Here is a 1,153,433-nt window from a genome sequence, read left to right as displayed (position 1 = left end):
TGTAATTGTAATTGCTCAGTCCACACCCAGGCCGACAACTGTCAGCCCATCTGCTTGTAGGCAGGTGTGGACCTACTAAGCCTCCCCCGTTAACATGTCCTACACCGAATTAGCACACCGGGATCTTCCACAGGCAGGCGCTGGCGTTACCAGTCCCAACAAGTGTCAGATACATTAAATAGATGGGTAGAGGATATAGGAAGATGTGGGAATAGGATGGGAAGAGGCAGAAAATGAAGAGATAGTAGAGAGGATTCGATTTTGTTGCTGAAACGAGAAAAAGAAAGAATGATAAAGAACATTAGCGATGTTCATAGATTATGATTTGGTCGATAATTTCTCATCTATTTTGTTTCCATTTCGTTGCATCGGTGACCATTTTCATCGCCTTTCTAGTTTTTGTTAGGGCCATCTCGCGTTTTTTCGTCATGTCCTCTTTGCCGGTTGGCGACGTTCGGGATGTAAGTAGAAAAGCATGCATTTAATATGATTAGTACGCCAGTAATTGTGATTGCTCAGTACGTCCAGCCCATTTGTCCGCAGTACATATCAGGCATCCCGTTTTACCAAGTCCTACACAAAATTAGAAACCTGGATCTTCCACAGACAGTCCTAACTAGTGTCAGATAAGTTCAATTGAGGATAGGAAGCGGCAAAATGAGAAGACAGTAGAGAAGGTTTGGTTCATTGGTAGCTGTGTTCAGTTGATGTTTGTCTGACATTGTAAAACTATTTTCCGTAAGTGTTTAACTCTCCACCCCAAATTTAATACCGGAAAAATATCTGATCAGATGTATAGTTTGGCAATTCTATGTCCACATTGAAATGCTTTTGTTAATACATCTTTTATTAAGAAGGAATAATGTTGTTTACTGTTATAAAATAATTCAGTTAAAGCGCAGCTAATGTATTGTAATCCAGAATAAACCTACAGAAAATGTCTCAATAAAAAGTTAACTCTAGTTTTTTTTTTTTTTTTTTTTTTATTTTTTTTTTTTTTATTTTTTTTATTTTTTTTATTTTTTTTTTTTTATTTATTTTTTTTTTTTTATTTTTTTTTTTTTTATTTTTTTTTTTTTTTATTTTTTTTTTATTTTTTTTTTTTTATTTTTTTTTTTTTTTTTTTTATTTTTTTTTTTTTTTTTTTTTTTTTTTTTCTTTTTTTTTTTTTTTTATTTTTTTTTTTTTTTTTTTTTATTTTTATTTTTTTTTTTTTTTATTTTTTTTATATTTTTTTTTTTTTACTCTAGTTCAACTAACTACACAAACTAAAAAGTGTTATTATATTTACCAATGATTTCATCCTAATCTTGACCCTAACATAGTTATGCGCTTAGTGTAAGTGGACGCCGCTTATGATTTTGGTTGGACAATGACCAAAAATAGTGTTGTTTCGACAATAGTCACATACTATGCCCTACGACATTGATGATTCTATTGTCTATGGCTCACCTATTTAGCGCCACCCAGCAGGGACTTGGTCTGGTACCCAATTCAGTATATCCGCTCCACGTAATGTACCGTACCTCTTTTGATTTGTGATATATTACGGAGAATATTACTCTTTTCATTCTGATAGCGGCTATGTAACCCATTGGATTAAAAACCTCCATCAAACATGAAGCGATTAATCGGAGACTGAAGACTCTATACCAAATTTGGCTCAGAGACAGGTAATCAGTGAGGTCAGTTCTTCTCGTTTGTCAGAGACGATTGATACGTATTAAGGCAAACTTTCCGCTGCATCTGCCAGCAATAATCGGTGATCGATCAACATTTCGAGTACCCCAATTCACACAAGAATGCCAAGGATCACCGCTCATGCTTTACAATACAGTTGGAAAAACTAGAACAACACCTGGCCACAATGATGCATAAAGCACTAAAGCGGACCGGAAGTGTTGGTGAGCCAGCCCCACCCTCCAGAAATTCTAACTGTAGTTCTTCAGAAATTCTGCAAGGGGTTCCTCTAGAGCTTTCTTGCTGTGATCCTTCCGGGCAATCTTTCTGGAATTCTTCTAAAAATTGCTTCGGTTGTTCAGCCAGGGATTTCTTCAAAGACTCATCCAGGAAATCGTCCAGAGATTTTATCCAAGAATTCCATCAATTATTTATTCTAACTACCGTACCTCTAAGAATGATTTTAGTAATTGCATTTATCCTGGCATTCTTGCTGGGATTTTCCCGGGAAATCTTCCTGAGATTTTTTCAGAAACTTCTCCTGTGATTCCATCAGGGCCTTGGGTCTTCTCTGTGGATTCTTTCAGAACACCTCTACCAGTTCTTTCAGGGACTTCTCGAGATATTTTTGTAAGTATTTCTTTAAGAAATTTTTCTTTTGATTTTCCAGACATCCCTGATGGGGTTTCTTTAGAAATTTCAGAATGGTTTCCTCCAGTAATCCCTAGGATTTCTGTTGAAATTTCTACAATGGTACATTCCAGAATCCTTCAAGATTTCCTACAGTGATTTTTCCATAGATTCTTCCGGTGATTTCTCCAGAATTTTTATCCAATAGATTTTATCCAAAGACTTTCCCATAAATTTCTCATGATATTCCTCCACGAACTCCTCTTGGCCTTTCACAAGAAATTTCTGCTGTGGTTCTTCCAGCAATTCTTCCCATGACTCATCCAGAAACCCTTACTATAATACCTTGCGGCATTATTTTAGGGATTCTCCTGGCATTTATCCCTAAAATCTCTTGCTGGGATGATTTTACGCAATCATTATAGAATTCTGAAATCTCTAGAAGAAGTATTTCGGGAGATAATAAGTTTCTGAAATCCCATCCTCCCATAGCTGGAGGAATGCTAAAAGAAGTTCCTTGAATATATGCCTAGAGGATTGCCCTACTGGAGGAATCGGTAGAGGTGTGCTGGAGAAATCCATGGAAGAGTCCCTGAAGGAATCGTTGGAGAATTTTTTGGAGGAATTGCAGAAAGATTGCTCGAAATAATCCAGCAAGAATTCTAGCCTTCTATGTCAGGATGGGAATTCCATACACCAGTATAGTGACAGCATTGAATCATTTTCAAAACATGGCCCTGGAAACATGATTCCGGAAAATCGGTAAATGGATTACAAAATACCCAAATATATTCATATGCTACAAGTTTCAAAATCATATGTGTTTATTCATCTTCGAAAAATGGACCGCGGAACCACCGGTACCGATTTCCGTGAAATCCGCATATGGATTCCAAAATGGACGAATTATTTCGAATATAATAAAAATAGCTCAGAATGATATATCATAAAAAATCAAGAAATTTGAGGTGTCGTATGAGGTATTGAATTATATTCAAAAATTGACCCCGGAAGCGGTTCCTCGAAACATCCGTAAAACTGGTTCCAAGGCACGTAAGTGACCGGGATGAAATTTAAGACATATTTTTCTATCATTCTAGTTCAACGTCTGAAAACTAAAGTTTTCTCATATCGAAATTCACTTTTCCCAATATGGACAATTTCAATGACCCATTTTTATTCCGGAATAACTCCGGAGTCAGATGTTCAATCCAAAAATCCCTATCAAATCCCTAAATATGAAGGATATGCACTTCTTGTGTTAAAATTTGGTTGAAAAATATTGAAAAACAAAAAGTGTTTTTTCGAACTTTTCTTAGGGGGTTTTTATTCAAGTCCAATGAAAATTTGACAGATTTTTCAGAGATTTCAAAAGAATTTTTCCAGGGATGTTTAATGGAAATCCATCGATGATTCCCTCAGCAATCCTTTCAGGGATCCCTAGGTACTCCTTTGGAAATTTGTCCAGAGACTTTTCCGAGAATTACTCTAGAAATTCCGTTGGAAATTATTGTAAGCAATCCTGTGGGAATTCCTCAAACGACTCAATCAGGTCTTTCATCAAGGTTTTCCTATGAACTTCCTCCATGCATTCTTTTGAAATACTAAACATTATTCCGGGAATTCCTCCAGAATTATTGAAATTTTCTCCAGAACGATAATTTAAGGCATTCTTTGGGGAAATTCTCCAACTTTGTTTTGGGGAATTGCTATCAGGATTCCTTATTTTATTTTTCAAGGGATTCGTTAAAATTATTTTTCCGAAGTTGCTTAAGGACTTCGTCACGAAATTTCTTTTGGGAATTTCCCAAGGTAGGGTCTTGTACCATTTGAGCAGGACTTTTTTTACGAATTTGTTCACGAGTTTCTTTGATGAATTCTTTCAGGAATCATTGGAAAACTACTGCAGGAGTTTATAATAGAATTCTTGCAGACGTTATTTCAGGAGCACATCTTGGTTTCTCAAAATACCCACCAAAAGACTTTATTTAGGGATTTTCGATGATTTTTTTGCAGGAAATGTCAAAAAAGCTCCAGATATTCTCATGGGAATTCTTCTAAGGATTCTTTCGGGAGTTTCCTCGAAGCATTATTTTGTAAATCCTATCAGAAAATCATAGTAAAATTCTCCAGAGATTGGAACTTTCTCAACAAGTTGCTCAAGCAAGTGAGATTCCATAGTGATTCCGGCTCTGTTGTGCCCATACAGTGAAGAGAATTGCCAGACAAAAGATGCACAAAACAAGCAACAAAGAAAGCGTGGGGATTACTCTTTATCCCAACTGGTTACAGATAATGACATGATCTCTATTTTTTGTTGCAGACAAAACGGAAGCTGTCTTTGTTGCGTACTTTTCAACTTGTGAATAATCAATTACTACTAGGGTAGGTAGTCAAAAGTTGAACCAAATTGCGGCTTCCCGAAGTAGCGTAAATTTTGAGTGATTTTTTCTTCCACATGGAAATAATTTACTACGGGAAAATCTTATGTACATGAAAGCTACGGGTATAAGCTTTCTGTTAAGTGGTAAAAAGTTTGTATTTGCAACGAATTTCATTGAAAAATTCGATTATTCGTCAACAATGATTTTAATCTTAAATTGAACCAATTTCAATTTTAATTTGAACTACTGGCGGCAGCAGCTCGAGCATCTCCCATAACAGCCAATTTCGTGCTGAACAATAGAAAAACACATGGATCTGCTAATTCTCATAACTATTTTTCATTAGGCAGTGGAATTTCAGAATGTTCTAAACTCTTCAGGAACTTGGAAACTAAATTTGGAATTTTTCATCCCCCAAGAGTAAACAAAATAACCACTAGCGCAGTCTGCAGGCCAACACTGGAAGCTCGCCCCCGTTTATTAGTTCAAATTTAGATTACAAATGGTTCATGTTAAGATAACATTCTCCAAGTAAGAATAACATAAATTTGATAAATTTATGACAAATAATGCGGAATATTATTCGGTTGGTCGATTCTACGATAAATAAGCTTTCATTTGATGTTTTCACATATTGCGTGTGATACAATGCATGAGCTGTACGAGTGCACCAAAATGTGCTTTCTCTGGGGGGGGGGGAAGGGTAAAACCACAGTGAATTTTAAATAGACTGTTTTCCATGACAAAAACGCTTTTTCTTCAATGCTTTTAAAGTCCATGTTATCAGGTTATATTACGCAAGGAAAACTGTTTACATTTTTTTTCTGATAATATTTGCGTCGTTTTAATAAATTTCGAAATGGTTCAAATTAAGATTACAATTTGACTAGTTCAATGTTTGATTTCTTACCCAATCCAAATTCGGAACTGTTTAATGGTAGATCTTCAACAGCGTTGTAGTGTTCATCGACTCGTAGTTACCACCCGAAAAATCGCAATGCAAGGCTTAAAATCTCTAAACTCGTGATGCACGATCTTTATCTTGTTATGTTCAAGTTGGGATAAACTTATGTCGCGTTGGGTGGATTGTCGCAACAAATGCCGGTTGCAACATTGTCATTAGTGTTGCGCGATGGTTGAATTTTGATTCAGTGTGCCCGTATGGCGCCGAAGCCTCCCAAATAAATGAACAAGTAAAAAAATTGGGACTCCAGCAGGGATTAACATACGGATTCTTTGGCGAAACTACTGCAGAGATTTCTTGAAGAACTTCTCAAAAGAATCGTTTAAGAATCCTTCCAGAGATTTCTTCATAAATTTATCTGAGGGTTCCATTAATAGCAAATTCCTGCAGGTGCTTATACGAGAATTTCACCTGGAATTCTTTAAGAAACTAACTTTGGGAAATTCGTTGCAAAATTCCTAGAATGATTTTTCTAGGAATTCTGCGATTAATACTCTCAGCTTATAGCAATATAATTTATTTCATTGTAATTTTTTAGAAATTCTCTGACAAATTTCTTAAGTAATTTTCAGAATAAATTCTTCTTAAGATTTGTTCAAAAATTCATCCAATAGTTTTTTTTATGAACTTGTCTAGGTATTCCACCGATTTTTTCAAGTATTCTTTGCTGAAGTTTTACAGTAATTACACGTTTTTTAAGCAATTCGTAGGAGAATACATCAAAAGATTTTTTTGGGCAGCCATTCAGTCATTTTTTCGGTATATTGATTTAAAAAATCATTAGAAATCTCTACAGGGATATTTTGGGTAACTTATCTAGATACAGGGGATAGACAAAATGATCAGCAGAAGCAAAATTTTCACTTTTCAAAAAATGTTCAGTTAGCTGTAACTTTTCGAAAAACGCATCAAATATTCTCAAACTTTTACTGTAAGTTGATCAACTAGTTGTGTATCAGTGGTCAAAATTTGGAAAAGACCGGGCTATTCTGCATGAAGCTATAATGATTCTAGGTATTATTATCAGATAGCCAACTTTGAGCTGTTATATGTCCGGATTCATTGAACCGAATGCAATGAAATTTTGACCATTTATGACTTATTATAATGAGCTATGGAAAACGTTTGACTCAACTTAAAATTATTAACAAGAGAAAAAGTTATAGAAATTTCATTTATTTTTTGATTTTTCAGTAAATTGATCAATTTCTAATATGCATCCCATTACTTTTTCAATTTACTGCCGATTATGTCATTACTTTCCTTCAAAACATATTTATATTCAATACAATTAGAGGGAATTTAAATGAACTATAATAAGCATCTTGAATTTTGAAACGATGTTGAAATTTAAGAAAATTTGATGTTTATTAGAAATATAATCTAATCGTTATAGTTTTCTTCCATTCCATTAAGTCAAAAGTTTTTCAAAGCTCATTATATGAGTTTATTTATTGCATACGATTCATTGGATCCGGAGATATAACAGCTCAAAGTTGGCTGTCGGATAATTATACCTTTTTCTAGAATCTTTATATCTTCGGGCAGAATAGCCCGATCGTTTTCAAATTTTGACCACTGACACAACTAGTTGATCAACTCACAGTAAAAATTAATATTTGATGCGCTTTTCGAAAAGTTACAGCTAATTGAACATTTTTTGAAAAGTGAAAATTTTGCTTCTGCTGATCATTTAGTCTATCCCCTGTACATTATTACTGAATTACCCCATTGATTCTAGCATATTCCGAACATATTCCGAAGAATAAGCATCAGTTGAAATTTACGAACAAAAATAAAAAAATACATTTTCTAGAAATTATTTTGGTATTTTTGAAAACTACCTCCAGGAAATCCTATAAGAATTTCTCAGGGGTGTCAGTATGAATTCTTACAGAATTTCTATCGGTAGTTTTTTTTTATTCAAAGTACTACAACAAGAAGTTCTGCAGGGATTTGTTGAAACATTTTTAGATAAAATTTCCTGGAAATTGAGGAATCTTAGGAGAATTTCCCCTGAGATTCAACGGATTTGTTGTAGAATTGCAGCAGAGATTCCTTGAGGATCTTTTTTTTTATGAATTCTATCGGGAGTTCCCCGAGTAATTGCATCGTGAATTTCTTCAGAGATTTTTCAATGAATTTCTCCATGCGTCCGAGGGAATTAAACAATGGATTTTTTTCAGAGATTCAGAAATGCACCTAATAATTGAATCGGTTACATATCTATTTATCTCATTGCATGTTTCTGTAGGGATTGCATAGGCCATTTCCCCTGGAATACCTCAGTGAATTTCTTGAGGTATTCGTTTGGGGATACCATCATGAGGAATTCTTCCAGGCAGTCTTTGAGAAATCTCTCCATCAAGTCATGGGACATTTCTCAAAAAAGTCCATCTTAAAATGTTCGAGAGGTTCTTGAGAGATCCTTCTTACCGAATATCTCCTGGCATATTATCGAATTTTTTTTTTAAGATTGTTTGAGCCATTTCTCCTAGTGGAATTTTGTAAAGGATTTCTTGGAGAATTCTTTTAGTGATTTCTTCAGGATTTCATCCACGGATTTCATTAGCAATTTATTCCTACTATTATTCCTAGCTCCGCCTATGTATTGTATTTTGTTTTTCCATATAAAGTTCATCGTCTCATGATGCTTATCGTGAAAGAAAGACATTAACCTGCAAAGTGGCAACTTTTAAGAAATATTTAAAGTCACCTTCTCTCCCCCCTTTTATTATTTCCTTACTACGACTATGCCTTATCCTTTCAAGGTGGGTTCTGGTGACTTACAGTGGTAAAAAAGAAAGAATAAATTTAGATTTGATGACTGAGAAATTAGTATGGAATATTGATTATATGTACTGATTTGAGAACTCAATTTCTGTGCCCCTTGCGAGCCCATATCACTGGCTACGCCTATGTATAACATTTTTCTCGATAGTGCAAGATTCTTAGCTTCTAATTGGCGCAAGAAAATTTATTATTTGTTACTTTATGGTCAAGTTATGATTTTTTGAAATTTTTGAACGATTTTGAAAGAATTGCCCCTTATTACTGTTTTTCCTAGCTCCGCCCATGATTTGCATTTTTTCTTGGAAGTACCTCACCTGAAGATTCTGACCGTGAAAGAAAATCATGATTTGCTTGCAAAACGGAGCTGATATATTTTTTTATATGTTTGGCGAATACATAAATGGGGTGCCCCCCATTTGCCCTTATCCTTGCTACGACTATGTTCGATATTTTTTCTAGCAAGGTGAGTGTTGGTGGTTTCCAATTATGGAAGAAAATTGTATTTATGTGGATTAACAGCAAAGATATAAGCATTTGAATTAGTGTAACGCTGTTTTTAAGGAGATGCCCCTCGTTGAAGAGCCCCTTTTTATCGTTTTTCCTCGCTACGACTATGTATGAAAAATTATTATGAAAGCTGAGGCCCCAAGGTTTTCGGCAATATAAAAATTTTTACATTTGGGTTTAAAACGAAGAAGATATGATGCTTCGAAAATTAGTGTAACGCTAATTTTAAGCACCGCCGCCTGAGAGTTAATGGCTTGCAGTCAAAAAAGCCCAAAATCGCATATTTTGCCGTATAAATTGAGGTATAACTCAAAATTGTAACGTGCTGGAGCAAATCTGAGCCCGGATTTGGATTCAGCGGCCCAAAATCTGTCAGAGACACATAAGTTTGCTCTTGAGACAAAAAAAGTGTTGCGCTGTGTAACTTGCCATGAAGCGTTAGGCGAGGTGCATGAATAAATTCGATCATAATTGATCAGTGCTTAGATAGACGAGTATTAGATAAAAACTTTGCTTAACCCTTTAAAAGGCCGAGAAAACTAGAAGCGTTGTCCACGCATACTATTATGGAAATGATTATACACATGATTACATGTACAAAACATCGAAACGGAACTATCAAAAATCTAGGTGGCAATATAGTTTCCACTGCCCGTTTTGCGTACTTTTCTTCTTTTGACTTCGACAAAAAGCCGGAAAAGAGATTTTAGAGTGGTTTAGGGCTTAACCCATAGTATAAACTGGGAGCGGACCTGGTCCCAAGTAGCAACTAAAATGGAAATGATCATCGTTGCAAACATGTTGCAACTGAGTTTTCATGAAACAAACAAAATTAAAACCTATTAAAATCCTGGTGTTAATGCCAAACTGAGGTGTAACAGTTTTATAACAACTAGCAAAATGAAAACAAACGTCATCATTAGTCGAAACTTGCGAAACCAATTTGTAACTGAAGTAGGTATAATCTGATTGTTTCAACGAATCTTAGTTACAACCGTTTACAAACTAAATTAACCAAAACATTGATTCTGATTGTTATAAACATGTTGCACCTGGAACTTATTTAGAACATAACAAACTGTTTTGACAGGAGAGGTAGATGTTCCAAAAGGTGCGGCAAAATGTTTTTGTGATCATGAAAAATATAAAATGCACTATAAAAAACCAAAATGTTTCAAAAATGTCGAAATCATGTACAAGTAAAATGTAACTTTTTCTTCATAAATTTATCGACATATTCCAAATTTTATAAAATTAAAGTGGTAAAATAGAAAAAAAAATCTGATTTGAAGCATAATATTACCCCAAAAAAAAAATCTGCCTCATTTTCGCAGTACTGAACGACTGGTACCTACCACTGGGAAGATTTGAATACATGGGGTTTTGAGCAATATTACGTAACGTACAAAAATATAAGGAGTTTCCCACGAAAAAATTTACAATGGGTTTACATTTTTTACAAAAAAACGTGAAATTTTCGTTACGTAATAAATGGACAGCCTCTTGTCGACGTAAATGGGAAGTACACGTCGAAGTGTGGCAGCATCCATTTATTACGAAACGTTAAATTTGACATTTTTTAACCCCCACCCCCTCCCCACACCGTAACGCTTTTTTGTATGAAAAACTGATTTTTTTTGTATGGGCAGTAACGCTTGGCCATACTCCCCCCTCCCCCTAGAGCGTTACGTAATTTGTGGACGGCGCATGTCTGCTGTTTTGGTTGTTTATGTCCTGCACGGAAAATTCAAACTACCTTATTTTGGGTCAATTTTACCCTAAAATGAGTATATCAAATGGATTAGTTACCCAAAATTAGGTTGTTTTTCCTCTCTTCCCCACAGATGTTGTCGTAAATAAACAGAGATGCGTCTATCCAACGGGGGTCCTTGAGGCCAATAAGCCAATAGGAGGCAATCAGTGAAGTACTAGATTGAAAGTAGTGAGCTGGATTTTTGTATGGTGAGATGATCGATTCTCCATTTCTGCAATGAAATGGTGCAAACAGCGTGGGTTATATGATTTCTTGCCTAATTTGATACTGATTGAGCAAAACTTTGGATAACTTTGTTGTTGTATTATTTATTTCTTGCAAGTTCAACAACACAGTTAGCCCAGCTTTTGCTCAAACAGCATCAAATTAGACGAGAAATCATATAACCCACGCTGTTTGCACCATTTCATTGCAGAAATGGAGAAGCGATCATCTCACCATACAAAAATCCAGCTCACTACTTTCAATCCAGTACTTCACTGATTGCCTCCTATAGGACAGATCGGTGAAGTACTAGATTTGTAGTAATGAGCAGAATTTTAGTATGGTGAGAAGGTCAATTCTCCGTTTCTGCAATAAAATGGTGCAAAAAGCGTGGGTATTATGATTCCATGCCTAATTTAATGCTGTTTGAGAAAAACTTTGGGCAACAGTGTTGTTGTTTTCTCCATTTCTTGCAACATAAACAACATAGTTATTCAAAGTTTTGCTCAAACAGCATCAAATTAGGCAAGGAATCATAATACCCACGCTTTTTGCACCATTTCATTGCAGAAATGGAGAATTGACCTTCTCACCATCCAAAAATACAGCTCATTACTACAAATCTAGTACTACACCGAACGTGCCCCATTGTGCGTAAATGTAGATTTACCCAAATTTGGGTTGAATGGAGGGGGTCTTGGATTAAATTTACCTACTCTTGAGTATATTTTAAGCTGGAGGTAAAGGCAATTTGCCTTGCGTGAGTTTAATCGATTCACTCAAATGTTGACTTATTGGGCCGAACTATGGGATTGAGTCAAAAGCATCCAATTTTGGGCAGTTTGGCGGTTCCGTGTTCCGCGTGCAGCATTTTTGTACTTTGTCAATACGTATTCCCATAAACATGATTTAGCAAATAGTATCTTTCTAAATTCTAAAATTAATTTTTAGCACTTTACGGGTGCATTAAATAAGCTGCTGAAATACACTCCGTCGAAGCAATATGGCGAGTTAATTTTTACCACAAATGCCCAAATTTTCACTTGCAAAATGATGGGTAGACTGAGACGCGTTGAGAATACGGAGCTAAAATGCGAAACTTACCGATAAATCTGGAACGGCACACGAATTGACGTTCTCGGTCAGCCTTATTTGCGGCATATTTATGCACACAATTTATTAATTACATGAACGAAACTGTTGATGCATAATAACTGGCAGTGACGAATGTGGTGACTAGCTGACTAGTTGTCGAATCGGTTACCATTTTTTAAGTCGACTATAAGTTGTATCTTGGTTATAATTCGATTGCGTATTGAAACCGTTTATATCACGAATGGATGTTTTATATTGGCTCCACCTCTTGCGCTTTTTTGGTTGCAATTTAGTCGTTAATAAGACGATTGGTTCAAATGGCATAACTTTCATTATAGTTGCATACAAATTACAGGAACTTTTTAATGTCCAAGTGTGTTGCTTGGGGGTCCGCTCCACAAGGAAATTAAAGCTTTTTTACAATATTTTATGAATGATATGGTAGCTTTACTATAAATTAGTAATTGATACTAAACTGGTCATAAGATGTTAGATGAGGTGCATGAATAAATTCGATCATAATTGATTGGCGGCTAAAACCTCTTTTTATGTAGGTTATTTTTAGTATGTACCCTATTTCTACACTACACCGTCTTTGGCCAGAGGCCGCACAAACTGAACATAACTAACATTAGACAACGGACAACACATGAAAGTGTTTCCAGTGGCCCAGTGAAGAATTTTCCGTTTGACGAAAAGTTTTCCCCGACTGGAGCGGGAATCGAACCCACACTCCGAGGCTTACGAGACACCTAAACGACTGACGCCACTAACCACTCGGCCACGAAGCCCACCCTAATTCCCTAATCTAATCTAATACAAACGCAGCCAGTACGAGAAAGCATCCTGGAAAGTAATCGGGTTAGATCATGCCCGATTACTTTTCTTGTCAATATTGAGGCTTGCAGCATATCTAAGACATGACACAAGCGTCAAAGCGGCCAGGTCTAGTGCGTTGTATTTGCCGCAAAGATGATTCTTTGAAGTACCTCGAGTTTTGAATGATTGTTCTTTCGTCGAAGTAATTCTCGAATCTACAGGGGAGAAAGGATGTGTGGACATACCGTACCAAATGCTCCAGATTGTATTTATAATATGGTAGAAATATATGTAAATGTGTCATATTGGATGTTATATAATGTTAATTGGAAAGGTCTCACCCATTTATTGAGTAGCTTTGTAGTACAACATCGATCCTACAATACGTTGAATCAAGAATCCGCTGTAACACTGCTATCACTAGAGAAACTGTAACCGTTAAGTTACAATTATCCCAATATTATTTTTAATTTATGCATTTGTTAAGGAACTGTAGTGTTTTTATAGATTGTGTTTCATGTTGGGTTTGTAGGATTAGATAGATATTGTATAGTTGGTGTTAAATGTATGAGATCAACGGGCTTATAAGGGCAGAATAAATCAACTGTGGGAATAATGAAAAAGGATTGAAAATGGATGGGTGGTGATATTTAACAAGGAAGGAAAATGAAGGGAGGATGGAACAAATGGAAAAATAATGGATTGGCTATATAGAATATTGGGGAGTCGGCCATAGATCAGAAGTAAATCGGCGTTTATTCAAGACAGTTGAGTCAAGTTCATACTGTGCCTATAGTGCCTAAAGTGCCGTATGCAATCCTGAAGTGAACCACAGCGCGAGGCCAATAGTTCAGCCAGGTAACAGATTTTGGATGCTATTTCTGAAGGCCGTTAGTTAAACATGCCTTGGTCCCCAGGACCTTTGTTTGGATAATATAATCCTCAGATTACCCCAGCCAACTGTGCACGTTCGGCCAAACCAATGAGTTCGTTGCTATTGGTCTAAACGACAAGGACCACCTCTCAGGCTCCGTAACCGCCGTAGAGAGAGAAGTCTCGGACCGTGAAACCCTAAAAGTCTAGCAGAACCCTTCTCGGCGTGGCCAATACGGTCTCGTCCGTGGCCCGTCGATTGCATCAACGAAGGGAACGTCGTAGACCCCAGGCTCAAGGGTCGGGGTAGGTGAGACCCTGCTGTCTGCAACCTACGGATGCATCTGATAGGGCCTGAAGGGTAGCAATACCCTTCCTTTGCGGGCAGGTCAGATCGGGTTGCATGTGGGCATCAGTTCTTGATGTCCGCTCAGCAGTAGGGCGCGGGCGGGGTTGACCCTGCCCGCCTTCCGAGGACAAAGGGAGTGGCGAGGACCACTCGGGAAACTGGCTAAGCGCCAGCACGCTACCGTGATGGACTCTCCAGAGCGAGTCATCGATGTTCGTTGCTGCTAGGCTACGGCAGCTAACCTTGAGGGTGCGATATGCACTAGCCCCTCTCTGAAGCAATACCTTCTTGGTGGTTCCGGAGAGACGTAGGGTTTGGCGACCATAGGAATGTGTTTTAGTGGGTCGAGGAGAGAGTAGTCCTGGCTTCTACCGGCATTGTAGAAGACGGCCTTAACCCCACACTACCCTAACCTTCCTGTTAGGGTGTCTGATGAGCAGATTTATCCCCCTATGGTTTAGAAGGAAAAAAAAAAAAGACCCCCAGGCTACCTTCGTAGCCATCCGCCATTGCCTTTGGCCCAATCAAGCGGCGCCGCCGCCATTCATATGCGCGAAGATCAAGCCACCAAGTCGCCATCTTCCAACTCACCACCGCCGAAGCAAACCTCACCTGCAGCAGCGAGCGCTCGCCAACGTCCATCAACGCCCCGGTACGTACCAGAACAACAATCCTTACCACAAACCAGCCCATATTAGTAGCAATAGCCCAATAAAGTTCAAACACCCAATCTCAATATTAAATTCAATAAATCCCACATAGACTTTGTAAAACACTGTTTCAATCAACCAATCATTAAGAATTCCACAGTTTCAGCACCCGTTGTTCCGCGTAGCCCCTCCGAATTACCCAGTAGCATGCCGACCCTGTAGACCCAGCTCTAGGGGTCTCATGCTACTGAGCTAGCTATCCGGGAGTCTTGGTTTAGCCACTGGGTCGATTGAGCAGTTTGTAAGTCTCAGTAAGTCTCAAAACATTCAAACAGTAACTACAACTCACACAATTTGTCATCGCCATACCATATGCCGGGTGCGTACACTTTCAAACTTAACTAATTTGAATGCAAGAATTCCTTTATTCAAAATACGCGAACTTTTCATCTAGTTCACATTAGGAAAGACACCTGCCTTGGCGCAATATGTGCCAATAGGAAAACAAATTGTGCGGCATCACCGCAGGTGGAAACTGATTATTTTCAGCCGAAACAGTTATAGCTCGAGATCCACGAAATAGAAGCGTCAGTCAAACGCAAAAAAACACAACATCTTCACAGCATATCTTCTGAGGCGCTAAACAAGATTTCTTCTTAAATTTAAGATTCCTTCTTAATTTTTTTTAAATTTTTAAGATTTCTTCTTAAATTTTGATATATTTTTTTTTATAAGAACTTGCACTTTCTACCATTTTACCAAAGGAATACAAACTCAAACATATTCTTGCACGTTCTTGCACACAAAAACTTCCCGACTGCACCCAGATAATGACGACGCACTAACAAACCGACGGTAGCGCGATCAAACCGACACGAAAAAGATGGCCTTCGGCTACTGACTGGCAGCATCGTCTCTGCAAATCACACTCCAATTACTTTGCAAGCGCTTCTCAATGGAAAACAATCCGGAAGGCATAGCGCCACTAATATCGATTCGGCCGGCTAATTAAAAACAACGCGGAGACGAAAAAATGCGTGACAGAAAGAAAATTTTAAAACAGCCGCTTGCGCGCACGGCTTACTGCGATCGTCAATTAGTATGTACCCTATTTCCCTGCATGAAAAGAGGGAATTCTACTCTTAAACCAATGTTGCGCATAATGCTAGGTATGCACTTCAAACGGAATCGCTCAAGTAATTCTCGTTCAGTGCATTATTTTTCCGTGACCGGAATGGTCAAAAAAATTAACACAGCAAGCCCCATTTGATTTGACGTTTCGTTTCAGCTCCGTACTAGGATCCGGAATAAAGCGACGCTTTCTCATTTCTTGAGCAATTCCTTGCCTGAATTTTCCACGCATTCTCTTGCAATTTCTTGCGATCTCCGTATTACCCATAAGAGAATGTGATGATGGAGGTAAAGGTGGCTAGATGGCGAGTACCTGAAAGTCTCAGAGGCATTTCACGAGGCTGGGGTGTTCCAGGAGGTCTTATGGGCATTATGGGGGATCAATACCCCTGAACACCCTTAAACTCCTGAGATCCATTCAGAAAATAAAACTTGTAACCCGTTTAAATGCCACTATAGAGTCTAAAACGCCCCTAAACATTCATATCCCCATTGAAATACCCTTAAAATCCCTGTAATCCATTTGAATTGCCCCTGAAACCCGTTGGTACACCCTTACAAGGTTCCTGAGGTTCCTCCTGAAACGACCCTGGAAACCCCTTGAAGCTTCCTTGAAATGCCATCAAACGCCCAAAAGACCTCTGCACACATCATTAAAATGCTCCTGAAACCCTCTAAAACTCTCTGAAATTCCTTGAAACTCCCCTGAAACCCTTGTAACGGCCTTAAAACTTCTTGAAGCGTACCTGAAACTCTCATAACTATTGAAACCTCCCTGAAATCCCCGTAATTCCATTGAAACGCCAACGAAACCTGTCGGAACGCCTTAAAAAATCCCCATGACCCCCCTGAAGCCCTTTGAAACCCTTGTTTTTGGACTCTCTGGGAACTTTCTTTCGGCCCTCTGCACCACTGGGAATGCTCAAGATTGAAAGTTAGTGGGGACTTTATAGAAACTTCCTTGGCCTCATCTCAAATGGCCAGGTACAAGACCTGTTTTCACCAACTCAGTTTCCTCAGTAAAACCCAAAAATACAAAAAAAAAAAGCTGAAACTGAGAATATGGTATATGGAAAACTTGTGCGGCTAGACCAGCTTTGTAACAAAGTCATGGAAAAACCGCGATTTCTCGAATATTTAAGGTAATTATCACGGACTACCTTCGAAAAATGCCAATGATATTCATGGTGAATATCAATTGGCATTTTTTCAAAGGTAGTCCGTGACATTTACCTTAAATTTTCGAAAAATAGTAGTTTTCCTGTGACTTTCTTGCAGAACTGATCTAGCTGCCCAAGTTTTCCATATACAATATTCTCAGGTTCAGCTTCTAAAGTAGGTGGTTGAGTTTGGATATGACGAAATGAAATTTTCAGTACTGCCCCAACCCTTGGCATAAAAAGAGGTTTCAGAAGATTACTCTTTTTGATCCAATATGCAATGCCATTAAATCTTATCATTGAACGAGCCTTGGTACCGTAAATCGGGGTCAAATTAATCTCCGGGTTGAAATTGATCAGTCGTTTTAAGTAGATAAAGTATGTTTTGAATAGTATCCTTACAAATAGCGTCAAGTATCACATTTCAACAGCACGATACTTAAAAGGAAACGATTAAAAATATGCTTTTTCTTACGGAAAAACGTCTGATCAATTTCGACCCGAAGATCAATTTGACCCCGGTTTACGGTACTATTTTTTACCAAATATTGAGCACCTAGGGATGATAGAATAAGATCCGTTAGTTGGCAATAGACGGTCAAACTTATCAGTTCCTTGTACACAGCTTTGTAATTCCGGAGCAAATAGTAAACAAAATGTGATAACTGCTTTGTTTCTCTTTGAAAAAAAAAATCCCTCCTAAAATATTTGAATGAATCATTGGAGAACCAAAAGAGTCCCTGAAGATATTTCTGAAAAAATCTGCATTTTTTGTCAGAGTTTCTAGAATAAATTCCTGACAAAATGGCGTAATGAATCCCTGAAGGATTTCACTAGACATTTTCCTGTAGAAAATCTGATGAAATCCTCTTCAAAAATATTTGAAGAATGTAGTGGAGCAATTCCACGAACAAGTGGGAAATTTTTCCAGTTTTTATTTTTTGTATTTTTTGATTTGCATGGAACCTTGCATACAAGTTTTTGGGGAACAAAAACGCCGTTTTGCATACTTGGTTCGCCATTTTGAATCTAGCCTTACTTATGAGAAGGGCCTATGAAAAATGCACATGATATCTTCAAAAAATTGTATCTCGAAAACGGTTTGTCCGATCGGTTTGGTGTCTTCGGCGAAGTTTTAGACAATTGTTGGTGCTATATGGAGAAAATATGCACGGTAAAAAAATATGTTTGGTTTTTGTGATTTGAACTAAAATATAGATTTTCCCTCAAAAGTGACATGTCAATATTTTTTTTATTATCCTTATGTTATAGCTGAGGGGCCCATATAGCCGAGGCGGTAAACGCACGGGTATTCAGCATGACCATGCTGAGGGTGACGGGTTCGATTCCCGGTCGGTCCAGGATCTTTTCGTAAAGGAAATTTCCTTGACTTCCTTGGGCATAGAGTATCTTCGTGCCTGCCACACGATATACACATGCAAAATGGTCATTGGCAGAGGAAGCTCTCAGTTAAAAACTGTGGAAGTGCTCATAGAACACTAAGCTGAGAAGCAGGCTTTGTCCCAGTGAGGACGTTACGCCAAAAAGAGAAGAGGAGGATGTTATAGCTGACTGAAAATGCTACCTAGTGCACAGTGGGTTGTTCTGGAGAAAAATAGGTTACAATGAAAAAAAAAAAATGTTTTAAAAAATTACGGCTTTCAAAAAAAGCTATTAAGTAAAGTCAAAAAAGTTTGTCGCCCTAATTTTATGAAAGTACATCAAATTTGCAAGAAAAAAGTACTTCGGTAACATTTTTCTAAGATGCACCGTTTAGAAGACTTAATAAGTTTTAGCCCTTTTCGGATGTACTCCGTGTTTCTCTAGTTTCAAAAGTATTTTTTTCGGAAAGATTGGAAAATTTTGAGTTAAAATGACACTGACAGCTTAAAGATTTGAGTGAAATTCTCTGCCTTAAAAGTATTTTGAAAAACAAGTTACAAAATCCCACTATCTGGAACAATGATTTCTTCCAGTGGTATTGTGTTGAAAATTTGCATTCAACTCTTGCATATCGCAAGCTCCTCAATTAGCAAGATTCAAAAGAGCGAATAAGGCTTATTTTTCAGGGGTGGTATTTGTGCGCAATAAAAAATAACATTATACTTTGTACATCAGTTTATTTTTATTCCTGTATTTTTATCAAATTATTGTTTACACAACTTTCTTAACAATATCGAATATTTTGGCATCATTGTCAGGGCAGTTTGAATAAAGCTTTGCCTTTATTGTATTTTCTGATAGAGGAAGAAATGAGTGGAATTTTTGAGTTCCTTGAATTGTTTTTGCATTATTATATTGATTATTTAGCTGCAAAGACATATTTTCGTATTCTTCTGTAGTAGAATAACAAAATGACAACTTTGTAAGTTCTTCTTCTTTTCGTTTGTTTGCCCAATTAAACAACTCTCTTGCAGTCTTTATCGGGTGTTCGCGTTCTTTGGCTAAACTTGCTCTGGTGGCCATGCGTTTTATCGTACCTCCAATAGCATCGCATGGACCTTTTCCGTGCGATGTTGCGAAGAAATGCCATTCAGCGTCAATACCATACTTTGACTTAAACTTACAAAGACTAGAAAAGTTTTTTCGGTTTTTATACTGTGAAGCAGCACCATCTGACATAAAATAATTTTTTTTCATGTTTTTATTTTGATCAATTTGTAAAAAGTTCATCATTTTATCAATAAACAAATTAACAGCGACTGAATCATGTCTTAGTTCTTCTGAAATTATAATGAAGCTAAAATGTTTAATTTGCCTATTTTCAGTATAATATATTAAGAAAGGATGGATTGTGGCCTGTTGCACGTTCCAATGGTGTGATTAAACTTCATCCTGCAAAACGAAGCTGTAATTTTCAGAAAAGTCACAAATAGCCAAAAATTCACCATCTTGCAAGTTCTGTTTTGTAGTTTTCAAAAAATTGGATTGTTCGGTTTTTACAAAATCATGCGGAATCAAATTTTCTAATTTTGAGCTGAAAAATGTAACAAAGTCATTGCGGTTTGCTTTACAATAGTTTCTAAATCACATCTGTCAGTGGTAACCCATTGTTCGAATGAAAGCTTTTCAACAAAGTTTTTTTTCCAGTTGTTTCAATAAACTGTCTTCTAAAACTGAGGTATCTGGGCAGTTTTTACATCTTCGTAGATGGCAATGAGTTGTCTTATTTTCGCAAAGTAATCTATTCGTTAATGTTTTTAGATCATTCAAGACATTGTATTTTTTTAAGCTATGTAGAATTAACTTGACATTTTCATGCGTAGTGCAAACGCAAACATTATGTGTTCCTGTGATAGCCAATAGTTTACATTTCCTTGGCCGGAGGCTTGCAAATGATGAAAACCCTATTTTTACATTGACGTACACTTCATTAAAGCGATTAAAAGCTTCTCTTAATGTCATCATTAACAATCTTTTCTGAACAGCTAATCTCTTATTTCCTGTCTTTACGCTAACACAATCTCTTTGGCCTGGCATTGCACGGCTTATATCATCGTCCTCAAAAAAATTCAAAACCAGTTCTTTTGTTTCATTACTCAAAGCTTTTCCAGAGCTTGAACCTTGAGATGAATCTAATACATTATTTTTTTCCTTTCTTGCATCTGATGCCATATTTCTACTAGTTTTAAATTCGTCTACAATTTTTTGTACTGACCATGATTTTGGTAACAATGATAAAATTGATAGTTTTTCTTGCCTTGTGGCTGAATTTAAAAATTTAATTTTCATATTTTCTATGACTTCATTAAACTCGTTTGCTTTTTCTGTTTTAGCGTCTAATTTAAAAAGATTTCTTCGTACACCTTCGACGATTTCAGCGCACTTTTTTTCAGGATAGTGAACATTTTTAACCTTACCTAAATCTATAGGCGAAACACGAATAGCTGCTATTCCTCGGTTGAATATTTCGACGTCTACAGGCATCGTGAAGTCTTCATTTGATTGAATTGTGCTTAGCGTTGACGCTGATGGTATCGCGACCAAACTTTCATAGCTTTGCGAATCAGGTACAACAGGTATGATCTGAACAGTTGGCATCCTTGAGCCACCGGCTACGCTTTGTTCTTCGTTTTGGGTGAGGTGAGCTCTTGAATCAATATGTAGACGGCAAGACGAACAAATACGAAAATCCTTGGTGTTCAGTGTGGATACCTTGGAAAATCCAATTGACTTTAGTTTTTGGATGATACCATCCGTGAGATATCGCAGCTCTTTCGAACACTGAATGTCTTTGAATGGACGAATACATCTGATTTTACTCATTTTGTAATCTGTAACATAGAAAATATTTTCCAATTGTTAGTTTTGAACGAAAATATCACAACACATATAATTAAAATGTGTATTTAAAACTTACCTTTGCACCAAAACGTGTTACACTTTCCTTTACAATTATTATGTTATCAAACAACACTGGATTATTAGCTGAAATTACTATGAAATCACTATGCTTCTAGCAACCTTTCTGCATTTACTGTTTGGTTTTCCCTAGTAGATACTGGATGAATGCAGAACCGAGTCAGACATTATTATACAGCTCACGGGTATAAATCATAGAATGCTGGGTAAAGACTGCTGGAAGATAGGTAGAGTTGAACGCTCAGGTATCGTCAGGTACGAGTTTGGAGAGTTGGAGCGAGGTAGATTTTCTGGCGTAGGTATATTGTTATTGAAGAAGATTGTAAATTGTATATACCTGGAATGAATAAAGAGTGCGGCGGTTGTTGATTGAGGTATCAGTCGGCAGCCGTCTAGTTTGATGGAAGGTGACTAATATTATACTAATATTATACCAATTTTAATCAAAATTGGCTGAAATCTTGCGAAAAGCTGGAATTATACTAATGTCATCGTGTCAGACTACGTTGATTTGATCCACTTTTTTGTTTATTGATCTTTGTTCTGCCGCTTGTGTTGTGTGTAAGAGGTAGCAGTCGCGTTCGAATGAAATAAAGCAAGATGACACCCGACCGCGACAACGAAACGAAGGCAGTGAAAAGTGTCGAATGTTTACAAGCCTGGGCCAGCGTGGCCATGGTGGACTAGTTCCAACAAAGACCATGTTTACAATCACCAACTGTACGTAGTACAGCTAACTGGTATCTAATTACCTGTATCTAATACTTATTAGCACGTTTTCAGCAGAAGGCACCAAAAACCACTGGAAGAAATCATTGTTCTTGATAGTGGGATTTTGTAACTTGTTTCAAAATACTTTTAAGGCAGAGAATTTCACTCAAATCTTTAAGCTGTCAGTGTCATTTTAACTCAAAATTTTCCAATCTTTCCGAAAAAAATACTTTTGAAACTGGAGAAACACGGAGTACATCCGAAAAAGGCTAAAACTTATTAAGTTATCAAAAAAATCAATATTAAATTAGTAATATCTTCTAAACGGTGCATCTTAGAAAAATGTTACCGAAGTACTTTTTTTCTTGCAAATTTGATGTACTTTCATAAAATTAGTGCGACAAACTTTTTTGACTTTACTTAATAGATTTTTTTGAAAACCGTAAATTTTTTAAATCATTTTTTTTTCATTGTAACCTATTTTTCTTCAGAACAACCCACTGTGCACTAGGTAGCATTTTCAGTCAGCTATAACATAAGGATAATAAAAAAAATATTGACATGTCACTTTTGAGGGAAAATCTATATTTTAGTTCAAATCACAAAAACCAAACATATTTTTTTACCGTGCATATTTTCTCCATATAGCACCAACAATTGTCTAAAACTTCGCCGAAGACACCAAACCGATCGGACATCGGTTTTCGAGATACAATTTTTTGAAGATATCATGTGCATTTTTCATAGGCCCTTCTCATAAGTAAGGCTAGATTCAAAATGGCGAACCAAGTATGCAAAACGGCGTTTTTTCTCCCCCAAAGACTTGTATGCAAGGTTTCATCCAAATAAAGATATATGAAAATTACTCGTTGTTGAAATGATATGGAACCGCTCAGATTATGAAAAAATCAATGGAACATTCTCTGAAGACGTTCATGGAGGAATACCCCTGATGGAAACCCCTGGTGGAATACCTAGAAGCATCTTCTGAGAAAATATGGAAGAATTTCTTATTCCTAATTTCCAAAGGAATCCCTGGAGGAAAACCTATTTAAAAAAAAACGAATGGATCTGTATACGGGTCTCCAGTTAGCCTAGTGGTTAAGGCTATGGATCGCCAATCCGGAGACGGCGGGTTCGATTCCCGTTCCGGTCGGGAACATTTTCTCGACTCCCTGGGCATAGTGTATCATTGTACTTGACTCACAATATACAAATTCATGCAATGGTAGGCAAAGAAAGCCCTTCAATTAATAACTGTGGAAGTGCTCAAAAAGATCAGTAAGTTGAAGCGAGGCAGGCCAAGTCCTAGTGCGGACGTAGAGCCATAAAGCAGAAGAAGAAGAAGGATCTGTATACTCCAATATATTTAATATTCCAAGAAAAATCTAAAAAAATTGAAGGTTTTCATGTAGAAATTCGAGAAAATGTTTCCAGGAAAATTTCAAAATGAAATCCTGAATAAATCTGAGAAAAAACTTCAAAAACTATCTTGGAGAAAACTCTGAATGAATTTCTGGAAAATTTGCATTAAAGAATATCAAGAGGAATCCATAAGGGGATCTCTATATGAATTTTTGGAGGAACTCCAGTTTGAACAACTAAAAAATAATAATGCATAAGATCTATGGAGAAATCCCTGAAGAAATTTTCTGTGGGGATTTCCAATGAAACTCAAATGGAATATTTAAAGAAATGTTTGAGGTAGTTCTTGGAGGGCTTCTTGATGGAAAATCTTCAGGAATTTTTTGATGATTTTGTAAAGACATCGTTAGAAAATCTTTAGAAAAATTTCAAGAAAAAAATGGAGAAAATTTTGAAGAAATCTCTGATAATATTCACACAGGTTTTCCCTTCTCATAAATAAACAAATAAAAAAATGTAAGCCAATCTCCAGAAGATTTTCTGAACGAATTCGTGAAAAAAGTTCTGAAGAAATCTATTTATGACTTTCATATAAAATCCCTGAAAAAATTGCGCATAACAAGTTTTTGAAACAAATTCTGAAGCAACTACCAGGTCAATTTAAAAAAAAAAACCAAAGGAGATTTCATATTTGAATCCCTTGTTTTTTTTTAAGGAATTGGTGGCAATCTTTTTGTTAGAATTCCTGGTGGAACTTCCACAGAAATCCATAGTGTAATTTGGGAGAATTATTTTGAAAAAAAAAAATCGAAGGAATCTTTTGAGGTTCTATGCAGACATCTTTGGAAGAATTTATTAAGAAACAGTAGAGACATTTCCGAAGAATTCCTGAATTCCTGATTTTATGAAGGTATCGCTGGAGAAATTTCTTAAGAAGTTTGTGAAGAAATCCATTGAATTCTTTTATAGATAACCCCTAAAAAATTGCGGAGAAGAAATTTCTGAAAAAAAGTAACAAATGACGTACAACCATGTCCATCTATGGTTCTCTGAAATCAAGGCATGACTTCGCTTAGATCATCAAATTTTCCTAGGAATAGTTTCGAGAGACCTTGTTATTGATACATGATAAAATATGAGTTTATGTAGTGCACAGAGGTAATTACAGCTCATCCACAGCTCAATGAACTCAATGCCTGAGTTCAACCAGGCCATCCCGGGTACTCAGAAATCTATTCGAGGAATTTACTTACTCCTGTTCGGTGTAGTATTGGTTTATGGAGCTAACCGCTATTTTCTGTGTGCAAATAACTGTCATTGTAATCATTCTACGGTTCTCTGAAGTCAAGGCATGACTTCAATCAGATCGTCCAAATCGTCTGCAGTACGTTGGCATAACAAACATTTTACAGATGTTCAAGTATTGGTGCAATTAAGAGCGATAAAACAATTGAAAATCATCCGTGGTGATTATTTCGAGTAATCATATATTGTAAGGACGGATTAGGACAATCCATCGAGAGATTCAGAAAATATAAACAGTAGTACAAGGGCAACACATGTTCTTAAGATGTGTTTAATATCATTTGAAAACAAAACACGTAAATGTAGACTTGGATGGTTCAGGAATGTACAATATTCCAAGAACTCGAAGGAGACCTAACGAAGAATCTCGAATCGAACCTGTAGCAACTTCAACTATTATTAGGCAACAGAATATGAGACTCCCATTGAAATGCTTCGCTAAGAGGAAAGTTATGGTGGTGCAAATCGTACTTGGCCTTATTTTTACCCGACTTGATCCAGTGACCCATCGGCCTTACTCCGTCCAGAAGTCCAAGTAAATTTTGTCTCCGTATATATTCCAGAACCAGAGTGTTTTGCGAGTTTGTATTCAAAATTTGGTCAAATTCTGCTAAGAAATGGACTGTTGGCGATTTCCTGAACTTTTATTTCGCAGCCTGGAACAAACTTAACTAAATTTGTTATCATCCAGTTATTATCAATTTCAAAAGATGATAAAAAAACAAAACAATAACAGCGGTAGCACAGATGATTATCAAAGTGATACAGTGTTTCTCCGGTTTTATCATGCCACTTTTCAAAAATGCTTTTAAATTTTCAACAAAATCCATACGCATTTTCAATATTGTTAACGTTGCAAAACGCGCCTTCAACATTCATCTTGAAGAAGAGGGGAAACACTTTTTCTCAAATGAAACAGCAAATGAATGATGCGCGGAGGGCGTGATAAAATCGGAACGTTACTGTATCACTTTGTTATCCGCCTTAGCCATCTAAGCCATAAATTTTTAAAAATTCATTACTTCAAAATAAAGTTTAAGATGTAAATAGTATGTTAGCGAGAAAATAGCCCTGATAAAACTTTGAATGTTGACAAAAACGGAATCAATATATGACAACATCGGATGCGTGACAAAAACGGAAGATACCAGTAGTTTTTGAGTATGTTGATGAATGTAACATGTTATACATACAGGGAATGGCCAAAATGTTTGGGATGGACAGCTTTTGGGCCTTGTAAAACTCATTAGTTAAAGCTGGTGCCATACTGATTTCGCAAGAACAGAAAGTTCGAGGAGAAGTTGTGAATGATTTTAAGATTCCGAATCTCAAGTAGTACAAACTGTACTGGTGTTGTAAACCTCAGGGGTTTCCAATCTGGGGTCACGAGCCGTGCAAACTTCTCAAGAATCTTAAGTGCGATGAAAAAGCAAAAGGGGTTTTCAGATTATGCGATCAGTGGTCCCCAATGTGGGGTCATGGGCCATGCTAATTTCTCAAAAGCTGAAAGTCCTCAAGGAGTACTTCTTACAATAAAGGGGTGTTACAAAGCTTAGTGGTTCCCAAGCTGACATAACTATTTTGCGCACAGTATTCTAATATCGGTCTGTTTATAAGCCACGTAGACCAAATTTTGGCCATACAGATTTCTCTCGTCCTCTTGAAGCGCCCATGGAGCCTTTTGAGATCTCCCTCAAATCTTCGGAGAACCTTAAACACCCCTGAGAGCCCCTGAAACGTCCTGAAATGAATCTGGCCTTCCTGGAACTTCGCTTAGAACCCCCTGAGACACTTAGACCTCCTGAAAGTGAGATCCCTAGTAATCGCAATTTTAACCGCATTCGGTAATTTGAGAGTACTTTGATATTTTCGATTTGATTCCTGTCAGCACCCTGTAGACTACAAGAGTTTGACAGTTAAATATTCAATTATTGTATAAATGAGAAATCTCATTTTATAAGCTTGGTTCGAAAGGGTTAACAGCAGCGAAAAAGAACATATCCTTATTTCCTCATTTTACACATTTGTTCTTTGCATATGTTCCCATTATGCTGCAATATTGGAAACATTTGAGCATCAAAAACTCTGTCCGAAAAAAAAACACAATATCCTATCAATCCTCCAACATTTTCGATGCAGCCCACTTCACAACAATCCAGAACACTTGTCAAATCAAAGCTGGGAGAAAAGATGTTGAACCAGCTACCACAAAAAGAAAGCAAATCCCGGAACCATATTAAAATCCCGCCAAGTGCAAATCTTGGCAGCACCACTCTCTAGTGTGCTGGTCCTTCCATGTTGGCTGGCCGGGTTACAAACTGTCGTTCGTTGACTGTCGCAATCCAAAGACGGTGAAAGCTACGACAAAAGCCTTGTTCCGTGTTGGTGGAACATCCAATCCTACAACAAGCTGCTTGCCGCGGGGAAGCTGCACTTTCTTACTTCGCCAGTCAAATCACGTTTTTTGCGTGATTGTGGTTGATCGAAATAAGAAATGAACCCGTAGTAGCAGTGGGTGGAGAGAGAGAGGCGAGGTTGATTCGGTTGAGCAACAGGGTCGCCAGGAGGAAGGTCTGTGTCCTCTCGAATCGAATGGTTCAACCGAACGTCGCCGTCGCCATTTCCATTGTCTTGAAGCCACAGGATTTTGCAGGACTTTTCCGGCGGTTTTGTGGCCACTTTTGTGGGGCGTTACGTAATTCAATTTTATGGCTCTACACTCGATTTTTTGTGGTCGCACAGTTTTATTCCAATCAAACGATGGCTACTGGCTTCCACTGATTCAAATCCATGAATAATGGAGAGTGGTAAGATTTATGCGGCGGGAAGGAACGTTTCCGAGCTGTTTGAAGAACTGATGTGGAATTTGAGGGACCCAATTGATTTATTGATTAGCTTAAATTTCGTAGGAAAAACTGGGACTGCTTCAACTGTTATTGCTGTGTGCGTTCAAGATGCAAACGGTGCCCAAATGCGCTTCAAACGCGGTAACACATGTTACCATAAGCAACGTAGCAACCATAGCCAATATCACCGCCAACCTAGGATTCGAAAGCTCCCACTGACATCGGGTTACTTGTTAGAAAATCTTACCGCATTTGGTGCTCCCGCATTTGATATTTGCATTTTGAATGCACACAGCAATATTAAAATTGGAGCATAAACGTATGTAAGACACTTTTCTGGATGAACATTTGTGTTCGAAATGAAAGTTTAAATCTTTCCTTCTGGGATTCCTCCAAGAATTCCCAGTGGGATTCCTCCAGGAATTCCCTCCGGGATTCCTCCAGGAATTTCCTCTGGGATTCCTCCAGGAATTCCCTCTGGGATTCCTCCAGGAATTCCCTCTGGGATTCCTCCAGGAATTCCCTCTGGGATTCCTCCAGGAATTCCCTATGGGATTCCTCCAGGAATTCCCTATGGGATTCCTCCAGGAATTCCCCCTGGGATTTGCTCCAGGAATTCCCCCTGGGATTCCTCCAGGAATTCCCCCTGGGATTCCTCCAGGAATTCCCCCTGGGATTCCTCCAGGAATTCCCCCTGGGATTCCTCCAGGAATTCCCCCTGGGATTCCTCCAGGAATTCCCCCTGGGATTCCTCCAGGAATTCCCCCTGGGATTCCTCCAGGAATTCCCCCTGGGATTCCTCCAGGAATTCCCCCTGGGATTCCTCCAGGAATTCCCCCTGGGATTCCTCCAGGAATTCCCCCTGGGATTCCTCCAGGAATTCCCCCTGGGATTCCTCCAGGAATTCCCCCTGGGATTCCTCCAGGAATTCCCCCTGGGATTCCTCCAGGAATTCCCCCTGGGATTCCTCCAGGAATTCCCCCTGGGATTCCTCCAGGAATTCCCCCTGGGATTCCTCCAGGAATTCCCCCTGGGATTCCTCCAGGAATTCCCCCTGGGATTCCTCCAGGAATTCCCCCTGGGATTCCTCCAGGAATTCCCCCTGGGATTCCTCCAGGAATTCCCCCTGGGATTCCTCCAGGAATTCCCCCTGGGATTCCTCCAGGAATTCCCCCTGGGATTCCTCCAGGAATTCCCCCTGGGATTCCTCCAGGAATCCCCTCTGGGATTCCTCCAGGAATTCCCTCTGGGATTCCTCCAGGAATTCCCTCTGGGATTCCTCCAGGAATTCCCTCTGGGATTCCTCCAGGAATTCCCTCTGGGATTCCTCCAGGAATTCCCTCTGGGATTCCTCCAGGAATTCCCTCTGGGATTCCTCCAGGAATTCCCTCTGGGATTCCTCCAGAAATTCCCTCTGGGATTCCTCCAGGAATTCCCTCTGGGATTCCTCCAGGAATTCCCTCTGGGATTCCTCCAGGAATTCCCTCTGGGATTCCTCCAGGAATTCCCTCTGGGATTCCTCCAGGAATTCCCTCTGGGATTCCTCCAGGAATTCCCTCTGGGATTCCTCCAGGAATTCCCTCTGGGATTCCTCCAGGAATTCCCTCTGGGATTCCTCCAGGAATTCCCTCTGGGATTCCTCCAGGAATTCCCTCTGGGATTCCTCCAGGAATTCCCTCTGGGATTCCTCCAGGAATTCCCTCTGGGATTCCTCCAGGAATTCCCTCTGGGATTCCTCCAGGAATTCCCTCTGGGATTCCTCCAGGAATTCCCTCTGGGATTCCTCCAGGAATTCCCTCTGGGATTCCTCCAGGAATTCCCTCTGGGATTCCTCCAGGAATTCCCTCTGGGATTCCTCCAGGAATTCCCTCTGGGATTCCTCCAGGAATTCCCTCTGGGATTCCTCCAGGAATTCCCTCTGGGATTCCTCCAGGAATTCCCTCTGGGATTCCTCCAGGAATTCCCTCTGGGATTCCTCCAGGAATTCCCTCTGGGATTCCTCCAGGAATTCCCTCTGGGATTCCTCCAGGAATTCCCTCTGGGATTCCTCAAGGAATTCCCTCTGGGATTCCTCCAGGAATTCCCTCTGGGATTCCTCCAGGAATTCCCTCTGGGATTCCTCCAGGAATTCCCTCTGGGATTCCTCCAGGAATTCCCTCTGGGATTCCTCCAGGAATTCCCTCTGGGATTCCTCCAGGAATTCCCTCTGGGATTCCTCCAGGAATTCCCTCTGGGATTCCTCCAGGAATTCCCTCTGTGATTCCTCCAGAAATTCCCTCTGGGATTCCTCCAGGAATGCCCTCTGGGATTCCTCCTGGAATTTCCTCTGGCATTCCTCCAGAAATTCCCTCTGGGATTCCTTCAGGAATGCCCTCTGGGATTCCTCCAGGAATGCCCTCTGGGATTCCTCCAGCAATTCCCTCTGGGATTCCTCCAGCAATTCCCTCTGGGATTCCTCCAGCAATTCCCTCTGGGATTCCTCCAGGAATGCCCTCTGGGATTCCTCCAGGAATTCCCTCTGGGATTCCTCCAGGAATGCCCTCTGGGATTCCTCCTGGAATTCCCTCTGGGATTCCTCCAGCAATTCCCTCTGGGATTCCTCCAGCAATTCCCTCTGGGATTCCTCCAGGAATGCCCTCTGGGATTCCTCCAGCAATTCCCTCTGGGATTCCTCCAGGAATGCCCTCTGGGATTCCTCCAGGAATTCCCTCTGGGATTCCTCCAGGAATTCCCTCTGGGATTCCTCCAGGAATTCCCTCTGGGATTCCTCCAGGAATGCCCTCTGGGATTCCTCCAGGAATGCCCTCTGGGATTCCTCCTGGAATTCCCTCTGGGATTCCTCCAGGAATTCCCTCTGGGATTCCTCCAGGAATTCCCTCTGGGATTCCTCCAGGAATGCCCTCTGGGATTCCTCCAGGAATGCCCTCTGGGATTCCTCCAGGAATGCCCTCTGGGATTCCTCCAGGAATGCCCTCTGGGATTCCTCCAGGAATGCCCTCTGGGATTCCTCCAGGAATGCCCTCTGGGATTCCTCCAGGAATGCCCTCTGGGATTCCTCCAGGAATGCCCTCTGGGATTCCTCCAGGAATGCCCTCTGGGATTCCTCCAGGAATGCCCTCTGGGATTCCTCCAGGAATGCCCTCTGGGATTCCTCCAGGAATGCCCTCTGGGATTCCTCCAGGAATGCCCTCTGGGATTCCTCCAGGAATGCCCTCTGGGATTCCTCCAGGAATGCCCTCTGGGATTCCTCCAGGAATGCCCTCTGGGATTCCTCCAGGAATGCCCTCTGGGATTCCTCCAGGAATGCCCTCTGGGATTCCTCCAGGAATGCCCTCTGGGATTCCTCCAGGAATGCCCTCTGGGATTCCTCCAGGAATGCCCTCTGGGATTCCTCCAGGAATTCCCTCTGGGATTCCTCCAGGAATGCCCTCTGGGATTCCTCCAGGAATGCCCTCTGGGATTCCTCCTGGAATTCCCTCTGGGATTCCTCCAGGAATTCCCTCTGGGATTCCTCCAGGAATTCCCTCTGGGATTCCTCCAGGAATTCCCTCTGGGATTCCTCCAGGAATTCCCTCTGGGATTCCTCCAGGAATTCCCTCTGGGATTCCTCCAGGAATTCCCTCTGGGATTCCTCCAGGAATTCCCTCTGGGATTCCTCCAGGAATTCCCTCTGGGATTCCTCCAGGAATTCCCTCTGGGATTCCTCCAGGAATTCCCTCTGGGATTCCTCCAGGAATTCCCTCTGGGATTCCTCCAGGAATTCCCTCTGGGATTCCTCCAGGAATTCCCTCTGGGATTCCTCCAGGAATTCCCTCTGGGATTCCTCCAGGAATTCCCTCTGGGATTCCTCCAGGAATTCCCTCTGGGATTCCTCCAGGAATTCCCTCTGGGATTCCTCCAGGAATTCCCTCTGGGATTCCTCCAGGAATTCCCTCTGGAAAAGCCTAAGGAAACGCCTTGAAGACCTTTTAGCCCTCTAAACCCCTCTGGAATCTACTGTAACACCCTGAAACGCTTTTAAACGCATTAAAACTATTCTAAAATCCCACATAAAATCTGGGAGCCTGTGCCCACTAAACCCCTCTGAAACACCTTGAAACGCTTCTAAAACTACCCTCAATCCCTTCATGTTCCAGCTGCAAAACTCACCTTGAAAACTCCGTGAAGCTCATCTGTAACTGAGAGCCTGTGAAACTCCCTAAAACAATCTGAAACTTCTTGAAACTTCTAGGCTTCATACCGAACATGCCACAATGAACATCCATGAGAGGTTCTGAATAATCTCAATGAAACTCATCGTCTCCAGATTCCAGAACGAATACCATCGCCTATATTTGTTGAGGCCACCGCTTTCCGAATTTATATTACTTGCACAATACATGTTTCTCTATTTATGATCATGACCAATGACCAATCAAACAACTTTAACGGTCGACTGGCTTTCAATGGCATTTACAATAGAGCCCCGAATGCACGCGCTACGTCATCTGGCCGTTTTGTTGATCTAGCACAAGGTAAACAGTTCTCCAATAATGATAACACTGTGACTGTGTCATGTTCCGGGAGGTTGTCGCCAGCCTGTTGTGCCAAGTGTCGACAAAGGCAATTCTGCCGAGAGGCTCTTCATCCCAGCGGAACAGCAAATCGCAATTGATGGAAACGGCTGCTCACATAACAAGCATGAATTCATTGAGCTTGGGACCCAATAATGGGAGGAGTTTGGTCAAAAGGCACTTTCAGATTAAAACTTATTGGGATTCTTGGTGGGCTTAAAGTTGGCTTCGTTTGGGTCAATCGTTTTAAGCCTCCCTAAACTCCCTGTATCAGCTCCACTAAGAACATTTTTATCCTTGTCAGATGCAGAGAGCAAATGAGGCCCTTCACTCAGTTAGAAGGTAGTTTTTCTAAATGATGATAACTATACAAAACTTTCATTACAAAAGAATGTGATAAGAATTCGAATGCTCTTTTTAACATCGCTTTCTCCAATGGCATTTGTGAGTGTTTGCGTACGGCCGCCGTTCGCCGAGAAGGCTACGCTCCCAATTCAGGCAATTTGAATATTAATTATCCACTGACAAGCTGCTAATCACCGGCGGTAGCCCACTCGGAGGAAACATTATCAAACATGACAAGTAATTTGTCAATAAGCTCATTACGGATGCTTCGCGAGTATGGGTTGGTGCGCTGTGCGCGCGTGCTCATTTTTCAATTATGCACGACGACCGCATGGCGACCAAGCTTTGCACTACGACGGCCGATAATGCAACCCAACCGTCCGTCCATCGTCGCCAAATCGCTTAAAGTTTGAAACATTGAACCCATTTTCCTGGATTGGATGTAGCTCAGGCACGGCTGCCTATGTAGTTGCGAATGGCATAACTTTTCACCCAGCATGCCACAATACCTACCGAGGAGGCTGGTTTTGGTTTCACAGCCGAAAAGTTCATAAAACTGTTATAAATTGTAAAGCATGAATACAAAAGGGCGATTAGAAAAGTTTGCTGGGCCCATATTGGGACAACGACGTCGACAGCTGCCGTTGATTATCTTTCGGTTTGGCTAAGCGGGTGCTAAAGCTGGGTGATTGGGCTAATATAAGGATTTACTCTTGAGTCTGGATTCGATTGGATTATGTTCTTGAACTGCAGGACAATTTTCAAACGTTTATATTTTAACATGTACGAAAATTAAAGTGGTCTGAGATTTGTGATGAAATTTACGTCAAACGATCGACAACTCTCTTTGAATTTCAATTTGTTTATTTTTATGGTGGCTCCAGAGAGGTAATGTGTTGTACAAAGTGAGTTCGTTCAGAAATTCCTTCTGAAATAACCACCAAAAAACCTTCCGGGAAAGAAAAAGTTTCTCGAGGAATCTCAAAAGAATTCCTGGAAAAATCCCAAAAGAAATTCCCGTAGGAATCCCAGAGGGAATTCCTGGAAGTATTTTAGAGGGAATACCCAAAGGAATCTCAGAGGAAATTCTCAAAGGAATCCCAGAGGGAAGCCCTGGAGGAAACCCAGAGGGAATCCCTGGAGGAATCCCAGAGGGAATCCCAGAGGGAATCCCTGGGGATATCCCAGAGGGAAACCCTGGAGGAATCCCAGAGGGAATCCCTGGAGGAATTCCAGAAGAATTCCCCGAAAGAATGGCAGAGGGAATCCCTGGGGGAATCCCAGAGGGAATCCCTGGAGGAATCCCAGAGGAAATCCCTGGAGGAAACCCAGAGGGAATACCTGGAGGAATCCCAGAGGGAATCCCTGGAGGAATCCCAGAGGGAATCCCTGGAGGAATCCCAGAAGGAATCCCTGGAGGAATCCCAGAGGGAATCCCTGGAAGAATCCTAGAGGGAATCCCTGGAGGAATCCCAGAGGGAATCCCTGGGGGAATCCCAGAGGGAATCCCTGGAGGAATCCCAGAGGGAATCCCTGGAGGAATCGCAGAGGGAATCCCTGGAGAAATCCCAGAGGAAATCCCTGGAGATATCCCAGAGGGATTCCCTGGAGGAATCCCAGAGGGAATCCCTGGAGGAATCCCAGAGGGAATCCCTGGAGGAATCCCAGAGATAATCCCTGAAGGAATCCCAGAGGCTATCCCTGGAGAAAACCCAGAGGGAATACCTGGAGGAATCGCAGAGGGAATCCCTGGAGTAATCGCAGAGGGAATCCCTGGAGGAATCCCAGAGGAAATTCCTGGAGATATCCCAGAGGGATTCCCTGGAGGAATCCCGGAGGGAATCCCTGGAGGAATTCCAGAAGAATTCCCCGAAAGAATGGCAGAGGGAATCCCTGGGGGAATCCCAGAGGGAATCCCTGGAGGAATCCCAGAGGAAATCCCTGGAGGAAACCCAGAGGGAATACCTGGAGGAATCCCAGAGGGAATCCCTGGAGGAATCCCAGAGGGAATCCCTGGAGGAATCCCTGGAGGAATCCTGGAGATTTGTGACGAAATTTTCGTCAAACAGTCGACATCGCTCTTTGAATTTGAATTTAATTATTTTAATGGTGGCACCAAAGAGGCACTATGTTGTACCGGATAATTTCTTCTGAGAACACTACAAAAATCATTCCAGGAGGAAGACGTTTCCAACGGAAGCCCTGAGGGAATTCCTTTGGGAATCCCATAGGGAATTCATGAAAGAATTCCAGAGGGAATTCACGGTGAAATCCCAGAGAGAATCCCTGGAGGAATCCCAGAGGGAATCCCTGGAGGAATCCCAGAGAAAATCCCTGAAGGAATCCCAGAGGGAATCCCAGAGGGAATCCCTGGAGGAATCCCAGAGGGAATCCCTGAAAAAATCCCAGAGGGAATCCTGGGAGAACTCCCAGAGGGAATCCCTGGAGGAATCCCAGAGGGAATCCCTGGAAGGATCCCAGAGGGAATCCCTGGAGGAATCCCAGAGGGAATCCCTGGAGGACTCCCAGAGGGAATCCCTGGAGGAATCCCAGAGGGAATCCCTGGAAGGATCCCAGAGTGAATCCCTGGAGGAATCCCAGAGGGAATCCCTGGAGGAATCCCAGAGGAAATCCCTGGAGGAATCCCAGAGGGAATTTCTGGAGGAATCCCAGAGGGAATCCCTGGAGGAATCCCAGAAAGAATCCCTGGAGGAATCCCAGAGGAAATCTCTGGAGGAATCCCAGAGGGAATCTCTGGAGGAATCCCAGAGAGAATCCCTGCAGGAATCCCTGAGGGTATCCCTGGAGGAATCCCTGAGGGTATGAGGGTATCCCTGGAGGAATTCCTGAGGGTATCCCTGGAGGAATCCCAGAGGAAATCCCTGGAGGAATCCCAGAGGTAATTCCTGGATAAATCCCAGAGTGGATCCCTGTTGAAATCCCAGAGGGAATCCCTGGAGGAATCTCATAAGGAATCTCTGGAGAAATCCCAGAGGAAATCCCTGGAGGGATTCCTGAGGGAACTCACGGAGGAATCCCAGAGGGAATTCCTGGAGGGATCTTGGAGATTTGGGACGAAGTTTTCGTCAAACAGTCGACATTGCTCTTTGAATTTGAATTTAATTATTTTAATGGTGGCTCCAAAGAGGCACTATGTTGCACCGGATAATTTCTTCTGAGATTACTACAAAAATCATTCCAGGTAGGAAGACGTTTCTGGAGTAAGCCCTGAGGGAATCCCTGGAGGGATCCCAGAAAGAATCCCTGGAGGGATCCCAGAGGGAATCCCTGGAGGGATCCCAGAGGGAATCCCTGGAGGGATCCCAGAGGGAATCCCTGGAGGGATCCCAGAGGGAATCCCTGGAGGGATCCCAGAGGGAATCCCTGGAGGGATCCCAGAGGGAATCCCTGGAGGGATCCCAGAGGGAATCCCTGGAGGGAATCCCTGGAGGGAATCCCTGGAGGGAATCCCTGGAGGGATCCCAGAGGGAATCCCTGGAGGGATCCCAGAGGGAATCCCTGGAGGGATCCCAGAGGGAATCCCTGGAGGGATCCCAGAGGGAATCCCTGGAGGGATCCCAGAGGGAATCCCTGGAGTGATCCCAGAGGGAATCCCTGTGAGGGATCCCAGAGGGAATCCCTGGAGGGATCCTAGAGGGAATCCCTGGAGGGATCCCAGAGGGAATCCCTGTGAGGGATCCCAGAGGGAATCCCTGGAGGGATCCCAGAGGGAATCCCTGGAGAGATCCCAGAGGGAATCCCTGGAGGGATCCCAGAGGGAATCCCTGGAGGGATCCCAGAGGGAATCCCTGGAGGGATCCCAGAGGGAATCCCTGGAGGGATCCTAGAGGGAATCCCTGGAGGGATCCCAGAGGGAATCCCTGGAGGGATCCCAGAGGGAATCCCTGGAGGGATCCCAGAGGGAATCCCTGGAGGGATCCCAGAGGGAATCCCTGGAGGGATCCCAGAGGGAATCCCTGGAGGGATCCCAGAGGGAATCCCTGGAGGGATCCCAGAGGGAATCCCTGGAGGGATTTCAGAGGGAATCCCTGGAGGGATCCCAGAGGGAATCCCTGGAGGGATCCCAGAGGGAATCCCTGGAGGGATCCCAGAGAGAATCCCTGGAGGGATCCCAGAGGGAATCCCTGGAGGGATCCCAGAGGGAATCCCTGGAGGGATCCCAGAGGGAATCCCTGGAGGGATCCCAGAGGGAATCCCTGGAGGGATCCCAGAGGGAATCCCTGGAGGGATCCCAGAGGGAATCCCTGGAGGGATCCCAGAGGGAATCCCTGGAGGGATCCCAGAGGGAATCCCTGGAGGGATCCCAGAGGGAATCCCTGGAGGGATCCCAGAGGGAATCCCTGGAGGGATCCCAGAGGGAATCCCTGGAGGGATCCCAGAGGGAATCCCTGGAGGGATCCCAGAGGGAATCCCTGGAGGGATCCCAGAGGGAATCCCTGGAGGGATCCCAGAGGGAATCCCTGGAGGGATCCCAGAGGGAATCCCTGGAGGGATCCCAGAGGGAATCCCTGGAGGGATCCCAGAGGGAATCCCTGGAGGGATCCCAGAGGGAATCCCTGGAGGGATCCCAGAGGGAATCCCTGGAGGGATCCCAGAGGGAATCCCTGGAGGGATCCCAGAGGGAATCCCTGGAGGGATCCCAGAGGGAATCCCTGGAGGGATCCCAGAGGGAATCCCTGGAGGGATCCCAGAGGGAATCCCTGGAGGGATCCCAGAGGGAATCCCTGGAGGGATCCCAGAGGGAATCCCTGGAGGGATCCCAGAGGGAATCCCTGGAGGGATCCCAGAGGGAATCCCTGGAGGGATCCCAGAGGGAATCCCTGGAGGGATCCCAGAGGGAATCCCTGGAGGGATCCCAGAGGGAATCCCTGGAGGGATCCCAGAGGGAATCCCTGGAGGGATCCCAGAGGGAATCCCTGGAGGGATCCCAGAGGGAATCCCTGGAGGGATCCCAGAGGGAATCCCTGGAGGGATCCCAGAGGGAATCCCTGGAGGGATCCCAGAGGGAATCCCTGGAGGGATCCCAGAGGGAATCCCTGGAGGGATCCCAGAGGGAATCCCTGGAGGGATCCCAGAGGGAATCCCTGGAGGGATCCCAGAGGGAATCCCTGGAGGGATCCCAGAGGGAATCCCTGGAGGGATCCCAGAGGGAATCCCTGGAGGGATCCCAGAGGGAATCCCTGGAGGGATCCCAGAGGGAATCCCTGGAGGGATCCCAGAGGGAATCCCTGGAGGGATCCCAGAGGGAATCCCTGGAGGGATCCCAGAGGGAATCCCTGGAGGGATCCCAGAGGGAATCCCTGGAGGGATCCCAGAGGGAATCCCTGGAGGGATCCCAGAGGGAATCCCTGGAGGGATCCCAGAGGGAATCCCTGGAGGGATCCCAGAGGGAATCCCTGGAGGGATCCCAGAGGGAATCCCTGGAGGGATCCCAGAGGGAATCCCTGGAGGAATCCCAGATGGATTCCCTGGAGGAATCCCAGAGGGAATTCCTGGAGGAACCCCAGAGGGAATTCCTGGAGGAACCCCAGAGGGAATCCCTGGAGGAATCTCAGAAGAGAATCCCTAGAGGAATCGCAGAATGAATCCCTGGAGGAATCCCAGAGGGAATCCCTGGAGGAATCCCAGAGGGAATCCCTGGAGGAATCCCAGAGGGAGTCCCGGGAGGAATCCCAGAGGGAATTCCTGGAAAAATCCCAGCGGGAATCCCTGGAGGAATCCCAGCGGGAATCCCTGGAGGAATCCCAGAGGGAATCCCTGGAGGAATCCCATAGGAAATTCTTGGAGGAATTCCAGAGGGAATTTCTGGAGGAATCCCAGAGGGAATCCCTGAAGGGATCCGAGAGGGAATCCGTGGAGGAATCCCAGAGGGAATCCCTGGAGGAATCCCAGAGGGAATTTTTGGAGGAATCCCAGAGGGAATCCCTGGAGGAATCCCAGAGGGAATCCCTGGAGGAATCCCAGAGGGAATCCCTGGAGGAATCCCAGAGGCAATCCCTGGAGGAATCCCAGAGGGAATCCCTGGAGGAATCCCAGAGGGAATCCCTGGAGGAATCCCAGAGGGAATCCCTGGAGGAATCCCAGAGGGAAACCCCGGAGGAATCCCAGAGGGAATCCCTGGAGGAATCCCAGAGGGAATTCCTGGAAGGATCTTGGAGATTTGTGTCGAAATTTTCGTCAAACAGTCGACATCGCTCTTTGAATTTGAATTTAATTATTTTTATGGTGGCTCCAAAGAGGCACTATGTTGTACCGGATAATTTCTTCTGAGATTACTACAAAAATCATTCCAGGAAGGAAGACGTTTCTGGAACAAGCTCTGAGGAATTCACGAAGGAATTCCAGAGGGAATTCACGGAGGAATCCCAGATAGAATCCCTGGAGGAATCCCAGAGAGAATCTCTAGGGGAATGAAACCATGTGACAGGTTTTTGTTAAACAATTTTTAACTTTGAGTAAAATAACTCCCCCAGAAAGTCTTTGTGGTTTATGATTATGAGTAACATAAGTAGGAATTATTGAAGAAATTCCCGCAAATATTTCTGGATACATAATTAGTGGAATTCATATAGAAATTCCTGGGAAAATTCCTGCAGGAATAATAGCAAAAAGTTCTGGAGAAATCCCAGCAGGGGTTTCTAAAGGATTCCTCAGAAAGACTTCTGGAGGTTCCACAGGAGGAATTCCTGCAAAAATTCAAATTGGTATATCTGAATGGATTTTTATATAAAACGAGTGGGAATTCCCCGAGAAATTCTTGGAAAAGTATCAGCAGCATTTTCTGGAAGAAGCACACATTTCTGGAGGAATCCCAATGATTTCTGGAAGGGTTTCCGATAGATGTTTTGGAGAAGTTTCAGGAAGAATCCCAGCAGCAACTCCTGAAGCAATCCCAACAGGAAATCAACCGCATAAACCTCAGCAATCTTCTACTCCTTCGTAGACTATTGATCATAAAAAAAACATGGAAAAATCGTATGGTGCGTAGATTTTGGTCGAATTGGAAGTCTTTGGTTCGATTCCCACCGGTGTACGTGGCTTCATTGCCACAATTTGTTCATCAAACACGTATTTTGTTCTAAACATGCCTTATACATGCCTTAAAGCCTAACAACATGTCGCTTCAAAGTTTGAAGTTCAAATTTAATTTTCTATTTTATGAGTTTTACCTTCAAATCTTGCTGATTTACGTTATCCAACGTCTAGAGACAAAGGGAGACATTGAAATAGGCATAATACAATATCTGAAAAAAAGGGAGAACATGATTCGTACGCTAAAATATGATTACCCGTTGCAACGAAATTTCGTGCTGAGTATGCAAGTCTTACAATATAATTAGTCCGAAATAAACTCTGCAATCATTGAACCATTCGCACGTTCCAGTCATTCATTTCCACCTCTCAACATCCTTTCAGTCCACCCATTATTGCATTCACCGCGCTTCAAAAACGCAGAATGAGTGTTTAATTACTTCTTGTTTCCTCCATGTCTCCTTTCCTCCGCACCAAGCATCCATTTTCACGTTACGGCATCCGCTACGTAAACCTCCCGATGAACGAAAGTGACGGTCGTCGTGGTGGGATTGAAACCATTTCATCGAGATCCGCCGGAAAACTGAAACAGCTATAGGGTCCATCGTCACGATGCAGAGCGGTGGTGCGGCGATGTTACATCTCCCACAGAGTTCGAAATTGGGATTTGCGCGGGGCAGGAGAAGTGCCACAAGAGAAAGGGCAAAAGTAATTTTCCCGGGCGAATGCTGCACGTTTAATTGCATCTTTTGTAGTTGGTTGGCTCATTTGCATTATTGGGAAGCGTAATTGCTTGGACGAGTTGCGGTTCGGGAAAGTGTAGCTCTCCATCGGGATGACGAAGTCCTGGGGGTTGCTTGAGAGTTTTGGATGGTATGTGTATATGCATGTGTGAAGTCTTATTGCGACACTATGTAGTTACTCGCGGAAGTAGTAATTTGGAAACAACTGCCAGTCCTCGGGAGATTGGTACGTAAGGCATTTAATGAGAAACTCACGTCTCGTGTGCATGGCGGTTCAGTACGTTAGGGAAAGTTACAGAACGGAATGAGGAAAGTTTCAACAAATTGCTAACCGGTGAAAGAAACACCACCCCGAACTCTGTAACACTGTGTGCAACAAGATTACACCAAAACTATTTCCTGACTGAACCGACCATGATTACGTAATTAAAATACTGAAAATGAATTGATACATAACCTAACTGGTCTACACAGCCATAGTGGTAGGTGCGCGAGAATACAGCAAGACCATATCATGGGTGTCAGGGTTCGATGCCCGGTCGCGTCGGTTCAGAAACTTCTCTTTGTGAATGTTTGTTTGACTTCCTTGGACATATAACAAATTCGTGATTGCTTCACGTTATACGAATGCAAAATGGTAAATTGGCAAACAAAGCTCTCATCTAACAACTATGGAAGTGATTACAGGATACGCAGTAGATTAGCAGGCTCTACCCTAGTTGGTGTGGGACATTCGTTGAGAAGAAGCAGACGTGGATGGTGTCATGTTAATTTGATCGCCACTAAAAAACAAAAATAAACAGCATAGCAATCTGTGTCATAGAAAATAGAATTTCCATGATTCAATTTAAGAAAATTCAGGAAACTAGCGTTGTGTTAATATCGCAAAAAAAACTCACAAGTTCCAACCATCCTGAGCGATTCCAAGCAACAGCATCAAAATTAAGGAAAATTTTTAATTCATGATTTTCTATTGAACTGAAACTTTGCACAGTTTTTCAGTTCCATCTAAATCGCCATTTTTCGATATCAAATTTTTATTTAGAGCCACGACTAACTTTTCAAAAGGGTGTATGTGAAAATGGTTCAAAAATATTCAAAAATATGCACAGCAAAAACGGATTGTTCGATTGTTATGAATTTTTCAGCAAAGTTAGATAGCTAAATGGTGATTTCTAAGAAAATATACACTGTGAAAAAAAATCTATTTTATCATTGAAAAACATCATTTTTGTCACAAAAACTCAAATATCTCAAAACCCTATCTTTTTACCAACTTGAATTTTTTAGGGAAAACGGTCCATTGTATTAGCAATCTACCATAAAAATTTGGTGATGGTAAACTAATAAACAAAAAAGTTATAACATTTCAAAAATTTCACAATTTTTACATTTAGTAAAAAAAAATTTTCTGTGTAAATTATTTCGGCCGGGAATCGCGATTTGATGCTGATTTTATTGTTCAGCAAAGTTAGATAACTAAATGGCGATTCCTAAGAAAATATACACTGTGAAAAAAATCTTTTTTAACATTAAAAAATATCATTTTTGTCACAAAAACTCAAATATCTCAAAACCCTATCTTTTTACCAACGTAATTTTTTAGAGAAAACGGTCCATTGTATTAGCAATCTACCATGAAAATAAACAAAAAAGTTATGACAATTCAAACATTTCACAATTTTCACATTTAGTAATAATTTTTTTTAGTGTAAATTATTTCGGCCGGAAATTGAAGTTTGATGCTGATTTTATTGTTAATGGCCTTGCGTGAGTAAAACAAGTTGTTTTTATTATATATTATATATACATATAATATAATATACTATGTACCGTAATGTTCCGATTTTATCACGCCCTCCGCGCATTAGTCGTTTATTCATTAATTTGCTGTTAGATTTGAGGACAAGTGTTTTCCCTCTTCTTCAAGATGAATGTTGAAAGCGTGTTTTGCAACGTTAAAAATATTGAAATGGGTATAGATGTTGAAGAATATTACAGGGCATTTTTGAAAAGGGGCGTAATTAAATTGTTTAAACAGATGTCGCTGATGGCAATTTCTCAGTTGTTGTCGTTTTCGAACTTCCTGCGCCCTGCTTTACCGATGATATACAGATGGCTCGTTTGTCAAATTCTAGACGGCAGGACGTGCAAATGCGTAATTTTGTACACAATGTGGACATTTGGGCATAACCAGTCTCTTTCAGTTTATCTATGGTGCTTTCGGTGAGATTTCGTAACTCTTTTGAACATTTTTTTTTCATCAAACGGTCTACAAGAGAGCGTTAAGTTGAAGACCTTTGAGAAAGCGACTGTTCATCTTGTTCGTTAGATTATAATAAACAAAATCACTTATTAATTTTAACTTACTTGTTTGGTGTTGGTGGCTGAAGAAAAAAAATACTATACAATTTTTAATATTCATAGCGGTAGTATTTTTTTGTTTTTTTCGTGAGCATTGTCAGGTATGTATACAGACAAACAAACGTAACACTGGCGAAATTTTCATTGACCACGCCTTCAACGATCATTTTGAATCTTGGTTGTGGCTTTCATAACAAGAAGAGCGCCCATCGTTTTTCTTTGCGTTTGACGTTTCACACTAGCGCCTTCTGATGACGATATTGCACAACGCAGTGTTTCGTGAAACATTTCCACCAGGTGGTGATAGTGTGAACTGGGCGATGAATTTTCACTAAAATTGTTCTAGGCGTTTCGTCTGTTTGTCTGTGGTATGTACCTCTTATGCATTTGTTGTTGTTGAAGTTACTCGCATTCTTCCGATCATAAAGTCTGTTCTCTACACACTTAATTTTGATTACCGAGTTCGGTAATTTTTTGACGAGATTAAAACTGCTGAGCACCGAACTCGTTCAGCAAAAATGCATTGTTTACCTTTTCCATACGATTTTGACAGTTGTTTTACTGAGCCTCAGTAAAATCGATTACCGAAACTACCGAGATCGTACTGCTGTTATAATCTCGTCAAAAAAGTACCGAACAGGCAATTCAGAAATAAGTGTGTAAGAGGGATTTTTTTTGCGGATAAACTAGACGTATACGCGTATAAAAAACTTTTATTATACAGCTTTTGTCTTAAAAATAAATTCAATTCCATTTTTCTTATAATTAACAGCTTTTCAACACTATCAAGGGATTTTTTCACCAGTCACGTACAATAAAAAGTATGACAATCTCAATATTTTTGATCACAACACTGGATCGCGTCTAAGTTTCAAATAGATACTATAGTAATTACGAATAATCAAACTAAAGTATCATGAAAACAACTTGTTTAATTCAGGCGGTAGCCTTTACAATAAAATCAGCAACAAAATATAATTCTCGAAATAATTTACACAGAAAAAATTTTTTTTTTTGTTACTAAATGTAAAAATTGTGAAATGTTTGAAATGTCATAACTTTTTTGTTTATCAGTTTACCATCACCAAAATTTTATGGTAGATAGCTGATATAATGGGCCATTTCCCCTAAAAAATTGAAGTTGGTTAAAAGATAGGGTTTTGAGATATTTGAGTTTTTGTGACAAATATCATATTTTTTCAAAGTAGAAAAAGAAATTTTTTACAGTGTATATTTTCTAAGGAATCATCATTTAGTTATCTAACTTTGCTGAAAAATTTATAACAATCGAACAATTCGTTTTTGCTGTACAGCTTTTAGAATATTTTAGAACTATTTTCGCATACACCCTTTTGAAAAGTTAGTCGTGAGTGAATATGAAGGTTTAATATCAAAAAATGGCGATTTATATGAAATTGAAAAACTGTGCAAAGTTTCAGATATTTTTGAAATGGTCGCTCAGGATCGACTGACATGACTCCGTGGAATTCCTCTCCTGTAAAAGAATTCACTAATTTCATCGCAAACAAGCAGTTCAGTTAAGGCAAGTCGTATCAAAAGAAACGCAATCAAAGCGACTGCCACATAAATGCCACCCAATCCGACCGACCACCCCCTTTTCCCACAAACTTGTGTGTGAAAAACAAATTTATCCTCGCCATCAGTACCATGCACTATGGGCCAGAAATCAAAATTTCGCGACAAAATTCAAAAAAGTTGTTTTTTTTTTAGATAAATCTATTTTTATATATGTATGATTGTTTGGGCTATGTTTGATTGTTTGCCGACTGATTTTTTTGATTTGTAACAAAATTGCATCGTTTTTTGTATGGAGAAACTTCTTGTATGCGAAAATTCTCAATTTTAACCAATATTAAGAAAAATGTTATTTGTGGTGAACAATGTGCCCAACAAATATAACGCGTACATTTCCCGACAGCGGATCTCCAGTTAGCCTAGTGGTTAGGGCTATGGATCGCCAATCTGGAATCGGCGGGTTTGATACCCGGTTCCGGTCGGGAAAAATTTCTCGACTCCCTGGGCATAGTGTATCATTGTACTTGCCTCACAATATACAAATTCATGCAATGGCAGGCAAAGAAACCCCTTCAATTTATAACTGTGGAAGTGCTCAAAGAACACAAAGTTGAAGCGAGGCAGGCCAATTCCCAGTGGAGATGTCGAGCCATAAAGAAAAAGATAAAGAGTTCCAGTAAATTTAGTATATTTTGCATATTTGATGCACAAATTGCGATATCTTTGAGTTTAAATTAAAATTTTACAATATTTACTCAAATTTTATGGTTTATTTGCCAATTTGTTCAAAAAGTAGTAGTATTCGACCGTGTTCGACATGCAACCGGTCTAGGAAGCTAGTTGACACTCTTCTTTTTCGGATGCTACCGGACTTTGTTTGCGGGAATTTGCGGGGAACCAAGATAGAGTGATTTTAGTGCATGCGTTAATTTTACATAACTATGTTTTACGCTGTGCTTCAATAACCATTAACACTAAGATCCATTTTTGCCATTACGACGCTATCTTTTTATGGCTTGCGAAACAATACGCAACAAAGGTTTCGTTTCAGGTGAGACTGTAATTGTAGGTGTTTAAATCAATACCACACACTTACTCAAAGTGCAAAGTTTCGGTACATCAATTGACCACACGAATTTATGATTTTTAATAAGCTCAATTTATGTATACAGGGATAAGTTTTCGTAGAAAAAATCCGCTGCTCAAGTGTTTCAGATGTCCGACATTTGGCCGAATGTCGCTTGGCCGATTTATGTTCAAAATAATTCAGAGACCCCTTTTCACATTCTAGCTTCCAATTTGATCATCATTAATTGTTCCTTTTTCCTTCCTCCAATCATTGATTATTCTTTCTAGTTTTACAATTCAAGGGTTAGTTGGCGTTAAAACTGTCAATATTTTATCAGAGAATTTTCCTCCTTTTAATCATAGGCGATTATTTTGAGTTATATTGACGTGGAGAACAGTGGCACGATCGTTTCTTCTTCAGCCAAACGGCATTCAGCCAGATGGCGTTCGGCCAAATGACCCTTTCGGCCAAATGGCGTTCGGCCAAGCGGCAATCATCCAAATAACAGTCGGCTAAATGACTCGGAGCCGGTATTTGTACAATAAATAAATTACGCTCGCTCTTCGTACATATGTGCGAGTGGGATGGGTATATTTGCGATAAATAAAAATATTTGATTTTCCTTGAAATATTCAAAATGCCGTGTCATTCATTGGCTCGGTAGCTAAGTCGGTAAAGCACTTGTGTAGCATATCAGGGTCGTGAGTTAAAATTTCACTTGAGCTGTGGATTTGGCTCTAATTTCATTAATAATGTATCCATCGTACATAAGTATGTACGTAGGATTAATTTTAATTTTTTATTGATCACACGGATTGATATACTTTGCACATTGAGTAAGTGTGTGGTCTTGATTTAAAAGCTTATAATCACATTTATATCTGAAACAAAATCTTCCAGAATGGTAGTTGTTTGTTGCTATGTATATTGTTTCGCAAGTCATATAGTCATTGCGTCGTAATGGCAAGATTAGATGATTATTGAAGCCCAGCGTGAAATATTGAAAAATTAAAGAAAGCACTAAAATCACTCTAACTTGGTTTCCCGCAAACTCCCGCAAAAAAGTCCGGAAGCATTCGAAAAAGGAGATTCCAAACTAGCATCCTAGACCGGTTGTATGTCGAATACGGTCGAATACTTCTACTTTTGGAACACATTGTCAAATAAACCGTAAAATTTGAGTAAATATTGTAAAATTTTCTTTTTAAACTTAAAAGCATCGCTATTTGTGCACCAAATATGCAAAATATACTATATTTGCTTTTCGGAAATGTATGCGTTTTACTTGTTGGGCACATTTTTCACCAAAAACAACATTTTTCTAAATATTGGTTAAAATCGAGAATTTCCGCTTATAAGAAGTTTCTCCATACAAAAAACGATACAATTTTGTTACAAATCGAAAAAATCAGTCGGTATATAATCAAACATAGCCCAAATAATCATACAAATATGAAAATTGATTGATCTTAGAAAAACAACTTTTTTGACTTTTGTCGCGAAATTTTGATTTCTGGCCCATAGTGCCATGACCACAGTCGTCACCTATTTTGCCTGACAGCTGCATCAAAGCGAGCCAACCGGGGCCCGGGCTCGGCCAACCCCCAACGAACAGTCAAACAATAACCAACCAATCCGTGTACTGCTGCAATTGCAGTTGAACCTAGGTAGTGTGTCGTGCTTATTCATTCATGTTAAACAAATGATTTAAATGCATTTTAATTATTTATTTGCGCAAGGCAGGTGGTTTTTCATAGTTGGTTGTTTTTTGTGCGCTTTTCCTTTTTATGCAAAATCAACAAGGTGTATGGTTGGTTCTTCGGTGGCCCGGTGGCAGTGGTTACCAAATCTGTTTTCATAAAGGCTCTGGACCCCTTTCCAATATATGAATAGCGTTGCCTCCATCCATCCTTCTTCAGTGGCTAGAATAAGGTCTGATGTACACAGAGTCAAACATTTGACAAGGAATGAACTAAAGATTCAACATCTGTTTGACACTAATGAAAATTCGATCGAGTCAAACAAGATGTTTGCGCATTGGTTTCTTTTTGGACAAATAGAAAGATTTTTTTTTTCATTTTTTTTTCTTATTGAAAAAATACATTTCCTCATATTTTTTTTTTGGAAATTTTGCTAAAATTTAAGGAGATCGTCCCTAAAACTCGTCTATATCTTGAATTTCATCAAACTGACGCAAAACCTGCATTCAGATGATCGAATGTTATTGTATTCAGCTTTTAATTTATGAAAAAAAAAACAACAAAAAAAAACAAAATGCAAGATAATTGAATTTCAGTAAATTCCTTATTTTAAAAGTTGTAAAACTCGATATTGAGTCAAAACTCAAAAAACTGCTCTACTTAAATTTTTTTGAAGCACGGTTTCGAAATCAGCGCTAAATTGTACTTCAAAAACTTTGGTCGTTGACAGAAGTTTACGACTTTCGCTTTATTTTGTAAACTAATGTTACCAAACCGTAAATTTGAAATAGGACGTCAACCACATAGTATGATACTCAAAACAAACGTTTGTCATAGGACCTTGCAACAACGAACCATGTACAACACGATCTGCTGAATGTTTTTGGACAGCTATGAATTATTCTTTGTAAGTTTATGTTATACATATGTAAAACATCTATATTTATAATTAACTTTCTATGCCTCTGTATGTATATCAAATAACATAACATCCCTGAACAAGATCCAACATACATACATACATTTATTTGTTCAACATCATTAAGACAAGACATAATCAACAATAGTACGCCACAATACTCGGTTCGTGGCTGCCGCTCTCCATCCTCGGTCGCGCCCAATGCTCGCCAAGTCACGCCAAGTCAGCCGTCAGTAAGGATCCGAGGTAGACGAATTCCTCCATCATCTCGAAAGTATCCTCGTATATCGTAACATTACTACCCAGACGGATCCGGTCGTGTTCGGTTCCGCCTACCAGCATGTACTTTGTTTTTGAGGCATTCACCACCAGTCCGACCTTTGCTGCTTCGCGTTTCAGGCGGGTGTACAGCTCTGCCACCGTTCCAAATGTTCTAGCGATAATGTCCATGTCGTCCGCAAAGCACACTAATTGTCCGGATTTTGTGAAAATCGTTCCCCGGCTGTTGAGCCCGGCTCGTCGCATCACACCTTCCAGAGCGATGTTGAAGAGTAGACATGAGAGTCCGTCACCTTGTCGCAGTCCCCGGCGAGATTCGAATGAGCTGGATAGTTCACCCGAAACCCTTACGCAGTTTTGCACACCGTCCATCGTTGCTTTAATCCAGTGGTGCTCAACCTGCGGCCCGCGGGCCGCATGCGGCCCTCCATGCCTTAAGATGCGGCCCGCGGAGTACTTTAAGGCGAATCAAAATTTTTGAACGATTATTTGAAATAACTTAAATGTATTAAGAATCAAACATCAAACATCAATCAAACAAAAAAAAAATGCTGATCATTTTTCACAGTGTTGAACACAAATTAAATGATAAATAAACAAAAATAACAATCCGTTCTGGTAAGATTCGAAATCGCAACTCCGAAATATTTCGGCATTTCAGCTTAGTCGCGAAGCCAGCTAATAGTTATTTATAAGTGGTACGAATCAAATAAAAGTTTGTTAAAAATGCAATCTTGAAGTTTTTGACAAAATTCTCAACAAATCTCAACTTAGTTGCCAATATTGTTTAATTTTCACTGCTTGTTTAAATTTCTATTATTAAGACTCACACATTTTTCGAAACTAAACTTACGAATCCAATTTGAATTGTCCAAGCGAAACTTCTGAACGAACTTAAGAAAAAAAATCTCAGGCGAGATTCATAAAGCGTCTCCTGTGCCCTTTTGGAGAAACTTTTGGATACATTTTTGGAGAAACTCTAGGAAACATTATTGGAGAAAAATTTTAAGGAACTCTAAGCGAAATATATGGAGAAACTCAAATCATTCTGGAGAAAATAAACCTGAAGAAACTCAAGGAGAAAGTTGTGGCGATACTGCATGGAAATTATAGGAGCATCTCTTAGAAAAATGTTCTGGTGTCACTCTAACAGGAATTTCTTTAACAACTTTAGACTAAATTCCTCAAACAACAAAAAGAGAATTTTCAGGAGCAACTACAAACAAGATTCCAGGACCAACTGCATCAAGACACAAAGATGCCTAGAACGCCTGAGGAAAATTTGAACAATAAATTTGAAGCAACTTATGCAGCAAATTTAGAAGATAATGTTGAAGAAACTTCCAGAAACAATTGTTAAAAATCTAGTTTTTGGAGAAATTTAATGATGAAGTATTTCATCAACTTTAGAAGAGGCTTATGGAAAGAATTTACTAAAATCTTCAAGCAACTCCTGGAAAATTTTCGGAAAAATCCGGAAGCTATTCTAGGAGAAATTCTGAGGTGTTCCAAGAAAATTCTAGAAAAACTAAAAGAAACTTGAAGAAATTTCTCGAAAACCTTCTGGAGCAACTCTACAAGGAATTTCAGGTGAAAATCCAGCAAACCTTTTAGGAGCGATTCAAAAAAAAAAATTCTTGTAAAAGTTGCTTAACAAGTTCTAGAAGTGGCTTCAAGGCAATTCTAGGGGCAACTACTAAATTATTTGTTTGAATTTCAATTTGAAGCTCAAACGTTTTTCTCAACCAAACTTAGAATCTAAATGGAACTTCACAAAGGGCAATAGATTATAAAGTTTGACCCTTACACAAGTTCTGAACAGTTCAGATTTTTAATAAATATGCTTTAGAATTGTTCTTTTTGTTGTTTTTGTGCATCGATGTTTTATGCGGCCCGCAGGTCGATCCCGAATTGCAAATTTGGCCCGCGGTATCCTCCAGCCCGAGCACCACTGCTTTAATCAGTCTAGTCAGCTTCCCAGGACTCGTCCATGATTCTCCATAGCTCTGCGCGGTCGATACTGTCGTATGCCGCTTTGAAGTCGATGAACAGGTGATGCGTTGGGACCTGGTATTCACGGCATTTCTGGAGGATTTGCCGTACGGTAAAGATCTGATCCGTTGTCGACCGGCTGTCGATGAAGCCGGCTTGATAACTTCCCACGAACTCATTTGTTTTAGGTGACAGACGACGGAAGATGATCTGGGATAGCACTTTGTAGGCAGCATTCAAAATAGTGATCGCCCTGAAGTTCTCACATTCCAAATGATCGCCTTTCTTGTGAATGGGGCAGATTACCCCTTCCTTCCACTCCTCCGGTAGCTGTTCGGTTTCCCAGATCCTGACTATCAGCCGATGCAGACAGGTGGCCAACTTTTCTGGGCCCATCTTGATGAGTTCAGCTGCGATACCATCCTTACCAGCTGCTTTGTTGGTTTTGAGCTGGTGAATGGCATCCTTAACTCCTAAACTACCAAGGGTCCAAAAAAAGTCGGAAGTCCAACTTTGACAAGGCATTTCTCGGCCGTTTTTCAACCGATTTCAAAACTTTTTTTTGCGATGGAACCGGACAGGTTTCAAGATTATCTTCCATTTAAACAAATATAAAATAGATGCGTCTACCCAAAGTTATTAAGCAAAAGGCACTTCCTAGTTTTTTTGAAGAGCACATTTTTTGCGCACATTGATCAATAAAACAAAATTTAAAGCGATGACATATGGTTTTTTCGACTCTAAATCATGCGCACAGCTGAAGTGAACATGTTTATGCAAAATTATTTATTTTTCAGTACACTGATAATTTACTTTACTCAAAAAACGGCTAAAATACCCTATTTTTCACATAAAATAAGCAATAAATCAAAATTCAAAGCGATGACATATAGTTTTTTTGGTCTTAAATTGTTCGTAGGATTGTATTCGACATTTTTGATGAACAATGAAAATGTTCTAATTACACTTTTATTTTGTTTTACCCGGAAAACTACGAAAATTCCATACTTTTTACACAAAGTAGTCAACAAAACTAAATTTAAAACGATAACATATAGTTTTTTAGCCTTGAAATGTTCGTAGCAGTTTGGGGGACATACTTGAAGAATAATAGTGATGTTTTCATTACACTCAAATTTTGATTCACTCAAAAATCATCGAAAGTACCACATTTTTCACGCAAAGTGGTTAACAGAAATGATGGCTTACAATGCAAAGTAGTATTTTACCTTTAAATTACTCGTGAAAGCGTACTGATGAGTAATAGTGATGTTTTCCTGACACACTTAATTTATTTTACTCGAAAAGCTACAAAAATACCATAATGTTCATACAAAACAGTCCATAAAACAAAATTTAAAGCCATAACATGTAGTTGTATTGCCTCAAATTTTCCGTTACAATGTTCTGGACCTGTTTTTGATAAAATGTTGATGTTTACATTACACTTATATTTTGTTTTATAAAAAAAAAGTACGAAAATACCACAAAAAAGCGAATAAGCCAAAATTTAAAGTAATGATGTGTGGTTATTCAGCTTTGAATTTATCGTAGTAGTTTAGTGGATTTATTTGAACAATCCTTTTGAATTTTTTTATTACATTCATATTTTATTTCACTCGGAATACTAGGAAAATACCACATTTTTCACACAAAGTAGTCAACAAACAAAAATATAAGGCAATGCATTCTGGTTTTTTGGCTTGTATTTTTTCGTGAAATGATGAACGTTGAACAATAATACCGCCTTCATGACACTCTTAATTCGTTTTACCATACAAGTTTTTAAAATACTATAACTTTCTTACAAAATAGTCAATAAAACAAAATTTAAAGCAATGACATGTAGTTGTTAGTCTTAAAATTTTCCGTTGGATGTACTAGACATGTATTTGATAACATTTTGATGTTCACATCACATCCACGTTTTGTTTTACTAAAAAATCACGAATGTGCCATATTTTTCACACAAAATAGCCAATAACACAAAATTCAAAACAAACACATGCAGATTTCTATTACTGACTTTTTTTTGTACCAGTTTCAGGTTATTTACTACCTGAAAAAATACAAGGCAAACCGAAAATTCACCAGGGATTTTTTTATTTGTTTTTATTTGAGCCCATTTGCGACTCCTGAACATGCAGTAGCAATCACCAAAAAATAAAAGTAAATCCCGTGAAAATAAAAAAAAATACGAACTCAATTGGTTTCCAAAGCTAAGGTTTGGTTATGTGTCTTTATTAGAGAGATTTTCAGCCTTCTTTCATTCCTGTTCCTTGTGATTCCTTTTCAAATTCCTCTCGGAGATTCTTTCGTATTCCTATCCACGTTTTTACTCTAGATTCAAACATTTCTTTCCGGAAAAATTCCTGGAGAATATTGCAGGATTTCTGAAATCCAAATATTGTCTCCTGAAGGTTTTTATGATAATCCCATAGATTTTTTCCAGAGGTTTTCCCATATTTGCTCTCAGAGTCTCTCGTTGGATTTTTCCTCTTGCGTTTTGCCCAAACAAATTTTCTTAGAATTTATTATCTTTTCTCCGGGAATATACATCAGATGTTGTCGTAGAATTTCTCTTAGAGTTTCTCTCGGAAATTTCTTCCGGTATTCATCTTGGTACTTCTCCATGAGATTTTTCCGGGATTTCTAAGGTTATTACAGAAACTATTGCTGGGATTTCAACTGACGCTCCTCCCGGATTTTAGAGGTGTTTTTCACGAGTTTTCTGAAGGAATTGCTTCTGGGATTTCTCTCGAAGCTTTAAGAAATTTCAATGATTTTATATTTTTTTTTGAATTTCTTCCAGGATTTCTACAGAAGTTAGGGATGAATCCAAGTGATTTTTGCAATTATGCAATAAGGAACGCGAGAGAAATTTCGGAAGAAAACCTGAGAAGAACTGGGAAATCTGGTAGGGAATATTTAGAAAATTCATGGAAGAACTCTGAAAATTTCTAAGAGAAATCCCGGGAGAAACTCCAGATGAAAACCAGCAAAGAAATTCAGGAGAAATATCGGAAAACTCTTTGGCAGAAATTCCAGAAGTAATTATCGGAAATCTCTAAAAATATCGAAAAAACCACGGAAGGAACTATTAATGGGAGCAAATAAAAGAAAAACGCTTTGCATGGGAACTAGGATGGAAACTTGAGAGAACTGGAGAAAGCCAGAAAAAAAAACTTCGAAAATGCTCCTGGAAAAAAATAAGAGTTTCCTGAAAAATATGATAATATTCTAAATGAGTCCTTGGAGAAGTTTATCAAGCAATCGCTAGAGGAATTTCTGATGAAAACCCAAAGGAATAATACACGGAAACATTTCAAAAGTTTTCTAAAAGAGTTCCTCGAGAAATAGAACCCCTAAATAAATTCCGCATGAATCCTTGATGTTTTTGAAAATATCCCTGAAGGAATCTCTGGAATATTTTTGAAAGATTTTCGGAAAGAACCCACGACAAAATATTTTGAAAGATATCATAAAATATAAATGCACCTTTTGGAAAATTTCTGATAAACAAATGTACATAGAAGAGTTTCTGATGCGATACCGTAAAACTGGGTAGCTTTGTTAGTTTTTCAGCAAATTTCCCTAATATTATTCCATGTATTTTTCCTGATTATTAATTTTAAAACAAGTACTGGTGTCTCAGTTATAATTGCAATGTAAGGATTGGACAGTTTTAATTGTTTTGGGTGATCAATATTATTTTTTTCATATGAGCGAGAATCACATTTTCATTTTTGGGAAACTTTGATAGTGCTCTGACAAACATATGAAATCCAAAAAAATATTACAGATTGCAACGCAAAGAGTATCAGCATGATAGGAAAAGCCGCATGAAACATGTTAGGTTAATTTATTGTATCAAAACATGAAGAACTTTATAAAATTATAAATAACAAATTGAGTCAGTACTCCACCTGAGTGAGAATCTCAGTGCTTTTAGCTATCAAAAATAATTATCTGTGTAAAAATATATTTTTTTACGGTACATCAACATGTGACTATATGCTGCGCATAGTAAGTTCTCTTAATTTAAGTTGTTTTTGATTTTTTATAAACAAATTCAGAAAACAACGAGTGTAATTGAAAGATCACTATTGTTTATCAAACAAGTCAAGTACTTTTTTTACAAATAATTTCATGGCAAAAAAACTATAATGCATTGACTCCAATTTTTATTTTGTCACTACTTTGTGTGCAAATGTGATATTTTCCTAGTATTTTGAGTGATATAAAATATGAGTGTAATGAAAGCATCACTAAGGTTGTTCAAATGAATCCACTAAACTACTACAATGTATTCAAAGTTGAAAAACTACATATCCTTGCTTTAAATTTTGGCTTATTCGCGTTTTTGTGGTATTTTCGTACTTTTTTTTATAAAACAAAATATTAGTGTTATGTAAACATCAACATTTTATCAAAAACAGGTTCAGTACATTGTAACGGAAAAATTAAGGCTATACAACTACATGTTATGGCTTAAAATTTTGTTTTATTGACAGTTTTGCATAAAAATTATAATATTTTTGTAGCTTTTCGAGTAAAATAAATTAAGTGTGTCATAAAAACATCACTATTACTCATCAAGAACTCCAGTACGCTTTCACGAATAATTTAAAGGTAAAAAACTACTTTGCATTGTAAGCCATTGTTTTTGTTAAGCAATTTGCGTGAAAAATGTGGTACTTTCGTTGATTTTTGAGTGAATCAAAATTTGAGTGTAATGAAAACATCACTATTATTCTTCAAGTATGTCCCCCAAACTGCTATGAACATTTTAAGGCTAAAAAACTACATGTTATCGTTTTAAATTTAGTTTTGTTGACTACTTTGTGTAAAAAGTATGGAATTTTCGTAGTTTTCCGGGTAAAACAAAAAAAGTGGGAGTGTAATAAGAACATTTTCATTGTTCATCAAAAATGTCGAGTACAATCCTACGAACAATTTAAGACCAAAAAAACTATATGTCATCGCTTTGAATTTTGATTTATTGCTTATTTTATGTGAAAAATAGGGTATTTTAGCCGTTTTTTGAGTAAAGTAAATTATCAGTGTACTGAAAAATAAATAATTTTGCATAAACATGTTCACTTCAGCTGTGCGCATGATTTAGAGTCGAAAAAACCATATGTCATCGCTTTAAATTTTGTTTTATTGATCAATGTGCGCAAAAAATGTGCTCTTCAAAAAAACTAGGAAGTGCCTTTTGCTTAATAACTTTGGGTAGACGCATCTATTTTATATTTGTTTAAATGGAAGATAATCTTGAAACCTGTCCGGTTCCATCGCAAAAAAAAAGTTTTGAAATCGGTTGAAAAACGGCCGAGAAATGCCTTGTCAAAGTTGGACTTCCGACTTTTTTTGGACCCTTGGTAGTTCGCGGGAGTTTTTACCCCCTCGGTAGTTTAAGTGTTAACTTCCCTCAGCGTGGGAGTTGGTTCATTTCCGTCCTCCGCTGCACTGGCGTCGTCGTTTCTTCCGTTGCCGTGGGCTCCCGTGCCTACGTTCTCCACGCCGTTCAGGTGCTGATCGAAGTGCTGCTTCCACCTTTCGATCACCTCACGTCCGTCCGTCAAGAGGCCTCCGTCTTTATCCCTGCATATTTCGGCTCGCGGCACGAAGCCGTTGCGGAATGCGTTGAGCTTCTGATAGAACTTCCGTGTTTCTTGGGAACGGCACAGCAGTTCCATTTCTTCACACTCCGCTTCTTCCAGGCGGCGCTTTTTCTCCCGAAAGAGGCGGGTCTGCTATTTCCGCTTCTGTTTGTAACGTTCCACGTTCTGTCGAGTCCCTTGCTGCAGCATTACCGCCCTCGCTGCGTTCTTCTCCTCCAAAACCGTTCTGCACTCTTCGTCGAACCATTCGTTCCGTCGATTCCGTTCCATGTACCCGATGGTGCTCTCGGCTGCGTCGTTGATGGCTGCTTTCACTGTACTCCAGCAGTAAACAAGTGACGTCATTTTTATCGTCCTATATGGGAACGTTTATAAATTACGTCATGCAAAAATCGACCATTTTCAACCCCCCCCTCCCCCCTATTTCACACTTTTTGTATGGGACCTCTGAAATTTTTGTATGGGTCGTCACACTTTGCTGAACCCCCCCTCCCCCATTAAAGCGTGACGTAATTAATGGACGTTCCCTATGTTGATCACAATGATAGGAACTAATAGAACGTTTTATTCATGTCTTTGAACGATTAGAACAACACCATTGAACAATAAAATCAGCATATTTTGCGGAATGTATCACCTTCTAAATGGTATAGAAAATGTGCCGTGCGCTTGATTGTGTATTATGCTCGTATAAACCATTGTCAGTACATAACCATTAAAAATGCCATGGCCTACTGAGGAATCTCAAAATGGTACCGAATGATAAAGTTTCTCGCTAGTAGGTACCTTTCTGTATAAAAAAAAAATGGATTTGTCAACGGAAACGAAAATTCAATAAATGATGCCACCATAATTCCTAAACATAATCAAAACAAAAACTTGTTGAGCATACGTGATTTTTTACTTTGTATGTGTTTTTGGGTAGTTCTTTTGTGATTTTTTTTAAATACCTCAAAATCCCAATTTCACTAAATAGTAAATCGTGAATAACTCTAAAACGGTTAGAAAAAACGCAATGCTGTCTTCGGCAAAGTTTTTCCTCATAAAATTTCCGATTTTTTTATAGAAATTGTTTTAAATTAGCATAAGGTTCAGATACTTTTTATGATGGGTAAAATGCACAGTATATCAAAAAATGACAAATTTTAGTAAATTCAAAAAATCAGTATCAAAAAGTTACCTGCAAAACATGTCATTAATTATTTTTCCCAAGTAGTTTGTATCCATGTCAAGCTGCAAAAAATATAAAAATAGTGGGTATTGCCAATTTTTGAACGGAAAAAAAATATTTGTATGAAATTTATTATGAAAAATGGCCATTTTTCATAAATCTCGCCGGGGCGACCACTAAACGTCATTTCTGAAAGTTGCCGTCATACAAAAGTTTGTTTCTAACACCCTTAGCTATCATTTGCAGGGTGAGCCCCCAAACTTTTTGACCATGTGCAATTTTTGGGACAACCTAATGCGGGTGCTCCCAATGAAGTTGAGAGATCGGCAGTTCCACGTACCGAGTTTCCAATCGCAAGTCCTTTTTGTTCGCTGGGGTCGTTGCCGTTGGTCTCGGTTCATATTATTCTGTTGCTGATTTTCCGTTACAATGGTTTTTACGGATGGCTCGTAGGGTCTGACACCAACCCCCTACTTTCCGGAGGACCATAGTGCACAGTTGAGCTTAGAGTCCTTCCCTGGCACTCGGACGTAGATCAGCCGCCCCTAACATGGGGATCAGACGCTGTTGTGAGCCGCTTCTCCTGGAGAACAGACGCTCAGGTTTGCCGAAGCAAACCCCCTCTTCCCTGTCAGCCCACGACCAAAGTTCCCACCGGGGTTGGTTACCCGATCTTCACTAAGGTTGCTCATAGTTTCCGGCCGGTACCGCGTGGAGGTAGGGATAGGAGTTGCTGGGCAGAGGCTAGTGGATCACAATGGGATCTGAATTGCGCAGCATACCCAGCCTTTACCGTGCCGAACAAGATCCAAATTGGGATCGAAACGTTGGAGCCAAGATAATACATTCGTAGGTCAACTTATTAAGACTGCAAGCCAGAATAAAGTAATTCCAAAGTACCCATGTCAGTCGAAGATCGCTAGATATCCTAGGTACAGATTGTCGTAACGAAAGATGATATTAGAAACCACATCTTGTCGCTACTACAATATTAACCAGAATGACGCTGTTCGTTTTCATCCGAGCTCCGCTGCTATTTCTCTTCACATCGACTCGGTTCAAATCTGAGCTCCTTTGTCTAAGCCACCGAACTACCGTCGCCATTCTCGCATTATTGGGCTCGGCTCAATGTGCTGTCATGACCTCGCTTCAGACAGCTGCAGCAAACCTTCGTTTTGCTATTTTATGCCGTTTCCACGCTGATTCGCTCAGGGATGTCTCAAATAGTGAGTATGTATCTTTTTCGATATTAAAATACACATAAATAAAAACTAAAAAAAAAATATTTTTTTTTTCCGATACACTACTACACAGTTAGAAAATGTTACATCATATAACCTGTAACAAAAGGACCCCGTTATATGGCATACATTTTCCCATCAGTTTTGAAATTTACAGCTTGCTCTCAGTATGAAGTTTGCGTCCAACCTAGCGTCCAACATTCCATGCAAGAAAGTGTTCAATGTAAAATTCAGTGAAATGGAACAGAAATTTATATGACAAATTTGTTTACGTTGGGTGTAATTTTCAGAAATTTTTGCTGTGTACTTACGTTCAGTCCTAGGCACCCACGGTGGTGCAAAGGACGGAATTGAAAGATTTCCATCCTGGGCGATTTCCAGCCGTCGACTTGACCTGTGGTTAGGTCAAATTTCTGTCGACTTGCTTGATTTCGTTATAAAGGCTGCGCCGCCATTAGCAACTGGGTGTGCCTCTGCAGCGATGTTCTGGTGGGTTCCAATTTAACGCTTGCTTGCAGATTTCGTTTCAACCCCTGCGTGGAGTGTGGCCGACCAACCTCCACTTTCGCTCCCAAATTTCTGTCACTATCGGCTTTTGATGACATCGACGATGGAGTTCCACGTAGGAGATCCAATTGTGAGGCCACCATGCACGAATTATATACCACAGGCATCTATTGATGAAGACCTGCAGCCGTTGAGTGTTCTCCACTGATACACACCAGGTTGCACTGGCGTATAGCAGCACAGATTTCATGTTCGAGTTGAAAATTCTGATTTTGGTACGTTGACTGATCTGGTTGTTTTTCCATGCAGTTCTTAATCTCGCAAAACCAGCCCTCGCCATCTTGATCCGTGCACCTATGTCGATCTTGGCGATGCCATCGGTTGCCATTTGGCTACCAAGATATTGGAAGCTTTCAACATTCTCCACTGATTGCCCAGCTACCGTGAAGCTGCACAGTGTTCGAAATCGATGATTTTACGATCAAAATTAAATAACTTTTTTTAGGTTGTTTCTAGAGGTTTGGCGTGTTCTACAAAGTTTTTCTGCATGTTAAAAGGCGTCTTTTGAAAAAATGTAAAAAATGATTAATCCCCCTAGAAGTGAGATAAAAAAATTATTTTTTCGAAATATTTTTTAAGAGGTTTGACGTCTTCGACAAAGTTGTAGCCCATGATAAGAGAACAAAAATCGTAGAACATGTCAAAGCTCCACCTCTTACGGTTTTCGAGATATGGAGCGTTTTGTGCGAAGTACCCCTAAAACTAGTTTTTTCAGTGTAGCTTCAACAGATAAAATCCTACAGTTTTGTGACCTTCTACAAACTTGTTCAGAACGTCAAAATACACATTTTTTCCGAAGATGTCAAGTCATTATATCTTAAAACAAAAAAATTATAGGCACATTTATCATATTTTAAGGTGTACTTTCACCTTAAGTAACTATTTCCGGCGCAAAATGGCGCAGATGGCTCAGTCGGTAGTTGAAAGATTAGACTTTTTACTACCACTTGGGGGTGGAAACCCTCGTGGGCAATAGTGGGAAAAGTGGTTTAAATACATGACAAAAACTAGTTATTTTGCCTGTAATACAAGAAAAATAAATGAAAATTAATAATTTAGGATCCCGCAGTAATTTTTACTGCATTGCGTAATTTCCAGCAATATTTTACAACATTTTTAGCATGATTTATTTATTGAATTACTTAAATTAGCGAAATTTTACACCAAGGTGCATTCGTGCCGTTTTTGACGATTGTTTTTACCAAACACAATATTTAATTCATGCTTTTGAATTCATATTGTTTACTATCAGGCAATTTCTGATAAAGTTACTATAAAATTACCTATTTGAAGTTTTTTTTTGAGCAATATTCAAGTTCTGTGGCGCTAGAAATAGGAAGAAGGAAATATTAAACAGTTCAAGATGTGCATCAAAACACATAGTAGATTTTTTTCATGTATTTATATTTATATTTGTTGTTTGACTTTTCAACTACGGAATCAGTATCCGAAAATATCAGGAGAAGTTTTGATTCGTCCGATAGCAGATTAACAGCTTTTTCGGTAATCCACGAGTTTGACTTACATGCACCTGGGAAGCAATTGAAATTATCAGATATAAATCAATAAAATACAGGTGTGCCGAGAAATAATGCGATGGTTTTTTTTTATTTCATACATTATTTTTAATCTCTTGACGTTAGCCAATTACATGTTTTGACGTCCCATCGTCTGCATCATGAGTTAATTGTAGTATTTTTCATATTTTTAACAGTACTTTTCACAAAAACCGTACTGAAAATATTTTTTTTTTATCAAATTGATCATTTGATATAAAAGATCTACTTTATTTTCACGAGGAAATCGTCAAAATATGTATTGAAGAATGTAAAATTACAACTACCTTAATAAGAGCTGCGAAGGACGAAGGTATTTATCAAAACGCATTTGATATTCTAACCACCGTAGCCATTCAATTTTATGACTATTGGGTAGGTAGTCATTCATTTGGGCATAGATATGTTGTCATAAATTTGAAGATAATCAATACTTTTATTTAGAACTAGCTTTAGTTATAACTCTCGGGAACAATATTTTCTCCTGATGTTTTAATTTTCAGTAATAAAAACTCACTGGTTTTTGCAAAAACGTTGTAAAATATTGCCGAAAGAAACACAGTGCAGTGAAAATTACTGTGGGCTTCTTAATTATTTTTTTTAAATTTATTTTTCTTGTATTACAGGCAAAATAATTAGTTTTTGTCATGTATTTAAACCACCTTTCCCACTATTGCCCACGAGAGTTTCCACCCCCAAGTGATAGTAAAAAGTCTAATCTTTCAACTACCGACTGAGCCATCTGCGCCATTTTGCGCCGGAAATAGTTACTTAAGGTGAAAGTACACCTTAAAATATGTTAAATTTGCCTATAACTTTTTTGTTTTAAGATATAATGACTTGACATCTTCGGAAGAAATGTGTATTTTGACGTCCTGAACAAGGTTGTAGAAGGTCACAAAACTGTAGGATTTTATCTGTTGAAGCTACACTGAAAAAACTAGTTTTAGGGGTACTTCGCACAAAACGCTCCATATCTCGAAACCCGTAAGAGGTAGAGCTTTGACATGTTCTACGATTTTTGTTCTCTTATTATGGGCTACAACTTTGCCGAAGACGTCAAACCTCTAAAAAAATATTTCGAAAAAATAAAATTTTTATCTCACTTCTAGGGGGATTAATCATTTATTACATTTTATCAAAAGACGCCTTTTAACATGTAGAAAAACTTTGTAGAACACGCCAAACCTCTAGAACCAACCTAAAAAAAGTTATTTGATTTTGATCGCAAAATCATCGATTTCGAACACTGTGAGCTGGAAGGGTTGGCCGTGTTTACATCCAACAATTTGGTCATGTTGAAGTTAAGACCTGCCGCTACGGAGCGATTGGCAAGATCATCGAGCTTGCTCTGCATATCAGAGCGCCTTTGAGCTAGGAGAGCAACGTCATCAGCCAATTCGAAGTCATTTAGGTGCTCCATGGTAATGGGCTGCCAAAGCAATCCACGATTTGGTCCACGGTCAATCGCACTTACCTCGTCGATTACGATGAGGAACAGTAGCGGTGATAGTATACATCCTTGCCTCACTCCAGCAAAGACCCGGATGGGATCGGACAAAACACCGTTGTGCAGTACTTTGCACGAAAATGCTCTGTACTGTGCTTCAATGAGGCCGATGATTTTCTCAGAGAGACACTTACGCCTGAGGGCTTCCCACATGTTTCGGTGATTGAGACGGTCGAAAGCTTTTTTGTAATCAATGAACACCAGCTAGAGAGACTCTTGGAATTCATTGATTTGCTCCAGAATGATACGGAGCGTGACAATATGGTGCACACTGGATCGTCTGGCATGGAATCCTGCTTGCTGCCGTCGGAGAGTTGCGTCAATCTTCTCCTGTATCCGGTTAAGGATCACTTTGCAGAGGACTTTGAGACCGATACACAGTAACATGATGCCCCGCCAATTATCGCATACAGTCAGGTCTCCCTTTTTGGGTACCTTTACTACGACACCTTGCATCCAGTCGGCCAGAAATGTCGCGGTTTTCCATATGTTGCGGAATAATTGATGCAGTAGTTGTGCGGATACTACGGGGTCAGCTTTGAGCATCTCAGCTGATATGGCCCTGTTCGATTTCATGCTACGGATGGCAGTTTCTATCTCCTGCACTGACGGAGCTTCGGTGTTGACACGGGTAATGCGTCGAACCCTTGACGGATCATGCTGAGGTGTTGATGGCGTGACCGATACTTGAAAAAGGTTTCCAAAGTACTCGAACCAGCGCAGCGTTTTAACTGGTCAGCCGGGTCGGTCACTGTCCAGACGTGTCTTTCATGATCATCGGTCTTTCATTCATCTTGTTCCCACTAAAACGACGTGAGACATTGTAGGGGAGACGCATGACGCCGGCGTTTGCGGCTTTCTCGCCTTCGTCGGCTAGGTAGTCTGCCCACGCTCTTTTGTCCAGTCTACATGAGCGTTTCATTTCCTTCTCGAGAGAAAAATAGCGCTGACGGGCTACGGCTTTGGCTGCTCGTGTTTTCGCTCGCTCTATCGCGGCTTTGGCGTTCCTTCGCTCCTCTATCTTCCTCCAGGTATCATCTGTGATCTACTGCTTTCTTCGGGTGCGTAGCTCACCCAAATTGTTCTCGCCGGTGGCGATGAAGGCGTTTTTGATGGCGCTCCATTGATCTTATACGCTTCCACCTTCTGGAACATTCGCAGCACGGTTCTCTAGCTCCTCGACGAAGGACATTTTCACCGCAGCGTCTTCCAGTTGGCGTGTGTTGAACTGGCGCCCGATTTTCTCCTTCTGTCGCTGGATACTGGCAATGCGCAGTCGGATCTCGTCGATTAGGAGATGACGGTCCGACGCAATGTCGGCGCTACGTTTGTTCCGCACATCAAGGAGCACTCCGTCGCCATTTTCGGCTGATGCAGATGTGGTCGATATGATTTTCCGTGACACCATCACGGGAAACCCTTTGTCACTTTGTGCACTGGTCGACGGGGAAAGAGCGATCCCCCAATCACCATGTCATTGTTGCCACAAAACTCTGCAAACAGATCTCCGTTTTCGCTTATTTCTCCGAGACCATGGCGTCCCATGATGTGCTCATAGTCCGAGTTGTCGGAACCAACCTTCGCGTTGAAGTCGCCCATGAGGATCTTGGTAACACCTTTCGGAATCTTGTCCACGACAGCATTCAGTTCACTGTAAAAGTTCTCTTTATCTTGCAATTCGGCAGCATGGGTTGGCGCGTAACATTGGATCATGGTAAGGTTTCGAACCCGTGTTTTGAATCTGGCTACAATTATCCTCTCGAATCTATGACAAAAAGTCGACAGACATAAGGTCGAAAGACTAGAGGTCGACGGACAAAAGCTCGAATGGACAAAAGGTCGAATGGGACAAAAGATTGAATGGTCAAAAGGTCGAATGGGACAAAAGGTTAAATAGACAAAAGACAAATTTGAAGACATAAATAAGTGATCAAAATTTGACAGAAAATTCCGATAAAAATAGCAGAACCAGTGATTCCAAAATTCTAGAGCAACATTTGAAAAGGGCCCAAGAGGTCTAGTGTCTTTTTCGAAAACGCTCCGTAGGGCATAACAGCAGCCCGCCCACGCAAATGAACACCGTTATCCGAAAGATCGATGTTTGCTCTAACTGATAACGGTCTTAGTTTTTGTGAATAAGCTGATGGGGGCTCAGGAGGGACGTATGAAGTCATTGTTTACCAATGCTTGTATGCCCCTTTCAAATGTTGCTCCAGAATTATTCAACAACTTCATCAAAAAACATTATTGAAAGATATGATAGGAAAGATAGGATGTCCATAAATGATAGAAAGTAATGTTATTCTTTGAAGTTAAATGTGGACAACAATATTCCTTGAAAGAGCAGCCAACGGGTAGAAGAAGGATGAATCATTGATTGAAATATTGTCATTTGAAACTTCAATCATTACAGCGATTTAACCCCCCAAGATGCTAGATTTTTCACACCACGGTGGCGTTGTACACTTTCAGCGTGCCTGTCTGGGCTGGGTTATATTGGCATTCTACTAGGGTTAATAAAGCCAAACAGTCTATAAATTAGGGAAGGACAATTCTCTGGGTATTTTATGAACGAACAAAATGGAATTATTTACTTATACAGTGCAATTCATAGGAACTACCTATCATTCCAAGAGAGGATGATCACTGAGCACAAATAGTCAAAAATGTTTCTGCAGTAAAGCTAGGAACAACAGCTATTGAATAAAAGAAGGCAAAGTGTCTGATTGAAATATAAGCACCTAAAGAGTCAATAATTATTTCAGTAGCTGATTTTCATGGAAAATTTCGGCTTGCAGTCTAACAATTTGCGTTGATTAATTACTGATCATCGCCGAAGTTTCGGTCCGACTTTTGGACCATCTTCAGGGCTCGATACACAAATCAACAAGTCACACAAATTTGTTCAATTTTGAAACCGTCGGGTTGAAAAGGGTCACGCCGTCTGGTACACTTCTGGGTCATTCGTTCCGGTTGGGTTTGGGAAATCCCTAGCTGGTGCACAGGTACTATTTCAGTAGCAAAACTTAAAAGAAAAGCCTATAAATTAAGAAGGAAAAATCCTAACCAAAAAAATCTGACTAAATTGCCATTAAATACTACATCAACACAACTTGAAAGAACAGCCTAAAGGGGAGACTGGGGAGACTTGATCCCTTTTTCTTAATTTACCTGAAACTTTGAGAAAAACACAAAACTAGATCCGATTTCCGTATAAAATGGCAGGTAAACATCCATTGCAAGTTTATTCACAACAGAAAGCCTTTAAATTATTGTTAAAGTTTTCAAAACTGTGTTTTTATGGAGGCATGTTTTATGATGTATTTTTCAAAAATGGGTGACACTTGATCCCCCTTTGTGAACATGGTTTATTTGAAGGGAAAATAATTCCAGAGTCTTCCTATTCATTTTATTTTCGAGTTTTCTTGTATTTTCGATGAATATGGAGTGTTTTAAATTGTAAGATTTCCTTAATTTTTTAAGGATATGCCGTATTTTCAAAATGGGGAGACTTGATCCCCCTTTTATTGGTTTGTACTAAAGTTATAATTATCTGACACATTTTATCGTTGAATAGACTAGAATTCCAAGTAAATAGAGGCTTCCGAATAGAATTTTATTTTTCACATGTATAATGTGTGTGTAATCCTCGAGGGATCAAGTCTCCCCATGTCACTGTTGTGTATACTAAGCTGAATTAATTAAAATATGTTAACAATAGCCTTATTTGGATAAATAAGTTTGAAAGTATTTTATTCAAACTATGTGCTGTGAAATTTTGACACGATTTGGTTCAATTTTCACAAAGTTATTGAGATTTTTCGGAATCGCCTTAAAGATTTCTGAAGGACTGAAAACAAACCGTCAGCCGTTAAAAAATAATGCAATGTACAATCGAAATCACTTGTAGCCAAAACATAGTCGTTTGTCCAGGAGTAGTTTTGAAAAAATTATGCTAGAAGAAAAATGTTTTTGATTCCGAGCAAATATGGGGGGAACAAGTCTCCCCAGGGATCAAGTCTCCTCAGTCTCCCCTAAACGAAATAAGGAAAAATTTCCTGTTAGTGGCTGCAATGAATATGATTTCTTCAACAGCACTACATATAAAGTTCTTTCAATGAGTAACAACGAAGACTCATCATTTTTTTTATTCTTAAAAGGCCGAAACAAATCTCATTTTCGTCTTTTGTCACTTTCCTCGTTGACTCGTCAAGGGGGTATTTGATGAAACACTACCCAAATAATTAGGCAAAATCGTCAAACTCATCGGATTTGTTAAGAAATAATTTCGACGACTATAATTTAGCTTTAAAATTTTTAAATTTCTTAAATATTGTTTTTTTTGTGTTCCCTCTCAAAATGTCGAATTCCGAGGGGGGGGGGGGGTTGGGGGGGGTGACATAAGAGAAAATCGAAATTTGTGTCAGCCTAAGTGAGACATACTGCCTGGTAGCTTGGTCTACTAAAATTTTTGTTCATTCGACCTTTTGTCCCATTCGACCTTTTGTCCATGCGACTTTTTGTCCGTTTGATCTTTTGTCCTTCGACCATTTGTCCTTCGACCTTCTGTCTTAAAGCCGGCGAGGAGCGTGTTCACCTCGTAGGCCAGAGTATAGCAGAATTTGACCCAACGCCAATCTGTTTTCTCCAAAGTTCGGCCAACGGACTTCACTCAGTCGTAGGATCTTAAGATTCATTCGGTATGCCTCATTGACTAGTTAAGCCAGTTTGCCCTGCTGGACTAGGGTTAATTCATTCCAAGCTCCAATTCATGTCCGTTGCTTCGCGCTAAAAGTCGTTGCCGTTGAATCAGTTCGTAATCTTTCATTTTCGGTTTTTGTAACGTTTTATTTTTGGTATCGGAAACAGTAGGTTGTTGGCCTAAGGTCCCCTATCCACCGTGGTGGGGCTGCCACTTTAGGTATAGCTTCCGGTGGAGGAGCATTTCAAGATCGTAGCAGTCCGTGGGCGAGTTCGGACGTGTAATAATTTCGACTGTCATTTTTTTGCGCTCAAATATCAGCTTTTTTAACAAATATTTCGGACTATAACGGTTTTGAAAATCCGCCGAAGGTGTACTGTGCCGCCGCGCGTCCGCGCTCCGTTGAAAGTGTCAACGCGCAAAGATTCGACCTTCTGACCGTGAAAACCACCTCTACAGAAGGAAGAGTGGGTTTGTTCCCGTACTCCTGCTACTCGGTGTAGCCTCTTGCTGGTCTGCAGCTGCTGCTTGCTTTAATGTGGACCTTAAGAAGATTGATTGTCGTTTTTCGATAAAGGTGAACGAGGTACATGTTGTGATTCCGGATAGTTTTTGGACGTATCGCGGTGTTTTGTATCTTGGTGCCCTAATCTTGGCCCTAAGACCAAAAGGGGAAAGAAAAAAAGTGAAGATAAGAAGCTTCTGTGCATTCTAGAATCTGTGTTAACCCTTATGAATGCTGTCAATTCCGGAAGCAAATTTGAACTAAATTTCTGATCATTCAGTTCACTCACAAAGAAGAATCGATATTTCGATTACCAAGATAGTGTAGAGGTATGGGCGAACTTGCTGTTTTTTTGTGAAGTTTTATCACGAAATGACATTCCCTGCGGATACATCCGGAATGGTAACAGTGATGCTGCTGCGTATGGAAGACACAATCTTACACAAGCTAACGCCGCTCAGCACTAAAATGCATAATTTCCAGAGTACACCAAAAATGTGTAACCCTTGCACATTCACAAAATCAGCTCCTGTGTCCGCAAAATCGTTAAATTCGCAAAAAAAATTGTACAGCAATCTAGCTAGGTTTACTAGTGACCTTGGAAAACAAAAAATATCGACATTTCGCATCTAGATGAGTGTACGAGCTGTTTTTGAAAATGTGTAACTGTGACACATATTTGTGTGGTCTGGAAATTATGCACTTATGAGTAGGGCTTACACATTTTAGTGCTGAACGGTTTTACTGTACAGTGTCCCGGTATTCAAGTGAATGCTGCGTTTAATCACAGTTCAAGTGGAAAAAAACTTTGAACTGCGAATCACCTGGTTTTGTGTAAGGACATGATGGTAATATTTGGGTAACTTGATTTGGCACTGTAATTTGAATGTTAAATTTTTTGATAATTTTGAAATATGTATTCCTGTAATAGTAGGAGGGATTAGTATTTTCTTTTCGTTTCAAAGAGCGAGTAAAGGCGCTTAAGCCTAGGCATAAGGGCCAGGGCATAAGGGGTAAATACCTTTGTCCCATTCCAGGATTCCAAGGACCAAGGAGTAACCTTCTTAGCAACGTCACTCCCACCGTTAATATTTCATATTCATGATTCGTATACGGAACGGTTGGTACGAGATGTCCCCGTTCTTTGGTTTCAATAACAATAACAACGCTGCACGGTAGGCCTGGCCGCTTTAATGTTTGTAATACATCTCAGATGTGCTGCAAGGATTAATAATGACAAGAAAAATGATGGAATTAGTCGATTTCATCATTTTCCAGGATTCTTTCAATGAATGGCTGTGTATGTGTAGACTAGACTAGACTAGAGTAGCTTCCGGTGGAGGAGCATTTCATACTCAGCCGCTGGATGTCAGAACAGACGCAATTTCAGCCACACATTTTTGGTGAACAGACGCTTGTGACGTACCTCCTTAATCTAACTGATGCCAGAAGGATAACAATGGTCTGGATGCACTACCAGCTAAGCACACAACTTTTAGCTGGTGGTCTTTGTCGTCGCTTGACCCGTGGAAGCATGAGGTGCCAGAGCTATGTTGAACGCTCTCTTTATCGACTCACCGTTTTGCAGCCCAACTAACTAGCAACTAATGTAGGGATTTTATCATAAGCATTGTATGCTCCCAGTTGTAGAACCACTGACCCACACTGGATTAACATGCCTTTGCGTTGTGGTCGGACAAATCAGGCCAAACATTTCAAAAGGTCCTATCTGCGTTTGAGAGGCTCTTTTTGTTCACTTTCTCTTTCAATTATTGCAATCTAATGGTACACTTTTGAACTACTTTTGAAGTACAAATCAAAAGACGATTGTTTTGACCATCGTTCAATGCAAGGAGACAATCATAAAACAAATAAACAGCTGAGATATTAACGAAAGAGAGGGAAACCAAAGAGAGCCTCTCTTCTGCAGATAGGACCTTTAGACATGTTTGGCCTGAAATACTTATGTCATTCATTTTGCGGATGTGTCAGTATAGTGCCACCAGGCACTGTTGAATAATGACCCGGTGGAAGTGCTTTGTTTGGATTGTTATTTCTAAGCACTACCCGAAGAACTCCGGTAGACGATAAATTGGATTACTGACTGTGGCTCTATGTAGGTAGAGTGGTTCTTACAGAAGTGCGAAAAACCGGATCAGACTCACACATTCAGACACAACTGGACCCCCGACGTAGAGGTTATGGGTTACTGGGAGGGGTTCTAGTGCAGTGAAAGCGTAATCATTTGCTGGGAATTTCTGGGGGCAGCTCAACTCTAACGACGAGCGGCATGCCGAAAAAGACGAAACCCACTTTCAAGTGGTGCTCGGTTTCTTGTTGGTTGAAATGGATCTGGGTATGGTTACCAGATCTGTGTAAGCTAGAAGAATAGTTTTGCAAAACTCCGGAAGGAAAACAAACTTTGGAATTATTTTTTCTAAAGTTCACGTTAAGTATTCTTTAAGCATTCATTCAACTATTTTGATGATTTTTTCAATCATATTTTGAGATTCTACTGAAGCATCTGTCTACGTTTGTACATGTACTGAGACTTTTTAGCATTCCGTCATTAACATCGACACTAAAAATCTTCTGAAACACTCTTGAAAAAGTCGTGGAAGAGTATGAGCTCAAAACTCAACTTGTCATCGATGGTAACCCCAGATCTGGCCCGGTTATCCACCGGACGACAACACCCCGAAAGCGGTGAGAATAAGGACAAATGCAAATTACATTTGCACCCGAAAATTATCTGCACTATTTCATCGTTGGTGACTAATGTTTTCCCAGGCAATTGAGGCAAACTGAAATATGTAGGTACCTATTCTCCAGAGCCGAGTCCGAGAGAAAGAGCTATTGTAGTAAAGTTTTTCCGTTTCCAGCAGCGGAACTTGGAGTTGGTGTCGGGCGATGAGATGGTCGTTCGTGTTGTGGTGTATGGGCAAACAACGAACAGCCGTAAATTCACGAAGAACAGGCCCCCTTTTTTGCATTCGGAGATTGTTGAGAGGTGGTTGGTTGAGAGAGTAGCCTGCTTGACCCCTCATGGGAGGAGGGAAACCAGAGGAGAATTGCAGAGTGCATACCACAGAATGTGGTGTAATTGATAACGCTTAATGTGTTCATCTATTTTTCATGAAACGGATTTAATAAATCACAGCCTGATTTATGTAATGTCATTACGAAAAAATGTTCCTTTGTGGGAAATTATGCCACTGGTGCATGGTGCATCCGTCCGCGTGATTCGATCCAAGGCCACCCGGGAGGATGCTGTGCGTGTGGAGCGCTTTAAAAAAAGTGGATGATGACGAATTTTTTTTATATCCTCGACAGCCGACAGTGTGGATTATGGGAAAAGATTATGCACGAATTGAATATTTTATAGTGCTTTAAGCTGAACGTCCCCACATGGAAATAAATTAAGTTTGCAATCAATCAAGCTGTCAACCAAAACATCCAAACAATGTGACCTTTTTTGAAAATTTGTCATCTACACTACTATCAAAATTGTGGTGAATATTCAAGTTCAAGAAAATTTTTTTTTTGTTGGGGAACTGTGAAGACTGGGTGTTTTGCGTAATTCAGATCTCATTGAGATCATTAGCCTCTGCCCAGCAACTCCTATCCCTTCCTTCACGTGGCACCGGCCGGACTACGAGCAACCTTCGAGTTACCGACCCCGGTGGGAACTTGGTTTGAATGTTGACAGAAAAGGGGGGTTTTCTTCTGCGAACCTCAAGGTCTGTTCTCCAGGAGGGACGACTTACAACAGCATTTGATTCCCATGTTAGGGACGGCTGATCGATGTAGATAGGACTCTATAAGCTCAACTACACAGTATGGTCCTCTGAAAAGTAAGGATTGGTGCCCGGTCCGGCGAACCAGCCGTAAAAAAGAATAGCAACGGAAAATCAGCAAAAGTATAATTTGAACCAAGACCAACGGCGAGGACTCCAGCGATGAAGCAGGATTTGTGATTGAATGCTCGATACGTGGAGCCGCTCATGCCTTAACTTCATCGGGATCACCCGCGTACTCACCGATCTACTGAAGAACTACAGGTTCGGCACTGTAACTCTGTAGGAGGTGTGTTGGAATGGATCCAAGGTGCGAATGTTTAGAAGTTATCATTCCATCGTTCAGAACTGCGACAAAATACGTGAACTAGGAACAGCATTCATTGTGATGAACGATGTGTAGAAGCGCGTGATTGATTCTTCAACTTCAGCATAATCAACGTACACAGCCAGATCTGTGGCATAGTCCACATAGATAATAGAGAGAATATTTATTTATTTATTTATTTATTTATTGACGTCAATCAGAAGTAGACCGTTTCGTTACATTTTAAACCTAAGCTTATTATATATTGTTTTTACTTAAACTAATTTATATTACGATTTAACATAAATTGTTTTTTCAGTTCTGTTTTTGTCATTATAAAGTCTATGGTTTGGCAATGTTTATTGTATATAGACATAATTCGGTTTAAAGGGCCAAATTTTGCGTAATCATTATGATGATGGTTGGTGGAAAAAATGCTACGTTTCCGTAGTGGTCTAGAAGAAGCATAAAAGTTTAATTTTGATAAAAGTTCCATCGAGTCGATACGCTGCGAAACCATATCATTAACAAACGATAACATTGCAAATTCTCGGCGTTGCTGTGTTTGAATATTAATGAGCATACATCGTGCTTCATAGGATGGGAGAGGCAACCTTGTCCAGCCTAGTTTGCGGAGTGCAAAAAGTAAAAACTGTTTTTGAATTGATTCTATGCGTGTTTCATGTGTTACTGAAAATGGTGACCAAACTAAACTACAGTATTCTAAAATTGAACGCACATAGGCGATATATAACGTTTTTATAGTATATGGATCATAAAAATTATAACTAAACCGTTTAATAAAACCCAACATGTTGTTTGCTCTATTGATAATTGTATTATAGTGGTCTATGAATGTTAGTTTGGAATCTAAAAACACTCGAAAAACTCTTATTCTTGTACATCTTTCCACAGATTGATTTCCTAGAAAAATTGTCCTATTGGATGTACTACGTTTTCTGCTTAACTCTATAGAGTTGCATTTTTTTTTACATTTAGTTGTAGTAGACTCTTGATGCACCAACCATAGAATATATTAATTTCATTTTGGAAAATGTTCGCATCTTCATCGTTTAATATTTCTAAGTAGAGTTTCATGTCATCGGCATATATGAGGACTTTTACATGTTTAAGGATAAAGCAAATGTCGTTAACGTACAAAATGAACAGTAAAGGGCCTAAATGAGATCCTTGAGGAACTCCTGAACTACGGTGCCGTCTTCTTTTTATTAAAGGTATTTCATCGTGTATTATTTCAAAAAGTATTTTGTAAAACCTTAATTAATCCACCTAGCGGTGATGGTGCCTTTCTCGTGCTTTAAAATATCCTTTCAACAAAACTCGAGCGACATGTTGATGACATTGACATAAATACAAAATGAAAACTGCTTGCTAAATCTACTCAATATGGATACATTTTATATTAGCATAACATCCAAAATATAAGACAACGATCCAAAACTCAAACCAAACAAGTGTCATGAAGCCGCAAAATTTTGAAACGTCATTTTAGATTTTCCGGTCATCATTTTATGACTCCGGATATCTACCCCAACTAAACTAACCGCCATTTTGAACATTGAGACACCATCTTGGATGTTCTGGTATGCATTTTTGGACTCTGCACCTACAATTACATAAAATAGTCGCCGTATTGAATTTTGGCATGCCGTTTATGATTTTCTGGTTACCAGTTTTGGACGAAGACCGGCATTCTTCCCCATGAGCGATTCCAAGCAACAGCATCAAAATTAAGGAAATTTTTTAATTCATGATTTTCTATTGAACTGAAACTTTGCACAGTTTTTCAGTTCCATCTAAATCGCCATTTTTCGATATCAAATTTTTATTTTGAATCACGACTAACTTTTCAAAAGGGTGTATGTGAAAATGGTTGGAAGCTCAGGTAAAATATTATCTCCTGGGCGCCCATTAAATACACCACCCCCGGCGAAGACTGGCGCTCGAGCCTAGCTATTTAGCACTGTAGTTGGAGGAAATGCCAATGCAGAACCCGTAGCTTCCGGGAAGGTAAGCCCAGCTCCCTGGGTTAGTGGGTTGGTGTCAGGCCCTGCGAGCCAGCCGTAAAAAAGACTAGCACCGGAAAATCAACAAGAGAAGAATGCGAACCGATACCAATGGCGACGACCACAGCGACGAAAAGGGACTTGCGATTAGAAGCTCGGTACGTGGAACTGCAGATCTCTCAACTTCATCGGGAGCACCCGCATACTCGCCGATATACTGAAGGACCGCGGGTTCGGAATCGTAGCGCTGCAGGAGGTGTGTTGGACAGGATCTATGGTGCGAACGTTTAGAGGTAATCATACCATCTACCAGAGTTGCGGCAACACACGTGAGCTGGGAACAGCTTTTATAGTGATGGGCGACATGCAGAGGCGCGTGATCGGTTGGTGGCCGATCGACGAAAGAATGTGCAGGTTGAGGATCAAGGGCCGATTCTTCAACATTAGCATAATAAACGTGCACAGCCCTCACTCCGGAAGCACTGATGATGACAAAGACGCATTTTACGCGCAGCTCGAACGCGAGTACGACCGCTGCCCAAACCACGACGTCAAGATCATCATAGGGGATCTAAACGCTCAGGTAGGCCAGGAGGAGGAATTCAGACCGACGATTGGAAAGTTCAGCGCCCACCAGCTGACGAACGAAAATGGCCTACGCCTCATCGATTTCGCCGCCTCCAAGAACATGGCCATTCGTAGCACCTACTTCCAGCACAGCCTCCCTTATCGTTACACCTGGAGATCACCACAACAAACGGAATCGCAAATCGACCACGTTCTGATTGATGGACGGCACTTCTCCGACATTATCGACGTCAGGACCTATCGTGGCGCTAATATCGACTCCGATCACTACCTAGTGATGGTTAAACTGCGCCCAAAACTCTCCGTTATTAACAACGTACATTACCGGCGGCCGCCCCGGTACGATCTAGAGCGACTGAAGCAACCGAATGTCGCCACCGCATACGCGCAGAATCTCGAGGCAGCGTTGCCGGACGAGGGTGTGCTCGATGTGGCCCCTCTAGAGGACTGCTGGAGTACAATCAAAGCAGCCATCAACAACGCAGCTGAGAGCACTATCGGGTACGTAGAACGGAGTCGACGAAACGATTGGTTCGACGAGGAGTGCAGAGCGGTTCTGGAGGAGAAGGATGCAGCGCGGGCGGTAATGCTGCAGCATGGAACCCGACAGAATGTGGAGCGATACAGACAGAAGCGGAAGCAGCAGACCCGTCTCTTCCGGGAGAAAAAGCGCCGCCTGGAAGAAGCGGAGTGCGAGGAAATGGAACTGCTGTGCCGTTCACAGGAAACACGCAAGTTCTACCAGAAGCTCAACGCATCCCGCAAAGGCTACGTGCCGCAAGCCGAAATCTGCAGGGATAAGGACGGGAGCCTCCTGACGGACAAACGTGAGGTGATCGAAAGGTGGAATCAGCACTTCGACGAGCACCTGAATGGCGAAGAGAATGTAGGTACGGAGGACCAAGGCAGCGGAGGAAACGACTATGTTGGTGCAGCAGAGGACGGGAACGAACCAACTCCCACGCTGAGGGAAGTTAAGGATGCCATCCACCAGCTCAAAAACAACAAAGCGGCTGGTAAGGACGGTATCGCAGCAGAACTCATCAAGATGGGCCCGGAAAAGTTGGCCACCTGTCTGCACCAGTTAGTTGTCAAGATCTGGGAAACCGAACAGCTACCGGAGGAGTGGAAGGAAGGGATAATCTGTCCCATCCACAAGAAAGGCGACAAGCTAATGTGTGAGAACTTTCGAGCGATCACCATTTTGAATGCCGCCTACAAAGTGCTATCCCAGATCATCTTCCGTCGTCTTTCACCTAAAGTAAATGAGTTCGTGGGAAGTTACCAAGCCGGTTTCATCGACGGCCGGTCGACAACGGACCAGATCTTCACCGTACGGCAAATCCTCCAGAAATGCCGTGAATACCAGGTCCCAACGCATCACCTGTTCATCGACTTCAAAGCGGCATACGACAGTATCGACCGCACAGAGCTATGGAAAATTATGGACGAGAACAGCTTTCCCGGGAAGCTGACTAGACTGATAAGAGCAACGATGGACGGTGTGCAGAACAGCGTAAGGATTTCGGGTGAACTATCCAGTTCATTTGAATCTCGACGGGGACTACGACAAGGTGATGGACTTTCCTGCCTACTATTCAACATCGCCCTGGAAGGTGTTATGCGACGAGCCGGGCTCAACAGCCGGGGTACGATCTTCACGAAATCCAGCCAATTTGTATGTTTTGCGGATGACATGGATATTATTGCTAGGACATTTGGAACGGTGGCAGAACAGTACACCCGCCTGAAACGTGAAGCAGCAAAGGTTGGACTGGTGGAGAATGCGGCTAAGACAAAGTACATGCTGGTAGGTGGGACTGAGCGAGACAGGACAAGCCTTGGCAGCAATGTTACGATAGACGGGGATACTTTCGAGGTGGTAGAAGAATTCGTCTACCTCGGTTCCTTGCTAACGGCTGACAATAACGTGAGCCGTGAAATACGAAGGCGCATCATCAGTGGAAGTCGTGCCTATTATGGGCTCCAGAAGAAACTGCGGTCAAAAAAGATTCACCCCCGCACCAAATGTACCATGTACAAGACGTTAATAAGACCGGTGGTTCTCTACGGGCACGAGACGTGGACGATGCTCGAGGAGGACATGCAAGCACTCGGAGTTTTCGAGCGACGGGTGCTAAGGACGATCTTCGGCGGCGTACAGGAAAACGGTGTGTGGCGGAGAAGGATGAACCACGAGCTCGCTGCACTTTATGGCGAACCCAGCATCCAGAAGGTAGCCAAAGCCGGAAGGATACGGTGGGCAGGGCATGTTGCAAGAATGCCGGACAACAACCCTGCAAAGTTGGTGTTTGCTAACCATCCGGTTGGTACAAGAAGGCGTGGAGCGCAGAGAGCACGATGGGCGGACCAGGTGGAGCGTGATCTGGCGAGTGTTGGGCGTGACCGACGTTGGAGAGCTGCAGCTGCAAATCGAGTATTATGGCGGCAAATTGTTGATTCAGTATTAGCCTGTGCATGCCGGCAAAATCGGCATACGAATGACACTAATGAGTGGAGCTTTTTTGTCGATCATTTAAAGCTTTCAACAGCGTTCGACATTCGATAAGAAAATCTTATTGGAATCTAATTGGAATCGTAAACAACAGCTTTTCCCATTGAACCCTCATTGACTGAAATTCAATTTAACCGTTATTTTAATTTTCAGGTTATAATATCTCACAAATCGCAAAAATCGCAACCTGAAATTTTTAGCAAATACACATCAAGAGGTATATTTTGGTGTTTTTTGAAATATTTGAACTTTTGTAATAGTATTATTAACCCTAAAAGGGATACCTGGGGTCCATTGGACCCCAGGCGCCTTTCAGAGCTCGTCTTTGATGGAACACACTCAGCGAGGTGACGAAACTGAGGCCATGAAGGTATCCCTTTTAGGGTTAAAGGTGGTGCCTCTACAAATTTTCGACAGTATGTTCACAGACGAATTTATGGTTTACAAAACGGCAGATAGGGTAATTGTTCCCATCGTTGTGGTAGTACCAAATGTTGCGGTATTGGCACTTGAGCACTTTTTCGACTGAAATGTTACCAAAAGGTATTTTTAATAGATGTATAGTGCTTTAATTATGAGATTCCACCATTTCTTTGCTTAAGATTTGCCCAAAAATCTATTTAAAAAATATTTTCCTTAATGTGTTTGCTACAGTGTTCCTATTGTTGCGATAGTGTTCCTAATGTTGCGGTATCCCATATGATTTCAATAGGATACCGCAACAATAGGAACAAATACCGCAACATTAGGAACACAATGTTCTTTCAGATAAAAACAAATAAAATGCTCATAACAACATCAAAGTGGCAATATTTCGTTATTTTTTCCGTAGATTAAGGATGGATTTCATTATTTTCAATTCAATCCATGCAAAAAGTTTGCTTGGCGCGATACAATTGTGGTTTAAGCATGAACCCAGTGCTTAACTCCTCCATGATCGGATCAATTACCCTAACTTTTGAAAGAAGAAAAAGACATCTCTAATTTTTTAATATGTTATGTATAAATGTCTCAGTTTTCAATTGATGCAAATTTAGAAAATCGGTGGTTGTGGTATAAAAATCCAAGATGGCAGCCAAAATCAATATGGCCGACCCAACTTTTTATCATCGTAAATAGTAACTGTATCTTTCCTCTTTTCAACAACAATTCGTTTTGAGGTGGTTTTTGGAGAAATTTTCGAGTTATAACGGTTTAAATAAGTCACCATTTGGCCAAAATCGAGGGGTCCGCAAAATTTTTGTGTCTCTAACTAACGGGGGTCCATCAAGTTGAGTAACCAAACGCATTTTACTTACCTTTTTGGCAAGGACATTCAGAAAATCGCCACTAAAACATTTTTGAAGACAAGGTGTAAATAGTGAGCCGGTCTCAGCGAGAATTACCCATATTCTGAATCTGTACACCAAACTGGGCTGAGATCCAAATTTTCATGAATTTTGGTTCTCGGGAACCTATTTAAAAATCAATTTGAAGTTTGTATGGAAGCGATTTGATGACTCACCCCTCGTCGAATTTTGTACTGGGCGGAGCTGTCAAGCAGTTGCCGAGCTGTCAAAAGGTGATTTTGAAAAATCGCATTGAAATTGAAAAATAAAGTTCTAAAAATTTGAAAAAGTCATACTGGTTTAGAAAAAGTGGTATTTCATATAAAATTGAAAAATCAATATTTTTTCTTAATTAATGCTCCTCATTATTACAAAAAAAAGTTGTCGAAGACACTATGTGCCAGAAATGCTTCTTTTCGGAGTAATTACTTTTGTCCCGCTAGATTGCTATCCTGGCCTTCAGTGCATTTTGACAACAGTCGAGTTATGTCAAACACACAAGGCTACGGTGGTGCTATCTGTTCATTTCATAGCGACCGTTTTAGTATTTTAATGATCCATTAAAAGGTTAAAAATGGAATACACTCATTCGAAAAGGGTATTCTGCTTAGAGGAGATGCTGAGGAAGAATACAAGTGGTACGCGTATCAGTCAAAGGTTAAGCATTAGATCGCGGAATCAAAATATACAGTACAAAACTAATTAATATTTTAATTAATTTGAGACAATTTGTTAGATGGAGGTCGTTACAATGAATAAATAATTAAATTAAACTTCCAACCGTTGAAAAAATCACCTTTCTAGTTTGTAGTTTTGCATCAATTTAACGAAAGAAGGATTGAATTTCCAGCTGTTGTTATACTTGCAGTAACTGTTTCTAATTAATTTTGTTAGTTCTAAGCTAATTTGATCTTCCATTATTTTTTCATTTAACGAATAATAATCTTTGAAGTTTTACTTACCTTCACGTAAGTCTATTATCGTCGCGGTTGAAACATTTTTTTTTCAGATAAGTATGTGAAACATATTGCGCTGGACAGCAAATCTGGCCCTCTATCCAGCGCAATATTTTCGAAGTACGTCCAACATAAGGTTAACGAAAAAACCGAATTTCGCGTCACAAAAAATCAAATTTTTAACTTCAAAATAACGGTTGAATTGAATCTCAGTCAATGAGGGTTCAATGAAAAAATCTTATTGGAATCTTATTGGAATCGTAAGCAACACACGATTCCAATAAGATTTTCTCATCGAATGTCGAACACTGTTGAAAGCTTTGATGGTCGACAAAAAAGCTCCACTCATTAGTGTCATTCGTATGTCGATCCTGCCGGCATGCACAGGCTAATTATCATGAATTTGATGTTAACTAAATAAATGAAATGTGAAAATGGTTCAAAAATATTCAAAAATCTGCCCAGCCAAAATGATTCGTTCGATTGCTATGAATTTTTCAGCAAAGTTAGATAACTAAATGGTGATTCCTAAGAAAATATACACTGTGAAAAAACATCGTTTTTAACATTAAAAAATATCATTTTTGTCACAAAAACTCAAATATCTCAAAACCCTATTTTTTTACCAACGTAATTTTTTTAGGAAAGACGGTCCATTGTATAAGCAATCTACCATAAAAATTTGGTGATGGTAAACTAATAAACAAAAAAGTTATAACATATCAAACATTTCACAATTTTCACATTTGGTAAATATTTTTTTCTGTGTAAATTATTTGGTCAGAAATCGCAGTTTGATGCTGATTTTATTGTTCAGCAAAGTTGGATAACTAAATGATGATTTCTAAGAAAATATACACTGTGAAAAAAAATCTTTTTTTAACATTAAAAAATATCATTTTTGTCACAAAAACTCAAATATCTCAAAACCCTATCTTTTTACCAACGTCAATTTTTTAGGGAAAACAGTCCATTGTATTAGCAATCTACTATAAAAATTTGGTGATGATAAACTAATAAACAAAAAAGTTATGACAATTCAAAAATTTCACAATTTTCACATTTAGTAATAATTTTTTTTCTGTGTAAATTATTTCGGCCGGAAATCGAAGTTTGATGCTGATTTTATTGTTAATGGCCTTGCGTGAGTTAAACAAGCTGTTTTTATTATGTATTATGTATATTATATGTACAGTAATGTTCCGATTTTATCACGCCCTCCGCGCATTAGTCGTTTATTCATTAATTTGCTGTTACATTTGAGGACAAGTGTTTTCCCTCTTCTTCAAGATGAATGTTGAAAGCGTGTTTTGCAACCTTTAAAAATATTGAAATGGGTATAGATGTTGAAGTATATTTCAAAGCATTTTTGAAAAGGGGCATGATTAAATTGTTTAAACAGATGTCGCTGATGGTATGGTGGCATTGAAGGAAATGAAATGGCAGACGAGCTTGCTAAAAGTGGTTCCAATTTACAGTTTGCTGGCCCAGAACCATTCTGTGGTATATCAAACTGTACAATTAAAATGGACCTGAAACGCTGGGCTGAGCAGAGGGTGATATCCAATTGGATGGATGTCAAAAATTGCAATCAGTCAAAACGATTTATAACACCAAATGCTTATAAAACCAAAAAGCTCTTAGAGCTCAACAAGAGAGCTCTATGTACATACACTGGCCCGAGCAGGTATCACTTGAAAAATATTGGCCATATTCAGAGTGATATCTGTCGTTTCTGTAATACGGAACGTGAAACCTCGGAACATCTGCTTTGCAGTTGTGGTGCTTTATACACGCGCAGGCAAAGATTTCTAAATAGTGGTTGCTTGCAACCCAGTGAGATCTGGTCTGCAAAACCTGGAAAGGTCTTGGAGTTTATCAATTCCATTGCACCTGACTGGGAAACGACGCGTCGTGGCAGTAGCTGATTACTTGACACATGGTAATTAGCTGGCTAGATGCGAATATCAAAACGGGACATGCCACAAAAGTTCAGCCTATTGGACGCGGTGGCTTAATTTCCTTAACAGGGGAGGAAAAAAAATGGTGGCATGACTCTCTGCATTTAGCACTTCTGGCAGTTTCTCAGTTGTTGTCGTTTTCGAACTTCCTGCGCCCTGCTTTACCGATGATGGCTCGTTTGTCAAAGTCTAGACGGCAGGACGTCATTTTAGATTTTCCGGTCATCATTTTATGACTCCGGATATCTACCCCAACTAAACTAACCGCCATCTTGAACATTGAGACACCATCTTGGATGTTCTGGTATGCATTTTTGGACTCTGCACCTACAATTACATAAAATAGTCGCCGTATTGAATTTTGGCATGCCGTTTATGATTTTCTGGTTACCAGTTTTGGACGAAGACCGGCATTCTTCCCCATGAGCGATTCCAAGCAACAGCATCAAAATTAAGGAAATTTTTTAATTCATGATTTTCTATTGAACTGAAACTTTGCACAGTTTTTCACAGTGCTGAAAAATTCATTTCGTCATATCAAAATTCAACCACCAACAGCTCATTTTAGAAGCAGAACCTGGGAATATGGTATATGAATAACTTGTGCGGCTAGACCAATTCTGCAAGAAAGTCACGGAAAAACTGCTATTTTTCGAATATTTAAGGCAAATGTCACGAACTACCTTCGAAAAATGCCAAATGATATTCACCGTGAATATCATTGGGGTTTTTCGAAGGTAGTCCGTGACATTTACCTTAGATATTCGAAAAATAGCAGTTTTTCCGTGACTTTCTTGCAGAACTGGTCTAGCTGCACAAGTTTTTCATATACCATATTCTCAGATTCAGCTTCTAAAATGAGCTGTAGGTGATTGAATTTAGATGTGACGAAATGAATTTTTCAACACTGGTTTTTCAGTTCCATCTAAATCGCCATTTTTCGAACTTCCTGCGCCCTGCTTTACCGATGATGGCTCGTTTGTCAAAGTCTAGACGGCAGGACGTGCAAATGCGTAAATTTGTATTCAATTTGGGCATAACCAGTCTCTTTCAGTTTATCTATGGTGCTTTCGGTGAGATTTCGTAACTCTTTTGAACATTTTTTTTTTTCATCAAACGGTCTCAAATCAAATATCCATAGCGGTAGTATTTTTTTGCATTTTCGTGAGCATTGTCATGGTATGTATACAGACAAACAAACGTAACACTGACGAAATTTTCATTGACCACGCCTTTAACGATCATTTTGAATCTTGGTTGTGGCTTTCATAACCAGAAGAGTGCCCATCGTTTTTCTTTGCGTTTGACGTTTCACACTAGCGCCTTCTGATGAAGATATTGCACAACGCAGTGTTTCGTGAAACATTTCCACCAGGCAGAGATGACATAGATACACTGATAAACAGCTCTGCGTACACATCTTCAATAAAATGAGCGCCGCTCTCTTTGCTACGAATGTGGACCGGCAACAAACACACATCGCTCAGCCGCAAAATTTTGCGTGAGAGTGCGAATGTGTAAGTTGCCACACCAGCTGCGCGAAACGTCGCAGAGCTCAAACTTTTTCTGCGTGAGCTTTGCTCATTTCTAGGAATGTGCTACACATCTGCGCTGACTGAGCTGCAAGTTGTAGGCTCTCGGCAGTACAGAGGAGCGCAGCGCTGTGATGTGAGCTGTGTGTTGGACTGTACTTTCTCTTGCTTTCCTGCGCTCACCGTCGTGCGCGATGCAACAACGATGCCGAGCGCGTGCAGTCGGACCACGCAGAAGATAATTCTTTACGCGCACTCTTTCTCATCAAGCAGGCTGTGTGTAATGTGTATTTTTTATCTTCTCACTTAGCGCTCTGAGGTGTATGCCATCTCTGCCACCAGGTGGTGGTAGTGTAAAATGGGCGATGGATTTTCACGAAAATTGTTCTAGGCATTTCGTCTGTTTGTCTGTGGTATGTACCTCTCATGCATTTGTTGTTGTTGAAGTTACTCGCATTCTTCCGATCATAAAGTCTGTTCTCTAAGAGGTATTTTTTTTTTGCAGATCAACTAGACGTATACGCGTATATATAAAACTTTTATTATGCAGCTTTCGTCTTAAAAATAAGTTTAATTCCATTTTTCTTATGATCAACAGCTTTTCAACACTATCAAGGGATTTTTCCACCAGTCACGCACAATAAAAAGTATAACACTCTCAATATTTTTGATCACAACACTGGATCGCGTCTAAGTTTCAAATAGATACTATAGTAATTATGAATAATCAAACAAAAATATCATGAAAACAACTTGTTTAATTCAGACGGTAGCCTTTACAATAAAATCAGCATCAAAATATAATTCTCGAAATAATTTACACAGAAAAAATTTTTTTTTGTTACTAAATGTAAAAATTGTAAAATGTTTGAAATGTCATAACTTTTTTGTTCATCAGTTTACCATCACCAAAATTTTATGGTAGATAGCTGATATAATGGGCCATTTTCCCTAAAAAATTGACGTTGGTAAAAAGATAGGGTTTTGAGATATTTGAGTTTTTGTGACAAAGATCATATTTTTTAAGGTAAAAAAAGATTTTTTTTGCAGTGTATATTTTCTAAGGAATCATCATTTAGTTATCTAACTTTGCTGAAAAATTCATAACAATCGAACAATCCGTTTTTGCTGTACAGCTTTTAGAATATTTTTGAACTATTTTCGCATGCACCCTTTTGAAAAGTTAGTCGTGAGTGAATATGAAGGTTTGATATCGAAAAATGGCGATTTAGATGAAATTGAAAAACTGTGCAAAGTTTCAGATATTTTTGAAATGGTCGCTCAGGATCGACTGACATGACTCCGTGGAATTCCTCTCCATTCAAACTATAGTCATATTGCAGACCTTGTAAAACAGCGCACAGCTTGGGTTTTCTGGTTACAAATTTGGAATTCTGGACATATTTTCATACAAAATATGCCCATAATGCAAGAATTAGAAATCCTATAAAATAGGCACTAACTTGAACACTGGGCCATTATCTTGGATTTTGGACCGCTATCTTGGATACTCTGGTGGACTCCGAACATATTTCCCATACCAAATACACTTATTTTACGTAGTTTTAGAGCTCAAAATTCCTTAAAACAGCCACCATCTTCTTTTGACGCGATCAAATTCTTATTTTTCCATTCAACGTTGACCCATCCTGCTATAAATTTGCACCTTAGGAATCTGAAATGGTACGATTTGATGAGATCGCTATAGTTTTGTCTATGTTTTGTTCGCATATATGAGAACTTAGACCTATTCGTCACTGTTTGTCATACCTAATGTTTATCAGGCCAATAAACAAAGCCACTATTTATTTTTTCACATGAACGTTGGTTCTGCTACACAAAAGCTAGTCTCTAATGTGATCTAAGGCTATTTTCTTGATAACCGTTCATTAGATTATCAAAAAATCTGCGATCTGATGTGTCGTATGTGTCGTACCTAATCACCGCGATTTGATATATCGCATGAATGCTTCACTTTGACTTCTAACCACTTTCGAAGCCACAGCTGAACCCGCAACACTACCGGGAATCTAATGTGGTCTGACCCTATTTTTCCATCAGGTTGTCGATAAGTCGTGATCAGTCTTGTTAGAGATCACAGTCATTTGAACCTTTTCGTCGATATTCGGCCTCCTTTGTCTCCGACATTCGCAACACAAGCAATCAAACTACTGTTCGAAACAAAAATGTCAAACGAATGCACTTCACCACGATAGCGGCTTCGGGAGACGGTTCGGCTTTTGTTATTCCTGTCTTCTTCCATAATAAGAGCTATGTTGCCCATCTGTGTGTCGTATTCAATGCAACATGCAATAATAAACTAAAATTAACGATCATAATCGGAATTGGCTGAAAATCTATGCGTAAAGCTAGAATTAGACACATGTCATCGTGTCAGATGACATTGATTTGACCCTTTCTTATGTTTATTGATCTTCGTTCTACTGCTCGTGTTGTGTATAGGTAAGAGGTAACGATAGCGCAGGAATGTAACAAAGCCGACTGACACCCGACTGCGGCAACGAAATGAAGGTAGTGAAAAATGACGAATGTTTACAAGACTGTTCGTGATTTGATATACCGCATCCATGGGTTTGGTTAAATTTTACATTTTACTACCCGGATCTGATTCCGGGTAACTACCGGCTGAACCAAATATGGCCTAACATTATTGTCTTGTCAACTGCTCATCGGTTAACTAAAAATGCTGCAAATTGAAGGTGTCACATGCAGGGTTTGACGATTTCGATGGGACGCTCAGAACCAATTCCGGAACACTACCAGTTGTCTTTAGTGTGACGTAAGGCTATTTTCTAGCTAACTGTTTATCAGGTTATCGCAAAAGCCACGATTTGATGAGTCACATGCCTGGCTTTGGTTTACTTTTACATTTGGTCTCTTCTGGCCACTTAAAACCGATTCCGAAACACTTGCTGGCCGATCATTAGGTAATCTTAAAAGCCGCTATTTGATGTGACGCATGTACGGGTTTGTTTCTCTTTCAGATTTAACCACTTCGGCGGGAACCCCGGAACGGGTTCCGGAACACTACTGGTTCAGATATGGTCTGAGATGGTTTTCCTGATTGTTGTCCATCAGGTCATCGAAAATGCCGTGGTTTGATGTGCCGCATGCATGGGTTTGGTTCAATTGTATATTTGGCCACTTCCAGCGGGACGACTAGAACCGGTTCCGGAACACTACCGGTTCATATATGGTCTGAGATGATTTTCCTGCTCATTATCCATCAGGTCATCGAAAATGCCGTGGTGTGATGTGGCGCATGCATGGGTTTGGTTCAATTGTATATTTGGCCACTTCCAGCGAGACGACTAGAACCGGTTCCGGAACACTACCGGTTCAGATATGGTTTGAGATGGTTTTCCTGCTCATTGTCCATCAGGTCATCGAAAATGCCGTGGTTTGATGTGTCGCATGCATGGGTTTGGTTCAATTGTATTTTTGACCACTTCCAGTGGAACGCCTAAAACCGGTTCCGGAACACTACCGGTTCAGATATGGTCTGAGATGATTTTCCTGCTCATTGTCCATCAGGTCATCTAAAATGCCGTGGTTTGATGTGTCGCTTGCATGGGTTTGGTACAATTGTATATTTGGCCACTTCCAGCGGGACGCCCAGAACCGGTTCGGGAACACTACCGGTTCAGATATGGTCTGATACAATTTTCCTGCTTACCGCTCATCAGGTTATCGAACATGCCGTGGTTTGATGTGTCGCATGCATAGGTTTGATGCATTTTCATATCTGGTCCCTTCCTGGGGTACCGTTCCGGAACACCTAAATGGCCATAACTCCGGAACGGCTGGACCGATCCGAACCATTTTCAATAGGAAACAATGGGATCAGATTCCGCGTCGAATAAACCGTCGGTCATTAAAATCGGTTGAAGTTTACTGCCAAAAAGTGATGTGAGTTTTTTTGTACACACACACACATACACACACACATACATACACACATACATACACACATACAGACATCACCTCAATTCGTCGAGCTGAGTTGATTGGTATATGTGACTCGACCCTCCGAGCCTCCTATCAAAAAGTCATTTTTGGAGTGAACATATAGCCTTTCCAGTACACTTGGTGTACGAGAAAGGCAAAAAGTGTCAACGGCAGTTTCAACATTTTCTTCATTCCTCAAAATATGCTGCCAGTCTACTTGACTCATTTTTCTACTTATATTTTCGTAATTAGCTGATTGATAATCATGAACCTCTTCAAAATCACAATTTTCGGGTCTGTTGTGTTCATGGATGAATAAAGAATATTCAATTGCGGTATGATGAGATTCATTTTTCCATAAAGGTGTGAGTGATTCTACTACGCAAAAGTCTTCATCAGTGTTCGTCATTAAAAGATCCAAATAACAATTATTCTGGTTTTTCACATGGTTAATATAATTTAGACCCAAGCTTGCTGATGTATCACATATGAATTGCAAAGTTTCGTTTTCACCAACAATTGGAAGCAGGATACTCTCATTGTCAATATCTGGGAAGAAATCAATATCACGTTGATTGAAGTCCCCATAAATGTGTACTTTAATTTCGGGAGGAAAAGTGCTAATGATGTGTTGAGCAGTTTGATAAAACTTTTCAAATATGATTTTACGAGCATTTTCTGGGGGGAAGTACACAGAAACAAAAACATGTGTTTCGTCAGCTATGCGAACTTTAACCCATACATGCTCGAACTCTTTAAATTTTGTGATTTTTATAATATCTGCATTTAAGTCTGCTGATACAGCGACTAAGACACCACCACCTGACTTCTTCTCAGACATTTGACAATCACGGTCATCTCTAAAAACATTGTAGTTGTTTGCAAATAGTTCTTCGCTCTTAATAGTTGCATCCCAACTGGTTTCCGTTCCCAGAATTATTGAGAAAGGACATGTTAGAATTCTATTGTGGATCTCTTTAATCTTAGACGCACTTTTCATGCGGTTGAAGTTTTGGCAATATACTAAAATTTCTGTTTTCTTTTGTAGAAGTTGTGAACATATTCTTGGAAAATTGAAATTACTTGAAAAAGATACCTCCTCTTGTTCTTGAGATGTGCGATTTGTCTCATCTTCGTCATTTACTTCATCTAGGGATAGCGTCAGTTGCGTTGAAAACTCGAGTTCCTTGTACACCCGCACGATTCACACGATGCGTTTGAAGTCGACGGGTACCCCCAATTGCTTGAGTTAACAGGAACGCAGCTTTTATGACAATGGATGTCCGAATAGGGATTTAAAGTTTCCCCCTTTCGAAATTCTATAACCGGATAGTTGGTTGGCAGTCTGGAGGTTGTATGTCGCGAATTAGTGGGACGTTCCAGGTGATGAAAGTTCAAAGTGTCCCGTGAAAATTGATGCTTGGCCGCTGCGAGCAGTTCTCGATCAGGTGGAAGATAATTTTGCTTGGTATGATTCATAACACAGTTGCGGTGTTGAATTTCCTCCCTGTTGTTGTGTTCACGTTTACGATTGCCGAAGACCGTGCGACGTGGTTCATTTGCTCGTGTCACATTCCGCTTACGTCGCCTTCTCGCCTTTTCTGCCTGTTTTTGCTGTTCCAAGCGCCGGCGTTGGCGTGCGTCGTACTCAACCCAACTTGCCTTCCATACATCTTTTAGGCCTAATTTTCTCCATCCGGAAGAATCAGTGTTGGCGGTATCAGTTTTTTGAACTACCTTCTTATGAACTACTTTTTTTTCGTTTATTTTGTCATTCTGATTTTGAAGTACACTATTAAGCTCGGCTTCTAAACTAGAGCATGACTCGATTGATGACGGTGAATTATGTTCAGCACTTATAGGGGCCATATATCTAGCTGACCAAGCTTTTAATTCGTCCACAATATCAACAAACAGATTTGGGTTTGTGGACATTGAACTTGTGGCCGCCATATCCAATTGCAGTTGATTTATTTCGCATATGCTATTACAAATACTGCGTAGCTCCGTTGATAATTCAGTCGTTACGGATTGTAACGATTTTGTCAAACACTCGTTGGATTTTAGTGTCATTAGGTCAAGCACTGTAGTGACATGATTTTTTATTGCTGATACGCTACCAGGTAGACTGCTGGCCTTGTTAATAGCAGACAGTTCATTCCTTATGGAGGACATTAAAATCTCAAGCCCTTCAAATGCTTCAGTAACCATGTTCTGTTGTTCTTAGATAGAATAGAGAGAATAGAGAGAATAGAGTGAATAGAAAGAATAGAGAGAATAGAGAGAATAGAGAGAATAGAGAGAATAGTGAGAATATGACATTGATTTGACCCTTTCTTATGTTTATTGATCTTCGTTCTACTGCTCGTGTTGTGTATAGGTAAGAGGTAACGATAGCGCAGGAATGTAACAAAGCCGACTGACACCCGACTGCGGCAACGAAATGAAGGTAGTGAAAAATGACGAATGTTTACAAGACTGTTCGTGATTTGATATACCGCATCCATGGGTTTGGTTAAATTTTACATTTTACTACCCGGATCTGATTCCGGGTAACTACCGGCTGAACCAAATATGGCCTAACATTATTGTCTTGTCAACTGCTCATCGGTTAACTAAAAATGCTGCAAATTGAAGGTGTCACATGCAGGGTTTGACGATTTCGATGGGACGCTCAGAACCAATTCCGGAACACTACCAGTTGTCTTTAGTGTGACGTAAGGCTATTTTCTAGCTAACTGTTTATCAGGTTATCGCAAAAGCCACGATTTGATGAGTCACATGCCTGGCTTTGGTTTACTTTTACATTTGGTCTCTTCTGGCCACTTAAAACCGATTCCGAAACACTTGCTGGCCGATCATTAGGTAATCTTAAAAGCCGCTATTTGATGTGACGCATGTACGGGTTTGTTTCTCTTTCAGATTTAACCACTTCGGCGGGAACCCCGGAACGGGTTCCGGAACACTACTGGTTCAGATATGGTCTGAGATGGTTTTCCTGATTGTTGTCCATCAGGTCATCGAAAATGCCGTGGTTTGATGTGCCGCATGCATGGGTTTGGTTCAATTGTATATTTGGCCACTTCCAGCGGGACGACTAGAACCGGTTCCGGAACACTACCGGTTCATATATGGTCTGAGATGATTTTCCTGCTCATTATCCATCAGGTCATCGAAAATGCCGTGGTGTGATGTGGCGCATGCATGGGTTTGGTTCAATTGTATATTTGGCCACTTCCAGCGAGACGACTAGAACCGGTTCCGGAACACTACCGGTTCAGATATGGTTTGAGATGGTTTTCCTGCTCATTGTCCATCAGGTCATCGAAAATGCCGTGGTTTGATGTGTCGCATGCATGGGTTTGGTTCAATTGTATTTTTGACCACTTCCAGTGGAACGCCTAAAACCGGTTCCGGAACACTACCGGTTCAGATATGGTCTGAGATGATTTTCCTGCTCATTGTCCATCAGGTCATCTAAAATGCCGTGGTTTGATGTGTCGCTTGCATGGGTTTGGTACAATTGTATATTTGGCCACTTCCAGCGGGACGCCCAGAACCGGTTCGGGAACACTACCGGTTCAGATATGGTCTGATACAATTTTCCTGCTTACCGCTCATCAGGTTATCGAACATGCCGTGGTTTGATGTGTCGCATGCATAGGTTTGATGCATTTTCATATCTGGTCCCTTCCTGGGGTACCGTTCCGGAACACCTAAATGGCCATAACTCCGGAACGGCTGGACCGATCCGAACCATTTTCAATAGGAAACAATGGGATCAGATTCCGCGTCGAATAAACCGTCGGTCATTAAAATCGGTTGAAGTTTACTGCCAAAAAGTGATGTGAGTTTTTTTGTACACACACACACATACACACACACATACATACACACATACATACACACATACAGACATCACCTCAATTCGTCGAGCTGAGTTGATTGGTATATGTGACTCGACCCTCCGAGCCTCCTATCAAAAAGTCATTTTTGGAGTGAACATATAGCCTTTCCAGTACACTTGGTGTACGAGAAAGGCAAAAAGTGTCAACGGCAGTTTCAACATTTTCTTCATTCCTCAAAATATGCTGCCAGTCTACTTGACTCATTTTTCTACTTATATTTTCGTAATTAGCTGATTGATAATCATGAACCTCTTCAAAATCACAATTTTCGGGTCTGTTGTGTTCATGGATGAATAAAGAATATTCAATTGCGGTATGATGAGATTCATTTTTCCATAAAGGTGTGAGTGATTCTACTACGCAAAAGTCTTCATCAGTGTTCGTCATTAAAAGATCCAAATAACAATTATTCTGGTTTTTCACATGGTTAATATAATTTAGATGGTTAAGATAATTTAGAGAATAGTGAGAATAGAGAGAATAGAGAGAATAGAGAGAATAGAGAGAATAGAGAGAATAAAGAGAATAGAGAGAATAGAGTGAATAGAGAGAATAGAGAGAATAGAGAGAATAGAGAGAATAGAGAGAATAGAGAGAATAGAGAGAATAGAGAGAATAGAGAGAATAGAGAGAATAGAGAGAATAGAGAGAATAGAGAGAATAGAGAGAATAGAGAGAATAGAGAGAATACACCCTTAAATGAAACAACACAGCGCACGAGTAACTTTCACGCAGCGAGCAAAAAGACAAAAGAATTTTCACGCAGATTTGTGTAACACCGGATCAGCACATTTTTTGTGTTGATCCGGTGTTACACAAATCTGCGTGAAAATTCTTTTGTCTTTTCGGTCGCTGCGTGAAAGTTACTCGTTGCGCTGTGTACATCGAGTTCTGCGTGTAGAGAGAATAGAGAGAATAGAGAGAATAGAGAGAATAGAGAGAATAGAGAGAATAGAGAGAATAGAGAGAATAGAGAGAATAGAGAGAATAGAGAGAATAGAGAGAATAGAGAGAATAGAGAGAATAGAGAGAATAGAGAGAATAGAGAGAATAGAGAGAATAGAGAGAATAGAGAGAATAGAGAGAATAGAGAGAATAGAGAGAATAGAGAGAATAGAGAGAATAGAGAGAATAGAGAGAATAGAGAGAATAGAGAGAATAGAGAGAATAGAGAGAATAGAGAGAATAGAGAGAATAGAGAGAATTGAGAAAATAGAGGGAATAGAGATAATAGAGAGAATAGAGAGAATAGAGAGAACAGATAGAATAGATAGAATAGAGAGAATATAGAGAATAGAGAGAATAGAATGAATAGAGAAAATAGAGAGAATAGAGAGAATAGAGAGAACAGAGAGAACAGAGAGAGCAGAGAGAATAGAGAGAATAGAGAGAATAGAGAGAATAGAGAGAATAGAGAGAATAGAGAGAATAGAGAGAATAGAGAGAATAGAGAGAATAGAGAGAACAGAGAGAACAGAGAGAATAGAGAGAATAGAGAAAATAGAGAAAATAGAAAGAATAGAGAGAATAGAGAGAATAGGGAAAATAGAGAGAATAGAGAGAATAGAGAGAATAGAGAGAATAGAGAGAATAGAGAGAATAGAGAGAATAGAGAGAATAGAGAGAATAGAGAGAATAGAGAGAAAAGAGATAATAGAGAGAATAGAGAGAATAGAGAGAATAGAGAGAATAGAGAGAATGGAGAGAATAGAGAGAATAGAGGGAATAGAGAGAATAGAAAGAATAGAGAGAATATAGAGAATAGAGAGAATATAGAGAATAGAGAGAATAGAGGGAATAGAGAGAATAGAGAGAATAGAGAGAATAGAGAGAATAGAGAGAATAGAGAGAATAGAGAGAATAGAGAGAATAGAGAGAATAGAGAAAATAGAGATAATCAAAATAATAGAGAGAATAGAGGGAATAGAGAGAATAACAAGATTTAACTATAGAGATCAGTTTTTAAACCGTTTATGCATGCTGAACATTAACGTTATTGTTCAAAAACAGAGAACAAATTTTTTGCTCATCACATTTGAACCTCCACATTCGCTCCGCCTCCGGGCCCCCTCAATCCTTAATCCGGGCATGAATGCAGGTTAGCACCGATACAAAGTAAACTGATCGAAGTAGGGTAAATCGTCAATTATTGCACACTTCATGGTTTTCTTATGGGGTGTGCAACAATTGACGATTTACCCTACTGATAGGGGGATTAGGGGCATAATGGACACCCTAAGCAAATGAGTATGTTAGGCCTGTATAACAGACAAAAACTTAACATATTATCAGTTGGCTTACAACTTTAACTTGTTTCCTACGTATTTCAATCATTTACAGCAGGTAGAATGTCATTATTGCGAAGAAATATTGAATTGTAAACCGTGTGTTTTTTGGGGCTGGCAGGAAAGGTGCGGGGCGAAATGGACACCCATCGGGGCATAATGGACACCCCTGCATATTTTATGCTGTATCTTTGATAATATCGACCAGTTAAGTAATTTGCTTACGGAGATCAATACCACAGATATAATATTCCATTTTAGACGAGTTTACATAACATCAAAGTAAATTAAATGAATTTTAGGCTAAAATAATCGGATTGATTTTTTCCACACTCTATAAAACGCCTAACAGTATGCAACGCACATACAGCGGCCATTCGCTCGTTGCAAAATGTTTACTTTGCAACGAGCGAATGCCATTCGCTAATTGCAACGTCACTTTGACACTAAAGTGCATCGAAATGCACTGACAGCATGACTGACAGCCCAAATTTGACACTTGATTGCTTTTTAATTGCAAAAGCTTGTCAAATTTTGCAATTAGTGGACTTGCAACTAAAAAGCGTTGCAACGAGCGGATTTGCAACGAGCGAACGGGCGCTGTACATCCATTCAGAATTGCCAGTGTTCATTTCGCCCCGAATCGACTACAAAATTGAAATTGCTATTTTGAGTAAGTTCTGATAAAAAATATAATACTTCAACCATTGCTAAATCAGCGTGTACATGTAGATATGCTAACATTTTATTTGTTTTATGGTGGACACTCTCAAACACGCGTAGTACCTTATTTACTGCTGCTTCGAAATTATAAGAAATCCACCATATGAAAAACATACTTCAATTTCAGTGATATTTTGATTATTTTGAAGGAATATAAATGATACTTTTGAAAAATAGAACAATGACTTGTTCCTTTACACTTGTGCATTAAAAGTTTTCCATAAAAGTCAACGGTTCCGACAAAAACAGGGGTGTCCATTTCGCCCCGGGTGTCCATTATGCCCCTAATCCCCCTACCAGTATTTGTTGACGTGTAACTGCGAAATGTTAAAATTTTCTACTGTTTTTGTATTTTCTAACATGCAGTACGACTCATCACTGCAGGCTAACAACAAATCACGAAACAACGATACTTAGTCTACAGGACGAAGAAAAAATTGAACTTTAAACAGTATTGAGCTTCTATTTGAAATTCATCATCCTATATCTTTACTCGATACCTTACTGGTAAAAATCCTACCAAATAAAATGAAACAAACATATCATTTGTAAACATCTCCCATCTCAACCAATCGACTACATTATTTTGCCATGTACGACAATCGACAGAACTCGGCCGAAATTGAATTATTCTCGTGCGTACTAATAAATTGATTATTTCAATATTTGCCAACGTGATCTGCACACACATGAGCATATATTTGGTACACCCTCTCCTGAGGCATTGGCACTGTACCCTCATGTGGGGTATCACCTATATATGTGGCGTGGCGTGGTACGCACATCACATCTCCAAATAACTAGCTACATGCCGTCACCAAACGCACCGCCGCGTCACCCAACCACCATCGATAATATCCCGCGTTCAAACAGTGTTGTTTCACCGCGAGGCCAATGTGCACACCGGTGGATGAGCATGTCCTCGCATAAATGGCGAACGGTGGCAGATCGCTGGAAAAAAAAAATGGAAAAGCTTCCAGCCAGACAGGTACCTACTCTACCCACCTAGTGCCTAGACGCATTGTGCCAGTCGAGAGGTGATGATGAACGTTGTGCGGGAAAAAAGTCTCGTCCTGTCGTCCGTTTGGCGGATAGGGTAGGTTATCAGACAGAGGTGCGTTGAAGTGGGTGGCATGAAACCACAGTCGCGTGAAAAGCCTACCCAAGCATAAAGCCAGGCACGTTCGAATGAATTATTCAGACGGTAGTTGGTGCAGTTTTTGGAGTGGTAGTTGTTGTTGTTCTTGGACAGTGGATGAGAGATAGGCGTTTTTAAAACTTCGCTGAGATTTTTGACGTTCAAGGGCAGAGTGATATCCTCGATAACTGGGAGATTTTCGGCCATGGTTTTCGACCAAAGCCACCCGAAAAAAAAAAATGAATTTTGTTGTTTTTGTCGTAGTTCCGTCTAGGTTCCAGATAATAAGTGTGAGGGCAAACCCGCACCTAATTGATTGTTTTGTCTTTATTAAAGAGACTTTCAGCCCTTGGCTGGTTCGTTCGGCCCGCACCTAAGGGGGCTGTCCATAAACCATGTGGTCATTTTTCTGGGGATTTAGAATCCCCCCTCCGTGGTTTTTTGTTCATACATTTTTTTTTTAATTTGTGTATGGACCATGGTCTTAGCCCATGTCACAATAGATCTATCAACTGGTCGCAGTGACTTAGATACCCAACAAGGAATAAAAAAAAAAAAATGGTCTTAGCCCCCCCCCCCCACAATGACCACGTGGTTTATGGACGGCTCCTTAGTGACGGGCTTTAGTGGTTAAACGCCTCCCCTTGCCCATTTCTTTTTCCCAACTTAATGTACTAGATACTCTTCCACCTTCTACTGAGAATGCACTAAACCCAGTATTTTCTGTGCACTGCACAGCACAGCTGTGAGACTGCACAAGCCCTTCAAAGTTTGTATGGGAATTACTATGGGAAAATGATGTTTTCATTCAATCGACCGTAGCATTTCTCCAAGTGCCCTAGAGGGTTAGTTGACTCTTGGTACTCCTAGGCTACTCTATCAGCTACAACTTTGCCGAAGACTGCATTCAAATCGGACGCCTTAATATTTAGTTATCGGTTTGTATCAAACTGGACAAACTTTAACAGTGATCCACCAGCTTCCCAGCAGGCAACATTGCAGCATATGGCGCCAAAGATAGCACACTGAAATCATGGATACTATGTTCCACTACAAAATGCAATGATGCCCTTCGAATAGTTTAACCATCGGTAAAGTTGTAGCTGATAGAGTAGCCAAGGGTCAACTAACACTCTAGGGCAATTAGGGAAATGCTACGATCGATTGAATGAAACACATCGTTTTCCCATAGTAATTCTCATACAAACTTTGAAGGGCTTGTGCAGTCTCAATTATCAAAATGAGCTCAAATTTTGGGAGAAGGCATAGAATCTGGCTACGAATTGAATAAGCGGTGTGGAGCAAAAACGATTTTTTGAACCACGCTACTGCACAGGCTTGGTGATTGATTGATTGTATTGATTTCAAAATGAAATTCAGTTGAATTTAGCATTTATTTGAAACATTGTAAAGGTTTCGTCCCAAAATAATGTAATAATCTAGGGGGAGTGAGAAGTATGGTCGAGCGTTACGGCTCATACGAATATAGGATTTTCTCGTTACGGAAGGGAGTAAAAATAACTCTGATTTTAGCGTCGCGTTTTTAATGGGCGCTGCCAAATGTTTGAAATGTTGCGCAAAAACTTTATTTAAAATTCAACCGTAAATAAGGAGACGATCTTGTTCAGTAATTCGGCACGATGTGAAAACTTACGACCACTTATTAGCGCCGAGGTATTTCCTTCTGCACACCTCTTCATAAAGAAATTAATTCTCACAAGAAGCAAAGACCACGCCACCACAAGTGAATGTTGAGAAATGCTACACATTCCAGCGATTAAGTTGCTTCTGTTTTTTTTTGTTTCTGTTCTTGGTAGTTTCCTCACACCTCCGCCAACTGCATTCGATCTAACAAATGGAGCTCGAGTTCTTGAGCTCGAAAAATAGAGTATGGTGGGGTAGAAGTGTGACTTGATCTCGTTATTAACAAAAAAAAAACATATTAATCCACCTAGCGGTGATGGCACCTTTCTTGTGCCTTCGAAAACCCATTTCTACAAAACTCAAGTGATATGTTGATGAATATCACACTTTCATCCATTTAGCAAAAAATCATTTCATGGCACCAGAAATAATACCGTTTATCCGATTTTTTATGTTTCAGCCTTATTTTTTTATAAAATAGGTATCCGCCATTAGACCAAGTGGAGGACGATCTGCGGACCCTACGCAGAGTGCGGAACTGGAAACAAACAGCCATGAACCGAGTGGAATGGAGGCGGCTACTATGTACAGCAGAGGCGATCCCGGCCTTAGCCTGACCGGTAAGGTAAGTATCCGCCATTTCACAGGCGCCGTCTTAAATGTTGGGACGTCATCTTAGATTTTAGGCCGCTATATTAAATAACATAAACCCATTTCACGGCACCAGAAAACATATATTAGGGGCTGTTCATAAATCACGTAGACCGAAATTTGGCCATCTCAGACCACCCCCTCCCCCCTCGTAGACATTTGTCCATACAAAAATTTTGAAATTTGTATGGAGCGTAGACTTTGGTCAGACCTCCCCTTCCCCCCAAAAAGTCTACGTGGTTTATGAACGGCCTCTTATCTGACTTTTTATTTTTAAGCCCTAATTTCTATAAAACACATTTTTGAACTCCAGACATCTTTCCCATACTGCACGATTTTAGAGCCCAAAACCTCATTAAACAGCCGCTATATTGAATTTTGGATCGCCATACTGGGTTTATTATCGCCATCTTATCTATCGGTTGCTATTTTTGGACTCCAGACATCTACTACAGGGGATAGACAAAATGATCGGGCAAAATTTTCACTTTTCAAAAAATGTTCAACTAGCTGTAGCTTTTCGAAAAGTGTATCAAAAAAGGATTCTCAAATTTTTACTGTAAGTTGATCAACTAGTAATGCATCAGTGGTCAAAATTTGGAAAATTTTGGGCCATTTTGCACGAAGTTATGAAGATTCTAGAAAAAGGTATAATTATCCGATAGCCAACTTTCAGTTGTAATATCTCCGGATTCAATGAACCGAATGAAATGAATTTTGGATAATTTATGACTTACGAACTCTTAAAAACAATTGACTTAAGGACAGACTTGTTAGAAGCCCAAAATGGCCGCCACAATGGCCGACTTAGGCACCTACTCACGATTTTGAGCGCACAAATCTCTTCGTAAACAAAACCAGCGTACCTGATCTTCTTATTTTAGGCTTATTACAAGTGAGCAAGAACAGAATAATAAAATGCACTGTTGCATGAAGCTTGTTTCTTGAGATTTGTGCGTCTGAAGTTCTTAGGCAATGTTTAGGCGGGATTTTAAGACGTTTGTCCTTAACTTAAAATTATTAACAAGAAAAAAAGTTATAACGATTTATTTCATTAAATGAATTTTTAATAAATTGGTCAATTTTCAACATGCATCGTATTACTTTTTCAATTTATTGCTGGCTATGTTGTTACTTTCCTTCAAACCATATTTATATTCAAGTCAATTTGGGGAAATTTGAATGAACCATAATTAGCATCTTAAATTTTGAAATGATGTGTTGATGGGACGAGCGCCGGTTGTTATCGGCGGGGACCGCTTGAGCGGTGGAGTGGCGAAGCAGGTTGATCACCGCAAGAGGTTACAGTCTACTGGAAGCTTTAGCGAAGCTTAATGTGAAAGTGTGCTACGAAGACGGACGAGAATCCATTATTGACGTGATGTTCTGCAGTCCGTCGCTGATGTACAACATGAACAGGAGAGTGCCCGAGCAGTTCACGCACAGTGATCATAAGTTCATCCAAGAAAAGAGGAAATTAGTAACGTAATTCATAAGATTCCTTGCAATGACTGTAATAGTTGTTACGTTGGAATGACTAGGAATAATCTGAGCACAGAGTAATGTAAATAAACTAGACAAATTGATGAACGATAATCAGACTAATACAGAAGCAGCCAAAGAAACACTAATAGAAACAACCACAGCTCTAATTGGACACTGCATACAACACAGCCATAGTTTTAACCTAGACCTAACAGAGATTATAGACCACAGCTACAAACCAATAACACTACCATTCCTCGAAATGTGCCACATCACAAACACAGACCACACGGTCAATAAACGGAGAGACATTGATAGGCTAACCTACCACATACGCAGCAGTGCTGCACAGCATTAAGAATCTAACCAAACGGTACACTAGCCTGGTACACGGTTTATATGGGAAAATATAAAAAATGGAAAAACTCAAACTCCTGTATACTTTTTGAATACCATTTTGGTCCCATATCAACTGTGCAAAATTTCAGATCGATCGAAGAAACTATATTTTAGCGCCCACCATTCTTAGTTTTTCATACGATTTACTATGGGGAACATTTACTTCTTCGAAGAAATATCGCTTGAGGTCACCCATTGATCCCTAAAAATAAGTCGTTAAATGATTTCTGTAGATAACTTCAAATGGAATCAGACCTCCGAAGACCGCAAAGCGATACGACAGTTGTGGAAAAAGTTATTAAGCCTTTCCCGATCGATAAAATGACGAGATTTTATTATTTATTGTTATTCCTTACGTGTTAAACAGCGTTGGCATGCCATTCGGTTTTCAGTTAATAACTTTTTCCACATGCCTTAGATCGTTTTGCGGTTTTCAGAGGGTTTGTTCCTCGTAAAATTTCCAACAGAAATCATTCATCGATATATTTTTAGGGGTTAAGGGGCAACCTGTGGCGATTTTTCTTTGAAAAAGTGATTTTCCCCATAGTAAATCGTATGAAAACTCAAAACGGCTGGCGCTAAAATATAGTTTCTCCGATCGAGCAGAAATTTTGCACAGTTGATATGGGGCCAAAATGGAACTCAAAAAGTGTACAGGAGTAAAACGTCTTTTTGTGTCCCACGCTAACGGTACACACTGAGCAAACAAGACCATACCGTAGACGAAACGTAGTTATTAAAATAGGGCAGTTTTTACTCAATTTTCAAACAAAATGGAGGGGATGATAATAACAAAATTGCGCCATTGCCAATAGTCCGTTGGAAGTTATAACAAGCCAACTAAGTGTAAGATAAATGTTTTCCATAACAACAATAATTTTACAGCATGTACCATCAAACAAAAAACAGGACAGTTACAGTAAGACGAAACATAAGACCAAAAACGACCAAATTAGTGTAAGTTACCTACCTTGATACCTTGTTGGCTACAAAGTAACTTTACTCCAATGCCGAGCGTATAGTAGAGCACCATCTTCGTCGGTCTTGGGCGATGTTCCTCCAGTTTCCCCGAACGTGTAGGGATCGTAGATCTTCTTCAACCGCGTGCAGCCAGCGAGTTCGCGGCCGCCCACGAAGTCGCCTACCTCTACCGGGTTCTCTGCTGAATATTGTTTTCGCTATTCTTTCTTCCGACATTCGCACTACGTGTCCAGCCCACTGAAGTCTGCCGTATTTTATACGTTTCACAATATTCGCATCTTCGTACACTTGGTACAACTCGTGATTCATGCGTCTGCGCCACACTCCATATTCTTGTTTCCCACCGAGAATTGTCCGCAGCACTTTGCGCTCAAAAACTCCAAAAGCTTTTCGGTCTACCTCCTTTAACGTCCACGCTTCGTGACCGTAGAGGGCAACCGGAACAATCAGCGTCTTATACAGAGCGAATTTTGTTTGCGTTTGCAAGTTACAGGACCTAAGCTGGCTACGCAATCCGTAAAAGGCCCTATTCGCAGCTGCAATACGCCTTTTCACTTCACGGGAAACGTCATTGTCACATGTCACAAGTGTTCCAAGATAAACAAATTCTTCAACAACTTCAAACACTTCCCCATCAATCACTACCTCAGCACTAACACCACTAGGCCTGCTTCTGTCTCTACCCGCTATCATGTACTTCGTCTTGGTAGAGTTAATCGTCAAGCCTATCCTCGCTGTCTCTCTCTTCAGAGGAGCATAAGCTTCCTCCACTGCCCTACGATCGATGCCGATGAGATCAATATCCGCAAAACCGAGGAGCATGTGCGACCGTGTGATGATAGAGCCATTCCTCTGCACGCCTGACCTCCTAATCGCTCCTTCGAGTGCAATGTTGAACAATAAATTTGAAAGAGCATCTCCCTGCTTCAATCCATCCAAGGTCACAAACGACGTAGACACTTCGTCCGCGATCCGAATACTTGATTTTGATCCATCCAGCGTTGCGCGTATCAGCCTAATTAGTTTCGCCGGAAAACCATGTTCTGACATTATCTCATTTCTTTTCACTGAATCGTACGCTGCTTTAAAATCAATGAACAGATGGTGAGTCTGCAAGTTATATTCCCGAAATTTATCTAGGATCATCCGCAGGGTAAACATTTGATCCGTCGTTGATCGGCCCTCACGAAAACCAGCCTGGTATTCGCCGACGAAGGACTCCTCAAGAGGTCGCAGTCTGTTGAACAGGACACGCGACAGTATCTTATACGCCGAATTTAAAAGGGTAATCCCTCTGTAATTGGCACACTCCAGTCTGTGCCCTTTCTTGTAGATTGGGCATATGAGGCCATCCAACCAACTAAAGGGCAATTCTTCATCCTCCCAAATCTTTATAATAATCTGATGGATTGATTGATGTAGCTGCTCGCTTCCGTGCTTAAGAAGTTCGACCGGGATCTCGTCCTTCCCAGCAGCCTTGCTGTTTTTCAGCTCCTTAAGGGCCTTTTTAACCTCATCCAGTGTTGGTGGTTCCACTGCTTGACTGTCATCCATTATGTTAATCCTGTTCCTGGGTGCTCCTTCGCTGCTACCATTCAACAAATCTTCGAAGTGCTCCTTCCACCTGGCTGCCACCATTGTTTTGTCTGTCAGCAAATTTCCTTCCCGGTCATTGCACATGGCGGGCACTGGCGCAGTCTTGTACCGCGCGCCATTGACAGTTGCATAAAATCTCCGCATATCGTTCCTGTCCATACTTTCCTGCGCTTCAGCAATAACACTCTCTTCGTGTTGCCGTTTTTTCCTGCGGTGGATTCGTTTCTCTTCTGCTCTTGCAACCCTGTACCGCTCTCTGTTCTGCCGGGTACCGGCCACTAGCATTCGACTTCTGGCGGCATTCTTTTCGTTCGTCGCTCGTAGGCAGTCCTCGTCAAACCAACCATTACGTTGGCGTCGCTGAGCGGTACCAATCACCTCTTGCGCTGTTGTTGTCACTGCTTCGTGGATACTTCCCCATAAGCTGTTGACATCTCCAGATCCGTTGATCTCTCCTATCCTCTCGTCTAGCTTCTGATGGTACTGTGCAGCAACCCCTTCGGCTGACAAGCGCTGGATATTGAAACGCATCGTCCTGTTGTTTCTTGAACTCGTGACGCTGGATAATCGCGCCCGAATTTTAGCGGCTACAAGATAATGATCCGAGTCGATGTTCGGGCCTCTGTAGGACCTCACATCTATGACGTCCGAGAAATGTCGCCCGTCGACCAGCACGTGGTCTATCTGGGAGCAAGTGTCACCACTCGGGTGTCGCCAGGTGTGTTTTCGGATATTCTTACGTGCGAAGTAGGTACTGCTGATTGCCATCCCTCTAGCAGCAGCGAATGTCACAAGGCGCAGACCATTATCGTTGGTAACAGAATGAAGGCTTTCCGTTCCAATGACAGGCCGAAAGAAACTTTCTCTGCCGATCTGCGCATTTGCATCTCCGATGACTATTTTGACATCTTGTTTTGGGCACTCTCCGTAGGCCTTATCAAGGCTCTCATAGAACTCATCCTTCATGTCATCGGGTTTGTCGTTCGTTGGCGCGTAGATGCTGATCAGGCTGTAGTTGAAGAACTTGCCCTTCATCCTCAACACACAGATTCGGTCGCTTATCGGCTTCCACCGAATAACTCGCTTCATCTGCTTCCCGATCACTATAAAGCCAACTCCGCGTTCTGCCTTATCGCCGCCGCTGTAGTAGATGTGGTACTTGAATGAAGTGTTGGCGATGGGATCCACCGCTCGGAATTCGCGTTCTCCAGTTTTGGGCCAGCGTATCTCCTGGATGGCGGCCACATTAACGCCGACATTCTGCAGTTCACGAGCCAGGAGCCCAACACGTGCGGGTTCATTCAAAGTTCTCACGTTCCAAGATCCGACTTTCCAATCGTTGTCCTTTATTCGTTGCCGGGTCTGTTGCCGTTGAATCAATCCGTTTACTCTACTATTGCTTTTCTGGGTGTTTGAAGGTTTTCAGCAGGCTACCTTACCGGGGCCGCGCTGCCTACATTGCGTTGAAGGGGCTGCCTTCTTAGGTATAGCTGACGCAATACAGCATTTCATACTCAGCCGCTGGATGCCAGAACAGACGCTGTTTGAGCCGCACTTCCTTGGTGAACAGACGCTCGGGACGTACCTCCTCAATCTAGCTGAAGTCAGAAGGACAACAGTGCCCAGGCTGCGCTACCAGCTAAGCACACAACTCTTAGCTGGCGGTCTTTGTCATCGTTTGACCCGTGGAAGCATGAGGTAGGAACTTGTGAGGACCAGAGCTATGTTGGACGCTCTCCTTATCGACTCACTGTTTTGCAGCCCATTAGTGTAAGTTACCGTGACAAAATTAGGGTCTTGTACTATTTGGGCAGGTGTACTTATTTTGGGCACTGCCGCTATAACTAAGTCAATTTAAAACCGATTGATTTGAATTGAGACACTGTGCGTGCCCAACTCTGTACAAAAATTCAAATCAATCGGTTTTAAATTGACTTAGTTATAGCGGCAGTGCCCAAAATAGGTACACCTGCCCAAATGGTACAAGACCCTACGTAACATACCAATTAGTATATGTATTAAATTCTAGTTCCCCTGAAGAAGACACCAACCCCGTGTCGAAACGTTGGGCAAGAAATAAACATCGTTTGTTGGTTCAAGACTGAGTAGCCGGTTTTAATTGAAATTTTTCAAATTTGTATCGGCCGAGGTCTTTGGCCGATCCCTCCAACATCACTACGTGGTTTATGGATGGCCCCCTACAGCATCGGTCGGCGGATCTCCTCTTTGTCGAGCACCAGGAGGACTTTCGAAAGAAAGTGAAAAACGAAGGAGTTCGGCAAGGCCTTTTTTGTCGAGGCACTTAGGACAGAAAGCGACACTCCCGCTGTGGCAGCTGTAGAGCTAACGGAAGCAGTAGCGATGGCATGTGATGCTACTATGCCAAGGAAACTTGAGCTGAATACCGCCGGCGTCCAGCATACTGGTGGAATGAAACGCTCAACATCCTGTGTACTGCCAGTCTTAGAGCCAGAAGACGACTTCAAAGAGCTAGGTCTGAGGTGATTAAAGAGGCACGCAAGGTGATTTTCCACGAGGCCAGGACGACTTTCAAGAGGGAGATTGCATTGAACAAGGCCAATTGCTACAAGGAGCTGTGTAGAGAAGTAAACGCCAATACATGGGGACAAGCCTATCACGTCGTGATGCTCAAGATCACAGGCCAAACGACACCAGCTGAAATGGCTCCTGACAAGCTCCTGGAAGTAATTGTGGACAGGCTCTTTCCGAGGCACAGTTTTACCATGTGGCCACCTACACCGTGTCTAACGTGGAGCTCCTTACAATAGCCAAAGGACTCAAAGCAAAGAATGCCCCTGGTCCGGATGGTATCTCCAACATGGCATTGAAGGCGGCGATCATGGCCTTTCCGGACATGCGATGCAGGAATGTCTGGCGGACAGCTACTTTCCAGACATTTGGAAGATCCAGAAGCTGGTGTTGCTTTCAAAATTAGGCAAGCCGCCAGGAGACCCAGTGCCCTTTCAACCGATAGGTTTGCTGGATACGCTTGGCAAACTACTGGAGAAAATCATCCTGAACAGGCTGGTTAAGTGCACAGAAAGCGATATCAGACTGTCTAATAAGCAGTACGGGTTCCGGAGAGGGTAGTCCACAGTGGATGCAATCCAGGCAGTCGTTGCGAAGGCGGAGAAAGCCTCAAAGCAAAAGAGAAGAGGTAATTGATATTGAGCCGTGGTAGCTATAAACGTGAAGAACGCATTCAACAGCGTCAGCTGGGAAGCCACTGCCACAGAACTGTACAATATGCGGATCCCTAACTATCTGTGCAAGTTTCTGAAAAGCTAATTCAAGAACTGAGTCTTGGTCTACGAGACAAACCAGGGTCAGAGGTCGGTTGGAATCACCGGTGAGATCCAGGAAGAAGTAGAGATGCTGACGGCGGAGACGATCGGTTCCATCAAGGCGTGGACGAATGAAGTGAAGTTGCTGTTGGCTCACCATAAGCCAGAGGTAGTGTTGGTTAGAAACTGTAAAGCGAGGTCGAAATTAGCGTCGGCGGACACGTTATCCCGTAAAGCGTGCGTCAAAACACCTGGGTGTGATGGTGTACGACCGATTAAATTTCAACTGCCAGGTCGACTATGACTGTGAGAAGGCAGCGAAAGTGGGTAATGCTGTATCAAGGGTTATGCCGAACATCGGTGGACAGAGTTGTAGCAAGAGATGTCTTTTGGTGGCAGTATCCTCTTCCATACCTAGGTATGGAGTTCCGGGCTGGACTGCAGCGTTGAAGCTGAAATGGAATCGAACAAAACTTTCGAGCACGTTCCGGCTCATGGCCTTTCGTATGGCCAGTGCGTACATGACGATATCGTTGGAAGCAGCCTGCATTATCGCCAGAATGATCCTCATTAACAGCACCCTGGTTGAGGATGTGAAATGCTATCAGAGAAGAGGTATTTCAAACGCGAGAAAGACTATCAGAGCGGGCTCGTTGGCAAAGTGGAAGCAAGTGGAATAACGCGGAGAAAGGGAGGTCAGCCCATCGGCTCATCCCGAATGTATCTGATTCCAGTCTGGGTACGGCTACTCCCGGAAATATCTGCTTCAAATTCAACAAATTCACAACAAGAGCCGAAGGGCTAAGCATGGAGGTAGCCAAAGAGCTTAGGAAACTATGAAATTAACAAACTAACGTAGGAGCCAAAGGGCTCAGGACGATATAGAATAACAAATTTATGATGGTGCACAAGGCACATAACGCCTCCCCTCCGATGAAATACTGTATGGGGCTACCGGAGGGGAATTTAAGGTGAAGGTGAGTTAGGAGAGTGTTTTAGTGGGTAGGGCGTACATTCGAATCCCACACAGCGTCTCTAGAAGATTTTTGAACTTCTAGATTAAATAATAAATAAAAATAAATAAAATAAAAACATACAGACATCATCTCAATTTGTCGAACTAAGTGCATTGGTGTATGTGACCTAATTCTCCGAGCCTTTTATCGACTGTCGAATAGGAATTTTCCAAAAACTTTTACTTGTGCAGACGCAGTACTAAATACGGCCTGCCGTGGGCATGCGATTGCATCCCTGCCCCATCCCTGCCTTGACCCGATGTGACAGGCATAATTTTCGCCTAAAAACAAGAGATCACCAAAATTCACACACTGGAGAGCGTTGCTGATCGCTAGTAGTTATCTCATTGATTCCTTGGGTAAGCATAATTTATCTGACAAAACTGGATTAGCAACTACGGCCTTAGGAAAGTGTAAAATTTAACATAACCTGAATAACTGTTTTTTTATGAGGCACATTTGGTTTAGTACTAGATTTGTAGTAATGAGCTGAATTTTTGTGTGGTGAGAAGGTGAATTCTCCGTTTCTGCAAGGATAGAACAAAAAGCGTGGGTATTATAATTCCTTGCCTAATTTAATCGTGTATGAGCAAAACTTTGGGTAGCTGTGAAAACCGTGATAAAACCTAATATGTTTTGTAATGGTTTTAAGGGTGGTTTAAGAACCACTTCTAGTCTATTTGATCATAAAATGAAACTTGGATAGGCAAAGAATCATAATACCCACGCTTTTGTACCATGTTATTACAGAAACGGAGAATTGACCTTCTCACCATACAAAAATTCAGCTCATTACTACAAATCTAGTACTTCATCGATAGTGTTCTATTGTGACTTCAGTTCAAATTTGTTTTTTTTATTGTCATACTAATCATCGGAACAGTTTTATCTAGACAAAATAAATAATAATAGTAGAAAATACCACATTTTAGCGACCATATAGCAATAACTGAACGTTTCGCCCTATCTCACCCTAACACGTAGGTGATTTCGAAGGAAGCGGAAGGTTACCTGACGCCAGCTTACATCTTCTTCCTGTCTACCTCCGGTCGACGTTCGCATGCTTTGGCTGGCGGTACCACTCTCGACTGGTGCGGCGTAGGTAGGTACCTAGTTTTTCTCGACAACGAACAACGAACGACTCGCACAGCAGACAAGCCTCCAAAATGGACAGCCAGGTGGCACCGCAGCCGGAACAAGATTGGAGATAATTGTTTGCAGAACAGGTGTAATTTATTATTTTTATGAACTGCTATTTTTATATCTCTCCCTGCGGAATGGAAGGCTGGCATTGCTGGTGGACTGGCTGCTGGTGTCGGGCGTCGGCTTTCGGCTGTAAGTGATCCAGATAATGATGGCAGACACCGGCGGCACTCGTACCTACTCGGTGTGTATCCTGAGTAGAGACACACCATGTATTATGTCTTGTGAGGGTGTTGTAGTGACATAGAAGCTGAGGGATATGGTTAAGGGCGGACGGGACGGTCGGGGAAATATCCGCCATTGCTCTGTTGCTACTAAGATGGTAATCTCAGATTCTACTTCATATTTTGCAACAAAAACCTATCACTGTGTATGCTCACTTGGAGTGCATATGCTGATTGTTTTCAGCATCTTCAGATCGATAGAACTCGAGATTACCATCTTCAAAATCGCGAGGCAAATTGTTAGAAAGAGAGGCAAGATAGGAAAAATAACACGGCGTCCCGTTTCACCTTAACAGTCGTGGTATGACAGAAAGTTGGAATCAGTGCTGGAACTTTCAAATGAACTTGAAATATGAGATGTAATGTTGTGGAACACAGTTTAGAAGACGAGGTTTGACACGTACAACAGGCCCGTGCACAGAAGTGGCGCCAAGGGAGGGGTTTTTCCCAATTTCGCTAAAGGCGGAGGGGCGCCTAGTGTATGGAGCGTCGGTAGTGGGGGCTTGACGTATATACATAAATGGAAATTGCTGCGCAGTTGTGCGCACAAGATACAATGATGAGAAGCACCTTGAAATACTTTTAAAGTTAAATTTCTGATGACTTCAGTGTTTCTTGGTTCTTCTTCATTGACGCTTGGTGTATTTTGATCGAGGTTTCATGAAAGCTGCAAATACTATACGACACATTTAATTGAATATTTGAACAAGGCTGAAAACACCTTATTGGTGTCTTGGTCTCTAACGACCAGTGCAGCAACCGAGCATTTCAAGGAATTCCTATTACATAATATCTACTTGAAATATTCGATTCACCGTCCACTCCTCGGTCCATTCCACCTCACCAGCATCCAATTATGATCCACTGCTGTTCCAACCGGTAACAATCCAACAAATCGTTTTTAATAATTGAAACCGTCTGCATATAAGCAAAGCATGCTGCAGCTGCTTACCTACTCGCCGTAAAATCCTATTTGTATGCGCACCGATTCCCCTTTTCCACGGCGTTTGCCCAAGTTCTTGGAAGAACGATAACGGAGAACTCAACGCCACTGAAAAGGAATGCAATTACACGATTCTGCTCCTCACTTCCGTCGTCATCGTCGTCGTCGTCGTCGAGGTCGTCGTTTGCCAAGTTCCGTTCCAGGCTCTCGAGCCTCGCTAGCTGGCTGACAGTGGCGCAAGAGGTGTGAATTTGTAGTACCTCTACAACTGCCTCTTCGGCAGAGCAGCGTCAGTGCTGTCGGTCGTCGGATCGGAATCTGCATGTTCGGATTCAGCCGACAGGATACCTGCAGCACTGCACACAGGAACAACAGGTTCCTGTGCAGCAGCCAGAGGCCGGAGCTTTGCGCGGATAAAAGATGCATGTGAAATTGCGAATGAGTTTTCAACGCCAAGCAAGATGGTTTCTGCCTGGAGTGAAGCAACAGTAGCGAGCGCGGTGGCATGTAGCTGCAAATCCGACCATCCGTATCATTAAATTATGCAAATGAGTCGCATTAATTTCGCTTCGTCTTCAAACTAATTTGTGGTAGTCAGTTATCCTTTGCTTTCATCGAGATGTGGGGAGCAAGGTATCCCAATCTGACGGGATGCAGCTAGCTGCTGCAGCAGCAGCAGCAACATCATGCGCACGCTAATCTACGGAGCCATTAATTCTAAATGAGTGTTTTTCTAATGAATCGTTAATAATTTACCCCTCGGCGTCATGCGCTGACTTCAGTTACTGGCAATGAAGTGCACCGAAAACTCTCCAAGATGGAACAGCATCTGTGTGCTGCACATCGTCATCGTCCGTTGCATGCTGGATTAGATTTAGCTCAATTTGCAGAACGCTGCGTAGTAATCATCAATGATTCAAACTGCCATATGGCATAAAGCTCGAAGGATAATGTTTTCTTGTGCCGTAAGCTGGAGTAATGTTGGCTATTCAATTTTCTTAGTTTTATAGTAAGTGCTCTGAAATTATTTGAAGTTCGTCGAACGATCATTTATCGTAGGTGCATTACTCCGTGATTTTTTCCAACGAGAAAATCTCCATCCTGGACAGCTGCTCGCTTTAGCCTTGACCTGGGCCCAGGTCAGATTCCTATAAACTTCTTTGATTTCCTTGTTGACGCTTCGACACCCGATCCCGATGGTCTGCATCTGCTACGATGTCCTGTCAGATTCCAATCCAGCGTTTGTTGCAGTGTTGTGACTGACCCCGTTTACGATCTCGAATTCCTGTTGATATTGTTTTCTGATGACATCGTTGATGGAATTGAATTTGGAGCTGCCATCTTGGATTTTAGACCGCCATCTTGGATATTCTGGTTTCCATTTTTGGACTCATGGCATCCTCCTCATTCCAAACATACCCATGGATTACTGCACGAATTTATACTGGCCTGCTTACTCTCATACGAAATTTGACGTTTGAGCGGTGTCGGCGTGCAGTGGACCATATTGCATGGTTTCAGGGACTAAAACTCAGCCATCTTGAATTTTGAGCCGCCATCTTGAATATTAGGCTGCCATTATAAATTTCGGACCGACATCATGAAATTTTTGGTCTCCAGTGTTGATTTCCGAACAAAAATCGTCAACAATGCGGTAAAATTCCGGTTTTATTTCAGCTAAAATTCGTAAAATCGGCCTATGGGAAGTGCCTTAAAAGTTCGTGAGCTTATTTATTTTGCGCACAGACTTACATACATACACACATACAGACATCATCTCAATTCGTCGAACTGAGTTGATTGGTCTATACGACTTGATCCTCCGAGCTTATTTTCAAAAACTCGTTTTGAGTGAATATCCATTCCAGTACACTTAGTGTACTAGAAAGGCAATAATGTAAAATCTTTTCAGTTTTACTAGAAGTATTTTTTAACCTAATTTTACTTAAAATTACAGCCAATAATCTTCAACATACCTCGGGGTTGAATCAGCCTCGGGCGGAATTTCCCCATCATGATAAAGAGTTAATAATAATTTCAGGTGATTTTCGACCGGAATACTACTAGTGTACAGATGTTGGCTTTCTCGGTCTAAGGTCAATCTAAACGGCTAGTTTTGGATTACCCGAGACCGAGAAAGCCAACATCTGGACGTTAATAATAATAATAACCTTCAGCATATTGGTAACCCAAGGTTCGATTTTCGGCGGTTTAAATTTTTGAAACTGCGACCCCATACTTACAAAAAAAATCTTTCAGCGTGCAATTTTTTGCAGAATTTCTCCAACAATTCCTCCAGATAATATCCCAAAAACTCACATTAGATTGCTTCAGAAATTTCCTTCGTTGTATTTTTAACATTTTCTTTAAGGTTTCCTTGAGAAAATATTCCTTTTTTTAAATCTTCAGAAAATTTCTTCGGAAATTTCTCCAACAATCCCTCTCGGATCCCATCGGAAATTCTCTAGTATTTTCTCAGAGTTTTCTTTTTAGAAAATCCAGCATCGACTACTTAAGGAATTTATCCAATCATTTCTATAAGGATTCATTTAGAAAATCTCACATTTTTTTACCAAATTTTCCAGAAATTTCAACACTTCGATTTTTTTTTCTAAAAATGCGTCAAGGATTTATTTTGATTTTTTTCCAGAGATTGATAAAAATCCATTCACGAATTTCACTGGCGATTCTTCCAGAAATCTCTAAAAATATTAACTCAAAATTAGGCCAGTGTTTCTCAGTCTATTTTTATCGGAAATTTCTAATGAGAATCCTTTAGAGAATTCTTCAGAGATTTCTGCAGAAATTATTTAAGTTTTTTTTGGAAAATCTTTCAAAATACATTTGAAAATGCCTGCAGCGACTAATTTGGAAACTTTCACAAGATTTCATCAGAAATTTGAACAATAAATTATTCACGGGTTATTTAAAGGCATCCTTCAATGATTGATTTAAAAATTTTCTCGCAGAATAGCTATGTAAACTCCTTCAGAGAATTTATCACTTACTCAGGAAATTCCTCCAAAGATTTCTTTTGAACATTATCTAAGACAAAAGTTCTCAAACTTTTTGAACTTGCGACCCACTTTCGATTCGACCCACCAGCAAGTATTTTCATAAAATACATCTTTTTTTTTTTCAAAATTGAACTGAAAATACATTTTATTACTTTCTCTAACTCATTCTATAAATTGTAAAAATCATACAATTATTACAAAGTCTTTAAATATTAGTGACAAATGTATGCTTCAGCAGAACTTCAAAATTTACTTTGAAATGAAAGATCGTGTTGAAAATGTCATAAACATCAATTATAGTTCTTAGAATTATAATACTGCTGGATAGTCAAATGAATCTACTTGAAATTTTCGGTCATAGCCTTCATACACACTTATTTTATTTTTATTTTTATGAAAACCTCTTTTCAGTTGTTCTCCATTCTGTAAAATTTTAGATGATCGACATTTAGAAGAATTTTACCGATATTTAGCATTACTGAAGCTCGGTAAAGGTAAGGTTTTTTTTTGTCGAAGTTTGGCGATTTTTTTCTTATTTTTGGTATTTATTTTTATTTTTTATTTCAACTGTTGAACCTGGCGGGTAAATCTAACGAAAAATGCAAACTGTAAACAACACCTTAGCTCATTTTTATGGAAACACAAGGAAAATCCAAAATATCACCCTAATCTTAAACCTTCAGATTGAAAACTCATAGTTTCAGTATCGATTTCAGAACGCAGATAGTAGTTGCAATATTCAATACACTCCAGGCTAAGACTTATTATGCAAAATTTTGAATAAAATTAAGGAGAAACAGAATTTCCACAAATAACTCAGCCGATTCTCCAAGAGAATAGGTATTTTTAAATAAGAAAATGGCAAATATTGCCCAAGCTTTCGTGACCCACCAAAAATCAGCCCGCGACCCACCAGTGGGTCGCGACCCATAGTTTGAGACATGCTGATCTAAGAATTACTTTTCAAGACATTCTTCTAGGAAAACTGCCACAGATTGTTTTATTATATTCAATATAGCTTCAAAAGTTTCACAAAGGAATCTTAAAAAAATGTATGAATTGCTTCGGCAATTCTTCCATGAACTCATTTACAATATCTTTCAGGCGTTCTTTGCGGAATTCCGGATAACTTCAGTTCAAGAATTCTGTAAGTAAATGTTGCTTAGATCACTCCAGATATCACGAATTTTTTCAAAACATTTTCAATTGCCCAGAGAACATCCTAAAAATATTCCGCCAGTATTTTTTTTTACAAAGATTCCTCTTGAAAACTTTATTATGAACTGCATGGATTATTTTAGAAATATCTTTCGAAAAATCTTACATTGAATTCTATCAGAGTTTTCTACAGGAACTTCTATAGAAATTCTTTCAAAGATTCCAAAGACCCTTAATTTTCCAGTGGTTTCTTTATACAATATTCTCTTCAGGTAGTCCACCAGAAGTTTGTTCAAAAATTGCTCAAGAGATTCCATCGCAAATTCCCACATGAATATGTTTCACAAGTTCATCCAAAAAATCATAGATTAACTTCTTCAGAGATTCTTGCATTACTGCTATCAGTGATTCAGGTAGGAATTCTTTCAGAGATGCTTGTTCATATTGAGATAACTCCAGGATTTACCCCAGATATTCCTCCATGTATTTCCCAAGAAATCCATTCGGCATTTTCTTCAAGAATAACATTCAATATTGCTCCATGGATTTTTAAAAAATATTAGGAAATATTTCCTAGGAATTTCCTCTTGAGAAATTTTAGTTTTTATTTTCAAGGAATCTTTGCTCATCTAGGAATTTCTCTAGATGTTTATATTTATTATTTTTTTTTTTCAAGAAGTGATTCATAGATTGCTCCCGATAGCTTTCAGAAAACCCTCCAAGAATTTTGTTAGAAAACTATGTGTAGAAAAATCCCTTTAAAACTTCTGGAAATTTCTAGAAAAAGTTCTTGAATGTTTCTTATAAAATTCCTGGACAAAAATTTCAGAAGCAATTTCTCAAGTTATCTCTGGAACAATTCCTGGGTGAATGCCTAGGAGATTACCTGCATAACTCCTTAAGATATCCTTTATTTCCTAGAAAACAAAAATACAAGAGACTACTGGAGGAACTCTACATTAGCAATTGCAAGGAAACATGGCTTGAAAAGTCTCTAGAGAGATTTCTGGAAAAAATCCGTGAAGTAATTTCTTAAGAATTCTCTCAAAAAGAATGTGGTGGATTTTTAGAAGTAATCTCTTGATAAATTTCTGGGGTATCACTGGCGGATTTTTGGAAGGAATTTTTGAAAGAACTCTGGAAAATGTTTCTGAAGGAATTTCAAAAGAAAACTCTCAAAAAGAATCTGGTGAATGTTTCTGAAGAAATCTCTTGATAAATTTCTAAAGTATCACTGGCGGATTTTTGGAAAGAATTTTTGAAAGAACTCTGGAAAATGTTTCTGAAGGAGGGATTAAGTATTTAGAGAACCACTGAAGGAATAAAAGAAAACAAATGAATTATTAAATTAATCTTTGGATGAATATCAGAAAGAACTGGAGGTATTTGTAGAACAGTTTCTTAAAATCTTCATTGAAAAATACTAATGAATAGATTTCGGAGTAATTTCTGCAGATTTTTTTTAGAGAATATCTGAAAAACTAACAAACAAACTAGAAGGTAGGTTTAAATAGTTCCAAAGCAATATATGGACGAAAAATTTTAGTTAACCATTAGAAAAACTTACAAAATTTCAAAAAAAAATCTGAATTTCTTAAAAATCTTTGAAAGAATTTCTGTGTCGCTTTAAACAAAATGCTCCTCGAATTGCACTATTTGAGAAAACGTTTGGAGGAGTTTCTGGGAAAATCCTTTGGTTAAAAACTTTTGGAGAAAACTCTGCCAAAATTTCGGAAGGAACTCATGCAAGAATTTTTGAAAAACTTGAAGGAATACAAGCATGATCTTATGTGGCAATCTTTGTGGGAATTTTCTGCAGGATCCTTTGAGAAATTTCAGGAAAAAATTCTCGAAAAAAATATTAAAAAGTCCCAAAACAATTTCTGTCGAAATTCCTGCAAAAATCTGTTGAGGAAACCTTGAAGAAATTTGAGAATTAATGCGTGGAGTTTGGACAGGATGTATTCTGAAGCGATACCATTGGGAACCTTTGAAGAAATTCTAATTCAAATTGTTCTTGGAAATCAAGCACGAATCTTTTTTCTGTAAAATTCCAGATTTTATCTACTAACAAAAGTAGCTGCATAACAGATTATGGAGCAAACTCTCTTGGAAGAAAGCTCGCATAAACTCTTATACAGCAAAAATGTTAGTAGGAAAATCCAGAGTCCTCAAAGGAATTTCTGGTAGTGACCCAGGAATCAATCGTGGAGAATTTTCTAGGAATTTTAAGAAGAATTATTGTTGAACCCATAAAAGGAATGCTAGTAAGAATGTCTTCTGATAATTCCAGGAAAATTCGTGGAACATTATCGAGGATTTCCTCGTTGTTTGTTTATTAGTGATACTTTACACCATTCCGGTGGTGCATTCGTGTCAGAAGGGAGAAGATTTCCTCATAATCGAGAATCAGAAGATTTCCTCGTAATAATTCTTAATTAGGGGCAATTTCCTTGGGGGCTTACCATTGTAGGAGGCGCTGGAATTTGAAAACCTTGAGTAACCAGCTCTGATTTTACCATGGCAGCACTGCTCGCTGAACTAGCGTTAAAAGGTTCCATGTTCATGTTCTTGTCCGTATGTATGGCATGTCTGTAAGCCAGTATAGAGACTGTTTGAGACGTTCCTTCTTGGTGAACAGACGCTCTAGACAGTATAGACATACACCTTTTTCAATTTAGTTAAAGTCAGAAGAACAACATTGCCCAAACTGATCTACCAGCTATGCGCTCAGGTATCAGAAGGCCGGCTTCTGAGGCACGTTATCCTTCATTTGGGACATTTCCTTAGTTACATTTTGATGACCAATTAATCTTGAAGAGGTTTTGAGAACCGTCATAAAACCTCACCTTTTTTTCTGATCTTATGACGGTTTTAGGAACCTCTTATAGACTATTTGACTAGAAAATGTTTGTTGGGTTGTGTCACCGCCATATATGCGACTCTATTTCATCATCTGCTTGGATAATGGATTGGATTGAGATGAGGACAGGTGATGAAATTGGAAGGGGTACCGTAGAAGAAGGAATCAACGCATAAGGGTAACGAGAGCTCATAACCCACACCACAACTGGTCAGTGCTAGCTTATGATACCACACGACTTTCAATACGACATTGAAAGGGACGTTATAGGAAGCCTTGGTGGTCTAGTGGCTACTGCTTCTGATTTATACGCAGAAGGTCATGGGTTCAATCCCTGACCCGTCCCTTTCATCCTACTTTGTATGTTTCTATCCACTTCCTCTCTCTCTCTCTCTTCTCTATATAAACAACTCATGTATATTCATATGTTCATAGCCATCGCTAGAACCAGAAACGAATTGGAAAAAAGTCGTTTCCGTCCCTTCCAATTTCCACTCACAGCACAGTGTATATAACGCCTACAAGTTATGCAACCAAAGCGTGCTGTGCCGCTTGACCTTACACACCTCATTCACCACACAATCTATCACCTTACGAACACTATAAATAACCCTATATCCAAGGATCGCATCACCGACCCAACGGTGACTCCCAGATCTCCCATCCTTTCCGTCTAACAAATACGCCAGTCCGTGCTGGTTGTGGGGATGCAGAGGTGATCTCGGTCTTTAGTAGCAACAACCAGTACACTCTAACATTCCTTTCCCTTCCCAACTGACTATAAGGACGTGGCCGGCGCCGTTATTGATCCAAAATGTATGAGCTGCTAGAATTGCACTTTGAGAATAAGTGGAGTGTCCCAGCCCTTATTCATTTGGATCTCAGTGCAATTGGTACCAGCTCAGATCAATCACGGAGTAAGCAACCATTGACATGTATAGTCAGATTTGATCGATCGTTGATCGACATTAAAAGGGACGTTATCGGAAGCATCCTAAAAACACTTTAACTACTTTTGAGTGAATGCTTTCCTGAAATCTAATAAATTTATGTGTAGAAGAATCACTGTGGATATCCAAAACTGAGAGGCATGTGAGTTCACATGAAAAGGCATGATAGCCCGACGAACATAACAGATGTGATAATCAACAGTGCGTTGAAGTATTCTAGAAGAAACGAAGTCAACCAGATAAATCTGGAACTGTTTCCTTCTTCATACAACGGGCGCACACTTTGGGATAAAACTTTAGAGTTATTTTACCTCTGGAAAAAATAGGAGGAACTCCATTTTCTCCTGGGGAACTGTCATGTCTTGGAAATCAGTAAACCGAATTTAGTGAAATTTTGAACGTTTATCAACAATATATTAATGCTTCACAAATTATCAAAACTAAGGTTTGTTTTGAACGTTGAAAAAATATGATGTCAATCCATCTTTCTGAAAAAATAAATGTGATTTTTTTTAGTTAAATGTTAGTTTCCATATCCAAAGATTTTCTACTTCTGTTCTCAAGATATCTCCAATAAGATATATTAGAGCTTATTTTGATTAACGAAAGAACACATTTAGTAAGTTTTGTGGGGTATTGTAAATTTGACTTATTTTTCTCTAAATGGGTGAAAATGTCAATCCAGCATAACTTTATTCGTCGTGCGAAAATATTACATTTAATAACGTTGTATGAAGTATCAATATATTGTTGATAAATGTTCAAAATTTCATTCAATTTGCTTCACTAGTTTCCGAGATATGACAGTTTAAAAATTAGTTGTCTTAAAAAAAGGGTTTTACCAAAACGGTTCTAGCTTCGCGAAAGATTAACCAATTGTATCAATGATGCACATATAATAGGTTGACCAACAGTCAAAATTTGGGAATTTTTGTTGCACTCTAGGGAAAGTTATAGCATGTGAACTTTTTTGTGAGAGAAAAAAAAGTTGCCTATGCCAAACATTTTGGCCACCCCTTGTATTTTGATCTTCCCCATATCAGAATTCCATTAGGTCCTCACAGATCGCAGAGGACAAGTTAGAGCAATAGTTATTGTATTTTTTTTGTATTTGTATTTATTAGATTTGACGTAAGCCTGGCAGTTATAAACTATTTTTCAGGTAATTATTGTATAATAAATGGCTTTGTAATAAAAAAAAAAACATACTGAAACTCATTTGGAATGCAGGACAACTTCATGAAATGTGGTCGCAACAAATTAGTTCAGGTACCCCACTCTATTAATCAGGGATGCCTGAATACGTAAAGTTTGCGAAAAAGTACTCAAATAAGCAAACAAGCTCAAATAGAGGCTCATATGACACATGCCAATCATTCAACTCATGACAAATCTGCACAAGCAGAGCTAGGTTATTTGCAATTTAATGTAAAGTTATCCATGAACACTTGTATTTCATAAAATTGATGCTTCTTAAAATAATATTTGATTCGTCGTTGATCGTTCCATATGAAAACCAGCCTGGTATTTGCCACCCTCATTGTGACTAATCAACAAATCTTTGCAGTACTTTTTCCACCTGACTGCAACTTTTTTGTCTGTCCGAAAACAACCTTTCCAATTATTGCATACAGCAAGTACAGGCGCAGTCTTGTGCCACGCATCATTGACAGGTGCATAAATTCTCTGCATATCGTTCCGATTCATGCTGTTCCGCTATTGAGCATTTACATTCACTTCGCGATACCGGTTCTTGTTGCAGTTTTTTCGTCTTTTTGCTGCTCTTGTAATCGCCCTCTGTTCAGTTGATAGCAGCAGTCACTAGCAATCTTTTCCAGGCAGCATTACGTGGACGTTGCTTAGCGGTAGCAATCACCAATTGCGCAGTGCTTTTAACTGGTTTAAGGATATACTGCAGCTGATAAGGGCTGTTCATTGAAACGTTCGTTATGCTGGACAAACGCTTTCAAATGTACTTTAAAACAAAACAATGATCGGTATTTAAACTTCGAACCGCACCTACAAATTATAAAAAAAAATCGCCTATGATCAGCACACGTGGTCTATCAGGGTGAAAATCCACTTAGTTAACTCACAATGCCAGGAAGATAAACAACAATACCCCGGCATACGGTACCGGGATCGGGATCAACCCACCCGAAGGACCCGCATAGGGTCGGTCCAATGCACCTAGATTCTTATCTAATATCACCGACCGATGCGTTTCAATAGTCAGTCGTCCGGTCTCGTGTGGATGTGGGTTTGGGTTCGGTTTGGGTTGGTGCTAGTGTGATATCCAGTCTAATTAATTCCGCTCTGTCGGTTCGGTTCTCGCCAGTTTTCGAAACTTTCTCCCATTGCATTGCTTCAGTGCTGGTGGTGGTGATGGTGGGTTGCGTGTTCATTGGGTCAGAACGTTGACAGGCGGGAAAGTTTTCGTCCGATGCTGATCTCTCGGATGGTTTGAAAGTTGTTATGTGGCAACCGGATAGAAAATACATTTGCATAATAAATCAATTTAAAGTTAATATCTATAGCAAATAGACGTGCTGAAACCGAGCCTCCGAGTTAAAATAGGGTCAGGGGGATGTGGGTGGTGGTGGTCTACTGGTGGATATGCTCGGTAAGTGTTCAGTTCAAGTTGGATCAAGTTTTGAGTAATGAATGTAGGTAGGGGCTTTGTCTCTCCAGTTTGGTTACAACTTTATCCATTGGGCAACGTAGTATATTCTCATGAGGAAATTGAAAGTCATTACCAATTGCGGTGGTGGATCCAAAGTTTGTTTTCTGTCTAACGTAAAGTAGATTTAAATGAATATCAATTTCAATTACAGTCAGTCTTTCAAATAGCATTAATCAATTGGTTAGAATGGAGAGATCCATATGAGAATTTGGAGTGATGGATTATAATCAATTCCTAGCATTGGATAATATTCATACTAGTATAGATAAAGATTCATTATCGCAGCTTTTTGCTGCTTCAAGTTGACTGCATACATTTTGTCAGAATTATAATACATTCATACACTTCATCCACACATCGGAAAACAAGACAACCCACTCACAAAACATGCAGCATTCAGAGTCAAATGCAAACACACTCCGGCTACCCGAAAATTTCCCTCCGATCCAGTTCCGTAATGTAGGTATCCATCACCTGTTACCGAAGTGCATGTGCATATTTAGCAACTAGTTTTATCAAAGCCGTTTCACCGGAAAGCTATAATGTGCATCATGTGGGTACCATACTTATGTTTGTATCGCAATCGGGGGTGAGTTCAAAGCCGCCAACGCTCGCCTAGTTCGGATGCAAATCAAATATTTACGCTGCACTCGTGTTGGCTTGCCCGGTTGTGTTTCAAAATCAAACGCAACGGCAAATTTGTCGGTTCCATATTGGATTTCTGCGAAACAATCAACAACTCTGTTTCGGCAGGATTCCGAGAACAAAACACAACGTCATTTTGGAACTTCATTCAGTATGCTATTTTTGAAATGTCCGAGATTTGATCAAAGATTGATGGGGGACAGGAATAGTTGTTTGATTTGGGGAAAATATCTTTGCAATAAATGAGGAGAGACTACAAGGGTTAATCTCAAAATGTCGAATTTGTTAAGGAATATTAGTGAAAATGAAAGCCAAATTCTTAACCACACCAAAGTTTGAAATAGTTTATGATAACACTGATTACACTCATTCGAAGTCTTTTATAATTTGTTTAACGCTATCCTAAACGCCTTTGTTTACAATGCTCAAAATTATGATCAATCCCAAAAGACATTCTTCACATTGAATCCACAAAAAGCGAGATGAATCATCCAACAAGTTTCACGCAAATAATTGTTTTCAAAATGTAATGTAACCAGCTCACGCACAACCATAAACATGATTAAGAATCTTTCCAAAAAGCACAGATCCGGGTACTTCTGTGTAAAACAGATGGCAAAAGTATGCAAAATTTATTAATAATACCTCAACCCAATCCATTTCAGTACACCTATGGAAGTCTCCAGTGATGCAAATATGTAGGTTCTTTATATGTAGGATGCTAGGTTGCTGTTATTGCTATCATCGTTGCCGCCATGATAAGGGGTAACATTGATTTAGCACTGGAGCGTGATGCCAAATCAGAATGTGAATGAAGGAAGACACATGGGTTGCATAAATTTGCAGTGTTACGAATAATGTATATGTTACTGCTACAGCCATAACTACACAGCAACATTTTCTGAAAATTACACCCGCCGTAAACAAATTTGACACATAAATCTCTATTACGTCGCGCTGAATTTAACATTAAACAATTTCTTGTATGGAATGTTGAACGCAAGCTTCATATGGAGGGCAAGCTGTAAATCTAAAAACTCATGGAAAAATGTATGCGATATGACGGGGTCCTTTTGTTACAGCTATATGATGGAACATTTTATTTTGCTGTGTACAGTTGACCTCTCTTTCTGAACAACAACAGTAATTTCACCAAGAAAATATTTGCACATTTTAGGATCTGCACAAAACAAAAAAACGCAAAACTATTTGGAATGTGCTGGAAAATAAATCTAGCTTAGCTCCATTCCCAGGAAACATGTTTTAGTCAAATATACTAGAAGAGGTTCCTAGAACCATCATTAAACGAAAATAAAAGATGTTAGGCTTTAAGACGGTTCTAAAAACCTCTACAAGAATAATTGGTCATCAAAATGTTACTTGGGTTCAAACTGAATCATTACACTAGATTACAGCATTTTTGAACTCGGCGAAGGAAAAAAATTACAGTAGAGCGGATTTTTTTTTGATTTTCCATACAAGGTTGATGATTTTAAATCGATTTTTGTTCTATTTATTGCTGACTGCACCCCAAATTGGACTGACACAATAGTGTGCACACACCTTCAAAGTGTGATTACAGCGCAGGAATACGTCGGATCGAATTGAGGTCTTCGGTGCACTTATTCCTTGTAAATGGAGGAATAAGTGCCCCGAAGACGTCGAGACGATCCGAGGCAAATGTGCACTTTTATCACACTTTTTAGGCGTACCATAAAAAGTGTAATAGTCCAATTTGGGATGTAGTCTGCAATATAAGTGAAGTCGCTAACTTCATACATCTCATTCTCCGTAATCAATGCTCCGACTGAGCTGATTTTTTTTTACTGTAACTCGCCTACATATGATATGTCAAATAAACGGTGAGAAAGAATTTTAAGATTGTTTTTTTCATCAATCTGACGCAAAACCTGCATTCAGATGATCGAATGGTATTGTATTCAGCTTTTAATTTATAGAAAAAGATTTGAAATTGGTTGAACAAAACGCAAGATATTTGGAATTTAGTAAATTCCATATTTTAAAAAACTGTAAAACTCGATATTGAGCTAAAACTCAAAAACTGCTCTAGTTTAAATTTTTTGAAGCGCGGATTCGGAATCAGCACTAAATTGTACTAAAAATTTTGATCGTTGACAGAAGTTCACAACTTTCCTTTTATTATGTAAACTAGTGTTATTTGTCTCAATTTCATTTGCAATGGTGTTTGTAATGATTTTATACTTCTACCAGGTTTTTTTTTATCTGTACACAGCAAAAATTTCTGAAGATTACACCCGACGTAAACAAATTTGACACATAAAATTCTATTACATCGCACATAATTTTACATTTAACAATTTCTTGTATGGAATGTTGAACGCAAGCTTCATACTGAGAACAAGCTGCAAATTTGAAAACTGATGGAAAAATGTGTGCGATACGACGGGGTCCTTTTGTTACAGGCTATATGATGTAACATTTTTTAACTGTGTATTAACGAGATTTTTAGCCCTAGGCTAGTTCATCTTGGGACCCACGCTTTACTTCCTCACATTTTGTGAGTTTGTCGGGAGTGGGATTCGATCCGAGGTCCTCAGCGTGATAGTCAAGTGTTCTAACCATCACACCAGATCCGCTGTGTTGGTGCAAGTATGAAGATTTACTCACACTATAATAAATGGCTCCACCTTCATTCATTGAGGGTGCTACCAACTCATATTTTCAGCAGGGCTGTTAGTCTTTGTGATAAATTGTTCTTCGGTTTTGTGTGCATAATGTTCAAAATAAAAAAAAACTTGTATTTTTCTCACTATTTGTTTTTTACGTTTAGCGACAACTCTGGGCTTTCCGCATCCTTCACGGTTAGTACGGCCGCTTCTGCATAGTATCGCCTACGTTCCCGTTCACGCCAAACATCCAACTTATGCAGTCTACTTGTATGGTGTCCGACAACCATTACTTATTCTTCTCCGTTTTCACTTGCGTGGAAACGTTGGGAATCACGCGCAACTCGATAATCTCTGCGATCTCTCGGTGGGAAAAATCATGTTCATTTCAATGCCTGGAGATGGGACTGAAAAGGCCGGCCTGTCTCGAATCGAAGGGAACGGAGAGCTGCGGCCACTACTGATTGGTCTTCAACAACTTCAAGATAAGGCTGGTCAAGGAATGGACGCCTTATCGACCAAAGTAAAGGAAGAAACCGCAAGCGGTGCAGCGGTGCGTAGGGACACAAGGCATAGAAAACGTAGGAGAGCTGGTGGCAAGCGCGAGAAGGACAAATCGTTCGTCGTCAAGATTGTACAGTATAAGTACCTCGAAGTATTGAAGGCGATGGGAAGCGGACGCCAACCTTGTGGATCTGGGAACCGATGTGCACTGTATTAGACGTAATCCTACAGGTAAAACAATCATAGAGCTCAAGCGCGATAAAGAACGCAAGTAACAGTTGAAAAACTAGAACAATGGGCGAGAACACTGCAACAGCGTACGAGGGTGAATGAGGCACGTTATAGACAGCTGCAGAACGAGATCGCAAAGCGATAGAAGAACTTTTACGAGAAGCTGAACAGCTAGCACATTGTGCCGAGACAATCAGGTGACGGCACCATTACGATGAGCTCCTCGATGGCGACGTTTCAAGCACAGAAGGTGGCGTGGTAACAGATCTAGGAGTACGTACGCTGGACGAAAGATTTCCAGCCCCTAACCTCCTAGAGATTGAGGAGGAGGTTGGCCGGTTGAAAAACAAACAAAAAAACGCTGGAAAAGATCAACTACCAAGCGAGCTTCTAAAATACGGTGGAGAAGCACTGGTCATTACCAAAATTTGAGAGGAGGAAGTATTACCGGAGGAATGGATGGAAGCTATCGTGTGTCCTATCTACAAAAAGGGCGACAAGTAGGATTGCGAGAGCTATCGCGCGATCACACAACTGAGCGCTGCTTACAAGATACTCTCTGAAATGTCATGCCGCCATCTATCACCGAATGCAAACGAGTTCGTGGGGCTTGGATTCATGGGCGAACGCGCTACAACGGACCAGATGTTAGCCATTCGGAGTGGCAAAAAGGCCGCGAATACAATGAGCCCACACATCACTCGGCGAATAATACAATCGATCGAGACCAGCTATGGCAGATTATGCACGAATACGGATTCGCGGACAAACTGATATGACTCATCAAGGCGAGTATTGATGGAGTAATGAGCGTAGTCCGAGTATCGGGGACACTCTCGAGTCGCTTCGAAGTTTTTACACAAAAGTACTATGCAAACATAGTTTGATTTGGATTTTCGATTTTCGAATACACAACTACGGTTGATTCATGATTTCTGACCATCCTACACGGAATAAAATATTATTGTAAAATTCAGCGAAAAATCATGCACATAAAGGGAATGCTAGAGTTAGTACATATTTACATGCGATATCATGTAAAATTACGTTACGTTCGTGTAAATTTTGCTAATAGTCGCGTAACCAGTTGGAGTTCATGATGGTTGGCGAAAATTTACACGATGGTACTGTGATTTTACATTTTATCTCATGTAAAAGTGCATTAACTCTAGCATTCCCTTTATGTGCATGATTTCTCGCTGAATTTTAATTACATATTTTTTTCTGTGTACCATTGTGTCACGTAGAAGGTGTGACGGAAACTAAAATGATATTGCGATCGAAATATACATGGAGTAGACGGAAAAAGAACTCGAGAAACACTTCTCTCTCTCTTCTTGGCGTAACGTCCTCACTGGGACAAAGCCTGCTTCTCAGCGTAGTGTTCTATGAGCACTTTCACAGTTATTAACTGAGAGCTTCCTCTGCCAATAACCATTTTGCATGTGTATATCGTGTGGCAGGCACGAAGATACTCTATGCCCAAGGAAGTCAAGGAAATTTCCTTTACGAAAAGATCCTGAACCGACCGGGAATCGAACCCGTCACCCTCAGCATGGTCATGCTGACTACCCGTGCGTTTACCGCCTCGGCTATATGGGCCCTCGAGAAACACTTACCGTCCAACGGGGTTACTTGCAACAGTGGTGTAACTTGCAACACGATGACCTACACTAAATGTGAAGCATTTTCTAATAATAATAAAAAACTAGTATGCCCTACTATTTCGGTTATAGAGATTATGTGTATCAAAGATCGATTTAGTATAAAAATGAGCTTTGTTTCTTTGTTTTTGGTTTAGCTACACTGTTAAAACGGATTGCTCATTGTATGCCATAAAAACAAGTATGAAAATCGTGCTTGACCTCTCCCTTATGGTAAGTGCGATAAGTCTGATGACCTTGCTTGCAGTTAGGGTACCTAATAGTAAGCTTAGCTAAACGATAAAAGTTTGATAAACTTATCGACTAAGTAATGCAAAAAATCATTATTATTTTCGACAACCACTATGGGGTAACTTGCAACAGTTGAATTTGACGAAACCTTCTATTATTTATCTTCATTTCACGATATACTTGACAGAAATAATCGAAATGGATTATTTATTGATTACGTAACGCGTTCATTTCCAAATGAAAATTCATTTTTTACATTTTTTGCACGTGACCTTCAAACATTGTTAGGAAATACCACATTTTGAAGTTTCATTCATGTTTCATCATGTTAAAAGTTCAATTTTTGTTTATGAACGCTGTAAAGCAATCACCAATATCAATTCTGAACCTAGATGGAGCAAATTATTTCAGTTTAATACCCAAATTGGCGAGTTTGAAATTTACAAAGTAGAAAAGGTGTGTTTCAATCATGTTAATTTAGCTGAAATTGCCACACCACTTCAAACTGAAAACTACTTGAAGATAACTCACTCTACCTTTTCAAGAAATGACAATAATCATTGTTGACATTTTGTAATGAGTGTTAAGTCAAGAGAATCATATATATTTTGTGTTTGAGGGACGTGAGACCTGTTGCTAAACGATATACTCTCGCTTGCAATAACTATCAATCCTTTCATGAAAAAATATATGTCAATTAGTTAGTGTACATCTTTTCATGGTATGTTCCATGCATAACATCAAAATTTTACAATACGACTAAATGCTAGAATGTTAGTGCTGTTTAATGATAGTTAACTTAGCTTCATGTCCTATGTTGCAAGTTACCCCACAGATGGGGAAACATGCAACAAGCATGTATTTCGCACCTCCTGATTAGGTGGCAACGTATTTTGGTAAACCAAGTGCTGCATAGTATTCTACTCGGGGTAATTAGCGTACACGATGCTTCACAGGATGTTTCAAATGTTTAGACTTTCAATGATATTGCTTCAAAGTCGAAAAGTGTTGCAAGTTACCCCATTTGACGGTATGTAATCTTATTATTTTAAGAAAATACTACATAGTTGTTTTACATTTTTTTTTGCATGAAAAGCAAGCTAATTTTAGAATTAATAATTTGGTACCACATTGATCATTAGGGATTAGGCGAGGTGCAAGCTCGATCATTATTGGATGCTGCTTAGTATGACGGGAATTAGATAACAGCCACACTCTTAAAAATTAGAAATTTACGCGTGACGTACACAGATCGAAAAAAGAGTGTAAAATTCTGTGACATATGATGCACATGAATGGAGCGTGGGATAAGAAGTTTACATGACGTATCATGTAAAAGTCATAAAATATCATGTAAACTTCCATTGAATGTCATGCAATTCAGCATGGCTCTGTGTATTTACATGACATGTAACACATATTTAGATGATGTATCATGTAAATTATCATAACACTAGGTTTACATGACTAAACTGAAGTTTACGTGACGTGTAAATGTCATTTTTTTTATCTGTGTAAACCATCAATGTACGTAAACATCTCATGACTGAATGGCAAATTTGACTAAATTTTACATCCATCATGCAAGTTCGAGTTGGTTGCACAAGATGTCAACAAACCTATCTGACCAGATAGGTATACAGCCGATGATACAGGCGAGAGGTATAATACGTATTGCTTGCTCGACTTTATTATTAGAGTGATAGGAGATGCCAAAAACTTAAATTTACATGATTTTTTCCAAGAGTGCATGATTGAAACAATAAACTCTGCAACAATTAAAACACTGTTCAATCTAGTGCTTTCAGAATAAAGCTAAAGATTAATTAATTACGTTGAATTTTCTAATATGTTCCTTCTAATCTTCCATCAATGGATCACGACCATAAAGCATTAGTTTTAAAGAAATCACGTTCCCCTCAGATAGCTTCACAACGATATGATTCGAGTTAGCAGAGCTTAAAATTGCAAGTAAAATAAATTACCAACACTTTATTACAGCTGTAGCAAGCTTCCAAGAAGGTGCTGGATGGTATTGCTACAACTCTGGGCGTGGCAAACAGCACCTAAAACACTACCAAACTGCTGGAAGGTCAAAGAGAATATTATCTGTCATTCCACTTACGGTACGCGACGACCGTTGGACGACGGAGTGGCAAATGACTGTCGCAGTCAGCAGCAGTTCAAAGAAATGGAAACACATGTGCGACGACGACTATGACGACGACGACGCCTGCCGGAGACAAATCGGGGGCCATATTTTCCGCTCCTTGAACAAGGGACACCCCCTGCCGTGTCTGAAGTACGATGGCATCTGTTGCAGGCCAGCCATGGACCCGAAATCCAAGGGAAGGACTTTTCTAGAAATCACTAGTCAGAGTTAGTGTATGAAAAATTCATCTTAGTCAGAACTACGATTGCGACTTAGGGGAGTCGGTATAAAATGCATATTTTTGGTAAATAATCCACTCTTATGGTGAATGAACACTACAACTCATTCCATCGTCCACTAAATATCACGTTTGCTGTACTGCTAAATGCAAATGTCAAGAGAGAATTGTAGTAAGCATATGAGTCCTATCTCCCCCCAAACTTGTAACAGTGTACCGACAATTCCACCGAGCAAATGTTCGATTGTTCATGCGTAACGCTTCACTAACAGGATTGTCGCCGGATAAGCTGGCAATAGAACCGGAATAATGCTTCGGTTGAGCTAATGTTGTCTGATTCAACAATGGATACTAGGTGTTTCTTAGAAAAACACACTTGGACTTTGGCAAAGCGGTCCTTATCTTACCAATTCCAAAAACTGAATCGTCGTCGTCGTTCGTTCGTTATGGTCGTTGGCAAAGTTGTTGGTTTCGATTCAAACGCGGTGATTTGAAAACAGAAAGCCTCTTCTTTACGCGTCCTCGTCCTCGTTCAATTTCATGCAACATTAAATCGAGCCAACCATAGCGCAGCAGCGACTTGGGCAAACACAATTCGACTCGCAATGCTAATATTTGATCACAATCATAAGCATGTTTGTTTGCGCTGTCGTCGTCTGTAGTGTGATGGTGGCGAAGGCGGTTCTTGTGTTTAGAATTTCAAAAGAATAGTGGAACGCATTCTGGGAAGGCTTTTTGATTGCATTACAGTATCACGTTTCTGTTGTACCTCGATCTAATAGAAAAGCATTGGAAAAGCAGTTGAGGTGATCGTGAACGTGTCGATGGCCACATAATACAGTTTTTTTTATTGTATTAAATGTGTTGGTAGGGTAATGTATAACATGCAGAAACGGCAATATCACAGAAAATAGTGCCTTACTCCACCCATTGTCCACTGCGAATAGTTGTTCCTAAAATCAGTGAAGCGTTACATGCAAACTTTGCCTTTGAAGGGGTGGCTATGGAAGCTTTAAAACGTTTTTCAAAATCGTTTCAAAACAACCTATTGCCCCGTCCCCATCAAGGCAAAACCGACCAGCCCCGTGATAAAACTGTCTCGGGGGGTAATTCCACCACATGCTTATCATAAGAGGGTCCTTCAACAACTGTTTAACGGCATTTAAGTTGCAAAATAGCATAAGGAAACAGAACTAGGTTCGCTTACAATGAAATCCGCTTACGAGAGTCCGCATTGATATTTTTATTGCTTTTCTGTAACGATTGTACGACATTTCTCCGAAAACTAGTTCCCCGAATGCACTTTTCCCGACAGTTATTTCCCCGAATGTACCGTTTCCCTAAAAAGGGTATTGCATCTGCCATTCAACATTATTCGTGCCTCAGCTGATACTCACCACGTTGACGTAGTACACGTGAACCCTGATGGCTTCAATGCACAACTAGGGGGATCTGGTCATTAGGCCTAAAGTACGTCAGGCCAAAGTACGTAAAGCCGAATGGGTTATCTAGCTGTCTTCCTTATTTTCTTTATAAAAGATGTTCAAATTTGTTTTCGTAGAATATGTTTTGAGTCCCTTGAGTTTTCTAGCATTCTTTGAATCTAGTGCATTCTATGGATACTGGAGTTAAGGGCAATTTAGCCAAATGCCATTTGGCCAAACGCCGTTTGGTTGAATGCCGTTTTGCCGAAATGCCACTGGGTAACTCTCGCTGAGACCGTCCCACTATTTACACCATGTCTTCAAAAATGTTTTAGGTGGTGATTTTCTGAAAGTCCTCGACAATAAAGTAAGAAAAATGCATTTGGTTACTCAAATTGATGGACCCCCCGTTAGTTAGAGCCACAACAATTTTTGCAGACCCCTCGATTTTGGTCAATTGTTGGCTCATTTAAACCGTTATAACTCGAAAGTTTCTCCAAAAACCACCTCAAAACGAAATGTTGTTTGGAAGAGGAATGATAGAGCTGGGGCATTTATACACAACATATCAAAAAATTAGAGATGTATGTTTTTCCTATCAAAAGTTATCTGCATTTTTGTAAATCATGTCACTTTTGCACACTGCAGTGAACTGTTCCCACATTACTATAACTCGAAAGAACAGCCTATGTTCCAAAGAAGGATAAATCTCTGATAAAATAATGGCCGTTTCAGTGTCAATTAATCTCTAAATGAAAAACTAGAAAGAATAACCCACAAATAAAAGAAGGATGTCAAAAAGTTCTTCTAAATTCCTTTGATTTTAATTTGACCAAACGGCATTTGGCCAAATGACCGGATACCTATACTGGGATAAACTCCCATGATTTTATAAACAAATATTGTACTGTTACGGAAATATTGATGATCAATCTATCAACATTTAATCTGAGATTTTACCTTCTTTTTATAACACGCAGATATTTGGGGTTGTACTGCTGCATAGTTTATTGGACAGTTATTAATCTACTGACTGCCCCATAACAGAATTACCTTCTTTTAGAAGTCGGCTATTCTTTTAAGTATTGTTTTTTTTTGTCGGTCAATCTGGTTTATTAATTTATTTTCTTGACAGCTATTTCATCACGGATGTTACCTTCTTATAAAAATAGGTAGTTCTTATGACGTTTATGCATATAAAACATACGAAAAAACGAACTATACAACTAGATTGCCTGTAGATGGCTGTAAACTCATTCGGATTGATGACCCATCCGACCTAACGACACTTTCGGCCTAATGAGCATCGACCCAACGTTCTTCAGTCTCACATTCTTCTGCTTAATGACCGTCTTTTTGGCCCAAGTTTTAGCCTAATTGATAACGTTTTTATAATAAAATTGAAAATAAATGAAATTCGGAGGCGCATCATCAGCGGAAGCCGGGCCTACTACGGGCTCCAGAAGAAACTGCGGTCGAAAAAGATTCACCCATGCACCAAATGTACCATGTACTTACCTTACCAATCAGGCTAAGGCCGGGGTGGCCTCTGCTGTACTTAGTAGCCGTCTCCATTACACTCGGTCCATGGCAGTTTGTCTCCAGTTCCGCACTCTGCGTAGGGTCCGCAGATCGTCCTCCACTTGGACGACCCACCTAGCTCGCTGCGCTCCACGTCTTCTTGTACCGGTCGGATGACTCTTGAGAACCATTTTAGTCGGGTTGCTATCCGACATCCTGATGACGTGACCCGCCCACAGTAGCTTCCCGATTTTCGCGGTATGGACGATGGTTGGTTCTCTCAGCAGCTGATGCAGTTCGTGGTTCATTCGCCTTCTCCAAGTCCCGTCTTCCATCTGCACTCCGCCGTAGATGGTACGCAACACCTTCCGTTCGAAAACTCCAAGGGCGCGTTGGTCCTCTGCACGTAGGGTCCATGATTCGTGCCCATAGAGGACGACCGGTCTAATCAGCGTTTCATAGATGGTTAACTTCGTGTTACGGCGGAGTCCAAAGTAAGCACGATTTCCTGCTACAATGCGCCTCAGAATCTCTCTGCTGATGTCGTTGTCGGCGGTCACCAGTGAGCCCAAGTACACGAATTCTTCAACCACCTCGATTTCATCACCGTCGATATAAATTCAGGGTGGCGGGCGTGGTGATTCCTCCCTGGAGCCCTATGCCATCATGTACTTTGTCTTCGACACATTAATGACTAATCCGATTCGCCTGGCTTCACTTTTTCGGCGGATGTACGTTTCGGCCATCGTCTCAAATTTACGAGCAATAATATCAATATCATCAGCGAAACCAAGCAGCTGAACGGACTTCGTGAAAATCGTTCCACTCGTGTTAATCCCCGCTCTCCTTATTACACCTTCTAACGCAATGTTGAACAGCAAGCACGAAAGACCATCACCTTGCCGTAACCCTCTGCGAGATTCGAAGGGACTCGAGAGTGTCCCTGATACACGAACTACGCACATCACTCGATCCATCGTCGCTTTGAACAATCGTATCAGTTTATCCGGGAATCCGTATTCGTGCATAATCTGCCATAGCTGTTCTCGATCGATTGTATCATACGCCGATTTGAAATCGATGAACAAGTGATGTGTGGGCACGTTGTATTCGCGGCATTTCTGCAACATCTGGCGGATGGCGAACATCTGATCCGTTGTAGCGCGTTCACCCATAAATCCAGCCTGATATTGCCCCACGAACTCTCTTGCAATCGGTGATAGACGGCGGCATTAAATTTGGGAGAGTACCTTGTAGGCAGCGCTCAGTAGTGTGATCGCGCGATAGTTCCCGCAATCCAACTTGTCGCCCTTTTTGTAGATGGGACACACTATACCTTCCATCCATTCCTCCGGTAATACTTCCTACTCCCAAATCTTGGTAACCCAGTGTAGTGCTCTCACCAGTGCTTCTCCACCGTATTTTAGAAGCTCGCTTGGTAGTTGATCTGCCCCAGCGGCTTTGTTGTTTTTCAACCGGCCAACCTTCTCCTTAATCTCTTGAAGGTCAGGGGCCGGAAGTCTTTCGTCCAGTGCACATACTCCTAAATCTGTTATCACGCCACCTTCGGTACTTGCAACGTCGCCATTGAGGTACTCATCGTGATGCTGCCGCCTCCTGTTACCACCTCACGCTCGCTCGTGAGAATTATCTCGGCACATGTCGGCTTGTGGCACGAAGCCTCTGCACGAGCAGTTCAGCTTCTCCTAGAACTTTCGTGTGTCCTTAGCGCGATACAGCTCTTCCATCGCTTCGCGATCTCGTTCTTCCTGCTGGCGCTTCTTCATCCGGAAGACTGAGTTCTGCCTGTTCCGCGCCTGTTTGTAAAGTGCCTCATTCGCTCTCGTACGGTGTTGCAGCATTCTCGCCCATGCTGCATTCTTCTCGTTTTTCAACTGTTCACATTCGCCGTCGTACCAGTCGTTTCTGTGATTCGGAGTCGCGAAGCCTAGTGCTGTAGCCGAGGTACTACCTATGGCGGATCGAATGTCACTCCAGCCATCTTCAAGTGTAGCTGCGCCAAGCTGCTCTTCCGTTGGTGGGGCCACTGCTAACTGCTGCGCGTAGCCTTGAGCAACTTCTGCGTTTCGCAGCTGCTCGATGTTGAGCCGCGGCGCTCGATTTCGACGCATCCCGAGTAGAGGAAAAGAGCTCAATAATAGCATATTTTGATATGGAGATCACAGTGATATGGGTTTGATTGACATAAGAGATAAAAGATCTAAAAATAAAATCAAAAATTTACTCCTGGAGCATCATCATCAAATCATATTTAGATTTTGTAAGATCTAACCAATAGCAGCGAGCTATTCATATGATCTTGAAATATCAAATTTTGATATTGTTCAGATGTTCCAGGAACATTTTTCAGATATTATTCTCAGATCTTTTATCTCTTATATCAATCAAACCAATATCATGTTTTGATCGTCAGTATTTTACCTCTACCCGGAGTGGTGGTAACTGTCGAAAGTTTTGAGCGCATGCATACAGCGACTAAGTAGTGATCCGAATCTATATTCGCACTGCGGTATGTGCGAACATTGGTTATATCCGAGAAGAATTTACCGTCGATTAGGACGTAGTCGATTTGATTCTCTGTTTGTTGGTCGGGTGATCTCCAGGTGGCTTTGTGGATATCTTTGCAGGGGAATACAAAAATGTACCATGTACAAAACGCTAATAAGACAGGTGGTCCTCTACGGGCACGTGACATGGACCATGAGGAGGACCTGCAAGCACTCGGAGTTTTCGAGCGACGCGTGCTAAGGACGATATTCGGCGGCGTGCAAGAGAACGGTGTGTGGCGGAGAAGAATGAATCACGAGCTCGCTGCACTTGACGGCGAACCCAGCATCCAGAAGGTGGCCAAAGCCGGAAGGATACGTTGGGCAGGGCATGTTGCAAGAATGCCGGACAACAACCCTGCAAAGCTGGTGTTTGCAACGGATCCGGTTGGCACAAGAAGGCGTGGAGCGCAGAGAGCACGATGGGCGGACCAGGTGGAGCGTGACCTGGCGAGCATTGGGCGCGACCGAGGATGGAGAACGGCAGCCATAAACCGAGTATTGTGGCGTACATACTATTGTTGATTATGTCTTATCTTAAATGTGATGTTGAACAAATAATTGTATGTATAATAAAATTTCCCTTCTTTCAAACTGCTCTTTTAAAATAAACAGTTCAATTAATCATCAGTAAATTTTCTGCTGCTATATTTATTATTGATTTTTTGATCTTTGTGTCCAACTGTTATAGTACTTACACTCTCGATCAAAAGTTTTGGGTCATCCCTCAAAAACATGTCATTTTTTAAGACCCATATGGAATTTGGCAACACTGCTGCTTGTTGCAAAAGTGCGGTTTATATCGTCTCGAAGAAGTTATAAAAATCACAGTGAAAGTGGCTATTATAATTCTCGAGTGGTTGGTGCATTGAATTATCAAGCGCCAAGAATTGCATTTTTGCATGTAGTGAGGTGAATAGCTGTGAAAATTAATTATTTTATTAGTTTTTAACTCCCAGTGATAGTCTGTGAACTAGGGAGAAACAATAAAAGATCTCAGTGAGTGAGAATGTGAGATCAATTTTCGCATGGAGATTGTCTTGCATGCAAGTTATGTTCCTCATCAGCATAGAAGGAACGAAAAAAACGGTGTAACGTGCTGAATATTTATGTGGTGTTTACTTGTTTTATTCGCATTCGCGTGTGAGACAAATAAAACAGACATCCACAATCTACTGCCCTTGTGGCTTCTTATGTGTTCAACAAATCACCGGAGCACAAATTCATAGCAAACGGTATTATTTTGAGTACAGTAAAATCCTCTTCATTTTGTTTGCAAACTGTTGAGTGATCATTATTATGTGCAAGTGAGATGACAACAATCACAACGTTTCTGGCGTTTCTACACCGCCAAGATAATGGATATTAATTACAGTGGGGGAGACTGGTGATAAATGCTCCTACTACAATAAAAAATATATTGTTATTTATTTTTTTTTTAAATTCTGTGTGTGTGTTTTATACATTTTTATTTATACCTATTTATTAATTTTAAACCATATAGTTTTAAACTATCCGTTTCGTGTGTTTTTGAACTTTATTTTTTTTTGTATTGTTTTTTTTTCTCTTTTCTCTGGTTTGTTTGTGTTGTTTTGTATTTTGTTTATTTCCTTTCAGTGTTGATAAGTAGTAGAAGACCAAAGCATACGTAGGGCTACAGTGACTCTATGAACCTACAAGAATACTGGCGATATTGTAATGATCATAGATCACTACGTAAGAATCCCAGGATTATGTAGAGCGAAAGAGAACGATAAAACCCTATTAAGCCTGGCCATACTACAAATTCTGTTGATGCAATAAACGGAAAGAAATCAACCAATTTTGGGTCCTAGCTAGGATCAAAATGCAAAATAAAAATAGTATAAGGTTCATTCAAGAAAATGTGCATCACGCAAAGGGAGCAACAGCTGTACTTTGCAAAACATTTTCTGAGTGCAAACTGGATATAGCACTTATCCAGGAGCCATGGACAAATAATGGTAGGATATGCGGAATAACTACAAATTTTTCTAAGTTAATATATAGTAAAGGGCAGTATCCACCGCGAGCTGCGATTCTCGTAAATGGAAGAGTAAATTCAATTCCTATTACACAATTTATAACTCGTGACATAGCTGCAATCATGGTGGAGGTACCTACGATCCATGGAAAAACGGAAATTTGTATTGCTTCGGCATATTTTCCGGGAGATATGGATGATATACCTCCTCCAGAAGTAGCAGCTTTTGTCTCATACTGCAGAAAGCACAATAAAGCTTTCGTTATTGGATGCGATGCAAATGCTCATCACACAATATGGGCAAGCACAAACATCAATACTAGAGGCGAACACCTCTTAGATTTCATCTCAAAAAATGAAATCGACATATGTAACAGAGGCGATAAACCTACTTTTACAAACGCAATTAGGCAAGAAGTTCTTGATTTAACGTTGTGTAGTCTCACACTTTCAGAAAGAATCAGTAATTGGCATGTGTCAGACGAAATTTCTTTGTCTGATCACAAGCAAATATTGTTTGAATATGAGGCTGGTAATCAACTCATAGAAATCACAAGAAATCCCAGGAAAACAAACTGGGAGCTTTACACATCAAAATTGCTAAACGGTATGGGTATATTGAATAACCATCCAAATTTTCGTCATGAACTTGAAGAAAGCGCTTCGACACTTTCTAGCTTGATCAAACAAGCATTTCATGACAGTTGCACTGCCAAAGAACGCTCTTCAAATAGAGATGTTCCTTGGTGGAACGCTAAATTAAAAAAACTTCGAAGGAAAAGCCGGAAACTTTTCAACCGGGCTAAAAGAACGCAACAGTGGGATCAATACAGAGAATCCCTCACTCTTTATAACAAAGAAATTAGAAGGTCAAAGAGGATAAATTGATTGGAGGCACACGTGTGAAAACATTGAAAGTACTCCAATTGCTGCTAGACTGCAAAAAGTCCTCGCCAAAGATCATTCAATAGGTTTAGGAACTCTTAGGAAAGAAGATGGTTCTTTAACTAAGAGTGCAGACGAAATTTTAGAAACCATGATAAGCACACATTTCCCGTGTTCTATTCTTGTTTCAACTGAAGACCAAAATACATTTGCATCACATACTGTTAGTAATGAAACCAGGAGATATAATCAAAATAATGATGATTCAACTGGGACAGAAAGCATCAGGAGTGATGAATGTATTTTGTCCAATGAAATTTTTACAGAACAAAAAGTCAAATGGGCGATTGATTCTTTTGAACCCTTCAAAGCGCCTGGTAGGGATGGAATTTTTCCTGTACTACTGCAGAAGGGAAAAGAAATTGTAACACCTGTTTTAACTAAAATGTTCCAATCTAGCTTATCATTAGGCTACATTCCTACAGCTTGGCGAGAAGTGCGGGTCACTTTTATTCCCAAAGCAAATAAGAAGGATAAATTATCACCAAAATCCTTCAGACCTATTAGTTTATCGTCCATTATGTTGAAAATAATGGAAAAACTACTAGACGAGTATATCAAATCGTCATATTTAGCAAAAAGCCCATTGAGCCAAAATCAATTTGCATATCAAGAGGGCAAATCATCAGTAACTGCACTTCATAAGTTGGTTACAAAATTAGAAAGATCCTTTGAGGCAAAGGAGATCTCACTTGCTGCGTTCCTTGATATTGAAGGAGCGTTCGATAACACATCTTACGATTCAATGAGGAATGCTATGTCAAGACGTGGTTTTGACAGATGCATTATTGATTGGATCGGAGAAATGTTATCAAAAAGAGAGATATCATCTAACCTGTGCAGCTCATTTATTACTGTTAGAGCTGTTAAAGGGTGCCCACAAGGAGGCGTGCTATCACCTCTATTGTGGTCTTTGATAGTCGATGATCTCCTCAAAAAACTGGAAGCGCAGGGCTTCGAAATAATTGGCTTCGCTGATGACATAGTCATATTAGTTCGTGGTAAATATGACAACGTTATCACTAACAGAATGCAGACTGCTTTAAATTTAGTCTCCTCGTGGTGCGATAAGGAAGGATTGAGCATACATCCTTCTAAAACCACGATCGTACCGTTTACACGACGGAGAAAATTATCAATTACTAATTTGAAATTGAAAGGAACCTTTTTGGAACTTTCAAATACAGTCAAGTATCTTGGAGTATATCTAGACAGCAAACTTAATTGGAGTTTACATCTTGAGTAGGTAGTTGGTAAAGCTACAAGTGCTCTATGGATCAGTAAAAAAACTTTTGGTAAAAAATGGGGAATGAAACCGAAAATGATCCACTGAATTTACTCGGCAATTGTGAGACCCAGAGTTACCTATGCGTCACTGGTCTGGTGGCCTAAAACAAATGAAAGATTAGCACAAAAAAAGCTTGAAAAACTTCAAAGATTAGCTACTCTTTCAATTACTGGTGCAATGCGAAGTACACCGTCTAAAGCGCTTGACACTTTACTTCACCTCCTTCCACTGCATCAATTTGTACAATTAGAAGCTGCAAAGAGTGTATTGAAGCTCAAAAGAACTACACAAGTCTTTGATGGTGACCTGAGAGGGCATCTCAGTATTCTTAAAACAATCAGTATCGACTCTCTAATCGTTAATAATAGTGATTGGATGAGCAAAAGATACAATTTTGATCGCTCTTTTGAAGTGATTAATCCAGGGCGAAATCTGTGGACAAATGGTGGCCCAGAACTACACCCAGGATCAATCGTATTTTATACTGATGGTTCGAAATTGAACGATCAAGTAGGCGCAGGAGTGACTGGCCCCGGGATCAACATATCAATTCCTATGGGCAAATGGCCTACAGTTTTTCAGGCAGAAATTCAGGCGATTTTAGAATGCAGTAATATTTGCTTACGCAGAAACTACAGACATTCAACCATTTGCATGATGTCTGATAGCCAAGCAGCTCTCAATGCTTTGAAATCAGCAACATGCACTTCTAAACATGTTTGGGAGTGTATTCAATCACTTCAACAATTAGCTTGTCGCAATCAGGTAAAGCTATTTTGGGTTCCAGGGCACTGTGGAATTGAAGGAAACGAAAAAGCCGATATGTTAGCAAGACTTGGATCGTCTCATCAATTCATAGGACCAGAACCATTTTGTGGTGTGTCTGGTTGTTCTCTCAGAATGGAGTTTAAAACATGGGAACATGAGAAAATAAAATCCAACTGGGAAAACACCACTTCTGCGAGGCAGTCGAAACGTTTCATAAAGCCGAACGTTTCAAACACTCGCAAAATTTTAGAACTTTCTAAAAAAGATTTCAGTTCCTTTACTGGCCTATTAACAGGTCATTGTCCGAGCCGGTATCATCTGAAGCTGATTGGAAAGCTTCAAGATGATAGGTGTCGCTTTTGCGGCATAGATACAGAAGACTCGGAACATTTGTTGTGCCGTTGCCCGGCAATTGCAGCTAAAAGAATTAGGTTCTTCCACAGGGGGCTGATAGAACCCTTTGATGTCTGGAGAACAAACCCCAATGCGGTGGTGCATTTCATTCGAACTGTAGCACCGTGTTGGGATCACGCTAACAGTCAAGGTTCGATTATTGCTACTACCAATGGCGATACGTCAACTTGACATAGCCAAATAAAACTGGGGCATTTGTCACAATAGATCTAAAAGCTGGTCGCAGTGACTTATATACCCAACAAGGAATAATAAAAAAAAAAAAAAAGACCCATATGGCCGCCAATTTGCGTCCGATTTCAAAACCCTAGGTTCCATTCAAAAGATAAAAAGTCAAATAAACTATGAACATGATTTAAAAGAAACTTTTTCAAAAAATGTTGTATGTAAACTTAACCCAAAGTTGCCAAATTTTCTAAAAAATGAATATAAACTTACGGCAGTGTCGCTAAAAATTGGGTCAACCAAATGTTAACCTTCCGAAGGTGTTCAAAAAAAGTTACGTTTAAGGTGTTCGGGTCATATTGACCCGGATTTGGTACAACGATTTCGCAGTCATTTCTCAATAAAATAATAAAGTTTTTGTACTCAAAATTATCGTTAGGGCTTAAATTTTGTGGATCTAGCTCAAAACTAAGGTTCGGTTGGATGTGGCCACTTGGAACCGACGCCAGAGGGGCCATGGTTTGGCCATTTTCGCAGGAGAGTATTTTTCGCAATAAGTAATGCGAAATGCAGCTGATTTGAATGTTTGGAGAGCTAAATGCACCGGAAAAAACTGCAAACTGCCCCAGCTACTTAGCTAACTGACCAGATGAGTTTTGGCTATCAGGTGGCCATGGGACTAAATCTTGAGGCCTCGGAACGGCTTCCCGGAGATCCCCGATAGTTGACCATTTTACAAATATGGTGAATCCGTGCCGTGGGACATATCAATAGCTGCAGAATTTTTTGGAGAATACATCAGTGACCATATCAGAAGCCAGAAGCAAGATTGGCCACTTGGTGGTCCCGGAACCGATTCCCGGGACCCCGGAAATGTGGTCAATTGTCGCAGTTTGTATTACCTTACCGTATGGCACATCAAAATTCGCAGAATTTTATATATAATTCATCAGTCATCAAACCAGCAACTGAAGACAACATTGTCCGATTGGTGGTCCCGGAACCGGTTCCCAGGGTCGCACACTGTTGCGGATGGCCCAAAAACGTGATCGAAATTGTTTTGACCATGAAAACATGATTTTTGATCTTTGGTGTCTTCGGCAAAGTTTTTCTATAAAATAAGCCCTAATTTATGGAAATATCAGTTTTGTGATCAATCCCCCTAAAAGTGAGAAACGGTTTCTAACTTTTTTATTTGTAAACTAAAAAAATATGTTTGTTCAGAGAAGCTGTAGGCAATTTTACTAGAAACAACTTTGCCGAATATACAAAATTTCTATCTTTTGATTTGTATGTACATTTGAGGCGTTTTTTATGAAGCACCCCCAAAAATCAGTTTTTTGCTTATAACTTTTTCTATGAATTTTTCACGATTTCCAAATGTTCTAGCAATTGTTTTGCCTTATTAAAACGCGTAACTTTTGCGAAGAAAGTATATATCTATCTCTCATATTTATCATGTTATTGGAAATTTCACTTTAAAAAATGCTTATGTTTGACATACCCATTTGTTAACTTTCGCACGTTTTCGCAGACCAGGATTTTCACATGATTTGAAAATATGGAACGAGTTTTATCTATTGCAAATATAACCAGTTTTAGCCTGATTTCGCCTGCATATTTAAATTTACATACTAGAAATGACTATCATTATAAAATGTGTTATTGTAAAATGATCAAGATGTCAAAAAAATGTACTTAGTGCTTTTCTTACATGATTTTCCCACATGAACACGCAAAAACGTTTTCACAGAATCACTTGGAACTGCATCAGATGACTTTCCCATAAAATTTAAGTTTTTTTTTAAGATAAACAGTGGCTCTTATAGTAGTACGATAAGTCTCTTCCACAAAATAATCGATATTTTAAATGCTCTTGCTAATGCTCATAAAATTTTTCGTGTTCATGTACACTTTGCGAAAATGTTAATTTGCAGAAGGTTCAAATAACAACAACTGATGTTTCGATTAATATTGATTTTTAATTTGTTTACCTGAAAAATGAAACTTATCTGTTAATATTAACACATATCATTGATTACTGTCATCATTAAATGTATTGCTTCCAGTTACTGTATGTATGTTTTTCTGTCCGAGGAAGCACAAGAGTCACGCAACAAAGACACCAGGAATTACAGAGAGGATCATAGACGTAAGTTTCCAAAAATCTAAACTAACACAGATCTCCTACATCGTCCGCTTGAAACATCTGATCCCATAATAAGGAATATTCAACTATTTCCTAAAAAAAACTAGAACATCATAATCGTAGGATGCGAACAACCTTTTGCTCTAAACATATGACGAGATAGTAACTGGAAGCAATGAAATAAGTGATGACGTTAATCAATGACATGCGTTAATAATAACAGATATGTAATAATTTTCAAGTAAACAAATTGAAACCCAATTTTAATCGAATCATTAGATGCTGTTATTTAAACATTCTGAAAATTTACATTTCTGCAAAGTGTACATGAACACGAAAAATTTTATGAGCATTAGCAAGATCATTCAACAATATCGTTTATTTTGTGGAAGAGACTTATCGTACTACTATGAGAGCCACTGTTTATCTGAAAAAAAAAACTTAAATTTTATGAGAAAGTCATCTGATTCAGTTCCAAGTGATTCTGTGAAAACGTTTTTGCGTGTTCATGTGGAAAAATAATGTAAGAAAAGCACTGAGTACATTTTTTGACATGTTGATCATTTTACAATAACACATTTTATAATGATAGTCATTTCTAGTATGTGAATTTAAATATGCAGGCGAAATCAGGCTAAAACTGGCAATAGATAAAACTCGTTCCATATTTTCAAATGTGAAAATCCTGGTCTGCGAAAACGTGCGAAAGTTAACAATTGGGTATGTCAAACATAAGCATTTTTTAAAGTGAAATTTCCAATAACATGATAAATATGAGAGATAGATATATACTTTCTTCGCAAAAGTTATGCGTTTTAATAAGGCAAAACATTTGCTAGAACATTTGAAAATCGTGAGAAATTCATAGAAAAAGTTATAAGCAAAAAACTGATTTTTAGGGGTGCTTCATAAAAAACGCCACAAATGTACATACAAATCAAAAGATAGAAATTTTGTATATTCGGCAAAGTTGTTTCTAGTGAAATTGTCTACAACTTCTCTGAACAAACACATTTTTTTGGTTTACAAATGAAAAAGATAGAAATCGTTTCTCACTTTTAGGGGGTGTAACCGCGGCGGAGTTTGGGAGACCGACGGAGTGTTTGGAATCGTTCTTTCACTGCACTTAAACCGACACGACACGTTTTACTTGGGACGGACTACTGCGGAACGAAGTTTATTGCGGGCGAACGAAATACGTTACAGAGATGTGTTCTGTTCTGCGGTTTATTTCAACTGATTCGATTCGTTACTGGTTTGCTTATTTAACTATAGGGAAATTCAGTATAAAGAGGATCGAAAAGGCCTATCCGAATGTAAATCGGGATCGTTTTTCTCTCACTAGCCGAGTGCTAGTGACAAGGAAGAATGATTATAAATTTATCTGGCGAATGAACGAGATCGATATTGTTACTTATTCTAGAACAGGAGATATTGAGAGAAAATTATGCACTTATCTTTAGGGTGGCTCCAACATATGCCGGCCCCTGTTGAAAGGTCGGACCTTTCAACCGACTTTCCTGACTCGGATGCTGAGAGAGAGCTGATCGTTGACCTCAATCGTCTTCGGGTTTTCTCGTCGCAACTCGGGAGACTCGCCGGTCTGTTTTGGTTCCGCTGCTTCTAAACACCGCAGGTCAGCGACCTCAATGTTGATAAACACCTCGTGCGTCGTCTGGGTCAACGACCATCGGTGGTGGTGGTATTGTTCACTTCGGACGATATCTTGTTGGTTGGTGTGACGTCATCGGGAGTTCTTTCGTTGCGGCGTACTCGAGGGTCGACTGGGTTTTTTTCGTGGTTCATCTCGCAGTCATCGGGTTGGGCGTACTCAATGGTTACCCATCGGAGCAGCCATCGAAGCCGCAGCACATGCCGGAGTACAAACATTCCATTAATTTTTTGAAAATTCGTTATACTACAATACTTACAGGGTACGGAGGCCCTAAGGCCTCCGATCGTTGCGCAGCACTAGTGTACTGCGATCGGTGATTCGTCTGGGTTGGTCCCAGCTGTGCCAGCTGGTTCGGTTGTGGGTTGACGGATGGGAAGCACGCAGATCTTGGCGATTCCACGTCGATATTCTCCATCGGCTGTCCGGACGTCTACGACCCGGATGTTGCCATCGTCCCCACGAAAAATGTTGGAGATCCTTCCGTACTTCCACTTCAGGGGCGGAAGGTCGTCTTCTTTCAGGAGAACCATCGTTCCTTCAGCGACGTTGTCCCGCACGCGAGTCCACCTAGTGCGCGGGTGGAGGCCAGAGAGGTAGTCGGTTGACCACCGCTTCCAGATTCGCCGGAGGAGCTCTTGGTTCTCTTGGTAGCGATCTAGTCGAGTTCGGGGTACCTCAGAGAGGTCGGGTTCGGGGAAGCAAGTAAGCGGACGGTGAACGAGGAAGTGGCCTGGTGTTAGCACCTCCAAATCGTTCGGATCGGTCGATAGCGGCGTCAAAGGCCGCGAATTTAGGCACGCTTCGATGCGGGTCAGCAGAGTGACGAATTCGTCCTGAGAGAGGACGGAGTTCCCGACGGTCCGACGAAAGTGCTGTTTGAAGGACTTCACAGCTGCCTCCCACAACCCGCCAAAGTTTGGGCTGCGTGGCGGAATGAACTTGAAGATGATGCCTTCATCTGCGCAGCGGTCGACTACTTCACCTTGGTGTTGCTGAGAGCGAAACTGCTTGGCCAGTTCCTTCAACTCCCGTGCTGCTCCTCTGAAGTTTGTGGCATTGTCGCACTCTATGAGGCTCGGCTTTCCTCTTCGAGCAATAAACCGATGCAACGCTGCTATGAACGCCGCAGTGGAGAGGTCGTAGACTAGCTCTACATGAACTGCCTTGGTTACAAGGCACACGAAGATGGCTACGAAACACTTTATGGGAGGTGCCTTCCTGGTTTTACGGTACTGGAACGGTCCACAGAGGTCTACCCCGGTATTGATGAAGGGCAATGTCGGAGTAACTCTCTCTGGCGGCAAATCTCCCATGAGCTGCTCGAGATTGCGAGGGCGGCATCGAAAGCAACTTACGCAGGAGTGGACTACACTTCTGGCTAGATCTCGCAGACGAAGTGGCCAAAACTTCTCCCGGACGCATGACGCAAGTAGCTGAGGTCCGGCGTGTAGATTCTTGAGGTGGTAGTACGATACGATAGACGTTGTTAGAGGATGTCGTGCGGGCAGAATGATGGGATGCTTTCGACATTCGGAGATGGCCGCATTCCTGAGCCGGCCACGAAGTCGGAGGATGCCGTCGACGAGAATTGGAGCGAGAGTACGTAGATCAGAGTTTGAATCAACCTGACCGTGGTTTGCTACAGCTGCGAGGTCCTTGGCAAAGGTTTCGTGTTGCGCTAGTCGAACTAGGTTGTCGGTGGCTTCCGCGAGCTCCGACGTCTGGAGGAACCCGGTCCGCCGGTTAGAGCGATTGCAAGGCTTGCTGTTATGGTAGAAGCGACGAAGAAGAGCAACGATACGAACGACCGCTGGAAATGACGATCGGATGGAGAAGATTTCGTTTGGAGGGTGCACCTGCACCGGAAGCGATACTGCTCTTTCTTCTAGGAGTTCAGGCGGTATGTCGACGGAGAGTTGCGGAGTTAAGGGCGGCCAGAACCTTGACGGTTGGCTTAACCATGGCGGGCCATTCCACCACGATGCGGTTTCTTGCAGCTGTGCAGGATACATGCCGCGGGAAATTATATCCGCAGGATTTTCGATGCCAGGAACATGCGCCCAAATGCCGCTGGTGGTGAGATGCTGCACTTCAGACACTCGATTCGCAATGAAAGTCTTCCACCGCGAAGGTGTCGAACGCAGCCAGTGCAAGGTGATCATCGAGTCTGTCCAAAAGATCGATTTGGCGTTCAGCGCTGTACTGCTTTGGACCTTGTGATAGAGGTGACTTAGCAGAAGTGCCGACGAGAGTTCCAACCTAGGCAAACAGATGCGCTTCTGCTTCTTCGAGTCGCCGAGGGGTGCCACCTTGGATTTGGCGGCTAGCAGGCGAACGGCGATCGATCCGTCAGTCGAAACGGTTCTCAAATAGAGGCAGGCTCCGTATGCCTTCTCAGAGGCGTCGCAGAACCCGTGCACTTCAATTGATACGAGAACGGAGGCAGGCACCGCCCATCTTGGAATGCTGATTGTAGCTAATCCATCGAGACTGTTACGAAACTCCAACCAATGTTGTTGCTCGGATTCGCCTAACGGGTCGTCCCAGTTCTTGGAGGAGCGCCAGAGTGTTTGAACGAAGAGTTTGGCGAGCACCACGACCGGCCCGATCAATCCAAGAGGGTCGTAGAGTCGCGCCGTGTCCGATAGAACGATTCGTCGAGATATTGGTCCATCCTGAGACCACGTGGGAACGGAATAACGGAATTCGTCATCCATTGGCTGCCATTGCAACCCTAGCGTCTTGATCGGAGCAGAAGGAGATTCCAGCGAAAGTGTGGTTCGTTCATCGCGAAGTTCTGACGGTATTTTTGAGAGAATCGCTGGCGAATTCGACGTCCATTTCCGCAAGCTCATACCGGCAGAATTCAGCAACTGCAGAAGCTGCTGACAGGTTTCTTCACCTTCGTCCTCGTCGTCAACACCGGTCAGCATGTCGTCCATGTAGAAATCCTTGGCTAGGATCAACGAGGCGAGAGGAAATTCGTCGGAACCATCCTTGGACAATTGCTGAAGGCACTTCGTTGCCAAATAGGGGGCGGATGCTGTGCCATACGTCACTGTTGTGAGTTCGAAGGTGCGTAGAGGTTGTGAGGGTGAATCACGCCACAGGATTCGCTGCAAAGGGTAGTCCGCAGGGTTTATACGGATCTGGCGGAACATTTTTTCGATGTCCGCAATAATGACAAATCGGTGCATCCGAAAGCGCAAAATGATTGCCAGCAGGTCGTCTTGGATGACTGGGCCAACCATCAGCGCTTGGTTCAGGGAGATTCCGCTATCTGTGGGGCAGGAAGCATCGAATACTACCCGCAATTTCGTGGTGGTACTGTCAGCCTTTTCAACGCCGTGGTGCGGTAGATAGTACGACGTACAGTTCGCCAAAGCTGCATCGTCGCACACTTCCCGCATGTGGTTAAGCTGGTGGTATTCATCGATGAAGGCTGAGTACGAGGTCATCAACTTGGGATTGGCTAGCAGCCGACGTTCGAGAGCGAGGAATCTTCGAGCAGCAATCTCTTTCGAGTTTCCTATCTGGTTGAGAACCAGTGGGCGCTTGGGAAGGGTGACTACAAAACGACCCGATTGGTCGCGAAAGACAGTGGCGGCGAAGTGCTCTTCACACTTGGATTCCTCCACCGAATGAGTGCTGTTGGTCCAGCAGGATTCGATTTCCCAGAAACGAGAAAGCTGTTCGTCGAGAGATTCTACACTGGTGACATGAGCGAGTTTCGGAGTACCTTCGGATGCTTGATCGGAACCGACCTTCCCGGATGCTACCCAGCCAAGGACGGTGTTCTGCAGGATCGGCCTTTCAGGTCCCAGTTTGATGAAACCTTCAAGCAGCAGGTCGTAGTACATCTCCATTCCTATCAGGAGATCGATGGGTCCGGGTTCATGGAACTGAGGGTCAGCTAAGGTGAGATTCGAGGGGATGTTCCATGGCGACGTGTCGACGCATCTGACCGGCAGCTCTCTGGTAATTTTCTTCAGGACGTGACACCGAGCATCAGCGACGAAATCCGAGCAGCGAGATCCCATTCGAACGAGAACAGCGTGGTATGAAACGACGATAGAATTACCCACACCTCCGATTTCTTGGCGATCGGAGTGGCGAGGTAACTGGAGTTTCTGGACGAGATTTTCAGTAACCAGGCTGAGTTGAGAAGCGGAGTCTAAGAGCGCTCGGGCCCAATGATGGTGTCCGTGATTGTCGAAGATCTTGATGACAGCAGTCTGCAGCAACACAGTGGCAGGAACAGTACGGGAACTTCCGACGAGAGTGGTGGAGACGAGAGTAGAGGCGTTGGCTGATGGCGATTGTGCTTCCGCTGACAGCGGAGTTCGAGAGTGTGAGGGTTGGTTCGATGGGCACGGTTGATTGCCCGAGGGTGACGACAACGATTGCGAACTGACAGCGGAAGTGGGTGGTTTTGTCGGGGTGGACGAACGATCTTGCGATTGTTGATGGAGCATGGTGTGGTGCTTCTGGCTACATACTCTGCATGCACTGGAAGAGCAATTTCTAAGTAGGTGGGAGGAGGAGAAACAGTTGATGCAGAGGTTTTTCTTCTTGACCTGCTCGAAACGTTGGGCGACTGACAACTTCTGGAACACTTCGCACTTGAAGGGAGAGTGGGACGGTTTCGAACAGAACGGGCACGCACCAGCTGACGGACTAACTGTAGTAACGGTGTGGACTGTATTTATTTTGGATTTCTGTGACCGGAACGATTCCGGTTTAGCGGGTTCGAACGAGCGAGACTTCGACGGTTGCAGCGATTGCAGCACCGTAAGATGAGTACGAAGAAACTGGATTAGATCTTCGTATTTGGGAACCTCTGTTGATCGGTGGTGAGCTTCCCACTGCTTAAGTGTGGACGGATCCAGTCGGCTACAGACCATGTGTGCCAGCAACACACTCCATCCTTTCGTTTGAATGCCCATCTTGTCAATCATGCACAGGTTTCGCTCGAAATCATCAACCAGGTGCATAAGAGACTCGTAGCACTCTCTCTTCATAGGCTCGATCGCGAATAGGGAATCAATGTAGGTTTTCACGACTAACTTCTTGTTGTCGAATCGCCTTTCCAACAAGGTCCAAGCGACAGAATAATTGGCAGCAGTGTGCTCGACGGATTCGATAACCCTTTTGGCGTCTTTGGAAAGGGAAGCAACAAGATATGATAACTTATCGATAGGCGATAGCTGGGGGTTCGAGTCTATGAGAGATTTGAAAGTATCTCGGAACGTAATCCATTCCGAAACGCACCCAGAGAATGTTGGGAGTTTAACTTCTGGGAGCTTGATACGAGAGAAGGCGTTATCGGGAACATTTACACTGCCTCTAGAGGTAGAAGGGACAATTGCTTGCGTTCCTGCGGAAAATTTGCGAAGTTCTCTAGTGAGAAAACTGTGGACCCGTACAAAATCGTTTTCGAACCCCTGTCGAATGACGCGATTGGCTTCTTCCGTAACTCTCATGCCTTCTTCATCCGTTTCGAGCCTATCGCTTTCATCGCCGTACAGCTCAATTTTTAATCGATTGGCCTGAAAGTCACTGTACAAAGCCTCCGCTCGTTGCTTCCATCCTTCGAGCTGTCCTCTATCGCGCTCAGCCGTAAAATTCTCCACAAAATGCTTCAAATTGGTCATGGTGTCCAAGTAGAACCGCTCTTGGCGGGAAAGTGTCCTCAAGCTCGGCGACATTTTCCACACCTGGACGATCGAAATCAATCGCTCAACTCCTCACCTATGCTCAAAACGAAACCACCGACCAATTTGAAAGCCAGAGCACCTAGCTACCAACCAAAAACGCTCACCCAGGATGAAAGCAACGAAGCAATTAGCCACTATCAGTTTTCTCGCAAATAAAATATCAATTCGTCAACCAAAGAACCCTTCTACTCACAGTAGCGTGGCGATCTGACGCCGTTGACCGACGTCCTATTGTCCGGTGCAGCACAATGCAGACCCAAGCCAAGCCGGCGTGGTTTGTTCGCACAATGGGGACCACGCTGGAAGCACGTTGGATTGCAGCACCTCGGGAATCGCAGCTTATCCTCGAACGACACTAACGAGATCGATGTTAATTAACGATCGATCTTACGCGCACTGTAATTATGCTGCTCTGGGGCAGGCAATCTTCGCAATCTCACTTGCAATAGTCACTTGTAGTCACTGTAGGACGTCACGTGACGTGCCGCGAATGTTCACAGGCTAATGTTCACTCCTCGATAGAGCACCGAACCGCGAATCGAAATGTCCGAATCGATTACCGTTTTCGTGGGTTTAAACGGTTGATCCGGCTCGAAGGACCAAAAATGTAACCGCGGCGGAGTTTGGGAGACCGACGGAGTGTTTGGAATCGTTCTTTCACTGCACTTAAACCGACACGACACGTTTTACTTGGGACGGACTACTGCGGAACGAAGTTTATTGCGGGCGAACGAAATACGTTACAGAGATGTGTTCTGTTCTGCGGTTTATTTCAACTGATTCGATTCGTTACTGGTTTGCTTATTTAACTATAGGGAAATTCAGTATAAAGAGGATCGAAAAGGCCTATCCGAATGTAAATCGGGATCGTTTTTCTCTCACTAGCCGAGTGCTAGTGACAAGGAAGAATGATTATAAATTTATCTGGCGAATGAACGAGATCGATATTGTTACTTATTCTAGAACAGGAGATATTGAGAGAAAATTATGCACTTATCTTTAGGGTGGCTCCAACAGGGGGATTGATCACAAAACTGATTTTTCTATAAATTAGGGCTTATTTTATAGAAAAACTTTGCCGAAGACACCAAAGATCAAAAATCATGTTTTCATGGTCAAAACAATTTCGATCACGTTTTTGGGCCATCCGCAACAGTGTGGGTCGGTTCCGAGGACCCCGGAAATGAGGTCAATTCTCGATTTTTTTACTATTACCGTGCGATATATCTACATTTGCAGAATTTTGTTGCGAATATATCAGTGGCCACATCAGATACGAAAAGCAGGATTGGTTACTTGTAGGTCCCGGACCTGGTTCCGGAGGCCCCGGAAATGGTGCCCATTCTCACGTTTTGTATGACCGTCCCATGTGGCATATCAAAATTCGCAGAATTTCATAGATAATTCATCAGTTATCCAACCAGCAACTGTAGACAACATTGTCCACCTGGTGGTTCCAGAACAGGTTCCCGGGACCGGTTTTCAAAACCCCGGAAATGTGGTCAATTCATGCATTTTCTATGATCATGTTGTCTGATGTATCGAAATTTGCAGACTTGATGTTCACATCAGATATCAGAGACAGGATTAGCCACTTGGTGGTCCCAGAACGGGTTCCGAGGACCCCGGGAATGTGGCCAATTTTCGTATTTTGTATGACCATCTCGAGCGGCATAACAAAATTCGCAGAATTTCATAGATTATTCATCAGTCATCAAACCAGCAACTGGAATCAACATTGCCTACTTGGTGGTCCCGGAACCGGTTTCGAGGACCCCGGAAATGTGATCAATTCTTGAATTGTTTGTGAACATACCGTGCGGTATATCGAAATTTGCAGAATATTGATGGGAATATATCAGTGATGATCATGTCGAATATCAAAAGCACGTTCCGGGCACTCGGTTCCGGAGGCCCCGAAAATGTGACCAATTTTGGCATTTTATATGACCATCTCGTGTGGCACATCAAAATTTGCAGAATTTCATAAAAAAAATCATCAGTTCTAAAACCTACTTAGGGAAGCAACATTATCCACCTAGTGGTCATGGGACCGGTTCCCCGAACCCCGGAAAAGATCAATTTCCACATTTTCTAAGAGCCATGATCCGCTCGATTTATAAAAAGTTGCAGAAATTTTATGTGAATACATCATTGCTCACATCAGATATTACAGGTAGGATTAGCCACTTGGTGGTCCTGGAACCGATTCCCGAGGCCCCGGAAATGTGACCAAATCCCTGATTTTGTATGACCCTACCATGTGGTGCATCAAAATTCGTTGAATTTCATGGATGATTTTCCAGTTATCAAACCAGCTACTAACATTGTTCTCCAAGTAGTCCCTGAACTGGTTCCCTGGCCTTCTAGCATTATGCCAGTTCTCGCATTTTCAATACATAACCATGCCGTCCGATATACCACAATTTCCAGGTTCTTTGGAGAATGCACAAGTTTTCGAGCCAGCTACGGGAAGCAACATTGTTCACCTGGTAGTCCCAGAATATGAGGACCCCGGATATGTAGTAAATTATTTTATTGACTATGGTAATACCATGCAACATATCGAAATTTGTAGAAATATTGAGCGAATACATTAGTAACCATGTCAATTGTCAAAAACAGGTTTGGTCACGGTTCCGGAAGCAGTTCCCTAGACCCCTAGAATGCGAGTCCCCGGAAGCGCGGTAAATTTTCATATTTCGTATGACTGCATATGGTAAATTTTCACATACCGTATGGTAGGATATATCAGTTAGCAAGCTATTGGAAACAACATTGTCCACCTGGTTCGAGGAACCAGTTTCTCAGCGATTGCAATCATCACTTCCCTCTCCATGGGCGAAACTACGGATTTTTGCCAGGGGGTGCACTACAAACAAATATTTATTAGTTCATCCATTCATCATTCATCGCCTCATTTCTTACTGCAATGCATTAAAATTCTAGGGGGTGCACGGTAGTTTCGCGTATGTTCCCCTCGTTCTCCACATTGACCTGCAACCTGAGGCGCCATTCACGCCAAAAATAGGACACTACCAACACTGAATATCCCGAGCAGCTATCTCATTGGCTCCTTGTGTGAGTGAAGCTGATTTGGCGATACTGGTGTAGCAACTGCGGGCGGTTAATCAAGTTAAAGCTCAAGGCACATCAAAATTTTCAGACTTTCATCAATATTCAGAATTGTGAAGAATTAGCCTAAGTTAAAATTCACGAATAAAAAGAATATAAAAAAATCAATATTCACAATGTAAAAGAAAGTTAGCTTGACAGTACTACATGAAAATATTCGCCACCTAGCGGCGTAGGACCCAGTTTTCGGAAAGTTGGAAAGGCAGCAAATTTACACATTACACATAAATGTGGGTTCCAGGTGAACTATCCAGATCATCCAAATTTCGCTGGGAACTGCGACAAGGCGACGGACATTCGCCTGAAAAACGAAGCAGCAAAGGTCGCAGTGGTAGTGAATGCGGCACAAACAAAGTACATGCTGTTAGGCAGAACGGAACACGACCGGATCCGTCTAGACAGTAATGTAACGAAATACGGGGATACCTTCGCGGAGGTGGAGAAATTCGTCTTCATCGGATACTTACTGACGGCTGACAACAAATTAGTCGTATAATTCGAAGGCGTATCATCAGTGTAAGTAGCTGCTGTCTAAAAGGTTCACCAAAGCACCAAATGGCGTTTTGTAGCCAATAAGACCGGTGGTCCGCTATGGACACGAGACACGGACCATGGAACCTGCAAGCATTTGGAGTATCGACATTTGCGTGCTAATCTTCGGCGGTGTGAAGGAGAAGGGTGAGTGGCGGTAAAGGGTGAAACACGAGCTCGTTGCACTCTACGGCGAACCCATCATTCAGAAGGTGGGCAAAGCCGGAAGTATACGATGAGCAGGACATATTGCAAGAATGCCGGACAACAACCCTGCAAATTTGGTGATCAGGTTGACACAAAAATTAACAACTTTTCCCTGGGAACCGGTTCCGGGACTATCAGGTGGACAATGATGTTTCCAGTTGTTTACTTGATAATTGATGAACTATCTATGAAATTCATGAAATTCTATGAATTTTGATAAGCGTCACGGCACATTCCAGGTGTCCAGGGAACCGGGTTTCGAACCATCTAGTGACCAATCCTGTTTTTAGCATTTGACTTGACCACTGATGTATTCGCATCAAAATTCTGCAACACTTGATAGATCGGACGGCGTGATCAAAGACATTGTGGGAATTGAGCACTTTTTCGGGGTCCTGGTAATCGCTTCCGCGACTACTAGGTGGACAATGTTGTTTTCCGTAGTTGGCTTGACAACTGATGAACATCATTCTGAGAATTTTGATGTGCCGCACGAGATGGTCATACAAATGGCCACATTCTCGGGGTCCTGGGAACCGGTTCCGGGATCACCACGTGGCTAATCCTGCCTCTGATACCTGATGTGAGCATCAAAATTCTGCACATTTCGATACATCGGACAGCTTGATCATAGAAATACGAGAATTGACCACATTGCCGAGGTCTTGAAAACCGGTCCCGGGATCCTGTTCCGGAACCACCAGGTGGATAATGCTGTTTCCCGTAGTTGGCTTGAAAACTGATGAATTCATTACAAAATTCTACGAATTTTGATGTGCCACATGAGATGGTCAAACACAATGCGAGAATGGCCAATCCTGATTTTCGTATCTGACGTGGCCACTGATATATTCGCATAAAAATTCTGCTAAGGCTAGGGTGGGCGCTAGCGGAGGCGATATTTACGAGCGATTGCCTTCGACGATTTTTTTTGCATTGGCCCGTCAGGAGACCTTGATCAGCTGGCAACACAAATGGAGAGATGGAGAGATGGGTAGATGGTTGCACTCCATCATTCCACAGGTTTCGAAGAAGCCATGGTTCAAAGGGTTGGATTTAGGCCGCGATTTCATTCGAGTAATGTGTCGGCTGATGTCCAACCACTATTTGTTGAATGCACATACCTTCCGTATTGGGCTCTCAGAAAGCAATCTCTGTGTCTGTGGCGTAGCTTTTTTTTTTTCCTCCTCTGTTGGGGAAATTAAGCCACTGCGTCCAATAGACTGAACTTTTGTGGCGTAGCTTACCAGGATATCGAACATGTCGTGTGGGGATGCAATGAGTATCGTGAGGTCAGATCTGATCTGCATGAAATTCTCCGGGTCCGAGGAAAACAACAGAAACCCGTTAGAGAAGTGTTGGCAGGACTTGATTTGGAATACATGAACCTGATTTACCAGTTTTTGAAACGTGTTGATGTCAGAGTTTGATGTAGTACGTTCCTTGTTTTCGTTGTCTGCCTTTTGGTTTTGTTGTTCGACCCTATCTGTCGTCGCCCCCCTTCCGTTTGCCCTCTTCTTGTCGTTGTCTACCAATAAAGTCCTTTCTTTTTGGCTCCGTTACAGATATGGACAATTTGTCCCATCAATGTTTTTAGTATAAGTTAGCAAATAATATAGTTTTAAACCCATAAACCCGTCCTTCCCATTTTTTTTTCAATCCTTAACCTCGAAACAGCCGCGAGTACTTCGGCTTCCCAAACTAACATAGTCTTAAGGCAGTAATAAATTGTAAACTGTATAATCAATGTAAAAACAAAAGATTTCGGCTCAGTTATTCCCATGTGGCGCCCGAGCCTTCCAAATAAACGAATAAGTAAAAAAAAAATAAAAAAAATTCTGCATATTTCGATACATCGCACGGCATGGTAAAAAAAAAATCGAGAATTGATCACATTTAGGGGATCCTTGGAATCGGTTCTGAGAACCGGCTCCGGGACCACCAAATCGACATCGTTGTTTCCTGTTGTTGGTTCGATGACTGAAATTCTGATCTATGAAATTCTGCGAATTTTGATGTGCCATACGGCAAGGTCATACGAACTGTGAGAATTGACCACATTTCTGGGGTCCCAGGAATCGGTTCCTGGACCACCAAGTGGCCAATCTTGCTTCTGACTTCTGACATGGTCACTGATGTATTCTTCACAAAATTCTGCAGCTTTTGATATGTCGCACGGCATGGATTCACCATATTTGTAAAATGGTCAACTATCAGGGGTCTCCGGGAAGCCGTTCCGAGGCCTCAAGATTGAGGCCCGTGGCCACCTGATAGCCAAAACTCATCTGGTCAGTTAGCTTAGTGGTTGGGGCAGTTTGATGCTGCTTTTTCCGGTGCATTTAGCTCTCCAAACATTCAAATCAGCTGCATTTCGCATTACTTATTGCGAAAAATACTCTCCTGCGAAAACGGCCAAACCATGGCCCCTCTGGCGTCGGTTCCAAGTGGCCACATCCAACCGAACCTTAGTTTTGAGCCGGATCCACAAAATTTAAGCCCTAACGATAATTTTGAGTACAAAAACTTTATTTTTTTTATTGAGAAATGACTGTGAAATCGTTGTACCAATTCCGGGTCAATATGACCCGAACACCTTAAACGTAACTTTTTTTGTCCAGCCCTTCAGAAACGGCCAATATTATCGGTCAAAATTTTAAAAATAAGTTTTTTGCAAAAGGTTTAAAGTCACAAAGTTTCAAAGCTATAGCAAATCAGGATCAAAAGATATTGCGCCTGAAAAGTGCGATCCGGGTCATATTGACCCGAACACCGTAGGAAGGTTAAGATGAGAACGGTAATGTAACCCATTTTCTATTAGCTTTCAACTGATTTTTACAGAACTTCGCTAAAAAATCTAGAAAAAAAAGTTATTAAATAAATTAACTCTTCATGTCATCGGCCAAAAGTTTGGGCTTGGACAGTGGAATAAATAAAAAAAATCATAATAAACTAGTATTAAAGTAGTATAATAAATATTTCAGAGAAACGGTCCGTTCGGGGAATCGTTTTTCGGGGAAAAAACTTTCGGGGAGACTTCATTCGGGGAACTGGTTTTCGGGGAAATGTACAATCTCTGTAACAATCAACGAACGGACTATCTTAATGGCAATTATTATTCAATTTTTAGATTTGTAATCGACACCGTATGCGAAAAGCGCTTAAATCGCTAGAAAATTAAGGGGAGCGTGTTATACCCATTTACCATAAGTTAATTTGCGAACCATATTTTCAAACGTAATTTCTTTTATTTGTTCAATCAAAAGAACATTCGAGATAATTAACAATAGTACGCCACAATACTCGGTTTACGTCAGCGACTCTCCATCATCGGCCACTCCTATCTAGACGTATTCTGTCGTGTTCGGTTCCTTTTACATCCATTTACATGTACTAGCGTGATCCTTGTTTTTATTGCATTCATCACCAGTCCGAGATTTGCTTTTTCAAATTTCAAGCAGGTGTAAAGCTTTGTCACCATTTCAAATAGTTAAGGCGATAACGTCCTTGACATCCACAAAGTACAAAAATTGATCAAATTTCGTGAAAACCATTCCCTGGCTGTTGATCCGAATCGTCACATTACACCCTCGAGCGATGTTAAAGTGGCCGTCACCTTTTCACAGTCTCCGGCGAAATCCAAACGCACTGTATAGTTCAACCGAAACACAGAAACTCGAAATACAGTTTTGCGCAACTTTAATGGGCCCATCTTGATGAGTGCGGCTACGATACTATTCTTACCAGCTATCGCCTTGACCTGTGGCCAGGTCAAATTTCTGTCGATTTGCTCAATTCCGTTGTTGAGGCTGCGCCGCCATGAGCCTCTGGGTCTGCCTCTGTTGCGATGCCCTGCTGGGTTCCAATCTAACGCTTGCTTGCAGATTTCGTTTCCGCCCCTGCGTAGAGTGTGGCCGACCCTCCTCCACTTTCGCTCCCGAATTTCTGTCGCTATCGGCTTTTAATGACATCGACGATGGAGCTCCACGTTGGCCACCATTGTGAGGCCACCATGCACGAATTATATACCACAGGAAACTATTGATTAAGACCTGCAGCCGTTGCGTGTCCTCCACTGATACACACCAGGTTTCACTGGAGTATAGCAGCACACATTTCACGTTCGAGGTAAAATTGGGATTTTGGTGCGTCGACTAATCTGGTTGTTTTTCCATACATTTCTTAAACTCGCAAAAGCAGCCCTCGCCTTCTTGATCCGTGCACCTATGTCGATCTTGGTGCCGTCATCGGTCGTCATTTGGCTACCAAGATATTGAAAGCTTTCAACATTCTTCACTGATTACCCAGCTACCGTAAAGCTGGAAGGGGTGACCGTGTTTACATCCAACGATTTAGTCTTATTGACGTTGATGGTACCTAAGACCTGCCACTGAAGAGCGGTTGGCAAGATCATCGAGCTTGCTCTGCATATCAGAGCGCCGTTGAGCTAGGAGAGCAACGTCATCAGCCAATTCGAAGTCATTTAGGTGCTCCATGGTAATGGGTTGCCACAGTAATCCACGATTTGGTTCACGGTCAATCGCACCTATCAGGATCTAGTCGATTACGATGAGGAACAGTAGCGGTGATGGTATACATCCTTGCCTCACTCCAGCAACGACCCGGATGGGATCGGACAAAACACCGTTGTGCAGTACTCTGCACGAAAATGCCCTGTACTGTGCTTCAATGAAGCCGATGATTACCTCAGGGAGATCATTGCGCCTGAAGGCTTCCCACATGTTTTCGTGATTGAGACGGTCGAAAGCTTTTTCGTTATCATTGAACACCAGGTAGAGAGACTCTTCCCGAGTAGAGGAAAAGAGCTCAATAATAGCATATTCTGATATGAAGATCAAAAAGTGATGTGGGATTGATTGACATAAGAGATAAAAGATCTAAAAATAAAATCAAAATTTTACTCCTGGAACATCATCATCAAATCATATTTAGATTTTGTAAGATCTAACCAATAGCAACTTTGCGTATGATCTTTAAATATCAAATTTTGATATTGTTCAGATGTTCCAGGAACATTTTTCAGATATTATTTTCAGATCTTTTATCTCTTATATCATTCAAACCAATATCATGTTTTGATCGTCAGTATTTTACCTCTACCCGGGTTGGAATTCATTGATTTGCTCCAGGATGATACGGAGCGTGACAATACGGTCTACACAGGATCGTTCGGCCAGGCTGATAAGAACAACGATGGACGGTGTGCTGAACAGCGTAAGGATTTCGGGTGAACTATCCAGTTAATTCGAATCTTGACGGGGACTACGACAAGGTGATGAACTTTCCTGCCTACTATTTAACATCGCCCTGGAAGGTGCTCTGCGACGAGCCGGGCTCAACATCCGGGGTACAATCTTCTCAAATTCCGGCCAATTCATCTGTTTTGCGGATGATATGTATATTAATGCTAGAACATTTGGAACGGTGACAGTTTAAATTTAAAAAATGTTTAAAATTCAAAGCTCCCATATATTTGTTACAACTCTTGGTGCAAAACTAGAGTCCTGTCAAATTATCAGCCATTTCGGTGATGATTTAATGGTGGCTTAAAAGCAAAATAGGTTTATAGCATGACCATGAGCATGAGCATGAGCATAGATGACCGCACAATTCGTAGTTGCTACTCCGTGATTGACCAGAGCAATCGAAATTGCACAGGGAACCAATGAATAGGGCTTGGGACTAGCTTACTTTTCTCAATGTACACAGTTCGAGAGCTCTCAACTTTAATAGGGTCAATAACGGCGCCGGCCACGTCCTTACGGTCATCGAGGATGGGAGGGAATGTTAGTAAGACAAACGTTGTTATAAAGACCGCGAATCGCTGCATCTCCACGTTTGTCTCAGGAAGTCCGGGAGTCACCTATGGTTGGTGATATGATTTGACAATGGATCAATATACACAAACCGCCGAAAAGAAAATGCTATCGCGCGTCTCCATTCCACTAGGGAGCAGAAACCTTTAGTCTATTCCACACAGAAATACACTGAACGCGACTCACTTGTCGGCGCCCGGATTTTTTCTCGACCGGCGTGCCCGAACTAACACTTTTCACTCTTTTGTGTTAATGCAAAAAATGAAAGAAAATATTTATTATCAACTAAAAGTGTACTGGGAACTAGCGCCGACGGGAAGCGAAAAATTCGGAACCGACTCGATCCACGACGCATCCACCGCACACTGAATTCAACCGCGTCGAAATGCTCACTTCGGAATAGAAAAAAAAATCGAACCACCGAAGCAACCGCGCGCGAAACTGGCACCCGGACGAAATCCTACTACACACTGATGCACGCTGGGTCCGCCGCCGTCGAAATGCTAACTTCGGACTACAAATTAGAAAGAGAAAAAATCGAACTGAAGCAAACGCGCGCGACACTGGCACCCGGATGAAATCTTGCCACACACTCCGACTGGTAATCATACGACCGAATTCCCGCTTTTTTTTTCGACGACGACGACGACAAATCGACTCGAGTTGGGCAGCTTATGCCAGCGACTCCTCAAAAGCAAAATAGGTTTATATGGGAATTACTATGGAGAATTTCCAAAAAAGTTTCTCCGCGTTGTAGAGCATTCACACATGGGTTAAAGTCAAATTGAATGGAATGGATACGAAATTAAGTTTATTTTTTTTCTAGCTAATTGTGTTAATATGTCCATAAAAGCATAGATATTGTTCCATTCACAATCAGTTGTTCGATATTCCTGAAAATGAACGAAATTGTTAATCCAAAAGCAGAACAAAATTCCAACGAGATACGCTAGAATCTCTTGAAGCACATGAAGCACATGAGCGAAACGTATGTTGCTCCACATTGAACGAGCACAGAGCAGCCTTCACTTCACATGTATTTCCGCAATACAAAGCCCCATCCATCTTGCTTGTGGTGAAACATTACTAGACCGTCCACCTCAGCCGGCTCTTGAGACAAACAAACCATAGAAAAGACGACAATTGCACCCCACTAAGCATCTCCTTCGGTGCCAATCCATCTCGATCCTATCCTTGTGATGGCTGCAGAATGAAGCGGCGGTGCATCGTCAAGGGTTCTCCAACTCCTGCATTGGCAAACAGTGTGCTCCCGAACGATTTCGGTGCAAAACGAAAACGGAACAAAATATAACATAAATCCCCCCGAGCAGCAGTAGAAGCAGCGTGCAGAGAAGCAGGATGGGCCACACGGAGGGAGCTCTGAAATAAATGTGTACAAATAAAAATCCTTTATAAACTGGTCACATTCTTCACAATCCTGGATTGCTTGCAGCTGCGAAGGTGCCTGAACAAGATAGACGCGAACACTGGGAGTGATGGAATCCAGCAGAGTCCCATCAATTCAGCAGCTCCCTACCACCAGCCACTCCTTTCCGGCTTCCATTCGTTCTTGGTGAAACTTAAACATCCAATGTTTGGTGTTGAAACCAATAACACAAAGTCCCTGCAGGGTGTTGGAAGCAACATAATAAAATTTATTTTACCTTCTTCCGGCCCGGCGCCCATCTGTTATTCTTCAGAACCCAACCGAAGAATGTCAACTCTTCAGATCAGAACACTACTCATTCACTCATTCACTCGCATAGTCAGGATGCTTTCAAAAGTTTGAAATGAGTTTTCTTGGGGGGTCCTTTCGGAGCCATCGGACTGGCGAAAATTAGAATCACTGAAAATGACTGAATAAACACCGAAGCAGATGGGAGAATGCTTTCAAGATTTCTCACCTTTTAGTTAATTTAGCAAAACTATTAGGAGTCCTCGGGTTTGGGCCTTGGGAGAGTTTCTGGGAAAACAGCTCTTCGATATCTCTCTACCATTAGGTCGTCTCTAATGGTGATGAAACCGGAAAATTACGGTTCGAAACTAAATGACTCGGCCGCCGCCCGTTGCTAATGTGTTTGCACTCTCGGTTGCCAGGCCTGTGTCTGAACGGAATCAATTTCGATACAGATAGGTACGTGTCCATCCTTTTGCTGAAATATAGTTGAACTGATTGTGTAGAAAACTACATCGCACGCACGTGCGGATGTGTGATGGTACATGGTTGGAACGAAATGTAGATACAATCGAAGTGCTATGGAATGGGATTATCACTAGGGATCAAATTTTCTGCTGAGTCAGAGTCTGAGTAGTCGACATTATTATTAGGTTCATTCTAAGAATTGGATGATTGCTCTAGCAATCTGTTCTTGGGACGTCAAAATACTCTACTTACTCTCCATCGTACATAGAGTTCGGGACCATTTGGGCATGAGGTCTTATTTAGGGCATGTTTAGCGAATCATTCATTTGGGTATTTACGGTATCTAGCCGTGTACAAAACTTTTTCAATTGGTATAAAATTAAGTGAGTTATAAGTTAAAAGGGGTTCAAAATAGGAGCCCTGCCCAAAAGGTGTTATTACTCTAATAGGCAGGTCATGTCAAAAAGATGAGATTCCTGCCTCTGACGTACACCAATCCTCGAGGAATAACGCTGTTCAATCCGGCGTTTTGTCACGTTCTCTGTTCAATAGATTGATTAAGGCCACTGTCGGATTCCATTGTCGGCTAAACCAAGCTGGTTTTAAGAGGACTGATCAACGATGGATCAAATGTTAGGCGAACTCCGGGTGTACTACTCGCAACCCCTATATTTGTTTTTTTTTTGTTTTTAAAGCGACGTCCGATTTGTTAAAAAAAAAGTAGGTAATGGCAAATAATGGAAGAAGACGGTTTCCCGACGAAACTGATTAGGCTGATTCGTGCAAGGCTTGATGAATCGAAGTTCACTGAAATACTTCATTTAGTTAGGCAACATTATAAAAAATGAATTTAATTTTGTTCAGTAAAGTTGGAGTGCTTAAGATTAGTGAAATGGATGGTTTCTTCTATTCTTCTTTATGGCTCCACGTTCCAATTGGGACTTGGCCAGCCTTGCTTCATTTTTGTGTTTTTGGGGCATTTCCACAGTAATTCATTAAAGGGCTTTCTTTGCTTGCGATAACATAAATTTGTACATCGTGAGGCAAGTACAATGAAGTACAATGATGCTTTTAGGGATCAAAATGCAGCACTAATTTTACAGAGTCGATTCACATCCGATGACCGGCATCGAAGCCGTCCCATGTGAGGTGACTATCCGAGGTAAAACCTTCAGTGTTGCCTCCATATATCTTCCACCGACAACTGCGATATCTCGCAGGGATCTCGCCCACATCGGCTCGGTTATGCCTGAGCCACGGCTGCTAATGGGAGATTTCAACTCCCATGGTACAGGCTGGGGGGAACTGTACGATGACAGCCGTTCATCGTTGATATATGACCTGTGCGATGACTTCAAAATGACAATTTTGAACACCGGAGAAGTTACACGAGTGGCACCCTCAGCTAAAGATGGCAGTCCTAGAGACAGCCGATTAGACCTCTCAATCTGTTCGAGCTCACTATCGCTGGAGTGCACATGGAGGGTTTTCCAAGATCCCCACGGTAATGATCACCTTCCGATCGTTGTTTCTACTTCCAATGGTTCACGTCAACCTCCATCTATCGACATTTCCTACGACCACACATTCACTGGGGGAAGTACGTAAGCAGCTGGTAAGGATGGTATCGCAGCTGAACTCATCAAGATGGGCCCAGAAAAGTTGGCCACCTGTCTGCATCGGCTGATAGTCAGGATCTGGGAAACCGAACAGCTACCGGAGGAGTGGAAGGAAGGGGTAATCTGCCCCATTCACAAGAAAGGCAACCATTTGGAATGTGAGAACTTCAGGGCGATCAATATTTTGAATGCTGCCTACAAAGTGCTATCCCAGATCATCTTCCGTCGTCTGTCACCTAAAACAAATGAGTTCGTGGGAAGTTATCAAGCCGGCTTCATCGACGGCCGGTCGACAACGGACCAGATCTTTACCGTACGGCAAATCCTCCAGAAATGCCGTGAATACCAGGTCCCAAGGCACCACCTGTTCATCGACTTTAAAGCGGCATACGATAGTATCGACCGCGCAGAGCTATGGAGAATCATGGACGAAAACGGCTTTCCTGGGAAGCTGACTAGACTGATTAAAGCAACGATGGACGGTGTGCAAAACTGCGTAAGGGTTTCGGGTGAACTATCCAGTTCATTCGTATCTCGCCGGGGACTGCGACAAGGTGACGGACTCTCATGTCTACTCTTCAACACCGCGCTGGAAGGTGTGATGCGACGAGCCGGGCTCAACAGCCGGGGAACGATTTTCACAAAATCCGGTCAATTTGTGTGCTTCGCGGACGACATGGACATTATCGCTACAACATTTGGAACGGTGGCAGAACTGTACACCCGCCTGAAACGCGAAGCAGCAAAGGTCGGACTGGTGGTGAATGCCTCAAAAACAAAGTACATGCTGGTAGGCGGAACCGAAAACGACCGGATCCGTCTGGGTAGTAATGTTACGATAGACGGGGATACTTTCGAGGTGGTGGAGGAATTCGTCTACCTCGGATCCTTACTGACGGCTGACAACAACGTGAGCCGAGAAATTCGGAGGCGCATCATCAGCGGAAGTCGGGCCTACTACGGGCTCCAGAAGAAACTGCGGTCGAAAAAGATTCACCCACGCACCAAATGCACCATGTACAAAACGCTAATAAGACCGGTGATCCTCTACGGGCACGAGACATGGACCATGCTCGAGGAGGACCTACAAGCACTCGGAGTTTTCGAGCGACGCGTGCTAAGAACGATCTTCGGCGGTGTGCATGAGAACGGTGTATGGCGGAGAAGGATGAACCACGAGCTCGCTGAATTTCCCGGCGAACCCAGCATCCAGAAGGTTGGTGTTCGCGACAGACCCGGTTGGCACAAAAAGGCGTGGAGTACAGAGAGCAAGATGGGTGGATCAGGTGGAGCGCGACTTGGAGAGCATCGGGCGTGACCGAGGATGAAGAACGGCAGCGACGAACCGTGTATCATAGAGAAATGTGGTTGATTCTGTTTTATCTTGAATTTGATGTAATACTAAATAAATGACTGCCATCGGGATTTTTCCTAGGATTTTTTTTTTTTCATAAACCATTTGAGAAATTGTTTCTTTTGTTCTTATACCCAGGTAACCAATAAGCATTTAAAAAAGCAGTATTTCAGTCTCAAAACTGCATTCCACCCAAGGAGAATACATTTTACTAAGGTGGCGCAGATAAACATTGCAAACCACTGGTTGTCTCTTCCATTCCTCTGGTGTTCTTATGGAACTGAAATAGTGACGTCACTATTTTAGTTGCATAAGAACACCAGAAGAGTGGAAGAGACAACCAGTGGTTTGCAATGTTTATCTGCGCCACCTTAGTAAAATGTATTCTCCTTGCATTCCACCTGCTTACTGCTATATAATAGCAGTTCGACTGCTAAGCTGCCCTAAATAAGCAATCGAACTGCTGCTTAACATCTGACAGCTGCTGCGTAGCATTTGAAATGCTCGATATATTTTGGATAATAAGCATGTGAACTGCTACTTTAATGCCACAGAACTGCTAGGAGAGACGAATGATGCGAAAAGTACTACACACCAACACGACAACAACGTTCTAATGTGACATGGCTGTAGGACCGGCATCTTTCGGGTATTCTTTTAGTCATAGGTAACAAACGAAAGTAAAAAATGAAAGTAAAGAGGCCTTTTTTTTTATTCCGTGTTGGGTATTAGCATCACTGCGACCATTGTTTCGATCTATTGTGACATATTCCCCATTTTTGTTTAGCTTTGTCTGGATAACGTACCACTATTAGGAGTGGTCGTCATCACTTGACATAAAGCATTTCCCCAGCACGGTACTACACATCGGATGAAGTGCAATACCGTACTAGGATTTGTTCTCCAGATTTCAAAGGGTTCAAGTAGCCCCTTATCGAAGAACCTAATTCTTTGATTAAAAATTGCCGGACAATGGCATAACAAATGTTCTGAGTCTTCCTTTTCTGTGTTACAAAAACGACACAGATCATTTTGAAGTTTTCCGATTAGCTTCAAATGATATTGACTCGGACAATGACCTGTCATAAGACCAGTATACACACTAATATCTTTCTTGGAGAGTTCCAATATTTTGCGAGTCATTTTTACATTCGGATCAATGAAACGTTTCGCCTGCCTCGCTATTGAAGTGTTTTTCCAATTGGCATCCACTTTTGATAATTCCCATACCTTCAGCTCCATTTTAAGAGATGCAGTAGAAAGCCCGCAAAAAGGTTCTGGTCCTATAAATTGGTGTGACGATCCGAGCCTAGCTAACATATCTGCTCTTTCGTTACCTTCAATTCCGCAGTGACCAGGAACCCAGTATAGATTGACTTGATTACGACAAGACAATTTTTGAAGTGATTGGACACATTCCCAAACATGTTTAGATGTACATGTCGCCGAATTTAGAGCATTCAGGGCTGCTTGACTGTCCGACATAATACAAATATTTGAATGCCTGTAATTTCTGCGCAAGCAAATAACAACACATTCCAGAATTGCTTGAATTTCCGCTTGGAAAACAGTTGGCCACTTGCCCATCGGAATCGATAAATCTACACCCGGGCCAGTCACTCCTGCTCCAACTTGATCGTTCAATCTTGAACCATCTGTATAGAAAACTATTGATCCGGATCGAAGGTTCGGACCACCCGATCCCCATAGTTCACGTTCAACGTTAATCACTTGATATGAACGATTGAAGTTGTATTTTTTCGCCATCCAATCTTCATTATTCAGTATCAAGGGATTAACATTAAATTTTCTTAAGATGCTGAGATGACCTATAAGATCACCTGCAAAGAGGTTCACAGATCTTTCAATCCTTAGAGCACTCTTTTCAGCTTCTAATTGCACGAATTGATGTAATGGAAGCAAGTGAAGCAAAGCATCGAGTGCTTTCGACGGCGTACTCCTCATTGCACCAGTAATTGAAAAAGTTGCTAATCTCTGTAGCTTTTCTAGCTTTTTTTTGTGCACCTTTTTCCCTAGTCTTAGGCCACCATACCAACGAAGCGTAGGTAATCCTGGGTCTTACAATTGCCAAATAAATCCATCGGATCATTTTTGGCTTTAGTCCCCATTGCCTACCAAAAGTTCTTTTACTTATCCATAGAGCATTTGTCGCTTTTTTAATTGCATACTCCAAATAATTATTCCAGTTAAGTTTGCTGTCAAGTAATACACCTAGGTATTTGACCGTATCTGAAAGTTCCAAAATTGTTCCTTTCAATCTTAAAGTTCCAATCGAGTAGTTTCTCTTTCGTGTAAATGGCACAATAGTAGTTTTAGAAGGGTTTATATTTAGCCCTTCCCTATTACACCACAAAGAGACTAAATTTAAAGCACTTTGCATTCTGCAGGTGATGATAGAATCATATTTACCACGAACTAGTATGACTATATCATCAGCGAAGCCAATTACCTCGAATCCTTGAGATTCCAAATTTTTGAGAAGATCATCAACTATTAATGACCACAATAGAGGTGATAGCACGCCTCCCTGTGGACACCCTTTTACTGCTCTGACACTAATGGAAGAGCTTCCAAGGTTTGCCGATATTTCTCTGTTTGATAACATCTCGCTAATCCAATCAATAATGCAATTGTCGAAGTTACGTTTCCTCATTGCAGATATCATTGAATTATGAGATGAATTGTCAAATGCTCCTTCAATGTCAAGGAAAGCTGCAAGTGAAATTTCTTTTGATTCCAAAGACCTTTCTAATTTTGTAACAACTGCATGTAGTGCTGTTACTGATGATTTGCCTTCCTGATACGCAAACTGAAATTTGCTTAAAGGAACTTTGGCTGTATATGATGATTTAATATGCTCATCGATAATTTTTTCCATCGTTTTTAGTAAGACTGACGATAAGCTAATCGGCCTGAAGGATTTTGGTGATGTCCTATCCTTTTTATTAGCCTTCGGGATGAAAGTAACCCTAACTTGTCGCCACTCTTCTGGAATATAGCGTAATGATAAACTTGCTTGAAATAGTTCCGTTAAAATGGGTATTAATATCGCCTTTCCCTTCTGCAGTAGTACAGGATAAATTCCGTCCCTACCAGGAGATTTGAAGGGATCAAAGGTGCTAATCGCCCATTCCACTTTCTTTTCAGTAAAAGTTTGTTTGGCCAAAGTGCAGGCATCTGTCCTGGACCTTTCTAACACAGTTGAATCATTTATTGCATTATGATTATTAGTCCTGGTTTCACAGCTACCAGTCCCTGATGCAGATGTACTTTGGTCATCATTTGAATTGATAATAGAACAAGGAAAGTGCGTCTTCATCATCAACTCCAATGTTTCATTAGCCGAAGTAGTGAAAGAACCATCTTCTTTCTTCAATGTTCCTAAACCATTGGAATGATCTTTAGCAAGGATTTTTTGCAACCTTGCGGTCGCAGGAGTATTTTCAATGTTTTCACACGTATGCCTCCAGTGTACCCTTTTTGATCTCCTTATTTCTTTATTGTAGGTAGTGAGGGATTCTTTGTACTGATCCCACTGTTGTGTTCGCTTAGCCCAGTTGAAAAGCTTTCTGGTCTTTTTACGAAGTTTCTGTAACTTGTTGTTCCACCACGGCACATCTCTAATTGTAGACCATTCCTTAGTGGCGCAACTTTGATTAAAAGCATATCTAATTATATTCGAAAGTTGTTTAGAACTCTCTTCGAGTTCTTCACGAGTATTTGTATTAATTGCTAACGTGTTTACTTTTTCCGCTAGCTGTGTATTATACAACTCCCAGTTTGTTTTCCTGGGATCTGTAATGGTTTGTATGAGTTGTTGACCAGCCTCATATTCAAACAATATCTGCTTGTGATCAGACAAAGATATTTCGTCTGATACATGCCAATTTTTGATTTTATCTGAGATAGTTGGACTACACAGTGTTAAGTCGAGAACTTCCTCTCTAATTGCATTTATAAATGTTGGGACGTCACCTCTATTGCATATATCTATTTCATTATCTGTAATATATTCAAGAAGGCACTCACCTCTGCTATTGATGTCCTTGCTGGCCCATACAGTATGATGAGCGTTTGCGTCGCATCCAATTATAAATGCTTTATTTTGCGTTTTGCAGTACTTGACAAACGCCGCGACCTCTGGTGGTGGAACTTCTCCCAGGTCTCCTGGAAAATATGCTGATGCAACACACATTTCAGTTTTCCCGTGAGTTGTTGGCACCTCCAACACTACTGCGACGATGTCCTTTGTTATGAATTCTGTAATTGGAATTATTTTTACCTTTCCACTTACTAAAATTGCAGTTCTCGGTACTGCCTGCGCTTCATCGTAAATCAACTTACCACAATTTGTAGGAATACCAAGTATCCTACTATTATTCGCCCATGGCTCCTGGATGAAAGCAACATCCAGTTTGCTCTCCGTGAACCTTTTACAAAGTATGGCAGTTGCTCCCTTTGCATGGTGAAGGTTCACTTGTACGAATTTTATTTGTTTACTGTTGAATTTGGGTTTTTTCACCGCTTTCCTGGGGATTTAACTCTGCCCCAACGTTGGTTACACGGTTCCCTTTATTTGATTTTTTTGCTCCTTGGATTTTCAGGTTTCTGTATCCTAGTGCTATTTCTTTATTTGTCGACGTGTTATTATTCTTCAAACCGTCGACTGTACTTGTAGTGTGGCCAGAGTTTTTGATGTTTGTTTTCGTGCTCTTAACACCACTCGGACCTGGGATTTGTTCAATTTGATCTACGATCATCTTGCTATCACCAGTGCTTTTGTGGGTCTTTAGAGGACCACAATCATCCTTTCGCTCTGGTCTTTCACTACCATCTTCTTCGTTCTTCTTTTGGTATTTTTTCCTTAAGCTGGCATATCCAAATTTGAAGTCTAAGTTGAAGCAGTTTTTTATTATGGAGTTCAATGACCCTCCATCAACAGTAAAAACTAGTTCTACGTGTTGGTGTTTTATGCTGCGTTGGAGTATCCTCCACGCATCAACAGCCAACCCTTCGTTCTGGCTTTCCAAAAGAGTGAGAATTTCTTCGTTGCTATCTTCTGCACTCCATGGGAAAAAGCCAATAAGTATTTCCGGACGAGGAATGTCTTTTTCATCCACCGCCAAAAGTTCTGCCCCTGCCCAGGGAGTTATAGAAGGAATAATGCCTTTTAACCAGTCTGCTGTTTCTGGATTTTTGCAGACTATGATTAAATAGCCAGATTTGAGCACACAATTGCCAAACTTTGGCTTGAGTGACTCTTTTCGTTGTCCTGCCACCTTCATCAATATTTCCTTTTGAATGGCAGTCAATTGGTCTGTTGAGAGCTCTATTTTGGGGTATCCTTTTGAGAGCACCCCCAGCTTCACATAGTTTGCAACATCCCGGTATGATGGGTTGATCCTTCCCTCAGTCCCTTTTTGAGGTATTGGGAGTTTTGAACGAACCGCATCAATCCGATGTTGCACAGAGCTGCTTTTCACCTGGGGTTTATGAGCACCCCCGTTGTTACGCGCAATTTTAGCGGGTGTAGGATTCCCGCTTGTACTTGATCCATTCAAATCCACGTTTCTTTGACGTTTTGCTGAATCCTTGGGTGAAGGTGGAATCACTGCCAAGCGACGAGCTTCCTGTCGGCTATGTCCACTCTCTACTAGCTTTTTGAAGCGTTTTTGAGCCGCTCCACTTAGTTTTATACGAGTTGTCTCCTTAGTTTCACGTGAGGGGGCATTTGAATGCCCTCCAGACTTTTGGGAGACCAGTGTTGATGGCGGAGATGATAACAAGGTCACATTGATTCCGTCTTCATAGTCGTCGTCGTCGTCGTAGTAATCATCGTTATCAGCGCCATCGTTATCGGTGTTTAAGATTGAAGACGAAACGGAAAGGTTGTCGATAGATTTGCTTTCAAGTTGCGAATCATCTTCTTCCCTTTCTCTTTCAATTTCCATCTTCATTCCACTCATGTTGTTTGCTAGAACATATAAAGAAGGGGACAATTGTACGATAAAAGCTTTAAGGAGATTTAACACTAAAATACAAAGGAAAAGTAAATATACAAAATCAATATAAAAAGAGAAATATATATCAATAAAAAAAAAAAAAGAAAAATAATATGATAATGATAAAAATAATAATTAAAATATGTCAATTACTTGTTTTTAAATTTACTGCATTCACTACAGCAAATTATGGACAAATGAGTTTTTTTTGTTTTTTTTTTATTAATTAATTAATTTATTTTGTAGGAAGCTTTTATCCCCAGTCTCCCCCAAAACTGCATTATTGCTCTGTTTGCGGCGTATACGAGCATCGCCACCGTTGTGAGTGTGTTGTTCTCACTTATTCTAATCTCAACTCACTCATCAAGTCTTGCTCACTTTCGGATGATTTGTGAAGCATAAAGGCCAAGCAAATTAAATGACGCTCGGCCGTTAGGTTGATTATATAGGTTTTAGCCGTATCGAAACCGGTAACCCAAACAATCAGTTCGAACTATAATGGTGATGTTGATTTTGTTTACACCACCAGTATCACTAAACACTTTTTCAATTGCACAACCTCACTGTTTATACAGGCGGTAGCATAACTTGTATGCAAGTTTGGCTTTGTTATTCCACACACTGCACACTTTTTTGTTCTTCCTTATAGGTAACCATTAGCAACCGAGTGAGGAACTAAAAATCTGCTTATTAAGCAATATGTTTGCAATTCTGTTGTTACTCACGTACAAATAGTAATCCTTAGCACTTTCCGAAATACACGCACTTGCACTTGAAAATAAACAATGCAGTTTAACCGTTTAATTCGATAAAAGTTTGGAGCTTATCGGAATCCACTTGCGAACAGAGCGAACAGAGTTGCCAGTCCCTGGCCTTTTGCAAATAAATCTCCCCTGATGCGTTTCCCAGGATGCATGTTAATTATCAGCACATGCCCGAGCACGGGGTTAAACGAAACAACTGCTGGTGTTGAGCTTCATATAGATCAAAAAATCAACGCACATTATCTGACCATCTATAGCTTATACTGTAGCGCGGTTCTGTTACATCATCAACCCGAAGATAGAGGGTTCGAATCCAGGTTTCCGAGAAATTAGCAAAAAAAAACTTTCAATAACGTAAAAAAGTATCAAAAGTTGCACAAGAGAGCGAGAGAAAAAAAAGAAGAGAAAGGGAGGAGAATAGGTATGAAGCGGGGAAAATGAGCAGGGAAAAATTTTTGTTTTTATTTTTGACAATCTGAGGGACAGGAAAGTTAAGCATTTAATCAGCCGTATATTGGGCCAAAACCTGCATTTAAGGAGCACTAATGGTGCATATACGGCAGATTGGCACTAAATAACCTGCTGTAAAGGCGCATATAATGCTAAATAAATGCCACTTTAACTGCTTATTGGTTACCTGGGTAGAATAGAGGTTTCCTTAAATGAAACTTTCTAAAATTGTCTATGAGGACATCATTCAAGATTTTTTCGATGAATTTTCCAGAAATTTTATCGGGAATTGTTTCACAGATTTCGTGGGGAATTTCTTGAGAAGTTCGTTACATCCAGGGATCCCATCATGAGTCTCTCCTAATATGTTAGACGAAAATTTCTTCACAAAATCGGACCGATGATAAGATCAGTCAGTAAAATCTCGAGTGTTGCTATGATTATTCCCGAGAAAATCGTGCACGACTGATGGTGTATTGCTTGGTGCGGATAATATCCACCCTCTCGATTCCAGTTGTATCTTTGCTGTCGCTGTCTAGAGCCCAGTCGAGTTCTCGCCAGTCGAAGTTGGGTTCAAGATTCGGCAAGGATTTCTCCGGCGATTACCAGGGAATTTCTCAGGGTATACCTCCATGAAACCATTGGAACTCTTCTAGAATTTCATCGAGAAATTCTTCAAGAAATTCTTAGAGGTTATCACTAGGAAATCCTCCCAAAATATTGTCAAAGATTTTATCTGACATTTTCTTAGATATGCTTACCGATGTCTTCCGGATATTTCAACGAGGATTCCTTTATGTATTGCTTTAAGAATTCCATTGAGAGTTCCTCCAATTATTCATTCGCAAATTCTTCTTGAAAACTTCCAGGGAAATGCATTAAAGAGCTCAATTTAAAATTTATTTTTTTATTATTTTTTACAGATGTTGTTTGGAATTCACTTTGGGAATATGCTTGAGATTCTTAGAATCACCATTACTTTTTCCCTAAAAATCCTAAAATAATTTCCATAATCAATACGTAGAAGATATTTTAAGAGATTCTTAAGGAGCCTTTCAAGTTGAATTCCGGGAATTTTTTTAAAGAAAAAATTCTGGTAAAATTCTCAATCGGTTCCCGGAAGAATTTCTGAGGAAATCCACGCAGAGATCGTCAAAACAATCCTAGTAACTCTAGGAGTTTTTCCAAAACAATCTATGAAAGTATTCTTAACGAACTTCTTATGGAATCTCTGCACATATTATTGAAAATATTTCTGAAAATATCACATTCTATGCTTTGAAAGAGAAACGATGAATGTATTTCTGGAACAATTATTTTGGAGAGAAACTTGGAGGAGGTCTTGTGAAACAGACCTGATAAGCAGGCTTTGTCCCAATGTGGACGTTACGACAAGAAGATGAGGATTGTCCTATTTTTGGAACTTTTTGATATAGTTTCATCAATTTTATGCGAATCTATGACGTAAATGACAAATGGTTGAAAGAACAAGAAGTGAAAAAATCGGCTGGAAAAAGATTGATTACTTTTTTTTAAATGCCGAATAAATGCCACAAGAATATTTTATATCAATATTGATACGGACATAATCTAAGGGGCCGTCCATATACCACGTGGACAAAAAAATCATGGTTTTTTACCCCCTCCCCCCTCCCCGTGGATAAGCGTGGATTTTTCATTGACCCCTACCCCCCTCCCCCATTGTCCACGTGGACATAAGAAAAAAAGTTTTTTTTTTCACAATTCTAAGAAAATAGATAAGTGATTTTGAAAAGTTTTTTTTTAAATTGTTTTTTTCGTATATCATGTCTTAAATATTATTGAAAACTTCATAAAATACAAATATTCTATAGCTTTACATAGACTACAAACAAGTAGCACAAAATAAGTGCCTACAAGTTTTCAACATTGTTTTTAATTAAGCTTAATATTTGTGAGAATGTGGATTCGATTCTTGCTCCAGTTGGTGAAAAATTTCCGTCAAACGGAAATTCTTCAATGGGTGTTTTTCGTGTATTGTCTATCGCCCAATATTAGTGATTGTTCAATGTTTAGTCTGTACAGCCTCTGGTTGAAGATGGTATTTTTTAGAATATTTATTCAATCTATGATTGTCCGATTGTTTTGTTGAGATAAGGTAATTTTAAATCTTAGATTTTTGTTGAGATAAGATTATATTTCTTAGATTCTTACAAAAACCAAAATTTACAGCAACTAAATTGTATTGGTGAGGCTTAGACTTCAATATCCATAAGACACATCTTAAATTTTAAAGGAACCTACAAAAAAAGTTTTTGAGATAAGCCTGCCAATCCGTACATGTATTTTGAAACTTTGAAGTAGCTTAAAAAATTGATATGAAACTTAGAAAAATTCATGCAGATCTTCAAAGAAAATTTTCTGACTGAAACACCAACATTTGCATGGCCCACACTCCATTTTAAATCTCCAGTATATTCCTCGATGAAGAAAACTAAGTAACTAGAAAGTCTGATAATTTAAAACAAATTAGTCTGTGAATCAGTACCATATTCTTTTTTATAATAAAATAAAATGTATGAAAGAACTGTTGAAGAGAATCTCATCATAATGTGACATAATTTGTTTCGTTTGTTGATTCTTGTTTCCTAATTTATATGTTAATGTTGTCCACGTGGACATTTGACGAACCCCCACCCCCCTCTCCATGGACAAGCGTGGACTTTTCGCTAACCCCCTCCCCCCTCCAAGCTGTCCACGTGGTATATGGACGGCCCCTAAGTGTACGAAATAATCTATTTCGCAACCAGTTTTTCATAAAAATTGAAGACCCTTGGTAAAAATTGTATGGTATTTTAAAAATCCCTCGAATCAAGGTTCGAACCAAAACACCCTCAGCATGATTTTCTTTTGAATAGGTTTGTTCTCATTTTTTGAATGAGTGCAATCAGTTTTGTACCTTTTAATTCCGTCTACTTATCCTTTAACTGATACACGTATTTCGACTAGTATGTGACGGTTTGTTTATATTTTGTAAATTAGTCTGTAAATATTTAAGTATGATAGATTGTAAGAGAATACAACCTATATAAGATGGTTCAAATTTGAAAATGTCCCTTAACTTAGGCAAGAAGGCATTTATTGACAAACGCTTCTCGAGGTCGAGGCCATTTCGGGATAAGGTGGGAAAGAGAAAGCAGCACGACTATCGGTCAAGTTAGCGGTGTAGTCACAATTGAACACGAAGGGTTTCGGGAACTGACGTACTTCCGGGTACGTCCGAGATCATTCACTTTCCCATATCTGAGGCTACAAAGACTCGATCATTTCGTCCGTGATAGCTCAAAAAGTTGGAAGTGTCCGCGTTTGCTTGTTAGTTCTTCGTGTGCCTAAAGTAGGTGTTCTAAGTGATGTTAGGTATAGTTAAATAGTTTAATTTTGTGTTTCGTTCCATAGTATAGGCCAAAAGTGTGCGTAAAGAGCTGTGTGCGATTGTGAGGTGGTAGAGATCTCAAGATCAAGGTGAGAAATTGTGCTCTTTGTGCCAGTGCTTATGCTTTTTGTCCCCCCAGTTGGCTCCAATCTCAATCCCGCAGATCAGCGCACCCAAGCGTAATAGCTTCCTTCCCCAACGGATGGAGAATACCCGGCAGCCGCCAGAGAGCCGGAAGCGGACGGATACGTAACCACATCGGTCCGAGAAGGCCCGGGAACCTTCAGGTGGACGAAGTCCACGAGCTGGCACGCCAATTGACCAGTAGGGCGCTGTCAACAGCCGAAAAAGCGCCACTGCGATTCGGCAACCGCCATTGCGGTCACCGAGCTGACGAACTGATCAACGAACGCCGTCATCAATCAGCCAAGCCGGAGAGATCAACGACCCGGCCTACAGGTCATCGACTGCTGAGGTTAAGTAAGCAGAACGAATCAGTGAGTCAACCATCCTTTTTTTGTTGAGAAGTGCGGCGTCCGCTGAAGGCGCCGCGGAGGATCTTTTTTGCCGGTCGAAGACTGAGAAATAAAGTACCTTTAGACCCAACCAACTACAAAACAGGTTTGTCACAGGAGCGCAGACAAATACGAAGCTGAGCTTCCATCAAGTGACGTCACGTAGAGCGTAGAGCACTGAGCACAGGTTAGGAGATAGGGAGAGGCTTAAATCGCACACAAGCTAGGAAGATGGAAATAGAGAACGAACACAACACACTATGAGTAAAGCTAAATTGTAATAAACTTGTATGTTACCCTAGTAATTGAACTCATATAAATCGTGTTGTCTCGTTAATGCTCCAATATTTGTCCTGAGTTTCCTTCGTAGAAATTTGATTGTTTAATTGTATTTTAACATCACTGCGCGGTTTGTTGTAGCTTCGTTTCCCGTCCTCCACATGTCGAGTTTGATTGGGTTGTCTTATGAGTGTCTTCCAGCTCAGTGAGGGATCTAGTGGCGAGAGGAGAGAGTCTGCCAGTGATGAGAACTTCTCTTTAGTGAGATCGTAGGGGTTCAGATGAGATCTCTCACCGTCGTCTCTGAGTGTCGTTGTGATTGTGATCGGCCAGCAGCGGCTACAACCACCTTCAGTCTTCGAGTGGCATTTATCCACAATAATGTGTACGCATTTCCCTGACTGTAAGATCTTCATGACGGCAAAACTTATAGAACTTAACTATAAATGGCCAATAAAAAGCATCTATGTTTTGCCCGCCTAAAAAAAACATAAAAAAAACTTTCCGAACGTCTTATTCGAAAAGGAACTCATAATGTTTCCGATGCCTTGTTTACGCTTCAGTTAAGGAGGAAGAAAAAGTGATTGGATTAACAACTTGTTTATGATATTTCCATATATTTCCATCCATATTACCACCACAGCATTTCATCGCCATAACGTGCGCTATCTGTCACGTCGGGTCGTGTCGTAGCACCACCGCACCGGGAAAGAAGTAGGCACGTGATGCGTAAGAAGTGTACCACCGAATGATTGATGAGTCCAATGGAGCTTCCAGCCAGCGACGGGAAGCTACACTCTCAAAAAATCTCAGCCAAAATCGATCACCACACGCACCACACGGCGAACGAAAACGATTCTTTTCGCGCCGGCTGTAATCGTGTTCGGACGCATTAAGCTCCCGGTGATGAGCCTTTAGCTTCTAATTTGTGAAAATTTAAGGACTTTGCGTCTCATCGTGTTCCGGAAAGTGGTTGTTCCCAGGCAAAACAGCAACAGCAGCAAGCAACGAGCAGCGGAAGCTTTCTTGGTTAGATGCAAATTAGAGAATTTACGATACCAGCTGGTAAGATTTATGACAGGGCTTTGGCCGTCATCATCATCATCGACCTCCGCTGGGAAATGCGAAACATCCTGCCAATTTTGGGCGGCGAATGTGCCAAAAGCTGGAAGATGTATTGCGGCTTCAGATGTTACCAGCATGCAGGCCTAGAAGATATCGGTTCGCTCGCTGAATGGGAATATGGTTCGGGAAGAAGTCTGTTTGCTAATGATCGGAATTTTCGGCAACGAGTGTTCTATAATGTAGTTACCTTCTCTAATATCATGATCACGAAAAACCGGCGATGGAGCAGTTTCCGGTAACATCCGAAATGCAAATTTTTCGTTGTTATAGCCCAGTGCAACCGTTCGTTGGCGTTGTCTTTTACGGTTTTCCATTTCACGCATGACCTGCACACTGTCACTTGCAGCTCTCTAGAGCCTTTTGTGCCTTCTGTCTGTCGTTTACGCAGAATGTATGTAGACTATGAGCCACAAAGATCGAAACTGACAATTCCATTATGAGCGCCTTGCAGCAGCCCATGACACGAAAATTTCCATGATTTGATGGTAGCGGAAAGTTCACTGATTCGGGTTCGTTCCGGGCCTGTCTTCCATCGTTCCGTTGAGAGTGGTGTGAAGTTTTGGGATTCGATTTGAATATGGACACATTTTTTTTTTGTTATTGTTCATGTGAGCGAATAGGAACGTATGGCATCTGAAAAATGCAATTTGAGGGTAGCACAATGTGTTACACTTGACATATGAATCCATCAAGTTTCTTCGAAGACTAGCTATACCATCGAAAGAAAACCTATGTCAGGTAACATGCACCGGAATTTGAAATAACTTACTGGAAAATAAGTACTAAGTACTAAGAGCATTGACAGGGAAAAAGATCTTGGCTGAGGTTGTGATGCTCACTAATGGCGCTCTGTTAATCTCAACTTTTGTTTAATCGCTCTCGTTGTAAGCTGGTAATTCTTACCACCGTTTCATTCATTACCGTCAAACGGGGTTACTTGCAACAGCGGTGTAACTTGCAACACAATGACATACACTAAATGTGAAGTATTTTCTAATAATAATGAAAACTAGTATGCCCTTCTATTTCGGTTATAGAGATTATGCATACCAAAGATCGATTTAGTGGAAAAATAAGTTTTGTTTCTTTGTTTATTGTTTAGCTACACTGTTAAAACGGTTTGCTCATTTTATGCCATAAAAACAAGTATGAAAAACGTGTTTCACCTCTCTTCTATGGTAAGTGCGATAAGCCTGATGACCTTTGTTGCAGTTAGGGTACCTAATAGTAAGCTTAGCTAAACGATAAAAGTTCAATAAACTTACCTACTAAGTATTGTAAAAAATCATTATTATATTCGTCAACCACTATGGGGTAACTTGCAACAGCTAAATTTGACAAAACCTTCTATTATTTATCTTCATTTCACGATAGGGTCTGGGACCATTTGGGCAGGAGCACCTATTTTGGGCACTTGCTGCTATAACTGAGTCAATTTTGAACCGATTGAATTGATTTTTGAAACACGATCAGATACCCACAGTATCTAGCAATGTACAAAAATCCAAGTCAATCGGTTCAAAATTGACTGAGTTATAGCAGCAAGTGCTCAAAATAGGTGCTCCTGCCCAAATGGTCCCAGACCCTATATTTGACAGAAATAACCGAGACGGATCATTTCTGGATTACGTATCGAGTTCATTTTCAAATGACAACTCATTTTTGACATTTTTTTGAACGTGATTTTCAAACATTAGGAAATACCATATTATGGAGTTTTATTTATGTCACATATTTTTAAAAGTTTAATTTAGTTTATGGGCGCTTTAAAACTATCACCAACATCAATTCTGAACCTAGATGGACTAAATAATTTCAGCTGAGTACCCAAATTAATGACTTTGATATTTACAAAGTTCAATAGATGTGTTTCAATCATGTTATTTTATCTGAAATTGTCAAACACCACTTCAAACTGAATACTACTTAAAGATGACTCACTCTACCTTTTCAAGAAATGATAATTGTAATTTTTTGGCATTTTGTTACGAGTACTATGTCACGAAATCCATATATATTCTATATTTGAGGGACACGAGACCTGTTGTTTAACGATTTACTCTCACTTGCAATTACTATCAACCCTTTTATGAAAAATTTTATGACAATTTGTTAGTGTACATCTTAACAATGCATTTTTCATGCATTACATCAAAAATTTACTATACGACTAAACACGAGAATGTTCGTGCTGTTTAATGATAGCTAACTTAACTTCATGTCCTGTGTTGCAAGTTACCCCACAGATGGGGAAACTTGCAACAAGCATGTATTTCGCACCTCCTGATTAGGTGACAACATATTTTGATAAATCAATTGCTGCTTAGTATTCTACTCTGGGTAATTAGCGTACACGATGCTTTACAGGATGGTTCAAATGTTTAGATTTTCAATGATATTGCTTCAAAGTCGAAAAGTGTTGCAAGTTACCCCATTTGACGGTACTTCCTTCTTCTCTGAATAGGATTTTATTCAACAATAACAGGCAACAAAAGTTTATTATGATATGGTTTATTGTTATTTTTGATATGCATATAGATTTTTTAAATTGCCAGCAATCATTGGAACACACTATATCCTGATCTCCTTTTTGGATTCAGAACAACACTTTCATGAATTCATGTCTAGCCTTCATCACCAATTGAACTAAGACACGAACTCCATTACAAGAAAATTAGCGCACTTTTCTGCTTTTTGAAGTTTTCCGGCATGGCTTTATTTGCAAACTTCCAGAAAATTACATTCCATCGAAGGCGAGCTCCACATGAGGTGAACGAACTACTCGGGATTCAATTGCCTTTTCCCGTACTTTTGTGTTTTCCTAGAATGATATACCACAGCCAAACAGTCGTTCACTTGAACCAATTTTCTTGAAGATGCATTGAAACGGTCCGCACTACCAACAGCTGGTAAGTACGTTTCAAGTAAAAGAAAAGCGGGTTAAGTGCTGTTCCTTATAATTCCACTAAGAATTTTCAAAATCATTAGATTGTAACGTCGCGTCTGTTTATCTGTGTCTGTGTAAAAGTCTTCAGCGTTTTAAAAGAAATAAGCGATTATTGCCTTGATTTTCGGTACTTCTACTAGCACCCATGAAGCGAAGCGAATGCAACTCATCAACGGAATATATGAGAGAACGAAGAAGTAACACGGCCGAGTGGGTATGACGGCTTCCCACTCTACATCCGTGGAGCATTCTCCGGCTGGTTCAGTCTGCTTAGACTGGTTGAGAAAACTTCTTCGGATGTTTTTTGTGAATAATTCGCTGATTTCATGTATTCACTAGAAAAGATGTTTATTTGCTCTGAAATGTAGTAAATATACAATTTGGAAATTTAATATGTTGTACTCCAAAAACCCTAATAAGTTCACCTAGCCGTGATGGCACCGCTCTCATGCCTTCGAAAACCCATTTCAACAAAACTCAAGTGACATGTTGATGAATACCGCACTTAAATCATATCGTTTATCTGGCTTTTGATCTTCAATCCTTCAACTTTTTTAGAATGAGCCGCAATCTTGAATTTTGAGCCACGATTTTGGATTTAAGTCCGCCATTTTGGAAATTCTGGTCGCTAGTTTTGGGCTCCAGGCATCTTCTCCATCTGATATAGCAAGGTTTGAGAGAATGAAACAGCCTCCATTTCGAATATTGGCCCACCTTCTTGATAACTTTGGTGGCTCTTTGCGGACTCCGGAAGTCCTCCCTGTACCAAATATACCCATATTGCATAGTTTATCAGCCTAAAACAGCATTGAACAGCCGCTAGCTTAAATTTTAGGACGCCATGTTCGATTTTAGATCGCCTTCTTGAATATTGTGGCCGCCAATTTTGAACTCTGGACATATTCTCCATACTATATAAACCCATATTTTATGGTTTTAGAGCCTAGAACTCCATTTAACAAACACCATTTTGAATTTGGAGCCGCCATTTTGGATTTTGGACTGCCATCTTGGATATTTTGGTCGTCATTTTTGGACTCCGGAAATTTTCTACATATTAAATATACCAATATTGCATGATTTTAGAGCCTAAACCTCTATTATACAGCCGCCATATTGAATTTTGATACGGTATCTAGGATATTCTGGTCGCCATTTTTGGAATTCCGTTCATCTTCTCCATACCAAATATATCCATATTGGATGGTTTTGGAGCCTGAAATACCATTAAACATACGCCATTTTGAATTTGGAGCCGTCATCTTGGATTTCAGACCGCCATCTTGGATATTATGGTCATCATTGATATACTCCAGACATCTTCGTCATACCAAATATACCCATATTGAATGTTCTGTTAGCCTGACACACCATAAAAAAACGCCATCATGAAGTTGAAGCCGCCATCTTGGATTTTAGACGGCCATCTTGGAAATTATAGTCGCCAATTTTGGACTCCGGACATCTTCCTCATATCAAATATACCCATATTGTATGGCTTTAGGGCCTAAAACTCTATTGAACAGCCGCCATATTGAGTTCGAAGCCGCCATCTTAGATTTTAGACCGTCACCTTGTATATTCTGTTGGCCAATTACTCCAAGAATTCTCATTTATATTATACAGAATTGCTCCAGGAATTCCTCCAGAAATTCTTTAAGTAAATTCTCCAGGGACTTCTGCAGAAAAAACCTCTAGGAATTTACACCAGAATGCCTCCACAGAGGAATTTCTCCAGAGGTTCATCCATGATTTTTTTTAGAAATTTATAAAAAAAAAACACCAGAAATTCTTCCAGGAATTCCTTCAGAAATTCCTCGAGGATTTACTCCAGGAAGTTTCAAAAATGTCTCCACAAATTCCTCAGAGAGTTCTCCAGGGATTTCTCCAGAAATTCCTCCATAAATTCCTCCAAAAAATCCAAAAATACCACTAGAAATTTCTAAAGCGATTCCTCAAGGAATACCTCCAGCCATTATTTCAGAAATTAACTCAGGTACTCCTCCTGGAAACTCTCAAGGATTTCTGTAGGAATTTTTCCAGGAGTTCCTCCGAACATTCCTCCAGAATTCCTAAAGGAAAGCCCTAAAAATTCATCCTGAAATTCCTTCAAGAATTCCACCAGAAATACCTCCAGAAAATTTGACAAAGATTCATCCAGGAATTTCTCCAGGGATTCCTCCTTAAATCCCTCCGCATATTTTTTCAGGAGTTCCTCCACGAATTCCTCCAGGAAGTCTTCCGCGGATTGCTTTGGGAACACCTCCAAGGGTTTCTCCAGAAATCCCTTCCGGGATACCTCCTGAAATTCTTCCAGGCATTCATTCTTTAATTTTATCACGGATTCATTCAGGAATTCCTCAAAGGATTCCATCAGGGTTTTCTCCAGGAATTTTCCTTAGCTTCCTCCAGGAGTTCTTCAAGCGATCTCTTTATGAATGCCTACAGGAATTTCTCCGAGATAAACTCGCAAAATTCCTCCAAAAATTCCTTCAAAAATTCCTTCAGGAGTTCTTCCAGAAATATCTCCGGGAATTCTTTCAAAAAGTCTTTCATGATTTTTTTTAAACGCCTTCAGGGAATTTATCCTGAAATAGCTCAAAGCATTCCAACACGAATATATTTAGGAGCTTTTCGGAGCTTCCTCCAGAAGTTTTTCCAAGGATTTGTTTTGGAATGCCTCCAGGGATTTCTTCCAGAACTTCTTTAAGAGATTCTTCCTGCAATTCTCCCAGCAATTCTTTCAGGCAGGGATTCCTTCTGAAAATCCTCCAGGCATTCATCATTGAATTTTATCACGGATTCCTTCAGGAATTCCTCAAAGGATTCCACCAGGGATTTCTCCAGAAATTTTCCTAAGCTTCCTCCGGGAGTTCTTCAAGTGATCTCTTAAGGAATGTCTACAGGAATTTCTCCAAAATAAACTCCAAAATTCCTCCAAAAATTCCTTCAGGAGTTCTTCCAGAAATTTCTCCACGAATTCCTCCAAGAAGTCTTCCATTTTTTTTTTAAACGCCTTCAGGGAATTTATCTTGGAGTTCCTCAAATAGAATACACGAATATATTTAGGAGTTTTTAAGGATTTGTTTGGGAATGCCTCCAGGGATTTCTACCAGAACTTTTTTAAGAAATTCTTCCTGCAATACTTCCAGCAATTCTTTCAGGGATTCCTTCTGAAAATCCTCCAGCAATTCCTCGTGGATTGCTTCAATTTTCAATCTTTCAATTTGGCTCTCTGCACCACCGTGAGTGCTGAGTAGGCCGCCCCTTATTTTGGAAAATTTTGAAATGTTATAAGTTCGTTGCTGGAAGATGATCGTTTTAGTTAAGGGGTTATATGTTTAGGTCGAGCACAAAATCAATTTATTTTTTATTTTTTAATCTTAAAGTATGGATTCTTAAGAATGCTGTGTCAAATTTTCATAGAGATCCAAGCAGTAAAAGCAAAGATATAGCGTATTGCGCCTCGCTCCCTTACGGGCGCGTAGTGCAAACTTGAAACCTTATACGCGATTATCTCGAAAGTATGTTTTCCAAAAACGTCGATGCGGTGACTACGATTGCGGAAACAGTTCTCAACCGATTTCAACCAATTTTTGCCTTTCTCGTACACTAAGTGTACTGGAAAGGCTATATGTTCACTCCAAAAATGACTTTTTGATAGAAGGCCCGGAGGGTCGAGTCACATATACCAATCGACTCAGCTCGACGAATTGAGGTGATGTCTGTGTGTATGTATGTGTGTATGTGTGTGTGTGTGTATGTGTGTATGTGTGTGGACAAAAAAACTCACATCACTTTTTGGCAGTAAACCTCAACCGATTCTAATGACCGACGGTTCATTCGACGCGGCATATAGTCCCATTGTTTCCTATTGAAAATGGTTCGGATCGGTCCAGCCGTTCCGGAGTTATGGCCATTTAGGTGTTCCGGACCGGTAACCCTGGGAGAGGCCAGACATGAACATGCAACAAACCCATGCATGCGACACATCAAACCACGGCATTTTCGATCATCTGATGGACGGTAAGCAAGAAAACAGTCTCAGACCATATCAGAACCGGTAGTGTTCCGGAACCGGTTCTGGGTGTTCCGCTGGAAGTGGCCAAATATAAAATTGAACACAACTCATTCATGCGACACATCAAACAGCGGAATTTTTGGTAACCTGATGAACGGTTAGCAGGAAAATAGTATCAGACCATATCTGAACCAGTAGTGTTCCGGAACCAGTTCCGGATGTCCCGCCGGAAGTGGCCAAATATAAAAGAGAACCAAACCCATGCATGCGACACATCAAACAGCGACATTTTCGACAGCCTGATGAACGGTACGCAGGCAAATAGTCTCAGATTATATCTGAACTGGTAGTGTTCCGGAACCGGTTCTGGGTGTCCCGCCGGAAGTGACCAAATTTAAAATTGAACATAACTCATTCATGCGACACATCAAACAGCGGCATTTTCGGTAGCCCACTGAACGGTTAGCAGGAAAACAGTATCTGACCATATCTGAACCGGTAGTGTTCCGGAACCGGTTCCGGGGGGTCCCGATGGGCGAATGTCAACTTTTTAAGGAGTGATAGAGGATCATAAATGGTGAAAAAAATGTGTACGCATATGATTAAGTTTCAACCATTACGTAGTAATTGAACTTAACATGTTTTTGACTTTGCTTGCTTCAAACTGGCTATTACTTGAAAATGGTCAAACTTATCGCAGCTTTTTAACCCTAATTCGAAAGTTTATTAAATTTTCTGTTAAAGAAGATCTTTCAATCTATTGGTTTAGTCAAATAACTTTTATGAAATTTCAAATAACTCAACGTACATATGTACAGATGGGTGAATTATTGGTTAAATTGGGAAAAAATCCACAGCTCAGGTGAGATTTGAACTCACGACCCTTGTTCGAGAGACAAGTGCTTTACCAACTAAGCTACCGAGCCAATTAATGACCCGGCAACCTAGTTGTCATAAGGTTCAATTCTAATCTCATCAATCTCACCTGAGCTGTGGATTTTTTCCCAATTTAACCAATAATTTACCCATCTGTACATATGTACGTTGAGTTATTTGAAATTTCATAATTGACCACACGGATTGGTATTACCGAAAATTTGCACTTTGAGTGAGTCAAATAACTTTGTTTTCTAAAACAAATAAGCTCGAAAGTATTGTTTTGCCTTTCTCGTACATTGAAGTGTATTGAAAGGCTAGATGTTCACTCAAAAAAACAATTTTCGATAGAAGGCTCGGAGGGTCAAGTCACATATACCAATCAACTCAGTTCGACGAATTGAAATGATGTCTTTATGTGCGTCCGTGCGCAAAGAAAGTTCACTTATTTTTAGGGCACTTCCCATTGACGGATTTTTACCGCATTGTTTGCTATTAAAAATGGTTTGCATAAGTCGAGGCGTTCCGGAGTTATGGCCATTTCAGTGATTCGGACCAGCATCGGTGGGACTGGCCGTATATAAAACTGAACCAAGCCCCATCATGCGACACATCAAACTGCGGCGATTTTTGTAACCTTTACGAATTTTATGCGGAAATGAACACTGGAAACCAGAAATTCAACGATTTTGGTCCAAAATTCAAGATGGCTGCCTAATATTCAAGATGGTGGCTCCAAATTCAAGATGGCGAATGTTTAATTGAGACACCATGCAATATGGGTATATTTGGTATGGGGAAGAAGTCTGGACTCCAAAAATGACGACCAGAATATCCAAGATGGTGGTCTAAAATCCAAGATGGCTTTTCAACATTCAACATGGCTGCTGTTTAATGGAATATTAGGATCCAAAACCAAGCAATATGGGTATATTTGGTATGGTGAAGATGTCCAGGGTCCAAAAATGGTGACCAGAATATTCAAGATGGCGGTTCAACATTCAATATGGCGGCTGTTTAATGGAGTTTCAGGCTCTAAAACCATGCAATATATGTATATTTGGCATTGGGAAGATGTCTGGAGTCCAAAAATGACGATTAAAATATCAAAGATGGATACCAAAATATCCCAGATCGCGTCTCAAAGTTCAAGATGGCTACTTATTAATGTAGTTTTAGGACTTGAAACAATGCAATATGGGTATATTTGATATGGGGAAGAAATCTGGACTCCAAAAATGACAAACAGAGTATCCAGAATGGTGGTCTAAAATCCAAGATGGCAGCTCAAAACGCAACATGACTTCTGTTTAATGGAGTTTTAGGCTCTAAAACCATGCAATATGGGTATATCTTGTATTTGGACGAAGTCTGAAGCCCAAAAATGATGATTAAAATATCCAAGATGGAGACCAAAATATCCAAGATTGTGTCTCAAAATTCAAAATGGTGGCATAAACTTCAATATGGCAGCTGTTTAATGAAGGTTTAGGCTCTAAAACCGTTCAATATGGATATATTTGGTATGGGGAAGACAACCGGAGCTCAAAAATAGCTACCAGAATATCCAAGAAGGTGTCATTCAAAATGGCGGCTGTTTAATGGAGGATTGGGCTCTAAAACCATTCAATATGGGTGTATCTGATATGAAGAAGAAGTCTGGAGTCCAAAAATAGCGACCAGAATTTCCAAGCTGCCGGACTTTAATCCTAAATGGCAGCTCAAACTTCAAGATTGCGGCTCAAATATCAAAAACCAGATAAACAGTATGATCTCTGATGCCATGAGATGGATTTCTGTTAAACGTATGAAAGTGTGATATTCATCAACATGTCACTTGAGTTGTGTTGAAATGTGTTTTCGAAGGCACGAGAAAGGCGCCATCACCGCTAGGTGGATTAATTAGGGTTTTTTTTTGAGTGTTCGCTATTCATTTTCAAAAAAATCGTATCAGTGTTATGATTTTTTCATACATTTTTTGCATGAAAAAAGTGTTTTTTTTTTTAATATTGTTTTAATATTCCGATCGCTTAAGGACACGACACATGAATAGCGAACACTAAAAAAAAATTAGCTGAATTCGGTTGAGAACTGTTTCCGCAATCGTAGTCACGCGTCGACATTTTTGGAAAACATATATTGCGGGAGATAGGGAGCAAATAAAGGGCAAACCGGGTTGGACAGCAATCATATATTATGGTGCTTCAACTACAAATAAAATATAACGGTTAAGTACAAATTCGCATTTTGATTACGAATTATCTTACAATTCAGTAGGCCTCTTAGCCCGTACTCCCTGCAAATAGAGTATAACCTTCACGCAACGTGAGACCTGATAGATTACTTCAATTAGTTAACTTATTTGTAACTTTATAATTCAACACTTTATGTTATAAATGTTGTTTGATAACTCATTTTATTATAATTTAGTTTTGAGTCTTCGACATTTGAAAAATAATGTTACAAAATTGTATCAAATTTTGATAGAAACTAGTAATACTGAGACTATGAATTTTAAATTCATATCTCATTATGTTATGATTTTATACTGATTATAACAAAATATGTTATTATCTTGATTAGACCAGTGTCGTTTTTGTTACAATTTTAGTTATTTTAACATCATCCTGCATCTACTTTATAACATAATAAGTTATAGAAAAAAATTATAAAATTCAGCTGGCAGTCCCGAAAGGCCACTATACGGGGGCCTCGGTCAGCACTCACCTGAACTGCTCAAGATGATACCACGAGATTTCCAGTAGTAAAACTACCAATTAAACACTTTTTCTATAATAATTTCTAATATTAATTTATTTAATCTAACAATTTAACTCTATAATTTAGTTTTTACAATAAGCACTAGCAGAAAGCATGCGTCTGGTTCGGTTGAAAATTTTCACATATTTGAATTTCTGCTCGCATGCTTTGCTCGCGAGTCGCACGTTGGCATGGTAACCGTGGACGACGTCGCCGCGCCAAGATACCCGAGCAAAACATCTAGTTGCAGCTACTGTTGGCAACAAAAATATAACATCATAACACAATATGATATAAACTTGATATAATTTTCTAGTCGGGTACCTTACATAATTCACGTTTAATACTACATTTTTTTTTTGCCTGTCAAATCAAAAACAAAATATCATTTATTGAACACACGGGACATGCTACGAATCAGTTCGTGTTTACCATGATTAGTCATAGCTGAAGAAAGACGTACAAATGAGTGTGTTCGAAGATTCCGGCGTCGTGCGTTGATGTTCAACATACTCAAGAGTGATGGGCAGTCTATATTATTGCCCTGCAGGAGGTCTCTGACAAAACATGCTAGAGCAACATTTCGCCTTGCAGCGAGAGGTTCCAAATGTATAAGTAGGCAACGGCTCTCATTACTTGGAAGGTCGTGTTGATTCCTCCACCTGAGGTGGCGTAAGGCAAAACGAATAAACATTCGCTGGATACGCTCAATTCGTTGTACGCTGTTTTCATAGTAGGGGGCCCAAACAACTGCCGAATATTCCAGGATAGGACGTACAATTGAGCAGTATAGCGATTTCAAACAGTAAACGTACCGTCTACCCCCGTTGGTTTGAACGACACCTCATGTAAACCAACGGGGTTCATTTTTAATTTGAACTTCTAGTAACCCTGTGGGCATCGAAAAACACACTGATGGTAACCCTTTTTGCTGTTTTGTTTTGATTCTGTGTTCCGTTTCACCCCGTTCCATGAGCAGGATGACGTTTGAACCATGTTTAGTTTGAACGATGTGCAGATTAGCGGGGGTCAAATTAAAAAGTGTTCAGATTAGATGCGGTCAAACCAACGAGGGTAGACGGTACACAGTTCGAAAAAATCGTGTACAATTACATCATATATCATGCACATAATTGGAGCGTGGAAAATGATGTATTGTTACGTGTGCATTCACTTTTACATTCATTGTAAATATCATCATGTAAACTTCTAGGCGGGGATGTAAATCTACAATGACGTGCTGCTTGCCAATCCATGCCAAAAAAATGTTTTTCCTCCGTTTTTCAGAATAATTAGGCGTTATTGAACAGGTTTTCCGTCGTTTTATTGAGTTTTTTTTGGTTTCCACACTTAAATTATTAAGAAATCACAAGATCAGCTATATTTGATACAGCACCAGCCGGTCAGATTCCATTGCAACCAGGGAGTATTCCACGCTTCAATGTTGTGCGGCAGCACACAACTTCACCGGCATCAGCTGATTTGGATTCACCTTTGAACGTTTGCTCTCGGCTATCTGTCGATGAAAACAATCTGGATACAGGAACCACCAATGTATATTTTCAAAAATTTACCTTTTTTGGAATCCTCGCTAGAATTAGTTGTCGAGAACGCAAAAGGAACTATTTTTCGGAATGACGGATAATCTTCACGCACAGATGGGAGCCATCTTTGTTTACGTTTGGTTCAGCTTGAATGACATCCACATCATAGACATGTAAAGTTCAATGATTATTAATGGAAAAGTCTGTTCATCGAATGTTTTGCTGGAATAAACGGAAAGCTCGCGCAACATGGTAAAGTTGATGCAAATGTAATAGAACACACAAAACCGTCCTCTGAAATATTCATGTGTATTGAATATCACAGAATGTTACATTCTAATTTCGTTTACATGAACACTATTTACATTGAAATACTGATTGCAATTCATGTAATGTTCATATTTTTTTGCTGTGTACACTCAAACCTCCATTTAGGTAGGATCCATTTAGGTAAAATCTATTTAGGTCCCTCCATTTAGGTAACGTTACCTAAATGGAATTTGATTGTGTTCAAATCTGTTGGAGTACTTAAGATTAGGTATAAGACTGGTTTATGGGAAAGAAGTAGTGAGTGGTGTTAGGGGGGTGGGTATGGGGGGAGGAAGTTGCAATGTTGCCCCCTAAACACCCCCCCCCCCCATGCAGTGTTGAAAAGTGCCAGTATCCAGCGTCATTTCCAGCTGAAATTGAGATAATCAACCATCCTTCCATCATTCCATTGATATCAGCTCCAGCATTGATGACGTCAAACCCGACATCAACCTATCATTCACCTGTTTTTATTTTGGCCACCAAACCCAATATAGACTCAACAGTTGTTCGATGTTGGTCCAACAATGGCCCAACATACGATAAAAATTGACCCGACTTTGACCCGACATTCAATATTTTTTCTGTCTGGCGGAATTTTGCAGGGTTTTTCGCAAGGTTTTTCGTGTTTCGTGCCCAGCTAGTCATTTGGATGGCAATTCTGATATAAGACCCCCCAAAACCCCCGAAAACGCCCCTGAAGCCCCTCCTCTCCTGAAACCCATCCCCTCCTGAAAGTCATTGAAAGCCATCTGAAACTCCGCATGATCTCCTTCAAATCTCCTAGTAATTCTCCCTTGTTGAACGTCCTTGCAACCTTGTAATCCATTTAGATAATAAACTGAATCCATTTAGGTAATGAATCCATTTAGGTAAAAATTCTATTTAGGCAGTCCCGACTCATTACCTAAATGGAGGTTTTAGTGTACTTGAACTTCTTGGAAAAGCGGAAGAGGAAGCCGAGCTGCGTCGAAGCTTTCCCTACGACACAAGCAACGTGGTCCTTGAATGTCATTTTGGAGTCAAGGAGAATCTCCAGGTCCCTCACTGTCGACACACGATGTAATTGAACTCCTGACAAAGCGTAATCGTAGCGGAAGGTTGTTTTCTTGCGGCTAAACGAAATGACAGAGGACTTCGACACATTCAGGGACATTCGGTTAACAGAACACCAAGCAGCAAAGGCTTCCAATTGTTGCTGAAGAAAAACGGCATCACGAGGTTCCCTAATCGTGGAATACAGCTTCAAATCGTCGGCGTATGACAGCTTCATGCAGTTGAGGATCGAGTGGGCTTCGTGGCCGTGCGGTTAGCGGCGTCAGTCGTCTAGGCGTTTCGTAAGCCTCGGAGAGCGGGTTCGATTCCCGCTCCAGTCGGGGAAAACTTTTCGTCGAACGGAAAATTCTCCATTGGGCCACTGGGTGTTCAGTGTGTTGTCCGTTGTCTCGTGTATGTGTAATGTTCAGTCTGTGCAGCCTTTGGCTGAAGACCGGTGTAGTGTCTTTTTTTTTTTAATGGACCGAGACGACAGCCTTGCGGTTCGCCAGATAGTACTGGGAACGGGGAAGAAACATGATCGCCAACCTGCATACTACGACCGATTAAATAGGAACGAAGCCAGATAAGCAAGCTGCTGTTCATTCCCAATTTCTCGTATTTGGCGAGTGCGATTTGGTGGTTCATTTTGTCGAAACGGCGGATACATCTGTGTAGATTGCGTTCACTTGATGGCCATTTTCTATTTGACGTATCAAATACGAAGTGAAACACGTTAAGTTTGTGGTCGTCGATCGTTTGGGCATGAATCCGTGCTGGTCCAGAGAGATATGATGGGAAAAACACTGAACCAACTTTTGAAGAACTATCTTCTCCATGAGCTTAGAGAAGACACTCAAGTAAGCAATTCCCCGGTAGTTTGAGACGGTCCTCTTGCAGCCTTTCTTAAAAACTGGAAAAACGAATGACTGCTTTCAGCAATCCGGAAAAACGCCAGTAGAGATGGAAAGATTGAACACGCAGGTCAATGGAGTGGCAAGCGAGTCCACACAACGTTTGATGACTATCGGAGGAATACCATCCGGACCGCATCCCGTAGATGATTTCAGCTCTTTACCAGCAATAATGACCGCATCTTTAGTGATATCAAAACGCAGTGCGGCTGAAGGAAGGCTTGGAACGTTTCGGGTGGCATTGTCTATGTCCTACAGGTCAAGCTGTTCATCAACGAACACACTACTGAATTGGGAGCGGAACAAATCGGCAATTGCGGCGGTAGTATCGGCTTCATGTAATCCATTAGTCATCGCAGAGGGCAATCCGGTTTCCTTCCGTTGATCGTTTATGTGCCGCCAAAAACTCTTAGAATTCGATTTGAGGTTGTTTTGTAGGCGACCTAGGTGAGCGTTGTAGAGGCGATCATTAAGTTGCTTGTAAGCCCCATCTAGATAACATGATCTACTAGAATCCGTGCGATATTTGCTGTGACGTCTCAGGGCTGCCTGCTTCACTCTTTTCAGGTTTTTGCGGTCGGCATTTGACCAAGCGGGCTTTGTCGGTTCACGTTTAGACCTTTTGGGAACAAACTGGTCAATAGCATATAGCTAGACAATGTGCTAGCAGCGAAGTTTTTCGTCCGAATTACTCAAAATTCCGTTCCAATCGACACGAGCAAGGAAACCATCCATTTCGTCGAAGTTTGCTCGTTTGAAATCATACGTGATGCTTTCCGAAGTTAGGCGACGTTAGGGGAAGCAGTTACCACATTTGCTTCACGGGGCGAGGACCTACGAATCGAAGAATCTTCAGGACGAGAATTGCTACTACGGATGTTATAAATGCCTTGGTTGGCAGATTGGAAGACCCCATCTCCAGCACTAGACTCAGGGTCGGGGCGACTTGGATGGCAGGAACGAGCAGACAGCGGTGTGTTATCGTCAACAGCGCGACTGAGCTAGGCGGATCCGGGGCTTCCGATATAAAAAGGCTGCGACGAGGAGCGGTCATCACCAAGTGTAACACTTACTGAAGCTCTCTCATCGTTGGCTTGGAACAACTGTGAACATACGTTATTTTTATCATTATTTATCGCATTTGAGCTTCCAAAACGTAACATACAATTTGATTTAATTGTATTCATGATGTTACAGGTTGCGATGCCATAAAAATCAAGATTTAGGACACTATTCTGACAAAACACATTGTTGCCGAATGCTTCGCTTTCATTAACGTGACCGAGTATTCTCTCTCTTGATTGCGCTCTCGTATCGAACCGGGAAAAGAATGAGTACACGCAGAACTCGATGTACACAGCGCAACGAGTAACTTTCACGCAGCGACCGAAAAGACAAAAGAATTTTCACGCAGATTTGTGTAACACTGCACATTGGGCAAAATCAAGCCCAAAGGTGGAAAAAATTAATAACTTTCTTAATACAAGACACTATGTGACCATCAATGGCTTATTCGAAAGCAAATTTTCTCAAGAATTGATTGGTGGATGATTCATGTACGGGCAACTTCTCTGAAGTTAGTTATAGAGCCCGTTTTACCCCAGTTCCCCCTAAAATTTGTGAATTTCTGTTATTTTACGGCACTCGTTATGATTTTAATGATTATTTCGCTGGGATACCATCGCCCCACTCCCATTGAGTAACGTTACATACAAAAAGTTATTAAAATGTTGGAATTTCAGGGTGTTGTGGGGTCAATTAGGCAATAGTATATTTTCAAGGTAGAGTTTGATCTCAAATTATCGGTTATATTTAAGTTTTCCCGCATACAAATATGAGTAGTACGCACGAATTACAAAAAGTGGTGCATTAAATTCAATGGTTGCGTATAAGATGGTTTGATGCTACACTGAACACCAAGAAGTGCATACAATTTTAAAAAGAGGTGTAATATGGGTATGGCACATTATATACCTTAATTATAAATGGGACGTCGAGATAGTGCATGCGTTTCTGGCAAGTAATTGCAATTTGATATATACAATGCTAGATTAGTGCAGGGGATTCGAAGATATTGCTGAAGTTAATTGGTACATAGAATGCAAAATGCGTGCGGTCATTAAGGTGCATGATGTCAGCGTGGTGGGGTCTCCAGGTAGCCTAGTGGTTAAGACTATGGATCGCCAATCCGGAGACGGCGGGTTCGATTCCCGTTCCTGTCGGGAAAATTTTCTCGACTCCTTGGGCATAGAGTATCATTGTGCTTGCCTCACAATATATGAATTCATGCAATGGCAGGCAAAGAAAGCCCTTCAATGGGGCACGTTCGGTGTAGTACTAGATTTGTAGTACTGAGCTGAATTTTAGTATGGTGAGAAGGTTAATTCTTCGTTTCTGCAATGAAATGGTGCAAAAAGCGTGGGTATTATGATTCCTTACCTAATTTGATGCTGTTTGAGCAAAACTTTGGATAACTATGTTGTTTATGTTGCAAGAAATGGAGAAAATAACAACACTGTTGCCCAAAGTTTTACTCAAACAGCATTAAATTAGGCCAGGAATCATAATACCCACGCTTTTTTCACTATTTTATTGCAGAAACGGAGAATTGACCTTCTCACCATACTAAAATTCAGCTCATTACTACAAATCTAGTACTTCACCGATCTGTCCTATTAATAACTGTGGAAGTGCTCAAAGAACACTAAGTTGAAGTGAGGCAGGCCAAGTCCCAGTGCGGACGTAGAGCCATAAAGAAGAAGAAGAAGAAGAAGATGTCAGCGTGGTGTATGGGATCCCTACTCACCTTACCACTGAGATCATTAGGATGATGCATGGAATGCTGATATACAGCATAGCATTCAAAGATAATGCATGATGTCAGTATGATGCATTAGAGTCGATATGGATCATGATACATGAAATGCTATTTTGATGCACGAAAATTCTAATAATAGTAATGGTGCAATAGATGCCTTGATGATACAGAGAACACCATTATTACGCTTGAAAAGCTTGGGTAGTGCATGAAATTTATCGATGGTGCATGATTTCGCATTAGACACATAATTGATACAATGACGGTACGTGAGATGTATTGGCCAAGTGGAAGCAAACGATATTCGGAAACTAGTTTACTGAAAACGACGAAATACATATAATAATCGAACGAAAAAACCGCGTGTGCTTTATTTTGATTGAAAATACTTAACAGAACGTTTTGTCTCTAGCGCAAGGCACCACACCGAGTGTGCAGTGCTGCCAAAATATCAAGGATGCCCGTCGGCCCAAAGTAAATTATATTCCAACACTCCTCCTTAATTTGAATTAGGCCGACGGTGAGTGGCTTCAGACGATTCCCATCTTCTCTGCAAACTTGGTAACCTTCACCGTTCCGAGGGATTTGGTGAGGGCGTCAGCGGTCATGTCTTCAGAACACAGATACTCCAGCTTGATCAGACCTTTCTTACAGATATCCTGGACGAACCTCTCCTTGGTCTCAATGTGCTTGGACCGTTTCGTTGTTCTCTCGGACCTGACGAACGCAAGACAGGCCTGATTGTCCTCGAAAATAGTTGTAGGTCCAATCTGCTTCACCCCGAAGTCCTTTAGAACGCGCCGTAGCCAAATCGCCTCCTGAACTGCATCGCAGAGTGCGATGTATTCGGACTCCATCGATGAGAGTGATACAGAGCTTTGCTTGGCACTTCTCCACGAAACGGCTGCTCCTCCTATCATGAAGACATAACCGGACGTCGACTTTCTGGTCTTGCAGTCGCCCGCCCAGTCCGCATCAGCGAAGCCCGTCAACTCTTCAGACGTTCCGTTGAAACATAGCTTCTTGTTCAAAGTACCGCGCAAATATCGAATAACCCGCTTAGCAGCTACCCAGTCAGCTTCAGTCGGTTGATTGACTTTGCGACCGAGCACCGCGGTTGCATGTGCTATATCCGGTCTAGCATGAACGGCGATGTAGAGGAGGGACCCAACAAGGCTTCGATAAAGAGAAGAATCTGCTAACGGTGGACTTTCAATTTCACCCCGAGCGTAGTTCTCTTCCATCGGCGTGCGCGCCGACTTGCAGTCACCGAGTCCAAATTTCTGTGCCGTTCGCTGAATGTATCCTGCCAGGTTCACGCTGTAATTTCCGGCAACACGGTTTACCTCGAGCCCGAGAAAGTATTTCATATTTCCCAGCGAAACTATGTCGAAGTGCTTCTTCAATTCAGCGTGTACTTCGTCGATCAGGCATTCATCCTCGCATCCAACCACCACGTCATCAACGTAAATCAAAACGTACACCTTCTTACCTTTAATCTCCGAGCTGTACAGACAGGGGTCAGCCAAACTCTGTTTGAACCCCATCTTCTTAAGCACTTCATCGAGGCGGCTATTCCAACATCTGGCGGATTGCCGGAGTCCATATACGCTCTTGTGTAGGTGACAAACCATTCGTTCTCGACCTGGTACAGCGAACCCCGGAGGTTGACGCATGAAAACTTCCTCGGTGAGGTCGCCGTGAAGATATGCAGTCCGTACGTCCAAATGTTTGAGATGCAGTTTACGATGGCTTGCAACAGCTAACAGGGCTCTAAGCGTGGCCTGCTTGGCAACAGGTGCATAAACCTCCTGGAAGTCAACACCGGGTCGTTGGCCACAACCCTGCGCGACCAAGCGCGCTTTGTGCCGAACAATGTCACCCTTCTCGTTCCGCTTAATGGAATACACCCATTTGCTGCCAATGACCTTCTTCCCTGGTGGCAACTCCACCAGCGTCCATGATCCAAGCTCTCGGTGTGAAGCAAGTTCTTCCTCCATAGCCTTCAACCAAATCTTCTTCTGTGGACAGGTCACCGCTTCCTGATATGATGACGGCTCGGACTCCTCCTGCGCACAGACGGCATTCACTTCCTCGATGAGTCGCACCGGCGGCTTTCCCTTATTGCGTTGGTGGGAACGGCGACGAATTTCATCATCCCGAAAACCTTCAAAGTCCGACTCTTCACTTCCATGCTCTACCGAGAGAAACTCTTCGTCGGATGCACTGTTCCGATCTTCTTGTTCTTCTTCGCTGAGATTTGATTCCGGATAATCCACAATGACTGCTGGATCGATTTCGGTGTCCTTACTGCGCATGACCTCTTTGATGGTTTCGTTTCCCGCCAGCTCTTCGACGAACCTTGCGTCCCGACTAATCACCACCGTGTCCGTATCGGGGTTGAGGAAACGGTACGCTTTCCTCCCTTCAGCATAACCAACGAAAATCATACGCACGGCCTTTTGGTCCAACTTCTTTCTGCGCTCTTTCGGCACGTGCACGAAGGCCGGGGAGCCAAACACCTTCATGTGACGGTAGCTCGGCTTGTCCCCATACCACAGTTCATGTGGCGTCCTTCCGGTGGCCGAAGCTGGAACACGATTCAGGATGTAGTTGGCCGTACATACCGCTTCACCCCAATATTTCTGATTCAGGCCGGCCTCCGACAGCAAGCAGCGCGTCATCTCAATAAGCGACCGATTCTTTCTCTCTGCCTTCCCGTTCTGCTGTGGGCAGTACGGGGCAGTCAGCTGCTGGATGATCCCGTTCTTGCGAAGCAATGCCTTCACTGACTCGCCCGTGTATTCACCGCCACCGTCGCTTCGGATGACCTTCGGAACCTTCCCAAACTGTGTGCGGACCATATCGATGTATTCCTGGATCTTTTCTACAGCCTGCGACTTCCGCTGCAACAGATAGACCACACAAAAACGGCTGTGATCGTCAATCATGGTCATGATATAACGATTGCCGCTTGGAGTCGGAACTTCCATCTGGCCACACAGATCTGTGTGAACAAGATCCAGCACTTCCTTTGTTTTCACCTGGGACTGCTTCGGAAAGGGCAAGCATGATAGCTTTCCTTGACAGCAGGTGGAGCAGACCGATCGAATCCCGCAGTCGACGAGCTTCAATCCGCTTCCCAGTGTGGTAACCGAAAATCAAAAACATTTTTTTTTTTTTAAATCCACTTTGAATCCCAACAGCATCCGTATGCCGCAAAAGTAGTTACAAGACTGAAGCATTATTTCCATTCAACCGTCTCCTCTTCGTTCAAGATTTTCCATCTCACTCACACTCATGCAACCAAGTCTTCCACGCAAGCTAAGTCGCGCGCCAATTTAACGCCTCCTTTTCCATTCTTCCATCCACCGTTCATGACAATGCATGGCATACGTGCATGTGTGCAGCTTTCCATTCTCGTTTGCACCAACACAATCATACGCTTCCACTGAAGGACGTCGAGTGTGAGCTTTCGGTAGCACAAACGTCAAAAGGAAAGCTCGCCAAGAATATGCACGGAGAGAAGTGATTGGCTCATTTTTTATGGTTTTTATTGTACTCACTTTATCCACCACATTCGCCCCCTTCTCTACTCTCCAACTTGATAAACAATTCCAATTCAAATAGAATACAATCCAAACGAACAATCCCATTTGAATTGTTTGAATCCCAATCCAAATCCAACAAAAACTTATTCCAAATCCAATCAAAATCCAACTCAAATCCAATACTCATCCAATCCAAATCCAATTCAAATCCAATCAAAATCCACTCGAAATCCAATCCAAATCCAATAGAAATCCAAAATCAAATCCAAATCCACTCCAAATCTAATCCAAAACCAATCCAAATCCAATCCAAATCCAATCCAAATCCAATCCAAATCCAATCCAAATCCAATCCAAATCCAATCCAAATCCAATCCAAATCCAATTCAAATCCAATCCAAATCCAATCCAAATCCAATCCAAATCCAATCTAAATCCAATCCAAATTCAATTCAAATCCAATCGAAATCCAATCCAAATCCAATCCAAATCCAATCCAAACCCAATCCAAATCCAATCCAACTCTAATTCAAATCCAATCCAAATCCAATCCAAATCCAATCTAAATCAATCCAAATCCAATCCAAATCCAATTCAAATCCAATCTAAATCCAATCCAAATTCAATTCAAATCCAATCGAAATCCAATCCAAATCCAATCCAAATCCAATCCAAACCCAATCCAAATCCAATCCAACTCTAATTCAAATCCAATCCAAATCCAATCCAATTATAATCAAAATCCACTCGAAATCGAATTCCAATTCAATAGAAATCCAAATCAAATCCAAATCCCATCCAATCCAAATCCAATCCAAATCTAATCCAAATCCAATCCAAACCCAATCCAAATCGAATCGAAATCCAATCCAAATCCAATCCAAATCCAATCCAAATCCAATCCAAATCCAATCCAAATCCAATCCAAATCCAATCCAAATCCAATCCAAATCCAATCCAAATCCAATCCAAATCCAATCCAAATCCAATCCAAATCCAATCCAAATCCAATCCAAATCCAATCCAAATCCAATCCAAATCCAATCCAAATCCAATCCAAATCCAATCCAAATCCAATCCAAATCCAATCCAAATCCAATCCAATCCAAATCCAATCCAAATCCAATCCAAATCCAATCTAAATCCAGCTTGAACTTCCGCAAGCATTTTTGACGAAGCTTGATCTTTCGCAAGCAAATTTTTGATTCAGCTTGACCTTTCGCAAGCGTTTTTTTTTCATTTAGCTTGACCTTTCGCAAGCATTTTTTTTGTACGAAGCTTGATCTTCCGCAAGCAAATTTTCAATCAGCTTGACCTTTCGCAAGCATTTTTTCCATGGTGCTTGAACTTTCGCAAGCATTTTTTTTTTGCACGAAGCTTGATCTTCCGCAAGCAAATTTTCAATCAGCTTGATCTTTCGCAAGCATTTTTTTCTCCAATTGCAACACAATAACTATACTTACTATTCAGGAGCATTTGCTGCGCCATTGTGGTAACCGAAAATCAAAAACATTTTTTTTTTTTCAAAATCCACTTTGAATCCCAACAGCATCCGTATGCCGCAAAAGTAGTTACAAGACTGAAGCATTATTTCCATTCAACCGTCTCCTCTTCGTTCAAGATTTTCCATCTCACTCACACTCATGCAACCAAGTCTTCCACGCAAGCTAAGTCGCGCGCCAATTTAACGCCTCCTTTTCCATTCTTCCATCCACCGTTCATGACAATGCATGGCATACGCGCATGTGTGCAGCTTTCCATTCTCGTTTGCACCAACACAATCATACGCTTCCACTGAAGGACGTCGAGTGTGAGCTTTCGGTAGCACAAACGTCAAAAGGAAAGCTCGCCAAGAATATGCACGGAGAGAAGTGATTGGCTCATTTTTTATGGTTTTTATTGTACTCACTTTATCCACCACACCCAGGTCCTCGCGCACGATCTTGCTGATGTCATCTGGGTTGCGGTGCCCCAAGCGACGGTGCCACAAATGTTGACAATCTTTTCGGTGGCGAGCGGTTACTTGCAGCGAATGTTCACTCCGAAGCTTCAGCTGATACAAGTTCCCGTTCCGGATTCCAGCGACGACGACGTCCTCATTCTTCTTGATCCGACATCCCTCTTGGTCAAACACCACCTCGTACCCTTCATCAGCTATTTTGCTGACGGACAGCAGGTTGTTCGTCAAAACCGGTACGTGCAAAACCTTCCGCAGCTTCAAATCCACAGATCCACCTTTTCCGTCATCCGCTTGAAGCTGTCTATCACCTATGCCTTCGGAGAAGACCTTGTTCCCATCCGCCAGGCATATTTGTTCCCGGTGCGAAGAATCAACGACGTCCATCTTCGAGATGTCTCCGGTCATATGCGATGTGCAGCCGGAGTCGAGAAACCAAACGTCACCAGCCGCAACTGAACGCACACCAAAACAAATTTGTCCATCCGACTCCGCTTTGTTTAGCTTCTGCGGTTTTCCGCTCGTATCAACCCGGCCTGAATCCCGACCGCTGCCACCTTGCTTTCCGGAACCTGGATTCTGTTTCCGCTGCTGGTCCTGCTTGAGCTTCCGGCAATCCCGCTTGTAGTGGCCTTCCTTTCCGCAATAATGGCATTTGAATTTCGTCTTGGCGGCTGCTTTAGTCGCCTGCAGGACAGACTCGTCGTCGTGAACCGATGGGTGCTGTCCATGTTCGCATCGGCGTCTCCATTCCTCCAACAAACGCCCCTTGACAAAATCCAACGTCAATTCATCTTCCGCCCGCGATTCCAGGGACATGATGAGCACATTGTAGGTTTCCGGGAGGCTCGAAAGGATGATGGCGATCAACCACTGGTCCGACAGCTTCTCGCCGATTCCAACGAGCCGGTTAACGAGCATGGTGATCTGCGACAGGTGATCCGCCATGTTGCCCTTGTCCGACAAACGCAACGAAATCAGCCGACGGAGCAGGTAAACTTTCCCCGACATCGACTTCCGCTCGTGATATTGTTGGAGGGAATCCCACATCTCCTTGGCGGTCGATTTTTCCATCACATGGCACAACTGGGAGTCTTCCAGTGCCAGGCCGATGACCGATTGGGCAATTCCATCCCGCGACAACCAATCCTTCGACGGAACAGCAGGTGCATCCGTCTTCACGATGTCCGCTAGGCCTTTTTCACCGAGCAGCAACATAACCTTGTACTTCCACAGGGGCCAGTTATGATCCCCCAGTTTTTCCAAGGCTACACGCTCGGTTATTTTTCCCGGCAAATTCCGACGGACCGACACGATATTCCCGCGAACCGACTAGTTCCCGACAGTGCCTGGGCTCAAAACCTATTGGCCAAGTGGAAGCAAACGATATTCGGAAACTAGTTTACTGAAAACGACGAAATACATATAATAATCGAACGAAAAAACCGCGTGTGCTTTATTTTGATTGAAAATACTTAACAGAACGTTTTGTCTCTAGCGCAAGGCACCACACCGAGTGTGCAGTGCTGCCAAAATATCAAGGATGCCCGTCGGCCCAAAGTAAATTATATTCCAACAAGATGGTGCCTAGATGATTCTATGAATATCATGGTGGTGCATGGAATGCAAGGAAGTTGCATGATATCAGTATGGTGCATTAGTTTCACCAACATCAACCGGTTTCATGTTTACGTGCACGAATTGCAGGAAAGCCAATGGTCAGGTACATAGAATGTTATTTTGTATGCGAAATGCCAAAATGGTGCATGGTAATAATGATGCATATAGGGCCCATATAGCCGAGGCGGTAAACGCACGGGTATTCAGCATGACCATGCTGAGGGTGACGGGTTCGATTCCCGGTCGGTCCAGGATCTTTTCGTAAAGGAAATTTCCTTGACTTCCTTGGGCATAGAGTATCTTCGTGCCTGCCACACGATATACACATGTAAAATGGTCATTGGCAGAGGAAGCTCTCAGTTAATAACTGTGGAAGTGCTCATAGAACACTAAGCTGAGAAGCAGGCTTTGTCCCAATGAGGACGTTACGCCAAGAAGAGAGAGAATAATGATGCATAAGATGCCTTGATGATACATATTATAAATTTTATGCAGCTATTCTTTCAGAAAATCTGTCAAGGACTCCTTTTGAAATTTCTCCGAACATTTTTTGGAGTAAATCGAATCGATTACAGAGTTGCTTCGTAATTTAACCTTCAAGGCTTTTGTATGAAATTCCTCCAGAGTTTCTTCCAGCCAAAAGCTTCCACATAGATTTTTTAGAAAACATTTCATGGATTTCCTGAACAATTTCTCCATGCAATCGCTCAGAAATTTCTGCAGGGTTATTCTATAGGGTTCCTTCAGATTTTTTTCCTAGATATTTCTTTGAATACGCCTTGGAAAAGTGGAATGTCTCTAGAAATTTCTTCAACGATTCCATTAGAGATTCTTACATGATTTGTTAGTTACTGTTACTACAGTAGTACCAGCAGGAATTTCTTCAAAGATTCAATCATACATTTGTCCACAATATTTCTGGGCTATTTTTACAGGAACCCCACAGAAACTTCACAAGAGATTTTCATATGTGTAGTGGTTTATTAATTTATTTCTCCTGGTATTCCTGAGAGGATCATTTATTTGGATCTGAATTAAAATTAGAGATTAGAGATACATCTAGAACTTTTTAGGAGTTCCCTCAGGAATTCTACAAAAATAGTTCGAGAGTTTTTTTTTAAGAATTTCGTCATGGGTTTCAAAGAGATTTTTTCATTTCGGTGGGAATTTCTACAAAAACTAATCAAGTAATGTTCCTAGGACGCAATACTAAAGCCTTTTCAATGGGAGTGCGACTAAATTTTAAAACTTTGAGTAACCAGCACCGATACTGATTGATTGATCAGTGGAAGGCAGAACTATGCTGGACGCGCTCCAGATTGTCGGCTTAACATTTTGCAGCCTGTTCTTCAGTAGTATCGAACACTAAATCGCGCCACATAAACCAGCCTAACCTTACCTCGCTTCGCCAAAGGGATTAGTTGATTTCTTGTCTTGCAGAATGAACGTTCTTCTTCGCGGTACGATGTTGTTACGATTGGAAACTTTGAAACAGAGTTACGAGTAAATACAGCACAAAAGTACACGCTGCCCGTTCAGGGTGGGTGGATGTAAAGAAGACCCAATCTGTCTGAAACATTTGCTCATTAAAAATTTTCCGTGTGTTTGCGGTGAATGAAGCGAGGTTTGGCTTCATCGTCGCCGCCGCACAAAAGCTTTTCCTTTTCCTTGGGTGGATGATGGGGGCGTTTGTTTGTTTGCTTTATGGGGAACATGGGGTTAAAAACGTTATCAGAAACTGTGAGACTGTGAATACTTTGCCGTTTGCGTTCGTCAAAATTCAAAATAACACCTTGTCCTCTGATGCTCCATTGTACCCGCATATCCCCCACCCAAAAGATTCATCGCAGTAGTGTGGCAACCGGTGAGGTGGCGTGGCGCAACGCAACGGTCGGAAGCTAACGTGTCGTCGCCAGCAGGGCGAAAAGATAATGACGCTGAAGGATTGTTAGCGTCTTTTAAATTTTCCGGTAAACAGGGGTTCGTTCGGAGGTATATTTGGAGGCTAAATGAGATGAGTAATGAGATTCGAGCAGACTTGAAACTTTGCTCGGCGACAGACTGACGACTTCCTGTTGGGATTTATTTATAATTGCTTCAAAAAGGTGACACCGAACTGTATGGGCTTTCTTTCAAATTCATTAGCTTTTGAAAACGTGGGGTTGACATTTTTGTATTTGTTTATTATGTTGGCTTTTTCCTTTGAGCCAATCGGATCTGCTTTCATGGCAATGATACGCATTTTTGCGGTTGTTGCGTCCTGTTTGATTTCGTTTGACAAATACAATCATTTTCGGTTGAGTTGTTTTTCCCGCCTTATTTTCGTATTTTCGGCTTTATTGATGTTGTGCTTTTTGAAGACTGAATAATTACCCTTTTTACAACGTTCTCATTTCGTTTCTATACAAATGGTGCTATTTATTATTTACAAAGGTTTTCCAACGTGGTCTTCTGTTCGACAGTTTTTGTTTTTAGCTAATTGAAATACAGGTGGATGCCCCCATAATTTCGCAGTTCACCTGTGGCCTTTGGGGCGTGAGCTGTTGAAACAAACTTACATCATCAATTAAACAGCGGTTAAGCAATACAAAGAACCCACGCGGCTTGAGGGAAATATATTTGGTGTGGCTTGTAGGGTGTATCTCTGCAGAGCATGATTGATTATGAAAATTTAAAATTGATATGTCACTGATTGAAAAAGTCCGCGAAAAAGAAAACAATTTTGAGATAAATTGATTTTCACCATTGAGTTTGCCGTCCGAAACCAGACCCAATCAGATTTGATTTATTATTTTCAACTGTATTTGATTCACAATAAAAAATAATTGTTGAAAATTCAAATGAAACATCGGCGCTAGAGGGTGTACACATGGTATTTAGGGTAGTTGACGTATTTTGACCCGGGGCAGGTATTTTGGCCCACCATGGGAATTTTATTACATTTGTCATATAATCGCTACAAAAACTTGGCAAATTATTATTATAACTTCCAATAAACAATGCCAAGATTTTGTAGAGATTATATGATAAATGTAATAAAATTCCCAAGGTGGGTTGAAATACCTGCCCCGGACCAAAATTCGTCCAGTACCCTATCGGTTTCTGGATTTAAGTTGTTTCGCATAGCTAATACATATACCAAAACAAATGTGGAAGATAAAGATAGAGACAAGTCTGATGCTTCCAGTGATCCTTTTCGCTCTTAATACAAAACCATGATAGTAGGCAACAGAGTAACATGCAATGTCCAGAGGCATTGCCCACCATTTTCCTGGAATTCTGGGTGAATATTAAGTGAATTCTTGCTATTGTTAGTGTAGCACGACCAGAAAATTATTATAATTTATATTTTTTCTCATTTTCAACCCAAGATTGGTTTTCCTAGCAGATATGTCACAAGAGTTCAGCTTATTGGACTTGTTGAATAACCAACTATTTCGGTTCGGTAGTGTTTTACGCACGGTGGCGAGTATCTCTCGCAGTTTCGGTATGAGTAATGCAGCAAACGCGGCTGCGACCAACCCGCTCAAACGCGCAACGAGCGACGAAAACACAAACCCACGCAACGAGGGGTCATCAAGAAAATCTCCACTAGCAACTCCCAGTACGGTCTGACGGATGGTACGAAGCAGAGTCGTTTTCCAAAACGGCAATTGGAACCAACGGATGGAAACGGTGTTCTCCCAACCAACCAACTGAACCAGAAGATGAACCTCCTGGAAAACAACACCTTCTCTGTGCTGAACGACGGCGAAACCGGCAATCCGCTGGTGAATCAAAACAGGAAGCGAAAACAGCAGCAACCAACTACGTCGGACGCGGAGCGCAAGCAAAAGTGCCCATCAATCTACATCAAGGGTGACCCCCCGGAACTTCGCTCGGTTCTTCGGGACCGTATTGCAAAGGGATTGCTCAAATGCCCCCTGCGATTGTCCGCCGAAGGACTGAAGGTAATGAAGGATCCAAGCCGCAATACTACCGGGTAATAGACATCCTGAAGAAAGTGGATCTTGAATATTTTACTCATGACATCCCCAGTGACAAGCCTCTCAAGGTTGTGCTACACGGTCTCGAGGATATGGACCTAAAGGGACTCGAGAACGAACTCAACAAGTGCGGTCTGAAGGTGACAAACCTGTACAAGATCGCCCGACGTGACACAACCCGAAAATATCGGGATCAATTATACCTGGTTCATCTCGAAAACGGCTCGATCTCGATGAAGGAGTTAAAAGGTATCAATCACGTCTACTACACCGACGTTGAGTGGGATTGCTATAAGCCCAAGCACCGCGAAGTTACGCAGTGTATGAACTGCTGCGGCTTCGGTCACGGCACTAGAAATTGCCACATGGCTCCTCGATGCAACAGATGTGGCGCCGAAGACCGCAATGTCGAAGGTTGCGTCAAGGCGCTAGTCGAACAACGATACCCGGAAAAGAAGCTGGAATCAAAATGCTACAACTGTGGCGATAAACACCAAGCATCCTCCAAGGATTGCCCGAAGCGGAAGGAGTTCATCGAAATCCGGAAGAAGACCACGATGAGACACCATCCAAAGAAAAATCAACCTCCGGTATTGACGTCCCAGAACTATCCGGAACTAATGCCAATCAAGAACCAGCCAACCGAAGGCGTTGCAGCATCCAACAATCAACAACCATTCGGTCAACCCAGTCTACAGTGGCCGGCGCCTCACCCAGGGTTCCGGAAACAACATGATGGCGAACCTCTTCCAACGGAAGACTCCTCGCCACTCTACACGATGGAGCAATTGGCGCCCATCTTTCAACAACTGGCAGAACGGCTGCGCAGCTGTAAGACACGATTCGACCAGATTTACACGCTAGGCCTTTTCATTATTGAAAACGGTTGTTAGGGTATATATGGTCGACTCAAATCTAAATGCCTGCCTCCCAAAGCTGGCCTTCTTAGTGTAGTTAGGTAGGTTATAAAATTTTCAAATTCTAAAACCAAAACAGAGTTCAGGAAGCCGAACATAAATTGTTTGTTATAACTACTAGAATAAAAACGGACTCAAAAGCAACGAAATGTTAACAAAGATGAAGTACTGAAAAGTAGACCACTTGAAATGTAACATTTATTGTAAAACTCAAAAATAATGAAAAATAAAACGAATTTTAAGTAAAGTAAGTAAGGAATTCCTCTTAAGATTTGAAAAGAGGTAGAAGTAGGAATTTTTTCATGCACTTATTTGGGAATTTCACATGGAATTCATTCAAGTTCACCCAAGAACTTTTTCAGGAACTTTGCTAGAGTTTCCAAAGTTTGCCAGATCTTTCCTTGAATTTCTCGATAAATCTTTCCGGGTGTTCATCCAAAACTTTGTTCAGGAATTTATCTTAGAATTTCTCAAAGTTTTTCGGGTAAGAATTCTACTAGAGAGTCCTTCTGAAATTCCACCAGGGATATACCCCGGACTTTTTCTAGGGATTTTCCATAAATTTTCCTGGAAATAACTGCATAGATTCGAGATTTCACTAAGGATTTATATTAAGCTTTATCCAGAGATTCTTCCGAAATGTATTAAAATCCTCTTTAAGTTCTTCTAGGGATCTCTCCAGGTAATATTTCGAGATTGTCCTCGGTATTCTTGAGGAGGATCCTCCCAGCATTTTTCTTGGAATTTTTGAAAATTTTCCTTCATGAATCTTTAAGATATCCCTCCAGGAATTCTTGCGGGAACCAGTCCAGACGTTCCTTCCGGAAATCTTCGTTTGATTCCTCCCGGAATTCTCCTGAGGGAACTTTTCGGATATCTTCATTAGTTTCATACTTGTTTTTGTTCCAGAAAAAATCCTTTGAAATTTCTTGAAAAAGTTTAGGAAAAAATCCTAAAGAAATTCTTGAAAGAGTCCAGGATAAAATTTGTGCAACAAAATTCGGAAATTCTTCCAAATTTTGTTCTACAGATTTTATCCTGCACGTTTTCAAGAATTTCCTCAGGATTTTTCTAGGATCTCCTATCGGAATTCTTCTAGGAATGATATTCGAGATTGCCGAAGATTCCATTTGTATTTCTCAAAAGAATTTCGTCCGAAAATCTACAATTCTTTATTTTTAGAGATTGTCCTTATCCCCATCCACATCCTTATTTCCTTGCTTTTCCTTCAGGTAGATGATGAAATAGGCTATTAATTTGGCGATGGCACAAATGTCCCAAATGGAGGATAACGTGCCTCTGGAGCCGGCCTTCTGATACCTGATACCCTATCGGTTTCTGAATTTAAATTGTTTCGCATAGCTAATGAATATATTAAAACAAACGTGGAAGTAAAAGACAGAGACACGTTTGATGCTTCCTGTGATCTCTTTCACTCTTTATTGAAGCCATGATAGTAGGCAACGGACTAACATGCAATGTCCAGAGGCATTGCCTACAATTTTCCTGCAAACTTCAGTGGGAATCGTACCCGCGCTCTCCAGCGCAATCCGAGAGATATTGAGTGAATTCTTGCTGTTGTTCAGCACGAACAAAATATTATTATAATTTATATTTTTTTACTCGTTTTGATCTTAACTCTCGAGCAGTCGCGTTTTTGACTACCTGCAACGAGGCCACGCTCACGCTATGTACCACAAGCGTGCATTTTTCATAGTGCGTGTACTCAGTACACGACGCGACCGCTCCCCGGTTAAGAACCCAAGATTGGTTATCCTAGCAGATATGCCACAAGAGTTCAGCTTATTGGACGCTGCGGCGAAACTGGAAGCATTTCTTCACTTTTTGGTTTTTTTTTTTTTTTTTTTTTTTTTTTTTTTTTTTTTTTTTTTTTTTTTTTTTTTTTTTTTTTGAAAGGTTCCTAGCGGCACGCCGAGGGACGTAGAAACCTCTCCCATCACTGTGTGCACAATCGTCTCGTGTCTATATGGAAGAGCACGATGCGTTTGCGCGGACAACGACAGTTCACTAGGCCTTTGGATAGGATAGAGAACGTATTCCTTCAGAAGCAGTTCACCAGCCGTGCACGGACATGTCGTCCAGTAAGACACTGTTGCGTACTGATTCAGAAGGTTACGGTAGAAGGTGTGAAAGTTTCGGTTTATTGTCATTTGGTCGATTTTGTATTTGTGTTTTTTTTGTCATGTCTAGGTTTAAATAATGTCATTGTTCAAATTTATGGTCTGCCATATAGATCAGTAATCTTTGGTGTGCCTATGATCTGTTAGATGGTCGATGTGTTTCTTATGTCCATTTTTGTTGATCCTTATTTAAGTAATGTTTTTTTATCTTTGCAAGTTGTATTTCGTCCACATCTCTAGCACTATCAGAAAGGTCCAAATAGGTCAAAATTAAAGAAAACCTTCCATACAGCCGGAAAATGTAAAAAAAATCTAATTTGTCATAAATAGTCTACGTTAGTCAAAGTCGAAGTAGTCAGTTTTTGTCGATTTCGTCTTGATCACACGTTAGCTTCGAATCTATAAGCATGCACTATTAAATGCTGCACTTCCCACTATTAGTTTTTTAGTTATTTTGAATTGATGTCGCAAGAAAATATCATTAAGTACTATGAAACATATTAGGGTTTACTCACAAAACTATCAGATATAAAAATAATTAAAGAGAAAATTAAATCACGAAAGCACATCAAATGTTGAGACCTATGTATTAGCAAATTGAATACACGAGATACTACTAATTATTTCATATTTGAATTGAATTTTTTTAGTGTATTTGTTAAAATTAACCAAATAGTGGGAAGCCCATGCAACAGTTCAAAGTCTGCTGACTCAAAAAAGATTCCGAGACCCGTCACAAAACACAAATATTTTCATTATGATTCACAACGACTCTCGGTACCCTCCTAGACTCAATCGACCGGAACTGTTTCCTGGGTATAGAAACTACTAGGCCCCAGCAGGTTCCTCCTGTATATCGAGCATTTCTGATAAATCAGCCATACTCCATCTGTAGCAGCCGGTTCGCAATGAACCGTTGGAGGCGCATTAAAGTGTTAAAGGTGATATTTTCATTACAAGAATTACAATTAACATCCTTCACTTTAATACCGTCAAACCCTGTGATCTTGGCCAGGGCATTTCTTCACTTTTTGGTTTTTGATTTTTTTTTATTAAATAACGAAGCAATATTTCTAAATTGGTTTTGTACACATGTAGAGTATGGATCAAGGTATCTCCTGATTTTTTTTTTGTGGTGGAAAATGTTTTTCGTTTTTGCGGAAACAATTTTTAAATAAAATTTCACAAAAAATGGTTCCTGAAAAAAATTAAAACAATTTGCAGCACAAAAAAATTCGGAAGATACCTTGATTCATACTCTACATGTGCACGAAAACCGATTTTGAAAATATCGTTATTTGATGAAAAATCAAAAACCAAAAAAATGAGGAAATGCTCCCAGTTTCGCTTTAATTTCCCCAACAGAGGAGGACAAAAAATTCTAGCAGATCTAGCAAAACTGCAATAAAATCCAATGAAGCCCGAGAGGGCCCACGTTCATCCATGTTTTTCCAAGAACTCTTACAAGAATTTTGCCAGAGTTTCCAAAGTTTGCCAGATCTTTCCATGAATTTCTCGAGAGGTCTTTCCGGGCGCTCCTCCAGAAGTTTATTCCGGAATTTATCATAGAATTTCTCAAATTTCTTTTGCTATGAATTCTACTAGAGGTCCTTCTGAAATACCACTAGGGATATACCCAGAACTTCCGGTAGCGATTTTTGCATGGATTTTCCTGGTAATTACTGCATAGATTTTTCTTGAGATTCCACCAAGGATTTATTTTGAAATCCCACTAAGCTTTATCCAGGGATTCTTCCGGGAGTTCCTCTCAAAATCTCTCCAGGATGTCCTTCGGCATTGTTCTCGAAATCATTGAGAGGGATCCTTTTTCTAGTCATGTTTGCAAATTTTCCTTCCAGATATCTTTAAGATGTTCCTCCAGGAATACTTGCGTGAACCAGTCCCTACATTTCTTCCGGAAATCTTCATCAGATTCAAAAACAACTCAGATATTCTTTCAAAATTCTTTGAAATAGTCTTTTGAAAATGTCATCCGGAATTCTTCTCGGGGACGGATTTTACTTCGGAGATTCTATCCCGCTCTACATCCAAATACTCCTCTCGGTTATCTCAAAGGATTTTTCTCTGATTTTTTTTTCTAGCAATTATTTTTAAGGGGTTTTAATAAAAACTTTTCCAAGTATTTCACCTGGAAGTCTCATAGAGAAACTTTTCGGAAATCTGCATAAGATTCATACTTGCATTTTTTCAAAAAAAAAAGTTAAAAAAAAATCTTGAAAAAGTCCGGGAAAAAATCCTTAATAAATTCTTGAAAAAGTCCAGCATAATATCAGTGTAACAAAATTCCGAAATTCTTCCAATTTTGGTTCTACAGATTTTATCCTGCACTTTTTCAAGAATTTCTTAAGGATTTTTTTTCTAGGATATCCCACCGGAATTTTTTTGGAATTATATTCGAGATTCCCAAGGATTCCGTTTGTATTTATCCTCGGAACATCATCCGCAAATCTTTTATTAATTTTCTTACATTTCAGAGATTGTTTCTTGATTTTTACAGTGATATTTACAATAATAGTACTTATATGTTCTGGATTTTTTTCTAAGAATTTTTCATGGAAACCCTTCAGACATTTTTCATGAATTAATTTCATCAAATCCCTTCGGATTTTTTTAATGATTTTCTTCCGGATTTTCCTAGAAATTTAAACTCAGAAAATTTCCAGGAATTCTTCTAGGAATTCTTCCTGATATTTCTTTCTGATTTTTCCAAAGATTTCCTTCGAAATTTCCTAGAACTTTTGTCAGAAAATCTTCTTAGATTTATTTTGAAATGCATCTTAATATTTATGCCAGGAATAGTCCAATCATCATAAAAATTCCTCCTGGAATTCTTCCAAGGATTCCTTCTGGTATTTTTCCTTGGATCACCACACACTGGAATTTTTCCAAGAATTCCTTCACCTATTTCTTTCGTAAATTTGAGAAGCGATTTCTTGTGAAAATCTTTATGAAATACTTGTTGGAACTAATAAGCCAGCTTCACCTTTCTTCCGATGGAAGAATTTACACTTCATCAGGATGTCGGGAGTGGTACTCGATCCCAGGTCCTCGGCGTGATAGTTTTAACCATCATAGCAGTTTCGCTCCGTCTTAAAAATCTTGCAGAGACTTCTCAAGCACTTCCTCCGTAGTCTTGGCTAAAAAGTTCCACTGGAATTACTCTAGAGATTCTTTATTCTGGAATTTTTTCAAAGAGTCATCTTGGATTTTTTTTAAGAAACTTATGAAACATTTCCTGCAGAAAATCTCCAACGATTTCATCCAGAAATTTACCGGATTAATTCTCCAGAGATTGATCAACAGATTTTTGCGCATCCGCAAAGAAACATTTGGAGGTATCTCTGCATGAAGTAAAAGAGGAAAACAGTAGTTGACTAGCTACTAGAATACCTTAAGAGAACCATCTTGATGAAATCTTAAGAACCTCCTGACTTCAAGACAGAGAAATCTCTGGAAGAATTCCTTTGGAAATCTTCGGAATAACTCCAATTGAAGTCGAAACCCTTAAATTCTCCGAAATGGTTCCTGAAGGAGTGTCTGGGATAGTTCCTATTCCTCAAGGAATTGGGACGATTCCTGAAAGAATCACTTGAGTATTTTTTAGTGGAATCTTTGCAAAAAGAAACTAGTGGAATTCGCTTCCAAAAAAAATCTGGAAAAATTCTTACAAAAAACTTCACAGAAATGTCAAGCGAAAATACTTGTGGAATTTGTGAATAATTTTCTTATGAAATCATTGGAAGATTGTTTGGTGAAAGTATTGAAGCAAGACTTGGAGAAATTTTAGATGAATCTTTAGAAAATTCTTAAAGGACGCTCTAGAGCAAAAACAGCAGGCACTCTTAGAGGAATTGCTAGAGCAAGCTTCCGAAAATTTCTGAGGCAAATAACTGGGAAAAAAAAACTTTGGATGAATCTTTTGTGAGAATCCTGAAATACCTACGGACGAGCTTTTGGATGAACCTCCTCAAGAATTCTGGGATAAGTCTCTTAATGAACTGCTGAATAAATCTCAGGAGAAATCCCTGGGAGAAAGCCCTGAGAAATTTACGAAGAAATCGGTTGCGAAATCTCTGGAAGAGTTCCTGGATTCTGAGAGAACTCCAGCAGTAATATCTGAACAAAATTCTGCAGCAACTGATTACGATTTACGATAATGGTTCAAACTTATGGGGAATGTTCTGAAAGAACCTCTAGTGAGAATTTTTGAAAGATCTCAAGCAATATCGGAAGGATTTAAAAAAAAAACAGATTAATCCACCTAGTGGTGATAGTGCCTTTCTCGTCGAATATGTACTCAACATTTTTTCCGTCGCCATAAGCCGAAGTGTTTCTGAATCCTGAGAATACTTTAGAACGGAATAAATCGCATTTTCTTCTTTTGTCACAGTGCTCGTTGACTCGTCAATGGGGGTGGAGTTGATAAATAATACATGTATTTGATGAACAAATTCTCAAATAATTAAGCAAAATCGCTTAACTCATCGGATTTGATAAGAAATTTTCTGAAAGACTCTAATTTAACCTTTAAATTGAAAAAAATATTGGTTTATTTATTTGTGCCTTTCCTTAAAATATTGAATTCCGACCAAAATTTCCAAGGGGGGACCCGTCTGGACTAAAAAGAAAATCGAAATTTGTGTAAGCCTTATTCAGAAATGCAAGAATTTTATCAAAGCCATAATCGAATTTGGAAACTTATTGATGGCTCATATTCCGACGCTATGTTTATACGGCAGAGCTGAAAAATATCAAACCTCTCAGTTGATTGCTTGACCACCTTCACTAGCACTGGATGCCGATCATTATCAAGATAATTCGGCAATTTTTTTCTGCAAGCTTTAGCCTGTATTTTATTAGCATTAGTTATAAGATTCATGTAAAATTTAACAAAAAAAATGCAGCCGAGGACCTGGGATCGAATCCCACTCCCGACAAACTCGCAAAACGTGAGTTCTTCTTTCGGAAGGGAAGTAAAGTATGGGTCTCGAGATGAACTAGCCTAGGGCTAAGAATCTCGTTCATACAGTTAAAAAAATGCAAGTGAAATTTCCCATAATAAAACCCATTCAAATTTCAACCGAGTTGCAGAACGCGAGGGCTCAAGCAGTTGCATTGCAAATTGTTCGCAGTAATTTTAGACGCTATAGGTGCTATAAAATTAAAATTTTTCCATACATCGTTGTTCCATCCTACTGTATAATGACGCCTCAGGAATCTAAAATGGTGTAAATTGACAAGATCGCTTAAATTTTTATCAAGATTTTGTTCTTTTACACATATTAATCGCTTGCATCAATTTTGTTGACCTGCGTAATATCAGCAATGCATCCAATCCTGATTCTGCAACACTGCCGGTAATCTTAAGTGTGGTCAGAGACTATTTTCTTGCTGCCCGTTTATCTGGTTAACGAACATTTTTGATGAGTTGATGCTTCGCATGCATGGGTTTGATTTAGTTTTTTAATTGGTCACTTCCGACGGGACACCTGGAACCGGTTCCGGAACACAACTGGTTTAGATACGGTATGAAACTATTTTCCTGCCTACCATTCATCTGGTTATCGAAAAAACCGCTCTTTGATGTGCCACATGCCTGGGTTTGGTTCACCTTTTTGATTGGCCACTTCCGGTAGGGCATCCGGAACCGGTTCCGGAATACAAATAGTTCAGATATGGTCTGAAACTATTTTCCTGCTTACCGTTCATCTGATTATCGAAAAAGCCGATCTTTGATGTGTCACATGCCCGGGTTTGGTTCACTTTTTTAATTAGCCACTTCCGACAGGACATCCGGAATACAATTAGTTCAGATATGGTCTGAAACTATTTCCTTGCTTACCGTTCATCTGGTTATCGAAAAAGCCGCTCTTCGATGTGTCGCATGCATGAGTTTGGTTCACTTTTTTAATTGACCACTTCCAGCGGGACATCCGGAACCAGTTCCGGAACACAACCGGTTCAGATATAGTCTGAAACTGTTTTCCTGCTTACCGTTCATCTGATTATCGAAAAAGCCGCTCTTTGGTGTGTCGCATGCCTGGGTTTGGTTCACTTTTTTTAATTGACCATTTCCGGCAAGACACCAGGAACCGGTTACGGATCACAATCGGTTCAGTTACGGTCTGGAACTATTTTCCTGCTTACCATTCATCTGGTTATCAAAAAAGCCGCTCTTTGATGTGTCGCATGCCTGGGTTTGATTCACTTTTTTAATTGGCCACTTCCGACAGGACATCCGGAACCGGTTCCGGAATACAATTAGTTCAGATATGGTCTGAAACTATTTTCTTGCTTACCGTTTATCTGGTTATCGAAAATGCCGCTCTTTGATGTGTCGCATGCATGAATTTGGTTCACTTTTTTAATTGACCACTTCCAGCGGGACATCCGGAACCAGTTCCGGAACACAACCGGTTCAGATATAGTCTGAAACTGTTTTCCTGCTCACCGTTCATCTGATTATCGAAAAAGCCGCTCTTTGATGTGTCGGTTGCCTGGGTTTGGTTCACTTTTTTAATTGGCCACTTCCGACAGGACATCTGGAACCGGTTCCGGAACACTACCGGTTCAAACATGATCTGAAACTATTTTTCTGCTTACCATTCATCTGGATATCGAAAAAGCCGCTCTTCGATGTGTCGCATACCTGGGTTTGGTTCACTTTTTTAATTGGCCACTTCCGACAGGACATCTGGAACCGGTTCCGGAACACTACCGGTTCAAACATGGTCTGAAACTGTTTTTCTGCTTACCATTCATCTGGTTATCAAAAAAAGCCGCTCTTCGATGTGTCGCATGCCTGGGTTTGGTGCACTTTTTTAATTGGCCACTTCCGGCGGGACACCCGGAACCGGTTCCGGAACACTACCGGTTCAGATATAGTCAGAGACTGTTTTCCTACTTCCCATTCATCATATAATCGAAAATGCCGTGGTTTGATGGGTCGCATGCATGGGTTTGTTGCATTTTCATATCTGGCCCCTTCCTGAGGTACCGGTCCGGAACACCTAAATGGCCATAACTCCGGAACGGCTGGACCGATCTGAACCATTTTCAATAGGAAACAATGGGACAATGTACCCCGTCGAATGAACCATCGGTCGATGAAATCGGTTCATATTTACTATCTAAAATACACACACATACATACACACAGACATCATCTCAACTCGTCGAGCTGAGTCGATTGGTATATAACACTTGACCCCTCCGGGGGCTCTATCAAATTTTCGTTTTTGGAGTGAACATATAGCCTTTCGGTACACCTTGGTGTACGAGAAAGGCAAAAAAGAAAAAAAAGCAATTACTAGTTGAGCCTCAAAAATAATTTTCTAAAAAATCCTTTTCTTTCCTAAGCATATATTTCCTAATAATTCCTCAAACAATCTCTCTGAGAGTTGTTGGAGAAAACTGCGAGAATTTTCTGGATGGAATTCCTGGCAATTGTTTCAAGAACTCTCTACTTATATTCAAAAATGTTGTGCCTCTCTCGTATACCAAAGTGCACAAGAAAAGTGAAAATATAACCTTTCAATAAAAAACCTAATTAATCCACCTTGCGGTGATGGTGCCTTTCTCGTGCTTTAAAATATCCTTTCAACTCGAGCGACATGTGACTCGGTGACATTGACATAAATACAAAATGAAAACTGCTTGCTAAATCTACTCAATATGGATACATTTTATATTAGCATAACATCCAATATTCAGAAAATATAAGACAACGATCCAAAACTCAAACCAAACAAGTGTCATGAAGCCGCAAAATTTTGAAACGTCATTTTAGATTTTCCGGTCATCATTTTATGACTTCGGATATCTACCCCAACTAAACTAACCGCCATCTTGAACATTGAGACACCATCTTTGATGTTCTGGTATTCATTTTTGGACTCTGCACCTGAAATTACATAAAATAGTCGCCGTATTGATTTTTGGCATGGTGTTTATGATTTTCTGGTTACCAGTTTAGGGCTGTCCATAAACCACGTGGTCATTGGGGGGGAGGGGGGGTTTGGGTTCGGCCAATGACCATTTTGTATGGACAAATAAAAATTTTTGTATGGACTAATGGCCACCGGGGGGGGGGGGGGGGGGGGGTTGAAAAGTCCCAAAATAATGACCACGTGGTTTATGGACAGCCCCTTTTGGACGAAGACCGGCATTCTTCCCCATTCAAACTATAGTCATATTGCAGACCTTGTGAAACAGCGCACAGCTTTAGTTTTCTGATTACAAATTTTGAATTCTGGACATATTTTCATACAAAATATGCCTTGCATTATGGGCATATTAAAAATGCTATAAAATAGGCACTAACTTGAATACTGGGCCATTATCTTGGACGACTTTGGACCGCTATCTTGGATACTCTGGTGGACTCCAAACATATTTCCCATACCAAATACACTTATTTTACAAAGTTTTAGAGCTCAAAATTCCTTAAAACAGCCACCATCTTCTGTTGACGCGACCAAATTCTTATTTTTCCATTCAACGTTGACCCATCCTGCTATAAATTTACACCTTAGGAACCTGAAATGGTACGATTTGATGAGATCGCTTTAGTTTTGTCTATATTTTGTTCTCATATATGAGAACTTAGACCTATTCGTCACTGTTGTTCATGCCTAATGTTTATCAGGCCATTAAACAAAGCCACGATTTAATTTTTCACATGAACGTTGGTTCTGCTACACAACAGCTAGTTTCTAATGTGATCTAAGGCTATTTTCTTGCTAACCGTTCATTAGATTATCAAAAAATCTGCGATCTGATGTGTCGTATGTATGGGTTTGGTTCATTTTTATAGACTGTTTCAGAAATTATAAATACACTAACGATAACCTGCCATTTCAATTTGAGAAGTTTCTTATAGCTCTAATAGTAAATATTCCAATGAAGCAAATAATACCAATTGTGTTGATGTTTTTGGTAAAAGTTAAAAAATAGGGCTCTGTAAACAAGATGATCAAAATTTGAAGTTGCACAAAGTAGTAAAAAAATGTAGCATAGTAGAATAGAAAACAATCTCACAGATAAAATATTTAATTTCCAAACATAATAAAAATGGCTGTATCGATAATAAAAGATATTTCTCGATTGCATAGAGTAATTTTTACTGGAATATTTGATCAAGAACCACCATTACGAGCCTTCTCAAAACAAAAAATTGTGTTTTAAATTTCTCAACAACGCCAGTAGCAACAAACGTTAAGCAAACGAATGTCTTAATTACTGCTTACTGCATTCGTTTTTATGGTATGGCAAGCTTTGCCATCTGAAGGATCGAATGAGCTGAAAAAATGAGTTTGTTTAGATTGAATGCGTTCAGGAAACCTAAGAAACTGTGTGGTAGTTCTTATGTTCCGTAGAAAACCTTAAAAAATGAGAAACTTGATCTCCGAAAAAAATGTGTGGAAATGCCTTGATCGATTTTTCCCAAACTTTTATCAAGGCATTTCTTAGACAACTTGTTGAGCAAGCGAATGTGATAAAAATTTAGATAATTTTTGGTATTTAGTGATAAATAATGTTGAAATTATTAAAAAACACCTTTGTGCAAATGCAAATTTGAAAAATTAAGTTATTTGTTAGAGAACTCGACAGTTCTTTAATAGTTATTTATGTAACGAATTGCAAAAAGTTGATTTTTTCAGCACGAGTTGTACATTTATCCAATGAGGCCTGCCGAGTTGGATAAATACGAAGAGTGCTGAAAAAATCGAGTTTTGCGACGAGTTTCATACAAAATTTTATGCAATGATTTTTTTCATTATACAACTCATTTTAGTTGCATAATGTTCATAATGCAACTCAAATGAGTTGCATAATGAGCATTTCACAACTATTTTTCATTATGCAACTCATTTCAGTTGCATAATGAACCAGTGCGGAAAAGTCGTCCATTATGATACTCAAATGAGTTGTATAAAATTGAAATTATGATACTGAATTGCATAAAATATCAATACAATGGAAATGAAATATAAAAATATGGAGTACAATGTGCTATACTCTGAAAGTAGTTGGTAAAAATCATTAGAACAGTTCATTTAATTTAATAAACAAAGTGTATTTATAATTTCTGAAATAGTCTATATATTTGGTAATTTCCGGTGGGATCTATTGTGGTCTGACCCTATTTTTCCATCTGGTTGTCGATAAGTCGTGATCAGTCTTGTTAGAGATCACAGTCATTTGAACCTTTTCGTCGATATTCGGCCTCCTTTGACTCCGACTTTCTCAACACAAGCAATCAAACTACTGTTCGAAACAAAAATGTCAAACAAATGCACTTCACCACGATAGCGGCTTCGGGAGACGGTTCGGCTTTTGTTATTCCTGTCTTCTTCCATAATAAGAGCTATATTGCCCATCTATGTGTCGTATTCAATGCAACATGCAAGAATAAACTAATATTAAGGGTCTGTGTCAATTGGGAAATTAAAATTAATTTTCACTTAAATTTGACAGTTAGTTAATTATTTCCTTAGGAGAACTGTCAAGTTTGAGTGTCGAACTGTCAAATTTAAGTAAAAATTAATTTTAATTTCCCAATTGACACAGACCCTAACATTCATAATCGGATTTGGCTGGGGTCTCCAGTTAGCCTAGTGGTTATGGCTATGGATCGCCAATCCGGAGACGGCGGGTTCGATTCCCGTTCCGGTCGTGAAAATTTCCTCGACTCCCTGGGCATAGTGTATCATTGCCCTTGCCTCACAATGTACAAATTCATGCAGTGGCAGGCAAAAAAAGCCCTTCAATTAATAACTGTGGAAGTGCTGAAAGAACTCTAAGTTGAAGCGAGGCAGGCCAAGTCCCAGTGGGGACGTCGAGCCATTAAGAAGAAGAAGAAGAATAGGATTTGGCTGAAAATCTATGCGTAAAGCTAGAATTAGACACATGTCATCGTGTCAGATGACTTTGATTTGACCCTTTCTTATGTTTATTGATCTTCGTTCTACTGCTCGTGTTGTGTGTAGGTAAGAGGTAACGATAGCGCACGAATGTAACAAAGCCGACTGACACCGACTGCGGCAACGAAATGAAGGTAGTAAAAAGTGTCGAATGTTTACAAGACTGGTCGCGATTTGATGTACCGCATCCATGGGTTTGGTTAAATTTTACATTTTATTACCCGGATCTGATTCCGGGTAACTACCGGCTGAACCAAATATGGTCTAACATTATTGTCTTGTTAACTGCTCATCGGTTAACCAAAAACGCTGCAAATTGAAGGTGTCACATGTAGGGTTTGACAATTTCGACGGGACTCTCGGAACCAATTCCGGAACACTACCAGTTGTCTTTAGTGTGACGTAAGGTATTTTCTAGCTAACTGTTCATCAGATTATCGCAAAAGCCACGATTTGATGTGTCACATGTCTGGATCTGGTTTACTTTTACATTTGGCCTCTTCCGGCCACTCAAAACCGATTCCGAAACACTTGCTGGCCGTTCATTAGGTAATCTAAAAAGCCGCTATTTGGTGTGACGCATGTACGGGCTTGTTTCTCTTTCAGATTTAACCACTTCGGCGGGAACCCCGGAACGGGTTCCGGAACACTACTGGTTCAGATATGGTCTGAGATGGTTTTCCTGCTCATTGTCCATCAGGTCATCTAAAATGCCGTGGTTTGATGTGTCGCATGAATAGGTTTGGTTCAATTGTATATTTGACCACTTCCAGCGGGACGCCTAGAATCGGTTCCGGAACACTACCGGTTCAGATATGGTCTGAGACTATTTTCCTGCTTACCGCTCATCAGGTTATCGAAAATGCCGTGGTTTGATGTGTCGCATGCATGGGTTTGGTTCACTTGTATATTTGGCCACTTCCAGCGGGACGACTAGAACCGGTTCCGGAACACTACCGGTTCAGATATGGTCTTAGACTATTTTTCTGCTTACCGCTCATCAGGTTATCGAAAATGCCGTGGTTTGATGTGTCGCATGCATAGGTTTGATGCATTTTCATATCTGGTCCCTTCCTGGGGTACCGTTCCGGAACACCTAAATGGCCATAACTCCGGAACGGCTGGACCGATCCGAACCATTTTCAATAGGAAACAATGGGACCAGATTCCGCGTCGAATGAACCGTCGGTCATTAAAATCGGTTGAGGTTTACTGCCAAAAAGTGATGTGAGTTTTTTTGTACACACACATACACACACACACACACATACACACACACACACATACACACACACAGACATCACCTCAATTCGTCGAGCTGAGTCGATTGGTATATAACACTTGACCCCTCCGGGGGCTCTATCAAATTTTCGTTTTTGGAGTGAACATATAGCCTTTCGGTACACCTTGGTGTACGAGAAAGGCAAAAAACGTATTGTCAAAATAAAACCATCCAATTTTATTTTCCTATACACTAAAATCTCTTTTTATGCATGTTATTTTTATGCACATTTAATTTATGCACCTTTTTTATGCCCTGCATAAAAAGAGGGAAAGCTACTCAGAACCAATACTGTGCATGAGAACATTCAATAATGATGGGAGCTATCGCAACGGCGGCCAGGGGATGTTTACAGAGGAGAGCAAAAAAGGTTACAGGCTCGTTTTTGGGTGTTTCCGAAGGTCTCATGTGCGTTACATGGGGCCCGAGTGGGTCTTAAGGGGGTTTCGGAGTCATTTCAGGAAGTCTCATAGCATTTAAGGCGGGTTTCAGAGGCATTACGGAGGCGTTTTTAGGGGTTTTGGTTTAGGAGGATTTTTTGTGGCATTTCAGGATGTTTCAGACCATTTTCAGCGTGATTCAGAGGCGTTACGGAAGCGTTGCGGAGGAGTCTTCGGGGTGTTCGGAGCTTCTCAGATGCGTTACATGGGGTTTGATGAGGTTTAAGCGGGATATTGGAGGCATTTCAAGGCGTTTCAGAGCATTTTTGGCGGGTTGCAAAGGCGTTACTTAAGCGTTACAAGGAGTATTGTGGGGTTCGGAGCACCGCAGGTGCGTTACATGGGATCCGAGGGGGTCTAAGGGGGATTTTGGAGGCATTTAAGGACGTTTCAGAGCCTCTTCAGTGGGATTCAGAGGCGTTACGGAAGCGTTACGGAGGAGTTTTCAAGGGGTTCGGAGCTTCTGAGGTGCGTTACATGGGGTCCGAGGGGGTTCAAAGGGGATTTTGAAGGCATTTAAGGACGTTTCAGAGCTTTTTATGCGGAATTAAGAGGCGTTATGAAAGCGTTACGGAGGAGTTTTAGGGGGGTTTGGAGCCTCTAAGGTGCATTACATGGAGTCCGAGGGGGTCTAAGAGGGATTTTGGAGGCATTTCAGGACGTTTCAGAGCCTTTTCGGTGGGATGCAGAGGCGTTACGGAAGCTCCGAAGCTTCTGAGGTGCGTTACATGGGGTCCGAGGGGGTCTGAAGGGGATTTTGGAGGCATTTCAGGATGTTTCAGAGTCTCTTCGGTGGCATTCAGAGGCGTTACAGAAGCGTTACGGAGGAGTTCTCAGGGTTTTCGAAGCCTCTCAGGTGCGTTATATGGGGTCCCCGGGATTTTAAGGGGGATATTTGAGGCATTTCAGGACGTTTCAGAGCAGATTCTGAAAAACCTTAAAACGCCCCTTAAACCTCTTGTAACGCCCTTTAAAGGCTCTTGAGATCCCTTGAATTGCCCCTAAAGCCCATTTGAACGCCCCTGAAACCCACTCAATACTTTTGAAATACCCCAGAATTCCCCGTAATCCCATGAAAACACCAAAAAATCTTGTCAGAACACCCTTAAAAGGCTCATCAAATCCCCCGAAACAATCCCTTAAAACGACCCTGAAGCCCCTTGGAATCCCCTTTTTGGGCTCTCTGGGATCTTTCTGGAAACCCCCTAAGCCCCTGCTCAACTGCCCAGGAGCAAAACCTATTCTCGCGAACTAGATTCTCTAATTGAAGCCCGAACTTAATTTATGCATAAATTTCCCTCTTTTTATGCATTTTTTAATTTATGCAGTCCCAGCTATGTGCATAAAAAGAGGTTCCAGTGTATTTTGTATGGGGCCCAAAAACTAAGACCAGAATATCCAAGATGGTGGCATAAATTCCCAGATGGCAGCTCTAAATTCAAGATGGCGTCTGTTGATGTTTTAGGTTCTAAAACCATGCAATATGAGTATACATATTTGGTATGGGAAAGATGCCTGGAGTTCAAAAATGGCGATCAGAATATTCAAGATGGCGGCCTAAAGCCCAAGATGGCTGCCTCAAATTCAGTATTCCGTCTGTTGATGGGATTTGGTGTGAAGAAGATGTCTGGATTCCAAAAATTAGCGACCAAAATATCCAATATGGCGGTCTAAAATCCAAGATGGCGACTCCACATTTAGGATGGCGGCTGCTAATGGGGTTTTTGGTTTTAAAATCATGTAATATGGGTATATTTGGTATTGGGAGGATTTCTGGACTCCAAAAATAGCAACCAGCATTATCAAGATGGCGGTCCAATATCCAAAATCCAAAATAAGCATAGGTATAATGGCGACCAGAATTTCCAAGATGGCTGATTTAAATCCAAAATTGCGGCTCAAAATTTAAGATTACGCCAATTTTTGTAAATGCATTTGTAAATGCATCCCGTTTCACCTGACTATTTTTTACCCAAATTTCTATAAAAATGGTGTTTGGAAAACTGATAAACAGAAGATACCTTGATATTTTCTTTAACTATGTACACGCTCAGAAAACCGTTCTGATAAACGTGAACAAACAAACGCAAATATGAGAACAAGCAAATATACACCGTGAACTGGAACTAGTTCCAGCTGTCAATATGGGCAATCTAGAAAACGTGAAATCTAGTTCACGGTGTACATTTCTTATTGTTGTTATCGTTGCTATGCATAGTTCTCGTTTGTTCCCGTTGCCGTGATTAGGAGTGCACGTATATCGGCACGGATTTTTTTGCGTGTATGGAAATCGAATTGAAAAATATTGCTTCATTATTAAAAAAAATGGGGAAATGCACTTAGTTTTGTCACTTACGTCTTGGTGGAAAGCAAGATATCAAATCCCACCGCAATCATCATGAACAATTTTCTGATATTGGGTGTTGCATGCTACATATTCAGTTCAAGTCTCCAGATAAACCTATCTACAATCGGTTTATCACGAATGCTGATTCAAAAAAAAAATCGGAGGCCTTCAGCAATTTTATCACTCTTGCTCCAAACAGTACAGAGGCATCATCACTTCCTGACGCAACTGAAGCAAACAAATCGATCGGTGCAATTCAATTTCCGCTTGCGAACCAATTTTAAGCCGATAAATCCCGTTTAAGCGCGACCCAAAATCATGAGACAAATAATAATGTGGGGGCATCGACGGGATGACGACGACCGTGACGTGGCGGATGAGATGAGATAATGATGATGGGTGGAAATGTGTGGAACTTTTATTTCCTGCTTGATTAAAATCCATTATAAGGCATCATAGCACCACACCATCAGCCGATCGGTATCGACTGGGTATACACTGAACACTGACTGTTTTGTGCTTGCTGAGTTTGCACAAGTTTGATTGAGCATAAAAATTTGCGTGATACCGATGTCGGTAAACAATGATTGGGGGCGCTTTTTGCCTGATCAAGACTGATTAAAAAGTACGTGGTTTATGGCGTATAAAACGAAATGGGGTGAAATTTACGGTTTTGTGGATTTTTGAATGGGATTGGAGCTCAGCTGAGGGTCTTCGGGGGGTGAGGAATTGAGAAGAAAGTGATGGAAAAGTATGCATGGCAGGATGTTTCTTTTATCTACCGTGTCAATATCACATTTATGTTTGACGAGTTTTGGTTTAACCAAATTATTTTAAACATTTCGGCACCTACATTTCAAAAGGGCGTAACTGCATTTCAAAACAGTACCTTCTTTTGAAGCTGTGGATCGTATTTCATATTTCCCATGAAATCCATCCCCACTATCAGAAAGAGGGGGATTTTAGCTTTCTTTTAGTGCTTATAGATTGTCCAAAAGATTGAACATACGATCCACAGCTTTGAGAGAAGGCATTATTTCAAAAAGCAGTTACGCCCTTTTGAAATGTAGGTACCGATTTTGTCAAGTACGATGAAATGATGCTTAAATGTTCGGAAGAAATATGGTATGCAGATAATGAGAATCGATGTGTCAGCATTTTTAAAGCTTTACTTGTCCAGCATAATAAAGCAAATCATTTTCATACTTCAAATAAATCTTTTCTCGTTAATTAACTAAATTGCCCAGTTCAGCAATGCATAACACACTAACCACGACAGCCAAAGCGCTTTCTAAGGTTTCGAAGGTTAATTGCAAATCGCTCGTGCGCCCCTCGACTTCATGGTAATTAATCCCTCCAAATTAATTTATATCGCGACCCGTTTGACCTTTTCACGTGGCTTGTTTTTTCCTGTCTTCCTCTATAAAACAATTCAGCATGCAAATATTTACGATCAAAACCCACGCCCAAGGCAGCACCGACCATCCATCGGTTATTTTCGCATTCATAGCCCTTAAAATAAGCCACACGAGCTGCCGACCAAAGAGAGAGAAGAGGAGAAAAAAAAATGGGGCATTGTTACTCATTAGATGGAACTTCAAGCGGAGCCCATTCAGAATGAAACGGTCCAAAAATACTGTTTAAGCATCCCGTGGCAACCTTTCGGCACGAGGGCGTCATTTTAATTAGCTTGTAAGTGCGCCCCGTTGTTGCTGTGCACATTGTTTCTAGCTGGTGTCGCGTTGATGGTTGTATCCACGACGACGACAGGAGGTGAAAGTGTGAGAGCGAAGACTTTTACGAGGCTTCTAGACTGTCGAACATTTATGATTTATTGTGTGCTAGTAATTAGGATTTATAGCCCCGAAATATAATTGTCGCCATGGATGGTTAGGACTTTCAGGTGATGCGGAGATGGTGTGACAATATGATCCAGTTTCGGTTACGGTCGATGAAAGACGTTGATAAGTATTATATTTGAAGCTTAGAAAAAAAAACCCAATTAATCCACCGAGCGGTGATAGCGCCTTTTCCGTGGCTTCGAAACTCATTTCAACAAACCCAAGTGACATTTTGATGAATACCGCACGTTCATACGTTTAACAAACATCCATTTCATGACATTTTTTGAAACCAATATTTTTCCCCATACCAAATATACCCATATTGAATGGTAATATATCTTTAAACTGCATTCAACAGCCGCCATCTTGGATATTCGGATCGTTATTTCCGGACTCCAGACAACCTCCCCATACAAAATACTGCCATATTGCATGGTATCAGAGCCTAACACTCCGTTAAACAGCTGCCTTCTAGGAATAAGAGCCGCCATCTTGAATTTTGGACCTCCATCTCGGATATTCTGGTTCCCAATTTTGGACTACGGACATCTTCTCCATAACAAGTATACCCATTTTGCATGGTTTAGGGCCTAAAACTTCCTATACAGCTGCCATATTGAATTTGGAGTCGCCATATTGGATTTAAGACTGCCATCTTGGATATTCCCGTCGTCATTTTCGGACTCAAGACATCATCCGCATACAAAATATAGCCATATTGCATGGTTTTAGAGCCTAAAACTCCGTTAAACATCCGCCATCTTGAACATTAGGCTGCCATCTTGGAATTTTGAGCCGACAACGTGGAATTTTGGTCTCCAGTATCGATTTCCGCACAACATTCGTCAACCATACTAAAGGTTACAGAAATCGGCGTAGTTTGATGTTTCGCATTGATGGGGCTTCGTTCAGTTTTATATACGGCCAGTTCTACCGGTTCTGGTCCGGATCACTGAAATGGCCATCACTCCGAAAATAATGCGGTTAAATTCTGGTTCGATTCGTGATAAAATCCGAAATATCGACCAATGGGAAGTGCTTGAAAAGTGAGTGACCTTTTTTGTGCACAGACATACATACACACAAGCCCGTGCACAAGGAAGGGGGGGGGGGTTTGGGTGATTTTCGGTGGACAAGAAGTAAACTCATTTCCCAAGTAACCAAAAGTTCAGATAAAAGGGTACTTTATAAGCTAAGCAGCTTGTTCAAGGTTCCTCATCAGCCTTCTATGCAGCTTCATTTTCAAGTAATTTTGAAACTTGACAAAATTCATGCAGAAAACAAAAATATGTTTTTCAGATCACAACTCTGTTGGTGGGTTTGTGATTCACGTCTGGAAATTGTTTCTGATAATCATATTTTTACAAATGTCGCAGCTATGTAGATTTGAACTGAATCCTCCTGCGTGATTGCCTGCCGACTTACCGCTGCGCTGCTGAAGACACTTGACAAAGTCAAGCTAACTTCACTACCGTACAAATGTGCAAAATCGATTCAAGTCAGACTTTACCTGCTGTCCACTCAATCGCAGCTGTAGTACTGTGGTAGAGCGTAGGGTTCTCTCGCAGCGACTATCGGTTCGCATCCGATGGGCGGCATTTTTTTTTAGCTTAAGCCTAGTATTCATTGATTTGATAAATTCATATTTGTCTTTTATTCGTGTATTCATAAACAGTTATTTTCAGTAAAAGAAATAAATTTAATCTTCATTGAAACACAATGCTACTGAACTGAACTTCTATGAACTTGAAAGTTCCGACAAAGTTCCGAGTAGCATCGTAAGCAGCTCTAAAGTTCCGCGAAGTTCAGATAGAGTTCCGAATGGAACTTTCTGGTTGCTTAAGAGGCTAACAATGAGCCTTGCCGGGACTTGTGACCGAAGTTCCAGCAAGGCTCATCGTTAGCCTCTTAAGCAGCCAAAAAGTTCCATTTGGAACTTTATCTGAACTTCGCGGAACTTGAAAGTGAATTTTGTCATGGGAAGCGGAACTTTTGGTTACTTGGGTTATTCATATGTTGGAACAATTTGTCGTCCATGTTGTACACAAAAAGAACATGGGATCGGCAGAAAATTTTAAATTGAAATTACTAAAAAGTTACAGCTTTCAGTGGAAATTCGCTAGATGAGCACTATTTCACCTCCAGTTGTCCAAATAATCTTTTTTACGTAAACTTTCAAAACCCGCTCCTGATATGTATAAATACTGTGTTCAGAACCTCTTTGAAAACTACATCAATAAAATTTGTCCTATTATCATTTTTGTTTTTCACTATAACTGTGACATGTGCAATTTATAGCATTGAAAACTGTCTTACGAATGATAAGGGGTGAGAAGTGAGCAGTGTAGAATGTGGAGTGAATAGTAGAGAGTGAGAAGTAGGAGTATGTTATGATGAGTAACCAGTGAAGAGTGGAGAATGTGAAGCAGTAAGCATTGAGAAATGAGCAGTGTGAAGTAGTAAGTGAGGAACTGTTAGTGACATAGATGAGGAGTTAGGTTTGGTAAGTGAGCAGTGAGCAATGAATAGTGAAGAGTGGGCAGTGGGGAGTTACGAATTGATGCATCCATTAGAGATTCCTCCAGACAATTCTTCGAAAGTTCCTCCTAAAATTCATTTACAGATTCCTCAATATATTTCTTCAGAATTACTTTAACCCGTTAACGCCCAAGGTGTCTCACAATTTAAAACTTTAAATAAATGTGTTATCAAAAGTTAAGTTCTAATAAAATAAGCATGATTTGACGAAAAAAATGGAAATCTATGGTGTAGTTCCGAAAAAATTCTTCATTGAAGGTCCTCAATATGTGATAATTTTCTCGAGATCTATTTCAGCACAATTTCTACGCTATCGTTATATTCTGATCCGTATAGATACAATACAGCTCTAAACAAGTGAGAAAGATGATAACCACTCAAAAAGAATAGAAAACGGACTAATAAATTGAGGCAGAAATATAATCCGATAAACGCCTAAAAGTATGCAATGCATGGTCCTTGTAATTTCATGTAGTCTCGACAGCAGTGTTAAACATTTCTCAATTTTTTTTAACAAATCAAATAAAGAGTGCTCACTATGTGTAGCATAACCGAACGTTAAAAAACTGTAGAAGTAAGATTTTACTCAGATAATGATTTCTAATAAAGTAATTGAGTTTTTCCTTCAGTACCCCACAAACTCTCTTTACGTTATCATCATACGTAAACTTTTCAGAAATGTTGCATGTTAAAAAAAAATGTGTTAAGTGCTGTTCCTTTTAACTTGTATTCTATGACAGATACGTATTCCGACCTCAACTATAAGGTCGTCTTCAGTGTCTCGTCCTTACAGGTATCCCACTAACACGCCCAGTTTCATCATCATTCCATGTATTGTTATAAAATTTCAACCAGATATACTCTACACGGCTTCTCCACTTATATTTGTACTACTCCATGATTTTTCATTCGTGAACAATATGTGGGTTTCATGGTGTTATTCTGGGCGCTATCAAAGTTACATGGAAAAGATAATGTTTTTTTCGGCCACATGAAAAATGATAAACCACCCAAAAACTCAATTTTATTAGATCTACCAATTGCAAATTAGAATTACGTGCAAAATTCTGGAAACATAACGCTGAAAGGAAGAACAAACACACGGTACAAACCCCTGAAAGAATCCTGGAAGGATTTACTGAAGGAATTCAGAGAGATATATCTGGTAGAATTCTAAGGGAATCTCAGCTGAAAGCGTGATAGGAATCACTGGAATAATCGCAGAAGAAATCCCGGTAGGAATTGCTGTATAAATCCCGAGCAAGGATCCCGGCTCGTAGAAAGAATTCCATTAGGATTATTTGAATATCTTTCGACAGAACACTTTGAAAGGATACTAAAATGAATCTGTAAACTAATTCCAGCACCATGAAAGAATGGTGGTTAAAATTTCTGAAAGAATCCTTTCAGGATTTTCTGAAGCAATTCTGGCAGAAATCTCTGAAGTTATTCCTTAAGGAATTCCGCAAAGAATACCTGATGGAATCCTGAGAGAGATCATGACAACAATGCCGGCCAGAAGCTGAGCAGGTATTCTTGTAAGAACCTTAGAAGATGTATCTAAGATCTAGGATTACCTGAAAAAATCGCGGAAGAAATCTATATTTTTCAATTTTTTTTCGGGAGGAATCCCTGGAAGGAATCTTTAAAGGAATTTCAGCACAAATCCCTGAAGGAATATAGAAAAGAATAACTAAAAGAATCTTTTCCGGATTTTCCAAAGCAACCCCTGCAAAAATCCCTGAAGAGAACTCCAGAGCAATCCGTACAGCAATCTCGGAAGTAATATCTAAAGGAATTCCGGAAATAATTCTAGGAAAATTCTCGAAAGGAATGCCTGAAGAAATCCTGGAAAGAATTCCTGAAGGTATCTTGAAGAAAACCTCAGCTCATCTAATCTCAACTCAATTCTTCACCCTACTATCTAGCCTTTACCTTACTTTCTTCTTTGCCTTCTATTTCAACCCTCTGTCCTACGCTCTATCATAACCTTCAACCCTACTACGTACCCTACTTTCTACCCAATACTCTACAATAGCCACTGCCCTATCCTTTACCGTACCCTTTAGTCTATATTGTTCTTAATCGTACCGTCTGCCCTACTCTCTACCCTAACCTTTTTCCTACTCTCAACCCCACTCTCTATCGTACCCTCTTCCCTAACGTCTACCCTATCCTCTACTCTAACCTTCTACTCCACTCCCTCTACTCTATCATTCACCCAAACCCTCTACCCGACCGTCTGCTTCACGGTTTACTCTACCCACAACCCTACCATATACCATGACCCTTACCCTTTTTCTCATAAAGCCCGATCGATAGATAAGATACACCGGGGCAAGTTGAAACGGGTGGGGCAAGATGAAACAGTGGGTTAATATGACGTTTTCTAACGATGATAAACAATTTTATTTCCATAACACATAGTTTTTGATTCAAACAATCTTTTAGCGAAGGATAAATTTCCAAATTGTATTGAATTCTATTTCAAAACTTCGCGTTTCATCTTGCCCCACCCGTTTCAACTTGCCCCGGTGTACCTTACCCATTTTGCATGCTTTCATAGCTCAAACTACCATTCCGTGGCCGTCATCTTAGATATGATCCGCCATCTTGGAATTCAAAATGGCGTCGGATATTTATTTTTGAGTCTTACTCATGAAGCTCGATCGATAGATACCCGTGTTGCATGGTATCATAGCTCAATCTACCATTCCGTGGCCGCCATCTTGGATATGGTCCACCATCTTGGATTTCATAATGGCGTCGGGTATTAATTTTTGAGTTCTACTCATGAAGCCCGATCGATGGATACCCTTATTGCATGGTATCATAACTCAAACTCATTCCCTGGATATGGTCCACCATCTTGGATTTCAAAATGGCGTCAAATATCGATTTTTGACTTCTACTCATGAAGCCCGATTGATAGATACCCATATTGCATGGTATCATAGCTCAATCTACCATTCCGTGGCCGCCATCTTTGATATGGTCCGCCATCTTGGATTATTCATTTTTGAGTTCTACTCATGAAGCCCGATCGATAGATACCCATATTGCATGGTATAATAGCTCGAACTCTCATTCTATGGTCGCCATCTTGGATATGATCCGGCATCTTGGATTTCAAAATGGCGTTAAATATCGATTTTTGACATCTACTCATCAAATCCGATCGATAGATACCCATATTGCATGTTTTCATAGATCAAACTACCATCCCATGGCCGTCAGCTTGGATATGGTCCGCCATCTTGGATATGGTCCTCAATCTTGAATTCCAAAATGGCGTCAGATATTCATTTTTGAGTTCTACTTATAAAGCCCGATCGATAGATACAAACATTGCATAGTATCCGAAACAGCATTGCCGTTAAGAAGCATATATTCAGGAATTTTGGCCGCCATCTTGGAACCTAAGCCGCCATCTTGAATTCCATTACCCCTACTATCACCTCCACATCCTAAGGAATGTGTATGATTGAAATTTCTTGACACATTCCACAGTTATGCCGGAACATTCATACATATATACATACGTACATACATATCAACATACAAATAGGCAAACATACAAACATATAAACATACAAGCATATAAAGAAACAATAATACATACATCGACTTTTGTATGTATTGATAACCAACTCTGCCGATGAAATGAACTATAAATTATTAACCATTGTCAAGATTCTAGGGAAATATTGTTTTTATTCACATTGGAAATGAAGCTCATAGATCATGGCAATATGTAATCTTTGCAGCATCGTTCACGCCACCTAGTGAACCAGTCACAAACTAAATTGTCTACTATGACCAAGATATGGGTGTGGAGAATATCTTCTCTGAAGGAAGCATTCTAAAATTTTGCCTAATTCTGAAGATATTCACATCAAAAGGACTGTCCTAATTATAGGACGCTGGGCGTTCGGGGCATCTGTCCTATAAATAGGACGCTGGGCGGATATGGGTTAAGAGATCTCTTCAGGAGTTCCTTCAGAAAGTCTCCAAAAGGATTCAGAGATGCATCTAGGAGTTTAATCATGAATTCCTTCAGAAGATCTCTCAGGTACTCCGACAGTAGTTCCTTTAGTAATTTCTGGAGCAATTCATTCAATGATTCCTCCAGGAATTCTTTCAAAAATTTCTCCTGGAGTTCATTGTGGGATCCCTCCTGCAATTTCTTCAAGTATCCATACTGGAATACCTTCGGAGGTTCCTTTTGGAATTCTTACGAGATGCCTCATGAAGATTTTTCAGTGATTCTTTCAGGAGTTCTTTTAAATATTTCTCTATTTCTACAGAAGTTCCTGCAGTGCTTAATTCAGGTTATCCTTCGTGGATATCCGCACTATAGAAGTTTATTCAGGGATTGCTCCAAGAGTTCTTTCAGGAATCTTCCCGGTTGTTAGAAGCAGCATTCAGAGATGCCTACAGGAGTTTCATCGGGTTTATTGCTTTAGAAGTTTCCTCAGCTATTTCAACAGGAGTTCCTCCAGGTATTTGTTCAAAAGTTTGTTCAAAGATTCTTCCAGGAGGATTGAGGGATTCCTCCAGCAGATCCATCAGGAATTCCTCTAGCAGTGTATTTAGGAAGTCCTACAGAAAGTCCTTTAGAGGTTAATCTAGAAGTACTCCAGGGATGTCTTCAGGAATTGTTGAAGAAATTCCTACAGGGACTCCAGGAGGTCCTTTAGAAATTCAGGAATTCGTGCAGATGTTTCTTCAGAGATACTTTATAGAGTTTCTTCAGGAACTCCTCCAGAAATTCTTTCAAAGATCTTTAAATGATTCCCTTCAGAGACTCTTATAGAATGATCCAAGGATACCTCCAAGAGAATTCAGGGAATCCCTTCTGCAGAGATTTCTACAGAAGTTCCTTCAGAGATTAGTTCGGACGTACCTTCTTAGATTCCTCTTTTAGTTACTTTATTGATTCCTCCAGAAGTTCCTTTTCGGATTCTTCAAGAAGTTTTTCCAGGGATCGCTCCAGGTGCTCTTTCAGAGAATTTCCCTGTGAGATTCTGGAATGGCTCCAGGAGATACATACATAAGAGATTATTCCAGACTTTCAAGAATTCCTACATATCAGTGATACTTCTAGGAGTTCCTTTAAGAATTTCTTTGAGACTATAGTCAGGCGTATCTTAAAGATTTCCTTGAAGTATCTCCCATGGAGTTTCTGCAAGAACTCCTCCAAGATTTTTCCAGCGAATCATTCAGGATGTCCACCAGAAGTTCTTGTGGGGATTCCTCCTGAAAAGTCTTCTGAGATTCATCCTAGAAATCGTTCGGGGATTCCTCTTGAATTTCTTCCGTGGAACTCTCCTGGAAATTCTTCAGGGATTCCTCATGAACTTCTTTTGGGGATTCTTCCTGGGAATCTTTCGGAGGTTCCTCCAGAACTTCCTTCAGAGATTCTTTCTGGAATTCCATCGGGGATTCTTCGTGGACTTCCTTGGAGGGTTTTGGTCGGAAATCCTTCGGGAATTCCTTCTGAACTTCCTTCGGGGATTCTTCCAAGAATTCTTTAGGGGATTCCTTCAGAACTTTCTTCGGGGACTCTAAATGGAATTGTTTCGGAGAAATCTCTTAAAATACCGTTGAGATTTCCGCTGGAATTCCTTCGGGGTTTCTTGCTAAAACTTCTTTGAGGATCTCCGCTGAATTTTTTGGGAAATCCTGCTGGAATTCCTTTGGAGTTTCCAACCGGAATTCTCCTTCTTCAATTCCTTCAGAATTGAATTGGAATTTTTTCGGAGATTGCCCATGAAAATCCTTCTGTGATTTTTTTTGGATTTCCTTCTGGGACTTCTCTTTGAATTCCTTCGGGGAACCATCCTCAAATTCCTTCGGGATTCCTTTTGAGGTTACCGCTAGAATTTCTCATGGAATATCCACGAAAATTCCTCCTGGACATCCTTAAGGGATTCCTTCTCGAATTTCTTTGGGGATCGCTGCTGGAATTCCTTCGGAAATTTCTCCTGGGCAGTTTAGAGTGAAGATTAAGAAGTAAAATTCGGGAATGAGTAGGTAGTAAGAAGTGTGAAACAATGAGAAATGAATAGTGAGGAGTGAGCAACGAAAAGGTACGTAAAGCCACAGCTAGCTGTAACAGCGTGGGTATTCAGCATGACCATGCTGAGTGAAAAGTGGAAATGAGTTAGAAATGAGCACTGAAGTAGTGAGAGCTGAGGAATGAGGAGAGATCAGTGAAGTATGAGGGGTGAGGAGTAAGTGAGAAGCAAGCAGTGAGGAGTGAGCATTGAAAAGTTAAGAGTGAGGAATGTGAATCATTCTGGATTGAGGACTGAGAAGTGAGCAGACAAGAGTCAGAAGTGAATAGTAAGTAGTACGAATAGAAAGTAGAAAACGAAGAGTATGGATCAGGTTGGGGTAAAATGTGAGAAGAAAGCGATCATAAACTCGGGTGGATGTTTCACGTGAGAAGAACCAGCAATTAGGTTCAAATTGTTTTGCTGAATTTCAGTTTGCGAATACGTGTTTCTGATGTGTAAATGGACGTCAAGGTATGCACATAGTTTCCTCTTGACTTGGTTAGCCTAAGGGTGCTATTACACTCTTTGCCCAGACGCCAAATATTTGACCACTTTTGACAGATAAATTTTGCAAGGTTGTTTGGCTCTGTTTGTCCCTATTCGTTTTTCGAGAGTGACAAATACTTTTGTTTGCTAGGTACACCTTGGTCAAAATTTAACTGTCAAAAGTGGTCAAATATTTGGCATTGGTCAAAGAGTGTCATACTAGCTTAAGAAGGTATAACAAGAAATGTGCATTCACAGCAAAAAAAAATCTTGTGATTTCACATCATTTTCCCTGCACATCAGTCACGTCGTAAAAGCGATGTACAAATTATACCACTTCCATGCAGCAAATTAGCCGCCGTAGCTTCAAAATGGGTCTAGCAATCGCTGGGTAAATCATATATAAGTAAAATATTGGCATGGATTCGTTCAGTGATTCCTTGATTATGAGGCATATTCCTTACCTCTTGGCTATTTCGCCGAGTTATAAGGTAGATGATAATTATGATGCGATGCTACTTCTAGGTATTAGCTGTAACGGGTTTGTTGATACTTTCCGGTGCCAACTAGGATGTACATGGTGAGAGTGATAATTGTTGGAGAACGATGCCACCGAGTAAAATTACGTTAAAAAATGGACACATTGCTAGAAGTTGCCCGCATGGATATTACAAAATTATTTGCTGTGTTCGTTCGCTTCAACATTTCCCAAACAGCTCACACCCCAAACCAAGCCTCTGTCGTTACAAAATCCGGAGCACTTGTAGACACTCCTAGTTCGGGTTTATTCGGTATGTAACATGTCAATAATTTCTACACAGTTATCGTTTGATTAAATTTCATTGGTATCGTTCACTGGTTTAATGCTTTTATACACAATTAGCCTAAAGGTTTTCTTTTTATCCTTATCTGTTTGTCATTTAGAATTTTTTTCCCATCTCTTAACATTCGAATTTCGTAACTTCGTTAGTCCATCTGTTAGTTTGCCCTAAATAGTTTAACTTTCTGTCTTCAAATTTTTACATCTTTTCCTCTCTCGAGCAGTTTCTCTCTTTCGGATTATAACGCTATCGTTGCACTTTTATTTTACAAATAGAAAAATATACGAAAATTTGGTTTTCTTGGAAAAAATTCGGTAGTGATGAGTTCTGCTTCTTGTTTGCCGCCCACCTTTTATGCGGGCTGCCGCTTCTGTATGATATGCGAACTTTTTCTTTTGTTTTCTTAAAATCATCCTTTTTTACGTGTGAGTTGGTTGTTTGATTGTTGGCTTGTTGTAGTTTTGGTTTAAGATTTTTATCTACGCGCAGAATGAGTTGTCTCCTATTCAGCTTTTGCCACTGGCAAAAACATGACCTTTTACCGGTGAATTTGAATATCCTACAGTCAGGTAGTGTGAATGTGTACAAAGTGAGTTCTTTTTTTTTGTTGTGGTTGTGAATGTGCTAGTTTGATTTCGTTTTTTCCCTTCTGTAAGGATGAACTTAATACGATTGTACTTTTACCGGATTCTTTCGAAGATCAATCCTATCGGTAGCATGATTCTGTTTTGGTTCAAGGGAATACCTTATAGTAGTAGCTTACGGGAAGATTTCGTTTACGTCACGTTCGTGGCCCCGAGTAGCGGCAGTAGGACCTCCCGAGGATGTCCTCCGGTGGGATCGATTGGTCGATCGGCAGCATGCCCTGGGCCTCCAGTTGGTCTCGCACCTGGTTGGAAAAGAGCAGAAAAAATATGATGATGTAGATATATCCCAGAGAAATGAAGTAAACTTTTATGTCGAATTTAGTGAACCCCATATTTTCTACTGTCAAGATAAAGGTTTCTTACAAACCCCCCTGAGTATATTCCACATACTGCGGGCAGAATCTCGAGGTAACGTTGCCAGACGAGGGCGACGCCGATGTGGCCGCTCTAGAGTACTCTACTGTGTGCAGCATAATTGTCCCATGTTAGTTTTTATGATTTTGACTTCTTATCATCAAAAGGTTTATTTTTGCGTATAATTTTAGAATCTACTTTCGGTTAGCACTTTGTTCCGAAACTCCATGTAAATAACATCAAGTAAATTTTTCCCATGTTCAGTTTGGCATCGTAAGTTGTCCCATGTTTAATTTTTTCAGCATAAGCTGTCCCATGTTCATTTACTTTTTTCTCAAAAGCTATCAAACGTTTAATATATACGCATAAAAAGCTACCCAAGCATCTTGAGGGAATCCTGATATCATTTGTAAAATTCAACATGGGACAGCTTATGCTGCAAAAATCGAGATGAGACAGCTTATGATGAAAATTACAACATGGGACAGCTTATGCTGAACATCTCACATGACATGGGACAGCTTATGCCAAGAAAATCCCGAAAATTGCTAGATTTATCCCATCACAGTTTTTAGCATTAGCATTAGCATTAGCATTAGCATTAAGCGAATCGCACAAATTCGTAGGTGGTACAGTCCTAGACCGCTGCTATGAGGGTTGCCTCCTTCCCGTCCGAACCAAAGCACAAAGATTTGGGACTAATCTCTGACTCTTAGACAAGACTGACGCAATCCTCCAATGGTCGAGCACTGTCCTGGCCACGTCCTTGCGACTGCTGAGGAATGGGAAAGGATGGTTAGTTTTGAACACCTATGAAAAATGTAGACAACTCTACGATCTCTCAGGCCTAGGTGTCACGGGAATTTGGGTGTTGTTAGTGGAAGGGTAAACTCCAAAGGATATGCTTGGTTAACGTTCAGGCACACCATTGTTAGACTGCTTCGAATCAGTTGTCTGGCCAATTCATCATCGTCATCTTGTTGGCATTTGGTTGAATTACTAGATTCTTCGGTTGATAATCTGAAATATAAAATAATATTAACATCGTACGTCAAATAAGCTACATATTAGTGATACGCTCGCCACAGTTACATATTTTTAAAATATTATTTATATAGTACGATACATTTACCTGAATCCTGCTGAAATAAAATGTTAATTAGCAGTTCATTGAAACACAAATACTACAAAACACAAGGAAAAGAGCATCAAACTTTGATCTTGGAATATTGCCAGGAACAACTTGGGACAAAAAGTATATATTGCCTAGAGTTTATCACTTGTTTTTTTTTTGCAAGCAGCATTTTCTATTAACTTTCCGAAAATATACAAATACCCGTTTAAATAAATAAAATTTATTGAAATTTTCCGAATTTGCAAGGTTTTCCAGGAAGCAGAAATCCTGAGAGATTTTATTTTATATTTTTTGGGGACTCTTCTGTACTTCTATATTGTAGCTTACATTTTTATATTTTTTTATTCACGATAGTATTCGTACACTTCGTCACAAAAGATGATGATGATGATGATGATGATTGAATACCCACCATCAGCGCAAGGATTACCTATGGCTGTTGAACTCAGAGTTGACCACAAATCCTTTCCAAACATGCTGAATTAAATGGCTAAATTTCAGGAAATTTAGCAAAAACCATCTCCTCCTGACGAATAGAACCCCGATAATTAGCTAAGTTACCCTATTTCATCTGGGCTGGATCAGAAAATATGTTTTCTTAAGGTCCCATTAGACATGGCAAATATTTGACCAAACAAGCTCAACAAATGACCAACACATCGTGAATCATAGCAACCTTGGATGAATGTCGGACTTCAATGGCCAATATTTGGCATAATGACGTAATGGCATAATGACATAAACAGTCTAATATGGCACCTTTATAATTATCAGAAAGATAAAAAATACAGAAGATTTTTATGGAATTCCTCTAGTAGTTCTATATGGGATTTTCATAAGGAATTCCTTCAGGGATGCCTTTAGGAAGTTCTTTTCGAATTCTTCAAGAAGTCCTTTTGAGATTCTTCATGAATTTCTAACTGCATTGCATTAGTTTGCTAATGTTTATAACTTTGGAACTATTTTTTTTTCCATGACGGTATGTCATTTATAAAATAATAAATGGCAAGTTAAAACAGCCTACACGGGATAGACAAAACGATAGGCACTGCCAAAATTTTCACTTTAAAAAAAATGTTCAATTGGGTTTTTAAATTAAGAAAAATGTATCGATTTTTTGATTTTATACGAAAGAGCACCTTCTTCTGAGCCACTATGATTTTTTTCAGATTTTTAGAACTTTATTTTGATACCTAAAATCAATTTCAAAGAGATTTTTTGAAATCACCTTTTGACAGCTGGGTAACTGTTTGACAGCTCAACCCAGTACAAAATGCGACGAGGGGTGATTCGACAAATCGCTCCCATACAAACTTCAAATTGATTTTTAAATAGGTTCCCGGGCACCAAAATTCATGAAAATTTGGATTTCGGCTCAGTTTTGCACGCAGATTCAGAAAATGGAATTATCTCAACATCGCTAAAGAAGCCTATTAGCTGTTACTTTTCGTGAAGTGCATCAAATATTCTCAAATTTTCGTTGAGGGTTGTTCAACTAGTTGTGTATCAGTGGACAAAATTTGGAAAAGATCGAGGTATTCTGCACGAAGTTATAAAGATTTTAGAAAAAGGTATAATTATCCGATAGACAACTTTGAGCTGTTATATCTCCGGATTCAATGAACCGAATGCAATGACATTTTGGCCCTTTTTCTATAATTGGAAAACTTACACTGGAAATTTGAAAATATTTGATGCACTTTTCGAAATGTTACAGCTATTTGATTTTTTTTTTCTTGAAAAGGGAAAATTTTGCCTGTTCCGATCATTTTGTCTATCTCCTGTATTATCTGGAAGTATTACAAATGTTATTTTTTCTGCAATTCCCTCTTAGATTGGTTCAGAAATTCCTTTGTTTTTTTTTTTCGGGGATTCCCCCACAAGTTCCTTTTTAGACTCCACAAAGAGGTCCTTTTTTTCTTTATTAACGAGATTTTTAGTCCTAGGCTAGTTCATCTCGGAACCCACGCTTTACTTCCCTTCTGAAGGAAAAACTCACATTTTGCGAGTTTTTCGGGAGTGGGATTCGATTCCAGGTCCTCGACGTGATACCCAAGTAACACACTTGTCATAGAAGAGTCACAGCGGCGCAAGTTTTTGTTGCGCAGAAGTCACTGTGACTTTTTTCTAGCAAGTTAGAGTTAAGTCACAGTGACTTCTGCGCAACAAAAACCTGCGCCGCCGTAACTCTTCTGTGACAAGTGTGTTACTTAGGTAGTCACATGCTTTAACCAAATCCGCTCCTCAAAAGAGGTCCAGAATCCTTCAGGAAATTCATTCTGGAACTTCTCCTGGAGTTATCCTTCTAAAATGTTTAAAGGAACTTGTATATCAATCCTGGATCTGATGGAATTATGAAGGGATTTCTGAAATAAATAACAAAAGGAATAAGCACACATGTCACAGAACAGTCACTGTAAGATTCACTAAGAAAATTTCTGGAAAGGTTTTCAGAGAAACCTTTAGAAGAATGTACAGGGATTTGTCCCTTGTGGAACCCTTTCAGCCTCTATTTATTCTGGGTTTCTACACGAAGTTTCTCTGAGGGATTTTTTCTAGGCTTTCTAGTGCTACCCCTTCTAGAGTTTCTTCTAGAAAATTTCCGGAAATCTTCTAAGATTCTGGGATATCTTCAAACTGTATTTTGAATTTCATCGCGGAAGTCCTCCTTGGCAGATTCTTCAAGGGATTCATGCTGGAATCCCTTAGAAAGTTAAATCTTTTATTTTGACAAAACTTGAGAAATATCAGGAAAACATTTTAGAAGAAATGAATTAATAAAAAAGTCCAGACCAATTATTTGAACGAATTCCTTGAAAATTCTCAGAAGGTATTTCTGGAGGAACCCAAATTAAAAATCGAAAAGAATACCAGAAGTGATCATAAAAGAAACTCCAAAAAACACCAGAAGATGCTACGGAAGGAAATGCAGAAGGATCTCCTCGGAAAATCCTGAAGTGAACTAATTGAGCAATCCCTGAAGAAACTTTTTCTGCCTCGCTTCAACTTAGTGTTCTTTGAGCACTTCCACAGTAATTAATTGAAGGGCTTTCTTTGCCTGCCATTGCGTGATTTTTTATATTGTGAGGCAAGTGCAATGATACACTATGCCCAGGGAGTCGAGAAAATTTTCCCGACCGGAACGAGAATCAAACCCGCCGTCTCCGGATTGGCGATCCATACATAGCCTTAACCACTAGGCTAACTGGAGCCCCCTTTTGGAGAAACCTTTTGGATAAATCACTACAGAATTATCAATAGGAATGCTGGGATGAATTCTCAAAAGAAACTGCGTAGGGACTTCCAGATGAATCTCTAAGAGTAGTCATTGGAGAAATTCCTTGAGGCATCACAGAGGAAACTATTTGATGATGAAAGTGAAAGGGATTCGAACTTTTGCAGGAATCCTATAAGAAATTACTGGAAAACTTATCGTAACAAATCACAAGCAGAATACCAGGAGAAATTCTTCTTGAAATATCTTCGAAGAATCTTTTAGAGGCATCGGCATCGCAGAAGATTTTATAGATATTTGGAAGAAGTTTCTGAACAAAATAAAACAGAAACGATCCAGGAGGAATACCTGGATGAATTTCTGAAGCAATTCCAGGAGGATGTCACAAGCCTGGCTCTAACTCTGATTAAAATCTGGTCAAGTTTCTATGGTACCACACTTCAGAAGATCAGAAATGTGGCCAAAGTAATAAAAATAATGTCGAAATATCCTCCCATCGCCTTATTGCATAAATTATTAAGATATGAAAATTCACAAACCTGGATTTAAACCAATTGAAATCAAGTCGCTTTTCCGGGGAAGCCAGGTGACGAAAACCCAGGAATGTGGTCAATTTGACCAATAATGCTAAAAATAACCCTCATTGACTGTGTTTTCTAAATTCACGAAGTCATGTCGCAAGGCAGGTTCTAAATTTAATTAAAAAACTGACAACTTTCAAATGGATAGGAGATCCCATAATGTGCCCGATTTGCCCAAAAAATGCGCGAAATACCCTTCCATGATTTTGATTTGCAAGCTCATGAAATTTTACATGTTGCAAAGCAGGATCAAAAGATGTCAATTTCTCGATTTTTGCTTAGGCTAACCAGATCAAGTGAAAATAACAACGTTTGATTGCTCTGACATTAACACACGCAGCAGAAACGCGTGTTTTATGATCAGTGATATGAGTAAAATGAGTAAATGCTTTAACTTTGCTAAAATGCATGCGTCAAACCTTTTACTTGAGCATTTGCTCAGGTTGGTATGATAAAACTGAAAGGATGAGCATTTACTTTTCGAACATCGTATTCCATATGAATAAAGTTGGGAAAGCTGAGTAAATGCTCACAAAAGCTTGAGTCACCTACGGACCATGCTCAGTTGACAGTGAAGACATTTATATGTTGCAAAAACGTCAAATTATGATGACCGGATGTTGTTCGGAAGACAATTACTACCCTCAGGGCAGCTCTGATAATCCTTCGGGGTCACAAGTGTCAACTTCTATGAAAAGTGCATGACCTATATTGGGAACTCCAGGAGGAACTTCTAATAGAATCTCAGGAAAAACTCCTGGAGGAAATTCAGGAGGAATCTCAGGAACTCCCGGAGAAATCCTAGGAGTAACTCCTGGAGGAATCACAGCAAGAACTTCTAGAAAAATCCCAGTAAGAACTCCTGGAGAAATTCGAGGAGGAACTTCAAGAGGAATCTTAGTACTTCCTGGAGGAATCCCAGAAGAAACTTCTGGGGGAATCCCAGGAGGAACTCCAGGAGGAATCCCAAGAGGAACTCCTGTAGGACTCCTAAGAGGAATTCCTGTAGGACTCCTAAGAGGAACTCCCGTAGGACTCCTAAGAGGAACTTCTGGAGGTTCCCCAGGAGGAACTCCTGAAGAAATCCCAGGAGGAACTCCTGGAAGAGTCCCAGTAAGAACTTCTGGAGGGATTCGAGGAGGAACTTCAGGAGGAATCCCAGGACTTCCTGGAGGAATTCCATACGGAACTTCTGGATGAATTCTTGGTGGAATCCCAGGAGGAATTCCTAGAGGAGAGCGAGGATGAACTTCAGGAGGACTCTCAGGACTTCCTGGAGGAATTCCTGGTCGAATCCTAGGAGGAACTCTTGCAGGAGTCCCAGGAGAAATTTCTGGAGGAGTCCCAGGAGGAACTGCTAGAGGAATCCCAGGAGGAACTACAGGAGGTATCCCAGGAGGAACTCCTGGAGGAATCCCAGGAGGAACTATAGGAGAAATCCCAGGAGGTACTCCTGGAGGAATCCCAGGAGGAACTCCTGGAGGAATCCCAGGAGGAACTCCTGGAGGAATCCGAGGAATTTCCTGGAGAAATCATAGGAAGAACTCCTGGAGAAATCCCAGGAGGGTTATCCCATCACAGTTTTTCTTTAAAAATTCAAAGTAATTTGAATGTTTACGAAACTTTTTTCTCATACCAATTCTAACGCTATGCTGATGAATTCACTTTGTGTTTTTATTACAGTTGTATATAGAGAAGGAAACAAGGCTGAAACTTAAAACGCGTTTGTCTCAGTTTGCTGTTTTGCAACATGGGACAACTATGCTGCACTGCTGGAGTACAGTAAAAAATTCCATCAACGGCGATACCGAGAGAACCATTCGGTACGTGGAACGGAGTCCAACGAAACGAATGGTTAGACGTGGAATGCAGAGTGATTTTTGAGAAGAACGTAGTGTGGACGGTAAAGCTGCAGCATGGAACCCGGCATAACGTGTAACTTTATAAACAACTTAACAAGAAGCTGAAATGCGGAAACGGAACTGCTGTGCCGTTTCCAAGAAACACGGATGCTCTACCAGAGGCTTAACGCATACCGCAACGGTTTGGTATTGCAATTCAAAATCTGCAGGGACATTGAAGGAAGCCTTTTGACGGATGGACGTGAGGTTATTGAATGGTAGAAGCAGCAGTTCGATGAACACCTGCATGGCGTGAAGAAAGTATGCACAGGAGATCGAGGCAACGGAGGAGAAGACTACATCAGTGCAACAGAGAACGGTAATGATCCACGCTGTCCGATAAATTATAAAAAAGGCCTTCTCTGCTACCAGTGCAATGCAAATAATCTGAGACTAGCGAGTTTTATTGCAGCTAAATGAATAACCATCACACTCTGGACGCAAACACATCCGTATTCTCTCGCAACCATAGAGACCTTGTCCCTGGTGGACGGTCGGCACTTTTCGCGTATCACTGAGGATCTTCAGAGGGCTAAACATGTTGATTTGTGGCCTTGTTGTTTACGGTTCGGAATTTGGGCGAAATTGGTTCGCGTGCAAATGTATGACTTGCTGGTGGCACCCCTCCAGGAGTTCCTTCCGTGGTTGTGAGAATGCTCCAAGAGTACCTCGATTCCTCCAGCAATGTATCTAGTAATTCGCTCCGAGATTCCTTCAGGAGTTCCTCCAGCAATTCCTTCTGAGAATACCCTAGCAATGACTCCTCTAGGAGTTCCTTCTGTCATTCCTCAGAGAGCTCCATTTGAGATTCTCCGAGGACTCTTCAATTCCTTTTGTGTCTTTAAGGGTTTTTTTTTCGAGATTTCTTCAGAAGTTGTAGGGCTCCTCCAGGAATTCTTGAAGCTTTTTTCAGTGATTTCTTGAAAGAAGAATGAAATCCTAGAGGAAATTGATTAAAGTAGTTCCCGGATGAATCCTGGAAGGAATTTCCGAAAGAATCGCAAAAGGAGTTCCTAGTGTAATCCCAGAAGAGGTTCGTGGAAGAGCTCCCGGACGAATTACAGAAGTAATTTCCGAAGGAACCCCGCAAAGATTTTTTGATGGAATTCCAGAAAAAATTCTTGGAAAAATAGAGAGAGAAGTTTTTGAAAGATTCCCGGAATGAGTCCGTAAAGGAATTCAGGAACGAGTTTATTTATTTAAAGGAATTCAGAAAGCAGATCAGGACAGAATCCCAGAAGCATTTCTTGGAGGAATTTTGGAAGAAGTTCTAAAGGTGTCTGCAAAAAATCCTGGAAAAAGTTTCTGGAGGAATTCCGAAAAAGAATCATGGAGGAACCCCAGAAGAAACTCCTTGAAGAATTCCGGAAAAAGTTCATGTACGAATCCCGAAAGGAGTTCCTGGAGCGATCCCGGAATAAGTTCTTAGAGAAATACCGGAAGAAGCTAATGGAGGATTCCTGGAAGGATTTCATAAGTGTGTCTCAGATTTTCTAATGAAATTCCCGAAAAATCTCATAAAGAACTCCCGGCTGAATCTCCCATGTAACTCCTGCAGTAGCGCTGAAGGAGTCCCTGCAGGAATTTTGGAAGGAGCTCCTGAAGAATTCCCGGAATGAAGCAACCCAAGATCCCAGGTGGAACTTTTGGCGTAATCTCAATAGAAAATTTTTGACGAATCCCAAAAAGATCAATGAAAGAAAACCGTTAGCAAACTCCTGGTTGAATCTTAGGAGGCACTTCTGAAGGTATCTCAGAAGAAATTACTTAAGAAATCCCGGAAGAAATCTCTAGAGAAACAAGTGCTGGTAACCTGGGAGGACTTTCCCGAGGAATCCCAGATGGAACATGTTTAGAAATCTCAGAAGAAAGCCCTTGTACAGACTAAGATGCGATCCCAATTAATACCTCAGAAGAATCTCATAAGAAACTTAGCCAAAGAAGAAACTTTTGGATGAGTCCTAGAAAAAGTTTGTCGAGAAACCGCGGAAGAAATTCCTGGAGGAATTCCGGATGAAGCTTCTGTGGAATTCCAGAAGGAATGACAGCAGCAAACCGCCCATGGAGAATCGACGAGCTGAAATATGGACTTATGTAGGGCAAATTTTGATTATCAGTTAGTCAAAATTTCAGCTTCGTACAGCATTTCATTTGCAAAACATATGTTTTGGGAAGTTCCGAAACTCGCCTCCGGATAATCGAGAAAATTGTGTTTTCGGCAATTCCTCAGGAGAAATTTGTTTGTCAATTTGGATTTCTTTTGGAAATTCCTTTGGAATTGGCAAATTTTTTCGGCAGTTTCTTTGAGAACTTCTTCGGTAATATGTTTGAAATTTGTTCTTAAGGAGTTTATTTGTCATCTTCTTCAATCGGCAAATCCTTCGGATTTTTTTTGCACCCCATTTGGTTTGGTAGTCTCTTAAGGTTATTTTTAATATGTCAGCAATTCTTTTGGTATTTGTTTTTTTTTCGTTCTCCATTTTTTTTAGGAATTCCTTTAGTGAAACCTTCGGTACTACCTTCGGCAAATCGTTCAACAATGGCTTTGGGAACTCCTCGCAAATTTCTTTGAAAATTATTTTCTTTATCTATACAATTCGGAATTGTTTGGGCAATTCTTTTGAAAACTTCTTCGTAAATTATTTTCTATAACTCCTATGAAAATTCTTGGAACAACTTCTTCGAGATTTCTGTAGTAGTTATTCAACGTTTGGCAGTTCCGTTGTAACTTGCATGTAACGATGTAATCTATGTAACGACAAATTATGGGGAAATTAAATCAGCAATTTGTTTGAAAATCTCTTAGGTAAATCTTTTAATGACCTCTTCGATTATTACTTTGGGAACATCTTAGGCAATTTCATAGGAAGTTTCTTTGAAAAAAATCTTCGGTAAAAGTTTTGAATTTTTTTGTACATTCCTTTTGAATTTGCTTGAAAATTCCTTCGTCAACTCTTTTCGGAATTCTTCTTGAAATTTCTTCAGAAATTCCTTGGATAATTTGTTCAATAATTCCTTGAATAATTTCACCAGCATAGTCTTTGGAAAATCGTTCGGTCATTCCTTAGGAAACTCATAGCAATTCTTTGGGGAATTCTTTTAGAAACTTCTTCGGTATATACTTTGAAAATCTATTCGAAAATGTATTTGTGAAAGCTTGCGGAAATTTTTATGGAAATTTCTTCGGCAATTCCTTTGGAATATATTCCGTCAAATTATTATAAGATTGGATTTGACCAATTTCTTTGAAAAACTTTCATAATTTATTCAGGAATTCCTTTGGCAATTCTTCTAGTTATCCTTTGGCAACTCATTTGTAAACTTCTTAGGTAATTTTTCTGGAAATACCTTGAGCAAGCCCAATTGAGAATGCCAGAGTTTCCAAAGTAATGGCAAAAGAAATAACCAAAAGAATTCCCAAAAATATACCAAAGGAATTGTGGAATGAATTTTAAGAATAATTGTCTAAGAAATTTTCAAATTTATGATCGAAGGAGTTTCCAGAGGAATCGCCGAAAATGATTGCTCCGAAATTGGGAATTACTTGAGGATTTTATAAGGAGATTGCCGAAGAAATTTTCACAAAAAGTGCTTAGCATCAAAGTAATTCACAAAAGTATCGCCGAAGAAATTATCAATGGAACAGTCAAACATATTCTTAAATTTTCGACTAAATTATCAAAAAAAAAAAAAAGCTGGCAAAATTTATGAAGAAATGGCCGAAGCAATTTTCGGATGCAATAAATATGTATACAATCAAATAATTAACGGATAACAAAAGGAATGCAAGGAATCCTCGACCCAACTTTTCCACTTCATTTTATACAAAATTCGTGTTCTTAGGGATGCTCATTTTTCCTCCAGAATAGCGTTAGGTTTTAAAAAAATATTTTTTTTTATTTGCATGTCAAATTTAAGTCCTGACAACTTAAAATGACTGCAAAACGTGATTTCTTCTTATAAGTCATAGTTCAGAGGCAATACAAAATGTTCGCAACTATCTTGAACTTCCCTAGCTACGATCGAATAAAAATTTTCGTAGATTTGTCTATGAAAAACACTTGACTCAACTAAAATGTGTTTGGATTTTATTCCTCCATTGTGCCGCATTGTGAAAACAATCAGAGAAATTTAAAATTATGCGCCCAGGTGCGACATTTCACATCAAATAACCCATTAACTGTAAGCCATCGACCTACCAAACAACTTTGCCGAAGAAACTAACTTTCCAAGTAATCAGGATCCTAAGATACACAAGTTATAAAATTAGCGTTCTCTCTAGCGCCGTCTAGTGCAAAACCGTGAAAGGAACGGCCCATCAACTGTAAACCCTTTAAAATACTTTGCCACAGAAACCATCTTTCTAAATACTTTCATGTTTCTGGTACACATAAAGCACAAGAGAATCGAAAGATAAAACTTCTGAAGACTACAACCCTCCAAGATGAATATTCTGAGCTTTAGAGTGAGATAAAACTGATCTAGATCACTTAAGCAGAGCAAGATCAGAAGCGAAGACGTGAGAATGTAGTACCAACTAATCCGAAGCACTTTGGCAAAGACTGCCTCCCAACAAGATACATATCTAGAGATCTGGAGAGGTATATCGAAATAAAAAAAACTTATCTAGATCAGTTACAGCACATCTTTACCAAATCCGAAGATGTAAAATGTAGCAACTATCAACCTAAAGCACTTTGCCGAAGATTGTAACCCTTTAGGATACAAGTTTTAGTGTTCTGGAGAGTCATGTAAAACAATGTGTAGAGCAATTACAGCCAATCTAGATTAAAGGCTTGTAAATGTTGTACCAATAATTCCAAGACACTTCTTCAAAGACTCCAACCCTTTAGGATTTTATATCTAGAATACTACCTAATCATATAAAAAGATACAGCTAATCTAGATCAGTTTCAGCAGAACTATACCAAAACCAAAAACGTAGGAATGTAGTACCAATCAATTCAAAGCACTTTGCTAAAGACCCCAAGAATGACAAAGGGATATTCCAGGTCAGCCAAACTACTTTGAAGTTCAGAACTTCAGGTCTACACTCGTAACAGTAGCCATATCTGTTATACTGAGTAACGTTGCATAATCAACCGCAGTTACTGGAGCAATCTGAAGATTACTTTTTCATCATAAACCTTTGGGACATTCAGGGCCGTTCAAACTGTTCTATAAAAAAGTCCTCTAAATCTGCAAGAAAAACTATGTGTTTTAACCATGAATAATAGTATTGCATAATCTACAGGGATCCGCGAAGCTCTTGAAATCTCAAATGTCTTTTCAAGACACTACAGGGATATTCCAGGTCAGTCAAACTACCTTAGAGTTCAGGACTTCAGGTCCAAACTCGTAACGACAGCCTTATCTGCTATACTGAGTAACGTTGCATATTTATCCGTTATTACCGGACCATTCTGAAGCCTACTTTTTAATTATAAACTTTCGAGACGTTCAGGTTCGTTAAACATTTCTATTATGAATTCTTTCAAATCTACAAGAAAAACTTTATGTGTTATCACCATAAATGATCGGCGTTCAGTCAGAGTGGTTTACGCGATTTTTTGGATACTTAAAGATATGCGAAGGAATTCGAAAACTCTGAACTTTTCGTCATTATTGATGCAGATGTTTCGCTACATAAAGGAACTATAGTATTTCCGACAAAAATGCACCACATTTAACATCACAAGTTTTTGCAGTGCATTTTCCCGAAATCGATGAAAAACAGATGGTCCGGTCTGATTTAACGCCGACCAAATAATAGCATAGCATAATCTGCTGAGATCCGTGAAGCTCTTTAAACTGTTATCTGTAATGCCCCAGGCATTTTATTTTTAAAATTTTTTTTGAGGGTTTGAATTTATTAATTTTAATTCATTCGCCTCCAGAGCATGGCATATCATGAGTCACTTTAAGATAGTTTTGAGATATTACAGATCAACAACACTTCTCCGGAGACCATAGCTTCAGGTCTGCATTTGTGATAATGGTTATTGCCTCTGTACTTACCAAAACAGTTTGAGGAACAATAAGCGTTGTTATATATTTTTGGGATATAATGGGCTTGCTTACTGTTATGAAGTTGATAAAAACAACCACCATAGCTTTCATAAGTCTTACTGGACATGATAGATTACAAATCGTAGATTTGTATAATGAAAGAATTTATCGTTATACCCATAGACTTTAGGATCTAAACTCAACAACCGTTTGGATGATCTAGGATATCCCGACTGCTCTGATGTTGTCTATAAACCTTTCAAAAGACTAACTGGACATAATAGATTACAAATCGTAGCTTTGTATGATGAAAGAAGTTACCGGTACACTCGTAGACTTTAGTATCTAAACTCAAGAACAGTTTGGATGACCTAAGATATCCAGAAAAAAATATTCTGCATAATATTCTACCGTGTATATGCTTTTTGATGCTACAGTGGTCAGTACTACAGAAAAACGTAGAAAAAACTCCATAATAACGTTTGGAAAAATTCCGGCTCCACAAGGATATTAGATAATTTGAATAAAGCTGAGTGAATACTCTTTACTAAGTATTTGTAAAGCCCTGAAGTAAATCACAGGAAATCTTTATAGAGATCTGAGTGAAGAATATTTACTCAGTTTCATTCATATAATCTAATGTAAAGCTAAGAAATTACAACAGACTGAGTTGAGCTGGTCACGTCGTTTGGAGGCCGCGTATAAGATGGCTGTTTGCGGTTGAGTAGGAAGACGTAAAACGTTCAACGTCCACGGGTACTGGAAGCGATTTGCCTTCCTCATCAACTGAATATACACACCGGGTTCAGTGTCCTTCTCTGTCACTCGGCGTAGATTCAACTGAGCAAATTATTGCTCGTCAATGCTGAAAAATGCTTTCCGATTGAAATTAAAACTGGAAAATTTAATTCAACACCATCGGGAATCATTTTAATAACGTTGCTTAAAAAATCCAACTAAATAACGCCTCAAGTTGAAATTCTGTTTTTCGATTCCCTGTCGGTATAGCCTATTGATATCAATAGCCAATTAATAATGTAAACCTAATTACGCGACTCATTCAAAATTGAAACCATTTCCGCGCTGAACATAATAATATTCGATCGAAACCTCACTTCTATTCACCCAGATCCCCCTCCTCGCCCCCCCCCCCCCTCTCATGAACTCACCTGTTCTACTTGTTTGAAAACTCTAATTAAATTTTTCCCCGCCAGCTTGGCGATGTCCTCCTCGGTCCACTTCTCCGACTCCAGCAGCTCGGCGAACAGATACGGATACCGCGAGACATCCTCCAGCCCTTGGGGCACTCTGTGATGCGGTTGTTTTGATGTAGCCGGGAAGAGAGCAAAGCAAGAATGAGAAAAATAAGCTCGCGTGTAAATTTGTGGGATCAGAATTAAAACTTGTGACGTGGCCGCAAAGCTATTTTCGGGCCCCACTTACAGATTAACACCGTCGTAGCCGGCTCCGATGCCCACGTGGTCCACACCGGCCACGTCCCGGATGTGATTGATGTGCGCTGGGGGAGTGGGATGGCGTCGTTGTCGTCGTCGTCGTCGTCGAGAAAAACGGTTTTGCATCGGAGGGTGGAGCGGGTCACCGAATTTTACAACCACACGGTAGATGAGTTATCGTAATCCGTCGTCGAGCGGAAAGAAAGATAGAACAGGTAATTTAATTAAAAATTGAGTCCTTAATTAAAACAATTTGTTAATAATGTAGCAATGTTGCTTGTGCTCAAATCCGGACCAAGGACAAGTGTGAGATGGGGGTCATTTTTTGTTTGATCCAGGTGGCCAGGAAATTGAGGGAAATGAAAAGCCACTACAAGGCACAACGCATCCGGAATGAGTTGGTTTGTTATACCTGGGTTGGAAGCTCGGCTCAGCGTGGCAGGCAGTTGGAGGGAAGTGCTAATTAAAAGTTTTACCTTGGTTTACGAGAACAACGGCAATGGTGATGGCTTTTTTGGTTTTGGATGGAGGCTTTGAGATTGTGTTCGAAGCATCATTGTGAGCCCATCAGCAGACTGCTATTGTTGGAGAACAAGTACCGTAGTTGGATAGAACTGTTTTAATTTATTAGATTTCCGATTAAGTTTGAGAGAAGGAATACTTTAACTTTACAATTAAAGTTTTACTGAGCATTTGTTCTATTAATGGACAAGAGTTTAGTTTTTTGAATATTGCTTTTTGGGATTTAGGAAAGTTTTCAATGTTTGGTAATTATCAATGAATGGATTTATAATTTTACGGTGCTAAGTCAACAGTATTTCACTATGCCAATTGAACAGTTTCTCCAGTTAGCCTAGTGGTTTGGGCTGTCCCGAGCAGAGGAGAATAGCAAGTTAATAACTACGAAATCATATTTCCTGTTTTTATATCTTGTTTTGTTATTATCCTTTTGTTATAATCAAGCTATTGATATACATTAACTAAATTACATTTAAATAACATGTTTTGTTGAAGTACAAGTTTAGTTATTGTTGTAGTATTGATCCACTTATCAGCAATAGCACAACAGTAACAAGTTTTGAAATCACAACAACAATTCGACAATTAGCCGGGGCCCGTGGCGTAGTTGGTCACACGTTCGCTTCATATGCGGATGGTCATGGGTTTGATTCCCAGCCCCGGCACTTGCCATTTTTCGTCAGTTGCTTTTCCCCCGAGAGCAACTGACACTGACCCTCTTCTGAGCCCCATGGCTCAAACGGATCCGGATACCTGGACATCGGCGAACTGCTTCTCATAATGGACCCCCAATCGGACTGGAAAGGAACAACGACCATCCATCATCATCCCTGTGCTCATCATTCTACTAGGTAAAAAGTAGAAAAAGTGAAAGCAGCAGAAAGACCAGTTCGATAAAGTAGAATAGAATCTGGGCGCTGTACAAAAATGTAAGTGCAGCTGTCAATTGAAATTGCTCACGTAGTGCCCCAGTGGACAATAGAGCTGTAAATTAGGTTAAGTGATTAAGAATAAAAAAAAATTCGACAATTATGACCTGTCCCTTTGTGTTGTTCAATTTTTGTATTCAGTTAAGAAGGAAATTTCTGAACGACTCCTTTTAAGAATTCCATAAATAATTTTCGGATAAGCACTTGGAAGTTCTGAAGGAACTTTCGATAATTCCCTGGAGAAGTCTTCAAGAGAACGCCTCGCGTAATTTTCTTAGAAATTTCGATGGTAATTCTTCTGAGCAATTATTAGAATTCTTGGCAGAATCTTTTGGAAAACTCCTGGAGAATCTTTCGGAAAAACTCCTGGTGAAATCCTCAAAGAAGTTTTCAGAGAAATCTTAAGATGAATTTCAGGACTAATGATCACAGGAAATTCTGAAGAAATCCTTGAAGGGATTCTATGTAGTATTCTTGAAGAATTTCTAGAGGATTCATTGAAAATCCATGAAAGATTCCGTAGCGGAACTCCCGGAGAAATTTCTGGAAGATTTTTGGAGTCATTTATGGAAAAGTTTATGACCAAATCTGTCGACGAATTTCTAGAAGAATTTTATGACAAAGTCACTTGATTAACACATAAGGAGTTTTTAACGGAATCCGGAAAGAGGAATTTTAGAAAAAATATTGCCAAAAATTCTGGTGAAAGTCCCTGGCCAAGTTCGCAGGGGTTGACGGTATTAAAGTGAAGGAGTTTCATTTTGATTATTGTAATGTAGTGTTCTTTAGTGAAAGATATCACCTTTTTAACACTTTAATGCGCCTCCAACGGTTCATCACGAACCGGCTGCTGCAGATGGAATATGGCTGATCATATGCATCAGACATGCTCGATAAACATGGAGGATCCGCCGGGGCTCATTAGAGTCTATTCCCAAGCAATAGTTCCAAGTCGGTTGGATTTGAGAAGGTTTTGATGATCGTTACAAATCCTAATAAAAGCATTATCGGATTTGTGCCAGTGCCAAGTTTTAAAACCTTTTACAGCCAGCTGACTTTAAAATGTTGTTTGGGATCTATTTCTCACGTTTCTCGGTTGATTTTGATTAGTAATTTATTGATGTCATAGTCGCTTTTTCGAATTTTCACAATGGTTGGTCGTATTTTCTTTAACCCTTCAGCGCGCGCGCCGTTGTAAAAAGTACAACACTACCAAAAAACCTCGCTCGTCGTATTCAGCGCGAACGCGGTGCAGTTTTAGCTGCTTGATGGCGCGCGTCCTGGAAGGTTAAATGAAGCAATTAAAATCGACCGAAGAATCAATAGTGGGAAGAAGATTTGCAGCACTTAATTGTGCTGATAGATTCGAAGCTAACGTGCGAACACTTAAACACATTGTTGACATCAATGCGTTCGACGTGACATTTTGGAATAAAAAAACTGGTTGCTTTTTATTACTCTTATTTACACAAGTAGTGTATGACTAGGTTGACATTTCTGGGCCACGCTTGAGAAAATGACATAGTTTATCGAGGTAGGACCGATAGGACAATTGAACGAATTTGAATATTTTTCATAGTATTTGTAGGGGAATGAATACATAATAGTTGACAAGCAATCTTTGTTATTTTAAAATTTTATTGCAATCAACTTATTGACTGGCTTATTTTGTTTATCTCTAAAATGGTATTATGACACCAACAGAAAAATATCAGTAATTCAGTTACATGGTTTCTGTGGGTTTTGAACCGATGCCAATTTAAGCACACAAGAGATGGACACAGAGAAGTAGAAAACGATTAGCGAAATCGATTATATTTTAACACACGGAGTTCGACTGATTCGATGAAAAAAAAACAAACATACGACAACTGACTGAACGAGGAGAAAAAACATATTGAACCATACCACAAAATCAAACAAGAAGACAAATACAAACCGTGTGACCATAACACTACATAGGCAAATCCTGACTGACTGACCAATTGAAAACTTTCCAATCTTCTACCGTAACTTTCTGAGCCAGTTTGCAACAGTGTCTTAATGGATGTCATTTTCCGCGTACGTCTGGCAAACTGCTTCTGAAAGATTACGTCCTCTTTCCTATCTTCAGGTCTAGTGTAGAGGTTTCAACTCTATTCAGGGTGCAGCTAGAAACCTAGCAAAAAAAAATCTGGTGAAAGTCCTGTAGGAATCATCAGAGGAAGTTCAGGAGAAATTATAGAAAATTTTTTGGTGGAATCCTTGTAGAATCCAGGAGGAATATTCGACATAATTCTTGAATCCAGGGAAAAATCGGAGGAATTAAAACAAAGTTTCCAGAAAAATTGTAATAATCTGCACAAAATTTCCAATATCCCAAAAATTTTCAGCAAAACTGTTGAGCATTCTAAAAGTTCTTCAGTTTCTATGCTGAAAAAAAAAACAAAACAAAAGTCACAAATTGCTATCGACGATCAAACTTTTTCAAGTACACGTGTTGATTTCAAAACCGTGCTCCGAAAACAATTAAAGTAGAACAGTTTATAAATTACAGGTGGAAATCGAAGCTCGTCGTATTTGATAATATAGAAATAACTAAAGTTCGATTATCTTGGCACTTCAAATCTCTTAGAATGAATTAAAAGCTGAATATAGTATTTTTCGATCATTTGAAAATATTGCTTACGTCAGAGTGATGAACCTCATGTTATTGGCAGGCTTGTGAGACAAAGCGAATAATTTTATATAATAAGTATTATAACTTATTTAGTAACGAGTTTGATATCATAGCAAATTCTGCTCTTCCATTATTATCAATAACATATTAATATCAAAATTTGTTATTGAAATATTTTCCGAATCCACTGTTATTAAGTTTTTATTGAAACTAACAAAACAAGTTATTGAAATGGTTTCCCAGGAACATTTTTTTTTGTTATGGAATTTGTTATTTTGCCGCTTATGACAGACAAGTTTATAACACAATATGTTATGGTAATAACTTAGAAATTATCGATTTTATTATTCAGTTATTTTGCCCAAATAACACAGCTACTTATGCTGTTGTTATTCCCTTCTGCTCGGGGATAATCACCAATCCGGAGACGGCAGGTTCGAAAATTTTCTCGTGTATCATAGTGCTTGCCTCACAATGTACAAATTCATGCAATGGCAGGCAAAGAAAGCCCTTCAATTAATAACTGTGGAAGTGCTCAAAGAACACTAAGCTGCAGCGAGACTGGCCCAGTCCCAGTGGGGACATAGAGCCATAAAAGAAAAAGAAAAAGAATAATTGAACAGTTTCCAACGCGAAGCACTATACTTTAAATAACTGCACATTTTCCCTTTTATTCTCCCCGTCCTAATCTTCCTTCCCGGCCTTTCTTCTTCACCACTTCACACTACCTCTACTACTGTCAAAAGCATATTAGACCCTCTGCTGAGCGAAAAGACAGACAACAATTTACAGAGACGGTTCTACCAGACCCTACAATATTGAGACTTAATCAAGGGATTCCAACAAGTATTCCAACAGTAATTCCTTCTAATAAAAAAAAATATTATGTAGTTTCTTCCAGAAATCTCAATAGGCATTCCTCCAAAATTTACTAAAATATTATTTTAGACAACATTGCATTGACTATTTCGAAATAACCTCCATGGATTTCTTAACATGAGCTGCAAAACGGTGAGTCGATAAGGAGAGCGTCCAACATAAGCTCTGGTATTCACAAGATCCTACCTCATGCTTCCACGGGTCAAGCGATGACAAAGACCGCCCGGTAAGAGTTGTGTGCTTAGCTGGTAGTGCAGCCTGGACAATGTTGTCCTTCTGACTTCAGCTAGATTGAGAAGGTACGTCTGTTCACCAAGGAGGTGCGGCTCAAATAACGTCTGTTCTGGCATCCAGCGGCTGAGTAAGAAACGCTGCACCACGCCCAGCTAGATCCAAGGTAGTAGCCCCATCAGGGTGGTCGTTCCAGTGTTGGTTGGGACGTTAAACAGAACTGGCACGGTGACCCTCCGGCGTAGCTCCGAGTGGCTCCGAGTGTTGGCGTAGGCCCAATAAGCCACCCGTAAAAATCCCCATTGCGAATAACAAAGAAGAAAATACAACTCGATACAATCGGCAAAGACCCACGCGATGAAATAAGGACTACGATTGGAAACTTGGAACATGGAATTGCAAGTCACAGGTTTCGCAGGATGTGACAGGATAATTTACGACAAACTACATCCCCGCAACTTCGACATCGTGGCGTTGCAGGAACTTTGTTGGACTGGACAGAGAGTGTGGAGAAGCGGGCATCGAGCGGCTACCTTCTACCAAAGCTGTGGCACCAGCAATGAACTGGGAACAGGATTTATAGTGTTGGGTAAGATGCGACAACGTGTGATCGGGTGGCAGCCGATCAACGCAATGATGTGCATGTTGAGAGTTAAGGGCCGTTTCTTCACTACTTAGTAGCTGTATGCATGCGCTTAAAACTTTCGACAGGTGAACGCCGCGACTGAACATCGAGCAGCTGCGTAACGTATGTAGAAGTGGCTCAAGACTACGCGCAGCAGCTAGCAGTGGCCCTACTAACGGAAGAGCCGCTTGGTGCAGCTACACTTGAAGATGGCTGGAGGGACATCCGATCCGCCATAGGTAGTACATACCTCGGCTACAGCACTGGGCTTCGCGACTCCGAATCAGAGAAACGACTGGTACGACAGCGAATGTGCACAATTGAAAAACGAGAATAATGCAGCATGGGCGAGGATGCTGCCACACCGTACGAGAGCGAATGAAGCACGTTACAGACAGTCGCGGAACAGACAGAGCTCAGTCTTACGGATGAAGCAGCGCCAGCAGGAAGAACGAGATCACGAATCGATGAAAGAGCTGTACCGCGCTAGGGGACACACGAAAGTTCTATGAGAAGCTGAACCGCTTGCGCAGAGGCTTTGCGCCACAAGCCGACATGTGCCGAGATAATCACGGAAATATTCTCACGAGCGAGCGTGAGGTGGTCGAGAGGTAGCGGCAGCATTACGATGAGCACCTCAATAGCGACGTTGCAAATACCGAAGGTGGCGTAGTAACAGATCTAGGAGTATGTGCACTGGACGAAAGACTTCCGGCCCCTGACCTCCCAGAGATTGAGGAGGTGGTTGGCTGGTTGAAAACAATAAAGCCGCTGGAGCAGATCAGTTACAAAGCGAGCTTCTAATATACGGTGGAGAAACACTGGTGAGAGCACTACACTGGGTCATTACCTAGATTTGGGAGGAGGAAGTATTAGTGGAGACATGGATGGAAGGTTTCGTGTGTCCCATCTACAAAAAGGGCAACAAGTTGGATTGCGGGAACTACCGTGCGATCACACTATTGAGCGCTGCCTACAAGATACTCTCTCAAATTATATGCCGCCGTCTATCACCCATTGCAAGAGGGTTCTTGGGGCAATATCAGGCTGGATTTATGGGTGAACGTGCTACAACGGATACAGATGTTCGCCATCCGCCAGGTGTTGCAGAAATGTCGCGAATACAACGTGCCCACACATCACTTGTTCATCGATTTCAAATCGGCGTATGATTCAATCGATCGAGAACAGTTATGGCAAATTATGGACGAATACGGATTCCCGTATAAACCCATACGATTGATCAAGGCCACGATGGATCGAGTGATGTGCGTAATTCGACTATCATGGACACCCTCGAGTCCCTTCGAATCCCGCAGAGGGTTACGGCAAGGTGATGGTCTCTCCTCATTATTAAACCCGATATCTCCAAAAACAATATTAAAACTTCCATATCCAAACTACTTATGTTAGTCAAGTGGTTTAAAACACCACTGTCATTATCGACCCGACCTTCCTTGTCTAAAGTAAAGACACATCTTCGCTATTCCGAAGCAGAATATCAGGAACGGTTCTGTTCATGGTACTGTTTATTTTCATTAAAGTTGAACAAGGCAAAGGAATTTAATATTGTGTTGCAGTCTTACCGGTGGAACTGCCATCAACAGTGAAATGTTGTCCACTGGCCGTTATGATCGTACCGTAGGATTTTTCCACTCTATCATCGACTTGAGATGATGGTAGAAAGAGTAGACAAGTTACGAAGAAAATATAAGAATAGCACAAAGGGCCTGGGTAAAGTTGACAACAACGCACCTCTATACTTGTTTACGGATAGGTGCATTGCATTATGTCGTTATTGAACATTCATGAAGAACATGCACTCATGGAATATCTTTGATAGATTTTCACGTTGGTCGACGTTGTTGAAAACAGTTTAGTAATGAACGATGATGATGGATGGACTTTCTTATATAAATGTAGAAAGAAGTCGTACAATACTACAAATCTTCTTCTTCTTTTGTGACTCTACGTCCCCACTGGGACTTGGCCTGCCTCGCTTCAACTTAGTGTTCTATGAGCACTTCCACAGTTATTAATTGAAGGGCTTTATTTGCCTGCCATTGCATGAATTTGTATATTGTGAGGCAAGTACAATGATGCACTATGCCCAGGGAGTCGTGAAAATTTTCCCGACTGGAACGGGAATCAAACCCGGCGTCTCCGGATCCATAGCCTTAACCACCAGGCTAACTGGCGACCCGCAATACTACAAATAGAAACAATTAATCAATCAATCGACAACGTTTATACGAAAATAATTACTGATCAAAACAAGATTAAAAGGAAACCCCCCTCACTTAACCAAAATTGCAATTTCCCATCAAATCATCCATTTCCAATGAAGGCTTGTCAAGTTCCAGAGTTCAACCAGTAATAGTGCACTTTCATCTGTCAGGGGCCCAAAAAAACGAACACTTTTAGCACCCGATGACCCACCCGTCAAGCTCAGCCCCACCCGCCGAGTTGGTGCCAAGTTCAAACGAAGAATTTACTCTTCTCAAATAAATTATCGTGATTGGCAGTTTTTGGCGCACGCTTGTTCTTCCGTGGTGATGTGACCCGAACCCCGAACTGGCTGGGCCTTGAACGCGTGTCAACGGGTGAACCGTTCGTCTTTCATCGACCGTCGTCGTCGCCGTCGTTCATCAGCGTTTTTCGGCCAGCTTTTTTGATCTAATGGAAAGCATCGATTCGATCGAACGGAAGCCAAATGGCAGCATGATGAAAGGCAAAAAGGAGCGTTTTTTCGAATACGCTTTTATCCGGCAGCGACCCGCATGGAAATGAGCCGCCAAAGGCATTGAGCGAAGATTAATTGCTATCTTCGCCCGTTGAGCGAGAGTTAGTGCTTGTTGCCATAATGTGATTCTTGATATCAGTGCACTTCGTTGTAACGCCATCAATATACTTCGTTCTTTTGTGTTTGAAGATTGCACGAACCGGAGAGTTATTGCATGATCATTCTAAATTCTACAGGATCCAATACTGCTTACATATATGATTTTACAAAACTGATGTTTTCCGTTTTGTACATCACTGAAGAAAGTTTTTCCTACATTATTAATACTTATAGTGTTTAATTTTTGAAAGTATTATTGGCAATAATGATTTTAAAAGTTTAAAACTAACACATTTCTTTATTTTTTTAATGTGTGTCAGCTGCGATGAAAAGTTTTTCGATTCTCTTGTTGCAAGCGTATAAGAGGCAGCACAGGCCAAATACGAATACAGCGAGCAAAACTGATTACTATCGTGACTATGCAATTACTTATACTTACTCGACGAGGATACCTCTTCCGTGAGCCTTCGAATCGGATTTCATCGGCGAACGAGGCTGCATTCAATCCCGGAGGAAATCCGATCAATCGCAGACTCTTACACACAGAATTTCAGAACGATGACGACGAAGGAATCGAGCTCACCCTGTTATATAAACTTTCCTTTAAACCCCCGAGCGATCGCGCTGTTGTATTTTGTATAACTCGGTGAAAAAAATCTCGCCTTTTTGTACTCAGCATTAGCGTGGTGCTGACGGTGGTGGCCAACAGCGCGAGTTACGGAAGGTTAACCCTTTAGAGCCATATATGACCCCAGCATTGAAACGGCTGTATAAATTCACACATTGAATTAAACAGAATACTTTCTTGGGTAAAGTTGTTTCAAATTGAGTCCTTTATTCAGGAAAAATGGGAATACATATGTGTACTTGTGAATAAACTTACAACCTATAACAACCTGACATCATGAGTATTGTATAAAAGAAATAATTGACCTACCAGTTATTCTAAAATCTGAATTTTGGTATGGCTTACATTCATATGTATTCATTCAATCTTCGTCAGGAATATTAAAAGGTGATTTATATTCTAGGATATTTTTCTTATACTTCTTCTTCTTCTTCTTCTTTATGGCTCTACGTCCCCACTCGTACTTGGCCTGCCTCGCTTCAACTTAGTGTTCCTTTAGCACTTCCACAGTTATTAATTGAAGGGCTTTCTTTGCCTGCCATTGCATGAAATGGTATATTGTGAGGGTGTCCGTCCATTTGGCCGAATGCCGTTTGGCCGAACGCCATTTGGCCGAATGCCGTCTGGCCGAAAGAGTCGTATGGCCGAATGCCGTTTGGCCGAATCATGATCAAAAGAATTCAGAGGAAGTTTTTGACATTCTAACTGCCAATATGATTATAAGAAGTATTTCCTTCTTTTAATCATAGGCTGTTCTTTCTAGTTTTAATATTCAGGGATTAGTTGGCATTGAAACTGCCAGAATATCATCAAAGATTTTTCCTTCTTTGAATCATAGGCTGTTCTTTCGAATTATAATGAGACGGGGAACAGTGGTATGGTCACTTGGCTTCATCATTCATTTTCGGCCAAACGGCATTCGGCCAAATGACCCGGAACCTATTGTGAGGCAAGTACAATAATACACTATGCCCAGGGAATCAAGAAAATTTTCCCGACCGGATCGGGAATCGAACCCTAGGATCCTCTAGGTGTTCCAAACTGTTCTTCAAATCTACAAAAATAATGTTAGGTGTTTTCGCCATAAATAATAGCATTGCATAATCTACTGACATCCGTGAAGTTCTTGAAATCTACTTTGTCATTGATAGGCACTATAGGGATATTTCAGGTCAGCCAAACTACTTTTGAGTTCAGAACTTCAGGTCTACCCGTAACAGTACCAGTATCTGTTATACTGAGTAACGTTGCATAATGAACCACGAATATTGCACCAACCTGAGATCCACATGATATTTTTTTAAACATTTGGGACATTCAGGGCCTTGATGGCCCGAAAATAAAGTCCTTCAGATCTACAAGAATAACTTTATGCGTTTTCGCCATAAATAATATCATTTCATAATCTGCTGGGATTCGTGAAGCTCTTGAAATCTCAAATGTCATTAAGAGACACTATATGGATATTCTAGGTCAGCCAAACTACCTTGGAGTTCAGAACTTCAGGTCTACATATACATACAGGGGATGGCCAAAATGTTTGGGATAGGCAACTTTTTTCTCTCACAAAAAAGTTCAACAAGCTATAACTTTTCATAGAGCGCATCAAAAAATCTCAAATTTTGACTGTTTGTCAACCTTATATGTGTGCATCATTGGTACAAATTTGGGTTCGATTGATTAATTTTTCACAAAGTTAGAACCGTTCGCATAAAACACTATTTTTCAGACAACTCATTTTTGAGGTGTCATATCTCGGAAACCTGTGAACCGAAGTGAATGAAATTTTGAACGTACACAAACAATATGTAAATGCTTTACAAACTAATAAAACAAAATTTAAAAAAACTAGTTAAACATAAAGTACCTAAATGTTGAAAAAAGTTATCATGGATTGACACTTTTTGGATTTTTCTCGAAAAAATTTAATTTTTTTACATCAATGTCAATAAATTTAAGTGTTGATATCCAAAGACTTTCCAAAGTTATCTCTAATCAGATATATTAGAGCCTATTTAGATTGAAGGAAAAATACATTTAGTAATTTTTGTGTGGTATTGTAAATTTGACTTATTTTCCTCTATATGGGTAAAAATTTCAACCCGGTATAACTTAATTCGCCGTGACAAAATATTACTTTTTATTACGTCGTATTAAGTATCAATATATTGTTGATAAACGTTTAAACATTCATTCAATTCGGTTTACTGGTTTCCGAGATATGACAGTTCAAAAATTAGTTGTCTAAATAATAGTGTTTTACCCGAACGATTCTAACTTCGCGAAAAATTAATCAATCGAGCCCAAATTTGTATCAATGATGCACATATAATAGGTTGACAAACAGTCGAAATTTGAGACTTTTTGATGCAGTCTATGAAAAGTTACAGCTTGTTGAATTTTTTTGTGGGAGAAAAAAACTTGCCCATCCCAAACATTTTGGCCATCCCCTGTATCTGCTATACTGAGTAACGTTGCATATTCAACTGCAATTAAAGGATCAACCTGAAGCTACTGGAAATTGTTATAAACCTTCGGGACATTAAGGACAGACTTGTTGGAATCCCAAAATGGCCGCCACAATGGCCAACTTTGGCACCTACTCATGATTTCGAGCGCACAAATCTCTTCGTAAACAAAACCAGCGAACCTGATCTTCTTATTTGAAACTAATTACAAGTGAGCAAGAACAGAATGCACTGCTTTTTGAAGCTTGCTTCTTGAGATGTTTGCGTATGAAATTCTGATGCACTGTTGAAGCGGGATTTCAAGTCGTTTGTCCTTATGCCGTTCAAGATATAAGAGCTATAAGGGTCTGTCCATAAACTACGTAGACTCTTAGGGGGGGACGGGGGGGTCTGGCCAAAGTCTACGCTCCATATAAATTTCGAAAATTTTGTATGAACAAAAGTCTACGAGGGGGGGGGGGGGGTCTGAGATGGCCGAAAAAAAGTCTACGTAGTTTATGGACAGCGCCTAAGTTGAAAAGATTTCCAGTTCGAAATTATCGCAGTTTGATGTAATTAAGGTCACAGTTGATCTTAATAACGTCTAAGGTCACCCGCAGGCATTTATCTATGAAAATATTCAGCAATCCTTCCCGAAGATTCTCCATGGATTTTTTAGGATTCCTGCCACGTCTAATTTAACAATCTCCCGAGATTCCTGTAGGGAATCCATCCAAGATTTCTCCAGAGATTCTCTCAGGATTCTTCCTCGTATTTCTTCAAGTGTTCTTCTAAGGACTCCAATGTGATTCTCCCACAGATTCCACCAAGGATTCATCCAGTGGTGTCTTCGAGGTTACTCCAAGTAACTCACTGAATAACTGACTCTTGAGATAAATCAAAACTAAATTAATTTACTACCAGTATGAGCGCTCATTGCTAACTCCACAAAATTCACCGGAAATAGTTTTCCTTAAGGGAATTCTACAGTTTCATACAGGAATATATTCAGATATTTCATGAGCTATTTTTCCAAAAAAATTCAAAAGTTTATTTATTTAGGAAAATTTTTCAATGATTGCTTCAGAAATTTATTACTCATAACTGCACGGATTCCTGTGGAAAATCCTTCAGAAATTCCCAAAGAGATTCCATCAGAAAATTTTCTAGAGAATAAAAAAAAATCTGCCAGTAATGCCCTTGGAAATTTCTCCATGGATTTCTTCCAAAATTGCTCCTGGATGTCTTAAGAAAATCTTCAAAAAAATCCTTTCAGAAAGTCGTTTACAAATTCATTTTTAAATTTTGATAGAACTTGTGCTATGGAATTATTCAGAAATTGTCCTAGAATTTCAATAAGAACTACCTCTAGAGGATCCTTCATTAATTTCTACAAGAACTCCTCTAGAAAACCTTCCATGGGATTTTTTTTAGAAATTCTTCCATCAATTCTTTGAAAATTCCAGACAAGAATTCTTCCAGGAAATCATCCTCGGATTTCTTAATAAAAATCTATTCCCTCAGAAAATCAAAAGTTCGGAATTCCTCCAGAAATTTCTCCACTCTCTAGAAAATCTGCTTTCAAAATTGCTCTGTTTTTTCAGAAGGTTGCTTTCAAAAACTTTATTGAGATTTTTTGTAGAAATTTATTTTTTTTTATGTAGAATTCTACAGTGCGAGAAATAAGTATAAAGACAGAGCCGTTTTCCATACAAAATAATCATGTTTAGGGATCAAAACCTCGTTTTCTAGCGATTCGATTGTTATGGAATTGTGGCTGCAACCTTAAAATAACTATATTTTTGGCTAGAAATATAAATCATCATCCATGAAAACGTTTATATCGACTTTTAAGATTCAAATAAATATAAAGACACATTTTTATATGGAAATAGTGTCTTTATATTTATTTGAATCTGAAAAGCCGATATAAACGTTTTCATAGATGATGATTTATACTTCTAGCCAAAATTCTAGTTATTTTAAGGTTGCAGCCAAAATTCCATAACAATCGAATCGCTAGAAAAAGAGATTTTGATCCCTAAAGATGATTATTTTGTATGGAAAACGGCTCTGTCTTTATACTTATTTCTCGCACTGTATGAGTTCCTCCTGAAACTTCGCCGAGAAGTACTTTAAGGCTTTTCCGGGGAATTTCTCTAGGAAAAATTTCACAGATTGTTTGGAGATTCATTCGAAAGTTCTTTCTGATTTTTTTACAAAAAAGATACTGGAGTTTTTTTTTTAAACATTCCATTCTTCGAGACACTTTTCGCTCGGATTCCTGCCGATATTCGGTCAGGGATACATTTAAACATATCTGCAGAGGCATTTTCTGAGTTTAAGTTATTTCTTCAAGAATTTTAGTGCGAGATATTTTTTTCAAATATATTTCATGGAGTTTTAAAGAAATTTATCAAAAAATTGCTTTAAAAATCCTACAGAGACTCTTACGGGAATTCTTCCAAAGGTTCCTTCAAGAATCCCATGAGAAATTTCTTCTCGGAGTCTTGCAGAAATTCCTACACGATTTTATATTGGAAATTGCTCCTGTGGCTCCGTCAGAAATATCTCCTGGGATTCCTTGAAAAAATCACGTAGGAATTGTTCTTCCAGAGATCTTTTTCAGCAATTGTTTCACATATTACGCGAAAATGCCTAGATCAATTCGGAAAAAATCTCTATTGGAAATTCTTGAGTAATACCTGGATGGTTGTCTGAATCTAAATCCCTTCTCAAAAAACTCCTTATTATAGCTCTTCCTTATTATACAGGGATGGCCAAAATGTTTGGGATAGGCAACTTTTTTTTCTCTCACAAAAAAGTTCAACATGCTATAACTTTTCATATAGTGCTTAAAAAAATCTCAAATTTTGACTGTTTGTCAACCTATTATATGTGCATTATTGGTACAAATTTGGGCTCGATTGATTAATCTTTCGCAAAGTTAGAACCGTTCGGGTAAAACACTATTTTTTAGACAACTCATTTTTGAGCTGTCATATCTCGGAAACCATTAAACCGAATTGAATGAAATTTTGAACGTACACTAACAATATACAAGTGCTTCACAAACTATTAAAACATAGATACTTTTTGAACGTTGGAAAAAGTTATCATGGATTGACACTTTTTGGATTTTTTCTCGAAAAAATGTAATTTTTTTACGTCAATGTCAATAAATTTAAGTGTTGATCTCCAAAGATTTTCCATTTCTGTTCTCAAGTTATCTTGAATCAGATATATTAGAGCCTATTTAGATTAAAGGAAGAACACTTTTAGTAATTTTTGTGTGGTATTGTAAATTTGACTTATTTTCCTCTATATGGGTAAAAATTTCAACCCGGTATAACTTAATTTGCCGTGAGAAAATATTACAGTTTATAACGTTGTTGTTGATAAACGTTAGAAAATTCATTCAATTCGGTTCACTGGTTTCCGAGATATGACAGCTCAAAAATGAGTTGTCTAAAAAATAGTGTTTTACCCGAACGGTTCTAACTTCGCGAAAAATTATTCAATCGAGCCCAAATTTGTATCAATGATGCACATATAATAGGTTGATAAACAGTCAAAAATTGAGATTTTTTAATGCACTCTATGAAAAGTTACAACATGTTGAATTTTTTTGTGAGAGAAAAAAAATTGCCTATCCCAAACATTTTGGCCATCCCCTGTAGGTTCCTAGAAATTTTTTAAAATTTCTGGAGCAATTCTTGGGGAAAACTCCTGGCAAAGTACCTGAAGAATTTCCTTTCAGATACCTCCCTAATTCTTAGAAAAAAAATCACGAGAAACTTTCTGAGAAACTCTAACTAAATGTTATTTCAAGGAAAAAATGCTGAAGATATTTCTGAGAGAAGTCCAGCAGGTATCTGTAAATTTTTGCAGATTTTTGCAGAAATTGCCAGTGAAGATACTGGTGAATTTCCTGTATAAATCCATCAATATACTTGCAAAAGATCCCTGGAGGAATTGCTGAAGAATTCATAAAAAGAACTTCTGGAGATATTCATAGCAGAACTTCTTAAACAATTTCTTCAGGGATTATTCCATAAGGAGAAATTTCTGTAAGAAATCCTGAAAGGAATTTCCTAAATTTATGTCTTGGATTTTCTTTGGATGCATTTTTCTAGGAACTCCTTCCGAGTTTATTTCCAGAAGTCTTTCATTGATCCTTCCCGATTGTATTTTAGGAAATTCTCCTGAAATTCCTGCGTGGATTCTGACAATGATTTTTTTCTGGAATTTAATTTGGACTTGTTCCTACGATTGATTTTACTTCCTTTCCTTTTAATTCCATGCGTGATTCTTTTAAGAATTTCTGACAGGATTCAGAAATATTCACCGAAATTCCATCAACGATTCTTACCGGATGTCTTTTATTGATTTATCCCAGTATTCCTTCATTGGTTTCTCTTGGGATTTATTTAAGATTTGTCTCTCAGGTTTCTTTCACGGATTTTTCCAGAAAGTTCATCAGGGATTTCTCCTGGATTCTTACTGGGTTTTCTCCCGAGATTTCATAAGGGAATGCTTCCTGGATTTCTTCAGAAATTCCTCCGAAGATTCCCACATTGAGACATCCCGGGATTTCTTTATTGATTTCTCCTGAAAATTTTCAATAAATTTCTCCCGGATTTTGTCCGGGATTTCTTCAGCGATTATACCCGGGATTCGTCACGAGTTTTTCTTATACTTAATACATTGCTTGTCACACTTTCACAACAGCCTCCCCCCCCCCCCCCCCTCTAAGCGTGACGTAATTTTTGGATCACCCCTTTCGGGATTACTTCATGGATCCTTTCCGTATTTTCTTAAAGATTTTTTTGTCAGGGGTTCCGCCAGGATTCTGTCAAAGATTCGCACCAGAAATCTTTCTGGAATTCCGTTCGTTATTCCTCCTTGGATTACTTTATTGATACCTCCCAGGATTCCTGCAGGAATCATTCCTCCTTGATTCACGGATTACTTCCGAAATTACATCAGGGATTTTTGAGGAATCTTTTGATAATTTTTCTAGTAATCCTGTCGGAATTCCTTCAGGGAATGCTTCATTATTCTTTTCTGGAATTCCTTCAAGAATTCGTTCAAGATTCTCGCTGGGACTTCTCTTATGATTTTTCAAGGTTCTTTTACGGGTAATGGAATTCCTCCAAGGTTTTTTTCAGATGTTATCCTGAAACTAGACTCCTTCAATTATTTTTTTGGGATACCTGGAAAAATGTTTCAGGTGGAGAGGAATGGTATTCTTCGAAATTGTAACGAGTAATTTATCTTGTATGGGAGAACAAGTTATAATTGACAATCATGGTTACTTGGGTCATTCAAGATTTTTTTTAGAACTCCACCATTGAATACTATATTTTATGGAATCAAGTTTCTTTTATTGGAACTGTACTTTCGACAAAAGTTTTGATAACAAATTTATTCAAGGATTAGAATTGCAAGCCTCCTTGAACGTTGAGAAAAATCAAACAGCGCCTTCAGAATCCTAATGGGACAGACTCTTTAAAGATAGGTCTTCCAAATATTTAAAAAGAATGAATTTCTCCAATTCAGCTATTGCTCCATCCAAAGTCAAACTCCTCAACAGATGAGTCCCCACTCAAGTCGTACAAAGGTAAATGACTTGAACAATTCCTTCGACTGCCATTTAGCTTGCACCAGCATCCAACCAACCAAACCAAGCCATTTCACGTTCTCGTTCCAACAATAACGGTCAACATTTGCTCATCATCGGGTGTGGTAGCTAGGTAGGGTATTGTACCATTTGGGCAGGTGTACCTATTTTTGGCACTTGCCGCTATGACTAAGTCAATTTCAAACCGATTGATTTGAATTTTTTGTAGGGTTAGGCACGTACAGTATCTAACTCTATACAAAAATTCAAATCAATCGGTTTGAAATTGACTTAGTTATAGCGACAAGTGCCCAAAATAGGTACACCTGCCCAAATGGTACAAGACCCTACCTAGGTACTCTTCAGAAGGAGAACTTCAGTGATGATGGTACAACACACCAGCCCAGCACAGATGTGACGAAGAAAACTATCCGAAGAAAATTTAATATAAATTAAACTTACCGACAACATCCTTGAGGGTTGCCTTCTCGCCACAACTAACGAAATGTGGATAGAATGCAACCATCACCAGGCCACCGTTGGCAGACTATTGTGTGTCGCACAGTTGGGTTGGACGTCGTCGTGTTGCAGATGTGGGTCCCGGTGCGACCGGTCATCGAAAGTCAGCAACAGCAGCAGCAGCACACACATATGGTGACGGGTGCGAGATGTCCATTGACCGTTGTCCATCCGAAGGGCCATTGTGAACAAGATGTCGACGATGTCCACGTAGGAAGCAGCATTCGGTGTTGTTGTTGTCATCGTTTTTGTGTTGTGGTGTTCAAGGTTCGTTTGCATGCAGCAGCCGAGTTGGGAAACAAGATAGGAGAAAAGTTGCGCATTAATTCCTTCGGTAAACCACAAACTAGCTGTGGGAAAGCAAAAGCTGCTTGACGCTAAAGGGGAGGAGGTTATAAGATGATCAAATTGATAATATGGTAGCCTTACGATAACACCCCCCAGCAACCCATTTTCAAAATGCTGGCTTTACTTTAATTTACATCCGATTTTATTTCGAAACAATCCTCCGACGATCATCAATTGGTAAAAGTGCAATATGATTATTCCCATACGAAGCCAAGCACGGTACTTTGGGCAGGGCATGTCGCAAGGTTGCCGGACCAAAAAAGGTGTTGTTGGCCACAGACCCGGTACGTACACGAAAGTGAGGAGCACAACAAGCACGATGAGTGAACCAACTATGTAAAAAGTTGTCTGCCAAGTACTGGGCATGCCAACTGTAAACCGAGTATTGCGACGCACTATCTTTCAACATGTGATAAAGGTGATAAAGTGCAAATATCTGTAAGTATTTATAAGTTTGTACTTGTTGTCCTGTATATTGAAAAGTATACTTTCAAAAACACTCAATGTGCTCATTTAACCTCACCTCCCCTCTACACCGTAAAAGTGGCCATTAGAGAACACCATTTGCCAGTCAGCCAGCCAACCAGCCAAAGGATGTCCCTCGAGCAGCCCGCAAAGTTGCCTATTCTGCGGTGGAGGAAAAAATATTCCAACCGATTTTAATTAATTTCTTGTTTTTCTTTAATCATCTAACTTCGACTCCGGACCGGCGGCGGCGCGGGCGGGCAGCTGTCAGCGCTAGGAGTCGTCCGGTGGCTACTGAGGCTGGCTGGCTGGTGAGAAGAGCAACATAGAATTTCATCAAATTATGCTAATTCTGCGCACTCTATCAGGCACTCCGGATCAGGCAGCATGTTGTGGGGGGTTTTGGACGGATGTTTACAGCGAGTGCAGGTGGTGGGGGAAGGGGTGTTATTTGACCACGCCCCCGTTAGCCTCGATGATCGAGGAATTATAATAACAGCAACTTGTTTATGGAATATAAATTAGCTGATGAATGCGGGATGATTCAAACACAGACCTTAATTATGGAAACAAATAGTTTGATGAGTTTAGTTTGAGATGGGTGGAATGATAATAGTTTATATGGTGTTTATTTTTGAAGTGATGGATGTTTTTTGTATAGATGAATATTTTCCCACTGAGCAGAGCTCCTTAGATTACCGGTCAGACAAAGGCCTGAGTGTCCTTTGCTGTACGTAGGAGTCGTCTCCAGTCCAGTGCGGTCCATGGCTGTGTGTATCCAGTTCCGCACTCTGTACAGGGTCCGCAAATCATCCTCCACTTGATCGACCCACCTAGCTCGCTGCGCATCACGTCTTCTTGAATCGGTCGGATGACTCTCAAGAACCATTTTAGTCGGGTTGCTATCCGACATCTTGATGACGTAACCCGCCCACCATAGCCTCCCGATTTTCGCGGTGTGGACGATGATTGATTCTCTCAGCAGCTGATGCAGCTCGTGGTTCATTCGCCTTCTCCCATCGTCCATCTGCACTCCGCCGTAGATGGTACCCAACACCTTCCGTTCGAAAACTCCAAGGGCGCGTAGGTTCTCTGCACGTACAGTATCGGACAATAAAAATGCACCAAAGCCGTTTTCCCATACAAACTAGTCAACTTTGGATTGCCATATCTCAGTTATGTCTCAACCGATTGTTTTCATTTTTCTGTGACGAACTACAAAACATTTCAATTTTCAAAAACTATTGAAAAAGTTCAGTGATAACTATTGATACAAAAGTTACAGATAGGTTGAATTATGACAATAAAAATGCACCAAGACAAAAAAATGTGTAGCCCAAAATGCTGAAGTCAGATAGCTATGGTGTCTTCAGCAAATTTATTGGTCATCACACAAGAAACAATTTTGCCGAAGACACCATAGTGATTTGACTTCAGCATTTTTGGCTACACATTTTTTTGTCTTGGTGCATTTTTATTGTCAAAATTCAACCTATCTTTAACTTTTGTATCAATAGTTATCACTGACCTTTTTCAATAGTTTTTGAAAATTGAAATGTTTTGTAGTTCGTCACAGAAAAATGAAAACAATCGGTTGAGACATAACTGAGATATGGCAATTCAAAGTTGACTAGTTTGTATGGGAAAACGGCTTTGGTGCATTTTTATTGTCCGATACTGTAGAGTCCAATTTTCGTGCCCATAGAGGACTACCGGTCTGATCAGCATTTTGTAGGTATTTAACTTCGTGTCACGGCGAACTTTGTTCGATCGTAGAGTTCTGCAGAGTGCAAAGTAAACTCGATTCTGCCACAATGCGTCTCTGAATTTGTCTGCTGGTGTCGTTGTCGGCAGTCACCTCACAAGTCTAAGTACACGATTCCTTAAACCGCCTCGATTTCATCACCGTTGATAGAAATTCTGGATGGTGGACGCGGTGATTCCTCTCTGCAGCCCTTTGCCATCATGTACTTTGTCTTCGACACGTTTTTTTTTCGTCCCCTGTTGGGGACTGCCACACACGTTAATGACGAATCCGATTCGCCTGGTTTCACTCTTTAGTCGGATGTACGTTTCCGCTATCGTCTCAAATTTACGAGTAATAATATCGATATCATCAGCGAAACCAAGCAGCTGAACGGACTTCATGAAAATCGTTCCACTCGTGTATATCCCCGCTCTCCTAATTACACCCTCTAAAGCAATGTTGAATAGCACATGAATGAGCATCACCTTGCCTTAACCTTCTGCGAGATTTGAAGGGACTCGAGAGTGTCCCTGATACTCGAACTACGCACATCACTCGATCCATCGTCGCCTAGATCAATCGTATGGGGCTGTCCATAAACCACGTGGTCATTTTTTTGGGACTTTCAAACCCCCCGCGTGGTCATTTGTCCATACAAAATTTTTAATTTGTCCATACAAAATGATCATCGGCCGAACCCCCCCCCCCCCTGACCACGTGGTTTATGGACAGCCCCTATCAGTTTATCCGGGAATCCGTATTCGTACATAATGAGGCTTTCCACGAAGCAGCACGAAAAAAAATCAATTTTTTTAAATTTTGCATTTTTGATTTGCATAAAATTTTGCACAGCTGTTCTAATCAATATAAATAACCATTTTTTCATATTAAAACTTTTTATTGAGTCTCGACTTACTTTCAAATAGGGCCTATGAAAAAATGGAACACATGCAAATGAAAAATCATATCTCTGAAACTGCTTATTTGATCGGAAAACTGTCTTCGGCAAAGTTGTAGATTAATAAATGGTGCTCTCAGAAAAATACACATTGAAAAAATTATTTAGTTTTTCTTCTAAAAAAACTGAATTTTGTTACTAAAAATTAAATATCTCAAAAAGCCATTTTTTTACCTGCGTGATATTTTGTGAGAATAAAGTTCATTCTGTTAGCTACCATCTGTAGAAATTTCATATTGGTAAAAAAATGTACAAAAAAGTTATGGCACTTTGAACATTTTCGGTTGTGTGTTTTTAGAGTGTATGACGAATTCACGCAAACTCGCCGTAGGGGTTTGGCAAAACTGTCTCAGAATCCGATGGAATTTCTTAGGTTTAATGACTATGTATTTTAAGGCAAGATTGCACACGTTGTTTTTTTTTATTTATCTAGACTAATATTTGAAATGGGCTAAAGTATTTGACCGTTTTTTACTCAATATAACTTAAAAACCGACATTACCTACAAAAACCCAAATTAATCCACCTAGAGGTGATAGTGCCTTTCTCGTCGTATATGTTCTCACGATCTTTCCGTCGACGTTAGTCAAAGTGTTTCTGAATCCTGATATTTTTTAAGAAAAGCAAGCATTTTATCAAAGCCATCATTGAATTGACTTAGAACTTATTGATGGCACATACTCCGACGTTGTGTTCAGCGTAAAAGCAGAGCTGAATAAGGCCGGAACAAACCTCATTTTCTTCTTTTGTCAAAATACTCGTTGGCTCGCTAAGGGGGAGGAAAATAAATAATAAATGTATTTGACGAAGAAATACCCAAACAATTTGGCAAAATCTATAAACTCATCGGATTTGTTAAGGAATTTTCTGTGCAACTCTAATTTCACCATGAAATTTTAAATTTTTTTGAATTTATTGTTGTCCCCCCTCAAAATGTTGAATTTTGACCAAAATTTTCCGAGGGGGCGGTGACATAAGAGAAAATCGAAATTTGTGTCAGCCTAATATCAGATTTCTCAGTTGACTGCTTGAGTACCTTCACTAACATTGGGAGCTGATCAATATCAAGACGATACTAACAAGCTAAGATATAACTTTTTACACATTCACAGATCACTTTGCGGTCTTCGATAAAGTTTTTTTTGCACATTCTAGGTTATATTTTATTGACCGTTAAAAACAAGAACGTAGTGAGTATAGTGAGACGTCTGTTTGTATGTGGGTTCAATATGTCAAGATTTTGTTCTCTTACACATATTTATCGCTTGTATTGATTTTATTTACTTTCGTAGTTCCGGCGAAGCATCAAACGCTGGTTGTGCAACCCTACCAGTAGTCTCTAATGTGGTATGAGCCTATTTTCAGGTTATTAAAAAAGCCGTGATGTGATGTGTCGCATGGTACATTTGGTTACTTTCCGGAACAGGTTCCGGAGCACCACCGGGTCTCCCAAATATAGTCTGAGGCAATATCATTGCTAACGTACATCAGGTTACCTAAAAAAACCACGATTTGATTTATCTTATGCATGGGTACAAATCACTTTTACATTTGACCACTTCCAGTGGGACACCCAGAACTAGTTTCGAGACACTACCGGTTGTCTAAAATATGGTCTTACGAATCGATCATCTTGTTATCAAAAAAGGGTCTCCAGTTGGCCTAGTGGTTAAGGCTATGAATCGCCAATCCGGAAACGGCGGGTTTGATTCCCGTTCCGGTCGGGAACATTTTCTCGACTTCCTGAGCATAGTGTATCATTGAACTTGCCTCACAATATACAAATTCATGCAATGGCGGGCAAAGAAAACCCTTCAATTATTAACTGTGGAAGTGCTCTAAAGAACACTAAGTAGAAGAGAGGCAGGCCAAGTTCCAATGCGAACGTCGAGCTATAAAGAAGAAGAAGAAGAAGTTACAAAAAAGCTGCTATTTGATGTACTGTCAAACCCCGCGTATTCATCACTCTTTAATAAGACACTTTTTAACTTGTACCCCGCTCATTCGAAATTTGTTGAATTAAAAAAATGATCAAATGTCTCAGTGTAATACACTGTAAATACGAATGATACGATATTGTGATGTTACTTACACCCGCAGTGGCTCCTCGTGCAGCTGCTACTTCCGAAAGTTCTAATTTGGTGCATTCCGACACCTGATCCGTTTGGTGATCAACCGCAGTGAACCTCGGAAGCCAACAATCGTAAAATGTACAAGCTATCAATTCGTACCCCCACAATATCTGTAAGATTTGTGTTCAAAAACAAATCATACAAACTAAACAAAACTAAAATAGAGTTAGTTTATCGAATTGAAAGTTTACACAGGTAATTTGACAGCAATCATTGTCGAATCAGCGTGATTTTATGGTACGACACGCATGGATTTGATTCAATTTCACATTTACAACTTTCGGTTCACATTTTACCACTTACCGATTGTCCTGATGTGGTCTTAGACTAGTTTCATGCAAATTAATAATCAGTTCTCCTAAAAAGTCGCAGATTGATGTAATGCATGTATGGGTTTGGTTCATTCGTGCATTTCGCCAGTTCCGGCGAGGCACTCGCATCTGGTTCCGGAACACTACTGACCTGAGACTATTTTATTGCTGACCGTTCTTCGCGTTATCGAAGAAGCTGTTATTTAGTGTGCTGCGTGTATGCGTTTGGTTTTTTTTCTATATTTGACCACTTCCGTCGGGGCACCTGGAACCGGTTTCGGCACACTATTGGTTTTCCAAAGTATGGTCTATGATTTTTTTTGTTAACCGTTCATCAGCTTACCTAAAAAGTCATTAAATGTGTCGAATTAATGGGTTTGGTTCTCCTTTACATTTGACCACTTCCGATGGGGCAACCGTAATCGGTTGCGGAACACTACCGGTTGTCCCCATGGGTTTGGTTCCCTTTTATATTTGGCCATTTCCGGCAGGACACCCGGAACCGGTTCTGGATCACAACCGATTCAGATATGTTCTGAAAATATTTTCCTGCTTACTGTTTATCATGATATCAAAAAAGCCACGATTTGATATGTCCCTTGCATGGGTTTAATTAACTTTTATACTATGCCACCTCCGCCGGAACATCTGGAACCGGTTCCGATATGGTCTGAGAATGCTTTCCTGCTAACTGTTCATCAGGTTATCGAAAAAGTTGTGGTTTGATATGTCACATGCATGGTTTTATTTCAATTTTATATTTGGCCACTTCCGACGGGACACCCAGAACCGGTTCCGGGACACAACCGGTTCAGATATGGTCTGAGAATATTATCCTGCTTACTGTTCATCAGGATATCAAAAAAGACACTATTTGTTATGTCGCATGCATGGGTTTGGTTAACTTTAACACTTGGTCACTTCCGGCGGGACATTTGAAACCGGTTCCGGAACACTACCGGTTCCGATATGGTCTGAGAATGTTTTCCTGCTTACTGTTCACCACGTTATCGAAAAAGCCGCGGTTTGATATGTCGCATGCATGGGTTTAGTTCACTTTTATGTTTGGTCACTTCCGGCGGGACACCCGGAACCGGTTCCGGGACACTACCGGTTCAGATATGGTCTGAGACTATTTTTCTGCTTACCATTCATCAAGTTATCGAAAATGCCGTAGTTTGATGTGCCGCATGGATGGGTTTGTAGCGTTTTCATATCTGGCCCCTTCCTGGGGTACCGGTCCGGAACACCTAAATGGCCATAACTCCGGAACGGCTGGACCGATCTGAACCATTTTCAATAGGAAACAATGGGACCAGATTCCGCGTCGAATGAACCGTCGGTCAATAAAATCGGTTGAGGTTTACTGCCAAAAAGTGATGTGAGTTTTTTTGTACACACACATACACACACACACACATACACACACACACAGACATCACCTCTATTCGTCGAGCTGAGTCGATTGGTATATAAGACTTGACCCCTCCGGAGGCTCTATCAAATTTTCGTTTTTGGAGCATTTTAAGACTTACTTGAAGCGTGCGAGTTTGGTGATGTACATTAAGTTACAGGCAAACCATTTCCATTATCGATAGATATAATGTCAATAAAAGACAGTGCACTGAACGCCTGATCGAAATCGACTGAGAGGCGATACGTTCGCGCCCCAGTTCGACATTCAGGTATCAGAAGGCCGGCTCCTAGACACGTTATCCTCCATTTGGGACAATTATGCCCTTTTTCCAAAAATTGGCGAGCCTCAAATAATACATGCAATCAAATCTTGTCAACTTCGCGAGTGGAATGATCAAGGAACTGGGTACGCTATCGATGGCTGTATTTGATGAAAGTTTCGTCACGAATGAGATGATCGTCATTCGATTTTAGGACGACTGCCGTACGACTGATTCGTCATTCCAAAACACGATTTTGACAATTTGGGGCGGGCTGGATGATCTCCCCAAATGGTTCCCTTGTTCAGAGGGAAACTTTAAAACGTCAGGACATGTTGCCATTATCATACTCATACATGGTTCGTTAGTGATGGGTGACAACTTCACGCTTTTTTTTGCATATATGCATAGCACGTTAACGCCGCTCTTTCGTCGTCGTCATTTTCTCTCACATTCTCTCTTACTTTCGTTCTCGTGGTGTGCTGCGCTGCGGCGACCGTCGTCGCGGTCGTCACGCACCAACAGCCTGCTTAATCAAATTACACCTGTCGCTCGGGTGAAAAATGCTGGTCCGGAACACTAAATTGGCCATAATTCCGAAACGCCTTGACAGATCCGAACCATTTTCAATAACAAACAATGCGGTAAAATTCCGGTTCGATTCGAGCTATAATCCGAAAAATCGGCCAATGGGAAGTGCCTTAAAAGTGAGTGAACTTATCTTGTTCACAGACACACATACATACACACATACAGACATCATATCAATTCGTCGAACTGAGTTGATTGGTATATGTGACTTGACCCTCCAAGCCTCCTATCGAAAATTTTTTTTTGAGTGAACATATAGCCTTTCAGTTCACTTAGGTGAACGAGAAAGGCAAAAAGTTATGTGTTATGTGACTGTTGCCGCAACCACTGTGTGGTAGGTCAGTCGATTCACTTGTGAAACAACCGGCTCAACTTTGCGCGCGAATAAAGCACCCCATATACAATATATGTCACACAAAGGAAGATCCATCCGTATTGTAACAAATTGATCAGTTGTAGTCACGCAGTAAGTGGCAGTGGTTTGTTAGTTTCAGCAATCTGTTAGCAGTTCTATCAGTAGGAGTCCGTCAGTATTGTTTATGGGGGAATTTGATTGAGTAGGAAGAATACAGAAATGTAAGTTTGTAACATATTTGTAAAAGATACTGAATTAATTTGAATAAATTTATAGCTTTGAAGCTGCCTAGTCCAGCAGCTGCAAAAACTGTTTTCGCCCCTAAAATTACGCCAACAGGTGACTTTTAGATAATCATGTGAACTTTCATAACATTGAAAAATGTCAATACGCTCTAACCGTTATGTGTCCGACAAACTTTTTGCTTTTTTCTACACCATGCTTTTTAAATGGGCGCTGGGTACCCGGGTACCCTGTCGGCCACATAAGGGTTAAAAGTAAAAAAAAAATGCAAATAAGAAAAATTATTTCAATTTGCAAAACATGACATTTTTGTAATTATTGAAAATTTTACCATATATCGCAAGATGGGCACTTTTGAAGAAAAGCATTTCTGAGGTACCGTGATTTCGGATAAATTGATCAGTGAGGTGAAATTGATCGACGTGATGGTCATTTTCATTTGTTAAAAATATTGCTTTAAACTTAAAAGAATTTGTAGAAAATGACCATCATCCGGCTAAAGAATTATTGAATGATGTGTTACATGTTTTACAGTCAATTAGTCACATATTTCCGTAATTGCGTGTTTGGCGAATCTCAAATACACTTCCAAACTTTTGTTACCGTGGATGTATCGCACATGTAATGAATATTCGAATGGATGCTTTTAGCTGCCAAGTATTTGCTAAACACGATTTCATAATCAAAAATTTTATGAATATTCAAATTTATACATAAAATTGCACTTTTCCGGAAGTAATCACATTTTCAGTATGAAAAGTGCATACTTTAAGGCGTTTTCATGAAATTGATTAAATATAAAACTTGAATAATTAAAAATTGAGAAAACTCGTTAAAGTTTTGCGCAGCATTTCGCATTCTGGGATTGTTAATTCAGGTGGAAAACATATTTTTGGCACATGCAAAGGTATTTCATTCACTGATCAATTTCATCCCGAAAGCAAAATTATTGATTTTTTATTTTAAATGATATTTAATTATTGCTATAAAATTATTTGTAGTAAAAGTTTCAATCTCGTGACTGATGAGAATCGTGGTCGTACTTGTTTATTGCTTTGAGTTTGACTTTCCTTGGGTGATCGACTGTACGTTAGATGATATCTTTAATTGGCATTTCAGTCTGATTTGGCCAATCAAAAAGAACTATATGTTTTCTTAACCCGACGTTTCGGTCCTTATTGGACCTTTTTCAAGGATTCTGTAATGTTTGAGTTTGACCATATCGCTGCATTCGAAATCACGGTAGCATCAGTAGAACATTTTTGACAGTTCCTCCCCTCTTAAAGTATATTCTTCCATACCTAATTGAAGGCTCCTAGCAATATCATAAACTTCCCCTAAAATGCTACGTCATTAATGGACGGTTCCTAACAACAAATACTTCATGTCATCATTTTTCCGTGTTTCTCTTCGGTAGAAAACAAAAGTTTTTATCCAGGGCGTTTTTTACAGATATTTTCATATATTAAATTAAACATAGCTCCATATGTTTGATTCACAAGTCCATCTAATGCAAAGTATTTATTTTATTCTCTTATGAATAAGAAAACTTTTAAGTTGAAATTCGACTTCTGGTTGATGTTCTGAATTTCTGTGTAACAGATCTGGTGTTCTGGTTCAAAAGAGAATCCTGAATCATATTCTTTGTATTGGATAGATTTATAATTGAAACATGTAAAGCTATGTTTAATATCAATATGTGAAAATCCACGTATAAAAATACCCAAAAGTTGGTTTGACCCAAAAAAAAAAAACATTTTGTGTTGGGTTAGATTTAGATAATAGCAATTTAATTACTTTGATCCATTTTGAATTCTATTCTTAATGGTTGGTGTGGGGTTTGGTTCTCCGAAATAGGATTAATTTAATTTCGCAAATGGGCATGTATTCCAAATTGACTTCAATTTATTTTTTAACTTTTTTTAGCGTGATCGTTTTTTTCAATATTTCAATTTTTTACTTGAAAATTCACACAAATTCCTTAAAGTCACACATACCACACTTTTTTGTAGGTCATGTTATTATTAAGTTATATTAGTATATAAAAATAGTCAAAAACTTAAGCCCTTTTCAAATATTAGTGTAGATAAATTAAAAAAAAAACAAAGTATGCAACGTTGCTTTAAAGTACATAGTCTTCATACCTACACAATTCCATTGAAATCTGAGAGGGTGCTGCCAACCCCAAAATCTAGTTTGCGGGAAATTCGTCATGCACTCTAAAAAAACACGCAACCAAAAATGTTCAAAGTGCCGTAACTTTCTTGTACATTTTTTTACCACTATAAAAACTTTACAGATGATAGCTAACAGAATGAACTTTATTCTCACAAAAAACACGAAGGTAAAAAAATAGCTTTTTGAGATATTTAATTTTTAAAAACAAAATTCAGTTTTTTTCAGAAGAAAAACTAAATAAATTTTTCAATGTGTATTTTTCTGAGAGCCGCCATACAACTTTGCTGAAGACACCTTTCCGATCGAACAAGCCGTTTCCGTGTTATAATTTTTTATTTGCTTGTGTTACATTTTTTCATAGGCCCTAATTGAAAGTTAGTCGAGACAAAATATGAACTTTTGATATAAAAATATGGTTTCTCACATGAAAAGGAATAGTATACAAAAATATCAAGTAGATTAAAAACGTCGGTTAAAATGGATTCGTGCTGGTCCGTGGAAAGCCTCTAATGTGCCATAGCTGTTCTCGATGGATTGTATCATACGGCGATTTGAAATCAATGAACAAGTGATGTGTGGGCACGTTGCATTCGCGGCATTTCTGCAACACCTGGTGGATGACAAACATCTAGTCCGTTGTAGCGCGTTCACCCATGAATCCAGCCTGGTATTGCCCGACGAACTCTCTTTCAATCGGTGATAGACGGCGGTTTAAAATTTGTGAGAGAGTACCTTGTAGGCAGCACTCAGAAGTGTGATCGCGAGGTAGTTCCCGCAATCCAATTTGTCCATGCCTCCGGTAATAGTTCCTCCTCCCAAATCTTGGTAATGACCCAGTGTAGTGCTCTCACCAGTGTTTCTCCACCGTATTTTAGAAGCTCGCTTGGTAGTTGATGTGCTCCAGCGGCTTTGTGGTTTTTCAACCAGCCAACCTCCTCCTAAATTTCTTGGAGGTCAGGAGCCGGAAGTTTTTCGTAGTGTGCACATACTCAGGGTCGTGCAATTTCGAAAGGAAAACATGACGTACGACGACTGTAGCAAATCGTTTCCCATGCGAACGGACTGCTGTGATGCTTCATCTCTCACACAGCAACACACTCGTTCGTTGCTGCTACAGAAACAAGTGTGTATGAAACATGGGATGATACACTTGGATTTTCGTTTCATTTATGAGTCATTGAAATACTTCAACATGCTAAAAACACTATTTAAACCACATTTTTAAATAGTGGTGCACGCCAATAGAATGATAATTATGTTTTATGAAAGAGGATAACAAATTCGACCACTTAAATCCAATTAACCGGCGCCTGTAACCATTGAGAGACTAGCGCGCACCAGTGAGACACTAATGCTCTGACGGGTGAAGCACAAGCAATGCGACCGGGTGGGAGACTACCGAGTGCTACGATGAGTGGAAAAGTTTTTTTTAACGACCGAGTCATTAGAAAAATGTATGAAACACTTGAAGTGACTCATTCAAATGTTGCATGAAAGTGTATCATTGAAACGAAATTGTACGCCCCTGCACATACTCCTAGATATGTTACCACGCCACCTTCAGTACTTGCAACGTCGCCATTGAGGTGCTCATCGTAATGCTGCCGCCACCTCTCGACCACCTCACGCTCGCTCGTGATAATATTCCCTCGGCACATGTCGGCTAGTGGCAAAAAGCCTCTGCGTAAGCGGTTCAGCTTCTCGTAGAACTTCCGTGTGTCCTTATCGCGGTACAATTCTACCATCGCTTCGTGATCTCGTTCTTCCTACTGAGGCTTCTTCCTCCGGAAGACTGAGTTCTGTCTGTTCCACGCCTGTCTGTAACGTGCCTCATTCGCTCTCGTACGGTGTTGCAGCATTCTCGCCCATGCTGCATTCTTCTCGTTTTTCAACTGTTCACACTCGCCGCCGTACCAGTCGTTTCTGTGATTCGGAGTCACGAAGCCTAGTGCTGTAGCCGAGGTACTACCTATGACGGATCCCTCCAGTCATCTTCAAGTGTAGCTGCGCTACGCTGCTGTTCCGTTATTGGTAGGGTCACTGCCTGCTGCTCCGCCTAGTCTTGAGCCAGTTTTACGTTATGCAGCTGCTCGATGTTGAGCCGCAGCTTTCGACTTCGATGCGTGGTAATAACTGTCCAAAGTTTTGAGCGCATGCATACAGCGACTAAGTAGTCATCCGAATCTATATTCTCACTGCGCTATGTGCGAACATTGGTTATATCCGAGAAGAATTCACCGTCAATAAGAACGTGGTCGATTAAGTTCTCTGTTTGATGGTCGGGTCTCCAGGTGGTTTTGAGGATATCTTTGCGGGGGAACAAAATACTTCGAACTACCATACCACGAGAGGTTACAAAGTTTACGATTACCGGTCTATACATTTCCTCCCTTGCTACCTGCGTGTTCATGTCACCAACAACGATTTTCACGTCACGCGGCGAGCAACCATCGTATGTTTGCTCTAACTGCGCGTAGAACGCTTCTTTCTCGTCATCAGGTCTCCCATCATGTGGGCAGTGGACTTTGATGATGCTGTAGTTGAAGAAACGCCCCACAACTCTCAACATGCACATCCTTGTGTTGATCGGCTGCCACTCGATCACACATTGTCGCATCTTGCCCAGCACTATAAATCCTGTTCCCATTTCATTGGTGGTGCCACAGCTTCGGTAGAAGGTAGCCGCTCGATGCCCGCTTTTCCACACTTTCTGTCCAGCAACGCCACGATGTCGAAGTTGCGGGGTTGTAATTTGTCGGAGATTATCCTGTCACACCCTCCAAAACAAGTGACTTACAATTCCATGTTCCAAGTTTCCAATCGTAGTCCAATTTTCGTCGCTTGGATCTTTGCCGATTGTATCGAGTCGTATTTTTTTTTTCAATGTTATTCGCAATGAGGATTTTTACGGTTGGCTTATCGGGCCTATGCTAACACTCCTGTTTTGCTGGAGGGCCGTCGTGCCAGTTCTGTTCAACGTCCCAACCAACACTGGGACGACCACGCTGATGAGGCTACTACCTTAGATCTAGCTGGGCTTGATGCAGCATTTCTCACTCAGCCGCTGGACGCCATAACAGACACTCGGGTCATACTTCCTCAATCTAGCTCAAGTCAAAAGGACAACAGTGCCCAGGCTGCACTACCAGCTAAGCACACAACTCTTAGCTGGCGGTCATCGTGTCATCGCTTGATCCGTGGAAGTATGAGGTAGGAACTTGTGAGGACCAGAGCTGTTTTGAACGCTCTCCTTATCGACTCACCGGTTTTCAGCCCTGGAATTCTCCCAGATGTTGGGGAAATCCTGGAAGAATAACTTGGATAAATGTCTGAAAAATTCCTGGAAAAATCCCAGGAATAGCTTATAAAGGAATCTTGGATAGAGTTTCTGGAAAACCTTAGATGGATTCCGGAAAAAGTATCTCGAAGAAATCCTAGAAGGAAAAGTATCGTAAAGAAATCCATAAAAGAACTTCTGAAAGAGAACTTCCCTGAATAAAAAATCTGATATAATCTTAGTAGAAAATATTGGATGTTTCCGAAAAAAAAAACATCAGAGTAAATAGTCAAGTAATCCTTGAAGAAGGTTCCGGAATCCCGGTCACATTTAATGGAGGATCTTGAAGAAAGTTCATGCTCGAATTTCAGAAAGACTGCCTGGATGAATCCCAGAAAGCAATCTTGGAAAAATCCATACAAAAACACCTTGATAAATACCAGAAGGATTTCTTGGAGAAGTTCTACGAGTTGAAACAAGAGGACTCCCAGAAGAATTGAAAGGTTTTTTGGGCTGTCATTGCACAATGGTCCACCAACCAGATTTACGAGGAAAGATTCATGCAGCGCCTTCAAATGAATTTTAAGACAAATATAGTCTTCTACGCGAAAATGTGCGTTTTCGAAAGCTATAAAAGTGGTTCTTTGACGACTTTGATGAGAAAATTGAAACACAAAAGTTAGAGCGATAAAACCATTTGTTCTAGCGTCACCCTATGAAAACTATGGGAAAATGCTCAAAATTTGGGCAAAGTTTTTTCGCTTTATCTGTTTTATTTCAATTTTTTCATCAAAGTCGTCAAACAACCACTTTTAGAGCTTCCAAAAACGCACATTTTCGTGCGCTGAGAATATTGCTACGTCATCCCGTTCAAAAGATATTGATGATTTTCTAGAAAAAATAGGCACTTTTCAAGTATTTTTTACTTGAATTACAAAAATAACACCTCTCTAATTTTTTTATATGTTTTATAACAATATTTCTTCTTTTGAATTTCGGAGAAAGATAGTTTTTATCTTTGCCCCAACCCGTAATATCACCTTTTGAATTAACTATGATTTTTAAAGAAAAACATTCATAACTTTTGAACCAAAAGAGATAACGATCGTCTCAGCGCACGAAACGACGCGTTTTCAAATGCTCTACAAGTGTTTCTTGGGCGACTTTGATGAGAAATTGAAACTGAAAAAGTTAAAGCCAGAAAACCTGTTTTTCTTGAATCACCCTAAGCTAATTCAGAAATATATCTCTAGATCGGTCAATTTGAAAGCTACAAAAAACTGTCCTCAGCAAACTTGCTCAAAATTGATAGGTCTCCAACTTTTCCGAAGAATGTATATAGTTATTCTTGCAAATAACAAAGGTTGGTTTCCAATTTCTGTGAAAACATGGACCACCCTAATTTTCATGTACATTGGAAAGAGGGCCTTATTATTTTTTTTTATTCTTAATCACTTAACCTAATTTACAGCTCTTTTGTCCACTCGGGTACTACGTGAGCGATTCCAATTGGACGCTGCACTTCTACTTTGTACAGCGCCTAAATGTATTCTATTATATTCTACTGTATTGAACTGGTTGCCTTTGTGCTTCTTTCATTCTTCCTGTCCATGGTAGAATGATGAGCACGATGATGCTGATGTGTGGCTGCTGTTCCTTTTCCAGTCCGATTGGGGGTCCATTATGAGTTGCGGTTCGCCGATATCCAAATTCCGGGTCCGTTAGAGCTATATGCTCCGAAGAGGGTCAGGTGCCAGCTGCTCTCGGGGGGAAGAGCAGCTGACGAAAAATTGCAAGTGCCGGGGCTGGGTTCGAACCCATGACCATCCGCTTATGAAGCGAACGTGTGGACCACTACGCCACGGGCCCCGACATAGCCTTATTATTAGCAACAACTTTGTAGAAGACCATATTTGTCTACGCGCGTGGGACAGTTCCACCAAAGGAAGGTGGACCCATAGGTTGACACCGAGGGTAGATAGTTGGATTAATAGGCGCCATGGGGAAGTTACATTCCACCTGACACAGGTCCTTACAGGTCATGGTTGCTTCCGACAGTATCTACACCGTTTCGGGCATGCGGATTCTCCCGAATGCCCAGTGTGCAATGGTTTAGAGGAAACGGCGGAACACGTTTTGTTCGTGTGCCCGCGTTTTCGCACAATGCGTGACCGCATGCTTGCCACATGCGGGGAGGACACAACTCCGGACAACTTGGTCCAGAGAATGTGTAGGGATGAGATTAGCTGGAATGCCGTTTCAACGGCTATCACCCATATCGTCTGGGAGCTACAGAGGAGGTGGCGCGTGGACTCGGAGAATGGCTAGTCCAGATGCAGTACAAGAGGTGGTCCAGGGGTTCGAAGTCGGCTTCGTAGGTCATACCGGTGCCCTGCGGTCGAGATCGACCCTTACAGCGATTAAGTGGCCGCGGAGAGGAAGTCCCGGTAGCGGTGCTGTCGTGGCGTCAGTCTACTGGGTTGGATCTGAGCCCGCGGTTGGAAAGGGGTCCCCGGCAAGGGTCGGGGTAGGTGAGACCCTGCTGTCTGCAACCTACGGGTGCATCTGATAGGGCCTGAAGGGAAGTGATACCCTTCCTTACGGGCAGGTCAGATCGGGTTGCACGTGGGCATCAGTTCTTGATGTCCGCTCAGCAGTAGGGCGCGGGCGGGGTTGACCCTGCCCGCCTTCCGAGGACAAAGGGAGTGGCGAGGACCACTCGGGAAACTGGCTAAGCGCCAGCATGCTATCGTGATGGACTCTCCAGAGCGAGTCATCGATGTTCGTTGCTGCTAGGCTACGGCAGCTAACCTTGAGGGTGCGATATGCACTAGCCCCTCTCTGAAGCAATACCTTCTTGGTGGTTCCGGAGAGACGTAGGGTTTGGCGACCATAGGAATGTGTTTTAGTGGGTCGAGGAGAGAGTAGTCCTGGCTTCTACCGGCAATGTAGAAGACGGCCTTAACCCCACACTACCCTAACCTTCCTGTTAGGGTGTCTGATGAGCAGATTTATCCCCCTATGGTTTAGAAGGAAAAAAAAAAAAGACCATATTTGTCTAAAAATTCATTTGAAGGCGCTGCATGCATCTTTCCTCGTAAATCTGGTTCGTGGACCACTGTGCTTTGCATGAATGTGTATATTGTGAGCCCCTGGGAAATCGAGAAAAGTTTTCGACCAGAACGGGAATCGAACCCGTCTTCTCCGGATCCAAAGAATTATCCACAATGTTAACCGGAGACCCTTCCTCTTCTCTTGGCGCTTGCTTCTCACCTGCTCTATGAGCACTTCTACAGCTATTGACTGAGAGCTTCCTCTGTTAATGACCGATATTGTGTGGCAGGTACGAAGATACTATATACCCAAGGAATTCAAGGAAATTTCTATTATGAAAAGTTCTTGGACAGACTGGGAATCGAGCCCGTCGTACTCAGCATCGCCATGCTGTTTACGCCTTTACAGCAGTGGCTATATAGACCCCCTGTTAGCGACGTCCCATACACTAGACGCCCCTCCGCCTTTTTCAAAATAGAGAAAAACCCCTCCCTTGCCGCCTTTTCTGTGCACGGGCTTGACCCACTCTACCGATATACCCCCCGGATAAAAACTAACCATAAGGTGTTAGAGAAAACCATTCCTGAACCATACAGTGTACCAGCTACAATGAAATGAATTGTAATGGAATGGATCGCTAAAAGCTTTGTATATTGTAGCTACTATACATTTACATCCGATCTTTATGTAACAATATATTATACTGTTTTTTCTTACGTTTGAACCATCATTTTCCAAAATATTATTTTTCCGTGCATTTTTAATTTTTTATTCAGTTTTAGATTTTTTCGTGCTTTGTTTTGTTGATGTTCGTGACTTTTTCGATGCAAAGGAAAGGAAAGAGAAAAAAGTGAATGAGTTGAAACATCAATTTAAAATCAATAAAATGTTTAAATAAGTAGTAAACCAGGTGTTCTAAGGACTGCAGATCCAAGAGATATGGCGGGCAAGGTAGGTAGAGTGCGATGAGAGGAATACGTATGTAGGTTAACCCGGAAAGACGCAGGTCAGATTATTGTAAATCAGTGGATGAGTTCAATACTATTCTTTCTGTATTTGCATTTAGGGGAGTTTTCTCCCCTTCTCTCATGTGAACTTGCCTTTTTCCACAACCGAATCAAATGCGATTGACGAAATTTATCTTTGACGAAGAATCATCTTTAACTTATGGACGGGACACTGAAATGACTTCTAATATAGGTTCGCCTGCGGGTTTGCTTTTTAACCTAACTTAAATTTGAATTGAACTTCACAGTTTTCTCATGAATTGTAATGCATTTAAAACTTTAGTCAAACTCGAGCCTCAATATTGCAATAATGAGTAAGCACGCTGTAATGACACTTATGTATGTACCTCGTCACCCACTTCATGCAATAACATTAGTGGTCTAATAACACAGCGCAACATTTTTTTGTCTCAAGAGCAAACTTATGTGTCTCCGAAGGATTTTGGGCCGCTGAATCCGAATCCGGGCTCAGATTTGCTCCAACACGTCACAATTTTGAGCTATACCTCAATTTATAGGGCAAAATATGCGATTTTGGGCTTTTTTGACTGCAAACCATTAAGCTTGGAAATATTTTTTTTTAAGCAATCAAAAGGTTAGTTGGTCAATTAACATCTAAATTAACGACTCATGCAAAATATTTCGTTTTACTTAATCAAATTTTATAGATTTAAGCATTTTATTGTAGTATGAAAACTTGCATGCAACTTTTGGAGGGTGACTTGTATGGGAAATATCGTACCTAACATAAATCGCTTAAAACTATCAAATTCGATTTGGTAAAACGAAATATTTGGAATGAGTCGTTAATTTAGGTGTTAATTGATCAACTAGCCTTTTGATTGCTCAAACAAATATTTCCAAGCTTAATAGCTTGCAGTCAAAAAAGCCCAAAATCCGCATATTTTGCCCTATAAATTGAGGTATAGCTCAAAATTGTGACGTGTTAGAGCAAATCTGAGCCCGGATTCGGATTCAGCGGCCCAAAATCCTTCGGAGACACATAAGTTTGCTCTTGAGACAGACAAAAAGTTTTTTTTTGTTACGCTGTGTAACACTTAGCGCGCTCGGCATAGTTCCATCATGCCGCTCAAAGTGTTGCCACAAATAATGCTTAGTTTGCAAAACCCGGTTATCTGGCAGGTGGGGCATGGGAGCCTAAGCTTCAACTGTTAATGCAATTAGAGACTACTCAGACTTAGACGTGGGCGATCCTATATATGAAGGGTTGTCCAAGACGCTCTGGAGAATTACCAAAGCGCATTCTAATAATGTTGAACTTGATAGGTTCTAATCCGCACTATCAAAGATAGTTCTATTTAACATTATTTTCAAGTCAGTTTGGCTAGAAAGCCTAAGATGCCATTAACAGGAGGAAAATGACAAGACAATATAACATGATATGGTATATGTAATGTAAAACAATACAACATAAAAAAGAACCATTTCAAAACCATTTGATTAAATGTATAGCCAGTAATGAAATTACAATTAATAACAACATATTTACGGTTCATTTTATTGTTTGAAATCATATATGTACCATATACGTGGGCTTCGTGGCCGTGCGGTTAGCGATGGCAGTCGTCTAGGCGTATCGTAAGCCTCGGAGTGAGGGCTCGATTCCCACTCCAGTCGGTGGAAACTTTTCGTCAAACGAAAAATACATCACTGGGCCACTGGGTGTTCTGTGTTGTCCGTTGTCTAGTGTAAGTAATGGGCAGCCTATTTATTGCACCCATAAACAAACAGAAACGCTCCATAGAAAATCAAAAAGCGCTCCATAGACAAAAAACATATGTTCCATGAAAATGTACAATGTTACCCATAAATAATTGAAAACGTCCCATACTTTATAGAAAATGTACCGGTAAAACATAAAATTTTCTCATTAAAAGTGCAATTTTGTACCAATAAATAATACTGAAATGCTCCATACTAAAACACAAATGCTCCATAATAAAATGCAAATGTTCCATGGAAAATAATATTGTACCCATAGTAAATTGATATATTGCTCCATAGAAAAATTAAATTGCTCCATAAAAAGTTGAAATTGCACCATAGAAAATAGATAAATGCTCCATAAGTATTATCAAATTGCACCATACAAAATATGAATTGCTCCATGAAAAATTGAAAATTCTCCATAGATAGCATATTGTCGTAATTTAAATTCGGCAGTGGTGAACTGCTTTACGTAGCACTACTTTAGTGGTGCAGATGTTTAAAGTTATGGAGAATTTTCAATTTTTTATGGAGCAAATCATATTTTATATGGTGCGTTTGTTGATACTTATGGAGCATTAATCTATTTTCTATGGTGCAATTTCAATTTTTTATGGTGCAATTTAATTTTTCTATGGAGCAATATTCAATTTACTATGGGTACAATTTTAATTTTCTATGGAGCATTTGCATTTTATTATGGAGCATTTGTGTTTTAGTATGGAGCATTTCAGTATTATTTATTGGTACAAAATTGCACTTTTAATGAGAAAATTTCATGTTTCACCGATACACTTTCTATAAAGTATGGAACGTTTTCAATTATGTATGGGTAACATTGCACATTTTCATGGAACATATGTTCATTCTTTAGGGAGCGCTTTTTGATTTTCTATGGAGCATTTGTAATTTGTTATGGTCGCAATAACATTGTGTCGTAAGTAATGTGTTCAGTCTGTGCAGCCTCTGGCTGAAGACGGTGTAAATTGTATTTTTTTACAATGAACGGTATATGAAAACCCATGTAGAACAATTCATTTACAATAAAATGTATGGTTTTGCAAAAACATATACATGGAGAAAAACTTTTTTTTTGTATTGTTACGATACTTAACAACCCGTATAATATATTGTAAAAATCCTATTTACTATTCACTGTATGGTGTCTACATTACATCTTATTGTTTATGTATTTTTATTTTTACAGTGGTGTCTATTGTAAAAATATGGTTCTAAATAGTACTGTTACAATACAACGTTCGGTTTTTGTACTTTATTTTTTATTCGAGCCTTAGCACCCATGATTCCACTTATGAAATGGTTTCTATTTGTGCATCCCCAACCCAGTACTTAATTGGTGATTTGGGTGTTGATTAAGGTTTTCTAATAATAAAAGTCCAATCAAGAGAGGAAGAGAAGACATTACCCCCCAATGTGTTCATGTTTACAATACTCACCAATCGTTTCAGCACGTGGTCCGGCACGTTTCGGGAGCTATTGCAAATAGCGTGGGCCGACGAGTGGGAAAAGATGACCGGTGCCTTCGAGGTGGCCAGTGCGTCCAGCATCGTCGGAACGGAAACGTGCGACAAATCGACGATCATCCCCAGCCGATTCATCTCAGTGACCACCAGGGTACCGAAGTGCGACAGGCCCCCAATGTGGGGGACCTGACCCGGTTCATCAACTTTGCAGCAATCGGCCCACGGTGTGTTGCAAGTGTGCGTTAGAGTCAGATAACGTGCACCCAACTGGTAGAAGGTTCGCAGCACCCCCAGACTGGTCCCTATCGAATGGCCGCCCTCGATGCCTATCAGGCTGGCCAACTTGCCGGAACGATGGCTCTCCTCGATGCCTGCGGGAAACAGATTTGTTTGATGTCGGTGTGTGTGTGCCGTCCGGAGTCGGACAAAGAAAATTTAATTAAATTTTCGGAAAACTCACCGTCTGCTGTCGTCACCAGAGCCATGTGCTGCGGGTAGAGATTCACTAATCTGCGTATTAAGTCTATCTGTTCTAATGTTAATTGCACCGCATCGAGATGCTGCGAGGAGCAAGGCGCATATGCTGACCAAAACTGAAATGAGAAATCAGAAGCAGACGGAAGACATTATAAGTTGCGTAACGAGGGCAAGTTATCTCTGGCGTACGACGGTCGGTGGTGCTATTGAAATCACGGACCACTCGTAAATACCGCATTGCACCGTTGCGTTGCGACCGCCGTACCGTCAACGAGACCCCACTGACTGGATATAAAAGAGATGATGGTGTGATTTACGCGCCATCAGTTGGACGCTGGATGTCCCTTTTGTTCCCCGGGGTATCCTAGCAGACGGCACGGCGTGGCGTTGACGATTCAGATGAACACATCACAAGGAAGGACAAACGTCGACGTGGCCGGTTGGCCTCCAGCGGTGAAGATTTTATTCAAAGAGCATCATAAAACAAATAAAGTGGCAATAACAAAGTGATTCGCTGCGCACCATGGATCGTTGGATAGTGTCCCTATTGTAGACAAGGTGCGAGAGAAGCATCAATTCTCGCTAATGTTCCGTGGGAGAAACACAAAACAACAGGATAGGGAAAATGGAGATGGTTCAAGTGTTAGACTGGACACCCTTGATGTGGTTTTCTATGTTGTGGAGCTTCTTCTTCCTGCTATTTTTCAGTCAAGTCCTTCCAGTCAGTTAGGAAGTACAAGAAAGATTAGGGCACAGAGAAACATACGTAACACAACAGAGAAACAGACGAAACACTTAGAACAAATTTCATTGAAAAACATCGTTACGAAATCACAACCGCTCAATGCTAGTCGTCCTGTAAACTAGGTGGCTCTAGTGAGCAAACGTCAAACAGGAGCAAAAACAATACCAGCGCCGCGAGTGGTCAATTGACCAACTACCGAATATTTAAATCAACCGTTAAAAAGGTAATCGTTGGGAAGCGAGTAGAATGTGACGTTTGTTTCTCTGTGATTGTTGTTGCTACTGGAGACCAGGAGCATTCTGCGTTTCCACAACCAGGACTGACGTGAGTCGATGATGCGATCCTTGGAGAGTGGATATATGTAGGTAGAGGACTGTAGGTGATAGACTGTGTGTTGATTAGTGGGGTCTCCTATTAGACGCTGCCATCCACTTTACGCTTACTGCGATTTCCAGGCTGTCTTCTAACCAATTTACTCTGAAGGAGGAGCAGCACAGTTCGCTTGGTTGCATAACTTGTAGGCGTTATATGATAGATTGACACTGTGCTGTGAAAGTAGTAAGGAAGGAAAACGGCTTTTCTAACCCATGGTTATGAACTTATGATTATTCATGAGTAGTGTATGTAGAGAAGAGAAGGAGAGAAAGTGGATAGATATATAGATATAATCTTGGAGGAAATACACGGAACAGCGATTGAATCCATGAAACAACCCAGGACTTCTACATACGAATCAGAAACGATAGCCACTAGACCACCAAGCCCGTGAGTCGAATCTATATGCGTAACTTGGAGTTTGTCCATAAACTACGGGGGAGCGGGTCTTGCTAAAGTCTACGGCCCAAACAAATTTCAACATGTTGTATGGGCGAAAGTTTTTGAGAGGGGGGGGGGGTCTGAAAATGCCAAAATTAAGTTTACATACTTAATTCATGGACAGTAGGCCGTTCCTTATTTTGCAAAAAATGGAAATGTAAGAAGTTCCTTATTGGAAAATGGTTCGTATCTCAAAGCTAAGTACAATTTTAGACAACTTTGGGCCCCTTTAGGGACCACTTATCCTTGAGATACGGACTTCAAATTTTGACACAAGCATTCCTTAGCTAAAACGACCATTTTTCAACAACAAACTTTTAACATTTCAATTGTTTTTTTTTTTTTTAATAAGGTACGGCCTAAAGGACAATGCCCCGTGTGTTTGAATGAATGAGCTTCATGCTTGCTCAGCTTCATGTAACTGTGTACTGTCAAGTGGCCTTGAACACCAATGTTCAATGTTTTTGAAAGAATCTCCAAGAACTCCTTTGAGTATAGGTTTCAGTTTCAGGCATTCATTTAAACATTTCATTAATTTTTTTCTGGAATTTTCTGAAATAATATTTCGGGAAATTTAACTTGGATTAGTTAAGAAATTCCTGCATAAACTTCTTCGAAATTCCTTTTTGACCCCTTTGGAAATTCTTTGAGAGATGCCTCCAAAAGTTATTCGAAAGATTTATTTAGAAAGCCATCCATGAATACATTCAGAAATTTCTACATGGGTTCCAGTAACGAAATCTCCATGAATTTCTTAAGAAACTTTTCCGGCGATTTCTATAGAAATCTACCATGGAGGTTATAAGAAATTTCGCCAGGAATGCCTTCGGAGATTTCTCTAAGAATTCTTTCTGGAACTTTTTCAGGGTTTCGTTTAGTAAGGTAATAGTTTGTTTCTAAACATTTTTTCAAAGTTATGTAGAGATTTTTCCTGAAATTAATTTAAGAACTCTACTATAAAGTCTTTCTTGGATTTCTCCTGAAATTCCTCCATGGATCTCTGAGAAACTTCTCAGAGATTTCCATTCAGGAAGTCTTACATGGAATCCTTTTGAAGTTCTTTTGAAATATTCCATGGATTCCTTAAGAAATACCAAAAAAAAATCTACAAGAATTTCACTAGAAAAGCGTCTGTGAGTTTCTTCAGAAGATCCTTCATAGATTTTTTTTTTCAGAAATCCGTACAAGAATTCGTGCAGGAAATCATCCTCGGATTTCTTCAGAAAATCTTAAGTTCAGAATTTCTGAAAAAATTGCTTTCAGTATTAATTTTGAGAATTAGAAATTTCTCTGGAGATTCCTTCGCAAATTATTTTAGAGATAATTCAATAAATTTGTCCAAAGATTCCTTTAAGACACGTTCTATATTTTTTTTTCAAAATTGTTTCATGGATTCCCTCAGAAATTTAGTCTTAAAATCCAACAAGGTTTCTTTCAGAAAAGCCTTCAGTGGTTTCTTAAGAAGTAATTTTCGAGAAACTTCTCCAGCACTTTCTTCAAATCATCTTTAACGAATTTCCAAAAAAAAAAATCTATTGAGAACTTTTTTGGGAAGATTTCCATTTGTTCCTCCTAAAATTCCACTAGAGATTACTGTTGAAACTCTACTAGAAATTCGTCTAAAAATCTTCCTAAGTTTCACCAAGATTCCTTCATTAACGCTTTCGAAGAAAATCTTCCTGAGACTTTTTTAAAAATTCTTACTAGTATTTCTTCAATAAATCCACCAAAGATTTATTCAGAAATTACTTTACAAATTCTAATAAAAAATGCTTGGAATCATCCATAAAATACTGCAGAATTTCCTCCAGAGATTCTTGGATTATTACTTTCACTGATTCAGGCAGGAATTCCTTCCAGGATCCTCCATGTAATTCCCCAGTAATTTCTTCGATATTTCTTCTTCAAATTCCTTCCGAATTTTTCAAGGATTTTTTTTCGGAAATAGTTCCCTTGAATTCCCTTGAACATCTCAAGAGTTTTTTAGGAATATTTAATGAAGCTAAATCCAGGTTTTTCCAGGAATCTCTGTAGGAACTCTTTTAGAAATACGAACATAGATTTCACATTAGAATATATTCAGGATATTCTCCTCAAGTTTTATCAATAGATTATTTCTTCAGGATTTTTTCTCAAAATTCGTCAATAAACTTTTGTAGAAATGCCACCAACAGTTTTTCACCAAGTGTCTACATGAAGTTCTATAGAAATTCCTCCTGGAATTCCTTCAAGAATTTGCCTGGTTTTTTAAGATATTTCTCCAGAGATTCATTCAAAAGTAATTCCTGAAATATCAATGAGTATTTCACTTGGGATTTCTTATGAATTTCCCTCAGAGATTTAAATCATAAATTCCTGCTCAGACTCGTTCTAAAACATTTCCAAACATTTCAGAAATTTCTTTACAGTTTTTCATAAGTTTTTCCAAGTAGTTTTTCTTTTTGAGAAATATCACTGTAGTGGAAAAAAAATTTATGAGGTTCCAACGGAAGTTCATCCAAGAGATCCAAGGGATTCTTTTTACAAATAGCTCACTAGGGGTTTCTTAAGAAATTCCTTCAGAGATTTTTATCGGAAATTCCTGCTTAGACTCGTTCTAAAACATTTCCGGGACTTTTTCAGAATTTCAGAAATTTCTTCAGATTTTTCATTAGTTTTTTCAAGGATTTTTTTTTTTAGAAAGATCTTTCAACTTGAAAACAATTGATGAGGTTCCAACGCCAATTCATCCAAGAGTACAAAGGGATTTTTTTTTAGAAATAGCTCATGCGGTTCCGTCAGAAATATCTTCTGGGATTCCATTAGGGGTTCCTGCAATAAATGTTTCAGATATACCTCCAGGATTTTTATCAGCAATTTTCCACAAATTGCGGAAATGATAATTGACAGAAATCCTGAATGAATCCATTCAGAGATATGACTTTAGAGCTTCCCAGAAACAGTTCTTGTAAATTTTATGGTGAGGTCCTTCAACAAAAGTCTCAAAAAAATTTAAGTAAGCTGTGGTTTAATGCCTGAGAGAATACCTGTAGAAAGTTTTAAGGAAGCCTCCTGAATTCCAAGAAAAAATGCTTGAAAAGATTCCTAAGTAATTCCTGAAGATAGTCGTAGATGAATTTCTGTAGATATCAATTTTTAATTTGTCTTCAAAAATTGCCGACAAAGGTACTTTTGAAAATTCTGAGGATTTTTTGATCTCATGAGATAATTATGGAGGATTTTTAGTTGGAAATTTCTAATACAATTTCCACACAAATATCTAGTACACAAAAATCTTCAAACTACTACCTGGAGAAATTTCTATAGGAAATCCAGCAGAATAAAATGCAGAGAACTACTGAAGAAGTTTCTGAAAATACGTTTAATGAATCATTGAAGAATACCAAGAACTGGAGAACCTTTTGCAAATTTTCATAGAAGATTTTTCTGACATTTTTTTCAATGCCAAGAAATGCATTGTTTTTTTTTGCAGGAATTGCTAAGAGAATCTTCGGAGTAATTTCCGAAGCATTACCGAAAAAATAACTTTGAAAGCTGTAGGAATACCTGAAGGGAACTTCTAGGGAAACCCTTGAACGACTTTCAGAAGAATTTGCAGAGCATTTTTTATTTTTAAAGAATTTCTGAATAAAAGTCTGAGAGAATTTTTGATTATAACCAAGATACACACTTAATACAGAAGAGTCACAGCAGTTCATATTTTTTTTGCGCAAAAGTCACTGAAGCAGTCACTGAGAAGTGCGCGGAACCTCTGGGAAAATCCCAACAATGAATTCTGAAAGAGTTCCTTGAAAAAATTCTGAATGTCAAATGGAAAACTCTTAAAGGTTTTCATAAGGACTGTTCAATTTATAAAACGGACAACTTTATAAGGCTATAAAAAGAAGACGCATAGTTCAAATTTAACCAACCTTGCTTCGTTATTCAGTACATCATCTGTCATTATAGTGATAATTTTTGAATCGAATAAAAATAGTTTTATTTTATAGAAAATCGGCCAGGTGTTAAATAGGGTGAATTTTTCGATTGCTGAAAATTGAAAATATATATAAAATTACTGTTCACATATGGTATATCGTTTTTAATACCTGAAAAGTATGTGCCATGCTGCAGCAGCATGAGTAATAAACATTCTGGCAAAATTTAAACTCAATCGGGAAATTCAGAGTTGAGATATTAAAGTCTCAAGTGAGATTCGATTTTTTCAATTAAATTCAATTGTAAAGCAAAAAGGGCATGAAAATATTAAATAATATTTTTTTTTATGCATCCAGTCGAAAGTGTGAATAATATGGTTTTAAATGCAGAAAACTGCTTCTTAATAGCATTGCTGGTTTGGTTACTGTGCGCTATTGCAGACACAGTAATCAAAACAGTTTCGTTCTTTGAAGGTTCTTACAAATAACAATGCAACCTAATGCAAATTTTGCATAACAATAATGTTGGAAATGAAAACTCCGATTATTATTAAATAAGGTGTACAATAACATAGGATCAACTTTGCTGAAAAAAAAATAATAACAAGATTCGCTAGAGTCGAAAATCTGCATCAATGGAGCAAAAAGTATGCAGTTTTTTAATATGGCCATCTTTATAAATTAAATTTTTGATGAAAAATGCAATAATAAGTAAATTTTTCTTCTGTATCATTCAGAGAGCAATAGTCTGCTACTCTGGACAAATTTTTAGCCGAATCCGTGATGCTATTGTAACACAGGACTTAAATAGCATAGCATAGCATAGCATGAATACTTGCACAAATCTTGGATGGAGCTGCAAAGTTGAATATTTCCATTGACATTGCTGATGTCGCTACTATCTACAATGTCATAGATTCACTCAGCTCCACACACCTGGCCAAGTCCTTGCAAGCATTTATAAATCCCTTCATCAACTTAGAAAGAGCCCAGAACTGAAGCATCTTCCAATAGATGAAAGGATGTTGAAAATAGCGAATTTTCAACTTATATGCAGTTATAAAGTAAATATACTGAAGTAGAATTATTTATAAATAAATAATATTGGAAAGATCTCACCAATTGTTGTGGGGTTTTTGTGTGGTTCAATGCCGATCATCTAATTGTCTTGATTAATGTTCTTCTCTGTAAAGAACAACACAATACTCAGCAAAGAACAACACAATACTGAACACTAAACACCCGCGCATCTATTGTTTTGATTTTCACTCGAGACAATAGCGAACGCGATCGATTATGCTGCCATACTCACCCCTACAGGAGTGATGCATGCACAGCAAAGAACAACACAATACTCATTTGTAACACAGGACTTAAATGAACATTTTTTCATAATTTCTATGAAAATAAGGCAACTCACCATATCAAACCGGAGAGCGCTTGGTGCATTATTACTGACCAACTATTAAGCTTTACCTTCAGTAGAATAGTATAAGATTCCAATACATTTAAAACTTCATGAAAATGTGCATATTAAGTATGTGGAAAGATATGTCGAATTTTGAGAAATGGGTTTTTATAGATGTTTTACGAAAACCGCTTCAGTTACACAATAAAGAACATTTTGCTTAATGTTATATTTTTCCTACATTTGAGAATAGCTATTGAAAGTTATGCAAAAAACTGCTAATGGTTTTATTGAAAAATAAAAAAGATATCGCACAAGCAAGCTGTCCGTTTTATGAATTGAACAGTCCTTAAAAAAGAAATCTCCTAATCTGTATAACAAAAATTCTCCAAGAATTGCATCGTTAGAAAAAAACCTTTGGAGAAATTCATGATAGACGTGCTTCAGAATGTTTTAGAAGAAATCCGGCAGAATTCCCAAAAAAATAACACTTGGAGGAAATTATGATAATATCACCACCTTCAGAAATGTTTGAAGAAATGCATGCATGAAATCTTATAGCTATCCTTGAAGTAATTTTCTAAAGAATCACTGAAGAAACTCTAGGAGGATTTCTTTTTTAGAAACCCGTGGACTAGTTTCAAAATAATCTTTTGAGAAATTTCTTCGAAAACTCCTGAAGAAAACCCAATGAATATTTTTGGAGGAATTCCTCAAGGAATTTCAGGAGGAATATCTGGAGAAATTTAAAAAAAGACCTATTTTGGGTAAATTCCTGCAGGAATTCATGGCGGATTTCCTGAAAATATTATAAGAGAAATTCCTAGAGGACTACCAGAAGGAATTTCCGGAGATATTTCTTGGCGAATAGCTGGAGGATTTGTTGATGGAATTCCAAGAAGAATTTATTAAGGAATTCGTCAAGGAGTTTCTGGAGTAATTTCAGGAGGAATTTTTTGGCGTAATTGTTTAAGAATTTCTGTAGGAATTTCTAAAGGAATTGTCAAAAAAAATCTTAAAAATGCTTGCTTGAATTCCTGGAAGAATTCTTCTAGGGATTCTTGAAGAAGCTCCTGGAGCAATTCCTTATATTATATCTGTGGAAATCCTTGAAAAATTTCTTAACAAATTACTGGTGGAATTTCTTGAAATATTTCTGAAGGTAATCTCGGATGGATAACTGCAGCAAATTTTGGACGAATTTCTGGAGGATTCCTTTCAGGTTTCTGGAGAAATTCTTTGGGGATTTGCTGGAGAAATTCTTTGAGGAATTCTGGAGAATTTCCTAGAGGGATTCTTAGAAAAATCCCAAGAGGAATTGTTGTAGGAATTCCTGGAGGAATGCTTTAGAATTTCTTGGCAAAATTCCTTGAGGAATTTTGAAGAAATACCTAGAGGGATTCTTTTAGAAACCCTTGGCACAATTTTTGGAGGAATATCTGAAGTAATTATTGGTGAAGTTCCTGATGGAAACTATGAAGGAATTCTTGGAGAAATTCCTGGAGGAATTCTTGTGGGAATTTCTGATAGAATTCTTGTAGTAACTCCTGGAACAATTTTCGAGTAATTTCTTGAAAAAATCCTGGAGGAATTCATGAAGGAATTATTGGCAGAAATTCTGTGAGGAATAACTGGAAGGGTTCTTTGAGGAATTCTTGGTGAAAGTAAAGAGCTACAAGAGTAGAGCTTGTATAACTTGAAGGTCCTAATTCCAGAATTGTTTGGATGACCTTGATCTCCAAATGAATGTTGCTGAGTTATCGAATTGCACTTTGAGATACCCGTAATATGTGAGGTGTTACAGGCACAATTGTGAAATAATCATGCCAATAGAATAAAGAGAAACAATAGCAGAGCCTGTAGACCTTGAAGGTCCTGATTCCAGAATAGTTCGGAATGCCTGGAATATCCCATGAATGTATCAAAAGCATTATAGTTGTGCACTGAGGCTCTATAGTAGTATAGACTACATTCCACGATTTTTTTTTACAACTAAAGCATGATACCGTATGTAGATATTGTATCCCAAACTTCAAAGTGTATTGGAGGCCATTTGTATTTCACGGAATGACCAACTACCACAATATCGAGTTGATCGTAGCATTGAGATGGTCTAATGGACATCAACGTGACTAATTTTTTTGAACAGAGTGACCACAAACGATGCGGGTGTTTACGGGTTAATCAAAAATCATTTTTACATTTTTTTCTTTTTTTACCCTGAATACTCTTTCGACCTGTCACTCAACTGCGTTGGAAAGAAGACTTCATTGCTTTTGAGGACCCGTCTCTGGGGCTATCCACCTCCACCAAGAAGGGCAAATAAAGAGATATGATTTAACGTCAAATGATGAGCAGAGCACTCCAAACGAGGGTCCCAAGTTTTGCCCTCGTACAAGCGGTCTTTCCCGGGCCAAAACCTAGAGAAGGAAGCCTCTCGGTGGGACAACCATTTTCACTTTTTATTTCGTCTTACGCTTTCCACCGAACCGCACCGGAATGGGACCGGAAATGCTCGTGCCGGTAAGCTGCAACCGACCGCACCGCACTCGAGGCAACGAAATTCCAGCTACCTACTTCTAAGTGGAAGGAAAAGGCTCTTCATAACTGTAGCGAAATTTTGGGCATACCGTTTAAGTACTTTCGCAGAAGACGACGATGGCGACGACGACCGTCGCGTCGGTTGGAGGTAGAAACATTCTTCGGCACTCAGTGAATTTCTGAGTGTTTTTTTTTTTCAACTCGGGTTTGAGTTTTTGCTCATTTTTGCGGAAAGAGGAACGTGAAGCGTCCAAGATAATGGTGGAAAAATAAGATTTAGTGACGGACATGATGACGATGGAGGTGGGGGTGTTATAACAATATTTACTTCTGGATACTGAAACAGGGTCAGCGGGAATGGAACCAAGCTGTAACACTGCTCTATGGTCGAGATTCTTGTAGGTGCATCTGATGGGCTTCGCTGTCGGTAAAATAAGTTCCTCAAAGTGTACTATAGGAGCGCTTCCAAAGGCATTCTTGATTGATGCCCAATATGATTTAGTATCGAGAATGTTATCAAGAAATAATTGAGTCGAATAACAATTGCTTAAATTTTCAGCTAACAGCAATCTAACTCTTTTACTATCATCAGTGAACTAAATTAGTCGAATAAACTGAGTTATTCAATGTTGAGCTCTGGTCGATGTGTGAAGAATTAGCATTAAGTTAAAATTCACAAATACAAAAAAAAACTAAAAAAAAAAGCTCTGGTCGATGCAGTTCCTAAGAACAAGACGTAGACATAGAATGTGAAATGTGGGACGGAATTGGAAGCATCAGACCTGCATTCTTAAGAAGAGAAACTTCGCGCAGGAATAATCTAAATGAACGAAAGTGAGGCGATTGAAAGGTAAAATCTGCATTTTGATGAGCACCTAAACAACGCGGAGAAAGTAGGCACAACGACATCGTCAGAGAATGGTGGAGCTATCATCAAAGAGAAAACTGTTGAAGTTGTTATGCATTCAGATGTCGATAACCATCGATAATTTATCAATAATTGTAATTCTATAATTGAGAAAACCAGAGCAGAATGGCATTTGTTTCAGTTAAAAGAACATTAAAAGAATTTAACTATCAAAACCTCACCTGTGCCGCTACCATCCCTTCCTTCAACCGACGCAAGTCGGTGTGGCTCCAAGCACTGGTCGACCACGGTGTAATATCGCGTAGATCTTCGCCAAAGCGAAACTCCCTCAGTTGATTCTTGAGAAACTTTCGGATGTTCCACGGCAGGTCGTTGTGGCTGTTGGGAAGAAGCATTAAATAACCATTACATAATCAAATCCAAACAATGTCCAAACCATACCCATCGATCAAAGGCACTTCTTTGAGCACTTTCCGCACGATTTCCATCCGTTCCTCCAGCTGGATGGCCAGGCATGTCGAGATCAGATGCACCAGTAGCGTCCAGAAGAAGAGACCGCACAGGAGGAAGCCCTCGGTCGGCTTCCGGCGACGCATGGCCCCCACCCGGTGCCACCCACCCCGTCTGCCGGTGGTGGTGAGGCTCCCTGATGGTGGAGGCGAACCGGGTGACGGTTGGGGCGGTGGCTCCCTGGGATTTATCAAAGTCGAACAACACCTGCAAGGAACTCGTTTTGATCTCTGTCCGCAACAACGTGGTGATGGGGGCGACACTTTGCGGTCACTCCGGAAACGGGCCCCGAGGTATGATGACACTTTCCGACCCGACGAAACCAATCAGACGTTAACAGTTGGACCGACTACGGTCGAGATTATGTTGATGATGGTGATGATGCAGATGGGATGCAGATTTTAATTGCAATCTGTGGAATCAAAGAGTGGAGAACGAGAAAATGATATTAATACGTGGAAACTGGTGGATCGCACGGATATGTGGAATATCGATTTGGATCCGATCCAAAGCGCATAATCTTGTTTGAACTTCATTATGCGCTTGATGGTTGGATATATTGATGGTATCACACAGCCCACACTTGTGTGATTCATTCGCCAGCAGGACATAAAAGATGGAAAATAATCAGCTTTCATCCTAATTGGAACGTACCGAGATGGTGTTGTGAAAAGTTGCTGATTAAAATCTGATTTCTGATTGCTTCTGAGCTGGACGCATTTCAACTGCGGTCCCTTTGTACATGCAATGTTCGCAATGTGGTAATAACGACATCAGAATAGTGCTGCACGAAGCAATATGTTTTCCTCATTAGAAATTTCAATCAGGCTACATAAAAAGTGACATAGCATTACCACTGTTTCAGTTAATTTTAAAGCTCTTGGATTGCATTTTTTAACTTATTCGTTTATTTGGAAGGCTCGGGCCCCACATGGGCATAACTGAGCCAAAATCATTTGTTTTTACAGTGATTTAACATTTTACAATTTATTACTGCCTTAATATTATGTAGGTTTGGGAAGCCGAAATACTCGCGGCTGTTTCGAGGTTAGGGAAAAAAATGAAAATGGGAAGGAGGGATTTATGGGTTTTGTGGTAGAGTATCAATTAATATTCGTTTCCCTTCGTATGCCTCGTGCGCACCCGATGAATGTTCGTCGGTGTGCTTTGTGGCGCATGCGGTCATTCTATCTCCGGCCATACGAACGTACAGTTCATTCCACTTCGCAGCGCGTGTGTTATTGTACTTGACCCTCCAGGATCGTTACCACAAGATGGCGTTACCACAAGATACCACAAGATGGCGAATCCTGCGATAATTTGTCCTTGTGTATAGTGTGGTAGATAAATCAATACGAAAGAAAAAATTGAATAAGTATCGGCAGAAAAAAAAACGTGTGAATCTATGCTGTGCGTGGGGGATGGGTGGAAAATTGAACGATGTGATGCGCTGATGTGATAAAGTGATGAAATTATTATTTGAAAGAAGAAGTTTTTGAAGAATTGTGGTGTCGAAAAGATGGAATACGGCCGCCAGCCGATGCAAATCAGTGCCGAGTTAATGTAAAAGAAATGAGTTTCGCAGCGCATTAGTTTTTCCTCCGCTTCTTTTGTCATGTTTCTGTTGCTGCTGGAGGTGAAAGCAGCATCCAAGGTCACGCTTGTGAATAGGCGCGGGGAATCATATCGTTCGATTTTATTGTTGTAGCTTTGAGGGAGTGCGAAATTATTTCCACAACCGGAGTTCAAGTGTGAGGGAGGAAAGGAAAAATGTTTGATGCTGGGTGCGTGAATGATGTGCGCAGGCGTGTCGACTTCGGTCACTTGTTGCTGCTTCTGCAGGTGATGACTGTTGCCGCAAAAGAAATGAGATTGCAGTGTGTTTAAACATTTGATTTAAACATTCCAGTAAATCGCGCAGGTATCATATGCTGTAAAATAAAGGTAAGTCTTTCTGAAAGCATTGTGTTGAAGCCAGAGCAGTTACCACATGTTTCATTGACTTGTACATTAATTTACGACTATCACAATCTATCAGTTGTCATATATGAACGATATATAGACCAAAAAAAAAAAAAAAGTTCTCCATAATACACTGAAACAAATTTGTCTTTTGTTGATTTGTAACAGAATGGAGATAAATAATAAATGCTGAAAAGCTATAATGATATAATTTTTGGTCACCCATGATTTTAACAAATAAAAAGTTTGAATGATGGAGTTTCCAGTTAGCCTAGTGAGTAGAGCTTTGGGTCGCCAATCCGGAAACGGCACGATCGGTTCCCGTTTTAGTTGGGACTTCTCGACTTCCTAGACACAGTACATCATTGTATTAGTTACACCTATTTATCCATGGAATTGAGCTCTTTTTGCGCAGTCACACGAATACTAACGCAAATATACTGGTTGAAAATGTGCTCGTTTGGTTTTGCGGAGAACAGTTGATATTTGTTTACCATTTCCCTCCAACAATTCAGACGGTGTTCGTGTTATGCCACATGTATGTACTAAAGCAACACTACTAAAGACAAACACCACTATGGCCGGCATGGAGGTTCAAGGAAGTGTTCAATGAATGTTAATTTGAACAGATGCAAACCCGATCCCAGTAGTAATGTAGAGTCTGAAAGAAGAAGAAAGTGCGAAAGATGCAGTGATATGGAATTAACATAAATCAAAAGCCGCACTTTTAATGGAGCATATGTGTATATCACAGAGGACCTTTCAAAATATAGATTCTGCTTTTAGACAATGAAACAAAATCGTACGAGTAATCGATGAAACGATACGAAAGTCTGAATGAAAAAAAATATGTGAAATGTTGCGAGAATGATCACTCTTAAATGATGCGAGGAAATAGTCTTATGGGCAATTGATCAGAATATAACAATAATATGTCTTACAAGTTGTCGCTCTTGGATGATGCGAAAATGTAGTTTCATGCATTTGCTCTTAAATGTTGTGAGAATGTTCCCACGAACTGTTGCTCTTAAATGTCGCTCTTGGATGATACGAGGATGTTCGCTGTTTAATGATCCGAGAAGGTTGACTCATATGCAATCGCTCTTGAATGTTGCGACAATGTAACTCATGAGTTGTCGCTCTTGGATGATGCGAGAATGTAGTCTCATGAGCTATCGCTCTTAAATGTTGCGAGAATGTAGCTCATAAACTGTCGCTCTTGGATGATGCGAGCATGTTCTCTTAAATGATGCGAAAGATTGGTCTTATGAATTATCGCTCTTAAATGCTGAGAGATTGTGACTCATTGACTGTCGCTCTTGGATGATGTGAGAATATAGTCTCATGAGTTATCGCTCATATATGACGCAAAAAAAAAAATGTATCTCATAAACAGTCGCTCTTGGATGATGCGAGGATGTCCGCTCTTAAATGATGCGAGAAGGTGGTCTTATGAGATATCGCTCCTAAATTCTGCGAGAATGTAACTTATTAACTGTCGCTCTTGGATGATGCGAGCATGTAGACTCATGAGTTATCGCTCTTAAATGTTGTGAAAATGTAACTCAAGAATGATCGCTCTTGGATGATGCGAGGACGTTCGCTCTTAAATGATGCGAGAAGGTGGTCTCATGAGTTATCGTACTTAAATGCTAAGAGAATGTAACACACTAGTGAGAATGAGTCTCATAAATTCCGTAAATTATTGCTCCCGAATGACACAACAATGTTCGCTCTTAAATGATGCAAGGATGTGTTCTCTTGAAACATTGTTTTTGAGATATAGCAAATTCAATTAACGATAATTTCAATCTCCTGACCGATTGCTTCTAAATGATGAAAAATGATATATTGGATAAACGGGCGATTATGTTGATTGGAACAGGATTATTTTTTTTTAATGGTAAATGATTCCTAAACGGATTACCTTGGATTATGGAAAGGAGAAAAGTTTTGTGTTTGTTCTATAGTATTAAATAGGTTTTGCAGTAAACAAAATGGACGATGAGAAGCTACGTATTTCAGTATGATAATCCAGCGAAGTAAAAGAGTTGATTAATACCTCACATAGAAGTAGAACGTATGTATGTGGATACCGTGAAATTGGAGCATGTTATAGGAATAATGCGATCATTGTTAAATCATACATCATGAATGAATTCTGTTTGTTACTGCTTTTCACAACACTATTCTACTTTATTTATTAACTGCGGCGCTAAACAGTGCATAAAAAAATTGTTCGGTAGCAGTGAAGTTGCCAAATTAGTGGAACAAAACTCCAAGGGGTAAAAAAGCACTTGTTCATAGATTGTGAAACCCAAGATCTTAGAATGAAAGTATCAAAGTACGGATAAAACATATCTTTGACCGATATACTGATTTTCATACATAAATCACTGCGTTATCACTCATGACTAAGATATGGTTGCTCTGTCAAAAAGTACACTATTTTCTAATGACATCGTTAATTGCGAATTGTTATAAGTGCTGAACATTCATGAAGGGAACTGAAGACGGTTTTGGCTGTATTTTTATGGGCTGTATGACCCAGTCAGACACGATCAGCGTGCACCATGTCCTCGTGGTGAGCGCCAGCTAATGCACGAAGGAGGTTAATAGGAATACAGCATTGCCAGCGTATCGCTGTTGTACACTTCCTACTTTGAAAGTTTATCTGAGTAAATAGTACAAAGGGAGAAGGAGAAAGCAGTATATTTTGTGAAGAGCGTGGATCACAATTGTATCCAGAACTAGAATTGATAAACGAAAATACATATTAGTAAAAGATGTGATTTTTCATCCATTGAGATACGACTATTTAAGCAGGCTCTCTCGTTAAGAAAACATGCATCATACTCCTGTTCTATTAGCTAAGTAATGCGTCCCCTTCGGAATTAAAAAAAGAAAAACCTAGCTTATACTCCATGGAAAAAAAAACTTCCTGTGTCGTGCAATTTTACTCGGAGTGCAGTGGTTGGTTAGTATGTAGCAGAGCATCACTGAGTGGAACATCAATATTCTCGACAGTACTGACAAATATAAATTTCAGTGCCAGGATGTCAAGTAGTACAGAACGGCTGTGATAGTCCAGTTCGTGGATCAGAAGACATGCAAGGGATGCTAAGTATGTTATTCATTGACGCTGGCAATCAACTTATCAAGAAATGATGGAATGAGTAAGCTGAAAAATATTAGCGTAGCAAAGTGCAGTTAATATTCTTCCTCGTTATGACATGGTCGGTATGAAACTGCACTTTTGAAAATAAGCTTATTGTTCTCATCATGATGCAACTTCAACAGCATGGACCCATATTGATGAAGTTTGTTGAAACATTTGAATCAATAGTGCACAATATTTTAAATTGTGCAAACAAAACAAAAATCCATCATCAACAAGGGGTGTTTCATTGTTGCAATTGCAACTATGGGTTGTCAAACAAACAGAAAAAAATAGAATAAATGATAAAGTAAAGACGCAATCTTCATCGTAAATATTCTCAAAATACGCGATGAATTACCCATAAAAGGTTAAAATCCCTGTTAACCGTTATGTGTCCGACAAACTTTTTGCTTTTTTTCTACACCGTACATTTCAAATGAGCGCTGGGTACCCGGGTACCCTGTCGGCCACAAAAGGGTTAATAAACAATCAACAATAACAACATTCTGTAATTAATCGCGTACTGTTCGCGAACTGTGAAAAATGGGCAAGAATCTGCTCAAGAGTGGATGGTGTGCGTAAACAATTGCAAAGTATTAACTAATCGATGAAGGGCGTAAAAATAATGTATGATGTCGAATATCATTATCAAACCTATCATCAAGTATAGTAAACCTCTAGTCTTTTTTAGATAACAATTTACGAGACTATGATGTTCAAACAATTGGTATTTAAACGCCTTATTGTATCACTAGTTATTCAGAAATAGGTAAGAGAAAACGTGGCATAATTTAAATTTAATTCAAATTCACCAATATTTGTCTAGCTGGAAATATAATGCCAACATTTCAAATGCCAAGTGTTTCTTTCAGATGTCACCTAAGTATGCGATCCGTATCATAACTATGAATGTACCCAAACCCTCGGTAATAAGTTTCATCAGTACTATAAAAATACAATTATTTAGAGCTCTAAAACTTTTACGCTTGAATAAGAGTTTATGTCATATAAATCAACATACAGGGTGCGGCAGGAAAAAATGCGAAAAGTTCAAGGCTCTATTACACGCTAAATATGACATATATATGACTATTTTTTCAAGACAGTGTATCAGTCAATGTCTATATTCTAGCACTGCAAAATAAAAATGAACATATTTGATGTTTAACATGTGATAATGTAAGCCTAATTTGCGAGTATCAATAAACTGCGCGCCCAATGGTCATCAAACAAAATGACCATAACAGTATCAAAATTAGCTTAAATTCGATGAACAACAAGACCACACTGATCAGAGCCATGTAGCTTCACATACTAGAAGAAATAAGTACATACATTTGATGATATCGTAGAGAAAATTAAAAAAAAATGTTTTATCAGATACGAAATTTAGCGACCTGTGTACTTTTCTGCGGTTTGAAATATCTGATTGTCTTTAGCTTCAGGCACCGCCCTGTAAAGGTTAGTGATGAAAATGGGAAAATTTTTAATTAACTTTTCAGAAAACTTGCCTGTTAGAGATCATGGAACGTTGAAACATAGATTGGTTAACGTCAAATGGCCGAAAACGAGGTTTGAAGTTGAAAAACACTTTCGCATTTTTTCCTGCCGCATACTGTAGTAGTGTAGCAAACCAATAATAGTTTGATTCTGTTCAGCTTTGCATGAAAGATGCGAGAGAATTGGTCAGTGTTAAATTATAAACTGTTAATTTAGATTCGGTGAACTTGATTTCTAATAATTCAATGAAAAAAGAAGGGATAGAGCTGTGTGTTTATGCTCCTCCATGAAAAAAAATGCGTTGATGTAATCGGTATTCAAGTAGTCAATGGCGAGCGTAATAACCTATATAATAAAGTAGGTTTAAAACTTTAACAGGTCTTTCAAATTATGTAAATAGTGAAGAATTCAAAATAGTTCAAATGAGTATGTATTAAATGTTTTATTTTAGCTGATTCCCAAGCGAATCAATAAAATAAGTGATACTTATTTGACTATCACTAAATACTATAAAGTAAAACTCAAATGACGGAAAACATCTTTTTATAGGGAAAAGGGGATGTGGTAGAGTATCAATTAATATTCGTTTCCCTTCGTATGCCTCGTGCGCACCCGATGAATGTTCGTCGGTGTGCTTTGTGGCGCATGCGGTCAGTCTATCTCCGGCCATACGAACGTACAGTTCATTCCACTTCGCAGCGCGTGTGTTATTGTACTTGACCCTCCAGGATCGTTACCACAGGTTTTAAACTTAATTATTTGCTAACTTATACTAAAACATTGATGGGACAATTGATCGGTAGACAACGACAAGAAGAGGACAAAAGAAAGGGGAGCGACGACAGACAGGGGCGAACAACAAAACCAAATGGCGGACAACGTAAACAGGAACGGACTATAAACTCTCACATCAACATGTTTCAAAAACTGATAAATGAGATTCATGTATTCCAAATCAAGGACTGCCAACACTTCTCTAACGGGTTTCTGTTGTTTTCCTCAGAGCCGGAGAATTTCATGCAGCTCAGATCTGACCTCACGATACTCATTGCATCCCCACAGGATATGTTCGATATCCTGGTAAGCCACGCCGCAGACACAGAGATTGCTTTCCGAGAGCCCAATACAGAAGGTATGTGCGTTCAACAAATAGTGGTTGGACATCAGGTGACACATCATACGAATGAAATCGCGGCTTAAATCCAATCCTCTGAATCATGCTTTCTTGTGTTGCCAGCTGATCAAGGTCTCTTGACGGGCCAATGCAAAAAAAATCGTCGAAGGCGATTTGACGCTTGTAAATATCGCCTTCGCTAGCGCCCACCTTAGCCAGAGAGTCCGCTTTCTCATTGCCCGGAATCGAGCAATGTGAAGGGACCCAATCTATGGTGTATGAGCGTTTGGACAAAGCACTCAAGACTTGGCATATTCTATTCAGGAAGTACGCTGAGTGGTTCATCAGTTTCATTGACCGAACAACCTCCAGAGAGCTTAGACTGTCGGTAAAAATGAAGTAGTGCTCAGGTGGAAGAGTGCGAGTGTACTCTAAGGTGTAGTATATGGCCGCTAGCTCAGCAACGTATACAAAACATGGTTTTTGAATCGTAAAGGTGGCGCTATGAAATTTATTGTAGACACCGAAACCAGTCGAGTCATTGGTTTTTGAACCATCTGTGAAGAACTGTCTGTCCCCGCTGACATGCCCGAACTTACTTGCAAAAATTTGTGGAATACCTACGGAACGAATAGATTCTGGTATGCCGGTGATCTCATCCTTCATGGATAGATCAAAATCCACAGAAGAACTGTCGAAGTCTCTGAAGTTATCACAGTTGGTGTGAATCGAAGATGGGCTTACCTCCAGCATCATGTACCTGTAGTACACACTCATAAAACAAGTTTGGGGGTTCTGTTCGAGCAGCTTCTCGAAGTTTTCTATGACCAATGGATTTACAATCTCACATCGGATGAGAAACCGGAACGACAACTCCGCAAAGCGGTCTGTCAGAGGCTGTACACCAGCAAGTCTAGTCTACCCAAGTAACAAAATTAATTATATAATGCTTTTGAAGTATTCTTCAACACCTGTTCTTTAAAACCATGCATAAACCAAACTGCTCTGCAACACGACATCAACTCAACCATAAACCCGCCATAAGACCAAAGAGGCCCATCCTAAGATGCTCTTGGAGAGTTGTTTTTAAATTTCTCTTAAAACTTGGTGTACTTCCCAAGTTGTCCTCAAGGCGAATTGCTCTCTCCTTGTAAAATTCTTCAAGTGTACGATAAAACGATAATAAATTTGTCAGTCTTGTTGCTGATGCAGCTTTTATGTCGACAGACAAGTTTGGTGAATTAAATTGAAATTAAAAACACAATGAAAATGACACATTATTGTAATCGGGATTAATTTATTACACAAATTAGAAATATTTCCGTGGTGTAACAAGGATGCCAAATGCCAAGCGAAATTCATCGTATATATGTTGCAAGATACTTCCAAAAATTGCAACGCGCTTCCATTATAACGCACTAATAAAATATTTAAAAATATTATTCCTGGTCATGCAAACATTGCTCATGAGTTTTCTCAACATGGCTTCCATTGAAATCTAGGCCGGTGGTCGGTCCATCATCGATGGTTTTAATCAACATCACCATAAGATCGTCTTAAATTTCTTTCAACTCATGCCAGAGCTAAAAGCATAACTCAAGAATACTAGGATTTATAACGTTCTCAATGCAGCCTAGTTGGCCTCCATCCAGAACGCCTTAAATTTGTTTCATCTTATGCAAGGGTAAGAAGTATTACTCAAGAGTACTCTGGTTTATAACGTTCTTGATATAGGTTTATGCAAACTCCGCCAAGAACGTCATAAAACATGTACGCCAAATTGTAAACAAACAATAAATTATCGCACCGCGGTGGATTTTGTGAATCTCGTCCGATGAATTTATTTATCAGTCCGGTACCGTTGCCAACCAGGCAGACCTTTTTCGATAACCGGCCTTGATGCGGTGCAGTGCCTCATTCCGCCGGTCAGCACTTCCAACAGGTAAGTAGTTGTTGATTTCGAAGATCGATGATTGGAACCCCGATTGCACGGGAAACGACGTCCTAGATGACCATACCCACCTCATTTCGAATGCTGCAACCGGAGGAACTTGGCACTGCACCGCGTTGCGGTTGGGTTTCCGGGTAGGTGTTCTTGATTGGCAGCAATAATGGAACGATGAGAATCAAAATCTGATGCTTGATTTTTTTTTCTTGTATTTTTCATGTACCAAACTATTCTTATGCGAGAACAGTTACTCTTGATCAAGAACGGATGATTGAAGATAACTACAAGAACCTTATAAAACTGAAAATAAGTTCAACAGTTCTTGTTGTGTTTATGGTTTTATGAACTGAACCTCAAGTATTCTTGGATGTGTTTTTAAAACCACATATTGACGAAGAATAGTTGTGCTCAGCTGAGACTCCGATAAGATCAACTAGAATATGCAATGTTCCGATAAAACTATCATAAAAACAAATAAAACCAAATAGAATTAAGATTGTTACTTGGGTAGTCTAGTCTAGTCTACACATACACAGTAGTATGGGACACGCTTGTATGGAAAAAATGAATCCTCGCTCCAGTCGACTTTTTAGATCCCATTTAGGTCCCATATGAACTGTACAAAATTTCAGCGCAATCGGTGAAACTATAATTTAGCGCAAGCGGTTCAAAGTTTTCATAGGATTTACTATGGGAAAAGTTACACTTTCAAACAAAAAATCTCAGAGGTCGCCCTATGTCTTCTTAGTTCAAATCGATTAACGCTTTATGTAGAAAAATCATTTATGTAACTTTCCTTCGAAGACCGCAAAACAATTAGATGCTTGTGAAAAAAGTTATTGATTTATTACCGATTAGTGATCCAACGAACGGCTTTTTGTTTTGTTTTATCAGCAGCACTGCTGCTGCCGTTGCTGCATGGGATGGCGGGTGGCATCACCACCCCCAGAAACAGCAGCAACCAAGGTAGCAGCTACAGTGCTGCTGATAAAACAAAACAAAAAGCCGTTCGTTGGATCACTAATCGGTAATAAATCAAAAACTTTTTTCACAAGCATCCAATTGTTTTGCGGTCTTCGAAGAAAAGTTTCATAAATGATTTTTCTACAAGAAGCGTTGATCGATTTGAATTAACGAGACAAGGGGTGACCTCTGGGATTTTTTGTCTGAAAGTGTAACTTTTCCCATAGTAAATCCTATGAAAACTTTGAACCGCTTGCGCTAAATTATAGTTTCACCGATTGCGTTGAAATTTTGCACAGTTCATATGTGACCCAAATGGAATCGAAAAAGTCGACTGGAGCGAGAATTTGATATTTGTCCCATACTAATACACAGCCATCCATTGGAAGAATCCTGGAAAATGATGGAATTGACTTCTTCTATCATTTTTCTTGTCATTATCAATACTTGCAGTACATCGGAGATGTATTACAAGTATTGAAGCGGCTAGGCCACGGTACTGAATCCGTCGAAGCTTCAGCAAGTGTGTTTTTGCCGCGGATTGAAAACAAAAGCTACCGTATTTCAAACCCGACAGAATGGTTGTTTGTTTGTTCCCCACCATGTTCCGGTAATAGTTCGCATAAAGTTTTTTTTTTTTTTTAAGACACTACACCGTCTTCAGCCAAAGGCTGCACAGACTGAACATTACATACACGAGACAACGGACAACACACTGAACACCCAGTGGCCCAATGGAGAATTTTCCGTGCGACAAAAAGTTTTCCTCGACTGGAGCGGGAATCGAGCCCGCACTCCGAGGCTTAAAAAACGCCTAGACGACTGACGCCGCTAACCGCGCGGCCACGCAGCCCGCGTTGATTCGCTTTTGGCATTTCTGTGTCAGATACACAATGTGCTTCCCCCAGGTGCATTTGGAGTCGAACCAGACGCCGATATATTGAGAAGACATGCTATGAGTGATTGTCTTACCAATCAGATGGAGCGGAAACTTTGCCGGTTTGTGTTTTTTAGAAAAGACAACTATCTCAGTTTTCTCCGGAGATAAGGTACCCCGGGGCAAGTTAGACCTACAGCTAGAATTGTTTTTATTTTTTTTTAAGGCAAACATTGTTCATGGAAAACATAGGTATCACACCAACGGATACTTTGAATTCAAAAATTGTTATTGTTCTAAACATAAAGAGATCATATATGCTACTGTTATTCATATGTAATTTTTAATGCATAAAGTGAGATTAACATACCCTACTACAATCGTCGTTTTAAAATAGAATAAAAATTAAAGTAAAACTTTTTCAGTTCCAGGGTAATATTTGGAGTGCTTGTAAATTATTTTGAGCGAAAAAGGTGTAATTTATTTTCATTTATTACCTTTACTTAACTGCTCTCACTTGCCCCAGTGCATTTCAGCATCTGGGGAAAGTGAGACCTATGGGAGTAACAAACACAATTTCATAGTTTGATCTCGCTTTCTTTAGCCTAAATCGAAATTTACACAAACGTGAAATAAAAATCGGCGCCTTAAGTAATCAATCGTTGGATTATACTTAATTACTTCTATTCTGATCATAAAACTATTGTTTAAAATGGTAAAGTCTTGGGTAGAACATATTTTTTTCGAAACCAATTATTTTTCATATTTTCGCTGCATAATGAGTTTTTCTGAGTGTTAAGGAACCGACCATAAAGTATGAAAAAAATGGAAAACGACGTATTCAAAGGTCACGATTTAAAAATATTTATTTAATGATCGTAAAATTATGTAAGGGTAAACATAACATCTAGAAATCTTGAAAATCTTTTGGAACGTTTCATCAACTACGTTATATGAAAAGCAAGTTTGTAAATCTTTTGGCGTTTAACTTTATGGCGATTTTTGTATAAAAAAATCAATTTGTTTTGCACGAGCTGCTAGAGTTAAATCATTTTTTTTCTCAGTGCTTCGTTATTATACGTGTTACGTAATTTATGTACGATACCACAAAACTCTTCCAACATAAATCGCTAAACATAGTTATTTGTATAAGATATTTATAATTTATGCTACCCAACACATATGCAGCAACTATTAAACCATTTGAATAAACATTCCGAATAGGTCCCACTTGCCCCGTGATACGGAGTAAATGAAGATCTGCTCCACTTTTCATTATATGATTATTATTAGCTTTATTAGGGAGATTTTCAGCCCGAGGCTGGTTCATCTCCTTCATTATATGAATAATATACAGAAGGTAAAAAAATTGAAACAGTTTTAATGCCCGTTAATAAGAAGAAATATACCAACAATGTCTTTTAGAACCATTGGAATTTTAAAATTATTTATGTTTAGAATTTTTTGGCTTGATAAAACCAAACTAGCATTTTTTTAGGTCCCACTTGCCCCGGGGTACCTTAATTCGATACCCAGCTTGAGAGCCCAAGTAGACAAATTGTCCAAAGTATCCTGTTACCCGAGCAAAGCCGGATAACAAAATGATAACAAGTTTTGTTACCTGGTTATCATTCGTTTGATAATTGAGTTTGTTATCATTTAGATTGAATTAAAAGCCAACATAACAAAAATAATAACATAAATTTACTTCGCGAATACCAAAATGATAAGAAGTTAAATTATCATTGAGTTCAAGTTGATAACCAACTGTGTTATACAATATTTTGTTCAACATTACATTTAGTTATCAACATGAAAAAATACAGTTGATTGGTAACTGATTTGTTATCTATTAGTTATCATTCAGAGCTATTTTATCGATCAAAATAGTAAAAATCTAATTCACCGACATCATTAGCAATTGAAAAAAAGTTCCTTATGATTTACAACAAATGATTTCAACTATTGCGCCCAGGCGGGTCTCGAACCCTGATCGAGTGATTGCCGGTCACAGCTGATAGCCCCTATACCAAAGGGACTCAGTGAGAGTGAGCGTAATTAAAGGCTACACATTCGTACTAAATACAGTCGCATTGAAGGTGGAAAGCGGAATCTATTTTTAGATTAGAGGTTCATCAGACTCTCAGTTTTGGGAAAGCTTTGACGTATGTGTTTGGAAGCTGATTAAATATTTTGTTATTATTTAGAGTTTTTATGTTATCGCGATAGACTAAAATGATCGATAACTCAATTTGTTATCATTTGGTTATCATCTTCATGATACCACAAAAATAACAAAATGATAACACCGATAACATAGTTTGTTATCAAAGTGATATCACTTTGTTATCCGCCTTTGCTCGGGTAGTGGTCCTTGCAGATCGACTGGCATTGATCCCGTTACAAAAACAACACAGTCTTCCGCAAGCTGTCTTAACGTGCAATTTTCTATGAGACAATCATCTATGTCTCTAACATAAAAATTTAAACAAGGGGGCTTAATCATGAACCCTGGGGGTGACCCATGTAGCTAATTCGTGAAACTGTCAAGTCACCATGAGCAAAACTCATCTGCTTCTCAAACAGCAAATTATACAAAAACTTGTTCAAAATTGGAGAAAGGCCACTTTCGTGTAGTTTGTCGTAAAGAACACTGACACAAACTGAATCAAAAGCTCCTGGATTGCCTTATGAATTCTAACTAAAAACTGGACTCGAACAAAATGATACACAAAGAATAATGTATAACTTTTCATTGCGTGCACAAAAATAGCTGATTTTTTTTACCACGAATAGTACATTATGTGTAGCTGATACCATAAAAATTTCATCAAAATCGGTTGAGTGTTGGCAGAGATATCGTCGAAACAAGAGTCTTACCATTTGAGAATCTTGGGCCAAACAAACACTTTAAAAATATCACATTTTTTACCTAAAACTGTGGAGCCAAAAATACTGAACCGATTATAATGAAAATTTTTCTGTACAAAAAGTATGTATGTAGATGTATTGTGTCAAAATTTTATTCAATTTGATTTGGTCTTTAAAAAGTTATAGCCATATATGTAGCACTATGTCACAATAATTAGATGTGGTTTTTGGTATAGTGACATTCAAACTGCTCTAACTTTTAAAATGTTCAATCAAAATGGCTGAAATTTTCACTGAGAACAGATTAACACAACGATTTTACACTGTCAAAGTTTCAAAAAAAAAATCGAGGCAGTGTTGCCAATACTACAGTCGGAATAATGCACACTGATTTTAAAATGTTAAAAAGTGCCCAAAATTTGAAAACCCCGTTTTGTTTTTGTTTGAATTGTTAAAAAAAGTACTGAACCGATTATTATGAAATTTTCACCACTTATTATGACTTACTTGAAGAACTTACAGTCAAATTATCAGATGTTTTGATGAGCTAACAACCAAGTTATAGCCTAAACAATTTTTAAAATGGAAGCCCAAAATTTCCAAAATCACATTTTATTGTATTGACAATATTTGCGCCAATACTGAACCGATTTTGATGAAATTTTTAGGGCATTAACTACACATAACATGCTATTTCTGGTTAAAAAATCAGCTATTTTTGTGAACGCAATCAAAAGTTATAGGGGAACTTACGTATTCTCGGCAGTTTTGTTCTCTTCGTCATGGGGGTTTTTTTGAAACCTGTTGGTCTCAGAGTTGGCCTTAAATCTTTCTCAACCAAGCTGAGTTATATGCCAAAATTTCAGGCAATTCGGCCCACAAAAACCCCCCATGACGAAGAGAACAAACCTGCCGATAATACCCTTCGTCACCCTACATTATTTTGAGTGTCTCATTTTTGTCGAGTCCAGTCTTTATTCAAATTCCATAGACATTGTATATTTCAGGTTTTCAGATAGGATCTAAATCTTCCTATTGCATCACGTTGGAAACAGCTCGCCTACGTAGTGTACGGTTCGGGTCAGGAAATTGCTATAATGTAAAAAAAACCTAATTAATCCACATAGCGGTGGTGGTGCCTTTCTCGTTTCTTCGAAACCCTATTTCAACAAAACTCAAGCGACATGTTCATTCGTTTAGCAAAATTCCAATTCATGGCACCAGAAATCCAATCGTTTATCTGGCTTTTGATGCTTGAGCCTGAAACTCTTTAAGAAAAGCCGCAATCTTGAATTTTGAGTCACCACTTTGGATTTAAGCCCGCCATTTTGGAAATTCTGGTCACCATTTATGGACTCCAGACTTCTTCCCTATGCCAGATATACCCATATTGTACGGTTTTAAAGCCTAAAACTCCATTAAACAGCTTCCATCTTGGATATTGGACCGCTATCTTGATTATTCTGGTTGCTATTTTTGGACTCCGGAAATCCTCCCTATATCAATAAACCCATATTGAATGATTTGTTAGCCTAAAACACCATTGAACAGCCGCCATCTTGAATTTTGAGACACCATTTTAGATTTTAGACACCTTTCTGGGATATTCTGGTCACCAGGTTTAGACTCCGGAATCCGGACATCTTCTCCATACCAAATATATCTATATTTCATGGTTTTAGGGCTTCGAGGCCGAGCGGTAAGCGGTGTCAGTCGTTTAAGTGTCTCGTAAACCTCGGAGTGTGGGTTGGATTCCCGCTCCAGGCGGGGAAAATTTTTCGTCAAACGGAAAAATTTTCACAGGGCCACTTGGTGTAATATGTGTTGTCCGTTGTCGAATGTTTGTGATGTTCAGTCTGTAGAGGCCGCAAGGTCGAAGACGGTGTAATTATCCTTAAAAAAAACAACATTAAACCGCCGCCATCTTGGATTTAAGATCACCATCTTGGATGTTTGCCATTTTTGGACTCCGGACATCTTCCCCATACCTAATATACATATTTTGCATGGTTTTAAAGCCTTACTACAATAAACAGCCGCTATCTTGGATTGTAAACCGCCATCTTGGATATTTTGGACGTCATTTTTGGACTCTAGACATCTTCCCCATACCTAATATACTCATATTGCATGGTTTTGGGGCCTAAAACTTCAATAAACAGACGCCATCTTGAATGTTTACCCACCATCTTGAATATTAGGCGGATCACTGAAATGACTTCGAAAAAGTGTTAAGGCATCAATCCATAGATGGCTACCTTAACTTCCATTCCAGGATCTGTTCGCAATTGAAATTTGCTTGACTTGCTAGCATACAGTTTATCTTCGTGACTGCCACACGACGTAGGGAAACATTGTATGGGTCGCATTTCACGGAGGAAGTGCTAGGGACACAAATGAAGGAGAAGGCTATTTTCGCTGACAAAGTACAGCCATGAAGCCTGATCATCGAGTGAAGAACTGCTCCATTTTTGCAAAGAAGATGTTGGAAGAGCACTGAAAGTTAACAGTACAGCTTGTATTGTGCCGTATCTGACTGGGTCTGCATGGCAAGCGTCCTTGTAGGATTCGAGAAAATTGTGAAATAGACGGATGTCAACTCCGAAATCACCCTCTGCCTCTGATACATTCAAATCAAGAATCAAGCGACTGCTGGAAAAAACCGGTGCAAAATTAACTGCTGTTCCGTATCATCCCAATAAAACTATACGATAAAAATCGGTCTGTAGTAGCCTACGTCTTCTTGAACGAAGATTCTACGAAGACGTTGGTGAACGAAGAATTGCTGGGTAAACTGTACTGCCTTGCCTTGCTTGAAGTGGCCAGCAACGTGCAGCAGGGTCTTAGCTAGTAGCTCTGGATGTCAGGAGAAACTGGGCAGACAAGGTTCACACTGCAGAATGTGCGTACAGTACGCTAACTGAATCTGCCACGCCAGTCGCTAACATACGCGGTACTGGCTCAGGACCCATATGTGAAAGGGCTACCTATCGATAAAGGACTACAAAGACGCTCTCTTTGGATTCTTATCGGAAACAACCATATTGATGATGCAAGAAGGACAGTGCGGAGAAGTCACGGCTCGGATGGACAGTGTACGGAGTACAGAGCGAGTACAATGACCACGTGCACAGCTTTCACATTTGCGAAGGTCAGAATGACCAGAAACTGCAAGATCCAGTTCCTTATCGTGAATAGTCTAGGACTCGATGACATGCCATGGCCTGAGTCATCAGAGATACAGCAAGCGTGGCAGACTCTGTAGTATTTTTTTTCTCATCTGTAGAGCCTTTTAACCACTGCGTCCATTATTTAGGAATATTGTGGTATGACCCATTATCCTGCCACAATTGAGCTGTGATGGACATTGGTTGATATAGCACTCGATCCCAACTAGGCACAACTCGTTTTATAAAGTCTATTACCCTGTTAGGATTACTTTGCCAAACTTCCAAGGGCTCTAATAACCCTTTTCCAAATATTGACAACCTTTGATTGGATAGCTCTCCACAGCTGCAGAGTAAATGTTCAGCGGTTTCGTTTTCACCTTGACAAAAACGACACTCAGATGATTGGATTTTTCCAATCTTGTGTAGGTGGTACCTACTGGGGCAGTGACCGGTCATCAGGCTCGTTATTACCCTCAGGTCTCTCTTGTTTAAATTAAGTATGGTCCTGGCTTTTGCTGCACTAGGTCTTATAAATCTTTTTGCTTGTCTGGATGTATCCGTGGCATTCCAATTGGTTTCTACCATAGACATTTCCCATATTTTTAGTTTCGTCCTAAGAGTACACTCAGGAACTCCACAAAATGGTTCAGGGCCTACGAAGCTCGATGCTGCACCCTGTCTGGCTAGATTGTCGGCGTTTTCATTTCCCTGAATTCCGCAATGGCCGGGCACCCAGTATAATGTTACTTCGTTCCTACTGGCCAACTGCTTCAGAGAAAGAATGCATTCCTACACTAGCTTGGACTGGCACGTGAATGCCCTTAGCGCATTTAGAGCAGCTTGACTGTCTGAGAAGATGCAGATTTTTGCAAATCTGTAATTTCTCCTCAGGCAAGTATTAGCACACTCTAATATGGCTTGAATCTCTGCTTGAAACACAGTGGGACTACATCCCATTGGTATGGCTTTACTTATACCTGGGCCAAAAACTCCAGCACCAGTATTTTCCCCCATCTTAGACCCATCAGTATAAAATACGATAGAACCTGGACGTAAGCTTGGCCCACCAGAATCCCAAATATTGCGGCTTGGTTTAACCACATTAAAGGGAACATCATAGTTGGTCTTCGTTATCATCCAATCCTTTTTCATTTATTTAGTTAACATCAAATTCATGATAATACTGAATCAACAATTTGCCGCCATAATACTCGATTTGCAGCTGCAGCTCTCCAACGTCGGTCACGTCCAACACTCGCCAGATCACGCTCTACCTGGTCCGCCCATCGTGCTCTCTGCGCTCCACGCCTTCTTGTACCAACCGGATGGTTAGCAAACACCAACTTTGCAGGGTTGTTGTCCGGCATTCTTGCAACATGCCCTGCCCATCGTATCCTTCCGGTTTTGACCACTTTCTGGATGCTGGGTTCGCCGTAAAGTGCAGCGAGCTCGTGGTTCATCCTTCTCCGCTACACACCGTTCTCCTGCACGCCGCCGAAGATCGTCCTTAGCACGCGTCGCTCGAAAACTCCGAGTGCTTGCAGGGCCTCCTCGAGCATCGTCCATGTCTAGTGTCCGTAGAGAACCACCGGTCTTATTAACGTCTTGTACATGGTACATTTGGTGCGGGGGTGTATCTTTTTTGACCGCAGTTTCTTCTGGAGCCCATAGTAGGCACGACTTCCACTGATGATGCGCCTTCGTATTTCACGGCTCACGTTATTGTCAGCCGTTAGCAAGGAACCGAGGTAGACGAATTCTTTTGTACCACCTCGAAAGTATCCCCGTCTATCGTAACATTGCTGCCAAGGCTTGTCCTGTCTCGCTCAGTCCCACCTACCAGCATGTACTTTGTCTTAGTCGCATTCACCACCAGTACGACCTTTGCTGCTTCACGTTTTAGGCGGGTGTACTGTTCTGCCACCGTTCCAAATGTTCTAGCAATAATATCCATGTCATCCGCAAAACAGACAAATTGGCTGGATTTCGTGAAGATCGTACCCCGGCTGTTGAGCCCGGCTCGTCGCATAACACCTTCCAGGGCGATGTTGAATAGTAGGCAGGAAAGTCCATCACCTTGTCGTAGTCCCCGTCGAGATTCAAATGAACTGGATAACTCACCCGAAATCCTTACGCTGTTCTGCACACCGTCCATCGTTGCTCTTATCAGTCTATCGTTGGTGTGTTCGACTGTTTTACGAAACTGTTTCGTGGTGGCTTGTCAGTCTTGACAAAAATAAAACACTATTTATGTTATTTTTGTCAAGACTGACAAGCCACCACGAAACACTTATCAGTCTAGTCAGCTTCCCGGGAAAGCTGTTCTCGTCCATAATTTTCCATAGCTCTGTGCGGTCGATACTGTCGTATGCCGCTTTGAAGTCGATGAACAGGTGATGCGTTGGGACCCGGTATTCACGGCATTTCTGGAGGATTTGCCGTACGGTGAAAATCTGGTCCGTTGTCGACCGGCCGTCGATGAAACCGGCTTGGTAACTTCCCACGAACTCATTTACTTTAGGTGAAAGACGACGGAAGATGATCTGGGATAGCACTTTATAGGCGGCATTCAAAATGGTGATCGCTCGAAAGTTCTCACACATTAACTTGTCGCCATTCTTGTGGATGGGACAGATTATCCCTTCCTTCCACTCCTCCGGTAGCTGTTCGGTTTCCCAGATCTTCACTACTAACTGGTGCAGACAGGTGGCCAACTTTTCCGGGCCCATCTTGATGAGTTCTGCTGCGATACCGTCCTTACCAGCCGCTTTGTTGTTTTTGAGCTGGTGGATGGCATCCTTAACTTCCCTCAGCGTGGGAGTTGGTTCGTTCCCGTCCTCTGCTGCACCAACATAGTCATTTTCTCCATTGCCTTGGTCCTCCGTGCCTACATTCTCTTCGCCATTCAGGTGCTCGTCAAAGTGCTGCTTCCACCTTTCGATCACCTCACGTTTGTCCGTCAGGAAGCTCCCTTCCTTATCCCTGCAGATTTCGGCTTGCGGCACGTAGCCTTTGCGGGATGCGTTGAGCTTCTGGTAGAACTTGCATGTTTCCTGTGAACGGCACAGCAGTTCCATTTCCTCGCACTCCGCTTCTTCCAGGCGGCGCTTTTTCTCCCGGAAGAGACGGGTCTGCTGCTTCCGCTTCTGTCTGTATCGCTCCACATTCTGTCGGGTTCCATGCTGCAGCATTACCGCCCGCGCTGCATCCTTCTCCTCCAGAAGCGCTCTGCACTCCTCGTCGAACCAATCGTTTCTTCGACTCCGTTCTACGTACCCGATAGTGCTCTCGGCTGCGTTGTTGATGGCTGCTTTGACTGTACTCCAGCAGTCCTCTAGAGGGGCCACATCGAGCACACCCTCGTCCGGCAACGCTGCCTCGAGATTCTGCGCGTATGCGGTGGCGACATCCGGTTGCTTCAGTCGCTCTAGATCGTACCGGGGCGGCCACCGGTAATGTACGTTGTTAATAACGGAGAGTTTTGGGCGCAGTTTAACCATCACCAGGTAGTGATCAGAGTCGATATTAGCGCCACGATAGGTCCTGACGTCGATAATGTCGGAGAAGTGCCGTCCATCAATCAGAACGTGATCGATTTGCGATTCCGTTTGTTGTGGTGATCTCCAGGTGTAACGATACGGGAGGCTGTGCTGGAAGAAGGTGCTACGAATGGCCATGTTCTTGGAGGCGGCGAAATCGATGAGGCGTAGGCCATTTTCGTTCGTCAGCTGGTGGGCGATGAACTTTCCAATCATCCAATCTTCTACTGTTTTAATATCTGAGTTTAAATTGAAGTCTTTGATGATCTTCAAATGTCCTACTAGATCACCTTCTAGCAGTTTGTTGTGACGCAGAAACTGCAGGGCACTTTTTGCCGCTTGCAGTTGAACAAATTGGTGAAATGGTAACATATTGAGAAGGGCATCTAATGCAACCGATGGTGTGCTTTTCATTGCCCCTGTAATTGATATACATGCAAGTCTTTGAAGCTTGCTTAGCTTCTTTTGAGCGGTTACCTCGATTGTGTTAGGCCACCATACAAGTGAAGCATATGTAACTTTTGGCCGGACCATTGCTGCATAAATCCAGTTTGTCATGTTTGGTCTTAGCCCCCAGGTTTTCCCCAAGGCTTTATTGCAAACCCAAAAGGCATTTGTACCCTTAGTTAATACCTTGTTTAGATGAGAATTCCAATTCAATCTTTTGTCCAAAGTTACACCGAGATGTTTAACTTCTTCCGAGAACTAAATTTGAACTCCATCTAAAGAAGGTTGGGTAAGATGTAATTTCTTCCTTCTAGTAAAAGGAACGATAACAGTTTTAGAAGGGTTTACGCTTAACCCCTCTTTCCTACACCATTTGAGAGTAACATTCAGCGCATGTTGAAGCCGATTTGAAATCGTAGTATCATATTTCCCACGTACCAAAATGGCCACATCATCTGCGTATCCTATCACCTCAAAACCTTGATTTATTAGCTTTTTAAGGAGTTCGTCCACTACCAAAGACCACAGTAAGGGCGATAGTACTCCTCCTTGAGGACAGCCCTTTATAGATCTAACAGATAGCTGCGCACCTCCTAGATCAGTAGAAATTTCCCGATCTTCTAGCATAGATATTATCCATTCAATAATGCGTTTATCCAAGCCCCTTGCTTCCATTGCTGAACGCATGGAGCTGTAGGATGCATTGTCGAATGCTCCCTCAATGTCGAGAAAAGCAACCACGGCTACTTCCTTGGCTTGAAGCGATTTCTCAACTTTGCTAACTAACGACTGTAGCGCCGTTATCGTAGATTTACCCGATTGATAAACATATTGAAATTTGCAAAGAGGCATTTCTACTAAACTTGTTGACTTAATAAAGTCATCCACGATTTTTTCCATAGTCTTTAACAGAACACAAGAAAGGCTTATTGGTCTGAAGGCTTTTGGAGTTGTTTTGTCCCGTTTGTCAGCTTTTGGGATAAACACAACACGAACCTTACGCCACGCCTTAGGTTTGTGAGTTAACGTAATACTGGCTCTGAATATTTCGGTTAAGAGCGGACAAAGCGCCTCTTTTCCCTGTTGAAGTAAAGCTGGGAAAATTCCATCTTTCCCGGCAGATTTGAAAGGTTGAAAAGAACTCAGTGCCCATTCGATCCTCGACGGCGTGAAGATTTCACAAGCTTTTTGATAGGCATTGGTCGACCATGCATGTCTTACCTTATCTGAGTCCTGTTCTTCATCCGAACAAGGAATCGACCCTGGGAAGTGAGTTCTCATCATGATTTCCAATGTTTCAGAAGAGTCAACAGTAAAACTGCCATCTTCCTTTTTAAGACTGCCAAGACCATTTGAATGGTCTTTCGAAAGGACTTTATGAAGTCTTGCAGCTGTAGGAGCGTTATTGATGTCTTCACATACCCGTCCCCAATCCTTTCGTTTGGCTAGACTCTGTAGTATACTGCATAGTGGGTTGATCAACGATTCGAAACGGGGCTTCTATGGAGATACGATTGTTTTGAGCTCCCGGATAGTTATAAAATGGATGTTTGGCGTCTTCAGTGCCTTGAGCTCGAAAGATCGATAGAAGAGAGTGTGAAAAAGCAGATGTCCGAGTACCAAACGAAGGGATACATGCATAAGGCTACGCAGGAGGAACTTGATGAAACAGACCTGAAACAGATGTGTTGTTTGCTTGTGAGTAACTATCAATCCCGAGAAACGAATGAAAATCCGTATCTTTCGTGATGCGGCGACTGCTGTTGATGGCGTTTCCATGAATACGATGCTTCTGAAGTGTCTGAACCTTCTGAATACGTACTTTAATTCTTGTTTGGATTTTGGGAAAAGCGAATTAGATTCAGCACAGACTTGAAGGAAATGTTCCATCAAATACGAATTTGGCCAGACGTCTGCGCAATGGATGTCGCTACATTCGCAGCGACCTGCTTACCGTGTTTGGTGCAATCTGCGAACAATCAAATCGCCGAAGTATATTCAGCAGAGTTTCCAGAAGGGGCCAATGCAATCGTGAAAAAAAAATCTCGATAGCGCAGACAGTGTCGGTGAAGCAATCAAGATAGCATCGAAGGTAAACCACGTGCTTTCTTTTGGTGGGTTCTGTCTGCACAATTGGTTGTCGAACGTCAAAGAGGACGGGAGATAACTCCAACGCATGATCGAGAACGTCAAGGAGGTCCTGGAACGGGTCACAGTCGGGATTGCGATGCAGTGGCAAATAAAAGTTTCCAGTTGAACAAGAACAGATCAACGGAACGATTGTTCGGGATGTACTGAGAACCGGACGTAGAAGTGTTCACCTTTTCGACAACGCTGGCAATCAGTCTTCAAAGATCATCATTGCGAGCGCGAGTTTTGAAAAGCATGCTTTGAAAAACATCCTTTCTTTGGGATCAATTCAAATCTTCGCATTTTATTGCTCCTGTGCTCACTTGATCGAAAATAGTACATCATTGATTCAAATCATTTGACCTTTATTGAACGCGTAGGTATGTGTGGTATGTGAATTACTGCTCAATGTTTGGATCAAACAGGATAAATGTATGTACCGTCAAATGGGGTAACTTGCAACACTTTTCGACTTTGAAGCAATATCATTGAAAATCTAAACATTTGAACCATCCTGTAAAGCATCGTGTACGCTAATTACCCAGAGTAGAATGCTATGTAGCAATTGATTTATCAAAATATGTTGTCACCTAATCAGGAGGTGCGAAATAAATGCTTGTTGCAAGTTCCCCCATCTGTGGGGTAACTTGCAACACAGGACATGAAGTTAAGTTAGCTATCATTAAACAGCACGAACATTCTAGTGCTTAGTCGTATTGTAAATTTTTGATGTAATGCATGAAAAATGCATTGTTAAGATGTACACTAACCAATTGACATATATTTTTTCATGAAAGGGTTGATAGTTATTGCAAGTGAGAGTATATCGTTTAACAACAGGTCTCACGTCCCTCAAATATAAAATATATATGGATTTCGTGACATAGTACTCGTAACAAAATGTTAACAATGATAATTGTCTTTTCTTGAAAAGGTAGAGTGAGTCATCTTTAAGTAGTTTCCAGTTTGAAGTGGTGTTTTATAATTTCTGCTAAAATAACATGATTGAAACACATCTATTGAACTTTGTAAATATCAAAGTCGTCAATTTGGGTACTCAGCTGAAATAATTTAGTCCATCTACGTTCAGAACTGATGTTGGTGATTGTTTTAAAGCGCCCATAAACTAAATTAAACTTTTAACAAGATGTAACATGAATAAAACTCCATATTATGATATTTCCTAACAATGTTTGAAAATCACGTTCAAAAAAATGTAAAAAATGAGTTGTCATTTGAAAATGAACTCGTTACGTAATCAAGAAATGATCCGTTTTGGTTATTTCTGTCAAAAATATCGTGAATTGAAGATAAACAATTGAAGGTTTTGTCAAACTTAACTGTTGCAAGTTACCCCATAGTGGTTGACGAATATAATAATGATTTTTTACATGACTTAGTCGATAAGTTTATTAAACTTTTATCGTTTAGTTAAGCTTACTATTAGGTACCCTAACTGCAACCAAGGTCATCAGACTTATCGCACTTACCATAGGGGAGAGGTGAAACACGATTTTCATACTTGTTTTTATGGCATAAAATGAGCAAACCGTTTTAACAGTGTAGCTAAACAATAAACAAAGAAACAAAACTAATTTTTCCACTAAATCGATCTTTGGTATACATAATCTCAATAACCGAAATAGAAGGGCATACTAGTTTTCATTATTATTAGAAAATACTTCACATTTAGTGTATGTCATCGTGTTGCAAGTTACACCGCTGTTGCAAGTAACCCCGTTTGACGGTACTATTTTTGACACCAAGATAACTGAATGAATGAATGAATGTGTTTTTCAACTCATTTGACCTCGGTTGCATCAGTTGACCCAAAATTAATGCTGGGAATCCCTAAAAAGGCTCTGGACAAAATGCAGGTAAATGGAATGCCCCGCTAACACGCCATTCCTTGGAACGGCACTAGTCCCCGTTTCAGAAAGATAGTTTATTTTGTCATTGATGATTTGGAGAACTTCACGCCGATTCCACACCGAGTTGGCGCGGCAATATTTGAATCACGGACCCTGAATCTGGTCTAAACCCAAAAAATGGTACACACATGAACGACGTATTTTGAGTAACGTGATGAAAGCTGACAAATTTACTAAACTTATGTTACTTGTTTGGAATGTAAAGTTGAATTTGGGTTCAAAGGAGCAATGTTAACAAGCTAAACTATGTTTAGCTCAAGACCAATTTTAACATAGACTTTAGTAGGAGAGTACCTTATCAGGAAGACCTATGTGAGTACATTGGGTGTTGGAAGAAGCAATCATCAGACAAGTTAAAGTGGAAGGGTTCCGGTTATATTTTGGATCGTTCTAAAGTTTATTCTTCGTTCGAGTACATAATTGCAGGACAAGTTACGTGATTTATTGTCTAAGTGAGGAAACTGATACCATAATGTGGAGTTTCATTACAATTTCTCAGGTTTCAACTAGGCCAAGTCGGCCATTGAGCACTGTCGGTGAAAGTGATTATCACCGTGACATCTTTTCTAACCTTCATGCAACGTCCGCTGTGAAATGCAAATTCTAAAAATGATAAGAAATTTAGCGTGTATCTTTACATTAAATATTATAATTTAACAAGAAATTGAACCCAAAGTTCGACTACCACCGTTGCGACTGACAGACAGATGACGACAAATATTTTCGGTCACGGCAACCCTGTGTGAACTCGCCATGGAATGTGAGCCGTTGCTAGGCCTACCTTGCATGTTTGTTAGCGCTCGTCGCGAGCCCTCCCAGTAGAAGGAGTCAACGAATGATTTAGATCAATTCTTTATTACACCAACGAACCTAACCTCAAAATGACTGACAATTCTCAGGTCATTTTGACAGATGGAACATGAGCATGAAAAGGACGGCAACTAAATCGATAAAGTAGAATATATGACCCGTCCTTTTCGTGCATGTGTGTGGTCTGTCATAATGACCTGAGAAATGTCAAACATGTTCATGGCTAGCTTTGTTGGTGTAATGAAGAATGATGCAGAATTTTCACGAAATGATAGGAGAATAGACATATATTAGACTTCTGATGGCGCAACAAATCTTGTGACTAACATCTAGTAGGTGTGTGTCTTGGATGTGGTACTTAAAGTGTCAAATTTTAATGATTTTGATCATAGCAATCTTAAATGAATACCAAAACAAATCCTTCCATGTTCCTTGTGAAAAGTCAATCGTTACGATTTTCATTCGTAATACATATTTTGGGTTTTGTGTCGCCGACGGCTCTCTGTACTAATGGGTGTGCAGAAATGAAAATTGTAAGAAACTGTTAGATGGTTTTACTTCAACAACCGCCAAGATTCAGCTTGGCTACCTTGTGAAGGACCTGAAAAGTGCCATCGTTCGCACTTCTTGCTCTTTGACTGAATACGGGTGACCCGAAACTACTTTTGATACACAGGAAATTGCGAATGAATCTGAAATGGAGCATCTAACTGCATTTAAAAGTAGAATAGTGTGTATCGGCAACTTTTTTTGCTTGCTGCAGTGGTCATCCAAACTAGTATCCGAGACTCTCGTAAAAGATAATGTATCGGGGAAGTTGATTTGGCACCTTAAAATACCAATAACAGTAAGGTCTAAATGCCTACAGTAGCCTGAATTACTAAGGAATTTTTGCCCAGAAGGGAGAGTCTGGCCATTATAGTCTTGGTGGTTCTGACTAAATTTTCTAAAATGACAAAGCCAGACTCTTCAAAGATCTATAGATTTGTTCACTCTAGAATAAATTGGATCCTTTTAAGGTGAAACGGGACGCCGTGTTATTTTTCCTATCTTGCCTCTCTTTCTAACAATTTGCCTCGCAATTTTGAAGATGGTAATCTCGAGATCTATCGCACTGAAGATGCTGAAAAACAATCAGCATATGTACTCCAAGTGAGCATACACAGTGATAGGTTTTTGTTGCAAAATATGAAGTAGAATCTGAGATTACCATCTTAGTAGCAACAGAGCAATGGCGGATATTTCCCCGATCGTCCCGTCCGCCCTTAATAGTATTTCAATTAAATTCTCACGGGGCGGTGCGGGGAGAGGGTCCTGGTTGATAGATAAATTTATTGAATTGGCACAGGTAAACGCAAATTGACCGGACGCATTTTGGGCTTCAGCTCAACTTCTAATAAATGCTGTGTCGGACTGCTTGTCTGCAAGAGTCCGCATTGTCATCGGTATAAGTGGTATGTCTCGTATATGCCAGATCCTAGGCCAGATCAGTCTCCAAACGGTTCGCTCCACAGACTGTTTATCTAAAAATAGAAAAATAAATAAATACTATTTGACACATTAAGTACCACCGAAGCACGCCTTTCGAAAATCAGGACTACTATGGTTGAATCATCCTAGCCACAACCACAGTATGGGGAAATAGCGCCTCTAGCGTTCTATACTTGTACTTCTATTGATAGGAGCAAATCAATGCATTGTTGATTTGAGAAAGTGGGAGCATGCATTCTCCTGCTCCTGGTTTTTTTGAATTAAAGCAACGCAATGCAAAGGAAATTTTGAAGACTGCTGGCAATTGATACGGACCATAATACGAAGCGACCAACGCTACGAGTTGTCATGCGTTCATTCGATCCTATTGCATTGCTAAGCTTTTTCGCGGAAAGATTTTTATCTAAGATCTTTGGAACACGGGATAGGATCAGTAGATACTGGTAGAGTTGTAGGAGAAGTGCGTTGAACGTATCTGTTCCAACACCTGGATGAAGTGCGTATTTCCTGCTGTTTATTTCGCACAAAAGGATCTCATCGATCGGCGACTACATATCTTTGTAGATGCCTGCGAGCAAGCATACGCTTGTGTAGCGTATTTTCGAGCGGATATCGCAGATGGTGTAGAGTCATTGGACTGCTGCTAGAATGGTATCATCGAAGGTTTCTGGATCCCAATATGGAAACGATTGGCAATGAAGTAAGCCAGCGGTTCCATATCTCGGCCCTGCACGCAGCAGTTTGCAACAATGCTAAGCTGTGACTGTTGTGCAAGGTGAAGAAGGCGAACCCGGCAGTTACCCGTGACTACGTGGAGCCCCCTGAGGCCATCTTCTGAAATCTCCTGAAACCCCCAGAAATTCCCTGAGACTCCCGTGAAACGCCCCGGAGATATCCTGGTACTCTATGTACTGAAACCTCATGGGATCCCCTGAAATGCCACTTGGCCGCCGTTGCATACAATACATTTTATTGTATAGCATAGAAAAGGTGCATGAATTAGAAGTGCATAAAAAGAGGTTCCAGTGTACCTTTCCTGTCCTCCAAAAAATCATCAAATATTTTCGATAAAATTCGTTTATGCCACGCATTCAAATAAAATTTCACCATAATCTGACATTTATTAGAAACATGACAATTCAGTTTCAAAAAAGTTACTATTTCCTGCCGCCTCCCTTTCCAAACGATATGAATAAATTCTGAATTTTGCCAGCTTTGATCAACCCGAAACCCAAACCGCAACATCAATCAAACTATTTGAACATCGCCCGATTTGTCGCGTTAAGTTTGACCCATCAATCAGTCGAAAAATGGTTTCCGGCAACCAGAGAGCAAAGTTCCGACTGCCCATTACTGAACGCGTTTTCTTTTCCTTCACCCCGATCCAACCCATCATCGCATCGTGGAGTGCAATTTGCTTACAAATCACATCCGGCCAGCCTCCCGAAAGTGTCAAAATTGAAACTTTGATGATGGGACGTCAACGTCGAAGTGCGGACGTTTTCGCTCCTTGCAAGGTTAGGTACAATCAATTGGACGGCTAGAAACTTTTCCACTTGGGGTGTTCCCCTTCTTGGTTGGACGTGGTGGAATGGAAAAAAAAATCTTGAGGAACAGAACGATTTGCATAGTGAAATTGCTTTGCGAGGGGGAAATCGAAAGTTGACGAAAAATTGGCGCTATTTTGTATCCGCAATTTATTTTTCGATTACAGATTTAGTATTCTGGTCGTGCCGGGTTGGTCAACAATCAGATCAGGGAGGGAACGGTACAAATTGCGTTAGAAGTTTTGAGCTTTACATAAACCGAATGAACCGAAGAATATTTAACTGTGATGTAAAATTTAGAGTATTCAAAATAATTGAAACAATCCTGGGCAACAAAAAGTAAAGTAAGACTGTGTACGGTCCACAAGGTTGCGATTACATGACCTTCCTAAATCCATACTTCAAGTTGGTTGCAGACAGCTTTTATGATTATATGCTCTAGTTTTACAATGCTCCAGCTAGTTTCTACACCCACAATTCCTAGTATCAAAATTGCTTCAAAACTTTTAGATGGCTTAACATTCAGCATCCAAAACAAAGTAGCTGTAAGCGAACTAATCGGCACTTCCTAGAATTTGCTTAGTACCAAATTGCTAAAAAATGCATAAAACAATCCCAACCTAGATCCCAACCCTAAATCAAAGAAACAACAGCTTCCGGCGACTGTGTCTGATCTTTCAGTCTTTTTCTCACTCGCTTGATTCCAGAAGCGCATTGAAACAGAATAGCAAAACACTTTCCCGTATATCACTCCTTTTTTAAAAACCCGAAACCGAAAAAAGTGAAACATCCTGTAGACAGAAGGTAGAGGAGGACGGTGCCGGAGGTTGCCTGCAGCAATGCAAACATACCGTACCGCATACATATCGGTATTATTGCAGACACTACAAACAACCGCTTGCAGTCCTATTGGTAAGGTACTGGTGTGGTACATACAAACGAGAGACGAAATGATACATGCTTCCGAGAGGGTGGATGCTTTGGACGTACACTTTTCTAGCGGCAGCAGAACCCTCGTCTGGAAGAAAAGACGAACGAATGAATTGTGGGTTTCTAGACCTGGAACTCGGAAGTGGTTTCCAACTTATCCGAAAGTTAAGACCATAAAAATACAAATTTCAGTTTTTAATTCATTGGAAATGTGTGATGTTGCGGAAGTCGCAAAATCCGCGAGATTTGGCATCAACTACCAAATTCAGGAAAATACGCAAAATCACGCGAAGTTTGACAAATTTGGCAAGTCTGGCAGCCCTGTCAGTAAACTCAAACTTGCATGCAAGATGCAAAGTGCCAAGTTTCGTCGATATTTTGATTTATTGTCGTTGTTTTCGCTGCATGTGTTTGCTATCATTTTTGTAGTGCATACAGTAACAAAGTAACACTAACAGTTCAAAGTTTGGCTAAATCGAGATCATCTGCCTTCTAGTAAGAAATTGAAATTGGTCGAAAATTTTTAAATAACGTGTATTTTATTTACTACAGGAAAAGAAACTAGTGAAGTGTTTCATTGAACCAGTGAAAAAAAAGCTGCGAACATATCGTGCGAAGATCGTGTAAAGCAGTATCCGAAGGGAGTGTTGCACGCTTATGCTGGTCAACTGTTCTGCTCGTGCTGTAATGTAACCCTCGACAACTCTCGTAAAAACACAATCGATAAGCATTTGCTCTCCCAGAGTCACATCAAGAACCGTAAGTTGTCGGAAAAAGCGGAAGTTCACAGAGCGAAAAAGCAAACCAGTATCGTAGGAGCATTTCAGCGGCAAACGACAGCTCGTGATGCCAGAAACATGGTCCAATTTTAGTTGGTCATGGCATTCAGTAGTGCGAATATTCTTCTGCAAAAATTGGACCATAGTAAACAACGGGTGTACTTGCAAACAAATCATCCAACTCGACTCGACATGCATTCCTGATGTTTTCGTTTTCGGTCCGGTGCCGTGCAAACGATCACGACTTTATGCCACCTTAGGATCTGTCAGTTTTTCTGGGTTCTGGGTTCTCCCAAGATTTTTTTTTATTAAAATGCTGGGAGATTCCTTGAAGACCTTTTGCAGGAAAGATTCCTCAAAGTAGAAATTTACAAAGTCACATGCCTGTATTTCCAAAACTCATTATAAATAAGTGTTGTTATGGCGCCGGGGCCCGTGGCGCAATTGGTCACACGTTTGCTTCATAAGCAGATGGTTATGGGTTCGATCTTAGACTCGGCTCTTTCGTCAGTAACTGCAACTGTCAGCAACTGTTGCTCTTCCCCCCTGAGAGCAGCTGACACTGACCCTCTTCTGAGCCCACCAACCACAACCATCAACCACACATCAGTATTCTCGTGCTCATCATTCTGCTATGGACAGGGTAGAAAAAAGAACAGCAGCGCAACGGCAACCAATTCTATATGGTAGAATAAGAATAGAATTCATTTAGGCGCTGTACAACGTGTAAGCAAAACGTGGCTGCAAAACGGTGAGTCGATAAGGAGAGCGTCCAATATAGCTTTGGTCCTCACAAGTTCCTACCTCATGCTTCCACGGGTCAAGCAATGACAAAGACCGCCAGCTAAGAGTTGTGTGCTTAGCTGGTAGCGCAGCCTGGGCACTGTTGTCCTTCTGACTTCAGCTAGATTGAGGAGGTACGATCCGAGTGTCTGTTCACCAAGGAGGTGCGGCTCAAACAGCGTCTGTTCTGGCATCCAGCGGCTGAGTAAGAAACGCTGCACCACGCCCAGCTAGATCCAAGATGGTAGCCCCACCAATGTGGTCGTCCTAGTGTTGGTTGGGTCGTTAAACAGAACTGACACGATGGCCCTCGGGCGAGACAGGAGTGTTGGCGTAGGCCCAATAAGCCACCCGTAAAAATCCCCATTGCGAATAACATAGGAGAAAATACGACTCGATACAATCGGCAAAGACCCACGCGACGAAATAAGGACTACGATTGGAAACTTGGAACATGGAATTGCAAGTCACTAGGTTTCACAGGATGTGACAGGATAATCTACGACGAACTACATCCCCGCAACTTCGACATCGTGGCGTTGCAGGAACTTTGTTGGACTGGACAGAAAGTGTGGAAAAGCGGGCATCGAGCGGCTACCTTCTACCAAAGCTGTGGCACCACCAATGAACTGGGAACAGGATTTATAGTTTTGGGCAAGATGCGACAACTTGTGATCGGGTGGCAGCCGATCAACGCAAGGATGTGCATGTTGAGAGTTAAGGGCCGTTTCTTCAACTACAGCATCATCAACGTCCACTGCCCACACGAAGGGAGACCCGATGACGAGAAAGAAGCGTTCTACGCGCAGTTAAAGCAAACATACGATGGTTGCTCGCCGCGTGACGTGAAAATCGTTGTCGGTGACATGAACGCGCAGGTAGGAAGGGAGGAAATGTACAGACCGGTAATCGGGCGAAACAGCCTGCACGCCGTATCGAATGATAACGGCCAGCGATGCGTAAACTTTGCAGCCTCCCGTGGTATGGTAGTCCGAAGCACCTTCTTCCCCCGCAAAGATATCCACAAAGCCAAGGTTGTTAACCGATAAATTATCGACAGTTAACTCATCGCAAACTCGATAACGATAAAGGTTGCTCGATAATCTCTCGATAACGATAATCGAACGATAAATCAACGCGGAGATCAACGTACCTTCGATAATTTTGCGATAAATCTAGTTACCCTAGTGACGGCATCAACAACGGTTCAGATCTCGAAAAAAATTTTTGGAGACGTTATCGAGTCGATAATTTTCACAGTTAACTGTATCGCCGATGACGTTTCCGCATGAAGACGTTATCGTTATCGACGATAAACGATAACAGACGTTAACTTTATCGCCGATAACGATAATTTATCGATTAACAACCTTGCACAAAGCCACCTGGAGATCACCCGACCATCAAACAGAAAACCAAATCGACCACGTTCTAATCGACGGCAACGTCCGCACATACCGCAGTGCGAATATAGATTCGGATCACTACTTAGTCGCTGTATGCATGCGCTCAAAACTTTCGACAGTTATCACCACGCGTCGAAGTCGAACGCCGCAGCTCAACATCGAGCAGCTGCGTAACGTAGAAGTGGCTCAAGACTACGCGCAGCAGTTAGCAGTGGCCCTACCAACGGAAGAGCAGCTTGGCGCAGCTACACTTAAAGATGGCTGGAGGGACATCCGATCTGCCATAGGTAGTACCTCGGCTACAGCACTAGGCTTCGCGACTCCGAATCACAGAAACGACTGGTACGACGGCGAATGTGAACAGTTGAAAAACGAGAAGAATGCAGCATGGGCGAGAATGCTGTAACACCGTACGAGAGCGAAAAAGGCACGTTACAGACAGGCGTGGAACAGGCAGAACTCAGTCTTCCAGATGAAGAAGCGCTAGCAGAAAGAACGAGATCGCGAAGCGATGGAAGAGCTGTACCGCGCTAAGGACACACGAAAGTTCTACGAGAAGCTGAACCGCTCGCGCAGAGGCTTTGTGCCACAAGCCGACATGTGCCGAGATAATCACGGGAATATTCTCACGAGCGAGCGTGAGGTGGTCGCGCCCGCCACCCCGAATTCATATCGACGGTGATGAAATCGAGGCGGTTGAAGAATTCGTGTACTTGGGCTCACTGGTGACCGACGACAACGACACCAGCAGAGAAATTCAGAGACGCATTGTGGCAGGAAATCGTGCCTACTTTGGACTCCTCAGAACTCTACGATCGAATAAAGTTCGCTGTAACACGAAGTTAAGCATCTACAAAACGCTGATTAGACCGGTCGTCCTCTATGGGCACGAAACATGGACCCTACGTGCAGAGGACCAACGCGCCCTTGGAGTTTTCGAACGGAAGGTGTTGCGTACCATCTACGGCGGAGTGCAGATGGAAGACGGGGTTGGAGAAGGCGAATGAACCACGAGCTGCATCAGCTGCTGAGAGAACCAACCAACGTCCATACCACGAAAATCGGGAGGCTACGGTGGGCGGGTCACGTCATCAGGATGTCGGATAGCATCCCGACTAAAATGGTTCTCGAGAGTCAAACGACTGGTACATGAAGAAGTGGAGCGCAGCGAGCTAGGTGGGTCGACCAAGTGGAGGACGATCTGCGGACCCTACGCAGAGTGCGGAACTGGAGACAAACAGCCATGGACCGAGTGGAATGGAGGCGGCTACTATGTACAGCAGAGGCCACCCCGGCCTTAGCCTGACCGGTAAGGTAATATGCAACGTGTAAGTACAGCTTCCAATTGGAATCGCTCACGCAGTGCAGACAAAACCCGAGTAGGTGGGTAAATCGGATTAATAGCATATTCCGTTATTATTGATTGAATTACTGAAGAGCAAAAGCTGGTATTGGTTTGATTGGTATAAGAGGTAAAAGATCAGAAATAATAGCAAAATCGAATATGGTGAACTACTCAATAATAGCTTAATAAGATATCACAAGATCAAAACAATAGCACACAAGATTTGTCGCCTTTTTTTTCTCAAAAAAATTATAAAAAATGTCAACATCCAGCATCGAACCTACAACCTTAGGATTCACAGGCGGTGATGCTTACCACTCAAATCCGGCACGCTGTTGTAAATAAAATGGTAATAAAAGCATGAGGTTTTTCGTTTCCACAGCTCAGAAAGGGGCACATTGCATTCCACTAACATTGAGCCATCTCTATGGGTGTATGTGTTCCATTTCATGCAGAAGAGCTAAACTTGTTCTTATGTAGAAATTTTCAGCTATTTCGACAAGAACAAAAACTGATATCATATCACTTTGAGCTGTTCGTGCGAAATTCATTAGATTTTCTAATAAGACTCAAAATCACATCGAGCTATGACAGCCAAAATTGTCGATTTGTGATATGGTGTAGATATTTCCGTCTACCCGGGAAGAGCTGTAAATTAAGTTAAGTGATTAAGGAATGAAAAAAAAGTTTTGTCATGGTAACATCGGAGCTGGTAACCCAAGGTTTCAAAATTCAAACGCTCGATATATTGGTAAGCCCCCAAGGAAATAACTTAAATATTGAACCTTATGCACATCATTTGGATGACTTTTCTTTATCAGGATGACGTTCTTTAGATATTAAGTAAAATATCAATCCAAGGACCCGCAAGTGTATTGTGACAATAAGAATGATTTGTAATAGATTGATTTCTCGATAAAGATACAATTATACTTAATATAATGAGCGTGAATACGAAAGGCGAACGAACAAGCGACGATTCAGTCCTGCACTGGGTTCAGCGAAGGAGGTACAAAAAGTCGTGTAACAGTACACTGAGGCAAAAATTTCTTAAGAAATTCATTACAGTGCCAGTGGTCTTATGAAAAATTTCATAAAAAGGCTCTTGTGAAAATCATCATTTATCTTATGGAACGTTGATCCCGAAAAACCAAACTTATAATTGCACTCCAACCATTCCAACTTTCGGAGCATCGATGGGCGCATGAGTAAAGCACGCGTTTTCCGATCTCGTCGTCCCTGGTTGGATCCAGGTTGCGATTTTGGTTTATATTGCGCAAAAATATTTCATAAGACGTCTTATGAAATGATATCATAAGAATTTCTTATGGAAATCAAAACTTTTTCTTATGTTGAAATTTCATAAGACAACCTTATGACCTTCTTAAGATCAGTTTTCTCAGTGTATGTTTTTTTTATCTGTATTAATGAGATTTTTTGCCCTAGGCTAGTTCATCTCGGCACCCACGTTAAAATTCCCTTCCGAAGGAAGAACTCACATTTTCTGTGAGTTTGCCGGGAGTGGGATACGATACCAGGTCCTCGGCGTGATAGTCACGTACTTTTACCACCACAACAGGTCCGATCCACGGCAGTGTTACAGTATGTAAATAAAGTACAGTCAATAAAATATACCTCTAGATATTGCTTCTGGAATTTCTGAAATTTCAGAAACCCTTTTTATGATTTCAACAAGAATTCATCCAAAGATTCCTTCGAGAATACCTTAGGGATTTGCTTCAGGATTGTTTTTTTTTAGATTTTTTCTTTAGAAATTCCTTTACAAATACCTCCAGAAGTTCATTGGCATATTGTAGGGGAGTTCTCCCTTCAAACATTTTCTAGTTAACCACATTTGAATGGGTTGTTGTAACCGCCATAAAACTAAATAAACACCTTATGGTTTTATGACGGTTTTCAAACTCTCTACAAGACTAATTGGTCTTAAAATTTACTCTAGCGTATCCTTCTGAAGTATCATTAAAGGCTACTCAAGTTATTTTTTCAGTAATTCCCCATGAAATTATTGCAGGAAATTCACCAGAGGTTCCTCCGAGCATTCGTTCTGATATTTCTCCACCAAATGTCTTATGAATCTCATGTTTATCATAAATGCTTTCTGAAGTTTTTGAAGAGGTTTCTTTCTGGAATTTCTCCGAAGATGCTCTCAGACATCATTTCAGAAATTCCTCAAGAAAATTCGTCTCATCAGATCCGTAAATATTTCTCCGGGGATTGCACCATAAACTTTTCTTGGGATTCATTGGGGAATTGTATTATATAATTTCTGTTGGGTTTCCTCCGAAAATTTACCTAGCGATTGTTTAAGAAAATGCTTCAAGACACTTTGCAAGAAATTAATTTAAGATCTCCTTCAGAAGTATCTGCAGCAGTTTTTCCATGTTTGCTTCAGTACCCCAGGTAACAATTTGATGCAGTATAAACGTTTTTCCAACAATTTTAAAGCAGCCTTTATTTAGACAAAAGCTGAGCACAAGAGGTGCAATGCTTTATTCAACCTTTAAACATCTAATTTTGGTGATTTTATTTAACCATTAGCTGGTTTGAGATTCATTAACAGGGTGATTTAGGGCTTAAATGCTCTTAATCAGTAATCAATAAAATCTTTTTATTATGTTGATAAAAAAGACTTTTTAAGTCTATTTTTACCATTTGCTGCCTTCTATTTCCAGAAGAGAAGTTTGGGAATGTATAAATGCATTTTCTTATAGATACGACTGTGATATGTTGATTCGGGGTAATGGCTTTCAGTCTGTGGCAATTCAAAACAGATTCTTATGTTTTCATCCGATGTTTCGGACACATTTATTGTGCCTTCTTCTTAGGAATTAACAAAGTCCCGTTTTGTCGTAAAGGGCCTGCAACATAGGCACCTTTGTCAACTTATGTTCCAACAAATCGCCTTGTTACAAGTGTGAAAGTGGCGCGAAACGAACTGCACCTCATTTCTGCGAGCCGGATCGATTTTCGAAAAATCAGCTCATCACCGAAAATAAGCCCACAGCTTGAACGAAGTGGGCGAATTGTTGGAACATAAGTTGCTGCAAGCCCTTAACGACAAAACAGAACTTTGTTAATTCCTAAGAAGAAGGCACAATAAATGTGTCCGAAACGTCGAATAAAAACATAAGAATCCGTTTTGAATTGCCACAGACTGAAATCAATGTATAAATGCATCTATGGGAAAACTGGGAATTGAATTCGAACCTTTTGATTTATAATCACTCACCTTAGCACCTAAACCACACACAATTGTATACATATTCTCGAAAACGAGAACATTACTTGTTGTGTTTGAATAATCAAAAACATAAGTTTAATTAAGCCTGTATTGAGACTGAAGAAGCGATGTGCACTCTACGAAAACTTGCTTAGATCAGCTGTCAAACATTATTTGATTATACGTGTTGAACAACAGATGATTGATTCTGCATGTTGGTATATGTTTCAAAGCTGGGTACACCGATTAAAAATATTCTATTCAACTTGACATTCAGCCATCTCTATATTGCTGATTAAAGAGGTTGAACAAACCATAAATCAGACCTATATTCAGCAGACATTTTATTCACCCATTGACACCATTAATCAGTCAATATTCAGCTAATATTTTTCACTATTCATCATCCACTGATCTTGGGACATCCTCGAAGAGATCTTTCAGATATGTTTTAAGGTATTTATTCAAGAACTCCTCCAATACTAACAGTTTTTGCTGGAATCAGAGAAAGAAGTTTACTAAAGAAATTCCTCAAGAGTGTCTTCTGCTCTCCTCAGGGTTTTTTTTTTCAGAAACTCCTCCAAGATTTTTTCCTTGAATTCCTCCAAATGATTTTCATAAAGTTCTTCTAGGAATTCCTCCAGAGCTTTCGCAAAAGGTTTCTCCAGGTATCCTTCAGGGGTTTCTCGAAAAGTTTTCCAAGGATTTCTCCAGATTGTTTTTCTCATAAAATTCTTCTTGGAATTTCTCCGAAGCCATCTCAAGAAGATCTTCCAGACATTTCTTGGAGATTCCTGCAGAAATGCCTCCAAAGATAACTTAAGAATTTGCTTCAGAGTTTTTATTCAGCAATTCATTCTGGAAATTGAGAAAAAAAAACTTGGAATCTCCAGAAGTATCTCCAGGAATAACATTAGAAATTCCTTCAGGAAATCTTCCAAAAATGTCTCCAGTACTTGTAATTTATTGAAAAACTTCTGTAAAATCTATAAAGGAATATCTGAAAGAATTCCTGGAGGAATCTCTGAAGAAATAGCAGGAGAGTAGCTATTGATAAAATTTCCCAAGGGATTGCTGGAAGTGATTGGAAAAGTTTCCGAAAGAATCGCTGAAGATTTTTTGGAAAAGCTTTATATAAGTTTTCGAAATAATACATGGAAGAACTTCTGATGAAATCCCGTGCTGACATACGTGAAAACCTTCTTAAACTACTGATCTTCCTGAAAAAGTTTCAGAAAGAACCCGCGGAGGAACTTCCAAAAGTATCCTTGAAGGATTTTTTCTAATGAACCTTCTGTCTAGAATTTGTCTAGCATCTCTGGAGATATTTTTTTAACAAATCACTGGAGGAATGTCTGAAAGAATGCCGGGAAATTCCTAGAAGAAATTCTGAAGAAATTTCTTGAGTAATATAGCGCATTTAGTTCACCACTGGACTATTCAGACACGAATGCCACATAAGTGGTAAAGTGTTTTTAATAAATATTAATAATAATAACTGGACTATCGCACTAGTTTTCATAAGTGCGAAAACTCTAATAAAAGTGCGCGATTGCATCAAATCAACTCGGTGTCTTCAGAGCACTTGTTCTCCATAGATTGAAGAAATAGTGCGCCGAAGACATCAACCTGATTTGATGCAATAGCGCACTTTTATTTACGTTTTCGCACTTATAATGTCGCAGTTCGCAGTCCAGTGGTGAACTAAATGCGGTATACTTAAAAAATGTTGAAAGATCCATGGTAGAATTTATTGAGAAATTTTTTGAGGAATGTTAAGCGGAATTCCTGGAGAAGTCCCTTATGAAAATTCATGGATTGTATGTAAGAATACCCTGAGAAAGCCGTGAAAGTTTTTATAAAGGATTGCTGGAAAATGTCGGATGAATTTGACTGGCGGCGGTGGCGGCACGGCTTTATTGTTTCGGCTCACCCTCTCGGGGGAATTAGCTTTTTTCGTTTTGGCTTACCCTCTCGGTGGAATTATCTATTTTTTGTGGCTTACTTTTAGGGGAATTCGTTTTTAATTTTGGCTTACCCTCTGGGGGGAATTCACCATTTGCTTACCCTCTGGGGCGGATTTTTCGGGAATTTTTTCTTCTAAATTGTTTCCGGGATTCCTCTATTGATTGTTCCCGGGTTTTCTCCGAGAATTTCTTCAGGGATTCCTTCAGGGATTCTGACAAGGTTTTTTTCGGGACTTTTTTCTGGAATTCCATTAGAAATTATGCCTGGGATTTTTTTCATCGATGCCTGTCGGGATTCTTTCCAGGATTGTTTAAGGGATTTTTACCAAGATTTCTTTAAATACATTTTCTAGTATTTCATCAGGGATTCTTCATGGAATTTTTTTCCGAAATTTCTTTATAGAGCCTTTCCAGAGCTACTCCAGAAATTCCTTCCAGGATTGAAGCATCCCGGGATTTCTTAATTTATCTCTCTTGAGATATCTTTTGGTTTTTTTCCGGAGTTCCTTTAGTGATTCTCCTCGGGATTGCTTTCGAGGTTCTTTCGGAAATTCCTTCATGGATCCTTTCCGAGTTTTTTTTTGCGGATTTCTCCTGGGATTCCATAAGAGAATCCTCCTGGATTCTGTCAGGGATTCCTCTAGGAAATCAGTGATTATTTGATTGGCTAACGCTATGTTTTCACGAAGATCTTATGAATGATGTATATAGTTTAAGTTATCTAATAATTTTTAGAAATGAAAGTCGTCAGGGCTTTATTAAGTGATAGTAGTGTAGGCTCACGGGGATTGAAGAACTGAATTGAGAAGCTTGGAAGATATTTAAAGTTATCCACGAACTAAGTATCTGAGGTAGTCCCTTGATGGATATTTTGTAACCGCGCTTGTGAATCTTAGAGCGACGATCTTACCATTCTCAATTGTCATCGATAACTTCCAAAAGTAAAAAATGTCAATAACGACACCAGCCACCATCCTTAAGGCTATCGAAGACAGGGAATACTCAAAATAACTGGAACAGGTGAAATATTCACTTTTAAAAAAATGTTCAACTAGCTGTAACTTTTCGAAAAGGGCATCAAATATTCTCAAATTTATAATGTAAGTTTGTCAACTAGTTGTGTATCAGTGAACAAAATTTAGAAAAGATCGGGCTATTCTACACGAAGTTAGAAAGATTCTAGAAAAAGGTATAATTATCCGATAGCCGACTATGAGCCGTTATATCTCCGGATTCAACAAACCGAATGCAATGAAATTTTGATCATTTATGATTAATATAATAAACTTTGAAAAAAATTTGACTAAATTTGAAATTATTAATAAGAAAAAAAGTTATAGCGATTTCATTTATTCCATGTGTTTTAGTAAATTTATCTATTTTTCATGTGCATCCCATTACTTTTTCAATGCCGGGCATTTGGTTACTTTCCTTCGAAACTTAAATAGATTCAAGTCAATTATAGGGTTGATTGATTGATTTGTCTTTATTTAAGAGATTTTCAGCCCTTGGCTGGCTCTATTATAGGGAATTCGAATGAACTATAATTACCATCTCGAATTTTGAAACGATGATGATGTTTTGGATGAATTGGTGCTATATTAGAAAAATAATCTAATCGTTATAATTTTTATTCGTGTAAAGCATTTTAAGTTTGGTCAAAAATTTTTGATAGCTCATTATATTAGTCACAAACGATCAAAATTTCATTGCATTCAGTTTGTTCAATCCGGAGATATAACAGCTCAAAGTTGGCTATCGGATAATTATACCTTTTTCTAGAATCTTTCCAACTTCGTTTAGAATAGCCCGATCTTTTCCAAAATTAGACCACTAATACACAACTAGTTGATAATCTTACAGTAAAAATTTGAAAATATTTGATGCCCTTTTCGAAATGTTACAGTGAGTTGAACATTTTTTGAAAAGTAAAAATTGTACCTTTTGAGTATCTTTGAGCAAAGAAATGTTGGATCAAGAATCGATAATCTCTGCATCTCTGGTCTTGGGTAGCGTTGATCAAGTAGAACAGCATAAAGTAAAGCCGACAAATTTACAACAGAGTAAAGTATCGTTATACAACTGCAAGAGCAAAGTAGCTATTTTGCAAAGACATTTTACCATTTTATCGACTTCTTAGTACCCTGCGCCGGAAACACGTGGTGAACATCTGTTTCAGCTAGGAAACTCTAGACTCTTGCGCTCTGAAACCAACCGATTCAAGAAGAATGGATTTCTACTCCACAAACAAGCACACAAGAAAACGATACACATTAGCCCATTGCATTGCATGACTTTGATCCTGAGCTGGATACGGATTGTTCCGCTTGCTTTCACCCCTTGCCCAACCAGCTGCCTCCGGGATTTTTCCCAGCAGATAGGAAAAACTGATAGCCTCGAGCAATACGAACTGCACTCCTTGACCCTCAGGAAGCAAACCAACACCCACCTGAGCACAATCAAATCGTTCACCAGAGGGGTTTGCTGCTGGCCCCGTCCACCAGATAAATGGTCTCCGACCGGAGGCCATTTGAGAATCTTATGCGGTCGTGCCGATAAGGATCAAAGAAAGAAACGGACCACATTATCCATAAATAAGGGTAAAGTTATACCGCCCTCAGCCCTCGTTCCGGGCCCCGCACAATCCAAGGATTCAAGTCCTCTTAATCAGTTGGCTTGCTGGTTCTTGGTTTGTTGTTTGTCCCATCATCCGAGTGAGGTGGGTTGTGTTTCAAAAATATACTCTACCCTCCATTAATTCCACCAAAGCTAGTCCGGGTCACATCTTTGAATAAGTCATAAGTTGTGTGACTCCGGCGTTCGAGCGAACGATAAGGTGTGGGGGGATACCATCTCTCCGTACCGCACCACCGTCGATAAATAGAAGCTAGTTTGTGTGCCGGCAGATTATCATCTGTGTGACTTTTCCTCTTCGACGAGCGCTGGTTGAATGACGATGTTTCTTGCCCCTTAATCGGTTTAGTAGACGAGGGGGTTCACGGTTGGTTGGACGGAAGTTCAGATGAGGAATAGGGTTCATAAAGCGTGTGGCAGGATCAAAGGTTGAATCGTATCGAGCAGATGCTTTGGATTGGATTAGGACAAGCTTTGCGGTAGGTACGGAATTAGGTATAGGTAATATAAATCCAAACCGGGATGGAAATAGATATATCACTGGCATGAAGATGCTTTTCTTAGATCCTTTTCAGTGAAGTGGTGAAAAATGACAATATGTAATTGGAATACATTTTGTATTCGATTAAGATGACTATTGCAATTGGTAGGCCATTCGAAGACAAGCATTTCTGGATTCATTTTGTGTACACACCCAAGTAACATTTTAAATCATATTTACATGTGATGCCATGTAAAATTAATTTAACTTCAGCCAATAGTCGCAAAACCGGTTGGAACCATAAACTCCATTATATTATTTTTATTACGTGATGGTCGGCGTTAATTTACACGATCATAATGAAAGTTTACATGATGTCTCATATGAATGAAACCAGGTCTCTAGATAAAAATACCCTAAAATATCTTATTAACATAAACATTACCTTTATGAGTTCTGTGGAGCGGATATGGTGTGATGGTTAGAACACTTGACTATCACGCCAAGGACCTGGGATCGAATCCCACTCCCGACAAACTCGCAAAATGTGAGTTCTTCCTTCGGAAGGAAAGTAAAGCGTGGGTCCCGAGATGAACTAGCCTAGGGCTAAAAATCTCGTTAATACATATATAAAATAGTTATTTATGAAACGAGTTGCAAAAAGTTGATTTTTTCAGCACGAGTCGTACAGGCTTGCCGAGTTGGATAAATACGAAGAGTGCTGAAAAAATCGAGTTTTGCAACGAGTTCCATACAAAATTTTATGCGATGATTTTTTCATAATGCAACCCATTTGAGTTGCATAATGTTCATAATGCAACTCAAATGAGTTGCATTATGAACTTTATACAACGATTTTTCATTATGCAACTCATTTCAGTTGCATAATGAACCAGTTCGGAAAAAATGAACATTATGATACCAAAATGAGTTATATAAAATATAAATTATGATACTGAATTGCATAAAAACCCATATGAGTTTTTTAAGGAAAAGCTCGTTAGAATCCACAAGATGGCCACCAAAATGACCGGCTTTTGAACCTAATCACGATTTTAAGTGAACATAAACCAGTGCACCAGATCTTCTTATTTAAGGATCGTGATAAGTGAACAAGAATAAAATGAAAATTACACTTATTTAGTTGTTCACATCCTGAGATTTGTGCATTTGAAGTTCTGACGCAATGTTGAACTGGGATTATACACATACGTTTGTCCCTTATTTTGTTGTATGGCACATGTAAAAACGCACACTTTGGATATTATTAATTCTTCTTACACTCTGCCAAACAAAACAAAAATTGTATTTGCAAATAAAAAATTTTTTGGCTACTCATAAATTTTAGTTCCTCCCTTTTGAAATCTAGGAATTTAATTCAAGGAATGCTTCAAAACCTCCTCAAGAGATTTCGAGAATTCCTCCATAAAATAAAGAATTCTTCTAGAATTTGTCTGATTTTTTTCAAATTATTTCGAAGCTTCTTTAAGGATGTTTTCTAGAGATTTTTTCATATATTGGTCAAAACTTTCCTACAAAAGTTTCTCCAAGTACTCCATTGTAAAAAAAAACATGATTTCCTTAACAATTTCGTTCAGGAATTCATTCGGGAACTTTCTCTAAAACTTTCTTCAAAAATGAGTTTAGGAGTTTCTTCAGAATTTTTTTGAAGATTTCTTCAGAAAATCTCCAACCGGTTTTTCAGATTTTTACGTTGAAATAACTTAAGAAATTTCTATAAATGTTTCTTTAGAAATTTCCACATTGATTACTTGTACTTGAGAAACCTCTCCAAAAATTGCTTCGGAATCCCTGCACTAACTCTTTTGAAAAATCTTCCACGAATTTCTTAAAAAAATACTTCAGCTATTCATTAAAAAAAAACTCTGAAGAGCTTTTTGAGAAGCTTTTCCTCTACAAATGTTTCCAGCAATTCTTTTTAAAAAATCTTGACCTTGAGAAATTTGTAATTCTCTAAAATTTTAATAAAAGGTTTTCTTCAAGATTATTAAGAAAATTCTTTAGGGATTCTTTCCTAAAATTTCTCGCGGATTTCTTTAGAAATTATTGAATAAACTCTTCCAAAAAATCTTCCATAGACTGCTTCCAGAAATTTTAAAAAATCTTTAGGGGTTATTTTAGGAAAATCTTCAACGAATAACTTTAAAAATTTCTCCAGAGATTCTGCATTGATTGCTTCAAACATTCCCAAACATTCCAAGAATTCCAAAACATGGCATGGTTTTTCAAGGAAATTCTTGCTTGAGGTCTTTCAGAAATCTAATTGGGGATTATGTCTGAATATCTTCTACGAATTCCTTCAGAAGTTTCTCAGGCGATCACTTCAGAAAGTTATATATTCTATATATAGTTAAAAATGTTTTCAAAGCATTCTTCATTAATTCTTTCAGACGTTCCTTCAGAAAACTCCCATGGATTGCTTCTGAATTTTCTGCAAGAGCTTCTCCGAGGAATCCTTAACAGAATCTTCCATTATTTTTATGAATTCTTTTAGAAATTCCACCAGTGGTTACTTTAGAAATTCTTTTTCATTTATTTCTCTATGGATATATTGAGTTATTCTTCAGTGGATTCCTTAAGAAATTTCTCTAGTGATTCCTTCTCAAAATGTTCTAGGGAACAATTTTTAAAATTATCCAGCAGAAAGGCCTTTAGAAATTTCTACAAGGATTTTTAATTTTTTCCAAGGATTGTTTTGGAATTTGATCTGGTTCTGGCTCTGGCAGAAGCTCTTCAAGAAACGCATAAGGATGTTGGATTCCTTTGGAGATTTCTGAAGGTATGTCTCCAGAAATTTCTTCAAGGAATACAATGGAGATTCTTGCACTTTTTTCAGTAGTTTTAGCAAAAACCCCTCCAAAATTTCCGCAGGAATTTCTACAGAGACTTCCTTATGAATTCCTTCGGGTATTCCTCTATTCCTTTTTTTATTGCAAAAAATCCTTTTTAGGATACATTTAAACATTCCTCTTCACATTCGCTTAAAATTCATCCAGAAATCTCTCCAAAAATATTTCCTAAGAATTTCTCCCTTTTTTTAGAAAATTTACTCGGAATATTTTCAGATATTCATCTATATATTTATTTAAATATTCGGCCAGGGCTTTCTTAGAGGATTTCTTTCAAAAACTTCTCAAGTGATAAAAAATCTTTCAGGCGGTCCTTCAGAAAACTCCCATGGATTGCTTCTGCAATTCCTCCAAAAGGTACTCCGAGGAATCCTCAACGGAATCTTCCATAAATTTCTTCCAAAATTCCTTTAGAAATTTCTCTAGTTATTCCTTCTCAAACTGTTCTAGGGATTCATTATCAAAATCCTTCAGCAGAAAGACCTCCGGAAATTTCAATAGGGATTTTTAGATTTTTCCAACGATTGTTTTGGAATTTGCTCTAGCGATTTTGCCAGAAGTTCTTTAAGAAAATCATAAGTATCCTCGAAGAATTACCCCTGACATTCTATGTTGGATTCCATTGGAAATTTCTGAAGGCATATCTCCAGAAATTTCTTCAATGAATCCAATGGATATCCTTGCAAAGTGTCTTTCAGTGGCTCAAGCATGAATTCTTCAAAAAATTTTTATAAAATTTACTCGGAATACACATTTTCAGATGTTTATCTATTTATTCATTTTAATATGCCGCCATGGCTTGCTTAGAGGATTTATTCCAAAAACCTCTCAAGTGATACTTTTAAGAAATTCCAGCATCCCAAGGATTCGTTTCATGAACGATTTCAGAAAATCCTTCCATTTCTTCATGGATTTTTTTGGATATTCCTTTAGAGATTTTTTGAAGAAATCCTCCAAAGATTTCTATAGGAATTCGACCAAAATTATTTGTATGATTCCTTCAGGGAGTCATTCAGAGATTCTTTCAGCAATTCATTTAGAAATCCCGCCAAGTATTGCTTCTGGAATTTCTTCAGAAATATGCAGATCCCATTATGACATAGATCTACAGAGACTTCTTCAGTATTCCAAGGATGTTTTGGAAATTTTAGCAGGGTTTTCTTAATTTTTTTCCATTGATTTCTTTTTCAAAAATTCATCTACGAATTCCTTAAATAATATCCCAGAAAAAATAAATGCCTTATTTCCAAATTCCCATATTCCCGGGTACAATAGCGCGAATTTTTTCATTGTTTATTGTTAATAATATTGTTTTGAATGCGCAATACTGAAGTCCTTTACATGGAGTCGTACCAGTAAGGAACGCCAAAAATACAAAAGCTTGAGTAACCAGCATTGATTTTATTCCAATGTTTTTAACCCTATTTTAAAATTTCATAAATATGGCACCGCATGAATAAAATCTGTTTGTGTTCAATAGTGATTCATATAATTCTTCGATATTTTTGCGTACTCATAAATTCAAAAATATACTTTATTATTGCCCAATTATCACAGATAATTGTGACCCAAAACGTGTTAAATATCTTTTTAATATTAATCTGGGTGTAAAATGTTCGCTCATGTGATATTTTTGCAACCAAAATAAAAAAAATCTTTTTTTCTCTTCTTCACTTGTAAGAAGATAATCTCCTTTGAAATATTGAAAATATATTTTTCAAAAATACTTGCTTTTTTTTAATTTTGCTATGCTCCCATGTAGATTATACTGGTCAACTAAATAGCACACCCTAGTGGCAAAATCATCAATTAACTGTTGAATAATCAGAGCAATCTTGCCTTTCTGAAGAACTTTGCCGAAGACGGCACTTTTCTATCTGCTATGGTTCCTTAGATGGAGAAGTTTGATAACTTGTTAACTAGCACCATCTAGCAGGGAAATCGCAAACTCATTGGTAAATTACTCTCTTTTTTAAATTTCTTCAATAATTCCTTAAAGAATCTTCTTCAGATTTCTTCCAAAATTTTTCCATGATTTCCTTCAAAAATATTTATTTGTCTGAGAGGATACTTTTTGGAATTCTTCCACGGATTACCTTAAAATTACTCTATAAATTCTATCATAAAACCTTCTAAGGGTTCATAGAAATTTCTCCAGAGAAATTATTTTTTCTGGTAATCTCTTTAGCGATTTTTATATAATATTCAAGAGTTCCTTCAGAAAATCTTTCAGAGATTTAAAAGACAAAAGAAAAGACAATTACACCGTCTTCGACCTTGCGGCCTCTACAGACTGAACAATACTAACATTTGACAATGGACAACACATATAACACCCAGTGGCCCAGTGGAGAATTTTTCGTTTGACGAAAAGTTTTCCCCGACTGGAGCGGGAATCGAACCCACACTCCGAACAGTGGCGTAGCAAGGGGGGGTGCGGAGGTGCGGTCCGCACCGGGCCCCCGAATTCAAGGGGCATCCAAATCAGTGAAGGTTTCTTACACTAGTTTGAATAAAGTTTTTTAAATAGCGAAAGTTTGCTACAATTATAAGTTCAATACTTGCAGATCTGCTGAAGGGTTTGTAGGGGCCCCTTCGTGAGATTTTGAAATGGGCACACAGATGACTTATTTGAAGTCCTTTTTTTCGATAATTGCTCTTTGTATCTACAGGGGTCCCGAAATACAAGAAAAAATGTGCTAGAAATCAAAATATAATTTTACGAAATTCAGTACCGATATGGAAGTAAAATTCATGAGCATAATGAAAATGTACCTGATACTTATCCCAACCACAGGACCAAACATAGTTATTTACTTAGCTTAGGATAGCAATTGAAATTCAGAGGTCTCATTTATTAAAGTTAAGATCTGAACACATGTCACGTCAAAACTGTAATAACAAAAGTTTGTGGATAAGTTTTACTCTCGTATAAAAAATGCAATCAACTTATTCCAACTATTTCATCAAGTCTCGCGTTTAGTATCATACAGGCGTAGACAATGATCGATTTCTCTTCACCGATTTTCTCTTCGGAGTATTCCGGAAAATACGACCAATACTCGGATGATCTCTCGGTGTATTTCGGTGAAGGACGACTAGGACTAGCATCTAAAACAACAAAAATAATCGAAAATGATTTACCGGCAAAGTTATTAATGAAAAAGAAAATCGATGAAGAGAAATCGATCATTGCAGATACGCCCGTATGATACTAAGCGCGAGAAGTATTTCTTTCTACATATTCTTTGAAGGGTTTCTGCGGGAATTCCTTCAGTTAAGGTCCTTGTCTCTGGGGATATCTTTTACGATTTATCAGGAGTTACATGAGGAGTTCTACAAAAAATCCTCTAGGATTAACTTCAGAACTTTTTTCAAGGATTACTTCAGAAATTCCTCTAAGCATTGATTTAGGAAAGCTTACAATGATGCATTTCTACAGGAACTTCTCAAGAAATCCATCAGGAATTCCTTCAAGGATTTTTTTCAAAAATTTCTTCAAACATTCGTTCAGGAATATCTCTTCGAATTCCTTCATTAAATCCTACAAGGATTATGTCATGAAATCCTTCAAGGAATCCCTCAGATGAGCCTTAAGAAATAATCTTGTAGGAGTTCCTCATGGAAAATATTTTTCATGAATTTCGGAGATCAGGCTTGGAGCCATACCTGAATGGATCCATGGAAGATTTTCTAACGAAATTGTGGAGGTATTCCCGAAGGAATTCTTGTAGAAATGTTTGCAAGAATTTTTGAAGCACTTTCTAATAGAATCTTTGTTTTGATGAATTCCAAGACGTATTCGGAAAGAATCATTGGGTTGATTTTGCAGGTATCTTTGATGACATTCTTGAAGGATTACTACAGTACAAGGAGTTGCTTGAGGATTTGGGTAAAGAATTCCTGAAGAAATTTTGAAGGCAAAGAGATTTTTGGAAGAACTAATGATAACATGACTATTATTTCTCAAAGAAATCAATGGCGGAAACCTCAATGAATTCCTCTCAAATTCTTTAGAGCAAATCGAAAAATAAAAGAGATCCTGTATATTTGGAGGAATTTATGAAGGAGGCCTTGGGGGAAATTCTGTATAAATCCTTTAAGGATAAATGTGTTCATACTTGTTGGATTATCTGAAGGAAAACTTAAAAAAATCCTTGAACAAATCTTTGTATTGTAGCTTGAAAAAAAATCCTTGGAGAAAAAGATTAAATTTTCACTGAACTTCCTTAAAAGATTATTGAACGAATTGTGAAAAAGGACTTGAAAAAATCGCATAAGCAATCTTTGGTTGATTTTCTACAGCAACTATTGAACAAATTCTTAAGAAATCCCTTGAAGGACTTCAAGAAAAACCATTTGAGGCATTGCAAAAAGAAATTCTTGGAGAAATTTCTTAAAAAAGAATTCCTGAAGGATTCTTCTCCAAAATTGCTGAAGGGATTATGTGAGGTAGCCCCAAAAGAATCATTTGTGGAAATCTTAAAAAACTTTTTTTAGAATTAATGGGAATACATACATAGGGCCCATATAGCCGAGGCGGTAAACGCACGGGAATTCAGCATGACCATGCTGAGGGTGACGGGTTCGATTCCCGGTCGGTCCAGGATCTTTTCGTAAAGGAAATTTCCTTGACTTCCTTGGGCATAGAGTATCTTCGTGCCTGCCACACGATATACACATGCAAAATGGTCATTGGCAGAGGAAGCTCTCAGTTAAAAACTGTGGAAGTGCTCATAGAACACTAAACTGAGAAGCAGGCTTTGCCCCAGTGAGGACGTTACGCCAAGAAGAGGAGAGAGAGGAGGGAATACATACATATAATTGAAGAAATTGCTTCAGAAACGCATGGAGGAGTTTGTAGCAACTTTCGAAGGAAATCTTAGAGAAATTTGTAAAAAGTCTTTGAAGTAATTCCTAGATAAATCGTAAAATATATTCAAGAAAAAGTTCTTGGAGTTCCTCACTTGGAACAAATGCATCATGAAATCGTAAGAATCATTTTTAAAAGTTTCGTGAAGGGAATCTGGACGAAACTGGTGTTCCTGATGGAAACCTTGTAAGAATACCTGAAGGATTCATTGAAAGAATCACAATAGAATTTTCTGGAGGAATTTCTGTGAGAATTCTGGAAGGAAATTAATTTTTTTTATTAGAATTTCTGATGCATTTCTTCGGAAATTTCTTTTGGATTTTTTTCACCAATTACTTTGAAAATCCGTGCAGCAATTCGTTAAGGAATATCTTTATCTCTACAGCAAATACTCTAAAAATTTTCTTCGGAAATTCCTTCGGGAATTCCCTAAGGATTTTTTTTCTGATTTCATTCTGCATTATTTCTAGAAAATTTCGGTGGCTATTATTTTGGAAACTGTTTCAGCTATTGTGTCGAAAATTGAGTGCGCTATCCCTTTGGTAAAAATTCTCAAGCTTTTTTTTAGGATCTCTGTTAGAAGTATAATTGAAAATTTCTGCGGCAAATCTGTTGAGAAATTGTTAGGCAATTCCTTTGAAAAGTTCTTTAATGAACTCTCGGCAATGCTTCAGCAATGACTTTACGAACTTCAGATTCTCATTTCTACGGAAATTTCTTTAAAAATTTTGTCTGCAACCTTTTGCTGTTCTTTACTATTCATTTGAAAAATCATCTGATAATTACTTTGGGAATTACTTTAACACTCTTTTGGAAACTTCTTCGCCAATTCATATGGAAATTGATTGGTTAATTCATTTGGCATTTTTTTTTCAGCAATTCCTTTGGAATTTGTTTTGGTAGCTCTTTTGATAATGTTTTGGCAATAATATTCGAAATTGAGTTTAGATATTATTTTTGAAGTTTCGATATTCTTTGGGCAATTGCTTTGGAAATTTATCAGGAAACTCCTACGGGATTTCAGCAATTTCATTGAAAGTTTCGCCGGCTGTTCCTTTGCTAATATGCCTGAAATTTACGTTTATTTTTATTTCAATAGTTCCTTTAGAAATGCAATTTGAAAATTTCTTAGTCAATTCGGTTGTCTGACTCCGGTAATTTCTCAGAAAATTCCTTTGGTAATTCCTCTGGATTTTTTTCATAATTCTTTACGGAATTGCGTCTGTTATGCAGCTGGTTTTTGTCGGGTTTTGCTGTTCTTTGAGATACACTTTTGCGAATTTAAAAAAATTAAAATCCAAGAATTTAAAACGGAACGGCCGAAGAAAATCGCAAAGGAATTACCTAAGGAATTTCCAAAAAAAAACAGAGAAATTTACAAACAATTTCCTAAGAAAATCACCAAGCAATTTCTAAAAATGTTTTTTTTTAATTTTATTTCTTGAAAAAAAAATCTAATGGTTTTTTTAATTTCTAATGAGGAGTTCTTGAAACCTTGAATAAATTATTGGAGGAATTTTTTAAAAATCTTCGAAAAAAATCTTGCTGAAGTAGTTATATAAATACATGAAGAAATCCTTGCATGAAAGAATGCCCGAAAGATTTTTTGTAAAAAAATTATTTGTGAAATACTTGGGGACATCAGTTTAACCCTTCAGGACGCGCGTCGTTGTAAAAAGTACATCAATGCCAAAAAAACCTCGCTCGTCGTATACAGCGCATGCACAGTGTATTTTTAGGCTCGAACAGGCGCGCGTCCTGAAAGTTTAAGTAAGAATGAATTAAATCAATTGAGGAAATTCTAAGAGAATACTTTAATAAATTTTGAACGAATCTTTGGAGAAATCGTAAGAGCATTTATTGGATGAACTACTAAAGACATCTTTAGAAAAATTCCCGAAGAAAGTTTGGGAGGGATTTCTAAAGGCCTCTTTGAAGGAATTTCTTTAAAATTTTGAATAAAACCTTGGAAGAATTCCTAAAGCGAGTCCTGGAAAAGTCCCAAGAGTAATCCTCGGTAGAATTCTTGGAGAAACTGTTAAATAAATTAAACAAGGAAAGCTTTATCCGATTGATGAAACCCTTGCAGTAGTTTCTAACAAGATCCTTGAATGAATTCTGAAAGATATTTTTGATAATTTTCGAAAGTTTTGTTTTGCAGAAATATTTAAGAAATCCTTGGAAAAATTCCCATAGGAATTCTAAAAGCGATTCCTGAAGAATTCCCTATGGATATCCTCTATGAAATCTTAATCTTGCAATAATCACTTAAAAGATGCTTCTAGGCATTCTTAAAGAATTCCTGAATAAAGTAGCAAAACAGTCTTAGGAAGAATCCTTGGAGTAACATGAGATTCTTTTAATTTGATAAGATAGGGCATCTGTTCCATTACTATTTAAGCATATACCGTGATTTCGGGTGTAATTGATCGATGTGAGGGGCATTTTTAATTGTCAAAAATAACGCTCTAAACTTAAAACAATATGTGGGAAATGTCCATCATCTGGCTCAAGGGTTATTGAATGATAAGTTAACATGTTTTGTAGCCAATTAGTCACATATTTCTGTATTAAATCCAATATTTTCCAATACTGTGTGTTAGGCAAACTTCAAAGACACTTTCAAACTTTTGCTACCGCAGCAGTATCACACTTGTAATGAATATCCGAATTAATGCTTCTAGCTTCCAAGCATTCGCTAAATCCGATTTCGTCATAAAAAATTCTATAAATATTCAAATTTATTTCGGAAGTTCAGTAGTGTAATTACATATTTAGTATGGAAATTACATACTTTCTGGCGTTTTCTTGGGAATTATTAAACTTTGAACTTAGATAATTCAAAATTTAGTAAAGTTGTAAAAGTGTTGCAAAGCTTTTCACAATCTGGGGTAGTTATTTAGGTAGAAAAAAAGTTTTCAGGACTTACAAAGGCATTTCACTGACTGATCAATTTCACCTCTAAAGTAAAATTCTTGATTTTTTATTTCAAATGACATTTATTGTGATAAAATGATTTGTAACAAAAGTTTCAACTTCGTTGACTTATGAAAACCGTGGTCCTACTTGTTTTAAAACTTTGAGTTCAACCATATGAATATTCAAACATTAGGCGGGAAAAACTGCGAAAAGTGATCAATTTCACCCGAAATCACGGTACGCTCCAATTTTCATCCGTCTCAAATCAAAGGAATGAAGCGCTTTTTGTCTTGTTTCTTTTTTGGTTTTTTTGTTAGAAGTGAGCACGAATGGTAACAAAAATTACGTAGTCATCGGTTCCGTAATAGCTTTGTTTTCGAATAGAATTCATTTGCGATTGTAGGACTATTAAGGGCTTGTTGACCCAACCAGGAATTCTCAGAGATTTTTTTAAACGATTTTTTCGGAGGAATTTCTAGCGGAATCGTTAATAACCTGGTAAAAGAAGGTCTCGAAAGAACTTTGAAAAATCACAATAGATTTTTTTTAATAGTGCCCAGAGAAATGTTAGCAAAAATTCCTGTAGGAATCCTTGGAAAATGTCCTTGAGTTGATGAATATTAAAGAATTCGTTGGAGGAATTCCAGAAGGATTTTTCGAAAGAATTTCTGCAAAACTCCTACGAAGTTCCTCTGAGAATTTTCTTAGAGGAACATCTGTAGGAATCCTTGGATATTTAAAAAAATATCCAACGGATTCTTTGGGACTTGAAGAACCCTTGCAGATTTTTATCGAAACAAGCGTTCTTTAAGAAATCATTGGAGGAATTTCTGAGGAAATCCTTGGAATCCTTGTGAGCATAACGTGATTTTATTGCGTTTCAATTCCTTTGTGTTCCCGGTTAAATTAACTAAACAGTTTTAAGTTCCTTGGGTAGAATGACAATTCAATCGATAAAATGACAGTTCACCCCGAACAAAAAAAAATCCCCGTACAAACTTTAAATGGATTTTAAAAATAGTTCCCGGGCACCAAAAATGATGAAATTTTGGATTTCGACTATTTTTTGGACGGAGATTCCGATTATGAAATAATCGAGATACTCCTACAGAACCCGATTCCGATTTTATTTTTTCGGAAAAATATGTGGTTCCAAAAAAATCTTTGAAGAATTTTTGAAAACATCCTCGGAGACAACACTGTAAGAACTCCTGAAGGAGTGCTTATAGAAATACTGAATGATATCCTTGCATTAACGACTTGAAAGATTCTTGAAGACAAATTGTTTTTCAAGAAAGATTTTTTTTAAAGAAAACGGTAAAGCAATCTTTGAAGGAATTCCTTAAAGATTACTTGGTACAATTCCCAAATAGTTTGGTAATAAAAATCGACATAATTCTTAGAAAAAATCTTACGTTCATTGATGAATTTCATTGGTTTTTTTTCATCGTTGTGTATAAAATACAACAGTGCGATCAGTAATTTTCATGGGGGCCGACGAATTTTGTTCCGCACCGGGCCCCCAAATTCCTAGCTACGCCACTGACTCCGAAGCTTACGAGACACCTAAACGACTGACGCCGCTAACCGCTCGGCCACGAAGCCCACGATTTCGTAAGAAAATCCACCAGAGATCGCTTCAAAAATGTATCTGGCAACTTATCCAGAAATTTCTTCAGTGGTGTCCTTGGAAATTCTTTCAAGTATGCCTTTTATAATTTGTACAGATATTCCAGCATGAACTACTTCAGTGATTCCTTCAGAAGTTTCTCCTAAGAATCCATTGGAGATCCCAACAGAAATGTATTCATGATTTTTTAAGAATATTTAAAGAAATTCTCGCTATTTATTTGCCCTTGTATTATTCTTGATTCTTGTATTATTTTTCCAGTGATCAAATTTCAAAAATATTGAGAAAAGTCCATAAAATGAAGTAGTTCAAACCCGATTTATCTAACTGAGCGATTTAACGCATAAAGCTTTAAACGAATTTACTTTATAACAAAATCCTATTCCTTCAACCTTCGACTGCATTGCCACCTCGGTTCCACTTTCCCCTCCCCACCTGAAACCCCTCGCCATAATTTCGACATCTGATGCAGCAGCAGCAGCACCGATCATATCCACATTGAAATGCACGTTCACGAGATGTCACGTTCGCAAGCACAGCACACATTCCCAATCCACGACCCCCATAACGCCCAAAAAGCCATGTTTACCATCTGCTCCCAGGGCTTAGCCTTAGTCAGAATACGAGCGACGGTGGAGACGATGCAGCCACCAGCTCGCAGCAGAACTCTCCGGAAATAGAATCACTTCAACAAATGGAGCTTTGATAGAGATGGGTGATAAAAATATCAATTTTGGTCCATAAATTTGCAGGTGACATTCGTTGTGCTGCGGCATAAGGGAGGTGCTGATTTTCTGCGGGATTTGAGCTGAATGTGCTGTGGGAGTTAGTTTGCTGGATGAATTTGTAAAGAATGCATATCAAATGCATTGCTTCATTGTTGCCCCTTAGACTAGGATGTACGATGAAGATGGCTTCCTGATTTTTTTATGAAACTTGCCTTATAAAAGTGGGAAAAATATGTGAACAACTCAAGTTTGTTTAAAGCGTAAATTAAGTAGACTCTTTATTTTCTTCTTCTTGTTATAACATCCCATCTGATACAAGGCCTGCATCTCAGATTAGTATTCTATGAACACTTCCACAGAGCGCTTTCTCTACTGATGATAACTTTACTTGTGTATATTGTTTGGCAAGCACGAAGATACTCTACATACCCAATGAAGTCAAGAAAATATCTATAGCGAAAAGATCCTGTACCGACCGGGAATCGAGCCCATCGGAGTCATTATAGTAATGCTGAAACCCGTGTGTTTATCGCATCGGCTATACTGTCGTGTGCAGTATGGTTGTCCCATGTTAATAGGGATTCCCATAAAACATGGGACAATTATGCCGCACACGGCAGTATATCCCTTTCGTGACGAACCAGCACAATTGTGCTGTTGAGCGGTAACAGTTTTGCATATTTTTTTCATCTGTTTATACTTTGTTTTATGTGATGTAAACTGTTCCAATAATTCAGCCATTACTTTACTTGTTTGTGTGTAAACAAACTTTTGTTTACATTGCCTGTGAAATTTACCACAACCAGGTAAACAAAAAGTGGGCAAAAACTGTAAACATGAAAAAGTTTTATCTGTCGCATATTTTTTATTTCCGATTTATCTAGGTAATCAAAGCTAGAAATCGAAAGATAAAGAGTAGTTCTTTCGAATGAGGGAAAATAATTGTTGCTTTTTTGGGAAATCTAATAGTTCTGGAGAGCCAAATTTGAGCAATTTGTATGGAAATTTCACTTTTTTGCGCTCCGTCACGAAAGGGATATGGGTCCTATATATGCTGATTCTATTTGATTACCTTTGTTAGAATAACATTATCTCTGTAGAGATTCCACGAAAAATTTAATGATAGATTTATTTAGAAAGCCATCCATGTACATTTTCAGAAATTCTTCTATGGATTCCTGTAAAAAATATCCTCCACGTATTTCCTCAAAAATTCCACCAGTTATTTATTTAAAAAATCTTCCAAGATTTTTTTGAGAATTTCTGACAAGAGTGCTCCCTGGGTTTCTCTGAGAGTCCCTCCAGAAGTCTTTAAGTTATTTCCTTAGAAAATTCATAGTTTCTTTTAGAATTGTTTTTTTTTTCTATACTTGCACAAGGCTTGGATGGAGAAGTAATGTCGAATATATCCATAGACGTTGCTGGTGTTGCTACTGTCTACAACATCATAGACCCTTTTTTATTCCTTCCAAAATTGCTGCATGGATACCTTTAAAAAATCCTCCAGGAATTCCCTTAAGAATGTTTTCCATCGATTCATTTGCAATTTTTTGTAGGTTTTTCCATCGATTGCTTCAGATTTTGATTGATGAACAATTTCCTGCGAATTTCCTCTTGAGGATTCTCCAGAAAATCTCCAATTCCTCCAAAAAAAGCTTCCTTGAGTATCGTTTAGAAAATCCTTCAGAAATGTCTCTAGGGATTCATACAGAATTTTCTTCAGAAATTCACTTTTTGTTGCACACTTGTTGCATAAATTCTTCCAGTGATCTCTTCAGGAAATCTTCCAGAGCATTCTTTGAAAATTTAAACAAGTATTCCTTGAAGAAGTTCAGCAGATACTGGTTGAATTACTCTAGGGATTCCAATAAAAATGCCTACAGAAATGTGTTCAGGTTTTTTTTTTCAGGAATTCATCCAGAAAGTTCAGCAGGAACTCCTTCGAAGATTTCTGCGGGAGTTTATACAGAGACTTCTTCAGGATTTCCTTCAGATGTTCCTTCATGTATTCCCTCAGAAATCACTCAGCATATCCTATAGTGATTACTATATTTCTACACGGAATCTTAAAATCATTTATTCAGATATAATTCCCAGGAATTTCTACAGGAATTCCTTTAGATATAAAGAACAGTTTTTTTTTCGAGGGATCTTTATAGAAGCTTATGGACGCGTTTCTCCAGGTATTTCTTCAGGATTTTTTTTTTCAGAAATTAGTTCACAGCTTGTTTTTTTTAGAAAATCATCAAAAATTAACATTCGAGGATATTTTCAATAATTTTCTTAAAAACTTCTCCATAATCCAAAGTCCCGAGGAATCTCTCCAGGGGCTTCGTCAAAAATTCATCCTGCAATTTCTCCAAGAATTTCTCTGGGGTTTCTTCAGATGATCTTCCAGAGATTCCTAATCGGATTGCATATGAAAGTTCTTAAAGAACTCCTTCAAAAGTATCTCCAGAGACTTCTTCAAAATTATAAATATTTCTCAAGGAATATTAACAAGAGATTTGTTCAAAGTTCTTCCATAGAGTTTTTCATAAATTCCTCTTTTATAATTTTTTAGGTGATTCCTTCGGTTTTTCTTCCGAGTGTTCCCCGAAGACTTCCTTAAGAGATTCCTGCATAAATTCCGTCAAAGATTATATTTGGGAATTGCTGCAGCGGTTTCGTCTGAAATATTGCCTGGGATTATTTCAGAGATTCATGCAGGAACTGTTTCAGATATTCCTCCAGGGATTTTTGTTCAGAAGTTATTCCAGCAAAAGGAAGATTTTGTCAAAGAACCTCTGAAGAAATTTCTGAAGAAACCCTTATGAAATTGAATGTAGGAATCCCTTTAAAAACTACTTAAAATTTTCTAGAAGATATTCTTGAAACTTTTCTGGATAAAAATCCTGAGTTAACCCTTGGGAGAACACCTATAAATACTCCTGGAGGTATTCTTAGAAGCACCAGAAGAGATAAACTTCTGAAGAAAATCCTGCTGAAACAGAATAAAACTGGAGGAATCTTTAAGAGAATCACTGAAGCAATTTTTGAAAAAAAAACCCAATTTAATCCACCTATGGTGAACAGAACCCTTCTTACACTTATTAAAATTATTGTAGTATTATTTGTATTAAACATATTTATTTTGTGTAATTGACCAAAAGTGCTAGAAAATATTGTGGATTTGGCATCTAGTGGATTGGTTTCCAAAATAGCATCATTGACCATGGACCAAATTACCAGAAATGTCAGACACCTCCTATAATCTTGTATGGAATGTTTAAAAAATAGCTTTCATATTCTGAAATATTGTATCTTTTGTTAACTTCCAAAAAATCTTGAATCGATTAACAAATGGGTACGAAAATCAGCGAGATACACTTTGTCTAACATCTCTTAATCAGTCGATCAAATTAGCTCCGAAGTACTTGTTATGGTTATGGTGTAAAAAGGACAAAAATGATATGTCTACTAAGTTAATCAGTTTTGGCATATTAGCTAGTTATTTTGGCTGTCCGGTTCTTGCATTTTTCCCACAATATATAAATTCAAAGCTTTCATTTAACATATTGTTAGTTTTCATAGAATTCCTGTGTAATTGTAATTTGTTATTTCTAATTTTGTTGAAAATAATAACCTGCTAGTATACACTTTGTATGAGGTCAGCATTATTTATTGAAAAATAATTTCCCATAGACTGGTCAAAAACTCATGCAAGATAACAAGTGAATATAATAATAAAAAAAAAGAATTTATTGAAATACTCTTCGTAAGATATCTCAGTAATCAAATGTCGAATCGAAATTAAATTTTAGGGCCTTTTACAAGGATATTGTAGCTTTCATCTGGTGCTTAGAGAACCCAAATCGGTTGACAGATGGCTGAGATATTTATTATGATACACTTGGTCAAAAATCTCAAAAAGTTTAGTTGTATAAATCCTAAGTACTCTTCGAAAGATATCTCTGTAACCAAATGTCCAATCGAAATAAAATTTCTGGGCGATCTACTAGTGTGCTGTAGCTTTCATTTGGTGCCAAGAGAATCCAAATCGATTGACAAACGGCCGAAATATTTATTATGATACACTTGGTCAAAAATCTTAAAAAGTTTAGATGTATGACTCATAAGTACTCTTCGAGAGATATCTCGGTAACCAAACGTCCAATCGAAAAAAAAAATCAATAGCGTTCTACTAGGATGTAGTAGCTTTCATTTGCTTCCAAGAGAACTCGAATCGGTTGACAGACGGCTGAGAAACGTGCGTGACTTTTTTTTGTAACGCACATACACACACACACACATACACACATACACACATTGGGGCAGCAGGGACGGATGTCCTGGGGCCTGACGCACCCCCCCGCTTGCGAGTCAGCCGCGTAGTTGCCGGCTAAGAATAGGACTACTAACCCCAATTCAAGGTGTCAAGCGACCCGTGCCGAGGAATGAGTGATCGAGGGGGTGAAAAAGATGCTCGATCTTTAACGGAGCCTGTGGGGTACCTGGGCACCCCCCACAGTATGCTGTCCCTTACCGCGTTAATGCAGAGCTCTGGCGTGGTGGACATTATTTCTCGTGCAACTCGTGGGAATCAAATATGAGTAAAAATCTTAAAAATCCAAATACAGGTGGAAGTAGCGGTGCGATCAACCCCTTCGCAAGAAGCGGGTTGATGAGGTCTCCTACAAGGAGAAGCGAGGAGTCAGGTGCTGGAAGCTGCTTACGCAGCTCAAGCGTGGGAGCTCCTGTCCACTCCACGGCAAGCCAGCCGGCGGAGGTCATGGACGGAGCATGGTTGCTGAGGGCCATCAGCCAAGTTGCAGAAAAAGGACGGCCCGCATTTGAGGTGGCTGAGCAGCAGCTCGGCAAAATTATCGACTTTGCGACAACTAAGTCGAATATAAGCAAGGACCTGAAAACGGCCTTGCTTCGGCTTAGGGCGTCTGTCGATAATGCCAAGCAGGAGCACGCGGTTGCGTTGCTGGCTGCAGCAGCGGCGGAACCCGCAAAGGAGAAAGCGTCTAAGTTTACGCAAACGGAGGCCTTCTCCTTCGCGGGTAGTCCGAAGAGAGTGGAAGCGAATGCTCGCGACAAAAGCGACAAGCATTCGCAGAAGCGGGCGAGGCAGCCGTCAGGTGAGGAGCTGTCTGGCGGCGCCCGCAAGGCCAGGCGTATAATAACCCCGAAAGCCGGTGGTAACGCTGGAAAGTCGGACCCCAGCCAGGGTTCCCGGAAAGCTGGGAAGGGTGGGCCTGAAAAGGCCGGCCCGTCCCGGAATGATGGGAACAAGGGGTTGCGACCAATGGTGGGCCCTCAGCAGCCACAGAGCAGGGTGATCCAAGGAGAGGACCCTCCTTGGACAAAGGTAGAGCAGAAGAGGAAGAAGAAGGGGAATCCGCAGGTAGAAGTGCAGGTCGCCAAGCCAAGGCGTAGGAAGGCAGGTGCCAGGCGCGAAAAAGGTGACGCTATCGTCATCAAGACCGAACAGTCGAAATACTCGGACGTCTTGAAGGCGATGAGGTGCGACGCCAAGCTCGAGGGTCTGGGAGCAGACGAACGCAGTATCAGACGTACTCGTACGGGCGAAATGATCCTGGAGCTTAAGCGCCAGAAGGATCACAAGGGCGCCGCCTACAAGAGGCTGGCAGAAGAGGTCCTTGGAGATGGAGTGGAGGTGAGGGCTCTTACGCATGAGGCGACTCTGATGGTCAAAGACCTAGACGAGATCACCGAAGCGGAAGAGCTCGTCACGGCACTGCGGCAACAGTGCGATGTTCAGGTGGCCGCCACAGCCGTCAGGCTGCGGAAGGGGCCAGCAGGGACACAGATAGCTCTGGTTCAGCTACCTGTGGCGGATGTTAAAAAGTCCGTTAAAGTAGGGAGTATTAAGGTGGGCTGGTGTGTTTGTCACCTGACATTCCACGAGCCACCTGAGGTTTGCTTCAGGTGTCTGGAACCAGGACACAAGTCGTGGGACTGCAAAGGCCCCGACAGGCGCAAACTGTGTAGGCGATGCGGCGCTGAAGGTCATAAGGCCCAAAGCTGCACGAGTCCGCCCATCTGCATGATCTGTACCGGGAAAACCTCGAAAAACAGACATGCGATGGGTGGTCCAGGGTGCCCGGCCTTTAAGAAAGCCGCAGTGAGCAACAAATCACAGTGCAGGTAACGCAGCTGAACCTGAACCACTGTGATGCGGCTCAGCAACTGCTTTGTCAGGCGGTTTCTGAGTGGGAGACGGATATCGCCATCATTTCGGACCCATACCGAGTACCCGCCGGCAACGGCAACTGGGCCTCGGATGGGACCAGGAAAATGGCGGCGATATGGACGACGGGTAAATACCCCGTGCAGGAGTTGGTGTCTACTACCTATGAGAGCTTCGTGGTCGCCAAAGTAAACGGGGTCTTCTTCTGTAGCTGTTATGCGCCTCCGCGGTGGCCGATCGAGCGGTTCACGCAAATGCTGGACCGCTTAACGACCGTGCTAACAGGGCGAAGGCCGATGGTAATAGCGGGTGACTTTAATGCCTGGGCTGTGGAATGGGGAAGCCGTTTCACGAACCAGCGGGGTCAGATCCTGCTAGAAACACTGGCCATCTTAGATGTCGACTTGGCTAACGTCGGTACCAAGAGTACCTATAGTCGAAACGGAGCGGAGTCAATTATTGACGTGACCTTTTGTAGTCCTGGCCTAACAAGTAGTTCGAACTGGAGAGTAGATGATGGCTACACTCACAGCGACCACCTGGCGGTTCGCTACAGTATCGACTACAACAACAGCAGACAGCGGATAGAAGAAGAGGCGGCTAGGCCAAGGCCAAGCCCTCGTAGGTGGAAGACATCATACTTCGACGAAGAGGTATTTAGGGAAGCGCTCCGCCGTGAGCGAAACTTACTCGGTTTAGACGGCGACGAGCTGGTAGCGGTGCTCTCACGTGCGTGTGATGCGACCATGCCTAGGAGAGTCCACCCTAGTAATGGGAGGCCACCGGCTTACTGGTGGACCGACGCGATTGCGGACCTGCGCCGCGCCTGCCTACGGGCTAGGCGGCGGATGCAGCGAGCACGATCAGAGGAAGAGCGAAACGAACGGCGGGTGGTGTTCGCCGCTGCAAAAGCCGCGCTCAAGACCGAGATAAGAGCAAGCAAAAAGGCCTGCTTTGAGGGTCTCTGTCAGAGTGCCAATACGAACCCGTGGGGTGATGCCTACAGGATCGTTATGGCCAAGACGAGAGGTGTGATGGCTCCTACAGAGCAATCTCCAGAGATGTTGGAGGGGATCATTGGAGGACTTTTTCCGCGTCATGATCCTAGTCCTTGGCCTCCTTTCGTAGGACAGCCGGGGGCTGGGGCTGGCGATGAGGAAATGGTCACCGATGTGGAACTTGCGGGGATAGCTAAGTCCCTTAGCGTAGGTAAGGCCCCAGGTCCGGACGGAGTTCCGAACCTGGCCTTAAAAGTAGCTATTGCAGAAGCTCCCGAGATGTTCAGGTCTGCTATGCAGAAATGCCTGGACGAGGGAGTTTTCCCAGAAGCTTGGAAGAGGCAGAGCCTGGTACTATTGCCAAAGGCGGGGAAACCACCCGGAGACCCGTCGGCATATAGACCAATATGCTTGATTGACACGGCGGGGAAGGTGCTCGAAAAGATCATCCTCAATAGAATGTTGCGGTTCACCGAGGGCGAAAATGGTCTTTCGAGTAACCAGTACGGCTTCCGGAAGGGGAGGTCCACCGTAGACGCTATCTTGTCGGTTACAAAAACCACCGAGAAAGCACTCGAGCCTAAGAGGAGGGGAATTCGCTTCTGCGGGGTAGTGACTCTGGATGTAAGGAATGCATTTAATAGCGCCAGTTGGGCTGCTATTGCCGATGCGCGTCGGAAGTGCTTTCACATAACCTCAGGAGTCCCGCAAGGTTCCATCCTGGGTCCGGTGTTATGGAATGTCATGTACGACGAGGTGTTGAGGTTAGAGTACCCAGTGGGAGTGGTGATCGTTGGATTTGCCGACGATATTACGCTCGAAGTCTACGGTGAAACGATCGAGGAGGTGAAGTTGACTACCGACCACTCGATCAAGGTTGTGGAGGCGTGGATGCGGTCCAGAAAACTGGAGCTGGCTCACCACAAGACAGAGGTGACGGTTGTTAACAACATGCAGTCGGCGCAGCAGACGGAGATCAGTGTAGGAGAATGCACTATCCTGTCGAAGCGCTCTGTCAAGCACTTGGGCGTGATGATCGACGATAAGCTTACCTTCGGTAGCCACGTCGATTATGCCTGTAAAAGAGCCTCCACAGCTATTGCGGCACTGTCCCGGATGATGTCCAATAGCTCAGCGGTGTACGCCAGTAAGCGCAAGCTTCTGGCTAGTGTTGCTACGTCCATACTTAGGTATGGCGGCCCGGCGTGGGGTACCGCGCTAAGTACTGAATGCTACCGACGGAAGCTGGAAAGTACTTACAGGCTTATGTGTCTGAGGGTTGCAAGCGCGTACCGTACCGTGTCACACGACGCTCTCTGTGTCATTACTGGTATGGTGCCTATCAGCATTCTTATCAGTGAGGACATGGAGTGCTTCGAAATGCGCGGCACAAGATGCATACGCAGGACTGCCAGGATAGCCGCTATGGTCAAATGGCAGCGCGCGTGGGACAGTTCCACCAAAGGAAGGTGGACCCATAGGTTGATACCGAGGGTAGATAGTTGGATTAATAGGCGCCATGGGGAAGTTTCATTCCACCTGACACAGGTCCTTACAGGTCATGGTTGCTTCCGACAGTATCTACACCGTTTCGGGCATGCGCATTCTCCCGAATGCCCAGTGTGCAATGGTTTAGAGGAAACGGCGGAACACGTTTTGTTCGTGTGCCCGCGTTTTCGCACAATGCGTGACCGCATGCTTGCCACATGCGGGGAGGACACAACTCCGGACAACTTGGTCCAGAGAATGTGTAGGGATGAGATTAGCTGGAATGCCGTTTCAACGGCTATCACCCATATCGTCTGGGAGCTACAGAGGAGGTGACGCGTGGACTCGGAGAATGGCTAGTCCAGATGCAGTACAAGAGGTGGTCCAGGGGTTCGAAGTCGGCTTCGTAGGTCATACCGGTGCCCTGCGGTCGAGATCGACCCTTACAGCGATTAAGTGGCCGCGGAGAGGAAGTCCCGGTAGCGGTGCTGTCGTGGCGTCGGTCTACTGGGTTGGATCTGAGCCCGCGGTTGGAAAGGGGTCCCCGGCAAGGGTCGGGGTAGGTGAGATCCTGCTGTCTGAAACCTACGGGTGCATCTGATAGGGCCTGAAGGGTAGTGATACCCTTCCTTTGCGGGCAGGTCAGATCGGGTTGCACGTGGGCATCAGTTCTTGATGTCCGCTCAGCAGTAGGGCGCGGGCGGGGTTGACCCTGCCCGCCTTCCGAGGACAAAGGGAGTGGCGAGGACCACTCGGGAAACTGGCTAAGCATGCTATCGTGATGGACTCTCCAGAGCGAGTCATCGATGTTCGTTGCTGCTAGGCTACGGCAGCTAACCTTGAGGGTGCGATATGCACTAGCCCCTCTCTGAAGCAATACCTTCTTGGTGGTTCCGGAGAGACGTAGGGTTTGGCGACCATAGGAATGTGTTTTAGTGGGTCGAGGAGAGAGTAGTCCTGGCTTCTACCAGCATTGTAGAAGACGGCCTCATCCCCACACTACCCTAACCTTCCTGTTAGGGTGTCTGATGAGCAGATTTATCCCCCTATGGTTTAGAAGGAAAAAAAAAAAAGACATTTGCTCAGTTCGTCGAGCTGAGTTTATTGGTATATGAGACTCGGCCCTCCGGGCCTCGGATCGAAAGTCGGTTTTTCGAGCGATATTTATACCCTTCTTATGGGTGTAAGAAGGGTAAAAAGAATTTATTGAAATACTCTTCGTAAGATATCTCAGTAATCAAATGTCGAATCGAAATAAAATTTTGGGGCCTTTTACAAGGATATTGTAGCTTTCATCTGGTGCTTAGAGAACCCAAAACGGTTGACAGATGGCTGAGATATTTATTATGATACACTTGGTCGAAAATCTCAAAAAGTTTAGTTGTATAAATCCTAAGTACTCTTCGAAAGATATCTCTGTAACCAAATGTCCAATCGAAATAAAATTTCTGGGCGATCTACTAGTGTGCTGTAGCTTTCATTTGGTGCCAAGAGAATCCAAATCGATTGACAAACGGCCGAAATATTTATTATGATACACTTGGTCAAAAATCTTAAAAAGTTTAGATGTATGACTCATAAGTACTCTTCGAGAGATATCTCGGTAACCAAACGTCCAATCGAAAAAAAATCAATAGCGTTCTACTAGGATGTAGTAGCTTTCATTTGCTTCCAAGAGAACTCAAATCGGTTGACAGACGGCTGAGAAACGTGCGTGACTTTTTTTTGTAACGCACATACACACACACATACACACATACACACATACACACACACACACACACACACACACACACACACACACACACACACACACACACACACACACACACACACACACACACACACACACACACACACACACACACACACACACACACACACACACACACACACACACACACACACACACACACACACACACACACACACACACACATACAGACATTTGCTCAGTTCGTCGAGCTGAGTTCATTGGTATATGAGACTCGGCCCTCCGGGCCTCGGATCGAAAGTCGGTTTTTCGAGCGATATTTATACCCTTCTTATGGGTGTAAGAAGGGTAAAAAGATTTTTCTTTAGGAATTTCTGGAAGAATATCAAGGTGGATTAGAAAACCCACTGTAGATCATCATAGACGAGTTTCTTAAAAAAAATCTTTGAAAAATTCCAAGTTTTGGATTCTTTAGGCTTTTACAGGCTTATACCAATTTGCCGATTTATCTTAACGTACTGGGAGAAACATAAAAATTAAAAGACAAAGATTGTTGATTGATTGGCAAATTAAGAGAAAAAAAAACCGTTCTAGTGGGATTCGAACCTACGACTCCGTATTCGCTTGAACGGCGCTTTAATCAACTAGGGCTATATAATTAGTAGGTACAACTGCGAGCGTGTTGACAGGTTGGCATCTAAGCCGAAAGAGAGATGAAATTGCAAGTGTTTATGGCTCGGGCTTGGAGTCAGTCTGCCTTTTTATTACGCAAAACTATTTCCTATTCTGTGGCTTAGTTGGTTAAAGCGCCGTTTTAGCGAATATGGAGTTGTGGATTCGAACCCCCAGAAAGCGATTTTTTTTTTCAATTTCAACGCCAAATTAGACAATCAATCAACATTCTGTGTCTCCTTATTTTCAAGTTTTTCCTAGTGTATCAGCAAGAGTTACTGAGAGGTTCTTCGGAGAAGTTCTTGAAGCATCACCAGTAAAATTTCTTGAGAAATCCTTGAAGAATGGTTTAAATAAACTTTGAATAATACCAGGTTAAATACATGGAGGAACTTCCCTTAAATATATCCATAACTTGATCAATAATACCTTCAAGGAATCTCGACAAGATATTCCTCGATAACTCCAATAAGAACTTGTTCAGAAGTTCCGTCCATAAAGATTACTCGAGATATTTCGATATGTGTACTTCTAGGAAAAAAAATCATACGAAGATTTAACCACCTTCAAACAAACTCATTACAAATCATTGACCAATTTAAAAATAAGGTCTTCAATAAATGCTCACGGATACTTTGTTTTCTTAGACCAGAAAATTTTCCATTATTATTATCATTATTAAGAGTTCTCATTTTATGTATTACTTCATATATATGATAGATAGGGCCCATATAGCCGAGGCGGTAAACGCACAGGTATTCAGCATGACCACGCTGAGGGTGACGGGTTCGATTCCCGGTCGGTCCAGGATCTTTTCGTAAAGGAAATTTCCTTGACTTCCTTGGGCATAGAGTATCTTCGTGCCTGCCACACGATATACACATGCAAAATGGTCATTGGCAGAGGAAGCTCTCAGTTAATAACTGTGGAAGTGCTCATAGAACACTAAGCTGCGAAGCAGGTTTTGTCCCAGTGAGGACGTTACGCCAAGAAGAGGAGAGAGAGAGAGAGAGAGGAGATGAAAAGATGTAAATCGAGTGATATAGGAGTCGGTGACACAGACCACTACCTGGTGATGGTCAAACTGCACCCAAAACTTCCGCCATCATCAAGGTATGGTCCGGCAACCACCACGGTACATCTTAGAGCGACTGATGCAGCAGATAGATGACACCTCAGAATACGTGCAGAAACTCGAGGCAGCGTTGCCAGACGAGGGCGAGTTCGATGTGGCCCCTCTAGAGGACTGCTGTAAAACAGTAAAAGCAGCCATCAACGACGCAGCCAAGAGCACCATCGGGTACGTGGAACGGAGTCCATTGTCGAGAAGGAGAACGCAACATAAGCGGTAATGCTGCAGCAAGGAACCCGGCAGAACGTAGAACCTTACAAACCTTACCGTTCCTATAAAGCATGGAAGTTCCCAGCCAACAAATTGATTCACATAACTCTGCTACAACTCTGCTAAGTAAACTCTTATCCGTCCAAAACACATTGTATAAGATGCACCAAATATGCTCTATTCGCACAAATTTGGAGGCCATATACGTACATTTTGAGAAAACCACTTTGAGTTATACAATTTCAGGCGAATTCATTTGGCATGTAATATAACTTCTTTGTATAACTTTGCTTGGCAATATATACGATTTCATTTTCACATGTTCAAATATAAAAAAGGAAGTTTCCAAGCTTAGATTTTCCGATCTGCCGCTCATTAATCAGATACCCTACCATTCTGTCAATCACTAACTGTTGTAGGATGTGGAATTTAAGCAAATATAAATAATTAGATGACCGGTCTGAATAGCCACAAGGGCCAGTATTGGGTGATAAAACTGTGCACCAAAACCCATCCAACAATGTTGTTGGCATTACTCAGTCGCAAGTCAGCTATGTGAATATTTATTTGTTCAAAAAGGATTGCTTAACATACTCAGATTTGATCTATCCGTACACCTTTTGGAGTTCATATGCATGTACTGACAATATCATTTTGACACAATTCTAGACAAATTCATTCGGCGTTTTATATAATTTCATATATAACTTAGTTTGATGCTTTATATGATCTCTTTTACACAAACAATAAAATATCAACAAGTCGTGTCAGCCTATTGATTAAAAGTATGAATGTTAGCAAACTTGGTGGTGAAAATGCGTGCAAAGTGTAAAACAGATTTTGGTGGTCTCGTAAAAATGTATAATTATGCTGATACCAGGCTGTGCAGCAGATTCAGAATGCATAAATCGTTCGGGGATCGGGATAAACATCTAACTAGAACAGCGCAGCTGCTGATCCGCGATACGGCTGGGCTGGGACTTGTACAGAGCTGTCCTTGGAGCTGCTAGTAGGAAATTCAGGTAGGTGAATGGGAAAACTCGCCTGCATCTGTATTTATTCGAGTTAAACGATGTGCCTAGCGAAATATTTTCAGAAATACTTAATTTGTATCATTCAGTGCCGCTCCCACCTGGTTTCGGCCCCGTATAACTTTTTTTTTTTACAAATATGACCTCATATGTAATCTCGCATTTAAGATTACAATGGAGTCGCAACAAGTGCATTTGAAGTTGTTGAAGAATGTCAACTTAAAGTTGTATAATTGTTAACGCGTAGTTACAATTACTAATACTGCCAAATTAAATCGGAAGAAATTGCGGACTTCATATATGATTTCACACAATCTGCTATTGCACCTAATATAATTCTAACTTAATTTGTTCATCAATATAACTTTAGACTTACATGCTTATATGACTTCTGGTTTGCTGGGTTCTGGTTCAGGGCACGAAGCCGAAATATGCAGGGATATGGATGGAAGCCTCTTGACGGATGGACGTGAGGTGATCGAAAGGTGGAAGCAGCACTTTGATGAACACTTGAATGGCGTGGAGAACAAGGACACGGTGGACCACGGCAACGAACGAAACGACTGCACCAGTGAAAGGAAATGATCCAACTCCTACGCTGAGTTAAGGATGTCATTCAGCAGCTCAAAACCAGCAAAGCAGTTGATAAGGGTGGTATCGCAGCTGAACTCGTCTTACATATACGAGACCAGAAAAGTTGGCCACCTGTCTGCATCGGTTGATAGACAGGATCTGGGAAACCGAACAGCTACCGTAGGAGTTGACACAAGGGGTAATCTGCCCCGTTTACAAGAAAGACAGTCGACTATTTGTACTGTGAGAACTTCAAAGCGACCATCATTCTGAATGCTGCCTACGAAGTCCTATTCCAGATAACCTTCCGTCGTCTGTCACCTAAAATTAATGTGGTCATGGTAAGTTATCGAGCCGGCTTCATCGAAGGCCGGTCGACGATGGACCAGATCTTCACGAAAATGGCTTTCCTGGTAAATTGCATAGACTACTCAAAGAAACGAAGGACGATTTGCAAAACTGCGTAAGGATTCCGGGAGTACTATTTGAATCTCGCCGGGGACTGCGACAAGGTGACGGACACTCATGCCTGCTCTTCAGCATCACTATGGAAGGTGTATTGCGACGAACCGGGCTCAACCACCGTGGTACGACTTTCACAAAATCCGATCGAGTGCTTGGCGGACGACATGGACGTTATCGCCACAACATTTGGAATGCAAACCAGCAAAGGTTGGACTGGTGCTGAATGCGTCAAAAACAAAGTACATGCTGGTAGGCGGAACCGAACACGACCGGAACCCTCTAGGTAGTAATGTCACGATAGACTGGGATACTGACGGGTGACAGCAATGCGAGTCGTGAAATTCGAAGGTGGAATTCGGGCCTATCATGGGCTCCAGAAGAAGCTGCGGTCTAAAAAGATTTACCTCCGCACCACACGCTTATAAGACCGGTGGTCCTCTAAGGACACGAGACATGGACCATGCTCGAGGAGCACCTAAAAGCACACGGAGCTTTCGAGGGACGCGTGTTAAGGACAATATTCGGCAGTGTGCAGGAAAACGGTGTGTGGTGGTGAAGGATGTACCACGAGTACGCTGCGCTTCAAGGTGAATTCAGCATCCAAAAGGTGACCAAAACCGGAAGAATACGACAGGCAGAGTATATTGCAAGGATGCCGTACAACAGCGCCGCAAAGTTGATGTTCGCTACCGATCCGGTTGACAAAAAAGGCGTGGAGTGCAGAGAGCACGATGAGTAGACCAGATGGAGCTTGGCCTGGCTAGCGTTGGGCGTGACCGAGGACCACAAACCGACTATTGTGTCGTACTCTTGTTAATTTAGTGTTATCCTCATGTACATGTGGACCACCCTGATACCGAATCTCATTTGAGTTTCCTGGGATTGGATCAGAGTTACTGGTAGCAGGAACCCTACCCATCAAGTAAATTTCCATTCATAATATCAACCCAATTTGAAAAGCTTTCGCCCTTCCATCGGATGAAGAGCCTGTTAGGAAATTCTTTTGAATCCCGCTCCCGCTCCGGTGAAATCCTACCCCGTCTTCCAAGTATCAAGCAATTCTTTGGCAAACTTCATGAACAGTACAGCAAGAAAAAAAAGTGTACCACTGATCCCGGAGAGTAGAGCATCAGCTGCTCGTGTTGGTAAGCCTTCGTTTTCAATTTCATAAACAATTTACTGCTCTGAAAGAAGGACTCTTTATATTTTTGAGAACAAAATTCTTCTATTGAGATAGGAGGAGACCGAGTGCTTCCATCCGCCAGCCTGGCGAGTGCTAAAGCGAGTAGGTTACCTATCGGAGCAAAAAAAGAAAAGAAAAATATAACCGAAGAAAGGAAATTGCAATAAAATCGAAGAAAATGCTCCGGAACGAAAGCATCCCAGCCAGCACATAAAAAGTGGAAACATATTTTCCCAATGAAAAGTGCTACTACTAGCCAGCCGGCTAGCGACGAACAGTAAAGCTCTCATGCTCAGCCGAGTAGAGGAAGACCACGTAGAGGATAGTTCACAGAAGAATGTGGTAAATCTGTTCGGAAATAGCAAAAAAAAAAACTCATGTAGGTATTTGCTCGCTGCTGACGGATCACATGCATTTGGAACTTTGGGCCTCTTGCATCAATAGAGCATTTTGTAGGTTGAAGGGGAAGAGTGTATATCATGATTGACAGTAAGTGAACGCCTGAACGGAATGCGATTTCAAGTGAACCAACAGTTGCTTGATGAAACATAGATAAGATATCCATCCGGTTCTGTTCTTGGGAGATGGAGATGGTGTGGTGATGAGGCACCAAATAGGATTTAGAATTGCAGTAAGAAGATTTACATACAGGGGATGGCCAAAATGTTTGGGATAGGCAACTTTTTTTTCTCTCACAAAAAAGTTCAACATGCTATAGCTTTTCATAGAGTGCATCAAAAAATCTCAAATTTTGACTGTTTGTCAACCTATTATATGTGCATCATTGGTACAAATTTGGGCTCGATTGATCAATCTTTCGCAAAGTTAGAACCGTTCGAGTAAAACACTATTTTTTAGTCAACTCATTTTTGAGCTGTCATATCTCGGAAACCAGTGAACCGAATTGAATGAAATTTTGAACGTACACTAACAATATACAAATGCTTCACAAACTATTAAAACATAGATACTTTTCGAACGCCGAAAAAAGTTATCATGGATAGACACTTTTAGGATTTTTCTCGAAAAAAATGTATTTTTTTTACGTCAATGTCAATAAATTTTAGTGTTGATGTCCAAAGTTTTTCCACTTCTGTTCTCAAGTTATCTTTAACCAGATATTTTAGAGCCAATTTAGCTTAAAGGAAGAACACATTTAGTAATTTTTGTGTGGTATTGTAAATTTGACTTATTTTCCTCTATATGGGTAAAAGTTTCAACTCGGTATAACTTAATTCGCCTTGAAAAAATATTACATTTTAAAACGTTTTATTAAGTATCAATATATTGTTGATAAACGTTAAAAAATTCATTCAATTCGGTTCACTGGTTTCCGAGATATGACAGCTCAAAAATGAGTTGTTTAAAAAAATAGTGTTTTACCCAAACGGTTCTAACTTCGTGAAAAACTATTCAATCGAGCCCAAATTTGTACCAATGATGCACATATAACAGATTGATAAACAGTCAAAATTTGAGATTTTTTGATGCACTCTATGAAAAGTTATAGCATGTTGATTTTTTTCGTGGAAGAAAAAAAGTTGCCTATCCCAAATATTTTGGCCACCCCCTGTAAATCATATGCACTGCATGAAAGAAAACCTTTCGCATAATGGGATGGTTTTAAAAAGATGGAAGTAATGGGAATGTAATCTTCTTAAGCAAGGTAAAATTTAAATTTATCAGTCAACCCTTTATAGCACCTTATACTAAACGGTTGGATGTCCAATGCAGAGCTCCATCGTCGATGTCATCAAAAGCCGATAGCGACAGAAATTCGGGAGAGAAAGTGGAGGTGGGTCGGCCACACTTTACGCAGGGGCGAAAACAAAATCTGCAAACAAGCGTTAGATTGGAACCCTGCAGGACATTGACAGCAGAGGCAGACTCCGAGGCTCATGGAGGCGAAGCCTCAACAAGGACATAAAGGAAATCAATAGAAGTTTGACCTGGTCATAGGTCAAGGCGATGGCTGGCAATTGCCCAGGATGGAGAATTTTAAATTTAAAAATTACCTTCTCAAAAATCTGTTTTTGAAAATTTTCCGCGCGTTTGGGCATAATTTTTCCGGCTTTTCGTTATGAAATTTTTTAACTGTGGAAAACTTTTTCCAGTTCATATTCTTTTGGATTCCTGAGAAAATTTGCTTTCATTTCCAGTAAAAAAAACTTTTGATTGATTGATTTGTCTTTATTAAAGATACTTTCAGCCCTAGGCTGAGTAAAAAACTTTGTTTCTACGATGCTTCGTTCTTGAGTTATAGTTTTTCAAAATATTTATATTTGGACATTTTTCAACATTGGTCATAACTCAAAAACGAAAAAAAAAGTGCATTCCAAAAATGTCAGCGATTAAAGCTTAAGAAATAACTTTCTCAAAAATGTCTTTTTTTTTTTAATTTTCCATGAGTTCGGGCATAGGTTTTCTGGCTTTTCTTTACGAATTTTCTCAACTGTGGAAAATAGTGTAAAAAACTTTTTCCAGTTCATATTTTTTTCCGATTTCTGGGAAAATTTGCTTCCATTATCTAAAAAAACTTTGTTTCTATGATGCTTCGTTCTTGAGTTATGATTTTTCAAAGTTAGTAGTGTCAGGGGAAAACAAAAAAAATCCACCTGAGTTTTCCGGGAAAATAGGCAACCCCGAATTTTTCTCATTTTTTTTTTTTTTTTTTGTTCATGTATCTATGAGCCCTGCCTGTGGAATACGTTTTATGAAAATCTGATACCCTTCGGCCCAATTTGTACGATAATAAAAAAAAGTCCCCACCAACGAACACACATGAAATGAACATTTCTTGAAGCAATTTAAAAAGTCTCTCAGAATGCATTCACTTCAAGAGCTTCAAGCAATCACCCAGCTTCCAATGTCACCACAATCCCATTCAATCACTGCAGCTTTAGTCAGCAAGCCAGCCACCAAAAGGTAACATATTTGTAACTTTGTCACCTTCTGCATTGTGCAGCCTTGGCTGCAGCAGCCGTTGATGCCAGTGCAATGTAGGATGCCGATGATGGCCCCCATGGCTGGCTGTTGTTACAACTCTTTGAATGAAGCAATCTAGTGTAAATTTTACGACCTCTCGTGGCCTCCGGGACCTACACTGCACCGGTGGTCACCGACCTCGTACGTACCATTCCGGGACCGACCGAGATTGGCCAAGATTCGCTTGGTTGGCTTCTTCTCGCCGCCACTGACTGCTGCAGCGCAGCGCAGGCAATAATGCATGCTCTGAATGGCACCCGAAGCCGAAGTGGAAGAGCCCTCTAGAATCAGGAGGTACCACCGATGAATGCAAGAACCACTTGCCTCTCTTCAAGTCGCGCGCAAAGCCATAAAAGCGAAGCGAAAATAAATCCGAATGACGACGAACGGAACGACGATGAACGTTGCAGAAAAAACCGGCACCGTATAAATAGACATTGGAAAACAATTCGTGATAAATTACCATTTGTTATCATTGTCGCGGCGCGGAAGGAAATTTATTTGTTTGTTTGCAACACGAGGCGAGGACGTTCCCTCCGTTGAGTTCGACTGAGCTGGTGCACACTGGAGCTGATGCTGATGCTCAATATTGGTGGTCCAGAATAGAAGGTGGTCCAGAATGGGGTGGAACATTGTGGCAGTGCAATTGTGCACTACTGAACACTGCACTATGACTGGACCGGGGAAGACTTTCTTGAACAAGGAATGGAAGCTTGTAGTTTTGTTGTTTGTGGTCATCGGAGAAAAGCTTGTGGTTCAGAAGATTTCTGAATTGAGATTGTATGGTTGATATTATTTTACTACGAAATGGAATACATGTTAGGGGCTGTCCATAAACCACGTGGTCATTTTTTTGGGACTTTTCAACACGATTATAGTTGCTCCGTTGCGCTGCCGTTTAATATCTGCTGCTTTTGGTGAAAATAGACTGTTTAATTCGAAATTTGTCAGTACTGTATTGGATAAAGCTTATCCGCATCAGTTAAAAGCAACCAGGTTTATTACAATATTATTCTACGTGTAACTGGATAAAAAATAGAATCGATTCGATTATCATCGCCCAACCGCCATCTATTGTGTTCGTCATCGTCGTCGTCGTCGTCGTCATCGTAAATACCAGTGGCATCAAAATCAGAATGGAAAAGGAGAAAGAAAAGGTTTGTGTGCGTTGCTCTCTTCCGATTAAAGCCGAACAACTCTACACAATCTGCCACGGCTTTTGTACAGATGTGTACCACGCAAAGTGTGCAAATCTGTTTCCCGCTGATGTGATGAGCTTCAAACGAAATAGTGGCTTTTTGTGGATGTGTGAAAGTTGTAGGAAGCTACTGCACCAAATCCGGAATGATGGAACGTTTCTCACTAAACAATCTTTACCAGCACCGAATCCCATTAACAAGCCCTTGGTGAGCCCTTCGGTGAGCCCGCTAAATATTTCGGAACACGATTTGAAGGAAGAAATTCGAGAGCTGAGAGAGCAATTTCAAGTGATGCAACAATCAATAGCAGATTTAAGTTTGTCTCGTGCTGTTTGTTCGTCCGTTCAGGAGAATGTGCCGCTTGCACGGTCTTCGCCAAAATGCAACACGGAACTTTTGCATGGATCAAAGTTATCAGCGGAGGTCAACGCCGTGAAACATTCGGATGCACAACAAGGAAAATTTTGGATGTTTTTTACTCGCATCAAGAATACCGTCAGCGAGGACCAAATTCTTCAAATGGCGTCGCAAGTCGTTGGATCGAAAGACATCATAGTAAAACGTTTGGTTTCCGATTGGAAGGATATTTCACTGCTGCCATATGTCTCTTTCAAAGTCGGGATGGACGCCAAGTATAGAGATGTTGCAATGATTTCTTCAAATTGGCCCGACGGCATCTGCTATAGGGAGTTTTATAATGATTATAAATTATGGGAGCCGTTATAATAAGAAAACATGTTTTTAATTTGTCCTTCTAACTGATTATATATATTCTCATGTGTTCTTTTGCAATGTGTATTATTTGTTAGTAATGCTTGCGTTGAAGTTAGTGTAGTAGTATTCATCATTGTTATCGCTATTGAAATCTTGTATCTGTACAAATTAGATATAAGCCAAATTCAATTAGATCCACAAGAGATCCGTTGAATTGAAATAAATAAATAAATAAATAAATAAACACCGCCCCCCCCCCCCCCCCCCCCGTGGGGACATCAGTCCACACAAAATTTTTTATTTGTCCATACAAAATGATCATTGGCCGACTCACTTTTCATAATACGGGATATTCACTTTTCATAATACGATAGGACACGATCGGTGAAGTACTAAATTTGCAATAATGAGCTGAATTTTTATATGATGAGAAGGTAAATTATCAATTTCTGCAATGATTCATGAAAAAAGCGTGGGAATTATAATTTCCCATTCCCATTTTATAGACATTATAATAATGTCTTATTTGGTGCTGCTTAAGCAAAACATTGGAAAACTGTGTTGTTGTTTTTTTTCCATTTCTTGTCTCTTCAACAGCACGGTTTTGCTCGAACAGCAACAAATTAGTCAAGGAATCATCATACCCACGCTTTTTGTACCATTTTCTTGCAAAAACCAAAAATTCACCTTCTTACCATACAAAAAATCAGCTCATTACTACAAATCAAGATCTACTCCGAACGCGCCCCATTGATTATCTACATTTCGTCTCGATATTTCAAAAGACACGGACACCGTCTTCAGCCAGAGGCTGTACAGACTGAACGAAATTTAACACTAGACAACGGACACGACACACATTACGAGCACCAGTGGATACGAGGAAGAAACATTTCTTGCGAAAAGTTTCATCGCTCGGAGCTGGAATCGAACCCTCACCCCATGGTATGGTACGTTTATACGCTTGGTGACGCTGACCGCGCAACATAGCACTGGAAGGAGCGATAAGGAGAGCTGGTCTGCACAGGAGCGGAACCATTGTCACGAAGTCGCATATGCTCCTGGGCTTCGCGTACGATATTGACATCATCGGAATCGACCGTCGGGCCGTGGAAGAGGCGTTCGTACCTTTTAAGAGGAAGACTGCGCGGATTGGACTTACGATTAACACTACAAAGACTAAGTACATGATTGCTGGTGTTCAACGTCGGTCCGGCCGTGGTAGTGGTGACGAAGTTGTGCTAGGTGGGGAAAAGTTTGAAGTTGTGGATGAATTTGTTTATCTTGGTACTCTAGTAACGTGCGATAATGATGTTACCCGCGAGGTGAAAAGACGGATTGCGGCTGCAAATCGGGCCCTTTTCGGTCTGCAAAACCAGCTGAGGTCCCGCAGGCTGCAAACGAAGACAAAACTCGCGTTGTACAAGTCTCTGATTCTCCCGGTCGCTTTATACGGTCATGAAACGTGGACGTTGAAAGAAGTTGATCGTAGAGCTTTTGGAGTCTTCGAACGTAAAGTGCTGCGAACAGTTTACTCAGCGGTAAACTGGAGGACGGCATCTGGCGGCGTCGCATGAACTACGAATTGTACCAATTATATAAAGAGATGGATATAGTGAAGCGAATACAACACGGCAGGCTGCGGTGGGCTGGACACGTAGCTCGTATGCCGGAGGAACGACAAACTAAAATTATATTGAGCAGAGAACCAGGAAGGAGTCGTCGGCTTCGTGGAAGGCCGTGCACTCGTTGGCTTTTTGCAGTTGAGGAGGACCTAAGGACGCTAAACGTTCAAGGCGACTGGAAGCGATTGGCCCAGGACCGGGGCCAGTGGAGGCGGATACTTCATTCGGCGTAGACTCACCGCTACGAGTTGTAGTCCATCAAGTATCAAGTAAGACGCTGACCGCACAACCACGAGACTTCACCATTACAGGGATTATCGAAACATAGACATCTCGAATTGCTAAATCAATTGATCATTAAAATAACTAAAACGGTCGCTATGAAATGAACAGATAACGCCACCACAGCATTGCGTGTTTGTTTGACATAACTCGACTGCTGTCAAAAGTTAAAGCCCATACCTATACGGTGGCTCCTTTGTATTGATGCAGTTACGGCTAAAAAAGTAGGCTTCAATGATCCATTTGCAATGCAACTAGATAGAAAAAGCACCGACGAACCGACGTGACAGCTAGAACAAATAAATTCAAATTTGTTGTCCCCGACGCCATGATGAAAAATAGCCGAACACTACCGCCTCCTCTATAAAGGTTCGCGCTGTTTTGATAGCTTGACTCCAAACCCCCGTGTATTCATATAGGAAAAGGTTTGCGCCTGTGCTGATTTGACAGAAGCGTTCGCTCGCTTTGCTGGTTGACCGTAAAATAAAGGGGGGGACACTTTTGAAACACCACTGTCACGTCGGTTCGTCGGTGGAAAAAAACTCCGTTACTAGGAAACCCAAATAGGTGGCACTCTGGCTTTCCAGAATCGCAACTAACAGTGATAGCTGAATAACAGCTTATTAAGCTAACATGTTCAAAATCAAGCTTAGGAGTAATTTGTTGTACAGCTAAAATAAATGTTGGTATGTTTTGCTCTTGGAAAACTCGGTCTAACAACCTGTAAAAAAAGCCTGAAGACGTCAATAGTTTCCCCAGCCCGAAATATCCCTAAAAGCCGAAAAAAGACAAAAACACCCAGTAAAACCCGCAAAAGTTTTCCTTGGAACGCTTAACAACTCCGTTGAAATCTCACCACATATCTGGATTTTTCCCAGAAACCCACCCAGAAGTTATAAATTGGATCATTTTCACCACACGCGCGGATCATTTTCAATCATACTTCCTGAGGAAACGAACGAAAGTCCAAACCATAAACAACAAGGCCACGAAACGTCAAAGAAAAAAATATCATAGTCTAACCGTATGCAGTGCCTAATTAACCTGTACACCAGTTCATGCTATCTTCCTCACTCCTGCGGATATTTTGAAAACGGGGACCAAAACGTCAAATTTCCTGTGGAAGAGAGCAAGACAGCATCAAAGGCTGCATAGACTAATACTGGCTTTGTGGTTTATAAAATTTCAATGAGAGTGTAAGGAAGGGAGAGAATTTCATGCAGAGCCCTATCGGCTTACAGCGAAGACCACATTATCAAGAAGACTTGCAGCACTGCTGAAAATCGGGAGTCACTGCTAGCAGCGCCACCTCGGATGAAGGTGGCACTATTCATGATAGTGTGTGTAAATTTTCATACTCGTACCAATACACTCTTACACTTTTACTCAAAGGTACCACCTTAGCTCACCAGGCGGCGGTGGCGTCGGTGACGCTTGCCGTTAGTATGGGAAAATAACAGAGGTGCATGTCTTCTTGATAAAGTAGTCTTCGCTTACAGAGAGGAAAAATCTAGACCAACATGTGGAAAGGGTGGATTTTCAAAATGTTAGAATCGAGAAAAACGCTTGCAAAGTTTTACAATCTAAAACTAATTCCTACTTAACACTTTCTGCGTGTGCACTCAATCTTTTTCGTTGTTTTAAAAGAAAACACTACCCTCTTGGTGATTTTCTTTCAAAAAGTACAAACAAGCGTTTTTCCTTGAAGAGAATGAATGAAATGAAAATAACGGCCAAATAAAAACTCATTGGTCATTACGTCTGATATGGGGCTGTCCATAAACCACGTGGTCATTTTTTTGGGACTTCTGACATCAGACAGTGGAGGAGGAAGGAATTTTTTTCTTGGCGTTGCCTATGATGAGGAATTTTATTCTTTTCGTTGCCTACAATGCGTAAAATGCAGCGGAAATCAGTACCATATTTCGATTGAAATCTACATTATAGCTCTAATCTATGAACAACAACTCTTTACAGCATATCTAGTATTGTGCAACAAAGGAGGGAGTTGTCTCTGCCATTGTCCATGGTGCGTGTTAAAAAAAATATGGCTGCAGTATCGATGGGGAAGCGCAGACTGCATATCTGCTGCAGCATGCACCTCAGCCCGTGCACAAGGGAGGGGTTTTGAGGGTTAAACCTCTTCCATTGCCGAAACTCTATATACAAGGCGCCCTCCGCCCTTTGTTAAAATTGGGTAAAACTCCTCCCTTGACGCCTTTTCTGTGCACGAGCCTGGTTCCCAATATCACCTTTTGCTGAATCTACCTGCTGTAACCTATGCCGGTCTATAGATTTTAGACCACTCGCTAACATTTTTATCACTGAAGCTTTATCAGCTGCATGTCATCCAAATATAGGTCCTTTGAAGACATCATATCCTGAATAGACATTGAAGCCATATTGTCGCTACTTATTGTAGTCAGTCAGCGACTTTATTGAATTTTAGAATTAAAAACGCACGATTTGATCTTGGGCGTAAGAACCATCCGTGCGCAACAAGAGCAGTAAGTGCACAGCGGATTTCCACTCAGACATTTTGATGGGCGCCGAGGCACGACGTATTGACAAAGGCTTTTTAATAACGGTGTAAGTTGTATGGGGCGATTTTAATCAAAAGTGGGAGTAAAATTTTTGTGTAAATTTGATGAATACGAATGGCGAGATGCTGTTTATTCGACTGTTTATTCAGCAGTGTTAACTATTTTGAGCATTTTTGTGCTTTTTCAAAGGCGCAAGATCATTGGCGGAACAACAAAATAAAGTGATCAAAATCAGATGTGGAAATCCGCCTTTATTTAAATTATTGTTTTCGAGAATTTTTGAGCTAATGCCAGGAAAAATATTATGTTTTTGAGTTGTTTCATCAAATAATGCTAAAAAGTGAGTTGTTTACATTTTGGATCTTCCGCCCTTTTAAAATGTTGGTCTAGAAATGTATGCAGATTGAAAGCACCGACCAAATTATCGAGATAGGGAGAGATGTCGAAATGTAGAACATGGACATGCTGACAGCAGGAAACGTCTTCCGTTATACGGGAAAATAAAAAAAAGAAGTTGTTCCAAATAAATGTGAAAAATTTATGCAAGATCGGTTATAGGGTATCGCGCCACTTGGGCGGTGGCTTCTATTTTCGTCTGTTTTCCGCTATAACTCAGTCAATTTTGAACCAATTGACTTGAAATGTTGTACATGGGTAGATACTATACCTATCTCACCGCATTCCAAAAATTGTGTCAATTGGTTCAAATTTGACTGAGTTATAGCGGAAAACAGACGAAAATAGAAGCCACCGCCCAAGTGGCGCTATTCCCTATCTACGTTTTGCGCATCGTGATGAGCCTTCTTTGTGCATTAGTTTACGCTGTATGTTTTTGCCTTTCTCGTACACCAAGGTGTACCGAAAGGCTATATGTTCACTCCAAAAATGAAATCTTGATAGAGCCCCCGGAGGGGCAAGTTTCATATACCAATCGACTCAGCTCGACGAGTTGAGATGATGTCTGTGTGTGTGTATGTGTGTGTGTGTATGTATGTATGTGTGTGTGTATGTGTACAAAAAAAGGTCACCTCACTTTTAGATAGTAAATATCAACCGATTTTAACGACCAAAGGCTCATTCGACGCGGAATCTGGTCCCATTGTTTCCTATTGAAAATGGTTCGGATCGGTCCAGCCGTTCCGGAGTTATGGCCATTTAGGTGTTCCGGATCGGTACCCCTGGAAGGGGCCAGACATAAAAATGCACCAAACTCATGCATGCGACCCATCACACCACGGCATTTTCGAATATCTGATGAACGGTAAGCAGGAAAATACTCTCAGACTACATCTGTACCGGTAGTGTTCCGGAACCGGTTCTGGGTGTCCCGCCGGAAGTGGCCAAATATCAAATTTAACATAACTCATGCATGCGACACATCAAACAGCGGGTTTTTTGATAATTTGATGAACGGTTAGCAGGAAAACAGTATCAGACCACATCTGAACCGGTAGTGTTCCGGAACCGGTTCCGGATGTCCCACCGGAAGTGGCCAAATATAAAAGTGAAACAAACCCATGCATGCGACACATCAAACAGCGGCATTTTCGATAATCTTATGAGCGATAAGCAGGGAAACAGTATCAGACCACATCTGAACCGGTAGTGTTCCAGAACCGGTTCCGGATGTCCCACCGGAAGTGGCCAAATATAAAAGAGTGCCAAACCCATGCATGCGACACATCAAACAGCGGCATTTTCGATAACCTGGTGAACGGTAAGCAGCAAAACAGTATCAGACCATATCTGAACCAGTAGTGTTTCGGAACCGGTTCCGGATGTCCTGACGGATATGGCCAAATATAAAAGAGTACCAAACCCATGCATGCGATACAACAAATAACGGATTTTCTGATAACCTGATGACTGGTTATCAAAGAAATAGGTTAGGACCACATTACGGACAGTCGGTAGTGCCGTAACCAGTTTCGGGGGTCCCTCCGAAAGCGGCTAAATATAAAATTGAACTGAACCTATGTATGCGACACAGCAAACCTAGGATTTTTTGATAATCAAGCAAACAGGCTCAGACCGGTGAAAAAATGTTTTACGCATATGGTCAAATTTCAACCGTTACGTAGTAATTGAACTTTACATGTTTTTTGCTTTGCTTGTCACAAACTGGCTATAACTCGGAAATGGCCAAACTTATCGCATTTGAAAGATTATTAAATTTGCTACCAAAAAGATCTTGGAATCTATTGATTTAGTTAGATAACTAAAGCAAAATCAAAAAACGATTTTTCGAAAAAATGCTCTGTGGATCAAGTCGCATATACCAATCAACTCAGTTCAACAAATTTAGATTATGTCTGTATGTACGCAAAAAAAGTTCACTCACTTTTAAGGCACTTCCCATTGGCCGATTTTTCGGATTCCCAGCGCAACATTTTTTTGTCTCAAGAGCAAACTTAGGTGTCTCTGACAGATTTTGGGCCGCTAAATCCGAATCCGAGCTCAGATTTGCTCCAACAAGTCACAATTTTGCGCTATACCTCAATTTACAGGACAACATATGCGATTTTGGGCTTTTCTGACTGCATGCCATTATGCATGGAAATATATTTTTTAAGCAATCAAAGGATAAATTGGTCAATTAGCATCTAAATTAACGACTCATGCAAAATATTTCGTTTTACTTAATCAAATTTGATAGATTTAAGCATTTTATGTCAGTATGTAAACATGCAACTTTTGGAGGGTGACTTGGATGGGAAATATCTTACCTAACATAAATCGCTTAAAACTATCAAATGTGATCAGGTAAAATAAAATATTTTGCATGAGTCGTTAATTTAGATGCTAATTGACCAATTTATCCTTTGATTGATTAAAAAAAATATTTTCACGCTTATTGGCTTGCAGTCAAAAAAGCCAAAAATCGCATATTTTGCCCTATAAATTGAGGTATAGCTCAAAATTGTGACGTGCTGGAGCAAATCTGAGCCCGGATTCGGAATCAGCGGCCCAAAATCTGTCAGAGACACATAATTTTGCCCTTGAGACAGAACAAAAGTTAATTTTTGTTACGCTGTGTTATAGCTTGAATCGAACCGGAATTGTTTGCTATAAAAAATGGTCCAGATCGGCCAAGGCGTTCCGGAGTTATGGCCATTTCAGTGATCCGGACCAGCACCGGTATAACTGGCCGTATATAAAACTGAACTAGCCCCATGTATTGCATCATCAAACTGCGGCGATTTTTGTAACCTTTAGCATGGTTGACGAGTTTTGTGCGTAAATCAACACTGGAGACCAGAAGCTCCACGATGTCGGCTGTTTAATAGAGATTTAGGCTCTTAAAGCACGCTATATGGTAATATTTGATATGGGGAATATGTCTGGAATCCTAAAATGGCAACTAGAATATCCAAGATGGCGGTCTGAACTTCAAGATGGTGGCTTCAAATTCAAGATGGCGTCTGTTTAATGAAGTTTTAGGCTCTAAAACCAAGCAATATTGGTATATTTGGTATGGCGAAGACTTCCAGAGTCCAAAATGGCGATCAGGATATCCAAGATGGCGATCTAAAATTTAAGATGGTGGCCCGAATTCAATATCGCGGCTGTTTAATGGAGTTTTAAGGCCTGACCATGCATTATTGGTACATTTGGTATGGGGATGATGTCTGGATTCCAAAAATGGCGACTGAAATATCCAAGATGGTGGTCCAAAATCCAAGATGGCGGTTTTAAATTCGAGATGGCGGCTGTTTAATAAAGTCTATTTTTCGTAGGGAAGATGCCTGGACGCCAAAAATGGCGACCAGAACATCCAAGATGGCATATTAAATCCTAAATGGCGGCTTCAAATTCAAGATAGTCTTTTTCTTAAGAAATTGAGGCTCAAACATTAAAAGCCAGATAAAAGATATGATTTCTGATATCATGAAATGGATTTCTGGTAACTGTATGAAAGTGCGATGTACATCAACATTTCGCTTGAGTTTTATTGAAATGGGGTTTCGAAGGCACGAGAAAGGCGCCATCACCGCTAGGTGGATTAATTCGGGTTTTTTTAGTTATTCCTGCACAGACAAAAATAATGAAGAATACACGTCATATAAACTTCTTTTTAGCCATGTGAATTTCCAGCTATAATGGTTTACATGATTTATCATGTAAATTTCCATTTTATGTCATGTAACAACTCTGAGTCACGCTAAATTACATGACAAATAATGGAAGCTTACATGATATTTCATGAGATTCACATGACATCTCGTGTAAACTTCTGTGGAATCCCACGCTCCAGTTATGTGCATTATACGTCACAAAAATTTATTTTTTCGATCTGTGTGGAATATCTACCAGAGTTCATCCTAAGATTTCTTCAAAAGTTTTTCATGGGGAGTACATCCCGGGATTTTTTCCAGAGGTTTTGCCAATATGCCACGTGAGGTTCTTACAAGACTCCTTCTGGAGATCATTCCATATTTTCTTCAGCTATTTATCTTAGTGGTTTTCTTCGATGGCTTCTCAACAGTGTCTCCAGAGGTTTTTGTAAGATTTCTGCAGAAATTCTACTAGATTTTTTCAGATTTTTCAGATTTTTGTCTTCCCGGAGTTTATTTGTTCCTTAAAGGAGCTCCCGAAGTAACTGTAAGATAAATTCCAAAAGAAACACTTATACATTGGGGACAATTTCTGGTCAGGATTCCGGGAAAGACTCTGAGAATAGTCCCGAGAGAATATCTGAAAAATTCCAGGAGGGTCACTGCAAGACATCTTGAACGCCACTAAGGAGTAAAGTTTGGAAAGGTCATCTAAAAAAAACCTCAGGATGAAATCGCTGGCACAACTCCATTAGAAATATCAGTAAAAGCTCCTGCAGATCCATAAATGGTCTGTGGAATAAACCTTTAAAAAATTGGAAGATATTCCAGGACATATCATGAAAACTCTAAGAGACATCTCGGGAGCCACACCGGTAGGAATCTACGTTCCTAACCTATACCCAGCTTCGGAAACCAACTGGGTGGAAGTAGGTTCAGATGAACACTCCTGATTAGCGCTGTTCCGGCTCAGAGCTCAGCCCTTATAAGGGCCAGTGCCAACCCTCGGGTGCCCTCCCTGCTTACATAGACAACCACCAGGCGACTACTTAATTGGTAGTAAGAGATAACGGCTCTAAGGTGGACCCAACAGAAATAAGTACTGAATTCCAAAACCAAGTGATCGTTCACGCGAGGAGGATTGGCGAGATCGCCATTAAGAGGGGCTGGCGCACCCATCAGCGAGCAAGTTGCAGGAGGAGCACGATGCGGCCTGCATCGTCGGCCAAGGAAGCGTAGATGACCGGCGTGGATCTCACGCGGGTGCTGTACCGCAACATGAGCGGACTGCCAAAGATGTTAGTAATTGCTGAACAGCCGGACGAGCTGATCGGTTTCTCGAGCGGATGGGCCAATATCAGCAAGGACCTGAAACAGAGCCATCTAAAGCTCTGCAAATCGCTAGCTCTGGCCAAGCAGGAATACGATCTCCTGGTCGAAAAGCGCTGTACGGCTGACGCAAGGAAGCAGCGGTCCACTCCAACGGACAGTTTTTCCTGTTTTGACGCTACGGCTCACCGGAGCCGTAGCGGAGAGGTCAATCCGCCCTACGGCTCCAGCCACGTGGAATATGCCAATAATTTTTGCCTTTCTCGTACACCAAGGTGTACCGAAAGGCTATATGTTCACTCCAAAAATGAAATTTTGATAGAACCCCCGGAGGGCCAAGTCTTATATACCAATCGACTTAGCTCGACGAGTTGAGATGATGTCTGTGTGTATGTATGTGTGTGTGTATGTATGTGTGTGCGTGTGTATGTGTGTATGTGTACAAAAAAGGTCACCTCACTTTTGGATAGTAAATATCATCCGATTTCAACGCTTTTATTTTCAATCGACGCAGAATATTGTCCCATTGTTTTCTATTGAAAATGGTTTGAATCGGTTCAGCCGTTCCGGAGTTATGACTATTTATGTGTTCCGGACCGGTACCCCAGGAAGGGGCCAGATATGAAATTGCAACAAACCCATCCATGCGATCCACCTAACCACGGCATTTTCGATCATCTGACGAACGGTAAGCAGGAAAATAGTCGCAGATTATATCTGAACCGGTAGTGTTCCGGAACCGGTTCTGGGTGTCCCGCCGGAAGTGGCCAAATTTAAAAGTGAACCAAACCCATGCATGCGACACATCAAATTGCAGCTTTTTGTATAACCTGATTAACGGTAGACAGGAAAATAGTCTCGGACCGTATCTAAACCGGTAGCATACCGGAACCGGTTCCGGGTGTCCCACTGTAAGTGGCCAAATGTAAAAGTGAAACAAACCCATGCATACGACACATCAAATCACCGCTTTTTCTGTAACCTGATGATTGGCAAACAAGAAAATAGTCTCTGATATCTGATCTGGTAGTGTACCGGAACCGGTTCTGGGTATCCCGCTGGAAGTGACCAAATATAAAAGTGAACCAAACTCATGCATGCGACACATAAAATCGCACCTTTTTATAACCTGATGAACGATAAATAGGAAAATAGTCGCAGACTATATCTGTACCGGTAGTGTTGCAGAACCGGTTCCGGGTGTCTCACCGGAAGTGGCCAAATATAAAAGTGAAACAAACCCATGCATGCGACACATCAAAACACCGCTTTTTCTGCAACCTGATGAATGGAAAACAGGAAAATAGTCGCAGACCATATCTGATCCGGTGGAGTTCCGGAACTGGTTCCGGGTATCCCGACGGAAGTGGCCAAATATAAAAGTGAACCAAACCCATGCATGCGACACATCAAATCGCTGCTTTTTCTATAACCTGAGGAACGGTAAGCAGGAAAATAGTCTCAGATCATATCTGAACCGGTAGCATCCCGGAACCGGTTCCTGGTGTCCCGCCGGAAGTGGCCTAATTCATACATGCGACACATCAAATCATGGCCTTTTCGATAACTTGTACGATCAGCAAGAAAATAAGCTATGCCCACATTAGAAACTACTGATAGTGTTCCGGAATCGATTTGAGGTATCCCGCTGAAAGTAGCCGAATGTAAAAGAGAACCAAAAAAATATTCGCGACACATCAAATGGCTTTTAAGGTATCCTGATGAACGGTTACCAAGAAAAAATATCTCAGGTCATGCTTGGGAAAACTAGTAGTGTCCCGGAATCGGTTCCCGGTGTCCCTCTTTTTTTTTTTTCCTTCTAAACCATAGGGGGATAAATCTGCTCATCAGACACCCTAACAGGAAGGTTAGGGTAGTGTGGGGATGAGGCCGTCTTCTACAATGCCGGTAGAAGCCAGGACTACTCTCTCCTCGACCCACTAAAACACATTCCTATGGTCGCCAAACCCTACGTCTCTCCGGAACCACCAAGAAGGTATTGCTTCAGAGAGGGGCTAGTGCATATCGCACCCTCAAGGTTAGCTGCCGTAGCCTAGCAGCAACGAACATCGATGACTCGCACTGGAGAGTCCATCACGATAGCCTGCTGGCGCTTAGCCAGTTTCCCGAGTGGTCCTCGCCACTCCCTTTGTCCTCGGAAGGCGGGCAGGGTCAACCCCGCCCGCGCCCTACTGCTGAGCGGACATCAAGAACTGATGCCCACGTGCAACCCGATCTGACCTGCCCGCAAAGGAAGGGTATCACTACCCTTCAGGCCCTATCAGATGCACCCGTAGGTTGCAGACAGCAGGATCTCACCTACCCCGACCCTTGCCGGGGACCCCTTTTCCAACCGCGGGCTCAGATCCAACCCAGTAGACCGACGCCACGACAGCACCGCTACCGGGACTTCCTCTCCGCGGCCACTTAATCGCTCCCGGTGTCCCTCTGGATGTGGTCAAATGTAGAAGGGAACCCAACTCCATGCATGCGCTTCATCAAACCGCGGTTTTTTCGATAAGCTGATGAAAGGTTTTTAAGAAAACCAGCTCCGATTACTTTAGAGACCACCGATAGCATTCCACAACCGGTTTCAGGTGTCCCGCCGGAATTGATCAAATGTAAAATGAGCCATATAAATTTTCCGGAACCGGTTAAGGGCGTCCCACTGGAAGTGACATACATAAAAGTGAATCAAACCCATGCTTGCGGTACATCAAATCGCTTTTTTGTCAGTAACCTGATGCATGGATGATAAGCAAATAGGCACAGTCCACAGAAGTTACTACCGGTAGTGTTTTTAGTTCCGGGTAACCTGATTAACAGTTTTCATAAACTCAGATCACATTTGAATATACCGGTAGTGTTACGGAATCATTACCGGAGGCCTCGTATGCAATACAAAATATACTCAGATTACATAAGAGGCTACCGGTGGTGATGCAGAAGCAGCGTTGGGTGATTTAGCGAAATTACGAAAGTGAACTAAATGAATGCAAGCGATAGATATGTGTAAGAAAACCAAAAACCTAAAAAAACTAAAGCGATCTCATCAAATCACACCATTTTAGATTCCTGAGACGTAAATTTACAGTAGGATGGATCAACGTTGTATACACGGGAAAAAATCCGCTGCTCGAAACCTGCTAAATGAGTCATGATTTCGCGTAAAATGTGTGTTTTCATGTTATAAATATACACCACAAAAAAAGGTCATACTTTCATGACTCATGTTGCCGTAATGTCACCTTGGCGTTACGTTTTTCATATTTATTGACAAAAAATTGTAAGTTAAGTCATAATATTATGCCCATGAATACCAGAACTATTAACTTGATTCATAAAACCAGAAGCGGTATTCATAGGACTAGTAGTTGTCATTTATGGTTCCAGTTTTATTAGCGAAATTTGGTAAGTCGGTTCATATTATCATGAAGTACGTACTCAAACTATGAACTAAATTTATGAAAGCTTGAGCATTACTCATGGTGCAAGTATTTGTCATTTATGGTACTGGATCGATTTGCGAAAAATGGTAGTACTGGTCATGTTATCATAAAGCATGTTCTAAATTTATTACCTAATGTTACAAAAACATAAGCAGTATGCATGATTCTAGTATTTGTAATTTATACTATCGGATTAATTGGTGCAAAGTGGCATTTAAGGTCATGTTATCGTGAAGCACGCACTCTGAAATCATGAACAAGGTTCCTGAATATTAAAGTAATTTTTATGATTCTGGTATTTGTCATTTGGCTGCACTTTTTGAGATTTCTTTTGTCTTGTTTGGCTGCAAAAAAAAACAAAGTCTATTCTTCATTACACCACGAAACCTAACCTCGAAATGTTTGACATTAGCCAGGTCATTTTGACAGATCACACACATGCAAGAAAGAGACGAACAATTTTCTTGCAGTTTGCCGACCTTTTCTTGCTCGTGTGGGATCTGTCAAAATGACCTGGCTCCATACTGTCAAATTTTCATTCATAAAATGAGCGATCAGTTGTTCTCGTAAAATGGTCCATAGACATAGGGGGCGTCCATAGATTACGTCATGCATTTAGCCAAAATTTTGAGCCGGAATTGTGCGTGAGCTTGATTGTTCTGCTGCTGATGAAGCTAGCCGGAGTTTTGTGTCGGAATATGGAGTTTTTCCACTTTCAACTTCTGGAATGTAGTTCAATAATTATATAGTTTACTACTATTTAACAATTCACTACACTTTTTCGAAAACCAAAAAAAAAAATCTCACCGGAAAACACTGCCGCTCACAAAAGGCGCCTTGACAGAAGTGACAAAAATGGCGTAGGTGATTCTGCGCGAGGGTTTGCGTAACGCTTACAGTGCCCAAATTCGTTTGTTGTGATTCATGATTTTATGACTCTGCGTTATGTTTATACGACTCAGCGTCTGGTTGAGATGACTCAGCGTCATAGTTTTATGACTCAGAGCCATGCTACCATGACTCAGTTTTATGGTATTCAATTTATGAAAACGAGCCTAATTTTTTCATAACGCTTTTGACGGCCATTGCTTTTGTTGATGGAATCAGTTATTATTATTCATGATAATCGTTGTTAACGTCACGATATCATGACTTGTAGTTACAATATCATGAAGCGACAAGTTTTATGATTTCATAACATTTTAGTCATGGATCCGGCAACGATTTTTTTCCCGTGTAGAAAAATAAAAATTTAAGCGCATCAGCCCGGAACATTCTTTTAAATCTTAATTTGCGTCTTAAATTACTACGCAAAATTTTGATGCGGCTGGATGGCGAGCTCTGTAATGTGGTTGATATTTGAATGTGATATAGCATTGGCAATTCAAATTACTACATTACAAATTCTACATGAATTTTGAGCAGTCAACTGAAAGGACTGATACTTTCAGCTCTGCCCATACGTTGAATATAACGTCGGAATAAGTGCCCCAATTCGATGATGACCTTGATAAAATTCTTGATTTTCAAAATAAAGTATTCTCATGATTCAGAAATTCGTAGATGGTACAGTCCCAGATCGCTGTTATGAGCATTTCCCCCTTCTCGTCCATTACCAAAGCACAAAGATTTGGGGCTGATCACTAACTCTAAGGCAAGATTGATTACGTCGACGAAAAGATCATGAGTATATATTTGACGAGAAAGGCACTATCACCACTAGGTGGATAAATCTGGGTTTTTTATTAACCTTCCGTAACTCGCGCGGTTGGCAATCACCGTCAGCACCACGCTTATGCTAAGTACAAAAAGCGAGATTTTTTCAACGTGTTGTGCAAAATACAACAGCGCGATCGTTCGAGGGTTAACAAAGGTGGGGTGCTGGAGAAATAGAATACAAGAATTTGGATGTACGAAAATTATTACGACCCAAAACATAATCAATGCTAAATTTTCCGTCTATTCCATCGAAATTATGAATAACAGCGGCAGCCAACGTTACAACCTAATTAAATCCTAATTCAACATAAACATTAGCATAAGCTTGTCCTGAATCTGTAACACGCACAGAAAAACTGGCCCCCAACCCGGTTCCGTTCGTCATGAAACTTTCCAACTGGGACCATATTTTCCCATAAACTGCGCAATAAAATTCATCATTAACTTTAGACAAGAACGCTGCCTGATCTCATTTCCTTTTACCTTTCCTCTTTCCCAACCCCAAAAATTCTCGCATTAAAAACGCCGGATTTGTTGCGCCCTTCCCTCCACCCGAAAATGTTTTTACGATAACGGTTATGATTTGCACGCCATTCGTTTTCCGCCGACTAATTGTAATTAACGTCGTTGGAGCCACCCGAGCAGAATCTTTGCTTTCGTTCTTCATTATGCGAGAAGTTGGACACCCAGTTTGGGCATTTCTCGACGGACGGACTGACGAACGCCTAGCGGTTGTTGTGCGCTCTCATATTAACCAGGTCAAAGTTATCCTTTTGCTTCGACGGCATCGACACGAACAAGATGAATCCGCGAGTCGAGCCCACCCTATAAAGAGGAAAAATGAAGACGAAGCAAATTCGTCGCACCGTTAAACCCATTCTAGCCATCATAAGATTATTGTCATAAGCTTTAACGATTACGGTTGCTAATATCCGACTTCCAAGGGGAACACGCAAACGGATCTTCGCACCGTTGCGTTGCGTTGGGTGGAGAAGAGGTGGCCGAAGGGGAATTTTGAGAAACACTTTTCCTCGCGCAGACAGTTTGGCTTTCGACAACGATTTCCTAGAACAGCGGAAGCGATTTTGGTCGGGTGCTTCAGCAAAATTGGAACAAACTCCTCGCGTAGACGGAGCTGCAGAGGAAACGTGCTGTAAAATGAACGAAATTAAGATATTAATCACTTAGCCACTCTTTCCAATGAGCGTTAAACAGTTGTTTGATGGGTTTCCGACTGAATTAATTGGAATTTGGCAAGTTCTTGGAACATTGTGTGAATGGTGGAGTTTTGTAACAGGTTAAGCACTCCTGGAAATTTAAGTTCAATACATAACAATCTGAACCAATTGATTTTGTTGCACAACTCTGACGATAAACAGATATTCCTCCCAATCAGGGCCAAGAAAAATCTGTTCCTCTATTCGTAACCCGTCATCCGGCAATAAATCGTCATCGACCAGTCCGTGCCAAGACAAAAGGTTTCCTGGGGTCCCCATTGCTTGTCTTGTTCTACGTCCAGACCGATACAACAATGTATGTGGGTAACAAAAGTTCAACAATAACATCAAGTAACAGGAAACCGAGGCAAAAGAGAATGCTTCCGCCCACTAGTGCAGACAATAGCAGATGCCATTTGGTGGTGTACCCACCCGCACCCTGGGAGCACTTTGACCCGATGGCGACGGACCTCCAACACCCACAACCACCGCACCGTCAGAAGGACGACGCGACGATCGCCACTTAGACAAGTTTCCGTTCCTTATCGGTCCGGTGCGGTGCGGTGGCATTCTCACACTATCAACCCATCCCACACAGCGGACAGCTGGCAAGTGTGGCGATTGTGCCTCGGTCCAACAAGTCCCCCATACCTTCGCACCTTCTTTCACGGGGAACGAACTTAGATGAATGATCAATGAGGGAGCACACTGTGGGAAAACGGAAGAGCGAGACGAACGAAAGAGAAACACTTCCGGCGTCTTTTGTCGGTGCTCATCCAATTGGATACAAATGCAATATATGTAGTCGGTGGAGCGAAGAAAGTTCCTTATTTTGAGCTCGTCTTCGTTTGTTCCTTCACCCTCGCCTCGTCCGCCGGTGATCTGTGAACGAAGAGCGAGCAGCGTGGTTCGATTCCATCGAACAGGGAAAAGTTGAATGGTTCCAGGACCACAGCGCAGCGCACAGTGGTATTATCAGAGGTCAGGAATATTCTGGATTTTTATTTCCCCATTCATAATTTTCCGTACGTTACCTTACAATACCGGTCAGACTAAGGCCTCTGCTGTGGCTTAGGGACAAAACGTCGAAAGACAAAACGTCGAATGCCAAAACGTCGAATGCCAAAAGGTCGAATGCCAAAACGTCGAAAGGGACAAAACGTCGAAAGGACAAAACGTCGAAAACGTCGAAAACGAGTAATCTAAGCAAATAGTGAGTTCTTTATTCTTTTAAAAGATACTCATTCTTTCACTTGTATCTGCCAACTAGTTCAGTGGGAAGCCTTCCTGATGCTCCCTGAAACAACACCTCAGGGTCGGCATGTTCCTTGACCAGTTCTTCGTGGGTAGGGAATATTCACACTGTCGTATATAAAAAACTCACATCACGTCACGTTAAGTGTAGAATTATTTATTCCCGAACTTTCCCGGCTTTTCTTCTCTTACTTCTTTGAGGCCCCTTCTACTGGCACCCAGTGTTGCATTTGAACTAAACGCGAGCCAAAAAGGAACTAAGCTTGGATGTGTCATCAAATCTTATGTGCGTCCTGACCAAGGTGCTGCCCTAGGACTTGGTGACGCATCTGCATGCATGCGTTGTTGCGCGAATATATGCGCCATAATGAAATGGGACATTTTGGCATCGGGTATTAAGATTCTGAACCGAAATCCGGATTTTCCGGTAATCCACGGTGACCAAACTAGTTCCCCCTCTCAATAGAGGGTGACTTTCTGAATCGAAACAACCCAAGATATTTGTGAAAAAATGGCAAACAAATGACCATTTAAGTTTACCAGGTACCAGGGTGCCATGTTTTTGCGGGTGCAGTTCTTGATCAAATTTTGAACTGAACAATGTTCAAATATGTTTGATCGCAGCGTGCCGCTTTTGAACTTCAACGCAAATTGATCGCGTTCAAATGCAACACTGCGAGTGGCACACTGTAACAAGTTTCCTTCCACAAATTTTCAACATTACGTCACAGCATCCTTCAGGGTAGCTTCGATAGACGAGTGCACCGATGAACTGAATTCATCGCAGTCCGATAATTTTGACACTAGAGCGGGGCCATTTCCAATCAGAATTGTTCAATTCTGATTGGAAATCGATCACTTCTGATTGGAAGTGGCCCCGCTCTAGTGTCAAACTTCTCGGACCGCGATGAATTCAGTTCATCGGTGCACTCGTCTATGGTAGCCTCTAGCTATCGTCTGCCGGATCTCTGGCACCTTAGGGTGGCGATGGCGATCATCGGGTGCATTGTTCCTTCAAGGGCGTCCGGTTTGGTTTACAGCACGACTTGCCGGTACTTTCCATCCCAACGTAAGAGGTAAGAGGGAATGTCTTCCTCAATCAGAACCGGAGTTCTACTTGAATAGCGAAATAGCGGGGTTTTGACTAGCTGTCCTTCTCCGTAATTCATCCGGTATTCACAGAATATGGTACTAGTACAACAATGCTAAGTATCCTCGCAATAATCTTTGCTCAGCTAGTGGTTTCAACTGAAGCATTATAGAGCGCAAAATGAGTCACTGACCTTCAGCGTTCAGGCAGTGACCCCAGATAACGAGACAATGTTCGTGTGTCCCCATCAATCAGTTCGTCATCCTGCCATCTTGGTGGATCTACCGTATCACCACCCCTCTCAGGCTACCAACAGGATCGATTTGAATTCACACAAAATTTCCAAAAAAAATCCACGCTGAACTGTGAACACATATACACTTTTCGACGTTTTGTCCTTTCGACGTTTTGTCCCTTCGACGTTTTGTCCTTTCGACGTTTTGGCATTCGACGTTCTGGCATTCGACGTTTTGGCATTCGACGTTTTGTCACCCATTCCTCTGCTGTACATAGTGGTCGTCTCCATTCTAATCGATCCATGGCTGTGTGTCTCTAGTTCCGCACTCTGTGAAGGGTCCGCAAATCGTCCTCCACTTGATCGACCCACCTAGCTCGCTGCACTCCACGTCTTCTTGTACTGGTCAGATGACCCTGAGAACCATTTCAGTCGGGTTGCTATCCGACATCCTGATGACGTAACCTGTCCACAGTCCACCGTAGCCTCCCGATTTTCGCGGTGTGGATGATGGTTGGTTCTCTCAGCAGCTGATACAGCCTGATATTCGCCTTCTCCAAGTCCCATCCTTCGTCTGCATTCCGCCGTAGATGGTACGCAGTATCTGTTCACTCGATGCATTGTCGCCTTTACCAATCGTATCAGTTTATCCGAGAATCCGTACTTGTGCATAATCTGCTATAGCTGATCTCGATCAATTGTATCATAAGCTGTCGATGAACAAGTGATGTGAGGGCACGTTGTATTCGCGACATTTATGCAACACCTGGCGGATGCCGAAGATCTGGTCCGTTGTAGCGCGTTCATCCATGAATCCAGCCTAACATTGACCCACGAACTTTCCGTACAGCTGCTCACAAAACAAGCGAAACCCCCTTTTCTGAACTTAATGAACTTAAAAGTTAACATTAGAGTGGGTCAATGTTGTATGGGGGAATTTAAAATTGATCAGATTCCATCAAGTCAAAGCTCTTTACACCCGATTCTTCTTTTGCACAGGTCTGGATTTTGCTACAACTCAGTCAGTTTTCAACCGATTCTCATGAAATGTTTTGTACATATAGTACGATTAGTTCTATCAGTGTACAAAAATTAAAGTCAATTGATTAAAAATTGACTGAATTATGCCATTTGAGATCCCAAACAACTATGAATGAGCATGATTGGATTTTTATGGAATTTTGCATTAGAAAAGATATTTTTTGTATTTTTTGAAAACTGCTCAAAATTGTCCTTAAATTTCAGAAAAAAAATATATCAATAGGGTGCGTGTACCAATTTTTGGCACTACCTAAGGAAAACTATTTATACAAATATAACGAGAAGACCAACGAGTGTCATCAATTAGTTAAAAGACAGCTTAGTTTCCATACTTTACAGGAAAAATATAGAAACGGAGCCAAAACTACTTTTAGTATTGATTACAGCGTGTGCCAATGATAGGTACCAGTTATGGTTACATTTTTTTAACTTCGGTTCCTTTTCGCACTATTTGCATGCATTCCTTATGGGATTAGCCATAACTGGTACACTACCCAAGTAACACAGAAAACATCTTTAAAAATCTTTGCTTCAAAATATGTATTATAAAAGAGTTATAAACGTATCAAAAAACATCTTATGTTATTATTTAGCCATATTTATGTTGGCAAATAACAAATAAGCGAAAAGTGTAATTAGCATTGTAGTGTTCGAAATGTGATTTCGGTGGGATTATTCAACACTTATAGAACAATGAACATCAACTGCCATACAATCTTGACAATAAACAATGTTTTACTTTTTCACTCAACCAAGATCAATTATCAAGACCACGATGCGGCTAAGGTTTTGTTTTCATCAGAAAAGTCTAAATCAGTGGCTTATTCAAAATAGAAAGTTACTACATGTCTAACAAAGCTAACCACTAGCAGAATCGAGCACCACTTGTGTTCCAATGACACTAGCTGCTCGATACACAACTGAGAACCAACTGCCTGTCAAGCTGAATTCTTCGGCAAGCAGCGGTACAGTGGACGTGTCTTTGTCCGGGGTGCTTTTCTCGATTCAAACGCCTCTGTCCCCGTCAAAGGGTCAATATCTACAAACCTGCCGAGCATCCGGTCGGTGCGCTTGCGTTTCACATTCTGTTACGATTACAAGGTCAAACAGCAGCCGCCATCCAATCTCCAATTTGGTCACATCAACCGCCGTGGCTTTGCCTTGATCTGAATTCATTGTCATATCGATCGTATCACTAAGAACTGCTGTCTAAATTTCACAACCAGGATTATTCCGAACTCTCATTAAAACCCGCGAGAATTGCAAAATGACGAGCCTGTGAACTATTATCAGAGTTATTTGTGTATACATTTGACAATATTTTGACATTTTGACAGACTTTGCCATGCTTAGTAATAAGGTGTAATTCAGTTATTTAGGCGTTGTGATATCTATCGCAAACAAAAACTAGAACCAATAATTGCATATGTTGTATGAATGCTACCTAGATGTTATAATAACGCTATTGAAAGTTAATGTGAAATCTAGTGTGCAGTTGTTCGAAACGTGTAATTTAAAAGTAATTATAACTTCCATATGCTTCAAATGAAAATACTTGTACAAATGTGTACTATCAGTTATTAGAAAAAGAACCATACAGTACCGGATGAAAATATGGATCCACAAATGTAGAAAAAGAGAATGGCCACTCTTTTTGCCTTTATTTGTTGATCATCATAAAAGAGTGGATGTTGTATTGATCAATCGGGCCTCAATCAGGAAGCAATAGATCATGAACTCCATAATTATAATAGTGATGATTGAAATTCGTGTTTTAGTAATTTTGAGCGGCACTGTAAGTTCCATGGATTGTATGTCATATTGCTTTTTTTTTTCGTGCGGATTGAAAAAAAATCTCACGCATCAGCATAAAATAGTATGTTCAAGATACATTTTTTAATCCAGTTGAGTAGCGCATGAATTATTGATGAGTAAAATTGAAAACTACACGATAAATTCTGAAGCGCACATGAAACAACGCTAACACTACTGAGTAAAGACCATTTACTAGTTTTTCGAATGATCAGATATAATTATCTTCAACTTTGGGAAGCATTTTTCATGTTTGCTTCATCGTGATATTTCGTAAATAAAATAAAAATTTGTTTTGATGTGGTTCTTTTTCTGTCAGTTACCTTGTTTGGCAATCGTGTTTCTTAATAGTTTGTTGTATAAGTGGATTATCCTAGTCATGTAGGTTTTAAATAGCTTCATTATAAAAACTAAAATGGTTATGCTGTATAAACATTTTATGCAAGCTATATGACTTGAAACAATCTCAATTCCAGCCTACGAATGTGATTGTATTATAACTGTATTCTATATGATTTTCAAATTGATAAGTAACCTGATTGCAATTATCCAATGTTGGAGAGTTGGTGGGAACGTACCTCGAGAGTATTATTAGTGTATGGGGATGCATCTTATATACCTTGTAAGATGTTTTATAAGCCGCCATTTTTTGCGCTGTTTTGATTATATAAGTGTTCAGTTTTGAGTCAGTGAAACAAAAAATAAACAAGTGATTATGTTTGAATCGTGAATTTAGAACTATTATATAACAAGTTGTGTTACTTGGGTATGACAGAAAAAGGTGCAAGGAAGACGAAATTTTAAAGAAAATGATTTGTTTCTACCATGATTTGGGGAAAATGTGGAGTTTAAATGAGTGCGACTACCTTTTGTGAATGTGATCTGTTGTTCACATTTTTTTATTGTTGATTTACATCGTTAAAGGGTGAAAATTAACTATAATGAATAATTGATACTATAGCCATAATTGGTACACTTACCCTAGTAGAACAATTTTTTTTTGCGGAAATTTATCCTGAGATTATTTCAGAAACTCTTACTAGAATTCCTACAGTGCATCCTACAAGTTATTACTGTTACTTTATTATAGAGATTTTCAGCCTCAGGCTGGTTCATCTCTATTCCTACAAGTATTTTTTTATTAAAATTCTCCCGAAATTGCTTCAAGAGTTTCTGAAGAAATTATTCCGTGGCCTTTCTCGAGAAATTTCTCTGAAAAAACTCATTAGATTTTGCTGGAAGTTGCTCCAAAAGTTCCTCTGGAGATTCCAGGAAATCCTCCATGGATCCCTTCCGAAATATATTCAGAATAACTTCCAGGAATTCTTCTATTGATTTTGTCTTCCATTTCAACCGGAAATCTTGCTAAATGCTTTTTGGGAATAATCTATAAAACCCTCTTTGATTTCATTCGGAATTTTCTTAACGGTGTCTTTCAGAAATCTTTTTAGCATTTTTTTTTTTGCTAAATCTTCTCCAAAAGTCCTACAAAAAATCCTTTTTGGAAGTTTTCCTCGAGATTACTTTCAAACTTACTGCACAAGCTTCTATTGATATTTTACAAGGAATTCCTGCAAGAGTACCTCAAGGGTTTGTAGAAGAATTCTTCCAGATATTATTGCTAAAAATCCTTCGGAAAATTTTGAAGAAGTTTCTCGTGGAGTTCTTCAAGTGATACCTTCAGAAAATTGTGCACAAATTCCTTTAAAAAATTTAAGGATTCCTTCAAGAATTATTTTATTATATTTTGTGTATTTTTTAGTGCTTCCGAAAAAAAATCAGGAGTTTTGACGAAGAAAGAATCTCAGAAGTTATTTGTGATGGAACCACAGGAGCAACTAAAAAAAAATGTGGGAATTTCTACAAGAATCTGCAGGAAGAATCTCTGGAAAAATCTATTGAAGACCTATTGAAGGTATCGCTAACTAAAACTTTCAAATCCCTAAAAATCCCTGAAAATTTTAAGAAGGAATCCATGGATAAACATCTAAAAGAATCCATGAAGTAGCATTTTCAGAAGATATCTCGAATCGTATTTTGTAAAAAAAATCCTTGGAGGCATTCTTGGAAGTATTCCAGGAGAAATGTATGAACAAAGTCATGGAGGGGTGCCTGGATAAACTCATTATGGAACAATTGGAGATTTTTTACAAAGTACTCATGGAGTGATCATATTTTCGGGAATATTTTAAAAACACCTATAAAAACGCCTGGACCTAGACCTGGAAACCTGGGCAAATCTCTATAGAAGTAATCAAAGAAGATTCTGTAGAAAGAAATTCATCGGACTATTTTTTGATAGGTTTGTAAATGTATTCCAAAAAAGTTCCAAAAAGTCCAAAAAGAAGAGTTTTCTAGGTAAATACATGGTAGAACTCTCACATAAATCTGTATAAATATCTACAGTTAATCTTGGAGCAATTCTTTTAGAATCATTGAAAAATGTTTATCAAAAATCTATGGAGATTTATCTGCAGGATTTTCTGGATGAATCTGCAAAAAAAAAATCCAGGAGACATTCATGTGGAAACTTTTATTAAAACCTTTTCTTGGGAATTCTTGAAGCAATCTCCGAAAGATTTAAAGATCGGATTTCAAAAAATTGCCTAAAGATTTTCTAAAATAATATTGGATGTAATTCATGAAGCAATCGCTGCCTGAGTTTTAAAAGTAATTGAAGGATACTTCATTGAGGAAGAAATTTCTGATTCTTAAGGGAATTTCTTGAATAATGTCTGGAATAAATTCTAAGAAACCGCTGGAGTAGCATCTGAAACAATGTGGGAGATTCAAATAGCCAATTCATTAAGTACATCAGAAGAAAATCATGGAGTAATTTTGAAAAGAACACAGAAGATTTTCTAAAGCAACTATTTGGAAAAATGTCTGAGGGAAGCTCCAACAGAATTTCTAAAGGAATCTCTGGAGAAATTTCAAAGAAATTTTCTGAAAGAATTTGTTCAGAATACTGTTAGAAAATTGCCAAAGAAATCCTGGAAAGTTATTTTAAGGAATCCCTCAAAGAAATTTTAAAGAAAAATTTTGAAAAATATTTTCTGTTTTTCTGAAGAAAACATTGTATGAATTTCTGGAAATTTATGAGAAAATTTTTGGAAAGTTTCCTTGAAGATCTTTTGGAAACATTTCTGTAGTACCCAATAGAGGAGTTTCAGAAAAAAAAAACTTTGTAGAACTTTATGAAAGAGTTCTTCGTAAACTTTATAAAAGGAATTCATTTTAAACGGGTTTCATGGAACAATTTCGGAGGGAATATATGGAATTGTTTATCATGAAGTTCTTGGATAAGTTTCTGTCTACTAGGATACCAGTTCTCACTCAAGAGAAATTTGGAGGAATTTTCAAAGAAATACTGGAAGAAAAAATCCTTAGATGATTTTACGAAAATTCATTGATGCTTTTCTAAGTGAATCCTTCAAGAAATTTCTGTAAAAATCTTTTGAACAATTTCCTAAGGAATTCCTTAAGCATTTCTGAGCAAATCCATGCAAGATTTTCTAAATTAATGATTTGAGAAATATTGGAGGAATAGCTTGTGAAATTTCAGAGAAAATCCCTGATGATGATAACTAATGATAACTAATGAGTGAAAAACTAGTTTGTGCAGGAGTTTTGGAAGTATTTTTTTTTTTTCATTTTAAACATTCTACATACAAATACCCTTAATAATGCACAATTTTCTTTACAGGTATGAACGAAGATACTTTGGAAACAATTATTTATGTAACGAGTTGCAAAAAGTTGATTTTTTCAGCCCAAGTCGTACATTTATCCAACGAAGCTCGCCGAGTTGGATAAATACGAAGAGTGGTGAAAAAATCGAGTTTTGCAACGAGTGCCATGCAAAATTTTATGCAATGATTTTTTTTCAGAATGCAACCCATTTGAGTTTGCGTATTTTTATTTGTGAGATTTTCAGCCCTGGGCTAGTTCATCACGGAAATTCAAGTCGAGAATAGTCAATTATTATAAACTTAAATCAAAACTGTTTTACAGTAGTTCTTCACCAGTGAAGTGATAGTAGCCAAGTTTCTGAAGGAGTCAATTATGGAATGCCTATGAATACCTGAAGGAATCGATAAAATATGATACCACTAGAGGAATTTTCAAAAGAATTTTTCGAAAAATATCTGACAAAATCTAAACCTTCACAAATTTTTGAAGGAATTCCTAGAAGATATGCTGAACCCAGTCAACACAAAGTCGCATATGATGTAGAATAGGATGCTAAAGTGGAGGCCATATACGTACATGCTTCCATTTACCTGCGTGTAAAGAGTACGCATATCGCCTCCACTTTTGCATCCTATTCAACATCATATGCGATCGTGTGTTGGCTGGGAAGTAATCATTGGGGAAAATTCTAAAAGGAACATTGAAAAACTTTGCACAAGAACTCCTGGAGTAATCTCTGAAGGAATACGTAGAAGTTTTTTTTTTCTGGAAAAATAGCTGAAGGAGTTTCTGAGGAATGTTTTCTAGTGGAGCACTTGAAGAAATATTTGGAGGAAGAAGAAATTTTTGGAATATTTTTTTAAACTACAGGAATTCCTGATGACATCTCCAAGGAAGATTCTAAAGAAAGCCCTGGTGAAATTTCTGAAACAATAACCAAAGAACTTCAGAAAAACGTTTGAAGCAAATAATGAAGATAATTATAGAGGAAGTCCGTAAACAATTAATGCAGCATTTAAAAAAATTAACAATCCTGGAGGAATCCTCCTCCTGGAATTCTTGTGAAAATCCTTTAAAAAATCCGAAGGAGTTCTTAGATTTTTTTTTGAAAAAAAAACAAATCCCAATTTTTTTGAAAAAATCTTTTAAGCAATCCCAGGAGAATTTCTGAATAGATTTCTGAAACAATACGTGCAAGTTTTTTTTATTATTCTTCATAAAATTTCTCAAGGAATACTTAAGGAATTTCTTGAAAAAATCCCTAAAGAAAATTTCCTGGAGAATCTTAGACGGATTTTGTATTCATGAAGGAATGTTTGAATCATTCCCATGCTGGGAGTAACTTAAGAAAGTAACCTCGATTTCATCAATGCTAACGACTGAGATTCTTGATAACCGGGGATACACGCAATAAGGGACGGCCTACTTTTAATTTATGACGTAAGGCCGTAGAGTACTTTCGGAGATTTTTTTTTAATATCTTCTGCAGTTCTTCTGGAGATTTCACTTCGAGTTCTTTCAGAGACCTCTCCGAGGATTTTTTCTATTACTTCTTCTCGTTGATGATCTTTCAGGAAAACTTTCAAGGACTCCCCCAAGAGTCCTAAAAGACGTTTCGTGAGTAGCTGTCCCAGTAATTATGCTTCGGAGATTCCTTTTACAATTCCTTTAAGAATTTTAACACACATTTCCTAAGAACAAATTCTTAAGCAGTCCACCTAAGATTTCTTCAGGAAGTCCTCCGAGAATCCTTTTAGGAAGGTCTCCGATGATTCGGGAGTAAATGCTCCAATGATTTCTTCGAAAATTTCATCAGGAATTCCTCCAAGGATTATTTTTTTCTTGTTTCATCCAGGAGCTCCTGCAAGAATTGCATCCCCCTCCCAAGAATACTTCAAGAATCCCTCAGCGAATTCATTCAGAAACATCTTCGCTTTATTTTTAAGGCATTTTACCAGAATTTCTTCCATTAATTTCTCCCAATTTTTTTTCAAAATTCCTGCAGAGATTGCTTTAAAGAATTCTCAAAGAAATTCCAAACAAATTTCATCAGCGAATCCATCAGAAATTCTACCAAGGATTCTCTCAGGATCGTTCAGGATAGTTTGCTACTATTTCATCTAGAATATCTTTAGAAATTCATGGATCTTTTGGTATATTTCTCCAAATATGCAATCAAGTATAAATCTAAGAAATCCTTCAAGAATTTCTCTATACCACGAATATTTTTTTTATCTTCTCAGAAATTTGTCAAAAAATTACTAGAGGTATTTATCATTGAAGGAACTAAGGTACACCGGGGCAAGTTGAAACGGGTGGGGCAAGATGAAGTTTTGAAATAGATTTCAATACAATTTGGATTTTTTTTGTTCTGCATAAGATTGTTTGAATCAAAAACTATGTGTTATGGCATTCAAGCAGTTTACCATCATTGGATAACATCATGTTATCCCGCTGTTTCATCTTGCCCCACCCGTTTCAACTTGCCCCGGTGTACCTTAGTTCCTTCAATGATAAATACCTCTAGGAATTCTACCAAGAATTCTTTAGTATTTTCTTCATTAATTCCTTCAGTGGCTTCCCGCACGCAACTTCAGGAACTCCTCTTAGGTTTCCTTCTGATTTTTCATATAGTTTAACAGGAATTTCTACAAAAGAAAAATCATTATAAATTATCTAGGTGTTTGTTTCAGTTCCCCAAGAATATGGCTACATAGTAACTTTACTGCAGCGTCGAGTACCATCTTCACGTCTGCCCACGAAGTCGGTGACCTCTACCTGGTTCCTTGATAAATACTGTTTTTGCTATTCATTTTTCCACCATTCACACCACCTGTCTAGCTGTCCACTGCAGTCTGCCGTAATTTATTCGTTTCAAAATAATCGCTTCTGTGTACCCTCAGTACAACTCGTGATTCATGCATATGCGCCCCAAGCCATTTTCTTGTTTCCCACCGAGAATTAACCAATATATCTCTTTTTGTGTACACCGCTCGTGACCATAAAGGACTAACGGAAGAATCAGCGTTCAATACGGAACACATTTCGTTTGCATCACATGTTATGTTACCTTTTAGCTGGTTAAAAAATCCCTCAATGGCCCTATTCGCAGCTGAAATACGGGTTTCCTCAAGCAGCATTGTTAAGTCAATAGACTAGAAGCCCCGCTCTAGTGTCAAACTTCTCGGACCGCGATGAATTCAGTTCATCGGTGCACTCGTCTATGGTAGCCTCTAGCTATCGTCTGCCGGATCTCTGGCACCTTAGGGTGGCGATGGCGATCATCGGGTGCATTGTTCCTTCAAGGGCGTCCGGTTTGGTTTACAGCACGACTTGCCGGTACTTTCCATCCCAACGTAAGAGGTAAGAGGGAATGTCTTCCTCAATCAGAACCGGAGTTCTACTTGAATAGCGAAATAGCGGGGTTTTGACTAGCTGTCCTTCTCCGTAATTCATCCGGTATTCACAGAATATGGTACTAGTACAACAATGCTAAGTATCCTCGCAATAATCTTTGCTCAGCTAGTGGTTTCAACTGAAGCATTATAGAGCGCAAAATGAGTCACTGACCTTCAGCGTTCAGGCAGTGACCCCAGATAACGAGACAATGTTCGTGTGTCCCCATCAATCAGTTCGTCATCCTGCCATCTTGGTGGATCTACCGTATCACCACCCCTCTCAGGCTACCAACAGGATCGATTTGAATTCACACAAAATTTCCAAAAAAAATCCACGCTGAACTGTGAACACATATACACTTTTCGACGTTTTGTCCTTTCGACGTTTTGTCCCTTCGACGTTTTGTCCTTTCGACGTTTTGGCATTCGACGTTCTGGCATTCGACGTTTTGGCATTCGACGTTTTGTCACCCATTCCTCTGCTGTACATAGTGGTCGTCTCCATTCTAATCGATCCATGGCTGTGTGTCTCTAGTTCCGCACTCTGTGAAGGGTCCGCAAATCGTCCTCCACTTGATCGACCCACCTAGCTCGCTGCACTCCACGTCTTCTTGTACTGGTCAGATGACCCTGAGAACCATTTCAGTCGGGTTGCTATCCGACATCCTGATGACGTAACCTGTCCACAGTCCACCGTAGCCTCCCGATTTTCGCGGTGTGGATGATGGTTGGTTCTCTCAGCAGCTGATACAGCCTGATATTCGCCTTCTCCAAGTCCCATCCTTCGTCTGCATTCCGCCGTAGATGGTACGCAGTATCTGTTCACTCGATGCATTGTCGCCTTTACCAATCGTATCAGTTTATCCGAGAATCCGTACTTGTGCATAATCTGCTATAGCTGATCTCGATCAATTGTATCATAAGCTGTCGATGAACAAGTGATGTGAGGGCACGTTGTATTCGCGACATTTATGCAACACCTGGCGGATGCCGAAGATCTGGTCCGTTGTAGCGCGTTCATCCATGAATCCAGCCTAACATTGACCCACGAACTTTCCGTACAGCTGCTCACAAAACAAGCGAAACCCCCTTTTCTGAACTTAATGAACTTAAAAGTTAACATTAGAGTGGGTCAATGTTGTATGGGGGAATTTAAAATTGATCAGATTCCATCAAGTCAAAGCTCTTTACACCCGATTCTTCTTTTGCACAGGTCTGGATTTTGCTACAACTCAGTCAGTTTTCAACCGATTCTCATGAAATGTTTTGTACATATAGTACGATTAGTTCTATCAGTGTACAAAAATTAAAGTCAATTGATTAAAAATTGACTGAATTATGCCATTTGAGATCCCAAACAACTATGAATGAGCATGATTGGATTTTTATGGAATTTTGCATTAGAAAAGATATTTTTTGTATTTTTTGAAAACTGCTCAAAATTGTCCTTAAATTTCAGAAAAAAAATATATCAATAGGGTGCGTGTACCAATTTTTGGCACTACCTAAGGAAAACTATTTATACAAATATAACGAGAAGACCAACGAGTGTCATCAATTAGTTAAAAGACAGCTTAGTTTCCATACTTTACAGGAAAAATATAGAAACGGAGCCAAAACTACTTTTAGTATTGATTACAGCGTGTGCCAATGATAGGTACCAGTTATGGTTACATTTTTTTAACTTCGGTTCCTTTTCGCACTATTTGCATGCATTCCTTATGGGATTAGCCATAACTGGTACACTACCCAAGTAACACAGAAAACATCTTTAAAAATCTTTGCTTCAAAATATGTATTATAAAAGAGTTATAAACGTATCAAAAAACATCTTATGTTATTATTTAGCCATATTTATGTTGGCAAATAACAAATAAGCGAAAAGTGTAATTAGCATTGTAGTGTTCGAAATGTGATTTCGGTGGGATTATTCAACACTTATAGAACAATGAACATCAACTGCCATACAATCTTGACAATAAACAATGTTTTACTTTTTCACTCAACCAAGATCAATTATCAAGACCACGATGCGGCTAAGGTTTTGTTTTCATCAGAAAAGTCTAAATCAGTGGCTTATTCAAAAATAGAAAGTTACTACATGTCTAACAAAGCTAACCACTAGCAGAATCGAGCACCACTTGTGTTCCAATGACACTAGCTGCTCGATACACAACTGAGAACCAACTGCCTGTCAAGCTGAATTCTTCGGCAAGCAGCGGTACAGTGGACGTGTCTTTGTCCGGGGTGCTTTTCTCGATTCAAACGCCTCTGTCCCCGTCAAAGGGTCAATATCTACAAACCTGCCGAGCATCCGGTCGGTGCGCTTGCGTTTCACATTCTGTTACGATTACAAGGTCAAACAGCAGCCGCCATCCAATCTCCAATTTGGTCACATCAACCGCCGTGGCTTTGCCTTGATCTGAATTCATTGTCATATCGATCGTATCACTAAGAACTGCTGTCTAAATTTCACAACCAGGATTATTCCGAACTCTCATTAAAACCCGCGAGAATTGCAAAATGACGAGCCTGTGAACTATTATCAGAGTTATTTGTGTATACATTTGACAATATTTTGACATTTTGACAGACTTTGCCATGCTTAGTAATAAGGTGTAATTCAGTTATTTAGGCGTTGTGATATCTATCGCAAACAAAAACTAGAACCAATAATTGCATATGTTGTATGAATGCTACCTAGATGTTATAATAACGCTATTGAAAGTTAATGTGAAATCTAGTGTGCAGTTGTTCGAAACGTGTAATTTAAAAGTAATTATAACTTCCATATGCTTCAAATGAAAATACTTGTACAAATGTGTACTATCAGTTATTAGAAAAAGAACCATACAGTACCGGATGAAAATATGGATCCACAAATGTAGAAAAAGAGAATGGCCACTCTTTTTGCCTTTATTTGTTGATCATCATAAAAGAGTGGATGTTGTATTGATCAATCGGGCCTCAATCAGGAAGCAATAGATCATGAACTCCATAATTATAATAGTGATGATTGAAATTCGTGTTTTAGTAATTTTGAGCGGCACTGTAAGTTCCATGGATTGTATGTCATATTGCTTTTTTTTTCGTGCGGATTGAAAAAAAATCTCACGCATCAGCATAAAATAGTATGTTCAAGATACATTTTTTAATCCAGTTGAGTAGCGCATGAATTATTGATGAGTAAAATTGAAAACTACACGATAAATTCTGAAGCGCACATGAAACAACGCTAACACTACTGAGTAAAGACCATTTACTAGTTTTTCGAATGATCAGATATAATTATCTTCAACTTTGGGAAGCATTTTTCATGTTTGCTTCATCGTGATATTTCGTAAATAAAATAAAAATTTGTTTTGATGTGGTTCTTTTTCTGTCAGTTACCTTGTTTGGCAATCGTGTTTCTTAATAGTTTGTTGTATAAGTGGATTATCCTAGTCATGTAGGTTTTAAATAGCTTCATTATAAAAACTAAAATGGTTATGCTGTATAAACATTTTATGCAAGCTATATGACTTGAAACAATCTCAATTCCAGCCTACGAATGTGATTGTATTATAACTGTATTCTATATGATTTTCAAATTGATAAGTAACCTGATTGCAATTATCCAATGTTGGAGAGTTGGTGGGAACGTACCTCGAGAGTATTATTAGTGTATGGGGATGCATCTTATATACCTTGTAAGATGTTTTATAAGCCGCCATTTTTTGCGCTGTTTTGATTATATAAGTGTTCAGTTTTGAGTCAGTGAAACAAAAAATAAACAAGTGATTATGTTTGAATCGTGAATTTAGAACTATTATATAACAAGTTGTGTTACTTGGGTATGACAGAAAAAGGTGCAAGGAAGACGAAATTTTAAAGAAAATGATTTGTTTCTACCATGATTTGGGGAAAATGTGGAGTTTAAATGAGTGCGACTACCTTTTGTGAATGTGATCTGTTGTTCACATTTTTTTATTGTTGATTTACATCGTTAAAGGGTGAAAATTAACTATAATGAATAATTGATACTATAGCCATAATTGGTACACTTACCCTAGTAGAACAATTTTTTTTTGCGGAAATTTATCCTGAGATTATTTCAGAAACTCTTACTAGAATTCCTACAGTGCATCCTACAAGTTATTACTGTTACTTTATTATAGAGATTTTCAGCCTCAGGCTGGTTCATCTCTATTCCTACAAGTATTTTTTTATTAAAATTCTCCCGAAATTGCTTCAAGAGTTTCTGAAGAAATTATTCCGTGGCCTTTCTCGAGAAATTTCTCTGAAAAAACTCATTAGATTTTGCTGGAAGTTGCTCCAAAAGTTCCTCTGGAGATTCCAGGAAATCCTCCATGGATCCCTTCCGAAATATATTCAGAATAACTTCCAGGAATTCTTCTATTGATTTTGTCTTCCATTTCAACCGGAAATCTTGCTAAATGCTTTTTGGGAATAATCTATAAAACCCTCTTTGATTTCATTCGGAATTTTCTTAACGGTGTCTTTCAGAAATCTTTTTAGCATTTTTTTTTTTGCTAAATCTTCTCCAAAAGTCCTACAAAAAATCCTTTTTGGAAGTTTTCCTCGAGATTACTTTCAAACTTACTGCACAAGCTTCTATTGATATTTTACAAGGAATTCCTGCAAGAGTACCTCAAGGGTTTGTAGAAGAATTCTTCCAGATATTATTGCTAAAAATCCTTCGGAAAATTTTGAAGAAGTTTCTCGTGGAGTTCTTCAAGTGATACCTTCAGAAAATTGTGCACAAATTCCTTTAAAAAATTTAAGGATTCCTTCAAGAATTATTTTATTATATTTTGTGTATTTTTTAGTGCTTCCGAAAAAAAATCAGGAGTTTTGACGAAGAAAGAATCTCAGAAGTTATTTGTGATGGAACCACAGGAGCAACTAAAAAAAAATGTGGGAATTTCTACAAGAATCTGCAGGAAGAATCTCTGGAAAAATCTATTGAAGACCTATTGAAGGTATCGCTAACTAAAACTTTCAAATCCCTAAAAATCCCTGAAAATTTTAAGAAGGAATCCATGGATAAACATCTAAAAGAATCCATGAAGTAGCATTTTCAGAAGATATCTCGAATCGTATTTTGTAAAAAAAATCCTTGGAGGCATTCTTGGAAGTATTCCAGGAGAAATGTATGAACAAAGTCATGGAGGGGTGCCTGGATAAACTCATTATGGAACAATTGGAGATTTTTTACAAAGTACTCATGGAGTGATCATATTTTCGGGAATATTTTAAAAACACCTATAAAAACGCCTGGACCTAGACCTGGAAACCTGGGCAAATCTCTATAGAAGTAATCAAAGAAGATTCTGTAGAAAGAAATTCATCGGACTATTTTTTGATAGGTTTGTAAATGTATTCCAAAAAAGTTCCAAAAAGTCCAAAAAGAAGAGTTTTCTAGGTAAATACATGGTAGAACTCTCACATAAATCTGTATAAATATCTACAGTTAATCTTGGAGCAATTCTTTTAGAATCATTGAAAAATGTTTATCAAAAATCTATGGAGATTTATCTGCAGGATTTTCTGGATGAATCTGCAAAAAAAAAATCCAGGAGACATTCATGTGGAAACTTTTATTAAAACCTTTTCTTGGGAATTCTTGAAGCAATCTCCGAAAGATTTAAAGATCGGATTTCAAAAAATTGCCTAAAGATTTTCTAAAATAATATTGGATGTAATTCATGAAGCAATCGCTGCCTGAGTTTTAAAAGTAATTGAAGGATACTTCATTGAGGAAGAAATTTCTGATTCTTAAGGGAATTTCTTGAATAATGTCTGGAATAAATTCTAAGAAACCGCTGGAGTAGCATCTGAAACAATGTGGGAGATTCAAATAGCCAATTCATTAAGTACATCAGAAGAAAATCATGGAGTAATTTTGAAAAGAACACAGAAGATTTTCTAAAGCAACTATTTGGAAAAATGTCTGAGGGAAGCTCCAACAGAATTTCTAAAGGAATCTCTGGAGAAATTTCAAAGAAATTTTCTGAAAGAATTTGTTCAGAATACTGTTAGAAAATTGCCAAAGAAATCCTGGAAAGTTATTTTAAGGAATCCCTCAAAGAAATTTTAAAGAAAAATTTTGAAAAATATTTTCTGTTTTTCTGAAGAAAACATTGTATGAATTTCTGGAAATTTATGAGAAAATTTTTGGAAAGTTTCCTTGAAGATCTTTTGGAAACATTTCTGTAGTACCCAATAGAGGAGTTTCAGAAAAAAAAAACTTTGTAGAACTTTATGAAAGAGTTCTTCGTAAACTTTATAAAAGGAATTCATTTTAAACGGGTTTCATGGAACAATTTCGGAGGGAATATATGGAATTGTTTATCATGAAGTTCTTGGATAAGTTTCTGTCTACTAGGATACCAGTTCTCACTCAAGAGAAATTTGGAGGAATTTTCAAAGAAATACTGGAAGAAAAAATCCTTAGATGATTTTACGAAAATTCATTGATGCTTTTCTAAGTGAATCCTTCAAGAAATTTCTGTAAAAATCTTTTGAACAATTTCCTAAGGAATTCCTTAAGCATTTCTGAGCAAATCCATGCAAGATTTTCTAAATTAATGATTTGAGAAATATTGGAGGAATAGCTTGTGAAATTTCAGAGAAAATCCCTGATGATGATAACTAATGATAACTAATGAGTGAAAAACTAGTTTGTGCAGGAGTTTTGGAAGTATTTTTTTTTTTTCATTTTAAACATTCTACATACAAATACCCTTAATAATGCACAATTTTCTTTACAGGTATGAACGAAGATACTTTGGAAACAATTATTTATGTAACGAGTTGCAAAAAGTTGATTTTTTCAGCCCAAGTCGTACATTTATCCAACGAAGCTCGCCGAGTTGGATAAATACGAAGAGTGGTGAAAAAATCGAGTTTTGCAACGAGTGCCATGCAAAATTTTATGCAATGATTTTTTTTCAGAATGCAACCCATTTGAGTTTGCGTATTTTTATTTGTGAGATTTTCAGCCCTGGGCTAGTTCATCACGGAAATTCAAGTCGAGAATAGTCAATTATTATAAACTTAAATCAAAACTGTTTTACAGTAGTTCTTCACCAGTGAAGTGATAGTAGCCAAGTTTCTGAAGGAGTCAATTATGGAATGCCTATGAATACCTGAAGGAATCGATAAAATATGATACCACTAGAGGAATTTTCAAAAGAATTTTTCGAAAAATATCTGACAAAATCTAAACCTTCACAAATTTTTGAAGGAATTCCTAGAAGATATGCTGAACCCAGTCAACACAAAGTCGCATATGATGTAGAATAGGATGCTAAAGTGGAGGCCATATACGTACATGCTTCCATTTACCTGCGTGTAAAGAGTACGCATATCGCCTCCACTTTTGCATCCTATTCAACATCATATGCGATCGTGTGTTGGCTGGGAAGTAATCATTGGGGAAAATTCTAAAAGGAACATTGAAAAACTTTGCACAAGAACTCCTGGAGTAATCTCTGAAGGAATACGTAGAAGTTTTTTTTTTCTGGAAAAATAGCTGAAGGAGTTTCTGAGGAATGTTTTCTAGTGGAGCACTTGAAGAAATATTTGGAGGAAGAAGAAATTTTTGGAATATTTTTTTAAACTACAGGAATTCCTGATGACATCTCCAAGGAAGATTCTAAAGAAAGCCCTGGTGAAATTTCTGAAACAATAACCAAAGAACTTCAGAAAAACGTTTGAAGCAAATAATGAAGATAATTATAGAGGAAGTCCGTAAACAATTAATGCAGCATTTAAAAAAATTAACAATCCTGGAGGAATCCTCCTCCTGGAATTCTTGTGAAAATCCTTTAAAAAATCCGAAGGAGTTCTTAGATTTTTTTTTGAAAAAAAAACAAATCCCAATTTTTTTGAAAAAATCTTTTAAGCAATCCCAGGAGAATTTCTGAATAGATTTCTGAAACAATACGTGCAAGTTTTTTTTATTATTCTTCATAAAATTTCTCAAGGAATACTTAAGGAATTTCTTGAAAAAATCCCTAAAGAAAATTTCCTGGAGAATCTTAGACGGATTTTGTATTCATGAAGGAATGTTTGAATCATTCCCATGCTGGGAGTAACTTAAGAAAGTAACCTCGATTTCATCAATGCTAACGACTGAGATTCTTGATAACCGGGGATACACGCAATAAGGGACGGCCTACTTTTAATTTATGACGTAAGGCCGTAGAGTACTTTCGGAGATTTTTTTTTAATATCTTCTGCAGTTCTTCTGGAGATTTCACTTCGAGTTCTTTCAGAGACCTCTCCGAGGATTTTTTCTATTACTTCTTCTCGTTGATGATCTTTCAGGAAAACTTTCAAGGACTCCCCCAAGAGTCCTAAAAGACGTTTCGTGAGTAGCTGTCCCAGTAATTATGCTTCGGAGATTCCTTTTACAATTCCTTTAAGAATTTTAACACACATTTCCTAAGAACAAATTCTTAAGCAGTCCACCTAAGATTTCTTCAGGAAGTCCTCCGAGAATCCTTTTAGGAAGGTCTCCGATGATTCGGGAGTAAATGCTCCAATGATTTCTTCGAAAATTTCATCAGGAATTCCTCCAAGGATTATTTTTTTCTTGTTTCATCCAGGAGCTCCTGCAAGAATTGCATCCCCCTCCCAAGAATACTTCAAGAATCCCTCAGCGAATTCATTCAGAAACATCTTCGCTTTATTTTTAAGGCATTTTACCAGAATTTCTTCCATTAATTTCTCCCAATTTTTTTTCAAAATTCCTGCAGAGATTGCTTTAAAGAATTCTCAAAGAAATTCCAAACAAATTTCATCAGCGAATCCATCAGAAATTCTACCAAGGATTCTCTCAGGATCGTTCAGGATAGTTTGCTACTATTTCATCTAGAATATCTTTAGAAATTCATGGATCTTTTGGTATATTTCTCCAAATATGCAATCAAGTATAAATCTAAGAAATCCTTCAAGAATTTCTCTATACCACGAATATTTTTTTTATCTTCTCAGAAATTTGTCAAAAAATTACTAGAGGTATTTATCATTGAAGGAACTAAGGTACACCGGGGCAAGTTGAAACGGGTGGGGCAAGATGAAGTTTTGAAATAGATTTCAATACAATTTGGATTTTTTTTGTTCTGCATAAGATTGTTTGAATCAAAAACTATGTGTTATGGCATTCAAGCAGTTTACCATCATTGGATAACATCATGTTATCCCGCTGTTTCATCTTGCCCCACCCGTTTCAACTTGCCCCGGTGTACCTTAGTTCCTTCAATGATAAATACCTCTAGGAATTCTACCAAGAATTCTTTAGTATTTTCTTCATTAATTCCTTCAGTGGCTTCCCGCACGCAACTTCAGGAACTCCTCTTAGGTTTCCTTCTGATTTTTCATATAGTTTAACAGGAATTTCTACAAAAGAAAAATCATTATAAATTATCTAGGTGTTTGTTTCAGTTCCCCAAGAATATGGCTACATAGTAACTTTACTGCAGCGTCGAGTACCATCTTCACGTCTGCCCACGAAGTCGGTGACCTCTACCTGGTTCCTTGATAAATACTGTTTTTGCTATTCATTTTTCCACCATTCACACTACCTGTCTAGCTGTCCACTGCAGTCTGCCGTAATTTATTCGTTTCAAAATAATCGCTTCTGTGTACCCTCAGTACAACTCGTGATTCATGCATATGCGCCCCAAGCCATTTTCTTGTTTCCCACCGAGAATTAACCAATATATCTCTTTTTGTGTACACCGCTCGTGACCATAAAGGACTAACGGAAGAATCAGCGTTCAATACGGAACACATTTCGTTTGCATCACATGTTATGTTACCTTTTAGCTGGTTAAAAAATCCCTCAATGGCCCTATTCGCAGCTGAAATACGGGTTTCCTCAAGCAGCATTGTTAAGTCAATAGACTAGAAGTCAATCACTGTCACATGTCACAAGCCTTCCAAGAGAAGCAAGTTCTTCAATAAATCTAAACACATCGTCATCAATCACTACATTACCACTAACACCACTTGACCTGCATTTGTCTTTACCTGCAATCATGTACTTCATCTTGATCGAGTCATTCGTCAAGCCTATCCTCGCTGTCTTCCTCTTGAGAGAAGCAAAAGAGGAAGCTCTGGCCTACGATCGATGCCGATGAGTTCAATGTCATCCGCGAAACCATGGGGCATGTGCGACCGTGTGAAGATTGCGCCATTTCTCACCACGCCAGATCTTTTATTCACTCCTTCGAGTGCCATGTTGAAGAGTGCATTTGAAAGACCATCCAAGGTCACAAACGAGAACGACACTTGGTCTGTGATCCGATTTTGATCCATTCAGCGTTGCGCGTAACAGCCTAATTAGTTTTGCCGAAAAACTTTGTTCTGACATGATCTGCCAAAGTTCATTTCTTTTCACAGAATCATACGCTGCGTCAAAATCAATGAACAGATGGTGAGTCTGCAAACTAGATTCCCATAATACATCTAGGATCATTCGCATGTTTAGCACTTAATTCGCCATTTTTTGGTCTTCACGAAAACCAGCCTAGTATTCGCCGACGAAGGACTCCTCAAGAGGTTTCAGTCTGTTAAACAGACACGCGACAGTATCTTACATGCCGAATTTAAAAGGGTAATCGCTCTGTAATTGGCACACTCTAGTCTGTGCCCTTTCTTGTAAATTGGGCATATGAGACCGTCCGACCAGAAGGTAGGAAATGCTTCATCCTCCCAAAGTTTTACAATAATCTGGTGGATTGATTGATGTAGCTGCTCGCTTATTCTGTGCTTAAGAACCGGGCTCTCTTCCTTCCCAGCAGACTTGCTGTTTTCCAACTCCTTAAGGTCCTTCTTAACCTCGTCCAGTGTTGCTGGTTCCACTGCTTGACCATCGTCCATTAAGGTAATCCTGTGTCTGGGTGCTCCTTCAAATGCTACCATTTAACAAAACGTCGAAGTGATCCTTCCACCACGCTGCCACCGTTGTTTTGTCTGTCCGCAAATTTCCATCCCGGGCTTGTGCTGCGCACCATTGACAGTTGTATAAAATCTCCGCATATCGTTTCTGTCCATACTTTCCTGCGCTTCAGTAATCGCACTTTCTTCGTGCTGCCGTGTTTTACTGCGGTGGATTCGTTTCTCGGCTGCTCTTGCCACCCTGTACCTCACCCTGTCGAGCTTCTAGCTTTCATCTTCTGACGGAATTCTTTTCGTCCGTCAATCTTTGACAGTCTTCGTCGAACCAACCATTACATTGGCGCCGCTGAGCAGTACCTATCACGTCTTGCGCTGTTGTTGTCGCTGCTTTCTAGTCTAGTCTAGTCTAGTCTACACATACACAGCCATTCATTGAAAGAATCCTGGAAAATGATAGAATCGACTATTTCTATCATTTTTCTTGTCATTATTAATGTTTGCAGCACATCGGTAATGTATTACAAGCATTAAAGCGGCCAGGCCTACTGTGCAGCGTTTTTAGTTTTGTAATGAAACTATTGAGTGGGGACGTCTCGTACCAACCGCTCAGTTTTATATAGCATAAAGTGAAAAATCGGTGGGGGCGACGTAGCTAAGAAGGTTAATGTCGCCCCTTGGTCCTTGGATTCCTGGGATGGAACACAGGTATTTGGTCTGTGTCCTGGCCCTTGTGCCTAGGCTTAAGCGCCTTTACTCGCTCTCTGAAATGAAACAAAATATGGTTCTCTGGGAGTATGAGTGGTTGTTGTAAATAGGAATGGTTCATAAACGTTGTCGCTAGAAATAAGAAAGAGAAGAAAACGTAGCTTGAAACGATCTCACCAATTTGTCAGGAAACCGCAAACCCAATATTCATGGAAAATCATCCTTATCGCAGCACCTTCTTCTTGTACCTTGTTGTTTTTTTTTTTTTTTGTTTTGTGGTGGGCTTTTAATTTCGTTTCATTTAAAATGCTTAATTTTTAACACTTCCCACACGCACATTCCACTTTATAAGTTGCCTGTTGCCATTTTCTTCTCCGCATCACAGTAGGCACTTATTTGATTTCAAATTTTGACATTTACAGGCAAGCAGTGCTTGCGAAGCACACTTGGCAATAATTTAGGATGATAGTGCCACTAACTACACCAAATTTCATGATCGGAACCGGCCATTCCACGGACACGAGTTCCAACATATTACCAAAAAATTGCCGCATTGCCACAAACTGCCCTGAAGAGCGCCGGAACTCAAGAACACAAACACAGACTACGAAAACACTTTCCACGTTATTGCCACTCCTCATCGGGAAAATCAAAAACTGCAGAATAGCCTTTGTGACATGTGGACTATCTGGCTGTTGTACCTAACACCCAAAAGCATTCACTGTTCATTTAATTTCCACTACCCAGCTAGGACGTTTCGACAACGCAGCGTGTTTATTGGGCAATTTTATTCTTCACTTTTTAACGCGACTCCATTATACAGGAAGGTCGAGCGGTTTCGCACACACAGGAAGGGTACACGGTACCGAACGTTGCAACAATTGGTTTCGGAACAAACACCCGACGGAATTTTGTTTCTATTTTGTGAACAACCCGGGTGGCGAAGCACCCTCCAAATCATTATCCACTACGCGAAACCAAAGTACAGGAGCTCGAAAAAAAAACTTGACGAGCAAAACAAAACACAACCGACCACGGCAAAGCCTACTGCGATTCTTTTTGCGCTGTTGTTGTCGCTGCTTTAAGAATAAACCCCCATAAACTGTTCGTGTTCACATATCCAGTTCCGTTGGTCTCTCCTATTCTCTCGTCCAGCTCTGATAATACTGTGTAGCAACCCCTTCGGCTGACAAGCATTGTATATTGAAACGCGTCGTTCTATTGTTTCTTAAACTCGCAACGCTGGATAATCGCGTACGGATTTTTGCGGCTACAAGATAATAATTCGAGTCAATGTTCGGGGCTCCGTAGGACCTCACATCTACTCTACTACTGCTTTTCTTGGTGTTTGAGGGAATTCAGCAGGCTACCTTACCAGGGCCACGCCTTCTACATCGCGTTAAAGGGGCTGTCTCCTTAGGTATAGCTGATGCGATACAGCATTTTATACTCAGCAGCTGGATGCCAGAACAGACGCTGTTTGAGCCGCACCTCCTTGGTGAACAGACGCTCGAGACGTACCTCCTCAATCTAGCTGAAGTCAGAAAAACAACGGTGCCCAGGCTGCACTACCAACCCGAGCAAAGTCCAACAACAAAATTACAGCAAATCGAAAACATGATTTGTATTCAGCAACAAATTGATATCACATTTTGATATCAGTTTATCTTTACTTAATTCGATTTCAAATTATGTTTTTGGTTTGCTGTCATTTTAAATTAATGTAAATATTTAGTGTTTAGTTTTAAATCTTTTAGTAAACTATGTTTAGTAATTCTAGAGATATATTATTAGTGCAATTGTATTATTGCATTCATGATTTTATATCAGCCGAAAAACTCTACATTAAACGATTTTTCATTTTTCTTGCGCTGATTACAAAAACAGTTATCAATTTGCTATCATCGATAGCGGAAATTGTTTTCAATTTGCTGTCACAGGAACATTTTTCTGCTCTCATTTTTGATGTTTTAACCGTTAAAACGACCAAAACGATAACAACCTGAGTTATCAAAATTTGCAATATCACAACATCAAAATTAGTTTTCAATTTGCTATCAGACTTTGCTCGGGAACTAAGCACACAACTCTTAGCTGACGGTCTTTGTCATCGTTTGACCCGTGGAAGCATGAGGAACGAGCTTGTGAGGACCAGAGCTATTTTGGACGCTCTCATTCTCAACTCACCGTTTTGGAGTGTCGTCTATTGCATCGGTTCGTATTCTCGTATTGGTACATTGTATGAAAACCCGGAACATATTTTGACCACCACATCTTCCAAACAGATCCACTATGCAAGTGGATCGAGGTTGACGCGGGCTGACACGTGGAGAGGAATGTTGGCGGCCGGCCGGAACCCAGTCTGGTGGAAACAGTCTCTTATTGATTTAGTTACCGAAAGCGCGTTCGCGAGATGCAATTACGACGACGATGGAAACGAAGAAGCAGTACGGGAAACTGGCGTTGGAACTTCTTTCTTTGGGTTGGGTGGGAAAAAGTTGGAAAGTTGCCGCATTTTGGGGTTCGGGTTCAGCTAGCTGTGTGGTGGAGAGGGATGCAGAAACCTGAGGTAAAGTTTTCCTTCGTCTTTGTCGTCGTCGTCGTCCTCCGTGGGGACATTCGATAACGACTGGAAAAGCATATTTCTGTGCACGAGCAGCCAGCGCGATGGGCGCTTTCTTAATCGAATAAGGTGCAACTAGGTATGGCTCTATGGTGGAAGAGTTTTCATTGTTTGCAGCGAGTTTTTAGTTGTGATGGTGGTATGCAGGAAGCATGAGGGAAGGGGGCACTTTCGGCAGGAAATGGAATCTTCCCAGTCGCAGCAAGTGGAGCTGCTGCAAAGGTGTTTCACGACAGCAGCTCGGCAATGGGATAAAGTTCGAATCTGATTAAAAGTTGGCTGCTTCCTTCGATCTGTTCGCAATCATTTTCCTTAATGGGATGTTTCCAGGGTACTTTAGGTGGTCGATTTTATTTTTATCCATTCACTTCGATTCGATGATTCGTTTTATTGAGAGTAACAAATCATTAGTTCTTTGGATTCAGTTGATGTTTATGATGGTTGATACCACTACCATCGAGGTATTAGAATTAGAATTAGAACACCAGCGCGATTTTTCTTCAAAAGTCAATTAGCGTCCATAGGTATTAGTAATGAATAATTGTATCACAGGAGTTAATCTATCAAAAAATAAGTCTACATTTGATATACTGTCTACTATGGTGCTTAGTTACGATGGTTGTTAAAATAAATGCATCGCAGAAGCTAGAAATTACATTCACACCAATATCAGTCTCATTTGACTCGCTAAAGTGATTCCATTAACTGCTGCTGTAGCTCACAGTCACGGCCATAAAGCACCGACTGCTTATAAGTCATGTTCACTCTACCCTCAACCTACATGTACAGTGGCGAGCACTAAGCACTGCTTCCTCCTTTAGTGCTCTGTAATTACAATAATCCTGTGATAAATCACAAGTCTTCCACTTCGTCTTTGCTTCTTACCCTACCATAACTCAATCAGGCTCCGGTCATTGCTATATACTACACGATACAGAGCCAAGACTTAACGAGAGGCATTTCGTCTACCGGTTTGGTCACCGTAATTTCGTCGCTCACCTTCTTCTCGATGTTCTTGAAATTACAGCCCAACTGGAACAGAGAATGCTGTTGCTGTCTAATCCATTACCCTACAGCATTAGTTCATGAAGAACTCCTCGCCGTTCATCAGCAGGTATTCCGTGCGATGAAGGTATTTAGTTTAAACTCATAAATAACACTTAATTTCAGTCGGGTATTTCTTGTGCACTAGAAAAACGAGCTACTCACGGCGAACAGCAATTACGAGTGATTTTCAGGCTTTTTTTCTTTCTTTGGATTTTACCAAGCGTACCATATATAACAACTTTAAAGCTATTTGTTCGTTAGTTCCCGGAAAGAATAATTATGTGGCTTTTCCACGTGACGCGTACGGGAACCTTCCTCTCAAAATTAGATTTTCTCGGAAAGTCACCTAATCTTCAAGCCCCACATCGTAAATCCTCATATCTTTCCAATTGTTCTAAGAAATCAAACTCTCATCGATATACGCGCGGCATAAACGAACTGGATTCCATGAAGGGCCTCCGCAGCCATTTCCATAATTGAAGCAAACTCAAACACGTTTTTATTTTCGTTTTGTTCTCCCCGTCGGTCGCCCGTCACTGCACTTGACAAGCGATCGTTAGGAAACTTTCTCAAAGGCTCAGCTGTTGCAGAGGCCACCACTGTTCTCGCCGCGATTGTCCACTATTCTAGAACCACCGTGACCAGGCAGCTAGCGCCGCAATCATGCTCATCTTCTGATTGATGGCAAATTAATTAAAACTTTCTGCATATGGTGCTTTCTTTGGCTTATATGGGGAGGGTTGGGTGAAAGGTGTTCCTTAACTTGTGATTCTGAGACGACTTTTTACGCTTTTGACAACAAATGTAGAGTATTAAAAGCTGCACCTGCGTATCTGCTACGAAATTCCACAAAAGCGGGGACAAGACTCCCCCTTGGGGGCATCCACAAACACTCAATTTCCTAATCCCTGCTAGACGCAGTCAAGAAGAGATATTTGAGCATTTTTTGAGGTTTTTGAGCCTTTGATGAATCCAATTGGAAATTCTTGGAGATATACCATGACTCCGTGCGCCTTTCAATATGGCATCGAATGGCACATTGTCAAAGGTACCCTCGATATCTAAGAAAACACCCAAACAAGATTGCTTTTGAGCGAATGCTTTCTCGATATCGTAAAGAACCTTGCGTAAAAAAGTTACAGTAGACTTACCAGATTGGTAGGCATGTTGGTTCACATGAAGAGGCACATTGGTCAGATGAACATCACGGTTGTGTTGATCCACAATGCGTTCTAATCATTTCAGAAGAAAAGAGGTCAAACTGATAGGTCTGATACTCTTTGCTTCTTCATACGACGCACGACCCACTTTCGGAGTAAACTTCACAATAATATCCTGCCAAGATTTGGGAATTTACCCTGTAGCAAAACTGCAAACAAGCATTTTTTTTTTTAAACATGTTTGAAATAATCAAATCTCTTCTGAAGCAAAATAGGATAAATCCCATCTGTTCCAGGAGATTTGAAAGGAGCAAAGCTGTTAAGTGCCCACTCAATCAATTCTATAGTTACAATACTCCGAGCCGAGGCCAGGGAATCATAACAACAAGAAAATACAGCAGGTTCATCCGAAGATGTAATATCTACACATCCAGGGAAGTGTGTGCTGAATAAGCATCCCAGAACTTCTTCATCAGAGGAAGGCAGATCGCCATTTGGCAAACGAAGTTTGTTCACTCGAAAATCCTTAGATTTCGCCAGGATTTTGTTCAACCGACTGACTTCACTCAAACTGGAAACATTTGTACAAAGGTTTTTCCAGCCGGATCGTTCAGCAGACCGGAGAGCTTTCCTGTAGGCCTTGCAAGCCGACCTGAAAGCATCCGAACCAGCTGAACGTCGTCTGTTCCAACTCTTTCTACATTGTTTCCTGAGTTTCGCCAGATCAGAGTTCCACCAGACCGAAGAGGGCATGCTGCTTCAAAAGCTTCCATGATGAAGGTCGTTGTAGTAACGGCATCATCTAAATCACTTGGAGTGTCAATGGATGGTGAGTATCCATGAAATTTGGCCGCAACCAAATCAGTAAAAAGATCCCAGTTTGTTGACCAGGGGTTCCTGAAACGCAATGTTTGCGAAGTAACATTCAAATGTTCAAAAAAGATGTAGCGATGGTCAGATAAAGATTATTCATCTGGCACACGCCAATTGGTCAGCTCGTGGCTAATTCTACTAGAGCAAAGGGTTATGTCTAACACTTCCGCTCTAGCAGATACCATGAAGGTTGGGCGGTTGCCTATGTTCAGTAATGCAAGATCTGTACTACTTAAGTATTCCATCAAACTGGAGACTCTCAAATTAATGTCTGAGCTGCCCCAGATGATATGGTGAGCATTAGCATCACTGCCAACAATTAGCGGAAGGCCTTTTGGAGTACAGTATGCGATGACTTGTTTGAAAACATCCGTAGGAGATGATTCATCATGCGGTAAATAAACCGAACAATAGACGTATATCCTGTTGAGGTTTCCAACAGATACATCAATTGTGATAGCACACAACTCTGGTGGTTAGTTCAGAGATGAGTGTAGCACCTATGGCGTTGTTGACAAGCACACAGGCTCGAGGCATGACACGCGAGTTTGCATTTCATGTGTACTGAAAGTAGCAAACACCGGGTTCACCAATTTAAACCAATTAACAACATCTTCATAATCCCGCCTTTATTTTGCCTCAAGTGAGACCAAAGAAGGGCAGCTGGTTATCTCGGAGAAACACAAGGTCCACTGTACCATTGCTCCGGTTAGCGCAGTAAGAGCAACATACTGTGGAGGGTGCCCTGGTACTCAACAGGATCCGTTTGCGGTTAGGTTTTTATTAGCCCCCCCTAGCCATTCATTCCTACGCACGGTAAGCATGAAGCCGCATCACACCATGAAATAGGGGTCACCTGTTGTTATACTTAGCCAATTGAGACAATCGCTACCGACACTGCACAGCTATCTAGGCTGATCGAGAAAAGAAGTTAATATTGATGATCAACTTCATACGGGCTCGAACAGTCGTTGATCAAGACGACGATGGATCGAGTGATGTGCGTAGTTCGAGTATCAGGGACACTCTAGAGTCCCTTCGAATCTTGGCAACGTGATGGTCTTTTGTGCTTGCTATTTAACCCGCGAGCGGTCGCGTCGTGTACTGAGTACACGCACCATGAATAACACACGCATGTGGTACACAGCGTGAGCGTGGCGTCGCTGCAGGTAGTCAAAGACGCGACTACTCGAGGGTTAATATTCTTTAGAGGGTGTAATAAGGAGAGCGGGAAAAATACGAGTGGAACGATGTTCACGAAGTCCGTTAGCTGCTTGGTTTCCCTGATGATATTAATATTGCGGAGGTGGCAACGTACATCCGACTAAAGAATGAAGTCAGGCGAATCGGAATAGTCTTTAATGGGCCAACGACAAAGAACATGATGGCAAATGGCTCCAAGAAGGAATCACTGCGCCCGTCACCCCGAATTTCTATCGACGGTGATGAAATCGAGGCGGTTGAAGAATTCGTGTACTTGGGCTCACTGATGACCGACCACTGACAACGACACCAGCAGAGAAATTCAGAGACGTATTGTGGCAGGAAATCGAGTTTAGCTTGGACTCCGCAAAACTCTACGATAGAACAAAGTTCGCAGTCACACGAAGTTAACTATCTATAAAACGCTGATTATACCGGTAGTTCACGAACCATGGAGTTTACGTGCAGACCCAAGTAACAATTCCATTGCAGATTGGTTTTGTTTGAATTTTATTAAGGTTTTATTACAGCAATAATTAAAACTCACAGTTTTATGACTGCTTTAATGAAAACCATTGATAAAATGTTTTATAGTATACTTGAAGATATTCATAAAGACATATTTTAAGAGTAAACAAAACTTTCCGATATGTAAACCTTTTGGCAATCATTATTACCACAATAAAACTGTTAAAACTCTCAACAGATGGCGATCCGTTCGATTAGTAACGTCATCTGTTGGTGGAAAAGCAGAAACTACGACACTGCTAGGTTTATTGCGGTCATAATAAAAGTAAACTTGCTTTTGTTTTATTTTGGCTGATTATGGTCGTCGCCATATTGAATAATTTGCTTACGTGAATGGAAAATAGGTCATTTTGCTTAAATAAGCAATAAATTAACAGTTTGCCACCATTTTCATTACATGCTCACATAAATAAACTCTCTCTGCTGAGTTTTCTTGTGATTCGAGATAGTTTTACTAAATTCACAAATTGATTTATTTCATTCCAAGATGATAATATTCACTACTTTCAGAGCGCATCAATTTTATGATTCTGCAACCCCAATATTCACGGTAAATTCGAATGCGCATAAGCCTACCAGCACAATAACTACTGAAATATTACTTTTGAAATGATCGCTTTCTACTTACGAATTATGTATCCTCCTGAACTTTGCGTGCCATCGCAGAAGCTTCTCTGCATCTTGAGCTGTCATAGTTTTTGTTGAAAAAAAAAACAACAACACAAACGAGAATGGAACATTTTTCAACTAGGTTTTAAAACGAGTTTATTGCTACTCTTAATGTGGTTTGCAAAACCTCTCCGAGAGTGGTCCACTTAGCCGGAAGATGCTCTTAAAGAGGTTATCAAGAGGTTTTGATGTATAAATCAGTTTTATTGCAAGTTTTATAAAATTGGTTATGAAGATCTCTTATAGAGCCGAACAAAACTTAAAATGTTACTTGGGGAGGACCAACCTGCCCTGGAGTTTTCGAACGGAAGGAGTTACGTACTATCTACGGCGGAGTGCAGATGGAAGACGGGACTTGGAGAAGGCGAATGAACCACGAACTGCATCAGCTGCTGAGAGATCCAACCATCGTCCATACCGTGAAAATCGGGAGGCTATGAAGGGCGGGTCACGTCATCAAAATATCGGATAGCAACCCGACTAAAATGATACTCGAGAGTCATCTGACCGATACAAGAAGACGTGGTGCGCAGCGAGCTAGGTGGATCGTTCAAGTGAAGGACGACTTGTGAACCCTTCGCAGACTGCGGAACTGGAGACACCCAGCCATGGATCGAGCAGAATGGAGACGACTCCTATGTACAGCAGAGGTCACACAGGCCTCAGTCTGACCGGTAAGATAAGTATGATATATTCAAGATTTGAAGTTACTTATCAAGTGGACTATTTTACCCCGACGAAGCATTCCACTCAGATCTCCCCAAAGCGACAGACACAGGCCGTTGTTTCCATCAAATGAAACAAAAAGTTCATTCCCATGCTCCCCGGCGCAAAACAAAAGCAATCATTTGCGGTGCCACACCTCGCCCGAGCGCCGCGCTGCAACCGTGTGCAAAACTTTCCGACTTTACCGCCCACAAAAGGAAGTCGTTTCTCATCGCACTGCCACCCACATCAGCCAGCAGCATGCTTCAGCCGCCAGCGCAGCGCAACGCGAGGAAAAATCTTCTCACCGGATGCGCTTATGTTGTTGTCGCATAATCACACGCTCATTTTTCCTGCCCCCTTCCTGCCGCGAGCTGTAAGATTCGGTGGAGTGTTTCGGAATTCTCCAACCTTTCAGCGGGCGAAAGTTTCATACGAGCTTTGTGCAAACACGCACCGCACATTCCTACCCACGCAAACACAACTGACGAGACGAAACTTACAAACACACACGGTCGTAGGGATGGTGGTGTGCCTGAGCAAACCTTCCGAATTCTGATGATTAATGAAATTTTGTCACACGAGTAACCTACCTGCGCCTATTGTTTGAGAAAGTGGGTTTCTTGATGGTTTCCCAAACTGTACGGACCAGACAGAGATTGGTTGAGGGAGAAGTCTTTAAATTATTAGAGTATGACTTGCTATCTGAACTTTCTTGATTATTTTCCCTCAGGTATGACGTACTAATTGGAAAAGTGTCTGTTTTTTTGTTAAGTGTTCTATGAAAACTGTAAAAATGAACAATGAAATTTTCTGAACCGTAGAACCAGGAATCAAATGCAGATGCCCTCAGTACATATTTGTTCGAGAACCCATGTCCCAGATAACGTCGAAAAACAATGCAAACAGGAAAGCCCAAATCGGCAACCGTTTCAACAACATACAGCGAAAGATGGATGCACATCGCATGCTCGTCGTTGAAAGAAGACAAAGTTTATTCTGCGTTTGATTAGATTTAGTAGCGGACTACCTCCAGCTACCAATTTAGGTCTGATGCCAGCCAGCAACGCTAGAAAAGTGGAGTTGAGAGGATAAGCATGATATAAAAGATACAAATCGTGTTGAGCTAACACCGCTAACGGCGACGTGGCCGTGGAAGACAGTGCACTGCCACGGGCATCAACCGAGTGGGGAAAAGGGTTCTAGTTTTCATAGGCGTATCAAGCAACTCGCAGATCATATAAGAGTTACGGTAGCGCAAGTTTAGGTTGTATAGAAACTAATTTGACGGTATTCTATCCCAATGCTAGAATTACGTCAAATTAACATCAATTCAACAAAAACTTGCGCTGTCGTAACTTTGACATGACAAGTGTCCGCAGCTCAGGTGAGATTTGAACTCACTACCCTTATTCGCTAGACAAGTGCTTTACCAACTAAGCTACCGAGTCAATTAATGACACGGTAACTCAGTTGTCATAAGGTAATTCAAATCTACCTTATGACAACTAAGTTGCCGTGTCATTAATTGGCTCGGTAGCTTAGTTGGTAAAGCACTTGTCTAGTGAATAAGGGTCGTGAGTTCAAATCTCACCTCTCACCTGAGCTGTGGATTTTTTCCCAATTTAACCAATAATTTACCCATCTGTACATATGTACGTTTAGTTATTTGAAAATCATAATTGACCACACTGATAGGTATAACCGAAAATTTGCACTTTGAGTGTATGGCAAGTGTGTTGCTTCCCGAGTTGGAACGAATAACTGGCACATAATTACAGCATACCTAAGTCAGCTATTATTCCAAAACAAGGTATTGCCTGGTTATACTGGTATTGAAAAATTCTTATTTTGAAATTGTGTGTAGGTTAAGGTGGCCCACACTTATATGAAAAACAAAAATTTGGAAAAATTCCAAGTTTTACCTCCTCAATCAGTTGTTTTGGACTGCCAGAAGCTACGTTCAAAATTTGAGCAAAATCGGTTGAGCCTAAGGGGGCGCTCAAAACGCTTGAAGTTTGTATGGGAAAACTTGTCCAAATGTATGCAGAAATTTCAAGTTTTCGAATTTTGCTGCTAGGTGGCGCTGTAAGCGTTCAATAATCAAACCCTTTGGTATTATTGTAGGTGACTGTATGCCAAACAACTTTGACGAAGACCGCAAAGTTATTCAAAATCTTTGAAAAAAGTTATACCCTAGGTAAAGTGAGGATAAACTTTATTGTTGTTTTTCCAATACATGTAAAGGAATAATATCAATAATGAAATCTCAATACTTTACCTCACTTTGCCAAGGGTATAACTTTTTTCACAGCCGTCGGATTACTTCGTGGTCTTCGACAAAGTTCTTTGGCATATAGTCACCTACAATCATTCCAAAGGGTTTGTTTATTGTACGCTTACAGCGCCACCCAGCGGCAAAATTCGAAACCTAAAATTTCTGCTTACATTTCGCCAAGTTTTCCCATACAAACTTCAAGCGTTTTGAGCGCCCCCTTAGACCGATTTTGCTCAAATTTTGAACGTAGCTTCTGGGAGTCCAAAACAACTGATTTAGGAGGTTAGACTTGGGACTTTTCGAAATTTTTGCTTTTCATATAAGTGTGGGCCACCCTAGTGTAGGTATTGAGTCACTGACAAAAATACCTGAACGAGTTATTGGTTTGGTATTGAAGACTTCCCGACTGGAAGTTTCAAACAAAAATGTACCATCTTTCTAACTCATCCTGATATTTATAACTTATTGTGTTAAACTTCTGTTAGAAACATTTGGTGTACATAACTTTTATAACACAATTCAATCACATTATATCATAAAATCTGATTATAACTCATTGTAATATACTTAAGTTCCGATTCTTTGGCATTGAGATAGCATTGTTACAAAGTTGTATCAAATTATGATAGAAACTAGTTGTTTTGAAGCTAAAATTTATATCACGTTTTGTTATAGTTTTGATGTATTCATAACACAATAAGTTATTTTCTTAATTACACCAGAGTACTTTTTGTAACAATTTTAGTTATTTTAATATCATCCTGCATCTAATTTGCTCGATACTTGGCGGGCTACAATTCAATTCGATGAATCTACACCGCATGAAGCATCCTTCTCTACTGGTGGACGTGGTCCTGTGCCAATCGCTTCCAATCACCTTGGAAGTTGGATGCTCTAGGTCCCTCTGTAACCGCAAGCAGCCATCTTGTGCGTAACCTGCCACTGAATCGCCAGCCTCCCCCGGGTTCTCTACTGAATATGTGTATGTGAATTGTGGAAGAGCAACCTACTCCATTGAACAGGACTACTAGCTTCACCAGTAATTCTTCAGAAATTCCTTCTGGGATTACTCCAGAACATTTTACTTGGATTCCTTCAGGCATTCCGTGGTACATGAAGATTTTTTTCCAGGGTTATTTCAGTAGAAGTTCGTTCTTTAATTTTTTTAAAAGCTCCATCTGAGTTTCTTTTCGGGGTTTCTTTATAAGTTTCCTCAAACATTATTCCAGGATTCTCCCTGAGATTCCTTCTGGGACTTCAAGAGAAACCTTCCAGAGTCTCTCCTGGAGTTTCGTGAATTCTCCAGGAATTGTTTCCGAGATTTCTTTCGGGATTCTATCCAATGTCTTCAGAAGTTGTTTTTCTTCGGTTTTTAGAAGGAATTACTGGGAAAATGTAATTCTGGAAGAAACTAATGGATGAAAGTGCCAAATTTCTAGTGTAGAATTAGCGTGATGTTAAAATACACATAAATAAAAACAAAAAAAGGTGCCAAATTTCTAAAGAAACTCTTGTAGGTACTTCGTATGGATCTCCTAGAGTAGTTTCATGAAGAATGCCACAACAACTCCCGGGGGAATTATTGGAACATTTCAGTTCCAGGAACACCTGGGAGAATTTCAGAATGAACTTCCGGAGGAATACCACAAGGATCTGCAGGACTTCCAGAAGTAAGAAATCTTGGATAGAGATCCAGAAAAAAAAAATCCAATAAACAGTATTTGCAAGAATCCCAGAGAGAGTTCCCGAAAGAATCCTATAAAAATTTCCCGAAGGATTCTCGGAAGACGTTCTTGAAAGACTCCCAGAAGAAATTCTCGAAGAAACCCTGACAAGAGATTTCCGATGTTCGAATCACAAACAAAAACGTCACAAAACGTCAAAGAAGAATTCACCTTAGCAACTGAGGCGGGCAGTGCCCTATACAGTTGGCATCCCGGGCAGAGTTCAAGAACTGACGATCAAAATGTGATATTGGTTTTTAGAGATAAGAGGTAAAAGTACTGAAAATAATAGCAAAAATTTGTTCTCGAACCATCTAACCAATAGCAAAATATGATATTTGAAGATCAATCAAATAGCCCACTGCTATTGGTTAGATCTTACCAAGAGCTAAATGTGCTATGATGATGATGTTCCAGGAGTGAAATTGTGATATTACTTTCAGTACTTTTACCTCTTATCTCAAACAAACAAATATCAGTTTTTGTTCTCCATATCAAAATATGCTATTATTGAGCTCTTTTCCTCTGCTCGGGATAGCTCGTGATTCATGTGTCGTCCTCATACGCTTATTTCTTCTTCACTGTTGAGTAATGTTCACAGCACCTTACGTTGAAGACACCAAACGCGTTGCGGACGACTTTCCTCAACAACAACAAGTGTCGTGGCCGTATAGGACAACCGGATGGATCAGTGTCTTATACTACACGAATTTTGTGCTGGTTACGGGACCCGGAAAAAGTCCTGAGACACCTGTTCACCTCGCCTATAACCACAAGATTTAAAAAACTATAACCACCCGCCCCCCTTCCCGGGCAAAGTATTGCGGTGAAGAACCCATTCGTTTCAGATGGCAGACGACGACAGATGATCTGGGATAGCACTTTGTGGGCGGTATTTAAAATGGTGATCGCTCGAGTTTTATCACATTCCAAATTGTCACCTTTCTTGTGTATGGGCAGATTATCCCTTCCCCAGTCCACTGGTAGCTGTTCGGTTTTACAAATTCTGACTATTAACCGATGCAGACAGATTGCGATCTACTCTGGGCCCATCTTGGTGAGTTCAGTCGAGTTGTTGGTTTAAAGCTAGTTAATGGCATCCTTAACTTCCCTCAGCTTGGGATTTGGATCATTACTGACTTCTTTTGCATTGGCGTATGTATTTCCTCCGCTGCATAAGTCCTTCACGCCTGTCATGTGCTCATCGGTATAATACAGAATAATCTGTATATCTGGCATCTCTGCGCGAAGTCTCCTATGATAATGTTAACGTAGTTGCTTGGACAGCCTGCTGTATTTGCATTCCAGCCTTTCAATAATTGCCTTTAATTTTGGTACATTTCAACAGCAAAGTGACTCCCTTTTCTAATATAGTCTACCTACGACGATGATTCGATTTTCCGAAGCAACGGCAAGGCTCTTTCCATTCACAAGATTGCGGGAGCACAAATTCTGTTAAATAATTGCAAAATTTGTTCTTCTAGCATCAACTCCGCCTCCAAACCTCCACACAGCTACCGAAATAGGCTCAAACTCGGCAACTCTTGCACATGTTTCATCACATTATATCAGACGTACACGTCGCTTAATTTCCTTCGCCGGCGAAGACGAGCGTTTGACAAACGTGACAAGTTGCGTCTCTCGACGTCTTCGTCGTCGTCGGAGAGGAGAAACTTTACCGATTTCTTCCATCATTATTCTTCAGAGGCTGCTGCCGTGTCAGTGTCGTCTATCATATTAAGGAAAGAAAAATGAGCCTTTGCTGCTGCCAAACGCGTCTTGTTTGCTTCTGAGCGATTCCAAGCAACAGCATCAAAATTAAGGAATTTTTTTAATTCATGATTCTCTATTGAACTGAAACTTTGCACAGTTTTTCAGTTCCATCTAAATCGCCATTTTTCGATATCAAATTTTTATTTTGAATCACGACTAACTTTTCGAAAGGGTGTATGTGAAAATGGTTCAATAATATTCAAAAATCTGTACAGCCAAAATGGTTCGTTCGATTGCTATGAATTTTTCAGCAAAGTTAGATAACTAAATGGTGATTCCTATGAAAATATACACTGTGAAAAAAACATCTTTTTTAACATTAAAAATATCATTTTTGTCACAAAAACTCAAATATCTCAAAACCCTATCTTTTTACCAACGCAATTTTTTAGGGAAGACGGTCCATTGTATTAGCAATCTACCATAAAAATTTGGTGATGGTAAACTAATAAACAAAAAAGTTATAACATTTCAAACCTTTCACAATTGTCACATTTGGTAAATATTTTTTTCTGTGTAAATTATTTCGGTCAGAAATCGCAGTTTGATGCTGATTTTATTGTTCAGCAAAGTTAGATAACTAAATGGTGATTCCTAAGAAAATATACACTGTGAAAAAAAATCTTTTTTAACATTAAAAAATATCATTTTTGTCACAAAAACTCAAATATTTTAAAACCCTATCTTTTTACCAACGCAATTTTTTTAGGGAAAACGGTCCATTGTATTAGCAATCTACCATAAAAATTTGGTGATGATAAACTAATAAACAAAAAAGTTATGACAATTCAAACATTTCACAATTTTCACATATAGTAATAATTTTTTTTTAGTGTAAATTAGGCTAATACAAATTTCGATTTTCTCTTATGTCACCGCCCCCTCGGAAAATTTTGGTCGGAATTCAACATTTTGAGGGGGGCACAAATAAAATGTTCAAGAAAATCAACAAATTTAAGGTGTAATTCGAGTTCCACAGAAACTTTCTTAATAAATCCGATGAGTTTATCTATGTTGCCTAATTGTTTGGATATTTTTCCATCGAATACATTTATTATTTATCATCCTCCCCCTTAACGAGTCAACGAGCGCTGTGACAAAAGAAGAAAATGAGATTTGTTCCTGCCTTTATTTCGGCCGGAAATCGCAGCTTGATGCTGATTTTATTGTTAATGGCCTTGCGTGAGTAAAACAAGCTGTTTTTATTATGTATTATGTATATTATATGTACAGTAATGTTCCGATTTTATCACGCCCTCCGCGCATTAGTCGTTTATTCATTATTTGCTGTTACATTTGAGGACAAGTGTTTTCCCTCTTCTTCAAAATGAATGTTGAAAGCGTGTTTTGCAACGTTAAAAATATTGAAATGGGTATAGATGTTGAAGTATATATCAAAGCATTTTTGAAAAGGGGCGTGATTAATTGTTTAAACTGATGTCGCTGATGGTACGGTGACATGACTCTCTGCACTTAGCACTTCTGGCAATTTCTCAGTTGTTGTCGTTTTCGAACTTCCTACGCCCTGCTTTACCGATGATATACAGATGGCTCGTTTGTCAAAGTCTAGACGGCAGGACGTGCAAATGCGTAAATTTGGATTCAATTTGGGCATAACCAGTCTCTTTCAGATTATCTATGGTGCTTTCGGTGAGATTTCGTAACTCCTTTGATCATTTTTTTCATCAAACGGTCTACAAGAGAGAGTTGAGTTGAAGACCTTTGAGAAAGCGACTGTTCATGTTGTTCGTTAGATTATAATAAACAAAATCACTTATTAGTTTTAACTGACTAGTTTGGTGTTGTTTGCTTGGCTGAAGAAAAAATTTACTATTTAATATCCATAGCGGTAGTATTTTTTTTTGCTTTTTCGTGAGCATTGTCATGGTATGTATACAGACAAACAAACGTAACACTGACGAAATTTTCATTGACCACGCCTTTAACGATCATTTTGAATCTTGGTTGTGGCTTTCATAACCAGAAGAGTGCCCATCATTTTTCTTTGCGTTTGACGTTTCACACTAGCGCCTTCTGATGACGATATTGCACATCGCAGTATTTCGTGAAACATTTCCACCAGGTGGGGGTAGTGTGAACTGGGCGATGGATTTTCACGTGGTAGGTAACTCTCATGCATTTGTTGTTGTTGAAGTTACTCGCATTCTTCCGATCATAAAGTCTGTTCTCTAAGAGGTATTTTTTTGAAGATAAACTAGACGTATACGCGTATATAAAACTTTTATTATACAGCTTTTGTCTTAAAAATAAGTTTAATTCCATTTTTCTTATAATCAACAGCTTTTCAACACTATCAAGGGATTTTTTCACCAGTCACGTACAATAAAAAGTATGACACTCTCAATATTTTTGATCAAAACACTGGATCGCGTCTAAGTTTCAAATAGATACTATAGAAATTATGAATAATCAAACAAAAGTATCATGAAAACAACTTGTTTAATTCAGGCGGTAGCCTTTACAATAAAATCAGCATCAAAAAATAATTCTCAAAATAATTTACACAGAAAAAAAAATTTATTTGTTACTAAATGTAAAAATTGTGAAATGTTTGAAATGTCATAACTTTTTTGTTTATCAGTTTACCATCACCAAAATTTTATGGTAGATAGCTGATATAAAGGGCCATTTCCCCTAAAAAATTAACGTTGGTAAAAAGATAGGGTTTTGAGATATTTGAGTTTTTGTGACAAAAATCATATTTTTTTAAGTAAAAAAATAAATTTTTTACAGTGTATATTTTCTAAGGAATCATCATTTAGTTATCTAACTTTGCTGAAAAATTCATAACAATCGAAAAATCCGTTTTTGCTGTACAGCTTTTAGAATATTTTTGAGCTGTTTTAGCATACACCCTTCTGAAAAGTTAGTCGTGAGTGAATATGAAGGTTTGATATCGAAAAATGACGATTTAGATGAAATTGAAAAACTGTGCAAAGTTTCAGATATTTTTGAAATGGTCGCTCAGGATCGACTGACATGACTCCGTGGAATTCCTCTTCTTTGAAAATTTTGATACAGCCACTTTTGGCTCGGGCGGCGCGAGGGCTGCTCTGTGCTCATACGAGGGAGTAAAACGATGATGGCAATGAAGATCATGTGCCAATATGCCCGATGGCGGCAGAAACTTTTTGATGTTCGCGTGACGTTTCGTAACACTTCCGGTCTGTCTAGTGGGGGTAGGTGCAGCGCAGAGGGTGGCGCCAAGCGTGACTTGACATCTTGTTTTCCATGTCCGTCGATGAAGAAGCGAGAACTGATTTCGCCACGACGACACCGATACGTAGCCAGCCATGTGGAAAATCAAAATCAATTTCAGGATATTGATATAACGTTTCCAATTGCGACTCAGACTAATTTCCACTTGGGTGGTTTAATTCCCCTTTTTCCCCAAATGGAAGCTATCAATCTGGAAAGAAAATGGCGTAGCATCAACAACTTGGGTTCCTTCCCACCAAACCCACCAGAAAGGCACGGCGCTTCACGGTGTGAATGTTTAATTTTCAATTACCTGCCACGACGCGACGGTTCCAGTTGTAACGTTGTAACCGGGGAACACAAAACACCACCCACCGGTGAGCAGAGGGAAGTGTACGAACAAAACAAACAACGATTTCCATCAAGATCAGAATCGGAATTTAAACGAACATCCGCCGGAGCAACACAATGAATGGTGCTGGTAAGGTTGTTGGTGCAAGCAGTCCCGTCCCACTTCCGGTTGGGATCTTTTGCTGTTCTGCGGAGTATGGTGTAGTTCTCCGAATAGCACAGAAGGTTATCAAGAACCTGTTTTTTTACAGGATGTCAAGTCATGTAACAATATGCCATCTTACTTGGAAGCTAAAATATTTTTAATGTTGACGGAAGCGAACATTTCTAGCTTTTTTCCATGCTGTTGATCAAGGAGATACGGTTTCATACAGCAAGGAATGTCGTGAATTGCTCAGGTACATAATTTTAATGCATTCCCGTGAAGTGGATGGGTTGATTTTGATTCAAAACTTTTTATGAATATATTTGTATGGTGATTTAATGGCTTGTAACCGTTTAGTTACAAATGGTTGGTTTTTGTTTTATGTTGGTTGTAAGTGTCGAACCCTTCAAGTTGCAACGTGTAAGAAAAACAGCAGAACGCATCACAGAAGCGCTAGGGATTATACCACTGCAAATAATGTCGATTGGTGCCAACGGTGTTATATGGCAGTGTTGAGAATATATTTTTTTTAATTTTTATTTCTGTTTGCTTTAACTTATGCTAATTCTACACTAGTGTTGGGAATACTCACTTTCAAGAACTATACTCACTTGCTTCTATCGCAGTTCAGATGCATGCTACCAAAAAACGATGAATGAAGGACATACACATTCTAGTGTTATCTAGAATTTTGCCATGTAGTAAGAGTCCCACACGCATATCAAAGTCGTGAGAAAGCCGTGAGCACAAGGTGAGTTAAAACATTATAATTTATACTCACCTCGTGCTCACCGCTCTCTGACGACTTCGGTGTGCGTGTGAGACCTCTATTTATTCGGCAAACTTTTAGATAAAACTACAATGTAAAAGTCTTTAAAAACCGTTTTTTGATAGCATGCTTCTATACTGAGATAATAGCAAGTGAGTATAACTTTTTGGGAATACTCACAAAAATGTTTTCAGGAATGTGTCATGGGATTTCTTCAGAAATTTATTCAAGGATTACGTACACTGGAACCTCTTTTTATGCACATGGCTGGGACTGCATAAATTAAAAAAGGCATAAAAAGAGGGAAATTTAATTACACAGATCGAAAAAAGAGTGTAAAATTCTGTGACATATCATGCGCATGATTGGAGCGTGGGATATCGCAGAAGTTTACATGACATATCATGTAAAAGTAATAAAATATCATGTAAACTTCCATTATATGTAATTGTAATTCAGCATGACTCTGTGTGTTTACATGACATATAACACAAATTTACGTGATATATCATGTAAACCATCATAACACTAAGTTTACATTGCTAAACTGAAGTTTACATGACGTGTAAATCTCATTATTTTTATCTGTGTAAAGAAACTAGTTCACGAAAACAGGTCTTGCTCCTGGGCAGTTGAGGTGGGGCTAAGGTGGTTTCCAGAAAGTTCCCAGAGAGCCCAAAAAGGGGGTCCCAAGGAGCTTCAGGGGCGTTTCAAGGGGTTGTTTCGGAGGATTTGAGGAGCATTTTAAGGGTATTCTGTCAAGATTTTGTGGTGTTTTCGATGGGATTACAGGAAATTCTGGGGTATTTCAATAGTATTAAGTGGGTTTCAGGGGTGTTCCAAGGGGCTTTAGGGGGTATTCAAGGGATCTCTGGAGCCTTTAAAGGGCGTTGCAAGAGGTTTGAGGGGCGTTTTAAGGTATTTCAGAGTCTGCTCTGAAACTTCCTGAAATGCCTCAAAAATCCCCCTTAAACCCCCCGGGGAACCCATGTAACGCACCTGAGAGGCTTCGAAACCCCTGAGAACTCCTCCGCAACGCTTCCGTAACGCCTCTGAATCCCACCGAAAAGGCTCTGAGACGTCTTGATATGCCTCTAAAATCCCCTTTAGATCCTCTCAGACCCCATGTAACACACCTGAAGGGGCTCCAAACCCCCGAAAACTCCTTCGGAACGCTTTCGTAACGCCTCTTAATCCCGCAGAAAATGCTCTAAAACGTCCTGAAATGCCTTCAAAATCCCCCTTAAACCCCCTTGGACCGCATGTAACGCACCTGAGTGGCCCGAAACCCCCGAAAACTCTTCCGTAACGCTTAAGTAACGCCTCTTAATCCCGCAGAAAATGCTCTGAAACGTCCTGAAATGCCTTCAAAATCCTCCTTAAACCCACTCGGACCCCATGTTACGCACCTGAGAGGCTCCGAACACCACGAAAACTCCTCGTAACGCTTAAATAACGCTTCTGCATAACGCCGAAAATGCTCTGAAACGTCTTGAAATGCCTCCAAAATCCCCCTTAAGCCCCCTCGGACCCCATGTAACGCACCTGAGAGGCTCCGAACCCCACGAAAACTCATCGTAACGCTTAAGTAACGCCTCTGCATAACGCCGAAAATGCTCTGAAACGTCTTGAAATGCCTCCAAAATCCCCCTTAAACCCCCTCTGACACCATGTAACGCACCTGAAAGGCTCCGAACCCCACGAAAACTCCTCGTAACGCTTAAGTAACGCTTCTGAATAACGCCGAAAATGCTCTGAAACGTCTTGAAATGCCTCAAAAATCCCCCTTAAACCCCCTCGGACCCCATGTAACGCACCTGAGAGGTTCCGAACCCCACGAAAACTCCTAGTAACGCTTAAGTAACGCTTCTGCATAATGCCGAAAATGCTCTGAAACGTCTTGAAATGCCTCCGAAATCCCCCTTAAACCCCCTCGGACCCCATATAACGCACCTGAGAGGCTCCGAACCCCTCGAAAACTCTTCCGTAACGCTTCCGTAACGCCTCTGAATCACGCCGAAAATGATCTGAAACATCCTGGAATGCCTCAAAAAATCCTCCTTAACTCTCAGGCGACGTTGCTTAAAATTAGCGTTACACTAATTTTCGAAGCATCATATCTTCTTCGTTTTAAACCCAAATGTAAAAAATTTTATGTTGCCGAAAACCTTGGGGCCTCAGCTTTCATAATAATTTTTCATACATAGTCGTAGCGAAGAAAAACGATAAAAAGGGGCTCTTCGAAGAGGGGCACCTCCTTAAAAACAGCGTTACACTAATTCAAATGCTTATATCTTTGCTGTTAATCCACATAATTACAATTTTCTTCCATAATTGGAAACCGCCAACACTCACCTTGCTAGAAAAAATATCGAACATAGTCGTAGCAAGGATAAGGGCAAATGGGGGGCACCCCATTTATGTGTTCGCCAAACATATAAAAAATTATATCAGTCCCGTTTTGCAAGCAAATCATGATTTTCTTTCACGGTCAGAATCTTCAGGTGAGGTACTTCCAAGAAAAAATGCAAATCATGGGCGGAGCTAGGAAAAACAGTAATAAGGGGCAATTCTTTCAAAATCGTCCATAAATTTCAAAAAATCATAACTTGACCATAAAGTAACAAATAATCAATTTTCTTGCGCCAATTAGAAGCTAAGAATCTTGCACTATCGGGAAAAATATCACACTAAGGCGTAGCCAGTGATATGGGCTCGCAAGGGGCACAGAAATTGAGTTCTCAAATCAGTACACATAATCAATATTCCATACTAATTTCTCAGTCATCAAATCTAAATTTATTCTTTCTTTTTTTACCACTGTAAGCCACCAGAACCCATCTTGAAAGGATTAGGCATAGTCGTAGTAAGGAAGTAATAAAAGGGGGGGAGAAGGTGACTTTAAATATTTCTTAATAGTTGCCGCTCCGCATGTTAATGCCTTTCTTCCACGATAAGCATCGTGAGACGATGAACTTTATAGGGAAAAACAAAATACATACAATACATAGGCGGAGCTAGGAATAATAGTAGGAATAAATTGCTAATGAAATCCGTGGATGAAATCCTGAAGGAATCACTAAAAGAATTCTCCAAGAAATCCCTTACAAAATTCCACTAGGAATCCCTGGAGAAATGGCTCAAATAATCTTAAAAGAATTTTCGATAATATGCCAGGAGAAATGCGGTAAGAAGGATCTCTCAAGAACCTCTCGAACAATTTAAGATGGACTTTTTTGAGAAATGTCCCATGACTTGATGGAGAGATTTCTCAAAGATTGCCTGGAAGAATTCCTCATCCCCCAACGAATACCTCAAGAAATTCACTGAGGTATTCCAGGGGAAATGGCCTATGCAATCCCTACAGAAACATGCAATGAGATAAATAGATATGTAACCGATTCAATTATTAGGTGCATTTATGATGGAATCTCTGAAAAAAAAAATCCTTTGTACAATTCCTTAGGACGTATGGAGGAATTCATTGCAAAATCTCTGAAGAAATTCACGATGAAATTACTCGGGGAACTCCCGATAGAATTCATAAAAAAGATCCTCAAGGAATCTCTGCTGCAATTCGCGAATCCGTTGAATCTCAGGGAAAATTCTCCTAAGAACCCTCAATTTCCAGGAAAGATTATCTAAAAATGCTTCAACAAATCCCTGCAGAACTTCTTGTTGTAGTACTTTGAATAAAAAAAAAACTACCGATAGAAATTCTGTAAGAATTCATACTGACACCCTTGAGAAATTCTTCTAGGATTTCCTGGAGGTAGTATTCAAAAATACCAAAATAATTTCTAGAAAATGCATTTTTTTTAATTTCTTTTTGTTCGTGGATTTCAACTGATGCTTATTCTTCAAAATATGTTCGGAATATGATAGAATCATTGGGTTAATTCCGTAATAAAGTATCTGGATAAGTTACTCAAAATATCCCTGTAGAGATTTCTAATGATTTTTTAAATCAGTATACCGAAAAAATGCCTGAATGGCTGCCCAAAGAATATCTTTTGATATATTCTCCTACAGAAAACACATTTTTGGTGCACTCGTCAGCTCATGCATTGTATCACACGCAATATGTGAACACATCAAATAAAAGCTTATTTATCGTAGCATCGACCAACCGAATAATATTCCGCATTATTTGTCATAAAATTATCAAATTTAAGTAATTCTTACTTGGAGAATGTTATCTTAAGTTGAACCATTTGTAATCTAAATTTGAACTTATAAACGGGGGCGAGCTTCCAGTGTTGGCCTGCAGACTGCGCTAGTGGTTGTTTTGTTTATTCTTGGGGGATGAAAAATTCCAAATTTAGTTTCCAAGTTCCTGAAGAGTTTAGAACATTCTGAAACTCCACTGTCTAATTAAAAATAGTTATAGGAATTGGCTGATCCATGTGTATTTCTATTGTTCAGCACGAAATTGGCTGTTGTTGGAGATGCTCGAGCTGCTGGCGCCAGTAGTTCAAATTAAGATTAAAATTGGTTCAAATTATGTTTACGATGGTTCAAATTAAGATTAAAATCATTGTTGACGAATAATCGAATTTTTCAATGAAATTCGGTGCAAATACAAACTTTTTACCACTTAACAGAAAGCTTATACCCGTGGCTTTCATGTACATAAGATTTTCCCGTAGTGAATTATTTCCATGTGGGAGAAAAAAATCACTCAAAATTTGCGCTACTTCGGAAACTCCCAACTTCAACTTTTGATTACCTACCCTAGTAATAATTGATTATTCACAAGTTGAAAAGTACGCAACAAACACAGCTTCCGTTTTGTCTGCAACAAATAATAGAGATCATGTCATTATCAGTAACCAGTTGGGATAAAGAGTAATCCCCACGCTTTCTTTGTTGCTTGTTTTGTGCATCTTTTGTCTGACAATTCTCTTCACTGTATGGGCACAACAGAGCCGGAATCACTATGGAATCCCACTTGATTTAGCAACTTGTTGAGAAACTTCCAATGAAATCTCTGGAGAATTTTACTATGATTTTCTGATAGGATTTACAAAATAATGCTTGGAGGAAACTCCCTGAAGAATCCTTAGAAGAATTCCCATGAGAATATCTGGAGCTTTTTTTTAGAATCCCTGCAAAAATCATTAGAAATTCCTAAATAAAGTCTTTGGAGAAATTTCAGTGGGTATTTTGAGAAACCAAGATGAGCTCCTGAAATAACGTCTACAAGAATTCTATTATAAACTCCTGCAGTAGTTTTCCAAGAATTTCTGAACGAATTAATTAAAGAAACTCGTAAACGAATTCGTAAAAAAAGTCCTGCTCAAATGGTACAAGACCCTACCTTGGGAAATTTTCGAAAGAAATTCCGTGACGAAGTCCTTAAGCAACTTCGGAAAAATAATTTTACGGATCCCTTAAAAAAATAAAATAAGGAATCCTGATAGCAATTCTCCAAAACAAAGTAGGAGAATTTCCCCAAAGAGTGCCGTAAATAATCGTTCTGGAGAAAATTTCAATAATTCTGAAGGAATTCCCGGAATAATGTTTAGTATTTCAAAGGAATGCATGGAGGAAGTTCATAAGGAAACCTGATTGAGTCGTTTGAGGAATTCCCACAGGATTGCTTACAATAATTTCCAACGGAATTTCTAGAGTAATACTCGGAAAAGTCTCTGGAAAAATTTCCAAAGGAGTACCTAGGGATCCCTGAAAGGAAGGCTGAGGGCATCATTGATGGATGTCCATTAAACACCCCTGGAAAAATTCTTATGAAATCTCTGAAATGGATTGTCAAATTTTCGTTCGACTTCAATAAAAAAAAACCCCTAAGAAGAGTTCGAAAAAACACTTTTTTCGCGATAACTTTTGATTTTCAATATTTTTCAACCAAATTTTAACACAAGAAGTGCATATCCTTCAAATTTAGGGATTTGATCGGGATTTTTGGATTGAACACCTGGTTCCGGAGTTATTCCGGAATAAAAATGGGTCATTGGAATTGTCCATATTGGAAAAAGTGAATTTCGAAATGAAAAAAGTTTAGTTTTCAGACGTAACTGAACTAGAATGATAAAAAAATATGTCTGAAATTTCATCCCGGTCACTTAAGTGCCTTGGAATCAGTTTTACGGATGTTTCAAGGAACCGCTTCCGGGGTCAATATTTGAATATAATTCAGTACCTCATACGACACCTCAAATTTCTTGATTTTTATGATATATCATTCTGAGCTATTTTTGTGAATATTCGAAATAATTTATCCATTTTGGAATTCATATGCGGATTTCACGGAAATCGGTACCGGTGGTTCCGTGATCCATTTTTCGAAGATGAATAAACACATATCATGCTTCATGATTTTGAAACTTGTAGCATATAAATATATTTGGGTATTTTGGAATCCGTTTACCGATTTTCCGGAATCATGTTTCCAGGGCCATGTTTTGAAAATGATTCAATGCTGTCATGAGTCACTTCATACATCGGCTTTCGAAATACACTATGCTGGTGTATGGAATTCCCATCCTGGCATAGAATGCTACACACCAAATTTTTTGAAATGCACGCCAAAAATCAGCAAAAGAAATTGCTGAATTTCAGCAACATTTTTGCTGTATTTCAGCACAACTTTGCTGATCAACTGTCAAAAATGCTGGATGGTTCAGCAAGTTGAAAAATAATTGCTGATACTCAGTAATTTGTATTGCTGAATGCAATCAGCACGCCAAAAATCAGCAAAGTTTGCTGATTACCAGCAAAAATATTTTGCAGTGTAGGATTCTTGCTGGATTATTTCGAGGAATCTTCCTGCAATTCCTCCAAAAAATTCTCCAACGATTCCTCCAGGGACTCCTCCATAGATTTCTCCAGAACACCACTACCGATTCCTTCAGTAGGGCAATCCTTTTGGCATATATTCAAGGAACTTCTTTTAGCATTCCTCCAGCCATTTCGGATGGGATTTTAGAGACTTATTATCTCCCGAAATACTTCTTCTAGAGATTTCAGAATCCTATAATGATTGCGTTAAATCATCCCAGCAAGAGATTTTTGGGATAAATCCCAGGAGAATCCCTAGAATAATGCCGCGAGGTATTATAGTAAGAGTTTCTGGATGACTCATGGGAAGAATTGCTGGAAGAACCACAGCAGAAATTGCTTGTGAAAGGCCAAGAGAAGTTCGTGGAGGAATATCATGAGAAATTTATGGGAAATTTTTTGGTTAAAATCTATTGGATAAAAATTCTGGAGGAATCACCGGATGAACTTCTGGAAGAATCTATGGAAATCTTAGAAGGATTCTGGAATTACAATTGTAGAAATTTCAACAGAAATCCTAGGGATTACTGGAGGAAACCATTCTGAAATTTCTAAAGAAACCCCATCAGGAATGTCTGGAAAATCAAAAGAAAAGTTTCTTGAAGAAATACCTGCAGAAATATCTCGAGACCCACGGCCCTGATGGAATCACAGGAGAAGTTTCTGAAAAAATCTCAGGAAGATTTCCCGGGAAAATTCCAGCAAGATTGCCAGGATAAATGCAATCACTAAAATCATTCTTAGAGATACGGTAGTTAGAATAAATAACTGAAGGAATTCTTGGATAAAATCTCTGGACGATTTCCTGGATGAGTCCTTGAAGAAATCCCTGGCAGAACAACCGAAGCAATTTTCAGAAGAATTCCAGGAAGATTGCCCGGAAGGGTCACAGCAAGAAAGCTCTAGAGGAACCCTTTTGCAGAATTTTTGAAGAACCACAGTTAGAATTTCTGGAGGAGTCTAAGCAAGAATAGTTGGAAGAACCACAGGAATAATACGTGAGGAATCCATGCTGGAATTTCTGGAGGAAGGTCACGGGGAGCTCCTTGAGAAATCCCATGATAAATAACTGAAGGAATCCCTGGATAAAATCACTGAAGGAATTTCTAGACAATTCACCGGAGGAACTTCTATAAGAATTTCCTGAATATTGCCATGCTTAATCCTAGAAAAAAATTCCTGAAGAAATCCCACGAGAAAACTGGAGGTATTATAGTAAGAATTTCTGGAGGAGTCCTAGAAGGAATTGCTGGTAGAACCACACTTGCAATTGCCTGACGAATCACAGCTGAAATTTCTGGATAAAATCTCTGAAGATATTTCTGGAGAAATCACTGGAGGAACTTCTGGAATAATCCATGGAATATTGCATTGAATGATCCCACAAAAAGTTCTTGAAGAATTTTCTGGAGGAATTCCTAGAACTTCAGGAGATTTCATAGAAGGTGTTTCTAGAGAAATCCTAGTAGGAATTGCTGAAAGAGTTTTAAAGGGATTTTTTTTTTAATTTTGAACTTTTTTTCATTATATATGTGTTCCGTAGGAGTAAGTGATTTGAGTGGTTGACCCTTATTACTAGTTTCTAAACTTTGTCTATTTTTTGTGTTATTTTAATTTATTTTTTACCAAGAGGCTATTTGCAGTTCAGTAGGAATAAAGCCTGCGCACTTTAGAATCGGTACACTTTCAACCGGCTGCCGTTCAAAAACGGTGTCACTTAGAAAAAAGTGGTGTTAGGAGCAATTGAAGCTTATCTATTCTAGTTTGCAGGAAAAATATAAAATTTGCTGTTTTTATATTTTTAAATGAACTATTGGTCTGAATTCGTAAATAGTGCCAGTTTTTTTCTGCACACATTGAGCAAAAACCAATTATTGTCAGATTCAAGATTTGTGTAAGAATATATAATTACCAAACCCACCAATTACGCAGTATAGAATCGTTGTGGGTATTATGATTGTTGTTCAAAGGAGGTAAAATATTCCATGGGTGTTTTAGAATTTCCAATATAGCTGTGGTAAGCCTTTGAAGGGCTTTATGGAAAAACAAAGTCTTGCATAGATATTTAAGGTCAAAAAAGTTGTTTTCGCATAAACTTTAGTTCAGCAAATACGCATACAGGGAGGATACTATACGAATAGTATTGGTTTACAAGAAACCAATGATTTGATGCAGAACAATATAAATAATCGTGGCTCGAAAGCTGTATGGACTATTGCTGACAACATTCATTGGATGTGTTTTGATGGCGTGAAATATCTAACGATTTTTTTAAATAAAACTGAATCTACTCAGAAGTTTTATTTGGGATCATAGAATCACATCTATAGTTTCATAATCTATATGGTTTTCAGTGTTTTATCCATGAAAACTATCTTATTTTATGCTTAATATGAGGAGTTAGCTTTATGACTCTTAATTTCCGACTACTATGAGGGAAAACTGCTAATAATTCCAAAAATAATCCTGGTTTCGATGTAAATTAAGTTGGGCCTCTTAAATTGGGGATTGGAGATCCAAAAAACGTTCCCAGGAAATATGTTTTCATAAAAATTTACTTTGAGTAAAATTATGCTTTGAATATAGCGTGAATGGACAATAAGGCTATAAGATTATTATGGTCTTGTGAACCACATTTGTCAAGCGTTCAATGTCGTAACTTGTTTTGAGCATATCTTTGATGAATATAATTTTGTTTGTTGTGGAAATATCAGCCCGTAAGCTGTGAAATTTGCAAATGTTGACGATCATTGGTTTGTGCAGAATGAAATGGCATGAATTTCACAATCAGGTCAAAATTTTATCTTGAAGAAATAAAAACTGAATTTTTAATATTTTTCCTACAAAATACAATAAATAAGCATAATTTGCTTCTTACAACATTTTTTTCTAGGTTAAACCGTTTTTGATATGCAGCCGGTTGAAAGTGTACCAATTCTAAAGTGCGCAGGCTTTATATGGGCGTATCTTGATGCATAGGAAATTCATTGACTGTATTTCCTAAGAAACCTTTTTTCTTGCATCGCACATTGGTCGGGCTCCATACAAAGGGGCGGCCAAAACTCTCAAAAAACGAAATTGATGTTTTTAAACTTTATTTCACCTTATAACAAAGTTAATGTATCGTACTTTTATGATTCTTAATTAAAAGCATACCAGCTTTTGTATTTCAATGACATTTTCACTGTCAAAGTGGCCTAAGTCATAAAATTGGAAAATGAATTATTCGAAAAAAGTAAAATAATAATATTTTGAGAATGGAATATATGTTTTAAGTTATCCAGCATATGAAAGCTTGTTATTGGACTGTTTGAATGCACGTATGGTGCAAAATTAATATGTCACAAAACTTTTCAAATTTTCATATATTGTATCTTAGAAAATTTGGTAATTTTTAAGTTAAAAAACGGTTCGTGTCGTCACGTGTCGCCGCAATTTCGAATAGTACATCTTAAACATCATGCTTAAAGCTGCCTAAAAACGTTTAAATATTTTGCAGAAATTTGCAGTTTTTCAAATTAGAGCTATTTAAAAAAGTCATGTTTTTTCATATATTTTACGTTATTTTTCCATTTTTTACTGATATAAAATTTATCTTTCCACATTTTTCACACGTTTTGAACAAACTTGATTGGATTTGATCGAAAGATGATCATTTATTTAAATTCGAATTGATTTTCTAACAAAAAACGCAAAAAACATGCGGTTTACAGATTTTCACCGTTTTTGAAATTATTGAAATTACGTAATTTTTCAATACCCCTTTTTAAACACTAAAAATAGTATATAACATATCTAGGCAACCTATAACTTCGATTAAACACATAAAAAGAGTTTTGGCCGAACTTTATCCTTTTCCGACCATTGTGCATCGCAGTACGCAGTTGTTAAGAAATGTTTCAAATAATATTCTCTGTTGGTAGTTTCTACCAGTATCCATCGAGAAATATCTTGAGCGATTCCTGTTGAACACGAAAATGGGCATAAGGATTTGTGAAAGAAATGAAAAGGTTTGAGGAACACCTAAACTAGCTTCCCACCCCAGTTTTAGAAGATCATTTGGTAATAGAAAAATAAATAGAGCATGTTAGTAAACTGATTTTAAAGTTAAATGTTCCGTATGAACTCATGTTACTGGCTACGACTATGTGTGATATTTTTTCCAATAAAAAAAGATTCCTAACGTTTTATTTGTGAAGGAAAATGAGAATTTTTGGAGCTATTGCTTTTTAAAATTTGTGTATACTTTTCTAGATGCTGCCTCTCATTACAATTTCCCTAGCTCCGCCTATGTATTGTATTTTGTTTTTCCCTATAAAGTTCATCGTCTCAAGATGCTTATCGTGGAAGAAAGACATTAATCTGCGAAGCGGCAACTTTTGAGAAATATTTAAAGTCACCTTTCTCACCCCCGCCCCCCCTTTATTATTTCCTTTCTACGACTATGCCTAATCCTTTTAAGGTGGGTTCTGGTGGCTTACAGTGGTAAAAAAAGAAAGAATAAATTTAGATTTGATGACTGAGAAATTAGTATGGAATATTGATTATGTGTACTGATTTGAGAACTCAATTTCTGTGCCCCTTGCGAGCCCATATCACTGGCTACGCCTTAGTGTAATATTTTTCTCGATAGTGCAAGATTCTTAGCTTCTAATTGGCGCAAGAAAATTGATTATTTGTTACTTTATGGTCAAGTTATGATTATTTGAAATTTTTGGACGATTTTGAAAGAATTGCCCCTTATTACTGTTTTTCCTAGCTCCGCCCATGATTTGCATTTTTTCTTGGAAGTACCTCACCTGAAGATTCTGACCGTGAAAGAAAATCATGATTTGCTTGCAAAACGGGGCTGATATAATTTTTTATATGTTTGGCGAACACATAAATGGGGTGCCCCCCATTTGCCCTTATCCTTGCTACGACTATGTTTGATATTTTTTCTAGCAAGGTGAGTTTTGGCGGTTTCCAATTATGGAAGAAAATTGTAATTATGTGGATTAACAGCAAAGATATAAGCATTTGAATTAGTGTAACGCTGTTTTTAAGGAGGTGCCCCTCTTTGAAGAGCCCCTTTTTATCGTTTTTCCTCGCTACGACTATGTATGAAAAAATATTATGAAAGCTGAGGCCCCAAGGTTTTCGGCAATATAAAAATTTTTACATTTGGGTTTAAAACGAAGAAGATATGATGTTTCTAAAAATTAGTGTAACGGTGTTTTGTAGGCACAGTCTTCTGAGGCTATTTTTTTAGCACCGCCGCCTGAGAGTTAACCAAAACTCCTAAAAGCGCCTCCGTAACGCCCCTGAAACCAGCCTAAAATGCTCTGAGACTTCCTGAAATGACTCCGAAATCCCCTTAAGACCCACTCGGACCCCATGTAACGCACATGAGACTTTCGGAAACACCCAAAAACGAACCTGTAACCTTCCTTTGCTTTCCTCTCTAAACACCTCTTTTCCGCCGAAGCAATAGTTCCAGTCACTATTAAATATTCTAATGCACAATATTGGATCTGAGAAGCCTTCCCTCTTTTTATGCAGGACATAAAAAAAGGTGCATAAATTAAAAGTGCATAAAAATAACATGCATAAAAAGAGGTTTTAGTGTAACAAATTTCTCCTAAAACTTCTTTACGAAATCTTCAAAATATCCATCAAAGTTTCATTCGCATTTTTTTTGGCACGTATTTTTTCAGTGTCTCATATTTCCAGACATTCCTCCAGCGATTTCTCCAGAAAATCTTCCAAGGAATTATTAATAAATTATGCCATGAATGTCGTCAGAGATTTCTCTAAGAAATCTTCCGTTGTATCCTTCGGAAAATTTAGATTTTTTAAGAATTTTTCATTAGGATTTCTAGAGATTACCCTAGAAATGAAAGTGGATTTTGTTTTGTAAAACCTGCCCTGGATTGCTTTCGATACTGCTCCATGAATTTCTTTGGAATAAATTCTTCAGGAATTTCTTTCGGAAAGTCTTCCACGGATTTCGTTTGAAAGCTCTTTTCAACATCTTCCATGCATCGCTTCAGAATTTTCTCTTGAATATTCAATAAAATTTTCGTTAGAGTATCCTTAAGATTAAAAAAATAATCCTCTTGAAAAGCTTTATTGGGTTTCCTTAAAAACATCCATAGATTTTTTTCAGGAATCCGCACGATAATTCTTCCCGGATTACATTCAGCGATTCTTTAGGAAAATCAAAGGTTTCTCCAGAAATTTCTCCAATGGTTTCTTTCACAAATTCTCATGAAGATAATTCAGACTTTTTTCAAAGTATTCGCTTAGGATTCCAAGTCCAAGAAAAACTTCTATGGATTTCTTCCAAAATTAATGTTAACATTTCTTCAGAAATTTCTCCAGGAGTTCCATTTTAAAATCCACCAAGGTATCGTACAGAAACTCATACAACCATTTTTTTTTTAATTACTCCAGGAACATTTTAAGAAATTCCTCTAGGGCTTCTTTCAAATATTCCATCTCCAAGAGTAATTTTGGGTAGATTTCTACGGACTCCTTCTGAAACTTCATCAGGAATTAATTTACAAATTCTTCCGTGGATTCGTTTAAACAAATCATCGGAATTTTCACCAGAAATTCCAACAGAGATTTGTTCATGAACTGTTCTGGGGATTCCATTGGAAATTCTCACATGAATGTGTCCAGTAGTTTCTTCAGAGATACATCCATAGAATCCTGCAGAAATTCTTCCACAGATTCCTTTAGGAATTCATACTGAGATCCCTACAGGATTTTCTCCAGATATTTCTCGATGTATTTGCCCAGAAATTTATCCTACATTTCCTCTAAGGGTAACTCTAATAGATACCCCACGGTTCTTCAAGAAATTTATTGGAACATATTGCCTACAAACTTCTTCGGAAATCTTTTCAGAAATGTCTCAAGAGTTTTTTCTAGGGATTTTGACAGATGCTTATCTATGCGTGTATCCAGGTAATCAGGATATTTCTTTTCAGAAGATCTAAAATTATTCCTTCTGGGATTCCTTCGAAAATTTCCCGATGAGTTTTCCGTATGTTACTCCGGAGGTAATTCACAAGTACTTTCTAAGATTTCTACGGGAATTCTACTGAAGATTTCTTCGCTACCAAAGTCCTTGTCCCTGAATGAGGAGTTCCGCCTAAGTGTACTCATACATTCATAGAATGAGAAGTTCATGCCGACACTTCCTGACAATGCAACTCTTCAGGATTTCTTTCAGTAAATCTTGCTAGGATTTCTTCTGAAATGTTTGAGGAAATAATTTTATCTCCAGAGATTTCATCAGAATTTTAGGGATGTTTCAAGAATTCCAGCAAGGGATTTCTTCAAAAGTTTTTCCAAGCAACAAGTCGTATTTTCGGTCTTGTTTACTTAATAAATAATCAGATTTGCACACTTAATTTTGATTACCGAGTTCGGTAATTTTTTGACGAGATTAAAACTGCTGAACACCGAGCTCGTCCAGCAAAAATGCATTGTTTATTTTTTCCATACGATTTTGACAGTTGTTTTACTGAACCTCAGTAAAATCGATTACCGAAACTACCGAGATCGTACTGCTGTTCTAATCTCGTAAAAAAAGTACCGAACTGGCAATTCAGAAATAAGTGTGTGTGCTCTTAAAAATCGGAATGAATAGCATGGCGACCATTGTGGAAGCCATCTTTGGATTCTAACAGCTGTGTCTTCAACCCACCTTTGGCATTAGGGGTCATTTTTTGACCCAAACGGTACAATACGTCAGCGAGCTTGATGCCAAAGGAAGGTTAAAAAACTTCTTAGAAATACCTAGAAGATAGCCCCAAACCAATGTTAAAAATCACCTGGTGATACTTTCGGAGACCCAAAAGGAAATTATTGAAAATTATGGAGAGCTTCTTGGACAAACATTTTTGAAGTATCGTTGTCGAGTGAGGGGATAATACCTAGGAAAATACCTGGAGAAATACAGAAAATGCAGAAACAATAAAAAATCCTGGAGGAATGCTTCAAAGAACTACTGAAGACATAAAAAATGAATTTTCGAAGGAATCTTTTAAATAATAGGGGTTGCTAGGGTAAAATGGACAACCTAAGCGTTTTGGTCGTTTTCAATGTGAAAATGGATAAACCCATCTCTTCTACCGAGTAACAAAGAAGGTAGTGATATACTCAGATTCTTGTAAGGAGTTGGATTTGAAAAATGTACCTGGAAGAACCTGAGAAGCCCAAAGGAAGGTCTACTGGACTACTACAAGAGAAACCCTTGGCGATACTATATGGAATTATATCTAAATGAAACTCTAGAGAAACTCAAGCAATAATTTTTGAAAAGTTTATGGAAAAAATATCTGAATTACTATAAAAAAATCCCTAGAGGAATTTCTGAAGAATCTAAAAAAAAATTCTAGGAAAAATCAGAAAATATTTCTGAATGAATTCCACCAGAAATGTTTGAAGAGAAACCTGAAAAAAAAAAAGCATGTACTTATGCAGCACTCCTTGAATGAATTACCTTTAGAGTTCCTCATGGAATGTCAGGAGGAATTTTGAAAGAAATTCCTGAGGAAATCTGTGAACCAGTTTTAAGTTTAATCTGTTGAGAATATTTTTGATAAACTTTTGAAGAAGTTAAAAGGAAAACTCCTGTGGGAATTCCCGAAAGCATATCTGATGGAATTCCTGAAGATATTTTCAAAGAAATCCTTGAATAGGGATGTATTTTGAAGGGATATTAAGAGAAATCTTAAGAAATCCAGCGAGAATCTTCTTTCTGTAAACATTTTAAATTCTTTTTAATAAACGCTTCGAAAAATCCCTAAAGGAATCTCTGGCGGTGTTCCTGGTGGTTATCTTCTAGAAATTTCAAGAATTCTTGCAAAACTCATAAAAGGCATTCCAGGAAGTACGGCCATTCTGCGATGATTACAGAAAAAAATCGTAAAATAATACATGGAAGAGTTTTCCCGGATGATTCTTAGTTAGGCGCAATAGTGAAATAATTTCCTTGGGAGCATACCAGTATAGGGGGCGTTGAAATTTGGAAACCTTGAGTGACTAGTTGTTGTCATGGGACAGCACTGATGACATCATATCACGGTACTTCAGGAATATCGCTAGAAAATTAAATTTAAGTTAAAATGATTAACATTCTAAAATGCCGTAATGTCCCGTATGATGTATTTTGATGAAGCTACAGTTCTAACAGAAAGTTGTTGTCTACCATAGATTGCTATTTTGTACCAGAATGAAGCATACGGTAAGCATACAGCCGCATGACAACCTAAACTATGGGTCATCTATTTCGCCCCCTTAATGCTAGAACTAGGTAACTCGTTTAGAAAGTGCGGATAAAATGACTGGTAAAACTAATCCTGGTGTAAAACAAACACTGTTGGTCTTAAAAGATAAATCATTATGTGTTTTCGTAGTTCCAATGGATACATGTTTGTTTATTATAGTGTTTGTTCAGATATAAACAAAACTCTCGAAATTTTGCAAACCCAGTTTCCTAGTTCTAGCATTAAGGGGGCGATTTGATGTAGTGATATTCTTAAGCAGAACGAGAATCGTTTTCTCGCGGGGCACCAACATTTGTATACATCGAATTTTCATTATTTTTATTAAATTTCCAGTTTAAAACTACCATTTACGAAATCCCGAAAAACCTTCAGTGGTGTACTTCTCTACAAACCACATTGTTTTCAAAGACTATAATTAGTGATTAAATTGTTTTGGGTTAGAAAAATGAATTTTAGAGACATAGTATCTTCGAAGAAGTTGTGTGGTCAATAAGGGTCGTTCTTTGGAGGAATTCTCAATGTGATTCATCCACTAAGAAATGAGAAAGAAATTCGTCTTGAAGTGAAGATGATGTATTTTCATACTCATATAGGAACCACTTAAATTCAAAAAAAGCCTATTTCACATCTTAGGAACAAACAGGGCAATATTTTTGAATTGATTATGGAAGAAGTTTGCAAAAGATTTTGATATCTAAAATTAAAAAAAAAATGTAGAAAAGGTTACACAGAAAAGCTTACACAGAAAAAAATTATGTTGGGAGGTCGTTTAATAAATTGACCTTTATCTCTGAAAGTTAAGCAAATTCTGCAAGTTTTATTCCAATGACATTAAAATCTTTAAAAGATCACAAAATTAAACCTGAGGGAATTATAAATCTAATAAAATTATGTTTCCCATTAAATTTTTGAAATTAAAATACCAAAAAATTCCAAAACCTTCTTTATTCTTCAAAGTTCATGTTGGTTTTATCTTAAACCAACTACAAATTTGTCAAAATTATTATAGATACGTTTTCAACTAGATGATTTATGATAACTGTTGCTAAACCTGAAATATGCCATCTTATTGGAAAAGAGTTCACATAATTCGTAAATAGATTTGAATTTCAGAGGCACACTAAACATCAGAACTCAAGAAATTAAATAAATAGCTTAAGCTTATAAAAAGTGGCCATTTTAGGACATATGGGTCATTTACATATCGCTAAAGTGTCCCTGAAAGTTTGAAACAGCACGAAGACCAGCAGACAGTGATTATCCTGCAAAGAATTGAATATTTATTCCGGTAAGAAAAAGTTTTTGGTGAAATGAAAAACTAAGCTGAAGTAAAAGAAGCTCAAAAACAATTTCTGGAGAGCTTGCGGTCAGAAAAGATGAACCCTCGCACCAAATGTATCATTTACAAAACGCTTATAAGACCGGTGGTTTTGTCTACGGCAGCGGTTTTCAGATCGTGCACCGCGGTGCACTTGGTGCACCGTGAAGCTTTGCTAAGTGCACCGCGTGTCTTCCAAATATGTTGCCTTCACAATAATAATAAGTGTGTGTTTTGTAATTAAACCACTCATAATATATCTTCTACTAGTTACACGGAATATAGGAGGCCTGATTTAACCATCAGAAAACTAAAATAAGATGATTAGGGTTTCATCGTAATATTAAGTATATAACAAAAGATGTTTTAACTAAAAATAGTTGCTTGTTCACTGGACCTTGAATGTAAAATACTAAATATTTTTTATATAATTTAGAAAACTTAAAATATATTCGGAACAAAGCTATCTTACGGTGGAGCTGTAAGAAAGTTTCTGATAAGACCATAGAAAAAGTCACAGCTCTGGAGATCTTTGGATATCTAAAAAAACACCGAGGAAAATCTGCAATGAGTCGAATTGGAAATCAACCTTAGTTTTCAAGTTGAAGTAAGGAAACTATCTTGAAAAACTCCGGATGGAATCTCTGTATCAATTCACAAGGAATTTACCAAGCTAATCTCAGAGAACATGTTCATTATTTTTGAAGGAAATGTTATCCAATATTCTTATAAGTCTGGCATGAATATAAATATCTCCAGAAATTATGAATAAGGTACCCCGAGGCAAGTGGGACCTAAAAAAATGCTAATTTGGTTTTGTCATGCCAAAAATTTCAGAACATATTTTTTTTAATAATTTCAATGAACTCAAAAGACGTTGTTGGTATATTTGTACTGATTAACGTGAATTAAAACTGTTTCAAAATTTTTACATTCCATATATTATGCATATATTGAAAATTGTAGCAGATCTTCATTTACTGTGTTTCACGGGGCAAGTGGGACCCATTCAGAGTTTTTGTTCAAAGGGCTTAATATAAGTTGCACGAAATCTGTACAGGGGCTCAAAAATTTGTATACATAATACAGATAAATCTGTATATATGGCATCCCTGGTTGACAGTTTCACTAGAAAACAGTCCCAACAAACCCCAAGAGAAATTACAGATGAAGCTTCCTGAGGAATCTCAGAAGGAATTCCTGGAGTAATCTCGGAACACATTCCTGGGGCATTCACATTTTCTGGGGGAATCCTGGAAATAGTAAAATCTCACAACCGCGAAGAGATTCCTGGAGGGATGCTACCGTGCCTTGAGAAGTGTGCTTATCTATGGCTTGCTGATGGGGTTCCCAGGAGCTTCTTTTGGGAATTCCACAGGACTGAATTCCCAAAAAATTCTTTCAGGAATTCCTTATTATGGGATTATCAGGCTTTCCTGGGATTACTCCAGGAATTTCTTTCACGGTTTCTCCACCATTTTTTCCAAGATTTATCAGGGAGTTCCTAATGAGATTCTTCAAAAGGTTTATTCAGGGTTCCTTTAGAAGTTTTTTTCTGGGATCCTTCCAAGCGTTTCTCCTGAAATTCTCAAAGAGGTTGCCTCAGAAATTCCATCCGAGATTATTTCTAAAATTCCTTCCGGGATTTTTTTTAGATATCTACAGGAGCTCCGGGATTAGTCCCGTAACGTGGGTAGATCACCTTAGAATGGTGCGTTACAGTGTAAGATCTACCACATTGCAGCAAATTTTAATCTTGCTATTTTACTGCCTAAAGTGGTAACATACCAGATTAAATTTTGATGTATTTTTGTAATGGTTATGTTTTGATTTATGTTTTGTTTTTAACTGCTAATAAACCTTTTTGTTTCAGGATGATTCAGGTAATTTTATTGTATAATAATGCCATGTTTTAAAAAATAGTTACTGTAACGAGCGTATCACTTATGCCTTATATGTATTACTTAATCCTTTAATCCTTTATTCTCTTTTCAGTGAAGAAGCTTACCACCATTCCTGGCGCACTAATCAATATTTTTTAGCAAATCACCGTACACATCATCATATTGATACATGCGAACATGTTTAAATATCTATATCGTTATCTGGAAGCGTTTGGTACGGGAGGTCCACGCTTCCATCTTTCCCCTCGATTTCAAGGTGTAGAATGTTTTCAAATATTGACTATGTTGAAATCCTTCTATCCCTTGAAATCTTCTCTGCGGTACATGCTGCGCAGTTGGCCTGGCCGTTAGACAAGAAAAATGATAGACTTGAAAAGTCTTCATTTTCCAGGATGCATTCAAGTAATGGCTGCGTTAGTGTGAGATTAGATTAGATTAGATTAGATTAGAAAGGGCTTAATATAAGTTGCAACAAATAAGGTAACATAAATCATAAATCCCTTATATGAATGACTATGTTTAGAGATTAAAATAAGAAGAGGTTTCAGGTATCGTGCATAAATTACGTAACTCATAAAAAGTCGCTGGGGAAAAAACTTGAATCAACTCTAGCAGCTCATGCAAAATAAATTGTTTTTTCTATACAAAAATCGCCGTAAAGTGAAGAGACAAAAGATTTCAAAACTTGGTCTCTATATTATATAGTAGATGAATCTCGCCAAAAGTAAATCTGGGGTTTCGAGATTTTCAGTAATATCTTCTCCCTTTTATAATCTTACGATCATTAAATAATGTTTTATTCAATCATGAATTTTGAAAAGGTCATTTCCCTATTTTAATTTTTTATGAACGGTTCCTGAATGCTCAAAAGAATTCATCATGCAGCGTAAAGTGAAAAAATAATGGAAGATATTTAGAGAAAAACATTTAAAAATACATGCTTTTGGTTTTTTTTTTGTTTTACCCAAGGGTTTACCACTTTTAACAAGAATGTTATCATCTAAACAAAGGTAATAAAGTATAATTCAACAGTAGATTACTTAACACGTCAATTTTTATTGACTTTCGTGCTAATTTCAAGGTGAGTTGAACCCATAAAATTGTGTTTGTTTATTCTCATAGGTCCCACTTACCCCAGATAGCGAAATGCACTGGGGCAAGTGAGAGCAGTAAACTAAAGATAATAAATAAAAATAAATTTCAGCTTTTTCGCTTGAAATCATTTGCAAGAACTCCAAACACTATCTTGAAACTGAAAAAGTATTTGTAGAATGACAAATCTATTTTTAAACGTCGAATGTAGTAGAGCACGTCAATCTCACCTAGTGAATTTAAAATTTCATATATACAATAATAACGTATATAGTCTCTTTAATGTTGAAACAATAACATTTTTCGTATTTAAAGTATGCGTAGGTGTGATACCTATGTTTTCCATGAAGAATGTTAGTCCTTAAAATAAATAATAAAAAAATACCAGCTATAGGTCTCACTTGCCCCCGATTCTCACTTGCCCCGGGGTACCTTAATAGCATTAGGAGCTATATAACATATCTGTAATATACAGAAGCAGAACTTTACCGAGTCTTTCACCAGGAGACCTCCAAAAAATGTATTTATTTATTTATTTATTTATTTTTTGAAAGATTTTCACCAGGGATCTGCTGAGGATTTCGCTAAGAAATCTGAAAGACCTGGGCAGGCATTTCGAAAAAAAAAAAACCAGCAGAAAAGTAAAGGTCGACGAGAAATACAATCAAGTCATATTCTACATTTTCATATATACATTTTTTGAAAAGTGAATATTTTACCTGTCCCAGTTATTTTGAGTATCCCCTGTATGTACCAGGAAGTGGCATCGAAAAATAGTTTTGTTACAAACAAATAAAATATTTTAGAAATTTTAAAAGAGTTCACCGTGCGACAATATATTCCCAAAAAGTGCACCGCGAAGCAAAAGGTCTGAAAACCCCTGGTCTACGGGATCGAGACTTGGACTATGTTCGGGGAGGACATGCGAGCACTCGAAGTGTTCGAGCGGCGGGTGCTTAGGACCATCTCTAGCGGTGTGCAGTAGAATGGTGTGTGGCGGCGAAGAAAGAACCGCGAGCTCGCCGCACTCTATGGCAAACCTAGCATCCGGTAGGTGGCAAAAGCTGAAAGGATACGATGGGCCGGCCATGTTGTGAGAATGCCAGATAACAACCCTGTAACGCTGGTGTTTGGAGAAGATCCGGATGATACCATAAGACCTGGATAGCAGCGTGAAAAGTGGGTGGACCATGTGCTGAACGATCTGGCAAATGTGGAACGCGGCCGAGGATGGAGGACTGCAGTCCGAGTTATGATGAGCAATTTTTGATTCAGCTTTATCATAATATGTTATAATGAAATACAAAATATATATGAATGAGTTCTTAGGTAGTTCAGGATAACAACTCCTCTAGGTTGATTGTGAATAGAAAGATATCGATGAGTAGCCGAAAAAAAACGAAGAAATTTGAGCAAATGATGAAACTTGCCTTACTCTGTTCCTTGCGAAATACTGGAAAATACCCCAGTGGTGAAATTATTTCCAAACAAATATTTAAGTCCTATGCATACATTTTAAAATATTCTACCGCATTTGTGTTATTTTCACTAATTCTGCCATTTAACAATTGGCTGTTATTTCCAAAATCGAAATACATCAATATTTTCTGCAGAATATTAAATGCCGTAATCGTTCTCTTAATCCGGAGAGCGACTAACTTCGTATTCAGCGGAAATGAAGTACCCTCCGGCTATTCAACGCGGCAACCGGCCTCCACTGTCCTCACACGGAGTGACCCCATTTATTGGCATTTTAAAATCGACGACAGTCGGTCGTACGATCTACTACTCCTCCGATACCCATCTCCTCAACCTACCTCACCCAGGGAACAGTTTCGATTCGAACCACTGAACGGATTCGTTTATACTTTTTTTTATCCCTTCATGAATCCAATATGCCATAAATCTGCGAACGCAAACCATCGCTCTTTTTGACACCCCATCCCGTTTGGCGTTGTTTTTTTTCTTTCTGGCAGCGTCCCTTCGCGCCCGAAAGTGGGTCCCACTTGGCATCCGACCGCGCGGTTTTGATTTTCATCGGTGGCACGCATTTCATTTCTTCCCAGTTTGTTATCGGGACACTGCGCCTCCGGGCAAGTGTTTGTGTGTGTGTGCACAAGCGGACCCCACTGCGGGAGCTTATTTTAGTGCTTTTCGGTGGTAAAGGGTTTTTGCAGTATGATGAGTTTGGAAACTATTCCATTGACAATTTGGTATTTGTAAACTTAAGCTTCTCGGCGTGAATACGGACGTGATTACGCTTATTCTTGCAAACCTGTACAAACAATCTCAACTAACCAACAAAAAAACGGGCATGGCGGTCTGATATCCATCCCTTCTGATTCGTATGTAGAAGGTCCCAGCATCAATCTTTGGTCCTTCTCTTTCCTTCTGTTTTGTAGCTTTCTATCATTTTTCTACCTTTTCTATATAAAAATACACAACATATGTATGTATGTAGGGGGATTAGGGGCATAATGGACACCCGGGGCGAAATGGACACCCCTATTTTTTGCTGAAACCGTTGACTTTTATGTAAAACTTTTAATGCATAAGTGTAAAGGAACAAGTCATTGTTCTATTTTTCAAAAGTACCATTTATTTTCCTTCAAAATAACCAAAATATCATTGAAATTGAAATATGTTTTTCATATGGTGGATTTCTTATAATTTCGAAGCAGCAACAAATAAGGTATTATGAGTGTTTGAGTGTGTCCACCATAAAACAAGTGAATTGTTAGCTTATCTGCATATATACGAAGATTTAGCAATGGGTGAAGTGTTTTATTTCTAATCAGAACTTACCCAAAATAGCAATTTCAATGTTGTAGTCGATTCGGAGCGAAATGAACACTAGCAATTATGAATGGATGTACGCGAGTTGCATACTGTTGAGCGTTTTAGAGAGTTTGGAAAAAATCAATCCGATTGTTTTAGCCTAAAATTTATTTAATTTACTTTGATGTTATGTGAACTCATCTAAGAAGGAGTATTATATCTGTGGTATTGATCTCCGTAGGCAAACTACTTAACTGGTCGATATTATCAAAGATACAGCATAAAATATGCAGGGGTGTCCATTATGCCCCGATAGGTGTCCATTTCGCCCCGTACCTTTTCTGCCAGGCCCAAAAAACACTCGGTTTACAATTAATTATTTCTTCACAATAATGACATTCAAACTGCTGTAAATGATCGAAATACGTAGGAAACAAGTTAAAGTTGTAAGCCAACTGATAATATGTTAAGTTTTTGTCTGTTATACAGGCCTAACATACTCATTTGCTTAGGGTGTCCATTAGACCAAGCCCACCCGTAGGCTTAATACTAGACACGTAACAGCACGTCGTTAACAATTTTTAATTTGTTTATCAACCCATTTTCGCACCGGTCGTTCGTTTCCATGTGAGTAAAATAGTGATCGGTCGCCTTTGCGCACCGGTGGTCTCTATTCTCTCCGTACCATCGGTTTTTTGCACTTCTGTAAATCATCGCAATATTTTGTGTATTCCTATGGGGTTATTGCAAATCTTATTCAGTATAATAATTTGTGCTCATATTATGAAAGATGGGGTTTTGGATAAGACTGAAAACTATTAGTAAAAATTGAATTCAAATAAATGATTCCATTGGAGATTTGTACCAGTTTTGGAGCGTATAAAGATATCATTTTCTCAATAATTTATGATTGTATTTAATCCCGGAATTAAAGCAATCTTTTTTTAAATTATATGTTTGTTGCTCACTGTATGACTTGTAGGTTGAATTTTTATCTAAAATAATATCCATCTCTTCAATATTCATGTTGCCTTTCTCGCAAGAAATTTATCTGAATTTGAGATTATGAGCATCTTTTTTAATAATTAGGTTTATTGAATAATTACATCCCTTGCATTTCCAACACATACGTAGTTGTCTCCTTTACAACTTCGCGTAGGTCAAGATTCTTGAATCCTGGTTATAGTAGAAGCTGTCTTCTAACAGTCTGCGATAAGTTTGCGCAACCTTTTTTCATTAACGTGTATTTTAACATCAGCTAATTCTATACTCAGTCACAACCTTTTAGTTACAAAGCATGACTCGCAAATCTTAATATATATTGCGATCTTTTGGATGCTGGTAGGGTGCCTGTACCAGTTATCGCACCACCTAAGAAAAACTATTTGTACAAAAATAAGAAGAAGTCCGACGAATGTAAACAATAAGTCAAATGATTGATTAGTTTATATACTTAACAGGAAAAATATAAAAACGGAGTAAAAACTACTTTAAGTATTTATTACGGCGTGTGCCAATGATAGGAACCCTGTACCAGTTATGGACACATTTGTTAATTTGGGTTCCACTTCGCACTATTTACATGCATTCTTTATGGGATTTGCCATAACTGGTACACTATGGCGAAATAGGGTGCAAGGAGGCTGAAAAGTTAAGGAAAATGATTTATTTCTACCATAATTTGAACAAATTGTGAAGTTTGAATGATTGCAATCATCTTTTGTGATCGTGATCTGTTGTTCACGAAATTTTTCTTGTTGATTTGTATCTTTAAAGGTTGAAAATCAACTATGGCGAATTTGAGGTACTATAGCCATAACTGGTACACTGAGCCTATGTGAATTTTTTGTTGGAAGCAGATTGTATGCGCTTGAAGTAGACTGCGTATTTGTCAAAGTACATAATGAGCCCACTCTCCTTTTTGGCACTTCATACAACAATTGTTGTATTTTAACATCCAACGCCTTGTTTTTTCTATAACGAGGAATCTACAATATGGCAGTCCTGCACACCGCCTATTTTAATTGGTGAAACTTGGCAGCTCGACTACATTTTTTAAGATTTTTATCGGTATGATTTAGTTTTTACAAAAAGAAATAACTGTAGTGTTTCTATGATATCTGAATTGAGTTAGGTACAGTCAATGCATCTTTGAAAAATCGTAACTACTCTTATCTAATCTCATACATACGCGGAATCACTCTGGAAAGCAATCGTGTTACTTTTCTTGTCAATATGATATGACACCTGCATCAAAGCGGCCTGGTCTACTGCGTTGTATTTACGCGCAACGATGATTCTTCGAAATACTTGGATCACAGCATATTTTATTTCGGCAAGGCACTTCTCGAATTTACAGGGGAGGAAGGGTGCGTGGACGGTGAAGTTACCCATTTCGCACACTTTCTTCCTAATGTCTCGTTTATTTAATTTATATTTTTAAATTTATATTTAATAAACCACCCACTGACGACCACCATTTTCAAAAACAGCAATCAAACCAAAACTCTTTTGCCTTTTTGAAATATACACGACAAAACGAAACGCGAGGCACAGCTCTTTCAAAGCGGAGGATCTCAGCCCGGAAAGTGAAGAAAGAAAATCTTGTGGTCACTTATTATTATTGTTTGCATTGTTTTTTAATGACGTCTCGCTACTTTTTGACGATGGTTGCAAGCTGAGCTATGGGGATGATTTCAAGCTGTTTCTGGAGGTGCGATCTGTGGATGATTGTTTGCGTCTGCAAAATCGACTACAACTGTTTGTTGATTGGTGTGACAGAAACAAGTTAGTTATCAGTGTAGCAAAATGTCATGTAATCTCGTTTAGTCGCCTTGATTGTCCAGTTCTGTTTGGATATAATATTAATGGAGCCATCTTGACAAGAGCCACTGAAATTTGTGATTTGGGGGTTCAGTTAGATACAAAGCTTACGTTTGATTGCCAACGATCGATGATAGTTTCTAAAGCCACACAACGTCTTGGCTTTATTTGCAAAGTAGCCAAAGATTTCAAAGACCCACATTGCCTGAAGACGTTATATTGGTCGCTCGTACGTCCAATTCTGGAAAATGCCTCTTTGGTTTGGTTTACGCATGAGGTATCATGGTGTTTGCGGATTGAAAGGATTGAGAAACGTTTTGTCCGAATGGCGTTACGAAGTTTACCATGGCGGGATCCAGTTAATCTGCCGCCATATCCGGAGAGATGCCAGTTACTTGGTTTGGATACACTGCAACGTCGTCGAAAGATCCAGCAAGCTGTATTCATTACTAAACTCATCAATGGAAAAATCGATTCCCCAGAGCTGCGGGCGATGATCAACTTCCGGATTCCCAGCAGAACACTGCGCTATTCAACTCTGCTGGTACATAGATTTCATAGGACTCTGTATGGCTATAATGAACCGATTGCTGCATGTATACGAACATTTAGCACAGTGGAAGATCTGTTCGAGTTTGACGAGCCGTCCAATCGTTTTGCAGATAGAATTCGCCGATCTAATTTACTTTAAGTTTAGGTTTATGTGATGTGTACTGTATCGTAACAAGTAATAATTTTAAACTGTTTGTTTTAAGGATTTTGAACACTTCATGTAGACCAAGAAGTCCGATGAACTTAAATTAACAAATAAATAAATAAATAGTTTACCGTCAAATAGTTTCTTTTCGGGTTAGAAAATATGCACATCTTCTCACCGGAATCTGCGTCGGACGACGATAATTTTGAAACTTGTCGGAACGAACTTCGCGAGTTATTTATTTGGACATTTTTCTAAATGTGCGAAATTAAGCTTTACTTGGTGCGTAGAAAACCCGGCTCAAACATGTACGTGTTAAAACAGCAAAACTCACTGAATCGCTATACATTTCTTCAAATACAGTGGTACAAATTCGTTTAAACGCACTAGATTTTTGAACGGTAAATTTTGCTTAAAGGTCATCCGTATTTTATTGGTATATATTTTGATAGACAATCACGTAATACAATATCTGCAAGAGTAACGAAGAACTGTTTTTAATTCGTTTTATTTTTATCAGGGAATAACTGTCTCGTGTTTTGTGGAAAATTCGTTTAAACGCACTTTTTTCGTTTTTTACGTCCAACTATTTCACATTTTTTTTATATTAATATGCATTTCTACAAGTACTATCACTAGTGATACTCAGATCACTATTATCATAAATTTTAATATACAGCAACATAAAGAAAATGTTTTGAGAAGTAGGTGCGTTTAAACGAATTTGTACCACTGTATTAGTTTCGAAACGATCGGCCGAATCAAAAACTAAAGGTGCGATTATGAGCAATCGTAACTATTTTTAAGAGAAAATCAATACATTTTCGATATGCATGATCCTAAAATTGTCGAAGAAGCGAAAACTTTATTCATAACATACTTAAGCAAAGCTTGTCAATTTAAACCTATTATTTTTCTGCGTTTGTATTGTCACTCTATCACAATTCTATGTCAGACAATTTGTTGTGTTATTCGTGTAACGATCTATGATATTGATTGGTTTAAAACTTCAAATATTTGATGCAATCTAAAATAAATTCCTACCTATACAAAACAAGAAAATCATTCTCTAGAAACTATATACCTGGCAACAAATCCATACTCATGTTCTTTCGTCTCCTCTTTACGCTACCCAGAGAGCTAAACGCGAGAGAGCGCACGAGCCTACGGATAGAGACCGTCCTTTGCGTGTCTCTATATTCTAAGCCCTGCTACGAACCGTACGTAAACTTTTCACTTTCGAGCCCTACTTAGCAGCGACCGGTGCGGTTCGCTTCTTTGTTCGGGGCTCTACTTAACGTTAAAACGCTTGATTGAGCCCATGAGTGGGCTTGGTCTTATGCCCCTAACCCCCCTACCATCATAAAAACCTACAAAAATGTAGAGAACTGTGCTGTATTATTTTCACAGTATTATTTTACCAATGATCTATGAGCCAACGCCTAACAAACGGTATCCACACACCAACGTGAACTTCTGCCAAACAACACTTCCCCAAGCACTCCGACATTTGTATCAACTTCCGTTGACACAGTGGTATACACGGCATGTCGTGGGCAAGCGATAACATCTACACTATGTACCTCATTCTTTCAAATATTAACCTGTAATATGATGTGGCAGGGAGCATCCATAAATGACGTATAATTTTCTGGACGATTTCCACTCTGCTCCTCCTTCGTAGCACATTTTTCCATACCTAATACATGGCTCGTCACACAATCCCAGACTCCCCTCCCCTCTAAAATTCTACGTCAATTATGGAGCTCCCCAAGAAGCCATTTCATAAATAGGGTCTGGGACCATTTGGGCAGGAGCACCTATTTTGGGCACTTGCTGCTATAACTCAGTCAATTTCGAATCGATTAACTTGAATTTTTGCACATGGCTAGACACTGTGCCTATCTGATCGTGTCTCAAAAATCGAGTCAATCAGTTCAAAATTGACTGAGTTATAGCAGCAAGTGCCCAAAATAGGTGCTCCTGCCCAAATGGTCCCAGACCCTACCTTGCGTGAATGTTGCTGATATGGTGAGGCTGCAGTTGCAACTACGAGCAGGCAATGAAGTTCAAGATCAAGACATCAAGAACATTGAAGTTGATTCTATCCACCTACTACTGGTAAGATTTTCCATATGAGAATGTATTATAGAAATGCCGACATGAACCATGTTTGTCTGAGTTTGAAACCCCTTAGAGTGAGATGAAAAACAGCGATTGCAGTGTGTTCTATGGGCCCATGATACGGGCTTCCTAGCTCAAAACTCCGTCGCATTTTCCCATCTAGCGATAAACACGCGGGATAAAGCCCTCAAGCTGGTCGTTGTTCATCGCCTCTTTCCAAAAGTGTGAAAAAAAAACTCATCCATCGTCCTCGGTTGGTCGGTTGGTCTCGGCCGGTCGGTGACACGCAGGGCGGAAAACGGAAAAAGCACGATTTGAAAACATATAATTTATATGTAAATGATGATGACACACTAACGCTCGTGATCCTACGCTTGCTTGTAGCGACTTAGTTGCTTTCACGTCGCATCGTACGCTCGCGACACGATCTGATCCATGACCGGAGTGTGGAGAGAGTGTGAATGATGCATGTTTACCATGCCACGCGCCGCGCCGATGTTATCCCGCATTCCATCAGGGCACGTACCATTTTCCACTTGCCACTCACTACTATTGGTGGGTATCTGGATTGGCCCGGTTTTTCGCGAAAGGGCAACCGCGCGTTTGTCAATCGACAATGGTAGCATATGTTACGCACCGATTCGGTTGGATTTGACGCGCAGCGACAAAAATGCTAAGTTTTCAATTTTCCGTGACAGAGTGCGATTTGGGTAGTGTGAATACCAAATGATACATCTTGACACCAGCGAGGAACTATAAGTGGATCAGTCTCACACAATTCAAATTTGGTCCTAGAGCCACCGAATGTACCCATTTCATGCCTCGAACAGGTGACGCTATAACGAGCTAAATCAGTAAAGTTCGTAGCAGATAAACATATTCTACACATCAACAATGACTCTCTGGAGTGACTCTTTCACTGTTTTAACGGCAATAATGTTTGTTCTAACGGTGGAAGAGACTCTCCAGTGTAAATAATGATGATATAAACGACGGCAATAGCTTTGGGTGTGGTGTAGGTATTCAGCATGACCGAGCTGAGGGTGGCAGGTTCGACTGCCGGTCGGTCCAAGAAGTTTTCGTTAACCTTCCGTAACTCGCGCGGTTGACTACCTGCGTCAGCACTACGCTAATGCTGAGTACAAAAAGCGAGATTTTTTCAACGTGTTGTACAAAATACAACAGCGCGATCGCTCGAGGGTTAAATAAATTTCCTTGACATCCTTAGGCATATAGTTTCTTCGTAACTGCCACACGATATACGCATGCAAGCTCTTATTTAGTAACTGTGAAAGTGCTCATAGAACACTAAGCTGAGAAGCAGGCTTAATCCCATCAAGGACGTTACGCCATGAAGAAGAGAGAAGGAACCGATGCCGAGCAGCATGTAGCGGCACTCAAACAGTAGTGCGAGATTGATAATGTACATACTAAGCTATCAATTTCCCTCAGAAGTCAGTGTGCCCGCTCAGCATCTCAGAGCCTCCAGAGGCGTGCTCCAGTACATATTTCAAGCAAGGTTACGCATCGTGGGAGTGTACGGACCCCTGAAGGAGCAAACGCTGCAGGAAGTGCAGAGAAGGAACACATTACCATGCACACTCGGCAATGCGACTGGTGGGCTTGAATGTTCAGCAACACGTTGAAGACCCAACAGCAATACTTAATGCAAGTTACAAAGCTGAACCCAAGTCACTGTAAAGCCTGACAACGGTTAGTGTATGACAATCAGTGTCAGAGTCAAGTTGTAACTAATGAAGGTTACTCCGGTAGGTACTGTCGGCTTAAGGCGAAACTGGACGCATTTTCCCATTTTTTTGGTTTTTTGTTTTTTTTTTTCTTTAACGAAGCAATATTTTCAAAATTGGTTTTCATACATAGTTAGAGGTTGGATCGAGCCTCCTCCTCTTCTTGGCGTAACGTCCTCACTGGGCCAAAGCCTGCTTCCCAGCTTAGTGTTCTATGAGCACTTCCACAGTTATTAACTGAGAGCTTCCTCTGCCAATGACCATTTTGCATGTGTATATCGTGTGGCAGGCACGAAGATACTCTATGCCCAAGGAAGTCAAGGAAATTTCCTTTACGAAAACATCCTGGACCGACCGGGAATCGAACCCGTCACCCTCAGCATGGTCATGCTGAATACCCGTGCGTTTACCGCCTCGGCTATATGGGCTGGATCGGGATGGATCGAGCCATCTCCTATATTTTTTTCAGCTGTAAAACTTTAACCAATTTTACAAATCCATATTTTTTTGAAATTTTATTCTAAAATGGTTTCCTTAAAACTGAAAACATGTTCCACCTGAAAAAAATTCAGGGGATACCTTGGTCCTTCCTCTAACTGTGTACGAAAACCGATTATGAAAATATTGTTTCGTTATTTAATAAAAAATTAAAAACCAAAACGTGGGGAAATGCTTTCAGTTTTGCCTAGGTCTCAGAAGGTGAATGTTCCGAGCGCCTAACAAGACTATATACAAAGTCCTCCATCTCTAGGGTCGGCACCCTTATTTATGTTAATGTCAAGAATTCAGGAAAACACTTGGATTGCCTTTTCACACTTTTGTTCATTCCTTCAAACTTTGTGCACTTTCTTTCTATCTTCTAGCGATCTACCTTCACCCTACTCCGTCCACTCAAATTTCCACCGACAACTGAAACTGTGTGGCAAATTAGGCTAAGCTTGCGATGGTATCTGACCAGCAGGTGGATTTCAAGTTCAAGATATAATTTCCAAGGTAAACGTACTACATACTACAGTATTACTGACCCAGAGTTTGACAATAGAGCAGTTCTCGTCCATACTGGTTTAGCTCTTGAATCCCGTGGACATCGGTGGAGACTTCAAAACCTGGGCGATCGAATATGACAGCCGATGAACCATCGCAAAAGAGTGGGCTTTGTTCGAATCTACGGCGATATCGCGAATGTAGGTGCCAAATATACATGTGGTAGGAACGGTGCACAGGTCACTATCGATGTCACTTTTTGGAAACCGGGTCTAAACTCCAACTTAGACTGCGGGGCTGACGATGGGTACATAACACACAGCAACCACCTGGCGATTCGGTTCAGGGTTGATCACGGAGGAAGATGGCCACAACTCAGAGTCATCGATAGCCATCGTCGATGGCTGACCTCGCCAACAAGCCGGAATTACAGTTACGTAATTGTAACCTATTGCTAGAATTACTTGACAACCTGCGCTGCTGTGACTCCTTTGGGGCATATGTGCTGCTTAGGAGGATGTAAAGAACTCGCACCGATGAAGGCAGAACGAAGCGAAACGTAGCCTACAAGACGATTGAACTGGCAGTTAATAAAGAGATTATGGCTTGTAAGCGAAACACTGACTCAATAATCGCTGCCAGGCAGCCATCACAAACCCCAGGGGTGATGCCTACAGGGTGATTAATTTCCTACGCCTGCCTACAGGGTGATTAATTTCCTACACATGCCTAGTTTTGACCAAAACGAAGGGTGTGTCGGCACCTCCGGAACGCTTCCGCAAGATGCTGAAGAACATGGAAAGGTTGTTTCCGCGCCACAACGCACTACCATTGGCTCCTACCCCCTTCGGCCAAACCGGTTAAAACCAGGTTTCCCAGTAAGTAACGAATCACTCATCGAAACAACAAAGTTGCTCAAGGCACCGAGTCCAGATGGAATTTACCCTTTCAGGACGGTTGGGTTATTTACACCTCGCTGACGCGTCCTACAGCAGCGAGGTTGGTGAAAAAAGTCGCCCCGAAGGGGTGAAACTGTAGCCGTTAGGGCGGCCATCTAGGCTCACCTTGACTTGTTCAGAATGGCTATGTGGATGTGACTGGATAGAAGCGATTTTTTGGAGAAGTAGATAAGACAATGTTTGGTTCTGTTAGCCACACAGGGGAAGCACTAATTTGACAGCTGGTAACCTCCGGGAAGCCGTTATAGCGGAATATTCTTTCGCGATCAGACTATGGACTCTGGAATAACCAGTTGAACAGTGTCAGTTAAACTGCCGCCATCGAGAGCGCCATACATCACCTGGGATTCCCGGAAAGCCTATGCTGGAAGTTAGAGAGCTGCTTCCTGAACAGGGTGCCTTCTACGACCCCAACAGAGCAGACATGAGCTATGGCATCAACGTGGTGTAAAACGGCGTATTTAGGCTCACACTACCACCGTGGTTTAAGCTGGTTGGCTATACCGACGACATCACGCTCGTGGTATACGATCAGTTGTGCAACCAGATCTGTCCAGATCTGACCTGCTGAAGGCAAGGGCAGCGCTGTTATTGGTCGTGAGCTTCCCATGACGATGAACAAGTAGGCTCTTTCATCGTCACTAGACAAAACGAGCATTCGCGCACTTCGTCATGTCATTTTGCAATGATCAAGCGTCATGACGGAAATTTTCAAATTGTTTTGAAATTAAAATTTTCACCTGATGCAAGCAAATTTAGGCTAGCCGTTGTAATTAACAGATAGAAAGGACATACATTCATGCTTTAAAGGATTTAAACAACGACAAAATCCATGAATGTTGTGGTAATTGCCTTGTTTACATTCATGTCACCCTCCGTCGTGACCGACAAATGAGCGAATATTGTTAGACTCTCTTGGTCATTGTCTCCCGATTCGATGACATTGAGAGAGGCACTTCTGTAAAATTCGCGTGACGACCCGTGTTGACGCTGACGCTTGCCAAGCCTGGGCAAGGGTATCATTACCCTTCAGGCCCTATTAGCTGCACCAGAAGATTGCTGACAGTAGAGTCTCTACCTACCCCGGCCCTTACCGGGGACCCCTTTCTATCCACGGGCTCGAATCCAACCCAGTGGACTGGTGTCACGGCAGCAATGCTATCAGGACTTCCACGGCCACTTAATCGTTGTAAGGGTCGATCTCGACCGCAGGGCACCGGTACGAAGCCGACTCCGAACCCCTGGACCACCTCTTGTACCGCATCTGAACTAGCTATTCTCCGAGTCCACGCGCCACCTCCTCTGTAGCTCACAGACGATATTGGTGATATCCGTTGAAACGGCGTTCCAGCTAAACTCATCCCTACACATCCTCTGGACAAGATTGTCCGGAGTTGTGTCCTCTCCGCATGTGGCAAGCATGCGGTCACGCATTGTGCGAAAACGCGGGCACACGAACAAAACGTGTTCGTCTAAACCATTGCACACTGGGCATTCGGGAGAATCCGCATGCCCGAAACGGTGTATATACTGTCGGAAGCAACCATGACCTGAAAGGAACTGTGTCAGGTGGAATGTTACTTCCCCATGTCGCCTATTAATCCAACTATCTACCCTCGGTATCAACCTATGGCTCCACTTTTCTTTGGTGGAACTGTCCCACGCGCGCTGCCATTTGACCATAGAGGCCATCCTGGCAGTCCTGCGTATGCCTCTTGTGCCGCGCATTCCGAAGTGTGCAAATCCGACAAACATCCTATAGAGAATTGCCCAACGGCGCGGTACTTACTCCACGCTGCAGCTCGGCAAGTCTTGCCGGTTCGATGGTCCACAGGAGAAAGAGGCCGAGTTGGGAGAGTATTTACAAGTCCGATCGGATGGCGGAACCCATCATAGCTCCATTAGTTACGCTAAGAAAGAACTAGCGCTTGACAGAGCCCTAGCTCTTCTCGTTCTCTTTTCTTTAAATACGAACGAAATGTACATTGAATTTCCAAAGATTAAGTAGGAACTTTAAATGTTACAACTTACTAGGACCGTCTATTTCAAGGATTATAGAGTGTAAAAACAGGGTTGTTAACGTTAATCAACGATTAACGCCGTTAACGTTAATTTTAATCCAAATCAACGTCCTGTTGGCACGGTCGTCATACAGTCCAGCATCTGCGTGAACTATTCGGTCGGCCACAGCGGTGGCGCATAACAGCTACAGAAGCAGACCCCGTTTGCTTTGGCAACCACGAAGCCCTCATAGGTAATCCACAACGACTCCTGGACGGGGTATTTACCCGTCGTCCACATCGCCGCCATTTTTCAGGACTCATCCGCGACCCAATTTCCGTTGCCGGCGAGTACTCGGTATGGGTCCGCTATGATGACGATATCCGCCCCACTCAGAAACCGCCTTGAAGAGCAGTTGCTGAGCCGCATTACAGTGGTTCAGGTTCAGCTGCGTTACCTGCATTGTGATTTGTTCACTGCGGCTTTCTTCACTGCCGGGCACCTTGGACCACTCGTTGGATGCCTGTTGTTTACGGATTTCCCGGAACAGATCAGACAAATGGGTGGACCCGTGCCGCCTTGTGCCTTATGGCCTACGGTGCTTTTGTAAGGGCCTTTGCAGTCCCATGACTGGTATCCTAGTTCCAGACACCTGAAGCAACCCTCCGCGGAGCTCCGGTGGCTCGTGGAACGTCAGATGACTTACGCACTAGCCTACCTTAATCCTCTCTTGTATAACGGGCTTTTTGACGTCCACCACAGGTAGCTGAGAGGTTCTTGGTGCCATCATAAAACCAAAACAAAAGGTATAAGGTTTTATGCCAGTTTTCAAAACCATTACAAGATTAATTTGTCATCAAAAAAGTTACTAGGGTGCGACAATGCGTAGACCGTCAGCCACCACAGGTTAGGACCGATCACGAGGGGGACGCTCCCTGTAGTGGGTGAGCAGAAAAAGAAGAGAAAGAAGAAAGAGTATCAGGAGGCCGGTGTTAAGCGCGAAAAGGAAGAAACCTTCGTCATCCATATGGATGAGAAAAGGAGCAATGTCAAGCTCACGGATTTAGCAGCCGACATACGCAATATATCGATGAATGAATTGATCCCCGAGCTTAAACGCGGTAGAATCAGCAAGGGTGCCGCCTACAGTTTTTGCTGGAAGAAGTGAGAAATCTTATCACGAAAGTGACTTCAAAGTTCAAACACCTGAACGAGATCACAGATGCGGGAAAGTTCGTCACGGCACTGAGGTTACAGTGTGAGGTGCAGCTGGCCACTGCAATCATTCGGCTAAGCCAGTGGTGCTCACCCTGCGGCCCGCGGCGTACTCTAAGACGAATCGAAATTTTCGAATGATTATTTGAAATAACTCGTTAAATTTATTAAGATATCAAAAAAAAAAGGAATTGCTGATCAATTTTCACAGTGTTGAACACAAATTAAATAATAAATAAACAAAAAGAACAATCCGTTCTGGTAAGATTCGAAATCACAACTCTGAAATATTTCGGCATTTCAGCTAAGTCACGTAAGCTTGGGGAAAAAATTTAAGCAACTCTAAGTGAAATATATGGAGAAACTTAACATCCTGGAGAAAATAAACCTGAAGAAACTCAATGAGAAAGTTGTGGCTAGGAGCATCTCCTAGATAAATGTTTTGGTGCCACTCTAACAGAAATTTCCTTAACAACTTTAGAATAAATTCCTCGAGCAACAAAAAGAGAATTTTCAGGAGTAACTACAAACAAGATTCCAGGACCAACTGCATCAAGACACAAAAGATGCCTAGAACGCCTGAGGAAAATTTAAACAGTAAATTTGAAGCAACTTATTCGCAACTTTAGAAGATAATGTTGAAGAAACTTTCAGAAACAATTGTTAAAAATTTTATTTTTGAAGAAATTTAATGATGCAGTATTTCATCAACTTTAGCAAAGACTTATGGAAAGAATTTACTAAAATCTTCAAGAAACTCCTGGAAAATTTTCGGAAACGTCCGGAAGCTATTCTAGGAGAAATTCTTGGAAACATTTAATGAGGAATTCCTGGAGTAACTTCAGGGCAGTTCCAAAGGCAAATCTAAGAGGAGTTCTTGAAGGTGTTCCAAGAAATTCTTGAAAAACTAAAAGAAACTTCAAGAAATTTCTCGAAAACCTTCTGGAGCAACTCCACAAGAAATTTCAGGAGGAAATCCAGCAAACCTTTTTGGAACGATTCAAAAGAAATTCTTGTAAAAGCTGCTTGACAAGTTCTTGAAGTGGCTTCAAGGCAATTCTAGGGGTAACTTCTAAATTGTTTGTTTGAATTTTAATTTGAAGCTCAAACGTTCTTCTCAACCAAACTAATGAATCTAAGTTGAACTCCACGAAGGGCTAAACATAATAAAGTTTGACTCTTACACAAGTTCTGAACAGTTCAGATTTTAATAAATAGGTATGCTGAATTGTTCTTTCTGTTGTTTTTGTGCATCGATGTTTTATGCGGCCCGCAGGTCGATCCCGAATTGCAAATTTGGCCCGCGGTATCCTTCAGCCTGAGCACCACTGGGCTAAGCAAAGCATATGCCCAGCACTGACACTAACAGTCTTGGTTCAGCTACATGTGGCAGACGCTAACGAATCCTATGGCCGATATGTTTCACTGGGCGTAAATACACGAACCACAGGAGATTTTCTTCAAGTGTCCTGAACTGGGACATAAGTGCTGGGACCGTAAAGATCCTGACAAAAGCAGCCTTTGCAAGTTATGCAGAGATGAAGGTCGTAAGACGCAAGGCTTCACAAACCCTCACAAGTGCTTGATGTGTTCCAGGTAATCCACGAGGCCCCGGGTGCCCGACTTTCAAGAGAGCCTTATCTGATAAACCCTCATATTAGCTAAAGCCCTGGAATCTTATTGAAAACAAAGGAGGACACGTAGGAAGCTGGCAATATGTAAGCGCCATACCTTATGTCCTTCCGAAGGAGCGAGTCGCGAAGTTCCTAGCTTCAAGATTCGGCAGCTGTAATCAAAAGTGTGAACTGCCCTAGCATCTTTTTGAAGCAATATTCAAATATATGTATGGATGCTTCAACATTAGACCAGAGGTGGATCGACCATAGCTTACGCAAGGGAGAAAATGAAACCTGCAAGTAAGCTTTAGATTGGAACCCAGCAGGACATCACTGCAAAAGCAAGCCCGGAAACTCATGGCGATGTAGCTTTCACATAGATTTACCAGAAGTCGATAGCAATTTGACTTGGCTACTAGGTCCAGACGATGATAATGGCAATCGCTCAGGATAAAGATCTATGCGCCACTATAGGTAATAATAAGTGTCAAAATGCAACAAATGATACACGTTCCGTTTTGGTTCTCAGCCGCTTTCTGGAAAATATTCCAATTTTGAAAGAAGGATGAAATGGGCAATGTGCTTATGGCACAAATGTCAAATTTAAATCGCAGAATAACAAATTCGGACACACTCATCAGCGATGTTTCCGTGCACGGGAGTGTTATATTTGACGACGACTGTATAATAAGACATTGAGAATTGATTGTGGCTGGTAACGGTTGGTGGTATATAGCTGCGAATTGAATTCGTAAACTTGAAATCAGTCAAGGGGGAGGGGGTTAAGCAAAGTGTGACAACCTATACAAAAAAATTCAGATGGCTCATGCTCGCATTTATCACCCATCCGAACATGTTCTTTGATTGCCAAAGCATGATTTTAATAATTCAGCATGCAAGCCTCAAAATATTATTACCACTAAACACTGTGATGCCTGTTCGTTCACCTGAGGTGCCAGAGGCCTATCTAGTGAACGCAAAAGACGTATGGACACGGATGCGGCTTGCACTAATATAGCCTATAAGCCTAAATGGATACTGCTCCTGTGCCACTTAGTAGCTGATGATCAGCAGTGCTGCGGGAGCAGTGGCTTCATTCCGACGCAGTCCTGCAAACACACGCCAACAGCAGCGGTGACTTTCCGCATAACGGAATAACTAATTACTGTCAATAGTGCTTAAAGCCGTTCGTTCGGTTGATGCGATGCGGTACTCGAAGACATCGGTGCTTCAGTCGACCGGAAAGGGGGTGAAAATTGGATGAGCGAACGGTGATTCCACACAGACAATGTCCCAATGAACACGACACGCGATAGACGATAAAGACGATGAAGACGATGACGATGATGACGGCGAAGGCCATTCGACGACGGCGCGACAACGGAACATTGGCGGAAACGTGAACGCGATGTCACAATTTGTTGGTGGAGTAGAACCCGGTCGTCATGTTGGCGTGTCGAACAGCTAACACACTCTTGTCGCTGCCGGTGGATGTTCCGGACATTGTCAATCTGCCAGACATGTCAGACGATCCTATGGGAGATACTGCGGAAGGATGTTTCTGCACAGCGAATGTGTGGCCTATATTTGCTGTTTTATGAAGATGACGAAGAGTTTTGTTGTTCTTCTGGTTTTCTAATAACATCGGTAGTGATTTTTGAGGATTATTTTGGTGAAAACTTGTCTAACAAGTTCAGTTTTACTGCATTACATTTAAGCTTGCATAGATTACTGGGTTGGACATGCTTAGTGTGTAATATGACATCGTTGTGAGCGTCAGGTAATTCAGCTCCAGTTAACAAACAAGAGTCATTCAAAAGAAATATCATTTCAATCTCGACAGGCTTCCCGTTCGAGAGCTCTATCAAAAGCCAATTTGTCAAGATTTCGATCCTAATACAAATTGCGTCCTTTCAATGCGTCAAGAACATCAAATCTCTCTTGTTATGTCAAACCCAACATCAACGATTACACGAACATGTCGTTCTTTTCATCCGACATCCATCTGCTTAGAACAAGCTCATGTTTTGTCGAAAAGTCAAAAGAAGCCTGATTGTGTTTCACCGGAATCACGATCCCCACTCGTCACACAATCGTCTCAACATACATACGGCTTCACAACCTGGTTTATCCCACTAAACAATTGCGCATTTCAGCACAACAAAAATGTAAATAAATTTGAATGAAACCCCACAGGGACCCTCCAGAGCTGAATCCGAGCTCTTGTTCGTAAATAAAAGATTATTTTGCTCCCGCCCCGCTTCCAACGTTCCGAATGTGTTCCCGTCTCGAAAACAAAACCCTATACCAAACGACCATCCGACGACGTCCTCAGTCAGTCAGACCGCCAGTCAAGAGGCCCGCTTCCTTTTCCTCAATTTCGGTTGGTTTTCGTCCTTCTTGTTGCCGCCACACGTTGCGCTATTGCTTATTATCATCTTCCAGACCCCCGAATAATGATAATCTGCTGTGTGCTGTGGCCTGTGGGGATTGAGTGGGGTACACCAGAACCAGACGGAAACATATGCTAACGCCACATCCCAACCCCCGCCACGCCAGGACTAGGAACTGATCACTGTTCTGCTGTGCAACCCCATCGTGGGGTAACTCTTCGTGTTTGTGTGTGTGTTTTTTTTTCGGCGCTGCAGAATGAGGTTCCTTGGGAATCGGGTGATTAACTACGTTTTTTTCGCTCTCTGTTTGTCTGTGGATATAGTACGTGTTTGCGTAGCGTAAGTAGAAGTAGCTCATGCAAAGTAGTAGACTCAGGCTGTTTGTTTCAGTGATGTGCTTGGGGGGTTTTCGGGAAAGAAGTTGCAGAAATCAAGAGAAGATATTGGAGTGCCATGCTTCTGAATGAGGTGCAAGAAGACTGGAAACTTCAACAAAAGCATAAAAAGTAAAGGAAATCGGGGAGAAAACCAACATTCCTAGGGGAATTCTTAGAAAAATTGGAGGATGAATTATTAAATGAATCCCCAGAGAAGTTCCTAGAGAAATTCTTTAAGGAATTATCGTTAGAATTCCTGAAGGAATCCCGAGAGAAATTCCTGGTGGAATTCTTAGATAAATTGCTGGAGGTATTCCTACAGGAGTTCTTGGAGGAATTCCTAGAGGTATTCCTTAGAGGAATTCCAGGAGGAATAAGTGGAGAAATTCCTTAAGGAATTCCAGGAACTCCTGTAGGAATTTCTCCTGGAATTTCTCTTGAAATTTCTCCAGGAATTCCTCTAGTAATTTCTCTAGGAATACCTCTAGGAATTTCTCCAGAAAATCCTATAAAAAATTCTCCAGGAATTTCCCTTAGAATTGCTTGAGGAATTCCTTCACTAACTCCCCTAGTAATAATACCAAAAATTCCTCTAGAAACTCCTCCAAGAATTCTTCCAGCAATTTCTTTGGGAATTCTTCTAAGAATTCCTCTAAAAATTCCTCCTTTAATTCCTCAAAGAATTATTATGGGGATTTACTTGGAAATTCCTCCACCAATCGGCACCAACATTTCAAAAGGGCGTAACTGCATTTGCAACCAATGCCTTCTCATAAAGCTGTGGACCGTATCTCATCCCTCCCGAGTATACACTAGCACAAATAGAAAGATAAAATCCTCCTCTTTCGTTTAATGGATGTGAATTGCGTAAGATGAATGATATACTATGCACAGCTCTGTGAGAAGTAATTGGTTGTAAAAGCAGTTACGCCCTTTTGAAAAGTTGATGCCGCAATTTCCACCAGGAATTCCTCTACAAACTCCTCTAGGAATTCTATAAGTATTTTTTTAAAGAATTTCTCCAGGAATTCCTCTGAAAATTCCGTTAGGAATTTGTCTCAGAATTCCATTATGAATTTCTTCTGGAATTCATCTAGGAATCCCTCCAGGAATTCCTCTAGTAATTCCTCCAGTAATTCCTCTAGAAATTCCACCAGGAATTCCTCTAGGAATTCCATCAGGAATTCCTCCAGGAATTCCATCAGGAATCCTTTTAGGAATTCCACCAGAAATTTCTCTGGGAGTTTCTATACGAATTCCACCAGCAATTCCTGTAGGAATTTCACCAAAAATTCCCATAGGGATTTTCTCAGAAATTCCCCTAGGCATTCATCCAGGAATTCCTGTAGGTATTCTACCAGGAATTTCTCTAGGAATTCCACCAGGAACTTCTCTAGAAATTCGTCCAAGAATTCCTCCAGTAATTACTCAAATATTTTTTTCTGACAATTCCTCTAGAAATGCCACTTGGAGTTCCTCTAATAATTACACAAGAAATTCCTCTGGGAATTAATCGGAGAACTCCTTTGGAAATTGCTCCCGAAATTTCTAGAAAAATTCATACAGAAATTCCTCTCGGGATTTCTTTTAGAATTACTCCAATAATTCCTCTAAGAATTTCTCTTGCCATTGCACAAAAAAACCCTCTAGAAGTTCCTCAAAAATTCTTCTAGAAATCCTCCAGGAATTCCTCTGGGAACTTCTCTAGGAATTCCCGGAGGATTTCCTCTGGAGATTTTTTTATGTATTCTTCTATTAATTCCTCGAAAGATTCCTCTGGTTATTACACCAAAAATTCATCAAGAAATTCTTCAGGAAATTTCTCTAAAATTCCTCGGGGAATTCTCCTAGAAATATTTCAGGAATTCTTCACGGAATTCTTTTAGAAATTCTTCCCGTTATTTCACTTGGAATTCCTCTAGGTATTTTTCCAAAAATTCCTCTAGGAGTTATTCCAGGAATTCCTCTAGGAATTCTTCCAGGAATTTCTCTAGGAATTCTTCCAGGAATTCCTCTAGGTATTCTTCCAGGAATTCTTCCAGGAATTCTTCCAGGAATTCTTCCAGGAATTCTTCCAGGAATTCTTCCAGGAATTCTTCCAGGAATTCTTCCAGGAATTCTTCCAGGAATTCTTCCAGGAATTCTTCCAGGAATTCTTCCAGGAATTCTTCCAGGAATTCTTCCAGGAATTCTTCCAGGAATTCTTCCAGGAATTCTTCCAGGAATTCTTCCAGGAATTCTTCCAGGAATTCTTCCAGGAATTCTTCCAGGAATTCTTCCAGGAATTCTTCCAGGAATTCTTCCAGGAATTCTTCCAGGAATTCTTCCAGGAATTCTTCCAGGAATTCTTCCAGGAATTCTTCCAGGAATTCTTCCAGGAATTCTTCCAGGAATTCTTCCAGGAATTCTTCCAGGAATTCTTCCAGGAATTCTTTCAGGAATTCTTCCAGGAATTCTTCCAGGAATTCTTCCAGGAATTCTTCCAGGAATTCTTCCAGGAATTCTTCCAGGAATTCTTCCAGGAATTCTTCTAGGAATTCTTCCAGGAATTCCTCTAGGAATTCCACCAAAAATTCCTCTAGGCATTCTTCCAGGAAATCCTCTAGGAATTCTTCCAGGAATTCCTCTAGGAATTCTTCCAGGAATACCTCTAGGAATTCTTCTAGGAATTCCTCTAGGAATTCTTCCAGGAATTCCTCTCGGAATTCTTCCAGGAGTTCTTCCAGGAATTCTTCCAGGAATTCTTCCAGGAATTCTTCCAGGAATTTTCCAGGATTTTTTCCAGGAATTTTTCCAGGAATTCCTCCAGGAATTCTTCCAGGAATTCTTTCAGGAATTCTTCCAGGAATTCTTCCAGGAATTCTTCCAGGAATTCTTCCAGGAATTCTTCCAGGAATTCTTCCAGGAATTCTTCCAGGAATTCTTCCAGGAATTCATCCAGGAATTCTTCCAGGAATTCTTCCAGGAATTCTTCCAGGAATTCTTCCAGGAATTCTTCCAGGAATTCTTCCAGGAATTCTTCCAGGAATTCTTCCAGGAATTCTTCCAGGAATTCTTCCAGGAATTCTTCCAGGAATTCTTCCAGGAATTCTTCCAGGAATTCTTCCAGGAATTCTTCCAGGAATTCTTCCAGGAATTCTTCCAGGAATTCTTCCAGGAATTCTTCCAGGAATTCTTCCAGGAATTCTTCCAGGAATTCTTCCAGGAATTCTTCCAGGAATTCTTCCAGGAATTCTTCCAGGAATTCTTCCAGGAATTCTTCCAGGAATTCTTCCAGGAATTCTTCCAGGAATTCTTCCAGGAATTCTTCCAGGAATTCTTCCAGGAATTCTTCCAGGAATTCTTCCAGGAATTCTTCCAGTAATTCTTCCAGGAATTCTTCCAGGAATTCTTCCAGGAATTCTTCCAGGAATTCTTCCAGGAATTCTTCCAGGAATTCTTTCAGGAATTCTTCCAGGAATTCTTCCAGGAATTCTTCCAGGAATTCTTCCAGGAATTCTTCCAGGAATTCTTCCAGGAATTCTTCCAGGAATTCTTCCAGTAATTCTTCCAGGAATTCTTCCAGGAATTCTTCCAGGAATTCTTCCAGGAATTCTTCCAGGAATTCTTCCAGGAATTCTTTCAGGAATTCTTCCAGGAATTCTTCCAGGAATTCTTCCAGGAATTCTTCCAGGAATTCTTCCAGGAATTCTTCAGGATTTTTTCCAGGATTTCTTCTAGGAATTTTCCCGGAATTTTTTCCAGGAATTTTTCAAGAGATTCTTCTGGGAATTCTTCTACGAATTCTTCCAAGAATTCCTCTAGGATTTCTTCCAGAAATATTTTCCTCGAGGAATTCTTCCAGTATTTCCAGTAATTCTTCCAGTTTTACCTCTAGGCATTCTTCCAGGAATTTCTCCAGTAATTTTTCCAGGAACTCTTCCAGGAATTTCTCGGGATTTTCTCCGGAAATTCCCCCAGGATTTTCCCTTGTAATTTCAACAGAAATTTCTCCAGGAATTTCTCCAGAAATTTCTCTAGAAATTTCTCTAGGAATTTCTTCAGAAATTCCTCCAGGAAATCCTCTACGAATTTCTCCCGTAATCTCTGGAAGTCCTCTGTATTTCTGTAATAATTATTTCTGTAATAATTTCTTTAGGAATTCCACTATGAGTACGTCTATTAATCACACCAGCAATTCCTCTAGGAACTTCTCCAGGAATTTCTCGAGAAATTCCTCTGGAATTTCACTAGGAATTCTCCAAGGAACTTTTCCTGGAATTTCTCCAAGAATTCCTCTAAAGATTCCTCCAGCAATTACTCCATGATCTCTTTCAGGACTTCCTCCATGAATCCCTCTAGAAATCCCTCCAGGATTTCTCCTCTACGAATTTCTTCAGGAAATCCTCTAAGAATTCTTTCAGGAATACATCTGAGGATTTCTTTAGAAGTTCATCCACTAATTCCTCTAAAAATTCCTCTACTAAATCCAACAGGAATTTCTCTATGAATTCCACAAAGAATTTCTCCAGGAATTTCACCAGAAATTCCTCTAAGAATTCCACAAAAAAATCTTCGAGGAATTCAACTAGGAGTTTTTCTAAAAATTCCTCTTTTCAAGAATTTCACGAGGAATTTCTTTGTGATTTTCACAAGGAATTTATTTTGCAGTTTAACCGTAAATTCTAGCAAACTTCAACAGTATATTGCCTCGAGAACTTTCCCAGAAGCTCTTTCAGGGGTTCTCCAGAAGTTCCGTTTGAAATTATTTCAACTCTTCCAGTAATTCCAGTTACAAGTTTTTCTGGGAAGTTTCCACAAGTTTCTCCGAGAATCCATTTGGAAGATCCTCTTGATTTTTTTTTTCATCCAGTGCCTCAAAAAAATCTTCAAGAGATATTCTTACCATCCAGGAAATTGTAGCGCAAGTTTCTTAAGAAATTAATTTGAAATTTCATGCAGAAATTTTCTCAGGAAAGCTTTAAAAGTTCATTTGAAAATTCTTTCAAAAGTTTTCCGCAAGTTCCTGCGGGAACTTGAGTGCAAGATCCTCAAGAAATTCTTTTGCGAAAAGATTTTTGTGGATTTTATTTTAAAAACTCCTGCTGGTGAATCCCTGGAATTTTCGCCAAAAATAATTTCGAAAATTATTTCCTCTAAGTGTGTGTAGCAGTTCTTCCAGAAGATCTTTCAGGAATTATTGCAAAAATTCCGAAGTACTTCCAGAAATTTTTCCAGAAGTATCACTAGGAATTCTACCACAAATAACACCAGACACACCTCTATGAGTTCTTTCAGAAGTTCCCGTAGAAAATTATTCATAAGTTCCTCCAGGAATTATTCTAGATATTTCTCTAGAAATACTTTCTGTAGTGTCTTCAGATTTTTTTTTTTTCAAAAAATGCCCCAAGAATTTTTCCAACTCGTAAACTAGTAATTCTTTTGGAAGTTCCTGCAGAGTTTTTCCTGGATGCTCTAGTAATTTTTCCAACGGTTGCCGAAGGAATTCTTTCAGAAATTCCTCCAGAAATTCTTTCTACAGTTCCTCAAAGCATTCTAGCAAATGTTCTACCAGGAGATCTTTCAGAAGTTTTTCACTGAGTTCCTTCAGTGATCCTTCAAGAATTCTTTCAAAAGTTAATCAACGAACACTTCTAAAAGAACCTCCAGGATTTTCATCAGCATTATCTCCAGGGTTTTTATTTTTCTAAAAATACCTCTAGGAATTCTTCCGGAAAATCCTCTGAGAATTACATCTGAATTTCTTTCAGGAATTCTGCTAGAAGTCACTCCAGGAATTCTTCCAAAGTTCCTCCATGAATTCGTCCAGAAGTTCCTCCAGGAGTACTTTCAGAAGTTCTCCCATAAATTCTTCCAAAAGTTCCTTCAGGATTTATTTCAGAGGTTACTCTAGGAATTCTTTCAGAAGTACCTCAAAGATAGTTTTTCCGGAAGTTCCTCCAGAAATTCTTGCGAAACTTAAACTAGGAGTTCTTTTGATTTTTTTTGTAAGTTCCAACAAACATTCTTCCACAAGTTTCTCCAGGAGTTCATCTATTATTTAGTAAGTTTCACCATAACTTTTTTTTTAAGTTTCTCCAGCAATTCTTTCACAAGTTTTGAATGAATTTCTAAATTAAAACCAAGAATATTCCTAGAAAGAATTCCAGAAAATCTGCCAAAATATATTTAGGTATTCTTTAAGGCGGATGTATATTTCACGATTTGTTTCGAGGGATTTCATTAGGTCCCCTTGATGTTTTACTAACAGTAAACAAAATATTATCCTCAGTTTACTTGAATTGTCATCTGAAAACATTAGCTCTTCACCTAATTCCCCGATCTCTTTTTTGTTTTTATTTATTTTCTTGCAATCTTCAATTTTTTTCTTTGTAATCTAACCAGAATCATAAATCATTTGTTAACCCTAAAAGGGATACCTTAATGGCCACAGTTTCGTCACCTCGCTGAGTGTGTTCCATCAAAGACGAGCTCTGAAAGGCGCCTGGGGTCCAATGGACCCCAGTTATCCCTTTTAGGGTTAAGGATGCTATGTACAAGACTTTGAGATGACTCGGCTGGGATTTTTGATAAAAACAGGGATTTTTCGGCTTTCGGTCACGGAAATAAGCGTTGATAATTTTGTATCATTGCCAACATTTCGATACTTGGGTTTGGATCTTCATCAGGGCTTGTTAATAAACGATTATCACAAGTTGATTAAGATCGATCCCTGAGAATGATCACAACCCAAGTATCGAAACGTTGTGATTAATTTAAAATTAGCAACGATTTTTCCGCGACTGAAAGTCAAAAACTTCCATAACTATGTAAAAGTTTCTACAACATTTTTCTCAGTTTTATCAGTGACAGCCTTGGAACTGATTGTGATTGTTTCAGATTTTATTTGGAGTGTATTAAGATGCAAATAGGATCTTTTATATATGAATTTAATAAAACATTACTTCAAAAGTCGAGCTTCGTCTTGTAAAGGATGACTGAGAAATAATCTGCTCCATCTCACTCACATACACCACTGACTTTCAAGCTTCAAGCAGCAAGGCAGCAAACCACTTCCCATCCCGAAAAAAAATCAAGTTTCCTCCAATCCTCCACCCATCTTTGTTCACAACTCTCGTGAGAGCAAATTAAACTGAACGACGTCGGCAGGCATTTTCATTATGCTTTACTATTATACATCGCCCTCCGGCCTACCCTTCGTTGGAGAGCGAGAAGTGAGCGATGGTTAATCGCCTCAGGGATTTCCAGGGTTTTTTGATCTTCTGCTTGAGCTCCGTCCGAAATATTATATCTAATTTCCGTTTCCAGGAATGTGAGCTTAAGCTATACCCGGGTTTGTTCCGATAATAGAGTCAATTTAACTGATTTGGAAAATTCAAGGTTTTTTTTTTCTCAGTAGACGATACTTACCGGTTCATTCAGCAGCCGCAGCTTTTTTTTTCTTTTATTCTCCTGCAATCCGAAGTGGTGAAATTGAATCCAAACTAATACCCCGGTGCTTACATTGGCTCATAAATCGTGCGGCAGCAGCGACCAAGCAAGCGCACATATGCTGATTCTCTTTTGCGATTGCGGAATGGTTTATTGCATTGGATGCCACCTCCCCACAGCACAGTGACGCTGCTGCTGTGGTATGCGGTAGATCGCTGTGTAGCACTGCACAGGTTTCAGTGAGTTTTTCTGTTGCTTCTGGAAACGGAAGAGAGATAAAAGCGTACAAGAAGTAGTTAGTACTTGGTTAAAGGATTTCACCCGAGGGATTCAATTATGGAGTGGGCATGGGAAATTGGTGTTTCTGGTTTCGGAGGCTTTAAAGGGTTTAAATAAATTGTTTCAACAGCAGTTTGAAGATAACCGATAACAGTAGACAACTTTGTTGATGATTTTGATAAGAAACACTCATTCATAATAATTGCAATGTAATTTCCAATTTAGAACTGGTCCTCAACTTCCATTTCCTCGACGGAAATAAAAATAGAAATGTTCGTCGAAGTGCTGCTTCCATCTTTCAATCATCTTACGGTAGTACCAGTGTTGTTATCGGAAATTGTACGAGAGCTCTTTCAGGAAAACATCTATGGCTATCTTCAGAAATGCAAATATTCCTTCAGAATTTTCTCCAAAAACTTTAAAAACTCTTCCACAGTCTTCTTCAGAAATTTTTGCAAATATTCCTTCAATAATTCATCCAGGGATTTTTTTAAAACATTCCTGGAAATTGCTTCAAAAAAACCTCTATAAATTTGTCTAAGGATTTCAAGTTGTATGGGTTTCTTCCAAAATTCATTTATGGTTTCAGAAATTACTCAATCATGGTTTCTTTCAGAGAGTCTCCCCCTCCAGGAAATACTTTAGAAATTTTTCTTGGAACTTGTTTGAAAAAATCATCGGAAATTTCCCCCAATGAATCATATAGACTTTTTCTTAGAATTCGTATTAAGAATTCATCGGAAATTTCTCCAACAATTCGTTTAGATTCCTTTAAAATTTCCCTCAAAAATCAATCATTTCCTCCAAGAATAGCTTCAATAACTGCTCTATGAGTTCATCAATAAGTTTATTGTAATATATTTCTTAGGAATTTTTACAGCAGTTCCTTGAGAAGATTTTACTAGGATATGCAGGTATGCATTTCTCCATATACATTTATCCAGGAATTTCTACAGGAATTCTTTTTTTTCCAGAAATTCATCCAGAGATTTCTCCAGGAAACGATCAGGAAATTCTGAAAGAGTTTTATTACAGGATCTCTCGTGGTATTTTCCTCTAAATTCCAAAATTGTTTTTTTTAGAAAATATTTCAACAGTTTCTCGAGACGAGAAGTTTTCCAGATATTTTTTAATTAAGCTCTTAAGCAATTCATTCGTGAGTGAACATCCCTGGATTTTTTCGGATATTTCACCAGAGATTGATTCAAAAGTACTGCCTAAGATGTCTACAAGGATTTCACTGAAGATTTCTTCAGAAATTTCTTCAAAGATTCTTTCAAAAATTCCTGCTGGTATTCCTTCTGTTTTATTTTGGGTGATATTTTCAGAATATGATGGATTTCTGCAAAAGTTCTTTCATGAAGTTTTCCTGAAATTCTTTGAAAAATTTCTTTATAAATCGTACAGGGTTTGCTTTGGAAATTCTTTCCAGGGCTTTTCCTTCAGTGATTCTTGCCGAAATTCCCACAATTACTTTTTTCAGAAATTTCTCCTGTGGTTCCATCAGATCTTTCGTTCTAGATTTTCCTCCAGGGATTTTTCTTAAGTTCTTGCAGAAATTGTACAAAAATTGCTGAAGAATTCTTAGAAGATCAAGTTATAACATAAATCGATCTCACCAAATAGTGATACAAAACGAAACAGCCAAGGGCTGAAAGTCTCGTTAATAAGGACTATAATAATAATAAATTCTTAGAAGAACCCCTGAAGATATTTCTCAATAATCACTGGAAGATTGTCTCAAGAAAACCCGTTGAAAAGACTACCGAAGATTTTATGAAGGAATCCTTGGAAATCAACTGCTGGGTATTTGTCTACAAACATCCCTAAACAACAACCTGGATAAATTTCTGAAGGAAATCCTGCAGAAGCAAGAAAAAAGTCCTAGAAGAACTCTTTGGAGATCCACTAAAAAAATTGATGATTGTTTGAAATAATTCCTGGAGGAACTGAAGATCCCTCTGCAGCACTCATAAAAAAAAACTCTTGAAAAGTTCCGTGTTGTTCCTGGTGTTGTTTCAGCAGTAATTGTTGGAAAAATCTTTGGAAAAAAAATCCGATCGAATTCCTGAAGGAAGTTCTGAATAAATACAAAGCAATGCAGGAAGGAATACCCGAAAGAACTTCCAAAAGAATCCTATGTGAATTTTCTAGAGAAATTTCCATAGGTATACCTTCTTCATATTGCAGGGGTTTTCAGCCTTTTGACACGCGGAGCACTTTATCTCGAAAAATTGTTTTGTGGAGCACCCATAACAGCATCAAAGCATACATCATGGCATACTTAGTTTTTTATTTAATTTCCTTTGCAATGACAACATTTTTGGCAGATGCATGCAAACTACCCTATCTCCAGGCTTTTCCTCAAAGCTTTCTTACAAACTTATTTCAAGATTTCTTATGACTTACTCAGACCAAAAATTGTAATATATTCATTATATTATAGGTAGATTACTTGCCGTGTACTCAGCTGATTGAATTCTTAAATTTGTAGTACAATTCCTTAAAAATATGACTGCACTGCTCCGACAGATTACCGAAAAGATGTGTGATAAATTATTTCCAATGCTGTCATGGTAACATCACAGCTAGTTAGACAAGGTTCCAGAATTCAGCGCCCATTCACTGGTACATTGCAATGGATGAATTTCTGAAGGAATCTCGGAAATAACCTGAAGGAACTGCTGGAACAACTTTTGAAGAAATCCCTGCTGAAATATCTGAAGTAAATCTAGAAATATTAAAGAAGTCTCTAAAGATATTTCCAAAAGAATCGCCAATTAAATTTCAGAGGTAATTTTAAAAATCTGATAAAAATTCAAAACTGAATGAATTTCTAAAAAAACACAAGAATATTTCAAAAATCTGAAGATGGATATTCTGGAGAAATTCTAGGAAATACCTGAAGAAATACCTGAAATCCTAACTTAACAAAACTTCTTGAGATATTGTTGGAAAAAATCCTGGAGAAATCCCCTAATAAAAATCATAAACAATTTTTTAAAAGAATTTCTAGAAAAGAGAAATTTCTAGAGGGAAGCTTTTGGAAATTCTGAAGGAACTTCTAATAAAATACATTGAGGAATACCCATCGCCAGCAGAATTTCTGATGAAATGTCTGTGTAAATTTCTACAGGAATGTCTTCTAGCCTTTCCGCAAGAATCCCTACAAGAATATCTGAAAGAATATGTGGAAAAAAAACTGAAAGATTGCTTGGAGGATATTATTAGATTTTTTCAAGAAATCCTTGAAGCCATTGCTAGAAGAGAATAACTAGAGGAATGTGAAGAAATCTTGGGAATTTCCTTAATAATCTATTGTAGAGTTTCTGAGCCAATCCTTGGAGAAAAATCTTTAGAAAGTTTCTTGGAAAAATGTGAACGAGTTCTGAACTTCTGATTCGTAATGTTTCCGTGAATCATTTTCTAAAATATGAATCCATGGAGTATTTTTAAGAAAAAAGATGAATACTTTGAAAAATTTTGAAGAAAAATCTAAAGAAATCCGTAAATTAATGTTTTGGAAGGAATTCTTGAAGTATTTTATAAAGGTATCAATGCAACACTTTGAAAGCTATCTGTGCAAGACTTTCCTAAAGAATTATTGGAGAAAATTTTTAAGGATATTCTAAAGTCTTAAAGAAACCCTAGAAGATTATGTGAAAAAAATCTGACTGGGTTTTTCTAGGATTTCCCGTATGATTTTTTTTTAAATTAATCTACGAATAATTTGCAAAGGAATTCCTGCAGGATTTTTTTCAAGAATCTCAAAAAAAAAATTTCAGGAACTCTTGAAAGATTTTTTAAATGAATCCTAGGATGCATTTCAGCAAGATCCTATGAAAGAATTATCGAAAAATCTGTGGAAGTTTTTTCAACGTCATTCTTCGACAAATTTGTAAGGAAATCTCTGAAAGAAAAACCAGAGTTGTTTCTGAAGAAATTATTAGTCGAATTTTCAATAAAGCCATAGGAGATTTTCTGAAAGAATCCCTCGAAAAATTTGCGTAAGAACCCCTGGTAGTTTCTATCCCTGCAGAAAATTTCCGAATGAACCTCACATTTTTTTAATAAAAAGTACTTGGAGGAATTCCTTAAAAAATCCCAGGAAGATTTTCTTGCAGGTATTCAGATTTCAAGAAAAAAAATTCTGAAGCATTTTCTAAAGCAAACCTCGGAGAAAGTTTTTGAATGATTCCTTGGAAGATTGTTTGAGTGAATGCTTAAATTAATTTCCGAAGGATCAATCTATAAAACTCCCAGAAGAAAATAGGACAAAGATCCGAAGGGCATTTTCAAAGAAATCCCTGGAGGAATTTCTGCTCAAATTTATGGGTATTTTTTTGGAAATGAAGGAATTTAAGAAGTATTGCATGCTTTGAAAGATTTTTTTGTTTAATTTGTAGAATAGGACGAATTTCTAAACAAATCCCTGAAAAAACTTGCCAAATGAACCCATGGAAGTTTTTTTGGAAGATTATTTGGAATATTCAGCCGAATACTTTGGAAAAGTCTGAAAAATTGCTTTTAGAATGATTTGTTAGAAGAATTTTTTAAGAAATTGTTGGTAAGTTTTTTAAATCTCCTATAGATTTCCCAAACAAATGCCTAGAGAAATTTCTGAAGTAATTCCTGGGCGAATTTCTCAAACAATCTCTGGAATAATTTGTGAAAAATCATTGAAGAATTGGTAAACATTTTTTTAAGACACGAACACGTCTGGCAATTCACGCAAGATTTCATGAAAGACTTCTTTGTGATACTTCTGGAGGAACACATGGAAGATTTTCTGAAATAATCTGTTACATGGTGATTTGATTTGAAAAGTTTTCCTCGAAGACCGCCGTAATAAAAGGCAACAAAAGGCGACCTAGAAAATAGCGATACAAACCTACACTACTCGTACAGAAACATCGTTCGGCAAATACAGCACAACCAGTAACCACGCTCTATCACGATGGCAGGGATGCCAGATGATTTTTTGAAAAATCTGTAACATTATTTAAAAAAATCGGTATCCCATACAAAATTTGGGTGAAAAATCGGTATCTCATACAGAAATAAAATATCCCTTCTTGCTCAAGAATCTGTATTTCATATAAAACGAAATCTGTACAGATGCTCAAAAATCTGTATTATACAGATAAACCCGTATATATGGCATCCCTGCTAATAAGTGCTTGTCACGAATCTCTAAATTTCCGAAGGAACCCCCTGAGAAAATTCAGAAGGGATCCCTGGAGGAAATTCCGAAGCAATTCGAACAGGAAAATTTTTGAAGCAATTCGTAAAGGAATTTCAGGAAAAATCCTCAGAGACATTTTCAAAACACATCCCTGAACACATTTCTGAACTTTTTGATTTTTTTTTTGCCATTTATGCAAATAATGTTATTGTGTATGCCCTAGGCTCAAAATTTCAACTTTTGAATCAATCATACATGTTTTTGGATACAAAAAGAAAAAAAAATGATCGTTACAAGCTAGCGAGATAGTGGTTTGTTAGATATTTAGCGAGAACTACTAATATATGCCAAAAACTCTGAGCAGTTTATCAAAAACTCAGTTTTTAAGCAGTTTGTAAATGTGTTGGCTCCTTTTTTTTATATAGTTTAACCCTCCTGGGATGTTGGGATTTTTATGCTATAGAAACGGCTAAGCAGTCTCGCGGAAATCAAACAATACATACAATAGTATTTTACCCATCGTTTCGACCACTTTTTTGGTCTTCACCAGGGGTTCTGAAAGGTTTATTGTATGGTTTTTTGTACTTTAAAATTAATAAATCAAATTTACAATCGCTATTATCGTTTATCGTAAAATTTTCTGCATAGAGCTGTTGGGCTCTGGTTAACTATTTTGTACATCAAGGTAGTGAATAAGTGATTTTCGTAGCTTATTTCTTCCGATTGTTTCAGGCACTCTTTAATTTTCTGTTTTGCAACTGTGAAATTGGAAACAGTGGGTTTTGTCTCTCCCGTCGATGAAGTTTTTCTCCAAAAGTGTAAAGGATGTGCTTAAGACAGGCCCGTGCACAGGAGTGGCGCCAAGGGAGGGGGTTTCCCCAATTTCGACAAAAGGCGGGAGGGCGCCTAGTGTATGAAGCGTCGCTAATGGGGGGTTTAACACATAATTTGTTATGTGGCACATCTCTAAAAAAGGGGAGAATGTGTGTTTTATCACTTCTGTCAATTACTTGTGTATTGTCTAAGTCGAATCTATAATTGTGGTCAATACTATGTTCAATAAATGCTATTTTCTATCTTAATGCTTTCGTGTCTGTTTCTGTGTTTTTATGCCCTGATTCTAATAGGTGCTCTAACTTGCCGATGACGATGACGTTAGCTAAAATCAAAGGTCGAAACGTTAGCTAAAATCAAATAGTATGGTTTGATTTTCTCGAGACTGCTTAGCCGTTTCCGTAGTATAACTATCCCATTCAGTCGAACCCTCCCAATCCATCTGTTGGAATTTTCGCTCCACTATGGCGTAGTCGTAGTGCACGTTCAGCGTGTTTGTTTGAATAATATTGACCCCTACAGCTCACTAAGATTGAATAAAAAAATTTAAAAAAAATGCTTCGATTTATGTAAAATTCGATTTATAGACATTTCGAAAATTTGGATTATCCATTAAATCGACGTTTACCTATAAATACTCGAGGAAATTCTTGAATAAATGGAGCACTTCCTGAACGATCCTCTGGAGAAACTCAAGCAATAATTTCTACAAAAGAGTCCTGAAAAATGTCTGAGTTCCTAAAGAAAAAACCCTAGAGGAATTTCTGAAATAATCTGAAACGAATTCATGGGAAATCTTCCATAAAAATTCGTACAATAATTTCTCAAGAAATTTATTTTTTTGAGAAATTCTCTCAGATTTTTTTTTTTAAGAAACGTATCAAGGAAAAAATCAGGCCAAGGATCATGCATGAACTTATTGAAAAAACCTTGAAAAAAAATCTATGGAATCCCGGGAGGAATTTTGCAAGAAATTTCTGCAGAAACCCGTGAACCAGTTTCAAAATTATTCTTGTCAAACATTGCTTGAGAAACTCTGGAGGAAGTCCCAAAGAAAATTCCTGGGTGGACTTCCTGAAAGAATGTCTGGAGTAAACCCTGGGAAATTTTCTAACGAAATCCATGGACAGGGATGCATTCTGATAAGATACTAAGAGGAATCTTAAGTAAGTCTTGCTAAATGCATTCTAAGAAATCACGCAATTATCTTCTTTCTATGAACTTTATTTTTTTTAATAAATCTGGAAGAATCCCCTAATGGTAATCCTGTAGAGTTTTCTTGAAATTTTAGGAAAATAAATCCTGCAAAATTCATAAAATGAACTCCAGCAAGAATGTGCCTTTCGTGATGCATACGATAAATAATAATACACGGAGAGGTTTTCCTGGAATAATGCTAACTAGACGCTTTAGTGAAGTCATTTGTTTTGGAGCTGCACTGTGCACATTTCCAGTGCGGAATGTCATCCCTGCGTATTAGTATAGAGAGCGCTGAACTGAGGGAACCTTGAACTACGATATAACCATGACAGCACGGGGAAGTCCGTTAAGGAGCTCCCTTACGAACATTTGAACTCGCGGTATAGATTCTACCTAAACAACCAATTTATACGTATAATGAAGTTTATGTTCATGTTATACCTACTTTTATGCGGTAAAGTTACATCGCATAAGATGCAGTAAAAGTGCCTTAAGCGTACAATAGTGGAGGCGCTATACGTGCATTGACGGAAAAATAATAAAGCCATATGACTTCAGGCGATATCTTATGCGATGCACGGTGTGCACTATTGCGAAGTAATATAGCATCTTATGCGACTTAATAATATTCGAAAAAAAAACAATTCTTGTCACCTCAGTATCGAACTAAGAACCTTTGGATTTTCAAGCCACACTTCACACTGAACACCAAACACTACCGTATTACCCCGCTAATACGACACCAGCTGTTGTCGAATAACCGGGATAAACTTTTAATTCGACAAACTGGTCACCATACACCACCATACTCATTGATATTTGGAAACTCTATTTTTGTTTTTGTTTTGATTTCCGGATATGTTAAGATACATAATTTCAACAAATTTTGCGGTGGTGCGAATGAAAAGCTCGTTCTTCCCATGATTGTTGCCATCCTCACTTCATTCCGGTTGGACTCCACGCGGTTTGGGTGTCGAATAGCCCCAACTCAGAATTTCCGGAATTAGCGGCAGCAAGAGGAGCAATATCAAACTGTTTTGCATTTACAGTGTACATCGCTGTGACAATTGAACACTTTTTAATTCGACATGTGTCGAATAACACAGCGTAACAAAAATTAACTTTTTGTCTGTCTCAAGAGCAAACTTATGTGTCTCCGAAGGGTTTTGGGCCGCTGAATCCGAATCCGGGCTCAGATTTGCTCTAACACGTCACAATTTTGAGCTATACCTCAATTTATACGGCAAAATATGCGATTTTGGGCTTTTTTGACTGCAAACCATTAAGCAAAGAAATATTTTTTAAGCAGTCAAAAGGTTAAATGGTCAATTAACATCTAAATCAACGACTCATGCAAAATATTTCGTTTTACCAAATCAAAATTGATAGTTTTAAGTGATTTATGTTAGGTACGATATTTCCCATACAAGTCACCTTCCAAAAGTTGCATGCAAGTTTTCAGACTAACATAAAATGCTTAAATCTATAAAATTTGATTAGGTAAAATGAAATATTTTGCATGAGTCGTTAATTCAGATGTTAATTGACCAATTAACCTTTTGATTGCTTAAAAAAAATATTTCCAAGCTTAATGGCTTGCAGTCAAAAAAGCCCAAAATCGCATATTTTGCCCTATAAATTGAGGTAAAGCTCAAAATTGTGACGTGTTGGAGCAAATCTGAGCTCGGATTCGGATTCAGCGGTCCAAAATCCTTCGGAGACACATAAGTTTGCACTTGAGACAAAAAAATGTTGCGCTGTGTAAGCGGGGTACGAATTAAAAAGTGTCGTATTAAAACGTGTCCAACCAGCGGGGTAAGACGGTACTTATGAATCACACTGATTAAATGTCATGACCTTCTAACTCACCTCAGTGTTGGAATGCACTTGGTTTCCCTGCGCTATCTGGAGCTCAAAATGACGAAACGTGATTTCCCGCACAGTTATCACTACCTCTCTCTTGCTAGCACCACCTATTATAAATTATCCAGTCATTAAAACAAAAATGATGACTTTATAACTTGTTTTGTAACCAGAATTATGACTGTTTACTTTCTTGTAGCTTTTTGGCACTCCAACAGCACCTAAATAAACCACGAGTTTATTTTTACTTTTATGCGATTTAGTTTGTACACCAATGCGAGTTTCACTGACATAATAAGAAAAATACCAAGCGAAGTCGTATAATCATCGCAGAGCTCAATTATGCGAATTCAATTGACACTTGGCGCATCCGCTCGAACTCTTTTGCGAATAAGTAAAGTTCGTCCCAATAAAACATCAGAATATCGTCTACTACGAACGATGTAGTTATACATTCTAAAAGTTAATTTGTACTCTTATATGATTTTACCAGATACATCGCAATAAGTTCAAAAAATAACATCATATGCGATGAAAATTGTTCCTCAGTCGTATATATATGCGATAGTGAGTTAAAATAGTACTTTATAGGATGTACAGCCTACATCCTTATGCAATTTCTGGTTGTCTGGGTACCCTGTCGTTGACTAATTAATCAACCATAAGCTTAACTCAACATTTATTGATTCCTTTGTTTTCAAGGAGTTTTGAAGCACGTTTTGTAATTTTAAATTTTGTTAATACATGATACAATGTTTTTGTTTCTTTTTATTTCAAATCCACACGCTGATGTAAAAGTTCCATCCGAATCGATTAATAAGCTCCAGAAAACCAAAATTGTTAATCTCATTCCCAACAGCTAAGCATTTTCCAATATGCAGCTTGAACTCAACCTAATGAGAAATAAATCTATCAGGTTGGGCAAAGTTCAATTTCCCATTCATCTCGTTACCCATCAGCTTGAACGACTGAACTGCCATCACCGGAATCGACCGGATCTCTCCATCAAAGATAAACCAACGATCGGCCGCCCAAACTCCTGTGTCCGTCCGTTCGGTCGTTCACTCGCTCTGCGTCTGAGGACCTCGACCTCCAGGATGCATATCACGGCCGGCCAACTTCGTTTGCTCGTTATCGAAACCGGAAACTGGATTTCAGCACACCGACAGAGAGGGAGGGATCCCGGCCCCCGGGGCAACGCAAAAAAGCCATTCCAAGAAGAGGGACTCCAGGTATCTGGGCGGAATATGACAAGATAGATTGCCAGCAGTCGCATACGGCAGCAGTTCCAACTCAATAGGATATCCATTTGCCTAAATAATCATTCTTCGATGCGAATCGAGCCTTTCGTTTTGCTTGACGGTGCCGCGTCTTCTGCTTCTTCTTTTGCAACGGAGATTGGGTCGTATCCAGCAGCACCACCCATCGTCAAAACGGCACGGCCGAGAGAGCAAACATTGTGCCAATAGGTACCGAGATGAAATCATGGTGCTGCTATCTGAGTCGATTCGTTTGCACATTTCTATAACCAATCCACCTTCTCCAACGAGTTCAAAGCAACCTTCCACTCGTCACACAAGGGACACATCGTAGAGTTTGGATGGTCCGGAACCGTCCGGAAGGCTGACTAGTGGCTGGCTGTGGACGTACCCTTTGCCCGCAACGCAAAGCTTCTTATTGGAAGCCATTCGGTTTCATCGGTTTTTCGGAAGATTCGATTTTATCTGCGGCAAATTATCTACCGGATTATGCGTCACTCGGACCGTCGACGACCAAAACTGTGGTGGACGTTCGGTCCCAACGAGGGATCAAAACAGAGTCAGTCGAACACGTGTGCTTGAAAATATTGTCATCATCCACCATCGCTGGACAAGGGGGACCTTTCAAAACACAATCGATGGAAGAGAGTGTGCGTTGCTGGTTGAGGTATGAGGCGGTTGAGAGGTTGAGAAGTTCCACGTGGTATCGTTCAATTACCTCAAAACTGTTTGGCTGCTCGATTGGAACCCGAGTGTGGAATGGTTGGAATTGATAACGATTGAATTTACTGGCCCTACAGTCAGTGGAATGAGAGAAAATTGTTTTCTCAAGATGAAGCAGGAATGGAATCATACGAGGTTGCCATAAGTTTGTAACGCATAATTGGAAGGAAATTGGTTTAATCTTCGATGCTCGCCAAATTGCAATTATGCTGATGAAACAATTTGGTTTGGCTGCATCGAATGGTTTAGTTTGGACCATTCTTGGATTATGGAACAATTGGATTTACGGAGTAATTTGCTGGAAAATTGAAACTGTCGTGCCTGAAGAAAATGTCCTTGTATGAATTTTAATAAATATTTAATTTTAATTTATTTATTTATAATCGAGCAGATATTTCAACAATTATCGTACAGCTCCTTCAGTTATTGCATAACATACGTGTACATACGTAAAACTTCTGTATTTTTTTCTGTTCCATACTTTCTTGCTTGCTTAGGCGCAAATCATCCTCAAGCTATCTTTTCTTTGTGCGGTGTATACGTTTTCCGGCTATTTTGTGGGCTTCGTGGCCGTGCGGCTAGAGGCGCCATTTCGTAAGCCTGGGAGTGTGGGTTAGATTCCCGGCAATTCTAGGAACAAATCCTCTGGGGCCTTTGGAAATGCAGATTTTTTCGCTGGAATTGAAAGAGTTTTGTTGGAAGTTTTCCAAAGTTTCCCTAGGGGTTATTCCATATATACAGAGGTTGCCTTAGGCATTTATTTAGAATTTTCATTAGAAAATTCTCAAGAGATTTTGAAAGTTTCTCCAGCGGTTTCTTCAAAAGTTCCTCTAAAAAATGCTTGGGGATTATTCAGACCTTACTTCAGGTATTCTTTCTTTATTTTTTCCGGTGATGCTTTAGAAATTTCTTTAAAATTCTTACTGAAATTTATCCTGAATCTATTTCTTGTTTTTTTTTTCATAGAGTTTATTAAGGAATTCTTCTATGAATACCTGCAGAGGGTTCTTTCGTTCTTCCAAGTATTGTTTCAAAGATTCTTTCGAAAAATTCATTTTATTTTCAAAAGTTATACAGAAATTCTCAATTTTTTTTCTCAATGCTTTTTTGTTTCTCTTGAATTTCCTTCCAAACTTCTCCTTCAGGATTTTTTCTTCGGGTATATCTATGTAATTTCCCTTAATACATTGTATGAGAAATTCATCAATGAATTCATCCATAAATCCTGCACTAGAATTCCTGAAGGAATCCCTTAAACTTTGAAGAAATATCTGTAGACATTTTTGAAAGAATCCCTGACGGAATATTGGAAGAATTCCAATCGGGTATTTCTGAAAGAATCTTTGAGGGCTGTTTTGAAGAAATATCCAGTAATAGATCCGTTAAATCTCAGAAAGTGCTTTTGAATGAATCTTCAGAGTAAAATCTGAAAAAAAAACTGGGAATTTTTTGAAGAAAAACAAAATGCTGGGAAAAGCTTTGGGTGGAATTTCTAGAAATGTTTATTAAGTGACCCTAGTAGAAGAGAAAACAACTATCAAAGTATTAATCCCTAGTACCATTATACCTTGATATGCCCTTCGTTAGGTGGACATAAGAGGCTAAATAACAAAAAGGAACACCAAAACGTTGTATAAATAACACCTTGAAAATAACAAATCTTGCTATTTTAATAATGCATGCACGCTTAAAATTTCAAGTGCTATCAAGTGTTATCCAAAATATATGGAATTGCTAAATAATAACACTCTTTGCTATTAAATTGCTCCAGGATGTAAGAGCAAAACTGGTACTTCGGCTGTTTCACTGCTAAATCAACAAATACCACATCAATACGAAACTCTGCTCAAATATCTCTAATTGTTATTGTGATGTTCTCATATCATTCCGTAGAATAATATAGAAATAACAATTTTAGGTATAAGAGCACAGTTTGCTTTTTGCATGCTCGGGAACCATTCCGAAATTTTCTGATAAAATCCGTTGATAAAATTTCTCGAGGAATTTGTGGCAGATGAAGTGAAAAAATTTCTCGAGGAACTTTAAACTTTTGATTTTATGAAGAAATCGCTGAAAGCGTTGCTGAAATTATTCCTAAAGCAATTTGTGGACACATTTCTGAGCAATTTATAATAAATGAAATCCTGGATAAACTTCTGGTGAAATTCTCAATGGAATTTCTGAACGAAACCTTCTGAAAAATAAATAACCATGGAGCAATTTTTGTGTGAGCAAATGTAGCACGCAAATTGCGGCTGAGAGTTTTCCCGTCTTCTGCTTCGTTCCCTGGCTTCGAAAACAGACAGCTTAAGCGCCTCCTCCGAAGAGGTTCATAGCTTGAAAAAAAAGTTGTTCTAAGTCGGTGGGTGCATCTTTTTACGATGACCCCCGTTAAGGCTCCAAGGTTCGCTCCAAGGCGTTTCCCTTTGAGGTCCCGAAGATCGTAGCAGTGTTTCCCAAGCACTTTTCCGACTACGACACGTTGTTTTTAGAGATAATTTCGGCAAACTCTCTTTGCTCCTCGGTCCGTTTGAAAACCGAATCTGTTGGAGTAATTTCGGAATTTCATTTCTTATGAGATTACGGACTATAACATAAGTTTCTAGTCAGTGTGTCGAATAGATTTTGTTCAATTAATGGGGGTATGTGCAGGTCTTTAAAAAGTAGAGAAAAGTACTAAGGAGTTCACTAATGTTCGTCATAATAATTAAAATTTTACAATAGCACAAATACACAAAAATACGACTAATTTCTTCACACCACGAATTTAGAATAACGACAATCTAAACTAAAACAACTATGTGTGCAGTAAGCAGTGAATAAGGATTTATGTATTAGAAAAATACCGCATACGACTTTGAATAAAAATGTCCCAATGTGTTTTACTATATTTATTGTGTATTCTTGCAAAAAAAATGAAAGAAATACTGAAAATGTACAATGTTTCAATAAGCGCCAAAAATTCGAAAAAAAATTTGTCCCCTTGGAACTGAATCCTTGGACAAAATTAATGAAGGTGTCTCGTTAAGAATTTCTGAAGATATTCTTAAGGAACCCCTGAAAGAGTTTTTGAAGAAAACTTTGGAAGAATTCTCGAAAGAGTCGGTGGAAGATTTTCTAGAGAAATACGTGGAAAAAAAAACTAGAGAAACTCTGAACTTTTGATTTCCTGAAGGAATTGCTGAAAGCATTATTGAAAAAATTCGAGGATGATTTCCTGGAAGAATCGGAATTTTGAAATGATTGATGGAGGAATTTCTACAAAAAATCCATGAAAGATCATCTAGAGGTGTTCTAAGAGAAATTTTTTGGAGAATCCTCTAGAGGTAATTTCAAATAAAATTCTATAGCAGTTTCTGAATAAATCCATGGCAGATGTTCTAGAGCAACTTTCAAAAGGACTACGTAAAAGACTTTTTGAAAGTCTTGGAGCATGGAGCAATCCAGAAGGAATCAAAAGAGAATTTCCCGATGGCATTCTTAGCAGAATTTTTATTAAGCTTTCTAGTTTATTTTCTGGAACAATCGCTTTGGGAAATTCTGATGGGTTTTTATTTACAGTAATCCATGGAGTAGAAGAATTTCTTAAGGAATCATTGAAAGGTTGATGGGTGAATTTCTGAAGCAATCCTTACAAGATTTTCTAGAATAATCTTTTGAGAAATTTCGCAAAAAAGCTCATAAAAATCTCAATAAAGCACTGGAAGAAACTCTAGAATTCCCTGGAGAAAATTTAGGTACGAATCTTTGATAAATTTTCTAGAGCCCGCAGAGTTATTTCTGGGAAATTTTGTGGAGTAATGCTTGAGCGCTCATACTGGTAGGAAAATAATTTGTTTTTTTATTATCTCAGGAGCTGGTTACTCAGTAATTAACTTGGAGTAACCTCGATGACAGCACTGTTGATAATTGCAATATAGTGATCTAACACTAAGTTCACTCCAAAAACGATTTTTGATAGAAGGCTTAGAAGCTCGAGTCACATATACCAATCATCTCAGCTCGACGAACTGAGGTGATATATGTGTGTGTGCATGTTTGTGGATAAAAAAACTCACTTCACTTTTTGCCAGTAAACCTCAACCGATTTTAATGACTGACGGTGCATTCGACGTGGATTCAGGTCAAATTGTTTGTGGAAATGGTCAAAATCGGTCCAACCGTTCCGCAGTTATTGCTATTTAGGTGTTCCGGACCGGTACCCCTGGAAGGGGCATTTTCGATAACCTGATGAACGGTTACCAAGAAAACAGTCTCAGACCATATCTGAACCGGTAGTGTTGCTGAACCGGTTCTGGATGACCTAATATAACCAAACCCATGCATACGACACATCACATCACGGTTTTTCCAATAACCTGATGACCGGTTATAAACCGGTCCATATGACCCAGACAAGCTCGCTTAATGTGCACTACACCATCGTTGTGTGCCTGGCTTAACATTTTAGGAGGGTTAAGGAAGCAGGCTCAGACCACAGTGGGGGCTGCCGTTAGTATTTCGTAACCGATTCCGGGTGTCCCGCTAGAAGTAATCAAATATAAAAATGAACCTAACACATGCACGCGGCACATCAAACCGCGGCCTTTTCGATAACCTTATGAAAGATTAGCAAGAAAATAGGCTCAGCACAAATTAGAAATACCGGTAGAATTTCGGAATCGATTCCAGGTGTCTCACTGAATGTATCCAATTAGAAAAGTGTGTTTACCGACTTGAAGTTACCGCTCGAAAATTGTGATGCAATGGTGTAAAATCCCTGGTGAATGATGATTATCCTATTCTGTTCAAATTGGGACAACTTATATCGAATTGGGTGGATTTTCATAACAAATTCAAGTTGCGGTATTGTCAGTATTGTTGCGCGATGTTTGAATTTTGATTCATTGTTGAAGTTCGTAATCATGACAAGACAGTTTATATGAAAATTATTATACGTAAAATAATACCCTCATCAGAACCAATTCTTCTCAATTTCCCTAGCAACATCCTCTCACCATCGTCATCAGAGCGTAAGAATTCAAACAAGTAGCAATAATCAAGCCAAATAACCAAAGATTCAAAAACCATTTCAAAAGCCAAACGAAAACCTCATTTAATTATAATCGAGCACTATTCATCATCGCTTGTTGCCTTCCGTATGGGCTGGCACTATTCACATAAATTGCTCACCACATAAAATCCGTCCCCCTCCACCGGGATGATTAGCCTCACATGAACCAATTTCTATCGAAAAGGGGAACCTTCTGTCCCGAAAGCTTACCCTCTGCGTCAAATAAGCGGATGTCGTCGACAGTAGTGGGGCGGTCGTCGTCGTCTGCCAGCAGAGGCTAAAGCTGCTTGCACGCTTGCCTGACCGGGTCTGCCAAATTTGCATAATTTTCGATTCGTACTCTTTTCCCTTAGCCAATTTCCAACTTTTGTGCGGCGACATAGCATAGGCCTCACATCAGTATGGGTATGTCGAGTTGCGATTCGGGTTCGTTTTGGACTCGGGAAGAAGGTCACGACAATAAGCGTGTTGGCCGGTCGGACGGGTACGGGCTTTGCCGATGGAAGCACCCGTTTCGGCAATTGGAATAAATTGTTGGTCTGCTTGAACTAATTGATTGATTAAAAATAGTCCAGTCATAGTCTAGTCCTAGTCTAGTCCTAGTCTAGTCCTAGTCTAGTCCTAGTCTAGTCCTAGTCTAGTCCTAGTCTAGTCCTAGTCTAGTCCTAGTCTAGTCCTAGTCTAGTCCTAGTCTAGTCCTAGTCTAGTCCTAGTCTAGTCCTAGTCTAGTCCTAGTCTAGTCCTAGTCTAGTCCTAGTCTAGTCCTAGTCTAGTCCTAGTCTAGTCCTAGTCTAGTCCTAGTCTAGTCCTAGTCTAGTCCTAGTCTAGTCCTAGTCTAGTCCTAGTCTAGTCCTAGTCTAGTCCTAGTCTAGTCCTAGTCTAGTCCTAGTCTAGTCCTAGTCTAGTCCTAGTCTAGTCCTAGTCTAGTCCTAGTCTAGTCCTAGTCTAGTCCTAGTCTAGTCCTAGTCTAGTCCTAGTCTAGTCCTAGTCTAGTCCTAGTCTAGTCCTAGTCTAGTCCTAGTCTAGTCCTAGTCTAGTCCTAGTCTAGTCCTAGTCTAGTCCTAGTCTAGTCCTAGTCTAGTCCTAGTCTAGTCCTAGTCTAGTCCTAGTCTAGTCCTAGTCTAGTCCTAGTCTAGTCCTAGTCTAGTCCTAGTCTAGTCCTAGTCTAGTCCTAGTCTAGTCCTAGTCTAGTCCTAGTCTAGTCCTAGTCTAGTCCTAGTCTAGTCCTAGTCTAGTCCTAGTCTAGTCCTAGTCTAGTCCTAGTCTAGTCCTAGTCTAGTCCTAGTCTAGTCCTAGTCTAGTCCTAGTCTAGTCCTAGTCTAGTCCTAGTCTAGTCCTAGTCTAGTCCTAGTCTAGTCCTAGTCTAGTCCTAGTCTAGTCCTAATCTAGTCCTAGTCTAGTCCTAGTCTAGTCCTAGTCTAGTCCTAGTCTAGTCCTAGTCTAGTCCTAGTCTAGTCCTAGTCTAGTCCTAGTCTAGTCCTAGTCTAGTCCTAGTCTAGTCCTAGTCTAGTCCTAGTCTAGTCCTTCTTCTTCTTCTTCTTCTTTGTGGCTCTACGTCCCCACTGGGACTTGGCCTGACACGTTTCAACTTAGTGTTCTTTGAGCACTTCCACAGTTATTAATTGAAGGGCTTTCTTTGCCTACCATTGCATGAATTGGTATATTGTGAGGCATAATACACTATGAATCAAGAAAAATTTCCCGACCGGAACGGGAATCGAACCCGCCATCTCCGGATTGGTGATCCATAGCCTTAACCACTAGGCTAACTGGAGACAACAGTCTAGGCCTAGTCTAGTCCTAGTCTAGTCCTGGTCTAGTCCTAGTCTAGTCCTAGTCTAGTCCTAGTCTATTTCTAGACTAGTCTAATAGTTGGCGGGTTTTAACCAAGTATATTAGTCAATTTCCCTCCTGAATGGTCAATCAATAAAAAAAACTGCATTTCCTTTCCCAACGAAGTTTGTTCACATCTCATCCTCGAACTGCACTCGGGTCATAGTAGTTATGGCAGTTTACGCTACAATTGTTCTGGATGTCGTGTGCTCCACTCCAACAAAGGAAGGGGAGCGTTATGGCTGAATAACATATTTTAATAAAAATTAATGTGGAAAAGGGGGTACCGTCCGGCAGGGGTGCCTACATTCGGCGAGAACCTTGGACTCATATGGAATGGGTAAAAGAGCCGGCTCGTATACGAACGACTGCGTTCGGGTGCTTTGTCATCTCCAGGTCTGATGCGGTCTGGACAACGGCCAAGCCTCTGTCACCGTATTCCCTTCGGGAGACCCAGAGCGATAAAAGTTGCATACCACCACACCATACCGCCCCGAACGGAATGTCTGTGTGACGTCCTCGAGTAATTTCGTTATTTTGTTTCCCATCGACGACCGAGTCTAACAAAGTCAGAAGGAATGTGGTCGCTTTGTATCATTTTTATTCTCGAAAGTCGTCGTCGCCGCTGTCGTTGTCTCGGGTGCTCTTGAGTCATGATGCTCGAGAATATTTCTTTTATGCAAATTTTGCCCCAAGAACGGGCACGGCCACGGCTAGAAAAAAAATGGTCATCGTGAGGCTATAACGAGTTTCAAAACAAACTTAAAAAGTGTGGCGTTTTTATGCATAAGGTTTTGCCTAGGACACTGGTGACAACCAGCAAAAACAACGCCAAACGGTGATGGACAGAATTTTCTGGGAAAGAATAAAGCTTCAACAACTACTATACTACGGTGCCGGTGAAGTCTGGCGAAGCTCACAAGAAACAAACAGGAACGCTGCAATGAATTTCTCTATTCATTCTGGAACGGAAAATTTAATTTTCCTCCTAATGACTGGGTACGGTCTTGTTGCAATTTTCTGGCAGTTAGAGTTCGAGGCGAAGGGCACAGCAGAGCGGTTTCGTTTAATATTTCCATTATTTTAACCAACAAAGTGAAATGGAAATGAGTTTCGCTTCATCAGAGAGTATGCATCTTGGCAGGGTGGTTTCAATTTTGGAAGAAATTGCTCCCGGCAATGAACGGAGGATATTGTTTAAACAATAGCGTTAAACTTTTGTGTTGCAAAGTAATCGCCGCTTTGAACTTAAATATTCTGTGTTTTAACGTTTATATTTAGTCGATTGTTGCAAATGTAAACTGAATGTTTGGATTATACTTCGGAATATATGCAGTACATCTAACACTCTGTCTTCCGGGAGAGCTAGTAATAGATTGTCTACATACTTTCTCACGAGCGTGATAGGAAAGTTGTTTCTAACCTTCACGTTGTTCATCAACAATTTGATGATTATATCTGCGATTGTAGTTACCTCGATTGATAGCTTTATGGTGATGGTGATTGAATCTTTCTCAGACTTTTGCATGGGATTGACTTCAGCTGATTTTTGCAACGAGGGAAAGTGGCTAAGTCTAAGGCACAAACCCGTGCACAAGGGAGGGATTTTGGGGTTATACCCCTCCCATTGCCGATGTTTCATACACTAGGCACCCCTCCGCCCTTTGCTAATATTAACCCCTCCCTTGTCGCCTTTTCTCTAGGCCCGTGCTCAGGCACTAAATGAAAATCAGTGCCAGTTGTTCGAAGAACTTGTGGTTCAAATTTTTAAACTTCAGGTTTTAGATATTATCCTCGGAGAATTCGTTGGAATCCGGTGTAGATTGTTGGCATGCTCAGTGACGCTGACGATGTTAAGTCCAAGATTGTGAGAGCTAACAAAATGCTGCCCTAACACAGAAGCCTTCTAAACACAGGCACACAATCAGGCGAACGACTGAGCTATTATTCTCCATTGGTGTCTGAAGCTTTACTCAACATTTCGATACCGGAAATAGGATAGGAGCTGTTCATAAACTACGTAGACTTTTTTCGGCCATCTCAGACCCCCCCCCCTCCACCTCGTTGGCTTTTGTTCATACAAAATTTTCGTAATTTGTATGGAGCGTAGACTTTGGCCAGACCCCCCACCCCTTATTGTCTACATAGTTTATGGACAGACCCTTATCAGCTATTATTGAGTTGCCTAAATAGCGTATCTACGAGATTCCATAAAAGTGGTGATAAGACATTCCCTTGGGGCATCCACAAACACTCAGGACCAATAAAGTCATGTGATGCTCTAGTGCGAGCTAACTCATCAGCCAATTCATTTCCAGCGATGGAAGAATGGCCCTTACAAGGTGGGCAGCGTTTGCTGAATTGGTAATCTAAACATTAATTACAATTAAATTACATTACGGAGCGGACCTGGTGTGATGGTTAGAACACTTGACTATCACGCCGAGGACCTGGGATCGAATCCCACTCTTGACATACTCACAAAAATGTGGGTTCTTCCTTCGGAAGCGAAGTAAAGCGTGGGTCCCGCGATGAACTAGCCTAGGGTTAAAAATCTCGTTAATACAGATAAAAAAAAAGTATAACATTACTTTGCCAATTACGTGTTGCTGAAGTGATGATTGCACTCCGCACATAAGGACAAAGATTTCGGGCCGAAAAACGATACAGTGTCTCTACCAAGTGAGTAAGACTGATGTAGCCTTAGCTCACTAGAGTGGACACCAACACCTGTTCGACCTTCGACAATGGAGCCATCAGTGTAATATACGATGCCGTCTGAAATACTTCTCTGTAGATAATCCAGATGTCCACTCTTCCCGGAAATGGATTTTCGTGGAAAATGTGCTATATAGAAAATGTGCTATATGGAAAATTACAAGCAATTGTAAGATCACTTGGACCAAAGACAACTTTGTCTCACTTCACCAAAAGTGGAAACAACGAGGTGTGTTGATCTGCGGTTCACAGGAGTTTCCTCTAGCAAACGGAGTACCGAGTACAAACGGAGGCGATAAGTGAAAGAAAGGGCTTCTTGTTTAAGATGAATGTGTAGTGTAGGGAGGCAACGTCGGAGAGAACTTCGAGCGCTGCCGTCGGAGTTGAAGAGAACGCTCCAGACATCGCCATTAAACACACCCTTTGGAGATGGCCTTATTTTGATTGAATCGTACTCACTACGCCTTGGTGCCACTACAAAAGACATCCTTAAACCAATATTGGTCGAACAACAGTTGGGTAAATTCGATTGATATACTTGGGTTTCAGACTCCAAGTTTTACTAAAGGTTCGCCGGCATTGACCGAAGGCCATACAAGCTTTCTTGATTCTGAACACAATATGGAGACTCTAGGAAAGCTTGGAATCAAGAATGGCTCCAACGTACTTTACCTGATCAGTCACATTGGTTTTAGAATCAAAGAGACATCATTACGGTTCCGCCTTTCCGTGAAAAGAAAAATAGATGTTTAATTCGGATAAACCGAAAGGCCATATTGGGGATACCATCCCTCAATTACATGGAGAGCACTTTGCATTAGGTCGAAAAGGGTGCTGATGCACATACCAACTAACAATGTTAGGTAGTCGTCGGCAAAACCATAAGAAGGAAACCCGCTATGATTGAGTTGCCTCAATAGCGTATCTATTTCGCATAAGTGATGATAAGTCTCCCCCTTGGGGAATCCACAAACACTCAATTGCCTAATCGCCGATGGTTTATGAGCATTTGATGAATCCAATTTGAAGAGTGACAAGCAGGGCGCGGAGGCTGAAACATGCCGCATTTCGTCTTTACCGCGTTTTTGCATTTTTCTTGTATTTTCGTTCGTACTTGGGTGGAACGCTGATGGAAGAGTGAACGGTCGTCGGTCGTCAGTGACAAGCAGGGCGCGGAGGCTGAAACATGCCGCATTTCGTCTTTACCGCGTTTTCGTATTTTTCTTTGTGTTTTCGTTCGTACTTGGGTGGAACGCTGATGGAAGAGTGAACGGTCGACGGTCGTCAGTGACAAGCAGGGCGCGGAGGCTGGAACTTGCCTCATTTCGTCGTTCCCGCGTTTTCGTATTTTTCTTTGTGTTTTTTGTTCGCACTTGTGTAAACGATCGACGATGGCTCGGTGGCAAGAGACCACATTGCCCGCATCGTGGTGCTCGTGTTCGTCGTTATTCCGAGTTCGGAAATGCTAGTATCCAAGAGATTGTTTTTCAGTGCGTCGGGTATTCTCGCTTATGTATTTTTTTCGGATTCTTCGATGGACGATCGGAGAATCAACGAGCGGTGTGAACGAGTGCACATTTAATATGGTTGGACCGTTTGCATGCTGAGACCAAAGCCAAACATAGAAAACCAGCTGGTCAGGATTACCCGGTGAGTTCGTTCCTTATTACTTTTTATATTTGAACATGACATATATGGGGATTTCGGAGGGGTAGCCTAAGGAAGTTAAATGAACTGGTTTCCGGGCAAATGTTCGTGGGGTGGCCAGACTTTGTCACGAGATAACAATTATCATGTTGTTTTCCGAAGGTCTCCAGTGAATTTAGCTTACCCTGCTACAACAAACCATCAGGTAGATCATTCCGTTCCGGTATGACTCTGCAGCCATAGGTAATCCTTGCGCTGATGGTGGGTACACAATAATCATCATCATAATCATCATTTGATGAATCCAATTTGAAATCATTGGAGATATACCATGACTCCGTGCGGCTTCCAATATGACATCGAAAGGCACGTTGTCAAAGGCACCCTCGATATCAAAGAAAATATCCAAACAAGATTGCTTTTGAGCGAATGCTTTCTCGATATCGTAAACAATCATGTGTAAAAGAGTCACAATGAACTTACCAGATTGGTAGGCATGTTGGTTCACATGAAGAAGCACGTTGGCCAGATGAACATCACGGATGTGATGATTCACAATGCGTTCTAAGCGTTTCAGAAGAAAACAGGTCAAACTCTGAAGATCCGATTTTTTTTTGCCTTTCTCGTATACCAAAGTGTACTGAAAGGCTATATATTCACTCAAAAAACGAATTTTCGATAGAAGACTCGGAGGGTCAAGTCACATATACCAATCAACTCAGTTCGACGAATAAAGATGATGTCTGTATGTGTGTATGTGTGTATGTATGTCTGTGTACAAAAAGGTCACTCACTTTTAAGGCACTTCCCATTGGCGGATTATAGCTAGAATCGAACCGGAATTTTACCGCATTGTTTGCTATTGAAAATGGTCCGGATCGGTAAAGGCGTTCCGGAGTTATGGCTATTTGAGTGATCCGGGCCAGCACCGGTAGAACTGGTACATATAAAACTGAACCAAGTCCCCGACAAAGCCCCACCAAACTGCGTCGATTTTTGTAACCTTCAGCATGGTTGACAAATTTTGTGCGGATATTAACACAGGAGACCGAAAATTCTACGATGTCGGTCCAAAATTCAAGATGGCGGTCTAAAATCCAAAATGGCGGCTTCAAATTCAAGATGGCGGCTGTATAATGGAGTTTAAGCCCTAAACCATGCAATATGGGTATATTTTGTATGGGGAAGATGTTTGGAGTCAAATACAGTGACGATTCGTTCGTTGAGAACTCGTTAGATGGGCTGTCTCGATGGTTGAATGTTCACTGGTTGGGGCAAATTCAACTAAAAAGCACTGTCAATGTCAAAATAGATGTCAAAACGAGTTTGACGTCTGACCGCCGTCGCATCACAGCTCCTGTATACAGAACGTTTACGCAAGTATGTGAGTGTTCCGTGACGTATTTCTCGTTACTTGCGTGTGTCTAGAGCATTTTGATCAGTTGTCAGTTGCCCCAACGAACGAACACGATTCGCTAATCGGGGCGCAGTCGTGACCCAACCAGCGAATCCGGACTGTAATGGCGACCATAATATTCAAGATGGCGGTCTAAATCTGAAATCACACATAGCAGGTGAAACGCACGTGTTTGCCTCAGTGTATTTTCCTCCAGACCATGCTCATAAAAGCACATACGAAAGTTTTTTCCAATGTGCTGAACAAATTTTATCACAGCTTCCTCCTGAGGTTAAAGTTCACATCTATGGAGACTTTAATCAACGCCATGCTGACTTCATTCTGGACTCAGAAAATGAAAGCATCTTACTCCCAGTCGTTGGGGATAATGAAACATTGCAGTTTATTTTTGAAAAATCCGCAATTTTAGGACTGAACCAAATTAATCACATTAAAAACCAACAGAACTGCTATCTGGACTTTTTATTAACAAATATTAACGAAGATTTCTGTGTGACCGAATCATTAACTCCATTGTGGAAAAATGAGGCTTTCCATACAGCAATCGAATATTCTTTATTCATACATAAAAACCAAAGACCCAATGACTGTGAATACGAGGTAATCTTTGAATACCAATTGGCGAACTATAAAAATATTAAACGTAGGTTAAGTAGTGTGAATTGGCAAGTAGTTTTAAGAAACGAAGGAAATGTCGATACTGCTGTAGACGTATTTTACAAAATTTTATCGGAAATAATTATCCAAGAAATTCCTTCAAGGAAAAAACGTCGTAGCAGAAATTTAAAAAACCCAATCTGGTATAATAGACAGATAAAAAATTTGAAGAACCGCAAACGAAAAGCCCATAAAAATTACAAGACACACAATACCAATGAAAATCTAGCAAATTATTTGGATATATGCGAGCAACTGAACTTAGCCATCAGTAATGCATTTGAAGAATATAATTCAAAAACTGAAAGTGAAATAAAGTCCTGTCCAAAGAACTTCTTCAACTACGTAAAATCCAAATTAAAATCTGACAATTTTCCATCCGTTATGCATCTTGATGAATCTGTTGGTGATAACTCGGAAAAAATTTGCAATCTTTTTGCAAATTTCATCCAAGAAATCTATACAACATTTTCTGAAGAAGATCGTGACCGCGATTATTTTGCATTTTACCCAGAATTCCCTAGGGACATTGGCGTAAACCAACTCCAAGTGCAGGATATTTTACATGCTCTTAAGAATCTAGACGCCTCAAAAGGTCCTGGTCCTGACGGGATCCCCCCAGTATTCATGAAAACTTTAGCACAGGAACTGACTGCTCCTTTGTTTTGGCTTTTTAATATGTCGCTGGAATCTGGTAATTTCCCAAAACTATGGAAAAGCTCTTTTCTAGTACCTTTTTTCAAATCTGGCCGAAAATCAGACGTACATAATTATCGTGGTATAGCCATTATCTCTTGCATTCCGAAACTTTTCGAGGCAATTGTCAACGAAAAGCTATTTCTCCAAACCAAAAACAGAATTACTGATATGCAACACGGCTTCTTCAAAGGTCGGTCGACCTCAACAAATTTACTGCAATTCATAGACTATTCATTAAATGCAATGGATAATGGAAACCACGTGGAAGCTCTCTACACGGACTTTAGTAAGGCATTTGATCGCATTGACATACCAATGCTACTTTTCAAACTACAAAAAATCGGAATTGAGCCAATTCTCCTGAAATGGCTTGAATCATACCTAACTGACCGTCAACAAATAATTAAATTCAATGGAAACAAGTCAAACCCAATTCAAGTCACTTCAGGTGTCCCCCAAGGCTCTCATTTAGGACCTCTTCTCTTTATTATGTATGTAAACGACATTTCCTTCATTTTAAACAAACTAAAAGTTCTAATTTATGCCGATGACATGAAGCTCTTTCTGGAAATACGAAATGAAGAAGACATCAATGTATTCCACAATGAAATTCACATATTCTACGTATGGTGCCAAAAAAGCCTTTTAGAATTAAATGTAAAAAAATGCAACTTAATATCATTTAGCAGAAAAAGAACAACACCAAACATTTCAGTTGCATTAGGAAATCAAAATGTGGAAAAATGTGAAAGAGTAAGAGACTTAGGAGTAATCTTAGACTCTAAGCTTACTTTCGTAGACCACTACAACACAATAATTCACAGGGCTAATAACATGCTAGGGTTTATTAAGCGTTTCTGCTACAACTTTAATGACCCATACACAATCAAAACTCTGTATATTGCATATGTAAGATCAATACTGGAATATTGCAGCATTGTATGGTCTCCTTTTTCAATCACGCACGAAGAAAGATTAGAATCAGTACAAAAGCAATTTCTATTATATGCTCTTCGTAAATTAGGTTGGACTTCATTTCCACTTCCATCATATGAAGCACGCTGCAAGCTTATCGACATACAAACATTGAAAGAGCGGCGTGAAATTGCAATGGTTTCTTTTGTTAACGATATCGTTTCACAACGTATTGATTCAACAAAAATCTTATCCTCATTAAATTTTTACATACCTTCTCGGCAACTACGAAATCGAAACATATTCATAACAAACCACCGTAGAACAAACTGCGCCAAATTTGGGCCTCTTAATCGAATGATGGACATTTATAATCAACACTGCGAAACCATTGACTTTACAATGTCTCGGCATAACCTTAGAAAATACTTTTACAGTCTTCGAAGTCCCAACACCTAAAAACATTATAAATACACTACCTATCCTAATTTAATTTTTTAATATTTTTTATGTATTTCTTAGACTAAACTATAGCATTAAGAAACAAAAAAATATGTATATGTAAATGTACTAGTCTACGTCGGTTGACGAAATAAATAAATAAATAAATAAATAAATAAATAAATAAATAAAATAAATAAAATCCAAGATGGCGCCTCCAATTCAAGATGGTGGCTGTTTAATGGAGTTTTAGACACTAAAACCATGTAACATGGGTATATTTTGTATGGGGAAGATGTCCGGAGTCCATAGATGGCGATCTGAGTATCCAAGATGGTGGTCTAAAATTCAAGATGGCGGTTCCAAATTCAAGAGAGTTTTCGACTCTAAAACCATGCAATATGGGTACATTTGGTATGGCAGCCTAAAATCCAAGATGGTGGCTCCAAATTCAAGATGGCGGTTGTTTAGTGGAGTTTTTGGCTCTAAAACCATGCAATAAGAGTATATTTTGTATGGGTAAAATGTCCGGAGTCCAAAAATGGTGACCTGAATATTCAAGATGGCGGCTCCAAATTCAAGATGGTGGTTATAAAGTGGAGCTTTTGACTCTAAAACCATGCAATATGGTTATAATTTGTATGGGGAAGGTGTCCGGAATCCAAAAAAATGGCAAAGGGCTGTCCATAAACTACGTGGTCCTTTTTTTGGGACTTTTAAACCCCCCCCCCCAGCGTGGTCTTTGGTCCATACAAAATTTTTTATTTGTCCATATAAAATGGTCATTGGCAGACCCCCCCCTCCCTCATGACCACGTGGTTTATGGACAGCCACCAACATGAATATCCAAGATAGCGGTCTAAAATTCAAAATGGCGGCTTTAAATCAAGATGGAGGCTGTTTAATGGAGGTTTAGGCCCTAAAACTATGAAAAATGGGTTTATTTGGTATAAGGAATATATCCGTAGTCCAAAAATGGCGACCACAATTTCCAAGAGGGCAATCTAAAATACAAAATGGCAGCTCCAAATTCAAGACGGTGGCTGTTTAAAGCAGTTTTCGACCCTAACTGCATGTAATATGGGTATATTTCGTATAGGGAAGATGTCTGGAGTCAAAAATGGTGACCGCAATATGCAAAATGGTGGCCCAAACACCAAGCTACGGCTACAAATTCAAGATGGTGGCTGTTTAATGGCGTTTTACGCTCTAAATCCGTGTCATATGGGTTTATTTGATATATGGACGAATTGTGGACTCCAAAAAATGGTGACCAGATGGTGGCTGTTCAATGGAGTTCTGGGCTCTAAAACCATGCAATATGAGTATATCTGGTATGGGGAAGAAATGTGGAGTCTAAAAATAAAGACCAGAATAGTCAAGATGGCGGACTTAAATCCTAAATTGTGGCTCAAAGTTCAAGATTGCGGCTTTTTGTGAGACATATAGGCGCACACATCAAATCTACATAAACGATATGATTTCTGGTGTCATGTAATGGGTTTTTGTTTAACGTATGAAAGTGTGATATTCAACTACATGCCACTTGAGTTTTGTTGAAATGTGTTTTTGAAGGCACGAAGAAGGCGCCATCACCGCTAGGTGGAATAATTAGGGGTTTTTATTCTTTGTATGACGCACGACTCGCTTTCGGAATAAACTTCACAGTAATATTCCGCTAGGATTTGGGAATATACTCTGTAGCAAAACTGCAAACTTCAAAACATGTTTGAAATGATCAAATCCCTTCTGAAGCAAAATAGGATAAATCCCATCTGCCCCAGGACATTTGAAAGGTGCAAAGCTATTAAGTGCCCATTCAATTGATACAATAGTTATTATACTCCAAGCCGCAACCAGGGAATCATAACAACAAGAAAATACATCAGGTTCATCCGAAAATGTAATATCCAAACATCCGACGAAGTATGTACTGAACAAGCATTCCAGAACTTCCTCATCAGAAGAAGTGAGTTCGCCATTTGGCAATCAAATTTCATTTACTCGGAAATGCTTAGATTTAACAAGGATTTTGTTCAACCGACTGACTTCACTCAAACTGGTAGCATTTGAACAAAGGTTTTTCCAGCCGGATCGTTCAGCAGACCAAAGAGCTTTCTGGTGGGCCTTTCGAGCCGACCTAAAAGCCTCCGATCCAGCAGAACGTCGTCTGTTCCAACTCTTTCTACATTGTTTCCTGAGCTTCGCCAGATCAGAGATCCACCAAGCGGTTCCTCTTGTGATCTTCCGCTGACCGCAGAGGGCAAGTTTCTTCAAAAGCTTCCATGATGAAGGTCATTGTAGTATAAACGGTATCATCCAAATCACTTGGAGTGTCAATGGATGATGAGTATCCATGAAATTTGGCCGCAACCAAATCAATAAAAAGGTGTCAGTTTGTTGACCGGGGATTCCTGAAACGCAATGTTTGCGAAGTAATATTTAAATGTTCAAAAAAGATGTGGCGATGGTCAGATCTGACACATGCCAATTGTTCAGCTCGTGACTAATTCTACTAGAGCAAAGCGTTATGTCTAACACTTCCTCTCTAGCAGATACCATGAAGGTTGGGCGATTCTCCATGTTAAGTAATGCAAGATCTCTACTGCTTAAGTACTCCATCAAACTGGAGCCTCTCAAGTTAATGTCTGAGCTGCCCCAGATGATATGGTGAGCATTACCATCACTGCCAACTACTAGCGGAAGGCCTTTTGAAGTGCAGTATGCGATGACTTATTTGAAAGCATCCGTAGGGGCTGGGTCATCATGCGGTAAATAGACCGAACAATAGACATACTTCCTGTTGAGGTTTCCAACAGATACATCAATTGTGGTAGAACATACATCTCTAGTGGTTAGTTCAGAGATGAGTGTAGCAACGATTGCGTTGTTGACAAGCACACATGCTCAAGGCATGACCCGCGACTATGTCATTTTCTTTTTACTAAAAGAAGCAAACACCGGATTCACAAGGTTTCCTAGATAGAAATTCCCCTTACGAAAGAAAGGTTCTTGGAATAACGCCACTTGGGCTGTGCCATTTTGCATAAGTCTGTAAAGATTAATCGTTGCTGTTCCTTTGTGCTGATGATTGATCTGAGCTATCCTAACCGTGGCCACTACCCAAACTAGGTAGGATTAAACTCTTTGCAATAACAGCACAACGAAGAACAGCAGCAATAAAAAAAATATTGGTATCGATTCGAAAACGCCAATGGCGAGGATGCACAGAATACACTGTGTAAATCGCATAATGCGAAACCATATAGGTGAAATTTTAAACTAATTAACAACATCTTCATAATCTCGCCCCTATTTAGCCTCAAGTTTGAGACTATAGAAAGGCAGATGATTGTCTCGGAGAAACACAAGGTCCACTGCACCATTGCTCTGGTTGGCAGAGCAAGGGAAAATACTGTGGAGGGCGCTTTGGTATCCCACATGCTCCGTTAGCGGTTAGGTTTTCACTAGACCCCCCTAACCATTCATTCCAAGGCACGGTAAGCATAAAGCCGCCTAACACCTTGAATTAGGGGTCACCTGTTGGTGGATTCTTACCACTGGAACAGGCGGTCCGTAGTGTTATTCTTAGCCAATTGAGACAATCGCTACCGACACTACACAGCTTTCTAGCCTGATCGGGAAAAGAAGTTAATATTGATGATCAACTTCAAACGAGCCCGAAAAGCCGTAAAAGAATGCGGGGCGTTTCAGTTGAGTTTCATAGGGGTCTCTGTGAATTTCAGTTGTGTCTCAGGTAATTTTACAGGGTTTGTGGAGGGAATCAATAAAAGGGTTCTAAGAGGTTTCAAGAAGTTGCAACGCGTTTCTGGATGTTTCAGGGAGTTTTAGTGGTTTCATAAGGTTTGTCAGATTTTAGAATATTTAAGGATTTTCAGTAGCTGTAATAGTCTCAGTGCATTTCAAGAGGCTTCAGCGAGATTAAAAGGAAAGAGCTTTCGAAGGATTATGGGGTTTCAGGGAGAATGATGTCGTTTCAGTGCTTTTCTTCGAGATTTTAGGGTTCATGGTGTTAAAGAGGGAATTCAGGAAGGTTTTCGGGAATTTTAAGGGGGTTTTGGAAGGGTTTTAAGCAGTATCAGGGCTTTTGTCGAAAATTTCAAGAGGTTTTGGGAGTGTTTTCAAGGAGGTTTGGGGCTGTCCATAAACCACGTGGTCATTTTTTTGGGAATTCTCAACCCCTCCCCCCCCCCCCCCCGCGTGGTCATTTGTCCATACAAATTTTTTTAATCGTCCATACAAAATGCTCATAGGCCGAACTCCCCCCCCCCCCCTCATGACCACGTGGTTTATGGACAGCCCCTTTAGAGAAAGGAAACAGTTTTCTATTTTACTTTACATTTTGTTATAATTAAGAAGTTCAGTATGTTTGTGGAAGTCATTGTCAGCGACAGACCCGTGAAGTGTTATGCAGAAAATTTATTTTACAAAACCACATTCCTTGGTTTCAACTACAATTTCCTTTCATTGAAAGAATACCAGAGAAAATATAATATGCAACGGCAAAATACTTTTGCCGAGTACTGTACCTTACACCTACTCCATCGAGCGTTAAGTTCTGCAATTGTTATGGTTGGTTCGTGATGCTTTGCTTAAATGACAAAAACCACGCCAAATGTTCCAGTGCATGCAATTAAAAGATTGTCCGTGCTGTTTAAAATGGTTATTTTCCCTCCTCTCTCATTTCAGCAACTGCACACCAACTACCAGCAGCAGGACCAGTTGACAGGAAGTTTTTCGCCGAAACAGGTACTCAGAAGGATAATCCGGTCAGCTTGTTGAAACTTTCGCCTGGTGAATGAAGCAAGAAAGAACGGACACAATGTACTCGTGATGAGCAAACGGTTGCGATAACTGTCAGCCCAACTTCCATCCCTTCCTCTATTCTTGCGAGCAACAACGGATTGTCAGAATGGTGAATTTCACAAGAAATTGAATCGCTCGTTTCGGTATGAGGATGACGACGACGACGACGGTGCAATGGCTCCATTCTCCGGGATTACCATGTAATTTGAAATTAAATGTTGCAAACTTTTTCGGTGGACCAGCAGTGGCAGCTGCGTCCGACTGCAGTTTTGCGATCTCCGGATGCGATCCGGAGGAGTTCATCAAGCTGTGTTCACTTTGCAATTCAATGTCTTTCTAGTGCAGTTTGGAAAGTTAGGGCTTTTCTTTTGTGCAAGCTGGGTTTGCATTATTGCAATGTTCGACATGGTTTTCGGGGAAACTATTCCATTTTTCTTGGTGCAGTATGCTTTCAATAGAACTGGAATTGTTTCCTTCTAAGAAATTTTATATTAAATGGTACATTGAAATAATCTGTAACAATTTAAGCGATACCTAATAATGCCTGAGCTTTGATCGACTATTTATTACAATTTAACTATTTGTCGAGTTTCGAACGAACTTTTTTTGTGAATACATTGCTCCTGTATAAAGTAACTCTGTTTGTCTGTTTGTCTGTTTGTCTGTTTGTCTGTTTGTCTGTTTGTCTGTTTGTCTGTTTGTCTGTTTGTCTGTTTGTCTGTTTGTCTGTTTGTCTGTTTGTCTGTTTGTCTGTTTGTCTGTTTGTCTGTTTGTCTGTTTGTCTGTTTGTCTGTTTGTCTGTTTGTCTGTTTGTCTGTTTGTCTGGTTGTCTGGTTGTCTGTTTGTCTGTTTGTCTGTTTGTCTGTTTGTCTGTTTGTCTGTTTGTCTGTTTGTCTGTTTGTCTGTTTGTCTGTTTGTCTGTTTGTCTGTTTGTCTGTTTGTCTGTTTGTCTGTTTGTCTGTTTGTCTGTTTGTCTGTTTGTCTGTTTGTCTGTTTGTCTGTTTGTCTGTTTGTCTGTTTGTCTGTTTGTCTGTTTGTCTGTTTGTCTGTTTGTCTGTTTGTCTGTTTGTCTGTTTGTCTGTTTGTCTGTTTGTCTGTTTGTCTGTTTGTCTGTTTGTCTGTTTGTCTGTTTGTCTGTTTGTCTGTTTGTCTGTTTGTCTGTTTGTCTGTTTGTCTGTTTGTCTGTTTGTCTGTTTGTCTGTTTGTCTGTTTGTCTGTTTGTCTGTTTGTCTGTTTGTCTGTTTGTCTGTTTGTCTGTTTGTCTGTTTGTCTGTTTGTCTGTTTGTCTGTTTGTCTGTTTGTCTGTTTGTCTGTTTGTCTGTTTGTCTGTTTGTCTGTTTGTCTGTTTGTCTGTTTGTCTGTTTGTCTGTTTGTCTGTTTGTCTGTTTGTCTGTTTGTCTGTTTGTCTGTTTGTCTGTTTGTCTGTTTGTCTGTTTGTCTGTTTGTCTGTTTGTCTGTTTGTCTGTTTGTCTGTTTGTCTGTTTGTCTGTTTGTCTGTTTGTCTGTTTGTCTGTTTGTCTGTTTGTCTGTTTGTCTGTTTGTCTGTTTGTCTGTTTGTCTGTTTGTCTGTTTGTCTGTTTGTCTGTTTGTCTGTTTGTCTGTTTGTCTGTTTGTCTGTTTGTCTGTTTGTCTGTTTGTCTGTTTGTCTGTTTGTCTGTTTGTCTGTTTGTCTGTTTGTCTGTTTGTCTGTTTGTCTGTTTGTCTGTTTGTCTGTTTGTCTGTTTGTCTGTTTGTCTGTTTGTCTGTTTGTCTGTTTGTCTGTTTGTCTGTTTGTCTGTTTGTCTGTTTGTCTGTTTGTCTGTTTGTCTGTTTGTCTGTTTGTCTGTTTGTCTGTTTGTCTGTTTGTCTGTTTGTCTGTTTGTCTGTTTGTCTGTTTGTCTGTTTGTCTGTTTGTCTGTTTGTCTGTTTGTCTGTTTGTCTGTTTGTCTGTTTGTCTGTTTGTCTGTTTGTCTGTTTGTCTGTTTGTCTGTTTGTCTGTTTGTCTGTTTGTCTGTTTGTCTGTTTGTCTGTTTGTCTGTTTGTCTGTTTGTCTGTTTGTCTGTTTGTCTGTTTGTCTGTTTGTCTGTTTGTCTGTTTGTCTGTTTGTCTGTTTGTCTGTTTGTCTGTTTGTCTGTTTGTCTGTTTGTCTGTTTGTCTGTTTGTCTGTTTGTCTGTTTGTCTGTTTGTCTGTTTGTCTGTTTGTCTGTTTGTCTGTTTGTCTGTTTGTCTGTTTGTCTGTTTGTCTGTTTGTCTGTTTGTCTGTTTGTCTGTTTGTCTGTTTGTCTGTTTGTCTGTTTGTCTGTTTGTCTGTTTGTCTGTTTGTCTGTTTGTCTGTTTGTCTGTTTGTCTGTTTGTCTGTTTGTCTGTTTGTCTGTTTGTCTGTTTGTCTGTTTGTCTGTTTGTCTGTTTGTCTGTTTGTCTGTTTGTCTGTTTGTCTGTTTGTCTGTTTGTCTGTTTGTCTGTTTGTCTGTTTGTCTGTTTGTCTGTTTGTCTGTTTGTCTGTTTGTCTGTTTGTCTGTTTGTCTGTTTTTCTGTTAGTCAGACAAACGAATAGTCTGTTTATAATTCAAAAAAAAGTCTGAAATCAATATCATGTGTATGGCTGCTCGAAGGCATTAATTGCTTCGGAACCAACACACATTAATGATGTCTTATGATCTGCTGTACCCATAAAAACGAATTACAACCCTATTAAACCTTCATTTCTTTGAAGTCCCCACCGATAGCCTTCCCGCAGTCCCAGACACTCACCGCAAGAGAAACTTTCCCACGGCAGCTAACGAGTTTCCACGAATAGAAATCCGTGCAAGAATCAGTTTCCATCTACTTGACGAAATTGCCGCCGTTTCCTCCTTAACGAAAACTGCCGCAATAATGGGTGTTTCTGCTAAGAAATTGAGGAAAGAAAACTTGTTATTTCCCAGTCGTAACTCTCGCCACTCTGGCAGTTTCTGCTCAATCCACGCCCAGAGGAAAAGCACGCCATTGAATCCATTTCGCCGTAGTAAGTCGTCATCCACCTCCGTTCGTCCTCCAGTTCCCACGCACACACAAACATACACAGCACAGCACAGGACGAAAAATGAGAAAACACTTTAATGCATAATGTATGACGATGAGAATGAATGTCTCAAACTAGTTGGAATAAATTTGCGTTTTGTGTAAGCTCACTCACAAACTCACTGCTCAATCCATTTGGATTTACGTTGCGTCCTTCCTTGGGGAAATTCCTGCCACCAACCAAGTTGCCGGAGAATCACCGAAACTTTCTGGGCACTGCACTGGTGGGGTCGGTGGAAAAACAAAAGCAATAGGACGATGTCCTGGAGCTACTCGAAGTGGAGTGGAGTATTCGAAGTAATCACCAGGACCAGACTGGACTGGAAGGATGCGCGCTACAATTCACAACTTACAACACGGTGGTGCAGTAGTCACCGACGATGCGACGACGATGGGTTATTTTGCCTTCAGAACAGCCAGAGTCGAGTACGATGCGAAATGAACCAGCCACCGGAGTGGATTGTTGGTCTTTCCGCTGTTGATGCAGATTGGACTTTCAAGTAGAAAGCGTTGTTCTGGGGAACAAAGTATGTGGAACTAGTCAGTCGTCTTACGAGTCGAACCGGACGATGCAGAACGCGTGTTTAGGTATACATTGCCACGTAATAGGAGAATAATTGGATTTGAAATTGAAATGACTATGTCGTGGTAACTTCTCCGGCGGGCAGAATAAGTGGTTAATCTCAAGTTATATTGAATGGATGAAGGTACGCGTTGTTCACATTTCATAAATTGCGACGACTTAAGGGTACATACTTATGTAACTAACATATTCTAATTTATCGACCTTATTCTATTAAGAGCCAGTTCGCGAGAGCCGCAACCCCTTCTTGTTTCGATGTGCTCCGATTGGGCTGAAATTTTCAGGGTATGATTTTCCATATAAAAGATGATATCTGGCCGATTTTCAGATTTTTCCGTTAGGGGGAAGTGGGGTAAAATAGCCCTGAAAAATTTCATGTCTAAAAATAGGTAAAATCACTAAAATCGCAATAACTTCCGCAAAAGTTAACGGATTCAGCTGAAATTTTGCATGGACACTCTACTCCTATGGTACTTTCATTTAAGCCAAGCGTTGGATGTTCTTTGATATTTAATTTGAAGAAATAGTTCATTTTCATAATTTTTTTGACGATTTTCAGGGCGCCTGTTTTCGTACCAACAGAACTAGGATGAAAAACTGAGTACTACGTTTTGAAGGATTACCCAAGAGCTTTCATTTGATATGTGACCCACATGCGCCAACTTAAAAACTTTCGAAAAAATTTTTTTTTCTCGGGGTATGCATTTTACTCCATAGTTTAGCTGTCTAAAAAGAAGTGTTATCGCAAATTATGACAACGTTATTTAACTTCCAAGGGGTTTTCTTCAATAATAATTCAACAGAGAAATGATGACTAAGAAATGCATTTATTAGATTTTTTTTTTCATTTGGGGAAAGTAGGGTAAAACGGACTAACTCAACCTCCTTTCGAAATAACGTTTTTACGATGTTCTTAATTTTTATTGCTTACTAGCTGTACCCGGCAAACTTTGTCTTGCCTACTGCGTTTTTTGACGTTTCAAGTTTCTATCCAAAACCAAGCCCCCGGTGGCAAAGCGTATGGAAGATCTATTTTCAAAAACTTTCATTTTTTCCATGTTTTTTGCCTCATAAACCTTCCTTGGGTGAAAACTAACAGAACAAAGCTAAGACGATCAAAATCGGACCTTCCGTTCGCAAGTGATGCGCGGTCCCACGTATGCCACTGCATTTTTATATATATAGATTCAAATGAGCAAGTCTGACAACAATTTCAACGTCGAGAAATGTCACAGATTAGCACGTGGTGTGTGATTCACCGGATTCTTTCTCGATTTTTCTTTTGACATGCACTCCGGTTCAATTTTCTCTCTTTTTTCTCGTGAAAGTTGCTGCAGTGCACAATGGTCTACGAAAAAGATTTACGAGGAAAGATGCATTTAGCGCCTTCAAATGATTTTTTGGACAAATATGGTCTTCTACAAAGTTGTTCTCAAAAAGAAGGCCCTCTTTTCAATGTACATAAAAATTAGGGTGGTCCATATTTTCAAAGAAATTTTTATTTATTTATTTATTTATTTCTACGTCTTCGGCTAAACTGCCGTACAGACTGATAAAACAGAAAAACAAAAATTAACTTATATTTCTAATACACGTTTTGAATTGTGTTCTACTAATATTAAAATCAAACCAAGGCAAATCGTTGACGAGGGCGAGGCATCTTTCCAGGGGATGATTATGGCCAAATACTGTCGTGTGCCTAGTAGCGTGGAACAGTTGACGCTGGCGGAGACGGCGAGCAGGAACATAAAAATTGACGCATTGCAGGAGCGGTGCACAGTCTAGATGTCCACTCACTATGTCGAAAGCAAACATTCTTTGATGGTACTCACGACGCTGGCGTAGAGATTCTAATCTAATTAGCTGGCGGCGGTGGTCGTATGGTGGCAATCTGTGCGGATCATTCCATGGCAGTCTCCTCAAATTGGGAACCAAACTTTTTTATTTGCTAGAATAACTGTATACATTGTTCAAAAAGTTGTAGATCTATCAATTTTGAGCAAGTTTCCTGAAGACATTTCTTATGAAGCTTTGAAATTTACCGATCTAGAGATGTTTTTCTGGATAAGCTTAGGGTGGTTCAAGAAAAACCGGTTTTCTGGCGTTAACTTTTTCAGTTTTGATTTTTCATCAAAGTCGCCCAAGAAACACTTGTAGAGCATTTGAAGACGCGTCGTTTCATGCGCTGAAATGGTCTTTATATCTTTTGGTTCAATAGTTACGAGTTTATTCTAAAAAAATCATTTTTTTTTTTTTTTTGAAAAGGTGATATGACTGTTTGGTGTATGAAAAATACTTGAAAAGTGTCTATTTTTTCTAGAAAATCATCAATATATTTTGAACGGAATGACGAAGCAGCATTCCCAGCGCACGAAAATATGCGTTATTTTTGAGTTCTAAAAATGGTTCTTAGACAACCTTTTCAAAAAACTATACTCTACAAGTGTTTCTTTTGTGACTTTGATGAAAAATCGAAACTGAAACAGTTAACGCCAGAAAACCGATTTTTCTTGAAGCACCCTAAGTTTATCCAGAAAAATATCTCTAGATCGGTCAATTTTAAAGCTACATAAAAAGTGTCTTCAGAAAACTTGCTCGAAATTGATAGATCTACAACTTTCCCGAAGAATGTATACAGTTATTCTAACAAATAAAAAAGTTTGGTTCCCAATTTATTTGAAAATATGGACCACCCTAAATTTTATGTACAGGTCGGACTCGATTATCCGGAATCAGGTTCTCATGCTTGCCAAATATATATCCGGGGAACGGAATTTTGTATGAAGCTGAAATTTTGACATATTGTCATGTCAACTTCGTTTAGTAATCAGTCAAAATTTCAGCTTGCTACAACATCCTGTTCCCCGTTAAAATTTTTTTAGAGAGTCGGAACCCGACTCCGGATAATCGAGTCCGACCTGTACATTGAAAAGAGGGACTGATTTTTGGGAACAACTTTTGAAGGCGCTGAATGCATCTTTCCTCGTAAATCTTTTTCGTGGACCATTGTGCACTGCTGCAACTTTCACGAGAAAAAAAGAGAGAAAATTGATCCGGATAAGCATGTTAAAAGAAAAATCGAGAAAGAATCCGATGAATCACACACCACGTGCTAATCTGTGACATTTCTCAACGGCAAAATGTTGTCAGACTTGCTCATTTGAATAAGCAATAAAAATTAAGAATTTTTTTTTCTAATTTAATGAAATTTCGCCAAGTTTTACCAAAGCATTTGTAGGTTTTGGAATTTTGATTATTTTCAACATTTTTTTTTGAAAATTGTTTTACCCCGTTATCCTCTCAAGGAACAAAAAATAATATGTGATAAAGCATCTATTCTTGAAATGAATAAAGAACTCTGAAAATTCAAGTTCGGTCAGAGAACATCGTAGCAACGTTATTTCGAAAGGAGGTTGAGTTAGTCCGTTTTACCCTACTTTCCCCAAATGAAAAAAAATATAATAATTGCATTTCTTAGTCATCGTTTTTCTGTTGAATTAATATTGAAGAAAAACCCTTGAACGTTAAATAACGTTGTCATAATTTGCGACAACACTTCTTTAGACAGCTAAAAATATGGGGTAAAATGCACAACCCGAAAAAATTTTTTTTTTTTTCGAAAGTTTTTAAGTTGGCTTATTTGGGTCACATATCAAATAAAAGCTCTTGGGTAATCCTTCAAAACGTAGTACTCAGTTTTTTATCCTAGTTCTGTTGGTACGAAAACAGGCGCCCTGAAAATCGTCAAAAAAATATGAAAATTACCTATTTCTTCAAATTAAATATCAAAGAATATCCAACGCTTAGCTTAAATGGAAGTGCCATAGGAATAGAGTGTCCATGCAAAATTTCAGCTGAATCCGTTAACTTTTGCGGAAGTTATTGCGATTTTAGTGATTATACCTATTTTTAGACATGAAATTTTTGAGGGCTATTTTACCCCACTTCCCCCTAACGGAAAAATCTGAAAATCGGCCAGATATCATCTTTTATATGGAAAACCATACGCTGAAAATTTCAGCTCAATCGGAGCACATCGATTCCACTTCCTTTGGAAAGGGAGTCGCGGTTCTCGCGAACTGGCTCTTAATAACTTGATGATTTTGTGGCTATATCGGTCCCTTTCTACTCATAGTATAAGGGAGTAGAGATCAAAGTGGATAATGAAATGATAGATATGATAGAAATCGCTAGGTAGCGTCTGCACCCCCAGAACCCTCCCCCAAAATGCTTAAAAAGATTATGGAAACGTTATTCCGTACCACGATACAAGACCATGGGCCTCCGTCCCCTATGGGCAAACCGGCCAAAGCGAGGTCGCCCTGGTAACGAACAACGAGCAAATTGCAATGGCGAAGTCGCTTAACCTTCCGTAACTCGCACGGTTGGCCACCTCTGTCAGCACCACGCTAATGCAGAATACAAAAAGCGAGTTTTTTTAACGTGTTGTACAAAACACAATAGCGCGAGCACTCGAGGGTTGATAGGGCTCCGGGTCCGGACGATATCCCGACAGTGGCAATCAAGACGACCATGACATGCTCAGAATGACTATGCAGATGTGCCTAGACAGAGGCGAATTCCGGAGAGGTGTAAAAGGCAACGAATGGTAATACATATTGCCAAAACCCGGGAAGCCATCTGGCAACCCGTCAGCATACAGACCTATCTGCCTTCTGGACATAGCCGGGAAACCGTTGGAATGGATCAATCTGTCAAGGCTGATGGTCTATACTGAGTAACCAGATGACTCTGGCCTCTCGGATAACCAGTTCGGCTTCCGGAAGGGTCGATCGACGGTGGACACTATTAAGGGTTGTAACCAAAAGGGCCGAGATATCAATTCAAAGGAAGCGAATGGGAATCCACTACTGCGCGGTCGTCACGCTGGGCGTGAAGCCAATCACCACCTTGGAGTCCTGATTAGCTTATATACTGGATACTGGATACTGGAGAGCAACTTCCAGAATAGGGTGCTAATCTACGACGCCGAGAAAGACGACAGGAGCTACAACATCACCACGAGGGTACCATCCTGGGTCCGGTACTATTTGAACGCGGTGTATGTATGATGGTGTATTGAGGCTCACACTCCCACAGGGAGTAAAGAAAGTTGGCTTTGCCGATGATATTACCCTCGCGATATACGGCAAGTCGATAAAGGAAGTGGAACTGACAGTAGCGCTCGGAATTGTCATAGTGGATGAGGTCGAGACAGCTAGACAATCGCACACCACAAACTAACAGAGAACAAGCGTAAGGCTGAACAGCAGTCAGGGGTGTAGCCACTACCGGTGGATGCACGATCAACTACAAGCGCTCACTGAAGCATATTGAGGTCGGTCATGATCGAGTAGGCCCCATGGCGAGGTGATCTTTCACTTGACACAATTTCTGTCAGACCATGGGTGCTTTAGGAGGTATCTGCACAGCGGAGTGTGCAAACTGCGACGAGACCATGGAGTACGTTGCTCTTTGCTTCGTGAAGCAAAGGGCGTGTATGCAGGATGGCTGAAAGGATGTGTAAGGGCGTGGACAAGTGGAATTCCGTTACTTTCATGGTCTCTCGAATCACACTGTAGTTCAAACTGTAGTTAGTGGTGCCACTCCTCTCTCCACCCGGAAGCTTGAGTTAAAGGGTAATCTTAGTACAAGCCAGGACCCAATCTTCCAGGGGACAGATAACAACTTAAGACGCTAGCTGGTGGAACGCTTACCAATAGAGAGTACTCATGTACGGTCCCACCTTTCTCTAAGTCATCCGTAACGAGCGTACCGCAAAGAGAGAGAATGAGATTTTAGTAGGTCGAGCCCCACCCCAAATAACACCGAAAACATGATCCGAAATAGCAAAATAGTTACTTTGTCCTACAGCAGTTGTTATGAAGTTTCTCGAAACATTATGTCATGGATATGTCGTTTTCATGATACCTAAAACTTATGCACAGTGATCTACAAGTCTTATTGAAGATTATATTTTGTTTTCTCAAACAAACCTTGCATGTTGTTTTCGATTATGTAGGGTATGTTCTATTTAAGTACACTTCGTTTGTTACCATACATGCTCCGTTTGTTCTATATGTGATATTAGAGTAACATTTGCAGTTTCTTGTTTAAGTCTTGTTTTCAATCATGTTTAGACAAAACATAGTACAGGGGATGGCCAAAATGTTTGGGATAGGCAACTTTTTTTCTTTCACAAAAAAATTCAACATGCTGTAACTTTTCATAGAGTGCATCAAAAAATCTCAAATTTTGACTGTTTGTCCACCTATTATATGTGCATCATTGGTACAAATTTGGGCAAGATTGATTAATTTTTCGCGAAGTAAGAACTGGTCGGGTAAAACACTATTATTCAGACAACTAATTTTTGAAGTGTCATATCTCGGAAACCAGTGAACCGAATTGAATGAATTTTTTAACATTTATCAACAATATATTGATACTTTATACGACGTTATAAAATGTAATATTTTCTCACGGCGAATTAAGTTATACCGGGTTGAAATTTTTACCCATATAGAGGAAAATAAGTCAAATTTACATTATCACACAAAAATTACTAAATTTGTTCTTCCTTCAATCTAAATAGGCTCTAATATATCTGATTAGAGATAACTTGAGAACAGAAGTAGAAAATCTTTGGATATCAACACTAGAATTTATTGACATTGTTGTAGAAAAATTTCGTTTTTTCGAGAAAAATCCAAAAAGTGTCAATCCACGATAACTTTTTTCAACATTTGAAAAGTACCTATGTTTTATTAGTTTGTGAAGCACTTACATATTGTTAGTGTACGTTCAAAATTTCATTCGATTTGGTTTACTCGTTTCCGAGATATTACAGCTCAAAAATGAGTTGTCTAAAAAATAGTGTTTTACCTGAACGGTTCTAACTTTGAGAAACATTATTCAATCGAGCCCAAATTTGTACCAATGTTGCACATATAATGGGTTGACAAGCAGTCATAATTTGAGATTTTTTGATGAACTTAATGAAAAGTTATATCATATTGAACTTTTTTGTGAGAGAAAAAAAAGTTGCCTATCCCAAACATTTTGGCCATCCCCTGTATGTTTCGTATGTTTATAATTAGTCGAATTTTGGTTTTCTTCAGTATGATAGAAAACATATGTAACATATTCCTGATTCTTTTTTTTTTGAATAGGGACATGCTGCACTACCGATCATAGAAATGTAGAATCGATTTTTATTACCTACGTAAAAATATACTCCTAACAAAATCTTAGTTACCTATATAAAAAAATGACAGGAATATATGTTACCAAAAAATATATCAAAATTATCTATAAGGACCGATTTTACCGAGCATAATGCTCTTTGAGTCGCTTGAATATATAAACTGTGATAATTATTTGATACTTGATATTTGTTGTCTTTCCAAATCGTGACAGATATCAAACCGTTCAAATACCAAACCAAACATGAAAACCAACAACAACCACAACAAAATTATCCACAAAAACAATATCAAGTCAATTTGAATCATATCTCAAAACATGTATCATGCCATGTCACAAAGTACCATTTAATTTTATTTCTAACTTATTAAATATTTATCAATTATTCTATTATGTTTCAATAGTTTGTAATATGTATGTATAAACATGACAAATTCTTGAGAAAAATAAAGTATGTTTGAGTTTTTGTGTTAAAATAAGATGAAAACTATTTATTTATTTTGATGCAAAATTCTTCAAAAATACTGATTTATAAGGCGGATTAATTTTATCGGGGTACAATAGTCTATTTCACCGTAAAAAATGATTGGCATTAAAATTTATGATCACAGTATGGCAATTAGGCGTTAAAGTGGCTTGGTAGAATTATTGATGCACGTCGGTTTTCGCAGTTTTCGATTTTTATTATTGACATTTTGAAACTTAATTATTTACAGAAATAAAACATCTTGATTGCCAAGGCACTGTTTTCTAGAATTTGTTGAAAATATATAATTAAAAACATACTAAGATACATAATTAAGTATGCAGTACACGATCACGCTTCGAGGCGTACAGACGCGTTTGTTAGCCCAACAGTTTGTTTTTCGGTGCTGGTTTTGACTAAGTGCGGCGTTTATACCTACCGGTCACAATGTCGTCACAATGTGGTAGTAAAGAACACGCTGACTTTTTTGTTCCCGGCCAATGCCATTCAACCAACCTTGGTTGATATGGGACGTTTTGTTAAATCACTGAAAGGTGATAAGTGCATGATGGAGACAGCGTATAAAATATCTGACGAAAAGTCGGTATTTATACGTTTTAAGAACGAGAATGCGATGCAGTTTGCGTTGGAAAACAACGCAAAGACTTTGCCATTTCATTACAGTAATGGCAAACATGTTATGGTGCACATGTCCGTCGCTGGAGGAAACAATCGATACGTGCGGATTTTCGACCTTCCTCCCGAAATATCTGACTCAGATCTATCATCCGTGATGGCCAAATATGGGAAAATCAAGCGTACCGTACGAGAACGGTTCCCACCGGAATATCAGCTCGATATGTATACGGGAATCCGTGGCGTTTATATGGAAGTTGAGAAAGACATCCCTGAGACTCTATATTTCCTCAACCGAAGAGGGAGAATATACTATGATGGTTTGGATGTCAGGCCATTCGGCCGAAGGTCATTAGGCCGAAGGCCATTCGGCCGAAGGTCATTAGGCCGAATGGTCATTAGGCCGAATGGTCATTAGGCCGAATGGTCATTAGGCCGAATGGTCATTAGGCCGAATGGTCATTAGGCCGAATGGTCATTAGGCCGAATGGTCATTAGGCCGAATGGTCATTAGGCCGAATGGTCATTAGGCCGAATGGTCATTAGGCCGAATGGTCATCAGGCCGAATGGTCATTGGGTCTTCTTCTTGCCGTTACGTCCCCACTGAGACAAAGCCTGCTTCTCAGCTTATTAACTGAGAGCTTCCTCTGCAAATGACCATTTTGCATGTGTGTATCGTGTGACAGGCACGAAGATACTTTATTGATGCTGAATCTACTGATATTTTACCCATGAATTTTTCCTTCTTTTAAATATAGGCTGTTCTTTCTAGTATCATTGCTGAAATAGTTTTTGGCGCTGAAACTGCTGATATTCAATTCATAAATTTTTCCTTCTTTAAAACATAGGCTATTCTTTTTAGTTCCATTGTTAAACTAGTTTTTGTCAAAAATTGTTGGAAAAGGTAAAAACAACGGCTAACTTTCAATTCGTCCTGATGACCATTCGGCCTAATGACCATTCGGCCTAATGACCATTCGGCCTAATGACCATTCGGCCTAATGACCTTCGGCCTAATGGCCTTCGGCCTAATGACCTTCGGCCTAATGACCCAGCATCGATGGTTTGAAACCGAAATGCTTCGTGTGTAAGTCAGAATCGCATCTGAAGAAGACCTGTCCCATTTTTGAAGATCGACGCAGTGGTTATAAAAACCAACCAACAGCTGAAGTTGCGAACAGCATCATCGACACCATGTTTGACAACAAAGAAGAAAAAGCCCCAGCTGCCGCTGAAATGGACGACACAGAGCCGGACATCACTGATGCAAACAATGGAACAATAGTACAGAAATCGAACAAGCCCGACGTGAAGAGACAACGCTCATCAGATTTAGAGTCAAGCCGATCACAGAAGAAGAAGAACGCAAACAGATCGTCACCAAGTGAAGTGAACCTGGTTGCCGTCCCTGACTCTTCTCCTAGGAGACAGAGATGCAAAGTGGCATCGTATGACTGGATTGAGGATGAGACTGAACGACGCCAATTGATAGCAGAAGACAAGATAAGAATAGCAGCAGTACTGAATTTAACATTAGACAAAATTGACTTTTATAATGAATAATTTATTGTATTTTTGTAACCATCACATTGATTACGGCTCCGTAAAGTGTTATACACGCCCGAGCCTATCAAATAAACGTTTGAACAAAAAAAAAATAATTAAGTATGCTCAGATTCATATAGAACATGAATATGACATCACAAAGATGTTGCGCAGGCTCCACCTTCTGCGCTTTTTCAGTCGTATAGCAGTCTGAAAATCGGGTTTATTGCTTCAAACCAAAACTTTGTGACTGGTCATATTGGAGTCGAAATAATTTCTATAAGACATGTTGTGTTACTTGGGACATCACCCATGGATCCACCTCCTGGGTATCTGACCGACAGATTTTCTCATTCTATAAAAATAATTCAATTCGATCACACTCTATTCCGAAAACTGTTTTTATTCATAACCAAAAACCAAATTTCAACCATAGTAATTTATAAATGTATAACCTTGTTGAGAGCGGCATGCACCAGTGGACGTTTCTTGAGCACTTGCCACTGGAAACGAAAACCCCAATTCTCTAGATGTAGAAACCCAAAAGAGCACTTGAGAAATTTTCACCATTATTCATTTTTATTGCCACTTTCCTACATTGTTTTCAAGTGACGTTTTTGCTATCCGCTTCATCACGCAATAACAGACAGAATTAAATGAAGAACAACTTCAAAGCGCCTGGAAAAGTTTCCTTGCCTAATATAAATGTCTCTAGCACAACTGTTGGGCCCATTCTAATGACACAAAAGCTCCAAGTGTCCACGCCTCAAAAAATGAAAAGCGCTGCTAAGTTTTGCGAAAAACCTTGACCCCAAACAAGTCACGTCGTCTTCCGAAGCGCGCCAAGCAGAGACAACTTTCTTGCTGAATCATCAATTTCCCGGAAAACACATCACAGCATCTACGCAGTAGATCAAAACCAAATGGCATAATCCGTCTCCGGTCCGTCGGCGAAGAAAACTGCAATCCGCCCCCTTCGAGCCAAAGTTGCTATGCTCCCAACAAAATCTAACCCTCATCATCTCCGGCTTCAATCTCTCTTGTGCACTAGGTACTAGCTTTGGCTTACCAACTTCAATTATGTCTCTTTTTGTGTTCCGACCATTCCGACCTAACCCTCGGCCATGGGAAATCTCATCACCGCACATTCTGTTTGGATACTGAAGTGATGCGGGGTATCGGGGAACCGGGGGGCATTAGTAGCCGGGAAGCTCTTGAGGCCACGTCCTTGTGTATACGTCCAATCTCCGAAGACCCTCTTCCGTTCCACACATTCACTGCTCTCTGCCTCTGCACTGCATGCATAGCGACGACGTGGTAGCGCGGGGCAAAGTTTATAGGGCAAACGCTGCACACGCCGCGTCGTCGTCGTCGTCCTCGTCGTTGCCATCGAGTAAATCAGTTTCACAGAGGGGGTGAAGAGCGAAAAAAAAAGAGATCGCTTTTCCGCAAACAAACATAATAGGAGCTCATCTTCAGCGACACTCTTTCAAGCTCACCCGTGCTTGGCAGCTCAAGCTCAAGAGCGACCCACCACGGCACGACGGGCAGGATTCTAGCCTTTCATGGGGTGCAATCTGGGGTGCAGTATTCTTTTTTCTTTATCTGCGCTCCCCCGCTCGTTCAGTGGCGCAGGGGTTTATGTTTATTTTATGGTGAATTTTAATTATTTTTAATGATGATGCTCGACAGTAAATGATAAAGTGTATTCCGTCACCGGTCTAGCTGGTTGTGCAGGACGCTGGCGATGATGGAACTATAAAGTGGAAACACTGCATTCGTTACGAGAAATACAGAAGAAAAAACGGTTGATTAATCCTGAAAGGACCCTTGAAAGATTTTCATTGACCTGGCATTTGAAAGAGGAAACAGTGAAACATCATCAAGCAAAGAAGTTTTGCTTCTGGTAGAGTTAAGCTGAGAATATCAAGCGTAATGATTTTATCAAAGTCAGTGACTTGTACATCGACGATGATCAAAGTTCATCTTACAAATGTAGAGTATTCTTTGTTATTGGAAGAACCCACTCGAATAGCCAGTTGATCGATGAATTCAAGCACAATATTTTAATGAATATCTACGAACTCGTTAAGATGATTGCAACAATGTTGCATAAAATTACTTCATCATTTCTTGGACACATAGTGGATTTTGTGTATTCCAATCCTTCCCAATCAAGCTGAATAACACGACCAAGTTTCAGAAAATTTGGTCGACAAAACCCCTCATGACAAAGAGAACAAACCTGCCGATAATACCCATCGTCACCCTATATCCAAGTATATATCTTCTATTGTAGCTGATAAATGGAAAACGCTAATGATATAGAAATGTATATTATCAGCTTATGTTGGATGCATAAAAACAAGTTTATTACTTCTGAAGAGCGGGAAACCAGGTTAAAGTTCTTGTGGTGTAGTTTCTACATGCACAACAATATCCAAGAACCACGTACATGCTTCACAAACTAGTTCTGAATAATATTTTGTTCTCCAAAATATTTCAGCACAAAAACACATTGAGAACAGTACTGTCATGGTAAAATCAAAGCTGGTTACTCCTGGTTTTCAAATTTCAACGCCACTTAACTGGCATTCTCCAATAGAAGTGACTTCAATGCGTCTAATTAGAAATTATTCCTGGGAAACGCCTCCATGAAAATCATGAGTTTTCCTTTTTTGCTTTTTAATCACTAAATTTTTCTAATTAATGTTAAAGGGACATTCTCGCAAAAAATCTTTTCATGAGTTCAGTAAGAGTTCCTCTGATGTTTGTTTTGTCTGTATTAACGAGATTTTTAACCCTAGGTTAGTTTATCTCGGGACCCATGCTTTACTTCCCTTCCGAAGGAAGAACCCACATTTTGTGAGTATGTCGGGAGTGGGATTCGATCCCAGGTCCTCAGCGTGATAGTCTTGTGTACTAACCACCACACCAGGTCCGCTCCACGAAGTTCCTCTGAATATTACCCCGAAAATTATTTTGAAATGTTTTCCTTCCCATGTACTTTTTTATAATTTTCTCCCCGATGTTCTCCAGCGACACCGCTAAAGATTCCTTTAGGAATTCTTTCAGGGATATCAAAAATTTTCCAAACTTTTTATAGCCAGTAGATTTTTGGAGGATTTCCTTGGAATATCTTTCAGCGAAAGATATTCTAAAAATTTCTTTTGGTATCCCATTAGAATTCAATTCTTACCTTTGTTTGGAAATTTCTGCAGGAATTCTTCCAGAAATAATAATTGGCTGTTTTTGAGGAGTTTCGGTAGAACTTTCTCAAAAGATTCATTTTTGAAACTAGTTGACGGATTTCCGTTAAAGAAATTCTTCTGGAGTTCCTTCTGGAAATAACTTCAAGGATTACTATAAAAGTTCGTTCGCGTATTTTTTCAAACCTTGTTGAGGGTATTTCTTCCAAAATATCATCTGCATCCTTTGAGAGTTTTTCAAACGATGCAATTCTCGGAGGGACACATGTTTTATAGAAATAAGGAGTTTTATTTTTATTTTTTTTATTTTTTCAGAAACTCCTCTAAGGTTTTCCGTAAAAAAATCATAAAATTTTAAAGAAACTCTTGCAGAAAGTATTATTGGAATTTTCTTCTGGGATTCATTCGAGTATTACTACATATAATCATAGATTTCTCCAAAGATTCTCTCAACAATTTCTGCAGGAATAAAAATGCATTCCTTGGCAAAAATGAGAATAAAATATTCAAGAAATTCTTCTATGAATATTTGCAGATGGTTCTCCAGCGCTTCTTGATATTCTTTCAAAGATACCTAGAACAGTTATTTTTTTCAGAAATTTCTTCAGTGGTTCCTAAGAATTCAGTAAGAATTCCTCAATTTTTTTTCGCTCCTACAGAAATTTGTCTAAGTTGTACTTTAACGACTTTTGTGGTCTAATCCCTTCAGGAATTGTATTAGAAATTCTTATAAAAAATCCTCCAGAGACATCTCCTCGAAATTGAAAGGGCGTCTGAGATGGCCAAATTTAGTAAACGTGGTTTAGCCACAAAATATCCTCAGACATTTTTTGAAAAATTCCGCATGTACCTTTGACAGTAATTTCTACACACATTTTGAAATGCTATCTACAGTAATCCATCTAGGTATACTTTAAGGAATCACTTCGGGATCTCTTCAGAAATTTCTCAATCATTTTTCCTTGGAATGAAGAAGGTATCTTGAGAAGCGTCTACAGGTATTCTCTCAGGAATTCATCCCGTAATTCATTTTTTTTTGTCCAAGAGTCTCCCAAGAAAATTTTAAAAGAACTATTTCTGCGATGCTCCAAAGATTTTAATGGATTGTTTCAGGGATTCTATCAAGGACGGTTTCTGCATTTTTTGTGCAATTTATGGAAAATTTCTGAAAAAATCCTGAAGAAACCCCTGATGGAATCCAAGAAGATATTTCTAACGGAACTGCAGGAGCAATTAAAAAAATCCCTTGAAACACTTGGAAGAATTTTCGAAGCAACCTTGTCAGTTTTTTTAGTTAAGAAATATTTCTAAAAAAATCTACAGGAATTTTTTTGAAAAAAAAAAATCTGTCAAAGTTCCTTCAATTCTGGAAAAAGACTCTGGATATATTTTTGAACGAGTCTAAGCAGGAATTTCCGAAAAAATCTGAAGGAATTTCTGAAGAAAGCTCCAGTAGAATATTCGTGGATATCATCAAAAAAGTACTTTTGTTTTAATCTCTGGAGAAATTCCGGGGAAATTTTTGAAAGAAAGCCAGAAGGAATATTTGTAGAACTTCATGGTGAATTTTCATTTCAAACCGTTGGTGATATTCTTAGAAAATCGTATTGATGATTATTTGAAAAAAAAAAAAACTGAGGAAATCTTTTGATAAAATTCTAGGAGGGTTTCTTTAAAGTATTCCTGGCAAAATCTGCGTGCATATTTTAAAAGCGTTCCTGTAGACATTCGTGGATAAACGCCTAGATTAGCTTCCCACCTAAACACTTCTGACTCTGAGGTGTTCCAGTGACAAAATTCAAAGAAAATATTTCTGAATAAGTTTCTTGAAGAATTCGTGGATGAAATCATAGAGCTATCCTTTTGAAGAAATATCGGAGAAATTTCTGGGGAAATACATGGGTGAAAATATAGAATCTGTAAAGTTATGTTTGAACAAACTTCTGGTGAACTTCTTGAAGAAATACCTGTAAGATTTTATGAAAATTCGAAATTTATGAAATTTTCGATGATATTTATAAACGAATGCCAAAAAGTATTTTAAATATAATCCCTGGTGGAATTGCAGAAAAAAAACATGAAAACACTCCTAAAAAAGTTCTTAAGATTTTTTTGGATTTTTTTTTTCAGGAAAACTTGGAGAAAGCGCTAAAGAAATTTCTTTAAAAATCCCTGGAAGTATTTCTGAAGAAACCGCTAAAGAATTTTCTGAAAGAAACCTTGGTGGATCTTAAGACCCAATTTCTGGAGTAATTTCTGAAGAAACCCATGGATCCTTTTACAAATTTATTGAGGTAGGGTATCGCGCTACTTGGGCGGTGGCTTCTATATTCGTCTGTTTTCCACTATAACTCAGTCAATTTTGAACCAATTGACTTGAAATGTTGTACACGGGTAGATACTATACCTATCTCACTGCATTCCAAAAATTGTGTCAATTGGTTCAAATTTGATTGAATTATAGTGGAAAACAGACGAAAATAGAAGCCACCGCCCAAGTGGCGCGATTCCCTATCTCATAAAAAATTGCGATGGAATCTCCAGGGAAATTTTGAAGCAATTTCTAGAGAAATTCTGAACTTCCGTGGATGTTTTCCTGAAAGAATTCTCATATGAATTTCTGAAAGAATCTACGAAAGAATTGTAGAGGATACCCATAGACGCTTCTCCAACGTAATTTTTGGAAAAAAATTCAGGAGGTTCTTCTAAAGAAAATCCTGAAAGAAATTCAAGAGGAATATCGTAAGGGGTTTTAAAGAAGTCCATGTAAAAAATTTCTGAAAGAAATTCCTGGAGAAATGTCTAAAGAAATCCATGGAACAATTTCAGAAGGAATCCAAGGAAGACTTTATAATGGAGCTCTTAAATTAATTTCAGGGATAATCTCCAGAAAACTTCGACGAAAATTTAGAAGGAAACTATGAATTCAAATAACGAAGCCCTCTAAGAGTTCCTTAAAAATTCTTAGAAAAATCTTCGAAGGCATTCCTGGCGAAATTTCTGAAAAAAACCCAGATTAATCCACCTAGTGGTGATAGAGCCTTTCTCGTCGAATATGTACTCATAAACTTTTCTTCGACGTTAGCCAAAATGTTCCTGAATCCTGAAAACACTTTACACTAGCAACAATTTTAACAAAGCCATCATCGATTTTCGAAACTTTTTGATGATACATATTCCGATGTTATGTTCAACAACAAAACAGAGCAGAAAAAGATCAGACCTCTCAGTTGACTGCTTGACCACCTTAACCCTAGTCGTGTATTGGGGTCATTGTGACCCCATTCCATCCACTACGGCAGCGAGGCGAGCGTCAGCTTATGCTTGAAGAAGGTTAACTTTATTCACAATCACAGATCACTTTGTGATCTTCGCCAATGTTTATTTCAGCACACTTTAGGCTATAGTTTATTATCATTGGTAACACGATTCATGTAAAATTTGATCTTCCCACGAGGAAAATGCAGAAAATGTAAATTTTCCATTCAAATTTCAATCGCAATGAGAAGAGTGAGGGCTCAACCAGCCGCACCCAAATTGTGAGCAGTAATTTTAGAAGCATAACGAGATTGGAGATTGAAAAACTGTATAAGGTTGACGCGATTAAATTATATTTTTATATAAAACGTTGATCCATCCTACTATACATTTACACCGCAGGAATCTGAAATGGTGTGGTTTGAAGAGATCGCTTTGGTCACGATTTCGTTCTCTCGCATATATGAAGACTTTGATCATTTCTTCATTTATAATCTTACCCAACGTTTACATGCTATCAAAAAAGCCAAAATTTGATTTGTCGCTTTGACATTTATTTTGTTAACCTTTATAATTTCGCTATTTTATGTGCAGCTTGCATGGGTTTGGTTAAATTTTACGTTTGACTACTTCCAGCGGGACACCTGGAACTGATTCCGGTTGTCTCAAATATGGTCTTAGACTATGTTTTTGTCAACTGTTCATCACGTGACCTGAAAAGCCGGAAATTGATGTGATTTGAGGCTATTTTCTTGCTAACCGTTCGGCAAATTTTTGAAAATGCCGCGATTTTATGTATCGCATGCATGGTTTTGGTTCACTTCTATCAAATCACACCCGCAACCGATTCCGAACTACTGTGGCCTGAGACTATTTTCTTGTTGACTGTTCATCAGATTATCAAAAACGCCGCTATGGTTTAGTTCTTTTCTATATTTTACCACTTCCGACGCGTTACTCGTCTTGTCACCAGTTCTGGAACACTACCGGTTCCCCCAAATATGGTCTGAGATTATTTGTTGGTTAACCGTTTATCTTGCTACTCAATAAGTCATCGATATGTCGCATGTATTGGTTCTCTTTTACATTTCATCATTTCTGGCCGGACACCCGTAATCAGTTCCGTAACACACTGAAAGGGCTTGCGTCTATTTTCTTGCAACTGCTCATCATGTTACCTAAAAAGCCGTGATTTGAGGTATCGCATGCGTGGGTTTGGTGTCACTTCCGGTTGCGAAACACTACCGATAGTCTCTTAAATAGTCTGAGCCTATTTGCTTGCTAAAGTTTATTAGGTTACCGTCGTGCGGGGCTACTTTTGAAACACGGGGCTACTTTGGACACTTTTGAATGTGGATTTTTTGAATTTGAAATATGGTTCAAATCTGTTTGATGTCTTTGGGACTATTATGACGCAATATTTTCCCCTTCATTTGGTTGAAATTATTTCTCAAACAAACCCTTTATTGCTTGTCAGGAGGCGAAAAAACATCGAATGAATCATAAAAATATACATAACGTATCAGAACATTTGCTCTGTAAGCATTGTTTCTACAGTTCATAAATTTCAGAGGGTTGCTCAATTCGTGCAAAAAGTATCGACGCAGCATATACAATCGAATATTTGTATCGATACACATTTTAAATGAACGTTTAACCTGAATAAAGGATTGATGGCCCCCAGACAGCCTTTAAGTCTATATTAAAATATCGCGCTGCTCATAATACCAAAGGTAGCACAGAACCACCTAAAAACGCATATATTTATTGAAATCATGTATGATATAGTATACAACAGTACTGGTAGGTACAAAGTAGTATTTTAAATAAACCCGAAATTTTAACTGCAGCTTTGTTTTAATTATAAATGTACAACGTAGCCCCCCTTTGGTTCTATATGAGATGTCTCCGATTGGTGTATGGGCAACTTTTTTGTTTATTGATGGATTTAGTTCAAATTTTGCATGCATCCTACATACATACTCACAATTATTATGTGTAAAAGTTGTGGAAATACATTCACTACTCTGGGAGTTATAATGTCATAAAGTTGAAAAACCATTAAAAAGTGTATAAAGAAGCCCCGCACGACGGTATCAAAAAAGCCATGGGTTTGGTTCAATTTTATATTTAGCCGCTTTCGGAGGGAACTAGTTTGGCACTACTGACAGTCCATAATGTGGTCTTGGCCTACTTCCTCAATAACCGGTCATCAAGTTGTCGAAAAAGCCGTGATTTTATTTGCCGCATGCAAGAGTTTTGTCAACTTTTATATACGGCCACTTCCGGCGGAACACCCGGAACCGGTTCTGAAACACTACCGGTTCATATAAGGTCTGAGACTGTTTTCTTGCTAACTGCTCATCGAAAATGCCGTAGTTTGATGTGCCGCATGCATGGGTTTGGCACTTTTATATATGACCACTTCCAGCGGGACATCCGGAACCGGTTCCGATACACTGCCGGTTCAGATATGGTCTGAGTCTTTTTTTATGCCAACCTTTTATTGGGTTATCAAAAAAGTCGCGCTTTGATATATCGCATGCATGGATTTGGTTCACTTTTATATTTGGCCACTTCCTGCGGGACTCCCGGAACCGGTTCCGGAACACTACCGGTTCATATATGGTCTGAGACTGTTTTCTTGCTGACTGTTCATCAGGTTATCCAAAATACCGCAATTTGATGTATCGCATGCATGGATTTGGTTCACTTTTATATTTGGCCACTTCCGGCGGGACTCCCGGAACCGGTTCCGGAACACTACCGGTTCATATATGGTCTGAGACTGTTTTCTTGCTGACTGTTCATCAGGTTATCCAAAATGCCGCAATTTGATGTATCGCATGCATGGATTTGGTTCACTTTTATATTTGGCCACTTCCTGCGGGACTCCCGGAACCGGTTCCGGAACACTACCGGTTCATATATGGTCTGAGACTGTTTTCTTGCTGACTGTTCATCAGGTTATCCAAAATGCCGCAATTTGATGTGTCGCATGCATGGATTTGGTTCACTTTTATATTTGGCCACTGGCGGGTCTCCCGGAATCGGTTCCGGAACACTACCGGTTCAGATATGGTCTGAGACTGTTTTCTTGCTGATTGTTCATCACATTATCCAAAATGCCACAATTTGATGTGTCGCATGCATGGATTTGGTTCACTTTCATATTTGGCCACTTCCGGTGGGACTCCCGGAACCGGTTCCGGAACACTACCGGTTCAGATATGGTCTGAGACTGTTTTCTTGCTGACTGTTCATCAGGTTATCCAAAATGCCGCAGTTTGATGTGTCGCATGTATGTGTTTGTTACATTTTTATGTATGGCCCCTTCCAAGGGTACTGGTCCGGAACACGTAAATGGCCATAACTCCGGAACGGCTGGACCGATCCGAACCATTTTCAATAGGAAACAATGGGACCAGATTCCGCGTCGAATGAACCGTCGGTCATTAAAATTGGTTGAGGTTTACTGCCAAAAAGTGATGTGAGTTTATTTGTACACACACATACACACACACACACATACACACACACACACATACACACACACAGACATCACCTCAATTCGTCGAGCTGAGTTGATTGGTATATGTGACTTGACCCTCCGAGCCTTCTAACAAAAAGTCGATTTTGGAGTGAACATATAGCCTTTCCAGTACACTTAGTGTACGAGAAAGGCAAAAATCCCTGCCAGATTTCTGTAGGAATCGCCGGAAGATTTTCTTAAGAAATACCTGAAGATTTTGTCACTGGAAACCATGGAGGAATTTCTGCAGATATCCATAGATGGTTTTCTAAATAAATCTTACGATAAACTTCTCAAGGAATCTCTCAAAGAATTTCTGGAGGGATCAGAAAGGGATTCAAAAGAAGTTTATGCAGGAATTTCTGAACCAATCTATGTTAAATTTTCTAAAATATTCTTTTGAAAAAATATAAGGAAGAAACCAGTGAAGTGTTTAATTTAATTCCTAAAACTGAAAGAAAATCCCTGGAGAAAAATTCCTAATGTATCTTTGATACTTATTTAAGGAGCCCGTTGATAAATAGATTTTGGATACGAAAGAGTAATTTACAAAGTCAAAATGGGACTTTTCTTGTGGCCTACAGCGTACCCGGATACTCAGCACTCATTTAAAGTACACGTTGTAGAAAAAAAGCAAAAAGTTTGTTGGACACATAACGGTTAAATAATTGACAATGGTATTTTTTTCTGAAATTTCAGAAATTTTATTAAAAAAAAAAATAACCTATATCACCTCGATGACAGTACTGTTAGATGAACGATCGCTTGATAAGACTGCTAAAACCAAAATGAGCCAAATGCCAATCCCTATTTTTTATAATTTGCTTTCAGGAAATACAAAACTCCCACTTACAATCAGCTCACCTACACACTACGAAAAAATCAAAATTACTGTGACGTAAATTTATTGCACAGAACGTAAACAATTCAAAGACGTAAATTTATAGGTCTTCTGACTTAATAATACGTCATTCTTGTAAAATGGAGTTTGATGTGACGTAAAGAATTTGTGAATCGTGCATCATTACGTTTCATATGACTAAATATTCAGTTAAATGTGACTGAAAATTACGTCACTTGGACGTTTAAATTCACGTCATATGTGTTGCTTGAATATGTGAATCCAGAGTGACGGAAATTTACATTATTTTTTCTAAGTGTGTAACCGTGGGGTGTTTTGCGGAAAAGCTTTCAAACACCCCCGGGGTAACACCACTATCTTTTAGACTTATAAAAGCTCAGCATCTTTATTCTTATAATTCCCCAGTCACGTCACAAGTGCTTCCGCCGCGCAAGAAAAAACAAAAAACTGCACAAAAGTGGATATAATAATTAAACATTCATGCCCTGCCCACCCATCGCAGCTTCATCAGAGAGACAGGACAGGACGAACGCAGCAGATGACGATGATGACCTTCTTTCGAGCAGGTGAAGCAAAAATAAAAATCTCAAAAATAGACATAAGACAGAGGAAGAAGGACCTTGCTGCTGCTGGTCTTCCTCTCATCGTGATGGCTCGAGCTTCTGCGCTGCTGATTGGCGTCAAGGAAGTTTGAAGAAAAAAAGTCCCCTGCTGCCACTGGCCACGCACGCCACCAAAGCATCCTCCTTTTTCCGGGTCATCGGTCTTTTCAAATCCGGAAGGCTGCGGGTGGGTGAGTGGTTTAGCCTTGGGCTGAGCTTTTATAATTTTTGCATTGAACGAACGACATTCGAGTTATTATGGTGGAAAAAAGATAACTGGGGCTTGAGGGAACACTTCCTCTCGCGATTGCTTATTAATGAACCCCGTGTGAAAAGATTCTGCTCTTACGGGAATATGGTGTTGCTTCGTCGTTCGAAATTACCTCGATTTATGCTTTACAACGCACCGGGGAGTATGACGTGGTCTACTCACTCATTTGAATCATGCAGTAGTTACCCCAGAGGGTGAAAACATATTTTGTTTGTGAACAACTTTCAATGGGGGTATGCTTATGTCGTACTTCATTTGCTCTTTGTGTAACGTCTCAACTCGAATAGAGCTTGCGTTTTGGCTTAATTATCTATAAAAACTTCCTGGGGTTTCAAAGGAGCCTAGAAGGAAGAGGTTTCTGGGCGTTTCAAGGGGTTTAGGAAGGGTTCAGGAGTATTTAAAAGGGCTTAAGGTGATTTCAAGGAGTTTTTTTTTAGAGATTTTACCGCTATGCGGCAATTGCCTCTAAACAGTATCAAGAGCTTTAAGGCGCTCCTGAGATCCCCTGAAACTAACCCTAGAAGCCTCAGAAAAACCCCAGTGACCCTCTGAAACGCTTATAAGATATCTTAGAACACCACTAAAGCCCTCTGGGATTTCATGAAGTCTCCTGATAACCCCTAGAACTCCCTTGGGACCTCCTGAAACGCCCCTGAGACCTTCTGGTACCCTCATGAGACTCAATGGGATATTCCGGCACGTCCCTGGAACCCCCTGAATTGCACTTCAGACCCTCTGGAACGCCTCTTAAACCTCTGAGTACACCCCCCCGCTTAAAGCCCTTTGGAGCCAGTAGTGCTGTCATGGTTTCATAAAAGCAAGTTATCAGAACATTCTACTGTTTTCCTTACATTTCAAAGTAACATACTGTAGTTAAATATACTAGAAGAGGTTCTTGAAATCATCATAAAACCAAAATGAAAGGTATAAGGTTTATGGCGGTTATCAAAACCTTTACAAGACTTATTGATTATCAAAATGTTACTTGGGGCTGGTACGCCTCCAATTTAAAGACGTCTGCATTGCATATTAAGATCATTATTTGTAAGATCTTAGCTAATTAGCACGATGAAAGTGTTAGTACAAAACTAATTCTTACATGCACTTTACACATACATGAAATTCTTTTTTTTTCTGTTGGATTCCTTACATGAATAAAAAAAAAAGAAATCCCTGCTAAAATTCTCGAGAACACCCTTGGAATGCTGAAGGAGTCTCTGTTGATCTATGTCGTATCCGGTGATTAATATATGTGGAGAAATTCCAGAAGCAATATTTGGCAAAATTTCTAATGGAAATGCTGAAAGAATCTCTAAAATGCATCCCTGTAGAAATAAACAAATAAATTTCTTGTCAAATATCTGATAGTAACGAAAGAAAATTGATAAAGAAATCAGAGGTTTTTTTTTAATATTCATGAAGCAATACTGAAACTCCTGAGAATGGTGGAATTGCTTAAAGTATCACTTGACACTTTTTTGAAAAAAAATCTTTGAGGAATCAGTGCCTAAATATCCAAAGAAACCAACAGATAGACAACTGAAAATATACAGAGTAAATTTTCTAAAAAAAAATCCTAAGGATTTCATGCAGGAAATCGTCGAAAATATTATTGGAGAAATTTCGGAATGAATTTGAAGCGCATTTTTAAAAATATTTATACGGTATAATGGCAAAGTTTTGGAAAACAAATGGGAATAGAGGAATACCCGGAAGAATTCATGAGGTAGTCTCTGTAGAACTTCCTGTAGAAAATTCTTTAAGAATTCATGCTTGCCCTTGCATGCAAGGATCTTTATTGGATTCCCTGAAGAAGTTTCTGGATACATGCTTTCATAAATTTAGAATGTAATCCAACATAGAATGCCAAGAGAAATTTCTTGAGGATCTTTATGATTTTCGAAGGATTTCTGAAAAAACCCAGATTAATCCACCTAGTGGTGATAGAGCCTTTCTCGTCGAATATGTACTCATAAACTTTTCTTCGACGTTAGCCAAAATGTTCCTGAATCCTGAAAACACTTTACACTAGCAACAATTTTAACAAAGCCATCATCGATTTTCGAAACTTTTTGATGATACATATTCCGATGTTATGTTCAACAACAAAACAGAGCAGAAAAAGATCAGACCTCTCAGTTGACTGCTTGACCACCTTAACCCTAGTCGTGTATTGGGGTCATTGTGACCCCATTCCATCCACTACGGCAGCGAGGCGAGCGTCAGCTTATGCTTGAAGAAGGTTAACTTTATTCACAATCACAGATCACTTTGTGATCTTCGCCAATGTTTATTTCAGCACACTTTAGGCTATAGTTTATTATCATTGGTAACACGATTCATGTAAAATTTGATCTTCCCACGAGGAAAATGCAGAAAATGTAAATTTTCCATTCAAATTTCAATCGCAATGAGAAGAGTGAGGGCTCAACCAGCCGCACCCAAATTGTGAGCAGTAATTTTAGAAGCATAACGAGATTGGAGATTGAAAAACTGTATAAGGTTGACGCGATTAAATTATATTTTTATATAAAACGTTGATCCATCCTACTATACATTTACACCGCAGGAATCTGAAATGGTGTGGTTTGAAGAGATCGCTTTGGTCACGATTTCGTTCTCTCGCATATATGAAGACTTTGATCATTTCTTCATTTATAATCTTACCCAACGTTTACATGCTATCAAAAAAGCCAAAATTTGATTTGTCGCTTTGACATTTATTTTGTTAACCTTTATAATTTCGCTATTTTATGTGCAGCTTGCATGGGTTTGGTTAAATTTTACGTTTGACTACTTCCAGCGGGACACCTGGAACTGATTCCGGTTGTCTCAAATATGGTCTTAGACTATGTTTTTGTCAACTGTTCATCACGTGACCTGAAAAGCCGGAAATTGATGTGATTTGAGGCTATTTTCTTGCTAACCGTTCGGCAAATTTTTGAAAATGCCGCGATTTTATGTATCGCATGCATGGTTTTGGTTCACTTCTATCAAATCACACCCGCAACCGATTCCGAACTACTGTGGCCTGAGACTATTTTCTTGTTGACTGTTCATCAGATTATCAAAAACGCCGCTATGGTTTAGTTCTTTTCTATATTTTACCACTTCCGACGCGTTACTCGTCTTGTCACCAGTTCTGGAACACTACCGGTTCCCCCAAATATGGTCTGAGATTATTTGTTGGTTAACCGTTTATCTTGCTACTCAATAAGTCATCGATATGTCGCATGTATTGGTTCTCTTTTACATTTCATCATTTCTGGCCGGACACCCGTAATCAGTTCCGTAACACACTGAAAGGGCTTGCGTCTATTTTCTTGCAACTGCTCATCATGTTACCTAAAAAGCCGTGATTTGAGGTATCGCATGCGTGGGTTTGGTGTCACTTCCGGTTGCGAAACACTACCGATAGTCTCTTAAATAGTCTGAGCCTATTTGCTTGCTAAAGTTTATTAGGTTACCGTCGTGCGGGGCTACTTTTGAAACACGGGGCTACTTTGGACACTTTTGAATGTGGATTTTTTGAATTTGAAATATGGTTCAAATCTGTTTGATGTCTTTGGGACTATTATGACGCAATATTTTCCCCTTCATTTGGTTGAAATTATTTCTCAAACAAACCCTTTATTGCTTGTCAGGAGGCGAAAAAACATCGAATGAATCATAAAAATATACATAACGTATCAGAACATTTGCTCTGTAAGCATTGTTTCTACAGTTCATAAATTTCAGAGGGTTGCTCAATTCGTGCAAAAAGTATCGACGCAGCATATACAATCGAATATTTGTATCGATACACATTTTAAATGAACGTTTAACCTGAATAAAGGATTGATGGCCCCCAGACAGCCTTTAAGTCTATATTAAAATATCGCGCTGCTCATAATACCAAAGGTAGCACAGAACCACCTAAAAACGCATATATTTATTGAAATCATGTATGATATAGTATACAACAGTACTGGTAGGTACAAAGTAGTATTTTAAATAAACCCGAAATTTTAACTGCAGCTTTGTTTTAATTATAAATGTACAACGTAGCCCCCCTTTGGTTCTATATGAGATGTCTCCGATTGGTGTATGGGCAACTTTTTTGTTTATTGATGGATTTAGTTCAAATTTTGCATGCATCCTACATACATACTCACAATTATTATGTGTAAAAGTTGTGGAAATACATTCACTACTCTGGGAGTTATAATGTCATAAAGTTGAAAAACCATTAAAAAGTGTATAAAGAAGCCCCGCACGACGGTATCAAAAAAGCCATGGGTTTGGTTCAATTTTATATTTAGCCGCTTTCGGAGGGAACTAGTTTGGCACTACTGACAGTCCATAATGTGGTCTTGGCCTACTTCCTCAATAACCGGTCATCAAGTTGTCGAAAAAGCCGTGATTTTATTTGCCGCATGCAAGAGTTTTGTCAACTTTTATATACGGCCACTTCCGGCGGAACACCCGGAACCGGTTCTGAAACACTACCGGTTCATATAAGGTCTGAGACTGTTTTCTTGCTAACTGCTCATCGAAAATGCCGTAGTTTGATGTGCCGCATGCATGGGTTTGGCACTTTTATATATGACCACTTCCAGCGGGACATCCGGAACCGGTTCCGATACACTGCCGGTTCAGATATGGTCTGAGTCTTTTTTTATGCCAACCTTTTATTGGGTTATCAAAAAAGTCGCGCTTTGATATATCGCATGCATGGATTTGGTTCACTTTTATATTTGGCCACTTCCTGCGGGACTCCCGGAACCGGTTCCGGAACACTACCGGTTCATATATGGTCTGAGACTGTTTTCTTGCTGACTGTTCATCAGGTTATCCAAAATACCGCAATTTGATGTATCGCATGCATGGATTTGGTTCACTTTTATATTTGGCCACTTCCGGCGGGACTCCCGGAACCGGTTCCGGAACACTACCGGTTCATATATGGTCTGAGACTGTTTTCTTGCTGACTGTTCATCAGGTTATCCAAAATGCCGCAATTTGATGTATCGCATGCATGGATTTGGTTCACTTTTATATTTGGCCACTTCCTGCGGGACTCCCGGAACCGGTTCCGGAACACTACCGGTTCATATATGGTCTGAGACTGTTTTCTTGCTGACTGTTCATCAGGTTATCCAAAATGCCGCAATTTGATGTGTCGCATGCATGGATTTGGTTCACTTTTATATTTGGCCACTGGCGGGTCTCCCGGAATCGGTTCCGGAACACTACCGGTTCAGATATGGTCTGAGACTGTTTTCTTGCTGATTGTTCATCACATTATCCAAAATGCCACAATTTGATGTGTCGCATGCATGGATTTGGTTCACTTTCATATTTGGCCACTTCCGGTGGGACTCCCGGAACCGGTTCCGGAACACTACCGGTTCAGATATGGTCTGAGACTGTTTTCTTGCTGACTGTTCATCAGGTTATCCAAAATGCCGCAGTTTGATGTGTCGCATGTATGTGTTTGTTACATTTTTATGTATGGCCCCTTCCAAGGGTACTGGTCCGGAACACGTAAATGGCCATAACTCCGGAACGGCTGGACCGATCCGAACCATTTTCAATAGGAAACAATGGGACCAGATTCCGCGTCGAATGAACCGTCGGTCATTAAAATTGGTTGAGGTTTACTGCCAAAAAGTGATGTGAGTTTATTTGTACACACACATACACACACACACACATACACACACACACACATACACACACACAGACATCACCTCAATTCGTCGAGCTGAGTTGATTGGTATATGTGACTTGACCCTCCGAGCCTTCTAACAAAAAGTCGATTTTGGAGTGAACATATAGCCTTTCCAGTACACTTAGTGTACGAGAAAGGCAAAAAGGTAAAGCAAACTTCAAAAAAAAAAAAAATTATTGGAAAAATCTGAAAAATCCCAGAGAAATTTTCGAAGACGTTTCTGGACGATTTTGTGAAAGAATCTTTGGAACATTTTCAGAACAAATGACTAAATTCAATATAGAATATCTATAAAAATCTTCGGAGAAATAAAAAAAAATAAGGCAACCACTGTAGAAATATTTTTTTTTTGTCTGTATTAACGAAATTTTTAACCCTAGGCTAGTTCATCTCGGGACCCACGCTTTACTTCCCTTCCGAAGGAAGAACTCACATTTTGCGAGTTTGTCGGGAGTGGGATTCGATCCCAGGTCCTCGGCGTGATAGTCAAGTGTTCTAACCATCACACCAGGTCCGCTCCACCACTGTAGGAATATGTAAAAGAACTCATAAAGCAAATTTGAAATTCACTCATGTAAGATTCTCCAAAGGGTTCTTCGGAGAATTTTTTGTAGGTATTTCAGAAGTAATTCATGGGAGTTGAATGAATTAATGAAGAAAATTTTGAAGAAATGACTAATTAAATCTTGAATTCATAATTTTCTGAAGAAAAACGCTTGTTGAATTTCTGAAGAAAACTGTGAAAGATTGGCCAAAAAATCCACCGTGGGATTTCTAAAAGAACCCCTGGATGAATTTCTGCAAAACATGTAATGTTTTCTAGAGGAATACTTGCCGAAATTTCCGCAGAAATATGGAATGCCGGAAACATTTCGGAAGAAATTACCAAAGGAATTTTTAAGCAATCCATGCTGGATTTTCGTGAGGATTCTCTGGAGAAATGTTTGAAGTAATAAGTTTAAAATTTTCTGAAAATAACCCTAAAGGATTTACTAAAGATGTCCATGCAGTAATTTTGGAAGCATTCCGTGGAAGATTTCCCTAAGAAGTCAGAAGTCAGTCCCTGAAGTTTTTTATGAAAGAATCCCTGGCGATTTTTTATTGAAACTATAGAATAGCTCTTTAAGGAAATTTGGGAGGAATTTTCAAAGGAATCTATTGAAGTTTTCAAAGAAGAATTTCTGCATACATTTTTCTAAAGGTATTTGTGTGAGATTTTCAAAATGCATCAATGAAGGGATTTCTGAAGGAATTTTAAGAAAATTGTCTCAATGGGCCGTCCATATACCACGTGGACAAAAAAATCTTGATTTTGACCCCCTCCCCCCTTCTCGTGGACAAGCGTTGATTGCCCCTTCCAAACCCTGGATGAATTTCCGATGATGGAATCTCTGATTGTCACATATTTTTTTTTACATTTGGAGGCACGAAAATATATGCGATAGAGAAGAAAAAGTTGTTAAAAAGTTATTAATTATTGTGAAATTGATTGATTGATTGATTGATTTGTCTTTATTTAAGAGACTTTCAGCCCTTGGCTTTAGTGAAATCTTAAATATCGAATACATCATCTTATATGCAAATGTCCTTCATTCAACATTTTCTATTTATTTTTTTTATTTATGAATGTGTACATAAAATTTTCAATATCTAAAAAAAACAAAAAAAAATAACAAAAGTAGTTTTTCCTTCAATATCTTTGACAATTTTTTCAAAGTGATTAATTTGGGTTACTTATATTTAAGAAGTGAAAAATAATTCTCAGAAGGGAGCGAAAATTTGAAAACCTCATGAATCTTATGTTTATGTCAACGAAATGGGGTCTCCAGTTAGCCCAGTGGTTAAGGCTATGGATCGCCAATCCAGAGACGGCGGGTTCTACTCCCGTTTCAGTTGGGAATTTTTTATCGAATCCCTGGACATAGTGCATAATTGTCTTTGCCTCACTATGTACAAATTGATGCACAGGCGGGCAAAGAAAGCCCTTCAATTAATAACTGTGATACTCAAAGTACACTAAGTTGAAGAGAGACAGGCCAAGTTTTAGTGGGAACGTAAAGCCATAAAGAGGAAGAAGAATAAAACTAAATATTTTGGGGCATTTTTATCTGACAAACTGGTTGTTCAGTGAGTAAATTGGAGTATCTTCGATTGCACCACTGCATTGAACCCATGAAGCACCTTAGAACCTCTAGAGGGATGGTAACATAAGGCTGAGTTTAAAAGGCTGAATACACTGAATACGCTGATTTCGTATTCAGGCTGAAATTAAGGAACTGTAACATAAGGCTGAAATTACACAAGGCTGAAAATTGAAAAAGCTGAAAATACGAAAATTTATATAGGGGAAATTACCTATTCTCGGCCGTTTTGTTCTCTTCGTCTTAAGGGGTTTTTTGAAACCTATTGAGCTCTGAGTTGGTCTCAAATCCTTCCCAACTAAGCTGAATTATATGGCCAAGTTTCAGGCAATTTGGCTGACAAAAAACCCCCATGACGAAGAGAACAAACCTGCCGATAATACCCATTGTCACCCTATAAGTTACAGTTTTTTTTTTCCTATTTTGATTTACGCTCCAACTGAGATAAAGTCTGCTGGCAAATCGTGTAACAGGCACGAAGATACTTGTGTGGGGTGAGTTGGCAACAGCGTGTGCCACTCTATATTATATACTCAGATCACACACGCACTCGCTGTTGCCATCTCACCCCACACAATGGCTAAAATATAAACGACTCATGAAAAAGTGATCATATTCCAAAACAAATTCATAAATTGTCAATAAAGAAGTAGGGGTGGGAGCAATAATAAACTACAAAATTTCCATAAAAAAATCAAAAAGTGCATAAATAAATCAAAATTTCCCATAAATAATTGATTTTCGAGCAATTTCGATAATTGCAATAAATAACTACATGTTTTCCACCAAAAAAGTTTAAATTTTCCATAAATAAATCTGATTTTTCCATAAATAATTTAAAAATCCCAATTGAAAAGCATCAAAAAAGCAATTGAAAATTTAACAATAAATATGAAAGAATCAGCAATTAACTTGAATGCAGTTCTAGCTAAAAGTATCAACAGAGCTAGGCGGTAATTCGGTTCAAGGCAATCCACAGTTCCAAGAATTTGCCCGGTATAATGCGAACAGAGTTGCTATCTCTTTTTAAAGTCCGACGAGTGATAGCGAGTTCAGACAGCAAGCGATTGTCTGTTAACTTGCACTCATAGTTTCAGTCTTTCTATCATAGTTCTATGATGTAGTATGTTCGATTTTTTTGTTGGAAAAATATAATTTTTTATTGCAATTGTTGATTTATTTGTGGAAATTCTGACATTTTTATGGGTCGAAAATCATTTTTTATGGGAAGTTTTGATTTATTTATGCGCTTTTTAATTTGTTTATTGAACTTCTATAGTTTATTATTGCTTCCACCTCTATTTATTTATTGGCAATTTTCGAATTATTTATGGAAACTTTTCAATTTACCCCACACAATACTCAATGCCAAAGGGAGTCAAGAAAATTTTGACATGAAACAATGAAAAGCTCTTGGCCCGAACGCGAATCGAACGCGTAGACAATAGTTACATTTAGGTTTGAAACTGAGCTTAGTGAACCTCTTCATAATGATTCATGATGAAGATGATGCATACCAACGAACACAAAAAGGTTCTGATAATATTTAAATAGTTAATTTTTCCTTTTTTAAACGTGAGCTATTCTTTCGAGTCATGCTGTTTTGGAGATTGTTGTCATTATGGCTGCTAACAATATCATTAAAGAATTTCCCTTCTTTAAAATATATGCTATTCTTTTGAGAAATTCTGTCTAAGTAATGTAGGCGTTTAATAATGCACAGGATTATGACCAGTCGTAAAACTTTCCGATACAGAACAAAGTAACTAAAGCATGTTCCCCCAAAAAAAAAGGGTTAGTTTGGCCAACCATGAACTAGGGGACGGTAGGATGGTCAAACGTCAAGCAAAACTAATGCAAGTGCCACGGCTGGGTAATCGACCAACAAGCAAATGTTCAAGGAGGCCGTAAAATTAGTGTATGTATGTTATTGTTTCCAATTAGAGTGATATGTTTGTTTGTTTGAGTTGTTTGTGTTAAGGTTAGTCTTTAGGCTGGTGCATTTGAAACTAGGCGAATCACTATTTCAGTCTTATGTTACTTCAGCCTTTTGATGCATTCAGCCTTTTCGTAATTCAGCCTTTTGTAATTCAGCCTTTTGTAATTCGGCCTTTTGTACGTAACCCCCTCTAGAACTCCTATGAGACCCCCGGAACCCCCCTGAGACTCTCATAAATGCCCCCACGGAGACAAATTTCGTTCGTTTGAAACAAAAATATTCATGTTTATTCGGTAAACTGATAAAATATTTAAAACTAAAATATTAACTTTTAAAACTATTTTTTTTTTATTCCTTGTTGGGTATCTAAGTCACTGCGACCAGTTGTTAGATCTATTGTGACATATGCCCCAGTTTTATTTAGCTATGTCAAGTTGACGTATTACTATTGGAGTTAGCAATAATCAAACCTTGACTGTAAGCCTGATCCCAACACGGTGCGACAGTTCGGATGAACTGTACTACCACATTAGGGTTTGTTCTCCATACATCAAGGGGTTCTATTAGCCCCTTGTCGAAGAACTTAATTTTTTTAGCAGAAATTGCCGGACAACGGCACAACAAATGTTCCGAGTCTTCTTTATACTTTAAAACTAACTCAATTACATATTGATTTCTACAATACCCATTGAAGAGCCTCCCGTTCCGCCATCTAGAACATAAACAAAAATCTCAAGTTCCAGCTGCAGCACCAAACAAGATTTCCTCTTGCAAAAAAGTCAAGTTTCACCAAAAGTTTCCACGAAATCCCATTGATTTCGGGAGCGTATGTTATCTACATGATGTTGGCATTGAAAGTGCCACACGAGAAGTGGGTTTTCCTAGAGAAGGAAATGACTTTGTAAATTTAATTGGAAAACAAATATTTCCGACCTGCCACAAAAAACAATTTCTACATTTGTTTCCAAAATAACCTGTCAGAAGATGCTTGTTTGTTTCAAAAATGGATTGCATTTGCTTCAAATGTAACGTTCGATTTGCTCCAAACAGTTTTATTTATGTTGCCAGAACAAATTGACAATTTATTTGAGTTTACCTGAAATATTTTGGATTTTACCATGCTTTTTTCTGCGTGCCTGAGACATCATGGAGCCCCTCCAGAGCTCCCTGAGCAGGAATACCAGATGCCTTTTCGAAAAAATATGAGTCACTCTGTTTGAAAATCTGTATCCCATACAAAATTTTGGTGAAATAGACACTCCTGATCAAAAGTTTGGAGTCACCCCATCAAAAAACATGTCATTTTTTAGGCCCATATATTCGCCAATTTTCGTCCGATTTCAAAATCCTAAATCTCATTCAAAAGATAATAAGTCAAAGAAACTTTGAACATGATTTAAATGAACTTTTTTAAAAATGTTTACATGTAAACTTAAGTTAAAGTTGCCAAACTTTCTAAAACATGAACATAAACTTACAGTAGTTTCGCTGGAAATTGAGTCGGCCAAATTTTAAGATCAGAACGGTAATATAACCTATTGTCTATTAGTTTTCAATTGCTTTTTTCGAACTTAGCTAAAAAATCTAAAAAACAATTTTTAAGTGAATCAATTCTTGATGACATCAGCCAAAAGTTTGGAGTCACTATCTTAAAACATGGAAATTTCATTTCAATCATATACAAAGTTACTTTGACTAATTATCTTTTGAATGAGACCTAGGGTTTTGAAATCGGATGCAAATTGACGGAGATATGGGTCTAAAAAATTCCATGATTCTGAGAGGGTGACCCCAAACTTTTGATCGGGAGTGTATGAATCCCATACAAAAATTAAACAGCCCCTCTAGTTAAAAGAATCTGTATCTATATATATCTATATATATATAGCTGTGATCGCTAACGAAATGATAAAAAAATAAATTTATTCTCACTAATTAACTTTAATACAAATCAATTCTGAATTTCAACTTAGACTAAAGACTCCGCGGCCGCTCCAAATGGTTTTGTTTGCTGAACCTGCATGGTCAGCGAAAGTCCTCCGGATGGTAACCGCTCGCTGGTCTTGTCGTCGATTGCATCAATAGGTGCGTGTCATCGTTTTATGTGCCGTCCAACGTGCGTTTGCTCGCAAGCGGACTTTTGTGCATGTCCCATGTTGTTGTTGCTATGTTGTTGTTGTTGATATTATTTGCCGTAGAGTTCCGGTGCCGGGTTCCTCATAACGTATATATTAGACCTCTTCATAAAAAATGAAATTTCTCGAATTCAGCCAGTCACCCCCACATCTTAATTCTAATGCTGAAACAAACTTCTGGTCAAATTTTCAGCTAAATTGGTGAAGATTTCGAGGTGCCTCAAGTCAAAAATGTGTTTTTTGGTCATTTTTCGCCTTTAAAAAATGCCCATGGAGGCTAGAAGCCATATAAAATATCGTGGCAACCCTTAAGTGAAAGATATGTCTATTCCTTACAACTTTTGTGAACATTATGTACTGATAGGAGGATGTTTTGATCATATTTATCCGTTTTCCAGGCATGCTAGCATACAAAAGTTACATTTTACAACAGTTTTTGTTCTACGAAATTCGAACACTCAGTTTTTGTCAAAAGTTTCAAACCATTATATGATTACCCACAATATTCTGAACAATATTGCCATACATCATTTTCTTACCCCATCTAAGGAAAAAAATACAAAAATCGAAAAGTAGAAGCTATTCTGAGTTCTTTGATATCTGGGGTTGACGCAATTGCTCGCAGGCAGAAAAATCAAACATAGTAGCTTTGCTTTTTCTTGATGATTGCAATGATTGATCATTGATTCAAGTGACAGGTTGGCACAAGTACACATTGCCTTAACAAAAGTGGCATATAATGTACCTCAGTAGAATATGAGAAATGGTTCAGATGGCAAGGCTTTGGACTGGCAAACCAAAGGTTCAGAGTTTGAATATAAGACCATTTGTATAGTTTTTTTTGTTATCAAGCTGGTAATAACAACTAGCGCTTGAAGTGCAAAATTAAATGAAATAATTTCATTATTTCATTTTGCTTGCATTATTATCCCTTTGGCTAGCGTTAGGGGAAACCGCATGAACTAGCGCATGCATGTACGCATTATTCTGACAGAATGACAAAACTTTCATTGCTTGCGTATTTGAAAATCGGACACGCTAAATAACTAATTTATTTCTTAATCCGTACATCGATTCTTACGTCGGACTGGTTGGCTGAGTGCGGATCACATCCGTTCATTAGGATCAAATCACATCGTCGGATGACATCTTCCGACGCGAGTTCCGACGTTAGGTTTAACGTTTAGATTTGTAGGAAAACCATCGCAAAAAAAAATAATTGAAAAATGCACATTTGACATAAATTCAAACTCTGAACCTTTAGTTTGCCAGTCCAAAGCCTTACCATCTGAACCATTTCTCATATTCTACTGAGGTACATTATATGCTACTTTTATTAAGGCGATGTGTACTTGTGCCAACCTGTCACTTGAATCAATGATCAATCATTGCAATCATCAAGAAAAAGCAAAGCTACTATGTTTGATTTTTCTGCCTGCCAGCAGTTGCGTCAACCCCAGTTATCAAAAAACTCCGAATAGCTTCTACTTTTCGATTTTTGTGATTTTTTCCGTAGATCGGGTAAGAAAATGATGTATGGAAATATTGCTCAGAATATTGTGGGTAATCATATAATGGTTTGAAACTTTTGATAAATATTGAGTGTTTGAATTTCGTAGAACAAAAACTGTTGTAAAATGTAACTTTTTAGCATACTTGCATGTCTGAAAAATGGATAAATATGACCAAAACATCCTTCTATCAGTACATAATATTCACAAAAGTTGTAAGGAATAGACATATCTTTCATTTAAGGGTTGCCACGATATTTTATATGGCTTCTAGCCTCCACGGGCATTTTTTTTAAAGGCGAAAAATGACCAAAAAACACAATTTTGACTTGAGGCACCTCGAAATCTTCACCAATTTAGCTGAAAATTTGACCAGAAGTTTGTGTCAGCATTAGAATTAAGATGTGGGGGTGACTGGTTGAATTCGAGAAATTTCATTTTTTATGAAGTAGGTCTAGTATATATATATATATATATATATATATATATATATATATATATATATAAATAAATTTCTAGTTTTATACAAAACAAAATTTGTAGGGATGCTTTAAAATCTGTATGATACAGATAAATCTGTATATATTGTATCCCTGCTCCTGAGACTCACTGTAAACCCATGAAGAACCCCGAGAACCCATAGAACTCCCACGGGAAACCCTGAAACCTCTCGAAATGAGGCCCCCTGCAGCCTCCCTGAGACCCCATGAAACACCCCAGGAGCCCCTCTAAAATCTCCTGAAATCCTCCTGGAACTCTCTGAGACTTCCTGAAACGCCCCTGTGATCTTCTGGAACTCTCTATGACTCCATGGCCTCCCTGATACGCCTTCGGAATCCCCTGGGATCACCTGAAATACCTGAACAGCCGATTGAAATTCCTCTTGAAACCTTTGTGACTCCCTGTAACGCCTTTTGACCCAAACCGTACACTACGTCAGCTGCTGCAAAAGGAAGGTTGAGCGCATTGAGTCCCCCTTAAATGCCCTGAAGAACTTTAAAACGCCCCTGTGAACCACTGAAACGCACCTGAGGCCTCCTGAATCGGTCCTGAGAAATTTGGGACCACCTGAATCGCATAAAACTTCCTGAAACCCCCTAATGCGAAATTGAAAGCTTGATAAAACCGAAAAAGAACGTTAATTTGGGCGAATAGCGATTACAACGACTAGTGATAAAATCGTCAAACCACTGTAAAAGGATTGCAAAAAATAGGAGAGCTGAAAAAAACCCAATGCATGGCATGCCCAAGCCCATCGAACCTTAAATAAACTCATCTAGAAAGCCAACCTTGCAGTGAAGTGAAAACGGAACGATAGGGTTAAGGGACTTGATTGAGCGGAGATTAAGGGCGAAGGGCCAAGAAAAACGTAATTATACTTTTATGATACTCCGAGCTTGGCTTCGATTATAAAAGTTATGGAGCGTGATTTTCAGTCGCGGTCCCGTTAAAGGTCACCGAATCGGAAAACTTTATGATGGCCTCGCTCCGAAGAACATTAGCGGTGCAGAAAGTAATGGGATTTTGATTGAATGGCTCAATGAACGGTGGGTAGGTACAGGTACATAAATACCAGACGAGCTCGATTTGATTTATGATAAATGCTTTGTCACAGACACGACTGCGGCAGACGTGTAGAATGCGTGTATGTAACAATGAGAGGAAAAAAAAACGCACTCCGGCAGTAAATCAATCAAATTGACTAGTCTGTGGCATTGTTGAAGGGTGATAGCGCATTTCAGGTTGGATGCCACCTTTGTATCATAGGTGTGCTTCGGTTTTGGCTTTAATTTGGAGTTTTGGACCAATAGAGTTTATCCAGGGCCCATATAGCCCTGTAAGTACCTGGTTTTTGGTAAGTACACGGTTTTTCAGCAAGGCCATGCTGAAGGTGACAGGTTCGACTCCTGGTCGGCCCAGGAATTTTCGTAATGGAAATTTACTTGACTTCCTTCGGCATGGATTATGTTCGTGACGAACAAATTGACTGATGAAAATATAGGTAATAAAACAAGCTGTCCTCGGCGAACTTCTGTGATGAAAGTCTGTAGACAAAACATGAAAAAAAATGTCATGAAGTTAAGGTTCGAAGTCTAATGGTTGATATATTAATAATAATATAAAATTTCATGAATTTTAGACACACCCATTGAGCTATGCCAAAACTTCCATTAACATAAAGACGTTCAGATTGAAACCATTTCTCAAACACAGCATGTATCCAGATACCTCTGAACGATTTATAATCAAAACAGCGCACATTCCTTCCGACGCTCCTGGCACAAAGACAACCGACGCATAGTTGCTACAATGTTTCTCAGGAATATGGCCAATAGTCATATTACGCTTCTCACTCCCTTGTTACTCCAGATAATCTGCTGAAATTCCAACCGGGTGGATCGCTGACTGTATGCGTATGTCTAAAGTAAACAATTTATCAAGATTAATATTTGGAATGCCGGTTTCGTTGCCACTTCCGCTTGATTCACTGCACCACTAACTAATCTTCCAGCCTCACATCCTAGCCACTTCAAATGGTGTAAGACGCCACTCTACCAATATCATGAAAGCTTCTCCGACCAGCTAATCCGTCGTTCTTCCTTCTAAGCCAGTGTGCATACATGTATGCCAAATAACAATTGTCTCTTGCAGTTATGTGATATGATATTTAGCCAGTCTTTGTTAGCAGAATCCTTGCACGAAGCAGCAGCAGTGAGACGCAGTGGTCTAGTGGGAAGGATGGGACAAATATCTTATTCTGTTCAGTTGGATGTCATGGTGGCCGGTATGGAGAAGCCGTCGCTCGTTAGTCATCAACCACAACACAACAGGAGAAGATCTTTGTCCTCGGCGCGTCGTTCGAAAGGATCTCGTTACTGCTCGAATTCAAATACGGATTGTCCAGACTAACGGAAACACCTAATGCAGACAACCTACAGGCGAAAAGGACTGAGATATTTATGCACGTTAGTTAAACCTACAGCAAGTCACGTGGTAGGATTGTCGCCTTTGTCGATGTTCAATCCGCACTCGGAATGCATCGTAATAATGGGAATAAAATTGTTATCAAGTGAAACTAGCGCATCAATTGTACCCGACCTAACGAAGAAGCAACTATACTAAAAAAACTGTGCTTCGTAATGTTATTATAGCAAAACATTATTCAAAAGAGGAATTCTGCTGAACAGATGAACAGATTGCGATATTGTTGTTCAAATCCGCCAAAATCAAAACCCTCGAATCGCGAAAAAATCAAATAAAACTCCATTAGCATCCCTGACGCCCTTCCAAACCAGTCCCGATGCTAATCTGTTCCCTTCAATCTATCAGCTCTGCCAATTCACGCCACGACACAATGCAACCCGTCAGCTCCCTGATATCCTACTCGGTTATTGCATTTTAATAATTGAATCAGCGACTTCAGTCATGGCGCGGTCGGTGCTAATGTTTTGTCGAATGCAATCACTGCTGCTGCTGCTTTTGCTAGTAGAATCACGTCAACCCGTCGTGATATGCAAGCTAACAAACAGCAACAGCCCTAAATCGAACAGCGAAACATCGTTGCAGTTGCAGCTAGCTAGGAGCAACCTGGAATATTCGAGGCAGCGACGGAGTGGCAACGAAACAGCCAAAATCACTGCACAAAAAATATGGCATCAAACTAGCAACCGAATCGCACATGGATGACAAACTTCGGAACAAAAAGGGTTGCCATTCACATATGGTCTGCGGTTGATAATTGTAAAAGTAAAAGAATTCATTAAATTTAACACTAAGCTGGGAAGACTCAAGCTCTGTTTGAACCTTAAGCAATTGAAAAACAAAATCATCCGATGGTAACCCTACAAGTTCGAATAAACGCGGGCATAGGCGAACGGCAGAGTTCCGCGAAAGCGAGGAAACGAAGGAAGTGTCGAACTTTCCTATGATGTTCCATTTCACACGAACAAACGACACAAATAATAAACCTATCAGGCCACATGTTGCAAACTCTGCATATGAGACCAGCATCAGCCGCAGCAGCAGCGATTCCGTTTGAAAACGACGGTGATGAAGCCAAACGGAAGTGGTACTTATTTCCATCTCCTCCTGCAATGCTTTGGGAAAAGTTGTTTCGTGTCACCATTATTCACAATGCAGTTGGGCTAGTGCAGGGGTTCCCAATCTTTTTGAGGTGGCGACTCCCTTTAAAAAATGTCGAAAAATCTGGGGCCACGGTGTGTTTATAGAGCAACTTTAAAACAAAAAAATAAGTAAATCTGAAATTTTGCCCAGTGATACTTTGGGCCATTCCCTTCAATTTGCTGGGTCGGTTGAAAACATCCATCGGGGGGTCTAGAACAAAATTTTTTTTGAAGGTTTTTCATGCAAAAACTGTTAAAAGCGCATATTGTAAATTATTGCATCTCCTACAAATATTCACAACTTTTTTGTCTTTGAAGATAGAGCCATACAATTTTTAGGCGTTTCGAAGTGGTATGCGTAGATGACTGTGTGAAAATTTCATTGAAATATGTTGAATAGTTTTCATGTAATAGCAAAACTAACAAACGCATTCTAAAATACTAAGCTTAGTAGCAAACGATCAACAAACTATTTATATTTTTTATACAATAATACATAAAAAATATTTTATTCTAAACACCTTGAGTCATTATGATGGCGGTACTGTGAAAACTTGTTTTTCAAATGATGAACAGATACATAGTCAAATACATGAAAGGAAAACACACACTGTCATTATGTAGCTTTTTCACTAAAGTAATAATTATTTATTTCAAGAACGTGGTTTTGCGTATATACATGTTCACAAGTACAAGTATGCCTCTATTACGAATCCTATAATAAACACAATTATCATGATTGCTGAGCATGTCGGCCTTCCCTAAAGAAAATATTTGAATGTTATTTGGTAAGCCAAGAAAAGCACTCGAGGATTGGGAAACATCTCTGTTTCGAAGAAAAAGTATAGAAACTAAATTATTTTGGATTTAATGTTTACAAGCTCAAAATCGAATAGTTTTTCACCTTAGTCAATGAATAAAAACAAGTTAACTCTGTTAAAGACCTCATAATAACATTGAAGTTGTGGGTATGAGTCCACATTAAACCAAGACAGGACACAATAACGAGAACAGAAATCAAAACAGAATTCAGTTGGGCAATATTCGATCAAGGGCAACTTTACGGTACTAAACATAGTTTCCGGATTATTTCACGATATTTGACATAGATGTTGGACGTAAACTTAAGTTTGTCTTTGAATTTAAAAGCAATATGATGCTTATTACTTATGCCACCATTTATTTGCGTTGCGTTGCGTTGCGTTGCGTGGTAACGGAGTAATTCGTAGATTGCATACTGAAAGTTGTCATGTTAATACTTTAAATCTCCTATTCTAATTGCTTATGGAATGCTATTTGGGAGGGAACAGCTCTCCAACCAGAGGTTGAAGTAAAAAAGACATGAGAACTTCCATTGCCGGCCACGCCCATCTTCTCCGTTACGAGGATAGGAAAGGATGTGATGATATCACACCTACTTTACAAGAGGTCAGCGACTCACCGACACTCCCATAGGTGTCAAGGAGTTGGATATTTGGAATGGGATGAATTGGGAATCACTATAAGCGATTGATGCGACAAGATTCAGGTTGTGTAAGTGTATTTGAGTTAATCATGTAGATGTATTGGTGTGAGTGTAAGTGTTTTAATATATTTATACACGAACGTTGGGAGTGACATAGCTAAGAAATTTTGTCACTCCATGGGCCTTTTCGCTTCCGGGATGGGGCACAGGCATTTGGACCTTGTGTCCTGGCTAACAAGCCTAGGCTTAACCGCCATTGATCGGTCTCTGAAACGATAAGAAACACGTTATGTGGATGGGAAGGGATAGTAGGGAAGGGATAACTATTTATCGAAATGCCAGCGACTCACCGACGCTCTCGAAAACAGAAAGGAAATGGGATTTTGGTACAGGAATGGTCAAGAATTCAGTATGATTAAGAAATACGTTAAATATGTAGCTTGATGTGGTAAAACTCCAGGTATATGCGACTGTGTTATGTTCAATTAAATGATAAAATATGAACATAAAATAAAGCAAAGTAAATAAAACCAGAAGGATCTCACAAAATTGTTTTGTTGTCCAACGATGTGCTTCAGGTTCATCCTTTGTTGACTCCGGTTGGCCATGGTGGGGTCGTTTGAGAACAGGAATGCACAAATTATCTCTGTATTCTGTATTGATAACTGCATTTTAAAATTCCCGCTTTTTGAAGCAGAGGGCTATTGCTTGAACTTTTCCATTTTGTTTTCATTAGAACTAAAACACAAAGTTATTCACAAAATGTAATTTATAAAAGATCTCGTCTCTTTTTGTTCAACGCCATCGGTTGGATCTTTGCATCACAATTCCAACGGAAATGCACAATTTGAGCACATACGGATCCACTGGAAAGTGGTCTTCAAGCAATCAAAATGAACGCGCGTGATCTCAGCGAGATTGATCGAATTTTCTATTACTTATGCCACTATTTATTAACAAATAACTGATAATAAGTTCTGAAAGAAGAGTTAAATGAACGGAGTAATTATTGAAAATGTTTCTACATTAGGCATAAAAATTAGGCTGTTCAGCATAAAGCCAAGGAAAAACAATTTGATAACAATGGTTTAAATAGTCTTATCAATTTGCATATGATGTCCCAAACATATTTTCTGTGGTTTCCTCCAAGCATGAGGAAGAGTGATTGATCATTGTTAGGGCGTCGTTGACTAGTAGAATATTTTCAACATAAATCTATATCTTTCGAAAAAATAACAAACAGTTTTTTTGTAATCCAAATTATTGCGCCACGCTCTCCTAAAGCCTTTCGCTTGCAATCTGATACTGAGATAAGACCTTAATCATTTAAAAAAAAATGGAAAAAATGAACATGTATATTAAGGTGGCCCACACTTATATGAAAAACAAAAATTTCGAAAAATGCCAAGTCTTACCTCCAAAATCAGTTGTTTTGGACTCCCAGAAGCTACGTTCAAAATTTGAGCAAAATCGGTTGAGCCTAAGGGGGCGCTCAAAACGCTTGAAGTTTGTATGGGAAAACTTGGCCAAATGTATGCAGAAATTTTAATTTTTTGAATTTTGCCGCTAGGTGGCGCTGTAAGCGTTCAATAAATAAACCCTTTGGTATTATTGTAGGTGACTATATGCCAAACAACTTTGTCGAAGACCGCGAAGTGATCCGACGGATGTGAAAAAAGTTATACCCTAGGCAAAGTGAGGCAAAGTATTGAGATTTCATTATTGATATTATTCCTTTACATGTGTTGGAAAAACAACAATAAAGTTTACCCTTACTTTGCCTAGGGTATACCTTTTTTCACAGCCGTCGGATCACTTCGCGGTCTTCGACAAAGTTGTTTGGCATATAGTCACCTACAGTAATACCAGAGGGTTTATTTATTGAACGCTTACAGCGCCAACTAGCGGCAAAATTCGAAAACATAAAATTTCTGCATACATTTGGCCAAGTTTTCCCATACAAACTTCAAGCGTTTTGAGCGCCCCCTTAGGCTCAACCGATTTTGCTCAAATTTTGAACGTAGCTTCTGGGAGTCCAAAACAACTGATTTTGGAGGTAAGACTTGACATTTTTCGAAATTTTTGTTTTTCATATAAGTGTGGGCCACCCTAATGTATATGCAAAACCGCGTAAATAAATAAATAATTAATACTTTAGTCAAAAGCTACATAATGGCAATGTGTGTGTTTTCCTTTCATGTATTTGACTATGTAATTGTTCATTATTTGAAAAACAAGTTTTCACAGTACATACCGCCATCATAATGACTCAAGGTCCTTAGCATTAAAATTTTTTCATGTATTATTATATAAAAAATATAGATATTTTGTTGGAGCTTAGTATTTTAGAATGCGTTTGATAGGTTTGCTATTGTTTGAAAACCATTCAACATATTTTAATGAAATTTTCACACAGTCATCTACACATACTACTTCGAAACGCCTGAAAATTTTATGGTTCTAGACTCAAAGACAAAAAAGTTGTGAATATTTGTAGGAGATGCAATAATTTACAATATGCGCTTTTAACAGTTTTTGCATGAAAAACCTTAAAAAATTTTTTTTGTTGTAGACCCCTCGATGGATGTTTTCAACCGACCCAGCAAATTGAAGGGAATGGCCCAAAGTATCATTGGGCAAAATTTCAGACTTACTTATTTTTTTGTTTTAAAGTTGCTCTATAAACACACCGTGTTTACCCATCTACAGCTATTTTGCATGAAGCCGACCAATCAGTAGGTCGGCTCCAGAGACACGTTCGATCCAAACGACGAAGTCAAAATTTTTCTATGTAGTCGGATTCTCGAGATACAGACGTTCAGAATTTTCAGAGCTCACTAGCGCAAACTACCGGATAAACCCAGAACCAACTAGTTCACTATACGTTAGCCCTTGATGTACTGATCAACTTTGCTGAAGACGAAATTTTTCTATGAAGCCTGATTTTCGAGATTCAGCAGCTAAGAATCTAAAACTCACTAGCGCTACCTAGCGGATAAACCTTTAACCAACTAGCTCACTATCAGAGAGCTTGTGATGTTCTGATCGACCTTACCGAAGACGAAATTTTTCTATGTAGTCTGATTTTCGAGATACAGAAGATCAGAACTTTTAGGGCTCACTAGCACATCCTAGCAGATTTGCCTTGAATCAACTAGTGCACTATCGGGTAGCTCTTGATGTCCTGATCGAACTTGCCGAAGATGAAATTTTTCTAAGTAGGCTGATTCTCGAGAAACACAAGTCTAGAATTTTTAGGGCTCACTAACGCCACTTAGCGGATATACCTTGAACCAAGTAGTGCACTATCGGGTCCTGATTAACTTTGTCGAAGGCGAAATTCTTCTATGTAGTCTGATTCTCGAGATACAAAAGTTCAGATTTTTGAGAGCCCACTTGCGCCACCTAACGGATAAACCTACAACCAACTAGTTCACTATCGGATAGCTCTTGATGTCCTAATAAACTCTGCTGAAGACAAAAAATTTCTATGTATTTTTTGTCTGTGTCTGGTTGTTGAAAAACGAAAGTTAAGAATTTCTATAACTCACTAGCGCCACCTAGTGGAAAAGCCTAGAATCAACTAGTTCAGAATCGGATAGCTCAAGATGTGCTGATGGACCATGTCGAAGACGAAATTCTTATATGTAGTCTGATTCTCGAGATATAGAGGTTTAATTTTTTTGGGACTCACTAACGCCAGCTAGCGGTTACCCAAGTAACACACTTGTCACCGAAGAGTCACGGCGGCGCAGGTTTTTGTTGCGCAGAAGTCACTGTGACTTACTTCTAACAAATAAACACTTACTTGCTAGAAGTAAGTCACAGTGACTTCTGCGCAACAAAAACCTGCGCCGCCGTGACTCTTCGGTGACAAGTGTGTTACTTGGGTAAACATAGAACCCACTAGTGCGCTATCGGGTAGCTCTTGATGTCCTGATCAACCTTGCCAAAGACGATTTTTTTCTATGTAGTCTGATTCTCGAGATACAGAAGTTCAGAATATTTAGAGTTCACTTGCGCCACCTAGCGGACAAACCTACAATCAACTAGTTCATTATCGGCTAGCTGTTGATGTCCTGATCAACCATGCCGAAGACGATTTTTTTCTATGTAGTCGGATTCTCGAGATACAAAGGCTTACGTTTTTTTAGGACTCACTAACGCCACCTAGCGGATAAACCTAGTACCAACTAGTTCAATATCGGTTAGCTCTTGATATCCTGATCGACCTTGTCGAGGACGAAATTCTGAAATTCTTCTATGTAGTCGGATTCTCGAAATACAGAGATTTATTTTTTTCAGGCCTCCAGGAATTCCTTCGGAGATTTCTCCAGAAATTCCTTCGGAGATTCGTTAAGGAATTCCTTCGGAGATTCCTCCAGGAACTCCTTCGGAGATTTATTAGTGAAAAAAATCCTGGTCGAATTTTTGAGGGGTTGAAAATCTTGGAGTAATTCCTGAAGAAATCCCAGGAGGAATTGCCAAAAAAAAATCCCGAAAGATTTTTTGAGAAGTTCCTGGAGCGATTCCTGAAGAATTTCTCGGATAATTTCTGGAGAGTTTCCCGAGGCAATTCCTTGAGAAATTCCCGGTGAAATTCTTAGAGAAATTCCTGCAGAAATCACTGGAGAAATTCCTAGTGAATTTTCTGTAGAAAATCCTGGAGAAATTTCTGGACCAATTACCGCAGGAATTTCTGGAAAAATTACCAGAGGAATTTCCGGAGAAATTCCCTGAGGAATTCCTGGATAAATTCTGGGATGAATTCCTGAAGACATGCCCGGATAATTTCCCAGAGAAATTGCCAGAGAAATTCAATTTTAGTTAATCACTCAGTAGTAGTCATTAAGTTAAATGATAAGAATCAAATATGATTTTTGATTGGTATATAATATAAAATTAATACAGATACAGATAGGATACAAATTTGCTATTTCATCTAGTTGCACTGATACTCGATACCTGATACCTGATACCCTGATGAATTTGAAGAGTAGCAAACATACATGTCAAGTAACGCTTGGTAAAATTCGCAAAGAAACAGCAGCTCGACTTTTGCAAAGCGGCAAAACACGGTCCCACTAAAAGCTTTACCGTGTGCTTCCGATAATTGTTCTTAAAGTTTTCGGGGCAAGATCATCGAGTTTGCTCACGTTCGCTCCTGCTATCATAAATTACTCGGTTCATTTACACTTTCAATGGAAAATTGCTCTTTATTGCTCCGTGCTGCAGTTCGATGCTCCAATCCTGATGTTGTAAATTATCCCTCCGCCTTGTGCTTTAGCACCTTTCCTTCCACTCACGCCCCTCCGTCCCATCCAGGATCAAACTCAACCGTCCAATCCATCCCGTAGCTCGTGCTAAGAATTGCACACACTTAATTTAATGGCCCCCCTCACCTGTTATCCGGCGATCGTTTTACTTTCACCGAGGATTTTCTCCTCAGAACTCAGAATCGAACGAAGTCCCGGGTCCGAGTCCGCAAGAAGAAGCCAACTAGCTAGTCAGCCATAAGCAAGCAGAACACGAAGGAAAAACCAGCAACAACCTCCTTCTGGTGCGGATGGACTTCAACCGTTCCGTCGTTGTTGGCCGACAGCGCAACATAAACGGGCTAGCGTTTAATGAATTTATGTGCTTTTAATTGGCCTCATATATGCGCAAAAACAGAAGCCTGGATCACTCTCTCGGACAGTGCGGTCCGTCTGTACGTACCTAGCTTTGAAAGGGGATATGGAGACCTCATGTTTTGCCGCTGCAAGAAACAGCTTGCATTATGTTTTTCTTCACTTTCCTTGGCGTCGTCGTAGTTACGCCTCTGAGTGTCCCGGCCGCAGTAGGTACACTAAGCGAGCGCGAAATGAAGCTAACTACCGTCGTCCCCAGCACATTAACAGCGGAACACTGGCTTGGGTGAGCCTGGAAGGACGCTGCAGATGTTGGTTACTCATCCTGGACGCGGCCGTGGTGGTGCAATGATGATCCACCGTGGACGTGTGAGCCTCGAGCACCTTTTGGGAGGTGGGTAGGGGTGGGGACACTCGGGACATAAAACGGGAATCATAAAAACTGCGAGTTCACCACTAGAGACTAGAGTAGTGGCAGCTGCTTAAGTACTTGAGCCGGAGAACTAGTAGACGGTCAGGCATGCATGCATAGCTCCAGCGAGGATGTGTGTGTGTTAGTGTGGGTCATCGGAAGCGTTTTCTCAGATCAAAGCTTTTTTGGTTCCGTTTCGGGTCCTGAGTATCTGTACAAAATTTGAGCACGATCGGTTGAGTCTACACTTTGCGCATTGCAATTGAAATTTGTATGGGATTTTGCATTTCAGCCATAAGCTGAAAAAGTTTGTCTGAAACTTTTTAACCGATACTGTAAAATGATAGCCTAGGATGTTCTGAAGAACTTTGTTGAAGACCGCAAAGCGATCCGATGCTTGTGAAAATAGTTATAACCAACTAACCCCATGCATGTGTTTATGTTTTAACATGTAAAGGAATAACCATAGCAACAAAATCATGATGTTTCGTCAAGCAATGCCAACGCTATAACTTTTTTCATAAGCATCAGATCACGTCGCGGTCTTCGACAAAGTTTTTCAGGACACTTTAGGCTATGTTTTCACTTTATCGGTTACACGGTTTTAGAAAAAATCGAGCTTGTTATGAGAGAAATGCAAAAAAGTGTGTTTTCCCATGTAAATCCCCATACAAACTTCAAACGCGATGCGCAAAACGTAGACATAACCGATCGTGCCCAAATTTTGCACACTTATTTGGGTCCTGAAATGGGATCAAAAAAGCTTTGATCTGATGGGATACCATTGAATTTTTCACTTTTCCATATAAACGATGACCCACTCTAGTGTGTGTGTACGGAATCTCTTCAACGACAGCGCAACACGGGAAAAAATGAGGGCAATGAAATACGTGATTGCTTTTATTTCACTTAGAGACGTGCCCAACGTGGTGGGTGTTTTTGAAAACGAGCAATGGCAGTTGGCGGCCAGTTTGTGTTTGCTTATTCAAACACTCACTCCTTTGGCACTGGAAGCCCATTTCCTCAGGAACTCATCAAAAATGGTTCTTATTTGCTTGCCCAACGGAAAGCACATACTGAGAAATTGCTTGGGATGAAAAATATTTGTTGGCATATCCGAAACATACTAGAAAAACTTGTAATTACAAGGCACAGATATTACTAATTGACTAATTGAGAGATGAATTTGAAAAAAAAAATACGACCTGGTAGAATTCTAACCCATGACTCCGTATTCGCTTTAGCCAAAGACTCACTATCGGAAAATAAAAAGTAGATGCACTACACAGCGTAGCTGCGTAATCCACGGTTATCCGCTTTTTGAAATATTTCACGAAAATGCGAATGAAATAATCCTAAATTGTTTTGGTTTTAGGTGAATCCCCCTAATGTCTCGCGCGTGCATTTTTCGCGAAAGGGTGAAAGGGACGTGTGGTGTGCTTAATCCCAACGACAGAAATTAAGTCTCTTTCGGCATGCGATGAAACAATGGATGGATGCACATGAATAGGTGAGCTCGTTTCATGCTACTATAATGATTTTAAATTGAAGTATAAAAATGTCTACTATGATTTTTGCATACTTTTGTCCACTTTTTGCCTTTCTCGTACACCAAAGTACACCACAGTGGCTATATGTTCACTCAAAATCAAGTCAAGTCAAGTTACAAGGTCAAGGTCAAGTTACATATAACAATCAACTCAGTTCGACGAATTGAGATGATGTCTGTATGTGTGTATGTATGTATGTATGTGTATGTCTGTGCCCAAAATAAGGTCACTCACTTTTGATGCACTTGCTATTGGCCGATTTTTCGTATTATAGCTCGAATCTAACTGGAATTTTATCGCATTGTTTGCTATTGGAAATGGTGCGGATTGGTCAAGGCGTCCCGGAGTTTTGGCCATTTCAGTGATCGGGATTAGCAACGGGAGAACTGGCCGTATAACCAAGCCACATCAAACTGCGGCGATTTTTGTAGCGCTTTAGCATGGTTGTTAAATTTTGTGCGGATATCAACACTGAAGATCAAAAATTTCACGATGTCGGCTCAAAAATTAAGATGGCAGCCTAATGTTCAAGATGGCGGCTCAAAATTCAAGATGGCAGCTGTTAAATAGAGTTTTAGCTCTAAAACCAGGCAATATGGGTAAATCGCTCGCTTGCGTATATATCCACCGTATTCTTTCATTACTTTCCTTACACTCTCTTACTTCGAGTAGTATTCATATCACCGAAAAAAGGCAATTAAAATTAATTATGATAAGTCATGCGGTGATTAAACCAAGTAAATATAAAAATAAATAAATATGGGGTATATTTGGTATAGCGAAGATGTCTGGAGTTCAAAAATGACGACCAGAATATCCAAGATGGCGGTCTACAATGCAAAACGGCTACTCCAAATTGGAGATGGTGACTGTCTAGTTTTAGGCCCCTAAAATCATGGAATATGGGTATGTTTGGTATGGGGAAGATGTCCTAAGTCCAAAAATGACGACCAAAATATCAAAGATGACGGTCTAAAATCCAAGATGGCTATTCAAAATTCAAGATGGCGGCTATTTAATGGAATTTTAGTCCCTAAAACATTGCAATTTTGGTATATTTGGTATGGCTAAGATGTCATAAGTTAAAAAATATCGTTCAGAATATCCAAGATGGCGCTCATATTTCAAGAGGCGGCTGTTTAATGGAGGCAAATCATGTAATATGGGTATATTTGATAATATTTAGAAAATGTCTGGAGTCCAAAATGGCTACCAGAATATCCAAGATAGCGGACTTAAATCCAATATTTTTATTTTTGTGTATTTTAACTAGTTGCTAATTCTACACTTTTTTGGATTTTTGTTAAACGTATGAAAGTGCGATATTCATAAATTTTACTTGAGTTTTGTCGAAAATGGGCTCTCGAAGGCACAAGAAAGGCGCCATTACTGCTAGGTGGACTAATTTGTGTTTTATAGTGTTTTTATGTTGGCCCCTACTGGGTGAATTATGGTCTCTATGCTGAGCTTTTGTCCATACTAAAACTGTCAAATTGTTATGGAGCGCAGATTTAAACAAGGGTTTTCCTCTCCTTAAAAAGTCTTACGCAGTACTGTTGATGGTGTAAGTAAGCTTGTACAGATTGTACAGCTTTCGAAACTTACTGGAGCATTCACATTCAGAGATTCCTCCAGATATTCCTTGTGGGATTCTAACAGGATTTTTCCTGGGATTTTTTCCAGGAATTCCACCGAGTACTACTACAGCAGTTCCTTCTGGAATTTCGCCTGAAATTCTTTTTGAGATTTATGAAGAAATTCCTGATGGGATTCCTCCCGGTGTTCTTTGGGATGTCTTTAAATATTTCTTCCCGACCTTCTCTTTGAATTCCTTTTTTAACGGAGTTCTTTATAAAACCACCAGGAGTTCCGTATTCATTTTTTTTAAAGAATCCTTTTATGACCTTTTTGAGGAATCTTAGAATGAACTTATGGAGGAATCACGGAAAGAATTCCTGAAGGGTTTTCGGAACTTCTGGAAGCATTTCAGAGGAGCTCTTAAATCTAGTAAGGATTTTCTAAAGAGTTTCTTCACAAATTCCGGAAAGAATGACTGAGAAGAAACTTCTGGAAAAAGCCGGGAGTGAACTTCTGAAGTAATCTTGAACAAACTCCTGATAGAGAGCTGTTTCTTAAAATTCCGGGTTAGACTGCTGCACTAAATTTGCAGCTGCAATATTCGAAATGAATTTGAAGGAGGTATACGAATGAGTGAAATCAATTCCTGGAGAAAACCTGGAGAAATCTTGAAACTCCCAGAAGGTATTCCTGAAGAAATCAGAATCTTTCGAATAGTTCTGTGAGAAATTTCTGAAGAAATTGTTCAAAGAATGCCGGGAAGGAAGGGGAGAGGAATCCTGATAAAATCCCTGGAATAACTGATCGAATACTTGAAAAAAAATCTGAAAGACTCCCGATAGAAACCCTTGAAAGAGCTCCAGGAGAAATGTAAAAAGGAATCCTGCAAGTAATCCCGGGAAAAATCTTTGAAGGAATCCCGGAAGGAATCTATGAAGGAATCCTGATGGAAATCCCGAAAAACCTCCGAAAGGAATCTCTGAAGGAATGACAGGTGAAATCTGTAAAGAAATCCGGAAAATAATTAATGAATGGAAACCCGGCAGAAATCTAAGAGCGATCTTCGGAAGGAAGCCCTGAAGCAATCCCGGAACGAATCCTAGAGAGATTTTTTGAGGTATTTCTGAAGAAATCTTCCAAAGAATTTCGACAGGAATGCTTTATTTGGAATAGCATCTCAAAAGGAATCACGAGAAAGTCTTGAAGGAATCCCAGGAAGAAACATAGGATTTAGAGACGAATGCCCCTTCAGGGTAAAGTCTCTATATATAAAAAAAAAAAAACATAGGATGAATCCTGGAGAGAATCCTAAAAATATCTCTGAAAGAAATTTGAGATGAGCCTTTGAAGGTATGTCAGAAACAATGTCTGAAAGTTGAGAAGAATGAAAATTCGAGGATATATCTGTACAGGAATCTTGAGAGGAAATAATGAAAGAATCCCGAAGAAAATGATTAAGGAGATTCCACGAGGGATCAATTAAGGTAACTCTAAAAGAATCTCAAAAGAAATTCTGTGATAAGTATCCGAAGGAAACCCGTAAGAAGTCTCATAAGAAAAACTTGGAGTATTAATTAAAGGAATCCCGGGAGAAATTTCCAAACGAATCAATTAAGGAATCCCAGAAGAAATCGCTGGATAAATACATCAATGAAAGAACCTCTGTAGAGATTTCGAGGAATACGTCGTATGTTACCCGGGAGAAATCCATAAAAAAAATCCTGGAAAAAACCTAAAGGAATCCCAGGTGAAATGCATTTAGAAACCATTTCAATGGAGGAATCCCTGAAGGAATCCGTGATAAATTCCTGAAAGAATTTTGGAGTAAGGAACCTTTGAAAGCGATTTTTTCAAAGATTCCTAACTCCAAAATTCCAAAATGAAAATCGAGAGGAAGCGCTGAAGAAATCCCTAAGGAAACACCCAGAGAAAAATAAAGTTATGGGAGCGGTCCCTAATAGAACCCTGGATGCACCCTTTAGGCAAATCCGGCAGCAATCATGGAGGAATTTTCGAAGCAATGCCTGAAGAAACTGCTGGAATATTTGATGAAAACTCGTGAGATTAAAAAAAAGCCAGAGATAAATCAATGAAGGAATCACGAAAGAAATCCATAGGAGGATCCTCTGAAGGAATCCTGGGAGGAATCCTTGAAGGAAGTTTAAAGAAATACCTGAAAGAATTTCGGGAATCATTTCTTTGGGATTACCGGAAGGAATCCTCAAAAGATTTCATGGGCAAATCACTACAAAAATATTTGAAGGAATCCCAGGAAGAAAACATCAGAAGGAATTCCAGAAAAAAGAGATCTGGCGCAAATCCCTAGAGGACGTTTAAGGAAGATTTAAGAAAAAGGAATCCAAGAAGAAACCTATGAAGAAGTATCTGGAGAAATCCCTGAATGTTCTCATAGATAAACCCCTGCTGTAAGCTTTGTACAGCCAATTTAGCCAAAGTGGTAAACGCGTGGGTATTCAGCAAGACCATGATGAGGCTGACGGGTTCGATTCCCAATCGGCCTGGCAACTTTTCGTTATAAAATTTTCCTTGACTATCACCTCATAAGAAGAGCATGGAGTTTGCAGCAATTGGAGATTTGCCCTACCTTTCATCATTTATAGCTGAAAACTTTTTCGACACACGACTCTTATGCATTTGAACAGTTCAATTGAAGACGCCACCTCTATATCTCTTCTCTGAGTCAAAATAGGTTTTTATCCAATCTCCGTCTAGCTAAGCAACGACCAATAATAATCGAGTTTATTCTTGTACCTTGCTCAATGCCTCATGGCCAATTTGGTATCAATTACTTATTTATAAATTTGCTTCCATATCATGTAAAAATATCGAGAAGAAACGACAATTTCCTTGAAATAATAAGACTGAATAAATGTCTCTCGAATTCTGTTTCCATCTAATCCACGTCTCATATGAGCACAACCAAAATTCAATGCCCGGCCCACCTTCTTCGTGACACTATGGTACATAAGATGGTCAAACATTTTTATTCGACCGTAGGTGTTTATTCGAAAAGACGGTCAAATTCTTCGCAATCCAAATCAAATCATATGTTCAAAGTACGATTGAGCAGAAAGTTTTTATATTGAGATAGATGAAGCTTTAGAACAACGACCAAAAAATATTGCGATTATTATTTTTTGCTCACCATGCGCCATCACAGTTCATTGAAGAAATATTTCTCTGTGGTTGTAAAATACGATGTTTTGGATCTTATTTCGTATGCATGAAATCCACGCACACATTTGCTTGCATCCTCCCTCTGCGAAGACAACTTGTTGTTTATATTTTACCGACAGGAATAAGCGATTTATTTGATTATTTGAACAGCTTTTGCTGAACAAAAAGTGAGTCTAGCGAGGCGCAAGTTGAACGTGAGGAAGAACAATTCGGCTAGCTGATGGTTGCCTTCGTACGCAAAACGAGATTTTTTTGTCTGTATTAACGAGATTTTTAACCCTAGGCTAGTTCATCTCGGGACCCACATTTTGTGAGTATGTCGGGAGTGGGATTCGATCCCAGGTCCTCGGCGTGATAGTCAAGTGTTCTAACCACCACACCAGGTCCGCTCCACTCCACAAAACGAGAAAATTATTAACAGCTGAACACAGCTGTTTACCTTTTGCTCACCTTTTTGACAGTTTGTGTACTGAGCCTCAGCAAAATCGATTACCGAAGCTACCGAAATAGTTCTGCTGTTCTATTTTCGTCAAAAAAGTACCGTACAGGCAATTCAGGATTGAGTGTGCAGTGCTATAGAAGCTGGTTATTATTAGTGAACATCTTCTTGCTTCCATCTGATGAACCATTGACAAAGATAGGTTGGAATATTTATATGGCTATTTTTCGTCTGATATGACGGAAACTAGCGCATATAACGAAGTGGATTTCTACCCTATTAGATATTTTTTCACCCCAATAGTACCACCTGTCCGAAAGATTTCTTTTGAAGCTTCTGAAATCAGCTGTATGCGATTGAATCTAGATATGTAAGTTAAATTTACATTTTCAGCACTGCTTAAATGTGAGCAAAACTTTGAATGAAGGACGTCGTCCTTGTCGTCAAAATAGCTCCTGATATACGTTACTTAATGGGGGTTTGCTCAACACGTTAAAATCAAACAATTTCAAAAAGGTCAAATCCGTCTTGCGCTGCAGTGCTCATACTCTTCGATGACATGTCCGGACTAAGCGTGCAAATATTTAATATTACTCACACAGACACTCTCACATCCACCCGTGAGTACACATCCATCCATTAAATGCAACGAACGACACCAGCTGCGTTCTTCGTGCTAAAAGCTTCAAGAAATTTGACATCAATCAACCTGGTTGTGTGGGCCACAGCAGAGGCTGCCATCTGAGACGACCGACTTGAATGTAGGTACACTACTGGGGGAAGGTACTCCGGTGTACTTGAAGTTGAAACTCGTAAGATGAGCAACTACTACCTCATCCTTCCAATCCAAACCGGAAGGTGGATATGTAAGGGAAGAGCCATTTGCCCTGTGTATTATGTTTCATCACTTCCCGCCCGACGACGAAGATCGCCAGGCTATTATCAACACTATAAGGCACACAGACCAGACAAGACATCCCGTATAAGTTACTGGCTGCTTGCTGCTATTAATGGGTGACTGCCACTTGCGGACGATGTCAAGCTTTAGTCTCCCTCTCGGTGAGGGTGCGGGGTGGAGGCGATATATTGATTGCATCCCTTTTTGAGTCTACTACAAGATGCTACAAGGTTCGAGATGAGTTCAAGTGGCTTCGGATAGGAGATGTATCAAGAGTTAGGGCAGGTATACATTGGAGCTTCCTGAAAGACAGGCTCTTCATGTAATATTACTAATTTTTTCATGTCGAATTACTGGATTGATATTTCGGCGTAAGTTCTGTATACATGTTCAAAGGACTTCTCAGCACCTCTCCAGTGAAAGTTTTAATGTTCAAATAGGTCAGTGTCAGAAGGGTTTCTGAGGAAAATCCTGAAAAATTTCCTCAAAATATAAATTGTATGCGGCATTCTACTTATTCTAGGTCATCCAAGAACTTCCGCGAACATAGGCCTTAAAATGAACAAGCGTGATCAATGACACGATGCAACACCTTGCAGGTCCATGGAAGATATTTCTATAGAGTGCTGGTTACCAAAGATGTTCAAGGTCCTCGAGAACTCTCGCATATATATGCCTAAAGATCTACAAGGGTAATCAATTGGGTTGTTAATACATTACTGATGCGATGCAACATCCTACAGGTCCACGGAAGTAACTTGGAAAATGAAAATGTGTTCCGTGGGTATCCTCAGAAACATAGATTATTTCAGAAATCCGTACGAGAATGCTTCATGAAAATCACCCGCGGATTTTTTTTTTAAGAAAAGTTTGATTTCGCCAGAAATTTCTCCAAGGAATTCTTTAGAAAATATTCCACATACATCTGAAATTCATCCAAGGCTTTCTTCAGGAACTTTTCCAAAAAATCCTTAAGCAACTTATTTTCCCCTCAAGAATTTCCGCAAAAACTTCTCCAAGAATTCTTTGAGGTAGGTTGTATGGGTAAATTTCTACAATTTCTTCAAAGTTTTCTATAGTTATTCTTTCAGAAATTCTTTAAAAATATATTTCAGTGGTTTCTTCAGTAAGTTTTCCAGAGCAACTCGTACAGGTATTTCTTCTAAAAGTGTCAATTGCTCGAGGGATTCAATTGCATATTCTCTCAGGAATATATCCAGGAATTTCTTAAGTTACACTTCCTGAATAAATGGAGGATAATGCAGGAATTTCTCAAGAGGTTCTTGCATTATTATTTTCTGTAGTTCAGGTGAGAATTCCTCCAGCGATTCCTGCAGGAGTTTAAACGGACAATTCTTCAGAATTTCCTCCAGATATTCCTCCATGCATTACTTCAAAAATTTGTCCGTTCTGTATACTTTTTGTAATTTCACGACCATCACTCTATGGAAACCCTTTTATTTAGTTTTTAATCTGTTCTGTGTTGTCAGTTACCATACTCTGTTAATAATTCTCCGTTTGAATTTATGTTATGTTATGTAGTCATAAGAAACACTTCTATAGTCTTTCCAGGCGAGCCCTTCTGACTCGTTCTGTTTTTTTCACGACGTGAGATGAACCTGCATATGGCAGAAAATCCCTTAATAAAAAAAGAAAAAAAAATGTTTCAGAAATTTCTCTGGAATTTACTCTAAAGACTACTGTTGAAATATTTTCACAGATTCTTAAAAAAAAAATTCTGAGAAAAATTCTAGGAATTTTTAAGAAATTCTTTTGAAAATATCTATTGGACCTTTGTGGAAGCTTATCTAGGCGATTTTCTAATTTATTCCACAGTAATTCTTTAAACATATGTCCACATACTGCTCCAGGATTACCTACATTCAGAAAAACTATTTTAGGAATTTTCGAATTTTAAATTTTTAGTACCAGATTTAAAAAAAAAAAAATCCTCGAGAAAACGTTTTAGGAATTTCCTCAAAGTTTTTCCAGATTGAGGAAATCATGTATTTTCGGCAATTATCACTTCGTCATGGGGATGTGTTTGAAACCTGTTGAACTCACTCCTTGGAATATTTTCAGACATTCGTATGATTCATTGAAGAGTACAGGAGATGTTTTCAGAAATTCCATCGGGTTTTTTTTTTGAAAATTTCTTTTTGTTTTTTTAGTGATACCTTAAAATATATCTCAAGAGACTTCTTCGGAATTTCAAGGAATCTCTTCAGGAACATCAGCGAACTCAAAACACTTCGAATGTATTCTTCAGAAACTTCTATAAAAAATCTAACTCCTTGCGAAATTCCTTGAAGGGTTTTCAAAAAATGCCTTGAGAAATTCTTCCATGATTCAGATACCTCTCCAGGATTTTTTTTTTTCAGAAGTTCTTTCGAAAGCTGCACAGAAAATAACTGGCAGAGTTCCATTAAGGCGTTCCTTAAAAATACCTGGAGGATTGTTCAGGGAGAATACTTGAAAGAAGTTTTTAAGATACTTCCCAAATTCCTAGAAAAAAAAATGAAAAACTTTTGAAGGATCCAAGGAAATTTCCTGAGAGATTTGCATGGAAATCCGTGAAGAAGATTCTGAAGAAATCTCCTAAAAAGTTTTCAGAAATTGCATTTGAAGGTAATGTTGAAACTCTTGAAGAAATCCCCCAATACATTTCTGAGGGTCACTGGAGAAACTTCTGGAGGAATTCTTAGAAGAATTTCTTTCACATGTTCCAAGGAGATTAGTTCACAAACAACTCTGAAGTTCTGTCAAGAGAAATTTTTAAAATAAGTACTGCAGAAATATAATTATATCAAACTATTTTCATTGAACTTTTGAAAGAACACTTGGGAGAACTGGAGACTCTTTTGAGAAATTTCTAAAGCATCACAAAAACAATTTCCGAAAGAATCCCTGAACACAAGTCTGAATAAATTCTGAGCAATCCCTAGGTGTGAATAAATCCTAGGCAATACCTGGAGAAACTCCTGGTGAACCACCTAAAGAATCTCTACCGCCAGAGGAATTCCTAGAAGAATCTTTTGTGATTTCTCTTGAGGAATTCTAGATAAGTGCCTGAGAGAATTCCTAAACATATTGAACAATATCGGACGGAGCCCCTGGGTTAAATCCAACAGTTATTTTTTGAAAGGGTTCCTGGGAAAACTTCTTTAACGTCATAAGAAAAATCCTAAAGGAATTGAAATTACCACTTTTGAATAAATCTTTGAGAAAATTAAAAAATGCATGAAGAAATACGTGCACGAAGTTCTGTTACAGGCTTTGAATAAATTTCCTAAAAAATCTCTGAAGAAACACCCAAGGAGGAATTTCTGAAGTAGCCCGTGGACTAGTTTCAAGATAAATCTTTTGAGATTTTGTTTGAGAAACTCTTGCAAAAGACCCAAGGGAAACTTCCTAAACAGATTCCTAAAAAAATCTCTGGAAAAATGTTCAAAGAAATACGTGGACAGGAATGGTCTCTAAAAGAATACCAGGAGGAATCGTTGGATGAATTCTTGCTGAAATCATTTAAGGGACATCCTGCAAGAATCTTCTGGTAACCTTGTAAAATTTTTCGAACGACTGATATTGCGTATTTGGCTATACATTCAGTACAGTAGATGGATTATTCTTGCATCGATTAACGGTTAAACTCTCCTGTGGAAAATACTAACTACGTCAATAATTACCGAATGAATACAGCTATTAAAATTGAATGACTCTATATAGTTACAGCTTCTGTATAACAAAAAAGTTACAAATGCATTTTAAAATAATGATCATACCTTTGCCATTAGTTGTCATTATACCAAAACAGTTCCACGAAAGTTTCATCCTTACCTGAAAAAAAAAAAGAAAATAGCTATAATCACTACGATGAACTGCACTCAATCACAAACGGCAAACCGCCAATTTACGACACACACATAATGAGCTTAATGGACCGATTCAATTGGAACGGTTTATCGATAGCAAACATATTTCACCGCTTTATGTGACCTCTCCACAATCGAAACCCATTAATCACGTGCTAACGACACATCCTATACTATACCGACCGACCGGGCGGGGGTGACCTCTGCTTTTGCTGCTTTTGACCGAAGTGGCCCCAACTAGGAATGCTACCTAGGTAGGTACCTACTTGGAAGTTGGAAGTCGATAGCCGGCACTTTCGCTGGAAAATGAAAACTTTTGCACCGGTAGAAATTCACATTTATCGTTTACAAGAACCGCTCAGCACCGCCTCCTCCTATCGTTAGCTACAGTTTGCAACACCGCATCTCCGTTTCTGGCTTTGATACAGATGTCGTTTGGTGCGTTCGTTTACAGTTTAATCCGCTTATAATTCTGCTTATTGCTAGACCAGACCCTCCAGTTTCCATCTTGCCCTTCTTTTGTCGTTTGACATCCAGCAGAGATCTTTCCGGGCAGCTTTACCCAGGGAATGTGCGGGAATCGAAGACCCACTAGGCACTATGTAGCTCTCTTCTCAGGTTGAACGGTAAGTTTTAGCAGAAAGCTTCTTACCAGGACTGCCGAGATGATAGCGACTTGAAGACGCACTTTTGATGCTGGCTGAATGATATTTTATGGCACTGAAAGGTGAAGTAATGGTAGGGATGCTACTTGTGGAGATTATTAAAGCACCAGACAGAGAAAGTTCAATGACTGGAGATGTTTGAAAAAGAGTGCTTATCGTTTGATGAAGGTACATCATTGTTTTGAGGACAGGATAAAGTAATATGCTTCTTCTTATTCTGGTGTAACGTACACGATGGAACAGAACCTTCTTCCCAGCTAAGTGTCCTATGAGAACTTCCACAATTGTCTACTCAGAGCTTTGTGTGCATACTTTGCATTCAGAGTCTCAATTTCCCGGCCAATTTTCTTGTCCCGGGATTCGGGACCACATACTGAGCTAATCCCGGGATCATTTCTTGATTAGCTCAGTTGGGATTCATTCTCATATTACGTCACGCAAAATTGACCAATATTGGACCCCCTCCACGTAACAACTTTTGTACGTGAAATTTTGAATTTTTGTATGGAGTGTAATCTAGCAAAAATCTTTGTAGCCACCTTCAAGCAGTAGGTTGTCACGATCATCATTCTAGTCCATTGTTGCTTCAGGAGTTTCGTGTTTAAGTTGCCAGGTACCCTCAAGCTAAACTGGTCACTCTTCAAGCGTCAACATGTGCACTTGTGCATGGATCAAATTTTGACAGGCGCAAGCGAGGTGACGTTTTACAGCGAAGCAGATGGACATCGTGAAAACAAGAGAAACCGGAGACGAACCTGAGCAGGTCGGAAGACATAAGGTCGAAGGACAAAAGGTTGAATGGACAAAAGGTCGATTAGGATAAAAGGTATAATGGATCACTAAAATAACTAAAATGGCCGCTATGAAATGAACAGATAGCGCCACCGTAGCCTTGTGTGTTTGACGTAACTCGACTGCTGTCACTGTGTCATCGTCCATATACGGTGGCGCTTTTGTTTTGATGCGGTGAATAGCGGAAAAGTCGGCTTCAATGATCCATTGACAAAAGACCATTTGGAAGACATGAAAAAGTGATCAGTATTTGACAGAAAAACGACAATTAGCTTATATGCAGCTATTTATTACCGCATTGCAATTCAAAACAGATGCCTAGAATGATAGAAAGTATAAGCCAATAGAATGATATAAATATTATTCATGAAAGTTAAATGTGGAAAACAGTACTCCTTGAAAGAATAGCCTATGGGGCTGTCCATAAACCACGTGGTCATTGGGGGGGGGGGGGGGGGGGATTTGGCCAATGATCATTTTGTATGGACAAATAAAAAATGTTGTATGGACTAATGACCACGCGGGGGGGGGGGGGTGATTGAAAAGTCCCAAAAAAAATGACCACGTGGTTTATGGACAGCCCCTATGGGTAGAAGAAGGATGAATCATAGATTGAGATATTGTTAATTAAAACTCCAATCATAACAGCGATTCAATAAAGCTAAATTATTTTCGATTTCTGTTTTTTGGTTTCGGAAACAATAGGTTGTTGGCCTAAGGTCCCTGTTCACGCCAAACGTGAACGGTCATTCACTATTTTGACCGATTTTCCTTTCATCATACACACATTCCATGCTGTAGTAAATTTGGCTGAAATCTGCACTACAGATAACAACAACCATCCCAAACAATCTCTACTGTTCCCCATTCAGCTGTGCTTATTTCTATACGGCTGATCGTAGCACAGGAGTCTAAACGTATCACCGACACAATAGAAACGTTTTGGATTCCGAGCAGTTGCATATCGATTGGAAAACAAATAAATCAGCAGAGAGATTATACCGCAGAAGCACCAGCATTTGGTCGGTCGAGTGAGGATACACTCGATATGATATTGTACACTTCACACCGCCCCCCCCCCCATTTTTTCCGATCCAGTTGATCTGCATGAGCATTTGAAGGCAGTACTTTTGTTGATCGCCGACCTGTACGGTCCCTCTGCACGATCGATATCGTGCCCGCGCGCGCTCACCCGTTGTCGTACCTCTCGCCCACAAACCGGGAAGGGTGTAGTAATTAATCAGAACTAACATGCTAATTGTGTAAATGTGTAAATATAGAACCTAAGTCGTTAGTGCAATAAACTGTTTTATTACAAGAAGTTGGTGTACGTTAGTCACTTACGTTAAGAAAGTTTTAAAGTGTACCCCACAATAGTGTGATCAAAAGTTCTGTGACCACTGCACTTCCAGGCCATGAGTACGCCCAGTCTATCACGGCATCAACATTAGTACTTCGAACCGGAGTTTTGGACCACCGGTGAAGAAAAAGTGTCCATAGAAGCGCCTACAAAAGGCTATAAATTAGCCAGTGGAGTGAAAACTACCTGACAAAACGGCAAAACCAGTGCAACGGGCATACAATTGCCTCCCCAACTAACAATCACCCATTTAACAGGCACCATTATGACGAATTAGTTCAGCATGTAAAGAACTGTTTTACTTGCGGTTTATTTATTTTTTAATAATTTTACAAATAAAGGTTTTATTGTATAATGAGTGCGTTCACACTAAAGGCGACCGGAGAGACCACGGTTCAGACCTACACTGCCCATCCTAATCATACAATGATCGTTCGGCAAATCTAACCAGGGGTGTCCAAACTGTACCGTTACAGCTTCCCCCCTCCAGAACGATCATTATGCGTAGATGCCGAGGTTTTGTTGTTTGGTTGGTCCATCATTACCAGTGTGTTGTAAGCAGCAGCGATTTCCAAACAGTGTTTTAGTAGCTCCTGAACATGTGGTGGAAAGTGATTCGCCATCATGTGTATAAATTTGGCTTCTTCCGGTGGTACTTCCAAGTATTGTGCGTTAGTCATAAAGCGGTTGAAATATGCAGCCATGCGTGATTTCCTTCCTTGCTGAACATAATTTCCATGCACCATCTCTGACATGAATTTTCGTTGCTGCAGACATCCCCAAAATCGCATTAAAAACAGGCGTCGAAATGTCTCCCAACTGTTGAAGCGATACTTAAACGCTCGGTACCAGAGCTTTGGGTCCCCCTGTAAACATTCATATACAGCTGCCAACCGATCATCATCTTCCAGCTCTCGCTTATCTACGCGCAAGTATTCATCGAACCGATCCAAAAATTCAGCAGCGGTGAAATACTCACAACGACCGTCGAATCGTGGTTTTGTGATGTTATTTGTTCGTATAACTATCGCTTTGGTCTCGACAACTGCAGACTGCGTGGCAGGTAGAGAATTTACCATCTCCATCGATTGGGTGCTATCGTTGCATGCTTCATCATCCAATTGTCTGTTAATCTCGTTGTGTGCATGAGTTGTAGTATCTGCGGTCCGTACTGTTTTGAAGTCTTCGTTTTCATTCAGTAGCTTGTTGTTGAAAATCACAGCAAAAATGTGCTCTAAGCGTCGAATGCTATCTTCTATCGCCGACAGCCGACGCTCGAATTCTTGGAATTCCATTATGGGAAATGAACGAATCAATCCCGGTTGAGCCCCCACGTTGTAAAGAACTGTTTTACTTGCGGTTTATTTATTTTTTAATAATTTTACAAATAAAGGTTTTATTGTATAATGAGTGCGTTCACACTAAAGGCGACCGGAGAGACCACGGTTCAGACCTACACTGCCCATCCTAATCATACAATGATCGTTCGGCAAATCTAACCAGGGGTGTCCAAACTGTACCGTTACAAGCATAATATTGAATAACATTTGAATTATTTTCACATACAACCTATGTTCGGGCTTTGTTCACACAAATTTGGGAAGTTATAAAGCATCATGTTGTGCACCAACTTAATTTTTTGTTGTTCAAAGCGTTTTACAATTGTACAGGAAAGTTGTTATTAAGCTTTGGCAAAAATGACTGAAAATAAATAAAATGCAAAAAAGTTGAACTCACACGAGAGTGTTATTATTTGCTCTCATGTTGAGAACACCTATTATGAAATAAGAACTACATATAAAATTACCTAAATCCGGATTAGAACTCAAGACCTGTCGATTGCCAGCCGCATGCCTTGCTATCTGCGCCATCCTAGAGATGGTGAGATGCAGCACCCAAAGCAAAACATAATCTTCCCATGACTCAATAATGATCACTCCTGAACTTGTGTTCAGCAGTGGTGAATTAGCACAGCACGTGATAATCAACTGAACAACGCCTTATGCTTCAACAGCTGTTCAGCCCAAAACACGTGTTTTCCATTCTGATTTCGCTGTCAGTATATTTATCGCACGGTGAGAAAACTTGTATCGAATGCGACCAAAAAGGGGTGATTCTTATTGAAGATATTGTTTCCAGACGAACTAATTGCGATATGAATATGTTTTTATTTTTATTATTAAGGACAAACATCTTCAAATCCCGCTTCAACATTGCACAGAAACTTCAGACGCACAAATCTCAAAAGGCAAGCTTCAAACAACAATGTATTTCATTATTCTGTTCTTGCTCACTTGTAATTAGCTCAAAATAAAAAGCTCAGGTGCACTGGTTTTGTTTACGAAGAGATTTGTGCCCTCGAAATCGTGAGTAGGTACCAAAGTTGGCCATTGTGGCGGCCATTTTGGGATTCTAACAAGTCTGTCCTTAAATATCGATCTTTAAAAATGTATGACAATATGTGATGCGGTATGGTCTTGGACATGGTGCATTCACAGCATCTGTTCAGGTAATCTACTCATGCTCAGTCGAAGATCCGTTAAGCATTTTTTTTTTATTTATGCTTTTGTCATGGAATCTTGATATTATGTTCAATATATAGTGCACAAGGATGTTGAGAGATTCTTGAAATGTGTTGATTTCTGAATGCTGTTTGGTTATCTAGGTGACTGTGGGAACAATATTCAGTAAACACGACAGCACTGGAATATCAAATGCATCGATCCAAGCATCTCGTACAATCAAACTGCTGCGGAAGATAAAAAATTTAATAATCAAGGTATAAGATATCTTGTTACAGACTAATAATAATGAATAAATACCTCATTTTTACGTTGATTACGCCTCTTAGCACTCAATGTTAATTCTATTCCGTTTTATTTTATGTGATTCGTTTGAAATATTGGTTCTTCAATAACTTAGTTGTCTAAACAGTTTTAGCCATGATTTATCCCATAATCCGAGCAAAGTTCCGAGTCAAACTATGACGGGCTGAAGGCGTTTATTTGACAAGTGAAAAGCACATTGTTCAGGAGCATATGCTTATCGATACATCAGCTTAATAAGATGCAGACAAATGTTTTGTTAAACTGTTTTGTCAAGGAATCAATGCTTGTCGAATAAATTTCCTGTTAAACGTTTGAAAAGTGTTTTAATTTATCATTGTTGATACCGATGAGGATAGTCGAATATTGAATACTTTCTCAATTGAAAAATCATTTAAACAGTAATCTGTAGAGCCTAATTTTTGTTCAACTATCATTACCATTATTAAGCAACAATTCAGCAAGCTTGTTTGTTTGTGACTTGCAATTGTTAGTTGGGTCGTGAAAAGTGCGCGAAACTGTGATTCCCGGTAGCATTTAGACGCCTTGAACCACCATAACGGTGACAAAATCCCGAAGAGAGTGCATTCCCCCCAAGAATCTCCCATTCTGCGCAACATTTTGTTGCCGTTTGTGTGAACGATTGTCATCAATAGTTGAACCCGCCGGCGCCGATCTACGACCGAAAACGTTCTAGTTGTGAGGTGTAAAGTGCACAGAGGGTCACGCGTCAAAATTACTTGGACGAAAGTCGGTAAAAATTCAAAATTTGAGTTTCGATTTCGGAGAGAGTGATAAATCGTGGAGTTGATTCTTGGTGGTGGACAGTGAATCAAAATTCAACCATCGCGCAACAATAACGACAATGTCGCAACCTGAATTTGTTGCGACATTCTACCCAATAATGCGACATAGGCTTGTCCCAACTTGAACATAATAGGACAAAGATCGTGCAGCACGAGTTTAGAGATTTTTGAGGCTTGCATTGGGATATTCGAGCGGTAACTTCGAGTCGGTAAACACTGCAACGATGCTGAATATGTATCATCAAAAAGTTTCGATTTTGGATTGGTAATAATTGATTATTCACGAGTTGAAAAGTACGCAACAAATTCAGCTTCCGTTTTGTCTGCAACAAAAAATTTTGAGATCATGTCATTATCTGTTACCAGTTGGGATAAAGAGTAATCGCCGTGTCTTCTTTGTTGCTTGTTTTGTGCCTCTTTTGTCTGACAATTCTCTTCACTGGTGGTGGAAAAGTACCTGTCTGTAGACTTTTCGACATTACCGGTGAACAAAATGGCGGAAGAAGCGAAGACCTTTGATGCGCAACAAGCCCAAGCTTCCGCCTAACTCAGCCGTATTCTCCGTCGTAGCACCGCAGAAGAGCGCATCCAGTTCGACACCTTCGAGCTCCAGCACCAGCAACTCGGAGAAGCCGTGCGAGAAGTGTGGAAATAGACACTTCCTGCACGTACCACTGCCCGGAGTTCCAGAAACTGGACATCGCGCAACGGACCGACCTGGTAAAACAAAAGAACATTTGACTCACTCAAAGTGCAAATTTTCGGTAATACCAATCCGTGTGGTCAATTATGAATTTCAAATAACTCAACGTACATATGTACAGATGGGTAAATTATTGGTTAAATTAGGAAAAAATCCACAGCTCAGGTGAGATTTGAACTCACGACCCTTATTCGCTTTACCAACTAAGCTACCGAGCCAATTAGTGACCCGGCAACTTAGTTGTCCTCCTCCTCTCCTCTTTTTGGCGTAACGTCCTCATTGGGACAAAGCCTGCTTCTCAGCTTAGTGTTCTATGAGCACTTCCACAGTTATTAACTGAGAGCTTCCTCTGCCAATGACCATTTTGCATGTATATATCGTGGCACGAAGATACTCTATGCCCAAGGAAGTCAAGGAAATTTCCTTTACAAAAAGATCCTGGACCGACCGGGAATCGAACCCGTCACCCTCAGCATGGTCATGCTGAATACCCGTGCGTTTACCGCCTCGGCTATATGGGCCCTTAGTTGTCATAAGGTTCAATTCTAATAGGCAAACAGTTTCAAACAATAAAGAAATCGCTTTCGCTCTTCGTACATATGTACAACAGAGATGGTTATATTTGCGGTTTAGGGGAAGATGATATGGATCGATGAGTTTAGACAAGTTTGGCGTTGCTCAGGTCAATGTATTTCACATGAATGTATATCTATGTATTCATTGAGAGGAACCTCATGTAATAATTATATGCAATTCAGTATCATAATTTCAATTTTATATAACTCATTTTGGTATCATAATGTTCATCTTTTCCGCACTGGTTCATTATGCAACTGAAATGAGTTGCATAATGAAAAATAGTTGCATAATGTTCATAATGCAACTCATTTGAGTTGCATTATGAATATTATGCAACCCAAATGGGTTGTATAATGAAAAAATAATTGCATAAAATGTTGTATGTTACTCGTTGCAAAACTCGATTTTTTCAGCACTTTTCGTATTTATCCAACTCGGCAAGCCTCGTTGGATAAATGTACGACTCGTGCTGAAAAAATCAACTTTTTGCAACTCGTTACATAAATAACTATTGTTGTATCCATATACTCATACAATAGCGGAAGGTGGTGGAAACTAACTTAATGTTTTTGACCATGTAAGAACATGTACTTGATAAACGTAGCGAGAGAACAATGGCACACATCGAATTTGCTACAGTTTGCAGTTTGAAATTATGGTTATATACCTACTGATAATTCACTAGATTTAACCTGTGTTTATGAATATATGCTTAATAACCAAATCTAATACATATATGTTAAGTCAGTAATAGTGGAGCGGACCTGGTGTGATGGTTAGAACAGTTGACTATCACGCCGAGGACCTGGGATCGAATCCCACTCCCGACAAAACTCGCAAAATGTGAGTTCTTCCTTCGGAAGGGAAGTAAAGCGTGGGTCCCGAGATGAACTAGCCTAGGGCTAAAAATCTCGTTAATACAGATATATAAAAAAAAAAAAAAAGTCAGTAATATTGTTGAAGCTTACATTCAATTATTTAGTATTTATTTGTTCATATGCAACATTGTTAACCTTTCTGGACGCGCGCCATGAATAATCTGAAACTGCACCGCGCTCGCACTGTATACGACGAGCGAGGTTTTTGGTGGTGTTGTACTTTTTACAACGGCGCGCGTCCTGAACGGTTGAGACGTAGGGTCCAAATCAATAAAAATAACAAATCAAAACATACATTCACATGGAATATACCAGCCGAAGCAGCATCTAATATTTTTTCTTATTATTTCTTCTTATTATTTGTGCTTCATCTAAGTAATTCTGCAGGCATGTTACGTAAAGAAATAGTCAGAAAAAATTTTTCCATCATTTTTGGAGCTCAAAAAATTTATCTCAATTGTCAATTCCACTCATTTTCGTGGTGATTTCAAACTAGTGTATAACAATAACCTCGAGTTACACAACTTTTTTTTCCCCACTATATCAATGCTAGTGGTATTGACATGTTTTGGGCAAAAATAAGTTGCCTGCACCTGCTGCTTCATGAGTTATCAAATAAATTGTAAATCACCTCTTTTTGTTATTTTAATAAGATAAACCTCTAATTTCCGTGATAATGTAAGTTTTTGTTATGGAATAATCTCTTTCTTATATATTTTTGCTAATCTTACGTTCGAATTCTATTTTTTTTTACTTGTAAATATTGGTCAAAATCGATTTTTTCAACTTTTTTAGTAAAGTCACCCACTGTGCTTTTCGTGTGCATTATAGCATATAAGTGTCTTTAGAAGAAATGTCAAAAACAGCAGAATGAACAACTTTGCAGAAGAAAGTTTTCTTCTAGGACGCTTCTATAAAAAGCTAAAACTGATCTAGATCAGTTGCAACTTGTCTAGTTCAAATATTGAGTGTCCAGATTTTAGTAAAAACTCTTACAAGATACGCAAACGATCGCAAGCGGTCATCGGCGTCACGAAGGCTCGTAGTAGGCCTAGTACTAGTCGAGCAAACACGCCGCCGACGACCGTCCTCTTTCGCATCGCAGCAACCGAGCGGTCAACACGTGTCACAACAACAGGCTTCTTGGTAAGTTGCAGCAATCGGCCGAAACGGCAGTGCAGACAGACACTTTACAAGTGCTACAGTCGTAAAGATCTTTTTGTAATTTCTCATCGTAATAGGCTGTTTTACCTCATGCAAGTCTGACAGGAAAAGGCCTACTTTCCTACAGCAATGGTTCATTACAGCACTGATTTGCGTTGCGTAATGAATCATTACAGCACTGTTTTCAGTTTTGATCAACTTCTTGATGCTTTGAGGATTCAGTTTTGAAAAATTGTGACAACTGCACAGTATAACCTGCTATGATCAGATTTTCTTAAACATGGCTATGAGCATCAGTATGCAGTTTGATGAAAAAATTTGTTCAAGCGGTAATTTATGAACTTGCAAAAAACGTTGTACGCAATTCCGTGCAGAACTCAATTTTTACAGAACTCGTCGTAATTATCCAACTCGGCAAGCCTCGTTGGACGATGTACGACTCGTGCTGTAAAAATCGTCATTCTGCACCTTGTTGCGTAAACTACTATTCTTGCTAACGTTACTAGAACACCAAGAAAAATAAATTTGGACACAACATCCAACTTTTCAACCCCTCGCATCACTTCGTCACCACTACCACGGCCAGATCGACGTTGACCACCAGCAATTATGCAGCTCGTACTTGTGTTGTTGATCGTAAGTCCAATCCTAATATGCTCTGTCCTGAAAATTATGAACGCCTCTTCACGGCCTGACGGTCGATCCCGATGATGTCGATATCGCAGGATCATACACCGAGAAAAATTTCTACTCAATGACTGAGTTGGCCTTACTCATAAATCGAAAAATCCTTTGTTTTCTTACTCAGTTTCGGCTTAAAGTGGGACAACCCATTGGCAATGGGTTGTCCCACTTTTGACGGAAACTGAGTAAGAAAACAAAGGATTTTTCGATTTCTGAGTAAGACCAACTCAGCCACTGAGTAGAAATTTTTCCCTGTGTATGTGATTACGTGGCAATGGTTCTGTTCCAGGGCTGAAAATCGTCGCCGTACGAGCAGAAAAGTTAACGACGAGAACGAAAACTAGACCGTCATCGTTGCTAGTTCCACATCGGATAACTCATTTAAGCCAGCGAATCGTCGTGACGGGCTTGCGTCGTGACGAAAACAAAATCTTTATTCGTTTTGTTTCGCTCTTCGTCCAAGTCCGCCTAGCCGACGACGTCAATGTTGCCACCAGCAACACACACAAAAAAAATTTAACAAAAAAACTAATTGCACTTGGAATTAAACAACCAACCTCTACATTGCCAATCCAGCACTCTTACCAACTGAGCTAGTGAGGTTCCACACCAACGTAAGCGCTGAAACGCCAATAAAAGCTATTCCCTGTTGGCGTTCGCTTGGCCCGTCGTCGCTCGGTTCCAAGGAACAAAGAGGACGACGAAAAAGTTGTTTGACGACTATTTATGATTGAGCTTCGTCGTGAAGCCCGCAGTCGGCGACGAAAAGGCTAGTCGTCACCGTTGTTCTTTCGGACGAAGATTGTTTTATTGTTATCTCCACGCTGTGGTGACGAGAAGGACGATTGTCAACCCTGTTCTGTTCCTTTGTTCACCAGCTCTCCTTATCGCTTCTTTAAGAGCTAAATTAAATAGTAAATTAGAACGAGCATTTGTCTTGCTTCAATCCGCCTAAGGTTACGAACGATGCTGAAGTTTCATTCGCAACCCGTAAACTTGCTTTCGATTCAACAAGTGTCACACGAATCAGTCTAATCAGGTTCACCGGAAAATCATGTTCGATCATTGATTGCCATGACTCGTTTCTCTTCACTGAATTGTTTGCCGCCTTGACATCAATAAACATATGATGGATCTGCAAGTTGTACTTCCGAAATTTACTGAGAATCTGCCGCAGTGTGAACATTTGATCCGACAATGATCGGCCCTCACGAAAACCCGCCTGATATTCGCCAATGAAGGACTACTCAATCGTCCTCAGCCGGGAATAATTTTGTACGCTGAATTAAGAAGTGCTAAATCTGTAATTCGCGCAGCCTTGTACCTATAATTTAACTTTCTTCGAGTTTCGACTGTTGGTGATTATGTTGGAAGGGGAATGGCGTTCAGTCTTTGGAGGAATAACTCAAAAACGGATTCTTAAGCTTTCATCATGAAAGCTTAAGAATCCGTTTTTGAGTTATTCCTCCAAAGACTGAACGCCATTCCCCTTCCAACTTGTACCTATATATCACATAGCAAGCAGTTAAATATACATGAAAGAGAATAAATTAATCATAGGGTATTGTACCATTTGGGCAGGTGTACCTATTTTGGGCACTTGCCGCTATAACTAAGTCAATTTCAAACCGATTGATTTTAATGTTTGTACAGAGTTAGATACTATACGTGACTAACTCTATACAAAATTTCAAATCAATCGGTTTGAAATTGACTTAGTTATAGTGGCAAGTGCCCAAAATAGGTACACCTGCCCAAATAGTACAAGACCCTATGTACATTTCACCAGTGGCAATCAGATTAGTATTTGACATTCCACTTAGGACTTATTCGCAAACAGTATTTTTTTTTGTTATTTGCTTAAATCACGTTCACAAAAGTCAGCGAATCACGCAGCAACATTTTAAATGATCCAAATTTGATAGCCACACACAAACATACGTGACCTCTCATGCATTGCTCTTCACTTCACTCCAGAAAAAAAAGTCAGCACTGAAATATGGACGCATCCGATGAGCCGATGTCGTCGGCGCTACGTCCGCTCGTTATCGTTGACTGTCAGACTATTTAACTGTCTACACAGTCGGCACACAGTCCGGGGATCCAGGAGGTTGCGGGAGCTGGTGCAGCTTCGGTCACATTTTGAAAACATAAATTTAGCAAACGTCATCATTCATTTTCACAGGTCCGTGCGTCCCCAGAGTAGTGGTGCTGGATGCTGGAACCAGGTACCTACAGTGCGGATGGTCTTTCTATCTCTCTCTCTCGTTGCGGGTGGAAAATTTTGCGGACAGCTCGATAATCAAATGACCGATGAGCAGGGACTCTGCGGACCGGAATTTTGAACTACGAGTGTGCGAATAGACTATGTACCAAGTTGATTTCCTCTGCCTTCAGTTTACCTTGGGTAGGTCTCATTGACCGACCCCTGGATCCGTGTTTCCCCTTCTCATCGTCAATGGCGGTTATCATCCTTTACGAACCGAGAAATGCCAGTTGAGCTAGACTAATTGCTTGCTTGTGCTAGTACAAGTGCTGTTGAGTAAGGGTGTGCGATATGGGATTTTTCTGGTGTTGACGGCAATAAAACATGGAATTTGTACATGTTTTGTGTGATCGAAACGAATCCTCAGTAGCTTGAAACGAAGGAAATCTTTCGCTCATGTTCCGCATTATTTTAGGAGAAATCTTTTGGTTTGGTATGTCAAATGATGGCCGTACCACAACTGACGAAATAATTCAGTATATCGCACACCCTCGTTGTGGACCTCATCTGCAACATGCTGGAGCGCAAGAGTAGAAAAAAAGATTTGAAACACAATTAATTATTACTCTATTAAAATTATTGTGAAGAGATAGTTCCATAACAGTAAATAGAAGACGACATTAAAAAATACAAAAGAACGGTTAAACGATGAAACGTCATGAAACTTTCTCAAACATTTTCGGTATCTCGTCCCAATTTACCTCGTACCACTCCACAGGTGTACCGACGCAGCCGGAACATAAATTTAAAACCTCAATATTTCAAATACTTGTCGATTAGTCGGTCGGAATGCCGGAGATTCTCATCGGAAACAATTGCGAGTGGATATTTATTTTGGCACACCTCCCGGTACCCCACCACCACCACCGGCCTTCAACCGTGCCCTTGCTCCGACCGGAACCGAGAATAACTCGGTCAATTTTGCGCAGGTTTTGCGTTGCCAAGCTGGACCCCGGGATGAGCAACGGCGTAGGTACGATACGGCACAGGATGCACAATTTATTGGATCAAAAAGATTCAAACACATACACCGTGTGCACTGCGAGTGGCGAGTGCCTCTACCTACGCAAGGTTGGCTATTATTGCTGCAATGACCGACCGGGCCTTATTTGCCCTATACTGTGGTAGACATTCATTTAACCGAGGCATATTTTTTCTATTTTTTTTTTTCGCAACTGTGATAATTTTATGTTCTTTTTTAAATTTTTGGAGGATCTTCTAAGTAATTTGCATGAGTCAATGGGATGAAGCAAAATATTATTTATTTTATGGCCGTAAAATACAAGAATAATCGAAAATTTGCCTAGACATTCGTTTAGCCGAATTGAACATTTTTAAGAATTTCACAAAAAAAACCATCAAATTTCGAATAATATCCAACACAATCATTTTGTAGGGTGACCTGTATTATAGATCGACTTGTAAATCATTAATTTACAAGATGTGTTGCCATATTAATTTCACATGCAACTCATATAAGTAAATTATAATATTGAAAATGTTTCCAAATTGTGTGTTGTGAAAATGTTTCCAAATTTTAAGTGTTTTAAGATTCCAATAAAAGTATCACGACGAGTGCAGGTTGAAAATCTACGAAAAACAAAGTTTTCAACAGAAAAAAATGCCACACACCATCAAAAATTGATGAAATATGATAGTTTAACTTGCATAAATAACTGCCAGACTGTATTCTGGCTGAAATAACATACATTGGACGTGTCACATTTTGAGAAATAGCACCCAAACTATTCAAATTTCTAGCATGAACTACTTGTTTAATAATTTAGACGTTGTTTTTAAATAAATCATATAAAAATCAATGTGGTTTTAATCTTAGGCTTATTTATAATATATTTCTTCAGATTGAATGAAGTAAGCCAATGTTTTGACCATGTCATGTTTGATCATCTGCTTTAAAATAAACAGGGTTCAAAAATTCCGACTCTTCTTGCAGTTCTTTCACTTTGCAGTCTTCTAATTTATTAAGTAATGCAATTATTATACAGTTATACTTCAGAGGCATTATGATACGTCTTTATTACTACACAGAATAACTTTATTTTCTCACGACATTTTATGCAATAATTTAAACAAATAAATAAACTTTTAAAGTTAATTATTTTGCTAACACGTCATAAACTAAATGCCTTGGGGTATATCCTCGAAATACACTCACGAAATTACAAAAAAATCACAAATTTTTCATTCACCTCGGCTAAACGAATGTCGAGACAAAAAATTACATTTGAAGGGTTTTTACCCTCGTTTTTGTTTCAGTGTACATGTAAGTGTGATGTATCACAATTTCATAAAGCATTTCTAGATATACTATCATTGCCATAAACAAGTTTCAACAGGAAATCTTTTGTATGAGTTTCCTGACTTTTTTTTTGAAAATTGTTGTGCCTCGGCTAAACGAGTGTCTATCACTGTATACAAGAAAGGACAGCGACTGGTGTGCGTGAATTGCAGAGGAATAGCACTTCTCAATTCAGCGTGCACAATTCTATCCGGGATTCTGTTTAACAGGCTGAGGCCGATTGAGAAGTCCTTCGTTGGCGAATATCAGGTAGGCTTTCGTGAGGACTGATCAATGACGGATCAGATGTTCAGCCTGCGGCAGATTATGGGTAAATTTTGGGGGTTCAACTTACACAGACACATCATTTGTTCATTGGATTTCAAGGCGGTGTACGATTCGATGAAGAATAACGAGGGTTAGCTGATTATGATCAAACATGGTTTTCCGACTAAGCTGATTAGACTGATTCGTGCGACGCTTGATGGATCAAAATCAAGTGTATGGGACGGGTTGCGGATGGAATGACGTCATTGTTCGTTATCTTAGACGGGCTAAAGCAGGGTAATGTTCTTTCGAACTTACGAGAAAATTGCCTTACATAATAAAAAGACATCTCCAAAAGAGATGGATTCGTTTCACTATACGAATAAAACACGGGTAGCTGCGGTGGGCTGGACACGTAGCTCGTATGCCGGAGAAACGACAAGCTAAAATCATATTCAGCAGAAAACCAGGAAGGGGACGTCGGCTTCGTGGACGGCCGCGCTCACGTTGACTTTTTTGCAGTTGGGGAGGACCTAAGAATTCTAAACGTTCGAAGCGACTGGAAGCGATTGGTCAGGGATAAAGCCCTGTACAGGCGATAAAAAAGAGAGCTATCATGTGCCATAGTGCATAAAAAATGGAACTTTTCAGTTTCAATATTGTGCATAAGAAAATGAAATAATGACGGTAAGTATCACAAAAGTGGCAGGGGAGCAGCAAAAGGAGGTCTCAGGAAGATCTAAGGTGAAGGGTGCGGTAAATGGGCGATTTATGGTGGTCCAATGGGAGAGCATAGACAATTCCAGGGACAATTTTACTCGGATTTCGAAGGGATTTCAGGAGGATTCAGTAAATTTTAATCCCCCTCACCGTAAGCTTTTTTGTATGAAAATCCTAAATTTTTGTATGGGTTGTATTGCTTAACCATACTCTCGCTCCTCCTTGAGCGCTACATAATTTGCACAGATCGAAAAAAGAGTGTAAAATTGTGTGACATACGTTGCACATGATTGGAGCGTGGGGCATCACAGAAGTTTACATGGCATTACATGTAAAATTAATGAAATATTATGTAAACTTCCATTATATGTAATGCATTGCAGCATGGCTCCGAGTTTTTACATGACAAATAACCCAATTTTACATGTTATAAAGGGTGAGTCGATAATTATTGTGCCATTTTCAAACTAACGTAACTTTTTTCCTACTTCACCAAAATCAACCAAATTTTGCACAGTTTCTCCTTATAGTCTATTGTTTACATATAATGAATTGAGCATTTATCAGTGAGATTCCGGTCGATATAGAATAAATTTAGTTACCAGTTCTAAAAAATATGTTGTACAATCACATGCTAAAATCTAAAATCATGGTATCGCGCCTTGGAACAATTTATGATTATACATTATCGGATCATCTTAATGTTCGTAAAAAGGTTTCAGGAACGGTTGTCAGTGAAACATAAGCTTGGAGCTGGGTGAAAACCAGGCACGATGCGCATAAACAAACCATAGAGCTTTAATTATTTGTTTCAAGTGGAGCCTGAACATATCGACATGGAGGGCGTTTATTGAAAATGTCGTGAATTTCACTAAAACGCATCCTAAATTTGAACTGATACCAAAAAGTTGAAATATATACATACACTAAACTACTGTAAAATTTTGGTTTCATTTTGATAACTGTAGACAATTTGCGCATCAGTTGAAGGTAGGGTGGCACAATAATTGACGACTTACCCTTTATCATGTAAACAATCATAGCAGTAAGTTTACATGACTAAAATAAAGTAAACATGACGTGTAAATCTCATTATTTTTTTCTGTGTGTGGACGGCGCCTTGATGGTTAACCCTCCAGGACGCGGGCTGTTGTGAAAAGTACAACACTATCAAGAAACCTCGCTCGTCGTATACACCGCGATCGCGGTGCAGTTTCGGATGCTTGATGGCGTGAGTCCTGAAAGGTTAAAAAATAGAGGGTTTCAATTCAAGAGATCTCTGAGGGTTACAGGGTGTATCAGGGGATTTCAGAGGAGTTTAAAAGATCTCAGTATGAAACAGAGTTTTTCGGGGGGTCTCAGGGGAGTTTCAAGGGGTCTTGGGAGGATTTAGGTGTGTTTCAAAGGGAGCCGTTTGAGTGGTTTCAGGGTGTTTTAGGGACATTCCTGTGAGGTCTCAGGAGCGTTTCAAGGAGTCTCATGAGGGTTTCGGAGAGTTCCAGCAGATTTCATGACAGGTTTCAGGTGGCTTGCTTAGAACTTTCAAAACATATTTGCTTGAAATTGACATGCTTCTGCCATAAATCAATCTACCTAGTCAAACGGCTGTTTTGTCTGCTCGCACCTATGAGTTGTTGTCTCTCTCAGTCAGTACTCTCTACACGGAGAACAAAAGTACCCAAATGTGAGTTCAATCCACCCAACTTCGAGGTTGCGTGCGGGAAGCCAATTTTGAGTTGATGGAGTTGATGTCAGAGTAGGTAGTTTGCATTTAGGCGTATTTGGACAAAGTACCTGAAGTCGAATTTTTTTTTACTCAACCGTCAGTTAAATTTACTCAACTTTCGGTTCTATGTCACTTACTCAATTTTGGCTTCCTGCATCGAGCTCTCAAAATTGGGTTGTTTTACTATTCACTCTTTGACAACAACAAAGAGAGCGAATGAAAGAGGATGCAAAAAAGAACTCAAAAGCGAGTTTAAAAATACTTAAATTTGGGTTTTCTTGTTTTTCAGTGTACAGAAACTAACACGTGGCCGAAACAGGTCGTCATTTTGTTCATTTGTGTTGTTTTACATTGACTGTCTGCTCTTCAACAAGTTGAGATAGACGAGAATGATTGGGCGTGTCCCTCCGCACCGCACTGTAGTAGATGAGCATCACAATGAAGAAATAATTTAAATAAAACTTACCAGCTAATCGGTGCGAACTGAATTATTATTACGGGGGAGAAATCATACGCGATTGGATCAAAACAAAACAGGCCAAATTTGACATTTCCCACTGACTGGGGACTGCCGTTAGAGCAGCATTGAGCGATCATGAATTTTCAGTCGATCATCTAATATTACATGCAATGGTTAGAAAGTTCGCTCAATGTTTATGAAGCTGATTAAGGTGAAACGCTTTAAGAGCTTAGTTGCGTTGTTAAAAAGATGGATAACGAGTTCGACTTACAGATGTGTGTGTGCGTGAGAGGACGGTTGGTATGTTCGAGGGTGCCATTTTGAGATCATTCAGAAAACGAAGTTCAGAGCAAACGTACGCCATTTTATCGTTCATTCAATTTGCGTTTTAATTTTCTATTTTGCGGTCGGAAAATGGATGCGGGAAGTTCTCACACGCACCTCTATTACTCAAGTTCGATTCTAGTTCGGAACTCAATATTCTCTTTTTTCTAATAGTTATCTGGAATGCACTTTACTGGCATTTACCAAATTTGCTGGTATGCCATAAACATACAGAAAAACATGAAGGTAGAATGTATAGAATGTTTGTAATTCACAAATTGAGAGATGAATTTGTAAAAAAAACGCGTTCTGGTGGAACACGAACCCACGTCTCCGTATTCGCTAGACCAGTGCTTTAACCTGCTAAGCCACAGAACAGGTAATGCTTCTGCGGAATAGAAATCCAAACTGTACCCGAGCCTACACCATGAACGTTTCTTTTTTACACGAACCATCTCTCTTTCGTCTTAGATGCCAATCCACAACACACCCGTGTTTGTGCCCAATACTGAATTACACATCAGCAAGCAGACTGCGCGTTGGCTAGGTATGCGGAGTGCGAGAGTAAGTCTCGGCTTCAAATAAAAACAATTTGCTCTTACTTGTACTTATTGGGCACAAACGTGGGTGTGTTGGGCATTGGCATCTAAGCCGGAAGAGAGATGGTTCGTTCGGTTCCTGTGATCTGTAATGTAACAACAATGTCCATCACATATGATGGGGTTCCTTTGCTACATTCGATTCGTTATCGTTTTACATGTGTTTCGTACTTTGTATAAGATAAAGAGCCATCGTGGCTGTCATTCGTAGTGTATTTGGAGGAGATACATTCCAGATGCTTAAATTGAGCTGATACCGTATTTTCGTTTGGTTCGTAAAACCAATTCTCGGATACTTTTTCAAAACGACGTATAATACACGCAAATCCTATGTTGATACGTCGTTTTGAAAAAGTATCCGAGAATTGATGACTTGACAAACGAATATCTCGGCAAACCCTATATTCCGAATTATCAATCCTTATTATTGCCTTGTGTTAAAAAAGTAAAATTATGCCTTGGCTTGAATATCGCTTCTTGTGAAATTTTGTGAGGTCTTGAGAAATGTTTTTTCTGCCCACGTAGTACATGGACGGCTCCTAAAACAGTCAGTACAAAACCAGGAAACAAGCCAATTTCGGTGCACATCATTTAGTCAATTTGGCAATACAGTCGTCGCTACATTCTTCCGAATCGGCGAGCAAACATCATTAAATCAATTTAATGAGACGTTCGAAACGACTTTGTTATCCGTGCTGTAACCATTTATCCTGGTACTACATACAGCAACAGCAGTCTATCAATAAATATGAAAAGTTCCATGGCTACTGCTGCTATATGTTGCGCACATCCGTCTCCGCCACGGACAGAGTCCATCAATTACACCGTTACTTGGAAAAGAAAGTAAATCGTACCAACTTCCACCAGCAATCTGTGCGCCACCGGGCCACCGAAACGATGGCAACTCCCTTGTGATCATTATCGTTTGCGACAATTTGTCCACACGGCCCATCGCATCGGTTTCGAGTGGCAACATCTTCCACCTGCAGCCCGGAGGAACTTGTGTTGCTTTCTCGCTAGCTAGCTAGATAGTTATTATCCTAGGAACCAATCACATAAAAATAAATTGGCCTCCAATAAACATTGATGATTATTTCCACCACTTTGGTTTGCTGTCTGTTGGTTCCCTTGGGCCGTGGGGTAGGGGCGCAGGCTCAGAGTCCAACAGTCAGTGTAGGCCCTTGTGCTCGTGCCATTCGCTGTGACGGTTGATTAGATGGAAACTGTTAGATAGGTACCTACCTTTTCCGGGTAGCATGTGTCAACTACCTCTTTCGCGCAGTGGCTGCGCTGCAGGTAAAAGTTGACACCATGCACCTGCAAGTGACACTTAAAGTAAAGGTCACACTTTCGCTAATTACAGAAGCTCTATGAAAGCGTAGAATTAGCATAAGTTAAAATACACAGAAATAAAAATAAAAAAAGAAGCTCTATGAACTTATTTAATAGCAGTGTCCATTAGCTCAAAGCAAAATACAAGAATTGGAACAGCTAGCTTTCCCGGTGTCCTTACCACTCCTTTGTCCACGGATGGGCAACAGAGTCAACACCACGCCTCCTTCTAACTGTTTTGCAAGTATCACTTGCAAGTATCATCGACCTCCTGAAAGCTAAGCACCTATCAGCTAACACACAGAAGGACTTGCCGATATGAAGTTGCACCAAGGAGGTGCGGCTCATGCAGCGTTTGTTTTGGCATCCAGCGTCTGAATATGGGATGCTCCTCCACCGGAAGCTATACTAAAGGTGGCAGCCCCATCACCGTAGATAGGGGACCTTCGGCCAATAACCAACTCTTCTCGAAACCCAAAAACCATTTCAGAAACCGAAAACGAAAGATTGCGAACTTTAACGGCAATGACTTTTAGCGCGAAACAATGGACAGGAATTGGAACTTGGAATGTATTAACCCTTGCTTTGCAGAGTAAACTGGCACAACTAGCCAATATGAGACATGCCGTATGAAGCTGGAGATCCAAGGACTGAACGAAGTCCGTTGACCGAACTTTGGAGAACACAGATTGTCGTCGGGCCAAATTCTGCTATACTGTGGCATACAAGGGGAACACGCTCTTCGCCACCGTGGAGTTGGCCTTCTGCTCAGCGCTTACGCCCATGTTGCGCTCGTGAAGTGGGAACCTTGAAAGGATAATTGTAGCCAGATTCAGAACACGGGTCCAAAACCTTACCATGATCCAAAGTTACGCGCCAACCGATGCTGCCGAATTGCAAGTCAAAGAGAACTTTTACGGTCAACTGAATGCTGTCGTGGATAAGATTCCAAAAGAAGATATCAAGATCCTCATGAGCGACTACAACGCGAAGGTTGGTTCCGATAACTCGGGCTATGAGCACGTCATGGGACGCGATAGTCAAGAACCAGCCAACAAGAACGGAGAGCTGTGTTCAGAGTTTTGTGGCAACAATGGCATTGTGATTGGGGAATCGCTTTTTCCCATGGGTGACATGGGTTTTCCGTGATAACGCCACGAAAAATCAAATCGACCACATCTGCATCAACTGGAAACGGACTTTGTGCCCGATCATCGTCTCCTAATTAGCGAGACCTGGCTGCGCGTTGCGAAGATCTATCGACAGGAGAAGAACTTGGGGCACCAGTTCAACACACGCCCATTGGAAGACGCTATGGTGAAAGAGTCCATCATCGTGAAGCTGGAGAACCGTGCTACGGATATTCCGGAAAGTGAAAGCGTAGAAGATCAATGGAGCGCCATCAATAACGCCTTCATCTCCACTGGCGAAAATAATTTTGGTAAGATACGCACCCAGAGAAAGCAGTGGATCGCAGATTAAACCTGAACGCCAAAGCCGCGATAGAGCGAGCGAAAACACGAGGAGCCAAAGCCCTTGAACGCCATTCGGCTGTCGAGAAGGGAGTATTATAGACAGGCGCGCAGCAGGCAGAACTTAATCTATCGGAGGAAGACGCGCCAGCAGTGAGAACGAGATCGCGAAGCGATGGAAGAGCTGCACAGTGCTTAGGACACACGGACGATCTACGAGAAGCTGAACCGCTCGCGCAGAGGCTTCGTGCCACAAGCCGACATCTGCCGAGATAATCACAGGAATCTTCTCACGAGCGAGCGTGAGGTGGTCGAGAGGAGGCGGCAGCATTACAATGAGCACCTCAATGGTGACGTTGCAAGCACCGAAGGTGGCGTGGTATCAGATCTAGGAGTACATGCGCAGTAGCGTGGTTCAAAAAATCATATTTGCTCCACACCGCTTATTCGATTCCTAACCAAATTATATGCCTTCTCCCAAAATTTGAGCTCATTTGGTTGAAAATTGAGACTGCACAAGCCCATCAAAGTTTGTATAGGAATTACTATGGGAAAATGATGTTTTTCATTCAATCGACCCTAGCATTTCCCCAAGTGCCCTAGTGGGTTAGTCGACCCTTGGTAATTCTAGGCTACTCTATCAGCTACAACTTTGCAGAAGACTGCATTCATATCGGACGCCTCATTAATTAGTTACCGATTTTCATCCAGAATCGAAATCTTTACTCATGATGGTTAAACTATTCGGTGGGCATCACTGTATTTTGCAGTGGAACATAGTAGCCATGATTTCAGTGTGTTATCTTTGGCGCCATATGCAGCAATGTTGCCTGCTGGGAAGCTGGAGGATCACTGTTAATGTTTGAACAGTTGGATACAAATCGACAACTAATTAATGAGGCGTCCGATTTGAATGCGGTCTTCGGCAAAGTTGTAGCTGATAGAGTAGCCTAGGATTACCAAGGGTCGACTAACCCACTAGGGCACCTGGGGAAATGCTAGGGTCGATTGAATGAAAAACATCATTTTCCCATAGTAATTCCCATACAAACTTTGATGGGCTTATGCAGTCTCAATTTTCAACTAAATGAGCTCAAATTTTGGGAGAAGGCATATAATCTGGTTAGGAATCGATTAAGCGGTGTGGAGCAAAAACGATTTTTTGAACCACGCTAATGCGCAGGATGAAAGATTTCCAGCCCCAAAAATCCAAGAGATTGAGGAGGAGGTTGGCCGCTGGTGAAGGTCAACTACCAAGCGAGCTTCTAAAATATGGTGGAGAAGCACTGGTGAGAGCACTACACTGGATCATTAACTTGGGAGGAGGAAGTATTACCGGAGGAATGGATGGAAGGTATCGTGTGTCCCATCAAAAAGGGCGACAAGTTGTATTGCGGGAATTATCACGCGATCATACTACGTAGCGCTGCCTACAAGATATTCTCTTAAATTTTATACTTCCGTCCATCAACGATTGCAAGACAGTTCGGGGGCTGGGTTCATGGGTAAACGCGCTACAACGGATAAGATGTTCGCCATCCGTTAGCAGTGGTGTCCTCTTCGTTTCTCCAAGTTACTCATTGAGTAACCAGCTCATGAGATAAAAAAATAACTTCCTACCTAAAGATTACCCCCTTCGCCTAAAGATTACCCAGAAATAACTCTACTGGTCTTATTTAAACAATCTATCAAACATTTATACGAAAATTTTCTCCAGGAATTTTCAGTATTTTTAACAAGGATTTTTTAGATATTTCACTAGCTATTTCTCCGAAATTTCACTAAGGGCTATTTTTGAAATTCTTGTAAGGATTGCTGCAAAAATTCATCCTTGAATTTCTTCTGAAATCCTTTAGTGATTCCTTCAGAAATTTTTTGAGGGGGAATACCATTCATGGATATTTTCAGATATTAGTCCTAACTCTAGAATTTTATCCAAAGTTTGTTTTAGAGATAACCTCAGAAATGAACTAAAGAACTCCTTTATGAACCTTCTACAATTGCTCCATGGATTCCTTTAGAAACTCTTTGAATAAAATCCTCTCAGAAAGTCTTCCTTTTAAAGGATTTTCTAGAATCTTTAGGATCCCTTCAGAAATATGAATCAAGGTATCTTCCGATTTTTTTTTGTGGTGGAAAATGTTTTCCTGGATCCTTCAAAAATTTCTTCAAGAACTTCTCTAGAAAAGCTTCCATGGGTTTTATCAGTAATTCTTCCAAATTTCCGTACTTCGGAAATTCTTTTGGGGATTCGTTTGGAAAACCCTCCAAAGATTTCTACAGACATTGAGAAATTATTTCAAAGATTCTTTCATAAACTTATTTAGTGGTATCATCTTTCAGAGATCCATTGAAAAATTCGTACAGGTATTTCTGCTGGAAGTCCACCAAAAATGTATTCCAATAGGTAAATGTGAACTTCCACAGAGATTCATCCTGAAAATTCAGCAGGAATTCCTCCAGGAGTTCATACAGAGGTACTTTCGGGATATTTCTCCGTATATTTCCCCAGAAGTTTATCCAGAATGTCATTTAAGGCAAAATGCCTCCATTTCCTCATATTTTTGGTTTTTTATTTTTTATTAAATAACGAAGCAATTTTTTCAAAATCGGTTTTCGTACACATGTAGAGTATTGATCAAGGTATCTTCCGATTTTTTTTTTGTGGTGGAAAATGTTTTCCATTTTTTCAGAAACCATTTTTTTGTGAGATTTTATTCAAAAATAGTTTCCGCAAAAACGAAAAACATTTTCCACTACAAAAAAAAATCAGAAGATACCTTGATCAATACTCTACATGTGTACGAAAACCGATTTTGAAAATATTGCTTCGTTATTTAATAAAAAATCATAAACCAAAAAAGTGAGGAAATGCTTCCAGTTTCGCCTTAAGCATAACTCTAAGAATTTCTATGCGGATTCTTTTAAGAATTTTTCCAGCAATGTTTCGCAGGAATTTCGATAGGAATTCAGGAATTTCGACAGGATCATCATAGAAGCTTGCTTTAGGCATTCGTACATAAATTTCTTTGGAAATGTATCCACAGATTGCTTCAGAAACACATTTACTAAATGCAATCAACGATTTTTTTCAGGAAATCTTATGTTCAGAATTCGTTCAGAAATTTCTTCACGGATTTCTTTAGAAAATCTTTCACATACTTAAATAGCAATTTTATTATCGACTTTTTCAGGATTGTTTTTTTCTTTAAAGATTGCTTAATGCTTTACCTTTTCAGGAATTCCGCCCAAGACTATTATAAAGATTTTTTCTAGGTATTTTTTAAAGTTTCTTCGAACTTTTTGCAGGGATTTTTACAAGAAATTCCCAGGATTTTTTTCAAAAATATTCCTCTAGTGATTCATTGGAAAGCACTTCCTAGGATTTTTACCGAAACTTATCGGGAGATTTTTTCAAAAAAAAATGAGAGGTTCTTTAAGAAATTCTCGCTTGAATATCATCTGATAACCCGTTAGAGTTTCCTTCAAAAATATCTTCAGATACTTCTGAGAGTATAGTGGATTTCTACAGATGTTACAGAGCGGGATTTGCAATAGTTATTTCATGGAATTTTATAGAAGTTCGCAAAAAAAAATATCTCAAAAGAAATACTCTGGCATTTCTACAAAAATTCCTTCACGTTTTTTTTAATTGATCCTGTGTTTCCAACAAAAATATCTCCTGGGGTTCCTCCAACGATTCATATAAGAATTGTTTCGGATATTCCTCCAGGGATTATTTTTTCAGAAGTTCTTCCAGAAAGCCTGGAATAATTCATGAATCTCTGAAGAAAATTCTAACAAATGTTATAGCTTTGGATATTGCTAGAAAAATATAATGAAAAACTTTTGGAGCGATTCCTGGACAAAACATCCTGGGAAAGTACCTGAAGAAACTCCTGAAGATATCTCTTTAATTCCTAGAAAAAAGCCAGGAGAAAATTTCAAAGAAAAATTGGTTAAGAGATTTCTTGGATTTTTTTTTAAATACCAGGAGAGAAATTTTTGAAAGAATCTATTTATTCTGCCTGCCAAAAGTTCTGCAGAAACTACAAACAAAGGATCTGGTAGAATTCTTGTAGAAATACATCAAATGCCTGAAGAAATCCCTAGATGAACTCCTGGAGATATCTCTGAAGGAATTCATAGAATAATTTCTTTTCAAAATTTCCTCGGAGATAGTTACATAAAAATCCCTGAAAAAATCCTGAAAAAGAAATTTCTGAAAAAACTGCTGAAACAAAAAAAAAAACATCCTGGAAATTGTTTTTACAGGATTGAAAACAAAATGATTTTTGCGAAAGAAAACTATCTGCAGGTATTCATAGAAGCATTTCTTGAAATTCTTTGAAAAAATCCAAGCAAAGATTTTGTGGAATGTTTGCCGAAATTGCTGAGAGAATCTTTGGCGAAATTTCTGAAGCATCACAGATAAACATTATAAAAGAGTTCCTAATGTAAGGTCTGAATAAACTCTGGGCTATTCCTAGATGACTACCTCTGGTGAAACTTTCAGAATCTCTTGAAAATTTTCTAAAGCTGAGGTTCTAAGTCCTGAAGAAAACTCTGGGGAAATTATAACTATAATACCTGAAAAAGTTCATGGAAAAAATCAGTGGTTTGAAAGGAAACCACCAGAGGATTTTTTGAATGATTCTTCGAAACGAAGGGGTTACATAAACCCACTTTCGAGTAAATGAGGTTTAAAGTTTTTAGCCAATTTTTCATCCCATACAAAATGTATGGAGTTTCAAAATCGACCCAACTTTCTACGTAAAAATAATCCTAAAAATGTTCCTGAAAGCTTGAAACCTGAAGATTTTTTTGATATGCTTAGCACAAAATCGACACCCCTTTGATTCTGGGCCCCTCAAACAATCTCCGAATCTTAGCAAAACAATTTTCCTGGAATGGCATCTATTGATGAAATCTTTGGAGGAATGCTTTCACATTGCCTTGAAGTAATTTCTTAGAATTCTTCTATTCTAATATTATTCCTAGGGGGATATTCCAACTGAAATGTGCGATGAAACAAATGAAAGGATACATGTACGAACTTTCTTAGCAATCCTTCAAGGAGTTACTGAAGAAACTCGTGAACTTTTTTTCGAGAAATGTCTAGAGAAACTTCTGAATTAGATCCAAGGAAAATTCCTGAAGGAGTTTCGAAAATAATCTCTGAAGGATTTCCTGGAGAATTTCTGGCAGTGTTCCTGGAAGTAATTATGAAGAAAACTCTTTAGCAATACAGGAGAAGGAATAAATTCTAAAATAATTTTGGGAGGAATCTTTTAAAAAATTCTTGCAGATCTCATAGAAGGAATACTTGTTGTTTTTTTCATGTAGTGGTTTCCCAGGAATAAATCTTAATTATGTGTAATGTAGAGGTCATGTCTATGGGAGCTTACCGTTATAGGGGGTGCAGAGATTCGGAAATATTGAGTTACCAGTTCTGATTTGACAGCACACGCTCAGAAAACCGTTCTGATAAACGTGAACAAACAAACGTAAATATGAGAACAAGCAAATATACACCGTGAGCTGGAACTAGTTCCAGCTGTCAATATGGGCGTTCTAGAAAACGTGAAATCTAGTTCACGGTGTACATTTCATATTGTTGTTATAGGTGCTATGCATAGTTCCCGTTTGTTCCCGTTGCCGTGATTGGGAGTGCACGTATATCGGAACGGGTTTTTTGCGTTCACTGTCCGCCAGGTGTTGAAGAAATGCCGCGAATACAACGTGTCCACACATCACTTGTTCATCGATTTCAAATCGGCGTAATGATACAACAGCTAAAGCAGATGATGCACGATTACGGATTCCCGGATAAACTGATACGATTGATCGAGGCGACGATGGATCGAGTGATGTGCGTAGTTTGAGTATTACGGACAATCTCATGTCCCTTCGAATCTCGCAAAGGGTTACGTCAAAGTCTTTCGTGCTTGCTGTTCAACATTGCTTTAGACGATGAATACGGAGAGCCATGATAAACATGAGTGGAACGATTTTTACAAAGTCCGTTCAGCTGCTTGGTTTCGCTGATGATATTATAGCTCAGAAATTTGAGACGATGGCGAAAACGTACATCCAACTAAAGAATGAAGCCAGGCGAATTGGATTATTCATTAATATGTCGAAGACAAAGTACATGATGACAAAGGGTTCCAGGGAGGAATCACCGCGCCCGCCACCCCGAATTTATATCGACGGTTATGAAATCGAGGCGGTTGAAGAATTGGGCTCACTGGTGACCGCCGACAACGACACTAGCAGAGAAGTTCAGAGACGCATTGTGGCGGGAAATGGAGCTCCGCAGAACTCTACGATCGAGAAAAGTTCACCGTTACACCTAAATAACTATCTAAAAAACGCTGATTGGCCGGTAGTCCTCTATAGGTACGAATCATGGACTCTACGTGCAGAGGAGTTTTCGAACGGAAGGTGTTGCGTACCATCTACGGCGGAATGCAGATGGAAGACGGGACTTGGTGAAGGCGAATGAACCATGAGCTGCAACATCTGCTGAGAGAACCAACTATCGTCCACACCGCGAAAATCGGGAGGCTACGATGGGCGATTAACATCATAAGGATGTCGGATAAGCATAAGGATAAGCAACGTAACTAAAATGGTTCTCGAGAATCATCCGACCGGTACAAGAAGACGTGGTGCGCAGCGAGCTAGATGGGTCGATCAAGTGGAAAATGATTTGCGAACCCTTCGCAGACTGCGGAACTGGAGACACACGGCCTGGACCGAGTATACTGGAGACAACTCCTACGAACATCATTGGATCCCAAGTAACACACTTGTCACCGAAGAGTCACGGCGGCGCAGGCTTTTGTTGTGCAGAAGTCACTGTGACTTACTTCTAGCAAGTAAGTGTTTATTTGTTAGAAGTAAGTCACAGTTACTTCTGCGTAACAAAAACCTGCGCCGCCGTGACTCTTCGGTGACAAGTGTGTTACTTGGGATACTCAGGCCTCAGGCCTATTTTTTTACTCGACACTGAACAATTGCAGAGGACAGTTTATACCTAGACTTTTCCTCTGAGGCTATAAGTGCATGCCTAAAATTGTCTAGTGATGAACTCAATATCACAGCTTTTGACAACAGCTTCCGGCCACTGTGAAACGGAACTTTCTGTCCGAGCCAATTAGGCAGTACAACGCTCGATTGACCTTCGATGTGCTCATTACGTGCCACCCACTCGATGTGTTCGATGCTGTAATAATGGCAAACGGAAAATACCCGTGACTAACTGAGTCGTGGAATTCTACCTGCTTACTGCGACACCTACGACATCTACAGCAAATAAATCGATGATGATGCTGCTCCGAGAGAGCATCATCTAAAGCGGAAACCTTCAAGATTGTGATCTATTCTGCTTCGACGGCGGCGGCAACATCGTCGGTCATTCTTTTGGAGCATCCCATTTCCGTTTTACTATGGAAGCATTTCATGACCCCGATATAGCCTCCCGCCCGGCAAGTCATCCGGATCCGGAAGCCATTCCGGATGACTAATCATCATCTAGGCTCTTATCTCGTCGTTGTTGTGGGCCTCCTTCTCGCGCCGCGTACCAAACGCAAATCCGCCTCGCCACCGTTCTGCTCCCATCCCAGCCAGGATGGATAGAATGAATCAACCTTCGCTACGCTTCGCAGCCAGCAGCGGAGAGTGAACCGGATGCGTTCAATTAATTGAATTTATTATCTTCCCCGGAGATATAATGTTGTTCATCAACGTCAACGCGGCGGCAACATCGAGCAGGATGAAATGGAGATGGTGTTACACACACGTGCGCACACACGTGTACGGGCGGACAGACGCGCGCAAGAAAAATGCCCCCGTTTTAGGGACGACAAAGGCTACGGTTCGGTTCGAACGGCAGACCCCCGGACGCTTTTGTGCTTTGAGCTTTGTATACCGGCCTCGGCGCAGGCAGCAGTGGTCTCCTGGTGGATTCATTGAATCAAAGTCATTATCCCTTTTCATAAATAATACAACAAAGGAGTGACGATGAAAACTGAGTTATTCTTCTACTAACCGTTACATTGTTTGGGGTAGGATGCTGAAGGATGTTGTTGGGCGTGGGCTGGTGGTAGTTCTCTTTTATGTTACTCGGCGTTCAGCCACACTAATGTAATAATTTTATATGGGTAGAAGTAACCGTGAAGTGTGGTAGGTACGAGTGCAGTTGATGACATGATTCTACAGTTCCGTTGGATATAATGGATCTGACAAACGGGAGTATCACAACAACAATGGGGATGCTGAATGAGGGTTAACATAATACAGATTACCGATTGGGAAGGTTAAAACACAGAAGAATCGAGGATGGGAATGGGGCATCTTAGGGATGGAGTACCCAAGAACTACTTTACTATCTAGAATATAGGTCATCGAATCTACAAGTGCAACTCTAGTGCACATCGCATCCTCAAAGTTAGCTGCGTAGCCATGCAGCAACGAACATCGAGGACCCGTCTTGGGGAGATCAGCAAGGTAGCCTGCCATGGCTTAGCCAGCTTTCCGGATTGTCCTCGGTAGGCGGGCTGTGTCATCCGCCATGCCCGCGCCCTCCTGTTCTGCAAGCATCAATAACTGATACATATGAGCAACGCGATCTGACATGCTGAAGGCTCATTCCCTATCAGCTAGCACCAGCAGGAGGTGCTGACAATGCAATGGGGCCATCACCTGACCCGGTCCTTACCGGAGATCCCTTTCCAGCAGCGGGCTTGGATAAAACACAGTAGACCGACGTCACGTCACGACAGCAACGCTACCAGGATGTTCTGCCTGATGACACTTAATCGTTATTGGGGTCGCTTTCGACCGCAGGGCACCGGTGTAACCTACATAGCATATTGATATATACGCCAACGGTGTCCTGATGATTTCTCCGTGTTTGACAATTGTACCAGGCTCTACCTATGGAAAAACTTCCTCGTCCAGGCATTTCTGCATAGCAGACCTTAACATCCCAGGAGCCTCTGCAATAGCTACTTTTAAGGTCAGGTCCTGAACTTCGTCCGGGTTTTGCAACCCCCGAAAGTTCCTCAGCGGTGACCCTCCTTTCATCACCACCCCCCGTTCCCAGTGATCTTAGGAAAGGAGGCCAATGACTAAGATCAAGACATGGGAGAGCCTCCCTAAGACCCTCTCCAACTTGAGACTGCTCTGTACATCTGAAACATCGCACCACTTGTCTTAACCATCACAATCCTGTGAAGGCATCACCCCACGTTATCACATTGAAACTCTGACAGAGACTTTCAAAGCTGGGCCTTTTGCTCACCCTTATCTAGGTCTTTAGCGTGACTTTGACAGTGGCAAACACCACCCGTAGCTCATTTCGCTCCTCATCAGTACGTGCTTGCCTCCTGGCCCGTAAACATGCGCGGCGCAGGCTTACAATCGCTTGAGCCCACCAGAATGCCGGTTGTCTCCCATTCCTAGGGTGTACTTTCCTGGTCGCATCGCATGCACACGAGTATACCGCTCCCAGCTCATCCTCGCTTAGACCGTGTAGTTTTCGGTCACGTCGGAGTGTTTTCTTAAAAAGTTCGTCGTTGAAGTATGATGTCTTCCACCTACCTTGGTAGTCGATACTGTAGCGAACCACCAGGTGATCGCTGTGAGTGTAGCTATCGTCTACTCTCCAGTTCGAACGACTTGTTACGCCAGGACTACAAAAAGTAACGTCAATAATCGACTCCGCATCGTTCCGACTAAAAGTACTCCTGGTACCGACATAAGCCAGGTCGACATCTAGTATGGCCAGGTGTTTCAAGCAGGCTCTGACCCCGCTGGTTCGTGAAACGGCTTCCTCATTCCACGGCCTAGGCATTGAAGTCACGCGCTATGACCAATGACCTTCGCCCTGTCAGCACGGTCGTTATACAGTCCAGCATCTGCGTTATCTGCTCGATTGACCACTATGCAGGAGCATAACAGCTACAGCTGTTTACCTTGGCGACCACGAAGCCCCCATAAGACACCAACTTCTGGAAGGGGTATTTACCCGTCGTCCATATCGCCGCCATTTATCTGGACCCATCCGTGACCCAATTGCCGTTGCCAGCGGGTACACGGTATGGGTCTGCTATGATGGCGATATCCGAACCCAATTTAGAAACCGCCTGACAAAGCAGTTGCTGAGGTTTTCTCCAAAAATCCACTGAGAATTTCCCCAGGAATTCGTCCATGAGTGCCTCCGCGAATTCTTTCATGAACTCCTCCGGGAATTTCTTTAGGAATTCCTCCGAGATGGTCTATAGGAATTCCTCCAAGAATTTCTCTAGGAATTTCTCCGGGAATTTTTCCAGGAGTATCTCCCGGAATATATATCCGGGAATTTTCTAAGGAAAACTGTCGGTTTTATATTTCAAGAAAATCCTCTGGGAATTTCTCCAGGAATCTCTTCAGGATGTCTTCCGTGATTTTTTTCTCACAAAACCCTCAAGAATTTCTCCCGTACTTCCTCTAGGACTTCCTTAACGAATACCTCCGGGAATTTATCCTGTACTTCCTCCGGGAATTTCTCCAGGAATTCCTCCGAGAATGTCTCCAGGAATTTCTCCAGGAAATAACTTCAGGAATTGTTTTGGGAATTTCTTCTGGAATCTTCCAGAAAATCCTCCGGGAATTCTTTCAGGAATTCCTCCGGGGACTCTTCTGAAATTTCTCCGGGAATTTTTAAAGGAAATTTTCGAGATTTTCTCAGGAAATCCTCAGGAAATTTCACCAAGTATTCCTCTGAGAATCCCGCTATGATTTCCCCCAGGAATTCCTCAGAAAATTTCTCTAGGAATTCCTCCGGTAATTTCTCCAGCAATTCCTCTGGAAAATTCTTTAGGAAATCCTCCTTCCTGAGGGATTCCCCTCAGGAAATTCCTGGGAGAATCTCTGTAGGAATCCCCTGAGGGAATTCCTGGAGGAATCCCCGGGAGAATTCCTGGGGAAATACCCGAAAGGGTTCCTGGAAATAATCCCGGAAAAAGTTCTGGAGAAATTACTGAAGGAATCACCGGTGAAATTGCTTATGGCAGTCTTAGAAGAATTCCCGGAGAAATTCCTGGAGGGAGTCGTGAAGAAATTCCTAGTGGAATTCCAGGAAAAATATCTGTAGGATTTCCTAAAGAAATTCCTAGTGGAATTTCTGGAAAAATTCCAGTGAGAATTTCTAGAGACATTCCCGGAGGAATTCCCGGGGAAATTCCAGACGGAATTTCTGGAGGAAACAAAGCAGGAATCACTAGAGAAATACTAGAGGAATTCCTGGAGAAATTCCCAGGGGAATTCCTGGAGAAATTCCCAGAAAGACTCCTGGAGAAATTCTCAGAGGGTTTTCTGAAAAAAAAACAAAACACGGAACACTTTCTGGAGAAATTCCCAGTGGATTTTTTTTGAAGAAAAAAACATAAGTTTTCCTGAAGAAATTCCCGGAGGAATTCCTGGAAAAAAATCTGGAGGATTTCCCGGACAATTTCTTGAAGAAATTTCCGAAGCAATTCCTGACGGATTTCCTGAAGAAGATCTTGAAGGAATTCCCGGAGACATTCCTGGAGAATCTCCTAGAAAAATTCTCGGAGAAATCCAGCCTGGAAAAATTCTTGAAAGAATTCCTAAGGAAAATCCCGAAGCAATTCATGGAGTAATTCCCGGGGGAACTCATGGAGGTATTCCTGGAAAATTTCTCTGTGGAATTCCGGAGGAATTCCTGGAGATCTCCTGAAGAAATTCCCAGATGAATTCCTGGGGAAATTACCGAAGGAATTCCTGAAGGAATCTCCGCAGGAGTTCCTGATGTGGGTCCTAGAGGATCTCCTGAACAAATTTCCGGAAGAATTCCAAAAGACATTTCCAGAGGAATTCCTAGAGAAATTCCCGAAGAAATTCCTGGAAAAATTCCCGGAAGAAAAAAACGGAGCAATATTGTGGGGTGACAAAATTTGTCTGCAGGGGGTCAAAGACGGTGTACCGAATAACCTAGCGAATAAATCACGAATCAAAGACTCAACTATCAGACAGTTTTTAGCTTGCTGAAGAACTTTGTTGAAAACGGCATCATTCTATTTTATCAGGATTCTGAGATATAGCTTAGATATTATTACGAAAAAAATAATGGAGCACTACAAATGCACATTCACATATAACATATTGTAGTGGAACCTTACAAATGCGTAATAAATTAGGACATCACAAATGGACAGACACAACACAAAACATATATTTTGCCCTGTTACCCTAGTGGATAACAATTTCCGATGACAGGATGACGAGGTTTCATAAATGTTGTTGGTCCATCAGTCAATCCTGTAATCGTATTTTCTCTGGCAAGTTGCCTTTTGTTCGCAGCATTAGTTGCTTTCATAGCTTGAGTTTTGTCTAGGAATTTCTAATCCTAAGGGGGCATCTCGATTCGGGTTTCATCACTAGAGTTCTCTAACTTGAAGTCTGTGCCAGGGAAAGGTTTACATCTCTAGTACTTAATCGCGGCCCTAAATGGCCTGAATGTTGGCAATCGAAATAAGATTGTTGGCCTCTATTCTGCCAGAGCCCTATAAATGTGCATTAATTCTAAAGGAATATTAACAAGTTAAAATAGCACATTTAACACAAAAATAAAACTTGTAATACAACCACACCCAACGGAAAAGAAATTTTTGTGGATGAAACCATCCACAAAAATTTCGTACGTACTTAAATCATATAAAAACTTATATAAAAGGTACCTTTAACATATAACTTACATCCAACTTCAACAGAGACTCTTCTGTCCTGGTAGAAGACTTTGAAGTTGGTTCGGCTAGACCTACTGCAATACACCAGGAACACAACAAAACTGTACCTAGGCTTCAATTCCAAATCGAACAGAACATTCCATCATTGGATTTTCGATCTTGGCGGCACTAGTACAAACTCAAACAAAAAACTCCAAATCGATCATTGGATTATCGATCTTGGATTAACTAAACAAACTCAACACAAAAGAAATGGAAACTTGCTTCACAACGTATGTAGTTGTGCAGAACAGGCAAAGCTTTCCATTTCCATACTCCGTCACGATCGCGACGAAAAATATTCTACATCTAAACACAAGCCTAACCTAATACTATTGCTATATGTACACTATTTACAATGCCCGCGTGGGTTTTGCGGTTGGGCGCCATAACATGGACACCTACAAAACCCGTGCCCCACGTTGGGCGCCATTATTACGAAAAAAATAATGGAGCACTACAAATGCACATTCACATATAACATATTGTAGTGGAACCTTACAAATGCGTAATAAATTAGGACATCACAAATGGACAGACACAACACAAAACATATATTTTGCCCTGTTACCCTAGTGGATAACAATTTCCGATGACAGGATGACGAGGTTTCATAAATGTTGTTGGTCCATCAGTCAATCCTGTAATCGTATTTTCTCTGGCAAGTTGCCTTTTGTTCGCAGCATTAGTTGCTTTCATAGCTTGAGTTTTGTCTAGGAATTTCTAATCCTAAGGGGGCATCTCGATTCGGGTTTCATCACTAGAGTTCTCTAACTTGAAGTCTGTGCCAGGGAAAGGTTTACATCTCTAGTACTTAATCGCGGCCCTAAATGGCCTGAATGTTGGCAATCGAAATAAGATTGTTGGCCTCTATTCTGCCAGAGCCCTATAAATGTGCATTAATTCTAAAGGAATATTAACAAGTTAAAATAGCACATTTAACACAAAAATATAACTTGTAATAAAGTTTGAAGATTTTTTACCCTGGCGCCACCTAGCGAACGATTCGCGAACCAAGGACGCCATTGCCAGATCGTTCTTAGCCTGCTGAACAACTTTGCTGAAAACGGCATGCTTGTACCTCATTAGGGTATCGAGATATACGTGTTTGAAATTTTCAAACACAATGTGCCACCTAGCGGATAAATCCCAAACCAAAAACTTTACTATCAGATAGTTCTGAGCTTGCTGAAGAATATTGCCGAAGACAGCATCATTCTATCTTATCAGGTTTCTGAGATATAAGGGTTTGAACATTTTTGACACTGGCGCCGCCTAGCGGCCGAATCGCGAAGCAAAGTCGCCGTTGCCAGTTCGTTCTTAACCTGCTGAACCAATTCGCCGAAAACACTATACTTCTACCTCATCGGGATCTTGAGATATACGTTGCGCAATGTATGTGGCCAATTTTGGTACCCCAAGACAATCCGGAACAACTCTGGAACCATGTGGACCAGGCACCCATGTCCCCGGCATCATAAACTAGGAGAGTTTTTCGGAAAGTTGAGAAAATTTCATCAAAATCCATCGAAAAACAAAAAAGTTATGGCAATTTTTGTGTTTTTCTGAAGGTGGAAAATGTACGTTGGCTGGATGAAGGTTAATCACCAACTAAATGTTGAATTACCAGATAGCTTTTGACTCATGTTTTGACTTCCTGAAGAACTTTGCTGACTATGACACTTTTCTATCTGCTCTGGATCCCCAGATAGAGAAGTTTAACACTTTACTTTACAATTAACGTCACCTAGCGGTGAAATTACCAACTATTTGTTGAATCACCAGATTGATCATGACTTCACGAAGAACTTTGCCGAAGACTAAACTTTTTATCTACTCTGGATTCCGATATAGCACTCCCTAGCGGCGAAATCACCAATTAATTGTTGAATCACCAGATAGTTCTTGGCCTCCTAAAAACTTTGCCGAAGACGACACTCTTTCATCTGCTCTGGATCCCGAGATAGAGAAGTTTGAAACATTACTTGATGACAAACGCCACCTAGCCACCTGATGAATTCGCCCATCAACTGAATGTTTAATCGCTAGATAAGTTTTGAATTCCTGAAGAACTTTGCCGAAGACGACAATTTTCTATCTGCTCTGGTTCCTCAGATAGGGAAGTTTGAAATTTTAATTTACGATTAGTGCCACGTAGTGACGAAACACAAATTAATTAGTGAAGCACCAGATTGTACTTGACCTACTAAACAACGTTGCCGAAGGTAGCATTGTTCCAAATAAAGTAGATCTTGAGTTATCGCATGTGATAACTTATGAGTGCTTCTACTGGCGAGTGTACATAGCAACCACTCCTACAAAGCACCTCTAGCGGCTAAATTGCAAACTAAAGGGATGTTAATTGGCATTGTGTGGTAGATCTGTTCTAGTACTACAACTTTGCCAAAGAAAGTACGGTGCTATCTTGGATTACGTCTGAGATATTCGCTCACACGTCCAATTAGGCGAAATCCCATAAGCTTTGGGATTCTTACAACACAGATTCCTACTGCACCCCCTAATCAACCGTGTAGTAGAAGTCTAGACTGTTGTTGATTATGTAAAGCTACTTTTTATAAGAAATCATTACTGTTACGAATGTATATTTTAAGTTTTGCTCTTCAGAGTAGATTGGTTGATCAGCAATAACATGATAAAATGGATTGGTTTTCACCATTCTAAGGAAGTCGTAAATAATATCCGGCGATTCATTTCATAGCAAAAGTAACTACTGTTACAACTGCAGGTCCAGTACCCATAGTTGAGTATGAAATGTTGCTTTGGAATCTGGATATGGGTGATGTTACTAGTGAAGACCTGATATTCTGAACTCTAAAGTAGTTTGGATGACCTGGAATAGCATAATAATGTATCTGAATGAGATTATAATTGTTCAGAAATATACGGATTCCAGCAGCTTATGCAATGTTATAATTTGTTCGTAAAATTAGAAAAAAACTAGCAGATTTGACGGACCGAAATCCATATTCAAAAACAGCCCTTAACGATACTGGTGTTCAATTATTTTGTTCTTTCAAACTTTTTTGAATTCAGGATGATCTTTAATGTCAATAATATCTCAAGCACAGTTACTCTACAAATTCTAACCTTAAATGACCGCTAGAGAAAAAAACAAGAAGGTTTCAAAGGGTAAGTTTTGTTTGCGTTTGCGAAATCCGTAAATAGTCCTATTTTGAAGCAGCAATACGCATTTTCACATCAGCATTACACGTATCAGCTTAATTAGTTTTGCCGGAAAACCATGTTATGCGCTATTATGTGCCAAAGGTCCCACGGTATACACAAGCCTTATGGACTCGCTTTAAAAAGTATTGCAACACTCAGTTGAATATTGTATTTCCTTGAAAAGTTTAGCATCACTGTAACTAGTACACTGAGGATAGGTACTGCAACTCCGAATACGAATCAACTAAGATTTTTTGCCACAAGAATTTCTTGCGAAAATCATAGTTTTGAACTATGATTTTGGATTCAAAGCGCCAACTATTATTGTCATACTGTTACTGTACAAATTTCATAACACTCACGTATGAAAATCATACCGATAACGTATAAAAACTGAAACTATGTCGTATGACTATCATACATATTTTTATGAAATATTTTGCGCAAATAAAAAAAAACCGCAACCTGGAATCGAACCAGGAACGTCGAGATTGGCGAGTGCGTGCTTTACTCATACGCCCATCGACGCTTCGGAAGTTCAAGAGGTTGGAAGCCAATAAAAGTTTTGTTGTTTTTTTAGCAATGGTGTTTCATAACACATCTTATGATTTTCATACGATGCTTCTTATGAGATTTTTCATACGACAAGTCTTATGGATTTCGCTTTTCAAATTATGAAAAGCATACGAGAACTATGAAATGACGAAAAAAATAAAAATAACTGATTCATAAGATCTAAACTATGGAAAACATACGAACAGTATCCTCAGTGTAGTATTCAAGATATAACTCTTGAAATCCTGATGATCTGGGTTGGTTCGCAATTATGCCGCTACGTAACGCTAGTGAGTATGTAAAAAATAACATTTTTACCCAGCTTCGCGGTTGCGCTAAGATAGAAAGCTCAATGTATCGACAAAGTTGTTCGGCAGGTCGTTTGCTTTTCAAAGAGTCAAGTAGTTTGATTCACAATTCTGCAGCTAGGTGGCATTTTTAACCAGCTCTATATCTCGGTTCCGCTAAGATAGAAAGTTTAAGTCTTCGGCAAAGTTGTTCTGAAGGCCGTTTGTTTTACAAAAACGAGCAGCTTAATTCACAATTCTGCCGCTAGGTGACGCTAGGAGCACGTGAAAATGAGTATCTATCTATCAGCTCTATCTCGCGATCCCATTAAGATCGAAAGTACAAGCCTTCAGCATTTTTTTCAGGAGATCGTTTGCTTCATAGAGACAAGCGGTTTGGTTCAGTAAGAACGGTTAAATGGTGAAGAAATGTAACTCTGGCATAGTCACTGTTCTGAACATCGAGCTCTGATCCAAAGGAAGTGTAACAACGAACCGGTTTAATTAGCACACCCTAACAATAGCAAACCCCATGAATTTGATGACAGTCGTAATTCACTCGCTGCTACCTCGTAAATCCACGCACCTGTTCCCGCTGAAAGTCAAGCGTTTCGCTTCCCAGTTTTTCCCGCTGACACAGCCCAACTCTAGACTTGACGATATAATTATCATCTGTCGGATGAATGTTTTCATCGTCGGGTAAAATTTTAATACCTCCTGCGCTGCAGATTACCCCTTTCTTCGTACCAATGGGAAAAAGGAACAATCCTCGGAGTGGTTGAAAATTAAGCACCGAAATCATGCATAAACACAAAGTGGCATTGTTGGTATTATGTGCGCAGTAATTACGGCGTGGTGAATGAAAAATAACCACAAATTTGTAAACGGCTTTGTTACGCGTTGGAGTTGTGCATGCATGGGATATCGATGAGAACGTAGGAAGTTCCTGGTGAGGAACGGGGGCAGCAACAGAGTTGTAAAATTATCGTCCGGAAAATACACAATGATGACGATGGAACAAGAAGTACCAAGAGATGCCAGCATCGCAGAAGCAGTATAATAAAATATATGCTGGAAATATAAATACGACAGCAATTCGAAAGAGGGTGGGTAAATACAATACTGAAAAGTCATAGTAGAAAGCTTGGGAGGATGACATGGAAGCTCTTGTTTATAACAGGACGTAATGAAATTTCGATTATTGGTGCTTATCTTCATAATGGTTTTCTACCGAGTTATAGCATGATTTATTATTACAGAATATAATTTTCTGAAAACGAATTTGAAGAGCACGGAGAGAAGAGAACACTACGAACAAATATGAAAGGTTTTCTCCTTGGCATTCACACTGGGACATGTTTTCTAACAAGCTTAGTATGGGGCTGTCCATTAATTACGTAAGGGTTTATGGGGGGAGGGGGGGTTTGAGAAATCTTACGCGCCATACAAAAATATTTGGGTTCTCATACAAAAAATCTTACAAGGGGGGGTGGGGGTGTCGAAAAATCGTAAAAATGCCCTTACGTAATAAATGGACAGCCCCTATTCTGTGAGAGCACTTCTTCAGTTGATAACCCTCAGCATGGTCTTGCTGAATACCCGCGCGTTTATCACTGCGGCTATATGGGCCATTATTATGCAAGTTATTCAACACTGATGAAACGTCAACATCTTAAGGCCCAAAATTTGCAATTGTTAAGGAAAGCGTTCAGGAAAAAAAACTGATGAATTGCTTATAGAACACTAATCAAAAAAGGCAGTGTCGTAGGCTCTATCCCATATGTATCGTACGAATCTTTAACAGTTCAAGGAGTAACCTTTTCGCTGCTACACCGATACTTTAAAGATTCGTGCGGTACCTCAAGTTTCCGCAGGAAAAACGAATAAAAGCTTGATGTAATTTATGACTATATTCACTCCCGTTTCGATGCCGCACCGTGTGATGTATCCTTTCGTTTTGCAGTTCAACGACAAGTAGCGTTCGTTGATAAGTACTAACCTGGTGAAGGTGAAGGAATAATAAACTTCATTTCTTTCCATCTGGCACTCGGCTCACAAACAGCCATCATAAGCAATGGAAGCGGGGGCGATGTTGTTGATGTGTTGCCGTTATTTCCTCTGAAGACGACCACCAGCCAACCAACCAACCAACCAACCGAACTGTAAGCAACGTGAGAGCATTTCATTGCTGGTAATTACATCAGAGTGCGACGCCGTCAACGATAATGATGGGAAAGTGCTTTCGTCGAGTAAACAGAATTAAATCAGTTCTCCCAGCGATGAGTTACTGATGGATGACGGATGGGAAACGGTTCTATAAAAAAAACTTTTCTCATAGTTCATTGAAAGCCTTTCTGTATGGTTTGGTGAGTTACCATTGAAATTGCATTTATGATAGAGAACCAAGAAGCATTAACCAGAGATTAGTAGTTAACTTTATTTTAGAAATTTATATGAAGTCGTGTTTGTTTCGTTCTAGCATATATACTACAACACCACGTACAGTACCGACGCCTGCATTTTTAAACAACAACACCAACAACAACTACTGAGTGCCACAAAGGTAACACGAAGAGTCTAAGTTAAAATTAGCAAAGGCAGGCGTTGTTTATATCAACCCACCAAGAACTATTTCGGTAATCAAGCATACATATCGCTCTCTATTTTATTTCCAATTTTGGTCATCACTCATCCCATCATTGCATTCCACAAAAACCCCAATCTAACGCCGACTTGATCTCGCTTTCATTTGAACAATCACCACACGATGGTCATTTTAAAAACTCCATTTCCCGAGCTCTCGAACACTTTGGCATTGAGTGATTCCATCATAGTACCATCCACGATCCACGGACCCGCCTGAAGCAGACGCAGCAGTAGGTAGCAGCAGCTCTAAATAAAAATTCAAAACAACCACTTTGCAATTTACGGACATGTTTGTTCATTTGTTAGACACACAAACAAACAGAAAGCCAATTCTAGCCATTGTGCAATTTCGGAATTGCTCGCTTCTGTGAAATCCACCCGAACTCTGCGAGCGGGACGAAATGCGTCGGGTGGGCACAACATTTTCGCTGCGAAGAACACTGGATACAGTAGTAGTAGGTAGGTTGAGGAATTCACGGAATTAGAATGAGATGGGGATGGCAATGGTATGGGAGCGGAAAAATTGCATCTGCCATTCATTTTTGTTTTTAAATCACCACGAGATAGCAGTCGTCACCGTCGTTGACGGTTGACGCTTGGTTTCTAAATTCGCCTACAAAGTACTCACATATGAAATGGGTAACGAATATGAGAACAGTGTTGGACAAAATATCATCAACCCTATTTAGACTAGACTAGACTAGACTAGACTAGACTAGACTAGACTAGACTAGACTAGACTAGACTAGACTAGACTAGACTAGACTAGACTAGACTAGACTAGACTAGACTAGACTAGACTAGACTAGACTAGACTAGACTAGACTAGACTAGACTAGACTAGACTAGACTAGACTAGACTAGACTAGACTAGACTAGACTAGACTAGACTAGACTAGACTAGACTAGACTAGACTAGACTAGACTAGACTAGACTAGACTAGACTAGACTAGACTAGACTAGACTAGACTAGACTAGACTAGACTAGACTAGACTAGACTAGACTAGACTAGACTAGACTAGACTAGACTAGACTAGACTAGACTAGACTAGACTAGACTAGACTAGACTAGACTAGACTAGACTAGACTAGACTAGACTAGACTAGACTAGACTAGACTAGACTAGACTAGACTAGACTAGACTAGACTAGACTAGACTAGACTAGACTAGACTAGACTAGACTAGACTAGACTAGACTAGACTAGACTAGACTAGACTAGACTAGACTAGACTAGACTAGACTAGACTAGACTAGACTAGACTAGACTAGACTAGACTAGACTAGACTAGACTAGACTAGACTAGACTAGACTAGACTAGACTAGACTAGACTAGACTAGACTAGACTAGACTAGACTAGACTAGACTAGACTAGACTAGACTAGACTAGACTAGACTAGACTAGACTAGACTAGACTAGACTAGACTAGACTAGACTAGACTAGACTAGACTAGACTAGACTAGACTAGACTAGACTAGACTAGACTAGACTAGACTAGACTAGACTAGACTAGACTAGACTAGACTAGACTAGACTAGACTAGACTAGACTAGACTAGACTAGACTAGACTAGACTAGACTAGACTAGACTAGACTAGACTAGACTAGACTAGACTAGACTAGACTAGACTAGACTAGACTAGACTAGACTAGACTAGACTAGACTAGACTAGACTAGACTAGACTAGACTAGACTAGACTAGACTAGACTAGACTAGACTAGACTAGACTAGACTAGACTAGACTAGACTAGACTAGACTAGACTAGACTAGACTAGACTAGACTAGACTAGACTAGACTAGACTAGACTAGACTAGACTAGACTAGACTAGACTAGACTAGACTAGACTAGACTAGACTAGACTAGACTAGACTAGACTAGACTAGACTAGACTAGACTAGACTAGACTAGACTAGACTAGACTAGACTAGACTAGACTAGACTAGACTAGACTAGACTAGACTAGACTAGACTAGACTAGACTAGACTAGACTAGACTAGACTAGACTAGACTAGACTAGACTAGACTAGACTAGACTAGACTAGACTAGACTAGACTAGACTAGACTAGACTAGACTAGACTAGACTAGACTAGACTAGACTAGACTAGACTAGACTAGACTAGACTAGACTAGACTAGACTAGACTAGACTAGACTAGACTAGACTAGACTAGACTAGACTAGACTAGACTAGACTAGCCTAGAAATTTGGAGATGAACAGCATTTATGCCTGATGACCGGACTCAAATTCGTGGAGTAACCAAACTTTTATCATGAGATAGCAGCTTTTTGTTGACTTGCGCTGATGGTTGTTACACTTTTATCATCATCATCTTCATCATCATCATCATAATCATCATCATCATCATCATCATTACCTAAATCGATTCAGTTTATTACACCTAAATGGATGTCATGGTAGCAAAGAAGTTTGAGTAGAGCAAGTGGCTAACAGATGTAAACGGATCATCAGAGGGATTTCATAGGAGATCTGAGGACGGCGGCGTTTCTTGGTGTTTCAGGAGGTTTCGAAAGGTTTTTAGAGGGCTTCATAGGCTTCCGGGAGATCTTCACTGGGGTTTCAGAGGCGTTCCAAGGAGTTTCAATGCGTTTCAAAGTGTATCAGAGTATTTTAGGAGGTTTAATATGCGTTTTATAGGCTTTCATGTGAGTTTCACGATGATTTCAGAAACGTTTGAAGTGGTTCAATGCGTTTGACGCTTGAGAAGTATTTTACGGGGACTCAGAAGCTCACACGGAGGTTTCATGGGGGTTTTAGTTTTTAGGGAGCTGCAGAGGGTTGCAGATGAAATTCAAAGAGATTTCAGAGGCGTTTCGAAGCGTTTCAGGACTTTCAGGAGGCTTTTGAGGTGTTTTATGGGGCTTCAGAGGCTTTAATGTGAATTTCATTAAAATTTCATGGAGGCTCAAGAAAAGTTTAAAAACGTTTCAATATGTTTCAAAGCGTTTCAAGTAATTTCAAGCCTTTTCAACGCGTTACAGGGCGTTTAATGAGGTTTCCGGCTCGCAGGTGAATTTCACGTAGGTTTCATGAGGGTTTCAGAGGCGTTTCAAGGCGTTTCACTGCGTTTCAGGGAGATTCAGGAGCTTTCAGATGGGTTTTGGAGGGCTTCAGAGGCTCTCAGGTGAATTCCACGAAGATTTAATTGGAATTTAAGGGCGTCTCAAAGTGTTTCAAGACATTTCAGGTCTTTTCAGGGCATTTCAAGGCGTTTCAGGGCGTTTAAGGGCGTTTCATGAGTTTTCCGGAAGGCTTAAGGGGGCTTCAGAGGCTCACAGGTAAATTTCATGGAGGTTTCATGGTGGTTTCAGAGGTGTTTCAAAGCGTGTCAAGGCAATTCCATGGGCACTTCCGATGGGTTTTAGGGTGATTCAGAGGCTCTTACTCTTAGACGAATTTCTCGGAGATTTCATGGGGTTCCAAAGGCGGTTTAAAGCGCTTCAAGGCGTTACAATGGGGTTTTCAGCGGGATATTCTCCAGTCACGCTATTAATTTGACAGCCAGTCTAGCAGCAATAGTTTGGTTGAATGCTACTTAATTTTAGACGAACATTTGAAAAGGGCCTATCTGATTTTTGTGAACAAACATGTTTCTGTCTCTGCAGGGCCCATCTGCATCCACCCACGCACAACAACGCCCTTATAAGAAAGAGTGTTCTTCAAGCTATCTGTTAAGGATGTTCATGTGCGTGGGTGGATTTAGATGGACCCTGCAGAGACAGAAACATGATTGTTTACAAAAAGCAGATACGCCCTTTTCAAATGTTCGTTTAGAATTTTTTTATGTCTACCCATTTCTAACATATCCAGAAAAATGGCAACGTAGTTTATGGATAGGCCCTTACGCTTGTAGATCCGATGACCTGTTCCCCATGGAGTTGTCGGATACTTCTATACAATCGTAGAGCCCACCACTTGATATAAGATGTACAGCACACCTGAGGCTGTGTGAGTGTGAATCTCATTTATAATTTACTAGCTGTCCCGGCAAACTTTGTCTTGCCAAGCTGTGGTGGTTTGACAACTGTTGAGGTCATCGCAGCAAAGCACTCTAGATTGATTTAATTTTGATCACGCTGAATTTCCTCCCGGCTCATGAGAAATCCGTACTTTATCATTTCTTTTACTTTTCTAGTGGATTTTCGTAACTTTTTGCACACATAAACACAGCCACCACGAATACGAATCGAACCATGCAAGAGTCATGCCGATCGGTCCACCCGTTCTTGAGTTTTGTTGCCTCAAAGGAACTTCATACTCATTTTTATATATATATAGATGTAGATATAACTGGTGGCTCTCGTAGATTCGATGACCTTCAATCAAGGGATTTCTAGGAGACCCTTAAAGAATCATCGAACTAATCACTTTAAAGATCATATCTACTTGAGGATGTGAGAATGCCTTAGTCAACCTTAGCCATAAATCTAATAGAGACAACTAAATACGTTGATAGATCCGATAAGCTATACTCAAGGAAGTTCTTGGAGATCCTTAAACTGACAATGACCTCACCACATTGCAACACATAGTTACATGAGACTGAGTAAGCATAAATTGCGTTCATAATGCCGTAATATATCACTGATTACACTCATAGATCAGATGGCCTAAACTCCAGAGAACTCCCGGATACAACTACACTAAAACCTCAATTTAAGCATGATATTTTAAGTCACAGGGAAGTTACAGGTGTCCCAAGGGATTTCCGCGGGGTACCAGAAGATCTCAGGGGGTATTGCAGAGAGTTTCAGAGGATTTTTGACGGGGTTTGGAGGCGTTACAGGTACGTTTTCGGGTGTTTCCGAGGGTCTCACGTGCGTTACATGGGGTCTAAGTGGGTCTTAGAGAGATTCGGAGGCGTAAGGCAGGCCTTTTTGGGGGTTCAGATGCGTCACATGGGTCCGGGGGAATTTTATAGGGATTTTGGAGGCATTTCAGGAAGTTTCAGAGCATTTTCGGTGGGATTCGGAGGCGTTACGGAAGGGCCCATATAGCCGAGGCGGTAAACGCACGGGTATTCAGCATGACCATGCTGAGGGTGACGGGTTCGATTCCCGGTCGGTCCAGGATATTTTCGTAAAGGAAATTTCCTTGACTTCCTTGGGCATAGAGTATCTTCGTGCCTGCCACACGATATACACATGCAAAATGGTCATTGGCAGAGGAAGCTCTCAGTTAATAACTGTGGAAGTGCTCATAGAACACTAAGCTGAGAAGCAGGCTTTGTCCCGGTGAGGACGCTTGGTTTAGCCAAGAAGAGGAGAGGACGGAAGCGTTACAGAAGCGTTATGGAGGAGTTTTCGGGGGTTTCGGAGCGTTTCAGGTGCGTTACATTGGGTTCGAGGGGTTTTAAGGGGGATTTCAGGAAGTTTCAGAGCATTTTCGGCGGCATTCGGAGGTGTTACGGAATCGTTACGGACGAGTTTTCGAGGGTTTCTGAGCGTCTCAGGTGCGTTACATGGGGTCCGAGAGGGTTTTAGGGGGATCTTTGAGGCGTTTCAGGAAGTTGCAGAGGATTTTCAGGGACCCCATCCCAAAATGTTTTGAAACGCTCCTGAAATGCTATTTGATTTAAAGATGTTCTTGAAACTCCTTGATACGACCCTGACCTAAAATACCACGAAACGTCCCTGAAATGCTATCATACGTCCCTAAAATGTCTTGGAACGCCTTAAAAATGCTCCTGAAACCCCCAGAAATTCTCTAAAATTTCTCTGAAATGCCGTGATACGCACCTCAAACCCCTTGTAACGCCTCCTGAGATCCCCTGAATTTCCCTTAAAGCACCTTGAAACGTCCCTGAAACCCCCCCCCCCAAATCTATTGAAATGCCCCTGAATTTCCCGTAATCTCATGAAAACGCCATCAAAACCTGACAGAACGTCCTTAAAAGGCACCCCAAATCCCCTGAAACAACCCACTGGAATACCCCTGAAGCCCCTAGGAACCCCCTTTTCTGGGCTCTCTGGGAACTTTATCGAATCCCCTGAGCCCCACCTCAAATGCCCAGGAGCAAGACCTGTTCTCACGAACTATATTAAAGCCCAAATTTAATTTATGCATAATTCTTAATAGATACAACTCGCGGATTGAAAAATCCCTGGATAGCTTCCTGAGACAACCAAGTACGTTGGTAGATCCTATTACCTATACTCAAAGAAGTTCTTGGAGGTCCTCAAACAGCAAACAGCTACATGGGGTTGCGCAAGCATGATTTGTTTTCGTCTAACTCCAATACTGCCCCCATTCGCACAACAGTCCCATGTAAATAGGAAACCCTGCAAACATGGGACTATTAGGGGCTGTCCATAAACCACGTGGTCATTTTTTTGGGACTTTTCAACCCCCCCCCCCCCGCGTGGTCAATTGTCCATACAAAAATTTTAATTTGTCCATACAAAATGATCATTGGCCGAACCCCCCCCCCCCCCCATAGACCACGTGGTTTATGGACAGCCCCTTATGCGAATAGGGGCAGAATACACCATTGATTACGCTATTAGATGGCATCAACTCCAGGGAGTTGTTGAAAACCTGAATGGATTCTACCTAAATGGAGGTTTAAGTGTTCTAAGCTTCCCAATTCACTGGCCGCCACTGTATCTGTCAGTGTGCGCGCCGCCATTTTCACGCTTGGTTTAGCCGTTGGCTGGCGCCACCTACATATATGGTTGTGGTGGTCCGTGTATGCGTACGGGTACGTAGTTCTGGATATGTTTCATGTTTGTGAGCGCGCGTGAATTCTGATGAATTGGATTGATGGAAATTGTGACAAACCTGCTGCGGTGGCGGAACCGGGCAACACAAGAAACAAAGCACAAAAAAATCAGGAAAGCATTCGAAAGATAAAACATTTTTACCGGATTTGAATAAATGTTGCACACTCATCAGACAGCAGCATACATTTTATCATCCGTCATCTGTGTTGGCGTTTGTCGCTTGTTTGGCTGCTGCTGGTGGTGGTCGTAGGAGTTAAATTTAGTCAGAAAGGGCTGCTCTTTGTGGGAGTCAAAATTTTATTTTTTGCTGAATGTTAAGCCCAGCTCGGAGCTTTTGTCGGTGGCGCGAAAAATATGCGATATTATAAGCGAATCCGGTGGCGATGGGACGGGGGTGTGTTGATTGAAGCGGTAAAATGTCTGATTGGAAATTGTTTGAGTTTCATCTGGAATAGTAGTTGTTCAGTTTGGCTAGATTAGTTTTGCTTAGTTGAAAAGTTTATGCTTTCACATGGATGCATGGCTGCAGCAACAATGTTTGACTGCAAACGAGCACTAATCGGCATTTGTTTGATGTTTGGCATGAATAATTGATCATATGGAAAAATACACTTTTTTTGTTAGGTTGAAAATAAAATTTACAAAAACTATTCTCATTTTTCATTTTTCATTTATTTAGTTAACATGAAATTCATGATAATACTGAATCAACAATTTGCCGCCATAATACTCGATTTGCAGCTGCAGCTCTCCAACGTCGGTCACGCCCAACACTCGCCAGATCACGCTCCACCTGGTACGCCCATCGTGCTCTCTGCGCTCCACGCCTTCTTGTACCAACCGGATGGTTAGCAAACACCAACTTTGCAGGGTTGTTGTCCGGCATTCTTGCAACATGCCCTGCATACCGTATCCTTCCGGCTTTGGCTACCTTCTGGATGCTGGGTTCGCCATAAAGTGCAGCGAGCTCGTGGTTCATCCTTCTCCGCCACACACCGTTCTCCTGCACGCCGCCGAAGATCGTCCTTAGCACCCGTCGCTCGAAAACTCCGAGTGCTTGCATGTCCTCCTCGAGCATCGTCCACGTCTCGTGCCCGTAGAGAACCACCGGTCTTATTAACGTCTTGTACATGGTACATTTGGTGCGGGGGTGAATCTTTTTTGACCGCAGTTTCTTCTGGAGCCCATAATAGCCACGACTTCCACTGATGATGCGCCTTCGAATTCTTCTACCACCTCGAAAGTATCCCCGTCTATCGTAACATTGCTGCCAAGGCTTGTCCTGTCTCGCTCAGTCCCACCTACCAGCATGTACTTTGTCTTAGCCGCATTCACCACCAGTCCGACCTTTGCTGCTTCACGTTTTTTTTTTTTTTTTTTTTTTTATAGAATGAGGAAACCTGTTGGTTAGCAACACCGTAGGAAAACCACATTCTGCACTACCTGACCTTGCTCCGCGGCACGCCCGTTAGGGATTACTTCGTAGAGGAGGGGGGGGACTGTGCTTTCGCACTCTCGCTCATCTGTCAGCCATCACACTCGGCATATCTCTAGGGGGCCAACTCGACTAACTGTTGGTCGGCCCGCCATTTCCTTTGGAGGTGGAGCACGATTGTGGATACCGTGTTCGACACGACATTCCACTCGTCCACCCCCGTACACATCCTCTCAATAATGTTATCGGGAGTAGTATCCCTGCCGCATACCTCTAACATGCTCGACCTCTGCTCCGCAAAACGCGGGCACTCGAAGAGTACATGTTCCGCCGTCTCCGCCCTGTTTGCACACTCCGGGCATGAGGGTGAGTTTGCATGCCCGAACCTGTGCAGGTACCACCTAAAGCACCCATGGCCCGACAGAAATTGTGTCAGGTGAAAATTCACTTCGCCATGGGGTCTACACGTCCACCGGGACACGCTCGGTATGAGCCTGTGTGTCCACCTACCCTTTGTTGAAGAGTCCCAGACTCTTTGCCATTTCACCATAGACGAAGTTCTGGCGTTTCGTCGCGCACCTCTCGTACCTCTTTCATCGTAGCACTCAACATCCTCGGCCAACACCAGTGCTATCGGCATCATGCCCGCTAACACGCATACCGCGTCTTTCGAGACAGTCCGGTATGCACTGGCCACCCTGAGGCACATCAGCCTATGTACACTCTCTAGTCGGTCAACATTCCTCTGCAGCTTGAGCGCGTTCGACCATGCGGCGGCGCCATACCGTAGTATGGACACCGCGACTGACGCGAGCAGCTTCCGCTTACTCGAGACAACTGCCGAACTGTTTGACATCATCCTAGACAATGCCATAACGGCTACACTCGCCCTCTTACAAGCATACTCGACATGACTACTGAAGCTCAACTTGTCGTCGACCATGACTCCAAGGAGCTTCAGTGAGCGACAGGACTCGATCGAGCACCCGCCCGTGGTGACCACTGCCTGCTGTGCAGACTGGCGGTTGTTCACCACCACCACCTCTGTCTTGTGGTGTGCGAGTGTCAGTTGCCTCGACCTCATCCAGCCCTCCACTATGTCGATCGCATGCGCTGCCGTCAATTCCACCTCTTCGAGCGACTCACCGTATACCACCAGGGTAATGTCGTCGGCGAAGCCAACCAACTTTACTCCCGGTGGTAGTGCTAGCCTCAGTACTCCATCATATGCCGCGTTCCACAGTACCGGACCCAAGATGGATCCTTGCGGTACACCTGCAGTGACATTGTACTGTTTTTGGCCTTCCTCGGTGTCGTAAATCAGCACCCTGTTCTGGAAGTAACTACCCAGAATACGCCTTAGGCCAGCCGGGACACCTAAGCGAGATATGGCGCTCTCTATGGCGGCCCAGCTTACACTATTGAAGGCGTTTCTAACGTCTAGCGTTACGATCGCGCAGTACCGTATGCCTCTCCTCTTTTTCTGCAGCGCAATTTCGGCCAATCCAGTCACCGACCTAATGGCATCCACTGTCGATCTACCTTTGCGAAACCCGTACTGGCTGTCTGATAGCCCCGCGTTGTCCGACCTCTCGGTATAGACCAATAACCTTGACAGAATGATCCGCTCTAGGAGTTTCCCGGCCGTGTCCAGGAGGCAAATTGGTCTATAAGCCGACGGGTCGCCTGGTGGCTTCCCGTGCTTGGGCAGTAGAACCAACTTTTGCCTTTTCCACCTCTCCGGAAACTCGCCTCTATCCAAGCATCTCTGCATAGCCGATCTGATCATGTCAGGGCTAGCCTCGATGGCCACTTTGATAGCCACCGTCGGAATGCCATCCGGGCCCGGGGCCTTGTTCAGCTTAAGTGATTTCGCAATTGCGGCTAACTCCTCATTCGTCACTGGGGGAACCTCACTCGGACCAGGATGGTCTTGTGGTGTGGGTGTCCATGGTCTCACCTCGTGGTGCGGGAACAACGTTTCCACGATCCTCTGCAGCATCGCGGGAGAGCGTTCCGGTGGAGCAGATGTGCCTTTCGTTTTGCACATGACTACACGGTACGCATCACCCCAGGGGGTTGTGTTGGCCGTCTGACAGAGATCGTTGAAGCACGCCCGCTTACGCGCCTTGATCTCTTTGTTCAGTGCCAACTTTGCCGCCCTGTATGCCACCTCTCGCTCCGCTCTCGACTCATCAGTCCGGGCTCTCTGCATCCTTCTCCTTGCCCTGTGGCAAGATGCACGGAGCTCCGCGATTTCTTGACACCACCAGTACACCGGTCTTCGTCCATTCCTGGGTATGGATCGCCTCGGCATTGCCGCATCACACGCTCGTCTCAAGGTACCAACTAGACCGTCGCTAGACAAGTAGTCTGTATTCTGCTCCATGAGCATCCGCTCCACAAATGCCGGCTTATCGAAACTCGAGGTTAGCCATCCTCGGTGAGTGTCGGTTATCCTCGACTGCTGCCGTCTACCGCCCTGTTCGATACTGTATCGAATCGCCAGGTGATCACTATGCGTGTACCCGTTATCAACTCTCCAGTCTGAGCTAGGGTTAAGCCCTGGGCTCCAGAAGGTCACATCAATGATGGACTCCGCACCATTTCTGCTAAAAGTGCTTACACTGCCGACATTCGCGATCTCAACGTTCAATCCCGCCATAGCTTCGAGTAGAGCCCAACCTCTCTCGTTCGTAGAGCGACTGCCCCACTCGACCGCCCACGCGTTAAAGTCCCCACCGATGACCAAGGGGCTCAGTCCAGCTAGAGCGCTTGACAGCGAATCTAGCATGGACGAGAACTGACCTATCGGCCACCTAGGTGGGGCATAGCAGCTGCAGTAGTAGACTCCGCCGATCTTCGCAATCGCGAAGCCCTCGCACGTCGTGGAGATTATCTCCTGGACCGGGTACCGACCGGTCGTACAGATCGCCGCTTTCTTGGCCTTATCCGCAACCCAGTTCCCGTTATTGGGGGGGATGCGGTATGGGTCCGAAAGGAGCGCGATGTCTATACTCGACTCCGAGGCGGATTGCCACAACAGCTGCTGCGCGGCTTCACAGTGATTCAGGTTCAACTGTGTGACTTGCGTCATTTTCGGCCGTTACGTCCACTTATGCTTGGGCACTTAGGCCCACCCGTCACATGGCCCTTGTTCGTCGTGCAAATCAGACACTTTGGCGCCGATTTACACTCCCTGACGAAGTGGCCTTCTACTCCGCATCTCCTGCAGAGCTTGCTCCTATCCGGGCCTTTGCATGCCCACGACTTGTGGCCTCGTCCGAAACACCTGAAGCACACTTCCGGCGGCTCACATACACTGAGCGGGCACTCCGACCATCCGACTTCGATCATGCCCTTAGCAGTCGCTTTCTTCGCTTCCCCGACTGGAAGCTTGATCGTCGCGATCTGCATACCTGCTGGGCCTCGCCTCATGCGGATCGATGCGCATGGCGCGTCCACATTACACTGCTGTTTAAGAACAGCAGAGAGCTCCTCCGCGGTGGTGATCTCATCCAAGTTCTTACACTGGATGGTCATCTCCGGCGTCAGAGCCCTCACCCGCACTTTTTCACCAAGCACTTCTTGTGCTAGAGCCGTGTAGGAAGAGCCCTTGTTAACGGCATTCTTCTTCAGCTCTAGCATCATCTCTCCAGTCCTAGTGCGCCGGATGCTTTTAACATCCGCACCTAGTCCCGAGAGACGATCCTCGCTCCGCATAGCCCGCAGCACATCTGCGTAGCTATTGCCCTCTGCTTTGAGCACCAGTGCGTCGCCTTTCGTACGCTTACGCGCCGGCTTCGCCTTGGTTTTGCTCAAAACCTTCTCTCTTTCTACGCGCCCTCTCTTGCCAACCGTGATCCAAGGGTTCACCTTCCCTTGGACCGGTTGGTCACTGCTACCGCTCTTAGCAGTCTCGCCTCGGGGTTTCGGCTCTTTGCCCCGAGCCCGTTTCGCGACCGGCTTGGCGTTACTCGCACTACGCGGGCGTTTGCTACTCACCGGCCGCTCCACATCCATCGATCTCGGCCGTTTGGTTTGGGCCGAGATTTTTCCACTCTCTGCAGCCCCACCTGGCTGCACCTTGCACACACTCTCTGTGGAGGAGCGGTCCGTTTGCGTGGACCTCTCCTCTCTACCCGCACTACGATCAAACAGGAGATCGTACTCCCTCCGGGCCTGGGCGACCGAATCGCGGAGCCTCAGCAGACCTTTTTTAAGGTCTTTACTGATGTTGTTCCGCCCACTGGTGTATCCGATCAGCTCGTCGAGCTGTTCGGAGACCACCAGCAGCTTCGGAAGTCCATCCCTGTTGCGAGTCAGCGCACGCGTGAGCTCTGCTCCACTCATCTGCGTGTCCTCTATTGCCGACCCGACCCTCGGAGTGCCGTACTCCGACACTTGCGGGGATTCTACCCTCGACGCCTGCGTTGGTGATCTGACCAGTCCGCTTTTCGCGAACGGGTTGATCACCTCACCCTCCACGTTCTCAGATTCCCTAATCAAATACGTTTCCATCACTGCTGTAAGGGTCCCCCTTAGAGCCGCTATCCCTCACTGCCACTGAAGTAGTCGCCCAAGGATCCCGGTGGTTATCTATGCAAGCAGGGAGGCCACCCACGGGTTGGCACAGGCCCTTATGGGACCTGAGCTCAGAGCCAGGATCAGCGCAAATCAGGATACTTCAACTGAACCTACCTCCACCCAGTTAGTTTCCTAAGCTGGATACAGTTCGGGAACGTACTCTAAGGCCTTGCCAAGGTTTTATGGGACGGAAGGCGGCTCCGACATTAGCCCATCCGTCGTTTCAGGTCAGTGTCACCCGGCCCTACTAAGAGGATAGAATGCCGTCACCACCAGCACTCCTCTACTCCGCGGTCCTCTTAGAGTGTACCATCTCATTGACCAGTAACGTCGCGCGCCAGTATATCGTAATCAGGAGCTTACTGACATCGCTCCTGATGTGCCCGAGGCACCCCTGACTAGGCTGTGGCACTTTGGAAGCGGTGCCGGTTCGCTTGAACAGAGTTGATGCTTCCGGATGTGTGGTATTTCTGAAGAGGCCCAGCAGAGCCCACTGCTGAACCCCCGCCACGCCTAGGCAAACCCCGCTTGAACAGTTCGTGTGCAGCGCACATGATGCTCGGTCACCTTGCGATGCCAAAGGTGGTGAGTCCTCACTGATGTTAGAACATGCTTCGCCTAAGAAACGCCATCTTAAGCTCCCACCGACTATCACGTTTCGGGCCCCTGCTTCACGTTTCGGGCGGGTGTACTGTTCTGCCACCGTTCCAAATGTCCTAGCAATAATATCCATGTCATCCGCAAAACAGACAAATTGGCTGGATTTCGTGAAGATCGTACCCCGGCTGTTGAGCCCGGCTCGTCGCATAACACCTTCCAGGGCGATGTTGAATAGTAGGCAGGAAAGTCCATCACCTTGTCGTAGTCCCCGTCGAGATTCAAATGAACTGGATAGTTCACCCGAAATCCTTACGCTGTTCTGCACACCGTCCATCGTTGCTCTTATCAGTCTAGTCAGCTTCCCGGGAAAGCTGTTCTCGTCCATAATTTTCCATAGCTCTGTGCGGTCGATACTGTCGTATGCCGCTTTGAAGTCGATGAACAGGTGATGCGTTGGGACCTGGTATTCACGGCATTTCTGGAGGATTTGCCGTACGGTGAAGATCTGGTCCGTTGTCGACCGGCCGTCGATGAAACCGGCTTGGTAACTTCCCACGAACTCATTTACTTTAGGTGAAAGACGACGGAAGATGATCTGGGATAGCACTTTGTAGGCGGCATTCAAAATGGTGATCGCTCGAAAGTTCTCACACATTAACTTGTCGCCTTTCTTGTGGATGGGACAGATTATCCCTTCCTTCCACTCCTCCGGTAGCTGTTCGGTTTCCCAGATCTTGACAACTAACTGGTGCAGACAGGTGGCCAACTTTTCCGGGCCCATCTTGATGAGTTCCGCTGCGATACCGTCCTTACCAGCCGCTTTGTTGTTTTTGAGCTGGTGGATGGCATCCTTAACTTCCCTCAGCGTGGGAGTTGGTTCGTTCCCGTCCTCTGCTGCACCAACATAGTCATTTCCTCCGCTGCCTTGGTCCTCCGTGCCTACATTCTCTTCGCCATTCAGGTGCTCGTCGAAGTGCTGCTTCCACCTTTCGATCACCTCACGTTTGTCCGTCAGGAGACTCCCGTCCTTATCCCTGCAGATTTCGGCTTGCGGCACGTAGCCTTTGCGGGATGCGTTGAGCTTCTGGTAGAACTTGCGTGTTTCCTGTGAACGGCACAGCAGTTCCATTACCTCGCACTCCGCTTCTTCCAGGCGGCGCTTTTTCTCCCGGAAGAGACGGGTCTGCTGCTTCCGCTTCTGTCTGTATCGCTCCACATTCTGTCGGGTTCCATGCTGCAGCATTACCGCCCGCGCTGCATCCTTCTCCTCCAGAACCGCTCTGCACTCCTCGTCGAACCAATCGTTTCGTCGACTCCGTTCTACGTACCCGATAGTGCTCTCAGCTGCGTTGTTGATGGCTGCTTTGATTGTACTCCAACAGTCCTCTAGAGGGGCCACATCGAGCACACCCTCGTCCGGCAACGCTGCCTCGAGGTTCTGCGCGTATGCGGTGGCGACATTCGGTTGTTTCAGTCGCTCTAGATCGTACCGGGGCGGCCGCCGGTAATGTACGTTGTTAATAACGGAGAGGTTTGGGCGCAGTTTAACCATCACCAGGTAGTGATCGGAGTCGATATTAGCGCCACGATAGGTCCTGACGTCTATAATGTCGGAGAAGTGCCGTCCATCAATCAGAACGTGGTCGATTTGCGATTCCGTTTGTTGTGGTGATCTCCAGGTGTAACGGTAAGGGAGGCTGTGCTGGAAGAAGGTGCTACGAATGGCCATGTTCTTGGAGGCGGCGAAATCGATGAGGCGTAGGCCATTTTTGTTCGTCAGCTGGTGGGCGCTGAACTTTCCAATCGTCGGTCTGAATTCCTCCTCCTGGCCTACCTGAGCGTTTGAGGGTTCCTATGATGATCTTGTCATTGTAGTTTGGACAGCGGTCGTACTCGCGTTCGAGCTGCGCGTAAAATGCGTCTTTGTCATCATCAGTGCTTCCGGATTGAGGGTTGAGTGTGTGTTTATTATGCTGAATTTGAAGAATCGACCTCTGATCCTCAACCTGCACATTCTTTCGTCGATCGGCCACCAACCGATCACGCGCCTCTGCATGTCGCCCATCACTATAAAAGCTGTTCCCAGCTCACGTGTGTTGCCGCAACTCTGGTAGATGGTATGATTACCTCTAAACGTTCGCACCATAGATCCTGTCCAACACACCTCCTGCAGCGCTACGATTCCGAACCCGCGGTCCTTCAGTATATCGGCGAGTATGCGGGTGCTCCCGATGAAGTTGAGAGATCTGCAGTTCCACGTACCGAGCTTCCAATCGCAAGTCCCTTTTCGTCGCTGTGGTCGTCGCCATTGGTATCGGTTCGCATTCTTCTCTTGTTGATTTTCCGGTGCTAGTCTTTTTCACGGCTGGCTCGCAGGGCCTGACACCAACCCACTAACCCAGGGAGCTGGGCTTACCTTCCCGGAAGCTACGGGTTCTGCATTGGCATTTCCTCCAACTACAGTGCTAAATAGCTAGGCTCGAGCGCCAGTCTTCGCCGGGGGTGGTGTTTTTAATGGGCGCCCAGGAGATAATATTTTACCTGAGCTTCCACCCCCAAACTATTCTCATAAATATTAAATTGAAATGAATTTGCTGAACATGTTCGGACCCATTGCAAAAACACCTGGTAATTGGTGAACGTTTTTGCCATGATTTCAAATATCTTATAGCTACAATTCTTCGAAAGTTTATTTTAACGGAACAGCTTTACTGACAGACGGATTCTATCTTAGTCTTTTTCTGTGCAAACACCAATTGCTTTCGCAATTTTTCTACAATCAATATAACATAAAGACAAATTTGATAACCTCATATACATAATTCATCTCCAGGAAATCGCCCAGCACATGATTACCATAACGCAGAATGCTCATCTTCCAATTTCCCATAGAAGCCACCGAAAGCTACACATTTTCCCGAACACAGAGCAAATGCTCGTCATGGTTTCGAACTTCCGATACCTTATCCAATTTTCCCGTCATCAGAATGAAAATCTCCTACGAGAATTCCAACACATGCAACCCCGTGGTGGCGGTCATGTGGGGCATCCGGAATTATTTACGATACATATATTTTTCTTTCTTCGCCTGCTTTAGCTCTGGTCCATTTGTTTTCCTGCTGCTTTGATGGAATGCCAAGCGTTCTTTCCGTGTTTTGCCCACTACAAGGGAGCGAACTTTTTTAATGCACCTTTAAAATATTTGTTCTACATGCTAAAGATATTTAGTGAAAATGACAATTTATTACCAAAGTTGTCTATGGGACAAAACGTCGAAATAGTTGCAAGTATTGTACTAAGCTATTGTCGTAAAAACCTTTTGCCCAACGAGAACACCCCGGGGACATCTCACTAGTGCCTTCATACGACAACAAAACGTCGTCCCGTGTCAGACACACGTGCACATTTCGTCCGGCGCTATTCCTTAAATGTAGTAACAGTTCAGTCCACGATTCCTTCTCACGACGTCCGTCTTCTATCTTTCCAGTGTGTTTTTTTTTTCTTCATATCGGTGCTGTGTTGACAGTAGCCAACTGACACGCAATAGACGCGCAAACGTTTTAATAAAAATCCAAATTTCCATATTTATTATTAAAAAATATGACATTGATTACGGTCTGGACCTGGTCGCAGACTGCCATGTCAGCGGCCGGTGAAGAACGGTTGCCGATTGGTACCAGCACACTAGGTTCGTTCGTGGAATTTGAATTTTGTTATTTTTATGATTCAAAGGAATTATATAGCTATTATTGTAGTCTACGAGCGTGAGCAAAGTCTGACAGCAAATTAAAAACTAATTTTGATGATGTTATATTGCAAATATTGATTACACAGATTGTTGACATTTTGATGGTTTAATTGGTTGAAGCATTAAAAACTAAAACAGAAAAATGTTCCTGGGACAGCAAGTTGAAAACAATTCCTGTTTGATGATAGCAAATTGATAACTGTTTTTATCATCATCAATACGAGAAAAAAGAAAATTGTTAAATGTAGAGTTTTTGGACTGTTGTTAGAGTGTTTGGATCAAACTTAGGCACCACATATTTCCCTCACTCACTTGAGTAACGATTTATCACACCGCGATATTATCCGGATAAAGCCACGTATGAATATAGATCTGTCAAAAGTTGTATCCAAACGAGCATGACATCACGATTCCAACAACATCGAGCCCATGACGTCATATTCAACAGTCGCACACTTGAAACATTTCACTCAGTAAGGTCCTCGTATCTATGCTTTCTCTACTAATCTATACCTGTGATATTTTCCTTACACTCATTGATGATTTTGAAAGCTCTCACTCAAGATCATTTGCGTAATGAAAGTATGCGCTCTTCAACCAGCGCTCGTTCATAAATCGTAGCAACTTGCAGGTGAAAATGTTTGCTTTAGATGACGTCAAAGCGCTGTCGTGTTATCCATATGACCATGGAAACAAGTACATTTTATGTAAACATGTTACCAATTAACGTCAAATTTTTGATCTCGTGTATCGGTGGAGACGTTTTGTCAATAAGGTTCAGTAATAGGCAAGGATGTTTTCGATCACCTGGCCATCATTTGAATCATTATTACATAGCTTAGCTCAGAAGCATGATATTGAAATGAGGTGCTCGGCAAAATAAGTGTTTTCCTACAATTATCACCAAGGACGCCATATTCTAACTCATATATACGGCGTGAGAGCGCTAGTAACACCTACTCATACTAAACGATCGAAAAATTCGATCGTTTAGTATGAGTACATGATACTAACACTTTTACGCCGTAAATCCTTGGTGATAATTGTAGGAAAAACAATAATCTAAAGTTTGTCGAACATCGCATTTTGATATTAGGATTCTGAACTGAGATATAAACAAATGAGTCAAATGATTGTCAGATGATCGAAAACATCGTTGATTACAGGTGGTGCAAACAAATATTGCGAACCACAAGTTGTCTCTTTTGTTCTACCGCTGATCTTATGCAACTCAAATAGTGATGTCACTTGAAGAAACAGTGAGTTGTGGATAGAGAGAAAGATAATTATCGTAAGTGGAGTAAAAGACTTTTATTTTTTATTGCAAACAGTGAAAATTCATTATCGCGGATAAATCCGTGGAATTCGAACAAGTGAGTGAGAAATTTAATGCCTGATAATTAGGGTAGCTCAAGCTTGTATGAAAAAAACACTTGTCAAAAAGTTCGATGGACCCCCTTCTCATTTCGTTCTATATGATGCCACAATGCTCTGGTAAAATTTCCAGCTAAATCCTTTAACATTAGGGCGGTGCTAAACTTTTTTGAAGTTTGTATGGGTGTTTATATGGGAAAACATCGTTGTTTGCAGTTTTCTTCTAAGGGGTTCTAATTTCCCTTAAAACACGTAATCGATCCTATAGAAATATAGCCTGAGATGTGCAGAAAAACTTTGTCGAGGTGAGCAGACTGCAACGTGATCAGACACTTGCGAAAGAAGCTATACCCTTGACAGTACGGGCCCATTCAATGAGATTTTATTGCTATTGTTATTCCTTTTCATGTTAAATGTTAAGCACCACCAGATGATCCGCGTGTAATATTTTTTCTTACAAGCTTCGGATGACTTTGCGGACTTCGACAAAGTTTTTCAGCACATGTGAGACTATGGTTCTATATAATCACTTATGTGTTTTAAGTAACGAGTACGAGCCAGCCGTAAAAAAAACATTGTAACGGAAAATCAGCAACTGAATAATACGAACGAGACCAACGGCAACGACTCCAGCGAACAAAAAGGACTTGCAATTGGAAACTCGGTACGTGGAACTGCCGATCTCTCAACTTCACCCGCATTCCGCATACTCGCCGATCTACTGAAGGACCGCGGGTTCGTCATCTTAGCTCTGCAGGAGGTGTAGTGGACAGGATCTATGGTGCGAACGTTTAGAGGTAATCATACCATCTACCAGAGCTGCGGCAATACACGCGAGCTGGGAACAGCTTTCATCGTGATGGCTGACATGCAGAGGCGCGTGAGATCGGCTGGTAGCCAATCGACGAATGAATGTGCAGGTTGAGGATCAAGGGCCGATTCCTCAACTTCAGCATAATAAACGTGCACAGCCCACACTCCGGAAGTACTGATGATGACAAGGACGCATTTTACGCGCAGCTCGAACGCGATTACGATCGCTGTCCAAGCGACGACGTCAAGATCATCATAGGAGGTTTGAACGCTCAGGTAGGCCAGGAGGTGGAATTCAGACCGACGATTGGTAAGTTCAGCACCCACTAGCAGTCGAACAAAAACGGCCTACGACTCTTTGATTTCGCCGCCTCCAAAAATATGGCCATACGTAGCACCTTTTTCCAACACAGCCTTCCTTATCGTTACACCTGGAGATCACCACAGCAGACGGAATCTCAAATCAACCACGTTCTGATTGACGGACTGCACTTCTCCGATATTATCGACGTCAGGACCTATCGTGGCGCCAACATCGACTCCGACCACTATCTGGTGATGGTCAAACTGCGCCCAAAACTCTCCGTCATCAACAATGTACGATACCGGCGACCACCACGATACAACCTAGAGCGACTGAAGCAACCAGATGTTGCCTCAGCATACGCGCAGAATCTCGAGGCCGCGTTGCCAGACGAGGGCGAGCTCGATGAGGCCCCTCTAGAGGACTGCTGGAGTACAGTGAAAGCAGCCATCAACGACGCAGCCGAGAGCACCATCGGGTACGTGGAACGGAATCGACGGAACGAATGGTTCGACGAAGAGTGCAGAACAGTTTTGGAGGAAAAGAATGCAGCGAGGGCATTAATGCTGCAGCAAGGGACTCGACAGAACGTGGAACGTTATAAACAGAAGCAGAAACAGCAGACCCGCCTCTTTCGGGAGAAAAAGCGCCGCCTGGAAGAAGCGGAGTGTGAAGAAATGGAACTGCTGTGCCGTTCCCAAGAAACACGGATGTTCTATCAGAAGCTCAACGCATCCCGCAACGGCTTCTTGCCGCGAGCCGAAATATGCAGGGATAAAGACGGAGACCTCTTGACGGACGGACGTGAGATGATCGAAAGGTGGAAGCAGCACTTCGATCAGCACCTGAACGGCGTGGAGAACGTAGGCACGGGAGCCCACAGCAACGGAGGAAACGACCATGCAGCGGAGGATGGAAACGAACCAAATCCCACGCTGAGGGAAGTTAGGGAGCCATTCACCAGCTCAAAACTTACAAAGTACCGTCGTTGGGGGTGAGAATGGGTCAAAAAAGGATACTCAAAGATTGTTTGTTAAATAACAAATGTATTTGAAGTCGGAATAACTTTTTATTTGGTATGTATACTCTTCTGTGTGGTATTGATAGTTTAGCCAGAAAGTATAACATTACATGAATTGCTTACTTAACTACAAATGATTGAAAATTGACCCAATCTCACCCCTTAGAGGGGGTGAGAATGGGTCAAAGTGTTCGAAGTCGCCTATCAAAGAATATAAGTTAATTTAATGATGATACCTAGTGAACCTACTTAAAATACAATGTAGCAGCCATTACGATCAACGATCAACGATCAAATCTGACTATACATGTCAATGGTTGCTACTCCGTGATTGATCTGAGCTGGTACCAATTGCACTGAGATCCAAATGAATAAGGGCTGGGACACTCCACTTATTCTCAAAGTGCAATTCTAGCAGCTCATACATTTTGGATCAATAACGGCGCCGGCCACGTCCTTATAGTCAGTTGGGAAGGGAGAGGAATGTTAGAGTGTGCTGGTTGTTGCTACTAAAGACCGAGATCACCTCTGCATCCCCACATTTGTTAGACGGAAAGGATGGGAGATCTGGGAGTCACCGTTGGGTCGGTGATGCGATCCATGGATAGGGGGTTATTTATAGTGTTCGTAAGATGATAGATTGTGTGGTGAATGAGGTGAATAAGGACTGTATCGGAAATTAACTATAAACATTCAAAATGCTCTATCTCGACGCACGGTTGGTCTTTTCATTCCGGTACTTCTATGAAATCTTCACAATATAGTTAGGTTTAGAACAGCTTGAAGAAATTTGGAAAATGTTTAGTATTATTGAAAATATGGGTCTATGAGTATTCCACACAAAATAACAATCTGTACAAACATTTTTTATTTTGAATTTTTTTAACGTTTCAAACATTTGTAACGAACAAAATTTGTACGGGGAAAAATCTGGAAAATAATGATTATTACTAGCAGTTATGTACACATAACATATCACTCAAAACAGACTTTTAAAATTATTATTTTGGATAGAAAAACCTCCAACATTTAGAATATGGTCTATCCCAAAAAACACCTACTTTTTGGTCGAACTTTAACGCTCTGTTTTGAATATCTTTGAAGGTTATAAAATTCCGTTCTCTGATAAAACTACCTCTTCAATAGATTTAAATACATACCCAATCGAAAAAAATGCAAATTTTCAACTTTATGTATTTTTTATTTGCGTAATCGTTCTTTGAAGACGCATAAAAAAAGAGTTCCTCGAAAAATGGCCTTTTTTAATTTTTAAGGATTGCCCTAAACTGCGGAGGAAATTTTTCTTGATAAAAATAATTTTCCTATATCATGAGCATTCTAGAAAAGAATATATTTGCGCAAAAATAAGAGAAAAAATTGAATATTTTCCCACAGTTTTCGCTATTTCAAATTTTAAGGAGGTGTCCAAAATTTTAAAAACATTTGTGCAATCTTTGAGATAAAAGTCCAAGTTAAATGATTATTTTTTGAAAATCAGAACTGCCATTCTTTATTTAAGAGATTTATATAGTACCTCCAAAAATAAAATTATGTTTATTTCGAACAGATTATTTTTCAGGCGATTGTGAACGTTTATAGTTAATTTCCGATACAGTCCTTAAGGTCAAGCGGCACAGCACGCTTTGGTTGCATAACTTGTAGGCGTTATATACACTGTGCTGTGAGTGGAAATTGGAAGGGAGGGAAACGACTTTTTTCGTTTCTGGTTCTAGCGATGGCTATGAACATATGAATATACATGAGTTGTATATGTAGAAAAGAGTGGATGAAAGGAACGGGCCAGGGATTAAACCCATGACCTTCTGCATACGAATCAGAAGTGGTAGCCACTAGACCACCAAGCCCGTCATAAAATACAATGTAGCCATTACGAATAAAAACTTAGGTAATTTCAAAAGATAAATTATCCACCTGAAAGGGCTAATACAACCGAATAAAATGTTGAATTTTGATAAAATAACGTTTGTATGTTGTATCGCCATTTCTAGCCACCATAATCATCCCCATTTAAAGTTTCAACCTCCATGAGAGGAGGGGGGGATTACAATGAGGGAGGGACGCATTGAAAGATTGCACAAGAAATGTTTAACCAAACCAAAATTCGCCGTTCATTTACTTTCCGACATTGTACTATGTTACCGGTTTTATAGCCCCTGTATTTCCTGAATCCCACTACCGTCTGGTAGTTTCACGATATTTCCTAAAAATTTCAAAAATAAGTGGAGAAGAAGAACGTCTATTTTGTGAGCTTACGATATTGCAGTACACTAAACGTTAGATGATGATTAGAGGAGCTGTCCAAACGCATAGGTTTATTGTTATAAATGATTTTTGACACTTCTTCGACATATTTTCGAAAAAAAGACATGCTTTTATGAAGATATGGTAAATATGGCACCACTTTCACGTCAAATGGGGACTGGATAACAAATTGAATTTTTAGTTTAGGTTATGTGCACACGATAACTGCCCAGACAACCAATTTGCACGTATAATGAAGTTTATGTTCATGTTATACGTACTGGTATGCGGTAAAGTTACATCGCATAAGATGCAGTAAAATGGCCTTATGCGTACAAAAGTGGACGCGCTATACGTGCATTGACGGAAAAATAATAACGCTATATGACTTCAGGCGATATCTTATGCGATGAACAGTGTGCACTATTGCGACGTAATATCCCAAGTAACACACATGTTATATAAAAGTTACGACAGCGCAAGTTTTGGTTGTATAGAAGTTTATTTTACGATATTTCAACACAATGTTAGAATTACGTAAAATAAACTTCTATACAACCACAACTTGCGCTGTCGCAACTTTATTATAACATGTGAGTTGCTTGGGATAGCATCTTATGCGTCTTAATAATAATAATAATAAAAAAACAATTCTTGTCACCACAGTATCGAAATAAGAACCTTTAGATTTTCGAGCCACACTTCACACTTAACACCAAACATCACTTATGAAACACACTGATTAATTATCATTACATTCTAACTCACCTCAGTGTTTGTTGGAATGCACTTGGTTTCCCTGCGCTGTACGTTTTCGACAAGCTATCTGGGGCTCAAATGACGAAGCGTGATTTCCCGCACAGTTACCACTACCCTTCTGTTAATTATCAGGTCAACAAAACAAAATGATGACTTTTTAACATGTTTTGTAACCATAATGATGACTGTTAACTTTTTGGCACTCCAACAGCACCTCTTTCATTGTTATCACATATTACATCGCAATATACCAACGTTAACAAGTCTAGTTTATGCGAGTTTGTATGCATATTTTAACGAGTTAATTTTTACTTCTATGTGATTTAGTTTGTAAGCGAAGTCGTATAATCATCGCAGTACGTAATTTTGCGAATTCAATTGGCATTTTGCGAGTCCGCTCGAACTCTTTTGCGAACATTATAAAAGTTAATTTGCACTCTTATATGATTTTACCAGATACATCGCAATAAGTTTAAAAAATAAGATCATATGCGATGAAAATTGTCCCTCAGCCGTATATGTATGCGATAGTGAGTAAAATTAGTACTTTATACGATGTACAGCGTACATCTTTATGCGATTTCTGGTTGTCTGGGTTGCTTGACCCAATCTCACCCCCATTCTTAATGTTTAGACATAGGGTCGAAAATATTGAATTATTAAATAAAAACTGCAATGACAGCCCACTTTTTTCGTTGCATCAACGAAGTAATACCTACAGCTAACTACTTATAAGAAAATTTATGGTTAGGAGCATATGTGAAACAATGCAAAGGAGAAATGTTTTCAAAGTGATTTACCAGTAGTTTCATCATATAAGTTTAGCCACAATTTGAACAAAAAACGATTATTGCTAAACATCTTATTCTGCATCATGGCGTGTAAAAACATCTCCTCTTTAAAATAATATAAAGTTTTCGATATAAATCGATAGTTGATTAGCTATTTTAATTTTTATGTTTCTCCGTTTTGACCCATTGTCACCCCCATCGACGGTAGCTGGTAAGGATGGTATCGCAGCTGAACTCATCAAGATAGGCCTAGAAACGATGGCCACCTGTTACAGTATACATCGGCTGAAAGTCAGGAGCTGGGAAACCGAACAGCTACCGGAGGAGTGGAAGGAAGGAGTAATCTGCCCCATTCACAAGAAAGACGACCATTTGGAATGTGAGAACTTCAGGGCGATCACTATTTTGAATGCTGGCTACAAAGTTCTATTGCAGATCATCTTCCGTCGTCTGCCACGTAAAACAAATGAGTTCGTGGGAAGTTATCAAGCCGGCTTCATCGACGGTCGGTCGACAACGGACCAGATCGTCACCGTACGGCAAATCTTCCAGAAATGCCGTGAATACCAGTTCATCGACTTCAAGGCGGCATACGACAGTATCGACCGCGCAGAGCTATGGAGAATCATGGACGAAAACGGCTTTCCTGGGAAGCTGACTAGACTGATTAAAACAACGATGGACGGTGTGCAAAACTGCGCAAGGGTTTGGGGTGAACTATCCAGTTCATTCGAATCTCGACGGGGATTGCGACAAGGTGATAGACTCTCATGCCTACTCTTCAACATCGCTCTGGAAAGTGTGATGCGACCAGCCAGGCTCAACAGCCGGAGAACGATTTTCACAAAATCCGGACAATTTGTGTACTTTGCGGACGACATGGATATTATTGCCAGAACATTTGGAACGGTGGCAGATCTGTACACCCGCCTGAAACGCGAAGCAGCAAAGGTCGGACTGGTGGTAAATGCCCCAAAAATAAAGTACATGCTGGTAGGCGAAACCGAACACGACCGGATCCGTCTGGGTAGTAATGTTACGATAGACGGGGATAATTTCGAGGCGGTGGAGGAATTCGTCTACCTCAGATCCTTACTGACGGCTGACAACAACGTGATCCGTGAAATTCGGAGGCGCATCATCAGCGGAAGTCGGGCCTACTACGGGCTCCAGAAGAAACTGCGGTCGAAAAAGATTCACCCACGCACCAAATGCACCATGTACAAGACGCTGATAAGACCGGTGGTCCTCTACGGACACGAGACATGGACCATGCTCGAGGAGGACCTGCAAGCACTCGGAGTTTTCGAGCGAAGTGTGCTAAGGACGATCTTCGGTGGTGTGCAGGACAACGGTGTGTGGCGGAGACGAATGAACCACGAGCTCGCTGCACTTTACGGCGAAACCAGTATCCAGAAGGTGGCCAAAGCCGGAAGGATACGATGGGCAGGGCATGTTGCAAGAATGCCGGACGAAAACTCTGCAAAGCTGGTGTTTGAAAATGATCCGGTTGGCACAAGAAAGCGTGGAGCAGAGAGAGCACGATGGGCGGACCAGGTGGAGCGTGACCTGGCGAGCATTGGGCGCGACCGAGGATGGAGAGCGGCAGCCACAAACCGAGTATTGTGGCGTACTATTGTTGATTATGTCTTGTCTTAAATGTGATGTTGGCCTAATATGCAAGCGGCTTTGACAGTTTTGACCATAACTCGTGAATTAATAGCACTAGAAATTATATTTTGACCCTATCACGCTTTCTAGACAATGCATGTTTCACCACTTGGAAGTAAACTAAGGTAAATCTTCAAGAACTTGCTGAACCCTTCAGCGCGCGCGCTGGTGTAAAAAGTATAACACTACCAAAAAACCTTGCATTTCGTATACAGCGCGAGCGCGGTGCAGTTTCGGTTGCTTGATGGCGCGTGGCCTGGAAGGTTAACTACGTTGAAAAGATTCGATGCAATGGTATGTAATGTTGGTCTACGGTACAAACATGGGCCTATTAGTGGATACAACGTTGGGCTATTGCTTTCCGATCGCTAGAATCACTTATTCTCTCATTTTTTTCAATATTTCTGCTGAAGTATTATCACTGTTTGTTCGCCAATCGTACATTAAAACTACATTTCCGGAGCTAAATTTTCAATAAACTTTAAATAAATCACTTTAATTACAGTTATTTCTTAGTTTAGTAACGAAAACAACGCAACCCAATTATTGTCTTATATTTTACAGTCACCGCACACATAATCTTTCTTCCTGTTCGTTCCTTCTGGTTCATACGCAAGCAATGTTGTTGACGTCACTTTACTAATGAGCCAAGATTTAGGTACATAGTGAAAAATTATCCTCAATATTCGGCACACATTCAATTTGCAAAATATTCATTATTCGTTGAAAACAAACATACAAGTTAAAAACAGCGTCTTTGACCGTTGCATCAAATTTCAATTAGTTTTAATTTCAATTATTTTTTCTGTATGTATTCGCATTATGCAAAAATAACTGCCATCTCCCCACCCAACTACTCGAAAGGAAATAAACAAAAATTACGCAGGTCAAGTTTTCACCACCACTTTGCCTGCCACCTTTGATACATTTTTGTATAAGGTTTTGAAAATCTGTGGATTCATACACTTTTCCTCACCCTTGAAATCTTGACATAACATGTGAAGAAAAACGATTTTGAATTATTTCCTTATCAGAACGTTATGCAGTGTAGCTCGTTCCACATTTCACATATGCGTTCTTCACACAAGGAATCATCGTTTTCTCGTATGCATGCAGAAGCCTGATTGGGTGATTTCGGAAATTAGGACGATCTGTCTCGTTGCCGTCTTTTATCCTGTATCTGGCGGTAGAGAAAAGAGATGTGCGTGTTGAGCTAATTTTTCCATCTCCCGGTACTATGGTTCATAAAACAAACTTAGCGAGATAAATTCCGGCAGCAAATCTTTCGATTAACTGTATTTTTCTTCGCAGTAGAACCTCGAGCACTTTGGAAACCTATTTCAATTGTCAGCCACGCCACCAACACCTAATCATGATCTGCCAAGGGTTCGACGCATTACCCGTGTCAACAACGAAGCTCCATCTTTGCAGGAGATAGAAAAAGGGCATCCGTAGCATCAAATCGGTCAAAGCCCCAGGGGTCGATCGCATATCAGCTGAGATGCTCAAAGTTGCCCCACAGTATCTGCTCAACTGCATCAATTATTCAGCAACATATGGGAAACCGTGACATTTATGCAAGGCATCTTAGTAAAGGTACCCAAAAAGGATGACCTGGCTGTATGCGATAATTGGCGGCGTATCATGTTGCTGTGCATCGTTCTCAAAGTCCTCTGCAAAGTGATCCTTAACCGGATACAGGAGAAGACTGACGCAACTCTCCGACGGCAGCAAGTAGGATTCCGTGCAGGACGATCTTATGTGGACCACATTGTCACGCTCCGTATCATCTCGGAGCAAGTCAATGAATTCCAAGAATCTTCCTGCCTAGTATTCCCCGTCTCAGGCACGAAAATATGTAGAGAGCCCTCAGGCGCAAGGGTGTCCCTGAGAAAATTATCGGCCTCACTGAAGCACAGTACAGGTCATTTTCTTGCAGAGTACAGAACAACGATGTCTTGGCCGATCCCATCCGGGTCGTTGCTGGACTAAGGCAAAGATATATCCAGGGGGAGTGACACTTCCTTTGCTAAGGGGCTGTCCATAAACCACGTGGTCATGAGGGGGGGGGGGGTCTTGGCCAATGACCATTTTGTATGAACGAAAAAAAATTTTTGTATGGACTAATGACCACGCGGGGGGTTGAAAAGTCCCAAAAAAAATGACCACGTGGTTTATGGACAGCCCCTAACCGGACAAATCCGCATTTATCCGTTGCTAACCGTCGTTAACCGTGTCTAACTGCTGCTCAGTTAGCAGCGGTTAGCGACGGTTAGGAACGGATAAATGGGGATTTTTCCGATAAGAAAAGGATATGTCATTCCCCTTGGATATATCCGCTACTGTTCCTCATCGTAATCGACGAGATCCTGGAAGGTGCGATTGATCGTGAACAGAATCGTGGGTTGCTGTGGCTTTGCTCAACCCAGCTATGTTATGCAGAGTAAGCTCGATGATCTTGCCGATGGCTGCAACTTTCCACTTATTTAGTTGAATTTCATCAGTTTCAGCTGATTTTTATAAATGAATAGAGAGTAACCTAAGCTTCTAGCAACAAATCATCTACAAACATTTTATGGAAGACAATCAGAAAATTGTGGTGAAGCTTCCCCAACCAACTAGCTTTCTGGACCATTGTGCCTTGTGTCATAGTGTGGCAAAAGCTTCGGCCTTGCCGCTGAATGAAGGATGATGAAAATCACCAAGCTGCCAGGAGGCATGGTAGGCCTACTGCACGACAGGAAAAGTTTATCATAATTTACCAAAAGGCACGCCCTTGGAAAAAGGGCCTTCCCGTGAACCGTGTGCGTATATGTCATTGCATTGCAATGAAGCAAAGCAGCAGACACGTTCGTGAACGAAGGTAACAATCACCACCGCCGCACACACACACACGCGCAGGAAACCAATTGGCCTCTCTAATGAAATGGCTGTCATCTCGTTTACTGCGGTGGTGGCGGTGGTGACGACGACGATGGCTACGTTGTGACCTGATTAGTGTCACGTACCTACTTAGGTCAGGCCAGGCTAGTCAGTCTGCGTTGCGGTTGCATGTTGGTTGAGGTGTCGAACGGTTATGAATTATTCAGCATGAAGAGCTCGGCTTATCTTCTGGTATGGTACTTGTGTGACAAATTTTGTCTGGATTTGGGTCGGCATAGTTCTTCGGGATTGATTGAAATTATTTCCAGTAATTTCGCACGATAGAATGACACGTGTTAGCATTCTTGTTCAGCAAAGCAAGAAGTAGACGATTAGCTTAGGCTTTATATTTTATTTCATATGCAGAGAAAAAATAGATTATTTTGGACCGAAGCGTGAACTGAGCGATCGAATACCACTCCCGAAAAAATCGCAATATGTGGGTTTTTCCTTCGGGAGGGAAGTGAAGCGTGGGTCCCGAGATGAACTAGCATAGGACTAAAAATCTCGTTAACACAGATAAAAAAGTTATACGGCAAATAATAAAAACAAAGCTTCCTGTTTAACCATCTCTTAGTGAAATGATTTATGTGACTTGAAGTTCCGCTCCATCAGTCATAAGTCTCAATATATACGCCTCTTCAGGGTATACGATCCTTCTAGTTACTTCGACTAGTTGAACATGTGGCGTGTCAATATGTATTATGCATGAGAATTAATATCCTTCTGCAAACGACACATTAATTATGAGATTTTTCTTGTGGGTTGGGCAAATGAGTTCATCCAGCTGACCGCACAACACGTGGTTCTTCATCTTCCTACGTGCTATAGTGGGAATCCATCAAGAGCCAGTTTGCGTGCACCACTGAGTTCGTGCTGTATCGATACCCTGACGCATGACAGCAACCCACAACTGATTGATTTCGCAACCTCGTAGAATTTGGTTCTTCATAAAAGCTGCTTTTTGCTCAGTCTTCTGTAAATTATTTCACTTTTTCTATTTCTAAGAGTGTTCTTTCAAAGAAAACATTTGCTGAAACCACTCAAGAAAACCACAATTTTATTTGGGACTGAAAAACACCGCTCCGAATCCATTCCTGCTGTGAATATTGAAGAAGCACTGGAAGAGCAGCACACACATTTACACAACCCGAAAACATTTTCCCCTAAAATCCATTAACTGCTGTCAGGGACACTGTTGCACATGGTTGAGCAATTCTTTCGTCTTTGGTTAACATGGGTGACTACAAAAGAACTAGCAGTACTGTGATGCCGTCAGCCAGCACAGCTGGCAGCGAATATGCTTAGATACTTTCTCTTCGAAGGAGGTCGCCAGCATCCACGCTATCGTCGGATTAAAGTTTTACCATTGAGGAGTTCATTAGTTCGTATTTCCATCGATAATATAAGGCTCACTTGACAATTTCAACATTTCCAGTACTAGAAAACACGTTTCCCCAAAATGATCAAATGTTTATTTAGTTATGGCAAGAGATCAGAGATCATTATTATTGTGTATCACATGCAAATAGTTGCCGATGCATCAAAATGGGTCTAGCAAGCGATAGAACCAGTTCAACAGATTAATTAATTAGAGTGCCTGTACCAGTTATCGCACCACCTAAGAAAAACTATTTCTACAAAAATAAGAAGAAGACCGACGAATGTAAACAATAAGTTAAATGATTGTTTAGTTTTCATACTTTACAGGAAAAATATGAAAACGGAACCAAAACTATTTTTAGTATTTATTAAGGGCGTGTGCCAATGATAGGAACCTTGTACCAGTTATGGACACATTTGTTAATTTAGGTTCCACTTCGCACTATTTACATGTATTCTTATGGGATTAGCCATAACTGGTACACTATGGTGAAATAGGGTGCAAGGAGGCCGAAAAGTTAAGGAAAATGATTTATTTCTACCATAATTTGAGCAAATTGTGAAGTTTGAATGATTGCAATCATCTTTTGTGATCATGATCTGTTGTGCACGAAATTTTTCTTGTTGATTTGTATCTTTAAAGCTTGAAAATCAACTATGGCGAATTTGAGGTACTATAGCCATAACTGGTACACTGAGCCTATACAATAGTAAAATATTGCCGTGAATTCATACACTAGTTTGCCAATTCAGATGCGTATACCCCTTACCTCCCGGGTAATAAGCCAAGATGATCATTATCCTGGTCGTTTAAGTGGGATACCTGTAAGTAAAAGAAAATATAGTTACATACTGATATATTTACATCAAGTTAGAAGGTAAATGATACATATTCTGCATCTGCGATCTGGTGAAATGGATTTGTTGATATCCAACGCCGCAAATCTATCTCTACATGGTGATTGTAATAAATGTTTAAAAATTGAAATATCTTATTCAAAAACGGATGTATCTTATAAAGCTGTATTTGAGGTGCCCAGATGCAAAATCGACGAAATGGGCACTTACACCGCCCATTTTGTCGATTTTAGCTGAACTGAGCAGCTCAAGCTCAAGCTCAAGCAGTTCAAAATTACAAGACATTGGAAAACATTGGGTCGATTTTTATCTTAAGCTAATTCTACACTCAAAAATTTGTCAAGCTCAAACTCAATTAAGCTAGTTCTTCACTCAAAAACGAAGACTTTGACCAGACCTCCCTCCTCATCTAAAAGTCTACAAGATTTTTGAACGGCTGTGTTAAACGGAATTTGTACAAGCTGAAGCTTGATTACTTAAAATGCTGGGTAAGTCGGTTACCCGAGCAGAGGAGAATAGCAAGTTAATAACTATCAAATCACATAACCTGTTTTTATATCTTGTTTTGTTATTATTAAATTATCAAGGCGTAGCTTTTCAATAACGAATTTTGTTGGACAACCTCAATTTGATATAATCAAGCTATTGATATACTAAAAAACATGTTTTGTTGAAGTACAAGTTTAGTTATTGTTGTACTATTGATCAACTTATCAGCAATAGCACAACAGTAACAAATTTTGAAATCACAGCAACAAGTCGACAATTATGACCTGTCCCTTTGTGTTGTTCCATTTTTGTATTCAGTTAAGAAGGAAATTTCTGAACGACTCCTTTTAAGTATTCCTTAAATAACTTTCGGATAAGCACTTGGAAGTTCTGGAGCAACCTTTCGATAAATCCCTGGAGAAGTCTTCAAGAGAACTCCTGGCGCAATTTCCTTAGAAATTCTGAAGGTAATTCTTCTGAGCAATTTGTAGAATTCTTGGCAGAATCTTTTGAAAAACTCCTGGAGAATTCTTCAGAAAAACTCCTGGTGAAATCCTCAAAAAAAAATCTGAGAAATGATCAAAGTATTGAAGCGCTGTTTGTTTTGTTTCTTATTTTTGTATTTTTTGTCAGAAGTGAGCACCCATGAAAACTAAAAGAACGGTATCAATCGGTGCCGTAATCGCTTGTTTTCGAATAGGATGAATATGGGAGCGTGAGATTTCTGATGGCACACATACCCTATGGACCAAATCTGTCGACAAATTTCTGGAAGAATGTTATGACAAAGTCACTTGATAAGCATAAAAGGAGTTTTTGACGGAATTCTTAGAGAAATAAATAGAGGAATTTTAGAAAAAAAAATGCAAAAATTTCTGGTGAAAGTCCTGTAGGAATGATCAGAGGAAGTTCAGGAGAATTTATAGCAAATTTATTTGAGGAATTCTTGTAGAATCCAGGAGGAATATTCGACATAGTTCTTGAATCCAGGGAAAAATCGGAGGAATTAAAACAAAGTTTCCAGAAAAATTGTAATAATGTGTACAATATTTCCAATATCCCAAAAAAAAATCTGCAAAACTGTTGAGCATTCTAAAAATTCTTCAGTTTCTATGCTGAAAAAAAAACAAAACAAAAGTCACAAATTGTTATCGACGATTAAACTTTTTAGAATACACGTGTTGATTTCCAAACCGTGCTCCGAAAACATTTAAAGTAGAATTATAGGTGGAAATCGAAGCTCGTCATATTTGATAATATGGAAATTACTAAAGTTCAATTATCTTGCGACTTCAAATCTCTTATTTAAAAGCTGAATATAGTACTTTTCGATGATGGATGAACCTCATGTTCGAGTTTTTTTTTATATAATGAGAATTATAACTTATTTAGTAACGAGTTCGATATCATAGCAAATTCTGTTCTCCGATTATTATCAATAACATATTTATATCAAAATTTGTTATTGAAATATTTTCCGATTTCGCTGTTATTAAGTTGTTATTGAAAATAACAAAACAAGTTATTGAAATGGTTTTCCAAGAACATTTTTTTTGTTATGGAATTTGTTATTTTGCCGTTTATGACAGACAAGTTTATAACACAATATGTTATGGTAATAACTTAGAAATAATCTATTTTATTACTCAGTTATTTCGCCCAAATAACACAGCTCCTTATGCTGTTGTTATTCGCTTCTGCTCGGGTATCATTGCGCCACTTTCAAGCTTGTGTAACTCTTTCCTACTTCAACGAAATCAACTAAATTTTGCACAGTTTCTTTTAAGAGTCTATTTTTCATATCTCTGCAATTGTGAAGTTTTCAGGGAAGAAGATAAATAAACTGTAAATACATAAGATTTTTCTTGTCATTATAAAACAATAATATCGGTCATTTCAATGATAATGTAGGTTTATATTATAGAATAACATTTTTTATTGTCTAAATTTACAATCGTATGATTCGTATGCAGAAGGTCCTGGGTTCAAGCCCTGGCTCGTCCCTTTGATGCTGCATTGTATCTTTCTATATACTTTCTCCGTCCTCTACCACAATGAACAGACATACAAGTCTATTTTATAAACTGTATAAATAATTTAACGGTCATTTGAAATGGAAACACCGTGGCGGCGCTGCTTTCACAAGGCTCCTATCCCATGCTGTTGTCAGTGGTGGATATGGAACTTATCTAGATAAGTATACTCACCACTGCTTGTGGCTACTTTCAATATGATTTCGCTAGTGTTGTCAACGCTAAAAATCGAATTCGCACATGGCTTTTGAGCGAAGATATGTTCTAGTATGGGTACTTTGAGTCTCTACATACAACTCATGTATAGAATATGTTCATGAACATCGGTTGAAATGCCGTTTCCCTTCCTTCCAATTTCCACAGCACAGTGTTAATCTATCATGTAACGCCTATGAGTTATGCAATCAAGCGAACTGTGCTTCATCCCGAGCAGGAACAAATAACTGCCCAAGTAACAATTCAAAATCATTAATAAACATGCCAGTTGAATAAATGTTCCACAAAGGCGCCGACAGTTGAACAAGAGTATGTGTTGAACCAAATGGCGAATAAATGTTTCATGCAGTGGAAACTGCACGTTTGTTAAATATATTTCTGATCATTGAATAACTAATCGTACAGAAGTTTAAAGACAGTTGCTTAGGTATTCACATCATCTGTCTAATAATGCTCTAATAATGATAGAATACAAGCTGCTTTCGTCGTATTAGATGCCGTTATTACACATATGATATACAATGGAACAAGTAGTTTATCTCAAGTTTAACAACTATTGCTTGATCATTTTATTCAACTACAATAATATAGCTTAACAACAAGATGTAATCAGGTTTCTTTAGAACATATGTTACGCTTTTATTCAATTAATGTTTATTAGCAGTGGAACTGTGTTGCTTAATTATCGTTGTTCGCCATGCTCCCATTTGTAAACACGATTGCTGATTGGGAATCTAACAAGAGCGTCTGTGGCTACCAGCTTCAACACCAAATAAATATCTAGCAGCAGCTCTAAATATTACACTTTCAAAATTGTTCTGACTCACCTTTTGCACTACACGCTCCAACGACAGCAAAACCGCCAACAGAAACACTGAAAAAGACAGATGAAGTGGCTCCTGGGCGGCTGGTATTTACGACTAGGATACCCACTTTGGTGCTACCGGTCAAACCGGGATCAGCTTCCAAATGATCCAATTTCACGGCTGCTTGGAGATATGCACCAGCGTCACTCCTTTCTTTCCTTCCGCTACACAACAGGAGCGGAAAAAATAAGCTAAGTTCACTTGTTTAGGCGCACAAACAAAAAAAAAAGTTCAAAGGATTACCAAACTTACAACACAACACCGTGAAAGACTGACGGACTGACAAATATATCAGCATACATGCCTTATAATTAAACGTTGCGGTTACAATTATTCAAACATTGATCAGCTTCAATGTTTATGAGGACAATTTGGTGGATAAAATACTTAAGCAATGTTTAAACAACATATGAACGGCAATGCACTAGACTCAGTAACTAAATATTTATATACTGGCTTCAAATCTGCCGATTCATGAAATTCAGATTGAGGCAGACCGAATGCAGTCGACTGTCAATCAGAAGGTCCGGAGTTCAAGTCTTTCCACCGATGTGATTTGTTCCATTAAAATGAAATTAAAAAGGTGATGATGAAGGTATAAGATCAGAATGAAATATTTCAGATTAAAGACAAATGCAGAAATATGGAAAGCAAAATTATTTTTGCCATTTTATTGTTACAATGATATTGAAGAAACGTTTAAAAAACGTTGTTGAGGCAGTTATAAAATCATATCTATTAATAGAAATGAAATCCTTATGAGATACGTCAAAACACCAGCTTGTTTTGATTGTATTATGGTGGAATAAATTTCGAAGAAAGCTTGTTATTACGCACTTCGCTGCTAATGCGCAATAATGGTTTCTTAAGCCATTCTGAAACGATTAAACAAATAGCGTCAAACAACGATGTTTAATAAACGTTGAAGAAAAGTTTAAGATATTTGTGTAAATAGCTGATGGTTCTAACGTTGAACAAGAGTTTAACAACCGATGTACGATCATTGAATAAACATTCATTTCATCGTGCTTATAGAACTGTTGATGTTGAATAGATTCTCATTTTTGGGCGAACAAGAATTGAAGAATAGTTTTATTTCAAAATTATTCAAATATAATACGACTAGCAGCTTAATAACATTGGTTTAAGAAACATTCCTTCAAGCAAAAATTGTTTCTTGGGTGACACATAACTGCAGCATACCAAAGTCAGGTATCATACCAAGATGAGGTATTGGTCGGTTACACAGGTATTGAAAACAACTTATTTTGGTTTTTTCTAGGTATTGATAAAATACCTCGACGAGTTATTGATTTGGTGTTGAGGACTGGTTGAGGTACTATTGAAATAAGAAAAAAATCACAATGTTTGTGAAAACAACACCGATTATTATTTAGGTATTGTCATAACTTATGTTATTATTCACGTGTTATGCACAGAATACACACCAGTTATTATTTAAGGTTTTTTACCTCTTATGCATGGCTTCTTAATACCTCATTCAGGTTGTAGGTATTGGGTTTTCAAACCTGAGTTTGGTATTCTTCAGCAATTTTCTCCTGCTTGGGATTAGCTTCATAGTAATAATCACAGAATTATATAAACTTACGCCACTAATGTGTGAACTTTCACCGAGCAACGGCGGATAACAAAATGGTAACAAGTTCTGTTACCTGGTTATCATTCGTTTGATAACTGAGTTTGTTATCATTTAACATAACAAAAATGGTATCTCAAATTTATTTCTCGAATACCAAAATGATAAGAAGTTAAGTTATCATTGGGTTCAAGTTGATAACTTATGGTGTTATACAATATTTTATTCAACATTACATTTAGTTATTAATATGAAAAAATACAGCTGATTGTTAACTGGTTTTGTTATCAATTAGTTATCATTTTGAGCTATTTTATCGACCAGAATAGTAAAAACCAATGCTCTCTACTATTGCGCCCAGGTTGGTCTCGAGCCATGGTCGAGTGATTATCGGTCACAGCCGATAGCCCCTATACCAACGAGACTCAGTGAAAGTGAGAGTAATTGAAGGCTCCATTTAGGTAACGAGTCGGAACTGCCTAAATAGAATTTTTACCTAAATGGATTCAGTTAATTACCTAAATGGATTTGAAGATTGCAAAGCAGTTTGAGAAGGGCGAAGGGGGCCATGCCGGGTTTCAGAGGGATTTCATGGGTGTTTCAGGGGGTGGGAGGGGGGTTTAGAGGCATTGCCACTGGGGGAGGGGGCTCCAGGGGTATTTTCGGGGAGTTTCGAAGGGTCTCAGTTGCGCTACATCCGATCCGATGGGGTTTTTGAGTGCATTTCTGAAAGCTTCAGAGAATTTTTAACGAGTTTCAGAGGCGTTACGAAGGCCTTTTCAGAAGGCCTTCAGGGTCTCAGGTGCGTTACATGGGGTCCGAGGGGGTTTTAGTAGGGGGATTTCGAAGGCATTTCACACAGCTGATTTCTAGCGAGTTTCAGAGGTGTACTCAGGTATTATGTAGGCGTTTTCGGGGGTTTCAGGAGGTCTCAGGTGCGTTACATGGGGTCCGAGGGGGTTTTAGGGGGATTTGGAAGGCCAAGAAGACAGCTTCAGATGATTTCTGGCGAGTTTTAGATGCGTTACGAAGGCGTTTTCTGGGGTTTCAGGAGGTCTCAGGTGCGTTACATGGGGTCCGAGGGGGTTTTAGGCGGATTTGGAAGGCCAAGAAGACAGCTTTAGATGATTTCTGGTGAGCTTCAGAGGCGTTACGAATTCGTTTTCAGCGGCTTCAGAGGGACTTAGGTGCGTTACATGCGGTCCGAGGGGGTTTTAGGGGAATTTGGAAGGCATTTCAGACAGCTTCAGATGATTTCTGGCGAGTTTTAGATGCGTTACGAAGGCGTTTTCGGGGGTTTCAGAGGGTCTCAAGTGCGTTACATGGGGTCCGAGGAAATTTTTGGGGGTTTGGAAGGCATTTCAGACAGCCTCAGATGATTTCTGGCGAGTTTCGGAGGCGTTACGAAGGCGTTTTCAGAGGGTATCATGTGCGTTACAAATAGACGTGTGCGCCGAAGCTGTTTTCACCGGCGGCGGCGTGTATAGCAATTTGAGGCAGCGGCGGCGGCGACGCCGGCGCCACGCCGTTCGCCCTATTCGGCGGCGGCGGCGGCAGCGTAATCGGCGTGATCTTATTTTTTGAGAAATGCTAGAAAACGTTAATAGAGAATAATTTGTTTCCTGTACTTGAGTACAATTTTCATCTGTTTTCAATAAAAACTATGCTTGCAAGTATTATGCTATAAATTCAAGAGAGAATTCTCGAGGACGTTTACCAGGAAATTTATAAAGGATTCCTCTCGTGTGAAATTCACAACGTCGCACATCTCTTCATAGGATATTCTTTTCTAAAACTCATTTTAGACTAGTGCTGTCATTGTAAAATCTGATTTTCTTTGGAATTCTGTTAGGGTTCTTTTCAGGAATGCCTAGAGATTCTAAGAATTCTTTAATGCGTTTCTTCAGGAATTCCTCCAGAAAATTCTCAAAGGTTTCTTCTGGAAGTTCCTCCAGGGGGCTTCCTGGAAGATCCTCAGATATTTCTCCACGGGTGGGATCGCAAACTTCTCTAGAGATTTACAGAAACCTTCCTTCGTGAATTCTTTTTCCAGCAACCCTTAAAAATCTCTCTGAAGATTATTTCAGGAGTTCTTTTAGAAATCACTTCAGCATTTATTTCTTGACGTTTCTTCAGAAATAAGAAACATATCAAGAATATTTCTTCTTGGAATTACTGCACAGAAATCTCCAGTTTTCCAGGTTATTTATTTTTGCACGAATTCCCGATGAATTGTTTTCAGGGATATCTTCAGAAACTTCTTCATGATTTAATTCAGAAATTTCTCAAGGATGTTAAAAATTCCTTCAGCGATTTTATCAGAAACTAATCCGATTTTTCCAAAAATTTCTCATAAAATTCTTCTAGAAATTCCTGAGTTGGCTCAGGAGTTTTTTTTTCTTACCCTCTTGGGGAAATTAAACCACTGCGTCCAATTAACTGAACTTTTCTGATGAATCTCAGGAGCTCCCCAAGGAGTTTCCCAAGAGCTCCTCCAATGATTATTTCTGAAATTGTCTCAATGAAATTAAATCTTATCAGGAATTATATATAGAAATTCTTTCAGATAACCCTCCAAGAATAACTCCTACATGTTTTATGTAATTTCATAAAATATTGTCTAGGCATTTCTTCGGTAACCTTGGAAGAAATCATAGAAAAATGTTTGAGGTAATTTCCTACTAACATTCTTGAAAATCCTTTAACTAGTGAAGGAGTATTTGATGATATTTCAGATGGAATTCTTCAGAAGGCTTTAGATGGAACACATGGAGGAATTTCTGAAAGGATCTTTGGAAGAATTTTTGAATAAATTGTTTATCTAATTCCTGAACATTATGTGAAAGAATCCCAAGGAATTTTCTGTAATTATTCTAGAAAGAGTTGCTAAAGAAATTTCTTGAAACTCTCTATCAGAAACCCTTTGGTGGAATTCCCACAAGGATTTATTAATAAATATTTAGAAAAAAATTCAAGACAAATCTTTTATTGGATGTTGGGAAAGAATTCCCGAAGGAATTTATGAACATAGTTTTAAAAGAATCCACGAAAGAATGTCTGGCGAAATACTCTTCTAAATTTCTTAAATAATTCGAAGAAAAATTCCCAATGCTATATTTAGAAGAATTTCAGGAGGAATTACTGGTAAAATACGTGAAGGAATACCTGAAGGAATTCATGAACTGTATGTTTTTTTTTCAGAAATCACTGAAAGAATATCTACTGGAGTTACAATACAAAACAAAATCATGGAAGAATTTTCGAATAATGTCCTGGAGACACTCCACGATGAAATTTATAGAAGAAGCTCTAAATGAATTTTCGGAGTATCCTATAGAGGAATTCCTGAATGAACCCTGGGACATTTGTGTAAATATAATTCCTGGAGTTATTTCTGAAGGACTAACGTCCATAAGTTACGCCACGCTTTGAGGAGCGAGGGGTTCCGAAGAGTGTGATAATTTCAGAGGAGTCCTATACAAACAGTGTGCCATAGAAAAGGGACTGGGGTAGAGGTTGGAATTTGAAAATGGACATTTTTGCTTGACCTTATTTATGGAATTTCTAATAAATCAATGGAGCCATTTCAGAAATTCGATAGAAATTCTTTGGAAAATTTATGGAACTTAAAACACCTCTAAAAAATATTTTTGAATGAACATTCGAATTTTTTTGAAGAATCCTTGGAGAAATTTCTGAAAGAATTCTGGATTTTTTTTTATTTTTAAGAAAATAAAACGTTGCTAGAATGTCAGGAATCCAGGTATGGTTTTCTGAAAAAAATCCCGGAGAAATTTTTGAAATGATCCATGGGGGAGTTTCTTTAGCATGGAGTTTTTTTAGAAGAATACATGGTGAAATTTCTGCAGGTTCCTCTATAGGAACTTCTGAAGATTGCGTGGAGCCTTCAAGGATGTCATTCGAAAATTGCCATGAAAATCTTCCAAGAGATAAACAAAGAATATGAAGAATATGTTATGATTTACAAGAGACTCGCTTAGTACTTGAAATTGAATAAATGAGGATCTTCAAAGTATAACCGTAAGAAATCACTAAAGTCAATCACATAAAAATGTTACAAAAAATATACAAGAAGAACTTCAGAAAACAATCACCTAATATTCAGAAGAAAAAACAATATAAACAGTTTAAAAATTACTATTAGGTTTAAATATGTGATTCGTGAAGTGTTGGCGGTAAAAAAAATTGTCGTTTTCTCATCGGCGTGGGAAATTTTGTTCGGCGGCGTGGAAAAATATGAACAGCGGCGCGCCGAGTCAATTCAACTGGCGGCGGCGTGAAAAAATCGTCGGCGACGGCGGCGCACACGTCTAGTTACAAAGGGTCCGAGGGGATTTTAGGAGGATTCCGAAGGCATTTTAGACAGCTTCAGATGGTTTTTGATGAGTTTCAGAAGCGTTACTCAGGTCTACGTAACACGTTTTCGAAGGCTTCTGAGGGTCTCAGGTATGTTACACGGGGTACGAGAGGGTTTTAGGGAGATTTCGAAGGCCAAGAAGACAGCTTCAGATGATTTCTGGCGAGCTTCAGAGGCGTCACTCAGGCGTTATGTAGGCGTTTTGGGGAGTTTCAGAAGGTATCAGGTGCGTTACATAGGGTCCGAGGGGGTTTTAGGGGGATTCCGAAGGCATTTCAGACGGCTTCAGATGATTTCTGGCGAGTTTCAGAGGCGTTACGAAGGCGTTTTCGGGGGTTTCAGGGGGTATCAGGTGCGTTACATAGCGTCTGAGGGGATTTTAGGGGGATTTCGAAGGCATTTTAGACAGATTCAGATGGTTTTTTATGAGTTTCAGAAGCGTTACTCAGGTGGTTTCATAAGAGATTCAAGACGTTCCAGACTGTTGATGACTTATGGTCAAGAAAGATCTTAGGAAACTGTATGCAGTCCCAAACCAACCCCATCCCCCCTCGTTGCTCCCCCCAGAGCACGCTTTGAACTCCCCTTTCCTACTAACAAAAGTAGCTGTATAACAGCTTATGAAGCAAACGAGCTGGCTTAAGCTCTTATACAGCAAAAACGTTAGTTGGGTTGACTCCACTTGTGACTTAATTCCCTTAAACTAACCTTATCTCTAATCTAAAACACTCAAACTGCTCTGAACACAATCAGATTCCATTTAGGTAACGTTACCTAAATGGAGGGACCATTGGCGTAACTAGGATTTTTTCCTGGAGGGGGCCCAGGGGGGGCCTGACTTGAGATGAATTTTAAGCGGGATGGGCGCCCGATATGTGAATATGCAAATCAGTATTGTAGTTTTAAGTAATCAAAATGACTGTTTCAGATTTGTTCATAGTTTTGTAAACTATATGCGTACGAACAATTCCTCCAAGATTTTTTTCCATAGCTTAATTCAGTGATTCCATCTTGGCTTCTTCCAGAAATTCAATCAAGAATTCATCTAGGGATTCCACTAGACATTTTTTCGGGGATTTGTCCTGGGATATCTTTAGAGGTTCCTCCAGTAATTGTTCCAGTGCTTTTTTCGAAGTTTTCTTCAAGAATTTCTCCAGAGATCCTTTAAGGTATTTCTGCAGGTATTCAGAGATTTCTACAGGGGTATCTCCATATATGCCTTCCGAAATTCCACTATAGATTGCTCCAACAATTACATCTGGAATGATTCGAAGTATTTCTGCAGGAATGTATTCCAGAAATTCTTTTAGAAAATTTTACTTAGAGATTCTTAGAAAAACACACCAATAATTGCTTGAAAAATTTGTACAAAAAACCTTTAGGGATCCTAGCTTTTTGTTTTTTTTTATGTGTATTAACGAGATTTTTAGCCCTAGGCTAGTTCATCTCGAGACCCACGCTTTACTTCCTTTCCGAAGTAAGAACTCACATTTTGCGAGATTGTCGGGAGAGGGATTCGATCCCAGGTCCTCGGCGTGATAGTCAAGTATTCTAACCATCCCACCAGGTCCGCTCCACTAGGGATCCTAGTATTCCTTCAACAATTACTGCAGACATTGATTTCTTCATTTTTTTATCCAGGAATATTCCTACAAAAATTCTTCCAGGTATTTGCTAAGAAAGCTCTCCTGAGATTCCATAAAGAGTTCCTAATGGGGCTTGCTTCCGGGATTCCTCATCGGGTTTCTTCAGAAATTACTTCAAGAGTTCATCCAGGGATTCACCGGAAATTTCTTCTGTTATTCTTACAAAAACGAATTCCGAGATTATTTTAAAGATTTCTAGAAGAACTGTTATTGGGATTCCTTCAGAAACTCCCGCAGGAATTAATCCAGGATTTCAGGATTTCCTCAGGAATTTCAGCGGTTTCTTCAGTATTTCCCCTGAGAATTCTTCAGAAAATCCTCCTGGAATTCCCTCAGAAATCGAACTTTGTATTTCATCAGGAATGAATCTTGAGATTCCTCCAGGAACTCCTTCTGAAATCCCTCCCGGATTTTTTTTTTTTCAAGAATTATTCCAGGTATTCCTCCTGGCATGGCTCAAAGATTTCATTCAGGCATTTCTCCAGAGACTTCTGCAAGAGTTCTACGAAGAATTTCTCCCAGAATACTCCAGGTATTTCCTCAGGAATTACTCCAGGAATTTATTCAAGTTTGGATCCAGGAATTCTTCCATGAATTCCTCCGAAAATTCTTCCAGGAATTTCTTCTCTAGGGTTTCCTCTGCACATTCCTCCAGGATTTATTTTATGGATCCCTCCAGGAATTCCACCGATGATTCCTGCAGTAATTCCTTTAGAAAATCCTCCTGGAACTCCACCAGAAATTCCTTTCTGAATTCCTTTAAAAATTTCACCATGGATTCCTTCCAGAATTCCTCTAGAGATTCTTCCAGGAATTTATTCAGGGATTCTCAAGATATTCATTTAGGGATTCTCCTGCAGTTCTTCCATGAAGAGTTCCACGGATTTTCCCCAAGATTTCCTATAGAGATTTGTCCAGGAATTCCTCCTGAGGTTCTCCCAGAAATTGTTTCAGGGATTCCCCCAGGTTTTTTTTTGCAAGAATTCCCCCAGGGATTCTTCCAAGTAATTCTCTAGAAATTCCTCTAAGGATGCCTCCAGGAATTTCTCAAGAGGTTACTTAAGTATTACCCCAAGAACCCCTTCGGAAAGTCCTCCAAGAATTGATCCAGGAACTCCCATAGGAATTTCTTCAGAAATTACTACCGCAATTCCTTCCGGAATTCCTTCTAGAATTCCTCCAAAAATTCCTCTGAGAATTCCTCTAGAAATTTCTCTTGGATTTTCTTCAGAAATTTCTCTTGGAGTTTCTTCAGAAATTTCTCTTGGAATTTCTTCAGAAATTTCTTTTGGAATTTCTTCAGAAATACCTCCACTAACTGCTTCCAGAATTTCTCTCGAGATTCCTCCAGGAATTCATTCAAGAATTCTTCCAGGGATAGTTCCAAGGACTTTCCACAAAAATTCCTTTACAGATTAATCCAGAAATTCTTCCTGGGATTCCGCAGTTTATCCAGAACTTCCTGCAGGAATTTGTCCAGAACTTTCCAGGCATTCCTCCTGAGGTTTCTCCAGAAATTGCTTCAGGGATTCCTCCAGGGATTTTTCAAAGAATTTTCCCAGGGATTCTTCCAAGAATTTCTCTAGAAATTTCTCTAAGGACTCCTCTAGGAATTGTTCAAGAGGTTTCTTTAGAAATTTCTCCTGGGAGTTTCTCCATGGACTCATCCCGGGATTTCTCCATCAATTCATCTAGAGATTGCTTCGGGAGTTCTTCTAAAAACTCCAAACTCCACTAGATTGCTCCCAGAATTCTTCTGAAAACTCCACCAGGAACTCATCTAGAAATGTATCCAGAGATTACTCCAGGTATAAGTCCAGGAATTTCTCCAGGGATTTTTTAAGGAAATTCCCCAGGGTATCCTCCAGGGATTTCTTAAGGAATTTCTCGAGATTCCTCCAGGAATTGATACAGGCATGTCTCCAGGAATTTATCCAGGGGTTACTCCAGGCATTCCTCCAGAAGTTTCTCCAGAGGTTTCTATAGGGATTCCTCTAGCATTAATCCAGGATTCCATCAGAAATTACTACCACAATTTCTCCAAGAATTTATCTAGAAAATCCTCCAGGAATTCATATTGAAATAACCCCAAGAATTCCTCCCGGAGTTTGTCCAAGAAATATTCCAATAATTCTTCCTGGGATTCCTGAATGATTTCCTCCTGAGATATCTCTAGGAATTCCTTCAAATATTTTTTCAGGAATCCTCCAGGAAATCCTCAAGGGATTCTTTTAAAAATTTCCCCACAAATTCTTTCTGGAATTTATTCAAGAATTATTCCAGGTATTCCTCCTGGCATTCTTCCAGGATTTCATCCAGGCATTTCTCCAGGTACTCCTCCAGGAGTTCTACCACGAATTTCACCAAAAATTACCCCAGGTATTTCTTCAGTAATACTTTCGGTAATTTATTCAGGAATGGATCCAGGAATTCCTCCAGGAATTTCTTCGGAAATTCGTACAGCAATTCCTTCAGGAATTGTTCCAGGAATTCCTCCAGAAATCCTTCCAGGGTTTCCCCCAAGAATAAATCCAGGAATTTCTTCTCCGAGGTTTCCTCTACACATTCCTCCAGGAATTATTTCATGGATTCCTCCAGAAATTCCTCCGATGATTTCTCCAGTAATTCTTCCAGAAATTCCTTCTGAAGTTGCTCCTGTAAGTCCTCCAGAAATTCCTCTGGAAATTTCTCCTGGAACTCCATTAGAAATTCCTCTCAGGATTCCTCTAGGAATTTCTCTAGGAATTTCTTTAGGAATTTCTCTATGAATATATTCAGAAATTTCTCCATGGATTCCTTCCAGAATTCCTCTAGAGATTCTTCCAGGAATTCATTGAAGGATTCCTCAAAGAATTGATTAAGGGATTCCTCCTGGCATTCATCCATGAATAGTTCCATGGAATTTCCCCAAGATTTCCTATAAAGATTTGTCCAGAAACTCCTCCTGAAATTCCACCTGGAACTTGTCCGGAAGTTCCTCCAGGAATCCCTCCTAAGGTTCCTCCAGAAATTTGTTTCAGGGATTTCTCCAGGGTTCTTTCCAAGAATATCTCCAGGGATTCTTTCAAGAATTTTTGTAGAAACTTCTCTAAGAAATTTTGCAGGAATTCCTTATGTGGTTTCTTCAGAAATACTCCAGGAATTCCTTCAGAAAGTCCTTCAGGAATTCATATAGGAATTCCTTCAGGAATGCCTCTGGGAATTCCTCAGAAATTACTACCGCAGTGTCTCCAGGGGCTCCTTAAGAAATTCCACCAAGATTTACCGTAGGTATTTCTTTAAAAATTCCTACAGGAATTTCTTCAGAAATTGATCCAGGAATCCCTCCAGGAATTTCTGCAGGAAATCCTTTAGAGATTGCTTCCGATATTCTTTCAGGAGATTCTTCAGGAAATTCTATAGGAATTTTTCCAAGGGATTCCTCCGGAAATTGTTTCAGGTTTCCTCTATGAATAAATCCATGAATTTCAACTCCAGGGATTCCTCTAGAAATCCGTCCAGGAGTTATTTCACAGGTTCTTCTAGAAATTCCACCAGGAATTCCTCCAAGAATATACCAGAAATTCCTGCAGGGATTCCTCTAAGGATTCTTCCGTGAGATTCCTCCAAGAATTCCTCCTGGAATTCCTCCAGAAATTCCTCTGGGAATTCTTCTAGAAATTTATCTTGGAATTTCATCAGAAATTTCCCTAACGCTCCAGGCATTACTCCAGGAACTTCTCCAGGGATGCGTCCTTCAGAAATTTATCCATTTACTTTGGAGCCAAGGGCTGAAAGTCTCTTTAAAAAAGACAAATCAATTAGTCAATCCATTAACTTTTCCAGGGAATCCGCCAGGAATTTGTCCAAAAAATTTTCTAGGATTTCCTCCAGAAATCCATCTTGAAATTGCTGAGAAAATTTGCTTATGATTTCACAAAAAAAATGTGCCTATGATGCTTCGTTCTATGATTTTTCAAAGTAGGTGGTGTCTGTGGAAAATGTTTGATTTTCACTGGAGTTTTCCGGAAAATTAGGCGACCCTGATTTTTTTCAGTTTAGTTTTTCAAATATATATGATCCCTACCTAATTTCATTAACCTTCAGAAACTTCATACCAATTTGTACGATAATAAAAAAAATCCCCTAATGCTCCAGGCATAGTCCAGGAACTTTTCCAGAGATTCCGCATGGAATTTTTCCAGAAGGTTCTCCCGGATATCCTCCAGAAATACATCTAGGAACTCCTCCTGTGATTTCTTGAAGAATTCCTCTAAGGATTCCTCCAGGAATGCATCCATAAATTCCTCCAAGGATTCATCTAAAAAAATTTCTAGTAATTTCTACAGGGATTTCTGATGCGGATTCTTCAGATTTTTTTTTCCTGAAATTCCTAGCATAATTGCTTTTCCGATTCCTCCAGGAATTCATCCAGGGATTTCTCCAGGTATACTTTCACAAATTACTCCAGGGATTCCCGCAGGTATTGCTCCGAGAATTCTTGTAATGATTTCTTCCGAAATTTCTCTCGGGATTTTTTTTTAATTTATTCAGCGGTTAGTTAAAAAATTACAGTATTCCGTTCATAATGTTTTTCAGGGATTCACCCCAGGGTTTTTTTAGGATTACTTGTAGATTTTTTGAATAATTTGAAGGATTTCTAGAGGAATTCCTCCAGCGATTTGTATTGCAATTCTTTTAGATAATTTTAGAGGGACATAGAAGCCAAGAAATTCTCCAAGAAGTCATCCAGGAATTCTTTCACAATTATCTCATGAATACCAAGTCTTTTACATGTCCAATCATGAATACCAAGTCTTTTACATGTCCAATCATGAATACCATCAAACTTACGATTACATCTTGCAGCACCAGCTTTTAAATATATTAAAACTTCCTCAATGACCATTTGAATTTGTGCATTGTTTGATAGACGCAAAAATACCCCTGGCCCACGAAATAAAAGAAATTAATAGTGACCGACTAGAAATCACCTCCAGCATGGTTTTAATGAATACACTCGCGTTTACGCTTCAGCTACGTGCATCTATTCTCACTAGGAATTCACAAACTTTTGCTGGAATTCCATTGCAAATTCAACCAGAGTTTTTTCCCACATGATGCTTGATTTCCATAAAGAATCACTTAACCATATTTTGCAGTAATGCTACTAGAAAATTCAAAGATTCTTAAAGATAACCATCCAGGAATTCCTGGTAATTATCATTTAGATTTAATTTCTCAGAGATTTAAAAAAGAAGATGTACGAAGTATTGCTTTTTATATAATTCTGATTATATAATATTTCCAAACCAAACTAACTAATTACATAGACCATTTTATGCAATGATCTTGTAAAGAGTGACAAGTTGAGAATTATCTCCAATAACTGCCAATTTAAACACATATTATGCAAAATAAATTTCTATTTGTACGTGCAGTTTAAACCCGAAATTTTCGACTAGCGAAGTTGGATTTTTCTCCAAATCCGTGCGTCGGACCTAACTTCGGAAGTGGGGTGCTGCATAGCTGTTTGCTATACAGCGCACCACTTCCGAAGTAAGGTCCGACGCACGGATTTGGAGAAAAATCCAACTTCGCTAGTCGAAAACTCCGATTTTAAACTAAATTGAGAATATAGATCTATTTTTGTCACCACGACAGTGGTTTTCAGTTTTTTTCTAATTTCCATATATAAAGTCATGAAAAATTTCTGGGGGGGGGGCCTGGCGGATTCTGGGGGGGGGGGCCTGGCCCCCCTGGCCCCCCCTCTAGTTACGCCAATGGGAGGGACCTAAATAGATTTTACCTAAATGGATTCCGCCTAAAGCCTAGTTTGGTGTTTGAAAGGAATCGCTCAAGAAACTTCTTGACCGATTCCTGGCAGAAACTTTCCACGGTGACTGCCATTTGAACTGTCATTTCTTCGCAACTGCGTACTGTGATCGAAGAAAAACGGTTTCTTGGGCGATTCAGGCAAGGAATTTCTCATGCATCAAGATAGGCCGAAAAATTCCTTCTGAACTGCAAACAGCGCTTAAATCGAGGCTACGATGGTATGCCTACCAATGGCTACCGATGAGATGGTATGCCCTAGGGTTGAAATGATGGTAATACAATGTATAGGCCATTGTACTAAATACTTGATGTAAGATTACTCGACACAAACATGTTGATTCATTGAATGTAAAACTAGATTAAATTAGGTTAAAATTTCAAAGGAGGAAAAAATCCCTTTTAGCACGAAGCGCGTTCATTGTGGCTCACATTTAATGAGCTGGAAAATTAGGTTTGTAACTGCTGGGATAATTAGATGCTGCGCTTGAGTTTTCTACTTTTTTTTCATCGCTCAAATAATTCAATTTTATTTTCCATCCCCAGCGAGGAAAAAACGCCAATTGCTGCAAACGGCTGTCATGAATTGCGTATTTTCTCCGAACGGCGCGGCCTGGCCTGTCTCGTCCTCTTTGTCGCATCCATGATGGATTACTGCGGTCTGTCGTTTAGTCGTCGTCGTCGTCTCTGTTGCCGTCGCCATCCTCGAAGGAGCAGATAAGGAGTGACGACCGAGTGAGCGCGTGAGGGCTAATTCCGGCCCTTGTCACAACCATCACTACCCCCTGGCCACAGGCCGCAGGCGTTGTTACCTCTGCTGAATGACGTTGTTGCGGCTGCGGAGCGCGGAGTTCGGAATGATGCGGTTGGGGTAGGCGCTACGTGATGGCGTTTGATGGATGGCGGATGATACGAGGTTCCTGGTACGCCGGTGAAAAATGAAGCTGTGGCCTGTTCAAGTATCACGTTCAGTCGAGTCAGCCGGTCCATATTGTTGGCTCCCCTCTCGTTGTCCACGGAGAGCAATTTTAAATTCAATTAAACGGTCTGTTCGCGACACGCAGTTTATCGCCAGGTTAATTTCCGATATCATTTGTTCACGGACGGCTGTTGGACGTCGATTTTTGGTCTCCTGCTTGCGCTAATGAACCGAGCATTTCCATGATAATGAACCGTATTTTACCTTTGTGCGGTGGTGCGCTTTCGCTTTTCAGGTGCCGGAAAAAGGACCAATTAAATTGTGAAAATTCGCATTTTTGCATGAATAAACAAACGAGAGCAGCCAACTTTCCAAACGTTCGAGTGTACTGTACCCCTTTAGTTCATTAAACTCATTTTTCATTTTTCCCAGTGTCACTTTTGTTTACTCCGAGCACGCACCAAACCCATTACCGGTAATGAGATTTTCCTACTAGCTTTCCACGGTGTTGGCATACAATTTTGCTGCGCGACCATGTGTCGAGCCTTTCCGCATACTGATGGAAATGGCCGATGAATGAAGAAATCTGCGAATCGAGGGTACCAATCTTTTCTTCAAAGGATGTCAGGTACTGCGGAATTCAGAAGAAATTTAAAATAGGCTAACCATCACACACTACCGAATGCGTGATAATATGTGTACCATAGGGCTGTAGCCTAAGTTAAAACTCACAAAACAAAAGAAGTAAAAAGTATGAGTTATGGGAGTAAAATGGCGTCATTCCTAATTGATCTGTTTTACGGGGCAAATGGTTAAGCGTTCCAAAAATCTTAGAAGAATTTGCGAGTCAATAACATTAAGGAAATTCACTGAACAGCGTAAATACCCGAGCAGAAGGGCATACCTTACAAATACCATGCGAAGACCAACATGTGCTCTAATACCTAAAATTGTTATTGCTGCGTTATTCTACGGAATGTTACGGGAACATCACAATAACTGGAGGTATTTGAACAGAGTCTGGTATTGATGTGGTATTTGTTGGTTTAGCAGTGAAAATAATCGAAGAACAAGATTTGCCATTACATCATGAAGTCATCGAACAAATGAAACATTTATTAACAAGAAATATTATTAGTTTGTTATTCAATTACTTTGGGATAACAAATACAGCACTTGAAATTTAGGCATGCATTCATTATTGAAATAATAAAACTTGTTATTTTCTAGGTGTTATTTATACTAAATTTTAGTATTCGTTTTTGTTATTTTGCCTCTTATTACCACCTAAGGAAGGGCATATCAAGTTATGGTAGTATTTAAGACAAATACCTTGATATGTTATTCACTTGTTATTTTCTTCTGCTCGGGTAGCTGCGTAAGTCATGGTTTTCTGTTTTTGAAATGTTTCATAAAATTACGAATGATATAATACAAAATTATCTAGTTAATCGCGACGTATATACAGGAAAATATTTGATGCAGCAGATTACGCTGTTTAGTGAATCCAATCCCCTTATTTTTTTTTGACAAGTTTCTCGAAGTATTCTTCCAAGCGTTGCTCCAGAATTTTCAGGAAGTTCCCCCAAGAATTCTTTCGCAAAATTCTCCTGAAGTTCTTCCACAAGTTCCACCATAAATTCTTCCAGGAGCTTCTCCGGAAATTATTCTGGAAGCTCCTCCAGGAAATTCTTGTAGAAGTTTTCTGAACAATTAATCTTACATGTTCTGCAGAAGCTCTTTGCGGAAGATTCTCCGCAGAATCTTTGAAAGTTATTTTGCTATTTCTTCCAAAAGATACACTGGGCATGCTAATGGAAAGTCTTACGAAAATTTTTCGGAATTTCTTTCAAAAGTTCCACTGGGAGCTTTTGTCGAAGATCAGATGAAGATTTTTTTCCCAATCCTTAAGAAAACCTTCGAAAAATTTTCATGGATTTTTTGAAGAGAGGATCCGACGATAATTCGTTTTAAAGTTTCTCTCAAAACTTCTCCGGTAGTTTCTTCGGAAAATCTTCCAGCCTTTTCTCTTCAAATTTCAAATGATAATTCCTTCAGACTCATTCAGAAAATGCTTTTAGAATTCTTCCAGAAGCCTCCATTTTAAGTGAGATTCTTCCGGAATTTATTCCCGGAATTTGTGCAAAACTTCCAAGGAAGTTGCAGAATACTTCCAGAAGTTCTTCTGGGAATACCTTCGGAAGTTCTTCCAGGACTTCTCCTATAAATTCTTCCTTGATTTCTTATAGAAATTCCTCTAGGAGTTCTTCCACAAGTTCTTGCCGAAGTTCCTCCAGAAAGTCTTCTAGATGTTCCTCCTGGAAATCTTCAAGTAGTTTTCTCAGGAGGTCTTCCATAAGTTCCTCAAGAAGTTCTTGCACAAGTTCTGTTATTATTTTTTATAGAAGTTAAACCAAGATTTCTTTTAGAAGTACTTCCATAAATTATTCCAAAAGTTTCTTTTGGTGTTTTCCTCAAGGAACTTCTCCAGAAGTACCTCCAGATGATTCTCTGGAAATTTCGGAAGTATTCTTCAAGAATTTTCCCGGAGATTCCTCCGGGAAATCTTTCTGAAGGTTCTGCTGGAATTCGCGAATTTTTCATCATAAACTATTATAAAATATCGACCGAAATGTTTTCAAATCTTCCTATAGAAATTCTTTCGCAGAAAACCTCCGAAAATTCGTTCGAAATTTCCTGCAGAAATTCTTTTGGAAGATTTCCTGAGATAATTCCGTCAGGTCTTCTGAGATCTTTTATGCAAGACCCTCTGAAAGTTCTTTTGATAATTCTCCTAGAAGCTACTCTGGAAGATCTACCAAAATTTTCCAGAATTTCGTGTGGAGAACCCTCCCAATATTCTTTTTCAGAATTTTCTTCAAAAAAAAATCCAGTAAGATGAGAATTTTCTGGAATCTCTTCGGACAATTCATAAGGGTGAAGATGAACTAGCAAACACCTGCAAGTTAAAAAAAGATATCCATTTATTCAATTTCTCTAGAAATTCTTGCGTAAGACGTCTAAGTTTTATTCTGGAAGGTTTATGAGGCAAAAAACATGGAAAAATTGAGAGTTTTTGAAAATCGATCTTCCATACATTTTAATCGGGGACTTGGTCTTGGCTAGAAACTTGAAACGTAAAAAAACGCAGTAGGCAAGACCAAGAGCAAGACAGAGTTTGCCGGATACAGCTAGTGTTATGTAAAAATAGATAAACATTCGTTAAAAATATAAAAAGTATACACCAAAACCTCCATTTAGGTAATGAGTCGGGACTGCCTAAATAGAATTTTTACCAAAATGGATTCATTATCTAAATGGATTCAGTTTATTATCTAAATGGAGTACAAGGTTGCAAAAAAGTATAGGAAGGGAGAGGTACTAGTACTAGGAGATTTAAAGGAGGTCATGCGGAGTTGCAGTTGGCTTTCAAAGAGTTTCAGGAGGAGAGGGGCTTCAGGGGCGTTTTCGGGGGTTTTGGAGGGTCTTAGATCAGAATTGTCATTCAAATAACAAGCTGGGCACGGAACACGAAAAACCCTGCAAATATTGAATATCGGGTCAAAGTCGGGTAAACTTTTATCGTATGTTGGGCCATTGTTGGACCAACATCGAACAACTGTTGGGTCTATGTTGGGTTTGGGTGATGTCGGGTTTGACGTCATCAATGTTGTAGCTGATATCAATTGAATGATGGAAGGATAGTTGCTTATCTCAATTTCAACTGGAAATGACGCTGGATAGTGACACATTTCAACACTGCATGGAAGAAGGGGGGAGGCTGCCCAACTGGTTCGCTACCCTATCTATCAACAAATCAGTGGAGTATTAGCATTGACAGAGGTTGTCAGAACATGGATTTCCAGCGAAATTAATAAGACTGACACGTGCAAAGCTGAAGCAAATGATTTTATTCAATATACGCTCGTAGCTGAAGTAAAACTAAACACAGTAATAAAAATTAATAATAGTAACAACATAACAGTAATAAAAAAAATGAAGTAAAACTATGACTGCCATGTCTCCACACTTTATGACAATAACTGTTGAAATACATTATTTTATGATCCGACACGAATGCACCCTTCTGGGGTGAAGTGTCGTTAATAAATAATAAAAACCAGATTTATCCACCTAGTGGTGATAGTGCCTTTCTCGTCAAATATGTGCTCATGATCTTTCCGTCGACGCAATCAATCTTGCCTTAGAGTCAGTGATCAGCCCCAAATCTCTGTGCTTTGGTAAAGGACGAGAAGGGGGAAATGCTCATAACAGCGATCTGGGACTGTACCACCTACGAATTTCTGAATAATGAGAATACTGTTTTTAGAAAATCAAGAATTTTATCAAGGTCATCATCGAATTGGGGCACTTATTCCGACGTTTATATTCAACGTATGGGCAGAGTTGAAAGTATCAGTCCTTTCAGTTGAATGCTTGACCACCTTCACTTGAGGCTGATTCATACCAAGATGACAATTACTAGCCAGGATTAAACTTTTTCCACAGAACACTTTGACAAAGTTTTATCTGCACATATTATGCTATATTTTATTATCATTGGTTGCAAAATTCATGTAGAATTTGTAATGTAGTAATTTGAATTGCCAATGCTATATCACATTCAAATATCAACCACATTACAGAGCTCACCCTCCAGTCACATCACAATTTTGCGTAGTAATTTTAGACGCAAATAAAGATTCAAAAGAATGTTTCGGGCTGATGCGCTTAAATTTTTATTTTTCCATACAACATTGATCCATCCTACTGTAAATTTACGTCTCAGGAATCTAAAATGGTGTGATTTGATGAGATCGCTTTAGTTTTTTTAGGTTTTTGGTTCTCTTACACATATCTATCGCTTGTATTCATTTAGTTCACTTTCGTACTTTCGGTAAAGCACCCAACGCTGCTTCTGCAACACCACCGGTAGCCTCTTATGTAATCTGAGTATATTTTGTATTGCTTACGAGACCCTCGGAAATGATTCCGTAACACTACCGGTATATTCAAATGTGATCTGAGTTTATGAAAACTATTAATCAGGTTACCCGGAACTAAAAACACTACCGATAGTAACTTCTGTGGACTGTGCCTATTTTCTTATCATCCATGCATCAGGTTACTGACAAAAAAGCGATTTGATGTACCGCAAGCATGGGTTTGATTCACTTTTATGTATGTTCACTTCCAGTGGGACACCCTTACCCGGTTCCGGAAAATTTACATGGTTCATTTTTACATTTGATCAATTCCTGCGGGACACCTGAAACCGGTTGTGGAATACTATTGGTGGTCTCTAACGTAATCTGAGCTGGTTTTCTTGAAAACCTTTCATCAGCTCATCGAAAAAACCGCGGTTTGATGAAGCGCATGCATGGAGTTGGGTTCCCTTCTACATTTGACCACATCCAGAAGGACACCGGGAACCGATTCCGGGACACTACTAGTTTTCCCAAGCATGATCTGAGATATTTTTTCTTGGTAACCGTTCATCAGGATACCTTAAAAAGCATTTGATGTGTCGCGAATATTTTTTTGGTTCTCTTTTACATTCGGCCACTTGCAGCAAGATACCTCAAATCGATTTCTTTCTAATGTGGGTATAGCTTATTTTCTTGCTGATCGTACAAGTTATCGAAAAGGCCATGATTTGATGTGTCGCATGTATGAATTAGGCCACTTCCGGCGGGACACCAGGAACCGGTTCCGGGATGCTACCGGTTCAGATATGATCTGAGACAATTTTCCTGCTAACCGTTCCTCAGGTTATAGAAAAAGTGTGTCGCATGCATGGGTTTGGTTCACTTTTATATTTGGCCACTTCCGGCGTTATACCCGGAACCAGTTCCGGAACTACACCGGATCAGATATGGTCTGCGACTATTTTCCTGTTTACCATTCATCAGGTTACAGAAAAAGCGGTGATTTGATGTGTCGCATGCATGGGTTTGTTTCACTTTTATATTTGACCACTTCCGGTGAGACACCCGGAACCGGTTCTGCAACACTACCGGTACAGATATAGTCTGCGACTATTTTCCTATTTATGGTTCATCAGGTTATAGAAAAAAGCTGCGATTTTATGTGTCGCATACATGGGTTTGGTTCACTTTTATATTTGGTCACTTCCGGCGGGATACCTGGAACCGGTTCCGGAACACTACCGGATCAGATATGGTCTGAGACTATTTTCCTGTTAACCATTCATCAGGTTACATAAAACGCGGTGATTTGATGTGTCGACTACCCTAATTTCTGAAAGGGATTGTCCCAGTGCTCTGATTCCTCTAGAATACTTTGAACTATTACACCAGAATCTCAAAAGAATTTTTCCATAATCTTGTCAGGGAAATTCCCTGATAACTAAGAGGGATTTTCCCAGCATCCTGAAAGGAATTTCTGACAGCAACTGCTCCAGAATACGGAACATAGAATTCATCTGGGATTCTTGTAGAATGCTGAAAAGGATTTCTCTCGAACCCTAAGAGGAATCACAAAATCTATGCGAGGGATTCTTCAAAATTCAATTTTCTCAAGAGAATTCTGCCCAGAATCTCGTGAGAGATTCTTCAATAACTGATAGTTCTGAAAGAAATCCTGAGAGAAATTTCCCGAGAATCTTGACAGGGATTACCCTAGAAAGCCAAATTTTCAGAGAATTAGGAGAAGATTACCCGCAGAACATTTCCCCACTAATCTTAATAGGATCTTTCGCAGAATCCTGAGAAGGATTCTAATGATCATGTGTAAAATTCCCCCAGAATCCTTAGAAATATTCCCCCAGAATTCTGAGAGGAATTTCACCACAATTCTGAGCATGCTGAGTATGGTTCCCAAAGAAGTCTAAGAGGAGTTCCTGAGAATGCTGAGCAAGATTTCTACAGAATTCTAAGTGGGATCCTAAATGAGGATCTTTCAAAATCCTTTGAGAAATCAACCCAGATCACCAGAAATTTCTTAGAATCCTGAAAGGGATTTCATCATTGGTAGAGAATACCCCAACATCCTAAAATGAATTTCCTTAAAATCCAGAGATTCCCTAGAATTCTGATACGTATTCCCACTGCTGAGAATTTTTGAAGGTATTATGGAAAAATTCGGAGGATTCGGGTTTTTTAAATAGATTCCTTCACACAATCCTCCAGAAATTTCATTAAAAGTTCCTTAATGAGTTCTTTCCAGAATTTTTCAAGATTTTTGGGAAAACTTCTGAAAAACCCCAGGAGGAATATCTAAAGCGATTCCTGCAGAAATGTCTAAAGGAATCCCAGGGAATATTTTTGACAAAATTTCTAAAAAAGATGTCTTTTAGGAATTTCCGCAGGAATTCCTGAAGAAATATCTTGATCAACGAAGCTTTTAGAGAAATTTCTGAAAATGTCTACAGAAGAACTTTTTAAGAAACCTCTTGCTGAAATTTCTGATAAAATCCGCACAATTTCTAAGAAGAGAATAGAGTAGATAGAAGCATTCTGAGCATCTTGAGCTTCTTGGCAAATTTTAAGACTGAAACTTGGCATTCTACATAAAAATTATAAAAAAAAAACGAAGGGTAAGGTTTTTGAAGAATTTAAATTATATGATATCTGGCATAGATCTGCGATGGATATTACTCTCAGTGCATTTTTTTTTCTAAAATTCCTCCATATATTCTCAAACATTTTTGAAGACATCATATCGCATGGAAAAATTCTTGCATTGAAATCGGATTTAATTAAAAGTAAATAAATGATAACGATATCGATAAATCCTCCAATTCCTTGATAAATTCGTCCATGGATTGCTCCAGGAATACATTCAGAAAATCAGAAATTTCTCCAGGAAGCATTTTTTCAAAAATATCCCTGGGATTTTTTTGGACATTGCTCTTGAGGTTTGAGGTTGAGTTCTTCCTGAGATTTCTACAGAAATTCTACTGAATATTTCAATGATTTTGCATTACGGCCTAACTGTTGTTTTTCTTCACCCATTCTCTCTTTCGCTAATACACAGCACAACATTTTTTCTTTGTCTCAAGATCAAAATTATGTGCCTCTGACAGATTTTGGGCCGCTGAATCCGAATCCGGGCTCAGATTCGCTCCAGCACATCAAATCATGCCCATAATCGCATATTTTGCCCTATAAATTTAGTAATAGCTCAAAATTGTGACGTGCTGGAGTAAATCTGAACCCAGATTCGGATTCAGCGGTCTAAAATCTGTCGGAGACACATAAGTTTGCTCTTGAAACAGACCAATAGTTATTTTTTTTTTTCGCTGTGTAATTTGATCAAAAATAACTTAATCAATATTCTTCTTGTTTCTATAGCAAGATGTAGTCGTCTTCTTCGTATTTGGCATAAAAAAACTTTGGAATACTCAACACACATTCTGTAAATAGAAAATCGGTGAAGAGAAATCGACCATGTCAGTTAGGCCCTAATGAAAAATCAGTGTCGATTTCTTTAGAAATTCAAAAAATATCTCCATCGTCTTTCTCATAATTTTATGGATTCTTCAGGAGCTTCAGCAAGTGATTTCTTAAAAAAAAAAATATTCCATGGAGTTTTAAAAAAATCCTCTCAAAATGTCTAAAAGATTAATTCCGAAATTCCTTCAAGGGTTGCTCCAGTAGTTCATTGGGAAATTTCTTCAGAGATTCCAACAAGGATTTTTTTTAAGAAAATGTCCCTGCGACTAGAATGTATACTGAGCTTCCTTCCTGAAGAAATGGTAGCCGATGAGTTTCTCCAAAGTTCTTGCAGAAATTTCAAAAATACTGGAAGAACCTCTGAAGAAATTTCTAAAGAAATCTTTGGAGGATTATCTGTAGGAATTTCTTGTTGAACTCCTAGTTATACCTTAAAAGATGCCTAAAAGAAATTCCTGAAATTTTTCTGGAGGAATGTCTGAGGAAAAATTTCCGAAATTGTGTGTGGATCGATTGCTGATTGAATGCCTCGAAGAATACCTGAAGAAACTCCTGAAGATACTTCCCTAATTCCTGGAACAAAATCATGAGAAACTTTTGAAGGAACTCTGGAGTCTGGAAGTACTGCCAAGAAAAATAATGCATGACAACTTTCTGGAGGGATCGCTGGAAAAAAAAACCCGTAGAGGAATTTCTTAATTACTCTGTTAGAATCTGCATTAATTTGCAAAAAAAAATACAAACAAAGGTACTTGTGGAATTCTTGAAATCCACAATAAATTTGTGCGGAATCTGTGAGATGTTTTGAAGGGTTCTTTAGAAGAATTGCTACAAATACTTCTGGAGGAATTCAACTGCTAAACATAAATATTTTTTTTTTTTTTATTAGTTCATCTATTTGGTAGGCCCATGCGCGCTTAGGCTTTACGGGGCCAATTATTGTCTTTCATATTTGAAATATTAAACGAAACGGTATCACAGACACTCTGTGATGCCAGGGTACAACAAATCTTCTTTTTATCTTTGCCGCGGTTCGTTGACAGCCGTCGTTTGTAGGTACCATCGCTGGCCTCGCATGGAGATGATGAACCATCATTCTCCTCATCGTCGTCGTCATTGTCGTCGTCGTTGTTGTCGTCCTCTCCAGTCGTATTGTGCCGCTCTGCTTGATCCACAGCGACCGTAGGTACAGTTTTCGGTGCTTCTTGTTCGGGCAGTGTGTGCTTGCTATTTGCCGATGTTTCGATGACCTCGTCCGATTGAGTTAAATCGATGCTTATCGGGGGGAAATCAGCATCACTGAACATTTGTTCGCTTGGTAGTATTGTTGCTAATGTCAATTTCTTGATTTTGCTTTGGCTGACCAAGCCATGTGGGAAATTACACTGTTGAAAATGCTTTGACATCCATGTGCACAACAGAACATGTGCTCGATGAACAAATTGAGATTTGAAATTATGAAAAGAAATCCACGTACTCCGGTGAGACTCGAACTCACGACTCCCAATTCGCTAGACAGGCGCTTCTATTACTTCAAGCTACGGAGTCACTCGACTATCTCCGTCGCCAGCAGGCCTAGAACTGAACTCGATTCCACAATCGCACATGGTTATCTTCTTTTCACAATCCAAACCCCCTTCGGATGGGATTAGATGAACATCTAACACATTGTGGAATCGAGTTCAGTTCTAGGCCTGCTGGCGACGGAGATAGTCGAGTGACTCCGTAGCTTGAAGGAATAGAAGCGCCCGTCTAGCGAATTGGGAGTCGTGAGTTCGAGTCTCACCGGAGTACGTGGATTTCTTTTCATAATTTCAAATCTCAATTTGTTCATCGAGCACATGTTCTGTTGTGCACATGGATGTCAAAGCATTTTCAACAGTATTGTTGCTACTGATGGTGTTGTGGCGATAGTTTCGGGATTGTTTGCCTCCACACAATTCTGCTTTGGATGTGTCGCTCGGCCGCATCGCCTGCAGGTGCGGATTTGATTGGGGTGCTCCACGAAGCAGACCTCGTTGGCGATCGAGATAAATGACGGGATGGGGTGTTTGACCTTCATCTGCAACACTCGAACTCCGTTCGGTAACCCAGGGAAGTAATGCCTCCAACGTTCGCTTTGCACTGAAAGCACATCTCCGAACTGCATCATAAAATTGGCTACAGTTGTGTGTGGCACGGACGGCGGAAGATCATGTACTCGGACACTTACCGCCTCACTATCCACGAACACAGGGATTTTGAATAGCTTGCCTTTGCATGAAAAAAATCTCTTGATGTTATGCGCTTTTGCATAGCGCTGCGCTGTGACACAGTCCACCATTTCGACAAACACACATTTCCGGGTGTTGTGGAACTGGACACTCTTTACATCAGATAGAGATAGTTTAATCTCGTGTTCCAGAAACTGGTGGACCTTCCCAACTTCTGGACGCGAAGGCAGAACACTGAAATCTACCACCAGAGTGTTTTTACGAAAACCACTCATATTCACCGATACGTAGCACTAGAGGAAATCAAAGCACGTCCGAACGCTGTGAGAAGCGGCTATCAACTCACACATAAATAATTGAGAATGCATCTTATTGCGTAACAAAGCACAGTGAAGAAATATCGATTTATTTATATGTTTATGAAACTCAATTTCCACATACTGCATGTCATTAGAAAGCTAAACAATGACAGATTACGTGAACAAAACTGTCTAAATAAAAAGTGAGGAAATTCCCTTAGAAATATCTAAAGAGTTTTTTTTTCATGGTTCATTGCAGAAGCTTATCAGCAGGAATTCTTTCATATATACGTCCACGGATTGTGCCAGGTACACTTCCAGAGAATCGTTGAAGAATTTAATAAAAGGATTTATCCAAAATTTGCATAAGCAATTCTCATTAAACTTTTTAATGAATTCCATCAAGGGTTTCCTGAGGAGTTTCCCCAGGTATTTCTACAGGAAGTATCCTCCAAAAATTTCCATGGGATTTCTCCGAACATTCTTCTAGAAACTCATTCAAGAATACTTTCTAAGACATTTATGGAGATTTGATTGGAAATTTTTTAAAAAATAAAAAAAAATATCTCCGAAAACTTTCTCAGAAATTTTGAGTTTCAGAAAAGAATTTCTTCAGAAGGTCTTCAATGATTTTTTTAAAGAAATTCCCCTAAAAATGTCTGAAAAAATCCCACAAAGATTCCTTCTGAAATTATATCAAATTTTCCTCCATAAGTTCATTGAGAAATTCCCTCAGTTTTTTTTTAATTTCTTTTTATTTGTGAATTTAAACTTAAGCTAATTCTTCACATCCTTCAGAAATTCCTTCAAGAAGTTTTTAGGAAATTGCTCCAGCGATTCCGTCAGAACTATCTAAAGAGATTCCTCCAGATATTCCTCTAGGAATGGTTTTCGATGTTGTTCCGGGAATTTCCTCAGAAATTCTGCCATAAATTACACTAAAAATACTGGAAAAATACTGGAAAAATACTGGAAAGAATCTCTGAAGAAATTGAAGGAATTCCTGAACAAAGAATTCTAAAGTTATCAGTGGATCAAATCCTGAATGAATGCCTGGGAGAATACTTGAAGAAACTCCTTCAGATGCTTTCCTATTTTATAAAAAAAAAATCACGAGAAACATGAGAACTTTGGAAATAATTACATGGAAAAAATATTTTGGAAATTTCTGGAGGAATTCCTGAAGAAATCCTGAACAGGATTTTTTTTGAATAAATCTCTTAATTATTTTTTTTTGCAGAAATTGCAAACAAAGGTTCCTCGTAAAAAACTCTGAGGGATCCCTGGCAGATTTTTTGAAGAATTTATTGGAAGAGCTCCTAGAGTTACCTTTGGAGGAACTCTTAGAAGTATTTCTTATACAAGTTCTGAAGGGATTAGTAAATCAAAAAATCTTAAAGTACTACCTGGAGAGTAATATGAAAGAAATCCAAACAATCCTATAGAAAAGGGAATAGATTCTGGAAAAATTTCTACAGGAATTGCTGGAAATTCTTCGGAGATTTGTTTTCCAGGAATCTCCGACGAAAGAACTGAATAAATCTCTGAAAGAACTTCTTGACAAAACTTTTCGAAAGAAATTCTTACATCTCAATAAATGCCTGAGAGAATCCGAGAATATATTGAGTGGTACCCGATAGAATTCCGTGAAAAATTGCTACAATAATTTCTGAAAGTGTTTTAACAAAATTTCTGAATTTCTAAAGGAAACTCCCAGAGAAGTTTCTGGATAAATATTTATGTAGAAGTATTCCTGCTACAAACGAAATTCCTACAATATCCCCGTTAATTACAGAAAAAATCGCGAAAAACAAAAAAAACTTGAAAAATCAGATCAAAGTCGAGTTTCAAGGGAGTATCAAGAAGAGTGGGGGCGTTTCAGAGGTTCGATTTAGTGGGGCGTTATTGGTGGTTTCAGATCGTAGGTGCGTTGCAGGGGATTCGAAGGGGTTTTTTGGAGGCATTTCAGGAAGTTTCAGAGGATTTTCAGTGGGTTTCAGAGGCGTTACAAGAACTTTTTCGGGGGTTTCGAAGCGAGGGGATGGGGATGAAGGGTGTTATCTTTCACAGGCATTTAAGAAACATTTAAAAGATTTTCAACGAGTTTTGGAAGTGTTACATGGTTTTTGGGTGTTTCAGAGAGTCTCAGGTGCGTTACAAGTGGTCCAACGGGGTTTCAAAGGGTTTTTAGAGGTATTTCAGGAATAACCATTGGTCCGCTGGCTTATACTCAACGGAGTTCTCGGAGATTCTCAAAGAAACAGAATGTTATACTCAATCGCTGCGCTGGATGACATAACATACTTTGTTAGAGCCGCATAATCTTGGTTAACCGACGTTTTTTGGGATAGCAGAAATCAAAAAGACAACAATATTCAGGATAAACTATCATTAATGATCTCCATCAACGAGATTTTTAACGCGAGGATAGTTCATCTCAAGACCCACTGCTTTACTTGGAAGGGAACCCAAATATTGTGAGCATGACGGAAGTGGAATTCGTTTCCAGGTCTTCGGCGTGATAGTCCTGTGATTAAACTATCCCACCAGGTCAGCTTCATGCTGAATTATAATCTTATCTTTTGAGGTTATGGCTTTCAGTCTTGGAAGAAAAACTCAAAAACGGATTGTTAAGTCTTCATCCGACGTTTCGGTCACTATATTGTGCCTTTCTCAAGGATTTAACTATGCTCCGTTCTCTCGTAACATAGGCCCACAGCATAGGCCAAATTTGTCCCAGACGAACGTATCGTCTGCCGCCTGCGGCGGTGGTTCGGTAGAGGGGAATTCCGAAAACGATCCGGGTCGCAGAACTACGATCAGTGTTGGTAAAAACTCAAATTCTCAAATCTCATGCTTGAGTTGTTTCACGCGCGATTCTTGACTCGCCAAACCAACCGCCGAAAAAATCATGCATGAGTTGACTCGCGATTTCACTCATTGCGTTATTTCTCGGTGTTCTTATTATTTACATCGAAGTTTTTAGGATTATATGATAGAACAAAAGCAAACCAATCGTACAACAACATTGGATATTGTTCAAATTGATTTGGATTCATTTTACAAGCGAACGAGATTTCGGCGCTTGACTCGTGAGAGCGAAATTTTGCATGAAAATCTCGCGCGTGAGAAAATGATTCAGAATCGCGCGCGAATTTGCTCTCACTCCGGTTCATGAGTGTGCTTTGAGTGTGGTTTTACCAACACTGACTACGATGCAGTTACCTGTTTGGCGCCACTTTTACTCTTTCGGCACAATATAGTGACCGAAACGTCGGATGAAGACTTAACAATCCGTTTTTGAGTTTTTCTTCCAAGACTGAAAGCAATAACCTCAAAACACAAGATCAACAGTCGATTCCTTAAGAAATATAATCTTTTCGCACAGCGCTTAGCTGGCAGTCTTTGCTACCAAATGACTGTGAGAACCAGTAACATGTTCGATGCTCCTTCCGGATTGTTGCCTCACCATTTTACAGCTTAATTCCACACTCATAAAATTAGCCAATCGATCAAATATGATCAGTTTAACCCTGATTTTCGGTGCTTCTGTAAGTTGCAACACAAAAACGGGACAAAGCCAATTTTCGGTTGCCTATCCTATAGAAAAAGCAACTTTCCCGGCCTACAGTAATGTCTGTAATGTCCCCGCCAGTGTCATCCGTCACGAAGAGCGTGCGAAAATCAACAGAGTCGTCTAAGCAGCCAGCCGACGACGGCAGGCTTTTGCCTCTTTTTTTCTGGACCAGAACATTGCAAGCCACATCATACTCCAGCAGAGTGAATCACCATCAGCAAGAAGGATTATTGTCGCCTGGGCCTGTGCCCTGTGGCCGTGAAGAAAATCCACAAGCTAATAATTCATTTCGCCACTTTGGGCGCACAAGCTCGGACCCCCATCATCATCATGACAGTCACAGTATCAGTAGTGTGACACATCCCGAAAAAGTGGGAAGTGAGGTCAGCCCTTTTGGTGGCGATGATGAGGACGAGGACGAGGACAAGGACGAGAGAAGTTCTTCCGAAGAACTTCAAGCCGCAAGAATCATAAGGCGCCCGTCGTCGTCGGTAATCCGGCTTAGGACGGGAACGTGGGTTTACGGATTCTCGCCGAGTGGAATGAGGGTCACAGAAAATGGACTGGAGGATGATAATTAAGAGAGATAATAATGATTGCGGTCCCTTCCTGATTGGGTGACGTGGGGTTAGGGCGAATGGTTTGGGTTCGTGTTTGTGTTTGCTTCTTTGATTGGAGCGGGAGTAATAAAGCTTGAAGATAATCTGCTAAATATTTGGTGGGATGCGACATATGGCATGAGTTCGCAGCTTGTTTACTTGGCAAAATTGGTTGATATAAGTTTGGGAAATTTAAATGCCATATTGGGCTCAATAACTACAAGTAGATATTGACATGATGATGAAAACATGTGTATGTGTGTTTTAAATAGTTTCTGCGTGATTGCTGAAGTGTAAGAAAGTATGGATCGGTACGATATGCGGATGTTTTATGCAGCTCTCAAAGATTCGTGGAACAAGTTTGCGTCAGTGCCCGCATTTTGCAATATCGGGAAGAAAATTTGCTGACAGTTAAAACAATCGTGGTAGCTAGCTGGAACCTGGCAAGGTATGGTGTATCCTATCTACAAAAAAGGCGACAAGTTGGATTGCGGGAACTATCGCGCGATCACACAACTGAGCGCTGCCTACAAGATACTCTCTCAAATGTTATGCCACCGTCTATCACCGATTGCAAGAGAGATCGTGGGACAATATCAGGCTGGATTCATGGGTGAACGTGCTACTTACAACGGTCCAGATGTTCGCCATCCGCCAGGTGTTGCAGAAATGCCGCGAAAACAACGTGCCCAAACATCACTTCTTCATCGGTTTTAAATCGGCGTATGATACAATCGATGGAGATCAGCTATGGTCGATTATGCACGAATACGGACTCCCGGATAAACTGATACGATTGATGTTGATATTATAGCTCGTAAATTTGAGACGATGGTGGAAACGTACATCTGACTAAACAATGAAGCCAGGCGAATCGGATTAGTCATTTATGTGTCATAGACAAAGTACATGGTGACTAAAGGCTTCAGGGAAGAATAACCGCGCCTGACACCCCGAACTTCTATCGACGGTGATTAAATCGAGGCGGCTGTATATTTGGAATCACTGATGACCGCCTACAACGACACCACCAGAGAAATTCATAGACGCATTGTGGCAGGAAATCAAGCTTACTTTGGACTTCGCAGAACTCTACCACCGATCAAAGTTCGCCGTGACACGAAGTTAATAATCTACAAAACGTTGATTAGACTGGTAGTCCTCTATGGTCACGAAGCATGGACACTACGTGCAGAGAACCAACGCTCTCTTGAAGTTTTCGAACGAAAAGCGCTGTGTACCATCCCCAGCGGAGTGCTGATTGAACACGTGAATTGGAGAAGGCGAATGAACCACGAACAGCATCAGCTACTGAGAGAACCAGCCATCGTCCATATCGTGAAAATCCGGTGGCTACGGTGGGCTAGTCACGTCATCAGGATGTCGGATAGCAACGCAACTAAAATGGTTCTCGAGAGTAATCCAACCCGTAACAAGAAGACGTGGTGCGCAGCGAGCTAGGTGAGTCAATCAAGTGAAGGACGATCTTCGCAGCGTGCGAAACTGAGACATACAGCTATGGACTGAGTAGAATGGAGATGACTCCCATGTACAGCAGAGGTCACTCAGTCCTTAGTCTGACCGGTAAGGTAAGGTAAGCCAGCTGGAAGGATAACTTCGAAGTTTTATTGAGTGGTAACGATGAAGGTGTAGCCAAGAATAGGACCAACATAGTTGATGATGGTCAAACATTGGAACCACCAACCAGGCCCGTGCACAGAAGGGGTTTTAAATAATTTAGGCAAAAGGCGGAGGGGCGCCTAGTACATGAGACTTCAGTAATGGGAAATCCCTCCCTTGTGCACGGGCTTGCCACAAACACTGGGTAAGGTTAAGAAGACCGTAAACAAGCTGAAGACAATAAGGCCGATAATGGGACCTTATCGTATTGTTTAGGCGCTAAAGCGAGCAGGTGCACATATAATTCCACTAGATTTCCATTAAAACTTGGTAAGATGAAGAGCTGTACAATAGCTGGTTGGAAAACCTCATTTTCCTAACATACAAGAAAGGGCAACTAGAGTGTGCTAGTTTCGGAGGGATTACCATTCCATAGCAAATGTGAAACTCAAGCCACTAAAGCCACCGACCTTGTTGAACGTAGTCGTTTGATGTACCTAGTTCTGCGAATGAGCATCACACCAGCGACACTGTACCAAATTAAATAAATCAGGGTTGAAGAAACACTTTAGCTGTCATTATTTTTTGTCACTTTGATCCGCTCTGCTCCGACGACGGCATCATCACCACCCAAGGTCTTCATTTTCATCATCATTTTCGTCATGATGTCTCCAGCTAGCAATGCCAAAATTCAACTCAAGCTCAACGTCAGATTCACTCCACTTAATCCAGCAGCAGAAGCAGCAGCCAGCAACAACAATTTGCCACTTTTTCCTCCTGGTGTAACCTGCCTCGCTAGACAGCATCTTGTAGTACAAGCTTTGTTATGACTCTTCATCGTTGTTTGCTTGTTTTTCTTCATTTCTGTTTCCTTCCGTTGAACCTCCGCACAGATTTCACACCCCCCATGGATGGAAGCGGTCTTTATCAGTGTTTCCAGTTGATGGCTCCCGCAACTACTCGAGGTTTAGATGCAGCGAATTCCTCGCCCGTTACCACAGCTCGCTCACCTCGAGCGCTGAAATCTTGAAGTGACATTTCCTGACGAGTTCTGGTTTTTCCACTTCGAATAATTCAAGTGTGTGCGTTAAATGAGGAAAACTCTCCGTCTTCGTGGATGCGTGAACACTTTTGTCCTGAGATGAAACAACCAACAACTTGAGACGAGCTTTCCATCGTCATCGAGCTTGGGGATTTTGTTTTAATAGAGCAGGGCATGACTTTTGGAACGATATCTCAACGCCAGTACCATCAACAGGGTCCCAAACGACGATGAAGAGTCAAAACGAAATTAAGATTAAAGGTGGTGTTGAATCAACAACTCGTTGCTCGTTGCGAAAAAGGTTGAAGATGGGTGGAACCAATTGCACTCTGCACAGCTTCAAGTGTAAATAGGTAGGGTAAAAGGGTATAATGCGCCCCACCGGGGCAAAACGCCCCTCTTCATTTTCTAGTGATTCAGGCGCTTTTCGCATGCGTGATCTATTTGAAATCTCAAATATTGAAGAACTATTGCCATCAAGCTGGTCCGTTAGTTGATTGGTACAGAAAAGCAATAAAAATATCAAAAAGTCTGAAATCGAGGCTTTTGGCGTAATATTTTACCTCTTGTGAGCTGACTTCATTGCAAATGAAGTTAGTTCTGTTCACTTGTGTTACTTTGCAACTTTTATGCAGTTAAACACTTGTTGAAAGACCCTCCTAGGATAAGCATGTAGTGGAACTATCCCCTGGGACAGTTTTATCACGGGGCTGGATGTTTTTCTTTTGATGGGGCGTATTGCCCCGTTTGTTTTGAAAAGGCAAATTTTGGAACGTTTTCGAAAAACGTTTCAAAGCTTCCATAGCCACATCTCCAAAGGCAAAGTTCGCATGCAACACTTCACTAACTTTAGTAACAACGATTTGCAGTGAACAATAGATGGAATAAGGCGCCAGTTTCAGATATATTGCCATTTCTGCTTAGGGGGGGGCATATTATACCTGTTTACCCTACCCCATCCAAACCAATTTCAAGTGCTCCGAAATGGAAACTATTTGCAATGTGGCTTCAAGTAGATTTTCTCATGAGATGATGCTTGAAAATAACATTCAAAATGAAGAAAAAAAATAGCGAAAGCAACAGCAATCAAACCTGGAGTGCACAACTGTGGGGAAAAGTCTGCAAGGCCAAATTGATTTTCCCGGTGGTGTAGCAGCGCAAACAATCCAGCCAGGCGCCAGGGAGAAACGAAATGGAAGTGAAGTTGATATTTTGCATTCGCATTGGTATTATGGTGGTTTATCACTTTCGGTGGCATTGCTGGAATGACAAAATTCGAATGATGGATCATCAATCAGGGTTTTCGGAGGTTGTTTCATTCGATTGATGAATTTATGACTACAGTGGTGAATTTTCGTTTCGACCGGAATGTTTTCGAAGCGTTGATGTTGGTTATCATTCTGTACTAGTGCTCCATTCCCAGTATTTCATTTCGTCTCATTTAGCATTTTGCAAACTTTTGACACGTGTTTCGATCGGCGCAGTATCATAACGTCCGAGGCCATAATGTCCCAGGACTTTATGGCGCATTTTTTCGGGGCATAACGTCCAAACGTGCAGGTATGTCACGTAGTCCAAGGAAAGAAGGCACATAGGATATTATGACGCATCCAAACTTTTGGACGTTATTTCGCAAAAAAAAAACGCGACTTAACGACCGGGACAGTATGGCCTCGGACGTTGTGATCCGGCCCCGTTTCGATCATGCTGAATTGCACAGGCCAACCTAAAAATTAAATTCCCGTTAACCTCACGGATGGATCAAAGAGAATTCTTTGAATTCGCCCAACAGCAGAGAAACTTTGAGTTAGATACTTTGCCTTCAGCCCACTCCGATTAGATTGGTAATCAATTTAAAGCACTTTCCAGTTATCTGATTAGATACAAGTAGCTTCAAAACTAAGAATCAGAAAGTGAGCGATATAAGAAATGTAATAAATAATTTGATTAGCGAGACTGTAAACCTTGTCCTCTCCAATCAATGCAATTCTGAATTAAATATTCCACGCAAAAACAATCTACCAGCAGTCGTTAAAACTCAGCATCAAATCATGTTCCACGTAGTGCATACATTCATTTGTACTTCATCACATTTAAAATACATTTGTTCAGCTGTTTGGTTTCGCTCATGATATTAATATTATAGTTCGCAAAATTTGAGACGATAGTGAAAACGTTCATCCGACCAAAGAATAAAGCCAAACGAATCGGATTAGTATATGAATGGAAAATCAATGAATTCCAAGAGTCTCTCTACCTGGTGTTCATTGATTACGAAAAAATTTTCGACCGTTCCAATCACGGAAACATGTGGGAAGCCCTCAGGCGCAAGGGTCTCCCTGAGAAAATCATCGGCCTCATTCAAGCACAGTACAGGGCATTTTCGTGCAGAGTATTGCACAACGGTGTTTTGTCCGATCCCATCCGGGTCGTTGCTGGAGTGAGACAAGGATGTATGCTATCACCGCTACTGTTCCTCATCGTAATCGACGAGATCCTGGCAGGTGCGATTGACCGTGAACCAAATCGTGGATTCCTGTGGCAGCCCATTACGATGAAGCACCTAAATGATTTCGAATTTGCTGATGACTTTGCTCTCTAGCTCAACGGCGCTGTGATATGCAGAACAAGCTCGTTGATCTTGTCATTCGCTTCTCTGCGGCAGGTCTTACCATCAACGTCAACAAGATCAAATCGTTGGATGTAAACACGGTCAATCATTCCAGCTTTACGGTAGCTGGGCAATCAGTGAAGAATGTTGAAAGCTTCCAATATCTTGGTAGCCAAATGGTGGCACCCAGATCGACATAGGTGCACGGATCAAGAAGGCTAGGGCTGCTTTTACGAGTTTAAGAAATGTATGGAAAAATAACCAGATCAGTCGAACAACCAAAATCCGAATTTTTAGCTCGAACGTCAAATCTAAGCTGCTATACGCCAGTGAAACCTAGTGTGTATCAGTGGAGAACACGCAACGGCTGCAGGTCTTCATCAATAGATGCCTGTGGTATATAATTCGTGCATGGTGGCCTCACAACTGGATCTCCGATCGATAGCGACAGACATTCGGGAGCGAAAGTGGAGGTGGGTCGGCCACACTCTACGCAGGGGCGGAAATGAAATCCAAGCGTTAGATTGGCCCCCAGCAGAGGCAGACCCAGAGGTTCATGGCGGCGCAGCCTCAACAACGAAATCAAGCAAGTCGACAGAAATGTGACCTGGCCAAAGGTCAAGGCGATAGCTGGCAATCGCCCAAGATGGAAATGCTATAATCTCGATGGTACAAACACAAAACACCCGAAACAATCACTTTGTCTAACGGCCTGACAAAACAGTTTATTTTTACTTATTTTACCCTAAGTTTTCAATCACGTTGGCAGTAGTTTGTTGACGTAGTATACGGTTTGGGTCAAACATTACCATAATGCCAAAGGAGGGTTAAAAGAAACCTTGAGTAATTATTAATATTGAACTTATCAAGTGAACGGCGAGTTTAAAAGAATGAAAAGCAAGTAATAGTATTGTTCAAACAGTCATAAGATATTATGAACATTGCTTGAGAAAGAAGATATTTGTAACGTCGGCGAGACAGAGCTGGTGAGATCATCGTTGGTGAGAATCATCATGGGTAAAACAGGCAAGTGAAACGATCGTTGCTGAGGGGACTTTCGAGAGAGAAAGCCACGAAAAATAAACTCGGAGAAATATCGAAGGTTCAAGTGTCGATACGACGGCAGAAGAGCTGCTCGGATTCCTCTTAGAGTAAGGCATCTTGCATGGTCCGAACATCAAGACATTTACGGGAACTAGTCCAATCACAACGCCATGTTTTTTGCGGTAGTAATGTGTCTTAGTGAACCATCTTCGAAGCATTGGAGGAGCTTGAAGAAAAACGTTTGATTAAAAACTACAACTATGCTACGGAAACGGCTAAGCAGTCTTGAGGAAATCAATCGATACAACCTGATTTTACCCAACGTTTTGGACACTTTTTTGGTCTTCTTCAGGGGTTCTGAAAGGTTTATGGCATTCAGAACCCCTGAAGAAGACCAAAAAAGTGGTGGAAACGTTGGGTAAAATCAAATAGCATCGTTAGAATTCTACGAGACTGCTTAGCTGTTCCCGAGGCATAAATATCCCATTCAGTCCAACCCTCCCAATCCAAAACTACAACGATCACAACAACAAATAAACCCATTGCATTGCCCAGCAATGAGTGTATACATGATTGAATTGTTGAAAAGTCTATGGTTGTATCGAAGGATCAAATAAGTGTCATGCCATTGTCAGAAAATGTGACGCTCTTAATATTTGTATCAAAAGTATATGTGTATAAAGAACTCGGAAATGCAACTGTTTTGTTGTTACAGTAAGACTATCAACTGATCTAAAAAAGAAAGAACTGTTATGCTTGGGAAACAGCTAAACCCCTTCAAATGAGTTGTGTAAGGATTAAGGGAGAAAATGATGAGTGAATAAACGTAGATCGTTTTCGATCTTTTGCACTTTGGAAGCTGTTGCGGATAGTTCCTATACGTTAGGTGTTACGGGAGCAAATGGGGGGAATATTTCCGATATCCGTGGAGCAGCCCGCAAACTCAAACATAGAAGCAAAGTACTTACGACAAAAGATCGTGGGATACTACATATGGAGGACCAACAATTACCTGAAAATAGAAGAAGAAATGTGAAAATTAGTCATTGCTCTACTAATACATATGTTACTGTGATATATATATGTAATGTCTAAAGTCAAGCATGTCCCTTCGGAAAGTTTTGATTATAGGTAAGGTAAGGTAAGGTACAACAATTACTTTTACAAATTCAGGTTAAAATCTTAGTCACTCAGACTATTTTTTTTTACAAACCCGATGAATTTTGATATATTGTCTAATTGGTCGTGTATTGCTCCTAAATCATTCTTATTTATCATCTAAACCCCCCTCCCGCTAGACGAAAAAAAGAAATAGAGATTTTTTCTGACCTAATTTGTAATAAAAACAAAATAGTACGAGAATAGATGTCCTTTTACGACCCGACATAAATAAGAACAGTGCAAGCAAAACTGGTTATCAATGTTGCAGTAGAAAATATCACGTGCAAACTCACAACGCAATTTGGTAAACATTCTCGCTGAGCACGTTTCTCATCTTGCGTGAAATTCACACTCATTCAAACACGCCACCAATATGCTGGTGGTGGCACACATCATCGGCTCACCACCATACGTGTAGGTTGCAACTAGGGCAATCGGCAAGCCAGCTGCATCCAGGCAGGCCTCCAAAAGCGGAAAACCTTCTTCAAACATTTCATTTTCAGCGCAAACAGATTCGTCCCGTATCCTGGAGTCCCAGTATGCATTGGCCGGCCGTGTTCGATTCTTTGCGCTCGGCGAGAAAAGTAACGGACACGCGGTGGTGGTTACTTGCTGAACGCACATGTAACTTCCCGGAACTGGTACCAACCGCATCTCCGAATGAACTGCAACTGTGTCCGAGAAGGAGAACGGTGTTTGTCTTTTATCCACGGGTAGGTGAGTTGTGCCTGTTGCAGCCTGTACAAGCCTCCAGAGCACGCGCCGAAACAAAAAGTTAATTAATTTAAACATCGTGAATGTTGCCAACTCCCCCGTGGTGGCCATGTTGTTACCAGATGCAAAGGACCATTCCGTCAACGGTCGTGTCGGTCGGTTCGGTGGAGAAAAACGTTGAAAGTGGCTCCCTTTTGCTCGTATCAATCGAGAATGTGGACCCGGCTGTTAATCGGACAGCCGTGGAAAATTCAGGTAAAGTACTGTTCATAGCTGCAGTAAAAACAACATGAGCCGGCAGCAGTTGGCGAGTTTCTGTTCGGCTGGCTGTTTTTGGAGATAGATGGTCAAGCTTTGCCGAGGACGGAGATTCCTAAACGTTTTTTGGCAATCATCCGCTGTAGTATTCCAAGAGGGAGAAATATTTTGTCAATAGCTCATGCCACGAGCTGAAATGTGTAGAACGATTTCCAGGATGTATGGATGTGGGGCAATTGAAAGGTGATAGTAGTACTCCAACGAACACCTACGCCATTCAGGAGAACCAAAGAAGCGCAATAAAAAACTCAATCAATTTGATGAATTCATCAAGATTGTGTTGGGACAAGCTGTCTGCCACCAGGTAAAAGCTAGGAAATTCTAGAAGAAAAAAGCTGTTTGAGGAATATAGGCAAAGAATGATTTATTTTGATAGATACTCCGATTTCATAGAATTTACTTTACGAGACATCAATTGTTATCCTATTCCAATGCTTTCTTTGTAATGAACCGTCCAAAATGACAAGGATGGGCAAAACAACTGTGCTTGTGGATCGCTTTCGTTTGGGAACCTCTCTCAATTCGAATCGTTGACGGACCCAATGCTGTTGCAGCTGCATTCGCACTGCTCCCCAGCAAAAGCACAAAACCAAACACAACGCATCTGCATGAATGTTTCATGTTTGCTTTCGAATGCACGGGAGCTGTTTGGAAAAGTGTTTCACTTTTTTTTATGCGCCAACATTTTTCAACTACCTATCGTGTGGAAAACTGTGGAAACTGACTGATCTCGTACGGGGAAATATGCAGTACCTCTATGGTGTTTGTTCGAGTTTGGTGAGCGGGAAAATTGACGGCAATTCTATGGAATCGGTGAGCTGGCGGCGGCTGGACTCGTTCCGGCTGATCTGGCTGGCTGGCTAGGGATCAACCATCAAAAGTGGGAGACAGTTTTTGACGGCACGGATTAGCACGACGGGCATCCATGTGCCATGTTACAAATTGAAACAAATTGGACAGGTGCTCTGGTGTTTCATTTTTTTTTTTGTGCAAGGCTTAGATATGATGGGATCTGGTGTTAGCTTTCCATGTATTGAACAAAAAAATGGAGGGAAAGCCACTTTTTTACGATTGCTATTTCTGTTTTTCAACACATTGTTCATCGCGATAGGAATTGTTTGATAAACGAATAAGCAAAATTACCGGAATATTTTTATATTTGTAGTTGGCTAGTTTTTCCTGCAATTTTATGCATCGAGTCACGTATAAAATTATATAGCATGAGTATCAGGGTGACGAAAAATCAGTGCTGATTGTCCTAGGTTTTCAAATTATTCGCCCTTTTACTGGTACGATCTCTTGAAGAGGATTGTTCGACGCAATCTTCTGAGTAGTTTCCAAAAAACAATCCTCAATAATATGAAAAACCTGTCTCTTCAAGTTTTTACTCTCAAACCTCCACTTAGGTAGGATCCATTTAGGTAAAATCTATTTAGGTCCCTCCATTTAGGTAACGTTACCTAAATTGAATTTGATTGTGTTCAGAACAGTTAGAGTACTGAAGATTAGGTATGAGGTTGTTTTGCGGGAGTTAAAGAGATATTGGTGGGGGGGGGGTCCAGTGTTGGGAGATGTACCTCACCTAACCTGCATTATTATTTGATGATTTTTCTTTCTAAAATTATCGAAAAAGGAGCATTTTGCTGGAATTCCTTTTGAGTTCGGCAAGAATTCTTCTTGAAATTCCTCAAAATTATCTCTACGATTACTTCCAGGAACACCGCCAGAAATTCTTTCAGCGATTCTTCCAGGATTTATTGAAATGTTTCTACAATTTCAGAATATAGATTCTCGAATGATTTTCTAGAATGCTTTAAGCAAAGATTTCTTTCTCCTGGGGTCTCCTGGGGTTTTCCTTGTGACTTCTTAAGGAACTTCTCAAGAAATTTATCAAAACATTCATCTTGGAACTGGTCCAAAGATTTCCTCAGAAATTCCATAACAAATTTCTCCTTGGATTCTTTACGAGATTCTTCAAGGTGAAACATCAAGAAGTCCCATTGCAATTTTGCATAAAAACTTCAGGGGCACAAATCTGACGAACGAAGCATCGAACCAAGCCGCACTTGTTTATCCTGGCTTTGCTCACTTGCAAAAAGAGGCTGCTTTTATAAATCGAGCGCATTTGTTTACGAATTTTCAAGATTGGTGCTCTTGAAAACGCGAGTAGGGTATCAAATCGGCCATTGTGGCAGCCATATTTGTACTCTCTGATGTTTCTCTTTAAGAAATGCTTTCAAGGATTGCTAAATAAATCTATGCTTGTATATTTCCTCAAGTATATCAGAAAAAAATTTCTCCAGAAATATTGTCAAAATTTTATCCAGGAGTTTTTCTTTGGGATTTCTCCAAAAGTCTTTCTAGAAATTTCTCAAGAAATTCTTTCAAAAATTTCATCAGAAGTTTCACCAGGAATTCCTCCAAATGTTTCTTCTTAAGATGCAGTTAGTGGAGATTTTTATTCAGAAAGGACCGGAGATACTTTCAGAGATTCTCTCAACAATTCTTCTTGGGTTATGTTTTAGAAATTCCGATTTTTTTTTCAGACACTGTTTCAGAAATTATTGTTCAAATTCCTTCGAAGGTTCCTTCAGGTATTACTCCATTTATTCAAAGATTTTTCTCGGCCTTTTATTCAAAAGTTTCATTAGAATTTTTTGAAGGGATTCTCCTGAAAGATCCTCCAGGGATTGCTTTAGACCTTTCAGAAATTCATTGAAAATTTGATTTTCCAAAGATTTTCCAAAAAATACATACAGAAATAATTCTCCAATCTGTTCGTTTCCGGTTTTCAAAAAATTTGAGGAGGAGGTTGCCCGGTTGTAAAACAACAAAGCCGCTGGAGCAGATCAACTACCAAGCAAGCTTCTAAAATACGGTGGAGAAGCATTGGTGAGAGCACTACACTGGGTCATTACCAAGATTTGGGAAGAGGAAGTATTACCGGAGGAATGGATGGAAGGTATCGTGTGTCCCACCTACAAAAAGGGCGACAAGTTAGATTGCGGGATCACCGATTGCAAGAGAGTTCGTGGGGTTCATGGGTGAACGTGCTACAACGGACCAGATGTTCGCCATCCGCCAGGTATTGTAGAAATGCCGCGATTACAACGTGTCCACACATTACTTGTTCACCGATTTCAAATCGGCGTATGATACAATCGATCGAGAACAGCTATGGCAGATAATGCACGAATACTGATTCCCGGATAAGCTGATACGATAGATCAAGGCGGCGATGTATCGAGTGATGTGCGTAGTCCGAGTATCAGGGACACTCTCGAGTCCCTTCGAATCTCGCAGAGGGTTACGGCAAGGTGATGGTCTTTCGTGCTTGCTGTTCAACATTGCTTTAGAGGGTGCAATTAGGAGAGCGGGGATAAGCACGAGTGGAACGATTTTCACGAAGTCCGTTCAGCTGCTTGGTTTCGCTGATTCTATTGATATTAAAGCTCGTAAATTTGAGACGATGGCGGAAACGTACATCCAACTAAAGTGTGAAGCCAGGCGAATTGGATTAGTCATTAATGTGTCGAAGACAAAGTACACGATGGCAAAGGGCTCCAGGCAGGAATCATCACGCCCGCCACCCCGAATTTATATCGACGGTGATGAAATCGAGGCGGTTGAAGAATTCGTGTACTTGGGCTCACTGGTGACCGCCGACAACGACACCAGCAGAGAAATTCAGAGGCGCATTGTGGCAGGAAATCGATCTTACTTTGGACTCCGCAGAACTCTACGATCGAATAAAGTTCGCCGTAACACGAAATTAACCATCTTCATTCATTTATTTAGTTACCATCAAATTCATGATAATACTGAATCAACAATTTGCCGCCGTAATACTCGATTTGCAGCTGCAGCTCTCCAACGCCGGTCACGCCCAACACTCGCTAGATCACGCTCTACCTGGTCCGCCCATCGTGCTCTCTGCGCTCCACGCCTTCTTGTACCAACCGGATGGTTAGCAAACACCAACTTTGCAGGGTTGTTGTCCGGCATTCTTGCAACATGCCCTGCCCACCGTATCCCTCCGGCTTTGGCCACTTTCTGGATGCTGGGTTCGCCGTAAAGTGCAGCGAGCTCGTGGTTCATCTTTCTCCGCCACACACCGTTCTCCTGCACGCCGCCGAAGATCGTCCTTAGCACCCGTTGCTCGAACACTCCGAGTGCTTGCAGGTCCTCCTCGAGCATCGTCCATGTCTCGTGTCCGTAGAGAACCACCGGTCTTATTAGCGTCTTGTACATGGTGCATTTGGTGCGTGGTGAATCTTTTTTGACCGCAGTTTCTTCTGGAGCCCATAGTAGGCACGACTTCCACTGATGATGCGCCTTCGTATTTCACGGCTCACGTTATTGTCAGCCGTTAGCAAGGAACCGAGGTAGACGAATTCTTCTACCACCTCGAAAGTATCCCCGTCTATCGTAACATTGCTGTCAAGGCTTGTCCTGTCTCGCTCAGTCCCACCTACCAGCATGTACTTTGTCTTAGCCGCATTCACCACCAGTCCGACCTTTGCTGCTTCACGTTTCAGGCGGGTGTACTGTTCTGCCACCGTTCCAAATGTTCTAGCAATAATATCCATGTCATCCGCAAAACAGACAAATTGGCTGGATTTCGTGAAGATCGTACCCCGGCTGTTGAGCCCGGCTCGTCGCATAACACCTTCTAGGGCGATGTTGAATAGTAGGCAGGAAAGTCCATCACCTTGTCGTAGTCCCCGTCGAGATTCAAATGAACTGTATAGTTCACCCGAAATCCTTACGCTGTTCTGCACACCGTCCAGTTGCTCTTATCAGTCTAGTCAGCTTCCCGGGAAAGCTGTTCTCGTCCATAATTTTCCATAGCTCTGTGCGGTCGATACTGTCGTATGCCGCTTTGAAGTCGATGAACAGGTGATGCGTTGGGACCTGGTATTCACGGCATTTCTGGAGGATTTGCCGTACGGTGAAGATCTGGTCCGTTGTCGACCGGCCGTCGATGAAACCGGCTTGGTAACTTCCCACGAACTCATTTACTTTAGGTGAAAGACGACGGAAGATGATCTGGGATAGCACTTTATAGGCGGCATTCAAAATGGTGATCGCTCGAAAGTTCTCACACATTAACTTGTCGCCTTTCTTGTGGATGGGACAGATTATCCCTTCCTTCCACTCCTCCGGTAGCTGTTCGGTTTCCCAGATCTTGACTACTAACTGGTGCAGACAGGTGACCAACTTTTCCGGGCCCATCTTGATGAGTTCTGCTGTGATACCGTCCTTACCAGCCGCTTTGTTGTTTTTGAGCTGGTGGATGGCATCCTTAACTTCCCTCAGTGTGGGAGTTGGTTCGTTCCCGTCCTCTGCTGCACCAACATAGTCATTTCCTCGGCTGCCTTGGTCCTCCGTGCCTACATTCTCTTCGCCATTCAGGTGCTCGTCGAAGTGCTGCTTCCACCTTTCGATCACCTCACGTTTGTCCGTCAGGAGGCTCCCGTCCTTATCCCTGCAGATTTCGGCTTGCGGCACGTAGCCTTTGCGGGATGCGTTGAGCTTCTGGTAGAACTTACGTGTTTCCTGTGAACGGCACAGCAGTTCCATTTCCTCGCACTCCGCTTCTTCCAGGCGGCGCTTTTTCTCCCGGAAGAGACGGGTCTGCTGCTTCCGCTTCTGTCTGTATCGCTCCACATTCTGTCGGGTTCCATGCTGCAGCATTACCGCCCGCGCTGCTTCCTTCTCCTCCAGAACCGCTCTGCACTCCTCGTCGAACCAATCGTTTCGTCGACTCCGTTCTACGTACCCGATAGTGCTCTCGGCTGCGTTGTTGATGGCTGCTTTGACTGTACTCCAGCAGTCCTCTAGAGGGGCCACATCGAGCACACCCTCGTCCGGCAACGCTGCCTCGAGATTCTGCGCGTATGCGGTGGCGACATCCGGTTGCTTCAGTCGCTCTAGATCGTAGCGGGGCGGCCGCCGGTAATGTACGTTGTTAATAACGGAGAGTTTTGGGCGCAGTTTAACCATCACCAGGTAGTGATCAGAGTCGATATTAGCGCCACGATAGGTCCTGACGTCGATAATGTCGGAGAAGTGCCGTCCATCAATCAGAACGTGGTCGATTTGCGATTCCGTTTGTTGTGGTGATCTCCAGGTGTAACGATACGGGAGGCTGTGCTGGAAGAAGGTGCTACGAATGGCCATGTTCTTGGAGGCGGCGAAATCGATGAGGCGTAGGCCATTTTCGTTCGTCAGCTGGTGGGCGCTGAACTTTCCAATCGTCGGTCTGAATTCCTCCTCCTGGCCTACCTGAGCGTTTAGATCCCCTATGATGATCTTGACGTCGTGGTTTGGGCAGCGGTCGTACTCGCGTTCGAGCTGCGCGTATAATGCGTCTTTGTCATCATCAGTGCTTCCGGAGTGAGGGCTGTGCACGTTTATTATGCTAATGTTGAAGAATCGTCCCTTGATTCTCAACCTGCACATTCTTTCGTCGATTGGCCACCAACCGATCACGCGCCTCTGCATGTCGCCCATCACTATAAAAGCTGTTCCCAGCTCACGTGTGTTGCCGCAACTCTGGTAGATGGTATGATTACCTCTAAACGTTCGCACCATAGATCCTGTCCAACACACCTCCTGCAGCGCTACGATTCCGAACCCGCGGTCCTTCAGTATATCGGCGAGTATGCGGGTGCTCCCGATGAGGTTGAGAGATCTGCAGTTCCACGTACCGAGCTTCCAATCGCAAGTCCCTTTTCGTCGCTGTGGTCGTCGCCATTGGTATCGGTTCGCTTTCTTCTCTTGTTGATTTTCCGGTGCTAGTCTTTTTTACGGCTGGCTCGCAGGGCCTGACACCAACCCACTAACACAGGGAGCTGGACTTACCTTCCCGGAAGCTACGGGTTCTGCATTGGCATTTCCTCCAACTACAGTGCTAAATAGCTAGGCTCGAGCGCCAGTCTTCGCCGGGGGTGGTGTTTTTAATGGGCGCTTAAGTTAACCATCTACAAAGCGCTGATTAGACCGGTCGTCCTCTATGGGCACGAAACATGGACCCTACGTGCGGAGGATCAACGCACCCTTGGAGTTTTCGAACGAAAGGTGTTGCGTACCATCTACGGCGGTGTGTAGATGGAAGACGGGACTTGGAGAAGGCAAATGAACCACGAGCTACGTCAGCTGCTGAGAGAACCAACCATCGTCCATTCCGCGAAAATCGGGAGGCTACGGTGGGCGGGTCGCGTCATCAGGATGTCGGATAGCAACCTGACTAAAATGGTTCTCGAGAGACATCCGACCGGTATAAGAAGACGTGGAGTGCAGCGAGCCAGGTGGGTCGAGCAAGTGGAGGACGATCTACGGACCCTACGTAGAGTGCGGAACTGGAGACAAACAGCCATGGACCGAGTGGAATCGAGACGGCTACTATGTACAGCAGAGGCCACCCCGGCCTTAGCCTGATCGGTAAGTAAGTTTCAAAGAATTTGTCGAGATGTTTTCTTATGAATGCCTGCACATTTCTGCACTGATTCTTTGAAGAATTCCCCCAAGACTTTTTTTTAGATTTTTTTCAGAGTTTTTCCATCGATTCCTGCAAGAATCCCTCCAAAATTGTTCAGAGTTTCTCAAGAAGTCTCTCATGATATTTTTCTAAGAAATAAGGAGATATCCAAAGAAGTTTCATCAGGTATTGAGAATTGATCTTAAGAGATATCTTTAGAAATTGCTTCAGGAATGTTAGTACACTAATTGATCCAGAAAATTCTCAAGAATTACTCCTAGGAATTTTCAATAGTGTCTCTACGAATTATAAGAAATTTCTGGAAAGAAATCCTCCTCAGATTTGTTTAAAAATTTCTTCAGGGTTTTTAATAGAGTTTTTCGGTATTTTTTGTGAAATTTCTAAAATTCCCGAAACATAATCTGAACAAGTTCTGCACGGATTTCCAAAGAAATCCCAGGTTAAATGATTCCCAAAGAGAGATTTTTAAAGAAATTTCTAGAAGAATTTCTGAAAAATTCCATGGAAAGAACCTTAGAAGAAATTTTGTGTTGAAATTCCTGTATAAATTCCTGAAACTCTGAAGTTGACCCTGAAAATGAGAATATCCCAGTATGAATTTCTGAAAGGGTCTCTGAAGGAGTTTCTAAATAAATCTTCAAAAGAATCCCTGTAAAAATTTTGAGAAATACTTTTGAATAAATTTCTTGAAGTAATACCTGGCGAAACTTTTCTGAACACTCTTTGTGGAATTCATAGAAAAGTTTATTAGTGATTTTTTAGGAAAAACTCCAGGAGAAAGTGTTCTTGCAGCAATGACACCTGAAGAATCTTCAAAGCGTTTGTAAAGCTCCCAAGAATGAAAATTTCTGAAATATTTATTGAGAAATTTCTGTTGAAATTCCTTTGACAATTTTTTAAATAAGTATCTTACACAGTCCTGGGAGAAATTCTTTGAGTTATCCTTAGAAGGAATGCTGGATAAAGTCCTAGGGAAATACATTGATAAATATCTAGACTCTTGCGAAATGTCTAAAGGAATGTAGGAATCAAAGAAGGAATTGAAGGAAGTAATGCAAAAATCATTCCATCAGTCCATGATTTTCTGGATAATTAAAAAAAAATGGACACATTCCTAAATTAACGTAATGGGCTTCCTGAAGTCCACCAAAACTAATTTCTGAGGAAATCTCTGGTTTTTGCAAAAACCACTGCAAGAACTAATAAATCAATGTTTGAAAGATTTTTTTCTTTCCTGAAGAAATTTACGGTAAGTTACAAGTTTCTAAAGTGATTCCTGGTAGACTTTTCTGTAGGGGTCCATAGAAGCCAATATAACATAATACCTGTAGAAAGTTCTGGAAAAAAATATGGGAGAATATTCAGAAAAAATCTCTGGAAGGTTTCTGGAAAAAAAATGTCGCGAGAGGTTCTAAAAGAAACCTTGGTAGATTTTAAGAGCGAACCTTCTTCAGTAATTTCTGAAAGAAACTTCGAAAAAGTTTCCGAAGGAGTGCATGTAAGATTTTAAATGAAAACCTTTGAGAAATTCCTGGAGGAGCTGTTGATTTTCTTCTGTTTTGAAGTAATATGTGAATAATTTCAAGCCGTTTTTAATTAGATTTTGTTTTAGATTTTATAGATGCATTTTAAAATCTTCCCCTGTGTTATAGGGATAGGGATGTTTCAAAACATCAACATGATCTTCTTCTTGATGCAACATCAAATCACCAATAGGAACTAACACACTCAGCGAAGTAAACTACCGAAATTCATCAAAATACCTTGTGAAATTTAGCCATAACTGTAAAGTATGTATGCCATGAGAATACCTTATGAAAATTGAACAAGACCTAATTACATAAGATACACTTATGAAAAGGGCAGAAAAATTGTAAAATGATGCAGATTGGAATCGATCCATGAACGTCAAGATCACTGAGCTCGTGCCCAACCCACGCGGCTATCGACGCTTGAGAATATCGTCTTGATAAATGTGTATAAAAGCCAAACAGTGAGTGAGTGACAAGCAGGGCGCGTAGGCTAAAACATGCCGCATTTCGTCTTTACCGCGTTTTTGCATTTTGCTTTATGTTTTTGTTCGTACTTGAGTGGAACGCTGATGGAAAAGTGAACGGTCGTCGGTCGTCAGTGACAAGCAGGGCGCGGAGGCTAAAACATGCCGCATTTCGTCTTTACCGCATTTTTGCATTTTTCTTTATGTTTTTGTTCGTACTTGAGTGGAACGCTGATGGAAGAGTGAACCGCGTTTCATCGTTCCCGCGTTTTCGTATTTTTCTTTGTGTTTTTTGTTCGCACTTTGTGTAAACAATCGACGATGGCTTGGTGGCAAGAGACCACATTGCCCGCGGTGCTCGTGTTCGTCGTTATTCCGAGTTCGGAAATGCTAGTATCCAAGAGATTGTTTTTCAGTGCGTCGGTTATTCTCGCTTATGTATTTTTTTTTCGGATTCTTCGATGGACGATCGGAGAATCAGCGAGTGGTGTGAACGAGTGCACATTTAATATGGTTTGGACCGTTTGCATGCTGAGACCAAAGCCAAACATAGAAAACCAGCTGGTCAGGATTACCCGGTGAGTTCGTTCCATATTATTACTTTTTATATTTGAACATGACATATATGGGGATTTCGGAGGGGTAGCCTAAGGAAGTTAAATGAACTGGTTTCCGGGCAAATGTTCGTGGGGTGGCCAGACTTTGTCACGAGATAACAATTATCATGTTGTTTTCCGAAGGTCTCCAGTGAATTTAGCTTACCCTGCTACAACAAACCATCAGGTAGATCATTCCGTTCCGGTATGACTCTGCAGCCATAGGTAATCCTTGCGCTGATGGTGGGTACACAATCATCATCATCATCATCATCATAAAAGCCAAACAGTGAGTCGATTCTGCGTCATAAACCGACCTTATGAAATTCTATCTAGTCGTTATGAATTGTTTAAAGGCCATTTCGTAAGTTAGACCTTATGATAATCTTAGGTTTGTTTGCCTGAGTGTAGAGTTCACAAATCTGGACCAGAATCTTTGCTTTGGAGCACCCTGAAACCGATCAGCACTAAAGTGCATAATTTCCAGACTACACTGAAAATGTATAACCCTTGCACATTCACAAAATCAGCTCCTGCGTTCACAAAATCGTGAAGTTCGCAAAAAAAATGCGTGGCAATCTAGCTACGTTTACTAGTGACCCAAGTAAGCAAAAAATATCGATATTTCGCATCTAGAAGAGTTTTTTTTTTTTTTTTACTTGTTCGTTTATTTGGGAGGCTCGGGCGCCATATGAGCATAACTGAGCCGAAATCTTCTGTTTTTACAATGATTTTACATTTTACCATTTATTACTGCCATAAAACTATGTTAGTTTGGGAATCCGAAGTACTCGCGGCTGTTTCGAGGTTAAGGATTGAGAAAAAAAAAATAAATAAAATAAAATTGGGAAGGAGGGATTTATGGGTTTAAAACTAAATTATTTGCTAACTTATACTAAAACATTGATGGGACAAATTGTCCATATCTGTAATGGAACCAAAAAGAAAGGACTTTATCGGTAGAAAACGACAAGAAGAAGACAAACGGAAGGGGGATGACGACAGACAGGGGCGAACAACAAAACCAAAAGGCGGACAACGAAAACAAGGAATGTACTACATCAAACTCTGACATCAACACGTTTCAAAAACTGGTAAATCAGGTTCATGTATTCCAAATCAAGTCCTGCCAACACTTCTCTAACGGGTTTCTGTTGTTTTCCTCGGACCCGGAGAATTTCATGCAGCTCAGATCTGACCTCACGATACTCATTGCATCCCCACACGACATGTTCGATATCCTGGTAAGCTACGCCACAGACACAGAGATTGCTTTCTGAGAGTCCAATACGAAAGGTATGTGCGTTCAACAAATAGTGGTTGGACATCAACCGACACATCACACGAATGAAATCGCGGCCTAAATCCAACCCTTTGAACCATGGCTTCTTCGACACCTGTGGAATGATGGAGTGCAACCATCTACCCATCTCTCCATCTCTCCATTTGTGTTGCCAGCTGATCAAGGTCTCCTGACGGGCCAATGCAAAGAATTCGTCGAAGGCGATTTGACGCTCGTAAATATCGCCTTCGCTAGCGCCCACCTTAGCCAGAGAGTCCGCTTTCTCATTACCCGGAATTGAGCAATGTGAAGGGACCCAAGCTATGGTGATGGTGTATGAGCGTTTGGACAAAGCACTCAAGACTTGGCGAATTCCATTCAGGAAGTACGCTGAGTGCTTCATCAGTTTCATTGACCGAACAGCCTCCAGAGAACTTAGACTGTCGGTAAAAATGAAGTAGTGCTCAGGTGGGAGAGTGCGAATGTACTCTAAGGTGTAGTATATAGCCGCTAGCTCAGCAATGTATACCGAGCATGGCTTTTGAAGCATGAAGGTGGCGCTATGAAATTCGTTGTAGACACCGAAACCAGTCGAATCATCGGTTTTGGAACCATCTGTGAAGAACTGTCTGGCCCCGCTAACATGCCCGAACTTACTTGCAAAAATTTGTGGAATACCTATGGAACGATAAGTTTCCGGTATACCGGTGATCTCATCCTTCATAGAGAGATCAAAATCCACAGAGGAGCTGTCGAAGTCTGAGAAGTTGTCACGATTGGTGTTAACCGGAGATGGGCTTACCTCCAGCGTCATGTACCAGTAGTACACACTCATAAAACGAGTTTGGGGATTCTGTTCGAGCAGCTTTTCGAAGTTTTCTATGACTAACGGATTCACAACCTCGCATCGGATGAGGAACCGGAATGACAACTCCGCAAAGCGGTCTGTCAGAGGCTGTACACCAGCGAGTACCTCTAAACTCATAGTGTGAGTCGAGTTCATGCAACCTAACGCGATCCGAAGGCAACGGTACTGAACCCGTTGAAGCTTCAGCAAGTGTGTTTTCGCCGCGGATTGAAAACAGAAGCTACCGTATTCTAAAACCGATAGAATGGTTGTTTGGTACAGCCTGATCAGATCTTCCGGGTGTGCTCCCCACCATGTTCCGGTAATAGTTCGCATAAAGTTGATTCGTTTTTGGCATTTCTGTATCAGATACACAATGTGCTTCCCCCAGGTGCATTTGGAGTCGAACCAGATGCCGAGGTATTGTGAAGACATGCTATGAGTGATTGTCTGACCCATTAGAACGAGCGGAAACTTAGCCGGTTTGTGTTTTTTAGAAAAGACAACCATCTCAGTTTTCTCCGGAGAGAATTCGATACCCAGCTTAAGAGCCCAAGTAGACAAATTGTCCAAAGTATCCTGTAGTGGTCCTTGCAGATCGACTGCTATTGATCCCGTCACAGAAACAACACAGTCATCCGCAAGCTGTCTTAACGTGCAATTTTCCATGAGACAATCATCAATGTCTCTGACATAAAAATTGTAAAGAAGGGGGCTTAAACATGAACCCTGGGGGAGACCCATGTAGCTAATTCGTGAAACTGTCAAGTCGCCATGAGCAAAGCTCATCTGCTTCTCAAACAGCAAATTGTACAAAAAGTTGTTCATAATTGGTGAAAGGCCGCTTTCGTGCAGTTTGTCGGAAAGAACATCGACACAAACTGAATCAAAAGCCCCCTTGATATCCAAAAACACTGAGCCCATTTGCTGCTTTTGCGCAAAGGCAAGTTGAATTTCTGAAGAAAGCATCGCAAGACAGTCGTTCGTTCCTTTGCCTCTGCGGAAACCAAATTGTGTATCAGACAACATGCCATTCGATTCAACCCATTTGTCCAGTCGAAAGAGAATCATCTTCTCCAACAACTTCCGTAGACAAGACAACATCGCGATTGGACGGTACGAATTATGATCCGACGCGGGTTTACCGGGTTTTTGAATAGCTATCACTCTCACTTGCCTCCAATCATCCGGAATGATGTTGTTATCCAGGAACTGATTGAACAAGTTCAACAAGCGCCTCTTAGCCACGTCGGGGAGGTTTTTAAGCAAGTTGAACTTAATTCGATCCATTCCTGGAGCGGAATTGTTACATGAAAGAAGAGCAAGTGAGAATTCAATCATCGAAAACGGTCTATCCATATCGTCTCTATCCTCGGAAACGTCACGAATTATTCGCTCCACGGGTACGGAATCTGGACAAACTTTTTTTGCGAACTTGAGAATCCACCGAGGAGAGCTTTCTCGATCCTCGTTAACCGACGACGCGTTACGCATTCTTCTCCCGACGTTCCAAAGAGTTCTCATCGAAGTCTCGCGCGACAAACCCTCCACGAACCGACGCCAGTAACCGCTTTTCTTCGCCTTGATCAAGTTCTTGAACTTGCTTTCAAGGGAAGCGAACCGCTTGAAGTTTTCGACCGAACCGCGTTTCCGAAACGCTTTGAACGCAGCGGATTTCTCGCAATAGATTTCTGTACACTCGCTATCCCACCACGGATTTGGGGGTTTCCTGCGAACCGAAGGACCTGGCACTGGCCGACGTTGTGCCTGAAGCGCGCTACTGATTATCAGTTCTGATAGAAACTGATACTCTTCTCGCGGTGGAAGGACTTCTACTGATTGCTCACCGTCGATAATTGCTTCTGCGTACTTCTCCCAGTCAATGTGCTTGGTGAGATCGTAGGCGATGTCGATAGATGGAGGTTGATGTGACCCATTGGAAATAGAAACAACAATCGGCAGATGATCACTACCATGAGGATCCTGGATAACCTTCCATGTACACTCCAGCGATAGTGAGCTCGAACAGATTGAGAGGTCTAATCGGCTGTTTCTAGGGCTGCCATCTTGAGCTGGAGGTGCCACTCGTGTAACTTCTCCGGTATTCAACATTGTCATGTTGAAGTCGTCGCAGAGGTCATATATCAACGTTGAACGGCTGTCATCGTACAGTTCCCCCCAGCCTGTACCATGGGAGTTGAAATCTCCCATGAGCAGCCGAGGCTCGGGCATAACCGAGCAGATGTGGGCGAGATCTCTGCAAGATATTGCAGTTCTCGGTGGAAGATATATGGAGGCAACACTGAGGGTTTTACCTCGGATAGTCACCTCACATGCGACGGCTTCAATGCCTGTCATCGGATGAAAATCGACTCTGTAAAATGAGTGCTGCTTCTTGATCCCTAGAAGCACCCCTCCGTACGAGTCAGATCGATCAAGGCGAATGATATTATAATCGGGAAAAGGTAAGGTTACATCAGGTGTCAGCCATGTTTCGGATAGTGCAAAAACATCGCATTGTAAATTGTTAACTAAAAATTTAAAAACGTCTAATTTCGGTGTAATACTACGACAGTTCCAGTGTAGAACCGAAATCGTATCTTCGACCTCGGTGGTTAAATTAGCCATCGAAAGATACGATTGTCGCAAGGAGGGGCATTTTAGAAGCCAACTGCTTCAAAAGAGGGGTCACACAAGGAAGAAGTCCTTTTACAATGTTCTTCACGGAATCTGAAGCATTGAAGAAGCTGAGGATGATGTCTACGATGCCAGAGAGCGTGAACAATGTCGCACCCTGAGGTTGCTCCTGGTGCTCCGAATGCTGTCTTTCCGGTTGAGAATTCGAAAAACGTGGGACATCTGGGATTTTAGATGCTCCCGGGAGTGGTGGAAAGTCTCGTTCGTCCTGGATTTTGAATCCCGGAGGGGAACGTTTTGTGACTTTCTTACCACTCTTCAAATTTGTCATGGTGGGTTGGGGGTCGCTGCTAGGCAGATTCCGAGGTTTTTTGGTGGGTCTCTGGAGCCTCATCCGTTTCCTCGTTTCACCCTTGAAAACAAAGGGAACCCCGTCCCCGACCTCAGAGTCAGAGCCCTGATCATCGAGAGATAAAGACGAGTAGATGTTACGGGATTCAACGGTCGGGGCAGCTTTTTTCAGCATTTCGGCGTAACTTCGCCGTGATCGCTGCTGCAACGATCGTTTTTGATGTTTTTTCTGCTGTATGTACCTTGGGCAACCAATCAGATCATGTGGACGGTCGCTCCCACAATAAACACACTTGGGCGGCGTTTTACACGCACCGTCCACATGTCTCTCCCCGCATGTTGCACAGCGAGGTTTATTGCTGCAGTACTGGGCGGTGTGACCCAGCTGCTTGCAATTGATGCAATTCATTACCTTCGGTACATACAGCCTCACAGGTAGCCGAAGTTTGCCAATCGCCAGCAGATCTGGTAATGCAGATCCGGAGAAGGTCACACAAAATTCATCAGATGGTGTGTAAACCTTCTTATCTCCCTCCTGGGATACCGAATGCAGTTGCCGGCAATCCAGTATCTGGACAGGAGGTAGAGAAGGGTTATGGAAACGACCACAGCCTTGCATGATCGTTTCGCAGGTCAAAGATGCGTCGGCGACCTTCCCCGAAATCTCTATCGACGCGCTCGGCAGGTACACGAAGTACTCAAGAGTAAACAACTCGCAGGCCACAATCTCATTAGCGTGTTTTCGGTCGCCTACTGTCACCCGAAGCTTAGCTGTACCGACCATGTCAATGGAGACAACGGAAGAATACCGCTTAGTCAGATCCTTGCTGATTTGAACGGTGTTCAAACGTTTGCCTTTGGGTCGGAAGAAAACAACATATGGCCCGCCAAAGTCGGGAGGGTAGGCCTTGAGGCGGGGGGACGTCGAAACAGATTTACTGTTGGTGTCCATTGGAGAAGCACCAGGGTGAAGGGAATCAAAGGGGTTAGCATTTATATCGCCTTGTTGGCTCGAGCAGTCCGATGCCAATAACAAAGCTTCGTTGATGTGGTACGACGTACCCCCGCCATCGTCATCATCGCCCATTGTGGTAGTTAACTACCACCACGGGACACTCAAAAACCTTAAACTAACACTATCACTGGGACGAGAAATAATCAAAAAACAAGGGACAAAATTAACGCTACAGGAAGAGTGAGAAAAAACTGCTTATGTACCAAATTAAATCTAATCAAAGAGTCAGTGGAGAGGGGGGAACAACGAGAGGTAACTTTATGTACTTATCTTTGTGCACTTTGTTTAGCCACAGGCTCGACGACGACAGGTCAAGCGATCGGATGGCCCGCACAGGGAGGAAGCGAGCTGCTGCTGAGCGCCCGTCGTTGGTGTGGCGGTTGAACGCTCTCTGCTCTTCTCTCGGTGGGCTGCTGCTGTCGACGACGATGAGTTTGGGTACTCACTGGATGAAGCCGATCACGGCCGCGCGAGCGGCGCGGTGTGCGGGGGGTGCTGCACTGCTGTGCTCGATAATCGGTCAATGCGCCACGTGATACAATTAAAACGTGAACTTTACTCAAACTAAACGAACTTTTGCGGCAAAAATTGTGGCCTAGCCAACCGCACGCGTCCCACTAGGGATCTTGACTTCAACACTTGATCACTCGGGAAACTAGCACTTTGGAAAATAGCCACCGAACTGAATAGTATCGGGAGACAAACCGGACGAACGAAAAGTTGCGACTGTCTCGCATGAACGCTCGCCAAAGAGTGATCTAGAAGAGTTACTGTTACTGTTACACATTTTTGTATAGTCTGGATATTATGCAATTATGAGTAGGTCTTACACATTCTAGGTGCTGAGCAGTCGTGGCGTGAAGTGAAGTACCGAACCGGTCTACTGGTCTCGTCGGTCTTCGTATCGACCCGAAGGCACGCTCGAACGCGTTGCAGAACTCACACCGTTGTCGACGGTGCTCTCAAAAATGGTTCCCCATAAACATCATCATCATGAAGTACAACATCATCAACATCATGTCGTCATCACGGACCGGATCGTCGCATCGTTTGTTCCACCATCTGACGCCGGTCCCGACGACTTTGGTTGCTGTCTGTCGTCGTCACCGCTGTTGTTCTGATGCAAAACGCTAGTGGTGCTGTGGCGTAATGCCGTTCGTCGTCGTCGCTCCATTTACAACGTCTCCCACTAAACTACCCCCGCCCGCACAAACAAGTGGGAATGCTCCGCCGACGACGACAACAACGTCCATCGAGAAGAATGGTGCTACACCATGTTCAACACAGTTCCGGTGGGTCCCTGCCGGGTGCGTGAGCGTTGCCCGAGCCTCCCCCGGAGGGGCACAATTAACCGGAACTCATCTAACGTCCAACACGTTTAATTTTCCAAATATTGCCAAGCAAATTAATTCCACAGAAACGGAGATCCACACGCCAGCTTACCGGAACCGAATGGATCTCTGCCAGTCTAAAGGGCGCGGTCACACAATAACAAGAATGTTTGTTAGGCTCATTACACGAGTGACTAATCTCCGGGCTGGTGCTGGTCCTCGAGTTGGAAGACGCCTTTGTGTCCGTCCAGAGGCAAGGCACTACGATGACGACGACTGTCAATGGGCTGGAAAAAGGATTGTGCATTAGGAAACCCGACCAGGAAATCCCTTTTCGGAGAAAACACACATATGGCAATTGTGATGGGTATTGGCTTGTTTACGCATTGTGATAGTGGTACCGTGGGATTTTCGGGCAATTCCGGCATATTGTTGGCAGTTTTCAGAAAATGGGGGTTTTGTTATGTGAATGTCCTCTGTGTACCCTGGGGTATGAATTATGGAGGATACAATGGAGTGTGAATGATTGTGATTTAATGTTTCATGTAGGAGGTAAAACCTGTGATACGGCATCGGATATAGAATCCAAATTGCTATACATAATTTATCCAAGAACAAGGTTTCAAGATGGAAATATTTGTATGAAAATTGTGAGGCACTTGAGTATTTAGGGTATATATTCAGAGTCGGATCCGATCCGCCATAGGCTACAGCACTAGGCTTCGCGACTCCGAATCACAGAAACGACTGGTACGACGGCGAATGTGAACAGTTGACAAACGAGAAGAATGCAGCATGGGCGAGAATGCTGCAACACCGTACGAGAGCGAATGAGGCACGTTACAAACAGGCGCGGAACAGACAGAACTCAGTCTTCCGGAAGAAGAAGCGCCAGCAGGTAGAACGAGATCGCGAAGCGATGGAAGAGCTGTACCGCGCCAAGGACACACGAAAGTTCTACGAGAAGCTGAACCGCTCGCGCAGAGGCTTTGTGCCACAAGCCGATATGTGCCGAGATAATCACGGGAATTCTCACGAGCGAGCGTGAGGTGGTCGAGAGGTGGCGGCAGCATAACGATGAGCACCTCAATGGCGACGTTGCAAGTACCGAAGGTGGCGTGGTAACAGATCTAGGGGAATGTGCACAGGACGAAAGACTTCCGGCCCCTGACCTCCAAGAGATTGAGGAGGAGGTTGGCCGGTTGAAAAACAACAAAGCCGCTGGAGCATATCAACTACCAAGCGAGCTTCTAAAATACGGTGGAGAAGCACTGGTGAGAGCACTACACTGGGTCATTACCAAGATTTGGGAGGAGGAAGTATTACCGGAGGAATGGATGGAAGGTATCGTGTGTCCCATCTACAAAAAGGGCGACAAGTTGGATTGCGGGAACTACCGCGCGATCACACTACTGAGCGCTGCCTACAAGATACTCTCTCAAATTTTATGCCGCCGACTATCACCGATTGCAAGAGAGTTCGTGGGGCAATATCAGGCTGGATTCATGGGTGAACGCGCTACAACGGACCAGATGTTCGCCATCCGCCAGGTGTTGCAGAAATGCCGCGAATACAACGTGCCCACACATCACTTGTTCATCGATTTCAAATCGGCGTATGATACAATCGATCGAGAACAGCTATGGCAGATTATGCACGAATACGGATTCCCGGATAAACTGATACGGTTGATCAAGGCGACGATGGATCGAGTGATGTGCGTAGTTCGAGTATCAGGGACACTCTCGAGTCCCTTCGAATCTCGCAGAGGGTTACGGCAAGGTGATGGTCTTTCGTGTTTGCTGTTCAACATTGCGTTAGAGGGTGTAATAAGGAGAGCGGGGATAAACACGAGTGGGGCGATTTTCACGAAGTCCGTTCAGCTGCTTGGTTTCGCCGATGATATTGATATTTTTGTTCGTAAATTTGAGACGATGGCGGAAACGTACATCCGACTAAAGAGTGAAGCCAGGCGAATCGGATTAGTCATTAATGTGTCGAAGACAAAGTACATGATGGCAAAGGGCTCCAGGCAGGAATCAGCGCGCTCGCCGCCCCGAATTTAGATCGACGGTGATGAAATCGAGGCGGTTGAAGAATTCGTGTACTTGGGCTCACTGGTGACCGCCGACAACGACACCAGCAGAGAAATTCAGAGGCGCATTGTGGCAGGAAATCGTGCTTACTTTGGACTCCGCAGAACTCTACGATCGAATAATGTTCGTCGTAACACGAAGTTAACTATCTACAAAACGCTGATAAAACCGGTCGTCCTCTATGGGCACGAAACATAGACACTACGTGCAGAGGACCAACGCGCCCTTGGAGTTTTCGAACGGAAGGTGTTGCGTACTATCTACGGCGGAGTGCAGATGGAAGACGGGACTTGGAGAAGGCGAATGAACCACGAGCTTCATCAGCTGCTAAGAGAACCAACCATCGTCCATACCGCGAAAATCGGGAGGCTACGGTGGGCGGGTCACGTCATCAGGATTTCGGGTAGCAACCCGACTAAAATGGTTCTCGATAGTCATCCAACCGGTTCAAGAAGACGTGGAGCGTAGCGAGCTAGGTGGGTCGACCAAGTGGAGGACGATCTGCGGACCATACGCAGAGTGCGGAATGGGAGACAAACAGCCATGGACCGAGTGGAATGGAGGTGGCTACTATGTACAGCAGAGGCCACTCCGGCCTTAGCCTGATCGGTAAGGTAAGTAAGTATGTATTGAACATCTATAATACAGATAAATCTGTATATATGGCATCCCTAGTTCCAAGGTATGATCGAAGCTGCGACACGTAAGCCGTAAGTCGTCTTGATTGGTGATGTGTTCTAGGAACTTGATTTGTGAGAGACCAAAGCGACATTTATTCATCCTCTAATGAAATCCGTATGCCATAATCCTTTCCAGAACTTCATTGAGTCTTTGGTCATGTTCTTCCTTAGTCCTACCGGCAATCATGATTTTATCCAGATACGGTTTTACCTTTGGAAGTGCTGCATGCGTATGGCCGTTTTGGACAGTACACTGGACGGGCATCGGGTTTCAGGTACAATTTCACTTTTGCTTTTGTGCACCTACCAAGTGAGCTCTGGAACATTTCGGGGAATTTCAAACGGAGCTTCTCAACGGTGTCTTGAGGCTTTTGATGGATAGTGCTCACCAGCAAGGGCGTAGCCAGCTTTTCGGCCAGGGGGGGGCGAGCACCCTTACACTGAAAACCACTTTGCAGTTATAAGGAGTTCAAATACTTCATCATTATAAAAAAAAATAAAAGTGAAGTTTGAAATATGGGTGATTAACAGGAATGGTTCAATGGAAGAATCATATCTATATATATAAAATGAGTTTGAAATTCCTTTGAGGCAACAAAACTCAAGAACGGATGAACCGATCAGCATGACTCTTGCACGGTTCGATTCGTATTCGTGGTGGCTGTGTTTATATGTTCAAAAAGTTACGAAAATCAACAAAAAGTAACAAAATTGATAAAGTACTGATTTTCCATGAGCTGGTAAGGTAATTAACACGACCAAATTGAAATCAATCTAGAGTGCGGTGCTATTTTGAACTCAACAGTTGTCAAACCACCACAACATGGCAAGACAAAGTTTGCCGGGACAGCTAGTATGATTATAATCCTGAGGAATTCCTCAAAATATTGCTTCTGGAATTTCACAACAACAAATGCCATCATGAATTTGAATTTATCCAGCAGTTTCTCCAGAAATTTCTTGAATATTTTTCCAGGTTATTTTAATGTAGATATACCAGCAGAAATTACCTTCGGAAAACTTGCAGTAATTCCGTTGGGAATACCTTCAGAAATTTCATCAATAAGTTCCAGAAGTTTTATTACGAAGTTTTATTACGAATTTCACCATGCATTCTTATGAGAATTTCCCCAGTAATTCTTTACAAATGTCATTCTTAATTCCATCAGAAAGCCGTTTGAGAAGCTCCAGAAAATACTTTAAGAATCTCTCCGGGAATTCTTTCAAAAATTCCAATCAAACTAAGATTCATTTTCCTGAGGAATACCCTAAGAAATTTTTGGAGAAACTTCTTCGAAAAATCCTTTAATGAATTCCTTCGGAATTACCGGAAAAAAATCATTGAAAATTTCTAAAGGAATTCCTTTGGAAATTCCTGGAGGAATATCTTTGGAAGTTGTTAGAGCAATGCATTCGGAAATTTTTGAAGGAATCAATTAAAAAATAATTTCAGGAATTTATTTCGAAAATCCTTGAGGAATTCCACCGGAAATTCCTTGACAAATTCTTCATAAATTTCATGAGAAATTCCTTCATTTCTAAAGCTCCTTGAGAAATTCCATAAGACATTCCTTCGAGAGTTCTTCTACGATTCCCTTTAGAAGATTCTTCGGGAATTCCTTGAGGAATTTCTTTGAAATAGATTTAGAATATTCCTTGAGGAACTCCTTCGGAGTGTTCGTGAGGAATTCTTCCGAAAATTCCTTGAGGAATGCCTTCAAAAATTCTTAAAGGAATTCATCCGGAAATTTCTGTGAGAATTCCTTCCCAAATTCCTGAAGCAATTCTTTCGAAAATATTGAAAAACAAAATCACTAAAAGTCTCTTGAGATATCCCTTCTGAAATTCCTTAAGGAATTTCTTTAAAAATCTTTCAAAACTTCCTTGAAAAAATATTTCGAAAATTCCTGAAGAAATGCTTTTTGTGATTTTTTATTTCCTAGAGGAACTCATTCGGAAATTCTTTAAAGAGTTCCTTTAAAAATGCCTTGATAAGGAAAATTCGGAAATTGTTAAAGGAGTTCGTTTGGAATTTTTTTTTGACATATGTCTGAAATGTCTTATGGAATACCTTCGGAAATTTTGTGAGAAATTGTTTGATAAGTTCGTTGAGGATTTTTTTTTTCGTTTTTTTTATAAATCTTTATAAAATTCCTCAAGGAATTCCAGCGAAAGATCCTTGAGAAATTTCTTCGGAAATTCCTCAAGAAATCCCTTCAAAAATGTACTGCGAAACTCCTATGAAAACTTGAGAAACTTCTTCAAATAATCCTTCAGAAACACGTTTAAAGATTATGTGAGAAAATCCTAAGGAAATTTTTTGAGGACAACCGTCAACAATTTTTGGAGGAATTCATTCGGAAATTTTTGGAGGTATTTCAAAGCAAATCCATAAGAAATTTCTTTTGAAATTCCGGGAGGGATTTCTTTGGAAATTCGTAGAGGAATTCCTTCGGAAATTCAGGAGAAAATCCTTTGAAAATTCCAGGAGAAATTCCTTTGAAAATTCCTTGAGGAATTCCTACGGAAATTCCTGGACAAGCTCCTCCGGAAACTCATGGAGGAATTCTTCGGGAAAATCCCAGAGGAATTCCCTCGGAAATTCTTGGAGGAATTCCTTCGAGAATTCGTGAAGGATTTCCTTCGGGAATTCCTGGAGGAATTTCTTCGGAAAACCCTTGAGCGATTCCTTCGCAAAAGTCCTGGAGGAATTCCTTCTGAAATTTATGGAGGAACTCCTTCGGAAATTCGTGAAGGAATTCTTGGAGAAATTCTTTCGAGAATTCCTGGTGGAGTTCTTTCAGACATTCACGAAAGAATTCCTTCGGAAATTCCGGCAGGAACTACTTTGAAAATTCCAGGTGAAATTCCTTTGAAAATCCCTGGAGGAATTCCACCGGAAATTACTGCAGGAATTCCCTCGGAAATTCCAGGAGGAATTCCTTCGGAAATTGCTGGAAGATTTCCTTCGGAAATTCCTGAAAGAATGCCTTCGAAAATTTATGAAGGAATTCCTTCGGAAATTCCAGGAGGAATTCCTTCGCAAATTTCAGAAGGAATTTCTTTGAAAATTCCTGGAGGATCTCCTTCGGTAATTCTTGGAGGATCTTCTCCGGAAATTTCTGAAGTTATTCATCCGGAAATTCATGGAGGAATTTCTCAGGAAATTCCTGAAGGAATTCCTTTCAAAATTCGTGGAGGAATTTCTTCAGAAATTCGTGAATGAATTCTTTCGGAAAATTTCTGGAGCAATTTCTTCGGAAATTCATGGAGGAACTCCTTCGGAAAATGCTTTAGGATTTCCTTCGCAAAATTCCTGGAGGAATTCCTTCGGAAATTCATTAAGGAATTCCTTCGGTATTTCCTGGAGGAATTTCTCAAGGAATTTCTTCGGAAATTCGTGGAGGGATTCCGTCGGAAAATTTCTGGAGGAATTCCTTTGAAAATTCATGTAAGAATTCCTTCGGAAAATTCTTTGGAAATTCCTTCGCAAAATTCCTGGAGGAATTCCTTCGGAAATTCATGAAGGGATTTCTTCGGACATTCATGAAGGAATTCCTTCGGAAATTTCAGGAGGAAATCCTTTGAAAATTCCAAGAGGAATTCCCTTGAAAATTCCTTTGGAAATTCCTGGAGGAATTCCTCCGGAAATTCCTAGAGTAATTCCTCCAGAAATTTCTGGAGGGATTTCTCCGGAAGTTTCTGGAGGATTTCCCTCCGAAATTCCTGGAGGAATTGCCACGGAAATTCCTGGAGGAATTCTCTCGGAAATACATGGGGGAATTCATTCGGAAAATCCTGAAGGAATTTGTTTCGCAAAATTCCTGGTGGAATTACATCGGAAATTCATGGAGAAATTCCTTTGGAAATTTCCAAAGGAATTTCTCCAGGAATTTCCGACAGAATTTCTCCTGGAATTTCTGAAGGAATTCTTCCTGGAATTTCCAAAAAAAATCCTTTAGGAATTTCCAAAAGAGTTTCTCCAGGAATTTCCAAAGGAATTCCTCCAGGAATTTCCAATGGAATTCCTCCGGGAATTTTTAAGAAATTTCTCCAAGAATCTCTGAAGCAATCCCTCCAGGAATTTCCGAAATAATTGCTCCACGAATTTCAGAAGGAATGCATCCAAGAGATTCCGGAGGGATTTCTCCAGGAATTACCGAAGAAATTCCGAAAGAATTCCCACAGGAATTTCCATGAATCTTCAAACGAATTCGTCCAGCAATTTCCGAAGGAATTCCTCCCGGAATTTCCGAAAGAATTCCTCCAGGATTTTTTGAAGGAATTCCTAACGGAATTTGTAAAGAAATTCCTCCAAGAATTTTCGAGGGAATTCCTCTTGGAATTTCCAAAAATAAAATCCAAAAACGCTTTCCGAAAAAAATTCTCCAGGAATTTCCGAAGGAATACCTCCAGGAATTTCCAAAGGAATTCTTCCAGTAATTTCCAAAGAAATTATTCCAGCAATTTCCGAAGCAATTCCTTCAATTTCCAAAGGAATTCGTCCAGTAGTTTCCGAAGGAATTCCTCCAGGAATCATAAAAAAGCATTCCTCTAAGGAACTTGGAATGATTTTTTTCCAGGAATGTCCTAAGGAATTCATTCAGGGATTTTCTCAGGAATTTCCTATAGATTTCTGAAAGAATTCCTCCAGAAATTTCCGGAGGTATTCATGCAAGACTTTTCGAGGGAACTCCCCAAGGAATTTCCAAAGGAATTCCTCCAGAAATTTTCGAAGGAATTCGTTCAGGAATTTCCGAACGAATTCCTTCAGGAATTTACAAAGGAATTCCTTCAGGAATTTCCGAAGGAATTCTTCCAGGAATTTGCGAAGGGATTCCCCCAAGAATTTTGAATTTTTTTAAGGAATTATTCCAGGATTTTTTGAAGGAAATGCTTCAGGAATTTCCGAAGCAATTCCTTCCGGAATTTCCGAAAGAATTCATCCAGGAATTCCTGAAGAAATTCATTCTGAAATTTCCGAATGGATTCCTCCAGAAATCTCCAAAGGAATTTGTCCACCAATTTCCTCCAGTAATTTCCGAACGAAGTCCTTCACGAATTTCTCCAGAAATTTCAGAAGGAATTCTTCCAGGATTTTGCGAAGGGATTCCTCCAAGTCTTTTGGAAGGAACTCCTCCAGGAATTTCCAATGGAATTCCTCCAGCAATTTCCGATGGAATTCCTTCAGAAATTTCCGGAATTTCTCCTGAAATTTCCGAATGAATTCCTCCGGGAATCTCCAGAAATTTGAAAAAAAAAATCTAAAAAGAATTTCCGAAAAAAATCCTCCAGGAATTTCTGAAGGAATTCCTCCGGGAATTTCCGAAGGAATTCCTCCAGGAATTTCCAAAAGAATTGGTCCAGCAATTTCCGAAGGAATTCATCAAGTAATTGCCGAAGAAATTATTGCAGGAATTTCCGAAGGAATTCCTCTTGGAATTTCCAATGAAATTCGCCCAGCAATTTCCGAAGGGATTTCTCCCGGAATTTCCGAAAGAATTCCTCCAGGAATTCCTAAAGGAATTCCTCCCGGAATTCCAAAGGAATTCGTCCAGCAATTTCCGAAGGAATTCCTTCCGAAATTGCTGAAAGAATTCCTCCAGGAATTTCCGATGGAAATCCTCCTGGAATTTCCGAAGGAATTCCTCCAGGAATTCCGCTAGGAATTCCTGCAAGAATTTCCGAAAAAAAAATCCAAAAAGTATTTCCGAAAAAAAATCCTCTACGACTTTCCGAAGGAATTCCTCCAGGACTTTCGGAAGGAATTCCTCCAGGAATTTTCAATGACATTCGTCCAGCAATTTCCGAAGGAATTCCTCCAGGAATTTCCAAAAGCATCCCTCCAGGAAGTTTGGAATTATTTTGTCCAGGAATTTCGTAAGGAATTCACCTAAGGATTTCCTCACGAATTTCTCTATGGATTTCTGAAAGAATTCCTCCACTAATCTCCGAAGGTATTCATCCTAGATTTTCCCAAGGAATTTCCGAAAGAATTGCTCCAGGAATTTCCGAAGGAATTCCTTCAGGAATTTCCGATGGCATTCTTTCAGGAATTTGCAAAGGGATTCCTCCAGGAATTTTGGATGGAATTCCTTCCGGAATTTCTAAAGCAATTCCTCCAGGTATTTCCGAAGGAATACCCTCAGGAATTTTCGAAGGTATTCCTCCAAGAATTTCCGAAGGAATTCCTGCATACATTAAAAAAATACGAGGATGCAGGAGAATTTTATTTTTACTAGTCAAAAACAGCTCTGATCATCTAAGTTTTTCAGTTAAGTTAGAATATAGTTGATCGGTCAGGGGGGGGCCACGGCCCCCCCCTGCCCCCCCTTGGCTACGCCCTTGCGACACGCAAGCACATGTACACATACAAACACACATACACACACGACCATACCATATTACCATGTTGTTATTGTGTTGCGATAATGCGTCCGCCGGTTGCCCTCATATTCAATTCATCGAAACCCCCGAACCCTGCCCTGGCGTGGCTGCTGGCCGGGGTCATAAATAAAATTATTCCAATGTTTATTTTCACGGGTTGTCTATGGCTCCAATCGGTGCGCGGTACACATCGGAGCCTCTGGAATCTGGAAGCGAGACTCGAAAATTATCGGAATTACATCGAATAGTCGTATATCAGAATTTCACCAGAGCGAATCGTGTGAATCCATGCTCCCCGAAATGGTGTCTGTTGCGCTCCATAGCGAAACATTTTATTCGTCCCCAGTCAGGACCAGGAGATGACTTCTAGCTAGCTTCTTCCCACATGTATGTAGGTTAGGTAGGTTCCCATATCTTGAAACGAACCTCGGTATAACGACAACGACGCCGGCGACGACAACGATCCATTCTGGCGAAAGTGGTTCTACTACGGTTGCTGCGTGCCAGGCCAGCTTCCATTGCGTTGGCCTCACATACGTGGCTCCCCGTCGTCGTCGTGGTCTCCGTTGATGGTAGATGGTACCGAAGCGATAGCACCGATACGATGGCCCGAGCGTAAACAAATTTCAGATAATGCTCTCGGCAAATTATGTAACATTAAAATAATATGAAATTTTATGAGTGCTTCCATTGTGAAATATCGGCAACGCGTCTACGACGGGGGGCATCGTCGTTGTTGTAGGTAGTCGGGAAATGTGTGTGGAATCTCTGTTCTATGGAAACCATTTTTGAAGATTTTTCGGTAGACTGGTGCACTCATGTAGTTTCAATGTAAAGCAAATTTAACCCTCTAATACCCAACCCCGCCTTTAGACGGGGTATAGTTTGAGCATTTTTGTAATTTTTGTTTCGTGGAAAATCATTTTTTTTATATTTTTGGCTGATATTTAGGAAAGTCTCTCTAATAAAGACAAATCAATCAATCAATGATATTTAGGACTGTTCTGTATATCTAAAAATAATTTTTGGTGTATTTTAAAGCGTATTTACATTTTTTAAAAATCATTGAAAAATTGATGTTTTAGTCACCTTTTAGAAGTCATTGTTTATTTTGTATTAAATCGCTACAATTAGCATATTTTAAATTTTTCCCAAATCATTCTGTCCTTGTTTAATAGTTTAAGGGAATCGAATACACTCTAAAATTATTTTCCTTGAAATTACACGGAAAATAAAATTTTCTGTGAAAAAAATTTAAAATAATAATATTTCAACAATAAACATAAAAGCTCAAAATGTTTTCATCTCAAAAAATCCGTTCACCAAATTGGCTTCCAGGAAAAATTTAAAAGTGTGGGGATGTTCAAAAATAAAAATTAGAAAAATCAAAAACTGAAATTCACGAAATCGAGAATTAAAAAGAATCATCTTCCAAAACATGTTTAAATCGATTTTAGATGACGAAAAATGATGTTTAGATCAAAATCAAAAATTTGGGTATTAGAGGGTTAATTCCGGAGCAGATACGTACTGGTGGCAGGGGTTGTGGTGCATACTTTCGCTTTATTAGCGGATGGTCATGAGTTCAATCCCAGACCCGGCACTTTGACGGCGCGCGAAGCCCGTTCGAACATCAGTGAGAACTCACCACCTTTGGCATCGCAAGGTGACCGCGAGCATCATGTGCACTGCACACGAATTGTTCTAGCGGAGTTAGCCTAGGCGTGGCGGGGGTTAAGCAGTGGGGTCTGCTGGGCCTCTTCAGAAATACCACACATCCGGAAGCATCAACTCTGTACAAGCGAATCGGCACCGCTTCCAAAGTGCCCTAGCCTGGTCAGAGGTGCCTCGGGCACATCAGGAGCAATGCCAGTAAGTTCCTGATACTGGCATACGAGCGCGCGCGCGATGGAACTGGTCACTGGGATGGTACACTCTTAGATGATCGCGGATTAGAGGTGTGCTGGTGGCGAGGGCATTCTATTCTTTTAGTAGCGCCAGGTGACACTGACCTGAAACGACGGATGGGCTAATGTCGGAGCTGCCTTCCGTCCCATAAAACCTTGGCAAGGCTAGAGTACGTTCCCGATCTGTACCCAGCTTAGGAAACTAGGTAGGTAGATTCAGTTGAAGTATCCTGATTAGCGCTGATCCTGACTGTGAGCTCAGGTCTCATAAGGGCCTGTGCCAACCCGTAGGTGGCCTCCCTGCTTGCATAAATAACCACCGGGATCCTTGGGCGACTACTTCAGTGGCCGTGAGGGACAGCGGCTCCAAGGGGGACCCTTATAGCAGTGATGGATTCGTTTTCAATTAAAGAGGTAGAAAATATGGAGAGTGAGGTGATCAGCCCGTTCGCGAGAAGCGGACTGGTTATATCACCAACGCAAGCGGCGAGGGTGGAGTCCTCTCAAGTATCAGAGTACGGCACACCGAGGGAACTCACGCGTGTGCCGACTCGTAATAGAGATGGGCTTCTGAAGCTGCTGGTGGTCGCTCAACAGCCCGACGAGCTGATTGGATACACGAGCGGGCGGAACAATACCAGCAAATACCTTAAAAAAGGTCTGCTAATGCTCCGCGATTTGGTGGCCTAGGCCAAGAAGGAGTGTGATCTCTTGGTCGAGCGAGGCAAAGTGACTGACGCGGGTAGAGTTGAGAGGTCCACTCAAACGGACCGCCCCTCTACAGAGAGCGCGAATAGGGTGCAGCTAGGAAGGGCTGCAGATACAGCGAAAATCTCGGCCCAAGCCAAAAGGCCGAGATCCGTCGATGAAGAGCGGCCGGTGAGTAGTAAACGCTCGCGTAGTGCGAGCAACCCCAAGCCGGTCGCGAAACGAGCTCGGGGCAAGGAACCGAAACCCCGAGTCGAGCCTGTTAAAAGTAGCGGTGACTAACCGGTCCAAGGGAAGAAGAACCCTTGCCTTTCTTGTGAATGGGACAGATTCTCCCTTCCGTCCACTCCTCCGGTAGCTGTTCAGTTTCCCAGATCTTGACTACTAACTGGTGCAGACAGGTGGCCAACTTTCCCGGACCCAACTTGATGAGTTCTGCTGCGATATCTTCCTTACCAGCCGCTTTGTTATTTTTGAGCTGATGGATTACATCCTTCACTTCTCTCAGCGTTCCCGTCTTCTGCTGCACCAATAGAGTCATTTCCTCCGCTGCCTTGATCCTCCGTGCCTACATTCTCTTCGCCATTCAGGTGCTTGTCGAAGTGCTGCTTCCACCTTTCGATCACCTCACATTTGTCCGTCAGGAGGCTCCCGTCCTTATCCCTGCAGATGTCGGCATGCGGCACGAAGCTTTCGCGCGATGCGTTGAGCTTCTGGTAGAACATACGTGTTTTTTGTGAACGGCACAGTAGTTCCATTTCCTCGCACTCCGCTTCATCCAGGCGGCGCTTTTTCTCCCGGAAGAGACGGGTCTGCTGCTTCCGCTTCTGTCTGTATCGCTCCACATTCTGTCGGGTTCCATGCTGCAGCATTACCGCCCGCGCTGCGTCCTTCTTCTCCAGAGCCGCTCTGCGTTCCTCGTCGAACCAGTCGTATCGACGACTCCGTTCTACGTACCCGATAGTGCTCTCGGCTGCGTTGTTGGTGGCTGCTTTGACTGTACTCCAGCAGTCCTCTAGAGGGGCCACAACGAGCACACCCTCGTCCGACAACGCTGCCTCGAGATTCTGCGCGTATGCGGTGGTGACATCCGGTTGCTTCAGTCGCTCTAGATCGTACCAGCATGGCCGCCGGTACTGTACATTGTTAACCGTTGTGTGTCCGACAAAATTTTTGCTTTTTTCTACACCGTGTATTTTAAATGGGAGCTGGGTATCCGGGTACCCTGTCGGCCACATAAGGGTTAATGACGGAGAGTTTTGGGCGCAGTTCAACCATCACCAGGTAGTGATCAGAGTCGATATTAGCGCCACGATAGGTCCTGACGTCGATAATGTCGGAGAAGTGCCGTCCATCAATCAGAACGTGGTCGTTTTGCGATTCCGTTTGTTGTGGTTATCTCCAGGTGTAACGATACGGGAGGCTGTGCTGGAAGAAGGTGCTTCGAATGACCATGTTCTTGGAAGCGGCGAAAACGATGAGGCGTAGACCATTTTCGTTCGACAGCTGTTGGGCGCTGAACTTTCCAATCGTCGAACTGAATTCGTCCTACTGGCCTACCTGAGCGTTTAGGTCTCCTATGATGATCTTGACGTTATGATTTGGACAGCGGTCGTACTCGCGTTCGAGCTGCACGTAAAATGCGTCTTTGTCATCATTACTGCTTCCGGAGGGGGAGGGGGGGCTGTGCACGTTTATTATGTTGAAGTTGAAGAATCGGCCCTTGATCCTCAACCTGCACATTCTTTCGTCGAACGGCCACCAACCGATAACGTGCCTCTGCATGTCGCCCATCACAATAAAACTTGTTCCCAGCTCACGTGTGTTGCCGCAACTCTGCCCAGACAACCAGTAATCGTATAAGATGTTGCATAAGATGATAAAGTGGAGGCTATATGCGTACATGCATTCATTAAGGCGCATGTAAAATAGCATAGCATAGCATAGCATGAATACTTGCACAAATCTTGGGTGGAGTTGCAAAGTTGAATATTTCCATTGACATTGCTGATGTCGCTACTATCTACAATGTCATAGATTCACTCAGCTCCACACACCTGGCCAAGTCCTTGCAAGCATTTATAAATCCCTTCATCAACTTAAAAAGAGCCCAGAACTGAAGCATCTTCCAATAGATGAAAGGATGTTGAAAATAGCGAATTTTCAACTTATATGCAGTTACAAAGTAAATATATTGAAGTAGAATTATTTATAAATAAATAATATTGGAAAGATCTCACCAATTGTTGTGGGGTTTTTGTGGTTCAATGCCGATCATCTAATTGTCTTGAATAATGTTCTTCTCTGTAAAGAACAACACAATACTCAGCAAAGAACAACACAATACTCTTCATTAAGGCGCATGTAAAATGTACGCATATCGCCTCCACTTTATCATCCTATGCAACATCTAATACGATCACTGGTTGACTGGGTGGTGGATGGTATGATTACCTCTAAACGTTCGCACCATAGATCCTGTCCAACACATCTCATGCAGCGCTACGATTTTGCTGTTCCACGTACCGAGCTTCCAATCGCAAGTCCCTTTTCGTCGCTGTGGTAGTCGCCATTGGTATAGGTTAGCATTAATGTCTTGTTGAATTTTCGGTGCTCGTCTTTTTACGGCTGGCTCGCAGGGCCTGTCACCAACCCACTAACCCAGGGAGCTGGGCTTCTCTTCCCGGAAGCTACGGGTTCTGTAAATTCTTGGAGTAATGGTTGCTATATTATCGCACAATTAATTATTAGAAATTGCAATACTTAGAGAAATCTCTTGAGAAAACGCTGGGGAAATTCCTTGTGGAAACTTTGGCTGAAACTTTTAAGACATCCTTGAATGACTCGCAGGATGATCAAAGCATTTCCTGGAGGAAGCTCAGAGTAATTTAAGAGGAAACCTCTGGAGGATCTTCTGGATAAATGCCTGGAGAAACCTTAAATTTTCTTGATGTATCACGCTGGGAACAGCTTAAGGACGTAGTATACGATTTGAATTAAAAATTACCCTAATGCACTAGGAGGGTTAAAGAAATTCCTGGAGGAACCGCTGGAGAAATTCTTGCAAGAATCTCAGAGGAACTACTATGGGAATCTCTAGAAAAAAATTTAGAAGAATTCCTGGGAAAATTGCTGGCGAAAAAACCGAAGGAATTTTTGAGGAAACCCTAATGGACTTCCTGGAGAAATTCCTGGAGAAATAATCGGGAAAATCCCTGGAGGCATATCTGGATAAAATGTTGGAGGAAACCCCGTGAGATTTGAATGAGAAATCCCTTGAGGGATTTTTAGGGTAATCCCTGGAGAAACTCCTGGTGGAATCCCTGAAGGATTCTTACGGATATTTCTCCAGTGGTTCCTCCTGTAATTCCTTCAGAGAATCTACCAAAAATTTCGCCCAAGATTTCACCACGAATGTCTCATGGAATTCTTCCAGCAACTCCCTAAGGAGTTTCTCCAGGGATTCCTCCAGGGACTCCTTCACAGATTCTTCCACAGATCTCTTTATGAAATTTTTCAGGAAATCTTCCAAGGAATCCTGCATTAATTTTCTTTGAGTATTATAAAAGCAATTCTTTTACGGTTCCTTCAGGGATTCTTTCAGGAAATCCTTCAGGGGCTCTACCAGGCATTTTTCAGAGATTCCGGGAGGAACAGCTGAAGGAATTCCTTGAAGAATCCACAGTAGACTTCCTGGATGAAGCCCTAAAGAAATCCCTTCAGGAATTCCCATACGAGTCCATTGAAGGAATTCTGGAGGAATTCCAGGTGAAAACTCTAGAACGATCCCTAGAGGAAGTCCTGTAGGAAAAGATTGGAGGAATTCAAGAAGATTTTTTTTACGGAAGTATATTGATGAAGGACTACTAATGCATATTAGACATAAACCATTCAATAGTGGAACACTACAAATGTGTAATAAAATAGGACATCACATATGGACATATAAAACACATAACATACATTTTGTCCTGTTACCCTAGTAGGAAACAATTTCCGATGACATAATGACGTAAGTTGCTTTTATTCGAAACGTTAATTTCTTTCATAGCTAGGTCTTTTTAATCATAAGGGTGCTTTGAATAGCGTCTAGACGTCTACACTTTGATGTCCCTGTTAGGGAAGGCACTACATATGTCTCCTTGATAATCAGTACTGGAAATGACCTAAATGTAGGCTATTAAAAGAAGACAGATGAGATCTCATGGTGCATGAATATTTACAAGTTAAAATGAGTGTTTCATCAAAAATAAAACAAATTCCCGAAGGAATCACTGGAGGATTCTCTGATGGAATCCCTGGAAGAACTCTTAAAGAAATCACTGGTAAAATTTCCGAAGAAATTTCTCGGATACTTCTAGGAGGAATCCGTGGAAGGATTCCTGGAGCAATCCTTGTAGGAATAGGACAGATTGGCGAAGTACTAGATTTGTAGTAATGAGCTGAATTTTAGTATGGTGAGAAGGTCAATTCTCCGTTTCTGCAATGAAATGGTACAAAAAGCGTGGGTATTATGATTCCTTGCCTAATTTGATGCTGTTTGAGCAAAACTTTGGGCAACAGTGCTGTTGTTTTCTAAATTTCTTGCAACATAAACAACATAGTTATCTAAAATTTTGCTCAAACAGCATCATATTAGGCAAGGAATCATAATACCCACGCTTTTTGCACCATTTCATTGCAGAAACGGAGAATTGACCTTCTCACCATACAAAAATTCAGCTCATTACTACAAATCTAGTACTACACCGAACGTGCCCCATTGCTAGAGAAATCCCTGGGAAACTTCATTAATGAAGGCTCACAGAAACTCCTGGAGGAATCCCAGAAAGAAATTCTGGAGAAATTCCTGGAGAAAACGCCGGAGAAATTCCTTACGGAATCTTGGAAGGAATCTTGTATGAATCAGTTGAATAGCTTGAGGAATCTCAGTGAAATTTCTGGACGGAGAATTTTCTGGATGAATCACTGGATGAATCCCTGTAGAAACCCATGCATGAGAGAATGATCCTTCCCAAGACAACATCGTTTCCATTAAATATTTTCCCAGGCACCGACTACACAAAACCGGCTTCGAATTTTGTTGTACCCTTCTAAACTTTGGTTGTTTATCATGAAGTTTCCCGTATACGCCAACCGGAAATTTGGGAAGCATTCGATTATATAATGGTAACATTGAGTGCAAGGTTTGATTGTTGGATTTCAGAAACGAACGAATCGTTGAAAACGATGTGTTTGATTTTATCTTTATATCTCATATTAAATATTACTTGTGAACTATTGCGTTGAAGATTAAATGCATAAGCTGAAAGTCGAGAGAATGTGGGCTTCAGATTTCTAATGGTTATTATTTCGTTACCGTAATCTAAAATATATTTAAAACATGTACCTAGAGGACCTCTATCCAGCTCCGTTAACAAAGTTCTTACAAGAAATTGTAGCATTTTGTCAACAAATATTGGAAAGGTTAAATTTGAAAACTTTGAATCCGGGTAAAGTTAATCAACCATGGCATTGAATTCTTTAATATAATTAAATTTTTAATTTTAAAATAAAGTTCAGTTAATGAACGCCTTAAAGTAGGCAACATTCATGAAAATTGGTTTTCTTTTAAAATATGATTTTTTCAAGCACATATGACATCTAACCTCAATTTTTACTCAAAGTTAAGTTCAAAGTACTCACTATGGTGGAATTAAAGAGTTTTTCACGTGGATATCATAGTGACCTCGCTGACCAACTTCTCATAAGATTACGGTAATATTAATCACGTCCGAATTAGACGATTATTTCTAACGGTTCTGGATTCGGTAATATCTTATAACCTCGTCCGAATGGTTTCCGAAGCTTCCGCGCCGGAGGTACTTCAGCACTTCTTTATCTGGTATACAGTGGAAGCAGTAGGAAGAGTACACCATTTTCGAGGTAACTCATCGGAAGATAAAAATCAATAGGAAAGCTATCGATGTAAGGGACTGTCCATTTATTACGTAAGGGACAATCAATCAATGTTCCTCAAATTTGAAAATACCATAAAAATCATACAATTCGAGGAATTCCTTACACAATTTGCATGCATACATGTAGGTATGCAAACCGTTCGCTTGAGTGAGATGTCACGCGGTTAAGACAGACAGCCCAGCTCCAGCTGAACGGAATGCAATTATTCCATCCACGCATTGCCCGTCGTTGTCACCGCAATAAAGCATGCTAAATTCGCAGTGCCATCGTCAAACGCTGACACAATTTGCATCCATCAAAAGATCCACCAAAGCGTAAGCAAGACCAGTTCCAGCCAAGCAAGCCCTTTTGTTGCGCACAGCACAACAATGGTCCGAGCGCGACGACATCCAAAAAACGGCGATGACAATTACAGTTACAGGCGGAAATCAAAATGTCATCTCCGGCCGGGTGCACCGAAACAGTTCGTTTGACCTTTATCACAGGGCTAGTCCTACTGGTGCCCAGGGTGAACGGAGAGATCTCTCCACTGACTGACTGCTGTAGCAGAGTGCCGCTTCCAGAATTGCTTTTAATCTCAACTTGGATGCCCTGCGCCCTGCGCCCTGTGGCTTTGCTACTGACTGGATGAATCCCGTTTCCAGTAGGTAGTAGTGATGCTACGACTCTTATTTTTTTTCTGAAAGAGCTTTTTATTAAAATTCTCAACCAAGTCAGGAAGCTGGGGCCACCCATCATGATGATACGGCTACTACGGTTCCCGAATGAACTTAAAGCCCCATCCATGGCGGTGGTAGCTTTTGATGTATACTAGCCCACCGACCGGACTCACATATACAGTACACGCACACATACGAAGCAACGCAAACAATTTTTGAACTGAAAGCTGAAGGCGTTCCTACGGACAGTTTGCACTATTGTTATGCGTCAAATTCCAATTCCATTCCAATTCCATTCCAATTCCATTCCAATTCCATTCCAATTCCATTCCAATTCCATTCCAATTCCATTCCAATTCCATTCCAATTCCATTCCAATTCCATTCCAATTCCATTCCAATTCCATTCCAATTCCATTCCAATTCCATTCCAATTCCATTCCAATTCCATTCAAATTCCATTCCAATTCCATTCCAATTCCATTCCAATTCCATTCCAATTCCATTCCAATTCCATTCCAATTCCATTCCAATTCCATTCCAATTCCATTCCAATTCCATTCCAATTCCATTCCAATTCCATTCCAATTCCATTCCAATTCCATTCCAATTCCATTCCAATTCCATTCCAATTCCATTCCAATTCCATTCCAATTCCATTCCAATTCCATTCCAATTCCATTCCAATTCCATTCCAATTCCATTCCAATTCCATTCCAATTCCATTCCAATTCCATTCCAATTCCATTCCAATTCCATTCCAATTCCATTCCAATTCCATTCCAATTCCATTCCAATTCCATTCCAATTCCATTCCAATTCCATTCCAATTCCATTCCAATTCCATTCCAATTCCATTCCAATTCCATTCCAATTCCATTCCAATTCCATTCCAATTCCATTCCAATTCCATTCCAATTCCATTCCAATTCCATTCCAATTCCATTCCAATTCCATTCCAATTCCATTCCAATTCCATTCCAATTCCATTCCAATTCCATTCCAATTCCATTCCAATTCCATTCCAATTCCATAATAATCCAAAAATTCACCCAAGAATTCCTACAGCTTCTTACCCAGGAATTCCTCCTGAAGAAACTCGTCCATTATTTATCCATTTTTAGAAATTTCCGTTAGTTTATCTACTAAGTTTCTGAGTTTCTCCTGAGATTCCCCCAAGAATCTTCCATAAATTTTTATAAAATTTTCCAAAGATTATTCCAAGAATTTCTACAGAAATGTTTCCATGAATGTCTTGAGGAATTCCTTTCCGGAATATGAATTCTGGAATTCATTCAGATAATTCTTACAAATTCATCCGGAATTGCTTCACATTTGACAATTTTGTAAAAGATTCCGTTTGCAATGTTCCTTGTATTCTCTTTACGAATATACCCTGATTTTTTTCATGAATTCCTATAAAGATACCATAAGCAATTACTACGAAGATTCCTTAACAAATTCTCCAGGGATTTCTTCAGTCATTCTTTCAGAGCTTGTTTAAGGAATGTGTCAAGAGATTGACGCTGTAATTGTTCGAGAGGTTCCACAAGGAATCTCTCCAGGATTTGATCAGGAATACATTTCAGAAAATTCTCGTAGATTCAATTTGAAATTCTTCTAGGAATCGCTTGTAACCGTTATCAAGTAACCATTACAGGATTTCTCCCATAAATTTCGCTTATAATGTATCCAGAAAATTGTTTGAGAATTCCTCCAAGATTTTTTTTCAGTCATTCCATCGGATTTTTTTCTAAATTATTGTGTTTTGAATGTCTTCAGAGAAATTTCCAAAAAAAAAAGAAATCCACAGGCGATTTTTTATACATTTTTCCAAGATTTCTCTTAAAGTTTGTTTTTGGTAACTTCCTACGGAAGATTCCTCTTAGTGTACCACAGAAGGTACACTTCGCCCAGAAATGCATCCAGTGATTCCTTCAGAGATTGAATTTCCCTGGAAACTTTTTCGTATGTTCTTACACTTGATCTTAAGGAATTACATTGCTGTTATCCTGAGGAATATCTCTTGCAGTGCTGTCATGGTAAAATCAAAGCAGGTTACTCGTGATATCTCAATTTCTGAGTCCTCATTCAGGTACGTTCTTGCACCTGAGAATGCACGTTTGAATTTGTTTCAGAGATTTCCTCGGAAAGTACTTCTTAAGAACTTCCTTTTTTTTCTTGGAATTATTCGAAGAACTCCTGCATATGCAATCCTCTTAGGAATTATTCGAAAATATCTCAAGAAGTTTGTTCAGCTATTTCTTCAGAGACTATTCCAGAATTTCCTTCAGAGATTATTTCAGAAATTAAAACAGGAATTTAAGTCCAGGAAACCACCCAATATTTTTTTCTAAAATTTACCCTAGGAATTTCCAGAGGTATCTTGTGGAGTTCTTCTAGAGATTTCTTCGTGAATTCCTTGATAAATTCAAAAGCTCTTGATGTATGTTGGGCATTTTTCTGGGAAAACTGCTGAAAACCCACTGCAGGAACCTTTGAATCTTTTTAGGATTTTTTGCAGGAATCCCTGAAGCAATAACTCAAAGAGTTTCTGAAGGAATGGGAATTTTATGAAAAAAAGAAAACTTTCGAAGGAATCCTTTGCTGTCCTAAAGAAATCCATATATGTAATAGTGAAAAAGTCCCGTGAGATATTTCTGACAAAAATCACAAGGAATCCGTATAGGAAATACTAAAAGAATCCCAGAAAAAAATGAACGAAACCGTCAGTCTTTATCCTGTAGAAATACTTGAACGTATTTTTGAAGGAATTCCAGGGAAATTCCTGAAAAAGGATCTCATGAGAGATTACCAAAAAACCCATGGAGCAATTTCTGAGGAAACTTCTGGAACTTTGAAGGAATTTATGTAATAATATATGGAACTATTTGGAGAATATTCTGTAAGAAACCTCAGGACGGGTTTCCAAAGGAATCCATGGAAGGATTTTATAAAGAATACTTAGGCTTTAGCTATTTTTTTCTGGATGAATCGTTAGGGAACTTCTTAAAGATTTATTGGAAGACTTTACAAATAAATCACTGGGGGAATTTCTGTAAAATTAACTGTTGAATTTTCTCACGAAATCAACGAGGATTTTTTGAAGAAATTCGTGAACAGTTTCCTTTATGAAACCATTCACAAATTTATGAAGGAATCTCTCGAAGAAATTCTGAAAGAATCTCTCGATTAATTTCTGAAGAATCTCCTCAAGGATTTCTGATAAAATTCATGAATGAATTTCTCAAGCTTGAATGAATACCTAACGGAATTTTCAAAATTTCCGAATGATTCCTTGATTGACTTTTGAAATAATTCGTAAAGGATTTCTTGGGGAAATCCACAAAGAAACTTTCAATGGATTCCCTGGACAAGTTTTTTAAGAAATTTTCAGAAGAATTTCTGGAGACGTTGCCAGACAAATTTCTGAAAAATTCCCTTGAAAGTTACTATTATTCGGAGAAATTCCTGGTTGAGTCCCTGGAGGCAGTCCAAATAGCACAGAGATATATTCGCACGTATGAAGGCAGAAAAATATTAAAATCATATAGACGTATTTGTTATATTCAGAAGGAGCAATTTCAAATACTGTGAAGGATATTTTTATACGTTTGGAGGCACAAAAATGGTAAGATCAACATAAATCATTACTCTGCAAAACATAATAATTCCTCCACGAAGTTATCCAAGAATTTTTCTAGGAGTTTCTTCATAGATTTCTTCAAGAATCTATCATGGATTTTTGCGTGATTTATTTTCAAGAGTATATTTATAGAAATCTGAGAAATTGCTCCACATTCGAAAGTATCTGTTTTCAAGATTTTTAAAGAATTGTTTCTTAAAATCTTTTCAGAAATGCTTTTAGAAATCCCAAATTCTAGAAATTCCTCAAGCAGTTCCTCCAGGAACTTAGCAAATGTCCTTATAGAGCACTGTGAGTATTGCTCCAGGAAATCCTTCATCAGTTCTCGTCAAGACTTTTTCTGTTCGAATTTTTTGTCCCTGGATATTCTCACGAATTTCAAGAATATTCCTCCAAAGCATTCTCCTGCAATTCTTCCCAGACATGTACCCTATAATATGCATATAGGAAATCAATCAAAAATTCCTTCATTAATTTTCCCCAGAGCTTTCTTCTGAAGTTTCTTTAGGCATTTGTTGATTCCTCTTGAATGTTTTCCAGGAATTCTTCGAGATAGTCATTCTGTAAATTCCACCATAAATTGCTCCGTATATTTTTTCTGGATTTTCTTCAAGCTCCTATCTACAAATTCCTCCTTTGTTTTTTTTAGGAATTGCTACGAAAATTCTTTCAGAAATTCCTTTCGAATGTGTTCTAGAAAATCCTCTATCAGTTCCTCAAGGAAGTTCCTTCAGGAACTCCTTCAGAACTTCTTCAACAGCTCCTCCAGGAACTTCTCCCGGAATTTCTCCAGAAATTGTTCCAGCAGTTTCTGCTAGAACTTACCCTGGATTTGCTGTAGGACTTATTTTAAGAACACCTATAGAAATTAACCCTGGGATTTCTCTAGAAATTCATCCAGGAATTTTTCTAGGATTTTCCCAGAAATTTCTCCAGGAATTGCTCTAGAAGTTTCTCCAAGAATATCTCCAAAAATTCTTCCATGAACTACAGTGACCCCACAATTTATGAATCGGCAAAAATGACCACAGTTTATGGATCACTCCATTTGATCAACATGGTGATTCATAAATAGTGTACAAAAACTAAGGTGATTCATCGGTGTGGGGTCACTGTAATCTAAGAATTTTTGTGGAAGTTACTTATGAGATTTCTCCAAGAATTTTTCATAGATTTTTCTATAAATTTTCACAAAGATTTCTCCAGAAATTCCTTCGACAATTTTTCTAGATTTTTCAAGAAATGTTTCTTCACATGAACATGAACAATTTTTCCTGGGATTTCTTAGGACATTCTTCCAGAGTTTATTCAACTTTCCTTTTGCATCACGTTGGCAGCAGCTAACTGACGTAGTGTATGGTTTGGGTCAAAATCGGCCCTCAAAATACAAAAGAAGGGATATGGAATTTGTCTAGAGATTCTTCGTGGAATTATTGCAGAAGTTTCACTTATAACTTCTCCAAAAAAAAACTTTCAGTAATTGAATCATATTTAATTCCAGACAATTCCTGTATATTATTCTTGAAATTGTTCTATAAATTGTTTGTGAGCTTCCTTTAGGAATTATTATAGGATTTTCCCATAAGATTCTCTATTAATGTATCTATGAAATCATCCAGTGTTTCCTCCAACTTCGGTGATTCCTCTAAATTTCTTCTGTGAATGCATCTAAAGTATTTTTCTCATTTCTACAGAAAATTTCTAAACATTTTTCCAGGAGTTCTCTCGAAGATTTTCTCAAGAATTTTCTAACTATTCCTGAAATTTGTATACTTCTGTATGGAAATTCCTTAGGTTTACTTAACAAATCTTCCAGGGATTTCTTTAGACCTTCTTTTAGAGCTTGTTTAAGGAATTTTTCTAGAGATTCTTTCATAAGTGTTTCAAGTGATTTCTTTAAAAGGCTCTCCAGAAATTTATTTTCAAATCCCTTTAGAAGTTCACCCAAAGGAATCTTTTTTGAATTTTCTAAAGAAATTGCTTGTGGGCTTTCTTCTGGAATTGTTACAGGACTTCCTCCATTAATTCATGTATATACTTCTCTTTGAAATCGTTCAGGGATCACCCATCAGCGATTCCTCCAAGAAGCCCTCTAGATGTCTCTTTTAAATTCCTCCAAAGTATCCTCCAACGTGTATTTCCAACGAAATTCTACAGAAGTGCTTCCATACATTTTACAGGATTTTTCTCAAAGATTTCTTCAGAAGATTCGTCTTAGCATACAACCAAAAGCCCCTCTAAAAGTTCGCACAGAAAGGCATCCAGTGATTTCTTTAGATATTGACTTTTTGAAGAAACTTTTTCAGCTAATATTTCAAGGAAATATTTTACTGATATTATCTCCGGAGATTCCATCAAGTCTTTTGCAGAGATTTCTTTCGGAAATCCTCCAGAGTTTCTGCATCAAAAACTTCAGATATTCACATGAACTCCCTCCTAGAATATTACAGGTTTTCATCAGATCAGTTTTCCGGTAGTATTACAAATACGCACTTCCCGAGTCCGGTCTGTAAACCGACATACACACTCACCCAAAACCGGAGACGGATCCCGGAATGGTTTTGTAAAGGCCAACCATTTGCTGCTGCACCCACCATCATCACCCCCACAGGGACCCACTTTGGAAAGTGACATTTGTGAGATGGGAGGAAAATGGTGCTGCCAGCAGCCACTTTTGTGATAAGCTTGTACCATTTGAATTTTATCTCCCGACGGAGCGGTTAGGTTTTTCTGTGTTTTGTTTCATCCTGCCCGACGACGATGAGGTCCCCTGCGGACATTCCCGGACCGGATGACGACGAGTTGGACAGTAGGTCAAATCCAGGGCAGACAGTAACGGGACGGGAGGCGGCGGAGGGTGAGCTGAGAATGGGTCCCTCTGCCGCTTCAGCGTGTTTCGGAAGATTCCCATGCAAAGTGATGATAAGGATATGGGTTTCCTGAACCATGCCTCGCGCACACATAGGAAAAAATACACAGACACACACTCTGGCACAAATCGGATACCGAGGCAAACTGTGACGGAAAACTAACATCGGTACTCCCGGGAAGGGTTTCGGACAGCTCAGGAAACCAAAATGGTTACAATCGAATGATTCCGATCACTTGGTGAGTGGGTAGACCGGCCATAAACGGGTGGCGTGGGCAGGCAGAAGGGAATATTTATCAAAAAGTTAGGCATTCTGGCTTGTGGGTCCGTCGGTCATGCCTAGTACATAGCCACTGACAGACAAGGGGTTTCTCTCGAGAAAGGAAACAAACATTTGAACAAACCGTCATTTGGATGTCACCTGAGAATGATAAGCTGTGCGTCAGTCAGGACTACCATCCACCACCTCTTGTTGTGTGCAGGTTCGAGGCCTGGCGAGTTGATAAATGGGCCGGAATTAGTTGGGTTTATGACAATTTGACTGTTTGCCGAGTGAGCGTCGGGATGGATGATGTCTAAAGCTGACGAATGGAAAAGTTAGTAGGCAAATCCCAAGTGGGAAGTCAAAGGACAAATTTGGAAATTGATCTGATGGTGTCGTGGTGGACGTGTTGGCATAAGAGGATTAATAATGATTCAGTCACCTAATCGTGTTATGGTCGGTATATTAGGAGCAACCGAAATGGGGAAAATTGAAAACGATTGTATCATTGAGCAAATAACTGTTTATCAGCTGCAGGGTTCAAATTGGTCGTTTGTTCGGATAGGAAAGGGTAATTAAATTGATTGACTTGTTTGCTTGGGACCCAATATTTGGAACAAACAAAGCCGTTTCTGGTGCGTATACTAGTATTTTCTGCTTGTGTTCAAATGCTATTAAGAAAAACAAAGTAGAACACTACAAACTCGGTTTAAAATTGAGCATAATGAATTGAAAAACAAAAGGTCCCACGTTAGACGTCATTTTTTCGAAAAATTAGATTAGAATTAGGAAAATGAGACAAACCAAAACTTGATCAAATGAAGCAACATGACTAACTTAACACCGTACTACAGAAAACCTAAATAGTTCTTACAATGTTTGATTGCTCTGACATTCATACACGCAACAGAAACACGTTTTTGATGAACAAATTGAGATTTTAATTATAAAAAGAAATCCACGTGCTATGGTGTGTATCGAACCCACGACTCCCAATTCGCTAGACGTGCGCTTCTATTCCTCCAAGCTACGGAGCCACTTGAGCGTCTTCCTCCCCTGAAGGCGCAGAACTGAACTCGATTCCACTAATGCACATGGTTTGTTCTTATTCACAATCCAAATCTACTTCGGATGGAATTAGGTGAACATCTACACGTCTATGTAGCACCTTACAAATTTGTAAATTCCTCGTTTTTTGTTCAGGCTAACCAAGTGAAGTTAGCCAACTTTTTTTTTATCTGTATTAACGTTATATTTAGCCCTAGGCTAGGGTAGTTCATCTTGGGACCCATGCTATACTTCCCTTCCGACGGAAGAACTCACATTTTATGAGTTTTTCAGGAGTGGGATTAAATCCCAGTTCCTCGGCGTGATAGTCACGTGCTTTAACCATAACACCAGGTCCGCTCCACAGTTGGCCAACGTTGGATTGCTCTAACACTCACACAATAGAGACGTGTGTATTGTGAATACACAAACAAACCATGTGCATTAGTGGAATCGAGTTAAGTTCTGTGCTTTCAGGGGATGGAGATGGTCAAGTGGCTCCGTAGTTTGGAGGAAAGAAGCGCACGTCTAGCAAATTGGGAGTCGTGGGTTCGATTCCCACCGGAACACATGGATTTTTTTTTCATAATCCAAATCTCAATTTGATCTTCAAACACGTGTTTCTGTTGCGTGTATGAATGTCAGTATAAACAAACGTTGTAATTTTCACTTGTGCCTAAGTAAAACTCGAGAAATTGTCACTAAATAGATCTGTATGAGTGGATAACGAAGTCTGATCCCAGATGACAAGGTTTTCATAACTGTTGTTGGCCTTGTGGTCTATCCTGAAATTGTATTTTCTTTGGCAAATCACCTTTTGTTTGCAGCAATTGTTGCTTACATAGGGTATTTCGCCAATTGGCTTCTTTAGCGGCATATTCTAAATTTGCATGCCAAACTGAGCCGAAATCCAAATTTTCATGAATTTTAGTGCCCGGAAACCTATTTAAAAATCAATTTGAAGTTTGTATGAAAGCGATTTGTCGAAACACCCCTCGTCGCAATTTGTACTGGACGGAGCTGTCAAGCAGTTGGCCAGCTGTCAAAAGGTGATTTCAAAAAATCTCTTTGAAATAGATTTTAGGTACTAAAATAAAGTTCTAAAAATCTGAAAAAAATCATAGTGGTTCAGAAAAAGCTTCTCTTTCGTATAAAAGCAAAAAAATCAATACATTTTTCAAAATTTAAAAACCCAATTGTTGAATAGTAAGTACTGGAATTTTTGTTTTCTGATGGGAAAATATCTAGTGAATGTCTAGATCCAGTCATTTTGTACACTTCCTATTGAATTTAATTTCCTTCAAATTCTTTTTGCAAAAGGAATTCTAACAATTGTACCAGAAGTCAGGAACTTAAATATTGCACGCATCCTTATGCTAGCTCATCCAACTTACCTTACCGATCAGACCAAGGCCGGGGTGGCCTCTGCTGTACATAGTAGCCGTCTCCATTCCACTCGGTCCATGGCTGTTTGTCTCCAGTTCCGCACTCTGCGTAGGGTCCGCAGATCGTTCTCCACTTGATCGACCCACCTAGCTCGCTGCGCTCCACGTCTTCTTGTACTGGTCAGATGACTCTCGAGAACCATTTAAGTCGGGTTGCTACCCGACATCCTGATGACGTGACCCGCCCACCGTATCCTCCCGATTTTCGCGGTATGGACGATGGTTGGTTCTCTCAGCAGCTGATGCAACTCGTGGTTCATTCGCCTTCTCCAAGTCCCGTCTTCCATCTGCACTCCGCCGTATTATTGTATTATCTGTTGTTGAAACCATATGCAGCAAGATTCCACCGCAGTCGAGATTGGCAACCCTCCTCAAAAATGTGACAACTGACAGACGAAGAAATGACTAGTATAAGTAACCAAAACAGAAAACCATAGAAGATAGAGTGAATTTCTATATTTTCTCATAAAAAATGTGAATAATCTAATTTCCTATAAAATTTCTAATACCTAATTGAAATTATAGTAAACGGTAAGCAAAAAGCGATAATTTTGGATAAAAACTAATGAAATGAAACAGAATACTGTTGGATTATTCAGGTTGATAGGTCGACGATTAGTATCGCACGTTGCTGCCGCGGATGCATATTTTTGGAAGAAGCAAAAACTAAATCTGTAAGCGTTCAACTTTATTTCTTTTCATTAATATTCTAAAATAATAAATCTTTTTTAGTTTGAGCTGTTTTCATACGCCGAGCTGCTACAAAGATCGAGTTTTTCTGCCTTTCGTCCGAATAATCTTGTATTAACGAGATTTTAAGCTCTTGGCTAGTTCATCTCGGGCCCCACGATATACTTCCCTTCCGAAGGAAGAACTCACATTTTGCGAGTTTATCAGGAGCGAGATTCGATCTCAGGTCCTCGGCGTGATAGTCAAGTGTTCTAACCATCACACCAGATCCGCTCCACAACACTCCGCCGTAGATGATACGCAACACCTTCCGTTCGAAAACTTCAAGGGCGCGTTGCTCCTCTGCACGTAGGGTCCATGTTTCGTGCCCATAGAGGACGACCGGTCTAATCAGCGTTGTGTAGATGGTTAACTTCGTGTTACGGCGAACTTTATTCGATCGTAGAGTTCTGCGGAGTCCAAAGTAAGCACGATTTCCTGCCACAATGCGCCTCTGACTTTCTCTGCTGGTGTCGTTGTCGGCGGTCACCAGTGAGCCCAAGTACACGAATTCTTCAACCGCCTCGATTTCATCACCGTCGATATGAATTCGGGGTGGCGGGCGCGCCCTGGAGCCCTTTGCCAGCATGTATTTTGTCTTCGACACATTAATGACTAATCCGATTCGCCTGGCTTCACTCTTTAGTTGGGTGTACGTTTCCGCCATCGTCTCAAATTTACGAGCTATGATATCAATACCATCAGCGAGTCCAAGCTGCTGAACGGACTTCGTGAAAATCGTCCCACTCGTGTTTATCCCCGCTCTCCTAATTACACCCTCCAAAGCAATGTTGAACAGCAAGCACGAAAGACCATCACCTTGCCGTAACCCTCTGCGAGATTCGAAGGGACTCGAGTGTCCCTGATACTCGAACTACGCACATCACTCGATCCATCGTCGCCTTGATCAATCGTTTCAGTTTATCCGGGAATCCGTATTCGTGCATAATCTGCCATAGCTGTTCTCGATCGATTGTTTCAAAAATGCCGATTTGAAATCAATGAATAAGTTATGTGTGGGCATGTTATATTCACGGCATTTCTGCAACACCTGGCGGATGGCGAACATCTGGTCCGTTGTAGCGCGTTCACTCATAAATCCAGCCTGATATTGTCCCACGAACTCTCTTGCAATCGGTGATAGACGGCGGCATAAAATTTGAGAGAGAATCTTGTAGGCAGTACTCAGTAGTGTGATCACGCGGTAATTCCCGCAATCCAACTTGACGCCATTTTTGTAGATGGGTGAAGTGCTCTCACCAGTGCTTCTCCACCGTATTTTAGAAGCTCGCTTGGTAGTTGATCTGCTCCAGCGGCTTTGTTGTTTTTCAACCGGCTAACCTCCTCCTCAATCTCTTAGAGGTCAGGGGCCGGAAGTATTTCGTCCTGTGCACATACTCCAAGATCTGTTACCACGCCACCTTCGGTACTTGCAACGTAACCATTGAGGTGCTCATCGTAATGCTGACGCCACCTCACGCTCGCTCGTGAGAATATTCCCGTGATTATCTCGGCACATGTCGGCTTGTGGCACATGTGGCTGCGCGAGTGGTCCAGCTTCTCGTAGAACTTTCGTGTCCTTAGCGCGGTACAGCTCTTCCATCGTTTCGCGATCTAGTTCTTCCTGCTGGCGCTTCTTCATCCGGAAGACTGAGTTCTGCCTGTTCCGCGCCTGTCTATAACGTGCCTCATTTGCTCTCGTACGGTGTTGCAGCATTCTCGTCCATGCTGCATTCTTCTCGGTTTTCATATTCGCCGTCGTACCAGTCGTTTCTGTGATTCGGAGTCGCGAAGCCTAGTGCTGTAGCCGAGGTACTACCTATGGGGGATCGGATGTCCCTCCAGCCATCTTCAAGTGTAGCTGCGCCAAGCTGCTTTTCCGTTGGTAGGGCCACTGCTAACTGCTGCGCGTAGTCTTGAGCCACTTCTACGTTACGCAGCTGCTCGATGTTGAGCCGCGGCGTTCGACTTCGACGCGTGGTGATAACTGTCGAAAGTTTTGAGCGCATGCATAGAGCGACTAAGGGGCTGTCCATAAACCACGTGGTCATTTTTATGGGACTTTTCGAACCCCCCCCCCCCGCCTGGTCATTAGTCCATACAAATTTTTTTATTTGTCCATACAAAATGGTCATTGGCCGAACCCTCCCCCCCCACATGACCACGTGGTTTATGGACAGCCCCTAAGTAGTGATCCGAATCTATATTCGCACTGCGGTATGTGCGGATATTGGTTATATCCGAGAAGAATTTACAATCGATTAGAACGTGGTCGATTTGGTTTTCTGTTTGATGGTCGGGTGATCTCCAGGTGGCTTTGTGGATATCTTTGCGGGGGAAGAAGGTGCTTCGGACTAGCATACCACGGGAGGCTGCAAAGTTTACGCATCGCTGGCCGTTATCATTCGATACGGCGTGCAGGCTGTTTCGCCCGATTACTGGTCGGTATATTTCCTCCCTTCCTACCTGCGCGTTCATGTCGCCTACAACGATGTTCACGTCACGCGGCGAGCAACCATCGTATGTTTGCTCTAACTGCGCGTAGAACGCTTCTTTCTCGACATCAGGTCTCCCTTCGTGTAGGCAGTGGACGTTGATGATGCTGTAGCTGAAGAAACGGCCCTTAACTCTTAACATGCACATCCTTGCGTTGATCGGCTGCCACCTGATTACACGTTGTCGCATCTTGCCCATCTTGGCGGTCTTTGTCATCGCTTGACCCGTGGAAGCATGAGGTAGGAACTTGTGAGGACCAGAGCTATGTTGGACACTCTCCTTATCGACTCACCGTTTTACAGCCCAAATGTACCCGCTAATTTTTGAAGGGTTCACTCCGGTGGTCGAAATTTTGAATTGTTTGTTATTGATAAATTTGTCAAAATTTTATTTTTAAATGTCAAAAGAAGTTCAGGAGTTCCCAAAGGGTTTCTAGGTGTATCAAGGCTTTGTAGGGATTTCAGGAGGATTCAAATAGGGGATGCTGGGTCATTAGGCCGAAAGGGCACTAGGGCGAATGTTCATCGAGGCGAAATGCAATTCAGCTCAAGCTACTGGAAACGAATCTGTTGTTTTTACCTTGTCAACAATTATTTCTAAAAACCATTTTAAATATCAGTAGATTCAACATCACTAACTTTAAGATACTGTTAAAATGAAGAGAAAGAAAATTAGACGGAATTACCTGTAGATGCTATACATTTCAGAAGCAATGAAAATATAATCTTATGTGTAACCTTTGCTAAGAAAAAGGGAAACCATTGTTTTAAATATCAATCAATTTGACGTATTTATTACCTTGACCATGCTGAGAGTCAAATTTTATTGACTTCTTTGCACAGTAAAAAAAATGCTTGTGATATCACACTGATCTGTTGATTGTGAGACCTATATCATACCTCTCAGCTATTTCACCGAGTTATAAGGTAGATGATAAATATGATACTGCTTTTAGGTATCTGCCGAACCGGGTTTGTTGACACTTTTCGGAGTCAACCGGAGTGTACATGGTGACTGTGATAATTGTTGGAAAGCGATGAGTGAAATTTCGTTCAAAAATGAATACATCGCCAAAAATTACGCGCCCGGATATTTCATTTTTTTTCTCTTTGTAAATAGAGTATATTTGTACCTAGCTAAATATCGTGTGCTGACAGGAGATGGTTTCAGTTAATAACTGCGTAAGTGCTCATAGAACACTATACTGAGAAGCAAGCATTGTCTCAGTGGAGACGTAACGACAAGAAGAAGACCCAATGACTATTTGGCCTAGTGACCATTCGGCCTTAAGACCTTCGGACGAGAATAGCCTAACACCCCGATAGGGTTACCGTGGGATATCGGGAGCTTTCAAGAAAGTTTTGGGAGGCTTTCAAAAGAATTACTGGGAGTTTCAAGTCGTTCCCTGGAATACTACTGGAATCACCTTCATAAAAACCCTTGGAAAACCTCCAGAAAGCTCCTGAAACCAACGCAAATCCCTTCAGAGCATTCCTGAAAATCCCTCAGAGCATTCCTGAAAATAAAAATCCTTTAGAGCATTCCTGAAAATCCCTGAGACACCCAGCAGAATACTCCTACAACGTCCCAGAAACCCCCTGGAAGGGCCTTGAAATCCTCTGAAGCCGCTGGAAAACCCACCCGGAACACCCTGAAACCCATTGAAACTCTCTAGAACGCCATTGAAACCTGCCAGAACCACATTTGAAACCATCTAAACCCTTTGGACTGGCCCTTGAACGCCCATGAAACTCCTTTATACTCCGTGGAAGGCCTCAAAAATCCCTTAACACTTTGTAGGGCGCCTCAGCAACTCCCTATAATAACCCTGGAACGCCTCTGAACCTCTAAGATTTTTTTTCGGAATTTTTCCTACAGTTTCACCCAGGAGTTCCCTAGAATTTATCCCAGCATTTCTTCAGGGATTTTCTCGGAATTCTTCCATGTAATTCTCTCTGAAATTTCCTCAATATTTCACGCAACACTTTTTTCTTTGCGGATCAATCAGAGATTTCCGAAGAGTTTATTCCCAACAAACATTTTCACTGTACAAGAGCGGAACAAACCACTCTTGAGCAAATTTTAGCTTAAGAAACTGTTGTTCAGCAAGTTCTGTTTCTTGGGTTCCGTGGGTTCTCCAGGAACATCTGCTCGAATCTCCTCTGCAGTCCCTTTACAGATTTCTCCCAGACATTCAGACATGGGTTTTTCTGACGATTTCCCCGCAGTTTCTTGCAAATGTGCGGGTTTGCTCCAGATTTTTACAGATTATAAACCAAAAATTTTACCCATGATTTCCTCCGGATTTCTCTTGGAGACCACACTGGATCTCTCTCGCAGATTTAAATGGATTTTCTCCCAAGATGTTATCCAGACTTTTGTTCCTGCTTATACTGGAGTTTTCCCGATGGTACCTCTCGGGATTTCTCCGAGAGTTCCTTCTCGAATTTTATTTCAGAAGTTTTTACAAAATTTCTCTAAGACTTCCTCTTGGAATTTCTACCGAAACTTCTCCCGGAATTTCCTACTGAAGAGCCTTCTGTGATTTTACGCAAAGTTCCTTATCCCTACCCAAGCAACCAAAAGTTCGGATAAAATGGCATGTTCGGGCTTAATCAGCTATTCGAAGGAATACGAATAGCATTCTATACAGCCCACTTTTTAAGTAATTAACCGAACTTGAGTTCACAAAAAGTACACTTGTGCTGCTGTACGGAATGCTATTCAGCTCAAAAATAAGCTTCGAATAAAATTGAAAAAAAAAATTGCCCTCAAAAGTGATTAATTAATAATGAAATATTAGTACCTGTGGAATCCTAATTGATCAATTTCTTTAGTAACATTTTTATGTATTTGACTTACTATGAGACTTGAACTCGGGTTTTCCTCGTTGAAAGCCGGTGCCTTACCAATGCTCCAAGCATGCGTTGTTGAGCATTGAGGGATTTTAGTCAACGTGCTGATTTCATTTATTAGAGCTCAAACAGGTTCGCATGTGAACTATTTCTGAACTTGAAGTTGTTCGCGTGTACCCGAATTAACCGCAAAGTTCAAAAGAAGTTTACGTGGAACTTCTTGTAAACTTGCACAGTTTGACATTTTCAGTTTGTTTTGGTCGGCAAGTGGTAAAAGTGCAAAGCAATAAATTAGTACCTAATTCGGTCGTTGGCACCAGTTTATCAGTTTTTAATGACCGTGATTGCGTTGATTATCATTGCGAGGACACTGGAAGTGAGAGAGATAGTCAAGAAGCAAAGCTGGAAGGGTTTTATTTGCAGCCGAGAAAATAAATTCCTGCGGAATTGTTGTCCCCTACGGAAGCCGAGACGGGAGCAGTCTTTTACGGATTCCTTTCGTTGATTGCAGGTACGTACTGATGAAATATAATAGTGAAACAAAGTGTACTTGCGAAATTCACGCAAGATGTGGCCGACGAGCTCGATTCCGAGTGATTTAATTGAATGCGAACTTCTCCCGAGTTCCGCTGTCTCCGAAGTTCAAGTTAAGTTCACATTTGGTACGGTTAATATTTATACGAACTTTAAGTAGTAAGTTCAAAACAAGTTCGAAACAAGTTCGGAACGGAACATTTCAAGTTGATAGTATATGTCTAATTGAACCAAATTTGAACTTTAGAGGAACTCAAAAATCCAACATGAGTTCGATTAAAATTTGATTGAACTCTGCTCTAAAGTTCAAAGTAAGTTCTTTCTAAACCTCTTTTCGACTTTAATGTCATTTTGAAGAGAAATCAAAAGTATGTTCATGTACTTCCAAGTTCATAAACAATACATGTGTAACTTTTTTGAGAATCAAGTTCGACGAAGCCAGAATTGAACTAAATTCGAACTTCTGAGTCCGCTCTTCAAGTGAAATCCGAACTTTTGGTTGCTTGGGTACCCCTAAAAATCAGAGGATTCCTTTCTTAATTTCTAACTGAATGCCTACTTTGATTTTCTTTGAAGAATGCTGAGATGTATAAGGGATGGAAACCTAGTAGGAATGCCAAAATATCGGTTGGGATTCCAGGAGAAAGAACGCAACAAACTTCAGAAGGAATCTGAAGGGAATTTGTCAGGGCTACGGCAACCTGTCGAATCTACTGAAGAGGTCCTTGAAACGATTTAAAAAAACCTAAAAAGAAATTCCAGAAAAAAAAATACTGGAATGCAGGAATACAGGAATGTTGCGTATTAGTGTAGGAAATTGCTTAGTTCAACATAAATGTCATGATAAAACTAAATTAACAATTTGCCGCAATAACACTCGATTTGAAGCTGCAGCTCTCCAGCGTTGGTCACGCCCAACGTTCGCAAGGTCACGCTCCACCTGGTCCTCCCATCGTGCTCTCTGCGTTCCACGCCTTTTTCTGCCAACCGGATCTGTCGCGAACACCAACTTTGAAGGGTTATGGTTCGGCATTCTTGCAAGATGCCCTGCCCATCGCATCCTTCCGGCTTTGGTCACCTTCTGAATGCTGGGTTCGCCGTAATGTGCAGCGAGCTCGTGGTTCGTCCTTCTCTGCCACGTACCAATCTCCTGCACATCGCCGAAGATCGCCCTCACATGCATCGCTCGAAAACTCCAGGTTCTTGCAGGTCCTCCTCGAACATGGTTCATCTCTCGTATCCGTAGAGGACCACCGGTCTTATCAGCGTCTTGTACATGGTGCACTTGGTGTGTGGGTGATTCTTTTTGATACCGTGCTTTTTCTGGAGCACGCAGTAGACACGACTTTCATTGATGATGCGCCTTCGTGTTTCACGGCTAGCATTGTTGTCAGGCGTCAGTAAGGATCCGAGTCTGATCAGCTTTCCAGGAAAGCCGTTTTCGTCCATGATTTTCCTTAGCTCTGTGCAGTCGATACTGCCATATGCCGCTTTGAAGTCGAGGAACAGGTGATGCGTTGGGACCTGGTATTCACGGCATTTCTGGAGGATTTGCCGTACGGTGAAGATCTGCTCCGTTGTCGACCGGCCGTCGATGAAGCCGGCTTTATAACTTCCCACGAACTCATTCGTTTTAGGTAACAGACGACGGAAGATGATCTGGGATAGCGCATTGTAGGCAGCATTCAACATGTCTTGGACGATTCAAAACGGTGCAAGAAATACTTTATTTCCACAAAAGTTTAAAAAATGCAGTCACTTTTCGTATATTCTTACATACATCTGTAATGCAGATTTCACATGAAGGCTTTCTTGTATGTAGACTTTATGTTGCCATCAAGTTTCAGAGCTAGACAAATGAGCAAGTAAATAACACCACATGTTTCAACATAGTCATAATGGTAAACCCTTTTACCGGCTAAACTAAAACACTAAAACTTTTCCTTACATTTCGGTGCCCCATAACATAGGGTAGTTATGGGATTATTCCGTGTGACACGAACAGCACATGTAGCGTGCCCACCAATTCAGACGAAAAGCAAAAAAATCAGAGTTAATTTCCTCCTTGCAGAAGATTTTTCGAGCACTTCTCGACACCGCCGCCGAGTCAGTGTCTCGCTTGGCTCGGAAGACCCGGTCCGGTGGCGCAGCACCTAGACAAGACCAGACGGTGCGGTGGTGTCTCGTGTGCTGGGAAAGTGATAACCCTCCGGGTGCAAAATGGAAACGGCAGTTATCATTATTTTCATTTTTTTTTCTCGCTCACCTTCATAGCTGCCAATCCTGCTGCTGCGATTATGGCTTACTTTCACGCTCACAACGCCTCATCCTCCTGCTCCTCTTCAGTCTCACCTCACCCAACTGACAGTCAGTGAAGATTTCCCATGCCAGCTAGCTAGCCTACCGTCATGTTAACCTACATGTAATATTTATGCACGTGATGAAGCTCAACGCTTTGCCGGGCTGAGATTCAGGAAAGGTCGACACGTGAAAGACCGTCCGGGGATGGGCGGAGTGAGGTGCGAATAGCCCCATGCAGCTTTCGGTATGAATATGAAAAAAATAAAAGGAAAACAGAACGACGGAAATGGAATCGTTGTCGGGGACCTGGTGGGATCAGGTGGGAGTAGAGAGGGGAAGGTGGATAAAAGGTGGCAGAATGAAAAAAAAAGTGTAAGAAACAGGATAGGGGAAGGTGGGGTAATATGCACCCCCTAAGCAAACGTGGCCCTATAGCTGAGATTAAGATGATTTTATGGGTGTCTTGCGTTTTGAAAGTTAGTTTAGTTAATTAACTAAGAAACGCTAACTTTTGTGATATCGTGGTATCAATTTTACCGAATCAAATTAACAATTTCAAAAAGTGTTACGTTTTGGGTGCTGAAAAACTGTTGGGGGCAAAACGCACCTTGAGGTGGGGCAATACGACCTCTGGCATTTTCCGCTTTGAATTCTAATGAAATACCAGGCGGCTCCACTGTTTACGGCAGCAAATGGAAGGAGTTGGAGGCGGATGGTAGTTGATAGGTTGATTCCATATAATCAGCGCGCAATTGCTTAAATTGTGTGCGCTTCGAATTAGACAATCTTTCCAAATGTGGAAAATCATCGTTTTCCACGCTTTTCATTCGAATATTCTTTGCATTCTTGGGCTTGTTCTGATCAGTTTTACGTCTAGTTTACTTGCATCGAATGGAACTTCACTTATATAATGAAATAGCGTGGGGGCGTTTTGCCCCGGGGGTGCGTTTTACCCCAGGTTACCCTACCTGACACGCTATCTGGATTTCAGATTTGACTAGCTTTATTGGTTGCCGGTGTCACATGTGAAGCGCTTTATAGTGTTGATACCTGAAGAACGGACCCTTGCAATACGATTGCCAGATCTGGTCATATTCATGTACCGTAATCCGGGGTAACATTGATCAGAATATTCTATCTTTCTTGAATGATTCTCTTGTTAAAGCAAACTTTACATGTTTTATATTTTTAAAAGAAGTACTGGCCCTCTGAGTTTGTGCTAAGCTACTCGAAAAAGTATTGTAAAACTTTAAAACATGTTTAAATAGGTTTTTAAATCTAATTTTTGATTGTGTTGATTTGGGGTAAGATTGATCATGTCAGTGATCAATGTTCATTTGTGTTGAAAATACCCTTACTTACTGAATTCGGGGTCGCTGATTTCGATTATGTTGTCCAAATTCTTCCAAATAATGTACTTTTTAAGTTATTTTAGGATTAAAATCCTCTAAGCCACGAATAACGCCTAAAGGTAGGCAATGGCTTTAGGAATTGATAGTCGACTTTCAATAAATCGTATATTTCACTGAAAAATAGTATTTTCATAAAAGTTTCGTTTATTAAATCCAACTCTAGTATATCATATTGAAGTAATACAGTGATTTCGAACCTCATATTGTTTCTAGTATTCACGCCAAGCATGAATGTTTGACAGTGTATCTCATTGCGTTACGAAAGACAGTTATGGAAAAATCGATTTAAATCAATGTTTATGAAATTCAATGTTCATAAATTGCATGTCATTTAATAGCTAAATGATAGCAGATTACCATTCCATAGTAGAAACTGATTCAATGTAAAATGCTTGTTTGAACATTTCATGAGGCGGGTCAAGCCGATCAATGTTACCCCGCTGATCAATGATACCCCGGATTACGGTACTCCTGAGGTGTTCCAAAGTAACAGATACTTAGTACACTCTATTTGAGAGGTAATCATTACAACATAAGATTGTTTCAGACAATGTCTAAATAGATTGAGAAAAATATTCAAACATTATGCACATTCAAGAGAAAAGATCAGAGTTATGCCTGAGATAACATGACTTTCCGGCGAAACTTTTTGAACATTACGCTATTCACCATGTTTTATAACCAGTGCTGAAAATTTCATTTCATTTTAAAAGCTGAACCTGAGAATATTGTGTATGAAAAACTTGTGCGGCTGTAAGAAAGTTACGGAAAACTGCTTTTTTTTGAAATATTTAAGGTAAATGTCACGGACTACCTTTGAAAAATGCTAAATGATATTCATCGTGAATATCATTTGCATTTTTCGAAGGTAATCCGTAACATTTACCTTAAATATACGAAAAATAGCGGTTTTTCCGTGACTTTCTTGCAGAAACGGTTCAGCCGCACAAGTTTTCATATACCATATTCTCAGGCTCAGCTCTAAAATGAGTTGTAGGTGATTGAATGTAGATATGATGAAATTAATTTTTCAGCACTGTTTAAAACCTGCAAAATTTGCAATACTTTTGAAATTATGAGAATGCAGTAAATGTATTGAATTCCAAATTCGGAAAAGAAATAAACCTGCTGTGATGGGAATTGAACCCACGACTGCTTTTTGCTGGACGGGCCACTTCTACCCTCGTAGCTACGAGTTACTTAAGGGTGGTTGCATCGCATGTACGAACGGGAACAAAATCCGATTTCCGCTATAGTGCATAAAATATAGAATTATAAATTGACACGTGACACACCTTCACGATTCTCTCCAACATTCATCCCTTAATACTACACCAACAGATACAATTTCCGAGATTTTCCAGCAGCCGCCCGATTCCAAAAGCATTCTCCGAATCTCAGCGATCAGAGCACGTCTATTCACATGGGGAATCCCATCAAAGAGGACAACACCAACGTAAAAGCGGGTAAAGGGTAAAACCCCTCATTCACCGGATGCCAACCTGTCGTGCTTCCTTCCGGCATTCCGCCTAGGATTTTTAGGTAGGTAGGTGACCCGAGCAACTCGACGACGACACGGTGGCTGTGTTACACACGTTGGTTGCTCGAACACAAGCATTCGTGTCGTGCTTGCGATGATGACGACGGATTCCGGGCAACCCCGAAAGCAAAGCCAAAGGATCGTGTTATTGAAATTTTATTATTTATCACTATCACACACTGGTGCTGGAACGGATTTGACTTGGAAGACCTTAGTGCGCGACGACGACGACAACGGTGGCAGTGGGATTCGGTTAACCTTTAACGTTCACCGGTATGCGTTCTGTGGGTGTTCGTGGCTTGATGAAACTCAACCCTTCTTGCAATCGCATTTTTTTTCGCTTTTAGTGACTGACGCTATCTATTCAACGTTGATGTGTCTTTCAGAAGGAGGACTTTCAGTGTGATATGACACCAACAAAAGACAACATGTAACGGATACCCAGCGGAAGTTTGTGGAACGATTCGAGAACGTTTTCAATAGAGTTCATTGCACGTGATAGGAGTGGGGGTGTTGCGGGTATGGTTGGGGTTTTGTGTACAAAAGAACATAAGATATTGCTTTACTGGGGCCTATTAATCTTTTTACAGACGGAAACACGTACTGCCAGCGAAATGATGTTCTGATGGAAACGGCTATATAAATCGTGCAGGGTTGAAGCTTGGAATCTGCGCCATTTTGAGAAAATTAATAAAAATCAACATTCATTTGACTGTTCGATAAATATGATAAGGTCTTTGAATCAATGGAAGGCCAATTTCAATATTTTTATAATTACATGGCGAAGTTTGCAACCAAATCGACCGTGTCCTGGTAGATGGCCGACACTTCTTGAACGTCACCTTGATGTTAGAACTTTTAGGGGCCCCAACATCGACTCAGATCACTACCTCGTAGTTAATAAGATTTGAGCTCGGTTATCAACCGTGTCGGACTCTAAGAACCGGCGATCGATGCGTTTCAACATCCGGCGTTTTTTCAGCAGACAGTACGGTAGATGACTATCACCAGAAGCTGGACGACCGGATAAGTGAAATCAACGAGAGCGATAATCTCAACACTCTGTGCGAGTCTATCCATGGAGCGATGAGTGCGGTAGCGCGAGTGATGATAGACACTGCTCAAAGACGACCTAGGAACGGGTGGTTTGACGAGGAGTGTCAGAGGGTAATGGATGAGAAGAATGTTGCAGAAGCCGGATGCTTGTGTCTAGGACCCGGTAGAGCAGGGCGCGATGCAGAGAAGCTAGAGTAGCTGAAAAACGAATCCCACGCAGAAAGAAAAAAATACTATAAGGAAAATGCGATTGCTCAGGCGCAAAAAAAGTATGCAGCAGAGTGATATGCGGAGGTTTAACGAAACTGCCAATGGCGTGCGGAGGAAAACAGCGCCTTCTCCCGTCATGTACAACGACCGTGAAGGAAACTTGCTGACAGACAAACCAATGGTGGCTGCCAGGTGGAGAGAGCACTTCGAGGAATTGTTGAACGGTGGAAATGGAAGAGCAACAGACAGAATTCGAATCGACGATGACGGACAAGCTGTGGAATCTTCAACGGTAGACGAGGTCAAGACAGCCATTAGAGGGCTGAAGAACAAGAAGGCTGCTGGGAAGGACGAACTCCCGGTCGAGCTGCTCAAGCAAGGTAGTGAGCAGCTGTATCAACTCTTACACCGTATTATATTGAATATATGGGAAGAGGAAGAACTGCCTGCCAGTTGATTGGATCGTCTCATTTGCCCTTTATACAAAAAGGGCAACGACTAGAGCATGCGAATTACAGAGAAATAACACTTCTCAATTCAGCGTACAAAATTTTGTCCGAAATTCTATTTAACATGCTGAGGACGATTGAGGAGTCCTTCGTCGGCAAATATCAGGCGGCTTTTCCTGAGGACCGATCAACGACGGATCAGATGTTCACCCTACGACAGATTCTCTATAAATTTCGGGGGTGAGCGATTCCAAGCAACAGCATCAAAATTAAGGAAATTTTTTAATTCATGATTTTCTATTGAACTGAAACTTTGCACAGTTTTTAAGTTCCATCTAAATCGTCATTTTCCGATATCAAATTTTTATTTTGAATCACGACTAACTTTTCAAAAGGGTGTATGTGAAAATGGTTCAAAAATATTCAAAAATCTGCACAGCCAAAATGGTTCGTTCGATTGCTATAAATTTTTCAGCAAAGTTAGATAACTAAATGGTGATTCCTAAGAAAATATACACTGTGAAAAAACATCTTTTTTAACATTAAAAAATATCATTTTTGTCACAAAAACTCAAATATCTCAAAACCCTATCTTTTTACCAACGTAATTTTTTTAGGGAAGACGGTCCATTGTATTAGCAATCTACCATAAAAATTTGATGATGGTAAACTAATAAACAAAAAAGTTATAACATTTCAAACATTTCACAATTTTCACATTTGATAAATATTTTTTTCTGTGTAAATTATTTCGATCAGAAATCGCAGTTAGATGCAGATTTTATTGTTCAGCAAAGTTAGATAACTAAATGGTGATTCCTAAGAAAATGTACACTGTGAAAAAAAAATCTTTTTTTAACATTAAAAAATATCATTTTTGTCACAAAAACTCAAATATCTCAAAACCCTATCTTTTTACCAATGTATTTTTTTAGGGAAAACGGTCCATTGTATTAGCAATCTACCATAAAAATTTGGTGATGATAAACTAATAAACAAAAAAGTTATGACAATTCAAACATTCCACAATTTTCACATTTAGTAATAATTTTTTTTTAGTGTAAATTATTTCGGCCGGAAAGCGCAGTTTGATGCTGATTTTATTGTTAATGGCCTTGCGTGAGTAAAACAATCTGTTTTTATTATGTATTATGTATATTATATGTACAGTACTGTTCCGATTTTATCACGCCCTCCGCGCATTAGTCGTTTATTGATTAATTTGCTGTTACATTTGAGGACAAGTGTTTTCCCTCTTCTTCAAGATGAATGTTGAAAGCGTGTTTTGCAACGTTAAAAATATTGAAATGGGTATAAATGTTGAAGTATATTTCAAAGCATTTTTGAAAAAAGGGGTGATTAAATTGTTTAAACAGATGTCGCTGATGGTACGGTGGCATGACTCTCTGCACTTAGCACTTCTGGCAATTTCTCAGTTGTTGTCGTTTTCGAACTTCCTGCGCCCTGCTTTACCGATGATATACAGATGGCTCGTTTGTCAAAGTCTAGACGACAGGACGTGCAAATGCGTAAATTTGTATTCAATTTGGGCATAACCAGTCTCTTTCAGTTTATCTATGAGATTTCGTAACTCTTTTGAACATTTTTTTTTCACAAACGGTCTACAAGAGAGCGTTGAGTTGAAGACCTTTGAGAAAGCGACTGTTCATGTTGTTCGTTAGATTATAATAAACAAAATCACTTATTAGTTTTAACTGACTAGTTTGGTGTTGTTTGCTTGGACGAAGAAAAAATTTACTATAAAATTTGCAATATCCATAGCGGTAGTATTTTTTTGCTTTTTCGTGAGCATTTTCATGGTATGTATACAGACAAACAAACGTAACACTGACGAAATTTTCATTGACCACGCCTTTAACGATCATTTTGAATCTTGGTTGTGGCTTTCATAACCAGAAGAGTGCCCATCGTTTTTCTTTGCGTTTGACGTTTCACACTAGCGCCTTCTGATGACGATATTGCACAACGCAGTGTTTCGTGAAACATTTCCACCAGGTGGTGGTAGTGTGAACTGGGCGATGGATTTTCACGAAAATTGTTCTAGGCGTTTCGTCTGTTTGTCTGTGGTATGTACCTCTCATGCATTTGTTGTTGTTGAAGTTACTCGCATTTTTCCGATCATAAAGTCTGTTCTCTAAGAGGTATTTTTTTGCAGATCAACTAGACGTATACGCGTATATATAAAACTTTTATTATGCAGCTTTCGTCTTCAAAATAAGTTTAATTCCATTTTTCTTATGATCAACAGCTTTTCAACACTATCAAGGGATTTTTTCACCAGTCACGTACAATAAAAAGTATGACAATCTCAATATTTTTGATCACAACACTGGATCGCGTCTAAGGTTCAAATAGATACTATAGTAATTATAAATAATCAAACAAAAATATCATGAAAACTACTTGTTTAATTCATCCGGTAGCCTTTACAATAAAATCAGCATCAAAATATAGTTCTCCAAATAATTTACACAGAAAAAAATTTTTTTTGTTACTAAATGTAAAAATTGTGAAATGTTTGAAATGTCATAACTTTTTTGTTTATCAGTTTACCATCACCAAAATTTTATGGTAGATAGCTGATATAATGGGCCATTTTCCCTAAAAAATTGACGTTGGTAAAAAGATAGGGTTCTGAGATATTTGAGTTTTTGTGACAAAGATCATATTTTTTTATAGTAAAAAAATAAATTTTTTACAGTGTATATTTTCTAAGGAATCATCATTTAGTTATCTAACTTTGCTGAAAAATTCATAACAATCGAACAATCCGTTTTTGCTGTACAGCTTTTAGAATATTTTTGAACTATTTTCGCATACACCCTTTTGAAAAGTTAGTCGTGAGTGAATATGAAGGTTTGATATCGAAAAATGGCGATTTAGATGAAATTGAAAAACTGTGCAAAGTTTCAGATATTTTTGAAATGGTCGCTCAGGATCGACTGACATGACTCCGTGGAATTCCTCGGGTACAACTTGCATCATCTGTTTATTGATTTCAAGGCGGCGTACGATTCAGTGAAGAGAAACGAGCTATGGCAGATTATGATCGAACATGATTTTCCGGCGAAGCTGATTAGACTGATTCGTTTGGATTTTACTAACGATTAACACCAAAATGGCCAAGTACATGATTATTAGTGGTCAACGTCGGCCCGGCCATGGTAGTGGTGACGAAGTGGTGCTAGGTGGTGAAAAGTTTTATGTTTTGGACGAATTTGTTTATTGGTGCTCTAGTAACGTGCGATAATGATGCTACCCACAAGGTGAAAAGGCGAATTGCAGATGCGAATCGGGCCTTTTTTGGTTTGCGAATCATGTTGAAGTCCCGTAGGCTGCAAACGTAGACAAAAGTTGCGTTGTACAAGACTCTGATTCTTCCTGTCGCTTTATACGACCATGAATAGTAGACGTTGAGAGAAGCTGATCGGAGAGCCTTTGGAGTCTTCGATCGTAAAGTGCTGAGAAGAATACTCGGCGGTAACCCAGAGGACGGCATCTGGCAGCGTAGCATGAACCACGGATTGTATCAAGTATATAAAGAGATCGATATAGTGAAGCGAATATAACATGGCAGGCTACGGTAGGCTGGGCACATAGCTCGTATGCCGGAGGAACGACAAGCTTAAACCATATTTAGCAGAGAACCAGGAATGGGCCGTTGGCTTCGTAGTAGGCCGCGCACATTCTGGCTTTTTGCAGTTGAAGAGGACCTAAGGGCGCTAAACGTTCAGGGTGACTGATAGTGATTGGCCCAGGACAGAGACCAGTAGCAGCGAATGCTTCATTCGGCGTAGACTCACCGCTACGAGTTGTAGTCCATCAAGTATCAAGTAAGTATAATTACATGGCACAAGCGTCGATTGGTAAATGGCCATCACATAATCCAAGCTATTTCCGTTCAGCAAAAAAAAATGAACAGAAAATTCGGTCTTGTACCGACTTTTCGAACCCTCTAAGCAGAATACCCTCTTTGAATGAGTGTAATCAGTTTCGTACCTGTTAATTCCGCCCTATGTTGCTTATCCTTTGAAAGATACGCGTATTTCGACTACCACTTGTAATCTTCCTCAGTGTCAGTTATCCACGTGGATAACTGACACTGAGGAAGATTACAAGTGGTAGTCGAAATACGCGTATCTGTCAAAGGATAAGCAACATAGGGCGGAATTAAAAGGTACGAAACTGATTACACTCATTCAAAGAAAATTCGGGTTCCAGCTAGTTATGTACATTCAATGCAATATGAATTTTCAAAACTCTTTATTAATTCCTTCAAGACCTCATAGAAATGTTCCAGAAATCCTTTCTATTTCTTATGAAAACGTTTCTCCAATTATTATTATTATTATTACTTTATTATAAAGATTTTCAGCCCTATGCTGGTTCATCTCTTAAGTTTCTCCAAGAGTTAATGAAGTTTATTTTTACGACAGTTCTTTAAAAATTCATACAGAAAATCTACCAAGGGCGTAAATGGGATTCCTGGCGAAATCTCTGGAGATATTTTAGGAGGGATCCCTGTAGGAATTTATGGAGAAATTACTGGAAGGATTTTCGGAAGAATCCTTTGATAAACTATAGAGAAGTTCCGGATAAATCCTTGATTGAACTCACAGACAAATTTATAGAGAAGCCCCTAGAAAAATCCATGCAAAATGTTTAGAAAAAATCCTGGGAAAATTCCTGCTGAGATTTTAGGAGGACTGCTGAAATGCTTCTCCGAAGAACTTTGAGGAATTCATTGAGAAATTCCTGGATAAACCCTTGAAGAAATCCCTTGAGGATATCTTAGAAAATGTCTGAAGGAATTATTGGCTGATCCATATAGAAACCTATCGAGAGATCTGACAAACCCTAGAAACCCTGAAGGATTGAAAAATTCCAGAACAAAGAAGACTTTGTTAAATCCCTGAAAGAATTCCTTGTGGAATTTTCGAATGAGTGCATAGAACAATCCTTTTTGGAATCCCTGTTCAAATCCCTAGGGAATTCCTTGATTATTCCCTTTTGAGTTTCCTGGAGGAATACCCGATGAAGTTCCCAAGAAGAAAATTTCACAGGCATTCCTGGGAGCACCCTTGGTGAAATTTCTGAAAGAATCTCTGGGGAAGTTTTGGGAAGTTTTTAGAATAATCCCCGGAAGTATACCTGGAATAACATCAAGAAGAATTCTTGGATGGATTGAAATTTGACGATGTGGCATTCCTGGAAAAACTCCAGGCTGAGCTCCAAATGAAACTCCTCGAAAAATCCCTTAAAGTACTACCAAATAATCCCTCTGGATTCATTAACTAGTTCCCATATCATGTTAAAAATATAATGAAGGAATAATAATAAGATTGAGCAAATGTCCAAGTTCGGTTTCCGTCTAGTCCACGTCTATTTTGAGCACAATCTGAATTCGATTCCCTGCACACCTTCTGACTGCCACTATGGTACATAGGAAGGTTAAAAAATTTCATTTGGCCTTAGATGTTTATTCGGTCTAATTCTTCCCAATCCAATCATGTGTTCAAAGAACTATTCAGCAGAAAGCTTTTAAATTATGCATGGTTGTAGTTTAGGAATAACAACCAAAATATTTCAATTAGTGTTTTTGCCCCCAAGATCATAATACGCCTGCACAGGGCAATGGAAAAATCTTTTTCTGTGGTTGTGAAATACGGTGTTTCGTATGCAGAAATATCACACACATTTGCTTGGGGGTCATTCAAAAATGACGTCCATCATTTAGGGGGGAGGGGGGGTCTGAGAAAGTGTGACACTCCATGTATAAGGTATACAAAATAGCGTGACAGAGGGGGGAGGGGGGGGTCTAAAATTCTCGAAAAATGATGGACGTCATATTTGAATCAGCCCTTGCATCATCCTTAGGCGAAGACAACTGTAATAAAAAATCATTTTACCAACGGGAAAAAGCGATTCATTTGATTATTTGAGAAACTTTTGCTGCATTCTGCAGCAGTGAAAACCAACTTTGGGGCTGTCCATAAACCACGTGGTCATGAGGGGGGGGGGGTTCGGCCGATGACCATTTTGTATGGACGAATAAAAAATGTTGTATGGACTAATGACCACTCGGGGGGGGGGGGGGGGGGGGGTGGTTGGAGAAGTCCCAAAAAAATGACCACGTGGTTTATGGACAGCCCCTTTGAAGTTCTACAGAGCTTTTGAGGGGTATGAGTTGAAGTTGGTTCAACAAATGAAGCTGGCGAAGTGAAAATTGAACGGTGATGAAAAACAATTCGGCCAGCTGCTACTTTGGTGTGGTTACCTTCGTTATACGCAAAACTAGAAAAAAATTCAACTCGTAAGTGGAGTGAAATTAAAACGTGAAATTTTGCGTAATTATTCGATTTCTAGTGCAATAAAGGCTGGTTATTCATAGTCTAAATCTTTTCCATCTGATGAGCCATTGGCAAAGGTTAGTAGGAATCAGTATTTCTATACATTATCTGGCTTTTTTCCGTCTGATATGACGGAAATTGGCGCATATGACGGAGTATATTTCTACCCTAAGTAAATATTATCGTTTATGCCACAAAAGTTCAGCCTATTGGACGCAGTGGCTTAATTTCCCCAACAGGGGAGGAGAAAAAAAGAGTACAGTGGTTTTTCGGTTTTATCACGGTCAAAAAAAATTTTAAACGAAACCGTGAATTTGGCGAAACGAGAAATTAATGTAATTTTTTTATTCAAAATCATTCTTCTACAAAATATATGAGTCGTAGCTTATATTTTTTAACTGTTTTGGTGGACTGGACAGTACTGTATTGATTTCATATTGATTTCGGACTGTTTTAAAACAAGTGTGATAAAAACGAAATGAAAATCGTGATAAAATCAAATAGAAAACCGTGGATTTGGGCGAGTAGTGATTAAAACGACTAGTGATAAAACCGAAACGCCACTGTATCATGTAGAGGCCCTCAAGTAGTTGAAAAACAGCAAGGCTGCTGGGAAGGTCAAGATTCCGGTTGAACTTCTAAAGCTCGGAAGCGAGCAGCTACATCAACCAATCCACCATAATTATTAAATATTTGGGAGGATGAAAAGTTGCCTACCAGCTGGTTGGATGGTCCAATATGCCTATCGTGACAGTCGATCAACCATGGATCAAATGCGATGGATCAAACTGCGGATGATTCTGGATAAATTTCGGGAATCTGTTTATTGATTTTAAAGCAGCTTACGATTCTGTGAAAATGTATGATCTTTGGCAGATAAGGTAAGAACATGGTTTTCCAGCGAAATTAATCAGGCTGATACGCGCAACGCAGGATGGATCAAAACCAAGTATTCGGATCGCAGATGAAGTATTTAGAAATATCATAAATTACTTAAAAATCGTTGATGTCCACCTCGTTTGTGTTTCCTAGGGTGATGCTCTTTTAAATTTGCTATTCAATATTGCACTCGAATGAACGATTAGGAGATTTGGCGTGCAGAGGAATGGAACTATCATCACACGGTCTCACATGCTCCTCGGTTTTGCGGACGATATCGATCTCATCAGCATCGATCGTAGGGCAGTGGATGAATTTTATGTTCCTCTGAAGAGAGAGACAGCGAGAATTGGCTTGATGAATAACTCTACCAAGACGAATACATGATAGCTGGCAGAGACAGAGGCAGGTCTAGTGGTGTTAGTGTTGAAGTAGTGATTAATGGGAGTATGTTTGAAGTTGTTGAAGAATTTGTTTATCTTGCACAGATTGAAGAGAGAGTGTAAAATTCTGTAACATATGATGCACATGATTGGAGCGTGGGAATCACAGAAGTTTACATGACATGTTATGTAAAAGTCATAAAATATCATGTAAACTTCCATTATATATCATGTAATTCAGCATGACTCTTTGTGTTTACATGACATAAGACATATAACACAATTTTACATGATATATCATGTAAACCACCATAACATTAAGTTTACATGACTAGACCGAAGTTTACATGACGGGTAAATCTCATTATTTTTATCTGTGTGGAGCATGTGTGACATGTAACAATAAAGTTTTCTGTGAAGAAAAAAGGCGTATTACAGCTACGAATAGGGTTTTTTACGGATTGTGAAACCAGCCTAGGTCCCGTTATTTGCAATCACAAACGAAATTCGCTCTATATAAGACGCTGATTCTTCCGGTTGCCCTCTACGGGTACGAGGCATGGACGTAAATGAGGTAGACCGAAACGCTTTCGGAGCTTTTAAGCGCGAAATGCTGTGTACAATTCTCGGTGAGAAACAAGAAAGTGGATTGCGTCGCAGACTTATGAATCAGGTAGACCAAATGTACAAAGATACAAATATTGTGAAACGTATGAAATACGGAAGAACAGCGAAAACAAAATTAATCAGGGAATCGGGTAGAGGTTGGCGACTTTGTGGGCGGCCGCGAACTTGCTGGCTGCACGCGGTTGAAGAAGATCTACGATCCTTACACGTTCGAGGAACTGTAGGATCACCGCCCAAGGCCGACGAAGATAACTAAGGGGCTGCTCATAAACCACGTAGACCAAATTTTGGCCATCTCAGACCCCTCCCTCCCCCCTCGTAGACTTTTGTCCATACAAAAATTTTGAAATTTGTATGGAGCGTAGACTTTTGCCAGATCCCCCATCCCCCCAAAAAGTCTACGTGGTTTATGAACGGCCCCTAACTATGCGCTTGGTGTTGGAGTCAAGTTACTTTATAGCCAACAAGGTATAAAAATAGGTATCATATCGAAAATGTCATGCTTGAAAAAGGTATTATATCCTCTATCCAGCAATACGACTTCACCCCTGTCTGGGGACATTTTTCATGTTGAACATCAACTAAATAACATCGGCAGTGATATGATGTTTTTTGCTACACGCATTCCACCTACACCAAGATATTTCACTTCGCATTTTCGTTCCGCGCTACCCATTTACCCCATTTCGTTCTTCATTCCGAAGACGAGATTATTATTAGGTGAAATATTGACGGTACAATCGTGTTCTACCGCCGTGAAATAGTCGTTCTCCGCGTGAGGGAAACGAAACACAATCGCATCTAAAGTGCTGGCAGTGATATTTCTTCGGTGAGACTTTTTCATCCTCAACTCGTCTGCTGGTTCGTTTGAAAGTTCCGTGTTTACCCATGCTTGATGATGGCATTCGTTGTCCTTTTTGGAAATCAACCTTGGGGTTTTCGTTTTGAGGCCGCAGCACAAAAATAGGCTGCTGTTGGAATACGAACCTACCTTCTCCCACCCCTGAAAAGTAATGGCATGTTTATATCTTTATTATACTCACAACGCTCATCCCATCCCAAGAACCACACCGACTGGCACACGGACCTCCGAAAAGGACGACAACGGCGACGGCCGAAGTTGGTCGATGGGAATAGAAATGGAATTGTAGGCATTAGGATTCGAGAACTACGTTGCCATTTGGAAGCCATACGAGTGACTTTATGATATGTAGCTGCTGGCACCGCTACCGACGACGCCACCACCCCCATCAGAGCGTAGTGAAAGGACCTTAGGGAAGTATTCGTAAGCATGTTGCGGCAAAGACGCGAAGTCATTTGTTTGCTACTAAGGGAATGGCGGTTCAGAATTAGGAAGTTGAGGTAAAACGATTCTTGACCTCTAAAGGCCCTATAGGCATCTGATTTATAGAAGTTTGGTCTTCAAATTCTTCTATATCGAGTTTTCGAACACTCTCAGCAGGATACCCATTTTGGTTTAGTGAATTTTGCGTATTTCGACAACCACTTGCAGGCCTCCTCAGTGTCAATGACTTTCCCAACCAAGACCCAAATCACCCCGTTCTCTCCTCCCCAGTTGGAGGCAGTAGTAGCACGCAAAACTATAAACCGAAAGCCCGTCGAGATCTATGAATACTTTATTGGTCATTAGGTAGCAAACGGGCAAGCTAACAAACAACATCAGCATCGTCGCCGTTGTCGACGGCAAGTCGGCGAGATTTGGCGTGATTTGTGCGTTATGTTTTGCGAACGATTGCGAATAAGGAGTGTATCGTAAAGTAGTTGAAAATGTTTACAATAGCCTCAAAAATAGTTCAATACAACTTTTAAGTAATTTTATTTTTGGATATACTGTATAAATCCTTGAAAAAAGAAATGGCTTTTTTATTTTCTAAAAATGCTCTTTTAACTGGGTTTTTAACCTAGATTACTGAACGCATATTTTTAAATTTTTGCACACCTTCTAAAAAATTGAAATTGCGAAAAAAGTCGATAATGTTCGAAAATTGTTAACTTTTTTGTGCAAATATAATAAGCTCCAGAATCCTCATGATATAGGCAAATTATTTTTTTCCTGAAAAATCTCCACTGCATTTAAGCGCAATTCTTAAAAATGAAAAAAGGCCATTTTTGAGGAACCCCTTTTTTCTATGCTCGTCCAAATTATGTTTACGCAAATAAAAATTACATAAAATGAATAATTCGCATTTTTTTAAATAGGGTATGTTTTTTAATTTGTGGACGAGTAAGTTAGAGAAAAAAATAGAATTTTATAACCTTTCAACATATTAAAAGCAGAACTTCAAAGTTTGACCAAAAAATAGACGTTTTTTGGAGTAGACCATTTTGTAGATATAGGAGATTTTTCTATCGAAAATATGAATTTTGAAAGTCGGTGTTGAATGATATGTTATGTGTACATAACTGTTAACAAGCATCATTATTTTCCATATTTTTAATCGTACAAATTTTACTCGCTACAGATTTTTGAAATGTTGGAAAGTTATAACAAAATTGCATTTTGTGCAGATTTTTCTTTTGTGAGGTGTATTCATTTAACCATATTTTCAATAATACTAAACATTTTCCAAATTTTTCCAAGGTGTTCTAAACTTAACTATATTGTGAAGATTTCATAGAAGAACCGAAATAAAAAGACCAACCCAGCTTCGAGATAGAGTATTCTCAACATTTTCAACTACTTTCCGATACACTCCTTATGGGCCACTGGAATTTAGATTTGGGATGTTTAACTGGTTTATTCTCGAACCGAAAGCCGTGGAAGGGTATTTGAAATCTGCTGGCATAGGACTAGTAGTTATAAAGAAGGCCAACATTTCTTTGAAGAAAACAAAGAGCTTGTGTTCAATTCTATTGTATGTGGAATGATTAATGGTTGTAGAATAGAAAACCGATGAAAATAACATTACTCATCATCTCCGGAATGTCAAGCAGGAATTTGTTACTCAGTACTGCTGATGAAATGGTGTTGTTTTTCTGCTCCACTTGATTCAATCCAATATAAGTGTGCATTTTGGTGTCACGTAGCTCCAAAAGTGGCACATTAAGTCAAAGAGAGTAATCTTTGTTTTCGCTTTATAACTTTCGAGCTCGACAAACTCATCCACAGAATAAAGTAGTCAGTCATTAAGTTTGTTCAAAATGTGTAAAAAGTAGGAAGCTCAATACAAAATAACGCTCAGGTAAACCATAAGGAGGAATTGGAGCGCCCACTAGCAGACGAACAATAACGTTCTACGACTTATTGAATTCGTTACCTCCAAGAGTATGGCCCCACATGGCACCTTTTTCAACACAGCCTCTCTTATCGTTACATCTGGAGATCACTATAGCAGAAGGAATCGCAAATCGACCACGTTTGAATCAACATCATTGCACATCAAACATCAAATGTTTAAGTCAAGCATATATGCACAGATCGAAAAAAGAGTGTTAAATTCTGTGGCATATGATGCACATGATTGAAGCGTAAGATATCACAGAAGTTTACACGACATATCATGTAAAAGTCATAAAATATTATGTAAACTTCCATTATATGTCATGTAATTCAGCATGACTCTGAGTGTTTTCATGACATATAACACAAATTTACATGATATATCATGTAAAACATCATAACAGTAATTTTACATGACTAAAATGAAGTTTACATGATGTGTAAATCTCATTATTTTTATCTGTGTAGCGCAATATATTACAATTAGATCACGTTGCACTAAAATACGACCATTATAGGAATGTTTATCCTAAAATTAAAGCTATTGATGATTCTAAATATGCAACATAACCTCTCTTGACCAATTTTTGTGTTACTTAAATGAAACATCAGTAAAAGTTAGTGTATTTCTCAAGTTAAGGATTAAGATGGGTTGAGTTAAGCATTAACATGCTTGAATCTGCCATGAGAATATGTGAGGGTGTCAGGCCATTCGGACGAAAGTCATTAGGCCGAAGGCCATCCGGCCGAAGGTCATTAGGCCGAATGGTCATCAGGCCGAATGGTCATTGGGTCTTCTTCTTGCCGTTACGTCTCCACTGAGACAAAGCCTGTTTCTCAGATTAGTGTTCTATGAACACTTCCACAGTTATTAACTGAGAGCTTCCTCTGCAAATGACCATTTTGCATGTGTGTATCGTGTGACAGGCACGAAGATACTTTATTGATGCTGAATCTACTGATATTTTACCCATGAATTTTTCCTTCTTTTAAATATAGGTAAAAACAACGGCTAACTTTCAATTCGTCCTGATGACCATTCGGCCTAATGACCATTCGGCCTAATGACCTTCGGCCTAATGGCCTTCGGCCTAATGACCCAGCATCATATGTGAGCTGTCAAACTATCAACAATCAATACTGTTGATATAAGCATAATATAATTGAGTCAACAATATTACTTGTTCTAATCAATTCATCAATTTAAATCATTTCTAGCTTCTGATAAATATGCTTCGTCCTATGGTAGTATGCGTAGTACAACCTCAAAAAGGGAGTATGTAAAAGTCAGTGCACAAATATGCTTGTTCGCAATTGCAACATGATTGACATAACTTTATTTTTTTGCTCCGTGTACACGCAGAATCTCCAGACAGCTTTCTCAGACGTTAGTGATTTCGATGTGGCCCCTCTAGAAGACTCTCTTTCTCTCTTCTTGGCGTAACGTCCTCATTGGGACAAAGCCTGCTTCTCAGCTTAGTGTTCTATGAGCACTTCCACAGTTATTAACTGAGAGCTTCCTCTGCCAATGACCATTTTGCATGCGTATATCGTGTGGCAGGCACGAAGATACTCTATGCCCAAGGAAGACAAGGAAATTTCCTTTACGAAAAGATCCTGGACCGACCGGGAATTGAGCCCGTCACCCTCAGCATGGTCATGCTGAATACCCGTGCGTTTACCGCCTCGGCTATATGGGCCCCTCTAGAAGACTACTGGAATACAATAAATACAATCCCCTATCCATGGATCGCATCACTGGCCAAAGGTGACTCCCAGATCTCTAATCCTACCTTACTAACAATTACTCCGTGCTGGTTGGGGGGACGCAGAGTGCTCTCGGTCTTTAGTAGGGTAACCTGGGGTTATACGCACCCCCGGGACAAAACGCCCTCACTATATAAGTGAAGTTCCGTCAGATGCAAGCAAACTAGACGTAAAATTGAGCCGAACAAGCCCAAGAATGACGAGAATATTCGAATGAAAAGCGTGGAAAACGATGATTTTCCACATTTGGAAAGATTGTCTGAATTGAAGCGCACGCAATTTAAGCGATTGCGCGCCAATTATGAGGAATCAACCAATCAACTACCATCCGCCTCCTACACCTTCCATTTGCTGCCGTAAATAGTAAGATGGACCCGCTTGGTATTTCATTAGAATTCAAAGCGGAAAATGCCAGAGGTCGTATTGCCCCACCTCAAGGTGCGTTTTGCCCCCAACAGTTTGTCAGCACCCAAAACGTAATAATGTTTTGAGAGTCCGTCTTGATTCGTCGTTGCATCGCGTCGTCGTCCTGTGTGCGTGCTTTTAGAGAAAAAAAAACTAGTTTTTATGCGAGTCGGTTGTGTGATGCCAGCAGCGGATGACATTTCAGTCCGTCTTGGTTCGTCGTTGCATCGCGTCGTCGTTCTGTGTGCGTGCTCATCTTCGTACGGGGCAGTTTAGTGTGTTTTTGGAGGCAAAGTGGAAGTGCCGCTTTTTTCATTCAGATCGGCCGCGTCGTCGTCGACAATTTGAATGTGCACATCGTCGTACCCGTGTGTTGTTGTAGCGGTTCAGTGTGATTTCGAGGCCAGTTAGTGGAAGATACTGCAGCACATACGCACTGGAGACTTCGAAGGATGTTTATTGGTGAGCTCGTTCCATTTTATCATAATAATTAATTGCTTTAATCACGACTGTTGCAGTTATACTCTTGGGATCTTTTCGGCGTATCAGTCTTCTCGTAAAAATCAAAAACTACGGTTTGATTTCTTTCTCCAACGTTTCGATCCTTATTGGATCTTTATCAAGGATTCTGTAATATATTTGTCACGTTAGATTAGTTTATAAAAGACGTTGCACTGAATTTACACATTACCGAAATAGTTGTCGTTTTTTCGTCAAACAGATTTTTAAACCTTTTAACCGTCATTTGATGTTTTAGCTACAAAATATTATCGTCACTTCTGTGAAATGATAAACACCACTAGACTACCAGAGGGACACATCATGGTTTCATTCGACGTAGTTTCCTTATTCACATGCATCCCCATAGCACTAGTCCGAAGAAGCATTATAAACCATTGGGGGGAAATATGTGAGCAGACACACATCTGCCTGGATCTGTTCGTGGATGTCGTTTGCTTTTGTATAGAATGTAGCTACTTTTCATTCAATGGCTCGTTCTACAAACAAAAGTTTGGAACAGCAATGGGCAACCCGCTTTCACCAATTGTTGCTGAACTTGTTATGGAGGATTTGTTGGACCAAGCTGTAGAAGCAGTACCATTTGATATCGTGTTTTTGAAGAAGTATGTAGATGATTTGTTTTTGATTCTTCCTGCTGATAAAGTTGAAATGGTACTCAATATCTTCAATCAGCAAGACCAACACCTACAATTCACGGTCGAGAGGGAAGAACAAAACCGGCTACCGTTTCTGGATATGGTTGCTGTTAGGTGCGAAAATCAAACCATTTAAACGGAATGATATATGAAACCCATTGCCTCCGGCCTGTTCCTCAACTACCGATCACTACATTCGTTCCATCACAAAATGAATGTTGCATTCAATTTTGCCAAGAGAGTCTTCACTTTCTCAACAAATTGCCGACTGGACGAAATCAGAAAAGTTATTAAACGACAGCTCCTGATCAATGACTATCCAAAGTCGTTGATCAGTCGAGTAATAAACAAAACACAACATACTAGACAACCAACGGACACAGGTATGGAAGCGAACGAAAACGAACCGAACGAGAGTGAGACAGTTTTTCGTTCGCTCACCAATATCGAGGGACTCTCAAACCAGATAATAAAAACACTGCGAAGGGATTATCCAAACACGAGTATTTCGACCAAAACAACACATACGGTTCGGAATCTACTACCACTCACACAAGACACCGAAAGATGAGCAAAGCAACGTTGTATACAAGATCGACTGCGACAACTGTGATGGCTGCTACATTGGAATGACGACGACGAAACTGAAAACACGTATATCGGGACATCGCTCCAATGTACGCAGACTGACGACGCTAAGAGAAGCAGGACACACGAACACTGACGCAGCGATAATAAACATTAGGGAAAAGACAGCACTACTAGACCACGCAGCAGAAAATGACCATGTTTTCAGACTTGACAATGTGAAGATTGTAGATAGGACACACAAACCATCCAACCTTCCCATCTTGGAAAGCTGTCACATTAATAACACGCCACACACGGTAAACAAACGTACAGACACAGATAACCTGCACGTAGTCTACGCTGCCATATTAAACACGATGCAAAACCTAAAGAGAACGACAAGCAGAAATCAAAACAGAATCATTATAAACACAACGCACACACTACCATAACCGAATACACAACACACGAAAAGAGAAACATTTAACCGTCATTTTGAAAAGTGTTCAAGAAATAACGAACAGTGGTCCGAATTCCGACTATCAAATTTTGAAAAATTATGGTTTTCCGGTTAAAAACGGACGGAATTGTAAGTAATACTTGACACCCATATTGTAAATAACTGACGATAATATTTTGTAGCTAAAACATCAAATGACGGTTAAAAGGTTTAAAAATCCATTTGACGAAAAAACGACAACTATTTCGGTAATGTGTAAATTCAGTGCAACGTCTTTTATAAACTAATCTAACGTGACAAATATATTACAGAATCCTTGATAAAGATCCAATAAGGATCGAAACGTTGGAGAAAGAAATTAAACCGTAGTTTTTGATTTTTACGAGAAGACTGATACGCCGAAAAGATCCCAAGAGCATAATAATTAATGCCAAAGGATGTATAAAATTCTGCGCTGGTTTTTGTGTATTTATCTAACAAATATTGAAAAGTTCGTCACGTCATGTGTCGGCGCTAGTTCCAAATGCACATTTAGTTGATAATAAATATGTTTCTTTCATTTTATGCATGTACACAACAATTTTAATGGTTCGTCATCTTCGGTGTCGACATTTGTAATATTTTAGTCCAAATGAATAAATGGTAAAAGATAGACGGCGAACCATGCGGTAAGGTTTTTCTGATTTATTTATCACGTATAATTTTGTAAATACTTGTGAATCGATCGCGTTCAGCATTGTCTCGCGCGGAAACGCAAACTACGGGTGCGTCGGTGTTTAACATTGTGTTCTCCTTAGTTGCGAATGAATAACTTATGTAAGGTGAGTTTTGAGGCACAATAGATCGCGTTCGTCGTCCAAGGTTTAGAAGGGTATTTCTTCGCGAGCCCACTATTAATCGCGAATCAAAACATTATATTCGTTTACCAAGACGAATTCCTTAACACATCTCCATTTCCCCTGTCCAAACTCCTAGTGATTTCTCGTAGTAACGCAGAGAATTGCTCGGTTATTGGCCTAAGCGAGAATCACGTCATCACTTCCTCCCCTATCCTCAATTGACCTGCATTCGGACGCGGCCGGCGCTGGTATTGCTTATTGAAAAGTATTGGGATTCCAGTATTTACACAATGAAGAGAAAGCTAATCCCAAGCATCATCTGTTGGTTCTTTGTGTAAATGCAGTTGTCCTTGCAATAACAGAGGAGCAACCGCGGGCGGTCAATCATGCTCATGCTCATGCTCACCCAAAACGTTATACTTTTTTAAATTGTTAATTTAATTCGATAAAATTGATAACACGCGGACCAAAAGATGGCGTCACTAAGTTCAATAAGTAAACTAACTTTCAATACGCAAGACACCCATTGCATCATCTTAATCTTAGTGATTGGGCAACGTTTGCTTAGGGGGTACATATTACCAGCGGCGTCATGGTCGCAAATTTTTCCGCAGTCAAGTTCGCAGATTGTGAACAATCCTCGGTACTCACTTTGCGTAATTTATGTTTAGTCCCTTACTGTCAGAGCTGTCAGATCAGTGTAACACGCTAAATAAAATTTACACAAAAGGCAATTTACACGGAAAAAAAATACACGGTTATGAATATTTATTGGGTACCGGACTGGTCACCGAAAATTTGATCGTTTTCTTTGGTACATCGAGGTCTTGAAATTAGTCTATGATATTACCCCACCTTCCCCTAGTAACAATCATCACATCCTAACATTCCTTTCACTTCCCAACTAACCGTAAGGACTTTGCCAGCGCTGGTATTGATCCAATGATATATGAGTTGCTGAAATTGTGTCCCAGCTCCTTATTCAGTTGGATATCAGTGCAATTCATAGCAGTTCAGATCAATCACGAAGGAGCAACCATTGCATTGACATGTGCAATTCAGCGAGTTTGTTTACAAGCTGTAAGAGCGATGAAAACTTGAATCTTCGTTTAAATTTATTAATATTCCATTTTACGTGTACAAAACCAATCGTTCCACTTTCATAGGAATAGAATTATTATATGTGGAACGGAATCGTTGTGTTGATTATAACATTTGACTATCACGCTGATAACATGGGATCGAATCCCAATATCGAGAAACTCACAAAATGTGGGTTCTTACTTCGGAATGGAAGTGAAGCCGTGGGAAATGAACTTGCCTCAGACTATAAATCTCGTTAATAGATTGTACCACCATTTTGGATTTTGGGCCGTCAACTTGGATGTTCTAGTCACCATATTTGGACTTCGGACTTCTTCCCAATACCATTGACGTATCTAAAAGGATGCCTCTATAACACTTCCTCGAATTCCATAACACTTCCTCGAATTCTACTACTCCGAAAATTTTCACCCAGGACTCCAATACCCCGAATTAGGGAATCGCGCTACTTGGGCGGTGGCTTCTATATTCGTCTGTTTTCCACTATAACTCAGTCAATCTTGAACCAATTGACACAATTCTTGGAATGCGGTGAGATAGGTATAGTATCTACCCGTGTACGAAATTTCAAGTCAATCGGTTCAAAATTGACCGAGTTACAGTGGAAAACAGACGAAAATAACAGACGAAGAAAACCACCGCCCAAGTAGCGCGATACCCTAACACAATTCTTCAGGGGATTTTCTTGGAAATTTAGTTATAAATAGTTTTACAATTTGTTATTTAATTAAGATTTCTTGTTTTAAGAAACCCCACAGTATTTCCTTTGCAGTCGGCAAATTTCAACGGCAATTCTATTGGATCGCCTTCAGCACTTTCTTTGAGAATATGCACGAAAAACTTTTCGGCAAAACCTTTGAATATGTCATGGGTATTTTTTTTTTTTTGAAAACTTATCGGAATTTCCTTTTTCTTTTGCATCTCATCCGAAAATCCTTCGGACATTTTTTCGCGAGTTCCCACGACATTTTTTTTCTTGGAAACGAGATTTTTAGCCCTGGACTAGTTCATCTCAGGATCCACGCACTACTTTTCTTCCGAAGGAAGAATTCAAATTTTGTTTTTAGAACTTTCCCTCAAGCATTTTTTTCTTAATTATTTCAGCTACCAGGATTTGTAATTTTCATTTCAGTGATACGAAATACGCTATTCTCACGTCAGCGAGAGAGTTCATTTGCACCATTTAGCTTGAGGATCACCTTTCGATCCCAATATTTTTCCGGAGAGAATAAACAAATGATCAATTGTGATTTTCATTGTGGATAATTAATTTTCGTTCAGCTAATATTTCGCTCACCGAATTCTCTCGAAAAAATCTTCAAAATAAAAAGAAATTGTGGCTGTCACCAGGATTCGAACCAGGAATAAGACTAAAACCAAACACAAAACGTGTACTCTAACCACAACGCCACGCCAACTACACAGAAGAGGAAGAAAATTTCCTCCATGAAAGGTTCCATCGTTGGCGTCATAGGACTCAAGAAAAGACAGCATGTTCGAGAAATCTAAGAATTCGAAATTTTCGCAGCTCTGGGAGCGAGTGAAAATATATTCGTCATAAGTAAGTAAATTTGTTTCTACAGTTTAAGCAGCCAAAAGTAAAACAGGTAATGGAGCAATTGCGGGGGTAACTTAGGTTTTGTTCAAATATAACATTAATAAATATTTGAATTATCGTTTGAAGCACCCCTGGAACTCCCACTATCTACGCCAATGCCCAATTCCAAACACTTTTCAAATCAACCGCCATATTAAATTGGGCCGCCATGGATATTCTTATTGCCATTTTTTGAGTCCGTCCTTATTTATCATACCAAATATACCCATATTTCATGGTTTTCGATCCTGAAACTCCTTGAAACAGCCACCTCATTTTATTGTGGGTCGCTGTCTTGGGTTTTAGGCAGCCATCTTGAATTTTGGACTGATGTCATCGATTTTCTAGTCTGCAAATCGGCAACATTTGATGTGTCGCATACTGTGGGTGTGTTTAGTTCAGTACCATTTTAAAGGGTGCTGATCCGGATCACTAAAATGCCATAACTCCGGAACACCTCGGCCGAATCGGAGCATTTTCAATAGCTAAAAATCCGGTAAAATTCCGGTTCGATGTTTGGTAAAATTAGCCAATGGGAAGTGCTTCAAAGGTGAGTAACCTTCCTTGTACACACACATACATAACACACACATACAGACATTTTACAAAAATGACTAGATGAACGCTATATCCCAGACAGATGGAAGGTTCAGAAGTTGGTGTTGCTACCAAAACCAGGAAAGCCGCCGGGGACTCAGGATCGTATGGACCGATATGCCTGCTGGATACCCTAGGAAAACCTTTAGAGAAGATCATCCTTTACAGGTTGACAGAATACGCCGAAACTGAGAGGGGGCTGTCAGCGGGGCACAGTTCGGATTCCGTAAGGGAAAAAAGGGATGCGATTCCGGTAGTCATTGGGAATTCCCAGAAGGCGTCCAAGAAAAAGCGGAGAGGTAATCGATTCTGCACTGTGGTAACGATAGACGCTGCCCGTGTAGCTGCCGGCTTAGAATAGCACTACGGACCACCTGTTCCGGGGGTAGAAGTCCACCAAACAGGTAACCCCAATCCAAGGTGTCAGGCGACCCGTGCTGAGGGATGAATGGTTGAGGGGGTTTAAAAGATGCTCGATCTTTAACGGAGCCCGTAGCGTGGGTAGATCGCCTATTTGGGTTGCGTTGCGGTGATAGATCTACCAAACCGAAATCTAGTGTCGACCTATTTTTCAATTTTGGAATATGTGTTCTGGTAATTCAAGGAATTAAAGTATTTAGTCCTTACTACTGGTGTTTTGGTGACTTCCAGTTTTTGAATAAAACTGAGTTTACCAACTTTACTTTGCATATAGTTAAAAACCTCACCATCTGAGGCTAAGCTCAATGCAAAGGAAATCAAATTGGGTTAGGGATCCATGTATGTACTAACTCTTCGAAGACTCGAAAGTGCTAGTACGCAAGGAACATACTAGAAACCTTATTACTTAACACATGTTCCATTATTGGAATGATATTGCTGCCAATGTTAAAACCCGGGTCCTAAACTTCCTACTGGGGAGAATTTAGTAGTAAAACAAGGGTGATGCTAGATTTCCGATGCATGGCCAATATCAGTACTCTTGTTTTGTTTTCTAAGAAAACAAAACAAAAACTTTATCAAAATCGATAGTTTATTGCCCCTCAATGGCAATTGAGTAATGCGACATGCACTGCACTAAGGATACGGGTAATGTCACAATAGATCTAAAAACTGGTCGCAGTGGCAAACCCGAACAGGAATAAAAAAAAAACGATAGACGCGTTTACAGTGCCAGCCGGGAGGCTATTACCGTAGCACTGTACAGTATGCGGGTTCCCGATTACGGAGCTACTTCCAGAACAGGGTACTGGTATGTGAGACTAACGAAGGGCAGAGGTCTTGCAGTGACGACAGGTGTTCCATAGGGTGGACCCAACGCTCTGGAATGCCATGTACAACGGAGTATTGCCGTTAAAACTTCCGAAAGAAGTCATCATTGTGGGCTTCACAGACGGCGTCGTGTTGACTGTAATGGGGGAGACGCTTGAAGAAGTGGAAATGCTTATGGTCAGCATCTGTAAAGCAGTCCAAAGAATGGAGATCGTAGTCGGAGAGCACGTAATAGCATCGAAACGCGCTTTGAGGCATCTAGGAGTGATGGTCGATGATCGGCTCAACTTTACGGAGCACGTCGACTACGCCTATGGAAAAGCGGCGATGGCTGTCAACGTTATAGCGATGAGCATGCCGAACGTCGGGGGACCACGAAGTAGTAGTAGGAGGCGTACTCTGACGAGCGTAGCAAGCTCAATACTCAGGTATGGTGCCCACTATCGTCTAGTATAGTGCATGTCGTTGATAATTACCATGGTGTCCCATTGTCCCAAAATTGTAGAACTTATGTACAAAATTGTATACAAGAAGCTCCCTCCCAAAAATCCGGCAATACTTTACGGTTGACCCCTTGAAAAAGGCTTAATAAAAAGCCGAAACGTCGGGAAAAGCAAAACTTTCCGTTTTGATTTACCCAAGACTGAGAAAGCCAACATTCCGGAAACTGTGTATAGTTCGAAGCCAAAGGGCTTGGCATAATGTAATTAATTAAGAGTCGCTTAATGGCGAATTACTAATACAAAATGACTATTTAGCGGGAATCGAAGGACTCAGCATGCGTCGGTCGCTGAATGGCGAAAAACCTAGAATAACAAATTAATATGAGTTGAGTCGCTGCGCTCAAAGCTCATAACACCCTTCTTAGAGGTAACGCTGTAAGGTGCGGGGTAAGAAGGTAATGGAGTATTTTTCTTTTTTATCTGTATTAACGAGATTTTTAGCCCTAGGCTAGTTCATCTCGGGATCCACGTTTTACTTCCCTTCCGAAGGAAGAACTCACATTTTTTGTGAGTTTGTCAGGAGTGGGATTCGATCCCAGGTCCTCGGCGTGATAGTCAAGTATTCTAACCATCACACCCGGTCCGCTCCACAATGGAGTATTAACTCTCGAGTAGTCGCGTCTTTGACTACCTGCAACGACGCCCCACTCACGCTGTGTACCACAAGCGTGCATTTTTCATGGCGCGTGTACTCAGTACACGACGTGACCGATCCCGGGTTAACACTAGAAGAGTTTTTTTCGTGGTTAGAAAAGAAAGTGAATCCCACACCATGACAAAAATACACTAGATGGAGCATGAGCATAAGACAATACAACAAGCCAGTCTATTAAAAGATTTTAAAACTCCTATTTGCATGAAAAAAAACATACAAACATCTGCTCAATTCGCCTAGCTGAGTTGATTGGTATTGGTAACTCCTCCGAGCCTTGTATCGAAAATTTGGCTTTTGAACAATGGAACAAAATTGTCTCGCAAAACAAACGCAAAACCCACGAAGACTTTTAAGGAGTTTTCTATAATAAATTGAAATAAAATCCAACGATTCAATAAGCAAAAATTATAATTAGTTAAACTTTCGAATGGTTTTCAGAGGTAAAGTCAAATCCATTTTTAATCATTCTGAAGAACTTGCTGTATTTCAGCACATTTTTTTTAACATCTAGCCATTTGTACTCATAGGGCGTACTGAATTCCAGTTTAATTTCATTATCATCTTATACCAAGACCATACCTTAACAAATTTAAATAGAGCAGCTGTTGAGTACACAACGAGCGATTTTTTTTTGGTAGTGTTGTACTTTTTACAACCGTGCGGTAGACCGAATCGACAATAACGGATAAGTGGAGAGCAGTCTCATAGAAGTGATGCACTTCCTAGTTTCGCCATCAACATCTCAAGTAATTTGTTTGTTCTCAGTAACCTCACTTATTTTGTTCGAATCCCTCGTCAAAACAATTGAGATGTCTTCATGTCCAATCTTACCTTTTTCCAATCCAGCGGAGTTGAAATGTGATCCTTGTTTCCGTTCGATTACATTTGTCTCGCTTGATTCACCAACACTACACCGAAAGGAACTTCAATCTTTACACCGCCGACCGTGATCTTTTTTTCACCTGCCTCGTGCACTTCCATTCAAATCGAAACAAATTGATACCTGAAATGGGTCACAACAATGACACATTTGTCACAATCGAAATTGACCCACTCCGTTCCGTTGCTGGCTTTCACTTAGAGCAAAAATGCCTTTTTCTGACAAACGCTTCACAAACCACGCTTTCCCTTCCTTCAGGTTATTTTCCTAAACTTCAATCCCAAGCACTAGGCTACCTTTTCGCCGGAAAACAGAACTTCTGCTCTTTCTCTTTGCCGTGGATTGGTCTTGAAAATATTTATTCTCGGTAAGCACCTTTCCGGACCTTGAGCCTCCTCCGCACTCCAACCCGCCAGGGTTTGGGGTGCTGCTGGTTTTCGTTATTTCTTTTAATGGATTTTTTGCTTCACGATTCCGTCCTGAACCTTACTCAACTCGTTTGGTCTTCTTCTTCCGTCCGTCCCGTAATTGTAACGTAACACATTCCCGAACTCCCGACGAAGTCCACACGGTTCCATAAGGCAAACGACGAGCAAATGACGAAGCGGGGGCGTGTGGTGGGGCGAAATTTATTGGTCTCTCTAATTTATGTTCCCCTTTGCTTTCCTATGCTTCCTGTGTCGCCGATGTCGGTCGGTTGGTTACGACGTGAAGCGAGGGTGGTTTCTCTCGAATCGACTAACCCGAATGAATGGTTCTTATGGGGCGGGTGGTGGTGCCTGCGGAAGAGAGGAGAAAACGGGAACAGTTAGGGAAAAATGCTATATAGATTACAGTAATAGGGAACAAGTTCGGGAATAGTATTTCACTTTCGATGGACGAAATTGGTGCTTTTGCGTTCGGAGCAGAAGGGTCGAGGTCTTTCTAGGATCGATTCAGAAGAATAATGTTTGGTTTGTGTGGTTCTCTTGTGCGGGTTTCGGGATGTGGGGAAAGTTTTGGTAATAGAATTCTGTCGATACATCAGCACCTTTTTAGCATGCAACACCAATTCACGGAACAACTAATTATGATAACGATAATCGAATTTCTCTCGTAAGGGCTGCGATAAATTGGAGAAATTTGAACACCCCTTGTTTTGGAACGGTAGAAGCGTAGAAACCCGTAGTTTGAAGTTAATCAAAATCAATTTGGAAAGTGTGCTTTCAAGATTTATTTTGTGAATGGTGATAAAACGTCAATTGTAGGGTAAATCAATTATGATTTCAGTAAAATTGAATTCGAAAACTACCAAAATAGTTCTGTTGTTCTATTTTCGTCAAAAAAGTACTGGACAGGCTATTGTGTGAAGGTATCGTTCTGAATACATATTTGGCCTATGACTCTATTTCTTATGTTATAAGAAACCAATTTTTTGAGAAATTCCTAAACTTTTGTGTTTTTGCATGTTTGTTTAAGTCTTCCATTTAACAGTACACTTCATTTCTTTTGTATTTTACGATAAGATGATTTGTTATAGTATTTGTGTTTTCATATAGCAAACGGGTCACACAGTGGCGTGGCTAGGAAGCAGGGATGTCATATTTACAGATTTTTCTGTATTATACAGATTTTTGAGCTTCTGTACAGATGCCGTTTTATATGAAATACAAATGTTTTTAGCTAAAGGGCCTGTGTTAGTTTTGTATGGGATACAGCTTTTTCAAGAAATCATCTGGCATCCCTGCTAGGAAGTTGGTGGCCCGGGGTGGAACAACATTTGTTTGCCCCATGAAAATTATATATCTGCATATTTTAAAATGATAAAATACAAACAATATATGCAATGATATGTGAATACATTTAACACTCAAGTGATCAAGCAGTTGTATTTGTACAACACGTTGGAAATATCTCGCTTTTCAAACTCAACTCGGTCAGCTGACTGACGGAAGGTTAACAATAATTTACATTTTACTTTTTATATTTCTTCAGGTATTTTTGCAAGGATACATCCCGGATTTATTATTATTATTATTATCTTTATTAACGAGATTTTCAGCCCAGGGCTGGTTTATCTCGGACATCCCGGAATTTCATCAATGAACGATTTTTTTCAAAGAATTGTGTTAAAAAAATCTTTAGCAATGTACTTAGAAATTCCACCAATTACACCTTTAGGAATTCTTTCAAACATTGCTTTACCGTTTTCTTTTAGAAGTCTTTTTTTTAAGAATAATTTGTATTCAAGAATCTTGGGAATTCTTTAGAACTTCCTCAAAGAATTACTATAATAAGCTTTCCAATGATTTTTTTTTGGAACCATAAATTCTTCCAAGAAATAATATCGGAATTCTGCCATAGCAAGGGCTACACTAGGATTTCTTCAAACATTCCTCCACGGTTTCTTTCATGTGATCCTTAAAACATTTCGTCAATGATTTTTCCTCGGAAGTCAAGTATTATCTAAAGATTTCTCCAAGGATTAATATTGACATTCCCTCAAGCATTCATCACTCATCTTGGCGCTCTTTTAAAGATTCCTTAAGATTTTTTTTCCAAGAATTCCTTCAGAAACTCCTCCACGCTAGATTCCTTCAAAAATTATTGCATCGATTTTTTTCGGATTTCTTCAAGGACTCTTCAAAGTTTTACTAAGAGAATCGTTTAAGAAAGACTCCATGATTTTTTTTTGAGAATCTATTGAGTAATAATTCTAGTATTTCTTCAAGAATTCTTCAGAAGTCCTTCCAAGAAAATCTATAGAAATTCTTAGCTATAGCTTAGCTATAGCTGCCACCTTTATTTTATCTGTCAGCAAATTTACTTCCCGGCTATTGCACATGGAGAGCACTGACACAGTCTATTGACAGCTGCATTAAACTTCCGCATATCGTTCCGATCCATGCATTAAAACGTTTCAGCTATCTCACACTCTTTGTGTGGAGCGGACCTGGTGTGGTGGTTAGAACACTTGACTATCACGCCGAGGACCTGGGATCGAATCCCACTCCCGACATACTCACAAAAAGTGGGTTCTTCCTTCGGAAGGGAAGTAAAACGTGGGTCCCGAGATGAACTAGCCTAGGGTTAAAAATCTCGTTAATACAGACAAAAAAAAAAAAAAAAAAAAAAAAAAAAAAAAAAAAAAAAAAAAAAAAAAAAAAAAAAAAAAAAAACACTCTTTGTGCTGTCGTTTTTTGCAGCGGTGGATTCACTTTCCTTCTATTCATGCCATTCTGTACCGTAATCTTTAGTGCCGGGTTCTGGTCACTAGAATTTGACTTCAGGCTGCAACATTTTTGTTCATTACTCATCGTTATTCCTTGTTGCACCAACCACTGACATCGGCAGACCCGTTGGCCTCTCCTATCGTCTCGTTCAACTTCTGATGATACTGTGCAGCAACTTGTTCAGCTGACAAGCGTTTGGTAGGCTTGATAGAAACTCCCTCGTGAGAAGATGGGCGCATGTTGCCAAAATCAAGCCGCGCGATATCAGGTATCAGGTATCAGTAGGTCGGCTCCAGAGGCACGTTCTCCTCCATTTGGGAAATTGATGCCATCGCCATAAACACAAGCCTATTCATCATTTACCTGACAGAGAAGGAAAGGAAAAAAGATAGGACAGGGGGAAGGGCAGCCCGAGCAGAAGGGCATACCTTACAAATACCGTACAAAGAGCAACCTGTGCTCTAATACCTCAAGATGGTATTAATATATTATTGTACGCAATGTTATGAGAATACCACAATAACAAATGGAGGTATTTGAGCAAAGTTAGGTATCGATGTGGTATTGTTGATTTAGTTGGGAAATTAACTGAATAACAAGATTTGTTACATCATGGAGCTATCGAAAAATGACAATTTAATAGCAAGACATGTTATTACTTCGTTATTTCATACCTTCTGGATAACAAATAGAGCACTTGGAATTTATGGTATGCATTCATTATTGAAGTAACAAAACTTATTATTTTTCAGGTGTTATTTATACAAAATTATGGTATTCATTTTTGTTATTTTGCTTCTTATGTCCACCTAATGAAGGGCATATCGATGTATAATGTTATTTAAGATAAATACCTTGATATGTTATTTTGTTGCTATTCTTTTCTGCTCGGGAGGTAAGGGAATAGGATCGTCATACACGCAAAAGCGTACCACAATGGGTTCACATAGCGTCCTGAGAAGGACATTGTGATAACGCATAAAGCGTAAAGAGAGGATTACCAGAGCGGGAACAGCAGAACGTTCGGAAGATTCAGGTTTCTGAAGTCAGCTTTACTTGATAAGTGTTTTCCGAGAAGTTCCATAATCGGATTAACAGCTATCACAGGCAAATGAATCAGCTTGCTGAATATTCGCCATGTGATAGCTGAGTCGGCAGTGGCCAGTCAATGCTTTGACCAGAATGCTGCAATTCTGCCCAGACAGATTTGTTAGATGCTTTGCAACCCTTAGAGATGGTTCAGTACAATACAATTTTGTTTGACGACATGACTCCAAACTATTCCAGTATTCCCAAGCAACACAAATGATCGTAATTAACTTCCACAAATTGATTTACAACCAATATCAATGTTATCCTATTTGTACTGTTCATCCGACTTACAACTGTTTTGTAACGAAAAAAGCGCAAGAGGTGGAGCCTATATAAAACATAATGAAGTCATATGTCCTTTTGGCACGAGACTTTATTATAACTTAGAAAAAACATTTAATTGATGGTGACTAACTCGACTCCTGATCAGCTGTCAATCAGAGTTAGTAGTTGAATTGGTCACAGAATGTATCTTCCATATCTGCGTATCAATTGGATTCATTCAAGAATATTCTGTTTATGTGAGCAGAGATTTTAAACTTAGCATGGAACCATAATATGAAATTGTATGCGACTCCAAGTTTATCGTTCAAAAGTTTATTCTGGTGCTGTATTTTTCACGCGCTCTTCAAACATCGGCATATTGAGTCATAAAATGGATATTTTTTTTTGTGCAAATTTGCGCCATATTGCTTTGAGATTGTCTTTCTTCTGCACAGTGGGCAAAGCGTGCTCATCAAATCAAAATAACTTAGCGTCTTAACAACAACTTCCGCATAAACTGCTTTTCATATGCAAATATATTTTACAGCCCAATCATGACGATTTTTATTCTATTCAAATTAAAATTTATTCATTTGCTTAAATTGAAATCTAACAAGAGTTCGACTCATTTTATAAGTTTAAGCGGATTTTAAAAACTCTGAATTTCTTCATGTATTTTGCCTAAATGGTTTGGGAGAGAATTTACAGGTTAAAACAAACCGGTTCAAATTCGATAACTCACTCAAGCTGAGAAGCAGGCTCTGTCCCAGTAGAGACGTTATGCCAAGAAGATGAAGATACATATGAATAGATATGTAATACTAGCGCTCTCACGCTGGAAACATTACAGATGGAATATCACTTCCTTGGTGATTATTGCTAAAAATATCCTTATGATTATGCATTATTTTGTGAACAACAATGCAATCTAAGGGTCCTGACACAAAACTCGTGCACAAATGTGAACTCTACTTTTTCTACTAAAATGTCGCTCGGTGCTTAATATCTAAGGAATTTGACAATATTCGTTATATAACTATTTTTTGTAAACAATGCAATGGCCTGCACGAATTTATGCTGGCCTGCTTACTCTCACCGAAAAATTGATTTCGTGCAGTGGATCATAAGTTGATTTAATTTTCTGCAAATTGATTCGATTTTGAATACGGTTTCGCCCACTGTGCTATATTCCTGTCAAACCTTCATGTTTTGTTTTTAACTAGTTTCGAGTGGAACGCGTTTACGACAATCAGCTGTTTTCGTTTGTTTGTTACCGTAGTTTGGTTCGGTTTGTGAGATTTCAGTGCTTGGTTGTGACCATCGTGATCTAGCGCAGCGGATAAAGACCTATCCATCAGTGGCCGCAGCTAAGTATGGTGATAATTATGATGACGAAATTCGAATCAGTGAACTCAGGAGACCGCGGAGTGCCACCAAGTGGATGCTGCAAGAAAGTTTGTCCTGTTCCAAACACCCCACCTACATCAGCACCGTTTGGAACCCCCAACTTCCAGCTGCTCACCTTCGAACCCGCACTTTAGAATCCCTTCGAATGATCGTGATGGGGAACCGACGCATTTGGCATCCTCCGCGGGAGACAAAATAAATGTAGGTACCTAATTCCGTATTGCCGGTGAGACGGGGGATGTGTGCTACTGCTCAGATTGCGTGCGGTGGTTACAACACTTGTGTAAACGATTCTGATTGATGGTTAGCTTACATTTTGAAATGGTTTGTGATAATTTTTATGCTAAACTAGCTGTACCCGGCAAACTTTGTCTTGCCTACTACGTTTTTTGACGTTTCAAATCCCTAGCCAAGCCCAAGTCCCCGTTCAAAATGTACTAAAAACCCAATTTTCAAAAACTTTCAATTTTCCCAGGTTTTTTGCCTCATAAACCTTCCTTGGGTGAAAACTAACAAAACAAAACAAAGACGATCAAAATCGGACCTTCCGTTTGCAAGTTATGCGCGGTCCCACGTATGCCACTGCATTTATATATATATATATATATAGATAGTAGTTTTTTGTAGAATTTATTAGTACTTCCAAACTTAAAATTGTGCCAATATTCGATTGAAAATCATAATGAAAATATTTTTTGCAGCAGGGAGCGAGTCTACTCAGTTACTAGTAATGTTTCTCGCATACCTTGCAGCATTTGTTTTGGTTTCAAACGTTGTTATAAACTTGTCATAACTGAGTTCACTTATGTAAAGTGTTTTTAATCAGTATTAAACTTGTTTCGTCAATTTTTAATGTTAGATGCAAGGTGCAAAACATTCGAAACAACATTATAACTTGATACTAACTCATTGTTATGATCAAACTTAATTACAACTTGTTTAAAATGATATATATTTCTATTTTAGTTGCAAGTGCTACTTGGGTTATTTGTGCTGAGTGGCAGCCCAGGTGTCAATCTGAAGCTTACCCAACACTTGGATACCGGAATAGCTGGCTCAGGACCAATGAAGTCAGGTGATGCTCCAGTGCGAGCTAACTCATCAGCCAATTCATTTCCAGCGATGGAAGAATGGCCAGGTACCCATACAAGGTGAACAGCGTTTGCTGAATTCAGCTCCTCGATTTGAGTTCGACAAGCTATAACTATCTTCGACCTCGAGTTGGCCGAAGCAAGTGCTTTCATAGCAGCCAATCTATATGAACAGAAGTAAATTACTTTGCTTATTGCATTCCGCACATAAGAGCAAAAATTTCGGCCTGAAAAAACGGTGCAGTATCTACCAAATGAATAAGACTGATGCAGCCTTAGCTCACGAGAATAAACACCAGCACCTGTTCGACCTTCACGAAGGAAGCCATCAGTGTAACACACGATGCCGTCTGAAATACTTCTCTCCAGATTACCAGATGTCCACTCTTCCCGGGAAGGGAATTTCGTGGAAAATGTCCTATATGGAAAATTACAAGCAATTGTAAGATCACTTGAAGCAAGGACAACTTTGTCCCAATTCACCAAAAGTGGAAATAACGAGGTGTGTTTCCACACAGGAGTTTCCTCTAGTAAACCGAGTACCCATAGACGGTAAGTGCTTCTTGTTTGAAATGCATGTGTAGTGGGGCAACGTCAAAGAGAACTTCGAGCGCTGCCGTAGGAGTTGAAGAGAACGCTCCAGACATCGCCATTAAGCACATCCTTTGGAGATGGCCTAACTTTGATTGAATCGTTCTCATTTCACCCTTTCGCCAAGACATCCATAGGCCAATATTGGACGAACAACAGTTGTGTAAATCTGTCTGATATGCTTGGGTTTTAGACCCCAAGTTGTACCAAAGGTTCACCGGCATTGCCCGAAGGCCATACAAGCTTTCTTGATTCTGAACTCAACATGAGGTGTCCAGCAAAGCTTGGAATCAAGAATGACTCCAACGTACTTGACCTGTTCAGTCAGTCAGTCAATGATTTCAGAATCAAAGAGACGCAAAGGTCGAACACCATTACGGTTTCGCTTTTCCATGAAAAGAACAATAGATGTTTTAATCGGATTAACCGAAAAGTGACACCAACCCTCAACTAGCTGTGAAGAGCGTTTTGCATCAGGTCGAAAAGGGTGCAGATGCACATACCGACTAACAATGTTAGGCAAAACCATAAGTAGGAAAACCGCTATTATTGAGTTGCCTCAATAGCGTATCTGCTACGAGATTCCACAAAAGTGGCGATGAGATTCCCCCTTGTGGCAACCACAAACACTCAATTTCCTATTCGCCGCTTGACGCAATGTCGAGAAGAGATGTCGGTTTCTGAGCATTAGGTAAATCCAATTGGAAATTATTGGAGATACACCATGACCCCGTGCGGCTTTCAATATGACATCGAAAGGCACGTTGTCAAAGGCACCCTCGATATCTAAGAAAACACCCAAGTAGGATTGCTTTTGAGCGAATGCCTTCTCGATACCGCAAACAACTTTGTGTAAAAGATTCACAGTGGACTTTCCAGATTGTTGGTTCACATGAAGAGGCACATTGGCCAGATGAACATCACGGATGTGATGATCGACAATGCGTTCTAAGCATTTCAGAAGAAAAGAGGTCAAACTGATAGGTCTGAAACTCTTTGCTTCTTCATACGACGCACGACCTACTTTCGGAATAAATTTTACAGTAATATCCCGCCAAAATTTGGGAATATACGCTGTAGCAAAACTGCAAACAAGTAGTTGTTTCAAAACATGTTTGAAATGATCCAATCCCTTCTGAAGCAAAATAGGATAAATCCCATCTGCCCCAGGAGATTTGAATGGAGCAAAGCTATTAAGTGCCCATTCAATCGATTATATAGTTATGATACTCCGAGCCGAAGCTTAAGAATCATAACTACAAGAAAAGACATCAGGTTCATCCGAAGATGTAATATCCACACATCCGGCGAAGTGTGTACTGAATAAACATTCCAAAACTTCCTCATCAGAGGAAGTGAAATCACCATTTGGCAAACGAAGTTCGTTCACTTGAAAATCCTTATATTTTGCAAGCATTCTGTTCAACCGACTGGCTTCACTCAAACTGGAATCATTTGTACAAAGGTTTTTTTTCCAGCCGGATCGTTCAGCAGACCGAAGAGCTTTCTGGTAGGCCTTGCGAGCCGACCTGAAAGCCTCCGATCCAGCAGAACGTCGTCTGTTCCTACTCTTTCTACATTGTTTCCTGAGCTTCGCCAGATCAGAGTTCGACCAAGGGGTTCCTGTTGTGGTCTTCACAGACCGCAGAGGGCAAGCTTCTTCAAAAGCTTTCATGATGAAGGCCGTTGTGGTATCAACGATACCATCTATATCACTTGGACTGTCAATGGATGGTTAGTATCCATGAAATTTGGCTGCAACCAAATCGGTAAACAGATCCCAGTTGGTTGACCGGGGGCTCCTGAAACGCAAAGATTGCGAAGTAACATTCACATGTTCAAACAAGAGGAAGCGATGGTCAGATAAAGATTCTTCATCTGACACATGCCAATTGGTCAGCTCGTGACTAATTCTGCTAGAGCAAAGCATTATGTCTAACAATTCCTCTCTAGCAGATACCATGAAGGTTGGGCTTCGCGAAAGGTATTAAAACGCGCGGTTCAGCTGTTCCTGCGGTTTATTGCAACAGTTTTGAAAACTAATGCAAATGCTGTACCACATGGTCGCTGCACCAGTTTCTTCAAAACATATAGCTCAAGATTTCAACGATTCAAGTCCTCTTTACCGCCTCACATTCACAAACTGAGTTTGCCTGATCGTCTTCAATGCAGAGCCCTATTACTGCCCGAGTATCTCAAGCAAAGAGGCGCAACACTTGTGTCAATAAATCTGAAAATCAATTTGGGCCATGAAAAATTGATACATAATGGCATGAATCATATCTTTCGTTTTGATATACCTAATGATTTTTTTGTGAATTCATGATGCCCGTTCAAGCTCAGAAACGTTCAAATTAATAATAAAAAGAAAATCAGACCAAATCCCGCCTACCCGCCGATGGAACCCATTAGTCGCAGAGTATTCCTTGCGACAGGCAGAAACAAAGAGAAACCACACTAAAACTTTATCCGGCCGCGTCTCCATCCAGTGCCATTCAGAAAGCTGCCATCCGCCAGCCACCCGGAACGGACGGCCCAATCTCACGCCTTTCGCGCTCTATCGTCAATGGCAGGGACGGCATTCGTCCTCTGCTTTGTCGACAGGAACCAAACAAAAAAAAAACTTTCAAATTAAATAGAGTTGTATTCTGCCGGAGGTAGCCTCTTCAAATCATCAACAATTGGAGCGCCCAACAGTCAGTGGTGGGATGGCATCGCCTTGGTGATTCGCCGGATTAAGATGTGCTCATTTATCACCGACCGTGGCGCTAAGACGCACAAAACTGGAAGCAAAGTGAAATGTGCAGATACAGAGATACGACCACTCTCAGTTGGGTATTCCATTTGCTTCGAAGCGTGGATGATGAAGGATCCTATTTAACTAACAACGACGACGAGGATGTCGACGCCGACGACAAAAGACGTCGTCGGGGCGACAGCCGTTATCGCTGAGATGGAGGTTTCCACGGGGGATCTTTCTTTGTTCCGAAACCGAAGATGGGAGGGAATAATTCTTCCGGCTTTAATTTGGATGTTGTGGAGTGGTTGTTGGTTCCGCAGCAGGAATTCGAATAAATCGGTTCGTTTTCTTTCCAGATCAGCGCGTTTGGGCAATGTGGATGATGTAAAATATTGAAAATTAATTTTGGGAGGAATTTTCATTTTACGATGCGATGAAGTTGGGGAGCTGGACCTCCGCGTAATTTCTTTGAGTCTAATTTAGCATTGGTTCGGAATTTTGCTCGGCAGGAATCCCACAACCTCAACCCTAATTTAAAGCAATTCGATCAATATGTATCGAAGTCGGTCACGCCAAGAGCTTCATGTCATATTTCATCAACCGGATCTCTTGCGAACACCATTTCTGCTGGGTTTCCAAGTGTGTGACTTTTTGATGATAAATCAGTCTTGTAGAGGTTTTGAAAACCGTCATAAAACCTTATACATTTTGTTTTGGTTTCATGTTGGAACTAACAACCTCTTTTAGTCTTTTTGACTACATAAATGTTACTTAGTTTGGTGTCTGGCTCACAACAGGATTTACCCCCCCCCCCCCCCCCCCCGTATTCGTCCAGCTTCAGCCACTTTCACGATGTTGATTTGGCCTTAGAATGCACAGTGGCGGGCCTCCATACAAAGGTCGGACAAAACCTCAAATGTTAACCAAAATGGCTAAAATTCACAGGTTATGATGATTTTAGTACCCTAAACCTATTTCTGACATGGAACTTTTGATATTTTTTTATTTGCCTATATTAGGGTAGTTCAAAATTTTGAAATCTGCTGAATATGGGAGGCATGTAAAAAGTTATCGATGATAAGCTGACACGATGCGTTTTTGAACGTATCTTTTTGCCTTTCTCGTACACTAAGTGTACTGGAAAGGCTATATGTTCACTCCAAAAATGACTTTTTGATAGGAGGCCCGGAGAGTCGAGTCACATATACCAATCAACTCAGCTCGACGAATTGAGGTGATGTCTGTGTGTGTGTATGTATGTGTGTATGTGTGTGTGTATGTGTGTATGTATGTGGACAACAAAACTCACGTCACTTTTTTGAACTAAATCTCAACCGATTTTAACGACCGTTGGTTCATTCGACGGGGAATCTGGTCCCATTGTTTCCTATTGAAAATGGTTCGGATCGGTTCAGCCGTTCCGGAGTTATGGCCATTTAGGTGTTCCGGACCGGTACCCCTAGGAAGGGCCAGACATAAAAATGCAACAAACCCACGCATGCGACACATCAAACAGCGGCATTTTCGATAACCTGATGAACGGTAAGCAGGAAAATAGTATCAGACCATATCTGAACCGGTAGTCTTCCGGAACCGGTTCCGGATGTCCCGCCGGAAGTGGAAAGATATAAAAGAGAACCTAATCCATGCATGCGACACATCAATCAGCGACATTTTTGATAACCTGATGAACGGTTAGCAGGAAAACAGCATCAGATCATATGTGAACTGGTAGTGTTCCGGAACCGGTTCTGGGTGTCCTGCCGGAAGTGGCCAAATATTAAATTCAACATAACTCATTCATGCGACACATCAAACAGCGGCATTCTCTGTAACCTGATGAACGGTTAGCAGGAAAACAGTACCAGACCATATCTGAACTGGTAGTGTTCCGGAACCGGTTCCGGATGTCCCGCCGGAAGTGGTCAAATATAAAAGAGAACCAAACCCATGCATGCGACATATCCAACAGCGGCATTTTCGATAACCTGATCAACGGTTAGCAGGAAAACAGTATCAGAATACATCTGAACTGGTAGTGTTCCGGAACCGGTTCCGGGGGGTCCCAACGGAAGTGGCCAAATATAAAAGTGAACCAAACAGATGCATGCGACACAGCATAGTGCGGCTTTTTTGATAACCTTATGAACGTTAGCAAGCAAATAGGTTCAGACTATACAGGGTGTTAGGTTCGTGAATGCAAACTTTTTATAGAGTGATAGAGGATCATAAATGGTGAAAAAAAAAATATGTACCCATATTGTTACGGCGGCAGGTAAATTGGGTTTTCGGGCACTGGGTTTTCAGCAGGCTCAACATCGGGCTTCAGTTGAGTACAGCTTTAAACTGTAAATATATTTCATTGGGTGCATAGGTGAGGTTAGGTATTAATATATATAAACTGAAACTTACACTATCAGTGCTTTCACCGCGTAAATGTCCAATTGCTTCCCAACCACACATAACATTTAGTTCTTTCTGTAATCGAATGCATGTTTAGATAAGTTATGATTATGTTGCATGGATTTAAATAGTTACTTTTAGGAATTGATAAATTGCAGTTGGCATCGTAATCCAGATATTGCCCACATTTCAGTTAGGTGCTGTAAGCCAGTTAAATTTATATAAGTAAATAGAATAAGAACCAATTCAACTATTTCACTCACTGTTACCTGTTTAGATATAGTTTAAAGTAAATTACTATCTTTAAGACGCACTAATTAACTGAAATGCATTAAGGATGCACGGAATTGCAAGTCACTTGCTGCCTCAATGCTTTCGTTCTTCTTTTCTCCTATACACAATTCGCCCATGTCAGTCGCAGTTACATTTGACTGTCATCAGAGTGAATACAGTGTTCCCAGCGGCAACACATATGTTCAAATCTCATCCGTTACGTAGTAATAGAACTTTACATGTTTCTGACTTTGCTTGCCTTATACTAGCAACTGAAAATGGTTAAATTCTCGCAGCTTTTCAACTTTCATTCGAAAGTTCATTGAAATCATATTTTTTTTATATAAAAACTTAGTTTTCTAAAGCAAATAAGCTCAAAAGTATTGTTTTTTATTTCTTTTGGTTAATTATCTTTTGAAAATGCGTAATAAATTTAAATTTCTCTTAGGAAAATTTAAGGCCACTGTTCCGTTCTACAACTCGTTCTTTGACTTCAAACGTCTAGCTCCTCTCGTGATCTTGTTATTCCGAATTCAACATCGTATTTCAGATCATGAATTTGCAACTGTAAAGGCAAGCACTTTTTTGTACACTGTGCCGCTGGAGCTAGCGCACGCTGATATTAGCACATTTGCCCAAAAGTACACGCGGCAAATCCCTGAGGAAAGGAACAGCCGCGTTTCTCCCCTTTAACTCCATTTTTATGGGAGTTAACATTGCAAATGCGCGTTTGAAAACATTACAAAGGCCGCGCTGTGTATCATTCAGCACACCAGTCAATATATCGTTTTGCACCACGCACACAGTCTTGATCATCTGCCGAACCACAGCAGCTGTGCGTATGAAGTACATATAAGGATAACGCCGCCGATGCGCGGTGCAAGAAAATAAAGGTTTGCACTCACGAACCTAACACCCTGTATTAGAGATGAACGGTTTGCAAGAAAATAGTCTCAGACCAAATTTGGGACAATAGGTCCTGTCTGGGAACCGATTTTGAGTGTCTCGTCATAAGTTGTAAAATATAAAAGTGACCCGAACCTGTGCATGCGACACACCAAATCGCGGATTTTCAATAACCTAATTAACTGTTTGTCAGCAAAAAGTCTCAGACGCACATTTGGGAGAACCGGTAGTGTTGAAGAACAGCTAACGAGTGCCCTGCCAGAAATGGTAAAATATATGTAGAAGTAATCCAAAATCATGCATGAGGCCATTAAGTACGTCACGATCCTAGAGGAAAGGGGGTTGTTAAAGTGCGACAAGCTATGTATTAAGTATAGGTAGGAGAAACCCGTACGAAAGGGGCAGGGGGGAGCTTCGAACATTCCTAAATTCAGCGAGACATACTTAATGGATGCTCGCGGCTTTTAAGCCAGCCTGACCAGTTGACAAGAAAATAACCACAGACAATATCTGGGACAACCAGTAGTGTCATGGAATCGGTTCCAGGTATCCGCCGGAAATGATCAAACGTGGAATTGAACTAAACCCATGCATGTGGTACATCAAATAGTGGAATTATGGAAGTGAACCAATGTTAGCGATAAATCAAATCTTGACTTTTTTAAAAGCCTGGTAAACGGTGGGAAAGATTAAAAGTGAAGAAATGGTCAAAGTTTTCATGTATGCAAGAGAATAAAATTGTCACCAAAGCAATCTCATCAAATCACACCATTTCAAATTCCTGTGGTGTTAATATAAAGTAGGATGGATCAACGTGTTATGGGAAAATTATAATTTGATAGCATCAACACTGAATATAGTAGTTTACGCAACAAGGTGCAGAATGATGATTTTTACAGCACGAGCCGTACATTTATCCAACGAGGCTTGCCGAGTTGGATAATTACGATGAGTGCTGTAAAAATCGAGTTCTGCACCGAGTTGCATACAACGTTTTTTGCAACTTCATAAATTACCACTTGAGGATAGTTTTTATTAAAATTTTTTCATCAGACTGCACACTGATATTCATAGTAATGGTTAAGGAAGTCTGATGTGCAGTTGTCACAATTTTTCAAACCTGCGTCCAGAAAGCATCAATAAGTTGATCAAGACTGAAAACAGTGCTGTATTGGTTCATTACGCAACGCAAATCAGTGCTGTAATGAACCATTACAGCACTGTTAATATGGTGTGGGAAAGTAGGCTTTTTCCTGTCAGATTTGCGTGAGGTTAAATGGCCTATTACGATGAGAAGTTGCAAAAAAGTTTTTTTGCAACTTCTCATCGTAATAGGCCATTTTACCTCACGCAAATCTGACAGGAAAAGGCCTACTTTCCCTCACCAAATTAACAGTGCTGTAATGGTTCATTACAGCATTGATTTGCGTTGCGTAATGAACCATTACAGCACTGTTTTCAATTTTGATCAACTTATTGATGCTTTCTGGACGCAGGTTTGAAAAATTGTGACAACTGCACAGTACAACCTGCTATGATCAGACTTCCTTAATCATGACTATGAACATCAGTGTGCAGTCTGATGAAAAAGTTTTGTTAAAAACTATCCTAAAGTGGTAGTTTATGAAGTTGCAAAAAAACGTTGTACGCAACTCGGTGTAGAACTCGATTTTTACAGCACTCATCGTAATTATCCAACTCGGCAAGCCTCGTTGGATAAATGTACAGCTCGTGCTGTAAAAATCATCATTCTGCACCTTGTTGCGTAAACTACTATTCCAATCTCCTTTTGCTTCTAAAATTACTGTGCACAATTTGGTCCATAAAGAGGTTAAATGTTACATGAATCGTATTAAGCGTATAAGTATTCTCAGGATCGGCTAATGTCGACGTAAATATCATGAGTACATATTCGACGAGAAAGGCACTATCACCACTAGGTGGATTAATCCGGGTTTTTAAAAAGACAATTACACCGTCTTTGACCTTACGGCCACTACAGACTGAACAGTACAAACATTCGACAACGGACAACACATATAACACCCAGTGGCCCAGTGGAGAATTTTCCGTTTGACGAAAAGTTTTCCCCGACTGGAGCGGGAATCGAACCCACACTCCGAGGCTTACAAGACACCTAAACGACTGAAGCCGCTAACCGCTCGGCCACGAAGCCCACATCCTTTTAATTTGAGGGTTCTTATATCATGTATTGGCATTGAAATTACCTGTAATTGTGTGTTTTTTGCTGTTAGGGTGGTCCAAAATCTTTAAAACTACATAAACCATTAGAAAAAATCGATTACCTACGTTTTCCTTCGATTGATCAATTCAGATACACACAATGTTGGCTGACCACCAGACATGGTCTATTCTCAGGGACCCTCTATAGACCATTTGACGGTTTTACGGTGTATACACGGAGATGAATTAACGATTTAAAATGGGGTCATATAGTAAACAGCATAAAATTTGAACTGTTTTTTAAAATCTCGTTTTAACGACTTCATGCTCGTCCGAGTTTAGGTTGTACATGTTGTAGTGTACAACCGTTGTTATCGCTAGTCAAAGCAACCAAAATAACCCTATATATAAAGAATTGGCAATACATATTCGCAATATTGAAAGGAGTTGTTGATAAACGATCATTAGACCGGAAATCATATAGATGGATAGTAGAGCTCCAGCAAATATTTTCAAAATTTATATCACTCTGTGTGTCGTTACACACAATAAAACTTTAAGGTTTTTCCAAAAAAAAAAGAGAAAAATAATCAAAGATTGCCTTGGTGATCACGACGTTTACGCAGAAAAATATTTAACGTAGCGTTTTACGCCGTTTATTGGATTCTTTTTATATTTAATAGATGACTACTGCTTTAAACTGTAGCGATGTGCTTGTAGAAAAGAAGCGCGTAGGTGTCGACGAATTTGTGTCACTACATATTGAAACTACGTTTGAAGTTCGTGAAGAGATTGCTTCCAAGTTATTTGAGCAATTCTAACGATTAAGATGAATCGAAAAAACGATTAGTTTAAGATAACCAATGAGCAATTTTTTGTGGTTATTGTTACATGTTTTCACCATTGTTTTTCGCCTTTTTTTTATTTTAAGGATCAAAAAGTTAATTGTTTGGTGGTCTTTAATAATGCGGGATGTAGGTAGCGTCTGAGTAAATAAAGGCTTATTCATTTTTAGTCATCACTCCCCTTCTCTCCATCTCACTCTTTTTAACTGGAGCGCACACCTTCTTGTGTTTTTCAGTCAACAAATCAAATAATTAAAAAAAATAAATGAAATAAATTTAAAAAAATGTCAGAGCTTTGGCCATTTAGTTATTAACCCCCCCCCCCTTATTACCACGTGTCTAAGTGAAGGTCTCTTACTAGAATGAGGATTACACTGCATTGTTAGTATTCCGAAGTCAATTTGAATTGTGTTAAGATTAAATATAAACTTTATAAACAATTTTACTTTCTTTAGAACCATGCGGCTCCATTGTGACATGATAGCAAAAAAAAAATTTTTTTTTCGTGCTTAGCACAACAATGCGCAAACAGTGACCTATATAGCCAAAAACTAGACTTGTTTTCTGATGTTTCCTAAACAAGTACAGTGGTTTTTCGGTTTTATCACGATCAAAAAAAATTTTACCGTGATATAAACGAAACCGTGAATTTGGTGAAACGAGAAAAAAATGTAATTTTTTCATTCAAAATCGTTCAGCTGTAATATATATGAGTCGTAGTTCACATTTTTTAACAGTTTTGGTGGACTGGGCAATGCAGTATTGATTTTATTTTGATTTCGGAATGTTTTAGTTCAAGTGTGATAAAAACGAAACGGAAATCGTGATAAAATCGAATAGAAAAGCGTGAATTCGGGCGAGTAGTGATTAAAACGACTAGTGATAAAACCGAAACGCCACTGTACTAGATTTCTTTAATACGCAGTTTTTCTCCAAAATTTCATAAAAGACAATATTTTTGCATGTTGTTAAAACATAATAATTTTGTGATTGGATACCAAGCAAACCCTGAAATGGCATGGTCATTCATACCCAAAAACACCAATAATATTGTCACACTATCCTAATCTTCCTAAGTTTTACAACGAGGTCATGAAGAAAGCTCATAAAATAAAAACAATATACACTAGTGAAGTACCACACAAAACCTCAACTTTGAAAAAATCTACAAGACTCAATTTTTGACCAAATGACTTGAAAAATTGGGGTTTTCTTAGTTGAAGCATCTATATTGGAAGAAAAATATTTGAAAAATAAAAAATTGAAGTCGATTTTTGAGGTTTTGTCCGGCTTCCGGCCACTGTAGAATGCGACGAGTACGTAGTTCGTCCTTTGCCGACACACACAGTTCTTCTGCTTTTCGCTCGAAATCTCCGAGTGCTTGCAGGGCTATTTAACGCATTTTAACGGTCACGTTTAACGTGCCAACACAGCGGTTCTTCGAACCGGAGTTTGCCACAAAAACTCTTTCGTCTATTTTTTACGGAACCCTTCCAGCGATTTTTTACTTGGTAAAATCACTCTCAAAGCACACTCATGAACCGCTCCTGCATGTCAAAATCGCGCGCGATTCTGAATAATTTTCTCACGCGCAAGATTTTCATGCAAAATCTCGCTCTCAGGAGTCAAGCGTCGAAATCTCGTTCGCTTGTAAAACAATTCCAAGTCAAATTGATGCCGTTCAATGTTCAATGTTGTTGTACGCTAGACTTGCTTTTGTTCTATCATACAGTCCTAAAATTTTTGATGCAAATAATAAGAACACCAAGAAATATAGCAATGAATGAAACCACGTTTCAACTCATGCATGATTTTTTCGGCGGTGAATTTGGAGAGTCAAGAATCGCGCGTGAAACAACTCAACCATGAGATTTGAGCAATTGAGTTTTTACCAACAGTCCACCTCCACCAGTAATAACTGTAGAAATTCCGCCAGAGATTCTTGTAGGAACTCCTCCCGAGATTCCTATAGGTCTTCATACAGTGGTTTCTTTAGGATTTTCTTCATATATACCTCAAAGTATTTACCCTGAAATATATCCGACATTTCCGCTAAGGATAACCCCAACATTTCCTCCATTGATTGTTGAAAACTTGATGGAGAGGGGAATAGCTTTCTCAGTCTTTGAATCAAGCACGGGTTTTATCAACATTCCCGACGTATCTGCCTGAGGATTTGCCTTTTTCAACAGTCGTGGCGTCTACCGTTTATCGTTTTTGGGGTTTTTGTATAAGGAGTGCTTTTCTGGACGGTAGATACTATGACTCTTGAAAAAGGCCGATACGTCTGGAATGTAGATGAAAAAGCGTTCTAGATTCGAAGACTAAGAATGTCATTCCCCTCTCCATTTATTAAATTGTTTTTCTAAAATTTCAACGGAAATTTCATTAAAAATATATTATTATATTTTTCTAGAGATCTTTGCAGACGCTTGTTTATGCGTTTTTTTAAACAGTTTCTTCAGATTTTTTTTATAAATTATTCAAAATATTTTTTAGAAATTTAACTAAGGTTTCCCGAGAAGTTTTTTCATGAAGTTCTTAAGAAATTCCTCCTATGATTCCATTGCGAAGTTCCCTGGGATTACTTTGAATATTCCTTCAGAGATTCATTCAAGAGTGCTTCCTTAATTTTTTTCTGAAGATTTTTTTTATTCACAGAAAGTCTTGAGCACAAATGTGAAGTTTCGCTGAAGTGCACTCAAACGTTAATTTAATGAGAGGTTCAAGCTGAGGAGTGTCCGTCCTTCTAATCATGAAACTCCTCAAGGGTTCTTTTAGGAATTCCTGCTGAGATTCTTTCAAAAGTTCTTCGAGAACATATTGTATCTCTTGAAAGTTCAATTAATTTTTAAGATTTTTTCGCTTTAACAAGGAATTTCATAAAAAGTTTTTTCAATGACTTTTTTTAGAAATTATTTAAAAATGTATTTACAAATCGTGCATTTCTCGTGGTTTCTCCAAGAGTTCTTTGAGAAATTCCTTCAGGGATTTCTGCAGACAGTCCTACAATTTTTTGATTTTGATTTGATAAATTGAGGTATAGCTCAAAATTGTGACGTGCTGGAGCAAATCATAGCCCGGATTCGGATTCAACGGCCCAAAATCTGTCAGAAACACATAAGTTTGCTCTTGAGACAGACCAAAAGCTAATTTTTGTTACGCTGTGTAATACTTAGTAGAATACCTGAATGAACACCTTAAGATTCCCTCTTTATAATCTTAAAAAAAAAAAATCATTAAAGACTTGTGAAAAACTCTGCAAGCAAATCAAAGGAAAAGATAAATGCTCGAGAAACCTCTGGAGCGATTCGTCATCAAATTGTTGAGGGATCCCTGGAGGATTTTCTGAAGGAATGCTTGGAGAAACTCCTGGAGATACTTATGCAAGAATTCTCAGAAAAAAATCTTATGCAATTTCTGAAGGTATTTGAACACAAACATTCTTAAACTATCACGTGAAGAATTTTCTGAAGCAAGTTCTGTAAATAAACAATAAAAAACCTGGAGGAATTGCTTAAAACCCACTGGGGAATTAAAAAAGAAGAACCTTTGAAGGAATCTTCAAACGACGGTCTGAATAAGGCGCTGTCCCCCTCCCCCTCGTAGACTTTTGTTCATACAAAATTTTAGTATGAAGCGTAGACTTTGGCCAGATCACCCCTTCCCCCCTGAAAGTCACATGGCGTCACAAGCTACCTCCAATGAGCTATAGGCTCTCTTTACGCTTATGCGTTTTCTCTCTCTTCTCTCTCTTCTTGGCGTAACGTCCTCACTGGGACAAAGCCTGCTTCTCAGCTTAGTGTTCTATGAGCACTTCCACAGTTATTAACTGAGAGCTTCCTCTGCCAATGACCATTTTGCATGCGTATATCGTGTGGCAGGCACGAAGATACTCTATGCCCAAGGAAGTCAAGGAAATTTCCTTTACGAAAAGATCCTGGACCGACCGGGAATCGAACCCGTCACCCTCAGCATGGTCATGCTGAATACCCGTGCGTTTACCGCCACGGCTATATGGGCCCTTGCTTATGCGTTTTACAGTGTCCTTTTCAGGGCACTGATTAAACCCATTGTGATATGGGCTATGAGCTCTCGTTGCGCTTATGCGTTCATTCCCTCTTCTAGGGCACCCCTTCCTATTTCATCACCTTTCCCTGTCCTATTTCCCATACCTTATCCCATTCTCCCTCGGGTAAATGATGAAATAGGCTTATATATATGCCGATGGCACAAATGTCCATACCTTATCCCATTCTCCCTCGGGTAAATGATGAAATAGGCTTATATATATGCCGATGGCACAAATGTCCCAAATGGAGGATAACTTGCCTCTACAGCCGGCCTTCTGATACCTGATACCCCCCCTAAGAGTCTACGTAGTTTATGGACAGGTCCTAAATCCAAAGCAATAGTTTTTTTAGAATTTTCTAAAGAAAATTCCAAATAAATACCTGAGAAAATCGCTGAATAAATAAATTATTATTTGAAGGAACTTCTAGAAAAAAAAATAAGCTAAATTTTCTGGAAAAAAATTTGAACTTCTTAAGAAAACCCTGGCGAAATTTCTGAAAAGATCTTCAGAATCTTTGTGAATTGTTTTTCCTTGGAAATGTGTTTTTAGGGAAACCCAGAAGATTTTTTTGAGAAATTTCCAGAAGAGTTTTCTAGAGAATTTCCGAGGAACAACTCCTGGGATAAATTTTGATACTAATTCTGGACAAATTCATTCATGTATGCTTGAAAACACTTGAAATAATACTTATGCAGGAATTATCAGACAAATTTCTTATACAATTTCTGAAGGGGTTTGTACACAACAAGCACGAACTTATGAAGCAAGTATTTAAGAAATTTCCTATAGAATTCCTTATACAATCCCTAGAGGAATTTTTGAAAAAAAATTCAAAGGAAACCCGTGGACCAGTTTTAAAATGAATCTTTGAGAAATATTTTGAGCAACTCCTGAAGATGTGTCAAGGAAAACTCCTGAGGGATGTTTTGGAAAAACCTTTGGAGGAATCCCTGGAGAAGAATACTAAGAGGAATCTTTAGAGCAACTCTTGCTAACATAACTCTAAAAAAATCTTCGAGAATCTTCTTTGTGTACATTCCAGAGATTTTTTGATAAATCCTTAAAGAATAAAGAAATGAGTTTTTGGCGGTATCCCAATAGGTGATTTTGGAGAATTTTCTGTAAATTTGAAGGAGAATTCTTGCAAAACTCATAAAAAGAAATTTCAGTAAGAATGTTCTTTCTGCGATAATTACAGACACATTTCGTGAAATAATATTGCACGAAAGGATTTTCCTCGAGTAATACTTTATAAGCCGGGGCCCGTGGTCACACGTTTTCTTCATAAGCAGATGGTCATGGGTGCAATCCCAACCTCGGCACTTTCGTCAGTTGCTCTTTCCCCCTGAGAGCAGCTGACACTGACCCTCTTCTGAGCCCATGGCTCCAATGGACCCGGATACTTGGACATCGGCGAACGGCAACTCATAATGGACCCCCAATCGAACTGGAAATAGGAACCAACAGCCACACATCAACATCCTCGTGCTCAACATTCTACCATGATAGGGTAGAGAGTTAAAACAGCGCAACGGCATCAGTTCGATATAGTAGAATTAGAATAGAATACATTTAGACGGGGGTCTCCAGTTAGCCTAGTGGTTAAGGCTTTGGATCGCCAATCCTTGCCACACAATGTACAAATTCATGCAATGGCAGGCAAAGAAAGCCCTTCAATTAAACTGTGGAAATGCTCAAAAAGAACACTAAGTTGAAGCGAGGCAGGCCAAGTCCCAGTGGGGACTTATGAATAGTAGCCCACAAGACATCCAAGTAAGGTTTCTGGAATCTTGAAGGCCCCAGACTGAGAAAGTTTAACAGTTCTCAGTTATGACCTTCTCCAAATAGAAATAAAAGCCGGGACCCGTAGCGTAGTGGCTACACGTTCACTTCATAAGTGGATGGTTATGGGTTCGATCCCAGCCCCAGCACTTGCAATTTTTCGTCAGTTGCTCTTTCCCCCGAGAGCGACTGACACCTGACCCTCTTCTGAGCATATGCTTTAACAGACCCGGAAACTTGGATATCGGCTAACGGCAACTTATAATAGACCCCCAATCGAACTGGAAATGGAACAAAAGCCACACAGCAACATCGTGCTCATCATTCTACCACGGACAGGGTAGAAAAGTGATAGCAGCGCAAAGGCTACCAGTTCGAATTAGAATTAGTGGAAGTAGAATAGAATACATTTAGGCGCTGAACAAAGTGTAAGTGCAGCCGCCAATAGGAATGGCTCACGCAGTGCCCTCGTGGAAAAAAAAGAGCTGTAAATTAGGTTAAGTGGTTGAAGAATAAAAAAAATAAATGTGAATAATTTTAAAAATCTTTCATGACAAAAAATATCCATTTGACTAAGGATGTTTCTGTGTCTGGTGTCGCCAAATTTTCAGCTGTTAGCTAGTTCATCACGACTTCGCATTTTTGTTAGCTCAGTGGAAGTGGGATTCGCCCGAAAATCTCGAAATGATTTCGTTTTGAATACTCAGAGTAGCGTTACTCAAGTTTAAACTGATTTGTTTTTCAATTACTGAATAGGGGAACCAACGTATTTTGGACACAGCGTTACGCCAATATGTTTTGGGCACTTCCATTTGCTTTTGCCGTAAATGTCTAAAAAAATTGGCGCGTTGCTGTGTCCAAAATTGAATCTCGCTAAAGATCATCTAAGATAATATAAGCAACTCAGCTCACCCATATAGCCCTTTTACAGAAATACTCAAAATCATAGGTATGAATATTAAGACAGTCTAGCGCAGGGAACAATGAACGCACTGCGATAAACGAATGAATTATTTTTTTATTATTTCAATAAAACGAGTAGCATGAAAATTAAGTGTACCGTAAATAACGCCATCACTGTTCCATTATAGTAACGCCACATGACCTTTGATTTTTAATAACGCAAAGTCACTTGCAGTTCCGTGACCTACATGGAAACTTGAGATTTTTATCCGCGATTACTTCCGCCACCTAGCCTAGTCACCATTTGAGCTCTAGCACAGCTGGAAAAAGTGTCAGCTGGTTCTATTTTTAAAAAACAGCTGCCATTTTTTAATCATCTACATTTGCTCTCTTGGCGGATGAAGTAGGTTACACAAAGAGGCTGACATTAAGTACATGTACTAGGTACTCCCATGTGTGTGTGTGCGTGTGTATGCCGGGACGCGGAATTCTTTTCAACCTTGACGAATCTACCAACAACATCTATGCAGCTAGCAGCTGCAGTCACATGGCAGTCACTACTGTGACTGGGACATGCAGCAGGAAGGTGCAGCAGCGTGCAACGTTGAAAGTGCATTCATGTGTTGTTGCTGCTCGTGTTCATTTCATTGAAGTGAAGGAGTTGACTAAAAGGAGACGGTGCAAAAAATGGCCTCGTTCCTTGGCACTTGTACGCTTTTTGTCGCCATTCTTCTGGAGGACTACTACTCTACTCTGCTGATGCTGGTGGGATGCTGTTGGTTGATGCTGAGGGTAGGACGAGTGTTTAGCTTTAGCGTGTAGGCTGCTACCGGTTGAAGTTACACCGTGTGGCTTATTGAGGATAGTCATTAGCGTGAGTTGGTCTGTTGACGTAGCTCTGGAGGATCATTGTGCAGCTTCATAAGTAGGTGGTTACTCAAAGGATTGGAATCATAGTTGTATGAAATTTAAGACGTCTTGCTCAGGGATCAACTCTTTCCAACGTAAGTTTTCTGAGATCGGCATGAAATTTAATAAGGATTAATATCTGATATTTTTTATCTTTATTAACGAGATTTTCAACTCTAAGCTAGTTTATTTCGCAAACAACGCTTACTTCTCATCCGAAGGAAAAATTCTTATTGTATACGTTTGTTAGGAGGAGGATTAGATCCCAGGTCCTCGGCGTGAAAGTCATGTGCTTTAACCATCACTGCAGATCCCATTTATCAAGGTCTGATATTTTTCAGACACATACAATCCAAATCCAGTTCAAATCCAAATCCAATTCAAATCCAATCCAAATCCAAATCCGATCCAAATCCAATCCAAATCCAATCCAAATCCAATCCAAATCCAATCCAAATCCAATCCAAATCCAATCCAAATCCAATCCAAATCCAATCCAAATCCAATCCAAATCCAATCAATCCAATCCAAATCCAATCCAAATCCAATCCAAATCCAATCCAAATCCAATCCAAATCCAATCCAAATCCAATCCAAATCCAATCCAAATCCAATCCAAATCCAATCCAAATCCAATCCAAATCCAATCCAAATCCAATCCAAATCCAATCCAAATCCAATCCAAATCCAATCCAAATCCAATCCAAATCCAATCCAAATCCAATCCAAATCCAATCCAAATCCAATCCAAATCCAATCCAAATCCAATCCAAATCCAATCCAAATCCAATCCAAATCCAATCCAAATCCAATCCAAATCCAATCCAAATCCAATCCAAATCCAATCCAAATCCAATCCAAATCCAATCCAAATCCAATCCAAATCCAATCCAAATCCAATCCAAATCCAATCCAAATCCAATCCAAATCCAATCCAAATCCAATCCAAATCCAATCCAAATCCAATCCAAATCCAATCCAAATCCAATCCAAATCCAATCCAAATCCAATCCAAATCCAATCCAAATCCAATCCAAATCCAATCCAAATCCAATCCAAATCCAATCCAAATCCAATCCAAATCCAATCCAAATCCAATCCAAATCCAATCCAAATCCAATCCAAATCCAATCCAAATCCAATCCAAATCCAATCCAAATCCAATCCAAATCCAATCCAAATCCAATCCAAATCCAATCCAAATCCAATCCAAATCCAATCCAAATCCAATCCAAATCCAATCCAAATCCAATCCAAATCCAATCCAAATCCAATCCAAATCCAATCCAAATCCAATCCAAATCCAATCCAAATCCAATCCAAATCCAATCCAAATCCAATCCAAATCCAATCCAAATCCAATCCAAATCCAATCCAAATCCAATCCAAATCCAATCCAAATCCAATCCAAATCCAATCCAAATCCAATCCAAATCCAATCCAAATCCAATCCAAATCCAATCCAAATCCAATCCAAATCCAATCCAAATCCAATCCAAATCCAATCCAAATCCAATCCAAATCCAATCCAAATCCAATCCAAATCCAATCCAAATCCAATCCAAATCCAATCCAAATCCAATCCAAATCCAATCCAAATCCAATCCAAATCCAATCCAAATCCAATCCAAATCCAATCCAAATCCAATCCAAATCCAATCCAAATCCAATCCAAATCCAATCCAAATCCAATCCAAATCCAATCCAAATCCAATCCAAATCCAATCCAAATCCAATCCAAATCCAATCCAAATCCAATCCAAATCCAATCCAAATCCAATCCAAATCCAATCCAAATCCAATCCAAATCCAATCCAAATCCAATCCAAATCCAATCCAAATCCAATCCAAATCCAATCCAAATCCAATCCAAATCCAATCCAAATCCAATCCAAATCCAATCCAAATCCAATCCAAATCCAATCCAAATCCAATCCAAATCCAATCCAAATCCAATCCAAATCCAATCCAAATCCAATCCAAATCCAATCCAAATCCAATCCAAATCCAATCCAAATCCAATCCAAATCCAATCCAAATCCAATCCAAATCCAATCCAAATCCAATCCAAATCCAATCCAAATCCAATCCAAATCCAATCCAAATCCAATCCAAATCCAATCCAAATCCAATCCAAATCCAATCCAAATCCAATCCAAATCCAATCCAAATCCAATCCAAATCCAATCCAAATCCAATCCAAATCCAATCCAAATCCAATCCAAATCCAATCCAAATCCAATCCAAATCCAATCCAAATCCAATCCAAATCCAATCCAAATCCAATCCAAATCCATTCCAAATCCAATCCAAATCCAATCCAAATCCAATCCAAATCCAATCCAAATCCAATCCAAATCCAATCCAAATCCAATCCAAATCCAATCCAAATCCAATCCAAATCCAATCCAAATCCAATCCAAATCCAATCCAAATCCAATCCAAATCCAATCCAAATCCAATCCAAATCCAATCCAAATCCAATCCAAATCCAATCCAAATCCAATCCAAATCCAATCCAAATCCAATCCAAATCCAATCCAAATCCAATCCAAATCCAATCCAAATCCAATCCAAATCCAATCCAAATCCAATCCAAATCCAATCCAAATCCAATCCAAATCCAATCCAAATCCAATCCAAATCCAATCCAAATCCAATCCAAATCCAATCCAAATCCAATCCAATCCAATCCAAATCCAATCCAAATCCAATCCAAATCCAATCCAAATCCAATCCAAATCCAATCCAAATCCAATCCAAATCCAATCCAAATCCAATCCAAATCCAATCAAATCCAATCCAAATCCAATCCAAATCCAATCCAAATCCAATCCAAATCCAATCCAAATCCAATCCAAATCCAATCCAAATCCAATCCAAATCCAATCCAAATCCAATCCAAATCCAATCCAAATCCAATCCAAATCCAATCCAAATCCAATCCAAATCCAATCCAAATCCAATCCAAATCCAATCCAAATCCAATCCAAATCCAATCCAAATCCAATCCAAATCCAATCCAAATCCAATCCAAATCCAATCCAAATCCAATCCAAATCCAAATCGAAAATCCCTCAGTTACTATCGCTTTTCGCTATTGTCGGTTTCTTATCCACAGGCCATTGCTTTGGTTCAAAGTCAGAGAGCGGTATGTTGATAAGTATGCATCATTTTATTATCATTGCACGTTGCACACTCCATCCATGAAGTATAGCAAGAATCTATCCACCCCGTGGAAACAGCTTTCATAACATGTCATAGAGAGAGTCATAAAAAACGGGACACATCGCTCGATGAGCTTTCACGTACCGCAGCGCGGGTGGCTATAATGCGAAAGTTATTGTGGCGAGGGATCGCAGACGTAAAACTGTAGGATTTCACTTTTTGTTTCTCTTACTGCATTCGTTTCCACTTTTCCACCAGAGTACGTACTTCATACTTGAGAACACTTTTTTCAGCAAGGCGAGAGTGTGGATATGTGTGTGTAGCCCGTCTACGGTCATCTCTCGTTCGAAGGAGTGGGCATTGCGAGTTGGTCGTCCTCGGATCTTCCAGAGTTCAGTGATTTTTTAACAAGCCGTGAACGATGTAAAAGGGAGAGAAGTTGAATGGAAACTTAGATTGAATCACCTAGGAGGGAAAAATTTGCGGTTGCATTCCGGAGATGCCGTTGATTTGAGGGCGGAGTCAGTTTTTCTTTTTTCAGAACGTGGGAGTAAAATCGTGAGTAGACTTTTCAATTTACGCGAAAATTGTATCCGCACATCAAAGAGTGCAAAAAAGTCCGAAATTTACCCCACTCAGTGTGGGTTGAGTACAGCATTCCAGACCCTCCATACGGAAGATTCGTTGCCGTCCGCTGTAAGCTGAAGCCGGGCATAACTCGGGTTGCCGGTGTTATTCTACCCTGTTTCGTCCGTTTCCGGAATAGCAACGTTGCATCATCGCAACAACCGGCAGAAGCAAGTGTGCTTGCACTATATGTATCCGGTCGGACAGTCCGTGCCGGAGCGAGTGCAGGAAGCATGAAGTGAGCTCGAGTAATATTCATCCTTGCATGAACAACGAGGACAGCACCAGCAGAAGCAGCAGCAGCAACTAAAAGGTTTACTCCAGAACGCCGGCTTAAGTTGTAATCTTGGATTATTATTTTGTTACTCGCAAATAGTACTCCGACCCGACCGACGACGAAGGATTGCTTACGTGATTCGCCGAGGATGGAAAATTGCATCAATTTGCAGGTTTGGTAGCTGATATGCGATTTTTGAACTCGATAAAGCAGTTTATGATTCCCTCGAAACAAGAGCTAAGGTACAATTTGATTATAGTCTATAGTGTTGAACTACCCAATTGGGTTGTTCCATATGCGTGAATTCGACCGTTCCAGACAGCGAGTCAATATCCAACCATCCACAGTGGGAATTAAAAGGGACCCAAAATCGCAACTTTTGGAAGCCGCTGGTTTGGAAAGGCATGAAATGTATTATCCGTTGCAAAAAATAGAGAGCGAAAATGGTGCAAAATCGCTAATAGACCTCCGCTCGTACGTTTAATCGTTATGGTGTCTTTTACAATAAGTGCGCGAATGGGCCAAAGAATACTGCGCCGAAAACACCAACACGATTTACCGTACTGGCGGAGGTATACGAGCACTCGCGCTCAAAAATTTTCGCGCAACGCATAATAAAAAATGACAAGGAATCGAATGATGGCGGTCTCGTCTTGTGCAGACCACTGGAAATGTCCCATTTCCCCCCTGTTGCACTATTTGAATGCAAAATATTTTTTTAACTAGTTCATTTATTTGGGGCTCAATCGCGTTTAACGCTTTGCAGAGCCGATATGCCATAGTTAGTATGGGTCGCAGCCAGGGTACTCGTGGCAGCTCGAGGTTAGTATGTCACAATAGTTTTTAAGGATGGATTTGGAAAGGATTGGGGGTAAGGTGAAGCTCATCCGGTAGGTATATCTTGATGACATGTTCGTTGTCTGTGTAGCGATTGGATACCAGATTGCTGTGGATCATTCTTCTGCCGGATGGCCATGAACAACACAAAAAAGACAAAAACAAAGAGAGAAAAAAAACTGGGGAAGAAAACACAACCGAATTAAACTTTCATACCAGCAGAGCAGTATGTGACATCACGGGTTCCCAACACATCTCTCACAAGAACAAAGGGTTGTCTACCTCGGGCCTCAAGGGTATCCAAAAGTAGTGCTCTAAAGGCGTCATTATCCGGGCATTGCCAAACTACGTGGTCGATGTCATCATAACCGGAACCGCACTTAGTACTACAAACATTGCTCAACGCGAGGTTAATCCTGTGTAAATGCGCGTCTAGCGAGTAATGGTTGGACATAAGCCTTGACCTCACGCGAATGAAATTTCGACTTACATCCAAACCATGGCACCACGCTCGCAAAGAAACATTAGGAATAATGGAATGTAGCCACCGTATCAGCTGGCCATCTCGCCTATCATTTTGTCAACTTTGAAGAGAACTCGAACAAAATGGAAACATTCATCGTGTGAAATTCTTCTATCATAGATATCACCTTCCAGTGCGCCCACCTTTGCGAGAGAGTCCGCCTTCTCATTGCCATAAATTGAGCAATGTGAGGGGACCTATACAAAGATAATCTTGTATGATCTTTCGACCAGTGCAACCATCTGCTCCCTTATTTTTGTAAGAAAGTAAGATGAATGTTTTACAGGTTTCATCGACCGGAGTGCCTCTATAGATCTAAGACTATCCGAGAAGATGAAGAAATGGTCTGCGGGCATGTTGGAAATCATCTCCAAAGCGGAGCTAATTGCCACCAGCTCAGCAACATAAACCGAACAGATGACATGTAGAAGAGATAAATTCTAATGAATTTCGACTGAGTTCTTAGTCTGAGCATTTCTTCGAAGTTTTCTATAACTAGTGTGTTGCTCACTCCACACTTAATGAGTAACCATAGCGAGAGCTCCCAGAAGCGGTTCTGGAGAGGCTTCACACCTGCCAGAACCTCTAGGCTCGCATTATGTGTTGTGTGATTACAGCCGAGGGCAATACGCAAACAACGGTATTGAATTCGTTCCAACTTTATTAGGTGGCAGTTTGCTGCTGAGTGGAAACAGAAAGAGCCATACTCGAGAACAGAGAGAATAGTCGTTTTGTAAAGTTTTATGAGGTCTTCCGGGTGAGCACCCCACCATGTTCCGGTAATTGTGCGTAGAAAATTGATCCTTCGTTGACATTTTTGCACCAAATACTTAGTTTGGGTACCCCAAGTGCCTTTCGAATCAAACCAGACCCCAAGGTATTTCGTCAAGTCAAGTCAAAGACTGGTCGATTTCAATTCCCAAAAGATTGAGTTTCAGTTGGGCTGGGTTCCGCTTTCTAGAAAACACGACCAATTGAGTTTTTTGCGGAGCAAGCTCAATCCCCCAATCTATTGCCCAAATGGACAGATTATTAAGGGAATTTTGCAATGGTCTTTGCAATATTTCTGCACGTCATTCCCTGTTGTGCATTTGGACGAGTCGGACGTGTGCTCCGTATCTCACCACGCGATAGCCTTTAAACAAGTAGAGTTTTTTCCCCCGCAATTGCGGAAGGTTTTTTATATCGTGCGTTCTCCTGCTTGTGCGAAGTGTAGTGTCGCAAGGTGGTATCCAGCGCAACGCGGAAGCGAGGTGCTTGCATCATCGTACATCAAGGTCAAGGAATAATCGCATCCAAAAGTCATCATTATCGCCATCATCAGCCCCTCCGTCAACAAGAGGACGGTGGCGACGGGTGCGAAGGCAGACGCGACGGACAGCTTTACCATCTGCCTGCCTGATAAATATCTACCTGCTCCGGTCAGATAAGTATCACTCTTTCGATACACTCTTTTGTCTGCCCAATTTGTTTTGATCGCTTTTGTCTATTGTATCCCCAGTCCACATTCGACCACGTGCTTTTTTTGACATCCATTACAGTGGTTCCCAAACTACTGTATACGGGTAAGGGTGTACAAACTGTAAATAACAGAACATTTTTTTTTTTGTTTTTTTTTATTAGCTATTTTTTCTTTTTTTTTCAATACCGTTTTTTTTGCATCCTACAGGGTGCGCTAAAATAATCATAAGAATTGAATTCGTATATTATTAGTACAAGTTTTTTTTTTTTTTGCTTTATTTTTTTTTTATATATTATTAACATTGTTTGGTTTACAAACCAAACAGTTGTCGTCCTAAGGAAGAAAGTGCACTGTAAATACTTTAAGGTTTTTTCTCTTCCTCTTTGCACTTTTGAGTTATTTTTCATAAATTTGTTTCCACATGGAAGATTCGATTGGAGGCGAAACGCCTCCTAATGATATCATTGCTCGTACGCGGTTTTATCAGCCATCTTCGCCTGGACCTTGGGTTGTCTATTTCCGGCGCAAATGCAAACCATTGAATATGCTTTCGATTTCTCGAGAGCTGACGCGTAAGTATCCTGGGACCGTTGTTCACCAAGTGAAAGCATCCAAGCTGCGTGTTACCGCACCTAGCTACAAAGCAGCAAATGAAATTGCTCAACACGAAGCGTTTACTGTTGAATACGCGGTCTATGTGCCAGCACGAGAAGTGGAGGTGGAGGGGAAGATCCTCGACGAAATGCTGACATGTGAGGACATCAAGACCGGCTTTGGTCGATTCAAAAATAGGTCAATTCCTGATGTGGCTATCCTAGACTGTAAACGCTTATCTAAGGTTTCCATGGAAGGAAATAAAAAGATGTACTCGCCTTCAGCGTTTTTTCGAGTGACTTTTCCAGGTTCCGTCCTCCCGGAATTTGATGTAATTGATGGTGGTTTTTACCCAGTGCATCTTTTTAGGCCGAAGGTTTTTAATTGTACCAAATGCAAGCAGTTTGGTCACAGTGATAGCTTTTGCGACAACAAGCCCCGTTGTGGCAAATGCAACCAAGCTCATTTGGAGGACTCTTGCACACAGGAAGCGGAAAAATGTAGCTACTGTGACGGAGATCCACACGACTTGCAAGTTTGCCCGGCTTACAAAAGACGCATTCGAAATGAGAGTCGCTCTATCATAAAGCGCTCCAAACAGACATATGCGGAGATGGTGAAATCTTTTAAAACACCAGATTCCGTGTCTGAATCAGCTGTCCCAGTTGAAAATCCCTATCAGGAGTTGTCTTCCGATGATCAGGACGATGGCGAAACTGATGAGGGTGGATCTCTTTCGGAGGTACACGCACCTGGAAAAAGGAAGTCATCATCTTCCCCGGGATTGCGCCGAAAGGTCTTTTTAAAGTCTTCCCTCAAAAGTTTGCCTAATGTTAAAGGAGACGGGGTAAACTTAAAAACTCCGAAGAATCAGGTTCCTTCAGCTTCAGATCCATGTTGTAGCAAGAACCTGTCACCCCCGTCTCCGCCTGTTAAATACACTTCAAAGAGAAATAATCGACAAGGTCGCAAGAAAAAAGCTACCAAAGTTCCTCGCAGTTCAAGCAAGCCTCCTAGACCCAAGCGAGGACTGTTTACTTTTAGGGTTCTCGTGGATCGCTTATATAATGCCCTCAGCCTTCCAGAAACATTTAGAGGCATTATTGATATGTTTATACCTACAGTAGAAGAATATCTTCGGAATCTGACACAATCATGGCCCCTCCTAGCTGCGATCATATCTTTCGATGGATAATTCATCAAGTGAGGTACAAGATATGATCACTGTGCTACAGTGGAACTGTCATAGTCTAAAACCTAAATTAGACCTGTTTAAGTTTTTGATTCACAACTCTGGTTGTGATATATTTGCCCTTTGTGAAACATGGCTTTCTTCTGAAGATGAACTCAACTTCCACGATTTTAACATTATACGCCAGGATAGAGATGACCATTATGGGGGAGTTCTTTTGGGGATCAAAAAGACTTACTCATTTTATAGAATTCCAATCGCGACTCATCCTGGCGTAGAAATCGTCACTTGCCAAATAAACGTAAAGGGTAAAGAACTTTGCGTAGCTTCCGTTTACATTCCTCCAAGAATTTCATTTAACCGCCGTCATCTTTGGAATGCGGTTTCTGCACTATCACATCCAGTTTTAATTCTGGGTGATATGAACGCGCATGGTACAGGGTGGGGCGAACCATATGACGACAATAGAGCGGCCGTTTTTTATGATTTGTGCGACGATTTCAATTTGAACATTTTAAATACAGGTGAAGTGACACGTATTGCATCTGACGGCAAAGAAAGTCGTCTCGACCTATCACTGGGGTCAAGTTCACTATCATTCGATTGCTTGTGGAAGGTAATCGAGGATCCTCATGGTAGTGATCACTTACCCATTATAACCACCATAAAGCATAATAGTGAAAGGTCAGACCATCCAATTCAGGTTCCTTTTGACCTCACAAGGAATATCGATTGGCAAAAGTATGCAGAAGCGGTATCTTTTGGCATCGAATCATTCAATCCCCTCCCACCTTTGGATGAGTATCGATTCCTGTCTGAACTGATATATAAGAGTGCATTAGAATCACAAAAACGACGTGTTCCAAGTGCAACCTTCAAAAGAAGACCAGCCACACTAGGCTGGGATGATGATTGCACCCAGTTGTATCTTAAAAAATCTGATGCTTTCAAAACTTTTCGTAGGCACGATACCTCAGATCTTTATCAAGAGTACGCAAAGCTCGAAAGACAGCTGAGAATCCTGCTGAAAGCGAAGAAGCGTAGTTATTGGCGACACTTCATTGAGGGTCTCTCAAGAGAAACTTCAATGACAACGCTTTGGAGAGTGGCTCGCAACATGCGAAACCGCTCTTCTTCTAATGAGAGTGACGAATACTCCAACCGTTGGATATTCAGCTTTGCGAAAAAGGTCTGCCCAGACTCAGTCCCAGCACAACCGATTTCTTGGGAAACATCCCCAAGAGACGGTTCTCTGGACAGACCCTTCACTATGCTGGAACTTTCTATGGCTCTTCTTTCATCAAACAATTCCTCTCCGGGAAGCGATATGATCAAGTTCAATCTTCTAAAGAATCTCCCAGATATCGCGAAAAGACGATTACTGGACCTGTTCAACTCATTCATGGAGAACAACATCGTTCCGCATGAATGGAGACAGGTCAAAGTAATAGCTATTCAAAAGCCTGGTAAACCAGCGTCTGATCATAATTCATACCGCCCAATTGCTATGTTATCATGTTTAAGGAAATTGTTGGAAAAAATGATCCTATCACGACTCGATCATTGGGTCGAATCGAATAACTTGCTTTCAAATACACAGTTCGGGTTTCGCAAGGGCAAAGGAACAAACGATTGTCTAGCGTTGCTTTTAACAGATATTCAACTGGCCTTTGCGGAAAAGGAGCAACTGGCTTCAGTTTTCTTGGATATTAAGGGCGCCTTTGATTCAGTTTCCATAGGAATATTGTCAGAAAAACTGCGCAATAGTGGACTTCCAGGAATTTTGAATAATTTTTTGTATAATTTGTTGTCAGAAAAACATATGAGTTTCAATCTCGGACAACTGACAAATTCCAGAATTAGTTACATGGGCCTACCCCAAGGCTCATGTTTAAGTCCCTTGCTTTATAATTTTTACGTGAAAGACATTGATAGTTGCTTGGAAGGACAATGCACGCTAAGACAACTGGCAGATGATGCTGTGGTTTCTCTAAAAGGCCCACATGCAGAAATGTTGCAAAGACCATTGCAAAATTCTCTAAATAATCTGTCAATCTGGGCAAGAGATTTAGGGATCGAGTTTGCTCCGCAAAAAACTCAATTGGTTGTGTTTTCTAGAAAGCGGAACCCAGCCCAACTGAAACTCAATCTTTTGGGAATAGAAATCGACCAGTCTTTGACTTCGAAATACCTTGGGGTCTGGTTTGATTCAAAAGGCACTTGGGGTACCCAAATCAAGTATTTGGTGCAAAAATGTCAACAAAGGATCAATTTTCTACGCACAATTACCGGAACATGGTGGGGTGCTCACCCGGAAGACCTCATAAAACTTTACAAAACGACTATTCTCTCTGTTATTGAGTATGGCTCTTTCTGCTTCCACTCAGCAGCAAACTGCCACCTAATAAAGTTGGAACGAATTCAATACCGTTGTTTGCGTATTGCTCTCGGCTGTATGCACTCAACGCATAATGCGAGCCTTGAGGTCCTGGCAGGGGTGAAACCTCTCCAGAACCGATTCTGGGAGCTCTCGCTAAGGTTACTTATCAAGTGTGGAGTGAGCAACACACTTGTCATTGAAAACTTCGAAGAAATGCTCAGTCTGAACACTCAATCAAAATTCATGAGAATCTATCTGTTCTACATGTCATCTGACATAAGCCTACCAAGTTATAATCCTCCCCGTGTACACTTCACTAATGACAGTACCTCTGTTAAATACGATCTGTCCATGAAACAAGCTATTCATGGAATACCAGATCAACTTCGATGTATATCTATTCCTCGCATTTTTAACGAAAAGTACCAAAATGTCAATTCCTGTAAGAGATTCTTCACTGATGGGTCTCGCATAAATGGATCCACTGGTTTCGGTGTCTTCAATGAAAATTTCACCGCCTTCCGCAAACTTCAGGAACCTTGTTCGGTTTATGTTGCTGAGCTGGCAGCAATCAATTTCGCCTTGGGGATGATTTCAAACATGCCCGTAGACCATTTCTTCATCTTCTCGGATAGCCTTAGTTCGATTGAGGCACTCCGGTCGATGAAACCTGTAAAACATCCATCTTACTTTCTTACAAAAATAAGGGAGCAGATGGGTGCACTGGTCGAAAGATCATACAAGATTACCTTTGTATGGGTCCCCTCACATTGCTCAATTTATGGCAATGAGAAGGCGGACTCTCTCGCAAAGGTGGGCGCACAGGAAGGTGAGATCTATGATAGAAGAATTTCACATGATGAATTTTTCCATTTTGTTCGCCAGAGTTCTCTTCAAAGTTGGCAAAATGATTGGCGAGATGGGCAGCTGGGACGGTGGTTACATTCCATTATTCCTAATGTTTCTTTGCGAGTGTGGTGGTATGGTCTGGATGTAAGTCGCAATTTCATTCACGTGATGTCAAGACTTATGTCCAACCATTACTCGCTAGACGCGCATTTACACAGGATTAACCTCGCGTTGAGCAATGTTTGTACTAAGTGCGGTTCCGGTTATGATGACATCGACCACGTAGTTTGGCAATGCCCGGATAATGACGCCTCCAGAGCGCTACTTTTGGATACCCTTGAGGCCCGAGGTAGACAACCCTTTGTTCTTGTGAGAGATGTGTTGGGGACCCGCGATGTCACATACATGGGATGTATTTTCGACTTTCTTCGCTCTGCTGGTATAAAAGTTTAATTTGCTTGTGTTTTCTTCTCCAGTTTTTTTTTCTCTGTTTTGTCCTCTTTGTGTTACCAAGCTGCTCCTGGCCATCCGGAATACCAAGTCCCACAACAAGTTGGTACCAACACCACAAGGCACCGAATACGCCAGCAAGATGCGATTCACCCCCGGATGAGCAGCAGTGAAACCTTTGGCCCAATCCTTACCCTGTCCATCCCTCAAAATGTGACCTTCTAACCTCGAGCTGCCACGAGTACCCTGGCTTCCACCCATTACTAACAGATATCATTAAAAAGTTATTACTCTGTATAATGTATACTATTAAGTACAAAGAAAGATCCTCGGCTCCGTAAAGCGTTATACGCGATTGAGCCCCAAATAAACGAACTAGATAAAAAAAAAAAATATTTCTGCACGTGGGCCTTTTAGAGAAACCACAGCATTATCTGCAAGTTGTCTAAGCGTGCATTGTCCTTCTAGAAAGCTATCAATATCTTTCACATATAAATTATAATGCAAGGGACTTAAACATGAGCCTTCCCAAGTAACACCGAAAACATAATCCGAAATAGCAAAATATTTACTTTGTCCTACAGCAGTTGTTATGAAGATTCTCGAAACATATTATGTCATGGATATGTCGTTTTCATGGTACCTAAAACTTATGCACAGTGATCTTCTATGTAGAAGTCTGACTAAAGAATATATTTTGTTTTCTCAAACAAACCTTGCATGTTGTTTTCGATTATGTTGAGTATGTTCTATTTAATTACACTTTGTTTGTTATCATACATGCTCAGTATGTTCTATATGTCATATTAAAGTAACATTTGCAGTTTATTGTTTAAAACTTGTTTTCAATCATGTTTAGACAAAACATAGTATGTTTCGTTTGTTTATAATAAGTCGAATTTTGGTTTTCTGCAGTATGATAGAAAACATGTGTAACATAAACCTAATTCATTTTTTTTTTTTGAACAGGGACATGGTACACTACCGATCATAGAAATGTAGAATCGATTTTTATTACCTACGTAAAAATCCTAACAGAATCTTGGTTATGAATGCCTATATAAAAAAATTACAGGAATACATGTTACCACAAAATATATGATTATCTATAAGGGCCGATTTTACCGAGCATAATGCTCTTTGAGCCGCTTCAATGTATAAGCTGTGATAAATATTTGATACTTGATATTTGTTGTCTTTCCATATCGTGACAGATACCAATCCGTTCAAATACCAAATCGAACATGATAACCTATTTCACTGTAAAAAATGATTGGCATTAAAATTTATGATTGCAGTATGGCAATTGGGCGTTAAAGTGGCTTGGTAGAATTATTGATACATGTCGATATTCGCAGTTGTCGATTTTTATTATTGACATTTTGAAACTTAATTATTTACAGCAATAAAACATCTTGATTTCCAAGGCACTGTTTTCTAGAATTTGTTGAAAATATATAATGGAAAACATACTAAGATACACAATTAAGTATGCTCAGATTCAACATGAATATGACATCACAAAGATGTTGCGCAGGCTCCACCTTCTGCGCTTTTTCAGTCGTATAGCAGTCTGAAAATCGGTTTTATTGTTTCAAACCAAAACTTTGTAACTGGTCATACTGGAGTCGAAATAATTTCTATAAGACATGTTGTGTTACTTGGGTTGGGGTAAGCCTATGTACACTAAGGTCTTTTTTAACACGGGTGGTTTTTCTGCTTTAACTCGGTCAATTTTAAACCTACCTATCTGATTTTCCGTATACAGGTAGTACTAACCGTGTCTATTTGTGTACAAATTTTCATGTGAATTGGCTCAAAATTGACCGAGTTAAAGCAGAAAAACTACCCGTGTAAAAAAAACCTTCCTCTCCTCTTCTTGGCGTAACGTCCTCACTGGGACAAAGCCTGCTTCTCAGCTTAGTGTTCTATGGGCACTTCCACAGTTTTTAACTGAGAGCTTCCTCTGCCAATGACCATTTTGCATGTGTATATCGTGTGGCAGGCACGAAGATAATCTACAGGGGATAGACAAAATGATCGGGACAGGTAAAATTTTCACTTTTCAAAAAATGTTCAAACAGCTGTAACTTTTTGAAAAGTGCACAAAAAAATCTGAATTTTTTTCTGTAAGTTGGTCAACTAGTTGTGTATCAATGGTCAAAATTTGGGATAGATCGGGCTATTCCACATGAAGTTAGAAAGATTGTAGAAAAAGTCAAAATTATCCGATAGCCAACTTTGAACTGTTATATCTCCAGATTCAATGAACCAAATGCAATGAAATTTTGAGCGATCATGACTTATATTATAAGCTTTGAAAAATGTTTGACTAAACTTGAACTTATCAATAAGAAAGAAAATTACAGCGATTTCATTTATTTTATGTTTTTTAGTAAATTGGTCGAATTTTAATATGCTTCCCATTACTATTTCAATTTACTGTTGGTTATTTTGTTACTTCCTTTCAAAAAATATTCATTTTTTAGTCAATTAGAGGGATTTAAAATAAACTATAATTTCTATATCGAATATTAAAGCGATGTTAAAATTTCTGATAATTTGGTTTTATATCGGAAAAATAATCTAAGCGCTATAATTTTCTTCCGTGTTAACAATTTTAGGTTATTATTTTTTTTTTTCAAAGCTAATCACATAAGTCATGATTGCTCAAAATGTCATTGCATTTGGTTCATTGAATCCGGAGATATAACAGTTCAAAGTTGGCTATCGGGTAATTTTGACTTTTTCTAGAATCTTCATAACTTCATGTAGGATAGCCCGATCATTCCCAAATTTTGACCATTGATACACAACTAGTTGACCAACTTACAGTAAAAATTTCAGATTTTTTGGTGCACTTTTCAAAAAGTTACAGCTGTTTGAAAATTTTTTGAAAAGTGAAAATTTTACCTGTCCCGATCATTTTGTCTATCCCCTGTATGCCCAAGGAAGTCAAGGAAATTTCCTTTACGAAAAGATCCTGGACCGATTGGGAATCGAACCCGTCACCCTCAGCATGGTCATGCTGAATACCCGTGCGTTTACCGCCTCGGCTATATGGGCCCTCAAAAAAACCTTAGTGTAGCTAATTCTGGAAGTTGTCAGTTGTCCGAGATTGAAGCTCATATGTTTAATGCAAAATATAACAAAGAACTTTTTCATGATAAACCTCTGCCACCGATATATATTCCAGAAAAATGTTAAACAGCATAGATTGTTCTCGATTGAAGTTGAGCATTGTCGTGTTGACTAGATCACTGTACTGCTTCTTTTTGCCCCAAAATACTTATTTAATATGAAAAACTAGTTTTTTTTCCATAGATTTTCAAGCTGTCTTTATGTTTCCGTGCTAGTCATGAGAATCATGATACAAATACTGTTGAAAAAAAATGATATAGTTGATTTCCTTCATGGATGTGGCATGACATGTGTCCTATTTTGTTTCAACCCTTTCTAATTTTCATGTTTCAGTTAGAAATTTGACCAAAAAAGCACTTGAAAAACTCTACTCCACTTTTACAGAAGTTTTTTTTTCTGAAGGAATCTGCGGAAGATTTTCTGTAAGAGTCCCTGGAGGAATTTCTCATGAAACTTATGGAATAATTCTGGAAGGCACCCAAGAAATATTTTTGAACTCTTAGAGAAATTTCTGGATGAATTATGAATTAATGATTTTCTATAGGAAATGCTAAATCACTCTCATATCGAATTATCATTTCTATAGTATTGAGCGTTTTACAGATATGTAGATTAGCAACAGGTACCTTCATCTTCTTCGTGCTAAAATTTTTCACCGAAACATGAAAATTGGGATGAATTTGAGGCAACATAGATCATATTACGTGCTCTGATATGGTGAAAATCTACTCTATCTTGTTTCTAAAGAGCCATGATCATTATAATCTGCATGCAAACATCAAAAACATCTTAAAACATATGAAAACCCTATTTTTAATACTTGTTAAGGAATATGGGGCAAAATGGGACATAATTGGCAACATATCACCCTCGTTGTGAACCATCATTCCTAAAATATTGAAAATGTTCATAGATGTAGATCTTCAGCAGAGGCCTCCATATGCTCAGGGATGGGACCACTCACTTGCAAAGAGCTCTCACTTGCTATTTTCTCGGTTCAGAAGCGTGCAATCAAGAAACGATGTATGGACGACTTTTGCTTTGTGGTTTTGTCTCAAAGTTTGCCGAACAGCGTTGGGGTCGCACACGCATACCAAAGTCGTGACAAAGCTGGGAAACGACTCTCCACGAGGTGAGTGTAATTTACATTCACCTCGTGGAGAGTTGCCTTTGCAGCTCCCTCACGACTTCGGTATGCGTGTGCGACACCAACTCTATTCGGCAAACTTTGAGACAAAACCACAAAGCAAAAGTCGTCCATACATCGTTTCTTGATTGCACGCTTCTGAGCTGAGGAAATCGCAAGTGAGTGTAATGCTTTGCAAGTGAGTGTTCCCATCCTTGCATATGCTTTTTGGTCAAATTTTACACCGAAACATGAAAACTGGTGAGAATGGGGAGGATTTTTTTTTATTGCCGAACAGTTTGCGCCGAAGGGTCTCCGATTTCAATAAAAAATTCACTAGAGCTAGAGTTCGTGGATATAAGATCATATATGGAATTCAAAAAAATCATAGAGGACTATTTTCCCGGAAAACGCTAGATGAAATTTCACGATTTTCTAAAATTTTCTAAAACACCCCAAACTTCAAAAAATCATATCTCAAAAACTGTTCATCTTAGAACAAAGTTTTCTTAGTGAAATCGACGCCATATTACGTCAGCAACCCAATTAAAATACATCGAAAAAAAAATTCCCAGAAAATTTTTCACCGTAGAGAAAAAACGTCTAAAAATGCTGATAAAAGTACTGTCTGTATCATAGATTATTTTTAACAATTTTTTTCTAAGCGCAAAAGCTAATGTTCTTTCTTTTGTTCTTTGACACTAAAATGGATTCTCTTACCGTTTTGGAGATATAGCCATAAAACCAATCACCAGTCGCTATATTTTCATAGGAAGCCATCTACAACAGCGGCCGTTTACTTGTTACAACACATTTGCATTGCAACGAGCAAATGGCATTCGCTCATTGAAATGCAAGTTTGACACTAACTAACTATGTTTTGTAATGATCGGTTTTGTAACTAAAATGTGTTTCAAATTACGGGTTTACAACGAGCGAATGCTACCGGTGAGCGTGAGAATTCTGCATTCTATAGTTAAGGATAAAATACTGATCAATGGAGCTTCGTAAATGCAAAGGATGTGAATATACATACCTAGTACGTTAGAAGATTTCTTAAAATGAAATATTTATTCGGCATCTTAGAGCTTAAACAATTTTAGACAATATTTTAATGATTTGAACCGTGCACCGATTCATTAGTTGATTCAAATATATAATGGGTAGTAGGAAAAGTGAATACTGGGCTACTCGAATAGTTGGGGTCGTTTATGATCTAGTTCGACGTTTGCATAATACCGTCATGTAGTTCATGGTTGACCAAACGTTGAATAGATTTAATTTTTTTTAGCAAATTTTTAATACCTACACACTCAGTTGAGCTCGGCTAATTTTCATTCTTTTGCCGAGATCCGCACAGCCGAGCGCTCGGCAATCGCAATTTAACTGAGAAATCAGCAAAAATTCAAGTTTATTCATAGCAGCACCCATGGGTGCCACTGTCACCAAACATTAAACGTCAAGCGTTTAGCCGAGATTTCAGCAAATGAACTTTAACCGAGATCCGCACAGCCGATCTCGGCATTCTGTTTTAAGTGTGTAGATAAAGATACCATAGTCTACGCCAATCAAATTGTTTATCTAATATTCTTCTACCATAGACACTGTGAGGTCACTTCTCGTGCTCTGTCTTACTGTAAATCAACTCTATCCTGTTTTTTTATAGGAATTCCCATGATTTGCATGGAAACATTGAAAGCAGCTAAAAAGTCTATGAAAAAACTAGTTTTTCTCAATGGGGAGTAAAAAATTCAGAGATAAACGGCGAAACCCAAAATAAAAGGTTTTATTTAGATTACATCGGGTAACCAATTCCGGTTGGAATTTTGGTCGTAGGCTGACAGGAACGGGGGAAGGGGGTGTTCTCCGGAAAGTAGGAAGTTAGTGTCCGGTCATACGAGCCAGCCGTAAAAAAACATCATCAACAGAATAATACGAACCGAGACCAATAGAAACGACCCCAGCGAACAAAAAGGACTTGCGATTGGAAACTCGGTACGTGGAACTGACAATCTCTCAACTTCATAAGGAGCACCCGCATACTCGCCGATCTGCTGAAGGATCGCGGGTTCGGCATCGTAGCGCTGCAGGAGGTGTGTTGGACAGGAACCATGGTGCGAACGTTTAGAGGTTATCATACCATCTACCAGAGCTCCAGCAACACATGCGAGCTGAGAAAAGCTTTCATCGTGATGGGTGATATGCAGAGGCGCGTAATCGGTTGGTGGCCGATCGACGAAAGAATGTGCAGGTTGAAGATCAAGGGCCGATTCTTCAACTTCAGCATAATAAACGTGCACAGCCCACACTCCGGAAGCACTGATGATGAGAAGGACGCATGCAACTCGAACGCGAGTACGCCTCATAAGAAATTTAAACGCTCAGGTAGGCCAGGAGGAGGAATTCAGACCGACGATTGGAAAGTTCAGCGCCCACCAGCAGACGAACGAAAACGGCCTACGACTCATTGATTTCGCCGCCTCCAAAAATATGGCCATACGTAGCACCTTTTTCCAACACAGCCTCTCTTATCGTTACACCTGGAGATCACCACAGCAGACGGAATCTCAAATCGACCACGTTCTGATTGCCGGACGGCACTTCTCCGACATTATCGGCGTCAGGACCTCTCGTGGCGCCAACATCGACTCCGACCACTATCTGGAGATGGTCAAACTGCGCCCAAAACTTTCCGTCATCAACAATGTTCGGTACCGGCGACCGCCACGGTACAACCTAGAGCGACTCAAACAACCGGATGTCGCCTCAGCATACGCGCAGAATCTCGAAGCCGCGTTGCCAGACGAGGGCGAGCTCGATGAGGCCCCTCTAGACGACTGCTGGAATACAGTGAAAACAGTCATCAACGACGCAGCCGAGAGCACCATCGGGTACGTGGAACGGAATCGACGGTACGAATGGTTCGACGAAGAGTGCAGAACGGTTTTTGGAGAAGAAGAATGCAACGAGCGCGGTAATACTGCAGCAGGGGACCCGACAGAACGTGGAACGTTCTAAACAGAAGTGGAAACAGCAGACCCGCCTCTTTCGGGAGAAAAAGCGCCGCCTGGAAGAAATCGGATGCGAAGAAATGGAACGCATCCCGCAACGGCTTCGTACCGCGAGCCAAAATATGCAGGGATAAAAACGGAGGCCTCTTGACAGACGGACGTGAGGTGATCGAAAGGTGGAAGCAGCATTTCGATCAGCAGCTGAATGGCGTAGAGAACGTAGGCATGGGAGACCACGGCAACGGAGGGAACGACTACGCCAATGCAGCAGAGGGCGGAAATGAGCCAACTCCCACGTTGAGGGAAGTTGAGGATGCCATTCATCAGTTCGAACCCAACAAACAAGTTCGTCTACAAGGGAGGGGTTTTGGGGGTTAAACCCCTCCCATTATCGATGTTTTATACACTAGGCGCCCCTCCACCCTTTATCAAAATTAAAAAAAAAAACCTCTCCCTTGTCGCCTTTTCTGTGCACGGGCCTGCCAACAAAGCAGCTGGTAAGGATGGTATCGCAGCTAAGACCTGGGAACTTCTGGGCGATTACTATTTTGAATGCTGCCTACAAAGTGCTATCCAAGATCATCATCCGTCGTCTGTCACCTAAAATGAATGAGCTCGTGGGAAGTTATCAAGCCGGCTTCATCGACGGCTGGTCGTTAACGGACCAGATATTCATCGTACGGCAAATCCTCCAAAAATGCCATGTATGCCAGGTCCCAACGCATCACCTGTTCATCGATTTCAAAGCGGCATACGACAGTATCGACCGCGCAGAGTTATGGAGAATCATGGACGAAAACAACTTTCCTGGGAAGCTGACTAGACTGATAAAAGCAACGATGGACGGTGTGCAAAACTGCGTAAGGGTTTCGGGTGTACTATCCAGTTCATTCGAATCTCGCCGGGGACTGCGACAAGGTGATGGACTCTCATGCCTACCCTTCAACATCGCAATGATGCAACGAGCCGGGCTCAACAGCCGGGGAACGGTTTTCACAAAATCCAGTCAATTTGTATGCTTTGCGCACGACATGGACATTATCGCCAGAACATTTGGAATGGTGGCAAAGTTGTACACCCGCCTGAAACGCGAAGCAGCAAAGGTCGGACTGTTGGCGAATGCAGCTAGAACAAAGTACATACTGGTAGGCGGAAACGAACATGACCGGATCCGTTTGAGTAGTAATGTTACGATAGACGGGGATACTTTCGAGATGATGGAGGAGTTCGTCTACCTCGGATCCTTACTGACGGCTGACAACAACGTGAGTCGTGATATTCGGAGGCGCATCATCAGCGGAAGTCGGGCCTACTATGTGCTCCAGAAGAAACTGCGGTGTAAATAGAGTGATTCACCCACACACCTAATGAACATGCACAAAACGCTAATAAGTCCGGTGGTCCTCTACGGATACGAGACATGGACCATGCTCGAGGAGGACCTGCAAGCACTCGGAGTTTTCGAGCGACGCGTACTAATGACGATCTTCGGCGGTGTGCAGGAGAACGGTGTGTGGCGGAGAAGGATGAACCACGAGCTCGCTGCACTTTACGGCGAACCCAGCATCCAGAAGGTTGGTTCACAAAGGCGTGGAGCGTGTTTGCCAGATAATAAAATCGAAGTTCACTTTCGGAGATGTATTCAAACGATCTGAACCAAAACGCCATTATCAAATCAATTATCGACTTTGTTCCGTTCATGTTTCGTCATTGAATTTTCCCCAACACAAAAAGCACCTTTATAACACCGATAAAACATGACTTGGCACCTCAACTCGATAAACCCCGGCAGAAATAGGCACTTTCACTTTACACCTTTACGGCGAGTCCATCATTTCGTGGCTACAGCCCACCTGCCCTCGCCGCCTCGCGGTAGATCTCCCGTGCTCGTTAATGGTGTCTGCATTAAGCGCTCGGAAGTGCTGAAAATTTTTCCGACTTGTTAACTTTGCGCCTTTTCGCCAAACACTTTCACATACACCCCGGGAGGGGGGCGCGCGCAAGGTGCACAAATGTGTCTACCATCCACCGCAGCTGTCCCCTCACAGAACCAGCAGACTCCACGTGCTGTTGCTGCTGCTCAGGTCGGGAAAAACTGGATGGTCTTTTCCACCTGCTGAGCCGGCATCGCGCACCATGTGTTCGAATCTGTCGAAAGGAACCCACGGACTGGTTTGGTCCCTGGGTTCGAGGTCGGCAAACGCCGCGGCGTGCGAGGAGGCCTTCTTCGCTTAACGCTTCGCTCGAGTAACGGGCTCCCTTACAGACTCTTGCTATTTTCATAAAACCGCATCAGGTCATGTTGGGCGCAAGCAGGATGGAGAATTCAGGTCAGTAAAGCTGTTCTTTTTTTTTTGGTGGAAGTGAGTCTACATACCTTTGCTGGGTTTGCATTTTTTCCTACGGATGTTATCAGCAGGGGGTGGGATATGAATGTTTTTATAACGGGTGATTTTCAGAATTTTCTGCAAGGTCGGTGTTGTTGGAGGGCGGTTGCTTATGCAAGTGACCAGAATTAAGAAGCACAGGTTAAATTGCACTGCTCGAGGTTCATGTAGCTGCTAGAGTGAACTTAATTGGCTGGATATTATCCAGTTATGGGATAAAGTTGGATTTTGAAGTGTAGTTAATTAAGGTAGACCCTGTTGAATGAAACGTGTTCTTGACTATTAGCTGGAAGTTGAATTCTTGCCGGCTTGCAAATTCGGATATTATTGCCTTGTATAGAGTTGTGACAAGCGGCAATGCTCAACGGCTTGCTGATACTTACGGTAGGCGAAAGAAAATACCTTACCGACAAGATAATTTACATTCACTACCGGCTTTTTGGGCCCGTAGGAAGTTGATCACCAATATTAACTTCTTTTCCCGATCAGCCTAGATAGCTGTGTAGTGTCTGTAGCGATAAGTTCAACTGGCTAAGAATAGCACTACGGACCACCTGTTCCAGTGGTAGGAGTCCACTAATCAGGTGACCCCTAATTCATGGTGTTATGCGGCTCTATGCTTACCGTGCTTAGGAATGAATGGTTGGGGGTCTTATAAAAACCTAATCTCAAACGGAGCCTGTGGAGTACTAGAGCACCCTTTTTTTAAAACAATCAGCTGCCCTTCTTCAGTCTCATAATAGAGGCTGAATAAGGGCGGGATTATGAAGAAGTTAAAATAGTTTAAATTTTCACCTATATGGATTCGCATTATGCGTTTTACACAGTGTATTCTGTGCATCATCGCCTTTGGTGCATTCAAATCAATACCGATCTGGCTTTATTGTTGCTATTGTTTTTTTGTGCACTGATTGTTAAGAGTTTAATCTTGCCTAGTTTGGGTAGTGGCCACGGTTAGGATAGTTCAGATCAATCTTCAGCACAACGATAAATCTTTGCAGACTTATGCAAAATGGTACAGCCCAAGTGGCTATAGTCCTTACATTCGTAAGGGGAATTTCTATATAGGGAACCTTGTGAATCCGGTGTTTGCTACTTTCAGTACAAATGAAATGGCAAACTCGCGTGCCATGCCTCGAGCATGTGTGCTTGTCAACAACGAAATCCTTGTTACACTCATTTCTGAACTAACCACTAGAGATGAATGTGCTATCACAATCGATGTATCTGATGGAAACCTCAACAAGAAATACGTTTATTGTTCGGTTTATTTACCGCATGATTAACCATCCCCTACGGATGCTTTCAAGCAAGTCATCGCATACTGCACTTCAAAAGGCCTTCCGCTAATTGTTGACAGTAATGCAAAGGCTCACCATACCATCTGGGGCAGCTCAGACGTTAATTTGAGAGGCCCCAGTTTGACGGAATACTAAAAGGGTACCCCGAGAAGAGGAGAATATCAAATTCATAGCAACAGAATCACATAGCCTGTTTTTATATCATAATTTGTTTTTTTTTTATCTGTATTAACGAGATTTTTAGCCCTAGGCCCCACGCTTTACTTCCCTTCCGAAGGAAGAACTCACATTTTGCGAGTTTGTCGGGAGTGGGATTAGATCCCATGTCCTCGGCGTGATGGTCAAGAGTTCTAACCATCACACCAGGTCCGCTCCCCCTCATAATTTGTTATTATTAACTTATCGAAAGCATTACTTTTTTATAACATGTTTTGTTGGGCAATCTTATTTTGTGATGATCAAACTATTGAGGTTCTTCCACTAAATAATATTTCAAAAATATACTTTGTTGTAGACCAAGTTTTGTTTTTATTCTACTATTGAAAATGTACAAATATGTGATGAACTATAACACAACAACACAACAATAACAAGTTTTCAAATTCACTGCATGATTCATTGTTATTAAGTTGTTATGGAATCTAACAAAACATGTTATTTGATTGGTCTTCCAGGAACATTTTTTTGTTTTGATTTTTGTTATTTTGCCGCTTATGACAGACAAGTTTATAACATAAAAAGATATGTTAATAACATAGATATTACAGATTCCATTATATAGTTATTATGCCAAAATAACATATTTTATTACGCTGTTGATATTTTCTTCTGCTCGGGACAGATCTTGGAGTACTCAACATAGGCAACCGCCTAACCTTCATGGAATCTGCTAGAGAGGAAGTGTTAGACATAACGCTTTGCTCTAGCAGAATTAGTCACGAGCTGACCAATTGGCATGTGTCAGCTGAAGAATCTTTATCTGGCCATCGTCATATCTTTTTTGAACATGTGAATGTTACTTCGCAATCGGTTGAACAAAATCCTTGCAAAATCTAAGGATTTCTGAGTGAACGAACTTCGTTTGCCAAATGGTGATTTCACTTCCTCTGATGAGGAAGTATTGGAATGTTTATTCAGTACGCACTTCCCCGGATGTGGAGATATTACATCTTCTGATGAACCTGATGTCTTTTCTTGTAGTTACGATTCTTTAGCTTCGGCTCGAAGTATCATAACTTTAGAATCGATTGAATGGATACTTAATAGCTTTGCTCCTTTCAAATCTTCTGGGGCAGAAGGAATTTATCCTATTTTGCTTAAGAAGGAATTTGAGTATTTCAAACATGTTTTGAAAAAACTACTTGTTTGCAGTTTTGCCACAGGGTAGGGTCTGGGACCATTTGGGCAGGAGCACCTATTTTGGGCACTTGCTGCTATAACTCAGTCAATTTTGAACCGATTTATTTGATTTTTGAGACACGATCAGATAGGCACAGTATCTAGCCATGTTCAAAAATTCAACTCAGTCGATTTGAAATTGACTGAGTTATAGCAGCAAGTGCCCAAAATAGGTGCTCCTGCCCAAATGGTCCCAGACCCTATATTACCAAATCTTGGCAGGATATTTCTTCCAAAAGCTAGACTTTATATATACTGGCGTGAGTGAGAAATGCACAAATTGAGGTGAAATTTGCGAAAAAGTTACTCGTCCTCTCGGTGAGACTCGAACTCACGACTCCTAGTAGGAGTCGTGAGTTCGAGTCTCACCGAGAGGACGAGTAACTTTTTCGCAAATTTCACCTCAATTTGTCCATTTCTCACTCACGCCAGTATATGTAAAGTCTAGCTTTTGGAATAAAGTAAAACTTCCATTCGGCTGGTTAAGCCGCAAAAATCGATAATTAATTAATTTAATTAGGATATTTCTGTTAAGTTTATTCTGAAAGTGGTCGTGCGTCGCATGAAGAAGCAAAAGGTTTTAGACCTATCAGTTTGACCACTTTTCTTCTGAAATGCTTAGAACGCATTGTCGATCATCACATCCATGATGTTCATCTGGCTAATGTGCCTCTTCATGTGAACCAACATGCCTACCAATCTGGAAAGTCCACTGTGACTCTTAGCGTTAGCGTTAGCGTTAGCGTAGTTACGGTATACTTCGTAGATTGGATACTAACAACATTCATGTACCTTTTGCTAATCTTGCTCGGATTGCTTTTCGGAACAAAGCTGGGGAGTTAACTTCGCTCCAATCTTATGCAAGAATACCAAAAGCACAAATGTCATTATTCCCGGCCACGCCCATCTTTACCGTAACTTGGGATAGGGGAAGGAAATGTTGATGTAGCACTTATATAAGAGGCCTCCGACTCAGGGACACTCCCATAAGTACTACGGAGTGGGTGGTTGGGAGATGTATTATGTAGGTCAAGGATTCGCCTGAAAAGCTGACGATGGACCCACGGCATTGGTTGTTTAGTTGGTTAAAATTTAATCTTTTGAAAGCCGGCAATCAAAAGAGATTTTTTTTTTCTATTTATTGTTTAAATAATTATGTTTCTGCTCAGTAAGAGGCCCAAGCAGAACCGATCCCTCCAGGGTCATCGGAACATTACAATAAATCAGGCATCCAATTTTTCACTCACGCGATCAAAATCCCCGGATTTATCCGCCTCCGCGATCATGATTATTCACTGCATGGGGTGAAAAATAAAAGTCTCTCACTCCAGCGCTCACGATAATTCTTTTACTCTCCATGCACAACTCACGGATAAACAACAAAGCATCTAAATATTCACTCCGTCCGCGAGCCACATAGCGTCTCCACCGATGCACGAGATTAATTATTTGACGTTTAGTGGTGCCGTGTTTACATAAAATCTACTTATTTTCAAGGCCATCTAGATAACACGGCACCGCTCAGACGTCAACCGGGTGAAAACGTAGATTGGTGCAAACTGAGCAACCCTTTTCTCCTGCGAGAGCGAACGAGCGCTAGTTGGAGAGAGCATACTTTTATCACGCAAAGGAACCGGAGTGAGTGCCTTTTCAATCGTCTATGGGTGCATGGAAAATATCGCGGTCTGCTTTATCCGGATAATATCGCTGTGTGATAGATCGTTGCTCGCGTGAGTGAGTGAAAAATTTGGTGCCTGCAATAAATGTTTGAAACGCGTGAAAAAAAAAGTGGCGATCCGAGAAAAAAAAACTCAATTGAAATAAAAAACGCGAAAACAACGAAAAAAACCCTAATTAATTCACCTAGCGGTGATGTTGCCTTTCTCGTGCTTTAAAATATCCTTTCAACAAAACTCGAGCGACATGTTGATGACATTGACATAAATACAAAATGAAAACTGCTTGCTAAATCTACTCAATACGGATACATTTTATATTAGCATAACATCCAATATTCAGAAAATATAAGACAACGGTCCAAAACTCAAACCAAACAAGTGTCATGAAGCCGCAAAATTTTGAAACGTCATTTTTGATTTTCCGGTCATCATTTTATGACTCCGGATATCTACCCCAACTAAACTAACCGCCATCTTGAACATTGAGACACCATCTTGGATGTTCTGGTATTCATTTTTGGACTCTGGAAAATTACATAAAATAGTCGCCGTATTGAATTTTGGCATGTCGTTTATGATTTTCTGGTTACCAGTTTTTGACGAAGACCGGCATTCTTCCCCATTCAAACTATAGTCATATTGCAGACCTTGTGAAACAGCGCACAGCTTGGGTTTTCTGATTACAAATGTTGAATTCTGGACATATTTTCATACAAAATATGCCCATAATGCAAGAATTGAAAATCCTATAAAATAGGCACTAACTTGAATACTGGGCCATTATCTTAGACTTTGGACCGCTCTCTTGGATACTCTGGTGGACACCGAACATATTTCCCATACCAAATACACTTATATTACATAGTTTTAGAGCTCAAAATTCCTTAAAACAGTCCCCATCTTCTGTTGACGCGATCAAATTCTTATTTTTCCATTCAACGTTGACCCATCCTGCTATAAATTTAATGCTTAGGAATCTGAAATGGTACGATTTGATGAGATCGCTTTATAGGGTGTCCCAGAAAGTATGGGCACAACTTTGTATAGCGAAAATACAATCATTTTCTTAACAAACAACAATTTTTATATTTTTGCATTTTTATTCAGAGTATTTTAATTGATACCTGTGAAGAGTTTATACATTAAAAATGGTTTGTATATGCAGAATGATTAAAATGGAAAAACATCTTTTAAAACTTCTGCACAAACTCCTTTTTTACGGTTTTGCCAAAAATCCAAATTCGAAACATTTTTTTCGATTTTTTTTCACATGATACATTCGAAAACATATTTTTCTTCAGATGGTTGATTGGAATTTTTTGTAAAAATATGTTTTGATTGTGCGTACGGGCAAATCATAATTTTGAGAAAACTGAAAAATTCGCCTTTTCTTTTTCTGGATTAGACATGCCCACAGACATTCGAGTTTTAAAACATGCTTTGACGAGAATAAAAACAATTCAATCTACACTTTATAAAGCTGGAGCATTTATTGAACTTATAGTGAAATAAAAATGTGATTTTCTGCATGTTGTGATATATATTCAGAAGCTTGTTTTCAACTATTAGAAAAACAGGTTTTCAAAGATATCGATTTTGGTGTTTTAATTCATTTTTCAGGTTCAAAAGTATATGTTTTCAATTCGAACTTAGGGTTGTATAATAGATACGCATGTAGAAATACACGGATATATTTTATGACATTTTTATCGAGCTTAATTTCATGCGTGGAAAACAATTTGTTAAGCGATGTGATTGAAAAATATAGCAATTTGTGCAGAAGCTTTAAAATGTCTTTCAGGAAATGTTCTACCGCATTCAAACGAAGTGTGAAATGCAAATTTTAATGATTGGCATTTGATGTTGACATATTAAGGCAGGATATGTGTGTAAATAAAGTTTGTTTATGCATCCATTCCCAAATGGCAGAGCTGCAAAGTTGTGCCCATACTTTCTGGGACACCCTATAGTTTTGTCTATATTTTGTTCTCATATATGAGAACTTAGACCTATTCGTCACTGTTGTTCATACCTAATGTTTATCAGGCCATTAAACAATACCACGATTTAATTTTTCACATGAACGTTGATTCTGCTACACAACAGCTAGTCTCTAATGTGATCTAAGGCTATTTTCTTGCTAACCGTTCATTAGATTATCAAACAATCTGCGATCTGATGTGTCGTATGTATGGGCTTGATTCATTTTTATATTTGGTAATTTCCGGTGGGATAGCCGGATCTGATTCCATGAGTCATGGACCATGACACTACCGGTTGTCCCAATTATGGTCTGAGAATATTTTATTGCTATTTATTCACCTTTACCTTATCACCGCGATTTGATATATCGCATGAATGGGTTTGCTTCACTTTTACTTCTAACCACTTTCGAAGCCACAGCTGAACCCGCAACACTATCGGGAATCTAATGTGGTCTGACCCTATTTTTCCATTAGGTCAATAAGTCGTGATCAGTCTTGTTAGAGATCACAGTCATTTGAAACTTTTTGTCGATATTCGGCCTCCTTTGTCTCCGACATTCGCAACACAAGCAATCAAACTACTGTTCGAAACAAAAATGTCAAACGAATGCACTTCACCACGATAGCGGCTTCGGAAGACGGTTCGGCTTTTGTTATTCCTGTCTTCTTCCATAATGTTACCCATCTGTTGCCCATCTGTGTGTCGTATTCAATGCAACATGCAATAATAAACTAATATTAACATTCATAATCGGAATCGGCTGAAAATCTATGCGTAAAGCTTGAATTAGACACATGTCATCGTGTCAGATGACATTGATTTGACCCTTTCTTATGTTTATTGATCTTCGTTCTACTGCTCGTGTTGTGTGTAGGTAAGAGGTAACGATAGCGCACGAATGTAACAAAGCCGACTGACACCCGACTGCGGCAACGAAATGAAGGTAGTAAAAAGTGTCGAATGTTTACAAGACTGGTCGTGATTTGATGTACCGCATCCATGGGTTTGATTAAATTTCACATTTTACTACCCGGATCTGATTCCGGGTAACTACCGGCTGAACCAAATATGGTCTAATATTATTGTCTTGTTAACGAAAACGCTGCAAATTGAAGGTGTCACATCCAGGGTTTGACAATTTCGACGGGACTCTCGGAACCAATTCCGGAACACTATCAGTTGTCTTTAGTGTGACGTAAGGCTATTTTCTAGCTAACTATCAGGTTATCGTAAAAGCCACGATTTGTTGTGTCACATGCCTGGATTTGGTTTACTTTTACATTTGGCCTCTTCCGGCCACTCAAAACCGATTTCAAAACACTTGCTGGCCGTTCATTAGGTAATCTAAAAAGCTGCTATTTGATGTGACGCATGTACGGGTTTGTTTTTCTTTCAGATTTAACCACTTCGGCGGGAGCCCCGGAACGGGTTCCGGAACACTACTGGTTCAGATATGGTCTGAGATGATTTTCCTGCTCATTATCCATCAGGTCATCGAAAATGCCGTGGTTTGATGTGCCGCATGCATGGGTTTGGTTCAATTGTATATTTGGCCACTTCCAGCGGGACGCCTAGAACCGGTTTCGGAACACTACTGGGTTTGGTTCAATTGTATTTTTGACCACTTCCAGTGGAACGCCTAGAACCGGTTCCGGAACACTACCGGTTCAGATATGGTCTGAGATGATTTTCCTGCCTATTGTCCATCAGGTCATCTAAAATGCCGTGGTTTGATGTGTCGCTTGCATGGGTTTGCTACAATTGTATATTTGGCCACTTCCAGCGGGACGCCCAGAACCGGTTCGGGAACACTACCGGTTCAGATATGGTCTGAGACTATTTTCCTGCTTACCGCTCATCAGGTTATCGAAAATGCCGTGGTTTGATGTGTCGCATGCATAGGTTTGATGCATTTTTATATCTGGTCCCTTCCTGGGGTACCGTTCCGGAACACCTAAATGGCCATATCTCCGGAACGGCTGGACCGATCCGAACCATTTTCAATAGGAAACAATGGGACCAGATTCCGCGTCGAATGAACTGTCGGTCATTGAAATCGGATGAGGTTTGTGAGGATGAGGAAAAGTGATGTGAGTTTTTTTGTACACACACATACAGACACACACACACACACGCACACACATACACACACACACATACACACACATACACACACACACACAGACATCACCTCAATTCGTCGAGCTGAGTCGATTGGTATATGTGATTTGACCATCCGGGCCTTCTTTCAAAAAGTAATTTTTGGAGTGAACATATAGCCTTTCCAGTACACTTAGTGTACGAGAAAGGCAAAAACATCTCAATTTATTAAAAAAAACCAGATTAATTCACCTAGTGGTGATAGTGCCTTTCTCGTCGAATATGTACTTAACATTTTTTCCGTCGCCAGAAGCCGAAGGGTTCCTGAATCCTGAGAATACTCTAGAACGGAAAAAATCTCATTTTCTTCTTTTGTCACAGTGCTCGTTGACTCGTCAATAGAGGATGGGGTTGATAAAAAATAAATGTTTTTGAGGAAAACATTCTCAAACAGTTAAGAAAAACCGCCTAACTCATCGGGTTTGATAAGAAATTTTCTAGAAGACTCTAGTTTCACCTTAAAATTGAAAAAAAATATTGGTTTATTTATTTGTGCCCTTCCTCAAAATGTTGAATTCTGACCAAAATTTCCAAGCGGGGACCCTCTCGACTTAAGAGAAAATCGAAATTTGTGTCAGCCTTATTCAGAAAAGCAAGAATTTTATCAAAGTCATAATCGAATTTGGAAACTTATTGATGAGTTATATTCCGACGCTATGTTAAACGTATAGACAGAGCTGAAAAATATCAAACCTCTCAGTTGACTACTTGACCACCTTCACTAGCACTGGATGCCGATCATTATCAAGACATTTCGGCAAATTTTTCCCTGCACACTTTAGCCTATATTTTATTATCGTTAATTATAAGATTCATGTAAAATTTGACAAAAAAAAAAGTGCAAGCAAGCGAAATATCCCATAACAAACCCATTAAAATTTAAACCGTGTTACAGAGCGCCAGGGGTACACCAGTTGCATCGAAATTGTTCGCAGTAATTTTAGATGCAAAAGGGGATTGGTGTTATAAAATTTAAATTTTTCCATACAACGTTGATCCATCCTACTGTATAATGACGCGCCAGGAATCTAGAATGGTGTAATTTGACAAGATCGCTTAAATTTTTATCAAGATTTTGTTCTTTACTCATATTAATCGCTTGCATCAATTTTGTTCACCTGCGTAATTTCAGTAATGCATCCAATCCTAATTCTGCAACACTGCCGGTAATCTTAAGTGTGGTCAGAGACAATTTTCTTGCTGCCCGTTCATCTGGTTAACGAACATTTTTGATGATTTGATGTTTCGCATGCATGGGTTTGGTTTAGTTTTTTAATTGGTCACTTCCGACGGGACACCTGGAACCGGTTTCGGAACACAACCGGTTTAGATACGGTATGAAACTATTTTGTTGCTAACCGTTTATCTGGTTATCGAAAAAGCCGCTCTTTGATGTGTCGCATGCATGGGTTTGATTCACTGTGGCCAGCAAAAAAAACACCCGTAGAAGGCCGGCAGGGTATCCGGGTACCCACGAAATGGAAATGATCATATCTCAGCGATTTTTCCACCGATTTTAAAAGTTTTTGCCTCATTCAACTCAGAAACTCATTATCTATCGAGATCGTATTTGGTTAGACCGGTCCGATCACCATAGGTACCGGAAAATCCGGATTTCCGGATCCGTGTTTTTTTTTTACAATACAATATACGGGATTTTCAGTAGGTTAGTAGCAATTTCGGTACCAAGCGTCGTAAAATTGCTTTGGCAAATTGTATCTGACCGGCCTGGAATCATAAAACGTGTTGACTTTGAAACTTTGATTTCGGAACACGCTTTCCGTGAGGCCATGGTTGACCATAAACACTTTAAGGTATCCTAGCCTAAACAATGTGGGTTTCAATATGGTATAAGGACATGCTCCCAAAAATATGGATTTTCCGAAAACCACGGTGATTAGATCGGTCTAACCAAATATTTTCCCGATAGATGATGAGTTTCTGAATTGAATGAGCTGAAAATTTCCAAAATCGATGAAAAATTGACGGAGATATGATCATTTAAATTTAGTGGGTACCCGGGTACCCTGCCGGCCTTCCACGTAATAAAAAAATGCAGGAGCCCCTCCCCCTGCCCCTCCTCACTTTAAAATTTGGTCAACCCCAGTAATAGATATATATTCACGAGTTCTAAGATCTAACAGAGTTCCAACATCCTAGTCTCAATAACCATTAAAATATCGAGATTTGAAATTGAAAAAGGTACCCGGGTACCCTGCCGGCCACATAAGTATTAATTGACCACTTCCAGCAGGACATCCGGAACCGGTTCCGGAACACTACCGGTTCAAACATGGTCTGAAACTATTTTACTGCTTACCGTTAATCTGGTTATCGAAAAACCCGCTATTTTATGTGCCGCATGCCTGGGTTTGGTTCACTTTTTTAATTGGCCACTTCCGGCGTAATACCTGGAACCGGTTTCAGAACACAACCGGTTCAGATACGGTCTGAAACTTTTTTCTTGCTCACCATTTATCTGGTTATCAAAAGAGCTGCTCTTTGATGTGTCACATGCCTGGGTTTGGTTCACTTTTTTAATTGGCCACTTCCAGCAGGACATCCGGAACCGGTTCCGGAACACTACCGGTTCAAACATGGTCTGAAACTATTTTCCTGCTTACCATTCAACTGGTTATCGAAAAAGCCGCTATTTGACGTGTCGCATGCATGGGTTATGTTCACTTTCTTTTTTGGCCACTTCCGGCGGGACACCCGGAACCGGTTCCGGAACACTACCGGTTCAGATATAGTCAGAGAATATTTTCCTACTTCCCGTTCATCAGATAATTGAAAATGCCGTGGTTTGATGGGTCACATGCATGGGTTTGTTGCATTTTCATATCTGGCCCCTTCCTGGGGTACCGGTCCGGAACACCTAAATGGCCATAACTCCGGAACGGATGGACCGATACAAACCATTTTCAATAGGAAACAATGGGACCAGATTCCCCGTCGAATGAACCGTCGGTCATTAAAATCGGTTCAGGTTTACTGCCAAAAAGTGATGTGAGTTTTTTTTGTACACACACATACACACATACACACACACATACATACACACACACATACATACACACAGACATCATCTCAACTCGTCGAGCTGAGTCGATTGGTATATAACACTTGACCCCTCCGGGGGCTCTATCAAATTTTCGTTTTTGGAGTGAACATATAGCCTTTCGGTACACCTTGGTGTACGAGAAAGGCAAAAATACGTAAAACGAGTTGAAAAAAAATAAAATGTAAAGATATTTTTTCTATTTATTGTATAAATAAGTATGTTTCGGCTAAGTGTGAGGCACAAGCAGAACCGATTAAAACGCAAGGAAAAAAAATGGTGACTCGAAAAAAAAAATAACAAAATAAAAAAAATAAACAAAAAATCGCGTTACACAACAACAAAGAACATCTCAATTTATCTAAAAAAAAAATAAAATAAAATAAAACAAGATCGCGTAAAACGAGTAAAAAACCATGATTGGCAATCCAAAAAAAAAAATTTAAAAAAAAGCATCCACACCCGCGACACTACGACACAAGGCTCAAAGAAAAACGACGCGGACAACGTGGTCTACCCGCCACCGAATGATATGGCGATCTTGACCCTTCAAAAAATAAGAAGGATGTTTCGCGTCCCGACTGCAGGGTTGCCCGCTTGTACATCTGAAATAGAAAATAGTATTAAATGGTGATAGTCTCACAACAGTTACATAATTTTCGGAAATAAATCTCTCTATACATAGACAAAAATTACCTGAATCCTCCTGAAACAAATGGTTTATTAACAATGAAAAACATAATACAAAAAAAAAGTAGAACAAATTATGATCTTGGAATTTTCCTGCATTTAAATTAACAAAGTTAAAAATTACAAGATCAGAATTTGGTATGGTAGATCTTACACCGTAACGCACCATTATAAGGTGATCTACCCACGTTACGGGGCTCTGGAAAGTCCACTGTGACTCTTTTACACAAAGTTGTTCACGATATCGAGAAGGCATTCGCTCAAAAGCAATCCTGCTTGGGTGTTTTCTTAAATATCGAAGGTTCCATTGACAACGTGCCTTTCGATGCCATATTGGAAGCCGCATGGGGTCATGGTATATCTCCAATGATTTCCAATTGGATTCACCAAATGCTCAAAAACCGACATCTCTTCTCGACATTACGTCAAGCGGCGATTACATAGGAAATTGAATGTTTGTGGATGCCCCCAAGGGGAGTCTTATCACCACCTTTGTGGAATCTCGTAGCAGATACGCTATTGGGGCAACTCAATAATAGCGGTTTTCCTACTTATGGTTTCGCCGACGACTACCTAACATTGTTAGTCGATATGTGTATCAGCCCCCTTTTCGACCTGATGCAAAACGCTCTCAGGCAATTGAGGGTTGGTGTCGCCAATATAGCCAATCAAGTAAAACATATATTATTTTTTTAACGGAAAAGCGAAACCGTAATGGTGTTCGACCTTTGCGTCTCTTTGATTCTGAAATTAATGTGATCGAACAGGTAAAGTTCGTTGTAGTCATTCTTGATTCCAAGCTTTCCTGGACACCTCATACTGAGTTCAGAATCAAGAAAGCTTGTATGGCCTTCGGGCAATGCCGGCGAACCTTTGGTACAACTTGTTTAGACCCCAAGTATATCAAATGGATTTACACGACTGTTGTTCGTCCAATATTGGCTTATGGATATCCTGTGTGGTGGCTAAGGGGCGAAGTGAGAACGGTCCAATCAAAATTAGGCCTTCTCCAAAGGATGTGCTTAATAGCGGTGTCTGGAGCGTCCACTCCCACGGCAGCGCTAGAAGTTCTCTTTGGCGTTGTCCCACTACACATTCATCTCAAACAAGAAGCACTTTCTTGCACTTACCGCCCTTGGGTACTCGGTTTACTAGAGAAAACAAGTGTGTTGAATACATCTCGTTGTTTGAACTTTTGGTGAATTGGGACAAAGTTGTCCTTGCTCCAAGTGATCTTACAATTGCTTGTAATTTTCCATATAGGACAATTTCCACGAAATTCCCTTCCCAAGAAGAGTGGACATCTGGATATCTGGAGAGAAGTATTTCAGACGGCATCGTATTAAAATGATGGCTTCCTTCTCGAAGGTCGAGCAGGTGCTGGTGTTTCTTCTCGTGAGCTAAGGCTGTATCAGTCTTACTCACTTGGTAGACACTGCACTGTTTTTCAGGCCGAAATCTTTGCTCTTATGTGCGGAGTGCAATCAGCACTTCAGCAGCACGTAATGGGCAAAGTAATATACTTCTGTTCAGATAGCCAGGCTGCTATTAAAGCACTTGCTTCGGACAACTCCAGGTCGAAGATAGTTATCGCTTGTCGAAATCAAATCGAGGAGCTGAATTCTGCAAACGCTGCTCACCTTCTATGGGTACCTGGTCATTCTTTCATCGCTGGAAATGAATTGGCTGATGAGTTAGCTCGCTCTGGAGCATCACATGACTTCATTGGCCCTGAGCCAGCTATTCCGATATCGAAGTGTTGGATTAAGCTTCAGATTCACACCTGGGCTGTTACTCAACACAGACAATATTGGAATAGTTTGGAGTCATGTCGTCAACCCAAATTGTATAGTGCTGAGCCATCTCTACGGGTGGCGAAGTATCTAACTAATCTGTCTAAGCAGAATTGCAGCATGCTGGTCAAAGCATTGACTGGCCACTGCCGACTCAGCTATCACATGGCGAATATTCAGCAAGCTGATTCATTTGCATGTGATAGCTGTGAATCCGATTATGGAACTTCGTATCATTTGATATGTAACTGTCCAGTTTTTGCGCAACTGCGTTTCCGAGTACTCGGAAAACACTTATTAAGTGAAACTGGCTCAAGAAACCTGAATCTTCTGGACGTTCTGTTGTTCTTGACCCGCCGTGGTATAGAGCTAAAGGCTCTCTTTACGCTTTATGCGTTATTACAGTGTCCTTTTCAGGACGCTATATGAACCCACTGTGGTACGCATATGCGTGAACGACGATCCTATTCCCTTTACTATCCTTTCCCCTGTTGTGTCCTTTTTTCGACACCTTCTCCGTCGGGTAAATGATGAATAGGCTCGTGTTCATGGCGATGGCACAAATTTCCCAAATGGAGGAGAACGTGCCTCTGGAGCCGACCTACTGATGATACCTTGTATAGAGTAGTGCAAGCGGCAATGCTCAACGGTTTGCAGTTGCTTACGGTAGACGAAAGAAACTACCTTACCGACAAGATAATTTACATTAAATAAGCGGAGCAAAAAAAAAAAAAATGACCAGATCTGTTTAAAATCAAATTTTGGCTGGTACCAACCCCGTGCTCAGGTATCAGGTAAAGCAAAAAGGGAAAGAAATGGAGGGGTTGCGTAATCACAAAAATGCAATTTTGATAAAATGACAAAAATCGGTAAATAGGGTAACGGTTGAATTTTGGACCCCTAGAGGACATAAGTTTGAATTTAAGTCAAAATCAAACAGATTCAGAGGGTATTTACATATAATAATAATGTTAGTATATTCGTAAAAGCCTCCACTGTCCGTTAAAAATACCCACAAAGTCATTTCTGGCTGAAAATTTGATGAAAACAACTGATTTTTGAAGCATCAGTTTTCACTGTTTTGGACACCCCAATATATTTTGGACCCTCCTCAGTATATATTTTGGACACCCGGTGTTTAAACTCGTTTGAAACTATTTTGGAACATTTTGCCGCTTGAATATGCTGGATCACATCCTAATTACTTGATTGACAAAGGCTGATTAGTCGAACATTGCGAATTTAATGTGCTAGGATGATAAACATTTTTGTTTACATCTGCAAGTTTCCTCAACACCGCAATCTCTTTTTGTAAACATGAACGACACTCGCACGGATGACGAGATTGGCAAAAATTAATTTCAAGGCAAACAAGGATATTTCCAGTAAGGAAATGATTGCTGCCCGTGCAGAGCAATCTTATTTAGCGAATGATTGTAAAAATTTCCGTCATTCTATCATTAAACCTGCGTAAGTTGTGATAATACGACCCAGGGGGTCCAAAATATATGGGGGTCCAAATTATATTGGTTACCCTAACTCTGGTAATACTTATAACATTACACACATTACATACCTAATTCATATTGTGAAACGTTGAAGTTCATTTGTTTCATAGTTTTTTAATAAAAGGCCCAGCTCATTAATTAAACTAACAAAGCTCATTTGTGTGATTATAAAAAAATATTGAAGAACTTTAGTGTAGCTCTATCATAGATATCAGAAGAGTATTATATCATCACCTACCACATCCATTACATGGATAATACCAGGATCTGTGCTTATGGTTAATAGACTCACTACATAATTGTAAATTACTATTTCTACAAATAACACCCCTCATTCAAATCGCATCAAAAACACATTCTATCAATTTACAGCTCTTTGCGCCACTCCATTCTCCTTACAATTCTCCTACATCCCGGAACCATCTGTTTTGTGTCCTGATTGCAGAAACCCCAGCCACCGACCGCCACCACTAACCACCCGTTATAGACAATAACCATCTGCTGTTGCTGCGGGGCATTACTGACCAACAATATAAACATGGACCATCAATTGAGAACCGTGCGCATGTGAGTGTCCAGGTCCAGTCCACCCCGACACGCTGCTTGCTGCAGCACGAGCTTTTCCCACCACATTATTATCCCATTACAACAATGTAAACCGAGATAGCAGTAGGTAACCTCTGGTTGACCACCACTCGCCATTATTTCCAGACTCCATTTAACCGCATCGCCACCACTGCACTGGCTGGCAGGCAGCGAAGCAAAACGACGCCGTCTGCACGGTGTTCTGCACCTGTATGGGGGATTAAGCCACCTGGCCGAACTCGATTGCCGGAACATGCACTGCACCCAGGGCACACAGGTGATACTAAGCTGGTTGAATGATGTTTTCCCACCAAAAGCGCTCATCCACTAATACACCATTAAGCTCACGGTGCTGAATCAGAGGTTGCACGGTGGAAAATCACGTTCGAAATCGGCAAGCATCATATTCACTGTTGGCTGTTTAATTTGCAAATTATATCTTCTATCTATATGTCTTGTCTATGTCTCTGCTTTCTAACTTTTATGTCTTCATTTTATAATTTTTTTTCTATCTATATTTTTCTACTCCATAACTTTGACCCTAACTTTTAACTTCTTCTTTTTTTCTTCTCTTGACATAGCGTCTGAACAACTCCCTTTCGTTTTGGAACGAAAAAGATATCTTAAAACGCGTCCATTAGCTAACTTTGCACAAAAGAGTAAATCGCCCGGCTATATTTCTAAGATGTTGCATATTGCAAAATCGGAACTTGTGTTTCATTCATCGTTGCAAAGAGGATATGCCTCTGAGCATTTTGAGCAAAAAAACGTTGAAGCTTCCGAAGAAAGTTTCAGGCAATCTACGATTTAAACGGCTACGCAGTCTTTTAATATAGGAGAATGAGATTTATTATTTTCCCGACGTTTCAACATTCGGGTTTTGTGTCATCTTCAGGGGTATTAAAATTTAATGCATGTACTTATTTGATACAACTTACGGACACAAAATTCGTCTGGATTACTTACATTAATTTTTCGTTTTTGATCCTATGTTTCGTCTAACAGTAACTATCTTGTCGAGTTGTTGTTGGTTCATGTTGTAAAGCTATTATGGCAATGTGTGTATGCGGTCCTAAATCAGAGACTGTCACCATGACTGGCACTTTAACGAACAAATTTACATTGAAAAATGGTAAAATAAACGTTCGTTGCCCTTCACTCGGAAACATAACTATACGATGTTGTGCTGACCTGATTTGGTCATAGAAACTGGCTCATAACACTTGTTTACAGCAGTTTTAAACTCGGTAAGCTGATGATCATTTTAGAATCATGCTCTGAGTTCGAAAACGTGAAGGAAAAAAAAATACAGTAGAGCGGAATTTTTTTCGACTTTCCATTTTTATGCAAACTCGCTCACTTCACACGTGTCATTCTTCGTAATCAATGCACCGATTCGACTGATTTTTTTACTGTAACTCGCCTACACATGATATGTCAAATAAACGTTGAGAAAGAATTTTTAAATTGTTTTTTTTCTTATTGAAAAAAAAAACTACATTTCTTTATAATTTTTTGGAAATTTTGCTAAAATTTAAGGAGATTGTCCCTAAAACTCGCCAATATCTCAAATTTCATCAATCTGATGGAAAACCTGCTTTCAGATGATTGAATGGTATTATATTCAGCTTTTAATTTATGGAAAAGATTTAAAATTGGTTGAATAAAACGCAAGATATTTGAATTTTGATTAATTCCATATTTTAAAAAGTTGCAAAACTCAATATTGAGCTAAAACTCAAAAACTGTCCTACATAAACATTTTTGAAGCACGGTTTCGAAAGGAGCTCTAAATTGTGTTTCAAAAATTTTGGTCGTTGACAGAAGTTCACGACTTTCGTTTTATTTTGTAAACTAGTGTAATTGGTACAGGGAAATACAGGTACCAAAAAGCGCCATATTAACAAGGTTTTGATCTAGCGGATTCGATAATCTGGAATTCACTACACTCTGTCCAACTGAAACGCATTGAGTTCTGGATATATAAAATAATCCTCGAAAGCGATAACGGTTCGTCCCAAGAGTCATTATTTTATCAATACCAAGAGACCTCCAGGGACACCGCCAGAAATTCCTTATAATGATATGAGGCAGAACTTCTCTAACGTTTCCTCTTCGTATCTCTTCAAAATGCATTCATGTCTATGAATTTCTTGAAAACTTCTCCTCAAAAGATTGTTTCAGGAATTCCTCCAGAAATTTGGCTAGGCACTTCTTCAGGAGCTTCCACAACAATTTCTTCCGAAACTCCACCTGGGATTCCTTAACCCTCCTAAGATGTTACGTTTTTCACGCCACGATGGCGTAGTGCACGTTCAGCGTGCCTGTCTGGGTCATATTGATCTCAACATCTTACTAGGGTTAAGGTATTCTATAGGAATTGTTTTCAAGGATTGCTACATAAGTACATGTAACATGTTTGCATTATTTCACGTATTTCTTCAAATATTTTTTCAAGAGAGTTGTCGCAGAAATATTGTGTTATTTTTGTTTCCAGGAGTTATTCCTTAGGATCCCTACGTAAATTCGTTTGGAAATTTCTCAGGAATTTTCTCGGACATTTATTTGAAAATTTATCGAGAAAATTCTCAAGAGATTTTTTGCAAATTCCATTAGTGGTGTTCTTAACAGTTCCTATTGTCATAAATCCAGGCATTACTTTATATTTATACAAACATTCTTTCAGAAATTCTTCCTCATTTTTCCTCGAAGATTCTCTAAACATTTCCAGCAGACATTACTGCAGAATATTTTTTAGAATCTATTCCTTAGCAAATACAGGTATTCTTCGATATAACGTACCCTCGATATAGCGAATTCGATATAACGTACATTTTGCTTCGATATAACGTACAACATTGAAAAAATTTATTTTTCCCACGAATGACCCTTAGATAAACTACGAAATCACTCAAATCAATGTTTTGTTGCAGCATTAGCCTTGTTACCCAGAATTAGCGCAATTTGGGGTAAAATTTAGTGTACGTTATATCGAAGCAAAATGTACGTTATATCGAAGCACAAAAAACGAAATGACTTTTTCGTCAAAACTCAAGTTTTTAATTATTGGTTTTGTGAATTTCACCGAAATCATTATTTAGGATTAATTTCACGTCGAATACATCAATACTAGCATAAAAAATATTAAATTTTTCTCTGCTTCGATATAACGTACACTTCGATATAACGTACAAAGAGAAAACTTTTTTGTACGTTATATCGAAGAGTACCTGTACCAAAGATTTTTTCAAACAAATTTTCTTCAAAGGGTTCACAAAAGAATTCCTCTATGATTTTTTATTGTGCTTGCAGTATTTGCTTTAGATATTTTTTATCTTTACTTAGAGACGAACCAGCCAAGGGCTGAAAGTCTCCTAAATAAAGACAAATCAATCAATCAAATTTTATCTTTACGGGATTTTAATGTACAAATGCCTTCAAAAATCGTGTATGGAGTTTTTCTGAAAGTTCTGTTTGAAGCAAATTTATTTAGGGATTTCTTTAGGACTTGCACCAGTACTTTTGTCTGCGATTTGTACATACCGGCTTTTCGGGCCCGTATGAAGTTGATCACCAATATTAACTTCTTTTCCCGATCAGCCTAGATAGCTGTGTAGTGTCGGTAGCGGTTAGTTCAACTGGCTAAGAATAGCACTACGGACCGCCTGTTCCAGTGGTAGGAATCCACTAATCAGGTGACCCCTAATTCATGGTGTTATGCGGCTTTACGCTTACCGTGCCTAGGAATGAATGGTTAGGGGGGTCTTATAAAAACCTAATCGCAAACGGAGCCTGTGGAGTACCAGGGCACCCTCCACAGTATTTGCCCTTACTGTGCTAACCGGAGCAATAGCGCGGTGGACCTTGTGTTTCTCCGAGACAATCAGCTGCCCTTCTTCAATCTCATACTTGAGGCTGAATAAGGGCGGGATTATGAAGATGTTATTAATTAGTTTAGATTTTCACCTATATGGTTTCGCATTATGCGTTTTACACAGTGTATTCTGTGCATCCTTGCCTTTGGCGCACTCAAATCGATACCAATCTGGCTTTATTGTTGCTGTTCTTTTTTTGTGCTGTGATTGTTAAGAGTTTAATCTTACCTAGTTTGGGTAGTGGCTACGGTTAGGATAGCTCAGATCAATCTTCAGCACAAAAGAACAGCAACGATCAATCTTTGTAGACTTATGCAAAATGGTACAGCCCAAGTGGCGTTAGTCCAAGAACCTTACTTTCGTAAGGGGAATTTCTATTTAGGAAACCTTGTGAATCCGGTATTTGCTACTTTCAGTAAAAATGAAATGGCAAACTCACGTGTCATGCCTCGAGCATGTGTGCTTGTCAACAACGCAATCGTTGCTACACTCATCTCTGAACTAACTACCAGAGATGTATGTGCTATCACAATAGATGTATCTGTTGGAAACCTCAACAGGAAATTCGTTTATTGTTCGGTTTATTTACCGCATGATGAACCATCCCCTACGGATACTTTCAAGCAAGTCATTGCATACTGCACTTCAAAAGGCCTTCCGCTAATTGTTGGTAGTGATGCTAATGCTCACCATATAATCTGGGGCAGCTCAGACATCAATTTGAGAGGCTCCAGTTTGATGGAATACTTAAGTAGTACAGATCTTGGATTACTTAACATAGGCAACCGCCCAACCTTCGTGGTATCTGGTAGAGAGGAAGTGTTAGACATAACGCTTTGCTCTAGCAGAATTAGTCATGAGCTGACCAATTGGCATGTGTCAGATGAAGAATCTTTATCTGACCATCGTTACATCTTGTTTGAACATGTGAATGTTACTTCGCAAACTTTGCGTTTCAGGAATCCCCGGTCAACCAACTGGGATCTCTTTACCGATTTGGTTGCAGCCAAATTTCATGGATACTCACCATCAATTGACACTCCAAGTGATTTAGATGATGCCGTTGATACTACAACGGCCTTCATCATGGAAGCTTTTGAAGAAGCCTGCCCTCTGCGGTCTGTGAAGACCACAAGAGGAACCCCTTGGTGGAATTCCGATCTGGCGAAGCTCAGGAAACAATGTAGAAAGAGTTGGAACAGACGACGTTCGGCTGGATCGGAGGCTTTCAGGTCGGCTCGCAAGGCCTACCAGAAAGCTCTTCGGTCTGCTGAACGATCCGGTTGGAAAAACCTTTGTACAAATGTTTCCAGTCTGAGTGAAGCCAGTCGATTGAACAAAATCCTTGCAAAATCTAAGGATTTTCAAGTGAACGAACTTCGTTTGCCAAATGGTGATTTCACTTCCTCTGATGAGGAAGTTTTAGAATGTTTATTCAGTACACACTTCCCCGGATGTGTGGATATTACATCTTCTGATGAACCTGATGTCTTTTCTTGTAGTTATGATTCTTTAGCTTCGGCTCGGAGTATCATAACTTTAGAATCGATTGAATGGGCACTCAATAGCTTTGCTCCTTTCAAATCTCCTGGGGCAGATGGGATTTATCCTATTTTGCTTCAGAAGGGATTTGATCATTTCAAACATGTTTTGAAACAACTACTTGTTTGCAGTTTTGCTACAGGGTATATTCCCAAATCCTGGCGGGATATTACTGTGAAGTTTATTCCGAAAGTGGGTCGCGCGTCGTATGAAGAAGCAAAGAGTTTCAGACCTATCAGTTTGACCTCTTTTCTTCTGAAATGCTTAGAACGCATAGTCGATCATCACATCCGTGATGTTCATCTGGCCAATGTGCCTCTTCATGTGAACCAACATGCCTACCAATCTGGAAAGTCCACTGTGACTCTTTTACACAAAGTTGTTTACGATATCGAGAAGGCATTCGCTCAAAAGCAATCATGCTTGGGTGTTTTCTTAGATATCGAGGGTGCCTTTGACAACGTGCCTTTCGATGCCATATTGGAAGCCGCACGGGGTCATGGTATATCTCCAATGATTTCCAATTGGATTCACCAAATGCTCAAAAACCGACATCTCTTCTCGACATTGCGTCAAGCGGCGATTAGGAAATTGAGTGTTTGCGGATGCCCCCAAGGGGGAGTCTTATCACCACTTTTATGGAATCTCGTAGCAGATACGCTATTGAGGCAACTCAATAATAGCGGTTTTCCTACTTATGGTTTTGCCGACGACTACCTAACATTGTTAGTCGGTATGTGCATCAGCACCCTTTTCGACCTGATGCAAAACGCTCTTCAGGTAGTTGAGGGTTGGTGTCGCCAATATGGCCTTTCGGTAAATCCGAGTAAAACATCTATTGTTCTTTTCACGGAAAAGCGAAACCGTAATGGTGTTCGAACTTTACGTCTCTTTGATTCTGATATCAATGTGACTGAACAGGTAAAGTACGTTGGAGTCATTCTTGATTCCAAGCTTTCCTGGACACCTCATGTTGAGTTCAGAATCAAGAAAGCTTGTATGGCCTTCGGGCAATGCCGGCGAACCTTTGGTACAACTTGGGGTCTAAAACCCAAGTATATCAAATGGATCTACACAACTGTTGTTCGGCCAATATTGGCCTATGGATGTCTTGTGTGGTGGCAAAAGGGCGAAGTGAGAACGGTCCAATCAAAGTTAGGCCATCTCCAAAGGATGTGCTTAATGGCGATGTCTGGAGCGTTCTCTTCAACTCCCACGGCAGCGCTCGAAGTTCTCTTTGACGTTGCCCCACTACACATTCATCTCAAACAAGAAGCACTTTCTTGCACTTACCGCCTATGGGTACTCGATTTACTAGAGGAAACTCCTGTGAACCGCAGTTCAACACACACCTCGTTGTTTCCACTTTTGGTGAATTGGGACAAAGTTGTCCTTGCTCCAAGTGATCTTACAATTGCTTGTAATTTTCCATATAGGACATTTTCCACGAAATTCCCTTCCCGGGAAGAGTGGACATCTGGTTATCTGGAGAGAAGTATTTCAGACGGCATCGTATGTTACACTGATGGCTCCCTTCTAGAAGGTCGAGCAGGTGCTGGTGTTTATTCTCGTGAGCTAAGGCTGTATCAGTCTTATTCACTTGGCAGACACTGCACCGTTTTTCAGGCCGAAATCTTTGCTCTTATGTGCGGAGTGCAATCAGCACTTCAGCAGCACGTAATGGGCAAAGTAATATACTTCTGTTCAGATAGCCAGGCTGCTATTAAAGCACTTGCTTCGGCCAACTCCAGGTCGAAGATAGTTATCGCTTGTCGAACTCAAATTGAGGAGCTGAATTCAGCAAACGCTGTTCACCTTGTATGGGTACCTGGCCATTCTTCCATCGCTGGAAATGAATTGGCTGATGAGTTAGCTCGCACTGGAGCATCACATGACTTCATTGGCCCTGAGCCAGCTATTCCGGTATCCAAGTGTTGGGTGAAGCTTCAGATTGACACCTGGGCTGCCACTCAGCACAAACAATACTGGAATAGTTTGGAGTCATGTCGTCAAACAAAACTGTATTGTACTGAGCCATCTCTAGGGGTGGCAAAGTATCTAACAAATCTGTCAAAGCAGAATTGCAGCATGCTGGTCAAAGCATTGACTGGCCACTGCCGACTCAGTTATCACATGGCGAATATTCAGCAAGCTGATTCATTTGCATGTGATAGCTGTGAATCCGATTATGGAACTTCGTATCATTTAATATGTAACTGTCCAGTTTTTGCGCAATTGCGTTTCCGAGTACTCGGGAAACACTTATTAAGTGAAACTGACTTCAGAAACCTGAATCTTAAGGACGTTCTGTTGTTCTTAACCCGCTGTGGTAAAGAGCTATAGGCTCTCTTTACGCTTTATGCATTATCACAGTGCCCTTCTTAGGGCGCTGTTCGAACCCATTGTGGCACGCTTATGCGTTATTACAGTGTCCTTTTCAGGACGCTATGTGAACCCATTGTGGTACGCTTTTGCGAGTATGACGATCCTATTCCCTTACCTGTCCTTTCCCATGTCCTATCCTTTTTCCTTCCCTTCTCCGTCAGGTAAATGATGAATAGGCTCGTGTTCATGGCGATGGCACAAATTTCCCGAATGGAGGAGAACGTGCCTCTAGAGCCGACCTACTGATACCTGATACCTGATACCAAAGATTTTTTCAAACAAATTTTCTTCAAAGGGTTCACAAAAGAATTCCTCTATGATTTTTTATTGTGCTTGCAGTATTTGCTTTAGATATTTTTTATCTTTACTTAGAGACGAACCAGCCAAGGGCTGAAAGTCTCCTAAATAAAGACAAATCAATCAATCAAATTTTATCTTTACGGGATTTTAATGTACAAATGCCTTCAAAAATCGTGTATGGAGTTTTTCTGAAAGTTCTGTTTGAAGCAAATTTATTTAGGGATTTCTTTAGGACTTGCACCAGTACTTTTGTCTGCGATTTGTACATACATTTTCAAGAAATTCCTTCAGAAATTCTTCGATTTTTTACTGGAATCCATCAAGAAAATTCTTAATTTTTTTTTTCTTGAAATTACTTGCAGTTCTTTAGTAAGTCTCTCATGATTTTTTTTTTTGGAAATAGTTGTTTTTTTTTTCAGGTATTCTCAGGGATGCCAGATGTACATATTTTTTTGTATTGTGCAGATTTTTTACCTTCTATACAGTCAAAATACAGAGTTTAGAAAAATACAGATTTTTGAAATGTGATACCAATTTCTCCAGAAAGCTTAAAATTTGAATTTGTTTTCAATTAATTCAATGAAATTACCTGAAACATGAACCTGTGATCCGATTCATGCATGAGTTCAATGGGGTAAAGAACGTTATTTCCCTGGATATGACGACAAATGTGATAAAAAATAAGTTAATATTGTTTTATCGTGGCCAGTTGTATTAATTGTTATGTGTTGGCATATTTCTAAGTATTTTTACATTTTAAGATTTAATTATGGTAAAGGGTTAATCCTACATTCCAGATTAAAAAAAAATAAATAAATAAAACTTTTTAAATTGCTGCCTCAACTTTAAACAAATTATATAAAATGAACATTTTTACACTTGTTTTATAAAAATTAATACCAACATAAATTAAAACCCGTCAAAAGGCGGTACATTTTTTTTAGTTTATATTGAAATCTGGGACTTTCGGTGTCTACTATGCCCTCAAATACGGCGATACAGAAAAATCTGTATTGATACAGATTTTTAATAAAAATAATCTGGCATCTCTGGGTATACTCCATACTTCAGAAATTTCTTCAAGAATTTGTGTCCAGGAATCCATCCAGAACATTTTAAAAAATTTCTTCCAAGAGTTTCTAGGATATCATGAGATAATTCTCCAAGAATTTCTCAGAAATTTAGTAGTTTTTGTAAATTTCTGGAAGAACATTACAAAAATTTTGGATGAATATATCGACATATTCTACAGCAATCTCCCAAGATATCCCAGGGGATATTTGTAATGCATTATTCCATCTAAACATAATAGAAATAAAAAATACCTTGTGGTTATTTCTGCAGAAATTTCGGAAAAAAATTCTCAAAAAATTCTTGAAGAAACCTTTTGGAAGATTTTTTTAGAAGAATTTCCGAAAAACAACAGAGTAATTTCCGAAGAAATCCATTGAAGATTTCATTGAACTTGGAATCCTTGGACAAGTTAATGAAGGAATCTCGGAGGGAATTTTTGAAGCAATTTCCAGGGAAATTTCTGGTATAATACCTGGATGAGTACCTGACTGAACCTTTGTAAGATTTTCCTAGGTAGCCGTGGACGATTTTCTAAAGAAATCGTTGGATAAGTTTCTGGATGAATCTTTGCTTTTCTTAAAGAATTGCTGAAATAGTTTCTGAAGGAGTCCGTGGATGATTTCCAGAAAGAATTTTCGTAAGGATCCAATAAGGATCTCTGTTTAAAAAAAAACTATGGAGGATTTTAAGGAAAAGATTTTCTGGGGGAATTTTTGAGGCATTTTTTGGAACATCCTCTAATAAAAATTTCGAAGGAAATTCTGAAGCGATCCATGGAAGATGGCCTGAAAAATTTTCATGAGAAATCCGTGGAAAACTTTCTGAAAGAATTCCAGGAGCAATATCGTAAGGAATCTGGGGAAGGTTTTATAAAAAAAAGTGTCTAAATTTATTTTCTGGAATAATCTATCCAGCTTTTACGCTTGGATGAGGGGTGAATCATTTTTGACAGATGTTGCTGCCAGCCCTTGCAGCACCACAGTGTCCAAAAATTTTAGCTCACTGCTCCCGAATTGTCAAAAATTTTCACCTAGTAATCGTTACATCTTTACCATTGTTACCCTGATAACAAAAATACTTGAAAATATTTACTGACCCTAACGCCGTAATGATCTTCTAAATGTTGGGCCTTTATGAACCTATCGCTTTGAATCCGCGGTCCGAGGAATGGGTGGCAGAGAAATACGCAGCATCCACGCCGTGAAAATTAAAAGGCTACGATGTGGCCTGGAAAGAGCGGTTTCGAAGCAACTACCTGCAAGCAACCCGAGATGTTGAAGAGCCCGTGAAACCAACCAGTTCGTTTTTTCTGTGTTGGCGCTACACGGCCTTAAATCGCCAAGTATAACCGGTGTATGTGCACTAGACGGAAGTTTGTGTAATGAACTCCGAGAATATGGGTGAAGCCCGTTCCGTATTCCCCAGCTCAATGGTCTGGATGTTTCAAAACGTATAAATCCTCCGATAACCAGAGCGACGGACCGCATCACCCTCGGCCCGCAAAGAGAACCTTCTGAACTGGTCTCAGTATATAAATCAACCCAGTCACATGAGACTTGTTGTGTAGAAGCAGTTGCCTCCAGGCTCAAACGCAAAGGATCTACCTGATGACCCTCGGAGTTATTCCCCCGATCGTGGCAATACTGCCGTAATTCTGCAAAGTGACGTAAGCGCCATTCAAAATGCCGATATTTTTTGGTATATTATATATGATATCTGGTGTAAAAATAACACTGAGGTATGCCTGCTGTATTAGAATGCAAGATCTAGTCGTAATCTATCATCTATGGAAAGAAACTTAGAGGATGAGCAAGAGTTTTATGCATAATAACCAAAAAATGGGCCAAAACTATCAATGTCGCTTACGTCACTTTGCAGAATTGCGGCAGAATACGTGTTCCCTGCCGACAATTCGGTTGTGTTAATGTGATTCGTAGCTTTGAAACCTCAACCACGCCACGTCACCAAATAATAGCTGTTGTCCAACCACTCCTGCCGTGTAACCCAGAACGCTCCAGTTCTCCGTTTCGCTACGCTCCAAGGGATCCCGTTGGACCTCATCTCTTCTGACTCCGCCAAGTGGGTCGTCCGCGGCTGTTAGAAATCGCTCATCATCGAAGGCCGTACTACAGATGTCAGTGAATACATCTTTCCATCTTTTTGTCACGAAACGCCGCCGTACCGTCCACTAATCGCCAATCGACTGCAGCTAGCATTCGTTAGTCTGTGCGCCACCCAAGCCATCCATCACCGCCCGCAACCGAGAAGAAGCAATAAAGTAAGGCAAATTCATTTTGGATGATCTGCCACACCTCCCCTGCCAAGCTCTCCCCTACTAACACATCGTGGGACCCGGGACGTAGAAAACGGCCTTGAGTGTTCACTCCGAATGTTTAGGACAGTTCCCGTCTGGGATCGCAAACTAATCCCGGGTCAAATTGTTTCTAATCATACTCTCTAAAAAAAATAGGAATTTACACGTGACGTAAACATTTCATGACTGAATGGTAATTTTTTTCTAAATTTTACATCTATCATGTAAGTTTGAGTTGATTGTCAACAAACCTGTCTGGCCAGGTAGGAAGAAACAGTTTTAGTACTCGGTGATATGGCCGAGAGGTATAGTCCGTGTCTCTCAATCAACGGATCAGTTTTCGAATCCAGTTCATTATTTTACTTTCATATGTTACATCTGTTGGTTCGATTTTAGCGATTGCTAGCTCGACTTTATTTGTGATAGAAGACGTACATTTGTGTCAAACGGGCCGGTCCTTTTATGTGCATCCAAGAGAACTTAAATTTACATGATTTTTTCTAAGAGTGTAGCAAAAGTTGAGTAAATAATCTTTACTAAATCTATGTGAAGCCGTGGAGCAAATCTCTGTGAATCTTCACAGAGATCTGAGTAAAGAGTATTTACTCAGCTTTATTCATTAGTTTATGGTGAAAATTTTTGACACATCTGAAGCAGTGAACTGAAATTTCCGTCTACTGTGATGCTGCATGGGCTGTCGGCAGGATCTGTCAAAAATGATCACCCCTCATCGGAGCGTAAAAAGCTGGTATTCATTTGATGAAAAACATTTGAATTTGGAAACATTTGATGAAAATTCTGAAGAAATTAATAGAAGAATGCCTGGAGGAACTGAATAAGAGAAGATTTCTCTTTCGAGGCAGAATTTCTTAAAAATTCCGAGGAAGTTCTCAGAAGGAATCGTTGAAGAAGATTAAGAAAAAGTACTTGGAGGATTTTTGTATGGATTTCTTATCCACGAGAAACTAAAGAAATCTCCTGATAAAATTTCGGGATGGATCATTGATTGACATTTTAAACAGCCTGTGGATGACATTTGTGGGATAATCTATAATTTCTTAAAGATTCTCTGAAATACTAATTTTATTCTAAGGGTTTTTTAAGGAATCCCTGGAAGAAGTCTCAACAACACAGAGTATTTCTTTGTACGTACAGAAACACAGATAAAACGGAAAAAATGTAAAGGTAACATAATTTTTCTATACTTATATGCATGCATATTAGACAAAAAAACATGTAGAGTTTCTTATATTTGGGAGGTGAAAATTCCATTACGTGTGGAAGCACACACATTGCAATGTTCACAAGAATTAATAGGGAATTGCGCCACTTGGGCGGTGGCTTCTATTTTCGTCTGTTTTCCACTATAACTCAGTCAAATTGTATGGTAGCCCAGAGCGACTTTTCAACAAGCTGTTAGCGAAGGTTCACAACGCAGTGCCACCGAAAGCGGATCAGCTGGCGAGTTTCATTAGTTTCGGAGTGGTAGTTCAGCAGCTCGTCGATCACCTAGAAGCAACCGGGCTAAAAACGTACTTGGTCAACCCCATGCTGATCAAGGAGATGACGGAGAAGTTGCCGGCTGGCACTCAGCTGGAGTGGGTACGGTATCGCAGGAAGAGCAAAGTGCGGTCGTTATCCAACTTCCTGTCAATGATCGCGAAGGAACCCCCCGTTCCGGAGAATCCGGATCAAAGAAAGGTTCGACAACCGGAACGCACGACGGCTACGTGCATTCGCACGACGTGGGAGAGAGCAGGTGTTCGAGTCCACCAAGGAGGAAGAGAAAGCTCTGCCGGATTTGTGGCAGAGTGGATCACCGGATGCGGAACTGCGAGAAGTTTCGGAGGCTCCAGCTCGGAGAGCGATGGGAAGTGGTGCACCGATGGGAGCAATACCAACTGAGCCTAAAGGAGCTGCCTGCAAGCCAAGCTTCCGCTGAAACATCGAGGAGTGAGGAGCCGCTGCGTCATTTCATCAGGCCAGCCGCAGGACTAAACTGCAACGTTTTCGCTGTGCAGTCAAAGCCAACCGTGAACTTCCGGATGTAGCCCGTCACTCTGCGCTGGGTCAAATATTCCGTGAACACTATCGCGTTTCTGGACGAACGATCATCGCAGGCACTGGAAAATCGACTAGGAGTTCGAAGCGTAATACAGCCGCTGCGCGTGACTTGGACTGCCGATGTTTCCATGAGTATGTTCATCTCGGCGAGAGGATCCACGCAACGCTTCGAGATCAAGAGCGCTCACACAATGAAGAGCTTGAAGCTGCCGCAGCACACGGTGGTTATTGGTGGTAAGTGGTGAACCCTAGCAACACACATGGTTACAAAACAGTGACGGCAGCGCTGCCGTTCTAAGCAGAGTTGTCCCATGTTACTTTTTGACTTTTTTGCACCAGGCGCTCTATTTATACGTATATTTTCATATAACATCAAAAAATAACATACTTTGTTCGAAGCCTCAATGAAAAGCATGTCAAGTCAAATTGTCCCACTGTAGAATTTCTACGCATGTCTGTCCCACAACTGAAATTCTACGCATAACAGTCCCACTATAAAATTTATACGGAAAACCGATATATTAAGCATTTTTAGTAACTTACTTCACCTAATAGCATGGCTATTTCAATTCTGCGTAGTATAAACTCTTCTTTTATGTTGGCATTACGCTCCAGCTGGAACGAAACTTGTTTTCCAGTTAAATAAACACTGTTATTTCTTCGCAACTCGCAGTTTCAATATAAATTCAAATATTGCTGCGATGCACGTTGAGCTCATAAACCAAACATACACATTTTAACTTAATTAAGAGGCTCAAATGTCGTGAAGCATGACGAAGCCGATCCAATATAATGAAAAAGCGGTTGCTGAATTGAATGACTGGTATATGTGAAAATTTTCAGAATTTGAGCAAGCTTGAAATTTTGTTGGAAAGTGAGTTGATCATTATTATCAACATTTATTTCAATATGTTATCCCAATAATTTGATTAAATTAGTGTGTCGGTAAGTGAGTGGCTTAGTTATCACCTATTTAGAAAATAAAAAGAACACTTTTGGGTTAAACCCAAATCGAAGACGAACTGCTGGAGGTACTGAACAAGCAATCAATATATCAATTGATGAGAGATCAACCGAGTAAATGAATTGAAGAGTGAGTGAGTGACTTGGTGAGCTAGAGTGTGTGGGTAGATGAGTAAATGAGTAAGATGATAGGCGAGTGATTTGATAAGTGAGTTGGTTTATTAATGGGTTGATGGGTAAGTGAGTGACTGTTTTGAATAAATGTGTTAATGAGTTATTGAGTAACTTGATAAAAAAGTTCTGTGTATATGTAAAGGAAATGATAGAGCCAAAAAGCATAATATTCTCATTATTGTATTTGTATTAAAATTGAAAATTGTACCGTAACTACTTGTTTTCGAAAAGGATGAATAAAGGATCGTACCATCATCAACAGCATTCTGACCCTTCATATTCAAATAAAGATACATGAAGCATGAAGTCTCTAATAACAAATCACTCCCAATCTTTGCTGGGGTTCCTATTCATATTACCCATACAAGCAGAGGAAGGCATGGTGCAGAATGTTTTGAAAACTTAAGCTGTTGTATTTCTAAACATATTTTATTTCAATGATATGTACATATTTCTTGCCATTTAAAATTAATACAAAAGCTTAATCAGTTGTGCTCTTTGTTGGTCATTAGGCAAAAAGGCCCGAAAAGGTCATTAAGCCGAATAGGTAATTAGGCCGAAAAGGACATTAGGTCATTAGTCATTAAGCCGAATAATTCAGGTATAGAACAAGGTCATTTCACCAAAACCTGGCCTGAAGACCTTTTTGGCCTAAAGACCTTTTTGGCCTAAAGACCTTTTTGGCCTAAAGACCTTTTTGGCCTAAAGACCTGTTTGGCCTAAAGACCTTTTTGGCCTAAAGACCTTTTTGGCCTAAAGACCTTTTTGGCCTAAAGACCTTTTTGGCCTAAAGACCTTTTTGGCCTAAAGACCTTTTCGGCCTAAAGACCTTTTCGGCCTAAAGACCTTTTCGGCCTAAAGACCTTTTCGGCCTAAAGACCTTTTCGGCCTAAAGACCTTTTCGGCCTAAAGACCTTTTCGGCCTAAAGACCTTTTCGGCCTAAAGACCTTTTCGGCCTAAAGACCTTTTCGGCCTAAAGACCTTTTCGGCCTAAAGACCTTTTCGGCCTAAAGACCTTTTCGGCCTAAAGACCTTTTCGGCCTAAAGACCTTTTCGGCCTAAAGACCTTTTCGGCCTAAAGACCTTTTCGGCCTAAAGACCTTTTCGGCCTAAAGACCTTTTCGGCCTAAAGACCTTTTCGGCCTAAAGACCTTTTCGGCCTAAAGACCTTTTCGGCCTAAAGACCTTTTCGGCCTAAAGACCTTTTCGGCCTAAAGACCTTTTCGGCCTAAAGACCTTTTCGGCCTAAAGACCTTTTCGGCCTAAAGACCTTTTCGGCCTAAAGACCTTTTCGGCCTAAAGACCTTTTCGGCCTAAAGACCTTTTCGGCCTAAAGACCTTTTCGGCCTAAAGACCTTTTCGGCCTAAAGACCTTTTCGGCCTAAAGACCTTTTCGGCCTAAAGACCTTTTCGGCCTAAAGACCTTTTCGGCCTAAAGACCTTTTCGGCCTAAAGACCTTTTCGGCCTAAAGACCTTTTCGGCCTAAAGACCTTTTCGGCCTAAAGACCTTTTCGGCCTAAAGACCTTTTCGGCCTAAAGACCTTTTCGGCCTAAAGACCTTTTCGGCCTAAAGACCTTTTCGGCCTAAAGACCTTTTCGGCCTAAAGACCTTTTCGGCCTAAAGACCTTTTCGGCCTAAAGACCTTTTCGGCCTAAAGACCTTTTCGGCCTAAAGACCTTTTCGGCCTAGAGACCTTTTCGGCCTAAAGACCTTTTCGGCCTAAAGACCTTTTCGGCCTAAAGACCTTTTCGGCCTAAAGACCTTTTCGGCCTAAAGACCTTTTCGGCCTAAAGACCTTTTCGGCCTAAAGACCTTTTCGGCCTAAAGACCTTTTCGGCCTAAAGACCTTTTCGGCCTAAAGACCTTTTCGGCCTAAAGACCTTTTCGGCCTAAAGACCTTTTCGGCCTAAAGACCTTTTCGGCCTAAAGACCTTTTCGGCCTAAAGACCTTTTCGGCCTAAAGACCTTTTCGGCCTAAAGACCTTTTCGGCCTAAAGACCTTTTCGGCCTAAAGACCTTTTCGGCCTAAAGACCTTTTCGGCCTAAAGACCTTTTCGGCCTAAAGACCTTTTCGGCCTAAAGACCTTTTCGGCCTAAAGACCTTTTCGGCCTAAAGACCTTTTCGGCCTAAAGACCTTTTCGGCCTAAAGACCTTTTCGGCCTAAAGACCTTTTCGGCCTAAAGACCTTTTCGGCCTAAAGACCTTTTCGGCCTAAAGACCTTTTCGGCCTAAAGACCTTTTCGGCCTAAAGACCTTTTCGGCCTAAAGACCTTTTCGGCCTAAAGACCTTTTCGGCCTAAAGACCTTTTCGACCTAAAGACCTTTTCGGCCTAAAGACCTTTTCGGCCTAAAGACCTTTTCGGCCTAAAGACCTTTTCGGCCTAAAGACCTTTTCGGCCTAAAGACCTTTTCGGCCTAAAGACCTTTTCGGCCTAAAGACCTTTTCGGCCTAAAGACCTTTTCGGCCTAAAGACCTTTTCGGCCTAAATACCTTTTCGGCCTAAAGACCTTTTCGGCCTAAAGACCTTTTCGGCCTAAAGAACTTTTTGGCATAATGACCAATTCGGTTCAATGGCTATTTTGGCGTAATGACTTATTCGGCCATATAAATACGTTACGCGTTGATGTAACAATATTTTGCGTTCACACGACGTTTTTCCGATCAAACGGCTTGGCGACCTTTTCGACCTAACAACGTTTACGGCCCAATGACCCTTCCGACCTTATAACGTTTTCGGCCTAACGTTCTAATCGCTTATTTCGATGATACTGTATATATTTCGACGTAAACTGCGAAGGAAGAGCTATTTAAGTAAAAAAAATGAATAATACGTAATGAATACATTTAAATATCCCCGACTTATTTCTTTAATGGAGATTTGAGTGTACGACACCCAGTGGCCCAATGAAGAATTCTTCGTTTAATGGAAAGTTTCCTCAGACTGGAGTGAGAATCGAAGTCACACTACGTGAATATCAAAACGCCTAAATGGCTGGCGCTGTTAACCGCACGGCCACGAAACCCATACTTTATAACTCACCTACTAACTCATTAATTCACTTACTAATGCACTCACTCCTTCGGAACAGATCTCACATACTCATACACCAACAAACTCACTTACTCACTTAGGTCGCTCACTAACTCACTAACTCATTTACTTACTATCCCACACACACTCACCAATTTAACAATTATTTTAACCAACACATTTAAATTAACGGGGCAACTCCCTGTAAGCTGTAACTTTCCTAATTTGTAACTGACTCACTCATCAACTCACTTAACCTTGGAGCACCTCACATTCCTCCTCTCGTCAATTCACTAATCAACTTCTTATTCACCAACTCACTCACCTAGTTCCTACTTACCAGACTATTAAGAAAGTGTTAAAATGTGAAGCCACTCTTATGTTGTCTTTCAGCTCCGTTTTGCCTCGTGACATTTGAGCCTTATGCATGAGAGACTTATAATGTTATGAGAGAGGCTAACATTGTCATACAAATATAACAAAAACGTACAGAACAGACCACATCGAGCGTGAAAAGGGACGACTAATAATCGTGGGACTGATATGCGTAGAAATTTCGCCAACAGGACCACATTTCTAGGCATAACAGTCCCACTAATCACTTTTTTTGCTAAAAACACTATATTTACAAAAATATTTGATTGAGAATGCTTCAGGCATGAAAATATAAGCGATTCCTAACGATACTATGAAAACTTAAATCCGATTTGTTGCAAGAAACATGGAAAACCTGTTTGAAAATTAAATCCCGATTTTCTCAGTTTCAAGTTTTTCAACATGGGACAACTATGCGTAGAACGGCAGAGCGTATGTAAAGGTTGCGCAGTAAGTCACAGTGACTTCTGTGCAACCCTTACATACGCTGCCGTTACTGTTTTGTAACCATGTGTGTTGCTTGGGGAAGAAACACGTACATCTCCAAAGCCTACCGATCACCGACGTCCAGCATAACGCTCCACAAATTTTGATCGGGTTGAAGAACATACACCTTTTTACGCGCCATTGGCACGGTGTGTCTGGTAGAACAAAATTATTTAAAAAAAATCGGTATCGCTAAAACACCCACCAAACGAAAGCTGAAGGTCCCCTCTTTCATTTGAGCCTAAAAGAAGAAAGTTCTATCGGCGGGTCTAGAACAATTTTTTTTTTTCAAATATTATTATCATTGAGGCTTGTGTTTTTTCTTTTTTCAACCTTGAGTGTAGCCAAATGGGCTTGTATGAGGTCGCCCATTAGTAACGTGTCCTTTTAAAAGAGTAAACGGGTCAAATCAAAAATTAAAAATTTTCCTTACAAAATATTGCTTAAACATAAAGTGCAAAAAAAAAAATATTTAAGGCAGTTGAATAGAATTTCAGCAGTATCTGGGCATACACGTATACAAATAAACTTCGCCTTTTATACATGTGGAAGTAGTTATTGCGGCTGCAATTTTCTTATTTTTTATTGACAGTGTCTTATGATTTAAGAGTTTAACGATCAAAGTAGGCCGAGTAATGTCAACAAAAATTGAACATACATCAAAGTAGCTCGGATAACGGGGCACAACATTTGGAAGGTAATCCATTTCGGAAAACTTAAAGTTTCTTGATGATGCAATTTAAATCGTTCAAAAGCATGAATAAAACGATCTAGAACTCCACATCAATTTTATCAATGTGATGGTATGTCTTATATCCTTGTATGCCGTGGTTCGGTTAGAATTATCACATGCCGGTATTTGTTCAATTTGTGCACCTTTATGGTACCTAAGACTTAAACATTTTTAGTTAATTGCAGTTAGGTATAGCTCCTGCAGTTATTGCAGTTAGGTATAGCTCCTTACTTTTAAAGAAACAACTACGACAAGAACCCCCTAAGTGACGAGGAAAACCAAACCAAAGAGTACGTTTTGTGTTTGAAGAAATGTTTTTCCGCCACAATTATCATCGAAAGCAGTTGATGTTTACTGTTTTAGATTTGTTCAGTAAAAAATATTGGTAACAGTATACCTTTGTGAACAGGTAGCCTTACTCAACTGACAAAAACAGAATAATTAATGCTACATGTCTAACGGTATATGTAGTAAGAACAATGTGCTAATCTGTCGGTTATCAATAGTTTGTTTTTTTTTGCTATTTTTTTAATCTGTATTAACGAGATTTTTAGCCCTTGGCTAGTTCATCTCGGGACCCACGCTTCACTTCCCTTCCGAAGGAAGAACTCACATTTTGCGAGTTTGTCGGGAGTGGGACTCGATCCCAGGTCCTCGGCGTGATAGTCAAGTGTTCTAACCATCACACCAGGTCCGCTCCACATCTTCTGCTAGCATCATGGCATAATAGACGAGTTAGCAACTTTTCATTCATTTCTACAGCTTTATTGACATATATACATGTTTTACATTAAAGTACATATGTCTGAGCACATACATATTAATCATAACGGATTGAAAATGTCATAACTTGTTCTTGTTTCTACTTGCAGGTTGTTGATATTATGAAAACTTTTTTTCTGAAAGATATCAGAGATAGCAGTTAGTACTACCCCACAAAAAAGTTCGGACTTGCTCTTTCAAATTTATCCCATTCAATGGTGGCGAATATACCCATTAGATTTACTCTCTATGAGCTTACATATTATTTGAAACCTTCTACATGGAGTTGCGGCCCTTATTTGTGAAATATGTAGTTCTGCAAGAACTACTACTTCTCATAATGGGCAAACGTGGCAGATCTAGCGCTACTACCGATGACGCAGAAAGAAATTTCTCGTTGCGGTTGTGTTCTAGATGCTACAGGAAAATGATCAAAGGCAAGCAGCTTGTTTGCACTGAAGCTGAAGTACATTGAAACAGGTTGAACATCATTCAGACTTCTCATAAAGTTGCTGCGGTTGCTGAATATTTGCGGGTTAAACCCAGAGATCAGGCAGATCAGATGAAGCTCTCAAATATTCATGAACTACCATCCAGATAGAAACCGGCGTCAACGAGTGACCTGAACAGTAAACCGATTTTGTTCACCGATGATTTGTTTTTGATAACGAAAAGTGTCCATAAAGCCACATCTGCAAAGGCGTGAGTACCCAGCACAACCATGCTGAGGATGACGGGTTCGATTCCCGGTCAGTCCAGAGCCTTTTCGTGAAGGAAATTTCCTTGACTTAAATGAGCATGTAGTATTTTCGAGCAAGTCACACAAAAGTAATTGGCAAAAGAAGTTTTTAGTTAAAAACTGTGAAAGTGCTTGTAGGAGATAAAATAAGAAAATTTCAAACAAATCAAACAATTTCATTTATTCTTATTAGATCTCCTACAGTGCTCATAGAACAAGCTAAGAAGCATGCGTTGTCCCTGTAGGGACGTTTCGCCAAGAAGAAGAAGAAGAAGAAGAAGAAGACGAAAGAAAACATGTGTCTTGAGTACCAGACGCGCATTGAAGTTGAGAAGCTGTTTTAGGAGCATATATGACGAAGTCACACCCCGAAATTTCAAGAGCACAAATCTGAAGAACCAAATGACGGTATATGCTGTAAAGGTGGTCGATTGGTGACCTGCTGGTGCCAGTCAAATACGAGACCCTAAAGACGTATATGCATCTGTCATAGGATGCAAACACATTATTGGAATCTAGATTGGAAATCAAAGGAACTGCATATCACTCGATTTTATACTCAATGTTCTAGTACTTTCACCACACTGTCCATAAACACAAAACTGTCATCGCCTGGATTTCCCATTCACATGGTACTATTGTGCTTTTATGTGAAGAATAATAAACATAATATAAAAATATATCGTCGGAAAATCATGCTTGCAATGGAAAAACAGTGTTTTGTCATAAATGTGTTCTTCGAAAAAAATGAAAAAATATCAAATTTTTTTCAAAAAAAAAAATTGTTCTAGACCCGCCGATAGAACTTTCTCCTTTAAGTCTCACATGAAAGGGGGGACCCTTAGCTTTCGTTTGGTGGGTGTCTTAGCGATACCGATTTTTTTAAATTAATGTTGTCCACCAGACACACCGTGTTGGAATCGCGACTAGGCCGACCATAGGAGCCAATAGCAGTAAGGTCGAAGGTTGGACCGTATACGGGCTGGCGAGACCGGGAAACGTGATCAGCGCAATGGTCGCGCATCATTTGTGCAGCCCGATGTCTCATCAGGAGCTACACGATCTCCCAAAGACCCACTAAATACACGCTGGAAGAGTCCAACAGTTCCATCGCTATGCTTCCGAAGCCGGAAGAAGACAGAAGGGGCGATTCAAATATGACGTCCATCATTTTTCGAGAATTTTAGACCCCCCCTCCCCCCTCTGTCACGCTTTTTCGTATACCTTATACATGGAGTGTCACACTTTCTCAGACCCCCCCTCCCCCCTAAACTATGGACGTCATTTTTGAATGACCCCGAAGAGCGAAGGAGGTTTTGAAGAAGACGGCGACGAAGATCAGCAATCGTGTTGTTGTAGGTCTGCTAAGCAAAAAGACGACGCTAAAGCTCCCGACTGGTTAAGTGTATTAGAAAAAGCAAATTTGTTTCCGTGCTGTCACACCTCACAAAAACCCTTCCAATTTTGGTGCAGCGTCACAAAGTTTTAATGATGATACACTATCTCTCTCTCTTTTCCGCCGAGCCCCGTGCCACATCTTGGATGCTTCATCAGTGGCCTGCTTCCGGGGTGTTGTCATAGACCGAACGAGCCACACGCGTGCAACCAAAACGCGAGCCACCATCTAGTTGTTGTATTAACCGTCAAACTCTAGTTTCCGTGGCAGGGAGCTGGAATGAGCGAGCACACTGCACACAGGTCACAAAGGGCATTGCACAGAGGGAGAAGTTCTTCAACGAAAGTTCCCATTTCCTGATTGTGGTGTGGTTTGGGTATCTACCGTCTGGGGACTTGTTATATGTAGCACGTTTACACGACGTGTTCTTTTGCTTGTGGTGTGGAATCCAAGTAGAGCACAGTACAGTGCGAGGTTGACGAAAGTGTTTTCTTAATTCAAATTTCAACATCGTGTGAACTTTGGAAGATTTCATCTCGTCCGTGTGTTACATTGCTGTTAAGTATTGGTGGATCCTCTTCAAAGCTCTTCCTGAAATTCTATCTTTTATTCCCCTTTGTTTGGAGATTATGAATACAAAGTGGACAGTGACCGAAGGCAAATGGAAATCAAATCGAACGAGCAGATATTCCAATTGGTAATGGTAATTCTCGATTGAACATATGGTCGACCTGATGACCTAATCTCCAGGATATTCTACAGAACCATCTTCGGCAAGAAGGAGACATAAAGTCTTAACTAGGACAGAGCTTGTTTCTCAGATTAGATTACACTTCTAGACTTTTTGTAATCGTAGCGAGCATGAAAGTCTAAGAAATTTCCACTACGAGATGTTCCTGAAATCAGGAATCAAACCCAGCCACCATCATCAGCATGGCCTTGTTGAATATGGTACACAAGCTATCACCGTGGATTGTGAAATACTGTTAATTCTCGCTCACCATCCCACTTCCCACGCCAATCAAACCAATTCCAACCGAAGAGGACACCGCAACAACCACTCGTCCCCAGTCACGGTGTCGTCGGTCGTTTTCATTTTCTATCTAATGGTCCGTTAAAATTAAAAGAATCATAATTTTAATGAGTTCAACAATGCTATCGTCAACTGCCACCCTCCACCCGCATCCCGTCTAGAGTAGAATCAAGTTCTAGCTCCACGGTAGTCGGTTTGCGCCAACCAACAACAACGGAACGATAGTACATAGCACAGCAGTGGTTATGGGCAGGGCAAATTACTGGCATTAATAAAACGTTTAAAAAGTGGGCGTTATGGAAAGTGGCGTACGGTTTGTCGTTGCCGCCGTTGTCGTTCTGGAATAGTAGAGCAACCTAGCTTGTGCAGCAGGGCTGGCTGAGTCTTGACCAGATTACGGAAAATCGAAAAAAAGCATTGTAGTGTGGGGGAGACATAACAGCAAAACTTGGTTGGGGGTGCTTTGATTGCCGTCAATTTACGTCTAATCGTAGGAAATGGTAATTGGTGAAGCAAGGTGCGGGGGCTGAGAGGTCGTTGATTGGGAAATGATAATGTTGTTGCAGTCATCGTTTCGATTAGATTATAACGAATTTGATGGGACCGTGATTTTGCCATTGATTCAATCTAAAGATGGTTATTTCTTTGATATTTAGTATGGAAATATTACCGGTTGTCTTGCTCCAGTGGTGGGCACCCTGAAACGATGTGAAGATTTATCCCAGGTTTCCTTAAGAGATTGTTCTCAAGATTCCTTCAGGGATTATTTCAGCGATTCTTCCCGGGATTTAGTAAGGGATTTTTTCCGGAATCCCTTCGTTAATTTTCCCGGGGACTCTGTCATTGATTCCTTTCAGGGGTTCTCTTGGGGATTTCTACCGGGATTCTCCATTGATTTCACCCAGTTTCTCTTTAAAGATTCCTCCCGACATTTATTCAGGGATTCTTTCAGGCTTCATTCACTGGATTTTTAAGGGATTTCGTCAGGGATTCCTCCAGAAATCTCTTCGAATTTCTCCCCGAATTCATTTACTATTACCTCTCAAGATTTCGTCATTTCTTTTTACCGGGTTTTTGGAGATTCCTACCATAATGCGTTTAAGTATTCTTTCAAAAACTCTTCAAGAATTTCCGATAGTTTGCCTCCACGAAATAAAACAGGAATTTCTAAAGATAGCCCTCCATGAATTCCTTCAGAAATTCAGACAAGAATTTCCTCAGGAGATCCCTCCAGGAGTTCTCCAATTATTCCTCCAGGAATTCTTCAAGTATTCCCCTCCAGCAGGCCCGTGCACAGAAGTGGCGCAAAGGGAGGGGTTTTTCCCAATTTCGGCAAAAGGCGGAGGGGCGCCTAGTGTATGAAGCGTCGATAATGGGGAGGGTTTAACCCCCAAAACCCCCCCCCTTGTGCACGGGCTTGCCCTCCAGGCATTCCTCCAGGAATAAATGTTTCAGAGGTTCCTCCAGGATTTCCTCATGGAATCCTCCATGGAACATTCCATGGATTTCTCCGAGAATTCCTCCAAGGAAGTCTTATGGAATTCCGCCAGGAATTAGTCTAGGTATTTTTCTAGGGATTTCTTATGAAATTTCCCCAGGAATTTCTTCAAAGATTCCTCTATGTATTCCTCAAGGGATACTTCCGAAAATTTCTCCGGGAATTCCTTCAAGAATTCATCGAGTGATCCCTCCGGAAATTCCGGCAGGGTTTCCTCAAAGAATTCCTATAAAGATTTCTCTACGAATTTATTAAGAAATTCTTCCAAGCATTCCTCCTGGAATTCTTCCAAGGTGGATCCCGGGAATTGTTCCAGAAATTCCTTCAGGAATGAATGGTTCCAGTGATTCTTCAAGGAGTATCTCCGAGGAATTTCTCCAGGGAGTTCTCCATGAATTCCTACCGGGATTCCTACTAGAATTTCCCCAGGAGTTCCAGGAATTCCTCTAGGAATTCTTCCAGGAATTCCTCTAGAAATTCTTCCAGGAATTCCTTTAAGAATTCTTCTAGAAATTCCTCTAGAAATTCTTCCAGGAATTCCTCTAGGAATTCTTCCAAGAATTCCTCTAAGAATTCTTCCAGGAATTCCTCTAGGAATTCTTCCAGGAATTCCTCTAGGAATTCTTCCAGGAATTCCTCTAGGAATTCTTCCAGGAATTCCTCTAGGAATTCTTCCAGGAATTCCTCTAGGAATTCTTCCAGGAATTCCTCTAGGAATTCTTCCAGGAATTCCTCTAGGAATTCTTCCAGGAATTCCTCTAGGAATTCTTCCAGGAATTCCTCTAGGAATTCTTCCAGGAATTCCTCTAGGAATTCTTCCAGGAATTCCTCTAGGAATTCTTCCAGGAATTCCTCAAGGAATTCTTCCAGGAATTTCTCTAGGAATTCTTCTTGGACTTCCTCTAGGAATTCTTCCTGGAATTCCTCTAGGAATTCTTCCAGGCATTCCTCTTGGAATTCTTCCAGGAAGTCCTCAAGGAGTTCTCCCAGGAATTCCTCTAGGAATTCTTCCAGGAATTCCTCTAGGAATTCTTCCAGGAATTCCTCTAGGAATTCTTCCAGGAATTCCTCTAGGAATTCTTCCAGGAATTCCTCTAGGAATTCTTCCAGGAATTCCTCTAGGAATTCTTCCAGAAATTCCTCTAGGAATTCTTCCAGGAATTCCTCTAGGAATTCTTCCAGGAATTCCTCTAGGAATTCTTCCAGGAATTCCTCTAGGAATTCTTCCAGGAATTCCTCAAGGAATTCTTCCAGGAATTTCTCTAGGAATTCTTCTTGGACTTCCTCTAGGAATTCTTCCTGGAATTCCTCTAGGAATTCTTCCAGGCATTCCTCTTGGAATTCTTCCAGGAAATCCTCAAGGAGTTCTCCCAGGAATTCCTCTAGGAATTCTTCCAGGAATTCCTCTAGGAATTCTTCCAGGAATTCCTCTAGGAATTCTTCCAGGAATTCCTCTAGGAATTCTTCCAGGAATTCCTCTAGGAATTCTTCCAGAAATTCCTCTAGGAATTCTTCCAGGAATTCCTCTAGGAATTCTTCCAGGAATTCCTCTAGGAATTCTTCCAGGAATTCCTCTAGGAATTCTTCCAGGAATTCCTCTAGGAATTCTTCCAGGAATTCCTCTAGGAATTCTTCCAGGAATTCCTCTAGGAATTCTTCCAGGAATTCCTCTAGGAATTCTTCCAGGAATTCCTCTAGGAATTCTTCCAGGAATTCCTCTAGGAATTCTTCCAGGAATTCCTCAAGGAATTCTTCCAGGAATTTCTCTAGGAATTCTTCTTGGACTTCCTCTAGGAATTCTTCCTGGAATTCCTCTAGGAATTCTTCCAGGCATTCCTCTTGGAATTCTTCCAGGAAGTCCTCAAGGAGTTCTCCCAGGAATTCCTCTAGGAATTCTTCCAGGAATTCCTCTAGGAATTCTTCCAGGAATTCCTCTAGGAATTCTTTCAGGAATTCCTCTAGGAATTCTTCCAGGAATTCCTCTAGGAATTCTTCCAGGAATTCCTCTAGGAATTCTTCCAGGAATTCCTCTAGGAATTCTTCCAGGAATTCCTCTAGGAATTCTTCCAGGAATTCCTCTAGGAATTCTTCCAGAAATTCCTCTAGGAATTCTTCCAGGAATTCCTCTAGGAATTCTTCCAGGAATTCCTCTAGGAATTCTTCCAGGAATTCCTCTAGGAATTCTTCCAGGAATTCCTCAAGGAATTCTTCCAGGAATTTCTCTAGGAATTCTTCTTGGACTTCCTCTAGGAATTCTTCCTGGAATTCCTCTAGGAATTCTTCCAGGCATTCCTCTTGGAATTCTTCCAGGAAATCCTCAAGGAGTTCTCCCAGGAATTCCTCTAGGAATTCTTCCAGGAATTCCTCTAGGAATTCTTCCAGGAATTCCTCTAGGAATTCCAGGAATTCCTCTAGGAATTCCAGGAATTCCTCTAGGAATTCTTCCAGGAATTCCTCTAGGAATTCTTCCAGGAATTCCTCTAGGAATTCTTCCAGGAATTCCTCTAGGAATTCTTCCAGGAATTCCTCTAGGAATTCTTCCAGGAATTCCTCTAGGAATTCTTCCAGGAATTCCTCAAGGAATTCTTCCAGGAATTTCTCTAGGAATTCTTCTTGGACTTCCTCTAGGAATTCTTCCTGGAATTCCTCTAGGAATTCTTCCAGGCATTCCTCTTGGAATTCTTCCAGGAAGTCCTCAAGGAGTTCTCCCAGGAATTCCTCTAGGAATTCTTCCAGGAATTCCTCTAGGAATTCTTCCAGGAATTCCTCTAGGAATTCTTCCAGGAATTCCTCTAGGAATTCTTCCAGGAATTCCTCTAGGAATTCTTCCAGGAATTCCTCTAGGAATTCTTCCAGGAATTCCTCTAGGAATTCTTCCAGGAATTCCTCTAGGAATTCTTCCAGGAATTCCTCTAGGAATTCTTCCAGGAATTCCTCTAGGAATTCTTCCAGGAATTCCTCTAGGAATTCTTCCAGGAATTCCTCTAGGAATTCTTCCAGGAATTCCTCTAGGAATTCTTCCAGGAATTCCTCTAGGAATTCTTCCAGGAATTCCTCAAGGAATTCTTCCAGGAATTCCTCTAGGAATTCTTCCAGGAATTCCTCTAGGAATTCTTCCAGGAATTCCTCTAGGAATTCTTCCAGGAATTCCTCTAGGAATTCTTCCAGGAATTCCTCCAGGAATTCTTCCAGGAATTCCTCTAGGAATTCTTCCAGGAATTCCTCTTGAAATTCTTCCAGCAATTCCTCTAGGAATTCTTCAGGAATTCCTCTAGGAATTCTTCAGGAATTCCTCAAGGAATTCTTCAGGAATTCCTCTAGGAATTCTTCCTGGAATTCCTCTAGGATTTCTTCCAGGAATTCCTCTAGGAATTCTTCTAGGCATTTCTCTAGGAATTCTTCCAGGAAGTCCTCTAGGAGTTCTCCCAGTAATTCCTCTAGGAATTCTTCCAGGAATTCCTCTAGGAATTCTTCCAGGAATTCCTCTAGGAATTCTTCCAGGAATTCCTCTAGGAATTCTTCCAGGAATTCCTCTAGGAATTCTTCCAGGAATTCCTCTAGGAATTCTACCAGGAATTCCTCTAGGAATTCTTCCAGGAATTCCTCTATGAATTCTTCCAGGAATTCCTCTAGGAAATCTTCCAAGAATTCCTCTAGGAATTCTTCCAAGAATTCCTCTAGGAATTCTTCCAAGAATTCCTCTAGGAATTCTTCCAAGAATTCCTCTAGGAATTCTTCCAAGAATTCCTCTTGAAATTCTTCCAAGAATTCCTCTTGGAATTCTTCCAAGAATTCCTCTTGGAATTCTTCCAAGAATTCCTCTTGGAATTCTTCCAAGAATTCCTCTTGGAATTCTTCCAAGAATTCCTCTAGGAATTCTTCCAAGAATTCCTCTAGGAATTCTTCCAGGAATTCCTCTAGGAATTCTTCCAGGAATTCCTCTAGGAATTCTTCCAGGAATTCCTCTAGGAATTCTTCCAGGAATTCCTCTAGGAATTCTTCCAGGAATTCCTCTAGGAATTCTTCCAGGAATTCCTCTAGGAATTCTTCCAGGAATTCCTCTAGGAATTCTTCCAGGAATTCCTGTAGGAATTCTTCCAGGAATTCCTGTAGGAATTCTTCCAGGAATTCCTGTAGGAATTCTTCCAGGAATTCCTGTAGGAATTCTTCCAGGAATTCCTGTAGGAATTCTTCCAGGAATTCCTCTAGGAATTCTTCCAGGAATTCCTCTAGGAATTCTTCCAGGAATTCCTCTAGGAATTCTTCCGGGAATTCCTCTAGGAATTCTTCCAGGAATTCCTCTAGGAATTCTTCCAAGAATTCCTCTAGGAATTCTTCCAAGAATTCCTCTAGGAATTCTTCCATGAATTCCTCTAGGAGTTCTTCCAGGAATTCCTCTAGGAATTCTTCCAGGAATTCCTCTAGGAATTCTTACAGGAATTCCTCTAGGAATTCCTCTAGGAATTCTTCCAGGAATTCTTCTAGGAATTCTTCCAGGAATTCTTCTAGGAATTCTTCCAGGAATTCCTCTAGGAATTCTTCCAGGAATTCCTCTAGGAATTCTTCCAGGAATTCCTCTAGGAATTCTTCCAGGAATTCCTCTAGGAATTCTTCCAGGAATTCCTCTAGGAATTCTTCCAGGAATTCCTCTAGGAATTCTTCCAGGAATTCCGCTAGGAATTCTTCCAGGAATTCCTCTAGGAATTCTTCCAGGAATTCCTCTAGGAATTCTTCCAGGAATTCCTCTAGGAATTCTTCCAGGAATTCCTCTAGGAATTCTTCCAGGAATTCCTCTAGGAATTCTTCCAGGAATTCCTCTAGGAATTCTTCCAGGAATTCCTCTAGGAATTCTTCCAGGAATTCCTCTAGGAATTCTTCCAGGAATTCCTCTAGGAATTCTTCCAGGAATTCCTCTAGGAATTCTTCCAGGAATTCCTCTAGGAATTCTTCCAGGAATTCCTCTAGGAATTCTTCCAGGAATTCCTCTAGGAATTCTTCCAGGAATTCCTCTAGGAATTCTTCCAGGAATTCCTCTAGGAATTCTTCCAGGAATTCCTCTAGGAATTCTTCCAGGAATTCCTCTAGGAATTCTTCCAGGAATTCCTCTAGGAATTCTTCCAGGAATTCCTCTAGGAATTCTTCCAGGAATTCCTCTAGGAATTCTTCCAGGAATTCCTCTAGGAATTCTTCCAGGAATTCCTCTAGGAATTCTTCCAGGAATTTCTCTAGGAATTCTTCCAGGAATTTCTTTAGGAATTCTTCCAGGCATTCCTCTAGGAATTCTTCCAGGAAGTCCTCTAGAAGTTCTGCCAGGAATTCCTCTAGGAATTCTTCCAGGAATTCATCTAGAAACTCTTACAGGAATTCCTCTAGGAGTTCTTCCAGGATTTCCTCTAGGAATTATTCCTGGAATTCCTCTAGGAATTCTTCCTGGAATTCCTCTAGGAGTTCTTTCAGGAATTCCTCTAGGAATTCTTCCAGGAATCCCTCTAGGAATTCTTCCAGGAATTCCTCTAGGAATTCTTCCGGGAATTCCTCTAGGTATTCTTCCAGGAATTCCTCTAGGAATTCTTCCGGGAATTCCTCTAGGTATTCTTCCAGGAATTCCTCTAGGAATTCTTCCAGGAATTCCTCTAGGAATTCTTCCAGGAATTCCTCTAGGAATTCTTCCAGGAATTCCTCTAGGAATTCTTCCAGGAATTCCTCTAGCATTTCTTCCAATAATTCCTCTAGGATTTCTTCCAGGAATTCCTCTAGGAATTCTTCCAGGATTTCCTCTAGGAATTATTCCTGGAATTCCTCTAGGAATTCTTCCTGGAATTCCTCTACGGGTTCTTCCAGGAATTCCTCTAGAAGTTCTTCCAGGAATTCCTCTAGGAATTCTTCCAGGAATTCCTCCAGGAATTCTTCCAGGAATTCCTCTAGGAATTCTTCCAGGAATTCCTCTAGGAATTCTTCCAGGATTTCCTCTAGGAATTATTCCTGGATTTCCTCTAGGAATTATTCCTGGAATTCCTCTAGGAATTATTCCTGGAATTCCTCTAGGAATTATTCCTGGAATTCCTCTTGGAATTCTTCCTGGAATTCCTCTAGGAGTTCTTCCTGGAATTCCTCTAGGAGTTCTTTCAGGAATTCCTCTAGGAATTCTTCCAGGAATTTCTCTAGGAATTCTTCCAAGAATTCCTCTAGGAATTCTTCCAAGAATTCCTCTAGGAATTCTTCCAAGAATTCCTCTAGGAATTCTTCCAAGAATTCCTCTAGGAATTCTTCCAAGAATTCCTCTAGGAATTCTTCCAAGAATTCCTCTAGGAATTCTTCCAAGAATTCCTCTAGGAATTCTTCCAAGAATTCCTCTAGGAATTCTTCCAAGAATTCTTCCAAGACTTCCTCTAGGAATTCTTCCAAGAATTCCTCTAGGAATTCTTCCAAGAATTCCTCTAGGAATTCTTCCAAGAATTCCTCTAGGAATTCTTCCGGGAATTCCTCTAGGTATTCTTCCAGGAATTCCTCTAGGAATTCTTCCAGGAAGTCCTCTAGAAGTTCTGCCAGGAATTCCTCTAGGAATTCTTCCAGGAATTCATCTAGAAACTCTTACAGGAATTCCTCTAGGAGTTCTTCCAGGATTTCCTCTAGGAATTATTCCTGGAATTCCTCTAGGAATTCTTCCTGGAATTCCTCTAGGAGTTCTTTCAGGAATTCCTCTAGGAATTCTTCCAGGAATCCCTCTAGGAATTCTTCCAGGAATTCCTCTAGGAATTCTTCCGGGAATTCCTCTAGGTATTCTTCCAGGAATTCCTCTAGGTATTCTTCCAGGAATTCCTATAGGAATTCTTCCAGGAATTCCTCTAGGAATTCTTCCAGGAATTCCTCTAGGAATTCTTCCAGGAATTCCTCTAGGATTTCTTCCAATAATTCCTCTAGGATTTCTTCCAATAATTCCTCTAGGATTTCTTCCAGGAATTCCTCTAGGAATTCTTCCAGGAATTCCTCTAGGGATTCTTCCAGGAATTCCTCTAGGAATTCTTCCAGGAATTCCTCTAGGAATTCTTCCAGGAATTCCTCTAGGAATTCTTCCAGGAATTCCTCTAGGTATTCTTCCAGGAATTCCTATAGGAATTCTTCCAGGAATTCCTCTAGGAATTCTTCCAGGAATTCCTCTAGGAATTCTTCCAGGAATTCCTCCAGGAATTCTTCCAGGAATTCCTCCAGGAATTCTTCCAGGAATTCCTCTAGGAATTCTTCCAGGAATTCCTCTAGGAATTCTTCCAGGAATTCCTCTAGGAATTCTTCCAGGAATTTCTCTAGGAATTCTTCCAGGAATTCCTCTAGGAATTCTTCCAGGAATTCCTCTAGGAATTCTTCCAGGAATTCCTCTAGGTATTCTTCCAGGAATTCCTCTAGGTATTCTTCCAGGAATTCCTCTAGGAATTCTTCCAGGAATTCCTCTAGGAATTCTTCCAGGAATTCCTCTAGGAATTCTTCCAGGAATTCCTCTAGGAATTCTTCCAGGAATTCCTCTAGGAATTCTTCCAGGAATTCCTCTAGGAATTCTTCCAAAAATTTTTCCAAGAATTCCTCTAGGAATTTTTCCAAGAATTCCTCTAGGATTTTTTCCAAGAATTTCTTTAGGAATTTTTCCAAGAATTTCTTTAGGAATTTTTCCAAGAATTCCTCTAGGAATTTTTCCAAGAATTCCTCTAGGAATTTTTCCAAGAATTCCTCTAGGAATTTTTCCAAGAATTCCTCTAGGAATTTTTCCAAGAATTCCTCTAGGAATTTTTCCAAGAATTCCTTTAGGAATTCTTCCAAGAATTCCTCTAGGAATTCTTTCAAGAATTCCTCTAGGAATTCTTCCAAGAATTCCTCTAGGAATTCTTCCAGGAATTCCTCTAGGAATTCTTCCAGGAATTCCTCTAGGAATGCTTCCAAAAATTCCTCTAGGAATTCTTTCAAAAATTCCTCTAGGAATTCTTCCAAAAATTCCTCTAGGAATTTTTCCAAGAATTCCTCTAGGAATTTTTCCAAGAATTCCTCTAGGAATTTTTCCAAGAATTCCTTTAGGAATTCTTCCAGGAATTCCTCTAGGAATTCTTCCAGGAATTCCTCTAGGAATTCTTCTAGGAATTCCTCTAGGAATTCTTCCAAGAATTCCTCTAAGAATTCTTCCAAAAATTCCTCTAGGAATTCTTCCAGGAATTCCTCTAGGAATTCTTCCAAGAATTCCTCTAGGAATTCTTCCAAAAATTCCTCTAGGAATTCTTCCAAAAATTCCTCTAGGAATTCTTCCAAGAAGCAATATCCTAGGATTGCTTAAGCACTTATCCTAGGATTGCTTGAGGAATTATATCAAAGATTTCCTTTCGAAGTTTTTGTAGTGATTTCTCCAGAATTTTAACTTTAATTTTTTCCAATAAGTTGCCTGAAGGTTTCCAGAGATTTCTTCGGGATTTCCTCTAACAGTTTCTTAAGAAGTTCACTTTTAGATTCCATCCGGGTTTCTTACAATAATTCCTCCAGGAACTATTTCAGACATTCTATAGGATCTACAGGACATTCTATAGAATTATGCTCTGTTATAGGCATATCAAACTATCTCTAGGGAAATTTAGCCAAGGATATTCTGAAGGTTTATTGTTAGAGGAATACAGATCCTGGACATTTGCCAATAAGCATCTCTGGACGCTGTTCATATTTTTTGTACTACTCTGATGTACATTTTCCTGAGGGTGCTCGACACAACAAACACAACCACCACAAACCCCCCCCGCCACCCCTCCCTAACTCAAAACTGGCTACGTTTTTGTTCCTTGGTGACTTAACATGAAATTGTGCAGAGTTGGCTGTGTATAATTGATAAAAACATTCACTTCAATTGAAACTACCAAGTAAATTGGATGCCCAAAAGCAACAACCAGGACAATAACGCTCTTAAAGAAACTTTGCGAGCAAAAGAATGTTTCATCAAAAGGCTTGAAAAGATAAACTCCCCGATAGAGGAATTCACTAATTGCTATCTAAGACAAACGAGCCACCTCGAAAACTTCTCAATTTGCAACCGAACCGAACCGAGAGCATCGGAAGAATATTTCCTATCCTGTGAAACCGGAAGAACTGACGAAGTTTTCTCCTCGATGCTAATGGGAAAACTTGTTCATTCTTTCTTCCAGTTCCAGAGCCAGTTCAAGAGACGTTGTTGTCCTTTCGTCCGCCCGGATTTTTCCCTGCGTTCTAATTTGATAGTCGTCACCATCTTCATCCGGTGTGGTGTGGTGTCGATAAAGTTCTCCTCTTGGCAGCTGGCTCGATAAATTTGTTGCTCCTGTAAACCAATTTACAGATTTGAAGGTGCCCCCGTCGCACCGTTCCCATCAAATCCAATCGTACATTGTGACCTTTGTTCGTTTGGGTTGCGTTGGTCGACGAGAATGATAGCTTTTTGGAAGAGATTGTTGTCCCCGCTGTTTGGCGGGAAGACCCACCGCCACCACTTGATTACCGGAATTTGCCGGCAGACACTTTTCTGTTCGGGGACAAAAGTTTTCCGATAAATATGAAAGATTCCTCGAGTGACAGCTTTACCCGGTGTGGCGGGCGATCGGTGGTTGGGGAAAATGCGACGCTCGGTTGAAGGCCCATTATGTGGCGTCGTCGGGAGAATCAGGGTCCGAATTCTTCAGAAAAGCGAAAGCAACAAAGGAGTAAAGTTCTGTTTGCGTCCCTAGACAGCGCATAGAGTCAATCCTCTTTTAAGGCTGTGCGTGGTTGGTTATGTGGTGGAGGAGAAGGTCCTTCGCCCCGAAGGACGGACGGATGGACAAAATCAGGAATCCTTTATCGAGCCAATTAATCATCGGTCAAGCGAGAAATGAGAAAAAGAGATGATTTTTTTCTGGGTCTCCTCAAGGGTTTCCTTAAGTCAGAAAGGATCAACTTCGAACAGCAAAAGCCTCTTTGTTTGCGTTCGTTGTGGGTTGAGTGGCGCATTTTTCATTCACTTCATCCATTATAGATTAAATTGAGAGTTAATATTTTTTCAATCGGAAAACCTCCAGTAAGCTTTGGGTTTCAGGATAATATCCCTTTCGTAAATAATACATTTTTTGTTTCGGATTTACCAGGTAAAGCAATACATGACAAGCTTGAAAAAACACCCATATGCATATTGTTTTCAACGGCCGTGTAACGCTGCAAGCAATGTAAGCGGATCGTAGCTGCATAATTGATCGTGAATATCGAATGTTTACTGATTGTGCGTGGTATTGATGGAAAACTCGTTTTTCTCTTGTTGGCATTGATAAACTCATGGAACAAAAAAACACGCAAAGTTCATAGCATTTCAGGGAATCCACTCAGAGCACCAATGTGAGGGCAATAAATTTGTTCTAGTGTTCGCTCTTCACAAGCGCTATGCTTTATTGAGGGAAAATTTCCCGAAAGCGTGGATGACCCAGATTCATAATTAATACGACAAATACCACAGCCCAAAACGAAATACTGTTACTGTGCAGAGTGTTCAAATTAAATCTGTAATGAAAAATAATAATAAACAAAATTTTCAAAAATATTTTTGAACAGACTGCCAGCTAAGAGTTGTGTGCTAAACTGGTAATACATCCTGTTGTCTTTCTTACTTCGACTGTGTCAAATGAACAGTGAACTAACATTTTGAGGGTTAAGCTTACTGATGTATTAAAGAATACGCTGAAAAGTGCGACTACCGACAATAATTATAGAATTGCGCCATCAAAATATCTTAATGGTGATGTTACTGATTTACACGTTACATCACTTAGTCACACAAACCATCAGGTATTAGAAGGCCGACTCCAGAGGCACGCTATCCTCCATTCGGGAAATTTGTGCCATCGTCATAGTAATAGCCTATTTCATCATCTACCTGTGGGAAAAGGAAGGAAATAAGGATGAGGATGGGGATAAGGACAGGTAGGGAAATAGGAAAAAAATAGCCTGAAAGAGGGTACTAACGCATAAGCGTACTACAATGGGTTCAAACAGCGCCCTGAAAAGGGCACTGTAATAACGCATAAAGCGAAAGAGAGCGGGTTAAGAACAACAGAACGTCCTGAAGATTCATGTTTCTGAAGTCAGTTTCATTTAATAAGTGTTTACCGAATACTCGGAAACGCAGTTGGTTACATATCAAATGATACGAAGTTCCATAATCGGATTCATAGCTATCACATGCAAATTAATCAGTTTGCTGGATATTCGCCATGTGATAGCTGAGTCGGCAGTGGCCAGTCAATGCTTTGACCAGAATGCTGCAATTCTGCTTTGACAGATTTGTAAGATACTTCGCCACCCTTGGAGATGGCTCAGTACAACACAATTTGGTTTGACGACATGACTCCTAACTATTCCAGTATTGTCTGTGTTGAGAGGCAGCCCAGGTGTGAATCTGAAGCTTTACCCAACACTTCGATATCGGAATAGCTGGCTCAGGGCCAATGAAGTCATGAGATGCTCCAGTGCAAGCTAACTCATCAGCCAATTCATTTCCAGCGATGGAAGAATGGCCAGGAACCCATACAAGATGAACAGCGTTTGCTGGATTCAGCTTCTTGATTTGAGTTCGACAGGCAATAAACTAAGTTGGCCGAAGTGGCAAGTGCTTTAATAGCAGCCTGGCTGTCTGAACAGAAGTATATTATGTACTTTGCACATAACGTGCTGGTGAAGTGTCGATTGCACTCCGCACATAAGAGCAAAGATTTCGGCCTGAAAAACGGTGCATTGTCTACCAATTGAGTAAGACTGATGCAGCCTTAGCTCACGAGAATAAACACCAGCACCTACTCGACCTTCGAGAAGGGAACCATCAGTGTACGATGCCGTCTAAAATATCGCGTTAAGTACTGTTCCTTTTAATTCCACTAAGAATTTGCATCCTTTGACAGATACGTATTTCGACCTCAACTGTAAGGTCGTCTTCAGTGTCTTGTACTTGACTCGACTCAAGTCGAGTCAAGTCGAGTCAAGTACAAGACACTGAAGACGACCTTACAGTTGAGGTCGAAATACGTATCTGTCAAAGGATGCAAATTCTTAGTGGAATTAAAAGGAACAGTACTTAACGCGATTTTCTTTTACTTACAGATATTCCCCTAACAAGCCCAGGTTAATCATCATTACAGTAAAAATTTGAGAATATTCGATGCACTTTTCGAAAAGTTACAGCTATTTGGACATTTTTTGAAAAGTAAAAATTTTGCCTGTCCCGATCATTTTGTCTATCCCCTGTACTAAGCCGATTGCAATGTTTTTTTCTCTGTAAGTTAATTATGTATGTAGGAGTATTGTTCGAAAATTTCATTTGATTTGGTCTAGCCATTAAAAAGTTGTGGTCGTATATGTGTCCATAAATCGCAATACGCAAACCGATTGAACTGTATTGAGACATTCAAAGTTGTCTTACTTCCAAAGTTTTCAGCCAAAATGGCTCGAAATTTGACTGTAAACATGTTATTATTATAGTTTAGGACTGTCAAATTTTATTTAGAATCGGAGCAGTATTGACTATTCTACAGTCAAAATAGTGCACACGGACCTTAAAATTTTCATGAAGGATCTAAAATTTACTCTGAAGCGGTTTGTGTTTTGAATTCTAGAAAATTCAGTACCAAACCGATCTTGATGAAATTTTCACCACTTAATTTTTCTTATGTTGCCAGTATATAGTCAAATTTTCAGATGTTTTGAAAAAGTAACAATAATGTTATAGCCTAAACCATTTTCACAATGAGTGTAAAAGAATTCCAAAACCTCGCTGTCTCGTGGCGAAGATATCTCCGCCAATACTTTACCGACTCTGATGAAAATTTTACAGTATCATCTGCGCACTATAAGCTATTACTGGTGAAAAAATCAGCCAGTTTGATGCATGCCATCAAAAGTTATACACTATTTTCCGTGGCACAATTTGATTCCGTACACCCTTTACTTTCTCGATATCGTAAGCGACCTTGTGTAAAAGAGTCACTGTGGACTTACCAGATTGGTAGGCAGGTTGGTTCACATGAAGAGGCACGTTGGCCAGATGAACATCACGGATGTGATGATCCACAATGCGTTCTAAGCATTTCAGAAGAACAGAGGTCAAACTGATAGGTCTGAAACTCTTTGCTTCTTCATACGGCGCACGACCCACTTTCGGAACAAATTTCACAGTAATATCCCGCCAAGATTTGGGAGTATATCCTGTAGCAAAACTGCAAACAAGTATTTTTTTCAAAACATGTTTGAAATAATCAAATCCCTTCTGAAGCAAAATAGGATAAATCCCATCTGCCCAGGAGATGTGATAGGAGCGAAACTATTAAGTGCCCAGTCAATCGAATCTATAGTTACAATACTCCAAACCGAAGCCAGGAAATTATAACTACAATAAAAAACACCAGGTTCATACGAAGATGTAATATCCACACATCTGTGGAAGTGTGTGCTGAATAAGCATTCCAGAACTTCCACATCAGATCGCCATTTGGCAAACGAAGTTCGTTCACTCAGAAATCCTTAGATTTCGCAAGGATTTTGTTTAACCGACTGACTTCACTCAAACTGGAAACATTTGTACAAATGTTTTTCCAGCCGGATAGTTCAGCAGACCGGAGAGCTTTCTTGTAGGCCTTGCGAGCCGACCTGAAAGCCTCCGAACCAGCCAAACGTCGTCTGTTCCAACTCTTTCTAAATTGTTTTTTGAGTCTCGCCAGATCAGAATTCCACCAAGGGGTTCCTCTTGTGATCTTCACAGATCATAGAGGGCATGCTTCTTCAAAAGCTTCCATGATGAAGGTCGTTGTAGTATCAACGGCATCATCTAAATCACTGGGAGTGTCAATGGATGGTGAGTATCCATGAAATTTGACCGCAACCAAATCAGTAAAAATATCTCAGTTTGTTGACCGGGGATTCCTGAAACGCAATGTTTGCGAAGTAACATTTAAATGTTCAAACAAGATATAGCGATGGTCAGATAAAGATTCTTCATCTGACACATGCCAATTGGTCAGCTTGTGACTAATTCTACTAGGGCAAAGCGTTATGTCTAACACTTCCTCTCTAGCAGATACCATGAAGGTTGCCTATGTTAAGTAATGCAAGATCTGTATTACTTAAGTACTCCATCAAACTGGAGCCTCTCAAGTTAATGTCTGAACTGCCCCAGATGATATGGTGAGCATTAGCATCACTGCCAACAATTAGCGGAAGGCTTTTTGAAGTACAGTATGCGATGACTTGTTGTAAAGCATCCGTAGGCGATAGTTCATCATGCGGTAAATAAACCGAACAATAGACGTATTTCCTGTTGAGGTGTAAGAGATAATCTGTCCCATTCACAAGAAAGGCGACCGTTTGGAATGCAAGAACTTCAGATCGATCACTATTTCGAATGCTGCCTACAAAATGCTAACCCAGATCATCTTCTGTCGTCTGTCACCTAAAACGAATGAGTTCGTAAAAATTAACCAAGCCGGTTTCATCGACGGCTGGTCGACAACGGACCAGATCTTCACCGTACGGCAAATCCTCCAGAAATGCCGTGAATACCAGGTCCCAACGCATCGTCTGTTCATCGACTTCAATGTGGCATAGCTATGACAGTACCGACCGCGCAGAGTTATGGAGTATCATAGACGAAAACGGCTTTCCTGGGAAGATGACTAGACTGATTAAAGCAACGATGGACGGTGTGCAAAACTGCGTAAGGGTTTTGGGCGAACTATCCAGTTCATTCGAATCTCGCTGGGAACTGTGACAAGGTGATGGACTCTCATTCCTATTCTTCAACATCGCTTTGAAAGGTGTAATGCGACGAGGCAGTCTCAACATGGCCAAAGCCGGAAGAATACGGTGAGCTGGGCATGTTGCAAGAATGCCGGACAACAACCCTGCAAAGTTGATATTCGCGACTGATCCGGTTGACACAAGAAGGCGTGAAGTGCAGAGAGCACGATGGGCATGACCAAGGATGGAGAACGGCAGCCAGGAACCGTGTATTATAGAATAATATAGTTGACTCAGTTTTATCTTGAATTTGCTGTTACACTAAGCAAATGAATGTATATCCTGTTAATCTACGACCAGTGTTGTTAGAAGTGCGAACCGAATTCGGCAAAAACATAACTAGTGTTCAAGAAGTCGATTCCAACGTTTTTTTAAATAGTTTTTCGGACGGATTATGCTTCCACAAAGCCTTTCAAAACGAAAGCGATTAACACCCCTAATTCCCTGAAGAAGATGTAATACACATCGAAACGTCGGATGAAGGAGAATATCTGATCGTTTGATTGCAATTGCGACTGCCACGCCGAAAATCCTCCCAGGTGTCTACGACCAAAGTTCCCACCAGATAAGTCTATGTGGATCGTGAGGCTCAAGTTTGAGTTTATTATTATTGATATTCTTCTGTCTTGGTACATTATCATTAAAATTAAGAGAATTCACTATATGCAAAATTAAATATATGAACAATGTACCTTATGGAACTTCAATTTCCAAAATGGCACGGGAATTATAAGCACAATTCCCACGCAATGCAATTCAAGCATGACGAATGTGCTTCGGATCCCAAATCAACCCACGGATTCAAAAATAAAATTTGGAGAAAAAAGCCCCTCATCCGTATCGCATTTCATATAAAGATCTCGCAGATCAGCGATACATCGCCGTTCCTGAATGAGTCCTGGATTGTCGTCAACCACCTACAATACCTCTTTGTCCATTGAACCAGACCAGCTAGACCCAGGAATAAAATTTCAAAATAGCACACCGTTCACAAAAATCGTTCCAATTTACTGTCGCGGATACGCCCTACCTTTATGTGGGTTGGACCCTCCAACATCCCAATCTAAAATCTGTCGACACAATTCGATGAAAAAATTCAATTCCACCTTTTGACTCGGAATCTTCTCCTCTACGTGTACTTTGTGGGTATCACTCTCCGCTCCAGTTCCTCGGAAGATTTCGGTAACAGCTCAGCACCAACAAAATTCCATTACTTCCCCCGTGGTGGGTGGTGGAAGTCGTCTTCGCTGTGGTTTCGCGAGTGGGGTGCGCGGTGGTTGTTCGTGGCGTGACGAAAATGAATTCATTAAGGTGGAAAGCACACCTCGACGTCTTCTTCGGCGCGCACGGTTGGCGTTTTTCCATTGCGTGGCTTGGATGATGGGTACCGGGCGGCGATGGGTAAGGTACGAATCAATGGGAATTTTATATTTTCGTTTCGGTTTTGCAATTCCAAATTGAACCAATTACCTTTCGCGCGATGATGGCGCATATCCTTCCTCCAACGACGCGACGGGCGACGGTGAGCGACGAAATACGAAAAGTAAATGCTGATTTGGCGGGGATTGGATATCGCGGGATATTGAAATATTTTTTATGTCGACTCGGATGGATTTTTCACTGCAGTAGAAGGTGAGGGGTATTTGGATTCAATTCGTATTGGAAACAGTATGCTCTTTTATACCCTTCAATCGGGAAAAGGATTTTCATTCGATTTGGAATGGTACTTTGCATTTGAAGAAGATTGTGGCGTTATGCAATAGGCTTTTCTTACAAGAGGTATAAAACTCGCTGTTGCCGGGGTCCGTGGCGCAATTAGTCACACGTTGCTCTTTCCTCCTGAGAACAGCTGACACTGACACTCTTCTGAGCCCATGGCTCAAATGGACCCGGATACTTGGACATCGGCGAACGGCAACTCATAATGGACCCCCGATTGAACTGAAAACAGGAACAACCAACAGCCACACATCAACATCATCGTGTTGTACAAAATGTAAGTACAGCTTCTAATTGGAATCGCTCACGCAGTGGACAATAGAGCTATAAATTAGGTTGTGATTAAAAAAAAACTCGCTGTAATGGATGATTGAAAATCTTGTGCATCGTAAGAAGTAGCAATGATTAGTGAATTGTTAGTAAACGCATAACCTTAAGCATAAAAGTAAAACAAGGTAGGTGTATAAGAACTACAAATTGAAGCTAATAAAAAGTGATTCAAGCAAATGAAAACTAAAGAATATCACTTCTTTAAAAAGCTCATCAACACTCAAAAACAGTAACTCATGATGTTTTTATACAGGAATGGTTATAGAAATTTCCGAAAAAAAGCATTGACAGTTTTTACCTGGAGAATCTTCTTGGGCAACCCCAGGTGGAATACCTCTTGAGATATTTTTAAATAATTCCTGGACGTATTCCTTAGAGAATATTCCGAGTCCAATCTCTAAACAATGTATAACGGTAGATTTTTTTAGGAAATGTTTCTGGATTTTTTAATACGTTCCTGAAACTCCTAAGGAAAGAAACCTGAAGAAATTTCTGTTACAATAGATACAATAATGAATGAGGGAATCTCTAAGTCAGTGATTCTCAATGTGGGCGAAATTGCCCCCACATTTTTGCCATTTTTTTCCCAAAACTATTTTATTCAGATTGAATTAGGGTATTTTTGTAAGTTTTTTATATATCGAGAACTTTGTGGAAGTTAATAATCGTTCAAGAAGCAATAAAGGACCTTTTGGGATCAAATTACACAGGTATAGCTCAAAATTCTGACGTGCTGGAGTAAATCTGAGACCAGATTCGGATTCAGCGGCCCAAAATCTGTCAGAGACGCATAAGTTTGCTCTTGAGACAGACCAAAAGTTAATTTTTGTTACGCTGTGTAATCTACGGGTATGTTCTAGAATCTAGATCATCAAAATACTTAAAAATAGAAAAATACCGTAATATTAAAAGTTTTTGTGCCATAACCAACACAATTTTGATACACTTCAAAAATTCCGAATCTTGTTTCAAAACATTTTTCAGTAGCTTCAAGGGGGCGATTGCTCTGACAAATTTGGGAAGCACTGCTATAAGTGAATTTCAGGTGGATCTTCTGCTTGAATTACTGAAGAAAATAATGCAAAAAAATCTGGATAACTCCCTGATTACATTCTTGGAGTTTGTGAAGGAATCCTTGAAAAAAAAATCTGAAAAAAAATGCTGGAGTAATTCCTAAAAAAAACTCTGGAGGATTTATCCAAAGAATATCTCCAAGATTTTCTGAACAAATTCCTAGAGGAATTTCTGAAGGAATTCATGAAGCAATTCTAGAGCAATTCATGGATTTCATTCTAAAGGAATTCATGCAAAGATCTCTGGAGGAATTGCAGATCAATGTTAAATGATATTTTGAACGATTGCCTGGAAGAGTTTATAAAGATAACTTAAGAGGAATTCTGAATTTCCGAATTTCTAAAAGAATTGCTAGACAAATTTCTGAAGAGATCGGTGAAAGATTTTTCGATAAAATTTTTCAAATATGTTATAAAATATTTTTTTTGCAGAAATCTATATAAAATTCTAGTAAAATTTCTATAGAAACATTGAAGAAATTTTGAATGGAATCTCAGCAAAATTTTATAAAAGAATCTTTGGAAAAATATGAAAGAATTTATAAAATAATATATGAAAGATTTATTTAAGGAATCACTGGAGAAATTTGGTAAAGAATCCTTTAAAGGTTTTCAAAAAAAAAACATTGCAGAGATTTCAGGAACGAATAACACGTGAAGATTTTTTTATGGGTTTTCTCATGAAAATAAAATGTCTAGAAATATGAAATTACTGAAAAAAAATCCGAAGAAATTCATGGTGAAATTTCTAAAGAAATTCTTGAAGAAATTTCTGAATGAACATATACAGATTCTTCTTAATACAAATCTGTAATTATCCAGAAATTTTGAAAGAGCCCTTGGAGAAATTTCTGAAGGATTTTATGGTGAAAATTTTCGAAAGATTATCAAAGTGTATAATGAAAAGACAGCATAGTTTACTAAACCTGTTAAAATATTGAATATTGTCTCCATCCGTTTTATTATATGGTTATTTACGTAACGAGTTGCAAAAAGATGATTCTTTCGGCACTAGTCGTACATTTATCCAACGAGGCATGCCGAGTTGGGTAAATACGAAGAGTGCTGAAGAAATCGAGTTATGCAACGAATTTCATACAAAATTTTATGTAATTTTTTCAATATACAACTCATTTGAGTTGCATAATGTTCGTAATGCAACTCAAATGAGTTGCATAATGAACATTATGCGACTATTTTTCATTTTGCAACTCATTTCAGCTGCATAATGAACCAGTTCGGAAAAATTGGCCATTATGATACCAAAATGAGTTATACAAAGTATAAATTACGATACTAAATCGCATAAAAGTTTTTTTTTAATCTCAGGATTACGTTAGCTTTCTACAGCCTCAGACAGAATTCATTGCTTCCTATATAGCTAATCGATTTCCTTGCAAATTCTACAACCATATTTCAACGTTTATCTCCTTATAAACGTGTAAAACCTTCAGCAACCTCCATCATCCATCATAGGGGTGGCAGGGGGAATTTCCCCAACTTAATCCACATCCTGCTACAACAATAGCTACTGTATTCTGCCGCTCTGTTATCCAACAGCGACGATCCTTACACTAATTGCATTCTCCGCGATGCATCGTTAGCGCTGACGACGATATCACATGCCCGAGTCTAACCTGAATCCCCAATTCGCTCGGTGTAACCACAGAATATTGTAAAGGATCAGCAGCCAGCCAGCCAGCCAGCTTGGGTGTCCTATCTGCGCACCCACACATATGCATTTCACACAAACACCGCATCAATCAGTACCAGTGGTTGCACTCCTCATAGCCTGGCACTGCAGCTGGCATCCTGCGAGGATGTCTACCTACCACCAAACGACAACGACAACGACTAACACTGGAGAACCCTTCTTGGAACTGTACTTCGCCTGCCTGCCTGTTGGATAACAAATTTCCCAGTAATGGGATATCACGATTATCGAAATGCTATCAGATGCACATGGGTTGACTGTCAGTCGGGCTGCCTCTGCGTCGGTTGATCGGTGTACGTAAGGTACCAATCTACCAAAATGCTTCTTTGGGAAATTTGTTTGCAAATTGCGAGTTCCACACTCGGCACGACGACAACCAACAACGGAACGCAACGCAACGTAGCTAGAGATCAGCCGTCGCCATTAGCGTTCGTTTGGATCTGTCCGATATGGGGTCCTCATCCTGTGCCTGCAAATGATAATCATCTCTCCCTTGGTCGTCGTTTTATACTGCTTTACAAAATGGTATAATCGTTCCAATTTCATTTTAATTTCGATATAGAGACAAACATGAGGTTTCGTACAAGTGGAAGCCAACATTTTCGAAAATGTTAAAAGCGGTCATACTAACTCGAATAACACTGATCTACCGAACAAGCCCGTCGTGTGTCAGTCGAGCCGTGTTGGCGGTGAAGCATTTGCATCCAATTAAATTGTCCACAAACTTACGCCTTCGCCCCCTCTTAGTATGTGGGGCGGCATAGCGATGCGGTAGAGAACACGCATCATTCCTGTTTCCCAAAAAGAAGCGTTCGTAGGGGCTGCTGATGATGAGGAGGAAAAACTTTTCCCCAAAGCTGGTCGGTAGGTCGGTTTGTTGTTGCGTTTTCTCCGGAGTCGAATAAAGTTAACGAGTTCTCAGTTGCAAGAGAAGCGGAAAGGGTGCGGCACTGTGCTCGTTGAATTCGAATAAACAAACAAGGCAAACATTTTTCGATGGAAGGTTAGACGTATGTACCTAGAGAGGGTCGGAACTTCTGGGCAAAGTGATAGATACTTCAATTTCACTTACGGCACTCTCATGTGGTGTGCACTTTGGCATGATGAAAGGGTAATGGAATTGAATGGGCATGTAATGGTACTTCGGAGAGATTGAATCATTTGATCTGATACACGAATTAGGGGTTTCCTTAGTTTAGTAATATCAACAATCAATATGCGAGGCTACAGACCAAGAACAAGGCGATAGTTCTTGGTAAAAGCAATCATTCTGTGTAGATTGGACTCGAATTCCAGTGATTTGATGAAAAAAAATCACGCAGGGTAATTGAATCATCAATTTCCTTTTAACTTTTCGCATAAGGAACATTTCACAGGTGTTTTCATTTTTCATTCTTCAACTACTTAACCTAATTTACCCGGGTAGAGGAAAATAGCTCAATAATAGCATATTTTGATATTGAGATCAAAATGTGATATTTGTTTGATTGATATAAGAGATAAAAGATCTGAAAATAATATCTAAAATTTACTCCTGGAACATCATCTTCAGATCATAATTAGATCTTGTAAGATCTAACCAATAGCAGCAAGCTATTCGTTTGATCTTGGAATATCAAATTTTGATATTGTTCAGACGTTCCAGGAATATTTTTCAGATAAAAGATCACTTATATCAATCAAACCAATATCACGTTTTGATCGTCAGTATTTCACCTCTATCCGGGTACAGCTCTTTTGTCCACTAGGGCACTGCGTGAGCGATTCCTATTGGCAGCTGCACTTACACTTTGTACAGCGCCTAAATGTATTCTATTCTAATTCTTCTATATCAAACTGGTTGCCTTTGCGCTGCTGTCACTTTTCTACCCTGTCCATGGTAGAATAATGAGCACGAGGATATTGTTGTGTGGCTCTTGTTCCTTTTACAGCAAGATTGGGGGCTCATTATGAGTTACCGTTATCCAATATCCAAGTTTCCGGGTCCGTTGGAGCATATGCTCAAAAGAGGGTCAGGTGCCAGCCGCTCTTGAAGGAAAAGCAACCAACGAAAAATTGCAAGCGCCAGGGCTGGGATCGAACCTATGACCATCCACTTATGAAGTGAACGTGTAGCCACTACGCCGTGGGACCCAGCTGGTGATTTATTTTATGGTTCAAATTAACCCATATCGGCTTGAATCAGCGCAAACTAATCATAGGAGTAATTTCTGGAAAAGCTTTTTCAGGAATTTCCAGAGGAATCTTATCAAATAGTTGTAGAGAAGCTCCAAGAAGATTATTCCAAAGATTGCTCCCGAAGTTCCTCTTGGAGTTTTTTTTTCAGAAATGCCAACTGGGATTCCTCTGGAAAATCATCCTAGGACTCCTTCAAGGAGTCCTCTTAATGTTTCTGCAGGAATGGCTCCAATGATTCTTTTAGAGTCTTTTTCAAGAATTCCTCTTAAAAAATATCCAGAAATTATCGCTAGGAGTTCTTCAAAAACCTCAAAAATATCCAAAGTGTTTTTACCACAAGTGTCAGGTTGAATCTCAGTATCAGCTCTGCAGCAACCCTAAAAATAGTTCTTTAAAACATCTCCAAAATTCATCCGCAAATTCCTACAGAAACTAATTTTGGGAACTCCTTCAGAAATTTTCCCAAAATTTACCGAAATTTTCTCCAGAAATTCCCCTTGAAACTTTGCAGAAGTTCCTCTTCAAATTTTGCAGAAATTCCTCCGGAAATCCCTTCAAACATTTCTTCGGCAAAACCTTCTTTTTTTGAAAAATTTTCTATAAATTCTGACGGAAATTCCTTCAGATTTTTTTCTGGAATTTTTTTCTGGAAATTCTTCTTGAAATTTATTAGCAAATTCACCAATAAATTCCTTCAAAAGTTCATCAAGAAACTCCTTCGCGAGGTCCATCAGAAACTCCTCCGCGAATTCCTCTAAAAACTACTCCGAGAATTCCTCTAGAAATTTCTCTGGGAATCCTTTTCTATTCTATTCTAGCGCTTGCACAGCCAGTATTGAAAAGCATCCTGGAAATACCAAAATTTCTTCTGATATTTTCTTGTAAGCATTAATATTTGCAGCATATCAACAATGATGTGATACAAATATTAATTCGGCCAGGCCCACTGTGCAGACTAATGGGGTTTAAGATAATTCAAAAAATCACGGCAATCAAATTATCCACTTATGAATGATATGATTAACGTAAGTTTTTGAATTTGATGTTAGAAGAAACGGGGACAACCGTACCAACCGTTTCGTTTTTATAGGTAAACGGGATGGACAGATTCGTTGGGAGTGGCGATGGAGTGTGTATTAATCTTCTAGAAATTTCTCTGGGAATTCCTCCAAAAATTCCTCCGAAGTTCCTCCCGGAGTTCTTCCAGAAATAACTCTAGGAACTCTTCCAGAAGTTCTTCTCGGAATTTCTCCAGAAATTCCGCCTGCAATTACTCCAGATATTGCTTTGCGAATTCCTTCAGCAATTCTTCCAAAATTTCTCCTGCGATTCCTCCAGATTTCCTCTTGACACTTTGCGGAAGTTCCTCTTGAAATTTTGCAGAAATTCAGAATGACTCAAGCAATTCCCACACGGATTACTTAAAAAAAAACTCAGATATTACTCAAGAAACTTCTTCATAGATTCCTTAAGTAATTACGAGTAAGAGCACCCTCAACGAATTTCTTCAGGGATTACTCAAGCAAATTTCAGCAGCGATTACTTTAGGAATTTTATCTCCAATTTCTTTAGAAACTTCCTCAGAGAATTCTCATGGAATTCACTTCAAAAAAGTTTCCTCAGGGATGGCGCCTGGAGGAATCCCCAAAGGAATTTCGGGAGGAACCCTCAAGGGAAATTTCTGAAGGAATTCTTAAAGAAATCTCTTAAGGAATCCTCAAAAGAGTTCCAGGAAGAATCTCCGAATGAATTTCTGGGGGATTCCCAGAAGGAATTCTTGAAGGAATCATCGAAACAGTTTCTTAATGAGTCCACAAAGGAATCCCTGGAGCAATCCTGAAATTTATTCCGGGACCTTCTTCTTGGAGATCTTAGAAGGATTTCCTGGAAGATTCTCCAAAGGAGATATCGGAAAAACAATCCTGAAGGTATCCCATAGGAAATTCCTGGAGGAATTGTCTAATGAATTTCTAGACGAATCCCAAAATTCTTTCTGGAGAAGTTCCCAAAAATATTCCTGGAGGAATCTACAAGAAATTTCTTTAAAAAAAAACAAAAAAGAATTCATGGAGGAATCCACGAAGAAATTCCTAGATGAATCCCCGAAGGAATTCCTGGAGGAATCACTCAAGGAATTCTTGGAGGTATCCCCGAAGGAATTCTCGGAGAGTTATCGAAAACAATCTTGAAGGAATTCCTCCGGAAGTTCCTGGAGGAATTGTCTAATAGAATTCATAAGGAATCCCGGAAAGAATTTCTGAAAAAGTTCCTCAAAGCATTCATGGAAGAATCCTTAAAGAATTTCCTAGAGAAATCTGCAAAGGAGTTCCTAAAATTGCACCATAGAAAATAGATGAATGCTCCATAAATATTATCAAACTCCATCATATAAAATATGATTTACTCTATAAAAAGTTGAAAATTCTCCATAACTTTAAATATCTGCACCACTAAAGTGGTGCAATGTAAGGTAATTCAGCACTGCCGCATTTAAATTATTACGATATGCTATCTATGGAGAATTTTATATTTTTATGGAGCATTTGCATTTCATTATGGAGCATTTTAGTATTATTTATTGATGCAAAATTGCACTTTTAATAAGAAAATGGTATCTTTTGTCGGTTCATTTTCTATGAAGTATGGATCGTTTACATTTATTTATGGGTGATGTTGCAAATTTTCATAGAATACATGTTCATTCGTTATGGAGCGCTTTTCGATCTTCTGTGGAGCTTTCCTATTTGTTTATGGGTGCAATAAATAGGCTGCAGGAGGAATCCTTGGAGAATTTTTTCCAGCACTCCAAGTATAAACATCTAAAGAATTCCATCAAGATTTCTCTATAAATTCTTTCTTAGATTGTTCCAGAAGTTTTTTTTTCAAGGATACCTTTTTGCGTATTTTTAATACTCATAAAAAAATCAGCTAGTGTTGCTTTAGGAATTCCTACGTGAATTTATTCAGAAATTCTTGCTTTCCAGCTAACATTTTTCTAGTAATTGCTCTTGAAAGTCTTTACAAATCTCTGGAAGCCTTCCAGCAGGAGTTTTCTGACAAATCCCAGCAACATTTTCTGGAAGATTCCCCAATAAACTTCTAAATGAATCCTAGTGGCATTCCTGGGCCTATTCCACCAAGAATTCTTAAAGTTATCTCAAACGTATTACTTGAAATCCTTGGATCCTTCTCGGAAGTCCCCCCTTAATTCCTCTTGTGGTACTACCAGGGATTTTTACAATAACTTTTCTTAATAAACATTCTTTGAAAGTGACTTTAGTAAAAAAAAAGTCGTCTGAAAAAGCAGGAGACATTAAAGACTTGAAGAATGATGGAGACTATTCTGGAAAAAACTATAAAAGATTTTTGATATACAGGGGATGGCCAAAATGTTTGGGATAGGCAACTTTTTTTCTTTCACAAAAAAGTTCAACAAGCTATAACTTTTCATAGAGCGCATCAAAAAATCTCAAATTTTGACTGTTTGTCAACCTATTATGTGTGCATCATTGGTACAAATTTGGGCTCGATTGATTAATATTTCGCAAAGTTAGAGCCGTTTGGGTAAAACACTATTTTTCAGACAACTCATTTTTGAGCTGTCATATCTCGGAAACCAGTGAACCAAATTGAATGAAATTTTGAACGTACACTAACACTATGTAAATGCTTCACAAACTATTAAAACATAGGTACTTTTTAAACGTTGAAAAAAGTTATCATGGATTGACACTTTTTGGATTTTTCTCGAAAAAATGTAATTTTTTTACATCAATGTCAATAAATTTAAGTATTGATATCCAAAGATTTTCCACTTCTGTTCTCAAGTTATCTCTAATCAGATATATTAGAGCCTATTTAGATTGAAGGAAGAACACATTTAGTAATTTTTGTGTGGTATTGTAAATTTGACTTATTTTCCTCTATATGGGTAAAAATTTCAACCCGGTATAACTTAATTCGCCGTGAGAAAATATTACATTTTATAACGTCGTATTAAGTATCAATATATTGTTGATAAACGTTAAAAAATTCATTCAATTCGGTTCACTGGTATCCGAGATATGACAGTTTAAAAATTAGTTGTCTTAATAATAGTGTTTTACCCGAACGGTTCTAACTTCGCGAAAAATTAATCAATCGAGCCCAAATTTGTACCAATGATGCACATACAATAGATTGACAAACAGTCAAAATTTGAGATTTTTTGATGCACTCTATGAAAAGCTACAGCATGTTGAATTTTTTTGTGGGAGAAAAAAAGTTGCCTATCCCAAACATTTTGGCCATCCCCTGTACATACATACTCTTAATTGGTTGAATCGTAAACTCAACTGAGTATTGGAAATCATTCATCTATTTCGAATGTTAACAAACATTTCTCAAAACTGCGAAATTTAAAAAAAAATGGTAAAAATCAAAATGTTTTAGGAGAACACCAGAAACTCCACGGAATATTCGAAGGTTGGGATAAATTTTGGAAGAATACCGTGAAGCCACACTTCCAAGTTCCATCGAACAAAAAACGACGTTCCCATATTGTTTTTTTTTTATTATTTTTGTTTTGGTTCAAGAACCGGCGGCGCACCAGCAAAATGTTCACGGCTCACAAGGATGCCACGGCGCACAGTTTGAGAGGCACTGACCTAGAGGAATCCCAGAAACACGATTGAAAGGATCCTAAAAGTAGGTCTGGAAGAATTCTTAGGGATTGCAATAAAAATTCGGAGGAATCCGAGAAGCAATTTCTGGTACAACTTCTAAAACACATAAAAAAAACCCACTCATACACATCCCTGATCTCTTGTGGAGGCTCTTGTGGATTTTTCAAAGAAGTATTTTTTTTTTTTTATTCTTAATAACTTAACCTAATTTGCAGCTCTTTTGTCCACTAGGGTACTACGTGAGCGATTCCAATTGGACGCTGCACTTCCACTTTGTACAGCGCCTAAATGTATTCTATTCTATTCTACTGTATTGAACTGGTTGCCTTTTGTGCTTCTTTCATTCCTCTACCCTGTCCATGGTAGAATGATGAGCACGTTGATGCTTGTGTGGCTGCTGTTCCTTTTCCAGTCCGATTGGGGGTCCATTATGAGTTGCGGTTCGCCGATATCCAAATTCCGGGTCCGTTAGAGCTATATGCTCCGAAGAGGGTCAGGTGCCAGCTGCTCTCGGGGGGAAAAGCAGCTGACGAAAAATTGCAAGTGCCGGGGCTGGGTTCGAACCCATGACCATCCGCTTATAAAGCGAACGTGTGGACCACTGCGCCACGGGCCCCGACATCAAAGAAGTATTGAAGTAGATTTTTTGCGAAACCACCAGAAGAGTTTTTTTTAAAGAATTACCGAAAGATTTTCTAAAAATATAGCTAAGTAACTACCTTAACGATTTCCAGGACTCAGTAGAACTTTCCCAGCTGACCTAGAGTTATCTCAGCTTGAAACAATCTTATATGAAGAATTTCAGAACGAACTCAAAAGAAATTCAGGAGGAATGAGGCATATTTAAACGCGGTAAGATTACTTTTCCCTAGTCGCATTGCACATTGGGATCATTATGACCCAAACAAGCACGCAGAGCGTGTATTTCGTCAGATGGATGAGTGGCAGCTAATGCACGAAGAAGATTCAAGATTCAAGAAATCTTAGGAATAAACTCGTACAGGGATCAAAGAAGGAATTTCCGGATATATCTCCGAAGAAACAGCTGAAATGATTCGAGGTGGAACTCCTGAGAGGATTCCCCAAGAAACTACTGCAATAATTTAATAATTCTAAGAAATAATCAAGCAGAATCCAACTAGATAAAAATCTTAGAAACATTCTAGGAGGAGCTCCACAACGAACCCGTTGATTACTCCTAAAAGATCTTCTTTGGGAAATCCCAAAAGATTACCTATGAGAATCCTGGAAGAATTTCTGGTGACCTCCAAAAACGATCCTTTTGAGAAATTGCAGCAGTGTCTTTGGGATGGACCTCTGGAGGATTTTCCGTGCAACTGATTTCAAAATTTCAAGAGCTTGTTCCATAGGCTTTTTTGAATCCAATTTATTATGGCTAGGCTTCATGTATTATTTCGGAAAACCTTCTCAGGATTCAATAAGACATACCCATTAAGGATTTATTTAGAAATTTCAGTGAGGATTCCATAAATTTCCTTATAAAATACTCTTAGTAAAATCTTCGTTCTGGTGGTTTAGTGCTTTTTTTTGTGAAATTCCTGTGCTGACATGTCCCGTTTAGTGTGCGCAACATTCCATCGACAGAAAGTAGAAGAGTTGAAGTGAAAGTGCTGAGATGTTTGTTTCTCTGTGTCTTCTAATTTTTAAGTTTTTCCCTCTAAAAATTTACTTGGTATTTTCCAATTTCAGTGGAATTATGCACGAAAACACAAATGAAAACAAAGTTCTAACCGTTTAGCAATTGGCAAATTACCCTATGGAAAAATGTTGTTTGTAAACATTTATTTTTATTGAAAATGAAGTCAATACCGTCGTGTGGGGCTACTTTTGAAATGCGGGGCTACTTTGGACACTTTTAAATATGGATTTTTTTATTTCGAAATATGGTTTTTGGGACTATTACTAAGCAATAGTATCCCTCCATTTGGTTGAAATTATTTTTAAACAGACCGTTTATTGCTTGTCAGGACGCGAAAAAAACATTAAATAAATCAATGAAATATACATAACGTATCAGAACATTTAGTCTGTAAGCATTGTTTCTACAGTTCATAAATTTCAAAGGGTTGATCAATTCATTCAAAATGTATCAACGTAGCATATACAATCGAATATTTGTATCGTTATACATTATAAACGACAATTTCACCCAAATAAAGGATTGATGGTCCCTTTTTTCAGGCTATCTATATAGCAATATCACGCTGCTCATAATATCAAAGGTAGCACAGAACCATCTTCAAACGCATATATTTATTGAAATCATGTCTGATATAGTATACTACAGTATTGAAACAAAGTAGTTTTCTAAATAACCCTGGAATTTGAAATGAAATTTTTTTTATAGATAAAAATGTCCAAAGTAGCCCCCATTCTGTTCTATATGAGATGTGTCCGATTGGTGTATGAACAACTTTTTTGTTTATTGATGGATTTAGTTCAAATTTTGCATACATCCTACATACATACTCACGAATATTATGTGTAAAAATTGTGGAAATCCATTCACTACACTGGAAGTTATAATGTCATGAAGTTGAAAAACAATGGAAAAGTGTAAAAAGAAGCCCCGCACGACGGTAGTGACTTTTTTTTTCGCTCCTTCAATTCTGAAGAATTTTTGAAGGGAAAGGTGGCAGTCGGCTTTACCGGTTAAGTTTGCATATCCAAAGACCTCAATTCTTGGAATAAATGTAAATTAATCACGTAAAAATTACCAAATATAAAAACTACTCATGGGACTTTTGTGGCATTCGTAGATCTTTTGTTGTTCACTCAGTATACAAAATATTTCGTCCGTTTCGGTCGTAAATTGAAGTTTAAGTGTAGTGGTTTCCTTATTTCCATGAAAATCGATGTCAATAACTTCTGTCGTCAGCCTTGACGATTGACCTATCTTCTGGCCCCAGGGACTTTCGCAATTGGTAAAGTTCAGTACATTAACTGCTTTTCATGGCCACTTCTTTCTTAATTTTTCTTACTCTTAATGACCTAATGCTTAACCATGATGTAACAATAGGTACATTGTATTGTGCGTAGTACTCCGTAATTGACTCTAAGCGATTGTCACCGATAGCTCGGTCCACCAGGACAAAACTTTTATTATTGAGTCAATTTCATCGCAGCGCTGGGACACGGAGAACGTACGAGTGGCTAACCGTGCGCGCGAGTTACCACGATTACCCAAGAGCCTTTTCTCATATCCCGCTGGCTGGGGAGCTCGTTCGGTTTTTGGTCGGGGTCGCGGTCGGTGCTCGAAACCCGTTTCGAACAGAATCTGACTAGTTTTTCAATTAAATATCAGAAAACGCTTTCCAGCGTGGCAGCGTACCTCTACATTCCGGACCCGGTTGTGTAGTGTTCTAGCTTCGTGTGCTGCGGTCACAGCGCACATCCGGTGATACGTTAAACATCCGAAGTGAAAAGTTTTCCACCTCGACGCCATCGGTGGCGTTCGCTCATCGGTTGTGTTTCGATATCGGAGAAAAAGTGGTAGAAGTTGTTTCGGTTGTTGCTCCAGGAATAATTACCGTTCGCTGACCGGAGCGAAGTTTTGCCGGAAAACTTTCCCCCGCCGGCTACAATGCAACCAATCAAATCGTTTTACTACTTTGCGAAACTTTTTGGACTATGCCCGTTTCCGTTGGATGTGACGGCCGTGAGCAACGTGCGGATGCACTACATAAAACAGTTGCTCCCGACCTATCTGGCACTGCTGTTCTACACTTTTTGTCTGGTGAGCATCTTCTGGCAGAGCGGAAACTCGTCGGATATTTCCAATGCGGCCAACTGGATACAGGTACTTTTAGGAGAGAAGGTGCACTATTTGATAGGAAAGTTCATGCTTACTTGTGAAAATTAGAGTTTGATGGTTCGCATTGTGTGTCATGTTTAGCTTACCTGTAACGAGAAAAATGAAACAAAGTAAACATTAGAAATAGTTGTAACTACAGAGTTCAGTACGTCAAAAGAATAGCAGGTTCCAACATACATAACGTATTATAACGGACAGACAGTATGTTAAAAAGTCAGTTCTAGCATAAGGGGTTTTTGTTTTATTACCGAACAAGTTTGGACCGAAGGGTCTCCGATTTCAATGAAAATTTCACCAGAGCTAGAGGTCGTGGATATATGATCATATATGGAATTCAAAACAATCATAGTGGACTATTTTTCCAAGAAACGCTAGATAAAATTTCACGATTTTTAAAAATTTTGTAAAACACCCCAAATTTCAAAAAATCATATATCAAAAACTATGCATCGTACAACAAACTTTTTTTAGTGAATTCGACGCCAAATTGACTATTTAATTCATTTAAAAGGCACTCAAGTGCGATATATGTGCTGTCAGTGCACTCTAATGCACGTCAGTGCCAAAGTTACGTTACAATTAGCGTATGTGATTTGCTCGTTGCAAAGCAAATATGTTGCAACAGGTGAACGGCCACTGTTGTAGATGGCTTCCTATGAAAATATAGCGACTGGCCGTTGGTTTTTCAGCTATATCTCTAAAACGGTAGGAGATTCCATTTTGGCGTCAAAAAACGAAAGGAAGAACATTAGTTTTTGCGCTAGGAAAAAAAATGTTTAAACGATTCTATGATACAAACGGTACTTTTATCAGCATTTTTATAGGTTTTTTCTCTATGGTTAAAAATTTTCTGAGAAACTTTTTTCTCAGTGTATTTTAATTGGATTGCTGAGGTAATTTGACGTCGAAAGTTTGTTCTACGATGCATAGTTTTTGAGATATAATTTTTTGAAGTTTGGGGTGTTTTACAAAATTTTGAAAAATCGTGAAATTTTATCTAGCGTTTCCCGAAAAAATAGTCCACTATGTTTTTTTTTTGAATTCAATATATGATCATATATCCACGACCTATAGCACTGGTGACATTTTCATGAAAATCGGAGACCCTTCGGCCCAAAGTGTTCAGTAATAAAAAAATCCCCATAACGTAATACAAGATGCCATCTTAAACTAGCAATTTCCCAGGATGCTGTCATCGAGGTAACTCAAAGTTACTCATTGATTACCTAATCAGTAACAATTTCCTCAGGGATTTCCTTCAGGAAAATCCGCCCAAATTTTTTTTTACGGAATCTTTTGAAAAATCTTCCAAGGATTCATTCAAAAAATTTTTTCATGGATGGCGTTCAGAAATGCCTTCAGGGATTTTTTTTTTCACTACTACTGAGGTTTACCTTGGAAAATTCACAAAGTTTTCCTTTAGAAAATCTTGCATGGATTGCTCCAGAATCTCCTTCGTGAATTTCTACAGAATCCTTTTAGGAACTCTTTTAGAAATCCCTCAGGTTTCTCCAGGAACCAGTGGAGAACAGTCTTGTAAACATTCGACACTTTTCACTACCTTCATTTTGTTGCCGCAGTCGGGTGTCAGCTTGCTTTGTTACATTCGTGCGCTACCGTTACCTCTTACACACAACACGAGCGTAGAACGAAGATCAATAAACATAAGAAAAGGTCAAATCAATGTCGTCTTACACTATGACATTTGTCTAATTCTAGCTTTTCGCATAGATTTTCAGCCAATTCTAATTATGAATGTTTATTCTTGCATGTTGTATTGAATACGACACACATATGGCCAACATAGCTCTTATTATGGAAGAAGACAGGAATAACAAAAGCCGAACCGTCTCCCGAAGCCGCTATCGTGGTGAAGTGCATTCGTTTGACATTTTGGTTTCGTACAGTAGTTTGATTGCTTGTGTTGGGAATGTCGGAGACAAAGGAGGCCGAATATCGACGAAAAGATTTAAATGACTGTGATCTCTAACAAGACTGGTGGAGAATATTTTGAGCCAATAGAAAATTCATCATTAGAATGAATCCTGAATGAATCCTCCGTGGAATACTTCAGATAATCTCCCATGAAGTTCTTTTTAAATTTCTCCAGGGATCGTTTAAAAGCTTCACGGATTATTTAAAAAAAATTGCAAATTTTTTTTTGGAGATTCATTTGGAAATTCTTCATCAGGCACTCTCAACACCAGGATTTCCTTTTATTTAGTTATAAACGTCTTTATGAGCTTCATTGGAAATTCATCTGGTCTTTTTTAGAAAATCTTCCAAAACTGCTTCAATCCTCCTTAGATTTCTTTGGATGTCTTCTTGTATTCCCTCTTGAAGTTCCTTCAGATTCATTCGGATACCCAAGTAACAATGAATGCTGGACAGTGAGAGTATTAGCTGAACAATACCTGGTAAATAGCATCAATGGCTGAATACAATGACAGCTGACCCTTGCAACACACTTGTCCCAGAAGAGTTACGGCGGCGCAGGTTTTTGTTTCGCAGAAGTCACTGTGACTTACTTCCAACAAATAAATACTTACTTGCTAGAAGTAAGTCACAGTGACTTCTGCGCAACAAAAACCTGCGCCGCAGTGACTCTTCTGTGCAAGTGTGTTACTTGGGTGATAATTAGTCTGAAGTATGGCTTGTTCAACTACTTTACTCAGCAATACATAGATGGCTGAATATCAAGTTGAATAGAATATTATTCATCTCTGTAACCAGCTTTACAGTATGACCCATAAAAAAATGCGACATCCCATTTTTTTGCAGTATTTGATGATTTTTAATGAAATAATCCCAATGAATTAAACTTTTTTGGATTAGGATACAATAAGGAGGCCATTGTCATACAGGATCTCTAAAATTTTTGTCAAAATATTCATTGGTTACGTATATGGGATACCTTATAATTGTTAACAATTTCTAAATAAAATCAAGTTTTCCTATAATTGTCATAGCAAAATGAACTAAGATAAAAACTTTTAAACACATGGAAACCATGAAGAAATATGTACTCTTTAATACGCCCATGTTTGAAAAATATTTTAAAAATAATTTCAAATGTTTAGGAAACAAAAACTAAAAAAGGTGCTACATATTAAAAACCGTATTTAAGATAAATTAATCAAAAACTTAACACTGTTAGAACATTTTTCAAAACATTTTTTTAACGATGAAGGCATATATACCTACCTTTATGATAGGTACAAATACTATGTACTTAAAAACAATTTCATGCTTAAAACATAATATTTTCTAAAAATTATCATTTGTCAATTTTCACAAAATGTCTCTTAATTTATAAGTTAATATTTTTTTCGTGCTTGTCCGACGAACCAACCAACTCCTGAAGACCTTATCCAGCCATAAAAGTACTATTTTGAAAATAAAATTTGATTGAATGTGATTGAAAGCAATTGAAAGAAAATTATATCCTTAAAAAACGGCCTCTGGCGCGTGGACGATTTCGACATCCATATGTTCAACGTTATATTTCCGAAGGTATTTGCATGGAATCAGTCCATGTTCCTTTGCCATTATAAGATTAGTGGCTCTACTATACTATCCAATAGATACATGCGAGGTTAATCAGTTCGAAGTAGGGGAACGATGACTTTGAAAACTGTCGCATTTTTTTATGGGTCATACTGTAAAGCATACACCAACATGCAGAATGAATCATCTGTTATTCAAACTATGATCAAATATTTTTTACAGCTGACCCAAGCATGTTTACGTGAAACCCACATCGCTTCTTCAGCCTCAAAACAGACTTAGTTCAACTCATGTTCTTGACTATTCAGACACAACAAGTATTGCTCTTGTTTTCGATGACATGTATACAATATTGTGTGTGGTGTGGGTGCTAAGGGGTCGTCCATAAATGACGTTGCTTTTTAAGGGGGAGGGGGTTGTTTGTGATTTTGTGACGAAGTGTGACGGTAGGGGGGTAGGGGTTTATGATATGCTACGTAGCTTTCTACTAAGTCTATTGAAAAAGTATTTCGTAATTAATAAAATTTTACTTGCATTAGGTATTAGTCAATCGAAGAAAAAATATATTGCATGATTTCTCTATCCATTCACATTAATGTAAATAACAAATAATGGACATAAATGCCGGCTTCTTTTCATAATATATGCAGCTATCGGATGCAACAACTGTATCTGAGCAAATGGTTTGAAATCCTGCTTAAAGAATAATGTATTGTGTATGCAGAAAAATTTAAATATCGCTCAAAAGTATCTCACGACCAATAGTTCGCTGCTTGCTATAAGGCACTGCACACCGCTAAGGCTGCAACGGAAAAAAAGTTTTTGACATTATGGCATTATTCGAGAAGTTTCTTTTATAGTTTATACAGGACTTCCACGAAGAAATCCTACAACAACTTCTTAAGGAGCTCCTCTAGCAGCTTTGTAAGGAATTTCTCATGGTGTTCTTTATAGGTTTCCCCAACAGGAGAAGGATAAGATTTCCACAGGAATTCTCACTGGGATTCCCAGAAAAAAAAACTTCTGAAAACATTCCAAATGGATTTGGAGGAATTCCTGAGGGAACTTCCAGAAGAATTTCAGAAGGAACTCTTGGAGGAATCTTGAAAAGAAATCATAGACAAATTCCAAAAGAAATCCCGTGAGGAGTTCTTGGAGCAATTCTAGATGGAACTTTTAAGAAATATTGAATAAACTCCTGGAAGAATCTCAGAAGGAGCTATTTGTAGAGTCTCAGAAGGAGCTCCTGGTTCAATTTCTATAGAAAACACGGAAGAAATTTTTGATGGAATCCCGGAAGGAATTTCCTCAGGAATCCCGATTTTTTGGGGAATCCAGGAAGATATCCAGATATAACTCCTGGTGAAATCTAAGTAAGAAAATCCAGAAGGAACTATGGGAAAAATCCGTGAAGGGATTACTCGCGGAATTCTTAGAGATCCTTGAAGAATACTGGAAGGAGTGAATAGAGGGATCCCAGGAAAAAATCCTGGATGAATCCTAGATGGAAGTTTTCGAGGAATCCCAGAAGAAGCACCCAGAAGAATCCAGGAAGGAATCTGAAAAAGAATTCCTGGAAGAATCCCAGAAGCTACTCCTAGAGGAGTCTTGAAAGAATGTCGGAAGAAATTTTAACAAAAATCTCGGAATGAATATCTGATTGAATTCCGGAAGGATTTTCTAAAAGAAACCCAGAAGGAACTCCTGGATGAATCCAGAAAGAACCTTATTTAGGAACCCCAGAAAAAAGTTCTGATGGAATCTCAAAAGATATTCCGGTTAAAATCCCTGAACAGATTTTCGAAGAAACTGCTGGTGAAAAGAGGAGAAGAAAACCTTAAAAGAACTCCTGAAGGAAACCATGGAAAAAAACCTTAGAAAATAAAACTCCCGGAGAAATCTCAGAAGGATCTTTTGGTGGAAACTAAGAAGAAACTCCGGAAGGAATTCTTAGAGAGATCTCTGAAGGAAGTGTTGGAGAAATTTAAAAGGAAGGAATTCTCAAAAATGGGAATCCCAAAAGAAGCTCCTTGAGGAGTTCTAGAATGAAATGCTGAAAGAATTTTAGAAGAAACTCCTGCAGGGTCCCTCAAATGTCATGGTGTATTTTATTCAAATGAAACCTATTTGATATTCTCAACAGATTACAGTTCACAGATTGCCATACAGATTAACTAGGGTCTTGTACCATTTGGGCAGGTGTACCTATTTTGGGCACTTGCCGCTATAACTAAGTCAATTTCAAACCGATTGATTTGAAATTTTGTATAGAGTTAGGCACGCACAGTATCTAATTCTGTACAAAAAATCAAATCAATAGTAGGCAATCAGTGAAGTACTAGATTGAAAGTAGTGAGCTGGATTTTTGTATGGTGAGATGATCAATTCTCTATTTCTGCAATGAAATGGTGCAAACAGCGTGGGACATATAATTTATTGACTAATTTTATGCTGTTTGAGCAAAAGTTTGGGTAACTGTGTTGTTGTATTATTTTTTTTGCAACTTCAAACACAGTTATCCAAACTTTTGCTCAAACAGCATCAAATTAGTCAATAAATCATATAACCCACGCTGTTTGCACCATTTCATTGCAGAAATGGAGAATTGATCATCTCACCATACTAATATCCAACTCACTACTTTCAATCTAGTACTTCACTGATTGCCTCCTATTGGATAGATATTGACTAAGTTATAGCGGCAAGTGCCCAAAATAGGTACACCTGCCCAAATGGTACAAGACCCTATATTGGGAGCTTCAACTTCCTGTTCTTCGGCATCAAGCAGAACGATGTGCGGTTTATTGAGTCTTTTGCTTTGGTGATAGTCTCCACTGGTTGCACCTATGGTCTTGATATCGGCGATCTGAACCTGGCAGTCGGCAATGTTTTCTTTCTATTGATGTTTTATTTTTCATAATAGGGTTTGTGTTCCATCATTAATCTCACGCTCCCATATTCATCCTATTCGAAAACAAGCGATTACGGCACCGATTGAGGAGGGGGGGGGGGTGTTTAACAACCTACGTCGTTTATAGGGGGGTATCCGAATTTGTGATGAAATGCAACGAGGGGGGAGGGGGGTATTAAAAATCGCTTTAAAAAAGCTACGTCATTTATGGACGCCCCCTAAGGTACATGACTATAAATAAGGAGGTCCGAGTTCAATTCCCAGTTTTCCCACAGATTAGTTTATACATTCCTAAACATCTCTTCTGGAAATAGACGCAGGTGACGGTAAACAGAAGCTCACGAATGTGTTTTTTTAAGTGTTTATTTTTTATTTTTGCCTTTCTCGTACACTAAGTGTACTGGAAAGGCTATATGTTCACTCCAAAACTGACTTTTCGATAGAAGGCCCAGAGGGTCGAGTCACATATACCAATCAACTCAGCTCGACGAATTGAGGTGATGTCTGTGTGTATGTATGTGTGTGTGTATGTATGTGTGTGTGTGTATGTGTGTATGTGTGTGTACAAAAAAACTCACATCAATTTTTGGCAGTAAACCTGAACCGATTTTAATGACCGACGGTTCATTCGACGGGGAATCTGGTCCCATTGTTTCCTATTGAAAATGGTTTGGATCGGTCCAGCCGTTCCGGAGTTATGGCCATTTAGGTGTTCCGGATCGGTACCCCAGGAAGGGGCCAGATATGAAAACGCTACAAACCCATTCATGCGACACATCAAACTACGGCATTTTCGATAACTTGATGAACGGTAAGCAAAAAAATGGTCTCAGACCATATCTGAACCGGTAGTGTCCCGGAACCGGTTCCGGGTGTCCCGCCGGAAGTGGCCAAACATAAAAGTGTACTAAACCCATGCATGCGGCATATCAAACCGCTGCTTTTTCGATACCCTGATGAACAGTAAGAAGAAATACATTCTCAGACCATATTGGAACCGGTAGTATTCCGGAACCGGTTCCAGATGTCCCGCTGGAGGTGGCCAAGTATAAAAGTTAACCAAACCCAAGCATGCGACATATCAAATAGTGACTTTTTTGACATCCTGATGAAAGGTAAGCAGAAAAATATTCTCAGACCATATTTGAACCGGTTGTGTTCCGGAACCGGTTCCGGGTGTCCCGCCGGAAGTGGCCATATATGAAATTGAACTAAAAACCATGCATGCGACATATCAAACCGCGGCTTTTTCGATAACCTGATGAACAGTATGCAGGAATGCATTCTCAGAACATATCGGAACCAGTAGTGTTCCGGAACCGGTTCCAGATGTCCCGCCAGAGGTGGCCAAGTTTAGAAGTTAACCAAACCCATACATGCGACATATCAAATAGTGGCTTTTTTGATATCCTGATGAACAGTCAGCAGGAAAATATTCTCAGACCATATGTATCTGAACCGGTAGTGATCCGGAACCAGTTCCGAGTGTCCCGCCGGAAATGCCAAATAAAAAAGTGAACCAAACCCATGCGACAAATCAAATCGCGGATTTTTAGGTATCTTGATTGGCAAAAAAAAGTTTCCGGCCATATTTGGAACAACCAGTAGTATTCCTCACCGATTAAGGGTGCCCCATCGGAAGCGATCAAATGTAAAGGAGAACCAACCCCATAAATAGCTGTTTTGGTAACCTGATGAACGGTTAACAAGAGAAACAATCATAGACCACACTTTGGAAAACCTATACTGTGCCGAAACCGGTTCCAAGTGCTCCGCCGGAAGTGGTCAAATGTAGAACGGAACCAAACGCATGCACACCACGCATTAGATATCGGCTTTATCGATGACGCGCAGAACGGTCAGCAAGAAAAGTCTCAGGCCACTTTGAGACTACTGGTAGTGTACCGGAACCACTTTCGAGTGTCTCGCCGGAACTGGCGAAATGCACAAATAAGTGTTTGACAGTACATCAAATAGCAGCTTTTCTGAATACACAATGATCGATTCGTAAGAACATAGCCTATTAATATTTTAGACAACCGGTAGTGTCCCAAAACCAGTTCTGGGAGTCCCACTGAAAGTAGTCAAATGTGAAAGCGATCTATCAAATCGTGTTTTTTTTTGGGTAACCTAATGAACGTAAGCAATGAAATAGTCTCAGACTATATTTGGGAGACCCGGTGTGCTCCGGAACCTGTTCCGGTACCGCATCGAAAGTAACCAAATGTACCATGCAACATATTACATCACGGCTTTTTGAATAACCCGAGGAACGGTTAACTAGAAAATAGGCTCACACCACATTACAGACTACCGGTAGGGTTGCACAACCAGCGTTTGGTGCTTCGCCGGAACTACAAAAGTAAATAAAATCAATGCAAGCGATAAATTTGTGTAAGAGAACAAAATCTTACAAATTAAACCCACATACCAACAGACGTCGCACTATACTCACTACCTATCGCTCTTGTTTTCAACGGTCAATAAGATATAGTCCAAATGTTCAGAAAAAAAATTTGTGATCTGTGATTGTGTAAAGAGTTATAGCTTAGCTTGTTAGTATCGTCTTGATATTGATCAGCCTCCAGTGTTAGTGAAGGTGCTCAACAAAGTGCTCAATCAGTCAACTGAGAAGTCTGATATTTTTCAGCCCTGCTTATACGTTGAACATAACGTCGGACTATGTGCAATCAATAAGTTTTAAGTCTATTCAAAGATGTCCTTGATAAAATGCTTGCTTTTCTATAAAAATATTCGGATTCAGAAACACTTTGACTTACGTTGTCGGAAAGATTGTGAGAACATGTTCGACGAGAAAGGCACTATCACCACTAGGTGGATTAATTTGGGTTTTTTGATTACTGATTAAGCACATATTAAGCCTTAAATCAGACTTCCAATGAACCTCAAATCAGCTAAAGGTTGAATAAAATCACCAAAATTAGATCTTCAGAAGCTGAATAAAGGAGTGTACCTCTTGTGCTCAGCTTTTGTTCAAATGAAGGCTGATTGGTACCTGGGTATTTGCTTCAGATTTTGCTTTTCAAATTCCTCCACAGTTAACTTCAGAAATTTCTGAAGGTGTTTCTCCAAATATTTCACAACGAACTCTTTCAAAAAACCTTGTATAGATTGCTTCAAAAATTCCTCCTGGAGTTCTCTTTAATGCCTACAACACTTTCCAGAAAAAATCCAGAGATTCTTTGCGAATTCCCTCTCGAACTTTTCCACAAAATTGGTAATGGATTCAGTTAAAATTTCCTTTTTCAACAATTTTCCTAGAAAATTTCACAAAAAAAAATCACTTAAAAATCATTCATGAATGGATTGCTCAAAAAAAAAATCCTTAATTTCTTCCAGAGATTTCTATAAAAAAAATCAATGAAGAAATTAGCCCGTGTTTTTTTTTTGAAATCTTGGATTACCGTTGACGATTTTTCTTAAATTTCTTCAGAAATTGCCCCAGAGGTTCCTACAAAAACTCCACCAGACATTTCTTCCGAAATTTCTCCTATGTTTGCTCTAGAAAACCATTTATGCATTTCCTCAATATTTCCTTCGAAAATCTATAGTCTTTCAGAAAGTTCTTCGGAGGTTTATTTTGGACAATCTGTCACGAATTCGTTTAAAAATTCTTTTTGCATTTGTATCAGGGAATCAAATATTCAGAATTCCAATGATTTCATAAGAAATCCCTCTATGAATTTCTTTGGAAACTAGAGAATCTCTTAAAAAATATAAATAGGATTTCATCAGAAATTACTCAAGAAACACCTTCATCAAATTTTCCTAGGATTCTTCCTTTTTTTTGGAAATTTCTTTGAAGATTCTCCAGGTAAGAGTTCCTGGGGAAAAGCTTGGGAGATTTTTTGAAGGAATTTCTGGAGATAAAAAATGATAGGGTACACCTGACTATTAACAGAAACATCTAGTGAGATATCTCTAAAAAAAATTTTGCCTGGAAAATGTTTCCGGAGAAGTTTTGTGAATGATTTTTTGCAGGGATCTCTAGAGGAGTTCCTGGTTGATCGCTGTAAAGAACAATTGACAATATCTGGAGCAATCCTCGAAGCATTGGCGTAGCTAGGGGGGGGTTCCAGGGGTGCCTGGCACCCCCTAGAACAAATTTGGCACCCCCTAGAATTTTTCCTTGATAGTTATCTAAAATTTAAAACTTTACACAATAATTCCAATATTTATTAATACCACATTCGAATAAAATATAAGCACACCCGTAATTACTTATATACCTGTTGTACGTTTTGGCGTTTTGAATATCGGTAAGAACAATCAACAGACTTCTCTATGGATTCCTCCAGAAATACCTCTATCTAATCATACAGTGATTTCTCTAGGCTTCGTTTATGGATTCTTCCCGATATTTCTTCAATAAACTTCCCTTAGGATTTTCCAGGCAGTTCGTCCTGATGGGGTTGTACATACTAGAAATTTCTGCAGAGATTGATCCAGCAATTCCTCCTAGGATTTCTTTGGAAATTCTTACTATGATACTACTCGGAATTATTCTAGGAATTCCTCTAAAATTTTCTTTTGGAATTCCTTGTCGAATTCCTGGTGGAATTATTCTAGACAAAAATCCTGGGATTCTTCCAGAAGATCCTCAGGCGATTCCTTTTATTTTATTGAGATTTAAATCAGAGATTCTTCCAGAAATTTCTCATGAAATTTCTCCAGCTTTATTGGCCTTCTTCCGGGAATTGTGGCTAGGATTCCAAAAACTCTCACTGTGGTACCTTCAGGAATTTTACTAGGGAAGATCTTCCGGTAATTCTTCCGGAAAATCTACCTGGAATTTTTCTAAAAATTCCTTCGGTGATTATTCCAGAGATTTTTTCAAGGATTTAACCAGGACTTCCTCCGAAGGTACTTTCAAAAATGCCACAGGAGATTTCTCCAAGAACTACTATTGGCCTTCCTTCATGAATTCCAACTGGAAATCTTCAAGCAATACCCACAAGGACTCCTTCAGAATTATATTCAGAATAATTAGGACACCTGGCATACTTACTTGTTGCAACACTTTCGGGATATCTTACTGAGATTCCTCCAGAAATTCCCCCTGCGATTCCATCAGGGATTCCTCCAGTATACTTCTACCGATTCTTTCAAGGACTACTGTATGTATTTCTCTAGGCATATATTAGAGGAACTTCTCTTAGGATACCCCGGCATTCCTGATTCTAGGATTCCTCCAGAAATTACATCTATGAAACCTCCCGGAATTCTATGAATTCCTGCAGATATTCCTGCTGAGATTCCTCATGAAATTCATGCGGTTCTTCCAGCTATTCTTCCTCCACAAATTCTTGCTGTGATACTTCAGAAATTATGCTACGGTTTCTTTTAGAGCTTGCTCCTGTCTATTTGCAGGGATCTTTCCAGGCAATCTTCCTGGGATTCTTGCAGAAATCTCTTTTGATGTTCCACCTGGGATTTCTCCAAGGACTCATCCAGGAATTGCTCCAGAGATTTTATCCAAAAATTCCTTCAGAAATTCATCATGCAATTCCTGCGGAAAATCAATTTGGCCTTCCACCAAGAATACCTCAAACAACTCCTTCTGCGGTTCGTCCAGCAATTCCTTCAGAAATTCTTACTATGATATGTCTCTAGAAATTCTTCTAGTGCTTGTTTGTACACGAATTTATCCTAGCATCATGGCTGCAATTCTTCCGGGAAATTGTCCTGGGATTTCTTCAGAAAATCCTCCTGCGATTCCTTCAGGGCCTTCCCCATAGATTCTTCCAGAATACCTCTACCGGTCCTTGCAGGGACTTCTCTAGGTATTCCATGAGTTTTTCCTTTTGATTCCCCCAGGTATTCCTGATGGGGGCCAGCCAAGGGCTGAAAGTCTCTTTAATAAAGACAAATCAATCAATCATCCTGATAAGGTTTCCCTATACATTCTTGTATAGTTTCTTCCAGCAATTCCTCCTAAGATTTCTACAATGATACACCGCAGAATCCTTCTAAGAATACCTTATGAGATTTTTCCTATGATTTCTTCAGAAGCTCTCCGGTGATTCCTCTAGGAATTTTTATCCGATACAGTTTATCCAAGGACTCTCTCATAAATTTTTCATGGGATTCCTCTTGGCCTTCTTCCAGAAATTTCAGATGGATTTCTCAAGCTATTCCTGCTGTGGTTCTTCCAGCAATTCCTCCTCGCACTCCTCCAGAAATTCTTACTGTTTACCTCCCGGAATTCTTCTTGGGATTTCTCTTAGAATTTCTCCAGGGATTCTCCAAAAAAACTTGCTAGGATTGTTCAAGGCAATCTTTCTATGAGCCTTGCAGAAGAATCTTCGATGTTTTCTCCTGGAAATTTTTTTCCTGGGATTTCTCCAAATACTTTTTATTGGATTTTTCCAAGGATCCCGCTTGACTTTCATCCAGGAACTCCTCCTGGTATTACATAAGCGATTCTTGCTGCTTCTAATGTTTCAGGAATGCCTTTTAGGTCTTCTCCAGAAATTCTTACTGTGATACCTTCAGGAATACCTGTAGGGATTTTTCCTGGCATTTTTGCTAGGATTCTTCTAGGCAGTTTTTCTAGGATACTTCCAGAAATGCCTTTGATTCTTCCAGGCATTTTTTCAAAGACTCATCCAGGAATACCTCCAGAGTTTTTTTTTTCGTGGATTACTCTAGAAATCCTGGAATTCCTCTTGGCCTCCTTCGAGGAATTTTAGATGAAGTAATCCTGATACAAATCTCTAGAGGCATCCCTAAACGAATTTCGGGAATAGTTGAAATTTCCAGAGTAATCTTAGAAGGTATTACTAGGGAAATCTCTAGTGAAATCCTATAGGATTGTACGGAAAAAACTTGAAATTAATTAGAAGGCACAGAATCTTGCTGATTGACAAATTGAGAGATGAATTTTCGAAAAAAACGAGTTCTGGTGGGACTCGAACCCACGACTCCGTATTCGCTAGACCGTAGTGTGGCCAATTCTTTGAGGATTGCTTCGGCATAGTTGTTGTTTTTTTTTTAATTTCTTAGATTGTTTCAATGGAATTTAATCAGCAAATTCTTTGGATATTCCTCTGAAATTATTTCAGAAATTTCTTTTTCAGTTTTTTTGCAAATTTCTCAGGCAATTTTACCATGATTATTCTTGTAATTCTTTATATTTATTGCTTCCGAGAATTGCTGTATTTTAAATCCACAAATTCTCAACTGGGCTTGCTCAAAGAAAATTCTATGAAACTCACGAAAAACTTCCTGACAAATTCCCAATAAATTCCCGAAGGAAATTTCTAATACATTTCCCAAATTTCCAAAAGAACTACCGAAGAAGTTCCCAAAGTAATAATCGAAGCTTCCATGATTTCCAAAGGAATCGCTGATGAAATTCCCAAATAAATTTTCAATGCAAACAATATTGAAATGGCCGAAGGTATTCCGAAATCATCTACTGTAGGAATTCCTTACTGAATAAATTTAGAAGAAATTGTCTGAGGAATTTTCAAAAAAATTATAGATGCGATTTATGGAAAAATTTCCGATTAATCGGCTAAGGAATACAGAACAGCATAGATAATGAAAGTCTAAAAAAACGACGAAAATCGGAAAAAAGTAGAATGACTTACCGAAGAATTTCCTTAAAAATTGTGAGGATGTTCCCAAAGTCATTGTCGAATGGATTACCAAAGACTCCACTAAAAGAATTCTCAAAGGAATTATCTGAACACCAATTTAGAGAATTTTAAAAAGCAAATATCAATAGAATTGTTGACAAGCATTGTAAGACTATTAAAAAATTGGCGAAGGAACTCCCGAGAAAACATTTCAAAGAATTTGCCAATGACATAAAAAGCCAAATAAACTCCTAATGGAATTGCCGATGAAATTTTCAAAGGATGCGTGAAAGGTATTTAGTATCGAATTCCCAACATACTACCAAATAAATTCTTAAAGAAAGATCCAAAGATATTACTGAAGAAATTTGTCAAATCCAAAGGAATTACTGGGAGATTTCCAAAAAAAACTATTAATTGAAATTAATTGCAAAACATTTCCCAAATAAATTACCGGGAATATTCCCTGAGGAATTACCGAAAGAATGTTTTGCCGAAAACATAAATTTCTTGTATTACACGTACAAACCAGACTCGATTATCCGAAATGGAATTTTCTCTGTAAAAGTATTCTCATGTACACGTGGTAGTGTTCAACTAATAAAACATAAACACTGTCACCATTAATGGTGTGGTCAAACCAAAATTCAAATATGTATCATGATTTTGCAATTTTAAGTATTTATAGCTTTTTCAATTGTTCTTGAAAATTATTTTTATAAGGGTTGTTATCATGCAATAAAACAAAGAGGATGTCACGATGAATACAAGTTACACGCAAATTTGTGTATATTTTATAGTTTCCGAGATTTACACTTCTAATAATTGCCGTTGAAAATGTATCTGTTCAATCCACACTACAAAGTGGTTGTCGTGATGATTGTTAAGTTCAAAGCAAAAATACAAATTCCATGTATTATACGCAATAAATTTATCAAGTTTCCGTACCTCCATGGCAAGTTAAGTGTTATATTAGTACAACGGATCGAATTTTCCAAAAAAAGCTATTCTCTAAAATATAGTGCGTTTAAATTTGTGGGCTCATTTTTGGTTCATTGAAAGGCTGACTTAAGGCTTAACATACGCTTTATTAGCAATCAATTAAATTTATTGAATTTGGTTGAAAATTTAAAAAATATTAAAACTTATTTTCACCTTTTGCGGCTTCTATTTCCAGAAGAGATGCTTAGGAATGTATAAATTAATCTATGGGAAAACTGGAAATTGAACTCTGAACTCCTGATTTATAGTCACTCACCTTATCACCTACACCACACACAAATGTACAGGGGGTGGCCAAAATGTTTGGGATAGGCAACTTTTTTTTCTCTCACAAAAAGTTCAACATGCTATAACTTTTCATAAAGTGCATAACAAAATCTCAAATTTTGACTGTTTTTCAACCTAGTTAATGTACATTATTGGTACAAATTTGGGCTCGATTGATTAATCTTTCGCAAAGTTAGAACCGTTCGAGTAAAACATTATTTTTTAGACAACTAATTTTTGAGCTGTCATATCTCGGAAACCAGTGAACCGAGTTGAATGAAATTTTGAACGTACACTATCAATATGTATATGCTTCACAAACAATCAAAATATAGGTACTTTTTAAACGTTGAAGAAAGTAATCATGGATTGACACTTTTTGGATTTTTTCTCGAAAAAATGTATTTTTTTTACATCAATGTCAATAAATTTTAGTGTTGATATCCAAAGATTTTCCACTTCTGTTCTCAAGTTATTTCTTATCAGATATATTAGAGCCTATTTAGATTGATGAAAGAACACATTTAGTAATTTTTGTGTGGTATTGTAAATTTGACTTATTTTCCTCTACATGGGTAAAAATTTCAACCCGGTATAACTTAATTCGCCGTGAGAAAATATTACATTTTATAACGTCGTATTAGGTATCAATATATTGTTGATAACGTTAAAAAATCATTCAATTCGATTCACTGGTTTCCGAGATATAACAGTTCAAAAATTAGTTGTCTAAATAATAGTGTTTTATCCGAACGGTTCTTACTTCGCGAAAAATGAATCAATCGAGCTCAAATTTGTACCAATGATGCACATATAATAGGTTGACAAACAGTAAAAATTTGAAATTATTTGATCTACTCTATGAAAAGTTACAGTATGTTGAATTTTTTTGTGGGAGAAAAAGTTGAAGGAGAACAAAAGTTGCCTATCCCAAACATTTTGGCCATCCCCTGTATACATATCCTCGAAAACAAGAGCAATGCCTGTTGTACCTGAATAATCAAGAACATAAGTTGAACTAAAGCTGTATTTAGGCTGAAGAAGCAATGTGGACTCTGTGAAAACACTGCTTGGGTTAGCTGTCAAAAAATATTTGATTAAAGGATGAACAACAGATAATTAATTCTGCATATTGGTGTACGTTTCAAAGCTGGTTACAGAGTTGAATAATATTCTAATCAACTTGATATTCAGCATTATATTTAATGCTGATTACAAAGGTTGAACAAGCAATACTTCAGACCAATATTCTGCTGTCATTGTATTCAGCCACTGCCACTATTAACCAGCCAATGTTCATCTAATACTCTCACTGTTTAGTATTCATTGTTACTTGGGATGACGAAATCCCAGAAATAATCTTTGAATATATCCAGAAATTTATATATAATTATTTAGGAAGTACCTAGAAGAATGACTGAAGGAGTCTGGGGAGAAATTCCCAAATGAATCCCAGGAGGAATCAACTCAAGAATCACGAGAAAAATCCCCAATGGATTTTTTTTTAATCCTGTAAAAGTCTCTGAGGAGATCACAGAATTTCCTACGCTTGACTCGCCATCATAGTATGCGTGATACCTACTACACACCTAGCAAGACATCGTGTATAAAGATGCGCATACGAGTGCAAATTTGTTCTAGATATTTTCCCGATTGTTGACATAAGATCTGGTCTTTTGCAATTTTCGTCATTGAGATTTGAAAAATTCAGGTTGAGTTTGACCCTATGAATTCATCCTTCTATAAATGCCCTACAGTGCAGAAACACTGCCCTTGCTAAGGAGCTGAAACATGTATTCCTGTCAAGTTTGATTTAAATGCATAGATTATATTTCACAAAGAGCAAAACGAGCTAATGAAAGTACATAACTGGTTTTTGTAACTAGCTTTAAATAGATATTAGCTGCGCTCGAGCACGTGGGTAATAAAAAACGAAACACGGAAAGCTAATTATTAATTGGCGAACAATCGCTGTTGAGCTTTTGTTTGATGCTGTAAATTCATGGAAGGGAATGTATGCTTTGCTACTTGGAAATTTATTTGTTTATTTGCCTACGACATATGCGCCAACAATGGAACAAAAATAAAGTATAGCACTCACAGTTTAAAAACGCATCTCGAGCAGAAAGAGTCTATGCTGCCATTGTGGTTAACGCTATAAGTCAGCTTAATTAGCACTTCCACTTATAATACCAGAGCAGGCTTTGTCTCAGTTGGGAAGTGTTGCAAATGAAAAAAGTAATGATGGGCAAACTAGTGTGAAATTAGCTCGAAAGAACATGTTCTGTTATGGTATATTGTATCAAATGTGTATAGGCACTATCAAAATATCAATCAAGAGACATGCTAGAAAAATAACTCTGTCGTAATAGGTGTTTCATTTCACAGATGCGTCTATGCACTTTGCAATTGTCAGGCAAAGGTTACATCAGTCTGTCATGTATGGTAGGAGAACTACCAAAGATTTCTAGAATCAGTTGATTTGAAACATCTTTTGGGTAGGCCTATTATTTTGTTCGCATCTTCATTTTACAAAAGCCCATTGTAACCCTTATATATCACAATTTGATTTTGATTGACTCAAAAGCATTCTTAACAAACCATAAATCTTCAAAAAAAAAAGCAACAAGGTCATTCGCCCAGAGTAACCAACCTTCCATTTTCTCGATTGCCCCTCTGTTTTTTTACAGTTCATCCCAAACTCGTTCGCCTACATCTTCGTGCTGATTTTCGCCATCCGTCACCGGATGGTCATGAGCGATATCCTGTCCATCTTCACGCTGTGTGATGAAAAGATGCGCTCCATGTTCGGTATCTCCTATACCATTCCGAACATCAAAATGAAACGAGTCTCGGTGCTGGCCTGCATAGGTGAGTATAACTAGTTGGATTTCCGCTGACCCTTCGTCGCGTTTGCTGGGAAACGCGGAAAAATAACTGACGGAAAGGTTCGGCCCGGATTGGACTGGACTGACCGGACCCTTGTCCACCCAGGAAAAAGGAGGACCGTAGGGATGGGCTATCGATCATTAATCACGCCACCGCTCGTCGCCGGTTCGCCACCGCCGCCTCCACCGTTCAACGATGACTACAACACAAGGGCGACCTTTGATAAACGAATCAGCCGCCGCCGGTCAATCCAACCAACCACTCTCGAATCGTGACGGCTTTAGGCTCTGACTGATGGGCAATTGATTTGAAATTGGGCTTTTTTGGGGCGTTGTGTTGTTAGAATGGCATATTTATTTCCGTTTATTCATAAAATAGCCTTTCGACTAAATACCGTTCAGTCATTCTTGTTCGGGTGGTAAAATAACGTTGTGGTACTCTGAAGTTTCAAGTGTTTTTAGACAATTTTGTATATTATTGTACGGTGTAAAGTCATAGGTTTTTTTTTGCGGCCCTGATGGCACTGTTGGAAGCGTTCTTACATAACACCTAATCCACGATGAAGTCTTGCGCGATTCCTTAGATTATGTGCAAGCACTTCCTGCCCATTTCTGTATCGCGAACAGGAACTGGATTCAGGAAGTAACTTCCGGGAATCTTGTACAGGTACCCGGGTACCCCAGACGCAGTTAAAAGTAACGTTAATAAAAATGGCCCAGACGCGGAACGCATCCGCAATAGCCGCCTTACTGGCACTATTGAACGCGTTGCTAACAATCAGAATCACTACCGCACAGTAGCGAATCCCCCTTCTTTTATGCCGTAGCGCTATCTCGGCGGTTTTTGTTTGTTGGGCTGCAAAACGGTGAGCCGATAAGGAGAGCGTCCAACATAGCTCTGGTCCTCACAAGTTCCTACCTCATGCTTCCACGGGTCAAACGATGACAAAGACCTCCAGCTAAGAGTTGTGCTTAGCTGGTAGTGCAGCCTGGGCACTGTTGTCCTTGTTCTGACTTCAACTAGATTGAGGAGGTACGATCCGAGCGTCTGTTCACCAAGGAGGTGCGACTCAAACAGCGTCTGTTCTGGCATCCAGCGGCTGAGTAAGAAACGCTGCACCACGCCCTGCTAGATCCAAGGTGGTAGCCCCATCAGCGTGCTCGTCCCAGTGTTGGTTGGGACGTTAAACAGAACTGGCACGATGGCCCTCCGGCGAGACAGGAGTGTTGGCGTAGGCCCAATAAGCCACCCGTAAAAATCCCGATTGCGAATAACATAGGAGAAAATATGACTCGATACAATCGGCAAAGACCCACGCGACGAAATAAGGACTAAGATTGGAAACTTGGAACATGGAATTGCAAGTCACTAGGTTTCGCAGGATGTGACAGGATAATTTATGACGAACTACATCCCCGCAACTTCGACATCGTGGCGTTGCAGGAACATTGTTGAACTGGGCAGAAAGTGTGGAAAAGCGGGCATCGAGCGGCTACCTTCTACCAAAGCTGTGGCACCACAAATGAACTGGGAACAGGAATCATAGTGTTGGGCAAGATGCGACAACGTGTGATCGGGTGGCAGCCGATCAACGCAAGGATGTGCAATGTGCATGTTAAGAGTTAAGGGCCGTTTCTTCAACTACAGCATCATCAACGTCCACTGCCCACACCAAGGGAGACCCGATGACGAAAAAGAAGCGTTCTACGCGCAGCTAGAGCAAACATACGATGGTTGCTCGCCGCGTGACGCGAAAATCGTTGTCGGCGACATGAACGCGCAGGTAGGAAGGGAGAAAATGTACAGACCGGTAATCGGGCGAAACAGTCTGCACGCCGTATCGAATGATAACGGCCAGCGATGCGTAAACTTTGCAGCCTCCCGTGGTATGGTAGTCCGAAGCACCTTCTTCTCCCGCAAAGATATCCACAAAGCCACCTGGAGATCACACGACCAACAAACAGAAAATCAAATCGACCACGTTCCAATCGACGGTAAATTCTTCTCGAATATAATCAATGTCCGCACATACCGCAGTGCGAATATAGATTCGGATCACTACTTAGTCGCTGTATGCATGCGCTCAAAACTTTCGACAGTTATCACCACGCGTCGAAGTCGAACGCCGCGGCTCAACATCGAGCAGCTGCGTAACGTAGAAGTGGCTCAAGACTACGCGCAGCAGTTAGCAGTGGCCCTACCAACGGAAGAGCAGCTTGGTGCAGCTACACTTGAAGATGGCTGGAGGGACATCCGATCCGCCATCGGTAGTACCTCGGCTACAGCACTAGTTTTCGCGACTCCGAATCACAGAAACGACTGGTACGACGGCGAATGTGAACAGTTAAAAAACGAGAAGAATGCAGCATGGGCGAGAATGCTGCAACACCGTACGAGAGCGAATGAGGCACGTTACAAACAGGCGCGGAACAGGCAGAACTTTGTCTTCCGGATGAAGAAGCGCCAGCAGGAAGAACGCGATCACGAAGCGATGGAAGAGCTGTACCGCGCTAAGGACACACGGAAGTTCTACGAGAAGCTGAACCGCTCGCGCAGAGGCTTTGTGCCACAAGCTGACATGTGCCGAGATAATCACGGGAATATTCTCACGAACGAGCGTTAGGTGGTCGAGAGGTGGCGGCAGCATTACGATGAGCACCTCAATGGCGATGTTGCAAGTACCGAAGGGGGCGTGGTAACAGATCTAGGAGTATGTGCACAGGACGAAAGACTTCCGGCCCCTGACCACCAAGAGATTGAGGAGGAGGTAGGCCGGTTGAAAAACAACAAAGCCGCTGGGGCAGATCAACTATCAAGCGAGCTTCTAAGATACGGTGGAGAAGCACTGGTGAGAGCACTACACTGGGTCATTACCAAGATTTGAGAGGAGGAAGTATTACCGGAGGAATGGATGGAAGGTATCGTGTGTCCCATCTTCAAAAAGGGCGACAAGTTGGATTGCGGGAACTATCGCACGATCACACTACTGAGCGCTGCCTACAAGGTACTCTCCCAAATTTTATGCCGCCATTTATCACCGATTGCAAGAGAGTTCGTGGGGCAATATCAGGCTGGATTCATGGGTGAACGCGCTACAACGGATCAGTTGTTCGCCATCCGCCAGGTGATGCAGAAATGCCGCGAATACAACGTGCCCACACATCACTTGTTCATCGATTTCAAATCGGCGTATGATACAATCGATCGAGAACAGCTATGGCATAAACTGATACGATTGATCAAGGCAACGATGAATCAAGTGATGTGCATAGTTCGAGTATCAGGGACACTCTCGAGTCCCTTCGAATCTCGCAAAGTTTTACGGCAAGGTGATGATCTTCTGTGCTTGCTGTTCAACATTGCGTTAGAAGGTGTAATAAGGATAAACGGGGATAAACACGAGTGGAACGATTTTCACGAAGTCCGTTCAGCTGCTGGGTGTCGCTGATGATATTGATATTGTTGCTCGTAAATTTGAGACGATCGCGGAAACGTACATCCGACTAAAGAGTGAAGCCAGGCGAATCGGATTAGTCATTAATGTACATGATGGCAAAGGGCTCCAGGGAGGAATCACCGCGCCCGCCACCCAGAATTTATATCGACGGTGATGAAATCGAGGCGGTTGAAGAATTCGTGTACTTGGGCTCACTGGTGACCGTCGACAACGACACCAGCAGAGAAATTCAGAGGCGCATTGTTGCAGGAAATCATGCTTACTTTGGACTCCGCAAAACTCTACGATCGAATAAAGTTCGCCGTAACACGAAGTTAACTATCTACAAAACGCTGATTAGACCGGTCGTCCTCCATGGGCGCGAAACATGGACCCTACGTGCATAGGACCAACACGCCCTTGGAGTTTTCGAACGGAGCGCAGTGATCTAGGTGGGTCGACCAAGTGGAGGACGATCTGCGGACCCTACGCAGAGTGCGGAACTGGAGACAAACTGCCACGGACCGAGGGGAATGGAGGCCGGCTGCCATGGACCGAGGGGAATGGAGGCCGGCTATATGCCGGGTCTCCGGGTGGTTTCCTCACTTTTGGAAATAGAATCAGGATCATCCTTCGCTTCCAAACTTCTGAGGAAACTCCCTAGTCCAGACATTTCTGCATAGCAGACCTGAACGTTTAAAGCCAGGTTTGGAACTCCGTTCAAAAATGGGGCCTTCTCTACTTTGCTATCCCCGCAAGTTTCACATCGGTGACCCTCTCCTCATCGCCAGCCAGTCCCTGGCTGTCCTATGAAAGGAGGCCAAGGACTAGGATCAGGTATAAGCTTCGTCGAAGTATGGTGTTTTCCATCTGCGAAGGCTTGGACTACCCACCTCTTCCTCTACTCGCCACCTGTTGTTGTTGTAGTCGATACTGTAGCGAACCGCCAGGTGGTCGCTGTGAGTGTTTCTATCGTCTACTCTCCAGTTCGAACTACTTGTAAGGCCAGGACTACATGTAGTAACGTCAGTAATCGACTCTGCACCGTTTCGACTAAAGGTACTCTTGGTTTCGACATTAGCCAAGTCGACATCTAGTATGGCCAGTGTTTCTAGCAGGAACTGACCCCGCTGGATCGTGAAACGGTTTCCCCATTCCATGGCCTAGGTATTGAAGCCACCCGCTATTACCACCACCGGCCTTTGCCCTGTCAATACGATCGTCATACCGTTAAGCATCTGCGTGAACTGCTCGTTTATTTTGACGACCACGAAGTCCTCATATAGATAGTAGAAACCAACTCTTGGACGGGGTATTTACCATTTTTTCTAGACCCATCCGCAACCCAATTACCGATGCCGGCAAGTATTCGATATGGGTCCTCAATGATGGCGATATCCGTCCTCCACTCCGAAACTGCCTGACAAAGCAGTTGCTGGGCCGGGTCACAGTGGTTCAGGTTCAGTTGCACTGTGATTTGTTCACTGCGGCTTTTTTGAAGGCTGGGAACCCTGGACTACCCGTAGGATGTCTGTTGTTAACGGATTTCCCGGTACAGATCATACAAATGGGTGGACTCGTGCCGCCATGTGCCTTAGGGGCTGTCCATAAACCACGTGGTCATTTTTTTTGGACTTTTCAAAATCCCCCCCCCCCCCCCCCCCGCGTGGTCATTAGTCCATACAATTTTTTTTATTTGTCCATACAAAATGGTCATTGGCCGACAGCCCCTTATGACCTTCGGCGCCGCATCTCCTACACAGTTTGTGCCTGTTAGGGCCTTTGCAGTCCCATGACTTGTGTCCTGGTTTCAGACACCTTAAGCAAACCTCCGGTGGCTTGTGGAACGTCATACACACCAGCCAACATTTATCTTCCCTAGTTTATCGGACTTTTTGACGAACCGTGACGAGCTCTTCCACATCGGTGAACTCGTATAGGTCTTTGACCTTCAGAACCGTCTCTTATGTGAGAGCCCTCACCTCTACTCCTTCACCAAAGACCTCTTCCGCGAACCTCTTGTAGGCGGTACTCCTTATCGCGCTTCAGCTCCAGGATTATCTCGCCCGTACGAGTACGTCTGATACTGCGCGCGTTGGCTCCCAGACCCTCGAGCTTGGCGTCACTTTGCATCGCCTTCAAGACGTCCGAGTACTTCGACTGTTCAGTCTTGATGACGAGCGCGTCGTCTTTCTCGCACTTGGCACTTGCTTTCTTACGCCTTGATTTGGCGTCCCTCACTTCTACTTGCAGCTTCGGCTTCTTCCTCTTCGGCTCTACCTTGGTCCAAAGGGGGTCCTCCCCTTGGTTCGCCCAACTGGGATCCGCCCCTGGCTGGGGTCCGACTTACCGGCATTGCTACCAACCTTCGGGGTAAGTACACGCCTAGCCTTGCGGGCACCGCCAGACAGCTCGTCACCTGACGGCTGCCTCGTCCGCTTCTGCGAGTGCTTGTCACGAGCATTCGCATCCGCCACACTTCTTGGACTTTTTGCGTCACTTTTTGCGACTCCTTTTGCGTCACAGGCTCCGCCGCTGCTGCAGTCATTACCGCGTCACTCACTTCTCCTTACGGGAGACCTCATCAACCCGCTCCTTGCGAAGAGGTTGACAGCACCACTACTACTTCCATCTAAGTTTTGATTTCGTTTGTTTGAATTTTTCATGTTAGATCCCACGAGTAGCACGGGAAAAGAAGTCCAAACAAACCCTGATATTTATAACACATTTTGATATAATCAAGTTTTTATATCTTTGGGGTTTAAAAATATTATATCTCAATTATATCATATTATGTTATAAATGTTGTATAATAACTCATTGTGAAATAATTTAGTTTCAATTACTTGACATTCAGAAAATGATTTTGTACCATTGCATCAAAATATGATAGGAACTAGTTTTCTTCAAGCTAAAAATTATATCTTATTTTGTTACAATGTTGATCAGATCATAATAAAATAGGTTATTATTTTGATTAGACCGGTGTACTTTTTGTTACAATTTTAGTAATTTTAACATCATCCTGCACCTAGTTTATAACAAAATATGTTATAGAAAAATTGTATAACATCCTAACACAATGTGTTATAAACTTGATAGGTTTTTCTAGTCGGGATCTTAGTTTTAACAAATATCGATTGCAAAACAGTAGAGCTCCTAATTATTTCATAAACACGGAAAATTTTAAGAAGTAAAACTTTTTCATCATATACCACTCTCGTCTTCCTCCACCCAATTTTAAGTAGCTGGTCGATGGTTGTTGGTGGTCGGACAGCGGCTCGTGAAAAAATGTCCCCGTCTGGGTTGTGGTTATTTATGGGTTTGTTTACCATCCAAACTGAAACCACTTCGCGACCTACCTAACCAAGCATAATATAAAACAGCAACGTAGTCCACGGTGGCTGCGGTGGTGGCGACCAGTCCCCAGTCAGTGCAGTGGTCGCGGAGTGGCGGCGCACACTTTAACTTGTTTATTTTCCACTCGAACACTAAATGGGACATCATTTTTCATCCAACTACCGAACATGCGACGACCGAAAATGGCGGCGACGGCGGCCGAACAACTCAGTCACGCTGACCTGTGGCGGAACGCTCGGCGGTTTGAATTTCATGATTGGCGTGAATTTTAACAAAATTTGGACCCTGTTCTATTGGTTGGCGTTCGTCATACCGAAGGTAAGCCTCACCCCCCTACTCAATTTGTGCCATTCTCTCCTGTCTGTGTGACTGAATAAATGTGTTGGAGCACACTTCAATTTGCACTTCTGGCTCACTTGAATCTCTACGGTTTTGAAAATTGCACGTTTTCGCATCGTTGACCACACTACTCGTGGAGGCTGCACACTGCACAGCGAGCACGGTGAGTTTATTTTAGGTTTTTTTTATATTCCTTCTACGAGGTGGTGTAGACTATCGCAATTGTTGATTTTAGTTTTCGGTGGATTTCAATGCAAATAGTGAATAACAAGGCTCACCTGCCTGCACGCAGTTAATGCCTTGGTGGCGGTTGCAAAAATCCCGCGGAAACGATGAGCTTGCTAAATGGTTTGGATTTTACGGTCAGTGGTTTCACCTGGTGGTAATATCAAAGTATAGTTAGCCAGTTTAAATTATGCACCTGCGGTTGTACAAGGTTAAATAAAATCATATATAAAAATATATGTTTTCATTTTTAGGCTCTTTTTGTTCTAGTGACTGATTTTTAGCCGAATATTACATATACTTCCACAGTTACAGCCTTCATTTTCTTTGCTAATTGACTATGTTCATTCCTTCATCTTTTGGTTAGTAATCTAATTCTCAATATCTTTAGAAGTCTTACTCAACACCTCTCCAGGATGTATCCTTAGTGAAAACATTCTTGTCTTTCTTTGGCAAATAGTATCATCATAGACCTACTCATAAGTACATAATTTCCAGACAAAAAAATGTGTAACAGTCACATATTCATTTGAATAGATTACCGTATAAAAAATAATTACGAGTTCCACGATTTTGCGGACGCAAGAGCTTTGTGAATGTGTAACTGTTACTCATGTTTGGTGTGGCTTGGAAACTATGCACTTTTGAGTAGGTCTTACACATTTTAGAGCTGATCGGTTTTAAAGTTAGGACGGGATGAAGAAAAAAAAAACAAATACAATTTCAAAGGATTTCATAGTGCTTCAGAAACATTTTAGGGTGTCTTAGGGGGGTTTTAAGGATAGGGAACATGAATCTTTTAATCGAGCTTCAAGGGGAAATCAGTGAGGTTCCAAAGTGTATCAGTAGATTTAAGAGGGCTTCCAGAGAAGGTTCACAAGAGTTTCAGGATGTTTCGGACTTCTGTTGAGGTTGATAAGGGGCTTCAATGATATGGGGAAGTTTTGTGAAGGATTAATGGAAGTAACTCCCTCTCCCTTCCAAACCAGTCAGAAGACCTCTGAAACGTCCTGGAATCTTTCTGCATCCATGTGGCGCATCCCTGAAACCAATTGTAACGCCCCTGAAATACCCCTGATACTCCCGTAGAGCCCCACTGGGAAATCCCTCAATCCTCTTGAAACCCCTTTAAACTCTCTGTTGGCGCGTATGGGCGGAACCATTGATTGCTATCTGCATATTATGCTTTTAACCAGAAACTGCCACTGTTGGGTATTCATTCTGAGAATGCATCCAGGAATGCCTTCCGGAGATTCCTCATGGAATTCCGTAACATCTCTAAAGAATTCCCTCCGGAATTCATCCAGGAGATTCCTCTTGAAGGATGTTCTTCCAGTTTATTCAATCCAGCGAGGTTACCAAAAACTCATTCCGAGGAATCCCCTAGGGGCCTAGGAGTTCCCTCCGAAAAGTGTCACAGGAATTCCTTTTAGGGATTCCTCCAGGAGTTTCTTATGGAGATTTGATTCCGGGGATTCATCCAAGAATTACTTATAGACATGCTTCCTGGATATTGTAAGGTTTCCTCCAAAAATTAATTACAGAGAATTTTCCAAAAACTCGTTTCGGGCGATTTTGCGTAAAATGCTTCTGAACGCTCTTGCACAAGTTACCTCCGCGAACCCCGGATGAGTTTTTATGAGAATTCCTCCGAGACTTCCTTCGGGAAATTTTCCAAGGAGTCCTCCAGTAATTTCCTCAAAATATTCCGCCAGGAGTTCTTTCGAAAATTCCTCCTATAGTTCATTGACAAATTTCTACAGGAATTCTCCCAGTAAATTCCTCCAGGAGTTTCTCTGGGAGTACAGCCGAGCATTCCTCAGGGAGTTCCTCCAGAACTTCCTCCAGGAATCCTTGCAGGAGTTCATCCAGGAATTCCAGGATGAATTTCCGGGGAAATTCCTGGAGGAATTTCCGGAGAAATTCTTGGAGGAATTTCCGGAGGAATTCCTGAAGGAATTTCCGGAGGAATTCCTAGAGGAATTTCCGGAGATATTTCTGGAGGAATTTCCGCAGGAATTCCTGGAGGAATTTCCGGAGGAATTCCTGGAGGAATTTCCGGAGGAATTCCTGGAGGAATTTCCGGAGGAATTCCTGGAGGAATTTCCGGAGGAATTCCTGGAGGAATTTCCGGAGGAATTCCTGGAGGAATTTCCGGAGGAATTCCTGGAGGAATTTCCGGAGGAATTCCTGGAGGAATTTCCGGAGGAATTCCTGGAGGAATTTCCGGAGGAATTCCTGGAGGAATTTCCGGAGGAATTCCTGGAGGAATTTCCGGAGGAATTCCTGGAGGAATTTCCGGAGGAATTCCTGGAGGAATTTCCGGAGGAATTCCTGGAGGAATTTCCGGAGGAATTCCTGGAGGAATTTCCGGAGGAATTCCTGGAGGAATTTCCGGAGGAATTCCTGGAGGAATTTCCGGAGGAATTCCTGGAGGAATTTCCGGAGGAATTCCTGGAGGAATTTCCGGAGGAATTCCTGGAGGAATTTCCGGAGGAATTCCTGGAGGAATTTCCGGAGGAATTCCTGGAGGAATTTCCGGAGGAATTCCTGGAGGAATTTCCGGAGGAATTCCTGGAGGAATTTCCGGAGGAATTCCTGGAGGAATTTCCGGAGGAATTCCTGGAGGAATTTCCGGAGGAATTCCTGGATGAATTTCCGGAGGAATTCCTGGAGGAATTTCCGGAGGAATTCCTGGAGGAATTTCCGGAGGAATTCCTGGAGGAATTTCCGGAGGAATTCCTGGAGGAATTTCCGGAGGAATTTCCGGAGGAATTCCTGGAGGAATTTCCGGAGGAATTCCTGGAGGAATTTCCGGAGGAATTCCTGGAGGAATTTCCGGAGGAATTCCTGGAGGAATTTCCAGAGGAATTCCTGGAGGAATTTCCGGAGGAATTCCTGGAGGAATTTCCGGAGGAATTCCTGGAGGAATTTCCGGAGGAATTCCTGGAGGAATTCCTGGAGGAATTTCCGGAGGAATTCCTGGAGGAATTTCCGGAGGAACTCCTGGAGGAATTTCCGGAGGAATTCCTGGAGGAATTTCCGGAGGAATTCCTGGAGGAATTTCCGGAGGAATTCCTGGAGGAATTTCCGGAGGAATTCCTGGAGGAATTTCCGGAGGAATTCCTGGAGGAATTTCCGGAGGAATTCCTGGAGGAATTTCCGGAGGAATTCCTGGAGGAATTTCCGGAGGAATTCCTGGAGGAATTTCCGGAGGAATTCCTGGAGGAATTTCCGGAGGAATTCCTGGAGGAATTTCCGGAGGAATTCCTGGAGGAATTTCCGGAGGAATTCCTGGAGGAATTTCCGGAGGAATTCCTGGAGGAATTTCCGGAGGAATTCCTGGAGGAATTTCCGGAGGAATTCCTGGAGGAATTTCCGGAGGAATTCCTGGAGGAATTTCCGGAGGAATTCCTGGAGGAATTTCCGGAGGAATTCCTGGAGGAATTTCCGGAGGAATTCCTGGAGGAATTTCCGGAGGAATTCCTGGAGGAATTTCCGGAGGAATTCCTGGAGGAATTTCCGGAGGAATTCCTGGAGGAATTTCCGGAGGAATTCCTGGAGGAATTTCCGGAGGAATTCCTGGAGGAATTTCCAGAGGAATTCCTGGAGGAATTTCCGGAGGAATTCCTGGAGGAATTTCCGGAGGAATTTCCGGAGGAATTCCTGGAGGAATTTCCGGAGGAATTCCTGGAGGAATTTCCGGAGGAATTCCTGGAGGAATTTCCGGAGGAATTCCTGGAGGAATTTCCGGAGGAATTCCTGGAGGAATTTCCGGAGGAATTCCTGGAGGAATTTCCGGAGGAATTCCTGGAGGAATTTCCGGAGGAATTCCTGGAGGAATTTCCGGAGGAATTCCTGGAGGAATTTCCGGAGGAATTCCTGGAGGAATTTCCGGAGGAATTCCTGGAGGAATTTCCGGAGGAATTCCTGGAGGAATTTCCGGAGGAATTCCTGGAGGAATTTCCGGAGGAATTCCTGGAGGAATTCCTGGAGGAATTTCCGGAGGAATTCCTGGAGGAATTTCCGGAGGAATTCCTGGAGGAATTTCCGGAGGAATTCCTGGAGGAATTTCCGGAGGAATTCCTGGAGGAATTTCCGGAGGAATTCCTGGAGGAATTTCCGGAGGAATTCCTGGAGGAATTTCCGGAGGAATTCCTGGAGGAATTTCCGGAGGAATTCCTGGAGGAATTTCCGGAGGAATTCCTGGAGGAATTTCCGGAGGAATTCCTGGAGGAATTTCCGGAGGAATTCCTGGAGGAATTTCCGGAGGAATTCCTGGAGGAATTTCCGGAGGAATTCCTGGAGGAATTTCCGGAGGAATGCCTGGAGGAATTTCCGGAGGAATTCCTGGAGGAATTTCCGGAGGAATTCCTGGAGGAATTTCCGGAGGAATTCCTGGAGGAATTTCCGGAGGAATTCCTGGAGGAATTTCCGGAGGAATTCCTGGAGGAATTTCCGGAGGAATTCCTGGAGGAATTTCCGGAGGAATTCCTGGAGGAATTTCCGGAGGAATTCCTGGAGGAATTTCCGGAGGAATTCCTGGAGGAATTTCCGGAGGAATTCCTGGAGGAATTTCCGGAGGAATTCCTGGAGGAATTTCCGGAGGAATTCCTGGATGAATTTCCGGAGGAATTCCTGGAGGAATTTCCGGAGGAATTCCTGGAGGAATTTCCGGAGGAATTCCTGGAGGAATTTCCGGAGGAATTCCTGGAGGAATTTCCGGAGGAATTCCTGGAGGAATTTCCGGAGGAATTCCTGGAGGAATTTCCGGAGGAATTCCTGGAGGAATTTCCGGAGGAATTCCTGGAGGAATTTCCGGAGGAATTCCTGGAGGAATTTCCGGAGGAATTCCTGGAGGAATTTCCGGAGGAATTTCCGGAGGAATTCCTGGAGGAATTTCCGGAGGAATTCCTGGAGGAATTTCCGGAGGAATTCCTGGAGGAATTTCCAGAGGAATTCCTGGAGGAATTCTCGGAGGAATTCCTGGAGGAATTTCCGGAGGAATTCCTGGAGGAATTTCCGGAGGAATTCCTGGAGGAATTCCTGGAGGAATTTCCGGAGGAATTCCTGGAGGAATTTCCGGAGGAACTCCTGCAGGAATTTCCGGAGGAATTCCTGGAGGAATTTCCGGAGGAATTCCTGGAGGAATTTCCGGAGGAATTCCTGGAGGAATTTCCGGAGGAATTCCTGGAGGAATTTCCGGAGGAATTCCTGGAGGAATTTCCGGAGGAATTCCTGGAGGAATTTCCGGAGGAATTCCTGGAGGAATTTCCGGAGGAATTCCTGGAGGAATTTCCGGAGGAATTCCTGGAGGAATTTCCGGAGGAATTCCTGGAGGAATTTCCGGAGGAATTCCTGGAGGAATTTCCGGAGGAATTCCTGGAGGAATTTCCGGAGGAATTCCTGGAGGAATTTCCGGAGGAATTCCTGGAGGAATTTCCGGAGGAATTCCTGGAGGAATTTCCGGAGGAATTCCTGGAGGAATTTCCGGAGGAATTCCTGGAGGAATTTCCGGAGGAATTCCTGGAGGAATTTCCGGAGGAATTCCTGGAGGAATTTCCGGAGGAATTCCTGGAGGAATTTCCGGAGGAATTCCTGGAGGAATTTCCGGAGGAATTCCTGGAGGAATTTCCGGAGGAATTCCTGGAGGAATTTCCGGAGGAATTCCTGGAGGAATTTCCGGAGGAATTCCTGGAGGAATTTCCGGAGGAATTCCTGGAGGAATTTCCGGAGGAATTCCTGGAGGAATTTCCGGAGGAATTCCTGGAGGAATTTCCGGAGGAATTCCTGGAGGAATTTCCGGAGGAATTCCTGGAGGAATTTCCGGAGGAATTCCTGGAGGAATTTCCGGAGGAATTCCTGGAGGAATTTCCGGAGGAATTCCTGGAGGAATTTCCGGAGGAATTCCTGGAGGAATTTCCGGAGGAATTCCTGGAGGAATTTCCGGAGGAATTCCTGGATGAATTTCCGGAGGAATTCCTGGAGGAATTTCCGGAGGAATTCCTGGAGGAATTTCCGGAGGAATTCCTGGAGGAATTTCCGGAGGAATTCCTGGAGGAATTTCCGGAGGAATTCCTGGAGGAATTTCCGGAGGAATTCCTGGAGGAATTTCCGGAGGAATTCCTGGAGGAATTTCCGGAGGAATTCCTGGAGGAATTTCCGGAGGAATTCCTGGAGGAATTTCCGGAGGAATTTCCGGAGGAATTCCTGGAGGAATTTCCGGAGGAATTCCTGGAGGAATTTCCGGAGGAATTCCTGGAGGAATTTCCAGAGGAATTCCTGGAGGAATTCTCGGAGGAATTCCTGGAGGAATTTCCGGAGGAATTCCTGGAGGAATTTCCGGAGGAATTCCTGGAGGAATTCCTGGAGGAATTTCCGGAGGAATTCCTGGAGGAATTTCCGGAGGAACTCCTGCAGGAATTTCCGGAGGAATTCCTGGAGGAATTTCCGGAGGAATTCCTGGAGGAATTTCCGGAGGAATTCCTGGAGGAATTTCCGGAGGAATTCCTGGAGGAATTTCCGGAGGAATTCCTGGAGGAATTTCCGGAGGAATTCCTGGAGGAATTTCCGGAGGAATTCCTGGAGGAATTTCCGGAGGAATTCCTGGAGGAATTTCCGGAGGAATTCCTGGAGGAATTTCCGGAGGAATTCCTGGAGGAATTTCCGGAGGAATTCCTGGAGGAATTTCCGGAGGAATTCCTGGAGGAATTTCCGGAGGAATTCCTGGAGGAATTTCCGGAGGAATTCCTGGAGGAATTTCCGGAGGAATTCCTGGAGGAATTTCCGGAGGAATTCCTGGAGGAATTTCCGGAGGAATTCCTGGAGGAATTTCCGGAGGAATTCCTGGAGGAATTTCCGGAGGAATTCCTGGAGGAATTTCCGGAGGAATTCCTGGAGGAATTTCCGGAGGAATTCCTGGAGGAATTTCCGGAGGAATTCCTGGAGGAATTTCCGGAGGAATTCCTGGAGGAATTTCCGGAGGAATTCCTGGAGGAATTTCCGGAGGAATTCCTGGAGGAATTTCCGGAGGAATTCCTGGAGGAATTTCCGGAGGAATTCCTGGAGGAATTTCCGGAGGAATTCCTGGAGGAATTTCCGGAGGAATTCCTGGAGGAATTTCCGGAGGAATTCCTGGAGGAATTTCCGGAGGAATTCCTGGAGGAATTTCCGGAGGAATTCCTGGAGGAATTTCCGGAGGAATTCCTGGAGGAATTTCCGGAGGAATTCCTGGAGGAATTTCCGGAGGAATTCCTGGAGGAATTTCCGGAGGAATTCCTGGAGGAATTTCCGGAGGAATTCCTGGAGGAATTTCCGGAGGAATTCCTGGAGGAATTTCCGGAGGAATTCCTGGAGGAATTTCCGGAGAAATTCCTAGAGGAATTTCCGGAGAAATTCCTAGAGGAATTTCCAGAGAAATTCCTAGAGGAATTTTCGGAAGAATTTCTGGAGGAATTTCCGCAGGAATTCCTGGAGGAATTTCCGCAGGAATTCCTGAAGGAATTTCCGGAGGAATTCCTGAAGGAATTTCCGGAGGATTTCCTGAAGGATTTTCCGGAAGAATTCCTGAAGGAATTTCCGGAGGAATTCCTGAAGGAATTTCCATAAACCACGTGGTCATTTTTTTGGGACTTTTCAACCCCTAATCTCAGAAGCGTTGACAGGGTACCAGTATTTACATGATGCTCGTAAAATTGAGTCCAATTATTCAGTCTTGGAAATGTTTACGTTCTTTGACAAGGGGCGTGCGACTCTAAACTTTCATTAGTAGTGAAAAATACTAGAAAATACTAGGAAATACTAAGCAAATATGTTGAGCACAGCAAGCCGACTGCTTTGATGCTATTCAAAAAAATCGTTACTCTTGTTGATGAAATGTCATCTGCTTTTGACTCTTTTCCGTTTTTATGGAAGTTAAAAATCTTAGGGAAGCTAAATTTATTTAGGATAACATCTTTACATCGATAAGACTGAGTCCACAATAACGGAAAAGGCTAGGTATGGCGTAATAAGCACCAATTGGGTTCATTTGCCTCTTCCCAGCAACTCCTATCCCTACCTCCCCGTGGTACCGGCCGGAAACTGAGAGCAACCATAGAGATGATCGGATAACCAACACCGATGGGAACTTTGGTAATGGGCTGATAGGGAAAGTGGGAATTTCTTCTGAAAACCTCAGCTTTATTTCTTCGGGAGGAGAGGCTCACAACAGCGTCTGTTCTCCATGTTAGAGGCGGCTGATCAATGTTCGAGTATCAGTGAAGGACTCTTAGCACAACTGTGCACCCTGGTCTTTCGGAAACTTAGCGGGTTGGTATCAGGCCCTGCGAGCCAGGCGTAAAACCAACAAGCAGCGAAAGGGAAACTAAATTAACACCTGTCAATTGGTTAGTAGCATTTTATTGATTTCTCTATTAGAAACCGGCATTTTGAACTAGGTACTTCGCTTGGTTCAATACTAGAAGTTAAACGGCCGAGCACATGAGCCATTATTGTCGTAATTCTGTTGGTTGGTGTGCAAAAATCCGCACGGAGGTGCAATCCTTGGTTCAAACTAAGACGTATTTGCCTTATATAAATCCGCTGATCCGCTGTTCATCAAGATCGAGGCATTTTTTCGACCTTTTTCCTGAAAAGTTATCAAGCAATGTTTCCAAAACAAACTATCAGCAACAATATCGCAAAACAACAATTTACGCATCTTCAAATCCTAGCCAAAAACCTCTTTTTTTGTTTACTGTGGTTGAACGGTTGAACGAACTGACGTGATAAAACTAAATAACAAAGTACGCTTGACAACCGTCGTTCACAACGTTGCTTTGATTGAGAAAAACTAAAAATACTACAAATACTAGTCGTGTACTATTAGTATAGTTTAGTATAAGTTTAGAGTTGCAGGCCCCTTGTTCTTTGATAGTTCTGTCTCGTGCAAATTTCAGAATTTTAAGTTTGTGGCTTAGAGAGTTTTTGAGGGTCTTGGGATTTCTGGGTGTTGAATTTCTGGAGTTTTTGGGAAGTTTCAAGATATTTCGGCGGGTTCCATGGGTTCTTAAAGGCATTTCAGGAGGTCTTAGGGGACTCCGGGAATCACAGGAGGAATTAAAATTAGGATGGTTTGGATGGTACAATGGGTGTTTTAGAGTTTTTAATGCTTTCGGGTATAGCCCTTGAGGTCCCTGAAGCTCATTAAACCTATTTAAATACCTCTGATAGGATTTTGCCCACAAAACAAACTTTTAACTCCTGAAACCCCCTGGAATACCTCTGTAATGTTTATTGAGCTGACTGAAACTTCTCTTAAATTTCAATTTGGCCCTCTCGCCCAAAATACCACTGAAACCATGTCTTTCCAGGCTCACTTGAAACCCTTAAACACCCTTGGCGCTATCTCAAACCTCTAGGGACAAAATATTTTCTCAAGAGCTAAGTTCCCGCCAAGACTCATAGCACTTCAAGAGGATCCTGTGTTTCCGAGAAGAACTCGTAGAAAATCGAAACAAGGACTCCCAAATTATTTATAAGAGAAATTCCAAAGGGACATCCAGAAAAATCCAGGGATATTTTTCGCAAGAGATTCTGGGTCGAACAATGTGAGTAATCTGGAAAATCTTCGAGTGAAATCTCAGGACAATCACAGCCAGGAGTATTGGAAACAACTACGAGGAAACATCTGAAGAAAAAAATCACAGAAAGAAATTGGAAGGAGAACTCCATAATAACAATAATTCTCTTAAAAACACAAAAGCAACTATCCATTTACCCAGCAAGAAATCTTGGAAGAAATTCCAGGTTCAGTTCTGCAAAACTCTGGGAAATATCCTGGGAACATCACTGAAAGGAATCTTATAACTTAAATTCCTAGAGAAATTCTGAAGGAAATATCAGGTGAAACTTCAAGAGAATTCCTGCGAGAACCTTTATATATCAGAACAAAAGCTCACGATAAGTGCTAAGATCCTGGAAACGAAATTCCGGATAAACTACTGCAGAAACCCATGTAAAACTCCAAAAAATCTTGAGGAGGTTTTTATGGAAATACCAGAAATAACCCCTGCACAAATTTTGGTAGAATTCTTTTGAAAATCTCTGGGACAAATGGTAAGAACTCTTAGAAAAACTTTGAAGGAATACAGGAAAACATTGTGGAAAATAATTGAAAAGAAATCTCGAGAGGGATCTATGACATTTGGTCGAATGACGTTTGGTCGAATGGACATTTGGTCGAAACCCATTTTGTGGAAGAAGTAGCATATGATATTTAGTCGAATGGACAATTCGTCGAATTGACATCTGTTCGAAAGGCACTAACTGATGATAAGAGATTTGAGTGGAAAATAATATTATAGATTTCGGTATCTGAAAATCCCTCTTGATCAGCATCTTGGCTCGCGTTCAGTTCAAACGCAGCACTGCGTTGAAGAACAGCCTGTGTTTGCAAGAAGGAAAAATCTCTGATGAAAAAGTCTGCAGCTATAAGATCCAAACACCAACCGAAAGAGCAGCTTGTGTTCAAAAGGAGAAATTTATTCTAAAACATTCAGCAGATGGTACAGGAAAACACAATGAAATGATAAAACGTGAAAGAATAGCCTATGTTTCAAAGAAGAAAAAATACACTATAAAAAGACAGAAACTATAACATTCAAACACAGTAGAATTACGAAACTTGAAAGAATACCTTATGTTCAAAAGAAGGTGAAATCATTGATAAAAAAAAAAAACAACCATAATGTCCACTCTCAGTACAAATAACAAACTTGAAAGAACAGGATATGTCGAAAAGAAGGAGAAACCTTTGATGGAAAAGCCAGTATGTTCTATACAAAAACGCAATGAAATGATGAAACTTGAAATAAGAGCCGAGGAGGAGATAAATAATTAAATAAGGAAAAAAAACTTCGATGGAAAATCAACTACTTCAACAATGGCAACGAAAACTACACTGCTCTAAAATATTTGCTATTTAATGTTTAATATTATTAAATACGATTAAATTGCTATATAACTTAATAAGTTCGGTTACCACAATAGACCACAGTAATGGTCGCAGTGGTTGAAATCCCGACAAAAAAATAAAAGTTCAGTATGTAACATATATTGTACATAATTATGATACCGAAATCTTTAATATTATTTTCCACTCAAATCTCTTTTAATCAAATAGTGTCAGATGTCCATTCGACCAGATGTCCATTCGATGAATTGTCCATTCGACTAAATATCATATGCTTCTTCTTCCACAAAATGGGTTTCGACCAAATGTCCATTCGACGAAATGTCCGTTCGACCAAATGTACTTGCGATCAAACGTCATTCGACCAAATTTCATTCGACCAAATGTCCTAAGGACCTTTTTGTTCATTAAAATCTCTTTAAGGCATGTTATTTTTTTGTACTTTTATGTACTGTACTGTATGCATTTTTATGTTCTTTCAGAACCAACAGCGACCAGGGGGTGTTTATGGGGGAGAACAAAGGAAGGTTACAGGGGCGTTTCAGGGGGTCCCAAGAGGTTTCAGTGGGCTACCAGGAGATCTCAGGGAGGTTTTCGGGGTTCTGAAGGTGCTTTCGAGAGCTTTACAGAGAGGATTTTCGAGGGGTTTTCTATGCGTTACAGGTACTGTTTCGGGGGTTTCCGAAGATCTCAAGTGCGTTACATAAGGGGTATTTAAGAGGCATTTCAGGAAGTTTCAGAATATTATCGGCGAGATTCAAAGGTGTTACGGAAGCGTTATGGAGGAGTTTCGGGGGTTCAAGAGCCTCTGAGGTGCGTTACATTGGGTCCGAAAGGGATTAAAGGGGGACTTAATATACATTTCAGGAAGATTCAGAGCAATTTCAGCGCGATTCAGTAGCGTTACGGGAGCGTTACGGAGGAGTTTTCGGGAATTTCGCTTCTCTGATGCCTTCATGGGGTTAAGAGGAATTTTAAAGGCATTTTAGGTAGTTTGAGAGAATTTTCGGTGGAATTCAGTGACGTTACAGAGTAGTTATTGGAGGTTTCGGAGCGTCTTCAGGTATGTTAAATGGGGTTTGGGGGGTCTAAAGGGAATTTTAGAGGCATTTCAGGAAGTTTCAGAGTATTTTCGGCGGGATTCAGAGGCGTTTCGGAAGCGTTACAGAGGACGGCCGCAAGTGCGTTGCATTGTATCCGAGTAGATTTCAGGGGGATCTTGGAGGCATTTCAGGAGATTTCTGAGGATTTTTAGATACCCATTAACATTATTTTTTGAAACGCCCCTGAAAACCCCTTTGATTTAAAGGTGTTCTTGAAATCTCCTCACACGACCCTGACCTAAAATGCTTCGAAACATCCCTAAATGCTATGTAATCCCATTAAAACGCCCTAGAAATCATCATCAACTTGAAATGCCTCTGAAACCCCTTTGGACGCCTTTAATAGGGTCCATAGACTCCCTGAAATGCACATGTAAACCCCTTGAAACTCCTATGGAAACGTATCAAACGCCTCCAAAACCTCTAGTAACGCCCTTAAAATGTTCATGAACACCCTGAAACTTTCTTAATTGACTCTGAAGTGACTCAAAAATACCTTGAAACACCCTTCAAACCCCTTGCAACGCTCTTTAAAGACTCCTGAGATCCCTTGAATTGCCCTTAAAGTCCCTTGAAACGTCCATGAAACCCCTTCATACTATTAAAATTCCACTGAATTTCCCATAATTGCAATAAAACCCCCACAAATCTTGACTTAAAAGGCTCCTCATATTCCCTGAAACAACCCCTTAAAACGCCCCTGAAGCCCCTTGGAACCCCCTTTTTTGCGTTCTCGGAGAACTTTTTAGAAATCCCCTTAGCCCCAACCCAAATACCCAGGAGCAAGGCCTGTTCTCGCGAACTAGATTCCCTCATTGAAGCCCAAACTTAATGTATGCATATATTTCCCTCTTTGTATGCCTTTTTGCCCTTCTCGTACACCGAAGTGTACTGAAAGGCTGCATGTTCACTCAAAAAACGAATTTTCGATAGAAAGCTCGGAGGGTCAAGTCACATAACCAATAAACTCAATTCGACGAATTGAGATGATGTCTGTATGTGTGTATGTATGTATGTCTGTGCGCAAAAAAAGTTCACTCATTTTCAAGGCACTTCTCATTGGCCTCATTAACCTTTCGTAACTGGGGCGGTTGGCCTCCACCGCCAGCACCACGCCAATGCTGAATACAAAAAGCGAGATTTTTTTTCAACGTGTTGTACAAAATACTACAGCGCGACGCAATGGCTCGAGGTTTAAGAAGGCCCAGCAAAGTACGCCACCTGTCTACATCTATCATTTTAATGTGATGTAAATAGTAGCGAATGCATGTTTGTATGTAAATAGTATCCGAATTACCCTTTTCTCACTGTCTTATTGCACAAAGATCTAGGGTATGTGTGCCATCAGTAATCTCATGCTCCCATTTTCATCCTATTCGAAAACAAGCGATTACGGCACCGATTGACTCCGTTCTTTTTGTTTTCATGGGTGCTCACTTCTAACAAAAAATACAAAAATAAGAAACAAAACAAACAGCGCTTCAATCCTTTGTTTTTCGTGGGATGAAAATGGGAGCCACATGCTTAGTAAGGGAACCAATACCCTATATTGACACGAATGCGTAAAAGTCAGTATGAAGCGTAAAATTTATAACAATAAATCACGTTACATGTCGGATGAGATTATATTGAGTTGAAATTTCATTTTCCAAAAACAATCCTATTTGCACTTAATTCTTAAACTTCTCTTACGCTATAACAGCTCAGTTGCACTCGTCCGGGTCACCGAGACGAGAAATGGACCAAATGAAATCCGTTTAATTTTCCGAATCACTGTTTTCCTTTCCATTTCGCTTGGACGGACGAAACGAACGGACACTCTCACTCCACATACACTCGTGGCGCCCACTCACCCACGTAGTTCGGTCTGCTGCTGTTCAACTTCCAGTTCGCTGGTTGCATAATGTTCCTGTCCGACCGATCGATTCTGCTGCTGAAGGGAATGAAGTAATTGTTATAGTGCCAATCTCCTTGCGTTCCCAATCCCAACCACCACCGTATTAAAGCGACCCATGTCGTTTTCCCCCATTTTCAGCAATTTTCCTAATGGCTTCGGCTTGGAGCAGCAATTCAAACCGCTAAACCTGGGCGGGCTGAGCAAGCAGAATTCGATGACCACCGACAAGAAGCTAAACCGGGTGACCACGGTGGGCAACATCAAGATACGACCCATCAGTCCGCTGGAAACGCTCCACAATACACGGGAAGTCGTCGAACACCTGCAGGAGCTGGCCGCCAAGATAAACGACTGCTTCGGCAAGCAGGCCATCTTCTCGCTGCTGTCGGCCTTCATCTGCGTCACGGTGCAGCTCTACTACATGTTGAACCACATCAAGTCCGGTTTCACCAACAACCGGACGGAGATTTATGCACTGGCCGCCTGCAGTATGCTGTTCCTGCACGGGGTGGAGTTTTGGGCCCTGTTCACCAGCGGCGAGAACGTACGGCTCAAATGGAAGAATCTGATCAACTATGTGTTCTTTATGAAGTCAAAATCGAACGACGACGAGTTTCGCAGTCGGGTGAGTCTGGGGGACAGTTTCAAATGCGGTATGGGATGGGATGTGAGATTTTTAGACTGATTATTTGCGTTTTAGGCTGATGACTTAGTTTCTTTCATGACAACGAACCCTCTGGAATTCAGCGCCTATGGACTGTTCCCGATTGATTTATCCGTAGTTTCCGGGGTAAGTTGGTATTTTTACGACTAATTTCGACGGAAACTGATTTTTTTTCTTTTTTCATTTAAAACAGATTGCATCTTCTATAACTACATACTTGATTGTGCTGGTGCAGTTCAAGATTTCGGAAGATCAGGCAAATGGCGATGACAGCCTAAACATGGGCGATTCGAACCAAATGCAATATTCTACGTCCTAAGAAGGGCAGTGTCATATTGGTGGTGTGGACTATAAACTACCTCGAGATAACGGCGGTACGAATTAAAATTGCACTTTCTGGGAAATGAGAGAAAAAATGCTGAAAGAAAGCCTTGATATAACTGAAATACTCATATGTAGGCTACTCAAGTAGCTTTACTCAAGTGCTGAGCGATAGATTAGAGCACCATCGTCGTCATTCAAGGGTGATATTTTTCCAGTTCCCCCAATATGTCTAGTGCTCAAAGATCTATTTCAACTCCGGGCAGTCAGCTCTACAGCGGTCATCCGCGAAGTCGCTGATCTCTACGAAATTCTTCCTTCGGCATTTTCATTACGTGACAATTCACTGAAGCCGGCTACATTTTACGCCATGTCTCGTGTCCGTAGAGGACCAACGGTCCTATTAGCGTTTTGTTCATGGTGCATTTGGTGCGTGGGCGAATTTTTTCGACTGCAGTTTCTTCTGGAGCCCGTAATAGGCCCGATTTCCTCTGATGATGCGCCTCCGAATTTCACGGCTCACGTTGTTGTCAGCCGTCAGTAAGGATCCGAGGTAGACGAATTCCTCCACTACCTCGAAGGTTTCCCCCTCTATCGTAACATTACTACCCAGGCGGATCCGGTTGTGTTCGGTTCCGCCTACCAGCATGTACTTTGTTTTTGAAGCATTCACCACCAGTCCGACCTATGCTGCTTCGCGTTTCAGGCGGGTGTACAGCTCTGCCACCATTCCAAATATTCTGGCGATAATGTCCAAGTCGTCCGCAAAGCACACAAATTGACCGGATTTTGTGAAAATCGTTCCCCGGCTATTGAGCCCGGCACGTCGCATCACACCTTCCAGAGCGATGTTGAAGAGTAGGCATGAGAGTCCATCACCTTGTCACAGTCTCCAGCGAGATTCGAATGAACTGGATAGTTCACCCGAAACCCTTACGCAGTTTTGCACCCCGTTCATCGTTGTTATAATCAGTCTAGTAAGCTTCACAGGAAAGCCGTTTTCGTCCATGATTTTCCATAGCTCTGCGCGGTCGAGACTGTCATATGCCGCCTTGAAGTCGATGAACATGTTATGCGTTGGGACCTTGTGTGTATCTATGTTGGCCTTATACAGTGATGAAAATAGTTTTCGCTGAAAAACTCGGACATGGGAGTAGCGTAGATACACGAATTGAATCAAATGTACAAAGAATTCAATCTAATAAAACTTATGAAACATGGCAGACTTCAGTCGACATGGACAAAGGGTCACCAAACCCGACGTCTCCGATATTTTTTGCACGCGCAGCGAAATTTGTTTTCAATCATTGATCCAACCAATTTCAGTCCGATCCAAAACTCAAATCTCCCGACTCCCGGAGTCTGCCTGTCTGCAAAAGAATCGATACAATTTCATCTTCCATTTCATTTGAAAGCGGACGGCTCACTACTGTGACGAAATCGAACAAATTGTGAAAACCTACTTTTTTCGCGATTCTCTATTTCCACCGCCGCGCCGGGGCGCACCGGAAGCCTTTCTCCGGGGATGCTTGGGGACTATTTTTTCTTGCGTTCGATATCCCTGCAGCTTGAAGGCACAAGCAAGATGAAACCAAACCCGGACCGCGTTTGTGACGGAATGAATGAAACGGTTCCATTCAAGCGGAATTGTGGGATTGAGTTTGTGCCTTCCAATTGCCGGTGGATTTCATCGAATACGATTGAACCGCCCGCCGAAGCGAAGTCTTCCAACAAATGATAATTGGCTTCTATTGATGGAACGCTTCAGTTGCCGGATCGATTGATTGGGTAAATGTTGATGGATCTTCCGGGAAGCATTCTCCGTGCAAATGCCTTTTAGAAAAGTTTCTTGAGTTTTGTTGTCCGCTTGCTGCTAAGTTATTACATATTCATTCATTTATCAATTTTATACCTTTTTTTCTGCTAACGATTTGGGTACTCTACAGGCGGAAAAAAAGAGCTACGCCAGTCCCTTGATTGGACCTTAGCCCCGAACCCTTCGAAGAAGCGACTGGTTAATGACCTTCATCAACTTCGAATATACCTTCCAGGTCCAAATTCTCAGGATCCTTAACGCTCTTTCAAATCTACCTCTTTTGGTCCCTTCCGCAAGCATGTTAAGCAAAGCTACCTAGACAAACAAAGAGATCAAAGCTGTGCTCGAGTTTTCCCACCCATTCCAGCCAGGCAGACGTGATTTCTATGTTGATCCAAATGATTGCCTTTGTGGCTGCTGTGGGGATATTCTTGGACCGGAGAGGATGAAGATGAAGAGGGTTGATGTCGCGCCGGCAGCCAAACACTAGTCGGTCGTGCCGTGCCAATCCGAGTGGACCGAGATGTCGATTTTCGATTTGTTTATTTTCAGCTTTGGGATCGAGGATCGGACGACGGTGTGAGGAGAAAAACGACGACGAGAAAACGTTAAAGCTTAACAGTTTCTTTTTTCAGATTGAAAGCTAGACTGCATGAGCATGAGCATGAGCATAGATGACCGTACTATTCGTAGTTGCTACTCCGTGATTGACCAGAACAATCGAAGTTGCACAAGGAACCAACAGACGGAGCTTGGGAGTAGCTTACCGTCCTCAATGTGCATCTTCGAGAATTCCAAACTTTATTAGGTCAATAACGGCGCCGGCCACGTCCTTACGGTCATCGAGGAGGGAAAGGAATGTTATTATGACGTGCGTTGCTTACTAAAGACCGAGATCACCTCTGCGTCTCCACGTCTGTCATGGGAAGGACCTTTTGTTAGTGGGGAGGGGAAAGGGCGCATGATATGAGTTCACTTTGGTAAGTGGAGTGATTCATGCAACCCTTTTAATATCAAACCACTTATTTTCATTTGGACTAAAACAAAACACATGCCGACATCGAAGATGACGAACCATTCAGATAGTTTTCGAAGTGCGAAAATTAACGAAAGAGAAAATAAAGTGATTTGAATCAACGTGGCTTTGGAACTTGGGCCGACACTTGACGTGACGAACATTTCAATGTCTGTTGACTAAAATCGCAAAAAATGTTGTTTGTTGCATTTATCGTATCATAAATCGCCCCGTACGAAGATGAGCAGTCAAATAGACGACGACGACGACCGAATGAAAACGCGGCCTGTACACTTTGCCTCCAAAAACTCACTAAATCGCCCCGTACGAAGATGAGCAGTCAAGTAGACGACGACGACGACCGAATGAAAACGCGGCCTGTACACTTTGCCTCCAAAAACTCACTCTCGCAAAAATCTAGCAAAGCGAGCGCGCGAAACTTTGCTGCTGCCGAACTACCGCACACTACTGACTGCTTGGCGTCCCGTCGTCGGAGCCCCGCAGAGGGAAGAGGAAAAAAATCGCAAAAATCTAGCAAAGCGGGCGCGCGAAACTTTGCTGCTGCCGAACTACCGCACACTACTGACTGCTTGGCATCCCGTCGTCGGAGCCCCGCAGAGGGAAGAGGAAAAAAAAATCGCAAAAATCTAGCAAAGCGAGCGCGCGAAACTTTGCTGCTGCCGAACTACCGCACACTACTGACTGCTTGGCGTCCCGTCGTCGGAGCCCCGCAGTGAGAAGGGGAAAGAAAATCGCAAAAATCTAGCAAAGCGAGCGCGCGAAACTTTGCTGCTGCCGAACTACCGCACACTACTGACTGCTTGGCATCCCGTCGTCGGAGCCCCGCAGAGGGAAGAGGAAAAAAAATCGCAAAAATCTAGCAAAGCGAGCGCGCGAAACTTTGCTGCTGCCGAACTACCGCACACTACTGACTGCTTGGCATCCCGTCGTCGGAGCCCCGCGCCTTCAGATTGAAAGCTAGACTGCACGAGAAAAACAATTTGTATTTGCGTTCGATTACCGATGTTTGGAATGAATTGACCGGAAACGTGAGTTTTGTTGCGGAACTGGGAAATAGAGTTTGATTTGTGGATAAACATATTTAATTTTCGAAAATGTTGTCAACGTTTAATGAAATATAACCTTATGCTGTTGGTACAGTGAAGGCTGGGTCGTCCACGCAAATCAGATCCCTTTGAGATCCATCAGCTTTTGCCCATCAACTTCTATCCCTATCTCGGCGTGGAACCGTACCTCGACGATTACGAAGCGATATGCCCGCTACTGTTAAGAGAAAGATGCCTCAAAACGTATCACCAGTCGCCATTCAACCGTACTAGAGCAACGATGCGCTCTCGAAGTCATTGTAAAGGTCGTTCAGCAAGGAGCGCTTGCTGATAAAATCTATCGGGTGGAAGCCAACGAGCCATGCAAACGAATTTCCAAGCTGAGCCCGATCTACCACAACGGAATCCTAAGAGTCTGAGGAAGACTTCAACATTCTGAATCTCCGTTCTCCAGTAAGCTCCAATTCTTGCTACCTGAACACCCGAGTACGGACCTCATCATCCAAGAGCTCCTGCACATCGGCCTATCTGGGTTACTAGCCGTCCTCCGCTTGAAGTTTTCAATGCTGGATGGAACATCATCTGTACGGAAGATAACAAGAAACTGTGCACGGTGCTTCCGATCTAGACCGTGAAGCACCAGCCAACTGTGGGACGTCTGTCGTCGTGCCGATTGATCCAGGCACATGTGTTCGACCGGGGTAGATTATGCCGGTCCAGTTCTTGTCAAGGAGGGGCCCTTACAAACCACGCCTCGTCAAGGCCTACATCGCTGTATTCATCTGGAACTGGTGTCCGACATATCCAGCGAAGCATTTCTTGCAGCATTCCAACGGTTCACCAGTTGACGTAGACTGTGCATTCGGACCATCCGGATAACGGGAGTAACTTCAAGGGCGCCAAATCTTAGCTGCACGAGCTGTCCCTGTTTTTTAAGAACCGGGAAGACATCGATCACATTGTTGAGTACTGTTAAACAAAGGAGATCACCTGGTACTTCATTCCTCCAGAAGCACCCAATTAAATAGCCTTTGGGAAGCGACCGTGAAAAGCATCAAGTATCATCAAGTACCAAGCGGACACTAAAGGATGCCAAGTTGACTTTCGAAGAATATGCAGCGGTATTGACCCAGGTGGATGCAATTCTGAATTCAAGACCCTTGTTTTTAATTTCTGCTGACCCCTCTGTTCCCGAAGTGATTACCCCTGGCCACTTTCTTGTCAGTCGTCTCCTCATCGCCATACCGGGACCCAGCTACGATGGAGCCTCGATGAGCCAGCTGTCACGGTGGTGTTACCGTTTGTAACAGTAAGTCTGTGTATTTGTGTTAATTTGTTTATTCTATTTGTAAAAATAATATGTATTGCATGTCTCCGTGTTATTTATTCAAAAATTTAAATTAGTCTAATGCCATAAAAATACCCCTACACTTATTCAGGCAAACTCACCACAGAACACTGCAATAAAGAGCACACACACACACACACACACACACACACACACACACACACACACACACACACACACACACACACACACACACACACACACACACACACACACACACACACACACACACACACACACACACACACACACACACACACACACACACACACACACACACACACACACACACACACACACACACACACACACACACACACGGGGCAGCAGGGACAGGAGTCCAGGGGCTTGACGAACCCCCCCTTCTGCGAGTCGGGTGGCAGCTTAGGAGTTCATCCTAAGCGAAAATCGTTCGCACATCCGTGTGGATTACCACCTTTGGCTCTTCCTTCGGGGAGTGACCGAGCTTCTGGTTTCCAGACAGCTCAAGCAGAGGATGCCTAGGATGTGGCGGGGTTTCAACAGTGGGCTCTGTTGGATCTCCATAAAAAGCCACACATCCGCAAGCAACTCTGTACAAGCGACCTGGCACCGCTTCCAAAGTGCCTTAGCCCAAATACTCGGAGTGCCAACCGGCACATCAGGATCGATGCCAGTAACATCCTGATTATGGCATACTGGTCAAAGCAAACGACAACGGACTACGGATTACGCATAGGATGACGACGATGGGCTGACATTCGTGCCATTCTGCTCCCTGAGTAAGGAAGGGTGATACCTGCTTGAAACGGCGAGTGGGTTAATGGTGCGTCTGCCTCCGTCCCGGTAAAACCTTGGCAGGCCTCCGGATACGTTCTTCATCTGTCCATCAATTTTGATGGGTACTAGGCTCGGATGTAACACTCCCGACTTACGCTGATCTGGCTCTGAACACGGACCCCATGAAGGTACGTGTTCAACCCTCGCTTGGCCTCCCTGATACATAGACAACCAAGAGATCATGAAAGCGACTATGTGCAGCAGGTGGAGATAGCGGCTCGGAGGGGGGACCCAACAACATGGAAGGAGAAAACAAGAATAACAGCGGAAAGGTGGCGAATCCGTTCGCCAGAGGAGGATTGATGAGGTCTCCTCAGCAAAGAGAAGAAGCGGAACAGCAACAAGAAGCGTTCTTGCAGCGAAGCGCGGTACACGAACATAATCACAGTGTACAACAGGAGCAACAGCAGCAGCAACAAATGGTGGCCCAAGAGCAACAGCAGCAGCTGCCGACGAATAGCGGATGGGGCGTGCCCCAGCAACATCCGAAGGTTCTAGTGGCGAAGAACTGGGCGGAAGAGCTCCACGAATTCGTCGACAAGAAACACAATGTGCACAAGGACATCAAGGAGCTGGTGTTAAAGATCCGGAGAGCTCTTGGATCAGCCGTCAAGGAGTGGACCAACGTGTTGCAGAGAGCGGAAATAGCCGAAAGCGAATTGGCATCGACGAAAAACGCTCTCGCTGCTAAAACGCTGCAACAGCAAACACCGAGAACAGTCCCGGGAAACCTCGGCAAGAAGGAGAAACTAGCGCGAACGGAAAACACACCGATGTCTGCGACAAAGAGACACCGATCCTCGCCAGGAGATGAAAGGCCAGGAGGCTCTAAAAGGCAGAGAGACAATCTGCGCAAGCGATTGGCCGCCGCAGAGGCAGAACAGGTCGGTGTCGGCAACAGAGAGACCCAGTGGCAGACTGTGCAAAGAAAGGGCAAGGCAAAGCAGACGAACGCAGGCGCAAGACCAAAAGTAATTAGGAGAAGCGTCAAAAAGAAGGGCGAAGCGATTGTGGTGAAGACCCGTGAGGAAAGTTACCTCGAGGTTCTACGTACCATAAGAACGGCTCCGGAGCTTAAGGACTTCGGCGCGGACGTACAAAAAGTCAGGCGCACACGGTCTGGAGAAATGATCTTCGAGCTGAAAAAGGACTCGAAGAACAAGAGCTCTTCGTATAAGGAGCTTGCAGCGAGCGTCGTGGGAGACACTGCACAGGTCCGAGCTGTTACGCCAGAAGTGGTTCTGCAATGCGTCGACATAGACGAGATAACTACGGCGGAAGAAGTAAAAACTGCAATTAAGGAGCAAATGGAGATAGGAGACGTTGAAATGTCAGTCCGACTAAGAAGGGGACCTTCCGGGACGCAGGTTGCGGCTATCAAGCTCCCGGTGAATGCTGCCGACAAGGCGTTGCGAATTGGCAAAGTGAAAGTCGGGTTTTCAGAATGCCCACTGCGGGTTTCTCAGCAACCGGAGATATGCTTCAGATGCCAAGAGTTTGGACATCTGGCACGGAACTGCCGTGGACCAGATAGATCGAAACTGTGCAGGAGATGCGGAGATGAAGGTCATAAAGCACAAGAGTGTAAGAAGCCACCAAAGTGCATCATCTGTGAAAACGAGGGGCGCAGGGACCACTTTACTGGTGGCCCAAAATGTCCAACATTCAAACAGGCGATGTCCGGTAAATCGCAGTGGAGGTAGTGCAAATAAATCTCAACCACTGTGATACCGCGCAGCAACTGCTGTGCCAATCCACGAAGGAAGCGAAGTGCGACGTAGCAATCATCTCGGATCCGTACCGTATCCCATCCGGAAATGGTAACTGGGTAGCAGATGAAGCTGGAACCGCTGCGATTTGGACGGTTGGAAGATATCCCCTGCAGGAAGTGGTGTATCGCGCGATAGAGGGTTTCGTTATAGCCAAGGTTAACGGCGTCTACATATGTAGCTGCTATGCACCTCCACGCTGGACGATAGAGCGGTTCAATCAGGTGCTGGACCAAATATTGGAGAAACTTGGCGACAGGAGGCCAGTCATCATTGCCGGCGATTTTAATGCCTGGGCAGTTGAGTGGGGTAGCCGCCTCACAAACCCCAGAGGATGGAGCCTGCTGGAAACAGTATCCAGACTGAACTTAGTTCTAGCCAACGAAGGATCCACAAGCACCTATCGAAGAGAAGGCAGAGAGTCTATCATCGACGTGACGTTCTGTAGTCCGACTGTAGTGAGAAGTATGAATTGGAGAGTCAGCGAAGATTATACGCATAGTGATCACCAAGCGATCCGATACCGTCTTGGAGAACGGGTACAGACGGCGGCACGTGGGGATGATTCCAAAGGGCGGAAGTGGAGAACAGAAGCATTCGATGAAGAAGTGTTCGCAGAAGTGCTTCGGTATGAACGCAATATGCTGAACCTGAGTCCGGATGAACTGGTTTCGGTTCTCGTTCGAGCTTGCGATGCAACTATGCCGAGGAAGATACAGCCGCGGGACGTCCGCCGACCAGTCTACTGGTGGAATGGGAGGATCGCCGAACTCCGTCGGAACTGTCTTCGAGCTAGGAGAAGAATGCAACGGGCTCACACTGATGAGGAAAGGGAAGAGCGCAGACCTTTGTTCAGGGCGGCAAGAGCGGCCCTCAAAAAAGGCATCAAGCTCAGCAAAGCAGCTTGCATGCAGGAACTCTGCCGTAACGCGGACGCAAATCCATGGGGAGATGCCTACAGAGTAGCTATGTCAAGGATAAAAGGCCCAGCGACCCCACCCGAGAGGTGTCCAGAAAAGCTGAAAGCCGTAGTAGACGGACTGTTCCCTCAGCACGAGCCAACGGTCTGGCCTCCCACGCCGTATGAGGAAGTCGCCGCTGATATGGAGGAATCCCGTATTTCCAACCAGGAGCTCATCACGGTAGCGAAGAGCTTAAAACCCAAGAAAGCGCCAGGACTAGATGGCATCTCCAACTTGGTTCTGAAAACAGCAATCCAACAAAACCCGGATATGTTTCGAACCACATTGCAGAAGTGTATCGACGACGGAAACTTCCCCGATCGTTGGAAGCGGCAGAAATTGGTTCTGCTGCCGAAGCCGGGCAAGCCACCCGAAGATCCATCGGCGTATAGGCCTATATGTCTGCTGGACACGACTGGAAAACTTCTGGAGAAGGTGATCTCCAACAGACTCGGAAATTACACTGAAGGCGAGAACGGACTATCGAGGATGCAGTTCGGGTTCCGAAGAAGAAGGTGTACAGTTGACGCTATCCGGCTAGTTGTTCAAGCAGCCGATGCTGCCATGAAGCAAAAGAGAAGAGGAAATCGCTATTGTGCGGTCGTCACTCTAGACGTGAAAAATGCATTCAACAGCGCTAGTTGGGAAGCAATAGCTAGATCCCTACACCGGATGAGGGTTCCCGAGTATCTCTGCAGAATACTGAAGAGCTACTTTCAGAACCGGACGTTGGTCTACGAAACGCGTGAGGGACGGAAGAGTGTAGGCATAACAGCGGGTGTTCCTCAAGGCTCTATCCTGGGCCCGATGCTGTGGAACGCGATGTACGACGAATTGCTGCAGTTAAGCTTACCAAGAGGAGTGCAGATTGTTGGGTTCGCGGATGACGTCGTGCTCATAGTAATCGGTGAGTCGCTGAACGAAGTGGAAGTACGGGCCTCGGCGGCGATAGAAATGGTCGAAAACTGGATGTGCGAGAGGAAGCTGGCATTAGCTCACCACAAAACTGAAGTGCTGATGATCAGCAACCGAAAGGCGGTACAGCATGTTAAAGTTTCAGTCGGAGAACTCACCATCGACTCGAGACGAGAAGTGAAGCATCTTGGGGTGTTGATCGACGACCGGCTAAACTTCAACAGTCATGTCGACTACGCCTGCGAGAAAGCGGCCAAAGCAATCGCAGCGTTGACCAGGATCATGTCAAACAGATCGGCAGTCAGTAGCGGTACGAGGAGACTCCTTGCCAGCGTGTCGACGTCGGTACTTCGGTACGGCGCTCCTGTCTGGGCAGCTGGACAGCTATCGAAGAGGAACTTGGCGCGGCTGAATAGCACATACAGGCTGATGGCTATGAGAGTAGCCAGTGCATACCGAACCATATCCACGGAAGCGGTCTGCATTATAGTGGGAATGATCCCCATAAAAATCGTACTGGAAGAAGACTGCGAGTGTTACAATCGCCGAGGAACGACAGGATCCCGCAAGAATGCGAGAGCTGACTCGATGAGAAAGTGGCAGCTGGACTGGGATAGCGCCGCAAACGGAAGATGGACCCATCGGCTCATTCCAAACGTTTCGGTATGGGTGGACAGAAAACACGGAGAAGTTAACTTCCATCTGACACAGTTCCTGACAGGCCATGGTTGCTTTAGGAAGTATCTGCACCGATTCGGCCACGCAGAGTCCCCACTTTGCCCGGCCTGTCCGAACGAGGAGGAGACACCGGAGCACGTGGTATTCTACTGCCCACGGTTCATGGCGGAACGTAGCGAGATGCAAGCGAGCAGTGTTAGGACTCTGAACGCGAACAACATCATTACGGAGATGTGCCAGAACGAAGTTACGTGGAGCGCGGTGAATAGGTCAGTTGTGCAGATCATGTCGTCGTTGCAGCGAAAATGGCGAGAGGATCAGAGGATGGCTGATCGCGAACGGAGTAGGCATGATCCATCGTCGGGGACATGACCGAGTAGTTCGTGGCGTAGTACCGGTTTTAAGTCGTCGGGGCGCTGGTGAACCGGAAGCCAACCACCAACCGGAATCGCCAGACCGACCTCGGCACTTCACTGGTCGGGATTTTCGGTGTCGGGAGAACTTCCACTGCCGGGGTTGTCTCCGTCGGAGTAGGCTAGGTCCACCGCCGGGGACTAGATCGAGTAGGTCCGCGTAAAAAGCACCGGAGCTTGGTCGTCGGGGCGCCTGTGAACCGGAAGCCGACCTCAACCGGAATCGCAGAACCGGCCTCGGCACCTACCCGGGAAGTTCGGTTTCGGAAGATCTTCCACTGTCGGGGAACTCTTCGTCGGAGTAGGATAGATTCACCGCCGGGGACTATCCGAGTAGTACGCGAGAGTGCTAAAGGCTACATGGTCGCTTCCAGAAGACCTGTTTTATCAGCGGAGTAGAGAACTGCATGAGGAGTGTTAGTAACCGTAATCAATCGCTAAATGGCGAACAAATTAGTACTAACACATTACTAACTGGAGCTAAATGGCTCGGCATGTGGCATGGTAAATGTGGCTAACACAGTAGAAGGTCGCTAAATGGCGACTGTTTAATCAAAATAGAATAACAAATTACACGGGAGCCAAACGGCTCAGTACGAAGACTAGAATAACGAATTGGTGATGGTGCACAAGGCACATAACGCCTCCCCTCCGAAGAAATACTGCATGGTGGTACCGGAGGGGAATTTAAGGTGGAGGTGAACTAGGAGAGTGTTTTTAGTGGGTAGGCGCACATTCGAATCCCACACAGCGTCTTTAGAAGATTTTTGGACTCCTAGAATAAAAAAAAAAAAAAAAAAAAAAAAAAACACACACACACACACATAGTCCATACTTAGGTATGGCGGCCCGGCGTGGGGTACCGCGCTAAGTACTGAATGCTACCGACGGAAGCTGGAAAGTACTTACAGGCTTATGTGTCTGAGGGTTGCAAGCGCGTACCGTACCGTGTCACACGACGCTCTCTGTGTCATTACTGGTATGGTGCCCATCAGCATTCTTATCAGTGAGGATATGGAGTGCTTCGAAATGCGCGGCACAAGAGGCATACGCAAGACTGTCAGGATGGCCTCTATGGTCAAATGGCAGCGCGCGTGGGACAGTTCCACCAAAGGAAGGTGGACCCATAGGTTGATACCGAGGGTAGATAGTTGGATTAATAGGCGCCATGGGGAAGTTTCATTCCACCTGACACAGGTCCTTACAGGCCATGGTTGCTTCCGACAGTATCTACACCGTTTCGGGCATGCGGATTCTCCCGAATGCCCAGTGTGCAATGGTTTAGAGGAAACGGCGGAACACGTTTTGTTCGTGTGCCCGCGTTTTCGCACAATGCGTGACCGCATGCTTGCCACATGCGGGGAGGACACAACTCCGGACAACTTGGTCCAGAGAATGTGTAGGGATGAGATTAGCTGGAATGCCGTTTCAACGGCTATCACCCATATCGTCTGGGAGCTACAAAGGAGGTGGCGCGTGGACTCGGAGAATGGCTAGTCCAGATGCAGTACAAGAGGTGGTCCAGGGGTTCGGAGTCGGCTTCGTAGGTCATACCGGTGCCCTGCGGTCGAGATCGACCCTTACAGCGATTAAGTGGCCGCGGAGAGGAAGTCCCGGTAGCGGTGCTGTCGTGGCGTCGGTCTACTGGGTTGGATCTGAGCCCGCGGTTGGAAAGGGGTCCCCGGCAAGGGTCGGGGTAGGTGAGACCCTGCTGTCTGCAACCTACGGATGCAGCTGATAAGGCCTGAAGGGTAGTGATACCCTTGCCTTCAGCAGGTCAGATCGGGTTGCATGTGGGCATCAGTTCCTGATGTCCGCTCAGCAGTAGGGCGCGGGCGGGGTTGACCCTGCCCGCCTTCCGTGGACAAAGGGAGTGGCGAGGACCACTCGGGAAACTGGCTAAGCGCCAGCATGCTATCGTGATGGACTCTCCAGTGCGAGTCATCGATGTTCGTTGCTGCTAGGCTACGGCAGCTAACCTTGAGGGTGCGATATGCACTAGCCCCTCTCTGAAGCAATACCTTCTTGGTGGTTCCGGAGAGACGTAGGGTTTGGCGACCATAGGAATGTGTTTTAGTGGGTCGAGGAGAGAGTAGTCCTGGCTTCTACCGGCATTGTAGAAGACGGCCTCATCCCCACACTACCCTAACCTTCCTGTTAGGGTGTCTGATGAGCAGATTTATCCCCCTATGGTTTAGAAGGAAAAAAAAAAAAAAAACACACACACACACACACACACACACACACACACACACACACACACACACACACTCACACATAAACACACACACACACCCCAGGGGGCAGCAGGGACGGATGTCCTGGGGCCTGACGCACCCCCCCGCTTGCGAGTCAGCCGCGTAGTTGCCGGCTAAGAATAGGACTACTAACCCCAATTCAAGGTGTCAAGCGACCCGTGCCGAGGAATGAGTGATCGAGGGGGTGAAAAAGATGCTCGATCTTTAACGGAGCCTGTGGGGCACCTGGGCACCCCCCACAGTAAGCTGTCCCTTACCGCGTTAATGCAGAGCTCTGGCGTGGTGGACATTCTTTCTCGTGCGACTCGTGGGAATAAAATATGAGTAATAAACAATTTTCAAAAACAAGTGCAACAGGTAGTAGTGGTGCGATCAACCCCTTCGCAAGAAGCGGGTTGATGCGGTCTCCAACAAGGAGAAGCGAGGAGTCAGGTGCTGGAAGCTGCTTACGCAGCTCAAGCGTGGGAGCTCCTGTCCACTCCACGGCAAGCCAGCCGGCGGAGGTTATGGACGGAGCATGGTTGCTGAGGGCCATCAGCCAAGTAGCAGGAAAAGGACGGCCCGCATTGGAGGTAGCTGAGCAGCAGCTTGGCAAAATTATCGACTTCGCGACAACTAAGTCGAATATAAGCAAGGACCTGAAAACGGCCTTGCTTCGGCTTAGAGCGTCAGTCGATGAGGCCAAGCAGGAGCACGCGGTCGCGTTGCTGGCTGCGGCAGCGGCGGAACCCGCAAAGGAGAAAGCCTCTAAGCTTACGCAAACGGAGGCCTTCTCCTTCGCGGGTAGTCCGAAGAGTGTGGAAGCGAATGCTCGTGACAAACGTGACAAGCATTCGCAGAAGCGGGCGAGGCAGCCGTCAGGTGAGGAGCTGTCTGGCGGTGCCCGCAAGGCCAGGCGCATAATAACCCCGAAAGCCGGTGGTTATGCCGGAAAGTCGGACCCCAGCCAGGGTTCCCGGAAAGCTGGGAAGGGTGGGCCTGAAAAGGCCGGCCCGTCTCGGATTGATGGGAACAAGGGGTTGCGACCAATGGTGGGCCCTCAGCAGCCACAGAGCAGGGCGGTCCAAGGAGAAGACCCTCCTTGGACAAAGGTGGAGCGGAAGAGGAAGAAGAAGGGGAATCCGCAGGTAGAAGCGCAGGCCGCCAAGCCAAGGCGTAGGAAGGCAGGTGCCAGGCGCGAAAAAGGTGACGCAATCGTCATCAAGACCGAACAGTCGAAATACTCGGACGTCTTGAAGGCGATGAGGTGCGACGCCAAGCTCGAGGGTCTTGGAGCCGACGTACGCAGTATCAGACGTACTCGTACGGGCGAAATGATCCTGGAGCTTAAGCGCCAGAAGGATCACAAGGGCGCCGCCTACAAGAGGCTGGCAGAAGAGGTCCTTGGAGATGGAGTGGAGGTGAGGGCTCTTACGCATGAGGCGACTCTGAAGGTCAAAGACCTAGACGAGATCACCGAAGCGGAAGAGCTCGTCACGGCACTGCGGCAACAGTGCGATGTTCAGGTGGCCGCCACTGCCGTCAGGCTGCGGAAGGGGCCAGCAGGGACACAGATAGCTCTGGTTCAGCTACCTGTGGCGGATGTTAAAAAGTCCGTTAAAGTAGGGAGTATTAAGGTGGGCTGGTGTGTTTGTCACCTGACATTCCACGAGCCACCTGAAGTTTGCTTCAGGTGTCTGGAACCAGGACACAAGTCGTGGGACTGCAAAGGCCCCGACAGGCGCAAACTGTGTAGGCGATGCGGCGCTGAAGGTCATAAGGCCCAAAGCTGCACGAGTCCGCCCATCTGCATGATCTGTACCGGGAAAACCTCGAAAAACAGACATGCGATGGGTGGTCCAGGGTGCCCGGCCTTTAAGAAAGCCGCAGTGAGCAACAAATCACAGTGCAGGTAACGCAGCTGAACCTGAACCACTGTGATGCGGCTCAGCAACTGCTTTGTCAGGCGGTTTCTGAGTGGGAGACGGATATCGCCATCATTTCGGACCCATACCGAGTACCCGCCGGCAACGGCAACTGGGCCTCGGATGGGACCAGGAAAATGGCGGCGATATGGACGACGGGTAAATACCCCGTGCAGGAGTTGGTGTCTACTACTTATGAGGGCTTCGTGGTCGCCAAAGTAAACGGGGTCTTCTTCTGTAGCTGTTATGCGCCTCCGCGGTGGCCGATCGAGCGGTTCACGCAAATGCTGGACCGCTTAACGACCGTGCTAACAGGGCGAAGGCCTGTGGTAATAGCGGGTGACTTTAATGCCTGGGCTGTGGAATGGGGAAGCCGTTTCACGAACCAGCGGGGTCAGATCCTGCTAGAAACACTGGCCATCTTAGATGTCGACTTGGCTAACGTCGGTACCAAGAGTACCTATAGTCGAAATGGAGCGGAGTCAATTATTGACGTGACCTTTTGTAGTCCTGGCCTAACAAGTAGTTCGAACTGGAGAGTAGATGATGGCTACACTCACAGCGACCACCTGGCGGTTCGCTACAGTATCGACTACAACAACAGCAGACAGCGGATAGAAGAAGAGGCGGCTAGGCCAAGGCCAAGCCCTCGTAGGTGGAAGACATCATACTTCGACGAAGAGGTATTTAGGGAAGCGCTCCGCCGTGAGCGAAACTTACTCGGTTTAGACGGCGACGAGCTGGTAGCGGTGCTCTCACGTGCGTGTGATGCGACCATGCCTAGGAGAGTCCACCCTAGAAATGGGAGGCCACCGGCTTACTGGTGGACCGACGCGATTGCGGACCTGCGCCGCGCCTGCCTACGGGCTAGGCGGCGGATGCAGCGAGCACGATCAGAGGAAGAGCGAAACGAACGGCGGGTGGTGTTCGCCGCTGCAAAAGCCGCGCTCAAGACCGAGATAAGAGCAAGCAAGAAGGCCTGCTTTGAGGGTCTCTGTCAGAGTGCCAATACGACCCCGTGGGGTGATGCCTACAGGATCGTTATGGCCAAGACGAGAGGTGTGATGGCTCCTACAGAGCAATCTCCAGAGATGTTGGAGGGGATCATTGGAGGACTTTTTCCGCGTCATGATCCTAGTCCTTGGCCTCCTTTCGTAGGACAGCCGGGGACTGGGGCTGGCGATGAGGAAAGGGTCACCGATGTGGAACTTGCGGGGATAGCTAAGTCCCTTAGCGTAGGTAAGGCCCCAGGTCCGGACGGAGTTCCGAACCTGGCCTTAAAAGTAGCTATTGCAGAAGCTCCCGAGATGTTCAGGTCTGCTATGCAGAAATGCCTGGACGAGGGAGTTTTCCCAGAAGCTTGGAAGAGGCAGAGCCTGGTACTATTGCCAAAGGCGGGGAAACCACCCGGAGACCCGTCGGCATATAGACCAATATGCTTGATTGACACGGCGGGGAAGGTGCTCGAAAAGATCATCCTCAATAGAATGTTGAAGTTCACTGAGGGCGTAAATGGTCTCTCGAGCAACCAGTATGGCTTCCGGAAGGGGAGGTCCACCGTAGACGCTATCTTGTCGGTTACAAAAACCGCCGAGAAAGCACTCGAGCCTAAGAGGAGGGGAATTCGCTTCTGCGGGGTAGTGACTCTGGATGTAAGGAATGCATTTAATAGCGCCAGTTGGGCTGCTATTGCCGATGCGCTCTTGCGTCTGGGGATACCGGAGTACTTGTACAAGATTCTCGGAAGCTACTTCCAGAATCGCGTACTAGTATACGACACGGAGGTGGGTCGGAAGTGCTTTCACATAACCTCAGGAGTCCCGCAAGGTTCCATCCTGGGTCCGGTGTTATGGAATGTCATGTACGACGAGGTGTTGAGGTTAGAGTACCCAGTGGGAGTGGTGATTGTCGGATTTGCCGACGATATTACGCTCGAAGTCTACGGTGAAACGATCGAGGAGGTGAAGTTGACTACCGACCACTCGATCAAGGTTGTGGAGGCGTGGATGCGGTCCAGAAAACTGGAGCTGGCTCACCACAAGACAGAGGTGACGGTTGTTAACAACATGCAGTCGGCGCAGCAGACGGAGGTCAGTGTAGGAGAATGCACTATCCTGTCGAAGCGCTCTGTCAAGCACTTGGGCGTGATGATCGACGATAAGCTTACCTTCGGTAGCCACGTCGATTATGCCTGTAAAAGAGCCTCCACAGCTATTGCGGCACTGTCCCGGATGATGTCCAATAGCTCAGCGGTGTACGCCAGTAAGCGCAAGCTTCTGGCTAGTGTTGCTACGTCCATACTTAGGTATGGCGGCCCGGCGTGGGGTACCGCGCTAAGTACTGAATGCTACCGACGGAAGCTGGAAAGTACTTACAGGCTTATGTGTCTGAGGGTTGCAAGCGCGTACCGTACCGTGTCACACAACGCTCTCTGTGTCATTACTGGTATGGTGCCTATCAGCATTCTTATCAGTGAGGACATGGAGTGCTTCGAAATGCGCGGCACAAGAGGCATACGCAAAACTGTCAGGCCTCTATGGTCAAATGGCAGCGCGCGTGGGACAGTTCCACCAAAGGAAGGTGGACCCATAGGTTGATACCGAGGGTAGATAGTTGGATTAATAGGCGCCATGGGGAAGTTTCATTCCACCTGACACAGGTCCTTACAGGGCATGGTTGCTTCCGACAGTATCTACACCGTTTCGGGCATGCGGATTCTTCCGAATGCCCAGTGTGCAATGGTTTAGAGGAAACGGCGGAACACGTGTTGTTCGTGTGCCCGCGTTTTCGCACAATGCGTGACCGCATGCTTGCCACATGCGGGGAGGACACAACTCCGGACAACTTGGTCCAGAGAATGTGTAGGGATGAGATTAGCTGGAATGCCGTTTCAACGGCAATCACCCATATCGTCTGGGAGCTACAGAGGAGGTGGCGCGTGGACTCGGAGAATGGCTAGTCCAGATGCAGTACAAGAGGTGGTCCAGGGGTTCGAAGTCGGCTTCGTAGGTCATACCGGTGCCCTGCGGTCGAGATCGACCCTTACAGCGATTAAGTGGCCGCGGAGAGGAAGTCCCGGTAGCGGTGCTGTCGTGGCGTCGGTCTACTGGGTTGGATCTGAGCCCGCGGTTGGAAAGGGGTCCCCGGCAAGGGTCGGGGTAGGTGAGACCCTGCTGTCTGCAACCTACGGGTGCATCTGATAGTTCCTGAAGGGTAGTGATACCCTTCCTTTGCGGGCAGGTCAGATCGGGTTGCACGTGGGCATCAGTTCTTGATGTCCGCTCAGCAGTAGGGCGCGGGCGGGGTTGACCCTGCCCGCCTTCCGAGGACAAAGGGAGTGGCGAGGACCACTCGGGAAACTGGCTAAGCGCCAGCATGCTATCCTGATGGACTCTCCAGTGCGAGTCATCGATGTTCGTTGCTGCTAGGCTACGGCAGCTAACCTTGAGGGTGCGATATGCACTAGCCCCTCTCTGAAGCAATACCTTCTTGGTGGTTCCGGAGAGACGTAGGGTTTGGCGACCATAGGAATGTGTTTTAGTGGGTCGAGGAGAGAGTAGTCCTGGCTTCTACCGGCATTGTAGAAGACGGCCTCATCCCCACACTACCCTAACCTTCCTGTTAGGGTGTCTGATGAGCAGATTTATCCCCCTATGGTTTAGAAGGAAAAAAAAAAAAAAACACACCCCAGACAACCACTAGTCGTATAAGATTTTGCATAAGATGATAAAGTGGAGGCCATATGCGTGCATGCCTCCATTTAGGCGCATGTAAAATGTACGCATATCGCCTCCACTTTAGCATCTTATACAACATCTTATACGATCACTGGTTGACTGGGACACTCACACACACACACACACACAAACACACACAAACACACACACACACATACACACACACACACATACACACACACAGGTGGGCCCTCAGCAGCCACAGAGCAGGGCGATCCAAGGAGAGGACCCTCCTTGGACAAAGGTTGAGCGGAAGAAGAAGAGGAATCCGCAGGTAGAAGAGCAGGGCGCCAAACCAAGGCGCAGGAGGGTACGTGCCAAGCGCGAGAAAGGTGACGCGCTCGTCATCAAGACTGAACAGTCGAAATACTCGGACGTCTTGAAGGCGATGAGGTGCGACGCCAAGCTTGAGGGTCTTGGAGCCGACGTACGCAGTATCAGACGTACTCGTACGGGCGAAATGATTCTGGAGCTTAAGCGCGAGAAGGATCACAAGGGCGCCGCCTGTAAGAGACTGGCAGAAGAGGTCCTTGGTGATGGAGTGGAGGTGAGGGCTCTTACGCATGAGGCGACTCTGAAGGTCAAAGACTTAGACGAGATCACCGAAGCGGGAGAGCTCGTCACGGCACTGCGGCAACAGTGCGATGTTCAGGTGGCCGCCACAGCCGTCAGGCTGCGGAAGGGGGCAGCAGGGACACAGATAGCTCTGGTTCAGCTACCTGTGGCGGACGTTAAAAAGTCCGTTAAAGTAGGGCGGATAAAGGTGGGCTGGTGCGTATGTCGTTTGACATTCCACGAGCCACCAGAGGTTTGCTTTAGGTGTCTGGAACCAGGACACAAGTCGTGGGACTGTAAAGGCCCTGACAGGCGCAAACTGTGTCGGCGATGCGGCGACTGAAGGTCATAAGGCAAAAAGCTGCACGAGTCCACCCATCTGTATGATCTGTACCGGGAAATCCTCGAACAACAGACATCCAACGGGTGGTCCAAGGTGCCCGGCCTTCAAGAAAGCCGCAGTGTACAACAAGGCTCAGCAACTGCTTTGTCAGGCGGTTTCTGAGTGGGAGACGGATATCGCCATCATTTCGGACCCATACCGAGTACCCGCCGGCAACGGCAACTGGGTCTCGGATGGGACCAGGAAAATGGCGGCGATATGGACGACGGGTAAATACCCCATGCAGGAGTTGGTGTCTACTACACGCAAAAAAATCCGTTCCGATTTACCTGAACTCCAGTCACGGCAACGGGAACAAACGAGAACTATGCAAAGCAACGATAACAACAATAAGAAATGTACACCGTGAACTAGATTTCACGTTTTCTAGAACGCCCATACTGACAGCTGGAACTAGTTCCAGTTCACGGTGTATATTTGCTTGTTCTCATATTTGCGTTTGTTTGTTCACGTTTATCAGAACGGTTTTCTGAGCGTGTACCTATGAGGGCTTCGTGGTCGCCAAAGTAAACGGGGTCTTCTTCTGTAGCTGTTATGCGCCTCCGCGGTGGCCGATCGAGCAGTTCACGCAAATGCTGGACCGCTTAACGACCGTGCTAACAGGGCGAAGGCCGGTGGTAATAGCGGGCGACTTTAATGCCTGGGCCGTGGAATGGGGAAGCCGTTTCACGAACCAGCGGGGTCAGATCCTGCTAGAAACACTGGCCATCTTAGATATCGACTTGGCTAATGTCGGTACCAAGAGTACCTTTAGTCGAAACGGAGCGGAGTCAATTATTGACGTGACCTTTTGTAGTCCTGGCCTAACAAGTAGTTCGAACTGGAGAGTAGATGATGGCTACACTGACAGCGACCACCTGGCGGTTCGCTACAGTATCGACTACAATAACAGCAGACAGCGGATAGAAGAAGAGGCGGCTAGGCCAAGGCCAAGCCCTCGCAGGTGGAAGACATCATATTTCGACGAAGGGGTATTTAGGGAGGCGCTCCGCCGTGAGCGAAACTTAATCGGTTTAGACGGCGACATTCTTGGTGGTTCCGGAGAGACGTAGGGTTTGGCGACCATAGGAATGTGTTTTAGTGAGTCGAGGAGAGAATAGTATTGGCTTTTACTAGTGTTGTAGAAAACGGCCTTAACCCCATACTACTAAAAACATGTCAACATGTAATAAAACGTTTAGTAGTGATAACCCGTCATCTTTTTCCTACGATCCTTTCCGATGAAAAACTTACTCCTGACCCAGCGCATTAACAGGAACGAATGTTTCTTCTGCAAACCTGAGCGTCTGCTCTGCAGAAGGAGTGGCTCACAACAATGACTGATTCCCATATTATGTGCGTCTGATCAACTTCCGAGAGCCAGGGAAGAACTTTATGCTCAATTGTGCGCTAATGCGCTTTCGGGAAGTAAGGAGTTGGCGTCCAGCTCTAAGGACTAGACGTAAAAAAAAAAGAAGGCAACAGAAAATCAGCAACATAATAATATGAACCGGAGCCAACGGCAACGACCCCAACGAACAAGAAGGACTTGCGATTGGAAACGCGGTATGTGGAACTGGCGAACTCTTAACGTTATTGGATGCACCCGCATACTCGCCGATCTACTGAAGGAACGCGGATTGCGCATCGTAGCATTGCAGGTTGTGTGTTTGACAGGATCCATGGTGCGAACGTTTAGAGGTAACCATACCATCTACCAGAGCTCCAGTAATACACGCGAGTTGTAAACAGCTTTCTTTTATTTATTTATTTATTTATTGACGTCAATCAGAAGTAGACCGTTTCGTTACATTTTAAACCTAAGCTTATTATATATTGTTTTTACTTAAACTAATTTATATTACGATTTAACATAAATTGTTTTTTCAGTTCTCTTTTTGTCATTGTAAAGTCTATGGTTTGGCAATGTTTATTGTATATAGACATAATTCGGTTTAAAGGGCCAAATTTTGCGTAATCATTATGATGATGGTTGGTGGAAAAATGCTACGTTTCCGTAGTGGTCTAGAAGAAGCATAAAAGTTTAATTTTGATAAAAGTTCCATCGAGTCGATACGCTGCGAAACCATATCATTAACAAACGATAACATTGCAAATTCTCGGCGTTGCTTAAGTGTTTGAATATTAATGAGCATTAGGGTGTCCCAAAATAGAAAAAGTGTCAAAAAGTTAACTTGCTCACCCTTAGAATGATAGATTAGGGTCTTAGAAACAATAGTTCCATACATGAAAACTCAATCAAAAAATATTTAGAGGTTGCACGCATCGATTTTATGAAAAATGGACGATTTTTGGTATACTTACCGAAAAAATGCTAATATGAGTTGAAAAATGAAAGAAATAAAAGTCATCAATCAAAGTAAATCATAGTTCTGGGTCCCACAAACAAAGTTTGGAGGGAGTTTAGGTCATCAAAGCTGATTTTATATATTTGACAAAGGTTAAAATATCAAAAAATCGCTATTTTTTTCACCAACATTTTCAAAAATGCTCAATTTATAAGGATTTTGAAATTTTTCCTGCGATTCGCAATTCCCTTATTTTATAGCAAATTTTGTGTAGATTATTTCGGCTGAAGACAGTTTTGAGCTATCTCTTTCATGAGCTGCAACATCGGTATTATAATGATAACACAATCAATGAAAAAATCGTGTTTTCTTACGTTAATCGATTTTGTTCACTAGTTTCCATGACTACCATGCAATTTAAACAACACACGACAAATGTTTGACATAATAGTACGTACAAGTGTACATTTTTGATGAAGTTCAGGAATTATTAGGTTGCTTTGATCATTACTGATTCATACTGCATGACAGTAACAATATGTAAAGGTTTTAAGAGTTAATCATCGTTTTATATTTACATATGCTGAACGTAACTTTTCACACCCGCTTTGTGATTACGAAAAGAGTTTTCATCTGTTGATCAGATAACAGTAGCAAGTCACCGATTCAAAACTTGTAATTTTGGTTGAAAATTATGTTCTAATAAGTAAGCTGCGCAGCAGAAAGATTTTAACATTGACATCTCTTAGCTTAACACCTCTTGTAACATATTAGGCCAGTCACTTATTTATATTTATTTATTTTTAAATAATGGTGGTATCTAAACATCCTGATGCTTTCTGAAATCCAACCATAGCTGCAAATATGTGCGCTAATAGTTTGCATTTAAAATCTAATTATATAATAGATATCAATATTGTGTCAAGATTTAGCTTTAGTTAAAATTCGTGAATAAAAAGAAGAAAAAATATTCTAATATTCGTAAAAATACCTGAATTACCATGCACACGCTTAAATTTTTATGTCGATTGGCTAGAACTATAAAACTTTATTTTTCTTTCTTACAGTTTTTATTAGCTATTTTATTTTCATTTAAGATGTTTTCAGTGTAAGAGCAGTAGTTCCGGGATAACTATAAAGAACCTATATATTTGCTTAACAAGAGCACCAAAATCTATTTAAAAAGGTAAATATTGTTGAGCGATCTACACATCACTCAAAATATATCATAGAACTTCACACATGAATTTTGATTGTCTGACTTGCGATCACTTATATTATTAATATTTCGCAGCGTGTCACTTTTTGAGTCTTTCTTTGAACCGGTAAGCACAATCTATGTGAAATTATCAAAGTAGCCCAATTATTTCTGAAAATCTTCAAAAATGTGTACTTACGTAACATAACATGTCAAACACTTGTTATTTGCTTATTTTGCATGGTAATCAAAGAAACTAATTAACAATAACAAATAACATAAGAAAACCCTTTTTTTTTCATTGATTGTGTTGTCATTATTATGCCGATATCTCAGCTCATGAAGAAGATAGCTCAAAACTGTCTTCAGCCGAAATAATCTACACAAAATTTGCTATAAAATACGGGAATTGCGAATCACAGGAAAAATTTCAAAATCCTTATAAATTGAGCCTTTTTGAAAAATTTGGTGAAAATAATCGCAATTTTTTGATATTTTAACCTTTGCGAAATATATAAAATCAGCTTTGATGACCTAAACTTCCTCCAAACTTTGTTTGCGGGACCCAGAACTATGATTTACATTGATTGATGACTTTTAATTCTTTCATTTTTCAACTCATATTAGCATTTTTTTGGAAAAAAAGGCCTAATATCGTCCATTTTTCATAAAATCGATGCGTGCAACCTCTAAATATTTTTTGATTGGGTTTTCATGTATGGAACTATTGTTGCTAGGACCCTAATCTATCATTCTAAGGGTGAGCAAGTTAACTTTTTGACACTTTTTCTATTTTGGGACACCCTAATGAGCATACATCGTGCTTCATAGGATGGGAGAGGCAACCTTGTCCAGCCTAGTTTGCGGAGTGCAAAAAGTAAAAACTGTTTTTGAATTGATTCTATGCGTGTTTCATGTGTTACTGAAAATGGTGACCAAACTATACTACAGTATTCTAGAATTGAACGCACATAGGCGATATATAACGTTTTTATAGTATATGGATCATAAAAATTATAACTAAACCGTTTAATAAAACCCAACATGTTGTTTGCTCTATTGATAATTGTATTATAGTGGTCTATGAATGTTAGTTTGGAATCTAAAAACACTCCCAAATCTCTTATTCTTGTACATCTTTCCACAGATTGATTTCCTAGAAAAATTGTCCTATTGGATGTACTACGTTTTCTGCTTAACTCTATAGAGTTGCATTTTTTTACATTTAGTTGTAGTAGACTCTTGATGCACCAATCATAGAATATATTAATTTCATTTTGGAAAATGTTCACATCTTCATCGTTTAATATTTCTAAGTAGAGTTTCATGTCATCGGCATATATGAGGACTTTTACATGTTTAAGGATAAAGCAAATGTCGTTAACGTACAAAATGAACAGTAAAGGGCCTAAATGAGATCCTTGAGGAACTCCTGATGTAACTTGAATTGGTTTTGATTTTGCCCCTTTGAATTTAACAATTTGTTGTCTGCTAGTTAGATATGACTCTACCCATTTTAGAAGACTTCGTTCGAATCCAATTTTTTCTAATTTGAACAGTAACATTGGTATATCAATGCGGTCAAATGCTTTACTGAAGTCTGTGTAGAGGGCTTCTACGCGATTACCGTTATCCATTGCAGTTAAAGAATAATTTACGAATTCGAGTAAGTTTGTACATGTTGAGCGTCCTTTGAAAAACCCATGTTGATTATTAGTTATTCTGTTCTTCACCATATGAAATAAAGTTTTATTAACTATTGCTTCGAAAACTTTGGGAATGCAAGAGATAATAGCTATTCCACGATAATTACGTATGTCAGATTTCTTACCGCTTTTAAAAATAGGTACTAAGAAAGAGCTTTTCCATGTTTTCGGAAATACACCAGATTGCAGCGACATATTGAAAAGCCAAAATAACGGGATGGTTAGTTCCGCTGATAGAGATTTTAAAAAGACAGGTGGAATCCCGTCAGGACCTGCACTTTTAGAAACATCTAGACTTTTAAGTGTATCCATAATGTCATGTACTTTAATTTGGGTCATTTGTATATCTTTTGAAAATTCCGGAAGAAATGAAAAATATTCACGGTCCCGGTCCTCCTCCGAAAAAGTGGTGTAAACATCTTGAAAAAAAGTAGCAAAGAGATTGCAAATTATTTCGGAGTTGTCGCCAGATTTTTCGTCAAGATGCATTTCCGATGGAAAGTTGTCTGATTTCAATTTTGTTTTTACATAATTAAAAAAGTTTTTTGGGCATGACTTTATTTCTCGTTCAGTTTTTGCATTGTAATCCTCAGATGCGATATCGATGGCGAGGTTTAATTGATCACAAATATTCAAATAGTTAGTCAAATATTCATTACTTTTATGCTTTTGTACGCTTTATGGGCTTTTTGCTTACGATTCTTTAGATTTTTAATTTCATTGGTAAACCAGATGGGATGTTTTGAGCTACGGTGCCGTCTTCTTTTTATTAAAGGTATTTCATCGTGTATTATTTCAAAAAGTATTTTGTAAAAAGTGTCAACGGCAGTTTCAACATTTTCTTCATTCCTCAAAATATGCTGCCAGTCTACTCGACTCATTTTTCTACTTATATTTTCGTAATTAGCTGATTGATAATCATGAACCTCTTCAAAATCACAATTTTCGGGTCTGTTGTGTTCATGGATGAATAAAGAATATTCAATTGCGGTATGATGAGATTCATTTTTCCATAAAGGTGTGAGTGATTCTACTACGCAAAAGTCTTCATCAGTGTTCGTCATTAAAAGATCCAAATAACAATTATTCTGGTTTTTCACATGGTTAATATAATTTAGACCCAAGCTTGCTGATGTATCACATATGAATTGCAAAGCTTTGTTTTCACCAACAATTGGAAGCAGGATACTCTCATTGTCAATATCTGGGAAGAAATCAATATCACGTTGATTGAAGTCCCCATAAATGTGTACTTTAATTTCGGGAGGAAAAGTGCTAATGATGTGTTGAGCAGTTTGATAAAACTTTTCAAATATGATTTTACGAGCATTTTCTGGGGGGAAGTACACAGAAACAAAAACATGTGTTTCGTCAGCTATGCGAACTTTAACCCATACATGCTCGAACTCTTTAAATTTTGTGATTTTTATAATATCTGCATTTAAGTCTGCTGATACAGCGACTAAGACACCGCCACCTGACTTCTTCTCAGACATTTGACAATCACGGTCATCTCTAAAAACATTGTAGTTGTTTGCAAATAGTTCTTCGCTCTTAATAGTTGCATCCCAACTGGTTTCCGTTCCCAGAATTATTGAGAAAGGACATGTTAGAATTCTATTGTGGATCTCTTTAATCTTAGACGCACTTTTCATGCGATTGAAGTTTTGGCAATATACTAAAATTTCTGTTTTCTTTTGTAGAAGTTGTGAACATATTCTTGGAAAATTGAAATTACTTGAAAAAGATACCTCCTCTTGTTCTTGAGATGTGCGATTTGTCTCATCTTCGTCATTTACTTCATCTAGGGATAGCGTCAGTTGCGTTGAAAACTCGAGTTCCTTGTACACCCGCACGATTCACACGATGCGTTTGAAGTCGACGGGTACCCCCAATTGGTTGAGTTAACAGGAACGCAGCTTTTATGACAATGGATGTCCGAATAGGGATTTAAAGTTTCCCCCTTTCGAAATTCTATAACCGGATAGTTGGTTGGCAGTCTGGAGGTTGTATGTCGCGAATTAGTGGGACGTTCCAGGTGATGAAAGTTCAAAGTGTCCCGTGAAAATTGATGCTTGGCCGCTGCGAGCAGTTCTCGATCAGGTGGAAGATAATTTTGCTTGGTATGCTTCATCATGATTGCTGCCAAGGCTTGTCCTGCCTCGCTCAGTCCCACCTACCAGCATGTACTTTGACTTAGCCGCATTCACCACCAGTCCGACCTTTGCTGCTTCACATTTCAGGCGGGTGTACAGTTCTGCCACCGTTCCAAATGTTCTAGCAATAATATCCATGTCATCCGCAAAACAGACAAATTGGCCGGATTTCGTGAAGATCGTACCCCGGCTATTGAGCCGGGCTCGCCGCATAACACCTTCCAGGGCGATGTTGAATAGTAGGCAGGAAAGTCCATCACCTTGTCGTAGTCCCCGTCGAGATTCGAATGAACTGGATAGTTCACCCGAAATCCTTACGCTGTTCTGCACACCGTCCATTGTTGCTCTTATCAGTCTGGTAAGCTTCCCAGGAAAGCTGTTCTCGTCCATAATTTTCCATAGCTCTGTGCGGTCGATACTGTCGTATACCGCTTTGAAGTCGATGAGCAGGTGGTGCGTTGGGGTCTGGTATTCACGGCATTTCTGGAGGATTTGCCGTACGGTGAAGATCTGATCTGTTGTCGACCGGCCGTCGATGAAACTGGCTTGGTAACTTCCCACAAACTCATTTACTTTAGGTGAAAGACGACGGAAGATGATCTGGGATAGCACTTTGTAGGCGGCATTCAAAATGGTGATCGCTCGAAAGTTCTCACACATAAACTTGTCGCCTTTCTTGTGGATGGGACAGATTATCCCTTCCTTCCACTCCTCCGGTAGCTATTCGGTTTCCCAGATCTTGACTACTAACTGGTGCAGACAGGTAGCCAACTTTTCCGAGCCCATCTTGATGAATTCTGCTGCGATACCGTCCTTACCAGCCGCTTTGTTGTTTTTGAGCTGGTGGATGGCATCTTTAACTTGCCTCAGCGTGGCAGTTGGTTCGTTCCCGTCCTCTGCTGCACCAACATAGTCATTTCCTCCGCTGCCTTGGTCCTCCGTGCCTACATTCTCTTCGCCATTCAGGTGCTCGTCGAAGTGCTGCTTCCACCTTTCGATCACCTCACGTTTGTCCGTCAGTAGGCTCCCGTCCTTATCCCTGCAGATTTCGGCTTGCGGCACGTAGCCTTTGCTGGATGCGTTGAGCTTCTGGTAGAACTTACGTTATTCTTGTAACGGCACAGCAGTTCCATTTCCTTGCACTCTGCTTCTCCCAGGCGGCGACGATTAGTATTATTTATGTAAAATGAGGGTCACAATGAGTGTGATAAGTAATTAACTATCATGCAAGCACAACTCTGCAATAAACACAGTCATTTCCGCTTCAATGCTACCTTGTAAGGAATCATCAAAAATCACAACTTTTTATCGGATGTACATCGTCTTCGAAGGCTTTAACTTAATTTTTCCTTGGCATGTTCGATATAATCTTCACAACAACATAACTTACAATACCTACTGAGCCGATTATGAAGTAACTGCATTAATCCATAAAATAACTTGTTTGAAGACAGTTGGCTTTAATATTCTCGTAAATCACAAGACAATATCCTCGGAAGAACTGTCTTATAAATAGCACGCTGAGTGGATATGGAAAGATCATGGAAAGATATGGGTCGGATCGGAGCCTTCTTTTGTTTGATGATGGATTAATAATCCGGCGTCTGCAATAACACGCTTCCGAAATGCTATTGTTCATAATCTGATTGGCCCCAAAACTCCCACTTATAAGACGAAATACCGCAGTATAAATTATGCGCGCTCCACTTCGACAAGCAGAAACAACAACAAGATTTTCGCAATCAAGGCATTCCGTAGAAATTTATCGAAATTCATAGCTCCCCTAGTGTAGTAGGGAGGGAAAGCATGCTACATTGCTCCCGTTTTCAATCTGCTTGCCGTTTAAGGATTTCCGCGAAATTCCACTCGTTTGCCCCCGGGGGAACTCGTACTCCAGCTCCACTAGAGGTTTGTTCAAGCCGTTTTGAGTCGTTGAAAGTGTGTTCACTGAAGGTGAATTGAAGGTTTCTGAAACAAGCCTTCCTAAGAAGTTGGATTCGATTAAGTAATCTTTAAGAATCTGAATAATTACGAGCATTGGAGCTTGAAAACAGGTGGCGAATGTCGATCATATGAATTTATAGTTGAATTCAGAACAGAGCTGGGACAATTTGAGAAATAATTTAGAATATTTAAACGACTACTAAAAGTTAGAAGACTCAAACAGTCTTTCAATTAGAAAAATTCATCCTAATGCCCTCTTTCCACCCCAGCAAGTGCCACTATGACGGATAGTAGCCCGCATATACATAATTCGCATATCCATTGCAGCAGCCATCAACCCTGGAGACCCCTTAACCCAACACGGCCACACAAAACGCTGCAAAAAGGAAATTCAAGCATGTCCTCTTGACACGACACGACGAACTCGCAGAGCTAGAGCGCTGGCTGCTGCTGTTTGCTTGAATCAACCAACCCAAGCAAGCCCAAGTAGTCAAGGCTTAGGGCGGTGGCGCGCGGTTAGCCGGCAGTCGCATTTCACTCACTGATTATGGGCTGTTGGATTTCCGCCGAGAATAGAGCAAGTCAGGCAGCAGCAGCCAAGAGCAACTACTGCTGCCACACCACTTACTGCTGCTGGCACTGGTACTGCTGGCTGGAAATGGAGAATTGAGGGTATGATTTACGGGAAATAGCTGGGCGGTAAGACACTACGCAGAGACTTCCGTTTGAGTTCGCCTTTGTGAGGGGTTGGTTTAAATTGCGCTGCGAGGGACTAGAGCTGTAGGGAAAACTTGCTGTCAGTCATATCTTGGAGTTGCGAGATCAAACGTTTAAAGACGTTAAATTGATTTCTACTGGAGGATCGAAAAACATTTCTAATAAATAAAAACTTTAAGGTTATATGAAATCACATTTTACCACGTATTCTACGATTCGGATGCTCTGCCAAGTTACAGTCCAAGTAACATTTTCATATAAAAATTCTTCATAAAATCTCCCGAATTTCCTTTAACCCGGAAATGGTCATGCTTGTGGTACACAGCGTAAATGTGGTGTCGCTGATGGTACCCGAAGACACGATTCCTCGAGGGTTAAACAAAAATTATACCCAAAAACGGTTAATGAATTCGTCAAGCTAGGTTCCTCTAAATCTAAAACATTTCCAGTCAGTTGAGGATGGGGGGAGTATAGATTTCATAAAGATTCTGAAAATCTCAGATGGGGGGAAATGCTGTATACGCCCTAAGGTCCCATTAGACGTGACAAATATTTGGCCAAACAAGCCCAACAAATGACCAACACAACGTTAATCATAGAAACCTTGGATTAATGTCGGACTTCAATGGCAAATATTTGGCATAATGACAAACAGTCTAATGGCACCTTTACCTAGTTTATGCTAGAAGTTATTAGTAATTGGTGATATTGACAATGTCTTTCCAGTACATTTTCAAGAATTTTGGCACTCGATTGAAAATTCTTGGTGCAGTTTACATTTTTATAATAACATTGGTAGAAACTACAAACAAATGTTTTAGCTTAACCCTCTTTGTGCATTGAGGTCACTTTTGCTCCAAATCGTACACCACGTCAACGAGCTGATGGCAACGTAATGTACTGGGAAGGTTAAGAAATGGACTACACTGCAAGTTACTATAAAGTGTAAATTTCTAAATTCGGGGTTGTAATTAACAAATTCTTATCAACGTTTTTCAAGCGAAGCTACTCCTTTAGTGGGTCCTAGGGGCATTTCAAGGGGTCCCAGGGGCTTGTTAAGGAGATTCAAAGGCTATCCAGGGGATTTAAGGGGATTGTAGGGATGTCATGGGCACTTAAGGGTTTTCAGGAAAGATCCAGGTGATCTCAGGAGTGCTTCATGGACTCGCAGGGGCGTTTCTGGAGATCTCAGGGACAGTACAGGGGATCCCAAAGATTTCAAGGGGGTCTCAGGGGTGTTCGAAGATGTCTCAGGGATTCAGCGGGTCTCACGGCGTTTCAAGGGGTTCCAGAAGGCGTTTCTGAAATTCCCGTAATGTCTTTATAAATACTCCTGAATTTCCTTGACCCTTATGTGGCCGGCAGGGTACCCGGGTACCCAGCACCCATTTAAAATACACGGTGTAGAAAAAAGCAAAAAGTTTGCCGGCCACATAACGGTTAAGAAGCTCCTGAGACCCCTAGAAACCATCTGAAACGACTAGAAACTACTTTAAAAATTTCCTTGGACCCTTCTAGAAAAACGGAAACCCCCTGGAAACCCCGTGATACTATTGACACGTCCCTGAAATTCCCGTAATCCCGTAAACCTGTCGGCACGCCCATGAAAGACTCTTGAAATCTCCATAAGCAACCCTCTAAAACGCCCCTGAACCAACCTGGAACACTCTATCTAAGACTCCTGCAGGAATTATTGCTAGAGTATGTCATGCAGTTACACTAGATTACAAAAAAAAAAAAACGAAAGTCTTGAACTTATATCAACGACCAACATTTTTGATGCATAATTATGTTCATGATCGTGTTTCAAAAAAAAATTCAGTTTCAGTTTTTTCTGAATATTTTGCAGAGACGATCCAGCCAAGGGCTGAAAGTCTCTGAAATAAAGACAAATCAATCAATAAAATATTTTGCATTGCTGTCAACGAATTTCCAATCATTCCGCGTAAATAGAAAGCTGAATTTAATCTCTTCGTTAACGGCTACGCAGTCTTGGGATTTCAAAAACCAATGGTTTTATTCACCCAACGTTTCGACACGGGAATAGTGTCTTCCTCAGGGGGAAAATAATTACTATCGTTTTTTGCCAATTGTTTTGTCTAACTGTAACTGTCCCTTTTTGTGTCGTATTTGGTACATGACTTAGACATCACTTTTAGTTTAACGGTTTCTGGCAAACATTCCAATTTAAACAGCTGGAGCAATTCCAGCAAGAATTTCTAGAGAAATCCTGATACCCTAAAAAATATCCTAAAACGACCCGTAAAAAATCTCTGGAAGAATCGTAAGAGAAATTTCCAAAGGAATACTTAGGAAAACTTTGAAGAAATCCACAAGAAATATATGGAAATGCAAACCGTGCAGAAACCTCTGAAGCAATCCCAACAAGAATGTTGAGACTTAAGAGGAATCCCATCTTGTGGAGGAATTCTATAAGGATTTCTTCAAAGATTTGTTTGGATTGACTCCAGGAATGCCTGAAGGGAATCTCTTGAAATTTCTGCTGAAGAAATACCTGCAAGGATTACTCCAGAAATATCTGCGAGGATCCTTCGAAGAACTAAGTCAGGTTATTTTTTACGCGGGGATACGTACCGCGTAAAAAAACTCAGTTCAAATTTCAAAAAAACAGCGTAAAAAAAGTCTCACCATTTCTCGACGAATCATGCAAAAATAAGACGATAATTTTTTTGTATGGAGTTTTCATTTACGCAGCCGCGTAAATAAAAACCGCAACAAAAAAGACCTGACTGTACCACTAGAAACTCTTGTTAAGATTCGTCTAGCAAATCCAGCTGTTATTTATGGATTTTCTGGAAATGTAGTATTCTTGCTAAAAATCATTACATTATTTTAGTAACTACTGCTGGGATTGCACCAGGACAGGACTGCTACTGGGATTCTTCCTGATATTTCTGGCTGAATTCTTCCATGATTTTTTTCCTGAGATTTCCATACAATACCTGCAGAGAAGCTTCCGGGAAGTTGTTCCTGCTGAAAATCCTTGAGAAAGCAGGATGACAAAGAGCAGGACGCATTCGAAAAATTAATCTCTGAAGGATTCATAGCCAAAAAGCGAGGAAGAATTTCAAAAGGACCAGGAATCCTGGAGGTATCCTGGGTTGATTTTTTGGAGGAACCCCAGTAGGCATCTCTAGCCTTACTCCTGTAGAAAATTTTGAAAGCTCTTCCTGTATAAATTTCTCCTGGAATTCCTAATGGCTCTGCTAGAAATTTCTGCTGGGATTCCTCCATAGATTTCTCCAAGGATTCCTCTGTAAATTGCTCCGGTGATTATTTTAAGGAATTCTTCTAGGAGTTGCTCTCGATATATATCCAAGAGTTCTTGCTGGGATTCCTTCACGAGCTCCTGCCACAATTTCTTAAAGCATTCTGAAAGAGATGAACCAGTCTTGGGATGAAAATCTCTATAATAAAGTAATAATAATAATCCAAGCATTCTTGTTGAGATTAGACATCCTTCTTCTTATTCTTCTTCTTCTTCATGGCTCAACGTCCCCACTGGGACTTGTCCTGCTTCGCTTCAACTTTTTTTATTCCGTGTCGGGTATTTCCATCACTGCGACCAGTTTTTTTGATCTATTGTGACATATGCCCCTGATAAGTTTTATTGTAGCTATGTATATCAAGATGACGTACCACTATTGTTAGTGATCGCTTCAACTTTCAAGTGTTATTTGAGTACTTCCACAGTTATTAACCTTCATCCAACCTACGTACATTTTCCAACTTCGGAAAAGCTCAAAAATGGTCATAACTTTTTTGTTTTTCGATGGATTTTGATGAAATTTTCACAGCTTTCCGAAAAATTCTTCTAGTCTAGTTTCTAGTTTAGGGGACATGGGTGCCTGCTCCACATGGTTCCGGAGTTATTCCGGATTGTCTTGGGGTAGAAAAATTGGCCACACACAAGATCCCGATGAGAAGGAAGTGTAGAAGTGTCTTCTGCGAATTTGTTCAGCAGGTTAAGAACTAACTGGCAACGGCAACGTTAGTTCGTGATTTGGTCGCTAGGCGGCGTTAGTGTCAAAAATGTTCAAACCCTCATATCTTAGAAACCTGATAAGATAGAATGATGCTGTCTTCGGCAAAGTTCTTCAACAAGCTCAGAACTATCTGATAGTAAAGTCTTTGGTTTGGGATTTATCCGCTAGGTGACGCCTTGTGTCTTACAAATTAAAACACGTATATCTCGACACCCTAATGAGCTACAAGCATGCCGTTTTCAGCAAAGTTGTTCAGCAGTCTATGAACTATCTGGCAATGGCGTCTTAGGTTCGAGAATCGTCCGCTAGGGGGCCCGGGTAAAAAATGTTCAAACTTCTATATCTCAGAATCCCGATGAGATAGAATGATGTTGTCTTCAACAAAGTTCCCCAGCAAGCTAAAAACTGTCTGATAGTTGAGTCTTTGATTTGTGATTTATTCGCTAGGTGGCATCTTGTATGAAATATTAAAACACGTATATCTCGATACTCTAATAAGCTAAAAACATGTCGTTTTCAGCACAGTTGTTTAGCAAGCTTTTTGGCAGGATAGTAGGCGTTCGAGTAAAGTGGTGTAAGAGGCAATACTTTTACACCGTCTTTACCCCCTGCAGACTAATTCCATCACCCCAATTTCTACAGTAATTCCTCCGGGAAGTCTTCTGGGATTTTTTCTAGGAATTGCTCCGAAAATTCCACCGGGAATTTTTCCAAGAATTCCTCTGGGAATTCCTTAAAAACTTCCTCCAGTAATTCCTTCAGGACATCCTCCGGGAATTCCCCACGGACATCCTCCAGAAATTCCTCCGGGAAATCCTCCAGAAAATCCTCCAGAAGTTCCTCCCGTGAGTCTTCCAGGAACTCCTCCAGGGATTCCTCCAGGAATTCCAGCGGGAATTCATTCAGGTATTTCTCCGGGAATGTCTCATGTAATTCCTCTCTAAATTTCTCCAGCAACCTCTAGGACTCCCAAAAGGAATTCCTCCAGAACTTCCTACAGGATAATTTTTCCAGGAATTTTTCTGGGATTTTTTCCAGGAATTCCTCCGATTTTTTTCCAGGATTTCCTCCGGAAATTCCACTGAATATTTCCCCAGGAATTCCTCCATGAGTTACTACAGGAATTTCTTTGGAAGTTTATTCATGAGTATCTCCAGGAGTCCGGGAATGTCTCCGGGAACTCCTCCGGGAATTTCTTCAGGATAATTAACGGCTTTGTTTTCAAGAAAATTCTCTGGGAATTTCTCCAGGATTCTCTTCAGGAATCTTCCGTGATTTTTTTTTTCTCAGAAAACTCTGGAAATTTTTCCAGGATTCCTTCTGGATTCCCTACGGAAGTTTCTCCGGGAATTCCTCCGGTATGTGTCCGGGAATTGATCAGGGGATTTGTTCAGGATTTTTTTTGAAAAAAAAAAGAAAATCTTTTGAGAATTTCTCCAGAATCTCTTCAGGAAGTCTTCCGTGATTTTTTTTTCTCCTCTGGGAATTTCTCCAGGAATGCCTCCGGGAGTTTATTCTGGAATTCCTCCGGGAATTTCTCCAGGAATTTTTCCGTGGATGTCTTCAGGAATTCCTCCGAGAATATCTCCGGTAATTCCTTCAAAGAATTCCTCTGAGAATTTCTCCCGAAATTCCACTTAAATTTCTTTAGGAAATCCATTCAAAATTTCTCCTTAAATTCCACTGGGAATTCCTTTATGACTTCTTCCAGGAATTTCTCCAGGAATTTCTCCAGGAATTCCTCTAGGACTTCTATCAGGAATTGCTCTGGTGATTTTTCCAAGAAGTACTTCGGTAGTTTCTCCAAGATTTTTTCCGGGATTTTTTTCAGGAATTCCTCCGGGTATGTCTCTAGGTATTCTTCCGGAAATCTTCCCAGGAATTTCTCCAGAAATGTTTCCACGATTTTCCCCGGGAATTTCACAGAGAATTTCCTCAGAAACTTATGAAATGTATCCGGGAACTTCTTCAGGAATTGCTCCAGGAATTCCGTCAAGAATTTCTCCAGGAATTCCGTCAAGAATTTCTCCAGAAACTCCTCCGAGACTTTCTCAAGGAATTCTTCCAGGAAATCCTCTAGGAATTGTTTTGGGATTTTTATCAGGAAATTTTCCAGGAAATTCTCCAGGTATTCTTCCAGAGATTCTTCTGAAATTCCTCCCGGGAGTATTTCTACCTGAGATTTCTATCGGGATTCCTTCTGAGTTGCCTCCCAGAAATCCCGCGGGGTTTATTCACGGCTTTCTCCCCAATTCCTACAGAGGTTTCTCCCGGGATTATTTCAGGGATTTCCATTTCCATGGATTATTCCCGGATTTCTCCATAGATTCGTCTAATTTATTTTCCGTGACTACTGCTGCAACTTGGATACAACGTCCTAAAACGGTCTTCAGAGCATACCTATAACCATCATGGCGTGATGTCCTCCGTCGTCATCGTTGGCGAAGAAATCCCATAACCATAACCCCTTCGTTATCATCCCACTCTGACGTTCCGGCTGTCTGTGTGTAATTTCGGTTTCTTTAATGCCTTCAAAAAATTTCTTCTCGTTCCCACCGCGCGCCCACTTACGGCAGACACTACTGAAACTGAACGGCGCGGCGCTCACACGCCATCCTTCTCCCTTCGCCCGGAGCGACAAACCAAAGTTAAGTCATGTAAACTTTGTGAACTACTTTCCAGTTTTCCACCACTTTTAACGGCTCTTTTCGTCGCGCTTCCATGGAAAACTTGCACTTTTGTCGTGACTTCAGGCCCTAAACACACACACACTCACACATACACACAAACACGCACACTTGAATACATTCATGTATTCCTCATGGAGCTGCGGTTTGTCTGAGTGGAATTTTGCGGTTCCACTAGTGAAGGAACCGGGAACGACGACGACGACGACGACGACGACAACGACCTAAAGAATCTGCATACAGCCGGGGAAATACATGTGGAAAAATATTTCTCCCTCTTCCCCCTATGTTGAAAGGCCCGAAGGAACGTTTGTGCAAACTTCATAAAATAACACTAGTTTACAGCATTTTTGAACTCGGTAAGTTGATGATCATTTTTGGTGTAGAATCATGCCCTGAGTTCGAAAACGTGAAGGAAAAAAATTACAGTAGAGCGGAAATTTTTTCGACTTTTCATACAAGGTTGATGATTTGAAATCGATTTTTGTTCTATTTTTAAGCAACGTCGCTCACTTCACACATCTCATTCTTCGTAATCAATGCTCCGATTGAGCTGAATTTTTTACTGTAGCTTGCCTACATATGATATGTCAAATAAACGTTGAGAAAGAATTTTTAGATTGTTTTTTTCTTATTGAAAAAAATACATTTCTTCATATATTTTTGAAAATTTGGCTAAAATTTAAGAAGATCGTCCCTAAAACTCGCTAGTATCTTGAATTTCATCAATCTGACGCAAAACCTGCATTCAGGTGATCAAATGGTATTGTATTTAGCTTTTAATTTATGGAAAAAGATTTGAAATTGGTTGAACAAAACGCAAGATATTTGAATTTTAGTAAATTCCATATTTTTAAAAGTTGTAAAACTCGATATAGAGCTAAAACTCAAAAACTGCTCTACTTTAAATTTTTTAAAGCTCGGTTTCGAAATCAGCACTAAATTGTGCTTCAAAAATTTTGGTCGTTGACAGAAGTTCACGACTTTCATTTTATTTTGTAAACTAGTGTAATTAAAATTATTTGCACTAGTTGAGTGGAAGACTGCGGTTGACTGTTATGAACGGTAACAGATTCGTCCTGAAGGTAAAAATCTGCGACTGAGATTTTTATTTCCTAGATTAAAGATACGAAGGTTTGATTCGAGCTAGTGGTTAGGTACATCCTCAAAATCAAAAGCTTTGAAGTTCTTTATTTGGAACAAAAAAAAAAAAACAAAAAATCCCTTGTCCGGATCCCTTCAACCGGAATCTGCCTGGGCGGGCAGCCAGCAGGTAGGTAATTGAATCGTTCGTTCTGACCTGAAGTTAATTCGCATACACATCCCATTTCAATTTCCATTATTCGAAAAGTGAAAACCGTGGGATGTGACATTTCTGCTGCTTATCTCTTTCTGGGGAAGTGACCTTCCTCCCTTCTGACAGAGACCCGCGCATCACCTGTGAATCCGTCGTGCCATGCCTTTCAGTTTCCATTTTCCGGTCCTGTGTCTTGTGCAGCTAGCCCAGAATCCAATTTCACTTATTTTATTTAAATTAAATTTCGTTCGAGTGAAACCTCACACCGCAAACCGGGAAACCATTTGCAATCAGTGCGGCCGGTGCGGTTTTTGGTGGGCGTTTTTTTCTTTCGCTTTTTGAGACTTCAAGTGCATGTGATTTGACTTTAAAAGTTGATTTGCTTTTCCTTGTATCAACGTCTGAGGTTTGGATTATTTGGAACGTGAAACTTTGGCGTAACATGAGGAAAATGAGATCAGTCCTTCACGTCCTCCATGAATTTCCTAAGAAAACCCCTCATGGAATATTTCAGAAATATCTTCAATATTTTTTATTGGAAACCTTCCTTGAGTACAGGGATTCTTGCAGAGAGAAATACTTGACAAAGTTCTAAGTTATGTAATGAGGAATTATTTCACATAATCTTCTAGGGATTCATTTCGAAAATCCTCCAGGGATTTCTCCAGAAAGTTTACCAAGCACTTCCTAAGAAAATCCACCATGGACTCTCCGAAATTGTTACATGGATTTTCCTTAACAAGTCACAATTGATTTATCTCAGACATTTTTTCACGGTTCTTTAAAAAAAATCTCTATGAAAATATTTATTTCTCAATGAAGTTCTTTATATTTTTAAAGTTGTCTTTAGCAATTACTCTGCAGATTCTTCCAAAAATTTCTCAAAGAATAACTTCAGAAATTATTTTTTCTCATTTTCCTCATGTTACGCCAAAGTTTCACGTTCCAAATAATCCAAACCTCAGACGTTGATACAAGGAAAAGCAAATCAACTTTTAAAGTCAAATCACATGCCTCAGAAAGCAAAAGAAAAAAAATCCAGCGACTATTTCGGAAAATCGTCCAAGTATTCCTTCGAAAACTTTCCCAATGATTCCTTCAAATTCCTATATCAAATTTCCCATTGAATTATTAAAAAAAAAAAAACAGATTAATCCACCTAGTGGTGATAGTGCCTTTCTCGTCGAATATGTACATTTCCGCCAATCCTGAGAACACGCTCAATACGATTCATGTAAAATTTGACATCCTTATGAAAAAAAAAAATGCAGAAAAGGGAAATTTTTCATTCAATTTTCAATCGCAATCAGAAGAGCGAGGGCTCAGCCAGTCGCACCCAAATTGTGCACAGTAATTTTAGACGAGATTCGAAAAACTTTATTCAGTGTTGATGCGATCAAATTATAATTTTCCCACAACACGTTGATCCATCCTACTTTATATTAATACCGCATGAATTTGAAATGGTGTATTTGATGATTTTGTTCTCTTGCATATATAAAGGCTTTGACCAATTCTTCATTTTTAATATTACCCAACGTTTAACAGGCTATCAAAAAAGCCACGATTTGATTTATGTATAGCTAACATTGGATTTGTTCAATTTCATAATTCCTCTATTTGATGTGCCGCATGCATGGTTTTGGTTCAATTTTACGTTTGACTACTTCCAGCGGACACCTTGAACCAATTCCATGACACTACTGATTGTCCCAAATATTGTCTGTGGCTATTTTCTTGTCAACTGTTCATCAGGATGCCTGAAAGTCGCGAATTGCTATGTTGCATGGGGAGCATCCACACGCTGAAATTTGGAATTTCCGCCCCTCCCCCATTCGTACGGGTTTTTTTTTTCCTATAAAGCCTGTATCCGCAATAATCGGGACACAGAAGTACGGCTGTAGCTCTGTAATGAATCGGCAAAATTGGCCAAATAATTGACTCAGAACTCTTTGGCGTATGTGTATTATTTGTGCCAAATTTCATAAAAATCGATGCATTACTTTTAATTGTGGATCAAAAACAAACAGATGTGGTTTTAAGAATTTTGTACAATCATGACCAATTTTCATTCGCATAGTAGATGGTTCTTTTAGGCTACAGTTCAAAGTTCTGTGATGATAATTATGAAATTTCGTTAGCAGTTATGATACTTATAGAGACACTTTCTTGCAAAATTTCATCAACTTTTATCGATTAGTTTGAAAGCTACTGGTGTCAATAAGGGTGAGTGTTAGTGAAAATTTTTCGTGTTTTTCATGTGCGATGTTTGCCTATTCATAACTTTCGAATTTCTCTGCCAATTTTCATGAAATTTTCACAGAAGGTAGTTGATTATGTGTTTATTATGTCTGCAAAGTTTGATGATTATTGGTATTGTATTTTCAACAGTACAATCGAAACAATAAGGGGTGCTGACTAATTGCTGTCCGAGGGGCTAAAATCGCCGTGACTCCCAATAAATGTTTCGACTTTGAAATTGTTGATAGTGCATCGATTTTTTTGAAATTTTGCGTATGCAATGAATGTAGATTGTGTTCAAAATTTCAACCATTTCCTTTGCAAAATTCAAAAGTTTCAGCGCTGACAAGCAAAACTAGGGGCTGTACAAAGTTCAATGGCGCACATTTTACTCTTTCATTGCTACAACAAAAAGTACATCACCGATTCACATGAAATTTTGTAGGTGAAATGAACACATCTTAAGATATTATTAGGCCAAATTTGAGCAATTTTTATATATCTATTACAGATTTATAGCTGTATTTCAGTGTCCCGATTATTGCGGATACAGGTTTTACTTAATACACTGCTTGTCACACTTTAACACAACCCCCTCCCTCGGTCTTAGGATCGTCATGTACTTAATGGATGACCTCATGCATGATTTTGGTTCACTTCTAAAGCATGTATTCGCAATAATCGAGGCACAGAAATATGGCTGCAACTCTGCAATGGATACATCAGTTCATCAGGTTATCAAAAATGCCACTCTTTAATGTGTCGTATGCGTTGGTTTGATTCATTATTATATTTGGCCACTTCCGGTGGGGCATCCGGAACTGGTTCCGGAACACTATCGGTTTAAATATAGTCGGAGACTATTTTCCTGCTAACCTTTCATTAGGTTATCAAAAAACCGCGCTTTGATGTGTCGTATGCATGGGTTTGGTTCACTTTTATATTTGACCATATCCGGCGAGACACCCGGAACTGGCTCCGGAACACAACCGGCAGTCCCCAATGTGGTCTGAGCCTACTTCCTTGATAATCGGCCAACAGGTTACTGGAAAAACCATGATTTGATGTGTCGCATGCATGGTTTGGTTCCCTTTTATATTTGGCCACTTCCGTCGGGACACCCGGAACCGGTTCTGGAACACTACCAGTTCAGATATGGTATGATACGGTTTTCCTGCTAACCGATCATCAGGTTATTGAAAATGCCACTGTTTGATGTGTCGCATGCATGGATTTGGTTCACTATTATATTTGGTCACTTCCGGTTGTACATCCGGAACCGGTTCCGGAACACTACCGGTTCAGTTATGGTCTGAGACTATTTTCCAGCTAACCGTTTATCAGGTTACCTAAAATACAGCTGTTTGATGTGTCGCATGAATGGGTTATGTTCATTTTTATATTTGGCCACTTCCAGCGGTACACCCGGAACCGGTTCCGGAATACTACCGGTTCAGAACTATTTTTCTGCTTACCGTTCATCGGATAATCGAAAATGCCCTGGTTTGATGGGTCGCATGCATGGGTTTGTTGCATTTTCATGTCTGACCCCTTCCAGGGGTACCGGTCCGGAACACCTAAATGACCAATACTCCGGAACGGCTCGACCGATCCGAACCATTTTCAATAGGAAACAATGGGACCAGATTCCGCTTCGAATGAACCGTCGGTCATTAAAATCGGTGGAGGTTCACTGCCAAAAAGTGATGTGAGTTTATTTGTACACACACAAACACACACATACACACATACACACACACACACACACACACACACACACAGATATCACCTCAATTCTTCGAGCTGAGTCGATTGGTATATGTGGCTCGACCCTTCGGGCCTTCTATCAAAAAGTCATTTTTGAAGAGAACATATAGCCTTTCCAGTACACTTAGTGTACGAGAAAGGCAAAGACAAAGAACGATCCAACAATTTGACAAATTCCATCAGCGGTTTCTTCAATCATTCATCCAGGGATTTTTAAAATGATTCTTTCTTAAGGACTTTTCCCAAGGATTCCCTTAAAAAATCCAAAGATTCCATCTGATATTCATCCATGGGTTTCTTACGGAAATATTCAAGGAATTCCTTCAGTAATTTTTCCATGCCATTCTTCAGAGATGCTTCCAAGAATAATTTCGGAAATTCCTAGGGCGGTTTTTGTCTTTGGTTTATAAGAAGACTCGGACGGTCGAGTCATGTACAGCTATACCTGGATTTAGAGGGCATTTAAATTTTTTAAATGTCTATCAAATCGCATTTTACATAAAATATAAGCATTTTTTAATTTTGTTTTTATTTAAATTTTAAACAAAAGGGGTCCACACTTATGAAAAAAAAAATTTGAAAAATGCCAAGTCTTACCTCCTGAAACAATTGTTTTGAACTCCTACTAGCTACGTTCAAAATTTGAGCGAAATCGATAAAGCCTAAGAAGGCGCTCAACAAACTTGAAGTTTGTATGGGAAATCTTAGCCAGATGTATGCAGAAATCTTAAGTTTTAAAATATTGTCGCTAGGTGGCGCTGTAAGCCTAAAACATTCTAACCCTTTGATATATTTGTAGGTGACTATACATCAAACAACTTTGTCAAAGATCGCAAAATGATCTAACGTCTATGAAAAAAGTTATACTCTTGGTAAAGTGAGGTGAAACATTATTGATATTTTTCCAATACATGTATGTAAAGGAATTAAACCAATAATGAAATCTCAATACTTTGCCTCACTTTGCCTACGGTAAAACTTTATTCACAGACATTGGATCACTTTGCGGTCAAGAAATTTTAGAAATTATCAAGGCATTCGTTTTGAGAATGTATTGGAAATTCACTTAGAACATCTACCAACAATTTCTTCAGAAATTCTTTGAAAAAATGTTTTCGGAAATTTGTCCGCGCGTCTTTTAAAAATTCTTCCAGGAATTACTTCGGAAATTTTCATCAAGAATTTGTTAAGAAATTCCTCCAATTCTTCAAATTCTACGAAGAATTTTCTCAAAGCAGTTTGTATGATTTACTTCTGAACTTCCTTCATTTTTTCCAATAAAAATGTCATGAACTAGAGCAGAAATTCCCCCAGGAATTCTTTCAAAAGTAGGTTTAGAGATTCCTACAGAAATTTCTTTAGACATTTATTCAGAATAAAAAAAAACTGCAAGTGGCTCGACACCTACAATATGGCGTCCAAAATTCAACACGTCGGCTGTTTTATGGATTTTTTTTGGCTCGAATGATTTGCAATTGGGGTATATTAGGAAAAAGTTGTGCGGAGTCCATAAATGATGACCATAATATCTAAGATAACCCAAAGTCCAAGATAACGGCTCACAATTCAAGATGGCGTCTGTTTTAAGTAATTTTAGGTTCCAAACTATACAGTTCGGATTGGATATATTGGGTATAGAGAAGACGACCGTAGTCTGGAAATGGCGACCTGGATATTCATGATAGCGGTTAAAAATCCAAGAAAGTGGTCCGCAATTTAATTTGGCGACTGTTCTAAGGGATTAAAGGCTCTGAAGCCATTTAATTTGGATGTAAAATTAGTTTAAATGACACCAATGTACAAGATGGCGGCCCAAAACTGAAAATGGCGCTGGTTTTGAGGAATGTTTGGGTTTAAACCATGCAATATAGGTATACTAGGTATGGAAATGGGCAGCAAAATGGTGAGTCGAGAAGGAGAGCGTCCAATAGCTCTGGTCCTCACAAGTTCCTACCTCATGCTTCCACGGGTCAAGCGATGACAAAGACCGCCAGCTAAGAGTTGTGTGCGGGAGCGGGAAGCTTCACACGCAGCTCCAGCGTGGTAGCTACGATCCACTCCTTGGCAAGCCAGCTGGTGGAGATACTGGACGGAGCGTGGCTGATGAGGGACATCAACTAAAAGCGAGAAGCGCTGCCCGCGGTCAAGGTGGCTGAGCAGCAGCTTGGCAAGATCATCGACTTTGCGTCCACGAAGTCCAAGTAAGAACATGAAAACGGCCCTGTTGTGACTTCGTAAGTCGATGGACGATGCCAAGCAGGATCACGTGAGACTCACGAAGACTGCGGCAGTGGTGGAGCTGGCGAAAGTAAATGCTATGAAGTTTATCCAAACGGAGGCCTTTGCTTTCGCAGAAAGTCCAAAAGGTGTGTGTTCGGAGGAGTTTTTCGGGCTCTTTTGAGACACACACACCGGTGTTTTCCAGTGTTGAAATGCTAAAAGCTGATGTATTCATTAGCTTGGACATAGTTGCTGGGGTGACAAAATGGCAGCAAGTATGGCCACCACTCTCTCTCTTATACCTCCCTCCCCTCACCCTGATAATCGAGTAGCGCGGAAGTAAGCAAACAAATTCTCTAAATTATACGTGCTTACTTTCTCAAAATGCACTTAGGTTGCTACTGGTGGTAGCCAACTATATTTTTCGTCCGTCGGGAAGTACTGCTTTGCATTTTTCACAATCTATTCACGATTTCGTGCCAAAATGTAGCACTCACTGCACTTTTTTTTCTTCGACATGTGCGTCCCACTTTTTTTAAATCACTTTTTAGCAGTCATCTAAACAACACAGCACTGTAATAAGTTGATCGATTATGTGAAATTGTCCTCACTATCACCTGACCTACCGTTAATTGCGAAACACTAACGCGTTTTCCACTTCTGTGGTCGAAAACTCGAATCAACTTACAACGTGGTTCGCTAAAACGGAAAAGCGTAACGTTAAACTGAGTGGTATTGTTCAACGTACGATGAAATTGACTAAACCGCAGTTCATGTTTATCACAACAGAAGGTTGTTATTTTGTTAATATTTTTATTTATTTTAAATATCATATTGCCAATGTGATTTCAATAGATAACAGAACAATCGTTCAATGTTTAGGGGCTGTCCATAAACCACGTGGTAATTTTTTTTGGAACTTCTCAAACCACCCCCCCCCCCCCCCCCCCCCGCGTGGTCATCAGTCCATACCAATTTTTGTTTTCTTCCATACAAAATGGCCGAACCACCCCCCTCCCCTCATGACCACGTGGTTTATGGACAGCCCCTTATGAGTTGAAATTACATCAATTAATGTCACCACACGGTAGTTTTCTACGGTCAGAGAGAAAAAAAACGAGAGAAGAGAGGAGAGAGTTGTCAACAAAAACGTAAATAAAGTGGTGCACAATGGGATAATTGATGAAAATATTGGGCAAAGTAGGAAATAAAATAAATTTAAAAATCCTTTATAAAAACAAATTGTGTTGGTGGGCATATACAAAAAATCAAATGTGTGCAACGATTCAAAGGTACAACTGTTATTTTAATACAGCTAATTTTGGAACATTTTTGTTAGTTTATTTGACCAAGTCACACTACACTGTGCGCCGTCTGTTTTGTTTGTTTTGAGTGGGTGGTTGAGAGGGTTATTAGAGCGGAAGTAAAGCTTATTATTATGATCTCGAGCAACCTTAAATTTAGGAATAATTAACAAATTTACCATACATTGGTCAGATCTCGAAGTCATACGGGTCACCTATCCCAAAGATGTTTCGTAACTCGTATTTCGTAGTACCTATGTTCAAAAAGCTAGCTTAATGTCGCGAATAATTCTTCATCGGTGGTACTTACTCACGAATTGGTCACCCTAGCTAAGACCAATGTTACTATTGAATGGCGCAGTATATCGATAGCGACTACGTCCTAACAAACGGTCTTGGGATTAATTTGTGTTTGAACTTTAATTTAAATACTACTTACAGATACGATTTACTGCAGGAAAACATACAAAAAATCAATTTGGAAACTAATTACTTCACTCCGTTCTATCTGCACTTTCCTTATCGTTGTCTGTTTATCTTTACAATCAATTTAACTTCAGCCAAACACATCTATTGTTCTACCGTCATCAAAGCATTTCCCCGTGCCCAATCTGCAATATATTATACCCGGGATGCCAGCAGCAGCGGACTGGACTTGATGTTGTACACCGCAACAGTGTGAGTGCTTGTGCTGAGCTGCCTGGCAGTGCACGCAAGGCTAGGCGAATACTAACCTCGAAGGACGGCAGTAATGTCCCACACAGGCGTCCTAGAAAGCTGGGCAGGTTGGGCCTGAAAAGACTGATCAGTGCCGAATGGAGGGAAACAGGGGGTTGCGACCGTTGTTAGGACCTCAGCAACCACACAGTAGGGCGAACCAGGGGATGGTGTCTAGGTGAGCGCTTTGACAGCAGAAGCGACTCTGAAGGTGAAAAACCTATACGAGGTCACCGAAGCGGAAGAGGTCATTACGGCTCTGCGGCAACAGTGCGAGGTTCAGGTAGGCACCGCTGCCGTTCGGTTACTGAAGGGGCAAACATGACTGGACTGGAGAAAGCATCATCACGAGCTCTTCAACCTACTGGTGAATGTCTAGTGCAAAGAGGCAACTTCGCGCCAGATCCAAAAATTGCTTAACAATGTATAGCATTTAGACTCTGTGCTAGTGTTAGGACAGCAGTCACCCAGCATCTGTGATGCCCGAGTAGGCGAATAAGCTATAATAAATAAATAGGAAAAAGAAGGCACCCAACGAGTGGTCCAAGGTGTCAGGCCTTTAAGAAAGCTGTAGTGCACAAATCACAGTGCATGATGACCGTGCACGACGGAAACCGGTGATAATAGCTGTCTACGGGTTAGGCGAAACGATCGGCGGGTGTTATTCGCCGCTGCAAAAGCCGCGCTGAAGACCGAGATAAGGGCAAGCAAAAACGCCTGCTTTGAGAGTCTCTGTCCGAGTGCCAATGCGCATCCATGGGGTGATGACTACAGGATCGTGATGACCAAGACGAGAGGTGTCATGGCTCCTACAGAACAATCTCCAAAAATATTGGAGGGGATCATCGAGAGGCTTTTTATGGTCTGCTGCGGACTGGAGCTGGTGATAAGGAGAGAGTCACCAATGTGGAACTTGCGGGGATAGCAAAGTCCCTTAGCGTAGGTCAGGCCCCAGGTCCGGACGGAGTTCGAACCTGCCCTTAAAAGTAGCTATTGCAGAAGCTCCCGTGATGTTCATGTCTGCTATGCAGAAATGCCTGACCGAGGCAGTTTTCCCAAAGGTTTTGAAGCGGCCTCGTTCTATTGCCAAAGACGGGGAACCACTCCATGCACCACTCGGAGACTCGATGTCATAGAGACTAATATGCTTGATCGACACGGCGGAGAAGGTACTCGAAAAGATCATCCTCAATAGAATGTTGATGTAAATGTTCTCTCGTGTAACAAGTACGGCTTCCGGACGGAAGGGGAGGTCGACCGTAGACGCTTTCCTGACGGTTACAAAAACTGCTATGATAGCGCTCCAGCGTAAGAGAAAGGGGATTCGCTACTGTGCAGTAGTGACTCCGGATGATAGGAACGCGTTCAATAGCGCAACTTGGACGGCTATTGCTGATGTGCTCCTGCGTCGATACCCGGGTACCAATACAAGATTCTCGGAAGTTACTTTCGTAATCGAGTACTAGCTTACGACACAGAGGTGAGTCAGAAGTGCTTTCACATAACCTCAGGAGTCCCGCAAGGTTCCATCCTGGTTCCGATGTTATGGAATGTCATGTACGACGAGGTGTTGAGGTTAGAGTTCCCGGTGAGGGTGAAGATCGTTGGATTTGCTAACGACATTACGCTGGAAGTCTACGGTGAATCAATCGAAGATGTGAAGTTAACTACTACCCACTAGAAGATGAAGCTTGTGGAGGCGTGGATGAGATCCAGGAAACTGGATTTGGCTGACCACAAAACTGAGGTAATGGTTATGAACAACCGGAAATCGGAGCAGCAAGCGTTGATCAGTGTAAGCTATTGCTTTAGCACGTCGAAGCGCTCCGTCAAACACTTGGGAGTGATGATCGACGATAAGCTTACCTACGGTGCGGTAGCGATGTTGATAGTGCACAGTTCCACCAAAGGAAGGTGGGCCCATAGATTGATCCTGAGGGTAGATAGTGGGATTATCAGACGCCATGGAGAAGTAGCATGGTTGAGAGGGAACGCACAGTGGGATCATTCTAAAAAAAGACGATCGAAACCTCTAAGAGCCGTTAGATGACATTTTAGCACATAGGTGTCTTTGGAAGATATGTTCAGAAAAATCTTCTCTATTTTTATGCATATTCACTGTATGGTAAAACTGTAGGGTGAACCCGAGCAAAAAAATATTTTTTCAAAATCATTTTTTAGAGGGTAGATGTCTTCAGCAAAGTTGTAGAACAAGTAATTTCAAGTAACTTTGCTGAATACACCATATAGCTTGGACTTCATTTTTAGGGAGAAAATATGAAAGTTTAAAAAACAACCTTAAAATCAGTTTTTTGAACTTTTCCATGATTATATCGTAAAATTTCAACGTGATATGTTCTACAAGTTTGTAGATACTACTGGAATACACTATCTTGCTGAAGACACCAACTCTGTAAAATTGAAAATTGCTCCAGTAAACCAATTTTTTGGAAATTTTTTCACTATTTTCACTATTGAATATTTTTTGAATAGGCACTTTTTGGCAGCCGTGCTATCAAAATTTCAATGATTTATCATGTCCAGAATAGACCAAAAGTGACTTAACAATCGGGTCTGATAAGGCACTTTGATTTCTGATGCTATTTTAATAGTCATTTTTCAAAGAAAATATTCACAAATTTCTTACAAATCATTTAATACAAACTGAAAACTCACGAAAACTTTTCGGCATTAATATTTGTTAAACAAAATAGTATTCTTGTTGAAATAGTCCACATTTCTAACACTGTGGTTGACTTTACATTGAATACCCGACAAAAATATCGCTTTTTAAATGTTTAGATGAGTTAAAAACTCACTATTGAATATTTTTTTGAGTAGGCACTTTTTGGCAGCCGTGCTCAGAATAGACCAAAATTGACTTAACAATCGGGTCTGATAAGGCACTTTGATATCTGAAGCTATTTTAATAGTAATTTTCAAAGAAAATATTCACAAATCTCATACAACCTTTCGATATTATTTTTAGCTCATCCAAGTAGTAATTCTGAATAAAAAAAAACAAGTTAAATAAACGCAGACTATTTCAACTGTTAGTGTCATTTATTTTGAACTACAAATTTTGAAAGAGGGAAAAGGCTCTTTGAGTGATTTCCTCATCTACGAAATCTTTCTCGAAAAGGCACAAAACGTTTTGAAATTTTCAAAAAATCGTTATAATATAAACTTAAAACTAAAGGCTCCTCCGGAAGAGTATTCATAATCGAGCCGTGATCTTGATGCGGATTTGTCAAGGGATGAACCAAGGTAATATCCCAAGTAACACACTTGTCACCGAAGAGTCACGGCGGCGCAGGTTTATGTTGCGCAAAAGTTACTGTGACTTACTTCTAGCAAGTAAGTGTTTATTTGTTAGAAGTAAGTCGCAGTAACTTTTGCGCAACATAAACCTGCGCCGCCGTGACTCTTCGGTGACAAGTGTGTTACTTGGGATGTCTACGACGAAGGAATTTTGAAAATCATGGACAGGAATCGATCTAACGGACGCATTTCTTGAAAACTGGAAAAAAAATAATTTTTAAGAGTATCAAACAGCATAACCAATTTCAATAAAATATCTGTGAAGAATTTTCATCATGACGTAAGATTTACCTAGAATATCTCTAACAGATACTGGCTATTTCAATGGGATGTAACAATGTTTCACTCGTTTTATTTTATTTTTATATTTTCAACACAAAACTTGTAGAGGCATTCATTATATTTTCGCCTTTTTAGTTTTTTAAACAAAGTTATAATGTCAACATAGCAAATGAAAAAAAAATGTTATCATTGTTTTAGTTGATTGATTAATGTATGTATTTTAACATAAACAAATGCATTGGGAATTATAATAAAAATATAGATAAAAAACACAGTTTTTAATTGGTATTAAAAACTCATCTAAAAATATAAAAAGCGATATTTTTGTCTTATATTCAATGTAAAGTCAACCACAGTGTTAGAAATGTAGACTATTTCAACAAGAATACTATTTGGATTAACAAATATTAATGTCGAAAAGTTTTCGTGAGTTTTCAGTTTGTATTAATTAATTTGTATGAAATTTGTGAATATTTTCTTTGAAAAATGACTATTAAAATAGCATCAGAAATCAAAGTGCCTTATCAGACCCGATTGTTAAGTCACTTTTGGTCTATTCTGGACATGATAAATCATTGAAATTTTGATAGCACGGCTGCCAAAAAGTGCCTATTCAAAAAATATTCAATAGTGAAAATAGTGAAAAAATTTCAAAAAAATTGGTTTACTGGAGCAATTTTCAATTTTACAGAGTTGGTGTCTTCGGCAAGATAGTGTATTCCAGTAGTATCTACAAACTTGTAGAACACATCACGTTGAAATTTTACGATATAATCATGGAAAAGTTCAAAAAACTGATTTTAAGGTTGTTTTTTAAACTTTCATATTTTCTCCCTAAAAATGAACTCCAAACTATATGGTGTCTTCAGCAAAGTTACTTGAAATTACTTGTTCTACAACTTTGCTGAAGACATCTACCCCCTTAAAAAAATATTTTGAAAAAATATTTTTTGCTCGGGTTCACCCTACAGTTTTACCATACAGTGAATATGCATAAAAATAGAGACGACATTTCTGAACACATCTTCCAAAGACACTTATATGCTAAAATGTCATCTAACGGCTCTTAGAGGTTTTGACCGTCTTTTTTCAGAATGATCCCACTGTGGAACGGCGGAACACATTTTGTTCGTGTGCCCACGTTTTCACACAATGCGTGACCGCTTCCGCATGCGAGGAAGGAACAACTCCGGACAATCTTGTCCAGAGGATGTACAGGGATGAATTTGGCTGGAATACCGTTTCAACAGTTATCGCCCATATTGTCTTGGAGCTACAGAGGAGGTGGCGCGTTGATTCGGAGAATGGCTATTTTAGACGCGATACAAGAGGTGGTCAGGGGTTCGGAGTTGGCTTCGTAGATCATACCGGTGCCCTGCGGTCGAAATCGACCCTTACAGCGATTAAGTGGCCGCGGTGACACTAGCCAGAAGCTTGAGCTTGCTGGCATATACCACAGAGCCATTGGACATCATTCGAGACAGTGCCACTACAGCTGTGGACACTCTTTTAAAGGCATAACCAACATGGATACCGAAGGTAAGCTTATCATCGATCAACACCCCCAAGTATTTGACGGAGGAGCCTACATTGTTCACCGCAAGAATCTGAAACCATGCAATATGGGTATACAGTTACGTTCCGATTTGTTCACTGTGTGCTAGACCTACTTCCACAGCAACATAATTAATCAACATTGAATTCCATATTGTCCAAACGCATACCCAACGATGCAATTTACACATTGAGTTCACTACCGCGGTGGACCGCAGAAATACAGTTCAGTCTTTTGATGACAATCGACTCTTCCAAGTCCCAGCGACAGAAGAACTCCGCCAACTGTCCAAGGTAATTTACACCGTCTAACCGTCGCGTCGCGGAGACTTAACTGTCACGTCTCGATAATTCACAGATAGCGAAACCTTTCTGAACTGTCTTCGCACAACAGATCAGACAGGATGAAGGATGAATGATTAAAATTAATATCTTTGGCTTGGATGCAACTATCAACCACCAACGTAAATCTAGAAACTTTTTTGAATTTCCCGTAACAGTTCAAAGGGAAAATATCTGAAGAGAAATCGATCAACAATACTAGAAGTAAGAGTTACACAAACTAAAACTAAGATTGTTGCATATATTCACCATGTTGATACCATGCTCGTCATAAAATCCATTTTTTGGGTTACATCCAATCAGGTCATGAACTCAAGACTGCTTACTCATAAATGTCCGAATATGAAACAAGCCCGACTGAAAGATAAATTATTGCAGCGAAACATACCACATTTCGATAGAAACAGTCATATTCACAAGCATTAGCACGGCTATGTATGTTTATTCATCGCCAACACTACTCTCCATCTGCCAGCGAAAAGCCTCACCCATCGAAGACTACTACTACAGGCGAACACCCAGAAAGGAAGGGGCCAACTGTATAAATATTAATCATAAACATAAAACAAAACTATGTTAATTTCACTCGACTGAACATCAATGTGAAGCATCATCCAACGTAAGTGCAGAGAGGGTGGAAGCCGGTTGAGCCTTTCTTGCACAAAGTCCTACCACCATCCAGCCAACTTCCAGCCGACCGACCGACAAATGCAGAATAAAAGAAGTCCTCTAGACTGAGCCAGTGATGATAGCGGATGATAAAACAATAAAACATTGCCTTCCCGGCACCTCAATGGTCTCTCTGTGTCTTCTGGCCCAACGAAATATTCTACAGAAAGGGTCTAGCCACACCCACCACGACCCCTCTGGGCCCGACTCGAAGACAAAAGAGCATAAGCACTGATTTTTCTTATAGTTTCGGCTTAGGGCGGTGGGTGGGTGCTTTGAGTGGGCAATCAGACGCGGATAGGGAATTTCGTTTCTCTCTGTCCCAAGAGCTTCATTGTTAGGTCCGTGAACGAAATGGAAGAATCCTACCCGGATAACCGGCACGGCGGCGCGGCGACATGCAGCGACGATGACGGTTGGTCGACCCAGACCCGGCCATCATAGCCGTTGGGGTTGTGGGGTGGTGAGACACACGGAAATTTTATATTCTGCTCTTCTCAGCGAATAATGGCGCTTTCGAATGAGGAGTAGTTTCCATGCCAGAAATGGATGAAAAGAAGGATAATAATGCTTCCGATTTGATAATTCAATCGTAAGCATTTCTGTGCTTTCGTATTTTGTTCGTGGGACGATGGAAATTGAGCCGAAGGAAGGAAATAGGGTGGAATAGGAACAATCATACATTTATAATTAATGATGCTCAACACGAATGACAGCTATATTAGCAGATGGTGGTAATGTTGGAGCTTTCACGTTTTTAGTATTCGCGCTGTTGTATTTTCGACAACTCGATGGAAAAGCTCGCTTGCTGCACACAGTATCAGCGTGGTGCTGACTGACCACGTGACTACCGGAAGATTATGGTATTGCCAAATAAAATGAAAGATCATCAACACTCACACACTGAAGATACCTGTTTATTCAAAGCAGTTCAATGAGCTTCATAAGGTAAGTTTGGCTACTCTGGCGATACTGAAATAGCAACTACGTGCAGTTGATCAAGCTCAAACTCAAGCAGTCATTGTGCTGATTCTCCGTCATATTTTTCACCAAATTACTTCCATTAGCAATTCCCATACCTGCCACGCCACACAGTGAAACAGTTTCTTGCCCAACCCATTATTCCCTGAGCGGTAGTTTGTCAGAAAAATATTTGGAATCTATCCATCAACAATTATCGCTACCATCGCTCATTGTTCTTTATCCGCATTTTCCTCCCAAACAACAACAACAACGAAACGGAAGCAATGACATCGTTTACCTATTTGCCCACCGCTTCATCGTCAGTCGGTTGGTTCTAATCCGCCGCACACGGGCGGGAACCCGATTTGAATCGGTTCTCATTTGTAAGATGGAAGAGGTATAGGATGAAACCACGTGGTAGATTAATGGGCTTCCATATTTTCGAGGCTACACGGGAGCATATACACTCATACCTACATAATGGCACGGAAAAATGGGCACCGTCGAAAATTTTCCCGCTTCTGAGCGTCGCTTATCCCTGCCGTTCCGTTATTAATCTTCATTATTTTTCCCGCAGAAAAAAAGTGCCTTTTAATGTATGTTCGCTGAGCGTTATCGACGTTTGCATGAAAACACCTCTCCGCCCGCCCGCGAGCCACCACCGCGAAGGAGGTAACCAGGCCGTTTGTAGGATCGGTGGTGATCCGGAATCGACAGACGGAAGGAGGAGACGAATAAAACACCATCACTGCGTTGGGCCCGGTCGGTTCTAGTCTTTGGGGCCTTTTATTTAGTAAACTGGATCTGTTGTGGGCAAAACGAGGACAGTCGTTTTGGAACTGTGCGGTAGCGTGATATGAGATGAGCATGAGCACCAGCAAGGTGTATGACTTAAGTTGCCTTAAATTAGTGTTGGCCAGATCCTCACGGCCGTCTAAAAGCAAGGATTGTTAGTGGGACAAACGTTCTTTCCAGAACCGTGCACAACAATTAGGACAAATAAATTCTCAAAGTCCCGCCTTTGGCACGGGGTTGGTGAAACTATATACCGATATTACCTCAGAATATCCAAGATGTTCATGGAATGATTTTTGCCTTTCTCGAACACTAAGTGTACAGGAAAGTCGATATGTTTACTCCAAAAATGACTTTTTATAGAAGGCCTGGAGAGCCGAATTATATATACCAATTAACTTAGCTCAAAGAATTGAGGTAATGTCTGTGTGTATGTATGTATGTATGTATGTATGTATGTGTGTATGTATGTATGTTTGTATGTATGTGTGTGCATATGTGTGTTAGAGTGGGTCATCCGTTGTATGGAAAAGTGAAAAATTTGAAGTAATCCCTCCAGACCAAAGCTTTTTAAGTCCCATTTCAGGTCCCAAATAAGTGTGCAAAATTTGGGCTCGATCGGTTATGTCTACGTTTTGCGCATCGCGTTTGAAGTTTGTATGGGATTTTACATTAGAAAACACACTTTTTTGCATTTCTCTCATGACAAGCTCGAATTTTTCTAAAACCGTGTAACCGATAATGTGAAAGCTTCTTCTTCTTCTTCTTGGCGTAACGTCCTCACTGGGACAAAGCCTGCTTCTCAGCCTAGTGTTCTATGAGCACTTCCACAGTTATTAACTGAGAGCTTCCTCTGCCAATGACCATTTTGCATGTGTATATCGTGTGGCAGGCACGAAGATACTCTATGCCCAAGGAAGTCAAGGAAATTTCCTTTACGAAAAGATCCTGGACCGACCGGGAATCGAACCCGTCACCCTCAGCATGGTCATGCTGAATACCCGTGCGTTTACCGCCTCGGCTATATGGGCCCAATGTGAAAGCTTAGAGCGTCCTAAAAAACTTTGTCGAAGACTACGAAGTGATCTGATGCTTATGAAAAAAGTTATAGCGTTGGCATTGCTTGCCGAATCAGCATGATTTTGTTGCTATTGTTATTCCTTTACGTGTTAAAACATAAACACATGCATGTGGTTTGTTGGTTTTAACTATTTTCACAAGCATCGGATCGCTTTGCGGTCTTCGACAAAGTTTTTCAGCACATCCAAGGCTTTCATTTGACATCATCGGTTGAAAAGTTTTAGACAAAATTTTTCAACTTATGACAAAAATGCAAAAAAGTTTGTTTTCCCATACCAAATCCCATACTAATTTCAATTACAATGCGCAAAGTGTGGACGCAACCAATCGTGCTCAAATTTTGCACAGATACTCAGGACCCGAAACGGAACCAGAAAAGCTTTGATCAGAGAAAACGGTTCCGGTGACCCACGCTAATGTGTGTATGTGTGTGCTAAAAAAACTCACATTTACTTTTAGCCGTGAACCTTAACCGATTTTACCGTTCAGTTTAATAGGGAATCTGATCCCATTGTTTTCTATTGAAAATGATTCGAATCGGTTCAGCCGTTCTGGAGTTATTGTCATTTATGTCTGTGTTCTGGACCGGTACTTTAGGAATCTCTGATATCTCTAATACTAAACACCCTCAACTAATCCAGCAAATGCGTGTGGTGTCTAATATCGACTCTACGGATCTAGAAAACAGCGTGAAGGACATCCGACAGAACATCAACCTGCTTAAGGACTGTATCGTTAATTATGAGTACACCTTTGAGGCTCTGTATTAGAAAGACTATGCCTTATTTTGTTACCTGCTTTGTGTCTATGTGTTGCTAACGTTGTAAACAAACGATAACCTTCATTAAAAGTTAAAGTTTTTCCTCAAGTGGAACAATGCGAGGGTTTACGGAGGAGAAGCGAAAATCGATTGTGACCAGGCACTGCAAGGAAAAATTCTCATCGCTAAGAAAATTAGCAAAAATTGAATGTGCTAGGGTTTTTGTTGTCCAAAATGCTATCAAACGATTCGGTATGCATAACACACTGAAAGACTTACCCGAACGCGGCAAAAAACAGGTGCGTCCAAGTCAAATTTGGACAGCAAAACTTGCAAAATCGTTGAAGGAAAATAGGAGGTATCCATTAGAGATTACGCAAAAAAGTGTGAAACGACTGTTGGTATGGTTCAACGCGCCAAGGAGCGTAATTCCCCGAAGACCTACCCAAAACAGAAATGTCCAAAACGCAGTCAAATTCTGGCGGATTATGTGAAAACTCAGGCTTGGAAGCCGTACGATGATGTTTTGAGCAAAAATTGCATGTGCATATTCATGGATGATGAAACGTATGTCAAATTGGACTACAAGGTACTTCCAGGGGCACAGATTTCCACTGTTAAGCATGGCACGGATGTTACGAATTAGGAGAAATCGATTTTTTGCGAAAAAATGGGAAAATGTGTTGGTTAGGCAAGCAATTTGTCAATGTGGTATGAAATCGTCACCTTTCTTCACCGTTCCAGGTATGAACGTCGAAATATACCGGAAGGAATGTCTCCAGAAACATATTCTGCCACTCATCTGAAAGCACAAAGGTCCTACATTATTTGGCCGGATTTGGCATCCTGCCACTATGCACGTGACACCTTTGACAGGTATGAAGTAAATAATGTTCAATTTGTGGAAAAGGCAATGAATCCTCTAAATTGCCCGTAAATAAGGCCCATTGAGAAATAGTTAACTTTGATGAAAGGGAAACTACGGAAAAATGATGGAGGAGCAGAGGACGTCACAAAATTCAAGAAAAACTGGGTCAACGTATGCAAAACCATCGTCGAAACGGTTGTCCAAAACCTTATGAAGCACGCCAAGAAGAAAGTGCGAGAGGTGGCAAGATCCACGAAAAATTAAATATACAATCATGTCATGGGCTTTTCTGATGGTCAATGAACAATGTAATTGAATTTAATTTACAAAATAAATAAAACATTTTGAAATACAGCAATTTTAAGGTGTACTCATAATTACCGATACGGTCCTTATCTACAACGGAAGCCACAGGTAGTCGAGACCCCGTCAGTGCCCAATCTACACGCCAAACAAAAGTGACATGCAGTCCCCTCCTGCTGTCGGGACATACTAAAGTTCAACCACCTGCACCCTGAAATTCACAAAGGACGCACAATGGGGAAAAACCCATGAAAACCAGGAAAAAATCAATAACTTTTGTCGCAGTGGAGTGAAAATTGCAAACAAAATCATTTCCGCTTGGAAAATGTCTGATAAATCGAATGGAACTAGTGTCGATCACCGCACAAAACTGTATGTCGACCTACAGAGTCGATTTATCATCGGATTCTTGATTTTTCATACTAAAAGATGCGTTTTAACAGTATATCTCATAAAATATATTGAAATTATGAGTTTACTCTGGCATACAAATGCTTTAGAATGTACACAAGTAGTATTCGACATAAATATTTTTTTTATGTCGACTAAAGTTGGTTATTTTGGCGAAATTTATCGATTTTCATACAAAAATTCATAATTCTGTCGTAGTTTACTAGGAAAACTAAGTTATTTCCGCAAAGAAAATGTCTGGTAAATCGACTGAAACTAGTGTCTTTTACCGGATGAAACTGTATGTCGACCTACAGAGACGATTTATGACCGGATTCTTGATTTTTTGTACTAAAAGATGCGTTTTGTCAGTATTTCTCATACTATTTATGAATTAACTCTGGCATACAAATCCTTTAGAATGTACACAAGTAGTATTCGATATAAATATTGCTTTATGTCGACTCAAGTATTATTTCAACGAAAATGATCGATTTTCATATACTCTCAAGAATTGAAAATGTCTTGAAACGCTTTGAAACGCCTTAGAAATCCCCCATGAAACGTCTGTGAAATACACCTGAGGGCCTCTGAAGCCCCTTAAAACCTCTCTGAAATCTCTAGAAACGTCTTGAAACGCCTCTGAAACCTTCATGAAATCTATGTGAAATTCACCTGAGGGCCTCTGAGGCCCCCTAAAATGTCTTTAAGGTAACGAAAAAAGTGTGATCTGCAAAAAATAGTTAACTTCGGAATTTTGAGTTAAAGTTGAATTCATGTTAATCACTGTATGTTTGAGTCTTCTCATGGTGTAGTGGTAACACGCCTGTCTACAGAGTCCAGTACTGTCATGCTAAAATCAAAGCTGGTTACTCAAGGTTGTCAAACTACAGCGCCCCTATACTAGCACGCCCCGATGGAAGTGATTTCAATATTGCACTTCATTAAGAGCTATTCCTGGGAAACACCTCCATTAAAAACATGAAGCAGTTTTTTCACGATGACAGGGGGTCTCCAGTTAGCCTAGTGGTTAAGGCTATGGATCGCCAATCCGGAGACGGCGGGTTCGATTCCCGTTACGGTCGGGAAAATTTTCCCGACTCCCTGGGCATAGTGTATCATTGTACTTGCCTCACAATATACAATTTCATGCAATGGCAGGCAAAGAAAGCCCTTCAATTAATAACTGTGGAAGTGCTCTAAGAACACTAAGTTGAAGCGAGGCAGGCCAAGTCCCAGTGGAGACGTCGAGCCACAAAGACGAAGAAGAAGAAGAAGTTTATCACTATTCTTTCTAACTGTCGTGGAAGGGGCATTCTTGCAGGAATTCCTTTTATGAGTTCAGTAAGAATTACTCTAAAAATTGCCCTGGGAATTCCTTCAGAATGTGTTCCTTCCCTTGTAGTTCTTCATAATTTTCTCCTCGATGATCTCCAGAGACACCGCTTGAGATTCCTTTGGGAATTCTTTCGGGGTTTCACAAACATGTTATGGAAGATTCTTGGAGGATTTCCTAGAATAATTTCGACGAGAATTGTTTGAGGAATTCCTCCAGAAATATTCCTAGGGTATTCTTCAGGAATTTCTGAAGGCATCTTCCGAAAGTTTCAATCTGATTAATTCTTCAATGATTCCTTAGGAAATTACTTCAAGGATTGCTATAAAAGTTCGTACATGTACTTCGTCAGACATATTTGAGGGTATTGTTCTCGAAAGAATTTACTCCAAGAGTTTTATTTTCGGGAATTATCTTGCAGTTCTTTCCAAAGCACTTCTTCTAGGAATTTCTCCAAAGATTTTTTCAAATTATGAAATTCTAAGGATTTTTTTGTTGATATTGGGAGTTTCTTTTATTTAAAGAAATTCCTTCAAGGTTTTCCATTAGAAGTTATTAAAAAAATCCAAATTTTTTTAAAGTAATTCGTTCGAGTTACATATAAAAAGAGGCAGGCATTTAAGTATTTAGCAATTCATAAGAAAGTTCTCAACAGCTTCCTCTGAAAGTCGTTCAAATGATTCTAATATCAGAGATTTTTTCGGTCATGCTTCAAGAATTTCTTCAAAGATTCTCTCAGTTATTTCTGCTGAAAAAAATATGTATTTCTAGGCATTTTTCGAGGAAATTGTCAAGAAATCCTTTAGTAAATATTTGCAGAAAGTTCTTTCAACGATTCGTTTTCAATCGAAATTTCTTCAGTATTTTTCTGAATAATTTTTCCAGAATTTCGTTTTTGTTTCTGCTGAATTTCCTAAATAAACTGAAATGAATTAAATTTGACGTTCTTAAAAAAATCCTCGGAAACTTATTGAGGAATTTCTTTAGGAATTCCGCAAGTACCTTTGTCTCCAATTTCTGTAGACATTTCTGAAGTGACATCTACAGAAATTCATCTACGGATATTTTCAGAAAACACTTGGGGATCTCTTCAGAAGTTTCCCAAGCTGAAGTTTCACAGATATTCTCTCAAGCGTTAATCCCAAAATTCATTCAAGGTAACATCAAACATTAGTTTCGGACTTTTTGTACAAGAATCTCTCCAGCAACTTTTCAATAACTGTTTTTGAGATTCTCCAAAGGCATAGCTTTCAATGGATGCCTTCAAGGATTCTTTCAGGTACAGTTTCAGTATTTTTTGTGCATTTTTTTGAAAAATAAAAAAACCCTAGAATAATATCTAAAATAGTTTTTGCAGGAACCCCTGATTGAATCTGTTAGCGAAAATACTTACAACATCTTTTAACAAAATAATCGAAACTGGACGCTACCCTTCCTGCCTTAAAGTTGCCAAAGTTGTGCCCGTTTTCAAAAGTGGAGACCCCAGTAATCCTAATAATTATCGACCAATATCTACTCTGTCAATCTTCAACAAAATTTTCGAAAAACTTTTGATGAGTAGATTAACAGCTTTTTTTGAGCAGCACAATGTAATTTATAATTTGCAGTATGGATTTAGATGTGGTAGTGGTACTAACATAGCAATTACTGAACTGGTGGATAGCATAGTAGCTGAAATTGAGTCTAAGAAATATGTTGGAGCTCTTTTTCTTGATTAAAAAAAAGCGTTTGACACATTAGATCACAATATTCTGCTAGGTAAACTTGAAAGATGTGGGGTAAGAGGAATCGCTAATATGTTAATTCGCAGTTATTTGTCTAACCGCCAGCAGTTTGTTGCAATTGATGGTGTTAGAAGTTCCCTTAAAGAAATAAGCACAGGAGTTCCTCAAGGGAGCAATATTGGCCCGTTGCTCTTTCTTATCTACATCAATGATTTATGCCAAATTGGTCTAATATTTAGGCCAGCCTAGGTTATTTGCAGACGACACTGCACTGTTTTACCCAAACATTGATCCCCATGCTATAACTTCATTCATGAACTGTGATTTACAGAAATTAAACCGCTACTTCTCCAGTAACTTGTTATCACTAAATTTGAACAAAACGAAGTACATGATATTTCATTCATCTCGAAGATCAATACCATTTCTTTCTAACCCAACCATAGGGCAGAATGTCATTGAACAAGTCCCAACATTTAAATATTTAGGAATTCATTTGGACAGTACTCTATCTTGGGATGTTCATATACAGAAAGTATGTAATAAAGTATCGTTTTTGTGTGGAGTGCTCAGGAGAACCAACAGTTTTCTTTCGTATAAGTACTTTTGCAGTTTTACTATGCACATATCCATTCTAGATTAAGCTACTTAATTCTTTCTTGGGGCCGAGCGTGTAAATCTAAATTAAAAAAGCTTCAAACGATACAAAATAGATACATCAAAGCAATTTTTAAGTTACCCCATCTATATCCTTCACTTCAACTGTATTCAAATTTACCTCACCAAATTTTGCCAATTGTAGGAATTTGCGAACTACAGACTCTCTTACTAGTTCATGATGTACTAAATAATCCACTAATTCATCATAACTCGTTGATACAGACAGCTACAAGAACCCATAACACCAGGCGAGCCAATGATATTGTTAGAGTCAGAGCATTATCGAGTTTCGGCGAAAAACGTTTCTCTGTTATCGGTCCGTTAAAATTCAACAATCTCCCGCGTAATCTACAGCAAATCAGCAGTCGTTATAGCTTCAAAACCAATATCAAGCGATATCTGAAAGACAACATCCGTACGCTTTTATTGTAAAAGTATAATTAACCGTCAATAAACAGTTTAGAATATTGTAGTTTATTTTATCTTGTATGTGCTTACTTAAAAGGACTCATCGTCCACTGTAAGCACGTCAGTAAAGTTTATTAAGTTTATTTTTTCTCCATATTTCTCCTTGTTTTTTGTTGTGATAATAATTCTCAGCATTAATTTAAAATTGTTGTTATTTTTGAATGTTGCCAGTTTTGCTGAGAATTAAGATGCGTCCACTACCAGGGGGGTCGATACTAGAGCCTCTTGGTGTGGGGGAGAGTGGAGGGTCGCAAAAAAAAAAATCCCAAAAGATATTTCTGATGGAATCACAGGAGCACTTTCTAAAAAAACCTAGGAAGTATCAGAAGAATTTGTGGTTCCTTCGCAGATTTCCTAAAGTGTAGATATATTTCTAAAAAAAAACTCCATGGAAAAACTTTTAAAAAAGTATGAAGAAATTCTGAAAAAGTCTCTGGAAATATTTTTGAACGAGTCCGAGCAGGAACTTTTGAAAAAATCTGTGAAGAAATTCGCCGTGAGAAAATATTTTATTTTATAATGTCGCATCAAGTTCCAATATATTGTTGATAATCGTTCAAAATTTCATTCAATTCGGAGCACTGGTTTCTGAGATATGACAGCTCAAAAAATAAGCTGTCTGAAAAAAGTGTTTTACGAAAACGGTTCTAGCTTTGCGAAAGATTAACCAATCGAGCCCAAATTTGTACCAATGATGCACATATAATAGGTTGACAAACAGTTCAAATTTGAGAATTTTTGATGCACTCTATGAGAAAAGCTACAGCATGCTGAATTTTTTTGTGAATGAAAAAAAGTTGCCTATCCCAAACATTTTGGCCACCCCCTGTACTTTTGAAAGAAAATATCTGAAGAATCTGAAGTACTTCTCTGAGATTTCTACAGATATTTCTGTAGAAATCTCAGAGAAGTACTTGAAGAAGTCATTGTGAAGCTTCACGAAAATCCATTAGTGGTGTTCCTAGAGAAGTTTGATAAAATTTAAGGAGATGTATTCCTTGATAAATCTACGTGAGTGTTTCTTAAAGGGTTCCTGCAGAAATTTCTGGAGAATCGCTTAAACCAGCTTCTGATGTGAAGATTCCTCAAAAACCCATTTGAGGTGTTCCCAAAAGAATACCTGACGAAGTTCAAAGGGTATATTTCTAAATAAATGCCTTGTGAAGCTCGTGGAGGAGGAGAGGTTATCTTAAAAATATACTTCGGAGAATTTTTTTTATTACTTTCAATAATACAAGAATCTCTGAAGGAATTTTTGCAGAATTTTATGGATGATTCTCGAAAATAAATTTCTGGACACATTCCTGCAGCAATTTTCATTATAATCTGTAAAGTATTTTCGAACCAATCTGAGGTGGACTTTTTGAAAAAAAAACCTGAGCGAATTTCTGTAGAAGTCTCTGGAAGATTTTCTTTTAAAGAATTAATGAAGATTTTTTTAAACGAATCCCAAAAACAAATTCAAAGGTTATTCCTGGTGAATTTTTAAAAGGAATCCATGAAAACCATCCCAGGAGAGTTCTTGAAGAAAATTTCTTGGAGATTTTTGTAAGAAGATTTGAAAAAAGCGCTGGAGAAGTATCTTTAAAAATCCCTGAAAGTATTTCTGAGGAAACCGCTGATGGACTTTCTGAAAGGAACCTTGGTGGATTTTAAGACCAAATCCTTCTAGTGTAGAATTAGCAACTAGTTAAAATACACAAAAATAAAAACAAATAAAAAAAGACCAAATCCTGGAGAAATTTTGAAAAAAAAAACCTAATTAATCCTCCTAGCGGTGATGGTGCCTTTCTCGTGCCTTCGAAAACACATTTCAACACAACTCAAGTGACATGTGGATGAATATCGCACTTTCATACGTTTTACAGAAATCCATTTCATGGCCTCAGAGATCATATCATTTATCTGGCTTTTGATTTTTGAGCCTTGAACTCTTAAAAAACAGCCGCAATCTTGAATTTTGAGCCGCCATGTAGGATTTATGTCCAGCAACTTGGAAATTTTGGTCGCTATTTTTGGACTCCAGACTTCTTCCCCATATCAGATACAACCATATTGAATGGTTTTAGAGCCCAAAACTCAATTAAACAGTCGCCATTTTTAATGTTGAGACGCCTTCTTGGATATTCTGGTAGCTATTTTTGAACTCCGGTTGTCCTCCCAATACCAAATATACCCATATTGAACGGTTTTAGAGCGTAAACCTCGATTAAACAGCTGCCATCTTGAAGTTTATGTCGCCATCTTGAATTTTGAGACGCCATATAGCCATATAGTGAACATATAGCCTTTCAGTACGCTTCGGTGTACGAGAAAGGCAAAACAATATTTTTGAGCTTAAATATGTACTGTAGAAAACTTAGATATTTAACTTAACCAATAGATTGAAAGATCTGTTTTTGATAGAAAATTCAATAATCTTTCGAATGAGAGTTAAAAAGCTGCGATAAGTTTGACCATTTTCAAGTTATAGCCAGTTTGAGGCAAGCAAAGTCAAAAACATGTAAAGTTCAATTACTATGTAACGGTTGAGATTTGAACATATGCGTACACATTTTTTTCACCATTGATGATCCTCTATCACTCCTTAAAAAGTTTGCATTCACCCATCGGGACCCCCCGGTTCCGGATCACTACCGGTTCAGATATGGTCTGATACTGTTTTCCTGCTAACCGTTCATAAGGTTATCGAAAATGCCGCTGTTTGTTGTGTCACATGAATGAGTTATGTTCAATTTTATATTTGGTCACTTCCGGCGGAACACCCAGAATCGGTTCCGGAACACTACCAGTTCATATATGATCTGATACTGTTTTCCTGCTAACCGTTCATCAGGTTATCGAAAATACCACGGTTTGATGTGTCGCATGCATGGGTATGGTTCTCATTTATATTTGGCCACTTCCGGCGGGACATCCGGAATCGGTTCCGGAACACTACCGCTTCAGATATGATCTGATACTATTTTCCTGGTAACTGTTCATCAAGCTACCGGAAATACCGCTGTTTGATGTGTCGCATGAATGAGTTATATTCAATTTCATATTTGGCCACTTCCGGCGGGATACCCAGAACCGGTTCCGAAACAGTACCAGTTCAGATATGGTCTTATACTGTTTTCCTGCTAATCGTTCATCAGGTTATCGAAAATGCCGCTGTTTGATGTGTCACATGCATGGGTTTGATTCTCTTTTATATTTGGCAACATCCGGCGAGACATCCGGAACCGGTTCCGGAACACTACCGGTTCTGATATGGTCTGCGACTATTTTCCTGCTTTCCATTTATCAGATGATCGAAAATGCCGTGGTTTGATATGTCGCATGCATGGGTTTGTTGCATTTTCATGTCTGGTCCCTCCCAGAGGTACCGATCCGGAACACCTAAATGGCCATAACTCCGGAACGGCTGGACCAACCCGAACCATTTTCAATAGGAAACAATGGGACTATATGCCGCGTCGAATGAACCATCAGTCAATAAAATCGGTTGAGGTTTACTGCCAAAAAGTGATGTGAGTTTTTTGTACACACATACACACATACACACACACGCACACACATACACACACACATACATACACACACAGACATCACCTCAATTCGTCGAGCTGAGTCGATTGGTATATGTGACTTGACCCTCCGGGCCTTCTATCAAAAAGTCATTTTTGGAGTGAACATATAGCCTTTCCAGTACACTTAGTGTACGAGAAAGGCAAACAACATGAAAGATGTCTTTAATGATTCCTGGGACAAATTTATTTATGTATTACATAAACAATTTGTGAAGAAATCTTCAGGGAAATTTCTCATTCTCTCATTGAATTTGTGAAATAATTTCTCTAGAAAGTCTGAACTTAAGATTTTCTAAAGAAACTCGTGGATGATTTCTTGAACGAATTATCGTACTGGTTTTCGAAAGAATCAATGGAAGATCTTCTGAAGGAACCCATAGACGCTTTTTTAGTGGAATTCTTGGATAAATTTCAGGAGAATCCTTAGAGGAGATTGTGAAAGAAGTCTAAAAAGAATTTCTTAACGAATCCATGGAAGATGTTCTAAAAAAACTTTAAAAGAAATCCTTGTATGACTTTGAGAAATTATTTTCTGGCGAAATTTCTAAAGAATCCATGAAGCAATTTCAATAGCAATCCAAGAAAGGCTTGAAAATGGAGTTATAAACATTAACCTTCACATACTCGACCCCAGACAACTTATTTTCAAAATGCTGGCATTTTGACAATTGTCATCCGTTTTGAAGTCGCCCTCAATCGATCATAAATTGGTGCTAGTTTATTATACTTAAGAGGCCATGTAATATCCTGTACCATTCCGGGGATATTCCGGATTGTATTGGGGTCAGGGAGGTTGCCAAAATGGCTAAAAGTGATGATTTCGTGTGTTACTGTGTTTGTACCATCGATTTTCAGTGGTATTTTTGTTGCGAACAGTGAAACTCAACTGCGATAACCAGATTTGAATAAGTTGACCCATCTGGATCACCCATCTGGATGGATTATGGTTTTCAACCTAAACATGCCGTGCGACGAATCAATCTTCATGATTTCGAGAGAATGGAGCAGATAAAAATGACTGAAGTATGTATCAACGTTTGTGGCCGCTCTGGAACACTTGGAACAGGTGGGAGCCTCCCAAGCACAATACCACACGAAATAATCACTTTTAGCCATTTGGCAAAACAGACCCCTCCCCACCCCTTGACCACAGTACAATCCGGAATATCTTCGGAATGGTTCCGGATATTACGTGGCCACTTAAGTAAAATAAACTTGCACCAATTTATGATCGATTGAGCGCGACTTAAAAAAAAATCCAGCATTTTGAAAATAAATTGTCGGGGGCCGGGTACGTGAAGGTTGAAGGACACATGCAGAACACTGAACAAAACCCAGGAAGAGTTCCTGAAGGAACTTTTAGAGAAATCTCCAGAAGCATTGCTGGCGAAATTTCTTAAAAAAATTCTGCCAGATTTTTAAAGGAATCGCTGGAAGAGTTTTTTTTAGAAATATCTGGAGATTTTTTACAGAACTCCATGGATGAATTTCTGAAGATATCTATGGATGTTTTTTTGAATAAATCTTTCAATAAATTTCTGAAGCAGTCGTAAATTCGAGTCGTTCCCAGAAAACGAGTTTTTTTTTCGAAAATTACACTTTAGTTGGTGCATTTCTTACTCACGCATTTGTAAATAAGCTATGTCGCTTTAAACTGATTATTTGAATTCAATTTTACGGAAAATCACCAAATATACTATCCACCGTGACCCAACTTCCGGAGGAAATACTGTATAGGCGCGAACAAGTTTCCCGTCCTTTTCCACACCCCCTCTCCGCGTCTGATTTGCATACGGGTGCTGCGCCACTGCCTGCCTCCTTGTCTAACACCGTCGTGCGTGGCGAGTAAGAGTCTGAAATATTCATGTAAAAATACGCCAAGGCTATCAACAAGGCTGGCACATCGCATCGGGAGAGAGGGGGTGGTAGGGTGGCAACAAACTTCTTGCAGCGACATGACACCCGACGCCCTTCCCGCCACCACCCACCCTGGGAACTGGCAGTACGCTGCTGCTGCTGGGGTCCCCGTCTCCCGTGATAGATGTGGGAAAATGGTTTCGAATAAATTATCCGTCCAGGCAAAGTTTGACGTCAATCAGTGGATCCATTAGTGCGTACGATTGGCAACGTGGCGAAACCGTGTTGGCAAAATGTAGCTGTTTGGTACGGGGATGACGACGACTGTTGGTTGGTGTGAGGTGGAAGGATGAGAAACGAAATAAGTTCTACCGGGGGTACCTAAGTGGCTTTGGTTTGCAAATAATTTGGCCGCAGTCGTAATTAGCACGGACAGGGTGAGTAATCTACTGTCGTAAAGATAAGAAGTTGGTTGACCCAATTGGAAAGGTGAGCTAACTCAAAGGAGGGGAGGGGGGATGTTGGAAAGTTCGAAGAAAATTGAACAAGAATGGAAACATAGCTTAACAATGAAAAATAACTTCCCAAAGTGACAGGCGTAATGTAAAATATCGCAATGGCAATTATGGGAAAAACTTTCTTGATGTTATCAGGAATTTAGCTTTTGCTGCTTCGCGTTACGAATCGGACACCACTCCAGCTGTTCTGGCGAAAATGTCCGTGTCGTCCGTAAAGCAAACAAATAGACCGAATGGCAAGAATATCGTAGCCTGGTTGTTTACCTCGTAACCCGATTTGAAGACGATAAATAAATGTTGCGTTGGGACCATGGCATTTCAGGAGGTTTGTCATTGCTGTAACAAATGTACTATGGAAGATGATCCTGGATAACACTTTGTAGGTATTTAAAACTTCGATTACTGGGAAGTTCTCACTCGGTAAATTGTCTCCTAGCTTATGGATCTTACGACAGTCGAATAGACGAAGAAAATTAAAATTAAAAGCGCATCAGCACTATAACTCTACATCCAGTTTACTACCATCCATATGAATATTAATATAAACTTCAACTCTCATCTTATGCCATCCTACCAGAAAACAGCATTACCAAGAAAAAAAAAGTTATCTGATATGTTGCTTCTCCGAGTAACGAAATCTTTTTTGTGTTTTTCAGTAGCAGCTTTCCCGGATTCTCGAACCGCTCAAAAAGATTACCTCCCATAATAACAAGTTGCTGCAACTCGTAACGGGGCTGCACAGGGCTGCACCATCAACATACATTGTTTTCCCTGTTGCAAGAAGTCCATGAGAATGTAGTAGGATGCTCTCTTCAACTGCAACAACAAGTTGGCGTAATTTTCGGATATTAGGTTAAAACTTTTGCCCTTTTTCGCCGAGATGAAAATAAAAATTCCCAAGGAAGGATGCATCAGCGCATCATCACTAAATGCACATATATGCTACTGAGGAGGGAGGCATGGGAGCTCGGCTACTGCTGATGCTGCTGGAGTGAAGGCATTGGATGGCAGAGGAGAGGTTGGCGCAAACATGCTGAATGTGCAGTAACATGATGATGGCTTTCCATAACGATCTTGGTTAAGAGAGAAAGCTGAACATGGAAAACAAGGAAACAATTTTCGATGGAATTTAATCTAGTCAGACCGTACGGTATACGCACTCGTTGGGTGTATTTGTTTGGAGGATGCATAAGAGCTATTTACCTGAACATTCCTGCACCTATAACATTGAGATGAGTGGATTGGATTATACTTCGTCGGTTTATGTTATAATGCATGGGAAAAGGTTGTGAAGTGAGCCAATTTGCTGACCTGGAAATTGTGGATTTATCGTTCGTATATTATATTACAACTGGCGTTACAGAGGGAAAGTTTACAAAGAAATCAATGATGCTTATTTACTTAGAGACTTTGCAAGTTTACAGGTCAGCTCACATCGTACTTCCGTGCTTTACAGATGTAAAGCTCTCTGCTATTGGAAATAATGGGGTCTTGTACCATTTGGGCAGGTGTATCTATTTTGGGCACTTGCGGTTATAACTAATTCAATTTTACACCTAATAAGCCAATTTTTGGCACACGATGAGATACACACAGCAGCTTTCCCCATACAAAAGTTGAAATCAATTGGTATACTCCCGATCAAAAGTTTGGGGTCACCCTCTCAAGAACATGTCATTTTTTTAGGCCCATATCTCCGCCAATTTGCGTCCGATTTCTAAAGACTAGGTTTCATTCAATAGATAATAAGTCAAAGAAACTTTGAACATGATTTAAAAGAAACTTTTTCAAAAAAAATTGTTTGTAAACTTAACCCAAAGTTGCCAAATTTTCTAAAAAATGAATATAAACTTACGGCAGTGTCGCTGGAAATTGGGTCGACCAAATTTTAATATGAGAGCGTAATATAACCCATTTTCTATTAGCTTTCAACTGCTTTTTACAGAACTTAGCTAAAAAATCTAGAAAAAAAAAGATATTAAGTAAATTAACTCTTCATGTCATCGACCAAAAGTTTGGGGTCACCCTTCAATATGATGTATCAGCCAAAAGTTTGGGGTCATTTTCGTAAAACATGGAAAAGTGAAATTTCAACAAATATGTGTTTTTCAATGTCTATGCAGTAAGTATCATTCATTTTGTTTCAAATAAGCCAAGAAGAAATTGAATAAAGATGACAAAGATATCTGTTAGATATATTAGATACCATTATTCCTTTCCGCGCCACTGTGCCAAGAGATAGACCGGTCTCTGAGTGACCGCATCTCTATAGTACATGCAGCAGATAAGAGCAGAAGATGATGACGTGCTCTCGCAGCATCTCCACCAGGAGAAATTGTAATACAATTTAGTTGAATTTGTACCATCGACGGTATCGGTAACGATCGTTGGATCGTCGTCGGTATAAAAATACAGTCCATTAGAAGTGAAATAAACGCGTGTGCTTATTAACTTAGTGCGTTTAATAAAACCATTTCGCGTGATCGTATCACACATAAGTCGTCGCGTATATCGTGTTCCGAATTCTTCATTAGCGGGTGCTTTCACTGAAGTGCGAACCGGGAGTTTCCCACAATATCAACAAATCACTTTTCCATGTTTTTCGATAGTGACCCCAAACTTTTGGCAAATACATCATTTTGAGGGGTGACCGCAAACTTTTGGCCGATGACCGCTCTCATCTTAGAATTTGGTCGACCCAATTTCCAGCAACACTGCCGTAAGTTTATTTTTCATTTTTTAGAAAATTTGGCAATTTTGGGTTAATTTTACATACAAACTTTTTGAAAAAGTTTCTTTTAAATCATGTTCAAAGTTTCTTTGGCTTATTATCTTTTGAATGAAACCTAGGGTTTTGAAATCGGACGCAAATTGGCGAAGATATGGGCCTAAACAAATGACATGTTTTTGAGGGGGTGACCCCAAACTTTTGATTGGGAGTGTATGTCAGTTATAGCGGCAAGTGCTCAAAATAGGTATACTTGCACAGATGGTGCAAGACCCTGAACATAATACTCTTAGCAATAAACCTGTACTTCTCAGTACTACACTAACTATAGCTCTTTTTAGAGTAAATTTCCTATCTATGAATTCCTATCCTATTCTCGCTGGAACCCGTGCCTTCGATTTTGTCCGTTTGCGAAAATAAAATTGTGTTGAACGATGACAATCCTACTTGGACATCAATTTGGAGAAAACACCTCTTGGAAGGTTGCCTGCGTTGAAATGGTGCTCATGATGAAAGAAAGGAAGGGTGAATAGTTAAATCAACCGCTTTCTTAAATCAGAAGGACTTGGTGGTGTAGTGGCTACTGGTTCTGATTCAAAAGCTCCTGGGTTCAATCCCTGGCTCGGCCTTTTGTCGTTACCTTTCTCGTGCTATCAAAAACCCATTTCAATAAAACTCAAGTGACATGTTGATGAATATCACACTTTCATACATCTAACAGAAATCCATTTCATGATACCATAAATCATATCGTTTATCTGGCTTTTAATGTTTGAGCCGCAAACTCTTAAGAAAAAGCCACAATCTTGAATTTGGAGCCACCATTTAGTATTTAAGTTCGCCATCTTGGATGTTCTGGTCGCCATTTTTGGAGTTCAGGCATCTTCCCTACGAAAAATATACCAATATTGCACGGTTTTAGAGCCTACAACTCCATCAAATCCATCAAATAGCCGCCATTTTGTATTTGGAACCGCACATCTTGGATTTTGGAACGCCATGTTGGATATTCTAGTCGCCATTTTGGAGTCCAGACACTCTCCCCATACTAAATATACCAATATTGCATTGTTTAAAGAGCTAAAACTCCATTAAACAGCCGCCACCTTGAATTAAGAGCCGCTATCTTTGATTTTAGGTCTCCATCTTGAATATCCTGGTCACCATGTTAGGACTCCGGACATCTTTCCCATACCAAATATTCCCATATTGTATGGTTTTAAGGCTCCAAACTACATTATACAGCCGCCATCTTAAATTTGGAGTCGCCATCTTGGATTTTAGATCATCATTTTGGATATTCTGGTCGTTATTCTTGGCCATCTTCTCTATACCAAATATATCCATATTGCATGATTTTAGAGCCTAGATCTCCATTAAACTGCCGCCATGTTTAATTTTAAGCCGCCATTTTGGAATTGGAGATCGCCATCTTGGATATTCTGGTCGCTATGTTTTACTCCGGACATCTTCCTCATACCAAGTATACCCATGTTGTATGGTTTGAAGCCTTAATCAAACTACATTAAACAGCCACCATCTTGAATTTGGAACCACCATCTCGGATTTTCGACCGCCATCTTGAATATTCTGGCCGCCATTTTTAGACTCCGGCCATTTTCCCCATACCAAATATACCCATATTGCATGGTTTTAGAGCCTAAAATTCCATTAAACAGACGTCATCTGGGTTTTGAAGCCGCCATCTTGCATTGTAGACCGCCATTTTGGATATTCTGGTAGCAATTTTTGGACTCCGGATATCTTCTCCACATCAAATATACCCATATAGCATGCTTTAAGAGCCTGAAACTCTATTAAACAGCCACCATCTTGAATTTGGAGCCGCCATCTTGAACATTTGGCTGCCATTTTGAATTTTGAGCTAACATCGTGGAACTTCTGGTTTCCAGTGTTGATTTTCGCATAAACTTCGTTAACCATACTTAAACATACTTAAAGTTACAAAAATCGCCGCAGTTTGAAGTTTCACATGATGGGGTTAGGCTAAGTTTTATCATAGACAAACAAACGTAACACTCTTCAACGACTTGGCACATGCATTTAACGGTCAATTCAAATCCAGTTTGATGTATGGCGACCTTTCCTCCAGAGGTGCTAGTGTTCGATCGCTTTGATGTTAGCCAGTGTACACGTTGCTGAATGATGCAAACGAAAATTACAGGCGCTTTGTTTAGTAGTGTGCGTGTTAGACAAACGTCAAATCGAAATCCATCATAGCCGACAGTGTCTCGCGCGGTTCTACCAACAGGTGGCAATGTGCTCATAAAAAAGACATCGGCCTAAAATGTTTAATGAATTTCCTCTAAGAGCTACGTCTGTTTGTCTGTGGTTTTATATACGGCCAGTTCTTCCGATGCTGGTCACTGGAATGGCCATAACTCCGGTACACTTTGACCGATCCGAGCCATTTTTAATAGCAAACAATGTGGTAAAATTCCGGTTCGATTCAAGCAATAATCCGAAAAATCGGCCAATGGAAAGTGCCTTTAAAATAAGTGAACTAATTTTGCGCACAAACATACATGCATACACACAAACATACACACATACAGACATCATCTCAATTCGTCGAACTGAGTCGATTGGTTTTGAGGTTATGACTTTCAGTCTTGGAAGAAAAACTCAAAAACGGATTGTTTTTCTTCCAAGACTGAAAGCCATAACCTGAAAATATAAGATCAACAGTCGATTCCTCAAGAGAGTCGATTGATATAGGCGACTTGAACGTCCGAGCATTTTCTTCTCGAAAAATCTTTTTTTGGGTGAACATATAGTACACTTAGTGTACGAGAAAGGCAAAAAAGCCGTTTATCTTCCATCCTATTTTCATCACAGCACAGTGTCAATCTATCATATAATGCCTACAAGTTATGGAACCAACCAAACTGTGCCGCTTCACAGCATTCTTCACGCATTCTATCACTTTACGCCTGGCATTCATGCACCAAAGCGTGAGCCCTGTGCCTAAATCAAACATTTCGCATCAATACTCCGATTGCTATCATCATTTCCCTTCTCTTCCTCACATTGACCAGCAACCTAACGCAGCAGGCGCCATTCTCACTTAAAAATAAAAGCCACAAGCGCTCACACACTAAAGATGCCTGTTAGTCTCGTTCAGCTATCTCAATGATTCCTTGTGTGAGAAAATACGTCTCTTCAAGAGGATTCATGAAATTTTGGAGGATTCAACGGGATTTCAGAGAAATTTTAAGAAGTTAGGGGGATGGTTTTTCAGGGCGTTCTTCAGTGGGGCTTCAAGGAATTAAAGAGGGCTCAAGGCTGTTTTTGTGCATAATCACCATCTTAACACCAAAAAGTCTCGACATCTACATTATTGTTTTCTTTCATCGACGCTACATCCGATCGTTACCATGTCGCCTTAGTAAACTCAGTAAATCTCTTAGTAAATCTAAATAGCAGCTTGACTGATGTTCTGGGCGGCCGGAACAAAGGAATTATGACACTCGCTGCTAAACGATCGTCGTCAAGTTTTCCCCGAATGAAAGTCAATGTGTGTGCTCGGTGCAACTAACAAAAATATGACGATTCCCAAAACCTCTACTACAGGGCTGCCCAACCTTTTTGGTTTGTTTCTAACATTATCAATCGGTACGCTCGCAAACATAGTCTCACAAGGAATATTTTGGTATTAAACGATAGCTTAGTGTTACACCTAACTTATCCAAGATGAATTTGCATGAAAATTGCTGATTTGGCAAGGTATTCGCAGCTGTGGGCGAAAAAAAAAACAAGGTTTTCGTGACAAACAAGACCGAGGAATCCAAAATTTACAAGCAGGAGTGCCTGAAAACTGTGTTCTTCCGATCATTATAGCTTACAATGGACCTGTAAAGTTTTGGCCTAATTTGACAAGTTGCCACTACAGTGGAGAATTGCTACAGTGGTATCGAGGCAACGAGGTGGATTTCATGAAAAAGGACATACATTTCTCAAATTACCATCAGTTTCTCCCAATTGAGCAATTTTGAGCAATTGTCATGCAGAAGTTGAAGAAGAGTGAAGAAGAATGGAGAAGTGGAAGAAAATGGCCACTCGAGTTCTTCAACGGACTGTCCAAGATATGATTAGTGGTATTCGAAGAAAGACTCGAGATTTTATCAAAATCAAGTCGGAATAATTTCAACGCCATTTTATGTTTAACCCTCAAAGCCCAAGGACAAACTTCTTTTTTTTTAATCGTCTGATACTCAGGATCTGTAAAACATAAAAATAAGCGGTTTTCACTATGATCGATGGGAAGAGTTGCACTTCATGTAAGAGTAGTTGTCAAACCGGAAGTCCATATTTGAACCTGTTTTTGCACCGGAAATAAGTGTTCCCTGGGGCAATGTTTTTGCGAGTCGTCTATGACTCTGGTATTTTAAAATAATTCTGAAATCTTTAACAACTTGAAATGGTAGGCCAACGCAAGAACACAATGCTGAGGCTGCTTTCTGGCATGAGATGCATCTGACTTGGTCCCAGGAGTGTACTTCCGGTAGGACTCCCTAAGACCCAATTTCGAGATCATAATCATTTTGCACCTGAAAAGATGATTTTAGAAGTTTGGTGTCTATGAAGAATTTGTTTCGTATATTTGAGCCCTTCTTTTAAAAGTATCACTCATGTTATTAATCCACCCAAAATTCAAAAACGGGTCATATTTTTAGCGAACGAATTATTACTAGATCATTGCATACTTTTAGGCGTTTATCGGTTTCTGTCCCAATTTACAAAATTGATTCCAATTTGTAAAAGCACGCTTCGCTAAGAAATTTAACGCCTGATTTAGATTCCACCTTGATTGATCTACCGATAATTGACAGCGAATTATTGAAAAAGTAGCCTAAAGGCAGCTGTAGAACATATCGCCAAACATAGCACCAGGAAACACTTATTTCCGGTGCAAAATCAGGTTCAAGCATGGACTTCCGGTTTAACAACTACCCTTGCATGAAGTACAACTCTTCCCATCGATCATAGTGAAAACTGCTTATTTTTATATTTTACAGGTCCTGAGTATCAGCCGATTAATAATAAAAAGTTTGTCCTGGGGCTCTGAGGGTTAAGTGCGATAAATACCCTAAATTTTGTGTGTTAAACATTTTTTATTTCAATAGCTTATTTCCGAGAAAGCTCCGGTTTCTTGCGTCCAGATATCACCTGACTCAAGCTGGTAGATTCAACGACCTAAACCTATACTTTAAACAGCCTTTTAACTCATCACTCGACAGGACATAGTTGTTAAACATTTCCAATGAAGAAGTTTGGCATCCTGGGAACCTCAACCCATGAACCCATGTGTTGACCTGCACTGCTGTCAACGCCAGTACCCCACAAAGGGTCCTAGTCTAGCAACGGAACATCAACGGTTGTTTCCATCATATCTCGAACATGGAGAATGGAGATCCTCCCAACAACCAGGCAACAACAGAGCATATGGATTGAATCCTTAACGGTAGGTACATATGATATGCCACAGGCGGGAGGAACGTCTACCAGTTTGACAACCATATGGCCTTTCCCTGTATCGGTAATGTCACTGTACATATCTCCCAAACGGGAATGATTTGAAGAACAATCAAGCCAAACATTTCTATAGGTCCTAAGTGCTCTCTTTAAATCTCCTCTCTTTCGATTGTAACGTGCTTGTATTTAACAATTTTGATTTACTTCTTGCGTCGGAAGGTAGAATAAACAATCCTTTTCCGATCTACACACCACAAATTGTCAAAATGTCCACTGTGACATCGTAGGGGGATTAGGGGCATAATGGACACGCGGGGCGAAATGGACACCCCTGTTTTTGCCGAAACCGTTGACTTTTATGTAAAACTTTTAATACATAAGTGTAAAGGAACAAGTCATTGATCTATTTTTCAAAAGTACCATTTATATTCCTTCAAAATAACCAAAATATCATTGAAATTGAAATATGATTTTCATATGGGGAAATTCTTATAATTTCGAAGCAGCAGCAAATAAGGTATTGCGAGTGTTTGAGTGTGTCCACCATAAAAATGAGTGAATTGTTACCTTATCTGCATGTATACGCAGATTTTGCGATGGATGAAGTATTATATTTTTGGCCGGAACTTCAAAATAGCAATTTCAATGTTGTAGGGAATCGCGCTACTTGGGCGGTGGCTTCTATATTCGTCTGTTTTCCACTATAACTCAGTCAATCTTGAACCAATTGACACAATTCTTGGAATGCGGTGAGATAGGTATAGTATCTACCCGTGTACAAAATTTCAAGTCAATCGGTTCAAAATTGACCGAGTTACAGTGGAAAACAGACGAAAATAACAGACGAAGAAAACCACCGCCCAAGTAGCGCGATACCCTAGTCGATTCGGGGCGAAATTAACACTGGCAATTATGAATGGATGTACGCGAGTTGCATACTGTTAGGCGTTTTAGAGAGTTTGAAAAAAATCAATCCGATTATTTTAGCCTAAAATTTATTTAATTAACTTTGAAGTTATGTAAACTCGTCTAAGATGGAGTATTATACCTGTGGTATTGATCTCTGTTGGCAAATTACTCAACTTGTCGATATTATCAAAGATACAGCATAAAATATGCAGGGGTGTCCATTATGCCCCGATGGGTGTCCATTTCGCCCCGTACCTTTCCTGCCCCAGCCCCAAAAAACACACGGTTTACAATTCATTATTTCTTCCCAATAATGATATTCTACCTGCTGTAAATGATTGAAATACGTAGGACACAAGTTAAAGTTGTAAGCCAACTGATAATATGTTAAGTTTTTGTCTGTTATACAGGCCTAACATACAAATTTGCTTAGGGTGTCCATTATGCCCCTAATCCCCCTAATAATTTAAAGAGAATCGTAACAAAAAGAGTATCTCTTTTGCAGATTGGATCTTTAGATATGTTTGTCGCCAAATATCAACGAAGCTCTGGAGAATATTGTTGTTATCGACGACTATTATCAGGCATGGAAAAACCGGCTATCGATCCCCCGAGGCTCTAATTTTGTTTTGGCTGGCTGCCTAAACGAAAACACAATTATGTGAGTGCCAGACCATTGAAGCATCCAGAGAAATGAAGAAGGCGACAGTTTGACAGTTCTTGGTCGAGATGGAAGACTGTTGACCCGAAACATACGGGTCGTTGAAAAGAAGATCTGCGAAGCACAGAGCAACCTCCGGTCAATTTAGCAATATTTTGCTCGGTAGGTTAATTCTAGCCCACTGCGATGGACCAAGTTGTCCTATCGAGACTCCACCAACATATAACACACAAGAATCTTATACAATATAAGGGAAGTGGAAAATGTCTGACTTCATTGTACGGTCTGTTCAGATCCGAACACAAAGCTCTGTATAGCAAACTGTAAAACCCTGGGTAAAACCTTCAAGCATCTACGAAGCCGGTATGACATCATTGATATCCAAAGTGTATCCGGCAGAAGCGACCTGACAATCGACCGTCCCACCTTTTTTAAAGGGTGCTAGTATAAATATATGACCGAATTCAGCCTTATGCAACCCATTAGGTAGCCACATCTTATAAACCCAACTAACAATCGCAAACAAGCATGCATGCTGAATTGTTGTTTTATAATAGTAATGATAACCGAACTAAAATTATGCTGTACACATTACTGTACAAATGCGTTTTCAATTTAAAAAGTAGCCAATGTTCAACCTTTCGTATCGCTGTTAACAATGATAATTGAAAACATGATTCAAGCGTTTAGTAAAATTTTCATTCGACTTGCAGTAATTCCTTTACTAAATAGTTTAACAACACTTTTTTAAAGAAACAATTAGGGTAAGTGTACCAATTATGGCTATAGTACCAATTATTCGCCATAGTTGATTTTCACCCAATAACGATATAAATCAACCAGAAAAAAAATTGTGAACAACAGATCACGTGCAGAGAAGATGGTTGCGCTCATTTAAACTCAACATTTTGCTCAAATTATGGTAGAAATAAATTATTTTCCCTAAAATTTCGGCATCCTTGTACCCATTTTTACTATAGTGTACCAATTATGGCTAATCCCATAAGGAATGCATGCGAATAGTGCGAAAAGGAACCGAAGTTATTAAATATATCCATAACTGGTACAGGGTTCCTATCATTGGCACACGCTGTAATAAATACTAAAAGTAGTTTTGGCTCCGTTTTAATATTTTTCCTGTAAAGTATGGGAACTTAGCTATCTTTCAACATATTGATGACATTCGTTGGTCTTCTCGTTATTTTTGTACAAATAGTTTTCCTTAGGTAGTGTCATAATTGGTACAGGCACCCTACACCGTTTGCGGCCAGAGGCCGCACAAACTGATCATTACTTACACTAGACAACGAACAACACATATAAAAACACCCAGTGGCCCAGAGGAGAATTTTGACGAAAAGTTTTCCCAGACTGGAGCGGGAATCGAACCCGCTCGGCCACGAAGCACTGCTTCTTGTTAAGTTCATGTAAAAATAAGCACATGTATCTGTATAATTTGGTTTTTCACAAGTCATATAAGCGCTTTCGTTTCATCATACTTCGACTCAAAGTACAGGATGAAGAACACGTGTTTTTACTGAACAGCAGCTGAATTAATGTGTTGTTCAGTTGTTAACCTTAATGTTCTGGGCTAATTCACCACTTCTGAATAGGAGTCGAAGTCTGATCATAATTCAACCACGGGAAGTTTATGTTTTGAGCGCTTCAATCCTAGATATGATGGCGCAGATAGGAAAGTATGCGGCTGGCAATCCAAGGGTCTCAAGTTCGAATTTTGAATAAGGTAAATTCTTGGGTAAATTTATGTGTTGTTATTATTTCACAATAGTTGTTCACGGCACAAGTGCCATTCATAAACTCTTGAGGAAATTTATTTATTTTGCATTTCATTTATTTTTAATTATTTTTGCTTAAAGCGAAACTGGAAGCATTTCCTCACTTTTTCGGTTTTTGATTTTTTATAAAATAACGAAGCAATATTTTCAAAATCGGTTATTGTGCACATGTAGAGTATGGATCAAGGAATTTTCTGAATTTTTTTGAGTGGAAAATGTTTTCCATTTTTGCATAAACCATTTTTTTGTGAAATTTTGTTCAAAAATGGTTTCTGCAAAAAGGAAAAACATTTTCCACTACAACAAAAATTCACAAAATACCCTGATCCATACTCTACATGTGCACGAAAACCGTTTTTGAAAATATTGCTTCGTTATTTAATAAAAAATTAAAAACCAAAAAGTGAGGAAATGCTTCCAGTTTCGCCTTAAGCTGAATAACAGCTTTACTTTATTTTAAGGGACTTTTTGGCGCTGTATCGGTCTTTGGGTTTCTTTAAAAACAACCAATTAGGTTGTGTATAGTTGTAAAACGATTTAACAACAAACAGTTCAGTTGGTACACAAGCCTATGCTTTATAATTTCTCCAAATTTGTATGAACAAAACCCGAACAAAGGTTGTGTATGAAAACTATCCAAATGTTATTCAGCATCATGCTGAATTGCTTGTAAAATGAGTGATTGTTACTTACCTCTACAAAACCATCGAATCAACATGACACTGACAATGCAAAAGTGTGAAAATTAACAATTTCTTTTTCTAGAATTGAAGGATATAAAACTGTCAGAATCCTTCTACTCTGACAACTTCATCCTCGGGTTGAAAATCTCAAAATAATTTCATAATACTCAAAGGATCACAGAGTACGCCGGCAGATTGGATAAACTATGCGACCTCAAGAGGGGAATATTGGGGATTGGAGTCTACACACATCGAGGAGGTTGATGTATGGCTGTTGGTTGTTCCCTTTTCCAGTCTGGTTTGGTGTCCATTATGAGTTGCCGTTCACCGATGTCCAAGTATACGGGTCCGTTTGAGCCATGGGTTCAAAAGATGGTCAGTGTCAGCTGCTCTCAAGGGGGAAAAGCAACTGCCGAAAGTGCTGGGGCTGGGAATCGAACCCATGACCATCTGATTATGAAGTAAACGTGTGACTACTTGCGCCACGGGACCCGGCAGCTCATGCTTTAACTGATTAAGCTGAAATTTTCTCAGATTATTCTTCTTACTCCAGGATTATGCCCTGGAATGTGTGCCGTAGAATACGACTACTTTAATTTCCAGTCATACAAATGTAGACCAGTCTAATGATTATAATAACGATAATAATGTCATTAAATTTAAATTGGATCACTCTGCTTCTAACGATAACTAGGTATTTATAGGAAAAACTTTTCATCCTTAAGAGTTTGCCGTTATAAATTACAGCTGTGCGCACTAGGCAAAGACTCTCAACTTTTTCCCTACAATTGCCACCTTCTCAAAACCCACCATTCTCTCGCTTAATCACCCCTTAAAACAAAATATATCACCGCAAGCTGGAGCATTGCACACATAATTTCTTGTCGCTACAAGCCATTTCGGTGGACATAATTTCCCGACATCACCTGAATGTTTCCCCCAAAATGGGAGGGCTCCACACTCCAACTGTGTCCCACTCACCACTGACTGACCAGCATGGAAAAACCCACCAAAACGAACAGCACTACCTAGGGTCTTGTAGCATTTGGGCAGGTGTACCTGTTTTGGGCACTTGCTGCTATAACTAAGTCAAATTCAAACCGATTGATTTGAATTTTTGTACAGAGTTAGATACTGTATGTGCCTAACTCTATACAAAAAATCAAATCAATCGGATTGAAATTGACTTAGTTATAGCAGCAAGTGCCCAAAATAGGTACACCTGCCCAAATGCTACAAGACCCTACATACTGACTGGCCGGGTGTATCCATCTTGCCGTGTGCCAGTCATTCTTTAGCTCATTTGCACGCTTAGCCACAGCCACGGCCGCGGCACCGAGGAGCGGAAAATATTCCTTTTTATGGCTTTTCCGAGCAGGTCGTTCCATCCTCGCTCGGTTCGTCGGTTCCATTTTACGACCTTAATTCTGACGACCGACTCAGCGAGCCTGCCTGGTGGAGAGTTTGTGGAAAAAGGGGAGGTTTAAGCTCTGCTGGCGAGCTTGATTTCCCCAATCGGTGAATCGTTAAAAAGCAGCGGAGAATAAAACCTGCTTCGAGAATGTGGAATTGCCTTTCGTTTGAGCTTTTGGGAAAATAATCAGTGTTTTTTTCTTTCTTCTATTCGTCTATATCTGGCAGCTTCGAATATCGGATTCTAGGCTATTGCCTCGTCTTTAATCCCACGTGGTACAGTGCCATTTTTTGAAAGAAAGGCGGAGAAAGAGCCTCGTTTGATGTGTGGCGTTGGTAATGTTTTACTGTTTCTATTCTGACGAGTTGGCCGGAAAAGGCTCAAACACTGTAAAATATACAAATATTGCTGGCCATCGCCTAAAGGAAGTCCTGAAGGAATTCCAGAAAAGAGTCCTGTAGGAACTCTAAAAGGAAGTCCTGAAGGAACTCCTGAAGGAATTTCTGAAGGAATCTCTGCAGGAATTCTTGAAGGAATCCCTGAAGGAATCCGTGAAGGAATTCCTGAAGGAATCCTTGAAGGAATTCCTGAAGGAATCCGTAAAGGAATTTCTGAACAAATCCCTTCAGGAATTCCTGAAGGAATATCTGTAAGATTCCTGAAGGAATCTCTGAAGGAATTCTTGAGGGAATCCCTGAAGGAATTACTGAGGGACTCCTCAAGCAATTTCAGAGGGAATCCCTGAAGGAATTCCTAAATGAATCCCTGAAGGAATTCCTGAAAGAATCCGTGAAGGTATTCCTGAAGGAATCCCTGAAGGAATTCTTGAAGGAGTCCCTAAAGGAATCCCTGAATGAATTACTAAAGGAAACCCTGAAGGAAGTCCTAAACGAATCTCCGGAGACATTTCTGAAGGAATCTCTAAAGGATTTCCTGGAGGAATCCCTGAAGGAGTTCCTGGAGGAATCCCTGAAGGAATTCCTGGAGGAATCCCTGAAGGAATTCCTGGAGGAATCCCTGAAGGAATTCCTGGGGGAATCCCTGAAGGAATTCCTGGGGGAATCCCTGAAGGAATTCCTGGGGGAATCCCTGAAGGAATTCCTGGGGGAATCCCTGAAGGAATTCCTGGGGGAATCCCTGAAGGAATTCCTGGAGGAATCCCTGAAGGAATTCCTGGAGGAATCCCTGAAGGAATTCCTGGAGGAATCCCTGAAGGAATTCCTGGAGGAATTCCCTGAAGGAATTCCTGGGGGAATCCCTGAAGGAATTCCTGGGGGAATCCCTGAAGGAATTCCTGGGGGAATCCCTGAAGGAATTCCTGGGGGAATCCCTGAAGGAATTCCTGGGGGAATCCCTGAAGGAATTCCTGGGGGAATCCCTGAAGGAATTCCTGGGGGAATCCCTGAAGGCATTCCTGGGGGAATCCCTGAAGGCATTCCTGGGGGAATCCCTGAAGGCATTCCTGGGGGAATCCCTGAAGGCATTCCTGGGGGAATCCCTGGAGGAATTCCTGGGGGAATCCCTGAAGGAATTCCTGGGGGAATCCCTGAAGGAATTCCTGGAGAAATCCCTGAAGGAATTCCTAGAGGAATCTCTGAAGGAATTCCTAGAGGAATCCCTGAAGGAATTCCTGGAGGAATCCCTGAAGGAATTCCTGGAGGAATCCCTGAAGGAATTCCTGGAGGAATCCCTGAAGGATTTCCTGGAGGAATCCCTGAAGGAATTCCTGGAGGAATCCCTGAAGGAATTCCTGGAGGAATCCCTGAAGGAATTCCTGGAGGAATCCCTGAAGGAATTCCTGGAGGAATCCCTGAAGGAATTCCTGGAGGAATCCCTGAAGGAATTCCTGGAGGAATCCCTGAAGGAATTCCTGGAGGAATCCCTGAAGGAATTCCTGGAGGAATCCCTGAAGGAATTCCTGGAGGAATCCCTGAAGGAATTCCTGGAGGAATCCCTGAAGGAATTCCTGGAGGAATCCCTGAAGCAATTCCTGGAGGAATCCCTGAAGGAATTCCTGGAGGAATCCCTGAAGGAATTCCTGGAGGAATCCCTGAAGAAATTCCTGGAGGAATCCCTGAAGCAATTCCTGGAGGAATCCCTGAAGGAATTCCTGGAGGAATCCCTGGAGGAATTCCTGGAGGAATCCCTGAAGCAATCCCTGGAGGAATCCCGAAGGAATTCCTGGAGGAATCCCGAAAGAATTCCTGGAGGAATCCCGAAGGAATTCCTGGAGGAATTCCTGGAGGAATCCCGAAGGAATTCCTGGAGGAATCCCGAAGGAATTCCTGGAGGAATCCCGAAGGAATTCCTGGAGGAATCCCGAAGGAATTCCTGGAGGAATCCCGAAGGAATTCCTGGAGGAATCCCGAAGGAATTCCTGGAGGAATCCCGAAGGAATTCCTGGAGGAATCCCGAAGGAATTCCTGGAGGAATCCCGAAGGAATTCCTGGAGGAATCCCGAAGGAATTCCTGGAGGAATCCCGAAGGAATTCCTGGAGGAATCCCGAAGGAATTCCTGGAGGAATCCCGAAGGAATTCCTGGAGGAATCCCGAAGGAATTCCTGGAGGAATCCCGAAGGAATTCCTGGAGGAATCCCGAAGGAATTCCTGGAGGAATCCCGAAGGAATTCCTGGAGGAATCCCGAAGGAATTCCTGGAGGAATCCCGAAGGAATTCCTGGAGGAATCCCGAAGGAATTCCTGGAGGAATCCCGAAGGAATTCCTGGAGGAATCCCGAAAGAATTCCTGGAGGAATCCCGAAGGAATTCCTGGAGGAATTCCTGGAGGAATCCCGAAGGAATTCCTGGGGGAATCCCGAAGGAATTCCTGGAGGAATCCCGAAGGAATTCCTGGAGGAATCCCGAAGGAATTCCTGGAGGAATCCCGAAGGAATTCCTGGAGGAATCCCGAAGGAATTCCTGGAGAAATCCCGAAGGAATTCCTGGAGGAATCCCGAAGGAATTCCTGGAGGAATCCCGAAGGAATTCCTGGAGGAATCCCGAAGAAATTCCTGGAGGAATCCCTGAAGGAATTCCTGGAGGAATCCCTGAAGGAATTCCTGGAGGAATCCCTGAAGGAATTCCTGGAGGAATCCCTGAAGGAATTCCTGGAGGAATCCCTGAAGGAATTCCTGGAGGAATCCCTGAAGGAATTCCTGGAGGAATCCCTGAAGGAATTCCTGGAGGAATCCCTGAAGGAATTCCTGGAGGAATCCCTGAAGGAATTCCTGGAGGAATCCCTGAAGGAATTCCTGGAGGAATCCCTGAAGGAATTCCTGGAGGAATCCCTGAAGGAATTCCTGGAGGAATCCCTGAAGGAATTCCTGGAGGAATCCCTGAAGGAATTCCTGGAGGAATCCCTGAAGGAATTCCTGGAGGAATCCCTGAAGGAATTCCTGGAGGAATCCCTGAAGGAATTCCTGGAGGAATCCCTGAAGGAATTCCTGGAGGAATCCCTGAAGGAATTCCTGGAGGAATCCCTGAAGGAATTCCTGGAGGAATCCCTGAAGGAATTCCTGGAGGAATCCCTGAAGGAATTCCTGGAGGAATCCCTGAAGGAATTCCTGGAGGAATCCCTGAAGGAATTCCTGGAGGAATCCCTGAAGAAATTCCTGGAGGAATCCCTGAAGCAATTCCTGGAGGAATCCCTGAAGGAATTCCTGGAGGAATCCCTGAAGGAATTCCTGGAGGAATCCCTGAAGGAATTCCTGGAGGAATCCCTGAAGCAATCCCTGGAGGAATCCCGAAGGAATTCCTGGAGGAATCCCGAAAGAATTCCTGGAGGAATCCCGAAGGAATTCCTGGAGGAATTCCTGGAGGAATCCCGAAGGAATTCCTGGAGGAATCCCGAAGGAATTCCTGGAGGAATCCCGAAGGAATTCCTGGAGGAATCCCGAAGGAATTCCTGGATGAATCCCGAAGGAATTCCTGGAGGAATCCCGAAGGAATTCCTGGAGGAATCCCGAAGGAATTCCTGGAGGAATCCCGAAGGAATTCCTGGAGGAATCCCGAAGGAATTCCTGGAGGAATCCCGAAGGAATTCCTGGAGGAATCCCGAAAGAATTCCTGGAGGAATCCCGAAGGAATTCCTGGAGGAATTCCTGGAGGAATCCCGAAGGAATTCCTGGAGGAATCCCGAAGGAATTCCTGGAGGAATCCCGAAGGAATTCCCGGAGGAATCCCGAAGGAATTCCTGGAGGAATCCCGAAGGAATTCCTGGAGGAATCCCGAAGGAATTCCTGGAGGAATCCCGAAGGAATTCCTGGAGGAATCCCGAAGGAATTCCTGGAGGAATCCCGAAGGAATTCCTGGAGGAATCCCGAAGGAATTCCTGGAGGAATCCCGAAGGAATTCCTGGAGGAATCCCGAAGGAATTCCTGGAGGAATCCCGAAGGAATTCCTGGAGGAATCCCGAAGGAATTCCTGGAGGAATCCCGAAGGAATTCCTGGAGGAATCCCGAAGGAATTCCTGGAGGAATCCCGAAGGAATTCCTGGAGGAATCCCGAAGGAATTCCTGGAGGAATCCCGAAGGAATTCCTGGAGGAATCCCGAAGGAATTCCTGGAGGAATCCCGAAGGAATTCCTGGAGGAATCCCGAAGGAATTCCTGGAGGAATCCCGAAGGAATTCCTGGAGGAATCCCGAAGGAATTCCTGGAGGAATCCTGAAGGAATTCCTGGAGGAATCCCGAAGGAATTCCTGGAGGAATCCCGAAGGAATTCCTGGAGGAATCCCGAAGGAATTCCTGGAGGAATCCCGAAGGAATTCCTGGAGGAATCCCGAAGGAATTCCTGGAGGAATCCCGAAGGAATTCCTGGAGGAATCCCGAAGGAATTCCTGGAGGAATCCCGAAGGAATTCCTGGAGGAATCCCGAAAGAATTCCTGGAGGAATCCCGAAGGAATTCCTGGAGGAATTCCTGGAGGAATCCCGAAGGAATTCCTGGGGGAATCCCGAAGGAATTCCTGGAGGAATCCCGAAGGAATTCCTGGAGGAATCCCGAAGGAATTCCTGGAGGAATCCCGAAGGAATTCCTGGAGGAATCCCGAAGGAATTCCTGGAGGAATCCCGAAGGAATTCCTGGAGGAATCCCGAAGGAATTCCTGGAGGAATCCCGAAGGAATTCCTGGAGAAATCCCGAAGGAATTCCTGGAGGAATCCCGAAGGAATTCCTGGAGGAATCCCGAAGGAATTCCTGGAGGAATCCCGAAGAAATTCCTGGAGGAATCCCTGAAGGAATTCCTGGAGGAATCCCTGAAGGAATTCCTGGAGGAATCCCTGAAGGAATTCCTGGAGGAATCCCTGAAGGAATTCCTGGAGGAATCCCTGAAGGAATTCTTGGAGGAATCCTTGAAGGAATTCCTGGAGGAATCCCTGAAGGAATTCCTGGAGGAATCCCTGAAGGAATTCCTGGAGGAATCCCTGAAGGAATTCCTGGAGGAATCCCTGAAGGAATTCCTGGAGGAATCCCTGAAGGAATTCCTGGAGGAATCCCTGAAGGAATTCCTGGAGGAATCCCTGAAGGAATTCCTGGAGGAATCCCTGAAGGAATTCCTGGAGGAATCCCTGAAGGAATTCCTGGAGGAATCCCTGAAGGAATTCCTGGAGGAATCCCTGAAGGAATTCCTGGAGGAATCCCTGAAGGAATTCCTGGAGGAATCCCTGAAGGAATTCCTGGAGGAATCCCTGAAGGAATTCCTGGAGGAATCCCTGAAGAAATTCCTGGAGGAATCCCTGAAGCAATTCCTGGAGGAATCCCTGAAGGAATTCCTGGAGGAATCCCTGAAGGAATTCCTGGAGGAATCCCTGAAGGAATTCCTGGAGGAATCCCTGAAGCAATCCCTGGAGGAATCCCGAAGGAATTCCTGGAGGAATCCCGAAAGAATTCCTGGAGGAATCCCGAAGGAATTCCTGGAGGAATTCCTGGAGGAATCCCGAAGGAATTCCTGGAGGAATCCCGAAGGAATTCCTGGAGGAATCCCGAAGGAATTCCTGGAGGAATCCCGAAGGAATTCCTGGAGGAATCCCGAAGGAATTCCTGGATGAATCCCGAAGGAATTCCTGGAGGAATCCCGAAGGAATTCCTGGAGGAATCCCGAAGGAATTCCTGGAGGAATCCCGAAGGAATTCCTGGAGGAATCCCGAAGGAATTCCTGGAGGAATCCCGAAGGAATTCCTGGAGGAATCCCGAAGGAATTCCTGGAGGAATCCCGAAAGAATTCCTGGAGGAATCCCGAAGGAATTCCTGGAGGAATTCCTGGAGGAATCCCGAAGGAATTCCTGGAGGAATCCCGAAGGAATTCCTGGAGGAATCCCGAAGGAATTCCCGGAGGAATCCCGAAGGAATTCCTGGAGGAATCCCGAAGGAATTCCTGGAGGAATCCCGAAGGAATTCCTGGAGGAATCCCGAAGGAATTCCTGGAGGAATCCCGAAGGAATTCCTGGAGGAATCCCGAAGGAATTCCTGGAGGAATCCCGAAGGAATTCCTGGAGGAATCCCGAAGGAATTCCTGGAGGAATCCCGAAGGAATTCCTGGAGGAATCCCGAAGGAATTCCTGGAGGAATCCCGAAGGAATTCCTGGAGGAATCCCGAAGGAATTCCTGGAGGAATCCCGAAGGAATTCCTGGAGGAATCCCGAAGGAATTCCTGGAGGAATCCCGAAGGAATTCCTGGAGGAATCCCGAAGGAATTCCTGGAGGAATCCCGAAGGAATTCCTGGAGGAATCCCGAAGGAATTCCTGGAGGAATCCCGAAGGAATTCCTGGAGGAATCCCGAAGGAATTCCTGGAGGAATCCCGAAGGAATTCCTGGAGGAATCCCGAAGGAATTCCTGGAGGAATCCCGAAGGAATTCCTGGAGGAATCCCGAAGGAATTCCTGGAGGAATCCCGAAGGAATTCCTGGAGGAATCCCGAAGGAATTCCTGGAGGAATCCCGAAGGAATTCCTGGAGGAATCCCGAAGGAATTCCTGGAGGAATCCCGAAGGAATTCCTGGAGGAATCCCGAAGGAATTCCTGGAGGAATCCCGAAGGAATTCCTGGAGGAATCCCGAAGGCATTCCTGGAGGAATCCTGAAGGAATTCCTGGAGGAATCCCGAAGGAATTCCTGGAGGAATCCCGAAGGAATTCCTGGAGGAATCCCGAAGGAATTCCTGGAGGAATCCCGAAGGAATTCCTGGAGGAATCCCGAAGGAATTCCTGGAGGAATCCCGAAGGAATTCCTGGAGGAATCCCGAAGGAATTCCTGGAGGAATCCCGAAGGAATTCCTGGAGGAATCCCGAAGGAATTCCTGGAGGAATCCCGAAGGAATTCCTGGAAGAATCCCGAAGGAATTCCTGGAGGAATCCCGAAGGAATTCCTGGAGGAATCCCGAAGGAATTCCTGGAGGAATCCCGAAGGAATTCCTGGAGGAATCCCGAAGGAATTCCTGGAGGAATCCCGAAGGAATTCCTGGAGGAATCCCGAAGGAATTCCTGGAGGAATCCCGAAGGAATTCCTGGAGGAATCCCGAAGGAATTCCTGGAGGAATCCCGAAGGAATTCCTGGAGGAATCCCGAAGGAATTCCTGGAGGAATCCCGAAGGAATTCCTGGAGGAATCCCGAAGGAATTCCTGGAGGAATCCCGAAGGAATTCCTGGAGGAATCCCGAAGGAATTCCTGGAGGAATCCCGAAGGAATTCCTGGAGGAATCCCGAAGGAATTCCTGGAGGAATCCCGAAGGAATTCCTGGAGGAATCCCGAAGGAATTCCTGGAGGAATCCCGAAGGAATTCCTGGAGGAATCCCGAAGGAATTCCTGGAGGAATCCCGAAGGAATTCCTGGAGGAATCCCGAAGGAATTCCTGGAGGAATCCCGAAGGAATTCCTGGAGGAATCCCGAAGGAATTCCTGGAGGAATCCCGAAGGAATTCCTGGAGGAATCCCGAAGGAATTCCTGGAGGAATCCCGAAGGAATTCCTGGAGGAATCCCGAAGGAATTCCTGGAGGAATCCCGAAGGAATTCCTGGAGGAATCCCGAAGGAATTCCTGGAGGAATCCCGAAGGAATTCCTGGAGGAATCCCGAAGGAATTCCTGGAGGAATCCCGAAGGAATTCCTGGAGGAATCCCGAAGGAATTCCTGGAGGAATCCCGAAGGAATTCCTGGAGGAATCCCGAAGGAATTCCTGGAGGAATCCCGAAGGAATTCCTGGAGGAATCCCGAAGGAATTCCTGGAGGAATCCCGAAGGTATTCTTGGAGGAATCCCGAAGAAATTCCTGGAGGAATCCCGAAGGTATTCTTGGAGGAATCCCAAAGGAATTCCTGGAGGAATCCCGAAGGAATTCCTGGAGGAATCCCGAAGGAATTCCTGGAGGAATCCCGAAGGAACTCCTGGAGGAATCCCGAAGGAATTCCTGGAGGAATCCCGAAGGAATTCCTGGAGGAATCCCGAAGGAATTCCTGGAGGAATCCCGAAGGAATTCCTGGAGGAATCCCGAAGGAATTCCTGGAGGAATCCCGAAGGAATTCCTGGAGGAATCTCGAAGGAATTCCTGGAGGAATCCCGAAGGAATTCCTGGAGGAATCCCGAAGGAATTCCTGGAGGAATCCCGAAGGAATTCCTGGAGGAATCCCGAAGGAATTCCTGGAGGAATCCCGAAGGAATTCCTGGAGGAATCCCGAAGGAATTCCTGGAGGAATCCCGAAGGAATTCCTGGAGGAATCCCGAAGGAATTCCTGGAGGAATCCCGAAGGAATTCCTGGAGGAATCCCGAAGGAATTCCTGGAGGAATCCCGAAGGAATTCCTGGAGGAATCCCGAAGGAATTCCTGGAGGAATCCCGAAGGAATTCCTGGAGGAATCCCGAAGGAATTCCTGGAGGAATCCCGAAGGAATTCCTGGAGGAATCCCGAAGGAATTCCTGGAGGAATCCCGAAGGAATTCCTGGAGGAATCCCGAAGGAATTCCTGGAGGAATCCCGAAGGAATTCCTGGAGGAATCCCGAAGGAATTCCTGGAGGAATCCCGAAGGAATTCCTGGAAGAATCCCGAAGGAATTCCTGGAGGAATCCCGAAGGAATTCCTGGAAAAATCCCGAAGGAATTCCTGGAGGAATCCCGAAGGAATTCCTGGAGGAATCCCAAAGGAATTCCTGGAGGAATCCCGAAGGAATTCCTGGAGGAATCCCGAAGGAATTCCTGGAGGAATCCCGAAGGAATTCCTGGAGGAATCCCGAAGGAATTCCTGGAGGAATCCCGAAGGAATTCCTGGAGGAATCCCTGAAGGAATTCCTGGAGGAATCCCTGAAGGAATTCCTGGAGGAATCCCTGAAGGAATTCCTGGAGGAATCCCGAAGGAATTCCTGGAGGAATCCCGAAGGAATTCCTGGAGGAATCCCGAAGGAATTCCTGGAGGAATCCCGAAGGAATTCCTGGAGGAATCCCGAAGGAATTCCTGGAGGAATCCCGAAGGAATTCCTGGAGGAATCCCTGAAGGAATTCCTGAAGGAATCCCGAAGGAATTCCTGGAGGAATCCCGAAGGAATTCCTGGAGGAATCCCGAAGGAATTCCTGGAGGAATCCCGAAGGAATTCCTGGAGGAATCCCGAAGGAATTCCTGGAGGAATCCCGAAGGAATTCCTGGAGGAATCCCGAAGGAATTCCTGGAGGAATCCCGAAGGAATTCCTGGAGGAATCCCGAAGGAATTCCTGGAGGAATCCCGAAGGAATTCCTGGAGGAATCCCGAAGGAATTCCTGGAGGAATCCCGAAGGAATTCCTGGAGGAATCCCGAAGGAATTCCTGGAGGAATCCCGAAGGAATTCCTGGAGGAATCCCGAAGGAATTCCTGGAGGAATCCCGAAGGAATTCCTGGAGGAATCCCGAAGGAATTCCTGGAGGAATCCCGAAGGAATTCCTGGAGGAATCCCTGAAGGAATTCCTGGAGGAATCCCTGAAGGAATTCCTGGAGGAATCCCTGAAGAAATTCCTGGAGGAATCCCTGAAGGAATTCCTGGAGGATTTCCTGAAGGAATTCCTGGAGGATTTCCTGAAGGAATTCCTGGAGGATTTCCTGAAGGAATTCCTGGAGGATTTCCTGAAGGAATTCCTGGAGGAATCCCTGAAGGAATTCCTGGAGGAATCCCTGAAGGAATTCCTGGAGGAATCCCTGAAGGAATTCCTGGAGGAATCCCTGAAGGAATTCCTGGAGGAATCCCTGAAGGAATTCCTGGAGGAATCCCTGAAGGAATTCCTGGAGGAATCCCTGAAGGAATTCCTGGAGGAATCCCTGAAGGAATTCCTGTAGGAATCCCTGAAGGAATTCCTGGAGGAATCCCTGAAGGAATTCCTGGAGGAATCCCTGAAGGAATTCCTGGAGGAATCCCTGAAGGAATTCCTGGAGGAATCCCTGAAGGAATTCCTGGAGGAATCCCTGAAGGAATTCCTGGAGGAATCCCTGAAGGAATTCCTGGAGGAATCCCTGAAGGAATTCCTGGAGGAATCCCTGAAGGAATTCCTGGAGAAATCCCTGAAAGAATTCCTGGAGAAATCCCTGAAAGAATTCCTGGAGAAATCCCTGAAAGAATTCCTGGAGAAATCCCTGAAGGAATTCTTGGAGGAATCCCTGAAGGAATTCCTGGAGGAATCCCTGAAGGAATTCCTGGAGGAATCGCTGAAGGAATTCCTGGAGGAATCCCTGAAGGAATTCCTGGAGAAATCCCTGAAGGAATTCCTGGAGGAATCGCTGAAGGAATTCCTGGAGGAATCCCTGAAGGAATTCCTGGAGGAATCCCTGAAGGAATTCCTGGAGAAATCCCTGAAGGAATTCCTGGAGGAATCCCTGAAGGAATTCCTGGAGGAATCCCTGAAGGAATTCCTGGAGGAATCCCTGAAGGAATTCCTGGAGGAATCCCTGAAGGAATTCCTGGAGGAATCCCTGAAGGAATTCCTGGAGGAATCCCTGAAGGAATTCCTGAAGGAATCCCTGAAGGAATTCCTGGAGGAATCCCTGAAGGAATTCCTGGAGGAATCCCTGAAGGAATTCCTGGAGGAATCCCTGAAGGAATTCCTGGAGGAATCCCTGAAGAAATTCCTGGAGGAATCCCTGAAGGAATTCCTGGAGGAATCCCTGAAGGAATTCCTGGAGGAATCCCTGAAGGAATTCCTGGAGGAATCCCTGAAGGAATTCCTGGAGGAATCCCTGAAGGAATTCCTGGAGGAATCCCTGAAGGAATTCCTGGAGAAATCCCTGAAAGAATTCCTGGAGAAATCCCTGAAGGAATTCTTGGAGGAATCCCTGAAGGAATTCCTGGAGGAATCCCTGAAGGAATTCCTGGAGGAATCGCTGAAGGAATTCCTGGAGGAATCCCTGAAGGAATTCCTGGAGAAATCCCTGAAGGAATTCCTGGAGAAATCCCTGAAGGAATTCCTGGAGGAATCCCTGAAGGAATTCCTGGAGGAATCCCTGAAGGAATTCCTGGAGGAATCCCTGAAGGAATTCCTGGAGGAATCCCTGAAGGAATTCCTGGAGGAATCCCTGAAGGAATTCCTGGAGGAATCCCTGAAGGAATTCCTGGAGGAATCCCTGAAGGAATTCCTGGAGGAATCCCTGAAGGAATTCCTGGAGGAATCCCTGAAGGAATTCCTGGAGGAATCCCTGAAGGAATTCCTGAAGGAATCCCTGAAGGAATTCCTGGAGGAATCCCTGAAGGAATTCCTGGAGGAATCCCTGAAGGAATTCCTGGAGGAATCCCTGAAGGAATTCCTGGAGGAATCCCTGAAGAAATTCCTGGAGGAATCCCTGAAGGAATTCCTGGAGGAATCCCTGAAGGAATTCCTGGAGGAATCCCTGAAGGAATTCCTGGAGGAATCCCTGAAGGAATTCCTGGAGGAATCCCTGAAGGAATTCCTGGAGGAATCCCTGAAGGAATTCCTGGAGGAATCCCTGAAGGAATTCCTGGAGGAATCCCTGAAGGAATTCCTGGAGGAATCCCTGAAGGAATTCCTGGAGGAATCCCTGAAGGAATTCCTGGAGGAATCCCTGAAGGAATTCCTGGAGGAATCCCTGAAGGAATTCCTGGAGGAATCCCTGAAGGAATTCCTGGAGGAATCCCTGAAGGAATTCCTGGAGGAATCCCTGAAGGAATTCCTGGAGAAATCCCTGAAGGAATTCCTTGAGAAATCCCTGAAGGAATTCCTGGAGAAATCCCTGAAGGAATTCCTAGAGAAATCTCTGAAGGAATTCCTTGAGAAATCCCTGAAGGATTTCCTGGAGGAATCCCTGAAGGAATTCCTGGAGGAATCCCTGGAAGAATTCCTGAAAGAACTCCTAAAGTAATCCCTGAAGCAATCCTTGAAGTAATTCCCTGGAGAAATCCCTGAAGGAAGCATCGTAGAAATTCCTGAAGGAATCCCTGGAGGAATCCCTGACGGAATTCCTGAAGAAAGTCCTGAAGGAATTCTTGAGGAATGTCCTGAAGCAACTCCTGAAGTAATTTCAGCTCTGTTGGAGCGCAAATTGCTCAAAATTGGTCCCCCTGCTCAAATGGTTTAAAACCCTATAGCCGTTATATGTATGAAATAAGTAAACGAAGAAGGAAATACCTCGCCGTAGGTGAACGGAAAATCTGTTTAGCCCTCCGTCATCACCATCATCCCCCACCCTTCGAAAGGAAAGCATTCTGTGGGAACGATCTCTGTGTGAGCCAGAGAGCCCACCTCGGTCCACACACACCGGGTCCGGAGCAGTCACTTACCGAGCTATTTTTCTGCTTCGCTTGCGATGAGCCGCACTGCCACAACATCAGTTAGTCTGGTCATGGCCACGTCGCGCCACCACGGCAAAAGCGTACCCCACGTGAAACAAGGAGCGAACCAGCAACCGAACGCTCTATCCACCAGCATTGGCGGGTGTTCGATTTCCCTCGGGTAGGTAGGTACCTGTCAATGGAGAACGGAAAGAAAAGGGAAGAAACGGTTGAGCGAGATGAATGGGACGCGCAGAAAAAATGGGAATGAAATTATGATGAATCGTCGGGTGATGGTTGACTGGCTGCCGGTTTTTTTTTTTTCTTTCGGACGAAGGGCGCCTTTTTGGGTGGATAGAGCACTGAAGGTGCTAGAATTGATGGATGGCTTATGGCAGAAGGGCGGATTCGAACGGAATTCCTGGGAATTAAGCGCGATCATGTATCGAGATTAGTACAATTTGCTGAAGGCTTTATGGGTGGTTGGAAAAGCGCTACGCAGGAGCGCTCGTCTCCATTGGCGCTGCTGCTGCTGCTCTTGTCGGGTTTAAGAGGAACGGCCGTAGCATTGACTGATTACTGCGGCTCTAGTTAAGCGCAAAACCGATTATCCCCGAGTTTCTCGCACTGATCCATTCGCCATTATTGCCCGGAAGTAAAAATATCGATACATTGTTGTAGAGCCTAGGAATAAAATGACCAAAAAATATTTTTCTTACAAATTTAATTTGTCCAATTTTGATGTTGTTTTCAACGAGATTTCAACGAACTTGAAAAGTCTGCTTAATCCTTCGCTGTCCAAATATTAAAACAACAATCTTTCAGAAATTCACCAGATAAGCTGCACCAGTATATTGTCATATTTTCCCTAGATTTGTCCCACTGTGCGGTAGCGGCATCAACTCACGGGAGCGCTTTCACTTTTGCGTTGAATATTTGATGAACAGGATATTTCACTCCGAACTGCGAACACGGACAGGACGGCTATCGGGGCATGGCCGACGGAGAGCGTTTGTCCTCCATAAACGGCAATAAAAAAAAGAAACTGGCGGAAGCCAATCTACGAAGCCAATCTTTCAGGCCAAACAATGATGCTGTCAGAAGTAGCTAGCGTAATTTATCATCGCATTGACTTTCAGTTCAATGGGTTAAGCCTGTTTGGCTGAATGGCAAATGCGATGGAGCGGAGATGACTCCGCATCTGTGAGTTTGCTACGAGTGAGAGTGGTTTATTCAATCGATTTGATTTCAAGTTTGACAAATTTGTGTCAAACCTTCAAATTCTTAATTTAATGTTCAATGCATCCAGCATGGTATATCTTTTTTTGTCTACTAAAGACGAATTTAAATGCTTTCTAAAGAGCAGAAATCGTACCTTCTGCATTTCTTCGAACATAAACCTCTGAATGTGCTACAAAAAGTAAATTCAGCCATACTCTGGTATTCCATCGTTTTTTCCACCCTCTTCACCACAAATGATTTATTTCCCTACCTGGGTGAGTTTTTTTTTTCATCTGCGCGATCCCAAACCAATCCACCCGACGGACGGAGACGCGTTGCTACGCTACGGGGAATTTCTTTGGCAAATTTCTTTGGCACGATTTATTGGGTTTCGTATTGCTGCAATGCAACCGAAAAAGAAGTTGAATAAAAATAAAACAAAAACATCGATTCCGAAGCAGCTTAATATCGGCAATTTATCACCCCGTTTGTCAATAATGTGTTCGGAGTTTTATTGCCGGTGGAACCTAGCGTCGTCGTCGTTCCCATCGGCGCGGGTACCTGCTTTTCTTTTTTTTTTTTTTGGGAAAGCAAATTTGCGATCGGGTTCACCCTGAGTCCTGTCCTGACTGGTGGAGGTGCGATGCAAAATCTTGACTCCAGAGCAACATCATTTACACCTTCTTCTGGGGGTTTCTCCTTCTTTACAGCGGTAATTTATTGTCTTCGGGGTAAACGAGTCGTGGATGGGGATCAGCAACTGGATTTTCATGAACGTGAAACACGAATTTGTTAAAGCAAGGTATGTCATTTGTGGGAAATGGTTTTTTGGAATGGGGTTGAGGCATTATGTTTAACATGCTATTAATTTAGAAATTTCGGATTTGCACGGTTACGGCCTTACACCTGTTTACGTATTTTCTACAATTTACTTAAGATTGTCTTTCGGTTTCTTAGGATACGTCAGATTGTCAGCGTACCAAACGCTTCACATGAAACTGGAATTGCTCAGCTGAAATTTTCAGCCAATCCATATACCATACCATGAAACACCAAGAAACTAACTTGAGCAGTTCTGCGCGAAATCGGTAAACGAAAAAACTTTTAAATCTCGGATTCGGTAAAATCTTGTTGTCGTATTCAGTATCTTAATATAAGTGTTTTGACGGGAGAAAAGAGTGCTGCCCAAGCCACTCCGTCTAGATCATCATATGTAGGTGAGCTAAACGCTCACTTTAGGTCGACTCCGACCACTATCTGGTGATGGTCAAATTGCGCCCAAAACGTTCCGTCATCAACTATATACGATACCGGCGACCGCCACGGTACAACCTAGAGCGAATAAAACAACCAGATGTCGCCTCAGCATACGCGCAGAATCTCGAGGCCGCGTTGCCAGACGAGGGCGAGCTCGATGAGGCCCCTCTAGAGGACTGCTGAAGTACAGTGAAAGCAGCAATCAACGACGCAACCGAGAGCACCATCGGGTACGTGGAACGGAATCAACGGAAAGAATGGTTCAACGAAGAGTGCATAACGGTTTTGGAGGAGAAGAACGTAGCGAGGGCGGTAATGCTGTAGCAAGGGACCCGACAGAACGTGGAACGTTACAAACAAAAGCGGAAACAGCAGACCCGCCTATTTCGGGAGAAAAAGCGCTGCCTGGAAGAAGCAGAGTGTGAAGAAATGGAACTGCTGTGCCGTTCCCAAGAAACACGGAAGTTCTATCAGAAGCTCCACGTATCCCGCAGCGACTTCGTGCCGCGAGCCGAAATATGCAGGGATAAAGACGGAGGCCTCTTGACGGACGGACGTGAGGTGATCGAAAGGTGGAAACAGCACTTCGAGCAGCATTTGAATGGCGTGGAGGAAGTAGGCACGGGAGACCACGTAACAAAGGGGTTAACTACGCCAATGCAGCCATGGACGGAAATGAACCAACTCTCGCGCTGAGGGAAGTTACGGATGCCATTCACTAGCTCAAAACCAACAAAGCAGCTGGTAAGGATGGTACCACAGCCGCACTCATCAAGATGGGCCCAGAAAAGTTGGTCATCTGTCTGTATTGACTGATAGTCAGGATCTGTGAAACCGAACAGCTTCCGGAGAAGTGGGAGGAAGAAATGTGAGAACTTCAGGGCGATCACTATTTTGAATGCTGCCTACAAAGTGTTATCCCAGATCGTCTTCCGTCGCGACGTCTGTCATCTAACACTAATGAGTTCGTGGGAAGTTATCAAGCCGGCTTCATCTACGGCTGGTCGGCAACGCACCAAATCTTCACTGTACGGCAAATCCTCTATACCTTGAATACCAGTGCCAACGCATCACCTGTTCATCGGCTTCAAAGCGGCATACGACATTATCGACCGCAAGAGCTATGGAAAATCATGAACGAAAATGGCTTTCCTGGAAAACTGACTAGACTGATTAAAGCAACGATGGACGGTGTGCAAAACTGTGTAAGGGTTTCGGGTGAACTATCTAGCCGGGGTATGATTGGAACGGTGGCAGAACTGTACACCCGCCTGAAACGCGAATCAGCAAAGGTCAAACTGCAGAGAGCACGATGGGAGGGCCAGGTGGATCTTGACTTGGCGAGCATTGAGCGTGAATGAGGATGGAGATCAGCAGCCGCAAACTATGTATGCTACTTGGAGCAAAAATTATTAAAAAAGTTATTCTAATATCAACTTTGGGTGGATTTCTGCAAAAACAAGTTCGATCAGTAAAAAAAATATGCTTCGCTGCCAGAATATAATTCTACACAGAATTAGAAATCAAAATGCTCATAACGTTTCATATAAGTAACCGTTTCCGAGATATTTGGGTTTCAATTCTATGAGTGTAATAGTGAACCCTTTTCCTAAATAATTCGTGATGCTCCATCAACAACACTATGTTTGTTTCAATCCATATGTGTATCTCAACAACTTTCTCTTTGACACTCGCATGATTGCACGAACAGTTTGAAAGTAATGCCATGATTGCTGTAAATACTAGGAAAAGGAAACCCTCCCTTGTCGGCTTTTCTGTGGACGGGTCTGCTAAGATGTACCAGCTTTTCTCGAAATTACTTCCGAAGTTCCTCTCCTAATTTCTCCTAAAGTTCTGAATCAATTGCCGCGAGTGATTACGCGAGGGGTTCTTCCGATATATATCTGGGATATTCCTACAACTAATTTTGTAGGTCATTTCAGGAAGCAGCAAGCTAAAACCTCTTTTAATTCAGGTTAATTTTAGGCGAATTAAGTTTACGTTCCCTTTATATGTCCTGCATAACGAAGGAGGAACTGTTCAATACAATTGTTCAAAGGAAAATGTAAAAATGATGGTTACTATGGCAACGACTGCCTGGGGGCGTTTATTGAAAAAAGAAAAAAATATTTCTAAGGCAGATCCAAGGAAGGAGTGGTAAACGGGTGATTTTGGGCAGGGGTTCTCAAATTTTGTCAGCTTGTGACCCACTTTTGTTTTTTTTATAGAATTTGGCGACCCACCAGCACGCATTTTTCATAAATTGCTTCTTTTTTTGCAAATTTGGACTGACTTTTTGAAAAATACATTTTATTACTTTATACTTTAATCTAAAAAAAATAATCTTGTACCGACTGTTCGAACCCTCTAAGCAGAATACCCTCTTTGAATGAGTGTAATCAGTTTCGTACCTTTTAATTCCGCCCTATGTTGCTTATCCTTTGACAGATACGCGTATTTCGACTACCACTTGTAATCTTCCTCAGTGTCAGTTATCCACTGACACTGAGGAAGATTACAAGTGGTAGTCGAAATACGCGTATCTGTCAAAGGATAAGCAACATAGGGTGGAATTAAAAGGTACGAAACTGATTACACTCATTAAAAAAAAATAAGATAAGTTTTCAAGTTTTCCATACATTTAACCAAAGCAGCGCTACAGAACAGGTTTTGAATATGCTCTCTAGAAATAAATAAAAAAAACAATTTATACAAACTCTTATATAACATAGAGTGGTAATTTTGTACCTCTGCAGTACTTCAAAATGACAGATCAGATTGAAAGTGCTATACATGTTTACAGCGACTGGGACAACATCAAGTAGTTTTGAGTATTATAGTATGGACTGCTGGTTGGTCAAATGAATCCTCTTGAAATTTTAAGCCACACCCTTCATACACACTTATTTTGTTTCTATTGATTCTATTATTCTATTTTTATTGAAGTCACTTTCGTTGTTGTGATTTCCGTAAGAGTTCAGTTTATCGACATTCAGTAGAACATGGTTTTCCAAACTGTGGGTCGCGACCCCACAGGGGGGTCGCCGGCCTTCATCCAGGGGGTCGCGAGGGACAGTAGAACATTTTACTGTAACAGACATCAAATGAGGGTCTATGGTGGGTCGCGAAAAGTATGTCTTCTTGCAAAAGGGGGTCGCGCACCTGAAAGTTTGGAAACCTATGCAGTAGAATTTTACCAAAGTTTGGCATTTCTCAAGCTCGGAAAAGGTAAGGTTTTTTGTCCATGTTTGATATTTTTTTGCTAATTTTTGGTAATTTTGCTGAAAATGGCGTGTAAATCTATCTGAAAATGCAACTGCAAGCACAGAGAAACAGACGTCACACTCCATTCGCCTCCCATCGAACACCTTTTCTACGATTCATTCAAACATTCGGTAGTTGGTCGATTGACCACTCGCCGCGCTGGCATCGTTTCTGCTCTTGTTTGGCCTTTGCTCACTACTGCCACCTAGTGGTGGTCCGGCCAATTCAGTACGATCAGCATTGAGCAGTTGTGTTTTCCTAACGATGATTTTTAATGAAATTTGTTTTAAGTAACAACTAAATCTCATTTTTCTAAAACACAAGTGAAAGCTAAAATTTTACTCTAATCTTAAACTTTTCGGTTAAAACCTCATAGTTTCAGAATCGATTTCAGAACACAGATAGTAGTTTGAATATTCAGTATACTCCAGACTATGTATTATTATTCAAAGTTTTCAATTTAGTTAAGAAAAATCGTATTTCTAGTATTTCGGCGGAGCTATTCGCCGTTCTTGAAGTTAGTGTTTGTACATAAGTTAATTTAGACATTTATTAAAAAGCTGGTAAACCTTTCGGGACCCACCAAAAATCAGCCCGCGATCCACCAGTGGGTCGCGACCCATAGTTTGAGAAACGCTGATTTAGGGGGTCCTAAAGATGATTATACATTAGTGTCAGGAGAACTAAGGTAGTTTCAGGGTGTCTCGGCAAAGTCTCAGGGGGGCATCCGAAGTGATTTAATGCATTTCAGGAATATTCAGGAAGATTGAGGAAGTATCAGGGGGCCTCAACAATGTTTCAAAAATCTCAGGAGATTCAGGGGAGTTTCAAAGATCTGAGAGGCGTTTGAGAGCATGTCAGGAGCAATCAGGGGAGTTGCAGGGTGGTTTCAGTTGAGTTCGGGGTTCTTTTGAAGAGTGTCAGGGGGTTTCTGTACGTCTTTGGAGGCTCATGTGAACTATGGGCGTTTCAGCAAATCTCAAAGGGGCTCAGAGGGATTCGGGGTGATTTCAAGAGATCTCTGGGTAGTTTCTGGAGATCTATGGAAAGCTCAGGGTAGTTTCAGGGGGTCTAAGGGGTGTCTTATGGAATCTCAGGACGCAGTGAACCGTAACGTACCTTTTTCTTCAATATCGTCACAATGCCTCTAAGTATCGTCATGGCTAATGTTGCATACTACCGTCACACACTACATTCATGCTGCCTTCGATGCATGACTGTCGTTTGCATGAATGTAGCTAACACAAATCAAGATGATGGGAGTATGAAATGACAGTTTTGCAATGTAGAGCTGGAGTTCCAGTGGTTCCGAATACATACGGATAACTCGAGCTAAAGGGTTCCAGAGACGTGACAGGGGGTCTGAGGGGGTGAGGGTGGTTAAGGAAGATTTCGGAGGTGTTTCAGGAAGTTTCAGAGGATTTTCGGCGGATTTCAGAGACATTACGAATGCGTTACATGGCGTTTTCGGGGGTTTTGGTGGGTCTAAGGTGCGTTACATGGGGTTTCAGGGGGTTTAAGGGGGATTTCGGAGGCATTCCAAGAAGCTTCAGAGCATTGTCACTGGGTTTCAGAGACGTTACGGAGGCGTTACATAGGCATTTTCGGAGGTTTCGAAAAGTTCAAGGCGCGTTACATGGGGTTTTAGGGGGACTTCGGAGGTGTTTCAGGAAGTTTCAGAGGTTTTTCGGTGGATTTCAGAGACATTACGAAGGCGTTTTCGGGGATTTCGGAGGGTCTAAGGTGCGTTACATTGGGTCCGAAGGGGCTTAAGGGGGATTTCAGAGGCATTTGAGGAAGCTTCAGAGCATTGTCACCGTTTTTCAGAGCCGTTACATACGCACTTTCGGGGGTTTCGAAAGGTCTACGGCGCGTTACATGGCGTTTTAGGGGGATTTCGGAGGCATTCCAAGAAGCTGCAGAGCATTTTCAGCGGATTTCAGAGACATTACGAAGGCTTTACATGACGTTTTCGAGGGTTTCGGAGGGCCCAAGGTGCGTTACATGGGGTTTCAGGGGGCTTAAGGGGGATTTCAGAGGCATTCCAAGAAACTTCAGAGCATTGTCACCGGGTTTCAGAGACGTTACGGAAGCGTTACATAAGCGTTTTCGGGGATTTCAGTGGGTCTAAGGTGCGTTACATGGAGTTCCAGGGGGTTTAAGGGGGATTTCGGAGGCATTCCAAGACGCTTCAGAGCATTTTCAGCGGGTTTCAGAGACGTTACGAAAGTGTCATTTAGCCATTTTCGGGGGTTTCAAAGGGTCAAAGGTGCGTTACATGGGGTGCCAAGGGGTTTCCTGGATACCCCAAGCACCATCTTTCATTCCAAAACTAGCTGTCCCGGCAAACGTAAATAGAAAGAAAATCGCGTTAAGTACTCTTCCTTTGAGCTGTCCCGGCAAACGTAGTTCTGCCTGCCTACTGTGGTTTTTGACATGCTACTCTGTATAAAATTGCCCTGCAAAATGAAATTTCAAACTTTTTCGTTCTCTGTGCGTTCCCGGTAGATTTTCTCAATTATTTTTTCGTACGAACATGTCGGAGCCCTGCACGAATGAAACACTGAAACAATAGTTTAGATCCGTTGGACCGTTCCAGAGCCTATTCGTGACATACAAACACCATTCCATTTTTATTTATATATAGATGACCGGGTTCCAACATCAACCAATGAGCCAGGTCCAAAAATACCCCTATGGCATGAGTCTTTTTGATTTATTAGACGTGAGTCTTTTTATTCATTAGAGTTACGCTATTCAGTTGTAGGCCACTGACTTTTGTTAGATTGCTCCATTAGTGATGATGTCACAGTCACCCATAAATGTTTCATCTGGTCATGCGTTGCATAATAGTCAAGATCATACACCCACAATTATCATGCAAACTACAGTTTTAACAGTACATTTGGGATCACCGATCAGGAGGATTCATGGTGATTGCAAGGAAGTCATTTCAGGGAATCTCAAAAGAGCTATGGTATTTTTAGAGGGGTAACAGAGGCGATCAGGAGACCTCAGGAGGCTCAAGGGAGTTTTTGGGGATCCGAGTGGAATTCAGGGAGTGTTGCAGGTAGGGCGCAAAATGTTCATAGTCATTGACTGAAAACAGCACGAGTTTGAATGATTATGCACTGAATATTCTAAACAATCAAATTCATTTTCGCTCTCCCTCTGCACACAGTCGACTGACTAATTCGTAGTAGGTTTATGGCTACGATTCCTTCCAAAAAAAAACAGTGACAAGCAGGGCGCGGAGGCTGAAATATGCCGCATTTCGTCGTTCCCGCGTTTTCGTATTTTTCTAGGTGTTTTTTGTTCGCACTTTGTGTAAACGATCGACGATGGCTCGGTGGCAAGAGACCACATTGCCCGCGCCGTGGTGCTCGTGTTCGTCGTTATTCCGAGTTCGGAAATGCTAGTATCCAAGAGATTGTTTTTCAGTGCGTCGGGTATTCTCGCTTATGTATTTTTTTCGGATTCTTCGATGGACGATCGGAGATTAAGCGAAAGGGGTGAACGAGTGCACATTTAATATGGTTTGGACCGTTTGCATGCTGAGACCAAAGCCAAACATAGAAAACCAGCTGGTCAGGATTACCCGGTGAGTTCGTTCCATATTATTACTTTTTGAACATGACATATATGGGGATTTCGGAGGGGTAGCCTAAGGAAGTTAAATGAACTGGTTTCCGGGCAAATGTTCATGGGGTGGCCAGACTTTGTCACGAGATAACAATTATCATGTTGTTTTCCGAAGGTCTCCAGTGAATTTAGCTTACCCTGCTTCAACAAACCATCAGGTAGATCATTCCGTTCCGGTATGACTCTGCAGCCATAGGTAATCCTTGCGCTGATGGTACACAATCATCATCATCATCATCATCATCATCATCATCATCACGATTCCTTCCAAAAACACTCCACAACAATCAAATGGGAAAAGATCTGTGTAAAGCACCGTTAAATGTAATCGAAACGTTATCAGCAATTTAACACTTTGTAAGATGTTTACAAATATTCATCAACTTTCATTCAGTTGTATAACGAGCAGCTGAATATGAATATGCAGGCAAGTGAATGAAAATTGCCGCACGGTGAACTTGAACTCGTCTGCTCGAAAATTTTGCGCCCTGGTTGCAGGCTAGTTTCAGAGGATTAAGAGAGTGTCTTAGGGGACCACATTGGGGGCATTTTAGGGAATCTCAAAGTTGCCAGCCGGCTGTTCGAGTCCGTATGAAGTTGATCATCAATATTAACTTCTTTTCTCGATCAGCCTAGATAGCTGTGTAGTGTCGGTAGCGATTGTCTCAATTGGCTAAGAATAACACTACGGACCGCCTGTTCCGGTGGTAAGAATCCACCAACAGGTGACCCCTAATTCATGGTGTGATGCGGCTTTATGCTTACCGTGCCTAGGAATGAATGGCTAGGGGGGTCTAATAAAAACCTAACCGCTAACGGAGCCTGTGGAGTACCAGGGCGCCCTCCACAGTATGTAGCCCTTACTGCGCTAACCGGAGCAATGGTGCAGTGGACCTTGTGTTTCTCCGAGACAATCAGCTGCCCTTCTTTAGTCTCACTTGAGGCTAAATAAGGGCGGGATTATGAAGATGTTGTTAATTAGTTTAAATTTTCACCTATATGGTTTCGCATTATGCGATTTACACAGTGTATTCTGTGTATCCTCGCCTTTGGCGTTTTCCAATCGATACCGATTTGGCTTTATTGTTGCTGTTCTTTGTTGTGCTGCTGTTGTGAAGAGTTTAATCTTACCTAGTTTGGGTAGTGGCTACGGTTAGGATAGCTCAGATCAATCTTCAGCATAAAAGAACAGCAACGATCAATCTTTGCAGACTTATGCAAAATGGTACAGCCCAAGTGGCCTTGGTACAAGAACCTTACTTTCGTAAGGGAAATTTCTATCTAGGAAACCTTGTGAACCCAGTGTTTGCCACTTTCAGTAAACATGAAATGGCAAACTCGCGTGTCATGCCTCGAGCCTGTGTGCTTGTCAACAACGCAATAGTTGCTACACTCATCTCTGAACTAACCACCAGAGATGTATGTGCTATCACAATTGATATATCTGTTGGAAACCTCAACAGGAAATACGTCTATTGTTCTGTGTATTTACCACATGATGAACCATCCCCTACGGATGCTTTCAAACAAGTCATCGCATACTGCACTTCAAAAGGCCTTCCGCTAATTGTTGGCAGTGATGCTAATGCTCACCATATCATCTGGGGCAGCTCAGACATTAACTTGAGAGGCTCCAGTTTGATGGAGTACTTAAGTAGTACAGATCTTGCATTACTTAACATAGGCAACCGCCCAACCTTCATGGTATCTGCTAGAGAGGAAGTGTTAGATATAACGCTTTGCTCTAGCAGATGAAGAATCTTTATCTGACCATCGCTATATCTTTTTTGAACATTTAAATGTTACTTCGCAAACATTGCGTTTCAGGAATCCTCGGTCAACAAACTGGGATCTTTATACTGATTTGGTTGCAGCCAAATTTCATGGATATTCACCATCCATTGACACTCCAAGTGATTTAGATGATGCCGTTGATACTACAACGACCTTCATCATGGAAGCTTTTGAAGAAACATGCCCTCTACGGTCTGTGAAGATCACAAGAGGAACCCCTTGGTGGAACTCTGATCTGGCGAAACTCAGGAAACAATGTAGAAAGAGTTGGAACAGACGACGTTCGGCTGGTTCGGAGGCTTTCAGGTCGGCTCGCAAGGCCTACAGGAAAGCTCTCCGGTCTGCTGAACGATCCGGCTGGAAAAACCTTTGTACAAATGTTTCCAGCTTGAGTGAAGTCAGTCGGTTAAACAAAATCCTTGCGAAATCTAAGGATTTCCGGGTGAACGAACTTCGTTTGCCAAATGGCGATCTGACTTCCTCTGATGAGGAAGTTCTGGAATGCTTATTCAGCACACACTTCCCTGGATGTGTGGATATTACATCTTCGGATGATCCTGATGTCTTTTCTTGTAGTTATGGTTCTTTAGCTTCGGCTCGGAGTATTGTAACTATAGAACCGATTGAGTGGACTCTTAATAGCTTTGGTCCTTTCAAATCTCCTGGGGCAGATGGGATTTATCCTATTTTGCTTCAGAAGGGATTTGATTATTTCAAACATGTTTTGAAAAAACTACTTGTTTGCAGTTTTGCTACAGGGTATATTCCCAAATCCTGGAGGGATATTACTGTAAAGTTTATTCCGAAAGTGGGTCGTGCGTCGTATGAAGAAGCAAAGAGTTTCAGACCTATCAGTTTGACCTCTTTTCTTCTGAAATGCTTAGAACGCATTGTGGATCATCACATCCGTGATGTTCATCTGGCCAACGTGCCTCTTCATGTGAACCAACATGCCTACCAATCTGGTAAGTCCACTGTGACTCTTTTACACAAGGTTGTTTACGATATCGAGAAAGCATTCGCTCAAAAGCAATCTTGTTTGGGTGTTTTCTTAGATATCGAGGGTGCATTTGACAACGTGCCTTTCGATGCCATATTGGAAGCCGCACGGAGTCATGGTATATCTCCAATGATTTCCAATTGGATTCACCAAATGCTCAAAAACCGATATCTCTTCTCGACATTGCGTCTAGCAGGGATTAGGAAATTGAGTATTTGTGGATGCCCCCAAGGGAGAGTCTTATCACCGCTTTTGTGGAATCTCGTAGCAGATACGCTATTGAGGCAACTCAATAATAGCGGTTTTCCTACTTATGGTTTTGCCGACGACTACCTAACATTGTTAGTCGGTATGTGCATCAGCACCCTTTTCGACCTGATGCAAAACGCCCTTCAGGTAGTTGAGGGTTGGTGTCGCCAATATGGCCTTTCGGTTAATCCGAGTAAAACATCTATTGTTCTTTTCACGGAAAGGCGAAACCGTAATGGCGTTCGACCTTTGCGTCTCTTTGATTCTGAAATCGATGTGACTGAACAGGTAAAGTACGTTGGAGTCATTCTTGATTCCAAGCTTTCCTGGACACCTCACATTGAGTTCAGAATCAAGAAAGCTTGTATGGCCTTCGGGCAATGCCGGCGTACTTTTGGTACAACTTGGGGTCTAAAACCCAAGTATATCAAATGGATTTACACAACTGTGGTTCGGCCAATATTGGCTTATGGATGTCTTGTGTGGTGGCAAAAGGGTGAAGTGAGAACGGTCCAATCTAAATTAGGCCATCTCCAAAGGATGTGCTTAATGGCGATGTCTGGAGCGTTCTCTTCAACTCCTACGGCAGCGCTAGAAGTTCTCTTTGACGTTGCCCCACTACACATTCATCTCAAACAAGAAGCCCTTTCTTGCACTTACCGGTTACGGGTACTCGGTCTACTAGAGGAAACTCCTGTGAACCGCAGTCCAACACACACCTCGTTGTTTCCACTTTTGGTGAATTGGGACAAAATTGTCCTTGCTCCAAGTGATCTTACGATTGCTTGTAATTTTCCATATAGGACATTTTCCACGAAATTCCCTTCCCGGGAAGAGTGGACATCTGGTTATCTGGAAAGAAGTATTTCAGACGGCATCGTATGTTACACTGATGGCTCCCTTCTCGAAGGTCGAGCAGGTGCTGGTGTTTATTCTCGTGAGCTAAGGCTGTATCAGTCTTATTCACTTGGTAGACACTGTACCGTTTTTCAGGCCGAAATCTTTGCTCTTATGTGCGGAGTGCAATCAGCACTTCAGCAGCACGTAATGGGCAAAGTAATATACTTCTGTTCAGATAGCCAGGCTGCTATTAAAGCACTTGCTTCGGCCAACTCCAGGTCGAAGATAGTTATCGCTTGTCGAACTCAAATCGAGGAGCTGAATTCAGCAAACGCTGTTCACCTTCTATGGGTACCTGGTCATTCTTCCATCGCTGGAAATGAATTGGCTGATGAGTTAGCTCGCTCTGGAGCATCACATGACTTCATTGGCCCTGAGCCAGCTATTCCGATATCGAAGTGTTGGATTAAGCTTCAGATTCACACCTGGGCTGTCACTCAACACAGACAATATTGGAATAGTTTGGAGTCATGTCGTCAAACCAAATTGTATAGTGCTGAGCCATCTCTACGGGTGGCGAAGTATCTAACTAATCTGTCTAAGCAGAATTGCAGCATGCTGGTCAAAGCATTGACTGGCCACTGCCGACTCAGCTATCACATGGCGAATGTTCAGCAAGCTGATTCATTTGCCTGTGATAGCTGTGAATCCGATTATGGAACTTCGTATCATTTGATATGTAACTGTCCAGTTTTCGCGCAACTGCGTTTCCGAGTATTCGGTAAACACTTATTAAGTGAAACTGACTTCAGAAACCTGAATCTTCAGGATATTCTGTTGTTCTTAACCCGCTGTGGTAAAGAGCTATAGGCTCTCTTTCGCTTTATGCGTTATTACAGTGCCCTTTTCAGGGCGCTGTTTGAACCCATTGTGGTACGCTTGTGCGTTAGTACCCTCTTCCAGGGTATTTTTCCTATTTCCCTACCTGTCCCTATCCCCATCCAAATCCTTTTTCCTTCCTTTTCCCTCAGGTAGATGATGAAATAGGCTGTTATTTTGGCGATGGCACAAATGTCCCAAATGGAGGATAACGTGCCTCTGGAGCCGGCCTTCTGATACCTGATACCTGATACATTGGGGGCATTTTAGGGAATCTCAAAGTTGCTCATTTGGATTTCAGGGGGTCTCAGAGACGTATTAGATGGCTATTATGAGGATTCAGTGCGATTTCTGGAGGTCTTTGGGCAGTTTCAAATGATCTCAGGTGGGCTCATGGGTGTTTCAGGAGGTCCGAATCTGAGAATTCTGACTGAAGGAATGAAGCCACCTCCGAGGAAGCATAGCGCATGGACAATTTCTTCAAAGGTTTTCTTAAACAAATTAAATTTCGAAAGCGGACTTTAAAAAAAAGTTGATACTTTAGCCAACTGCTTACATTTCGACGACGATCACATTTATCAATTACAGCGATTGTTTCCGACATTCAGAAATTGCACAACCTGATCGAATGAGCTGGACATGTGTACTCCGACCAGACAGCGTCAATCCGAAACACAATTTCCCCATACACAAGAGCACTTTGCAATCACCTATCACACAATCAATAGACACTGACAAGTGATGGCATCCACTCGTCCCAGTTCATATTTTCCGCTTTTTCCGACCACTGAATGAAAAACCACAACCGGCCAATTGCATACATTTCTTTTTTTATTTTTCAATATCCACCCACATCCATGCACGTAAGTGCAGTCTATGGAAGAGTGCTTCATCCGTGACGTGAATATTGAAGCCAATTTGCCGGCACCGATCTGACACACCAGAAACAGGTGTGGAGCGATGCGGTGCGGTGGTTCATGAGTGGGGCACTTCGGCTCCGTAGCATGCATGCAATCTAACAAATTGATTGATTGGAACTAATAGTGACAAAATGTATTACCCTACTATGCAATACTTTCGGCATGCAAAATTAATTTCATATGATGGTTTCGATCGGATGGATTGCTGGCGTTTGATAATTTGTTTTGAAGCTGGTGATTTAAGTGGATTTAACACCAACACCATTCATGAAATGGTTCTTTTTTCTCAATTTGTTTTCGGATAATAGCTGAGGATAATTGATCATTAACCGTCATACTGCTCTGAAGTGGATCCATTGTTATTAAAAATGGTGCTCAATTTCCACCAGATTACCACCGAGCGAATGGACACCTCCCAGAGTAGCTCTAATCCGTTCTTAAAGTGCCCTCCATCTATCAATCTAAATAAACCCCGGGGATACGCTGATCCTCGTCATCGTCGCCCGCCTATCCATCCTCTCTGATACCAATCCGGCGAGGAAGCAAGCAAAAATCAACGGAAAAAAACTCCACTCCGAACGACATCGGGTAGAACATCATCCGAAAGTAGCTCTCACCATGGTCGTAAATTATTATGCGCAGAAAATCATCCTCACCCGAAAAAAAAACTCGGAAAAATCGCCGGGCCCACCACGCGGGATGCTCTTGTGACCTCCTGCACCAGCCAGTCAGTCAGTCAATCGGGGATCCGGCCGGCTGCTGGAGCGAACGACGAGACGACAAGAAAAACGACCGAACTCTGCTCGTGGCTCTGTAGGCAGAACGTGTTCCGCATGGCGATGAGCTCCGCAATGTGTTTCGTCGTCGGTTGATGTGCGGTGCGTGGCGGGCTGTGAAGGAACACAGTAGCGATTGACTGTGGGTTTCCAGAGGAGGGAGGAAGTGATGACAAAGGAGTTAGGATTATACATTTCGCTAGGGGTTGATACTTGTTGTAATTTGCGAGAGATTTTCCGAGCTTCCTCTGCAAATAAACATTTTTCATAGAATATGATTTAAATACCAAGAGTGAGTTGTTTAGGTATGTATCCGTTTTCAACGTCTAAAAACTTTTAGAAAAGCCATATATTCCTTGAAAAATGTCTTCAAAGCTTCCTAGAGATTCCTCCTTAAATTTATCTAAGAACTTGCTCAATGGTTTCTTTAAAAATAAAATCATTCTTCCAGGGTTTAATTTCAGAAACTCTTCCACGAATTCCTTCAGAAAGTTCTTCAAACATCCATGCGAAAAATCTTCCAGAGATTGGTTTTATATAAGTGACTCAGAAATCTCTAACATAAAAAAAACAATACTTCAGAAATTATTCAAGAAAATTGTTCTGAAATTCCTTCACGGATTCCTTAGAATTTTTTCACGGATTCTTCCAGAAATCTCCCAGGTATCCCATCACGGATTATAAAAAAAATATCTGGGATGCATTCAGAAATATTGTTTAGGAATTGTTTTAGTCATTTCACTAGCTCCTTCTCAAAAATTTTTCAGTGGATTCTTTAAGAAAATCTTACAGGGAATCCTTAAGAAACTCTTCAAAAGATTTAGCCTGAAATTTCTCAAAGGGGTTGATTTGAAAAAACATCCATGTTTTCTAAAGAAATCTTGCCAGCATTTTTTCTTAAAATATTTTAGGGAACTTTAAAAAAAATCAGCCTGTGATTCTTTCAGAGATTTTTATAAAAATCACCCAGAAAATCTACCAGCAATTCTTTAAACCTATCCATACATATCTTGAGATTTCTCTTGAAATTGATATAATATCTTCCATTAGGCTGATACAAATTTAATTTTGACTTGACTCCCCCGAATCAAAAGTTTTTTGCTGGATTTTGCATTTTGCAGATAAAAAATATTTATCAAAATATCGGGCTTTAGTGAAAATTCTTTAAAAAATCTGATGAGTTTTTATTATTTTTCAAATTAAATGCTTTGTTATTTTAATCTCCCATTCAACCCGCCAAATAGTGGTGGGACCAAAAGTGAAATAAATATTTGTAACGGCCCTAATTCCTTCCGAAATAATTCCATGGATTATTTAAAAAAAACTCTATTCCAGGAATTTATTCAAAAAACTCTTCTACTAATTTCTTCAGAAAGTTCTCCCGAGATTCACGTGGAAAATTGCTTCAGAAATCATGATTTTTTTTTCAGAACATGCTCTAGAGTTTCCATAAGAAATTTCTCCATAGAATCCTCAAAAAAAATTCTGGTGGAATTCGTCTAGACGGCCTTCCATGGATTCCTTCTGAAATCCCTCGGAAGATTTATCAGAGATTCCTTTTAATTCCATGTGAGATTCTTAAATAGATTTCTCCAAGGATTCTTTCCAAAATTGCTTCATTGATTCCTTCAAGAATTACTCTAGAAATTCGTTGATCAATTCTTTCAGAAATTCCTCCTGCAGCATCTTCAGAAATTCTTCCATGTGTTATATTAAAAAAAATTTCAGGTTTTTCTTCGGATATTTCTTCCAGAATTTCATTGGGAATTTTCCATGGATTTCTCCTGAAACTTTGCCAGGGATTATTCAGAAATTCTCCTTGAATAAAATATATTTTTTCGCTTACAAAATCCTCCGAGGATTCCTCCAAAACTTTCCCCAAGGATTTTTAAATGAGTTCTTTGAAAGTTTCTTTCAGAAATTCTTCCGACGGTTACTTAGAAAAATCTTACAAATATTGCTTCTGTCGTTCCTGCTGAGGCTCCATTTGAAATTTAAGCTGGAATATCTTCTGAAATTTTATCAGCGATTCATCCAGTAATGCCTGCAGGAATTTCTTGAGAGATTTTTGTTTTATAACTTTCAGTTATTCCATCAGAAATTCCTCCAGAAACACCTGCAGAAATTCAAAAAGAGATTCCAGTGAGAGTTTCTCTTTGTGTTCTTCTATGCATTTCCTTAAACACTTTTACAGGTTTTCCACTAAAGATGCCTCTAGGAATTTCTTGAAGAATGATTCATGGAATTTATTATGAATTTCAGTAGTTTCGTTTTTTCAGAAATTCATTTATAAATTTCTCAAGTGATTATTATTAGAACATTTACAGAAATTTATCAAGGACTTTTTCTAGATTTTTCCATAGGTATTTCTTAAGAATAACGTTCACGGAACCCTCCAGAAATACTTTTAGAAAATTCAACAGTAATTTTATAGAAGGAATTCTTCGAGAATTCTAAAAACTTCTTCAAAATTTCCTCATGAAGTGATCTGAGAATTCCACCAAAGATTTCCCAGGAGTTTCTTGAGATATTCCTCCGGTTTTTCCTCAACATTCCTCAGAGGATTGTACTAGAAATACCTTCCTGCTACAGGAATTCAACTGAGATTTCGTCAAAAATTCCTGCAAGGATTCTCCCAGAAATTCCTCCACGGATTCCTTCTGAAATTTCTCTAGAAACTTTTTCAGTATTGTACATATTATGTCAGAATTATCAGCAAGGCATTTCTTACATTGAACGTTTCGTCAAAAATTCTTCCATGGATTTTTTTTTTCAGGAATTCCAATTATAAATTCTCAAGGGGTTTCTTTTGTATTTCTTCAACGGATTTCTCCAGCAATTCCTTGATAAATTCATTCCAGAAGCAATTCTTACATTAGATTTATCTGAGATTGCTTCTCCTAGCAATAACGTTACGTAATATTCAAATAAACCCTTTGTGGTCAAAAATGCCTGATGCAATTCTTGTAGGAATTTCTGAAGAAAACCCTAGAACACTGTTAGAAAAAATGTAAAGGAAATATTAAAGGACTCACTGAAAAAAAATGCCTGGCAGGGCTCATGGACATATGAACAAAAAAAATGGGAAAAATTCAGAGTTGCCTGTTTTCCGGAAATTTTTGGTGGATTTTTTTTGTTTTTCCCTGATACTACTTACTATGAAAAATCATAAATCAAGAACGAAGCATCGTTGAAAGAAAGTTTTTTTTTAGGAAAATAAAAGCAAATTTACTCAATAATTAAAAAAAAATGAACTGGAAATTTTTAATAATTTTTAGTTAAGAAAATTCGTAAAAAAAGCCGGAAAAAATATGCCCGAACAAAAATTAATTTTTTAGAAGGTTATTGCTGGAATTTTTGGAATGCACTTTTTTGTTACTGAGTTATGGCCAATTTTTGAAAAATTACCATATAATATAGGCTTAAATGGCTATATTTAACAAAATTGGCCATAATTCAGGAAAGAAAAAATAAGTCCATTCCTAAAATTTCAGCAATCAAAGCTTATGAAATCACCTCCTCATTTTTTTTTTATTTTCCGCGAATTCAGGCATAGTTTTTCCGGCTTTTCTTTATGAATTTTCTCAACGGTGGAAAATTTTGTGGGAAACTTTTTCCAGTTCATACTTTTTTTTTTATTTTTTGGAAACTTTGATTCTACGATGCTTCGTTCTTGAGTTATGATTTTTCAAAGAATAGGCTTTTATGGCACATTTGGACAATTTTCAACAAAATTGGCCATAACTCCAAAACGAAAAAAAAGTGCATTCCAAAAATTCCAGTGATCAAAGCTTATGAAAAAAACCTCTCATTTTTTTTTTTTTTTTGAAATTCAAATCAATTTGAACGGCACTCAAATTGATCGGTACGCTAGATTTGCTTTTGTTCTATCATACAATCCGGGAATACGTTGAGATAATCAACTTAAAAGCTTTTTAAGCAATTTTCAGCATAAAACCTGAAAAAACCTGAATGAATTTCAGTTAAAATAAATGATGAAATTTGAGAAAATTAAAGCGAAATTCTTTGCAAAGCTTATAACAAAGTTTTGGTAAAAATCAACTCTTGAAATTATAATTGAATTTGTGGAAATAAATCTCACAAAAAATCTAGGCGCTTTATGCTAGAAATTCTCTGTAATATTTTTGATAATTTTCCAGAAATAATAATAAATTCTTGAAACCTTAGCGACATATCCTTAAACTAGCAGTACATTTTACAAATATCCGGGAAAAGTCCAGAAAATCACGGCTCTTCTCTGACTAAACCTATTATCATGCCGTCCATGAGACACACGAATACAAAAATGTCAAAAGCACAAAATATAGGCTCGTAGCTGTGAAAGCTTTAAAAGTTATTTAATTGATTCCTTGGCCTGGACATGAAGCTTGAGCTTAAGCTTCATTGACCGCCCATGGACGCTACTCCAGTATCATCAGACAAGCTACACTCACACAAGGAACCAATGAGATATCTGCCGGGGACTAAGCAGGCATCTTCAGTGTGTGAGTGTTGGTGATCTCCCAAGTAACACAACATGTTCTATAGGAATTATTTCGACTCCAATATGACCAGTTACTGTGTTTTGGTTCATAACAATAAAACTGTTTTTCAGACAGATATATGACCGAAAAAGCGCAGAAAGTGGAGCTTCGGCAACATATTTGAGATGTTTTAATCATGTTCTATATGAATCAAGGCATACTTAATAATGTTTCTTAGTATGTTTTACAGTACATAATTCTGACAACTTTCAATAAACAAACTACACGTCTTCTTTTTCTAATTGAGGATGAAAATTCAGTTGCTTTTCTAAAGCGTAATCAATGTTTGTTGCATAACCGTATTCAACTAAGTTTCAAAATGTAAAAAAAAAACTATTCGAGTGCAAAATATGGCTTGGGATATTATTTCAGCTAAACTATTTCAAGTTAAAATTGGCTTTCTATGACCAGAAATTGTGGTGCGAGTCATTTTTTCTGGTGAAATAGGCATTTGTACTTCGATAAATTTAATGCGCCTTATAAACACGTATCTTTGAAGGATAATAAAATAAAACAAATTAAAACCATCGTTTTATTTGAGCATGTGTAACCTAAAGTACTTTGTTTTCCTAAATAATATTTCTAATTCCTGCATAAAAATCATACATCATGGATAAAAATGGGATATTTGACTGGACATTTTATTATTATTAAAAGTATTAATAAAAAAAATAAATGGCATACATGGACATGGCATGCTAAATAATTCGAGATATGATTAGAAATTAGCTTAATGCTTACCAATCTGGAAAAATTGTAAATGTAAATTGAGAATATTCTTTTTACAATGTCATACACATAGCCATCACAGTTTATATGGATACGAATGAAGAAATTTTAAAGTGACATACACATGCAAAATTGACATTGGCAGAGGAAGCTCTAAATAAATAACTGTGGAAGTGCTCGTAGACTAACACTAAGCTGAGAAGCAGGCTTTGGTCCAGTGTTGACAACGTCAGAAGAAGAAGAATGTGTATTTCACATTTTTGGGCTGATTTTATGGACGAAAATTTGACAGGAGGTAGTTCCATTACCTCGTGAAAATCAATATCATTATCAACATTGTTGTCGGTTCGTAAAATGGGTAATTTTTCATAAAAAATGCGGTGAAAGTCGATAAGAATTTCTATCTAGACAAATGGTGCACTACTAGTTTTTCCAGGATGATAAAGTTGATGTATGCCGTCGAGCCAATTGAAATTTTATTAATTAATACAATTCAAATTGTAGAGCATTGGCACGGTAAAAGTATAGTTTTTATTCTTAATTTATTACATATTGAACATCATATCGACATTTTTATAATCGGTAGTGTAACATAGCCTAGTTAAAAATAATGACTTTAGTTTATGTTACCGTAATCCGGGGTAACATTGATCAGAATTTTTGATCGTTCTTGAATAATTCTCTTGTTAAAGCAAACGTTACATGTTTTATATTTTTAAAACAAGTACTGGCCCTCTGAGTATGTGTTAAGCTACCTGAAAGAGTATTATGAAACTTTTAAACATGTTAAAATAGGGTTTTTAATCTAATTTTTGGTTTTGTTGATTTGGGGTAACATTGATCATGTCAGTGATCAATGTTCGTTTGTGTTGAAAATACCCTTACTTATTAAATCCGGGGTCGCTGATTTCGAATATGTTGTCCAAATTCTTACAAGTTATGTGGCTTTTGAGTTATTTTAGGATTAAAATCCTTCAAAACGCGTATAACGCCTAAGGGTAGGCAATGCCTTGAGGAATTGATAGCCTACTTTTGATAAATCGTACATCTTATCGAAAAACAGCATTTTCATAGAAGTTTCGTTTACAAAATCTTACTCTAGGTTATCATATTGAAGTAATACAGTGATTTTGAACCTCATATTGTATATAGTATTCACGCCAAGCATGAATGTTTGACAATGTATCTTATTGCGTTATGACACACAGTTATGGAAAAATTGATTTATGTCAATGTTTATGAAATTTAATTTTCATGAATTACATGTCATTTAATAGCTAAATAATAGCAGATTAGGAAACACCGTTCGATAGCAGAAACTGATTCTATGTAAAATGCTTGTTTGAACATTTCATGAGGTCGGTCAAGCCGATCAATGTTACCCCGCTGACCAATGATACCCCGTTTTACGGTACATATGTTTGTTTACTTATTGAAAAACATCAATATGACTTAATGTAAACAAACAAAACCCTAATTAATCCACCTAGCGGTGATGTTGCCTTTCTCGTGCTTTAAAATATCCTTTCAACAACACTCAAGCGATATGTTGATGACATTGACATAAATACAAAATGAAAACTGCTTGCTAAATCTACTCAATATGGATACATTTTATATTAGCATAACATCGAATATTCAGAAAATATAAGACAACGATCCAAAATTCCAACCAAACATGTGTTATGAAGCCGCAAAATTTGGAAACGTCATTTTAGATTTTCCGGTCATCATTTTTTGATTCCGGATATCTACCCTAACTAAACTAAGCGCCATCTTGAATATTGAGACACCATCTTGGATGTTCTGGTATTCATTTTTGGACTCTGCACCTAAAATTACATAAAATAGTCACCTATTGAATTTTGGCATGTCGTTTATTATTTTCTGGTTACCTGTTTTGGACGAAGACCGGCATTCTTCCCCATTCAAACTATAGTCATATTGCAGACCTTGTGAAACAGCGCACAGCTTGTGTTTTCTGATTGCAAATTTTGAATTCTGGATATATTTCCATACAAAATATGCCCATAATGCACGAAATTAAAATCCTATAAAATAGACGCTAACTTGAATACTGGGCCATATCTTGGATTTTGGACCGCTATCTTGGATACTTTGGTGGACTCCAAACATATTTCCCATACCAAACACACTTATTTAACATAGTTTTAGAGCTCAAAATTTCTTAAAACAGCCGCCATCTTCTGTTGACGCGATCAAATTCTTATTTTTCCATTCAACGTTGACCCATCCTGCTATAAATTTACACCTTAGGAATCTGGAATGGTACGATTTGATGAGATCGCTCTAGTTTTGTCTATATTTTGTTCTCTTTCATATATGAGAACTTAGACATATTCGTCACTGTTGTTCATAGCTAACGTTTATCAGGCCATTAAACAAAGCCACGATTTAATTTTGCACATGAACGTTGGTTCTGCTACACAATAGCTAGTCTCTAATGTGATCTAAGGCTATTTTCTTGCTAACCGTTCATTAGATTATCAAAAAATCTGCGATCTGATGTGTCGTATGCATGGGTTTGGTTCATTTTTATATTTGGTAATTTTCGGTGGGATAGCCTGATCTGATTCCATGAGTCATGGACCATGACACTACCGGTTGTCCCAATTATGGTCTGAGAATATTTTATTGTTATTTATTCACCTTTACCTAATCACCGCGATTTGATATATCGCATGTATGGGTTTGATTCACTTTTACTTTTAACTACTTTCGAAGCCACAGCTGAACCCGCAACACTACCGGGTGTAACGACCCGCTTATTGCGGCCGTTACTGTAACTCAGCCCATCCGTCTGTCTCAGCAAGGTCGCTCGGTTGTTTCTTAACAACCGACGTTACCTTAACCTTGCCTAACTAAATATACCCACTTACATTTCTGTTTTGCAGAGTGTGGCCAAACCAAAACATTGAGAGCGTAAAGAGGTCTTGCGTGGTCTGTTTTCTGCGCAGTGTCGTTTGGCAGTGTCTCGACGTTGGCGCGTCGTCGCCGTCGGTCGTTGGTTTCCTAATTGTTCTCGGCTGGAAGCGGGGGTGTTTTTCGCGAGTTCTTTCTGATCGGATTGATAAGTTGTAGTTGTGATCACAATGTAGATTAATAAAATGAATAAATGTGTTAAACAATGTAGTGGACAGTCTGAGTGAATCCGAAAAAGACCAGTGCCGTGACCGCACGGCTCTACATCTAATGTGGTCTGACCCTATTTTTCCATCAGGTTGTCGATAAGTCGATTTGATGTACCGCATCCATGGGTTTGGTTAAATTTTACATTTTACTACCCGGATCTGATTCCGGGTAACTACCGGTTGAACCAAATATGGTCTGACACTATTGTCTTGTTAACTGTTCATCGGTTAACCAAAAACGCTGCAAATTGAAGGTGTCACATGCTGGGTTTGACAATTTCGACGGGACTCTCGGAACCAATTCCGCAACACAACCAGTTGTCTCTAGTGTGATTCAAGGCTATTTTCTTGCTAACTGTTCATCAGGTTATCGCAAAAGCCACGATTTGATGTGTCACATGCGTGGATTTGAATTACTTTTACATTTGGCCTCTTCCGGCCACTCAAAACCGATTCCGAAACACTTGCTGGCCGTTTATTAGGTAATCTATAAAGCCGCTATTTGATGTGACGCATGCACGGGTTTGTTTCTCTTTCAGATTTGACCACTTTGGCGGGAACCCCGGAACCGGTTCCGGAACACTACTGGTTCAGAAATGGTCTGAGATGATTTTCCTGCTCATTGTCCATCAGGTTATCGAAAATGCCGTGGTTTGATGTGTCGCATGTATGGGTTTGGTTCAATTGTATATTTGGCCACTTCCAGCGGGACGCCTAGAACCGGTCCCGGAACACAACCGGTTCAGATATGGTCTGAGACTGTTTTCCTGCTTACCGCTCATCAGGTTATCGAAAATGCCGTGGTTTGATGTGTCGCATGCATGGGTTTGGTTCAATTGTATATTTGGCCGCTTCCAGCGGGACGCCTAGAACCGGTCCCGGAACACTACCGGTTCAGATATGGTCCAAGACTATTTTCCTACTTACCACTAATCAGGTTATCGAAAATGCCGTTGTTTAATGTGCCGCATGCATGGGTTTGGTTCAATTGTATGTTTTGCCACTTCCAGCGGGACGCCTAGAACCGGTTCCGGAACACTACCGGTTCAAATATGGTCTGAGACTATTTTCCTGCTTACCGCTTATCAGGTTATCGAAAATGCCGTGGTTGGATGTGTCGTAGCATGGGTTTGGTTCAATTGTGTGTTTTGCCACTTCCAGCGGGACGCCTAGAACCGGTTCCGGAACACTACCGGTTCAGATATGGTCTGAGACTATTTTCCTGCTTAGCGCTCATCAGGTTATCGAAAATGCCGTGGTTGGATGTGTCGCATGCATGGGTTTGGTTCACTTGAATATTTGACCCTTTCCAGCGGGACGCCTAGAACCGGTTCCGGAACACTACTGGTTCAGATATGCTCTGAGATGGTTTTCCTGCTCATTGTCCATCAGGTCATCGAAAATGCCGTTGTTTGATGTGTCGCATGCATGGGTTTGGTTCACATTGATATTTGGCCACTTCCGGCGGGACACCCGAACCGGTTCCGGAACACTACCGGTTCAGATATGGCCTTAGACTATTTTTCTGCTTACTGCTCATCAGGTTATCGAAAATGCCATGGTTTGATGTGTCGCATGCATAGGTTTGATGCATTTTCATATCTGGTCCCTTCCTGGGGTACCGTTCCGGAACACCTAAATGGCCATATCTCCGGAACGGCTGGACCGATCCGAACCATTTTCAATAGGAAACAATGGGACCAGATTCCGCGTCGAATGAACCGTCGGTCATTGAAATCGGTTGAGGTTTACTGCCAAAAAGTGATGAGAGTTTTTTTGTACACACTCACACATACACACACACACGCACACACATACACACACACACACACACACACAGACATCACCTCAATTCGTCGAGCTGAGTTGATTGGTATATATGACTCGACCCTCCGGGGCTTCTATCAAAAAGTCATTTTTGGAGTGAACATATAGCCTTTCCAGTAAACTTAGTGTACGAGAAAGGCAAAACATACAGGGGATACTCAAAATAACTGGGATAGGTAAAATTTTGACTTTTCAATAAATGTTCAACTCGCTGTAACTTTTCGAAAAATGCATCAAATATTCTCAAATTTTTACTGTAAGTTCATCAACTAGGTGTGTATCAGTGGCCAAAATTTGGAAAAGATGGAGCCATTCTGCACGAAGTTATAAAGGTTTTAGAAAAAGGTATAATTTACCGATAGCCAACTTTGAGCTGTTATATCTCCGGATTCAATGAACCGAATACAATGAAATTTTGATCATTTATGACTTATATAATGAGCTAATAAAAACATTTGACTAAACTTAAAATTCTTTACACGAAAGAAAATTATTACGATTGGATTATTTTTCTAATATACCACCAATTTATTCAAAACTTCATCATCGTTTCAAAATTCGAGATAATAATTATGGTTCATTTAAATTCCCTCTAATTGACTTCAATATGAATATGTTTTGAAAGGAAGTAACAAAATAATCGGCATTAAATTGAAAAAGTAATGAGATGCATGTGAAAAATAGATAAATTTACTAAAAAAACATACTTTTATTCTAACCGCTATAATTTTTTTTCTTATTAATAATTTCAAATTGAGTAAACTGTTTTTCAAAGTTCATTATATGAGTCAGAAATGATCAAAATTTCATTGCATTCGGTTCATTGAATCAGGAGATATAGCAGCTCAAAGTTGGCTATCGAATAATTTTACATTTTTCTAGAATCTTAATAACTTTGTGTAGAATTGTCCGATCTTTCCCAAATTTTGATCACTGATACACAACTAGTTGATCAACTTACAGTAAAAATTTGAGCATATTTGATGCCCTTTTCGAAAAGTTACAGCGAGTTGAATATTTATTAAAAAGTGAAAATTTTACCTGTCCCAGTTATTTTGAGTATCCCCTGTATAATGTTTAACAGAAAACTTCATCGAAAACAAGTATTGAAAGACAGACTGAAAATGTTACTCATATATGACTTATGAAACATATTGAACATGTCATCATGTTACACATGTTTGCATACATACTGCAGAAAACCTCAATATGACTTCATAAGAACAAATGAAACATATTATGTTTCGACAGAACTTAACCAAAATAAGTATTGGAAGTAAGACTGAAAATACTACTCTAATACGACTTATCAAGAAGGTCTTCAAGGAAGTTTCCCTTGCGATCTACGTCACTATTGACCCCGTTCATCTTATTCAAGCAAACTTATACCATAATTATAAATAGCAAAACAAATCCTCCTGATAGTGCTACGGGTTGACTTAAGTGGTCTGAAGTGATCTTTAAAGAAACTTTTACAGAAAGACTCAAGCCATTTTATGTCGTAAAATACAAATGTGAGCTGCAAAATATTGTGATAGTTTATATATTTATTACAATAATCGGGTAAGTTGGACGGCAGTAGTATAGAGAAGAATCTATTGAAAGTTCATGTGCAATACAGGAAATATGTTGTAATGTAAAACCCAGTGTTGTAATGTATTTGCATTTATCAGCGAAACGCAAGGTGAAGATATGACGAAGTTAAGGTGAAGATATGACGAAGTCATAGCTCGAATTTTCATGAGCACAAATCTGAAGAACCGAAAGTCCCTACCGAGAATATGTTTCATGAACAAATTACCGTCAAATGGGGTAACTTGCAACACTTTTCGACTTTGAAGTAATATCATTAAAAATCTAAATATTTGAAACATCCTGTAAAGCATCTTGTACGCTAATTACCCCGAGTAGAATACTATGCAGCACTTGATTTGCCAAAATACGTTGCCACCTAATCACGAGATGCGAAATACGTGCTTGTTGCAAGTTTCCCCATCTGTGGGGTAACTTGCAACACAAGACATGAAGCTAAGTTAGCTATCATTATATAGCACTAACATTCTAGTGCTTAGTCGTATTATACATTTTTGATGTAATGCATGAAAAATGCATTGAAAAGATGTTCACTAACCAATTGACGTATATTTTTTTCATGAAAAGGTTGATAGCTATTGCAAGCGAGAATATATCGTTCAACAACATATCTCATGTCCCTTAAATATAAAATATATATGGATCTCATGACTCAGTATTCGTTACAAAATGTCAACAATGATTATTGTCATTTTTTTTGAAAAGGTAGAGTGAGACATCTTAAAGTAGCTTTCAGTTTGAAATGGTGTTTGGCAATTTTAGCTAAAATAACATGACTGATACACACCTAATTCATCTTTGTAAATATAAAAGTCGCCAATTTGGGTATTCAGTTGAAATAATTTACTCCATTTAGATTCAGAATTGATGTTGGTGATTGTTTTAAAGCGTCTATATACTGAATTGAACTTTTAACAAGATGAAACATGAATAAAACTTCAAAATATGGTATTACCTAACAATGTTAAACGGCCACGTGCAAAAAAATTGAAAAATTAGTAGTCATTTGTAAATGAACGCGTTACGTAATCGATAAATGATCCATTTCGGTTATTTATGTCAAAAATATCGTGAAATGAAGTTAAATAATTGAAGGTTCCGTCAAATTCAACTGTTGCAAGTTACCCCATAATGGTTGTCGAATATAATAATGATTTTTTACATTACTTAGTCGATAAGTTTATCAAACTTTTATCGTTTAGCTGAGCTTACTATTAGGTACCCTAACTGCAAGCTAGGTCATCAGACTTATCACACTTACCATAGGGGAGGGGTGAAGCACGATCTTCATACTTGTTTTTATGGCATAAAATAAGCAAATCGTTTTAACAGTGTAGCTAAACAATAAACAAAGAAATAAAACTAATTTTTCCACTAATTCGATCTTCGATACACATAATCTCTATAAACGAAATAGTAGGGCATACTAGTATTCATTATTATTAGAAAATACTTCACATTTAATGTATGTCATCGTGTTGCAAGTTACACCGCTGTTGCAAGTATCCCCGTTTGACGGTAAGACAAATGTAAAACTTAATCAAACTTGTCATATTGCGGCAAAATTAACGTTATTAGAACATATCCAACAAAATTGATAAAATCATGTCAGATTTGTTTGAAAAGACAAAATATTTACTCAAATACGACTTTTTAATAAGAGATCATTAAAGACTAGTTCTTGGAATCATGAATATGACTTATACAAGACAACATTTGTTTTGAAAAACTTTGAAACAACTGTTATAGGACAAAATGATTAGTTTAAAACTTCTGATTATGTTTTCGGTGTTAATTGGGGCTTCTATATCAGACGACAATGGCACCTGCCATGTCAGGTTGCAGGTCAATGCGGGATAGGGGAAAGAAGTAATGATTGCAATCATTTGTATCCACATCAAACCGAATATACCTCTGCTTCTGCACAAATTCATATGGATGTCGGAGTATGGGTGGGATATAGTTGGAAATGGGTTCACACATTGGTGCGTGGTTGCCAGGCGTAAGGTGATTGATTAGTGTATTTAATTCTCTGAAGATATTGCGGCACAGTTCGCTTGGTTGCAATAACTCGTATGCGTTATATGATAGATTGACACTGTGCTAGGTAATTTGGAAGGAAGGGAAACGGCTTTTTCAACTCGTTTCTGTTCTAGCGATGGCTCTGAACATGAGAATGAACATGAGTTGTATATGTAGGGAAGAGGGAGAAAGTATATAGAAAGATACAAAGTTGGAGGGAAGGGACGGGTCAGGGATTGAACCCAGGACCTTCTGTATATGAATCAGAAGTGGTAGCCATTAGACCACCAAGCCCGCCTTGATTCCTTAGCATGGATATGAAACGCAAAAAAAACAGTGGAATAGAATTTTCATGAAAATAATGTTTTTAATATATTTGTAAGAAAAAAATATAGTTTGTGTATGTAACACCAACATAAGTTCCGCATCATTTCGACAATCCCACATACTTATTTGATAGTTGTTTTGAGAACCCTTTCCTTATAGAGTTAATAAGAATTATCGACAGTTTTTCCTTCCAATATCCGTACTTCCCCAATCGATAAAACAAATCTGAAACGACATCGCCGGCGACGGTTCGAACGGGCCATATAAATACCGCTCGGATGGAACATAAAGACGGCTGGCTGCTCCTGACGGCGGTGGAGGAAACTACATCAGCAAGGACCATAAACGGAAGACGACGACGACGCCGACAATCAAAAACGACAACAGTATCGATACGCGTACAATAGTATGGGACACGCTTGTATGGAAAAAATAAATCCTCGCTCCAGTCGACTTTTTTGATTCCATTTAGGACCCATATGAACTGTACAAAATTTCAGCGCAATCTGTGAAACTATAATTTAGCGCAAGCGGTTCAAAGTTTTCATAGGATTTACTATGGGAAAAGTTACACTTTCAGATAAAAAATCCCAGAGGTCTCCCCTTGCCTCCTTAATTCAAATCGATCAACGTTTCATGTAGGAAAATCATTTATGAAACTTTCCTTCGAAGACGGCAAAACGATTGGCTGCTTGTGGAAAATGTTATTGATTTATTACCAATTAGTGATCCAACGAACGGCTTTTTCTTTTGTCTTATCAGCAGCACTGCTGCTGCCGTTGTTGCATTGGGTGGCGGGAGGCATCACCACCCCCAGAAACAGCAGCAGCCAAGGCAGCAGCTACAGTGCTGCTAATAAAACAAAACAAAAAGCCGTTCGTTGGATCACTAATCGGTAATAAATCAATAACATTTTCCACAAGCATCCAATCGTTTTGCGGTCTTCGAAGGAAAGTAACATAAATGATTTTCCTACATGAAACGTTGATCGATTTGAATTAAGGAGGCAAGGGGCGACCTCTGGGATTTTTTATCTGAAAGTGTAACTTTTCCCATAGTAAATCCTATGAAAACTTTGAATCGCTTGCGCTAAATTATAGTTTCACCGATTGCGCTGAAATTTTGTACAGTTCATATGGGACCTAAATGGAATCAAAAAAGTCGACTGGAGCGAGAATTTGATGTTTGTCCCGTACTAGCGTACAACCTAATAAAAATACGCTACAATAGTGCGGTGCTTGGCGCGGTGCCTTTTGAGGAGGAGGATCACGTCAATGCTGGTGGGGGCGACGGCAACAACAATAGCAGCATTGGGACAGGGCTTTGGAAGAGGGACTTGGGCATCGGGAATAAGCGATACCACGACGAGATAAAAATCAATCACGTTTATTGAAGTGGGTGACTCGGTATTTACTAAACGAACTTGACATGGGTCGCACAGCCACGTGCGATACTGCGGTCCGGACGGAAATACCTGCTCAAGGACCTAATTTTGACTTTGCCGAGACGTAACAGAAGAACTTTGAACAATTCACTTAACAGTTTTGTTGAGATGATTCAGCTCATCAGTACTTTGTGTTGCTCTAACTCAATACTATTGAATATTATTGAAACTAGGACGAATTACACTTAAAAATGATTACTTGTGGACTCTTTTTCCTGCAGACTACATTCAACATGTTTGATCTTCACTCGACGCTGTATCAGTAGATAAGTAAAAATATCTGACGTCAGCTTGTCAGCAACAGCATACACATCACAGAGCCTTCAAGTTGTACAGAATTTTATCTTCAAAGTGGGTTCAAACAAAGCAAAAGATAAACAGTATCTGGAAGTGACACGTCGTCCAAATTTTTGTCGTTTTCTACTCATCTTCCATTAGTTGATGTAGTAGAAATTGTTTTTACTATGACACACATTCGCCATACCCAACGAACTGCCATGAGCTGACAGGTTGACGTGTCATAATCCGCGAACTTCTCCCCACCCATTCATTCAATTATTTAAACGGGGGTGGAAAAATATACGAAAAGTTTCAAAATTCGGTCCAATTTACTTCCCCGCTTATTCAACCGTGTCAGCGCTAAAAGCATTTACAAATACTAAGCGATATCACCTGTCGTCACCACCGAGGCGAGGCGAGGCGTGGGTGCGATGGCAAGCAGGGTCGTAGCCCTGGACTCCTGGGGGATGAAATGATTCGCCAACTCGCTGCTTTACCCACCGAACTTAGAGTCTAAAAATTTACTCTACCGAACTTTGGACGTAGGGACGGGATGAGACAAAGAAAAGTTTCACTCTGAAACTTTTCTTACACACAACTCCCCTCTCAGTTTGGGGTCATGTAAAAAATATGTTACATTTTGAAGGACACTCACGTGGCAACTGATACTTTTTAAGTAGGTCACTTAAAAATGACGGCATTGAGGGAAAGTTGAAAAGTTACGCAGCGTAACTTATGTGTTGCCCCTGGAGTCGTCGCGACTCCCACCACCAGGGACAGACGAGCGTACATGATACCAAGAAGCAAACACACGATCCGCTCGATTAAATTTTACTTCACTCGTCGCGGGTGCTGGCTGGGTGTTTTTCTTTCGTTGTTTTAGGTTCTCATGTCTGCTCTGCGCTGCTGTTGTGTCCAACAAATCTCGTGGGAGTGGGAAAATTCGTTCCAAGCAACGAACGTCTGCCGGATGGACTTCGGAGAGACTCCCGGTAGGAAACGCACGTTTCCCCAAAGATTAGGACCGGAGTAGTCAAAGTGATACTGCGGGTATGACGTGTGTGTGTGCAGCATGAGGGAAACCGAATGCGTACCGGAGTGGATAGATTTTCAGGAAATTGATCCACACGTAATTGATTTGATAATTGGATTTCTGGTACGTTTCCGCCAAAGTGGCTGTGCTTGATACCGTCAATGAAGTTCTCTCGGTAAACAATCGAGATGATACGTGCTGTTTACGAATTTCTTGGGAAGATTTAGTAGTTGGTGGATAATTCGAGATTGAGTGTTTACCACAATGGTCTAATACATGGATATGTTCACTTGTATAAATAATACCGTACTAATTGTTTAAGGGCTACAAAATTGTGAGTCGGCAATCTGAAAGGAGCATCCAACAAAGCCCTGGTCCTCACAAGCTCCTGCCTCATGCCTGCACGGGTCCAGCTATGACAAAGAGCGCCAGTTAAGAGTTGCGTGCTTAGCTGGTAGCGCAGCCTGGGCACTGTTGTCCTTCTGACTTCAGCTTAATTGACCAGGTACGACCCGAGCGTCTGTTCACCAAGGAGGTGCGGCTCAAACAGCGTCTGGTCTGGCATCCAGCGACTGAGAATGAAAAGCTCCTCCACCGGAAGCTATACCTAAGGGAGCAGCCCCACCACGGTGGATAGGGGACCTTAGGCCAACAACCTACTGTTTCCGAAACCAAAAAACCGTTACAGAAACCGAAAATGAAAGACTACGAACTGATTCAACGGCAACGACTTTTAGCGCGAAACAACGGACAAGAACTTGGAATGTATTAACACTAGCCCAGCAGGGTTAACTGGCACAACTAGCCAATGAGGCATGCCGAACAAAGCTTGACATCCTTGGACTGAACGAAGTCCGTTAGCCGAACTTTGGAGAATACAGGAGAAAATCGGGCGCCGGTTCAACACACGCCGACTGGAAGACGCTACGGTGAAAAGTTCCTTCGTCGAGGAGCTAGAGAACCGTGCTGCGGATATTCCAGCAGGTCGAAGCGTAGCAGATCAATGTAGCGTCATCAAAAACGCCTTCATCGCCAACGGCAAGAATAATTTAGGTGGGCTACGCACCCGGAGAAAACAGTGGATCACAGATGATACTTGGAGGAAGATAGAGGAGCGAAGCAACGCCAAAGCTGCGATAGTGCGAGCGAAAACACGAGGAGCCAAAGCCGTAGCCCGTCAGCGCTATTCGAAACATTTTTCGCTATAGGAAACATTTTTCAAGTGTCGGTCACGCCATCAACACCTCAGCATGATTCACCAAGAGTTCAACGCATTACCCGTGTCAACACTGAAGCTCCATCAGTGCAGGAGATAGAAACAGCCATCCAAAGCATGAAATCGAACAGGGCCCCAGGGGGCGATCGCATATGAGCTAAGATATTCAAAGCTGACCCCGTAGTATCCGCACAACTACTGCATCAACTATTCCCCAAAATATGGGAAACCGCGACATTTCCGGCCGACTGGATGCAAAACGTCTTAGTAAAGGTGATCTGACTGTATGCGGTAATTGGCGGGGCATCTTGTTACTGTGTATCGTTCTCAAATCCCTCTGCAAAGTGATCCTTACATGGATACAGGAGAAGATTGACACAACTCTCCGACGGCAGGATTCCGTGCCGGACGATCCTGTGTGGACCATATTGTCACGCACCGTATTATCCTGGAGCAAATCGATGAATTCCAAGAGTCTCTCTACCTGGTGTTCATTGATTACGAAAAAGCTTTCGACCGTCTCAATCACGGAAACATGTGAGAAGCCCTCAGGCGCAAGGGTCTCCCTGAGAAAATCATCGGCCTCATTGAAGCACAGTACAGGGGCTGTCCATAAACCACACGGTCATGGGGGGGGGGGTGGTTCGGCCAATGACCATTTTGTTTGAACATATAAATTTTTTTGTATGGACTAATGACCACGCGGGGGGGGGGGGGGGGCGGGTGGTTGAAAAGTCCCAAAAAAATGACCACGTGGTTTATGGACAGCCCCACAGGGCATTTTCGTGCAGAGTACTGCACAACGGAATTTTGTCCGATCCGATCTGGGTCGTTGCTGGAGTAAGGCAAGGATGTGTACTATCACCGCTACTGTTCCTCATCGTAATCGTAATCGATCCTGGTTGGTGCGATTTACCGTGAACCAAATCGTGGATTGCTGTGGCAGCCCATTACCATGGAGCACCTTAATGACTTCGAATCATCAGCCATGACGTTGCTCTCCTAGCTCAACGGCGCTCTGATATGCAGAGCAAGCTCGATGATCTTGCAAATCGCTCCTCAGCGGCAGGTCTTACCATCAACGTCATCAAGACCAAATCGTTGGATGTAAACACGATCAACCCTTTCAGCGTTACGGTAGCTGGGCAGTCAGTGGAGAATGATGAAAGCTTCCAATATCTTGGTAGCCAAATGGCGACAGAAATTCGGGAGCGAAAGTGGAGGTGGGTCGGCCACACTACGCAGGGACGGAAACGAAATCTGCAAGCAGGACATCGCAGCAGAGGCAGACCCAGAGGCTCATGGCAGCGCAGCATCAACAATGAAATCAAGCAAGTCGACCGATATTTGACCTGGCCACAGGTCAAGGCGAATGCTGGCAATCGCCCAGGATGGAAATCTTTCAATTCGGCCTTCGGCACCACCGTGGGATACCAGGACTGAAAGTAAGTAGTAAGTAATGTGTCAAGAAATTTCAACAGGGATTCATCCAGAACATCCTGCAGGAATCCCTTCAGAAATTCTTGCATTATTACTTCCAGTGATTCAGGCAGGAGCTTCTCTACAAATTCCTACAGCAGTTCAAACGGAGATTCCTTTGGGATTTCCTCCAGGATTTCTCCATGTGTTTCTCCAAAAATTTATACGGCATTTCCTCAGAGAATAACTTCAATTATTCAACCATGGATTTTTCAAGAAATTTATTCCAAAATATTTCGTAGGAATTACCACGAAATTCCTTTTATAATATTACAGGAGTTTTTTTTTCTAGGTGTCTTTATCTTTTATTTTTATATCTTTCATTCGGAGCAGGGAAAAGGTCGTTTAAGCTGAACTATCAATTTAGCTCTCACATATGGGCGCAAAACTTCCTCATCTTTTCACATCAACTTGCTTATCAATCCGTTTCTTCAGATGTTATACAGGAAATTTTCAAAAACTCGTCTACAAATATAGATATTTCTAGAATTGTTTCATAAAAACCACCAAGAATTTAATTTAAGGTTTTCGTCAGGATTTTTCCAAGTGGCTTTGTTTCGAAAATCCCACCAAAGTTTTCCCAGGAAATATCTCCAAGTTTTCTCTAGGTAGGAAGTTCTTGAGATATTCCTCCTCGAATTACTTTAACAATTTCTTTGGAATTTCAGAAGCAGATATTTCCCCAGAGATTCGTTCAACCGTACCTCCTTAAATTTCTGCAAGGATTCTGTTGAAGATTTCTTCAAACATGTCTTCAGGGTTTCTATAAGAAATTATTGATGCAATTTCTTCTGAAATTCTTTGAAAATATATTTCTAAAACCAGAGACTTTTTCTGAATTTTAGGGTTTTCCTTAGGAATCTCATCGGGGAATTTCTCCAAAAGTTGTTCCATGGAGTTTCTCAAAAATTATTCTGAGAATTTATTTCCAAATTCTACACGAATTTCTTCAAAAATTCGGAAATATCTGAGTTTTTCCAAGAATTCTTGGAGAAATGCCTTCAGTGATTCCTGCAGAATCTTCTTGAAGGATTTGCTTGAAGAAATTGCCCCTACGGTGCCATCAGAAACATCTCCAGGGATGTCTTTTGTGGGCTTCGTGGCCGTGCGGCGTCGGTCATCTAGTCGTATCGTAAGCCTCGGAGTGTGGGTTCGATTCCCGCTCCAGTCGGGGAAAACTTTTCGTCAAACGGAAAATTCTCCACTGGGCCACTGGGTGTGTTTCGTGTGATGTCCGTTGTCTAATGTTAGTGCTTGTTCAGTCTGTACAACCTCTGGTTGATGACGGTGTAGTGTCTTTTTACCCTTCTTACACCCATAAGAAGGGTATAAATACCCGAGCAGAAAAGAATAGCATCAAAATAATATATCGAAGTATTAATCTTAAATAACATTATACCTCGATATGCCCTTCATTAGGTGGACATAAGAGGCAAAATAACAAAAATTAATACCATAATTTTGTATAAATAACACCTGTAAAATAACAAGTCTTGTTATTTCCATAATGAATGCATACCATAAACATCAAGTGCTCTATTTGTTATCCAGAAGGTATGAAATAACAAAGTAATAACATAGCTCCATGATGTAATAACAAATTTTGTTCTTCAGTTATTTTCCCAGCTAAATCAAAAATGCTACATCAATACCTAACTTTGCTCAAACACCTCCAATTGTGGTGTTCTCATAACATTGCGTAGAATAATTTAGCAACACCAACTTGAGATATTAGAGCACAGGTTGCTCTTTGCACGGTATTCGTAAGGTATGCCCTTCTGCTCGGATGTGTGTGTGTGTGTGTGTGTGTGTGTGTGTGTGTGTGTGTGTGTGTGTGTGTGTGTGTGTGTGTGTGTGTGTGTGTGTGTGTGTGTGTGTGTGTGTGTGTGTGTGTGTGTGTGTGTGCGTGTGTGTGTGTGTGTGTGTGTGTGTGTGTGTGTGTGTGGGTGTGTGTGCGTGTGTGTGCGTGTGTGTGTGTGTGTGTGTGTGTGTGTGTGTTTTTTTTTTTTCCTCTCTTCCTCCCTCAGCAGAGAAAACCGATTGGAAAAACTCTGCTACTTGACTGTGCTCATGCACATTTCTTCGCTTCTAAATTTGTTATTCTAATCATTTTAGTGTTCGTACCTAACCTACCGCCATTCAGCGACACAGTTGGTACAAACATACACCAAATTTGTTATTCTAGATGCTGCTAACTTGCTCCGAACAGTGCTCTTTCGGTGCCACTCGTGTGCCATTTGGCACTCCACTTTTTCGTCCAGCTTTTCGCGCACGACTCGGATAGTCCCCGACGGTGGATCTACCCTATCCGACGAAGAGTTCCCCGACACTGAAACTTCTTCCGTTACCGATACTTCCCAGGCTGGTGCCAAGGTCGGTCCTGCGATTCCGGTTGGAGACTGGCTTCCGGTTCACAGGCGCCCCGACGACCAAGCTCCGGTGCTTTTCGCGGATTACTCGGTCTAGTCCCCGGCGGTGGACGGACCTAACCTAGTCCGACAGAGAAAGACCCCGACGGTGGAAGTTCTCTCGACACCGATGTTTTCATTCCGACCAGTATGGTGCCAAAGTCGGCCCGGCGATTCCGGTTGGTGGAAGACTTCCGGTTCACCGGCGCTCTGACGACCAAAACCGGTGCCACGTTACGGACGACTCAGTCATGTCCCCGGCGGTGGATCATGCCTACCCGGATCGCGGTCCTGCGCTCTCTGGTCTTCGCGCCACTTCCTTTGCAGCGCGCATAGCATCCCCGTTACTGCTCTGTCGACAGCGTTCCACGTGTCTTCGTGGCGACACATCTCCTCGGCAATGTTGTCGACCGTCAGGCCGCGCATATCCCTGCGCATCTCCGAGAACCTAGGGCATTCGAAAACGACGTGCGCCGGTGTTTCCTCCACGTTCACACACTCCGGACACAGAGGGGAAGACGCGTGACCGAATCGAAACAGGTACTTCCGGAAACAGCCATGCCCGGACAGAAACTGCGTCAGATGGAAGTTCACCTCCCCATGCTTCCTGTTCACCCACGCCGACACATTTGGGATCAGTCGATGGGTCCACCTTACGTTCGTAGCATTGTCCCACTCTTGTTGCCACTTCACCAGCGAGTCCATTCTAGCAGCTGCTCTCGCATTCCTTGCGTTACTCCGCCGATAGCACTCGACGTCTTCCTCTAGGGTGATACAGATGGGCATCATCCCAGCGATAACGCATACAGCCTCCGACGAGATTGTTCTGTAGGCACTCGCGACTCTCATTGCCACGAGCCGGAACACACTGCCCAGCTTTCCACGGTTTCTCTTCGTTTTTAGCGCCGGAGCCCAGGCTGGCACTCCATACCTAAGTATTGAGGTTGCAACATTTGCCAAGAGACGCCTCCTACTGCTTCGTGGACCGCCCGCGTTTGGCATAATCCTCGCTACTGTGTTAACCGCCTTCGCCGCCTTTTCGCAGGCGTGGTCAACGTGCGCGTTAAAGTTTAAGCGGTCGTCGACCATCACGCCCAGGTGCTTCAAAGCGCGCTGCGATGAAATTATCTCCTCTCCGATCGTGATCTCCAACCTTTGCACTGCTTTGCGGTTACTGACTACGAGCACTTCTGTCTTGTGATGGGCTATCTGCAGCTTCACTCCATTCATCCATCTTTCGACTATGTCGATTGCCTCCGATACCAGCACTTCGACTTCATCGATTGATTCGCCAGATACCGCTAATACAACGTCGTCTGCGAACCCCACGATAATGACACCTGCCGGAAGCTTCAGTGTTAACACACCATTGTACATTGCGTTCCAGAGCGTTGGGCCAAGTATTGACCCCTGTGGAACACCTGCTGTCACTCTAAACGACCTCTGCCCTACGTTGGTTTCGTACACAAGGACTCTATTCTGGAAGTAGTTCCTTAGAATCCTACACAGATAGTCGGGGACCCGTATATTATGCAGGGCTACGTCGATAGCTTCCCAACTGGCGCTGTTAAACGCGTTTTTAACGTCTATCGTTACCACGGCGCAGTAGCGATCTCCTCTCCGTTTTTGTAAGGATGCCCTTTCCGCCATCTCAACGACGGTCCGAATTGCGTCAACCGTCGATTTTCCCTTCCGGAAGCCGAACTGCATCGTGGACAGCCCTCTCACACTTTCGGTATACTCGGTCAGCCGGTTAAGGATAATCCTCTCCAGAAGTTTTCCGAGCGTATCCAACAGACAGATCGGCCTGTACGATGCTGGATCTCCCGGCTGCTTCCCTGGTTTTGGCAGTAGCACTAGTTTTTGGACCTTCCATATATCCGGAAAGATGCCTTCCTCTCCAGGATACTCCAGGATCGCTGCTTTCAACGCCACGTTGCGGATTCCATCCGGACCGGTAGCCTTCTTCACCTTCCCAAGCAACACGACTTGTTTCAAAGCCAGTACCAGCAACATCAGTGCAATTTATTCACTGTTCAAATTAAGGACAACAGAACACAATTGCTTCTTCTTTGAAACGCAAAAAGCGCAAATTTTAAATCGTTGTGCAACTTGAGCTAAGGGGAATGATAAAAAAATGAAAAAAATATATTCAGACTCGAACCATGGACACCAGGAGTATTAACCACTCACCTCACACACTACACCAGAAGCTCTGTGAAAGATTTGCTGCTCAGTGCACCATAAAAGCTACTGAAGTTACGCGTTACTTCATTGTACCGTCTTTGCCACAAGTTAGAAAGCTGTCAAAATGAAAAGACGCGCAAGTTTTCCGCAACACGTTTGGAACCTAATCTGAACAAACAAACCAGAGCAAGATGTTTCATGTGTGTTACATAGCACATTTAATGCAAGCTGACTGTATTGCCACTTGTGAGTAATATGTAAGCTCCGCCTCCATAAATCGATGTTAAATACGATGTTATTTGTAATTCCTATGAAACAAAACCGCAACTTAACGATATTCGGAGTTTAAATGCAACTCAACTGACAAGATGGAAGTTGCGTGCGCTTTTATTGCAACTCTTTTAGACCAAAGCATAGGAAACCACATTTTGGATGATGTTGCAGGTGCTGCTTGGGTTCAATGCTTTCGCCACGGCAACGAGCTCGTCGTTGGAGACCAGTCGGTTTACGACAAATTCCGCATCGCCTTCGCTGTACGGCGTAGGTGGCCACGTTGTTGTATCGTGTTTTGGAAACAAACCCTCCACGATACCCTTCAGTTTATCTGGGCACATTTCGACTGGCGTCATTGGGCCCTTCAGCTTTGCCATTATGATGCGGTAGGCATTTCCCCAGGGGTTAGCGTCGGCTTCCTGGCATAGCTCCTTGTAACAGTTCGCGCTCGTTTGAAGGCAGCTCTAGCTTCACGGAACGCAACCTTGCGCTCTTCTCTATCGGCCCCAGTTCTTGCCCTCTGAACTCGTCTCCTAGCTCGGAGGCAAGTCGCACGAAGGGTGCTGAGCGTCGCATTCCACCAGTACGCTGGGCGTCTAGCGTTCCTAGGTTCAATCTTCCTCGGCATTGCTGCATCACATGCCGTTGCTAGCGCTTCCATCAACCATCCTGGGTCGAGGTTTGCCGCATCGCTGTTTGGCCGAAGTGCCTCGATAAAAGTCTCCTTGTCGAAGTCCTTCGTCTTCCACTTCCGCTCATAAGTCCTAGTCCTCTGGATGGACGTAGGAGCTCTCTGGCCTATCTTGTAGAGGATCGCCTGGTGGTCGCTGTGGGAGTACTCCTCACTCACCCTCCAGTCCATGTCTTCCATCAACGATGGACTACAGAATGTAATGTCGATGATGGATTCACGACCGTCTTTGTGGAATTTGCTGACTGTTCCTACATTGCACAGCTTTACGTCCAGCTTCGCCAGAGCTTCAAGTAGGCTATATCCTCTTGCATTGGTTTGCCGGCTGCCCCACTCAACGGCCCAGGCGTTGAAATCGCCGCCGATGACTACTGGCCTACGTCCTACCAGCGTGTCAGTGAGTGCATCCAACATCCGGTTGTATTGCTCCTCGGTCCATCTTGGAGGCGCATAGCAGCTACATACGAAGACACCGTGAACTTTGGCGATCACGAAACCTTCGTAAGAGTTTTCCACCACTTCCTCTATAGCGAATCTGCCCATAACTTGTATAGCTGCCAATCCTACTATATCCGCTACCCAATTGCCGTTCTCAGGAGAAACCCGATACGGCTCTGCGATGATCGCAACATCACACTTCGTCTCTGTTGTCGACTGCCACAACAGTTGCTGTGCGATGTCGCAATGATTCAGGTTAATTTGCGTTATCTGCATCATTGTTGGCCTGCCTTCGCCTTTTTGTAGGCCGGGCATTTATAGCCTCCCGTCCGGTGGCCATTTCCTTCCTCCGGCTTGCACAGCATGCACTTGGGTTGCTTCGTGCAGTCTCGAGCAACGTGTCCGTTTTCGCCGCAGTTCCAGCACCGTTTGGACCTATCTGCTGGACCCTTGCAGTGTCTGGACTGGTGACTAAATTCCATGCACCTGAAACACCTCTCCATTTTCTTGGTGACTCGGGGAGCCAGTCGCAGCGGGCACACCGCCCATCCGACCTTGATCTTGCCGGTTACCGCTATCTTGTTGGCCGCATCTACTGGTAGTCGGATTGCCGCCGTCTGGGTACCTGCAAACGATCTCCTGATTTGGATTGTCACCGGTACTTCCAAGTTGCACTGCTCGGTCAATGCAACTCTCAGCTCTTCCTCAGTCGTGACCTCGTCCAAATCCTTGACCTCGAGCACTGCCTCCTGTGAAAGTGCTCTCACGGTGGCCTCGCTGCCTAAGGATTTCGCAATGAGCTCCCGGTACTCTGAGCTCTTAATCGCCGGATCCTTCTTGAGCTCGAACAGCATCTCTCCTTTCTGGGTGCGCCTGGTCTTTACCACGTTTTCACCCAACTCTTTTAGCTCCGGGTCCTCCCTCACTTTCCTGAGGAGCGCAGCGTACGTCGTCTTGTCCTTCGCCTCGACGATCAGTGCATCACCCTTCTTCCTCTGCCTAGGGGGCCGGCGATTTTCTTTCTTCTTCTGTTCCTTCCTCTTTTTTTCCTTTTTCTGTACTTCCTTCTCCTTTCGCTTCTTCTTCTTCGCCTGGTGGCTCTCCACAGTGTGTGTGTGTGTGTGTGTGTGTGTGTGTGTGTGTGTGTGTGTGTGTGTGTGTGTGTGTGTGTGTGTGTGTGTGTGTGTGTGTGTGTGTGTCTGTGTGTGTGTGTGTGTGTGTAAATCTGGAGAAAAGCAAACATTAACTGTTGAGAAAGTTTCTGGAAAACTGTGTAAATTTCTAGAGAAAAATTCTAGAGAAGTTTCTAAAAGTATCTTCGAATCTGTGTGGAAAAAAATCGAAATTGCATTTTTTGAAAGAATTTCTTAAGAAACTTCTGGAGAAGTTTATAAAATAATTTCATGAAAATTTGCTAGAAGATGTTTTAGAGAAATCCTTAAAAGAAAACCACTGAAAAATCAGGCAATATGTATTTCTGGAGCAGCTCTTTCAGAACAGTTTGAAGATATTAATGAAGGAATACGAGCATGTATTATTGTATTTGTTTGAGCTTCGTGGCCGTGCGACTAGGGGCGCCAGTCATCTGATCGTTTCGTAAGCCTCGGAGTGTGGGTACTATCCCCGCTCCAGTCGGTGAAAACTTTTTGTGGAACGGAAAATTCTCCACTGTATCACTTGGTGTTTCATGTGTTGTCCGTTGTCTCATCTCATGATCGTTCAATGTGTGTAATCTTTGGTTGAAGACGGTATAGTGTCGTTTTACTCATGTAGTAACCCTTGAAGGAATTTCCTGTTAAGTCCTTCAGGATTCCCGGGAGGAATTTCGGAAGGAATTTCTGGGGAAGCCCGTGAACTGCTTTCAAAATAAATCTTTTGAGAAATTTCTAGAGAAACTCCTGTGGTAGTTCCATGGAAAATTGAGGGTGAAATTCCTGAACGAATTTCTGAAGTGGGGCACTCTGAAGGAATACTAATTTTTTTTTATCTAGTTCATTTATTTGGGGCTCAATCGCGTATAACGCTTCACGGAGCCGAAGATCTTTTTTTGTACTTAATAGTATACACTATACATAGTAATAACTTTTTAATGATATCTGTTAGTAATGGGTGGAAGCCAGGGTACTCGTGGCAGCTCAAGGATAGAAGGTCACATTTTGAGGGATGGACAGGGTAAGGATTGGACCAAAGGTTTCACTGCAGCTCATCCGGGGGTGAATCGCATCTTGCTAGCGTATTCGGTGCCTTGTGGTGTTGGTACCAGCTTGTTGTGGGACTTGGTCTTCCGGATGGCCAGCAGCAACTTGGTAACACAAAGAGGACAAAACAGAGAAAAAAAACTGGAGAAGAAAACACTAGCGAACTACTAAAAGAAATGTTAAGTGGCATTCTTGCTAAAACCATTTAGCAAGGTTTGATCTAGGTAAGGCTAGAGAATTTTCTAGAAATATTAATTCTTGCTTAATTCATAAATGGAAATTCTGAAGAAAGAATGCGCCTTCCTTAAAAATCGTGAATTAATAGTGCATGGAGGGGCTTTTCCGAAATAATGCTTCACTAGGCGCAATAGTGAAATCATTTTCTTGTGAGCATACCAGTATAGGGACGCTGGAATTTTGAAGAATTGAGCATGACAGCACAGGAGGTGTGGCTCAAACAGCGTCTGTTCTGGCATCCAGTGGATGAGTAAGAAATGCTGCAACACGCCCAGCTAGATCCAAAGAGGGATCCCCATCAACGTGGATGTCCCAGTAGTAGTTGCGACGCTAAACTGAATTGGCACGACGGCCGAATATTTCCAGCCCCTGACCTCCAAGAGACTAAGGAGGAAATTGACCGGTTAAAAAACAACAAAGCCGCTGGAGCAGCTCAACTACCAAGCGAGCTTCCATAATACGGTGGAGATGCACTGGTGAGAACACTACACTGGGTCATTACCAAAATTTTGGAGGAGGAAGTATTACCAGAGGAATGGATGGAAGGTATCGTGTGTCCCATCTACAAAAAGGGCGGTAAGTTGAATTGCGAGAACTACCGCGTGATCACACTTCTGAGCGCTGCCTACAAGATACTCTCTCAAATGTTATGCCGTCGACTATCACCGATTACAAGACTGCAAGAGTTCATGGGGCAATATCAGGCTGGATTCGTGGGTGAACGCGCTACAACGGATCAGATGTTCGCCATCCGCCAGGTGTTGCAGAAATGCCGCGAATACAACGTGCCCACATATTACTTGTTCATCGATTTCAAATCGGCGTATGATACAATCGATCAAGAACAGCTATGGCAGATTATGCACGAATACGGATTATCGGATAAACTGATACGATTGATCAAGGCGACGATGGATCGAATGATCAGGGACACTCTCGAGTCCCTTCGATTCTCGCAGCGGGTTAAGCAAGGTAATGGTCTCTCGTGCTTGCTGTTCAACATTGCTTAAGAGGGTGTTATAAAGAGAGCGGGGATAAACACGAGTGGAACGATTTTCACGAAGTCCGTTCAGCTGCTTGGTTTCGCTGATGATACTTAAATTATTGCTCTTAAATTCGATACGATGGCGGAAACGTACATCCGACTAAAGAGTGAAGCCAGGCGAATCGAATTAGTCATTAATGTGTCGATGACAAAGTACATGATGGCAAAGGGCTCAAGGGAGGAATTCCCGCGTCCATCATCCCGAATTTCTCTTGACGGTGACGAAATCGAGGCGGTTGAAGAATTCGTGTACTTGGGCTCACTGGTGACTGCCGACAATGCCACCAGCAGAGAAAAATTAAGGGACGCATTGTGGCAGGAAATCGAGTTTACAGCAGAGGTCACTCAAGCCTTAGTCTGACCCTTGGTCTGACCGGTAAGGTAAGTATCAACGAACCAAATTTCAAGTAAGAACTTAATAAGTAAAAATAGTCTTAATTGAAGAATACCTTATGATCTTCGTAATAGTAAGGTTTAGAATTTCATAAAGCTACTTATCTTCAGACAATAGTAAACCGGTCTAAACAGTTATTCAAGAAATGTCATTCCCAGAAGAGTAAAACCCGTTTTCTCTTCTGCATTATCTTCACAAGTAATGTACAACATACCTCATAAATCATTGCCTAGACAAAGGGCTTATCAAACTTGTCCAATCAGTGTTGGGGTCTCTTTTTCATTAATTCGTTTAATCGACCAGAATTGAAACGATTTGTTCCACTGGGAAAATTACTTTACCCACTCCCCATGGGCAGCAACTTCTGCCGCCTACGCTAGTCAGTCACCATCAACCGGCTTCCTTCCAGTCCAGCTTAATAAGTAAGGAATCTTAAAGAGCCCACCACCGGCCTGGTTGAACTAGGTCGGTGCTGCCCCTAATGAGCTTTTACCTTTCACCGATGGCGGAGGCTCACCAAGTTTAAATTTAAGACTTCTGACCCATTCCGGCAAACAACAATAACTCCGACGACCCGCATCTTTGAAAGCTTTCCATAATTAATCACTAATCAACACTTTCTTCTTTTCGGTGGCTCTTCCCGCTCGTCCGTGTAGGTAGGTAGGTAACCGATGTTTTTGGTTGCTGTTGTTTTCTTCATTCAGGACGCGTCCCAGCGGGCGGGCGGTCGGGTTCCCACTGACGCAATTAGCTGAAAAGCATTATTTTGGCAAGTTTGCCTCCACGTTGAGGGATGGTTGGGTTGTCGAGGTGGAAAGGTCGGTAGGAAGAAATAATGCGCTGATAAGGTTAATTTAATTTCATTCCTTAAGTTTTATGGTGAGCCCGCAGAGCGTGGGACGTAGAGGACCCCGGAAAGGTATGTTGTTGTATCATCGTGACCGGTTAGGTGAAGAAAAGTTACTTTCATAGGCGAGGGAGAGGTTGGAGAGTGTTCTATTCTTTAAGCGAGCTTCCTAGAGTCTGGTCGACTCTGGTGAATTGAAATGCAATCATGCCCACGCACTAAGGAACATAATAATTGCTTCTACAAAGAATCAATTCTCAGTTGCTGAGCAACATTTTCTATATTCATAGACTTCCCCAGAAACCCATATAAAATTGATTTAGCAAATCAAGGAAAAATGTTATCAGTCCAGCTGCCTGTTTCATCACACTTCTAGATGAACATTTGAAAAGGGCCTATCTGCTTTTTGTAAACAAACATGTTTCTGTCTCTGTAGGGCCCATCTGCATCCACCCACGCACATCAACACCCTTAACAGATAGCTTGAAGAACACTCTTTCTGATAAGGGTGTTGATGTGCGTGGGTGGATGCAGATGGGCCCTACAGAGACAAAAACATGTTTGTTTACGCAAAGCAGTTAGGCCCTTTTCAAATGATCGTCTAGACTTGGCGAATCTAAGATCAAGATGTCCCAACATATCGAACAACAGCGTTCACTGTTCAGGCTAGCTGTTAATGCTGGTCATGCTCACGTTTTTTTGGCATCCTACGTTCCAAATCAAAATATCCATCAATACCATATAATAATTTTCTCTTTTCTTCCGAAATGTGTTTAATTTATACAGGTATTTTTCAGAGAAGGATATTATTATTTGAATGAATGCAATGCTCATTCAAGGTTAGTCTGACGTGAACTGTCATATTCTATATAATCAGTTAAAAGATGGAAAAAACTGAAGCCAAACATACAGGCGTAATTCTCTTATTTGTTCATTCTTTCCGCCCAATCTCGAGTATCTCATGCTTCAAACTTTCATCCGTACTCATAAGATCTAGCTGCATCCATCGGGGCTCAGCCACCCCAGTCTTAATGATCTCATTAAAGTTTTATTGAAACAGTGCCAACTGAGGGAAAAGTCAAGCGTAAAAGCTAACGGCTTCCAGTCTGACCTTTGCCACCCGAAAGTCAGCTGCCTCCTCCGGCAGGAAAAGTTTATGGTGTGCCATCCAGTCCCCTTCTCTGTCACCTTGAGCTGAAACTTTTATGCCACCTTTAGTTTGTTGCATTTTTCTTTCCTCTCAAGAGATATTCTCACCCCCTTCTCGGGTGCGGTTATCATCGCCGAGTCGTCGTCGTGGTTCGTGAAAATGGCTCTCTTGAAACAAAACAAAACCTCTCTTCAGAAAAAAGTTACATCATTACTGGAATGTTCGGTTGGTGCCAAAACAATGCCGGGGTCTCCACCATTATGGCTCCCTTCTTCAAATTATATTCGATTGTATTGTCTCTAATGAACTTACTTCTGTCGTCTGGTTCGGTCCGAACTCCGGAGATGGCAAGTTCCGATCGGGAGACAAAAAGTTTACGCTTACAAGCGAACAATTGGACATTGTTTAGAGGATGGGATGGGGTAGGTTAAAAAAGATAAGAAACGAAAGAAAGTTGTATAATTATTACAACGTATCGTTTGGAAGAATTTTGACCTTGACAGTAACAGAGAATTTGTGCTCGTTCCTCAAATCCCCGCCAATTTTCCATGTAGTTAGACAAACCTTTTTGAGTATCTTTATCAATTTACCATGCATTGAGTCAACATGAAGTGTCTCACGCGTCGATCATGATATCCACTTACTACGTTCAGCCCTGAGCAGTGGTGCGCAGAGGGCCGAATTGAAAGATTAGGGGCTGTCCATAAACCACGTGGTCATTTTTTTGGGACTTTTCAACCCCCCCCCCCCCCCCCCGCGTGGTCATTAGTCCATACCAAATGTTTTATTTGTCCATACAAAATGGTCATCGGCCGAACCCCCCCCCCCCCCCCTCATGACCACGTGGTTTATGGACAGCCCCTTACCATCCTGGGCGATTGCCAGCCATCGCCTTGACCTGTGGCCAGGTCAAATTACTGTCGACTTACTACATTTCGTTGTTGAGGCTCTGGATCTGCCTCTGCTGCGATATCCTGCTGGGTTCCAATCTACCGCTTGCTTGCAGATTTCGTTCTCGCCCCTGAGTAACGTGTGGCCAACCCACCTCGACTTTCGCGCCAGAATTTCTGTCGCTATTGGCTTTTGATGCCATCGACGATGGAGCTCCACGTTGGAGATCCAATTGTGAGGCCACCATGCACGAATTTTATACCGCAGACGTCTATTGATTAAGACCTGCAGCCGTTGAGTGTTCTCCATTGATACATACCAAGCTTCACTGGCGTACAGCAGTACAAATTTCACGTTTGTGTTGAAGATTCGGATTTGGGTGCGTTGTTTTTTTTTCATACATTTCTTAAACACGCAAAAGTAGCCCTCGCATGCTTTATCCGTGCATCTATGTCAATCTTGGTGCCACCATCGGCCACCATTTGGCTACCAAGATATTGAAAGCGTTCCGCATTCTGCACTGCTTGCTGAGCTACCGTAAAGCTGGAAGTGTTGACCATGTCCTACATTTAACTATTTGATCTTGTTGCCGTTGATGGTAAGACCAACCGCGGTTGGAAAGATCATCGAGCTTGCTCTGTATATCAGAGCGCCGTTGAGCTAGGAGAGTAACGTCATCAGCCAATTTGAAGTCATTTAGGTGCTGAAAGCGTAGTAGGCTGCCACAGCTTCCCACGACCAATCACATCTACCAGGATCTCGTCAATTACGATAAGGAACAGTAGCGGAGATAGTATACATCCTTGCCTCACTCCAGCAACGACCTGGATGGGATCGTACAAAACACCGTTGTGCAGTACTCTGCACGAAAATGCCCTTTACTGTGCTTCAATGAGGCCGATGATTTTCTCAGGGACACCCTTGCGCCTGAGGGCTTCCCACATGTTTCCGTGATTGAGACGGTCGAAAGCTTTTTCGTAATCAATGAGCACCAGGTAGAGAGACTCTTCGAATTCATTGAATTGCTCCAGAATGATACGGAGCGTGACAATATGGTCCACACATGATCGTCCGGCACGGACTCCTGCTTGCTGCCGTCGAAGAGTTGCGTCAATCTTCTCCTGTACCCGGTTCAGGATCACTTTGCAGAGGACTTCGAGAACGATACACAGTAACAGGATGCCCCGCCAATTATCGCATACAGTCAGGTCACCCTTTTTGGTTAGCTGTTTTGGGACTCTGTTTGATTTCATGCTACGGATGGCTGTTTCTATCTCCTGCACTGACGGAGCTTGGGTGTTTTTTTTTTCCCTTCTAAACCATAGGGGGATAAATCTGCTCATCAGACACCCTAACAGGAAGGTTAGGGTAGTGTGGGGTTAAGGCCGTCTTCTACAACGCCAGTAGAAGCCAGGACTACTCTCTCCTCGACCCACTAAAACACATTCCTATGGTCGCCAAACCCTACGTCTCTCCGGAACCGCCAAGAAGGTATTGCTTCAGAGAGGGGCTAGTGCATATCGCACCCTCAAGGTTAGCTGCCGTAGCCTAGCAGCAACGAACATCGATGACTCGCTCTGGAGAGTCCATCACGATAGCATGCTGGCGCTTAGCCAGTTTCCCGAGTGGTCCTCGCCACTCCCTTTGTCCTCGGAAGGCGGGCAGGGTCAACCCCGCCCGCGCCCTACTGCTGAGCGGACATCAAGAACTGATGCCCACATGCAACCCGATCTGACCTGCCCGTAAGGAAGGGTATCACTACCCTTCAGGCCCTATCAGATGCATCCATAGGTTGCAGACAGCAGGGTCTCACCTACCCCGACCCTTGCCGGGGACCCCTTTCCAACCGCGGGCTCGGATCCAACCCAGTAGACTGACGCCACGACAGCACCGCTACCGGGACTTCCTCTCCGCGGCCACTTAATCGCTGTAAGGGTCGATCTCGACCGCAGGGCACCGGTATGACCTACGAAGCCGACTTCGAACCCCTGGACCACTTCTTGTACTGCATCTGGACTAGCCATTCTCCGAGTCCACGCGCCACCTCCTCTGTAGCTCCCAGACGATATGGGTGATAGCCGTTGAAACGGCGTTCCAGCTAATCTCATCCCTACACATTCTCTGGACCAAGTTGTCCGGAGTTGTGTCCTACCCGCATGTGGCAAGCATGCGGTCACGCATTGTGCGAAAACGCGGGCACACGAACAAAACGTGTTCCGCCGTTTCCTCTAAACCATTGCACACTGGGCATTCGGGAGAATCCGCATGCCCGAAACGGTGTAGATACTATCGGAAGCAACCATGACCTGTAAGGACCTGTGTCAGGTGGAATGTAACTTCCCCATGGCGCCTATTAATCCAACTATCTACCCTTGGTATCAACCTATGGGTCCACCTTCCTTTGGTGGAACTGTCCCACGCGCGCTGCCATTTGACCATAGAGGCCACCCTGACAGTCCTGCGTATGCCTCTTGTGCCACGCATTTCGAAGCACTCCATGTCCTCACTGATAAGAATGCTGATAGGCACCATACCAGTAATGACGCAGAGAGCGTCGTGTGACACGGTACGGTACGCGCTTGCAACCCTCAGACACATAAGCCTGTAAGTACTTTCCAGCTTCCATCGGTAGCATTCAGTACTTAGCGCGGTACCCCACGCCGGGCCGCCATACCTAAGTATGGACGTAGCAACACTAGCCAGAAGCTTGCGCTTACTGGCGTACACCGCTGAGCTATTGGACATCATCCGGGACAGTGCCCCAATAGCTGTGGAGGCTCTTTTACAGGCATAATCGACGTGGCTACCGAAGGTAAGCTTGGGTGTTGACACGGGTAATGCGTCGAACTGTTGGCGGATCATGCTGAGGTGTTGATGGCGTGACTGACACTTGAAAAAGGTTCCCAAAGTGCTCGAACCAGCGTTTCAACTGGTCAGCCGGGTCGGTCAGTAACTGTCCAGATGTGTCTTTCACGGGCATCGTAGCATTCGTCTTAGTCCCACTAAGGCGACGTGAGACATCGTAGAGGAGACGGATATCGCCTGTGTTTGCGGCTTTCTCGTCTTCGTCGGCTAGGGAGTCCGCCCACGCTCTGTTGTCCCGTCTACATGAGCGATTCATTTCCTTTGTAGCGCTGACGGGCTACGGCTTTGGCTCCTCGTGTTTTCGCTCGCTCTATCACGGCTTTGGCGTTTCTTCACTCCTCTATCTTCTTCCAGGTATCATCTGTGATCCACTGATTTTTCCGGGTGCGTAGCTCACCCAAATTATTCTCGATGCTGGGTCATTAGGCCAAAGGCCATTCGGCCGAAGGTCATTCGGCCGAAGGTCATTAGGCCGAATGGTCATTAGGCCGAATGGTCATTAGGCCGAATGGTCATCAGAACGGATTGCAATTCAGCAGCTTTGGAGCAAGAACGGAACATATTGGTAATGTTTTCCACTTTCCTGGGCATGAAAGACCTTCGTGACAGCTACACGAAAAGAAAAAAACCAAAGAAAAATATTAGGAGCTTAACAATTGAACAACAGATTGGGAGAGATCAAAATAAAGAAAAATTACAATTGTAATATTGAAAGTTAAAAAAACAAGATTTTCAGTTTTTAATAGTATTTCATTTTATTTATGAGTAAAACAAGTTCACAACAACTAAACATGCAAATTAGAAGCAATTGCATTCAAATAATCCAACATTTCATATCCTTCGTAGTTCAAAACCACTTTTTTTAAGCGTTCATCCTTCTGCTGGAATTCTTTCCGTTTACCATCTCCGCCTCCAGCCAGATAAACGGATGCTCGGCCGTCTGCAGATTTCTGCTCCTGTTGCATTACTTCCATGATCTTACTTGTACTTACGTGGTGCGCCCCTACAATTTTCGACCACCTACTATGCCAGGATTCCACCTGATTTGTGGTACGAGGCAGGTCGTCTACCACATTTTGGTACACCGACCACAGCGAAGGAGAGTACAATGGTTCGCTCGTTTTGATCTTGTTCCAGGTTTCTTCTTACCCAGGACATACGTTTCCTCAAGGTAGTCAAGAACTACTCGCATTTCTGTCGGGGTATGCTTGGCGACTAAGGAGAATCCTTTGGGTATGTCTGCGGCTGGCAAAAAGGCCAATGCTTGGATCCTCTTGTACGCGTTGTACATCGCATCCCCGTTTTTCCCAAATAACGGAATAAGGCCCGATGTTTGGACCTTTTTCCATAAATGTTTGGAGAAATGAAAAAAGCATCCTACTCGCTCTGCTTCCGGAAATTCGTGCTCGAAAGCATTTAGAATGGCCTTTTCGAAGTCCGTTAGAATCACACGGGGTTCCAGCTCAATGTCCGATTGGGCAGCAAAATTCGACACCTGCGCCAGGGTTTCACGGTATAGTTCTTCCATCTTGCATGTCATTAGGACATATACGAGATTAACCGTGCGGGTATGTTCCGGTCCGATGCTGCCATGGATCGTGAAGAGCTGACGGAAAATCCCTGGCACAGTGTCAAAAGTGGCATCCGCTACCCAATATTTTGACAGAGCCAGCCGTCTCAGGTCCTGATCCGTTGCAAATATTACAGATTTCTCCCCTTTTACCTCCGCATTTCCTCGGTAAAATGGCAGACCATCCAAAGTAAGTCGTAGCTGACCCGGAACTTCAAATTTATCAATTGTATCCGGCTCAGGTTCTGATGCTGGTCTCGACCGCTTGGCAAGTTTCCGTTGAGCATCGTATGACAATCGATGTTGCACGGCGGTAGGAACGTTGGCTACTGCCCTCTGAATTATCCGCGACGGTGGGCCACTATCTCCAGCAGCAGAACGTTTTATCCCATCTCTGAACCGAACAGCTTCCACAGCAATGGGATCGGCTTCGTGGGAATGGCTTGAAGCATTTCCGGAAACGACATTGTGCTCATTTTTAATGAGCTCCGTTACAAGCCGTGCTGGACAGGATTGCATGCCTTCTTTTGCATGCTTGCGAAGGCTGCACTCCCAGTAGTACATGGCTTCAACCTGCATAGTGAAAAAAGGATGTAATTTTTATCAAACATTTTTGTCCACAGTTTTAATAAATACTTACTCGTTTATTTTTATGGTAGAGATAGCCATTCCACGACAAAATGTCCCTCCCGCGGGAACTTTTTAGCAACTCCGGATGGATAACAGCAGCACACATGTTGCAAAAACGAGAAAAGATGACAGAATGAGCTGATTTTAAATAAATTTTAGGCATGGTCTACTAGATCGTTTTTTTGTTTCGGTGACATTTATTCAAAAATAAAAACAATTAAAATTATGCGTTTTTTGCAGGGCATGCTTTGATTTACAAATATGCAGAAAATTGCATTTCATGATTGATCAAGTATTAAAAGTGATTTTTTTCAATCAAGGAAATATGTGAATACATCGCCGCTGAAAATCTATGTGGAGGGTATTTTTGGTGCGAGATGGAAGCTATTCCTTCGACCTCGTGACTGTCAGCCGAATAGTTAGAAACCCGGAAAACACCATATGCTTGGATAAGCAAACAAACGGTATCATTCGACAGAACAGCAAATGCCCAAGAGAACAAGATTACATGATTACATAATATCATCATATACTGATACAAGTTGAAAAAGTAACCTTTTTTTCCAATTCTCTTCAGGTAGTCGAGTGCACTGGGAAAAAAATCTTCATTCCTTCTATGTGTCCGGGACATGGATTTTTGCAATGGGGGTAAACAAATGTTTTCCATTAGTGCGGCTCATACTTTTGATGAGGCACCATACAGCAGCGACTCATACAATTTAGAGCACATACTATTCATGTGCTAATTTGCCTGCTTATTCGGGTATTGGTTGCATATACTTTGGATGTGGTTTGGCACATGGATATTTGCCATTAAGTATGAGGCAATTTTCCTGAGTGTGGGGATAAAAAGTATATCTTATTTTATAAATATTTAAAACGGTTAAAGTTTTGTTTTCTTAGAAACGTCAAATTTTGATAAACACTTTTCGAACTGACTCTTCAAAAAATCAAAAGTAAGTTGATATCGGTCCAATACATCAATTATAATTATTGTATACACAAAAAATACTATTTATGCAATTCAGTATCATAATTTATATTTTATCTAACTCATTTTGGTATCATAATGGCCATTTTTTCCGTACTGGTTCATTATGCAACTGAAACGAGTTGTATAATGAAAAATAGTTGTATAAAGTTCATAATGCAACTCATTTGAGTTGCATTATGAACATTATGCAACCCAAATGAGTTGCATTATGAAAAAAACATTGCATAAAATTTTGTATGGAACTCGTTGCAAAACTCAATTTTTTCAGCACTCTTCGTATTTATCCAACTCGGCAAGCCTCGTCGGATAAATGTACGACTCGTGCTGAAAAAATAAACTTTTTGCAACTCGTTACATAAATAACTATTAAAATATCAGCGGTTTCAGTGCAAAAACTACTTCACCAGTGAAACTGGTTTCAGTACAAAAATCCATTTTTACTGTGAAACTAGAAAGAACAGCCTATGTTTAAAAGAAGGAAAAAATCATCACTAAAATCAAAAACTACTTTACCAGTGAAACTAGAAAGAACTGCTTATGTTGAAAAGAAGGATAAATTTATGGTTTGAATATCTGTATGTAAAGAAAGAAGAAATAGACTGAATTACCTGAAGAAGCAATACATTTCTACGACATTGAAAATGTAAACGACAATTTTTGCATAGAAAAGGAAAACCGAATGTCAGTAAGTTTTACGCAACTATATTTTTTTTCAACTACAAAAACAGAAGTTCAGTGATCTGTCGGACCAAGAACCATTCGGCCTACTGACCGTTCGGCCTAATGACCATTCGGCCTACTGCCCATTCGGCCTAATGGCCTTCGGCCTAATGGCCTTCGGCCTAACGGCCTTCGGCCGAATGGCCTGACACCTTCTTGCAGCACGGTTCTCTAGCTCCTCGACGAAGGACCTTTACACCGCAGCGTTTTCCAGTCGGCCTGGGTTGAACCGGCGCCTGACTTTCTCCTCCTGTCGCTGGATCCTGGCAATGCGCAGTCGGATCTCGCCGATTAGGACATGAATTTGCATCCTTTGACAGATACGTATTTCGACCTCAACTGTAAGGTCGTCTTCAGTGTCTTGTACTTGACTCGACTGGAGCCCCTGGAGCCCATGGAATGCCGATGAGACCCCCTAAACTGCCCATGAAGCGCCCCTGAGATCCCCAGATCCCACTGAATCCCCATTGGACCTTCTGGGACCCCTAGAATCTACCTGAAATGCCCATGAGACTCCCAAAAACTCCCCTGTAAAACCCCTGAAAGGCCCCTGAGACCCGCTAAACCACTTCTGAGATCCTCTGGAACTCCCTTTGAACCCGCTGAGTTCCCCTGAAACGCCCTGAGGTTTCCTGAAACTTCCATGAGACCTCCTGGTATTCGCTTTAACTCCCTGGGACTTCCTTCAAACTCCCTTGAGATCTCTTGATACACCCTGAAATCCTTGGGATCCTCTGTAACGCTCTTGGAATTTCCCTTTGCGCTACGCTATGAATGCCCCCTGGCCGCAGCACCGTTGCCATAGTTACTTAGGGATTTTCTCATGCGACTAGCTTTAAGATGAATTCTGAACCAATGTATTTTGTACGAGTTAGTTCTAAATCCACTGAAATACCTTGCCAAAGACGGCTTAATTAAGCTATACAAGTTTTGGAGATACAATAGATTGTATGTTTTTGACGCCAGCACCACGTAGTAGCGAATTGTGAACTTAGGCCCTCGTTGCCAGTTTGTCTTTATTCTATTATTCTTTTATTTTGGATTGTCTTCGTGAACGAATCTTACTCACATACTTGGTTTAAAAAGTGTCATTTGTTCCCAAATAGCAAGAAGAATGGTGTTCTAGGCTGAATGACTTTGCTTAGGACACCATTCTTCTTGCTACCCAAGTAACTATTAGTACCATATTCCACCTTTTTAGACTTATAAGGCTATTACTTGGCCATGTAGAGCACGTCAGTTCCATCACAGCAGTGTATTAGCACGCATGGTGAACAATAGGACCTAGTGGTTGTTTGGGTAGTTGGGATCTAATGGTACCCGTTGAACAAAGCATATGACCAATTCTATGGATATATGGAGACAATCCAGAATATCTCCTGGACCATCTGAACCCCACATTCTGCCTTCCAGGACCACAAACTAGAGAAGAATTTATGGAAAATTGTGAAAATTTCATGGAAATCTTCAAAACAAAAACCGCATTGTTGTGCCTATTCAAAAGTGGGAAAGATATTACAAGAGCACAAATTATTACGTAAAATGCCCATGCAAGAAAATTATCAGAAGGCCGAACCGTGACTTGCAACACAATTCTGTTTTTAATAATAAAGATATCTTTTTGAATAATGACTATGGTTTTCCATTTCTGCTCAAAAAGGTCAGTTTTACGTCAGAAATCAAGCTACCCTTAAGCAAAGCTGCCCTAGAACAACTTTGTTTTGTTGAAAAACCAACAGTTTTTGGAAAACACTCACGAATCACCAACCGCTATGGGGTCGAAAAGCAATCACGATAATGTCTGCAAAAAAAACCAGAGCCCAAACATTTCGGCGCTGAAGATACGTACGGTTACATTCTGCCTCCAGGGGGGAAACAAAAAAGGTCTACGACGCAAACAAACAATATGAGAACAAGCCACATGGGTGCAGTTGGGTAAGTGTAACACGTTCGAGATGGCTCCTCGCAAAGTATACCGAGCGAACATCCGAACCAACCAACCGCTCGGGTTGTGGGACGTGAGTGGCAAAGATGACTGTTTTTCTTCTAACGGTTGCGAGCGAGCGGGAATTTCTTTCTGTTGGGATCAGCATCTTCTCAAAGTTAATGACAGCTATCCGTCCGCCGTCGTCGTCGTCATCGTCGTCGTCATCGTTGTCGAAATGTTTGCTTAGGTCCGTGTGGGAAACCAACGATGACCTCCGCACGTGTCGGAGCACGAAAAAACATCGGGATCGAGTTTCACATTTGTACAAGTGCCGAAATCTCAGATATCAAACTAACCGTAAAACGACTTGTACAGTTTCAAGCTCGGTGGGAAAACGGCAATGGATTAATTTTTACTGCTTTTGTGTCCCTGCGTGAAAAAATATGTCTTAATCAAGACGCTTCATAGAATACACAAGAAAAAAAAAACAATTCAAACATTAGATTGAAATGCGTTAGGTGTTAACAGTCGACTTCTAATTCTCAGGATTAATTAGATTGCAATCAGAAAATACTTCAAAGCTTCACCAGGAATGGAAATTTAACAAAAAGGTCAACACTGAATATCCGGCTCTGATAAATCTCACAAACTGAGCTCTGTCGATGTAGAAAATTCCGCCCCACTTGAACCGCGCGCCGTGTGGTGTGCATGTGGAAACGATGAGCAGCTCTTTCCTTAGTTGAGCAAACTTTTGGTGCTGATTTGTCGATTTTTGATGCAGCAGGTGCAATATCTCGTACACGATTGAACAGATTTCTTCGTTCTGAAAACAAGTTCGGTAATTGTATTGCGTTATCAGTTATGTACTCATCAAGTACTCACAATATCTTGGAATGTGTCCAGAAACCAGCACCACCAATAGCCTTCCATGAGGAAGAATAGCAAGCACGAAACAAGCACCAGTGTTCCAAAAGAAAACGGTTCGTTCATGACTACGAACATCATCATTCCAATAAACAGCTTTGAAAAGTAATTAAGCTTTAGAAACAGAACTCCCACAACAGGTTGAATCAGCTGAATGTACCTGATGAAAAAAAGAGAGAACTAAGAATTGATGAAATTCACCGAAAAATTTAATTTACGCAGCTGATTACCCTAAAAGCTTCACATGTTGATCGCAGATCGTTCGAGTTTCATGAATGACTTTGTCCCACATAGGCGAGGAGCTGTCCAGAGCTAAAACATACTTTAGCAGACATTCGTAGCCATGCGATATTATTTGATACTCAGATCGAACTCCAATCAGAAGTGAAATAACCGTAAAAGTGCAACATGAGAATTTACAAAACCAAATTATTCCAAACAGAAAATAGTTCATGAACCGTGCGACGGGGGCCATTCTCCCGAAAGCATTTATGATACTGGGTGGTTCAAAGAGTCGATTATCCTTTTTGTAAATTAATGTTAACATAATTTGTTCTAAAATAGCAATAGTGAGAACTGCTCCAGTTAACATGTTAATGATGGACCTAAGTTTAGAACGAATCCTTGCATCGTGGTATGTGTCTCCAGAAAACATCGACTTCTCGTTGATGAAGTCCCGTAGCTTTTGAAGTGATTTCCGATGATAGCAATAGACAAACTCTTTTGTGTAGCATGAAACCAAGGAAATAGCAAGCACAATAGACCAAACTTTTTCCAGCATGTTGGGATGCGTGTCAAGAGATTTGAGTACGCCCAATGCGAACTGATAGATAATTAACATTTGGTAACAACGAAAACAATTTCTTTGCCATAGTTCGACAAGTTCGGTAGGGACGCCTGAGTAAATAAAAAGAAACGTATTACATGAACATAAACTGCAAGAATCATATATTCTACCTACCACCAAGCAAAAGTAGTATATCCAGTGGCCAAAAACTGTCGTTTGTTTTTAAAAAGTTACGTTGCATAGAACGTACACAGGTTAATATTGAATGATGAAAATTCATATAATGAAAGGTTAATCAAACAGCATTTAAAACAGAAGGTGGATCAAATATAAAATAATTTCGGTAAGGAATTAATTCACAATAGGCACTGATTGGTTATAAAATAAAAGAATTCTCTGTAAGCTAACGAACGTTAAAAATATACAAATGCACAAGATAGAAACAGAAATTCGGCCACACAACTACTTCATTCAGATTGCACTGATGCAAGTAGTGGTCTGATACCCTAACCTAACTATTGTTAGAACTGTGTATGCGCAATTTCTATTCCTGTCTCGTGAATTTTTAAAAAGTGCTTGTCAGTCATCAACTTTCTTCAGCTCTATCAACAAAGGAGTACATTGATGTCTAAGCAAAATAAACTCATTGTTTCGCTTTTAGTATGCCTGACTATTCATGAAAGTCATTTATAGCGATCATCTGATTTAGACAGGTTTTTTTTCTCATTATTCTTCTTCTTTGTAGCTCTACGTTCCAACAGGAACTTGTCCTGATTTATCTTCCACTTAGTTTTCTTTGAGCACTTCCACAGTTAATAGTTGAAGTTTTTTCTTTGCCTGCCATTGCATCAATTTGTAAATTGTTAGGCAAGGAAAGCGATACACTATGCCCAGGGAGTCGAGAAAATTTTCCCGACTGGAACGGATGTCGAACCCGTCACCTCTGGATTGGCGATCCAAAGCCTATTCCACAATGTTAACTGGGAAGTTTTTGTCTCATATATTGAAACGATTATTGGGATTCTATCCAATATATTCGAAAGAAGAACATTAATATTTGCATTGGTCAACGGTATGAGTCGATAAGGAGAGCGTAAAACATAGCTCTGGTCTTCACAAGTTCCTACCCCATGCTTCCACGTGTCAAGCGATGACAAAGCCAGCCAGATAAGCGGTGTGTGCTTAGCTGGTAGTGCAGCCTGGACACTGTTTTCCTTCTGATTTCAGCTAGATTGAGGAGGTACGTCCCAAGCGTCTGTTTACCAAGGAGGTGCGGCTCAAACAGCGTCTGTTTTTGCTCCAGCGGCTGAGTATGAACAGATTCTCCACCGGAAGCTATACCTAAGGTGGCAGGGGACCACCCACCACGGTGAATAGGGGACCTTAGGCCAACAACCTACTGTTTCCGAAACCCAAAAAACCGTTTCAGAAACCGAAAATGAAGGATTAAGTACGCACTGATTCAACGGCAATGACTTTGAGCGCGAAACAACAGAAAAGAATTGGAACTTGGAATGCATTAAACCCTAGCCCAGCAGGGTAAACTGGCACAACTAGCCAATAAGGCAATGCCGTATGAAGCTTGAGATCTTGGGACTGAGCGGAGTCCGTTGGCCGAACTTTGAAGAACACAAATTGACAATTTTAAATTGGCATCGGGTCAAATTCTGATATACTCTGGCCTACAAAGCGAACACGCTCCTCGTGGCTCATTAAGTGGGAAACAATTAATTAGGGAATAATTGTGGGCAGATTCAGAACACGGATTCGAAACCTTACTGTTATAGCGTAATACTTAACATGTTGTTAAGAGCACTGGGTGCAATAGAAGAATAAACGTTCAGTTTTATGATGACTACCAACTTACACGGTTCACTTGTACGTCACGAAAGAATGTCTTTATCTTATTTTTACCGGTTATAACAGTGTCGACGAGGTGAAATGTTGGAGTTTGTACTGTGCATTTCACGGCCGTTGGTATTCGTTGCCTTCGGCGTGAATTTTTTGGTGCAAATTCCATTCGGCGACATGCGTGCTATGTGCTTTTATTGTTATGTATTGACGACCACCGGTAGCTGTATAATTTTGGTGTGAATGTGTGTGTGTGTGTGTGTGTGTGTGTGTGTGTTTAGTTTTTATTTTTTGGTTCGTGCGTCTGTAAATCTTGTTGCCTGTTTTTTTTCCGTATCTTTTTGGTTTTATTGTTTAGTCAGTGTTTTAGTGAATGTTGTTCATTTTTTGCTGACCTTTTTTGCACAGTAGTGCATAAAATTCCAAAAAGTACGTGTTGTGATTTTTCTTTGGTGTAGCATGGCCCGAAGTGTTATTTTTTATCACTAATTTTGGCGCTCACCATTTTGTGAAAGAGAAGTTTTTTTTTTGTCTAGAAAGGCTTCATTTTACTCTCTTTCTTTTTTTGATGAGGCAACAAAGCAGAAGGCATTTTGATTTCCATTTTGCAAATTGTTTGGAAATTTTGAGGACCATTTTTATTTTATCTGCACCACACACACACAAAATAGTGCCGATTCTGCACACTTGACGTTACCGACGTTACTCATTGTAGAGCAAGTGAACCTCGCCGAAAATGGTAAACAAGAGTGCACTTTTATCAACTCAGTCACTTGTTTTTTATGTTTGCTGAGAATCGTTGGTGGCATCGATTGCATCTGTTCCTGTTCTTGCTGCCTGGCAGGGTCGGATTATGAATGGTGCAGTACGTTCGACCCTATCCCTGTTGATGACCCGACGAAAAGTTTGAGCTGCAGACAAGTATTTACGATCATCTAGGATGTTTGGATGGTGCAATTGTTTACGTATTCGAAGGAGGATGTAGTGCATCGGAATAGTTTCATCGGAAGATATTTGCTTTGTCGTGGAAAACTCATTCGCCGATGACCATACTAAAAGGAGCGAGGAAGAAACGTAGTAAGTTTGCGGACCACGGTTTTCTGCATGGTTACTGTGATGAATATCCCAGCGTATTGTGAAACGCCGTCACCAGACTCCAACGACCTGTTTCTGTTTTTTTTTCTGCAGTTTCCAATTTCAATTTCATGTATATAAGTGTTTCTCAACCGAAAGAACAATCAGTCAGTGCTCATATGCAAAATGTTTATTAGAGTAGATATTTTGAGGTTTAATGTTTGTGTATTAACCATGGATATTTATTTATTTATTCTATGTTCATTGAACGTTCTGAAGTAATCGCAATTAAGGAAAAGATGATTATAAAATATGCATGTATTATATATTTTTATATTTCAATAATTACTTATTTCAATAATTAAAGGGGGAAGGAGTTGTTATAGCGTAATACTTGCGGTGTAATGAGTAAACCCACTGCAAGGGTTCTCATAACATGTTGTTAAGAGCACTGGGTGCAATAGAAGAATAAACGTTCAGTTTTATGATGACTACCAACTTACACGGTTCACTTGTACGTCACGAAAGAATGTCTTTATCTTATTTTTACCGGTTATAACACTTACCACGATCCAATGTTACGCGCCAACCTATGCTATCGAATTGCAAGACAAAAAGAACTTTTGCAGCCAACTGAATGCTGTCGTGGACAAGATTCCGAAAGATGATATTAAGATCATCATGAGCGACTTCTACGCGAAGGTTTGCTCCAACAACTCGGACTATGAGCACGTTATGAGACGCCATGGTCTTGGAGAAATGAGCGAAAACGGAGAGCTGTTTGCAAAGTTTTGTGGCAACAATGATATGGTGATTGGGGGATCGCTCTTTCCTCATCGACCAGTGCACAAAGTGACATGGGTTTCCCGTGATGGCGTCACGGATAATCAAATTGACCACATCTGCATCAGCCGAAAATGGAGACGGAGCCTTCTTGATGTGCGGAACAAACGTAGCACCGATATTGCGTTAGACAATCTTCATCTAATCGGCAAGATCCGACTGCGCAGAAGCCATCGAGAGGAGAACATAAAACGGGTGCCGGTTCAACACACGCCGACTGGAAGACGCTGTGGTGAAAAGGTCCTTCGTCGAGGAACTAGAGAACCGTGAAAATTTAGAAGATCAATGCAGCCTCAACAAGGACATCTTTATCGCTACCGGCGAGAATAATTTGGGTGAGCTACGCACCCGGAGAAATCAGCGGATCACAGATGACACCTGGAGGAAGATAGAGGAGCGAAAGAACGCCAAAGCCGCGATAGAGTGAGCAAAAACACAAGGAGCCAAAACCAGCTCGTCAACGCTATTCGGCTCTCGAGAACGAAGTGAAACGCTCATTAAGACGGGACAAAAGAGCGTGGGCGGACTCCCTAGTCAACGAAGGCAAGAAAGCCGCAAAAACCGGCTACATCCGTCTCCTCTACGATGTTTCACGTTGCCTTAGTGGAACTAAGATCAATGCTACGATGCCCGTCAGACACGTCTGGACAGTTATTGACCGATCCGGCTTACCAGTTGAAACGCTGGTTCGAGCACTTTGGAAACCTTTTTCAAGTGTCGGCCACTCCATCTCAGCATGATCCGTTAAGGGTTCGACGCAATCCCCCTTGTCAACACCGGAGCTCCATCAGTGTAGGAGATAGAAACAGCCATCCGTAGCATTAAATCGAACAGAGCCCCAGGGGTCGATCGCATATCAGCTGAGATGCTCAAAGCTGACCCCGTAGTATCCGCACAACTACTGCATCAATTATTCTGCAACATATGGGAAACCACGATATATCCGGCCGACTGGATGCAAGGCGTCTTAGTACAGCTACCCAAAAAGGGTGACCTGACTGTATGCGATAATTGGCGGGGCAGTATCGTTCTCAAAGTCCTCTGCAAAATGATTCTGGAGCAAATCAATGAATTCCAAGAGTCTCTCTACCTGGTGTTCATTGATTACGAAAAAGCTTACGACCGTCTCAATCACGGAAACATGTTGGAAGCCCTCAGGCGCAAAGGGGGCCCTGAGAAAATCATCGGCCTCATTGAAGCACAGTACAGAGCATTTTCGTGCAGAGTACTGCACAACGGTGTTTTGTCCGATCCCATCCGGGTCGTTGCTGGAGTGAGGCAAGGATGTCACCGCTACTGTTCCTCATCGTAATCGACGAGATCCTGGTTGGTGCGATTGACCGTGAACCAAACCTTGGATTGCTGTGGCAACCCATTACCACGGAGCACCTAAATGATTTCGAACTGGCTGATGACGTTGCTCTCCTAGCTCAACGGTGCTCTGATATGCAGAGCAAGCTCGATGATCTTGCCAATCGCTCCTCAGTGGCATGTCTTACCATCAACGTCAACAAGACCAAATCGTTGGATGTAAACACGGTGAACCCTTCCAGCGTTACGGTAGCTGGGCAGTCAGTGGAGAATATTGAAAGCTTCTAATATCTTGGTAGCCAAATGGCGGCCGATGGCAGCACCAAGATCGAGATAGGTGCACGGATCAAGAAGGCGAGGGCTGCTTTTGTGAGTTTAAGAAATGTATGGAAAAATAACTAGATTAGTCGACGCACCAAAATGCGAATTTTCATCTCGAACGTGAAATCTGTGCTGCTATACGCCAGTGAAACCTGGTGTGTATCAGCGGAGAACACGCAACGGCTGAAGGTCTTAATCAGTAGATGCCCTCGGCATATAATTCGTGCATGGTGGTCTCACAATTGGATTTCCAACGTGGAGCTCCATCGTCGATGTCATCAAAAGCCGATAGCGACAGAAATTCTGGAGCGAAAGTGGAGGTGGGTCTGCCACACTCTACGCAGAGGCGGAAACGAAATCTGCAAACAAGCGTTAGACTGGAACCCAACAGGACATCGCAGCAGAGGCAGAACCAGAGGCTCATGGCGGCGCAGCTTCAATAACGAAATCAAGCAAGTCAACAGAAACTTGACATGGCCACAGGTCAAGGCGATGGCGGGCAATCGCCCAGGATGGATATCTTTCAATTCAGCCCTCCGCACCACCGTGGGTGCCCAGGACTGAAAGTAAGTAAGTATCTCAAACTCATATCCATCATATAATATATTATTGGTAAGTAGTATCAACCTTGACTCGAACTTTATTAACTTGTCAATGCGGAACAAACTCGCTTGACCCATTCTCACCCCCTCGAAGGGGTGAAAATGGGTCAATTTTCATACACTTGTACATAGTTTTAAGGAAAAATTGACGAACTTCAAATATTGTTTTCCCATTTTCACCCCCGACAACGGTACTTAGGCATCGTGCACAAATAACGTAACGCTATAGGGGAAGGGGGGAGTCTTGGGCAGCGTTACGATTCATACAACATTTTTAAGATTTTCAGACAAAAAGCGTTACAAGGGGGAGAGAAGGGGTCTGAAAAGGGTGATTTTAGCGTTACGTAATTTGTGAATAGATGAAATGCTTCTTTAATGATTCTTTAAAAGATCCTGCTAGAACATAGGTTCCCAAACTTTAAGGTCGCGCGACCCCCTTTTGCCAGCAGACGTAGTTTTCGCGACCCCCCATAGAAATTCCCTCATTTGTTGTCTGTTACAGTAAAATACTTTACTGTCCCTCGCGACCCCCTTGATAAAGGGCGGCGACCCCCTTGATGAAGGTCGGCGACCCCCCTGAGGGGTCGCGACCCGCAGTTTGGGAAACCATGTGCTAGAAGAATGATGAAGATCTTTTTCTGCCGGAGTTGAAAAGCAGGCTATGTCACAGTTGGAGCGTGACGACGAGCTCAAAGAAATCTTAGTTGATGGAGAAGTTCCGCACAAAATATGAGTAAACACTACTACTATAGGGGAACACACCGGTGAACCTCTACAAAGAGCTGAACAAACGTTTAAAAGGCTTGACACATTTGCATAACTATATTCGAAATAGGCACTTAAGTACTTTCTTACGATGCTGAGAACAAGATCGACAATCACGTACAATCCAAAGAACAAGGAAAATTGAACAAGTTGAATGATTGTTTTTCTTTTAGGGCACAACGAAGAAAGAATGAACAAATTCTTCGTTTGGTTCACCACTTCGTCGGTTTCCGTCCACAGGAGAAAACTTTATCCGTAGGCCTACAACCGCTCACGTGTTTCTTCCCCACATAACAGATCAAGTTTCTTCGTGATTTGGACAAGTGCTTTCACCAGCTGCAATCTGCGATTATCAAACAAACCGTTTAGAGAGGCTAACTTTGGGCTGCTTTTATTGACAGCGGCAGTCAGAGGGGAGGCCGGCCATTGCGTCAAATCCTTTTCTGATTGTTTGAAGTGGCGGCGTACGGCTTTCGCTCGTGGGAAGCGCTGCTGGCTGGGGAGGTATTCCAATTCGTTTCTTCTCCACAGCAGAACATAATTGGATATGGTGGCTGGTAAAAGTTCTTTGTTTGAGTGCTGCTGCTGTTGCTGGACGGGAGATCTCGTCTCACTCAACATCAAACGATTTGGTTGGCGTGAGTCACAAAGTAATGAAGATTAATTGCATCACCATGGGCAGGCGGCTTAAATTCGTAGAACAAAGGAATGGGTTGGATTTTAATTAAAAAGTAGACTAAAAGCACGGTGCGATTGCTTCACATGGGATGATTATATTTTATAGAACATGGAACACAGAATCTCATTTCTGACGCAAAACTCGAAAAAAAAATCAAACACTTGAGAGATTACTGAAAAACCGCGACATTACTTCATATTTAACGTCCATAGAGTTTTTTGTTTTATAACTGAGGTGCTCATAAAACACTAACTAAGATGCAAGCTTTGTTCCAGTTGGGACGTTACGAACACAAAGAAAAATAAGGAAAATAAACAAGCCATTACGACTAAGTTTCACGTATAAAAATACTAAACATCTCTCGATATAAAAAGAGTAAATGCACAAGAATACTTCTATTGAGTGGGTTTATATTTTGAAGAAATATGAAATAAAGTAAAATAAAGGATTGTGCGAGAGAAAAAAAATCATAACTTTCGGGACAGCTCGTTAAAATGAGCAAATTATTATCAGTGAAAGACTGTCCAATTCTTCACTAATAGATGTTGGTTTGGATTCTTAGAAGAGGAAAAAAAAACAATTCCACCCACGAAAAACTTATTGCACGAGTTTGATCCATTTAAAAGCTGTACACTCACTGCCTAGACAATCCATTAAAAAAACGACTCAAGTTTATATCCTAATTCGAACCAACAAGTGTAAGCCACTCTGATGGCTCACTTTGCCAAGCTTCGAAGAAAAAAAATGTCAATTCGATGAGCTGTGAGCACATCAAAAAGCTGTTCTACACTAGACCGATGCTCAACACTCGGCACTTAACGTGTGTTCCATTGATCCCCATAACGATTTGTGAAAGAACAGCATCCTTCTTTTTACTGTAAAGCTCCTCATCTGCTGATGCTGCTGGTCAGGCCATCGTTTCTGCTCGTCCGCGGTCGTGTGCGGTAGCGATACGGAAGGAGTGTGAATGGTGGTCTAGAGCCGCCGGTTGAGTTGAAACTCAGACGAACCAATCTTGGCGGGGCTTGAGCTTAAAAAAATAAAAGAAACCCCATCATCGTATCCTTCCAAGTGAAATGTAGCACGAAAAATGGCAGCTCTTTGTGCAGCCCGCCGTCCATCATGCTGGGTGAGTGAGGAGTAAGAAAAAAAAAACACAGAAACTCAACAACATAACCCTTGAAAAAATCCACGGATGGATGGCCGGCAGATAAGAGTCTCGGCGACTCGAGTCATCAACCGGCAGCTCCGGCCATCCCCGCGCTGTGGGCTGTGTGCGGTTTCTGCATTTTTCTCGTGAGGGCTCTAATTCTTCTTAAATCTTTTTCTTGAAATAACTGATTACAAAGAGCGTTAGCCTATTATGAGCCAAAAAACTTTGTCCAAGATCCAGAGATGAACAAGCCAATGACTGAAAGTCTTGATAATATAGATTTTTAGTTCGTCTCGGGATCCATGCTTTACTTCCCTTCCAAAGGAAGAACTTACATTTTGTGAGTTTGTCGGGAGTGGGATTCAATCCATGGTCCTCGGCGTGATAGTCAAGTGTTTAACCATCACAACAGGTCCTCTCCACGATAAAAAAAGATAATAATAATTTGTCGAAGACCGCAACGTGATGAAATTTAGATAAATGGTTTTAGAAAATTTAGAACTCCTCACGAGAAAAATAAAAAAACGATGTTTTCTTATATGAATACCCATACAAACTTCAAACGAGTTTAGCACCGCCCAAATGTTAACAGATTTAGTTGAAAATTTGACTAGAGCATCGTGGCGCCATATTGAATGAAATGATAAGAGGACCCATCGAACTTTTGGTCATGTTTTTTTTTTAACTATTATATGTGCGTAAAATACACGTTAATACAAAAAAAAATATTATATGTGAGGATGAAGAATGAAGTTGCGTGTGCCTCTCTCGCCGGTGTTCACGACAATAAATATTCGTGGTTTTGATCTGGTTATTTGAATCTTAATACCATAAACAGTCCTAATACCATAAATCGGTTACACTAGTTTACAGCAATTTGAACTCCGTAAGCTAATGATCATTTTGAGAGTTCGAAAACGTTAAAGAAAAAATTATTACAGTAGAGCGGGTTTTTTTCAAGGTTGATGATTTGTAATCAATTTTTGCTCTATACTTAAGTAAAGTTGTTCCTTTCATACACCTCTTTCTCCGTAACGAATGCTTCGATTGAGCTGAAATTTTTACTATAACTGGATAGCATATTATATTGCAAATATGCGTTGAGAAATTATGTTTAAAATGTTTTTATTATTGAAAAAAAAAATACAAATCATCATTACTTTTTGGAAAATTTGCCAAAATTTAAGGAGATAGTTGCATACACTCATCAATATCTCGACTTCTATCAATCTGGCGGTAAAATTATGACCAGATGATCAAAAACATTGTATTTAGCTTTTTTTTTATACAGAAAGATTTAAAATTCGGTGTCTGGAACGCAAGATATTAGAATTTTAGAAATTTTCATATTTTTAAATACTGTAAAACTCAGAAAGTGCTCTACTTAAAATTTTTTGAGGTGCGGTCTCGAAATCAGCACGTAATAATGCATCAAAAATGTAGGTCATTGAAAGAAGTTCACGACTTTTGTTTTATTTTGTGAACTAGTGTTAATAGTCTCGCCCAACAAAGTCATTGTTTTTAAAAGTTTTGAGCAACTAATATATCCCCTGAATCATTTCCGTATCTTTACCGCAGCAAGTGAGAACGAATGTTCTCCAGCCAATTTTCTTCACGAGCCAACCGATCCTCTAGAAATTTGTTCAAACGGCTTTTAACGCCACCCCCCCCCCCCCCCCCTCTCTAAATTTCCTTGAAGACACCAAGAACCCCAAAACCCCAAAACGTCTTAAGCCTTGTGAAAGACCTTTGAAATTTTCATCCCCTTATACGCTCCTTAACCACCGCTGTCACAGTTACCATCATTATTACATTATTTTATGCACAATATTGGTACTGAATAGCTCGCAGGTCTTAAAGGTTAATCTAAACGACACAAATATAACTTGCAGAAAAAGAGGTTTAGTGTGTACCTAAAAAAAATCTATTTAATATGGACTGTTTCAGAAATTATAAATACACTAACGATTAACTGCCATTTCAATTTGAGCACAAAATCCAAAACAGTTTCTTCTAGCTCTTATAGTAAACATGCTAATGAAGCAAATAATACCAATTTTGCTGATGTTTCTGATAACAGTTAAAAAATAGGGCTCTGTTAACAAGATGATTAAAATTTGAAGTTGCACAAAGTGGTCAAAAACTGTAGCATAGTAGAAAAGAAAAAAATCTCACAGCTTAAATATTTAATTTCCATACACAATAAAAATTGCTGTATCGATAATAACAGATGTCTGTCGATTGGTAAGAGTATTTTTTACTGGAATATTTGATCAAGAACCACCATTACGGGCCTTCTCAATATATTTTTTTTTTGTTTTAAATTTCTCAACAACACCAGTAGCAAAAACGTTAAGCAAATGAATGTCTTAATTACTGCTTATTGCATTCGTTTTCATGGTATGACAAGCTTTGCCATCTGAAGGATTGAATGAGCTGAAAAAATAAGTTTGTTCAGATTAAATGCGTTCAGGAAAGCTAAGAAACTGTGTGGTAGTTCTCATGTTTCGTAGAAAACCTTAAAAAATAATAAACTTGATCTCCGAAAAAATGTTGTGGAAATGCCTTTATCGATTTTTCCCAAATTTTGATCAAGGCATTCCTTTGACAACTTGTTGAGAAGGCGAATGTGATAAAAATTTAGATATTTTTTTTGTATTTAGTGATAAATAATGTTGACCTTTGTGCAAATGCAAATTTGAAAAATTTAGTTATTTGTTAGAGAACTCGACTGTTCTTTTAAATATCAAGACAATTGAAAGGAAATAAACGTGCACAGCCCTCACTCCGGAAGCACTGATGATGACAAAGACGCATTTTACGCGCAGCTCAAACGCGAGTACGACCGCTGCCCAAACCACGACGTCAAGATCATCATAGGGGATCTGAGCGCTCAGGTAGGCCAGGAGGAGGAATTCGGACCGACGATTGGAAAGTTTAGCGCCCACCAGCTGACGAACGAAAATGGCCTACGCCTCATCGATTTCGCCGCCTCCAAGAACATGGCCATTCGTAGCACCTTCTTCCAGCACAGCCTCCCGTATCGTTACACCTGGAGATCACCACAACAAACGGAATCGCAAATCGACCACTTTCTGATTGATGGACGGCACTTCTCCGACATTATCGACGTCAGGACCTATCGTGGCGCTAATATCGACTCTGATCACTACCTGGTGATGGTTAAACTGCGCCCAAAACTCTCCGTTATTAATAACGTACATTACCGGCGGCCGCCCTGGTACGATCTAGAGCGACTGAAGCAACCGAATGTCGCCACCGCATACGCGCAGAATCTCGAGGCCGCGTTGCCAGACGAGGGCGAGCTCGATGAGGCCCCTCTAGAGGACTGCTAGAGTACTGCGAAAGCAGCCATCAACGATGCAGCCGAGAGCACCATCGGGTACGTGGAACGGAATCGACGGAACGAATGGTTCGACGAAGAGTACAGAACGGTTTTGGAGGAGAAGAATGCAGCGAGGGCGGTAATGCTGCAGCAAGGGACTCGACAGAACGTGGAACGTTACAAACAGAAGCGGAAACAGCAGACCCGCCTCTTTCGGCAGAAAAAGCGCCGCCTGGAAGAAGCGGAGTGTGAAGAAATGGAACTGCTGTGCCGTTCCCAAGAAACACGGAAATTCTATCAGAAGCTCAACGCATCCCGCAACGGCTTCGTACCGCGAGCCGAAATATGCAGGACGGAGGCCTCTTGACGGACGGACGTGAGGTGATTGAAAGGTGAAAGCAGCACTTCGATCAGCACCTGAATGGCGTGGAGAACGTAGGCACGGGAGACCACGGCAATGGAGGAAACGACGACGCCAGTGCAGCGGAGGACGGAAATGAACCAACTCCCACGCTGAGGGAAGTTAAGGATGCCATTCACCAGCTCAAAACCAACAAAGCAGCTGGTAAGGATGGTATCGCAGCTGAACTCATCAAGATGGGCCAAGAAAAGTTGGCCACCTGTCTGCATCGGCTGATAGTTAGGATCTGGGAAACCGAACAGCTACCGGAGGAGTGGAAGGAAGGGGTAATCTGCCCCATTCACAAGAAAGGCGACCATTTGGAATGTGAGAACTTCAGGGAGATCACTATTTTGAATGCTGCCTACAAAGTGCTATCCCAGATCATCTTCCGTCGTCTGTCACCTAAAACGAATGAGTTCGTGGGAAGTTATCAAGCCGGCTTCATCGACAACGGACCAGATCTTCACCGAACGGCAAATCCTCCAGAAATGCCGTAAATACCAGGTCCCAACGCATCACCTGTTCATCGACTTCAAGGCGGCATACGACAGTATCGACCGCGCAGAGCTATGGAGAATCATGGACGAAAACGGCTTTCCTGGGAAGCTGACTAGACTGATTAAAGCAACGATGAACGGTGTGCAAAACTGCGTAAGGGTTTCAGGTGAACTATCCAGTTCATTCGTATCTCGCCGGGGACTGCGACAAGGTGATGGACTCTCATGCCTACTCTTCAACATCGCTCTGGAAGATGTGATATGCGACGAGCCGGGCTCAACAGCCGGGGAACGATTTTCACAAAATCCTGTCAATTTGTGTGCTTTGCGGATGACATGGACATTATTGCCAGAACATTTAGAACGGTGGCAGATCTGTACACCCGCCTGAAACGCGAAGCAGCAAAGGTCGGACTGGTGGTGAATGCCTCAAAAATAAAGTACATGCTGGTAGGCGGAACCGAACACGACCGGATCCGTCTGGGTAGTAATGTTACGATAGACGGGGATACTTTCGAGGTGGTGGAGGAATTCGTCTACCTCGGATCTTTACTGACGGCTAACAACAACGTGAGCCGTGAAATTCGGAGGCGCATCATCAGCGGAAGTCGGGCCCACTACGGGCTCCAGAAGAAACTGCGGTCGAAAAAGATTCACCCACGCACCAAATGCACCATGTACAAAACGCTAATAAGACCGGTGGTCCTCTACGGACACGAGGCATGGACCATGCTCGAGGAGGACCTGCAAGCACTGTTTTCGAGCGACGCGTGCTAAGGACGATCTTTGGCGGTGTGCAGGAGAACGGTGTGTGGCGGAGAAGGATGAACCACGAGCTCGCTGCACTCTACGGCGGATCCAGCATCCAGCGGCAGCCACGAACCGAGTACTGTAGCGTACTATTGTTGATTATGTCTTGTCTTAAATGTGATGTGGAACAAATAAATGTATGTATGTATGTTCCCTGGAAAATATTTAGGAGATTCCTTCAAAGCTACAGAGATTCCATGAGAAAATCAACCATGGATTGCTTCTGAAATTGCTGCCTAGTATCCTTCAGGGGATCCTTCTTCCAACGATTTTCTTTATATTTTTTCAAATGAAGTCTTGTTTGCTTCCGAAATCGCTCCATAAATTTCTATAGATTTTTTTTTAAGTTGCTCTACAGATTCCAAAAGAAATTTTCTGAATGATAATTTTAACCTATCTTCAAATAAATCCATCAGTAGAGAACATCACCCCGATGTTAATTAAGAAATACCATCAGGAATTCTTTTGAATAAATATTAAGGATTTTTGAAGAAATTGATTTCTACAAAAACAATCCGATAGGCAATCTTAAAGAAACTCATGCATAAAGATATTGCTTCAGATATTTCTCCAAGAAATCCATTACAAAATTTTCCATGGATTGTTTTCTTAATTACTGTATGAAAGCGTTTTGAAAGTCTTTCAAGGATTCCTTTCTAAAAATCTTTCACGATCTATCTTCAAACATTTTCAGGTATTTTTTAAAGAAAATGTTGCATGGATTCGCTAGAAATTGATCCAAGGAATCCTCTGGAAAACCCTTCATGGACTTACCCAGAAATTTCTACGATTTTTTTTCCAGAAGTCTTGCAAAATCGCCAGTAATTCTTTCAAAATCAGAATTCTTGAAAAAAAATCCATCAATGTTTATTTAAAAAAAAGCGGGAATCTATTGATAATTTGTTTCAGAAATCATTTGGATATTTATTTGAAGTTTTTTTTATTTTTTTTTGTATAGATGTTTTTAGAAATAACTCCAGAATTTGTTCCAGAAATGCATCACGTAATTTAAATTATTAACAATTATACAAAAGCTTCTCTAAAGATTCGTATAGAAAACCTTCTATGCATTCCTTCCAAATTTTCTCCACGAGTTTTACTAGAAATTTCTTAAGAGAATCTTTCAGAAAGTTTTACACGGATGCCTTCAGAAATTACCTTAGGGTAATTTTTCAATAGTTCTTTTAAAGTTTCCTCCAGGTATTTATTTAGTTATTCTTCTAAAAAAAACATCTTCATAAATTTCTCCAAGACTTTATTTTAAAAGTGTTTCATGAATTACTTCAGAAAATCGTTTAGAAATCCCTTTGGATATTTCTCCAAAGATTCTTTCTTTCAATAATTTCTCCAAGTATTGACCAAGTATTTCCCGAGGAAATGTTTTCAGGAATTTCTTCATTGATTCCTTCATAGATTCTCGCATGACTTCTTTCAGTTATTCTAGCAAGAACTCGTTCTAGGATTTCTGCAGAAATCCTAGTAGAGATTCTTTCATAATTTTATATAAGCGATTCTTCAGAATGTATTGAATTTTCTCCAGAAATGATATCTAGTAGTTCCTATAGTTTTTTGCCTTTCTCGTACAATTTAGTGTACTGAAAGGCTATATGTAAGTTCACACAAAAACGTTTTTTTCGTTTGAAAGCTCGGAGGATCAAGTCACATATTCCAATCAACTCAATTCGACGAATTCAGATGATGTCTGTTTGTGTATGTATGTATGTATGTATGTATGTATGTATGTATGTATGCTCCCAAAAATCTAGTTTTTAGAACACATTAGGCTTTCACGAATTTTAATAATTTTTGCTCAATTCCTACAGCATTTCTGTCAAAGAAGCAATTAACCATCAAACATTAAAGAATATGATGCCGTTTTAGAATGTTCAACTTAATAAGGATATTAGGGTGTTTTTCAGGTTTTTAGGATTACAAATGTGATAATTACATGTTTTGCCTTTCTCGTACACCAAGGTGTACCGAAAGGCTATATGTTCACTCCAAAAACGAAAATTTGATAGAGCCTCCGGAGGGGTCAAGTCTTATATACCAATCGACTCAGCTCGACGAATTGAGGTGATGTCTGTGTGTGTGTATGTGTGTGTGTGTGTATGTGTGTGTGTGTGTATGTGTGTGTACAAAAAAACTCACATCACTTTTTGGCAGTAAACCTACTCCGATTTCAATGACCGACGGTACATTCGACGCGGAATCTGGTCCCATTGTTTCCTATTGAAAATGGTTCGGATCGGTTCAGCCGTTCCGGAGATATGGCCATTTAGGTGTTCCGGAACGGTACCCCAGGAAGGGACCAGATTTGAAAATGCATAGAACCTATGCATGCGACACATCAAACCACGGCATTTTCGATAACCTGATGAGCGGTAAGCAGAAAAATAGTCTAAGACCATATCTGAACCGGTAGTGTTCCGGAACCGGTTCCGGGTGTCCCGCCGGAAGTGGCAAATATCAAAGTGAACCAAACCCATGCATGAGACACATCAAACCACGGCATTTTCGATAACCTGATGAGTGGTAAGCAGGAAAACAGTCTCAGACCATATCTGAACCGGTAGTGTTCCCGAACCGGTTCTGGGCGTCCCGCTGTAAGTGGCCAAATATACAATTGTACCAAACCCATGCAAGCGACACATCAAACCACGGCATTTTAGATGACCTGATGGACAATGAGCAAGAAAATCATCTCAGACCATATCTGAACCGGTAGTGTTCCGGAACCGGTTCTAGTCGTCCCGCTGGAAGTGGCCAAATATACAAGTGAACCAAACCCATGCATGCGACACATCAAACTACGGCATTTTCGATAACCTGATGAGCGGTAAGCAGAAAAATAGTCTCAGATCATATCTGAACCGGTAGTGTTCCGGAACCGGTTCTAGGCGTCCCGCTGAAAGTGCCAAAACATACAATTAAACCAAACCCATGCATGCGGCACATCAAACCACGGCATTTTCGATGACCTGATGGATAATGAGCAGGAAAATCATCTCAGATCATATCTGAACCAGTAGTGTTCCGGGGTTCCCGCCGAAGTGGTTAAATCTGAAAGAGAAACAAACCCGTACATGCGTCACATCAAATAGCGGCTTTTTAGATTACCTAATGAACGGTCAGCAAGTGTTTCGGAATCGGTTTTGAGTGGCCGGAAGAGGTCAAATGTAAAAGTGAACCAAATCCAGGCATGTGACACATCAAATCGTGACTTTTGCGATAACCTGATGAACAGTTAGCTAGAAAATAGCCTTACGTCACTGGTAGTGGCCCGGAATTGGTTCAGAGAGTCCCGTCGAAATTGTCAAACCCTGCATGTGACACCTTCAATTTGCAGCGTTTTTGGTTAACCGATGAGCAGTTAACAAGACAATAATGTTAGACCTTATTTGGTTCAGCCGATAGTTACCAGGAATCAGATCCGGGTAGTAAAATGTAAAATTTAACCAAACCCATGGATGCGGTACATCAATTCACGACCAGTCTTGTAAACATTCGACACTTTTTACTACCTTCATTTCGTTGCCGCAGTCGGGTGTCAGTCGGCTTTGTTACATTCGTGCGCTATCGTTACCTCATACCTACATACAACACGAGCAGTAGAACGAAGACTGATCACGACTTATCGACAACCTGATGGAAAAATAGGGTCAGACCACATTAGATTCCCGGTAGTGTTGCGGGTTCAGCGGTGGCTTCGAAAGTGGTTAGAAGTAAAAGTGAAGCAAACCCATTCATGCGATATATCAAATCGCGGTGATTAGGTAAAGGTGAATAAATAGCAATAAAATATTCTCAGACCATAATTGGGACAACCGGTAGTGTCATGGTCCATGACTCGTGGAATCAGATCCGGCTATCCCACCGGAAATTACCAAGTATAAAAATGAACCAAACCCATACATACGACACATCAGATCGCAGATTTTTTGATAATCTAATGAACGGTTAGTAAGAAAATAGCCTTAGATCACATTAGAGACTAGCTGGTGTGTTACCCGAGCAGAAGAAAATAACAACTGCATAACATATCAAGGTATTACATATTTAATACTACCATACCTTGATATGCCCTTCGATTTGATATTACCACCCACCCTTTGATATTACCACCTAAAATAAGAGGCAAAATAACAAAAACGAATACCATAATTTTGTATGAATAACACCTGGAAAATAACAAGTCTTGATATTGCAATACTGGGTGCATACCTCAAATTCCAAACACACTGTCAAGTGCTAAATTTGTTATCCACAAGGTATTGAATAGCAAAAGAATAACAATTCTTAGTATTCAATTGTACATTATTTAGATACCTCTATTTGTTATCAAGCAGGTATTCCATAACACATAAATAACAACTCTTATTATCAAATTGTACATTTTTTCGATACTTCATTTTATTATCGATAACCAAATAATAACTACAAATAATTAATAGTTCAAATCGAACATTTCAGGATCAATAATGGAAAAGGCTGCATCCACATTTTTAAAACAAACATGTTTCTGTCGACTTAGGGCCATTGAACTCCATCAACACACCTCACCACCACCAACAGAAAGCGATTTCTGTTAGTGGTGGTGAGATACGTAGGTGAATCCCAAAAGACCCTAAGTCGACAGCAACACGTTTGTTTACGCAATGTTGATAAGGTCTTTTCAATTATTGGTCTTGATTTTTTGAATAATTCAATTTGCATATTAAGCAGGTATTCGATAACATATGGGTGTTCTAATACGTAATACATTGCTTGCCTTACTTTCACGAACCAACCGTCCCCATTTAACCCTTCAGGACACGCGCGTCCTGAAAGGTTAAACGTGACAAACTTTTGGTGCCATCAATATCCAAAAAAATCTTTAACAGATTGTCTTCTTATTCTCACACGCATAACGTCATCAGTGCGACAGAACCTGCTTCTCAGCTCAACGCGGGTGGGGTTCCGTCGTGTACTGAGTACACGTCAGCGAAAAACAATGCGCGCACCTCTGTTTGTTAAAGTCACAACTTCAAAGATTTAAAATATCGTTGGAAATTTTGCTTGAATAACGATTTTGGTTTAGTGTTCTTTTGAAACTTCTACGTTTACTATCTGAAAGCTTCCTCTGCCTTACCATTTTGCATACATATATCGTTTGTCTGGCACAAAATGCTCAAGGAAGTTAATGTTGCCATTATTAAAAAAAAAGGTTCGCAAAATAAGCCTGAAAATTACAGATCCAATTGTCTACTCACCAGAAACTTGCCCGTACCTCGCTTCTTTTCTATTGCGCTGTAGAAATATCATTGCGACAATGATTTTACATATCAGCGTATCTTACATGATCGTTTTCATCGTCATCGCTAGACCAAATCATACGCCTCATATCTGAGTGCCGATGAATCATTTTCAGTGTCGTTTTATCACCTAAAAATAAGAAAAAACATCCCAAATCCCAAAATTAATTCCCCCTTACCCGTTTGGAAGTGATTCGCCATCTAGCCGCAATGTGCTCAAACCCTAACCAGCTTTCGCTGATGAAAGGCACCCCTCTTCTGTGGACGGTGGCGCCTTGTTCGGCTGGCTACGGGATTTTGCATCGTTAGCCGTTACCTTCCACGAGGGGTAGCTAATGAGCACTCCAGCTTACGCTGGTATCTGTCCGGCTGTTTTGCAGATAGCGAACAAAGCACTCCGCAGTCCACGTGTTTCGTGTTGTACGCCTAGTCTCATCTGGACATACGGCCCTTGCAAAGATGCCTTTAATTACGTCCGGGCCACTCCGAGTCATAGCTGTGCAAAGAAAAACTTAAGGAGTTTCAATTATTACATGTATATATGAAAGAAGTAGTTGAAGAGAGATAAACCATACAAAAAAAAAGTGCATAAGCGTAAGTCTATCGCACCTGTAGTAGTTAGTACCGTAAACCAGAGTTTGATCAGCGGGGTAAAATTGATCATTCGCGGACTAAATTTTAATGTCATATTAGCTTCTTCTACACGTTATGATCATAGTATTCATATCTCATCTTGTTCATAGATGTCTAGAGATGAGTGTGGACTTGGACTGGACATTTTTGTGAAACCATGATTGTGATGTGATGTAGTTATTCTGGACATAAATTAGTTATAAAAGTTTCAGTTTTAGTTGAAAAAGTGAATTAATGTGGTTGAACTCGTTTATTTCAAACGAAATTGCTCGTGTACTCGAGTACGAAATTGCTCGCGTCGTGTACTGAGTACACCCACCATGTAAAAGCTCGCATGTGATACACATGGCAAATATGTATTTGGTCAAACCAGCCGAACATTTTATCAAAGTGAAGCGTATCACGACAATCTTAGATTGTCTGCAATGACAATCATTTGTCCATATGTAATTGGCCCTTCAAAAACAATAACTGTAAGATAAATGGCAATGTGGTAGTTAGGTATTGTCGTCGCGGTTGAAACCCGAAATTTCCCCACACGCGAAAGTCGCCTTTTCTCCAAATCCATACGGGAAACCTAACGTCGGACATAGTGCGCTGGACGTCGCAGAGATCCACTGGTCCTCTATCCGGCGCACTATGTCCGACGTACGTCCGACGCACGGTTTAGGAGCAAAAACGATTTTCGCGTGTCAAGAATTCCGATTTTAAACTGCACGACCAATATATTACTGATTAGACAAACTGAATAGACGGAGTACCATTATTATTACCCAAACACGAGGTAAAAGACACTACACAACGTCTTCTGCCAGAGGCTGTACAGACTGAACATAAGACTAGACAACGGATAACACATATGACACCAAGAGGCCCAATGAAGAATTTTCCGTTCGAAAAAAGTTTTCTCCGACTGGAGTGGGAATCGCACCCACCGTGGCCTACAATACACCTAAACGGCTGACGCCGCTAACCGCATGGCCACGAAGTTCAGGTCCCATTAGACATGGCAAATATTTGGCCAAACAAGCCCAACAAATGATCAACACAACGTGAATCATAGCAACCTTGGATGAATGTCAGACTTCAATGGCAAATAATTATTTGTCAAACAGTCTAATGGCACCTTAACATGTGGGAAACCCAGTACGGAGGTGGTGCAACCGATGTTAAAATGAGTATTGCAGATTACACCCCAAATTGGACTATCACACTTTTATTGGGACACCTAAAAAGTGTGATAAAAGTGCACATTTACTTCGGATCATCTCGACGTCTGCAGTTCACTTATTCGTTCATTTACGACGAACAAATGCATCGAAGACCACAACTCGATCCGACTTGGTCCTGCGCCGCAATATTTGAACGTGCAGGCACACTATTGTCAGTCCAATTTGGGGTGCAGTCAGCCAGCAATAGTTTCCAGTCTGCAAGCGTACTACCCTGGCCCTGCACTACCTATTATCCTCGTTTTGTTAGCTGGAAATGGAAACCCCGAAAACCACTCCCACATCCCCCGAAAGCACCCAAAAGCCTATGAAACGCATCGAAAGATCTCTAAGTCCTCCTTGAAGCTCCTTTGATAGCGTCCCGAAACGCTTAAGAAACCCCTTGAATGCCTAAGAAACACCAATTTGATGTTTTAAACTAAATTAGTAAATGTACGAAATAATAAAATTAACGAATTACTAGATTGTCGGCGCTGTTAGGTGCCGGAAGCGGATCTGAACCGGTACCAAACGCGAAATGTCTTACGTTAGTTCCGACGTAAGGATCTGAAGAAAAAAAATGATTTTCATGTGTCGAAAATTCCAACTTCCAACTACGCAAACAATACCGTCGTTCGGGGTGACATTCAGTAGGTCGGCTCCAGAGACACGTTCTCCTCCCATCGATCCCACGGATTCAACATAAGTCAAAGAATCCGACGGAGGATGCAAAGTATCTTAGTATTATGTATTCTAGTAGTCCAGCACTCAATCCCGTCGTATTCTAAATGTGCGAAATAGTGGCCCAATGTCACCCCGCTTTGGCCCAAAGACACCCTGCATGACGGTACCATTGGATTAGGACCGACCGCAACAGCACCCACTAAATACTAAACCCGCCACTCCCCCCTAACTTACGTTTCTGTACGATCTTGCCTCCAGGGAATCACCAGCACTTGAACGAGCCCCGACTGCAACTGGAACGGCTGCGGTAGTTCCTCCTTCAGCACTTCCAAATTCCAGGCCGCCCCACAGGGACACCTCCGGCCTGGTGGTTCCTGTTCTATTGGCTGCTTTCTGTGGGATTTTTAACACTAAACCTCTTAAAACACTGTTTTAAACGGCAATCACTCATCACTGATAAATAAACACACCCTGTTGACTGAACCGCAGACTGGATGACACTTCTCGCGTAGCTTTTGAAAAGGGCATATCTTCTAAATGTAAACATTAAAAATATTAAATCCAGTAACAAATTTTGAAAACGACGTATAATCAATGCTACACCATTGATTATACGTCGTTTTCAAAATTTGTTACTGAAATGTTCTTACTTCATATTTTGATGTTAGTATAGCGCATTTAGTTCACCACTGGACTATCGCACTAGTTTTCACGAGTGCGAAAACGCTAATAAAAGTGCGCGATTGCACCAAATCAACTCGGTGTCTTCAGAGCACTTGTTCTCCATAGATTGAAGAAATAGTGCGCCGAAGACATCAACCTGATTTGATGCAATCGCGCACTTTTATTTACGCTTTCGCACTTATAATGTCGCAGTTCGCAGTCCAGTAGTGAACTAAATGCGGTATATTATCCATCGCATTGTAAAAGGGTTCATTCTCATATTACGTAACGCTAAGAGTGGAGGGAGGGGTCTACCGCTGCGTTACGCTTCATACAAAAAAAATCAAATATTTGCATACAAAAGTTGTTACGTGAGGGAGGGAGGAGGTCTATAATAAGATCAGAGTGCATTGTCAGCATGAAGGGCTGTTCATAAACCACGTAGACCAAAATTTGGCCATTTCAGACACCCCCCCTCCCCCCTCGTAGACTTATGCCCATACAAAAAAAAAATGAAATTTGTATGGAGCGTAGACTTTGGCCAAACCCCCCCTCCCCCCCAAAAAGTCTACGTGGTTTATGAACGACCCCTGATGGACAGCACAAGTTTGACACTTGAATGCTTTGTAGTTGAAACTACTTGGAAATGTTTGTATTATTTACTGTGAATTACGAATCCAAAATGCGATGGAATATGCTAACATCTAAAAATTCTCAATGATTACATTTTGAGCATAGGCCATTTTTAAATGGAACGCGTGAAGTATGAATGTCATTCAGTGTGGGGGTGGTGATATGGTGAGTGGTGAAAGTTTGTTGTGCTTGTGGGTGTGTCGCAATTCCCACAAAAAGATCGCAGCCGTAAGGAAGAAAATGCCAGAGCTGGCCAAAGGACTTGCTGGTTCCCTATGGAGCGACGAAATCCGGGTTTGTGCTGGAAGAAAAGCCGTCGCCGCCGTTGCAGCTGCCGTACAGCACAATCAAGATCCGGTGTTTGTCGTCGAGCAGAATGAGTCATTTCACGAAGTGACAACAATGTTGATGATGATATTGACTTTCACGGGTTATTGGACGCTACCTCCTGTCAAAATTCATTCATAAAATCGGCTCGTAAAATGGACTATTGTGTGGGAACGGTCGACCGTTCGGAATCCGCTGTGATCTATATTTATAATGATGCCCGATCGGTAAGTTTGGATGGGGTGGAGGGCTGTGGTGATTTCTAAAGTTGAGCCCGTTGAGCCACTCACTAAATAGTCATATACCGTCATTACGGTGTCATTAGGCCAAAGCGAGGTGACATTGCGCCACTATTTCGCACGTTTAGAATACGACGGAAATGCATATTGTGTGCTAGAGACCACTAGAACACATAATTCTAAGATACTTTGCATCTACCGTCGGATTCTCTGACTTATATTGAATCGATGGATCAATGTTACGCCGAACGACGGTACATATAAACAGGCAGTGGTTTACGTGGGTCCGCGCATAACGGGACTTCCGATTGAGGTCGTTTTTGTTATTGAGTTCTCCAAACTTTATCTCACGAAACCTATTGCAAATATATTCTAAATTTTACAAACAGAACGCTTCACAGGGAGAATAAAGGATGTTTACAAAGTTCTTACAAATTCTTAACACAGTGAATTTGAACATAAATCACTACCACACAGGCATTTGGATTAGCTTATGGTCTGTTAATTTTTGCTCAAGAATGGTTTATGTACCAAAAAAAAAAAAGCATTGAAAAATTGAGTTTTTTAAATCGACATTCAATCGGGGCCTTAAAACGGCCTTGGAGCGTTAAAAACAGTACATACGTGAAAAGTTTGCCGGGACGGGACAACTTATTTTATATAAAGTATTAGAGAGCCGCAAAATCTAATAAAAATCGAAAAGCACCTGATAATTTCAAAAGCTTTATTGTATCCAGCTTTATATATGTATGACCAATCTACAGGTATACATAAATGAGATTTAAATGAATTGCTCGTGTTTCTGCTTAGTCAAATAAATCACTCGATGCGAATTTCGGGTCCTGCCATTTTTAAGGATGTTGGAACATATGATAAAGAAAAGAACTATAGTGAGTGATAATGTGAACAATTGCGCTTACTTTTAGTAAACTCAAGGTATTCCTGATAGTGCTCATCTTGCCCCACTTTACCGTAGTGAGAGTTATAGTTATATGGGTCGTGCAGTCAATCCAATTAACCTTACATTTTTTTAAATTCAAATAAAATTTGTCGAAATTATGGTCCCACTTATTAAAACTGTATTTAAGTAATTCATAACGGATGGTGAATGAGTATAACTAAACTATGCTATGATGTATTATCGACATACAATTTTTCTTCTATTGGTCAACACTTAGCTAAAAATCAGAGAAATATAATAATGGAACCAACTTTTTTCACGGTGTAACAAGGTAGGCGATGAGCTATTTACGAGACGTTGTGGATCAGCATATCACGCATGTTGTGAATGAAAATTTGAGCGAAGATGGCGACGTAGCATGTGAAGCTAATATCAATATAATTTCATTTCTCGTTTCCTCATATGGACAATTCTAACAAAATGTTTGATTGCAAACATGTGTCGTCATTCCTGGCAAAAATAGTTTTAATAGTAGAACTTGTTATTAACATATTATCACTGATAAATCAACCAATAGCATAACAATACCAACATATGCTCTAATAACTCAAATTGTTATTATGATGTTCTCGTAACATTTTGTAGGATAACATCGAAAGATCAATTTGAGGTATTATAGCAAAGGTTGGTATTGATATGGTATTCATTAGGTATTCTCTTCTGCTCGGGTAGCAGAACCAACGTTCATGTGAAAAATGAAATCGTGGCATTGTTTAATGGCCTGATAAACATTAGGTATGAGCAACAGTGACGAATAGGTCTAAGTTCTAATATATGAAAAAGAACAAAATATAGACAAAACTAAAACGATCTCATCAAATCGTACCATTTCAGATTCCTAAGGTGTAAAGTTATAGCAGGATTGGTCAACGTTGAATGGAAAAATAAGAATTTGATCGCGTCAACAGAAGATGGTGGCTGTTTTATGGAATTTTGAGCTCTAAAACTATGTAAAATAAGTGTATTTGGTATGGGAAATATATTCGGAGTCCACCAGAGTATCCAAGATAGCGGTCCAAAGTCCAATATAATGGCCCTGTATTCAAGTTAGTGCCTATTTTATAGGATTTTTAATTCTTGCATTATGGGCATATTTTGTATGAAAATATGTCCAGAATTCAAAATTTGTAGTCAGAAAACCCAAGCTGTGCACTGTTTCACAAGGTCTGCAATTTGACTATAGTTTGAATGGGGAAGAATGCCGGTCTTCGTCCAAAACTGGTAATAAGAAAATCATAAACGACATGCCAAAATTCAATACGGCGACTATTTTATGTAATTTTAGGTGCAGAGTCCAAAAATGAATACTAGAACATACAAGATGGTGTCTCAATGTTCAAGATGGTGGTTAGTTTAGTTGGGGTAGATATCCGGAGTCATAAAATGATGACCGGAAAATCTAAAATGACGTTTCAAAATTTTGCGGCTTCATGACACTTGTTTGGTTTGAGTTTTGGATCGTTGTCTTATATTTTCTGAATATTGGATGTTATGCTAATATAAAATGTATCCAAATTTAGTAGATTTAGCAAGCAGTTTTCATTTTGTATTTATGTCAATGTCATCAACATGTCGCTCGAGTTTTTGTTGAAAGGATATTTTAAAGCACGAGAAAGGCACCATCACCGCTAGGTGGATTAATTAGGGTTTTTTTTTTAATTTTATTGGCACACGTTGTTCGAAGAACTTGTAGCAAACAAGTACAGCTTTCTATTTCTGCTGGAAGAATTAATTTTTAACGAAATTTAGTGTAGTTTTGATTTTTTGAAGTTCGAAAATAGTCGATAAACACAAAATTGATTTGATGTACCTCTTAATTTTAATGGATTGGGCTAAAATTTTGACCAGTTACTTCTTTTTGGTTACCATTCAAAATATGAGGGGTGGCCTTGACAATCAGAGAACATTTTTACTGTTATCTTTTCTTTGCTTTGCTAAAACCATACATTATGGATATATTGAGTATGGAGAAGATGCGCCGTGAGAAAGACTTCTGTCATACGTACGATATCATCAACATGTCACGACTTATGTTTTGAGGAGATGGTTTTCAAAGGCACAAGAAAGACACCATCACCTTGGGAGGGTTTGGGTTTTTTGGTTTTCTTCAGGGGTTAATCGCTACAGAAAATTTGACGAAAAACGATAATACTACAATAAATAGTATCGTTTGATTTCCTCGAGACTGCTTAGCCGTTTCCGTAGCATGCATAAGACACCATCACCACTAGGTGGATTAATAAAGGTTTTTTCTTGAATGTTGTTAATACTAAATAAAAAAAAGACGCACACACCGTCTTCAGCCAGAGGCTGTACAGACTGAACGAAATTTAACACTAGACAAGGGACACACAGAGCATGCACCAGAGGATACGGAGAAGAAACTATTCTCACGAAAAGTTTCATCGCCCGGAGTGGAAATCGAACTCTCACCCCACAGCATGGTGTGATTAGAAGCTTAACCAACCGCACGGCTACGAAGCTGCTGTGGAGCGGACCCGGTGTGATGGTTAAAGCACGTGAATATCACGCCGAGGACCTGGGATCGAATCCTACTCCCGACAAACTCGCAAAAATGTGAGTTCATCCTTCGGGAGGGAAGCAAAGCGTGGGTCCCGAGATGAACTAGCCGAGGGCTAAAAATCTCGTTAACCTTCATCCAGCCAACGTACATTTTCCACCTTCGGAAAAGCACAAAAATGGTCATAAATTTGTTGTTTTTCGATGGATTTTGATGAAATTTTCACAACTTCCCGAAAAACTCTTCTAGTTTTTGATGCCCGGGACATGGGTGCCTGGTCCACATGGTTCCGGAGTTATTCCGGATTGTCTTGGGGTACCAAAATTGGCCACATGCTTTGCGCAAAGTATATCTCAAGATCCCGATGATATAGAAGTATAGTGTCTTCGGCGAATTTGTTCAGCAGGTTAAGAACTAACTGGCAACGGCGACTTTGGTTCGTGATTCGGCCGCTAGGCGGCGCCAGTGTCAAAAATGTTCAAACACTCATATCTCAGAAACCTGATAAGATAGAATGATGCTGTCTGCGGCAAAATTCTTCAGCAAGCTAAAAATTGACTGATAGTTGAGTCTTTGATTTGTGATTTATTCGTTAGGTGGCACCGTGTGTAGAATATTTAAACACGTGTGTCTCGTTACTGTCATATGCTAAAAACATGGCGTATTCTGTAAAATTGTTCGGCAGGTTGAGAACTATCCGAGAATGGTGACGCTAGGGGACACTAGCAATCAAAACATTCAAACAATTTTATCTCAAAAATCGGAAAACGTCCAGCAAATTGTTCCGAAAGTTAAGAGGAAGTAAGACGTATCTGGCGTCCTTGGTTCTGATATTATTCGATAGGTTCCGTCTAATATTAAGAAAATACTTGCATGAACACCCCAATGAACAAGAAATATTCCATTTCCAGCATAGTTGCTCAGCAAGCTAAGAACCATTTGGCAGGATAGTAGACGGTCGAGTACGGTGGTACAAGAAGCAATACTCTAACACCGTCTTTGACCCCCTGCAGACAAGTTTTGTCACCCTACACTATTGCTTCTTTTGCTCCGTTTTCTCTTCCGGAAATGTCTCCGGGAATTTCTACAGGAACTCATCCGGGAATGTTTCCAGGAATTTCTCCGGGAATTCCTCCAGGAATTTATCCAAGAATTCCACTGGGAATTCCCCAAGAACTTCCTCCAGCAATTTCTTCTGGAAATCTTTCGGGAATTCCTCTACGACATCCTCCAGAAGTTCCTCCGGGAAATCCTCTAGGAAATCCTCCAGGAATTCCTCCGGGGATTTCTCCAGGAATTCCTCCGGGGATTCCTCCGGAAATTTCCCCAGGATTTCCTCTAGGACTTCCATCAGGACTCGGCAATTTCTGCAAGAATTCTCCGGAGAATTTTTCCAGAAATTCCTCCGGATTTCTTTTCCAAGATTTTCTCCGGAAATTTCATTGAGAATTTCCCCAAGAATTCGTCCATGAGTGCCTCCACGAACTCCTCCGGGATTTTTTTTTCAGGAATTCCTCCAGGATGTTATTTAGGAATTGCTCCAAGAATTTCTTTAGGAATTTTTCCAGGAATATATCCGGGATTTTTCTAAGGAAAACTTTCGGTTTTTTTTTTCAAGAAAATTCTCTGGAAATTTCTCTAGGAATCTCTTCCGGAAGTCTTCCGTGATTTTATTTTCTCACAAATCCCTCTGAGAATTTCTCCCAGAATTCCTCTAGGACTTCCTTCACGAATACCTCCGGGGAATCATCCTGTAATTCCTCCGGCAATTTCTCCAGGAAATCCTCCAGGAATTCTTTTGGGAATTTCTTCTGCAAATCTTCCCGAAAATCCTCCAGGAATTCCTCCGGGGACTCTTCTGAAATACCGCCGAGAATTTTTAAATGAAATCTTAAGGATTTTTTCAGGTAATCCTCTGGGAAATTCTCAAAGTATTCCACAGAGAATGTCTCTAGGATTTCGTCCAGGAATTCCTCAGGGAATTTCTCTAGGAATTCCTCAGGGAATTTCTCTAGGAATTCCTCCGGTAATTTCTTCAGCAATTCCTCTGGAAAACTGTTCAGGGAATCCTCCTTCCTGGTGGATTCCCCGACGGAAATTCCTGGACGAATCTCTGGGAATCCCCTGGAGAAATCATAGAGAAATATCCAAAAGAATTCCTGGAAATAATCCCGGAAAAGTTCTGGAAAAATAAGTGAAGGAATCACCTTGGGAATCACCGGAGAAATTGCTGATGGGAGTCATAGAAGAATTCCCGGAGAAATTCCTAGAGGGAGTCGTAAAGAAATTCCTAGTGGAATTCCAGGAAAAAATTTGGAAGGATTTCCTGAAGAAATCCCTAGTGGAATTTCTGGAGAAATTCCAGGGAAAATTTCTAGAGACATCCGCGGAGGATTTTCCAGAGAAATTTCCAACGGAATTCCTGGAGAAAACAAAGAAGGAATTCCTGGAGAAATTCCCAGAGGAATTCCTGGAGAAGTTCTCAGAGCGTTTTCTGAAAAAAGTTACGGAAGACTTCCTGAAGAAAGACTTCCTGGAGAAATTCCCGAAGGAATTTCTGGGGGAATTCCCGCAGGAATTCCTGGAAGAATTTTAGGAGGATTTCCCGGACATTTTCTTGAAGAAATTTCCGAAGCAATTCCCGGAAACATTCTCGGAGATATTCCAAGAGGAACTCTTAGAAAAAGCTTCGGAGAAATCCAGTCTGGAGAAATTCTTTAAGGAATTTCTGAGGAAAATCCCGAATTCATGAAGTAATTTCCGGAGGAACTCATCAAGGTATTCCTGTGGAAATTCTCGGAGGAAATCCGGAGGAATTCCTGGAAAACTCCTGGAGAAATTCCCAGAAGGAGTTCCTGATGTGGGTCCTAGAGGACATCCTGGAAAATTTTCCGAAAGAATTCTCGGAGAAATTTCCAGAGGAATTCCTAGAGAAATTCCCGGAGAAATTCTTGGAAAAAAACCCGGAAGAGGTCCTGTAGAAATTCCCGGAGACATTCCGGAAACTAAACGGAGCAATATTGTGGGGTGACAAAATTTGTCTACAGGGGGTCAAAGATGGGGTAGCGAATAACCTAACGAATAAATCACGAATCAAAGACTCAACTATCAGACAGTTTTTAGCTTGCTGAAGAACTATGTTGAAGACGGCATCATTCTATCTTATCAGGATTCTGAGATATAGAAGTATGAACATTTTTTACCCTGGCGCCACCTAGCGGACGATTCTCGAACCAAAGACGCCATTGCCAGATAGTTGTTAGCCTGCTGACAACTTTGCTGAAAACGGCATGCTTGTACCTCATTAGGGTATCGAGATATACATGTTTGGATTTTTCAGACACAAGGCGCCACCTAGCGGATAAATCCCAAACCAAAGACTTTACTATCAGATAGTTCTGAGCTTGCTGAAGAATTTTGCCGAAGACAGCATCATTCTATCTTATCAGGTTTCTGAGATATGAGTGTTTGAACATTTTTGACACTGGCGCCGCCTAGCGGCCAAATCACGAACCAAAGTCGTCGTTGCCAGTTAGTTCTTAACCTGCTGAACAAATTCGCCGAAGACACTATACTTCTATATCATCGGGATCTTGAGATATACTTTGCGCAAAGCATGTGGCCAATTTTGGTACCCCAAGACAATCCGGAATAACTCCGGAACCATGTGGACCAGGCATCCATGTCCCGGGCATCACTAGAAGAGTTTTTCGGGAAGTTGTGAAAATTTCATCAAAATCCATCGAAAAACAACAAAGTTATGACCATTTTTGTGCTTTTCCGAAGGTGGAAAATGCACGTTGGCTGGATGAAGGTTAATACAGATAAAAAAGGCTAAGAGGCTCCACATTTGCAATCGCCAGCCCATAGCAAACATCCGTAATACAGCGCGCGTATGAAAACACTGAGCCGCGTCATCTGACAACATCAAGAGGGTCGATGGGTGTTTCGTCAGACAGCTTGAGTGAAAGGTTGATTTCTCTTTTTGTCCGCATGGTAAGAGAAGGCTATAGTTCCGGGATCCGCTTCCTTTTTTTTTTCTTTTTAAAAGAGTGAAAAAGCTTTTCACAAAAATGCGATGACGATGATGATGACGACGTGAAAGGTTTGCAATGAGCCGAATCGCGGCATATGTGGGCGGCACGGCGGCGGTTTGGATTTGGTTGGATGGTTTTCTAATGTTCGTTGGAATCGATGATAGAAGCTTTCGGGGGCGGTTGTTCTGAGAATTCTCGCTTTCAATTATCGGTAACGAATGGAAACCTTAGCGGTAAGATATCTAATTAGACGAGAACCCATCAACGGACTCGGCGAAGCGTGCTCTTAACCAAGATGGGAATTCGGAAGACGCTTGTGCAAGCAAAGCCATCCGGAATAACTTTGAACCACATATGGGATTTCGTCAATGTTCCAGAACGCTTTCAAGTTCATCGCATTTCAAAGGTACACTTGTTCATAGGGATTCATGGGCTTAGAATGGAATATGCAAACAACACATTCCATCATTTGCGTTCGAGCGAGGCGTGCGAAAGTCGCTGTGGTGTCGTCGGCTTTTTCTTTCGTTGACTGTCTGGAAATGGTTGGTTTGAGCGGTAAACACAGTTTCCAAAAAGTAAATCATAGGAAGTAGATGATGGAGACAAAGTTACATTTTACCGAACTCAGACTGAAGTGAAATGGAAATTTTTGATGGCATAGCGGTATGCTCTCTCTTTTGTGGGAAGTTGGTTTTGCACACAAAGCGGATATTTTTGCTCGTTGTCTGAGAGTACTCCGCGTGTTGAATATTCAACCTTGAGTGGAAGAAATGGGAACGATGTAACTGAAATAAGATTTAAATTTTACCTGAGGAAAAGCAGACTCCCAGTCTGCCCTTTAGTTCGAGTTATGTTTGATTTATTTTTCGTCTTATTGACGTAACGTCTTACCTGAAATGTACATGCTTCTTAACTTGACACTGCCTCAGTTATTGACTGAGAGATTTCAAAGTCAATTTATCGTTTAACCTTTGTATATCGTGTTGTGATGCTCTTTTAACGCCTCGAGGTCGGAGGAGTTATATTTGAAACCGGTGATGAAATCAAGCATAACAAACGTTATCAAGGTCAGCGAGGTTGTGGCACAAGCGCTTATGATATTTGACGCGGGATTTAAAGCATCAGAAAATTACCCCAGCTTTTACTCGACCTGAAATTTCCCTGATGATGTGACCCGTCCACCGTAGCCTCCCGATGTTCGCGGTGTGGACGATGGCTGGTTCTCTCAGCAGCTGATGCAGCTCGTGGTTCATTCGCCTTCTCCAAGTCCCGTCTTCCATCTGCACTCCGCCGCCGTAAATGGTACGCAACACCTTCCGTTCGAAAATTCCAAAAGCGCGTTGGTCCTCTGCACGTAGGGACTACCGGTCTAATCAGCGTTTTGTAGATAGTTAACTTCGTGTTACGGCGAACTTTATTCGTTAGTAGAATTCTGCGGAGTTCAAAGTAAGCTCGATTTCCTGCAGCAATGCGCCTCTAAATGTCTCTGCTGGTGTCGCCTTGATTGATCGTATCAGTTTATCCGGAAATCCGTATTCATGCATAATCTGCCATGGCTGTTCTCGATAGATTGTATCATTCGCCCATTTGAAATCGATGATCAAGTGATGTGTGGGCACGTTGTATTCGCGGCATTTCTGCAACACCTGGCGGATGGCGAACATCTGGTCCGTTGTAGCACATTCACCCATGAATCCAGCCTGATATTTCCCCACGAACGCGCTCAGTAGTGTGATCGCGCGATAGCTCCCGCAATCCAACTTGTCGCCCTTTTTGTAGATGGGACACATGATACCTTCCATCCACTTCCTCCTCCCAAAACTTGGTAATGACCCAGTGTACTGCTCTCGCCAGTGCTTCTTCACCGTGTTTTAGTAACTCGCTTGGTAGTTGATCTGTTCCAGCGGCTATGTTGTTTTTCAACCAGCAACCTCCTCTTCAATCTCTTGGAGGTTAGGGGCTGGAAATCTTTCATCCTGCACACGTACTCCTAGATCTATTACTTCGGTGCTTGCAACGTCTCCATTGAGGTACCATCGTAATACTGCCGTCACCTCTCGACCACCTCACGCTCGCTCGTGAGAATATTCCCGTGATTATCTCAGCACATGTCGGCTTGTGACACGAAGCCTCTGCGCGAGCGGTTCAGTTTCTCGTAGAACTTTCGTGTGTCCTTAGCGCGGTACAGCTCTTCCATCGCGTCGCGATCTCGTTCTTCCTGCTGGCGCTTCTTCATCCGGAAGACTGAGTTCTGCCTGTTCCGCGCCTGTTTGTAACGTGCCTTATTCGCTCTCGTACGGTGTTGCAGCATTCTCGCCCATGCTGCATTCTTCTCGTTTTTCAACTGTTCACATTCGCCATCGTCGACTGCTGCGCGTAGTCTTGAGCCACTTCTATGTTACGCAGCTGCTCGATGTTGAGTCGCGGCGTTCGACTTCGAAGCGTGGTGATAACTGTCGAAAGTTTTGAGCGCATGCATACAGCGACTTAGTAGTGATCCGAATCTACATATATTCGCACTGCGGTATGTGCGGACGGTTATATCCGAGAAGAACTTACCGTCGATTAGAACGTGGTCGATTTGGTTTTCTGTTTGATGGTGATCTCCAGGTGGCTTTGTGGATATCTTTGCGGGGGAAGAAGGTGCTTCGGACTACCATACCACGGGAGGCTGCAAAGTTTACGCATCGCTGGCCGTTATAATTCGATACGGCGTGCAGGCTATTTCGCCCGATTACCGGTCTGTACATTTCCTCCCTTCCTACCTGCGCGTTCATGTCGCCGACAACGATTTTCACGTCACGCGGCGAGCAACCATCGTATGTTTGCTCTAACTACCTACGCGTAGAATGTTTCTTTCTCGCCATCAGGTCTCCCTTCGTGTGGGCAGTTGACGTTGATGATGCTGTAGTTGAAGAAACGGCCCTTAACTCTTAACATGCACATTCTTGCGTTGATCAACTGCCACCCGATCACACGTCGCATGTCGCATCTTGCCCAATACTATAAATCCTGTTTCCAGTTCATTTGTGGTGCCACAGCTTTGGTAGAAGGTAGCCGCTCGATGCCCGCTTTTCCACACTTTCTGTCCAGTCCAACGAAGTTCCTGCAACGGCACGATGTCGAAGTTGCGAGGATGTAGTACGTCGTAAATTATCCTGTCGCATCCTGCGAAACCTAGTGACTTGCAATTCAATGTTCCAAGTTTCCAATCGTCCAAAAGTCCAATCCAATAGTCCTTATTTCGTCGCGTGGGTCTTTACCGATTGTATCGAGTCGTATTTTCTCCTATGTTATTCGCAATGGGGATTTTTACGGGTGGCTTATTTGGCCTACGCCAACACTCCTGTCTCACCGGAGGGTCATCCTGTTTAACGTCCCAACCAACACTAGGACGACCACGCTGATGGGGCTACCACTTTGGATCTAGCTGAGCGTGGTGCAGCGTTTCTTACTCAGCCGCTCAATGCCAGAACAGACATTGTTTGAGCCGCACCTCCTTGGTGAGCAGACGCTCGGATCGTACCTCCTCAATCTAGCTGAAGTCAGAAGGACAACAGTGCCCAGGCTGCACTACCAGCTAAGCACACAACTCTAAGCAGGCGGTCTTTGTCATCGTTCGACCCGTGGAAGCATGAGGTAGAAACTTGTGTGGACCAGAAGCTATGTTGGACGCTCTCCTTATCGATTCACCGTTTTGCAGCCTATCAAAAAATATATAGAGTAAAGACGGGCAAAAGTTCGAGTGGGGCAAGAGTTTCTTTTGAAGTTTTTGAGCTCAATTCAAATTATTTCTTTCGGGTGTCAAGATTGTTCGAAGCCTTTAAAAAAAAGAGTCTTTCACTCCAAAAATTATGGAAATTGATCAATATTTCGAAAAGTTATGGCAAAATGTTGGTTTTTGATCAAAAAATTGAAGATGCTTTAGCATGTATAACTTTTTGCAAAAAAGATTTGGAAATCATATTTTACACATAGTGGGGCAAAAGCTCGAATTGTGGGGCAAAAGTTCGAGTCATGTGGCAACTTTAGGTAAAAACCTAAAATTGTGCAAAATGTACATATGATCTCTAAGAATGATGGAATTAGTAAGAAAATTCGATCGAAGTTGAAAAAAAATGTTGTTTTATCTGGATTTGGCGGAAAACTACTAATTTTTGGCGTAATAAATTTAACCCTGATTTGGGTTAAATCCAGATCGAACTTTAAAGTGTATTCCAGTTCCAACATCAAATATCAAGTGGTTGCAGGTATTCATATTACCAAAGTGTCAAAATAGTGTGCTACGGTTAACGAAATTCCACAAACACTAGATTCGAACTTTTGCCCCAGTAGTGGGGCAAGAGTTCGAATAAGACACACACACACAAAAAGTGTTGTAACTCAAAATTGATGAGACATTTAGCGTTACTGTGTTCAGCAAAATTTTAGCTCATGGATGGTAGAATCACCACACGGTATTCATTTATTTTTATCTGCTTCGATTTTTCGAAAAAACTTGAATTTTCAACTAGGGTCGAACTTTTGCCCCACCTTACTCTAGAGTAAAGTGGGGTAAAAGTTCGAGTGGGGCAAGAGTTTCTTTTGAAGTTTTTGAGCTCAATTCAAATTATTTCTTTCGGGTGTCAATGTTATTCGAAGCCTTTTTGAAAAAAAGTCTTTCACTCCAAAAATTATGAAAATTGATCAATATTTCGTAAAGTTATGACAAAATGTTGGTTTTTGATCGAAAAATTGTAATATGCAATGGTCCTTCCAACGCATGGAATGGAATTGTAATGAAATCGAATTCGATATTTTATTTTGGGGCGTAACTAGGTATTTGGAAATCGTATTTTATACATAGTGGGGCAAAAGTTCGAATTGTGGGGCAAGAGTTCGAGTCATGTAGCAACTTTAGGTAAAAACCTAAAATCCTGCAAAATGTACATATTATCTCTAAAAATGAAGGAATTAGTGAGAAAACTCGATCAAAGTTGAAAAAAAAATGTTGTTTCATCTGAATTTGGCGGAAAACTACTAATTTTTGGTGTAGTAAATTTAACCCTAATTTGGGTAAAATCCAGATCGAATTTTAAAGTGTATTTCAGTTCCAACATAAAATATTAATTGGTTTTAGGTATTCAGATTACCAAAGCGTCGAAATAGTGTGCTACGGTTAGTGAAATTCCACAAACACTATATTCGAACTTTTGCCCCAGTGGTGGGGCAAGAGTTCGAATTAGACACACACATACAAAAAGTGTTGTAACTCAAAATTGAAAAGACATTTGGCGTAACTTTGTTCAGCAAATTTTTAGCTCATGGATGGTAGAATCACCACACGGTATTCATTTATTTTTATCTGCTTCGATTTCTTGAAAAAAGTTGAATTTTCAACTAAGGTCGAACTTTTGCCCCACCTTACTCTACAAACTTTTGAAGTTCTCATATTTCTTCTTGATATACTGTTCAAGCCTTTTCTACGCAAAATCTGAGTCCTATACAACTTTCGTCTGTCAACTTCGGCCCTACGAGAACACTACGTGAGCCCCATCTAGAAAAAAAAAATAAGCTACGCCAATACTGTGAGGACTGATAAATAGATGCGAGTGCTTTCGGAAAATTTCATTCAAAAGAGATTGGAACTGCACGTAGTAGCACGCAAATGATGAGAACCAAATCTGGGTTATGCCAGCCAACCGGCAACGAGCCATGAACCATGTCACCCAACAAACACGCGGTATGAGTTATGATGACTGTCGTTAGACTGGTTGTGGTGGCAAGCATGTGCCGCAGCTTGGGGGAACACTTCACTCGACTATTAATGGACCCAACGCAACGTGCGAATTGGTTGGACCCGGTGCCAGGTTGATGAAAAATCAATAACGAGAAGCACATTTTTGGCACGCACTGGATGTAGTACTTCCCCCCAGAAGGAAAATGTGACGTTATTGCACGTGTACGCATGAAAAGGTCAGACCGGGTCAATTCGATTACTGATCAGAACTTGAATGAGTTGTTTGAGTAATCAAGTAAGTCGAGTGGGGTTTTGAATCAAATATGTGAACATTTTCATTTGCTTTAACAACTTTTTAGATTTGACTGTTTTACCGTAATGCTTTTTATCAGATTTCCATTCTATCAGAACCATTTTCAAGTTTAGATGACAAATTATAATTGTATTACAAATTTCATCAGAAAATCTCAGACAAATGATTTACCCGATTTACCTCCCCCATCCGACCTATTCCCATTTTCACACCTCGTTGATTGAGTCACCCCAAAGTGTGCTCGCATCACATTGCGTGAAACCTGATAGCCTCATCTGTGCTTTGCACCAATCATCACGTATGTGTAGTGTGTGTACACAATTAAGTGGTAACCGAAGCTTTCCATCATTGCGGAATACACGCGGGATGCTTCAACAGATGCCCATCGTTACCACCAATTCATCTTGGTGTCAAAATCCTCCTAGCTCCATTCAGAGTCTGATGTCAATGCTGGCTGGTGGGAAGGAAGGACGATGCGATGGGGCTCTCTGGTGGTTCGGGTTGTGCGTGTGAGAGAGCCGATTCTGTCTGACACAAAGAATACAATGTTCGTTCGGTAAGCCACGCGACGACGACGATGGTGCTGTTGATGAGGATGATTAAGATGCGAAGACAGGATGGCAAGCGAGGTGCCCGGCCAAGGGGATAAGATAAATTAGAGCTTCGAATGATGGGAATGGTGGGAGGCTGTATTCTCCCATTAGAGGATGCTTCGTTGAAAGGACAAATTTGGGAAGTAGAGTATGCACTGCTTTGCCATGGTTCTGCTCTCACAGACATGATGAATGCGATGGAGTGTAGGTTGCTGGCATGATTCCATGAACGTCTTTAGATGCGTTGAACAATATACATTTTTAGTACTGATCACAAGGCACAGGTCGATTTTTATCATTTTTTTTTAAGATTGAATGTTTCGGAGAAAATTTCCACAACAAGCTTACAAACATATACAAATCATATAAATAAAGACAGACAATCGTTTTTACAGTTGAAACTGTAAATTAAAACAACTTACACCAAATTAAAAAAATCGATGCAGTTCTCTTATCTGTAGCTTTACTACAAAAAGTAGTGCATCCAAACAATTTGTACATCATCCGCTACAGCCCAAAGTACTGCTTGTATGATACAGGATGTACCCTATGTACATTATCTCGAAGCACAAAAAAACGAAATGACATTTTCGTGAAAACTCATGTTTTTCATGATAAGTTTTGTGAATTTCAACGACATTATTTTTTGGGGTTAATTTTACGTCAAATCCATCAACACTAGCATAAAAATATTAAATTTGTCTCTGCTTCGATATACAAAGAGATTTTGTTTGTACGTTATATCAATGATTAGGTACCTGTACATGTTTAAATTTCATAAACAGTGGTAATTCTTATAAAGATATTAGCTTGAAAAACTTTGAAAGTTTGAAAGTTAACAGTGCTGATCAGTGTTGACTTCAGCTGTTCGTGTTCGTAGGAAGTTGATCTTAAATATTTACTTCTTTTATCGATCAGTGTAAATAGCTATGTAGTGTAGTGTCGGTACTTGTTGTCTCAATTGGCTAAGAGCAACACTGTCGTCCTCCCGTTCCGGTGGAAGGAGTCCACTAAACAGGTGAACCCTATTTAATTGTAGGAGTGATGCGTCTGTACCCTCAGTATGCCTAGGAATGAATGGTTGGGGCGGTTTTATAAAAACCCAACTGCCTACGCAACCTGTGGAGTAGCAGGGAGCCCTCTTCAGTATTCTGCAACTGGGTCGGCCCAGCAAGCCAATAAGTGAACGTGATCATGAAAACCATCGACTAGCTCGACAAGCAGGCAGACTAGCTAAGCTCTGAGACGAGACCGGACAACTGGCTTCTTATTGATCTTCTTTCCTTCCAAAATGTTTGTTGTTTATTTACGTTTTGCTCCGATCGTCGTTCGGGCTAGTGCTGCCAAACATTTTATGTTGCTTCAAGATTCAAGTTTTTTACGGATGAAACATGAATAAGAAGTGCCCATAAATTTTGTCATGTGTTTAGGGGGACGGGCAAATGAAGGAAACTTCCATAATTGGTTATCCATAGCGTGTTCGTAAATCAAAACTAATGAAGGATTAGTTCTAAATGATATTTGTAAACATAATTCTTTGGAAAAAAAAAATACCTTAACGCTAAGGCTAGTTTTCTTCAAAATTAATCACGTATCACGATTTTCATACATAATAGTCACCGTTGAGGTGCTGTAGCTCTGCTTCATGGTGAAAAATTAGGCTTACATTTTGACGAGAAGAAACGTCTTCGGTTTTGATTCAAGCTAAATATTTTTTTGTAGCATCAGCTGCAAAACAAACATGGTCAAATTGTTCAAAATAGGACCCAAATTCATCATCGAAAAGAAGCGAGAAGGCACCGATTCATTGCCTTCTTTTGGTGTTATTATAAGTGCTCATTTCTAACAAAAAAAAAAACAAAACAAAAAAAAGTGAGTTTTGTCAACCGCGCTTCAATCTTTCATTTTGAGTAGGATTGAATTGATAAAGCAACCCCCCGAGCAGTTGAAACAATCTCCGTAATAACAGTTTTTGAATGTTGAATTTTTTTGTTTAATTTTCAATACATTTATCTAATTATTACGAATGAAAAAAATAATTCTCTTTCATTATTATAATACACTTTTACCATAATGAAAATGTATGCGGACCGTATTTTCAATCGCTTTTGACAACACTGTCCACACGCGGTCGGGAACGGTCGGATGGTTTTTGCTTTTTTCTAATAGCATGAAATCAACCAATCAGCAGCTGGTCCGTTTTGGCCCCATATCGAGCTACCTATTGACTGGTCTCGTTTCAGGCTAAGCTGCAATCGGAGCTAGAAGCGATTCGAATAGTCAGCTAGAATCACAGAATTAGGTTTCAGCTTTAATCCTCGGAGTGGTTGTATAAGGGGGGGGGGTGGGTGCAAAGCAATCTAGTGCAAAACATTGGATAAAAAAAACTTGAAGTGATCAAATCAAATCCATCAACGAGGTTTTGTTCATCGATTCGTTCCGTATTCGGAATCTCGCACTGCGGCTCAATCTGAGTGGACTTGAGTGGATTTGAAATTCATAATTGACCACACGGATTGGTATTACCAAAAATTTGCACTTTGAGCGAGTCGTTTTCGAGCATCCACCTCTTCGTAGTTATCCGTGAATGCAAACGACGCGTTTGATCGCCTTCCAGGTAGCAATTGTTCTTCCTCTAAACAGTCGTTGGGGAAGCGATGCCTGTACGATAGGCAAACAGTTTCAAACAATAAATAAATCGCTTTCGCTCTTCGTACATATGTACAACAGAGATGGTTATATTTGCGGTTTAGGGAAAGATGATATAGATCGATGAGATTTGAATTACCTTATGATAACTAAGTTGCCGTGTCATAAAATGGCTCAGTTGCTTAGTTGGTAAAGCACTTGTCTAGTAAATAAGAGTCGTGAGTTCAAATCTCACCTGAGCTGTGGATTTTTTCCCAATTTAACCAATAATTTACCCATCTGTACAGTGTACATATGTACGTTGAGTTATTTGAAATTCATAATTGACCACACGGATTGGTATTACCGAAAATTTGCACTTTGAGCGAGTTGTCGATTCTGTGTCTGTACGAAATGGTCACATCTTCGTTAGACTTCCCCATCAAAAAGAAGACACTGCCTTCGTCGATAGAAATCATCTACTGGATGGAACTGACAAGAGCAACTCCAGGACCTCCAGTGCTTGGTACTTAAAGTTGCTGGACGGCTCAGGATTGCCACAGTAACGAATCATCAGTTGTCTGGAAACTCGACTGTGATCCACGAATAGTCGACGACGATGATGAACAACAGCAAAAATCTACGAAAAGGTCATCGCTACGTTAGGGGATAAGAGAGCGGCATAGAAGGTATAAAACTGGTTCTTGGCAAACGACAGTACCATTATTATTCGGAATCAGTGAAAAAAATTAAAAGGAAGTTCTCCCGTGGGACCTAAAGTCCCTGGCTACAATTTTCTTCGATATTTGCTTCCTTCAGGTAGAGGACGAGGTGCGAATATCTATGGAGGAGTACGTTGCAAAAAGCATAAAGGCTTCACCATCATCAAGTCCTCGTTCGATCCCTCAGTATCAATGGCTCAGCGTTTGGAATATTTGGTTGTTAAATAAAAAATTAACAACCTCAACATCGGAATTGTGGTGCATTACAATCCTTTTTGCATTAATCAACTGTTCATCCAGCGTTATGAAAGACTAGAACTATTGGAATTGAATGTCAACGATGTGTACATTACCAGCGACTTCAACATCAGCATCTTCACTCAACATCGTTTTGGAAATGCTACTGCACTCCATCAGTTCCATAGAGTGTTCAATCTCGCAGTGCTGGCTACTCCACTGACTAGAATCACGGGCAATACCGCTTCTACGATTAGCCAGGTGATTGATTGTCCCCAGTCGATTCTGAAATCCTTGGCAAACAACAAGCACACTCTCGGATCATGAAATCAAATCAAATATCTCTATTCTTATGTCCGCATAAGGAAGCCACCTCTGCTGCAAACTGTTTTCAGGAATTTTCTGCGAGTCAACCAAGTAAACTTTAAGGCAGATTTCTAATCTAGACATCATAGAAGAATCTTGAACAACGGAGTTGCAGTTCTTTATTGATCGTAATGCTTCGAAGAATACCATCTTCATCCGGATCACCAACAGGATAGTACTAGCAATAGCTGTCCACAATCTTGTACTTTAGAAATCCAAACTGAACGTGGGGTGACCAACAGTGACAAGACAGGGCGAACACACTTATCTATAAGTACTGGGTAAGTCAGTCAGGAGTACCACAGAGACTCAGGATCGGCACGTTCACTAACCAAATACTCGCGGGCAGGTAGTTCTCACGCAAAATGGAGGAAAACCACAGCACTATTCAACATTTTATACCAGTTTATCGCAGTTGACCGGCTAGTTGCGTTCGGTTCTCGGCCGTTGCCGACTTATGAGCCTCGCGAACTTAGTAGGGCGCTTCACAGGATTTAAAACTAGAAACAGCGGGGTTCAGGGATGGGGATAGGGCATTACAATCAGGCCTATATTGGTGGTTGTTGAAGTTACCTGATGTCCTATCCACCAAGCTTCTTTTCCACTTTCACTATTTCAGACTTCTTCACTTCTCCAAAATCTTTCTCCAACTAGTCTCAAACATTTATAAACTGTCCTGCTCGACGAAAGTGATCCTCAGTCATGCAGTCGTCAAGCGCTTGGAGGTCCATGACCTGTTATCAAGTCATTGCCTCTCTTCCCATTTCTTATTCCTTAATGGTCCCATTACGAACAATCTCAAAACTGTTGAATACCATGTTGAACGTCAAAAATAACACTGTGGATGTTTCTGTAAATGCAGATTACCTCAATCTGTTTTTTTTTTTTGCAGAAGGACATACCAAACAACAGCATGGTTGTTGTAGATGACCTTGTGACACCACAGGTACAGCAACGAACAGTCCATGAATGATCGATGGATGAACATTTCGACGAAATGAGCCCGCGGTTCACATTTAGAACTACATACGCAGCTGAAGTGGCAAGGAATATAAGGAAGATATACGAAATCAACACCAAAGCTACTCGGGAGCGGACCTGGTTGGATGGTTAGAACACGTAACTATCATGCCGAGGACCTGGGATCGAATCCCACTCCCGACGAACTCGCAAAATGTGAAGGAAAGTAAAGCGTGGGTCGCGAGATAAACTATCCCAGGGCTAAAAATCTCGTTAAAACAGATAAAAAAAACCAATGCTACTAGTTCAGACGCAGTACCACTCTCGTTTGTGAAGATACTCTGTCCCTTCGTTCTAGCATTTCTCGTGAACTTAATCAAAGAAGTGATACGCAGCCAGTGGTTTCCAACAATATGAAAGAAGGTCGTAGTAACACCTATACCAATGAGTGTGCTACCAGCTATAGGGGGTGGCCAAAATGTTTGGGATAGACAACTTTTATTTCTCTCACAAAAATGTTCAACATGCTGTAACTTTTCATGGAGTTCATCAAAAATTCTCAAATCTTGACTGTTTGTCAACCTATTATATGTGCATCATTTGAACAAATTTGAGCTCGATTGTTTAATTTTTCTCGAGTGGGGTTGGGGTGAAAATTGGGTTGTTTAGTGAATAAAATATTGCTACTTTCTATATCCTAATCGAAAGAGCTCATTTTTTTTTTGAGTATAACGCGATTTTATTGCGATTCAATACCTTTGTTTTCATGGTTAAACAAACAATACAAATTTAATTTTTGTAGACAGAATGACAGTTCATTTGATAAAGTGACAGTTCGCCTCGAACAAAAAAATTTTCCCATACATACCTTATATGCATTTTAAAAATAGTTCCCGGCCACCAAAAGTTATGAAATTTTGGATTTCGACTAATTTTTGGACGGAAAATCTGATTATGAAATAATCTGAATACTCCTAAAGAACCCAATTCTCCATAGTATGTAGCTCCCATATAAACCTATTTTGCTTTTGGGCCACCATTAAATCACCACCGAAATGTCTGAAAATTTTACAGGACTCTAGTTTTGCACCAAGGATTGTAATAAACATATGAGAGCTTTGAATTTTAAACATGTTGGAAGTTCGAACTGCCCTATACACACTACACAGTGTATTCTGTGTATCCTCGCCTTTGATGATTTCCAATCAATACCGATCTTGTTGTTTTGCTGATGTTCGTTGTTGTGCTGCGATTGTGAAGAGTTTAATCTTGCCTAGTTTGGGTAGTGGTTACGATTAGGATAGCTCAGATCAATCTTCGCCATAAAAGAACAGCAACGATCAATCTTTGCAGACTTATGCAAAATGGTACAGACAAAGTGGCTTTAGTCCAAGAACCTTACTTTCGTAAGGGGAAATTCTATCTAGGTAACCTTGTGAACCCGGTGTTCGCTACTTTCAGTAAAAATGAAACGGCAAACTCGCGTGTCATGCCTCGAGCCTGTGTGGTTGTCCACAACGCAATTGTTGCTACACTCATCTCTGCACAAACCACCAGAGATGTATGCGCTATCACATTTGTTGTATCCGTTGGAAACCTCAACAGGAAATACGTCTATTGTTCGGTTTATTTAACGCATGATAAACCATACCCTACGGATACTTTCATGCAAGTCATCACATACTGCACTTCAAAAGGCCTTCCGCTAATTGTTACCAGTGATGCTAATGCACACCATATCATCTGGGGTAGCTCAGACATTAACTTAAGAGGAATACTTAAGTAGTACAGATCTTCGATTACTTAACACATAGGTAACCGCAATAGAAATACACTAGAACTCCAATGGCGCTGTAGTCACTTTTTCCGTTTAATTATTTAAATAAATTTAATTGTAATAATAATTGCACTGTTGAAAACGCTTTGACATCCATGTGCACAACAGAACATGTGCTCGATGATCAAATTGAGATTACAATTATGAAAAGAAATCCATGTACTCCGGTGAGACTCGAACTCACGACTCCCAATTCGCTAGACGGGCGCTTCTATTCCTTCATGCTACGGAGTCACTCAACTATCTCCGTCGCCACCTGGCCTAGAACTGAACTCGATTTCACAGTCGCACATGGTTATCTTCTTTTCACAATCCCAACCTCCTTTGGATGGGATTAGATGAACATCTAACACATACACTGTTGTGCACATGTGTGTCAAAGCGGGAGAGGAAATTATTTTTAATTGTCAAGAGCTTCGGGTACTGCCTCCCAATCACTTATTGGTAGGTATGACAATTGGCTTCTTTAGCGATGTTGAGATAATACCATATTCTGAATCTGCATGCAAAACTGAGACGAAATCCAAATTTTCATGAATTTTGGTGCCCGGGAACCTATTTAAAAATCAGTTTGAAGTTTGTATGGGAGCGATTTGTCGAATCACCCCTCATCGCATTTTGTACTGGGAGGAGCTGTCAAGCAGTTGCCCAGCTGTCAAAAAGTGATTTCAAAAAATCCTTTTGTAATTGATTTTAGGTATCAAAGTAAAGTTCTAAAAATCGGAAAAAATCATAGTAGCTCAGAAAATGGTGCTCTTTTGTATGAAATCAAAAAATCAATACATTATTCTAAATTAAAAAACCCAATTAGTGTATTTTATGGATGTACAATTATGGAAGCTTTTGATTGAAGAAGCTAGCCCCCAGCGATCTGTGACGACCACAAGAGGAACCTCTTGGTGGAACTCTGATCTGGCGAATCTCAGGAAACGATGTAGAAACAGGTGGAACAGACGACGTTCGGCTGGATCGGAGGCTTTCAAGTCGGCTCGTAAGGCCTACCAGAAAGCTCTCCGGTCTGCTGGACGATCCGGTTGGAAAAAAAACCTTTGTACAAATGTTTCCAGTCTGAGTGAAGCCAGTCGATTAAACAAATTCCTTGCAAAATCTAAGGATTTTCAAGTGAACGAACTTCGTTTGCCAAATGGTGATTCCACTTCCTCTGATGAAGAAGTTTTGGAATGTTTATTCAGTACACACTTCCCAGGATGTGTGGATATTACATCTTCGGATGAACCTGATATCTTTTCTTGTAGTTATGATTCTTTAGCTTCGGCTAGGAGTATCATAACTTTAGAATCGATTGAATGGGTACTTAATAGCTTTGCTCCTTTCAAATCTCCTGGGGCAGATGGGATTTATCCTATTTTGCTTCAGAAGGGATTTGATCACTTCAAACAAGTTTTGAAAAAAAAACTACTTGTTTGCAGTTTTACTACAGGGTATATTCCCAAATCCTGGCGGGATATTACTGTAAAGTTTATTCCAAAAGTGGGTCGTGCGTCGTATGAAGAAGCAAAGAGTTTCAGACCTATCAGTTTGACCTCTTTACTTCTGAAATGCTTAGCACGCATTGTCGATCATCACATCCGTGATGCTCATCTAGCCAACATGCCTCTTCATGTGAACCAACATGCCTACCAATCTGGTAAGTCCACTGTGACTCTTTTACACAAAGTTGTTTTGCGATATCGAGAAGGCATTCGCTCAAAAGCAATCCTGCTTGGGTATTTTCTCAGTTATCGAGGGTGCCTTTGACAACGTGCCTTTCGATGCCATATTGGAAGCCGCACGGAGTCATGGTATAACTGCAATGATTTCCAATTGGATTCACCAAATGCTCAAAAACCGATATCTCTTCTCGACATTACGTCAAGCGGCGATTAGGAAATTGAGTGTTTGTGGATGCCCCCAAGGGGGAGTCTTGCCACCACTTTTGTGGAATCTCGTAGCAGATAGGTTATTGAGGCAACTCAATGATAGTGGTTTTCTTACTTATGTTTTTGCCGACGACTACCTAACATTGTTAGTCGGTATGTGCCTCAGCACCCTTTTCAACCTGATGCAAAACGCTCTTCAGGTAGTTGAGGGTTGGTGTCGTCAATATGGTCTTTCGATAAATCCGAGTAAAACATCTATTTTTCTTTTCACGGAAAAGCGAAACCGTAATGGTGTTCGACCTTTGCGTCCCTTTGATTCTGAAATCGATGTGACTAAACAGATAAAGCACGTTGGAGTCATTCTTAATTCCAAGCTTTCCTGGACACCTCATATTGAGTTCAGAATCAAGAAAGTTTGTATGGCCTTCGGGCAATGCCAGCGAACCTTTAGTACAACTTGGGATCTAAAACCCAAGTATATCAGATGGATTTACACAACTGTTGTTCGGCCAATATTGGCCTTTGGATGTCTTGTGTGGTGGCAAAAGGGTAAAATGAGAATGATCCAATCAAAGTTAGGCCATCTCCAAAGGATGTGCCTAATGGCGATGTCTGGAGCGTTCTCTTCAACTCCCACGGCAGCGCTCGAAGTTCTATTTGACGTTGCCCCACTGCACATTTATCTCAAACAAGAAGCACTTTCTTGCACTTACCGTCTACGGGTGTACTCGGTTTACTCCTGTGAACCGCAGTTCAACACACCCCTCATTGTTTCCACTTTTAGTGAATTGGGACAAAGTTGTCCTTGCTCCAAGTAATCTTACAATTGCTTGTAATTTTCCATATAGGACATTTTCCAGGAAATTCCCTTCCCGGGAAGAGTGGACATCTGGATATCTGGAGAGAAGTATTTCAGACGGCATCGTATATTACACTGATTGCTCCCTTCTCGAAGGTCGAGCAGGTGCTAGTGTTTATTCTCGTGAGCTAAGGCTGTATCAGTCTTACTCACTTGATAGACATTGCACCGTTTTTCAGGCCGAAATCTTTGCTCTTATGTGCGGAGTGCAATCATCACTTCAGCAGCACGTAACGGGCAAAGTAATATACTTCTGTTCAGATAGCCAGGCTGTTATTAAAGCACTTGCTTCGGCCAATTCCAGGTCGATGATAGTTATCGCTTGTCGAACTCAAATCGATGAACTGAGTTCAGCAAACGCTGTTCACCTTGTATGGGTACCTGGCCATTCTTTCATCGCTGGAATGAATTGGTTGATGAGTTAGCTCGCACTGGAGCATCACATAACTTTATTGGCCCTGAGCCAGCTATTCCGGTATCCAAGTGTTGGGTAAAGCTTCAGATTGACACCTGGGCTGCCACTCAACACAAACAATACTGGAATAGTTTAGAGTCATGTCGTCAAACAAAATTGTATTGTACTGAGCCATCTCTAGCGGTGGCGAAGTACCTAAGAAATCCGTCAAAGCAGAATTGCAGCATGCTGGCCACTGCCGACTGAGCTATCACATGGCGAATATTCAGCAAGCTGATTCATTTGTATGTGATAGCTGTGAATCCGATTATGCAACTTCGTATTATTTGATATGTAACTGTCCAATTTTTGCGCAACTGCGTTGTCCAATACTGACGTTGTCGAAACTGACTTCAGAAATCTGAACTTTCAAGATGTTCTGTTGTACTTGACCCTTTGTGGTAAAGAGCTATAGGCCCTCTTTACGCTTTATGCGTTATTACATTGTCTTTTCAGGGCACTGTTTGAACCCATTGGGGTCTGCTTATGCGTTACTACCGTCTTCTAGGGTGACGATCCTATTCCCCTACCTATGCTTTTCCCCATCCTATCCTTTATTCCTCTCCCTCTCCCTCAGGTAGATGATGAATAGGCTCGTGTTCATAGCGATGGCATGAATGTCTCAAATGAAGGATAACGTGCCTCTGGAGCCGACCTACTGATACTCATACCTGATCCCCTACTACATCGCTGCTCACCTTTCGGACCACCCGGCTTCACATCTATTTGTTTTCGCTCATGTTGCTTTCGTTGTTTTCCTGCCCCATTTATGCAAAACATTCACCTTTGTTACCAGACGGGCACCAAGGTACCTATGTATGTAGGTATATTGTGCACCGCGATACATACTACACGGCACTTTTCTCGTTACGAACATGATTCCATCAGAAAATTACTTTCCATTCACTCCATTCCAAGCAGCACCGTATCGTCCTTGTTCTCAGACCTTCGTCTGGGCGTTAAGGGCATCTCTTGATTCTTCGCGTGACGTCAAAGGTCAAGTGAACACAGCGGCATCATCCAATGCAAGCAGTCAGTCAACGGTAATAACTCTTGAGATGTGCAGGCAGCTATGATGCTGCAAAAATTCACTTCTAGTTCGGAAAACTAGGAAAACTATTCGACCCTTCTCGCATCCACCTAGTAGCACTGATAACGAGGCATCAAATTCCTGCCGATGTTGCTACTGCTCCTGGGCCAGGTCGCCGCCGCACCTGCCGTGTGAGTCTATCGAGCTGAGCTGAACCGGTGAAAGTGGCGTGCAAGGATATTGGCTGGCTAGGATTGGGTCCGTGCACGGCGGCATCATGCAACCCGTCCGACGTCGTCTGTTGTTGTGCGGCTTCACAGTTTCGTGCACTGCGCTGGGGAGAGAGCAATGCACACGACGGCAGTTCAAATATATTTATGCAATCGGCATGCATGCATGCCGGATTTTAAGGCGGTGAACGGAGGAAGGCGGGAGGAGTATTTTACAGATTGCATGTTGCAAGAGGTTGTTGCAATTTTGTTGTTATAAAAATAAATTCCTGTTAGAAATAGAAAGGCGGGTTCGGAAAGCGGGTAAACAGTGCCATCGGCATGGCCGGAATAAGTTAGAAAGTACGTCGGATCGGAATGGGATGTTTTAGAGGAAAAGTATAATTACGGGGATGATTTATGAGGTTGGTTAGAAGTAAACGATGTATGCGAGGCATGTTTGTTAGAAGCCATGATGTTGCAAACTATGTACATGCAAGTACATCTAAATATATTTCCGAGGCCAAATCAAATTATGTTACCTACATATAATTTTATGATCTGATGGTACGATTCAAGCTCAAGCTCCGAGTTAGATTAGATGTTGCAGCCTTTGCTCATCAACTATACTAACCAACTAAATAATATAGAATCGTCTTTAAATTGTAGTTTTTTTTATTAATGTGTATTTTAACATTTAGCTAATGCTACACTTAATTGTAGTTGTTGAATCTCATAATAAAAGCGACGTAGCAATGAAAACTATAAACTGCAAAATCTAAAAAAGCCGTTTTAAAACTAACTTACGAAATGTAAATAGTATTGCTTGTTTACAAAGAAGAAAAAGGAGAAATATTACTTTTTGAGGGTAGAACTAAACAGGAACTTTTTAAAATGATATCAAAATTAAACTTTTATTACTATTATTTGCTATCACAGTAAATCATATTCTTCACTTAAACTCGATGAATAACTCCAACTAATCGATACAATTGCAGTTCGATACAGCACAGAAACGACACTATAGAAAACCACTCAACGTCATCCAGTGATCGCCGAAGAAGCCAAAGTTTCCCCAGAAATAGCACAAGGCATTTGGATTCTATCCAAAAACATATCTTAAAGAAGCGAGCTGACATACGCTCACACATTGGCTCTGGCGGCGCCCCCAGCAGAATCCCATTGCGACCGAATGTACAAGTTTGAGTGGAGGTCAGCTTCCAGATGGCAGGGTGACATCGGCGGATGGACGGCTTGCTATATGGCTATAAACCCAGGGCGGATGGAAATGATATCGGAAGCAGACGACAGTAAAGCAGAGATGGTAGTAATTTCCGCAACGGATTCCACCGCTGGTGGTTCTTTTCTCCTCCCGCACAATGGGCAGTTGTATAGACATGTGAGGACATAAGAAATGAAAAACTTGTAGATTATTTGGGCAGGAGTCCTATTTTTGGATTTTTTTTATTATCAATAATATTATACCCAGCACAGGATTTTTTTTATTATCAATAATATTATACCCAGCACAGTGTAAGTAAATCTATCATACCACACCTACAAGTTATGCAACCAGGGAAGTGTGCTACATCATCTTCAGAGTAATCAAAACACAATCGATCTTTTTACGTCTGAGATCCACACGGCAAACCGTCCGTGAAACTACAATTTCCCAACAGCTCTCCATCATTTTTTTATTCACTAATGACACTTAATACTACGTAGTGCATTCATGTCAGGGATTGATTCTCTGACATCTGCAAGAACTTGTGTAGAATCAGTGGGATGCACGGTCTGCCGTGGACAAGCGATTGCAATCATCACTCATCCGTTTACTCCGGTGGTTAAAATTTTGAACGATCTTTTGCAAATTTGTCAGATTTTCATGTCAAGTTTCGGAGAGGTTCCCGAAGGTTCCAGGAGGCTTCCAAGAGGTATCAGGGGTGTTTCTGATGAGTTTCTAGGCATATCGAGATGACCCAGGAGGACTACGAAAATGATTTGTCTTAGCAAAACCAACCCCAAAACTATTCGCATTACTTAGTTGTACTGAATACTTGACCATTCCCTGACCGAAATCCCAAATCCCAAGGGTCTTCTATTCTTCTATTTATGAGAGCGTCGGTGAGTCGCTGAGCTCTGATTGGAAAGCTGTTCCTTCCCAAACAGCATTCCATAAGCAATTTGAATAGGAGTATTCCATTTTTAACATGACAACTTTCAGTATGCAATCTACGAATTACTCCGTTACCACGCAACGCAACGCAATATCGAGTTGGTTCTGGAGGACTTCGCAGCGATTTCCGGGAGAATTGAGCACCCGCGTATTCGACCACCTACAGCGACATCACGCTCACACTTTGTATCACAAGCGTGCATTTTTCATGGCGTGTATATTCAGTACATAACGCGACCGCTCCCGGATTAAGAGGCAGTTTCAAAAGGGTTTCAATATATTTCACGGGTGTTTACGGGATTTTTGAAGGAGATTTCAGGAGTTTCAGGGGGTTTTAGAAGGCTTTCAAGTAAGTTTCAAATGATTTTAGCGGGTTTCGAGACGTGTCATTACGTTTTAGGGGGTCAGGTGTTTTCAGAGGTTTGAGAGTCGTTTACGGGAGTTTTAGGATAATTGCAAGGAGATTTCAAAGCTATTTCATATAAGATACAAGGCGTTTTTAAGGACTTAAAGGCCGTTTAGGGGGTTTTCAAGGACTTTAAGAGCGTTTTCAGGTAGGTTTCAATGCGTCGTAGGAGTTTCAGATGGTATGCGGGGTTTTCAGGGGAGTGTGAATATAGTTTCCAAGATTTTAGGATGCTTTCAGAAAGGTTTCGTAGAAGTTTCAGAGGGGTTTCAAGGCGTTGCAATGCGTTCAAGGTATTTAGAAATTGAACACTTTGAATACTTGAAGTGTTGGTAAATCTTCCGATATGCTCTATAGTTTCCTGGCCATAGAATATTATTCTGCTTGCCACACAGTGTACACGGTGTTCAATAAGTTCGGATACACAGTAAAATTGAATTTATTTTCTATCTGTAATTCAGTTTTGCAAAGTGAATGTATTAATTGAAAGCTCACATAATACTGATCAAATACAGTATATGTTTTGAAATAAACTGTCCTTTATCCTTTTGTAATAATTGCAAATGTGTCTCAAGTTCCTTTTGGCCGGCACGCACGTCTGTCATTGGTATTTCATCTAGCTTTTATTGAGTAATGGTGTTAAGTTGAATCAAATTAGGTTGTTGTCCTCAGCATTAGTGGAAGCAACTATGACCATACGAAATAATCTATAAGATTCAGATTGGGTGAAATACGGACTCATTTTATTTTGATCTTTAAAATTGCTAAAATTACCGCTGTACCTGGTTTAATGATTTTTGTTTTGTCAAAAAGCAAGGCTGCGTTATATCTCAGTTTAATCCATAGTTATCTTTTCCAAAACTTGATTATATCCCTATTGTGGCAAATTTGAACCAAAATTGGCTTTATATAATGTTTTTATGCCTTTTTCATAGATTTAAGCACATTTTGACTAAACTTGCAAATTTATCACCATATCATCACTGAAATAGCAGTGTAAAGGTTTTGTCTATTAATTTAGTTATTTTAATATAGTATAGTGAGATGTAAACTCAAAAGTCAACGTTTTAGACTTCTGTAGCTTGAGCAACTTATTGAAAATTATTCCAGCGTGCCGGAGCTTACAAACTTTAGATGCATCTAAGGCTTATAAAAAAAGTAGAAAAACTCTTTATTCAAAACCATATGCTATATTTGATCAGTGTTATATGACCTTTCAATAAATACATTTACTTTGAAAATCTGAATTACAGATATGAAATTAACTGAAGTTATATGGTGTATCCGAACTTATTGAACACCCTGTATAAATCTCAGACAAAAAGCGAAATGCTCAAAAATTGAATAGGAAGTCAAATTTAAAAAAAAAAAACGATGTTGCAAGACATAAATTATACAGAAACCCTAAAAAAACTGGAAGAAATCAGAGCAAATGTTTCTGAAATGAATTTCATACATATAACCGCACTACAATTTGGATTACTGTTTTAACTTATAAGCATTTTCAGTACTGAAAATTAATAACAATTCATAACTTTGAATTTGTATACTATGAGGTGCAGTGGAAGAAACATGTATGAAAATTGTCTTACAAAGTTAACCTTTATGCAGATCACAGAGATTACAGCTTTTGCACTGCAAATTTTTCGAATTTAATTTTGTAATTGCGTTGAACTTTTCCCTTGCAGTTACAATGATAAACGGCCTATATGTGTCCTGAACCTGACATATACGAGCGTCTTCAAAGATACAAATTTAGATGTCAAAACATGTAAATTTACGTCTTCCAGGACTTATATTTTATTAGCGTCTAGCAATCACTACTACCGATCTGATAGTATAAAACATATAAAAGTAAAATATTGACATGCCTGGATTCGAACTCAGGATCTGCTGATTGTGAGCCACATCTCTTGGCTATTTCACAAGGTGGCAGATGAATATGATATTGATTCTACGTTTCTGGTGAAGTGGATTTGTTGACATCACGGTGCTCCCCAGACCGTTATTATAAAAAAAAATCTCCATCCAATCGGTGCCCACCATTTCTTTTCTATGACTATCCTGCATGTCTGGGCAAAATTTGAAAAAAATCGTAGGGCCCATTTTTGAGTTACGCCCTTTTAAAGGGCATAAAGCCCAATATACAAAGAAAAAATTGAAAAATTTAATACTCAACCATTTTTAAATGATTTTGATGAAATATTTTCATGAAAAATTGTATTGCATTGAGTATTAGATTTGTTTAGCATAGTTTTTGTTGAAATAATGAAGAAAATATGACGTTTTCGAGAGTTGACATAAATAAAAGTGTATTTATATGAAAATATTTGTAACTTCTCAGGTTGAAATACGTTAAGAAAAAACGTGAATGTATATAAACAAAAAATAAATAAAGTAAATGAAGGAATAGCTCATAAAAAGAGAAACCTTGCGTAACATGTGAAAAGGCCTAAGTACTTTTATAATCAAACATGTTTCGATCGCTGTAGGACCCAACTGTATCCACCCACGAATATCCGCATCATTAACCGATAGCCCGAAGATTGCTCTATCTGAAAAGGGTGTTGGTGTGCGTGGGTGTATTGAGATGGGTCCTATAGCGATCGAAACATGTTTGTTTGCAAAAAGCACTTAGGTCTTTTTCACATGTTATGCTAGAAATGATATTATGTGTGCTTGAATGAATGGAAGAAGAGTTTTAATTGTTTTAAGCCCTTTACATAATTCTTTTATTTGCACAAGAATAAAAACGAATCAATTCTGTATGAAATCATGAACACCAATATGTGTTGATATATAAATTTTGAATGGCAATTACATTTAACCAGATATGGTATTGTATTTAAAAACGTAATATTTTAAATAAGAATGTAGTAGTGTATTATAAATAATAATACCCACGCTGAAAGCCGCTTTACGGTGATAAAGACCACACAAATGTGTTTAAATTTTTTATTGGAAAACACGATTGTCACACCACAAACGCCTCCTGGCAGCGTGTTGTCCTTTTTTTATAGAAACTATGTGGATATGTGGTGCAAATGAAAAGACTTTTACATGATGCGCGTAAATTTGAGACCAAATTGTGATTCAGTCTTGAAAATGTTTACGTTCTATGATGTTTCTGTCTTGTGCAAATTTCAGAACTTTTAAGTGTGTCTGCTTTCATAATTTCTCGCTGGATGATTCCCAAAGATATTTCCAAAAATCATAAGTAGAAAGTTCCTTATGAAATTTGTATTAATGGGTTTCGGGGAAAGCTTTCAAACAATTTCTCTCGGGATTTTTATTAAACAATTACAGGTCGGACTCGATTATCCGGGTGATCCCAAAATTATTTCACCCCGGATAATCGAATCACCCGGATAATCGAGCCATGCTTCTTTTCTTTTATTTTTGATGTTCTTCAATCAAAAAGTGTACCTTAAACATAAAAGCTAACATACATGACGTTGTAGTGCCTAAATTTAACGTCTGGTATTGTTACAAGCATATTTTTTGAAAATGAAAGTTTAGCTGAAAAATGTGAAAAAATAAAACAATTTTCAAATAGGCTAAATCTTATTTACAGATGTTGTATTTGATGTTTATCACATTTTTTGACATACTGTAATCTAAAGAATTGTAAACAAAGTTTTCCCCGGATAATCGAGCCATTTTTGCCGGATAATCGAGCCCCGGATAATCGGGATCCGGTTAATTGAGCCCCCGGATAATCGAGTCCGACCTGTATTGCAAAAGATCTTCAATTAATTTCTTCCAGTTCTGAGTTTCTATATTTCTCTTTGAATTCCTAGAATGTTTTCTGTAGGAATTCCGGGAAGAGCTCTGGGAGTAATTCTAAGGAATTGTGAAATCCCGGAAGGAACTTCCGAAATTCCTGTAGAAACTCTGGTGAAGTCCCGGAAAAATATTCTGGAGAAGTCTTGATAGAAACATCAGAAGAAGTCACAGATAATCCTCGTAAAGAAATCCCGAGAAACCCTTTAACCCTAAAAGGGATACCTGGGGTCCATTGGACCCCAGGCGCCTTTCAGAGCTCGTCTTTGATGGAACACACTCAGCGAGGTGACGAAACTGAGGCCATGAAGGTATCCCTTTTGGGGTTAAGAGAACTGCCACGACAACAAAAAACGACAGTAAAAAGTATTTCAACAAGAGAGTAAAAAATTCAAAAATCCAAATGGGAGCATCTATATCCCTTTCGTGATGAATCAGCACAATTGTGTTGTTGACCAATAATATTGTTTCACCTGTTAAGACTTTGTTTATGTGATGTTCACTGTTACAATAATTCAGCCATTGCTTAAACTCGTATGAGTGCAAACAAACTTTTGTTTACGTTGGCCGAGAGATTTACCACAACAAGGTTAACAGAAAGTGAACAAAAACTGTAAAACATGAAAAAGTTTTATCTCTCACATATGTTTTATTTCTGACATACCTAGGTATTCAAAGCTAGAAATAGAAAGATTAAGAGAAGTTCTTTCAAATGAAGAAACATTATTGTTGTTTTGTTGGGAAATCTAAAAGTTCTGGAGAGCCACAGTTGAGCCATTTGTATGGAGATATCTTTTTTTGCGCTCCGTCCTGAAAGGGATATAGTACGTAACGCGAGAAAGTGGAAAGTTGCAATAATCCTCCCTCTTCCCTCGCACGATGTTTTCCATCCCACAACATTGCATATCATTCATTTCAGAACTGGGGTAGTGGAGGTATTTTGGCCCGGGCAGGTATTTTGATCCACCTAGGGAGTTTTATGACATTTATTATATAAACTTTATTAAAGCTTGGTATTTTTATATTGGAACACGAACAGTGTTAAACTATGTAGTGACCTTTATTTTGAATATTATTTAAATATGCTGTTCAGTATCGAAAAATAGAGAAAATGTTTTCACTTCAAATGAAACGCGCGAAAAAGCACTAAAAACAAGGAAGGGGGCAAATTCGTAGTCAGCTTCGCTCGATTTTCTTTGACAATTTTTCACAAAAACTCTTTCGGGAAATAACTTGAGAATTACATCGGTAACATTTTAAACAATGTCATTGTTTATTGCTTAAAATTTCTTCAGAAATTATATAAACAAATCTTTAGGCAAGTTATGTTCCAATTCCTCGTAATAACGGATTTGTGGATGTTTTTTCGGTAATTTCTTTCAGAACTTTTCCAATATTTGCGGATTTTTTTTATATCTTTTGGGTGTTCCTTCGGCAATTCCTTCAAACATTATTTTTTCAAATAAATTGAGAAATTCTTCGGCAGTTTCGTTAACAATTTCTTCAGAAATCTGTATTGCAATTTCTAGTCTAGTCTAGTCTAGTCTACACATACACAGCCATTAATTGAAAGAATCGTGGGAAATGATAGAGCCAACTAATTCTACCATTTTTCTTGTCATTATTAATACTTGCAGTACATCAGAAAGGCATTACAAGCATTAAAGTGGCCAGGCCTACTGTGCAGTGCTATTAGTTTTACAAGAAAGCTATAGAGTGGGGACATCTCGTACCAACCGCTCAGCCTTGTAAATTGGTGGGGGTGATCATGCTAAGAAGGTTAATGTCATCTCAGAAATCCGTATTGCAATTTCTTCAAAAGACATTTTTAGCACTTAGTTTTGAAATTCATAATTTCTTTAGATAATTCTGACCAATCGGAAATTTTGCTGGAAATGTCCATTGCAACTTCTTTGAAGATTGTTTAAATAATATTTAAGGAGCTTATTAGTTAATTCATACAAAAGTTCCTTCGGAAATTATCACAGGAATTTGTTTGAAAACTTTTTGAGCACTTCCCAAAGAAATTTCCTCGGGAGCTCCTCCAACATTTGTCAATATTTTTAGGGAACTCCTTCGTTTGGAAATCCTTTCAACAGATTTTTTTTTAACAAATCATTCAGGAATGTCTTCGGTTACTTTTCCAAGAAATCCTTTAGGAAATTAAGAGAAAAAAATGACACGGACACGTTTAATGCTTCCAGTGAGCTACTCGCTCCTTGAAGAAATCACGACGCGAGACAACGGATGCGCAGTGGCACAGCCGAAAACTTTTACTGACAGCTGCGGCGGGAATTGAGCCCATACTCCTCTGCATGATGCGACTAAGTGCTTGGTGACACTAGACGCACGACCATGGATCCACACTTTCAGAAATGTTTAGTAGTTTACAAGGTTATAATACGATTTTGTCTCCAGTAATTTATTTAAAAATCATTTAAGATTTTCTTCGGCACAATGTTTTGGAATTGCTACTACTACTACTACTTTCTGGCTCTACGTCCGCACTGGGACTTGGCCTGCCTCGCTTCAACTTAGTTTTCTTTGCGCACTTCCACAGTTATTAATTGAAGGGCTTTCTTTGCCTGCCATTGCATGAATTTGCATATTGTGAGGCAAGCACAATGATACTCTATGCCCAGGGAGTCGAGAAAATTTTCGCGACCGGAACGGGAATCGAACCCGCCGTCTCCGGATTGGCGATCCATAGCCTTAACCACTAGGCTAACTGGAGACCCTGGAGACTGGAATTGCTACGTATTCCAAATTTCCTATTTCGAAAATAATCCAGCTGAAATGGACTTTAGTAATTTGTTTGGATATTTTCTTTGAGATTCCCTATATAAAATCGCTAGTATTTTTTTTTTAATTTTTTGTGCAGTTGATGGAAAAGGCAGTATCAAAACTTCAAAATATTCAAACTTAAATGTTGATCTTGCTGTTTTCCTGCCTAAAGCTGCCAGGCTGAAAATTTTTAACACAACAGAATAACAATATGATGTAATTTTACCCTTTTTGCGTTCTGTTATAATGTTCACCACTAATGAACGTTTTATTTCAGGAGCATTCAGGTAAATCTTTTATATATTACAAATGTAACCACAGACGAACAGACGCCACACTTGGAAAAAAAAAATACAGTAGAAATATCGACCCAGAATCACAACCGCCAAATGCGCCTGTAGAATATTTGAATAAACTATTGAATGGTAATCAAAAGAGAGCAAGTGAAGTGATACGTCTGTTTCCCTGTGATGTAACTGTTGCAGTTGCATGCATATCCCCTATAGTTTTAAAGGGAGTGGTTAATACCAATTTCTTATTCAGATTTGTAATCAAACATCCAGCAAGAATCAAGAGGGAAAAGGAACCAGGCAGCATAACAGCGGTCCAGGACTATACCACCTACGAATTTGTGCGACTTGCAATGCTAATGCTAAATTGATAGAAGAAGGGTTATCTATATTTTATCAAAGACTTCAATAGTTTTAATCATTTCTGTTTTTGAGGTTTAGCTATTGCTAGTGTTTGCCGATTCAATGCGCGTCAATAATCAATTGGAAAGCTTTTACGAATAGGTTTGCAGTCTGGCTTTAGTGAAGGAAACTATTCTATTTTGGCCGACTATTTCAAATAGGATTTGAAGTCATTTTCAGGGAAAAATATTGTAGTTCTGTCTGTGAAGAAGACGCCGAATCTGGTGTCAAAACTATCGTCAATCTTCAAGCACAGACGAACCAGCATAACTAATAATTTGTTTATTCATCTTTTTTAATTTCTTTTAATTTATTTGCAAATTTAAACTTATTGCTTATTCTTCACATTTTTTGTTCATCGTGAAAAGTTCAATTTGTGGTAACGTATGAACAGTTTGACTTGATCAGCAAATGAAGCAAATAGCTAACATCCCAAAAAATCACTGCAACCAAATTATTTGGTGTTTCGATGTATAATTGAGATTTCGTCGGCGTTAAGTAAGAGTGGTCTACGTAGTTTTGAACAGGTAAAGAAAAGCAAAAAACTTCGACAACTCTTAACTGTCGACTTAATGCCACAAAAGTTCAGCCTATTGGACGCAGTGGCTTAATTTCCCCAACAGGGGAGGAAAAAAAAAAAAAAAAACTGTCGACTTAACGACATAAACATATTTTTTCGACAATGTTTCAATGTTAATATGCTTTGAAAGACATCAAAAATCATTTCATAATAACACCAGACAGAGCTTGATAGTCCCAAATATAATCCAAAAATAAAGAGCTTCGATTATACAGGGAACAAAAATATTTATTATTATTTATGAAATATTTATTAAACATTTATTATTATTAATTTATTATTATTATAAAATTTATTAGAGTTCTGGAGCGTCCCAGAAAGTGTGGGCACAAATTTGCAGCTCTGCTATTTCAGACAGACGTACGTAGAATACATCAGGATTTCGGCAAGATTCATACAATTGTATAAAATTAGGTATACTATTATGTAGAATATGATATAACTGAAAACTTTGCCAAAATAAGAACTAATTTTAAGCTGGATGGACGGAAAAACAATCCTTACTTTTCATAATCTGTCCATGGCAAGTAATCACTGTTCACCACCGCCGTTGACCGAGTTTTACGAAACAAAAAGAACCAATGACACAAGGGAAAAGGGAAGTGGGACTCACTTTTTGCCGGGTCCACTCCGCTCTGCCGGTCCAGTACCTACGCCGAAGACGGCAACGACTTCGTCGGTCTTGGTTGGTTGACTTGGTTAGTGTGGTAAATCTTCCGGCGTGTTGCTGCGGGTGCGGTACCCTCGATGATAATCCCAGGATGTCGTCTTTCCCTTCTCAGTTAAAGGTTGGATGATTCCGAAATTCAAGCTGTCAGTTTGAATTTGGTTTTTCGGCAGGAAGTGGGTAGCACAATGTTCTTCTTTTGTTTCAAGTTGGGACTGAGGGAGTATCACCACAAGCACGCTTTTAATTTCCACTTGAACTTACTGCAGGATTTACAAACCGCACACTTATGGTTGAACCATTACTCAAACACACTCTGTATACGGGTCACTGACTAGAGCTAAGTATAGCAGAATCGATTCACGTTGAGCAAGTTTCTATATTTGCACTTATACTCTTGGCATGGTCTGAAATCTTCATTCCGAGAATCCGGACACGGGTGGTGGGATTTTTTTCTACCCTTTTGGGTTCGTTTGCCCCCAAACACTGTCGTACTAACTCACCGAGGTGGCTCTCTTCTCTTCAAACACACAGATCACGTATGAAATTGAGCTAATGTTGCAACATTTCCTCCACCCCGTCTATACCAACAAATAAATACATTTCATATGAGGATACACCCAGAGGACTTGACTGCAATGATCCCTTCAAACCGAGCAAAACACTTTCCACCATAAAATGACCGCAATTTAGCAGATTTTCATATTTGCAAATTCCACACTTGTACCGCCCACACTCTTCTTCGCAAACAAAACAGCCAAACGACACAAATAACTTTTTCCCTATTAATAATCAATTTTCATCCGCCCAGCCTCGCACAACAAAAAAAAACTTTTCCCTCAAAACAACGTGCCCGAAAACGCACTTCCCACTTGCGACACTCGCGTGCGGGCCTCGGCTTCCGTTTTCGCGAGGCTATCGATTATCGCCGCTCTACAGCTGCTGCTGCTGCCCTACCAGGCAGAGCCCTCTAACGACACACGGCGGAATGACCGCGAATTCTCTTCTGCACCGGAGCCCTCCACCGGTCAAAATCCCGACTCCATCACGCCACGCGCCCCTGAAATGGGGGAAATCTCGGACTCGAGACCCGTTCCCGGTCAACCGTGTGTGACCCGTTTTTGCCCCGTAAAATGTACGGAAAAAACTTGCTGAAATAACACACAGATTCTCGTTCCCAATACCGGCGCGGCACGGCACCGTAGCAGATCGTCCCCGAAAAAAAAGCACGCTTATCTCGGAACACCGCTCGAGAGCAACTGAGGTGGCCTACTTCCAGGCGCTGGCACCGGATCGACCGCCCATCGAAGTCGTGTGCTGGCTAGCTGGCTGGCTGTTGTAGGGATGGCTTGGAATTCCAACCGAAGGCGCGCTTACGGTTCACGAGGACGACGACGATGACGATGGCGAGGACGACCGGATCGTGTTTTGAGAAAATAACAAAAACACTGTGCGGATGGAAGGGATTTGCGAAAAAGTCATGTGCGTTTTCGGGAGGTGGTGGGTGGCTGGGAGGATGGTTCCAATGGGTGGGAAAGCTTTTCGGAAAATTGCTCTGGAGAGCGAAATGGGGAGGTGAGAGTTAAGAGAGGTGAGTTACTGTTTGTTATTGTTTGCTGAAGTGAGAGCCGTTATATGAGAAAATGCGTTCTGTAGACTTAATAGTGGGACTGGTTCGAGAAAAAAGGACAAAATTTAATTTCTTTTAAAAATATGTCGGAAAGTATTATAGGTATCGGGTTTCTCAACAATGATTAGACCCCTGTGATAATTCTAAAATTCACTGATTCATCACTTCCAAGCGATATTTCACACTAATCAAACTTATTTCGTTTAACTGTAGTGCAACCGACGACCCTGTTATGAACTCGAAGAAAGTTGTGAACGTGCGCCGCTGCGAAGTCGTGTGCGAAATTCGATTGTAATAATAATGAATTTCGGCCGAGTCTAAATGGGTGCAAATGCCGCATTATGTTTTGCATGAAGTGCTGTCGCAATGTGTTTGTTGGTTTAGCGGCTACTACTTCTGGTTCATATGCAGAAGGTCCTGGGTTGAATCCCTGGCACGTCCCTTTCCTCCTTCTTTGTACCTTTCTATTTACTTCCTTCCTCTTCTCTACAATAAACCAACTAATGCATACACTAAAACCTCTTTCTATGCATGTTATTTTTGTGCACTTTCAATTTATGCTCCTTTGTTATGCCCTGCATAAAAAGAGGGAAAGCTACTCAGAAGTGTCGTGAATATCCTCTCCGCCTGGAAGCCAAATGTCCGCGAATGAAGACAGTCTTTCTTCGATCCGAATCGGATTTTCGAATCAACTCCACCAGCACAGAGTGCGTCACGGACACGTCCGTTCGTCTCCAAATCCGCCAAAAGAAGACCGACCAAGCCAAAGCCGAGCAAGCCTGAGGCTTCGCCTGCTTTGTCGATTTATTATTCAGCACATCTGTCAATTCAATTGTTATGTCGGCTATCAGTGCTAGTAAATGCACTGGAATAAAACAGCAATTCCAAATCATCCATTTGTCAGTTGTTTTTTTTACGCATATTCTTAAAATTACTCTACTATTAGGTTCTACATACTACATTCTTCCCCTCCTCTACTCTTCTTGTGAAACTGGACTGAAATAAATGCTTAATTTTTTGTGCAACTTTAAGCAGTCTACTATGCAGGTATATGCATAGTTTGGAAAATATTGACTACCGTCAAGACTACCATTTAGTTTTGTTAACTTTTTTTTCTACCTTTTTACAACTTAGATTCAACTTGAAGATTATCCAAATTCCATTGGAGTTTAATACAATGCAAACCCAATTCAATTCATACTGAATATTTTGTTATAAATTAGAACAAATTCCATTCTAAATCAACTTTAAATTCAATCCAATTCTGATTTTTTACCCAAATCCAACTCTAATCCTCAACCAAACCCGAACCCATACAATATACAATCCAACGCCAATCCACATGCACTTCCGTTTCAAATTGCAATCCAACTCCAATCAAAATTGATCTAATCTAAATCCAGTCTAAATCTTTGAAGAATCTCGTCCAAATTAAGTCCAATACAATCAAAATACAACCAAAATCCAATCTAAATCCAATCTCACCCATATACAATCGCTACCAATCACAAACCAAACCCAAATTCAACCAAATATAAATTCAATCTAACTTCAGTCAAAGCCCGATCTAATTCCAATCAAAAATTAAATAAAACCACTATGAAATTCGTTTTCTCTTGCTCGGACGACTCCAAACAAAACTTTTGATTCGTGTCCTGCCACGCGAATCTAAACATATTCTGCCTGAGTCGTATCCTCTCGCATGACCCCTAACCAAACTATTTTGATTCGCGTCCTCTCGCACGAACCTAAACACCTCTCTGAGTCGCGTCCTCTCGCACGCCTCCAAACAAAACTGTCGATTCGCGTCCTCTCGCACGAATCTAAACACAACCACCCTGAGTCGCGTCCTCTCGCACGACTCCAAACAAAGCTCTTGATTCGCGTCCTCTCGCACGAATCTAAACACAACAACTCTGAGACGCGTCCGCTCGCACGACTCTAAAGAAAACCATTCCAATCCGTCCCCGTTCACACCAATAGCAACGCAACTCATACGATTTGCACGTTTCGCTACCAAATTCCTCAAAATGTCATCCGACTCATCACTCTAGAAAATCCGTCCAGATTGACAAGTAACAAAATAGCAGCCAGTTTTCTGTGCCGCGAAAAATATGAAGATGGCCGCTGAAACTCATTGATGCTTCGCTTCGGAAAATCCATTCAACCGTAGAAATTTTCCGTCTATCGAAAAGCTTCTTCAAACACCGAACCATTTTATAATACATACCAATCACTGGGAGCTGTTGCGCCATTGTCGTGAATATCCTCTCCGCCTGGAAGCCAAATGTCCGCGAATGAAGACAGTCTTTCTTCGATCCGAATCGGATTTTCGAATCAACTCCACCAGCACAGAGTGCGTCACGGACACGTCCGTTCGTCTCCAAATCCGCCAAAAGAAGACCGACCAAGCCAAAGCCGAGCAAGCCTGAGGCTTCGCCTGCTTTGTCGATTTATTATTCAGCACATCTGTCAATTCAATTGTTATGTCGGCTATCAGTGCTAGTAAATGCACTGGAATAAAACAGCAATTCCAAATCATCCATTTGTCATTTGTTTTTTTTACGCATCTTCTTAAAATTACTCTACTATTAGGTTCTACATACTACAAGAAGTAATATTGAGAATACGAAAATTTAATAACGACAGTGACTATTGCAACGGAGTTCATAGGAGAGAGCAATGGATGATGTTGCAGGGGCGTTTTGGGGGGTGCCAAGGGGTTTTGAGTGGAGTACCAGGAGATCTCAGGGGGGTTTTCGGGGTTTTCTCATATGCGATACGTGGAGTCCGGGTGGGTCTTAAGGTGGTTTCAGAAGCATTTCAGGAAGTCCTAGAGCATTTTAGGCTGGTTTCGGAAACGTTGCGGAGGCGTTAATGTGGGTTTTATGGGGAATCAGATGCGTTACATAGAGTGCGACGAGGGTCTTAAGGGGATTTTGGAGGCATTTCAGGAAGTTTCAGAAGATTTTAAGAGACCGTCTCACAATATCTTTTGAAACTTCCGATACAACCCTGACCTGAAATGCCTCGAAACGTCCCTGAAACCTCCGTGATCCCATTGAAACGGTCTTGAAATCATCATAATCAATTTTTCTATACCTTTGAAACATTGATTCCATTTGTCAGGTTCCAGAAACTCCCTGAAACGCACCTGAAAACCCCTTCAAACGCCCCTAAAATGTCATCAAACGCCCCTAAAATGTCATCAAACGCCCCAAAAACCTCTAGGAACGCCCTTTAACTGTTCCTGAATCTCCTGAAACTCGCTAAAATGCCTTGAAACACTCCTCAGTCTTCTTGTAACGCTCTTCAAAGATTTGTGAGACCCCCTGAATTGTCCTTGAAGCCCCTTGAAACGTCTTTGAAACCCCCTTAATACTACACTAAAACCTCCATTTAGGTAAAATCTATTTAGGTCCCTTCATTTAGGTGACGTTACCTAAATGGAATTTGATTGTGTTCAGAACAGTTGAAGTACTTAAGGTTAGGTTTAAGGTTGGTTTACAGGAAAAAGCAATGAGTAGAGTACAAGGATAATGGGGGGGAGGGGGCATTGTTGAAAGGCTCCATGAAACGCACCTGAGACCCTCAAAAACCACCGAAAACGCCCCTGAAGCCCCCACCCTTTTGAAACTCCCTAAGAGCCCTCTGAAATTTCCCAATAACCCGCTTTAAATCTCCAAGTCACCCTCCCTTCTTAAACTTCTCTGCAACCTTGTTTTCCATTAAGGTAAAAATTCTATTTAGGCAGTCCCGGCTCGTTACCTAAATGGAGGTTTCAGTGTATTGAAATGCCCCTGGATTCCCCGTAATTCCATTCAAGTGCCAATAAGACTTGACAGAACGGGTTGAAAAAGTCATTCCCCTTCCCTCCAACGTAACTTTCAAGGGGCTCTCCATTTCCCAGCCAACCACATATCGTAAATCATTGTGTGGAAAAATCGTATATTTTCATATATTGAATCAGAATTGTATATTTGAGGTGCCCAGATTAAAGGGGTTGTAAGTGACCACTTTGTCGATTTTGAGCTGAGCATATCATAAAATTCTTCAGATTTCAAGCTTTCAGGAACTTTTTTAAGATTGTTTCTAGAATGATTGGAAAAAATACAATAAATTAGAAAAAATTGGGTTGATTTTGAAGCACCATACATTTTGTATGGGATGAAAAATTGGTCAAAAACTTTAAACCTCATTTACTCGAAAGTGGGTTTTTGTTACTTACACTTCTTTGCTTCTAGCCCCCTCATTTGTATATTTGTTGACAATGATTGCGTAAAATCGCATTTTATGCCAGATAAAATTACACTTTCGATTTCGTTTCATATAGTCGTCAAGGGCTGAAAGTCTCTTTAAAAAAGACAAATCAATCAATCAATATAGTCGTCTACGATCATAAAAGGTGATAGATACAATCGGTAGTATCGCATAGAATCGGATAGAGTCGTAAAAAATCATACGTTCTGAGTGTTGAGCTTCAAGTTCGGTAGCATCGTATATGTGATTTCTTTGAATCGTGAAAATTGTCGCTTTACATCGTATATAAATCTGCCAAATCGTGTTGTCTTCCTAGAGGCATGATCAAAATCGGTGCAATCGTATACAACGATAAGAATATTGTATATTGATCGTTTGTGTCATACTTGCGTCGTATACGAAGTGAACGAAATCGTATATGTATTTATTTTTACAGTCGCATATAATTGTTACTGCACTTTTGATAGTCGAATTTTAATCTCGGAAATCGTAAATGCTTTGTTTACATATTTGTATGATAAAAGAGAGGAAAACTTTTTATTCATCACAAATTTGTTTTTTGTTGTTGACACATGCCAACTATGGTAGCAATAATTCCAACCAAATATGTAGGTTTTCATACTATTTATCAGCTCACTTATAATAAGTGGTGTATAGATTCCAACAGCGATGTGAATTCCGGGCCTCTTGCACGGCACCACTTTTTGTTGCCACTCAATGCACTCATCGCGTATATTCAGACGAAGAAAATCGGCGAAATCGTAGACATTTTTTGAGAAATCGTAAATCATGGTGGATGGAATCGCAATCGTATATATGTTTCGATATGACCTCCACTTTAGTATGTATATGCCTGATTCGTGCATTGAATACGATTTCTTTTGTGCTATATGTGGGTGACTATTTCAGTTGCAATTTCGATATAGAATCCAAATTGCTGGCTGGGTAATTACGTAAGGGCTGATGGAGGAGGGGGTATGAAATATATTTAGGTTTTCATACAAAAAAAATCTTATAAGGGTGGGGATGGGGGGTCAAAAAATCGTGAAAATTCCCTTACGTTATAAATGGACAGCCTCCAAAGCACATCAACAACCTATCTATCATATGATGCCTGCAAGTTATGCACCCAAGCGAATTGTGCCACAACATCATCACAGTAATCAACGCACAATCTAGGAGGCGTTGAAGGCTGAGACTATTCAAGGTTCTTCAAAAACTTTCTTGAGTACATGTCATTTGTTCTAGGGTACGAGTACCCTTCCTCAGGCCATGCCCCTATGTTGATCCTATTCCAAAAACAGATTATTTAAGCACCGGTTGTTTTCGTTTTTTCCTGTTTTAATGTATGCTTATTCCTAACAAAAAATACAAAAAAAAACAAAATAACTAGCGCTTATTAGCTTTGTTTTCGATGGGATGAAATAAGAGCACTTTGCTTAGGATGGGTTTCGTTTCCCTACATGTATATTCAGTATGTTAGAATGCTTGGGCAGCCTAATACAACTATGTATTGTCAAGTAGGGAGTTCAATGTTCAAATGAGAGTCTGGAACGTGTTGAACACCTTCTGGAACCGCCAGAAACGCTCATGAAATGTTTTGAAACGCCTATGAAACACCCTAAAACTCCCTGAGTAGACGCCCTGAAGCCCCCTCAAAACCTACTGGAGTGCTCCTGAGACCCTCCGAAATCCCTGTAACGTTGAAATTCGCCCTGCAACGCACCTGAGACCCTCCAAACACCAAAAACCGCCCCTGTAACGCCTCCGAAATCCACTGAAAACCCACTGAAAATCCTCTGAAGCTCCCTGAAATTTTTCTGAAAATCCGCTTAAAACCCATCGTATCCCCTTTAATGTATCTGAGACCCTCCGAAACCCCCTAAAACTGAATCTTAACCATCGATATCCCCAACATCCAATAATGCTGCCATGGTAATATAACAGCTGGTTACCCAAGGCATCCAAATTTCAGGTGCCTCCTATACTGGTACGCCTTCATGGAAAGGACTTCAGTATTGCACCCTATTAAGAATTCTGGGAAAACGACTCGAAGAAATATTTTTTTCATTTTTTTTCGGAACGAAAGGGGCATTCTTGTATGATCTTAAGAGTTTTAAAGATATCTCCGAGAACTACAGGGGATGGCCAAAATGTTTGGGATAGGCAACTTTTTTTCTCCCACAAAAAAATTCAACATGCTATAACTTTTCATAGAGTGCATCAAAAAATATCAAATTTTGCCTGTTTGTCAACCTATTATATGTGCATCATTGGTACAAATTTGAGCTCGATTGATTTATTTTTCGCGAAGTTAGAACCGTTCGTGTAAAACACTATATTTTGGACAACTATTTTTTGAACTGTCATATCTCCGAAACCAGTGAACCGAATTGAATGATTTTTTTAACGTTTATCAACAATATGTTGATACTTAACACGACGTTAAAAAATGTAATATTTTCTCACGGCGAATTAAGTTATACCGGGTTGAAATTTTTACCCATATATAGGAAAATAAGTCAAATTTACAATACCACACAAAAATTATGAAATGTGTTCTTCCTTCAATCTAAATAGGCTCTAATATATCTGATTAGAGATAATTTGAGAACTGAAGTGGAAAATCTTTGGATATCAACACTAAAATTTATTGACATTGATGTAAAAAAATAACATTTTTTTCGAGAAAAATCCAAAAAGTGTCAATCCATGATAACTTTGTTCAACGTTTAAAAAGTACCTATGTTTTAATACTTTGTGAAGCATTTACATATTGTTAGTGTACGTTCAAAATTTCATTCAATTCGGTTCACTGGTTTCCGAGATATGACAGCTCAAAAATGAGTTGTCTAAAACAAGATGTTTTACCCGAACTGTTCTAACTTTGCGAAATATTAATCAATCGAGCCCAAATTTGTACCAATGATGCACATATAATAGGTTGACAAACAGTCAAAATTTGAGATTTTTTGATACGCTCTATGGAAAGTTATAGCATGTTGAACTTTTTGTGAGAGAAAAAAAAAGTTGCCTATCCCAAACATTTCGGCCATCCCCTGTATGTACAATATCCCTTCTCATGCACTGCTCTAGCATTTCCTCCAGAGACACTGACACAAATTCCTTTAAGGATTCTTGCAGAATTTATCTTATTTTTTCCAGAATTTTTAAATAAAGAAGATTTCTGAAAGATTCCGTAGAATGATTTCACCAAGAATTTTTCCAAAGATGCCTCCAGGTATCGCTTGAGAATGCTTTCTTGTTAATGTATTTCTAGAAACATTTCTCCAGGGATTCTTTTAGGAATTCCTCCGGGAAGACTTTCCTTGGGTCTTCTTGGGAAGTTTCTGAAGATTTAATTTGAAGTTAGTCCACAGGTTTCTTTAAAAAAACCTCTTGGGGTTTCTTCAAGGCAGGGATGCCAGATGATTTTTTTTAAATATGTATCACTCTTTTCGAAAACCTGTATCCCATACAAATTTTGGGAGCAAAATGTGTATCCCATATAAAAATAAAATGGATCCTCAAGCTCAAAAATCTGTATTTCATATAAAACGAAATCTGTATAGGTGCTCAAACATCTATATAATACAGAGAAATCTGTATATATGGCATCCCTGCTTCAAGGATTCTTTTAGGAATGCCTCAGAAAGTTGTGCATGTATTCGTTTATGTATTTCTTCAAGCATTTTTGAAGGAATTCTTCCACTAATATTTGCAGATTTATTTCTAGCCTTGAAATTCTAGGAGTTTTTCTCCTGGATTTTTTTTTCACAGGTTTCTTCAAAAGATGTATTTCTAGGAGATGTTTTTCAATAGAGATTCGGAGTTTCTTCAAGGAATTCCCATAGAATTTTCATTAAAAAATTCATATTTTTTCTAGAAACTTTTTTAAAAGGAATTATTGGAACACTCAAGTGATTTCTTTAGCTATTGCTTCATATATTCAGGAATTCTCTTAGGTATTCGTTTAGTATTTGCTCTAGATTATTCTGAAAATTCCTCAGGTGGTTTTTTCAGAGGTACCTTCAGATATTACTTGGGATTTATTAACACCTAGGGATTGTTTAGGATTGATTCACGCCTATCTTCAGGAATTGTTTCAGAAAATTGTGTGGGTGATGCTTCAGAAGTTTCACCAAAGATTCTCCAGTTCTTCTGGGCAGTGCTGAAAATGTCATTTTGACATATCTAGATTCAAACAAATACAGCTCAAGAAAGTCGCGTAAAAACGCCCTCACTTCAATATTTAAGGTAAATGACATCTCAAGTTAGTCTAGTGGTTAAGGATATGGATCGCCAATCCGGAGACGGTGAGTTCGATTCCCGTTCCGGTCGGGAAAATTTTCTCGACTCTCTGGGCATTGAGTATCATCAGTCGTAGTGTGCTGTGAAAAGTGACGGACGTGAAGAAAATTGCTCGCGTCAAATTAAGTGAAAATTTCTTTTGCCGAGATGTCGGGCGAATGAAAAAATATCGACGAGGGACGAAAGGTTCAACGCAACACGAATATTGCTCCGGATAACCAACAGGGGAAGCGTGGGAACTGCAGCGCTGAGAAACTGAAGCTACATTGTGCCATTGGTTCGGTGGTTCTGTTGCACGAAGGTTGCTGCCAAAACGATATGCGGAGGAGATGTGCGGTGGAGTCCAACTATAAATTTTGGTGAGATCAATCCAGTATTTCAATTAAATACTTTCTGAATACGAACTTACTACCCAAGTAACACAACTAGCTATTTAAGAATGGCCATTGTTCGGCCGTACACGGAATTTCGAATGGCGTCTTGGGCGTCCTGAAATTTAATAACAACTTGCCCATAACAAACATTTCTCTGGCCATCGTCTACGGCGCCCTACACAAATTTTATTGCTAATGCAAATCTATCTTAACAATGTAGTCCGCGTCGGTGA

The 1,153,433-nt window shown here is 40.6% G+C and overlaps 7 protein-coding genes and 2 non-coding genes across 10 annotated transcripts; 4 read left to right on the top strand and 5 right to left on the bottom strand.

Moving 5' to 3' along the window:
• Positions 1-141,713: 141,713 nt before the first annotated feature.
• Positions 141,714-147,125, bottom strand: LOC134290195 (uncharacterized). Its single transcript, XM_062857262.1, has one exon. It carries the CDS (start codon positions 147,123-147,125, stop codon positions 141,714-141,716), a length of 5,412 nt encoding a protein of 1,803 aa, XP_062713246.1.
• Positions 147,126-182,347: 35,222 nt separating this feature from the next.
• Positions 182,348-182,419, bottom strand: Trnae-cuc (transfer RNA glutamic acid (anticodon CUC)). The gene has a single exon. It is a non-coding gene; the product is annotated as a tRNA-Glu (tRNA).
• Positions 182,420-232,403: 49,984 nt separating this feature from the next.
• Positions 232,404-1,144,308, bottom strand: LOC109411327 (dipeptidase 1). Its single transcript, XM_029870619.2, has 12 exons — positions 1,142,572-1,144,308; positions 1,024,222-1,024,405; positions 771,974-772,801; positions 482,296-482,574; positions 298,672-299,152; positions 298,452-298,608; positions 287,919-288,051; positions 287,432-287,829; positions 265,848-265,932; positions 247,993-248,068; positions 247,719-247,857; positions 232,404-233,576 (listed from the first exon to the last, which is right to left on the bottom strand). The coding sequence occupies exons 5-12, from the start codon at positions 298,824-298,826 to the stop codon at positions 233,469-233,471; spliced, it is 1,251 nt and encodes a 416-aa protein (XP_029726479.1). The 5' UTR covers positions 298,827-299,152; positions 482,296-482,574; positions 771,974-772,801; positions 1,024,222-1,024,405; positions 1,142,572-1,144,308; the 3' UTR covers positions 232,404-233,468.
• On the top strand, positions 636,553-816,423 carry LOC134289708 (uncharacterized). The gene is made up of 2 exons (XM_062856034.1): positions 636,553-636,647; positions 815,711-816,423. Exon 2 carries the CDS (start codon positions 815,816-815,818, stop codon positions 816,341-816,343), a length of 528 nt encoding a protein of 175 aa, XP_062712018.1. The 5' UTR covers positions 636,553-636,647; positions 815,711-815,815; the 3' UTR covers positions 816,344-816,423.
• On the top strand, positions 929,099-930,428 carry LOC109414393 (gustatory receptor 68a-like). The gene is made up of 4 exons (XM_029870599.2): positions 929,099-929,495; positions 929,584-930,070; positions 930,146-930,235; positions 930,303-930,428. The coding sequence occupies exons 1-4, from the start codon at positions 929,452-929,454 to the stop codon at positions 930,426-930,428; spliced, it is 747 nt and encodes a 248-aa protein (XP_029726459.2). The 5' UTR covers positions 929,099-929,451.
• LOC134290194 (uncharacterized) lies at positions 936,798-939,767 on the top strand. The gene is made up of 5 exons (XM_062857261.1): positions 936,798-936,863; positions 936,936-938,079; positions 938,190-939,226; positions 939,284-939,626; positions 939,676-939,767. Exons 1-5 carry the CDS (start codon positions 936,798-936,800, stop codon positions 939,765-939,767), a joined length of 2,682 nt encoding a protein of 893 aa, XP_062713245.1.
• LOC134292049 (uncharacterized) lies at positions 1,075,787-1,078,876 on the bottom strand. Its single transcript, XM_062860714.1, has 2 exons — positions 1,077,534-1,078,876; positions 1,075,787-1,077,466 (listed from the first exon to the last, which is right to left on the bottom strand). Exons 1-2 carry the CDS (start codon positions 1,077,684-1,077,686, stop codon positions 1,076,390-1,076,392), a joined length of 1,230 nt encoding a protein of 409 aa, XP_062716698.1. The 5' UTR covers positions 1,077,687-1,078,876; the 3' UTR covers positions 1,075,787-1,076,389.
• LOC134292148 (uncharacterized) lies at positions 1,080,908-1,083,447 on the bottom strand. 2 transcript variants are annotated; one of them, XM_062860949.1, is made up of 4 exons: positions 1,083,050-1,083,447; positions 1,082,319-1,082,985; positions 1,082,047-1,082,248; positions 1,080,908-1,081,987 (listed from the first exon to the last, which is right to left on the bottom strand). In XM_062860949.1, exons 1-4 carry the CDS (start codon positions 1,083,153-1,083,155, stop codon positions 1,081,748-1,081,750), a joined length of 1,215 nt encoding a protein of 404 aa, XP_062716933.1. In that variant the 5' UTR covers positions 1,083,156-1,083,447; the 3' UTR covers positions 1,080,908-1,081,747. The 2 variants fall into 2 exon arrangements, with proteins under 2 accessions (XP_062716933.1, XP_062716934.1); XM_062860950.1 differs by having other exon boundaries at positions 1,082,319-1,083,447.
• Trnat-agu (transfer RNA threonine (anticodon AGU)) lies at positions 1,123,176-1,123,247 on the top strand. The gene has a single exon. It is a non-coding gene; the product is annotated as a tRNA-Thr (tRNA).
• Positions 1,144,309-1,153,433: the final 9,125 nt, after the last annotated feature.

The sequence above is a fragment of the Aedes albopictus genome, chromosome 3, assembly GCF_035046485.1.
Source record: "Aedes albopictus strain Foshan chromosome 3, AalbF5, whole genome shotgun sequence".
Lineage (NCBI taxonomy): Eukaryota > Metazoa > Arthropoda > Insecta > Diptera > Culicidae > Aedes > Aedes albopictus.
This window is presented reverse-complemented; position numbering and strand designations above follow the sequence as displayed.

Coding starts and splice junctions, on each gene's coding strand:
- LOC134290195 (XM_062857262.1), bottom strand. CDS start 147,125: ATGTCGCCGAGCTTGAGGACACTTTCCCGCCAAGAGCGGTTCTACTTG.
- LOC109411327 (XM_029870619.2), bottom strand. CDS start 298,826: ATGCGTCGCCGGAAGCCGACCGAGGGCTTCCTCCTGTGCGGTCTCTTC. Junction 287,830..287,918: donor TCTGGTGACGACAGCAGACG/GTGAGTTTTCCG, acceptor TGTTTCCCGCAG/GCATCGAGGAGAGCCATCGT. Junction 233,577..247,718: donor TTTTCAAACAAGTAGAACAG/GTGAGTTCATGA, acceptor TTTTCCAACCAG/GTGCGAGACCAACTGGAGGC.
- LOC134289708 (XM_062856034.1), top strand. CDS start 815,816: ATGGCCATACGTAGCACCTTTTTCCAACACAGCCTCTCTTATCGTTAC.
- LOC109414393 (XM_029870599.2), top strand. CDS start 929,452: ATGTTCCTGTCCGACCGATCGATTCTGCTGCTGAAGGGAATGAA. Junction 930,071..930,145: donor ACGACGAGTTTCGCAGTCGG/GTGAGTCTGGGG, acceptor TTTGCGTTTTAG/GCTGATGACTTAGTTTCTTT. Junction 930,236..930,302: donor ATTTATCCGTAGTTTCCGGG/GTAAGTTGGTAT, acceptor CATTTAAAACAG/ATTGCATCTTCTATAACTAC.
- LOC134290194 (XM_062857261.1), top strand. CDS start 936,798: ATGAGGTCTCCTCAGCAAAGAGAAGAAGCGGAACAGCAACAAGAAGCG. Junction 938,080..938,189: donor AGGTCATAAAGCACAAGAGT/GTAAGAAGCCAC, acceptor GGTAAATCGCAG/TGGAGGTAGTGCAAATAAAT. Junction 939,627..939,675: donor ATCGGCGTATAGGCCTATAT/GTCTGCTGGACA, acceptor GATCTCCAACAG/ACTCGGAAATTACACTGAAG.
- LOC134292049 (XM_062860714.1), bottom strand. CDS start 1,077,686: ATGCCTAAAATTTATTTAAAATCAGCTCATTCTGTCATCTTTTCTCGT. Junction 1,077,467..1,077,533: donor TCTACCATAAAAATAAACGA/GTAAGTATTTAT, acceptor TTCACTATGCAG/GTTGAAGCCATGTACTACTG.
- LOC134292148 (XM_062860949.1), bottom strand. CDS start 1,083,155: ATGAATTTTCATCATTCAATATTAACCTGTGTACGTTCTATGCAACGT. Junction 1,082,986..1,083,049: donor TATACTACTTTTGCTTGGTG/GTAGGTAGAATA, acceptor TTATTTACTCAG/GCGTCCCTACCGAACTTGTC. Junction 1,081,988..1,082,046: donor TGGACACATTCCAAGATATT/GTGAGTACTTGA, acceptor ACTTGTTTTCAG/AACGAAGAAATCTGTTCAAT.